This window comes from Cinclus cinclus, chromosome 5 (assembly GCF_963662255.1).
Source record: "Cinclus cinclus chromosome 5, bCinCin1.1, whole genome shotgun sequence".
NCBI classification, from domain to species: domain Eukaryota; kingdom Metazoa; phylum Chordata; class Aves; order Passeriformes; family Cinclidae; genus Cinclus; species Cinclus cinclus.
In genome coordinates, this window is record NC_085050.1 from 54662343 (window position 1) to 55496534 (window position 834192).

An 834192-nucleotide genomic window follows, 5' to 3' on the forward strand; every position below is an offset into this window, starting at 1 on the left:
TGCACTTAGCTTGGCAAGGAGGTTCCACTAAAATTGCTAAGTGCCTTCAATCCCACCAAAGTCTTGGACAGCTGGGGCAAGACCAAGGACCATCTTGAGGCCCTTCTCAGCTTTGGGACTGACTTTGAACAACGATGTTATTCCAGGTGTAGCTCGTTCACTCTTTGCAGCAGGAACAATTCTGCAGGGCCTGTGCATGCTCACAGGCACCACCCACAGGTCCATCGTTTTACTTACTCTTGGAATGAGCAATAAGAGAACACTAATGACCATCCTGCTTTATGAACAAGTGCTTTCTAACACGCTTTCATTAGGCTTTCAGTTAATATGTTTTACTAGTGTAAATCACATAAGCAACAAAATTACAGAACTACTGTGATCAACAGTTTTGCAGTATATGATCAATATTTCATTTAGTTTAAGATCAGAGAATTAACATCAATCCATCCACAGAAACAATATATTTCCTTCAAATCACATCTGGTCACTTCTTCTTGCCCTCAAGGTCTCCTGCACAAGAGCCCAGACAGTGTAAGTACTCCAGATTTGCTGGCACTAGATTTATTTTTTTTAACTGTTTTCCTCAGCAATCCCTTTTTCACTGTCACTTTAGCCACTGCACAAAGTACAGTTACAAAGGTTTGCTCTAGGAAAAGATTCTAGTCATAGCTTGAGGTGCAAATGAAAAATTTAGCTTGCAGGTTCTCTGTGGCATAGTAGTAACATACAAGTGAACAGGAGAGAGATGAAATAGCAGTTGACATGTCAGCAAGAGAAAAAAAGGAAAAAAAAAAATCAACATTTGAAACAGTCTGCCTTGCCTCTCAATAGCAGCATTACTTGAGCAGTACCCTAGGAGCATAGGGGGCTGCTTCAATTGTACTGGGCCTTCAATCTGCCCATATCCATCACCCACAAAGCTGCTGGCAATCAGGCAGCACAGTCCCTGAAGGAGGTTTCTCAGCTGTGGAAATGCCAGCCTGGAATCTGAACCTTTGCGGGTCTCCTGAGGAGGGAAGGTCTCTAAAATGCAAGGAGTAAATATTTACAGTCACAGAAGCCAAAACGATGTGGAGAACAGTGGTCCTTCTAAGGGAAGAAAATCAAGTGAATGGACCCTGTCTGATGCTGATCAGCATCTCGAAGAGCTGAGTATTTCCCCAAGAAAACCTTGTCAGCCAAGAAAAAATATTACCTTGCCAATCATGGGAAATCCTCTCATTTAATCCCTGAGAGCAAAGAGCACAGGGCTTCTAGGAGCAATCCATTTCCAACACAACACAGCACAAACAGAGCTTTCAGGAACTACCCCTGTGAAAAGCTGTGATAAGAAACCTTTCTGAAGACATCTTCAGCTGGTCCACTACCTTGTAAATTAGGATGTCTTAAGAATTTCTACTTGCTAAAAAGCAGTACCATTCAAAATTTTTTCCCCCCTTCGCAGAGTTAAGACAGAAAGACATACACAAAAATTGAGCATTAGAGAGAATGAGGGGCACCTCAAAATTCCAAGTCATGCAGAAGAGTTGTCTTCCCAGTCTATTAGACATCAGACAGCTTCAGCAGAGCATTGCTTGCAGTGCCTGTGACAGTGTCCTTGTGGATTTTGTTCAAGCAGCAGTGCTCAGCTGCAGTCCTGTAGCTCTTGGGAAGCAGTAGGCTTGCAAAACCCTGACTGCAGCAAGACCCGTACCTCTGGCACAGCCCTGAGCTGCAGAGCTGATTGGTCTGGAGAAGGAATGAGACTACAAGCATTTCTATTTTTCAGGCATGCAGGATGATTTAATCTCCATAAAACTTTTAGAAATTTCCGAAGGGCAAAGCCTAGTGTTCATCTGCAGTGAGTAAGAGCTCTGTTGAGGCAGAAGGTGAAGCTAGACCCAGCTGATGGCAAGCTGAGGCGAGGTGCTCGACAGCTTTCATCAGGAACCCGCAGCTTGCAGCAGCCTGGGTGTATGGCTCTCATGTCACAGGGGTCAGAGATGAGCTCAGTGAGACCCCGAGTGGCTCAGTTTTGGAGGGAGGGATGGCAGGAGTAACCAGCGTCCCACCCTGACTGGTTCATGAAGCAGAGACCTCCTGCTTCAGCACAGGTGTTGCACCCACGCTAGGAGGCATTATCTGTACCGTAGGCGTCTGCGCCTTCTCAGCCCTGAGAGAGCACGAGGTGACGTCCACGGGAAAGCAGCACACAAGCAATGTCCAGCCAAAGCTGCTTTGCTGAACAGAACCCTGGCGCCTGCACGGGCCCTCGAGCGCCGTGCCACAGCCGCCTGGGGATGGACACGCGGCCATTTCTGTCCCACCTGTCCCAGCGGGACGAGTCTCCCAGGCTCCGGGCTCCTGCTCTGCTGGTGCTCGGTGGGCACCGCTGGCCAGCCGGGCTGGCCGAGCCCGCACCACGGAACTGAAGGCGTCCCCAAAAGCCTCGCCCTGGTTGAGACGGCGGCGAGGCCACCGCCCGGTCCGCTGGGCTGGGCTGGGCTGGGCCGGGATGTGCGTCCCGGGGCTGCCCCGCTGCCGGCAGCAGGTTGAATATTGTAGGTGTGGGCGATTAAAGTGTCGCCGGCACAATGCGGTCTGTGTCCCATTCGCCACGCCCGGGCTCCTCTTTGGAAAGCGCACACAAGAGGTGACAGGGCGCTGGCCCCCGCCATTATCCCGGCGGCATAGCGGCGCGGCCCGCCCCGTTTCCCGGGAAATGGCGCTCCCCGGCCGCCGCCGGACCACCGCGGCCGCGCACCGCTCCGCGCTCCCCCCTCTGCTGCCCCGGAGCGGCGGCCCCGTGAGGGGGGATGGCGGGCGCCTGGCGAGGGGGAGCCGCAGGGCCACGGCCGTCGCCCCCGCGGGCACTTTTCTGGGACGAGAGCCGCCCGTCCCGTGCAGACCCCGGCGGCACCGAGCGCGGCTCGGCGGAGGCGGTGCCACAGCGCCACCGCCCGGGCGGCACCGGGCAGGGCAGGGCCGGGCCCGCCGCTCCTCCAGCGCGGCTCCTCTGCTCTTCTAACCGGCAACGACAGCGCTCTCCCCACGTATTTTCTTTCCTTTCCTGCTTGCTTTTGTTTGATTTTTTTCTTTGAAGTGCCCACCATTAACTCAGGAGGATGAAGAGCGTGGCAGCGGATGGAGACCTGCGCGCAAATGCGCCGCACCTGCCACTTCCTCACGGGGCCTCACCCCGTGAAATAGAAATTCTGGAAATTCTTGTCTCTGCTCCGGGTTAGCTTCTGTGTACACACTCCAGCGAATTACTACATGGCCTGGATAATAAACCCTCTGTCTGTAACGCCATGAGTAAGAATTCACTGGCTGCAAGTTTTGGAAAGAAAAGCTGCTTCTATGTGTCAATACCTATGGAATAAATGTTTAGGAATATTTACAGAGAGATTTTCGTTTTTCAAACAATCCATGTAAGACTTAATACATGTATGGATAGACCTACATTTGTCAGACGATATAGAAAGTCTTAAAAAGTAAAGACAGCAGTGATATTTATTGAAGACAATAAATGTGTCTTTCAAAAGTCAGGTTTTGGGGTGTATTACCTCTACCTATCTTTTATCTTGATGTAAGAAAAACAAAGCTCCCTGTGTCCCGTATAAGCTCTACTTTCTCCATAGTATAGATGGGCTGACAGGATAATTCTTGAATCATATAAAGAAGTTTATAGAATTCTGTTTTGTTGGCAGGGCGGAGGTAAGAAAACTTCATCTGCAGTCTCCTAAACCTGGGGAGACATAAAACCAATATGATGCAGAAAGGTCTGTAGAAATTCGAGCAAGACAAACCATTCCAGTGTTTCCTGAGCACTATTTCATAAATTAACATGCTTTCCTGTTACACTACACCAATTTCTTGCTGTGTTTTCTGTCATGCCATAGAGACCATTCCTTAAAAATGTGTCAGATAGAAGGAGTAGAAAGTAACCGCATTATTATTATTACTTACTTCACAGTATTTGCTTGCTTTCTCCCGTTCCCCCTCGTGTAAGCAAAAGAGTTAATTAGTAACAACGTGGGTCAGCTGTGATTACTCTTACTGTAGTCCACAGTGAATATTCATATCCAGGGAATATTCAAAACCAAACAAGACCTCCCCACTGTGTGTGTGAAGAAGCAAGTCTCTGGCCAGTGGGGGAGAAAGGCAAACTTACCAGTGGTGGCAGGGCTACAATACACTCACAAAGCTGCTTGCTCCTCCTTTTTTTTCCCTGGCATTTGACAGGGTGATGAGCAAGACTGGGGGAGTGCAGCAAAAGTAACACACAACCCACAAGAAAAAATGTATTTGTTTTTTCCCTGGTCATGCTTTGTATGTATTTACCACCTTCTCACTCCCAGTAAAAATGCTTGTGTCAGGATCTTGTGGCTGCTTCCAGCTGTGCTGAGTGGGAAAATAGGGTCCCTCTGCAATCTAGGGGAGTAAGGGACACCTCTGAGTCTTTCTTTGAGTGGCAACAAAAATTAGATTCATGTGGAGCGTTTTCCTACATATAGAAGGAGGGCTCTGGCACTGAGCACTCACCTGGGGGGCTGTAACATGAGGCACCTGTGAGGCTGTGAAAGCAAACCTGCCTGCTCCACCTCGCAGAGGCTGTGCCTGGCTGGGTGCCAGGTGCCCACCAAAGCTGCTCCATCCTTCCCCTGCCTCAGCTAGACAGGGGAGAGAAAATATAATGAAAAGCTCAGGGGTTTGGATAAGGACAGGGAAAATCACTCACCCAACACCATTGTTGGCAAAACAGATTTGACTCAGGGGAAGATAAATATAATTTATGTCCAATCAGTAAACTCACATCTGAAAATGTTTTCCCTCCACCCCTCCTTTATTCCTAGGCTTTACTGCTGATTTTCTCTACCTTCCTGCCCCTGAATAGTCCAGAGTGACCAGGAATAGGGGCAGTGATCATCATTGTCTCTGCTGCTCCTTCCTCATCAGAGGAGAACTCCTCACATTCTTCCCATACTCCAGTGTAGGGTCCCTCCCACAGGGGACAATTCTTCATGAACTCCTCCAGCATGTTTCCCTTCCACAGCGTGCAGTCCCCCAGGAACTGGCTGCTCTAATAAGGGTCCCCCACAACGTCACAAGTCCTGCCAGCAAACCTGCTCCAGCATGAGCTCCTCTCCCCATGGCTCCTTTCTCTTGACAGAACCTGCCAGGAGCCTGCTCCAGCATGTGCTTCCCACAGCATTCCTTTGGACATGCACCTGCTCTGCTGTGCTGCTCTCCACAGGCTGCAGGTGGATCTCTGTTCCACCTTGGACCTCCGTGGGCTGCAGGGGCACAGCTGCCTCACCATGGGCTTCACCACTGGCTGCAGGGGAATCTCTGCTCCAGCAGCTGGAGCGCCTCCTGCCCCTTTTTCTGTCTGACTGGGGCTCTGCAGGGCTGTTTCTCTCACCAGTTCTCACCCTCTCTCCCAGTGGCAGTTGCTCCTGCGCAGTAACATTTTTCCCTTATTAACTCTGTGATCCATGAGGCACTAACACCATTAGTTGTCTTGTGCAGCAGCAGGTCCCTCTTGGAGCTGGCTGTCATGGGGTCTCTCAGACATGGAGGAAGCTTCAGGCAGCTTCTCACAGAAGCTATCCCTGTAGCACCCCCACTGCCAAAATTTGGCCACACAAAAACAGCTCTCATGTATTTTATTGCCACTGATGCTGCAGGGGCCAAGAACCCCTAGAGAAGCATCTGCAGATGGGTGGTAACTTCAGGAGCTTGATGATTGTCTCATGCACCCCCAAAACCTGTCATTAAATAATGGGCTTGCCTTTTAACTCTTTCTTTTGATTTGGAGGGTCAGTCTTTTAATGGATGACAGCTGGATTTGCATATAAATCTATTGTTAACTTTTGTTTTAGCACAGTTCAGAATTTCCTTATCCCATCTTGTGTTGGTGCATCACCCCCTTAGAACACAGAATTTGTTCTAAGAGTTTACACAAGTGTTTACAAGGGACACAAGTGTTTACTTTTTTCAAGAAAGGGGGAAAATCATCATGCACTGAAAGAAATGTTGGCCTTAGTAGTGCTGGTAGGAATAATTAGCTACAGAAGGACTGAACTGTGATGTCATGGTGGAGGGGTGTCCTGTGCTTGCTGGGCTACAGGTAGCTGTCTTTCCACTGGTATGGCAGTTACTGAGCCCAGAAAGATTTGTTTTTCCCCTTACAGCAGTGAACTGGTTCTAAGATGCTGAATTCTTCCTTCTGCCCCAAGTTTCCTGTGTGACCCAGAGTAGGGCAGTTAATGACTTGACAGCTTAGTTTTCCAGCTGTGATTTTTTTTTTTCTTTTGACAAATGTTGCAGAAATAGATTCTACAGTATTCTATATATTCTATATTCTATATTCTATATTCTATATTACAGTATTCTGTAACACAAAGTATTACACCACTGTGATGAATGGGACTGGGGGAACACAGATTTTGCAAGTCTTGAGAGGTAGTATATTTATTTTTATAACTACACCTCTTAAATGTATTTTATGAAATTTATGTATTTATGAAAATTTTCTTCCTAAATTAAGCTCTCGGTTCCTGGAATTTTGAGGCAAAATTTTTATGTTTCGGAATTTGTTAGGCTATGAATCACTTCCCCTGTTCTGACCTTCTTTTGGAGGCTTCTATTTCTGACCTCATGAATGATACCTTGGTTGTGATATAACAAGCTGATAGACTGTGATGATGTCTTCATAGCTGCCCACTGCTGTTGTTGGATATGACACGTAGATGCATGTGTTCATGTCCCAGTGTTTATCAAAAATTTTGTCTGTGACTCAGATTAAGGGGGAGAGACTTGGTTTTGACATTTATTTCAAAACAGCTTTGTGCAGGGAAGAGGAAACATTAATTAGTACTGAGAGAAAAGTGGTTAAAAGCAGGGCTGTGTTGGTATGATGCCTTTCTTGTTTTGGAGACTACTTCTTTGTTAGCTATAGCCACAAGCATGCACAGAGGAAGCTGGTTTACTTTTTGTGTCATCAGCTTTGAGCAGAGTTAAGGAATTAAACTTTCTGGGGGAATTAACCTCCAGTAAGCTGCAATGACCCAGTGAGTGTTCACAGAAAGGATGTTCTCATCGTTTCATAGCATCCTACAAATATAAGAAAGAAAAAGATACTCTGAAAAATCTGATTTGTTCATGGAAACAGTCCAAGCACTTTTTTTAGGCGAAGTCAAGAGGGAGACATAGGGGACTTTGGCACTGGTCATGCTGCAGCTGTGTCTCTCAGGGCTGCAATCATTCACTGGGTTGGCTCAGCAGAACTATTTATCTCCAGGTATTCACTGCTGGTCAATAGAAACATCTTTCTAGGTGATTCTGTGAAATCAGATAAACGTGTTTTCTTCCATTGCTCACTTTTTGTTTGTAGCTGGTATCTCAAAAAGGTCATATAACTGCAGATACCATGCAAACAACTCATCTTCATTAACAGCTGGCTTGTATCTCCAGTGGAGCTAGTGCAGCAGAAACACTTGACAGTCTTTAGCACTATTACTTCCCTGGAATTTGTGTAAAGAAAGGGAAGTGTCACGCAGGGTTCACCATGACGTAGCCCATTATAGAGTATGTCTGTCATATCTGTAAAACTACCTGACTCTTGAGAGGTGTGTCTGTGAGTGTGACAGGAACACATTGCCTCTATTTAGGTGAATTATTCCCTGAACGCCTGCTAAGCTTAATAGAAAAGTGTAACAGGTCAGGAATATGAAGTGAATAAAATACACCGAATGTAAAAAGCCAGGAGACAAACTTTGGATGCTGCAAGTTAAAATGTCATGGCTGATGTTACTGCAGCACAGTGTTCAATGACTAGGTCATTAATTTAAAATGTTAATGCAACTTAAAGATTGAGAAAGCCATCATGAATGAAATATGAGCTACCTTCTCTCACAGTAAAACTTTTGTTTTAAGCAGTGTATGTCCAGTGTCAGAGAAAATTAACCTCTGTGCAAATAAAGATGGTAGAAAGGGATTCCATAAAAATAAAGGCTGTGCTCCAAGAAAATTCCTGCATTACACTCAAACAGGTGAAGGTGGGATGCAGTATTTCTAAAAATTATGTACCATACATGTCAGTGCTAAGGAACTCTAAACTTAATTCTCCAAAATGCTGTTCTTAAATGCTCTCTGAAATCTAAGCCTGACATTGATAAACATGGCAAACCTTGGTGTTTTCCAGAGATGCTCTTCACTGAACTGACTCACAGCAGCCTGAGGAGCTCATCCCATCTCCTTGGGCTAAAACCCTTCTGTAGCAGTGCAGCAAATCCATGAGTACATTACCTTGCCATAGGCTGAAAATAACACAGCACTCAGCAATTGAACAGGAGGAAACGCAAGTTTAGAAAACAATTTTATTAGACAAATTATTTAGACAAATTATACACAGAAAGCTCTGCCACTTGTAACTGAGGCCTCCAAAAAGTGTTTTGTGTATCTGTATAATAGGCAACACATCAAAATAGGCCTATTTTAAATATCATACATGGTTAACAGGTTTTTTAATAGCTAAAATCACTGCAACATCTGGTATGTCCCTACGTAGCTTGTTGGAAAGAAATTTTCTTTTTTTTTTTTTTCTTTTTTTTTTTCTTTTTTTTTTCTTTTACTCAGAAGTGTGGATGAGTTAATGAATGTTGCAAGGAGGAAGCAAGTTGTGCATGCTTTTAGACGCTTGCTACCCTGGAAACAAAATGGCCTTCTGCACGATAAGAATTCGTTCTGCCTTACACAGTAGACAATATTTGAAGATTTAGTACAAAAAACAGTGACAGTACAAGATGCTCCCCCAGAACAGAATTAGCATCAAAATAGAATAGATCTGAAGAATATACTTTTTAATTTATCCTAAAGCAAATCACATAGGCTGATTCCTATTAATCTTAGCCAAAGAATGAGTTAGATTAAAATAAGTGTATGGTTGCATTAAAAAGAAAACCAAACAAAAAAACTCACAGGATAAACTGCTTGCTTTCTACTTAACCGCATTTTTAGTTTAAGGATTACAAATTGAAAGCTCTTCCTACGTTTCTAACAGGTAACAGCGTTACTTGAAAAAGCTGGTGCCAAAGTGGGCACCTGTTTTGCTCTCACTGCTGTTCTTTTTCTTGCTTTATACAGTTGGCACTAATGTAAAAAATACATAGCTCCTCTAAATCTAACATAACATAGAAAGGGTTAAACTGAGTGTCTGTTCGTATTTTTTCCCTTAGAACAATATGTGATTATAATTAAGGCCACATCTGTGTATCTTGAGGGGTTTTTTTTCTCCACTAATGCCATTATTGTATTGATCAACTGTGCTGAATTGGAAAAGGATTTATTGACCTTTGATCCATGTTTAACTGCTCTAGAGCTATATCAGTTGTTCATGAACATGGTATACCTAAGAGAGAGTTCCATTTGCTTAATTAATTAAAAGGAAAATTATCAAGATTAGCCTTATAGAATGCTCAAAAGCCAATGCAAAACCTAACCAAAGGAGTTACATCTAGGTACAAATGTTAAATTGCCCTGGATGCTCTAATAGAAAAGTATAAAATATGCTCTGTTGGCAAATGATGTAAGTCAGAATAACGTCAAAGCAACCTGTCTTTTCTAAATGAAAAGACACCCTGCACTGTACATCTCTCCTGTATACAACACATTTTTACTAAAGCTTTATTAAATGAATTGCAATAGCAACGGCTGCCATTTGATAGCTATATATACATGTATATATATATACACACATACCTCTGTGTATATATGTATATATATATATGTATGAGATACTAATTTATTTAACATAACAGAGGCTTCTGCCGTATGATACAGTTTACTGTACATAAGAAAAACTTTTAACACTGTACAACCACATAAAGGTCATATGCACTGTTGCAGTGCAAAAGTAGATTTAACTGTAGTCTTTACTGGCATAGTAATGGCTTTTTGTCATTCTACAAAATTGCATTCTTATATTATGGGGCCTGAATGAACTTTGAACTTCTTTTATTTTCCTTTCTATTTTTTTCTGTTTTTTTGGTCTTTTTTGTCTTTTTTTTTAATTTTCAATTTTTAAGACTGCAGGGTTTGCCTTTGGTCCACAGTTAAAAGGACACACAGCAGTGGAGCGCTGACTGGTTGCAGCAGATTACATGAAAAATACTTCAGTTATTGCAATTATAGTAAAAAAAGGCAGTGGGGGAGGAGGAGCGAATGCCCTTCTGTAAAGTAATCCTCAGGGTTTTCCTATGCACGAATCACTGCTCGTTTCCTATATTTAAAGTATATGAAAAGCCTGAAGTAACCAAAACCTAACATGGTGATAAACCAAAGAGTAAGTGATTCAAGTAGTACAGAGAATAAGGGGAGGCAGAAGAGACCAGACTGAGAAAGCAGAGAAGAGGAGGAGGAAGAGTTGCTACTAATAATTCTGATTCTTAAATAAAATAAAGAAAAAAAAAGCTCAAAACAACCCCTTGAACAGAAAATAACCCCCAAACAAATTAAAAAAAACAAAAAACCCCAAACCACAACCCTCAAAACCGAAAATTGAGGAAAAGAAGAAAGGTTACATCCATGTTAGTCCCACAATATTACAGCTGCTCCTTGCAAAGGGAGTCCTAAATAAGAAACAGTGAAGAAACTTGTTCTGATGCTCAGATGGAGGTGCCTCGGTCTGGGTCGCTACCGATATTCAGGCCCAGGGTAGGAGTTGGTTGGTAAGGGATAGATGACATTGTTTTGATGGGGCTTCTGAAAAAGCCCCCGTTGGGTGCCCTGTGCCTGAAAGGGCCAGTTCGGTGCTCGGGCACGCTGCCGAAGGAGAATCCCGAGGCGGCTTTAGCGGACAGCGTGCGGCTCAGAGTCTGGATCTGCTCTGGTATGAAGGTGGTTGTGGTGATGTGAGTGTTCCTGAAGTCACTGATTTGCTCCAGTGCCTGACGTGTGGGTAAAGTGTCAATGTCCAGCGGGGTCAAGTCAATCGATGAGGTGGAGAACTGTTTATGGGGACTGTCGTCGTCTGTGCAGAGGCTGTTCACGCGCCTGTGGAGGTGCTCCAGGTCGATCTCCTTGTCGTCCTGGGGAATGAGAAAAACAAGATGTACCACTCACCATCGCCATTTGTGCTGGACTGAAGTTTCACAGGATGATCAGCACTGCCTGGGGAGCATAAGGCACAATTAACTAGAGCTGGCTCTTGGCTGACGGTGTACTGAATGTCACCAGCGAACTCTCCCACTGCCTGAAGCCAGGTGGGCAAAGCCAAACCGAGGCAGACCCTTACACCACAGCTACCTTCAAACCCTGGATCCAAATAACAAAACTCAAAGTGCCACTGGTAGATTTTCAGAAAAAGGCAAGCTTGGAGCTAGGTGGGTTAGACTAGCAACAGCTGAATAAAAGTAAACTGCATAATTTCAAATGCCTGGAATGATGCCAGTTCTTCAACTCCACAATGAGAACTAAATTTGGATGTCAACATGGGAGGCTCTGAGGGATCAGGTTGCCATCTTTGTCATCCTCTCAAGGTTTAAGGAAGGGCTAGAAACGTCTCAGGTTCCTTTTTGCCTTTATAATGTAAATTGTGGTATAGAAAAGCTGAACATACAAAGAAAAAAACCCAAGCACTGGTGACTCATAGACATTGCACAGAAAGGAGTACACCAGGCAATTTTAAATTACAATGCCAACAGAGGGATTAATTATCTCCTTACCTACAAAGAAGCAATTCCATCTATTCTGATGGAATTATACTTTTGTGGGTGAGAAGAGAAGGCAGCCTGATGCATTTATTATAATATATCATCGCTTCTCTTACCTCTGTCCCTTTTCCTTCTTAAATCTCTCTTCCCAGAGAACACAATTAAACAGGTTTGTTTGTTGTAATTGAGAATTTAAATGCACAGAAGTTAAAAAAAGAGGAGAAAGCCCTAGGTGACCCAATAAATCACCTGTGTTGTACATATATATTTCTGCTGAACTGCAAGGATTAATTCAAAGCAGCATTAAGTACACATGAACAGGGATATTCCCTCAGTCTAAGTAGTTCAGCTAATTCAGAACAAAAATCAATTTCAACTAACCTTAAAATTTACCTTAATCTCTGTGAAATTTACTGGCTCTTCCAGGCCACTAGAAATATCTCACACTCTAGGACCTCACAGAGGATAATTAGGCAGCCGATAGATGTGTACTGATGACTTCCAGCTTTGATTACTGAAATTCATTGACTGGCTTGATCCAGAGCTCCCTGAATCAATGGCAAAGCTCCTAGTATAGCGAATGGGCTTGAGATCCCTCCTTTCTCTAGGAATGAAGTCAAGCACTCTGAAAAAGTCCACACCTAGAACAAACTGCAGGAGTTCATCTACTTAGCAGAATGATCACTGAACATTAGCGCTGGCAGCACGCTGAACACAGAGCCCAACTGGAAGGAGACTGAGAGGCCAGCTCCCCTCAAGGACTGCACCCTCTGAGGGCAGGGACAGGGACACAAACCAGGGAAAAAGGGGAAGGGAACAGGGCGTCAGGGATCTCCCAGGGACTGGATGATCACTGACCACAAGGGCTTTGGTTTGAGCTATCACAGGAAGGAAAAAATGCAGTGCTCATTTCTTTGACTTAGCTTTCTGTCTATTGTTTATTCACAGGTGGACATAGACATGGGTGCACATAACAACCACACAGGTGACATCAAATCCAAACGCATTCACCAAACGCTATCTCCTAAAACAATTTGGAGCTGCATATGGATGCAGGAGAACTGGGGCCACATCAGAAGCTAAAGGAAGATACAGAGGCTCGATTAGCGTGTGCAAGTCATGACTATGTCTCTTGAGGGACAGTCCTAAACATTTTCCTTTTTTTTCTTTTTCTGTTTTTTTTTGTCTGTTTGTTTTTAATTTTGAAAAAAACAAACATACAAATACTTTGTAATTTAAAATGCCAATTGGGAAAAGATTAGAATTTCATAGTCTCTGAGCCTCCGGTAGTAACTCAAAATAGTCCTTTTTCTTTTACAGAGATGCATTTGGGGCTAGGGTCAGACCAGTGAAAATATATAAGCGGTGATAATCTCCCATGCTTAGCCCACAACCCAATCTCCACCCAATCGATACACCAAAATGAGACCCACTCACAGTAAGATTGTGCATATCTCCATAATATGATCTTTCCTCTTCTCTCTTGTGTGATCAGTAGTGAAATATTCAGCAGTTTTCACATTTAAATTATCATCAGGCTTCAGAGTCAACATCCCATTGAGATTACTGGGGCGGTTCACACTTCTCTCAGAGCTACTGTTTAAGGCTGTCTGCAGACTCAGGCAGACATCAGTGAATGGGTTACTTCTGGCACGCGACCGAAATGTTATCTTCGCAACCATTAGACAATTTTTTTTCAGTATAAATGCTTGCATTCTGGAGCACAAGATGGCAGCCACCAGGAAAAAGGGTTGGCTTGCTGACCACAAACTGGCCCAATCTGACCCCCGATTCTGGACTAGTGGCCTGGAAGAGCCAATGGATTTCATGGAAGCTAAAATGAATTTTAAGAAAGTTAGTTAAGATGTATTTCTTTGCTGAATGACCCCCACATCCAGGATAGTGGGGACATTCAGCACATACGTCCATGTCAAACTCAGTTTTGAGCCAAGCTTTTCAATTTAACGTTAAGATGAGCGTTTAAATGCTAAGCTAATGACCATATAATAAGATCATGGAGGCCAAATTATACCATTTGTGGAAAGTACACACGTGAATTTCTCAGCATTTGAAAATTGAAATGGAAAATTTTACACTTGTGTAAAATATCTGTGTTGGCGTTTTTTTTTCCCTTTTCCTTTGTTATTGATTTTCATGTTTTGCACCACATAAATATAAAGTATGAAGTTCTGAAACTTTGGGTAAACAACAACCAAGTAAATTTTAGGGTTCTAAAATAATTTATCAGGTGAAACTAAATAGTTTCCATTCCTGAGAAACCCAATTTAATGACTAGAGATTCCTTTTTTTTTTTCCTTTTAATAATGGTCCGGTCCAGATCTTGAACAAAAAAGAAAAAAAGAAAAAAAAAAAAAAAAAAAAGAAAACAAAAAGAAAAAAAAAGAAAAAAAAAAGCTTGGGAATTAAAACAGGCAAGAAAAGATTAAATGTATTTTAACATCAGTGCCAATGTTGTCTAATTAGGTGGTGTAATTAATACTGCCTGATTAGACAGCATTAGATTAGCAGGAATAAACACAATGAAGAAACTGCAGAGAAGGCAAGACCATCGCACACAAATTAACAGCAATACCCCACAAACTACACAGATGTGCCTAAGCTACACAGACACAAAAGCTATATTTGATAGTGCTACATTAAAGCTCATATTTAGGTTCAGCTTTGGGTGTTGCTTCTGAGGACATTTTAATAAATCATTTTGTCCCTAATTTCTTTTTAGCATTTTGTAGAGATAAAAACTTAATTATGAATATAAGAAATTTGGTGCAAAGTTACACAAGGCTCAGATGGCTGGTAGAGGGACAGGTAGATTACCACAGGAAAGAAAGCATTGCAAGTGCAGGTGTAGAAACAAACTCATCGCAGGTGTAAAATAACATATTTCTCTGTGGCATCTGTACAAGATTTTCTGAAACAAGCCTGTAGCAGGTTTCAGAAATAAGTCTGGCCTGAACCTGAAAAATCTAGTGTAGCTTTGCTTCCCTGGACTTCAGATGAAATAACAAGAACTGAAGTTCATGGAAGTCTCAAGAGCTTAATGTTTCTGAAAATGGGGACAAGCTTATTCAGGAAGCTAACATCTGATTAAAGGGGTAAATTTTGCAAATGTATCTTAAAAGACTCAGCCACTGAGCTTAGCGGATGTATTTTTCAAGAAGAAGCCAAGACACCTAGTGAGAATTAGCTGTCACCAATGGGAACAATGAACTAAATACTGATGTATTAATAATGTACTATTCTACAAGTAACAATTGCGTTTTACTCAGAATAGTTGCATATTTATACATCATCAATATACAATTATTTTTATTCAAGCTTTTCTAGAAAGAATAGCTAGAAAGATTTTGAGGAACATCATTTACCTTAAAAAATCAGGAAAGCTAATGAAGTATCTCTGAATTTGATTCCTCGCCCTCTCTAGTTCTATAAAGTCAAGGCAGCAACCTTTAGGGTGCATGACAATTCCCCAGGAGAAATGGAGGGTCTAATACCTCTTTTGACGGAACCCGGGAGCCTTTCCTTTTATTCCACCACGTTTCCAACATTGCAATGAAACAGGACAGGACAATCCCTGCAGCGAGGATGCAGAAAACACCTGCAAAACTTTTTATGTCCAGGGCACCTCCTTTCTGTTTGGTATCCACAGATGAGTAAAGATCACACTGACCGTTCTTCGGCCACCACTTATGCTTCAGTACGTCCATGTCGCCATTCTGCTGCAGCTCCAAAATCCTTGGGGAGAAAGCACAGAGTCAGGGGTTGTAGTGGGGAAGCAGCACCTGAGAGTGAGAGGGTGTAAATCTGACTGCCTGCAACTTTCCCACGTGTCTTGGAAAGCCAAGCAGCAGATGAACCTGCACAGACTGGCTTATCCAGAAAAGAAGGCTTGGGTATGGGCTTGCCTGTTAGACTGAGCATATGGATATCTATGTTCCACTCCAGCAAAGCATACACAAATGTGTTTTCTTTTAACAGTCTCAATGAAAATGCTTTACTTCATACACTATATTTTCTCAGTCGGCTTTTACTACTCTAGGTCAACTGACTTTCATAGTCCATTAGATATCTGACAGTATTTTGCATCCTAATCATTGGATAAGAGACATTTCAATTTAAAAAATCAGAAGGAATATACATTTCAAATTTACCATGTTACACATGACGTTGTTGTATGCTGATCTGTATCGGGTTACCTCCATTTGCTGCTTTGGAGAGAGAGCAAAACCATCTTATTGCAGTCAGTGATGACCTAAACCAGTCTTGCTTAATGTCAGAATGCAACCTGATGATAAGTGATTGCTCAGGAAGGTTCCCTGCTGTGGAATTCTCTTGTCCTTGGACCTACGTATCCCGCCTGTGGTCAAGTATTTACTAGGCAGCTTGCAAGGACAACAAATTTAACTAGACTTCCTGTAGGATTAAATGTCTGAGAAATGAGAATTCAGTTTGGAAGAATATTTTCATATTTACTCAATTTATTTCTGGGGAAAGTTTTGTTTGTTTGTTTATTTTGTTTATTTTTGTTGTTTTTGTTTTTGTTTTTAAGCATCCAGAAATTACTAGAGTAATTTCTGGGTGCCTCTGGTTATCCAAGATAAAAAATTCAATGATTACGCCTAAAAAGAATAAAACTACAGAAAAGTTTTCCTTCATGAAATAAATTTGTTTTTCATTTCAGTGTTGGAAGGCAAACAGTTACTACTGCAATCAATTGACATAACATGCAAAAAAGCCCAAGTGCACACAAACCAGAAGAGGTCTGGGATGTTGCTACCAGAGAGACCGTAGTGCACTTCAGGAAGAAGAAAAGCTGTCCCACTGTCTCAGGGCTACCACAACAGCTCAGTGCAGTGATCTGTATCAGCCACAAAAGGGAGCTTGAATACACCTGGGGACCACAGGGCAGCTGCTCTGTACAGAGGTGACTCAGTCTCTGATGACACAATTACCTGCTTCAACAGGTAATTGTGTCCACGAGGCCACTTAATTTGCTAAGCACATCCAAATGACCACATATGTGTGCTCTGGTCTTGCCAGGAATGGGAGGCTTGGCACAGCCACCAGTGGCTGAAAACCCAGGGCAGGCCTGGAGGGAGCTCCCAGTTCCCACTTAGTAGCATGTCTGGTGCCTGGGATCATGACCAGTTCAGAGAGGAGCAGATTGTTCGTCCCTGTCTGCCCCAGAGGGAACAGTGCCCTAAAGCAACAGATCACAGGTGATACCTGTGTCTTCAGAGATGCCAGAACCACCTTGTTCATGTAGCTTGGAGTTTGTAAGAAGTGGGACAAATTCTGTGCAGTACCTGCTGACAGTACATTGCTCAAAGTCCCACCCTGGAGAAAGGTATTCAAGGTCAGAATTGCCTGGACTACATTTTGACTTCGCCCAAACACAGAGACAACTTAGGGAAGCCTCATCCTGAACCTTTCTGATGGAGCAGGTACATCTCACGGATGGGAGGATTCTCTGTTTTGTGGCAAGAGACCCAATAGCTGTTAGCTGTTAGTGCCATCCATGCTCCGATGAGCTTTGGAAGGAAGGCACTATAGGCAGGACTGCTGCCTGCAGCTACCTGCAGCTTCCTGATGGGAGGGTGCAGAGAAGCTCAAGTTAGATCCAGCGACAGGAGGAGATGCAACTGGGATAAACTGGAAGATAAGAAATTCCAACTAGATAAGAGGAGAATTGGAGAGGTCAAACAATGGAACAGAGAATTTATGGCACCATTGCCCCTGGTGAAATTCAATGACCCCGTGGGAAAGACCCACAGCAGACTGACTTGCTCTAAACAACAGCCTGAACTAGAGACCAGATTATTCCTCTACAGCTGCAAGCAGGGTCCATATACTACCCTTGATCATGGCATATTCCTTATGGAACGAACTCACCATAATTCTGGTTCTCACTGCCCTGGAATCCTGTACTAGGATTTAGGTGAGTGTTTTGGCCCAAATACTCCATTCTGAGAGGTTTGCAGGTGCAGACAGCCAGCATAACCAGAACCCTTTTGTAAAAGTTCTTGTGGAGTAATAGTCAATTATTTTTCAATGCCTAATCCAAATGTATGTGTTTTTATATTTAGGAATTACTGTACTATCTACCCAAGGCAGTAACAGAACAACATCCATGGGGTTTATTTCTTCCAGCAGAGGCTCTAATCCCTAAGCAGGGCTATTTTCTCTCTTTTATTCAGTCAGGAATAGAATGAACCGTCCAAATGATTGCTCTATTCTCATTAATTAAATGATTCTTCACTTGTCAGTGTAATTCCTGATTACACAAGACATCTTTTTAACAAAAGGCATTTGCATAAAGACACTGAGCTTTGGCTTGTTCCTTAACAGAGATTTATTTCTAATTGTACCCCTGGTAATTATTGGCAATTTTCTTTATGGATGTAACATATAAGTCCAATTCTTTAAAGGAAAACAAAAAAAATGGAAGTAGAAATTTGGGATAGTATTGGTATCTTTACATGGGAGAGCTCAAGAAGTGGAAAGCTTATAATGAAGCCTTGCAAAACTGCAGCTGCAAACAGATGTTGAGGGATAAAACTTATATTGGGAGAAATGATAAGAGCACTAATATCTAAGTATATTAATGGCACGCAGAGAAAGAAGGAGATCCTGCTTCTGTTAGGCTTCAGAAACACTTTGTTTTAGAATTCACCTGTTCGTGGGATCAAAATAACAGTTAACATATTAAGGAGATTTAACACTTCTAACGTGTTCGTAGTTATGAAAGTGCCTATCTTTGTAGCTCATTTTCAGAAACGAAAATTGTGCTTTTATGGAAATGCCAGGAAAAGCAAAGGAGGAAGGGAGATTCCTTGCAAGCAGGAACGCCGTCACACGGGCACTGCTTTCCCTGCGTGCTGCAAGGAGGCTCCCACACGATGGCACTCTTTCCATAAAAATATGTGGATTGGCCGCAGCTCCTGGTGGGTTCCCCGATACGCTAATCACACGTACCTGTTGGGCGGCAGACACTACAATCAGTTTGTTATTTGATTTTCAAATTTAATAAATGACTAAAGTAATAACCCATTAACTCAATGCTCTGAATAATAATGATGTTCTGATGCTATAGTTCCAGCAAGCGCCTCTCCTTCCTAGTCCCAGATTTTTACAACTGAACTTTTCCCTCAATGGCCTTGGCTCTTTTGAACCTGCTTATTAGTACAGAGTAGTACTGTGAGACATAAACCAGTGGAAATTAATAAGCAGGGTTCCTGATGTTTTGAAATACCACACTCTTAAAAGGCTTACAAAAGAAGCCTATATATTGAAATAATCCGATTTGTCCAAAAAACATGACCTTTAAAACTTGCTTATGGATAGAGTGCAGGTCTTAAATATGTTTTTCTTTAGCAAGCAAAGTGTTAGAGTTACATTTTTCAAGGCAATGACATAAATTTATTGAGCTGCACAAAATAAAATGTCTGTGTGCACTTTAACTGGTTTGGCTCTGAATTCACAGTGCCAAGTGATGTCTCATGGATATAAACACAGAAAACGAAGCTGCCTGTGGTTTCCAAATCTAACAGGGATGTGAACAAATCCTAATGAATCAATGGGAATAGGGCTGGATTCCACTTGGTAACTACGTACTTTGCTGCTGGCAGTGAAATGGAATTACTCCTCCAAAATACCCACAGATAAAAAAAAACCCAACTTAATATCATAACAAGGTGTCACAAATGCTCTGAAATTAAGACCTCTGTGACAGCACCTTTTTTGATCTAATTTTATTCTCAGCTATCAGTAGTGAGCATGAGATATGAGAGACTAAACATTTACAATGATATTGGAAATGCCAATGCTTGTTCTGGGATGTCAAAGGTGACTGAATATCAGCGTCCTGCACCAGGAACATGTTGTCCAGAGGGATAACTTCCCCATTGGTACTGATAAGGAAGAGGATGTGATGAGGTGCTTGGCTCTAGTCAGCAGATCAGACTGCTGCAGAAGGCAGATTTGCAGAGCCAATGTAATGAATGCCCACTGTTGAAAGGGGGAAAAATACAAATAATAAAAAAATAAATATGCTATGGTTGTGTACCTTGGTGGACTCTGCCTCGGGAGCCTGAGCCAAGGTCCCAGCCCTTGTGCTGGCTCCCAAGAGGCTCACATGGGCTGCCTTTGGAAGCACTCGGTGCTTGCAGATGGGATCAGGCAGTGACACAAAGCTTCTGGTACCTTCTGCAGTGGCTAGCCAAAAATCATTAATCAGGCAAAACCTTCTCACTGGAGCTTTTCTATCAAAAATCTGGTACAAAGTCTGCAGAATTTGGGTCTCCTCTTCAAGCAAGATATAAAACTAAGCTGATTTGTAAGCATACTTCACTTATCAAAGTAGACAGGTAGGGTAACCCACGAGGAGCGCTTGTGTCTTTTTTGTGGGGTTTTTGTTTCAGTGTAGCAACTGCCTAAATCTTTCCTATTCACTGCAATAACTGGAGTGATGCCAGTCCCTGTTGCATGTCCCTGAGCAAGCTTTAGGTTTTGGCAAAGCAGGCTCCTCTCTGGGCAGCAGAGCAGCTTTCACTGGTGCCACCTGGAAGGCTGGCTTGGGGCTGTGGTGCCAGACAGGGATGGCTACTGCCTAGCCTGGCGTGCTTCCTCATGGGGAAGGAATCAGGAAATAAGAGTGGAGAGAGCCAAATAGTACACTCTTGGAGTCCTTTTCATCTCCTCTCCCACCAGTGGTACATCACTGTCTCACTGATACCTGGTGAGTTTTCATATTTTGCCCTCATCCTTGAGGCCTGATGGGAGACACACACTGATGCTCAAAGCCTTGACTTTGATGCCATAGATCATATTTGTAGGATTTATAGCATCATATTTCAGCCATAAAAAGCACATGTGGGAAGGTGTAGGGCAGAAGTCATTGTCCTGAGGTGAAAGAAAGAAGGGAGCACTGCTAGTGCCTGCTCCTGAGTGGATGAAGTGATGTTGGGAGAGCTTGCAAAATGAGCAAAGCACCTGGAAGCAGAGATCATTGTATATAATATATATAGATAAACTAGCCTTTCCTTTGACTTGATATCTGTGAGGATTTTTGGTTCTGAAGAGACTGTTTTCTGTTTTTCTGTGTGGATATTTTTTTAAAGCCAGCTTTTTAATGAGCTGCCAATCATGGGCTCCATGAGAGGAAATGTTGTGTGCCAGCCAAATGCTGCCAGATTAGACGAAGCAGTGCTCCCTTTGCACCCATGCCCACCACTTAACCCAGCAAAAGAGTGCCCGTGGGTCCAGCTGCAAAGCCTGTTTTGTGGCAGGGGCTCCAAGCAGATTTAAGCCCAGCTAACTGGAGGCCCATGAGGCCAGGCAGGTGGCTGCCTTCTGATGTGCCCTTCAGCAGTGCTCAGCACCAGACTGCTGTCAGCAGGAAGGCAGTGCACAGAAACAAGGATAAGCATCTCGCCTTCTAGAGATGACAGAAGAAGCAATAGTAAACCAGAGCTGCTGTTCAGCATTAAGGATTTGCATATCAAACAATATTAAAAGAGATAAAGCAGCTGACCTTCTGTTTTGTTCAGCAACAAACCATTACCTTCTAAAGATGTAGCACTCATCACTTGGATCCTGTAAATTAGTATCACTCTGTTCAATTTAGAGAACTTATTTTTTACTTAAATCTGTTGAACTTAATAGATACTCTTTCTCAAATGCAGAAGGCTAACCTTAAATGAAATGGCATCTGCAGTAAAATGAGATATTAACTCTATTTATTATATGACTGGTGGAATTTGATAAGGACGGCTCTACAATAGTTTTGTTCGAGCTGAACAACTTTGCTGAGTACATACTAACAATTCAGAAACCTACATAAAGATAAAAATCTTTAAAGATAAATAAAAAGGATCTTATTAAAGATCTGTTGCTTACTTTTTATATAGAAAAATAGAAGTGAGCTTTAATGGCCTTTCACTGTGATGAACTTTCCTGCTCAGGAGAAAGCAGCGATAAAAGTATTAGTACCTATTTATAAATCCCAAATGACAAGAGAACATCTACAGACAGTTGCATAAATATGATGAGTTCATTAAGCTCAGTGCTGTTATGGTAAACACCAAATTAATTCATTATGGTGAGTCACGGTACACCGCCAGCCTTATTAAAACAAAGAAATATACTTTCAAGGTACATTGGTTCCTGTGCACTACCCACAATCCAGCCCTCTTTTAGAAAATTACTTGAAAAATGACAGTTACTAAGCTTTATAAAAAATTCCGTACTTCATGGCCACATGAACACCCTGGACTTAATTTTCCTCTTACTTTCATTACCAAAAGCCAAAAGCAAGAGCAGGGACAGCTTGTGGAGTCTGCAGAAGAACTGAGCAGGCTTTGATGTGCTCCCCTCCACTGGGACAGCTCTGCACTCCCTGTCCTCAGTTTGCCCTGGGAAATGTGTCTTTCTAATGGCCTGTGCTTCCAAAGTCACCTCCAAGATCCACAGATCAGCTGTGATGCACAAGACTGCCACAGGACAGAGAGACAGTACTCCTTCCTAAATTTACACTTTCTTCACACTGTCCTCTACAACCCTGGAGGCACTTAGAAGTGATATTGTGGCTTTATGAGCAGAATTTATGATTACATGCATACCACTTAAGGACTTGAGTCTACTTGAGTTGCTTGATCCAAAGGAGTATGGAAGCAAATCAGGAGCTCCTCTCTTAGCTGAAATGAATCAATAATTTCACACAAAATCAGGAAACCCCAATGTCCAAAGTCAGCAGGAATTTTCATCATTAACTTTCAGACAGCAGAGCCCAACACAGAGCACACCTGGGAGCCCCAACCTTTCTGGATAGGCTGTGATGAAAGTGGCATCTTTCTGAATCAGTACAGGATACCTTGATTAACCAAAAATGGAAATATTGGAACATGCCCTTTCAGCCACTGCACACTTCTTAGATGTATTCTCCCTTAACTCTCACTTCACTGAACATTTCCTCCATGTCACTTGCCAGTTGCCCCACCTGAGAATCCCTGTGGTTAACAAGCCATGTAAATAACTAGTCTCCTGCTTAGCAGAAGGAAAACAATTGAAACGAACACTGTAGTTTGACTTTGTTATCATTTTTTTCCCCCCAAGACTGAGATGAAAAGAGTTTTTAGGCTCAATTACTATTTCAAAGTACATTCTCAGACTTTTTGAACACAAAGCAGTAAGTCAAACACCACAAGTTTGCCTTAAAAATATATCAAAATGAAATACTAAAATAGTTGTCTTTCTTTTAAGGAATTATTTTTCATTAGATCATAAGGAAGAGCTTTAACTAATCTGCTTAGACGCTCTGCTGATGTGCTGTGAGAAGGATAAATAAACTACTTCACTGAACCTGACCTAGCACTGGATGAACACACAAGCCTTGTCTTCAGCTAAGAGGCAATTACACTAAACATCAAATTATTAACATCTTAAGACTTGTGGTGACTAATGAACTTCAATTTTCTTATTTTGCATATGTATAAGCTACCTTTAAAAGGCAAGCATTTATTCCAGCTATGACAATATGGTATTTGCTAATATCAAAACTGGACTCCAAAGGCAGAATGAAAGCGAGCAGAAGAGATGCAGGAGAGCTGGAAAGGAAAAGACAGGAAGCTCCATGGAGACCCAGAGCATATCTGCTGTCAGAAAGGCAACACCTTGGGTGGTCTTTGAAAATGTCAGCAGCATCCTTAAGCACACTGTGATATTTGGGTTATTGGGTGCAGGAAAAGATCTTTCATTTCAATGTAACAACCTGGAAATGATCATGTTTGCTTGGAGTCACGCTTCGGGCAGTGCAAAGCCACATTCCTATCCAAACTACCTGCATCTATATTTTGAGAAACAGAAGATATATCAGCTACACTAAGTCCCTTGAAGTGACAGTCCAGAAAAGCTCTTTATAAAAGTAAGAGCTCTACGTGGCCCTTGAGTATTTGACATTTTTCTGCTATTGACCTAAGCAAATATGACAAAAATATTTGGCTGATGGTCCTCTCATGCTTTAAACTGTTTGTACAGTGCTTTTTTTTAAACCCTTAAAAATTAAAACCAAAATCTTCCAAGTTTCCTTTTTGATAGTGTTTAAATGAATGATTTACATACCTTGACTTAAATATCATAATTTGTATTTTAGAGACCCTGAATCTGTAGCTTATAGGTATCTCCAAGGTGAACGGGGTTGCTGATAGAATAGGAGAGGCTAGACAGATAAATACAGAGTCTGAAGATCAAATCACAGTAATATACTTTGTGTCTGAAATCTGACATTTAAAAATACCTCAAATGCTTTTATCTTCTTGGTACTTGGTTACAGTAGTGAAAGCTTCACAGATTCGTTCCCATCCAGGGTTTTAAGCACACTGAGGTTTGAAACCAATACTTCTGTACATGAACACTGCAATAACCACCCTTATACTTTTGGCCTTATACATTTGGACATACACTGACATTGGACATACATTATATTTATACATTTGGACATACATTCTCCAGACAATCCTTTGGACAATGAAAGTAAAAACATTTAAGATTACTGTATAGGATATATCATTACTCCAAAATTTAATTAAGGGCTTTGATTTGTTCTCCCAAGCAAAAACATTTCATAGAGGACATGTTTCTAGAGATACCCTGAAACACATTCCTTCTTTAAAGCCTTTCTCAGATCATACCAATGAATACTCTTCAAATACACACAACAATATAGAAGCTATGCAGGGAAACCTAAGGAGAAGCCACAAATCTGCCTAGAAATTGTAAGAGTCTCCCCTGAATTTACCAGAGGCACAGAAGAGTGGATTGGACTCCACTTTAAAAAAATTGTATTTCTTATTCTTCACCTTGAGGTTTGAGGAATTCGACTTCTGCTGTTAAAGCTAAATGCGTATCAAGCCACACTTTTGAAACAAGCTGGCCCAGGTTACAAACAGACCTGCCTGAGATGGACACCCTGGAAATATTGTTTAGGGAACCTTGGCTGGCTTGGGGCTTGCTCTGCCTACTTTCCCTTCCAACCTGCATCACATTAGACTTCCTCAAAGACATGAGATCATAAATGTGTCTACCTCCATGAACATTCAGATCTTTTAATATCCTGCAAAGGAGGGTTTTAACTTCTCCTAAAAGAAGATTATGAAAGATAAAGTAGTACAACTTTACAAGCAAGGAGCTGCCTGAGTGCAGGGCTCAGCTCAATCTGTGCTCTGCATGAACCCATGGGCTGTGCTGCTGCTGCCTTTTGCCTTGTGCTCCCTGCTGCTCTTGTGGAGTGGGAGGTAAGGCAGGAAGTGGCTCTTCTTCACCCGACTGAGTGATTACTTTCAGGAAGACATCAGCATGCCAGGCTGCCACCTCTGTGTCTGCAGGTTTTCTGCCTAGAACTTCCTAGTGATCAAAATCCTTTTCCATGCTCTCCCAGGGCTACCAGTAGTGTGGAGAGGTGAAAAAACCTGGCACAGAAACCCTGCTAGCTTCTGGTGTATGGGAAAGTTAAGAACTGATGGTTTATTGCCCACCTTGCACTGTGGTGTGTGTCCAGAGGGGCTGCAAGCTTCTTTGCATGATAGGAATCAGGCTTTAAGCAGCATGGTGTTTGCTTGAAGGATCACCCTACCTGAGATTTCCATGTTATGAAGAAGTGTCTTGATAAGAGCTAAGTGCCATTCAATCTGGATAACAATCTGCAGGAGGACTGAATGTTTATTCTGTTCATAAAGGCATCTCCCTGGTAATGTTGCAGTTTTTCAGGAGTTTGGCTGTATTCTCGTCTCACAAAATTTGCCTAATCAGGTCTCCTGGTCCCCTCTGCATTTCAATAAACAAGGGTTGTACCTGCTCATGTGTGTGATGTTATTTTTTTTTTTCCCTCTGGATTTTAGTGCTTTGGAAAAATGCAGAACAGTCAAGACCTACAATTATTTTTGTTGCTGGAAGAAGCAGAGCAGAAAGGAACTAGCTGGAAGATCTGAAGTTTTTCATTTTCCCTCATGCCTTTTTCCCCCTGAAATGTAGGTCCATATTATTCACACATTGGTTAGTGACCTGAAGGTTATATTCTATTCAGATCATGAGAATAGGAAAAACATAAGCTTGCATAGCAGTGACAGCACACATCACTTGTATCCTAAAAGTATTCTACAGCTTGACCAACCAAATCTTCAGTTACAGCAGATGCCTTGGAGCAAAATTCTTTCATAGTCAGCCAGACCAGATTATGGGCTTGCTTGCCCTCCATTATTGTACCTACAGTCACATCTTCTATGGAATGAATAATCCCACTTGTAATTTTGCAATTTCTACCATGCGAACCTCAGAGGAAGAATCTTGGGAGCAAATAAATGAACCTTTCCCTCCTTCTCCCTTTACTCCCTCTCCAGTAGACACAGCTCATGAAGCAGCTTCCCATGCAGCTTTCCACAGGGACCACTAATCTGGGCTTGTTCATTGTCCCGTGACACCATGCCACAGCTGACTGGCATGGTTCACTGCTACTGAGAGAAGGCAATGCCAGGATTTCCTGTGTAAAGTTACAAAACACATCCCATCATTTTCCTGTGCATTGTGCCAGATAAACTGTGGTTTAAAGAAATAACCCAAGAAATAAAATGCAAGGCATTCCCAGGTGTTATTCTATCATTTTCCCTGTGCAGAATGACAATGGCTTTGTAGGAAATTTAAAACTTTGATAGCATAGGTCAAAACCAAGAGACTTGGCACTGAGATTAAATTTGGATTAGCCCATGAGCCTTCTCAGTTGATCTGTGCATCTTTTTTCAAGATTAAGGGCATGAAGTCAAATTCTACAGCTCTTTTTGGTAGCATAGAGAAGTGAGCTCCTTTTTGCAGGCAGAGGCAGACCTGAGAGCTCCTGGGCAAGGGCTCCTTTTTCTGCCACTCTGCATATTGTGCAGCTCAGAGCATGGGGCAAGTTTGGTGACAAATTCATCAGAGAGTCTACATAGTAAAGGGACTCAGAAGCAGAACAGATGCAGTCAGATGCAGGGTTTGGAGGAGAGGCAAAAAAGAGGGGACCTATATAAAGAAAAGGTCACCCAATTTTAGAGGAAGAATCGAGACTATCCTGACTTCTCTTGAAAAAGTTGTCTGGCAGGAGAGATGGAAGCATGAATGCCAGGGTATTTGCAACCCTAATTTCCCAACTCCAGAAAGTAAAAATCTATTTGTGGGAGGCCAAAGGAGGATACTAACAGGCTTTCATTTTTACCCAGCCACTTCACCTTGCTCTACCTCTGTGTTAGACTGAAAATCAGGATTCCACTGAATGTCCCTGTCGCCGTGGGGCAAATTCACAGCTGCAGAAGACAGCACACAGTAAATCACTGTCCTCTCACTGAGAGCTGCCATAAATAATGCCACAGGAGTTCCCCTCCTGCAAACAGCAGCTGCCTGCAACTGCTGGAAGCAAACCTGTAACGGAGCCCCCAGGTAGGGAACAGAGAGAAGGTAAACCAGAACAGTCTGGAAAATAAGATCTTGGCATTTATCATCACATTAACTTGTAAGCCTCTCAAAATATTTGTCTCTTTTCTTCCACAGCAGAATCTCTATATGAAGTTGTCATAACTTTTGACAAATTTCAGGAATGCCCTATGTTAATGCTCTAAAAGTATATAGTCTTAAAAGTATTTTCATTAACAGCAAGTATTACCATTCAGCTTGTACAGAGCAGAAAGCTGAGTGAAGCAAGAATGCAAAGATCAAACTTCAGGTAAGTGGTGAAAGCAGTGGCTGAACCCAGCTCTTGGTCTCTCTGTTCCTTTTTGCAGTTGGCATATTTGTCTGTTTTCCTAAGAGAAGTGTGAAGGAAAGAGAAGGCAAGGGAAAAGAGCAGTTTGGCAGACTACATGACAGCTGGAAGAGGCTGACGAGGTGGAAGTGTATTAGCCATGACTTCTCAAGCAAGCAGCTGGCTGATTGTGTTGCTCAGACTCTACATCACTAACAGCTTTGAGGGCTTGTGCTGCAGCACAGCCTCTCTTGCTGGCCACTGGCATTTCCCAAACACAGGCACAACCTTGGGGTTAGAGCAAGGCCAAGCTCTGGGCAGGACTGGCCTGGAGGGGAACTGCAAAGCAATGATCCCTAGAGGACTGGAAGGGACGTGGTCCTCATGGCAGCTGGGCAGTACCACAGCCCCTCTCTAGATCCGAAGGGATTAGAGCAGCACCAGCAGCCAGGAACATAAGGGAGTGGTGGAAGAAAGAACTCTCAATGTTCCTTCTCTACACTGCCAGCACTGCACCATTCACACCTTGGATTGCACAGCTGTCCTTAACTACAGTTTCTCCACTAATCCTTCTCTTTCTAATTTGGGTCAGACAAGCTCCAGGGGATACATCTCTCCCTGGGAGTGCTTGACTGAAGACAGACATCAAGGGTATGTATTGCACACCTTATGGACTCAGCCTGCAGATGGGGCTAAATAGATAAAATCCTGAGGTAATGTCAGATTCACTCCTCTCCTGCTTGGCAAAAAAAAGTAGGAGCAGGGGCTTTTTCTAGTTCTGTAAATAACATTTTTTTTGATAAAGATATATTCACTGGTTAAAAAAATGGTTAAAATGGTTGAAAAAACCAACAAAACAAACAAACAAAGACATCAAGAACACTCAAATATAAAGATATGGCTGTGATTGGTTGTGGAGATTGTGATGGTAGAAGGAGCTTTACATGGAGGTTGTTCTGTGGATATTTAAGGTTGGGCAGATTCCAGTGAAGTGGTTTTTAAATTTTTTTTAAATTTTTTTTAAATTTTTTTTATTTTTTTTTTAAGGACTAGTTTCTAATTCTGATTTAATGGTAAACTAAGAAGATTATTGGGTTTTTCCTTCCAACCTTGTCCTTTTGGTAGGAGTTTCAGATCAAACTGGATATTCTGACCAAATTTTTCAGAGAGCAATATGCACATACAGGATGTAGGCAAACTGGGCTCCTATCCTTCTTGCCTGGTTCAACATAAGGACAGAAAGGGAGATCTCAAAGTGAGAAAGTGAGATCAAGTGGAGAAGTAATGCTAGAGACAGAGATAAGAGTCTCTTGCCCCTGCAAGTAAATCTTTACTTTAGGAAGATACTGCATGGGGTAGGAAAATTAGATATGGGAATTGGCCTGCATTAAGGAAAGCTGTAAACCTCTGGAAAAAATCAGATACTGAAGCTTAGGCTCCTTCTTATATTCCCTCCTTTGAAACAGAATGTTTGTTTTCCAGCCAGCTCTTTGAAAAACTAGAATTAAATCCCCAGCACAGCATTTTGTCTGCTGGAGAGAGGCACCTTCAGCTGTAGTGCTGCTGGACCAGAACCTGCACAGGCACTCATCACCCTCTCTGGCAAAGGTGGATGTGAAAAGTCAAAGCTCACCCACACTGCCTGCTCAAGAAAAGCTCTTTGTACCAGTTAAAAGACGATGGAGGGCCAGCAGCAGCACTGCCTGCTTTGCAGAAGTCAGAGCAAACCCTGTGACACTCACCTTGTCTCCATCCCCATCCCTTCAGACGAGCAGAGCGCTGCAGCAGAGACATCCCAAGCAGCCACGTGCTGAGCACGAGGCCATGCTCACACCGTGGGACTGACCCCACACCTGCCTCTGACCAGGGCCTGGGACTTCTGACTGTGTGCTTCCACTCACAGGGGAGTGGCACCGAGGGAGATGGAGTCAGCTGCAGAATAGGGCAGCAGAGCTTTCCCCCTCTCTGGAAACCCAAGGCAGCCACTGCTGTATTAAGAGTGGGAGGCATGTTCTGTTTTATTGCCACTGCTGGCAGAGAGGGAAGCCAGCACAGAAAGGCAGCCCGGCACAGAAAGTTTTGCAGGCAAAAAGATAACTTATACTGGCTGATTTTCTTCCTATACTTGTTGCACTTTAGGGCAGTAATGTTGACAAAAATGTTGGTTCTTTTCACATCTACAGGAGAAGTCAGGTTTTATGTCTTGCCCATGATAGATAAGCTGCTTCAGACCGTGCACATATTTGCAAGTTGAATTAATATTTAACATCGTAAACTTGATTTTTTCAAGCTTATTTTTAGTGCAAGAATTGAATCTAACCAGGTTTTAATTGAAACCCTTTGGAGTTAAGAATGAAGTTCAAAATTACTGCTTTCTTTTAAAATCTTTTTAAACTAAGCAGAAGAATAAATGCCTTGTGAAGACTCACGAGCTGCTGGAGGGGGTTCAGTAGAAATTGAAATTCACGTTCAATTTTAAAAGAATTTTTAGGACACTTTTAAGATTCCTCTTTTATAATTTTCCTTCAGAGGACATGAACCTGTTCCATATTTACCTCTGTTATCTGTCTTCCTAGTCCTGTGCACACTCCTGGGGCTAGGAAGAGACTTTACTGGAAAAGTGGCCACATTACAGTGGCTTCTGGGATACCTAAGCTTTGTTTACTTGCTTAGATTTTTAAGCCAGGAGGAGGGCTCTGCTTTCAAGGCAGAGATTAAGGTCACACAGTTGCTTGAGCTCTGATGCCCAGAAAACACATGGGGAAAACTCCATGCTCCTTGGACACGCTGATCTTTTGCATTGGCAACATATTCACCTCTCCTAATGAAGCCTTTTCCCTAAAGTATGTGCTGAGGAAGGCAAATGAAAATTTCAGGTTTTCATTTTTTAGCTGCTCTCTTCATTGCTTACAGTGTGCGCTGCTGTGGGGTAGAACCCCAGAGTGTAACTCTGAGATGCTTGAAAATGCAAAAAAATGAAAGATGCATTTCCTTTTCTTTAAATGTATCGCTTTTGAAAAGCTAATCTCTAGTTTTGGGGGCTCTGATTCACAGCTTTGGGTTTGTGCAGTGCTGTAGACCATCACTGTTTCTTTACAGCCTGCAAACATGGGGACGTAATGCACTCCTGTTTAATAATACCAGTTGACTTCTGCTTTATAGATCACAAGTTTAAGAGGAGGCAAAATAGATCACACACAAAGGCAAGGAGGATTAGGAGATAAAGAGTTATGAACAGTGGCCAAGATGGGCAATTGTACACTAAGAAAAGCGAGGCAGAGATGGGACATGAGTGGAGATGGGAAACACCTGACAGGAAGCACTGCAGCCATTGGGATGTGATCAAGCTGGTGGAGGGAATAGAGTGGCTGAGCTGAGACAGGATGTTTAACCCAGAACACGGGAAGAAAAGTCTCCCTTAGCTGAGGGAGATGTCCCTGGGTTGGTGGGTGCCCTAAGACACAGCGCTGCCAGAGTCAACAGCAAATCTTTCTCTAACTAGGGCACATGGATATTTAGTGCCTAATTCTCTGTCAAGATTTTGACCTTCTGTGCCTTGCTAGAGCTGCTCTCCTCAGTTTAGTGGAAGGGATGGGGCTGGCAAGCTGATTCACCTCATTTGACTGGAGAGGGAGCAGTGGCAATATGGGTAAGTGGCTGAGGGAAGTAAATGGAGTAATTTTAGCCTCCCTGCCTTTTATCGCAGTAAATCCCAGATGAGAGCTTTTCTGACAGTCTGACAAAAAAACAGAGTTACCTGGTAAGTGGCACTGGAGAGACAGGTGCTCATGTGCTCTGTAGAGACATGTAAAAATGGTTCAAAACTTGCTAGTCACTGGGCCTTAAAATGCAATTAGTTTAATTTCGTTTCATACTGACACACAGTATGTAACAACAATACATTATCTCCCAAGATGAGAATTTCATGAAATGTTTTCCAAAGCAGCTAAATGACATGAGCTTCGCAAGATTTTGTAAAAATACACCATAGGTTTGGGCAATTTTACCTTTCTTGACACATTATAAGGTGTAACAAATCCACCCCTTACCACTATAGAACAAGTACTGCCTGTCACTGAATTCCTGACTATTTCGTACATTATTTTTTTTTTTTAAAGCACTATCCCAGTGGAGCAGCAGCAGGTTTGGGGATCATAAGCACCTCAAAGGGAGTGCGCTCCACAAGGAGCTCCTTGTACCACAAGGAGCATGTGGTACAACATTTCCTCACACGCAGGTGTTTAAGGACAGGTGAATGTTTCCTGCACAAGAGCTTTTTGCTCTGGTACAATTCGAGATCTTAGCACTGAGAGCTCCAGACACAGGCACAGAGCCCTGTCAGAACAGAGCAGCAGGCAAATCCCATCATCTTTATGGAGCATGCAATGACACACGTGGCAGCCAAGCAGCAAAGCTATTTTCCTCCTTGTAATTACTTCCAACAGCACTTCTTAACCTGCACAGTGCTGCTTCCTCCACACCCTACCCCACTGAAATGCTGCAAGATGTGAAGCCCTCACCTCAGGACCTATCAAATATGACATGGCACAAAAAGCTCTTAATTAGGCTGCCATGGTTTAGAGGAAGAATTTAACACATGTGAAGCTTTGGAGAGGCTCTGAGACAGGTCCCTGTCTCGTGGTGCTCATACAGCATGAGCTCCAGGACATTACTGATCCTGACAGAAAATCCAGAATGACTCCCCAGCTCCCTCCTGGTTACAAGGGGCAGATGGGAAGAGCATCCATCTGAGGCTGCAGTGACAGCATCAGATTTCCCTCCAGCACACAGGACTCACTGTGCAGAGATAACAAGTAGTGCAGCCATAGCTACCTTGCCTAGCTGGTGCCTTTATGGTTTGCATCTGATAAAACCTGGTTCAGAAAAGGTCTCCAGTGCAGACAGTTAAAAAGGGAGTCTTTCTTATTCACTAGATTATTATCTGTTCCCACTGGGTCAAGTTAAGCAAAAACACTCCTCAGCTGACTCATTTCAGCAGCCAACAGTTGCTCAGTTTTTTCTTATTAACAACTTCTAAAAGATTTCCCAAGTTAAAAAGCCCACAACCAGCTAGAAAAATTAGATAAAATACATCAATTGAAAAAAAAAAATTATCTTCATTATACTGCAGCCTTGTCCTCCAAAAGGAAGGTAGTTTTTCCACAGGACAGCATTGTTTAATGGAGGATGCACTTTAAATAGGACTATGGTTTGCACACTGCAGTGAACTTCTAACCCCTCACAACTTGTATTTACCGCATTTCAGAACTGTATTAGTGAATAAAAACCACCCTTTTCTCCCCCCCCCCCCCGGAACTGCAGATCCATTTTGCCATTCTCCCCTATTATGCAACTAAATATCCCATGATATTCCACAAAACAAATCAATAGGAGTGATATTTTACTCAGTGGGTTTGTGGGGTTGTAGTTTGGTTAGTTATTTTATTTTTGCTCTCTCATTACTCTCTCCCATCTTCTATTATTCTGTCCATCTCCAAGGTAAAGCTGAATGCACTAAATTACTGTGGGTGCCTGCTCCACAAGAGACTGCTGGAAAGGAGTTATTGGCAAATAACCTTTTATTCTGTGATGGCACTTTTGTCTTCTTGCCTCCAGGAAAACAGAAAAAAAACAACAAACCCTTAGTGTAGGTAACCTTCCCCTTGCTAATACTGGGTATTGCACTGCACCCTCCTGTTGGCAACTGATCAAGATGTTAATTCTGAAAAATCACATCAGCTGAAGTCACAGAACTTAGAACAAAGCTGTTGCTTTGCATGTTCAGGACTCCATTAAAGGCATCCTAACTTTCGGTATGCTGAACTATCTCTGTAGCAGATTCTGAAGATATAGTCCTGTTTTACACAGCACATATCTTAACAGAAACAGCATTAAAAGCATTTGTCTGCAACATTTTTTCCCCACAGTGTTGCAAATAGTCAACTTCTCTGTCAGGGCTATCCTTTAGAAAAAGAAGAATCTGTCCTTTTCAGATTTTGCATGAAACTAGCTTCTCCTGGGTGAGAGTCGATACTTGGAGAGCACCAGATTAATTATGAGATTTCAGGCCATCTCATAAAGCTTACAGAGGAGATACAGGACAGAATGCAAGCCTTAAACTGAAGTCTTTCCATAGGAGGTGCTCAGCACAAGGGCAGTTTCTTTTATACAGTCTGGAGTGCACAACCACAGCTTTGAGGAACCCTTGTCAGCAAGGGGTGAAAAAACCCCCCCACATTTGTGATTAGAATGAGACATGACAGCTATGAAAATTCCTGAAGAAAACTGAAATGACTTAAAAATAGGAAGCTACTTGAAGATTCCTGGCACTTCACAGGTTGGAAAAGCTATTCCATTGCCACCAGTTTAGTCTGGTAATCAACTTCACCAAAAAAGCTCTCAGCTTTCAGCAGATTTTAGCTGGCACAGAACACATTCCATCTACTTGCTTGGATGTACACGGGATAGAAAGGAACACCAGTACTAAAGTACAGACCCACAACGTCCCAGGATTATCCCAGGAAGTTGAAGAACATCAGTCCTCCTTGCACCTGGGAAGTATTTCTTTATTTGCCCCAAGAGCTCCCAAAACCTGTCTATCAAAATGAAGCGAGGGCTGAAGCGCAGATCTGATGTTCTGGAGCTATGCTGGTGGGAGGATGCTGGATGGTTCATCCCAACATTGGTGCCAGAAGCTATTGTCAAGAAAGAACAGCGGGACTCTTGGGAACATCCTGGAAGCTTTCAGACCTGCGGAAGATCCAAGGCAGGCTCACCTAGCTCAGAAAAGCATTTCTCAACAGGAACACATGAAAAGCACGAGCATGACACTGTCATAGGCTGAGATCACATACCAGAATCTCAGGTCACTCATCTCTGGCAGAACTTCAGAGATAACAGAGGTGTGATTTCCACCTTCACCAGGCATAGACACAATTTGAAGAAGTGTTGAAAAAGTGCACCTCCTGAACCCAAAAAGAAACGTTAAGCCCAAAGGCACTTTTCCAGTCAATTTTCATTAATTAGGTTTTTCTCTCAGTGGTCTACTTCAAGTTCACACAAAAACCTTATGACAAAGTAGTTTCCTTTTCTGTCAAGAGTGTATCACCCACCATGGACCCATTATTGATATGGATAAAGCATAACAGGATTTATTATTAATCTTAAGCACCGCTTGGAAAACTAGTTGCAATTCTCCTAATTTATCTACATAAAACCCCCTATTAAATAACCTGCTTAACATCTGTTCAAGATTCTTTTTGATGAAAGCCATACGCAGTGCAAAATAAATAGGAAATCTAAATATTCCATGCAAATATCAAGACACTCTAAATATTGTGATCTTACACAATGCAGAGTGTCAACTGTGACAATGAAGGTAGGATCTACTGCTCATGGTTCAAATACACAAACCACCATTAATTCAAGTGCTGCCAGTAGCTGATCTACTTAATGTAGAAAAATTACAATCAACTGTGAGTCCAAATTTGAGCTATGCAAGCTGAACTTTAAAAAAAAATACTTGAAAGTTAAGTCTTGCAATGATAACCAAAAAAAAAGTACAAACATACCAATTGTATTTTCAGCACCCAGCTTATATAATTGTCCATTTCAGAGAAAGGAGTTTGGCTGAATTTTTGATAATTTTAATACAATACTTTATTCATCATGGTGGCTTGTAGAACATCACTTAAATGAGAATAGTCAGACTTGCAATTCCTTTTTAGTTCAAATAGATTTGTTCATACTTGCAATTCCCATTTTTTCTTCATGCACTTCCAGTCATGGCTTTTTTGCAACACTTCTCTAGGGATAGCTGTAATATTTTTGAGCATTACCATGTGTAGAAGAGCTGTCTCCTTGTTAAAGATTCAGAGGTAATAACCAGCCAATACAGATTCAGTTCTTTTGCCAGGGAACAGCCACCCTCATATAGAGAGCCTGATTTGCAACCTTGTTGAAGTGGAGACAAAATAATGCAAAGTAACAAATTGATCTTTTATTCTGTGCTGTCAGGAAAAAAATGTATTTCCACTACAAAAACTTAATTCCTTCCAGAGTTCCTATGTCCTCATTCAGATACAATGAACAACCATATGGGCTATATCTGCTCTCCTGTCTTGATCCATAAATATCTTTATGGAAAGTGTTCCTGCAAGAAACCTTTGTCTAAGGGATACTGCAAAACCTGACACTCAATTCTAGAAATCTGGTTTCAAGCCATGGAAACTAAAATTAGGTCTGTATAAAGTTGACATAAATTACTTGCTTTCTTTCTATGCTAGAATAACCTAAACCCACTCATTTCTCTCTCATTTTGATAACCTGAATAACTTGAGCTTCTAGCATTGTTCATGGTAATCATGTTTCTCAGATTCCAGGCTGCTTATGTAGCTCTGAATTTTTATGATGTATCTCTAGCAGAAATGAACTTGGTATTAATGACCAATAAAAATACCACCAATGTTGCATACAGAAACCAAAAGTCCTTTTTTTCCTGCTCAGTAGCAACAAACTTGTGTATTCAATTTCCATTATTTCTCCTCAGGACTCTACAAATAATTAATTTTAGGGCCTGTTTGTAATAGAAAAATATAATTTAGTTTCTAACAAAATATTTAATCTGGCCTAAAGCAAAATGCTTTCTTGCAGATTTAAGCACCAAAGGACTTTTGGTTTTTAAGGTGAAATAAAAAACAGCTATGTTTAAAATTAATTTTGAATAGAAAAAAATGTTATTCAAATTTTTATGTAAATATTTATCATTCCTTTCTTGGTCCAATTTCTGAGTGAAAAAGAAGTTCATGTCACCATCCCAGCTTTTTTTGTCTTCTCTTCTTTTCATTCCTGAAATAATCTCAATGTATTTCTATTGAAAATATAAGGGCAAATTTGGGTTAAGGAAAACTGAAAAACTGAGCCACAATAACTACAAAAGTCTCATTTCTTCTGTGCACTTCACTCCTCTTCAGAGTGAACCAAGCCGAGTAAGAGCACAAAACATTTTGAGAAATAACAGAAAACATTTTGAGAAATAATCTTTACACACGCAGTGGCTTAGATGAAGGTGGATTGTAGCAACCTTAAAGCAGGGCCCCAAGTAATGCCAAAAGAAAAGGAGAGAGCACTGGGTCACACAAGGCAAGGTGCAGTTTGGAGAAAGTTTATTAATTGTGATGCTAAGTTAGCACTGAGCTGCAGCAGCTGGCAGCTAGGGAAGCAAAGAAATAGACCTGTTCAAAACGTGAGTGCCAATGATTTGAAAATTTTAAAATCTATGAACTCTGGACCCAGGGGTGTCATTTTATAGTTAATTTTCAGAGAGCTAATACACAGCAGTCAACACTGGAATAAGCCAACACATCTCACTGAACTATTTATTGTCAGAACCACAGCTGTGATATACATGGTTACCATTCCACAAAACAGCCTTAGTATTATTTTTTAAAAGGGTAATGAATGCAATAAAAGGTTCTCAGCCACTGCCAGAGCAATAACAATATTAATGTAATTTGAAAAGACGGTCAAAACTCTTTGCTAATTCTCATGAATCATCAGCTGCTTTTGCAGTGTAACTGCTGTTTGGAAATTGCATTTCCCCACTCATTCACATTATTCTGACTATTCTTCCAGTCTGTCTGTTTTTTAAAGTCATCACGTGTCCAAGAAACAGCAATCATGAACCTTGAATGTGCTTTTGTCCTGCTTTCATTACAGAGAAGGAAAACACATTTGCAGGTGCCCCCTCTGAGCAAGAAAACCCATCTTTCCCAACAAGCAGCTCTGCAGTGTGACCATGAGCTGCTGATGGAGTTGCTATCCTCATGAAGAGGTCTTCTGTAGGACAAACTTCAGATGTGATTCGGTTTTGACAGACAGAGGGATGCTTGATGTGGGAAGGAAGGATGGAAAGAGTTTCCACCATTTTTTCAGTGTGAAAGTGAAGTTAATCAACATCTGAAGTGTTTTTGGAGAAAGCCCAAAGCTGGTTTCTGACACACAGTGGGCTTCCATACAGGCCAGAAGCAATAACCATACACAGAAATAAAACACGCAGAAGTGGAGTTGGTCCTGGCCTGTGGAGTTTCCTGCAGTCTCATGTGAGAAGTCCTTACACTCTCCACAGGGCAATGAAACTAAAAATAAGCCTAATAAGTGAGCAAAGGTGTGGATGTGGTAGGGCCTAAGTGAGATTTTGTGTCCCTGCATCGGAAGCACTGAAGGAAAAAAGGAGTTCATCTTTTCTTCCCAGCTGCTTCCACTTTTGCTCCTGAAATTGGCCCTCATCACTAACACAGGCTGCTAAGGAGAGGAAAGGCAGAGAGAGACCAGGGAGGTGGCCAAGATAACCAGAGAAGAATTTCAAGGAGGAAAATGCCGAGCATGGGAGTGCAGCACTTGCAGACTGCTGAGGAAACCTCTTCCTTTCTGTCCTTTGGGATGTACCCCTGGTACGACAGCTCTCATCCCTTCTTGCACACTTCTTTCTATCCTTCTTGCCAACGCCAGCTGAGGGGGCAGACTGTCTGAAATAGCACAGGAAGGGCGGCTACGCTCCATGTTGGTGTTTATTAAATTACCTTATCATAAAATTCATTCATTTTCTTCCCTCTCCCCACATCCTCACTTTAGATCTTCTGAGCAGACTTTTCCATGGGAGGATGGGGTGGGAGAACTACATTTGCTACAGAGGGATAAACACCCTTGTAAAAGGCAAAAATGAACCAAAATCTCTCTTTCAAAATATCAGGACAGCTGAAACACCAACAAGCAAAAATAATTCTGAATAAAGTTTTAGTGACACAAAGAAGGCTGACAGGAATGATTCAGAGTGTGAAAAATTGTGACTAATAAACAATACAAGTTCTGTTTTACTATAAAATCCCATCACATAAAAAAATTGTTCCTGTGAATCATCCTAGATGCTGGAGAGCAGACTCTGCTCGGAGCACAGTGTCTGCACTGTTCATAAATATCACCATGGCCAGTAAACTCAAGGCAATGACAAGGGGGCTGTAAAACCACTGAGGGTGCCATACACTGCAGTGGTTGTAAAAAACGCCATAAAAGAAAAATTATCTTTTATTAAATCTTTTGTTTGGGAGGAGCTTTGTATTTTAACAGGGCATTTAGCACCCAGGATAGCTTTCCAAAAGCAGCAGCCTCTCTGTCCTTAAACTGGATTTGGAGTCCTGTAAAGTTCTAAAACTACTTCAGCCAAGAAAGCTTCTACATTTTCTATGTTCTCAGCTGTGACCAAACCTTCATTGCCTCACTCAAATACTTTCAACTGAAACATGCAGAAGTTCAGGACTATTTTCTCCTAAAAACTCAACACACAACTATAAAAGCTCAGTAGGGAAGTGCAAGGCCTGACATCTAAAAAGCTACATACAAGCCAATTATAACTAAACCCTATCCATTTTATTTATCTCATGTAGCTAAAGGCAGTGGCAGGGTAAGAAAGTTGTGTGGGGCCTGATGGGGCCAGTGGTGTGCTGTGCTTTAGTACCACAGATAACGATAACAACCAGGCTGTTGTTGTTCTTTTCCTGCAAGGGCATGCATCTGGAAGCACTCTGGAGTATCCATAAAAATCAGAATGGTAGGGGTTTCTGAAAAGCATCCATCTTCCAAGATAAGGGGAAAATTTGGCTTTGACCTCTGTTTCCTGGTCTTAAGGCAATACTAAAGAACCTTCAATCTCCTGAGCAAAGTAGTGACAGCTCACAGGAAGACACAGATATTATAAAACACAATTAAACTGCCTTCAGTTCAGCGATCTGGACTGACAGGTTTATGACCAAAACAAAGGAGATTTACTATTAAAAATCCAGACACAGCATTTTCTCAGACTATACGGGCAGATGTTGATTATTTCAGTGATATAAAAATAAATACATTGCATAAAAAATAAATTCATATTTTACAGGTATGATAGCATTTGTCAATATGTGCAATCTTAACAAAATACCATATGCTCTAGAGATTAAGTATGACTCTTGTGTAATGCCAAATGAGTACGTTGGGAGTTGTTTTTGCATATTAGAAGTTTAGAACTTGTTCCTTAGAGCATTAATATTTCCTTTGGAATAACACATTAACGGCAAATCCAGCAAAACCCTTCACAGTACACTATAAAACAAATCTAAAACAAACTCTAGTCTCATCCGCAGGGAGGACAGGATAATCTTAGGATAATTCCACACTTCTCATTCCTATTAAAAAAGACATAAATTCGATCTTAATCATCTTTTCTATTGCAACACAGTCTCTCTCTATTAGGACATGCAGACTCTAATCAAACACAAATGCTTACTTAAACTAGTCAAGCTCTGTGTATTTTGTACTAAAGCCAGCATATTGTACCTAATTAACCCTTGTTCTTTTCTGGCTGCATTGCTCAGATTGCTCTGAACTGAGCACTAAACCCATGACAATGAAATTTTAGTGAAGAGCTCATGAGGGAAAAATTGCACTCCATTCACCTTAGCCTTTTGTGGCATAAACCAGCAGCATTTTTAATACAACCTGTATTCCACCAAAATGCATCCCACAAATATTTCTGGAACAGCACTACTTCCCCCCAAACAAGATTTGCAGGATCACACTATAGGATGTAAGGGCAGCATTCTCTCCTGCAGGCACAGTAACTGAATTTCCAGGCTATAATTGGATGACGTAGTTTGCACCATCGCCAGAACCCCTCGATGGAATTACATCTGCCTGATAAATTATATAGTTTTCAGAAATGTGTTTTACACAAAGCATGGAGCCCTGGGTCCTAATGTCTTGATGGGTATCATCTACCTTCTGCTCCTGACATCCCAAGGGAGGCTTACAATAATATGAGCTGCCCTTTGCTTGGACACGAGGCAGCACAGGAATGCCCATGGGAGAGCTCACGGAAGCCTTCTCCTTGCCAAAAGGTCTTTCCTTTCACAGGCTGACGTTCATTCTCCCTCCCTGGGCTAAGGAAAGAAACAGGAGGCAGGGGGAAAAGGGATGTCTGCTGTTGTCTACAACTCCTTTTCTTCCCACAGAAAAGCAGTACAAGTCCATAAAGCATCAACCACTGGGTTTTAATATGCTTGGTAAACTGCAAGCATGACCGGCACCAGACTGCTGAGGCTGGGTTGAACCAATACATCTTTACTAAAGTATCTCAGTGTTCTTTCACACCTGAAATTCTGATGTGTTGAAACGAAGTAGGAGTTAAGCAGGATTGCATTTTGGCTTCCTCAGATGACTTTATGATGAAGACAGTATATACCAAGGGATGAATTTCAATCTGAGAGTGTAGAAAGAATTGAAAAATAACCTATATAAAACTGCAGAAGTCCTAACAGCAGCCTAAACCCCTGAGAACCAATGCAAAGAAAGGGCTTGCGTTCCTCTCTCTATAAAAGAGAATACACAATGAAGATGGACAGAGAATAAATGAATGAGAAAACAGTAATTTAGTATACTTATTTAATTAGTTCTTTTTGCTTCTAATGGTAATGTGGCAGAATACGAGGTTGAACAGAACAAGGTGGCTGCCTATGGCATAATTAGGCTTTTAAGGAGGGAGAAAAAGACATCAGTCTGCACAGGCTGGTATGGAAAGCAACTTCAGTGAGCAACCAATTTCCACAGCTGGAAACTCACAGCTTCTTTAATGAATGCCTCAGATAAAACATTTAGGTTTTTTGTTATAATTTTTAAATAAAGCACAACTGTTACCAGTGAGTTGAAAAGCTTGGGTTTTCTTTGCATTAGTGGAGTTCCCAGACTTAGGTCTCTTTGGCCCTGAATATGTAAAAGATGACTTTAACAGCTGAATGTTTTTTTTCAAACCAGAGGTGAATAAGAGCGTGACAGCAAGAATAGAAGTCACCAGAAGGAAGGACTGCCTGAGCCTCTCTTCTTCCTTCCTCTCCTCTCCTTTGGAGCCCCAAATCACCACTGTGTATTTTGACTGAGTGTCCTGGAGCAGCACTCTCACTTTTCTAATACTTAGCAAGTGGCCTGAACACACAGACACACACCCAGTGTCACCACTGCAGTGCCACCCACCATCCCAGGAGAAACCTGTGAAGAACCAGAACCTTTTCAGAAGTCACTCAGGCTGTCCAGGGCAACACTGGGGATACACAGAAGATTTGGTTATCAGCAGATTGTATAACAAAGGCAGGGTAGGATAAAAATCTGACCTTGTAAAAGAGGGGTGGAAGATCTTTAGACCCCTTTAGACCGTAACTAAAATCCTTAAATTAAAAACAACCTATTTTGTGCAAAACATAAGTGTTTTTCTGGGGCCAAAATGCATATGCATACTTAAATATCCTCATCCCCAGCTGAAGTGCAGCCCCATTATAACACTACTTCTGTAGCATTAAAATCTAGAGACTCAGATGAATTGATTTTTTAATGGATTTTTTAACCTCTTTGAAGAATCCAGCCCTGAATCTCTGTCTTTCCTGAGACTTTTCCTAATGTGTCCAGGCCCCAGACAGCTTCAGTATCCATCTGCAATGCACGTTGGAGCCTGGCAGAACTCTTTCCCTTAAACTAATCAGTTTTGCTCTAACCTACACTCCTGTGAGATGTAGGACAAGCATTATCTTAAATGCATCTCTGTTTAATAACCTCATTTAGGGTACAATAAATACATACAAGCAGCCATCATGGTCATGTCTGGTAAGAAGCTGCTGTGGCTGAAGTTGATAAATACCTAGCAACTGATTTTAGTTGAAATTGGATTAAACTTCCCAAAAGGTCAGTAAAATTAGTATCTACCTGAAAATTACTATAACCACTCTAAATTGTCACATAGAATTTCTAAAATTAACTCACAGGATAAAATGAGGAATTAATGCCAGGGCGGGCACCAACAGAAACTTAGAAAGCAGCATTAAAAAATATGATGGTGACAATGCTTTATTTTTTCCTAACTCAGTGGCATTAATGGTTATGTCTTTATTAATATTAATAAACTTGTATTTCCCTGCAACACAGTGATCCTTGAATATTATTTCTCAGGTAGGTAAGCACTTCATCAATTTTTTTTTTTCTTACTTAGCTAAGCTTGGCTTGGCATTGCCCTTTCATCTCCTGCAAGTCTAATTATGCAATTAGGAGATTTTTTCCTTTTTTAAAATTCAACTCAGCTTTGTATTTCAGCACATTATCTTTATTTAGGGAGATGGTTAACAGCTCTACCTAATTTTATGGTTAGATTTTCAAAGTCCGATGCTGCTGAGGCCATTCCTGGCAGGTGTTTGGCACCAGGCTTGCTCCTGTAGGGCAGGTACCTTAATGTAAACACAGGAGGTGTTGGATGGACACCCAGGGATTTGACTGCATGCCAAAGTCAGTCTCTCTGCATGTCATGATGTTGTCCACTGTGCCTACATGGGGGTCAAGACCTAGAATTGCACTGGTGGTAGTTTTACTTTGGGAAACTAGAGCTGAAAGGGCAGGTAAGACCTCAACAGGCAAGAATGCTGCTGTCCCTTTATTTTCAAGAACACCTTTGTTTTTCTCCTAAATGAGAAAAAAAATACTAGCAAAGAAGTTACAGGTGATGGGGGACTAAGCCAATACCTGCTAAATTCCTCGGTAGGAATAACTGACTTTGGTGTGATTTGGATCTCTCCCTCATTCTGCAGGGTTATTATTTTATATTACCTGTACATTACTTTATATAAGCCTTGGTGCCACTTCTGCAAATACCGTGGTACATGTGATTTTGAAAATCCAGAGTAAAGTATAATATCTTTGGAGAAGAGAGAGAGTTGATACCAAAACCCAAATATATTATTATCTGAAGTTGCAGCCATTCCTTTAATCATAAGTTGGAAGAGATATTTTGCAATTTTCTAAGTGAGATTTGCTCACTGCTAAGAACAAAAAGTGACCACAGCTAACATTAGACTGGGCAGTGCATCTTCTGAACATGTTTTTAAGCTTCTTACTGAGGGAAAATAATCACACATTTTTCCAGTCATGCTCCTTACACAAGGAGCAGCTCTTTCCCCTTTTTGATGGGTTTCATTTACAATGACGTATTTAGTGTTAGAGGTATCAAAGGGAACAAAATAATAAGTAGGCGTTTTCTTTTTTTTAAAATCGGGTCCAAAGCATCAATTTAAAATTGCTGTGCCCAGTATCAGTTTAAAAACAGAATAGGTGAACACAGTGGTATTGTTTCCAGGAATTTATCTCAGTTACCAGAATATTGGGGGTTTATAAGCAGAATTTTAGTATCTCAGCATTATATTAAAATACATAACATGAAAACATAAAAAAAAGTAACAGTTATTATTTGTTATCAGCAGAAATAGCTGCTATCATGGCTGGGTTCATGGAATTCAGCACAGAGCTATGCTTTAACCTGAATCAATAAGTCCTGATAACTGACAGACTCTCTCTGAATATGCAGCACTGATACCAAACCAGTATGGTGGGACAGACACCCTAAAACGATCCTTTGAAATAATTTTGGCCCATAGGTTTCACACAGTGTTGACATTTCTTCTGTCCTTCCTTCCATTTCCTGCTCTTGGTGCCTGCTAGAGCCTGGCACTGCATGTGATCTGGCTGTTCAATAGACCAAAGTATGAAAAATACTTCATAATGCCTTTTCCCCACCATGGTTAGCATGCATGAAATGAATGAGGCTTCCTGCACAAGGGATAAATCTATAACTAAATGTCAAAAACTATAACTCTCTCTGAAGGTAGCTTATTAACAATTTGCTATGGTTCATTTTACAGTGACACTTCCATATTCGGGAGTGTCAGAGTACAGAGGAGCAGCCTGGGATCAATTCATTCTGACATAAAAAAAAAAAAAAAAGGGAAAGGAGGGAGAACAGGACTGGTATCTAACAAAGCATCTGGACTCATTCAAAGAGAAAGAAAATTCAAGATTCGTTACTGAGCCCCCCAGCCCCAGTCAGACAGGCTTTGTGACACAGTCAGGGTGATTACAGCTCACTGGAGGAACACACGGCGGCCCTAAAGCCACATTTGCTTAAAGAGCATGATACGGTTCTTCCTCCCAAATCATGTATTAAAGCTCTGCAGAAAAGCAGCATGAGTGAAATACACTGTATGCATATGACAGAAAGAGCAGCAACAAAGCTATTGAAAGGAAATTAATGATTACATTAAACCCAGGTTTCTGATACTATTAGTTTTTAAAACCAATACTAGAAGCAATGCGAGGTTTTGCTTAAAGGTAAGAGAAAAAAGCAGCTCTTATTTTGCAGATTGAAAGAGATCAAGAACATAGGCTTGGGGTTAACAATTGAAAAGAAAATCAGTTGTAGGGGCTGGCTAAAAAACTGCAAGTGAAAAGTTCCCCTCTGGAACAGGACATCTCTATAGCAGTGTGCTAACCTGGACACAACACCCATGGGGAAAACTTTCAGGGGGAAAACCCTGGAAAGGGAAGTGTCTACCCAGACTGCCTCCTCCAACACACAAACTTCATTACTGTTTGTCATCTTCTGGTTGGGAAATGAGAAATGGGCATTTCCCACCTTTAGAGAAGGTTTTAGACCTTTCCAGATCAGAAAAATTACAGAGTGGAGCCAGGCACAGCTCGAGGGAGCCCTGCTCAGCTCATTTGCTTCCTCTGAACTGCTGCAGAGGAAGATGGGGAAAATGGAGGGGAAGTGTGAAAAGCCACAGTGTGTTCCTTCTGCTGGCTCAGAGGGACTCCTGGCAATGTGTGGCAACAAATGGGTGGTCCTGAAGGCATTTTTCTATGAATTTGCTACCACAATAGCTGAGAGGGGGCCAAATTACCAAACTACCTGTGTGGTTATTGGCAAAATACTTAATAAGAGGGAGTAAGGCATGTTTTGGTAGCTGCTCTGTGATATAACACTATTCCTGGAGCTATCACCTTTTAATGATAAAAGTTTGAGGCCACTTTGTTTGCATTTTCAGTGCGTGCACATCACTATAGCAAGAATACTGGATTTTGTTCAGCTCTCAGACTTCTCCAGTTCTGGGGCAATTTCCCCACTTACATATTCAAAGTTCCAAGTTTTTACATTGAGCTTTACATCCTAGCATGGGTGAATGATAATAAGATTATTAAACAGCCATCTCCTAATGACTTTTATCTTCTGGAGTAAATTTTAATGCCACATCAGAAATAAAACCCATCTTCTAATGAACTAAAATCCCCAGCACTCCCAGATCTGTACATCTTTTATGGATATTGGTCTGTCAGAGACAGTTTATGAGAAAGAAAATTACTGCTTGGCCCAGAGCTTGGACTCATAGGTGCTACCTGCCTATAAATCTGCAGACTATCCACAGGAATTAAAAACCACAGGGAGAAAAAACTGGAATGCTCTTAAAGGTTCCTAAAAGCAATAGCAATTGTAGACCACCTAAGTTACCCTTATGTTCTTTGATGTTCTTAAGTGGGAATACTGTTATCAGTAAAAAAGCAGAGGTATCTCTAGTAAGACAGTAATGCTCTCCTTGGAAGTGTTTCACCTCCATAGTTCTGGATTTGGGTGTCAGCAAGACTGGATGTGGCTTGGAAAGGAGAGATGGTGCAGGGCTGGGAGGAGGCCCCAAAGAAACAAATCTGAGGAGAAAGTTAAGAGTCAGGGTCTCTTCTCATCTCCTTTCAAAAAAACTGTAAACAAATGCAAACAGAAGGAATAGAATGTCTGGTCATGCTCTGAGAAATTACCTGTGATTTCTAAGAGGCAGCTTTCTCTATCACAGAAGATGCCTCAAATGCATCACGGTGGCATTGCCTATGCAAGAACAGCTCAAGTGCTGCTGATTCTTCTGTTCTTATGAAAACGAGCAGAATCTGATGTTAAAGAGTCACCTGATATTGCCAAGGTCCTGCTGCATCCAGTGCCAGTTTCCAATATGCTCTATATTATTAATTAACAGAGAGAAAAAGCTTAAATAGTTTGAATATTTTAAACAACAAACAAGCCAACAACTCTCCACCACAAATAGACAGAGTGAGATAAGTGAAAATAGCAACAACAACAACAATCAAAAGAAATTATTATTTTAAAAGCCTGCTCACATCTGTTGCTAGGGATTTTCCCAGCTCCAGGGGAAGCTCCCCAAGCCCTCATGGAGGATGCTGGCAGTTCGAGGGCCTGAGTGTCTCACTGCCTAGAGACTTGTTACTTGGACCACACTTAAAAGCTCTCTGTGTTTACTCTTGCCTGTGTAAGTACACTGACCTGGCTTCCCTCCTGGCACTGCACTGTCCTGCTTGTTTGCTCTGTGCTCCTGGGGGCTGCAGCTGACTGATGGGCCATCCAAGGGAATGTGAAGGGCAGTGTTGCTTTGGGATTGTCTCAAACTCCGTGCTTTTTGCAAAACCCATCCCAAGCACATCTCATCGGGGCAGGGATCGTGCCCATGCTCAGGTCCTGAGCCTGATGGAAATGGAGTGATTGGAGAGGGTCCATCGTGGTATAATTGATGGGAGTGTGAGCACTTATAATGCTCTAATGCAGGAGAAGAAGCTTCTTTAGCAACTCTGCTGGTATTAAAGAATGATTCACATCAGAAAAGCTAATTACACAAGCACATGCTTCAGGACAAAGCTGGAAAATAAATACTGTATTTGAAAACCCCTTCCACTCATGGTGTTTTTGAGTGGCTGTTGTCTATTAGAGTACTTCAATATGTTTGTAATCACAGTTTTTGAGTAGGGACAGGATGTATAACTAAAATCTACTACATATCGATTCAATTTTATATTAAAAAAAAGATTAAAAAGACAACTCTGATGCACATAATGAAATATGTGGTCTGTTCTCTCTCCAAGAGGCAAGGCAGGAGATTTATTCTGGAAGTTTCTGGATGGGAGACAGTCACATTTGCAAAGGAACAAACTGAGAAACTCCTATCACCTGACATAAATTTCTGCCTCCTTTCTTCTGTTTTAGAAGAACAGCTTTATTGCTTGTAGAGAGAAAATACCTCTTATCCAAAAAAGCTTTCATTTTAATCACATTAGCATTAATTAGCAGAAAAATTTGATATTCTAATGATGATACTAATTGCTTGCAGAACTCTCAATACCTTCAAAGCATTGCATGAGAATGAATAGAGTAACGCATAACTGTGCATGCCTTTTATCAGCTCCAGTACTATTTGATGCTCATTAAGTATTTTCTGGAATTAAAATGCATGGCACTTGATAACTGAAAGCCCAGTTGTTTAAAAGAATAGAAGCCACAGAAGCAGTTTTCTATGAGGGAAGAAAGTTTAATTTTCTCATCAGAGGAACAAAACATGTTTAGCTTAGCGTGTTTGCTGTTTATCTCATTATTCCAGGGAGCACTGTATATTGCAGTTGTGTGCCTGTTTTTCAGAGGGACTGTGGATAAGTACAGTTTATTAAACCCTGCTGAGGCAATCTGTTGTGTCTGTCTGTTTTAATGTTGTTATAAGTCAGTTAAGCATGTACCATACTTGTTAGCTGCATATATACTAATTTAATGTATTGATGGGCTGTCAGTACAAATACCTAATGAATATTAAAATACAAACTCAGATACAGAAATGCAAAGCAGAGCCAGCATGTGGTCAACATTTTTAGGGACAGGCAGAGAAAGGAAAAGACCAGAGTTCAGAGTAAATGACAGTAAACACTCATGAAATGAACCTGAAAACAAATCACTAGCAGCTTCCCAGGAAAGATGGACAAAAATAATAATTAGGGGTCTCAAAAACACAGGCTCTAAATATACACTGTGAACTTTGTCTTCTGCCAGCTGATTTCAATATAAATGAAACAAAGGGTGGCTCGCAGACCAGTATGCCAGTAAGACAAAGGGAACTAGAGAAAACAGAATAAAGACACTGTACCAGGGGAGGGAGGGAGGGGAGGGGAGGGGAGAAGGAAAAATCTCCCACTGTCTCTTCGGCAATGCTAATTTTCTGTTCAACAATGGCTGCAAAAATGGATAGCAGTCGATACTTTGCATGCTCTGCATAATCTAGTCTTTCAGCAAAAGGATGTACGTACAAATCTCTCCAGCTCCAACTGAATGTGGCAGGAGTTTGCTGGGCATGTTGTTCCCTATTAGATCACATTCAGAGCTGCAGCCAGCTGCTTGTTAGAGATTCAAAGGCTTGTGCACCATTCAGACCCAGCTCAGAGGCATGTTGTCTATCCTTCACGAGGTTTGAAGTGAAGAGTAAATTACAAAGAGAAAACCCTTGGGCCAGAGGAGGAAATATCAAACCACTTTGAGTGGGGAGGCAGCAGGATAGAGACACGTGAGCAGCCAAGGGGCTGATGAAACTAGGAGAAACAGCCCAAGAAATGCAGGATCTGTCTGGAGTTCAGTTGCAGCTTCTTTCTCACTGTCCCACCTCTCCAAAATCATAAATGTGTCTCGAGGGTGAGAGGGCTCTGGCACATCTACCAGTTGCAGAAAAGGGAAGAAGAGCAGTTAAATAGGAGGTGACCAGGACAGAACTCATGGTGGTTTACCATGGGGGAATACCTTGCCAGTGCAGAAGAGGCACCAAAAAATTCCCTCTGGTGGCTCCTTCACAGGTGGGAAAGCCTGCTTGGACTTGCTGCTCCCATCCCGTGGGATGGTGACCCACTGCTGCCCATCCATCAGGGGCTGCAGAGATCTGCAGTGTCCCAGGAATGAAGGGGCTGCAATGCAGATGCAGAGTGCAGGGACATGCAGAGGTGTTGGGAAATCTCCCTGTGAGGGCGACCAGGGAGATGCAAAGCTAATGTGGTCTCCATCTGCAGTCAACAGGGAGAGTGGTCAGTTTTGATTTAGAGGTGATTTTCTCAGTGAAGACCTTCATACGGGACAAAATGGGAGGGAAATCTGCCAATGTATCTATGACAGAGCCTTCCTAGTTGGCAGCCAACAGCTGTGTTTGTGGATGGGGAAGAGAATATGTCTTCATAGATCAAATGCATAAGGATATGTCAGAATTTCAAGCATTATGTAAACACTCAGTGAAATGATTGACAGCAAGCCTGTGAAACGAAAGGAAAAATCAGTGAAATTGGAAAAATCTGCTAAGAGTCTGAATTCCACATTAAGCTTCCCTAGTGGCATCAGTCTCTACAAGCTTTTACAGTAACCTTCTGATTTAAATACAACCTAATGTGATCAAACACCTCACCTTATGGTTTGAGCTAGAAGGGTAAACCTACACTTTGACATCTCTGGGCCTTCTTTGCTGCTCCTCTTTCTTGGTTCCTTTTCAAATTATTTGAAATGACTGTAAATGTACCCTGCTTCCCCGATCCTTTGGGCTCTGGCTGCTTCTCCTGGCAGCCCGGGAGAGTAGTTGCAGCAGTGGCCATCAGAAATCTGCTTGAGGAAGAGCAGCTGGGTGGCAGGCTGGGATAGTAAAGCAGAGGAGGAAGGACCAATCTTAGCTTGGCAAGATGTACTTCATCACCTCTAATTTACAGGTAAGCAATCTTGCTGGGGGAAGTGGTGGAGGCAGGGACATTCCTGAAGGTAGAAGAGAAAAATGACTGGCTGGGAAACTTCAGGAAGAAATGACTCTTTGGGCCACTGGCAGATATTGGGTAGATGATGGAAAACCTGGCTACAGAGATCAGATGAGGAGAAAGAGCACATGTTTTGAATCCAAAGGGAATGACACTTTTGGAATGGCAAAAAGCAGAAGTTTGCACCAATTTGAGTCTTTCTCACTCAAACCAAAATATGTGCTGTGGAGAGCTCAGTGCAAAGTCACCACTGAAGTTTCACAGAAGAAAAGCAGGATCTGGACTAGCACTAGTGCCTAGGTCCAACCAATTTGTAAGTCTGTTCTCTGAATTTCCATGGTTTTTCTATTTGCTTTCTGCCATCAGAATAAAGCCTGGTACACAAAGGTAGATGTCAAGCAAACATTCAGTTCACTTTAATAAGATAGAGTGTAAATAACACAGGCTCTACGTTTGACACTCACCAAATATGACTGCATTATTCCTGTCTCTTGTGGCTTTTTTCATTGCTTCTGGCAGGAAAACACAGAATGGCAGGAAATCACTTACTTCGAGGTAAAGGCTTTGCTTCTGTAATAACTCACTAAAGGCCTAATCCTGCTGAGTTTGAAAAAACTTGGTAGACAAAAGGATGTTTAATTTAATCAAGTATTAAGGTCATGTGCAAAACACAAAATAAGGAAAATAAAATAAAACGCAACCCTTCCATCAAGAGGCTGAAGGCAAGAGAAAGAAATAATAGTCGAATTGATGGCTTCATGCATGAATGGCTAGGATTATCTGCTATGCCCAGAAAATAACTGAAACATCTGAAATCACCCTTTAAGTCAGAACACAGTTCCTGCTGCTGAAAATGGACAAGTCTGTAAAATGCTTCACTGTACTGAAGCGGTGCTGAACTGAGCCATGGTGCAACTTCAAGAACGAGGCTGCAGCACTGATCTCCCCAAAAGCAGAGAGGGGAGGGGGAATGCAGGCTCAGCTCCAGGTGCCTGCACTTCGGGAAGGATGGAGCCTGCAGCCCTCCGCAGCTCCCGCGAAGTGCAGCGAGAGGGAGACGGGCGAGGGCACCGCAGGGATGTGCTGAACCAGGCAGAATAAATCCCTGCTCGGTCTTTGCTGACCTGGGGAGCGTGGGGAGGTGCAAGTGTGCCCACTGAAGCAAAACAATCCCAAATTCACGCAGCCAGACATGCTTCTATTATCCAGGCACCGGGGCAAGGAAAATGACCTTTTCCCCTTGCTCAGTCATCTTAACAGCAACCACAACAGAAAAAAACACCTCGAAAGCTTGGCTTAGCTAACATATGCAATCTCAGCTTCCCATCAGCATCACTCCTGCTTAGTGCCTGCTTCAGCCCTGCCCCATGCCAGCACCACTTGTCTTGCCCTGCTTTTGCCTGGATGGTAGGTGTGCTGGTTATTGCTACACAGTCCTGCTGCTTCAGATGCAGATTGACAGTTTTCAAAATACCTCTTTTTGCATTTCTCTGGCCTTGTGATTTCTGTGTGGCTAAAGATACAGAAAATAAACTGGTCTCTGGTGCTGTGTTTGGAGGAATTGAAGAAATAAAAGGGCATTGCAACCAGATTTCACATTTGAAGCTGTGTAAACTTAGTCCTAATCAAGGCATCAGTTGTCAAAAATTAAGAGAAGGCCATCATTAGGCCTCATTCCAGCTGTTTTGAAATTAGTAATTAACTACTCACAGAAAACAGACATTTTGCAGGGAATCAGAGATGACATTTTTTGCATGTGGTATACTTAGTGAGCCAAAGGAGTCTGCATATTGACAGTAAACATTATGCCAACAAACCTCTGTAGGTTGGAATAATCTCCTGTGCTAATTTGGGATGGTTTTCAGCAGTGAGGATATTAAAGCTGAAATAAGAAAACACATTTAGACTGAAGTAAGTAGAGCATTAGCAATCTGAGGTGTTCATATTAACCACAATTAAGCAGACTCAAGAGAGGAACAAATGCAGCAGTGATCAGCTCTACATGGAGCTCAGGACCCTCCATTTGGGATGAGGCAAGCAGGAAGGCAGGCAAAGGCATACTAGCCCACCACAAACCCCAGACAGTGGGGCTTGCAGGACAGGAGCTTCCCAGCTCACAGGTGCTTTGCTCTTGATGGGATCTCGTGCAGAGCAGACCAAGGAGCAGTCTGGCACCAGGCAAAGGCTGGGTTTCTCTGTAACCACGATGCCCAGTTTCATTTACATAAGTTAGTTGGTTGTTCCTCCTTGCTTTTTTAAAAAATTCCTGGGAATCTAGGAAGTTATAAAGAAGCCTGTCTTATCTCACACCCAAAAATTCTGGTTCAGGCTAAAATCAGGAAGCTCTGTAAAATGATGCAACTTTTAAACTGAACACATCCCTACACATGAGTGTAAGTATTAAAAATACTGCTGACAGTCATAAATCATGGCAGTTCACTGTGCATACAGAAAGGGAAAAGAAAGCTGTCACTTTGGTGCTTGACAGCACAGTGATGAGCACCATACAAATGGATAGCACTTATCTAATATAAATTAGGTAGTGGTTGCCTAAAGGACTACCATCAGGGAGTACAATGCACTGAAACTTAGGTAAAACAATAATATAATATTTTCTGCAGCAAGAAAGACAGGAGTGCCACAGGAGAGTGAAGTTTCTCTTATTAATGACTAGATAAAATACTTGGTTTATTCCACTTTGGAAAAAAAGCCCAAGACAGCAGAAGCATAGGGAAATTCAGAGAACAGATGAAGCACTGGGAAAGACAGAGAATATATCTGCTTTGTCAGGGAAATAAACTGAGTGTTCTAACAATTCCATATCCAATTCCTCTTTCTGTGTTAAGAGCAGTTTGAAGAACTGCCCCAGTCAGGGCAACATGAGAGAAAGCACACTAGGGGAAATTTCCTGGCCTCTTTCTTGCTGGGCTAAAGGCACAGCAATCTGCTAACCTGCACCCTTGCTTCATCTTGCAGATGCAACATTTCTACCCTTGCTTCATCTTGCAGATGCAACATTTCTACCCAAGTATCAGCACAGGTATTGTATAGGTACCAGCACTTTAATGCTCCAGCTAATGACCAAATTGGTAACTTTGATGTTGTAAAAGAAATTTAAGACAACCAGGAAAATCAATTTTATTTTGCTTTGTTCTAAACAGGGATCTACTCGTTGACATGGATCATTAAGCAAAGTAGAATGAAAAAGCACTAGGAATGACTGAAAGCCTATTTAACAGAGCAGCAGCCATACCTGTAGAACATAACAACAAAAAGACAATGCAGAGTATGTAAGGTGCTGGATGATATTTCCTGTTCTTCTCAGCATGGCTGCAAAGTTCATGTATTCTGAAATTTGTTCATGCGAATCAGGAAGACATACAGAACAGACTGCAGCAATATGGATGAGAGAAAATTAAATTCCATACAATAGTGACACTGAGCACTGTTATGCACGTAGACCCTCTTGTAATGTTTGTTATTACAATCTCTCCTTCACAAGGCTTTGAAATGTGGCCATAAAAAAAAAAAAAAGCTTCATAGCACACCTTGGCAGACAGCACAAGAAGGTCTTACCCCAAAAAATAGTTGTTTTCCTTTCTTCTCCCTATACAGACTGAGATCTAAATTCACTTACAAAATGCAAACAAATAAATATATTTTCATTAAAGATGAATTAAGCATGACAGTCTGGGCTGTCTTACACATAAAAGAGAGAAAAAGAGGTTTTTCCTCATTTAGAAATATACTGCCTTCATGTGTCACAACGGCAGCTGGAACCTGAGCAACGAAACCTGGCAAGTGATCCATTGCTCCAGGTATTTAAATGAGTTCCACAGCATATAGGATAGACATAAAAAGAGAGTTTTTCTGTCTTAAATCTCCCTATTACCCTTCATCCAAATATGTAATCAGAACTGGCCTAAAGCTGTTGAAGCCTGTAAAGCTATGAGTTTTGGATTGTCATGTAGGTAATTCAACCCTAGCAGAGCTTGCACAGGGGTGAGGGAAGCAATCTCTGAGATGCTGCTGAGACAGAATAAGAGCTCCACAGATCCCTCCTCCTGTCCAGGTAGGACAGTCCTTGTTTGATCTACTCTCCCAACAGACAGTTTTTGCTGAATCTGACATTTTTCTTCCCATAAAAAGATGCTTGGCATGCTGGATCAGATCTATGCCAAAAGGCAAGAAATCTTGAAGGAGCAGGCTACCCAGAAACCCAGAACCAAGATTTTTAAAAGAATTTTAAAGAAGTGGCTGTCAAAGACAAGTATCAATTTCAGCAGGTACTTAGTTTCTTCATTAACAAAGTGTACAAAACAAAAAAAAACCACCAAAAACAAACAACAACAAAAAAAGGCAAAAAGACTTTGCAAAACTCTTATATATCCCTGCCTTTTATCTAGTCAATCTGGAAGGACGTACTTTAAAATGCTGTTATAGAAAAGGGGTAGAAATTAAAGCTGATTTTGCAGGACATATGGATAATTGTGAATTCTGGAAAGTTCCAACAGAACTCTCCTTTTTGCAAATGTGACAGTACATAATGTTAAATGCTTTGTGTAGCTCTCAGGCATGATTACAAAAAAAAAATTCAAATAGCAACTTTATGAGTTTTAATGAAAGCAGAAGGTGTCCAGCCTGTGAGAGTGCTTCGTTAAGAAAATTGGCAGGGATGGTACAAAATGAGGAATTTTTTAGTAGGACTGGGTTGCTCAGTATATGGGGCTCAGACTTTTGAAAAACAAAGCAGAAAACCTTTTTCCCTTGGTGAATTTGATTCCTGGCTATTGTCTCTAACTTTGCCAATGGCTATTATATGCAGGTATCCTTTATGTAATAGAGCCCTCTAACACATTTTATTTCCTTGGCTCCCACCAACAGTTTCTAGAAAGAATGTGCTGTTATTCACTTAAATTGGACAATTCAACAATAGTGGAGGGAATAATGGAGAGGAACCACAATCCCTCAAAGTGATAATAACCTGCAGAGATATTTCACTGCTCATTTTTTAACCAAAACCTGACATTTCTCATTATTTCCAAGTGCAGACTACCTAATCCAGAAGTCTATCTATCACAAGTAATTCAGGTACAGAACTGACATTGCAATTATTTTTACTAGTACTAGCCAAAAAATGAACTATGTCTCAATGTGCACAGATCAAATCTCTCCTACAGATATGGCAGCCTACCTGCACTAGAAACTTGCAGTTATTGAAATGAAAGCACACAGCTGTCGATCCAAAGTGTTTAGGGAAGAAAATGTCCCTGTTTGACTCCATTTATTACTTTCCAATAGCCTATCCCTGCCAAATAACAACCGTATTTGATGTTATTTAAGATGTATAAATCCATCCGAAAGCACAATAAATTTATCTCTCATGCAGAAATAACAGTAGCACTAGTGCAAAACACTTGCAATAGAATTTCAGTCCATGGGAAATGCACTGGAGTTTGGTTTTTGTTGGAGACTCAAAAGCATGCCTGGTTTTGTTATAAGCTTCAGGATCCAGGTGAAAAGCACTGAGACAACTTGGTTTTCATCTCACAGCTCTTGTATGAAACCAGTCTCTTGGTGGCAATGAAAAATACTACCTCTGACTATAAGAACAAGAGAAAAATAGACTTCTTGCATATTCTACCAAGGCTGTTCTGCATTTTTCTTTTTGCAATGAGGCGTAGTAAATCTCAGTGGTACCATAGAAAAATTCACGATTCTTGTAATTGTCCTACTACGAATAATCAGAGACCAAACATGTTATTATTATCAGTTACGTCTCTGATGCAATCTGCATTTATTATTCTCCAGGTTTGCAAAAAATAGAGACTTGCTTGGAAGAAATGCAAGCTTTAGCTTATGACAATGGAGTTTTCTTCTGTGCCACAATATCCTTTATGCTGAAAGTGTGTGGGTGTCAGAAAAGCCAATGGAACAGAACTCTCTCAAAATGCTCCCCCAAAATAATCAAATGAAGGTTTTCTTTCCTTGAACTACATTATTACATTTACATCAGATCTTTTCTTACATAAATGCACAAACTGGAATTACTACATTGCTATTTAAGTAAATGATGGGTATTTATGTAAGGCCATCTTCAGTCTCAGAGAAAAAGAAAGTAACAAAAAATTGTAACACCACCATACGTCTTCTGTGTTTATAATTTTTACTGAGGTTCAGTTGAAAAATATTTACCCATTTTGAGGGCTGGTGAGCACAGCTGATGAACAGCACACCATGCCAGTCAGGCATTCATTGCTTGGATGTGAGTGAGGGCAGCAAAGGCTGAGGTGTGATAGTGACCAACAGCCACCAGCACAATAAAGTTGAAAACGGGCAAATGGTGTTGAAGAGTGCACCAGCCAAGGCATTTCTGATTCATATTCTGGCAAGTACACGTGTAATATCATCCAACACACTGCACAACTGGCCTTACCCACCTTCATGAAACCAGAACCAGTGCAGATAAGAGATACAGCAATGAACAAGAGAACAGAACTCTTATCTCAGGAGGTAAAAAGCCTTGCAGAGATACATGGAAAAGGAGAACTGAGAGTCAGAGAAGAGCAATGTGAGGGGAATGCCAGTATTAACAAAAGCTAACAGTTACACGCTGGCTGAAGAAATCTGACTATAAAGAATGTCCCTGGGAGTACTAGAGAGAAGGAAAAGCTTCCCAGCAGGAACAGCATCAGAAAAACAACATACCTCCTAGGGGAAAACACTGAAGTGAACAAAAATCCCTCAGCCTTGTGTTGATATGGCTCTTGATGAAGTTATGAAAGGACCCATGTGGTGTGCTTGCCTATCATAGCAGGATAATGGATTTGGTGACCCAGCAGACCCCTCTGATTCTTATGGTCATATAACAGCAATAAAGCAAATTGCCTGTAGCTTTGTCACTTGGGCCATCTATCAGACAAATGAGGATCTTGGTCTGCAGATCTGAAACATGCACCCCAGTGCACAGCTGTAGGTTTTGGCATGCCCCACTGGTGCTCCCCAGTGCTGTGGGAGATGTGTGGTGGTGGATGAAGGACACCAGACCTCTCATCTCCTTGCCCCTTCCATCTCTGCTCTGTCCTCCTCCTGCCAGTGCCCCTGGGTGCTCCCCCTCCCTGGCCTGCCTCAGAAACCTGGTGTGGGGCACCTGGCTTATCCAGCTGCAAGTCCCAAGCCTTGTTCCGTGTACAGCCAAGATGCCAAAGGGATCTCTGCCCAAAGACCACATCTGAGGCGACCTGGAGCAGCAAAATAACCTCTGGTGATCCTTGTGCAGTGCACAGCTGCCTTTGGAAAGCTGCTGACTTTTGAAAGCAGTTTAACTTCCAATGGCCTAGAGTAAGTGGTCTTTCTAAATAAAAATGTCCATATAATATTAATGAACCACAACTTTATTAATGCCAACCAAGCTTGCTTAAATATTATCATAAATGAGCATATAAATAGCTAAGTAAATGCAAAGATATTTCAGACCTCCACAGGGGATATTAATAATGATAACTTCACTCCGGTGAGACCCTGAAGACTCTATTCGAAACTTAAGGTTTCCTTACTAAAAATACATTGATCCAACAGAGATTTATTTACACCAACCTACTTTTAGTACAGAGGACTTATAACGCTATTACTCTGGCTATATAATTAGTGGGTAAAATACATATACTAATGAGCTTGAAGGTAGAATTCAAGTGTTTTATGGATGAATGGTTCACCCCTCCTTTCTGTAAAGATTTTATACTCTTTACTGTGCTAATTTGTGATACTGGGGAGCAATTTCTTTCCTTTCACTTATTACATGTCCACAAAGGAATAGAAGATTAACTCTCATTTCACCAGCCCTCTGAATACTTGTAATTTCAAACCAGTCTCTAGTGCCTTTCAGTGATGATAATCCTTGATATACCATGTCAGCGCAACTATGAAATTAAAGTACGTTACAGCAAAATGCCTTCCAGTGCTGTTAAAAGTTTTGGCCTCCCACATAGGATGAATCATTACAGTATTAAGTTTTTCTTTTGGCTTTGCTGTCAAGTTCTCTGTAGCAAAAAAACTGCCAAGGGTTTTATAATGGCTCCTGTCACCTTGGCCCCAATGGCCTCAGAAACACATACTGCTGACTTCAGCTACAGCTTTACCCATAATTTCATCCTAAACAACCCCGAGCCCATAAAAGCCACAGAAGAAAAATTCCCACTTTATTATCATATTGAACATGTCATGTTCTTGAAATAAACCAGCATCATGAGACTTTAATCCTCTTTCAACTTCCTATAAATGCCATCAATCAGAAAACTGTCAGCTCAAGTGTGACAAAAAACTTGCTTCCATTCCCCTGAGACCCTGGTGAAACGAGTATTATTAGCCCATTTTCTCCTCTAAAGGGGTCTGGTACAAAAGAGTGAATCATCAAGAAATGCAGTCTCTAGCACAAGATCAATATTGATACATCCCCTGTTGAGAGGCTTTAAAACGCTACCCAACATATGGCAAAAACCTTTGTGGCTTTCCAAAGTCTGTGCTTGAGAAAGGGACAGGAAAAGTGGCTTTGTGACTTCAGCAGGATGTGACAGAGCCTCCTTGCTGCAAAAGTGACCCATATGGGATATCCCTGTGTGCAAAGTCTCTGCTTTTCCCTCCCAATACAGTCGTAGACGATGCTTGTCCAGACTTTTGCCAATCACCGACTTAAAGATCCTTCTGCTCCTCCTTGTCTAAACACAAACTGACCATCAAGCAGTCTGGGGTATTTAAAAACATCTCTACTTGTGTCAAGTTGCTCAGCAAGATGACAAATTCATAGCAAGATGTGCCAGAGACACGGTTTTTCCCATTAGGAAATATCTATCTTGAAAGGGCTGCAAAACATTTTCTCCAGCTTTTGTAAGAAATTAATTTGATCCCATCCATGAAGCTATGAACTGAGAAAATTTAATACACACTTCTTTCCAGACTTGTTTTGCATGGAAGGGGATTTTAGTCATTTTAAGAAAAGGTCCCAGGAGAGCATATTTGGATTGGCATATAATGTAATACTGCTCCATGGCCCCACTCCACTAATTTTCTCCGTTATTCTTTTACAGAAAAGAGCATTGATAGATTACTCTTATGAGCACCTGGTGTGTTTACATAATTTCCTTTATCTTGCATTTTGCCTATCAATTTCTGTCTGCTTACAAGGACTTCAACTTCCTCAGTCAATACAGAGAAAATTTCCATACTTGTCATGCATGGATCTTCTTCAAGCTTATGCAAAGAAATTTTCAGACTAAGTTAATAAACCAACTCAACCAATCAATGCTAGAAGTATCAACAGGCAGGCCCAAAGTCCAAAAGCACTGAGACAGAAATTCTTGCCTGTGGGAACTGCCCACAGTGTAACACAGATGACACGAGATGTTCAGTTAGCCTCCACTTCTGCCATCTTTCTTTCCCAGAGCACCAGGGATGCTGGGGCTTAGCACAGGCTTAGGAAGACAGGCCAAGGGACACTTAAAATATTCCCTGTTTTTCCAAAAATGTCTTGGGCTCCTTTGTAAATTATTTCCTTGTATAAAGTGGCCAAACTCCATGCAAGATGGGCAGATGTATGACTACTACAGCAACCTGAAGAATGACTTCATAGAGAATGACACATTTCTTTCATTAGTAATTTCAAATGTCCCTGTGATTATTAAAAAACAATCCAGTAACATTCATTTAGGAGCTAAACTGAAAGACACACATGATGCTGAGTGAAATCAAACTATCTACCAACTGCTGCTGCCTCCAAAATTTTGGGTTTGGGATTTTGGGTTTTTTGGTATTAGTAACTGACATTTTATGCTTCTTTGAACTGCGTCTTCTTTGGCCATCAGCTTTCCTACGCTCCTCCAAGCACACAAGCTGCAGCCATCTGACAGTAATTGCCACGACAACTGATGCTGGTCCCAAGAGGACAAAAGACAATACTGCCAGCAAAATTCAATAAGCAACGTAATGAAGTCAAACACATCATGGGAAGTTAGTTGTGGTTTCATGGTATGGAGAGTGAGCAATCTGGAGCATCCCTTGAGGGTCCCAGGGCTATCCATGTCCCAGCCTGGAGTATTCTCATGTGTTGCTGATGGTGACCTTAGTGCCCTGGATGGGATGAAGAGATGCTGCAAAGGAGGAAATTTCAAGCTTGAAGGAGAAAGGCAGAAGGGTGATGTCAGAGAAAGGTGGTTTAAAATGAAGTGAGGAGATTTAGAGACAGTGGGGCTGGAAAGGCCATTATAACTCTTAGCCTGGCCTACAAAGAATGTCACACTGACATGGGAAAAGCCAGAGGAAAATTTTCAGAAGACAAATCAGGATTAGACACCTTCCCTCCTCTGCATTTTCAACTTCCTAAGTTTTCAGCTTATTGGCCTTCCCGTCATCTGAAGACAAAAATCTAACAAGTTCTAACAAAATTGAAAAGAAAAAAAGCACATCTGTTTTTATCTACTCAAGTTCTAATAACTAAGGAAAGGCCTTAATTATAAGCTTAGGTCAACTACATGGCATCATTATAAGGCTGATTTGGAGTTGGATGACTGAATTAACTGGACCCCTTACCTTCAGGTTTCTTTGATGTGGAACTTCAATTCAGACTTTCATCATTTTATGATGACTGATTCTGGAGTTATTATAAGCATTCTTCCTTATTTTTTTCTATCAAATAGTAAGTTTTCACTTTCAACTCTAACAAAAATTTCAGTTTCTAATGACATTCAAGTATCCAGCTGACTCCAGCTAATTTAGCTAACCACAGTGATAGCATGGAGCAGACAGGCTAGCTCAGGAGAAGTGGCATGCTAAAAGGAGCAGTTCTGATTGAAAAGGCCTTTAAGTTATCTCCTCATATTTTTTAATTTGTTCCTTATTTTGAGTAAAAAAAATAATCCCTGAATATCATTAAATTCCTCTCTTCGACAATAAATTACTCCATTTGGTTAAAACCAAGCCTGGAAACAGAGCTAAAATTTGTTTGAGAAAACTCAAGTTCAGAGCAAGCAAGAAACCCCCAGCTAGGAAACAATTCTCCAGAAAAACAAATGTTGCCAAGAAAGCTACCTGCAGCCCTGCTGTCAGAGCACAGTGACTCGAGGCAAGCACCACTAAGCCCAAGAGAAAGTGATGCAGACTGCCAGAGAGAACAGCAAACAGAAATAAGGACCCTTTCTGCCCAGATGCAATGTTTATATTAGTGCTGGCAGTACAGCAAGTGGCTCAGCAAGTCCAGCATCAGCCCTACAGAGAAAAATCGTGTGTATTGTAGGCAGCATACCAGGTATTTCACCATATGCAGGAACATTAAATCATCAGTTTTACCTGCAAGCATCACAAACTGAACTTTAAGACGGCACCTCCAGATAGGAACAAACTATCTTGTTTATCCAGATCAATATATCAGTGCAGGCCTGCAGCATTTCTCCTGCTGAATAAAGATCTGGTGCTATTTACACAGAGATAACCTGCACCATTACTATTAAGATTCAGCCCGGTGATAATTCCTGCTGTGTGGGATAGGCTATATCAGTGATCTAAAGGGATGTAACATTTGAAAATTCCAGCAAGGAGCTTATCATTGCCTAGGCAGGGTGAAGGACTGGCATCTCCTGTTTTTCCTCAATTCAGAAGAAAATATTAGTGAGTATGCAAGCCTGTGGGGGATGAGAAAGGTTCTCAGCGAGCAAGCAAATCTTCAGAACTGAACATGAAATGCAGCACTGTGGGAATCATCTTAAATTGCAATAGGCTGAAAGGCGCACAGCATGGTCTGCTCCCAGTCCTGCCAGCCTAGGACAGAAGTCTCCTGGTGAGAGTCTTTACCCAGGCTTTATTTTCAACACAAGCAAAAAGATGATGACAGATCAGCCCCACGAACAGACAAACCACTTGCACCTCTGAGATATGGGGGGAAAAAATAGGGGAAAAAAAAAATCCTCACTTTTTCACAACGAGCAACAGTCCTGACCCCAAACACCAGTTTTGTTTCTGAGGAGGTCTGGAGACCACTGCCCCAGGAGGACAGGCACTTAGAGCCTTTGGGGCACCTCCCAGCCCCAGAGTGTGCCCAGCCACCCTGAGGGTCACTCCCCTGCACCCCTTCACCCCACAGTGTGCCCCCAGAGCCCACGACCCCTGTTTGGCAGGGCAAGGGACAGCAGGCTGCTACACAGCAATGAAGCAGCCAAAAGGATCTGCGTTAAGTGAAGCAGCAGTAGGAAAACACTTTGGGCAGAAGAAAGGAAAGGGGCAGGGGTGCCAAGGCACCAGGTAATTTGGAATAATGCTGGCAGGAGCGAGAGGAAGGGAGATGTGTCTGTGCACAGCTTGCAGCTGTGCCAGCTCTGCAGCCCTGCTGCCTCCCTTCATCTCAGCTACTGCAGCTTTCCACGAAAGCAGAGAGTCTGCTTCTAAACTCAGCTCTTAAAAACATTTCAACACCAAAGCCACCCTGGATTTCTTCTATCAAATAAGGCCTCAGAGCAATAAGCAGTAAACCATTGTTAAAAGCTGAGAAAATGGGAAGAAAACAGCTAATGGGAGAAGCAATTGCATCCAAGTGATTTGTGGGGTCATCTTGGACATGTTGTTTATCCCCCCTGAGCTGAGTGTCCTGTAACAAGCTGGAGCTTCAGGGAGAACCCTTCACTCGTAAGGCCAAGCAGAAGGAGAGGGTATTGCTACATGCTGCTCTGCTCTCTGCTACCACAGCCACACACAGATATTTCATTTTGGGGCTGAGAATAAAACATAGCCCCTGCTGCCAGCACAGCTTACACATACTTAGTTACACATGGAACCATGGATATATTTCTTCTTGTGTTAAACACCCATCAGTAGGTCTTCCAGAAACTTAGTGTTTTCAAGAGGCCTTGTATGCTTAATCTGGTGAAAGACTGCTACTCTTAAAAAAATAAAAATGTGTGTTGTAGGTGTTTTTAACTTAAGAGGGACATGAAGAAGACCAAGAAACTTTCACTTCCTCAAGGCTTTTACCATTCTTCTTTTTCAACTGCTTTTCTTCTATGGATTTTACAATTTCCTCCAGATTGATATAAAATGGAAGAACACAGGGGAATTTGATGGTGTAGCCCAATGGCTTTTAGAAAGCCCTGATTGCTGCCCAAGTGTGACTGTCAGAGCTGACATGTCTCTGTAGCTTTCCATAGCACTTCACAGTGTAAGAAAAAGAACATAAATTTCATGTTTCATGGGGACCTTAATCTTGAGCCTTGTATCTAAATTATGCCAAAAGCATATTATAGGATTAAATTCTCCCATCAGCTAAACCAGTACAAATCTGGTAATTCTATGATCTGAAGATCCAGTGCTAATTAACCAAACCCCCCAAACCCAAGGAAATTAATACAACCAAATAATATTAAACATAAAGTATCTATTTCTCAGTTACCTCAAGGCTCACTTCTTCTTCACAGTTTCTTTCATATGTTGCTGTAGGAATGCCCCAGACAAATAAAAAAAAAAAAATAAAAAATCCTGGGCCAGGAAATTGCTCTCAAGGCTGCAAAACAGTGTTAATGACTGCTGCTTTTCTCTCCAAATATTACTGTAATGGAGTTTGTTTGTTCTTTTTTAATTAAAAAATAATCAAACTTTTTAATTAAATAAACAAACAAATCCTAACATAGCTTATCTGTCTTATCAGCTTTCTGATGTCTTTGAGATACTGATGATCTCCTTGGTCTTGTAGAGACATCACACCTATGAAACTACAGCCAATGCAGTTATTTTTCCTTTTAGCTTGTCACCAGCTGAAACCTTTCTGCTTAGTGGGAGCAGCTGCAGCATGTACTTATCTACAAAGCCAGGTAATTAGGTGGCAGTTTTTCTTCACTGCTTTGGAAATTCAGCTGTTAGGCTATTCTTTCAGCTGAAGACAAAAGTAGCAAAGAGAGGGAAAAAAAATTTTTTTTTCCACTGCAGTAAGAATTAGAGGATCATAACCTTTCCAAACAAGTTTACTTCCCCTGGCTCAGCCCTTAAGTGTGAGGGCCTTCAGAGTGAACTAGAAAAGCCTGTGCATGCTATTGAGCCCATGCAAGAGGGAGATGTGCTCATGGGACGTGACAAATTATTGCCACTAGAACTTAATCAGTAGTGTAAACACATGTTCCAGATAGGCTGAAACTCCTTGTGATGTTTTTCTGTGACTATAGCAGGCTTATTATTAAAATCCCTCTACTGAGGGTGATCACTAGAGGACTATGATAAAGTATTTTATTAAGAGGAAGTCCAAGTACAACGTACTTTTCTGATTTCCTACCAGACAGCTGAAGAGTGCCATTATCAATACCTTGCACACAAACTTGAAAGAGCAAACTTCCTGATTAATTATTTTATATTGGGTTATAAATCCTGCCTTCCCATTCACTCCTCCTTTAAAAAAAAAAAAGTTGATCATTTAAAGCGTCTATTTCTGTTCATTGACTCTAATTTTATTCTGTTTTACGGATTTTTTTTCCGAGAAATTTCAATATTCCGGTTCTATATAAGACTTTTCTCTTAGTCAGGAACTGCAGTCTGCAATAACAGCAGTCAAGGCAGTTCATTCTGCAAAATGCATGTCAGAAAAGGACTGCTGTGACTTTGAAATATTGAAAGTGACTGATAACATAATATGTGAAGCAGAATAAATGCATAGAAATGGAAGTTTCAGCTGAGCAGTCAAAGTATGAACAAAATACACTGTCAGGGCTCTGCCCTGAACGTTCTCCATGCAGGTGGTTACAATGGCAAATTAGTAAATGCACTTTGCAAAAGTGTTTTATGAATAAAATGGCAAACACAGTTTTTCCTTAGCCATATCATCATTTCTGTCTGCTTGCACATCATGTTTAAGTGGAAAACTTGGGTCTGGAAAGGCATTTGATTTTTAGGACTGTCATCAAAACTATGATGTCTGGGATCAGGGCTCTGTTTTACTTTGGGCTAATCTAACACAACTGGCACTAAAGCAGAATATAAACCACATTGTTACACATTGTGCAAGCAAGAATCTCCAGCAGTATCCAGCTGGTTCATGACAGCAAATGCTTCTGTCGGTTTTGACCCTGCAAAGCCTCTCTGCCACCACCAAGTCTTCTTTGGGATTTGGGCAAAGATCTTTCCAATTTTGTGATACCTCATCACCAGAACATTTTTTCCTCAAGACTATGGATGAGTTAGAGAGCGAAGGCTTCCCCACCCTATCTTCATCTTCAAACTATTCCAAACTTCTCTATCCACTGCACTCTGACATACTGGTGACCCTGCTGGGCAAACTGTCTGGCTTCTCCTCCCAGTTTCATCATTATTTCCTTGGGGAGCTGCCTAGAGCAACCTACCCCATGGGATTGCTCAGAGACACAACAGAAGACTTCTCTGGATAGTTTTTTTAAGGAATTTTAGAATTTAGAAACGTTTAGATTTCTCACGTTGCTAATCTCCATCTGCATGGAGCTGAGCAATAAGGAAGGCTTCATCTATTTGCCCTCCAAAAATCACCAAGGAGCGTTCAGCTCCTCCCCATCCTCACTGTGTCTCCTGTCACTCCCTCTGTTCCTGCAACAAACTTTCTTCTTCCTCATATCCGATTTCAGCAAGGGAAGACAGCTCTGCTAGGAAACCTACTACCACTCTTCCCTAGCCCTATATTCTGGAGACTTTCCACAAACTCTTTTTCCCTTTTCCTACCACTGAACTTGGCTCAAGTCATAAACCAAGGCTAGCACCTTCTTTGCTTATTTATGATTCCAGAATGGGAGAAAAAGAGCAGGTTGGTGTTTTACAGCTCTCTGCAGCCTGAGGTAACCACTGTTGCAGCAGTTCTACTGGTGGAAGCAAAACTCTTAGCTCAGATATGGATAAATCCTTCCAGCTGTAATTCCATCAAGTTAACTTCAGCTTTGAAAACAAACTTTATTTTCACACCTTTTATTTTTTAATCTGGGAAACAGGACCAGCTGAAAACAAGCTTTAAAGTCCAGCTAAAGATTAATTACTTTTTAAGGTGACAAAGTGGGTTAGCAAAGATCTATTAGTCTTCGCTCTTTTGCAAATCTTGATCATTTTAACTGAAATAGGCTGACCAGAGTTTTGAGAACTGAGACCAAGAGCTGGGAACCTTTGGCAGGTCGTGCTGGTGCGGGGTAGATGGGCTAAACCCTTACTTGTGGTTTATTATGGTTCCTTCATCAAGGTAGCTGCATGACTGAATCCTTCCCATTTCCAGGGAAAGCTTTGCACTCATTTTCCACTCCACTTTAAAGGCAATGCTGCTGCTCAGCTGAGCCAGAGTGAATAGTTACACTTACTCCTCTCAAGACTGATGCACATGTTAGAGAAGGAAGCCAGAAAAGAAAAAGCTGTACTACAGGACAGTGTGGACTGATGGTAAACCTAATCTCTGCTTCAGGAATTCATAAAAAGCAAGTTCTTGGAGGGAAGCCACTCACTGAGACTTCTTTTAGCTTTACTGTCATCAGATTTATAACCAAGCAATTTCAAATTCTGCAGCTATGCACTTACTCCATAAAACTTTAAAACACATGAACAACTCAGCTTACAATAAATGCTTCCATATAGTTGGATGAGCAACACAGTTTCCACTGACTGTACTGCACACCTCACTGGGTAATATCTGGCCATTTTACATGCCAAGTCTGAGGTGCCTCAGGCTAGACAAGTGGATAGAAAGTAGTAAGAAACAGCAAGTAGTAAGACTTGCAAAGTGTTCTCTGCTGGTAATTTAACACATCACAATTAGACTGTTTTCTTTGGGGTGGTTCCTGGGTAATGATGGGGAATTAATCTGCAAAAGCGTACCCTTACCTGGCTTGCCATTGTGAAACTTTGAATGCAGGGCCCTTCTGCAAGTGAGCATTGATTAGGGAAAAGTCCTAAAAACACAGCACTGTTTGGATGCAGAGGTGCCCTTCCACAGTGAAGCAGGCAGGCAGTTCTCTCTTGCTCAGAGGTCTATGCTGTGTGAGAATGCAAGAAGATCTAATGCCTTTCCTTATGATTTTCTTTCTCGTGCTTCTTCGTGGTGCTGCTACCTCGTGATTCTTTGACTTACCCTGTCAATTAATGTAATAGCATATTTAAAAGGCCCTAATCTGTGCACTGCCTTTATATGTTTTGACTGAGCAATTTTTTCACTATATGTATGCAATAAACTCCAGATCTGCTGCAGAATCCTTTAACCTGTATCATCAATTAATATCACAGGAGATTAAGAAGTTGCTAAAGTCTATGTTTCTGTAGGCATCTCCATCCTTTTCAGCTCCTAGTCATGGATTTACAGTGAGACCTGCAAGCACCAGGTGCAGACCACCAGGAATCAATAAAGCCAGCTCTCCTGTTCTCCCAACATGATGTGTGGGAGCCACAGTTTCTCTGCAGTCCTACAGCCAGCAGCCCCCATGAGCAAGAGAGATAGGGATGGGTAATGAAGCCAGAAAACAATTCTGATGGCAGTGGAGGAATTTTCAGAACCTGGAACTCTGCATTAGGCAGTTAGTGGAAGAGGATGCAAAGGACCAGTGTCAGATCATCAGGCCTTTGGGTAAAGCTATTAACAACGTGCTCAGACAGGACTGGAGAACACTGTAAGCCAGGATCAGATGCTTGTGGGCTTGGTACAAAAAAGAAGAGAGAATAGCAGAGGGAGAAAAGACTTCTGTTAGGGCTTTCTCATGAAGTAATGGATGCCATTTTTTAAAAATCAGAATGAAGCTACATCTTTTCTTATAATCAATCCATTTGAGGTTACAGCTCTTCAGCCCAGATCCAGTGGCCCAGAGTAAGGTGTGCAGAGTGTGAGCACCCTGCAGCCACAGCGGGGCAGGCAGCTGGCTGAGCAGCTCTTTCTCAAGGTGAGTTTCCTGGCATGAAGGCCAGCTGCAGTTTGGCTTGGAGGACCTGGGTCAGCAAAAAGGAAGATGGACATGTTTTGAGACTTAGGGCCTGGTGCAGTTCCCAGTTTTACCCTTTCAAGTCTCACATAGACAGCAAAAAATAGGATAAACTGATTATTTTTGATGGTCAAGACATATTACCTTGGGTATGGTTAAATTTTTTATTTAGTATCCTGGTTATCTGAGAAATGACCTTGTTACTACAAGCTACTTTGAAGTTAAGGCTTTCATTTACAATATCTGAATAAATTAAGATTGGATTCTCAATGTCAGATTGCTCATAAACCTGGAATGAATTTTGATTTTTTTTCTCTCACTAATGTAATTTCAGCTATATCAACATGTGACACGGTCTAAGAGCAGACTCTCAAAATTAAACTCTTCTATTTAAATTCAGGAGGTTGCTTGAAGTCAAGTATTTCTCCCAATTTGTAGAGTTTCTTAATACTCTGGAATTATTAGAAAAAATAGTACTTTGGGTGGATTTTACTAGTTTGTCCACTGTATGTTTTAGTGTTATAGATACAGCTCAGAATAGGATTTCAATTCTTAGGAAACTACTGAGACAAAGCAAAGTTGATCTCTTACTATGGCTTCCACTATTCTGTAGGTGATCACCAAATTTAATAATGAAAAATCCAAGTACGTCATTATTGTTAGTACTCTGCAGGCTTAGGGCATAATCCAAAATTTACTTTCCATATAGCTGGTAAAAGATTAGTCAGAGAATAACTGACACTTTATTGGGTTTTCATTAAAAGAATATTTTAAAAAAATTAAAAATAGGGGGTTCTTCTCAAAGCAAGAGATACACAGTTCCATGGGTAGAGAAAAAGAAATCAATGTAGTTAGGAATAAAGTAATTTTCCTTGCATTGGAGTCTTTGGAAATAAGTGACCTCCAAGACACAGAATGGAAATTTAAGGAGAGAGAATTAATGGTGAGAAGACAGGAAGAACATATATTTATGGCTCAGGGCAGGAACTTTCCAAGACTCAGGATTTTGCTGATGAGATGTAAAAAGGACAGGAGAATAGCCATACCATTTATTTAAAGCAGTGGGCTAATGATTTGCTAGGGGGCAGTCTGAAATGCCATACAATGGCTCTCCTCTTTCCTCCGAGGTTTTGGATATCTGAAAATGCACCACTTGCTTCTAGGGAGGTGTCTTTGGGCTTGCCATGAGGGAATCATTATAAGTGCCCATTTCCTTTTCCCCCCTTAGGACAAAACAATGTGATTGACTTCTCTAGCAACAGCACAAATTTGCTGTGACATTTTGTGAATCATGTCAAATTCAGACTGGGGTTTCTGCAGAAGATTTACAGCAGTTGTAGCTTCCATACATTTTGCCCCCACATACCCCCCTCCCACAGACAACCACCAGGAATTCTAGAAGTGTTGCTGCTCCTCTTGGGATACAGATAACTTTAGGTGTCCATGAGCTTGTGCTTGGCTGGGGCAGTTGTGGAAACAGCTGATGAACAAGAAAGAGTCACACACTATGGGCTCTAAAGGCAAGCCTTTTCTTTTTCATTTTTCCTACTGTCACTGTTTCCTTTTACCTAGAGGGCCAGATCACACATGGATGCTCTTTGGAATATGAGGCGTGCAGAACAAGTAGTGACTTGATTTTTCAGTGGTTTTGGGTGTTGACAGGTTCCAGTTACTTAAGCAAAAGCTGGCTGCTGGCCTCTGCTGGGCATGGAATTAGTACTTCCCATCCCTTTGCCGCTAGTGTGCTGTGTGGCCAGGACTTCAGTGCCAGAGAAGAGAGAGAAACAACAGAAAAAGTGGGGACATGAACAGGATTCCAGCACTTTGCTGCCACCCCTCCTTGACCCCCACCAAAAGCCAGGCACAAGCACAGCACCTGAGCCATTGCTGCAGCACTGCAGGAAGCACAGACATCCTACAAAATGCTCTGAAAAGTGTCTGCAATTATATTTATACCTCCTAGGGGTGCAATGGAAGTTTTAAAGTTTAAGGCTGAAAAGAATTCTTAACAGGTGTCAAATTTGCTGTCACCACACAGCTCCTCATGAACTAAAAGACACATCCTTTTCAAGCTCTCCTAGGAAATTTGGCAGTTCCTATTATAAAAGCCCCTGTCATTACTTTGAAAGAAAAATATATAGAGAGGGAAAATGGACATGCTGCTGGTACTCAGCAGGTTAAGTCTTAGTGGCAAGGGAAAGAAGACAGCAATCTACCTGAGCACATCACCTGGCTGCCTAGCGGCACGGCCAGTTGTGTTTGTTAACATTTACAACATGAACGAAGTCATCAGGATGGCTACGACACGTTCATCTTTCAGATATTACCCAGCTTATTTTCTACATTATTTGTGCTACAGCCACATGTCTATTTTCAGGATGGACCCAAAGCATCTGTTTTCAGAGAAAGCATTAGGCAGGGGCTGGTCACAGATGCTGTGTGTGACCCCAGCTGGCTGCTTGGCCATGCCCGTGCAGCAAAAAGCCAATCTCGTACTGCAGTCAGGCCATTCACTGCCACTCATGTCTTTGTTTTGGTATAGAAGGGATTTTTTTCCATGTGAAAAAGAAGGGTCTCAAAGACCCTTTTTTAATACTGCTCCCTGTTGGTAAACTTTACCACAGTGTTACCTTGACTGCAGCTGACACTGCGTAGCTTTAGAGAGAAGGGGTGAGTGTTTACACCTCTCTGTCTTTTCCTGTTTTTCTGGGAATCACCTGAATGTTTGGAAAAGGTACTGAAAAGCTTTAAACACGTGCCTGTGCTTCCTGCACAGAGAACAAAATCTCCTGTAAGCTTGCCAGACCTTTCACAGCTGTACCCCAGGGATTTAACACTGTGCAGCTTATGGCTTTATATGAAATTTCTTAAAAGGGCCGGTATTTTCACATAAATATATTTATTTTGGGAAAGATCAAGAAGTGCCAATATATTTTAAACCAGTACCCCACTGCATTAAAAATGAGAAATATTCATGTGAGCATTTGCTAATCCTATTCAATGAATCTATTACTCTCTCTATTTAGCATGCACACTGCAGCTGCTGAAGGTTGTTGAGCCTTTTCATTAGGAAGAAATGTAAGGATGATGTGTAAAAACCACATGGATGTAAACTTAAGGAACAGTACAGAAGGGTGTTAAGAATAAAGCCTTGTTAGCTACCTTGTAAGCATGATTTCTCCTTCATATGTTTGTTCCTATATGGTCTTTCACTGCTTTAAACTGAAAATTTATATTTATGGACATAATTAGAAATGCTATATAATATACACTCATAATGCAGATATAAGAATATAAGCACAGCATCACACACATTTTCAAAATATATATCTCAGGCTCTCTAAATTCTACAGGAGGTAGTACCACTCCAAGCAAATTCCAATTTCTCTGTTCAGACATTATTCCTGCTAATGTAATGAGTTATTTTCTCACCAGTGCTAAGTAATGTATAGCCATCCAGATCCTCCTGCAGCCCAATATCTGACAAATAATCCCCTTCTTCCTCTACTTGAACTCTGACAGCTTTAGCAGGAAATCAAAAGTGAGTGCCTATGATCCCTGATTCCACCAGGGGACAACATATGACCTTGGGATTTCATTTAAATCTCCTGATGCTATGGATTCCCCAAGCATAGAGTGGAAATAGCATTTGCTTTCCTGAGAGATGCTAATATTTAAGTATTGCTTTGAAGATCCTCAGATAAAAATACCTATATATGTGCAAATTTTTATGCTTCCTTCTGCTTTCCTATAGCTCCAAGATATAATAACACACTGAAAAGCCAAAATTTTCTTATGAAATAAAATTGTACTTGGAAATGTCAGGCCTGCACAGACCAATGATCCAGGAGTCGCTGAAGGCAGTGTATCAGAAGAAGCTGTAACCCAGCTGCTCCATGTGCAGAATACTGCGACCAGGAAGAAACTCTCTTACCAGAAGCAGCCACAACCATTTCCCTCCTATGCCAAGAGCTATACCCAGTATATAAGCCCTGTCCCAAGCAGTCTCTGAGGGCACTTAGGATGCACCCACCTTGATTTGCAGAGAAGCAGTGGTGGGCATGGAGAATGCAGGCATGAGCCGTGCCGCGTCGCTTGGCGGTTTCACTGTGTTTAGTAATAAAGACACAGACTGTGAAATTCCCTAACGTCCTCCAATTTTTGTACCCAAGCTTACATGGATAAGGCTGTGGACAGCTGGATGACTTAACACCTTGACAAGCACCTGAGAACTCTAACTGGTGGAATAATTTCTTCAAAAGATTACAGGAGGGAATTCCTCCTTTGTTTTGCATGAAGACCCCAAACAGTAGAGTGCCAGAGATTTTAAGCAGAGCCAGCCTGATCACAGCTGGAATATGAGAGAATTACAGTGTTTGGTAAATATTTGCCTCTTTGTAATATACAAAGCATAAACAAGTTTCATTAAAATTATTTTTTTTTGTTGAGCCTGTGAAATTTTTTATTATGTTCTTGCTATATTAGCAAAAATTCAGCAATATCAATCCCAAAGTGGAACAGATTCAAAGAATCCAAGTCTTCTCTGTTCATGCAGTAGGTGTGAGCAGAGAGTGATTCCTCTGGATCTGCAGTGTTACTTACCGGCTACTTTCTCCCCCATCACAGTCTTTGGACAAAGGCAAAGGCAATACCCCAAATTAAGCTTATTTTTTATGTTTACCTGGAAGCCACACAACAGAAATCCCATTGCAGCAACTGTAAAATTTTGCTTCATACACATAACACAAACCACAGAAACCAGGCTGAGAGACCAGATTCAGAATGAAAAAAAAAGATCAGGAGACTAGCTCATGTCTTCTCCTAAACACCAAACTGCAGATATTACACTTTTTAAAAGTTTGTTATTTTTTTTAACATTTCACACACGTCTTGATTTAGGAATCAGTACTGGAGTGAAGCACAAATACTGCAAAGGCACAATATATACAGTTAATTTAGTATTTCTGATCCCAATAGAAACACAGTACCAGTAGCATCTCTAGAGATGCCACTTTTGTAACCTAAGAGACTGATTAGTATGGGGATAAACACCTATGCTTTTGGGTACTAATAGGTGTCTTTCCACAAAAACATCAAATGTTCTTGTTCATCCCCTTTAGTTTTCCCATCAGTGTCCAAATTCACTTATGTTTTCTTTAAGAAATAGCTTCTGTAATAGAAAAGGTTGAGTTATGCTGACTCTATATAACAAATGAAGCAACCCTTTCCTCATTTTCCTGCTAATGAAGTTGAGTTTATCTCATTAATGTTTTTCAAAAGAAACAAGAACAAATAAGAGCAACACAAAGTGTTTTTAATGAAGTTTCTAGAAAAGTGAGTAATTCAGTGTCTCGGAGAAAATGAATGCGTACACAAGAAATGAAGCGGCTTGCAAATACAAAATGTTTTTCCTTTGCCAAAAGTTAAATTGAAAGAAGGGTCCAGAGCTGAGAGAAACCTTCCCTTTGTACCTGCTCGTCCCACTCCGAAGGCTTACCTTTGTGAGAAGACGTCTCGGTAGGGGCTGCCGTGCTGCAGGGCGATCCCGTACCCTCTGTCCGCGACAGTGTTCCCGACCGTGTAGAAGGAGCACTCCGCATCGTTGATGGCCACATACTCCAGCACCGCTGCGTCCCACACAAAGGCATAGTTCCCGTGTTTCACCTGTGACAAACGGAGGAAAAGCTCAGGCTATGGACTGCCAAGTCCAGAAGGAGGTCAGTGCACCTGGAAATGGGGCAGTCTTAGCACAGTCTGCTCTTTGAAGGAAGTGGGGTTTTGGTGCCCAACTGCTGCGAGCACCAAAGGTGCCACACAATGGTGCCATGAAGGGCTTGGGCTGAGCACCTCAGCTGAAACTGAAGAAATGTGACCTGAAAACAACGTGCCACCAATGACATAGTGCCATGGAGGAAATATGGACTGTCTCTTTTCAGGGAACAAAAGAAACACCACGCTCCCTACCGCAATGCTAAATTCCACATGAAAGCCCCCACTGTTTTTCCTTTGAGCTGTAAGAACAACCATTTGGAGGAAGGGTAGATATTCCCACTGGGAGGAGCATGGCAGGGTAGGCATGCCTCTCCAGAGGTAAGACCACCATTCAGGATGGTCCACGTTTCAGTCATGCTTCAAGCTGTGACAGACTTCACAAGACCCATTTGTCTTATGGGTTCTGTGGGCAAGATCACACCAAGTAGATCTTTTGGAATTACTTCTCTCAGCATGAGGCATTTTCACATATCTTCCAAGATTTTCACAGAACAAGACCATGTAAGCCATTTTAACTGCTTGACTAAGGTAAATCCAACCAGATCATTATACTGAAAAAGATTTTAAAGTAACATTTCCCTATCCATTCAAATTTGAAACAAATCCCAATTTTTTAAACATTCAAAATATGTGATGTACACAAAATATAAGCTTTTATTCAGAAACAAGCCTTTAATAGCAGTCTATACAAATCAATTAATTTCTGCTTTCCAGACATATCATGTTTTTTCTGAAATAAACTGTAATCTCTAGGTTCTTTACCAGACTGAGATCTTTTGCTGGTTTTCTGTTTCTTTGGTTTCTATGTTAGACCTGAAGAACCCCTTTGCTTTTTTCCTGCTCCCCTGCTTGGCTTCATTTAGCTTTTTCCCTGTGCTGTATTAGGCAACTAAGCTGTAAAACTAGGTTGACTCCATTGACTTTGTGCATCTAATGGGAATAAATACGTGACAGCTAAGTGAAAAGTAAACAAAACACAAAAAGGCCATGTGGGGCCAGGCAATCCAGAGAGAATTCAAAACCAAGTCAGCATATCAAAGTAAGCAATGTCAGTACATCATTTAGATTAGGCTTTGACAATGTAGATTATGTTTTTAAAGACTGTTTACATATAAAAGTTACTGAAGCAAGCCACACCGTCTGCTTGCTCACAAGATGTAGTGCACAAGGAACGACTGTATTTGGGACACATGCTTTTTATACTGCAAGACTGGCAAGGGAATATTTCCTATTTCTGTCTGTAAGCATGGGAGGGGGAGAATTTCTGCAGATTTTGGAGCAGAAAGAGAGCCATATTATCTGTGGACTCCACAGAACTCGCAGTATAAAGAAATTTCTTTTCAAAGTGCACACACAAACAGTGCAGGACTAGGCCAGTTTTAATCTTCAGGCCCTGGAAATTGTCAAGAATATTTTTTTCGCTCCTCCCAGCAGAGTTTTAGGTCTGTCTAAACAGGCAGGGAATAAGGGATAGAAGTGAATTTGCAGTTAACAAACAATACAACTTGTATGCTTGTCCTACAGGTACTGCCACTTACAGAGCTCTTCCTAGCATGGGTTGTTCTGATCTTCCTACAGGCACCACTTGAGTAAGAAATAGGATAACTGAGAAAAAAGACCCTCCTAGGAGAATTTTAACAGGATAATGACTCAGCCTGAAAAAGTGATGTGCAGAGAGCAAGGGAGAGAAATAGGAGACAAAAGCAGAGGATCAGAAGTGGGCAAATGAATCCTGTAAAGGATCAGATAGACTTTCTGAACAAAGGAGTTAAGGAAAAGGGGGTTCAAAACCCAAGTAATTTTACATGTGGGACATAACCTTTGAGGTAATGGAAAGAGCAGAGGGTTATGTTTTGACACCTGCTTTTGTCCTAACCTGCCTTTTTATCATCCTAGTGCATTGAATTCACCTAAGTGCTTGTAAGGAGACTTATTAACTGCTCAGCTGGTCAGGAAAAATTCTCTTGATTTAGCTGCCTTGCTGTAAAACAACTCACAAAGAGAATATATAAAAGTGGTAAAAGCACTTACTGTCAATAATATCTGTGATGAAGTGGTATGTATAAGATCCTCAGAGCAGAGCTGATAATATCACGGTTCAGGCTCCCACGAAGATATTACTTTTCATAGATAAGATCACAGTGAGCCTCAGTTAAAGTACATGGGGCACAAAAGAGATTGGAGAGCCAGAAGGGATCATTCCCATCACCTACCTTCAGCACATACAACTCCATGCATTAAAAGACATCCTTTTAGCATTTTTGCCCTATTCACTTAGTAAACGGAGGCATTCAAAACCATAGGAGCAAACCTAAGTTGCCACTGTCATGCTTGCAATCTTTATTCTTACTATTTATTTTTTATGTATAACTTTCTTATGTCATTCCCAGGTATTTTTGGTCTGCAGTTCTAAATACTCACTCATACTTTGGGGCTGATACCTTTCAATTATTGATGGATCTTCCTGTTACTTAGCTGAGCTGGATATAGCTGTCTTTAATATCTCCTTGCAAATCTATCAGTTCAACCCTCCCATTAGCAATGACACTACTTTTGAACTGTCTCCAATTCTTAATTTTTATGCATGGGAGAAACACCTGTTTCACTAAGAGAGAATCAGTTATCTGCCAGCTCTGGAGCTATAGGATTTCCTTTTTAGCATACTCTTTTTCTGAGAATTGGTTTAAACTCCTTGTCCAGGGATCTTTCACACAACTCAAGACTGGTTTTAGCCTAAAGGACTAAGAAGAAAATTTTGCTAGAGCATAGAATACTTGAAACACTGCTGATATTTCACAGATTTTCTGATATTCAGAGATTTCATAGTTACACTATGGAAAGAGGAGATGATGCTCTCTGTAAAAGGACAAGGGAATTTCAGAACAAACTGTCAACTGAAAACTTTTTTCCTTCTGTCTATCCCTCTTACCATGGGAAGCACATATTTTGCAGCTGTTCAATAGCTATGCAGAAGACTTCTACTTTTGGCTTCAAAATCAACAGCAAAAATTCCAGCTCTGTATTATGACAAAAAGTTAAGGGACTTACATTCAGCCAATTATGGGAACTAAATGAAAGCAGAATATTCTTGGAAAAATGATGGATCCTTGCAACACATGTAACTCACTACTCGCAGAAGAACTGAATCATTTCCTTATCATTATATTGGCCTTTTGTGTAGAGAGAACAACAGTTCAAGATGTTGGCACATCTGGATGCTGCTCATACATGGCCATGCAGCCCTGCATCGCCAGGTAGGTGTTTGTAGGAGGGCAGCCACATTATGATTCTGCAGCATTCCCAGCTCTCCAATCCACCAGGGCTTGGAGAACTGACACTTCATTCTCCTTCCCTGTGGCTTCCTGCCTGTCACTATGGCAGATGATAAAAAGACTTTTTGAGTATCTGATATCTATTGTCATAGGGGGAAAAAAAAAACACCCCCCCCAAAAAAACCAAACAAAACAGGCAAAATTGAAACTGTTAGTTGTTCTTCAGCATATTTTGAACTCATGCACTACAGTGGTCATTAAGTGAAACCAGGAGGTGTGGTAGCACACAGAAATGCTAGACTTGATTTAATGGTCCTGTGAGCAATTCTGAAGGAGTTACACTAAAAAGGGTTGTTACACAGAACAGGAATCATCAGCACATAGATGTTCAAACTATTTCTATGGGGCTGTTATATTTCTATTTTTCTATCACTGAACACTTCCTTTTCATACACAAGATTTTTCTTTGCTGATGCCCTGTCTGTAGATACTAGCAAAAATTTATCCTGGATGATTCCACCAAAAACCCGTTGAGTTATAAGAGGAAAACATTTAAAGCCATTACACTGTTGCATACGCACATATTTTATGCCAAGAGGGATGTGGATAGTATTTCTTGTTACAGCTAACCCGCTCATGCAGAGTAAGTTGAATAATGTATTTGTGTACAACTCTGGCATTCTAAAAGCACATTTCTAGGTCTAGAAAATGTTAAATCTTAGAAAAAATAATTGTAAGTAAACAACAACCAATTGCTGCAATTTTTCATACTTGTATTCTTGGATAATATCTTTTCTGTATTTTGAAGTCCTCTATAAAAGAAGTACAAAGAATGCTCATGAAAGAAAAAAAATACACAATAGAGTGCAGGTTAAAAAAACTGGCAGTTATTTTTTCTGCAGACCTCTTTTAAATATTTCATCATACATAACATGAGTTAACTGTTAAAAAAAACCAATGGAACTCATAAGGCCAGGGAATCTTAAGTTCAAACTAATTAAAATGATGTTAATTTTCTAGAAGAAAATCTGAAAATTATTAGATAATGTTGATGAAGCCCATTTTCTGAACTCTCTGTGCCTACACCCCTGAGACAGTGGTCTTGCTTTTTCTACTCCTTTCCATTATCAGTCAGGTGCCAACTGCTGAACACCTTTCCCTACCTATGAACTTGTCAGCTGTAGTATTTGATGCATTTTAGCCAAAAAACAGAAGCATAGCAGCAGCAGCTTCAGCTCTGTCCTAAACCAAATCAAAGACACTGATTAATTACCTGTTCCCTACAGCACTTTGAGGGTCCTGTTCTCCAAAATGGGCCATTCCACTGCAATGACTACACAGAGGAACAAGCACCATTCAGTGCTGCTAGCTAGACCTATGCCCATCGGTGTGGAGGTAAGACTTGGGCATATATAAATACATAAATCAAGTTTTTGATACACTTTTGCCATGTTCAGCAAGTGTGCAGGAGCTACAGCCTGCAGAGGGCTGTGCTCCTCTCTACAAAATAGCCTTGCCAAGGCTGCTATTACACAAGGAATGAAGGAGAGGGGACAAAATTGGATTAACATTTGCAAATAGATGAGCGAGAGCTGGTATGGGTAATGTGGACATTGTACTCCAAAATGAGGAAGGGAAAAGATGAAATCTAAGGTGGAAGCCTATATCTAGATTTTCAGATTGTCAGATGTTGGCAAACAGCTTGACGGCAGTCACAAGAGAGGGTTTTTTCAGCAGAAGGGAATGGAAACACTTTCCACAATCATCTTGCAAGAGACCAATGAAGTTGCTGTTTATCAGACTGCAGCAGAAGTCGGATCTGCTTTCAGAGAAATTCTTATTTGCTAATTTGATTTCCTCAGGGGACCAAGGTTTCAAGTCTTGGTTTTGTTCACAAAGAGCACAAATCTAGCTAAGTTCTATTGGGATCCCAGTGAAACAAAACCTTACATTTCAGCTTTGTTGAATAAACCCCACTGACTTAAAAAAGTAAGCATTTCCGTACATCCAAAGTACAACTTTGGCGCTTCTTGCCTCACATTCTTGCAGGTCAGCACGTGTGGCTGATCTGCATAACTTAAGAGTGAAATGCAGTCATGCAATAAAGGAATCTGAGTCTGACTGACACCTCTTTGCAGTGCAAGACAGGAGCTGGATTCCAATTGTGGTATTAGAGCACAGAATAAAACTTGATATATATACACGTATACATATAAAACTATTTAGTCATCAAGGCAACCAGCTACGGCAATTGCTGCTACTACTACTACCATCACCACCACCTTTAATATGTAATTTTTCAGGGTCTATAGAAAGTTATTCAAATTCAGGGGCCACTATTTGGAAAAAAAAAAAAATTGACATGTATTCTTTGTACTTAATCAAACAAAGTGTGGAATAGTTTCTAAAAGTATCATTGAGCCCAGGAGAAAACAGCAGCAGGAAAATCAAACACCTGGAAGCTTAGGGTAAGAAAGAAGATGTTAGAAATCCTAGCCTCACCTCCTCTTCAGTATGAAGCCTATCTTTCATTACAGTGCCATATCAGCTTGAATGGCATGTCTATTTTTTACACATAAAACTTAATCAGGAAAAGCATTAATTCCTCATATGCAACCTGCCATCAATTTCTTGATAAAAGCCTCATGATCACATGTTCACTTGGTCCACTGGGCAGAACTTCTAATTCATCCAGAATAAGAATTACTCAGGTATGAGAACTCTGTAATGAGTGGGGCACCGCAGTGTCAGAACTTTCCCAGTACTCAGTGCCCGCACATTTTGCCATTGTAATTAAAGGTATCTTGTAAGTTAACAAGAAAGAAAATAACAAGGGGATGGAAAGAGTGGAGGCCAATTGAAAGTACATTTCTGAGGGTGGGAGAAGAGAGCCAGCTGCTTCTTCAGGTGCTCACAGCAAAGCGCTAAAAAACCGGCAGATCATGCTGATCACTGACATGCAGCTGAACCACAGGTTTGCTACAGCAAACAGTGATTTCAGATGGAAGAGACACAGGAGAAAAAAAAAAGAAATCTCAGCAAAGCAGGCCTTTGAAAGGTAAGGAAGCAATATCTTTTTTTATTATGCCAGCTTCTCACCTGTTTCTTGACAACTAAGTGCTGCAGATAGCAATGCATATTATTTTAAGAGTATCACTAGTGAAGGTCACATACAGAAATTATATGAAAGCACTTCAGAAAATTAGAGCTGTGGTAACCGAGTGGCAGTCTCAATAATGGGGCAAATTTAAACCAAATGTTGCAAAAAGCAATTCCCCTCTTCTGATAAATTAATGAATTAATTTTGTGGCAATTAATTCCCAATAAAAGAACATTTAAACAAGGAAATGTACATGGGTCAATACTCTTCATTTGGGTAAAAAAAAAATATTTGTGGATTAAAGTACCATGAAGGAGTTAAACAGAGATGATTATAGAAAAGCAGCATCCCTCTTTATATTAAATCAATCCACTACGAGGCTACCTGAAGGATTCTTGCCCCCCTTCTTTAGAATAGAAGCCTAACTGCAATTCTTGGGTGGATTCCTTTTCCAAAGACATGCTTACTGAATACCAGCTGCAAGGAGAACAAAATGATTAGAAGTCAAAAACTACTCATCAAAACCATTCATCAGTTGAAAAAGAACATTAACCACAAGAAAATTCTTTGCAAAACTACCAGTGATACTGAAAAATTCTTCAGTAAAAGCTCATTTGAAATAATACTTTCATTTTAGTAACTTATTTTAAAGAAACTGACTTATCTTTCAGTTTTTATATTCCTTGTACATGAGCCCTGACCACTTTCCTAGTGGTAATATGATTCAAAATGTCCCCCTACTCACACAAAAGAATTTAACTGTCTTCTTTAGAACCACTGTATTCTTCTCTTTTTGATAAGCATCTCCTGCCCAGATACGGAAAGAGACAGCATGGTCAAGGCACAGTATCTTGAAGCTTCAAGAGAAAAGTTCCCAGCCCCTCTTTTCCCCCTCTCTGAAATTACACTGCACAGCAATTTTGCATGTTTCCGTTCATTCTGCTGCCCTGCAGGAGACAGGAGGCACAAATTGCTGGCTAGGCTTGGGCTGCAGTGTGCAGGAACAGGTTTGCATCATGAAGCTCAGCGCTCCCACGTCATTCTGCTTGCATGCAGACTTTGCTTCCCTTAAAAGCCTCCTCTTCCTCTGGAAAACCTGCATGAAACCACTTTTCTGGCAGTGAATCTTGCCCTGATTGCATCAGGTCATGTGGCCATGGAAAGAAGGAAACTGAGATTTTCCCCACCCCTTCAGTTTTCTGCCTTTCAGCAGCTTCTGGCATCCCCTTTCTCCGAGAGCTCAATAAAGGCTGCCATAGGGTGTCTCTGAGCATTTATTTTGGAAAACTGTAAGTTCAGTCTGCAGCACAGACTGGTTCTTAATGGCGCCACACCATCCCTTGTCACTGGCTTATCAGGTCTTTGGGGACCTCACTGCTGAATGCATTTTGATTCTTGCAAGAAGGTGTTTTGAACCCACTGGAAGTGAACACATTACAGATTTGAGTTATGAAGGTTTTCTCTCTCTTTTGCAGTTTAGGACCCATGGAAGACATCTGGAGCTGTGGCAGGGGGAAGAAGACCAGTGCAGTCACATTTTTAACTCAGTTCAGGCTGCATTCTTGCTGTCACCATGCAGACAACTGAGAAGGTAACACAACAGAACAACTTGTGACACAAAGTCTGTGTAACTTTTGAAAGTAGCTCCTGTCTCTGCTGCCTTGCCTGCAGCCAGCCTACAGCCCGTGCCTGCAGTCACAAACTAGTCAAACCCCTCACACAAAACAGTGAATACAAAGAATGCTGCTAGAGTCACTCACAATGCACTGCCAGGGCTGCCAGACAGAGCAAGGCCAGGTAAAGGAGCAGGCACCCAAGTTCTGTATGTGCAAAGGTAAATAAAGATGCAAACAGTGTTCAGAAGGAGTTTCAACTTCAGACACCATCCAAAACAACAGCTACAGGTCCTGAGCACTCTCCATAGCCATTCAGGGATTTAATGCTCACTGCTACTCTAATACTCTAAGGTGAAAGCTGCATCTTTGTACAGTGAAATACTCACAGCCTTTGCCTTCAAATGTACACAGAGCAGCTCATCTCTGGCCACAGGCATTTCCACTTATCCAGGGCTGTGGCACTCATTTGGCACACCTTTGTATTTACAAATGAAGTGCAAGTCACACACTTCCCTTATAATTTGCTTCTAATTCACCTTGACCTGCCCACACCATAGCTCAGGTACCAGGAATCAGTTACAGATGACAGAACTGAGAAACAGCTGTCAAATATCAACTGAAAATAAATAAATTACTGAAAAGCAATCACTTGTGCTTGAGGAGTCATTCTGGACCAGTATTTTTCATTAAAGATTTTTAATCCTTTCTTTCACCTGAAACAGGAATCAACAGAAATTCCTGTGTGGGATACTTGAAACAAATTCAGAGATGTAATGCTAAACACAGAGGTTTTGCTTGGTGAAAGTGATAGATTGATCTGGATGGACATTAGTTATTTTCCTGCACAAGGAATTTCAAGATTTTGGATTAAGGAAAAATATAGCAAATTTTGGGATCAAAAGTAGTAAAAAAAATCCAAACTGGAGAATATTTTATTCCAAGAAGTTGACTTCAATCCGGATTACTTTCCCTGGAATAGATTAACATTTCAAAATGGAAAAAATAATTTTGATCGAAAAGAGGTCACAGTTGAATATGAAAATACCTATGATGACATGTTGACAATTTTAGTGCTTTTGAAGCTCCACAGTATTTTATAAAAATACCTCCTTCCTTACAGTTTCAGTTTAAATTTTGATTATTTTCCAGTGAATAAATTCCTAATGATAATTCACTCTGGTTTACTTGAGCCATGTTTTCAGACATCTTACAAAAACCTAAGTACATGAAAATGGAAACAAAGCAATTGTGTTTCCTGCTCTATTCTTGATTTTCTGCAATATAATAAATCATGGAAACTTATGTCTCTTTATGTGTTGCCTAAGCCTGTCAGATTCAAACTTGGACAAAATATGCTGAGAAATATCATTATATGATGAACAATGATAGTTCTTTGGTAAACATACATTACAATTAGTCACCCAGACTTACTTCTTTTCTTAATTTGAATTTGATGTGTATACCCCATGTCACTGGGTATAAAAATAGAATATAATTGGGTTAAAATCAACTTGTTCTAGTCCTACAACATACTAAAAATGCTAGCCAAGTTATTTATGAGATGAGTGACGAGAAAAGTAAAGTACTTACGAAGGAGAAAAAGTTTTCATCATGAAGATACAATGCAATCAGAGCTTATCTGCCATGTTAAAATGAAGTAGCATTTAATCTAGAATTAGGAACATTAACTGAGATTTTCTTAGTTGAACAATGCACTTGCAAATCAGGCATTTGTGCATGCAGTGTGGACAGCTAAGCGTCCAGCAAATCATGTACACTAGTAAACATCTTTCTTGAGTGAATTAAATAATTTCATTTGTTAGCACCATGCTATGGGAAAGGAAATTGACAAACACATGCAATAGCATAATAACATCACGAACTCAATATTTTAGTACTTCATCCAATGTGTAGCTGGTATCACCCAGCATCTCTGTGGGGATGGCTTGAAAAGGGCCACCACCTTGTAAGGAAACGCTTTCTCATCAGTGCTGTCATATTTATTTCACTGACAAACAAGTTGGACTACGTCTATGTAAAGAACAAATATCTAAACTGCTGTTGCTTGCTAGTTACATCTATATCATAACCTAACTTAAAAAAAATGGACTCTCTCATGAGAAGGATGGTGTGTAGGACACATACATACTGAATACAGGGAAGAACTGCAGTTTCTCTCTGGCTTTCAAAAAATTTGGTACTGCAATGCACAGGACTACATGAGCTGCACAGTGGCAAGGGTGGAAAATGGCCTTAACTGACTGCCAAAGCAGAAAAATAATAATTTGCTTGCCCAGTTCTATATTACTTGCGTGTTCCTTGTTCCTTCAGCTTGGATTTTTAAATGGAAAACGATGAACACAAATCTTTTCTTCACTTGTTAATGAACACTAAAGGATGCTACACAGCTTTGACACACAGGTGATAAGTGCCTGACCAAATTTTCAGGAAAAGCAGCTGCATGCCTGGATCTGTGCAAACAGCCTTACAGCTGTGCAGTGCTCTGGGTGCAGATACAGCTTCTTTCTGTGTGCAGCTCCATTAATACTGCACACATGTGGGCTCTTCTTCTGAAAATATTATCCCTTCAGACACAAAGGATAAACACAATTCCTGCAAATCAACTTCTATGTCAAGTCCAATCTAGTATCATTGTTGCTACATCATTCATGTTAAATTTTAGGAAAAACTTTAATTCACAAGATGTATAGAAGAAAGCAGAGTAAATGCAATGCCAGAAAAATATATTCCCTTTATCTTATGGATGACATATCTATGAAGAGCACATTATAGTGTAGCTGAAGAAGAAAAAAACACAGCAATATTTTCTCTTGTCTCTTTTAAAATTTCTTTTGAGTTGTATTTAATCCTTTTTGTCATATATCAAATAATTTAGAGCTGAACAATGCAAGTACAGTAGGAATCTGAGGTGCAGTACGGGCATCTACATTTGGCAGCTAGTGAATAATTTATAGTTCAAGGGCCTTAGTCTGTACCTCCATGGGGCACACACCTGAACTTAGGTCTAGCAATGTATGAACTGAATGAATGAGGTAAATCACAGGCTGTAAAATAGGACAACAGCACAACAAAAAAATAAAGAAATCTACCAATTGAGAATAACATGATAAAGTTGAGATCAAAACTGCAGTCAAAAAATTTTCATGAAACTTGTGATGGGGTGTTAGAAATCCCTCATAGTTTAAAAATTGTATGGAGTAGTAATAACTAAAACAAACTGAAATCTGTATAGAAGGTGTGCAATATGAGACTTGAAAGGATAAAATACAATTTGATGCAGCATCAGTCCTAAAGTGTACCATGTGAAACTCCATGGGGACTGAAGAAACTCCACCAGGCCTTGGACTACTATTAGAAAGAAAGGCAAAACAAACCTTCTGTAGGCTTCTCTGTTTTTTGGTTGTGATTTGTCTTCCTTCAGCCAGGAATGGATCTGGATGTGATACAATGTTATGTTCAATAATTCTTGCTGTCATAAGATTTTCCCCTTTGCAACTCTGTTCACAAGGTTTGCAGCAGTCAAGCCAGCTTCCAATTGGTGGATGGAAATACAAATTGAGCCGAAGTCTACCTGTGACTGTTTTGACAGTGGATGCCAAATTTGAGCTGAAGATTTTTCATGTTGGATGTAGGGAGAAATTAACTTTGAAGAGATGAGAAAGGGTGTGAGAGAAAGACAGAGAAAACCTTTGATGGGATGTTCGAGGAAGGTGGAGAAGCCAGCTAGTTAGAGGCTGAATTAGGCAATTCAAGGTCTTGAAAAGCAGGACCCTAGTTTGGCAAGAGAGAGGTACAGCAAGAAGCATAGCAAAATCCATCAGATACAACAAATTTATGGCATCTTTAGCTACATGCTGATATTTCCACTCCACTGAACTTAAATTAAATTTTCCAAAATCATTATAGTGTCTAAAAAGGTGGGGAGAATCTCAACACTGCACATGAGAGGATGAGGATGTATTCACAAACTCTATGTCGAGACTGCTATTGGCATCTATCAAAAGACAAAATAATACCCTGATTATTTTCCACAACTGTTTTAATTCACAAACATATGCTATATGTCATTATATTAGCCAGAATTTTGATCTGAGCTCTTTTGAATTACTTCTGGGTTTGCCTAGTCTGATTCTCTTCCGACATCCTGTATTTTTCTGCTGTCTTTGCTGTGTTCCATCTGCTGCTCACTTTGTTAGATCTGAAACGATTTAATGATCACTCTAATCAAGAATAAGACACTGTTTAAAGAAAACCAGCTTCTTCATTTAGCTTTCAGCACAGCCATAGCATAATCAAAGATGTTCAGTTTAATAATAGCATAACCTGAAGGATTGGAAGAACTTTGCAAACATTCATTAACCGGTGCTCACATTTTCGTTTTGTGAGGAAACATTCCTGCTTTTGCTGTTTACGCTTGCCTGATGTGCACCTACACTGGTGTGTGCTGCCGCCTGAGTATGCTGTGAAACACAAGATTTGGACTCTGAGAGATTCATACAACAATTTGAGTGTAAACACATGACTTAGGAAAAATTTTAGCACTTGAGGTTGAAATTTTGATCCTGAAGATACTTCTGCTGATAACCACCTAATATTTGAATGCCACAAAAAACATGACCATGCTCAGAACTTCTGCCATGTGTGAAACAAAATGTAAAAGTTTTCAAACTTGGGTTTGTCACATTTTTCTGACCACATGCAGTTTACAAGGCCAGGCCATGCCAATTCTCCATGCTGCAGGACACAAAGTATTGGTTTTGGTGTCTTCCAGAGGTAACAAATTCAGGCAATTTTGGATCAAGATATGTTGCAGTACATTGGATCAATCACAAGACTTGTCCTGGCCATCAACATCTTATAAAACAGAATATTAAAGAACTACATCCAGGACTGAATGGAAGACTGAAGAGAAATTTAGAGGCTCTCTGGAAATTTGCATTCAAGAGAGTCAGGGACAAGACTCACTAATGGGAAGGTGCCATGTCCTAGATTTGTTTACTTACAGGATGAGAATTCTTATTAGAAAAGTATTTGTCTTTGTTTTGACTGGGTTGGTTAATTTTCTTCATAGTAGCTAGTACAGGTTATGTCTTGGATTTGTGCTGCAAACAGTGTCAATAGCACAGGGATGTTTTCATTATTGCTGAACAGAGCTTGCACAGCATCAAGGCCTTTTCTGCTCCTCCCACCACCCCACCAGCGAGGAGGCTGGGTGTGCATGAGGAGTTGGGAGGGGGCTGAGCTGACCCAAGGATACCCCACACCATGGGACATCATGCTGGGCAGATAGAGCCAGGGGAAGAAGGGGGAAGGGGGAACATTCAGAGTGATGGCATTTGCCCTCCAAGTACCTATTACACATGAGCCCTGCTTTCCTGGGCATGGCTGAACATCTGCCTGCTTATGGGAAGTGGTGAATGGATGCCATGTTTTGCTTCGATTGCTTTTGTGGCTTTCTTTTAACTTATTAAACTGTCTTTATCTCAAGCCATGAGTTTTCTCACTTTTACTCTGCTGATCCTCTCCCCCATCCTGAAATGAGGGGAAGTGACAGAGTGGCTGTGTAGAGCTGTGATGCCAGCTGGGGTTAAAGCACGGCTGCATTACAAGGAAATCCTGCTCTGAGGTCAGAGAGATAAAACAACACAATCTTCTACCCTTTGATTGATGCTATGACCAGAACCCTTACAGACTTTTATAATACAGCTGCTTATCTACTGGGTTTTTCATTACAGATGCATTGTGTTTTCCACCCATCTTGATACAGCCCCTGGGATTGATATCTCTCTCTCTCTCACATTCAGTGGGGAATGGGCTCTGTTTTATTTGATTAAATAGCCCTTCTGCAAACAGCCATAAGCACCAATCAACCCCCATGCAGCAGGAAAGCTTTAGAGCTGGGAATAGTAAACAACTCTCTCCTGCCATTGTAATTCAGGAGGGGAGTTGTGCAGCCTATCTAGAGCAGTTATTTCATTCAAAATAATGGAAGAATGATATGTGATTACAGTCTGGTTAAAACGCTTCTTAAAATATTCCACATGGCTCCTTACTCCTCTCCTCCCATAGCTTGGCTCTTGAAAAGAAACTCATTTATTGCGGTCACATTTTCAAACTGGACAACTCTGCCACTTAATTCATATACAAAGAGACATAAACGGCTTGATGGCAATTTAACTAAAGAGAAAAAATGGTGGAAAAATCCCAATTATAGCTACTCCTCAGCCTAAGGATACATTCTGCTTATTTAACAGAAGAGGTTTAGCTTTAGTTTTAGTTGACACACTTCAGGAAAGCCCACTTGCCTACCTGTCAGTAAGGACAGAAAAGCAAAGCGTCCCCAAGAGCCTCTGCTCACATCGTTATACCAGACCATGGTGCAGCCTGGCAACTTCTGCACAGGAGACTTTCTGCTTACTGTAATTATCCTTTAAAGAAATAACCCCCTACATCCCAGCCTCAGGATTTTGTTGGCAATGAGTATGGTTTAATCCCAAAAAAGTTAATCATAGGTTCTGGCATGCCTCTGAGCTATTACTTTTGTATCACAACTGTCCAGTTTGAGCACCTGATCTGCTTCAAACTGCTTCAAACTGGTCCTCTTTCTTCTCTCTCCCTCTTTATATACAACATAAGTTCTTTTCCCTCCTAACCCTGTGAATAAATGAAGAAGTTGAATTAATTGAATCAATAAAATTATATATTCCAAAAAAATGCAGTTCTTTTAGAATATTTCCCTATTTATATATAAAAGCCTACAGCAGCAAAAGACTGTTTGGTCTCTTGTCTCCCAGACCAGACCTGTTTTCAGATTAGATATTAGAGACCTCTCTGGCTGTAAAACTTCTATGTGAAATCAAGTGCATTCAGGTATTTAGAAGCAGATACCCAGAGTTTGTAAAACAACCACCATTTTGGGGATGCCTAGAGTTCCTCGTTTGTATTTACAAAATTATGCCTTTTCGTGTTTTATTTTTCTCCATGGTATCTTAAACTGTCCTGTTTTGAGACTAGGATGACTTTAAGGACAATAATCTGTTTTAATTATATCTTCTGATACTTAGAGGCTTGATACTTATACACATTAGAGACTAGAAAGATTGATTTTCCCAAGTATTCTGCTAGTGCTTTTTAGTTTTTAATTTAATTTTCCTGCGCCATTCTTATTACTCCACTAGCATGTCATTGCCTACCAATATGTTTACTAATGTATTGACTATTCATGGATGGTATTGAAAAAAATTGCTGTTGGAGCCAATGCAGGCTGTCCTCATCTATCCACTTTATTTTTATATGACTTCCAGCTGTAAGAGTATTAGAAGGAAAAAATTCTGAATAATTTAATGAGGAACTGTTAAGTGTCTTACAGTGAAGACTTCCTACAGATCTACTCAATGCAATTATATTTGCTGGTCTCCAGAACAGACACTTTGTTTGTTTAGTAACAAGCTGTTAAACAGAAATTACCTAACGCTATCAAAACTGTTTTATGAATGATTGGTTAAGCAGCTCCAAAAACATGAGACAAGATCCCTCTGTTACCTCTTATGTTACTCTCATGATTTTAGACTTGCAGCCTCACAAAGTCATGCTTTAAGGCTGGAACATAGGGGATGTATAAAATGCACTTTTTCTCATTATTACTATTAATCTCTCTTTTGTGTTGCATATATCCTTTAAACAACCTGGTATTCAATCCCATCATTTGCATTTGTTAATGCATCACAAAGTATTTGGGTATTATTAAAATATGTTAATGAACAAAAATGATAGCTGGAAACATTTAAGCAAGAAAGCGAATACGCAACCAAGTTCTGTGCCTGGAGCAAGAGTGTGCTCTCCTGCCTCCATCTATTGATCATGAGGCAGAGTCTGCATTTCCCTCCTCTGTGTGTGATACATCCCCAGAGCAGCCCACCTTGGCTACAAGCCTGCAACTGGGCTTCAAAGTAAGTTTGGGAATGCTTGGGCTGATTGCAAAGGAAAATTGTTGCACAGATCAATAGAGAACCATTGTAAACCGATGGAGATAACAAAGGGGATGTGTAACACTGTGGAGAGGTGAAAGGTGGGAAGAAGAAAGGAATTGGAGAGCTGGGGGAAAGTTGGAGTAGCTGCTATCCAAACAGAAGGGACAAAGGGTCAAAAAGCAGGCAAATGAAAAAGTAAGAGGAAGGAAACAAAGTGAAGTGAGAATTCAGGAGGAAAAGAACAAGCAGAGCTTGCCTGAGCTGCGTAGGAGTCTGTGTAGTCCCCAGACACTCCTGGGAGGGTGGTGTTATTAATCTTCATGAACCTAGAAATGTTACAGAACCTCTGCAGGAAGAGCACTAAGTTAATGGAGATAAAATGGAGAAATAAGACCTCACAGGACCAGAATAACAGATGCCTGGTAACTTATGTGTCCCCTGTAGCCAAACAAGAGTGCTCCAAATGGCAAACTTCTCTTCTTTGTCAGGCATTTTGTAGAGTTTTTCTTTCTTAGGATAACAAGAATGTAAAATGATGCAGCAATTTTGGACAGAAATTTTCTGCTGATGCTTTTAAAAAAGGGATCTGGAACTACATTTAGGCACAAACGAAAATGAGTGGCTGTTAAACTGCACAAATTCAAATATTTTGTTACTCCTCCCCCCTCCCCCCCCCCCCCCCCGCCCCCGTAAATGTCTGCAAGAAGTAAAAGAATAACTTCAAGCAGGACATTTTGCTCATCCCAGGCTTTGCTTCCCTGCAAGGTTGCACAGACACGACCCATGTCTGATGTGACTGGACTAGGAAAACATGCATGGGAGTTTGTAGCTGCCATCAGCAGTCCCTTTGGTTTAATAAAAAGCAATGCACACTCTACTCAAAAATCCAAAGAAGGGAATCTCCCTCCACAACCTGCTGACACAGGAGGAGGTTCACTGCACTGAGGCACCTCAGCACATCTTGCTCATCCCTCATCATACAGTTTTTTGTCATTTAAAGCTGTTGGTCATAACCTTTTTTGCCGAGGCAATGCCATAGATTGAAGAGCCTGGGAAGGGAGCATATAAAATGTTAGCAACAGTATTAGAGTTAGATATATGGGTTGGAAAAAGTTACAAACATTTATTATCCAGCAAAGGTTTTGTTGCATTGCTTTTACATTATGTATATCCAGTTTGTTTTCACTGTAAGATGCCACACCAGAACCAACATCACTCTAACAGCAGGGCCCAAATAACAGCTGAGACCTTAAAGGACAGCTGAGACCTTAAAGAACTGACCCCTCAGTATCTTTCTGCCCCCAAGAATCTGCATCTCCCAAACCCTTCCTGGACCCTACAGCAGATAAACTTTGGCTTTAATTAGCAGAACAACATGCAGTAGAACTTCCATTTTGCCACAAATATATCTGTGAAGACATTTCCAGTCTCATGCTCTTTAATAAATCCTGTGTGTTACTCAGGAGATGGTTTGGAGCAGCACCCAGGAGAACTGTTTCTCTTTCAGACCTCTCCCATGCTAATGCATAATAAATGCACTCATCACCTACTAAATACTCACAAACCTTTTCTTTTATAGACTGTGACAACAGTATTGCTCTGTTAGATGTAAATATGCACAGAATAAGCTACTCATTTGTAGGGGTGGGTTCAGCATTCTTTTCTGTTTATACCATCCTTTCTAACAGGTGACTCCCCAAGAGAGGGTGACCAGCTCAGAAAAATTAGGTAACAAATAATACTAGCAAAAAAAAAAAAAAAAAATCCTGTGAGCATTATCCTCTCATAATCATGCCCAGCTTTCGCAACCACTGACTGAAAATGCACCCCTTTTCTTAAATTATTTCCTAATTGTCAGTTTTCTTACTTCCTGATACCTTCCAAAATGTTTGATCCTTTAAAAATCCCAGCTTCAGGACAGAACTCAGAATTTCTACAATTAATCATCTGCCAGTGCTAATGAAAGCAGCATTCATGATGCTTAGCTATTCAGAAATTTCAAGTCTGCCATATATAATGCTTGGGATTATGGTATTCAGATGTGATAGGGCCATGGAAACAAATGGAGATAGGTACCAGTCTGGCAGCAGTTCCCAAAGTGCTCAGCACCAGAAAAAGGCACTAAAAGATACAAAGTCCTCACACAGGTAGCCACGAGCAGTTACTCCACAAGTGGTGGTCGAGGTACGCTTAACATCAGAGTGTCCTGCTCCCACCTTCCCTAACTATCAGACACACCCAAAGTTCCCAGAAATAACAAAAACCCCAACCAACCAACCAAAAACAAAACAAAAACCCAAACTCCTAGTTGTTATCTCAAGAGCTGGAGACTGGGGGCTATTTCACACACAATTAATTCTACAAACACACAAAAAGTTCTACTTTTTGCCTGAGGATTATTTTAGACCAAATGGCCGGCAGTGCACCCTGGGCTTGATAGTGGCAGCTGGCCCTACACTCCTACAGAGCTGTGCTCCTGCCATCAGCACAAGGATGCACTCCGGATGTTGTGAGTCCATCCTAATTAGCCCAGTTCCACATAAGAAAAGCATCCACTGAAATCTCCACTCACAAAGGAATCAGTTTTCCTCCCTGGACTGTTTTGCCCTAAAAAAGATGACTGCGGGATTAGACACAGGCTAAGGTGTGAAGCACTGAGCTTAGCATTGGCCATCAGAATGAAGGGGCCCATTCCTCCATCCATGCTCACTCCTCAAAGGGCTGTCATCTATCCTTTCTTCAGCTGAAAAGTCTGGACTTGGCACTCTGCAAAACGTAATTCTACAGGATTGAAGCAAAATTAGTTCCTCAGAGTATATTTTGCTGTTTCTTATTTTTATTGCCATTTCTAGTCATGGAATATGAACTTGGTTTGTTTGGTAGGTACTGTACAAAATAAGCCACCAAGGAAAATAGGTTTCAATCTTAGGCACTCCTGTCCACTCTCCAGAGAAGAAAATTGCCTGTTTACAACAGCAAGGAAAGAAATGTGGACACCTAAACCAGACACCTCAAGTTACACATGATGAGAGTATATTTATAGCCATTGACAGATCAAGGTGAAACAAGGTTTCAAGAGAGAATTATCTTTGAACAGAAGATAGGATATATCTGTCGGGAGAGCCCTTAATAACCAAGTTTTCAGGCAAACAAGCATCTGAAAACAAGCAGAAAACTTCAATATTAGAAAACTGCTTTTGAGATGAATGCAATGATGTTGTTAATCAATGAGAACATTCAAGAGAAATACGTAGCTGGTACCATTGAATCTGGAGAAATTGAGAAATAACAAGGAGAAATTGCCCAATAAAATCTTATTTTACCCCTATTTTTTTATATTGTATCAGACTGTTAAGAACTTTTAGTTCCCAAGCTCGTCTTTTGAGGTTAGGCTATAGCTGTCCTTTGAGGATGAAGGCTGAAAGGTCAGGCACAGAGAGGCTGTTTTTTGAGAAATAGTGTTCATCTGATAATGGTGGTGCTCATTAATTTAGTTCATTCTGGGGTTCAGCAGTTCTATGGTTTCCCCCACATCCCATCTATGCCAATGTTTATATGATTATCATGTGTGTTCCTCTCTCCCCGCTGATTTGGCACAATAAAATAAACCAAAGGGAGGGGAAGAGCATAAAGAAGCAACAAAACAGAGCTGCTCAGCTGATGGGTAGTGATCATAGCACACCAGAGACCTGTTTGTCAAGGTTTTTGTTAGAGTAATAACAAAGGGGAGTGTTAAGGAGTTTGAAGGAAAGACACGACTACTGTCTTGAGGGAAAACATACCTTACAGAAGGGTCCTTAGAGAAAGCACAAAGATATTTTTCTTGAAATAGGAGTTGCACTGGAAGCTCACACAAATGATTTCCAATTCAGAAATGAGAAAGCTGCAGGGAGAGTCAGAATTCACTATGAAAGGCCTTGAAAGTCAAGGCAAATTCTTTTTTTTTTCAACCCTGGAGCATTTTCAATGAAACTAAATGCAAAAAGAATTCTTTATAGAAGCCCCAGAAAATAACAATAGAAACTACTGAAGTGACAGGCTGGAGGTCGTATAGGTAAATCATAGACATGGTATGGAAAGTAAATTGGCGAGACTTAACTGGACACACCAGCAATAGAAAGAAAATTTAAGATAATGAAGTCAGCTTCTGCAGACTTTAGGTTGAACTAAGTTAGTGGTCAGACATGAACAGACAGTAAGGAAAGCACACAGATTCTATTTCGGATGACAGAAGCTCAGCCCAAGAGAAGTGAAACTTCAACTTGTTTCTGTGGAGCCAATTTGTTTGGACTTAACAGGGAAAGGGAGAAGCTGTAGACAGAAAAGTCTATGGTCCTGGATGTAGGATGGCCTACAAAAATTTCAGAACAGTTCTTGAAAGTTCTCCAAAAAAACCTGAGAGATATGAGAGAGAGAGAGAGAGAGACAGAAAGAAAGCAAAGGCGTTCTACCTTCCCTCTACATGGAAGGTAGAATGGCACAGCACCACAGCAGGACATTAGTCAGACATCTAAGGTTGTTAAAGTGACTCGGGTGTGCACAGACTGACCTTTGAACACAAGTCAGGAGTAACTTGGGTGGCATTTCAGGAAGAGCAAAAATGGTGGGATACATTCAGTAGCATGTAAGATGAAACAGGAGAAGATGAGCTCAGATAAACCTTCCAGAAAACTTTGGAGACAAAGAAATACAGCAATAGTTGACTTGCTTAGTTGCTGAATGAACACATGCCATTGTAGATCCATTTCTTGATATGTAAGCTACCTCAAATTTTGACTTACCCATTCTTTTGAAAAAAGCCCAACTCTGCAGAAAATAACTTTTACAGGTGTTCTACTCTAGATAAAACCTGTGAAAACTCTTTAGAAAGTCAAAGTTATATCAGACTTCATAAAAGTGTTGGTGAGGGAGAGCAATCCTTTTGTTAAACATACCCTGAATTCTGAGAAAGTGTGGTGGTAGGAAAAGTTTTGCATTTAGTTTTTAAAGCTATGCACAGAATCTGCTCTGTGCTCTGTTAACTGTCACAGACCAGTTATTGTACTTCCCAAACACACTGAGCTCCTGAGCTAACCCGGATAACTATTAGCCTTTTGATAATGCCTGAAAGTAACACCTCACTGTGTTTGTGGTGCTTTCTGGTCAGGATTCTAATTTTTATCACTGCTCTAAGTTTTTTTTAAAACCCCAGATATGGCAGTAAAGACACACAGAATTATAGGGAAAAAAAACCCCAAAAAACCCAAAAACAAACAGATCATCCATGATAATAAAAAGTAAGGGCAGTCAGTGCCTTTGGTACTCCAAGGCACCTGTCAGCTCCAAATCATGGACTGTGCAGGAGACAGTAATCACAGAACAGGCAAACTGCACCTTCAGCTGTGGGACTGAGCACATCAAAGTCTTAAGGGTACTTGTCAACCTTATTACTCATAAAGCAGACATAGAACATCTCATCTGACCAAGAAACATCAGCTCCAGAGGCAGAGGGGAATCAGGGAACTGGTGTCTGGGTTGATAATTAGTTTTCTAACCAACAGCTGTACAGTGCAGCTGATCCCCTGGTCATGAACCGAGATATCCTGGAGAACTGTCCCAGCATTTTTATATGCTCTCACCTCTTCTGCTTCCTATCCCTTTCCTAGCCACGGCCAAACTGCTGAGTCATGGTGAACATCCAGTATCCCAAAAGTCTGCCTTGGTTCTCTTTTGTTTTCAATGTCTTTTTACTGGGCTACTCCATAGCCAGAAATTCTCACAACAAAGATGGGTGGACTACCATACATTAACTAGATTTTTTGAGGCGCAATCATTGAATCCGCCACAAGAATGGCAATTCCAGTGACAAATTTGTGAGTGTATCAGGATAATTAATTAATTAATTCAGGAGGGCTTTTGGCCCATCAAGTCTTCGTGATGTTGCTACTGCTGTAAACAAATTAAGCAAAGCCATGGTCAGTTATTAACAATTCGTGCTAGCACAGAATTGTAAATTGTTATTACTCATTTCTTCCCCATACAAATAACCTTATCAGAGCTTTCTTATGGTCTATGTATAAATATTTTTACTATTACAGTATTTTCAGGAAGGTAAAAGTGACATCCACAGTGTCCAAACAGAAAACAAACAGGCTCATGCTTCCACTGGTATTGCAATTAGGATCACAAGAAAATCCGAATCTCAAGACCAAATTCATTTTGATACTGTGGGCAAGTCAAAAAGGAAGTATTATGATCCTACAAGGAGTTTCTCTTAATGTACCATCCAGAAGCTTTATTTCACCTGACAATAATTCACAAGTTTCCTAGCAGCTAAATATTTTGCAGATGTAGTTAAACAGAGAGAAGAGGTTTCAAACACATTCAGATTCTGCCTGGGAAAGGAATTTTCTACTCTGTACTACTGAGAAAAATGAAGAGGCTGTAGGCTATGGTGTCATGTTCAGAGGAGCAAGGTGGGTAGGATAGGGCATTAGGCACTATTATACTCCAGGGAAGAAAGAGCAGACAGGGGCACAATAGAAGCGCTTCATTATATTTTAAATGGGAATAGTTCCAAGGATAGGAAAGCCTGTGGTGCTTGTAAAGGATTAAGCAGGGTAATGTGCTTTTTAAGAAGACATAAAGAGGTATGTAATGTGATATCTTTAAGCCTAAATGATTTTTCTTGGAGTCCTCAATGAATGTTTAAGCAGGCATGACTTTGGCCTCTGTAAATCCTCTCTGAATAAATAACTTCCACAAAAAGAGAGATTCCTAGGACAGAATGAGATGCATATTTCATAACCTATGCAAAAAAAAAGGAAAACCAATTTGAGACACATGAAACACTTAGGAATAATAAAGAAAAAGGGAAGATAACAGTGAATGTTCTCCAGAATAATCCAGCCTTATATAAAAATACAGCTACCTCCCCATCCATTTTGATTTGACAGTGAGGGAAGACAAACCACTGAGTGCTTCCCCACCTTAAATTCAGACCTTCAACAGCTTTTTGCTGCCTTTTGAGACAGGAAGAGACAATAAGTGGAAGAAAATATCTAAAGTGCCTGCGCTTTTTAGGCTGTCTCCTGTTTGAGGTATTTAAAACTGCTCTCTCTTCAGGGTAAATCTATCCAGCTGCTCTCTAGCTGGACCTGTGGTATTTATAGCTGTTCACTATGGATGGAACAGGAGCACACACAGTATGCACCTGATTTATGAGAGGAACAGGACCAATAAATATCAAAACCTGAAAACCTACAATGGCATCATCTTCCCATCTTATTTCTCTTGCCTGCCCTTCCCTCCTGCCAGGAAAAGCAGGTCAAAGCAGCAGAATGCTTGATTTAAAGTGGGACTGTGCAATCACTGTCATTTGGCTGTATTGTATTCGCACTCCCACAGGTGCCACTCCCCACACAGACACTGGTACAGCAGGCAGACAGTCCTGCTGAGTGAGAGGGGTGAGGTGCTGAGTGAATCAGTGGTTGGCCTCTCTCCTCTTCCCCCTGTTTATATATACATTAGCATTAGACTGCTACTTTCCTTACAATAAAATAGTGCCAGCTCCACTGGAGTTGTCAGAATAAAAGCAACACAGAACTAAAGAACTTTTAGGATTTTACAAAAATATTTTGAGAAGTGTCTTTTGTGAAGGCTCCTTGCAAACCTCATGAGGTGGTGCAGCAAGGGATGTTGTTAAAGAAGGGAGTGCCCACTGCATCCCTGCACACCTCTCTCCCGTGATGCTCCCTGCTATCCCCATCCCTTCAGGGTCATTGCTCAGCTGAGTGGAAGTCCCTTTCCCTGTCTGGGGCTGTTTGGAGCACTCATTGAGTTTCTGCTGTCTCACCTGGCACTCCAGGAAGGTCTGCTGAGGTGACGCCTGGACAAACTGCTCTTCAGTCACACTTTAGTGCTGATGAATGCGGGAAACAAAATGAGGCACAGAGGAAGACCTGTTGGTATATCTTGCCCAGGGTTATAATCAGGTTAATAGCTCTGATGTGGCCAGTTAAATTCATTAAAGGCCCTCAGGAGCATTATGAAGCATATAAATAGGCCAAGGGGACCCATGAATTGTTTCTGAAATGTTTTCAATTTTTGAAATGTGTTACGGAGACTGTAATCTCTGATTTTTATCAGATACTTTTAAAAATACTTGTTTTCCTTGCCTAAGATTAGCTATTAGCACCACTTTCTTCATGCAGCTTTCTCCCCGAGCAGGCCAACTACAACTTCCCAAAAGCTTCTGGTGAACAGCAGCTGGCAAATAATCTTCTTCTGTGTCATTTCTCCCTGTAAATTGAAGGAAGGGGAGAAACTGTGCAGCCACAGGTAGATGTGAATTTCTAGGCTTCAGAACTCTGATTTTTTAAAACTGGAGGGTGGTTGGCTTGCTCATTTGACACAACTTAGCTTTTTGACATCATCATTTCCCTATTCCTGGGAAGCAAAAGCGTGGGAAATTAAGAACTTGGATGCTTCTGGTTTTGTAGGTCTTAGGACAGCAACTGTCATGTTTCAAGGAATGAAAATTCAATGGCTATAATCTGGAATTACCTGCCAGCAGAATATGCCATTTGTTTGGTTTTTCAAGCTAAAAGCTGTTAGAGAGCACAGCTGTGTTTGATGTACTCTGGTTTTTCATCCTTCTGAAACTCATTTTATAACTTAGGAAGGGAAACTAGAAGGAAGGAAGGTTCTTAGTTTTGGGTTTTTTTGATATATACAAAAGGCAAATCCCAGCTTTATCAGCCACTTACCAACTGAGCTAAAATATGTTCTCTCAAAAAAAGCAATTTCCTCTAACCAATAAATCTTCAGACCTTTTTTGCCTTGCTCTTTCAGCTTATGACTTTATCTAAAAGGGTTTCAAAAGTGCCATTCCCCAGGACCTCTCCTGCCTCTTCTTTTATGCTGTTTAGTCCTTCAGAGGAGAAAATATCATATTGGTTATTCACAGGTTGGACTGGGGATTTTTAAAATGCCAAATAATCTTTGTTATTTTTCAGTTCTTTTATTAACAAGAGCTCACCAGCGATTTCATCATTCTTCTTAACATACTCTTTTCTCTTATTATTACCTAGAGTGAGAACATTAGAAATGTCAGGTTTTCCTGCCAATGGATTTTGGTGGAGACAAAAAAGCAGAGTTCATCTGGATTTTCAGAAGTCTCTAAAATTTAGATTGTAACAATGTGAACATACAATGCATTTACATTTTCTGTAAGAAACCGTCACCTATTGAAGTTTAAAATAGTCAACAAAATATGATATTTCTTTGATTTGATTTAGAAGTCTGAATATAAAGATAAAATAGTATTGTATGGGAAAAACTTATATACAGCCACTCATTAACCTGTATTGACTATTATATGGAGTCCTTTCATGGACTGGTGTTTCTAAAAGCTGCAGCTGTCAGCCAGAATTTGGGAGTAAACTATTGCATTCACAAATGTGTCTACAAAGAGCTCTCAAGTGCTTTTCCACTGCTAAACCTATTACAGAATGTGTTTGTGAGACTCTTCTAAAAGTCAAATCATACATTCCGGCCTTCCTCTCCCAAAACAAACACGACCCAGAGCTACAACAGAAAGCCAGGGTTTTCAGTGTCAGGAGACTACAAATAAAGACAATCAATGTCCTGTATTCTGGGGTTCGGAGTCCAGTGTTCCTATTCTCATTTTGCACCCTTACAAATGCAGCTATCTCCTATAAAAACGCCTGTAAATACTTTTTGGAGCAAACAGTCTAGGTACTTACAGATTAAAATGCTACTGCATGCCACAAACCTGAGAAGTCCCAATCCTCCATGCCAGTGCAGTGGGCTTTCAGAAACTGATTCCAGGCATTTCCAGGCCTGGGTGCAAATGCATGTCTTTTAGTTAGCAGCAGCAGCTAAGCAAACATGGCGTAACACATGGCATCTCCAATGGGAAGCATAAGGGAAGCGTGCCAGTACCTTCTGAATGCCTGCAGTGGACTCCAGGACGTTGTTCTCTGAGCCATTGCTCCTGTTGATCATGCGCCACATCTGGGAATACATGCTGTCTCTCTCGAAGGGGTTCATCCCTTTCACTCGCACGTGCTCGTACACTGCTGAGTCCAGGACAGTGCCATAAGGAATATCTGTCTGCCTTGAGAGATCCTGGAGAGACCTTAATTGTTGGGGAAGAAAAAGAGACATGGGAGACTTTAATCCACATTTTCAAGAGGAAGGAGCTGCAGGCAAACAAAAGCCAACGCAGAGGAAGACAGATGTCACGGCACTTTCCTCTGTTGGGCTTTTTTCCCTTTTTTGCTTAGAAGATAAAGCAGGACTGAAAATTTGTTTTTATTATTTAAGACACAAAGAGGAATATAAAGAGAAAGGAAGGGGTGGAAAAAGTGAAAATGGATGATAAAAGAACAGAAGGATTGAGAGGATACTGGGACATGCCAAGCTCCTTTGAGCAGGGAGTGTTGCAATCGTACAGAAGTTGGGTATCCACCTACAGTGCAAACACACACCCTGCTGTGGGGAGCTGGTGGCAGCACCAGAACTCATGAAATCCAGCCCAGACAACCTGGGCTGAGCACCTCTGTGTGCTCCTGGGTTATACTGTGTAGGGCAGCTTGGTGGGGGTGTTCCTGCACCAAACTGTGTGTCCATCTCAAAGGTCACAACCTGTATTATTTTCAGCAATAAGACTACTTCTGTTGTGCTACTACTTTCATGAACTGCTTTTTCATCGTACTTTCATGTTATTACAGTTCATGTTATTTAGTTTAATAAATTTGTTCTGCTTTACCTGTTATCTATCAGTTGCCTGTTATCTAGTTATCTGTTACCCTTCTCTATAAACCAAACAAAATAAACCATTTCAGAAGTTCCTGAAGCATCCCAAATGGGGTTTGGTCAACCAAATTTGCTTTGAACTTAAAAACTGTATATTAGAACCACTGAAAGTTTCCTTACCTCTTGTTCTTTATTTTCCTTTCCTGTAGAATTGTCCTCCCGTACCTTTGATTCTTTAATGGCACTCATTAAAATTTCAAAGTAACTACTGCAATATGTCTACTGCTTAAACCCCATTAGAGCTTTCCCAGCACAAATTAACTGTGTATAAACTGCACAAACCTAGTGGATGACACATAAGGACAATCAAGGAGCTCAATGCTGTCTTAAAGAAAGCAATAGCAAATTGTGAAAGCTTATTGCAGACACAGAAAATGCAAATAGCAATGTAGGAAACTCATCAAATTCCAAGCTGTATTTTAAAAAAAATGTAAATATGAAGGCTAATCAGCTACTGAAAATGACTCTATGGGATGTGGGCTGGAAAAAATGAAATCCTTCAGTGTTGCAAGGATGGCACTGAAGAAAACAGTAATGACGCCTCGCAGGGTTTGTATGCCATGAACAAAACAGAAAGCAGGAAAGGAAGAAATCAATAGAGATCAATGGCAAGGGTTTAGATGTTAGTGAAGTGAAAAAGAAATCCTTTAGAAGTTTAGACATATAGGCTTAGTAAAACATTGACCAAGAGCTAAATTCCAGTCAGATAACATATAGTAATTATAAGGAAGGGATAAATGTAATTGCGAGGAGTAAATAACTAATGGTATTAAAAACCCTCAATTCATCTCACCTCCTCCAACAAGACTGCATTCTTTTTAAATGAGGAACCTGCAAAGACTCTGTACATACATGAAATCACCAGAGGTGAGAGGTTACATGCAACATTTCCTGAAACCAAGTGTATTGGTCTTCTACCAGAGGACCAAGGCATGTCCTGTTCTCTGAGGAAAATTATGAGACTCTGGTAGACTAAGGAATCAGGATGATAAGTACTGTGGTTAGTTTGCAACTGAATAATAATAATAATAATAATAAAAAAATCACACTCAGATAAGCACCTATGAGTTCTGAAAGATTAAATATAAAATGGCTGAGCTATAAGCAAAAATGTGAAACCTCCTTACAGCCAGTGAGCAAAAGGAAAGCAGTAAATATTTTAAAAAGTGGCAGTCAGGGGAATTACAAAAGTAAGCTACTTAGGTCATGTGCTTGAGTTTGATGAACATATTGAAATAAGGATTAATACAATTTTAAAGGTCAGTCCTGACGTCTAGACATAGCCACCAGGTAGGCTTCTCCAGGGAAAGCAGTCAGTTATCTATTACACTTTGAAATTACTAAAAAATCCCTAGGTATTTAAAAAATAACTTCCTCTCATCTAACAATATATAGATGGTAGAAACATGGACAACCTTCAAAGGAGGAGTTTAGAAACATTTCCTAGTAACTCTGGGTAGCATTAGAAATACTCAGTCGGAGTGGATGCTCTCGAGGGATTTCAAATGTAACAAGAACAGCTTTTGCAGAACTGAAAGGCTGAACAAGAAGTGACCCTGTGGATGGGGACAGCAGTCACAGCTAAAGCTGAGGTGCTCAATGCCTGCATTGCCTCATTCTTCCTCACCAAGGTCTCCCAGGGCTTTGTGACTAAAGGCGGGGTTCAAGAAGACAAAGAACAACGAGCAGCACATGGTCAGGTAAATCCTGACCAGAAAAGGCAGGGATTGATTGGGATCACTGGATCCAAAGAAGTCAGAGTGTGCTGAGAAAGCTGGCCCATTCCCTTGCAAGGCCACCTGCTTTAATTTTTGAAAGGTGAAGGAGGCTAAGGGAGATCCCTTGCTACAGGAGAAAGAAAATATCCAGACTATATTAAGAAAGTGAAAAAAGATGATTAGTGAAATTACTGCTGGTTGTCCAGCCTTATGGAGCGAATCCTCTCCGCACATGAAGGAGAAGCAGCTGACTGGCAGTGCTCAACATTGACTCACCAAAATTAAGCCATGCCTGACCAATTTGGTCGCCTTCTACACTAAAATTACTTCATTTGTGGACAAGACTAGAGATACTGACATAGTTTACCTTAGCTTTAGAAAAGCAGCCTGCCTATATACCTCCCACAAAATCCCTTGTATCCAAAGGAAGTCATTAGGTAGAACTGTGTGGGAAAGAAGGTTTGATAAATTCCCTGTTGGATTGTCACGTTCCTGACATATCTCCCCTGCAGGCTGCTAACAGGTACCCCAGAGATCTAACCTGGAACATGTCTTTACCAATGACTTGGAGGAGGTGAGCAAGCACCCTCCTGCCAAGTTTGCAGATGACATGACATGGAGGGATCAGCCACCTGCTCAAGGACACACTGAAGTTCAGATGGGCCTAGAAAGGTTGGAGGGATGGGGTGTGAAAGCCACAAGGACAAATACAAAGCTCTAGGGATGAATAAAACCCTGCAACAACCAGGCTGAGCACAACTCTGCAGAAAGACACCATGGTAGGCAGCAGTGGGCCTTGCTGAGAGCTTCTCCTTACCTTACCATTAGGCAAAGTGGTGTGCAAAGTGCTGACAGTCTGTCTATCTGTCAAAAGCATCACTGATGAAAGGCACTAGACAAATACTGCGTACTGTGTCCATCCATTCTGTTACTGCTGCCAGCACGTTCCTGTAATCAACAGGCAGCGCTCAGCAGGGCAATGAGCTGCCACAAGATGCATGCTGCCATGTCTTGTAATTGTTATTTGTCATACTAGAAAAGTGTAAAAAAGCATTTATCCAGTCTCCAATTTCTAGTGGCAACACTTAGTAAAATTGCAATCACTACTTTACAAGACTTTGTATAGCCATATAATTTCTAATACTACAAGCAACAAAGCATTTTTGGATATATTGTTGCTAAGCAGGGTACAATTGACAGGTGTAGCTGCTGCTACAAATCAGTTAAAAACAGCACAAAAGAAAAAGAGCTCCTGTGTATATCTTGTGGCTATAAAAGCAACTTTGTTATTTTCAGAAGGGCAAACCAGCACAAGACATGACCTATTAGTCTCGAAGAGTGCTACAGTCAGGTATGGGAAGCAAACAGGCTGAGAAGCAAGTGTGCTATCACACACAAAAGCACCACCAGCAGGGAAATAACAAGGAGAAGAATTATGTCAATGCCTTCAGGAAAGCATGTTGTAGTTGCCACGTCTGGCATTGACCAGAGTCTGCAGTGCCTCACTGTTAGATGTGCTATTCTAAAATGCAGGATGCCTCTCAGCTGCCCTGCTTGCATCTTTTCACAGTCGCAGGTGAGATTCCATGCTGGGAAAATGATGACAAGAGGAAAAAAGCAAGACAAATCTAAGCGTAAACTCTATGGATGTGCTAAATGCTGTTGTTGGCAGTAAACCCGAAGTTCTTGTTCACCTGACCATATGCTGAGGAGTGAGAAAGACTCTTGGGAGCCTTGGAGGTGTACATGTGTATATACTGCTGCACAGACAAGCTGCAAGTACAGCAAAGTTCTATCACATGTCAGTGGCTCCCTCCCCTCACAAAAACATGTACAATGGGATCATAATATATGTGACCTCCTTCAGAAGCTGTTTGCTTAATAACCCACAACTCTGCAGACTATTGCTGAGACACTCAACCTAGAAGCTACAAAAAAAACCAAAGTACAACAAAACAAGGAGAAATTACATACTTTGAGAGAACTACTAGAATTATTTAACTACTAGAATTACTAAACCACTGAGGATCCTTTAAAAAGAAAGAACTCTTAAAACTGCTTTACCTCCAGCCTGGTTTATAGATTACACGTTGGTTGCTGTACCTGTGTTCCTGGATTAAACAACTCATTCTCTTTTCAGACAAATGCATTTAGCAGACATGTAAATCCTCAGCCTGACTGTCCCCCAGTTTCACCACACAGCTGACACACCAGATCTCAAAATAAGGAAAAAGCATTTGTCAAGATAATTAATTCCTGCAAGGGATCCTTTGATGCCCAAATCCTGATTCCATTACCCACAGTGAAATGTAATTTTTCAATAGTTCCCACATGAGCTATCTGCAAAGAAAAGCACTCATTAGCATGAATAAGCAAATGATAATTTCACATTTTAAGACATTTTTTCTTTGACTTTCTGATTTTGAAGCAATAAGGTCATGAACGATAAAAATAGTTTAAAAATATGAAAAACCCAGATGTAGTTGTAAATAATATTAAAAAGTAAGATATCTTTAACTGAGTTTTTATACAGACAAATTCTACTTCTAGGGAAGTGACCATGCAGTCAGGTCATTCAGCTTATATTTTTGTCTTTCACTCATGCAGCATTGTGGGGAAAAATATTATGTGAGGCCTTTATGATAATTAGTTTTTTTTTCCCCCCCATATGCAATTACTGGGATAATACCAATGTTATCCCAGCATCAATATTATCCTAAATGAACTAAGCTAATAGGGCTATTCTGAGGAGGAATCGAGTCATTTGAGGAAGAGTTATTAACAGATAGATGTATTTTGCAGTGTTTGTTGATCTTGTTTAGCATTCTACACCTTAATCAGGCAGCAGTTGTCAGGTCACTTTCATTTAACGGCTTGCTTAGTACAAATCAGTTACTTTGCAATTTAAAAAAATACCTCTTCCTCCAGCTAGAAGAAAAACATAGTAGGATTTGGATAGGTTTCTTTTTCCAAAGAATACCTTTTTCTGTAAATTCAAGTCCTAGACTCAGAATTGGTAACATGTTCACTTATGTCAGCTAAAAGTTTCAAAAAAGTACACAGAAAAATGTTGAAAAGCAGAAAGACAGCTTCATAAAGAAGTAACCGAATTTCTTTTTAGGTGATAAAATACCACTGAGGTCAGAGTCTTGGGCACCAACATTTCTTTGTAAACCTGGGTTATAGATCAATTCAGGCTAGCTGTGCTAGACTTGAGTGCTGCATAGACCTGTCTGCAAGAAGGAGTTACTAAATTTTCAGCAAAAAACAACCAATGTCATGGCCTACACTGAAGTCTTTATTTATGACTAATTCAGATAAAGCTTTCCAGTGCTTTTGTGGGTATTTTCCTCATTTGTCTGGTTGTTCGTTTTTTTGTTTGTTTTATTTCCCCTAGGCCAGTAAGGATTAATTCACAAGCAGATTTAGAGTTAGGGAACAGGGCACATTATGCCAAGGGGTTTGGCTGCTGTCAAGGTGAGCTGTGGCAGGAACCTGTAATATTGCTTGCAGGCTGAACCATGTTAAAGAAAAGATTCATGTTTGTTCATGCATTGGGCAATATCTAATTACTGTGCTATGGGCAGCCCCCTTGCAGAAATCCTGTAGTCAGTTGCACTGAGCTGTATAAAGCTTTAAGGACTTAGCTTCAAGTGAATTATGGTTTAGCAAAATGTTGTGAAAAGAATGGCTAAGAAAGACCTGCTTTCCCACTATGCCTCCATTTTTGGAGTCAGAGGTCTCACATATCAAACAAGCCCCACTTGTTAGAAGATGGAGAACATAATGTGAACTTCTAATTTTACAGAAGACAAAAGATACACATTTTCCCCCACAACATGTACAATCTAAACTCTAATGCTTCTATTTTTGAGAAGTGGATTAAACTTGAGACCACCTAACACCAGGCTTTCAAATGGCATATCCTTTGACTTCTTCTCAGTACACCCCACTCCCACAACCTTTCTGCAAAATGTCTGTGCCCATGAGAAGGTGGTGACACCCTCTCCTAATCCAGAAAAAACAGTGCTGTAATTTGAATAAAATCAATCTCTGCCAATGGACTCTAATTTGATCCTAAAGGAAACATAAAACATAATAATGTCAGCACTGGGTCAGTGATGAAATTCAGAACATGAGCACTCCTAGAAATAGCTCAGGACCTCCAAATTTATTTGGCATTTACTAAGAAAAGCCACTCCTAATTACTATTAATTTATGTGGCATTTGATAAAGTGATCTGAAGATTTAAAATGCATAGAAATTATGCTTTGCTGCCACAGTGTTTTGGCATTTGAAATGCTGACTGTCTTGATTTAAATGTCATCTGCAATGTGGGTCAAGTGTGAACAAAAGATGCATCCAGGAACTACTTTAGAACTTGAGTGCCTCTGCTCTTGATATTGCGTGTTGGCAGAAGGTGAAAAGCTGCACTCCCAAAGGTATTGAGAGTAGCCATTTCTCTGGAAAAGCAGATTTAACACCCATTATTTTTCTTCTAGTTTCTCTAAATTAATTTAAAAACTGCAAAAATTTGATGCAAATTGAGCATTGAGGCAGAGCACAAATGCCATCAAGTGAGGTTATACAGCAAAGATCTACTTTGAAACTCTGTAGGGAAAGGGAACACTTATTTCTCTAAGGGTCCTCCTTAGTGGATGGACTAATACAATTTTGCATGCTTTGCTACTCAAAATAGAGCTCTGGATACCATGAGGCACTGACTAGGAAGAATGGCCCAGCCTTCACACCAACTGAGCAGGGGAAGCTGCAAGAGTTCTGAACACAAACTAGCTTCATATCCAAAAGCTGAAATGCAGTAACTACCAAATGTTTAATGGAAATGAGATGTGCTATGGGCTGTTTGAATCCTCCTATCTTTGTAAAAGATATCGCAAGGACCATACCTATGACAACACACTGTAATATCTGATGCTAGCTGGAAATCCGAAATGAAAAACTATTTACTACTTTTTATATCCGTGCAAACCCACTAACTTCAATTTCTTTCCTTTTTTCCTGGCTTGTCTAAAGCTGGCAAGCACTACTAGCAGAATCTGTATTATTTTTAAAATGCTTATACTCATTTCCATTTTGGCCTTGAAGGCTCCCCAAGGTACAACTCTGGCTAAAAAAAAAAAAAAAAAAAAGAAAGAAAAAAGAAAAAAGGAGCATCAGCTTTTTTCTTTATTGCTTATACATGTTTTCCACTTTGCAGTAATTCAGCCTGATAAACAAACATCCTCTCTCTTATGCGCTGGTTTAAGTTCCAATTTTGGCAGTTTTGTAAACTAAAGTTTTATACCCACACCATAGTTAAGATAACTTCATTCCCTAATGGATACTAAACACATCTAATTACTACATTTTTGAGCTGAAAGTGCTGTTGAAAAATGTCTGTTCTTTCATTCCAGGAGCTTTCCATCTGCAACATTTTCTACTGAATAAAACATTTTCAGTGACTCTGCCCATAAATAATACAGCACAAAGACCAATGTAGTCCCAGCTGTACATAATAACCTCAAAATTTCACTGACACTTTTCTAGTGACATCATAATAAACTGCAAGAAAAATCTGAAGATGTATTAAATTATAGTTTGGGTATATTTTATTCTTTTTTACACATCATAAGAAAAATCAGACATTTGTCACAGTAATTTGAACATTTTTCTGGATTACTTCAAAACTAGAAGGGACGTGATTTCAAAGAAGAATGCAGAAGCATATTTCTTTCTTGTAAGGACAAACTGAATGAGTGAATATATCATTATAATTTATTTTGCATGCATAAATTCCCATCTTGTTTCTTCAAAGTCCTTGTTCAAGTTTAAAACTTTAGAACTTAAAAAAAATAAATAAATCAAATTCCATCAAAATATCAAGATCAATGTTGACAAACATTGACACAGAAAATCATTTTACTCCCATACAAATTTTGAAGGGATTATAATTGAAACTACAGAGTCTAATGGTTGGGTTGTGTCAAAATAGCCCGGCAGCATTGCATCATCTCAAAATCTGTTATTCAGAACAGAAAAGAAAATGGTAACTTGATTTAACTTGGTAATACAACCGTATCAGGAGAGTAATTTTCTCATTTTCTCATGACTTTAGTCTGTTTTATATATCTCTATCTCAGAATATGAAGCCCTCTAATAGAAGAAAGTGGTGAGGTTGTTACCTCAGAAAGGAAGGATAACAACCATAGAAAAATTCCAGTTTAGAATGTAAGGATTGGTAAAGCCTGGGCAATTTGCTCTGTGGAGCACCAACTTCTCCCTCCACCTTCATCACCCAAGAGTCAGGACATAACCACACACTCAAAGTTAAGCACTGATTCTGCTCTTGGGTCCAACTTGGGCTTCAGCTGCAAGTGCAGCTTGTCTGCTATTGTAGATGTTTACCAGCCTATGTGAAAGCCTCGACTGGTTTTAGCACATTGAAAATCCTCACCTAGAGGAGAAGTACCTTTGTGAAAGCACAGCGACTGCTGGCACGCTGTGATGCTTGATCCTGACCTGTGAATTCACAGGAGGCCAAGGCTTCCCCTGTTCAGTCTGTGACAGTGGCTCGCTGTCTCAAGGGGAATTTCAGAGAGATTTTGAAAGCAGCTGAACTAGAGGCAGGAAGACTTTAGGTGATGTTACACACAAGTCAAGGATTTGAATCAATGACTGGACTGGGAAAACAGAATTTTCCCTAAGGTCAGCATTGAGCCTGACTTGAAGGTTAAGTTCTTACCTTTCTGAAGGAAGAAATATAGTGAAATGTGCCTCTCTCCTTTAAAGTCCCTCTGTGATTTTTGCAAGAAGTATATATAGGAAAGGGTAATTTTGTCACTCTCTTTCACATACTTGTAGACTCAAGATTAACCTGCTATGAAAAAATGGCCAGCTGTGGTTCTTTGCTAGCTAATGCCTCACTGTATTTTCTTTGACCCAGAAGTGAGCATTTGAAAGTGAAGGATATCACTGGAGCAATGGCAGTGAGGATAACTCAGCATGCAGCTCACTTACGGAGCAGATACTGGAGTACAAAAGGGCAGAGAGAGAGGGTAGGAGACCTAGAAAGATTCCTGTGGTATGGAAAGATGATGTGATCTTCAGAAAAAGACTGGAAGGTGTGACAGAAAGAATTCACCACGAAAAAAGGGACAGGAGAAGACCAGGACATTCATTTTTGGGAGGCATGAAGCAAAGGAAGAAATAGATGGAAAAAATAGAACAAAATATGATCTCCTTATGCAGTAAGAAAGCTCCCGGGAGCAGAAGGCACAAAGATGACTACAAGTGAGTTTGTCACTGTTTGTTGCTGTTAACACATCTTTGCCTTGGCAAGAATAGGTGAAGTCAGCTTTGGGGTCCCCATACGTTTTTTGAAGAAGCATTGGGTTCTTCCTGACTGAAATGCCAGAACGTAAGTATTGTGGAATACATCTGAATGGAAAGCAGAGCTGGAGAACACAGCAACAATTTATACTTTCCTATTTCAAACACTGATAATGTGTGGTCATCTCAAACTCAATTGCTTCTTTCAAAATATGTATGTGTGCAAACATACATATGTATGTCTGCCACAGGGAAAAGCACCTGCTAGAGGCCAACAATTCCAATCTTAAAAACAGAGTGCCTCCAGGGAGACTGACAGTCTGTGGTATATTGTTATTTTTCTAACTTTCCAACTACTTCTCAGGAGCTTAAAAATTTATTCCTGTTCTCACATTTAAGTAGAACATTTATACCCCTCTACATGTATATTTATGTTCACCCTCCTTTCCCTTGAATCATTCATTATCAACTTACTGGATGGAGTTCTCAATTCGTGTGATGGTGAGGAAAGCTGCTAGGTTGGCCGTGTAGGAGGAGATGACAATCAAAGCAAAAAGCCACCAGGCTCCCATCATCAGTCGGGTTGCCAGGGTTGTGTATGGAACCTCTCCTCCTGTGGGGAAGAAGGAAAAGCAAGAGTTTTCATTTGGCAGAGAAATGCTCGTGCATCGCTCAGGATAACTAGACCCCAAGGTTAACAGTGTTAAGCAGTTCATTAAAACCTGGTGCTTCAGTGAACTGAGCAGGATTTGGAGGTGTACCTTCTATGCAACAAAAAGCACTGAAGGAAGCTCACACTGTCAGTTGTCATTCCTGTGTTTCATCTCTTTTGCTATTGTGCTTTTAATTGTAGTTCATCTGCCAGCCTTGTCCAGTAATGGAAATAGACTTCTAGATCTCAGAACAAAAGCAGCTGAAGTAAATTCTCACAATGTTCTTTCCTTAGAGATCTTATCTAAAAACCTTAATTAAGTTTTTCTTTCATTCTGGGGAACATAAAGTCCAAAAAATCCCATCAAAACACAATTACTTTTCACAGTTCTGTAGGCAGGCAGATGCTCATGAGAACCATATGTATGTGTACAACTTGCTGCAAGTGATCTTGGACATGCAGGAAAAAAAGTCACACATATTGAAGAAGAAAGAAAACGTTTTTTCGCATTCCTATAGCTGCTTTCCCTCAAAATCCAACTGCCATGTAAACAGAACACGAGCAGCAATTAAGCCTCCCAGGATGAGCTGCAAACTATTGATTGTGTGACAAGAGCCTAGTAATGCAAGCCATGAAAACCAGCAGTTTTTGTTCAAATAGCTGCCCCAAAGCACAGCAGCTCGGTGTATTTGCAAGAGCTCTTTCTGTTTAAAAAATATATGAATCTCAGGTTTTTAGATGAAGGAAAATGTTAATTTTTTTAAAATCCCCCTTTTGTCTGCAGTATGTTTTGTCACAGCCAGAAGTAACAAAGGGGGGATAGGTGAACACAGCAAACACCCACAGTCAACTGCTCAAGCTGCTCACCCCTTTCCTCTCTCTCTACACTCAGCAATTTGAGAAGCTGATATTATTTTCGAGGTAGCTTTCTCCTATGCAAAATCTTATGATGGTACAATGCTTGGGATTTGCAAAAGCAATTTGTTACCAATTCAATCCTCTGTAGGTAGTTTGTTTTGTACTTATGTAAAAATTCCTTTATGTTTTCACATCAAGTAACTTTAAGGGAGTATAAATTACGATTATTGCCATTCTAATAACACATAATTTTCACTTATATACAGAAACCGGATATTTTATTTATAAAAGTGTTGTCTATTAAAGATTTTCTTACTGCTTTATTCAGAATTTTTCTTACCTATACAAAACACTAGGAACTCCACATTGCCATACAAATTTGAAACTTTTTTCCTGCATCAGTGAAGTGGAATTGTCCCATATGTGAAATAATAACTGACTCCATTCCTTTATACTTTTGGTATATAAACACTGGAATCCCTTGCCTTTTGAGAATTCCAGAAATGACAGACAAAATCTGTTAGACCTAAACAGCTGGAAACAAGTTTTCTTTTATTTCCAAGATGCCATGTAATAGTCTGAAATAAGAATCCACTGATCACATTGGGACATAATGTTTCAGTCTAAGGATTATCAAAGATGAACACTAACTTCAACATCTGCAGATCTGGGTTCCTCTGCTTCAGAAATTTGAAATTATTTTTAATAGAGTATTTCTACTTTACAACAGTTTTTGCAATGTCTTTGAAATACTCAATTTTAAAATGATTTTTTAATTAAATGAAAAGAGCAACTACATTAATTTTTCAGAAAAGGCTGTTTGTCCTTTTAATTTTCAGGTGCCAACCCCTGCAGATAATCTTCACACTTAATTGAAATGGCTGGTGTGATTGAGAATAACCCAATGATATTTTGGATAGCCTTTCATTTCCATTTTTCAGCTTAATGAGTAAAACTCCTAAATTCTCACATTTTTGACTTGAAATTAGATGTCAGAAGGGAGAGGACCTTTGAAACTCATACACCTGCCTTCTGGTTCAAGTGAGGATTCTGTGCATCAAGTGAACATGAAAGCCACTTTCAATCCCTCAGCCACAGCATTCCCTACTCTCCATACAACTTTCCCATACTTCAGTAAGGTTGTCCCCACTATTCATTATTACTTTTTCCTTTTCCTTCCCATGTTAAAAATAGACATTAAAACCCATGGATGCTGGTTAGCCCAAGCGCTTTTATTTCATCCAGGTGTTTGTGAAGCCTTGTTCCTAATTCACAGTTGTTCCTTGTATACCAGCAGTCAATAAATGAAGCCTGGGGAAAAAGCTTGTATTGAAGTACATGTACAATAAACATATATCAAAATAATTCCTTGCTCCTCTAACCATTCTTGCACTGAGGCTTCCTAAACCATCACTTCTAAAGCAGGGCTGACACCACAACTGCATAGGTGCATGACTGTTTTTTTCTTTTTACAGGCAGGGTACTCCACCTTTCCCAGTAAAAGAAGAAAAGAAACAAAAATCAAAGAAGATCTTTTACTGCCATAGCATCATTCCTTTGGCATATATTAGGAGACTTAATGTCTTGTTCCATTACAAGATACAGTCTTGTTCCATTGTACTCTTCGCTAAAACACTTCCTGCACCATGACAGTTCACCTCAGGAAACCTCTTCATTCTCCCCAATTTTGTTTCTCAGGATAAAACTTTCTGAAGTTTTTTTTGGTTCCAATCCACATTTTCTCAGTGCAGAAGAGTGCCAAGTCACCCAGGAGAGCAACAATCACTGCTTTTCCATTAACATTACCACGACAGAGAGCTACAGACCTAAAAGACACTATTCTCAACTTTAAATTAGTGTGCAGGAGGGACAGACATGCAAACCTCCCTGAGCTCTGCTTTCCAAGATCTAGGATGAGTTTCAGGAGCGTTGACATTTTCATGGGTCATGACATGTTCTTCTTACAAGAGGTTATACACAGGACACGTGGCACAAAGCAGGAGGGAGCCAATAACATGGAACAAATCTTGGCCTGCTGTTGTCTCTTGCATAATACCAGCAAAGCTTAGCAACCCCTAATGGCAAAGGGGCCACCTGGGCAATGCAGACACAGGTTGATGACCAGAGAAAAGTCTGTTCTACGACACCTTGGTCCTATAGCAAAATCCATCAGGGGAGGTCAGCACACTGGTAGTGGTTACAGTAAAAATACCAGCACCAGTTGGGGTATGATGAGCAGCGCTTAAAAGTACTGAGTCCACTCATGAAACAAATGGAAATCATAGAAGACAGCAGTCCTGGAGTTGCTCTGTCACCTTAAGAGACAGAACTCAAAGGAATACAGAGGCTTTAGTATCATTTATTGTGGCCTTTCCAATACACCCATAGTAGGGTATAATGCAGCACAAAATTCCACTACCTGTATATCACCTACGTTGTGGCTACAGTTCCCAGTATAGTTCATCTGACATGTGATGGGTGTTAAAATCACTAGAAAAATCTAATCTACCTTTAAAATTTTAAGATTACATGTGCAGGAAGGGAAAGATATTTTCCAGAGTAAACTGAACGAGAAAAATCTCTCTTATTGGGAGTTTTCTGAAAAAGTTGAATTACTGTTGAAGTCACAGTAAAAGAAATTACTTTTAGTCCTCCCACTCTCATCTACTGCAGCTCTCCTTCATCAATCCTAGACCATTTTAATACTGGCCTACTTCAGATGACAGGTTTAGAGTGCAACTTATCTTATAAATTTCTGTTTATTCCCGTTCCTTTCAAAGTGCTTCAAGCTAAATAGAAGACAGGAAAAATAATGAATTTTCTCGATAATACAAACAATATAATGCATAATTATGACAGAATTAAATATTAGGATAAAACCCAACTTAGAAGATAAAACGTGAAAGTATACAATTACCATACCCATTTTTAATAAAAAAAAATTCCATTTGCATTCAGTTTAAAGGTTTCTTCACATCAAAAATCACAGGCAAGAAAGAGGAATGAAAACACAGGACAAACAGGCAAAATAGGGAAATTCGGGATCCCAGCCTGGTAAGATCTTGGTATTTTAAAATTCTGGACTACATTTGAAGAATTCAAAATGCACAGGCTCTTCCAAACACCTCATTCTCAGGGATTTGTCAATTGTTTGCCTGAAGAAAAACTGCAGTGAGCTGAGTTTCTGTGTAAGGAGTTTTCCAGATAATTTAAAGAACCATGAAAAATATGTTAATTGTGACTGTTTTGTTGAGGAATTGTAATGCTATCAAAATTAAAAGCGAGAATCTCAACTGTGCTTGGAAAAGAAAGGTGAAGAAATAATAGGGTGGGTTATCTGGGGACAGATTTTGATTCCGCTTTTTCTTACAAAAATTCTGCCCACATTCATTGAATTACTGGCCTTTGGTAAAATGCACAAAGGACTTGGGAGCTGGTGCAGTTTAGCCTTTAGCCTGTTAGAACAGTCACATCAATTATGCTGTGAATCTGCAATTTCCATAAATAAAGAAGTGCAGATGCCTGTTGCAAACAGTTTGGATCAATGTATATCTTCTCTTTTCCTTGTGAAAGGGACATTAATAAAGAGTGCATGTAAGGGAAGTGGTTTGTATTAACAAAGAGGAAGAGGCATTTTATATTTCCGTTTTTTTTTGTTTTGCCACAAGAAACAAAACTTAAAGTTTGACTGAGCCCTGTGATCTTTGCAAAACTGCAAAGCAGAGCTCTTCAAAGGCAGAACCTTTCAGAGCATTAGCTATTGCTATTGTTCTGTTAAAAACTTTCTTGGTAATATAAAATCTCTCCCACTTTCAATTGGAAATGTTCATTTCAGTATAGGACAAAAAAATATTTTACAGTCAATGAAGCATATACTTATTTCTACCAGCTGTGAAGTAAATGCAGCTTGGAAGTTATCAGGAAATCTCTCATCATGAATTTTTCTTCCCTTATTTTCATTTTTTTCATCTATCCTTCTCCATTCTTCCTTGGACTTTGCATGTATTCGTCCATAACATTTAAGTTGGCATGCCTTAAGCTTGTAATATTCCATTTTGTGCTGAAGTTAACACCCATTGGCCACAGCAGGCACGATGAATTATTCTACAGGAGAATACAACTGCTTGAATTTCTAATACCTTCCAAATAAGCTTGTAAATCAGTGGCTGAATTCCCTATCCTTGCACATATTGGCAGATTGCAGGGGTTTGGGAGTGGAGAAGGAACTAATCATGAGGCAGGGCTGGCAGCCAGATCTTATGAGGTGTGGAGAAGTTTGAGAGCCAGCTATAGTTTTTACTCACCACACCACCTGTTCCTCCTGTACCATTTGCTTTGTATTAAAATGTAGTGATTAAAAAAAAATATATATATATACATATATATATATATATATATATATATGAAAAGAGATATTCAGATATTTTGCTTCGCACATTAAAGAGCTCTCCAGGTCGGTACTTTGCAAAGAGAGAGCACAGCATCTATATACTATTACTATACTGTGAAAATACTCCAAATATATTAGGAATTGTTCTTTGAGTACATTGGAAGTAGTAGGATTGGAAGGGACCCATTTTTTTTAGATTTACGACAATGATTATAAAGTTTCCATCAAATCCCAAAGATAAACTTCTCCTGTAATATAATAGCAAAAGTCATGTGTAGTCTTTTTTAAGAGTTGTATCTTCTGAAATTGTTAAGTGTCTGTTTATATTAGTTAAGTTTTTCATCTTTTTACATCCAGATATTAAGATGGAAATACAACTTGTATTGCAGGTTCAGTTTGGTCTTTAGGTTTACAATAATTTTTTTGTGTCATCTTTCTAAAACTTGCCCAGTGTTCTAAGACTCAAGTCAGCAAATAGAAATCTTGGAAGCTACACAGAAAACTCTCATAAATACTTGGGTGAAACTTGTTTGAATTTGCTGATTTGAAACTCTGTTTTGGTAGTAGCTACTATTTAACCTCCACTACACAGAAAGTATTTAATTTGCTTTTTTTCACAAGGACAGAAGAGAAATATTTATTGCCTTTCTGGCATAACAATTTTGAATACTACCGCCTTCACCTAATGCACCAATACCATTAAAATTCCTATATCTCCTAAAAAAGCTTTTAGCACCTTCCTTCCTATTCTGAGCTCTGCCTCACCTCTGTGTACACTTTCACCCCATGTCATTTTTTCTATGAAGTTTGCAGCATTTAACACTGGGGCAATCAGTGTTGCTTTTCCTTTCAATACGCTCTACATGTGCATTCCAGATACTTCAGCATGGGCAGCTGGAGGCTTAAAACGCACATCACTCAGCCTGACTGCCCCTCTTACACCTCACATTTTCCCTTATGCATTACAGAGGTTCTCTACAGGAGCCAACCACCCTCCACTCCAGTAGGATTTGGTGGCCTGCAGCAGTCACTGTATCCCATCTTATTTGTGCTCCAGCCATTAGCACACAGTCAAAGAAAAAGAAACAATACCAGCCCTTTCCAAGTTCTCAGCCTCTGAAATACCTAATGCAATTTTGACGTAATGACACCTTCTTCCACTTTTGCCCACCTTGTCCATCTGACTTTCAGTATTTCCAAGTGTTCCTACTAGATTTCAGAAACTCCTTGAAGATAAATTCTACATTTCTGAGTCTAACTGTTCTTGTTTATTATTCAGATTTCTCCTGCTGGTCTATAGGCAGTTAAAGAATGCGTTCACTTTGTCTTTTGGTGTTCTGATTAATTTTTCCCCCCTTAATGTCTTATTTCTGAACAAAACAATCACTTACTCTTGCCATTTGTTGTTGTTAGTGTAATGATCCCCTGACTAATCTCATTACATTTTCTCCCTGGAAGATTGTTTTCGTTCAGCTGGGTGGGAAGCACTGCCCTCATTGCACTCCCAGAAGGGAAGCAATGATGCACTAAAAAAGCTCCCCTCATTTATTTCTCCCCTTTAGGTGACAGGCAGAAAATCTGAAACTATAATTCCTCTCCTTCAGGCTGATTTCAAATCATTCCTAGTTATCTGAAATCTGTGAAGGAGCTTGGGAAGCTGCATCTTATACATGCTAAAGATCCTTATCAGCAGCTCTGGAAGCCAGCTAACCTTGTGGAGGCAGATGTAGGCTTCCCTCAACCTCCTACCAAGGAGGCCAGGCACAAGCCAGTTCCAATCTGAAAGAGAGAACACCATGCTACCTTGTTACACTCTGTTATTGCTGTCCAGCAATCACCTCCAAGCTCCATTTCACATCTTGAAAACTCCCTCCGAAAATCGTCCGTTTGCTACTGTTGTGTATGTTAGGATGTGCCTTTGGCACTTGACTCACATACTAAGGCTCATTGCTCAGCTCTGTTTTCTCATTAATAGAAAAAGATTATCCATGCTGAGATTTCAAATGCTGGGACTAATCAAGGACCAGTGGCAGTGCAACAAAAACCCTCATCAAGTTACTGCCCAGAGAACCCATCTCGTAAATATGGTCAGAGGGCTTTGACACACAGACAAATAGAAATATGATGGACAAATAGAAATATCCAAAAGACTGGCAAAATGCCTGCTCACAAACTATTTTGCTTAAAATAGAGGTTCTTCAATGTTCCTTGAAAATATCCTCTCCAAAGCAAGGAAATCCTCTAGCATCAAGCATTTCAGCCTACTACAACATTGTCCAACACTAGATTAGTAACCTACTGTGTTTCTAAGTTTAAGTCTCTGTTATGTCTATTACCAAATTTTTTTTTCTATCAGTCTTCAAATACCAGCCTGCCTGACTTGCTGTGTCTACTGTAACAGCTTCATTCTAGTGAGAGAGGGCTAATCATTTGGCCACCTGGCTCTCTTGGAAAATTCTGCCAAGATACAGCAGGAACTGTCAGACATCCCTGAGTAAAATTATTTTTGAAAATTAATCTGTTTGCAGCAGTCTGTCAGAGGCACCACTTCACTACATGCTCCCCTTTTCTCCCCTGGTCTAATTTATATACAACAGTAGTTAGAGGCACTACCAAGATGAAAAATAATTTGTGACAATAGCACTCCTAAGGGCAAACCAAGGAGGGCATCCAGAGACAACACACCTTTAGGTAAGTAGGAGTTGTAACTATAAAGGTCAGATTTAACTCTGTCTTAAACCCCAGGTACTGATCTCACTCCTTTTATACTATTCACCATTTCCACTCAGCTGTGACTAGAGAGTGCAGGATTCAGCCTCAGAATAATCTAGATAGAACTGTGCTCTGCTGCTACTTTAGAAGCTGCTGCTTCTTTGAAGTTGAAAAATTTTTCCATAAACCAAACTCTATTCCTCCTAAAAAAAAATAAAAAATCATCAGGTTTGCTGAGAAGAAAGCAGAGAATGAAAACAGAGAAAATTTATTTTATGGGAGAAGCAATAGCAAGTCAAACACAAAATCTAATGGACTTTCTAAAAGGCTATTTTAAAGAGAAATTCAAGCCTCTATCAAAAAGGAGAGCAGTACAATGACAAATATTTTAAGTTACTTTTTCTATTCTGGAATTTTTAGATAAACCCCAAATATTTAAATATATACTGAAAGTATAAAAAAGGGCCTGATAACTACATTCCAGTAGAATAGTATCTAATGTTACAATAAAAAGTTTAAACTCTTTTCAGCTGAGCTGAGATTCCAATTTTCTGCATCACTAGCAATGATAATGTTACACAAACAGTGTTCAATCATTAAATTAATTCCCATTAAATCAATGTCCTTAAAGGCCAAACAGTCCTTTAATAATTACCTGATTAAAGTGATGTTAGCATAACATATTAGTTATATTATGTTTACAATTCCCTTCAAAACAATAAATCACTTCTTTCCACCCATATTGCTGAAATGGTGGCAATAATGGAAGAGTTGGGAAGGGAAGCTTGTGGTATCACCATTTAGCAAATGGCTGTGGTCTAGCTTCTCCTGGTGTCTGTGATGCTTTAATTGCACACATTAATCAGATTTTCATTATTATGTAATATTTACAGGATGAATCTTCAAGACCTATAGTAATCAATTCCTGGCTTTTAGGCCTAGACCCACAAGCTTAACGACTTATTTCAGATATTAACAATTTTGCACTGGTCACATTCTGTCTTTCTGGGGAATTAGCAAAATATATTTTCAATTCAAAATTAAAGCTTACAGGAGATAAAATGTTACAAACAGTAGGGTGCATTAATACAATGTCAGTACATTGTAGTGACTTGTGCTACATGATCAGAAAGGGGATGAGAAGCCTTTACAGTACTTCTAAAAGTTCTGGAAAATGTATCACGAAGTATATTTTGTTTTTATCTTCTGCTGCCATTACAAAAGAGGAGCAATGACTGCAGCTAAAATTAAAATGGAGGCATCTACTAGTATTTACTGAAGTTGCTGAGAGCCCAGAAAGTTACTATTCTTATGCTACATATCTTTATATTTGAAAGTTCACCTTTTGATATCTCTAACTATGACCGTATTGGTACTGAGGTTTGCTGTCCATCTCTCATGAATCCATTGGCCAAAATATGCTGTATTCACATATTAATGCATTGGTTTATTAGAAGACTTAGCATGGTTTCAAATTTAATTTTTGGGTTAACAAATATAGAACCATGCAATTACATAATCATAAATAACTGTGCAATAAGCCTAGCAATTTTACAAACAGCTCTTTACGAGAGAAGAGAAGAGAAGAGAAGAGAAGAGAAGAGAAGAGAAGAGAAGAGAAGAGAAGAGAAGAGAAGAGAAGAGAAGAGAAGAGAGAAAAGAGAAGAGAGAAGAGAAAAGAGAAGAGAAGGATAAAAGAGGATAAAATAAGATAAAAGAGGATAAAATAGGAGAAAAGAGGAGAAAAGAGAGGAGAAAAGAGAGGAGAAAAGAGGAGAAAATAGGAGAAAAGAGGAGAAAAGAGAAAAGACAAGACAAGACTCAGATTAGGTAATTATTTGTTGCCACTTTCAAAACATAGGACTATAATTTCAGAGAATAGAATTATTAATACACACACACACAGAGACAAGCACAGATTACAGCTCAACGTGCATTTTCAACAAACACAGGGAGCCTCTGGGGATGCTCTTCAGGAGCCTTGTGATGTGATGTGTGGTTTTAAAATGGCACTTGATTGCATGCCCGAGTAAAGGCGCTATTTGCAGCCATGGGAAGGCATCAAAATGATATATGCTTGCTATTATTTTAGAGGATATTGGCACTGGATCTTAAAAAATAACCTTGCACACTGGCAACATTTAGATCAGATTTCAAGAGATGCTGAGACCAAATCTCTCAATTACTAATGGCTGGATTCAAACGCTGTGAAGCCTCAAGCAATCAGCCACAATTATCATTTCTGGTACATATTCATAAGTGGCTAAGGAGATAATGTTTGTGTTTCTGTCACATACAGTTTGCTTAGTGTGGTCTTTCCATACACTACTGACAGGGTTGTATGCAGCACCTTCAGGGACAGCAGAAAACTGTGCACAATGGACTGAAAACAGACCATCTGTACATAAAATTAACGTTCAGCTAAACAATGTCATTAATGAGGTATTAAAGAGTGGCATTAGCTAAGAGCCTGTCAGAGAGGACTTTATGAATATGAGGGAGAGAGTCCCCTTTGGCTGAAACTGAGCAACTGTGAACCAAGCAAAACACAAAATAACACAGTGTGACCATAAGGACAAACACTTATTCCAGTAAAGCCCCCACATCTTTTGACAAGTAGTTTTCCCATAATCTTTTTACCACTACATAATTCTGTGACTCAAGATTTTAGGGAGTGAAGGGAAATTAGAAAGGATTACACACTAAAAATATGGTTTTACTTGAATTTTAAAAGAATTATGAACTTTTAAAAAAATCTGTTCTTCCAAGTTTTCCAAGCATCCATCAGTACAGAGTGACCCCTGACTACTTCAGGGGCAAGGGAATCACAGACATCTCAACACCTTAGTTCAGTTTCCATGTCATTTATTCTAGTTATCCTTTAATTTTTCAGAATGCTTCTCTGCAATGAACTCCTAACCTTATAGAATTCAATCATCACCAGTGCAGGAGCTCTAATTACGTTCCTAAATATCACATTTTAAAATTTAGACTAAAATTCCACTTCAGTTACATCCTGCGATGTTATCAAAGTGATTTCTAAAACTCAGATGACCTAATGTAGTATTATGACAGTGAACAGATAACAGACTGAAACCCTCATCCTTTTAAGTTTTACAGAGAAAAATGCTATAATTTCATTTATTGGTGAAAATCACTAGTATGGATACTTATGTTTGAAAGTTGAATAACCTGGTTTTCACTGCAAATCAGCTATCACCCTGCTTAAGATCACAACTCAGGTTTTTCAGAAGTGAAAAGCAACTTCAAAGGTGACTTCACAGGATAGTGAGAATTTTCCTCTTTGGGGATATAGAAATAAAAGAAGTCATTGTAGGAATGAGGTACATGCTTATGGGTAAAAATGCTCTATTAGCAAGTATATCTGGACATGAACAACAAACACCCCACTCAAAAAACTGATTATCACTGTTCCTTAACAGCCTGTTGCAGATGATTTTATTTCCCCTTCATCCCTACTTTATGCTGTCCTAGTGTGGGGGAACACAAGGTTTCAGTCAAAACCACCTGTGTTCCTTCATATCTCTTTTGCCTGCTAGGCGAGGTATCACACATTTTTAACCCAGCCCCAACTCAATAACTTCAAAAACACTGAAAAGGTGAAGTCCTACTTTAGGATCTGTCTTTCCACTACTGACCGTGGAAGGATAAAAATTAAGCAGCAGGAGAGTCCTACAACAGGATGCTTCTATAATGAAAGTAATCCCCTTAGTTTGCATGCTGGGAAGCTGACTAAATCTAAAAAAAATACAAACAAACCCCCTCAACAGCCCTCATTTTGCCACATATGCTGAGACTGGTCCATCTCAACAATCAGGGAAAGGAACAGGTTGCTTAAAAATAATTTGATAGCACATTTTGTTTCCTTTCAATATTAATTTTGGTCTACTCCTTTTATAAACACTTTAATATGACGAGAGGTCTGAGGAAAAAACCCTCAGCTGCTGAAGAAGGGAGACTTTCCTGCCAGCAGCTTGAAAACCTCTGCTGCTCCTGTCTTTACAGCTTTCAGGCAATTTTCCTGGCACCTACCCACCAGTTGATGATGTGAAATGGATCTGCATGGGTGGATGTAGCTATGGCACAGCTGTTGCAGAGGAGGGACTCCTCACAGGGCAGAAAAGCAACAGAAAACTACCACGGGTTCCCTCTAAAACCCATGTTTTTCTGGTGCCTTGCATGTCCTCAGCTGGAAAAGGCTGATCAGTTTGCAGATGAAACTGCTGTCATCCCAAGCAGAGGGGGAGTATTTTTAATAAAGCAAAACCTCATTTCTCACTTCCTCCCTACCTTAAACAGCTGAAGTTGTCAATTTAAGTGTAAACTCCTGTGCAGGAATATTAAATAGCAGGACAACTTGGACTTGCCTCTTCAGCTTCTGAACATCTCTGAAGATTAAAAATGGGGGTTACGTTGTTCTTCCGCGCAAGAAACACTCAGCTCCTGACTAAATGGTTCTTCCTTGTTTCTCAATTAAATGTGTATTATACACAGGTGAACCCTGAAAAGTCAAAACCGATTACCTAATCTGAAGCTAACTTACTCATTCTTTACCCAATTACAACATATAGTCGTATTAGAAATTATAGCAATTAAAGAAACTGTTCTGAGTAAAAAATTCAACTTAGGATGTTTTTGAAAGAACACAGAATTATGGATGGATGCCATGACATCCAATCCTACTTTCCTTTTGCCTCACTTGGCCTGGATCAGGGTTTACACTACAGCCAGACAGACATTGCCTTCTCACAGTCAATCAGAGCCAGTCCTAGGCAATTAAAGTAGATTTTGGGCTTTCACACTGCCATTCATTCTGCACCTCCTCACAGACAGTGTATCAGACACAAAATCTCTAAACAGACTGCCTCATGTACCCAGTGCTATTACTCAACCAACCACATGCAGAGAAGATGTAGAAATGCATTATTTAAGAGGCCTCTGAGAACTGCCTGAATCTTAACTTCAAAATAGGGGAAAATCCAAGCATATCCCCTGGCAATTTAGCACTAGTGATATCACAATACTGCAAATGACTGCTCACACTACTGAACATTCTACTTGGAGCATGGTTATTCCATGGAGTTACAGTTTCAAAAAAGAGAAAATCAAGCCTCTGAAAGGATATAAAGCTGCATCCAAGACTCACAAAAGTGTACTGCATACATGACAACGACTCTCACTACATGCTGTCAGCGCCAGTGACCATTTGTGGTTTCCAAATACATTTGAGACACAGGACACAATTGCCAAAATGTACTCATTTTTGGATGCTGTCGAAGCTGGCCAAACCACTGAGACACACAAAAGGAGCTTGGGTACCATAGGGCTGCAGTTGCCTGTTTCAGAGAGATGACGTTCTGAAGGCAAATATATTTACTGATACATTAGCTTAGCTTTAATCAAAATAACATGATAATTTTGGGGGGGGGGAGGGTGGTCATACTTTAAGGTGGCATTATCATGCCACAGACAAATCTCCTGGCGTGTGTAGTTTGTTTCCTAACATGTTTGGTATCTGGCTTTTCATTTTCCCAGCTCAGTGCTGTGCATTTTAGGCTCAGCAAGTCTGTTCCCCTTGCTATATGAATGTCAAGACATGTCAAGACTGGCATTAGTTTGAAAAGCAATTAAAATTGTTAATTAATGAGACTGGCATTTAAGTTTTGCCTTCTATCAGAAGATATAAATAATGTTTTTATGAAGGAAGTTGGGTATTATCTCAATATTAAAACTAAGGGCTGGTATCTAAGATATTAAATAATGTTTCTGTGGTCAGGCAGCAGATCAGGTGCAGAAACCAAATAAGGAACTAGGTCTCAGTCCTAAAGCCTTTATAATTGATCTTTTTTGTATTTTTAAACATACCCCCTCCCCAAAATAAATCAGATTTCACCACTAAATATCATATGTCAAGATATAATTAATTTCAAACAGAATTTTTCTAGAATTATTCCATCGTCTCCCTCTGAATATTAAATATTTAATTGTTGTACAGTTAATTAAGAGAAAATGTCACTAAGAAGGGATGTTGCTACAGCATAATGGTTTCCTGCTGACAGGGATATGCCAAGAGCGAGATAAGCAAGATGGAGTAATTTACTAAGCAATAGCAGACTCCAGGCAGTGCATTTCAGGAGGATTATATCACACCTTGGGTGGTAATAGGAGGAAGAAGACTGAGAATTCTGAGCAGCTTTAACCATCTGAGAAGTATTATAATGACTGTGAAGTGCTGTGGCTTGGAGGCTGTTTTATTGCTCCTATGAAATGTAATTTACACAAGGCAAACAGTAAGGTTTGCTCATTTGCCAGGTATTATCAGCATAATTGGCCATTACTGACACCACTCATGACAAACCAAAACCTACAGTAGTGACCAGCATTTTAAACAAATATAAGGCGATAAAAAAATGGCCCACCAGGGGTGCTTCAACATCAGCCATTTCATAACTTTTCTAGGTTAAGCAAGTGTACTAAGATCCCTGAAGAAAATTATATTTTTGCAGCTAATACTTCAAGTGCTCATTATCCTATGGCCAAATTCTATTTATAAAACTATAATGAATGTTTGTTTTCTGCAATCACTAAGAATTGATTAAATCTTGAATGATTCAGCCATTTAAAAGATATTTTCCATTACAGCAAACAAAACCAAACCCAAACAAAACAGAGCCTTGCATCTTTACCTGCATAATCTAAAATCCTGCTAGGCCAATTCATAAATACCTTCTCTTACAGAAAAATTCAAAGCAAAATGAGCAGAGTGTGTTAAGATAGAGAGGAAGTCTTTTACTGCGCCTTTCATATCAAGTACAAAACATTGTCGTTTTCTCTGACTTCATTATTTTGTCAACATTCAGTTAAAATCTATTATATTAAGTTAGGTCATCACTGAATTCTGAAGAAAAAATTGAGAGGCTGCCTTCAAAACAAAATCCCCAAAAACATTCTTCTGCAAGTCCTTTGTAAAAAATTATGCAGCATTTTACCTGTCTCAAAAACTGATCTATTGTACAAAAAGATGTGGCAGTAACTCTAGATCTTGAACTCCTGTTTCTTAAATCATTGATTTTCCCCAGTACTGCTAAAAGCAGAGTGCTCCCTAGAGCATTTTGTAACAAGAGCCCCTAATAGGAAGCTAATAGAAAACCTTCAGGAGATTAAACTTGATACTCAGCAAGTATAAAAGTCATTAGAATATTACAGCAATTTGATTCCGTTGACCTCAATGATGAATTTCGTCAAGTTTTTTAAACCCCCAAATTTCTTGTCTGAGAGTTCATACAGCAGGTTCCCTTTATTGGCTAATTCTAATAAGGGGAAAATTTGAGGTAGTAGCAACAATGCCAGGGCTCAAGAGAAGGGAAACTGTGGTTGTAGATAGTAGCACAAAAGCTGAGCAAAGGTAAGATATCATGATTCATATATCACTCAGACTGTCTGAAGTAGAAAGGGACCTTGCCCAAATACACCGTGCCCAAGCACAGCTGCCTAGAGCCAGATTTCTGTCCAGGTGACAAAGGTAATATTCAAAAGAAGCAAAATGCAGAGCTTTAAGCTTTAGTTTTCTAGGATGAGCAAAAGGAAAAGAACAAATTCAGAAGACATGACACTAAATTTCAACACAACTGCAATCCTCCACAGCCTGAATCTATGACTTTGCTTCATCTTTAGATGAACAGACAACTCAGAGACAATATCTGTTGTTTTACATACAGATGTTATCTTTACTCATGCCTGAATTTTGACTTCAGAGTCAGAAGCATTTGCTTTTAATACAATCCACAGCAGCATGGCTAAGATCACCTAAAAGTGTCTGCCTTCTTAGTGGTCACAGTATATTGCAGATTCAGTGTGTACATTGGTTAGACAGCCAAAGCATTTCAGTGCACGGCCTGCCCACTTTCTTTTCTTTTTTATTTTTACAATGAAGGGCTTGAGTGCAGAATAAAAAACTCCATTTGCATTTTATACACTTTTATATTAAATAAATATTATTTATATATATTTATTTATATTTCTATAATAAAGATTTAATATATAAAATCTTACATAAGATATTTATATTATATATATTAATTTTAATATTATATTATTTAATTTCTATTTAATAAGATATTATTAAATAAAATAAAATATTATACAAGTAATATAATAAAATAAATAAAATAAAAAAATAAACTATATGTGCAGCTTTGTCCTCATGTATCTTAGGAAATAATGGAAATTATTTTGACTGAATTCTATAATGAATGAAGGTCAAACAAAAAGGGAGAATTAAAATATGTCTCCATATTACCAGTCTCAAAATGGTACCTAAAGTGGTCACTGAAATAGGGAGGGAAGAAATTGAAAGCCCAGTTCAAGACCTAAGTTTAAGTGAGACAAGTAGCAGTCACATGTTTCAGTCTCTCTTTAAGGAAACAACTAAAAAAATCTTAAATTTTGTAACTGAGTATGACAGCAATCACAGACCTTTCTAAAAAACCATTGGATTGATCAGTGTTGCCTTTTGTCTATAGACAATGAAACAGTATTTTTCTTTGGTGTTTCAAAAATTGAAAAAGGTTTAAACTTGTTAATAGCATCTGAACAAGATACCAGAGTCAAAGCTGAACAAGAAAAATGGACACAGTGAACTAAAGCTACTTGCTAAAATCTGCCAAGTTTTAAACTATTTCAGAAGAAATGAGCTCTTTGTTTCAATCATAATTGGTCATGAGCTTCCTTAAAGAATGACTTGTATTTTTGCAGCAGAGGGCTCTTGTGTGTTCAGAGCCATGGCAGGTCTGAAGCCAGTCTGCATTCTTCCAAATTTTTCCTCTCTCTAGAGAAAAGAAGGAGATGATAATGCCACAATTCACTTGCTAGCCCCAAACAAAGAATCCAGAACTATCAAAGCACAAGCAATCCTGGGTTCACGTTGCTTGGTTTCTGTCAGCACAGGGCATAAAAGCATCTTTGGCTCTCTGTTTTGATAACAGAAATGAGTACCTTGTCATGCTTTAAATCACTTCTGAAAGATTTCTTATGTGATTGTGACAGTATTTGAAATGCCCCATGCTTCTACACTTAGGATCTGCCAATCAGAATTAATAGTAACAGATTTACTTTTCCAAAACTAATAAAAGATGCAGTTTTTCTGCTGAATGAAGAGCTGATGAATGAAAACAGAACCAAAATCCCCACAATAGCCAGTTACCCTGTCAATGAAAATAATTTTCATTTGTCTGTATTCACAAGGATTAGTAAACAGTAATGCTTCAGCTAATATAGTTTTTGTTATATTCAAATTGAATGTGAAATACAGGCTGACATTATAAATGGATCTCTTACTTTTTTGCACTGAATTTCTGACTTCTTCTGAGTCTTTTATGTTTATATCAGTCAGTAAGTGTCATGCATTTTGGTATAAATTCTTTTCAATGTGTTTCATTTTTCCTTCTAGCCAATACAGGACATTTCTGCTTGTTTGAAGGAGAACAAAGCTACAGATACATGTCTATAGCTTTCCCTTCCTCAGTAGGAGCCAAGTGAATATTTTATACTATTCTGGTGAATTCTACAAGGTTGTGTTGAAAATCCACATGGTAGAGTGGTAAGGTGTCTCTCTCGCTGTAAATAATTCCTCCCACCTTCCCAGTTCTCTGAATTTCTTTTCCTGAAGTTGTTCAACAATTTTGGTGCCCCCAGATGCTTTGTACCACCAGCAGATTTTAATGAATTGTACCTCATGTGCTACACCCCTTACCACAGGGAGTAGATGCAGATATTTTTAAATAAATTTATTATTTTATTTTATTTTACTTTATTTTATTTTTTATTTTATTTTATTTTATTTTATTTTATTTTATTTTATTTTTTTGTTTTATTTTATTTAAAATTCCTGTTGAATTCTGCTATTTTTGCCATCTGGTCCCCCTTCTTTACATCTAACTTCTTAATTTCATGCTGAATTCAAGGTTTCTCTCTAAGCCCTTCTTAAGCACTCATTTTCATCAGTTGGTCAAAAAATCCTTTTCTTTTTAAGATAGTCCAGCATCTATCCAAGCACTTCCTTGAGGGCCACTACTCTGGACCTATGAGCTAGGGAATTCCAGGAAATCAGGCCACACAGACTTCCTTGGAGAAACATGAGGCAAACAATTCAGATAACAATTGTTCAGACTGAGGTGTGTTAAAGCAGTTGTGCCTCCTCTGAACCTTAGCTGGGTGGTCTCCTAGAAAGCTTTTAGGGACTCCTGTTGGGAGTACAACAGGAATACTCAGGCTCATAAACCTGTGTGGAATGACTCAAATTCATACAGTAAAGAAACTATTTCACAAGTCCTAACTGAACAGGAAGACAGATGTAATGGGTCTCATTCTTTAACAGACCAACTGCTCTCCCACAGCTGGATTTGCCAAACACTTACACTGAGGATATTTGGGACAGAAAGCGCTTTTTAAACGCACCCATATACATTCAAAAAACTTCCATAGGTCTCAGCTACTCTGAAGTCTTTGCTTTTAATTATATATTAAAAAAATCACAGAAAACCTGAAACTATCTCTTCAGCTCTCCTCAGGTGACCATCACTGCTCAATGCAAAGGATAATTTTAAAAGTAATGTCTCCACATTTATGTGTTCAAAATCATCCCTCTCATGGAAAAGTCTCAGCTTAAACTTTTCTTCTTTTTTTGGACAGTGACAGTATCTTAGCTTTTTTGTTTTTTCCCTAGGAGTTTTATACTTGATTTTCATGGATACCCTTAGCTTTTATGGATGTCATCTGATTGTTTTGAAAAAAGAATAATGTAATGCTAAATCACATGTTGCCAGCGTTATGTAAATATGAAATCTTTATCTCCAGTGTTCCATCCAAATTCAGGTTAAAATACAGAAAACTGTCTGTGAGTTTGTGGCTGTAGTGGCCATGGCTCTTTGTAGAGCAGATGTTCTGTGAAATTAAAAAAGGTGTACCAGCAGTGCCAGCAGTGACTGAGGAACAATTACATGGATAAGCAAGAAGGTGTTCATTCTGTTTTGTTGTCGAGTGTTATTATCTAAACCCCCTTTGCTCTTCTATTAAGCTGTGCTTTCTTATTCCACTTTGCATTACAACCCCAACTTGCAGACCAGAATTCTAAGTAGTTTATACCCAGCCAAGATCCGCAGTCCCTGATGTCTTTAGGATGCGTGGTTAAAATTCTGCCAGAGGAGTTAGATTGTGAAGGACTTGGAAATATAAGCAGAATTGGAGACCAGCTTGAGCGACACCAGATACTAGATGGGATTGAGAAAGCAATCAGGAAGGCCAGAGAAGCTTGAATCTAAACATTATATAGGAAAATTGAAATAAATCAGAAGAGGGAGGAAAGAATATCAGACACAGTAAGATTGTTTAGCACTGCTGACTAACCTAAACTGAGTTCAAAATCCAAATCCCAGCATTCTCTGTCTGACCAGGTAAGAACATAGCACTTGTTAATGTTGAATAATTCTCCAGCAACTGATGAGTGATACCCTTTTTTTTTTTGTTTTTACTCAGAGAAAAATCACCTTTCTGTAATAACAGAACAACAGACCACAAGCTAGGATGTAGTGCTCTGAAATTCTCAGGGTTCTCACATAGGTCAGCCAAATATCTAGGAAATCTTTTAGCACAAGGCTTTCCAGTGCTCCCAGTTCCTTGTGGGCTGTGGGAGGGAGGCAGGGGACAGGAAGGTCTCTACAGCAATGGGGAGGATATATAGGTTTTCTGTCAGAGGCAGAGCCTCCCTCTGTCTCTTACCTTGCTGCACAAAGGATCCGTAGACAAACCACATGGAGTTGTAGAGAGTTGTGGATGTCATGGATCCCATCTGAAGGCGTGGGGGGTTGAGCCAGTTCAGGAGGTAGACCAGGAGCCCCACTAAGAGCACCGTGCCAGCAATGCAGGCCCACAGGGAGAGGTCAAACGGGGCCAGGCAGGCAAACATATCCATTGTCTTCTCTGCCTTCCGCAGCAGCACTCCCACCGAGTAGTCCATGTACCGTGTGGTGAAGTCCACCACGTTCTCCCTGTCCGGGGTGATGGTCAGGGCAGAGATCCCAATGTCAGCTCTCTGAGGAGAGGGAGAAAACACAACCTGCATAAGTAGGAGCTACGAAAATGTTCTTTGTTCCTCTGTGATTTATAGCAGCTACGTTTAAGGAGAATCAGATGCCAAGATCAAGGTCTTCAGCATCATCTATGAGAGCATGGAAAGGTGACTAAGATTTGAGCAGGGTTCATCAACCATGTGTTGTCATTTCTTCAAGCAAAACTCACTTGATGGACTTTGGCACATCAGCTCTCCTTGTTATTTTCCAAGAAATCAAAATACTACAAACACAGATAATATCTGGAGGAAATCTACTTTTGGTCATTTTTGTCACCCTGGCTTACTAAAGCCATCGCTGCCATTGTGGCAAAAGTCAGATTTTGTGCATAGCAGATCCCATCATAAGAGATTAGTTGCCTGATAGAGCCAAATTTATAAAATATTTTCATGATTTGATGATCATGACAAAGGGCTACTACCCTAGGAGCACATGAAATTCCATAAAACAACAATTTCATCTACAAAGTCTTAAGTGCAGAAGGGCAGTTTCTGCACGCAGTTCCTTTATGATTAATTCCTCTGTATCCTCCTGAAAAACAATTCCTCCAGCAATGCCAATTTGTCCCTCAGCTAGCCTGGACTTGCTTTGTGCCTTTTTTTTTTTTTTTTTTTTTTTTTTGTGGTTAAAGACCACATTACACATGAAAAGAGGATAAGTAACATTTCTTGATCTAATCACTGTATTTCAGTATGTATTAGGTCTCCAGGGACACCAGACACAAGTACAGCAGGTGCTACTTTACTTTTTACAGGTACAATTAGAGCTTCACTGAAAACAAGGAAGGTTATTTAAAACAGACATATGAATACCATTTTAAAAAGCCCAAATACTGAGCAATGACTGTGAATTCTGGATGTTTGAATATGACAAAAGAGGACTTCAAATATTTAAACTTCTACTACCTTGATTTAACCAGTTTTTGTTCTGTCTAAAGCATTGTGTGATCCTTTGGAAGTGGGTGAGGAGAGCACAAAAAAAATTGAAAGTACTGAGTCAAATTTTATTAACTTTCTTGAATTTCTTTCTTCTTGTCCAAAGAAAGCAGAGATTCCTAGTTCTTTAGATATATTTCCTAGTTCCTTAGATATATAATTTGAAATATTGCATGAGAAGGTACGGCAGCTGAAACTGCCTAGACAATTTTGTAAATCAACCAGGGTCTTTTAATATGATGTGCAAGGCACTCTGCAGCCCATGGCACAAGCATACTCCTAATCATGGTGCTCTTAAGACTTCAGTTTAAATGATGTTACTTTATATTGATTGTTCACTGGCTTGAGAAAGTGGCACAGCCTAGCTGGAAGCCTGATGATTTGGACAAAAAAGGCTTAAAAAATATTGATTTTCTTAAAAGCTATGAATTAAGGCTTCAGCTTTAATTTGTGTGTTAAATTCTCCATTGTCATAAGTGAAGTTGTGTTGATGAGAAAGCTGAAAGCATGGCTTCATGAATTCACTTCAAGTCCCTTGCTAACAAATTTTTGTGAGTGATGATTCAACTGTCCTTTGCCCATGGGCATTAGCAAACTCAGTCAGTAATTAGAATTTTCCATGGAAACATTCTGCTTATCTGAGGCTCCCTATCCTCTCATTACAAACCTTCTGCTCAAGGAATGACTCAAGTGATTCACAGCACCTGCTGCAGTCAAGCCCAAGCTCCAATGAGCAAGGTACAAACCAGCCCGCATTTGAACTGTCTTCCACAACTCTGAACATAAATATGTTTTTAAAACTGTTTACAAATAAAAACGTCCAATAGCTGTCAAACAGGAAATTATGAATGAATTTAATTAATAGCATTGATTCAGGGTTTTCCCTGAAACTATATCAAAAAAGCAAAATAGGAATTTAGGGGTAAAGGAGGACGTGTAAAAAAAAAAGTCCTAGACTCAGCCTCTGCTTAAGTTAGCTGGGCTATTAATTATTAGTATATTACTAAAATACTTCCCTACCATACTAAATCATTGAGTTTCTCATTCAAATTGCATTGTTGTAAGATGCTTAAAGATTCTCTAATAAAAAGCAACAGTAAAGATACTTTTACCAAATAATAGTTGACTCGATGACTAATAGAAATTTTTTCTGCTTTTCTCCCCCTTTTTACAGGAAAACACTTTTTTCCATTAAACACATTGAAGAGAATTAAAGATAAAAATAAGACACCATGGTATCTATGGAAATACTACTTTTAATTTTCATCACTGGGGAGCAGTCTCTCCACATTCCCCAGAATTATGGTTCCACTCCAGATATCAACCAACTATGACAGTGGAACAACACTGTGCTAATGGAAATGTTGCATTTCCTTTGTTGTACTGCAGCAACAATTGTGATATAATTATGTCTTGCTACTTTATATGCTACATATATAATTAAGGCTTTGAGGTGACCTAACTGCAGCTTTCCAGTACCTGAAGGCAGCCTACAAGAAAGATGGAGAGAGACATTTTTTACGATGGCCTGGATTCACAGGATGGGGTGAAATGTCTTTAAACTGAAAGAGAATAGGTTTGGCTTAGATATTAGAAAGAAATTCTTTACTGTGAAGGTGGTGAGACACTGTTACAGGTTGTCCAGAGAAGCTGTGGATGCTCCATCCCTGGCAGTGTTCAAGGAAGAGCTCCGAGCAACCTAATCTAGTAAAAGATGTCCTGCCCATGGCAGTGGGGTTGGAACTAGATGATCTTTAAGCCATGTCTGTATGTCTTTATTTCTTGAGAGGTACTAAAGCGAAAAACAGAAAGGAGAGAAGTAGATCCTGACTTCTTAGCATTCTGGTATTTACCTGTTCCCAAAAAAAACCCCAAAAAACCAAAACAACAAAACCAAACCAAACCAAAACAAAACAAACAAAACAAACAAAAAACAAAACAAAACAAAACAAAAAAACCTACAGTGAAATATGGCAACTCATATTCTTAACTTACTAAATTTGGATCATAAACACCAATTTCTCAGAAAACTACACTTTTAGAACAAAACCAAGCTTAAGCTTCACTTGATATTTTATTTACTGATAGTGAGCATACTTGATTACATATAGACTCTGTCATCTTGTTTCAAAATTGGAAGATGAAAAAATTTAAATACTTGTCATTAACATGTCAGATTGGATCAGAGAATACATCAATTTGAAGAAGTAAAGGTTCACTTAATGCTTCTGAGATACAAAGGCAAATGCATGCAATTATGTCAATATTTAGATATAAAGCTGCCAGTCTGAATTATAAAGATGTATAGCTCTCCACTCACTAGATTTTTGCAGTGCCAAAATCAAACAACCATCACATGTCTTACATGTTTCTCATGAATGAAACTGACTCCTGAAACAGACTGAAAAAACAGGAGAGGGCATTATTTTGCTCTGTGTGACCTGCATAGGAATTTTTATTTATCTTCCTTAGCAGCAGTTCTCCTGAGGCCATTGCAGAGCAACATATCCAGAATGAGAAAATCCAAAATAAATGACCAAAAGGGTCTGATAGCACTGCTACTGGTGTCACAGAACCAGCTTATCAGCAAAGCCTAGAAATCCCTGAAATGACCCTAAGCTACTGCTGTAGCAAGCACATCTCATACACATGAAGGGCAATCTTCCTATGGTTTATAGTCAAGAACAGGGAAAATAAATGAATCTACTCCAAGCTGGTCCTGTGAGGGCCTTCATTTTATCAATTTTCAACATTAAATCAAGTTTCAACAAATGCTAGAAGTGATAAAATGCAGTCCCATGTTACACAGTTATTAACACAGACACACAAAAAACAGAGAGACATTTTTACTCAAGCTAACATACATAGATCCAAATAATTCTCCTTTTACTTAGCTATTATTTTTCTCCTCACTGTGTCCTTCCTGTATGCTTTCTCCCTTTTTATACTATCCCCCTTAAGAAGGTGCAGTAGAAAAAGAGCTTCATAAGAGACTTCTACTTGACTTGCAGTTTCTCTTAGAAATGATTAAGCATGTATTTTTCTGATGGACCTAAGTGGAATTAGGCTACTTTCCCTAAGCTGTTTGCTTCCTCATGGCTCCTTGCTGGAAAAAAATCCTCATAATCAATGTAGCATGGCAAGATGTGAATAGCAGTGGTTGATGGATGTGAATATCAGCAGAAAGCCCAGAGTCATGCTGGAAAGTGCTCTCCCAGAAGTGGCATTAGCCACTTCTCTTGCCTGTCACACAGGCTTATCCCTCAGGCCATTTGGATAGAGGGCAACTAAAGGAATCACTGTGAGAAGACAAAGATAATTAATAGTAAGAGAACTGTGGTAAAGCACTGCTCCCTTGAGATGGTTTTAGCCTCTTCACAGAGGGCTGCTGCTCTTGGAACTAATCCTGTTTGTGAGATGAAGCTCTACAAGATGCAGTGAGAGCCCTGGTCACTTGACAGGAGAGGGACAAGAGCACCACGAGCTTCTCTCAATGAGCATTTATTCTCAGAGGACCACCTGAGTCAGGTGTTTAGCAAAGAGAAACCTTTGCATAGGAGGGTTGCATTCAGGTCATTTTGACTAGAAAAGGTGCATAGACCAAGTATATATAAGTCTTGACAATAAAAGGAGGGGAGGCTTGAATCAGTTTTCAAGTTCAGATTAAAGACAATTTACTGTGTTCTGCTGATTCCAGCTCCTATTTTAGCAGCCAACAGAAACCTTGTCTTTAAAGCTGGAACAGAGTGAACTAGGTGCAATGTCATGTCTCTGAAGCCAGCTGTGGGCACAGGGCATGTACTTGGCACAGCTGGGCTCCTGCCCTGCCATCCAACTCCAGCAGGGCTGCTGCAAACCAGAACAGCCTGGCACTGCTCTCTCTGATACCAGGACCTGCACCAGAGAACTGCTGCATGCTGTAGATTGTTAATGCAAGCAGTGAATATTGATCTTGAGCACAGAAATCATGTGGTTGCTACAGCAACTGCTATTTCATATGGCACACCATCTGGAGTGGCGAAAGACGCCCTTCTCAATGAGATGGTCTCTAGAACTACCTGGAAGGAGGCTGTAATACAGTGGGGATTGATCTCCCCAGAAACAAGAAATAGGACAAGAGGAAATGGCCTCACGTTGTGCCAGGAGACATTAGAAAAACTTCATTCACTGAAAAGGTGGCCAAACATTGGAACGAGCAGCCCAGAGAAGTGGTTGAGTCATCCTCCCTGGAGCTATTGAAAAGACAAGTAGACGTGGCACTTTGGGACATGGTTTAGTGATTGACTTGGCAGTGCTGGATAGCAGTTGGACTTGATGATCTTAAAGGTCTTTTCCAAGCCAAATGGTTGTATGATTCTGTGCACTCAAAAAGAGAAGGCAGCTATTTTCCATTACCCTTGAGTGAGACTTGTCTCTTGCAGAACTCATTCCTGGCTGACACACTAACAGACAAAGAGTACTCCCACTGTTTCTGGAATTCCTCCCCTTGTTGGCCAGACCAGCATGTAAAACTTGGTTGGGAAAACAAGGAAACACTGTGTTTCGAACAGGTTAGGCCTTTAATTTAAAACTATTCTTTGCTCCTTTACTTCCCCTTATAAAGTTGCCAAGTGGATGAAAATTTGAGTTCTGGGAGCAGAACTCAGTTCACAGTAAATAAGAAAGCAGCCTTTCAAGAACAGCTTGCACTTGGTAAGGGGTAGATAGACACTGGCTGCTTGCCCAGAGGTTCTTTTGCCTTAAGAGGGACAGAGAATGGGAGAAAAGAACACAGTGAACCTTTTCCTGCTAATTAATTATATAAGGATAAGGAAGATTAAAAATTACACTGCCATAGTATAGGCAAAACATGGATTTTGACTTCCAACTGCAGTTCAATTAACTCTTCACACACTGCAGATGTTCAGAAATATTTCATATCCATGAAGACTCATTTACAGCAAAATCATAACAGGCTGGTAAACCTGTTTCACTTAAGACAGGGATTTACATATCTGGGTGGTTACCACCTTCAGTGAGTTATTATTTATTTGAATGTCTGCCTGCCAAGGGAACAAGAATGCCATACATGTTTTTCCTTGGAGCCATTTGAGTTGTTATGAATTCTGCCTTACCAATCATCCGTTGCAAATAAATAAAAAAACATTCCAGGCCCACTTCCATTTCCAGACCACCTAGAATTAAGATCCCGCCAGTCTGTGTTATTCAGTCACCTGATTAGTACTGTAGAGAGTAGGGTGCAGAATAACTTCACTTTAGAGGCAGAAAGAATGGTTAAAAATAATTCAATGGGCCATTGTGGTGTTACATCTCAAAATCAGATGAGGGATTTTTAGTTCTCAAGGTTTAGGTGGTGATGGAAAATCTACTTTTCTAGCTGTGTCCAACTGTGTATTCCAGTTGTGAATACACAGTTCCACCTACCAGCTTCATAAGGACATGGTGAGGTAGCAAAGGAAGTTTATTATTACAGCATAGGTGTATGAAAGGTGATATGAGTACAGAATGAGTAGCTGGGATTTTCCATTACAACAGGCTTCCTGCTGTTCAGGAAGGCAGAACAGCTTAAACCTATGAGCAATTTTTAACCCATGGAGGACTTTTTTTTTTTCAAACTTTCTTTTCCTTTATTGAAAGACTTAAGTCCTGTATCTGACCATGGTGGTCCTTACTGTTATCTATGCTTATGAATTAAATTCCACCTGTACATTTGGAAAAACACTTCTGTAGCCAATGTCTAAGTTATTTACATGAATATCTACTGCAGTTCTTTAAGGAAGCACAAAAAATGTAGGACTCTATAGCTGTAAACTCTACCCCCACATGTTAATTAAGAGCAAATAAAATACATATATTCACAGTACAAATGAGGCACCTGCAGAATAGAATCTGCCTAGCCTTTTCTCTCTCAATGGGAGAAACTCCAGTCAGATAAGATCTAAGGAGTGGGCAAAAATGAAAAAGGAAAACATTGCATATGCATTTGGTTCAATTTATTTATGATATAATATTGAACAATTAATGTCAAATTAAGAATTGACTAAATGGTTTATTAATCACAGAATAGATAATATATTACTCTCAATTCATGCATCTACATAATGTTGATTTTCTGTTGATGATATACTTCATGTATTCATCACACCAACATTTTTCTAAGTGCTGTACATTATTTATGTAATGTATCACAAATTACTGCAACACCAATTTTTCCTCTTTTGAACAGCCTCTTCAATTCAATTGTGTCAGGTCTTGCCAAACTAATTAGGATGGTGTGCATCCCATTTTTTTATTACATATATATTTTACTTTGGCTGAAAAAAGGAGATTGCCCTGCTTCTTAAACAGTTATTAACAAGTATAATTTCCAGCTTTTTTGGTTCTGTCCAGTGCACTACTGAAGTGCTGGCAAAGTACAATAAACAATTGGTATCAATTACCCGTGAAAAAGGTTACTGGCTGATGCAAACAGAACATTACACATATTTATTAACTTTATCACACATTTATCACACATTATTAGTCAGTAAATTATTCACAGCCTTACCTTAAACACCAGTTCTCCTATCAGGCCATTCCATGACCCATCATCCTGAGGACTTCCATACTTGTGATCTGGTGCTACATAAATTTCGTATTTAAAGCCGAGGTAATTGGCCAAGGCTTCCAACACATCTATTGAGAAGCCCTGATATTTCTTTGGTTTTCCCAGAACATTTTCAGACACCATGACAAAGGGCTCTTCCTAAACAAATAAAACAAAGGAGGAATCTGTTAATAAAGCAATTATATGCCATGTTTGGGTACTGAGGGTTTTTTTAAACTAAAGGAGGAACTATTAAAATATTATGTATATGAAACTGTCCAAAAAGACATGGTTAGCAGTGCCCCTTACATTCTGCAAAATGCTATTTTGTTTTGGATTTCCTTCAACAGAGAAAATGTATTCTCTATTATGTATTTAGAAGTCAATCCTCTGCTGTAATATTTCAACTGAAATGCTTTTTAGTGTTGCCTGCTGCCCACCCTTATGGTCAGCAGGACAGACATACACTCCATATTTGGCCATAAATAGGGAGGATTCTACAGCACTGCCATTTTCCACTAACTGGGCAAACGCTGTATGTAATGCAGCCACAAATTCATGTTGTAAGGAAAGAAAAACATGGAAAAACTTAAACATATATTGCTCTTTTCCTTCTACTGTAACCAGAATATAGGCCAGCTAAATTTAAATAGTTCTGTCCAAAGAAATTCCATTCGATTAGTTTAGGGCTAATCAATTATAGGGCTTATGGCTGTCATAAGAATGACTGGTGAACATTCATCTAAAAGATGACTGTCATAAAGGATACAAATAGATACCAAACACTGATTCTGAAAGGTTAGATTTCCAAACAACATGATTTTCTTACTTTTCCAAAGACTTGCAGTAGTTTTCTCTATTTTGTTATTAAATTGCCCCTGCTCTCTTATTCTTCCGGTTTCAAAATTAATTTCAAGACATACCCTGTCACTCTTTTTCAAAAAGGATACATAAAACCATGTCATATTTCTAAGGACAAAAAAAATATATATTTGCCATAGCAGGATTTCACTTAGGCTTGTTCTTTATTTTCTCTAAAATCACCTGTCTGATCTAAGTACAGCAAAATATTAAACTGTCCCCAAAAGCATTGAGGTGCTGTAACGCATAGGTAGTTTATAAAATATACTACATATCTTTATATTAATTCACTACATAGTGTTGCAGTTTTGCATAAGGTTAACATAAACATCTACCCTGAGGTGCAAAAAAGTTAGTTCTGCCTTGTCATGGCTTGGCCAGGACAAGCCATGAAACCTCTCCCTGACCACTTCATTTTGGTCTGCAAAACTGACAAGGAGACAGAAGAAAACAGAAATGAGTTTTTGCAGTATTTCTTGCCCAAACTTTAATTTTACCTACAGTGGCATTTTGTTGGTGTTTAAAATATTGCTTTATTATTCTACTACTTATATCTGTAAATTACTTTGAATCCAAAGTATTTTTACTGTTTTTTCGCTAGTCCTATACCTCACTAATATTTTTAGCTTGCTGAAATGTCCTTCTATACGAACAGGTGTCACAGAATTGCAGGCAGGATGTTCTTGAAGTAAGAAAGCATAATTTGTAAATTCTTGACTCAATATTCTCAAGGACAGCCACACGCTGAGGATGCTGCCAAAGAAGAAAGGATGCAACCAGACTCACTGGCAGGATGTTCTTTTCTGACTCTGGGAAATCCAGGAAAAAACACAACCCCATACCCAAAACAAATAGAAAATGAACCAAACAACTGCATGCTGACTAAAAAAAAAAAAATTAAAAAACCCACAAAACCAAAAAAAGACAAAACCAAAACAAAACCAAAACCAAAAAACCCCCCAAAAAACCCACCCAAAAACCCCCCAAAAAACCCATACCAAACCAAAAGAAAAAAGACTGAAAGGTGGACTATCTCAAGATATTTTTTCTAGTTGTTAGAGTTTCTTTCTTCCATATTATCCAGGATTAGTGAAATTGACTAAAAATGAAGGAGAAAAAGTAAAATGAATTTTTAAAGTCATTTTCTAGTGCCCAGGTTCAAAGAACACTGGAGAAATTGAGACTAAGTTGATGAAAGCCTCTTTTAAAGGAGAGCACAAAGTGAATTCAGCTTTGCTGATCACCTGAATGAAAGATTTCTTAAATATAGTCTCAAAATTACTGGAAATAAATATTTCTGCAACAAATAAAAATGGTAGTTTATCAATCTAAACACACTATGCACAAAATTCTAAAGATTTATGTGTACCAAGGACATTTTAGAAGTTGAATTGTTTTTTTTTATTAGAAAGGATTAATTTTTATCACTAAAGTATTTAAAAGTAGTTTCTCATAAACTGATTTTCTATCCAGTTGCTAGTTGTAGTGATTTAATATGCTGTTTCAAATGCAGTTTTCACAAGTAGTATCCTTATTAGGACTTAACAGTCCTTTATTAAGCAATGTAATATTGTTTGCTGTTGAGAGATTTACAAAAAAACCCCAATGTCCAGCATCTGATATATGTAACAAAATATAAATAATCCATCAGCTTCATGCAAAACAACTGTCATGATGTTTTTTACATTTCTGAGAATGCATTAAAAGAGGACAAAAATATTCATCTTGATATTTCCCCCCTCCATAAATGCTTCAGCCTGAAACTATAACAGTTGTCTTTTTTTTTTTTTTTTTCACTAGGAGGGTGCTGTGGGAGCAATAGAAAAGTGCATATATCCCTACAATATAGATGTTAAAATGATTGTCTCCATCCCTGAGAAAACTGAAGTTGCAAAAAGAAAATAAACACAGCGAAAAATGAAGATAATAATGAGCTTGTAGAAAGTGTGAAAATCTCATGAGCTAAGTGGTGATTTTGGAGGTGGAAAAATTCACCCAAATGATGAAAGCTCCATTCGACCCAAATAAATCCAGGAAAATCCTGATACACTTTCTCTCCAAAGCAAGTGTTAATTCAGACTATATAAGAAGGTCTTTATCAGAGAATTCATACAATTATCAGCCTTGGAGATGCTCAAAACTTCCCTAGACATAAGGGAGTTCCAACAACCTGCTCTAAGATTTACAGACCACACAGCTGCTACCCAAGGGTCCCTTCAAATCGAAATTGCTTCAGAATAAGTGAAGTGATCCAAGGAAGGCCACTGCTGCTGCTTGTCTTTTTCTTTCTCTTGGAGACACCTCTCTAGGGGATTTATGGAGTCTCTGTGGGGCAAGAGCAGACTGCACAGCCTGTAAAGCCAGGGAGGTCTGGAATAGCAAACAAGTCACAACATTCATGACTGAGGAGAAAAATAAAAGAAAATGAATGGTTTGCACACCCATAACTTTTCATTTTGTTGATGATCTGCCTCATTTAACCACAGAGACATCCAGTATATTTAGGTGATGATTTTTCACCCAACCTCAGTGGAGATCCTTTAAGAGAAAGGCTATTTTCATTCAACTTTACCTTAAACATATGTCCTTGTCAACTGAATGCAGCACTACTAAGCCTGTGAGAAGGGCTCCTTCTCAAAATAGCTCCACAGTTATCACTGCCAGGTTCCTTCTTGGGATCAAAGCTGTGCTGCCCTGACCCAAAGCAGGATGGGTTTAAGTCCGGGTGGGTTTTCCACAGGACTCTGGGTTAACTGTGGTGGACAGCTAAGCACCACACAGCCAAAACCACCTGCAGCAAAGTGAAAGCCAGCAGCAAACAGGTAAAGGTCATGCTGGGTGAATTTGTGCATATTGCTTTTTACAGCTGAGAAAAGACAAAGTCTGGCTTCAGAGGTGATTATGTCCCCCAAGCAAGAGAAACTGCAAAATGCTAGACTGGCACAGCTAGAAGGGATAAAGGTGAACTCAAGATTAAGGAATATGGCACAAAAAAGGGGAAGCACTGGGAAGATGACATGATAATACAAGTACTTTGAGAATATAGCTCAAGAAAATGTTTCTCTCCATTCATTTCCCTATTATCACATGTTTTAAAGAAGTCACAGACTAGGACTGACGGAGGTTTAACAACATGCTACATGTTAAGATCAATATAATTTGACATTCCCAACATCCCTGGAAACTGGTGTGAGATGGCATAGCATAACCTCTGGGTCCTAGCCACATCCCCTCCTGGCTACTCCAAAAATTAACTGAGTCCTGGCCAGAACCATGACAATTTACTAAATGCTTCAAGAGTCTAAGACTTAAAAGTACTAATTACAGTTCTTATTTACTCTGATGAAATTCTCAGACATACCAATAATTTGGATAAAATATCTGGTTTGAAATAATACTTTAATATTCTTTATTATACCCCTTAATAAAGTTAAAAATAGGAAAAGAGAGAAAAGCTGTTGGGCACAGAAGACCTTCATGCTTGAAAACAGAAGGAGAAATACTCAAGCTAAATAGCAGAAAAGAACAATTATGCTGAGTTTAACTTGGTTGTGTTAATTAATTAGACAATCAAAGACAAACATCTGTTTGTAGCTGTGCTACAGATGTGGATGATAAAGTCAAGCAGTAAATTCCAGCCTTAGAGGAGGCAGGGAGAGAGAACAAATGAATGACTGCTTTTCAGTTCCCTAAACCAGAGTCTCTGTTTGGGATGATTTTTAGCCAGCAGGATAGTGAATTTAAATTCCAAGCCTTGATAGTAATCTTTTAGCTCCCCAATGAAAATCGAGTTTTAAGGATCCCGTACTTTTGTACAGAAGCTCTCCTTCTGGATAACTTACAGAAAACTTTATTGAAAGAACAGAAAAGTTTCATTCAGATCTTAAACACAGCACTCTAATTAAATATATGAGAAGAAGAAAATGTTGTGTTCAGTAGGCTGTTTACAAAGAAGTGGTGGTCTTAGCTCAGCTGTTGATGACTTCACTCCTGCCCACCACCTCATTAGGAGATCACTGGGCAATAGGATATATTTTCTCTCCAATTAAAGGTGTGCATTCTGTGGCTTTGAGACTTATTTCAGGATGGAAAATATATATGGAGCTATGATACACTGCTCTGCTGCACTTATTTGTGAAGGTCATCTGCTTGCTTTAAATATTAAAATGCTAAAAATTGAGGATGCACTTTACAAATGAAAAAAAACAAAAGCAAAATAGAACGAATGCCTTGGATTATCTTCCTGGTCAGCTAAATCCTGTTTACCCCTTAGCATGGACAGAAACTTCCTAGCCAGGGCACTATACAGAAAATATTGAGTAACAAAATGGCTTTTGAGGTTGGAGAAACTAATCACTACTGGGATTTACAACACAAATTGGAGCTCTATGGGAGCTGGAGGGGTTTAGCCTGGAGAAAAGGAGGCTCAGGGGGACATAGTTGCTCTCTATGTGAAGGGAGGTTATGACAAGGTGGTAATTGGCCTCTTCCCCCAAAAAACAAACTATAAGACAAGAGGAAATGGCCTTAAGTTGTGCCAGGGATGAATTATTTTGGATATTAGGAAAAAAACTCTCCACTGAAAGGGCTGTCAAGTTTTGGAGCATGCTGCCAGGGGAGTGGTGAAGTCACCACCCCCAGAGACATTTGTAGGTATTAGGGACATGTAGATGTGGCACTTTGGGACATGTGGTGAACTTGGCACAGCTGGATTAATGGTTAGACTTGATGATATTAAAGGTCTTTTCCAATCTCAGTGATTCTATGAAGAGAGTTTTGAAATTAGGTAATTATATGGGTGGTTAGAATCCACAAAGCATATGAAAATGACCTCTGTGTCTACTCATCAAGAATTTCTGAACACATTGAAATATAAACACTCTATTCTATAGGACTCTACATTCACTAAATTTTCCCTCTTTCTCTACTGAAAGTAGTGAAAGAAAAAGAAAGCAAAGAAAAAAAAAAGCGAGAAATGAAGCTCAGTTTATGTCAATCTGTGCTTGACACGGAGTCTAGAAAGAGTAGACAGGCACATTAAAGGATTCCCATAGCCCAGGCTGAGCCTTGGCAATCTCATGATGTAAATATTCGCTGTGACACTTTAAAAACTCCCATTCCCTGCAAATGTAAAGAAACTGCTCCCCAAACTGAAATTCACACTTATTACTTGATTTCTCAACTCCCTTCCAATGGCGGCTGGATGACCAAGCACAGCCATTACAAACAACAAGAAAAACTAAATCTGATAAACTATAACCAAAATATTTTCAAGCAGAAGATACTATTGTCTTGTTGATAGGCAAAAATCACTTTTTCCTTGACTCAAAAAATAATTAATGGTCCCCTTTTATATGTTAGTCATTTTGCATTTCCTTCCTCAAAAGATTTTTGTGAAATATGCAACCCCAAATACTTAATTTCCTCAAGTGCTTCATTTGACCGCTGTTTTGGGGATTGTATTTGGCTAGGAACAGCAGAGCAGCTTGTTATTTTTAATTGAACAATAATGTACATTAATTCATGTTTGAATCAATGACCAAAATTTAATTGAAACATTTCATTCTTTCATTACAGAATTTTTCCCACTATCGACAGTTATAGAATTGCTGCAAAACCTAACACAGCTCCCATCCCTTAATAAAACTAAAACACAGATGAAGGATTCAAATCTACAAGATCCTGGATAACTAAAGATTGTGTCAATGGGGTGTGTAACTGTATTGGCACTGAAACCCACTATTCTCTGATCCTGTGCTTTTCAAACAGATTGATTGGAAAGTCAGTTGTACTAACAGAAAAGTCACCTTTCCTATAGCAACAAGCTCATTCACATCCCAAAAACTGAGTAGAAGATTAAGGGGATTTTACATTTGGCCTATTCTTATCCATGTGTGTAGTCTGTCACTTTTTAGATATTTTTATTGTCATCTTCAATTAGACATGAAGTTTGTTCTTTCAGTTACAGTACTTTAAAGAGCGTTTTTCCTTCCTGAGTGAAATGGTAGCTTCTGGATTTATGATGATCTTTGGTTTAGTCCTATTTACAAGAAATGAACAAAGAATGTCAGCCTTCCCAGCCCCTCTTCCTCCCATTTCTCAGCAATGGGACTAAAACTTCTTTCAAAGCGATCTGTGGCAATGGTCTATTTTAGGATGCTGCCAAGCTTTGTGTATTGATTTTAATTCACAATAACTTAATGCAGGTAACAGCTCTTTCTGAACCATAAAACAGGAATATGGATTGAGACTGGAATTGATTGGAGTGTTTTAGAGTATGTCTGAAGAGTACAGTGGTGGTTTTAATGCAGATAGTTCAGATACCTGAATTAGCTAAAGTGTGGTGTGGGTACATTAACCTGCTGGGAACTACACTGGACTCCTTCCAGCAGCATTGCAAGGGCTCCTGTTCATAAGGAGCTGCGTCACACAGTTCATCTCTTTTTCTATCTTGCATAGTATGGAAGGATAATTACAGTCTTACAGAGTAAGAGCTTCTTTCTGTTTCAAAGTCAATTTTCTGTGAATTGTGTGAGTTGCTCTGGAATGCAAATATGCCCACGGAGCAGATGGGTAAGGGTCAGTGAGAAGGTAAAAGCCAGGGAGCCCTGAGAGGTAGCCCTTGACACAGAGATGAGTTAGGTTGGGCCTGCCAAGGTCTGCACTGCACCTACCTTGCTGTCAAGCTGTGGCCCCAGCCAGGTCTCAAAACATTTGAATTGCTTGATATCCACCTTACCTAGTATGTAGTACCTGCTATTTTAGAAAAATGGGCTGAAAATAACAATAATTGAAAAAAAAAAAAGGTGCTGCGTTTCTCGGAAGGATGTGAGATTAAAGCTTGTCAAGTGAATGATCACAGTAGTGAATAACTGTAAGGTTTATGACCTGCTTTAATACAAGCTAGGTAGCTCAAAGGGACATAAAACAGCTATTTAAAAAGGCCTGTGCCCAGTCAGTAGCAATTTAAACTTGGCCCTTGTACAGGTGTGGTGGTTGGAAGAGGAATAAAAAGACAGGTTCTGCCTCTATCAAGGAATATTAGTTTCTGCTTTTGTAATAATAATTATAATTGTTACAATATTGGGTACTACTGTAGCCCAATATACCAATACACAAACACACACCCACACCCACACCCCCCCCCCATATATTTTTTATATATATATATATATATATATATATATATACACACACACACACATATATACATATATATGTACAGTATAATAAATGCCTCTAATTAAAATTATTTTTCTTAAAAGACTGTGGGCAATAGGGCAGAGATAGAGCTGCCTGATGGAATAAAGAGACTTTACAGAAATCCACAGCATTCATTTATGAAAATGGGGTATGGGGTCAGGACTGCACGAGAAAAGAGATCACCAAAAATATTGGAAGAAATTATAAGAAGCATTATCTATGAGACTATTGCACACTATTATAAAATATTTATTCAATGTTTAATGAGGTATCCTGCACATATTTTTCCTGAGGTTGGTCTTTATTGTACAGTCATTCACTGATGTTTTTGTCCTGACATTTTTAATCCTTTATCACTTCTGACTGTTTGTTCCTCTCCATATGCTTAAACAGTCTTATTTCATCTTTCTTATGCCTATCCTTTCCTCAGTTACTCTGAAAGTTACCCCAGCTTTGGAAAGAACTTTTTTTTTAACTTTTTTTAAGCCAGCATTAAAAAAATTAAAAAAACAAAGACAGTTTCAGCTTTTAAAACCAGGCCTTAGCTTCATATCTTACTTTTCATCTTCTCTCAGAACGGTAAATCCAATAGAAAAAGGGACTGAAGATGCAGATCTCCTGCCAGCTCATGTCCCTAAAGACATTGTCAGCTTTCATATTTCTTTCTTTTCTAATCTAGGCAACAAATGCTCGTGAATTTAAAACCAACCACTGAGAATTAAACTAGTCCACATATGATAACATTTTCCATGGTGCAAATGATGTTTCTTAATTATTTTTTTCTTTCTATGCTTATCTCTCCTTTTGCCAGTCCTTTCACTACACCACATCCCACAGTGCCCGCCCGCAGCCAAGGGTGACCAACCTGCAGCTCCGTGCAAGTAACCCAGGTACTAACTCTGTCAGATACTGAGTATAGGAATGCATGGCAAAGCATAATTCAGCATGGCTTGCTGTTATCTGTCTTTCCTTTATCCTGCCTGCCTTCTCAGGACCCTCCAGATACGAAAGTACATTCCCTGTCTGGGAGCTGTTTTGAATTTTCATGTAGAGTCACAGATTTGCACCATTAGAATATTATACCTGATATACTTTCAGGAAAGGCTCTGTACTTTTCAGTCAAGGTTTTAATGCTTTAAAACAGGGAAATTAAAGCTTTTTTCTTTTTTGAACAACAGGGGCTTTTAAAGAAAATATGATTTTACAAATACCTGCTGGCCTATTCATTGTCAAATGGACCAAATTTAATTCCATTTCCAACATTTTAATATTCATATGAATAATTCAGTAATTGTCATGGCTAATAAAATGATACTATGAGAATATCTGCTGTATTTTAGGCGTTTTTCAATAAAACTGAACCACTCAAAAAGAGAATAAACTGAGACAGCCAAAATGGATATATAGCTAAATTTGTTCTTGGGCAACTTCCCGTTCAAGACAGTCTGAATTTGTTTGGAACAGCTATGCTGACCTTTGATTGAGCTACGTTTCAGAAATTCAGGATACATTTCAGAAATTCACCAGCAAGTGACTTGAACTTAAGAGCAACTTGTCAAACACAAAGTTCAGACTTCAGCTTCGTGTGTGGAAGAAGTCCAAGGCAGAGACATCTGATATTTAAATTCAACAAAATAAACCTTTTCTAAAAGTGTAGAAAGTGTGGTACTAATCCAACTCAGGTTAAAACATTACACAGTTATGTATACACAAACATGACCATAGTTCTCCTTAGCATAAAACCACAAAGAAATATTTCTTATTGCTATTTATGCAAAGGAGAGCATTCACATTTACTGCAGAAGAGCCAGGATTCTCTGCCAAGAGAAACCACATGATTTCCAGTTTGGGGCTATACTGTATTCTGCCATACTAACAAAGAGATTTTGGTTAAGGTCTGCAGGTACGTGGCTCATAATTATTAAATTTACTGAGGGAAAGGAGTTAGTGGATGGATGTGGATGATGGGAATTGTTTGGCATTTGCTTATTGAAAGACTGAGGAAATAAGTCATAATCATTTATGATTTCCAGACTCTAGAAAGTTCAATTTCATTAGTATAATGTAGTATAAACCCAGGTGTTGCAATTTTCTATCCTCTCAAATTCTACTGCAGTTTTTTTAAAAAAAGTCCTTTTCAACCTGAAGGCATAACAAAATGAAATTGGAAGAGAAGGAGTGCTATCTAAAGAGGCATGAGAGATTTGAACTGTTGACAAAGCAAATTTACAAATTAATGTGAACTTCTCAACTCCCAGTGAAAAATAAGCCTACTACTATTGAGAGGTATTACTATTTAATTTTAACACTTGTTTCCCTGGATCAAGATAATTCTGTTAGAAAATGGCAGAAATAATAACAATAAGTAATCATTCACAGCCTGTATAAATCCTTTACTTTTAACAGAAATCTATTGACTTAATTGAAGAACGGGGAGAAAGATGGAAGTGAAAAGATAATAAAGTTCATCACTAATATAAATTGGTGAAATCCCTCCTGCTCTCACATCCAAGGTAAGAATCACACATTTTCATCACATAGGCTAATACAAAGCTCCAGTTTTTGTCCTACCCAGAAAATACAAAACTAGTGAGGATGCCCTGTGCTCTGTGTTGAACCTTAAATGTCTGTCTTTTCTTTTAAAATTACTGTAGAATCCTACCAGCATAGGTAATTATTTTTGTGTATCTTTGCCAACTGATAAATGTTCATGCAATAATAACACGAAAAAAGAAGCTCTGTCAAGATAACAAAGATAACTGGGGATAAGCAGGAACAGTGGGGAAAGAGGGAAAAACTATTACCAAAAACAGTGCTAATATTCTAATTCAAATTTATTTTTCTAGGCAGAATCTACAGATCATTTTTGTCAACAAATAATTATACTGAACCAATTAGTAAGAGCATAAGGCAAAACAGAGACCTGCCACTGTCACCATGATGCTATTTTGATGAACATGAAATGAAAGTATAATCTTCCCCCTCTCTGTTACTAATTTTATTTTTCCCTGTGCTTTCATCATTCCGTGACTGGATTTTGCTGTTGTTTAGTTTGGTTTGGGGTTCTTTTTTAGGTTTGTAGGGCTTTTTTAGTTGTTGTTTTGGGGTCATTTGTTTTGTTGTTGTTTGGTTTGTATATACTACCACAGGAAGTTCTCTAATGTACTAAGAGCTGGAATAGAATGTTCACCCTGACAGATAAAGGTGTTAAACATCCATAAAATAACTAGAGGGGTATGAAAGTGGCACTGACATGCTCTGGTGATTTCACTTTCCACCCCAGACAGAGCCTGTTCCTTCATCATGCCCTGTCAGCAATGCGAACCCTGAAAACTCATTGTCCTGTTCTTTATAAAAAAGTGCTGTGCCCTCAGACACTGAACTCAAACACAAGTAGAGGGTAGCAACAGGGAAATAGCTCAATCTAACCTTGACAGGTCTGCAGCCCTGGATCAACTTTGTATTTCTGTATTGGTCCAAAGAGGCTATATCTCTCAGATTATTTTCTTTTTACTTTATTTATTTTCCTTTTTCCACTCTTAAAAACTTCTCTTGAAGCTGAGTTTATGGCAGGGAATACATTGGCCTCCTAACACGAACTCCTATTCTGGTAGACATTGTCTGCTCAGATTTAAACCACGCATTTTTCTTAACGTAAGATGTCCACACAAGTGAGGAATCTGCCTGACGAAAAGCTAGGATGGGACAGTAGATGTTTTACCAAACTAACATTACTTGACCTAAGCTGACCTCGAATATTTACTGAGTGTGACAATTTGTGTTAGGCTGCACACAATTTGACAAGGTGATTGGAATTGAATCGTTTAGAGCTTCAGCTAGGTAACTTTAGCTCACAGGCCACTGGAAGCTGCCCTTTATCAGCTCACATGCTTGTGTTACCTAATTTAGAATGTGCCTGTGCAAGAAACAGGTTCTAATGTGTTTGATTCAGTCTGAAATGTGCTGCACTGATACATTTTATTTTGTGGGAAATTATCCATCTTTCCGAGGGTTTTTTGACCAGCTTAAATCAGATCATCTAGCACCAATTACTTTCTCAGTAAAATGGTGCACTTAATAAAAAGATGAGGCAAAAGGAAGAAAGTCCATTCCTGCAAGTGCAGAAGGATGAGCATCTGCTTACCAGCACAGTCACTACACGCAGAACCACTCCTCGCATGTTGTTCTCCAGCTTTCTGTCTGTCAGGGACCCATTCAGACCAGTTATGGGATTCCAGCAGCCAAGCTAAAAGAGAAAACAAAAATAATTTTCTCACTGCCCATAAAACTTTGCTAGTCATTCCTCCTAGGTGGCTTTAAGCAGGAACCCATGAAATAGATAGAATACCTCCTGGAATCAGTGGGATGGAAACTCAGGGAATGACTTGTACACAGATTTGTCTTGAAATTGAAAATGAAGCAATTAATGAATATCAGTTTTTGATTTTAAATACCAGTGTGCAATGGATGACAGCATCCAGGATTTGGGGTTATATGCATTGCTTTAAAAGAGGTCAGAGAAGATTTCAATATCACTGAAAAACATTTTAGAAGTACTGTAGCTGTAAAAATATTTCTGCCTCGCTTTCAGTAATACATTAATTGGGGAAATAATAGCTACCATCATTTTAGCACACTCTGCTCCAGCCCATTCTTCCTAGTGGAACTCTGAGAAAAGAAATTACACCAGCTTTAATTAAAGCTTATACTACTAATTGGTAATGAAACAGCAGTGATTTTAAACTAGGTTAAAAATCACATTTAAAGATGATTGAGGAAAAGACCATTGGATAAGCACATTACAGTATTGAGAGAATACTGCAATAGATAATGCAGAAAAGTTCATCTATGCCATTCTTTGCATTGGTGCTATGCTATTTCTTGAGCTTCTGTGGATGCAGCTCTTGCTCAGGAATGTCTCTAGGATTATCTGCCTTTCAATCTGAGTTTATTAGACCCTGATTTGTAATTCAGATTCTCTGAAAATCTTTCTTGCTTTTTTTGTATGATGGCAGATATTTTTTTGAGCACAGAGAAACAAATGAATCAGTAAATCAAACACATCCTTTAGCACCACACAACAAGATAACCAGTTTCATTTTGGAAATTCATTGCCACACTCAGCTGGCCTGCACAATTATCAGTGTTAAATCCAAAATCCAACAGAAGGACAATGATTCACTTCAGAGGACTTTGGAGCAGGTAAGGCAGGTAAACCTTACCTTTGGAGTAGGTAAACCAATTGTCTATGTGAAGTCATTGCACAGCCAAAGAGAGAGGCACCTGCAGCTACCAGTTCTTGCTCTGAATTTCCCTCTCCATGGACTGTGAATGAAACCTTTGCAGGGATGCTCCTCTTCTGTCTCCTATTTAAAGGACCAAAATGTTTCACTCCCTCTGACATACCAAGACTAAGATCAGTAGGCTACTGTTTGGTCCAGTGGACTCTACTCTTGGAGAATTCAACACCATAATCTGAGAGAAATATAAATTGTAAAACATGGAAAATATTACTATAATTTCACACAGAGTCACAGAAATGGCAGGTTGCTTCAAATCATCTGAAGGGGTTCGTAAAGAAGAGAACTTTGGTGACTGTACTTGAACAGGAATTTACAGAAATCATTATTTTCAGTCCTTCATGCGAAAAAGCTTTGTATATGTGTTTCATAGATCTTTCAAAGTGAAAGAGAAAACAAAGAACAAATTTTAAGTAAGCGTATTTAATAGTTTTAGAAGTGGATAATCTGAAATATTTTTCTTCATAACACCGATTAGAATAGAGTAACTGTTAAATTTTTAAATTTCAATAGATTCATATTAATTCTTTGAAGATGCCTCATTAAGAAAATAATCTCTCAAACAGCAAAAAAACCCCAACTTTCTGCAATGATAAAGAAGTTAGGTTTGTCTCAATTGTCTCACAGGTCTTTTCCAATCTAAATGATCCCATGATTCTATGTTTCCCAAAGGAAGATGGCCTTAGAACAAGGTAGTCACTTCTCTCTGCTGCCTCAGAAGTACTCACAGTTAATTCTCACCCTTCTGAAGTCAAGGTTATCCCACAGTCAGGGAGTGAGAGAGGGTAATGCTGAGCCTACTTGTAATCACGGGTAATGACTGAATCAAGGATCTACTTAGATCCAGAGCCCCAGAGAAACTGAAAGCAGCAACAGGATACAAGGAGAAACAAAATCAGGAGGTGTCCTATTAATCTCTTGAAATTGCTCATCTTTCCTATAGCAGTATCTAAATAAAAGCACAAAGTAACCCCATTTGGTTTCCCCACTTCGTGTTCCCATCCGATGACAAAGACCAGCAAGAGATCACAGCAGCCCTCTCTGCTTCTTCTGGTCCTGCACAGGGTATTTAGCTGTTCTCTCGTCAGGGATGGACTCCTGACATTCCGGGTCCTCACCACTCCCCTGGCAAAGCCCTGCAACACTTTGAGCTGAATAACCTAAGTGCTGAAGTGCATTACCTATAAGAGTGCAGTGAAATGCAGCAAATGTACTTGCACTGTATTTTGTATGTGACAAACCACTGACGTCCTATAAAGCAAAGCATTTCATGGACTACATTTTCTGTATGAAAAATAGTGAAAACGGTACTAAGTTCACAGAAAAACTGCATTAAATTAATTCAGTGATTGTCATTCTTAGTCACACAAAGAAACTAATTAGAACTTAGATCCAATTAGCATATCCAAATGTGTTGGTTGTATAATTACTGCAGAAACTCTGCTGCTTTTGCCAGAACTAAAACCCTAGGAAGTTACTGAGGAGCCTTTTTATCCTTTTGAGGTTAAAGTCCATTTTTAATTATGTACATTAATGTGCACATATTTATATAATTAAGTTTTGGACCAACCCTACCTTTTCTAAGGCAAACCACCCCCCACCAGCATAACATTTCTGGAAATTCAGCATAGCACTGATTTTCCTTTGAAAAGGCACTTTTTATTTTCAATTATTGTTCATTTAATTTTCAATTCAATTGTTCCTTTATGCAGCTCAGTCATGGTGAAGACAAATGTGTGGTGTCTTGCCAACAAAGTTGAAATTGATTTTGAGTGGGAGTTGCTTACTGTTATTAGGAGAAAACAAATCAGCATTTATTGATGACAATTTGAGCTTGTCATTGCAGCAAGGAGCAAATGTAACTACTGCTGAAACATTGAGATGGGGGTGGTATGAAGCTCCCTCTTCAGCTTTGTCTCGTTTAACTGCTTCTGCAAAACATTTGCTGCTTCTGCAGTTACTTCCTTTTTCTTTTGTTCTCTCTCTGATGGTTGAAATGAGAGAATAGATCAGACAATAACAAAATCTCACATTAATTCTGTTGGATTTGGGCAGATGGGTGATGGGAACTCTCTTACTGAGCACAGGGCTTGTCATCTTCATACCACGCAAAATTTATCATTTATAGTGCTTTGAACTTCTTTTTCAGTTTCTTTTATTTATTCTAATGACAGCTTTCACTCTGCTAGGTTTAATATAATATGATGAAGATGGAAAAGTTTTCAGTCTTCTACTTCCTTTGATATCCAATTTGCAATCTCTTTCTGCTCATCCCACATCCCAGTTTGTTATCTTCACTACTATCACTGTCAAAATGGGCTTTGCTCTCCTGTTTTGCTGGCAAAGCCAAAAATTTACTTCCATTCTTCATTAGAAAATTTTGACTATATGGACAATGCATTAAGGAAGGTCTTTGCATATCAATATTAAAGTAGGCAAAATCCACTTCATGTGTAGTTAAAATTTCATTATTTATAAGGAACTTGGAACACTAAAGTCTATAATGCCTTTATGAAGAGCTTACAGCCAGTTTTCCTCCTCTACTTCCTATGCAACCAATGAACTCTGCTGAATATCTGAGACCTTTTACTTCTTTTTCTGGCAGACTAAAATGCAGATTGTGTCAATTAATCAAGAAAAATACATTGGCCTGATATGGTCACAGTTGAGGACCATCGGAGAAAATGAATTAAACCAGAACACTGATACAGATGAATTACTTAAGTGCTTGTCACTACATCAAAGTTTAGAGTGCTTTGTTACTTCAATTAACATAGAAAATATACAGGAACGGGTTTATTCAATATGACCACCTTGGAACTCAGACTGCATTACCACAACACTATTAAAGGTCAAGAACAGAAAGCATTCTAGAGGGGGTACAGTGGAAATCTGAAAGATAAAACTGCACTGTATATGCAGCCCAAATCCATAAGGACACTGGGATCACTGGCTCCTCTTTCATTTATTTCTCTGTCATTTAAAGAAAAAAATCCCAGCAATGTCTTGGTTTTAGTATGGACAGCCTGACAAAACATTTCCAGTATTTCCAGGAAATGCCTACGACAGAGCAGCTCACAGTTCTGGTGAACCACAGAAATCACAGCCTCCTTGCCTGAAGTACCCAGATGTGCTTCAGAAACTCCCTCCACAATTTTCACCCGGGTCCAACCTGCTTTAGGAGCTGAATCCTTACAAGATTCGACTTCAACAGAAGAAATGTGCTTTAAGAATCCCCTTTTCCATTCCAAAGCATATTAAATTCACAGAAATGGAAAAGACCCCATGAAGCTGTCACAAAATGACACTCAGCTAGGTTAGAACTCCCAGGAGGGCTGGGATGACTAGAAATGGGGCACACAACAAAAACAACAACAACAACAAAAATTAAGTAAAAGGTGGAGGTTTCTCTGGTGATGTGTGGATTCAGCATTTGCAAAAGCTTCTAGGAATACTACTTTAGGCAAAATTCAAGCAGGACAACACAGAAATTATTTTTCACAGAGTACTCCTGATGTCTCTTGTCAGCTGTTAATATGTCCAACAGCAACTGGGAAATCAGACACTAAATCCTATTGCTTAAAGACTGTCTCACTGAAGAAACAACATAAAATATATCTTTTGGTTTTCACTATGACACTGTCAGTTATACAAAATAGTCACATGCTCTGTTACCTGGTTAAAGAGTCCTTTCAGTTCAGCTCTTTAGCCAGCAACCAACAGCTCATCAACCAAATGTGCAAAAAATCTGGTGGCCAGGAATTAACTGAGGGCTTTTGTTGGACTGGACTTGATTAAAGGGGTAAGGATCAGTTTGGGTCAGTTTTGTTCTTCACAGCAATTTCCTAACAGGATTGGTTAGCCAGCAAGCTTTCTGTGTGTAACTGCTGCCTTCACCAAGGCTTCGGTAATAGTCAGCAAATAGTAAGTTGTTCAAATCAATAGAAAATACTGTGCTGAACAATTGGATAATGTAGTGCAGCACTTGTTTCTCCTACATTCAATGTGGTGAAATCTATATAGTTCTGTTCATTCTGTTAATTATTTTGTACAGTGTGTTTTATTGCTTTAATTTGTCTCTGGCCTAGAAGGAATGGCCTGCCCCTGCACTAGCTCTTTTATTCTCAAGTTGTTAGGAGGATGTGAATACTCAAGTTTAGTTTTATATCCAGTGCACTAAGGATTGTAATTGCAGCAGTTGGGGTGGGCTATTTGTTTTCTTAACTGATCGTAGACACAAGTGCAAGTGACCTCAGTAGGAATTTCTTTCCTCAAAGCCAATGCACAAGGCAGAATAACACTGAACAGAGTTAATAAAATATTTTGCTTTGGGGACTACCCAAATTTCCTTTTCTTACTGAACTGAAATAAAGAAGCTAATGGAAAGTTACATGCTGGTAACCTGCTGTTCATTTGCCTAGTAGCTCTTGACTCAGTGTTTTCTCAAGGACCCAGATTGCTGCCAGAAGTTATAATTGGGTATTTTAGACCACTGACAAATGTTGAATTTATGGGGAAAACAACATAGACTTAATAGGTATTCTTCCACTGCATGCTCTCCTCACAAAGCTGATGCTTAGTGCTTAGGCCAAGCTTCTAGAATCTAATGATGTATTTTTTCAAATGTATAGTAAATCACCATATCTCAAAGAAAATGAACCATCTCTCCAAGCTGGTGGTGTCATTGTAATGATCCCTGACTTCCCCCCCTCCCTTCCACATCTCTTTATCTCTGGCTTACTTTCTCTATTTCTTCTTTCCCTTTAATTTGAAATTTGGTGGTCTTAATCTATAATTTTCTGCTTCTGTCACCTCTTTGGAAAATACTCTTTTTCCCTTCTTTAGTCCATTTTTTTACTATGAATTCAGTACTCCCAGCAGCTCCCTAACCCGTGGTTATCTTCCTATTTCCTACACTGCAATACCTCTTGCCATCCATTTCCCTGTGTACTTTCAGTGTACTTACTGTCCTCTCTGCTTTTCTGTCCCTTCATCTTCCTTTCCATTTCCTGTAGCTTTTTCCTGTCTTTTTTTTTTTTTTTTTTTTTTTTTTGCTTGTTTGGTTTTTTGAGGTTTTGGTTTGGTCAAGGGACATCACTTTTCACTACATCCAGCTTTGACTCATTTTTCAAATCACTTTGGGTCCATTCCCCTTTCTCTTTGCCCTTGGATCTCCTTTTCTCTCAGGCAGTCCTCTCAGCAGACTTCTCCCCAGCTCCTCCTTCTCCTTTTGTATTATGAGGGAGATGGGACTTAAAATAAATTACTGTGTAGCCCTGTTTCCTTTGCTTTCATCTTTCCTGCAGGTGTTTTTTTTTACTCCCATCCCCTGATAACCTTACACTTTTCTGAAGAAAAGAGTCAGACAAGGATAATAAAGAGTCAGATGTTGATCTCTTTTCCCATTGCCTCCATATTTCAATTAAAGCCAAACATTCAGAAAAGCCTGTTCTTCGACTCAATACCAACTTCACCCATTTGCTAACAAATTTCTTCATACTGCCAGAGTAAAACCCATGAATATCACTTTTATTTCACACTGGAAGCTCTCGCTGATGTCTGAATTAGTCCAGGATAATTGATAATACCAAGAAAATTCAGGTTTGGGTACAGTTTAAATACAGTAACTTTGATTTTTAATTACAAATGCTTGTCTTATTTCTCATTAAGCATATTAAAAGTTAAATAGGATGTCTTTTACTGAAGTCATGTAAGGCCTGGAAGAAAACCAAAACCTAAAAATTAAGTTTTTTAAAAAGAATTTGGTCTATTTTGTACACCACTGCATCTTGATGAAATCAAAGAAAAATATGCGAGGTTACTACTCCAGGTTGTACTAAATCACAATATATAAGCTTTTGATACCATCATAAAACCTTTGATCAAACCTATTCAGTGAAAAACAAGGAAAAGCACTGTTTTCCACTTGGTTGCATGAAGCTCCCTCTCTATAGGTAGCAAGAAAACACACAGAGCATATTTCAGGTTCTCATCAGTTCCCTGGCAGTATTTAAGCATTCTTCAGCAGACTCCCAGCATTACCCTCAGCTTAGTAAGGTGTTTTTTTGAGATATGAATTTTCAGAAATAGTTTGTCAAATTGGAATATAGACAAATTCTGTTTGCTGTTTCAGGGCTCAAGAATTCTGGGGGAAGCATTCCAGTAAAAAATCCAAATAGTAATAGTGCACAGCAAATCCACCACTGCTTAATTTGGAGGGAACTTGGTTTACAGAGCAGCATTCTGAATAAACCCAGTCCAGAAAACCACATAAGTGGATCCTTCAGAGTAGAGTAAGGTGGTCTGTGGTGAATGCCCTGCTTCTGCAGCAGGGCTCTGCCAGTGCTGAGCTACTCCACACTGCATTGCAGTCAGCTCAGTGAGCACGGACACTGAGAAGCACCTAGGCTTTGTTTTCTGCAATAAAGATGGCCCCTTCTGTATTGTCACTGAATTAGTAGTCTGAAAGTGAGCTCTGGAAGTAAAACCACACAGAGAATTGTGTATTAGATTCATCATTCTCCAGGCTGGGAACATAAAGGAAGGCTCCTGTGTAGTTCCAGCCCAGGAACTGCAGTAGCAGGGCAGTAGCACAGACCTGTGCTTGCAATGAAGAAATCGGTGCTCGCTTTAAAGATAGCTGACAAGGAATGCATATTTAAATATACAAGGGGCCCAATGAGGCTACAAAACATCTGGACTAATTTCAGTGTCCCCTCTTTAGCTTTTTCTTTTTTTTTTTTTTAAGTGTGAGCAGCATTATCACACACTGCTTTCACAGCAATGCATCAAGGAACTCTACATCTAGTTATCTTTTCATATGTATCTTTTCATATGAATACAATCTTATGAAGTATAATTTTTTAAGGCATAGCATATGGGAATCTCCATTTTTCTTTGGCAGGCTAAAGGATTTTAAATTAAGCAATACCTCTGCACTATTTCCTCAGAAGTATATTCACTTATTTATTTATTCAGTTACTGAATGCTCCCAGGGCAGTACTGCTGTGGTTGTTTTCCTCATGCACTGGACTTGGGTGAAGGGTGGAGGATGTTCCTAGGATGCACAGACCATGGGAATACATGTCCTGAAAACCCTGGAAATAGAACAACCTCATTTCATATCATACTTACACTTATCATCTTTGTCATTGCTACACAATTCTCAATTTCAACATGAAACGCCAAGTAAGAAAAGGAGACAGAAAAGCACCTCCTTTCCTTAGTCGAGGCACTGATGTAGTGACATGAAAACACTTCTCCAAATAGCAGATACAAAGTCAAAGAGAGGCAGCTGTGATAAGATTACTATTTTTATCTCAAAGACTGTGGGTCCCTGTCTCCTCAGACACCTTCAGCCTCTCATCGCCAACATGAAAAGTAAAGGAATTAGAATGTAGGTATTGTGAGAACATACACCAATGCTCAGCACAGACAATTTCTATATCTTCGAGCATATTTGTACCTGTCCAGAAGCTGTTCAAACTTAAACAGCATCAAAGTATCTTACACTTTCTGCTGCTCAGCACAGCAGAGTTTGCCAGCTCTTTCTTAAATGTAGTACAAAGAAAGAGCTGACAAGTGTCTCCTTTTCATACATGCTAGTGCAACATGCTTCCCAAGCAAGGGGGCTAGGAAACAGCTACTCACAAAAAATCAACACCAAAAAGCAAATGCTTAAAAAAAAATACAACAAAAAAAAAAACCCAAAAAACAAACAAAACAAAAAAAAGGGAAGAGAGAGAAAAAAGCCGATGGACCATGAGAAATTTGCATGAAACAGCATCTTAGCTTACTGTGAAGGCATTCTGGAGAGTGCCTAAAGAATGAAGAGCTTCGGAAAAATGTGAAAAAAAACCAAAACAAGCTTTTACTCAAATATTTTGGTTCAGGTTTCTCACTGCAGAGGAGCTAACATGGCAGTGCAGCAGGAGTAGCACTAGATGACAAACTGCTTTCCATTGATTCTTCAGATTCCTGGGATGCTTAAATGAGGAACACAGAAATGGAAACAGTCTTTGCTTACACATAGATCAATACAGTGTTTCTAAAATTCAGGATTTATTCTTAGCATTGGCAGAAAAAAAAAGAGGTCTGCTAAGCTGGATATGTCACAGACTTACCAGCTTGATACTGGCTAGTAAATCAAAGATGCATTTTGCCATTGCTATGTAGAAAATATTACTCCAGCATAACCCATGCTCACAGAGTGTAAGGCTACAGCCACCAGCTTTTAGTGCATTATAGACCAGATGTTACAAGTAAGTCACTGGATCTTATAGTTTTGAGAATTTGGTAGTGGAGAAAATAAGATTGTGGGGTGGTTTTTAGCACTCTTTCAGCACAGAGAAGCTTTCTTAGGAGCCAGAACTATTAGTAAAGAAATAAAAAAAAAAATTACCACAGCAGTAACCAATCAGAGTTATCAGTACCAGGCCCCAGCAGAGAAGAAACAGCATCTTCTTCTGAAGGCTCCCTTTTGACCCTGACACTTGGGGCAGTGGAGAAGAGAAAGGTCAAGAATGAATTTGAGGAGATGGTTGTGGCCAACAACCTGGATTACTTCTTCCCACTAAATTCAACTGTAATGAGAGCAGGTGTGCACACCTAGAGTCCTAAAGATCAGCACAAGTACCAGGAGCACTGAGCACTGGGAAATCTTTGAGTAATGTGGTCTGGTTCATACCTGGGGTCCCTCTCTTTATGGGTCCAGATAATACTTTCTAAAATTTTTGCCTGCAGATGGTCTAGCCTTAATTGGAAAGCAAAAGCCTCTTTAGTATCAATAGATTGTTACTGAAATCATCTTTGGTCTAAAGGTCACGCACTGCTATACTGATAAGCAAATGTTATACCCATAATGGTCAAAAGCAATTCTCTAATTACCAACACTATAAACTCACCTTCAGCACAGTCAATACATTCAACTTCATTCCTTTCTATATGCCAGAGGGCAATTGCTTCATCATTAGATAGCATCAAGGCTGTCCCTAAACCAGACCTGTACCCCTATGGCCTTTTGATGATGCCTGCAGTGACACCTCAGAGGCATGACCACCTTACCAGCAAGAAAAGTGTAATTTTGATTGCCCCAGTGGCTTTTCCTGGGGGCAGTGCTGTAGAGCTACCACAGCTGTACATAACTTGTTAAAAATAACTGTGTTGCACTTATGCATACTATGCAACATACATGGCTGAGACCAAATTTGGTTTACTATTAGTGGGTTCTCCACTGAAGAATATCTAAATCCTATTCCAGATCAGCAACTACTTCAGAGGAGCCACATAGAGGAGTGGGTACTTCTGCATTAAAGAAACAGAGGCATTAGTGTGATTAAATTTCATATGCTTTCATAATCATTAAATGGCAAATGATCTGCTGTAGTGTACCTGAAGACTTAAATAAAAATCCCTGTAGAAAATAGTAAATCATTAGTTTAAAAGATTAAATGACACATCTACTAAGCCCTGTCTAGAACGGCTGAATCACTGAAATAAATTTTTGTTACAAATGAACATCACTGCTCTAATGACACTGGAATTTGCCACAAAAATAAATTAGAAGTGTATCTCAGTAATTAAAACTACAGAAACACATGATAAATCTGTTTTGCAAATGATGAGAACTATATTTGCTAGAACACTATATTCCTACAATAGATTAATACACACTGCTGAAATGGGGTAAGGAAACCAGGAACTCTAAACCAGTGAGAATTTTCTTAGTTTGATATTGCACAGATCCTTCTAAGAACATATTGGCATATATGGCAGTGATGATTTAATCAGCTAAGTAGCAACACTGTGCTCATCACTACAGTCTTTCTGGGATTTAATTTTAAGCAATGATACCTATTTTAAAATAATCTTTTCATTTGAAAAGATCTACTACTTTTAAGAAGAAATAAAAGTCTTAAGAGGACATTAAGAAATCAGTAGTTAGGCTCAAATAACCTTTCTAGCCTCTTCTCATACAAGAAATTTCTTTCAACTGAGAATGGTGGCTTAAAAATATCATCTTTCCAAATGCTAGACATAGCCAAAACCAGAATCCTTGAGTCTTTTTCTCCACATACCTGTGTGTACAATTTCATAATCTCCCAGTGCACACTCATACTTTTTGCCTGGGGACACTGATTATCTTTCAAGGAGCAGGTCCGATGGTTAACAGCTGCTGCAGAAGGTGTAAATGTCTGCAGAACTGAGAGTGCTTTCTTGAAAGATGACTCTTGGTAGTACTACTCTTGTTCAAGAGTTCACCTCTATTGTAGTTTTGATGGAAAATGTTACTGGTGTTCCTAAAACTAGAAGATAGTATTACTATACTTTTGGATTTTAACAAAAAAATCTCTATAATAATTTCTTTTAAAAAAATTTATTTAAAATATAATGATATCTTAAAGTTTCCCTGCAAAACTCACCGCCATTTATGCAATCCTGTGTAATACGCTATAAGTCCCCCACTGCAGGCTAAAGAGACCAAAAAAAAAAAAAAAAAGCCTATTAGCTGGTGTGGCATCTATCCATTGTGACGGATATTGAATGCCATTAGTCTCTCAGGATTTGTTCTGATTTAAACACTTTAGCCACTTTCATTAACTGTGTTGGCATAGCTATATATTACTCATTTAACCTGCACTTCATTGCACTCCTAATATGCAATCAGGTTTTGCAAACATGAACCTGAATATAAGGCACTTGAGACTGGAGTCTGGGTTGGTGTAAGCCAGAGAATTTTAGTGAAAATAAGCCTCACTAGCCTATATGAGGATCCAATCCTATCCCTACACCTGCAAATGCAACTATATTTCTTCTTAGAATAGATCCTGAATGTGTCTCCATTTTTAGTACAACACCTGGGAGCTATGCTCAGCTCACCTTTCATTGCATTAAAACACTAATTAAAATGAGAATTTTTATTGCTATAGGAAACATAAATTGCCTCTCTGCAAGATGTACTAAAACTAAGTGAATAATTCATCTATTTTTCATATACAAATTTATTCATGGAATAATATCATGCAACAGCTCCTTTATGGAGATGGCAGCCAGTTTCTCCAAAGAATTCAATAACCAGAAAGCTATGCTGGTTTGTTTGCCTGGGCATATTGTCTTTACAGGACATCTTTTTCTCATGATTGGACTGTCTGGTTTCTGGCATGAACATCTTCATTTATCAGTTCAACCCTTATCAGCTTTATAACCTGCAAAAATACAGACCACATACTTTCTAAGAAAGCATTAACAATAACTAAGTGCAAGCATTACACAGCACATGACAGTCCTGTTCTCAGGAACCATCATTGTTTAGCAAATTAAATTCCTTGAACAAGCAGAGCTAAGCCCTTGCACAAACAAGCTGTCCTAAGTCCAAATCCCCAGCACCTAAGCCTGTCTGTCTTGTGGTTTTGTGATTTCAAGATAGATTTGAAAACTCAGAATACCATGAAAAATGTCCTAAACTGGAAAATATTCACTAAATTTCTACTTCCACTGCTAGTGGCATTTATAACTATCTCACTTTGATAGCTAAGAGAATTACCTTGATATTTCTTTCTGTTACTTCTTATATGCTATTTCACTGTTGAAGGCAAAATAAAAGTCACTCCAGCAGGTCTATCCCTACCTTTAGTACACTGGAATTTTCTATTCCAATCCCCAGGAGCCTATATTAGTCTCATATTGCTTTTGAAAAACATTATCTAATCAGCCTGGCCTATTTCTGTGCTAATTATCACTATGCTTAGAATGACTACATTGAATAGATAACCTTAACATACATAACATGTATTATTTTGAATTGTACAGGCTTCTGTCTCCTTGCTCATACGGAAGTGTCATTGTAGCTCTGCTGGTGCAATTCTATGAACCTGCTAGGCTTGTGAAGTGATATCTTTTATTAGACCAAGAAATACAGTCAGGGGAGAGAGCGAGCTTTGAGCTCAGAAATCTAATGAAAGTCCTCTGAGAAAAAAAAATCTTTCTTGTTTTTCTTCCAGCTGTATTATTTAGTCTTATAAAAGATATAACCCTTTCCCTGTAGGCCTGACAGTCCTTAGTTATAACAGATTATTTAGGATGGAGATAGGTCAAAGAGGAGTTGTAGAACAACAGACCGGAAAGACAAAAAAAAAGGAAAACGCAGGGAAGGTAAAACCACGGCACAGACAAATTGCAACTCTTTACATAAAATACTCTGCCTGCTAGTCCTGAGGATGGTCTCTTCAACCTCAACACCATGATAGGATTTCTCACCAAGACTACTCTAGACTAAAACACAGGGATCCATTTTTTTGGAGAGGTTGCACAGGGGAGTTGCTAATGGTCATGCTGACAGCTGTCTGCAGGAAGCAGGCAGGAGGTTGGATATTGCACAAGTGATGTTCTGTGCATCTAGGAGGAGTAGGGATATGAAGGCACTGAAAGAAGGGCTCTCCATACATATCTATGGAAGGCTATGGAAAGTAGAGACTTGATGTGCCGCTCAGTGGATGGAGAACTCAGAGACAACAAGCACAGAAACAGAGGAAGAATGTGCTTTCTTTGATGGGATCTTTACTGTCTGTTCTCAGGCTTTCCAGCTCCTGCACCTCATGTCAGAGTCTGGGGGAATGAAGCACTAAACATGAAATGAGGAAATCAATGAGGATGTGCTTAAAATGAAAATGAGCCCATGGAACTGAACAGGATATAGCTGATATGGCTGAGGGAGCTACAAATCTCTGATGTTTGAAAAGTCTTAGTGTCTGGGAAAGGGCAGACATCACACTCATCTTCAAAAAGCACAAGCAAGAGGATCCAGTGAAGCAAAGACTGCTGAGTGCAACCTCAATTCTTTGAGGGATGATGAAGCCCTTTCCACTGGAAGGTGATGCTCTCTAGGGATCAAAGCAGGACATCCTGTCCATGGGCTGCACAGGCAGTTGATGCCTTTGAAAGGGGAAAGCAGACTTCTACAAACAGAGTGAAGAAAAATGCTGGAAAGTTTAAAGCCTCTCCTTCATCGAAGCAATTCTCTCCTTCATGGAAGCAATTTCTATCTGTATTATCTGTTACTCATCCTCTTTTCCTGTAAGTCCCATTTTATCAGTTAATCCAGACTGTTTTCATAGTAAACAACTCCTGTAGTTATCTGCAAGTTTTATCAACGATGGTTGTCTAGTTTCTTGAAGATTGACACAAATATTTGAAAGGAAAACAAGCCAATTTTCTTGAATATAAATACACCTCAGAAGTAGAAGCAGATTTAATACACAATCATATCATACACTGATGTATTCTGAGACAGACATAATAAATTGAGTTTTAATCTGTTATTATTAAGGTCACCCTCTCATTTGCGCTGTGATTATTTTTTTGTTTGCTAGATTTCGCAATTTGAACTACATAGGCTGAAGTTTCTATACCAGATGTCAGTTCAGTATAAACTCTCATAAATCATACAAACAGCATTTGAATGATAAAATATGGTGCTTAAATAAATTCTTAATTTTCTAATTTCTGGGTCATATTTAACCTTGAAAATATTTTAAAATTCCTTTTATGTGGTAATACAGTAGAAAGGATTTTAGTATAACTTTTACCAACTTCTCCTACTATTTCTTGACTTGTTTCACACTATCTAGCTGGAAAGGTTCCAGCTTTTGTCTTTGACTGGCAGTTATTTTTTTAAACTAGGGCAAAATTTTTGCAACTCTGCAGAGGAAAGACTGCATGAAAAAAAATTACTCTTAAAATTAAAAAAAGATCTAAAGGTGTCATGACCCACTTTTAACGCTGTTTACAAAGGGAAGCTCAAATCATCGAGGAAACAAACCAACTGTGAAATGTTTGCATGTGGTAACTTAACCACTTCTGAGATAGGCAAACAGCTCTTCCCACCATTTTCACTTTTTATTTTCCTACAGCTTCGGTGGAAGATGATCTTGGTAGTATCAGCTTTTGACATTTTTAAAAATCTGACTAATGTGCCTTTTCTTGATAGAAAAGGACAGATGTCCTAATTCATAGCTCAGCATAATAGAATTAGAGCTTTAAAATTTAGCAGGCTTTTTAGAGATTGTTTTCAATTGTATCACAAAAGGCACTTTAAAGACAATTCGCACTAGCACTAAAAACCTGAAATTTCCTGTGGACTACATGAAGCTGTTCCTGACAGCTCCAATAATGGCTTGCTACTAATCAGTCATGAAAAAAACAACTCACAACATTGTTTTATGGGTTTGGTTTTTGCCGCTTCTTCTTTGCTGAAACAATTCTTTGAGCTTCTGGAATGGCTGTTTGTTCTTTAAAGCAAACAACTTTTTTTCTTTTTTTTTTATTTTTTTTTTTTTAGTAGAGCATATAAGAGGGCTCTTATGTAAAACACCTAAGGAAAAAAGTCTCTTTGAACAGGATGAAATTGCCTTTCCTGAAGTAGGCTTGGCTCAGTGATTTGTAATTTCTCAAGGCTTCAGGCAGGCTATTTATTCTAATTCAAACTCTTCCTCTTTGAAATCAATCATGGCTACACCTCATAATTTGAACTAATATCTTAAAAAACAACAACAGTCTCTTCCTTAAATGTAAAGGAACAAAAGATTTAGCAAACTTTGATGCTGTAGAAATAATATCTTTTCTGTTCTTTACATAGTACAGAAATCATATTAATAAGGTATTTTGCAAACATCTGTCTTGCACTCAGGTCCCAAATCAAAGACAAGGAACTGATGAAAGTCCACTGACTTCAGGCATCTTTGGATCAGAGTTCTCTGGCTTAGATGCTCAACCCCATTTTGATTTTACTCTTCGCAAATTCTACAGGAATGTGGCTGAAAAATTCTCTGTAAATTAATTACCTCATGGAATGAGCTGCTCCAGTTCCTTGTGATGTGTTCACAGCTATTAGGTATTGACAGAATTAATAAAACACAGAATATGGCAGAACCTCAGACCATCACTTGAGGATTTCTCTGCTTTGACTGAATATCAGAAACTCTTTATTGGATGCTCTGGTAAGAAAACACTGTGAGGCACACACCCTTGGCACAAGTATTTGCCAGAGAATTCCTGGCCAAAGAGCAAAGGTGAGCTGTTATGGATGACTTCAAGCCAACCCCTAGCTCTGGGCTGTGCCATGAGCTTAGCAACAACATCTGCAGCATTTCTAGCCGTCTGTGTAGGCTACAGCACTATTTGAAATCAAACTAATATCTGAAAATATTATCTTTGTAGCAATTCTTTGGTTCTAATCCATGCACTTCTTCACCCTAGCATTCCTAGACAAAATACATAAGTAAGACATTTAACATGTTGTTAGCATTCAGAAAATGAGTTAATATGAATGAGAGAGGAATCCCATAAGAAACAACAGGTGTGCAGTGGGACCAAAATGGATAGAATTAGTTGGAATACAGAAATGCTTTCTCCTGAATTTCTTGCATTAACAATTCTGTGAACTCTCTAATTATTAAAGCTCAAGACCTGCAGTTCTAAAATATAGAGTTTAATATCAGTCTTCTGGGGTTTGTTTTTGCTCTTATGCTGAGCAGATCCATTTGGTGTGGATTTGCTATCACTTCCTCTGCAATAGTGAAACAGCACAATAACAACAACACAAAACCCCAAATCCCAGCAAACCCAGGAAATGACAGAAAAGGTACTGTGTGTCATAAAAGAATGCAATTCATTGCAGTTGCAGAAATCACTATAATCTGAGTTCATCTGCAAGTGTAGGGAATTTGCAGAGGAAAAAAAAGAAAAAAAATCCCCTAATAACTCTTCTGGCTCAGAGTCAGGATGCACAGCATGTAAATTTGCTAGATCTCACAGACCTCTCATAAAGCTTACTGATGTCGTATCAGTTACCTACTTCATATTTATAGATAAGGGATGAAGTTAATGCAATTTAAATTTTTTTCTTGCCTTCTTTCGATTACATGAATACTGCAAAACCTATAAGCACAAGGGAACTGGACTCCTAAAGCATAAGTTAGCAGTAGAGTTAGATTTTTCCTGTATTGAAGCTACTGTCATCTTCCTCCAAAGCACAGATAAGATGAAAATCAAACCTCTTCCATAGAACAGAAGATTCTGTACTTGCAATGCCTATAGTCCCAAGTGGGATATGTGGGAGAAACTTAAGGTGATGCAGAACTTCAGTATCTTGCCCAAATGATCAGAATCAGATATAAGGACATATTCTTGCAAAAACTGAAAATACACAAAAAATGCCCTAAACAAAAACAATAAAAGTAGATGAAGGTCCTGGCCAACCAGTTGTGGAGCAATTAACTCTTTGAAAATTCCACATTCTGACAAAAGTCTTCATTATCTCCTTTGATCACCACCTGCCTTTTTATGACCCATTGTAAGCCACAAAGGGTAGGTTACCAGCAGCATCACATTAAAGAATCACTTTTCCCTCTCCACCTCACACTCTGACTTTTGAAACCATAGGAATATGACAAACCCCTTACCCCTTTTGTATATAGTCAAAGGTAAAATGTTGACAGCTGTGATGAGAAGAACAAATTTCCCTTTATCTAAAAGTTGTGCTTTTCAAGCTATATATACCTCTAAGAATTTCTTGCTTGATACAGTGTTCATATTAAAACATCAATTCAAATAGACTTGGTTGATGATGGTGAGAACTGTAGTACAATATAGACAAAGTTTCAACAATTCTTCCATAGGGCTTCTAACCACTCCAAGTGATCTTCAAACACAATTCAGTAGGAACACATCAGTAGTGATAAGGTTCAAAAGGAAAGAAAAATGATAAGAGAAGAATTCTAAAAAAAATTCTTCTCTTAATGCTGTCCAACACACAAAGATCTCATTTCCAAAGATGAACTGAGTGATCTCTACTGCATGCCACCATTCCCAGCTATTACATCATCTTGGTCTCTCTTATCAAGGGATGCCACAATTTGAGTGAGCACTGAATTTAGTGCCTAAATTCTCATTCTCTGAATTAGGATTAGCTACCTTACCTCATTAAGATGCTAGGAGTATATTTTTATAAATACTTACCATTTGAAAGAACTAAATTTTTGCAAATAGGAAAAAGACACAAGTATTTGAGACAGGTCCAAGTTAAAAGTGGAACAGTTCAGAATGACTCTCAAGAACTCCCCTTTGTACCAAAATTTTCCATCTTTCTAGAAGTTTGCGACATTCCAGCACTCCCTTTGTCACAAAATCTGCCCTGAGATGATTCTTACAGAGTCTAAGCACTCTTCCCATATATATTGACAAATGTAATACTATCCTCACTACCTTCCGCTAAAAGCTATCTCCTGTTAACCTGACTGAAGCAAACATTCACAAAAACACTGTTCACATCAATGGTATACAGCACTCATGACAGCAGCAAACATCCTTCCTTAGGTTGTTTTCAACCTTTTGGTTCTTTAAATTACATGGTTTATTACAAGAGACTGAGGGGAGACCTTATCACCGTCTACAGCTTCCTCATGAGGGGAAGAGGAGGGGCAGGCAGTGACCTCTTCTCTGGTAACAGTGACAGAATCCAGGAGAAAGGCCTGAAGCTGTGTTAGGGAAGGTTTAGGTTGGATATGAGGAAAAGGTTCTTCACCCAGAGGGTGTTCAGGCACTGGAACAGGCTCCCCAGGGAAGCAGTCATTGCAGAGTTCAAGAAGTGTTTGGACAATGCTCTCAGGCACAGGGTGTGACTCTTGTGCCCTGTGCCAGGCAAGGAGTTGGACTCCGTGATCCTTGTGGGCACCCTCCATGTCAGGAATATCTACGATTCTATGACATCTGTAATGAGACTAGTCTAAGTGCTATATTAAACAAAACAGTAATATTTTAAAAGGCTAAATCAAAGATGTGATAGAAATTTCAGTTCAGTGACTCAAACCAAATGTGATGTAGATGTGCTTAACTTATAAATTCCTGATCGACACAAGATGATATCTATTACATCTGTACTTTAAAATTAATGTCATCAATTACTGCAGAGACCACGACAAGTTCTGAAAGTTTCCAGGGACAGAAGTAATTTTGGCAAGAAGTCAGACACCTTCCTTAGCAGAACCATGATCCATCATTATGTATGAAATCCCAAATCATATGCACTCTTGGAAATAATGACCTAATATGAAAAAAAAAAAATTACATACCGAATTACCTGGAAGAATTCTATGTGATTATCAAAGATTATTAATCATAACAAGTTGATTAAATTGAATTTGAAACCAAATAAATCTGAAGAACATTCAAGAGCGCTTCTATTTTAACACAGTGATATTGACTAAACTCTGTCCTCCACACCCTAAAAATAATAATATTGATGGAGGAAAGAAAACCGAGGGATCAATACTCATAAAACTGAAGAAAATAATGACCAAACATCAAGTGAGTAGTTGTGCAAAAATGTTGAGACCAGGTACCAAGGAAATGTAGAATTATAGCAATGAAACACAAGTTTTAAAAAGGTTGATTTTTTTTATTTTGTTGTTTCTTATTTTTTTTTTAAACATGGACACACTAAATAATTCAAATAAGACATCAAATGTTTTCTTGACTGCATTTTTAACAGATAGCTGCTTTGTGTGCTTAGAGTTGATGGTCTTACTTCAAAACTTGATGTAAAGGCAACTAGGATATACCGGGTTTATTTCTCTTTGGAGCTTCTAAAAGCAGGTGGAGAAGAGTATTATTGGCACGTTTATTGAGACACTTTCATTATTAGAGGCAATTTATATTAGCACTTTTAATGTAAATTACTACCTCTGCTATTTATTACGTGGTAGCATTATTATGATTATCAATGCTGTGTTTAGATACCTAATGAGTGCTAATGCTATCATCATAATTGTGACTGGACGAATTAAAGCTTTCATTTGGTGAATTAAAATACAAGAAGGAGAAACGTCTGTTCCTCAATCATTTTGAGATGCCGCTGTCAATCAAGTGCTGCCTTACAGTTCATCTGCTGGAAATATTTTCCTTTCCACTCAAGCTCAGCTGCAGTTCAACTACACTATATTCAATGATGTGAATTTTTAGATTTTCCTCATTCACATTCAGGAAATACTTCATTTATAAAATTAAAATGATTAAGACTCTCTGCAGTTTCATAAGGGTTATTTAAGGATGACAGTCAGTCACTAGTGGCTTGGACTGGATTCAAATCAGTGACGTAAACATGGGACATTCTGTAATCTGTTATCATTTCCTGAGCAAAGCACAGTGATGTTTTACATGTTCACATCAAGGAAAAGCATGTAATTTGATCAAACTGCAAGTGCAAGCTTCTTGGCAGAGCCTGAGGGAAAGCAATGACAATAATAAAATGAATAGGCAGGTTGTCAAGAGAAGAGAAAGTATTTTCAACTGCAAAATTTTAAAGCAAATCTTGCAGTGGAGAGGCTGAAAATAGTGTCTGCAACAGTGCCCATGGCTCTCCTGGACGTGAAGGATTAGTTTCTGAACTGTAGACATGCTATTATTAAATGAACTCAGATAAGAGTTAAATTCATTCATTTACTTAAGTCTATTGTTGGCAGGGGAGCAAGTCCTCAGTGGTATAAAATGGAACTGGAGCTATGACAATTTCTAGCATGAGTGTCAGACCCTAGAAGTATTTATTTTGCTTGAAAAAGTAAAGACAGTTTATATGTAAATGAGATGCAGCTTGCCAGTTCTGTATAATTTGTCAATATGGATGCTAATTTCACAAAGACTGAGCAATCTCTATTCTAGAATAATAATAACAGAACTTCATCCCACCAACTCTTACTTGCAGCTGTAATCTCATTATGGTGTGGGACTAGAAGAACAGCTGGACACGTATTGTACGATGCTTTTCTTATAATTTCTTTGATATGTTTCCTGATCTCTTTCAGCAAAATGAGTGACGTTGAGAACTAAATGGAATTCTAGGACATCTAGTAAAAGCCAGCATTTCCATGGATTTTCAAAGCGTAGTATTTTTTGCAACTGGATAAGAGTGTCGATTAAAAATACCCCTTTATAGTGAAAATCTGATATTAAAACTGCTGCTGCCTTTTCTTCTCTTCATTACAAAGGGATTTATGCCAGGATGCAGAAAACATTGTGGAGCTTAAACCTGTCACATAAAGAGTTTCTTGGGAGAATTTTGCCTCCTGAGAGTTTGAGACATAAATCCAGAATTTCTGATTTATTCCCACTCCTGATAGCACTGGCCTCAATCTGGAGAATTGACTTTTAAGGATTTGAAAAGAGCCTTAAACCATCTTTAAAACTGAGAGTGGTCAATCTATTTCAAAGTGTCATAAGACCATAATGCAGGCTATAGACATATTTTTCAAAAAGGACACATTTAAAGTGTTTTCTCAGACACAACACTGAATTAAATCACTTCACCTAAGAACTAGCAAGAGAATAAGGTGTAGAAAATGAGTAAGATCATGATTCATTTTCACTTCACCTTCTCCTTGAAACTTTTGAATTTATATTGTTTTCATTTTCTTCTGACCTCATTAATAGTGATTTACAGTTTTTCAGTTGTCTAACAGATTCTTCTGGAGTGTAACATACATGTTGTGAGACTCTTTTGATAATGTTTTCTAATATTTTTCAAATAATTTTGCAATAAAGTCTGTAATAAAAACAGTGCATCTTTTGTGTTATACATGCATTCTGTGATACAAGTTTAAATTACCTAGAACGGATCTCAATATAAAGCTTAGAAGCATCTGTTCTAACAATTATTCTAAAATTCTGCATTTGTGGCATGAAGTTAATTGTTGAATTACTTAACTTACTTAACACAGTCTTGTTCGGCTTAGCTTTGTTTATCCCAAATTCTTTTCTATCCTGCCAATATTATTTATGTAATCTTTGGGGCTATAAATGCATTAGTTTTTTATATCCCTTAGTCTTGACTGTCTTATTTCCTGCTGTCTTCTAGACAATCTCTCCATCCCTGAAGAAAGCAATGGATATTATTCAGGAACATGATAAAAGGACACAGCTGGGCTTGGCTTCTATCTTCCCAAATGCCTTGGATGTCACTGGAATTTTAGTTAAAAATAAGGGAGTGCCAAAAGACGCAAATGCTTTTCAGACTGGGATAATTAGAAGATGGTAACCTAGGAATCACAGCAGTAACAACATTTATCTGAACTCAGAAGTCAACTGCCATAATTAAAAGCAAAAGAGTAAATTACTTGGCTTTGGATGGAAAAGGGTCAACTTGTAACATACCAACAATATTAAAAATGGACAACCATTACCTCCCAGGAAAATTTATTTTCCACATTCTTAGCATCACTTTAGTATTTACAAGGTCATTTGCCAACACTAAGACAGGTAGAGCAAATAAGCATATGCCAGCCCATACTGTTGCTCAAAGCATCTACAGAGCACAAAGCTGGAGTGCAAGTAAATATTTCTACTTTTTCCTAAAACTTCTCCCTTGCCACCAAATACTGCCGTGGTCAGTAGCCATGTGGTCAGACACAAGCTACAGAGCTGGGATGGTTTTTAGTCTGATTTCATACAGCAGTTCTTACCCTACAAAACCGAAAGACCCACATGCCACCTCACAGTGCACTGCCAGAACATCACTGATGTTCAAGCCTTGTCCACCAAATCTTATTTAGGAATCTGTCTTCATGCAGGATAGCAGATGCCACACAAGCATGATTAATCAATTTCAACTTCAACACATTTTAGACAACTAAACACGTTCCATTGTTCCACTGTCATTTTTAGTAAGGATGAGTTTAAACCTGGCCTGAATTTAAACTGTTTTTCTGAATCAGGTCCTTAACACGATTACTTCCAACAAGTAGTTTAAGTCTGAAACTTAAAACCCCCATAAACAGCCTTCAGAAACTATAGAACATGAAACATACACTCCATTAGTGTATGCTGACTGCTAAATCAAGCTCAAAACCCCAAATACAGTTTTAAATAAATAAAAAATCCCCCCAAACTATTACTTCATTTCACTGGTAAAGGTGAGTTGCCTCACCTTCCTATCATTGAAAAAGCTGAGGGGAAAAACTCCTTCCCTTCACTCCAGAAATAAATAAATAGCACTTATTTCCTCCAGTTTGTTGCACATCTCTCCGATAGACTGCTTTTAAATATGCATCCATGGGATTGCAGAACTTGGAATAGGGATTTATGAGCCACACTCTCTTTGACAGGGAAAACCTTAATAGCTTTTAAAAACAAATGGGAACATGGCTACCTTAGAAAGGAGGACCTAGCCAGAACTTCCACAAGCCATGACTATGCAAAAACATAAGGATATAAAACCTGAACTTTGCAGATCTTTCACTAGTGCTATTCTTTTTCCTTCTAAATTTATTGTTCATTAAATGAATTTTTATTTCTTATAGGACTTACATAATGCTGCCTTAGCAAGCAGCACATGCGAAATTTGTGGTCATTTGTGTAAATGTAGACCATGGGTACATACAACATATATTTTATAGTCACAATTTGCAAGCTTTCAGCTCTCTGTACCATTTATTTTTCCTGTTATCATCTCAGAATATTTTTATGAGCCAAGACACCTTTTTTTTTTTTTTTTAATCACAAGGAATAGAGTCAGAAAATATACCAAAAGCAACATTCACATTTTCCATGACAAAAGTTTCACAGACACAGATAAAAGTGCCCTTAATGTTTCCAAAATGCACGTTCCCATGACACGAATGTTTCAGCATCAACTAACTTGGAAATAAAAATAAAAACCATGATGCCTCTAAAAAGGCTTAAAAAAAATTGTTGATCTAAGATACACTTGAGAAAAATTCTTATCTTACTAAATTTTCCAGAATAGAAATTATATACCAGTATTTTCCAGTATAGAATTATATACCTTGCCTGCTCTGCCAGGTGATCAGGCAATTCATTTATTGCATTCTCTGATAAGTATAACTCAGAAGGAAGAAAAATAAAAAAGGGAAAATGTACAGATACATTTTTAATTGTCAGTGCTGAAGTTTATACTTCTGTTACCTTTACAAGGAAGCAACTGATGCCAATGTTTGTAGATGGGTATGGAAGTGGCAAATAGAGGCTCTAGGCATTATTACTTCTATATGGGTGTCTCTTTCCTTCCAAAAAAATTAAAAATATAGCATAAAGCCAAATATTACCCAGTTTGACTGCTGATAGTGAAATGTATTTTTTTCCATATTTAATTTGATTTCTGAGAAGAGACTGAAGTAGATATCTGATATAATGTATTTATGTATATATATACATATATATATACATGAAAGACTCAACTGCAGCACTGCAATCACCTTTTCTCCCTCCTCTCACAGTTAGTTTGCCAAAATTTCTTTAGGTGCACGGGTTTGCAGTTCACCTGTTTGAATTTGATTTATTTTATCATTGATTTATCTTTTTTCTTAAGTAAACACTGACCTTTCTACTCCCAACCTTTCTCTTGAGGTGACACAGCCCTGTCTTTGGAAAAGTAGACCTGCAACTTTAGCCAGAAGCAGACAACCTGGCATTTCCCAATAAATGACCTAATCGTACAGGCTTATAACACTAAAACTGTGATGACAGGTAACTTGATCATTAGTTTAGCTGTTTGCTTGTGTTTCTTCTGGCAGGCATTTCAAATCAGCTTAAGATGCCAGGAGCACTCCTGATCTGAATAATGCCAGGCAGTTCTGAGCTCCTGTGGGGGATACATGAATAAACAAACTGCCTCAGAAAACGAGAGGCTCAGCCCTCAAATGCTACTCTGTGGAGAGAGTTAAAAGTATAACTTCCAGCACTACATTTGTGTTACCATACTTCAAACAGCACTGTCCACTAACTGTGCCTTACATAGGCTTTTACTTTGTTGAGCTACTATTTGACTAATTTTTGCACTTTATTTTTGAACACAGATTGCCTCAGCATATGAGCAAGATTTTTTCTCTTTTTTTTGCAAGTAAGAGTAGACAATTTTGTGAACAATATGTAGAAGAATGACCTAAACACAGTAAGGGGTTTACAGGTAGGAGTGAAAAATCTCATCTCCAGATCTTTGCTGGAGTGGGTGCAAGCTTGTCTCACAGTTCATCTGTGCATTAGGCTCACTTGAACGAGGAGACAGCTTCTGTGTCTAACACCCTTCCTGGATTCAGTTGTCCACAAAAAGATAAGGCAGTAATATTTGAAGAAAAAAGACCTATTTTTCCTGTTTTAGGTGGGTGGAGAGCACCAACCTTTTTCACACAAGCTCCTTGACAACCATCAAATGGCTGTAATTTCTGCAGAAGGGCCTGAGCTGGGATTTAACCATAGGCTGAAAGAAAATCCCATTGCTGATATTCTGTCTCTAATAAAAAACCTCATGCACAAGGAAAATGTTCAAGTGTATTTCTTGGACTCAGGCTGCCTCCGATTTAGTCAGTGTAAAAGTTTGTGAAGGCTGTAGGAGAAGATTTCTCTAAGCAATGTGAAAGGACAGATTTTAAATTTATAGTACCAATAAAACTAAGACAAATTTACACAATTGCAATTCTATCTCACAGTGAAGCATTTTCATCCAAAACTATTTAAGGAAAATATATACAATTCTTCATCTACAGTCAGACAAATAAAATTGCATTTACAGTAAACAGTCAACATAAGATATTTAACAACACTCCAAAAAGAGGTTATAAAACCCAAGACTTTTAACTTTAATGGAAACAGAAACACTGCAATTTCATGATTTGCTGTAAATGCCATGCAGCAGGGAGAGCTTCCTTTACCAAAAAAAAAAAAAAAAACCAAACCAAAAAAAAACCACAAAAAAAAAAAAACCCACAAAGATGAGTCAACATGAAACACAAAATAATTCAGACCATAGTGAAGACAGGAAAAAATACTGCAAAAGTAAAGAATCAGATATGCATTTAGAAGAAAAAAAGAAAAGGAAATGTAGATAGCAGTTTGATCTCAAGACAAAACAATGAATTAGTAGGCAAAAACGGGATGCCTTAAGTCAAGGAAGAAATCACAGCAAAAGTTTTAAGAGGCAAAGATGGCTGCTCCACTCCACTGTGCCAGAAACTGGTGGGAACCACCAAAAATGCTGCAAAAGAATGGGACCCCCCAATAACCTGAATAGCTATCAGGCAGCCTTGGCTGCAGCATTATAAAGCTAGGATTGCCACACTTCTCTGGTGCTGAGGTGTGACATCCCTCTCTTGCCAAGGAGGGTCTTAATCCTATTCTAGTGCAGCTGCCAGGCTCCTGGGTTTTTTCTGTTTATATTATCTGTGTTTAGATGTCAATCCAAGATTTATGAACAGAGCTATAGTTGCACCTACTGCATTCCTCAGACACTTAACTAGTCACTGCTACACTGCTGCCAGCAATCCTTTTTCTGGGGGTGGTAGCATTGAAGTATGCATACAGTAGAGATTAAGAATATTTACCAGCTGGCTGGTGCTCTCTTTCACCCTGCCTTTACTACAGCCTTGCTGTATACCAAGAAATATGGAGAAATCAGCAAAGTACAGAGATTATCTTCTGAATAATTTACTAATAGAAACAGTGTTGCACAGTAATTGTTCTTTTCATACAGTTCACCAGTGATTATCAGTGCTCAGAATTAAATTCTGCTGTTATTGCTGGTAGGAAAATCATTGCTGACCACAAACATGGGTGCAGCAATGAGGGAAAGCAAGTGAAGGTAAGACCATATGGAAAGAAATTAGGCTTGGGGAACATCAAATTTTGCAACCTGTGAGATATAATTACAGAGGCACAAAGCTCTTTGAGAAAGAAAAGTGCTGCAGTTGATAACTATATTCCATCTTGCAGCAATGTCAAGTTTTGAAGGCTGTGTTTTAAAGCATTTGACCTCAATCATTCATAGATATGTTGCTAAATCCTGCAGCCAAATATTACACTTATTATTTATGTGAGTAGTTTTACTAATTTCAGCTACTGCAATAGATGAAGATAAACAAATACAGATATGTAAAAGGAATTACACTCACACACTCCTCATCATACTTGAGAACTTCTGATATGGTGCATTACAACAAAGTATTAAAATTAAGAACTAGGGGCAATCCTCCCCTCAATATCTCAAAATAATTCTAATGGAACCTTACATGAATGCACATGTCCATGAACATATACATATAGATATATTAATACACATCTGATGAACATGAACAAGTCAAAGACCTGTGCTTAGAAACAAGACCACAGATTTAAAGTATGTGCACTTCCACTTATTCAAATTTCCATAATCAAGGTCTGACTTTTAAAGAAGTTCCATGAAGAGACAAAATCAAATGAAATCAATGCCTCATTCGATCTTACTGGGTAAAACAATCCAGAGGACAAAACAGAAATTTTTGACCTGTAAAAGAACCTGAAAAACTCTGTGTCCACAGATTGGTAGTTCTAATTCTATCTAGAATAAACACGGAACAAGCAAGACACAGTGCAGAGGTCAACTGAACTTGGGAATATGGTATCCACAGAGACAAATTTCTCCTACCTTTCTTCTACCCATGTCAATTAGGCGGAACTCACATCCAGGAATTAGAGAAAAAGAAGAGGCCAAGTTGTCAGTAACCAGGAGAGAAAGAAAGAGATAGAAAGATTATTCCCTGCCTAAGTATTGATGGAGGTAAAGAAGAAACAACTGAAGAAGGAACTTGAAGGCCACCTCAGTTGACCAATTTTATAAGGTAAAGGTAATTGTTGCTATTCCAGCTTTAAAGATGGACTTTTGGCTGGTATGAATGTATCAAATCATCATAGTCCCCTGCTAAGCAAACTACAATTCACCACCAGATAACAACATGATGTATTTTATTTTAAAGCTCTCTGTGACCTTACTGAATGAAGTGGTTGGCTTCTGGCTGTTAAAAGTAGACATATCTACTTTAAATACAAGTCACGGGAGTTTGGAGCATTCTGTGCCTGGATGGGCTGAGCAGGAAGAAAAAGTATTGTTTGGGGTTTTTTTCCACCTGGTTGTTTGTTTCCAGGGATTTTTCTCACAATATCAAATCTGTACTGGTTGTGTGCTTTTCCTCCTACAATTTAATCCATTAGAAAATTCCCAGACAAAATCGGGCATAGTTCCTTCTTACATAGCATGATATTCAAATCAGCTGAACTTGAACATCTACGTGAATCAGGCTTCCATATTAAAACACTTCATGCAGTTAACGGGAACACATTACTTGATTTGTTATAGTCCCATGGCACACCACTAGCCCACAAATGTCATCTTACAATATTTAACAAAAGATATACTATTAATAAAGTATTTGTGAATAAATCAGCAGTGATTTGTCTGCAATGTCTAAGTATGAGAAAATAATTTTGCTGCTGACTTTGTTCCTTTTGGTACAGGATACAGTTGTAAAATACATTTTTAAAATCTTCAATTATGTTGCAAGTTGCAGAGTTTGTCATTGGCATTATTAAGCTGACATTCATACCTTTTTTTTTTCAAATAGCTCTGTCTAATAAAATTCCCTATCTTTTTTTTAACTACATAGCTTTCCTATGCACTTGAGGCTTTAAATGTACTTTAAATATTAAAAAACTATTCATTAAAATGCAGAAACAGGGGTGGGGGAGCTACTAAAAAAGACTTTACTTTGTCTCCTTTAGTTTTATGTGGAAATATTAATCAAAACCTTCATGAATATTGTATGAATTCAGAGCCTTTGCACAATTGGAATGCACATTACTTCTTATTTACAATATTTTTATTGTAAGGTACTCCATTTAACAAAAATTATGAATTTGAGGATATTTCTGCGCATAGAAAATGCTGTATTATAGAATGCATGTTCCAGGCAAACTTCTGAATTTAAAAGTGGAAAATTGAAATTCTGTAGAAATCTCAAACAGCATTTTCAAAAGTCTGCATTTGATATGAGAACTCCAGCTCTGCAAGTGACTTATGGTTAAGGTTTCCTTTCTTCCTTCAAAGGTTTGGCGTAAAAAACATGTGGGCAGAAAATTCACATCTTTCAGAAAACTGTGTGAGGTTAAACATAATTATCAGCTGTACTGCTAAATGCATGATTACAGGGGGGAACAACATGCTTCTTCTAGATTAAAGTCACAAACAGCAGAGGATGTCATAGCATGAAAGGGGAAATTCTTTTCTAGATAACCAATGTTAAGGGACAAAAATGATAAGAAGAAAGAAATAGTTTTATATTAGCAGGATATTAATAATATCCTGGTATATGCACTAATCTCCTGGGCTCTGCTTTTTGACTTATTCATACAGTGTTAAGGAAAGCTGATGAAGAGCAGAGTGGCAAAGTTTGTATATTTTACTAAATAATTCAGTTGAGTTGAACATGAAAATGAACCACAAACAATCCAGACCCATCTGTCAGTACTAAGCAACTGTGCTACAATAGTAGGTGACGTTCAATGTTGATAAATGTGAAGTAATGTACATTTGAAAAAAACTATTCTAACTGTTAGCAGGACTAAAAAAAGGAGGGCAGGGTGGTGTCCCAGATTTGCATTAACATCAAAAGCTTAAAAGGCTTCAAAAAACATAAAGAAAAAATCCATTAATCCAGGTTTGTTAAACACAAAGGCACTACCTTATTCTAAGAAGACTTTAAAACCTGCACTGCTGGAAGGCGTGATGCCTTATAGAGGAACTAAAATGTTTTTCTGTTCGTACTTTGGCATTCCCTATCAGTCTTCACCGAAGCAGACTGGACTAGAGGACCCTCTCAACCCCTTCTTATACTATCTGAAATAGATTTGTTGCTGTCAAAATCAGAGTTTTCTTATTTGTTATTAAATACTGTCATTACCTTTCTGTGATAATAATATTACACTGCAAAATACGACAACAGTATGTGTAAATAGTCATGTTTTCCCCTCCTCCCATTAATACAACTCCATTTATTTCTCCTAAATATTGCTTCCCTTCCCATACCTACAACTCTTGCATACCCAGACAGGAACTTCCCAAATTGGAAAGGTTTCTTTTCTTTGGAAAAAATTGGTTCTACTAGATTAGCCCAGCTCTACATAGAAAGAAGAAGTCAAAAAGTCAGAAATTACTTTTGGAAAAATACCACCTAGAAAAATGGCATCCTGTGGGAATAACTTCATTGAGGTCAAAATTTCACTTGCGGATTCAAACAGATAGTTAAAGTTACACTGAAAGGCTTTTCAGAATCAAAGGAAAGAGAAGATTTGAGATCAGGCTTTTAACTCGAGAAAAAAGACTGCACAGTAGACAATTTCTACAAGATAAGTAGAATGCAGCAAAACTTTCATGAAGTTACATCATTTTTTTCCCTCATTAGGACTTACTAACATCTTCTGGCTATGAGGTTCTGCATTGTGAGCAGCAACACAAAAATAAACAGCTAGATCAGAAATCTAGACCTCAACTGTGAGGTCCAGTCAATATTGTGACTGTACTGCATGACCAAAATTATGCAAGGAAGCATATTAAATTTATATTCCTGGTTCACTTGTATGGTGCAGGCTTGCCATTTATCATAAGTGAATTTTATAAACAGCGTGTCCAGTTATTTGCCTCTGCTAGAAACCCACGGGAGCATTTTCATTGTATGTATTACACTCAATGAAAGCAAAGGATGTTCTAACACTTAAGTGTTGTCCTAGGGGGATACAGAGCACTTAATTGTTTTTGTCAAAATATTTATTTGGTTTTGTCAATTCTCTAAATATGCAAAGTACAGCACCTGCTTAGCTCATGCCTTATCCAGGACTTTCACCAAGAATAGAGCTTATGTAGTTTGGGTTTCACTGCACTCAGATATTTTTCAGTTCAGAAGGAGTTAATATTTGTCTATAAGACTACACTGTAAACATGATAATATCCCCATCCCGGGAAGCAAAAAAGAAGCTAACTTCATAATGGTTCCTCTTGAAAAATATGAGCTATTATGTTAGTGTGAATAAGACTAGTAGAAAATTTAGAACATAATAAAATGGTTTAGATTTATATAATTGGTCTGATTTTACAAAATGTAAATGAAACTTTCCTACCCAAAAGCAGGACCACACTCTACAATACTTGAATTGCATTAAATCCACTTTGTAATTCCTAGATTATACCTCTCTGTCTTCTAATGCAGCTATCTAAGGCAATAAATTTGCAGGCAGAAACTTTAAATTTTAGTGTAGTAATATATCCAAGTACCATGCATGTTGAAAATGAAACTGAAAATACCTTATAAAGCACCTTTGACTGTATAAAATGTGCTGTTTTTTTCATGAGAGATTGTTTGTGCAAGCTTCAAATTCCTTTAGTCCATGGTATATTCAATTGCTGATGTTGGGGGTGGAGGGGCTGTGTGTCAGGAAGGGACAAGACAGTAAAACACCTTAATCTAATATAACTACTTACATTCTGTAGATACAAAATCAAAAGGAGTTTGAGGAAGCTACCTTTCTGAGGAAGCTCCACACCTTATGGAGAACATTTAGCATCATGGTCCAAGTCAGGCTCCTCCCTTTACCTTGTTATGCCCATCTGTTGAGAGTTAATTATTTGGTAGCCCATTTCCTGCTGTCTTTGTAATTACACATCAGAGCCCCAATGGTAGAGATACCAATTATGCATTTAAAAGCAGTTCTGTATTTAGTGACAATCTAGCAGTATGAGAAATGAAGTCAGAATATGGAATGTTAAAAAGATGCAATGTTAGGATTTAGGAATGATGCAATACACTAAAATAGAGGCAATTTCTTTCTCCACTCAGAATAAAAGCACATAAAAGTATATTCTTATGGTAAATAAACATCAACAGTTTGTAAACACTAACAGTTTATAACACTAACAGTATATAAACACTAAGGCTAAGAAATACGAAGAGATAGGATTATCTATTTTTGTGTAGATATATAAAAATTGGTTGCCAACACGAGTAGAGATGATATGAGCACAGATTTGGTGCACAGAAGTTCATGTTGTGAATTACTGGAAACATGAAATCTACACTGCCTAAGAAATTTCCAAGCTCCAATTTTTTGAATCTAAGTACAAAAAGGAGGTGCCTCCCCTCCAGGCTGCTTGTACTACCTGAACCATCTGATGCCCCCTTACCCCTATTACTGCTGTATAGATACAGATAGTACTACTACTGTAGGACTTACAATTTTTCCAGTTTTCTCTCCATATACAGCAGTTGTCTTGGCCTGTCTTTACAACCCATGAATGCCTTAGATGTATAAATGGCCATTGCCAGTCATCCAAAGTTTCACTATACGTACAACAGACTTAACAGGTAACAGCTAATTATCAGGCAAGATAATTTCAGGCAATCAGCTCAGTTCCTTAAAGAGAAGAAAAAAAAAAAGACAATTCCTATTGAGGTGTTAAGCTGCATAGAAATTGAAGCGCAGGAGAAGGGCAAGAATAGGATTGATTAGAAGCTATGATATGTTCAGGGATCATGCTGGGAATCTCTGGTAAGCACAATGCATCTTTAATGCAAATCAGTAATGACAGTCTGACGATGGCCCTTGAGAAAGGAAGTGCAATCAAGCTGCTGCTCCAAAAGACTGAGCTGGTCCAGCAGTGAGCTCATGGGTTCTCTCTTCACAGTGTCTACAGGAGGGAGGAATTCATCTGATAATTAGAGCAGTTCAAATGATTTTTGCTGTTAAGTAGGCTGTGAAATTCAGGAAGGTATTCTGGGTTTTGCTTTATAATGGCACAATTACTCATTGACAGAGTACAGTGGCACCATTGTGGTGAGCCACTAGCAAACATGAGCCTCATGAGCTGCAGATGATGCATACAGAAGTTATAAAGTTTCCCCCAGATTGTCTTGGGATCTTCAGAAACCCAGTTTCAGAGCCATGAAGTCTCTTTTTTAGAGAGGTTTTCAGGAGGAAGGCACGTATTTACGTGCCATCTCCCAATCTTAATGCTCATCTGTAATTATGTAGGCCCTGTTCACCAAAGAACAGCAGGAGGGTAGTAATTTTTACAACATTCACTCATTGATTTCAACATGGGGTCTAGAGTTTTTGGAATTGGAACTGAAAGGAAAAAAAGGGAGCATACTGCACCCCTAACAACCACACTTCTGTCTGAAAACAATGATTTCTTAAAGCTATTTCACTGAGATTTCAAATCTAGGCACACAGGTGGAGGGAAGCTCTCCTCCTGCAGACCAAGGAACGGATGGGGAGGACACGAGAGGGCTCGCAGCACCAGCCCTTGTCAGGGACACTCAGGCCATCAACTGACCCTGTCCTTTTGCCCCCTTGCCCGAGTAAGTGTGGGGAGCGACAGGAGTCAGGAGGGGCAGCTCTGACACCACTTCAGACAGGTGCAGTGTGAATGGTTCAAACCAATTAGTTGAGCCCAGGCCCTTATATTGTGAGGAGCTGTACAAAGAGTGGCACGATGCCTGAAGCGGCTGGAATGAGCTGAAAGCTTCCTAGGACAGCACTGAGCCTGCTGTCTGCACATCATGGCTCTTCACTGAAGGAAATATGCAGGGAGAGAGCAAAGTTAATTATTACCTCAAGGACTAAAACTCACTCTCCGTGACCTTTGAGACTCAGGGCTATAGCTTCCTGTTGGGTTTTCCAAAATACTGCACCAGCTTTCATCTGGTGAGGCATCTGAAGATGTCAGATGATAGTAAGTTAGACACAGATTCACAGGAAATTGTGCTGCTATTAAAAAAAACCCTAGATTTCCTTTAAAGCAGGTACTTTTTTTTTTTTTTCAAATCCAAACAAAACCAGACCAAAAAAAAAACCCCAAAAAACAACAACAAAAAAACCCCCCACAAATATATGGTGCTTAAAATTCACATGGGTAAATCATTCTTGGAGCTTAATTGAGCATATGTTTCTGAACATTTTGTCAAATGGAACAAATACCATTAAAGTTGTGAAAATGTCTTAGATGTTATTACTTCTGAACCTAAATTTAGAAACCTAAGCCTTTAAATATCCATATAAATATAAGCACTTTCATCTTCTGATATACTTAAGACTATTAGCTCCCAATAACTTTGTGAATTAGATATCTAACCCCCACTAAGGAAAAACAACTTTCCATGCTTCTGGAGTTTTCATCAAGTATAAATTAGTTTGGAATGATATTTCCCTCTCTGAGGAACAATCATAGAAATAAAATTAACATATATGTATTAATTCACATTACACACTTAAAATTTTAGTCCAGTGCTTTCTATTACGATCTTAAATTTTAATTATTAACATACCTTTTGTTTTTTAATTAAATTTACAATGTTGTAATTAGATAAATATCCTATCACTACAAAGAATGGGAACTTTGTCTGTGTCGGCTTCATTATTTAGTTTTAAATCTACCAGGCTATTTCTACAGTACAATAAAGAGCCATCCATGAAAATATGCCTAAAAGAGGTCTAACATGTATAAGGGATTTAAGCAGCTTTTTAAAAAATTTTCTGCAGATAATTTTGTCTTGTTGGAATTTTAAAAAATACAAAATTAATCATTTCAGCAAAAAGTATATGTCTTATATGTGTGTGTGTGTGTGTGTATGCAGGTATGTATTTGAGTGTGTGAAGAATTCTTCCTAGCTTACATGAAGATACAGTTAACAGTGAAAAGAATCTTTACAAAAAGTAACTCAAGCCAATAGAAAAATCAATCCAATATGCTACAGATAAAGCATGCAGTCTAACAAATTCACTAGTGCTTAATCACCAGGAATAAAGTTTGAAGTGTAAAGATTAAGAAGTACTACATGGCTGAAAAAAACCCAAAACACAAAGCAAGATAAAAATGAGCATAATAAGTGATACCCAATCATGACCAGGCACAGACCATGACTTAAGAGCATAAAACAGAATTGTCTCCTCCTCATAAATCTGTTGTAAGGACTCATGGTATTTCTAATTAACTGCTCCATCAAAGCCTAAAACAAAAAATAAAAGGCAAGTGACCCTCTTCTCATTTCCCATCCAAGTCACTTGGTTCATTAAACACTTACATTAGAGTGATAAAAGTCTGGTGAGTGATTCATTCATTTATCAGATGAAGAAGAAAATACAATTTGATAGCTTCCTCAAGTCTATCTATCATCATGTTAGGAAGGGATGAAAAGAAGAAAAAACCAATGACAAGAATATTAGGAGTTAAGAATGTAAGGACAAACGTGCTGGAGGTTAAGAAGAAAAGAGGAACCTAGAGGTAGAATGGCTCCCTAGGAAGCCATTAATCTCAGAAGTTAAACCACAGGCACAATTTCCTACAACTGTCTCAGCATAATGGATTAATTATTGCTATAAATACTGTTGATGGCGATGCTCTGCATTTACCATGGGCACTTGGGAAAAGAGGAGCTGGGGGTGACTTTCCATTTAAAGAGGGCTCAATATGACAATAGGAATGAAAACAAAGACAGGCCAATAATATGTGCTACTGTCCACAAGCAACCCGTGAGTCTTTTGCAGGCCTGAAGCAAGATCCTTCTAGGATCTCAGGCACCCTATGAAACAGAGATTTTCAAAAGATTATGATCTTCAGGAGGGAAAAGCTCTAGGGCTTTAGAAATAGAAAGAACTGGAGTTAGAAGTCCATCTCACCTTTGGGGAATTCAGGATATCTGAACATCCTGTATTTAAAGCCAGTCAATCTATTCTCCCACAGAGAGCTCTGTGGTCTAGGGCTTTATAGAAAAACTGTAGGCCAGCAGCTATGTGTGCATGCACCTATATGTATCTATGTATAAGCACAAATATTAATGAACTTCTTTCTGAACTCAAAACTGAGCTCAGCCAAAAAGTTTCTAAGCTACCCCAGGTCCTCCTAAACCTCTGTGCTTCAAAAGAGGGGTGCAATTTAAAGGCACTATAGCTATTTCTTCATAAATAAGATATACATATAGTCAAAAATTACAAGCAGGCACTACATTGGGAATTATTTTAATTTGTTGAATTACAGGGAGAAATCTGAGGGCAGTGCCAAAAAGCTGCAAATAAATTTTTCTTTCCAATTAGTTTTCCAAATTCTTAGGAAGTCAGTAGGAAAAGCTGGAGAGTGAGCTCCTAACTGTAAAGAGGAGCAGAGCTGATATTTGTATCCATCTTTTGGCATTTCACACTGACCACATGAAACTGGAGCACTCAGACAACAAAAACAAAGGGCACACAACACAGAAAGCCAGCAAAGGAAGTAGCCATATTCATTCCCTGCCCACACTTCTCCCTAAACAGTGCTTTTTACTCTAAGCTCTTCTGTTCCCACAGTGATGATGACACATGAAAATGAACATCCTTACTGTTGTATCACCAGTGATATCAGAAACTGAAGAGGAAAAGATGTATTGTTATTCTACAACATTACTGAAGGGCTTCTTCCTACCACACCTTGAGCTGCTGTGTGCTTGCCCCACACTCATGTCTCTAGTTTGCACCAGCTGGCAGTCTAAAACTCACCTCCAAGGGGTGACTGCCAAGACTAGTGAGAGACATGGAGAAATGCCAGCCAGATTTGTATTTTTAAGGTAAAACCTGGCCTCTCTACTAATACAGAAATTGTCAGTAGAGAATTACAGCTAGTTGTGAACCTGTCTCCTTCAAAAATGCTTCAGGGATGGGACATATCCCACAAGACAAACTTGAAATAACAGCTATACAAGAATGAAGGCAAGGAACTGTGTGGCAGCCCCGAGGCACTTCACAACAACTGTGTACCAAGATTGCTGCATCAAATACATTGCATTTTTAAAACGTGTCATGCTTCCTCTTCTTTGCTGTGTTGAAAGAGATATGATTGTTTCCCCTTTCAGTAAAGACACAGGCAAAAAATTTAATAACTATGACTGAATCAGGTTCTTGAACTGTTTTTGCTCCTTCTAATTTCCTGCTGAAGTATGTAGTCAGTTTGCAAGGTGACATTTGCAGAGACTCCTCACAGATTGATTGGCTAAACTGCTGGGAAGCCTAGAGAATTCATATAGAGAACGACCTTTGTGTATTATGAAGTCAGACCTGCTGATGTTGCCGCATGCCAGAAAAGTCCAACCATTCCCCACACGTTTCTCAGAGAGGACCACTGAAGGATGCAGATCACAAGCAGGACAGCAAACAAGAGGCTGGATGATCTGCAGAGTTCCTGAAAACCCTTGAGCGAAAATTCAGGTCATGGTGCTGCCTACTGAGCACTAGACAGGAAAGGAAAAATACAACATTTTCTTGGAAGACATCCTGCATAGTAACAAAGAGCTGCTAGGAGGGCGATAGTGACTTCAGGCAGAAAATGTGCAGATCCCTTCCCTTTGTGAGCGTCGGGAGGCTCCCTTCCCTATCCATCACAACTTACCTCCCTTTCAGACCTTTTCTTGAAAGTTGCTGTGCTCTTGGCATAGCTCAAACTTTTAACCACTGACACATCTAATCCTTCATCCTTTCAAAGTAGGGGCACTTGCCAAATTTGTATTTGGTACAGAAAAAGTCATTGCTCTGTATAAAAACATCTAACATGAATTATTAATTTGGTAATTCTACCAATAACAACCATTTGTGTTTTAAGTATTTCTCAGTACAATGAATAAGCTCTGTGCTTTGAAAACACAACAGATGCTGAACTGCTTGTGTGGCTCTGGGCGTGTACCACATTTCTGTTTTCTTTCATTTCTTTGGCTTGAAGAAACACGTTGTCTAAAGACAAGACTTATTGGTTTATTTTTTCTCATTCACTCCTTTGTAAATATTGCCATAACATAGACATCCTGACACAGAAAATGAAACATAACTCATCAAAAAGATCCCTTTGAGAGTTGCAAGTTATATGCACAAAATATGTGTCATTTCTAAATTATAGTCCCTCCTGCAGTATAAATTCCCAGCCTTCCTGGACCAATAATGCTATCGTTGAAGAATTTGTCTGATTACTTTGAAATAAAACACAGGATTGACTGAAGTTTAACTACACTCCCTGTTTTAATTTAATCAGATTTAATCACAGCATGGAAATCAAACCTCATGTTTTTGTGATGTGTTTCACACAACTGCTCATAATAGCACGTGGTTAAAAAAATCAGTCATGGTTTATGGCTCAATGTATGACTTCTCAGTTTTCCTAAATACCAGGGATCAACTCAGGGAGCTTGCAAATCTAGATCTTCTTTTCACAAAGTTTTGGAGGAGGAGAGTTTTTTATGAGCTTTGAAAGAAAACAGTTGAAATTAGCTAACAAATATCCCCAGATGCCTTCTGCAGTTTGGAGCTGCCTTTGAGAGCAGTACCTCCACTCTGCATGCGTTAGGTGAAGATTACTTGTTAACACGTACTCCTGAATTAGCTGCCTAAAGTGGACAGGTTTTAATAAAATAGCAACTAGGTAATTATTCCAGCAAGGACTATAATTGCAAAATACATAGTCATTAGCTTTGTCACTGCTCACAAGACTTTGCTGAAGTATTTTTAACAAATACTTTTAAATATTCGTATACAATTATGGAAAAGAATATATTGTCATGATGTTTTTTATAAGGCTGAATACTTAAATAAATATTCCTAACCACATATGAACATATCTCATAGAACAAACCAATCATCTCTCAAACAAGCTGAAATAAATAGTACAGCCATCACAGTTTCATGGATAATTATTAATTCACAATATCCAACTTGCTATGATTTCCTCATAGCAAGGAAAAAACCCACTCACAACAAAGGAAAAATCCTTTTTGATCTTTAGTTAAGGTTTGTGAAAAAGGGCCAGTTTTATCTCTCACCAAGAGAGGGCAGTGACATATCTCAAAATATTAGAAGATCCCATACAAGAGCCATATACCTTTATAGCAAGCACGATAGCAAATAATCTCTGCAGACATTTAATTTTAAATTCTGTGGAGCATTCAGCTGATGCTGTATTATTTTTAATTAACATCCTCCCACCCTTGAGTAAGTGTACTGTAGTGCTTGGAGAAAATAGAAAGAAACTGTGGATAAAACGGAGTCCTTATGAAATAAGATTTTTTTTCTTTTTCAAGCAAGTTTTTCAAAGCAGAATATTAAGAAATACCTGCCTTCTACTATGAAGTACATTCATAGAAGTGTGTAAGCTTTATTTTCAGTTTTAATTAACTTCTCTAGAATGTGAGGACTTTGTCTCTTATCTCTGTCCCATACTTTCTATTCTCTCAAACCCCAGAATGGCTAGTTAGAGGCTTTTTATTTTCTCCCCCTCTTTTTTTTTTTTTTACTTTTTCTGTTCCCAAGTCTTAAAGATCTTGTTACACGTAAGCAGCTGTACTATGCTGTTTAGGATTTTTTATTTATTTATTTATTTATTTTAAGGAAGTTAGTATTCATATTTTTTCTTGCCCAAGTTTATCTCAAGACTCTTGGCTTGTGAAACCTAAATTGTGCTACACCAAACACTGTAATTAAAATATGTCTGAAGGATATTATTTTTGGTCTCCAAAGGACTGCAACATCTTCAAGTTCATGTCCTCTTGCACAGCTACTGCTATTCCCAAAGTACAAAAAAACACAGCTGGCAAAAAGCCAGCACTGTGGTTTTTTTTTTTTTTTTTTTCCCCACAACCTTTCAATGGGTAGATGTAGTCCAGAGGAAAATTTTCTGTCTTCTAAAGAAAGACTTTGGGGCTTATGCTCAACAGAGTTTAAGAAAGATAACACACAAAACCTGTCCAATGTGGCACACAGTTAAGTATGATTTTCTTTGCAATTTTCAAGGCATCTTTCAAAAAATATGGAGAGGAGAGAGTGGAAGAAGAGGGAGAGAGACATACACTTCATTTTATCTATAGTCATTGGAGGTTTAGAGCAGTTGGAACCCCTTTCTGAAAGTGAATTTAACAAGACCAGATGCTTTTATATGGGCTTTTTCTCATTTCTAATGGAAATGGAATGAATAAGAAGACACAAAATAAAACAGTGATGAGGACAAACATTTCTTTAACAAGGTATCATAACATTCTCTTATTGATATTTTCTTTATTGATGTTTTAATTTCCTCTTGCAGAAATAATTTGTCTCAATATGCTAAAGTGTCACAACAAACTAGAAAGCAGCTTCTAATGACTAATGGAATGACTGACAATTTAGATGTTACAAACCTGTTAGAAAAGAGCTTAGAAGGAATATATAATGGGAACCAAACGAATAAATTTGAGGAATTGATCTGTAATAATTACGGAGTATCACATTACATATCAAGCACATTAGAGAAAGGGGGATGAGGTCCACTTTCAGAAAAAGTTCATCAGAATTTCTTATTTACACTTTCTATAATGTCTGTCATCACAGCACATACAAAACACCCACACCCTGACACCGCTATTGTAAAAGCAGCATAAAACTATCCACAACAAAATCAGCTTGGTGTTAAATTCAGTCCTTCAGACTGAACATCAAGATTCCAGTATGTAGAAATGCCAAAAGCATTTGTATTCAGTGCACCAGTCCTTGTTTAAGGCAATCTTTGGTGGCCTACAGTCACAGAGCACATAAAGATTATATTCTCATGTGGGAAGATATCCATCACTTAGTTGGTCTTGTCATTCTTTCTTTCCTGCAGACACAATAAGTAGCAAAGCTAAAAGCAAGCAGGATGCCAGGTTAGTAGTAAGGTTAGTAGCCAGGGAGGACAATAACTTTCACTTACTGTTCTGAGAACAAACAGAAATGAATTCAACTATCCAGAATCAAGTGTATCAAGAGATTCAATGATACTGGAGACCAAACGAGCTGTTAATTATTCCAGTCCTTCAAACATACTTGAAAAAGTAATTTTTGATCATATAGATACTGTGGAAATACAATTTACCTTAGTCTACACTGACCAAAAGGCTGTACTTCAAAATCTTTCTGCTAGCAACTGAACATGTTGGCAATCGAGTTCTGTAGACTAGGATTCAGGTAAAATATTTCTATATATCGTTAACACCATAGAAAAAAATAGCTCCCCTTGTCTGTCCCTTGATAAAGGACTGTCATACAGATAACATAAAAATCCATTCACCTTGGTTTTCCAAATTGTAGCATCATTCTGGAATAAATTTTGTGGATTTATACCCACTGGCCCCCAATGCTAGCTACCATCTCTCCGTGAAGAGAACTGCTCTGATTTTAAGCTGGAACCTCTCTCTAATTCAAAGCTTAGGCAACCTCTCCTGTAACTTTCTCTGGAGTGCAAATGAACTTTTAATTCTTTTTAAGGCTTTGCCTACATCCCCACAGCAAAGCACAGAGTTCTCAGTGTGCTGGAGTGACTATATGATGCTTGTATCCCCAACTGTCTGTTCTGTTTCTGCTGGATATTAAGTTCTACACTTTCAGGCTGGTTCCAAGAGCAAAGGAGAGGACAGAAGCACTCAGATTGTTTTCACAAACTGCACTCGGTCCCACGCATTCCTGCTCCTAGACTGCACTGTCTGCAGCACGGACAGCAGGACAGAGCTCTCTTTTGCTTTTTACTTAGTTTTTAGCTAGCTGAGGCAGAGAAATTCCCTGGACTGTGGCTTTTCCTTTTCTTGGAACTGTCTAAACCTGTGGACTGAAAACCCAGAGGAGAACTGGGAGCACAAACCTGTGGCCTACCAGGGACCAGGATGCAGAATTCCCCATTGCTGGAAGGATGGATAACAGACTGAGTGAGTTGGGCTGCAAACCATGAAAGGGACTCTTCTGAGTTTGTCGTCTCTTCAGAACAACAAGTTCTATTGTTTAATACTATTCATTTTTTAATGCTTGTGAATACTTTGCTTGTTAAATAAACAGGCTTTTATTCCCTAGTTTTCTCCAAAGAAATGTTTCCCAAACTAGCTGGGAGAAGGGCCACTTGAATCTGCTTTCTAAAAAGACCCCTTTGGAAGTTTCCTCCCAAATTTGCCCAGAACCAGGACAAATGCATTATTTGGTGGCCAATATGAGGCTTGAGAAAGTGTAAAGAACCTGTACTGATAGCATTTTGGTTGTACTTACTCTGTATTGGGATAAAGCAGTCAGCAGCCATGCTGCTTGAGTTCATAATGTCATAATTCATAATAAGTGGAAGCCTTCATATGTCTCTTTTTTGAGGTTTTAATAACTTTCTGGTCCATAGGTTTATTTTCTTGCCTGGAGATAGCTCCAGTAGTGTCCCTAACATGCAGTTTTTACAGTAGAGGGACATGGGTTAGAATAGCTATTGTGCTGGGCTTGGTGATAATTATCTATATGGACTTTATAAAGATACTAAAGTTTGTTCAAGATGTGTATGTTTATAGTTTCTTTGTCCTACCCTGTGTCCTAGTTCCTAGCATGTTTTGGGGATTTACTGATAATTGCACCCATTTGTTAGAGGAGGAGCAGGGGATGAGGCTTTTCATCCTTTCCTTTCCTTCTTCTCCTTTGATCTGTTCCATCACTTTTTGAGAATATTCAGTTTGCCCTGAATGCCAAGGATACCACCTTCCTGGTATTTAATCTTTTAAGCCTCCTCTATATGGTCTGCTTCTCTAGAATGAGGGTTGGGATGTCCAGAGGGGCTGATGACACCCCTGACCCAGGAGTAGACCCAGGAATGGAAAATCCTAAGTGGTGTGGAGAATGGGAAAGAATGGCTGAAAGAATATTCTGATCCCCCAGTCTGGGAATTTGCACATGAGCAAATTCAGAACCCAAATGAGGTGGGGAAATATCTGGAAGAGAAGTGCCATAATGATTCTAATGAGAAAGTTCATTGCAATAAGCTGGGCTTTGGCATATACTTACCACAGTAATTGCATTAATTGGCCCTGGTCCAGTAAGTGGTAGGAGTGGTTTAATAATGGATTTTTGCTATTTAAGTAGATCTTAATTAAAAGACTTATTTTCTTACTTTATATTTAAGACAAATATTTGTCTCAAGTAATATAATACACAACTTAAAATAAACTGACTAATGGGATCTCCGTTGTGCACATTCAATGGAGAAACCACACATTTTATCAGCAGTTAATAAATTTGGAGAGCTAGGAGCACCTGAGTTATAATTAATTTAGAACACTGAAACCTTCTAGAGCCAAACTGATGCAAAACCAGCACCAAGGTTTTAAAATAACATTTATTATATTCCAATGCAATCAAGTAATAATGCAAAATCAGTAGAAGTGTAGAGAAACTGAATGTTGCATTAAAATATCCATATAAAACACTTCTGGCTCATTATTAAGGCACTCCCATCAGAATGCATACTTTAAATCAGATTTTTATGAGCTCCAGGTACATTATTTATTATGAAAGTGTGTTTAAAACAAACAAATAAAACCCTAAAATCCTAATCCAGACTAAGAACTTTGTGATTAGGTTCAGAAGCTGACTGGTTGAGCACTGATCAGGAAAATATGCTAAAGCTTCTAGGTTAAAATGAAATGTTATCCACTTAAATGTTTATATATTCTTACCCCAATACATAAATTTTGATATATTATGTTGTATTTTTCTAAACCAATTAATTTTTTTAATATATATGACCTAAATTAATTTGAGCTCAAATTTCAACAGAGCCCCTTCTTCAATTTATCCCATTCTGTCCTGTTCTGTTTACCCAAGAAAGAGATTCTTTCCACTGCTACACTTCAGGAAGACATATCTGTAATATTTAACATAGGTTTTGAGAATTTGAGAGTAGTGTTGGAATAATGATGAGACTATTTTCTAACTGACATCTGCCACAGGTGCCAGACATACCTTTCTGAATTCCTTAAAATATGTTTATTCCCATTTGCTTCTAGCCTAAAGCATTTCAAAACCTTGTGAGTGCATACAATTTCCTCAAAAACCTTTTCCTTTTTAAAAAAGTGGTTGTATCAAATAAAATTAATTCTGTTTATCAAAATGGAAATGTAAAGCATTTGAGCATTTCTATTACTCCTGCTGTGCCTTTTAAAGCAGGAGTACACCATGACAAGAATATTTATTATTAAATTCTATTGTAACTTACCCTTTGATTAAGGCATTATATCATAACTTTAGAACAGGCAAAAATCTGAACACTGTAATTTTAAGGCTGAATCATAAAAACCTTCCAACACTATGAAGGAACTATAAATATTATGAAGTCATTGAAAGCTTCACCATCCCAATTTTTATTAGTTGCAAAGATCTCAAAAGGCACAAAGAGGTGTCCCTAAACTATTACGTGGAGGTAACTTTTTATCTCTGGAAATCACATTAAGATGTTTTAATTGCAGGATACAGCTATAACCACTTCAGGGGAAAACAGATCTCAGCATTGCCATGAATGCAATACTGAGAAAAAATGACTTATCAGTTCTGCTCCTGAAGTTCTTTTAGCAGATAAGAAAACTTAACTGAAAACTTCTACTTTACAAATGGATTTATCCATAGCAAACTCTGCCACATTTTGAAATATATGAGCTGAGTTATGTAGTGGGAAATTACAGTACCTTATAAACACGATATAGAATCCAAATTGAAGCCACAGGGGTGGTTCTTTTTGTCTTCTTAAATATCACCATTTATTTCTTACTGGTCTTAAAACCACCACAATGGACACAGATTTACTGTACTTTCAACTGTGTCTTGCTAACAACACTGGAATGCAATTTCCACTGTCTGATGTGTCCTTTCTCCTTTTTCTCTTTAGCAACCATTGCACCCACGTGCATCTTCTGGTCCAGCCTGAAGATGAGACTCCCCATTGACTCAAGCTGTTCTTCCTGGTGGGCAGCACCTGCTCTCATCATGCAAGCTGACCCCTGATTCTTTGCTAACATAACACTTTCTGACTCCTGCTTCTAGATGTCTACATCCTTCTGATGAATTTGGGAGCCTTTAGAAGCTTCAAGGATGTTTACACATTTGTGCCTGCAGTAAATCTACTCCCACAACTCTGAAGGCTGAGGGTGGTAGATATTACACACTCATATATGTAAAACTAGATATATAGAAGGTGTTTTCAGTGGAAATCTACAATCATAATTTCCCACTCAGCTTATGATTTATCTAGCTCCTCTAGATCCCACAGTCTGCTTGGGGAAGACTAAAGGGATTAAATGTCTGTGTTTGGATTCTCCCCCTTTCAGTAGGAAAGCTCACTGAATATTTTACGGCCACAGAGGCAAAGGTCATTGGGCTTACCAGGGTTGCTTACCCCACTACAGGAAAATAGTGCCTACTGCTATCAACAAATTATCATTCAGCATCATGCTCAATGAAATATAGTCTTTCCACAAAACAAAAAAAATGCAGGGAAAATAAAACAACATCCCCCCCCAAAAACCCCCAAAACTAACCACATATACACAAAGATATCTCCACCACAAAAACCCCCAAAACAAAAAACAAAAAAAAAACAAAAAACAAAAAAAACCCAAAATAAAGCAAAGAAACTTTTGCTTCTGATACACACGAATAGTCAGCGTCTAAAAGGAGACATTTTTATGTTTTCCTGCTAATAGACTAACTTGGAACAAAGAGATTTTACTGAAAAAAATATATAATCCTGCCTGCTTTAAACTTGTACCAGCAAAGTTCTGATTAACATGAGCATTCCAGGCCTTTGAGATGTACCACAGGGGCTCATCCAAGCTATCAGACTCCAAGACCACACAGCCTTCAAGAAGAAGCCCTTCAAAAACATGCAAGTTAGAAACAATTTATTGAAAGGTTGGACCAGATAATCTTCAAAGTCCAGCCTGGACTGCAGTACATTTCTATGATATATTATTGTGGGATGTGGTTGGCAGGACACAGCAGGTCATATAATTGTGTCAGTCTTGGCTTGCAGTTCTTGAAGAAAAAGACAATTTATCAAGTTCAAATCCTGTGAAATGGCCCAGGTGCCAATAGGGCCAATGGCATCCTGGCCTTTTTCAGCAACAGTGTGGCCAGCAGGACCAGAGCAGTGATCCTCCCCTCTCTACACAGCACTGGTGAGGCCACACCTCATGTACTGGGTTCAGTTTTGGCCTCTCTCTACAAGAAAAACATTGAGGTGCTGGAGTGTGTCCAGAGAAGGGCAACAAAGCTGGTGATGGGTCTGGAGCACAAGTGTTATGGCTGAAGGAGTTGTGGGTGCTTAGCCTGGAGAAAAGGTGGCTCAGGGGAGACCTTAATGCTCTCTACAACTTCCTGAAAGGAGGGTGTAGTGAGATGGAGGGTTCTTCACTGAAAGGATGGTAAAGTACTGGAACAAGGTGCCCAGGAAAGTGGTGGAGTTACCATTTCTGGAAGCGTTCAAAAAGCATGTATACGTGCTGCTTGGAGACAGGGATTAGTAGTGGGTTCGGCATTGGACTCAATGATCTTAAAGTTCTTTTCCAGCCTCAGTAATTCTATGATTCTAAATCTGTGTAGATCTACTTTCACACATTTCACACATCACAGATTAAGATCTGGATTATAACCCATAGATACCTATCAGCCCTCCCAAGGCTGTGTACTGAGGCCTTAATTATGGGAACTAAACCCTTCACCACCCTCAAAAGCCAAAATTTAATGACCTATTTCACTTCATGCTTCCTAAAAGAAGCAGTTCAGATTTTTAACATTCCTCTTTCCTGTCTGTTTTCCAATTATTAGGATTTTTTGACTAGGATACCCAAATTGCATACAAATTTGGGTGGAAATATACCACTTACTAGAGATACAGTTATTATCTCTGTCTTCACATGACTAATTAGCTACAACATTCTCATTCTTTTGGTTTAATGGAGGGGTAAATACACATTACTTTTTCCTACTCCTGGAAAGTATGTTTGTTTCAGTTAGAAGCATTTTTGAAATGAAGTAATTATTATCAGATGATAGCCTTGATTGAAAACAAAGCAGCTCTAAAGTGCAAAAGATAAGCATTAAAAACTTTAATTCTGAAAAGAACCTATAATTCCTTGACAGTGTCCACCTTAAAACAAGCAAATCCAAGTTGAGCTAAGTGTTTTATCCTATTAATTTCAAGGATGATGAACCACATTTTGGAAGTAGCACCCACTGAGTACTCTCATAAAGGTGAAGAGAAGTCCCTAATGGGATTTCCAAAATCACATAGCAGCATTACTGCCTGAGAGGTCAATGAAGCATTCAGTCCATTCTTAAATAATACACAGTTCCTTCTGACATTATTCAAAATGTCGCTTTTGAGGCACTTCAAAGTTTCCAAGTACTTCAGATCTCTGAAGTGAGTTACAAAGCTAATTTGCTCAGCTGAAGCATTTGAGGATAAAAATTCACAACTTTCCATCCAGTCCTGCAGATCCATGTTCACTGGGAGGCTTTCACAGCTACTCAAGCAGAAGAAAAAGCCATATAACCATAGTAAAGGTATTTCAAAAGTGGCCCAACCAACCACACTGAAAACTGAAAAGGGTTCTGCCAAGATCAAGTTTGTAAAAACAGCTCATCTAACCCCTTGGCCTGATTGACATGAGCCAACTGTGAGCAGTTCAAGAGGAATACAGAATGAAGGAAAAATATTTAATGGACCCAAATCAAGTTTTACATGCTACATAAAACTGACCAACATGGAAATCCAAATTATTTTTCCAATGTGGATATTAAAAACCCACCACACTATTTCTGCTATTTAAAATTTTCCAGGACAAAAAGAGAATCTCTGCTGCAAAAATGACTGAAGTTTTGTGTCATTCTTTGCTCTTATGCCCATTTTGAAGCACAGAATCATCACACAGAAGCCTCTGTGGTTAGGCACTTGCCTAGCAGCATCAACAGAAAACAGGAGTTGCTGTTCTCAGATTTTTTTTAATTATTATCAGTTTTTGACTGATATTTCCCAAGTTTCTATTGTCATAACATGATATGAAAGGAAATTAAAAACACAGTTTGAAAGTGGGAAATATTTCTCCTGTTCTTTGCTGTCAAGACAACTATATTTTCTGCAGGAGATGGGTAAAATATAACCTCTTTTCCAGATGAACAGAAATGAATAAAATGCATGAAACTATATAATTTAAAGTTCATAAAAAAGATTTGTCTCTCTCTGATGAAAGCAATCAGTCAAAATAGGCAGTTCCCAATGCACTGAAAATATTTTTCAGTAAGAACATTCTTATCAGTTTTGACAGGACTGCATATTCTGAGCACAAGAGACGAGCTCAACCCTGCCAAAGCTGTGAAGAGAAATACTACAGAGCACCAAGGTCCCAAGGGGAATTTCTGTTTAACATCAACACTTCTCCGCAGGGTTCCATTGCATTCTCCCCTTTCTCCATCCTGCATTTTCCCTTTCTCCCCACACTGTTCCCAATGCAGGAGCATACCCCGCTTCACTCCAGAGTGCTGCAATTATTCAGAGGCTCGAAAGAATTATTTTTTTCCAAAATCATCTCTAGCCCTGTAAGTCACTGTTAAGGGCCATCCAACCTGTGATCTGGAAACTGGATAAACCTGGATCTTAATTATTTGAGTTGAATTTTCACAGAGAACGTATCCTTATTGTTCTAGACTGGGGAATCTGGACACCCATTATTAATATTACAGCTTAAAATAATTTCTCTTTTTTACAACACACTGAACACACTGGAGGTCAGCAGACATGGCTGACTGTTCTGCTAAGAGGAAATAGGTGGCATAACAATTCCATTGTAGACCATGCTTGGCTTGGGTTTGTAGGTATTAGTTTGAATTTTGACTTCTGGGTCATTTTGCTCATACACCTGATCCTGGCTCTTATGGATTCCTGATGGGTGTTTTGCTCCACAGGTGAATAATTGATGTGGAATGGTTGAGTTGTAGCAACTCTGCTCTGCATTTAGCAGAAGAATGACTTGAACCTTCGTCTTCTGTGTTCCTGGGGCAGCACCCACCCAGCCACCAAATCCATCTCTGGCTTCTTTACTTTGCACTTATTACAAGCAATGAAATACTCATCCAAAGAGCCCAGGGTCAGGGCAGACATCTGGACAATGCAGCACCAAAAATTAGATTTCACTCCCCCCATCTGAATCAGAGAGTCCAAAAGCTGAAAAATTCTCCAAATTACTGATTACTTTGAGTCAGTCTGCCTCTCTTTCTGCATCCTCAGATTTTAAAAGAAAATGCTCCATTCGAAAGCAGAAAGGAAATTTTTTTAAGACCTTTAATTTTTTAAATTCAAAAACACAATTATGGATGGATACTTTAATTTCTTTTTCTGTTATGCTCAAATATGCATTTGGTTTGGCTTTTAAGCTAAGAAGCAGCACACTTCCAAGTAAAACACAGTTCTCTATTAACTCTAGTTTCATTGTGATGGCAATCAAATCCCCAACACTTTGCAGCCAAATTAAATTTCACTGAGATTTGACAAAAGATTTGCAGAAGCTACCAGAAAGTAAAGAATCAGTCACTGTGTCTTAATCTATTTATTGCATAGCACTAAAGGAAGGGAGGAAATGTTACTCTTCAGCAGGCTAACAGCAAAATTTAAGTACTAAGCTGAAATGGAACAGCATGTCTTAGTTCACCAAGGTATTAAATTACCTCTTTATCTTTAGTATTAATTAATTTCATTTCTAGAGAAGTGACTAAGTATTTAAAGTTGCTTTAGAAAGACTATCATGGTAGTACTGTGCCAGGTCCACCTTCTCCATCAATACTAGAGGCAAAGCAGTCACACACAGCAACTTTTATTTCAACTTGTATTGAACTCACTAGAAAAGACACCATCAATAATGTCTCTCTAAATCACAAGGGTATCTTTCAGTCACATCATAAATTGCATGTCAACCTTTAGAAACATCTGCACAGGTCACAGCTTAAAGTATCAGGTGCTGATACAAATATACTTTTAAAGTCACATTGCACAGGTCTACCTTGATTATGCTCACAAAGAGAACAGGTGAACCCATCATTTACCTCAAGTATCTTACCAAGAAGCTAACCAAGAAGGAAATACTTCACATGCTCTTGGCTATTAAATGGGGTTAGTTAATAAGTGTTGGCAGAGCTGTATAACTTCTCATTTTAGCTAATGGCACAAAGGGGAATATGAGATAATGGATGCAGAAAATAAGTTTTAACTTTATAAGACTAGATATCAGCTTCCTGAAGATCAAAATATATGCTTGGAACATTGTTCGATGATGAAAGTTTAAGAAAAAAAAAATACAGTACATTAGAAAGAAAAGCCACTACTGAGATCAACAAGTGTTTTCAGATGAAGTGAAAATAGCAATTATTTTAATAGAATGGAAAAATGCAAACCAGCTTTTCCATAGCTGGACAAATAGCACATCTATGATGTGTTAACCTTTAATAGTCTGTGAAATAAAACCCTGCACGCACTGACTCCGCAGGGAAGGTCCTGCCACTTGCACTGGCAGAAGCAGAGAGGAACAATGTGCCTTCAGACACATTTCAATCCCTTTCACCTGAGATGCTTGGCACCACAGAACTCCCTTGGATCAAAATAGGTAACACTTCCTCCTTAAGACAAAGAAACAAAACATATTTAGGAACTGAACCCTACAATCCTAATGGACAAATGTAAATGGATCACAGCATCCTGGGTTATTCTGCTGCTCCAGCAAGGCTACCTGTTTTCCTGCATGCTCACAGCTCTATCCTTCCTCCAAGGCATCTCTAGCTGTCCTGAATGCAAAGGAAACCTTGACATGGACATCTTGGTGCAGATATTGATTGCAAGAGCTTGGTACATCATCTTGCTCCCTCACTGGCGGGAAATAACCTAAAATCTCAAAAGAGAACAGAAACATATAGGAGGTAGGTATATGCTAATATGGATAGGGAGGTAGAGCAGAACCCACCACGATATTCAAATGCCCTCATGTGGGAAGAAAACCAGCATGGAAACAGAAAGAAAGTCCTCTAAACTTCAAAGAAAGTAGAACAGAGCCATTGAAGGTGAGCCCACTCTGAATTACAAGGAGCACTGTAAGAAACATAAAAACCACTTTATTTCTGTGGTGCTGTTTTCTACACCACTAAGATGCAAGACAGTACTCAGAGCTATCAACTCCCTTTTGTTTGCCTGTTTGTTGGATGGTTATTCATGGGAATGGTAGCTTTTATTTTAGCGGTATAGATAAAAGTATTGCACTGAAATTTAAATGTCAAAGAATACATACTCAAATGTCAAATACCAACAGACAAATGCCAACAAAGAAATGTCAGAAATACACCTATGTCTCCCACTGAATATAACTACATCTGCACAAATGCAAGCCACAGTATGATGTGTAAAAGTGAGAGTTTTTCTTCAGTTCCTTTGGGGTTGTAATACCGCTGGTGTCAATAAAATCAGTACCTGGCAGCAATCTGAGTGTATTACTCCAAGTACCTGGCTCTGGCAAGATGTGCAGGCCAAGTGATCCGTGGTCTGCAAGGTGATGGATAACATTTACAGACATAAGGATACAAAATTGCTGTTTCAGGCAAATCCCACTCTGGGATTTGCTAACTCATCATTAATGACAGAGTTGAACACAATGACCTTTAACATGGATTCTCCCACTGCTTTCCAGGTATGACAGTAGCCCGTGAAAGCTGAAGGAGGGGATGTGAAGACAGTTTTTCCTAGATACATGGCCTAATTTGTCCAAATAAAAGTCAATTTTTGGTATCCTAAACTATTTGCTTTGTTTGAGTCCTGGAAATGATCGCCTACGAATATAAGTGAACTTTGCAGAAGCATAAATGTCTCCAGAACACTAGCAGGATAAATTTCATGTAGAACCCGGATTCTTTAAAAACTCAAGTATGTTTTAAAATCTTGCTTGCTTTGTTTATCAATTGACTGTTCCTCAGGAAAACAAAATAGCAATTCATTACACAATTCACTTGATGGGAATCTCTGGTCCCAATGACTTCAATGGGCCTTTCGTAACGATTTTACCCTTCATTATCTCCTATAAAAGTACTTTAAAATATGTTGATTAGGGAAGATTCATTAGCTTGGAAATTTCAGTCAGTCTGCTAATTGCAGCTGCTTCTACTAGAGTTGAGAAATAAAAACGCTTAGGTAGTTCTACAGTCAGATCACTAAATACATGAAAATCTGAAGTGTACTTTAATTAATGTAGTTAACAAAAATTTATCTGACTCCTGTAATTACTGTGATTTACTTCCAACACTAGTTGCTCATAAGCTGTAAAGTAAATCCTAATCAAGATAAAATGTGAGTTTTTTGTCAAATAGTAAAACCCCCTAAAAATTTTCTTCTCTGTCTCTGAAGCAATTGTTTTAAGAAATCTACCTTGTTTTTTTACTCTGTGACATTGACTAGAAATACCATGTTTATTTACATTTCTTTTCCTATTCAATTTATTGCAAAAATTCAAAATAATTAATTGGATTTTTTTAAAGAAACTTCTGAGAACAATTCTCACATACTCATATACAGAACTCTATTTCAAAAGAAAATTTCTTTCTGTATACAAAGGTTTCTCTGGATTATTTAGCGCTGTTTAGGATAAAAAATTGAAATAGTTTTAATCTACTCTGCTCTGGACACCTTCTTTTCAACCAAATGCAGCATATCACACAACTCTACAGAGAAGCATTTACTGACTATCTTTTTCAACAGGAAAAATTTCTTATAATATCTATATTTAATTTCAAATGCTCATCTTGGCAAATGTAATAAAAAGCCCACATACTTTTAGTATCTTAAGCTTTACTTTTCTCCCCAACAGGATTGTATGATGGTGAGTTTTATCCTCAAATTATATTCTGAGCAAAGATGTATTCTCTTTGACCAACTTCAAATCCATTTCCCTCTGAAGACAGTGAACATTTCTTTGCTCTTGAACTATCATAAAGAGTAAACAAGGGAAGTTAAAAAAGCCTGTTTGTATTGCCCCACTCTTTCACACAAGTTTGGTGTGCCCACAGTCATTAACATCTGTTTTAAAATCAAACTCTACCTTATCTTAAATTAATGGTACAATTCTAAACTACACCACCAAAAAGCAGTTAGAATAGCCAGGAAGTCTTTTTGTACTGCTATATTTCCAAGATCTCTCTGTGAGTCTCTCTTTCTTTTCTACCTTTTTGGGAATGAAAGAACAAAATTTAGTGCTTCACTCAGGCATTCACCCAGTCAGGCTTGAAGTCAAAAGAGCCCCAGTCAAAGTCAACTAGATAAATTAAATGAAGAGACACAGATTTGTCTCAGGAAGGTAGCTCTAAAGAATAAATAGCTCCTCAGTGCACAGCATGGAAAATAAATGAAAATATGTTGAAACAAACAGAACTGAAACATAAGGAAATAAGGACTTATCCAACATTGTGGTCTCCAAAGACTCTGTGAGGTACCTCCAAGTATCAACCAGATGCAGTTCTGTCTAGTTTCTGAAGCATGTCAGGACCTCTGCTCAAGGTGGCATAGCTATAGGCCCATGTGAACGTCAAGGTATTGACAAGAGATGAAACAGCACGAACAGAATAACAATTCCAACGAATAGTGGAGGAGAAAGTTCACTTTTTAGACACTTTAGACTTATTTATCTCTTTTTCTTTCAGAGTACTTATCTGTTGCTCCAGAAGGTATGCAGACAAATAATGCACTTCATCATAAAGTGACACTGACACATGGAACTGGTTTACATATATTTAAAAAACTCTCATTTTCTTTCAATCACTTCATGTTCCTCCTATACAAAACCCAGTATGATGTGATACACTAAATGAAGAAATCTTGGTATTTTTCAGGAAGTCTGTCTTTGAAGGAAACCTGCTACTGGAAAAGCCTATTAGAATTTTGTTTACCTGTGAAGTGCCATATGATTTTTGCCATACCAGATAAGCAGTTGTTCAAAGTTAGGAGTATTCATTGCAAATTGAGACATGTCTCCACCATTTGTTACACTGGACTTAAATTTAGTTTTAGACTGGCAAAACTCAAATATAAAGAAAGAGCAATTCTGCTGGACATATCTTCCATTTTCTGTAACAATCCGAGTCCAAGCCTTTGGATTGTGTCTGGCAGCTGAATACATAACATTAACCTATTCTGTAAAAGTTAACTCCTATTAAAACACCATGCATTTATTTCATGAAGAGGCTATAGAAATTTTATCTATTCTCTTTCCATAGCTATGATTTTTAACTATCTAGCAGGCAGAGCATCCTAGTTTGACCAAGTATCAGGGACCAGTTTGGGTCCTCTAAACATAATTAACTGTAAAATTTGCTATTTTGGGCAGGGATTGTAAGGATTACAAAACAACAGCTTTCACTGGTCTTTTTTGGGGCAGTCCATCAGCAGATTAACACATTCTGCACTGCAAATGATATCTTGATCAACACAACCTGCTCCAAGACCTATTTGAAATCATAAAATAGATGAGTATCTTAAAGTTCAAAGCTTTTCTCCCATCTCTTCTTTAACAATATAGAACATGATGTTGTCTGCCATCCAATGCTTTTCTACTAACATGGAACACAAGACAGGTTTTGAAAAAATCAGTAAATGTAATCTCTTGTTGAATACAGGTAGCCTCACCTTGCGGATGCCTCTGCCAAGATCTTCTCCATAGTTTGTGCCCAAAATTTCAAAATGCACATTAGGATTACCCCCATTTTCTGCAAATTCCAGTTCTCCAGTCAAGCCATTCACTCCACCCTATTGGGGAAAAAAAAAAAAAAAAAAAGGAAAATGGACTGAAAACTTCTAATTGGGTCATTGTAACAACCTTCTCAACCTTTTGTTTCTTGAAGACCTTCATGCACTAACTATGCAGAATACACAGGTAACTACCAGGATTAGGATAGTTTTCCAAAGACCACGTTTCCCTAAAAATTCTGAAGCTTAAATTATTCCTGCCTCAGAATGAAGTTTTTCACAGAACAACTAAACTCAGCAAAGCTAAGCAGACACAATACAATCACTAGTCTTACTCTTAGCATATTTGCACTCCAATTTTTGTTCTTTGACCCATCAGCATATATGTATAGACATTTTAACTCCAACAAATTAAAAAAAAAAAAGATAAATTTTACAAAGAAGTTTAGTGGAAGCAAAGCTAAACAGAAATACATAAAAGAAATTACACACAATTTAGTTATGTTTGTTGATGCTTTCTTTTTCCCCTTAAATGTTCCTTCCTCATGAAAGATTTCCACATGAGGGCAGGCTGAGTTTTACCTGAAGTTGCATGCTTTATGAACTCAATGTATGTGATTTGCACAAATGAAGAAGGGATTAATTCAAAGTCTAGCTGAATACAGTGATTCTTCTTTTTCCTCCCAAGTATCCTTTACTAAGAATACATGACATGGGCAACAATGCAGCATCTCTTCAGGCTTTCTTTAACATTTTTACAGCTTTTCTTTAAGAGGTTAAAATACTAGAGATGAAGCACTAGAGTGAATAATCCCCACAAAGGATTAGAGTTGAAAGGACTATACACACCACAGCCATACTCAAAATATATTCCAGCGTTAATTCAACATGACACACATTTCACCTTTGTGTAAGAACTGTGATGACCTGAACTATAAAATCAACAGTGCCATGTGAAATACTGATAATGAAAATCTTTACCCTTCAAAAATTTCTTCAGTTTACAGATTGAAAGAAAATTTGATGTTTAGCCCTCTCCCTCAAAAAAAAACCCACATAAAAATATTTTAAGAATAAAAGAAAAAATAAATCTGCCTCTGGTGTAAAACCCCATGAAATTCATAGCTTTCCCCCAAAACATAAGGCAAGAACTTTGCAGTTGTGATTGCTTTTTCATTTTGAAGATTTTTTTTATTTAAACTTGAAAACCTTGTAATATAAACTACCTAGCTAAATATTTCCTATATTGCTTCCTAAAACTTTCCCTGTTCTGGGTATTAAACCTGTGGGTCTGAGGTAGGTAATGCCTGAAAATTAATTAAATGAATTAATTAAACTGTTACAGACGACCTGAGCAGCTCCATGATTTCAAGTGAGCCACAAGCAGGACCCGGAAAAAGGAAGGGAAAACTCTGGAACAAAGCAGTAAAAGAAAGGAAATATTCAATAAAAACCATTACTATCTCTTCAAACAGATGCTTTGTACAGCAGAAAATAGAAATGAAAAATCCAGGATTTTTCAATCTAGAAAATTAAAGTGACTTTATTTTCCAGACTGAGAGCAGTTCCAATGTTTTAAGGGCCATGAAGGTAAAATTTTTGAGACTTGAGACGGAAATTTAAAATGTTAAAAAACTTTAAAACTTAATTTTTATAAACTTTGTCCTTATTTGAGCCAATATGATTAAAAAAAAAAAAGAATTCAAAGAATCATTTAACCTCAATATACTTGAAGTAATCCATCAATCAATCTCTTAAGAAAACACAGGATTCTTTGGAAATATATGTCCCCTTATATACAGTACAGGTTAACAGAACTACCTAATATGTTTTAGAATTTGATCTTTACCCAGAAACTTTGTATAAATTTCTTTAACTTGATTTTAAAATGGCTGCAATTGTCCAGGCAAGATACAAACTCTAAGGCCATCAGCTTTACTTGTCTGCAATCTAATCTTAACCACAACAACATTACTTCTCATTTATCTATTTTGGCAATCTATCGTTCTTTGAAAAATTCTCATTAAGGAGTATCTTAATCAGAGCTTCCTCTCCCAGACTGTGTGCATGTGAAAATAGTGTAATAAGAACTCCAATTAGAATGGCAATGCTGCCAGCTTGGGAACGGCAGAGACAGAAAGACAAAACAGCAAAGAACTTCCCATTTAATACCAAAAATACTAAACTTATAGGAAATTTCTTGGAGGTCTTGGTTTCTCCTCCCTGTCTTGTTGGACATGTCTGCAGGCCATGCAGTCCTGTTACTGCTCTCTACTACTCCTCATTGTCTCACACAACCTTTTCATAAAGCTTACACAACTCTGGCTGTTGCTTAGGGCTGACAGAGTGGAGCAGGATATGGCCTAGGAAGATTTTCCAGACACTGCTCCAGTTTTTGAGTAGCCTTTCACAGTATGGATCGGTCTGAAACACTTGATTTATGTCATGTATTTTATCCCTCTGCTAATGCATACTGGAAGGAGATCACAGAGGAAATGACCATCTGTATGACAGCTACTGATGCAGTAACTTCCTGATGAGATTTTTTCCAAGTGATTTTAGTGTTAATCATAATAGCAGGCAACAGCAAAAGAAATCTTTCTTTCCATATAACTTACAGAAACAATGCTATTTGAAGAAAAATGAAGACATATTTTTTAATCCACCTTCTCAAATTCTTCTAAGGTTCAGCTGCAACCATGCAATTTCCTGACACATATAAAACTGAAGAGTGAAATGTCAGTTGCTAGGCCAAAAATGTTTTACTTATGATTCTGATCACTGCTCTGGGCTTTGCAGAGCTGTTATAAAGCCTGGCAATATAATTAAAGCCTACTTGAGTCCCATTTAGACTGGCAAGATAAACTGCAGTTTATATATTCTTAGGCACTACTCTACTGTAAGTCCCTGAAGAAAGCACTATTTACATAGCAGTCAGGACCTCATTTGGGAATGCCAGCTTGCCTGTCATCAGCTATAAAATACTGTACTTGCTCTCAGCTCCTGTTCAAACTTCTTCTTTTTTCTTCAGGTACCAGCTATTTTGCAATTAAGGATTAAAAAAAGGTGGCTATAGGCAGGAAAAAATGTTATAAGCTACTAAAAAATGTACATTTCACATTTTATTCTGGAAAAAGTCTGATCTTGAGAACATTGCCGACTTTTTGCCTAATACAGAATCCAATCTACAACATGAAAAACAATCTGGCGTCTTTTTTGCACGTCACCACTGAGTGTCACTGACATTTCTGAGACCAGAACTAGTTGACAATTTCACCTGTGATTCATGAAACATCAAGAGGTACAGCTCATTTTCCCAAAAGGGACAGGCTCTGTGCTGCTGCTAGCACTAAAAATTTGCTGTTGGTGAGCTAAACAAATGTGACTGGGAAGAGCTCTGAGACATGTGAGAGAAGGTATGTGCAGAAACTTGATGCCATCTTGCTGAGTTGATCCTCCCTATAATCCTACTTACATTTATTCCCAGGCTACTCAGGAAGATTAATTTTTCCCAAAGTAGAATTATTTTCTAGTGATGCTTATTCCTCCAACTGTGAAATAGGTTTACTGAGAAATAAACAAGCGAGCATGTGTTCAGGGATAGTTCCTATTATGAAGTGAATTTAAACTAATTGCTGGAGCTGGCCAAATTCATTACAAGGATTGTATTTCCTGATGAATTTAACTGTTAGTTCAGTTCCAGAAAGAGCAAAAACAGATATTAGATTTAAATAATTGTGGTGAACTTAAAATGTTTTCTTTAGGCTTTGTCCAATCAGCTGAATTCACAAAGAAAAAACTGCTTTTGTAGCTGTTTGTAGAAATAGCAATGCATGAGTCCAATGCTCAACAGTGAAAAGTAACAATAAGGAATAATTTAGACAAATTTTTTACCATTTTAAGAAATGCTGGAAACTTTAATTTTCTCTCATTGTCTCCTCTTCTTTACTAGCTAATTAACCATAGAGAAACCAGTTTATTTACTAGGGGGGTAACAAATTTTACAATTGCTGCTGTAGGTAAAACATCAACATCCCTTTCTCTTACCTTCTCCAGTGAGTAGCTTAATGAAGATTTCCTACTTCTTTTCTTATTTCCCCCTCCAGAAATCAAAGAAAGATTTCCCTTTGCAGCTAAAACATTGCCACATGTTCCAGTTTCTGATCATTTCAGAATTCTTTTCTTTTTTCAGAATTCAATTCTTTTTCCCTTCAAAACCATACTTGAGTACAATTTGACTCGTATGGAAGCTACACTGAGAGGAGGGACAACCTGAGATGGGTGATGATTTCAGCTCTGCAATACGGGTCACCATGAAGGGAGAATTAAGGTGTTGCAGAGGATGGAAGTTATTTTTCTGGGAGTATTTAAGAAATCTCAGAATAATTTCCCACTGAATTATATCAATATCTTACTATGATAATCCATTATACAACACCACTGGAAACACTGGAAACAGAGGTGATTTCTAAATGAAAATTAAGAACTTCTATTTCAGAAACTATTTAAATACCACGTGGTAACACCCTTCTAGTTTTTTTTTTTTTTTCAAAATTATGGGAAACTGGTATGTTTTTGAGAAAAATATGTATTCAGTAGATTTTATAGGATTCTCCTGGACAACAGGAGAGAAAAGATGTTTAAAGAATAAGGCAAGATGGGAAAGAGAGGCATTCTCAGGAAAAGAGATTAAGCGGGGGCTTTTTTCCCTTCATTACTTTTGGATTTTATTGTTTTTCTGATACCTCATCAGGCATTCATCAATGACAAATTTGTAATTTCAAAAGTACACAGCTGTGATCCCAAGGTTCTTCTACATAAATGTTTTAGTGAAAGAAAAGGGAAAGTAGGCCACAAAACTAAAGCAGAATTCAACTGCAAACTTAGCATTCCTCTGCCTACAGACTGAAAAGCTACTGACATCCACACACAGTAAAATTTCTGTATTTCATTTGGATTAAATTTTGACTTTCAATTTTAACACGTTACTTCTAGAAATTCATCTCTGTCAGCACAATGCAGTGTAAGGAGTATTTGGATTATTCAATTTACACCAACAATATAGTTTCTTATCAAAGACATCTAATTGAAATAGCAGAGAAACCCGCAGGTGACAGGATGGACGCATGGTTAGCTGCACAGATCAGGAATTTCTTTGGCATTTGATTCATTTCTTAGCAAGCTAACAACAACTCTGGAATTTCCACTTGCTCCTGCCTTCTTGAATGCTGTCATAATTCTCCTGGCCATTTAAATGGAAAAGAGTGCACAGAATTTACAAAATCCAAGGTGAGGAGAGAACCAGCCTTGCCTGAAACGTAGGTCAAAAATACATGGGACTGCCAAATGTAAATGTGAAATTGCTCTGATAGGTCAAGAGCAATACAGTTTGGAGTCCCTTAAGGACATATCCTGCCCTTGAAATAAGAAATGTGTCTTGGGTTATTCTTGCAGTCTCATGACTTCAAACTGCTAGAATGGAAAGTGGAAACAGATACCAAAGAAATCCTCAAACTATCATTTTGGAAGTAATGCAGATTGACCTGGGGTTGGGTAAAATATAAGCAGTGCTCAAAGGAGTCTTACATTTTGCCTGCATCATCAGAATTACTGGTAAAGCTAAATACCTTATACAGAATGGTAACTTCTCAAGACAACATTATATTATTTTTATGTCCTGTAGTGAAAGCCATAAATAAAATACCATTAATTTATTTTTCCTTACCTTTAAATGCAAGTATACATTATCAGGAAGTGTATGCAGATAAATGAGGAGGCAGTTTTATGAAAGCCATCAATAACATAAAGAAAATGAGGCAAATAACTTACAGGGAAGGGAAAACTCTCAACCTGTTCATATCGACTAAATAGTGACCTGGAAAGCTGTGATATTTGTCTGTAAGTAAGTGGAGGCTGTACACTCATCCATGGTGAATAAAGGAAATAACTAAGGGAAATTATCTTTCAAAACTGAAGAACAGAAGCATCTTGTGCATGAGCATGATTAAGGTAGGAAATAAAAATCACAGGGCAGCAGAAGTGACATTGGATAAAGCTCTATCGAGACTGTTGCTGGGACAGTTTGGCAGTGGCAGAATATGGTCTAGATAATTTAGGAGGTTCTTTACTCCCATTTATATGATTTCACTTTATTAATATCAAAGGCAGTGCAATGGAAAATTTTGCAGAACATTACCCAAGTGTAATTCTGCAACTTTATTTCCTTTCTTTTACAAACAAAATAGTAAATTTATTTTCTTTACTTCCTAACCTGTGAAACTTGTTCACCTCTGACACCTTTTCTTCCTTGAACATCCAACTGGTTTGGTGCTTTTGGTAAATGAACCTATTGGTTTTATTTCAATATGATTATTATGACATGGAAAAACCCAACCAACCAACCCACAACACAAACCAAATAAAGAACTACTTCCATTCAGGAACTGTGAATATATAAAAACTATACTGATAAGAGTAATATGCACGTCAGGAGGAAATACTGCCTAATGTGAGTATATTAGAAATCAAAGATGAGGAAAGAAGTACCTTCTTGATGGTTTCCAGCATTGATCGCCCTCCTTGCCAGGGTTTAGAGTTCTTCCTGATGCAGGTGAGGCTGGCCATGCTGTGCCACTTCCTGTCCTCCAACTTCTTATGAAAGGCATTTGCCAGCAGGAGGACAGTGTCATATATATACAGGTTTGAAATCTATAGAGAGATCAAAAGGGAAACATTAGCATTACTACTTGTAGTCTCCTGCCAGCAGCCAGAATTTGCAATTTGTTTTATCTCAACCATAATTCTATTGTAGTTAAATACTTTATTTGGTGTTAAGAAGAACCTGAGAGATGCAAAATGTCACACCTTGGACTTTGGTAAAATCTGCAGCTGGGGGCTGTAATGCTAAAAGTGATTTTCAGCAACAAACTACACACATGAGAAGTACAGGTAGCCCAATCACTGGCACAGCTCCACTTGTCAGATTTACAGCTCTACTTTTGACCATAGAAAGACTTCCTTTCATTTTTAACCAGTCGCATGTGAGACTCAATTTTTCAGTCACCAGATATTTGGACACCATCAAATTATCTGCAAGGTTGTTTTGTTCTTTTGAAAAGCAGAAACCTTGAAAATTTAGAATAGATTTAGTTGTGGTTTTTTGTTCCTGATTTCTGCAGTTAATTCTGATTGGCACTTTCTGGCATGAAATAATACTCAGCAAAATTTTTGTCAGTGTGCAATTGCATGTTGAGTCTGTGATTTATAGTGTTGAGTGTCAGAGTGTTCGACATTGGCTGTTAATTCCTTGCAGGACAAAACTCTAACAGGGTAAACCTGTGTTTCACTGTGAGCACAGCTGCATACAGTGTGAGGGGGTTCTAGGTGGGGATCAAAGGCAGAACAGTGGAATTCAAGAAGAGAAATCACTTCCACTTAACCATATTCTAGTTCTATGAACATACTTTTAAATGAACACAGTGCAAAGTCAGATGTGAAAGATACAATTAAATGTAAAAGAACAGAGGCTCTGAACTCATGAGCAGTTCTGAAACAAGTAATTTACAATATAGTTCAGTCTTTTCAGTCTTTTTTTTTACATCAGTCTTTTCTGTCCTCAAATGGCAGGAACATTTAAGTTACTGACAGCATCATAAAAAAAAAACCTCAGCTGTCCTGAACAGAGGTTCTCACAAAGAAAAATTATGTTCAGAAATGAAAAGGACTTTTGGGAATATTGTTTTAGATAACCTATTGGTCATCTAAAGTTATTGAGGGAAACACAATATCCTCAGCTGCATGATAAAGGCTTTGAATGAGCATTCCTAGTGCCTGACAACAAATTACCCAGTGGCAATTTGAGGCAAGGTTGCTGGGATTTTTTCTCCATCAGTCACAAACAAACCAAAAGACATTTCCTCAGATTTGTGGAATATGTTAGCTTTTCTCTGTAAGGGTTTTTTACACAGATATAGATGGTGTGCTGCTTTAAAAGAAGAAAGAAGCTTACAAAAGGAATGTATGGGAATTTAGTGGCCCTATTCTGCTTTTTAAATATATCCAGACTGGGAAAGCCCTGCAGCTATTGGGAGGGGGTATATGGCAAGGAAGCACAATAATGCTGAAGATCTGAGGTACTGATTGACAAGTTCACACATCACCTTCCTGCCTAATTAGACCTTTCCATATAACATATTTTTATGCTTTTATTTCATTTTGCAAATCCCATCTTTATGCTGGCTTTACTTGTGTCATCCACCGACTGCTCTGTGAGTAGCACACATGGACAGAACCTCTGATCCTTAGTGCCCTTCTTCTTTAAATGATTCTTCGTTTTGTCTTTCTTCTAAAGAAGGTGCTTCTTTATTCTTACTTGAGCTCCTTCAGTGGCTGTGAACATTTCTATTTTGGTATTCACCCAGGAACAAAATCTACTTTCTTGAGATGCACAGGCCAGGCATCACTGTGCATGACAGGATTAAAATCATGGATTGAGGATCTAGACCTGGATTAATCAAGCATTTTTAAAACAACTGGGATTGTTTGCCTGCCTCTTGTAAACCTACGAAGAATTCAAAACATTTCAGCTAAAATTGTGTTTCCTCAGTGAAGTCAGCACTAGAGGGGACATTTGTTGGAGCATGGAGGGGAGGAATTATCACTGTGCTGTGAGGCAAGCTTTTTTCATACGTCTTTTCCAAAGGGGAAAAAAAAACCCACACCACCTCTGGAGAGCAGAGGGAATAAGGTCACTAATGAGACTAAATTGGTACATGAAGGGCTGTGGATGCCAAGTCATCATTTCCCAACAAATGACATTGCTTTCAAGGTAACTTCTGTAACCTATTACCACAGGAATAGAAGACAATTGTCACAGTTCATGAGGAAGGATGCACTCACTAATTTAAGAGTAATATAGCTGGGCCTTCATCAAGTATTAACAGGGCTCAGGAGGACAGAGTTCAGCAGTTATTAAGCATTGTTAGTCCTTCACTAATAGTTGAGCTTAACATTTACTGCAATCAATCACTGATAATGCAATGATAAAGACCCTACAATTAATTACTGTTTCTCAAAATCACCCTTCCCTGTCACTACCAGAAGTATGCTTCGTTAATATCTGTCCTGATGAACAGAAGCAGGTTGTAATTTAAAGTCACTTTACACCTTTAATTTCCCACGTAAATTTACTGGGACATTTAATGCATTGCCTGGTGTCCATTACTAATCCCTTATTTATTCTGTTAGGCTAAGGGCTGGACACTTGCATTACCAAAAATTATTTAACTGCATAACCCTCTGTTAATGTAATTTAAAATTCAGATGTGATTATTTTACCCAAAGTGTGGAAGAAAGGTACTTAGCATCAGATTATGGATGAATGATTAATCTGGATTATCAGTGTTTATTTTATGTGTACATATAATGTTGCATGCAGTTTTTAGACAAAAGGGTTACAGTACTAAATTCTTCTGTGAATCCAGTTTTTAACTTTCTACCTGCAATATGATACAGATTTATAAAATTTATTTTAATTGGGCCAGTTCAAAAGGCACAGTGAGACATCTTCACCAGAATATTTTTGAGTTTTTTAATAAAGATGCTGAAAAAATTAATTATTCACACAGACTTTAGGGGAGTAATTCAGAAAAAAATAAATCAAGAAATTCACCCTTATAATTTGCAGAGAATGTTTCTGATTAGTCAAACTTCGATGTCATTAAAAAAAAAAAAAAGCATTAGTAATTTCAATTTATAAACTGTTCCAACTCCCCACTGGATTAGAAACTAATTTATAATATTGTTGGGTAGAACAAAGAAGCAGCAAACAAATCCCACAGCTACTCAAAGGACTGTGCATCATATGAAGGCACAGGGGAAATTGTGTCAGAGTTTTCCTTCCTTTCAGTTTGCAATGTTTTCTCACTCAGCTCAAATAATGAAGTACAGCCATCTCAGGGAGAGCATGAAAAAGGCATCCCAGTTGCACAGAACAATTAAACCAGTCCAGCTTCCATTATTCCTTTGAACCAAAATACTGTGAAAGCTTCCTGCAGGAACACTGTAGCTCCCCAAGATAGATCACAACGCACAGGTTAAGATATAAGATCCAATCTAAAAAATTAAATGGAATTTGCCAATTTGTTGAGAATATACTTTGAATTCTAGAACTTATCTTTCCTGAATTCAGCCAACTGCTGAACTGAAAATGAAAGTGAAGTTGAAGAGAAAGACAATCAAAATGTAAACTATCCCATGAACACTACTCTTGTTTTCTGCCTTTCTGTATTCAGTAACTTTATTCATGAGAACTGCTCTTTGCACTCTCTGGCTCCTGCATGTGAGGACACGTTCAGCTTGAGCTCACAGTCCCTAGAGTACCAAAGCTCCCTACAGGACCACGCTGCCATGACAGAATGGCACAGCCTAAAGGATTTCTGCACTTCTTAAACAGTCTGTAGGTACATCCTATGCATGAACGGGCATCACACAGCCCTGCTTGCTTTGAGAGCTGCAATAGGATCACTGTGCACTCTGCTACAGCCAGTTTTTCATGTCATCAATAATTGCTGGCTGGCTGCTTTGTGAACTAAAATTAGTGACACAATAGCTCTTACAACTAATCTGAAACAGGACAAGACTGTCCACACTTTGTCCCTTACATATTTTTATTTTAAACAGACACTCTTCAAAAACCTCCCTCTCTTCCTCCCATTGTTTCCTCTCTTTCAGAATTATGAGGTGGCTGCTTTTAGCTGCTGGGTCAGATAAGCTCTTCCCTCCACTGCTAAAAATAATAATAATAATATAAAGCCATCTTTCTACAATTGCAGAAATGTCCACAGAAAGAAACCAAACAAAAGTAAAATCAAAATATTAAGCCAATTTTACATTCCTGATTTGTCTAAGTTTTGTCATGATGAAACATAATGAGAGAGACAGAGGACTTGTTATTGGAAAAACTACTGGAAGTCAGGAGGACAGGGATCCTGTTGCTGAATTCATGTGGTAGGAACCTATTATAGTTTAAATGTAGTTTGTGATTAACAATCCCGGAAATAAGGCCTCCTTGGAACTTAGACATAGATTTAGATGTATAAACCAAGGCACTTGAAAGAGCTGATGTGGATTCTCCCAGGAAGACTTTCTTATTGACAACATATTTGAGGCTCAGAGAAGCACAGCAACTCAGAAGACATTGACTACAGGGAAGAAATTCTTTTGGGAAAGATAACAAAAATTAAAATTTAGCAGGGCAACAAAATGAATACTCTTCTATCTGGAGACCAGGTGGCTTTTTTTTTGCATATTTATCTCTATTTCTGTGGACCAGGCAAGTTGTTGTTCTCCATCAGACACATTCAGCCCCTTCCCAACTCCAGGTCTTTCCTTGTCATGCCATGAGCTGTTAAACACTGTGTTGGAGAGGACATGAAAAACAACTTCAAATTACAGTAAGCCCCTGGTGGGGGGAAACTTAGAAGTTATCTCGAAAGACAATTCCCAGGTGGGGATAGACTGGTATATGAACTACCTCCATGCTTTGGGAGAAAGGGTCCTTGGGATCACACAGTGATGAAGATATTCTGTGGTTGCCACGGAAACAGCGCTGGCTTATGTTTTGGGGGACTGGAAATGCCTGTCGAATAATTGTTAACCTTCCAATTGACCTTCTCACCAGCTCCTGCACATCCACGTCATTTATTTCCTGAAAGAGAAGGCAGGGGAGAGGACATGCATGAGAGTCGAAATTCAGAAACGCGACTACCAAATCCTAAACAAAAAAATAAACTGAGTGTACCAAGAGGCCTCTGATTGACACATAGCTACTGTCAAACTCCACTGCAGCCTTAAAACCAATATGTGCATGCTCATTAAAATAACTGGTGTTATTAAAACATCACCCTTTCTTAACAGCAAAAGTTCAAAGTGTACTGTGCTCAAACCTCACTAAATATTTGTGTTTTCATAGCTGTTTCATTTGGGGTTTTCTCTGCCTCTCCTTTTACCTCTTCTGATCTTTTATTTAGTATTTCACAGCACCCTTGACAGATAATGTGTAAATCAGTAGGAAGCCAGAGCATGATGTATTTCTGAGTGTAGCATTAGTTAGGAGCTGTGAAGGCAGAGATAATGTTTTAGGCCTTAAGTGTTCATTTCCTAGAAATAGAATATCAAGAACCTATAAACTATGTGCAAGTTAGCAATCATTTACCAAAAGGGCAAAGAACATGTGTAAGAGCATTCTAGGTGTAAATGTGCTTGTTTATAGTAAGACCTAATTTAAAACCAAATTTTTATTCCATAGGGTATCTATTAAGGCTTACAGCTGAACACTCAGCTCTACAGAAGAAAATAATAACTAAGTAAAAACACCAATATTAAGCTTGAAATAATAATGTTAAGACAGGTTAGGGAAACTGGGAAAACAGTTTTTTACAAAGCATAAATTTCTGCATGTTGCAAACACAGTGTTTTACACTGTTGAATGATGAGTCCCTCAGGGAAGTTGAGTGAGAGGAACATGAGCTCCCAAGTAACAGCAACTGAACTCCAACCTTCACATAAGAACTTCAACTTTAGTTAAACATGTTTTTTTTTTTTTTCCTGATGGTTATAAATAGCTGGTAGCTTTTGAGATAATTCTGTTTCTGTATTTTCCTGTAAAATATTAGAAATAATCTAAATTTTTTACAGTTTTTTTACCAGGATCTCTTTCTCATCATGCTGAACTGTCTGCCCATGCTGAACTGTTGCAATTACAGAGGTGGATGCCCCAAACTTTCCAGATATTTAAAATTGCAGATATGCCCCCAGGAAGGGAGGTGAATCAAGAGGTTCCTATTGGCAGCCTGCATTTAATATTCCCTTGCATACAGCCACAGTTTATTGAATATTTTTGATTCTCATTTGTGTATTTATAGCTTCATCATTTTTCAAAGGATATGGCACATCTGCATTGTTAATACCTGTAATGAAATGCCATAATCTTTTTCTGTCTTAGCTCTCTGATCTATGACCATACTGAAGAATTTAGGAGACACCAGGATAGAATTGATCTCAAATTACAGAATATTTTTTGTGGAAGTTAAGCCAAGCTTTTTGAAAAAGCAGCTCTTTAAATGTTACATCAACCATCCCAGTTATTTTGGCTTTTCTTGCCAATCCAGTATAATACCTTCTCATTATTTTGAAGGAACTACTTTGCACATACTGGTATTTGTTTATTTTTCTTAAATTTTGAAAGAAATATATGTGAGATGTAAATTATAACTTCTACTCTCTTGACTGAAGTAAAAGTATTTTATTTGCCTTCACCGATTATCACAGTTTCTGAATTAACCTCTTATTAATGTTCTTTATGAAATACAGATTTTTATTTTTCTGCTAAGAGAAATAACATATAGCATCAGCTGTGTTCAGTGTAATATTGTACATTTCTGGTCGATTCATTCTTAATGTACCACAGAAAATGGCTTATCCCAACTTAAGATGCTGTCTTTTCATTTAGCCTGTATCATTTCACTAGCTGTTGAGGTAAAAAAAAATATAATGCTATTTTAGTAAAAAAAAAAAATATATATATATATATATATTATAATATTTTTAATATAATCATAAAAGAGAGCACAAGAAACTTCTTATCTTGATTTTAAATTATATGCTTCCTCAGAGAATTTAAGAAAGTTTACCTGGTTTCATTACACAGCAAGTCCAAACTGTAATGCCAAGATTGTTAGACTCACTCTAATAATGTAAAAATAGACACCTGCATGGCCACATTATATTGCCAAAAAACACTTTAAAAGAGATTTTGACTTTCAGATTCTCAAGCATTTCTCTTTCCTGCCATAAAAGTGTATTTACGTTTTCTGTATTTAGCACTATGTGGTGCATTTTAAATAGAATGTTCTCATTTTAACCTCTAGGTTACTACCTCATCTCTTTTTACGTCACCTGGGAAATAGTAACAGAATTCAAACACCAAAACCATTTTTGTATGGTGGCCAAGGAGGTATTTACATCTACAGATTAATGACAGCTATTATTTTAAATGCTGATTATACCATAAATCCAGATTTTTAGATTGACAACAAAGCAATGCCATGCAATCCCAAATTCAACATTAGTCATTTTTTATGTATTTCTTTGTCATTTTTTAAATACTTGGCATTGACTGAGTGAGAAGCCTTTTATATAATGACTCTCCAATATCATCTCTCATTCTTGAATTTTGGATCTGACTTAAGAAAACTATATAAAGCAACTATTGTATGAGAGGAAACAATTTTCATTTGCACTTCAAAGGAGGATACAGTGTAATGATATGAGGGTGGCAGATGATCTCTTATACAAGCGTCGAATGTCAAAAAACTAGAAAGTTGGCCAAGTTGAACTGAGTTGGCACCTGAATAAATTTAGGCTAGGTTATGTGAGGTTTTTCAGTTTTCTTTTTTGTGGTGTTTTTTTTTTTTTTTTTTTTTTTTTACATAAGAAAAGTAATATATCATTCCAAGCCTTTCTGTTGCTGTCTGCACTTGGAATTAAGAGGTGACTACCCTGTCAAAAATGAAACAAGGATAAAATTAGATGCACATTTCATCTAAGCAGGCAAATAAATATGGAAACAAAAAAGTGATTTTAAATTAAGGACTCTTTACAGATGAATTAGGAAACAAGAAGTGAAAAGTTCACCTTTACATATAAGGCAAGAACTCCAGTGGGAATCAAGACTACCTACTGGACATCCAGTATTTGTCCAGTATTTGTAAAATAAGCAGCCCAGACAGAGACTTACTATTTGCCACAGAGAAATTGTACTAGCAATGAGAATCATGGAGGGGAAGAATTTATTTACATGCTCCTGTATTAGAGCACCAAACAAAAGCAACTGTACCTTTTCTTATGGAAACACCTTAACTTTGGGCCAAGGAGATGGTTCCAGCATTTACTATATAGTGGACATGCACTGTTTTCCAGTGCATGCCAGGACTTCCATCACAGAAAATCCTGACACTCGGAGAGAAGAGTGTTTCTTCCTTTTCCAAAAGTCAGCAGAGGAGCAACGGGTGGCTTAAGGCCTCTGGGCTGCCACTGTCCATCCAGAGCACATTTGTGCTGTGCCCTTCCTGAATTTCTCAGCACTTTCCAAAGAGGAGTTGAGGGAAAGGCATGGCTGGATGAAGCTCCAGGACAAGACAAAGGAGATTTTGAACTGCATCGTTACTTGTTCCTTTGTATCTCCCTTAGGATTTTTAGGCTTCGCAGAAAAAGATGAATCAAACCTGACAGGACAAGGATAAATTATTTTTTAGTTCTCACAAAGTGGAAAAAAATCCAAGATTTTGGAGAAAGCAGGATTCACTCCATCTGTGTATTAGTTCTCACTAATGCACAGGAATTGTCGGGATTGTCAGGCAACTTGGTTGCCCACCTTTTCCAAAGAGGGTGTCATTTCATACGGACCCACCAACCCAACAGCAAATGCAAGGGTTCAAGTGAAGCTCTAATGTTATTATCAACCATTATCCATACAAAAATGTTGACTTAAGTGAGCTTCTGGAACTGAGCTATGTTTATAGGACCTAACTGCTGAAGCTCAAAACAGGGTTATGCTCTACACTTATTCATGGTGGAGTGCATTGGGCTTGAAACACGATGAACAAGATGAATACATGGGCCAAGGACAAGCTGTCTCCTGGGAAAAATGTCTTCATCAGAAAGAACATGACCTTTGAAAACAAACTTGTAAGTCCCCCAATCCACTCTTGCTGTGCTAGGCAAACCTATTGGACCTTTTCCCATAAACTGGTCTTTAAGAGAGTCTGGAGTTTTGTTTCATTCTTTCATCAAGAAAGAGTTTTTCCAGAGTCTGGTGCCTCTGGTAATTAGAAACCTTTTAACAACTTTTGACCTCAGTTTACTCATGCACAAATTGAACTCATTTGTTCTTGTGTCAACCTTGTCCTTTGTCTCTTGACAATGATGCATTTATTCAGACTCTGTAAGTGTTTATAAACAGAAAGCACATCCTCTTTCAGTCTTTGCTTTCACAGGCCAGCCAAACCAACCTTTCCAGTCTCTTCTTACACAAATCGGCTTTTCTATGCAATGATTCTGTTATAATTCTAATAGATCTGGTCTTAATTGACCACATTATAGCAGATGAAATCCAAACAATCCTTTGTAAAGTAGCATTAATATTTTCATCTCCTGTATTGCATTGCAACTTTAGACAGTGGAAAGTGTTTCGGGCTGTCCTTGAGTAAACAGTACCAATAAAGAACTGGTGGCAACCTTGGATATAGCGAGATAACAGTAAGATAACCCTGAATGTTTTAACAAAGGAAAATGCTTTAGAGAGACATATTTAAAAAGAAAAAAAAATTAAAAAATAATTTCTTGCATTTAAAAAGAGCAAGGGAAAGTGAAAAATATAATTTTCTATCCTGGAACTTTGAAGCTGTGTTTACTATTGTGCAGAGGAAATGAAGCAAGCAAAGACAGAGGGAGAAAGTGTGTCAGAAATCCATTCCCATATTTTGTTAAGGCATATTTGATCATGACTACATTCAACTCTATGACTCCTGCAAATCTTAAATAAAGAATTGTAACATCTGTTTTGAGGCCCTGAAAAAACAGGAACATTTATTAGGAGAGCATTTCCTCAGCTGACTATACTCACAATTCAGAAGAGAATTACATTATTTGCTATGGTCTAATACAATGCATTACGTTTTAGCAAGTTATGAATTCTTTCATTTTATAGGAACAAAATTCCTCCTCCCACACTTATATTATGGTACACAGTCTTCAAGAAAATTTACTCTACTGCATAAAGTAGCAAGTAATGGGACAATAAAAATTAAGGAACTCTTTGCAGGCATTACAGCACTTAGAGTGAGCAATTAAGATAGCAGATGTTACCTCACAAAGCCTAAGCAGATTTCTGATCACAAAATTGAAGGTGGTATTTGCTTCTGTATCACTACAGTCAGCAAGAAGGTTGTATTCCCTTGGCACAGTGATGGAAAAGGAAAGACAATTCTAACTTACTTTGGTATCTCATGGCAAGGAATTATTTGAATCAAATGCAGAATTTGCAGAACAATGCATTTTCGCTGTCACAGATAATTTTAGAATTTCAGATTAGGAAGCCAGAGAAGCACCATTACAGTTACTTATTTCTCAGTGTCATTTAACCAATACTTAAGCACAGATGTCCAAGCTGCCACGAAAGATTCACAGGAGCAACAAAATGGGCAGAGCTCTGACATCATCTCCAAGTCATAGGGAGGTACTGTGGCCATCAACAGGTAATGGATGACCACCTCAAATAGACTGGGATGTAAAGATAGCTGTTTTATGTATCACACAGAAAGGGGCCCACAAATCTTTGCATTTCCAGATCCCATGCTGCCAAATAGAGGCATTGCAATCTCGTTACTGAACTGGCAAAACCTTGCAATAAACAATTACCCAACATCAAACACTCAGGAAACATGTAGATTTCTGCTGTAATTTGAACATAGTGAAAAGGAAAAATTAGGCAAAACATAACCCTTGCTGTAGTATTACCTACCAATCTTATTTATTGCTAATATGATTTCTGCATCCATATAATATTGAAATTATCTGCATTTTTAAACAGAGCTAGAAAGCTACCTAAGTGGCAATATGGATTTAGGTCCAGAAGCAGATTAAGCTAAGATAGCATTAAACATATTTTGTCTCAAAGAGAAAGGAGGAATTACTGAATGAGATGCAGAGACTTCAAAGACGATGGTTTAGAGCATTTGTTGGAATGAACTTAATCACAGCTTTCACCCTTTTCATATGGAAGACTATCAAACTAAGTAGGGACGATACACATTTCTCAGTGCAAATCATTCAGCTTTCCCTGCTTCTGGGACTGCAGCCCAGAGAAAGAGTTTTGGAGCAGAAAAGGCAGCTGAGTGGTAACCACTTTGATTGCTGTGCCATTTCATCTGCTGCAATGTGCAATAACAATGCTTAAAAACGCAGTTTGTTTTTTTTTTTCCCCATGGAGACATCAATTTCTGAATAAAATGCAAAGAGAAAGCATATACACTAGGAATTGATCCTCAGTCTTGTTTTGTTTTTTGAGGGTGAAGGAGCTGAAACAGCTAAAAGCAAGCACCTTCTTTAGATCTTTTGGGAAGTATGTAACATTTAAAACAAAAAAAAATCAATGGCAGGATCTTTAACTTGAATAGCAAGCCAAAATCGGAGCTAAGAAACTGTTGTATGATCTACTGATTTCAGAGGACAGCTTTAGATCCAGTTAATGCTCTTCTTAGAATACTCAATGTTAACTCTGAAGTGAATTCTAATTTAATCAGACATGAAAAAGAAAATATGCACGTTGTTCAATGATCACCTGTAGATTAAAGCTGGGCTGTCTCCCAGCAAAGCCCCATTCAGTGCTGGAAAATACACACAGTACTGGTCAAGTGCAAGGCAGGGCCCAAACTAATGGTTATGCTGGACCTGGCTTGTTTACACAGCAATTCCAGAGACATATTTTTCTCTAAAGAAAATTGGCTAAAATTTCACTGGTTTAGCACAGCATACTAATGGAAATCCAATAATTAAGTATGAAAACAAAAGTGTACAGTAAATCCAGATAGTACAACATGGAATTTACATGGACTCTTTTATCCTGAGAATATATAGGAGTTGCATGATTAACATGTTAGTAGATAGCCATCTACTCAGGGAATCCAGGTATTTTGGACCCAAATTATTTTTCAAACACCTGAATGCTGTCAAACCTGAACTGCAGTGTTCAATACTTCATATACAAAACTACTTCACGTATTGGCTTGTCATATTTTAGCCGACAAGCTTTCATGGAATAACTAATTTCACAGTGTAAAAGCAGAATTTCAATTTAACTTTCTTTTTCCCCTTTATGAACATTTATATATGACCTAATACATAAATTCTACTAAAGAGCATCCCACTAATATCAAGAGGTTTGGATATCAACCATGATGGAACATTTGGAGAATTCATAAAGGAAAAGGAAATATTATATTATTTACTATGATTATGAATCATTAAAATATAAACAAAATGTAAGGACTCCTCTACAAAAGATTACATAATACAAAAGGTATTAAAAATCCTGTGAAAACAGTCAGCTCAATTGCGAACTCTCGAGATATTTAGAAATAAAACTTTTTTCACTTTATGTCCCATTTATTCATAGAGGGACTTCCATTTAAAGCTGGCAAAAAAAGCCAGCAAAGTCCAAGAACCTGTCATTCTACTTTTATTAAGCAACATCTACTCCCTCAGTGAGCCTGAACTTTGTCATAGTTACTGCTTCCTGTTGGCAAAGTGAGAATCAGCAGGACTATTGTCAGTAAGCCTCAAAACAGGATCCATGGTTCACAACAATGTTCACTTGACAGTTACCTCATTTATAATGATCCAGTGACAGTCAAAAGCAACCAAATTAGTCTCCACGACCTGAAATAGAGAACAAACCAGCTATCAGTCAGTTTGCTTGTGAAAGCCAGAAAAAAAAAATCCAACAGATGCTCTCTGCAAATGACAAAAGCCAAAGCACATGCTCTCTAGTACTTTTGCTATTGAACTGAGGATAGAGAGCCTTTAGCACCATGCTGCAGAAGCATTTGTGTTATTGTTTGACTTGCCAATTAAACTTGGAAAATACATTTCAATGCTGGTATCACAGGAAAGAATGTGTTTCAGCTGACTGAGGAGAAAAATGGAAACATTTTTGCCTTAGTACTGTGTGTTGAGAAGAAGCAACAGAAAGGAAGGCAGAAAATGAATATCAAGTAACTTTTGTCACATTTCTGTATTTCCTGCTTCTTTCTAGTGTATACCTACCCTGAAAGCCTCTGAATTTAAGAAAAACAAAACAAACCCAAACCAAAAACACCCACATCACAAATGCTAGAGTTCATAGAAGTGGAAAGATCAGGAAGGAGATGGTTCTCCTGAGAAAGAGGGCTGTCAAAGGGATGATAAATTATAGCCTGTCTCAGGTTCCATGCACAGAAGGCCTCTCATCCTCCTCTCATACATCTTTTGCTTTCCTTAGCTGAAAATTTTTCCATGACCTGCCCTCATGCTGGACACATGTGCCTCCTCACTCATCCTTCACTTAGACCTTTCCCTCCTTCAGCCCACTACACTTTTTTGGGAAGTCACTTTTGAATCGACTTCACAGTGCAAACAAAGAGGATAAAAATACACTTGGCTCTGCTTTCATTAGATAGGAAAGAAATCATTGATGAAAGGCAGGCCAGAAACAAACTCTGGAAAAAGCCGGACACCTTTACTTTTTTTCCACATGAAATTGAATTAGGACTAACATGCAAATAGTTTTAAATACAAATGAATTCCATTTTATTTGTACAGGTACCATGCTCATCTTGATTCACAACTTAAAACTACTGGATACTTAAATCTGTATTGAATAGACCCCTAAAAAAAAAAACCAACAAAACAAAACACACAAAGAAAAAAAAAACTCAAAGCAAAACAGAAACAATTCTTGGAACTGAAGGTGTTTAAATATTCAATTAGATGCCTAATGCTGGGCTCTTATTACTTGGACCATTGGCTTTTAATGACAACCAACAGAAACAGCACTCGCCAAGGATGGTGGCAATTTATAGTGTGCCATGTCCAAAGGAGAACAATTTAACTGGCCACAAATCTTAAGAGCATAAAAAAACCCCTCACACTGATAGCTCTCATTATTAATTCAAAGGCTATTAGAAATGGGGTCACTGCTTGTTTAGCAGAATGATTAGGCAAGATTGGAAATTCTGTTCTGGAGAGACTCAGGTGAGGGGAAAGCAAGAGCAGCAGTACATGACTGATTCCTTATTTGAAACATTGACAGCACCAATCAGAAATGACAGGGACTGAAACCCATAGCTGCTAATGTGGTTCTGGGAAACTTCAACAGCACTAGCAGGAATTAGGGTCCTTAATTTATGTGGAGTTCAATACTTTAAAACAACATGATATTCTGTTGTGTTCTTTTGACATTATCTTGCATTCTTCACCGTAGGCTTTCCCACAGCAAGTATAAAAGAATAGGATAGAAACTGAGTAACTGTGATAGGAAGTAGCACAACAGACCGAGCCAGGATGCTTGAACTGCAGCATGGCTGTTCTGATCACATTGCTCATAACAAACCAGTTGGAATACAAACAAACAAACCCAGGAACCAAAAGAGGTCAAAAGAGGACAGAGTAGTAACAAAGTTCTCAATGGAGCATTTGTTCCTTATGTAAACTTCCAAAGCATAGAAAATGTATCCCATTTACAATGTAGGCTGTCATTTAAATTTTCCATTAAACAGAACAAATCAAAGCTTTACTAAAGCAGGAACAATTCTGCTAGTCAATCTACATACAGCTCTGCTGAAAGCAATCTAAGTAAATACAAAGAAAGAAAAGAAAAAAAGGCAGCAAAGTCAGCATGTCTTCTGATTTCTTGTCAGGTTCCTAGCAACCTTGTCCTTCATAACTTTTGGCTCTGGGATGTCCTTCTGGGAACGTCTGCTCTGCTGTAACTACTCTGCTCAAGATGAAGTCTCATAAGGTCCCTGTGGCTCCAAGGCAATCTACCAGTGACACCCTCTAGTCAAGTCTCCCAGTGGTGGTAGGAAAATTACAGTAACTGTGCTTCACAAAAGGTTCCTAAGGTCTTTCTCTGCTTCCAAATGGCACTCAACCAAACATTCAGATTTAAGGAATCCACAAAACAAAAATTCACATTTTCTCTTCACTTTTTATTAACATGTTAAAAGTGGCCTCGATCACTTTGTCAGCTGATCAGATTTTTATGTATTATATCTCCCATTTTTGTTTCAGATCATTTAGTTTCTCAATAAATATTTGGTTTGGAGTACCTACTTTGCACAGATTCTCAGATTTCAATCAGAGAACATATTTTCAATTGAATATGGTTCTAAGTGTCACTGTTTTTTCATGTGAAGCTCACAGACCACTTAAGTCACTGGAAGAAGCTGATTGGTCTCACAAGTCACTCGTGTTATTTCAAACAGTTCAGGATACCTGTGAGAGATTTATTCACAATTTGCAAATAGCAAGATGAAATGAACCCATTTTTTAGTTACAGTTGAAAGTCCTCAGCAGAAAGATCATGTTTTATCCATTAAAGTTTGCTCATTAATGAATCTACTTAATACTAAAAACATTTTCAAAAAGCATATGTCAAGCATATGTTCATCTCATATTGAGATGAACTTGTAGTGCACTCAGAGACACTTAAACTAACATATTCTACGTTTAGATGGGCTGCCAATAGCCCCTGATTTAAAAATTCACTTCACCTTTCAGTCTGCTAGAAGCTGCTTTTTGGCATTTTCCTTAACCCATCTACCCAAAGCTTGTTCTGGTGTTGACAGGTGCTTAAAAAGATGACTGATAATGCCCTGAGAAAGTTGCTAGATTTTAAAGATATATTTACATCTGAACTGGGACTCATCATTAGGTTGGGATTTCAAGGCCATATTTTCATCTTTTGGTCTTTCAGCCTTATCTTTCACAAAAGAGCTGTTCATTTCAGCAGCATGAAAATGCTGCATCTCAGTTTCTCCCTTCTTAACATCTCTTCTGACAGCATGGACCATATTGTGCATTTAATTGACCTTAAAGTTGGCAGTGCACATTCTTTGTCTGTAGGAATCGCAGGATACTATAATATTATCATCATCATTAATAACCTTCCCATATTTTCCAGTTATTTGCTCCTTATGTTTGTCAGAGTAGATAAATGCAGTGGAACATCCACTGTTCTCCAAAAAAATAAATAAATGCAATGTTATGTACACATTCAGTTTTAATGCTTGAGGGAAAAGTTGCTCAATCCTAAAATTTTCTTCAAATGCCATGAGTATGCATAACCTTACCATCAGAAGATTATCTCCACCAGCTACTATTAAGCACTAGTTTACATGTAGCAGACTATAATAAATCAGTTTAAAAACTCCCCAAATCATCTAAAGTCAGCAGTAACACAACCTGGATCCAATTATTCATCAGTGCAGCAGTCATTTCTTGCACACAGCAGGCCTTTACACAATGTTCCAGAGTGCCCTTGCCTATCTATTGCACTTGCCATTCTCTTTACTTTAAAAAGCCATTGCATTTTCACATAGAAGGGATGATAACAAATAAGAGTGAAGTGAAAAAGAAACCAAAAAGACCACAGCTGGGTCTGCTTAAAATTGACTATAACCTGAAAAGCACAAGCAGCAGAAGTATTAAAGGCAGTTGTGCAGCAGGTTTCTATGCCTAATACGCTCAGAATTGTAAAACAAGTATTTTTTTAATCTGAGTGATGATCTTTTTCAGGTAGAAATTCATATCTGCATGCATATCAAGTAGTTGGCATGAACTTGTGCTCTGTGTCAGGGAAAAATGAATGTAGAGAATAATGCTTGCAAGCACATAAGAGCAGTAATGAAAAAGAAATCTGAAATCCTGTATTTTAGAAAAAATAAAACAACTTGGTTGGGGCGTGTAGGAGGTTGGGGACTCAAGACCTCAAGCATTTGAATACAATGTGTTTCAGAGTCATCACTGGTTCTGCTGGCTCTGTGACAGGAAGCAGCACTATTCCCTCCCAAAAGGTAAGGGACAGATTGGAAATTTCCATACAAGACAGAAGGCAGGTGAACCTTTTGCTTATGCAGCTCACTTCTTATGCTAAAACTGAGAAAAACTGGGGTGTGCATTCATAATGAGGGCTAAGCACCAAAATTCTACACAGATATTAAATGGAGGAAAGCTGACACTTTCCAAAACAAAGAAAACCATGTAGCTATTTGACAAATTCCCATTTCACACATCCTCTAGGGGAAATCATACAAGCTGTGTGTTAATAAACATACAAAGCTATAGGTCAGTGCAAAGCTCTGAAGCTAAGCAGAGCTGCTAGCTGGGAGAGCATTATGAGAAAGTATCATATATTCTTACCCTGTTCTTACTGCTCCCTTAGACATTCAAGCCACCTTTGGAGGTAAGGCACTGGAATAGTCATTGGTGTAGCCCCAGACAGCTGCCTTTGAGCTTCTAAATATAAGTTGCTTTCTTATGTAAGTTGCTTTCTGTGATGAACGGAACTACCAGTACTTAAAGGAAACAGAATTAATTAATTCTGTATCGACTGTTCTGCAGTTCAGACTGTATTTATTTACTAAAAGGGAAAATATTTGAAAGAATGCCCCACCCAAAAAGGCATTTTGTGCTTTTTAGGTGCCATTTGCCCATGTCATTGAGTACATCCACTGTGCAGGAACATTTGTAAGCAGAACTCCAGGGTGAACTGGGGAGCCATGTTTAAGTTTAATGCCCACAGCCACTGACTCCTTCCTGTCTCAGACAACTAAATCAGTGTCAGAGAACAAGTAGAGGACAGCCTATTAACCAACTCCTTCAGAAAACTACTTTTCTGACTTCACAATTTTTTCATCTTCAGACTGTTGGTATTCAATTATTTATAATGCCATATCACATAATTCTCCATTACTAAGATTCAAAGCAGCAAGTTAGCAGGTCAGTTCTGAAATAGACTTCATGAAATTGTGAAAAAGCTGAAAATCAGTCTCTACTCACTCACCCTTTTCTCAGACACAGAGAGTTCACACCTGAGTGTATGAAATCAATGTCATTAGTTGCATAAATCCTGCAGCAAAGGATACAGCCTGGCAAGTATGCAGTGCTATTCATGTACAGTCACAGAAATCCACAGCAATAGATACAAAAGATCATTCTTTACATCTTTGTAACTTCAGAAGTATGTTCATGTCAAACTCCAGCAGCTCTCCTAACACCCTATTAAAATAAATCAAACTTATGCTTCATGAGAAAGGTGTTCCACTTAGTGAAACACGGATGCCATTGAACTGATGAGCACGAACATGGATGAAACAGAAACTAATTTTCTTTTTCTAAAGAATTCAACTACACACTGAGGGAGATTTAGCAGAGAGCACAAAAACGCTGCCAAGATGACAAGTGTTGAGCAAGGACAAATCATCTGTCATTGGCAGTAACTCCAGAACTTCTTGATCTTTGGAAGAGCTTGACATTTTATCATAACTATTTCTATTGTTTACGCTCAAACCTTCAAACGGCCCAAATGCAAGACAATCTAAAGCAAGAGAAGCAGCTGTGGTGCCAGCATGTAAACTTTTTCCATGTGCAGTAGTAAGCAAGAAAGAAAAAAGGCTTCTTGACAAAAAAAACCAAACAACAATTTAATGGAAAACTACATAAAATTTTTCTACATAACTTCTTTCTTATAGATATAGGCTCACAAGTGTGGGTAAAAACTGCAATATACAGACCATAACCTTCACAAAGGAAATACAGGAAAACAATTCTCCATTTCCAAAATTTAGCCCCACACACATGCATCTCATCAGACAAGTCTGCAAACACCCAAGCAAGCAGCAATGTTGAATGTAAGAAAAGATCCTTACAGGATCACACCATCTCAAATATCTCCTGTTTGAAACACAGAGATCCCTCTGGCTCCTGTTTCACCTGTGCTACTGCTGGGACTGGTCTGTGACAAGACACCCAGAGGCCATGGATCTTTCCTCAAACTGTTGAAGGGAAGGGTCTCCAACTAGAGCTTGCCTTTCTGTTAACTTTCTGCTCCACCAGGAGCTGCAGTACTGACTGTGAAAATTTCTGCTGGAACACCACAGAACAAGCCACACTTTCCATTTGACTTTTTTTTTTTTCCCCCACAAAAGCCAATGGATAGCATTGCATAGCCCAGAACTCTGGGAATGGCTGATATTGGAATAATTTAGAAAATTATTTAGAAAGTTTCCCAAGAGTTGAGTTGGGACACCAACTTTCAGTTAACCTTTCCCAAACACCATCTGCCTATAATATGTTGAATTTATGAGGTTTTGCAATCTGAACTGCATTCTGCCAACTGGAAGACTGATAAAATGCTTTTATCCAATTCCTCTAGGTTTGCTGTCCATGTCTTTTCATAGCCCAGCCTCTTGGGGTCACCACTGCTGTTTTACAGGTGAACATGTCTTAATCTAATTTTCTCCCCCAGGGGCATAGCAATTTCCAGATCACTAAGATATGATAAAAAACAGGCTTCTAGTACACACATGTGAGGCAGGAAGCCACTCCAATTCAACCCTGCTCCCTCCCCAAGAAAAGGCCAGCCCAACAAAAACCAACAACTGAAGATGAAGAAGTCAGAGGCCATTTCTTAACACGACGCTTAACTGAAGAGATGTCATTGGACTAGTGTGAGCATTCAGAGCAGCCTCTGATAGTACAGATGTCTCCCAATGGACTGGTATGCAAAGCAGAATATGGAATGTAAAGACTATGAAATAGGAAAGAATGTTAAGTGCAAACTGAAGACCACCTTAAGTGATCTGAAGTTAGAAAGGTAAAAGCATGGAGTTGTACTATTTAGTATGCTGTACTGTGTCAAACACCACAGGACCTGTTCATGGAGACCCTCAGGTAGGTTCATTTGTTTATTTTTACTTTTCTTCCTTCTAGCTCCTAGTTCATCAACCACCACCATTTTATCAGGCTACTTGCACCATTTCTTCCTACTAGTGCCACAGCAAGTTTCTGTGCTTCCACTCTTAGCCTTTGAGCTTTTCAGTAGGGAAACCAGATGTTGATTTATAAATCTCATTCTTACTCACCCAACACTAAAGCTTATAAAAATCTCTCTTCAGCAAAAGCAATATTTTTGTAATCTAATTTTAATCTCTATCCATTTCTACTCTTGAGAGAGGGGAAAAAAACTAAACCACACATGGCAATACTTATTTTTGTTCTTCTGGACAATACTTCTTTCTGGGATTCCTTTCACTGACATTCCTTCTAAGAAAATACAAACAAACAAACAACCCCCCTGCCCCCCCCCAAAAAAGTAAACCCTCCTACACCCCAAAAAATGTGCCAAATGAAAAAACCCCATCAGCCATTGGGTGAATCCTGGCAGAGACATTTACCAAGGATTAGAAAGCAAGCTTCTATAGCATTTGGGGGAGGCAGGTAGAAATTGTCTTCCAGTCTCCTCCTAAGGATGGGTGATACAGCTAACGTGGCTTCATTTGTTTGTCTCATGAAAATACATTTCTTTCAAGAATAAATAGTTGAAGCACTTGATTGGTTTTCCACTTTTTCAGATTTATTTCAAAAGATGATACTTTTAAACTGAAAGTGTTGGGTAACTCCACTGAATAATTAGTTTGATATAGAGTTGGCTTGCCATCATAACTACATCTGAAATGAGTCAAGCTTCAGGGAACACTTTTTATCTTCTATCCTAAGATTTTAAGAGATCGAGGCTGTTAGAGTATGGAAATCAGCCCCATGCTAAAGAAAAGAAAACAGTTAAATATTCAATAAAAGTAAATGAAGAGAGCATTAATAGTTCAGTGAGTTTGACCACAGGCTTTTACTGAGAACACAAAACAAAAACACATTCTGTCTGGTAGAAATGGCCTTTTAAAAATTATTAATTTCTTTAATCACTGAGAAAAACTAATATAATATAAAATCTTATATTAATAATAATTATTAGCTTTTTAATAAGAAAAAGCTAATAATTTTTTAGGTGCCTAAACCCATGCATCTTTCTGAGGTCAGCCTGTAGAATGTAGGTTTAAAATAAATATAAATAATTTATATATCTTTCATTTTAAGGATTATTTTATTCTTGCAGTTGGTTTTCTTACTAACAAATTTATGCTTTGATTCACATTCCTATTATCCTTCTGAAAAGTGTTTGTAATATCCATTCTGGGGAAAAAACAAAAGAAACCCAAAACCAAAACAAACAGCCACAGAATTTTTTTTCAATTTCTGAAGCTACTTGGCTTTGATTCAGACCTATGAGCACATTCTCCCACCTGCACTTCAAGACAGTTACAAGAGAGCAGAATAATGGTATTCTTAATGAACAATAATGTACATTCCACATAGAAAGTATTTATCTCAAAGTAAAGAAGTGACTCCAATTATAATGGAAATACAGAAATTCAGATTCATTACTGTTGAGTGGTTGCCTGTACCTGCCTGTCTTTTTAAGAAGTAGATTTTTTTTGTAGTGGTTGTACTAATAGTACTAGTTGACAGTAGTCGTTGATCCCCAAAGATCTCGTTCTTTATCTGTTAATTATTTTTTTTGAGCTGAATTTCGTTTGGAAATTGAAGCAGAAAACTTGAGTATTTAGCTTGGACAGGGGCTTTGAATCAAATGGTTGTCACCACCTTTGAAGCTGAAGAACCAAACATAAGAAGCCTGAATCTACTCTACAGTATCAAAATTTCCCCATCATCATGGATTAAGAGCTGGTGTCAGAGACTTCTCCCAGCTATGGAGTTTCTTTTAAACACCTCACCATCTCCTACATGCAGGACCTACTCTTTTCTGTGAACTCACTCTAGACTGAAGGCTGCTGACAAGTCCTCCAAAAGATGCAAAATAATTGCCGTGCTGATTTTTATGCCTTTGCAACTGCCTTCTCCAAGGCCAGAATCTCTCCACAACAGTAAGAGTCAGGGACTAATGTATCTTTGTCACAGATTTACAGTTACTCCATCTGCACATATAAATTATTTTTCTAAGCAGAATAAAAAGTTCAGTTCCTAATTTTAACTAGTTGCAGACTTTATAGGGAGCATCTGATTTATTAAAATCCTTATAAATCTGAAGAAAGCTTTCAAACTTAAACTGTTAATGCGACATGAGAAATTCAGACACAGTCATTAATTCGTTGCTTTAACTTTGTAGAGGAAAAAGGAATGTCAATGACAGTGGATCATTCTTAATGTCTGCCTTAGAATCATATCTGCTAGTTAAGAGAGCTTTGGAGTCTACAAAAAAATACAGATGATAAAATGGTATCTCTCATAAGTTCAAGGCATGGTCCTCTGCTAGCTCATATAAAAAAAATCCAAATTCATATTTACTTCCTCTTTAAGCATATACTTAGTGTTTCTAATTGAGAATCATAATTAACCAAACTTACCACTTTAGCAAGGCAGTGAACAGTTAAGATTGAAGGAAAACACACTTGTGAGTCACAAGATACCTTCCCAAAATGCATTTCTATGGGTTGACTGAACTCAGCAAAACGAAAATTGATTGAAATATAACTTGTAAAGGAATCATATAAAGGTTGTATTTTAAAAAACCTTTCCCTTCTTATCTATACTTGATTTTATACCTCAGTACTTCTATAGATTGTAGAACAGTTACTCTTTACACCAGTTTAAATTACAAGAATATGCAATTAAGATGGAAATCACTGTCAGAAACAGAGTGGAGAATATGGGTTTGAGGAAGAACTTGAAGTTTTGAAGTAGAGAACAGCAATTGCAGAACAGGGTGCCTGATTCAGAGGGCTATTTGGTAGTGTGGACAAATACTTTTAGACTGCTATTGCTTAAAAGCAAGCAAACAGAAAAACCAAAGACATAACAACAGTTTTCTTAATAGCAGCCATTTCCCATAAAAAAGCTTCATGTCTAACCAAGGTACCAGCAATCCAAATTAATAAAATATGGATTAAACAACTCAATTTGGTCCATTCTTGCTGATTGTTTTTTGACATTGTGTGGGTGCCATTGTTTTAAAAGTTTTGAAAGACTTTCAAGAACTATTAAATATATAGATTGAACTCATGTCTTCAAACTGAAAACACAAGGCTTAATTTACCTTTTCCTCTTTTTTTCCCCCAAGAATATCATGTGACTATTTTAGGGTCAGACCCTCTGAATTGCTCAGCATCTGTAAATTACTCAGATTTTCCTCAAGAGGGGCTGCAGGATGCTGAGTGCCTTTGAAAACTTGCCCATTACATTCAGGTTTTTTAATACAAGTTGAATGCCTTGAAAATCCAACCCTGATTATGCTGGTAGTGTGTTGTTTATGTTATTAGCAATACAGAAAGGTGGTTTAGACTCCTTTTGAATCTGTTAGCAAACTCAATATTTAGTCTGACTGCATATCAGGGAAAATGTTAAACTTTATACACTACAGAATATAACAGTGCTGCTCTTTTTTCTTTGCTGCCTGCCTTAAAAGCAATTTTTGCCAAGCATCAGACTGGCATTACTGAAACAGAAAGTATTTCATTTTCCTAGTACAGGCATTATTAACAAAGGTCACGATTCAAGTGACAAAATATCAAAAAGCCATCAGCTCTTTTTGCTCTTCTGCTTCATGGTGGTGCCTCTCCTGTCATTTCACATATCTGTAGAGAACAACAGTGGCAGAGGTTCAAGTGAGATAGCCCCTATTTCTGACTTGCACATGAACTTAGCATTCAGCTCTCACATCCAAGCAAACAGGCTGAAAGATATTTTTTTTTTTCTGGTAATAGGAGTTCAAGAATCAGGAGCAGTTTAATAGAGTTCTAACTGGCTGCAGGCTTGAAGCTCCCTATGGAAAACGCACTCTCAAAAACACATGTACAAAGACAAAATCTGTTCTAAACATATTGAAAACATTCTGGTCACCAATTTGGGAAGCCCAGTGGCCATTTTTGCTTCTCTGCTTCCCAAAAGACAAACAAAATGGATCACTCTTACTAAAGGTCCAAAGGCATTGCAGGCCCAGAAGGTCTGCACAAGGACTCACTGAGTCTTGCAGAGGGCCTGGATTAAAACAGCAGCCATGTCTCATCATGACTCTAAATTTTCCTAATAAAGTACCTCCAAATTTTGGGAAATTCAGTTATTGCTTCTGAAAGTAGTTCAGCCAATCAACTACATGAACCTAGACGATAATTTAAAGATTTTGATAAACAATGTGTGTCTTAACATCAACAATGCAACACAGTTCAGATTAATCTTTCCAAAAAAACTTTCTGGCCAGATATCTGTTTGCAGACCTTCAATGTGAAATCCTTCATATATGACACTGAAGGTTATTTAAAACTAATCTTCAAGGTGAATACAAAGTACTCTCTATATTACTACAATTCTCTAGCAGCTAATGGTTAAGCTAACAGAAATATGACAATTTAGCAAAAACTGATACAAGTTAAAATATATTCCGGCTCTATAAAGAGAGAAAAATCTATATGTTTTTCATCATTGTTTGATGCTGATTAAAAGCTGGTTTCACACAGTAATTGCATCTAGATCCAGAGAGTCCAAGCAATATCTATCACACAGGCACTGCAGATACAAACATGACAAAAGTACTGGCTCAAATACCTGAAACACATCTGCAGGTGGGACATTGGATCAGCTCTAAAATGGGACAGATCCTAACAGATGGAAAATAACTTTATCAGTGAAAGAATAGCACAAGAACCCAATATGTGTTTTATTCTAGAAAAAGACAAAACTTTCTAGCCATCAGGTATGGCTATTCTAAACCACTTCTGGCTTGTTATGAGAAACAAAAGAGGAATTGCAGGAGAAGCAAATGCTGCAATAATAAGAAAACAGAAAACTAGAAGCATTTAACACACACAGTGTAATTTGAACCATTCTGTACAGTTTAATAATTTATAGGGATTAAATTGCTAAGAATTTTTTCTCAAATTTTCATTGTGCAACTGCCCATTTATTTTGGCTTTCTGAACAAAGCGGCTTAAATTAGATCCTTGCTATCATCTTTTAAAAATAAACTGGAAAACTTTGATGGAAAAAAGTGAAAAGACTGGAAGCACTTTCCAGAAAAGGAAAAATAGAATGCACTTTGTTAAAAATACAATTACTTCTACATTTTAAGTTTGTGAAAGCAACTATAGACTTAGCAAAATGAGCTATATATAAAAATAGAGGCCTTTTGAACTTTTATAAAAAGAAGTATTGAAGACCATTCTATTTAGGCCCATATTACAAGTTTCTTTCTTTCTTTCTTTTTAATGGAGAACAAGCCAAACCCATAATTATAATGGTCTTGTTTTTTTTTTTTTTTAGTTTAGATAGATAAACAGCAGTAACTTGACTCATAGTAACAATTCCTCTAAAGTCTATATGATTACTCAGCTGATGAAATTACTCATGTGAGGAAAATAAGTCATATGTATAAGAGATTACTGGCACAGGTACCTCAATGTAAATTATGAAAGACACATTACAGAGTGTCATAAATTTTCCAGCAACACATTCCTTTTCCCACAGGTACTGTCAAACAGCTTTTTACCTTTAAACACTGCATTTTTGTAGCATTCTTTCAATCATCTTTTTGACTAACCTGAACCAGAACAGTGATATATCTCTCCTATTCCAACTATTAATATTATTGGCACATGGTCTTTGCTTTTCAATGGTGATAGAAGCAAACTGACAGAACCAATATCCAGACAATCCTTGAAGTGATACATGAGCTTTACACAAGGATGATCAACAAGGTAGACCACTATTTCTCCAGACTGATTGACAGGGAAAAATGTTGGCTATAAGGCTGTATTTTCAGCTGTAAGCAAGTACATCAGAAGTCCTCTCTGGGCTCCCATGTATACAAAATACAAAGTTTACCCAGAGAGAAGAATAAAAATAAATAAAAAGGAAGAAAGGCAAATAGAAAAAGGGTTATAACAATATAGGAAGGTAATTTTAATGCAGCAAGTAGGACAGATACACATCTGTCATGAAGACTTAAGTAAAATTCTGAATGAGTGAACATAGCTATGGCCCATCCGAAGTCCAATTAAATCCCAGTTTACCTGAGACAGACAGGCTGGCACAGCTCAGTAGAGCTGTGTCAAATGTCAGGTGACTTCCTGAGCCATTTCCAAAGCTAAGTCAGGGTGAGGAATGAGTAAAGCTTTTCACACCTACCCCAGCCAGGAACCTCACACCTGTGAGCAAGAAGGGAACCTGATTGCTGCACAGTGCCATGCAATTAAGCACAACTGCTTAGACACTGCTAAATCCTGCACCTGGCTGCATTTCTACAGCTGCTTTTAGGGTTACGCTTCCCTCCCTCTGTGCTTCATCTATGGCACTGCCTCCTCAGAGGATGGCAGTCATCAGCCATCAGAGCCTGGCTGATGTCCCCCTCAGCCCCAGATCTCTGCCTGGAGTCACCAGGTTTTCTCATCTGCTAATGCCTCGTTTCATCTCCATCCTGAAAGCACCATCAATTTAAGGAAAAAAAAACCATTTCAGAGGCAGAGCAGAAATGCACCAGAAGAGTCCTTGGTGGATATTTAACTGCTTTTCCTGAGTATTCCTCTTCTATGTTTTTTCCAATTTTGCTGGTTGCTAGCCCCTTCCCGAGTAAGACACTGACTGGCAGTCACACAAGAGTAGTTAGGGATGCTGTGATGCATTTTATCCCATTTCTTGACACTTAGGTAGGCAGGGCCATAGCATCACATCTTTTCATGGCACTTCTTGTCATGTGCACACTAAGAATTTTGTCTAGAGGAGTCAAGCAAATTATTTTAAGAATGTTAAAAGGTAGAAAACACAAAGTTTCATCTGCAATCAACCAGAAATTCAGAGAAGGGAAAGGAACGGACTTCTACAGTTTTGTGTTAATGCTCATGAGACAGATATGAATGTGAGACAAGTGCTCTAAGCAATCATGAGAAATTCATGTTCAGATCATTTTCTGCACTGTTATCCTGCAAACATATTAAAACCCTTCATTTCTGAAGTGTCTGATGCTTGCAACATAGGCAACAAATACAAGTATCTGAAAACTAAACAAAATGAGCTTATTTTCCTCTTGTGCCACAACACACAGTTTGTGTATACATATATGCACGCACCAAAGATTTATCCCTATTTGTTCCATCTACCATATCTTATCCTATACACTGTCAGCTTTGCCTGAGAGATCAGGGATCTATCTCTGTACATGTGAAAATGTCCTCTCCGTGTGAGTTATAATCCAGCCCTTACATTTGTTTCCCAAACCGGCATTTTACAGGATCCTGCAAAAGAGAAAATTTTCTTCGTGAACATCACAGAAAAGTCATTCTACTGAAGAAGATTCTAACTTTGATCCATGACCCCTCTGCACATGATACCCTGTCTCCAAAATGGAAGAGATGCCATCGAAATTGCTTAATGTGTATCTATTCCACTCTCCCCTGGGCAAAAGAAGATAAAAGAAGAGCAATACCGCAGTGCTGTCAAAATATGAATCTTCCTGGATGTATGTTACAATATCTAATAGATGGTGCTTTTTTTTCACATTTATGGCAATAAAAGCCATTTTTATCACTATACTTCTGCACTTGTATGATGTCTAACAACAGCATGCTCGCACAAGACTGAGCAATAACTGAACCAAATGGTGTACCTTCTCTATCCAGAAGTTATCACTGTTTTTATGATTATACTTGGACACATTAAAGAAATTACTATAATTTTGCCTTCACTTTGAGAACAAATGCAACAAAAAGCCTTGAAATTAAATATACGGTACAGTATCTCCCAACCCCAAAACCAAGCTTGATCTGAGAGTAGCTAGGATTAGAGGTGTCACGACAAGAACTACTGCTTTGGTTCAGTGTGGGAAGGGATACATTGAAAAGAAAGAAAACTCTCAGTCCTTCCCCTAATGAAATTAAAATAAGTGTTGTCATCTCGGAATATTTCATGTTCTAAGCACAAAACCTCTTTTTGGAGGAAACAGGCTTTTCATTATGTTCCATTCGTTGTATTCCCTCAGATACACACCAAGGCTCTCCACAGCTGTGTTTCACTTGCTCAAAGGGCATTTAAAGCATAAATACTTTTGACATCACCTAGCTGAACAAAAGCCTCCTTTGGAGGTCTCAGCTTTGTTCAGCCTGTGGATATGTCCTTCGTGTTTTTTGGCAGCTGCATACATATTCAGGCAGATAAGGCATTGAAAATGCAAATCAGACCTGTAAACTGAAGTATCTACAAGTAAAAATATTGTAATCATTTTTAATGCTCTTCTGGTCCTAGGGAGAAGTGGAAAACATAGGACGATATCAATACCATAAATGGGTGAATGGAAGGAGGTTGTATGGCTCTACCTTCCTTGCCAGGACCAGGTAATTATGAAATGTGCTACTACAGTTACATGGAATACAATGTAACAGGAAATTTTTAAAATAACTTTGAATGCATTTTTTTCCTCAATGGGCTTCTTGTCCTAGATTCAGTCCAACTCTTGTGCAGCTGAGCTGGCTGGGTGCATGCGAGCACTTAAGCAGCTTTCAAACTTATTAATGGTGTCTGAAGACTGTCTGAGGCCAGTTTATGTCAGAACAAGTTTTGTTCTTAGAATGCAACTACAAAAGCACTAAATCAGATAATAAAGTGACCAATTTGATGCAACTGTAACACATTTTTCTTCACTTTAATCTGAAAAAACTTTCTTTATAATCTCAGGCAAATTAATGAGCTCTAATTTTGCCATCTCTGCTGTATAAGCATGCAGGTAACCTGAAAAAAAGCCATAAGGAAAAGGATAAGGAGGAAAATGACCACAGAGTCACCAAGCTGCTTCTGGATTAAGTGGACACACTAATGAAGCCAAGAGCTGTTCTGTAGAAGCACTGTTGACATGCCATTATTCCGTATCAGTATTTGGTATCTTCTATCTATACATCAAAAAACTGACCTTCTTTTAGAATTGTGACCTATAAAATGAAGCAGAAAGGACATCCTCCTAAAGGGAAGGAAACGACAGGAAAATTCTGTGGAAATTGAATTGCAGAGCACTGAGACTCAGACAACAAAAACCTCAGAGAAGCAGAATTTGCAGATTACACCTACTTGGCTTATTTTGCATTGTATTTCAATCACACTAAGGGAGCACAAATCTTCTAAGTCTGCACCTCCTTTTCCAAACCTCTGCCTTCCTCTTTGCTCAAAATGATGTTAAAAATACAATAAAAAAAGGATAGTAACCATAGTAAATTTGGTCCCAAATTGTATCTCTTATAAATATGATTTTAAAGCTTTTATTTAAACATAAAAATATTATGTTGTTTTCATGACAGTACAAAAAATCCTAGTGAAAAGAGTTTATGTGCATTATTTATGACAGTGTCCAAAACTTAGAAGTGAAGGATCTGTGTTGGCTGGTGAGATAATGAAGCCAATGGAAACTAATTTAGCTTTTTGTCCTTAAATAATTTGGAAATCTGCTGTTTAATATTTATTTAATAATTACCACAGTACTATGCTGTAAAACAGGTCCAATAAACTAATGTTTTCCTATCTGAGTTTCTGCTTCCCCAAAAAAGAGCTAAGTTAGCAGCCCTTTCCCAATTTATACATACTGGTCTTTGATACCAAGCTTTTTATAAGTGCTGTTAAAAATAGTTAAGATTTTTAAAATTTATTTATTTATTTAATATTTTTGAAAGTACATGCAAGAAAATGCTTCCCTTAAAGCTCTATTTGCTTCCTCAATCTACCCCAAAGGTAGAAACAAACTTTTATGTACAGCCTCAGGACCTCAGGCCCTGCTTCCTTCAGTGAAAGCTGTTTTCAGCCAGTTGCTGTTATTTGACAGTGCTCTCACTTAATTTCCAGAATAATAGGATGAGTTTAGAGATTTATCAGGGCAGAAGCACAACTGACTCATGGGATTAAAGCAACAGTGTCTCTGAAATAATGATATGGAGATACTTGCAAAGACTTTTTTGAGTAATCTTATAAAAAATAGTTTCAGTATGAAGGCCTCTTTTCTACCCTTGCTATGGTGACAGGGATATTATCCCATTCTGAGAAACACACATTCTTTGTGTATCTCTTTTCTTCCTAGATTAATATGAAGGCAGATGATTAAGAACAGAGGGGTACAAAGAATTAATTTCTAAACGTGTCTCTAGCTCTGTAATTAAGGCAGGTAAAACATGTAACAAATACTGACAAAGAAAAGTGAAACTCTACTGAGCTTATGTTAAACAAACAAATAAATACATAAATAAATAAACCAGTCCCAGGCATGCACATCCCTACATGACCCTGTCTCATTTTATTATGTTTTTGCTTTTTCACAGTATATCCAGTTTCACATAGAAGACACCAAATTCCTGTGGTCCAATGCACTGAGACAAATGGTAGTATAATTTCACCCTTCCCCACCTTCCCTTAAAAAATCATGAAAACTTATTATTATATGTGAATCAGATCACCTGTAAGAGCTACAGTGGAAAAAGCTGCTTTCTCACAGTTACCACAATTAGCCTGGAGTTAGGACCCTGATGGAATGTGATATTCCCTGTGAACTATTTCTAGATAAAGGCTGAACCCAGATGTGAACTTTGAATTCAATAAGCAAACTCTCTGACTCATGGACAGTGAGAAGTTCCACATCAGAACCTGGAACAGTGTCAAGACACCAGTTCAAATCTTAGAAAATAAATTAAAATTACACCTCTCATTCTGAGGATGTTAATTACTGAAAGGAGAGGTTTGGGCAGAAGATGCTTTAAGACCTGATTTACTTTATGTTATTCCATCTTTCCTGTTCAATCAGTTCGTGTGCTAAACAGAGTCCTTGGGGTGAAGCATTTACAGTTAATTATGAACTGGTATAATCTGTCTTGCTTTCAAATTAACAATTTATCATAGTGATAAATTAATTTCTTTTTTTTTTCTTCCCCAGCATATTAGCGCATCAACCACACTGGCTAGCCTCATTTCACTCCCATTATTAAGACAGTTTTCCCTTTTAATTTATATAAAGCATGAAATTTTACAACCAGATCTAAAACTCAGCTATAACTTACTGAAAAAATTTTACATTTCAAGTACAAAATCAGCATAGACATAAATGTAACCAAGACTAAGCCACTATATATAGTCCTGTTGATTAAATCATTAACTTTTTGGATAATGGTTGTTTCTTATTTACTTCTTTCTCAGTTACTACTTTCATACAATACTAATGAATCCAATAAATGGACAATCAATGTTTCTTTTAATGAAATGTTTCTTTATGATTCTTTTCAACAATTCATTCCCTTTAAAATTTGTAGTGTTCATTATTCATGAAAAAAAAAAATCAAGTAAAAAAAATCAGGTTACAGAGAAGTACCTAAGATAGCCCAGCTAAATATTACTGAACATATCAACAATAATTATGTTTGCTGACACAAGTACATAAATATGTTTCAGAACCTGCTCATAGAGAGTATGTACAATGGTTCTGCAAAACTCTGTTGAAGAAGTGTTTCGTTTTACAAACCAAAGTATTATGTTTCTAGGTAATATATAGAAACTAACCTTTTCCCAGGATAAATCATGACCCTTTAGTCTTAATTTATTGCTTTATGATAGTGAAGAAAAATCTTCAGCTACAGGGAAAAAAAAGCAGTCCTTGCCCCCTCAGATAGCCTGAACAAAATCAAATATGAAGACACAGAAAAGAGGAAACAAAGCAACAACTGGTAAGAAAGCAAGATATGAGACACCTGTGCCACAACAAAAAAGGAAGAGGATCAGCTTACACTTTTATTATCTACTCCCATGCAATGTTTGCTAATAAACAACAATATTGTTAGGCAGTCCACAGTGACACATACTTTTCTATTTATGGAGATGACTTCTAACTGCTAGATGTCTTTAATCACTGCTCTCCCCCCACCTCAGAGCTGATTTTAGAAACAGACAGGCAAGCAGGGGAAGCTCAACAGAGGAGATGAACATAATTGTGTGGCACCTCAAAGATACCCTTAGTCCCTTCCAACCTCTGCTCTTTTCCTTACTATTTTCTATTAGTTTCCCTTGCTGTGCTTTCCTGAACTCCAACTCAGCATAAAATCTCATTACCAAAATGTCAAGGCAATAACCGTATCTTTATCTCTCTTCTTCATTTTTTTTTAACCTCCAAAATATATACACACAGAAAATGTTATTATGGCTTTATTGTTTTAGGTAATTAATAGCTCCAGTTCAGGGTAGGAACCAATTATGTCCATATTCTGTAATGCAATCTGGAGAGCTCACAGTTCATATTAATGTACAATCTGCATCACCAGGTCTATGTTCAAACATAGTTGCTATTCACTGGAGAAACATGGAAAGAATAGAATGGCTACTAGGTGGTTACTTAAGTATCCTAAACCTTATCTAAATAACAGCAGGTACAATTCAAATGCTTAAATGTGGGTTTGTTTGCTGGAGCAGACAATTATGAAAAATGATTTCTTGTGCTTTGCCTTAGACATTCAGAGCAACATGCCTCTAACAAGTCTTTCTCTCCCTCTCTCTCTCTGAAGAATGGACATTTCTGCTGGTCAGTGGAAAATTCTTGATCATTCCTCACAGACACACACATTCCTGCTGCTAATTGACAATTATGGAATGTGGAGGATCTCACTTGGCTCCTCTGTCACAGTAATACCATCTGCCCATGTATTGACCCTGTTCACCTGTGAGAAAGATCTTCCTACAGTGCCCTCCCTCATCCTACTTTGGTGAACAGGCAGGAAAACTGATGCAGGATTGAAATTATCACAGAAGTCTTTGTGAGCAATTTCTAAGCAATCATTCCATGCTGTCACAGAGGATTTTTACACCATATCCCTACACAAGAGGTGCTTGCAGAGACTGCAGCGGTCAGGAGTAAATGGAAAAGAAGACAAGACCAGTATATACAGATTTCTCTGTATAGATCCACATAATTAATATCAACTTCTACTGTTTCATGAATACATAGCACTATGAGAAGTGGAGTCAATCAAAAGCAGGAATCCAGCAATATATAAGTCTGTCAATCTGGAATAATGTATTTCTCTACACCACAGCTATTCGAGCTGAAACAAGAAACAGAATGCAAACCATTTTTTTTTGATCATTACTCACAAAGGAATGAAACCTTTTCAGATACAGATTATTTTCTCCCTTTTTTTTTTTTTGAGGTAATGGTTATGTTCTTAAATTCACTTCAAAACAAATTGCCTCACTAAGTACAAGGAACTTGTTAACTATTCTGCTTTGAAATACACAGACACACCTTTGTTACTGAAGCATCTCTGCTGCCTGGTGAACAAAGACAAAATCCCCAAACCAGAGACACACTCTTAATGAGGAGCAGCAATTCTGTTTTTCTGGCTTGCTTTACATGTTGTAGACAAGAGGGCAAGTCCCTTCACTGTTAAAAAATGACAGAATAAGCACTATCTCTCAGAGTAGGGAAAAGAGCCAGAGTGCCAAATCTGTCATTCCTTATTTAAGAAAAAAACAAACAAAAAACAAAACAAAACAAAAACAACAAAAAATCCCCAACTAATATATCAGGATTAAGTCTGAAGAATTAATTTTTTTCCTTAAAGACAAGCTTGCCATGTTGAGATTGAAACACTGTTCTGTGCTAGACTACCTACCTGCAAGTCCTTTAAGTACCACCACCCCCAACTCCAAACATCTGTGTCAAAAATGCTGCTCTTGAAGGTCTAGCCAGGAGCCCCGTAACATGGAAAAAGAACAAAATTCCCCAGTAATCCATCTCTCCTTTCAAACCCATGGCTTCTTTTTCTTCACCTGCAAGAAATCAACCATTCCTGGTCCTCCAATGCAAAATGCCTGGAGTGTGGCTCTATATCCCTCTGTGTGCTGTGCCACTCTTGGCAACATGGCCCTCTCTTGAGAGGGCAATGGGAAAGGAAGTGACCCAGACCTGCTGACTCGACTGCCTGCTCTCAGGACTGTTCACATTTTCCAAAAATCAAATGTTGCATCAAATTTATTATTCAAAATGACAGCCAAGCAGCTGAGCATCTCCTTTCTCTTCACTGAGTTAATAGCATCAGACACATGAGCCACTGCAGAGCACAGCCTGCTTGGTGACTGATTTATGTCTCTTGCTTTAGACATTACTTGTATTTTTAAGGTTAAAAGGCTGTCACAGTGAAAAGACTATGCCATTTTTTGCATTTTGAAAAAAACCTGAAGTTGGCATTAAATTAATTACAAGGACAGGGAGAGGTCAAAAGCCTCACCATAATAATAACCTCTTCCATTGAAAAAGACCAAACACACAAACCAACACTAACCAAACTAACCCCACACCTGCAACATTCATTTTAAAATGCATCTTTTAATTTTCTGTTATGATCTTTAGAGATACATACACTTCTTGTAGCCTCATTCACTCAGCTGACACATTCCTAATGAGGCTGCTGATACAATCCATATTAAAGCTAAATTGCCTTAAGACACCAGGAAAACAAATAGAATTACCATTGGGGATAAAAATAGGTCATGCAACTTCAAGGGAGTGGCAAAATTTCTGCTGAAAATGTATGTCTGTGAAAATTCACCTTAATTCCCATTCTCTCCTGCCTCTTTCTCAGTACAGTTTGAATCATAAATATCAGTAAATAGAAAAATTATTATTCCAAGAAACAAGGAGGAATCCGCTGTATCAACAATGATTTCTTTGACTCATTATTTAACTTTTTTTTTTCTGAATACCCATAGACTCTGTCCACAAGGGTGTCTAAAATGAGAGAGTTTAAAATAACTGATGGCAGAGCTGCTGTAACACCAGTTAATGAGGTGCCTCAAAGCTTATATGTGACCAATTCCCCCATCATCTTCTGCTGGAATTTAGAGTGATTTAGAGTGAATTCCAGGACCTTCTATTATTACAAGTCATAAGCTATCAGAATTTTGAAGAAAATAACAGCAAACAAAAACTTTCAAAGGGTTTATTCTGTTTAATCATGTGTTGCTTGTTTAAAGTCTATCTTAAGGACAGGGCACTTCAGAAGCTGTTTCCTGGCCAATTTAAAGCAATTGTCAAAGTCTGTTCCCATATTCCCAAGAAATTAATTTCACTAAGTCCTAGCTTTTGCAGTGCAAGCAAGCTGGGAAAAAAATTTATTAAACGCTTAGAAAGCTGAGTGGGAAAATCACCAGGAATTCAGAAAGCAGACCAGTGTCAGAAGGACAGAAGCAGTTTAGCAGCCCAAGTACTAGCCACAAATGATAAGAAGATGAAGACAGTAAAGTAAAAGGCAGCATTAAGAGAATGCTAAGAAATGTTTGGAAATGACATTAAACTTTCATATAGGATGAGATAATTTCATGTGCACTTACACTGATAAAGTTGGTTTATGTTCAGGCATTAGTTTCTCATATGTTCGAAGATTCAAATTTGTTTTCACAGCCAAAGTCCTAAAGTGACCTAAAATTAAAGTTCCTTCCAGTTTAAGATAAGGTGACCCATTTCAATGTAATGAAATAGCCAACCACGAACAAAGCTGAGTTTCAGGAAAGTAAAAATTAGTGCCTTTAAATCTCAAATTCTGCTAATAATGGGTTCTATATTTTTATAGAATTTATTTTTATTATATAATAATTTTATTTATATATATATATATATATTATATAAGGTTATATTCTGGAATAGTTTTTCTGGAACAATAATATAGATTGAAAAATCCTCATCTTTCTTTCACATAAACTACTACACTACCTTCCCTTCTCACATTTTCACTCTCAACTGAGTAAAAATATGGAATATGAAAGTAAAACTAAGAAGAGTGGCATTAGACATCAGTGACAGAACATAAAAATACAGAAATGTGCCTGTCAGGATTGCCATCAGACATCAATGAAAGGAGGCAAAAAACCAAAACGTGCCTGTCAGAAGTATTTCTTAGCTTTAACTATACCTATAGAAATAGGTAAGAAAGATGGGGGGGGGGGAAGAGAAGACAAGAAAGAGTTGTACTTTCTGTAGGGTTTTGACAAATCCCAGAGCATTCCTTTGTCAATCAGACACAAACTCGGAATGATGAAAAGGGCACTTCAGGGGCTCTCTCATTTACTTTATTGAGCTCATGTTCAGGGAGGGAGAGTGAGGTGTGGGGAGAACAGGCCTGGCATGCTGAACAAAATATCCCAGGACAGTATCTTAGTGCCATCAGGCACAATATCATCTAAAAGCTCATAGACATCTGACTATTTAGATCTAGAGTAGATCTCCTGCTTGTGCACTTTTATTTTTTTCCCAAAGCCATATCCTGAGTTTTTCCAAGAAAAAAAAAACAAAAAACAAACAAACAAACAAATCCCAGAAACAAACAAAAGAAAACCCAATATAAACACCCAAGCAAACAAAAAAAACCCCAACCCCCAAAATAAAAAAGAAAAAGAAAAACCCAAAATGGAAAAAAAAAACAAACAAAAAACCAGACAAAGCAACAAAAAACCCCACACCAAAACCCAAAAACTGCCAAAAACCTGCTTTGTTCTCCCCACTCCAATCACAATATAGAATTTACAAAGGGACAACATGAAAGCAACCATGTATAACAAGGATGGTCACCTGAACATGATGGCAAAATCAAGAGTGCTCATTTCCTAAAGGTAGTACTCCTTTGCATCACTATTTAAGGGGGTGGCTATATTTTCTAACTAAGATCTGAATGTTTAGCAGAAGCTATTTCAAATGGTTTCATGCAGAAACTCATTCTCCAGTCTTGGTACTTTTAATTACTCGAATCCCTCTGGTCAAGTGTTTCAAAGTGATTCACATCTACTCTCTCATGAGGTGTTTATTATATAAATTTTAATTTCTGCTGATATTTTCATGTCAAGCATTGACAATTTCTGGGTAATAATTTTAGCCATTGCTTAGCTTGGGTGTCTCAAGTGTAGCCTTGAGAGATCTTGGAGGAAGATGCATTAATTTTGGCATTTCTCTCTCGAGAATCTGACAACCAAATATTTTTCAAATTATACTTAGAAACAGTTGGCTTAGTAGAGAGGGAGAGGAATTTTATGTGTTTGTTGAATGCAGAAAGCTGTTTGTACCACCTGAATTGCCCCTTTCTGAAATAAGGGAATCTTGTGAGAACCTGTTAACTAATTTCTACAGTAATACAATCATTCCCAACTTACCAACAGTTAAAAAAGGCAATTATATAAACCTGACATTCTGACACTAGTAAAAATCCATTATGTCCAGATCTGTGCAAAAGATTATTTTCCCCCTTGACATGTGGAACAATTCTGCTGATAAATCTTTTTTAAATGTCTAAGGACAAGTTTAATTCAAAGAAAACAAAAATCCCAACTTTTTGAATGGCCATTTGCATCTACTACATCTATTTTTCTCTTTACATCTTGGTCCCCAAAATTATTTTAATGAAATATGAAAAAGTAAGAGGTAGTGTCAGTCTCCTCGGGGTGTCTGGTTGCTGGTTCAGTTCTTCCCTCTCCACTGCTCAACTTGCAAATAACTGAGCTTAAAGTGGAAATCATGATAAAGTCAAGCTGAAAACCTTTCCTGGGGCAGAATATGTTGCTTCTGTTTTGCTCTTTTTAATATTTTTTTTTCAGAATAAATACACTGTTTTCTGTAATTGCTATATATGGCTGACTTGTATTCTTCAGAGAGGAAGGCACCTGTATGTCTGACTTCTCCTACATCCACCTGCTGTGTTTGTGAGAAAAAATGGCAATATATACATCAGTTCTCCATGCAAAGCTATTGCTTCAGCTTGCAGTATACTGACATTTCAACAGTATAATCTCTTTCTTTTGAATACTTATTAAAGGATGATTTCTGGGGTAAAATACATGGTGTACTATAGGAATATAGGAATAGTTTAAAGAAAAAGTGTATTGATAGTATCTTAGTAGCTTTCAGCTTGCAAAAGTTTCTTTTGTGACTATTGGCAAGGACATTAATTTCTTGCTCTGGATTTCTGTTCTGTTTTTTTTCCAAGGTACCATTAATGAAAACTTCTTTGCATGGCATTCATTGCCAGTTTACAGGATTTGTTCAGGGTATTTAGTATGCAAACAATATCAATGATAGAAATTTTGATTATACTCAGAAATAAAGGGCATAGTCACTCAGCTTTTTTACTTTTGCTTAACTACACTTGCTAGAAGCAGCAGAAAAACAATAGTTAATCATATTACCCACCATGAACAGCCAGATTAGACAATCCAATAATGTAGAGAATGGAAAATGGAAGACATACAGAAGAAAGAAGCTCTGCACAGGACTCATCCTAAAGGACCTGTTTCAGCTCAGACACCTCTGTTCCTTGAATACAGCCTGGATACAAGAAGAGAGAAGGACCTCTGCACTTCTTTCTTCTCTGCCTTTAATGTGCACAGTGGCAATAGCATGACCTTTCCTTTGACAGTATAAAAGGAGGAAATTCTAGTAGCTTACCCACAGTACTTGAAATACTTGTAAGAAACAAGGACTGTTTTAATTCCTAGTCCAACTTATCCCCCTCCCCTAAACAACAAAACAAAAAAGGGAACCCTTCAAAAGTGATGATAACGTACTGGGAGCGTCTTCACCTATTGTTTAGGCAAGGACAGCAGGGATTCCTCTACCCATCCCAGGCTCATGCCTGTGTCTCATCTCCAGTGTCTGAGCATGTCATGACCATTTCTTGTAGCCAGCTGTGCTCAGTACAATCAGATAAAAGAGACTGGGGACCCAGAAAACCTTACCCCCTTGCTTAGCTCTTCACTGTTAGCAGCCACCTATCAGATAAAGGCACAGCAGGGCTTTCCTTGACCTGGACATTCCATTGCTGTACATCAGCATTTTCTTCAGATGGAAACAGCATTATACAGAAAAACAATTAAACTGCTGGCACTGGCACTGCCAGACACTCAGGTTTGAACCCCCACATTTCCTCTAAAACGCTAAACCTCTACCAAAGAGGCAGCTCTCCATCATCTACTTAGTACTGTTTCTGACAGGACCTTTCAGTTGCTTATAGGAGCATGAGCCCTGTGTTCTACCTGTACAAAACCAGAAATGGGAACACAACAGAAATGCCAGAACAGAGCTTAAGGACCAAATTCTCTCAATTTTCTACTTGCTCTCTAGTGTAAAAGCTGTGGTAATCAAGAGGAAAAGGAAGAGAAAGAATTGGAAGGGACCCTTCCACAGAAGTGCTGGACTTCTTTCCTCACTCTGTAGCCACTAGAAACACATTAGAGACTGAGCAAAACACTTTCCTTTCTACAGCATTCCAGCCTGAATCACCAAGTAAATATTTCAAATGCTCTTTTACACTTTAGAATATCAGTGTCAGACACTAGGCTAATGAGACATTCCTCTGGGAGTTTGTCAACATGCTAGAAAAGTTCCTAAATTACAGTGTTGACTTAAACCTGTTAAAGCAGCTATTCAGTAACTTTCAAAATGATTGTACTGTCTTCTGGCTCGAAGAAACAATTACTGGTGAATTTAGACCACAAAGTTCTGTCTATAAACAGGTTTTTTTCCTGACTGCTCCAAATATTGTTTAGGTATCTGAAGCTATAAAGACTATATATCAATAAATTGTCTCATTTGAAGCACACATCTTCAAAACTGCATGAGAAAAAGGTGTCACATAAGTTATCATGAGACCAATTAAATCTCTTGTTTGTATTATTCAAGCATCTGAAAGTGAAATAGAAGAAAAGGACACTTTGCTGGAATGCAAAACAGGTTTGGCATTAATCTTGTCCTGGTTTCTTCTGCATGACAAAAAATGTGGTAAGTCACCTATGTCAACACAGCTTATTCAGGGGGAGAGGCAGCTGAGGGTCCTGTCTTTGATGGCTTTGGATACAGCCCAATTTGAAATGACTCCAATTTGAAATGACCCACACCTCCAATTACCCTTGAAAACAGAAGCCTGCTCCTGCATTTCAGGACCCTTAACAGTTTTGTTATTAGGTCATTTTACTGAGCTGAACTAGGCTAAGTGACTAAAATCCATAGCAAAAGGATCCTCTCCCAGATATTTGAATTTCAAAGAGGTGAATCTGTGGCAAGGAGTGAAGAGACTTGGCCACCTTTAGAGATTATCTAATTAGAGGGCATAGGAGTTTAGATTACTGACCCCTACAATAAATGCAAGAAGTTATCAAATACCTTCAAGGTTTCTTTTTTCTATTTCACTATTAAAACCCCCTGTTTTCATGATAACAGAAGCTTTCCATTTTCCTTGTAAATAAATTTTAATTTCAGATTTTAAGGAAGTCTGAAAGATAGGTCTTGTAAATGGAAACATCAGCAGACCCTGAAATGCAGCAAAGCTATAATGGATATCTAATGACTTCATCCTGGCGAAAGCAAGATATAGCCAGTCAACAGAGGATAAAATTTTATTCTGCTATTTATTAAATATGAATTAAAAAAAAATTAGTTTTTTTCCTCAATGGCCTAAAAGGAAAGTGCTGAATTTTAAAGTCCACAAATCTCATGTGGATTTCACCTGATTCAGTCGTTTTATTGGGGTTTGGAAATATGAGCCTTTCTCTGAATTTTCTATGAAAATCCAATTTACCTACTTAATAATTTTAAAGGCTTAAACTATAGTGCATGGCTTGTGTTCTCTGAAGCCTTGAAACTGATTTGGTGTTTTCCTAAGCTCTGTTGAATAGTTTGTGACCATCCTCCTCTCCTCCATATGTCTCTCTTTAAAATACTAATACTTAGAAGTTAAGTAAAAAAAAGGAAAAGCCTGCATGTATAACAAAAAGATGAGGAGAGTAGATCATGGTACTTAAGACGATAAAAAAAATTCTTCCGGGAACAGATTTAGAACATATTCAAAAATAATTAAAGAAAGGAACCAAATGAGGAAATGTGCATTCTCTTATAACAATTTGCCTCCCAAGACTATAATCCTTTCTGTAAATATGGATGAAAATGTATTATTGAAATCAAGACTTAAAAAATGTTCTACTCCTGAAAAATGCCATTGACATTTCCATTATAAATATACCTCTTGCACCCAGAAGAGAGACTTAAAATCCTGGAGGAATTGTGATCAAATTTTACCTGTCTTGAAAAACAACATAACCACTCAACAATTCATTTAATCTGTTCATAACAGCAGTAACCCAAAGCCACGTGCACTCCAGCAGTAACTCCAAATGTGTCTTTCATTCATTTCAGGTTTTGCACCTGCAAAACATCTTATGAACAAATATGAGCGGAGTCCACCCATGCACGGACCTGAATGGAAGTCAGGAGAAGCAGAGATAATATTCAGCATTATAACATCTGAACTTGGCTAGTTTCCTACCCACTCTAACTGTTGACAAAGAAAGCTCCTGTCTGCCTAAAATGTATTCCATAGGAACAACTCAATGGAAATTCCTCGGTTACCAACTTCCCACCCCAAAGACAAAGTCAAACCTTTCACCTGCACTGCAAAAAATTGGTCCATGTGGGTGAATGCACAGGTTTATGAGAATGTGCTAGCTGTAGTATGCTCTCTCTAGTGAAATACCAGGACAATTTAATTTTACTTTGTCATTTCAGTCACATCCTAACTTCTTGATATTTCTACTGTTATGGATTTATGATGTTATGCCTTCATATTATTATTATTATTGTTGTTGTTGTTGTTGTTGTTGTTGTTGTTGTTATTGTTATTGTTATTATTATATTGTATTTAAAGTCACGTTTTGGGTCTTGAGAAGAAAATGCTTCAGAAGGAATTTTTTCTTCTGAACTTTACATTCCCAAAGAAACTTCTAAATGCTGGCTTTTCATTGCAGCACATTAAAATTCAGAGGTCTCAGGAATTATCTCTTCTTATTAAATACTTTTACCATGAAAGTTTAAAATTTTGGCTTCTTTATGTGCACTTAAACATGCAAGGGAACTCTGATATTCTGAATGAGTAATTTATAATGCAGATAGCTGAACTTGCCTGTTATTATTTGAGGAGCATTTTTTGTTTCTCCAATCTTTGTCATCTCTTCTACTGTTCACACAGTGAAAGTTTGAACATCTGTCCTTCTGACTTGAGAGTATTTAACCCTTGGATTTCATACCTACATTACATGAACTTTCAATGGTGTTTGTGTCCTTAATATAAAATATATGTATGATATATTTAAAAGAATTAGATACACCAAATAAAACACAAGAATTTATTTAAGAGATACCTAAGGCATGTGTGATATTTTATGGGCACCAGAATATTGTACCATAAAGCCAACATTTTTAAGAGTGCAGTTACAGCAATACTTAAGCACATACTTGAACACTAACCCACCTGCTGGGACTCCAAAAGGTCTACATCATATAAATGACACCTGAGGGAAAAATGTGGATTAAAAATCAAAGGGAATTTTATATGTTTAACCTCCATACATGTCACTGATAGATTTTCATGTATCAATATGGATTTAGAAACACTTTTAATGTTCAATATGCTCAAGAATTTAAACTGAGTATTAGCATGCATCTCAAGTCATTTTGCTTTCAGATTCTGAAAATAGATGATTTAGTCCAATCTGTATGAATAGCTTAATGGAGTACTTCCATTTCATAACATTAGGAACCAACCAGGGGTATCTAAATTTAGATTCCAAGCCTAATTCCTTGTCTTGTAGACCAGCAGTTAGCTTAAGGACTGATAACACTGATACTGGAAAACCCATTGCTCTCTGACTCAAACGTATAAAGGAATATAGTTTGTCCTTTTATTAAAATTATTATTCTGAAATTAAAAGCAGGACCCACCTTAATTTTCCTACTGCTCAGTAAGAGTGTGTTGAATTAACTGTGTCTGACATTATATAATAGGTCTTTTCTTACAGCTCTAAATCTTTCCTAAACTAATTACAAATAATATTCATAAAATCATATGAATGAGACATGTGACAGAGGTCTACATAACTTCCATCTGTGAAGAACAGATTTTTCTGTTTAAGAACCCCAAACACTCACTGCTTGGGGTTTGCAAATTCCCAGTTTCAGTGGCCATTTAATTCCTCATTCTTATAGGTTTGTTAACTTTGATGTCAAATTTGAGTTTGACTCTCCATAATTTTGCTGTACAACTTGAATCAATCATAATATTTCTGACTTTCTCCAACATGACACCTCTCAGATCAGTAGACCTCATCTCAGGGACACATACTTCAGCACTTCTTTAAATGCAATGTTTGACACTTAGCAAATTTTAATTATGTTGCAGTACAGTTATATGAAGGGAAAAGTACAATTATTAGAATGCCAATAAACTCATTTATGAACTAATTCTAATCTACACTCATCAAAACAGACTCCATTTTACACTTGCTTACTATTTAGACTGTATATGTTTGTAAGTGGTACCTAAGCATTAAAAAGAAACAAGAGATACAGGAACTTAGTGACAAGCAATGAGCAATGTGCTTCAGCAAAGAAAACTGCAGCAATGTCTTTATGAAACGCCACATACAGACTGACACCTGCCAGAGCAACATCCTCCATAAGTATTTCAAGCAAACTTATGTGCAAAACTCTCTTTGGTATTATGCCAGACTCATACAAAAATATAAAAAAACTTCAAAAAATTGAAAAGAAATTTTCATTTAATTGTTCCCTAAATCAACCCTGCGGCAGCTAAAAACCAAAACTGGCAAGTGTCAGATCCAGCCTAGAGACTATATGTGTTTAATACAACATAATGGACACAATTCATTGTTGCAATCATGGGGTCTTTTTTTTTACTGGCTCAATTAGCAAGACAAGGTAATTTGATAAAATTCTGAGCTAACATGATTGCAACAATGGGAATGTCATATTTGCTGCTTTAAAAATGAATTTCTCATTTTCTAAGTATCTTTGTCACTTGTTCTTGCTCTCTTTTTACTCTTTTCTCCATCACCTCTAAAATCAGTTTCCATTATATAAGAAAAAAGCTGCTATGGCAGTAATGCAAAACACTGGATTTCTTGGTTAAAATGCCAATGGTTGTGAAGTGCTTTGAAAATGTAAGAAACCAAGGATATAGAAAGTTATTTTAATAAAAATAACGAAAAGGCAAGGAATACTGCCACTAGGTAAAGAAGATATTTTCTTATTTTCTTGTACATCCAGTTGTTTCAAAAGAGACAGACATTGTGAAATCACTATGTAAAATGAAAACCTTTGTCAAGCTTGTTCTTAGTCCTGCACGGGTAACAAAATGAGTTCAAGAGTCACAGGAGACAATAACCCAAACTCTCTCTCTCCAAGAGATGGCCACTGCCTGAATAACCTCTTCAGCTTAAGAGCTGCCTGTGTCACACACTAACTAGCACAAACTAGTGCCAGAAATAGCAGTCACCTCTTTGGTGTGAATGGGCGTATGTTAACACAGCTTCAAGTCTGCAGCAGCAAAAGAACTGTGTGATCTTTTGTCTATGAACAGTGTGGAAGCACCTTTAGCAAAGTCAGTTCACTGCCATGTCCTTGAGAGAAATATTTTTTTGATAAAGAGCCAGCCTATTTTGAAGTCACACATGCTACCTGAACTTCACTGGCTTACATTTTTCTCTCTCTTTTTTGTTATGTATGGCTTGGCATCACTAATATTTTTAATTGATATGTTAATTTCACAATGTATTGTCCTACTTAAAAAAAAGAAACTCCTTTAACATTATAAGACTGATATAACTTGAAAGCACTTAATTGTTACTGAAAACAAAGGCATACACCCTGAAAATAATTCCATAATTACTGTTAAACTGTTTGGGGATTATGTGTGCATGTAAGAAAATAATTTGTTTCTGAAATGGAAAATATTCTGCTGCACTAGTGGAAACAGCAGTATGAGAGAAAATGGTCCTCTGCTTTGGCATGTCATGTCCAGTGGTTTGTGATTCTGATGCTTGCCTCCGATCTCCCTGAGAGTGACTTCAGTATTTGAGATGGTCAGTCTACTTTAGCATCACTGAAGTTGGCAAGGACAAATGCCTGTCACCTTTCAAGTGACACCTAAGGTTCTTTAACATCTTACTAGTTCTGATTTTTTTTCCTATAGTCTTGCTATGACAGTTCCACCCTGTTCATTATATGAAAACAGTACAGCAGGTTTAACAAAGATTAAATAAATATATGTCGCAGAAGTGTTTGATTTAAAGACTGTAATTAAATGATGCCCTAGCATTCCACACTACCAGAAACATTTGTTCTTGGTTAAACAAAGGAAAATATTTATCCATCTGTCACACAAAACAGTGTTCTGGACGTTCTATGAGGAACTAATTGCTATGGATAATTTGATCTTTAAAAATTCAAGATTTGTGGCTCCATCATTACTGAAACTGGAAATGTCAAATATAATTCCTCTGGGATGAAAGAGGAAAGAAACCACAATCATAGAGACAGAGAAACCCTGCTGTTTCTTTAGAGAAATATACAAATATTGAAGGACACACTCATTTTTGGAGAATGTTAAAAGGGAGAGCACAAAAGGCTAATTTCTCTTTCCAGAGAATGTATTACACAGAAGGTCAACTGTGGAGGCAATGTTGCACTAGATAAATCAAAATGTATGCAACTATCTACAGGAGACTAACAATACAAAAAAGCCAATATGCTCAAACTGCAGAAAATTGGATGTTGTTACTTTTACCAATGACTTAAGCAACTCTCTACAATAGCTGTTTATGAAGAACACCTAGGATTTAATACCAACAAGTGTTTATGGACTTTTTGTTTTCTTCATTTCAGTAATCACAATGTATAGAAAGAAGATCTAGACAATAATTTTTCACCTGAGTGACTGTGGTTTTAAAACAGCACAAGAAACTAAATTAGGACACCCACGCATTGAATATCAGTTTAAATCCAGATACAATGTTCTGATGAGTACAAATAAGGGAAACCCTGATTTAGAACCAATATTGAACTAAATTTTCAAGCAGAGGTGTTTTATCCCTCCTATGCTTTTACAGCATCTAATACAACTGGGCACTCAGGAGGACTAGTCCACAAACACTACATTTGAAATTCCAGAGGGAACCAAATTGACAGTGCATGCTCTTGGAAGACAAGAAAATATGAGCAAAGATATGAGAAGGTGTCAGTAAAACCAGAGTCAATGAAAAAGAACCTTGGTACATTACAAAACATGCCAGTTGTGAATGCCTTTAGTACACTTTGCACTTACGTGTTCGGACCTACACAGCTCCTCTAGACATTGTACTTTATGTTACCAAATCTCTGAATGAATTAATTATGGGAACTGAAATCGCATTCTTCCTTCACAACTGTAAAATAATTTCACCTGTAGTTACATTGGAATTCCCTTGCATTTTAACTATAATGGTATTTGTCATATTTTATGTCACCCAATACATGTTTTGATTATCAAGTTTATTTATAAGAGTTTCAGTAATAATTGAGTTTGTGACTTTTACAGCCATTTTAACAACTTGTTGTACTGACCAATTAATACTAAAGCCAAATAAAATATTTCATGGCTTTATGATTTCATGAAAACACACTTCATATTTCAAGTTTTAATTGCCTATACAGATGCAGTAAAAAAGGCATTTCATTTATTGGAAGACTGCTAATGGAAAGAAACATTGTAGCTATCTTACATGAAAAGTGGGGTTAGAATCATAAAATCATATCAATAAAGCAAACATTTCATAACTAAGCAAACAGTTGAACAAGTGAAAGAGTTGGCATAGAGGTGCTACAACATGCAAGTAGGAACACGGAGGAAGGGGGAAACAGAACAGGCAGGGAATTATGACAGTGTGGGACCTCAGCACAAATAAATCCTTCACAGCATTGCACATTCCACAAGGAAGTCCTGTAGGTCAAAACCCACTGGGCACATGGATAAAGATAAGAGAGATCCTGCCTTCTGAAAGTTGGTATCTGAACTGTAAAAACAAGACAGATCAGTTAAGTAGGAGAGAGAGTGATAGGTAGACATGTGAGAGAGGGACAAAGATGAAAGGGAATATTAGTCACCACATTAGGCAGTTGTCTCAGTATAACAGCTGCCTGTACATTGTCAAGATAATGATAGGAGAGGTGACAAAGAAGTTTGAAGGAAAGGTCAGAAGCAGGATAATGAATTGGTTTGGTGAGAATTAGTAATGTGTTCTTTCCACGTGCAAGGAAGAATAATGGAAGAAGAGAGATCGCTCAGAGGAAGGTAGTGGAAAATAATAGATGGGCAAAGCAAACAAGAGCTGACATCTGAACACCATCTAGAATTCAAAAAAGGCAACATTCAATAATTCAAAAAAGGTCTGGGAAAAAGCAAAAGTTTTGTGTTCTACACCACTAAGAAGGCAGACTCAAGAATAGGGAGAGCAACAAGCTAGAAAACAATCTTTCATTAGTGTTTTGAATAGCTTCAAGCTGGGTGAGACTGTATTTATCAGGAGCAGAGATTTTGCAATTGCAACACATTGTAGCTATGCACGTTTTATTGAGAAAGTCTGCACCTGAAAGTTACTCCCTAAATAGATCAGCTATTTGAAATGCTGGGCAGGTGTGAAGATCCTGAGAAAAGCGAAAATTGAGCAATAAGGGATGGATGAGAATATAGCAGCTTGGCCGGAAAAATTATACAAATAAAGGTTAAAACTTGCCAAAGTTTAGGTGATTAGACATCGAACAGATGTCTGAAGAGCAGGGAGCACGTTTAAGTTGCACAAAAATCCAAAAAGAACAATTAGCAGTCATTAGTACAGAGCAGATTCTGAATTTATGTTCCCAAACATAATTTTCCAGACTTAGAAAAGACAGCAGGAAATAGTTGTGCCCAACTGCAAATCACCAGCATTCCTACTCTGAGAGTCATCCATAGGATGAAAGCTTGGGTAAGAACAACTGATAAACTTGCCATTGCAACATCTCAGAGTCAAGAATTTACTGATGTTGATAAATTTTGTTGACTGGTAACTATTGCTATCAAAATACTAATAAGAGAATAACTTCCTTTTCCATCCTAAGTTATCCTGTTGGGAAGGGATGATGTGACTTATTTATACCTTTGTTACCATTAAAAAACAGAGAACTTCAATCCATGGGAATTATCAGTATGGCAAAATATAACACATATCACCAATATACAGAAACTGAAATATCTTTGTGCAGAATGTTCACAAATGCAACAGAAAAATCAAATGCTACATGTACAAGAAAATATATTAACAGCAATGGGTTGTGTCAAGCAAATCCACCCTATATCTATCATGGATAAAAGTCCCTTGCAAAAAATAAACACCACCAAGAAAAATCAGTTAAAAGTCATACAAAAAAAACCCCAGTGAAGTGTTTTTGTGGGAACAGAACCCACTAATTGGGTAAAAGTAGAAAAATGCTGTTGATTTGCACAAACATTCTTTGGTGTGAAAAATGCTCTTGTGAAAAACGTCTCGTGCTCTATTTGTCTTAAATTCATCATGTGTCTTCTGCTTCAGAGTAAACTTTCACCACTAAGCGCTGCATTTTCTGAAAATTTGGTATTTTTTGTATATCACATAATGTTAAATCAGGACAAGAAGTGAAACCCTTGAGCAAGAAGAGGTGCCAGACTAAAAAAAAACTGCAGAATGAGCTTAAGTCAACATGGAAAAGGAGAAGCAGACTGCATTGGAAATAAAGTATGAGTTGTGAGGAGGTTATGGGGTTCTGTGTCTTGATTTGGGGAATATGAAAACAAACATCAAATTGTAGAGGTGGAACAAAGAAAACCAAAAATTTTCAAGCAACCAGAAGCTAAAAGTTCCAGTTTAGTATTACTGAGTGCAGTAGGTATGACTGCCTCAAGCAGGCAAGAAATGTGCACAGAAGCCAAAAAGCTCAATAATCTTCAAATCTTAAGCACTTTGACTTGCAGTCAGTTTGACTGAACTGGATACAAAACAAAACAAAACTTAAAACAAACAAAAAACCCAACTAAACAAAAATAAAGGAGGAAGGGCATCTTAAGTCATCAAAGCATTAACTACTGGCAAGGTTAAAAAACCCCAAACAACAAATGGGACTTCGTGTGAACACCAGATAATCATATAAATGATGAGAATCTGACTCAGTCACCCCATGAAAACCACTCGTGAAATATGTTTTTGTCAGATACAAAGTAAGTGGGAGTTGCATGCAGATTTTCCCTCAGACAATGTGTGATGGTCCCCACAGAGACAGAGAGCTGCTGGCTGGAGTCCATATGAGCACCAGCAACATGTGGAGAGAAGGCAGCAATGTGCAGAAAGGGATCTATCCAAAACATCAGGGATTCCTGCAGTAATCACTTCAGACAGAGTCTGCAAATGATGCCACTGTTAAGAGATGAAGACAAATAAACCAGCTAGAGCTTTACAATCTCTGTAGTCCTAAGAGGGTAAAAAAAAAACTTATTTGAAAGGAACATAGCCATAGTGTGTGCATGTTCTCATGGCAATCTTACAAAGACAACAAGGCAAGAAGGATGAAATGATGCACCTAATTTTAAGCAAAAATTGATATGTAGGGCATCTCGAGAATCTTGCTTAATGGAAGATTTACCAGGCTAAATATGAAAGGAATTTCACAAAATATCATGGTAAAAGGAAAAACCAGTATACTACACTTACCTTAAAAAAAAAAAAAAGTAAATATATACAGACGAACAGACCAAAAAATAAAATGCTTTTAAGTGGAAACACCATGAATTGTATTGAAGTATAAACTATATCAAGTGAATGTAAGAAAACTGTGGAAATACATTTATTTTTAATCTTTTCACTTTATTTGATCCTCAAGAATCATTAATTTTCCTCGGTATTCATTGACTCTTTCCACTTTCTCAATTCTTTCTGCATCAGAGTGGCACAATCAGAAAAGCAGCATTTCTCATCAAGTTATATTACTTGTAATTCCTGTGAGGGGATGCACATTTGTACCAGGCTAAAAACTGTATTTCTCACCCTACACTACATATTGGTATCTTTCAACTCAACAAATTTAATCCTGTTGAATTTATTTCACAATCTAAACAAAGTATTTGTCAGAACCGAAAGCAGCTCTAGTGTTTTCTCCCAGTGGAATTCTAGGTCTCTATTCCTCTTATCCCAAACGAATGCACTATGCCCTTGAGACATAACCCTTTCACCTAGTTTTTACAGCATATATTAGAAGTACCAAAAACCTTGAGAATGTGCACCTTTTTAGTATTGTACAAACACAACAAAATATTCCTTGAGCAAACAGTAACAGCTGTACCTCGGGGAAAGTCACTGCACTGACAGACAATATACTGTAAAGTCCCTGATTTAGCTTCTTGATATAACCAGGATAGTGAACAGACATGGCAATATGAGATTAAATTCTAATTTCAAAATAAATGAAATCACTTAATTTCATATTTTCTCAATACTGTTTTCTGAAAATAAATACCAAATCTGCCTCAAATCTTCATCTCCATAAGCAATGGCAAAGCTAGGGAATACAGTCTGAGCAGTTTTGTCTTTTTACACACTTCAGGTGTGATGAGACAGCTGTGACAGGGAAGTAGCAGTACATTATAAGTTCTCTCACCCTGTTCTTCCTCCTCCCTTGTTCAATGTGCCCTTCAGCCTGCATGAGTCTGCCAGGCAGCTTGAGGACAGCACTCAACTCTCTGTGTCCTTTCTGAGCACTGGTTTGACACTCTGCTTGGATTCACTGTTGCAAGCCTCATTAGGATCCTCAGTAATGGCAGGCTGGAAGCCACTTTCTAAACAAGATTAAAATGAAGATTGATTAAATGGACAGTGAAAAAGTACTTTCAGTTCAAACTGAGCATTTGGCAGTATGGATACCTAAATTCCTTCACAGCAAAGACAGAGATGCTCTCTCTGTGCTGGAAGACCCATGACCACAATCCAACACGCTGAAATGTAAAGAGCTTGGCTTGGAAGTAAATTTGAAAGCTAGTCAGGAGACAAGCAGAATGAAAAGAAAGGCCACATAACTCTGCAGAGAATGTAGATATTTGAAAGTCTGGTTTTATTCCAACTTGGAATGAAGTGCAAGAGCTTTGAAATTCTATGAAATATGTTTTGGAGTCCAGGCCCTCAGGTAATCTGCCTGCCTGTCTCAGGAGCACAGAGCACAAGAAAATTGAAAGTTTTTGATGGAAGAAAACCCCTTAGATGGCTTTAGTCAGGATCTGATATCTTAAAGTCAATGAAGACTTACCAGTGTTTAAGTAATTTACAGAACAGTAACCACAAGCTTTATTCTTTAAATACTGATTCCAACAGCAGCATACTACTGGCCTGATTTCTGTTCTACAAGCATGATTTTTGGCTTTGACATATGTTAGATAAATACGTGTGAAATAGTATATAAATAAAACATGGTTTTATTATATAACTTTTAATTTCTCCCCCTAAAATGAGGCCAAAATGTTTTTAAAAAAATAAAAATCAAAGAAGCATAAATCAGACTCACATTTACATCACTTCTGTGAGGGTGAACCAAAGAATTAACAGGGGATATGAAACAGGTATTCTGCAGACCCAACAGCCACTCTCTCCTGAGATAGGAAAATTTCAATACAACATACATCTCCAGGAAATTAAAATGTTTTAAGGATATTGCACATGAAAAGCTTTCATTTCTCAGAGCATCTAAAAATGCCAAGCATGTTATCTTTGCAGGTCTCTGTTTAAATTAGAGTTTATGGAAAGGTACTTTCATCATTGCTTAATTGAATCTGAAGAAAACTTGAATCATCCACTTCCCTTTTTCCTTCCTCTACTTTCCCCCCAGCACAACTCACTTCTTGTTCAATACAAAAATGGTGAATAACATATGTAATAACCTATGGAAATTTTTCCATTCTAAGTCACATTAAGAAATGTCCATTCCCACGATGAGAATCAGTCGACTTCCCTAAATTAGAACCCTGCCTAAAGGCCTTCTTGTGGGCTCTCCCTGACTACTGGAGGATGGGTTAAAAGGAGCCTTTGCTCTTGATGCCTTTATAACTAAATGAATGCCTTCTGCAAAACACTCGTTAAGGCAACTTCCTTTATTGAATTCTAAAGCAGGTTGACAAAAATCTATCTTCTCATTTAATCTCCTTTGAATTTCTGTCCAACTCCCAAATAATACTGGCTTAAGAGCCAGATAAAGAACAAGAGAACAAACAAAACAGATTACTTTCATCTTTTAACACAGCAGGCCAATACTATGATCTTGCTAATTTCCTTTCCCTCCTCTAGGGTTCATGTGTAGCGGCTATTTCTTAAATTAATTTGTGCTGACAGCATAAACTCCTACCACTCCTCGTTGAACACGGCAAAGAATTTTTTTACTGTGAGGGTGGCTGAACCATGGAATAGGTTGCCTGGAGAGGTTGTGGAGTCTCCCTCTCTGCAGACAGTCAACAGCCATCTGGACACAATCCTGAATAATGCATCTAATGAACTCTGACTGAGCAGGGAGGTTGGGCTAGATAGCCTCTAGTGGCTCCTTCCTACCTGGTCCATTATGTGATTCTTTATTTTCTCAGAAATACAGGAACTTCTGTAAGATCAAATTATTTATCTATCTGTAAACAAATGTTTATTCCCATCCTCAGCAATTCACAGAATGGTTTGGGTTGGAAGGGACCTTAAAGACCATCTAGTTCCAAATCCTTTACCACGGACAGGGACATATTTCACTAGACCAAGCTGCTCAGAGCCCCATCCAGCCTGGCTTTGAATGCTTCCAAGGATGGGGCATTCACAGCTGGATGTGGCCCATCCTGGACTGTGAATGCACATGGCTGGGTCATGTCCAACATCTCATCCTTCAGCATCCCCAAGTCCTTCTCAGCACAACTACCTAGTCACTTCTAAGAAGAGAGAAAATAAGGAAAGCCTCCAAGGAAGCACAGAGCTCTTATTTAAAGAGAGGTTCCTTGCTGGGGATGACATAGGAAACCAGTAGAAAACATGTTTTTACAAACTCAAAATGATACTTTTTACACCTATTCTCACAATCAGCAGAAGCAGCTGTTACTTTCATTTATGGAAATTCTGAGATGAAGCTCAGCACTATTTAATATTTCATTTGAAATAAGAACATCCGGTACAAAAAAAAAAAAAAACAACAACAAAAAAAAACAAACCAAAACAACAACAACAAAAATCAACCCTGAAACCTTAAAAATTATTTATAAATAAGCTAAATAACAGAAGCCCTGACTAGGGAAAAATTATGTGGGGAGGTAAGAAACTTATAATGGGTAATCTAAAATTAGTTCTTGACATCAGCTGTCTCCAGTTCCTGTTGAAACTCTGTAGAAACCATAAAATCAGTTACAGTTGGCTAAGTGCTTCCAAAATAGAATAAATTACCTTAAAACAGTCCTCAAAAATATTTCTGCTGATTATGAAGCATCTACAAAAGTAACCTGAACCAGTTACCCATCATTGTAGCCATTGCTTCTATTGGCAGACTAAGTGTTTTTATTAATGTGCTTTTAATCTATTTGCAGATAATTATCAATATGGTAGAACAAATGCTAAAGGAAGTAATTAATTTTGATACAAGGATTACGAGTATATGTGGCAAAAGCATTACAGCTATAGTAAAACTACCACACAAAAAAAAAACTGAAAGGAGGAGAAAAACATGGGAGACATTGCTCAGCAAAAGTTCACAAGAAAACTCCCAGCAAACCCTGTGAAAAGAGTGATAGCATATAAACTTTAACCTTTATTTCGGACAAACTAATGAGAGCTTCTTCACTGTCACAATGAGCATTAGTAGAATAGGAAAAATAACAGCTATTTCATTTCAGTTTAACTAAAGGACAAAACAAATTATATCATAATTGATTGTGAGTAAATTAACTGTATATTTGGGTTAGAAATGTTCAACATTGAATTTTCATGGTAGCTAGGAAATAAGTTATATTTTCTGGAAGCCAAGGTAAGCTAATGCACTGACTATACCTCTATTTCCTGGTGAAAAGGAAGGAGGTAGAACAGTTCTGCCAATCAGGCAACATCACTTTGGAGAAAGAATTGGATTAGAAATAGTTTTGTCAGATCTTATTTCCACTATAAGCTAATCCTCCCTAGCTGTCATTTTATTTCAAAGAGACACTCATCCCATGACAGTCAACTGCATATTAGTTTTGCAGATGTTCAGAGCGAGCTTTTTATAACGCTTACAAGAATCAGCCACCTTTAGTTATGTAGAAAATACATGCTTTAATACACTGTCTCTACCAATGTATATGTAATAGCTTTGTTGCATTAATGTGCTTGCCTGCTTGATTTTTTAAAAAATTTATTTACTCTATTTGGCTGGTTGAAGCAATTTACTCTCCTTGGGAAAACATTTGTCTCTCAAGAGGAACACAACAGAGATGTTTTTGTGTGGCTATAAAAGCAGGGAGGAAGGATAAGCAGTAACCAAGACTATCACATCCAATTAAAATCGCTGGTATGACAACAGGAGAACATAATTAAGTATGATAGCAATTTAAGACAGCAGAACAAAGAATAGCCAACACAAATTGAAGAAGAAAAGAATTATTACATCTTTGAAGATCATGGGAGGTCAGCCCCTCAGTTATTTGTTTTAGTCCAGAAACAGCATACCCAGCAAGATTCCAAAGAAGAGGATGTCAATTACTGAGTCTTTGACTGCCATGTAGAGAAACAGAAAGAAATTATAGGAGAGCATAATCAAACAGCTGTTTGCATAACAGCAAATATTATGAGATTCTCATAAAGTACGTAATATATCTTCCACTCAGTACTTAATCACTAAAGCTCCCCTCTTCTATCAAATGCACTAGCAGTTTAAGTATTGCTTTCAATACAAAATACTAGCCAGAGCTTACATGCAGTGTAGGATTTCTGTCTTACTTGATTATATTCCAAGATTAAAAAAAACTGTCATATAACTACCCAAATTCTGATAGCATAAATATTTGTAGTGACAACAACACACAGATCAATTATAGACATATTGCCCTGCATACACCTTTATCATGAATTTGAGTATATCAACAAAAAAACCTTTGATTTTTATAAAAAAAAAATACGCTACAACTTTTGTTGTTGTCACTAGAGAGGTAGACCTGGTACATATCTCACAACTGTGCTACAGCATGACACAGGATAAAACCCAGCACCATGTGAATATCTGTCTGCAATACAGGCCACATCCCTAAACAGCATACAGCCAGAATTAAGAAAATACTGAAAAAATTAAAACGCAGAGAAAATCTGTGACTTTCTTATGCTGTAAATCACACAAATGCTCTGATACATACTGGTTTTGTGGCACACTTCAGTGAGTTCCTCCTTATGCCACCAACACCACACTGAGGGTGTAAAAGCCCAGAGAACCACGGTACAATTCACAAGGTATATTGGTATCACCACACTAGTAACATCAGTCAGGCTTTTGCCTGACATTTACACATGTGAGACATGGCTGATTGAACGATAAATATATCTGTATGCTGCTTCTCCTCAGCTGCTGTTAACAGCAACCTTAATAATAATGAAAAAACCCACCCTTCACAACCAACACAAAAGTGCCAGCTGAGCTCCAGACGACTGATACTGAGCCTTACCTTCCAGTAACACAAAGGCACAGCCTTAGTTTTAGACTTTGTAACAGTGCAAATGACCTGCAGACAGCCCCCAGCTCCTGTTCTTCTAAGTGTGGGCTCTCTGCATTAGGATAGATTTCCCAAAATGTTTTTTCTTCATTTTAGATACCAAAATAAATTACCTTGGCTGCAGCAAGCACTGCATTCTCTCCCAAAACCCTCAATATTACATTGCAAAACCTCAATTTTACTATGCCTGAAAACACACAAACAGAAAGGACTGCTTCAGGCTGAAGTGTCAGTAATAATGTAAATGATACAAATCCCTTTGTAGCTGACTTATTTTACCACTTTTCTTTATCATTGTTTTGTAACTGAAATGTTTTATCCTTCAACTTTCACCTTATGGAAAGCAAGTGCATATAAAATCTTAGCCAACATCACCCTATTCATATTAAAAACCCAGTTATTTTCTCATCCAGTCATCAGCTGGATGCCCTATATTCAAGGATGCAAGAGCATAAAAAGGCAAGGATTTGGACTACAAAGTAAACCAAGAGTTTTCTCAGATTTTCACTGAAAGGTAAAATCTAAAATCTTCCAAGACCCCTTCTTGAAGGTTAAAAAAAGTCAAGAAGACCACTTATATGATGGTTCAAGTAGTTCAACATTCTGAACATATTTTCTGAACATTCCTTTATTAGAGATTCAGAAGATCCTATGAAATAAAAAAAATCTTTTAAGCCTGTATTTCAATTTGCAGCTATGAATACTGTGCTTAATGCTGGAGAAAGAAGGAAATATACATTTTTCAACATTATGAAAATAAATAGGATTTATTCCACTGCAAAAAATGTTGCAGAGAATGAACTCAAACAAAGGCAAATATGGTCTCCAGGAGAATGCAGGTCTAAAAGCTGAAACACTAAGGTGAGAAAGATGACCTCAAAGGTGAGAACCTTCAGCTTACTTATGATCAAAATAAAGGAGCAAACAGTCACTGACTGAAAAATCTGATTTTGGCCTCTGAAGACCATCACTCCTAGATAAAATCCAATCAACATACACACTTGTGATAAAATGATAGGAAAAGGAGATAAAAATAGCAGCAGGTTCATATGTCTGCTGCTGATTCTTCACTGCCCTCTAAAAGAGAACTGCCTGAAAAACTCTTGCCTTTAGAGATTTCAGACTTGTGTTTTATATAAATAGGATTGTTTAAAAATTCCCAGTGATCAGGAATAAACTTTCACAAAGACAATACTGAAAATCTATGAAGGAAATTATGCTGCATCATAAGCATCATCGATCAATAAACGTGATAAAAAATTACTATTTTCACTACTTCATGGGAAAATACCAACCAGCTACCACATTTGGCAGGGCACAGAAATCTGTGATGTACTTATACATACGACAAATCATCAAGTCACTCCTCAGCCTAACTGGAAATCCAACAGGCTTCCCATGAGACCTGGGTATTTTTGCAGTCCATCATTGGTTCAGTTCAATTGCCAAATTCAACTGAGCAAATCCTTGCTCATCCAATCTCTGTTTCACTTTGACAAGAAGAAACTGGGTAGTAGAGTTAATTTGAAAACATAAAACTCTCTGTGGGTATAAGGCAGCAGATGAATATGGTTTTATTGTTGCAGAAAATGTCGGTATGTACACAAAGGACTGTTACTTTTTAGCTTTTTACACTTTTTACACACACATAGCAGAAGAAGAAAATCCAGCTTTCCTAAATCCAAATCTGATGCCTGTTCCTGATCATACTTGGGACTGGCAGGCTATGGCATGCACACCAAGGCAAACCAACTTTTTGGATTTCAGTAAAGCTTTCAATGCTGTCTCTCAGGGGATCCTTTTACACAAAATGTCCAGCACACAGCTGTTGTTCGGGAAGCAACTGATTCATGGGTTGGGCACAAAGGGTTACAGTGACTGGGGTGACATCAGACTGCTGACCTGCCACCAGTGGAGTTCCACAGGGCCTCTTCAATATCTTCATGAATTACTTGGACATAGGACTTTAAGGGATACTAGGTAGGTTCACAAACCATACAAACCTGGCGGAAGCTGTCGGCTCCCTCGAAGGCAGGGAGGCCTTGATGAATTAGAAGACTGGGCAATCACCAACCACGTGAAGCTCAATAAGGGATGCACCAGGGACAGGGCAACCCTGGATGTACGGACAGACTGGGGAATGAGATGTTGGAAGGCAGCACCATGGAAAGGGACCAGGGGGTTCATGCAAGTTGAACACGGGTCAGCAGTGCCCTGGCAGCCAGGAGGGCCACCCATGTCCTGGGGGACATCAGGCACACCATCACCAGCTGGGCAAGGGAGAAATAGAAGAATGTGTTAAGCTGTTAGACAACATCCAAAGGAGGGCTATGAAGGGCCTTGAGGAGAATCTGTATGAGGAGAGACTGAGGTGACTTGGTCTGTTCACCCTGGAGAAGAGACTGAGAGGAGACCTCACTGCAGTTACAGCTTCCTCGTGGGGGGAAGAGGAGGGGCAGGCAGTGATCTTGTTTCTGTGCTCACCAGTGACAGGACCCAAGGGAATGGCCTGAAGCTGTGTCAGGGAAGGTTAAGGTTGGATATCAGGAAAAGATTCTTCACCCAGAGGGTGGTTGGGCACTGAAACAGGACCTCCAGGGAAGTGGTCACAGCATCAGCCCAACAGAGAACATGCTTGGGCACATGGTGTAACTTGGTGTCTCCCATACAGGACCAGAAGTTGGACTTGATGATCCTTGTGGGTCCCTTCAAAACTCAAGGGATTATGTGAATTACATGGACTTGATACTTCTCTGGAGTCTTCTTCCTCTCTCTGCTATGTGTGTTTTCTGTCCACACCTGAACAAAAATCATTGCCATCTGCTCCCACTGTAAACATCTGAATTTTTACTGTAGTTTTCAGTGGACGTGGCACGTGGTCGCACCAGATTCTTAATTCCTAATTTCAACTCAATTCACTTCTCCTCATATATGCATATCGTGCTTCTGACTAAAGACAGAATCACTTTCATTATTAATAAAAAGGAATAGACAAACAAAACGGCTATTTTTTGGCCTAGTTTTCTTTAGGATATATATAAAATAAAAAGAGCAAAGCATCACAAAGTAAGATTAAAAAAAAAATACTAAGTTGCCATGTACTTTGGACACACAGTGGCTAAATCAACCTTTTGAAAAAGTTAAAGAAATAAGCCTGGTTAGAGCACTATGTAACACTTCAGCAAATCCTTGTGTTTAGATCTAAAAGATTCACAATTTGCTTTATGGTCAGATCTAATACCTCGTTAAAAAAATAATTATGTTGCTACATAAAATACACTTAATATAAAATAATTACATTTAAAATTAACTGTTATTTTCAACAGAGAGACAAAACAATCAAATATAATAAATATCAGGGTATTTGCTATCAAGAATCATCTCATTTCACAGAATAAATGTTACTTCTCATTCTATTCACAGTAATAATGAGTAAAATCATGTTAAAAGTTCAATTACATTGAGGCAATTTAAATGACATTTGCTCCTTAAACAATCTTTTTCTTTTTTTCCACTTGCCCACAACATTGCAAGAACTCTACAGTACTTAATTTATAAGCTTAATTCTATTTTCCCTGTATATTTTACCATTTCAGTTCTTTTATTCATGAAAGTAGCAGTGTAGCTTCTTTTCATCCAAGGTAACCTTATTTAGTACTGTTCCACATTAGCCTGGGATAGATACAAGGGAATTTATTTTCAAAATCATGAGTAGTAGATTATACTAATGCTGAAAGGTACAAGATTTTAATTTTCTTTGAAAATAAAGATAGAAAAATAAAACATCACCTATAGAAGCTAGTGTAATAAACAAAATAAATACATACAGGCCAACATTATTTGCTGCAACTTTCAGATTTGGCAGCAGCTAGTTTTGTTGAATACACCTTTTCAATAATTATAACCCAGTTCTATCATGCAGATGAGTTTAACTTTTAAGAGATGTTTAACAGTAAATATTTCCAGTATCTCCAGCATGCCTGAAGTCTGGACATGATGGGGTTCAGTGACTTCAAGTTTGTTGCACAGTGGAACCTTTACAATAATATATAGCAAATATTTTAATTTACACAAAACATGCAGTGTAGAGTGAGTTTAAGTGTGGTCCTGGAAAGTGTCAATGCTCACTGCATGATGGCTTGAGGCTGTCAAGCCTCAAAGAACTTTGTTGGCTTATACATGTTGTCATTGCTCTGAAAATTTTGCTAAACAAACTACTGAATCTTGTTGGCACAGCCAAAAAGTGTTCTCACCTCTCTTTGTAAGAGGCCACTAACCCCTGCAACGGAAGCGCGAGAAGGGACCTTGCAAGGGGCAGGAAGATTCACAGTCACATCTGCTGAGGTTGCTGGGCTGGTTCCCTCCTTTGAGGTGAGGCTGGAGGCAGCAGTGTCTTCTTCAGCACCTACACCAAGGCCTTCCAGAGCATGCCAGTCAAAACTCCAGGAAAATCCCTGGCTGGTGCTAGGGCTCTTTCACACATGGCTTACTGGATTTTCAATGTGTGAAGTTTTTTCTCTGTAAGTAAATTAATGAATTAGCTGCACTGTCCCTCCTTTGTAGTGCTGTTATCAGCTCCTGAAGACATGACACAGCCGAACACATTCACATTTCTGCACTCAAGTGATAAGTTAGCTTCCTAGGCTAAACAGAAAAAAAAACCCTGAAAGCAGAGATGTACTGACAACATTTTGGCCCAGTGGAGGACATCTGGCTTGTATCCTAAAATAATACTTCCCAAAGTCTTGCTTCTTAAACTTGCTTTGTTATCCCCAGGAGCTCTGTTGCCACCTGATTTTCCTGGCCTGACCCTGCTCCTACCCAGACTTCTCACACAACTTTTGAAGCTCTTGATTTTTGTTGTCATGATGAGCTGTCAAGGACATCTCCCTTTAAGGACATCTTATTATTCCCTTATATGGCTTTTCTTATCTGTCATATTCATCCTGAATCAGAAGAACACGTACAAAAAACCCCAAAAAACCAAAAAACAAACAAACAAAAAAAACCCCAAACAAACAAACAAACAAAAAAAAAACAACTAAAAAACCCCCAAAAAATATTAAGCAAAAAAGTGACACACGGTTCACATTCATCATCAATGCTATCTGATAGCACAGCAAATTTTGTGCAAGACAATGGGATATTTAATAGTCACAAAAGTTTCAGTGGGAATATTTTGCTTCACCTGTGGGACCTGGGAAACTATTTGAGAGTAGAGAAGAATTGCACCAGAAAAAAAAACAAAAAATGAACAATGTTTGTCACAAACTCATCTGTGGAGAGGTGCCAGTCTCTACACTAGCTCCACACCTCTGCACTCCTTAGCCCCAGTGAATTTCACTCTTTCAGAAGAATTTTTTTTCTTCTGCTCCTCTACCTCCAGCTCAAAGTAACAAAGGATGTTTTGGAATCCAGCTGGCCCCTCCCTCTCACTTTACATTAATCCTTTAGCCAGAAAGGAGAAATGCTGTGATAATTGCTCCCAAAGCTTCCTGCCTTTCCATGCTGCATGGAGGGCAAATTAATACATAGTGTTTAAAGAGAAGATAGGCTTTTATTTCCACAGCCAGTGAAGTGTATTTACTTCTTAATCTCCATTTTATTAAGTGTGTAAGAACACATCTCATCACTGCAAGTTCTAGAGATAGAGGAGGTGGAGAGAAAGAAGCGCCTAACATAAAAAAGCAATACTGCTTAAAAAAAAAAAAAAAAGATTTCAAACACAGAATTTCAAAGAGTCTGAACAAAGATAAATTCTACACAAGCAAACTCCAGTTTACAGACTGCTTATTTACACAGGGCAGTGTCTGACTATTTACACTGGAATAGTTGTTACTTGCATAGTAATCAAGACCACGCTTACTACAGCTGTTGCAGAGTGAATGAACCCTCTTCTCAGCTAAACAATGACAGGGTTCAGCCAGAACAGTCATCTAAGAAGGGACCAAGCAGCAGAGATTATGTGAGGTCTGGGGAGAGAAGCAGACAGCTGAATCCAGTGAGGCAGCCAAAAGCTTCAACTGGGCAGAAAAAAACCCAGGAGTTTTTCTGTATATGAAGTTTTTTTTTCTTACTATCTTCATAAGGTTTACATGCTAAATACACTAGGTTACGCTGAATTTCTTAGCTCAACTGATCATGCACAAGGCACAGGCTTTGGAATCAGCATGACCATTAAATTGCTGAGGAATATCTTTGTCCATTGGCAGTCCATAGGGCTTTATAACTTCTTTGCCCCTATAGTACAGCTGGAGGTTTGACTCAAAAATAACTGTTTTCAATATCCATTAGAAAAGCAACCCCCGCAAACTTCTTGTGCGAAGACTGTGTTGGAGCTCATTTGTTTAGTTCACTTCCTGTCACCAACACAAATAAGCTAAAGCAATAATCACACTTCTATTTGAGTAACTCTTCCTATTAAGAGGCTCCTGCTGTCAGTTTACCACTCACATATCATACTCCAAATAACTGCTGCTATCCTGGCAAAAACCTGCAATATGGAGCTGATGTGAGAGTCTGTCTTTGAACCGCTGTTGCAGAAGAAGATAATGACCTTCTCTGGTAGACTTACAGACTCCAGAAAATGAAAAATATGGGAAGTGATTTGTTTTTCAGGAACTTTTTGCTTTTTAGTAGAGAAAATATTTTGAGGGAGGGGGATTGAGTATTTGGTTTAGTTGTTTTTTTACTGGTCTTTTGATTTTTGGAGTCTTGAGTGGCCAGTGCCAAAGTAAGTAAATTGTTTACTTTTTTGGCAACCCATATATGATAATTTCAAAAGATGACAACAACAATGTCACTATGCCCAAATGTGTAAAAATAAATGATAAAAATCTATCCTTTTTTTTAAAAAAGGTGTTTCTTTGTAAGAACAATGTAGGAGTTTTATTTTGCTGAGTTATAGTAGTTAGAGCCCCCAACGATGCTTCTTTCAACCTACAGTGTGAAATATCCCATAATGTCTCCAATCAAATAATAAAACACTTGTGACTTGGGTGATGAAAACACTGCAGAACAGTCCAAACATGCCCACAAACTGTTTAAACCTTATGAAGCACTGCACGCATTTAGATAGAGCAGCAGACCCTCATTACTCAGAATTAGCAACCTTCAAGTGTGTAAGGAGCACAGTGAAACACCCAGCCAAAACAAATCAAGGGCAATCAAAATTTTGAAAAAGAAATCAAGAAAGCTGACTTCTAGGTAATGTTCCTAAAAGGCATTCACTTGAGACTGCATATGCAGTAGTTTTTATGCAGAAGTAGGTTTTAAGCTTGAATTTCTCAAGACCCAGGTAACAGAAAGGCATAGAAGAAATGTAATGCAAGTTAGAAACAGGTCCATAGAGAAATTATTGGAAAGTGTATTTCTACGAAAGAAAACAGAGCTTCTTAAGCCTTGGTTGATGAAGAATTTGCATGAATGCAAAACCACGTTTGAAATAACACAGTGCCATGTAAAAAGAACCATGTCACTTATTTAAAAAGATTGTACAACTCATAGCCGAATGCAATATGCAGGTCTTCTTTCTCTAAATCCCTAAGAAACTTTTGGAAATCTGGTCCATATTGCTTGAAAATATGACTTTAGTCTATCATCTGAAATTCTTCATGAAAATCAAATCTCTCATTTCATTACCTTACTACTACTCAGTGGCACATAAGAGAACATTACGAGCATCATTTTATGTAAAAAAATAAAATTTCAATTAGGCAAACACATTTTACCCACAAATACATATTGCTTAAATTAATAATAATAATAATAATAATAATAATAATAATAATAATAATAATAATAAAGGTTTCAGTTGTAAATATTTCAGTAGTGGGGGCCACCATGGCAATACAGTACCTTTGAGCTTCAAACAGAAGCCTGAGGGGTAATTGTTCTGCATATTTCCTAAATGCTTCTGCTCATGCAGGATGTGGTTTTACTTCTTCTCTCTTTAAATGTACATAAACATTTAGGATCATGAAGAGACACCCTTGCATGCTGGTCTTTGAACAGAGAATATTTGAACTTTTACTTGGGACATCTTACCTGGGTTTTTTTGATTACCATTATGAAGTCAAATAAACTAAATCTTTTGACAGACTGATATGGTCTTGGTCAGCAAAACAAGAAGACAACCTCTCATTAAAACACATACCTCTGTCAGGAATGATTTGGCTGTGGAAGGGTTCATTATGAGAATGGCCCGTCTCAGGGTATCCCGATAGCGGTTCAGTTCTTCTATTCTCATAGTGGCAAAGAGCCCTGTGATCATTTTATTGATATTGTTTTCTACCTTCTGTAATGCTACATCCATTCCCTGTTGAGATACTTTGTCTAAAAATTCTTGTATTCCACGGATATCTAGAAAAAACAAAAGGCAGACAAGATGTTTATTGGTAAGTGGAAAAAAAGACACAAGTAACTATTCAATTTATCTCACGGAAACATTTTTTCAGGTATATCCCTACAGGCTTTTCCGTAATATCCATTAAACCCCTTCCTGAGCTATGCTCACTGCATTTTTTATAGTACTAAAACAGGAGAAAGAATGGCCACATAACAGCCCCTATCCAAGACAGCCAAATTACTTCTAGCAATTTTCCTAATTTGGCCATTCAACCATCACACTTTGTTCTAATCTTTCTTAAAGGACTTTCATGCTAAAATCCACACAGGGCGACGAGACCATCATGACCATCACATAGAATTCTTCCTTCAAGCAAGGGTTGTCGGAGGGCAACTGAGGGTGAGAAAGGCAGGGAGCAGATTGTTTTCTTTTGTGAAACTCAAAACTATGTTATCCATGCTATGTAGCTTCATGTGTCGAAGTGAAGCTTGGGCTGCTTGCACATCAAAAAGTCTTAACATAGTTCTAAACATCACAACTATTTATTTTCTTCAAACAGAAAACAGAAGCCAGATGTGCAGTTGTTGCAATAATACTGCCTCCCTCATCTGATACCACTGGCTGAGTTTAGTAAATTTTCCTCAGCAAACTGCTCCCATAGAGCTTCCTGGCTCACTCTGGGTAAACCCCTCTTCAAGAATGATTTAGAAAGGAAGATTTGATCAGCAAAATGTCAATTACCTGGCTTGTAGTATACTTATAGTCTACCAAGGTGAAATGTCTGGATACTCTTCACATTATTATTCTGCCTCTAGCTGGCCCAAGCCTTTGGAAGGGCTTTTCCCAGTACTGAACTCCACAAGCATGCTTGATTTTTTTCTTTCTCTTTCCTCCTTTGAATGATTTTAAAACCCCAAACTTTATGCTTAAAATTTAAAATCATTCAATGATTTCACAAGTCAGATCAGGGTCTTCTGGACCTGAGGAAAATCCCTTCAGCCTCTCTGAGTCCTGACTATCTGACCCCTAGTCACCACCACAGATTCTCAATCTGTTTTCAGGAGCTAAGCCCCCAGTTCCCTAATACAGCTCTTCCCTCCAGCAGTCACTCTGACCTGCTGTCCCAGAGAACACTCAGCAGGACATTCTTCCTTCCCTATTGGCATGCAAGCCTCCCACACGTCCAATTGCTCTCAGGGGAAAAAGAAACAGCCCAAGAGACAACACAACACACACTGGCTGAAACACACACTATGGGAAAGGGAAAAGAGAAAAAGGAGGGAAACTAATTACCCCACATAAAGAGGAATTTCTGAAGAACCTTTATTCAAAAACTAAAGATTCCTCAGGTTTAGGAGGGCATTTGTAGTTAAAATCACCAGAAAATATTTCTCCCGATAGAGTACTCAGTCTGGTCTCTCCTAGATGTACAGTCTTAGATCCAGTCTCTGAGGGTCTGCAGTTCCTTCTTGCTTGTCCCAATCACTCATTTTCCAGGGGAATGGTCAAACCTGAGGCTACAGGCTTATTATGTGTCTGCATGAGACAGCTTATATTTGAGAAAGCTTCCAATTAGACTTTCACAACAGCTTGGCTACTCAGATCTTTTGTCCTGACCTACCAACTTCCCCTGCTCTTCTTATGGGGGGGGGGGTGCCACAAACAGTAGAAAACAAAGAAAACAAAGTTCAGTCTGCACAGGGGAAGAAATGCTCTGCCTGCCTCACCAGCAGCGATCAACAAACTAGAGAATATTACAGACAGTCCTCCTCCAGCACTAGTTTACTGAGATGCTGCAAATTATGAAGAAACAGCCATACAATAGCTTATAATCAAACACTACACAAGAATAATTCAACAGGGTTAGTCCTGGAAGTCTGTCACAATCATCAAGCTGGGTCTTCTGCCTAGAACTTCAAATACCATCAACTGGAAAGAAATGGAATTTTAAGCTATGTAGGCTATTTTAGACATTCATCACCAAAACCTCACTCTCTAGACACTGCCAAAATATCAGTATTACTAAACACTTGTAGGATAGTTTAACCATGAATAAAATACATGCATGCCCTAAATATAAAATTCCATAAGAGAATCAGATACTAATTACAGCTTCTATTTAATATCTAAATCAGGAAAATTAGATTCAATCTAATCAGAGATGTTAGAAATTTTTGGCACTTTAAATACCAACAAGATTATTTGAAGTGCCACAAATATGTCTAGTTTTATGCAAATTATAAAATAACTTCTTTCTACTTTAACCCCTTCATTCTAAAGTTCCTGAGGCTCACACACTCTGAGAATTACTCAGGATCCAGACTAATTAAATCATATAATGGGTAAAACTGACTGGTTGAAGTCAAAATCACTGAAGCACAAGGAAGACATGTAGATGGGATCTAAATATGCTATCAAAATATCAGGAAGAAAAATTACTTAGGCCATGAACGCCTTTTTAAGGACTTAAATTCTATCTCATAAATCCATATATTTTCTGATACCTGAACAGGGTAAGTAGGAGCCAGTGAATAAAGTTTCATAGGTCCTTTTTCAAAACAAGAGCATAATTTCACTTGACCCAAATTTATAAACACATTGGAGTTATGGAACTCTGCATAATCTGTGTTGACCCAGAAGGCAGATTATAGGATCAAATTTTTTTTTTTGCCATGAAGATATGCATATAAACAATAAAACAATTATATGGAATCTTCACTAAATGATGGGACAAAAGAGATCCATTATTGTGCTCTACATTTATTAGGTGACTGTGCCAACTATATTGTATCTGTGTGATATGGTATTAGGAAAACACCACCATTCTAATGGAAAATGTACCAAACCAGGATTCTTACTTCTTCTTTATTACTTCTCTCTTTGGCATTGGTACAACACAGAGACATGGGCAGGAAATAAATACAGACTCTTGTTATACCTCAGCTTATCCAGTAACAGAATGGAGGTACTGGTGGAGCTCACTTGCTGCTGTGAAACAGCAGAAAGCACATAACCCCCCCCCCGCAATTTAAATGCTATTTAAATCACGATCGTATTTCTAATATTTCAGCAGCAAGCCACTAGCAATGATCATATTCAAAGTGTATGCCAAAGAACAGATGCTGCCACTGAATGGGCAGCATTATCTTTCCTGCGTGGATTGTCTGAAAGTGGCACATATCCACACTGAACTGTGGAATCATCTTTCTAATAGACAAACTCCTTCTGCAGAAAAATCTGGCAAGCAACCTGTGGCACAGATGGCTTTGCAGAGGAGACACAAGACTGTTCATGTCTGGAACACAGGTGTTTCTTGTCCTGAATTTGCTAGCCAACCAACCTGTTGCCCAGCCAGAAGTCACATTTCTACTTTCTATTTAAATCAGATGAGTCACAATCATTGCCAGCAATTCAGAAGTTTCCCCATTATCACCAGTATTAATTATCTTCCTTAGTGATCAAAGCCAAAGTTAGTACACAGAGACAGATAAATGTCAAAACCAAAGTTACTATCTCCTCTCCCAGCTCAATGCTACCATAATTTAGTATTACATTTCCTGTTTTTTTACTGGAGCCATCACTTCCAGACTACATCACATATGTGCAGAAGAACAGAGTACCCCTCCATAGTCAGCATCACCTTTAGGGTTAACCCAGGCTGGAAATTTAAAAATAAGTATCACCAATCATTCTCCTTATAACCAAAACTCTGCTCACTTTAAGAGACTGTGAAGTTGGCTTGAAAATATTAATAAAGCAAGAAAAATTTGTCAAGGCCTCTGTTGGAAATGTCCTTCCCTGGCATTCATAACCATTCCACAAGACAGAGATCTAGAGGGAGGTTTTATGGTCTGCACTGGTGTTGCACACCAGCCTGGCTGCAGCCACAGCTGAGGCACACATGCAGAGCATCGTGCAGAGGAGAGCTCAAGTCCCAGAGCCTCTGCAGTTCTGCAGATCTGGCTGATATATTCAACTGCTCCAGCTGAGATCTGAATTCAGGTGACAGCCTCACCAAACTTGTCATTACTGTCAACTACCGTAGACTCTGACCTAAGAAAGAATTTAGGAAATTAAGCGTCTTCTCACTAAACAATATTTTTGATACTGAAGAAAGCACAACAGATGAGTGTCTTAAATACAGAGCATGCTCAGAGAAAAGTGCCCTTCACAGGTTACGTGCCTAAAAATCTTCTTAACTGACCAGCCTGGCAGGAACACTCAGACCTCACCTAACATAAACCATAAGAACCATTTAATGGAAAAGCTCAGGCACACGGTGTGACTTGTGGGGCTGCTCAGAGCAGGGCCAGGAGTGGCACTTTAATGAGCCTGTGGGTACCTTCTAGCTCACAAGATTCTATGATTTTTGCACAAGGGGTTTTTAAGCATGGGACCAGATCTCATCTCGCTTTTTTGTTCTCTCTGGCCACCCATAACTTTCCTTTGCTATCTCTTTTTTTATACAGAGGGACTAAGTCCCCCAGTCCACCTTGGGGAAAACCTAATAATCAGGGCATCCTAAAATAAAATATGCTGGTTTTCAGGCATCTCATACAGTAATTCTAGGACACATATGGAGTGAAGATTTTATAAGCAGAATAAAATGAACAGCAAATATTAAATAACTCATAAGCTAAGTACTTCTTACACCCATATTAAAAAGAAACATCTACAAGTAGATGCAAAGTTCATAAAAAATTCAGATGACATTATTATCAGGAGATGAGGAAGATGGCATTATTTACTAATGGTAATATTTTAATCCATCCACCTGTATCATTGTGTCCCACCTAAATTACAAGGCATTCACTGTGCACTTTGGTTGTCTCAAGCCTGGCTTACAGTCATTAGCTCATCCTCGCTCTGATGGCATTTCAGATCTGAGAACATTCTCCTCAGAGTATCTGGCTAATAAATACCAACTGATTCAGCTGCAGTGGTAAAGGTGAATGTGCTTGTCATAAATATTCACTGGCTGATTTGCACAAAAGACCACTTTATTTGCACAGATGATGAGAAAAGCCATTGTATAACAACGCTGTTGAAATTCCAATCAAGAATAGATTTACAAGCCTACCACACTGATTCTTCCTTCCATGACACCGGCTAACATGCCACCAACTATTAACTGAGGTAATGCACTGTACACAAAGGAGGTGTGCAGCTTCAGCTGGACTCTGATGGTGTCCCTGCTCTGTGTAAAGACCTGTGCAAGGTGTATGCATTCCTGTGCACATGTTGATCTCTATTAACATGGCTAAAATCCAGACTGAGGAAAACAACAATTTAGCAGGATGATTCAGTAACACTCCTTCATTTTGCTTTCAAAAGAGTGGGATTCCCTATCATTAAACATTTTATATGTAATCTGTTGAATCTCCAAACTAAGATTAGTTTAAAAAAATCCACCATCACAGCTCTTTCGTATTAGCATTTGGGAACTAAGAAGGACCAGTTACCTGAGCAATTTCAGCAGGATGATCTAACTTCAGAGAATGCAGCAGTAGTCCAAACTTATGAAAAGCAAATTCAAGCTCAAATGTTTAATTACATACAAAATCTCATTTATAATATCAGAATTTCTGCAACCTAAGAAGTGGAGATATATCTTGGGAGAAACAGAACATTTGTAAATGGTACAAATGACTGGGGTCTTTTCCCCCTTTTTGCAATTTTCTGAAATTTTGTGCATAAAAAAGGAGAGAGCAACATGTCTCCAGTTTTTTAGTATTAATGAACAGAGAAAAAGGAAAAAAAAAAGCATTTGTATACTTTTTTCTTTTTTGAAGATATGTCCATTTTGAATTTAAATATAATCAGGTTATTTCAATTTTTGTTGTTTGATATGAGCTATTTTGGCACTAGTGAAATGTCTAGGCAATCCCTACTTTAAAGGTTATTAATTCAAATGTCATTCACATCAGCTACTTTTGTGTCACATTATCAGTTATTAGAAATTATCCTTTAAATAAGCAAAATCAATACAGATAGTCATGAGCAGCTTAATCAGTGCTGGGGGAAAGATATGAACATTTGCAGTTTTCAAATCCTGCAAGACTTCAGTTTTGAACTTTACTGAGAGTTGACACACGATGCTTCCTTTGAGTGTCTTTTTTTTTACTGTAAAGAAAGAGGAAAAAAGCAAAGAATAAAAAAGATAAATAAGAATGAAGTTAGAATGAATCCTTCAGAGTATCTGCTGTTACTGTAACTTCTCAAAAAATAGAAAGGAAGTCAGATTATGATCAACAGCCTCACTCGTGAAGGCTGACATGGCAATACATTCTATCCATGTACTTTTGACAGTATAACTTGCTTTCTATCTCCATTCAATTCCCTTTTGACCATGGTTTGCATTAGAGATTTCCAAAAGGCTTCTATGGGTTGTCTTTGAGTGAAACAACCACTTGTAAAGAAATTAATTTTGCCTGCCTAGTGCCTTCAAATTATGCTAAACTTAAATTATATGTAAATCCTGTACAACAGAACTTTCTATGTCTGTGTAAATATAAGTCTTTATTAAATAGCACATATATATATATATTTTATAAGTCTGCCTGTACAACTCACCAGCTTTCCCTGCAAGTCACTGCTACTCTCTGCTGGTTCTCATAGGCGTGATGAACTGTGCATCCCCTTCCAGGGAGATGGATAAAGTGTGACAGACTCTGCAACAAATGAGTGTCCTTGCAGAGAACAATTTGTGAATATTTGACAGGCTGAGAAAGCTGGTGTTCAACCTGCAGAAGAGAAGGTTGTGTGGAGATCTCATAACAACTTTCAAGTACCTGAAGGGGGGCTATAGGGGAGTCAGAGGGGGACTCTGCCCCAGGAACTATAGTGATAGGAGAAGGTGTAATGAGTTCAAAAGAAAATAGGGATGGTTTGCATATAGATATTGGGAAGAAATTCTTGACTATGAAGGTGGTAAGGCACAGCCACAGGTTGCCCAGAGAAGCTGTGGATGCTCCATCCCTGGAGGTGTTCCAGGTCAGGTTGGATGAGGCTCTAAGAAATCTGGTTTAGTGGAGGTGTCCCTGCCCATGGAAGGGCATTTGAACTAAATAGTTCTTAAGGCCCCTTCCAAGCCAAGCCATTCCATGACTGTATATGTGTTATAAACTTCCTTAAGACAAACTGTTCTCTGACTACACATCAGTCTCTTCCTAAAGAACATTCTCAGTTGATTAAAAGTTTACAGTATAGGAACAGGAGTATTTTATGAGTGAACTGGTGCTCTGAATAAGATAACCTACAAAAGTGAAGCTGATAAACTAAGATTTAGAAATACTTCTATAAATACTTTCTAGCTTTCTCCTTTCTCTCTGCTTCCTCTCTTTCTTGACTGGTTAAAACTCTCAGATACAAGTTTTCTTTTCAATTTATAATATTAATTGACATTTATGATGTCATTATGCAAACTTCATGGGTTTTTCCCCAATGGTGATATAATTTCTTCAATTCAACATGCAAAAGTTACTTTTCTCAAAGGTTTCCTCATTTCATTACTGTTCATATATTTAGCTCCCAAAATATAAACTTACAAACTTTCTGAGAAGATAGAATGATGTGCTGAGAGTTGAAAAATACTTGGCAAACTGTGGCAGCTATCAGTACAAGCTCCAGGTATTCAAATATTCTTTAAATAAATCACTCTTCTTCTGATGCTGCATATACTAATGTAATCTTGTACCTCTGCAAAACCTCTAAATAATACCTCTTTTACAGAGTTTTCCCTCTGCAGAGATATTGGGAAGACACCTACAATTTTATTTTGGCCCCAGCATACTAACACAACACAGATGTGTCAGCTGAAACCTTTGAACGCTTCACCCTTCCCCTCCCTAAGGACTGCAACACGAGGGAGTGACAAACACTCTTACATTACCCCATACTCATTCACAGTTCCTGCAATACATCTCTCCCAATGTTCTGTGGCAAAAACTAGAAACATGTCCACTTTTCCACTAGAGAAATTTTACAGAATAATTCACAACTTGAATCATCTTAGCATCACCCAAATTACATACTCAATTTGCATTGGTAATGTCAATTAGCAAAATGCAAGTGGTGACAGAAGTTCTCACCTGACACACTAAAGTTACACAGATGAAAATTAATGCTCCTTTCCTTATCTGAATGACGTAATAAATACTAATGAAAAAAAGAAGTTCAGTAATAAGCTTGAATTAATTATATGTTTATTGAGGCACAGTGAAGCAAATGAGTATGGGAAGCTGGCAAAGAGCCAGATGAGTAATAAACAGTTTTAAGACTGTCTGGAGACAGACTTGAGAATATTATAGTCATCAAGCAGCTGAAAACAGCCTCAGGGTAATTATAAGCATTTGCAATCGATTAAAGAGAGCATGATTCTTTTATGAGTCTTTATTAAACTTGCATTAAAACTTAAAATGATTAGAAAATGTTATGGTTTCAAGCACATCTATGTCAGTGGTCATTGTATTTATTTCTGGAAAATGTGTGTGCAGGAAAGTGTCCATGGGATCACTTATTCCATATGGGTTTTAAAGGAAATGCTGGGAATTTGGGACCCATACATACAGAGGGGCATTATCTCAGAATATCACCCCTCTTAAAATGCAGAGATAGCCTTTCTGCAAGCAGCTCATCCTCTGAGGTTCCAGGTATAATCCCTGTTTTGCTAGCATCTTTAAAGAACAGCACTCCAATTCTACAGAATTACATTCAATTTATTTGCAAGCCACTGCCTTTCTGGGATAGGGATGGGGATAATGCTCTTTTATCTTCATAGTTTCACAGACCTGTTTACTTAGGCTGAACTCAGTAATACAGATGTCACTGTCCCCTCCTTAAGATTCTATTTTATTTTTTCTCTTTTTCCAAAATCCTCTATCAGATTGAGCTTGAGATAACTCCTACTGGCCAAGTACCTCACACCACTGTCTTCATCCTTTCCTTGTGCAGAAATAATCCGAAACCCTTGTATATGATAAAGGTGCAAAAACGGAGATGCACAAGTAAGTTTTTTAAGACAGATGCCCACTAAACTCTTTCTTACTGCTAACATCCTCCCTTTTGCTCCAGCCAAGTCTTGACAATTACTTCTTCAACCTCTGTTTCCTATGGTAATGCCTCCTACAGCCTCACAGAGCAAATCCCCTTTGTAGTCTTAATGCTTGCTTTATTTCTCTTCCTTACAAAAGTTAAAATTAAATTATCACCTAAGAGAATAGCAAATATCCATTGCCAAATATATGCAGTATTAGTAGGAAGGTCAAAAAACTGTAAGGAAGGACAACTTACTTCTGGAAGCAGTAAATATTTCATAGATCTCAGTGATGGCTGCATATCAAAAGCATGCTGGGATGAAATACAGAAGGTTAGGCCAAAAATTGGGAAAGAAGTGGGGTTAAGAATTTTTTCTTTTAACATAAAATTCAGAAGGGTTTTTAAGTGTTACTATCATCACTATAAAAGAATTAAGATTAAGATAAAATTAATTTTCCAGAAAAAAGTCTTATTCCCTCAGCCTTTCCAAGATGAAAACTGCAGAATCATTCTACTTTAGCAGCAATAAAATTTTAAAAATATATGTTTTCAAACAGCTAGACTTTCTTTCTTTCTTCTTAGAAATGCAGGGATACCTACACTGTAAATTGCACAAAATTCACAACTATGTTCTCGCAGTGATTGACTGGTTTCTTCATAAAGAATTTACTACTACAGAAAAGTATCCACATTTTTTTTCCTGGAAAATACAGTAAGCTGTGAACTGCCCTAGAGTAAAACATGAATTGTAAAAGCTTGTCCCTCGTTGATACACCACAGAGAAAACCCAACAATGTGCTGGGATTGCAGCTCAATTGCTCTGCTTATACAGCCTGGGCTCACACATTCTGGTGTCAAATAATTATTTCATTCTGTGAAATGTCCGTCTTTTTCACGTTGGTTTTTGAGGCCTGGCCACTGTCAGGTGCGAGTCTGTGGATCAGGAAGGATTTGCTGTTTTAAATTTCATTTTGGTCGCTTTGAACCTGAAACCATAAAGATTAAGTACTTGGAAAACTTGCTCAAAATGTTAACAGAGAAAAGTGGTTCTTTTTACAAATCCAAACTTTGCAATTTCCAAGGTATAAGTTATACATTTACAATGTCCAATCTGAAAATTCCTTCACTTAAAGGGTGCTGATGGTCCTAACAAGGAATTCATAATAGAGGAGAAGCTTGCCAGCCTCCACATCTGCTTGTGAGAAGGATATGCACAAACACCCTCAGCACAGTGATCCTACACTTTGAGCTGAGGAGCCAAGAATGAAGCGAGTAGGAGCTGATTTGGCTGCTTAAATGAAGTAAATTTGGCTGCTATATACTGTGTTGATACTAATTTTAATAGCAATTTGAGAAAGGCATCAGTCTACTGCATAATTTTACTGCATTTTATGCCACCTACTCTTTATCTCTGCAAAAAGACTCTCTTTAATGGCCTTTGAAGAAGTACAGAATTTTTCTTGAATGGTTTTAATAGCCACGTATTAAATTTGCTTAAGCAAAATCAGATTTCGTGTCATGGACAGACCCTAACTTGTTTTACCACAAGGAAAAAAACACATTGAATACAAGGAGTTTGACTTGTATAGTCAACTCATTGACTGCACTGGATGTTCGGTCTAGATTATGCTTGCAGAGTGCAAGGATTGGGGAAAAGACAATTTGTTCTAATATTCAAAAGTTCATCTGAATTTATACACTAAAGATAAAATTATAGTAAATGAAATACCTAAGCCAAATCACTTAAAAATGTTTTTTTTTCTCACATCCCCACTCATTAATTCTTACTGTATGGTGGCCTTATATTTGTTACTGGGGAGGCTCTACCACTTAGAAAAACTATGGCTTTTCTAGAGTCTTTACTTAACATAACTAAGTCAACAGACGGAAAATGTGTTTTTTTACAATTATCAAGGTGTCCTTTGTTTTGTCTTAAAATAGTCAGCCTACCTTCAGATTTCTTGGAAAAAAAACCCCATAATTTGAAAACTTAGACATCAATTATTTCAGAAATGTGCTTCTATCTCACTTTTTCACCATCCAGTTGATTATGACTCCATGAAAGAATTGTGTCCTTCAATCACTTAAATTTCCCTGTCAGTAAAGAACCTTTAAGTAGACTTGAAGTTTCTAAGACTTAGATGTTAGTACTGTATTGCTAAAACAGTAAAACTGAATATACTCATCTACTTATATTCAAAATAATAATAGGAGATTTTTAAGGAAGATAACATAGGGAAAATTATTCTCTGGCCTGCAGAAAACATTTCCATTATAAAAAATTCTCTGATTATGAAAAAGAATTTATGATAGACTGCAAGACAAAATTAAAAAGCAATTCTATTGATATGATTGAAAAACTTTGATTTTGATAAATTGACACACAAAGGTTTGCAACTTGTATTAAAGGTGCAAGGCAACTGGTTTAGCGCAGTACATACTTTGGACAAGATTCCAATTTTACTGTAGGAAAATTTATTTTAATATGAAAGGCCCACTTTCTTACACAGAGCAAAATTATTACTGGAAATAATTTCAGTAATACAACTAATGTATTTTGTTTAAAATAATTAAATTAAATGACTAAACAAAATACTTTATTGGAAATCAAAGTACTGAAATTCTGCTGGTTGCTGGAAACAATCAGTCTATTAGTGCTTTCACATTTTCTAACTTACAAAAATAAGTCAACAATGAGAAAAATAAAAGATGAACACATATCAGAACCTATATTCCCATTATTTGTCAAGTGTAATTTACTGCTATGGAGACAGCACTTCATGTTATGACACAGGCCTTGCAGAGGAACGACTGTTGCACATGAAGAAATGCCACAATGGCAAGAAATTGCTGCTTGCACATGTGTCAGTTTTGCACTCAGCTGTGCACAACATATCAATAATCTATTCTTAATATGAAATTAATTCTAATGCACGTATCAAACATACACCTGCTTTAAATATTTAATATTAAATGTTCTATTAAAAAGTCTAATATTAACTGCAAGCAGTTATATTGAAGAAAGCTTTTAGCAAGAATTTTATTTTAGGTCTGTATGAGCTGAAAAAATAAATAACTCTCACTGCAGCAGAACCTCTCAGGCAAGCTGAGGTACAGGACTGGGATCTTCCAGAGGAAATTGCAACCACCCTTAGCTGCACTGATGCTGACCAAAAGGATGGATTATTCCTGGACCTCCACCCCACATGTGAATGCCCAGTCTTGACTTCTTTCTAAAACAGGAACAGAAGCTAATGGCAATGCTCCCTTCCTCAGAGTCTTCAGGAGTTCTTGGGCCAACTCTGTTTTTAAAAAATTAAACTCATACTGGAATAGTTTCCTTTTGTAAAAATATTTCACATCTACAGACCCATCCAAGGAATGGCTTTCTCAAACATCACAGAATCATGAAATAATTAGAGTTGAATGGGATTTCAGGACATCACATTGTCCAACCTGCTGCTCAATGCATGGTGAACACTGAATTCTGATTTATCCACTCTGTAATCCACTGAAAAGTGATTCCAGCTCCCCTTTTCATACCATTAATTTCCTTATCTCTCTCTCTGTGTTACTTCCACTTCCATCAATAGAGAATCCCAGAAGAGAAAATGCAAATTGCTAACATATGAGAAATGTTTTCAGTTTATCAATAAAGTAGCAGGGAAAAGGTAGAAAGTTATTTGCTAATATTTATAATAATCTGGCAAGATTACTCTCTAGGAGCTACTATTCAAAAAAATGTCATCATATGCCAGTGAAAAACTATTGTCATAGATCAAAAACTGGGTAAAAGGATTGGGAACAGGCAAAACACAGTGTCAAACATAATGATTTCACCTGAAACATGGTAGCAAAGAATTGGAGGGCATTCTAGTATGAGCAAGAAGAAGGAATGGAGAGCCAGTGAACAAAGGAAAGAATGAGAGTCCTTAGGTTAGAGATGGTGATCTGAAAATTCTGGTCTGCTTTTTATTAAAAATGGAGGGGGAAACCATCAAAGAAATCAATTTATAAAGAAACTGTAGGAAGCAAAAGAAGAATATAGAAAATGTTTGCTGCCCTAGGATGGCTGTTGAAATCAAGGATTTCGCTTGATGCCATCTAAAAAAACATACCTTTGCACAGCTAACATCTCTACTCAGAGCCACAGATTAATTTAAAAATCAGGCTGCATTTAAAATCATTTTATCCATGGTATTAATTCCAAACTAAGCACACGTGCCCCTCACACAAAAAAAACCCCAAAACCAACAACCTATCCCTCCCCCCCACCAAATGCCCAAGCCACACAAATGGTTAGCAAGGGGACAGACTGCTCAGAATATACTAAATGCAGAATGTTGGGCGTTTTTTGCACCTTTTCCTGATGTTTGTGATGATCATCACTAACCAGACTCAGATTACCAGTCTGTCTTGGTTGGCATGGCATTACTTGTTGACTCCTGATTTAAGAATGCCAGAGACACTGGTACAGAGACTAAATATTTGCCACAGGTCACATCTGAGGGTGATGTGTCACTGAATGAGCTACTGCTCTGAAACTAATTCCTTGCAGGCAGGCAGGCAGGCATCTGTGTTATGTAAGTCATACCATTATGAAGTTCTTACCCAGATATCAAGGACAAAATAACATGGTGTTTGAACTGTACTTTTAAATTAAATAATGAAACTTGAATAATTTAAACCCAGTATTTTTTTATATAATTATTCAAATATATTAATTATAAAATTTGCTTGAGGTTTTAAAACTCAAATATACATGCATTAAGATACACCTTAAATGAAATGTTTATAGCTGTTTTCATAGGTAGCTGGCAGTTAAATACACAAACCCATAATGTTTGAACAAAAATACTCTGCTGTCAGATTTATAGATTTTTTGCATGGGTTTTTTTTTCTTGTTGTTTTTGGTTGGGTGGTTTTTTTTGTTGTTGTTTGTTTTTGTTTGGTTTTTTGTTTTTTTGTTTTTTTTTTTTTTTTGGTAGGGGTTTTTGTGTTCCTTATGCCCTGGCTGGTGTTTTAGGTGCTGCTTTGTTATAAAGAAGAATTTTCCTATTCATCACTTTCTATTCTTCTAATTTTAGAATTTATTATGTAGGTAGGGAACAAAAATCAATAACACCTGACCTGAATGAACCAGATAGTATGCACAGTAAATCGCTGAAGTGAGCATTTTTCTCTAACTTAAAGATTTAACATGGAACATAAGTTTTAAAATGCTCACCCAAGCCAGTCATGATTACTTATAAATATTGGATGCATCCGAAGAAAACAGGTCTGATTGCAAAGCAATTTTTCACAGAAATAGAGATCGTGAAATTTGTTAGATAATGCATCCTACTAGAGAAATCTTTGCAGTTCTCCTGTCAGCTATGGAATATATCTGGACCAAAACTGGCTGATTCGCCAAGCTGGATGGTGCAGTTTTGTGACACTGCCATCTGTGTCACACTTACTCTATCACACAAAAACCACCAATTCAGCATCTTTCAGGAACACTGAATGAACTCAAAACAGAGGGAATGTTGTCTTGTCCAAGCCCTCCTCCTCAACTTCTTCAGAACTTCTTTCTACATGTTTTATATTTATGACTAGCACTTCATTCTTGCCAAACCTCTGACCTACATTCGCCACTGCTTCAGATTCTGGCCAGAAAGTTTATGCCAACAAATAGATGAGATTCACCACACAATAAACAGATCTACAGAATGCAAATTTTACATGTTGCTTCTCGAATTGTCTTTTTTTATGTTTTTACTGCTCCAAAGAACAAGAGAGCTTGCTAAAAACTTTTATGCTTCATAAACACGGGTAGGATCAGCTAACTCTAACAAAGACATCAAATAAACTTGGAATTGTCAATGGATTTCAGAAATAGATTTCTCTGAGGTGCTGTGAAATGCTGCCAGAACAATAAATGTTCACAAGCAAAACATAGTCTATTGGAAGACTATAAAGCTGTAATGTGACACATTTCAACAGGATTATGGATTTGACAAAAATCACCCTGATAAATTAATACTTACCATAGTCATTATCGTAAAAAATAATGAATTTCTGCCAGGCATATTCTGTGACCACTCTCAAGATGACATCATTTAAGTAGACCGGGGGCCGCACGGAGAGTGTGTAGTCATCGTTGCGGTTGCTCCTGGTGAGCCCGCAGCCGCTCCTCGGCGTTCCTGCCGTGGAGCGCTGGATGAAGAGGTGAGGGATGTGCATGGCGTCAGCCAGAGACTGCAGAGATCCTGCTGACGTGCAGCCGATGGAGCTGACAAGGGCCAGGATGCCTTGGTTCATCAGGTCACAGGCTGTAAGGAAACAGAGATATCAGGAGTGAGAGCAGTTCAGTGCATGTGGCCTATTTTGCTGTTGAAATGAACTGGGAGCTGAGAAACACAGCAGGTCCAATCAAGGAAAACATGGGAACATTCTTCATATTGAGTAATCCACATCTAAAATTCAGCAAAATCACAAAACTAGAAAACTAGTCTATTCACTTTGATGTGCCTTGTGGTCTAACCGAGAAGACTGGCCTGCCCACCCTAAGCAGAAATTAATTTTCCCTTAGAAATGAGACCCACCACTGGCACTTCTCAAAAACACTAAGAACTGATTTTGGCTACAGAATTAACATGACCACCCAAGGAGATAAGCACTCTTCAAAGTTTAGCACAACAGCTCCATGAATAATATTTTCTTTGCATTATGTAGAAAAAACTTGAAATAACAGCTCGGGCTTGTCATCAACTTTTGAAGATAACTGAATAGCATTATGCACATTAACTTGTTCAAGGAAAAATGAAGTTTCTTCTGGGATTTAAGAGGTGTGTGTATATATACATATATATAGGTGTATGTATATGGCATATATCTCACATAAACTCGTCTTTAGAAGACAAACAACCTTCCCCCTCACCCAGCTAGTCTTATAGTCTTTCAAAATTCAGTGAACAGTTTCTATACTTTTATTTTCCTCACCTCCTTAAGAAAGACATGAAGTTGAATGTGCAAAATATGACACCTTAAAACTAACCAGTGGTCCTAACAGATACAGTAGACAGCCTTAAGTACAATGCCGGTGACATCACATTAATAAAACTATGTTTATAACTGATAATGTTGATGCAGTCAATAAATATAAAATAAATTCATAATCATCATGTCTGTAATTTTGAAGGGTTACCCTGTGAATCAGAGTCAAGTGGTTATGATGTGTTTCTAACAAGCTGGAGAGCTTGAATGAAGAAAGAACATGGATTGGAAAGTCCCCAGAACACACTGAGGGCTAAATTTTGAAACAGTCAATTTGTCACTGCAAAGTTACACAAGCATTTACAAAGTTAACCTGCATTTACATATGTAAATGACTTATGGGTTGGTGAAAACAAATATGCATTTACATATGAATATTTAATATTAAACTGTACAATTATTTCTTCTGCAGGACTATTCTGCACACACAACAGGTGCAGGCGAAAACAAGAAACCCACATATGAGAATGCATTCACCTAAAAAGTATAAAAACATATTTTAGTGCCAGACCTGTTGTCTCATATCATACGGCTCTTACTCACAGTGAGTAATATTTTAATTTGCAAGCACTCCTATTGATCTCAGTGGGAATATTTATAGTGTGAGGAATGGATTTCCACATTCGGGCCCATATGGAGACTGACTTTGAAGGCAAAGGACAGCACCAGAGGTCATGAGTGCAGAGAACCACCTTCTCCTAAAACCAGAGCATCACTCTCACAAAGAGACAGAAATCTGGAACATTCAAGGGTGTTTTCCCAGGGCCTACTGGTGCTGCTGCTGAGACTTTGTCCCCTGTGAGCCCTCCCAAATTCCCTCATGCAGATAAATATGGGAGAGAGAGCATTCCCACACAGATCTTTCCAAGTGCTTTGACTTAGGATAAAGTGCTCTCTCTGTTACACACTCTGAACACAGCTCAGCTTCTGAACTTTAGGTTAAAGGCAATGTATTTGTAATAATTGCAAGAATCCTTCTAAAGGAATGTACCAAATATGATTGGTAATGGGATAACAAAATTATTGGTATCTCATAAGTTTCTAACATTTGAAACATTTCAAAAGAGTCTTAATAGATATTCATCTTTTATGCTGATTATTACACTACTTTATCATGACTTTCAACAAAGATAAAAGACTTGTAAAGTTAAATTTTTAGGTAGATGCTGAATTTCTTTCTTGATAAGGTTTTCCTGTACCAAGGACTGCAATATCTAGGTTGCATATCCCAGTGAGAATGCTACTGCTTGAGACAAAAGCTATTTTTTTATATATATTGCTAGATATTGATAGAATTTATATGAGTAAAATCAATGTTAGATTTTGCAAAAGCCTGCTTTTAATTCAACAAAAATTTAAGGTTTTTTGGGTCTGACGTCACTTGCTTAAATAAAATATGCAGTGCGACCTTCCAGTCTCTGAAACCCGAATTTTAAAAATATAGCCGAGTCAAAATGCATTATAGAAATTGCTTGAAAATGTCTAAATTTCCAGGCACACTTTCAGACTCTGAATAACCACTCCCTGTGATGCCATGAAGCGGGAGTCATGCTTTTTATGAAAATTGTTATTGAAACAAAAAGAGGAAGAAAACTGCATGGAACATTCTGCACCACAGGACCAAATGTTAATACTGGCAAACAAACTGAATAAAGGATTAAAATCTTCTCCCCAGACACTGCATCACACTTGTTACAATAGCCTCAGGACCAAAGTTACCCAGTTGTCTCATTCTTCCATGACAGGCTTATGAGAATTGTGCATGCTGGATTGGGACAATATGCACTTAATTATCTTCAAACAGACCTTACTCCTTCACACTTAGATACTAGTTAATACACAGAGACCTGGCTGCTGGAGAAGGGGCAACATCTCAGAGGCAGCTTTTTCAAGAAAATCAGTGTCTGAGTTGAGAGTTCACCTCTGAGTCAGACTGACCGGATTATTCTTTGAACAGAAATAAAATTTCTGCAGTATATACACATACAAAGTGAAGCCTATGCAATATGGAAAAACATCATCTCTGATATTCAAATATTTCTCAGCTAAGAAGAACTTTTGTTGTCTTCAGTAGAAGACTTCACTGATAAAAAGCACAAGACTGAAGTCTACATGCTTTCTCAAGCCTTCCCCCCACCCAGTAACAAAATTAAATTAAAACATTTAAATCCTCTATTAAATCCTTTTCCTAGTGTTCCAAATCTTTCAACTGTATCTTATCAATGGATTAAAAGCTACAGTTCAAACATATTTGAGATCCCGGTTGCAGTCCTTTTGTGAGCCTGTAATATCCAAGTTTTGTTTTGCCCCATCTGTGTTAAGAAACTCACATATATATATACACACTTGAATGCTATCTTGGCATTCAAAACTCTGTTGCAATTCAATTTACTACAACCTCCTTGGTTGGTTGTACTTCCAAGCTGGTATTTAGCCTACTGCCAATATGATCAAGGAATATTAGTTTGCCATCAACTAGAGAAATAAAAATATTGCTGTGTCTGTAAAGTCCTCAGTCATGCCTGTAGAAATGCCAAACTCAGATGAAGCTGTACACAGCTCCATTGCAAATGTAGCAAAGGAAGACCAGAAGTTCAGTAATACTGTTTCTAAAATATTGATTCATATGATAAGCTACATTTAAACAGCAGTTGTCCAAATATTAGTTCACCCTTATAACTGTATAGCAAATGTTATTAACAACTGCATCTTCACCAGCTAAAGGAATAAAACTCATCACACTATTCTAAGCATTGCATAGAGAGAGTATGAAGAATATCAGTAAGATGACTTTAAATGCTTTACCTATTTATTTATTTATTTATTTAGAGCATATATATCACATGCTGGCATGCACTCAGCATTACTTTTAACTCTCCAGCTTATCTTGGTCTTTTTTCAAAATGCAAAGTTTGTGAATTTTTAGTAGTGGTGGGCTAATTGCCAGTAACAAAAAAAACAATCTTTTAGAGTAAAATCTCTTGCTAGTTTGGCAGGCATCTAAAGCAAATTAAAAATGTAATTTTGTGGTTAGTAAGCTCTTTTTGTAAAATAAAGAGCACAATCAATTCAATTTGAAATAAATAATTTACATCTAGGCTATCAACTTGTACAAGCTTTTCCAACAAAGTAGAATTTAAATGGCTATGGTAACAAATATATCCCTAAAATAAGTTCTCTAAAATGGAAAAAATGGTAAGTCCTTAAATAACTACTACTTGCTATAAAAAATAAAAAATTATAAAAAGTATATCTATAAATAAGAGCAAGTTAAAAACAGATGTAGGAAAATGAAGAAGCACCAAAAAAGGGACTACTGAGATTTAACTATTGCTATGAAAGTGAGAATTTTCTTTCTTATTTCTCCCTTGTTCTTCTGATAGTAAATCACAACACATCACCCTTATCTACTATGAACTGATGAGCCAAATTGAAAAAAAAAAAAAGTAGTGAAGAATCTCTAGAGACTTGGATAGCTGTCCAATTTTGTTCCCACTTAAATTGCTGGTTAAAAAAAATCAGACCAACTCTTAACACTATGTTTTTGAAAACGCTAAATGCTGTGCTTAAATAGTGAGTAGGATCCCTTTAAACAATCAGACATGTATCCTATGGTCCTTTTCATCTTCTATAATTTAGAAACTACCAGGCTCCTCCTAGAACTGTAGTGGTGTTTGACTGAGATGATGTTGAGTGAACAAAAATTAGACCTAAATGCTCCTCCCAGAATCATGGTCCCATGGGCCTGAGTCGCTCTCCCCAAAGTCGTTCCCCTGGATGTCCTCTTCAAAGCTGACATAATTTCAATTTCACTGTTCCTGGATGATTTCCACATATTATCCATGTGGTGTAATGCCTCCAAGCTATTTATCTGAATGTGAATCTGGGGAAGAAAATCTCTCTTGACTGATATTTCTGGTTTGGGATGGAGACTACAAACAGTTTGTTACTCTGCGCATCTGCTCTATGTTTTTAAAGTGCTCCAAGGACTTTGTCATCAGGAGGGCTCCATACATTTGGGCCATATTTGCTTTCCTTTGATTTCTCTTGAAGGTGAATTGTCTTTCCACAGAAACACATTTTATCTTCTTACTGTCTTTTGGAGCCTGTACAACTCACCACCAGATGAATCACACATTCCCTGGAAGAATACTGATTTATTCCCTATTTCATCCAAATGGTCAGGAACATACAATCTGGTAAGAGGTCAGGAAAAAAAAAATCTAATCCATAGGAGTCTCAGGTTTTCCCTGTACAGTAGCAATGAAGAGAGTATTCATGGATTTATTAATGCATTCTAGAAAGTCACTGTCCCTCTTTTTATTAATCCACATCCAAACCAGAATACACAGCTGATTCAAGGGTCAAAATACCTGAGCCCCTATAAATGCATACTAGGCAGCTTCTATGTAGCTTTGAAATTATAAGCTATTATTCCTTTTTTATTTTGAGACTATGCTGCTGGCTGCTCCTCAAATCCTTTCTGAGCTTTGGGCTGCTGATGAAGACTGAGGGACCATAGCATGCAAATTCTTTGTCGCAAAGGGTAAGGAATAAGGTTAAAATCTGCATTTCTTTCACTGTATTCTGCTCCCTCCCAAAACAATTTTTTTTGGTCTGTCACCTTTAAACACACCCCAAACCACTCATGAATACATTGCAGGAAGATAATGCTTTTATAGGAAAACAGCCATGAAAAGTGACAAGAAGTTTAAACAGATAAACTACAGGTCTTTCTGTTTGGTGTTCATAATTGCAGATGCAAGAAGTAGAATGAAATGTCATTATGAGATCCGTGATCCAGTGGGATTAGCCTCAAATTTCCAATAAATCTTTTTAGTCACTTTTGGATGGCAATTCTTCTCTTGCAAATTATTTTTCTTTCATAACACAATGGTTCATCACAGACTTAGAGCTGAATTATTTCTAGAAGAGTGACAGCACATTTTTAATATATCCTGAAAACTCTTCAGAAGGAAATAAGGATAAAGTGGGGGAGAGGGAAATTATTGACTGGATTCTTAAAGAATATTCTCCTCTGCAATGCAGTTAACAGAGTCTATCCTGTTCCTTTCTTAGATAAGCTTATAGAATTCCACTTCATTTATATCTTCTTTGTAAATATTAGTAAAAATTTCCCTCCCGCTACCCCATTATACAGAGTTTAGACTAACAGTATTTTAAATTCACTTGTAATTAACATTTAAGGAATTTTAGTTTGTCCTGACTGTAAAACAAACTTGTGTTTGAGCCTTAGCAGCTGTGCTTTCTAAGACTTTTAATTTTTTTTTTTTTGGGGAAAAATAATCCAAACTTTTGATACCTAAAAACTATTACCAGAAAGCACATTTGCATCTCTGTTGCACAAAACACCACAACCACTTTTCAAATTTATAATATTGAAAAGCATTTGAGAGCCTTTTCTGGGAAAGATATCTTCCTGTATCCAAGCTTTTCCAATTATGGTAGCATTAAATCCATCTCATTAAATGCAATAATTAATCTGAGCCTTGAAAAAATAAACTAAAAGTCTCCCAAGTTTGGAGGAAAGCAAGATTTATACATAAGAGTTATTTTGATGCCATGGCTTGCAGGATTCAGTTAGAATAGAAGGGCTTGAATGAACTACAGCTTACAACAGCCACCAAACAGAAAGAAGGCTCCACAGTTCACTTTTTGGACAAGTGTCCTGACCTATTTAATTTTCCTGCACACCAACCTGCAGCTCTTCCATTCCATTCTACAGAGGAACAAAGAGGATACAAGTCTTGCCAGGTTAGCACATCAGCAGAGAAGCAGCAGTACAACTTGCTCTATTTTTAAAATCTGGTTTTACCTGGCACTCAATAATTGCACCCAGACTTTGTCTCAGACCTTCTAACCTTCTAAAGGAGAAGAAGAAGAAGAAGAAGAAGAAGAAGAAGAAGAAGAAGAAGAAAATTAGAACCAACCCCACCATTTTAAAGAAATTAAACAGCCACAAATCTTCAGTTGAAGAGTGGCATTGGCTGCTGCCTCTGTTAGGATGTAAACTTTAATATACTCCCCAAAATGCACACAGTGTTTTCAGGGTGCCTATGGCTGAGATGTCAAAAGTGGCTGTAGTATTGATAGATCTGGAAAAAGGAGGCTATGGCAGGGAGCAGTGTTGTAAAAAGATTTGAAATGTGTACTAAGAGGTGAAAAGGGGCAGGGAAAAAAAAAAGTTAAAATCAATTAATGCTAGACAGTGACATACACTGGAGAAAAGGCTAGATAGACATCACAAAACTGACTTCTAGAGTCCTGAAAAAAGAAAAATAAAAAAAAGAAGAAAGAAATAACTAGCCTATTGAAAAGTAAGAAATGCAAAGGAACCCAGGCATAGATTCCAAGAAGGTCTTCAAAATATTCTTTTATTTGTGCTGAACTCTCACTGACATAAGCCAAATATCATCTACTGCCAGCATCCTTGGTCGAAGTGTTGCATGAGCAATTTCCATTCATCCATTCAGCAAAATGAAAACTTTCCATTTCAAGTGTAATCATTGGTAGATTCCACTTGATTACCTAATTTATGATGAAGAACATATCAGCTCAGGATACCATGACAACTTCCTCCATCCCTTACTCTGTTCTTTCACCTTTGCACTGTTTCTCAATCTTTTATTTCTTTAACCAGCACTGTTTGCTGAGTTACTAGGCAGCACATACTCTCTGATACCCTTTTAATATCCAGCTTGCCTGCTGCAGAGCAGACAATAGCTGCAAAGCAGCAATTATATGGAAACAAAAAGGCTGAGTCTTAAAGCAGCTTAATACAAAATTAAATATAATTTTATCAAAAGATAACATCCTGATAAAATCGGGGGGATTTACTCTAATTCTGTGTTCTCTGCAAATCTGCATAGAAGCACTGGGGGGGTAAAAACATCAACAACAAAACCTGTTAAAAACCTTGAACATTAGCATTTCTAGTTTTTTGAACCTACTGAAAATAAACCAGGGTAATTTTCTTGTTAAGAGGATAAAACACTGAACTTGATGATATTTGTCAAAAATAACATTTTCCTTTGCCCCTATAAATCAGACTGTCTTGCACTTTTCCCTTCCATCCTTTTTATCTCGATTCTAAGTTTCCTTCCTATCTGATTTTTCCTGCCCTGAGCATCAGAGAGCATTGGCTTTCATCCTCTTATTGCCAGTTGTCCTCTCTGTAGAATATGCTCCAGCCAGGCAAAACAACCTGTTTTTGTTTTTCATGTCATCTGGTCCATCTCTTTTCAAAAATTGTTACTTTTCCCCTACCTACTTTACCCCCTTGCCTTCAATGCCCAGAAACAAGATGTAGAGGACTTGACACTGGACTGAGAATCTGAAGACTCATATCCTGGGGCCAGCTCCACCATCATTTTGCTGCACAACTAATTTGGGATTAGTAATCTGATTTCTCTTGTGCTTCGGTGATTATGATACTTTGACACCTTGGTAAAACACTTCTGCATGATCTAAATAAAAGAGATTACACTTTTGTTCCCCACACCAATTTTTCAAGGTTAGAAGGCTCACTTCTGAGCATAATTCACATCACCAGAAGTTCCTTTACACCTCCTCTCTTTTCTGAATTGTTTCATAGCCCCCCTTCTCTTGCCCAAACTATTAATATGGAGACAACAGGCTCTGCTGAAGAGATACAGTGGGAAGCAAAATACCACAGCCTAGTCCAGGGCAGACAAAAGAAAACACAGCTGGTAGCATTAGTTTAATTGGAAGCCCTACAATGGGAAGAGCTGCCTGTGCTGCCCTGGATGAGCTTGGCATCCTTCCAAGCAAAGATATTACTGAACAACACTGTTCAAAATAAGACCATCCCCCAAACAAAAAGAAACCTGGGAAAAGGATTCTGGGGGAGCTTTGTTTCCTACAGTGCAAACAGCAAATGTTCAGGGAATGTTCTGCTATGGGGACAACTAAGAAACTTTTTTCATGTTTTAATGTGGCATTATAGACAGAGTATTTCCTAAGTCAAAAAAGGTATGCATGTACTTCTTTTAAGAAACCCCCAAACAACAAAGATAAAATTAAACAAACAAACGGCGCCAATTCTATCAGATAAGTGAATTAAACAGAGCAGCTTAAGAACAAATAACACAAAGGCCAGATCATGCATTTGACACAATAAAGACAAACAGGCTCTACATCAAGATAAAGAACATAGTATGACAACAAGCAGAAAGCAAGAGAGGTGGTACATCAGTTGCAAAAAAATACATGGCTGTGAAAAAACCGAGAAGTCTGTAGGAGTTCAGAACATCAGTTCCATTAGCAACTTAGCCACTCAAGAAAACCTCAGATGAGTCAAAATAACTATCACCATTATTATTTGCTAAGAATAGACATTGGGCTTGTTTCACTGACTGACACACAGATTAACAAGCATGATAAGAATAAAAAAAAATCAACTACCTTTAACTTTTATTTGTAGCTCTGAAAGTGCTTTTCAAAGATGCTCAGCATCTTCATCTCTATTTCACATAAGAAAAAAACCCAGATGTGCCCAAGAGGACTTTCTTGCCCAAGGTCAAAAAGCAAGGCAAGAAAATTGTTTTCCATGCCAAGCTCAAACAAGCACAAAGGCTGAAAATAAAGTTCTTTGTTGCAGTTTTTTATTGCTTGTTTTGTGCATTAGTGTGCCATTGAAAGTGTTTTATGTTCTGAGCCCAATGTAACAATGCTTTATGAAGACGAAAGATTTTGAAGGAAGGCAAGGCAGCCTATAAAACAGGATTGACAACGACTGTCAGATCCACAGTGACCCCAAAGCAAGACCACCGTTGATTATGGGAAATTTTTGAGACACGAGCATGTAGGTGATGGAGAGTGCATGTGGAAAAGGAAAGCAGAGCTGTAGGTGAGATAAAACTATTGATGGATAACACAAAATGCCAGCAGACATGGAGAGTGCATTATAAGCAGAAGTATTTGATAAAGGAGTAAACATTTTGCAAAGAAAACTACAGATGAGTGTTCAACAGAAGGGAAATTATAAGGTGCTGAAGTAAGTGGGGACAAGGTGGAACTATGCATAAAAAATTCAACTCCTGGGCTCATGATCGTGAGTTTTGGAAAAAAGGTGAAAATACTTAAAAGAGAGGACTCCAGCATCTCTGCTCATCTTACTTCAAAAAAATTTTACATATGGCTTCTTTCATACCTGATGTGCAGTGTGATTGGTTCTAACAACACCAGATAAGGTAATGATTCACTAACAACTACCCAAGACCTTGAAATCCAGAACAACACACTGACAAAGAGCTGAGGATGCAATGCTGACATAGCAAAGATAAGAATTCAGAAATGTTAAAACAGTACTGAAAGTACAGTAGTGAAAGGCATGGGGAGAGCAAAAAAAGGGAACACAGGACTTTGCAAGTAACAACAATAAAGGAATATAACAAGGGATGACATCAGCTTTGAGGTAAGAGAGAAGGACATTAAATGTTAGTAAACGATAAGACAGTAAGATTTGCAGCTGGGGAGTAATAAATCCATTTAGATGCCAGGGAGGAGGAGGATGCAGTTTGCTGCAATGTGGGAGCAATGGAAGAGAGCAGAAGATACAGCAAGGAGGACAGTGACAGTGATCCTGTACGGTATCTGCTGAAGTGCAAAGAGTCAATGCATTGACAAATATGTCAGCTAAAAGGGCACTGGAGAAAAATCAACTTGGTGCATGTTACAGACAAAGCAGCAGCTGCGCTTGGCAGCAGCTTCAGCATGTGAAGAGAAGGAGAGAGAAGACAAAATGTGCCTAAGTCTGAGAGTCTATTTTTGCTCTCTTACTCCAGGAATAATAATGGTGCAGTGTTCCTTTAGTGCCAGTTGCAACCTTTTACTGAGATTACTTTGACTGTAATGGCTACAAGAGATGCCAGGAAAAGAAGGTAAGGCAGCTTTTCTTTTCCCTTGACTTTTTCCAATGTCACAGAAAAAGAAATTTGCATAACTCCAAAATGGAAAATATATATTTTCAACAAGGACCATTTGAGTAACACTAAACATTTAATCCTAATTGAAAGAAGCAGTTGTTCTATCTAAACCATGCACACCGTGGTAAAATAGGATTGAAAGGAAATTTAGAACCCACCTCTGACACTGGAGAGACATGTCCAACAAGAACATACACAGTGAACTACTATAAAACAACTGACACAAGTCCTATTTTGAATCAGAGGCAAATCTTCCCTTTGCCTTTAAAGGAGCATTTTAAAATTTTATCTCTCACTGACAAACACAAAACCATGTAGAAAGTGAAAAAATAAAAGCGGTCTCAGCTTCCAAAGCTTAAGCAGAAGTAGTTTTGCCTGGCTATACAGCAGGAGACTGCAGTGCCATGGCAGGAGCACCATGTGGAACGAAGCAGTAGAACTGCTGAGTCTGCTCACTTGCTTTTCCCTGAAATGGAAATTACAATTTTCTTCCTAAATCTCTTAAAATATTTTAATTGTTATTGGATCTAAGCACCAGTGCTCACTGTGTTGCTTCAGATAACAGCAAGTCTATTCTTTCACTGAGGACTTTGTTCCTGTGGTGAAGCACTTCATGTATTTACTGACATGTTGTTTTTTTTTTTCTCCAGCTCTTTCATGCTGCCACAATAACTCCTCAAAACCAGAGTATTGACTCCACTACAGGGAGTAGTCTTCTTTACTCGTTTTGCATTGGTATTACCTCTCAAGTAGCAACAGAGTTGGTCAGTCACTGCTGGATATGAAAGAGAGGGGAACCAGACTTACTGTGCGTGTCAAGAACTCCTAGTTGTGGATTGCATATTGTGTCATTCCCTTTGACTTGTTTTCTCCATGCATTTAGCTTGCACAGCTTGCAGGGAAGCCCAGGAACTGGCAATAAACCAGAGAGCCACACAACACCTTCTGAGCTGCAGTACTACAGATATCGTTTGTGGGAAAGCGCGGAGGCAAACCAAAGAACTGACGTAAAATATTCTTTTCATTCAAGCATGTCTAGTACTTGATGCAAACAAGGAAGTATGGTTATTTACATTTTACCACAGGATCTGAAGGACACAACAGACTAAGCAGCACATCTGAAGAACTGGAGTTACAAAAAAACTCTATTCTGCCTAGTAAAATGCTTGTCCCTATACAAGGAAGTGCGCTCCAAATGTCTCTTTGCTGTGTGTGTGAATCCTGTGTGTGCAACAGAAAAAATGCTGAGGTTTCAGAAAGGCTTCCTTAGGACTGAGTAGGGCAGGATTTTCTTAAGTCACATAAGCACTGCCAAGGACATTGTAGCAATGCCTACATGGTCTTTGTGCCATTGGCCTGGCCTGGCCAGAGCACAGACATTGCCACCTTTCCCACTGCCTGCCATCAGTTTGTTGCAAGAGCCGTTCCACAGGAAAAAATAAAGTAGGTCAGTGTTCAGAAATTTAATTACAGACGACTAGCTGTCAAAAGTAAATAATTTCACAATTCATTTTAATACATGAGTTTGCATAATTCTAACACATTATTCTTTTGTCTCTAAGTCCATTTCTGCAGAACTTGGATAAAATAGGAGGCTTAAGCTTAGCAAATGGCCCTGATCTCATTTCACCAGTTTTGAAAGGTGTGAAGCTTTCTGACTTTTCCAAGAGTTATGCCTGATTTTCACTTATGAATTAGTGAGGAGAGAACCAAGCACATTCATCCATTTCTCAAGTTTTATACAGTCAATTATCTTCCCTTGTGAGCAGAAGAATTTCAGACCGTTGTATACTAAGGAACTGTTAGTTAGTCAGTATTTTTCTTTCATTTTCTCTCTCCCTTGCTGCTTTTGATAACAGCTTATTTTTTAATTGCTATGTAGAGAATACACTGGAGATATTTATTTTTCTAACAGCATGCTTTTCTTATTTGGTCTGTCAGCAGCACCCATGCACACAAATATGTATGTATACACAGAAAATATGACATGACTGGCTCCAACTTCTTGTGCACAAAAATATTCTGTGACGTGCATGGGCCAAATGCAAAACCAAGAGCAAAATACATCCTTCAACTTGAAGAACACAGTCTCTATAATTTATGAAAGTTGTCTGCACTTCTAAGTCTTTAAGACATCCAACCACAGAAAAAAATCTAAGGTCAGTGCTTTGTAAAGCTTCAAGAAACATAGGCAAATATTAAGCATTAGTGCAAGGGATGACCAAATGTCTAGCAACTTTACCCTCATAATAGAAAATTAAAGCCTTTTTTAGCCTTGAGTTGACATTTGAATTAATGCAGCTTTCATTACTCATTACTTTGCATGAAGGCAAATGAGCAATGTCAAATACTATGGAATAAGGTGATTTGCACACATTTGAGGATTGTGAAAATGCAACACTTCCTAAAGTAAGCAACAAAAGGTGGGACAGAGTAGGAAGGGGAAACAGAAATCCTCTTATTCTCCGTATCATGGTCATCTCTAGAGCCAAAACTAATCACTGTTAAAATCCAGGGATGACAAATGAAGAATGGAAAAAAGTAAGCCTTGCATCTCCATTCATCTCTAAAGTTTGCAAATACCAGGAACTAGCAGAATATTTAAAACATGAAAAAAAACCAACAAACCCACAACTAACAAACAAAATGAAAAAAAAAAGACACAACCCAGCCCTATTCTCAAACTTTATCTATTTGAAAAATAGGGCAGCCCTAGAAATGCAGTAGAAGTCCTGTTTAAAGTGATTTTCTCAAAAGCTTCTTCCAGTGATAAACACTTCTTCCTGTTGGGTCATTTTTTATTTTTACTGCTTTTTGTCAATTGGCACTTAAAGTGTCCAAGGATCCGAGGATTTGGTGGTAAATGCCTTGGGAATACCTCCCAGGGTTGCATTATCCCAACTCCTTCTTCAAAGGCCTAGCTACCCAAAGAAATACTTTTTTTTTCAAAGGAGAGGCAGGTATAGAGCCTTGAACAGACCTGTATGATATGCTTCAGCTTCATACCCATGGGCACCCACCCTCCACACCGGAACAAAATTTCAGCCACAGTTTCAGCACGGAAGTCATATTTACCTCATTCTTGTTGTTTCCCATAGACAGCTATCTATATCCATATTCCCATGCCTACACCACGATTTGGAGTGAGGTCCTCTAGATCAACTTCCATGGAAGAACCTGGCAGATCAGTTCCTTTTTATTTCCACGTACACAAGTCTCCAAGTCTACCACCTAAAGACAAATTTGAAGATTTCCTCTGAGAAGGACAATGTACCACAAAAGCTCTTTGAGGTGGCAGAAAGTTTCAGGGGGCTGCAGACCTCAAGCCCTAGAACCCAATCCAGCTGTTTGCCAAAAACAACAAAACAAGCGTGCTTTATAGATCACAGTTAGTGCTGAGGAGCAACTCCCCATCTAACACATGCCACTGCTTTGTAATAATAATACATTGAGATGCTGCTGTTCCACATGTTTCTGTCAGCTAAAGGACAACTTTCATCCCATGCTAATTTTTTCTCTATACCTGGGAGTATAACAGAAATAGAAACTCCTCTGGCTGCAGAATACATAAACTGCCCACTGCCTTGGGTTACTGTCTTTTTGCTCTTAATAGGAACTGGCACAGGCTCATGAATTCACACTTGCATATCCTGCTGCAGTTAGGAGCTACTCTCCTTTCACAAAGGATTACTATAGCTCATAATGCTGTTGTGGTGGACTGATGCCATTGTTTCACTTTTAATAGACACCTGCAAAAGGAATTGTTACCAGTACTCTTGGTATGAAAAACAGATTAGACAAAACAATAAATTTTATAGAACACCAGTCACATGAAGAATGATAAAATTAGTAGGGCAACTGTTTTAAAACACAGGCTGTGCCCACTTTCCCTCAGCTGAGGTAAAGAGGATTAGCAATTCTGCAAACCTCACTACTTCAAATGAGGGGATTTTCAAACAGCATGTCCCTATGATGTTTGGTAAGCCTGGACAAACTAAACCAGGGAAAATTTCACATACAGACAGCATGGCCCTGAGGAAGCAGAACAGCTGTGAAGGAAAAGGAGGAATTGCTGGCTGGCACAGATCGCTTTTTGTTTGACTTTGCCATTCGTAACAGAAGGCCATGTTTCTTTACACATTCATTTTAAACACTTGCCAAGGGGCACTCCAGCTTTCTGTCTTTTATTGTTTTCACCTTGTAACTTCCAAATCCAGTCTCACTTGGTTTTCCAAGGAGGTACAACAGAAATGGGTCCCTGCAAGATATACTATAAATTATGGCAAATTAAACAAACTAAAGAATATCTCTGACAAATTGAACTACGCTAGCGTTTATAACCATAGCTACTTAAATTACAGGGAACAAAAACCCAACCAGTCCAATGCAGGTACACTGTGGTTAGATGTTTACTTAGTATTCCATTATTTTCTCTGTAAGATAATATTAAAAGAAGAACTTAGAACTCATAACTATTGTATTATTAGTTTTACCAATTCTGGTCAATCAATACAGGTATGTTTAAGGCTATATAACAGAACATGGAATTGAAAGTAAAGCCTTGATTGTATCTTTTTGGGAAGCCCCTCATTATCACTGGAGTTGTTCCAGGCAGGATAGGTAAAACCTTAAGAATAGACAGGCTGCTGTAGGATTTTACTATCATAAAATCTATCGTAAAAAACTATCGTGTTATATAGTATTTTAAAAGATTTATGGCAGGACTTCTACATAACTCTTACCAGTAGTTGTCTCTCCAAGTAAATGTCACCAGCTTTTCATCCAGCAGGCTGTGGATACCTTCAAATTCCTGAAATAAACTGTTTCACCTCTATCTGGACCCATAAATGTTTCTCTTTAGCACAGTGGTAGAGCAAATGGGTAAAGTGCCATGCCTTTATGTGATAAGCCTTTACAACAAAAGAAGATGCTTGATGAGGGCCTGCAGTACTGGGAAAATTTTTTCCTTAATGATTAAAACAATTTTTGTGGCACTATTTAGTTGGAGAGACTTACCACTTGAAATCCCTACACACATAATCAACACATAGCAATTAAAGCAATTGTTCAGGATGTGGAGGATTTAAACCCAGTTTTCTTCTTTGCCTAACAACACCACCTCATGTGACCCTGGCCCAGGGACTCTGTCACTACTCAGAAACGATTATTCTGGGTAGTCTGCCAGTCTGCCTCTCTGACCACTTCACTTTGCATAGGCTGTTCAAACATGTAATGGAACATGGACTGTAACCCAGGGGTCCAGCAGCCTGCTCTTCTCCCATCAGACACCTTGTCCTTATGATTATGAGAGGCATAAGCTGAAATCCTCTGAGGTAGAAAAGAATTTGTGCCTCCTATATCCTGCGTGCACAAGTCACTCAGCTATCATGTAAAAAAAGAAAATATCCTTTTTTAGAATTCTGCATATCTAGACTCTCACATTTCTTGCTGCTTCTTACAAAAACTTCAGACAAACTGTTATGCTTTGGATACAACAGATAACTCTTGTCTACTGGAATATTTCTTTCCTTATTTTATTCTTTTAATATCTTCTTTTCAGCAAACCATGTAGTCTAATTGCACACAAGCATGAAATTCCACATTATCCAGGCAGTCTTAAGTAGACTGCTGAGAAGATCTATGGAGCACATAACCAGTAAGCATCTTAAAGGAAAGGAAGCACAATTGTATCTCTCTGAAATCCATGCTCAAAACCCAACAGATAGAGAAATCTGTCCAATCCAAAAATCTTCAAATCCAGCTATATAGATATCCCTATGGCGATACTTTACATAGATTTTGAAAGACCGAAATGTATTATTTAATTTGTTTAGTTTAGGGTAGGTAACAATATAAAATCAAAACAGACAAAAAGCACACAACAGGATTTGATGTTTATACAATATTGGGCCATTTTCTAGGTTGCCAGGGAGAGTACACTGATGAAGAGTTGTCTAAGAGGGATCACTTTGTGTTATAAAATTTAAAATCAACCCAAAGAAAATCCTCAAAATTCAACCCAAATAAAAACCTGCAAGGCAAATGCGAACAAGCTAATAAAATATCTAAACATAGGAAAAAAAATGCAACCCAAAGCAAAAACACCCCACCCCAAAAACGCCACCACAACAACCAAAACAAACACCACCCACCCCACCAATACTTTAAGGATTATATCTCAAAATAAAATACTTCAAAGCTTTTCTTCCCACACCAAAAAATCCTCTTACAGAAACTAGAGACACTTCATGCCACACTAATTAGAACAAAAATAAACCCACCCAAAACAAAACCAAACAAACTATATATATATATACATATATATATATATATACACACACATGCACACATATATAAAATAAGAAAAAGATATACACAAAAACCCTCATTTTAGGTAGTTACAGGTAATGCAGTCCATATTTCATCTAAATCTGCTACGCTTTTATCCTTTGCTGAACTAAAACATCTTGGCTTCTGCATTTTATAAGACAGACATGCTTTTAAGCAAGGACCACAAATGAGTGCACACAGTTTTATTATGAGACAGTGATAGCAGATATTGAACTTAGACAAGTTGCATGGGAGACAATTTACCTCACATACATTTTTGAGATTTCAGTAATTTGTATTGCTTTGCACCTGAACAACACCAATACATCTAAAAGATTTGCTGTCAAAAACATTAAAAACACAAAAAAAAGTCTTAGAATCTTCTCTATATTTGTGGAAAGAATGCAGGGGAAAAAGAAAAAAGCTAAAAGGATCAGTAAATATTTCTTTTTCTAGACTGAAAATGCCACAATAATGAAAGACTAAACCAGGGTCATCCTGCAATAGGCTAGAAATAATATTCATGGCACTTATGTAAGATGAAGGGAAACAAAAAATAAACAAACCTGAAAATATAAACAGAATGCCAAATATTTTACAGCATTTCAACATGTTAGCCTTCTGGGCTACTGTGGAGCAAAACAAATCCAACTTGGGCCTGCATAAGTATTTTTAAATAAGCACTGCTAGAGCATCCACAATAGCTCCATTTTTAGATATATTGGAAAACCAGTGTGATTTCCATTGGCAATAATTAATTACTTCTAAGTGGATAAATTGGGGCAGTTTCAAAGCTAGCATAAGCAAACGGAACTGCACACTGCTATGGAATTGTTCAAGAAAATCCACTATGCTTTCATTTGCCCTCTTTTTCCTTGGTACCATTTTTCCTGGGGGAAAACTGCCTCATCCAATTACACTAACTAGAAAGATAAGAGGACTAGTAAACCTACCTGATAGTTCTGTTCTGTATCAATTGGGATATACTGCTCAGTACTTTGAGGTTAAGTAAAGCACTGTATAACATCAGGAGAATCATATTAGATTGCTGGAGGTAAAACTGCTTCTAATCCTAACAGAGAAGCTTCATCACTTCTGGTTATCCCTCAGGAAGCAGGGGATAATAACATCACAGTTGCTTTCCTCCTTACCTACTACACTCAGGCCATTTCAGGTTGCTGAGTCATTGAATAAAATCTAACCCTTCACATCATCCTTAAAATGTCACATTTAATGAAAACTTTCTTGTCATCTTACTTCTTTATCATCCTTCTTTCATCAAAAGCAAACCTAGACATCGAACCTCAGAACAAGCACCTTTTTTTCCTGTTTCCAAAACAAACCCTGGCACAAGGAATATTTGTGCTTCTAAGTGATTTGGACATGTCCCTAATCTAAATGCATTTACTGAAAGAACCTTTCAAAAAGAATGAAAAATCCATCTTGATTTTAATTTTTTAATAATGATTCTTTAAATGATTGTATGGTACTGCCACACTGCTTCATAGCATCTCTATCAAGAATTTATAAAGGAAATGCTTGTTAAAAACACACATCTAAACAACTTCAGTAGGTTGAGAGAAATAGAGATAAGAAAAGAAGTGGAGCAGGGAATAAAATGTTTATTTTTCTCCTGCTCCCTTTGGCATTTGTTGAGAGGCTTTAGAGAAATCAATATTCTCAGATTTATAAGGAAAGAAAGCAGGGGGCCCCAAATTTCATGGCCTTTACAGAGGCAGACTTCCTGTTAGCTCCACTTAGGAAATGTCAGATCATGATGACAGCCCGCATGAGCAGCTACCCGAGAGCCATCAGGTTGACTAAATAGCCCAGAATAGGGGAACTGTGAGAATCATCAGCTGGAAAGTGCTAAGAAGCTGTCAAAAAAACAACCCCAAACCCAAAACACATACACAAGACACGGTGTCATTTTAGCCAGGAGTGAATAGAGAAATAGGTCTTCTAGTTATAAATTATTTTTGGTACCACAGAGAAGCGACGTGCCAAGGCAAACTCTCTAGTTAACATCCCCCTGCAGAGCAAACAGAGGCAGTGAGTGCTCTTGCTCACTCAGTGGCTATGAGGTGGCAGGCCATGATGTGCCAAATCTGACTTCAGGAGCAAAATCTTCTCTGTAGGAAACAGTGACTGATGTCTGACCACAAGCACCACAGTAGCCTTATCACAGAGAAAGCAAAGAGCAGAAATATTACATCCCTTAAAAAAAAATCAGAAAGCTGCATTGATTCTCAGCTTAAAAGAAAGAGGGGGAAAAAACCAAACTGAGAACAAAATTCATGTAAATGCCTATTAGTTACAAATGCTCTATTAGATCATCTGGGCGAAAACCACAAAATAGCACCTCCTGAGAATGGTAGTTGGCCTGAGTGCAGGCCAATCAATCCATTATGATTCAGTGCAAGCTGCTCTGGTAGAGGCATTAGTTTCCTAGTACATCACATTTGCCAGCTTGGGGCTGGGTGGACTGTTGGAACCCGAGATCTCTAGGACTGGGGCTTGCCAATGACTTGCAGATATCAGAGAGACCTTGTTCATCATATGGAATGATTTGTCAAAATGTCCCACTTTTACAGCACATAAGAAATGTTCCCTTCTCAGAACAAGTGATTTCCTAGGAGTAAGGGTATCTAGATTATATAGTCTCATACCATCTAGGCTATAAGAAACAAAATTAAAAAAATGTTGCCAAGCCAAAACATACTAACTCTCATGAAAATGAAATTCTCAAACACTACACCACACCACACCCACCAAGATGTGACAGAATGATTCCTTGCCAGAATTACAGACAAATAGTTTTCTTTTAAAAACAGATTTTTGGGTGGGGGAGGGGAGTTGAGAGGAATATAACCAAGTAAACATATATATTATCCAAAAAAGTCACAAAAATCAAAGTGAAGAAGGAATCATCCCCATGCCCAGAAGAAGATGGCAGTATATCCTGCAATCATTACCAGTGAGCTTATGGCTTGCCAACTACCTGAACTTTTTCCAAATGCTTTAGCTAGCTCAAATTTGACTGCAGTCCATTTTGGCCACAAATTTAAAATATGTCCTTCCGTTCATGTATATTGCAATCATTTTGTAAGTGCTAGAGCCAGGGATTACAATTACAACATGCATTACTCAAGCATTTATGTGCTCTATTTGGTTATTTTTATCACATTCACGCATGCAAGTGTACATCTCAAATAATTCAGACCACATCAATTTCAATTCATTTACAGCACAGAAAACCTCTTTGTTCGCTCCAGAAATTAGTACACTAAGAGATTCCTTATCCAGCAATGGGAAACATTTATTGAAATGCCTTATTTTTAAGGCAATCTGTGTTTTTTCTTTATCTTAACTGGCAGACATGGGATCACAGAATGGGTGAGGTTGGAAGGCACCACAGTGTATCATCTGGTCCAAACTCCGTGCTCAAGCATGTGTTGTCCTGCACAGAGCACATGGCACAGGATTGCATCCAGACAGCTCTTGAATATGTCCAGGGAGGGAGAATCCATAACCTCTCTGGGCAATCTGTTCCACTGCTCAGACACTATTTACCACAGCTCAGTGGCAGTAAACATTCATGTTCATCATGTGTATTGTAACAAATCTCACTTAAACAGAATTCTGACATTTTCTACTAGAAATGCTCAGCTCACTACAGATCTCTTCCACACCAGTAATGAATTTCAGCAGTGAGAAATGATATTCTGTACAGATTTTTCTCACTCATCTTCTCAATATATATTTCCTTCAGTATTTCCTGCCGAGTACCCTTTTAAAGTTTAAATCATCTTTTGACATTATAGACAGCCAAGTGTTTCAATAAAAAAATAAAAAAAAACCACTAAATCTTCCAGAATCAAACCCTCAAATACTACTGGGAAAGGGAAACAGACATTAAATAGGTGGTATGTCTACAAAAAAATCAAGTTATCTTCGTTTAAAGGCTTGTACAATTAAAGACAGAGGCTGATTCAATCCATAAACAATTTTTAAGAGGAAGCATTTCTGCAACTAAACCAACCTCTTGACACCTCAGCCTTTCCTGGTAAGAGGAAATGCTCCATGCCCCTCATCATCTTTGTTGCCCTCTGCTGGACCCATGCCAGGGGCTCCATGAATTAGAACTTACAAATACCTGTTTAACCATGATTGTGCCATCAAACAGCCACAACTCCCTTCACCCCCATGAACTTACCCATAACCAGCTCTTGCTTTGGACAGCTAGTGCTTACCAAATATAGAGCAGGCTAAATACAGAAAAGAACGTGAGCAGTATCCACAGTCAAGTGTCTCTCAACTTGGGGCAATGTATGGGTACAAAGTCCCAATTTTCCCTTCTTCTGTGTGGATACTCACAGGCTGCCTCTCTGCATAACTAACTTTTTCACCACAGGTTTTTGATTCAGGAGAAGAACTGTCCCACTTAGCCGGTGTCACTTCAGTTTGATCCATTGCACATATAGCAGTGAAAGTGACTACAATCTGGAAAGTGTTTGGCTAGAGAGAGACTCGATAGACAAAAGCAGATAGAAACTGGACAAAGGAAGCGTTTAGAATCACATTTCTGGTTCTGGGTATGACCAATCCTGCAGCATTTCAGCAATAATAAATATATTATCTAGCTATATTACTGTATGCTGCAATGTTTTGCAATTGTGTAACTTGGTGTCATTAATGATATATACAGATATAAGTTGTCATGAAAAATGCAGCACTTTGAAGAAGATTAAGGTCCATAGAGAAAATTTAGTTCTACTGAAGGCAATGGCTCTCTCCATCTTTTATAAACCCTGTTCCTATCAACAACCTCCCTCTTTTTTTGTTTGATTACTGTCAGACTCTATTTGTAAAGACTTATTTTAGTAGAAGGAATGTAAAAAAAAACCAAAAACTTACTCATTCCAAAGTATATCTGACACAAAATTACGTATCCTGTTCCAGTGGCATCAGAAATTTGACTAAGTTGCCCATCAATTATTAAGAGGTGGAAGAGACTTTCAAAAACTACCATTGCTTCTGAATTGCAGTGGTGGCATTTTTCTCTTCTCATGGGTGTAGCAAACACAGTATACACTTGACATGTGTTAGACAGAAGTTTGTGATTATTGATAAAAACAATATGATACACAATAAAACACAAGATGACAGCCATGATCAGAGCAGCCTTATGAAATGCCAAGTCAGATCTGAAAAGCCCAAGATCATAGAATCAAAGAATGAATAAAGCTGGGAAAGACCTCCAAGATTATCAAGCCCAGGCTTGAACTGATCCCCACCTTCTCAGCTAGACCATGGCACTGAGTGCCACGTCCTGTTGTTTCTTGAACACTGCCAGGAATGGTGACTCCTGATGTCTTAACATAATGTAAAGCTTTCACCTAAATTCAGTTTTTGATCAAATTCTTTATACTGAAGATCAGTATATTTCCCTATGATGAAAAAAATCTATTTTCTATGTGGTATAAAGCTATGAAATATAAGAAGTTCACAGGGATGTTAGTAATCATTCCAATTCTTCTTGAAACAGTAATTCACCTATTTAATAAAAAATTCTAAAATTTTGCCATCATTTTTCATCTGTTTCTTTCCCTCCTCCTCCTTCTACTTTTTTAATTAAAACTTCTAAGGAACACTTATTGATAGGTCTTTTATCCTCTTATTGCTTTTTAAATTCTTTACCTCAGTTCTTTTATACTCCTCCTTAATCATGAATGCAAATAAAATTCAAAGTGTAATCAGCAGCTGCCTAAGGAGAGCACAGAGCTCTGTTGCCATGGGAACAGCCAAGTCAGTCCTTGACCAGCAGAGAAATCACACCTACCTTTCTGCCTTATTCCTTGTGCCATCCCTTACCCCTTTTGGTTTCCAACCACACTTAATTCCCTGGAACATGCAATATCTGACAACAAATATTTTCCTTTGACCTAACGACAAATGATTCCCAAGACAAAGTTCTTTTATGTGCAAAACTAACCAGCAGCACTGGTTTCTGCACTGGTCCTCCACACTGCGCATCATCCTTGGGCTCATGACTCCTTTTCTACCCTGATGTGATTTTCCAAAGTACATAATCAATTACATCAATGCCTCCCATCACATTTTAGGTGCAGCAAGCAACTAGTGATGCTGCCAAAGTAACAAAGTACTTGATTTTAGTCCAGTTATTAACAGGAGATGGAACTAGACTGACAGTACTGCAACATAAGGCAAATGTTTTCTATTTGAGGGAGATGTTTCCCAACTACAAGACACCTCAGCACCTAGACCTTCTACATACTGACTAAAGAGCTCTCAGTGGTGCTGGATCACTACAAGAAAAGTAACGTATCCAACCCCTCATATGCTATATTTACTATTTGCATGATTTTGGGGATAACACTAACATCCAGCGTTTCCTGCTGCTCACTGCTCCACTGAGGTTCTTGCCGTATTTTGACATTTTGTCAGTGTAAACAGCTCAGCCCGGTGTTTCCAACAGAGGGATAGAAATGTCACTGGATTGTTACTGAAAAATCTCCAGACAGGGCCGGTTAAGATCCACTTTAGATAAACTGCAAATACCTGAAGTGGAAGGGTCTGATAATGATGGCCAGTTTTGTCTTATTTCTACATTCTTCATCACAGCTGGAGCTTTTGCCCAGCATTTGATAAATGTCTGACTCTTCTATTGTTTTTTGGCAAGCGCACTGAAACTCAACAAATTGCAAATATGCTTGAGACGTCCAGCACTAATTAAACTTTTCAATAAATAAATGGGAAAACCTTTAATCTCACGAACTCAGAGAGAATCCTCAGGGAACAGCTGTTGCCCTGACTCAGGCAACTGGATATTTATAGCACATACATTTTTCTACACAGACACACATAAATAGATATATACATATATTCAATAAAGCAAATGAAAACAAAAATAATAAACAGAAAAATAATAATTTCCTTTTGTTAAATTTTATCCTAGAAACTACATTAAATGGCCAAAGTCTAAAATTTCCTCCTTACTTAAGTCTTGGTTAATTGCACTTTTACCCCTTGGCACTGGTGCCAAGGCACAACCTGCCCTCATTAAATGCAATAATAAAATATCCCAATTAAGCCACAGTCACCTCCATTCACTCCCATTATGCCAAGTCAGTCTCATCAAAGCTGTCCCAGCTCGAGTCAGCCTGTTCTAATGAAGCAAAAGTAAATCACACAGGATGCCTCTGCATACCTTTAGGAGAAGGCAAATTTGAAATGCACCACATTCCACTGCCGAGTGAATTTCATTCTGAGACATTCCCAATTATATCCCTGGAGATTCACAGAGAGAACCAGCTTGCTCTTTAAATTGAGGTCTGACAATTAATTGTACACAAATCCTTTCCTATAATATCTTTATTCCTCTTTCAGTCATTTGAAAGCTGAGTACAAAAGACAGCAAACTTTTGCAAAGAAGAGGAAAAGGCAAGTCCTTGAACAGAACCACATGCTTTTCATCACTTAATATAATTAACTGTGTCACATTAAGAAAGGACCTTCTGTATAAGCAAACCTTGACACACACAAAAGCGTTTGTTACACATGGGCTACATAAAGCCAATGAAGCAAAACATAGATACATGTTGTGGTTATAGGCAGTATTTTTTCTGGCCATGGTGAATTCAGTTTGTCTTTTGAAACCTCCACCACAGCAAGAAGTTTACTTTGAAAGTTTGTTTTATATTCTGCAAAGAAGACAACAGGGAAATTCTATCTAGAAGAACCTAATCAAAATTGGAGATCAATGAAAGAAAAAGCTAGAAAAGTCAATCTGTGAAGAAATTGCTCTGATACCCTATTAAATGACACTTGTTTTGGCACAGTGCTTTCCTGGCTTTTTGCCAGATGCTTACTCCTAATAAAAATATCATGTATTGGTATAAGACTTCATATAAATATGAACAACACACTCTGATATAATCTAGCAGATGCATCTAACATTGCAATCTCTTGTGGGTAGCCATTGTCTTGATTAAGCAAGACACAGTAATAAAAAATTAAAGAAAGTTAATTAAGGGGAATGACAGTAAAAGACAACTTGGGGAAAAAAAAAAAAGAATACATTTGAATTAAATACAGTGTATAACTTCATTCTTAAATTCTCTGATTAGGTATGATCCTCCAAAGAAGGAAGCACAGAATATCATTAGAGATAAAGGACACCTTGATGCAGTCAGGTTTCCTGTTTTCTGGCAGAGTGGTGGGGAAGGGAAAAAAGGTGAAATATATTGAAAACACATTTCATCTTCCAGTTTTTATTTTAAAACAGTAATGCATCAACCTCTCTATACGTATATGTTTTGTTCACACAGGGTGAAGCTGGAATGTCCAAACTCTATTAACATTTTCAAAAAAAAAAAAAACCAATAAATACACCTATCTCAGGACAACTGGTAATCACAAAATAAATGAGGTCACTCTGCCCTTCTCTTACAGCCTATGATTCTTTTATATCTAGAACATTAACCATGCTAAAACACAATGCCTGTACCTACAATTATGCCAACACTGCCTGTGGAGGGCCTATGAGGCTTTTTTTTCTCATACTATTTACCATGCTGTGTATTTATAATTCATGTCCTTTAATTGCGCTAATATATTTTAACTGACGGATGTTATTGTTGCTCTTATTTTTTTTACTCTCACTCCTGCTTACTACATTATTTCAAAGCCAAACCCAGATGCTCCTGTCCCTCTCCTAGGTATGAAATTTTAAATCAGGTTTGCTTGCAGTCAGCCGCGAGCCTCTGTTAGCACCGTGCATTCCACGCTCTCGTGAGCTCGACATGTGGCGCACACCCAGCTCTTGCCATGTCTTTTGCCATCCTGATGCTGTACATTGCCTAAAACCAGCCTTGTGGGAGCACCCTGAAGTTTCCTATATTACAAGGAAACTCCTGAGAAGCACACCACACAATGCCTTCTGGAAAGCACCTGCAGCTCCCTTTGCATGACAAAAACAGTGATTTACTCATTCTCTCTGTACGCAGCACTGAGAAACTAAACCCTTTGCAGCAGGTTGACTCCTGATCTCATTGCTCTGAGTAACAGACAATCTCTTGGGTTGTTTCTTGGTTTAAGAAAAGGAGGTAGAAACACAATTTTTTTCCTCCAGGAGACTAACTCACATGTCATTTAGCTACTGGGTGGAGCAAAAGTTTAAAAAGTAAAGTTCCATGTGTAGAGTAATAACCCGCTTTTTATTGTCTAATTGCACATGACAGACGTGAAAGATGCATTGTTCTGTTCCCTTTAGTATTTTCATGTGTTCTGAAAACTTAAAATAAATGTGTGGGGCTGCTTTCAGAATAAATCTGTTTTTAATTTCTACTAGCGCTATGCTATAGCACATTACTCCTAGAAATATCTCAGAACCATTTAACATGTCTCAAAGTACGCCACAAATACAAAATTAATGATTTGCTTTCTGTGCATTGGGATGGCTATGAGGTGAATCAAGAAACAAATATCCCATCCTTTTCTTTTTTAAAAAAATTATTCCAGGGTAACTGCACTGTGCCCTCTGAAGGCAGCTTCAGCCCAGTTAAATCTCTCAAATGTTTATTTCCATTTAGTTTTTAAGAGAATCCTCTGCTTTGCCCCATAAAATCTGAACAGAAAAATCCTCCATCTTGAATCAGAATGTGAGGCAGGCTGTGAAGAATAAACTGTTAAAAATGAACTCAGAAGGTAATAATTACACTTTTGCCTGAGTAAGATATCAAGTTACCTCACTGTTATTATACCTCTTCAATTTTAACTTCAAAAACAATTTTGCTTTCCCTGTCAGTACCAAAATAAGCCAGTTATTCTTTTACTCTAATAGCCTTCAATTTTTCTCTCGAAATAAAATGTCACCTTAAAAGCAAGGACCAGCTTGATGAAAAATTATTTTGTTCTATTTTTCATTTCTGATCAAGCATGTCTCTACAATGTCAACATGAAATTATCTTCATCCTCCAGGAGGAATCTGCATTGAACGAATTGTTTTAAAAATAATGTGTCTATTGTTCAGACTGAAAAGGAGGATGGTACAGTACTCAATTTTGACTGCAAAAGAATAGTATTGCAAGGTACTGCAATATTTTATTTAATAAATAATTGGGATATTGCTTCAGGCACCATAAACTTGATTGCAAGGTCAAATTGAGAAACCCCAAGAACACAAACATGCCGAGTGTAAACAAAAACTCACACTCCAAACACTCAACTTCAAATGTGCATTTGGCAACTACTTAACTGACTGATTCATAAAAAAATGCACCTTTCATTTCTCTCTTATGGCTGAAAGCTGCTTCAGTATCAGACATCATTTCCCTTTTCTCATTCCTCAGAATTAAATGGAATGAAAATATATTGCACTCTCTTTGACTAAGAGAGCTCATCATAAACACCAACCATAGCAATGTTAGAATGCCTAGTAAAGCAGTATAGGGTTTCATTGCCATTTCTGGGAGTTCAGAGCCACATTAAGTACAGCCAATTGCAATGTAATCAGCCAAAGTAATTCCAATTTAACAAGTCTAGTTCTTTTAAATTAAGATTTTTCTAGTCACTTTTAAAAGTCAGAGTTAGAATTATTCGATATAAAAGTAGAGTCACATCAGTATCAAGATAAGTTTTGAGCATTTAAATGGCTTTTATATACTCCACCATCATTGCTAGCATGTTGCATCTTGGGTTTTGATACCCTTAGAATTGAAAGCTCTCATCTGTGTGGGGGAAGGCCAAAGAAATTTTTATCTGTATCTAGTTTAATATGTCTATAAAAACTGCTAATATTTTCCCACAGCAGTTGTCTTTCTAAGTTTCTTTTATACATGCTTCGGCTGTTCTCTTTAATAACAAAGTTAGCCTGTAATTCAGGAAGCAATGCCTGAACATCAAATACTACAGATCAGATTATTTTCAATGTAGAAAAAAGTGTGGCACAGTAAAATAAAAAATAAGTTCTAGTACCTCCAATAAAATAAATTTATGACACAAAACCACTCCTTGCAGATAAAGATTCATTACAGTTGTACTTGCTTTGTTTTAACCAGAAATTAAGTACTTATTTAGTAAAATAAATGTTTCATTAAAAGATAAAGAAGTTAGAAGAAACCCCTAATGAAAAAAGGAACACATCCAGCGAATGCACATTCTCTTTCACCATCAGAAACATTTTAACTTTCATCCCATTAGTAAATTTTATTTTCCTTGAAAGATTTCTTGATGTATCCCCATTTCCCAAAAAGCTACATTCCAGAATATGCAACTTCACAATCATGTTTATTGTTATTTCCACAGAAAGGAGGAATTTTTCACCTCTCCACTTAACACGGAAGCATAGAAGTTACCTGGCATATACATAAAATAAATATTATTTATAAGAAAATAAGGTACACCAAAACAATGAAAGGACATAGACATGAACAAACAGTGCCAAAGCCAATAACCAAACTGCAAAGGACAGAAGTAATTGTTTCACACCATGATGTAGAAATAAATAATTTCTGGTTCAAGGGAAAGAATAAGAACTGATCATCAGGCACTGACTTCAGTAACACTTTTTGAACTGTTAGAACTAAATACACTTGTAGTTTTCTGTGCAATATTCCTTGCTTACATGCACCTGTTAGGATGCTCTGCTAAATCAGGCCCCTTCAGCAATTGCAAGCACTTAAAGAACTGCTCTATAAAATTAAAATAAGCATTTTAAGCTACAAAGAGCTAAATGTTACCTGGTTTATTAAGAAAACCAAAACCAAAAGTAAAACGAGCAAAAAACTCCCCAACCAACCAACCCTACACAGCAACAAAGATCAATCCACCAACACCAACAAAACCCCACTCCAAACCTCATAAGATTGAAAATAAACAATGAAAGATAAATGAAAGTTAAGTCCTTCAAACCACTAGAAAGATTATTTTCTTCCAGTCAAAGCTGTTAATTGCTGCTGGGAGTTATGTAAATATTTAAGAATAATCAACATCAGGCCAGGGAGCTCACTGCTGTAAACAATGCAATGATTTACAACCCTTCAAACAGAACACTTTACATTTCTTTTATACTGTATCTTATATGCAAATTTACCTGTGTTTTCTGTTAGAGCATAACATGACAAAGATTCCAGCTCAGAAAAACAGCTGAATGGTTTGGGTTTGTTGGGGCTTTTTTTCCATGAATAATTTATATGTTTTTACACTTCAGTCTATTATGCCTTTAAGAGCTCCACAGACATTTATCCAGTGTACAAAAGTTCAATACACTGATTTCCCTTTTACCTACAAGTCCAATGGCCTCTGAAGTTTATATGTTCAACCACTTAAAATCACTTCTCATGCTGGCTCCTGGCTCAGTTTATCAAGTAGTAGAAAATGGTCACAGTGATACAGAGCACCACAGTCAGGGTTCATGAGTGACAGTTTTACCCCTCTCTTGTGACAAGTTATTTTTTGGGGGGAATGAAAAAATAATAAGGTAGGTACTACAGGATTGTATTTCCCACTTTATTACTCAGTGATTTTCAGGTTTTATTTCATTAATTAAGGCAAAAGATGTTACTTCTAACTTTCAGAAAATGATTAGGCTGTAATTCTTCCCCACCCCTTTAAGAAACACGTGGTTTTCCTCAAATGTCTGAACCATTTACTAGAAGAAAGAAGTTTGTCTTCTCAAATAACAAAAGAAGCAGCAAACTTACTTGACAGGCATGACCGAGTCAGAAATGTCTTCTCCTAGAGATGACAAAGATGTCTTTGAGTACCTGTTGGCCAACCTAGATCAACATCTTACTCGAAGGACACAACACACCTTCAAGGAAAAATGGTATGCACACTCATATTCTGTCAGAGAAAATGGAACCCTGCTTAAACCCAGTAAAACATCTGCAAAGCACTGACAGACAGTGAAGTGCTTGAGGTAAGAATTAATACCTTGGAAATAGCAGTTGACCAGATATTTTGCAGAAGACAGCCTAAAAACAGAATCAGTTTTCCCTATAGACATTATGGGGAAACCTTTTGCAAACACTGATGTTATTGTAGGTACAGTACTTAATGCTTTCCTAATTTATGTTTGATTTACAGATAAAAATGTTCTGCAGATTTCTCCAGCTGTGCTCCCTTTGCAGATTGTGAGATGCAGCAATCTGTTGGAGAGCAGCTGTTAGTTCACATGTAGTTTTATTTGCATCAATGTAAAATAGCAGCTTACTCCATGAATAAAACATGCTTTCTCTTTGCCCTGTTCTGGTAAAAAGATTTATCTATTTAATTTCATTTTACATCAAAGAGCTTTATTTTTAAAGGAGACTACTCTTTTTTAAAAGTTATTTTCAATTATGTATTTTAAGATTCTAAAACACCCATGTACCCTTTGTACCCAAAATGTACCCATTTTTTGGAACGTGTAGTATCTCTTTTTGCTCTGGACAAAGAAAGCCTTGTAAGCAGATTTCAAAATATGTTCAGTCAATACTATGTTTGAAAATCCTACCTCCATGCCATTCACCACCATGATCAAATGCTCAGTAACTTTCAGAATTATATACAGAAATGTGGCATCTCCATAAGAAATGCACTGGAGACCTGTGAAGCTCTTAAGTGATGAAAGCACACTAAAATTGGATTTATGCCTATCACATTCCAGTGGGAGTGATGCTGACTTGCCACACTCACTGATGTCTGTTCATAGAGAGAACTTTGTGTACAAGGCCACTGATCAATGCTGTAACTTCCTGGATTTTCACTCTCCCATCAAACTCAGCTGGAAACCGAGGTCCGGTCAGGAACCTGAGAAACACTCCAAACAGCAGCTCCACAAGGCTGTGGGCCATTTCCTGTGCTTTGTTTGAATGCTTTCAAAAAATCCCTGTCTTGTAGAGAAACTCACCCTACTGGTAACTTAATTTCTTTTTCTTCTTTCTTAGGTTTCTTTCTTAAGCCTGCCTTTTTACTGTTTAGGTAAAATCATCTAAATACACTACTTCATAGCTCCTTCCTCAGTCAAGGAAATGTTTTTTGCCAACAACATATAGCTTCTTTTGTGCTGAGATGTTGCAGGGCTTTTCTATTGTTGCTGGTTTTGTTTTTTAACTTTTGTTTGAGGTTTCTTTTGCATTCTTTTAGTGCTTAAATATAACTTCATGCTTCCACTTGCAGCTGCTGCATGCAAAGAGTAGCTGAATTCAGATCATGTGAGTTTGTTAAAATTTTTAAAATTCAAGACCAAATTTTTCATGAAACAATTTTAAACACATAGAACACTTCCTACTTGTATAAATGGTATTTCTCAGGAGACCTTGACACTTGAGGGCAAAATTAAAACGTGACATTTACTACACCCTCATTTACCTTTCCTCTAAATGTAAGATGGCTTTAGGGAGGAACTATCCAATATGTTTAATTTCAGACACAGCTCTCAAGAATCACCAGACTCCTAGGAAAGAAAAAATATCAGTGTTTGTTTGAAAATATTTCATCAAACCTGCAGCCAAACACACACATCATATTCTTTTCCACCTGAAATAAATCACAGCTTTATCTGATTTCATCAGGCATTCTGTAATCTTTCTTTTATTTTTTAAGACTTCCATTCTACCTCTCAGATTGCAATTGCTCTGCCATTCATGAGATTACATCTTTACCAGCTAAAGCCTCACCAGCCTTTACAATAGCTCCCAGATAGTTTCCACAGATACAAGGCACCAACCATTTGTCATTTTTCTGCAAGAGCTGAACTTTCAGATCAATTACAAAAGGAAGCAATGATAAAGTAAACAAGACATGTCACCAGTGTGGATTCCAGGAACCAGATTTTGCCACTCTAACAAACACCATTTCTCTTCCCCGAGGGACATAACTAGGCTATTCACAAAGCAAGACACTATCTAACCCATAAAGGGTTAAGGACCTGACTCCATGTAAAAGAGAATTTAAGTTGGAAAAGACATTTAAGATCATTAAGTCCAGCCATAAAACAAACTTTGTCATGCCTGTGTCTTTACCTATCATATGTGTATATACAGCATATTTTTAATCATGTATTACATATCTCATTTGTGGGTGTCCCTCTCTTCTAAATTACAAGTGATAGGATAAGAGGAAACAGCCTCAAGTTGCACCAGAGGAGGTTTAGCTTTGACATTAGGAAAAATTTCTTCACTGAGTATGTTGCCAAGTATTGGGTCAGACTGCCATGAGAAGTGGTTGAATCACCATTCCTGGAGGTATTAAAAAAAAAATAAAAAAGTGTTGATGTGGCACCTGGGGACACATTTTAGAGGAGGACTTGGCTGTTCTGAGTTAACAGTAGCACTCCATGATCCCGGAGGTCTTTTCCAACTTAAAAAATTCTATGATTCTGTGTACCACTGCACACACATAGACCCTCCAATCATCCAAGTCCCACTCTTATACTTCCTTCACTTGCATACAAACTATTCAGCACCGTGGCTGGGTGCAGAACCTTCCATCTTCACTTGTGCCTCATTTGTCTCCAACTAGATTCTCAAATGGATTTTCAAGAGACATTAGCACACTACTCTGAAAAAAGACACTGGAAAGTTTGGATCTCATTAAGGAATACAAATTGGATAAGAGCATTAACTTTCTCCCCATTTCACATAAAGTATAATGAGCAGATTTATCTTCTACTTACATGTGCTTTTTCCCTTACAGGCAGCAGGAAGTATACCAAGATAAGTGTAAAAAAAGCTCCATGTTTTGAACTCATTTTAATTTGTTGCCTGAAAAAGTTCCTGAAGCAGAGTGACACTGCCTATGATAATTCTTTTGTTTCTTTAGACACTCCCTGAGGTGATTTAATGGACTTTTCCCTATACAACCTCCACTGAAGTACTGTGACAAACAGTGAATAAAGAGTTGAATAGTTCATCTTGTTTTCAATTAAACAATTGTGTTTGTCTCAAGAATCCCATTCTATTTAAACTCTCTGTGCCTAATAACTGTTGAGTCCAGCCAATCTAAATTTCAGCTAACCATCTTTTTAGTAGTGTTATGTTTGAAAAGTAAGCTGCAAAGCCTCATGTGAACCCAAATGCACACTGCTGCCATGGATTTGACATTCCATTGAAATCTCTATAAAAAGGCTTTTCCCATTTAATCACAGTGAACTTTGGTCTACTAGCAAAAAGTCAGTATATTCAGCTCCCTGTCCCTACCATATTTCACAAAATAAATACACTCTAGAATAAACATGCAAGGTGCAATGCTGAAATTGATAGAATCACCAATTAAAACTGCTAAGAATAGTGGTAACAAAACATTTTGGTAACCTTAGTCAAATAGTGAAGGATAGGCATGAATTAAGGCAATTGGAAGTGGTCAATAAGTCAAGTAACAGGAGGTGAAATACAAGCTCACATACTGAGTAAAAACACTGGAAGGCAGACAGAAAAACGAATACAAGTAAGCCAAGGTTTATGTTACTCAGGATATAAAGATCAGTCAAATGGTTTTACCAAACTCCTCTCTCACTCTCACTGCTGATTCTTGTTGCCATATTTCTCTAGCTGCAGCATTCAGCCAGCATGAGCTGCAGAAAGAGATCTATAGCTCACTGAAGCAGTCTCAATGACCAAAGCTCCCATTTTCATTTTCCACAGTCACCAAAGTGATTTTTCATTATTAAAGACATAGCTGCTAAAAATATCTGAAAATTAGTTTTAAAAACCACCCTTTATCAAAGTGGTCAGGAAACACAACATCCTCAAGAGCCAGGTTATAAGAGTTACCACACTCATTTCTACTACATTTTTCAAAGAAAATGCCTTGATTTCAATTCCTGGCTTCAAATACATCTTCTGTTTTGGATGTTATGAAGATTTATTAGACACTAATAACAAAATTTGAAATCAGAAAGTATTCCAAGTTACAAAGATCTTGTGGAACCAGTTTACTGTGTGGACTGATTGACATTTGAGCTGAAAGACACCAGAAAGGCTCAAGAGCTTTTTGTGTCCTCCAATTTAGGTTAGACTGTTGACACCAATTTTCAAGTAAGTTTAAATACAACCACTGATTTCTCATCTGCTCTCAGGTTTTTTTTTTCTATCTTCTATTATTATTTAGCAGCCAGTTATGTTTTGAAGTGAGGCTCTTGCTAAACAACAATGTGACTCCTTAAATTTTGACAGGCAGATTATCCCACTTAATAATATATTTCATTAAAAATGTATTTAAATTATCTTTAAAAATCCTCCAAAGAGAACACACACCAAAAAACAACAAAACAAAAAAAAAACAACCAAACAAAAAAAACCCAACCCCACAACCCCCAAAAAACAAAACCCAAAACAAACAGTACAAATCAAACAATCTCCAACCCTCAACATCAGATCAGCCATGTTCTGAAATATTCTGAAACAACCCAGCCTCTCCTGACCTTTAGTACAGCACTGAAGTTACAGATTTTTCCCCCTAACCTTGTCAGACCTCAAAATTGGCCTACCCTTGAAACCTCTGCATCCTTTATATCTGAACAGCTTCTGTGCCACAGACATCCTGCCCATCATTTTCCCCAGACCTTGCAAGTGACCAAGTGCATGATGCACCGTTTGAAAAGAATGGCACAAAAGGTAAGAAAATAAGGAACATATAGTGCTAAAGCAAATATTTGCTGCTTTCTGCATTAAGAAATAATGAAAAGAGTTTCCATCTTATATACTTCACTGAAATTTAAAATCAGAAAGTCTATTCTGCCAGCTTGGTTTGGTAAAATATCTGTCTCTTGTGTCTGCAAGACTGATGGTAAAGTGTCTGGTTTTGACAGAAGGAAAGTACAAGTCCTGCAGAATTATTTATTGTCATCCAAACTATGATAATCCAAAAAAAAGGAAATACATCAATAGGTATTGAATGATATCAAGAAACCCCCACAAATAATTTAAACATGACACCAAGCAGAGAAAGCCAGGCCACTTGGTTTGACTTAGTACTGATAGAGCAGCTGCTGCTTCTCCCTCCCCTACAGGTTTTAGGAACATATTTGTAGCTCAGTAATGCACCCAGTCACCACTTGACTGCCTTGAGGGAGTGCGTGTGCATGTGTAGAACAGAGCCCTTCACTTCTGAGCTCAACTCTTAAACCCATGTTATAGGTCCAGGCTTGCTCCAAAGCCAGCAATGGACATTTCCTCCTGCTGTAGCCTTTGCCATTTATCTGCTGCAGCTAAAGTGTAAAGATCAATGTCAAAGGGAATATCTCAGCAAGCAAAGAAGAGACGATACTGGTTTCATTTCTAGTGGCAAGGTTCTGCCACTGTGCATCAGAAATAATTGTGTCCTTTACTGTAGGAGACCATAAGGCCATCCAAAAGCTCAGGCACAGCTTGTGGCAGCTCTCTGTTTTTAAGGAAGGTCAGTGAGATATGCATTACTGTACATACAGACACTGAGGCTGAAACTCCCTATTTATGATATTTTCAAGGATTTCTTGAAACCATACTGACAAACAGAGTGGTTTATTCTCGTTTCCTTCTTTCTTTTTTTTTTTTAATTAAAACCACTACTCAGTAGTAATGCTGTAATGCTACACACAACACACAGTAAAAATGAGCAGAACCTGAAAACTATCCCACAAATCCACGTTCTCCCATGAAGTTAATTTAGTAAGGTTCTCACAAACGTTCTTGTTTTATAATTAAATGGGGTATAAAAATAATAATATAACCTGGCATAATTGCAGCGCTAAAATAATCCTGCACCTGCACAACGAACTGCTTGGTAATCAGCCAGATGTTACATTTTATCTAAATGCCTGTACTACAACACTGACAGTATATCTGGGTACCGCCTTCCTTTTCTTTCTCCAAGAGTAAAGAAACCCTCAGAGTCCCTCCCGTGGCTGATCCCAATGGTTTAACATCAGCTTCACAGTTGTGACTGACTCTGTAGTAAGCCTGGATCTCAGCCAACTTGAAATTATGTCCCAAAAAGTGCAGTACATAGCAACAGGAAGGCAAGACAAGCACATGTTTTTCACCATGGAATATAAGGTTACATATGCACCACTACATTTTACAATTCATTACAGCATGGATGACTTTTGCAGCTATAGTACAGCCTCTTTCCCCACAAAGGATAAAAAGACAAGCAAAAGGACCCAGTGGGCCTTGCTACTGCAATTAATTAGTCAATATGTCTACTGAGTAATTTAACAAAGCGGAATAAGAGATAGGATTTTCAGAGCTGACTAGAATTTGTGCATCTCCAGTGTTAGTAGATGTGAGATGTTATTTCACACCATTGCATAAATCACACTTTTCCCTTTTTTACCTATTACTGCAATGTCGTTATGTTTTTGTCACAACATTCATTTGAATAAAAACTACTTTTATGGTTTGCAAATGTAGGTAACAAAATCAAGCCTGAAAAAAGGTATTGATCTTCTCAAATGGCCTTTTCTTTTTTCACATCCAAAACAATAATATTCACCCATAATTTTCTTGCAAGACATTTACCCATGATTCAGAAAGCTCCCTGTAATTGAATTATTACAGATGGTCAGAATGATGTGTTCATATCCCAGTGAAACCTTCAAAATTTAAGTTATTATTTTTAGATCATGCCAACCCTTTGGATAAAATCAAGCTGAGCAACAGTTTAGTACCAATATATGCTCTCTGAGAAACAGGAGAACACCAGATTTAATGATCTAATAGGATGTTTTTTTCCCAGACATTCTAAAGGTTTTGATTCAATGAGTTTTTTACCAATGTCAAGTCCCTAAATTAAACTATTACAAACATTTGAGAAGAGTCAGTCTTCCTTAAAATGTGCATTCAAAGTTATTTATATAAGACAAACTTGCAGACTGAAGGGTCAAATCCACATTTAGTAAAGAAAAGAGTCTCAAAATACTGTCAGACTATATGTGTCAATTTTCCTGGTCCTCAAACTAAAAGAAAAATTATGTACACTCTTTAAGTTGTATTTACACTTGTTAACCAAAAAATGGAGCTATTTTAACCACCCGAGGCATTATATATTTTTCCCCAGTGAACAACTGTGAAGCTACTCTTTGCCTATTGTCAACTTCAGAATATTTTTATCAAATAGACCTAATGTTTTATTTGCCCAAGGTGGGATTTCATAAGGAAGATTTGTTTTCAGTAAGTACCTTGTGCTCCATTTCTGAAAGCACAGATGTCTGGAAATTCTGGTAGTCCTTACTGCAAGTGAAGCAATGAAAAACAGTAGTTAACTTTTACCTCTTCATCATTCAGAGTCTCATGCATCTGCTGGCACTAAAGTATGGGCTTGTTATTATCTGAGACTGCTACAGGTATTTCATTATCAAACTAGGATCCTGATTCTAAGAAATACTGAACACAGCAAACATTTATCAGCAAAAGCAAGCAAAATATTTCCTCTTTCCCCTCTGAGTTATTCTAACAGTTACACTCAGTTTTAAAATAGCACAGCTTATAAAAGGCAAAGTACACAATTACTGATAAACTGTCTATTTTTGACACTGTTGTCCCATTCTGATCTTTTTCACCTCGTTTTACTTATAACAACATTAATTAATGTGCAGCCCCCCCTGCCAGCTGGTTAGAGAGCAGGAGGGAATCATTGCTGTACCTACATGAGACTCGGTGCAAGAGTTCAGCAGCTGAGAGAAATCCAGCTGAGACAGTGCAGAAACTACTTTACAAAGTACTTTTAGAAACCAACACCAAACAACAAAAAAAGAGCAAGAAAATCCCTGTTTGTGTTCCTTATGTCACAGACACAAGTGCTGCTGTCACACAGGCATTGGCATCATTGAAATACAAACATATAATATTTATACAATACAGTTGCACATTAGGCAATCACACATTAGTTCAGGCATTTAACCATTTCAATATATAGTACCAGTACTTTGGTACCTGCACTCTTGCTGTCAATCTCCTGTTTCCTGAGGAAATAGCCACAGGAGAGCCCTGCCCTGACAAAACTACTCTGCTCTTACCCAGGTTTATGGATCTGCAGCTTTTAGATTGCATTTTAAAAAATATTCAAAAAATGCCAAATGTCCAACTCCACATAGCACAAAGACTACCAACTTGTTTGCTCCTCCAACACTGCATTTTGCCAAGACAATATTCTTCTTCTTTCCAGAATACACAGTGGTGCTAGGCAGCCCGAATGAATTGGTCAAATCTGGTCATGGTGAGATATGGAACATAATTTATTAATTTTCTCAACATTTATTGAGAACTATTTTCTCATTTCAGAAATAAAAATCTAAGCCGTTTTTATCTAATGTGTTTCCTGACATTTCTCATCTAAACCAACAACTCTTTCAAATCTATTTCATTATCCCTTTCTTTTCCCAATAGAACAAAGTTTTATCTTCAGTAATTGCAGAAAGCATAGTACATTAACACTTCCAACCTGTTTTAAAATATTATTTGCAATGAACTCCATGAGCTGCTTTTGATTACTCTAACAGATTATAACTATTTCTTTACTCTGTACTGCAGACTCCAAAACCAATAGGCTTTTTCTTTGTCAAATATGTAAAAGGAGATTAATTTACCACACTCCTTTTCTCCAGGCTAAACACCCCCAGCTCCCTCAGCTGCTCCTCATAGTATTTCTGCTCCAGACCCTTCCCCTGCTCCATTGCCCTTCACTGGACACACTCCAGCACCTCAGTGTTCTTTCCTGTAGTGATGGGCCCAGAGCTGGACACAGCACTCGAGTTGCAGCTTCACCAGTGCCAAGGGCAGGGGCATGGCAACATCCCTGATCCTCTTGGCCACACTGTTACTGACACAAGCCAGGATGTTGTTGGCCTTTTGGCCACATTGCTGGCTCATCCCAGTATGTATCCATTTTTCTAAAGAGTTTATGAAAATACAGATTCCTCTCAGAATACCTCTCGGAATTCCTCTCACGTGAAAATTTTGTAGGCATTCCTATAGTTTACTTCCCAGTTTTTAGCATCTCAGTCTATAAAACACTTTTTATTATAAAACCTATATCTTTGAATAGCATCAGAGACAATTAATCTCAAAGTTTTGTGGATTTGTATGTTGGGTGTTTTTTTAACTATGTGAAACTTGAGTAAATATTTTGAACCAAAAAAATTGTTCATCTGCTTATTAATATTTTTACAATATTTGAGGTATATTTGTTACTTAAGTCTTCCTTTAACAAAAGTCTGTGACAGATAAACAGAGGCAGAGCAGTGTCCACTTACATGCAAGAAATTCCTTCATGTCTCCTTCCTAAAAAATACTTTAAAAAATAAAACCACCTGAAGCATACAGATTATCCATGATTAAATATGCTACTCATCCTTTCCTTGTGCACATGTAGTGTAATAGACAATCAGCATGCAGGATTATATGCTGCCTCTTCACAACAGATGCAAGTGTCACTTAATGGACAGAACAAGTAATAGTAACACATATAATTATCTTAAAATTTGGTATTTTATTCTTATTGCCTAATGTTTGATTACAGGCCTTGTCTAGCCAACACTTTCCAAGTTAATACTTTTATACTTGAATTAAAAAGCAACTGCCCCATAAAAGTTAAGGACTATTCTCTTGTTCTTACTTATTGCTTTCCTTAAAAAGGAAAGCTTAAAGGCAGTGGAAATGTTCTTACTCCAATTAAATGAAAGAAGAGAGCTTCTCCATCAGTTAGTGTCAGATGTTTTTTTTTCTTTTGTTTGTTTTATTTTTATTTTACAGCAAAAACCCTGTGTACAGGAGAGCAACAATCAGAAAACAAAGAACAGCAAGGCCAGACAACATTAAGAAGTACTCTCTTGAGGAGGAAAATGGGTTTGTATTGCATACAATATTAACAAAGCCATTATTGCAATGCTGTCTCTCTTACACTGCCCACATTTTATAGAAGACATTGATAATCTGGAAAGATTCAAAATGTAACCTGATAAGAAACAATAAAACTTGGAAAGCTGTTTCCCAGTAAGATAATGAAAGAAGCTCTATGCCCTAATTTACTTGAACTATTGAGAATAACAAAAATCAGAGCGTGTTTGCTCCCTAAACAGACAGCAGATAGAGGCAGAAAATTATTCAGTGAGACAAGTCTTACAAAATAAGGTGAAGCAGCATTTCTGAGTAGATATAAAAAAGGTAAAAACCCTTAATTCAAGTCTAACAAAGACTAGCAACAAATCTAATTTTAAGTACATGTTGAGAATAATGGTTCTCTATATAATGTGATTAACACAAGTTCAAGAAGGAACTTAGACCAAGCAGTTCCATCTACTTCCTAAAGAAAAGCATCTCATTATGAAATGATTACTCTTGGTGAATCTCTGACCATCTAAACAATTCTAAACATTCAGAAGTCCAGTAAAACACCTCCTTCCCCTGAACCACTCAATTTTCTTTTTCCAAACAATAAACTCTCACATACTACAGCAAATTTGAAGAACAAAATCAGAAACACATTCAACTTACTTTTGCAATTGTTTGGAGTTTGCTAGTGATAGGCATTAATATAATACAGAATAAAATCAGTGACTGCTTCATCACCAAGACACACACTGAGAAAAAAACATCATCACCTTTCAGGATGTCAACATTATCCACCAAGATTTTTCTGTTATATCACTACATTAAAACAATTCCTGATCTATCTGACCTATGGATTCTTCCACTGAGCTTTTCCCCCCGCCCCTGCTTAGAGGAACAGCCTGAAAACAGTGCTAGGAAAAAATTTATCAACTAACTCCTCAGCCAAAACAAATCTGTTTCTAAGATCGTTCTCTTCTCATTAACTCAGAATAAACAATAAACCACTGTTGAACTGGACACACAGGACACAATTTAACCTTGGACAATTATACTGTCTGTTCAGGAAATGATGTGCAAAAATGCTCTCCCCTGGAATCAGCTCTAAAATTACTCATACCTGTGATGGGTGTATCCCATTTTTCACCATCTGGACTAAAATGGCATTCCCATGTAGAGCTTTATCTCAGCCCAGGTTAGTGCTTCTCAATTCAGCCTGCCTCTGGAATCCTGATACATGAACATAAACTTTCTAGACACATGAAAAATGGGAACGTGGCAAGTACTACATACAAAAGTCTACCAATCTGATCTTTCTCTGAGGAAGTAAGGACTGTACCAAATACACAGATGAACAGGGTTGATGCAGTCAAGCCCCCAGATGTCTTTTCAAGTTTTCTGAGAAATACCTTCACAATAGAGACAAATTTTATCAGTGTGAAAAGTAACATCTGTCATGATCATAACAGTTACATTGGTTCAGACCAACAAGGCCTTGCTGCCCAATACCCTGTCTGCTAATTGGCCATTAGCAGGTGCCGAGGGAAAGAGTAAAACAAGAGTTAAACAGTTATGCCACTTTGTACTGGTGGGAATGGGATTGGAGAATTCATCCTTTTTGATTTATTTCAGGGGGAAAAACCAAGCCTAACAGAAAGGCATCAAAATATGTAAATAGTAGGGTTTGGTAATGAGAAACATGAAAAGCTACTCTATGGCACTCAGTGGTGCAAGTCTTGCATTACTTAAATTATGCCCACATTCACTCTTGGGTTTTGGCATGTATTTGTTGCCTGCTTGGATATCACAAACATAAGCAGAGCAGAGCTGCATCAGAATCAAACAGCATGTTGGCTGCATTAATGAAATATTAAGACACCCTAATTATAACTCAAGGAGGTTATTAGCATGCTGCCTTGTCTGTTCTTCTTGCCTAGGCTGTGAGATGTTAGAATTGCAAGCTGGGGAATATCACACAGTGGAAGACTCCAGCTTCTGAGTATTCTTCATCTACCGTGCTACAACTGCTACCCTAAGTTGCCCAACCAGTATTTTGGATTAGTTAGTGTGGAAATGCACAGCTCTCAAACACCAACAACTCAGACAAAAGCTTAGTTTGATTTTTTTGTTTGTTTGGGTTTTTTTTCTTTTTCTTTTTTTTTAATTCTTCCAGCAAGCTGACATATATTTAGCAGACATCTACTATCACTTACATTTATCTTTTCATGTATTCTGCCCCTCCTTATGGATACGCATGTTGGGTATCCTTTCACATATTTAACAACCTTGCCCAAAGTGCAAGTAAGATTTCTCTTCGCAGCACCGTTTAAAAACAGGAACAAACTACCTATATAAAATAATAAGTAAAGGTACAACTATGATTTATTGTAAAAATGCACACTTCAGTATTGCTTCACAATAACTATCTAGGTGCAGAATTGCACCCTAAATAGAGATGCACATCAACATCTCACAGAAACCCACTACTTTCTCTCTCACAGGACCGCAGCCAACTTTATAGCACATTATGCTGGTATCTTAATATCTGAATCTTTAGTACCAGAAAAGAAATAATTTTCAATCTATTTTGGATCACAGAACTCCTTTAGCTTATAATAATGCAGCTAAGTACAATGTCCCTTTCAGTAAGAGCCTTAAAGGACTAGTACACAGATTGTCTTTGTATACAGTCTCAAAGTCTGGGTATGACAAAGTCTTTTGCCAGAGATCTTAGTCCTTCAATCCCTTTTCTAGTACAGACAGAAGGACTAAAAAGTCAGAACACAGATGTATCAGGCTTATACAAACTAGTTTAGACACCACTTCAGTCATCAAAACCTTCAGCTCAGTACAGACTATAAAGTAAGAAAAAACTCATGTTTAACTAACCTTCTATCAGTCCTGTTGCTTTTCAAAGCCCAGGCAAGTTTATGTCATATCTTCCTGAGGACTATACTTCCTGAATAAATATCACGGCAACATCACACTAGTTTGGTTTGGTTTGTCTGTTTGGTTTTTAAACAGGTCAATTACGAAATTTTTTGGTTCCTGTGGATACAGTAAGTTCACTGCACATAGCAGACAAGAAATTCTGACTGTGTATAATCTACATCATGTTTTGTACTAAATACAGTATTCTATACAAAATTTCCCATTAAGAAAACTGTAAAAATTGTAGTTAACTAATCAACAACAACATTTGTATGATAACGAAGCACCTTATGTTCCCACTAAACACCACTTCACATGGTTTTTCCAAGTATTGTTGGAAGAAAATTATGTACAAAGCTGTTGTTGATGTATCCAGATTCAGGAGTAATTAAGCACATGATCATGCACTTTGATGAACATGAGTGCCATCCTTTGCCTTAGGGAAGTGGGCCCCACGGAGGAAGAGCTGGTACAGGCAGCTTTCCACGTAGAAATTCTGTGTCAATATTCTGTGTTAGTTTCTCCTGGTTTATAATTGGTGTGCTTGCCCTTTCTTTATTGTTGTGGCAGTAATGCTTGGGGTAATAGAATTAAGGTTGGGTAAATATTGTTCTGTGAAATTTGCTAAGAAATGAAGGTTTATTCAGCAAAGCTTAAAACTTCTATAGATTTATGGCTCTTCCTACAGCTTTTGTTACTTTTCCTGAATGACGTAGAAGAGAACAAATGGAAGATACATAAATATATAATGCTTGCAGAATTGGTGGGGTACCTAGCGACTCGTTAACTCTTGATGTCCATTCAAAAAAATCTCTCTTTATCAAGACATAAATTTAATGAATCTGTAAAGTAATAAAATGTATCTTATTGGTATAAATTACACCAGCATCTCAAGTAAATTCTGATATATGAGCAAAGACACTTTTTGCTGCCTACATGGTGATGGTTTTCTGATCTATAAATGTCATAAAAAATGGCATGAGACCATAATACATGAAATACAGACCAGGCCTAAGACTACAAACTGTAGACTCTAAACAAGTTTCTTCCATAGCTAACATATAAATATGTTTGAAGAAGTGTTAAAATGAACCCAGAAATATCTTAACAGTTTCCTTAAGCAAGTTTCTTTTAACCTCTTACATGGTTAAATTCTGCTTGAGAAAAACCATTCCAAATACTTCACATGACAAGCAGTCCAGTTTGTGCTTCAATTTCATTCAGAGTCCTGCCTAACTCAGCTCTAATCTGTATATGAAAAATTTCAAACTCATTGAATAATTTATTACAGAGTTTGGAAATGCTCTCTGCAACAATACAGGGCTTGGGTGTACTATGAGTAAATATTTTATTGGTTGATAAAAAGGTTTAAAAAGTTGCAGTGAATACCCAAACATTGGCATGATCAGCATTAATTCTCAGTGACACCTTTGCAGGTTTTTCCCAATATACTAAAAAAACCTCCAAAACTAACCAACAAGCCAACTGACCAACCAAAAAATATCTGCATAATCCCATGTAGATCACCATCCACCTATCAGGAGGAATTTAAAATCTAACATTTACTGTGATAGACACAAGATTTGTCTGGTACACGCTGATGACACAACTCAGAATATTCTAGAATCCAGTTGTACCTTAAACACTATTGTATTTACTGATTGCCTCCTTTTTTAATACTTTGAGCTTTTAAAAAACCTAAATCCATATAAACTAACTAGTTTAGTGAATCTTAGTCACAGATAAATTTTGGTTCATTTAAGTACAAACCAGAAGTTTCAGTTTATGTCCATGTTAGTAAAATTCAGATAAACCACCCTATCTATTTCTCAGTATTGTAGAGGTCACTGAGTGTGTGGAAAAACAGAAACTCAACTCTTAAAATTATCTAAGTTAGAGAAAAGCAAAAGGAGAAAGCAAAATAATTCATCATCAGAAAATGTTACCACCAGCAAAAGAAAACACAACACATAAATATTCCCATGTAAACAACATCCTTCCCTGTAGCCAGCCTGCAGAGGATGGCAATGCCCTTCATTTTACAGTGTCCTAACACCATGTTTGAATTGGTTCTTTTCTATGGCAAACGAGTGTTAGAGACATTTATCATACTGTGCAACAAGATCTCCTTCCCTGTTAGACATAAACTCCATTTAACGCTAAATGGGATTTGGACAAGCCTGAGATATTGGGTGAAAGAGCTGCTCTTGCTGCTAGATCTAAGAAACACTCAAGAAGTTTCTCCACGACTGAACCTTTGGGAGTTGTGCCATAGCATTATTTCATAAAATACTGACTACAGGAGAAGCATGACCCTACAAGTCAAGTGTGATTTTCTGTTAAAACAGCTTCCTTAGATGTATTGATTGATTAAACACAGAAACAAAATTTGTCTGGTTTTACTTCTTTCAACAGCCTCATTTCATGTAGCACAAAAAAAAAAAAAAAAAGGAAAAAGGCAGAAAACCTAAAAAGCTCCATTGGTTTCTCCTTCAACAGAGGAACATAAAACAATCTCCAAGCATGACAGCCACCACCATGGCACAGACTAACTAAACTGTATAAACATCATAAAAGGAAGATGGTTTCCTGAACTGAGACAATAATTATGTCAGCTTTACCTATGGAAATTATAGCATGAATAATCTAATTACTTATATTTTTCAAACCAATTCAAGGCACTGAAATTTATGTAATTGATTCAATTATTTTATTGAACAAGCTCCTATATTAATCTGTCTTGCATGTAACAAAGAGACATCTGTGACTTCCATTTCCGTTTTCAAAATTAAAGCTCCTGTAGGAATGAGTTGCAGTAGTCACAGCTATTATTGCCATTCCAGCCCTCACTGTGGAGGAACTAAAAGAAAAATCTGCTCACAGGCACAGTCAGCATTATGCTCAGACATGACTTTGTGAAGCAAGCAGGCACCAGTAGTATAGAGAGGAAAAGGAGGCAATGTGTATATTCAAAAGCTGTGCTATCTTTTTACTGAGACAACTGAGAGTATTTAATTTAAACAGAATATGAAATTATTCCAAATATTGTTTGGAAAATTAATACTGACAGGATAAAAATGATCACATTTACTTAGCCCCATTTGCTAATTTTTTTCTAAACTGCAGACTGAAATGCAATTTAAAAATAAACTCTCTTTGAAATATGATTTTTGAAATGTTGAACATGACAGAGGCACATTAACCATCAGCCTCAGTAGACTAGTCTGGATTTAAAGCTACTTGATTCTATTAAAAAGCATAACACAGTTCAGGATTTATTTAAATACATCTCCAAACTGTTTGGACAATTCAACAGATATGTGGGTGTTCTAAATATGCCCTCAGTTAGCTACATAATTACACTTAAATTCTGTTATTGCCATCAAAGGTGTAAAGAAATTTGCACCCAGATATGTTTACAACAGACATTTCAACACTGTCTAGTTCTTTAAGGCTGGGATCACACAGAGATGTCAGCATAACATTTCTTACAGTGAAAGATGAGAGTATTCAAAACAACAACTGCAGATAGGATCTTGAGAACATATGCTGGGACTAAATCAAAAGTCTCAATGTCAACAGAGCAGCATAAAATACAAAACACTTCTTGTGCCCATCCTACAACTATGTTTTAATGTACAGGATTGACAATACTGAGTCCATCTGTCTGGTGCTTCTTTCTGGAAGAGTTGCCATCAGAATGAACTACACAGAAAAAGATTTGCTGTCTTTTTTTAAAAAAGATATTATTTTTTTTTTTTATTTCCAAAGTCCCTTTTTGTTTTAAGATGTCTTTTTACTGGGGATTGATTAGATTGCTATTTTAGCTATATAGAAAGCAGGAGCAAAGGGAGAGTATTAATAGAAGAAACAGCCAGTATTTCAGACCTCTACTGAGTATCTTATGAACCCACCTTTTCCCCTGCTTTATAAATAGCTAAAATTTCTGTTTATACCTTCATCAGTATAAAGTGAGGTTGTTGTAACTCCTTCTACCAGAGCCTTTTCTGTCATCTGCATTACTATTCCCATTCAAATGAAATTTAATGGTGAATTTCAACAAGTCCAAATTTGAGCAGCTATCTTCATCTACTTTCCTTTTATCCATCTGGCCATCACTTGCAAAGCCCGCTACAAATATTAATTCCTAATATCAGAAATTGCATAATCTTGCCTAAAAATGCTGTCTCATTTCCATGTCCCTGGGCTCCTTTACTATTTGGGCTACTTCTTCCCCTGTTCCAGCCAAGCCAGCCTACTTTGGTTTTGTCCAGCTGCTTAAACAGCCACTTGGCTGAGTGATGGCAGACAGAGAAGGTAAATGATGCCTTCTGTTTTCTTCAAAGAGGCCAAGGGAAAACTGAAATCTGCACAACAGCAGTGTGCACAATTTGACTAAATCTTTCTGTCCTTAGAGTGAAAGCATTTTTACAGCCACAAGGAAAACTTGTAACTCTTTGAGAAGTGCTGATGAAATCGGTTTTCTACATGCAGTCTTTTAAAGAATCACAATAACAACAAAGTTCAGGCACTGGCCTAGGTAGCTGTCATTCTTTGTTGAATGCAATAAAGATTTTTGTGGAATTAATCTGAATTATGAATTTGTTACACTTGTTCCCTTGCGTGATTTTTTCATGCAGGCAGTGTTTTGCTCAATGTAGAAACGTCACAGGCTGTGGCTAGAATTTCAGTGCCATTTTTAGGCAGAATTTCAGAGTGTGACAAGCATGCATCCTCACATCATCTATGTGGTCTTCAGAACAAATATTGCAAAACCACACCCACTACATATGGAGCCTGTGACTGCACTGGAGTATCATCATAGTAACACTGTAGTAGCAGACAAATATTCATATTATTGATGTCATTACTATCTCTGGAGGAAAATTCCTTCCTTGCTGTAATCAGATTCAAGAAAATTCTTATCTGATGGGTTTTTATTTTGCTTTTAAGTACCCCCCCCCACACACACAATTTGCAAGAAAGTTATAAATTAACACCAAGAAAAAAAAAAAAAGGAAGGCAGGTACGCACCTTAGCCTCTTCAAAATTGAGAAATGTATTTAAAACTCTTTGGTTGTTAAGCAGGCTCTCATATGGAGCAAGGACAGAAATAAATAGAAAAAAAAATCAAGCTCCTTCATTTGAAATAGGGATTGGAAGCTGTAGTAGCAAACCCACCTCTTGGCAAGTATCATCTTTTAGGTCTGACCAAAATCTGCTGAATCCACAACAGAGGAAGAGATGTGGGGGAAAAAAAGGGACGTGGTGTAGAGTATGAGCAGTGGGAAAATAAGGAAAAAGCATACATGGAAGTGGGGTAAAAAGAGATCTTAAGATGAATTTAGGAAGGAACTGGGACACAGAGAGACCCACATTCTTTGGAGAGCAAATATGTTTGTAGTATAAAACAATGAAGGAAAACATATACAGGGTATAGGTGGAAAAAGAGTCGGTCACATGAAACCATGGCATTGGAAAACCTAGCAGACAAACAGCACCAAGAAGAACCAGAAAAAGAGCTGGCATTCAGACAAGAAAAAATTAAGAAGAAATAGAGGCTGTTATACTGAAAACAAAAGACAATGAAGCTACTGGCAACTACAAGAAGAGGGGAAGAAGTAGCGTGGGAGAAAAGAAGAGACAATGTAGAGACAATCTAGACTTTCGTATTTAAATTGGTTCAATTACTTTTGAAAAGAAAAAGCAGGGGTTTATTACTTTCAGCAAATGGAGGAGAAGTGGAGGAGCAGCTCTTCAGAGCAGTAGCAGTTTTGAATTGGAAGAACAGACAATCCAATATTCTAGCAACAATCAGTATATTAATCATTTACTGCATCACACAAGAAGTAAAATCAGACAATTCTGCAAAGTGAAGAATCCTATAGAACAACTGGGGAATCTAGGAATTTAATAAAACACATTCAACATCAATTCATCAGGTACAATGGCTGCTTGTTTCTGTAAAATAATGAATCAAAAATGTTATGAATTTTGGCTCAGGGACCTGAATTGCTTGATACTTCAAATTTTAATGGGTTTGAGAGAAGAGAACTCTCCAATGAATAAATGAATAAAGCTGTTTTATCTTACAGGCATCTCATAAACTGTTTAAATGAAATTTGAAATATATTAGCTATCAAAACCAAAACTGTTTTTAAAATGGACATATGATGAGTTTAGGGTTTAATTTTCCCACAAGAACCTCAAATACCTCACAGAAGGATTGTATAAGATATATAATGTGTCAGTTGCTTTTGTAGCTTTTCCTAATCTTTTTCTTAGCCATTAGAGAACTTTGCTCCTGAACCACTCACTGCACCTTTACCACGATGTCATCTCCGGCTGCCAAGCATTTTTACTAGGGGTGGAAGTGGTGATGCATGCAGAATGATTATGTGGCTCAATGAGCTGTGACAAAGGTGCAATAATAACACACTCGGGATAGAGCAGTGAATTTTAAGGCAAAGGCCAGATTTGAGGGCAGCTAAGAGCCTTATCACCATGTCAAGGAGAGCTCTGAGTGGACATGGGTGCACTGTTTCGAGGTCAGGCACTGGTGACTGGCAGTGGCCAAAATGAAGTGATGCTCATTACCTTTTACTGCCAGGATGATGTACACTTTCAGGATGGTTTAGGTGAAGAACACTGCCTACTGCTGCTTGACTCCAAAAAAAGAGATTATAGCTCTTCCTGATGGGATAAGGAAGTGGACTGCATCTGGCAGGGATTAAATTAACAATTTTTTTATCAGCCTGAATGATGCTCTGGATTTGTGGCTAGAACAACTCTGATAAAATCCCAGAGTTTTGATTATTGCTGAGCACTGCTTTGAGATTTCCTCCTTTTTCCCACTTCACCACCCTAGTTCCAGGCTGGAGATAGGCAAGAAATTGGGAGGAAGTTTTGGTGACAAAAATTGAGCAAAGGGATGTGCCATGCTGTATAATGTAGACAGCAATAAAATCTCAAGAACAGGTGGAGGAATTCTATATGTTTGCATGTATGACATCCCAAGCAAATCATTCCCAGGATCTGCTTTCCAGGAAGCAGCTGGACAACTGTCTGCAAATGGGTAGGGAACAAAGCATTCCTTATTTTGTTTTGCTTTCACACACAATTTTTGTTTCACTTACTAAACCATCTTTCTCTCCATCCCTCAGTCTTCTTTCCATTTACTCCCTGTCCAGTGGGAGAAGGGAGCAAATAGGTAGCTGGCTGGGTCTAACCCACCTGAGGAACAAGGGGCTACTGCTCACAATACAGTCTGAAATTCCAATCAGGAACAACTTAGTCCTCCCCCAAAATCAAACTGAGAGAGGTCAGAGCCTCTGTTACATCCAGCTGCTGCATCGCAAATATTGCAACAGGTTGATAATGACAACAGAAAAGCTATTCCCCATTCCAAAAGTATACACCTCAAGGTGCATGATTCCACTTAGAAAAAATATTTTTTGGTCTTTATAATTGTGTTTAACTTTTCTGACTGATCTTTTCGACAGATATTTGACTATAAGAGCCAGAGGTAGATGAATGAAACACGTGATTAGAATTTTTTACTGCATTTACACAGCTCTGAAATATGCTACTGTGTTGGTGCAACCTAAGGGCTCAGACTCCCTGTAATTTATCCGGAATTCTAATGAATGCTGAAAATGCATGAAGTCAGTTTAACATTTCTCCTGGGTGGATTTCCTCTGAGCTAAGGATTACTGCATCATTGGTATGATATATTTGTATTGTATTTCTTGAAAACATGGCATCATCTCAAAAATAAATATCAGCTTGTTGAGCTTCTGTGAACCTGTTCAATTTTGCCGGCTGCTATTTTCCTAGGATAGGAAGATGATGAAACACTGATTGGAGCAATAGATCAATGTAGAAGATGAAGCTCAGATGAAAACAACAGTTCTCACCTCCACAGTGTCTGTGCATTGATCTTAAAATTTTACATCTTGAATTTAAATCTGGAAAGTACTCTAATTCCTAAATACAGCTGTCAGCAGACATCTGCCTGCCTTTGTATTGAAGTCAGCCAGTGTGGGGGAGTTAATAATGAGGAAAAAATACAAAAGGAACCAAGCCCTCAATCATGATTGAAAATCAAATATTATTATTTTCAACTAGAGACAAGTCCAACAAGCTGTATTTTTTATCTCTTATTCATCAACAAAGCCTTAATAAATCCTAGGTATGAAGCAACAAGTAAAAGGGACAAAAAAAGGCCATAACCATATATGCTTAGCATCAATCTAAAGGTAAAAATGAAATATGTAAATGATGCTGCTATTTTCACTAGATCTTTTGTCATTGCTCCTTCAGTGAATATAAGGGACAAAAGTGAGGAACTTCAAAAGAATAGATAATATCTGAAGAATGGACAAGCTGACAAAAGAGATTAGTGATGAGAAGTGAAAGATCAGCGGAGCCAGATAATCCTCAACATCTGTGTAAGAAACGAAGGAGAATGTGAAGGTTATGTACAAGATTACTTTTCCTAGCAAGAGGTGTCTTCTGAAGGACAAGAGAGAAAAAAAAAAAGTTAACATTAAAGACAGTGACCATAAAACAGAAGTATAAACGTTAAAAAGCAGCCACTGCTGCTTTATAAAGTGGGAACCATCAGCTACATTAAAAGGATTTATTACATGCGAGGCAAGAGCTCTATTCAAATACAGAAAATGCCATGAAGAAGAGGAGGATAAACGCTCACATCAGGATGTTACTAGTCTTAATTGTCCTCTCATCTCCTCCATTGTATTTTGCATATGTTTCCTGTTTTCTTTCTTTGCACATTTTTCTCAATATCACTCTAGTGCTGACACTGACTTCTGGAATCAACTGTGTCCAGAATTTTCTCAAGATTAGTATTTTGATTGTGTGCAGGCTTGCCCAAACATCCTCAGTGAGAAAGTATACACCTTTTATTGTACAGTATAGATGTGGTTTATACTAAAAAGTCTATGGCACAGGAGTCTGAGGTACAGGTCTACTGGAAATGCACAGTTTCTGCTGTACAGTGTTGGCTGCACAAAAAGTGATCATCCACTTCTGCCACGCATTCACACACCATGGAAGTACCAGGACTTGCCAGTTTTGCCATTACCACTGGCAGTCTGACATGAATCATCCACTAGCTAGAGAGAGAAACACACACACACAAAAAGTGAGGAAGACACTAGGAAATCTTGCTAAGGAAATGTTTAGCATTTTGGCATGCATCAGTAATTTGAAGAAGGTATGCAAATGATTTTGTGAGTCAATTCAGCAATTACTCCTTAGTAACTATGTGAGACACTTTCTATACTTCACCAAGTTTAGCAAAAATTTTATTTTAATGATTTCTCAGAGAAGATGTTTAGACCTGGCAGCAGGAATTCTCATCAATCATATCTCATCAGTCCCAATACAAACCCACAAACTGTGAGTCTATCAGACTTGGAAGGAACACTTACCAGCTCTTTCAATGTCTGATTACTGCTTTATGAAAGAAAATAAGAGGAAGAAAATCCAGGATTAAGAAATCCTTGTGAATTCTGTTTTGTTTCCACTCCAGAGGAGTATTAAAATATTTAAAAATGAACGTCCGAAATAAACGTCTTTGATACACTTATAGCACAATCATTAAGGTAAAATACAGTGGCATCCTAAGTACCCATTGACCATATTTTGAAGCAGTTACAAAGATTTACCTTAATGGATGAAAAACTCTTTGCACAGAAGGATTAGACGATAATAGAGATTGATCTGCTATTTTTTTAGGATAAAGACTTGTGCTGTGCCACACTGTGAACCTGAACTACAATGTATAAACTGTATTACTGTCTCGCTAAAGGATCTGATTTGTCTCATCAGGTTGGCAAGTGCATAAACTGGACTCAAATCCCTTCTAGTGGTGTATCCTTCTTTTTTAGGTATCTAAAAACTAAAGATTGAACGTTACCCAGTAAGACAGTACCATTTGCTGGAGGGGATATCTGCCACTGGAAAGATTAGAAGATGATTTCATAGTTATGATTTTCAAATGTATAAACGAGAGAACAAAAAAGGCCAGAAGTTTTTACACATTGAGAAGCAAAGCAGATTCCTCCAGTCCAGTACACTGACCCAGGCTCACACTGGTCTGCTATATAATTGCCTACCTACAAGTTTTAATTCATAAATGAAAGACTCTGGGTTTTCTACACACTAGTCACGAATCCTTTTAGAAGTAAAATAATCACAATACATAAAAAGGTCCATGAATAATAAAACTGTCTGGAAGAAAAAGAAGTTAAGTTTGACAATAACAGCTTTGCCCAAACCCCAGGGCAAATTACTTCTGTGCTTTTTTATTTCTATCCAACTCTACTTTTTATTTAGATTGTTTCCGTCAAAGAACTAGGATATTATTTCACAAGGGTTTTTCATAATTCCCATAGCTCTTTGCTGCTATTTTTTTCCATAAACTTTCCTTTAAGAGTTATTATTGACCTTACTTTTGTAAAAAATATTTTTCCCCAACAAATTCCCTCCAACCCTTATATAATCTTTTGGAGAACATGGTAAACTCCTTATCACCAAAATGAACAAAAGTAAAATAATTAGAAATTTATTCTAGATACTAATTTTTAAGGGAGAAATGTCATTGTATTGTACTCTTATTTTATTTGGAAGAACATAAAGATATTAGAGAGAGAGAGGATGAAAGTTTTTAAACTTGTCAGTCTTGCCATACATGTGGAGGTCTAGCAGTGTCATGGCCTCAATTCTCCCATGATACTTCCATCAATAAAACTAAGGGTGTGGGTAGAGATTTCAACCTCTTCAGCTCTTTCTGTTAATTTGTCACTCTCCAAGTTCTGGAGTTAAGAAACTCAGGTTTTCTGCCTTCTACTAATATTTGATAAAAAAGTTGATTGAAGCTGAGCTGAATTTAATATAAGGACAATGAAAGATAATTATCTAATCTAAGAAAATTCAGTGGCATGTACAGCAAAAGAAAAGGTTTTAAATATATATTTGAAAGTAGACATTTGTTGGCAAAACACTAATTTCTGAGAAGCTCATCTAATGCAAATGAATTACCCAGCCTATGCATTTTAAGTATTTGCAAAATACACTTACAATGAAACAAAAATACATTTTGAAGCATACATCACAACCTCACCACCCTATTTACAGCTACATGAGCGTATAACAACATAGCATCTATTTTTTTTCTTCGGAAACATCTGATTTCTGCCACATGCTATACTGAGGTACCACAGACCCCACATTCTAAATCATCTTTCTAAATCTAACTTCAGATCATCAAAGATATTTAGATACCTAATTCCCTTTGATTTAGTTGAAAACTAGGCAGTTATGCAATCAAATGTGCTTGAAGATGAAGATAAAGATGTCACCTTTTTCTGGGAAATACTTAAAAGCTTTAAATACACCTTATATAACTACAGTCAAGCAAACAAATTGTTATCACAACTATGCAGGAGAAAATTTTACCTGGTCAAGATATTTTCTTTACTGAATTCAGTGGCTCATTCAATTGATCATCAACACTAGGGGTTAAAACGTCTTGGAGACTGGGTCAGGGAAGGTTTGGATAGTGAAAAAATAGCACTACTTCCAACCTGCCTGTTGAAACAAGATGGTAAAGCTGGAAGGCTTGTCAAGAAGAGAAAAAAAGTTTTTTGCTCTCAAGCTGACCTGGCAGCTGAAGATGCTAATAATGTTCAGTGGGGGAAATTTCTCATTGTTTTGTCTGTTTTGAGAAGCAGGATTCCTCTAGAAGATAACACAATGCTGTAAAAGACCCAAAACATTCTTACCAGGTCTAGGCCTGCTGGTGGGGGAGAGGAGACATAAGAAGTTTGGAGACTGTATTACTGTTGGGGGTTGGTTCTTTCCCTTTTCCCTCTGTGGAATTTTCCCCCATTGTCATGCTAAGATACCTGTTGACTGGGCCCTGGTGACAAGGGGGAGGGGAGGAGAGAGAAGAGGGAAACCCCTCGATATCCAAACATCCAGAAGAGCAGACGGAAGGCTCTGGCTCTCCCCATTTCCCCGTGGAGTTCGGACGAGAAGGACGATCGCTGCCTCAGCTCCATCCCTGCCATCCCAGCGCTGGGAGCCATCCTCACTGCTGTGGGACCCTGCCCTGCTCCCATCTCACTGTAACCTGCCACCATCCAGCACTCTGCTGAGCACTGGGACCCACACCGTGAGCGGAGAGCTCTCTCTCCATCTCTCTCTCCCCCTGGGACAGCTCTGCCATCACCCCCAGCCCTCCTGCAGCTCTGCGGGACCCGCCCGCCCCCAGCACCGGGAACTGCAGCTCAGGGAAAAGGTGCCTGCAGCCAAAAAACACTGGGACTGAGTCACTGTTCTGTTTGTGGGTAATTTCATAGCTGTTGTTGTTCTTGTTTGTCTTGTTAGATATACTAGTAAAGAACTGTTATTCCTATCCCCATATCTTTGCCTGAGAGCTCCCTTAATTTCAGAATCATAATAATCTGTAGGAAGGAAGGATCACATTTTTCAGTTCAAAGGAAGGCTTCTGCTTTCCTTAACAAACACCTGTCTTTCAAACCAGGACAAGAACACAGCCTTGTGAAGGACTGCACCTGTGCCAGGCCTTTAATGGCAGACAGGAATGGCACATGTGCTTTCTGCCCTGGCTAAGATGGAATAAGCTTAGCAGTGGATGTGTCTCTGTTTTGCTGGAGTGGTTTATACTTCAGCTATGGATTTTGGCTGCCTGGTTACCTGCAGGTATTTCTGTTCTCATACTGCCAAAGTCTTCTTCCCTTCTCGCATGCCTTCTTTACATGAGGTATCTTTTCCTTTCACTCTCTCCCGAACCACCTTTGTGTTAACACCTCCTCCTTTAAGTTATGTCCACTACGATGTAAAACTCACTGCACCAATTAGCAGCAATTCTCAGGCATTGTGCAGGAGTTAAGAAGCTCCCAGGGGCCATTCCCAATAGGTGTTTTTATTCAGTGCCCTGATTTTTGGAGACAAAATAAACTCACTGGGTTACATGATGGCCAGGCATGCCAGTCGACTCAGTGCCTAAGGACACAGTGTCAGAGTCCTTTACATCTTTATCTACACTGACAGTATTTCTGCCTGCCCTACTTCTTATTTCTCCAGTAAAATCAGCTTTTACACAGCCATGTCTTTCTAGCGTGGGAAAGAGAAAGGAAAGGGTGAAGATCTGCTCTTGGGCTGTTGTTCTAAGGCAGCACAGGTAAGTCAGGAAAAAAGGGGATAGAGGAGGATTGAAAAGTACAAGAGGTGAGATGAAAAGGTCTGTCTCTTCCCGATGACATTGGCAGAGATGACTAAGATTTCCTTGGAAAAGCTATTATTGGTTGATGCACAGCACATCAGCAAGTGCAAAGGGTTAGCTGAAGACAGCACACGGGTTTGGTCAATTGAAACATACAAAACTTGTCTGTTTTGGCTTCAGCAACACAGGCAGTCTGCTTCTGTCTTCAGTGCTATTGGCTATTTTGACAACAATATCAACAAAAATCTGAGGAATGCAGGAAGGCTCAAATATCAACTTCAGAATTTTTTTTCTTCCTTCCAGAAATGGGTACTTCTAATGACACAATTTTGATTAGTCTCAGAAAGTGTCAACTTCCCAATGATATAATGAATGCTGTACAAGAAAAATCAAAATGTACGTATTGTCTTTCAGTACATAAAAATGAAGCCAGTTGAATGGGAACATTTTAGCATATGATGAGTAGGGGAAAACCACTGTTCAAAAAGTTCCAAAATACACATTAGCACCAATTAGTCTTCTGTAATAGGATTAAAGAGCCACAGTTAAGGAGAAAATTTAAGCTTATTTCATAATGATTTATTCTTAGATGGCATTTCTCTGAAGTGCCATTTCACCATCAACCTCTCAATTACACTCAAACCAACTCAAAGTTAATCCAGCCAGCAGAATTTTCTAAAGCATATAGAGCAAATATGAACTGAGAATTGCCTTTTATCATAATTTTAGATTTTAATTTTTTTATGGTTCAAGGGCATATAAGTGGTATTTTGAAGAAGTGGAACTCACTGTAATATTCAGTCCAAGGCTTGAACAGCATCACTTTCTATCTGAGGTCTAAACACAGGCTCAAATGACTACTGTATTATCAGAATCTTCTATGTAAACTACAACAACTTTTGGAAAAGCAACATCCTTTAATAATTTACTCACTGTTTATATACTGTGGGTTTTTCAGAAAAAAAAAAATTACAACAGGACTGATGTATGAAGCAAACAGTCGCTTTTTAATCTGAGCATACACCCACAGCAATGTTTTTTTGTTTGTTTGTTTATTTTTTTTTTAAAGCAGACCTGTTAAGCCATGTATTTAAAATATGCCCTAGCTACATAAAACCCTCTAAGACTTTAAGCAGCAAAACAGCTAGAACATTAAATCACAAGAATCAGGGGTGGGCTTTTTTTTTCTTTTTTGGTAAAGATTATAGGGAATAGCTACCTATTTCTTCTGCTTAAGCACATTAAAGGCACAAAAATAAACCAACACAGAAATCTCTTACATTTGCCTGAAACGTACTAGAGTTTGGACATGCAAGTGCTTGGAAAAGCTTCTGCTTCTGATATCCTAAGTAGCCACTGCACTGTCTGAAACAGAAACTACAATACTTCCATGTCTGGCTATATTCCAGTTTCGGTAATTGCACTCTACCTGCACAAATTGCTTTGGCAGTTTTCATTAGGCATGGTATTATTCCTTATTTCCAACCTTACATTGTTGCTATATGCTATTAACACAAAGTTTCACTGCTTCAGCCAAGAAGCAGCCACATACCCATGGAAACCTCCACATATTCAGTTTTTTTTCTATTCATCCATTCCTCACTGTTCCCTAAAACCAGTATTCTGGAAAAAATTTGGGAGCAACTATGAAATCAGCAATACACTGCCATAAGTCTAATCTTACACACATACACCATTTTTTAAGGTTATAAGTTACCTTAGGGGAAAAAAAAAAAAGTTGTTTTTTGTTCTTTTTCAGACAATTTTGAAGTAGTTACAACTCTTTGTGCCTCTGGTTATTTTGTGGTTGTAATGTTTAGGGATGTGATTAGCTTATGACAAGTAGAATAAACATGGTATTCCACCAGAATTTCATCCAAAACTAGTATTAAGAAAGTTTGGAAAAAACACAAAAAGAAGTTGTCTCCTCTGCATAATATACAGCCCAAGTCCAAGCCCTGATGCAGAACCAGAGAAAATCATCACCTGTGTTGATGGACTGGAAACAGTGGCAGTAAGGCTGTCTCTTCAGTGCAGAACCTTTCCATTTCTTTTGATAAAGGCTCTGTAGATTCATATTAATTTATAATATTCTACACCAACCTATACTGTTTCTTTACAGTTATAATACAGTTTCTTTTGCCCATAGTTCGAAAGCACGTGTTTATGAGACAATTATTTTCAACTTTTTGCAACTAATTAATTAAAAGAGCATGTAATTGGCTATGAATTAGCATATATTAAAATACAACTGTTGAGAAGGAAACTCTGAGCAGGTCTGGTTCAGAGAAATTGTCGGTCATTATGTCAGAAAATTCAGATTCTAGTACTAGAATCAAGATGGCAGCTTGAACTAATCTGTTGCAAAGAATAATTCCCTAGCTAGTTTTTTAGTGTTATGGTTTTGGATTTTTTTTTTTCCCTTTCAACTCTGTGGCCTCTACAATAAAAGATGAAGTATCAAGGCATTAACCCCATTTTGCCACATGAGCAGCGTAAATAAAAAAGGTAACTTGGATTGGTGCTCAGTTGTACATTCTTCACTGGCTTTGCTCTGCCTGACCTTGAAGTTAGGTAATGTATGGTAGGTTCATCTTCATTTATCCAGAGATCTTTCTGACATTCTGTAAGTTAGACTCATGGCAGGTATTTTTTATAACATCAGACTTCATGAGCTAAAGACAGGAATAAATGTCTTCTCCTGTGGCTGTGGAGAGTTTGTCCAATCATCTCCCACAATTCTATCATAAATAATATCTAGAAGGGGGTTATTATCCTCTCTGATTAGATTCGTAGATGCGCTGGTTTTACCTTGAAGGCACCTGAGGGGAGGGCGCAGTAGGAAGTTTTTCTCCATGAGAACTTCCTCTGTGAATTGATGGGACCAGTTGGAGGCTGGTTTAGTTGTTGACAGCCTGAGAAACCGATTGGAAAAGTCGGTTCGCTCCGTGGATCACATTTGAAGCAAGTAAACCCCGGGAAAGCTCTCTTGCCTTTCCATGCTCTCCCAAGGTAACACCGACCCGGCCCGGGTCCCTCTCATGGGCTGGGCTCGGGAGGCTGCCGGGCCCCGTTTCCAACCGGGAGCCCCGATAACCAAAAGAAGCCGAGCCCATCGCTGAGATCCTGGCCCTTTTCCCGGTGTGTCCGTGGCTGGGAGGGGGAGGCAGCCGGGCCCGGTTCGGGAGAGCCCCCAGGGCTTTGTGTGCTGGGCAGGGCAGAGGGAGAACCCCCGGGCTGCGGCTGGAGCTGGGGGCGGGCAGCGCCGGGGGAAAGCCATGGACACACGGCCTTGGCACCCATTTCTCCTCTGCGTGCGCTTTGCAGTTCTCGTCCTGCCCCTCCAGCGCGGCCCGAGCACCCTGAGATCCTGACACAGCTCCGGCATGGCCTGGCACAGCCCCTGCAACTTCTGGGGGAGATTTTAACTTTTCCAATGCTCAGATAAGACTTACAGACTTTCCATCTTTCCTCGGGTGAGGGGAAGATGAACAGAAAGGATGCACCAAAGTCAATGAAGCAAGATCTAAGTTTCTAGATGGAAGGAGAATGAGGAGATGCTTGAAGGTTGGCTGAAAAAAATTTTTTGTAAGACATAGGGATGGACTGTACTACATGAAAAAATTCCTTTAAACCATGGAGAAAGACATGGGGGGGTGGGGTGAGGTCTAAAGTGTTTGGAAGATCCTTTGCCCTGAGGGAAAATGGGGGATCTCTGTTCCTGGGAATGAAGTATGGACAGAGAGAAGTGAGCTGAAGAGAACTTTTGCCTTTGAGCAGCTCATCCTTAAAAGTAATACCCCATGACTTTAACATGAGCCACAACCCAGCTCTGGGAAGGCTGTGAAGGTGGGAAGAGTTTCATGACTGCAGATCCTGGGTGGCTGCTATACATGGAAAAAGTGGAGTCAGGAGGGAACTGGTTATTTCCTCTCTTGAAAAAAAATCCCTATAGCTGAACAAGAAGAAACTCCTCTCCCTAAAGTGACTGAAAAAAGATTATTTAAGTAAGGAATTGACTGAAGTGTCTCTGTATGTTGTTAAGATGTAAAAAAAGGGGAATGGTCTGAAGATCTGTTCTGAATTTATTATTTTTCTTTGTGTTGTTAATAAAGTTTTTCTTTGCTCCCTTTTAAGTTTTAGGCCTGCTTTGCTTTTATTCCTAATTCTATTTCATAACAAAAGGTAAATATATTAAAATTGGCAAACCCAAACCATAACATTTTTGGTGCGTTCACCAGGAAACAAAAGACTAAACCAAGACAGTAGACTAGAAGCTAAATCCACAGTTACTGATCCTAGAAAAAAATAACTCATATGTTAAAGTATGAAACCAGTAATGGATTTAAGGAAGAATGAGGGGAGAGGATGAGAGGTGCAAAGGACAGATTATGCAGCAAATAATCAAGGTTTTAGGCAATCAGATGGGAAAAACAAAAAACCTGACACTAAATTGACTTCTGTCAGACATGGATTTTTTTTTGTCTTTTCCAGAACTTTTTCAGATCTAACATAATGACTTAACAGCCCTTAGAAGTTGTGCTATTGACAGAAGAGCTCCATACTAATGTGGCATCAATAACATAATTCCCAGGGTTGGAATTAACAGCAAGTACACAATGTGAATCCACATTGGTGAGACTGTAGCTGCCCACTGTTACATAATTGAAAACACTCCTTTTCTCTTAGTAGCACCAGACATTACCAACACCAAAGGCATTCTCTCAGATGTGTCCTTTACTAATGTGACAGTCAAGGCACACAAAGAAGCTGTAGACTCTCCTAAACAATTTTTTAATCTTTGCTAATAACTCCGCAAGGTTTCTGTGAAATGAAAATGCCAGAGAAGAATGGCCATTACCATACCTAAGGGTTGCAATTTGCTTTTCTGAAAATGCACCAAATATTCCTTGAAATGGTGAACCTAGGTAAATTATATTGTCTGACCTTATGAAGAGCAGCTAAGATGCTTAAAGTCCAGCAGAGATATCGGATAGTACTGTGGAGGCTCGATTCTCTGCTGTAACACCAGATCAACAATGACATGCACAGTCAAAACTATAAATAACTTACATTGACACTTGAATTGGCTTGGTACATATGATTAAATCAAAAGAAAAAGAAAAGTCAGGAAACACGCTGGCCATGGAATGCTGCTTCACAAGCAGCAAGTCAGGTGAGCACTTGGAGCTGTGGGGGTATGAAAAGAAAGAAGCTTGACAGCCTGGAAACCTCGATGACTTAGTTAGCAATCAGTAGCAGAGCCATTTGACTTATCAATCATTTTCAGCTCCCAGTTGCAGGGAGGTTTCCTCTGGGGTTTACCAGAAAGATGATAATGAAAGAAGACAGCTCTCCTATTCTAAAGGCTGGGAGACCTTTTAAAGGCACCCAGTGGAAGTTATAGCCCTTTTAAATTAAGACCACAATTTTCAACAGAAGAGATCTTGCAGTCATAAGTAGAGTTCCACTAAATAGCCAAAGAGATGCTCTTTCAACAGCAGATACAAATTTTCTTTTCTTTCAAATCTTAAACCAAAATATCATTAACTTATTCTACATTTAGGGCCATTCTTTCCTAAGTTTTTACTGCAAAGAAATTAAAGCTTTCTATCTTGTATTCATACAGCCAGTGAAAGTCTCAAGAGCTGGACAGAGAAATGAGCATGGTGAGGTTAGCCCATTCAGAGCACTGCTGAAATCTGTTGTTCATAAATTTTACTTCCTGCCCCCCCCCCCCCCCCCGAAAAAACTTTTGAAGTGAAAACAGCTACAAATATAAATCACCAACTTGCACAGGTGAATTCCCAAAGCTTAAGTGCCTCCAGAAAGGATATGCATTTCCAGCATTGCTCCAGTGGATGTCAGTGGAACCTACAAATTGTTTTATTGCATTGAGTCTATCCATCAGCCCAATTCCCAGTTTTTGCAATGAAACCAAATCCATGGTCTTGTGAGGTTACAGAAATAACAGAACCTTTTGAGTATTTGCAAGTGCAACTCTGACAATGGTTTAAGGTGGTTGGAATATCATGTTTGAGAACTGATCACAGTCCATTGATTTGCAAAGTCAGGAATCACGGCTCTGAATAGGAAAGGGTTTTCCCATAGATGCACATCCTACTTCCAGGACTATGTGCAATTCTTTATTAGTAAAAAAACTAATGATGGAAACCAAAGGAGTGCATAAAAGAGGAATTGTTATCAACAGAAGACATCTCTACCTAAGTGAGAAAAAGAATCAACATGACAAAAAAATTACTATTTAGGAAATGTTTTGGAAGCAAAAGTTAAAACAAATTCTCAGTATTTACTTTCCATCCTTGACAAATTAATCAATTTCACTGCAAATCTCTGCATTTCCTCAGTTGTATGACATAGTAGGCGATATTAAGAACTGTCTTTTCTTTAAGAACACAAAAAAGTGACCATTTTTACAAATTGAGAATAACACAATTGCATCTTTCACTACAAATTCTCACAGTCTCATTTGTGTTTTATTTCATTTAAGCCTTTAAGGCATAGCATCTGCACTGCCAGCCTACACTCAAGATTTGATGCTTGGGTTGAGCTGAAGTTAAAAAATAAATCAAAAAGATATTCTAAATACTGAAATGTGATTAGCCAGATGCAAAGTCCTCTCTTCTTCTTCCTAGTCCTGACATGACCTGACTGACTGTCTTGAGGGTACTGCATTTGTAGAAAGTGAGTATTCAACCATTTCAGTGTGCATCTTTGCCTCATTTAGGTGCCTCTGGAAGGAATGTCCATCCCAAATCAGTAACACTTTTGGCTTCTGGCTGAATACTAGCATACTCATTATCTCATATAGCTTGCAATTAGAGCTTTCCTCTTAACTGTCAGCAATGGATGGAACTGGAGCACATCCATAGCTTCCTGAAGGTAACTGGCTGACCAGTTAACCCACAGCTTTATGATTATCTTTAATCTTCAGAAGACTAAGTTTTATGAAGTTTTTTTCACCAACTCTTTCACTTATATTCAACAAAAATGAAGCTATAGAAGTAACCATAAGTAGATGTCAAACTGAAAATTTTCTCTGCTTCTGCCAGTTTACCAAAATCTTGAACAGTCAGGGTTTTCTTGAATTAATTAATGCAACATTTTCATGAACTGAAGTACTTTGCATCTCTGTGTAGTAAAAATTCTAAACATCGCTGAAACTATATTATTTTTCTTGTGGCATAATTCCTGTCTGTGAGAGGAGCACGGTGATTTCAAAGGTGTTGATTCTTCACTTATATTGAAGCTATTACTGTTTCCTGATGTATACTGAGATATTGCAAGACTTTTTGAGACAGGTCTCAGGCAAAAGAACTTCAGACCTGCTTAGCCATGTCTGTTGGTTACTACATTTCTGTCACAGGGTCTGCCAGTGTCCTAATAAGGATGAGTGGTCCCTTGTTGGTGTAACAGCATCAAAGCAAGGCACTGTCCTGCAACTGACCAAGAGGCGTCAGGACTTGACTGCAGCTGTATGTGGATCTAGGGAAGAGATGCTCTTCTTGGGTACCATTTCTTGCCAATTGAGGATAACAAACAGGACACACTAAAGTGTTCTGCTATCCCTATTACCCACATTAAAACAGACATTACCTGGAAGACTGCCTCAACAGTGTTGCTCTCTCTAAATGCAGAGGAGTAATAGAGCTAATCTCATCTCAGATAAGGAATATCTTTTCAGGTAGCCAAACACCACCTCTTTGGCTATGCAGCAGTATTAAGGTGCTCTTCTTATTTTGAAACTACCACACCATATCTGACAGAAACGGAATTCCAATATATCCTGGCAAGTAAATATTAATTAGAAGAATATAGAAAGAGTAAATATACATAAAACTCACATTTTGCCTTGCCACCCTCAGATAAATAATGTTTACTAACCATATTGACGCATATACATTTACTATCTGCCACGTTAGCTGAGAAGCACAGACCAACATATGCAAGCAGTCAAACAAGTAATGAGAAAGATAGACTAAAATATTTTTCAACAGAAAATAATGAGAGCATTTTATTTCTTCACTATATTACAGTTGCACTTAATTTCAAGAGTTCTATTAAGCACTGCTCTAATTGTACATCACATACAGTTCTTGATCCGTGAAGAGGGATAATAGATACCAGGTCATTGTGCTAGTGGCCATTCATTCAATTCATATTTTCAAAATAAAAATCACATACATCTCAAAAATCCTTATGAGCACACTAAAAACTGCATCACAAAGCCATCTGTTTTAGGACATGTAGAGCTCAGTAGCAAAACAAATGTTGCATTTCATTTTCAGATCCAGGCTTATTGATTATTTTATCTCCTCTGCTGCAGAGTATGCCAGAAGGCCCTGCTCTGGAGGCAAGTTGCAATGAAAAGAGACAAGAATTTTATTAGTGCTAGAAGACACATAGCTTTACTTTGGGAAAAATTACACAGCTCTCCAATGGAAAAAGTAATACAAATGAACGAGGCCTGACAAAAAGCAGAAAAAAGCCTGCAGCTGCCATAAAATTGATAAAAGCTGAAAGGGATCACACAGATAAGCATAATAATGCCTAAGCCAATGACATTTCATTACTATCTCTTGGTAGCTGTCTAGGGGAGCAGGTGAGCCCTTGATGCATTCTCTACCACGTCAATCACTACTTTGCCAACCAAATTAGAGATGAATCACCCACAGGATCTGCAGAACAGTCTAGTGCAGCTCCTTTTGAGAGAACAGCTCCTTCTGAAAAAGCAACACTTCCAGTAACATCATTACTGCCAGTTTTATTACCTGCTAACAGCAGCCAGGGAATTCATAGCCTTTACACATTTATGGTTTTTTTCAGCTGGGAACGGCGTGAGTCAATGTTGAATACTCTGTGAGCTGGTGCTGCTTGTGGCACTGTGATCTTCACAAAGACATGACAGAGTCAATCCCTCCTTTAGATATTTACCAATAAAAGAAAATAATTTCTGTTTTGATCTACTTTTTCCACTGACAGGAATTCATCTTCCACAGACGTAGCTGAGTACAGCAAATGGACAAATGACCACCACAAATGCAACCCATTCAAGCATGCAGGCGCTCCTGCTCCATTCCACAAATCACCATTTGTGAAAGGGCAAAAAATCAGTGTTTTCTCAGCTGGGAAAGTAAAGGTGTTTAGAAGTAAGTGGGGATAAAGTGGGGTGTATACATAAGTGGCCCCTCACCCCCAAGTAAGAGTAAAGACAAGTTGATACTTCTGTCAGTTGTGCAAAGGGAGCAGCTCTAGTTTTAAGTAAAAAACACAGCTGTACAATCCCAAATTTGTTCATTAACTTTTATTTTCAAAATTAAGCTCAGGTGCCTTCTGGACCAGATGTTGACTCAGAATACTGGGTCTGTTTTTCATCTACTCTCTGCATAGGGAAAATTATTCCCTTTCTTAGGAAACAATTTCTTCTTCCTCCCCAAATTCTTCTATATCTTGGTAATTTAATTACTTATCTCCAATAAGAGTATATTACCATCAATCGTGTTCTCTCCCTCCCAGGGCTTTATACACCTTGATGATAAACTCCTCATTCTAGACACCCTTAAGCTTCACAGATCAAATCTGGCTAATCTTTCATATCTTGCAGACTGAAAATTAGAGTTCTGTTTTACAATCTAATCTCAGCAATGTCCTCTTCATTATAAGGTCAGTGGAAGGACAAAAATTACTTCAAATACAATTTTAGTCTTTCTTCAATTTTTGCCAAAATAATTTAAAATTACAAGTAAGCAAAATCTATCTAATTGTCTTGTTTTTCTGCTTCCATGTAGTATTCAGTTAAGACTGGATTATCTATAAATAATAGTCTTGAATTAAAATCTACATTTCTCTATCTTTTCCTATTGCAGGGTATGTATTATTATATTTGAGTCTCAGGTTCCTTGATGTATAAACTTTAATGCCTCCAAAGCATTAAAACAACCTTTTTTTTAAAAAAAGTCAAAACTGCTTTGTACACCAGTAGAAACGAGTGCTGGATTATTCTAGTGGATTAGAGATACACTGTATTTAAGGATAGAACACAAATTCTGAGTTATCATCATCAGCAAAAGCTTGGTTTTGCCAGTGGCACAATCTTTTTGTAATATCCTTCTCCAAAGTAAATTACATGTGAGGCAAACACAATCATTTTAAAAAATGAGTGATGTTGCTTAAAATACTACCAAAATTTACTAACATTTGCTTATTAAAAGAAACAACAACTGAAACCCCACATTTTGAAGCACTTGAAATGTTCCTATTAATATAGCTTGATTTCATTGATAGCAGTCCATTTTGTATTATATTAACAAACATGAAATTCATCTGATGAATAGCACAAAAACTATATGAAATAATCCTATATTATTACAGCAGGGCCCTGTGGAGAGGCAAAAGAGGTTTAGCACATACCAGAACAGAATACTTAAATTGGGATAAACTGTCTACAGACTCTTTTTTTATGATTCTTTAGATTGACAGGAGGCATTTAATTCTGTATTAAATTCTACATAAGAATTAAAATATTCAGCTGATATACGAAGCATACTTTGACTTGTAAGTGAAATGTCTTGCCATTTATCAGCAATTATACCCTTAATGAGTTCTGACTATTGTCAAAGCTTTCTAGCTTGTCAGCGAAGAAGATGGAAGTGCCACAAGATGCAAGAATTGATCTCTATAGGAAGGTTTATGAATTTTAAAATACTCTCTATAAAGACAACACTAAAATCTGCCTTTAGGAGCTACCACTATGCTTTATGCAGTTTCATAGAAACCTCCCAGTCTGGGTTAAGAGTGAATAATTACAAGGAAATGCTATTCATCTCTCATAAAAATGTGTAAACAGAGCACAGTCTTCTGAATGTATTCATTATCACAGAGAACTGCAGCAAACACAAACTCTTCAGTAATTTTAGTGGGCTCTGGATTAGATCTTATTTTAACTTCCTCTAAACACATTTTAAGTAAGATTCCACTTGCTTAGGAAGAAACTTCTCAATGGAGCTCATGACTGAGTATTTGGCACTTGGTTTATTTGGGTATCATGTTGTTGCTCATGTCAACATGAATGACATGACGTCGTTCTTTTCCAGTGGAGGACCAGGATTCTAATTCTAATGAAAGGGAGCATGCAAAGGTAATGGGATATTTTAATCTCTCTAGAGAGGCTCAGGGATGAACTGCATTAGAGTGCTTCACAGAATTCCTACACCAGGTCAGCGGTGCTTATCCCCAGAGAAGCTCTGAGAGTTGTAGTTCCATCACTATGTTACACTAGCAGCACACAATATTTATATTCAATAAAGAGAGATCTGGGGAACAAAGGACAAAAATATAGCAGCAATAAGGCAATAGGGAGACTATTTCACTTCAGGGGTGATGGCATTAGAGCTCACAGATAGAAAATTTGAGACCTGCTAATTAAGCAATATCCCATGTGGAAAAAGTATCAGCTACTCATTGATCTTTGTCTTTCTGTTTACCACAAGCATAACTGATTTTTATACAGATTATCAATATGCATGAAGTATCTTAGAGTGGACAAAGGAATACTAATACCATGCTAATTTATGAACTTGGGAATGTTTTCAGATTCCTGGTAAAATTTTTGTGTGTACCTGTAGTATGCATAGCACAGTCCTATCCCTGAATACTCATTGAAAGAAGATATTTCCTTTGAGAACTTCGGTTGCATCCTTTGAGAATAGCTGCCTATCGTGGCATCCTGGGAACAGCAACACAAAAGTATTCTTCCATAGCCACAAATAATATCCTACAAAAACCTGTTTCTCACGTCAGTTCTGAATTAGGAAACTTCAGTGAGCAAGTGAAACAATGCTCAGAAACAATCCTCTCTTTTCTCTCCTGATAAATGCACAGAGACAGGAGTAAGGGCAGCAGCAATCTACATAAACAAAAGCAGTCTTGATTATCCAACACTAAGCTGCAAGCTGGTGATATATCTACCAAATAATTTGTAAAATCATGGATTTTACTACCTCCATTGTTTTCCTTAAAAGTTCAAGAAACCTGCTTTTAATTTAGCTTTTTAGCAATTGGCTTGTTCTTTGTCATTCTACTACACATGGAATCTGTCTCTGGATTACAGAATTACCAACAAGTGTTGATATTGATTTTATCTTCTTTATGAGTGTGTCACAACTCATTTTGCAGCAGGATATTTTTCAATCCTTTCATCCTAAATTTCTTGTCCCCTTACCAACAATGAAGTTTGATATACATATGACAGATAATCAATACTCTACAAGCACTGGTCAATGCAAACTAAACTGCATAATGCTTCTTGAATCACAGTCCCCAAATCTAAAAGCACCTACAAAGAATCAATTTTTTTTATTCTTACAACTTATCTACAAACGCTGGTTTATCTGAACTTTTCTGCAAATTTGAAGATAAACAGCACAGAGACTTATAGCTACGTAGAGCCCACTAACTGGACTCTGCTCCCAGGACATGATTACTGAACTGGAGAATAGAAGTAGATGTTAGTTTAATTTCTAAAATCACATCACCAGAGAACCATAGCCAACATTCACTTGAACTTATAACTGCAGACTATGTTTCATATTGGAGACCAGTAACAGCAATAACAAGGGAAAGCATCATTAAATGGATGTGGTTTGGATTTCCTCAAAAGCTAGGCACATTTCATAGCAAGATGGACAATATACAGCCTGGTACAGGGCTCTGCAGCTGGGTTAGCAACAGCCAGCATTTCTTGAGTGGATAGTTGTCTGAAATAAGAGTATACAGATTTTTACTACAAAATTATGAAGTAATCCAGAACTGTCTAGGATTCAAAAGCATATATATATATAGTATATATATTTCACAGGACTAAAATTGGGTAAACATACCCAAGGGAACCACAGGGGCAAAGTGAGAGAAGGAATGAAGCCATCTGGAGATTCCAATCTTACTGTAAGCACAAGAAACAAGTGCATGCTAGAAGTGGTAAAGGCAAAAGAAAATCAGGAGAGGCAAGCAGACCCAACAAAGTGTGTGTTCAAATTCAGCAACTCCTACTACACTTGGTGGACACTTTTTAAAATGCAGCTTTACTGAAGAGTGTAAGAAATACCCTACTGGCCCTGTGCTTTTGATCAGTGATCACTCTCTACCCCACAGGTGACTGTGTGTGCCAGTCCACCATGTCTCTCTGACTACGGCACTAGGGACAGCTATGTAACTGATATCTGCAGTCCATTCAATCCCACCTCCCCTTCCCAGGCAACTCCAGTCACTTTCACAGAAATATGGGACAGAAAAAGCTTCCCTACCCCTTTTCCCATGATTTCTACTATGAACCTGTTGCCCATGTGTTTCTCTAATACCCCAGGAAAATCCTGCTTTTGTCTCTCTGCATTCTCTGCTGTGGCAACAAATTCTAATGATTCAATATCACTGTTATAGAAAAAAAGAAAAATATTTTATCTTCTACATAATAAATATATTTCCTATAGTTATGGCATGTGCAGACCTGCCCTTTATGATTTTGCTCATCTCAGTTATATCCGCAGCATAGCGTTTTCTTCTCCAAACAAAAGAGCCCCAGCCTTTTTACCCTCCCTTCAATAGCTTCTTTCCTATGTCAAGACAACAGTTCCTTGGCTCTTCTAGAGCCACTAATAGCCTTGACACATGCTGCCTGTCTTGGTCCTAGCCCCCAAAACTGTGTATATCAGCAGAAGAGAAAATATTAGGCCCAGAAACTTCTGCCAGAAAATGAGGGGGGTTTTTTGCAGCATGGTATTATTTAAGAACAGGACAGCTCTGAAATATCAGATCTTCTCCTGATATTTTGGCAGATAGGATGCACAGCTTCATGGAGCAAATTAAAGTAATGCTTTCCGCAGTCATGAAGTGAAGCATTTAAAAGTGAAATAAGCAGAACCAGAGTTTCAAGAAATAATTTGCATCCCTCGAGTAACTCCAAATTCTCAGGAGCTTTGTGCATTTCTCATGCATTCCAAAGCAGGAAAAAAGGTGGATCTTAGTAATCCTGGTAAAGCTGAAGACTAGAGAACAACTTGGTGATTCACATTATTAGTGTCAGTGTTGATAAATGCATTCAAATATTTTCCCATTTTTGCTGTCTCTGTAGATTTTACATTGATATAGTGGAAGATGCAGCAGACACTGTATCTGTAGAAAACAAAGATTACAAAAGACACCTAAAGTTGATCATTAGAACATAACAACTGGGGTTCCTTTGGGACATATATATTACTGTGATAATTCCTGAAATACGAACACTTCAAGATTAATTTAGTACTTATAGAATATAAAACAAAACTTGATCTCAGGAGACCTTTTCAAGACCTCAGCACTTTCACACAAGGTATTTAATTAGTAAGAAATAAAAATAAATGCTAATTCTGAAGAGTTTTCAAAGCAAAGAACTTTGGGAACAGATCCAACAAAGTAATGTAGGTGCTTTCTCTGTCAAAATCAATGGAGCTATGTAAATCTTTGCCTGAATGTTACAATTTGAAAGTTTATCAAATGTATTTTATTTAATGTGGAATTTCTGGTAGTATTTGATTGGTTCCTTACATCAGTGCAAACATTTCCTGTAGTCAATTTTCTAGTTTGTGAATTGAAATAAAGAAACATAAAAATGGTAATTTGGGAGAACTTAGTTTTTCAGGTTGTCAAGACAAGATAAACTTTTCCTTAATTAAGTCAAATGATTAAATGATGCAGTTTTAGTAATAGTTAATCTTTCTCACCAATGTTGAATGTACCCAAATAATATTATTCACATATGCATTTCTTAACACAGAAGTTTTTCTAACTAATGACAGATCATAATAACATGAAAGATTTTCTTTCCCCTCCTTTTCCCCTCTCAAAAAGAATTGATATTCATTGCTCTTTCAAATTCAATATGGTGACCTCTGAAAGCAACCACTGACACAACACAGAGGAGCTCATGCTGTTGTTTTTGTTCAAATCAATCCATCCTCCACAAAGATTATTGGGCTTTACTAAATGAAATGTCTGGTGTCTGTCTCTCTGTTGGCCAAAAGTGATCTCAAGTAAATTAATGCAAACACTTTCTGTAAGTAAATAAAAGAAACTCCTGAAGGTTTCAGTACAAGATGCTACTCTGTACTTACCCTGGAAGAAATGGTTTGTTCCTTGACCAAGACTAAAATCCAAGAGTCCAGAAAAAGAACAATTCTAAACCAGAGACAAAACCCCAAAACAGCAAACTTCACAAACAAATCTTCAGCTCAGGTTTTCTTCATAAGACAAGTCTGACTACTTGTGCTTTTTACCAACAATACAAATTTACTTGTTCTAAATATATCACTATGATTATTATTATTGCAGACTTGTATACATTTATCATGCCCATAAAGTAAACAGGACTACTGGGGACAGAATTTCAGAAAAAAACAAACCATAGACTCCTTGAGTATTTGGAAAGAGACATAAAGGAATATAAATAGCACTATGTTAAATTCCTTCCCTGATTTAAGAAATAATTTACAGAAACCTGACCTATCTGTCAGACTGGACCATCACAGAAAACTGAAGTGTCGGACCATCAAAAAACCAGAGGGCTCATATCCAAACTTAAGACCATGAAGTTGCTATATTTTTATATCAGGTTTAACAGAATCACACTGCAGTCTGTCTCCATCCTTCCCCTCAACCACTGGGCTCAGCTGGGACTCAAACTTGAATATATGCTTTATCAATACCCACAAGTTTGACCCCAGGTACACATTTCAAAGCACTAATTTTCATGTTTTACATTTGTCTAGTTCTGTTTCAGGTTTCAACATAAATAATATGCATCTTTCCACATAGTTTTTGATTGGTTTTTTTTTCAAAATAAATTTGTTTCTTCTAGCAAAATAGGTAATAAATTAAAAGAAAAGAGAAAAGTGAAAGGGACACTGGCCTTGATGATGTGTTTTTAGGGAAGAAAAGAGACTGAGAGCAACAATTGTAACACTGTACTCTCCTTTCTTGAATCACTACTTCTGACTAAGCACAATTGTGTGGGGACACACATCTCGTGTAGGGTGGGGGTTTTAATGCCTTTCAGTGTGTCATAATCAGAGTGTCATAATGTGATCGATGCACTACAGGCAGGTAGGGTTTCACCAGGAGGACAGCCCCATATTAGCTTTCATTTACCTGGCACAAAGACAACAGCAAAGGCAGAGGTGTGGCCTAAACTGCATCCACCAACCTGCCAGGTACTCCTGGCTAGAGACTGCCAAAATCTGTGCTTGTTCACTGCTCCTGCTCCTTTGGCAGTCTAAAAGTGACCATGTAGTCCCACACAGGGTAATCATACATTCACTTAGCATCTAGACTCATTCTCCAAATGGAAAAATCAAACGAACAAACAAACAAACAAAAAACCCCAAACATCCCACACCCCCCCCCCCAAAAAAAAAAACACACCCCAAAACATCTGCAGGAGAAATGGACATCTTTACCACAAATGTGTACTGTCCTTCCAAATGCAAAATGAGCTATGTGTGCCCAGAACTAGTGAAATATGGAAGGACATTATCTAAAAAAGACCCCCAAACTGTAGAGCCTGAAATTGTAACAGTATTGTAAAAAGGGGAAACACTTTTCAAAGGTCATGTACATAATGGACATCCTTCCCTTTCTTCTTGAGGACTTAAAATCTGTGATTTTGACAGTTCATGATAATCAGCACATTCACCAGCTCTGAATAACCTACTTTCAGATCTTTGCATCAAAATTGAAGCAAAGCTTCAATAATTATCTCTGCAGACTAAATAGTCTAAAGTTACTTTAAAATAGCAGAATAAGAGCAAATATCTCTTTCTTCATATAAATCTTTATATGGAAGGTTACATTAATGTTATATGCAAGGATATATCAAAGTCTGGGATTAGTATCCCATATGTAGCAATAGTGCAGCTTTACTCTCTTTGGTCAGCATTAAACTTGCTGCCTAAGTTTTGTTCAAGTTCTAATACAAACAAATTTAGCCAAGGGCCTATGTAAAGATGTTTCATATGTGGCATCATCTCTTCATGCAGAAATTGAGATCAGATTGCTATTGTCTCCTAATAGATAGAAAGGAGGGCAGGAGGCGGAATTATAAAGAAATAAAGACATTTAGTGTGGAATTGTTTCAAACAAAGCAGGGAACAGTGTCTTGCTGGAAGAAATACTTTTGTGAAACACAGATGCCATGCTGTTTACCTAATGACAAAGTAGCTGAACCAGAAAGATGGATGGATTCTCACTGGCAGTTCCTGCTGACCACGTTAAGTACCATAGCTGAGAGATTTTTTTAGACTTCCCTGGAATTATTTTACATAAGGCTTGATTGAACTAATGTGCTCTATGCAAATCTATATATATAATGAAAACTGAAATCAGCAAAGGAGATTTTCCTTGCACTCAAACCGCAACAAACATTGCTGCATCGCCTAAAATACAGAAATGGTGCTTGCACAGAGACTTCATGGTGGATAATGACCTTTCTGTGCTTTGCCAGAAGTTTTGGGTTGCTTTAGATTTCACTCTGAATTACAGAGGAGATGAACGTGAGTTTCCACATTAATCAGAGATCAATCAATTATAATACTCTGAATTAAAGTCACTATATCTCTAGAAACGCTCCTCGCTACCCTGCAACATGATGCAGACATGTTAATTTCATTAGTACATTCTTAGGCCTCAGAAACACATCTTGCAATGCAGTTCTCCAAATGAGCTGCTGCCAGATTTGCCTAAAATTGCAAGACAAGAGTCAAAGGCAACTTAGCTGTTTTAAAGCTTAAATGAGATCAGAAGATAAGATGGTACTACCACATTGCTAAGGCTTTCACTCAGCCAGCAACCCCCCTTCTCCCCACAAGCAACAAAAACCCCAGTACAGCTTAAATTGAAATAGGCTCCACTCACCATTTTGTGGCTAACTCAGTGGCTAAAGTAAAAATGCAGAAAATTAGCTCAAAAGAATTTGAGAGAAGAAAGAACTTGATCGCTGCCATTGTTAGACTGTCGAGACTATTGTTCTCAGAGTGCTTTAGGCTCACTCAAATCTACCTTTCTGTGTTGGTTTTTTAAGTTCAAATTATTTTCTTTTATAGCTGTACTGGTCTGTGCAGCCCTTTTCAAAGCGCTAGAACTGCACAGATGAACTGCACTGATTTACATAGTTTCAGAATTTGACTCAAAAGACTAAGTAACATGTTGAGATCAGATATATAACATCTATACCAGAGCATCTAGAATTTGATTGCAATATAATGAAGAGTCATTTAAGTAATTACTTTTGCATAAATTACTCTGTGCTGGTACATTCCAATCTATAATTGCAGCACATTAAAAGCACCATGGTTACTAATCAAAGGGTGAAAGGAATTTTCGACCTGGAAAGAGCAAGGGAAATTACGTAGAGCTAATGTATGGACAGACTAAGGAAGACATTATTCATCTTCCATCTTGACATGTAGGAGGCATATAAAAAGGAAGGTAAGAAAAAGGACGCAGAAACGACACACCTACCTATCCTAGCTGAGGTAACTTGCACTTCAGTGTGTCACAGAATATATAAACATACTGACTTGGTTAGACTGATATAATTCATTCCCTCAGCATGGTTTAAAATTAAATGATAAATCAAGATGCTAACATTGCCATATTCTGCAATTCCATTAAAAAAATCCAATATCTTCAAATGAAATTGTTCTGTTCATTAGTAAATACCATATGTTACAGATCTAGAACCCTCACAGCCTTCCTGTGTTTTACAGAAGGAGTCTTTGGCCATAGCCAAGTCCTTCTGCTGATTTCCAGTAGCGGAGAAAACCACTTGTAACAATGGTGCGGGAGTTTGCACCACTTAATCAGTGGTTTGTCTCAGTCTCTTCTGCCTTCACTCAGAGCCAGGATTAACAAAAAACATGATGCAAAACAGATTTTCTCGTGTTTGGGCTTGGTTGTTCATTAAATCTTTTCAGAAAGTACAGAGCGTTCAGCAGCACTTCCAGCTACCTCCTAGAAGCGAGAAAAAATGGAAGATGCAGCTGCTACAAGGTCTCTTAAAGCTAAACGGTCCAATAGAGAATTAACACCTCTATTATTTATACTTCTAACCCAATAACTAAATTCCCATGAATTCCTTAGTGTGACACTGACTGACCAACCAGAAGCTACTACCTGAAACCCATGAAGAAGAAGGAAGAAAAAGGAACACCAAAAAAGAAAACACCCAAAATACTCTATCATACCTATTACTCTACTGTAAAAACCTCAAATTTAAAACCCATCACCAGGTGAAAGCACACACATCCATTTAACTACACACTAGTGATTTTAACTTCATCACTCATATTTAGAAGCCATCTCCAAGACCTCAGGTCAAAAGCAGTGTACTCCAAGGGGTCAGTGCCTGACAACACAGAAAGCTCAAAAAACCGAGGATTCTGAGATCCAACAACCGCTATACACAACTTCTAGCAAATCGTGAAGTATAGCACTAGTAGAAAACCTGAGGAAAAGCCGACTCATTCTCCAGACAAAATGGGAACAGTAGCATTTTCTGACTTCTGAGGCACATTTGCAAGCTTTTTATGAGCCTGTAGCATGTTTTTCAGTCCAAGCAGTTTTGACTGATACTCAGTTTTTGTTAGGAATACTTGGCACAGCTGCTCTCCTACAAAACTAAATGTCTTGTGACAGTAAATGTAGCATGATGGAGGGGGTCTGGCAGAGATGCCAAATGATCTTTGGCCCTTATATATATGTGACATTTCCAGAAAAAAAGGCCTATTTATTAGATAAGCCACTAGGGAACAATCCTTTGATTGATGGCTATAGCCATGTTCTTCTAGCAAAGATTAGCTTCTAAGAATGCCAATCACAGGTTAGGATATGTTCTTGAAAGCAAGTAGAAATAACAGGAAGGAAAAACTCTTAAAGGGGAGTTATATTTGGTCTGAATGGCTTCTTGGTTGCCACATTCAGAACTGCCCACAGCAGTTATCCTGGTAAAGCATTGGCACTACCCACTAAGCTCAGCTGTCCCACCATCCATGTGTAACCATGATCACAAATAATTATTATATACTCTCAGTATACATTAAAAGCAGAGTGGAATTGGAAGTAAATATAGACAAATTAATAACAAGACAAGACCAGCATGATACACTGACAGTTTCAAAACCCCCAACTCATGATGATTTTCTTTGCAATCCTGTCTCACATAAAAGTAGGCAAAGTTACAAAGCCTGTAAGTTTGCAAACTATGAAAAATAAGGTGTGGGATAACATATCATGTCATTGATAACACCTTCAGCCATCACCAGAAAGAAATCACGACCATATATTCAGGAAACTGGGTTGATGTCTGAACAGCTTTCCTATCATCTGGAATGAAAAGAGATGCTGAGTTTCTACATAAGGCACAGAAAGAGTAATTAGACATAATTAATGAATACAACATAGAGTGAGGAATACAGGAAAGAACAGCTTTGCTTTCCCCCCTCCTTACAGGTTGTGTTGGTGGGCTATGTTGTCAAGCAATCTCAAGTTAAAGCTAACAAAGTCTTCTGTGTGGGAATAGATTTATATACACATATCATGCTCAGAGCTACATAAACACATATGCCCAAAGACAAGCGTTAATGAATCCAGCCCGTAGCAGTCTAATCATAATGAATTTTCTTTATAATGGAAGCTACATTCGGATGCAGAGACACAGTGTAGTCTCACTTCTAACGTACTTTATCTTTTCTGAACCTGAAAGTATGCCCTGGTTAATTTCCTCACTTTCAGGCCTCTTTGGGCCCAAATTTTAAATCTTGCTGATGTTAATTTCCGCAGTTTAATTATGCCACCATGATTCTTTGTCCCCACTAGGCATACAGTGTACAAACCTACTGAGAAAACATCAATTTTTGGCAGGACCTCTTGGCAAAGCAATGAACCTTGCCCCTCTGCAGAGCCATTTTGGATATTAAAACTATGCACAGAAATACAAAAATTTGTCTTGGAAGGGGTAGGATTTGTTGAAGCTGCCTTTAAAGCCCCGCTGAAATGTTTGAGTCAGTTTCTGAGCTTGGACTTTTCCTTGAGATGAAAAAAAGCACAACAAAGATGCAGAAGAAAGAAGAGAAAACTGCAGGAATGAAAACAGAGTAATCCCTCCAAACCTCTACCCCTCTAAAACGACTCTGAACAGATGGGTAAAGGTGTATCAAGCCAAAGCTGATACTTTCTGTGAATTCTAAATTAGATGTAGAAGCATCTGATGCTCAGTAGTACCACAGGCTGCACAAAAATCTGTCTTGCAAGATCCTTGTAAGTCTAAACCCTGCTGGCTAATATTGGGTGTGTCCAGCCTTCAGGATTTTCAGGATATCCCCACTGCCATCATAACCTCTATGATATGAAGGGATTTTCACCTAGAAGGTAAGGAATTAAATGCAGTAACTGAGATAGTAAAAAAAACACCAAAGCATTATCAAGTCAGCTATAGTTATCCAGTCACTATTACATTTGTAAAATTATATATATATAATACATAAAATTATATATCTACACACACACACACAAAGAGACTTCTGAAAATGAAGAAATTAATTAGTACGGGCACTCATGCAACCATAGCTTTTTATACCAGAAAAGGTGAGAACTAGTGGTTTTGTTTTGTTTTTTTTTTGTTGTTTTGTTTTGTTTTTTTGCAAGCCTCTCAGATGCATTCATTTTTGCACATATTTGTATATTGACTTATAGGTAATTAGCTGCATCTAACTTAAAAATAACCCAACCCTAGAAATTAGGATATTGGGGTAGTCACAATCAGTCAAAATCTCCCCTGACATACACATATCTCTCCCAACAGCTCTGCCTACAATACAGAAAATTCCCAAGAAATACAGAATTGCATGCATAGATTGTGTCAGCTGTCATGTAGAAGAGGCCGTTAGCAGTTGAATAGGAAAAAATCACAACAAAAACAAGAATCCCAGCTTTTACTAACAGAAAAATCCATGCTTTCATTCTTCTTCCATTCAAAATTGCAATCCAACGGTAATAATCCAACAGTTCACTTATTTGCATAGGCATTTAAGCAGTAAAATCAGTAATGGAAGCAGTTAATTCTCCTAAAGGAAGCATCAATTTTTGTGCTGAATTTTGAGATCCTCCATGGATAAATAAATTAGACATTATGTGGACTAGATTTAATGCAGTTACAGGAGGAGCAGTACTTGCCCTATAAATTGCTACAGCTTCAAGTAAACTTCAATAAACTTCAAGTACCTACTATTTTCTTCACTCCCACTAGCTAAGCACTGGCTAAACAAGATGGAATACTGATATAGCATGACTATAATTTGTTATTGAGGCATTCGAGATCTCACGTTATTACTAAGACATCAAAAGCAAGACAAAACTATTTTCAGTTGCCATTTGACTTTCAGTGGTGGCAAGAAAAAAAAAAGCTGAATTTTCTCTCAAAACTAATTTCAAATTTCAGATTTTGCCACAACATACTATTGCCTATACAACATCTATTGTTTTCAATGCCCACAGTAAACCACAAATGCTTTTTTTAGACACAGATGTTAAGGATTGCTACGATTTCATTTTAGAAGAACGCTGAAAATAAGATAAAGCACTTAAACTCCATCTCCTTAGACAACACCCATGCTCCATGTCATCTCTGCTCATCTAAATTGTGAACTGATTTCAATACAATGTCCATGTTACACCTGGGGTAGTTCCAGTGGCCACACCAAGTAAATTTCTGGGCTTTTCTAGCTAGTGTTACATTTTTTATGCTACATTTATATGCTCTATTATTACTATAACAGTCTGTTCTGACCTACAGAATGATATATGGACTGCCAGTTTTAGGTGAGCAGATCAGATCAGGGAGCAGTGGTACTGCTCCATCTTTTCTGCATTACTCACTTGAATTCAGCATGTGACTGCTTGAATAAATCACCATTTCCAGGTTATGTGACGTGTTATTTTTCCAGCTCCTATATTAACAATTACGGGTGTTTTATTTTAAATAAGCTCATGGAGTACTCAGCCATGAATTAGACTCAATGTGCTTGGTTTCTCACTATAACAGAAATGTGAATTTTTCTCAGCAAAGAGAAAGATTCATCACCTAACTCTGAGAAGGAGAATTGAAGCCTTACTCACACACTGAGATGCACAGCCAGAACCCAGAGCTATCACATAGGTATTTTAAAATGTACCACTGCTAGAAATTGTATCATAATAAGCCTGTATAAAGCATACTCTTAGAAATATCATCCTGTGAATAACCCAATTCCTCAGGCTCTCCAGTCCCAGCTGGTGAAAGATTACCACATAGTGAAAAGGCTTGCTGGGTATTTTGTTGGGGTACTGCCAGCTGAAGTTCTGGTGCAGCAAAAGGCATTCTCTGCTGTGAGGAAATTGAGGACAAGATGCAGCACCTGATGCAATGATCAGCTGCCAACCTATTTGCTTTGATTCACCGGCAGCAGGTGAAGTTTGGGCAAAGAGGGGAGTTTTACACAAAAAAGAACTTCCAGTCATGAGTAAGTGATGGACTTGTCAAAAGATGAAACACAGATGCCAAATACTGACTTATCTGTACAACCTCAGCTGGAAAATCGAGAATATATAAGAATGACATGGGAGCAAGAAAGAAAAGAGAAAATGAAGCAAGACTGTGCAAAAAAAAAAAAAAAAAAAAAAAGGTAGAAAGAGGTAAAAAGCTCACTGCAAAGGAGATCTCTTAAACAGCTAGGACTGCAGTATGACCTGTATGTTTAAAACCTACACATGGCTTTAAGATCTAACAGACTGGAAACTGTGACTCATGCCACTTTTTCCCCCTCTGTGCATGGAGACATGGAGCAGCTAAGTGCAAATATCTGAGGGACTGGGTTTTGCACAGGCAACCAAACTGCTGAAGAATGCAAGGAAACAGAAAGATGAGCACTTAAACATTCACAGGAAAAGCAAACCAGATTGCAATCCAAACATCACGTGCCAGGTATCTACATGGTTTAATTTGTCAAAATTCTAATAACCCCATTAACCATCTAATCAGATTTCAAATTCGAAATATTTCCTAAAAAATATTAATCAGCATTCAGGCAAGTTCCTTATTCAAAAGTGTAAGGACTTAACAGCAGACAGTCTGCATTGCAAAGACAGTAGGAAAATATTTATTATTCCATTGTTGGAGACAATGTTTAATGAAGCCAGTAAATGCAAAACTTGTTTTTTGACTTCAAAATCTGCAAGACACTTCAATGAATTTATGTCAAAACCAGCCTGCTTTCAGCACATACTAGTACAATCCCTTTTACTACAATGTTGGAAGCAGGCAGTTCAGAATGTTATGAGTTTTATTTTCCAAGTCCTGTACACTTTATGCTGCAAAGACATCTGTTCAAAATTAAGTCATGAACATGATTGTTTAATGTGCACAATAAAGTCAAAGGGTCTAGCTGGCCATATGCTAACAACTGAACTGTGCACCTGACCTGAAAGTTCACTACAGATCAGCTTATGCATCTAAATACAAAAGCCTGAGGAAGTTTGTTGTTTTTTTTTTTTCTGGTTTTATTTTTCCCACTGCATTTGTACACCACTGATTTACAAACTATAACAAACTTTGGGGCTGAGATAATTATTTTCTTGCACAGTCTTCAGCACATGGAGAATACTGTTGGGCAAGGCTTGCTTTTCAAAGCAACTTTGACAATAATTGCCAGCACACACTTAAATTTGTGTCAATCACAGTGAGCCCTAAAGTCCATAAAAATGTAGAAAGCATTCATTGTGTTATTTTATGTGACTCTACTCATGATTCACAGGGGGGCAGACCCCAAATCTCAAAAACAACCAATGCCAGGAAAGCTCCATCCTGTAAAGATCTGCTTCCTGGTTGCAATGAATGAAATGTAACTATCAAGATTTGTGGTGTGCTATCCAGTATTTATGTTGATGCTTCACGTCTCCACACTGCTCTTACTTAATCGGCGCTACTCTTCAGAAATGCTGGCTCAAGAGCTTTGTTCACATTTTACTACTGAACACTACATTCCTAAAAACAGTAAAAGCAGCAGTTTGATGTCTGATAAAATACATGCAACACATTTAAAAATTTGAAATCCCAGTGTTACCTGTGAAATCAAAGAATGAACTGCAGAAACTTTGGGAGTTTTATTTTTTAAAAACAGTGACTGTATCACAGGAGTTACTTATCAATATTTACATTAAAGATATCAACTGAATCTGAAATATGTTTTTTCCCTTCAAAGTACACATGGAGCCTTATTATTTCACGAGCGTGCAAGGACAACCAGGAAAGATGTCCAGATGTCTGGTATTTTAGATAGTGCATGACATAATTCTGAAACAGCTCATTTAAATTTATTTTTTTGATACAAAATTGAATGGTCCTTGCTGACTTCAAACACATTCTAATACACCACACAGGAAGGAGATCCAGACAAAGCCCAGGACACAGGATAATTAGAATATAAACAGGCTGCTAGTATATTTGTCCAGCCTTCAACTACTGTTCATTAAAACCAGAATTCACATCCCCTAGTTAATGGTCCTTCAGGAATCATTTTGTTCTTAAATTTGTCTAATGGCTTGGGATTTCTTTTTAAACATATATAAACTTAAAGTATCTACATAATTTGACAAGAAAATTCAGAATATAAATATTTCTCGTGCAAAGAAAGAACTAATTTTTGTGTGCAAAATGTACTTGTGTGCACATGAAGTAAGTTCTTGGCTTTTATTCACAGCATTCTGAACATGAAACTGGGCCAAATAAAAGATAGTTGAGAAATTTTGGGTTAATTTTATTCTGGAGAAAATATTAATGCAAACTGTTGATGCTGCACTACTGTGTTTTAAATTTTATTTTCAAAACTAAGACTTAGAAGGACCCTTTGTTTGAAATTATGGCTAATATATGTGAAAGAAAAATCATAATATTTATCCTACATCAAAATAAATCTAAAAGAAACAGTATATGGCAATTATAATTGACATGCTGAGGACCTGACACCTAGATGTTAGACAAAGCCAATGTCTTGTGGATTACAGCCACACTGTCAGGTGCTGTAATGAGGACAGACTTCAATATTCATCACCCCTCTTCTTGTTTGCCCAGTAGAGAGGGTACTTGAACTCTAAGTGTTCAAATGCACTTTACAGACTGATTTTCCTTGGGTATTTTTCCATTGAAATTCCTATAAATTGATAAAGAATCAAGGGAATAAAAAGGGATGGAAAGAAGTAATGTTGCAAAGCTTGCTAGCATTCATGAACAGAACATTTTCTGAAAGTACTGAAATTCCAGGTATCTTTTTATCATTTTTAGCCCTAAATGAATTTTTGTCAGATGGTATTTTCACTTTACATTTACACAGGTGAGAAGAAGACCAACTCTTAATTTTTTTATTTCCTTAACAGGAATAAAATGCACATTTTGGAATAATTCTTCTCTTACAGAATGTGAAAAAAACCTCTTTTTCTTCAGAAAGAGAAGTCAGTCCTGGCTTTCTTTTGATCTCAGAGAAAGAGATTTGGGACAAAAGATTGTCTCTTGGACAAAGTTGTGAACCAGGTAGCCTCTGGCAGTGACTAATGGGTGATGTTTTATAACAAAGGATATAAAATCACATTGCATTTAACCATCTACACAGTGCTGTACTGAGAGAAGAGGTGATTACTCCTTTTTTCTTAAACTGATTCTTGCACCAATTGGTTTATAGTCTCTAATGTGTTTTGTTTTTTCTTACTTTCACATAACCAAAAATACAAATATCTTAGATTTGCCAGCCTGGTACCCATTTACAAGATGCATTCTTCTCTCATACAAGAACAACACAACACAGAAAAATTAAAATTACAGTCTACTAAAAAGGCAACAAACCAGTGCAGCAATATTCCACCTTGAACAGATAAGAAAAGTAATACTCTTAGAGGCTTTCTTGGTTTTCTTAGTTTGATTGGTCTTGTGATGATTCTCTTCTTCCAAGTTTTTCTTCTGTTAGTCCATAATTCATTAAGTGCCTTGAAAAACAATTTCTCAGCATTTATAATGCTCCTTACAAGCAGGAATTCTCATCTTTGTTACCTAAGACGAATATTTTTGCCTACTGAGATATTCAGTCTGACTGAAGCCAAAATTCTGTAAACAGTTGTGGTCAGCCAACAGGAAAGAAAAAGGTGAAATTGAAGACAAGGTTGAGGCCACCTCATTAACGAATTACATGTGTTTAGCTGGCAGAAGTTCAAGGTATTATACAGAAGAGATTCAAGTTAAATTAATAGATTTCCAACTGTTATTAATGTTGAAACTTATGCAGTGACTTGTAGACTGTTCTTATCCCTAGATTTCCAAATGATGTATTGGACGATACTGGAGCACAATGAACAGTACAACACTGAAACTCTTTAATATCTTTTACCATTCAGATCTTGAAGTAAACATCAACAAAACCACACAAATAAAACCCAGTAGCAACTAATCCAAAAAGATAAGTGGCTTAGGGTTTATAGCCTTTGAGTGCCAGGATGAGGTGTCAATTTTACTTTCACACTGTCTTTTCGGATGGCATGAAACCGCACCCTTCCCCTCTCTCCTTTGCCTTCTCCCACCATCTGCTTGGGCTACCAAAATGTCCAGTTGGAAAATACCCAATCTGGGAAGTGAGCTTTTATTTGAACTTAAAAAGTTCTTTTCCAAGCTTTACTAATCTGAGAGAGCTAGCTTGTTTTTGTGCAATATTAGGTCCTTATTTTGCCCTGCAGCCAGAACCCAGAGTCAGATCCATACTGATGTTGTCAACTCATGCTACTTCTTTACAAGACCTTTGATGAGTCTGCATTTTCCCCAGACAGACCATGACTTCTTTTGAGGCTTTTCCCCCCCTCCCACCTCTTTTTATTACTACAGTCAAGTTGAGAAAGTAGTTCTAACCCTAGGCTGCTAACCTTTAATGAAAACCCTGCAAAAATAGATTTCAGAGTTCTGTCAAATATAACACAAAGGTTAACAGGATTTAATAATTTAAATGAGTCATTCACCTACATGATATTATATTTGCCTTTCAAAAATCTGCACTGAGAGTCCTGCATACAATGCACTGGTAGAAGACTTTTCACTTATCAATATCTCTACTGCTTGTTCTAGTTTCATGCAAGCACTTCCTAAAACTGTCCAAATGACTGACCCATCAGCGCCTCATTTCCCAAGAAGGCTTCAAAAAAAGTTCTCAAAACGTCAGAGCAGAATTTTGTCCCAAACCATTATTAAATTTACGTCTGAGCAGGCTGTTGACCATCCCTCAGGCTAGTGAAAAATCCTTTGTCTTGGATATTTAGAAATGTACATATCCATCTGCCCCGCATGCCTGCTCATGGACTAGAAAGCCATGACCTGATGTGTTTACAGAACAGTCAGCAATGTACATGGCTGACCCTGAAAGCCTTACAGCTGGTCAGTGCAATAACACTCTTAAGTCCTTGCTAAAAAGAGCAGCTTAGCCACACCTTTTCCACATCTCACTTTCCAGCTCCTGAGATATCTCAGAGAGCAGCCCAATTTAGCTACAGCAGCAAAGCAGTCAACAGGTTGGAACTCACTTGAAGGAAATCAAGTAAAGTTTCTTCAAATTTACTTTTCTAGAAGATGTAGATGGTGTTGACTCAAAGATGGGATTCAAAAGCAAAATCCTTATCCAAATGGAAAACTCAAGGGTGTCCAGCTCCCACTCTCCTGCACTGCTCAATGCTATAATGCTTGTGCCCCTTTCTAAAAAAATAAAAATAAAAAAATTTTAAAAAAAACCCTCCAAAATTCAGTTTTATATATTCAGAGGTAGATTTACATTTCACAGTAGTCTTGAAAGACTACCAAGTACCAAACAAGTCCAGCCCATCTACATAAGATTTAACTGATGTAGTAAGGACCCTCTTAAAATCAGGGTGGATCATTAAAAGTAGACCACTTTAAAATATTGAAACTATACAACTAATCATTTAAAGCTGGCAGGACAACTAAAAACATGCAAAATCAAACACTTCCTTGTCTGTAGGACCAAGAGAAAGGGTCAGAATTTACTGAAAAGTTTTAGTATTTGATCCAAGTTCAACCTAATGGTCATGAATTCACAAACATCTCAAAGGGATGAAGTCCTCTGGTGAGAAAAGTTGCTCTGTTGGAAAGCAATCATGAGACAGTGGTATGGGAACTCTGACCCATAAATTAGATGTCACTGACATTAAACAGTAGAAATCCTTCAATGTAGGAGTGTATCACTGCTGGAGCAATTACTTTTCAATGGTTTGTTGAGGATTTTTCATTCTTTTAAATCATTTTCTAACCCAGCAGGGTCACATTAACTCCAAGTGTTGGTTCTGCTGGAGCTTGTCCAACTGTAAACTGAAATTCCCTGACCTTTGAGGCTCAATGAAGACCTGATAACATAATCTACACTGATCGCTTTTCCTAATTTAGCCTGTTTGGGATTTTTTCTCCCCCCTACATTTTCTGAAAAATGACCACAGCATGTGTAACAGACACTTTCAGAGTCTGTAAATTAACCTGGCTTGACCTCCAAAAGAGAAAAATGTTTTAAAAGGAAAAGGAGTAATTATTAAGCTTTTTGTCTATACTACTTGTCAATTTGCATAGCATTATCTGTAATGTTTTGCAAAGCTTTTTTTGGAGGTCATCTAATCTTGTTAAATCTGTCACAGGGCTACTGCTGTATCAGACTTAGATGACACGTGCACGACACAACAAGTCCCCAGCAATGATGATAAATGTGTTTGTTTCTGGCAGTCCGACCACGCAAATGCTTATTATGTATGTATGCAGGCATTTGCATTATTTTATCAGCTTCAGAAAGAAGAAAGAGGTCTCAGGCACCCAAGATATAGCTTGCTTTTGCACGTACTTACTGCCTGCTCATGACAGTTTTAAGCAAGCATTATTTGCCAGCTGATCCAGAAAGATCATGAACTTTAGGGATCCCACACTGTTAGCATTGTTTCTGTTTGTTTACATAGACCTATCCATGCAGATTGATAATAACCAATAGTATCTTTACCCTGTTTAAAACACGCCAGCTGGAGCCTAAAATATAGTAAGTGACATCAAATTCAGGGGAAGACAAATGTGGATAGCTACACTCTTTGTAGCAAGAAATTTCCTCTGGCTAACAAAATACATGAAATTACTAAGTGGTCTGTGCACAACTCAGCTGCTTTTATAAAGCATGAAAAATTGAATTCACTTCCACTTTAGGAATCTGGTCCATTGGCATGCCAGGGCCACAATGATTTGACGGTGAAGTCAATCCTGTAAACCCGTATAGACTTGGAAAAAAAGAAAGTTTCAGACCCATCTAAGATTAAACAAGGTAATTAACAAGACAAACAAAAGCATCCAACCAAACAAACAAACAAAAAAAACCCCAACAACCCAAAACCAAACAACAGACATTATACAGAATTTGGCAATTAAAAGGAAAATTGCTAGCAAGCCATTTATTCTCCTTCATATGCAAAAAAAAAAAAAAAAAGAAAAAAAGAAAATTATAAAAATAGCACACTTGTGTCTCAGCATTTCATAAATCTGAAAACTAACATCAAGCAAGCTTTTTCAAGAACAGCTTACATCCTTAAACTGTATCAATTGAGACATAAAATTTCAATTTAACCACTGTAGTGAAGTAGTATTTCTCACTGTTAAATTCTAATTGTTTGATCATGTATTGAAGATGGTCACTTTCATTTGTTCAATCATACAAAATCCAAAAGTAAATAGACACTTAGAGAATTAGGCTCAGAATTCCCATGCCATATTCAATTACAGATAAATAATATCTCAAAACTTGTAACTGCTTAGAGATAAAAGTCAGTATTCCAATATCTTCCCTTTCAGCCCAAAATTATAAAATAGGTAGAAAATTGCAACAACAGCTAAAGCTAAACTGCTGAATTAATTACCAAAAATATTATCTTAAATGGACTTGGCAGTTTGGAAGACAATTTTTTCTTACTGATTTAATGAAAGAACATGAAGAACTAAAAGAGACAAACTTGGGTAGTGTTAACACTGACTGCTGTGTTGATGGAGATCAAATGCCACCGCCCTCTGTAGAAAGATCTGTTTGTCTAATTTATCTATGTCTAATTTGATGTTAGGTTGTCATTTTCTTTGCATGTGGTGGGTTGACTTGAGACAGCTGCCAGTTGTCCACCCAGCCACTGTCTCACTCCCCCTCCTCAAAAATGCAGGGCAAGAAAAACAGACAAACACAAGCTCATGAGCTGATAAAAGGACACAAAGATCCCTTGCCAATTATGATCACAGCCAAACCACAAGGAACATAAAGAAAACTAATTTAACGCATTGCCAGTTAAAATAGATTGGAGTGATGAGACAAAAAAAAACTAAAACAAAGCTACATCACCTCCCCCATTCCCACGTTTTTCCCTTGCTCAACTTCACTCCAACATCCCCAGATTCCCATCACAATCTCAGCTATTTCAAGCAGATCCTAGACATGCTTAGGTAAACAATGACATTGTATTTTGTAGAAAAACACTGATACATTAATGCTGCCTTATCCTAGATGATTTCTATACTCATATTAGAAGATACCTCAAAATCACAAGCTTCAGCTTGAAGATTGAATTTGGTTCTGAAGGTAATAATAAATTATAAGTCTGTAGATAATTTTTGGTTATTTTCCTTTCGAAATCAAGACCCTCTGTCAACTAAGAACTTAGGAAAATTTACAGGAAAGCAAAATTAAGAACTCAGGCTTCCATAGTGCCACATTAAAATTCCTGTTAATAACAAAAGTGTACAATGATGATAAACACTAGATAGAAATATTTTCCATGGCAATATTAATTTCCTTTATATGCAGTAAATGACTGTTAAAAGCAGCATGAATATTTATATAATTATACTTAATTGGTGCAAATCTATTAATTTCAGCAGATTGGCACATATTTTACAGTGGACACATCTAGCTATTGATTCAAACCTATTTTTTCAATCTGCATAATAAGTTTTGAAAGAATAAAAACCACAAATAGTTATTAATTTTTATGAAACAAAATTACTTTTAGTCTATTTCTAACATGACGTTATCTTTGCTAATGCAGTTATATTAAAAAAAACAAGAATATTTAGTTTTAATCCAAAAGTGAAGCTTTAGTTTCCAATAACCCTTTTACAAGAACCTTCCAAACAATATATTTTTAAAAAACAAGTTCCTCAAATAGTTTCATGCAGTGTCCATACACATTGTCAAAGCTCCAAGTGCGCTGATCTGCCAAAGGTTGCAATGGAAGTTGATTCCCAACTCTCTGATTATTCAAATACAATATTAATTTATGTTGCAAGCTGAGAATATTTTAGAAGAGTGTATTCTGGTTATCTTCATAAAGGTAATGTACTGTAATAAGTACAGACCGGATTCAATCACGTTTTTTTCACTTATACATGCCCATGTGAGTATTTCCACTTGTACAGCATGAGGAGACGAATTTTCGAAAGACAACTGGGAGTTACAGATCATCAACAAATTCTTCTAAATGTTCAGACATGACAATCCTCTCAGCAGTTTGAAAATTGCTCACATCAAGTGTTTCTACTTCTAAAATGAGAAGTTAAAATTACAGTGTTTCCAATATGGCCATCAATCTTTTTCTTTTGGTTATGACTACATATGTCTAAAATTTCTTGATGCATTTTTGTGAGAAAACAAATGTTCATTGGTCTGAATATACTGCTAGAGGGAAACAGAGTACCTACCATTTTCCAGGAAAAATATTTTTATAGATACAAAGTATTTTATAAAAAACATACATATTTATATATCAATGTTATGCAGGTTATTGTTCATATTGTTGCAGTTACTGTTAAGAAATATTCTAACATATTCAGTACTGAGTCAAATTCCAAGCCTTCCTTGACAACCTTACAGATGGTTATTATGCTAATATTGACTCAGATTATCTCTTAACAGTGCTTTTCAATCTTGGCAATATTTTAGAAATTAGACATGACAAGAGAGAAGAAATTCTTGCTCAAGAGTCTGTATCTTTTTTCCTCATTAAAGTTCAAAGTGGCAGAGGAGAGAAACTGGCAAAGTTGCCAAAATCTGAGCATTGTTTAGGAGAGAACAACTCCTGTTTGCTTTGAGTCAGCTTTTGTATTCAGTTCCATTACAAAAATACTGGCACATCTTCTCAAGAGAAAGGAAGCAATGAATTCTTGACAGTTATGGTAACATAGGGATGGTAAGTAGACAGGATATTTTAAAGATAAATCCCAACTAGGAAAAAAAAGTAAGTACTTATCATCCATTTAATAAACTCCTTTGTAAATAACTATTCAAGCAAAATTAGTGGGGTTTTTTTTACAGCTACATTGAAGCAATAATGAAATATTGCATTAATATGATAATAAACTGGAGTACTGTCATAACTCCAGAAAGACTGCTGTTTGTCTGGGTCTCCTCTCTTGCACAGTGTCAGCAAATTAATTAACCCTCCAGGGAAGAAGTTCACCACAAAGGAGACAATGGAAGGGTGGGAGTTGGAAAGAGTACACATGATGGCAGGGGCATAAAATAACTTATTTGAAACATAACTATGCCTTGACAAAAGCCTTGATCCAAACAAAAAGACAAAAGACTTAATCTAAAACTTTGATCATATAATTTTTTTTTTTTTTTTTTAAATCTGATCTGCTTAGGGGACTTGCAGGATGAGGAGCATTGACTTTTACATTGGACCAATTTAGGACATTGATTAAATGAGGAAAAATTGTTCAATGTTAAGCCTCGTGTATGGAAAATTTAAGTCAGCCATTCAGCTAAGCTTTAACTGGGCTGTGAGCTAAAGCACTTGGGAGTAAGATAGAACTTCAGGTCCAGAGGATTTCCACTGCCCCCACCAAGAAGTTGGGTGAGGTTGGGAAATGTGAGATGGAGATGGAAATCTATGAGAGACAAAGCTGAATTTTTCTGATAATGTTATCATTCTCTCACAAATTTAGTTATTTCTAAATTTCTGCTTATATCTGGATCAACCTACCCCCAGTAACTAAACTTGATAATAATTCTATAATAATTTAAAAATACCCCAACAAACCCTTAAAAGGTGGGGAAAAAAATCACCTAAATCTTGTATTTGTCAGACTGTTACAGAACTGAGTGGACTTATGAGCCATGAGCAGAGTGGGAACATAGTTTATTTTTTCTTTTAATTTTGTGGGTTAAAATATACAGTGTCTCAATTTCAAGGTCTCCAAGGAGACAAGGAAAAAACATGTTCCTCTTTCAATTACACAAAAATATTGGAAAACAGACTTCAAGAGAAATTTGAAGAGGTAATCTTTGGGAGATGATCTGGAAATCATTTTGACAGATCTCAATTTTCTAATCTGCTACACTGGGAGTGACATAAGTTGACAAATGATGTTCTTTTGTGATTTTGACAACATTGCAACTTTGTAAAGAAGCACTAGAGAAATTACAGACTGTTATTGATCAGCTCAGTGAAGATGCCACCAAAATGAAACAGCAAAGATTTATGTACAATTTCCAATAACTATTTGTGTCTGCTACATAGTAGCTCCATGGGATTCAAGCTACACTGGCTCAGGTAGACAAAGCTATTTAATAATTCCAAAAATATAGCAGAGTCCATACATAAATCTGTAAGAGGATCAAATAAAATAAGCAAATAATTGAATGAAGGATTATGTTTCTACCAGATGACTTCACAATGGCAAAACTAGGACTGAAAGAAAGAAGCAAGAACCCGCGCATATGCTTAAATATTACAAGAATAAACCCAAACCTTACTTCAAATTACTCTGAAGTTAAAGAAAATGTCTAATTAACTTAGCAAATATTTGTGCTGACTCAGGCTAGCTGCAGTCCTGGAGGGGAGGAAAGGCTGATGAATATTACCAACCTCGGGGCTCATGTGAGCTTAGTGACAGGGAAAGATTGTGTTTTCAGAAGGGCACAGCCCTGGCAGGCAGAAGGGAAACTCTTAGCAAAGACACGTGCTGAGAGTGGGCTAAATGTGACAGAGCAAGGATCTCAGAGGTGGAAAAGGCCCAGACTGAGCTCCACAGAGCAAGATACTGTCTCTATTTCTGTATTTTATTTATTGAGTATAGATCTGTGCTTGGACTAGATGATATTAAAGGCCTTTTCCTACCTAAATTATTTTGTAATTTTGTAGCTACTATTCAGCATAAAGTACATACATCTCACTATATGCAGTTGTCTCTGAACACAAACCACTTTTGATTACTTGTGACAATTCATTTCTGAGTGCTAGGAAAAAGCCCTGATGCTGCAGGCTCATATATAACAGCATTTGTTTACATGTACCATGTGCATATTCTTTCTTACTAGGCATGTAAGTCCCATGACTCTAAGAGAATACATAATTCTGTCCTCTTTTGCATATTCTGTTTCCATCTGAAGCTCAAATATGGGGGCAGAGTTAGGCTGCGGTGAGGTGCAACACAGAGATAAATCTAGTCTCAGTTATTTCCATCACTGGAAAAACAAAAACAGCAGCAAGATACTTTGCAAAACAAGCTGTCCCTGTGAAATTTCTGCCTACTGCAGATTCAGCTGGCAGCCTAAGCTTTGAAGTAATCTTCTCAGTTTCTAACATACTTCTTTGGAAAGCTGCTGCACATCCGAATTTCCAAACCTGTGTGAGACATACAAACTGTGGGTTTTTTTTTTTTTTTTAATGTCAACATTATTGAATTATTTAAATGTGAAAATACACACCGAAAAGATACACTTGTCTCTCCACTGCGCTGTTTGATCATTTAGCGAAGACATTTGATACTGGAACTTAATTATGCCACAACTAGATGTCTACAAAACTTGTGCTTTTATGTCTTAAATCTACCATTTTGGAATACTCTAAGAGCTCGACTGCCTGGATCCTCCCTGGAGACTTTTGAAATTGTCTCCCAATGCTATGACACAGTAAAATGGCAAACATGAGGTAAGAAGTCCTTGTCATTCTTTAAGATTGCCCCAACAACTTATCAACAGTTTTGTGAATCATAGACCAGGAGGGAAACGGTACCAGGGTTTCTTCTGCCATATTCTCAAACTTCCTGAAGTATCAGGCTCCCTTTACTGTTGTCACTTGGGGCTCTGGGGTGCTCAAAATCATTCTTTTATCATAGTGCTCTTAATGATTTTCTTTCTATATAAAGATATGTACTTTACATTTAAATATGCAAAGTTGAAAGCTAGTAATGATAAACAGAAGCCTCAGTTTTCACCAATTTAATTTTGTTCTGTGTCCAGAACAAATTGTATAGATGGTGGAACTTGCTATTTCCCTGATTGAATGGCAGATTTCAAGGATGACCCTCAGTTCATTTTTGACTAAATGAATATTTACTTACTTTCACGTGTAAAGATAGCTCTAATTCATTGAAGATTACTTCTGGTACACAAAAGTATAGATTCCTGGCAGTAGTTTGGAAAGGGATGGAAAACCAAGGGGAAAGGCATTTCCACAGCATAACACATTAATGGATCTTTAGTTTGATGTTTGTTTTAGCCAAGTGCTCAGATTCAGGAGACCATGTCTTTGGGAGACCTCCATGGCAAAACACAGCTTTACAGCATCACACTTGGAGATGATGGTGTGCAAGAGCACCCACTGGACAAGTATCATAAACACTTTTGTCTACTGTCTATCAGTATCTGCTATACTAAATTTTCTATACCGTATGTGCAATATAGAGTTGCAGCTTGCAGAACATTTGGAGATGCTCAACATTAAACTTGCAGCAAGTGCAGCCTGTCAATAATCCATGTTACTCTGAGTGGAGCACCAACAGATTAAAACATTCCCCAATTACACCACACACCACAATAGACTATAACAGCTGTGAAGGAGCCATTGTGTCACTATTAAGTGTTTTGTCATGGTCTGTCAGGCAATAGTAAGGAAAATTCAAGTCTCTAGATTGCTGCTAAGATAAAATGAAACAGCTCATTCAAATACATATACAATCTCCTTGTGAAAAACGTACATGGAAAATTCCTCTTGGTGTTATGGGAATTAGCTCTATGAATCCCCCACACACTTATGGCAGCAGGATAGACCCTTGTCACAGTGTGGCAACAAAAGATGTAGAAATTTGTTACTTAATGAGCATTGAGTACTTACTGGTAGATAGGCTTGTTGTCTTTCTCTGGTTCTTTTCCTTGACTGAAATAGCAAGCTGTTTTAAGTCCTTTCATACTCACACCCAAAAGCCACTGGCATTTATCTTGCAACACTTCAGCCAAGTAACTTCCTTCTCCCCGCCCTCCAAAACCTCCTTTGAAAAACATCCACACTCCTAAACTTCTCATGCTCCTTCATTCTGAGTACAAAAGAAAACATTTCTAAACTGGAATGGAAACATTTCTTAATTGTACTGCATTGACTCTCAGGTCTTCCAGCAGCGAGAGGATTTCCAAACAATTAACAAAACCCAGGCCTGCAGGAGGGACCCTACACCAACAAAGCACATCCATCACACTAAGGCAAGCAGCTCTGCCAGTATCAGGTTTATAGCAAGTACAGGTTTTACTAGCAGGTTGTTACGAGCCCTTTAACTGGTCCCACAGAAGGAAGCTACTGAGAGCTAAATGATATGTCAAAGCAGAGAACCCAAAGCCATTCCTGAAATGCCTGTGAATCCTCTAAGAATATCCCTTCAACGGGGTACAACACCTCCTGTCACAGGCCAATATCATTCTAGGGAAGAATTCAGAAATATTAAAAGATTTAGCTCCTGGTCCTGTCTTTACTGTTTCAGAAACAAGAAAACCCTCTATGTAAACAGGTCTTTTACATGACAAAATTCCGAGTTAGTTCTTAAGGACCTGTTTCATACTCCTTCCCTTGCAATTTATGCCTTTAGATACTAATCAACTACATTGTTTCACATCAGAAGCCTCCAATCAGACTTAAAAATCATATGGCACCTCTAATGTAATGTTTTTCTCCTTTAGACAGATGGTGACACATTACAGCCTACCCTGTTTAGATTCATACAAAACCTAAATAAATCTTGTGCATTGTGTTCACTTTAAATAGCACCCAGTCTTAAGAGAAACTGAGCTAAGGTAAGACATCTTTAGGGTGCTATTCTATACCAGAATCAACATGCCAGGGCATTTTGCCAAGTCTGAAACTCACATTGGGCTAAAAGTTAACACTGGGTGGTTTAGGCATCCGTTACTACAGGCTTGTGTTTCCTTTCAACAAAGTTTGTGCGAAGTCTTTCCATTCAATTTTATGCAAACCAAACACAAATATGTCACCTCATTTTAACTTGCACATTTTTGATTCATGAGAACAATGGAAACAACAAAGTTAGTTGCCAAGAGCAGTCTAACAACGTCAGACTGTCAGAAAACACATTAAATTAGAAGTTTGTATAGTTTCTGGCCTCACATAACAAAGCAGAGAACAGCTTTGGCTGCAGGGCCCTTCTAATACAGAAAGATGTGTTTTAATAATGGATGCAAAGTATTTTATCAGCACAGCAAGGAGGGATGAGGGTGGGAAGATGATGAATGACTTAAAATTCTGCAGGGGGTTTCTACTGATGTAGTTGTTTAGAAAGATGCCATGCTCTGTCACACTGCTTTCTCTTTCTCCAGGCTATAATGACTTGAGTGCAGCTAGGGAATCATAACCTCATGCAAGAGCACAGCATGGTCTTATCTATCTTTAAGATCTAGTGCTTTGCTATCTCCAGTCATGTGGCATCAGCTCCGAAGATGAATTTTTTCAAAAGAACCAAGTCAGAGTCTAGACCCTTTGCCTGCAAGGATTGCTGTTTGGATTAGTAATCAGAATGTGACCTTTCCACTGCTCTCAGAGACAGTCTATGAAGACATGCCGAATTTGCTTCAGACTCTTTACCTGCCTTGCAAAACAACAGGATCTTTTCATTAACTGCCTCAAAGCTAAAGATCCAAGGGGTTAATTATCTATAATTAGTATTCAGGAGTGGCATCAACTACACTAATCTTACATTCTTTGGCTCAAAGACTTTCTTCTTTTCATAAAATAACTAAGGTGCCCTTGTCTCTTGTGCAATTTATTTCATGGCAGTGTTCTACCTAGTGCCTAACCTAGACATTCACCCTTAATATCAGCATTAAAAGCAGTTGAACCTGTATGTATGTGCATCTTATATTTAAGACCAATTCACATCACTGCCACTGATTACAGAAATATCCACTTACATTTTCCTTTGTCTGATACCCAACTAAAACAATTTAAAAGCCAAAACTTCAAAAAGAAATTCTGACTAATTTTTACAAAGATTCTTCCAGACATGTTCCAAGGAAAAAGCTGAAAAGATATAGGAAAATTAACTTTGGAATGTATAATCAAAGAGACAATTTGATGTACAGTACCTTGGAGCATGTCAGTATAAAATGACACATGCAACAATCCTAATAAATAACAAACTGCAAATGCTGTGGTTAAAGCGTACACGCATTAGATAAAATATTAAACCTGAGCTAAAAAAAGTGGTTTTTAGCATCAGCAAACCACAGGAACTCCAAGTCTTGCCCTCAACACGTATCAGGTGTCAGGGACTTCACAGAGCACAGACTGAAAGCAAATCCTGGTGTCATTACATGGGGTCTCATTCAGCAGCAAATTGGAGCAAAACAGCAGATCCTGAGTCACAAAACACAGCTCTAGTAGCAAATCAGACAGGAAACATCCAGGAGGTCAAAATTAGAGATGACAGTTTAAGAATATTGGCGATGGAATGTCGTAAAATTACGGTGGATTTTCATTGCAAGACCTGGAAACTACAGTAAAAACTTCATTACAAACAGTTTCGAGATGGAGAGAAAAGGTAACAGAGAGAGCCTGAGCTGGCACTGCTGCTTGTGCAAATAAGTATATACTTCTCAGTATTCACCCAACAGGGAATCTGATTCCTGGCCTTCCTGAAAGCAGGAGATCCAGCCCATAATCACCTTTGTACATTTGTCTCAGAAAGTGCATGAACAAAATCTCTAGTAATAGGTTGTGCTTTTTAGGGTCTAAACAGCCACATAGCTGGCAATTCTCTGAACACACTGTGTTTAATGGTTTTGAATATAGCAGAGGAGGCAGCAGCATTTCATCTATTGAACTGTTAAAGGCCATTTAATACAATTTTTTGGAAAATACATGCTTATATTAGATTCCAGGGAGTAAAAGGATGTGTTGACAAAGGGCACATTTATTAGAGGAGACTTAATTGCATACTTAACCTTAGGTACATGCTGTTTTAATCGCAAATAAAAATATGCCAAGCATTTTGTATTTTTCAGAACAAGGGCCAAAGGCAACAGAGGAATCAAAATCTCAACACTGAGAAATCTTTTCTTTTTCCCTTATTACATCATGACTAAAGCAACCTGTAGATGCCCTCAATTTAGAATACCTGCATAATGATAAACAAGATGTTTTACAGAAGAGGAGCTCTCTTCTCTGCAGTCCCAATTGTCCCACCCACCCAGCTGCACGTAAACTGCATTGCTATGTATCTCAATGGTAAAAGAAGTGTCCTTATAACTAGTGGGCAATATTTGGTAAAAATGATGTTATAGTTAACCTGTTTGCACCTTTTTATGTCTATTTTGTTGCACTTCCTGTCAAACTTTGCCTTTCCCACAAGTACGTGGCAAAGCAGCTTGTCACACCAAGGGAAATCTACTCCAATAATTTCCTATTAATCAATATGCTCTCAGTAACTGCTAAAATCACTGGGGCAACAGGGACCTAAATTGTCCTCCAAGGTTTTAGAGGGAGATGATGCAAGATTATGTATTGCAAACATCATTTTTGAGGGTAAAAAGAAACAAAACAAAGCAGCATCTGCATTAACTCAAGAGGAGAAAACCAAACTGAGAGAAAAATCACAGCATTGATCTCTCCTCTGCTTTAACCTGATCACCACAATCATGTTCTAGACAGTCAACTCCCCAAACCCAGAGTCACTCTGCTAGTCTTTAAAGTCTTTTATGAACTATTTTCTAGAGAAATGAAGGGGATAAAAACTCAGCACACAGTCATGTCCGTCACCATGAACCAACAAGGGACAAGAGTGGGTATTTAAGAGGAACTCTTTCTGTTAACAGGTAACAGAATTTTCCTCCTAGTGTGAGAAGGGAGGATATTAACTGCTTTTTTAAAGATTAGACACTCTGTGTTCCTTGTTCTGTGAGCAAAGATCATGTCAGTGACCAAACAGAAGTGAAAACAAAAATTACTTGGGCAAGCAGTTGCAATCTAAGACAAAACTGGCAATGCGTTTTCCCAGTTTGACAAAAAGTTACTTGGGGGGAAGTATCAGTTCCTTGTTGTGTTGGTCAACAGCTCCTGACAACATGGGTGAAAGAAGTCTGAATAAAATTCAAAACAGACCATTACAGAAGATGGGGAATTGGCACATGCATATTTGGCTATTCACTCAGTACACTTCAATCATTTGAATTGTTCTCATCTTCTCACCACATGCTTAAGATTTAAACCAAGCCTAGGTCTTAGACCCAGAAGATGTTTGCCTTTCTGAAGAATTCAAAAAGGAAGAATTAGAAAAGCTACCAAAACAATAACCATATTTTTGTTGCAGTCCCTCTGCCTTCATTCTCTGTTTGTGCATGGGTTGTACAAGCCCTGTGTGAACATGTGACTGCAAACCCTTCTGAGACTGGCACCCACAGAGCAGGTTGGTGCTGTTTATGCCTCCTCCTCTGGTAACACAGAAAACTTCTCAGCACATCAGTGTCTATTTGTCATGGTCAAACATTACAGTGATACAATAAAGAGGCATTTGAATCCTAACAGACTAACTTAAGATCACAACTATTTATCCAAGTGACTATTAACGATGCTTCTTCCCATGACAATGCCAACTCATACTAAAAATAATGCATTCTCACTTCTTGCAATGCTGTGGACAGATATACAGACTGAAATTCCAGTGTGTGACAGGAGCTGTATTTTTGTATTCTCATGTTCTCAAAGATACCAGAGTATGGGAAACAGCAAGAATAACAAGGTGATATAAAGTAGCAATAATATTTGACCCTAAAATAGGTTTTTGTGCAGTGAAAATAATACATGAATTCTACTTAAATCTATAAGCATTTCAATAAACAACCACATATATTTCTTTGCAATTTCTGATGGGAAATGGAGGAAGACAATAACACTTTTGAAAGATACCCAAGACGCCAACACATATCTTTGTACATCTCTGAATTGGGTGTGTATTTACCAATGCCAGACAGTTATTCTACTGTCTTGTATTATGAGACATCATCAGAGAGAAGGAAAGATTTGCTTGCCTCTACCAGTCAGTCTTTTTTAAAGGATTACCTGTCATTTGCATTTATTCTTGTATGTTTTATCAGCAGTGTTATTCAACTCTTCAGTTTGGTCCATGTACCCTTCTAAGTTTCCCATGAATGAATAGACATATTATTTAGTTAAAAAAATACAGAAAAATCAAAACCTATTCCCAAAATGGTGAGTGAGAGAAAGACTCAATGATCCAGGCATTATTTTTTTACTTTTATGAAACCAATCCAAATTATGCATTAAGATACAATGAAATTTTAAGGTAAAAGACAAGACTATATAGAGGACAAAATCATAAGGTTTCTACTACTATGAAAGGATACATGAACAATACAGAGCAGAGAAAGGGGATTAAGAAAAATTTTTCTCAAGAGAAGAGAAATTAAAGGTTTACACGTGTGTCTTGGTTTGAAAGACAGGTGTTTGCTAAGGAAATGATCCTTCCTTCCTACAGATTATTATGATTCTGAAATTAAGGGAGCTCTCAGGCAAAGATATGGGGGTAGGAATAACAGTTCTTTACTAGTATATCTAACAAGACAAACAAGAACAACAACAGCTATGAAATTACCCACAAACAGAACAGTAACTCAGTCCCAGTGTTTTTTGGCTGCAGGCACCTTTTCCCTGAGCTGCAGTTCCCGGTGCTGGGGGCGGGCGGGTCCCGCAGAGCCGCAGGAGGGCTGGGGGTGATGGCAGCGCTGTCCCAGGGGGAGAGAGAGATGGAGAGAGAGCTCTCCGCTCACGGTGTGGGTCCCAGTGCTCAGCAGAGTGCTGGATGGTGGCAGGTTACAGTGAGATGGGAGCAGGGCAGGGTCCCACAGCAGTGAGGATGGCTCCCAGCGCTGGGATGGCAGGGATGGAGCTGAGGCAGCGATCGTCCTTCTCGTCCGAACTCCGCGGGGAAATGGGGAGAGCCAGAGCCTCCCGTCTGTTCTTCTGGATGTTTGGATATCGAGGGGTTTCCCTCTTCTCTCTCCTCCCCTCCCCCTTGTCACCAGGGCCCAGTCAACAGGTATCTTAGCATGACAATGGGGGAAAATTCCACAGAGGGAATAGGGGAAAGAACCAACACCCAACAACATGAATCCTGAAACTGCAGCTTATCTGAACAGTCTTAAGCTCCTCTAACTAAACAACCAGACAAACAAACAAAATCTACTACACTAAATTCCTAATCCCCTAACTTGAAAAACATCTGTTCACACCCCGAGAGTTCACTTAATAGAAAACTGTGTACTTTGTAGTATTTAAGAAGAAATCTTGGATTCATGAGAGTAACTCTGAACATGTTTGATGGAACACAGAGTCCAATATATATTCTGAATGGAAGACCACTAAGTGGCCAATTTCAGGTACTTCAGGGATGGATGCTGAAGTAGGAAGTTTGACATTGATCTCAATCTCTGAGTTTTCCAAAAAGATGATTTTGTCTTCAGCATGAGAAGGAAGCCTTCATTTCTCCCTGCTTCATCTCCATTAAAGTTTCATTCAAAACAAAGGCAAACCAATGCCTCAGTGTTAAAAAATGCTATGGTTTGATCAGTCAGAATGGCAGAGCTCTGTCATCCCAACCAAGCAAGCTGAGCTCATGAATTGAATCCTCTGAGGGCAGCTAAACAGAACCTGTAACCATGTGGAGAACCTCCCTGAATTGAAGCCTAATTTAATAAGCAGTGTAGCCCTCTTTCCAGGAGTCGGGCTAAACTGTGGATCTAATGTTGAGGAATTGCAGTATTTCATAGTCAAGCGAATAGAAGGAATATTGTGAGTGACTTAAATCCCCACTCCAGAGGAAAAAGAAAAGCTTTCACACTGACATGTTACCATTTATGATGTACTTAGGTACACTCTAGCTGCACTTTTCTAACAAAATTCATGTAGTAAGGAATAAAAGTACTGTCATTTTTTCCCTCCACTAAGTGCTACTTCGTAAGGGTTTTTCTTCTCTCAATGCTTTCCACTTGCTTAGTTCCAGATTTTGCTGCTAATACCTACATTATGCATTTTGTCACACAGGGTACAAGCATCAGCACAAACAGAAACAGGCCAATAAAACTGTTCTTATAACGAATGCCTTCCAGTATTAGGTTTTAAAACTTGCCTGTACTCTTACCGAATTTCAAAATAAACCTTAAAGGACATGTATTTTGTTGCAGTTTTCTCCCATGAAGTATGGGTGCCTAAAACATTTTTGTTTCCATACACTAAAAAAAAAAAAAAAAAAAAAAAAAAAAAAACAAACAAAAAAAACCAGACCAAAACCTTTCTATGCATTTTCTGCACATACAGAAAACTTTCAGATGACACCTTTTTCTCAGTGACAATTACAGAAACCAATAAGTCGTACATGACTTTTCAAGACCCAACACAAACTAGAAATGTTGTTTCTTCCCTCCCCCCATGGTCAACCTTCATTTATGTCTAGCTCAGAGAATTCTAGGAATATTTTATTATAGCTTATTTTGTGATACAAGCTGCCTTTACCTGTAAATCCAAGGATAACTGCTGCAAGTGGAAAAATATGCTTTAGAATATCTTTGATGCTTAAGGAGTCAGTAAGGGTTAAAGCCTCTTTAAGCTATTCAATTGCAAGTTGCAAAAACTGCTTAATATCACTACTATATATAGTAAGTTGTTTTATGAATAAATATGTCAAGGTCATTTGGTGCCATTACTAATATAAGAAGCCATTTCAGTATGAATGCTATTAATTGGAGGATTAATCAGTCATACAGCAATGCTTAAGCAACTTCTTCACAAACCTTGCAAATTCCAGGGTCATCTCTCCAAATATTTAAAAAGGACAATTACTTCTTTCCCCAGTTTACAAATCTTTCAAGAACATTAAGTCAGGTCCCACCTACCAACTTTGGAAGAATTGCTGCTTTCAAAGAGCAAATAGCTTCATAAATTTCAAGCAACAAATAAAAGTGGCTCTTACTATCACTCTCTGTCTTCAGTATATTATTTCTTGCATCTTCCTAATCAGAATCCCTTACTATGATTTCATAATTTGAGTACATTCACTCTTATCTACTTTAGCTTGCCCACAACAAACAGAAAAGACTCAAATGTAGAAAAATACCTTTAAACACTGCACCATCTCCAAGCAAACAGTCTCTATAAATTTTAAAAATCAAAAATAAACAAAATCATAACTAGTTATGGATGACAAGAAAATGCCCAGAATTACTAAAATAATGAAAGATACATTACTGAAAAATTTAGGAAGGGAATGAAGCTTGGAGATGAACAAAAGAATATTAAGTCAATTAACAAGAGGAGCTCTAACTTTTAAAATATTAAACAATTTGCAGATATTAGAAATAAGTTATTGCAAGTAGTCCATCCTACAACTATTGCAAATACCTTTAATTTAAACATTAATCTGGAATTCTCCCCTCAGAAGAGCAACCTTCCCTAGCTAGAAAACAAAGACCACATTTAACTCTTTAGATATTGCAGTGAAGCCCATATAGGTTCATATTCTTTCATGACACCAATAGGCCTTGGGTTGTGTCATTCAGAAATATTAAATTACAGGTTTTCAACTCACTGAGAAATGAGTCATTAGGAAATATGCACAGCTCATAAACATTGACAGTATCCACCCATATACAATTCAACCATCCCTGAGAAATTAAATAGGCATGATATAAAAATCATGCCTTTAAATAAAATTTACATAAAATTTTACACACACACACACACCTGTCAAACTCGTGTTACTTTTTTCTTCTGTTTATTCTTGCCTGTAATGCCACAATACCTTCAAAACACACATACAAAGGCTGGAGCTTCCAAAGTAATCTATTTCTGCTTCTGTCTATGGGGAATCATGGAAATCCATGATTCTTCTCCAGGCGGCTTTAAATAACATCTCCCTTTCCTTCCATGCAGCTGAGAGGAAGGTAAAAAGCAGGAAAGCAGAGCAAAGCTCCTGCTGTCAGACACACCTGGTGAGTCTGAGTCCCTCTGGCAATGCTCAGCCTGTGTGCAACAGGGGGCACCTGGCCCAAAGGTGCTGGGACATTTTCTAGGAAGGAAGATAGAGTACACATGTGAACCCACCACTACCTCAACATGACAAGTGCTCTGAAAGATTTCTTTGGTTTTTCAAACTACAAGCCTTTTCCAAAACTCACACCTGAGCTCAGTGTAGCAATCCATCTGCTGTTTTTGGGAGCAACTTCACCACAAACAGCTTGACCTAGAAGAGAAATAATACTGCCAGGATAAGTCTGCTCTTTTTGGCCTGCTTTAATATATGACACCATGACATTAAGTGCCTTTTACCTCTGAAACAAGTTTGTTGGGGCTTTTTCCCCTCCCCATTTCACAACTACTTTTTATAGTACTTGATGAATTACAGCAAGACAACTTAGATTAATTGGATCATAGCCAGTAAAACCCATCTCACAGCTGCTCTCTACCTCTGCAACAGAAACATCCTTCATCATAAGATCTGTTAAAATAAGCTGTCAATAAAAATTCTCGGCACTTATCTGGAAAAGAGTTGCTGGCAGAAAAGGCCAGTAGCAATAAAATAAGAGATAGATTCTGCAGCATCAGTCAGCATTCAGTGAAGAAAAAGAATCAAACCACTGCCTTACATTTAATTAGGATTAGGCAGAAAAAAATATGTGGCCAAATAAATATTCAGTGTTTGTAAATCCCCTGGGCTCCACTAAGCTTTACACCTACTGGCACCTGCTAAAAGTATGAGTGCCTTTCTCTGGATATGAAATGCCATATACACTGATCTGGAAGAGAGAGGAAGGTGTTTATATCCTTATTAACATCCTGTATATCCCATCCAACATTTTCCTTTCAATACAGTGCCATAGGGAAATATACTACCCTACCCTGAGCAGGCCAGCAATTTCTACTCAGAGAATGCCAACCCCTGGTTTTGGATGTGGTACCTTGTTTAACTGCAGGCAAAAAGCTGCACTGCCTGGTCTGCTCTGATGCTGAGTATTAAACAGCAAACTATTTCTCTGTGCACTGCATAGGCATAGGAATAACCTTAAGAGTGAGTCTTGTTGCAACAGCACTAATAAAGTCATTTTACATGTAAAGGAAATAAGGCAATGAGACAGTAAGTAAATTGTCCAGCCACAGGTAGAGCCAGGAGGAGAAAAGAGACTTTCAATTCTCAACCTGTTGCTGTCACTTCTAGACCATACTTTAATCTTCTTAATAGTCCACTATTGATCCACATACAGAAGACCTGTCAAACTTCATATGCCTTAAGCAGAGAAGACACCACCAGCTGATCTTTATTGGCATGAAGGTACTCCATTGTCTTGGAGTGATCTGCTAAGAACAAAACAAGGTTCAAAACAATCCAGCACAAGGCACACACAGCTGAGGAATAAATGACTAATCTTCTATTCTTTCAAGGTTTAACTATACTTCTTTTTGCTTACAGAGAAAAAAAAAAAAGAAATACCCAAAACTTTTAGAGAATAACTAGAATTGCATCACTAGTGCTTAGCTAAGAGCTAGGAAGAGGAAAACAATATTACCCTCAAGATGCCGGTTAAAAAAAGTGACTCTTTCAGAATTTTGTTGCATCACATAAGCTTCTTAGGAGACAAGACCCGAGTAACTTATCCACAGCACACAAGTCATGTCAAAGCAGTTCAAATTGGGTGCACAGAGGAGATCTGGTTCTTTAAAAAAAAAAAAGACAGCCGAGCTGCACCTCTCTGTGTGCAAGTCTCAATGAAGTCCTCAAAATTAAATTTAAAGAATAGTGAAGTATGCAGATCTCTCACAGGTATCCTTCTCGAGGGATAACACCACAGAGGATTAGTATGATTAGTACCTAGCTTCATACCCTGGACAAGAGGGCCACTGCATTAGCTAAGAGTGTCTACTCTCCCCTTCACTGAAGGCTGTGGAACTTAGTGAAAATGAGTGCGTTTTGGTACTTGGGTTATTTGTAGAAAAAACTTCACTTCTCAAATTACCTGCCAACTGAAGGCATATTCACATTTTAATGTTTGAGGCTTAGTATCAATTCTGTCACAGACCAAACTGGTCAGTGCTATTTTCCACTGCCAATAGTTTGTGGGCTTGCACAGAATAAGAAAGTCAAGTTCTCCCCTTTTGATTGGACAGAGTTGAAGCTGTAGCTCCCACTGTAACCATCTCGAAATTCCATAGGCTTGGCTAAGGTACTCCTGGCTGCTCCCACTGACACTGTTCTTTTAAAAAAATAGGTTTGAATATTTTAAAGTAAAACCACGTTCAGGGTACCCTACCCTGGAAACGGGCAGATTTCATGACTGGCACTACAAGCGGAGCAAGAAATGTTCTGAAATCTTCAGACTGATCATATAACTGCCAAAGTATCACCAACAGAAAGACACCAAAAATAGTGTCAAAACTTGTCCCGCTGCAGTTTCCACCATGTGAGGCACTCTCAAATGACACAGTCTACCAGGCACAGCAGCCTCCTGGAAAGGCACCTTCCTCTCCCCTGTTTGCCCAAGGCTATGCAATGTTCATTCTTATGGTTTCATAATGAAATACAAAATCTGGGAGAGGCAGCAGTGATGCTCTCCTTGCTCCTCTTGCATTAACAATAGCCAACTGCTGGGAAATCAGCAAGGAAAAGAAAGCTCTTGGTTCATTCTTGCTGTTTTGCTGGAAGTTTAACTGTGCACCTACCAAGGAAAAAAGTGATCCATGCAGCACGCTGAATAAAGAGGTAGAAGGGGCAGCATAGTTAAATCAAGATTTACAAAGTAGAGGAGGGAATGCAATTTCATGAGTGAATACTCACATGAAAGATCATCCTGATCCCTTTTTCCTTGAACTGCCCACATGCATGGTGGTGGTCCAACAACTGATTACCTGGCAAGCCTAAAGCAAAGCCAGAAAAGCAGTCAAGCCCCCTAGGCACTAAAAATCAAGCACTGGTCAGTGTGTCGGGGCTCCTTTGCCAGCAGTAATATTCCATCCCATCCCCCTGTCTTGCTAAAGCCCTCCAAGCCTCTTCTCCCCTGCTGTGAGTGAAGTCAGCTCCATGATTACTTTCCAGGAACTTCTTAATGCTGACATTACTCAATGCCCCTTGCTTTTGCCAGTAAAATTTGATGGAATTATTAAATCAATTTTACAAACATCTTACTGGTAAAAAGTGTTGCCTTTGAAATGTACAACATTTACATCAAATTCCTTTAATTATGCTTTCTACTTTGTAATTAAAACAAATTTAAAATTAATCTGCTGTTTCTTATACTCAAGCCTTCTAAACTATTTTCTTTCATGAGCAGTAACAGCCTTCCATTTATACAGCATTATATGAGAATTTCCATGTTGAAGAAGAAGAATATTCCACAAATACACAGGTACTTTTTGACCATAGTACTCCTACAGAAGATCATTAATATTTCACATTTAAATATGATATGTACCGGAAAGGCTGGTGAAGATAGTTCTCACAATAATAATGGGAGATCAGGAAGCTTTCGTTTGGACAGTGAGAATGCTCAGTAGTCTCTTCAACTCCCCAGCTTCGGGAGAGCCTTTGTCTGCTGGATGTGAATAATGTTTCCAGTATTACATTTCCTGCACCCTTATGGTGGAATTTCACTCAAGTTATAACTACACATAAACATATGCATGTCGCTGTGTATTACTAGATATGGTAGCAAGAACGACTTCCTGCAGCAGCTGTAGAAAATATTATTTTTCCTCATGCTGATACCTTCAGGGACTCATAAAAACTACCTCTTGCTGATCATAAGCAACATACCATAAAGACAATGCATAATTGCAGGTGTCTGTCCATTATGTACCAAGATGAAAAAAAAAAGCTTATATATATAAAGATGAAAAAAAAAGATTATTTTAGATTTATATAGACAGACACACACACACTCACTCCCCTAAAGCAACCACTAAAACACCTAAGACAGGGGTAAACTATTTTTGGAATAAAAAAACATGCAAGAAACATTGTAGGAATACCACCTTTACTCTAGCATAGGTAATCTACCAGAACCTCTAACTGTAGCAAGGGAAGTTTAATATTTGTCTATGTCATTTTATACCAGAAATGACTCAATAAAACAATACCTCTACCCCCTTCCTCATCAGGAATATATTAGTTTTGTTAGGCCTTTTTTCACATAAGATTTTTTTCAGGCTCAGAGGAGAACTTCCATCACACAAGAGCAAGAAATGCAGTACCACTAGAATTTGAAGAGTTTACAAATTACTCTTGAATTCAAATATGCATTTTTAATATCAATAAACTAATGGACTAATTACAGGCTAGGTGACCATGATACTCTACAGACTTCCACCTGCCCCAGATAGCCTAAGCTTCCTGCAGGGCATGAGATTTATCAGACCACTATGACAAGGTCCCTTCTAATTCCAGAGTTAGAAATGAAGGCACCGTTAAGTTAAAAAAAGCTACTTGCCAGGGGTTCAATGTAATTATTCAAGATATGGGTCTAATGTCCAACAGTACACAAGAAATATTTGTATTTGCTATTTCAAAAGGGACAATTTCCCGAAGCATTTAGGATTTACATTTAGGATAACTTTAAAGAGCTCTAAACAGAAGAAAAACTTACAGAAACCCTGACCTCTTTAGATTAATTTATTAGACGATATTTTAAAATTTCAGATGACTTTCAAACATATACCCCACAATACCACATTGATAGGAAACATAACAGAGAGGTAGGCAGACAGAAAAATTGCCCTGTATTTCAGACAGCTATTTATTCAAAATAGTTATGGGTCCTTCAATTTTTCACTTACTGTAAAGCTTTTCAGTTCACCATGCCTTATCTTCATACGTTGTAGCATTATATATAAAAGAGGCACAACACATCTGTGTTCAAGAGTATTCAGTGTAAAAATACTTCTTGCTAACATTTTTCAGTATTAAGTAGGGTAGTTTTGATCTCCTAAAATGAGACCAGAAGTTGGCAAGAACTGGCTGGTGTACTTCAGGGACTTTTTCAACCCAAGAGCAGAGAGCAAAGCGTTTGAGCAGCTTGAAATTTCTGAGCTGGTCAACATTTTCACAGGAAGAAACAGCAGTGCCTTCCACTGCACTTTCCCCAGTGCTGAAGCAACCTTCAAAAGCAACACAAGTTTTTTCGGGCAAGAATTCCCAGGAATTACCCTTTGCCTTCTCTTTAAAATGGATGAAATATATCAGTAGTTTATATCTTAACCTCTTCTAGCCATCTTGCAGTGTTCAACGGGGATGGAAAATTTTCTACTTGCATGCTGCAAATATACACAGTGTAAGTATATAAATGTGAATTTCCATATATTGTGCACTACTTAGTTACTGACTTTGCAAAATTATTTCACTTATATAAAATCTATGAAGAAATCTAGCACTCATATTACAAGCAGAAGAGTCTACGAGGAAAAAAACTCTATTATATACCCTATGCTTATGCATAATGAATTATAGTTTCAGAAACAGACAATTCAAAAGTTTTCTATCAACCGTTTCACCAATAGAAAAGGGTCTACTCACAAAGTGGGTAATGCTAAACTGAGAACATGGTAGCTTAAAGATTCAAATGAAAAATCCTTTCAAGAGAGATTCACTGCCAAGAAGTCATTACTGTAATCTGTTGTCATTTGTGAAACAGTGATTTTAGCAATAGATCAATTTATTGACCTGAAACTAAACCTTGTGCACTTGAAGTCAGAAACTCAGTTTTAAATTAACTACACCTTATGTATGTTTCTCCAAAAACCCTCTTTGAAAACAAGGGAGGGGAAGGGTTGACTGGATAAATGATTCTGCTACCCAAGAACAAATGCCATAAAAAAGCCATTTGTAATTATCTTGCCTACACGGCACTGTATAACTTTTTCATCCTATATAATAACATACTCTGCATTTACAGAACAGAGATATATGTTATGACAGAACTGTTTTATCCTGTTCGAAAAATGACATGTATCAATGCGAAAATATCAAAAGAGCAGAAGAAGATTTTTTTATTATTACAGACATGGTAGTCATAAATTAACAAGAGGCCATTATCAGCCAGAACACCAATATGTGTTCCCTGACAGAAGCCCATTTCAGGAACCAGTGACATTTTGATTAATGCTATATAATAGCACTGCATTTCACATGCTATATATCTTTAGAACAGTATTGCACCTTGGACAAGATTTCATCATAGTTCTTGCCAGATGACATTAAGAAGCTGGGTAAATGCCTTAATTAAACATTTGATTATGGCTACTAACTATTGCTCAAACTAAGAAAACGGGTCTAATGACTGATTTTTAGGAATAAAGGGTTTCTGGTTTTTATACTATGTAAATAGATGCAGAAACAACATCCAGTGTGCTGAAGGCATTAATAAGAGATAATATGTTTTCAAAAGTTAAAACAATCCAGTTGATTGCATTAAGCACGGCTTGTGGTAGCAATTTTTCTTAGATGTTGTTTTCTGGAAACTGTTTCATAGGTGATCTATTCCTGTAATAGCTTCATTGTTTCATCATTCATAGAAGTGAAAGCCAGGTCCTTAGAAGAAAAGCTATGTTGGAGATTTGAGTTGTTAACACTACTGAGTCACAAACACACTGTGTGTTTTGCAATGCCAGCATTGAATTTGGGATTAATATTCTGCTTTTCAAATGTGGCTGAGCTTGAGCTGCAGAGATAATCATCAAAACCAGGTAGAAAACAAGACAGCTGTCATTTTTTAAAAATAATATAGAAAGAAATGTCTAAAGAGATTTCCTATTTACCTGACACACCTCCAGGAAAGAGGTCCCAACATACTCATTTCCACTTTAGGAATAACTGACAAGGAATGAGAAACAGTGTGTCCAATGTCAGATACAAATTGTAGCTTAACAAAATGAAGCAGATGTAGAATACCCTAATTCATTTGCCTTCCACTTCCTAAACGTGTCCTTGATCCTCCCTTCAGAGCAACAGCAGTGCATTAACCTCCTCTTCACAGTTGCCCTTCCCACCTCTCCATCTGGATGCTACAAAGGCAAGATCAAAATAATACAAGTGTTTTCCTCATACAGGCAATCTAAAATTCAGCTACAATTTAGGAGACAAATCTAGTTTACTTTCAGGAAACAAGAAGGGAATATAATATATTTTAAAATAATACAACCCTTTTACCTCCTACATCCCTCTTAATTTAAGATGCTTCTGTGAGTTGTGGATTCAAGTGAAGCCAGTGAGAGCCATCACTGTACCAGAGGTGAAACTTCAGCAGACCTGCATGGTTTTTATTTGGCTTCTTTACTTTCAAGACAAGTGGATTGACCAGTTTTAAGAGGCAAGGTGCTTTTAGACAGTGTGCTTGATTTAACTGGCAGGCCCTGGTTGTGTTTGAGACACAGTGCAGGTTGTGTCCAGAGAAGGCAAACAGGGCATACTGTGGTCCATAAACCTTGAAATTTTGTGATTCAGTAAGATCTGCTTGAAAAGTGAGAAACACCATGCAATTTGCCTTCAACACCAATTCCCAATAGTAGAATGGGGATGGCCACGGACATCTCACATGGTGCACAACCTTTCCCTTACCAAGGGCCAGAGGAAAACAAGTAGACACAGAAATTGATTTCAATCAGTAAGGAAAGCACTGTCTGAGGAAGGCTGATTTTAGAAATACGAAGGCATGCATACTCATGGTGCTCCTTTTAACTTCACCTTTGCTTGAAATCTGTTAACAACATCTGTTATTACTTTATGGGACTTATACAGGCTCAAAACTTCAATTTCTTCGCAGCTCTCCTTGATGATCTTGCCCTTGGGCACATACTGGTGTTCTCCCTCCTTTCAACTCGTGCATTTAGATCAGATTCCTTATATTGGGTCAGCCCAAGCTTGTGTATTTTCCTCTCTCTTGGGTAGATAGTGTCAGACAAGGAGAGATTAATGTATAATCACACAGCTTTTGATTTAAAATTAGCGTACCTATTGAATCTCTTTCAACTGGCCTTTTGAAAAGGATAATATATTCCAACCACTGAGAAAAGATGTCTCCTCTGGCATTGATTGAAATAAAAGAGCATTTTTGCTTGAAGAGGATTCCTCTTCTGACCCCTCTTTCACTCAAGACTTTTGCCTGTAATTTGGTAACCCAAAGCAAATCTCCAACATATAGTCATTAACCTCATGAACCAAGGAAGAGTGAAGCTTGGCAAGAGAAATACCTATTTTACAATTTCCCTCCACCAGCATATGCCCCATTTTGTTTAATTTTCTAATCACTCTTCATTTACGCTTTACAAGCTAATCTCTCCAGTCACAAAAGAAATAATTAGATGATTGCATTCATGTACAATTAATGTTCAAACTGATTGTGAGTGAAAGTCAAATTTTGCTCTGACTTAATTATGCAAATGAATACTAGAAAGAGTCAGGCAGGTGAAGACCACAGGGTTTGCTTCACGAGCATGTTGGCTTACCCCTGCTGAGTTTCCTTCTGCTTTGCGCACCCATACAGAGAATTAACAATTCTTTTACAACAGAAATTCCATATTAATCCCATTACAGCCCATACTGGCTGCCCATGTAGTCAAGAATACGATGTACTGGCAATGAAGGCTATACAGGCAACTTGAACTATACTAAAATTAATATATCACATCAGAAAGGACTGATAATTAAATTTGCATAGAATTGAATTAAACCTCTTGACAATTGATGTCATATGCCCACAACAACATTCATGCTTTTACAAAATAAAAGGGAAACCTGTGAGTTGGGTTCTCTACTTTTACTATACAGCCTTTGCTGATAATTCTGGGGATGAAGGTTTCCTACTGGCAAGTGACTTAGGGCCAAAATTACCACTAGGTGTGAGAAAGGTATTTAAAAAATAGAATATGGAGAATGCCTATAAAAAAATATAAGAAGGGTAAACTGTGGAGAACAGCGAGCTACAGCATCTTTAAGATATTACTGAAACTTTCTTCAGACTCTAGCTCATGTTCAGGAGCAAGTATATTTACCACTCACTCAGTAGCCAGAATTCTTGTAGCTGTTTCTCATTGAAGCTACACAAGTCAGAAAGTGCATTTTTAGGGGAAAGCAGCGGGAAATCTCCTTCCCACAGTGAAACTCCTCTATTTCCTTTGATAGACTGAGATTCTGAAAAAGGAAAGCTTGCCATTGCTGACTCTTCAAAAGCACAAACTCAAGTGATGGCAGGTGTTCTGCTCAAAAAGTGGTGTCCCACAGAATTTTTTTTCCAAATACTTGAGGATGGACCAGATGCTTACACATCCAGCTGTGAAGCATCCATGCTTGCTTCAGTCAAGGTGAGCGAGCAAGCTTTAAAGGCCCTAAGGTGCTAAAAGACTATTAAAAATACTGGTTAGAAAAATATTTTATTATGTGGAAAACAGAGCTCTTAGACTAATAAGTTGCCCAAAATAAGAAGGCATAGAAATCTATCCCCACTTCACAATATCTGCCACATTTTTTCAGCAGATAAAACTGTTTTTGCTTGAAGCAGGTATAGTACTAACAAGCATGAAGTTTGAGATGTTTTACCACATGATATGAGGCAGGCTTTAGCATTTTTAATGGAACAGTTGATCTCAAACAGTACGCAGTATTTCATTTACATCACAGCCTGTAAGTGAGGGGAGCTCATCTTTGGTTTTAAAGCCTGTTTTAAAACCTGTTTTACTGTGATATTTTCCAATTACTTATTTAAAATTTCTCATTTCCAGCATTTTTATAATTACATGTTTTAAGATTAATGTGAATTACCTATGGTTTAAAATGCAGCAATTTTGCATGAGGCACACCTGGCTAAGTAAGGATAAAGGCTTTTTTGTCTGTATCATATTCAGTGCTTAACTCATAATCAAAGACTAGTCAGATCACACAAAAGTCCTGATGAGCTGTAAATGAGCCTCTATCAATCCACAACCTCAAATCAAAATTCACTTTGTTGCTTCAACCTTTTAACATGTGCCACTCTATGTGAGGGTGGTGGACCCTATGAAGGCCAATGCTAACTATGTCTGAGTTTGAGCAGTTGATTTTAGGAGCCACAAACCTACTGCTTGGGTCGGTTCCTGTGACACTGCTTTCTCAGAGTGCACCCAGTTTGTGTGAGCATAAAGACATATTATTTCCTCATAAAGAATGACTAAAAAACTATGCACAGAAGATCCACACAGATTTTAGTTGTCTTGCCAAGTCTTACACACAGCATTATAAGAAAACATCTGCCCAGAAGCATCTAAAAGTGCCCTAAGTTATTACAAAAACCATAGTGCATTATAAGACATTTTGTTATTGCACAGGATTGTAGGCACTTCTGCCTAGCACGCTGGCTACCCTGAACTGGATGGTGCTGTTACTGCATAAGGCCAGCTGGGATTCATAAATTATATGCCACTGAACTTCCCATGAGTAACTCAGGATACACCTGACACAAGCTTCCAAGAGCTAATTAAGTGCAAAGTCAAGCAGCACAAACACAGTAGGACAAAAACAAGGATGCAACTTTGCAATAACAACCTATAGCAGGTAGGTAGCAGGTGAAGGATTTGCAGGCTAAAACTTTTCCCTGACAGAAGTAGTTCAAACCTCCCATTTATTCACTGTTGGTCAATAAAAACTATAAACTGGTCCCTCAGTAAGTTTTCACTTGACATGGAACAAGTGCCTTGGAAACACTGCAAAGTTCAAGGGGACAGACAGAAGGAGATTGGGGACTTGATATGTGAAGAAAAAAAAGAAAGGGAAGGACCCAGGGTCCATGCCATTCATGCCACCTCTGTGGATGACAGAAATGACAAGGGACCAGCTGGTCTCCTCCTGGAGACAGTGTTATATCTAGTGGGCTACAGTCATGCACTTTCACAGCATGACTGCCCTAACTGGAATGTATGCTGTTTGGGTCTCCTAACAAAGTGATAAAATCAAATAAAAACACTGCTCTGAAGCAAGGCTGTATCATTCCTTAGGCTCGCAGACAAATGAGTGAAACTTGATTTCAAACTCTGCATTACATCGGAATAACTCCTGCATCTCCCAAGATCACTTTATAACTAAACATATAAACATGAATTTACTCAAAAAAAAATTTGTAAGGTCATCTATTTCCCCTCAAACTACTTCTTTAAGGTGAAAGAATAAAAGCAAAATTAAACACAAGACATCTTAAACTGTTTGTACATCAATTAAATACTCTGCCAAATTGGTGTGCTGACCTTTGAGATGCAAAGTAGAAAGGGGAAAATACATTAAATATGACAGGAGGTCTCACTGCATTTATGCTGTTTCAGAGTGAAACAGCACCTAATTTCCTAACCATATGCCAACAAATTCAAACCGGGTATCAGCTTCACCAATATCATTCCCATGAGAAATGTTTTACAGACCTGGAAGTGCTCCAGTGCAAAGCATGAATAGGAAGGATGAATAAGATCTCTGCAGGGAATGCTCCTCTTTATAACGGGAAAAGTTAAAGAACTAAATTTTAATGCTACTTTCATATTTAAATTTCTGTCAAGGAAGAATACTTTGCATTTTTATAACACCTAATTTGTAAGAATTTCAAAACACTTTGGACATATAAATAAACTCTATTTGTTACCTCCCCTGAAGTGTGAGATGATCCCCATTTTAACACTCAGAAACTTCAAGTATTGAGATTAAGCTATTTACCACAGATTACAAAGAAAGATTAAGGAGTAGAGACAAAAGTCACAAGTCTCTCAGCTCCTCCCTGCTCTTCAACATTCAACACTATGCTTTGCAGAGCAATTTTAAAATATATCTATATTAAAAAAAATTACATTAAGATTCATAGTTATTCTTTACATTGAAAGAAACAACCCTATGACATAAAGGGAAGTGCATAAGGAGCAAAAGAAAGAAGAAAAGTCAGCATGTTCTCAAGGCCCTCCTTTTAGCAGTCTTTTCCCAGCTGAACAGTTCATTCATCTTTAAAATATTCTTCCAGCATAATTGACTCCAAACCATCCCATGTGATAAACAACAAACTGTTCTATGTCTTCTCAGTGGGAACACTGAAGCACCAAAGTCAAAGCTTATACAAAGGTACCCAAGGACTCATTATGAAACATGGAACTAGCTAGAGATGAACAAACATATTTGTTTGTTTTGATGGCATAAGTAAAAGATACTTTAAATCATTTTATGTGCGTGATTCTAGATCAGTCTGGAGTTCTTCATTTCATCTATTGCTGTAGTGAGGAAAAAGGGTAGGAAAAGGAAAAAAATAAATATTCCTCCTTGCTTGAAACTGAATACCACATTTCTGTTACTAGAACTGCTATAAATGTGACTAGTTCCAACATAAAAATAGAATCAATGTGAGATTTTATCTTATTTTTTTCAGTTGAAAACAGCTTTGTAAATAAACACTGTATATTAAAACATTTCTGCCACCTTCATTCCAGTTTGCATTCTGTCTGAACTAACTCAAAGGATCCAGCTTTCAGACCCCACTTATGCTGACTAAGGATTTAAGAGAACCACTGATTAACGAGCTTCCTATCACAGATCTAACCCCACAACTCCCTTCTTAGGGCTGGCCATGGCTGTTCAATTCAAGTGACCCTAGTGTGTGCTTTGGTGACCTCCTGATGTTTTCCTGTCCTGCTTTCTGCATCAGGGAACCCAGGCAGCTGAGAAAAAAGCCTGCTTACAAACATGCCTGTTGCATATGGCCAGCTGTGAAAAGAGGGGAATTGGTGACTTACAGCCTGCAGCTCCAGGGTTACAGATGTTGCAGTGAGGGCAAAAGCTAATCTGGAAATCACACACACACACATACTGCTGTATACTTTCCATTTCTTCTGACAATAGCAAATACAGGGATAGCCAAAAGGAACTGAAAATAAGTCAAAGGGATCAGCCCTTTATCACATCTATTCTCTTTTGGGAGAAATTGCAAGAAGCATAGATTTCCAAGACTGCATCAAATGAGATGCTTAAAACTGATTGTGAAATTTTAAAACACCAAAACCTTAGAGAGAATATATTTAAGAAAAGGATTTCCATGCATCCAAAGTAACATCACTGTTTATCACAAAATGACAACTGTGCTGGATATTTACTCAGGCCATAATGATCCTTGTCTACTCTATAAACCTTAGGCAGATGAAACAAAAAAAGCTCATCTCTAGCACCAGAACTTGTTTTCCGCTCATTTGGAGCACTGCACTTTCTAACACAGTGTATTGCTCTGCATCCACCACTATCCCTGTATCTGCTCCTGCCAGGAATAAAAAGCTGATAGAACTCAGCATTGGGGAAAGCATTCCTGCATGGAATACAGACATGATGAAACAATCCTGTTCTACACAAGCTTCAATCCCAGTGGGATTCAGGGTATTGTAAGGGAGAGAGGCACGTGGCTATTTGAGGAACACAGGTCAGCCTCCAGCCAAGACCCATTGCTGCTGCAGGAATCCCACAGCCCCCAGGGGACACAGCTAATCTGAGCTCTCTACACACCAGTGCAAAGGCTCCAAAAACAATCCATACGAGCAAGGTGTGGAACACTACCTTATCTGGTCTGTTCTCTATTCTGATATATTTTTCCCTCTTCAGACAGGAAACATGTTAACACAAGAAGAGAATCCAGGGCAAGATTTCTTAAGGAAAATCAATTTCCTATGAATCTGTCTGAAAGGTGAAGGCACAGGACCATAAATCCCACACTGATGATCACTAACCAGCTGCTGGACACAACACTTCAAGCAAAGGTTGACAGTAGTTGAAATAAGAACATGTTGGAACTAGTCTCAGTTATTTGAGAAACTGTTTTGTTTGGTTTTTTTTTCCACAGTGGCAGATACTTCAGTTCAGGCCTTAAAGATGTTTGTTTTCAAGCCAACACAAAAAAATACCAAACAATAAAGAAAATTCAACAAGTGAAAAGTGAAAGTAGCATGTGTATATAAATATCCTAGTCCCAAAGAATCCACCTGTTTCACAAGGCTTAAAGGAATTTCTTATTTTCGTTATTGCTTTAACAACAGGTGAATTCAGCTATGACCCACCTAACATGTCTCCTTCGTATTGGTCACTTGTAAACCAGACTGTCCTTTGAGGTCCAAAGCAATTGAAAAAATTATTTATTGCCCAGTCTACAGCAGTGCTGAAGTTCTACATTTTCATTAGAATGATATAATAATAGTGACAACTTCCTAGGAGTCAGGGATTTGTGCTTTTCTTTAAGCCTAGATTGGAAACTATGATTTTGTAAAACCTAAATTATTTCACTCTATGCAGGAATAATTCTGGGAAGTTCTGTAGCCATTATCACAGAGTATTAATGCTTTACTAATCTTTTTCCTTTATTTATTTAATCCCTCCAATGAAAATAAAAAACGTGCATTTAAGTGATTCCTGCTGCAGGACCTACTTTACTAATGCAAGGCAAAGTGTACCTCAGGAAAAAACAAAAGCATTATACGTGTGGCTCTGCAGTTTTTAAATGGTCCCTATTTCAAGATGCACAGTGCATAATACACATCCTGTGTACCAAATTATAGTACCTGCATTTCTCAGAATACTGCAGGGGTGGTTGTTTCTTGTCCACTTAAATACGTTTCAAATCATTCTAAGTATTTAACAACAAGATATATAAATAAGCTGTATAAATATTTCAATAGAGTACCATTTTTATTCACTTCAGTTTTAAAACTGCTTTTTTAAGCAGGTGGGAGGCCTGCTAAACCTGTCATTTACATATGAGAGTAAACCAAGGATATTTTGGTAAGGAAGATACTGTTCTGACAGCTAGGTGTCCCTTTAAACACTTCACTTGTTTTCACTCTCATGACCTACAGCCTACAAAACAGAAATACATGAAAAAAATACGCCACTGCTAAAATTAGTGAGAAAGGATTTCATCCCTCATGCATCTTAGACCTCTCCTGCAGGAGATGACATCAAGTGCAATAAGAACTTCATCATTGCAGCAGTCCTCAGCCAACTGCTGTCACACGGATGTTGTTACCACTCACCCCCATCAAGGGGGTATCAGCACCTTTAAGGAGTCGGATCTTCTTGCAAGTAGGAAGATGATTTTCTGTGCAGCACCCACTTCCCAGAGCAGTGGTAGGGGTGGAGAAGCAAAGCAACATTGTGATTGCATTCTGTCCTCCTGATAGTTTATGCAAGGAGGGATGACATTTTCCTTGCGAAAAGTAATCAGCCAGTGAATGGCGGGAAAAGGAATTAAGTCTCATCTAGCTGCCAGCCATGTTTGTCTCTGGACAAACATTTCAAATCAGTTGTGTTTTGTAAATGAGCAATGATAGTTTGGGGGGATTTTTCTCTTTGTCTAAATTCCCAAAATTTGTATATGAAGTGAGCTACAGAACTCTGCAACAACCTTGCTAATGAATGTTTCCAATACCTCGGGGGGCTGGGGGAACAAAACAAAAAACAAAGAAAAAAACCACCCAACAACCCACATCTGCTACATCTCATGAATTCAGATATGAAGACTCCCTAGAAAAGGCTTTCATTTCAGATTCATGAGATGTTTTATGAAAAAAAAACATTATCCTAGTTTGTAAGATGAAGCTATAGGGATGAGAAGGCTGCTGAATGGGTTAAGAGAGTAGCTAAGAACATCCTTTGCTCACCATCCTGACTTGTCATAATATGTCATTGCTTTAGGAGGAAGAAGACAAAACAAATCATGTCTGGTTGCATTGTTGATATGATTTTAACCTCAGGATAAACATCTGGACCAACTCTCAGCATTGTTATTATTTGTTGCCACTATTATCTCAGAATCCACAGTTCTGGAGCAAGACCACAGCAATGATAAACCAGCGTGTGTTGGCAAAAGAAAAGGGCTCTCTCTTTCCCAAAAAAACCCAAATATTTGAACAAAAGGACATAAAATATGATAAACCCCCAAACAGTTAAAGAAACAATGGCAAAATAAAAATAATATTGGTATAGCTGCTCTCTTCTATTGGTTCCTTTAAAGTAATTATTTCCATCTTTTCATGTCTATTCCTAGCATACAGAAAAGCATTTCTAGTTGAGGAGGGTCTTTATAGGAAGCCTTCTGAAACAGCACAGATTTTACTATAATTTCTACCACATAGAAATAGCCTATTAACCACATTTGTAGGGCAAAACCCCTAGACAAACACCTGAATCCTGAAAGAATGAATGTACCCACTTGCTCTCTGAGTAGCTGAAACCAAGACAAAACCCTAAAGCAGACACCCCAATGCCAGACATCTTGCTCAGTATCTCTTGGTATTCATTAAACAAACCTTGGCTAAATTTTCAAATAAAAAACTAAATGGCCCCTTTGCCTTATTTATTCTGCTGACCATAATTACTGAATACATCTGCAATGTGTCTTGTGACCTTAGCACATTATGTCCATTAGGTATAAAGTTTAATTCAATGCGACAGCAAAATTTGCTCTTTTATTTTGTCTATCTGATTATCACCAAAACTAAAGAGAAACTGTAGCCAAAGACAATGCAACTACTTTAACATAATTTGAGACTGACCACTACAATAGAGAAGCCCATCAGCATCACAGAAGCTCCAGCATTAGACCCAGACCAAAGAGGAGAGAGGCAAAAATCTGCCAGCCTCTAGATGAGCCAAATTGAAAGCTATTTGCCTCTCTAAAATCAGGGAGAATGAATTTCTCAAAAGCATCCAGGGTTTTTGCAACAAATCCTGGTTTGAAATCATTGCCCCATTAAAACAGTGGAGATGTATTTTTAGATACAAGGCACATTACATGGCTCTTCCTCTTATGGTTTATTTTGAGTACTAGGGGGTGGGTTTTTTTTTTTTTTAAGATTTTTTTTTTATGCCTTAAAGAAAGATTTGTTCTCCTGCCTTTCTAAGCTAAAGAACAATGAGATCATATTTTGTGTTTTAGAAGGCTGTAAGACTTCCTTTGGAAAACCACAAAGTTTATTCACAGCACTCAACAGATCAGAATTGACAAATTTATGGTCAAACCCCTAATTTTCCTCATAGCAGGTCCAGCACAGGAATGCAGCTAATACATAGTTGTTAAATCCAACCGGAATTCAACTGAATTACAAGGAAACTTGTGAATCCAAGTACTAGTATAAATTGCCATCGTTATTAGGAAATTTCTGCAACACTGACTTCCTGAAAAATTATTTCTTCCGTGTGCTTCATTCAACCTACACACAGGACAAGTATCTTTTCTTGAGCACAGCAAGGGGTATGCCAAAATGTTTCACCTGGCTACTCGGTTTTGTTAAGTTTTCCTATGAAAATCTGGTTTACTGTCATTGGTCATAGGACCAGACACTGCCTGTGAAAGGATGATGATATTTCTTCATAAACAGACCTTAAAATGAAGTGTTCCAATGACTGTTCTGTTTAGATGGATGCATTTCTGATGACATGCAAAATGAAGAAGGATGGATTCCAGAATTTTCATGAAATTTGCAATTGGGATATAATGGGATGGAAGGAGAGATAATGACCCTTAGACCTAGGAGGCTATGATGCATACCAGCAAAAGACTTGACAATCTCTGGGTTGTTAGGACTTCACAAGAAATCTGGCATAAAACAAGCTTCCCCAGTTACCTGAGAGGGAGCCTGAAGGGAACTATTGCTACCAGCTGCCTCTCTCCTGGGTAGAGATCAACTCGCCCACATCACTAAATCATAAATCACAATCTCATTTTAAATCACATTATTTCTCCCATTCACAGAAAAGTCTGAAATGGAGAACATGAGAGCATGAACCAAGTAATATTGACAGGTTCAATGTAATAAACTAAAGTTTTATGAGGATTGCAAATCAGAGTCATTCAGACTTTGAAGACTTCTGACAAATATTTCAGCCCTCCAAAAAGGACACTTGAAGAGATTAATCAGCTGAAACATCATTGTGAGTCCAGAATACAAACGAAACATTATTAGAGTGGCAGGGGGTGTCTTCCCATGTCTACAAACACACACTTCCACTGATATCAATGGTGAGAAGAACAGTCTAATTAGTGTTGTATTTATTTTTATAGTCTGGGGATTTCTTGAATAAATTTAATTAAACTGTGCCTGTGCTTCCACTCTTTGAGAGCTTGGCATGGGTGGGTTGAAATGTGCTTGCATACTTGGTAGTCTGTCCCATTTGTTTAACAGTCTTGGAAGAAGTAGGGGAGAAAAGAAAGAAGGAAAGCATGTCCTCTGAGTCACTTTGATTAAACCCTGCATTTCTGCTTTACTCAACATTTACATAAAATCATTAAACTCACTTGTCTGATTATAGAAGGACAGAAGCTGATTTTAATTCCAATAATCTGGTCACTCCACATTAGCACTACATATAGAGGACATGATGGCACCATTTTTGCCCTGTTCTTTACATTTTGCAATGCAAAGTAGGTAGCATGGTCTGCATAGATCTGCAATATATCAGTATCAGTCTAGAAGCTGAAAGCATACTATGACCTTGATAAGCAGGTAGGAATATACGAAACAGCTTTTAATTCAATGTTATCTAACTGTGTACTTTTTTTTTTTTTCTGGAACAGCCATTATTTCTCTGTTTGTCAGGTTTTTCTTCACTGTGAAATCTAAAGTGGGCAGTCTCACGACTGAAGTGCTTATTTGGGCCTAAAAAATTGAGGATAAAATCTAGGTCCTGCTATAGTTGAAGTAAATTTTGTCACTGACTTCAAAAGTGTTATAATTTCACCTTCTGAGATTTAAATTCCTTGCCTGGTGAATCCTGTGTATGTTTTCCATGAATACCCAATTCTGTCAGCTCTGAAATACTAAACATAAGGCAATGCTACAAGAAAAGTACAGGAGAAGAAAGGGAGCACTTGGTTTCAACAGAAACATATCCTCATGGAAGATGAGTGAAAGGCCAAATTTGGGAAGTAGACAAAAAAAAAATAAAAAAGGAGAAAATAGAAAGGTTGTAACACCAGCATTTCACTCAACTATCAACTTACTTCATGTATATGATGCACGCACGCTGAATATGAAGAGCTTTACTACTCCATGAGCTGGTAAATCCTGCTACAGAAATCCCTAAATTTAGCATTTAGCTAAGATTCTTTCCCTTGCTGAAAGCCACAGAGAACACAGAAAAACAGTTTTAATTACTATCACGTTTCTGATAATCTAAAATTACAATTATTGCAATATTGCAATATTTTGGAATTTTACCTCACATAATATGTGAGCAAAATATTTCAATGCATAATCATTTTGCTGCAAATTTTTATCTAGAAAATGCCTCTGACAAAAAATTACTAAGCAAGGAAAAGAACTGCGTTTTTATGCCAAAAAAATACAAGCACTGATTTCACTTATGTCAACCAGCTTAGCAATCTTAGAAGCAAATTCTATATGAAATTATGACAGACTAAGGAGCTTCTTTACTTCCTCCTGCCCTCAAATTCAGCTGAACTATTAAATTCACACATGCCAATGGCAAGCCAGTGTTGTGAGCCAGCACACATTTCTGCCCATATAGATAACTAAACACCCAGAGCACATTATATGCAAACACAGAATGAAATTGTGCAAAAAACCATTACATTGCATTCTCTCAGGTGTAAATTATAACTGCCCCTTCTTCCACCCTGTGGAAAGGAAAAAGGGCACCCTCGTGGAACCTGCTTCTTTCCAGGAGTACAGACAATCCTGATCTCCAGGAACAGTGATCATCCAAGATCAGATTTCTCTGGGATGCTCTTATCAAACTCAGATGTTTCTCAGCTATCCATGCAACTTGGCCAGAATTATGCTACCAGAAGTGCCTTTCCTGCAGGAAGGTGCTGCACCCAATATCCATTCATCTCTGTGTTGCTATAATTAATGCTAAGCTCCAAATTGGATTAGCCATGTAAGGCAGCTCAGTAAACAAGTTAATAGGATCTCTCTGCTAACAACGCTGTTACCAATATCCAATTACTGTAACCAGGTATTAATCTAATGGTGTTAATCTGTCAGATTCTAAAATTTAAAGCACACTGCTGTAACATTTTAATATAATTAAAAAGTAATTTTCCCCCTTTACTAAAATATGTGTACTAACTAATATTCTATTTTGATATCATAGTAATGGCCACATAGAAAGCAAACAAAAAACCCAAACCAGACCAGGATCTGTGACTTCCATTACTGCATTATTCAAACAGGGGTACTGACATTTTTGTTTGGTAGGGCTTTTTGTTATTACATAGACCAAAGCATCTAACCCACTACACTGAATAAACAGCAACAAGTTTCTATCAATTATTCTACATTCCTTAAAAAAAAAAAAAAACCACACTAGAAATAATTATTACTATTAGAATTCACTGTGGAATAACAAAGAGAACACCTATCCAAATATTATATACAGTCTAGCAAAGAAGAACTGTTGAATTACTAGAAAGAGAGCCAACAGCAAATACAGAATAGACCAAAGCTTGTATCAAAGTGATGGTTTTTGAAGTCCTGTACAAGAAAAGAACTAGTCCAATAGTTTTGATTTCTATTTACTCATTCATTTTAGCATAGCAAGTAATGAGCTTGCTAAGGGCTTATATCACCTTGAGTACAGAAATCTGTTGTAGTACATCAAGACACTGAGATGAGCACAACAGAAAAAGCACTAGAATTTGCACTCTGGACAGCTCAATTCTCCCTCAAAAAAGCATTATTTTCTGAATATCCATCCCAGTGTAAAAAAAAAAAAAGGTACGAACAGATAATTGATCATGAATTTCACATTTCTGAATGAGCACTAATTCTGATCTTGCTCAAGTTGATGGTGTTCAGCTCCAAGAAGAAGGAAAAAAGAAGCACTCTGCCTGGGACAGCAGCTGTGGGCTCATCTCGTAACTCCTATGGACTCTACTCTCAGGATCTTCTCATCCCTCATCAGCAGCACTGTGTGTGCCCACATCCCATCCCAGTAGGAATGGCCAGAACTCCCCCAGAACATTGCTGCTGCTGCTGCCAGCTGGTGCTAGGGATGCTGGAGAGTCAGATGCAGAGCAACTGGTCCCATCTGCAAGTGAGCCAGGTCCCAGTGCCAGGTTTCCAATACACACCACCGTGTGGGTATGGGATTCAGCTCACAGGGACAGCTTTTAACCAAGCACAGGATCAAAACACTGATCTTCTCAAGAGTCTAAGGGACAAAGAAGAAATCAGCTGGGGTAGAGCAATGGATGCCACCTTAGGTATGTTGTCATATCATTGAGTTTTCTATTAACATTAACCATGAAAAAAAAAGCAGTTCAGAAAATAAAACCTACAACTACTAAAGTGTAAAATAATAGTGTGAGGCTGATGTACAAACTAGAAATCTGAGGCACATAAGCAGATGCAAGCAGAAAGAGATATCAAGGGTAAAAGAATCACAGTAAGTATAAGGAACTGTCACAGTTTTGGTTTGACCATGTAGAAACACCAATTTTTATGTAGTGGTTTTCATTCACCAATTCAAAATTTCCTGGCCAATGCACCAATTTATGTTGTGGGTTTTCAGTCCAGAGCAGGTTCAAACGATTCCAAAAAAAAGGAAAAAAATCTACAGTCCAGGGACCTTCTCTGTCTCAGCTGGTAGAAAACTAAACAACCTCCTTGGGTTGTCTTTAGTGCCAAACTAGCACAGGAACTGATGTAAGGAATGTCAACCTCACATGTATAAGACAGAGAAAGAAAAGAGCATGCTAGGGGATAGGTAGAAAAGTTTCAGCCTGTCTGATGTAGCTAATATGAAGACACCTTTGCTTAGCATTTAAAGAGCTGACAGAAGCACTCTCATAGACAAGAGTGGAAAACAAACAATGACCCTTAAAAGCCAGGGATGTACAGACCAGAAGCATGAAGGAACACAAATGCACAGCAAGTCTTTGAGCCCACACAGATTGGGAAACTGCTGAGGTACACTCTTATCGTGATGGGGCACAACTGACATTTCCTAGCTGCCAATTTACTTAATTAATGTGGCTTTGGTTTTTTTTGATCTGTGCTGGAGTCTTCACTTTAGCACGTATTTTTTTCTTCTGCAGACTTAGTGACTCAGATCTCTGCTTGAGCTGGAAACACAAACCTGTGTTCCAATATAGAGCATCTATGTCCTATGACTCTTTATATGGAATACAACCTTACTCAGAATCTACATTATATTTCCCCTATGAAAAATAAGTAATTTGATAAAGACCTCAGAATAAATAATATCGAGATTATAAACATAACACTTGACAGCTTAAGTTCCATTAACCAATTGTAAGATAACATTATATACTACTAAATGTCAGAGAAAAGTAGTCCTAACTACCTATTTCATGGGAGAAACTGGCTAAGATTAAAAAATTGTAAATAAAACATTATTACATCATTGCAAGTTTGAGGGTACAAATTATCAGTCCATCAATTTCCCCTTGTACATCACAAGCTATAAGAACAGCACTAGCACTTGGTAGGTTACTCTCTTCTGACATCCCATATAAAACAGTTTTACAGTAATAAGAAAAACCCTTAAGATGACAAAACTCCAGATCACTCACTGGTTCACTAATAATGCTCCAGTAAATCTTCCTGAGAGCTTCGACATGCATTTCTTCATATGCTATAGCTCACACTGCTTGTATAATAATATAATAAAAAGTGCAGTTATATATTTTTAAAGGCCTGACAAACAAATACTTCCATCTCTTAACACATCCCAGAAGCCTTTGGTTCATTTTATACTTTCTTAGCTAACTGGTGAAAGTGCAGCAGATTTCAAAAATATGATATATAAGCACCTAAATTTATGTTATAAATAATCTAATGAATTGTTAATTAAATATAAATACAAGCTACTCAGGATGAAGAAAGACTTTTTCTTTATTAGACTTTGAAAAGAAACATAACTAGCACATCACAGAAGAGGTACCACAGGGAGATTGCTACATTTGGCCATCATACATAGATCTGACAGAGAAAAGAAAATTTATAAAATTTTATTTCCAACATATTAGTCTTCACTGAATAGCTTTTACCTTTCTTTCTACCACTCACTTTATGGGAGGGCTTATATTTTCTTTCAGACCATTGCTACAAAACAGGGCCACAAAGACACCCACATTTGACATGTCCATTCATACATGTATATAAAACATCACTTCTTTTAGGATCAATAAATAAGCTGTAAAGTCAGCAGAAGTTCTCTGAATTTTTGATGACTTTGTCTGCAAGAGAAGAGGTCAATTGTTCAGAAATCTTTTCCTAACCCTTCTGCAATCCCAAAGCACCCTACACAAGAAGACAGAGGCAATCTGCAACATGTGTCACTGCTTGAAGGTTTCATTTTCTTTTTTCTTCCTTATCCAAGCTAAAATGAAAGTAATGGAAATAGAGATGACTATATGCCTAATGATTCTGCAACCTAAAAATCGAGGCTGGCAAATGCTGCGTAAAGGTATCCTTTCCAAATAAATCTGTATTATTTCCCCATTTAGAATTCAATTTTTAAGTCTATTGACATAGGAATTTAAACCAGTCCTGACAACCTTAATCAACTATGGCTGTGTAGTGAAGGTAATATACTGACAATGGGTTCGATTGTACAGATTCTCCCAATTGGAATATTCTAAAAATGTTCTGTACATCAGCTATGCAAGTTTTCAATTGTTCACACTTGCAAACTGTTGGAACTCAGTATCTCTAATCCAGGTAAATATTAAATATGTTCACTTGCATTTTTCTTTCCTGGTAAAGTAGATTTGAAAAGCAGCCCATAGGTATGGAAACACAAGATTACACAAATATAGTAGCTTCACCAAAGGACCTTTTTGGTGTGTGGTAAAGAACAGCTGGGAAGAGATTCCTGTTAGATATGAAACAATAATATGGTCTGCGGATTAGGGCCATGAAGAGAAGATACTCTGACTCCATTTTGATCCTCTGACCCTTCCCAGCTAGCAGGAAGATTCTTGCACCACAGTGACAGGCAGGCAAGTTATTTACACAACACGGTGGTGCCTCAGAGTTTCATGCGTTCCTCCCCAGACAGGCCATGGAGGATATACCAAAGACAGGCATCCCTGCTATTGTCAAGCCTCTCCTGATGGCCAGAATAACCAAGGAAACCTCACCCAGCAGCCTCTTTACTGTCAGGTGCTTAAGGGGTACATCATCTACTGAGAAAACCCTTTCAGCCCTTGCTGGACTTGCCTGTCTGAGCTACTGGAAGACCCTTCCTTCTCTTATATTACAAATGTAACACATTCAGAGCACTTCTCTTGAGTTACTTTTTACCAGCCTACAAAGGGAAAGAAGCCTGCTTCTTGGAAGTATCCTTCCAAACACACAGACAAAAATAATGGCTCCTAAAAGCACAGCACACTCTGCAGTGCCTTGGCCCTCTGTGAGAGCAAACACTCTTTTCTAACACAAGAAATTCTGCCTTTCTTGGACTTCCCAGGCAGTGCAAACACCTTCCCCAGACTTCTCCTGCTCCTCACACAGCTAGCCCAGAGCCAGGAGGAAGGTGCTGGAGGAGGGATGGGAGAGCAGGAGCACAGCTGGAGGCATGCCCATGTACACACCACAGGGCTGTCTCTGTGCTGTCCAAGGCAGAGATATGCAGAATTCTGGGGAAAAACATGCAAACATGTACGACACCAGCTGTTCAGCTGCTGGGCCAAAAGAACTTGGAAAATTTGGGGTATTTGAAGCCTGTGGTGTTTTGCAGCTTCTGCTTTAGCATGTGGCAAGACAAATCCTGCTGTCAGCTCCCAAACTCCAGTCTTTTATAGTCCTGACTGCCACGCCAAGTTATGCTGGAAGCTCCTGCTGTTGCAAAGTCCCATTTGGGGGCCACCACAGTTTCACATGGAGCAGTAAAATGAGAAAACATGTTATAAGCCTTAGAAACACTTCCCTATCAAGGACAAAAAAAAAAAAAAAGTCTTTTTAAGTGCAAGCAAACAGCACTGGCCTTGCAAGGGCACTAGGTCACCTTCAAAGAAGTTCTACAGTCAGCATCACTTCATGGATTTACCCATCCACTGAGAGAACAAATGGGAAAAAAAACAAAAACAAAAGACAGCATTTATCAAGAGGTTAGTCCCTTTGCAGGGACACTGGGATATTTTACTAAGAGAACTGTCAAATTATGCAAACAAAATTTTTATTTTTTTCTTATTGTGGCCGGTACAAATTGGTACTGTTCTGAAAGAGAGGACTTTGTCACAGAAAGAGATCTCTCAAGACCTTTTCATATCTTCTATATTAGAGGATATTGCCAGGGAAGGACAGATAACACAGAAAAGGAAAATAAGTACAAACTATGTCTGTCTTGACCCTTAAAGGAAGAAAAAAACAAAGCATTACTCAGTAACAGTGATAGTCTGAAAGAACATCTAATGATGCCAAACAAAAATCAAGTTACTCAGCTTCCCTCCTTGTCTCTTTCAGTCCTGACATCCAAATTATGAGTTGCTACACATTCCCATTCCAAAATATGATCCAGGCACTTGGAACATGTTTTTTACCTGATTATTCATCTCTGCTCAGATATGTATGGCATCACAACAAGCCATGATCACACAGCTGAACTCAGATTCACCAATTCAGAGTGTGCAGGACAGTCTGGGAGCAGTAAATTTTAGTGGAAGAGGAATCACAGAATCTCTAGATTAGTAGAGACCTTCAGGATCATTGAGTCCAACACATGCTCTAACACCTTAATTAAACCATGCCACCAAGTGTCACATCCAGTCTTTTTTAAACACATGGTGACTCCACCACCTCCCCCAGCAGACAATTCATCCCTGGAAGATGATGGCTGATCTCCCAGTCATGACCACTGGTAGCCAGATACTCATGGTCTTGTGCCCCAGGTGCTCAAAGATCTCAACCTCCAGCTACTGCTCTGGAAGGGCATGACAATTTTGTTATAACTATGTTACTGCCTCCTTCTGCACCCTAGACAGTCTGAGAGATTCTCCCAAGCATTTCCAGTCTGGAATGCAGCTCTCCACCTCCTATTTTCAAATTAAAGTCCACTCTGAGTCACAACAGGCAAAGAGTACATAATAAGGAGACACTATTTTTTCTGCAGTCTCATCCTGCACTACAGTGAAAAAAGATAACAAGATCAGCATAAACCCTTGTTCTCAATATGTAATTTTTTTCTTAAAGAAGAAAATATTTTAAAAGGCTGTCACTCCTTAAACAAGTCACTAATACAGGTTTTTGGTTTTTTAAAAATCTTTTTTTAAAGCACGTGCCAGTTGGAAAGACACAATCAGCAATGTGAGATTTGAGACTGACCTCAAGTCACTGCCTCTTAATTCCATCCTGCCTCTGTCAGGATGTCTCACCTAGATTCAACCCATTCATAACATAAGTTGATCCAGAAATTGATTCCCTGACAAACTGCTCCTACTCCTTAAAGGAGTGGGTTCCAAAACAGAGGCTACTGACACAGACACTGAAGGTGGAAAAAAAGTTCAGCCCTCGTAGCTCACTGGGAATTCCTTCCAGCTCCTTTGCAGGTCTCTGGAAGAGCTGGTGAAGATACTCAGGTGCACTCTCCTGAGAAAAGGATTTTCACTATCCACATGACTTTTCTAAGGCTTTCTAAGGACCTAGAGTTAAGGGAAATTTGGAATTCTGTAGATGCACACCTTGTTTTACCACTCTGTTACAATGTGTATCTCCACTCCTTCAGTCTGGTGTGCTTTCTTTCCTCTCCTCCCAAATATGTGCTTATTCCACATTTTATACTTCAGCTTCTTTTTCAAAGCCCTTCTGGGACTTCTCTGCAAGATGATTACTTCCATGAACTGTTGTTATCATTTCAGAATAGGTCTCCCTGACCTTTCACATGGCTTTGTGGATAGCTCTGTTGAAAACTGCTTTGCGTGTGTACATGCTGTATTGAAAGGAAGGCATAGGTCCCCCTGAGCTCTGAGCAGAGCATCCCTCCAAAGCAGCATGCCACGCATGGAATCACCCAGGCAGTGGGAGATGGATGGTGTGGGCCAAGCCACATGTCACTTAAAGAGATGTGTTGGCAGAATTGGGTCATTCCAAGTGCGTCCCTGGGAGGTGTGAGCCATCCAAACTGCCTGCACACACTTTGGAGGGTGGAGTTTCACCCACATATGCCAGATGGGGCACCCTACTGGCACAGGAATCAGGGAAACGGAATCCCTAGGGAAGCCCATCAGTGAGTACAGCCATACCCAAGACACCTGAAGTTATAGTAGACAAGCTTTCAAGACTGGTGGATGGTAATAACTGAGATGACTCCATGGCTGCTGTTGTAGCATTTCATGATGCAGTAATTGCACACCAGAAAGAGTCAAAGGGATTTCACTTGGGCATTTTCCCAAGAGGGCGATTATGAGCTCTAATGTCCAATAATGACAGAGTTCATCAGCTACATGTGTATTTTAAAATGGTTCTTCAGTATCCAAAGACTTAGTCAATAAATGTTGTAAGATGACAATGTAGTAAAGACAGAAAATGGGCATTTTTCATGCTTCTGTGTGCCCCTAAAAAAATCAGTTATCCTATAGATCTTTCATAAAAAGTACAGAAAACTTACAATACACAGTTCATCTACTGCTGGCAAATGTAAAACTCTTACTTTTTCTGTACCATAAGAATTTGACTTCAAAACATTTTTCTAGTGACTTCCTGGCTAACACAATGAATTAGTCTCTTCTGTGATAAATGATGAAAGTACTCTTTGTAACAAAACAGTAGTGTTCATACAAAATGGTATGTAATGGGGATTACAAAAGAGACCCATCTACCCAAGTACTGCATGCATTTATTGAGACTGATTTATTTGTTTTAATTAATCTAAGCTCAAAAACACCCTCATCTCTCAAAACATGTAAGAAATTACTTTTATTTGGTTCCAAAGCAAAACATTAATTCAGGTCAGTTTTTCTTGAGATTTGTCAAAAGAGTTTTACGACCTCAAAAAGATTCTTAGCTTCATTCCAAATTAAAAGAAATATCTGAACATAGGTGTGATGCACAAGCCATCAAAATTTCAGGAAATTCTCATACTGGAATTTGTCAAAGACATTAAATTTAATTTACCCTTTCTTGGAAAAGTGCCACAGGGTTTTTCCTTCTAAATGGTCTGCTCAGTTCTTTAGCTTGACCTTCCACCATAAACACAACAGCAATAATAGCACAGTACTTTAAAGCCTTATTACAGTATAAAATTAATAGGAAAAGAACACCTCGCATTATTTTCAGCAGTGCCTATATCAATACCAAAAGTCACAGCTAAACCTTGTTGAGTTCATGAAATCCCATAGAAGCATTACATAGATTAGCAGCAGTAAATGCAGTTCTGTTTACCACACTACCCAGAAGTGCTTTGATTGACTGAGATTAATTCAGGTTCGATAACATCAAAACTCCAATTCATTTTGCTGGTGTGACATGATTTCTAAAATTTGAAGCCGTATTAAACAAGCTGCAGTTCTTTTGCTGTTTTTGCTCTCCAGCAACAGCTCCTGGGTCTCTCTAGGTTACCAGCAACTCAATATCCACGTTTCTACACAGGATTTAACTAAATATTTAATTAACTGCAGACCTTTTTAACAGAAAATAACCCCCCCCATCATTATATTAATTGCAAACAAGAGTGAATCAATACTACTTGTTTCCCAAGAGAGCTTTACGCTATTACTCTACTTGTCTACCACTTCAGACCGTGACTGACCTCAGGAATTATGAGACAAAAAGGTAAATCACTTCAGTTCAATAGACAATTCCTATGACATGTAACAGAAATTTGTACTTCAGTGTACATGAAATCTCTTACCTCTAGGGATTTCCTCCTCCATTTTTATACAGTTAAACACAGGATATAAACTACGAAAAACATGAGACAAAACTGTGCTTTTAGGATCAAATACTTACAATCCAAGTAGTATAAAGTTTATGGTATGGAGGACTTTTCTGTAGTGTATTTAATATTAGCGATCATAATTATGTCTTCAATCAGAATTTTCTACTCCTTCCCTTGATCTCTGCTGCAGATGGTAGCAGAAGGTATCATTCCCACCTTTAACCCCTCTTTTAAATGCAGAAAGATGCTATCAGGTGTGTTAAGAAGATGCTGCTTAATGTGATATGGAGCTATCTTCAAGAGTTAGCTTCAAGCATAAAGAAAAAAAATGCATTTACTCATTTTGGAGAATAGCACTAAAATTAAAACAGTGATAACCCCAGATATCCCGCTGCCACAGGCAGGTGAAAAGGGGAAGAATGGTGTGGAGAGGTGTAGAGAAAGGCAGTGAAGAACAGAAGAAAAGCGAAAGGGAGTTGGGTGTCTGGCCTATAGTTATGGTTCTGTCACACACAAGAGAGCAGGGTAGAGGAGTTGAAGGAGGTGAAAAATGACAGAAGGGCAGAAAAAGTCTGAAATCTCTGTTTGGAGATAGGCAGGGAGCAACCAAGGGGCCAAAAGGGGTGGAAAGGGGACAATGAAGGGCAGGAAAGGTCAGAGAATGATTAAAAATAAAGAAAAAGGATGAAAACAGAGCAGAGCAGGGAAGAGCAGCAGAGACAACAAAGGGGGGAAATGGGCAAAAAGTGTAAAAGAAGAAAAAGAAAAGGAAGAGAAAAAAGGCAGAAAAGAAAGAGAAGAGTTGAGATGGACAGACTGGGCAGAAGTAAAAGAAGAGCAGAGAAAAGAACAGAAGGGTGGAGAAGGTCAGAAAAGTTTAAAAGACTTCAAAGAAGGTCAGAGAAGGTCACTGCCAATATTGGCACTGAGGGTGTACTAAAGAAATTCATCCTGTGATTGATCAGAGTTGCTTAAGGATCCATGATTACAGTGCAGTGAACCTCATTTCCCTTAATAATAGGCATATATATGCATTTCTCAGTTCAAATGGGAAACGTGGGAGTTTTGCTCTCTTCTTTCCCTAGTTTGCTGCTTTTGATCTGGGAACAGAGAATTCCAATTCTACTCAGGTCTGTCACAGCAAACAATTTCCAAACCATCTGCTATCTAATAAAACGACTCATCTAGACAAACCCCTGCCCAGGCAATAAATCTGATATTGTACTTGAAGTCATCTAAGTATTAACAACCTGTCATATATAAAACAAAGTAATTCACAAGCAAAAGACCTGCACTGAAAGAATATTAATAATTTAATGCCATGTACTCAAATCCTAGGCAAGAAAAGCCTCTGTCCAGTTCTGTCTACTCTGTCAGGTTTTAATTTCATCAAGGCATTTTTTATTCCCCTCCTGTGGGATGAGTGCTTTATTCAGTGTGTAATGTAGGGCCACATGACACAAGTGAATCAAGGCTGAGCAGTCAAGGATGCTGTCCATGTGTCATTTGTGCCAATGCTGCAAGGAGTTAATAAATGGAGGTGGACACAGAAGAGAAATGAGGGTTTGAATGGCAAGACAACTGAGTGTTACTCCAGAGAATTGGATTCCAACACCATCTCTCCCATCAGGCTCCACAGTGATGCTGGGCATACATTTCACAGATGGCTACTAATTGTGTGTCTTTCTCATTTCCTGCATGCTCAGTGGGCAACACCTGAGGCCAGATTCACCGAAGTACAAAGCAGTCACACAGTATTTGACTGAAGGGGCTTTCTAGGCTACCATAGAAACCTGATGCCTCTGAAAACTCAGATCATGCCTCTTCAAACAAATGTTGGCTTGACAGTCTTGGTCATAATCTCCTGAAGAGTCAATTATGTATTTGTGAAAAAAAAGATAAAGCAGCAACTTTCCTTTGGGTATGGTTATGATAAATTCATTAAAGTTTATGTAGCACTTCAAGACCATAGCCCTCTAATGCAAAATTCCCACTACAACACTGATGATGATGATGATGCAGAGTATTTACTGAGAAGTTGCAATGAAGTACACTAAATACAACATTCAGCTTTACATTGGGGAGGATTAAAAGGAGAAATACATGCACTGAACAACAAACAACTTCCTCTCTGTAAGACCTCTGAGAAAATAAAATGCGACTTCACAGGAAAAACTAATTTACCATACAACTATGTAGAAAAATGCAGTGTATTACAAATAGGAGGCAATTTTAATTCTGCTATCAGCTATTTTTGTAATATTTGGCATTCTGAAGTCCTACCATTCATATTTTCTGACACAATTCGTGCTTACATGAATCTATATACATTATAGAAAGATTTCTGTCAAATTTCATATGTTTGCAATAGTTGCCTTGGCAACTAAATTTAAACAGATCCACCGGCTCCTCTCTTGACCCTCTCTTCCTGAAGCTGTTTTGAAATCTAGCTTTTCAGTACTCCTCAATATCTTTCTGCTCTGAAAATGAAAATATACCAAAGAGTGCAGCAACAGGACTCCTATGAGATTATGGACATTTTCTGTCCATTGTTGTTCTACACATAAATCAGGCTTTCTGATAGTAAATGCCACACTGGTTTCCTATTCTCACCTGGTCCTCTTTAAGAATTATTTCTGAAATTAGCCACAGCTCAAAATTGGGCTGAGGAACAGAATTTTGTTTTTTAAACTTTGTGACTGAAGTCTACATTTTTGTTTCTTTTTCTCTTTACAGTTAATGTATGCCATCTTTCTACAGTGATGATCAATAAACTCAAGAAGAATGTTTCACAGTAAGGCTTAGCCTTATCCTGTTGATGCACTAGTGGCTATACCTTGCCCTTTCCCTTTTCCTTTCATAATCAAATCACAAATAAAAGGCAACCCAAGGCTGCTCAAAATTGTGCTCAAATGCAGCAAAGTAAACAAAGCCCTGCTGGCCTCGAGGATTTACTCTACACATTTTTTCCCTCTCTCCCTGCTCCCCAAGGTGTCATCTGACATGTATTTCATACTGCAGGCTGCAAAGAGGAGTGAAATAAGACAGCTCCCCTGGCATGATGCCACCAAGGGACTTTCTTCCTTTCAGCACACTCCCTGGACAGAAAGCTGTGCCAGCTGCCCTGCTGCTCCAATCTGCAGGAACAGGGGAAAACAGTGTGGAAGAAGACAGAAGATCTGGGCCAAGATAACTTTTTGAAGAAAGCACTGATTCCCATTCTGTGATTCATGTTCAGGGTGTCTGAGATTAATGCTTTTTTAAAACCACAGCTCTCAGGTTGAGGAAAATAATGAGAGTTTTGTGTTCCCTTGCCTTTACCTGCAATAGGCTAAAGGTAAGGGGCTTAGAGTCCACAAGACAGTGGGCAAATACCAATGAATAATGAACACAGATTTGCATGAGTTGGTTAAGCATTTGTCAATGAGCCATCAGCATCAAGATATACCATAAACACTTCCCTCATCTAAGGTATTTTTTGAACCACTTCTGCAGAAGCAATTTTTTGCTTTTTTTTTTTTTTGCTTTATCCAGAAAGAGAACCATCGTTATTTCTATGCTGTTTATGTTGAAACAATTTCATTTGCAGTCTATTTTAAATGGTATCAAGAAACTTAGATGAAAAACTCAAAAACCTAAATTTCCACTGATAATGGTTTTCACCAAGTGACAGCTTCAGAAGATGTTCTGTGCGAAGAACTGTCAGTTTTCATTTATGTTTTGTAGTAGAAGGATGCATCTGGAATGATAAACTGTAAATTACAGTAAACTACAACAAAATTTCATAAATCTTAGTTATATTAACCAAAGCATGATTCTGACATATTTAATACAAGAAGATCAATCAAACTCAGGTCCAATTAAGCTCAGCCACTGATTAAAGAGCTGTCATTGTTAAGACTAGTGATTGCTTTTGGAGTTCTGAGTAAGAATTCAAAGGAAGTTTCAGCATATACTATGTCATGTGGAAAAGGAAATACTTTGGCTTGGACACACTGTGGAAGGGAAGCCCATGTGGCTAAGTAACACAGCCTAATTAAAATACAGTTTATGTATATTTAAATTTCAATTCAATTAATTTCCACTTCTGTGGCTTGAAGTATTTCTCATTGTGGCCTTCTACCTTTTGAACAGCTGCAGTTACACAGTGAGAGGGAATATGATAGACTGCCATTCTGACCATGGAGGTCCATATTTGTCAGAGGCAATGCTGAAAAACCCCCATTAAGCAGACAGATCTATTTCATTCTGAAGAACTTCAGTAAGAGGCGAACAATATATGCTACATGGGATTATGATATCAGTCTAATTTGCCACAGAGACCAAAAGTCATGTAAATGAAAGCTACTTTAGAACCTCTTTAAAATTAAAGACAAGACCTGAGTTTTGATTCCTTTCCTATCCAAAGTGGGTAATAAAATTAAAGAAAAAATAAAAATCAAGCACTGTTCTGTAGTATCAGTTATGTTAAGACAATTATCTCTGGAGGAAAAAGGGATTACAGATATACTGGCAACAAGACTTCCCCAGATTTACATATCCTTACACTGAAAGTGGTGACAGATTCCTAGCTTCACAATTCCATATGCAGCATCTGAAATTATATGTGCTCCTTAGAGACAGAGAAATGGAAGTGCTGTGCTCATCTACCAATCCTAGTAGCCTGTGCCATACATTTCCATGACACAGTCTTTGGTGTCCTTTATTTACCACAGTTTAGTACTGGAGAGATTTTTTTAAGATATAAGTATATTTTGTTTTAGCTCAATGCTCAGGTTTGTGACAACAGACTTTGATCCACTTCATGCATGTCTACAGTTCACCAAAGAGAACAGGGCAAAACTACCTCAGTACACCCACATACATTACCTCTGCTCTAGCAGAGAGTTGCTACAGCTGTACCATCTCTACTGCTAACCTGTCTTCAATTACATAGCATTTTAAATTTTATTCCATTCCCACATTTTAAAATAAGACCCTGAACTTTCCTCATAGGTATCCACACTTAGAAATGTAGCTCTGTATTACCTTTAAGTATTTCTGCCTGGCTACATGAAGGATTTACCTAAATCCCTTCTGGCTGTCAAAATCTTACAGCAACAACTTCCCATTATATTTTTTCCTTTTATGATGAGCTTCCATCCTAAATGATAAATGGGGCATACAAGAAATTGAGGCCAGACATGCACGCAATCAAATTGTAATTATCTTTGCATGTACTATAGTCCTTGCTTAAGTCACAGTTCTTTCCCAGATGGAACAGAAACTTTCTCAGGACAGGGGTTGTTTCCTGGGGTTTCAGCTCCACACTAACACACTCCTACCTCTCTTTTTCTCTTGCTCCAGTCACTAGAAAAAGGAGCTTCTAGGCAAAACAAGCCCAGACAAGCAGAGAATACAAGTGTACAAGCAGAGTTTGCATCCAGCTACATACACTGGATTTTACAGCACTTCATATTTCCCCCAAACGTGTTTGGTTTTCTGACCAGAAGAACAGGAGTCTGAAGTTCAACCCTGAAGTTTTTTGTTAAAGCAAAACAAAACCTGACACTTTAAAAAATAAAGTGACACATAAGAACAAATCACTTTTGGTTCACATGGATGCTTCAATGTTGCGTACTTTAAATGTACGATGATGTCAAACAAACACGCCTTCATAGTGCTGGATACTACTTAGACATATTTTAATGTAACCTTTTGGATCAACTTTAGTCATGTTTATTCACCAAAACATTTCTTCAAGCCAGTGAATTTTCACTACAAAATATCACCTTTCAATACCCTCTTTCTACCAAATAATACATTACAAACTCAGCACTAAACAGCACAAGCTAGAAAGAAGGCAACAAAAACCGTGCTGTATGTGGAGCCTCAACACTGCCATTTTGGAGTCCTGACACACTTCTGAACAGCAATATAGATCTGCTGGAAAGTAGGAAGGCTCTGCAGAGGGATTTGGACAGGCTGGATTCATAAATTGAGGCCAATCACATGAGCTTCAATAAGGCAAAATTCTGGGTCCTGCACTTGGGTCAAAACAAGTCCAGAAGGACCCACAGGCTGGGACAGAGTGTTTGGAAAGTAGCCAGTGGAAAAGGATCCGGGTGCTTGACAGTGGCTGAACATGAGCCAGCATGTGCCCAGGTGGCCAAGAAGAGCAGTGACATCCTGGCCTGGATCAGGAATAGTGTGGTCAGCAAGACCTGGGCAGTGATCAGACCTGTGACGTCAGCATTGGCAAGGCCACACCTCAAATGCTTGGGCCCCTCACAACACGGTGACATTGAGGTGCTGGAGCGTGTCCAGAGAAGGGCAACAGAGCTGGGAAGGGTCTGGAGCACAAGTCCTATGAGGAGAAGCTGAGGGAGCTGGGAATGGAGAAAAGGAAGTTCAGGGGGAACCTTATCCTTGTACAACTGTCTGAGAGGAGATTGCAATGATGTGTCTGTCTTTTCTCCCACGTAACAAGGAATAAGACAAGAGGAAACGGCTTCAAGTTGCCCCAAGGTGAGTTTAGATTGGATCCTAAGAAAAACTTAAAGCATTGGAACAGGCTACCCAGGGGAAGTGGTGGAGATATTTTAACTATCTCCACTAATCCTGGAGATACTTAAAAGACACATCAACCTGGTGCTTATGGACATGGTTCAGTGCTGGAATTGGCAGTGCTAGGCTGGACTCTATGATCTTAAAGGTCTTTTCCAACCTATACGATTCTATGACTTTAACCATAAACCCCCCATACTCCCCTCTCTAGGCTCTCATGTTTGCAACACAAAAAGCACACAACGCTTGAATATAAGCTCTGTTGACAAGATTTCATCACGCTAGAATTAGCAGAATTTCCAGAGCAGATAAAAGCAATAAATCTTGACAAGTTTTTTATTTATTTATTTATTTTGAGTTTACATCCTTAGGAAATGAAGCATAACAATATTTATGTCGATATTTCATATTCTGTGTGCACTCAGAGTCAAGAACCAGGTTTCCCAGACAACCTCCATTGTTTTGCCTCCCCAGGTTGCTGTAGTCTACTCTCACCTTGGCACCTGTGATGCAGCACAGCCAGTATGGCTGGGACAGAGCAGAGCTCACTTGTGCTGCTACTGCCACAGCCCTGACCTTCAGCAGGCTGCACAGCCCAGCTCCAAAGCATCAGGGCTCTGGAGCCTGCCCTTGCCTTCTTGGTGGAAGCCCAATTAATTTTCACAGATCCATCCCCCACAGCTTCAGGTTGTCAAACCATACAGCACCAACCTGGGCTAAACTACATCCAAAAAGACAGCAGCTACAGACCAGCTCTCTGATACAGCTGGCAGTCCATTCAAATGAACCAATGTTCAAGAGCTGGAGGGAGGGAACTTAAGGGAGTGACAGACAGGCACAGGGTGAAGTCTCTGCTTCCCGAGGAATTGCCATAATGTGTCCAAGCAGGTGGCAACAATGTGAAGAAAAACTTATAAGAAGAATACGAATTTAGTTTCCATCTCAAGTTGTTGGTAGTAGTTGAGACACAGGCCCTTTCACAGCTGAATTGGCATTTGGACTGATTAGTATTGACAGCTTGTTTACTGGGAAGATCTTAAGAACTAAAAGTGCTCACCAAGTAGCTTAAGCTCCTTCCTTCCAACAAAAGGAAAATACAGCGAGGGGTAGGCTAGCTCCCTATACTCTGCTGCTGCAAGAGGAAAAGAAAACATTTTACTTTCTGGTTTTGCACTGAATTTAGAAAATTTGACTTGCTAATCTTTGATACGTTGGCATTCTTTCATCTTCTTGAGAGATAAATATTTTTAATCAGGCAATTCCCTTCAGGATAACAGTGATTCAAATTACACTGATGAATGATATCAATCAGTTATTAGGCTTGAAAAATGTCTATGTCAAACCCTAACAATGTTTATCCTAACAAAAGTGCAAAGTTTTTTTTCTCCTTCTTAAAAATAACTCAAACCTCTAATAGCTTTTTTCTACACTCAAGAGGGCTTTTTTTCTTCTAATGTTAGAGTAAAACCAGCAGCTAACTAGCGATTCCTGTTTGTAGTAGAGCATTATTAAATGTTCTAATTAATCTAATTAATGGAAGATAGCAAGCCGTATCCCTGCAGATATACAGAAGATATTTTCAAAGGCTGCTTTTTAAAATGGAAAATCAACATTAAATGGCACTGCTGACTTTAAAAGCCCAAGACATGGCTGTCTTTTCTTCCTCGTTATTTTGCCTGATATCTATCTTGACTCGGACAGCATCTGACTTCCCAGGATTTTGAATTATCAGAACATCGAGGCCAGTCCCAAGGGAGCTCAAGCACAGAGCTCTGCCTCTCTCTGTCCCTTGTCCTAGGAGTCAGGCTGTGACCCTTGCTGCAGAGGAGGTGGCCTGGCTAAAACAGGACATATGTCAAAGCTGCTCACCCCTCAGGTTCCTCACACAGTAAGGGAATGCCTGGACTACACCATCAGGTTTTCACTGGCAAAGACAATGCCACGCCAACAGCTGCACCAGGGCATCATAGCTATGTCTGACCATTCCACAAACCAGTGAGGAATTAGTGGTGGGCTGCTGCAGAAAAATGTTGTAATGATGGGACAGCAATTTCAGGCAAAGCCTTGCTCAGAGAAACCCACATGCAAGCAGAACTAAAAGCTGTAAAATCTGTGCACATGCCTTGTTTGCCTCTAACGTGTTCCTGTGGAGATACATGGGAAGAGGCAGCTCTCAGCACATATCAGTGGCTGTTGAGCAAATTTAACTGATGAACTTGTAACATACAGAGGAAGCTGTATCTAGTCCCATCTAGTCCACCTGTTATCTAAGGTGGTGCCTGACACAATCTACCCATTTTATCTTTCCTCTAGATTAAGCAGCACACCTAGCACAACAGTGCTCTACCTGACAGAAAAAAATGAACGTTTGTTTACTTTGCAGAAATTCCAACAAAACCTCCAAATACCACAGTGCTGACAAACCTCATCATGGATGGGATCTGCATAGTATGATCAATTTAAAGGGATTCTTTTGATGGAGACAGTCAAAGTTCCCAGCATTAGAAGGGACTTAAACTCACTCTCACTTTTCCCACTAAGTTTCTGATAAAAGAAGAGAGATAAGATTGTTATAACCTTTGATATTTCCATTCTTTATGCAAAAAACTCAGCCTCAAGTTTCTTTGTCTTACTTACTGAGACCCCAAAAGGACCTGCAGACCTTTTGTGAACAAAAGAATTCATGATGTGTATCAGGCTACTCACATGTTTCTGTCTGCTACTGCACTCCCTCAAGTTAGAAGGAAATTAAAAACCTTAATCAAACAACGCAACTCTAATTGGGCAAACCATTTGTTCTGAGGATAACACAAGGTCTGTAACACAGGGCTGGAAAAAATACACTGCAAAATCAAGTACAAGACTTGTTCCAAGTGTGCACAACATGGTCTCTTTTGTCAGAGGACCACCATTAGGAATCTGACCTAAGAAGTCACTCGTGCTCCACCTGCTGCTTACAAAAGACTTGTCCCTCCATCACCACAGTCACAAGTAAGAGTGAAATGCTCAACTAAACAGTTTGGCCACTGCCACTATTCTAAGCTTCCTCTCACGAAAAACAAAACAAAACATCTCCAGCATTCAAAGAAAGACATCTTAATTGTTGTTCACAAAAGGATCTCTGTGATAATGAAAACAGTAAAAATCTACAGAAGAAATGACATTCTGAAAAAAAGTCAGGAAGCACATTTAATATCCAAACAATTCCCTACAGAAGGGTGATAGAGGACAAATAATGCTCATCAAGATTAAGTTACAGTAAAATTAATTCATTTTGTAAACAGAAAAGTCTTATCAGCAATAAGCAGTATAAACACCGAAAGCAAAAAAAGATGCAGCTGCAAATTATGGCATAATGTCATCTTTGCAGGTCCCTTGTCATTGTGGAACTAAGCATATTGTTTAGCTCCTACTTGGAGAAGTAATTTTTACAAAACAATACTTATTTTATGCATTGTACAGAATCTGGTGCTGAAGACAGAAATGCAATATACAAAATACACACATGAAGATGCTTTACTCAAGTTGACACAGTAATTTTAAACATTGCACCTTCATAAAGAAATCCAGAGTAGTTTCCAAGTTTGATTCTTTGCAAGAGATGAACATGTTAGCAGGGCTTCCTCACAAGCCATGAATTAGAAGGTGCAGTTCAAAGGAAAAAAAAATTGGCACAGATAAGAACAAAAGACAATTAACAAAAATTCTTGCTGGAAACATTTTCACCTACAAGAAGTGCAGAAATCCCAATCCTGGGCACAAAGTTCATTTCCCAGCAGGGGATAAATGCCTAATCCAAATTGATTCTAGCCAATATTTCATGCTTTAATCAACAAATATATGTTGCACAGAGCTATCTGGGGAAATTAAAAAAAAAGAGAGAAAAAAAGAAAAACATAACAAAACATGGGTCCTGATCTGATGCCATGAAGGATATTCATTAATGCTGCAACAGATGGTTAATCTGCAGACTTAAAATATGTCAACTTCATTTAATTAAAAGTCAACATTATTATAATATTGCCATCATGAAATCAGGTTCTGACAGTGTGCCAAATTTTAGTGTTTTACTTTTAAACAGAAACTTTTTGATGAGGAGCAACACATTCACCACTTCTGTGAACACTCATACATCTCAGTAAACACAGAGCAACTTCTTGTGCGTGCTCCCTTCCACAGTGGCTCTGCCATGCACAGCAGGATATTTGATCCCTCTACTCCTACACTCAGCAACATTTCAGGCTGCAGCAGGTTCTGGAGCCAATACAGATGAACTGCTACTGGGAAGGAAGCTAACTGGTGTTGTGTCAGATCAAATAGCTCATCCATCACCCTGTAATTTGCAGAGTAAATACACAGCAGTGAGCCTAACTCTAAGTGAGGTGAGACTTAATGAAGGGGTATCAATAGCTGGCTTAAGTTATTTGCAAAAAAACTCAACACAAAGCAGCACCTGACATCAGGTAGTACTCATTATTTACCATCACCTGCCACCAAAGTAAACTGGCACTGAGTCACAAGGGGTAGCTACTAGAGTTGGCTGCCAGCGCAAGACAGGGCAGTCATGACAAAACACACCATCAAAGGTATCCTGATCTCAGGTCCATTATGTGGCTGCAATTTTGCTTGAGGCTTCTCAGATATTTCAATAGGGAACAACTCAATTCGTCCCTTAATCCCTTAATATTTCTGAATTTAAAATGTCAGGTGGTAGGCACTATACCACTGACAGACCATCCTGAGCTGCACTGCACTGCAGCTTGGCAGTTCTCTCTCAAAAACCTCTTCACCCACCACAGGAGACTCTGGATCCTAATGGAAGAGCAGCGTGAACTGCAGGGCCCAGCAGAGAGCAAGCATTTGACACCCACTGGTACCAGAGCAGAAAGGAATCAATTATTGATGTATGAACCCTGATTACAGCTGGTTAGGGGTTGCAAACACGCCTATAAAAGTGCCAAGGAAAGAGACAAGCAAAGTCCCATCTGCTTATGGACTGCTATGCTCTGAGCTATTGTGCAGACCCAGTGCTGTTAATAAGATGAAATAGCATCTTGCTAGGTTGGATTAATTTGTCCCAAGAATAAGGAAATAAATGTAATGCTTTTATCTGGAGGGAAAAAAAAAAGCCTTTTTTCTGTCTTTAACACCCAATAGTTCTGATGTATAATGCCTCATAGGTCACTGACCCACAGAGATGAAGTGTAAGTAACAGCACCACCAGGACACACTGGCTCAGGCACCAGGTTATAAGAGATTATTTATATGTTTCAAGAAAACACCTATGGGCAGTGTTTTAAAGCCATTACAAGAGCGTGGTCTGCAGAGAGATTGTGAAAAAAAAAAAATAAATCTGACTGCTGTTTTTCTGTATGTTGCCAGACATCAAACAGGGAGCTAAAATCCTGACAGTTGCATCTGCATAATGACCCAGCAGCCATCCAACCCTTCACTAGACCCTTTGGACAGCGGCACAGCTGCCGCAGCTCTGAGCAGCGGGGCTGGACCAGGGGTCAGACAGGATGACACAGTCAATCACAAAGATGCCAGGCTTGGAAACAAGCAGCCAAACTCTGTTTTGCAGCTCCTAAGCACACCTTTTGTCTGAATGCAGTGTCTGAATTCGGTGGAATTCAATAGAGCAGGCAAATGCATGGGAGCAAATTCTTTGCTACTTTAGTGGGAAGGTGCACAATGACAATGAATAATACAGCATTTACATGTGCCTCGAAGTATTAAAGAATGCTAAGCAGAACTTAGTGCTGCCAAAGCTTGGTTGATCTTAACTCCTTATTGACACTTCAATAACTGTCTTTTTCTCCAGAGTTTTGGATCTTACTCCTTGGATGCTAAGAACAATTACAGACATGCTCTTAGAAATATCAATATAAACCACCCACTGGATTTTTGAAAGCTGAAGACAGAAATGGACTGCAGGACTGTTTTAGCAATTTGCAGTGATCTTGTTTTAATTAGAGACTTGATCAATCACTCCAGATGCCTATCACAAATGTGTACACCACAAGAAATATGAGTTAAATACAAAGGTATTTTTTACAAGGCAGGTGCTGGAAAACGCTGGTATTGCAAACTAAGCGGGAAGGCAGAAGCCCCAGGCAGCTGATGCATTCCTGACTCTTATTTCCCATATGCAATCTTGGTTGAGTTTGCTGTTAACAGCTGTGGAAAAATGGCTGTGCAGAAGCCATGCCTCTTAGGTAGCCACATCTAATCCAGAAGATGTAGTATGATGTAGAGATTTCTGGCACTATCAGAATGTGACACAAAAACAACACTGGAAACCTAATGTACAGACCCACAGACAAAATAAAGGCCTAAACCCAACACAAATCTAAGAACCCCATCCTGAGTCCCCTGAAGTCCTGTACAAGAGTGCAATTCAGTTGGACTGAACTGAGACACAAACATACTTTCTGGTAGAAAAATATGCTTGGAATCTATCATGTTCCTACTGTAGATTGTGTGTTAATTACCAAAGAATTTCAGTGAATGTGGTGTCTTGCTAGGTATAAACAGGTATTCAACTTTTTCCTCATATTCAAAGCAGGACACCTGACATGAACACTAATTAGGAGTAGTACTGTTGTTTGCTCAAAGTTTATCTCATTTTATAGTTGAATTGTGAAGACTCAAATAATCAGCCATTTTTAATACTTTTTTGTCAAAATAATGAAAATAATATCATTTTCATATAGGCAATGGAGGTTTACACCAAACTCGCACTGAGATCAACTACCTTACTAAATAAATTAGTAAATATCTGTTGGATTTACATAATGCCCTGATGTATAAACACTTTTTCAGAGCAAAGAATGAGAGTCCAAGGACATCTCAAGGAAAGACACATTAAAGATGCCAGAGCATTTCAAGAAAGAAAAATCAAATTGCAGGGAAATATGAAATGCTTACAGAATGATACAAAGGTCCCCAGGATCAAAGGACACAACTAATTATGAGTTCAGCAAACTTTGTGACTTGACCACAGTCATTTAGAAAAGGACACCAAAAACACATTCAATGAGCTACCAAAAAATATATCCTAATAGCTGAAACATTCAGTACTTCACAGTGATAATGCACTGTCACTCTCACAGCATCTCTCATTAAAGGTAGAATGAGTACTAAAAGATCACCATTCCAATAAATTCCAAGTATGCTAAAAAGAGATGATATTCAAAGATAAAACATATGCTTATTACCTGGTATTTTTAGATAATACAAACTTCAGTTTCTAGTTCAAGTCACTTATTTTAATCCTAACTAAAAATAGCAGACTTGCCAGCTCCTCTGCTAGTCTGACAAGTAGTCTAGACATGGTTAGATAATAGCATTTACCTTTGACAGTCCCCTCTGAGGTATTAAACCTTTGTTAATGGTTTAATAAATTCCAATGTGCTTTATGACATGATAATAAATTCCAAGATGTTTATAACTACAAAGGCCAGCTTTGTCCTCAGACACCTGAGTTAACATAAATTATGGACGGATAGACATTATTCACATGTGGAACAGCATCATAATTGATTTAAATATACTGTAAAATTCTCTTTATGCTTCTACAAATACAGGCAAATAACAGTTAAATTTGTTATAGAAGATACAATAAGAAAGTAAACATCAAGAAAAAGAAAGTAAACATCAAGAAATTTTTTCCCTCCTAAAAATGGTCAGTTTTGCAAAAACATATTTGAAATTTTCTATTTTTCAGCATTCTGTAGTGTTGAAATTCAAACATCTTTGAGGAGAGGCAATTCCCCATAGCACTTAGAACCACAAGTCCACCATACATTTCCCTTCATCTTGAAGTGTTTCCCAAAAGTCTCTCTTCTTTAAAATCCATACATCCTTGCTTTTCTAGAATACTTACTTTCTCAAGCTACACCCAGTATCTCTGAATAACATGCATCTTTTGGCAAAGTGAAGATACAGTGCATTTTCTTACAAGTGCACCAATCCATGCACTAAAGAAACTTTTCACATTAGTGAAAAAAAACGTGGTGAAAAGAGTGTATGCTATTTCCAGGACAAGTACTCATCTAAGCCTTGTCCTTCAGCTTTCATATATAATTTTAAGCCATCACTGGCTGACAGAAGATTTAACAACAAGGAAGGAAATAATGCCTCTATGTGACTCAGCAGCATCCTAAGGCAGCAATGTCTAAATATGCTGACCCTAAACCTGAGAAGAGCATCTGTATTAGTTGATATGAGATCTATACAACTGTCAGGTCACAGATCATTCTGCCTCAATGTTTCAGTTTGTTGCAGTAAACCCTGACATCTTCAGCAGTCATAAATGCTTTCCTGGTCATACAATAAAAGGTTGAATATTGCCAAACACATTTATTCACTCCAGACTTTTTAAACTTCCCAACACAGTGCATGAAAAACAGATTTTGCAGTATGGCTCAAATCAATGAGCATATGGGCATCCATTTAAGAAGGATAAATTAGTTCTCTGCTGATTACTTGGAGAAATATAATTGGTGTCCAGCTTCTGCTACTACTGCAGAGCATCTGGATTTCCCTACCTCTCTTTTTCATAGTCAAGCGAAGGATGAAAATTTCTTTCTGTTTAATGACTCTGCAGAAAGAAGAACAATGCTGCTGTTCTTGATTGGGAAGAAAGAAATCCAATTTATTGATGCTAACCTGACAAAAGCTTTCATTAGGACTGTTCTCATCTATTCCAAAAGGGCAAGGCAGGGAAATTAATCCACTGGCAGTTTAACTGAGAAAAGTGATTTCCTATACAATATTTTTTAAATTTTTCTACCTGAACACTAATCAAGAGATCTGATCACAGCATTTTCTGTTTAGAGAGTCAAGAGCAACTGAACTAATACAGCACCTGTGATAGGCAGGCCTTGGTCTTCAATGTGATAGAAGTTCACTCATCTAAGAAAGGGTAAAGATGTCTTACCCTTTTCAGAGATGCTCTCTCAAAATGTCTGTGAATGCTTCAGGATCTAAAATGCCAACTAACAAACTGGTTCACAATTTAACAGCTTGTGGTTGAAAAGAGATGGCCAGTCCCACAGGTGGCACACTGCTCAAACTATCACTCTAGGGTTAACAATTATTCCTTTCCCTTTTTCACGTTTCATTAAATCTTTGTCCAAGAGTAGTAGCATCAATCACAGCATCGGTGAGATGAGCCCACCTTGCTGGAAGTCTGTAAAATGGTGACTCCATATGGAGAGGGATAACCTGCAGTTTCACAAAGCCTGGCACCTGTGGCCATGCTACAAACTTCAGAGGTGTCAATGCCAGGAGAAAAAGCTGGCCTGTGGTTTGCTGTCAAGCTGGCCACAGCTTCTAAAAGCCAGGAATTGCATCCAAAATCCTGTACTGCAATTCACTGGAAACAGTCAGGAAAGGAGCTCCATATACCTGAAATTCCAGTGAGCCTATCACCCTGGCATCACTCTAAGGTGGTTCCACACACCTGAATTCTTCCAAACAGACCATCAGACACCACATATAGAGAATTCCTTCTTTTTGGGTGCTACCATGTAACAGAAAGCCTGAGCCTCTGGGGCATGATGACATTTGACAGATGAAGACTTAGCTGCACTGGAAAGCTGCTAGCCTAGGTTTGCATACAAAGGGGATGGCAGCAGGAATGCTGCAAGCCTGGAGATGTACATTGTCAGGGTGGAATAATTCAGGGCAATCTGCTCTGACCATAATAAGAAGAAAATTCTGAAGTGCTTCTCCCCCTGCTGTGATCAAGCCTGCTTCGAGCTTTATCCAGACACCACACTAACAGAGCAGGTTTGACCTCGCTGTGAAGATAATACCTGACTCCTCCTTCCCCTGAACGTTCTCTCTGTGGAAGCAGAAAGACAGTTTTCCCCTTTACACAGTGTCCTGCTGTGTGGTACCCTGAGGTCAGCATGCCAGCATGCTCTGGATCTAAATGGCCTGATTTTTCCTGCCACCTTTCTCCCCTCCCCCATCACACTTCAGAAGTTCCAATATTAATAACAACACTAAAACAGAGAGCAAAATATCTTTCAGGAGACAGTTGAAACACACTCTAAATACTTATGTCTAGGGAGGTTGAGGGGAAGCCTTACTGCTTTCTGCAACTACCTGAACAGAGGCTGGAGTGAGGTGCTCTTCCAGGTAACAATGACAGGATGACAAGAAATGGCCTCAAGCTTCCCCAGGGGAGGGTTCAAATTGAGTAGTACGAAACATTTCTTCAACTGAAAATGTTACCAAGGACTGGAATAGGCTGCTCAGAGAAGTGGTGGGGTTACCATCCCTGGAGGTGTTTAGAAGACACGCAGATGTGGCACCTGGGGACACAGTTTAGTGGTGGGCTTGTCAGAGCTCAGTTAATATTTGGGCTCAGAGAACTAAAGGGCCTTTTCAAACCTAAATGATTTGAAGACTAACATCCCAAATTCAGCTCTGTGGCTTCCAGTTTGCCGGCTCTGTGTCAAGATCATCCTGTGTTTCTCCACACCACAACCTCTTCTCCACAATGAACCCTACAGGGACAGTTTTCCCACTCTATCACGGCCGCATGTTTTGCTCCTACTTTGGCTGGATGTTCCTCTCCCCTGAGACTTCCATATCTTATCTTTCATCTTCTCTCCTTTCTGGCACTCTTGCTTTCTCTCCTTGTTCTTCTTCAGAACTGTCTCAGCACCATCCTTATCAAAGCACTTGGTAACAATTATATTGATAAAAATACATGCAAATTATTAATATTTTTGAATCTGATGTATCTAGGTTTTCAACCTCTCTTGGGTGTTAGCTGATACCTAACTATTCAAATCTTTTCCCTCACCAACTCTCTCATTATAAAACACACAATTTACTTGCATGTATCTTTGTTCTTGTTTCCAAGTTTCCTACATGCAAATGTGAACTCACAGACAGAGATTCAGGTTTCTGAATTTTGAAATTCTTTTTCTCCCTGTGACGTATTTCACTAGATGAGCAAAATACTCAAGACAAACCATTTGAAAGTATTTATAAATGAATAAATTGTACAGATCACTAGCAGGTACTCCTTATGGCAATTTGGTTAATTATTTAAGAAGATTTATTTGTATTATTGTAACCCTGCCTTGTTTGCCCTTTAATTTTTTGGGGTTTTTTGGGCATCTTCCACCATTACTCAGGTCAAGAATTTTAAGACAGAAAACAAAACTGACAATTCTAAATGTCTCTGTTCCCAAATGAGAGATAGATACTGTAATGAACACTCTAGTGACTCAAAAGTACCAGGCAATTTTTGTTTCTCTTTTACTAGAACATCACGTTAAAAATGTGATGGAGTTAAAAAAAAAAAAAAGGAAACAAGAAAAAGGAAAAAAATGCAATAAAAATGCTTCTAAGACCCTGTCCTCAGGAGAATGAGCAACTCCATTTTGGTATGTGTGGCTTGGGAACGGTCATGGGAAACTTACTCCACTTACTTCTTGCCCCAAAGCAATGACTGTTGCTCACAAACAGGTCTGAGAATGCATACAAGCACCAATGTAACCACACAGAGTTATAGATCTTATTTAAGCCCTATGAGACTGATCTCAAAATGCTGGTGGATGCTGTTTCAGAGGAGAAAAGATGCAAAGAGTCAGGCCCTTGTATTATCAGGTAACTCACCTTCAATATATAAATGTACTAATCGCCCATCACTTCTGAGCTGGAGATACTGAACACTCCTGGGAGAAAAGTAAAGGCAGCAGACCTCCTATAAACTTAGTACTGAAAATAATGAGGACAAATGCCTCCAAACCCACTGAAGAGAGAGATATTTATAAATACATATTTTTTTTTTCAATTCTGAAATAGCTTTTAGTTCTCTTAATACATTAGCTTTGAAGGCAGAAGTTCAGTTTAGAAAAGATGGCATCAACATGCTTTCCCTGAATAGTTTTTCCAGACCAACAAAACTAGTTTAACTAGTTTGTTCTTCTAACAAGGAAACAATATTCATGTAGAAAACACTAAAACAGAACTGGACAATTCACTGATAACACGAATGTTCTCATGTATTACTCCTCAGGTTAAAAAAATCCATGAATACATAATGCAGGTAATACTTCTGGGGCTTTTCCACAAAGGACAATTTCATACATAAGTAGGTGTATATAACAGGGACATTAGTGTGTATCACATTATCTTCTCATTACTCCTTTTTTCTTCTAAGGATTCTTATGGCAACCAGAAAATACCTCTGCAGTGAGATAAAAAACACAGAGTATCTACACTGAACTGGCTAACTAGTGCCCCTAATTTGCCTGGCGGTAGTTATCCTTCTCCAGCTAGAGATGAGAGTAAAAAAAGAAAAGGACTCTAAGTTGTCCAAAAGCACCACAAATCAGGAAAAGCTACCACACTTCTATTTCCAAAAGAAAAAAGTCTGACAAGGATGAATATATGGAAAATAAATAGTTTTCAACAAATTCTCAGACTATGGAGAGTTTCAGATGAGATACTTATAAAAACCAGCTGATATTTAGCAACAACTGCATATGATTTTGAAATAAACTGACTAATATTTTCATGATAAATGTCAGTTACAAATATTTCTGTAATTAGGGTCAATATTTTCTGCTAATGCGATTATCAGATGAAGACAGAGGAGAGGTTGTTGAAAACAGAAGAACCAAGGCCCTACTAACGCACAAATACTCTTACTAAAAATGTGTTGGGTACAGCATTTTGTAACTGAATTGCTTAGAGAGGAACGAAACTGCAGCTCAATCAGTTTTATTTTCTCATCCAGATTCTTAGTTCACTTCTGAAGTACATCCAGTCATGTGCAAACACCAAGACAGCCACTTTACTAAATGATGCCAAGTTCCTAAAGGCACTATCTATAAAGTGCATTACTTCAGTTAGCTTTCCAGAAACAAAAAATAGTGATATTAATAGAATATTTTTTGATTTGCACCACAGTACCCAATTCTGGCATGTTGCCCTTGCTGCCACTGGCATGTGTGAAGTGCATTTACTCTCTCTGGAGACCTAATGCACAATGGAATGGGAAGGTAAGGACAATTCGGCAGACTTCCTAACACATATACCTAGGAACTCTTGATGAAAGACAGCTAAGTTTTTTTTTTAATTGTGTCCATCCCTTTGTGATCAGTTCGAAGAGTTTCACTTTTGTTGAGAAAAAAACATCAGAAATAAGATTCCCCCTCCCCAGAGTAATTTCTAGAAATGGTTTCATTTAATTCATTGCATTAATTCAGTGATAGATCCCATTTTTAATAAAGTGCAGAGACATGTAAAGTCAAGAATGACTTTCTATACCAAGACTAATATGTGCATGCATCTGATTAGTTTAATTTATCAAACAAAATGGTAGCATGAAGCTCCAGTTTTTGTTCTTAGTTTGTTCTTTGTCTGCCAGTCCACTAAAAACAAAACCCAAAAGCAAACCCAGACTTCCTTTTTTTTTTCCTCTCGCAGCATCAGACATTTCCATAAGATGTATTATGAAACATAACTGGAGTCTTTACAATAACACTGAGCTGTTTTATGTTTCTAAATCAAACTAAGGAAACTCATTAAAGCTTTTCAAAGAGAGTGAGAACAGTTCTTCAAAGAAGCATCACACTAAATTCTAAATATACATGTGCTTACTTCAAAAGTTCTCAGTTGAACAGAAACTGGATCTTCAGAAATACTTCAGGATCTAAGCAATGTCAAAGAAAGACGAGACACAATAAAAAGCAGACAGGAGCTTTTTCTAAAAAGTGATAGGGAGTAAGACTGAGCAGTGCAAAATTTTCAGAAAAAGGACAAACACCCAGAGAGGAGAGAAGAGAACTGCTCTCCCAGAGGTGAGATAAAAGCTAAGATCACCTCCTTGGACTTGGGTATCCTAGGTACAGATGTTTGGCTTTCATTCAAATGTACTGATGTAAAAATGAGAGGCATCCTGTGACAGATTTGCTACTTTCCTATCACATTCAGTTGCACCTGTGTATATATAGTCCTGATATGGAATTACATCTTCATTAGTGTCACACACTGAAACTATTCCTAAATAGATAATCTAAGGCATTAAGGTTTGAGATGGTTTTTGATGTTGTTTTTACTTGTAGGACTTTTTTTTTCTTTGCCTTTGTACACTGATTTTCTCAATCATACTCAATATTTTGACTCCTCCTCAGCCCATTTTCAAATTAAACAAATACAGCCTCAGTGACATTTCCCCATTCCAGCAACAGCTTGTGCACTGCAGTAGGAGCCATTCACAGCCTCTGGCTCTTTCCAGGCTTAAGTTTCCAAACCATTACTTCTTGTAGTGTTCCTCATAAAGCAAATCCTGAAGTGAAACTGTATTTCCTAATAGATGCTTCAAGCCATGTTAGAACAACTTAATGACAACCACCCACTTAGAAAAATAAAAAATAAAAAAAAAATAAAAAGCAGAAACATTTCACAGGTCTTTTCATAGCTGCAGCAAAGACCTGCTACATAGAATCACAGAATGTGCCAGCACTCTGTCCAGCTGAATATCAAACATGTCCAGTGTGGGAGAATCCCCCACTTCTCTGGAGAGATTATTCCAATGGCTGATTACTCTAAGCATGAAAAACTTATCTCTTGTGCTTAACTGTAATCTCCCTGGGAGCAAACTCTATTCATTACACCTCATATTTTCCATCTGACTCCTTGGAAGAAGGGAGTCTCCACCTCCTTAGTAGCCATCCTTGAAATACTGGAACATAGTTGTCCCCTTGCATCTCCCCTAAATCTTCTTTTCTCAAAGCTGAACTAATCAGCTCTTTCAATCTTTCTTCATATGGAAAGCTTCCTAGTCCTTTGATAATCTCTGTGTCCCTTCTCTGGACCCTCTCCAACCTGTCCACAAATTTTTTTGCGTATCAGGGACCAAAACAGAACACAATATTCAAGGCATGACAAGCTGAGTGGAGTGGGACAAAAATGATTTTTTTATCCGCTAGTGACAACCTTGTTGATGTCACCCAGCACTCTGCTGGCTTTCTTTGCTGCAGCAGCACCCTGTCCACTCATTGAGCTCATCATCCACCAGAACCACCAGGTCCCTTTCCACAGAGCTGCTCCTCAGCAGGATAGATTCCGGTTTTCCTCAATTATGTTTTCCCAAGTACAAGACCACAGGCACTTGTCAAACTTTTTGTTAACCCACTCTTTCAGCCTACCCAGGTCTTCCTTCAGGGTGGCTCTCCCTTCTGAAGTGTGCACTTTCCTCCTCAGCTTTCCCTCATCAGCAAACTGCCAGGGTACACTTGATTCCACCTTACAGCTCTCTTACGAAGATATTAAACTGTGCTGGACCCAATATCAATCCCCATGGGACCCCACCTGTGACAGGCTGCCTGTTTGAAGAGCTATTCACCACCACTCCCTGGGTATTGCCTGTCACTCAGTTCCCCACTCACCACAGGGACTACTTGTCCAGATCCTTAACACATTGGCTTCTCCAGGACAGGGCTTTGGAGAGCCATATCAAAGGCCTTGGAGAAGTCCAGGTAGACAGTGTCCACCACTCAGCCCACATTGACCAAAGCAAGTTACTCTGCCATAAAGGGCGATCATGTCTGTCAAGCACAATTTGCCCTTGGTGAATCCATGCTGGTCTTTCCCAATCACATGCTTCATCTGATTTGTGATGGCCCACAGGAGGATGTGTTCCATCATTTTCCCAGGGACTGAAGTAAGACTGTTGTGACTAAAATTTCCTGAATCCTTCTTAAATCCCTTCCGGCAGAAGGTAATATTAGCCTTCTTCCCATCTTCTGGGACATCTCCCAGTACCCACAGCCATTTAGAGATTATGGAGAGCAGCCTCCCAATGCTGTCAGAGAGCTCTTAACACCCTTAGAGGGACAACATCAAGGCTCATTGATCACTGGAGGTTAAGCTGCTGTCAGAGATCACATACAAACTCCTCCTTCCCTGACAGTGGCTCCATGTGTGCGTCAACCTGGGGTTTTGTTCCCAAGGCCTGTGGCCCAACAGTGCTGGTAAAGACAGAGCTGGAGAAAGAGTTGAGTACCTTTGCCTTTTCAGTCTCATTGGTGACTAATTCTCCTCTGTTGTTTAATGCCAGGCCACTATTACCCTCCTCTTTCTGTCTGGTGTTTACATACCAAAAGTACCCTTCATTGTGGTTTTTGACGTCTCTGGCCAATTTCAACTTGAACTGAGCTTTTGGTTTTCTAACTGCATCTCTACATGTCCTGAGAGTGCCCCTGTAGTTCTCAAGGTGTATTGCCTGCTTTTCTGTCTCTGGTACACTTTGTTTGGTTTTGGAAGGTCACAGTGAAGCCAAGGGGGTATCTTGCTCCACCTAATTCTCTGCCTTCAAAAGGGATTAAATGTTTTTATGCTTTCAGGGGAGTGTTACTGGAAAAACCTCCCAGCATTCACTAGCTCCTTTTTCCTCCACGGAAGCTTCCCATGGAATCCCTCCCAGATAAGCTTATAAAAATCTAAATTTTTTTTCCTTAGCACTAGTCTTCAGTATGCACAGCAGGATCCCAAACTCCACAATATTGTGATCACCGCAGCCAAGGCTATCATTAACTGAGATATTACAAAGCAGTTTTTCTTGGTTTGTGAGTAACACCTCCAGCAGTGCCTCATTTCTGGTTGGCACATCTAACATTTGTGAGAAAACAGTTTTCTATGCATTCCAGAAACTTGATGGATGATTTGTGAGCTGCTGCACCATTCTTCCAAAAAATGTCCCGGTGTGTTAAGTCACCCCTAAGAACCAGGCTGTGTTGACACAAAGCTTGCTTAAGTGACCCAAATATTGCTTTGGTGATTTTTATCATGTTGGTTTGGAAGCCAGAGACAGAAGCATATGGCAAGACTTGCCTTGGATAAAATCTCTCTGATCTTGACCCATAGGGTTGGAATTATCATAGCTCAGTTCCATACTTTGAAGATTCTCCTTTAACAAAGACCACAACAAAAACTCCTCCTCTTTTTCCCTGCCTGTCTTTGCAATACAGCTCATAGCCATTCGTTGTGCTCCTCCAACCACATCAGTGCTTCAGTTATTTCTATCCTAACTTCTGCTAAAGAACCTGTATTACGCACCTTGTGATATGCTGCACACATCACAAGCACCTGTGAGCAAGCACAAGACTGACCAGACACTTTAGCTGATTCTTCAGTGAGAGCATCAGATTCAAGGACTTTGATCAAATCCTGTTGGGAAGGAAAATACCTGCACAACAAGCTGTTCCAACTTACAAAGGTGAAAGTGGTTAAATTTCGTCTTACAACAAAGTAGAAGGAAAAAACAATACAATAGGCCCAGCTGCAACTGCTGCTTTTGTTACCTAGGAAAATGGAAAGTGGACAGGATTAATAATTTCCATGTATTCAAATCAGGAGATTACATGAAAAGCTGAGGCTGAATTTGATCTGACAATTAATCACCTATTACTTCATCCTATCTTTCGCAAACAGCTCAATATATCATATTATTCTGTAAAAAAATATACCTGCCATGAATTTTCACATCCAATATATTGAAAAATTAAGTGTCTTCTCATACAAGAAAGAAGGCTCATGCATGAATACAGCTGTGAGAACTTAATCTCAATTAGCTCTGTACAACACATAGTTTATATAATTTTCTTCCTCCCATATTCATTATCACTGATTCCTTTCCCTTCCACTTTATTTTGCCTGACTTTTTATCCAACACTTCTACCAATCTCTATAGTATGGACTATAACATATATTGAAATACAGTCTGGGTTCTGCAGCACTGTATTCTGAGTCACACACAGCCTTTGTCTTCAAAGGATTGAGGGTAAAGGAGCACATACCAGAGAATACAAAATCTTAACCATGTTTAAACAAGTATAGATGGTGTCTGCCAAAGATTTACTGACCTACTAGAAGGCACAGGTAAATACAAGTGATAGCTATAGAGATGGAGGCCTCATGGTCCTCCACATCTGGCCCAGGTGTCAAGCTCACCACACACTCAAACAGGTTCTGTTCAAAAGCAATTTCAGGGGCACGAGCCCAGAGGCCAAATCCATCTTGTACTTGCCTGAATAAACTTTTCCTGGTTTTGTGACCTCCAGACACTGGGATTAACCAATAGTTTCAAAGATGGGAAATTATCCAAATCCAAAGAATATCAAAGAGGATCCTTCCAGGCCCAGCAAAGGTACTATCTGTGAGGCCCAGAAGCAGCAAGCATCGTGTAAATATTAACAGCACAGGCTCCAAAGTCAACATCAATTTTGATACCCATTTCAGAGGGGCATGGTAAAATCCTGTAAGTGCTATTGCAATCCAAGAAATTCAAGAAAGGCATAACCTCTTGTTCCTGTAAACGTTATTAATGATTGATCACCCAAAGCACATTGCAGTGAATAGAACAATCACTTGAGCAGGTTTTCATGCATATGTATTTATGTATTTAAAATGTCTCCAGACCTACCTGTGTCACACTATATTATGCTATACTAGAAACTCAAATAATTCAAATACTGGCATGGGCAATGCAGTTAAACCTTCCAGTAACTATCTACTGTTTATCATGCCTACAGGACTTCTTACTGAAGCTTTTTTTAGTCTTTTAACATGAAACATAGGCTCAGCTACAGTGTAGTTAAAACTTGCATTTGTGGCTCCAACTGTGTTCATGCAACTATTTTACATATACACAAAAAGCAAAGACAAATCAGTATTTTTGCTTAAGTAGGTTACTCCAGTAATTCCATTTCTTGACTATGGCCAACTGGGAGGTGCTGAATTCAGTCCAAACTCTGCTGTTAATGATCACTCAGAGGCCATGGTACTTTCCATGATGCTCTCAGCAATTATGTGTCTGGTCTCAAATAGCAACGTATAAAAATAACAGCCTCAAGGCCTTGCCCAGATTCTGTCTGGAAACTTTTGCTGTTAATGAAAGATTTGGCCATGCAGGAAGATGACTCACTAATGCCACCCTCACCAGAGCCTACATCAGAAAGATGACTGCATGCAAGGTGCACAAGAATACAGAAGTCTGAACTCACCTGAGCTAGCAAGTTGCCAAAAAGTCAACAGCAGCACCTTTATTCAGCCTTAATAGAAGCAGAGACATCTGTGTCCAAGTACATGGTCCTGTAATACAGCAGACACCAGCAAAACTAATCTTTCCTGATTGACAAGAGCTAAGCACATACTCTTCCACAGCACCAGGAAAAAAAAGAAAAGAAGCTGTCCAGAGCCGAGTCTTGCTCTGCTACTCACAATCGTAGCAAACTATCAAAAGGCCTTTCAGGTGAGCTTTACTTATTAGCTCCTGCAATTAGCAGATCCAGAAACAACCTGGTGGCTCTTGGCCCGTGACTGAGAAAATACATTAAAGAACCTGAACTGGTAGATCATGACCTTGGGAAGGAGGAGAATGCCACTTCTAACTCAGCTGAATGCACCTCCTTGTTCCCCCAGGATGTTTCCTACTCACATCACACACCCACAACCCCCTGTCCCAAAGGATTTTGTAGCATCTTCATCATCTTGGGTGGTCACTTTATATCCAGGTACTAAATGCAACCTATTCTCAAGTACAGTTATGTTAATCACATTGTGAAAATAAAGCTACAGCCTTGACGTCTGTGTCATCCCTCTCTGTGTGTCTGAGCTAATCCACAGTCGTTTCAATTAGGCAGTCTATGCTGTCCTTAAATTAGCATTGAGAATCTTAACCTCTCACATGCACTTAACTTTGCCTTGTAAGAACCTTCTTAGAAATGTTTGATGGACTCTCTCTTCACCTGCTTTCATACCTAAAGGAATTCTGCAGCAAGTTAATTACCTAGGAGGTCCTCTATCGCTCTACCAGGTCTGTAACCAGCTATATATACACATAAACACACCGACAAACACACAAATATCAACTACTGCAAAAATCACCTTAACCACTTCATCTTTTAACATGAATTAATTTCTTTTGGTGAAGGAGACTGTATGAATCACTGCCCTAAACCCATCGACAGAGTACGTAGCTGACACTTACTCAATTGAATAAAAATATAGAGACCAATACAAAAGTTGAAAGCAGAATAATAAAGAACATTATTGTTTCAGGTCCTTTTTTCTTAGTCCTCTTAAATCATAGCAGCACAAAAGTTTCTGTTGTTCCAATTTGTCAAACTACCAAATCCAAGACGTTTTTAAGCTGTGCATTGTTATACTTCACAAACTTATGAAGCTGCAAACAAACAGCCACAAATCTTTATATTAAGTTACTAGAGTAATTTCATTTTAAGTTGCTTATCAGTTCTAGCATGAGGACTCAATTATCTAAGTATTCTCCTGCTCCTATGGGGACACTGTGCTCAGGGCTCTCTTTGAAGGTTCCCAGATGAATGTTACGTGAAAGATGCAAGCAAGGAAGAAGAAGATATATGGCCCAGAGTCTGCCCAACCACTTGTAAATCCCCATGTTCTGGGGGGGAAAAAAAAAAAAAAAAAAAAAAAAAAGGCAGGAAGCTTAAGGAAGCTTACAGACATAGATATTGCTTCTGGCAGAAGTGCTTCATTAAAAATAACCCACAAAACTGAAACAGGATCAATGATTTCTTTCTAAAAAATCGGTCTTAAACATTAATTCTTCAGGCCCTCTACTGAAAACCTCGCCTTTAAAATTTCTGCACTGCACATAAATGAAGCCTGGCTTCTGTCATAAGTGTAAGACAAACCAGGGTTACTTGAAAGTCCAATATTCCAGCGGGATTTTTTTTGTTGTTTATTCTTAGGTCTGTCACTTTGCTTACTTCTTGTCTTCACTCTATATATATGTCCTCTTCAGTGGATTCCTACCACAGCCAGCACTTTTAACTAAAATCAAGGAAAAGCCCTTCATTTTTGCATGTGGCATATTCCTCTGGTTCATTGCTCTTTCTAGTTTTTTACGTTAACATGCAACCCCTTCAACAACCTACATTTTTAAAGTTCTGAGTACAACAGATCTGCATTCAGTCACTGAGTGAATTCTGCTAGCAGAAGCATAAATTCTGCTTTAAAGATGTCCTACACATGCAATGAATGCAGCACTGGACTAAAATTACAAAAGTCCAAGAGGCTTTGACATAGGACTCAAAAGAAGGAGTACCAGTGCCCTAAAGCATTTATAGTATTTGTTCGTAGCCTTCCCTCCATCTGTAGCTCTCAAAATCACCCACTAGCTTTATAACCAACATTGATTTCAAATCTTTACCCTATGTTCTTCTTTTCTCATCTTGGTCTTTTCAAACCTACTCTGAGAAGGCTTTCATATTATATTTTTGCCAGACAATGTTACTGTTTCACCGTGATTCAATTTCAAACCTGTTAGATTAATTTGAAAATGTTAAATCTTTTTCAAAAACAAAACACAACACAGAATTTCTGCTCTTGAATCTTGGTATTTTCCCTGAATGCCCAGTGATATTTCCCTACTTTATTCATTCTTCTCTGCTTTTGTTTCTAGTTTCACAAAGATCATGTGTGATTACTTAGTTTCTACCTGATTCTTCTCTTTCTGATCTGTGCCAGTAAGTGACACTTTAAAGAAAATGTTGAATTTATAGACCAAAGTATTTCTGTTAGTACTTTAGAAGAAGCCCAGCCATCTGCTAATTTCAAATAATATCATTTTTCACACTAATAAAATTAATTGTGTAAACTAATTTCAGCCTTTTAAAATAGCAAGCAGTCCCAGAGCATTTACTTTGTGTTGCTCACAGAGTATATAAATACACCATGGTGTAAAGAAAATATTAGTTTCCATGTAAATTGATGTTGGTCTTTAAATAATGTCATTATCTCCCTCTTTTGACTGGATTATTCTTCTCAATAAATTCAATTTTTTTAAATGTCATGCACATTTCAGCAGCAATTTCTTGAAAAGGTTTATTACAGCATACGGTTTAATTTCCATGGGGACATTGCACTAGAGAAAGAAAGAAAGAAAGAAAGAAGAAGGGACTGGGTGAACAAGAACGAATCTATTATCCAAAAAACATATTAAAGGAGATTGAACATACAGACAAGTCTATATGTTTCAAAGCAGAAAATGTGATTTCCAATGATACATATTTTTAAATATCTTATTTAGCTAAGGTGAATTTTCAGAAAAAAAAAGAAACCGAAATTAAAATGAAAAACAAAATTAAATGAGAGACAAGGGAATAAACCAAACAGAAAAATAATGCTTTTTCTGAGCATCAGCTGAAACCCTGAATTTAAGCTTTCACAGTGAAGGTCAGGATAAAAAAAAATCAGGATTAATGGGTGTTAAGTAATTTTGAGAAATTATACAAGTAATACAATCTGAATTAACAAAATTCATCTCCCAAAAACCTTATACAATGTTGAATTGTTGGGGAAATACCAAATCATTTTATCTCATCTACAAATGCTCATGAAACAAGAGCAAAAGAAATAATAGACAAAAATTACTCAGGAATAACCAGTAACAGTATTCTATGCCTTTGGAACTGTATCCTTAACATCAATTGACAAGCAAGTGAATAAGATGTGAGAATGCAACTAGATTTCAGTAGTCCTGAATCACTCTTTTCCCTTTTAGGTTATCCTACCTGTATATCACTGAAAAAGAAAAGAAAATTAAGCACATGATAGGCTGAAAAAGTGGTTTGGATTTCTGGTTTTTTTCCCTGCCTCTTTTCCCTTCCCCCCCCCCTCCCTCTTCCCCCCCCTTTTTTTTTCCCATTCTCTCTAAGAGCCCTTGTCAGAATTGCCTTTTTGGACAGATGAGTGGATGGGTGTTGCCAACCCTCTTTTCTGTCAGTTTATTTGGGCACATGCAAAGAGACTGCATCAGCAGTGCACACACAGTTAAGACTATAAAGCTGTAATTTATTCATGAGAACACACACAAAACAGCAAGTTTAAGACATGCTGGGCTATTCACTATCCTGATAAGATAATCAAAAGGATTTTTGCCAGCCAGGCAGACCCAAGGGGAGATGGGTCAGTCTCTAGCTCTCCCTGGAGCAGATATCCTGTGTGATCAAGCTGCCACCCCTCCACAACCTCTGCTGGCACCAAGAAGCCAACTGGCTCACAGCCACCCCTGCTGACCTCCAGCCAGCCTCTCCTGTTTCTTAAATTTATTTTCTTAATACTTTCCCACATTTATTCTTCCCTCCATTCTGTGAGGTATTAACAATCCCTGTCTCTACAATTCTGTCTCTGCCCGTAATTTTACCCTCTTTTCTTATTATTTTTCTTACAGACTCTCTCACAGCTTTTTCTTATAACTTAACAATTTTCTCAGACATCTGACCCTAAGTTATGGAGCTGGGCTGTGTTTGAGCAAGACCTTGGATCCCTGGAAGACTCACAGATGAACAGGGGAGTTCAGAAAGAAGTTCCAGGGCAGACACAGGCAGAGGGGGTTACGGAGTATAGAGAAATCAATACCACAAGGAGTAAAAGTGTCATTTTGGAATAAATGTCTGCATCTAGCCCAAGCCAGAAATAAAAATATCTCAAGTGTTGCACTGGAGGGAAAAAACCCCAAAAATGAATGAACCAAAAGCAAATCAACCAACGCAACACGCTACAAAACAAACAAAAAACGCACCCAGCAGTTAAAATATCTAAACACTGCCTAGGCTTATATGTATTGCAAATCTACTGGAGCTTCAAATTTCAACATTTACTAAGTTATGAAATGTTCTCGCTAAAACAATGTGCCACAGAGGACTGAAATCCTCCTCACCAGTCCAGGAAGACTTTTGCCCTTCAACAATTTCAGTACAATATCAGAGCTTACAATGTTATCTGTCACCTTACCCTGACTGCTTATCGCTGAAAAAGTCATCTCAGACACATTTTCTAGTACTTACTAAACACAGATGTTAGAATAAGAGTTAAATATAAGGATTTTAGATGAGCATTTTTTGCCCTTCCTTATGACCCCATCCTTTGTTGAAAATTGGTTAAATCTTTGAAGCACCTATTTGGATTTGATAGAAATCATAGTTCTCTTCTCTTGTGATTTCACACTTCATCTTTAGCATTCCATGGCCCTTTTGCCCTGTAAACCCACTGAGCATTGCATATCAAAGCTATTGGGGTACTTCATATACTGTGTCATAAATCCCAATTCTTAATATGTAGACAGGATACTTTGCTTCCACTTAGACAAAGCAAGCCTAATCCTGTGCTTTAATACATCCTTATATTTGGGGAGTTTTTGTTCAGTTGGTTAGAACACGGTATTGATAATGCCATGACTGTGGGTTTGGTCCTTGTATGGGCCATTCACTCAAGAGCTAGACTCAAAGATCCTTGTGAGTCTCTCCCAATTCAAAATATCCTGTGATTCTATGAAATATTTAATGTAATACCACCAGAAAATAAAGGTCATTATTTTCTACAATTAAAATCTGAATGATCTGAAGACTGAATTGCAGAAAAAAATCCAAAGCAGGAAAATAAACACATACCATTTGAAAAAATAAATTACATGTCCTTCAACTACTTTATCCTACCTCTTCATCAGCTTCCTGGAACGTTTTCAGAAAGCAGGAATAACATTTTTCATAATTTTCCTTAACTGCACACAAAGGTTCTCTGATGCAAAGTTAAATGAGTTTACCCACTGTAAAATACACAGCTTGAGATGTGTAATTACTTCAGCAGCAGCCAATCTGAAATCCAAGTACAAACCTACTACTGGCAGTCCAAAGAAATTACAAAATTTAAGACACCAAGATACATCTCAGGAGTCTTTCAGAATAAATAATCAGTTAAGGATGTAAATACAAAAATTTGGCTTTACAGACAGAAATTAATCTTCCCTTTTTTAACTTGAAACACAGAGCTTAAAAGCAAGGAGAAATACTTTTCTCCTGTAAGACTAATTGACCTCTGAAAAAGTTACATTGACAAAAACAACAAACACTTCAGAGATTCAGAATAACAACATACCTTTTGGAAAGCTATCCTGACTGTGCTCTTTAAAACATAACTGATGAGATTGCTGTTATGTTCAACACACGCTCATGAGTTTTCCTAAATCTCAGCAGCAATTTATTTATTTTAGCCTCTGTCATATAACCTGTTCAATAACATGAGAGATTTCATTTTTTATCATATTAGCAGCCCTTTGAGAAGAACAATTTTAAAAATATATGTAATTATTTCCCAAAATGCCTGTAATTTTGCTCTGATTCTCTGTGACCACTGCATGAGTGAATTAAAATTATATATCACAGCTGTACTTGCAAACCTACAATTAGTATTTCAATTTTTAAAATAGTCTAGAGAGGTTTTTCATAACTCAAATTTATTACCCTTGCTACAGAAGGATGGAAATGTGAAGCCTTGCTGGCCATCACTCTATAGAAAAAATCTCTAAATCATATACACCAAAGTATGCTTCCAATTAATTGTGAGGTCAAGGTTTCTCAGAGACTAGGGGCTATGTGGATCTTACTTCCATCTGGTTTATGAAAACAAAGGAGGAAATGTGGTCTCATTTTTTGTTCTGGAAATTTAGAAACACTGAGGTTTAACATTAGTAAGGAATCTCTTAAAAACTCCCAAGTGGCAAAATCAGCCAGTCAACCTCCCGTTGCTATTATCCCATCTATTTTGAGAAAAGAAAGTCAGGCTTTGCATCTTACAGTAAGATAGAAAATAAAGTGATTTAAAACTTGGATTATTCATTGCATGATGGTGAGCAGCACTAAAATACTATCGGCAAGTAATATTTGTTTAGCGGTTCTTTAATCAAGAAAAGTTCTTTAGTAGCAAGAATTCAGTGGCTGAAAAGGATAAAAATGATTTCTGAATTGCAAGCAGATGAAAACAACTGCAAGACATGTCTTCACAATTATGCACTTTACAGATCCAGTGGATAACTTTAAAGTTTGAGACTATAATACTGCATAGATACCACACTTAACACAACAAAGGAGCTAAAATTTCCCCAAGAAAGAAGTAAAAACCACTATTTTTTTTCCTAACTGTTATAATTCTTAAGCCAACATGTCACTAGCACATGATCCAAGTGAAAGAAAATAATTCTGTAATAACCTATTATTATAACCCTTGTTACTGCAAACTCTGGTATGTCCTTATATATTTAAACCCACACTGGGTTAAAATTATCAGTTTGCATATTGTATCTCATCACTTTTACAGGACAAAACCCAGATAAATTTCCAAACAAAATATATTCCTGTCTTTTACCCAATAGAGTAATTCATGAGCATTGGCAAAGACAAGAAAAGCTATTATTGTGCAGTTTGGGGGTTGGTTGTTTTTCAAGCACAACCTTTTTAAAGTTCTGTTTGGATTTTTCCCCCATTAACCTCTAACTTTTCCTAAAGTCACCATTTGCTATTTGGAGAAAGTAAGAAGACAGGGAATCTTCCTGTTAACAAGCTTATCTCAACACTGATCACTCCACTTCTACAGATTCCTGAGGCTCAAACAGCTGGAAACATCAACAAACAATGAGAACATAGAGACAGAGAAATAAACAGAATTCTAATTTGTGAATGTATCACCCATGTTCATCTCCTACCTTGTTTCTGGGGAAGGCTTATGGGAATCTGAAACGTGTCAGCAACAGCCAAATGCAACCAGCTACTGCCTATGACAGCCCAAAATCACCACTTCATTCTCAAAGATATTTTTCTACTGAGTTTAAATTGTTGACATACTAGGCTTTCACAGCAATTACTAACTGGGGAGGAGAATTTTGAAGAGGGTTTTTCCTATTTTATACTGATGATATAACTGAAAACAAAATAACTGTCCTTTTTAGTTTTACAGTCAGACTTAAACAGCTTTTCCTTTGTTTCTGCAATGATGTCAACATGTTTCATTTTTACACATTTACAATTATTTACATGACAAAGCCCTTAAAAGTGCTAATTTTCTCTCATTTTTTAAAAAAAACAATTGTGCTGACAATGTTCCATTTCTGAAATTTTTAGTACAGGCATTTTAATGACATGTTCATTATTTTATGAGTGTCACAATTGGCAGCAAATCACACAAATTACATGGAAAACTTGGAATTCTTGTCTATTTTTCAGCTCAGTTTTAACCATCTCACTAGAAACTCTGGGAACAGACCCACCCCTTACTTAGTTCTTAAACCTGCATCTTGTATTTTATCTTGCCAGGAACAAAACGCCAACAATTCAGGCAGAAGCTGAACAAACTTAACAAACACATATTCACTATTTCTACTGATTGTTTAAAAAAATCCAAACAAACAAAGAAAAAAGCAAAAACCCCAATACTTTAAGTATACCATATAAATGAAGAATATCAAGATGAGAAGAAGCTTGGGACCACCAATACAATCAATAGGCTTTGGAATTTAATAAATGATGTCTTCCATGAGTGGCAGAGTGAATAATTGCAGGTACCCTCCTACAGTCAAAAACATCATTTGCAGATTCATTTTAGCTTTCACTGGAATAACATAGCAAGTAAATCTCCATCAAGTCACTCAGCAATCCCTTCCATCTTTTTTTAGCCCTTGCAGACCCAGGTGAAAGAAATAATTTAACAACAAAGCATTCCATCTGACTGGGAAATCATTGCCTCATTGATTTTTTTATCACTTCATAATATCACACCAATATTTCTTAAAGAAAATTTACTAAGCCTTGGAATGGCAGAGTGCACTGAGCTCAGCCAGGTGTGCAATTCTATTGACATCTCATGTGTTTGAGGTTCAGATTAGAAAGACTTATTTTTCTAAATAAGATAACCTCTCACAGAAAATAATTATGATCTCATTTTGCGAGTCTCACATCTTATGTGTGTCATTTCAGTTAGTGATCCATGTATCCTTTATACATTAAACACTGCCCAGCTCTGTTCCAGGGGCATCAGGTTTCTTAGGCCTTTTAAGCCTGAGCTAGCAGCCCAAACAGGTATTTGGGGATAGATAGAAAAAAAAAAATCAGCTCTATTTTGAAAAGTGAAATACCACACCCCCTCCACACCTCCTCCTTACTTTCCCCCCTCTTCAGGCACAACAACTCAGAACTCATGCAAGTAGTATTTCTCATAATAATACCTAGCAGATGTCCTAAAGGAAATCTTGACTTGGAAGCCACTGAGAAGAAGACAACTCAAGCTGAATAGGATCAAAATGTATCCTAATCAACTTCAAGAGCATCAAGTTCTCTTGCTCTCTACTTACCAGGAATGACACCTTATCTCCCATTTTGGAAATCATGAGAAGGCATTCAGCCACAGCTGGCTAACAGTTTACTTCCAAACACCATGGAACTTGTTACTGCCCTGTACTGCCAAAGAAACTTTCAAAAGTTGGCTTTCCAAGAAGTTTGAGTGACTCTTCATCTCAGCTCTTTTAACAGATTTGTTAAGAGCTCCTTACTTCTGTCACTTCGTTCTTGGTTAAGAGAGTCTGGGCTACTGAAACAAGATACTGTGGGAAGTTTGGATCCATAGCTAAACTAACCCCTGCTGGTAAACATTATGTTCTGAGTCATTAACTGCCTCCATTTCTACTAATAGGAATTTAGTTCTCTGAGTGTAAACCTCCAATAAGGAAAATAAATCCAAAAGAAAGCACCACATGAACAAAACATCATGAAAACCTACAAGAGAAGGTCCCAAAAATGTCCTTAATTATTGAGAAACACTGATAAAAAACCACAATTAATTCCAAAATTTTTTCAGCTACTTATAAATTTACACAAATGTATGTGTCTATCTATCCAAAGTTATTGTATTATACTCCTCCTCTAGAATTTCCATGCCAGCTAACAAGTTTGAAGCACTTGTATACAGCTGAATCAGTTTAAAATACATAAACACACAGAATAGTTGGGAAGATGTTCCTTTGAAAAAGCAGAGGGTAGTTGTTAATTATTTGTAAACAATAAAAGTTTAGTCAAAACTTGACCTATCAATTTAAGGAATACAGTCCCATAACAATGATTAATTTTCAGATTGCTCCCAGTAAGCCAGATAAATTATATTTTGGACACTTACCAGAACAGTTTCTACAAAAGATTACTGTTCTTTTAGAATAACTCATTCATAATTGTCATTATCATCCCACTAATACAAAATTGCCAGTCTCTTGACCATCCTCTTCTTAAGTCTCTAAGGTTTCCCTGAAAATTCATCATTATAATCCAATAACTTGAAATGGATTTTTCTGTTTAAAGTCTATCCAAAAGCTTCTGAAAATAAACTCAGAAAAATAAATGCTAAGCTGTCTAATAAAATCATACTTCCATGTTTTCTCACGACAGCCTATGGACGCATTGTATTTAAATTTAACCTACTGAGTATCCAGTATCAAAGTAAATAAGCCCTATCTTGATGTGTTAATTGCAAGCTACCCTTCCTTTCTTGTAAAATTAATGCGACAGAAAGGCTCAGTGGCTCTCCTCTCTCACCTTACCTTGATAGAAAGCAATTTTCTTCATGTCTCTGGGCCTGATAAACATCTAATAATGAAAACACTCATTTGTTCTGACCTGGTTTTTAACAGGGAAGGATTACATACAACCAGCCCAATTAGAACCAAAAGCTTGTGTTAAAATCTCAATACAAGTGTAACAGTAATAATAAGCACATACAACACGTAGAGTAGCAGTTCCCATGGCAACCATACATCTCACTGCACATCTGATAAAGTAGAGCCTTTCTTCACACCAGTGCCAAGAGCACAGATAACATGCCAATCACTGGTATGGTATGTATTTATTTACACATCCTCTAGCACTTTAGTGTGGAACTTGCTAACTATATTTCAAGCCATAGTAGTTCTCTCCCCCATGACCAGTGAAAAAAGCCACTACAGAAAAGTGTTTATCACATTATACACCATTTCTCAGCAATTTTGACATGCCTGTCATGATTGTGTGACCTTCAAACCTCTGACACTCTTTAAACATCCCCTGATGCTTGTTAAAAGGGTCAGAGTCAAGATTTCAGAGTAGCTGCTATTACTGCATGCCCTGTCCTCTTTGCAAATGCAACTTCACGGTTCACTTACATAATTTTTGCTTCCTAAGACTCTCCCTGCTTTCTCTTGTCAACCTTTTTCCCTGTAACAACACAGTATTTCAATTAGCATGTAATAAAAAACTTAAGCCTGCCAAGTTTATTCACTCTGAGAGCCCACTCTTGGGAAAAGAACTCTACTGTACTGACACTCTACCCTCATTTCAATGCTAGATTTTTGGTTTCTCAATAGCTGTCACCTGTCCCCAATGCCCTTTCCAGTCTGCCATGTGCATGCGTCCTGTTGAGCAATACGTGAAACAGTTTAATGACTAGAAAGAACTTTATGAACATGTGCTCAAGTCTGCAGTACCTTTACTGACCCAGCCCATGCTCAGCCCTACAAGGACTGGACTAGTACCTCCTGGATGACCAACAAATCCCAAGCATTGCACAACTTCAGTCTAGATGTTCACTCAAAACCACACACTTTCATCCTATTTATCATAAACTCTCCTGTCTACAAGCCCAAACTAGAATTTAGGAGTAAAGTACTTTAGTCCTGTGAAGAACAGAACATGTGGGAACATCAGAAAATAAACAGCTACAAAACCAGCAGAACATTTTCCTTCCAAAAGTATAAAGTCAAACAAGTTGATTCCCATGGGCAAAACCTCATTCCATCCATTCATTCCTTATTCCATCTGCTGCCCTGAAAACAAACAGCACTAACATTGGAGATAACCACATGCTGTGGATCTTCACACCTCTGCACACTCATTAATGCAGTGTCAAAAAGCATTCAGATACAGAACTATGACTAACCTTTTATGGGACTAGAAACAAGTATGTGGCCAATTTCTGACTTTTCGAACTGCTTATTGTTAAAAATAATAGCCTCAAGTCAACAGAGATGGAAGAAATCTTTGAGATTTCTGACAGAATCATATAAAAAACAGTGCAAATCATCTAACATCTGTGTACTTAAGAAGTTGAAAATGACAGTTTATAAACCAAGTGATATCATACAAAACTCACCCAAACAAAAAGAAAGAAGGAATAAGAATACATGGAAGTGGTCTTCACTCAAAGAAAGTCAGGAATGAATTGTGCAAATTTTCAACACACAACACACTTAGTAACAAAAATGTTACTGAGTTTCTGAACGGAAATACAAAGAAAATTATTCCAAACAAGGAAAAGTAACAGAATTACAAAATCAAAATTTGAGAAAAGCAAAGAAATTTTTCCATTTACCATTAAAGACCTTCAGATATGACGCATGAAAAATAACATACATAAAATGCAATTGTGCTAAAAATTCAGCTGTAGTTCTAGTATAGCAGAATATGTGCACTAGGAACATATAACAGATATTACCAAAATACTGCATAGAAGAAACATAAAAGAAGACTCAGATACAGACTTTTACCGTCATTATACTTGGGTTTTTTTTTGTAAGCTATTCTCTCAAACTCCTTTTTTTAAAATTACGTTAATTTCTTTCTCACCATTCTCTAATTTCCCCCATTTTCTGACTGTTTTCTCCTTTCTTTACATGTTATTTGTTTACCTTCTCCCACATTAAGCAGGTAGAAACACTTGGAAAACAAACAGTACAAGATGTTCCTTCAGTGATTGTCATAGGAGGATTACAAAACTGTTCTCTAAATTCAATTAAACTTAACAACATTTCTCTGCATGCTGCAAAAGATTACAGTAACAAGCTTAAATATGGAAAAAATGAAACCCAGACAAGAGAGAATCTGTTCATGGCTCCCAAAACAGAGAAAAAAATGCCCCACACTTGATGTGTCAATTTGGGCCGCTGATGCCTCAGACTTTCCCTTTCCCCCCCCCCCCCCCTTCCAAATTCACTGCTTCCTTCCCTCCTACACGCTCTGTCGAGCACCAGAATTCTTGTAAGGTGCTGTAACATACCAGGCACGGAGAGGGTGGCTGTGGATTTCTAGGCTACAAACCCAAGACCCAGTACACTGCCACAGCTAATTCTGGGTTAGAGGGTCCCAATCCAGCAACAGACTGACAGCTATGGAGGATGCACAAGATATGTTAAAGATACTGCTCTCAAAGAAGGAGAGTTGCAAGAGGGCCTTGCAGGGGTGGGATACAGGAGGAAGAACTCAATAAGAAAACTTCTGCTCCCTGTTTCACACACAGCATAGTCACAATGACCCCAAAAGCTCAGCTGGCACATAGCAGTCTAAAAAGCTGAGAACCTACCACTGCAGAAACAATTAGAAGTGAAAAAAAGATGTCCAACAGCTTCAAACACATTTGACCTGGGAATGTCTCCATTTTCTATTTTAGTTTATCTTCTAATATTTTTTTTTTAAAGTCCTTAAAAACTCTAGTTTCAGCAACTTAGCATGCACCTTTGGATTAACTTTGTAGCAAATTTTCAAACAGGAAAGTGAAGAGTTAATAAATCTATCCAAACTGGTGAAGAGTTAGGGAAATCATTATGAGCTTTACCATGAAACTTCCAATAAAAGTACATTTAATACTCAGTGATGCTCACCTCATAAATCACATGAACTAGATCTGATTAAAAGAGATCTTTACTGTCAATCAGTATTGACACTTGCTCAGAAGAAACTCAGAGGAATGAGAGACTTTATCCAAAGAATGACTACAATCAGATAGATATTTCTCCTAAAATTACATTAGCTGACAAAAAAAAAAAAAAAATCCAAATTTCCTAAAAATGGATTTAAAAGGAGGGGGGAAAAAAAAAAAACTTAAATCTTTCTACACTCTGGCTAAAAACACAATTATTTACCTATTTGAATATTCTAATATTATTCTGCAAAATTAGAAAATCATTTTTCACTCATCCAAGAAACACAAAGGATTCATGATAAAACCATGACTGAACCCATGAGTGATAGGAACTTGTATGTCTTCCTTCACTGACCTTTGTGTTCTCTTGTCACTTCTCATAGCATCTTGATTAATGCAATTCCTAACTGAAAGAAGGAGCCACATCTATAAGCAAGAGTCATATCTTTTAAGGGCAGTTAGGTTTGACTTTCAAGCAAAAGCAAAATGGAGCTTTGCTTTTCCTGTCTAATTAGCCCATTGATTTTCCAGGAAATACCATTCATCTCGTTCCAACCTGTCCGTGTCCTCTTAGCCAGGAATGTAATTAAAAAGTCAGTTCCCTCAGGAACTGGTAAAACTAAATGAAACGTGGGATCTCACAACACAGGACATTTCCCAAAGCTAGTAGAGAGCAAAGAGATGTTAAATCTTTTTGATGCTCTGAATATTATGGATCCAATTAATTCCTAAGGTAGCTGTGTGGAAGTCACGGTAATTTGCCCCAAGGGTAGACTTACAGAACATATAGCACTATCATAGTGTTTATGATTTCCTGAATTGCAAACCGGTGGCTGACATACTGCAGGTTCACAGTTCTGAAGCTTTTGAAAATGGGTCTTTGTTGTTCTGGAAGAAGAAAACAGTACTTCTTACTCCAATAAAAATGCCACTGCTATGGCCTCTGACAAAACTATTTAACATATTCAAGTATGAAAATGCATAATCTGATGTTGCTTGGTCTTTATTGTGATGTTTAAAATTCCTTAACAGAAGCAAGAATAAACAGGAGCACAGATAAAGAACTAGCATTAATACTATTAAAATTATGGGAAACAGAGAAAGAAAAGAAGCTGCCTAAATTCACAACTTAAGTGTTCCATCAACTTGAAAGCGAGATGGTAGCTGAAGGAAAGACCAGGTTAAGTAAGAGTTTATGTAGCTCATGTTCACCACCAACAGTCAGTTTTGTAAGGTCCATATTTTCTGGGATCCAAGTAATATTTCTTTGCAAGGCTTGCTTCTTAAAAAAAAAAAAAAAGCTAAATATTAATGCATTCAGTCTCCTAAAGTTTGCAGTCAAGGGCAGAAAGCCCTAATAATGTCTTTTAATAAGCTGTGATGCTTGTTAAGAGAAAAGTAAGATATTTCTACCACCTATAATCTGTGTCCCTTAGAGGCTTACCCTACGTGACTTAGGTTTTTATGACATGAGACAGAAGAAGTGAATATCCTGCTGCAAAAATATTGCCCCAGTAATATATGTGACAGCATTATGTTATTTTCAGCATTTTCCTGGATTCCTTTCTTAATGCTGCCTACTTTTTTACTGTTTCCTGAACACTAAGCAGATATTTTTATGGAATTCCTGATAATGACTGAGAATGCAGGAGGTCCTTGATTATACCATCTAAATGTATCAGTTTTTGACTTATTTTTGAGTTATTCAAATTAAATCAGTAAGACTACTTAATCTGCAGATATTATAGCTCCTTCCCCAAATTTCTGTTCACTTACCAGTATTCAAGGTACAGTTTAAAAGAAAAAGACTGCTTTAAGGAATTTTTTCCAGATGGAAACTTTAAGTAGCTTCAAAAAATATGGTGATAGTTATGTTTTTCAGCTCTCAGAAGTTGAGTAACTACAAAATCCTTGAGTTAAGAAAGGACAAAAATGTTCCAGCTAAATGTCATTCCAACATCTTTACCTGTAGGGGTTCAAGTGTAGAGTCTAGCAGATCTCACTTTGACTTCTCACTGTATTACAGCTCCCTACAGCTCATTTTTAATCAAATGATATGTACTGCAATTAGATACCCAAGTCCGTGTGTGTTTCCTGATGCTCTACTTTCTCTCCATCAATACAAGCTGCTTGCTCATCTAGAGACTAGAAATATTTAATGCCACAGCCTTGCCAGTTTGCACCAATATTTCTGAGCATATTTTTGTAATGTCGTCAGAGGGTACGTTACATTTGTGCCAAGCATGCACTACATGCACATAACACAGGTAATACTACACTACAGAGCAGATGTTTCTGACTGCTTCCTCATGTGTTCCAACCAACTTTCAATCAGTGTGACCAAGAGAGAGCACACAGAATTATGATCCTACTCAGCATCCAGTCCCCTTCAGGGATCCCACACTAAGAATGAATATAGATTGACTAACTTACCACAATTACAGTGTATCCTGTCAAACTGGCATTGACATTCTAAGGCAATAACATGTAAGTTTTATTAGAAAAGACTGATGGTATCAGTGGATAACAGACAGGCTAACTATCCTCCTGGTAGCTGCAGGACATTTGAGCAGAACTTGTAGCATTTCATGCTGTAACTTTGTATATAGGATACACACCAAGTTTGGTATAGAGGCTTTTACAAGTCTAAGCAAATAAAACTGGTGATTTATGTGATTCTTAAAAGGAGTTGAAAGTATAGCTTTAGGTGCTATATCTGCTCTAAATTAGAAGAACAACTGAGTAACACTAAAGGCACTGGATAACAGCTTTTTTTTTATGATATAGAATAGGTTATGAAAGTAAAAAAAATAGCTGTACAGAAACTCTCAATATTTACACTGGTTTTACTAAGAAAAGAACTTTTCTTTACTTGTCTAGTTTAGAAGTCCCTCTTGCAAAAGAAAATACTTTAATGCAGTACAAACTGCCTGAATAAGTGGCAGGCATCCTTGGACTGCATCCAGGGGCAGCAGGGGCATCTGGAAAAGTGGAAGTCAAAGACTATTAGTTATATTAGAGGATTTTAAAAATAAACTGACTTACAAATCTAAGTGGATTTTAATTTCAACTTACTATAAAGAATGGCAGCAAAGTCTTTCAGAACTGTGCAATTCATGTCAAATTCCATCTGCCAGAGATACATTAATTGGGTATTAGCCAATTGAAGAGCACACAACACTTTAACCTCGTGTCAGTAATAGCCAAAGCAGGGTTCCTGGGCTTTGCCCCTGAAAGTAACTGCTAAGAAACAGCTGCAGAGAACACAGACAATCTATGAACACACTGTTTTTCTCTTGTGTGTGTCACATCCCTTAATGTCCCTACCATGGGACAGAGCAAAACCTTGGCAGGATGAAAGGGCAGAGGGGAAAGTACAGGTCCAGGGAAACAACACACAAGGAAAATTCTGGTCCCAGTGGTGTTAATTTAATGCTTTTCTGTCTCTTACAGGATTGATTTATTTCACTCTAGTAAGTTTGCAAGAGTGAAAAAGCTACTAATTTCTCCTTTCCTTGCTTCTCAGTCTGTAATATACACATGTATACTTTTCATTTCAGTGGTTTTCAATTACAGCACTTTGCTCTTTCTCTTCTGAAACATTTTTTTCTAAAATGTGATATATACTACATAGCTTGCAGCTAAATATTTTTCTAAAATATGATTTGCTAACAGTCTTTTCAACAGAGCTTTTTCATTGCTGCTAAAGAAAATTTTTGCCTCAAAAATTTTTTTTCAGTCTGCTGTTGGACTGACCACCATAGGAAAGAAATTTCAAAATGAAGAAACTAGAACGTTTCCAACATAAAGAACATTAAGTGATATCATTGAATATTTGGATAGTATATGACAAGACATCTTAATGTCAGATTTACATAATCTGTCTGAAGACAAAGGTAAGTAAAAGTCATCTTTTATCAGATCTTTTTATTGACCTTCAAGCAGTAACGCAGCAACAGTAAAAACTTCATGACACTATTAAAATGAAGGTGAGGTGAATGCATACAACTTCGTGATAATCAGTTAATGCAAAAAACATTCAGTCTCAGACTTCCCAGTAATATTTACCTAAGGTTTTTTCCCATGCCACTATATTTAGATTACTGATGGCTGAATGCTCTTCTGAATAGGATCCCAAATTTCTTGCTGGGCCCTAAAGCTCTTTAAGAATCAAGGCAAAGAATTGCTCTTTGAGAAACTCTATGAATAAATCTCCTTAAACTATTTACTAGAGACACCAGTGAACATCACTGCAGCCTAGGAGTGTTTTATCACTGGACATGTTTACAAAAATGCTGAATCTGGGAAAGTGAGATAACCTCATGGCTAAACCTCTCTATCAGTATTCTGCACCATGCCCAAAGGTACACGTTTGTCTGTAGGCTGAATAGCCATACATTTTTGAGCATACATCTGATCTGTTCCAAGAGAAAAATAAATCTCCCTAACAAATTCTTCATTAAGGAAGGACTGAAGTTATGGCAAACACAAATCTGCCTGCCAAATAGAATACAGTTTTTTCTAGTGTGAACTTCATTTAATTTATATGTCTATAAATCCTGTCCCACAGGGAAATCCACACAGCATTAGACTATTGCTGTCATGAAAAGTAATGTCATAAACATACAAGAGGGTAAGAAGCATCAGCTCTGAGATGCTATCAGTACCACTCTCAGCACAAGGAATTATTTTACTATAATAAAATAATACTAGATCAAAAGAAGAGCAGTGGAATATTATTCTGGATGGGCAGGGCTGAGGCTTAATTAGTATAAGATAAATTAGTGAACCAAATACTCATTTTTGCTAAACACTGTTATATGTCTCAATCTTCCCTCAATTTCTTTAAAAAGACCAAAACTCAAAAAAAAAAAAAAAAATAAAAAAGCATAACAGTACATGGAGCTGAGCAGGAATGGCAGTCTGATTCTTCTTGACCTTATTACACTTTTGCTAGTAAAACTTCTGCTAAACTCCCAGCATAAAATACATACATTGCTAACACTTTGTTGAACCCTTTCAGTTAATAATCTTATTGCTTATAAATTGTCTAAAATAGCATAAACCATTAACTGATAACCAGTGAGCACTCTGAAAAACAACTGTGCCTCTTTCTTATCAGACATATTGTTACACTGAAAATACCTGGACCGGTCAATACTGAAAGCATGTTCTTGTATTAACATTACCTAATTCAGAAACAGCAGGAGAATGTTGTCCACTCATGATGGTGACAACACCTCCTTGGTCTCTTGGACTGCTTTTGCATTTTTAGACAACAGACCACAGACTCGTGGATCCCCAGGGTGGTGTCCATGCAAAGTGGCATAGGCCAAACCCTTAGGTTTTCTGTGAAAAGCAACCTGTGTGCAACAGCAACAGGGCAGGAATGGAGGGCTTGTGCACACAGCAGAATCAGGACAGTGCTGGATGCACAGCTGGACTCAGATATCTGCAAAAAAAATTTACAAAATGCTCTGAGATATAGAAGCACAAACATCTACCAACTTCATCTTTCTTTCAAGCAAATTTCCCATAAAGATACTTGCTTAATAAAAACAAAAATCATCCGATAACTATATTACATTCCAAAACAATTGATAAATACTTTTGAAGCCAATGCAGATATGTGAGATTGACTAAGAAGATCAAGAAGAAAAGTATAAAAGTAAAGTAACTTTGCTATCAATTTTAGCTACATTTTATGAGTACTATAGATAGATATATGAATGGAAATACTTCCTTTAAATAACTAATAACCTATCTCTTAGCTAAATTCTATGGGCTGAACAGTAATGCATTACTGTACAGTAGTACAGTCCAAATATAAAGGCAGTATCCTGGTTTGCTTTCTGGTATGTATGGGGGTAAAATAAACATCCAGGGGGCAAAAATCACAGTAACTCATTTCACCAAAGTCATAAGCTGCTAGGTTGTTTAATATAAACCTGCTGGAGTCTGTAACATTAAATACAATGGTGAGCTGACCTCGAATTAAACAGTGTAAACATCCAGAAATTGAGTTGATAAATGAGACACAGTGGCATTAAAGAGAGAGCTAACTAGCTCCTAGGGCTAAAATAACACACAAATAATGAGAGTATAAATGCATTCTTTCTATTGTTTTAATGCAGCAAAAGTTGAAAATGCAAAATGTGGTGTCATTGAATATGTGACATGGAGAGACTGGTTCAGTTAAAGTGAGGCACTTACACAAACCGCAAATTAACCATTTTTCTGAAATTTAAGAACTTTAGATTTAGAGGCTGTTCCCCCCACACCCAACCTGATTTTTCCAAGTAAATTAAAATTTGAAGAGAGAAAATTATAACCATGTTTGAAGAACTTGCTATTTTCTGCTCCATTAGTGATTTTAAGGAGTTTTTAAAAAGTTTTTTTCCCCATGAGATTTCTGATCACTTTTTCAAGATTCAGAAGTCTCAAAAGGATGAAATTTGAGGGTAAATAATCCCTTTGGTATGTTATCAAGCATCAAAATCGTCGGTTTTGCACACACAGACATTGTCTACTTTTTTAGAAGAGACGGATCAAGAAAGAAGTTTAAGGCTATAGAGTCCAAAGACAGGTAAGAACTAAACCTCAGAAAAATTGTTCATGTACAGCATTTGTTTCCTCAAAAGGGCTGAGGTGGCAGGTGCTATACAAAGTCTCTGCTCCAGCCAGCCACTGGCATTCTAGAGAGAGGCATCATCTCAAAGGTAGCCATTAATGAGGAGGAAGGGGAACCAAATGAACACTTCAGTGAATTAGTTTTGAAGAGGTTTAAACAATTTGGTTAGATTCCTAAGAGTTAGTAGTTTAAGCCACTCACACAGATGCCTTTTCTAGGTTAATGGAAGGAAAAAGGAAACCGTGAGGGTCTTGAGTTCACATTATTTAAAACAGGATGAATTACAGCTGGAACGTATCTACATTTCCATTTATGTTTGAAGGTCTTTGATAATTATATTGCATGCTAAATTTAACATAAAAATCTTTATTTGAATTGGTGAAGGGATATAGCCCCCTCCCAAATGTTGTCGTAGTAAGACAAAGATGATGTTATTCTAAGGTAAAGACGAGTCTGAGCAAAGAGAGTATCAACATCTGGTTTGCAGAACATAGGCTTCAACTCTGCTAAGCAGAAATCCTCACTGGGTAACTAAAGTTCTCCTTACATGGCTAAATGTTAGGAAACCTCTTTTACTGGCCTATTTTATGGAAAAGAATTGCACTCCACAGAAAAGAATAGTGGATGGGGGGAAGAAAAAAAATCCATCCAGAAATGCTGGAATTTGGAACCACAGATCTGCCAGCCTGTAGCCATGAACCTAAAATGTGAGGCTGGGTAAAAATAGAAACTGAAAGCATCCAAACTGTGTTGGCACTTTTAATTTGATCTGGTGCTGAGAATAGGCTGCTTTTGAAGGGGTTATATAATTTCCCATACAAAAGGACAGAGAATGGGCAAAATGAGAAGTGTGCTGTCCTTAATATGTTTTTACTTCCATGCTATGAGATATTTCAGGCCTTGTAGACATTTAGAAATACCCTGTTTAAAACAAAAATACTAAAACAACAATGTTCTCTACCAATTTAGCAATACCAAAAAAGAATTGAAAAAGCAGCTCAAAATGCACAGGGGACATGGGAAAATTCAGCTGAAAGGGTCATTGAGAACGAGACTGTAGGTTATAAACTAATCCTTGAAGATTAAAATGCATCCTTTAACACAGGCAAGTAGATTATCATTATCTAGTCTACTTTTTTCTTCTTATTCAGAAGTTCCATCCCTTGCAGCATATTTTCCACCAATGTCTCTTCATGCTTTCATTTGTTTTAGAGAGGGCTACTGTACATAATGCATGACTTCTCTATGGAAATCCATAACTAAAGTTCCATGGCTACCCCTTCCATGGGATGCTGCCAACAAGTTTTGTTTTGCTTGTTTTTCTTAGTCTCAGATGAATTTGCCACATTTTGACTGAACAGACACATATGGCCCTCTGGCTACTGAAAATCAGAAAAGAGCCCATTCATTACTGACAATATTACAACCTCTTAAGAACATCAAAGTGCCTAAGTTTCTTAAGGTGAACTTTTGATAAAAGCTGACAGAGATGACTTCCTGTTTATTTTGTGAAGTGATATTACTTTAGCATTGACCTTGCAAACCCACTTTACTAACAACGTATGCCAGGCAGGAGCATATACTTGACTAGTTTTTTTTTTTCTTTGATTTCTATCAAGTTTCTTTTAAACTTCAGTAAGCCATGTGGTATAGTATACATTGTTCCCATTTTCCCCATTCTCATTCTCCTCAGTATCAGAAAATTCCAGGCTTCTCCCATTTCCTTCAAAGTCAGAGGTGCTGTTTACTTCATGGGAGAGCAGCAAGCACAACTTCCCTGAATTTGTGGGACCAAGGTGCCTTCTGTGAGATGCCAGGTAAATCACTCAGGCTCCTCCCTGCCTCACACTCTCCACACCCACACAACGCCAATAATTCTCAGTACCTGCCTAAACTGCCACAGAGATTTAGCAGATTTATTGGGGATTGCCTCTTGGTTCCAAGGACAACATTACTTCTGCATCCTACATTGACATTTTGGTTGATTAGGAGGCTTTGTTGTGCTGCTGTGAACTGCTGTCAAGTATATGCCTTAATACAATTCTAAAGCAAAACATACCAAATTTGCTGTCATTTCATGGGTGAGAAGCATGCAACAGCTTCAGTTGCTGCCATCCCTCAGCTTCAAAGAGCTGTTTGCTGGCAGCAGCTCATGGGAAAGAAGGGACAAGAATCTTGAGCGTGTATGAAACAGCTGCCTTTTCCAATGCTTCCCTGAAGGGATGGAGCACATGATTTCCTGGACATACACATGCTCCACTGATCCAACCAATAGCAAAGGTTTTTATTACTAAATTTAACTTTTGTTTAAAGTGTTAATTCCATATTTTCTAGAATGACATTTTTACAGAGCTTCAAGCATGTTTTACACATTTCCTGAGCATAAGTATTTTAAAATGGCTCTTCCAAAGAATAGTGTTGATACAAATAAACATAAGATCAGCAGATATTTGGGAGGGGGGAGGGAGGGGGCACAGAACAACAGAAGGAGAAAATCTGAGGAAAAATCAACAGATAAACAGCACCACAAAAAGTGTATCATTCATGCTTCATTTCCTAAACATAGAGAGTCAAAGACAGGCCAAAAACGAGAAATTTTGTAGGCATCTCTTCAAAAGAAATTTATAGGGCTTGGATTCTTCTGATTGTGTAATTAACTTTCAGGTTAATTTGAATGATGATTTGCGATATTAACTCAGAACTTGCAGGAAACAAATATCTTGTATCCAAAATCAAACACAGTGTTAATCTTACCTCTTGGCAAAACAATCACAATGCAATCTTAAAGAAATCATGCTGATTCAGTCTCCTAATGATATGTCAGACTAAAATAGCTATTTTCTGATATTGCTGAGATGAGATAGGAACCTAATGTCTCCATCATTTTATAGAGTAGTGATAAGCTTTATTGGCAAAGCTTCTACTGTGTTTACTGTAAAATTGTCATTTTATTCTTTTCTGGAGATAGCAAGATTTTGTGCATGATTCAAACACAGACAACCTTTGCCCAATAATTTATTGTATTTAGTTTGTGTGAGTTTTTCTCTAAAGAATGGAATACACTACCAACTGTTTTTCTCACTGCTGCAAGACAATGAAAATAGTTTTCACTGTGAGAACAAAACTGATAAAGTCAAGACATTCTTTTAAATTGCATTTTCCAGTTTCAGATGCAGTGCAACGGGAGAAAGTTTTTAAATACCCCATAAATCAAAATGGCATTATTCAAATTTGAATTTCTTAAATTATTCCGCAGAAAGGTTTACTAGTTTACATCATGGTCCTTCAAGCCATGGGATGACTTAAAAAAAAGGCAGTTAAAAGAACAAAGAGCTTCAAGGTAAATGTTGTGTGGAGTAATTAATTATATTATTTATAAGTTCACTTTCTTTGCATGACTGGCTCTATAAAGTTTGGCTAAGGAGCCTACAGCTGTATATCTCAAGATAGTTTTTAATTTCCAAGTGCACCACCCACCTCTCTATTACTAAAATTTAGTACAGCTAATAAATAAGATCACAAACTCCTTGGAGCAGGACTTACCTTATTATTTGTATAAAACCTAAGCACAGTAATAGCACTACAATGAAAAAATACAATGTTAACTGTTCATCATCGTCTGTTCAGATGAGCCAGTCAGAACTATGGTCTTGCACAGAGTTTTAGTTCCAAAGCTTCAAGTAATTCAAAGGTTAAATATGTATTAAGAAATAGAACTATAGGTGTTTGATAGTAGATGAAAGGTGGTTCAGTTATTCAACATGCAACAACAACAAAAAAAAATGGACAGTGTGCAAATTCCCGGCCAGAGAACTTGTCTGAGGCTTGGGGGTGGAACAGAGCAATGATGAACAGCAACACAAGAGTTTTAGCTGCAACTTTAAGTTACTTTTAGTGTTTACTGATAACCAGGATCATCACCCAAATTACATAGAACCACGGAGCATTTTAAATCTATCTACATTCTGTTTGACAAGTATTTCAATACATCTAAAAACTGTTATATGAAGTCAGATATTTCTAATTCTAAACACTGAGATAAGTTTAGTGATATGAAAATCTACAGCCATAGAATAAGTAGGTGGCTCTCAAGCCCTTTCCTTTCTCCATCTCCAAAAGTATAAAAAGTGAAGGTAATTTTTGAAATGTCATCATTATTGTTTTAGTAGCTGTCAGCAGCAGGGCAACATCCAGGCAAAAATTAAGAAATAGCATTGGTTTATATAAAGAAAATAGTTCTATCTGGAATATGACTGAAAATCATCACCACAAAAAATCCACCAAGAGAGGCACCTACACACACAAGTAAGGGATGGGGACCCAGGGAAATCTGGCATTCATCTCTTCACTGTAATCAGCTTAGAGAATGCACAGTAATATAAGGGCAGTGTAACACATTAGCAGTTGATGCAAATCACAGAAACATGGAATCAGTTAGGTTGGCAAAGATCTCTGAGATCATCCAGCTGGATTATGAGTTACTTATTAAGTATCCATGCAGGCAATATATATATAGAGCCTCTCCACAGTCCTCCTGCACTCACCTCAAACTCTGCCAGCCACTGAAGAAAAGGAAAACAGTGACCACCCTACACTAAGTCAAGATGGGTCTCTCTGGATCTTGTCTGGTTCACTCTGGACAAAAGATAATGGAATGAACTGGCCTGTGCATTCAATATGGAAAGGGAAGATGACTCTGTGCAGGTATTTCTGCAGTATCCTCAACCTGTTTTGAAGTTGGAACCACTAAAAGGCAGAATAACAGACCTGTTTACTTCAAAGCTTCTGAAGCTGAGTGCTCTAAAACTGTGCCACAAAGCTGGGCTCACCTCACCATTGTACCCTCAAGTTCTGATATATGTACAAGAAGGCAGTGGAGAGTACTTGGCCTCCTTACAGGAATTTTGCCAAGGTCCAGCACTAGAATCCAACAGGTCTCCTCCCCAACACAATGGTGTTGCAGTCTTGATGTCCTCCAGACATGCTGCAATTGAATATTATTAATGGTCACTTGGGCAACAAGTAATTTTTCTGACTACTTTTCAGTGATTAATAGTTAAAGCAATATAAGGCACATCCACACATATTGAACATTAGGTCCCTAAGTTGTTGGATAAGATGTTATTCTTAGGTCAGGTAACACAATTTGGGTATTTAGGTGACAGCTGAGCAAACTGAAGATTAACATATACAAATGTCTAAAACAACATAACAAATAGGACAAAAAGTGTTACCTTTTTTTCAAAAATAATACATTTAAAGGACTCACATTAATATCTGTGTACAATTTGCAAGAGTACATTGTGATTTGACTGGTTTTTAGTAGAGTGAGAAGAGATGCAAATGGAAACAGGACATGGAGATCACCTGCAACCAATTAAAACTTTTATTTTTAAAATTACTGGGAATTTTTTTTTTGAAAATAAATAAAACATGTCTTAAAATCTAGAAGCATTTATTAGCACAGCCATGATATTTAAATTTTTAATTCCCTATTCCAGTTCTCTTTCTTTGCTCTCATCAGTTCTTGAATTTCCTTCAATTTTCCTGCTTTTCAGAGGAGACTACATTGAGGCCACTTAGGCACCTGGACCAGAAGGAACTATTAAGAGCTCGTACTGTGAGGAGGTTCAAATGGAGAGTCATTTTAATCTGTGCATGTAAAATAGGCCAGTGCTATTTCAAGGGACAAATTTAGGTCTTGATTCTGCAAGGGAATTATGCATATGCCTAACTTGACACATGTGAACAGTCCCTTTGCTTGAATGTACTGTAAGGCTAAGAACAACTTTCAATGGTTTATGGTTTTAAAACTGCATTTTCAGGTTTGTCTTGCACACTTGTTAAAAGACTTCCTGGTTTTGAAAACAACTTAGGCTTGGTTGTCACTTCACTGCTTATATTTTATGTGAACTGAAAATATATTGTACAGTACCTTCAATTCATTTTTCACATCTACCAATGTAAAGGAATGAATTCTGCTGCAATATATAACACCAAAAAATCAATGCCATTGCATGTTTAAAATTAATTCTGCCTTTTTTGGTTTTATTAATCTCTGTTCATAATTTCCAGGCTTTGGGCATTCACTTAAAAAAATTGGCAGATATCTGACAAATAAGGCTGTGTACTGAGGTTCACAATTAATAAGACAATTAAACACACTGTACAAGTCCCAAAATGTAACATTCAAGTAGTAATTATCTTATGCAGGGAAAAATAGAAATGCATGTGTATATGCGCGTGGACAAAGTTAAGGTCCTAAAAACATCATACTGGCAAAGATCTGGGATATCTCAGGCATTACTGGGCCCAGTTAAATAAATAAAACAAAGCTTTAACACATCTGTACTTGAATGCAATCTTAGCTCTCTACATCAGTTTTAGTGTGGAGTCCCGGTTTATAGATTAAACACCTAAGATAAAGCAAAAATTTAGAAAGACATATAAGGTCCATTTACTCAGTGCACTGACTGATGTGAAAAGATATATCAGAAAACTGACACCTCCCTTTAGCTTAGCCCAGCCCAGCCCAGCACTTTTGGAAGTCAAAGATTTAGAGGTATCAAGGGCAAACGCTGTGCACAAGTAGTCTTCTACACTTGGAGACTTAAAAAAACTCAAATAACAGACAAAGATGACGTGTCAGATTCCACAGCATTTATGTATAAATATTTCTTTATCTCAATGAGTTTTTTGATGCCACCAGAAACTCAGGAAATTGAATTTCCTGAAATCATTGGCATTACATGATCCAAAAGACCTGATAAACCTCCAGAAACTTGATAAAACTGAAATACTGAATTCAAAACTGCATATGCATTTTGGCACTCCTCACTCTAGAGGAAATTACTTTTAAAAAACTTACACCAAGGAGAGATTATAGTATTTTGCTACACATATGATGAGCAGTGATACATCATTCTCAAAAAGAAAAAGAAAAATTAACATTTTTATCAAAACCAATAATGCTGCCATAGTGAGTCAATTTGCTGGAAATTCTTTTCAACTTCCAGTTGCATTTTTGCTGCATTATGAAGGTCAAATAATTTTCAATACTGCAGCAAACCATACTGCAAAAGCCTAAAACGTACCAAGTATTTGCAATGCCAACATGTCCCTAATGAAAATCCCTTCCACTTCATGAACTGGTCAAGCTATATGCTTCATTAAATCACAGACAGCACACTCATTAAAGATCAATGGCATCTTCCAAATGCATTTTGTTTTGCTTTAGTCCTAACATATGGTCATAATAATGCATCTAACAGTAAGCCTGAGTGCTGATTTTTAATGAAAAATAATGTTCAGACCAGCCCATGTAATTTGCTTTTATGTTTCTGACCTTGTTCTGAAATGAATCCCCATCGTTCCCAAACATTCTCGTTCCAGGTTCTCAGTTCTCTTGCCAAGAAAGGCAGATGCCATGTTTGTAACTTACAACACGCCTCTGTTTAAATCATCCCCCTTCATCTAATGCTGGGCTAGGTTTTGCCTTCCAAGGTGCACACTGGATCCCAGAGAAGTAAAAAAAAAGAGATCCAAAGCAATCCTTGTCAACCAAAGCTAGTGATAGCAAGGCAGATATCCCTCACAGAGGCACGCCGTGCTTCTGTCTAGCATGAGAAATGTTGTCATTTCAGACATATTACATTAGCCTATTTTACCATCTGTGTAGGAGCTCCATGAGCCCAGAAATTATCACAGTGAAGAGTGATCAAAGGTTTGGCAACTATACTGACATATTCCATTTTTCAGTGGGGGAAAACAAAGTCATTCCACATTTGCTAGTAAGGCTCTGCAAAGAACAAATTCTTACATTGGAGTTTCCCCCGAACTATTTGTCCTAAAAGAAAACAAAAAAATCAGCTTAGACTTTGACCTTGGTTTCCATGACCTTTGCTAATTATATATACAGGTATACAAGCAATTTCAAGCCCTGATTCAAGCTTAAGAAAATGTCAGTGAACCAAAACCCACCAAAATTAAGAGTTGTATTTTTTTGTAACGCTGATACGTGTTATTCCCTGAAACACTTCAAAAAACCTGTCATAAATCGAGTTTTTCAGTCTTCTTCCCAAATTCTAACCTGCCTTCTAGCTTTAACCAGTCAATGCAAGTAGCAGCAGGTAGTCCAGCAGGTCTTCCTTTATTACATACCTTCCAAACCCCTTACATTAAGTGGAAACTTGGAACACAACAATGTGTCCTGCTTAGCCCCTGCTTAGCATAGTGAAAGCAGAAGTCAGCTCTTGTTCCTCCTCACACCAGCATTTGTTCAAAAACTGGGGCACTGGCACAGGACAAAAAGAAATGGAGTTTTTATACTCTGATTTATGGAATCTTACTCCTAACTGCAACCCAATTCTAGCTGTTATCATAGCTGAAGGCATCTTAATTTTACAAAAGTGCACACTGAGACTACTGTTTCATCAGTACTATTTCACCTGGGATCAAAAACAATTTCAGCTCTGTAAGCCTAAAGAAAGCTAATAACCAGAGGTCCTCAGCAGCAGTTTTCTCAAACCAGTGTAGTCCTAACCCTTGGTTTAATTAAAGTCTAATGATGCAGGCAAATATGAGAACCAAAGCATCCTTCAGATGCTAACCACCATCTTAATCATAGTAAGTTTGCAATGTTCTTCAATAGCTATGTCCAGTATCTGAATTCTCAAACTCAGTTTCTAATCCTAATTTTAGGCATAATGATCCACCACTGCAAGTGTTGAAAAAAATTCAGCAGTCCTTTGCAGAAGAGCATAATCTCTGTGCTGTTGATTTTCTTAATATATCAGAGGTGTAAAGAGTAAAAAGCCAAGAAGTGACTCCATCTTTCCCCTTTCAACAGGTTTCTAAAAGTCCTTTCATAGCATAATGTCACTAAGAAGAACATTATAAGAAATGCATAAAATGAAGATTAAACCTGCTCAAAATTTCCACAGTATTTTAATTAGCTAAATGACTTTTCTTCCTGATTTTTCTTCCTACAAGGTACATGCCTGTATTTAACTTTTTATTATATATCATTAACATTCAAAACTGGAAATTAAGTTTCTATCAAAGTCAAATGAATTAACACTAATTCAAGCAAGAGAAATTTTCAATTAAATTTCAATATTTCATTTTTACAGTTTGATTTCAAGCTTACATGTCTCCATAGTACAAAACAGACAGGATATATTTAATCACTTTATGCTTTTATGATGAACTAATATTTGAGTAGAAAAATCCTTCAGCTGTATATTTAATTCCAAACTCAGACTGTTTGGCCTGTGTGGAGTTCACAGATGGGAAATGGCAAAATATCATATTTTGCTCAGGTTTTCAGGTTTGAAAAAAAAATTTGTTTCTTCTACTTAACTGTATCCTAGCTGCCACTTCTCACATACAGATATCTTTTTAGCAGAGTTATCATTAGTTTGCAAAGCAGTTTGGATATGGGGGGATTGTAAGGAGCTATGCATATATTTATCACATTTTGTGAAGTTTATTCTTGACAAGAACTCTTTTGTGGTTTTAGTATCTTATTTTTTGACTTTCCCATAATTTGTACTTGCTTCCCTAGCCCTTCAGCTGTCTAGAGGGTTTTTTAAGTGGTTGCAGCCACTGATTATTCTGACATTCTTCTACATTTTCCTACAGCTAATGTTCACCTCCATTCACTTTGTTGCCTTATTTAAAGATTCACATTTTGTTAGCCTTATTTAAAGATGCACTTGTTTTAGACCTTAGAGTGGTCTGCCTGCTGAGTTAACAGTTATTATTACCCGTAAGAGGAAATGTATTTTAAAGGAAATGGAAAACATGGGTTAATGGAGAAGCTTTTATATAAGCAATTAAATAATACCTGAATTAAAGGGACAGATTTGCAAGTAAACTAAAACATTTCTTAAGAATTACACTTCTGAGAGCATCAGTGCATCACAACTACTTAACTTGCTGTAAAGGAATGTAAGTCCTCTAGGAATGAGCAATACTGTAGCAACCCAAAGTCTACACACACCATTATTTTAGAAGAGCTCAAAAGACATTTTCCCCTCACTCTTTCATATTAATTTAACAAACGAGATAATTTGTAAATGTAAATGTGATTCTTTTATGAAGTATTAAGTAAGATTTTGGTGAGGACGGATATGATGCCAATTCTTCAGCTTAGCAAGAAGAAACACAACTGATGAAAAATCAAAGACAACTATTACTGAAACATCCTCATTCTGAGACACAGGTTTTTAAGGAGAGTGTTTAACTTCAATCAATTTACAAAAAAGTGCTGACAGCAGCTGGGTGTCCATGAGATGAGTGGCCCACACAATATCCAGCACTGGCTGCATACAGCTGTTACAACACAACTAAATCCAGGGCAATCTTTTAGTCATAATTACCAAAACTATTTCTGTGCTTCAAATTAAGCAGGCATTTAGTTACTGCTGCTGTACCAGACTCGTGAGTTGTTAGCGACCTTGTGCCCACCTGGGATTAAAGATACACCCTAATTGCAAAATACACCAATCCTGGTGGCAAAAAGTACTTTTGCTCTACTTACACATTGAGTAAATGGCATATGTATAATCTCCCTGCAATCAATGGAAATCACAGATTTCAATATCACATGCTAACTGCTGAGGCTGATTACCATTATATTTAATTTCTAGTATTCACTGTGAGCCTAGTGGGGCTTTAACCTTACATGGAGATTTACATTAGAAATATCCCTTTTCTTTTTCTTTAGGAAAAAAAAAAGTGTAGATGGTATCAGAAACAGGTTTTCATATACAAAACACACAATAAGTGCTTAAAAAATGACAGTATGTATTTTAAAACCATTTAAATGCTGCTATTTGAAAGTATTTCAGTAGAAAGCTTTGTCTTTCCTTTTGGAGATCTCTCCTGAGCAATGATAAAATACTTCTTATTCTTAAAAACCTTCTTATCCTCATTTATTTCTAAAAGTATCTGGGAATAGTTTCTTATCCTTTTCAGAGTTCAAAAACTAAAGCAAACTTCAAAATATTGTTTGCACTGGAAAATATTACATGTCAACACTTGGTAAGTATGTATGTTACCTCAGTATATTTTTTTTATTTTATATACTGACAGCCCTAAGGCTGTACATGTATTATACTGCATGGGCACACTGTTAAAAAAAGAAAAAAAAACAACAAGTGAATAAAAATATTTTTTATCATATTAGCAAAAGACTTCTGATCTTTCAAGCTGAAAGAAAGAAAATCAATAGGCATGACAGAGCCAAATTCTCAAAATACTATCAGACAACTGACAACTCTCACAGAACTGAGATGACACCTGGAAGCAATTACTTCGAATACAGAATAATTCAGCAATGACTTTTCACATTTAGTAGTCTGTTTGATCAGGATTGGGTTTTTCTTTTGTTTGATGGTTCATTTCTGGGGATAGAGTGAAGTTGCACTGGCTGTGTAGGTAGGACAACAGAAGTACTGCATACAAGTTTCCAGGCTACCTACTACTTCTACAGGAAAATACAAAGAACAGATTTGCTCTGCATGCTTTCCTTTAAAAAATAAGTTTTATCCATAGTGCCATACTAAGTGAAAAATATCAGTATGTGTGTCTCTTAATAAATCTAGGTTTTCTTTTTGATTGAACTAATTCCCATTTGTGGCACTAGAGTTACAGAAAAGCAAAATCAGGTCCAAGAGAGAATTTATCTTTTTTTTTTTAAATACAAGCTGAAAATCTGCTCTCATATTCAGAAAGGTTAAATCAACTGGATTTAATCAGTCCTGAGGTCACAGCTATTAAACATTAATTCTGAAACTTGAATGGTTTAAGAAGCTAGAGGGTACTTGGGGGGTAGAAACACCAAGCTACCAGATCAGTCACAAATAACGAACTGGAAGAATGGATTTCAAGTCAAGCTAGCTTACAGCCCATGAGATAAAGTCCATTTCAGCATGAAAAGCAAATCAATGGGTAAACTGGGCAGAAAGCAAACCAAAGCCATTGACACTCTGTCTGCAGTTGACAGTGTAAAATGCATTTGATGCATAGGAAGAAGATAAGCTTGACCACTTAACACAGAGAGGGTAAAGGTGAAAATCCTGAAGCAAAACCTGTGGAAGGAATTCAGAGGAAGAATCCGATACCTTCTCACCATGAGATCCTGACAACATAATCCTATGATCATGCAAAACTGTATACATTCATATCTACCAAAGCCAAAATGATCAATTACTTTCTTCACACACTGACTTGTAGAAAATGTGTTGGACTAAAGATATATGAGATAAGGATTACCTAATTACCTCCTTGAAATTGAACTATCATGATAATCTGAATTTATAACCAGAGCTCTGGGTATCTCTAACTTTGAAATTATTACTTCTTGAAACACTCATCAAATGCAACACTAGCAATAGATATGTAAAATAAAACCAAAAAAAACTAAGAAGAAATTTTTAGTAGAAAGTACTATTCAAGGTTATGTCAGAAATTGTTTAAGGCTAGTGGAATATTTCAAGTATTCAAGTTGAAAAAGCAAATGACAAAAAAAAACTAGGTAGCCTTTCTTTGACCCTTTATTTGTTTTTTCCAAAGGTGAGTCTTTCTGTCACAGTAATTGGTAAGTAGACTTCTTGTTTTTATCTCTACCTATAAATTTTTCCATCAAGAAAGGGGAGTGAGAGAGTGGCTGGGTGAGCGTCTGGTGAACCCACTAGCTATATAAAGGTTTTAACAGCAAGGCTAAGAAAAATGCAGTCAGCAACATTGAGGATCCTAAAGTTAAACATTCCCAGGAAAGTAAAGATGAGAGGAAAGCAGAGTACATTTTTCATGTCTTCCTATATTTAGGTTACCTAGACTCTGAAGTGACTCTTGATGTCAGAAGTCATCAGATGGCAACACTTGGTTAGCGCTGAAGGATTGGCCCACGTTAATTTCTGCTTAACATTAATAGCTCTGTGGGTAAGGAGATGTCAGGTCAGGTTTGCAGGTCCACGTGTTTCCTACGTGAGAGCACCTTGTTCTGAGAGATTCTAGGCAAAATCTCCATTTCTTGGCTGCTTAGAAAGACATCCATTTCCTTGTGATGCTTCAGTGTCTACTGCCACAAATTTGAAGTAGGAAAGCATAAAACAGGATCAATACATATTTTAAGTCGGGTCATATTTTAAGTCAGCCAAACACTTCAAGTTTTATTCAGAAATGCATGAGAGTTCCACTCTTTTTACGGGCACCTTACTAAAAATTCCATCACATGAGGTAATTTACAATCACATGAGGTGATTAATTAGGAAGGTCAGGTTTTTGTTCAGCTCCTTTTTCATTTATCAATGTTAAAATGAATGCGTAACATGCATTGCAGTTTGCAATGCCAAGCACAAATGCAAATCAGCTCTTTCATGAGTGTATCATTACATTGTATTGCCATAAAAGCTGCTGTCTTAAAATACACCTTTTGTTACTGCTAGAAGTTAAAGACAAAATTACTTTCCTGAAAGCCTTACAAGAGAACAAATCGAATTAGCACTCATCCAGTGAAGTCTGAAACTCATGCAGAGAGAAGTTCACATGCACTGAATATACCTGAAATCAGAATTGCCTCTTGATTTTCTGCTCCTCACTGTATCTAGATAAGACTTCAACCAAATATTTGCAGACTTCTTAAAAAAGAAAAAAAAAAAGTATGGAAAGGAAGCAGTTTTAGTCTGGACAACTCCAGACACTTCTGCTTTTAGACTGTCGCTCGCATTCATCACCTCATAAGTTAAACATCCAATTCTTACTCTCACTGGAACAAGACAGTAAAATTGAGGATTTTGTCTCTGATTCTGTCCAGTGGAAATGATGCATATCAAGAAGAAACACAAAGATGTCTTCTAAAGGATAGAAAAATTCATTTTACTGCTAAAATTAACTCAGTCTCAACAGAAACCAGCATCAATACCATTTGGTCCTATTTCTGTCAATGATTTATCGAAGACAAATGTAAAAGAAAAGTAATTAAGACTGATAACAGTGTTCTTTGTTGCTGTATCCAGGATATTGGTCTTTGATTTTACTTATTTCAATGTCTACAATTATTAAAAAGGGCAATGACTAACGCACAAGCAATCAAGAGCTAGAAGTAAGATCTAGAAGTGTACAGGCAAAACTCTACACTGAAAATTATTACCTCAGAAATTACTAAAGAGTAACAAGTAAGACCAGAATTTGTCCAGTTGCTCTGAAAATTAATTCACAGATATGAACTGAATTAGCATCTCCACACAACACTCAATTTCTGTCCCTTCTGTTGATTATTTTCTTCTTAAAATTCATCTCACAATCACATATGAGCAACAGAAAATTCAACCTGTAGTTCTGGTACTGAATACTGACATATAATTCTCAATATTACACTCAGGTTTGTGAGTGTTATCACAGCACTCTTTGTGGTGAGTGACAGTGTCTAAAAATAAAACTAAATTTTTATTTTTAAATTTCTTTTCCAAATGATAGCAAGAATGCAAACCACAAACAAGAAACAGTTTGAAGGAAATTGATATAATAATTCTTAATATAAAAAGTATGGCAGAGATGGGACAAAACTTCTCCAGGGCTTCCCTGTGATGCCAGGATGTTGAAACTTTGAAAGAAAGCAGAGATGTAGTAAGGACAGTAATGAAGCTTTCCTATATAAGCATGGAATCAGAAGGAATATAATTCTTTCATGTTGAATAGGAGAAGTCAGGAGCATGACATCTGGAGAAGAAATGTTTCCTCATGGTTATTTATGCAGATTTGTTACTGGTGGTAACCGGGCTTGTGATCAAATTCCTTTTAAGTCCAACAACAAAACCACAGACTCAGTAGCAGAGCAGGGACAGAAAGACCAGGCATGCCTGGCCCAGATTATATAGGAAAAGCCATCCAGAATTCCCACTGAATCTGGCTGCGTGCATGTAACTGGAGGATAGTAGAGACAATAGAGCAGATGTAGTCAGCTCCAAATAAATGACAAATGCAGTTCAAACAACTGTTGCTAACATCACAATCCCCTCTCAAGAAATCTCCAGAAATTTAACACATAATCACCAATGACAGTCTGCTGACTTAGACATTCTCCTGTTTCATATGGTACAGCACCACTGCAAAAATCCACTAGTCCTTGGCACATTATTATTGCTTTAAATACTACAGGCGAAGCAAAAAAACCAAAAACAAACAAAAAAACCCCCAACCAAACAAAAAACAAAAACAAACCAAAAAAACCCCAAAACAAACAAAACAAAGACCAAACAAACAAAAAAAACCCAATCCAAAAAAACCCAACCAAACAAACAAAAAATAAAACAAAAAACCCAAACAAACAAACAAAAAAAACCACAGTGGTTCCTGGCCAAATCCTATTACTTGGAAATGTAAATTTACACTCTGAGCATGTTTTTTCTTTCTTATCTCCATTTTTTTCATTTTGCAGCACTAAAAGCAGCTTCAGGGTGCTTTAATATTTAATTCCATTGAGACTCTTCAATGCTTACATGTAGCTTTGTAAACTTAATTTAAAAAATTAAACAGAAATACTGCAAACCAATGCTAGCTCTTCAACATCAAGAAAGATCAAAAGGGAGAACACACATGGAGACATATATTAGCCAATACAATTTTTCACGCTATCAGTTACCAAAAAAATAATGTCCCTCACATAATTTTAAATTAATTATATTAAAATTATCTGATAATAAACTTTGGCACAAGAAAACATCTGCACAGATGAGAGTCTGGTGACACATCAGAGCAGACGGGATGCAATTTACACGTTATGTTAATTTTGTTTGTATAAGAGATTTTGAAGAACCCAAGAACATTGTTCAGTCTAGAGGAATTCCACAGAATACTTTTCCATATTTGAAATTAGCTAATCCTCAGTTATTGGTGCTCTGAACAAGGTCACACCAACTAATCATTCCAATGAACATAGATTTATTAGGGTAAGGATCATTCACAGTTGAGAAAACCGAAACTGTTTAGCTGGAAAAGTTGCTGGGAATAGCTTTACTTTAGATAGTGAACTTTATGATCTAAGTTAAGAAACAAATGAACTGCTTCTCTGGCTATTCCAAAATGGTGAAACTAAAAAAATGACTGAATGTATTATTTTTAAGGGAAAGTTGCATAAATTATACACAGCAATTATGTCAAAAGATTTAGTTGTAGAATTATTTCACCATCTTGGAAACAAATTTAGTCTCAAAATTCTCTGCAAGTATAATTTATTTTTTACATGCATCACTCTTCTGCGTCATTACTTCAAAAACAGCAATTCTGTACGGTGCTGCTTTTTCAACAAGTCCTATGGGCTTGAATGCCTATCAGCCTACCATCCTCTTCTTTTTCCTTTTGAATTCTAGACTTTGAAAAACCATTCTCAATTTTCCTTTAGAAAAGCGGGAAGAAATTTTGTAAAGATGAAGGAGAAAAAAATACAATATAATTTTGGAAACTATCAACTCTAGAGGTTACACCATGCATTTATTAAAACAAAACAAAAAAAGAAAAGCATCATACCACAGTTCCCCCTTTCACTGTGCCAAGAAAGAGTTGTGTTTGCCATTCAATATCATTTAAGTTTTCTGTAGTTCCTGAATACATAGGCAGAACAAATTTCCCTGAAAGTCAGAGACTGAAGCCAGAGGGCATCAGAAGCTGTACTGACTGACTTTAACAGATACCACATGCAATGCACTTGTGTCTGAAGTCAAGAGGAAGGTGGTGCTCTCTATGTTAGTTTAGGCTTAAAGGCAAAATACTTAATCTTTCCCCCTCCACAATCAAAACAAGGACAAGCAAATTATAATAACAATCCAATTATTAAATCAGTGACTATTTTCAATACCAGAAGCATTAGGAAGGAGCTTGCTATTCAGCTTGATTCTAAGAAGCTGTGCTACCAGTAAGTTTCTTTTCCTGGAGGTGGGAGTAGAAGAGTTCATTTTTTTAAACATATTCATGAAAATAGCACAAATTTCTGTTTAGGAAGAAAATACTGTTTTTCAAGACTTGATTATAGTTAAAATTGCCTATTGAATTTGCAGATGTCAGTTCAGTTTGAAGACCTCACTGGAAAAATGTTTCTATAGCAGATAAATAAACGTTTATTTGTTGCCTCTATTGAATGGGATTTTTTCCTTCCCCTCTATTTCAACATGCTTAACTATTGGGTTTTATATTCTCAGTTTTGAGAAGATATTAGAACAATCTACCTATGATTGAGGGTGCAACCATCAGCTGACAAAACTGGTCAACAAAAACATTAAGCAATCTGAAGGAAAAATATTTTGAATTAGAAAAAGATAAAGCTTGGTAATATACAGACAAGCAATGTACGTGGTCCCCTGTGAGCCTTCTCAAGCATTTTTCAGAGAAAGGAATGGCTGAAAGAATGTTAGAAATGCTAAGGGAAATTTATGCTCAAACAATTTCACTAACTTCCAATAAACTTGAATTTATTGCAATAAATTGCTGTCTTGCAATGCAATAGAACTGCATTGAGGACAATGTAATGCTCATCAGAAAAATGTGTTCCCTTTAAATCAGAGCAGAGACACATAAAGCCCAGAGAAGTTACACGTGACATAGCAAAAGCTTCTAGATTTATATATCAAAAAAGGTTCACCTAAGAAAGAACCAGCAATTTAAATACCATCAATTTCATGTTTTAATCACAGACTTTAAACTTCTCCGTAATTTAGCAATATAAAGGTTGTATACAACACAACTGATAAAAAATAAGCTTTGTAAAATTTGCTTTTAATGCCAAACCTTTTAAGACTTGGTAGTTTAAAATAGGGTTTAGTTTTCAAATGTGAATGTCAAAGAAAGCTGAGCAGGTTGGAAAGAATCAATTCAGTAAATGAATATAACTTAAACATTAACCTTAAGGATGAAATTTCAGCAACATTACTCTGACTGAATACAATTTTATTAACCGTTATAATTTATGTATTTGCTCTTTTTCTCACTACATAGCAAAGCAATAGTAAGGGCAAGAGCAGTATGACCATACAAGTATTTGGGAGCAGAAAAATTATCTTGCAATAGAGCTGATGTAGCTCATAAACTTTCTTTTCCAAGCCATAGCTGTAGATTTTGTCAGTAAGTATGACAGCACAGCAAAGCTTTGAACGTAACACAAATTGTCATAACTACAACTGAAATGCCCACACTGCAGTTAACTTCAGGCATGGGCAGATGTTCGGGGATGGGGCTGTGAGGTTGTTCTGCCTCTCTCTAGTAAACTTGAGCCCACTTTAAAAACATTACTTACATGTTACCATGAAAACAAATCAGCTTTCTTGACCCCTTTTTTAGATAAGAAAAAAAAAAAATAGTACCAGTTAAAATGACCTGGAGTTATTTATCCTGCACATAATTTTTTGTTTTGTTGTTTGTTGTTGTTTTTTTTCTGTTGTTTTTTTTTTCTGCTTTTAACCAGGAATTAAATGAATAAGGAATGAAGAAGCAAACAATGTAGACTTTTTTGAGACCTATATTTGCTTAAGTGTGAAAAAACACCAGCTGAGGATGCCAGGTTTCAAGAAACCTTTCACTTCACATGGTAATACTGAGAGCTCTCACGAGCCTATGCTCCAAGAGCAGGGTCTGAGCTAGCACATAAAGGTCTATGGAAAACAAATGTTTAGCCCACACAGAGGATCTCCTTGGGGGCACTTAAACGCTGGAAAACAACAAAAGCAAAACAGCATGATGCTGTTTCTGCAGCTGAGCTTCCAGCCTGTGCAGTGCCACTGTGCTGAGCTGCAGTGAATACAGGCCAAAGTGATTTAAATGCCAAACTGCTGAGCCTTCAACCCCATTTGCAGTGCCCCAGGAAACCAGGGCTCCTAACTGAGCTCCACTTGGGAAAATGCTCTTCCCTTAGACCTCCCTGACTAACTAATAAGGAAATCTTTGAGCACACACAGAGTGAGGTAGCTGCTTCTCTGAGCTGCATCTTAGCAGCATCTTGAGCAGTCCTGGCACTTCATTCTGGGATTCCTACAGCATCAGCATCCCTGCTGTCAGAAAACATCACCCCTCCCACAATTTGACAAGAAGAAATAGGAAGACAGAGACTTAAAGAAGACACTAACTAAGATGATAAAAATATGAAATGTTTCCTCCATTCATCGTTTCTCCAAGTGTTACTCTTCCTCTTAACCTCTTTCCCCTCCCTTTTCCAAGACAACCTTCCCTGCATTTTCTTAGACATTTCTCTTGTAACATTTGAAGATGATAATTAATTGAGAGGGGATAATGAGATGTTGATCAACATTTCATCCTTCTTGGGAATCTTATAGTCTCACTTCCAGTAAAAAAAAAAAATATATATACCCTGTGGATGAGCTTCTAAACACATACTTAGCTGAGAGAATAATAAGATTGACTCTCAAGTATAGAGGGTAGAATGTTCAACTCTCTTCAATGCCAGCCCATTTACTTAAATAATTTTGCCTTTAAAATCTGTCTACATGCTTACCATCACTCCTCACCAATACCCTGAGGATAAAACCCCCAACCATATTTGTTCATTGACCAAAATTCAACAGGTCCACAAGGCTTCCATATTCCCATTCAGCCAAAGAGACCACACAGAGGGAGAAGGAAAAGTCGTGAATAGGTCCCACATTTCCTTTAAGGATATATGCAGTTAAAGAGGTGTGGAGTTGAATTTTATCTTAAAATGAAATAAACACATCTGAAGGCTAGAAAGCCCTCTTGGATACAAAATAACAGGCGCAGTCAGAGAAAGAAAAGATACACTTCAAAGTTAATTTAAGTAATTACTGGTACTTTGAAGACAATAAACTGTATTTAGCAAGATTTATAAGATAATTAATGAATTGGTCAACATACCGACTTCCCAGGTTGCTTAGTGTTTGTTTATCAAACAGAATGGGATCATCTGCCATGGAAAATTAAATGTTTCAGGATGGAACACTTTAATTGAAAATTTATTTTTCTATTTAACATCATCACCTGTATCTACTGTTTACTGCATGTTTTCAATAATAAGTTTGTAATTGTAGCAATTCCAGTACAGGTAATGAAGATTTTAGATAGAATTAGATAAATTATTAGAGCTTCACTGCTGAGTGCACCTGTGCTAGTATCATTCCTAATCTCTTTTCTGTGAGCAAAAATTATGCATCACACTGAAACATACACTCTTTTTTTTCCCTTTTTTTTTAATGAAGTCCATGCAGAGGCTGGGGACAAAAAGATGAAATGTAAGAAACAGCTGTTGAAAAAGCTGTATTGAGTCTCTTCAGCTACTCTGTCTCTTGTAAACATTCTCATAGAAAGAATTCAAACTGGTTGATGTAATGGATTCATTTGCTTCAGCAACTGCATAGCTCCAGACACAATCCATCTAAAACATAATTAAAATACATTTGGTAGATCTGAGGCTAAGCTTTTTGAGAACAACAGATTACATTAGAAAGATTTTAATGAGGCCAGGGCCGATTACATCCTTGCTTCCTCTTTTGGATAGGGACTGGGGAATCCTCTGAATGAGGTTAACATACCATTTACCAGCTAGAAGTATACAGTAAACAAGAAAAAAGGGACTAAAATAATCATAGCATCTTTTGAGGTTTTTACAGTATAAAATGAAGGTGTTTAGCATGTATTGACTTCATCAGAAGAAAAGCAAGGGGCTGTTACGTATCACTGTCAGCAGAGTACTATTATCTGTGTATTCTTCCTGTATGAATTCCATAAAATACTGCTGTTTTCATATTATGTCAGGCATGTTTTAGTATGCATCAACCTCCAAAGACGAACTAAATGCCAAGTACTCAGTGAAATAAAGTGTTTGGTTAGAAATGTGCCATACTTCTGAAGTAATTTACATGAATTAGAATTCACATTAGCAATGTTAAATACCTTCTGACACCTCTAGATGAAAAGCATTGAGTCTTCTGTGGGATGACATGATGCTTTCATAATTATCAAGATTAATTGAAGACGACAGAGGTAAGGTCTTCCTCAGAACCCACATGCCGTGGGTAAAATTCCCAGGCTTGTCAAATATTTTCTATTTCTTAGTGAATCACAGATAATTTCTCTAATATCTTTGGTAGATCTGGGAATGTAGTTATATTCAATATTTATTCTGTGTCTGCAAACTGGAGATAGATGATTTTTTAAACTACCATGCTATATGGATGCATTCATTAACATTTGGGATAAATCTCACGCTAGAGTGGCAGAGATCATATAGATAATCTTAGTGTTAATGATCTAACACTTAATAATTTCAAAGCAACCATTTGGATAAATGTCCAGATGTTCAAAAGGATTTATTACCTGTTACAGACACCTTGCCAGCCTGTCCTTTCCTCCAGTATTAGAAACATAGGCCATTGGGTTTGGCCTCTAACTGTGGAATTAGAAGACCATGTGTTTTGTTGTTGGTTTTTTTTGTTTGTTTGTTTGTTTGTTGTTTTTTTTTAATATTAAATCCTATCCTAAACCATATCTCAGAAAGAAAATGTAAAATAGATCATTTGGAGTTAAAGATACCCCTCTGTCTTCTTTTCATAAAACCCACAGGAAAAGTGCAGGCAGTCACAAGAAGTCATCTGGGACTTCACAAATTCAGTGGTGCCTTAATGTCATCAGGTTTTCAGGCAGTAAATCTTCACTGGCTCACTGTAACAGTTTGATTCCCTACCAGGATAACTACATAGCAGGATGAATATTGACTATTTAAACCTCCCCACTGCCACTCTGCAGAATTCCTCAAAACCTGCAGCTCCCACAACCTCTTCAGTATATGATTATAGATTTTTAAGATATTACCTAATTACTACTTAACACACAGTGTTGCACATGGCTGCTATTTTATTTTAAAATTTTACTGCTGAAATACCCACTATAGATCACTTAGGCAAATTATCTAATACTCTATACAAAGAGTTTAATACTGTGTTCCATCTTTAATATTTACATCATGGCACAGTTGCAAATCACCACAATGATATGCTCACTTGGCATTTGAAAACCGAAGCAATCTTTCCAACAGAAGGATGCAGATGAACCTGCACAAAATAGCTCTTAGGGCTGATTGAAAGAGAAAATGTTTATTATGGTGGTTTTTTTTGTTTTTTTTTTTTTAAATCATGATTAAAAAAGACTATGGGGCTTATCTGCAAGCAGATCATAATCAAGGGAATTTATGTCTCAATGTCATTTTGTTTGATGCCTGAACTTAGGCACAGCTGAAGTACCAGACACATATTGCAGAAGAAATTAGCTTACCCACTGACCTCAGTTAGAAATGGAAAATTTTAGCAATATTTCGCAGGCTAGATCTAAAATATCTCACAACACTGTGAAACTCTTCTATGAAAATTTACCTTCTAGCAACACTTAATATTTCTCAAGAAATGAGATGATTTTTCAACAGCACAGTTGAGCAAGTTTAAAAAACCCAACAGACTACAAGAGTTAGGAATGGCAAAGGTCTTCAGATACAAAGATATATCCCACACACACTTAATGCAAATCGTAAACAATTTGAGCAAGAGTTCAGCATGCACAGGCAGACTCTATGCCAGTGGACCCACAATCACTCAGTATAAAACCAAAGCCAAGGGAGCAAATTTAGAGTGACCCAGCAATGTGACACAGTCACACTGAAAAGCAGCATTTTTCAGGTGGGCACACGAAAAACAGCATTTTTCAGGTGGGCACAATCTTACCCCATGTGCACTCCAGCTGTCCAGGACGTTGAGAGTGCTGTTAGCAGTGCCTGAGCCTAAGGGAATTCCCTGTTCAAAGACAGGGGTCTTCCAGCCCGGGTTAAGGGCTGTGCTTGCCACATCTCACAGCCTGGGCAGCAGACTGGGGGAGCTGGGTCCCTCTGAGCACAGCTGGGCTGCCACTGGCATAGACAGAGAGGCACTGGCAGCAAGAACTGAGCAAAACCAGAGAGAAACACACAGGTCAGAGCAGCAAAGGAGAAAGGCCAAGAGAAAAAGAGTCAATCACTATGACCCCACAGCAAACCATCATGTACATCCTTTTTCTGGCATGATCTTCCGTTACGTTTCTCTATTCAACAGATGACGACCTTAATATCGGCTTAGTTTTTAGGCGTGCCACAATATACAGAATTACCTCGGCTTTAAAAAAAAAGCAAGAACAACGACTATGGAAATTTTTCCATTAAAAATTAAAGCTTTTCTTTAGTATAAATATTTTATATTATAAAACGTTGCATAATACTTTAAGTATGACAAGTCCACCACCACAAAAACTTAAAGTTATGCTGTAAACGTAGAGGATTCTTTCAATCCAAGTTGCTCAGAGAAATTCTGCTTATCCTCTTCCATTTAATTGTGATTCAAATACTAAATCCATTTATTTTCCTTCTGGGTTACAAAGGGTTTCTAATGATGTAGAAGTGCATAAAAATATAGTAATAACAGGAAGATTATTTTTCACTGGGATTAGTGTATCTTTGAGCAAAGGTAAGAAACTCAAATGCATATGATTTAAAGGCTTAACTTGGTATATAAAGAATAATTTTCAAAATTCTTGGTTTTATTAATTCTGAGGACATATGCTCCAATTTTCACTTCACTAGGCTATTTACATGTCATAATTCCTTTCCTTTTTCTATTTTAATTAACTGATATTCAAACTTGCTTGAGTCTTATTAGCTTTATATGAATGAGAGGATTCAGGTTGTGACTGACTTAGTTCTTGCAAGGCTGAAACATGAAAAACTTGTCCTTTGATTCCAATGATCCAGTGTGACCTTGGGAAAACCAAATCAAGCCACACTATGCTTTCTTTCAGGTTTTCACAGCAGCATGAGCATTTGATACTGGGTCACTTCAAAAAATCTCCATTCTCAGTATGGGAAGAGAGTATGACCCTCTTCTGAATGTTCAAGATTTTTAATGTGGAATATAAATATAAAATATAGTACCATATAGCCATTTGAATTACAAAAGGCAAAACACTGGAGAAAAATTGTCATGTATGAATATTCCAATGACATGAAAGAAGTCACCCTCACTTCTTTTTCATTACCTATTTGCCCCTTTGGTTTGTTTTCTCTGCAAATATATACTGAGACATATTTACTTAATTCTCTTCAGTTCCCCTAATCAGCTTTGACTGCATACTTGTAGTTCAGTGAGGCACAGGGGAAGGAAAGAACATTTCTCATTTCAAAAATTTCAAAGATCGTTTGTTTCATATACAAAGGTAAATCACAAAACTGCTTAATGAGAGACCGGCAGCTTTCTGGCATCCCATAGAAAATAAATCAGAGGTTGCCTTTTTTTTACATTGCACCTCAGTGACACTTTCATGTGTGACAAGTTCTCCTGTGCAATTTATGCGAGGGAGAAAGCCCAGCCTACACAAAGAAAAATAAATTTTAAAAAATTGCTGAGATTATTTCAATGACTGCTAAGTACTATTTTCTGTATTTTTAGTATCAGCTTGGCTCAAGGTAAGTGATGCATCATTCAGGATCTCTGTCTATGGCCACCAGTACTCCCAGAGTTACTGATAATATTTAGCTAGAGCCAAGTGATGGCTGTTGTCTGGGGTTTTTCAGAAAATGTTATTAACAAGGCATATACACAGTGCAAGTGTGTGTGTATATGTGATCAGGGCTGAAATGGAGCACCCTTCCTTGAGCACATTAGCTCTCTACAAAAGGAAGGGCTTCCAGCTTTCTTGCAAGAAATTGTACATAATATTTCAAGACCATTTCCTTTAAAAGTAGAAAATTACTTTTTGCAGTTGCTACTAATAAAACAACTCGAGATAAAGGAGAGCTACCAACAACTGTTCACATAATTAAAGATTTTTATAAATAATCCCTCAGTTTGCTATGCAACTGAATTTTCTGACAAAGTCAGAAAGGAAATTATGTCCCTTCTACTAAGCACTGTGAGAGGTTCAAGAAAACAACAAAGGATTTTATTCCCTCTTCCACTCCAGAGGTGTTATGAATTGTTTCTTTAGACCGCTGTTATATAGATCTATAAAAGAATTTATATATCTAAATATATCACACAGGCTTTGTTCCTTGGAATTATTATGGGAAAACCTTGGTCTTTGTGACTATTACTATTTACATGGAGACACAAGCAGTTTTTCAGTGTAAATCTCTGCTGATGCACGAGGCCCAACAGTTTTGGAATGACGAGCCCAGTCCCATTACTGTTCTCTGAGAATTGCCACTGCTCAGTATTAAAGGCTGTACAAGTTCCTGCGCATGCATGAAGACTTTTTCCTGCATGAAGTGAAAAGAGAGAAGCCATACCACTAAACAGAACTGCCCACCATTCCATGCTCACCTGGGAAATCCTAAGCCAAGGTCCTGAAGAGCCAATTTAGGCTGCACTTGAAATTACATCTTCAGCAGAGGACAGTGGCCTGGGTGCTGTGTTGCTACAGGGAAAGATTTTTTTCCCCTCTGCCTGGCATTATCCCAAACAAAGAAATGTTAAAGCATGTCTCTCACCTACAACACAGGACAGCAGGGCTCAAACACCAGACCTAATGAGTAGTTAATTACTAATATAACATTGTAAATTACAAATGAGAGGATTTCAAAGAAGTGGAAATACACAGCCTAGCTTTCTATATTCATACTTTTGGGCCTTTTGATGCAAAATCTTAACTCTACTAAAACTTGCAGGAGTATTACTGCAGAGAGCTTTGTTTTGGCAAACCTTCCTGTTCTTAGAAGCAATATTTATTTTTCTCGTAGCTAATTTCAAATGTCATTGGGAATTTGAACTGCAAGAATTAGATACTTTCTGGCCTGATTATTTTGTGTCAGTCTGAAATGTGATTTTTTTTTTTTTTGTCAGACACTCTCAACTCTCACTTAAATAACCTAAACAGAAAACTAATTGATCTGGGATGATTCTCTAATCCCACTGCACAAATCACAAAAACAATAAGGTGGGTTTAGCCTGAAGACCAAAGAAATCACATCTTTCTGGAAAATGCAAAAGGTTTGAGAAATAGATAAGCAAGCAGAGGGCATGCTCCTGACTGGCAGGAGCAGCATCTTGATCAGAAGCTGACAACAAGGTCTCACTGGTATCAACAACATGAAAAGAAAAATATAAAGACAAAAGAACACATACATGGTGACAATCTAAGTTTTTGTATTTAAGGTTTTGAAAACCACATCAAGTCTAGTACAAAGATATAGCTTGTATATCTTATGCATGAGACAGGTAATTCTTTTAGATTTTAGACATGTTTTTTCACTATATTTAATAGTTCATGTGGAAATTGCACATTCCCATATTATGAGTACAGCCTTGTTTATTTTCTCCCCATTTTGCAATCTATTCTTTGTTAAAATCTATACCACAAACACTTTGAATAACTGAGAGAGAAAAGAATTTACAACTATCACCTCTGCTGATAAATGTTCATGTCATCTTAAAAACCACTATTTATCCTCCTGTCTGATACATTAGAACCTCTGTGCAGAGAAAGGATCTATCTTGGAATTGTACAGAGCATAGAACTGGCTCCTCAAGAACTGATTTCTAATCAAAGGGAAAATCACACATGTACAGCATTCAACTGTTTTCCTCGGAGAACTTTATTTTCACTGCATAATATCTGTGCACGCATTTAAGCTCTTTATGATATGAAAGAAATATGTTCTGTCACTTTAAAAATCATTCAGTAGAAAATGGGCAATGTAAAAACACAACAGGCAAGCAATGTGTTGTTGTGGAATAAGCAACAGCCAGAGAAGGCACTATTCTGAATTTCCCACTTCACAAGAGCTTATCTCTTGCCCTGCATTAATGAGGGCAAGTTAAAGTCAGTTAAACTGACTTTACAGAGTTTACTGATAATGACAACAGTAACAAAAAAGGTTCGGTGCTCAGTTCCACATTTGCTGTTGTGCTTTTCTGACAGGTATGAAACTCTCTAGTTCCCATGATGGCTGGGGTCAAATAGCCAACAACAGACAACGTCCAGTGCACTGCTAGAACTGTTCAACCATAAAATAAACACTGCTTAGCACGTTTTAAATAAATACTAAAGAATTAGAGAGCACATGGTAGAAACATTAATCTCCTAATCCTCCTAGCATGTCTGCTGTTTATATGAACACAGATAGGGGATTCAGGCTGGGGCTGATGGCTGCCATCAGCTCCAGCCTTGACATACACTCAGGTCCTAACTTTAAAAAGCAATTAATAATCACATTCTTCCTGAAGCCGTTGGAACTGGCCTGGTTTCTTAGAATAGGCTACAACTGATGAAGACGAGATGTGTGTAAGACAAGCCTGGATACATAACAAATAGCAGATGCAGCTATTATGCCCAGAACCCCTGATAAAGAGAATAAACATCTTCCCACTTTGTGTTTGGAAAAGGTGCCAAACACACAACTGATGGCTATATCCAGATTTCAGCCCATAAAGCATTCACACAATATGACTTCATTACTAGGTACTCTTTACAACCCTCCAGTGCTTCTCTTTTACACTTCTTCCTAGAAAGCATAAGCAGCTGCTTGGTGTGATACACCAAACCCACGCATGTGTCTTTAGGATTTGACATGCAGTAGCTAAAGAAAACCTTTTCCCCGAATCAAAATGTCACAAACCAAGCATATGTATTGATCTTTACTGTGGATATGATGTTCATGACACAACCTAATTTTATTCCATTTAAAATAATGCCAAACTATGAAAGTAAACCAGATCAGATTTATGGTGATATTTAAAAGTCTTCTGAGGTCTTCTCTGATCCATTAGCTGCTGTCTATCAAAGTAGTGGATGTGCTATGCACAAATGCATGCAGGATGAAAAGCTGCAGCTGATTTATGCTTTTATTACTTGACAGTAGCAGAGCGTACCACAGATCAGAAAATGCAATCTCTAAAATGATTTAGATCTGGATGATTTTATGTCATTAACATATTATAACCACAGCTCAGAGGTGATCTTCGAACCGCAAGCATAATTTCCAATCAAATGGAAACAGACATCGCTTAGTCTTGAAAATAAATTAATGAATCCCTTCCATAAGGCATCTAATTCTGCTTCTACCTGTAAACTCCATGGTATCTGGTTTCCCATAACTGCCATCAATGTTTCTACAGTAGGACTAGTATATCTTCCTCATTTTTAAAATATTTATTTAGAAAATATCCAAATTAGGTGCTGGCACACTGCAGATGGATTGCTATAAATGATACCTCATTTTGTTTTCTGCTACCTACAGCAAATACTGATGGCAAGAGGCTCTCAAAAGAAGAATCACTCAAGTAAATATGAGCAGAACTGGTCCTACAAGGAAAATAATGTAATCAATGTAAAATCCAGGAGAAAAAGTAAAATCAAACCTTTAGAATTTTGATTGTTGTTTAAAAAGAAAACTTTTTCCTTCCTCTTACACAAATGCACTTCCATTACCACAAATTCCACAAATGTACTATCCACTACCAGGGCTTCATTTAATGTATAAATTTTCAATTTCATGACTCATTTCTCTTATCCATCTCTGTTTTGTTTTGTTTCTCTGTTTGTCTTTTAATCTAATGGCATCAGAAAAAAACAGGAGTGGGGTGAAGGGATATAAACAGAGGAGGACTTCTTTAGGGTTCTCTTTCCAACTGAGTTTTAGGTTGTGTGAGGATAAGAATGGAGCAGGGAAAGCAGTGACAGCAGGGGATGTGGTGGAAACTGAGGAGTTGTCAGTGTAATGCGTCTCTTTTAAGCTATGAAGTCCACAGTCTTTTCTCTACCAAAAGCAAGAACTGCCTGCTCTTGCCATCAATACTGTTCTTTCAAATCCACAGTGTCTCTCCTTCGACATGATTTTGCTCAAACATTCCACTGTCTGGAAAATTTGGGTCAAGCTTTGCATTGCATTGCAATTTTTCAAAATCATGCAGCTTTCTCCATCTCTTGCCAACTCTCCAAAAGCTCAGGAAAAAGCATTATGAAACCGTATGCTATTTTGCAGAGGCAATAAGCCATTTTTTCAGGTACAAATAAAATTAATATTAAGGCAATAACAGCATCATTTTATGTAATTTTTTTCCCTGGCTTAGTGTTTGTGGGGTTTTTTTGTTTGTTTGGTTTGGTTTTTGTTTTTATTTCTTTTTCGTCCTTACAGCTATTTCATCCCCAGAAAGTTCTATGTAGGGAAAAATTATGATTTTTTGCAGTTGTCTTTCCAGAGTTAACAAGGAAGAAAGATTCTCATAACAAATAGATTGCTATCAACCATCAGAAGACCAAAACATGTAGCAAGTCTTAAGGACTCCGGAATATTCTGTGTTTATCATTCCTTCATTCTGATAAAACTAACTACAGCAACCTTCATCACAGGATCAAACAGTGCATGAGATTAGCAAAGAGTGAATTTGGTCACACATTGGTGTTAATAGTTTGCATGCAAGAAAAAGCAGATTGCATACTCCGAGAGAGCGTCTCTGTTTCCTACTTCCTTAAGATTCATTAAGTGACTCTACGGCTGTTTGCTTTTTACAAAGTCTTCAATGGTTTACTGGCACTTACAAAAAAATACCTACACAACCTGGGAGCACAACTCCCGTTGATTATTCCAAGAAGCTGCTTCCAGATTACTTGTGCGCTTCCAAAAATCCAGCCTCCCATGCTTGATCTTCCATTCTGTTCCAGCCAAATATATAGGAAAGCCTTTGTGCTATAAATACAGCACATGGTGTCTAGGACTAACACTGACTCAAGAGAAGGGGAAGGGTGGATTATTCTAGGGGCACCCCCTGAACTGAGAATCTCAAAATTGCACCTCACATGGGAAGTTGCTTGTGACTGAAGCATTTAATTGTAAAGACCAACAGAACAGTTCCTGGCTTTTTTTCCCCTAAAAGGACACTATGTGTCAAGAGATACGTGCAAAATTGAGCTCAGCCTTGTAAAAAAAAACCAAAAAGACAACATACACCTAGATGAAATTTGTGCTAGTCTCTCCCAGTCCTCCTTAGCTGAAGCAACTGACTTTCCCAGAAACACTTGGAATAGTATTTTGACAGGCAAAAAGGGCTAAAATTTTACTGATGCCACAAAATCAGTATATACACAACTGCATCTTTACTTCTAGTTCAAAATATTGTAGTACTCAGTACTACTTTTGATCAAATCTGCATTTCTGCAATCTGAAAACATCCAGAAAAGCTGGCTACTCCTTGTATCCTATTCCGTAGATGCATCCCAAGGGACTCTAAAAACAGTCTAAACCACAGTCTCTGCTTCCAACTTAACTCCTAAATACTGTAACATATAGAAAAGTAAATTTCAAAGAGAGTGAGCTTCATGCACATCCACTTGAGCCTTCACTAACTAATAAAGAGCTCAGAATATTTCAGAAATAGTAAGCCATATATTTTGCCCTATTAAAGTTTTACTGCTGCAATAGCAAAATGTGAACTACTTGAAGAAGTATTTCAGGAAGATGGAAGGAAAATGCAAAAAGGTGACATGGGTGAGATGTGGCAGCACTAGGTCTCAAAAACACAGCTCTCAAGTCAAGTCTGTTCTGCTGCTCAGCCCCAGAGTTAAGAGGGAAAAAGAAAAAACTGCAGGTCCCCTGCACTGCACAGGGTGAGCCAAGTTTGGCTCTCAAAACACAGCAGTTCTTCACCCACCACCTGGAACACCACTGCGGACAGGTTTCTTTAAAAAATAGATGCCAGCAAATAGCACAAATAAGTCCTACTTAATTTTTTGTACTACCATCATCATCTTTGTAACTGAAGGAATGAATGGGGATGAAAATGCATAATGATAATTTAGAAGACACATTGGAGTAACTAGTTCTCCCACAAGTTTTTCCAACCATAGTTATGGAAATAGTATATACTGGCATGCTCTTCTCTGTGTGGAAGAGAAGCTTAAGTACTATACAAGGGTATAGTTACAGAGCCACACCTGTTTACAAGGATAATAACAGCTAGCTTTTCATATTAGCTACTGCTGCTACTAGGCCTGAAATAGAAATGCAACTACTTCATATTACCAAAAATACTACTGCAAGCACAGTTGCACAATCATTTAAATAAGATGAAGATGTCTATGCCACTGGTATAGGAAATATAAATATTAATCACTAAGATACAATACTATAATTTTCTTTATGAGTAAACCAAAGTAAGATTTACTTCCCCTTCAATTAGTTTTCTGCAAGAAATTTTGTATTATCAGTTTGCAATTAGCAACATGTATTTTAAAAACCCTTCTTTTTCCAATTGAAGCAAGAAAGCTGGAGTGAAGAGGTAATGTCACAGTGTTGGGTGTTAGGATTTCACCAGAGAGGTCACAAAGGAATTTTTCCTCCAGAAATAGCTTCAGACATTCAGCAAGACAAGGAATCTGTTTTCCTGCCCTGTTTACCTCTGACACATCAAGTATTAGCTATTGCTGCAAACAGGATCACACCTTCAACAGGCATTTGCTTTATATTACAGAGCAAGTCACATCGCCAGTGGAAGAGAGCAAAATGAGCATTTAAAAAGAACAAACCCTAAATAACCAAAACACAAACAAAACCAAAAACAAGCAAGGAAAAAAAAAAGGTAATAAAAACAAAATGAACAAACAAACAAAAAATTAAACAAAACAAACCCAAAACAACCAAAAAACCCTGAAGGAAAGAAACTAAAACCAACTCCAAAACATGAATCAAAAACCAACTGCAGAGGCCGGAAAAGTGACATTATATTTCATAGGCTGTAAATATCACTGAAGTAATAGCAGTTCTGTTCCCAAAAAGAGAAGAAAGCATCAATGCTGCAGCAAATTATTGGAACTTGGAAAACTGGAAGGGTAAGAAAAAACTAGCACTGCAAAAGAGAAAGACTCAGGAAGGTTAAGAAGTAGCTCACAGATGAAGGCAGAGAACTCTAAGGTAAGAGATCTGAATCATCACTGCCTGACTCCTGAGGCTCCAGGCTGCCAAGGAGAGGTCTCACTTAGGTTGGAAAGTAAAAAGCTGCAGAAGCTCCATTGCATTGTTATTTACATTTGGAAGACAAATTTAATTTGCCTGAATTACAGCCTGTTTTCTTCTATTCTGAATAGATATTAGTACAAGTAAAATATTTACCATAGTAATCTCTGAACAGTGAGCTTTACACAAAATATTCATTTTATATAAACAAATTTTCAACTGACACATGGCTTTCTTGAGTTATATCTGATAGAAATTAAGTTTGATCCTGATTTCTGTAGTTCAATACAATTATGTGAAGATTCCTTTATAGAAATTTCTAAGCTTTGCTATCTTTTTCCCTTCACTTTCATAATTCACTTTCTTGGGTTCACCTCAAATTATAAAAATGTATACAAAACATGTTTGTTTTTTTTTTCCATTCTTCTCTTTCCTTTTCTACAAAAAGGTTCAGCCTGGAGATGCATATTTCAACAAAGTAAATAAAACACTAAGTTAGTAGATATAGATAAAAAACTGCAAAGGATGGTAGTGTGTGAGAAGGGGAAAAGACAAAGAAGATTATCCTTTCCTTGTAAGTAACCCACTCTTCTATTAAAGTAGCCATTATATAACTACCAGCTTGTAAACTGGTCATTTCAAATATACATAATTCCTGCATTTTTAGCTTCTATAAATCCTCTTCTAGAAGCTGAGAGCCTTTCCTGTGTCCCCACCAGACTGCAAACACAGAACAAAAAGGACAGTGTCTGCCCTAAAGACCTTCCAGCCCAAATGCAAGGCACGAGACAAGGAGTGGCAAGAAGCCAGGTGGTCAGGAAGACAGGCACACCAGGCACCTGACTGCTGTCAGGCTTCTCCTAGGGAAACAAGGTATTAAGAATCCATTAAAATAAAAAAAAAGAAAAAAAAAGGTGGTGCATGGGTTTGTGTGGCAATGCAAGCACTCCCCAAGTTAATACAAGGAAGTATAGAATAAAAAATAGCATGCCAACATGTGAGTGACAAGACCCTTGTGTCACTGCCAGTCTCAAACAGGACACAGCATGGTGACAGCACACAAACCTCACCATAGGCTGGGAAAGGCCTCCAGCATCACTGACAGAAAAAATGAGCACTTGATTCTGATGTGATAGAGAAAAGGAGGTTAGCTGAGAGCAGGCAAAATGTTCCAAGCCACGGGTAACGAAAAATATTTGGGCAGCAGATGTGAGTAAATGGAGATTAGAAAATAAGTCACCTGCCAAGAATAGAAAACAGAATATCGGGATGTGAGATGTGGTGACTTTCAAATTTGCACATGGCTGACAAGAGGTGCATGTAAAAGCTCTCGTGTAAAAACAAAATCATCTAAGAAGGAAGATGATGCTGGGATATAAAAGGTAATCAAAACTGAGATGAGATCAAGGTTGTAGGCCGGAAAAACAGTAAAGAGATGATACTCTCCACAGCTACAAAAATGCTGTACCTGGCAGTAATGGAAAGGAGATGAAGAGCTCTGCTTTAACCCCTTTGAAATGATAACCAATGGCAGGTGAAAATTAAACATTTCCTGCAGAATAACACCATTGTTAAAAAGGATACGAAGAAATAACCAACACTGCTATCAAGGTGTTAATTGTTTCTTACAAAAATACTTTTCAAAGAAGGAAGCTGTTAGAGAGCCTACTGATACCTCAACCACAAGATGGACTGTTACTGACAAAGGAGGGCAAGCTTCCTCTTGCAATCCACTTCACAGGGACCAGAGATGTGTGAAGCAGTTCCTACCCACACCTACTTTAACTTAGATACACTTCCTTCATGTTTTCCAAACACCACAATATCCCCAAGCTTTTTCTGAAGTTGAAGAAAGCAGTACAGCATCCTTCTCATGGTTTTGTGATAAGAGACTCAAGAGCACTAACTACTTCTGTGTGATATGAAGTTACTCTCAGGGATTGTTATCATGGCCTCCTAAAGCACCGCCCCACTTTGAACCTCAGGAAAAGATGGCATTAATTCCGTTAATCCAAGCAAATTTGAGAGGAAAACACCATAAATGCAATTTGTCAAACAGACAGTCATAAATACCTCCTAAAATCCAGGAGACCCGAGGCATCTAGATAACAGATTTTAGCAGCTCAATAAAGTAAATAAATGGCATATCCACAACAGTTTTTCTTACACTTTGGGCTTCATCTATACAAAACATTAAGCAAAACAACACAAAACAAAACAACAAAAAAAAAAAAAACAAAAAACAAAAAAACAAAGGAAAAAGGCAAAGAGAATAGGAGAAGAGGACAGGTTTCCTGTGATGCCTTTTGGTTCAGTAAATCAAAGGTTAGCTTAATCCAACTCTCCTTTTGGAAAATGTGTGAAGATTACACTGTATGTAACAATGGACTGGAAAGGGAGAGGGATAAAATGGAAAAATGATAGACAAGTGGGATTAATACATTCACAAAGGGAAGTGAGCAAGTGCCATTCTACTCTTATCTATCTACAGTTCTGACTCCAGATAATGTCTAATTCCCCTTTATGTGAGTTTAAAAGAAACGTTTTTTTTTCACAAGCCATATAAATATTCACGCAATATTTACCAAAAGTGCTCCTAATGTCTAGTAAAAAAAGTTAGGAGCTTGGGAATTAAACACTCATTTTCGAACACAAAAAGAACAAATTACCATGCTTTAAAAACCCACACAATTTTGTGCATCTCTAAACACACACCCACGCTGTTCTGTGCATACAGGAAATTCTCATTAAATTAAATCTGAGCCCATTTGCGGAGCTTGTAGTGGCACCACAAAGTGAAAGGTATTTTGGAAAGTTCATAAATAATTTAGGAACAACAGAATAAGTGGTGTTGCCAAAGTGAAATTAATTTTGAAACTGGAAGAAATATTTAAACCACTGTTTTCTTCATTAGCTACAGCAGAAACCACACTGCTGTCCTGAACACAGATTTGTAGCTGTTTCTCTCTGTACCTAAGTCCAAGAAGGTATTCTAAAGACTTGAATATAAGCATTTGTCTTACCATTAGAGGTAATTAGACATACATTTGCTACACTTCTGTTATCTTCCCACACAAAGAGAAAGAATCCTCCTTTTTTCATCATTATGGAAAGATATTTTCAAAGGTAACTTTCACAGAGAGGAACTAAAGCAGTAACTTTCACAATGTTCTCAATTCTTCCGAAACAATTTGAAAATCACAAGTGGGTTCTGAAAAAACTTTAACAAAATATTTAATGAGACCAGGAATAGGAAGAAAGGCTCTTTATTTCAAATATTCCCTACACAGAGAGGTTTACGGTCAACCACAAACAACACATGAGAGTCTAAACTTCTACTTCATCCATGTTTATATTTTTGCTACCAGTTATTGTTTCTTCCTTTTTGCTTCATGCATGGTCCAATACATTTCCATTTCTTATGAGATATTTTCTCCTTCTTAACTTAACAAAAGCCTTTCATGAAAAAAAAAAAAAAAGCAATTTCTTTGTTTATCCAAGCTGACCAAAAACCTTTGCAGTTACATTGGACCACCCTCCCTCACACATGAGCCACACAACCTCCACCAACACAGCTGGCTATGTACAGAAGAAAAAAATTCACATCATCTTAATGCCAGGCAACATGTGTGAATATTTACAGACTTTTATTTCAACTCAATTAATTTATTAGGGTGACTGTGATTTCCAGTATTAGACCCGTTACCTGTATTTTCCAAGTTTTATTTGCTCTAATGTCTGGCAGGATATTATGTTGAAAAAAGATATTTAGGAGCCACTCAATGGCAGAGAATTCAGATGCAAGATAAACAAATAATAGCACAACTATAAGGAAAATCAATAACTTTCCTAACTGAAACTCACTCAGTATTTTGATTTCACATAAATAAGCAACAGAAATTACTGTTATCCCTGGCATTTAATACCTGTGAAAGGACAGGCATTTAATACCTGTGAAAGGACAGACCTTACTTCAGATTGAAAAGTGTAACAAATGGATTGATTCTTTATTATGAAAAAGAAGGTTGGCACTTCTTGGCTGCAATGGAATCTTTAGGAGCCCCAAAGTAGCTGAGAGTGCAGAAGTCACTCAGCCTCCATGACTCTGAACCTTCCTGGACCAAGGTGCAGGTCTTTGGGACTAACCAGATGTATCTGAAAAAACTAAGAGCCTAAGATATAAATCTCAGTAATTCAGAAAAAGAATTGGCCAAAGACAAAAGCAAGAGGCCTGAGACTAAAATCTTAAACCCTGGCTAAAAGTCAAATAGAGTTATTTTCATATTCTCTTGCATCCCTGAACTGAACTGCTTTTGGAATTATCTCTTTCCAGAGCATGGGAAAGGGCTATATTGTTTAGGGATTTTATCTATAAAATACTGTGGAAAATGTAACACTCAACCAGACAGCAACAAAACTGCTCCACAAGGATGCATAAACCAAGGCCATAATTTCCAGGACAACAAAGGCAAACTGATTTTAGGTATGCTCTTATGTACCAAATCAGCAGTTCCTAGCAGTTGCAGATAGTTGCATTGACTGAAAATAGCAGGCTTGCAGAGGTGTAAGTGGAGGGAAAATATACAATGAAAATTACCATTTAACCAAAGCAACTTCAAAGTTGCAGCACTGCTGGATTTAGTGTTCCCAGAGGTATATTTAGGGCTGGTAGTTTAGGAAACACATATTGTTACCTGTCAACTGAGAATATTTTACATGAAAATCAATGAAATATGGAAATTAAATACTAATATGACATAGCTACAGTCCAGTGCTCAGCCTTGGACTTTTATTCTCTGAACACAGTACTGACTGAAGGAAAGGTTTGCACACAGAAGTGAAAGAAGAAAAGAGAACAGAAGGTTCCCAACACAAAAATGTTACTTGGATTTTGACAAGATTCCAGAGGTTTAAAGCTATTGTAATGTTTCTTCCTAGATACCTTCAAAATATGTGGGAACATCAGAAATTAATGACCTCCCAGCAGCATTGGTGAACCAAGCTTGCCTTCCCCATACATCTTGAAAAACAATATAGGCTATATTAAAACTGGCTTCTCCTGTAATAAGAACAAACCTGAGAGCAACAGCAGTGGAACATAAAACACCGTAAGATAACTAAGGGATCATCATTATAACAGTTTTTGTCATTCTTTATTACCTCTCCAAAGACTTTGGAAGAAGACAAAGCTTTCAGAAAGCAAATCCAAAGCTTTCAGAAAACAATACCAAGGATAAATTAAATTTCAGATTTACTGCTAAGCATAACCATGAAGCATTAACAATGTACAAAACTGCATTTAAAGTTATGAAGAACATGACCAATCTCCAGTGTTTTTTAAAGAAATTAGGCAATAATTTTATTCTAAGTGAATGTTCCAGAGGGTAAATGACTTCTGCAGTGCAATAAACGGTACAGCAAATTGAGGAGTATATTTTAAAAGTAGGAGCAATTTTCCTTCCATAACCTTCACTTGAAAGAACATTATTGCTGTTTTATTAAATAGACTAAATGAAAAATAAATTAGAAGGCATTTTATGGGGTTTAAATACACTTAATATCACAGTAAGATATGTGGATTTAAATGGCAGCTTTCTAAATTATACTGCACAGGAAGCATAGAATATACAGAACAATTTGAAGAAATAATGCATCATGACAGGACAGCTACTATTGTTACCTAGGGGACCCTTTAAAGATATCAAAGATCTATCTCTGTTTATGTAACGCAAAATTCTGCTTCATAAACATTCAAGATTTTGGCAAGTTATTGCTGCCCTGCTAAAAAAAAGGTGGCAAAATCAAATACCTTCAGGACATAGAGCCTGCACAGTCTTGGTATGGGGGGAAACAGTTAAACAGATTTTGCATGGCAACCTGATGCCTTTCCCAACCAGGACAAAGCACATGCTACTGATATGCCAAGAAGTTGCTGAACAAGGTTATTTTCTTAATAGTAGGAGAGAGATTGAGTTCTCAGAAAAAAAGAAAGGAGTTTTTGCTGTTACTAGATGTTCTACAGCACAAAAATAAGCAGAAAATAATTACTGAAATAGGTCTCATACTAAAACAGCACAAAATAAGAGCTTGTAATTTTTTTTTTTTTTTTTTTTGCCAGGACTTAGTGGGGATAACAAAACTAAAGCCTTGTTTCATAGCAAGAACAATGTCTATTACCTTTACCAAACTTGTAGATAACTTGAGTATTCAAGTTTCCATTTACTAAGTTGATTTTCACAATGTGGTTAATAATCTTATTAAAAAATAGCATAAGAAATGGAGTCTCTCCATTAAGCCTACCCTAAAAGGAAGTTGGTGTCTTATACAGAAAGAGAAATAAAAACACTGTGGAGAGGTGAGAGAAGCACTGCCACTGTACAGTATTGTTTTTCATCAGCTTGAACTGAGGCCCTAAGGATTTCCCAAGCTGCTACAAGCCCGTAAATTGACTCTGGAACAGTTGTGGAAGTTGATGGCAAAGCTAGGAGCCCTCAGGTGAAGAAGTGTGTGGCCAGGCACCGTCTGCCTTTAGCATGTGTGAATATGGAGTGCAGTGTCATGGTCTTTTACATTCTCACATAGCACTCACTGCATTTCTTTACAAATGTACACTGAAATGTATTCTGCTCCTTTTTTACATTCTGGCAGTTCGAGACTCACTCCTCACTTCTGTTTATGAATTTTCTTGTCTAAAAATTCTCATATGATGTTTTGAGAACTGGCATAGGTGTGAATATTTGTTACTCAAGCTACACACAGCAAAACGTCATGTGCAGAACCATGTTCAAAAATACTCACTGCTGATGAAAAGGCTGCAACTCTGACTACTCCTAGGATTTTTCCTTGATGGTGCTATCAGTGTTTTGGTCTCCCATGACGATATTCAGCTTATTTTTGGCACAGTCCCAATTATGCAGAAAGGGGCAGATCGTCACCTTTTTATACAAACTGAAGGCTACCCTTTTTGACATACAGAGTGCTTTCTCAGTATTTGAGTACCAAAGAGAAACATTTACAGCTATAAAAACAGATATTAAAACCAATAAATAACCCAACAGTACCATATGCTCAGCCTAACTTTAAGGTAAAAACACTTAAAGTCACTGACTAGTGCACTCTCAAAAAAATGCAACAACTACTGGAAGGCAGAGAAGGACCAGGACAAAGAACTAACCCTGGAATGGTTTTCGTAGCCCTTTGCCACCTGAATGTCATCACTCTCACCAGCAACAAAAACTTGTCACAGAGAGGCTGAGCTCCAGGACCTGAAGAGTCCTTTGCTGCAAAGTCAAATAATACCTTTGGAGAAAGGGGCAAGAGCAGAAGGTGAGAAAACTTTATTACTAATTCTTTTAGCCTAAAATCTCTTGAGATATCATGATATTCAAGACAGGCTGGCTGAATCTGACAGGAATCCTTTCACAGATCTATCCCTGGCCTTTTGAGCTAATTTGAGGCTCAGATGTTTCTGTGGTACAAAACCAAGTAAAATCTGCAATAATTTTAAGACTTCCCCAGAATCTCAGTTCAGAAGAGTATGTTACCTGCAAATTTCAAAGTTCAAACTCACTCCTTAAATCTAGGCTAACTGAACTGGTTTCTAATTTCACTGGTAGAGCTTTTATATTATCATATTCCTCGCAAACCAAAAAATTGCTCCAAATCTTTGAGCTCAGACACTATCTGTGCTTCGCAAATGTATCTGAAACATGGCTTCAAAACTGTCACAATACTTTCCAAGCTATGCATGTAATTCATACATGTGTCAGAAAGAAGAATTATCAACTTTACATTTGTAAAGTATAAGCATACTATGAGCATACATATAAGCATTAAGTATAAGCATAAGGCTTTTCTAAGATATGTGCACTTTTAAAATGCTATTTGCTTTTTAAAATCTCAAGAGAGACGTGTAGGACTAAAACAGGATGGCTTGAATATGAATAGTTCTCTGAGCATGAATGCAACAAGCTGTCCGCTGTCCTGCAGAATCTCTGTGGTCCGCTGTGCCAAGGGCAGATTTCCCTATGCTGAGACAGAGTTTGCAGTGGCAGATGTCTCATCCTTGTTTTCCAAATTAATCTGGCATAGTGAGTAAAGGATGCAGTCTGAGAGGGGAAAAAAACTAAACCAACTTTCTAAGGCAGTTCTGTTATACACAAGTTATTGTTGGCTTGTTTGGTTGGTTCGTTAATTTGTGTTCCTTGCTCGCCTATGCACTCTGCCTTTTTCTCCAATAAATCTCTCTTCAGGATTAAGTCTCGTCTATGATTCATAACAGCTATTACTTAAGAAATTATGGCCAAACTGAGTGGCACTTGCAGAAAACTGATATAATTTATTTATTGACACCAATAAGTAATTTTTTGGAACTGTCAAATTATTTAATGATGGTCTTATTTGTTATGCTGAACTTTGTTATTTCTCTCTTCTGCTTCTTTTAGTGCCAACTACGGCATTTTTTCTTGAAAAGTACTAAAGAAGAGGCAGATGGCCCAATCACAGGCAAAGGCAGTTAAACAGAATAGATCATGACAGCTCATTTCTAACTGGGGATGTTTGGTAGTATCATGAATGCATATATTGACTAACAACATAAAAGAAAAAAGAAAAGCCAAAAAAACAAACAAACAAAAAAACCCCACCCAAAAAAAGCCCCCTTCCTCCCTTTCGCCAAAAATAAAGGAAAAAACAACTCTCCTTAACACAACCAAGCAAAAAAAACCCTACCAAAACAAAATAAACTAACAAAAGAAAATCCTAAACCCTTCCTCCTTCCAGTAAAACAGTTACAGAAACCCTACAACCTGCTGAAGTTGTGACTAGCACAGCTGGTTTATTTCTTAAAACACAAATGGACACAGGCAAAGAAAAGAAACATTTTTTTCTACTCTTATATCAGAGTCTTGAAGCCAAAAACAAGCGCATATTTCCATTTTAAGTGGCAATAATTCAATGTGCCACAACTTTGATTATATTTTCCCACCCCACTCTCTGAATAGAGCTGAAGAAATGCCTTCTTGATAAAAATCTTCACCTCAAATTCATATCCACAAAAATGGCAAAATTAAATATTAAAAGTTTCCCCAGAAACTGGGACATGGTCTATCAGGTATTTATCGAAATAAGTTATTTAGAGGCACAAATACAATTCTGTGCTGCAATAGTAGCAAGTGAGATGAGTTGCATCAGAGGGGAAACTCTGAATTTCCCTTGGCATGGAAATTGCTAGAAATAAACAGCAACAAAGTTGCTGCATAGAAAGTCATTTGCTTTGTCATTCAATAGCTATCTATTTTGAAAACAAAAGTCTATTAAAAGATCACTTAGACTCCAGCTTGATTGATGATTTATTATTTTTTGTACCCTTTTACTGAGCAGCAGACCAATAAATAAAGAGTGACTTTGAGTGACAGTAAAGCCAGAATTTAAAATACATTAGAGGAAAATAATCTGTATAAATAGGACTCAAAACAAACACCAAGGCTTGATTTTTCTTCTCCTCTTCTACTGCAAAATTGGGACGTAATTACATCTTGTAATGACAGCTCTGAACTGAACCATCTGCTTCCCCCCTCCTCATTTTTCTTAAATTTCCATGTAGACTATGACACTCACGTTCTCAGGAGTAAAGCAAGGATTAGATTTCCTGGGTGGTGACTGTCTCCAAAGGAACAGTGTCTGAAGTTGGGGACCAACAGGTCACAGCACCTCCTTGGAGGAAACTGACCAACACTCTGCAATGGTGTAGGTCAAAAAAAGCACTTGGATGTGTATAGATAAACAAGTACTGAGTAGGCTCAGAAGGGTCCATAGAAGTGTCTTTCATGTGCCACTGAAACAAAGTGCCTTTGGACCGGTAGGTCCTGCCTGGCTCTTAATACTTCAGAAAAATTGGTAAAGACTGAAGAAAATTCAAAAAGCAACATCAAATGGGAGCCTAAAAAAATCAGAAAAGCATGACATAAAAAGAAGAATCAATCTGGTTTGCTGATCTAAAGGAACATGAAGGAGTGACTTGATTACAGTCTTTAAGAAATACATGAAGCAGAAAAATTTGATAATGGAAGACTCACAAATGAATGGCCAAAACCTGAAGTAAGATTAATGCAGCCTGAAAATAAGGAGGTTATTTTTAACACTGGAGGCAATGAACCACTGAAGCACCTTATCACGGGTTGACATCAGCTCTGCAGCACCAGAAACATTAACGTTAAGCTTGGTGCTTTCAAAAAAGCACAGATCTTTAGTTAAGAAATGACTTCTTGAAGAAAGGTCCCTGGTTAGATGGAAACAATGACTTCTTACAAACTCCAGGACTGAATCTAGAGAAATTATTGGGGGGTACAGGAGGAGAAACAACTGAAGTCAATGTGTCTTGATGACTTTACAATCCTGCACACTGAAACCTCAAAGCAGAACAGATGAAAAGAAGGTAAGAATTTCAGTTTTCAGCAAGTAATAGAAGAAAAAAAACCCCACATCTACTTCCTAATAGTTTTATCTGAATGTATTTAAAATTTCAGTGACATCCATGGAATGGTTTATTTTTCAGGGAAGACAAAAAAAAAAGAAAAAAGAAAATGGTAGCTTAATTAAATTCTATGGAGTCAAAAATGTGAATTGACAAAGGAGGCCAAAACCGATGTGTGTTGTTCAAGCAACATGGGCCAAATATTGTCTTTAATCTGTTAGATGTGACAGCTGATAATATAAGGCATCATTTGTACAGAACACTGATGCATCTCACTGTAATTTTAATCTGTAATGAGAAGCAAAAGCAATGCCTATAAGCAAAGATTAAAATCTCATGTTTAAAAAATGCAATGTAATTTTTAGTTTGATTTTTACTTATGCCAATCAAGTAATATTCAATCTAACCCCCTGGATGTCGGAGTCAGATGCAACACAACACTGGTAAGGAAGTGTTATCTCTAAGGGCCCAATTTAATTTTTAGCAGTTTAAGGTTTGATAAATGTTGGAAGTTAAGCAAAACTGGAGTACCCCCCAGCAAACTCAGTCAGAGAGTTTATTACAGCATTAATAACTCCATCTTTGTCAAGTAATTAGAAAGTAAAATGCAGAAAGGTATTTGAAAAACATACTGTCACGAGCAACTCAGCTTCTAAAAGAAAGAACTTTACAAAATACAAAAAAAGGAAGAGGGGTATTATTCTAATTTGTTCAAGCACTCAAGTAAGCCAGAAATAAATTCAAAGGCACCTAACACACAGAACTGCAGACATTTCAAATGTACTTCCACAGTCTGGAAGATGAGATTTAACCCAGACCATTAGAACAGGGGTTTGGGGTGAGCAGGGAAAGGAAATAAAAGGGAAAAAATAGTGTTTTGGGGCACAGTGTTCGCATTAGAATCCTGGAGCATCCACTAACACCTTTTTTTTTTGTTTTTCCTTTTTCTGTGAGACACATCAGTAATGCTGGACAGCAAATATTTCTGTGTTTATTAATTGTTTACTGCTAAAATATCTAACTAGAAAAAGCCCAAACCTGCAGCTATAGAGTTGTCAGGGAACTACTTTTTCTCTCTCTACTCTTCACTTTAGAAGAGAATGACTGACAAATCAACTGTTGTTAATCTCTGTCTAGCACTAAACTGTTCCAGTTGGTTTGGAACATGAGAAAAATCTTGGAGGAATTCAAGAACAGGTGAATAGAAGAATTCCCTATATTATAAAACAGATTCATCTGTACCCAGATGTTCTTAAACTCCCCCAAACTACAGCTGCTTCTTAAGAAAATACAGATTAAACTAGTACCCTAGAGCTTTTTTACTGATGTTTTTGCTACTTTATGGCTGCAGTTACGGTTTTTACAGCTGATATTCAGTGAAATTACTTGGAGTTTCCATACTACTTCACTAGATAACAAAGCTTCACTGACTTCCCTTATATCAACCAAGCAAGTTCAGAGCCTACCACACGTCCAGGAAGTCTGCAAGACATCTGTTCCAAGAGATCAGCTGGAGAGGAAGAGGCATTCCTTCAGGATCACAGCATATTTTCCCCATGCCTTTTACTTCTCACTCACAAAGTAAACCTCCCAGTTAGAAAAATAAGTAAGTTCACAACCCTGTGGTGGATTTCACCTTGGCTGGCTGGCAGTGTCCACCCAGGCACTCTCTCACATCCCCTACTCGACAGGATAGGAGGAGAAAGTGCAATGAAAAGGTTTGGGGATTGAGATAGACAGGAAAGTGATTTACCAGTTACTATCACTGGTAGAAAACGCATGACTTGGGGAAGATTAATTTAATTTATCGCTAATTAAATCTAAACCAGAATGATGAGAGAGAAAGACAAGCCAAACCTACAAGACACCTACACCCAATACATAACCTAAAGGCAAACACCAAAGAAAAGCACAGTGTCCTCATGTCAGACAAAGCCATAGGTCTGTGATTGCTTCGATGTGACACTTGGACAAGCACCAAGTGCCCCATCTCAGCTAAATTACAAAATACAGAAGCTATTTGCACAATCACAAATTTTGGTCTTCAGCTTTTGGGAGATGGTTGCGTATCTCTGCATGGCATACAAAAAACAGCAAAATACAATTTCTGTCCTGAGCAAGCTGGTGAGGAGACAAAGCCCTGAAAACAGGAGTCCTGTGGACTGGCAAAAAATAGGAAACATTCCATCCTATTGGTTGAGCATTTGGGAACAGTGGTAACCAGCAGTGGTGCAATGAATGAAAGTTAAGTCCATACAGCCAAAGGCCTGAAGTCTGTTTCTACCTGAAAAAGTTCCATACAGAGGTTTGGGAAGAAACAAACAAAAATACATGAAATGTGGACAACAGCCTTGCATATAGAGTGCAGTGTGAAAAAAATATATGGAAAACTAGACTGCATTACAGAACATAACCAAGATATGACCCATCAGAGGAGAAAAAGACATATGAAAGTGAACTTCAGAGACATGATTCATTTCTGCGAGGTAAACTGAACATCCAAAATTGCTATATTTCTAATTAAAAGTCCAGAGGAATTAATCAATTATGTTTCTAGCCTGGCCATTAGTTCCTCTCCATGCTTTTCTTACTGGATCTGATTGCCACTGCTATCCATGTAAGGAGCTTCATTACTCTGTTGTTTTAATAAAGTGGTGTGAAGATTTACTGCCCTCCCCATGATAGTGATGAAGATTAAAAGATCAAAATCGACCTGAAGTTGAAAGTTAACAGCATGCAAACTTATAAAAGAGTAGCATCATGATACATGAAAGAAAATTATTTACATGAACAATGCTTTTTTTAAAGCCAGGCACTATATAAGAATAGCACTAATTAACTGGCTACAGCTACCTACAGTACCACCAACATTCCACTTCCACAATTGTGTTTTATGCAAGACAAAAGAAAAAATTAAACCAGAACTGTCTATACAAGACCAAAGACTTGTTTTGTATATCCATGTCTTTGGAATAATATCAGCCTGCTCAGCCCATAATTAGTACACCTCTGTGTCCTAAGACATCACTTTTAACTCCAAAGTTCATCCACGCGGATTTCCAAAATGATCCCTAATTTTTTCAACTTGATGCCAACTTACAGCTGAATTTCTGATCCTTCTTCCTTCATGTAACTATGAAATACATTTACCTCCTTTTTGCATATGACATGATAAGTAGAGAGCAGTTGTTTGTACTTCCATCTAACAGTATGCTTTGGTGTCTTAGAAATTCCTCACAGAGAAAATGAGATGACAAAATATACGGGACAATAAATATATATAAAAAATGCTTTTGTTTGTTTGTTTTCAGATTATATATGCAAGCATAAGTGCAATCAAAAGCAAATCATTCAACTACATGGAAGCCACCCAGGCCTTCAAGACATTCAGAAATAGCTGTACCAGGAAGGTGAGAGGACAAACCAAAGCACTCATCTATTCTCTCCCCAATGACCTGCCACTACTACAACTGCCAGCAATTAATCTCCTGTGACAGTCATGTTGTTGTGTTTAATAAATTCTTTAAATTGTCTTTGCTTTTTTTCGCATTACTGAATTACATTTGAACATGTTTGAATCCTCAAATGTCAGCTCTGAAACCTCACAGTACACATAAAACTGCCTAGAAAAACTAGAGCCATACCAAACAATAACTCTGATATGAAGATGAAGGTAAACAAAACACATCAGAACAAAGTGAGAACACTTTTCTTTCCACTTTTCACCAAGAGAACAGAGGGAAGGAACCTTCCTTCAAAATAATTCTTTGCTAGTCACATGTGAATGAGTACCTCAGCATTATACAACAAACTATTCTGCAATTTAAGCACTATGAGCAAAGAAAATTCATCATATACCCAGCTCTAGCCTCTACTGTCTCCAACAGTGGCCATGAACTACAACTCCTGTAAATAGAATAGAACAAGTCATATTTCATATTATTTTACAGTGTATAATAACATGTGTAAAGGAAAAAAAGGGGGGGGGAATCAGTTGTTATCTCTCAGTCATTTATCTCTCAATTAAAATTTTCTTTTTGCACTTGTTTCCCTAAAATCTATTTTTCTTACATGCAATGACCCAATCATTACTAATGTGTAGTCTTGCTTTTCTACTTGTTAACATATCAAGTGGCTATAAAAATAGCCAAACCCGTGCAGACTACCAAGCCTAAGATCCAGAAGAATATATATCACATTGGTAAATACATTCCCACTTTATTGGTATCTTCTCTTTTGCATCCAGGGAGCTATCCTTTTCGCTGAAACTCAGATTATTCTTTTTATTCCTTGGAGTGTTTTAAGTAAAAGCAACTAAGGCCAAGTCCAGTTCTAATGAAATGAGGGAAATCTTTGCCATCAACCTTAATATAATAATGAAGCAGCAGTTAGTGAATAAAAGCTCAGTAGCTTTTTATCCTCTGTATGTTATTCAGGCTTCACAGCATACCCAACATTTCCAGATTTCTGCTGATTTCCTAATGTAGCTATAGTTTCCTGCAAACCTGCAATGTCTTGCTGTAATGACCACCATCTGCTTTACTTTTAATTTGTCTTTTACTGTGTAATGCAAATGTACAAGGATTTCCTTGGGGCGGAGATGCAGCAAGAGTGAAGTGCAGAAAGGAAGAAGAAGGACTGGGAAGGGAAGCTTTCAGAAAGGACAGAAATCTGGACAGCAGAAATGGCTGAGAGATGTGAGAGGCAGTCAGGCCTTGGAGGTGATGGATAAAGACCTTTCTCTGGAGGGGAACACAAACATTGTTCTCTAGCCACAGAATCATTGGGGAGTCATCTAAACCCGGAGGAAAGGCTGTGGTAGTACCAGAGAAGGAATGGAAAGACTGCAAGTGGAGAGAAGTCAGGCAGGGTAAAATAGGCAAATTTTTGATATCAATTTCTGTTTACAAAAGGTATATTTTGAGGGGTTGTTTTCAGCTTCAAATTATTAATTGCTATAATTTGTACTCAGGATGAGTCTGGCTTTTGGATTTAAAGCTATTTTGTCTCTTGGGAGCATTTGCTGCAGAGGAGAGTTCAGGCAAATCCAAATACAAGATAGAGATGACTCAGTCTCATCACACCTACAGAAGACAAATATTTGTAAGACTTTTCTATCACAAAAATATGAACCCATGAGCTCTCATCTGAAGACTGAGAAGCTTTATTACCCACATAAAAACCTGAATTGCTGCTTGTACCCTGTCTTCCACAGATAACCACAACTATGCCAGGAAGCCTCCTAAAGTCACAACTCTTGCATGTAGAACTTGCAGTCATGCTTGTAAAATTTATTATGTGTGCTCACTAGAGAGCTAGTTCTCTAAAAAGGGGTTTGTGTACAGTGAGTTTTAATTTCTAGGACACTTCCCCTATTCTGTTCAGTTCTAGTCTCCTTGATGACTTATTATGTAGAACTCCCTGGATCTTTCCTGCAGGCAGTGCTTGATCTCTTTCATAATTTCAGCAACACCAGTGGCTTATTTTGCATGATTAAAAAACCATTCTAGTTTATCAAGCACTTGGATGAAATTTGTGATTATAGAGGGGTGTTCTCTAGAACTTTATTTGTGTTTCAAGTAATTCAGTCTGACATACTTGTATATTTGGTAAATATACAAAAGATATCAGAGTTCTTTGGTAAGTATAGCTTATTTTTCTCTGCTACATAATAGAAGGGGTTTCAGTAAAAGGGGAGGCTATGCATAAACAAATGCAGAACTACTTTAGATGTAATCTATTTTCTAATTTCTCTCATCATTTAGATGCTGGCCACATCCATCCATCCATCTTCCAGTCAGACTCATGGCAGTTTTTGAAGGAAGTTTTGGCCTTTTACCTCTGCCTGCTTTCCTGAAGGGAAATGGAAATTGTGCTGCAGAGTTCCCAGTCCAGATACCCAACACCCATCCAATCCCCTTTCAGTCAACCTGCTAAGCAGTTGAAAACACCTGCCAAAAAAGGAAAAAAAGGCAAGTACCAGTCTGTGAGAAGACTAAGTAGGGAAAACATGGTGGTAGTAGTGACTGGTCACTGTATTGATATACTTGTAAGAAAATCTGAGGAAAACCACTACAAGAAGGGACAGATTCCTGAAGGCTCTGGACTGAGATGTTGAGATAGGACTGCTCCCCTACAGTTTCTGCCAACTAAATACTCCCCAACGGGTAACATCACTTGCATGCACAGCTTTGACAGAAGGAACTGATTAAACCTCTGATAATTCAAATATTAATCTAATCAAAAATTCCATTAACAAAGGATGTTGGAGTGGTGGTGTATTACAGATTAATCAGAACTCATTATGATTCTCCTGTGGTGCTAATGATTCATTGGTCTTTCAGTAGAAAACTAAGGCATATCTCTAGCAGCTTACAGGAGTTGTCAAAAAAAAAATGCATTAGTTCTTGCTCATTTTGCAAAATGCTGGAAAAAAGTATTTTTTATCTTACAAGGGAAATATCATACTGAAAAATAAGCATGTTTATATCGCCCATCATAGTGGCCACACAGACACAGAATTTTAATTTAATTATTAAACTTTAATTTAATATTTTAATATTAAAATTAATATTTTAATTTTATTTTAATCACTGACCTCTCTCAAAAATTTAGACCTCATTAAATACCCCCAGTAATCTCACAAAAAACCCATTATCATACCAGAAATCAGCAGAATGAAAAGGGCAGTAGGAAAACAGATATATGCAAGTTCAGTATTCTCAGTGTTTAGTTAAATAGGGGAAGGAAGAAACACTGAGCATATGTTCTGCATATGGGGGGAGATGTCAATTTGGTTTTTTTTCTGAGGCAATACATATTTGATTGCAGTGGCAAGCTTTTGCTAGTTGGAGGCATTTAACCTGAGTTGCAACCCACACAATTTTCTGCCATCTAATTTACAGTCCTTCACGGCACAAGTTCTTTGCACAAGAATAGGCAAGAGATGCCCCACAGAATGCCATGATTTTGTCATTGTTTTTAACTTTTCTGCTTCAGAAAGTATCTGCTATGCAAAAAGCTAGCTATTTTGTGGCTGATTATACAAGCTGTGCTATGTACAGGTACTGCTCCAGAGTAGTGGTGACAGTGACATGAATAAAGGTAATTTGATCTTCCCTAAAATGCATTACAGCAAAAATAGGGTGATAACATGAATCAACATTATATTCCATTTTCAACAAGAATATAGAGAATTGTATTTGTTACCTTTCCTGTTTACTTCCCTATCCACAAATATTTACACTTGGAAATGTTACCTTCTGGTACATGCAAAAATAGCAAATAGTTTATCAGACAAGAAAAATGCACATTCTGAAGGCTTTATTCAAGTGCAATACAAAACATAGGGAGCTATCTACATTACGGATGTACAGAAGACATGACAGGATACCTGTTTTTATCTTCCATGGACATACATCTGCCAGTTGCATGAAACAAGATAGAAACTACAGTTTTATAGGGCATACGCCACATCAAAGTCGAGGCAGTGCTGAAAATGCCACTGAATGAATAAAAGGCCAGATTTTCCATTCAGAAGATATGCAACATGCAGCATGTCCTGTCACACGCTATTCTTTCTTGCTCTCATAGACACAACTCTTATTGTGACACCAATTAAAATAGATTCTGAGGAATGAGCGAATTTAGAGTCTAGCAAGGTCTAGCAAACAGGCTAGAATGCTCTGCTGTGTCTTTCCCAACCCTGAGCTCTCCAAATTTTTGAACCATTTCACTGTATTCCAACTTTTATGGGAATAAGAGAAGAAAACAATGTAGGATATACTAAGTAAACTGAGTTTAACCTTATTTTCAGCTGAAAATAACCTACATCAATCTTGCATTTAAGAGAGAGAACCATACCAAATTAATTTTAATTAAGTTATTCCATTAGCACTGATTTCCTTTGACACTGTAGAGCGTGACCTCCCCTGTGCTATGGGTTAGCAGCAGGGCTGAGCTTCCATCATAACAAACTACCTCACTTAAACTTCCATACATTGTTGCACTAATGGAGCAGAAAGGATAAAGAGAGCATCTTACACATATTTTCCCAGTATCTCTGCCCTCAGAGAGGTTCTGCAACTTCACAAGCTCGTACGTGCACTAGAAAGATGTTGTCTACTACAATAATTTCTGCATAAACTTCTATCTTCCATATGACTTATTTCTATCATAATATGGCAACAGGATAAACCAATGAGATAATTTTTTTGTTCTTGCCTTTCAGCGGCTCTACTGTTACCACCACAAGGCAAGCCCTATGCCTCCTGCCATCCCATGTTCCTCTCCTTCCCAACCCAAACCTCTTCCCACCCTTGTCTGCATTTAATGTTTTAAAACATTACGAAGAGAGAATTTAAAAGAACACATATGTACTCCCCTTGCATTGTCATCATGCAACACATTCCCAGAGCAGGAGACAGCAGCCTTTACGTTGTGCCCTTCAGGCAAATGAAACATTTGTTTGCAGGAGAAAAAGCACATTTCTACCTCAAATTCCTATATCAAATTTACTGAGAAGACAGCCAAGAGGTATTTAGAGAGTAGACATTTCCCTCCTTTTTCTTTCAAATATACCTAAAGCAGTGGCAGCTAATCCAGATATTAAAAGGGTCCATAGACTATAATAAGATCTCATTGATGAAGACAGCATTTCCTGAAGCCTAGTAACCAATATCACATTTTATAGCTCAATCTAAAGGTAGCTCAATTCTATCATGAGACATTGCTTTAGACCACTTTGGACCTTCAGAGGCAATTTCATTTGATCATTTGAATACTAGGCTTTAAATAGCAATTAATGCAGTTTTAAAGATACTGCATTCTTAAAAACTGTATCCAACAGGTAAATTATAGGCAGAACTTAATATTAAAGCCCTAGAGACTCTTTAAAGCCATTTCTCCTAAGAAATGAGCCAAAACCCCTTCAATTTTCAGAGGTGTCAAATCTGCTTTCAGTAGCAACTCTCCACAGATCATTTCATTAAATCATTTGATCACTGGCTATTAAATAAAAAAGGAAATAATTTTGCAGGAGAGCAGAGAGGGAAAAATAGCTATAATTAAGCATAGCAATTTAAAGTTGCACTCTTCACACACCATTACTGTCATTAGAAACCTACCAATATGCTAACAAAAATCACATGCCAGAACTGGTGAATGAAGAGGATAGAGTTTTTCAGAAGTTCAGCAAAGTTCATTCATGCCCAGAACTATTTGAATTGCTTGCTTAGTTTCATATGTGGGAATACTGAAAACAAAACAAAAATATTTATCCAGTTGTACCACTGGTCACCTCTCTGCATTTCTCCACCACTATTTATTTAGTCTGGGATTACTGAATAAAGTGCAAAAACAACTTTAGGATTTTGATTCATCTTCTGTTTGGGAAAAATGGTGTTCTACCCTTCTTTCATAAAAGTTGATCTAATTTCAAATAATTCCTATTATTTGTACATATATTAACAAATTGAAATGGAATTCATAGATTTGTGGCATGACCTTGTTTTCCATTATACAGCTCTAGGTCTCAGAGGGCAGTGGCAAAGCACCATTATGCCTCCTACATTTTCATTAACTCAAGAGAGATGAGGGAGAAGAAAAGGAGAATTCAGCTGTGTGCAAAAAGAGAAAAGAAAGGTGACTGTCATGCAGAGAAAAGATTACAAATTTGCTAAAATGAATAATTTACAATTACACAAAAAATGCATTCAAATTAGATTTTCCTTTAGTGAGTCTCAAAAAAAAAATTATAGAAACCACATTTTTAAAGTCTTAAACAAGAGTCTTTTGCCAGACTTGACAAGGCTAATGGCTCAAACCAGCAATACAGCAACTGAGGTTTTAGGGAACTCTACCAGGAATCATCTCCCCAGTTGTTCTGGACAACTGTTTTCTTCTCATCTTTATTATGCACCCTGAAAGATTGGTTTTATTTATTTTTTCTTTGTTTGTTGAAATGCAAGTGTTACTGAATATAAAAAGAAGTCCTTGTATTACAGGCTGGTTCTGTTTTGCCTATGTCATCACTGCAAAGCACAGGAGAGCAAGGAAGATTCTACTAAATGGATGATGAAAATTTCTGTCTTCACCAAACATTTAACAGATAACTGAAAACAAAGCACAAAAACTCTGTAACATGTCCCACTGACACATGTTAAGGCTATTAATTTTTCGAAGTATAAAGACTGAAACTCCAAGGCAGTTTTAAGAATCATCTGGGCTGTAGATATTCCCTAAGCACATGCAAGGAAAACCTCTTAACTTTCCATCTCAAGAAGCCTGAAACCAATACTGGCTAAATATACGATCCCCTACATCAGAAATATTTCACAGGACTGCAGTCATGGGCAGAGCTTAGTAACTCCCAGCATAATATGGAGATTTTCTGAAATTATTTTTTTTAAAGCTAAGAAAGAGCTAATAAAAATGGCTTTTCTATAAGCTTAGACTACCCTGCCAGCAGGAAGGTCTCTGCTGAGCACCCTAACCAGGGAGTACTGAAGCTGTGATTCCTGAAACTGCTCTGAGCATAACTTTTCACAAGACAGATGACACAAGCTGCTGTTTATGAAAACAAACTTATCAAAGCCCAGTCTCCTGGCCTCCTAGTCCCACTTGAGTTTCCACTGAGTGAGAGACTTGCTTCCTTCTGGTTGGGTCTGTTTCCTCCTAAATTGGTGAACTCAACTGTCTTGCCAAGCAAGTGGGTGATCAATGGAGATCATTCAGGGGGAGACAAAACAGGCCAGGTCAGGACCGAGGGGAGGAAGAAGTTGAAACCTTTCTTGCACATTAAACAATATCATTTCACTCCCAGTACATCCAGGCCTGAGATAACTGAAAATCACTTCCTCAGTTAGTAACCACCTTCTGAAATACATCCAAAGAATGAAGAGTGCAAGACTTAACTAATTCTTTACCTGACAGTTTCTGCATTTATCTAGACTTGCACAAGCTGACACCAAGTTCACAGGTATTTTACATCCCTTCTTCCCAATGTTAATGACTGTACAAGCATATAATGCACTGCTTTGGTCCATTTTGGAAGAGAATATTAAATTAAACTTTTCAACAAATCAACTGATAGATTTTATGACAAAGCTGCAAAGCCTGAATACTAGAGATGTTGAACTCAGAAATTCTGACCTAGGTGACTTTGCTGATAATCAAGCTATAATTTATTCCTTCTTAGATACTGCAAGAGGAGGAAAAAACCCAACAATGTATATAAGCAATGTGCTCAGTTCAAAACAGTTCAAAATTCTTACCTACAGGTCAATAACCAATCACCATGATTAAAGACCTCACGTTGAGTCTTAGCAAAACTTTTTCTGTGAGGAGTTTTCCATCTGCTTAAGGTCAATGATGCAACTTCCATCAGCAAAAGGCCTGGGAAGATGCCATTAGAGCACCAAATTGCAACACAGATTCAATTTCACAGCTGCTGGCCTAAGGCATAGGGTTGTAATGTTATCTTTGGAACTTTTTAACATTTTTCATGTTTTAAAGATTTCTTGGTTTGTGCCACCATCACACCTCTGCAAGATAATGCACACACCTGGATAGTCTAGTGACTCACTCCCCTTAGTCCTGGTCTGCTTGAAATCCATCAGAGAAAAAGAGGACATATGTGCCATGCCCTGGCCTTGTTTAGTTATTTCTTTCTTTTAGTTCATAATTTCTATTTAGCTTGTTGAGACAAACAGATGAAAAGCCAAAGAGAGAGACATTTTAGTGCCTCTCACCATGGCATCTAATCATAGATCTAAATAGTGTTTGGGGCAGAAAAATGAAATTAAGGTTGTAATGTGAGAAGGATGAGATTGAAGCTTCCTGACCTCTGATCCTTTAAGCTGAAGAGTGATGTGTTCTCTAAATTTCGAGCCAAGGAACAAAAAAGGAAATAATATATCCTGCCACCTCAGTCTAATCATGCATAGTTAGGTGTTCCCAGCCATCAGCACTTTAGCATACTTGACTAGTGATGTATGAAGTAGGCCACCCCTGGAAATTGGTTTTCTTGCCCTGTGTCCAGGACCAGTGTAACCACAGGCCATAAATACTTAGGCTGTTCAATATCCTCTTACTTGTATTTTTTTACAATGATTTATTCACATAACCAGGTTAAAACTGCAGCAGTAATTCAGATTGTGGATTGAAAAGCTGTCTGACTTCAAGGCACTTGGGAGTTATTACCCATTTAGACTACAGGCAGAACAAGCCCTGTAGCCTGATTTGCTGACATTTGTCCAAAAAGGTTTCAGCACTGCTGTGTTAATCGACTGGCCTTGATCTGGAAAGGGGACAGAGCACAGATTTACTCCCCTATTTCACCGTAATCTCAATTTCTACTTCCATCCTCTTTTGGACCACTTCAAATATGTCACCAGAGATAATTATTGATACTGAAATGAAATGCTTCTGTTCATTCTGTTACCCAAAGTGTTCCAAAAATTGTGGTTCACAGAAAAAGCCACAAAGTACAGTAAAATAAAGTTTCTAAGATCATAATCCTGCTTTCAGACTGCTACCTACTGGCCACAAATTGACCATAGAAAAAACAAAAGACACTGCAATAAAAAGGAGATGCTTGCTTCAAGCTTTCCTAAAGACAGTCCATCCTCATTTTCAGGCACATCACATCTAGAATGCAATTGCTCTGAAATTTTTTATAATTTTCAGACTATATTCCAAAAAGCAACTTGTCTGTCTTCCTGATATAATCCTGTCACCATAGAGCCAATTTTGAAAGCAGAATTACTCACAAGATTCATGGCAACATATTAGTATTATATCCCCCCATTTCACCTACTAGACTGAGAGCTCGCCATGAGGCCACCTAAAAAATATAATATTTTTAATAAATATGAATAAAAATGCATTTTCTTTTCTAAAAGACAATTTTGATTCCTCACACCTGCAAAATAATACTGCTTACCGTGTTGGGACAACAGTCCCATGAATGGCATATTTAAGGGAGCTGGAACATCAAAGGAGATTCAGATTTATTATCCAGCATTAGCTGCTTTCATCGCTGCTTTAAAAATGGATGAACAACAGCCCATCCCCTTCCTGCCAGAGATAACATGGTAGCAACCCAGATGTAGTCAAGTTATTTCATAAATATGGGCCTAACAGCTTTGTCTACAGTTTTGTTCTCCACTTTCCTACACAACCTGCTAATGCAAGTGTGGAAAAAATGCAAAAACAGTGAAAGAGGTTAATTTATCTAGGAGCAAAAGCTCACCTGACAAACAAAAGTATGCGGAGAGATCCTTTTACCCACTTGCCTGGATGCTGGGATGGGCATCTGGACAAGCACTTTGTACCATTTCTCCTTCTGTCACCACTTCCATATTGCTGACAGATGCAATTGGCATTTGCCCAAAAAGCAGATCATTTTTCAGCACCATGGACACCATAGTCCACAAAATTTAAAAGAATGGGGGCATAATCCACTTTATTTTGTATAAATATTACTCCTACCTTAGTTTACTTCCCTGATACAGAGCTGGCTAACTGTACAAATTTTAACAGAGGATGTGGAAAGATGAGTCCATCAGAAAATTATTTCTGAAATATCCTGCTCAACAGACATGAGATAGGATGTTTCTGTCAATTTCTAAATCTGTGACTGACATGTCCTTCATATTAGCACAACTTACAGAAAGGCATGTAGGAGTGCTTGTTCTTCCTTTTTGTAGCTTGCTTAATTTACTTAGCACCATATCTTGGACCATAATTGCAGGGCTTATCTGCAAGTATCCTAGCACCTCTGTCTGCTTACATTGCAGGTCAGTAGGCTTTTCCAAAGGTTACATTTTTTTCTCCCTTTATTTTAAATGCATCTGACTACAGAAGCTATTTCAAGTCTCCTTAATCTGATATTGGTCAAAGGTCTTTAATGCTGGCCTCTAGGAACTAGGAAGCTGAACCTCTGACATCTGCTTACAATGGAACGGACAGCTTTAAAATTTAAAAAAAAAAAAAAACAAAAAACCCAACAACCAAAAAACCATCACAAAACCATGATGAGACAGAACTCAGTGAACAATATTAACCAGTACCGGGCAGTTCTCAGAAGTTTTGTTGCTCTTCATCCTATAATTTTCAGTATCATTATGCTCTTAGCATAGTGAGTAACAGACTTCCACTTGGTGAAAAGGGGAAAAACAAATGCAACAGCTTGAAGGATGCAAGATACAGAGGAACAGGATACTAAAGCAGGAGAAAACCCTGCACTCTGGGAAGGGCATGCAGGAGTGCACAAAAATGCAGTCTGGGCAAAGCACTAAGAGAAACCCTGAGTGGAACCAGAGCTCATCAAGTTCTGTCCAAAAAGTGGGTAAATGTCTCAATAACTACAAATACAAAAATATCATCTTGTAGTTGACTGCCTTCTCCTCATGCCAGAGGCAGCAAATATAAATATTATTTACTAATTTCCTGCAAACATACAGGTTTTTGTGCTAGACCTAACAGGGCTTCAACTCATGTTGTGAGGAACACTTGGGCTGGGCAGTGTTAAAGAAGCTAGTACGTCTGTGTACGTAGAGATAAGCAGATTATTAAACACTGCATTAAAACACAAACATGTCCAATTATTTAGAAAGTGTTTTAAATCAGTGGAATCTAGAATCAATTTCAGAAAGGCAACAAAAAAAAAACCCAAAAAAACAAAACAAAAAAAACCCCAAAAACCGAACCACCCACTCCATTACCAATCACACCAACTGGAAAAGAAGGCTTCAAGTGTTTTCCACACAGATGATTGTGATTGCCAAATTTGCTTTGGCAGGAAAATCAAAAGTACTGTAGGATCTTCAAGTGCTCAGCCTGAGAATGTCTAAGGAACGCTGAACTAACATCGATTGTTTCTGTCAGCAGTCAAATTCAAAATTTCTTACTTCCTTTCCACCTTCAAGCTGTACCTCTCAACCTGTACAACTATATGCATGAGCAGAGTAACCTGGATGTTATCCAGGAACTAAATAAAGAAAAATAAATGATGAGTACCCATTGTCTTGTGATGTGAAAACCTAGAGCTAGAATTTCCATCCATCGTATACTTGACAGGGATATAAATGTGTTTCATCCACATATATATGTATATGATATGTATCTGTTATATGTTAAGACAAAAATTTCACAGAAAATAAACCCCTTGCATTTCAAGTGGTCCCCAGAGTTCAGAAGGCTTTTCAGCTCTGTAAGTCTGGTCATATTCTACAGGACATTCCATGGGCACAGATTCATTTCAACACTATAGAGAAGAGTACCTTGTTAACTGTCTCTGAGGTCTTTTGGATCTTCCTCCAAATGAGCTAAAATTTCTACCCTTCTTATATACAGCCCAATCTTATCCTTCTCCTCCTATGTAATGTATAGCAAGATCAAAGCAGAGAGTTGAGTAATGCAGTCATACAGGTGCTACCATGTACTGCATTAAGCTTATTAGCACATACATTGTAATGTATGTGTAATTGCATTGTAATTTAAATGTATTGCAATTTAAATTACACTGAAGCAGGCAAAAATTACTTTTTGGCCATGGTTGCCTTCAAAGTTCCAGTCATATGACTTGGTTCTGTTCTATGCTGTTCACCAAAGCCAAAGCAAGACCATCCTATCTCCACAGCACCTCATCCTTCAGCCAACTCACCTTACCTTGACATCAGCTGAGCAGATCTCCATCTACAGAGATAACACAGAGGGTACACATGGTAGACCACAGATTGGAAGCCTTTGACCTTGCCTGTCTCTTTGGTCATCATCCCACAGCTAATACAGCAGCCCTTAATTGCTTCTCACATCTTTTTAGTGGCAAACACATTCAAATAATATCCTACAACATAGGATAGATAAATAAGTCACTTTACTAATTTATTTAATAGGAAAAGGTCCTTGCAGCTTTGCTGGTTGCAGAACAAACTAATCTAAAGTCTATGTGCAGACTGGCAAATCAGGACAGGTAATGAGAATCTACGAGACATGGAGCAGACAAAGACAGTGCTTTTACCTTGCTGGCTTTCACACCAGATTGGTTTATTTCCTTTTAACTGAACTGATTTTTTTTTAGTGAGAAAGAAGGAAGCAAAATTACCATTTAACTGATAATCAGTTTTTCCCATTCAGTAATTTCCTTCACTGTGACAACTTAGTTAACAATACATCTGTCAGTCTACGAAACATTTGTGCTGCCCTAAATGATTGTTTTAGTATCATACCTTATTCTGCCACCCTAAACAACACAGTTAATATATATATATATATATATATATAACAAAAGGAGTACAGACACCACAGAAGAAAAAAAAAACCAACTAAAATTCTCCACTTTTTTATATGGTACATAAACTATAGTTTCTTGATCTGTCAGTATATCATGTTGAAAATATTATTTTCAATATAGAGCATGCATAATTTATGCAAACCTATCTCATAAGAATTTATGCCATTGGTTTTCAAAGGCCTAACCCTCATTCCAATACACTCATAGAATATTAACTGAAATTAAGAACCTAAACGACTTACTGGACTGAGAATTTATCATTAAGCTCAGGAAATATCTAAATATGTATTTTTTATAGTACAACAGATAGATTCTACGTTACAACAAAGGTATCTGAATCATGGTGCAGGCTTTACTTTGCTTAGTGATAACAGCTGAAAACTGTTAAGGATTTTCCTGTTTGAAATAATTAAAAAACCATACTTTTTCTTTATCGCTATCGCTTCTTAAAGAAAATGGGTAAGAAACAAATAATAATGAATAACAAAAATAATACAAAAATTCTTAATATTTTGAAGCCCCTTCTTGAAAATATCACTTTTTACATCCCAAAGGAGAGAGATTAGTTTTGACTGAGATTAGTATTACTGCAGCAGTTCCAGGAATAAATTACATGGCCTTGGTCCAAAACTACGAGAAACTCACCAACTAATTTATCCCATACAGTACAGATATACTCTGAAAAGAGAGACTCTTGATCTCAGGCCTCTCATATGGTACAGAGGTTATGTCTACCTCTGCCAAACAGTGTTCATTCCCGTTGTCATTTTTATATATCAATACTCTTCTGCTTTTGCCTAACTGCATTCAAAAATTTTATTAAATGCAATATCAAAGTTAAACTGAATTTACTGAATTATTTTGACTTAGGCTTTGGGCTGAGAGTCTTCATCCTGTCTCTCATGTCCCATCAATGTTCATAACAATATCATTGTTTTCCTTTTGGAAATCACCGACAGAAATGACTTCAGATAAAAATCAAATGCTACTCGGCAGATATAGCAGATATTTTTCTGCTGGATGTGCTTATCATCTTTGATATTTCTACCTTAGCTGAACAGAGGATGATTTTCTCCCAATTATCACCTGTGTACAGTCCTTCACAAATTGTGCCAACTGGATCAAAAAATACTGTTCCCTTTAATCTAGTAATGTTCTCCATCCAGATTTTGCAAATAATTGAACTTTGAAAGGTTTCAGAGAGTCACTGATAATTTTTTTTAGTCTGGCCTACCCCAGTGATCTCATATAAATAATTCCAATGTTCCCTTGTTTTATTATGTGGAGATACATGTACATAATTCAGGTCAGTGAATAATCACAGACATACATATGGCATCTAAAAGACTTTTAGTTGTAATTTGGTTATACAGCACAGCCATACAAATCTCAATTTCTAAACTTGCATACTACTGAAATAAGCACAATCTCTTTTCTTGGAATAAGGCCATCTCTAGCTGTGATGCAGACAATGCTGCTATTTATTGTATACTTGGTTAGAATTTGTGAAATGAAATAGTCCCACAATGGTATGAAAGGTTCATATGAAATGATGGTAAATTGTTATTTTTAAATCCAAAAATATTTTGATAATCTGATGAAAAGGACCATGGAGCAACAGCAACTGTTTCACTGGTTTGTGGGAAAAAAAAAACACTTAAGCCCCAACAAAGCAAACTTACACCATTCTTCCAAGAAAGGAACACTACGTAATGATAAACCAACATTCAAAATAATAGTGAGTTTTCTCATAAGTTTAACTTGTAGTTAGACCAGATCAAACACACACGCTAAGAAAAATGGTAATTTGTCCAAGGTCTACTGACAGATTAATTCACTGTATAACTCACGGGGAAAATAAGCTTCTGAGTGTTAACCTCACAATATTCAGCAATTACCAACAGCTTGCAAAACCTAAGAAACTATTTATACTGACACTATTTTACTTTCTCTCAAGCCAATTATACTTCAGTGACTGGGCCAAGGTCACAGGTGATGGAAGTTGAAGTACTGTGATTCCTGTTCTGGAAGTACTTCCTAGAAGGAAGAAAGGTAGACTACTTCCTCCCTGTTTCACCTCCATCTGAAGTTAAATGGGCAAAGTAAAACAGGAAACAGTTCATAACACTAGCTTGCTGAGAGTGTGTAATTTTGTACTCACAAACCATTAAACTAAAAGAAAATACTACAACAATAATTTTACAGCCAAATTTCACAATGCACTGCGTGCCACTCTGTAGTTTTCTAATTCTGAGGAAAATATGTTTCTTACTAAGGATGTTTTCATAACAGTGAGGCAGGATATAGAACTTATCAAATAAAAGAATAAAAGAAATAAACAAAAGAATAAAAGGAAGCAAACTCTGGTAACAACTTTTCTCATAGGTCATGAGATTATAAACAAAAATTGTGTGTATCATCTACCACTCTGGAGGAAAACAAATCAAGTAAAATCCAAGAACCCCTACACTTGCCGAAACCACATCAGAGTGCCTAGCCCCTCCATATCAGCAGAGCAAAACAAGAATGCTTCTTTCTCTGCATGCTTCACTGGATACTCCATGGTGTTGGAAGGTTTCTAATACAGATTTGCCTCTCAGTTATTTCTGGGACACATCACTATATTACAAATGGTGTTTCCCTAGCAAGAATTACAAAAGGTTTTGTATGAAATGAGCAACTTGCCTCTAGCTGTAGAGAGTGACAGAAAGCCAGGCTTTATACCCCTTGGGTGTGCAACTTGGCAAAGGAACTCAACTGCCAGAGTACTCATTACCCAGTGATGAAAAGAAGTTCCATAGAAACACAGGTGCTTTTGTGTTACTTCACTGTTGAATCTGGCACAAACTACAATATTGAAATTCCTAGTGCCAACGCCTACAAAAATGAAATTAAGTCTAAATCCTTGTACTAAACAGGTGTGAAGTTCTGCAAGTCCTGATACACAGGAAAAAAAAATCTTTTTACTATAAAAACATGCAAGCAATATATTGACATAAAACAAAAGCAGCTCTTTAACCATTTTGAAATGTCATAATTTTGCCTGTATACTAGTTTGATGAGCAGAAGTTGAGCTTCTCGCTATAGTCAAAGCTGCACTATTAACATAAAAACATATGACATCTATAAAAGTTAATAGGCATAACGTTAAAAGCTGCCAAATATAAGAGCAGAATAAAAATAAAAGCTTTTGCCTTCAGAATCCCTGTAACTGTGAAATCCATATCCATCAGAGCACTGTGCTCTATGTTATTTCACTCCAAATATAATACTGCCAGAACATTATTTAGAAGTGCTGAGTGCTCATTACCTCTTAGAAATACAGCCACTCTTCAATACAAAAGAAACAAACCAAAAAAAAAAAAAAAAAAAAAAAAGAAAAGGAGAAAAGGAGACATTTCACAAAAGGGTTTCAAGTCACACACCAAATTGGGAGTGAATAAGTCTTCCCACTCTATTTTAAATAGTGCTATAAGCTTGGTTAAATGAAGTCCAGCATCATGCATCATCTGTATTCATGCTTCCAGTCTGATGACAATAGCCAATAAAGGAGAAATTCAGTAGGTCCATTAAGAAAGGTTTTCTTATTAGCGTCCTAAATTGTGGAATGGTTTATGTCTGTAGTCTCCTCCTCCAGCAAGATCTGATGCCTCAGAATGTTTAAATTGCCCTCCAATTGACCTAATCATCTGTATGTAAACATAAATTATCTCACTGGAATATATAGAAGATCAATAACAATAGAAATTGGATTTTACACATGCTTATCTCATTCCACAATTAAGCCTCAATTGTTCTACATGCCTGTAACAGTGCTTGATGCTGTCTCTGACAAGAAATATAAAACATAAGCCTAAGCCTGTGTTTAATTAAGAAATCCCTGCAGTCCAAAATGGATGGTTGCAGACTTATAAAATTACCACAAAAGACCTATCATTGCAAATGCAAAGACTCATTGTTTCCATTCATAATGATTATGAGAGAAAAGGATTACGGTCTTAACAAAAAAAAAAAACAACCACAAAAAAACCACAAAGAGAATAAGCATATGCACATCACCATTGACAAACAAGTCAAGATAGGATGAGTAGAACTGTATGATCCTTTTAATAATAAAATTGTTGTGGCATTTCCCAAAATGGTATTAGTGGAGCAGGACATTAGTGGACGAAACATGAGAATCTAAGTCAGATAAATATGTCTTTTGATTTCACATCCCTGTTAGTAAGCCAGAAGTATCATTCTCCTGGAACCATTAATAAATTTTCCTTGAATTATTATATTACAAGCAAAAAAGGAAGAAAATGGTTTTTATACATCAAGTAAAGGCCACACAATCTACTTCTCTTTTAAGAGCTTGTCTGATCAAATGGGAGCTCAAACACAACCTAAACCTCATGTGGTAAAACAAATAAACAAACCAGACAACCAAAAAAAACCAACAAAAACCCCCTCTAAACTATGCTGGGATTAATTTTTTTAAGTCCATATCCAATCACCTGTAGATGAAATCAAAGACAGCATTTGATAATATATAAAAATGCTTTAGAGACTTCAGGAGGCACAATCCTTATTCTATCTAATCACATATTGTGTTGGACATGGTGATCTCAGGTTATCCTTTCAACTAACTTGGCTTTTGCCCTTTAATTTCAAAGGGGGAGAAAAGTAGAGAGAAATGGAGAGTGTAGAGAGAGGTGAAAGGTGTTCACTGAGTCAACAAATAAGAAGAGGTCACAGCAGGCAATAAAAAACAGTTTGGAGGAGAAAAACATGGAACCATACAGCAGCTGTGGGGATTTGGCACTGAAAGTTCTGCTCAACAACCCCAAAGAGATGCTTGGAAAGTAAATCCAGGAAGCCATGTACAGAAAATACAGGTGTTTCCTGGCAATTCTCCTGTGTACGCATCTGCTCCTGAATGTCTGTAGAGCTGAGACATTATCTCTACAATGCTTTAGGAGTTCTTGATGTAGCAACACACTGGCTTGATGGTGTAAAAAGTTTACCTCCTTCCCAGTCATGCCTGTTTCAGCAGCATGACACGAACCTACATCAGGACATCGGACATTTATACCTCTGTGGGGAAAAGACATTACCTGTATATTTTGCAAGTGGAGATACAAGTGTCATTAAGAATTTCTTACGAGCTGCAATTTTATAGCTTCTTTTACTTCCATTGCTGGAACCAAGTCATTTGGATGCCAGCATGTCTTCCTCCCTTCCTCCCACCCGTCCACAAAAAAACCTGCTTTGTAGCTCTTTTATCCCCCTCTCTCTCTTTGTTGGGAGGAATATCAGGGACCTTTTCCATTTCCAGCAACTCTTCAGATGCTTTCCCCTGTGCTGCCAGGTATGTATGTACCAAGTTGAATGTAAAGTCTTCCTACAACCAGATAGGGCAATGAACGAAGTGATGAGATGAAAGGAAACAGCAGTTCCATCCATGTAGGAGTAGCATGAGGCAAGAAGGTGTCATAAAATATGTCCCTCTAGTCTGTTGGGGGTTGGTTCTTTCCCTTTTTTCCCTCTGTGGAATTTTCCCCCATTGTCATGCTAAGATACCTGTTGACTGGGCCCTGGTGACAAGGGGGAGGGGAGAGAAGAGGGAAACCCCTCGATATCCAAACATCCAGAAGAGCAGACGGAAGGCTCTGGCTCTCCCCATTTCCCCGTGGAGTTCGGACGAGAAGGACGATCGCTGCCTCAGCCCCATCCCTGCCATCCCAGCGTCAGGAGCCATCCTCACTGCTGAGTGACCCTGCCCTGCTCCCATCTCACTGTAACCTGCCACCATCCAGCACTCTGCTGTGCACCAGGACCCACACCGTGAGCGGAGAGCTCTCTCTCCATCTCTCTCTCCCCCTGGGACAGCGCTGCCATCACCCCCAGCCCTCCTGCAGCTCTGCGGGACCCGCCCGCCCCCAGCACCGGGAACTGCAGCTCAGGGAAAAGGTGCCTGCAGCCAAAAAACACTGGGACTGAGTTACTGTTCTGTTTGTGGGTAATTTCATAGCTGTTGTTGTTCTTGTTTGTCTTGTTAGATATACTAGTAAAGAACTGTTATTCCTATCCCCATATCTTTGCCTGAGAGCTCCCTTAATTTCAGAATCATAATAATCTATAGGAAGGAAGGATCACATTTTTCAGTCCAAAGGGAAGCTTCTGCTTTCCGTAACAAACACCTGTCTTTCAAACCAGGACATAGTCTAAAACTGTTGGATTGGGAGAGTGGGGTAACACAAAGTTACTGGTAGTTACATTTAATGATACCCTGAATGTCAGTCACTCTCATAAAGCTGTTACACATCTCAAGCTTTAGGGTCAGATCTTTCCCAGGGCTGTGGGGTTTATCTGTTGTATGGATCTACACCTAAAGCACAGCAGCACTATTCCTCAGACTGGAAGATCTTCTCTCGTACCCTACACAATTCCTTACGGAAATAAGCAAATTCTTCCCACTCTTTGTTGAACAAGTCCAAAATAGTTTTGAAGGTACCTAGGTGAACAACAGTTCTGGACATTTTTCTAACTTTCCAGATATAAAAATCACACTGTCATGAACTGAAAGCATCAATGGGGCAAAATCTACTACCACAGGAAGAAACCATCAACTCCCTCCTCTTGGAGCCAATCTGTTGTGACTCGCTGTGCATCAAAGCCAACAAGCTGAATGCCAGCTCCTCTCCTCTCCACCCCAACATTCTCATTTTCCAATTTGGCCCATTAACACAGACAAAGTAAAAAGCTGGAAAAACGGTTTAAAGCACTACTGATGTGCAATATATAGCTATAGAATATCCTTATATACATACCAAATATTGCAAAGTGTTTGCTAAGCCTCCTGTTGGCTGTTATCTCAAATTTTATTTATATACATCACAGAATGTAAACACATGTTCATATCTTGACAATAAACCCCATAAATTAAAAATGCAACAAAAGAAATTATTCTGTGCCAAGATTATCTGGACAGCTCAAAGACTCCCTAAACACTATAGTTTGTTGCTTTTTTTTGTTTTTTTTTTTTTTTTTGATAAAGCTTCTTGTTTTAACGGCTCTGGCTTGACACCTTACAGCATTTACTTATAAAAATATTTCCAAAAGATAAAATCTCCTGTAAAACTGCATTTTCACCTAGACAATCTATCATCGAGCTCTTAGCTTATAGCTGAGCAGCGTAATCCCACAAGAAAAAAACCTGTACAACACAGCAAAGAGCAGCGTTAGCAGTGGCTGCCTTTGCCAAAAAAGAACCCCGTGTTAAAACTGCTGCTTATTTTAGACATGATTGTGACATCCACTAATGCCATTTTATAAACCAAAGCTTCAGACCTGGAGTTATTCTTTAATTATAAATACAAAAATACCTTTGCTCTAGAGTTTAACTATATCTGCATGGTATCCTTCAGGCTTCCTGTATTGTACAATTAAAAATAAAAAGATATGTATATTTAAAGCAGTGCTGTGCCTGTCAACCCAGGAATAAAATTGCCACAATTGCTTCTTTTGCTGATTTAGCCCATGGATGCTCTTCCCAGGGCTCCCATTGCTATACAGGAGTTGCTGGAGGATGTTATCACTTGTGTTTTGAAGCTACTTGGTAAAGCATTCTGCTATTCCTTCAGAATCCTGCATTGCAATTTGCACAAAAGAATTAGACTCTGTCCTTCATCTGAAAGCACTAGTTCATCACATAAAAAATTAAAAGTGTCAAATAACATAACAGTAATGAAAATAAATCTGCTTTCCCTTTATTTTTCTCTTCCTTTATTTAAATAGGTAATTGCACTGCATAGGCTGCAATAATGTTATTTGCAGCAGGCCTTGGTAACTTGTTAGTAGAAAAAAACATACTACACTGTGTGGTAACACCTTGCAAAGACAAACTCTTGGAAGAAAGAAAAAAAAAATCACGGGGAGAAATTATAACTGAACAGGCAATAAAAGATGAAGGAACTTTTAAAATAGGCTAGTGACTGGAAAACAGCCACAGCTTGAGACAGCTTTTACTGGAGTTTATTACTAATGTATCTACAGTAATAATGTTAACGATTGCTAGGAAGTGGGATGACACAGCAGCCCTAATAGAATTCCCAATCAATTTTATCTCCTCCCTCTCTACCTTAATCTGGACTTTAAAATTGAGGCTGAAAATCTGCATTTTATTAATAGAAAGAATAACCGAAACGATTTAAAAGCCTGGCAGAAAAATTTCTTGAAGTTTTCTGCTCTAAAGCCAAATACTCAACTCCCTGCAATAGATGGGTGAACAGGGAGGCCTCTGAGTGCTTTCTAGGCATGTTGCCATTAACTCAACAGCAGTTGATAATTAATAACCTTTACCTAAATAATAATTCATACAGGATTGAACTGGTCACAAACACTATAGCTTGATGCTGTTGAAACCATTATGATGCAGTTTGAAATCTGTGTTTTCAATGAAATCATCCCCTGGTCAATTCTAAGTGTGTATTTTGGCTTACAAGATGGAGGTAGGAGGTGCAAGGATATTTGATCTGGTGAGTCACAACAAAACCACCTCTTTTTGTGATTCCTATGCCAAAAAAATTAGAGTTAAGGACACTAAGATCTGTCTAAAAATGAGATGGCTTACAAACACAATGCCAAGCTCCTGTACATTGTACAGAACAACTTAATCAACTCCATATCAGTAATAATGATTATATTCACAATTCTGGCTTCCAAAAAGTAAAAAGTACATCAGATAGACAAACAAAAAAAAATAAAAATAAAGAGCATGGATCACCGTAGGAACAGGCAGGAGAGAAATCTTAGGAAATTTAGCCCACTTCAGGTCAAAAATAATGGTTTAAACACTTTGGCTATTTTCATATCAATGTTGTAACTTCACACCAAGAAAACCTTGCATTTCAGGAACACTTCAATAGAATTTTTTTCAAAAGTTAGCAGCTCTAATGATAAGAAGAAAACACTAAGAGATGTATACTAGGTGTTAGGCAAGCTAAGAATTGGAATGAAGATGTAGAAATAGGCTTGGAAGAGGAAAGCATATACACTGTATGTGTAGTTCAGGACTAGGACACCGACTTTGCTGACAAACAGCTTTTTAGGAAAACAGTCTTATATCTACCACCAATGTTATAAGTGGCATAAAAAAATCCAACACTCAGACACAATGAAGCAACACTGTAAAAACAGTACCTAGCATTGTTTTTTAAGTGAACTCTGTTTTGGTAATAATAGCTCAGTAAAACATGAATGGTACAATTACACACTACAGATAAATAACTGCTTTACACCAACTTGAATTTCATTCAAGGGATGTTTCTTTCTGAGTTTGCACTCAGAAATTTTTCATATTTATTACCTGATTGAAAAGGTTATCACCTTAGCATCCAATTTGGAGGATGCAGATCTTTTTGCTTGACAAAATTATCCCTTAAGTTGGGAATGATGTTGCAAAAGGCATCCACTAGCCATCAAAAATCCTGAAGTATTCCTGTCCCATCTTCAGTGGTATCTTTTGTAATACACAAGCGACACATGTAAAAAATGCTGTCTTAGAAGCCCAGATCCTGCACAGAGACACTGAATTAGGACAGATAATAAACTCCAGATAAATAATAATGAGTGTATTGTGACTCACAGTCACAAACTTCATACACTGCCTTTTAATACTGGCCATTTTTTGTTCCTCCATTTATAAGCTACACAAGCAAAATTATAACCCCAACCATTCCCAAAGGCAGAGAAATTAAGGAAAGTATTCAGCAGCGTTTAGTATGCCTTGGTAGCCTCTATTCATCTCTTTAGGTTTTGTTTCTCCTTCTGCAAACCTTGGAAATTAAATGAAGAGGTAGCACAGCTGTAACTTCTTGCTACTTTTTGGGTGTGTGACAGTTCAGCACATGTGAGCTTCTGACTGGTGCACTTGTTTAAGGCCTTGCAAGATTGCCTGATGAAGCCATTTCTGAGAATCCTATTATTATCCTACAGCCAATTAAATTACCACGTTCAGCACTGCTGAAGTTATCTTTCACCTCTGAAAACACTAAAAATGCAAATTAAATATACATTGTATTAACTGAATAAAACATGAAGCTCTCTTGCCCTCTTACAACAATGCAGAGCAAGGAGCAAAAGGTGAATCAGGCAATAAACTTGGGCTTGACTACCCTGTATTTAGAGTTTTAGTTGGAATAAACAGATCTAATTTGCTTATACAACTATTGAAAACAACCAGAACATGATACCAGAGGAAGTGGGTGAATGCAATGAAATAGATTAATGATGCTCAGGGATATTTAATTCTTGCTGCTTAGGTAGAATCACCTTCTAGTGACATCAATTATCATCCTCTGAAATCTCTCCTCCACTCTATCCCTGGGTTCTCCAATCCTTGAAAAACACACACCAATCTAAATGGCACTCACAGGAGCTTCCAAAACTTGCCAGTGGCAAATGGTATTTGCTCAGTCTGGGGAAAGCTTCTCTTCTACTTGGACACCTGTGTTTTGTTATCAGAGCCTTGCTTTTTTCTGAGGGATTCTCATCACAACCATAGGGACAGCCATTCAGAACAGCCCCACCACTGATGCTGTGGACAGAGAAGAAGGCTGGACTCTGGCTGGCACAGAGAGAGACAGTGGGGGAAAAAAAGAGCACTAGCATTCCTAAAAGGATGTATCTTCAGAATACGTTTCTATCATTTTCTGGAAACAATCTCATTCACCAAGGACAAATGCTTCCCAATCAGTAAAACTAAGTGCCCATAATTCAAGAATCCTAAAAGATTTAGCCAAAGAATTAATTGCTAATATACTAGTACTAATTCTTAAAATAGAGATTGAAACAGTGGGGATTTTTCTGCAACACTAAAGGTGTTACTTCTGCAATACTGAAGGAGGCTGACCTGATAACTACAGGACCCACAGTAGTTTCAATCACACGGAAAGAATAATGAAAAATTATAGACTCAGAGAACAGGTTATAATTGGTACCGATTATTCTGAAAACTGTGAAAGGCAGAGCTGAATTGCAGGTACACTTATGAGGAAAGATATATTTTATTATATATTTTGGAAAATTCCAAAATAAGTCTGTATAAACTGCTATTTACCTGGAGAAGCAAGACTGCTTGAAATGACAGCTATGCATAGAACAGCTGCCAGGTAAGCTTGTAAGACAGTTTTTCTGGAATGAAATCTAAATTACTTATTCTGCAGAAAACTAAATGCTGATCAAAACCTCACATTGTACAGGAAGACAACTGAGTAAAACACTAAACCAAAAGAAAGGAAGATTCCTTGTCAAGGAGCACTATGAAAATTTCTTCTATTCTCTCCTAACACTCTTCTCCCATCTTCCCCAAACTACATGATTTTACACACATGAAGGTATTAAGCAACAAGAATATGAAAGCATCATGTCCTAAACATTAAAGGATGCTTTTCTATGTTCTCCCAACACTAGGGTGAAACTGCACCTCAGGTAACCTGAAATTTGAACAGCCTAGGCTCTACCTGCATAGAAATTTTTACCAAACCAGCAATTCTTAAGATTAGATCAGACAGAGTTATTTCTCTTTTAACTCATACCCTAGCTTACACAAATAAATTTCTCCAGGTACCAAGTAACCTTCAACCCCCTTTGGCCCGTTGTAAATATCTTGTTACTAATCCATATGACCACAGCCCTGGAGATCTGTAATGAGGAGATGTGCCATAGGAAACCCAGCCAAGGATCCTGCGCTCCTAAATTTAGTGATGTCCAGAACATAGTCATCAGAAAGACAAAAACTGATTCAAGTATTTAAAGAGGCAGCCTGGAAACAGAAAAGGTAAACCTCAGAATGCAAGCCAATTAAATATTTACAACTCCACATACTTCTATAGTGGAACTTGACGTATGAAATTATATTACTAAAGTTAAATTATAGGACTCTGAAGATAAAGAAACAATTTCTGAAATAGTTAGACTGTGGGCTCTACAAGAGTTAACAGACAACTACCAGAAGCAGGTAAACATTTCAAAGTTCATTGTCATCCAAGTATAACAAAAAACCAGAGAATCATATTTTACTTTTCCAAAAATTTGATATTTCAAAAACTGTAATCTATTCTATCCAGATAGATATTCCAGCTGCCAGATGTAATGACTCTGCATGGCAGATACATCTGCCAAGTGATTTTTCTGCCAGGTAAAGCTTTGGAAAACATCTATTTCAAATGCTCAAGTTGCTGCTACAATGGTATTTTTAACAGAAAAAATTACAGATGCATTTGAAGACAACATCATGTATACACTCGTAGCCTTGGTAAAAATAAATTTATCACCAGTTAATATGCCATATGTACCCACACACATCTCTACCCAAAGCTACTTTTTTTCCTAACTATCAGACATTCTTTCCCATTAATATGTTGCTGGTTATAAATACCAAGAATTTATAGACATGACTGATTTGAAAACATATATCTTCCAATTCTCTGTATTAGCTGAAAAATTCAAACCTGTCCCTTTCTTGCAATATCATTGTTCAGATTTCTGCGAAGTCCAACAGAGGTGACAGGCATGGCTCTCTACTAAATTTCTATTTTGAAAGTGGGACCTATAGAATTAGGCTTAAACCCTTAATATCTCTTTCTGTGATCTATATATCAAATAACGGCGTATAACCCAACCCCATGGGAGTTAGCTTTTCAACTATTTAACAGAATTTGAGAGTCCTGAATAGAAACTGAGAGAGAAGAGGAAAAAAAAGAGATCCTGAATCAGACAGGCACATTAGATGAAAAATTTTTCAACTCATGACAAGCAGGTGCATTTCATGTTTCTCTAAAAGACTTTTTCATTTTCTTTTACAAAAGAGCCAGCTAAAAAAATCCCTTTTTAGACCTGGGGATGATATAATTTACTCTTGCTTGATAAATATTTACAGTTAAAATAAGTGTGGTTAATTTTGCATAAGTTCTTTTGTGCATCACAAGTGAAGCCCTCAGAGGCTGTGATCTTTTCTTCTCCAGACACTAAAAAGAAAGATTCTTGCTTACAAAAAAAAAAAAAAAAAAAAAAAAAAAAAAAAAATCTGTGCTGTTTCTTCCTCTGGCTTTCCTGTATCCTTTATAGAACAGCTCTCTCCAGGAGATAACTATTTAGAACTAAGCTCTTAACTCTTTTGACTCAATAAAAATGTCTATTAACCCCTCCAGTAACCACAAACAGTCACCCCAAAACCTTCTAAAGTTCTCCAAGTCTGTGAAGTCTGAACAGTAGTATGATTCTAAAGACTTGCACTTATCTTTTGAAACCAAAATAGCCATCATAATTCACCTCAAGAAACAGAGCAATTTAAAAAGCTGAAGAAACTAATAATTTCCTAGATAAGAGAACTTGCATTGACTCACTAATCCTGCAGCTGAGTAAAAAGTAGAGATCTCTTGAGATGCAGACATCTCACCAAAAATTGCATTAAAAGATCTTTTGCTTAAAGCTGGGATGTCCATTCCACAAAAACTTTCAAGTCCTCTGACATAAGTAATGTGACTCTTGCAATGGAACCTGTGCTGCTTCCCAAGTGGCTCCATGTCACCAGTACCACCTCCATGTCACCAGTACTATTCAGAATCTGAGGAGGGTGCAGAGAAGGTAGTCTTCAAGCTGTTTTTACTGTGATACAGACAATAAATACCAAGACTTTTGTTTACTTGGCTCCTACATCTTCCAGGAAAAAAAACGCTAGAAAAGTCATCATGAACTTTTTGCATTTCTCCTTTGGACAGTTTATCAAAATCTGTAGTCTTAACAACACTACATTCTAACACACACATCAATCATGTTTGGAAAGGCACGAATAAACCTTCAAATGTTATTTCCACATCCTTAACTTTTTACCATCCCTCACTTTTCCTACACATCAGTGGCATACTTCAGCTTGTCAATTTGTGAGAAAGATATCTTATCTGAAAACATAGAAACAGCTTGTCTCATTTTCTACTTTCTTCTATTGGTTTTTGACAGACCTTTCTTACATTTTGCATATTTCAGCCATCTTTACTAATGTTGCACACCCTTTTGCATTGTGAAGAATCTGAGTTGAAGTTTGAAAATAATTCTGTCAAGCAGTGACACCCGCCAGATCTCAGCAGCAAGGAAATTTTGTAACACAGAGAAAGTACTACAGTAACCTACTGTTATTAAAGCTATTTGGTTTCTATCTTCAAAGCCTCCACTTTGAATAAAATCACTGTAACAGACACACCGTTGAGCCCATGGATTTTTCTACATGCAATATTTTCCAGCTTGTTATTGTACGTAATTGATCACACAAGTTATGAGAAAGATTTGCTGAGCCTGATCTTTCCAAGAATTAGTAGCCATACTGATTTTCAGAGGCAATTTAGAATGAAGAGTTTTTCATATTCCTAAAGCTGGATAAAGACAAGCACTTCTAGTCTCAATTCTTATATAGTCATGTCATCAAAAATGTCCATATGCAACAAGCACTTCCAGACAGAAGCAATGACTATCCAGAAATAACCAACAAAAATAAACTAAGCAAGGGGAGAAGAATGGAAGAGGTCACCCCTTAAAGAAGAGCTCAGAAGTTTTCTAGAAGCTGTTTGTGGAGGAACATACTATAGTTCAGCAATACAAGAATTGCCATGAAGCAAAGCTACTCAAAATTCTGCTTTTCATTATCAAAGGAAATCACTCATCCACAGACGCTTTTGAAATCACTTTTTTTTTTCATGTTGCAAAACAAATTACTTCTCCAGTTCAGATAAAGAATCACAGAATATTCCAAGTTGGAAGGAATCCACAAGGATTATCAAATCCAACTCCTGAAGCCAATGAAGAGACAATGAGGAGGATTCTACAGGAGTTGGTCCCTGCATTAAACATTAATGGATATGAAAAATAAAAGGGGACAAATTTCCAAGTCACTATTACTGCCGGTGATAAGAAAAGTTGAGCCTTTCTCCTTAAATTCCCTTCCCATTAATGGAAGAATTCAGTGCAACTTTGCACCAAGTTTGTTCACAACAAGTTTTCCCTCAAGAACACCTTTTGCAGTACAAAAATATGGTCTATAAAGGCAAAAAGTGCACAAGCTGAAAGCATGGAGCACAAGCACACAGGAAACCAGATTTTAAAACTCCAAATGATAAAAAAAAAAAAAAATCTGGAATTTAAAAATCTGACAGAATATATATGGGGCAACTCTTACAAGGTGACAATTTTTAAAGTAATAAACAAGTACTCTAAAGTGACGAAAAATTATTCTTGCTATTTAGGCAGAAGGTCCAGAAGTTAACTTGAAGCTTATAAAACTAATACACTGATGTGTAACTAGTATTAAGAATGTCCTTAATATTAGAGTGCAGAAAGGACTGTTCCTTTCTCTCACTTTCGGAAGCTGCTGATTTCAGCTGTCCATTTCCACACGGAAAGGGTTGTTTTTCAAGGTGCACTCCTCATAAACATCAACTTGTTGATAGGTTTGACCAAGGACTCATGTCTTTCAAAGTCATCCTAATTGTAGCAACATCTGGCATTGCATTACATAAAGAAGAAAGTCCAAAACTCTTCTTTAAGGCATAGTTCATATCAGAGCTTGAGCATCAGTAGTTGCCAAAGGAGGCTCCAGATACCATCTGTGCTCCTCCAGAGTTTTTCTGGCTAGGAATAGACGGTGATCCAGTATATTCACTACCTCTACCCCCTGGAGCTTCCACAAGGAACATCTGCTCATACACAGAAACTGCAAACTCTCCCGTCAAGTTAGACTGCACATGAAATGAATGTCTGAAGAGAGGAAAAAAATAGTAATGATGCAGGGAGGAGAAATATATGTGAACTGGAAAAGATGTCACATATATCAACCTAGTTTAAACACTAGACACAGAAGATGAACTTAGAAAATCTTGATACGTGATCTTGGCATAATCATATGTATTTGCTAAGTACATTTTGTAGTTTTGAAACTAGTTGGGCTCAAATTCCAAGGAAACTTAGGATTACAGAACTTGCTAAAAACAAGTATATTAAAACACATTGCCTTTCTCGCTAAGTTGATTGAAAGAAGGAGTAACTGAGACAAGCCATAGCCAGACCCATTTGTTACAACCACAACTGCCTTTCATATGCAGAAACCAATTCTCAGCAATTTTGATGTTATGGAGCACATCATAACCTGTCAAATTGGCTTTTATGGAACTTCGTCTGTGAAAATTCAGAGCCAAATTCAAACAAGTCTTACTGATCTAAAGGCTCAGCTGACAGAAGGTTTAAGTAGTATTTTGCATGAATTACAATCACTTATTCTTCCTTCTGACAAAAAACCCAACAAATCTCCACAATAGATTTTAATAATAGAGTTTTGGGCATGAGTACTATGCATAGCAAAAGAAACAAAATGTTAGAGAAATTCTCCATGGTAGATAGAGAAATATTGAAAAATAAGTATCCTTTATGCTTAAAAAACTGTGACTTTAGTGGGACTCAGAGTCACTCAATAACTGTGCCTGGAGCCTCACTGGATGCTGACCTTTTGAAATGTTAATCCTACAAATAACAAAATTCAATGAAAAAAACTTCCCAACTGCAGAATTCCTAGTAACTCTCAATATAATGCTGCTATCTGCTGAAAGGTACATTTTTTGTATTAAGAAAGAAGTAGTTGTAACTAACAAAGAGTACAAAGAAAATTCTTGCTTCCTCAAGTACACAAAAATATTTTTCTCTAGAATTTTTTCTTGAGTTGTGGTTGGTTAATATAAAAGCAGAATAATACTTCTTTTAATGCCATGTAAACTCGGACAGCAAAGAACATTACTTAAAAATCACTTTCTTAAGTTAGTGTTTTCAGAGGCTTTTTTCACACAGTTGTTTCTATTCTAAATCAAGGTCACTGTGTTTTGCTCACCCAACCAAGCCAGGTGCTGCTTGTTCCTGTGTTGTATAGGCATCTCTAGACTCTCTCCTGCTCTCACCACCATAACCAGTTTCTACTCCATGATGTGTGGAACTTAACCAGTTAAGCACACAGAAGAATATGGTTTTGGCTCAGCATCTGATCCACCGGTGACAAATTAAGAATGAAAAATACATTTAATGGCAAACTAGTCAAATGCTGCATTATTCCTTCATCTATACCATTTTACCCCCTTTTCCTTATTTTCAGAGAATTGGGATTAGCTAAGACCTCAGGAAGAAACTCAAATTTCATGTTTTAAATAGAACTAACAAGCCTTTTTACAAATGCCTTGACAAGTCCCTATTTTACATCATCTAACTCTTCAGATCACAGCCATTAGAGAGAATGTTAACTGTAACAACATAGGCAACTTTTTTTTTTAACTCCTAGTAAGTCTGAAGGGATTTTATTTTCTCAAAACATTCATCTTCTCTCTTCAGAAAACACCCTTTCTCATTGAAACGGTGTTTCAGAAGTACAAAAGTCTCCCCTCTTATGGCAGCTGTTTTTTTCTGTATTTGATAACTAATGATCACTGTTTTCAGCTCCTGGCAACCAACATTAGAGCAAGCTGCTCCAAAATCTGGATGCACCTGGAACGGGGAGTTCACACCTCCTTCCTGTGCCCTTAGCAAGTGCTGGATATCATAGGGCTTGCCAGGGAGACACAGCTTGCTACTAAAGACACATAATATTTCTGAAAAAGAAAATAGCTTCTTGCTGGCTTCCTTTCCTGCACGAGGTCACAAAGGGACAGAAGGGACATAAATTGTTTACCTGTAACAGGAAACTGCAATTTCTGAGCTCTCTGGTACTCTGTACATCATAACCCTCTTGTTGTGAAACGTAGTGTCAGAAGACAAACCTCTGTTGGCTTTTACTTATTTAGCTGTGTTCTGTGGGCTGGCATTCTAGAAGATTCATTGTAATTTCAAACTTTTTTCCAGATGTCACAAGACATAGCCGTGACTTGCAGCCATATTTTCTGCTTTCAGCAATACCAGAGGAGCTGCACCCACCTGGCACATTTGGACAACCAGAGGTTCAGGATGTGAAAATGTTGAACAGATCTACAAGTTTCTGGAGAAAATAAACCCTTAAAGTAAACAAAATAATGAATACCAGCTGCCAAAGAAAATTAAGTCACTGCTTTGGGATTGCTTGAGTATATCCCTGCTCAGGAAAGCCTTTAAGCAGGTGCTTAATTTCCACATCAAGTTAAGCCCCATGTGTTAATTCCTTATACCCTTACATAAAGATCCCAAGCCCAAACTCCCACTTGTGTGTCAACAGAACTTGAAAGTCGCTGCAAGACTCCCATGTCTATTCCAGGCTCAGAGCAAATGCTTTTTAACTATCATCAACACTACCTGTTTCATCTGCCCTCTGCAAGTGCTGCACTTAATGGCTGCATCCTTCAGAGTAGCTTGGCTCACTTCAATATTCTTTCATACTACACAATGAAGAATTTCAAAAGACTGGATTTTAAGGAGAAAAGCAAATTTCTGAAGAGCCTGTAATCACAGGACTTAAAGGCCCACCAATAGTCAGAATGAATGAGCACAAATCCCACAGCAGGCATCTTTTCAAAAAGATAACATGGAAGGTTATGTATTTCCAATATGATTAGTGTTTTAAAAAAACTCTTGCTAGTTTCAAAATCTGTCCTTGTAACTGCACTCTTTTACCCAGATAATTTTTCATAAATTTATATTTAGTAAAAATTACTTGGTAGTGTACAATACAAAGGGTCTAAGTAACAGGGAACCAAGCTAAAATATAATTAATTTCCTCATCTAAGAGAATGACCTTCATAATTCACTTCAGGCTTCACCACCAGAGTTGTCATGGCTCATTTCCTCATTACCAAAATTAGATTTTAAAACACTACTGTCCTCCATAAAGTACAATTTGTCTCTGGTTATACAGAGAGAGAGAAAGAGAGTGAGAAGAGTACATCTAAAATTATTTGAAGCACACCGATACCCAATTGCCTCAAATACAGACTACTCTGCTTACTAAGAACACAGTGACCAAGGAGCTAACAGGTTATAACAAAACCAGCTTGCAGATGAAACAAAATATTTTTGAGAAGAGAATTAAGAAGTGCAATGAAGGCTCAAAAGGGAGAACTAAATTAAGAAATTAATTAAAATTAATTAGCTGTATTGACTTTTAGACGAGCACTGAGATAGATGCAGCAAACATGGATCCGCAAGGAGTCAGACCCATGTTTGTACCTAAATTGTATGGTGAAACAAGGACCTGGTGACTTTGACTTAATTCACAAAATTTAGCCAGAACAAACACAAGCAAAATGTCCAATTAACCTTATGAGAGGACTCAGGAGAACTCTGTACAGCAGAAAACAGCTGAATGCATCAGTTCATTGCTTAGTGGTAGCCACAACCTGCTGCAAGCTTGCAGTCTGTGAGGCCTGTCTGGGAATACACGTGTCTGGTTGGACAGTGATGATTGACTGCTCTGGTGATTTTAGTGACATTGCTTCACAAAAAGATGAGAAGGGAATCCAGATAGGGTGTCCATTACTTATTTAAGGAGATTACTTTAGGGGACTGATAGCTCAGGGTGCTAGTTAAATAATTGGCATCTACGAAGATGAAGCATCTCTCATTTACTTTGTCTCGATGCTTCTGTTAGTTAAAATACCCCAAAAAACCCTCCAGGCACAGTGGCTTTAAACGTTTAAACATACTACTGATATTATTTAGTCACATCACAATCTGCATAGTTTTCTTAAAAGTAAACCCCTAGCAGTGTGTCAGAGTACATTAACACAGCAGACTGAAGCTCCATGCTTAATGTATGAAAACATATATCAGGCACTTGTGAACTGCAAGTGAAAATTTATCTATTGCAAAATCAGAAATTATCCAATCTAAAGTGTAAGTACTGCAGGATAGTGGCCTGTCCAACTTTTCCTATAATAATGTGATAAAATTCATTCTGCACCTCAGCATCAAAAGGCATCACACTTGTCCAGCATGTATTTATTCATTTATTTGATCCACCCTTTTAAAAGAGGTTAGAGGTTAATAGTCTCACAGTCACATGCTTTTCAGGCAACAGTCTGGGAAAGAAATCCTTTCAAGCCTATTAAAATTCCTGCCTATCATTTGAAAGTGGAAGCACTGATAAAAAATGTCAAAATCTGCCATTAAAAAATAAGTTGAGGCAAACTTTGGCAACCGAAAACAGAAAATGGCTTCAGCTTTAGGAAAATAATTCCTGCTGTTTTCAAGTCATGAGGAAGCATAGGGGCAGGGGGATGGGGGGGGAAGATTCCAGAGAGGTAGGGTGGTAGGTAATGCCAACTCTGAAGCACCAAAGTCTTTGGTTTGATGTGTGGCTCTACACAAACACCTTCAGTCACAGCACTGCATTTGAAGGCTGCAGTGCAGCCAAGTGTGACGGGATGTTACCAGGTCTCCTGGCCACCTGAAGTGAAGTGGTTTCCATAGAAACACTAGTATTCTTTCCTTAAACCACAACAAACACATGCAGCATTCATACAGTGTACATTCAGCAGGGCTTAGGCACTCTCAGAGACCGAGTGGGTAAGAGCACCTAAAGGATGCCAGGATCTTGCCCTCCTGCATTGGAGTAAGGCTCCTTCCTCCCCTCTTGCCTCAGCAATTTTGAAAGCCTACTGCAGAGTAGGCTCTTCAACCACAGTAATATCTATAGCTTAATTTCTCACATTGTTTAAACTACCCTGCAGAAAGCCACTCTTGATCGACTGGCTTTTTATTTTTTTTTTTTTTTTTGAAATTTCATGTGGATTTAGGGAAATTTTTCAGAGCTGAATGCAAACTACTTTACTCTTCAAGTATCTGAAAGTCTAGTGCAGTTTACAGCTGCCAGAGTTTGCTTTCAAATTAGAAACAAAGATAATGGAAGCTGTCTTGAAGTCACAGAAAACACTACTACAGAAAGAATTAGGAACTAGAAAACATTGGGGCTCAAAATCCAAAGGCTGGAGAGTGACAGAAGTCTTGCAATTACTGCATCAGCTGTACCACTCTGAGACCTTTCTGAGAATAAATCTGACCTCCCTTTACAGCCTCCAGTATGTTGTGAGTAGATTAATTCTGGGCAATGAAAGGTCAGAAGAGCTTTGAAATTGTTTCTGAAAATGTGTTAAATGTGCATCCTGCTCACCCTAAACTAAGCCTTTATTACATGTCCATTTTCCAGGTCTATCAGCGCTCGCTCCTCCTTTCTCCCTGATCTTCTCCCATGCAACCACTGCCTTCCCAACCCTCAGGATGTTATCACCAATGCAGCAAGATCTTTTTTTATTAAGCTGTCAACACTTGGGCTCCCATAGTACATTTATGCAGATTGGAGATCTGATTGATTTTGTTGGGTTAGCAAGACTTAAATGAGAACAAAGCCTTTATAAGGGTGTAGACTCCTCACCCAGCACCTTGAGAACAGAGCAAAATGCTGCAACTGCTGGTACATTATGAGAAAGTACAGAGGATGGGTAATTAAAAAAAACCTCCTATCATATTATCAGAAGTTCTCGTGATAGAAGAAATTTGCAACTGCAAACACTTCCAACAGTTTCTGATTTTACAAAGGAGTTTTATATCGTTATTGAAATGCTTCTCCTCCTCTTCTTCCTTGACTTTTTATAGCTCAGATCTTACTTGACTTTTTTTTCCCTCTACAGTATATCTTTTCACATCAAAATTGATTTTATCAGGAAATAAAAAGGCAAATCAGAAGTGAAATGGAGAGGCATAGAAGAAGTTCAGTCTTGTAAAGGTTTAATATCTCAAACTGAACATATACTGGTTAACAAACAGCACAAGGAAGGCTGAGAAGTATCAAGAAATAAGTGACACAAAGTGAAAGGAAGTTTAGCAGTCCATGAAATCTGTGGATTTAAACAGATTTCTACAGTGATCAGAGAAATGGGAAAGGACAATCTTATTACACTCATCTAGTCCCAAAGGCCACAGCAGATGTATCCATCAGGTTGTAATTTCTGACCATAAAACTTTGCTTGAATAAAATCCTGCATGTGACCTTCATACATATTGCTGCCCTACAAACCTCTGTTGCTCTACAGCTGAATCCCATTTAGTTATGACTCACTGCCTTATTTACTTCACTGATCACAATAAGCTTTCAAAAGCCATTACGAAGGCTTGAGTTGGTGTCTGTAAGCATACTCTGGTGACTACCCTGAATGACAAAAAGGTTGGGTTAGGGAAAAAAAAAGAGAAATAAGCCCCACATATGTGATTGCATTGGAAAAATGTGTCCAACAAAGTCAATTTCAAACAACATCAGTCAAATCTATTTGTCACATATTATAGGTAACCTCTAGAAGAAAACATAGGATTCCTATATAATTATTATTCAAGGTATGTAAAATGTGATATTGTCAAAACAAGAAAAATGAGTTTGGATAAAAGAGTAAAATAAAAATAAAAACAAAACAAAACAAAAACAAACAAACAAAACCCACAAAACAACAAACCACCAGCAGTAAATGAAAATGTTTGCCATGAGGTTAAAACATTGCCAATGGATCTCCAAGGACAATACACATCTTTGGCTGAGCTCTGACTACTTTCCAGATGCTGTGGATGCCTCAAGCACTGCAAACTCCTGCAGAGTTTGCTCCATAATTCCCAGTGTGCAAGTGGAAACAGCAGCATGAGGGATGAAGAAACTGTGCTGCTCAAGGATGTGTATCAGGACAAGCCCAAGTATTACCTCTGGTCCAAGCTACCAAAGCCACCCCTTCCCTCCCACCTGTCACAAAAATGCAAAGGCCATCCCACATTTTCTATCAGCCATTCAGCTACTGTATGGCCATACCACTGATGATAAATTAAGGACTGGAAGAGACAGCAGGCTCTGAACCATAAAAGTAAAACTTTAATTATTAGTGTATTGAAGTAACCACCAGCATAATAAAACTAAGAGAAAGATAAGAGAACCGAGTGATTTTCTGACAAACAAGAAAATAAGTGTTGTATTCATTTCAACTAAATTTCCCAGTGAAAGAAAAAAGAGTTCATTGAAAAGAAAGAAAGAAACATGTCTTTCATAAAAAAAAATAATTACAATTTAAGTATATGTAGAACTCAAACATTTTTGAAGGCCTGTTCCACCCTTATTTAAATACTGCTGGAAATTGGAGTCTCACAGGAAAGGAAGTAGAGATTATACTAATACATATTATTAGCACCAGTATGGATCTGGACCATAATTCCTTGTTTCATAGTGCTAAATCACTGCCTAGCTACCATGTAATACCCGAGTATCCCTACTTCTTTCAGTATCTATACACAAAGAAAACTTAAGTTTCTGCTTTTCCTTTGTGGTACCCAACATGGGCACAGCATAAAAAAGCCAATCACAATATTCTTCCTCTCTCAATCACACAAGCACACAAATATTTTGAGACACGGCACAGAAGAGTACTATAAATATTGTGAAGCATTTTGTATCGAAGAAAGAGCAAAAGAGAGGAAGAAACCTGCCATGTTGGACATTTCCACAAGTGTCACTGTGACAAATCTCAGCAACTGGGCTGCAGCTTCCACAAGGCCATTGGATGAGCCACACTTGCTGTTGGCTCTTTCTGTGGCCAACAGAAGGGAAGACTAATTTTCCTAATTTAAAGACTTTCACCTCCTATTTCTGTGCACTAGAACATGCCTATTAATGGTCCCTGAGGGCACTTCCAGTGATATTATGGGGCACGTCACTCACAGGTCTTCTATGATAAAACCACTCAGCTTGGCTACAGCATCATGCCCCCAATCAGAGCTGTTCAAGAGATGCCCTAAGGTACAAGAAGACATTTAAGGGCACTGAAATAATTCATAAAAACAGATTCAGAGGGAAGAACACAGTACTGCTCAGCTGTCAATCCTATCAAATTATTTATTTTTACATCTCTAAATCATTATGAAGTGTCTCAGTATTTCTGCTTACACTGCTTGGGAGTTATTTGCTGATTCCACTAATGAAGTGAAATAAAAGAAATTATGCAGGTTGTCTATTACTGCATTATTAGGAAAAAGAACTGTACCTAATATATTGTTTCAAGAGGTCTTCATTCACGACTTCTTGGTTTTTTGAAATTCATAGTCCTTTATCCTTCTCTATTGACTGAAAAGGATAGCTTTAAGACAAATTATTATTACGCAAATAATGTTTTAAATAAGCATTTTCCCAAGCATTACAAGTTGTGGGTTTTAAAGGCTCTTCTGAAGTTAATACAATACAAAAAAGTCGAAACCTTAAGTTCCAGGTGCTGTGGCCTAAAACAAAGCAAACTTCAACCAGTTTATATAAAAATAATTGAAACAAGAAAATAGTAAATTACATCAATAGTATGTTTTTTGAACATTTAGGTGCTGCTTGAGAGGAGAGGCCATGGACCTCAGACTCAGAGGTTTTATGATTCCAAGAAAGGGTCATGCTTTTATGAAAAAGGCAAGTTTGAGAAGACTGAATGTCACACATTGAAAAACATTGAGTGAATGGCCTGAGTGTTTAAATGAACTTATTTTCCTGGTGTTTGGTACAGTACATTTTTGCTAAGCGTTTGTCCAAGTTATAAACCCATGCCAATATGCCACTTTTGCCATTACATGGTAAAAGTTAGTGTGGTCCCTTTCCCTGCTACTAATATTTATAACTACAATTAAGAGCAGGGGATGAGTGATACAAAGACACAGAGAAAAGGAAAAAAGCAAGAAACTGGTGCAAAGTAATCAAATTATTACACTGGATCTTCTGCCTGTGTTCAGATAAAACAAAACATAAACGTGGTAAAATATTTTAACCAGCCAAATGTCATCAATACATACATGCAAAAGATTAAAACCTTTGTTCCTCACTTGGATTTTTCCAAATGAAACACAGGGCTCTTAAAAGATAGGGAATATGTTATTTGCTAGGCATGTAGCTGTATTTGACCATGAATTTACAAGAAACAGATTTACTGGAAAACACTGAACTCATCAATATCATAACAGACCTTTCACCCCCCAACAGATGGTAATGAAATTTATGTCAGATCTACTCCATCCACATTTCAAATGTTGACTATACTTTCAACAATGAAAAACACAACTTCTGCATAAAATAATAATTGAATATTGAAATATTGGGTCATTAACTCACTTGGAATGTTATACTTTACTAGGCACTCCTAGTTTTTCTAATTTACAAATAAGGTAATTAAAAGATAATTGTGTGAAATAGTTTCCAACTACACCACCACACTGATACAGGAAATTAACTGCTAAGTTTCAGAGTTAATTAATGCTAAGAGCAGAGCATCAGCTAGCATTATCCATCCTGGATTAAAAAGAAAACAGCTTAAATACCAACAATGTAGAAAGCTTCTTAAAAAGATTGAGCTCACTTACTCATTTTCCCCTCTGTATTCTAAAAGTATTGGCTAGTTCCTGTTTTCTATGTTAGCCTTTTCAGATTGGAAGAGACGAAATCAATTCTAATTGGAATACTTTCAAAATCACATTTTTTTCTGCTTCAGCCATATCAAGCACAGACTTTGATGCTTCTTGTTACACAGATCTAGCTACTTGTAAAGTTTAACAGAACAAAAAAATTCCTAAATCACTAAATTCACAAAAATTAAGAACGTCATTGGTAAAAAAATACAAAACCAAAAAAAATAATTAAATAATTTTTCATTAGCATTGCCATGTCAATAATCCCTTGAAGCCAAATCTCTGACTTCACGAATATTAGAGCAACTAACTGCATATTTCCCTTAAATTTCAAGTGTCAATACAGAGATAGAAAATCACCAAAATTTAGTTCTGTTGTTAAGAAAAGTTTGGTAATATACCTGCAATAAATAACTTTGGCATCTCAGGCAGAAGTTACTGTTCCAGAAGAGCAAAGAAATAACAAATGCTTAAATCCCAAATTTGAATCCATATTTCAAAAGACTTCTCCCAGCTGTCTTTCCAGAGAGCTGCTCAGCCACACCAGTGATTTACTAATCCAGCTCAGAGGGATTTCAAACATTATTTTCTGTTATCATCCTGCCACTATCACAGAAGCCCAAAGCAATGTCGTCATCCCTTGTCCAGTAATTGTGGAATGACACAAAGGACAGGCTGAGAACAAAATCATGTTGGGCACAGACAACTTTGAGTCCAGGTTGTCTCTAATCCCTCCTTTAAAATACGCAACTTTTCCAGGTGTGTGGGCTGAAAAGGTTATCCATGCAACAAATTGCATTTCCCAACAAATTGCAATTAGTTGCACAAAATTAAAACAAAAAGTAGTAGGAAGTAGTTATCATTTTGACAAGTAACTTCAAAAGATCCTGAAAAAAAGGAAAGATGTTGGCAAAGTGTGTCTGACTATCACATTTCAACAACCTATACATAGATAATGGATAAAAGCTGACTTGTAGCTATAAGTCACTAGGACCAACACAAACCAAAGCAGCTAAATCCAAAATTAAATACACTATTTGATATTTCATATAAAAAGAAGTCAACAAAAAAAAAAAAAAAACAAACTTCCATAAAGATAGGAAACTATCAGGATAATATTTTGAAGTCACAGCAGAAACAACAGTAGGAAATCTCTTTAGCTATCCTACCTTCTTGAACTGCTTGGAAAGGATTGTTGCCATCCACAAATGTCACCGAACATGTGATTTTCTCTGTTTGCAAGATTTCATCATTCTGGTTGAGATCAGCTACTGCCATTCGAAAAACTTCCTCATCTTTTTTGGCAGATTCATCAAAAATCGCCCCTATGGAGGAAAGAAAGAAAAACAACAAAAATCACATTGTACCTTTCACCTGCAGTATCCCAAAGCATTCATCATAAGCACTGAAGACCTTTTTTTTTTTTTTTTTTTTTTGCTAGAACATCATCCCTTCCTCACTCCTTAAGAACAGCTTTTTCTATCCAGAGACCAGAAGCTGCTTCACAGGACACAGAATTTTTACATTTTGACATAATTTAAGACATACATTGAAGGGAAGCATTGATTCCAGCTAGAAATATCAGGGAAAACTAGCTAGGTACAAAGTAAATGACCTGTATAAGCACATGGCCATGAAGTGAGAATTTAGTTTTTTCCAAATGTACCATTTAATATACTGAACTACTACAGTAGGCTAGGATCTACATTTAACATCATGTCTACTGCAAATTAAAAAATATAAAGTTTAAACAATGAGAGAATAAGCCTAAAAAGATGGCAACACTGAGAAAACAAGGTAGAATTAACACCCACCATCAGTAGACAGGTCAGCAGCCAATATAAATTATTTCAGGTGCAACACTTCCAAGGATTTGCAAAATAATTCCAGCTAATTGTCTGACTCCTGAAGTCAATAAGTTAAATTTAAATGGTTAATTAAAATAAGTTCTACCTTTATAAATTTCACAAAAAGTGAATGTTCTGCCTATTTCTTCAAACCTTTTAAGCAGAACATTTTAAACAGAGAACCAATAAACTCAAGAGGAGCTGGCAGGGTGAGAGTGCCCAACTCTGAGCAAATTCCTCAGGTGTACTGAAAAAAGTCCAAGACTAATTCAGAAGTTTTAATTTTTGGGTTTTTTTAACTGTAGCATCACTTTTAACATCACTGATTTCCTATCATTTTACACTTGCTTTTTGTATGAACTATTTATCTAGAGATGGCTTGAATTGCAGTGTTATAGTCCCATGACAAATGCTAGATTGTTTGAAACCTTAAAATCAAGGCTATTAGATTCCCATGCAGCTTTCACTTTCAGGCAGTAGATTAGAGAGACCGAAGGGCTTCTTCAAAACCAGACTTTTGAAAACTGTTTTTATTTATTTTTGAGCGTCTGTTGTCAGTACATAGCTAAGGCAGTGAATGTCAAGGCAAACAAGGACAACAGAAAACAGTGATCACTGATGACTGCAGGCAAACACCCCCAGTCAGTGCTGGAAAGAACTGAAAACTATTCATTTAGAAGAAGTGGCTACTTTAAGATAAATAAACTTCATACACGGAGTTTGCTGTGTTTTTCCCCCTGACCTCTGACACTCATCTCCCTGCCAGCACCACTCATCCTTCATGAGCATCATCTCTTCCTACACTCTGACCGCTTTGACTCCAGCATTTTCCCTCCTGAAGCTCCTACCATCTGGAACAGCTGTTCTTTACCTCTCCACCTCATTCACCTGTCATCTCTGTGCAAATCTCTGTTGAAAACATTCATTTTTCCCCTTGCCCCCGTTCCATTTTCCCTTGCTTTATTTAGCACCATAAAGCAAAGCTGCACATGACTGAGAATACTCTTGGTATGCAAGATGTTACAAACCCTGTCTTCTCCACAAAAAAGCCATTCGTGGATACATGTAGCATTTAAGGGGACAAAATGCTGCGTCCCAGACATGTTTTAAAGCATGTTCCTATTCTCATGGAACTTAAACCAAACCCACACAGGGTTTCCACCTACAGTGGTAATAATGATACAGCCCTGCAAACATTTGAAGGAATGATTCTACGTGGCTACAAAGTGACAAGGGTAAAATTAAGGGGCAGAAAAAAAATAATTATAGTAATTACTCAAATTTTATCCCTGTAGAGTAATTCTGCCACAAATGCTATACTGTTAAGTAGTGAACATATACATTTTTCATGCGCACACACACTGGGCAGCTGTTGACTGTGTTGCAGAACAGCATAGGAAAACAAAGCTCTTTGAGCCAACACTGCAGCATACAGCTTCTTATTCAACAGATGGGAAATACCATCTTAAGCCTGGCTTGGTCCCCAAAATAACCCAGGTCATTTATAGAATAGAGGATACAGCAAAGTCCCATGTAACCAGGTTTCTTCTGCATGTGTCATCATCAAAACACCCTTCAGCACCTTTGCCTTTCCACTGGGCAACCACGGGCTGCTGCCAAGTTGACCCTGGACTGGTGAATCCATCCAGGTTCTCAACAAATTAACCTTCCTGACAATCTTCCCTTCCTTTCACACACAGATATTCCTAATAAACTCTATGCTTTTTCGCCAGTTTCTCAGCCTGCCAAACCCTACCTCTGGCAGCACCTGAATGTATAAGGGGCTGGGTTAGATAAGACTCCATGCTGTTTTCACAAATGCTGCTCTTTCTCACTTGAGTAGAATGTCTCCACTTTTCCTCTGACCACTGATTATGTTTTTAAGGCTGCACATTTCAGATGCAAATCCCAAAATTTCTCCTATAACCAATACTCTATCTGACATTTTAAAGAAACTACCTCACAGAAACAACATCACATGTTTTAGTGTAGGAGTATCTCCATAAGAAAAACAGATATTTAGGTAACCACAAAATTCTAAACAGTGTTGATATTATGCTAAATAGCATAGTTCTAAACACAGTTTGTTCATACATGCTCATAGTCTGAGCATCCAAGCAGGAATTAAATTTTTTTCCTTTAGAAATTCAGGCCTTATTCATTAGAGTATCTAACTTCCCTACACAAAAAGCCTTTTAAGATATAATAAAGATTACTCTGTTCCTTTCAGGAGATGGCAGTGCACAGCAGCACATGCATTGTATTTTCAAACAGTGATAAGAGAAATTTTATTACAGAATTGATTTTCAAAATTTAATTCCAGTAGTTACATAAAATTGAAAACCTAGAAACAAAAGAACACAAGCACAAAATCCCTGAATTATTTAAAAATTGTTACCTTTCTCATATATATATATATATATGATTTTATGCCCCTGTTTTAGCTGTTTTTCATGTGTCTATATATCTCTCTATATTATAGAGGGGGGTGGAATAGATAATTTTTGTTTGCTTTCTAAATAACAAAAAGCCATTTAAATTAAAAGACGGAAGGGTTTGTTTGGACAGTGCTAACATTTCTGAAATGTCTTCCTTTCTCTGTCATTTCAGGAATTATGCTCTAGTTTACAGGACTGATCTTTCTGATGTGAAAGACGTATATCAAAATTGTTACCTCTAGCTCCATATGCAACCTTTACCTTAAGGTTAAATTTTAGGTTAACCTAACCTTATGTATGAGGTATGATACTATCTTGCCAAGGCCTGAAGTTTTATGTGTATTCTTCAAAATACTGTCATTCAACCAAGTCAAACAACACAAAGGAACAATTAAAGAGTATCAGACTTGAAAATTACTTCCCTAGTGAGACCTATATGCTCTCTCATTTCTTCCTGTAGAGCTGGAAATGAGAGAACTGGGATGGTCACAAACTTACTTGGAGTACATATCTAGAATGAACCCTTTTGGCCATAAGAAAAATTGCTACAGAAAGTAGTAACAGGTGAGGAGGAAAAGAGAACTATTTCTATAGCTATTGCAGGGCACTCACTCTCCAGAAAAATGATGCAACAACACAATTTACAAAGGGAGAAAGTTTTCAAAATTATACAAAAGTAATGCTGTTCATTTTTCTTCCATGCTCGCTGCTTGTCTCAGCTGGAAGTGGCCTCACACTAAACATGTCATTTCTAACTATCTCAAGAAGCATCCCCGTGATCGCATCAGGAGCTGACATGCTGACACAGCAACTGCTCTGCACCAGCTTCCCCCCTCCTGTTTTACTAGCACGTCATTACTTCCAGCTTTATTTCAGGATCTGGATGATGACAACACAAACATAATTCTCTCCTGGCTTTTTAAAAACCCTCAGCGCATCAATAAGGTCGTGTGGTTTAGCAGAGAATTCTTCGCATTTAACTATCTCATTTGCACACAGCCATGCCACCAGAAATCTATCATTTTTAGTTCATATAGACCAGAGAAATGCTCATTAAGTTCAGATGCCAGTAACATGATTAGAAGGGCTTTTGAGAGATCCCTTGTCCTACTAACCCATACAAACAAAGAAACAAACAAAAAAAAATACGAATTAGATATTATCAGCTGTTTCTAGAGTGATTTGAACAGTCTTGTACAATCAGCCCAGAAAACAAAAATATGAGAGAAATATTTCATGACTTCAAGGATGAAGCGAGGAGATTTAAACCATTGTTCATCTCTCTATCAAGTAATAAAGGACAAAGTCCACTGCTTGAAGTGTGTTCAAGTGCTATAATTTTATTACATATGAAAGTATGACATTTCTGGACCTGAGTGCTCCATATTGGTATCAGAAAATTAAGTACCTTATTTCAAAGTGCACATGGATTAAATGCCATTGTGAATTGAGGTCACAGTTCAACTTCAGCACGTGTTTGATTTTTACTTTCTAGCATTACACACAGCCACCTCACCAACAAAAGCCATGTATGCTTTGCCCAGTAATTTACTACTTCATTCCAGGAATGTTTGGAGAAAAAAGGAAGAAAATGGGAAAGCCTACATGGAAACTTTTTGAGCAACTATCTCATGCTCTCAGCAGCTCCTGATTCTATGACAATTCTTTGTGCCACTGATATTGTCAACTTTTTCCAGCGTCTGAATCCAATTCCACTGTGTTTTCTCAACTGCTGCTATTGAATTATTATTCTGAATGAGAAACTTAACACCGCTGCTGGGAGAAGGATGGCCAGGCTTTTAATGCTCAGAACTGGAAGCTGAGAGTTTTGACTTTTCATGGCAGATCTCATCTGAAACGTCCTTCAGATCTATGAGCTCATTGCTACATGTCTAGCTCCCCACTATCAAATTAGGTTAGGAAACACTAATTTCTGGAGACCCTTATTTGAGATCCTCCGATACACTGTAGAACAAAATCTCATTTTTAAGTCCTGTGAATGTCTGGTTGGGATAATCTGTATCAAAGCCATTGGTTTTTAAGTGGCAAATGCCTGGCTATATTGCACACTATCATGTCTGATTTACTGAATATATGCATGCAGCTTTAGTAGGCCAATTATAATGGTATTATTGTCAACAACAACAAGAGGGACTGCAGGAATCTTAGAGAAGGGCTCAAGTAATGTAGGAATTTAGGAAGCCACATACAGAGAGCTTGCCTTGTGCATGCAGCTCCCATTATCATAGTATTCAGCATGCAATCATACAATTGGACCCTAAATTTCCTTGTGACACATTCAGAGCTGCTGTTATGCTTCTCTATTGACCAATAGGCAGCTGAATATGTGAAATCACATCTTGATTTTGTCAGTGAAGGGAAAAACAGCACACTTTTCCTTTGTCTTTTAAGTTGAGTAAGTTTCAGAACCAGCACAGCGAGCTCACTTTTGTCATTGCAGCATTAAGGCAGTTGAACTACTCCACCTCCTGCACCAGGAGGGAGCTCCCAGCAGATGTGCCCTGAGCCACCTCGCACGTCAGGCTGCGGATGCCAAGCACAGCACAGGTCCATGGGGACCACGGCTGCCTCACCCAGGGCCAGTGTGGGGCTGGAGCTCAGGGCACAGCCAATCCTGTGCATCTGGAACCACCAGCCTCATGTGTTTGCTCCCCTGAGCCTCCCTACCCTGCACCACAGGGATCTTAGCACCAGAGTGCATCTAGGTCAAGCTGAAAGTCTTGAAAACACTACTTGTTTGTTCATTTTAATTTTTCAAGGCTTTCACAGCTCCCATGATGATATTAAAAGAGATGGCAGGGTAGGCTGAGGAGTACCTGCACCATCTCCTTCTGCTATGGATGCAATGTCTCCATGCCCACCAAATTGTAAAGGTAAGATAAAGTAGAAAGACAAATCTATCTCTTATTTTAATAAGCACAGTAAAGACATTGCAAAATACATTAGCACATATATTCCACTATTTATCATCAGACATATAAAAGAAAATTAAAGCAATCAGCTTAAGAGAATGCATTTGCCATCACTAAATCTACACCTTTGTACGGAAGTTCTACTTGTTACTTTTAGCAGCACAGATGAGACCAGGAAAACCTCACTGCAGTTTCTTGATTGCCACTGACACAAAACTGATCAACTAAGAGAAGCATCATGCCTACTGCCATTTTTAATAGACTTTTATAAAGGTCTGCTTCTGATAGAGGAGAGAGAATATTTTCCCAGACCATGAGCAGTGCCTGTTTCCCTGAGATCAGTGGCATTGGGTGGCCATACATTACATATGCCTACATCTAGATCACTGCTATCTCCAGTATGCATTCCTTAAATAACAACTGTGTCCATTGTTAATGTGATGGGGGGAAACAAAAAAAAGGCAGCAGCAAAATTATTAAATACAAGGTCCACACCTAATCAGAATGTGTGTGTGTGGGGGGGGGGGGAACAAAACAACCCCCCCAAAATACAACTCCCACATTATTTTCTAGGGAAGCCACCCTCCCTCTAAATCTTGCCATCTAGTTCTGCAGTCTGGTGTATGCATACAAATTGTACATTACTTGTGTGCATAAGAGAAACGACCCTCATAGTTGAACAACAATTAAATCAGGGATTAAAGAGCTGGACTGGAGAGTGAACATTTTCCCTGTTCACACCAAAGTTTAACAAATGCTTTTTGAATGTTCAAACCTAAGTTAAGGTATGTCAATAATCTCTCCCAAGTTACATCTGGAAACAAGACTCTGCTGATTTTCACACAGTGCCTCCAAGTTTGTGAGGCATCACTTACCCAAACCACAGCAAAAGCTACCTCTGCTCCTTCTGAAAGCTGCACCATAAAAACACACAGTCCATTTATGTTCCTGTTGTTGGCACTTAACCCATTCTCAGATCAGCTATATAACTGGAATACCATGGAAGCGATAAAGCAACTCCCTCCCTTTATTGTTTTCATTTTATAACTTGAAATATTTGAAAAAGAGGCAAATGAGGAATTTTACAGGTGTCTCAATCTGGCAAGTTGCTTGAAGCAAAGTCTGTTTGAAATACACAAAGTCAGAAAAGTGCTGTTATCTAAATACAGAAAAGTCTCTCCATTCTTCTGCCAAAACATGGTTGTTTTTTAATGTCCCAATCTCAAATAAAACAACCAATATCATTCTGCTTGGCTTTGAAAACTGTTATTTGTTTTAAATTATTTGACTTCAGGAGGGTATCCACTGTATTACACCTTCTCCTTTTTCTTATCTCTGGAGTATACCAACCAAGCTTTGGAAGAACAGTGGCTTGAGAGGTTAACAAATTAAATGAAGAATCCACATTTTAAGCCTTTCTGAACAGTTCTACATGCAGTGAGAAACCATGCTTTGTGTACTGTAGGTCCAACCTATAAATTATACGGTGATACTCGATTTCTAGCTATGGTGGGAAACAAGCCTGAAGGTACAGAATCAATTGTCTTTGCATTACCTTAATTTTAATATGATTGGAGGCAGTCTGGGGTCAGTTCATCTGCACAAAAACGGTGTTGGAGTTCTGTGGAGCTCAGGAAACTGAAAACTACTGCTCTGACAGTCTGCAGTGCCAGAATGCACACTGAATATTTTTTTCTGTTTAATTCTACAACAACACTGTGGATACACATCAGTGTCATTGGGAGTTATGTTCACATTTGGAAAGAACAGACTCTAAGATCTTATCCTCCTTATTTACACTGTCTGTCAGGCCCATATGCACAAGCACGAACTCCTTCCAATCACCACTGAATTATTTTAATCTCATCCTGACAGATATTTCTAATTGTTCTCAAGCTCTAAACCATCATTTTACACTTATATTTAATGTAACAAATGGTATAATTTGTCAAAATCTTCTGCTGAATCTTATTAATATCATTTTAAAAACAGCTGTCATTTACCAGTCCCTTTTTCTGATGTGTTATTATTGGCTACCAAGTACAAGAAAGAGAAATACAGAGGAGAGAGGAAGGCAAAACGTTGGTAGGAACCAAGCAATGCACTGCATAGGTTATCATGAATTAGAAGGGACCCACAAGGACCATCAGAGTTCAACTCCCAGCCTGGCACAGGCCAGCCCCAAAACTTTCACCATGAGCCATCTATTCCAATGCATTTTTTTTTTCCTATGCAACATATAGTCAATGACACCTTAAAAGGCAGTTCTAGAAAATCTCCAGGTAAGTAATAAAGTCCCTTCTCAACTGCTCAACACTCTCATTAGCTTAAGGGGTCCTCAAGTCTAAAAGGAGCACAAAAGCTACTATATCAAAGAAATAACAATTGACATACACCTTGTTTTTCTTTTTAAGAGCTAACTAATTGATTACACAAATTACAGAGCCACAAAGAATTTGTTCCTGCAGATTGAAAAGTGCCGCACAAGCACCTGTTGGAGCTTTGGAGATTGCTAACTACTTTTGTAAATGCAGCAGGGCACAATATCATCATCATATAAACAGTACCTTTTATACACAATGTACCTTTCACATCATAAGAATTAAGATACCTTTTGTGCACCGTTCCACTCTAAACTTGATGTGGTGATTAAGTACAGGGATAATATCTTCACATTCATTACGCAACAAATGAGCTGATAATAATGAGAAGCTTTTCATGTTTTCTATCATATCCGTAACTATCAAGTTAGTGTCTAGCTGTGAACAGCATCTAGTTTGGTAGATAGACTTGCCATATTATTAATGCCCCATACAGAAAGTTCATGTGATGATCATAAATTTACTGAATAGCATCCACATTTTTGAAAAAAGAGTATTGGAAAACAACTTCAATGTACTTTCACAGCTGGTTTCAAACCAGAGCAAACACTGATTCAATGCACTATTTCATCATTTTTATTAGCCCCTACCTGCTAATGGAAGAATACCTCTACAAAGTGTCAACAAGAATGACAGCATAAAAAAAAAAAGAAAAAAGAAAAAAATCTCCTAAGCAATTCTTCAGCATTTTTCATTGCCTACTGACTTCCATTCTCATACTTGTTGCTCTGCCTGTGTGTACAAGATTTCAAAGACAAACTAAAGCTTTAATTAGACTGCTAGGTAGAGACAGAGAGAAGACCGCTGCCCAACTATTTCTTTATTGTGTGAGGCAGCGGCAGCACCTCACTCCTGTAGCAGTTGAACTTGGTGGAAAATAAGATTCCCAATATGCTGGAGATGTTGTTAAAACACAAACATATGCCTTTGTACACACACAGATGTCAAAGTGCAAAGACTGAAGCATGAGGTTTTTCTGGAGGGCATTTTTCTGCTTTTTCCTTTCTATTTCACTTGGAAATTGCACAAGCCTTTTGCTGCAAACATTTTAGGATTACAGAAACCTGGCTTACAACACTGATACAGGTGTTGAAGCTTGCCATTGGGAGGGTATTACAGAAATAAGAGACTATTTCTTGAGTACCATACAATGTATAAATTTGGCCTCCTATTGCCTCTAAAAAAAAAAAAAAAAGAGAAAAAGACAGTGCTGAGTCATTATGCTGCAGATTCACAGAAGGGTTTGGGTTGGAAGGGACCTTTAAAGACCATGGGCATGGAGACTTTTAACCTGATCATGTTAAAACCCCAATCCAAGCCAACCTTAAATACATCCAATGATGGAGCATACACAACTTCTCTGGGTATCACAAAGAAGTACTGACAGGTAACCTTTGAATATATTGCTTTTAAAAATCTGTCTGATACAATATTTGGTGATATGAATGCCACGGTTAAGATTTAAATAACACGGGGAAGAAAGCAGTAATGAGAAACTGTTTTATGAACCCTACTGAATATGGAAAGACAGAAAATAATCCTTTTCTTAAAGAGCTTTTCTGTTCTGGAGGAAGAGACACATTCAGACAATTTACACAGAAACATGGTATTTGAGTGGAAATGGGAGCAACCAAATAAATTAGTCCATTTTCTTGCAAGACAGGACAGGACTGTCTTGTAGAGGGCAATTTACATTCAAGTTGAAAATTAACATATGCAACTTCTTTCACTCTTACTTCACAAAGAGTAACAAATCTGGAAGCAATCTGTTTCCAATTTCAACACAAAAACCACATCTAAAATTGCCCCAAGAAATAGCCACTTTGCAAAGAATGGTACAAATAACCTGCTTCTACAAACATGGTTCTCAGTACAGATTTTTACTTCACATATTTACTTCTTGGTAAATATTTTGCTGAACTGATGTTACTAGTTCCCCTTAATTATATATTTTTAAATTATATTTTATTCATTTTGGCAAAAGGACAACCCCTTTGCCTCTGAAATTTTCTTTGTAAATATTCAGGACTATGGGCTTAAAATGCCTTCGTGATTGATGATGCTGAATACTTAAATTCTTTGTTGCTTTCTAGAGAAGATGGTGCCATATCATCTTTGTACTTCTTATTCAACTTGGATAGAATATTTTCTAGATTCTCGACTCAACATTTGCATGTGTGTATAAAAAATAGATTCTCAGAAAATCTCTCTGACAAGCTGACAAATTTATTTCAAAAATTTCACCCAATAAATTATTGTAATGATGTTTCCATTTTAGAACAAGTAAAATGGGTAGTGGAGAGTAAGAAAAGGTTAGTGTCATCCTACATGAGACACATTAGAATGTGACCAAGAAGTTCTGTTTTAAATTTCTTCAACTCTGCCGCAATTTATGTCCACCCTTCCTTTTAATAACCCTACAGCTCTTCAGAAATATAAAGCTCTTTGAAAATTCACTGTCATATGAAATGCCTGTGAATTTGCATTTCCCAAAGCCTCACTGCAAGTCAGTTAAAAGCCCAAATTCTTATAAAGAGTAGTTTGGAGAATGCTATAAATGTGTGTACATTTTTTAAAATGAAGATTAAATTTCTGATTTTAAGACAGAAACTGTGAAAAATGAAGAACAGGTGTTTCTTCCATTGGCTTCTGTAATGTCAGCCTCCAGGTTTGCAGCTGGAATAAACTTTCATCTCCCCAACATCACAAATACTTTTGAGAAACCAGCCCTTGAATTAGATTTTTTTTTAATGAGACCTAGAGCTATATGTTTGGTTTAAGCTATCACCTGTCAGGAACAACCCATAAAAAGCCATATGCAAGTGAATAATTACTTTCCCATTTTAGAGATTAAACAATACTAAGCAGATGTGGAGTGACTTGTTCAGACACTCCATAATTAGTTGCCTGTCAAAATTAGAAGAATCTAATAAAAACCTGATTATTCAAAGTACCTATCTTTATTTCTATCACTTAACACATAATCTTGGAACATTGATATTAAAATAACAGTAAGTATGCTATTATTATAGCTCCCACATTATCTGAGAATTTCATTGGAAAAAGAGATTTAGTTTGCATTATTTTGGTTTGAAAGTTCTCAGAGTAGAGGTTGTAGGTTTTGTTTTGTGCTCTTGGTTTGGATTTTTATTGTCTTTTTTAACTGAAGTGGCTCTAAACTGAAGATGACAAAAACCATGCTTAATGCCTTCAAAATCATTATAACTTGAACAGTCTTTAAGTCAAGTAACTTAGGCAACACCTTTCTTCTAAATTTTAACAGCTATTTTAAATTCAGAAAAAAAAAATGCAAACCAGAAAGTAGGAAAAGAAAACAAATATTAACTTATACATGTAAAAAAGCCAAACCACCACCAACCCAAAAAAAGCAAAAAAAAAAAAATTGTGCCATTAACCATATTTAAATTTGGACATGAATAAAAAAACTTGAGAATTGGTACTTGTGGAGATACCAAACTTATTCTTGTTGCTTCACGATTTCTACTGGCCAAGTTTTTGAGAAGCCAGCCAAAGCGAGAGAGAAGCATTCTGACAGCAACCAGTTTTAGGCAATGGATAATTCTGAGAACATTTTCTTAGTTATTTACAAAAGTTGTAAAAAGAGAACGAAAACTTCCACTCTAATAAAAAAAAAAAAAAAAACAAAAAAACCAATGTTCTCTCTAACAAAACATTAATATAATCTGAAAATTCCCGCTACTAACTTTCTGAGAACCAAGATCAAGGTTTTGTTTTCCTCTAGTCAGCAGAGCAGTACCTGTAAACTATGTGCATCTTTTTTTCCTGTCACAAGTGATAAGCACCTATGTAATAAATAGGGAAAGCAAGGAAAGAAGAACCTTCCTATTATTCCTGTAATCACTTTCAATCAGCAATTCTCCCAGCTCACTAGTTCACAAAAAAATATTTCTTATGATCTACTTCTGTAACTGAGAAAACAACCCCAGTAGTGACTGCAATATGAACGTTAAAGCAAATTAGGAGATTATTTTAGAAAGATGAAGGACATGTTTCATTCAAGCCTAGAACCTAAATTCTCCTCACCTCAGCATTTAAATGCTTCAGTAGATATATTCAGTTTGATTTTTCCAGTCACTTCTGCCTTAATCAAGTCCTTTTATGGCTTGGGAAAAGATGAAGAAACTAAGCTCACATTGACTTTGCCTACAAGTCTGTCGCATGACCAGACAAAGCTTTAAAATTTGTCTACAGGTTTTTGAATCTCATTATTATTGTGTCACTGAATTATCACAGGACCATTTTAATTAGTTACTACTATATTATTACCAATTAGTTCAGAATACTTGGAGTTTACTGTGGAATATTTTATCTGGGACAACATGTAATTAATTTGTCAAATTACTCCAAAAGACTACACCAGAATTGTACCTAATATAAATGATTTTGCACTCTAACTCCTGGTACTCAAATTCCTAACAAGTGGAAAAACCCTGCAAAATTAAACACTGATATAGGAATTCCCCAACAGACTGTGCCAAACACAACTTGTTTCTTAGATTTTTTTTTTAAAACTCTCAATCTCTCTTGTTGGCCTCTTTCCAAGCAAGAAGAGAGTATCTAAATATTCTCTATTTAATAATAATGGAAAAGGCATTTCTAGGAATTACATCTCAGCTGCAGGCATGACTCCTAATCCTTCATTTTTAAAAGCAAGTACAACTTTACTGAGGTCATGATTTTCCATGCTGGATCATCATTGTACAATAATTTACTTTTTATAACAAAGTGGAGCTAATACAAAAGAAAATTTCTGAGAAAGAAGGAAACTGCACTGCCCAGGATTTAAGAATTATGTACATGTTGCACAACAACAAAGCATGGATACTTAACTGGCCCTTAATAAAGGGTAAAAGTAGTTGAAGAAATGGGACCACAGCAAATATTCACATATAGATCTTCTCTTCCCTATCCTCTATTCCAGACAGTATGCAATGCAAGTCTGTATTCACACATGCAGCTCTGAAATAAAATTGTAGCTAGCAATCCACATTTTAATGAACAAAAATGAACTTCTTTCCACTTGAGGGAAAAAGCATTCAAACCTCAAAACCAGTTAGTATTCCATAAAGAAAAAGTATTATTCATCAGCTTGACAGGGCAACCAAGAGGTATTTCCCTGATTCCGGGATCTTAGAGGATTTTCTTTCAGTATTACCCTTTCAGCCCCTAGTCATCCCAGTAAAACATCTCCTGATGGCTCCTTTTACAGGTTGAAGAAAAATACACCTTGCAAAGCATCTTATGACTCTTATACAAAGATTTCCATTTTTCTATATTTTTTCCCCCCACATACAGATAACAGAATTTTCCTCTTTGTTCTTAGAAATAGAATGACAAAAAAAGATTCCTTGAAGCATAAGGTAAAATTTACATCAGACATTACCCCAACCACATTTGTCTTCCCATCCCTCCTTTGCTTCCATGAGCTTTTTATCAAACTTTGTAGCAGATGTATCGATAGCATTAGTAAAGATGTTTTTACTGTCCAGAAAATAACTCAAAGTACCGGGATGCTGCTGTGGTGGCTGGGACATTTTCATGGAACATGGTTTAAACTCCTGAGAAGTAATAAAACTGAGCAGACATCTTGAGCACTCAACAAATTATTTGACAATATCCTAGGATACAAGAAGAAATATCAGGAGCATTCCTTATTGATTTATTATTATTCCTTATACCATTATGGAACACATTCCACTGTGTTTCATAAGTAAGAGAATTCACATCTCTGCCTCCTGTAGAGGATTCAGGGTATAACCCATAGGACTTCCATAGTATACTACTCTGCTTCCCTTAACTCAGGAAAGAGCCAGCTTTGAAAGCACATCTTTGTCATCAGCTATGCTTACAGAAGGCTGATGTATTCTGGCTGAAGCTTCAGCTTTCCTCTTTGTTTATGTCAGAACAAACAAATAAAACACACACATGCAGTCACTTCTGTGTTTTGGATCTAAGCCCCAGTGGCACATATAAATCTGGTGCCTGGGTAACTTCTTCACCTGTTTGCTACATAAAGCTATTCCACCTTATGTAAACTGGCTTTGGAATAATTACCTGTCCTCAGAAGATTGTAGTTCCTATTTCTGCTTATCTTATCTCTCTCTTTCTGAATATATAGAGAAAATGGAGAAGACAACTCTTACTCAAGCTTGAAGATGCATGACTTAATTTCACTTCTCTGGTTACTTTAAAAAGAATCCCTCAGTACTATTTCATAGAAGATGGAAGAGAAGTCCCCTTCCCTAGCTATGCAGAGAATATAAATAAAAACATCACCCTGAAAGGTCACTTTGTTATATTTACACTCTGAAATAAGCCATCCTACATTACATAAAATTCATGGAACCTTTGATTAAAAAAATGAAAATGCATATAACAAGCTCACAGAAGTGGAACACTATAGAATTGTCATCTCATGCATACCACACTCTCTAAAACAAAGTGAAGAAGCAAAAGAAGGTGTTTTCCCAAAGCGAAATGGCACTTCACGTGTTTTAAGCCAAGGAAGAGCCTTCTAGAAATGCAATAAAAATTGGTCAGGTAGAAGTCATCTGGTCTCTATAAGCTCTATCCTAGAACACAAGGATGACAAGGCTAACAAAGACTAACTACTCTAATACAATTCTTCAGTGGTAGCACATATAGTCCAATATGCATGAATCTGTCTCAAGCTTCATTTTTCAGAGGTGGTCACAGACCAAAAGGACAAACACTCAAAAGTAAAAATGCAGCATATCTCAAAAAGCCCTGTGGAGCCAGTTCTGCATTTTAAAGTAAACACTTATGTTAGTGATCACTATAAAACCTTAAGATTAACACCTAAGTTTCTATAAATAAAATCTTCCAACTTCCTCTTCCATATGACTGCAGAAGGGTTTACCATATTACAAATGTAGATTTGCATTTTCCTTGGCTTTTTTTTTTCACATATTCATTTTAAGTTACTTTATTCTCAGAATTATGTAGAAGAGTTAAAGAGAATTCCAGAGAAATAAATCCTTGAACTCATATTAGGAACTGGGGAAAAATATATACAGTAAGATCATCAAATAATGATTAAGCAGCCATAAATCACTGCTTAAATGCAAAAAGGAAACTATTTTCTAATGAACTCCCATCAGGAGATCATTTCTTCCTAAGAAAGCAGCAATAAATTGGTATCCATGCATCTTTCATCAAGAGCACCAGCATTTTGCAGTTGTGTTTCCAAAACATTTGAAGAATCAATTATAATTTGCAACTGTACTCTAATTAAAGTAATAAGTAAATAAATATTATTTTGAAGTATCTCCTTGGCTGCTTTCAAAGCCTTTTCACTATCAAATACTATGGTAAGGCTTTAACAACCATATAAAAATCTTGGTATCAACTCCTGAAAGTAAAAAGGGAAAAGAAGCAAGTCTGAATGCCTTGGTGTTGGCTCTACTGCAAAGCACGTAAGTACCAGATAGAATTTTCAGTGTCTAAAGGTTATCTCTGGTTTTGGGTTGGTTTTTTTATTTATTTTTTTTTAATACTATTTCAATAAAATAAGAGCCTGTAAAGAATTTTAGGGTTTTTTTACAGCTGCAAGCTGAAAAGCAATCATGATAATCACTGCAGAGAGGCTAACCTGCCTTTCACCTACTTACACTGTTTATGTACTCAAACAGTCTGTGCAGGAATATAATCAACTGCTTCTTTGGAAAGTAGAACTAATTTTCAGAAAGATTATTTGTGACACATTTCCTGAGAAATGTGAAAAACTCTGTAGGTTTCAGGAAGAGCTTGACACTTGCCACACATTCTTCAACAGATTTTCAACACATGCAGGATTGATCAATATTTCTGCACAGCTCAAGCTCATATCATAATCTTTAAAAAAATATATAAAAAAAATTTCAAAAACAGATTCTCACTGAGCACTGCAAACTCAGTGCTGGTAGGACATGGAAATTAAACAGACAGAAAGGTTTTAATCAGCCATGATGAACCGACGCTAAGAGCAGCTCTTAGTCCAGGGAGCAACAGCTCATCACAATATACAGACAGAAACCCTTTACCCTTCAGGTATTCTCAGATGTCTTTCAGTTTAGGTTACACTATAAATGACCTGAATATATTGTTATGTATATATTTGAATGTATGGTGAATACCTTTTCCTGCAAGTTCTACAAACAAGGAATCAGTGTAGAAAGAGCAGCTCTAGAAGACGCAGATGAAGTTTTAGAAAAACAGGCACGGATTTGCAGTGGGGTTGGAGGCATTATCCAGACAACCTGAAGTGGGCACAGTCATTTTGTAACAGAATGCTATTGTGAAAGTGAAGTGCTGAAATATTACAAATATAGAGTAAAAATATATTAATATTTCTCTATATTAATACACAGAAAAGCTTGCCCAGTCATTAGACAAGGATTTATATAACTGGCCTCTCTCATGCATGCATACTCTTTTTCAGCATCACAACTATTAAGTTAGCAGATTTTTAGAGCTACTCACTAATGAAAAACCCATCAAGAGCCATGCATTTGCAGCTGAAGAATATAGTGTCAAGGAAACTATATATTTTCTGTGTGAATACTATATATTTTCTGTGAGGAAGTGACACTTCCTGCAGCTCTGCTGCCTTTGAGAGGCTGGCACATCAAGCACTGAAAGGAGAATGAATAGAGCCAGTCATGCTAAACATGCATCCTATTGTTTTGGGCTGTGTCGGTCAGATCCACTGTCAACACATTTTCTGTTTCTCCCTCTGCCTTCCCCCACCACCATCTTTTGTTGCTGTTGTTGGCAACTTATCCTCACCCCATCTGATTCAAGAAGGCTTTGCTGGGAACCGTGCTGCATCTGCCAGAGCTGGTCTTTTAAAGCAACACATGCACATTTTCCTAATTTTTATTTTTTCCCCAAAAGGCATCCAAAAATAACCCCTTGGAAATGAGGAAGAGTTTTCTCAAAGACTAGCAGTTTGACCAGGGATTTGATCCATAACTCATCCTGAGCCAGCCCTGTGTGGGCAGAAATAGCTCAGGTGAATTAGAAACCACAGTAGGGGAAACAAGTTTGTACTCAAATATGGCCAAAGTCTGAATGCTCTGCAGATATTTGAGGCAATTTCTATTCCACCTAATGAAAAACTGGAGTCTGTCTACTTTGTTTTCTCAATAAATGCATATCTTTAATCCAAATTATTTAAAATTAAATTTAGTAAATGCTAATGAAAACCTTTTTTCTCTCCTTGCAAAGAGATTTACAGATTATGAGGAGAAATAAACTTTTTTAAAAAGTGCTGTCCTCTAGGAACATATTTTAGCTGCGATGCCATAAATGGATACATATCTAAAAAAAAACAAAACAAAAAAAAAAAACCCTAAAAAAAAAAAAAAAAAAAAAAAGGTACTCTCCATGATTTCACTGTGGTCTGGTACTTTTCCAGATAAGGAAACAGGTTTATCAGTAGGGAAAAAATATGGTTGAAATATCCTTCAAAAAGTCATGAAGCCTAATTTAGATTCTGTCTTAGAATTTAAGGAGCAAAGACAGTGACTTGCAACACCTTAAAAGCCAGTGACAAGCCAGAAGGAAGCCTTGGTTTTGTTTAATTTTCAAAAGACATGAACCTGGCAACCAGCCTTGAGTTTACAGAACAATAAGAAAATGTAGGCACACTGCAAAGTGGTTCCTCTCAGGTTTCCTGTTAGGGAAAGCAACACATTTGTCAGGATTGGGAATGCCATCTCTTGCCTTCCCTGTGGCCAAGAACAGAACCTGCCTGGAGAGATGTTTATATACACAGGCACCATGAATGAAATCAAATGATGATAAAAAGATAAGTTGCCAGGGTTCTGGCCTACACACATTCGAAGGAAGACTGAAACTACAACCTACAGGGAGAGGCTGTCAAAGCAAAGGATGGCAGCAAGTCACCCTGCCAGACGAAATAGGAAAGACTGATGTCTATTTATTATCAATCACTGAAGCTGCATCACATCACTCTTTTTAACCCTGAAACTTCAGGAAAGAGAAGATAGGCCTCTAAGAATCCCTAGGTTACTGCAATGACAGGGAATCAAATAGGAAATAAATGATGTTAGGAAGAATGGGATCAAAAAGACAAAAAAGGAGATGAAAACAGAGGCTTATCAATCTGTTTCAGGAAAGCTTGGGCAGCTACAAAAACAGAACATTTTCTAAGTTGCAAGATCTCTTAAAAGTGACAGAACTTGAATAAGCACTTCTTCTCTGAGGAGGAAGGAGGGAAGGTGATGGTCTCAAGGTTACAGGACTTAATAGGCTACCCCTGATCAGCAGGGATAATATGAATTAAGAGAATTTTTTAAAACTTTACTCCTGCTTCTCAATCGTATGCCTCCTCCAATGACACCACTGGAGTATGATAGATTTACTAGATTTAATACCATTCTACTTCAAACTCCAGAAATGTATGAATAGGGGAAGAAAGAAATGGCTTGCCGAGGCTCAGTTCAACAAGTACTTTGAGTAGTATTAAAAGACTGGACAGTGTATTCTGTACTGATCATGGCTCAAGGAAAATTATTTCAAAACAACCAAAACAAACACTCACACACACTTTGAAATGTTTATTGATCAAAAGACCCTCAAATTTCTGGGTTACACCATCTGCAGAGTTAGGAAACAAAAGAACAACTTTCTCTTGGCAAGTTTTCACACCCACATCCCTCAACATGAACTTGCTAACTGGGTAATAGGACTGATTACAAAATACCACAATTTCTATCACATGGGAAATTGTCTTAGAATATGTGACATGTGACATCAGACTACAATATAATGAAGAGTGGATCCTTAAAAGGTTTCCTTAATTTCTTCTTTATTTTTTTTTTCAGTTTTCTGTTTACTGATACCTGGATCCCTTTTTAAATTCTCTCTTCTCCTAGCTTTCCCTTTGAGCCTTAGCTCTGATTTTTTTTCTCTGCTCCATTTACTACACTATCTCTTATATATTCCTAACTTATTTTGCTAAGAATTTGCATTCCCTTTCAGTGTCTCTCAAAAAACATGTTTTTCAGTTCATACTTATAAGGCATTTTGAATTTAAATGCAATGCTTAAAACCAAAATAGAAAAAAAGTAACACAATAAGTCTAATCAATTCTATATGTTTTCCACTTTCCATCCCAAAGACATTCACCCTCAGTTACATCTTTAGATTTAATTCTTTAAGACAAAGACATTTTAATGAAATTGGGACTTCAGTTCCCCTGGTTTCCAGTTGTATAATTACCTACAGAACTGCCCATCTGTTTCCCATGCCAAACCCTATTTGCTGGGCTTCTTCTACATCCAATTTCTTGCAGCCTAAGAAAGTGGAGAAGTAACTGGGTATCACAAGACAGGAGTGCAAATGTTAAGAGAAAACTTTATCTTAATAAATCAACCCAATTCAAAAACCAACATCACATTACAATCAACATAACTGAATTAGAATTGGCTACTTCAAGATGGAAATAAGAACAGAATAGGGCATCGTTTTTATTTTGGCCCTATTTTTTGAAAGAAAAAAAATATTTTTTCCAAAGGCTTCTGGAAAGAGTCGATTTCAAGTCTTAGATAACTTGTATGAAAATAGGTACATGAAGAAATGTGCAATCTTTTGATACTACAGTAGCATGGGCCATCCATCACCACTGAGGTAGAATTTGCTTTGACCTCAGCCTTGTCAAGTGACTCAAAGAAAATCAGTAAACATGTAAATGTCCATATTCCAAGGGAATGTAAACAAATCTACCACAGTGACAATTCAGAGAGCCAGGAAACTTCATCTTGGATTCACTTCTGGTACATTTGCTTACTCTTATCATTCAGTACCTAAAACCAGAAAAGCTTAAGCAACACAGTTAACCAGTCTTCTTGAGAACTGCACTAGGCTAGACTTGCTCCATGTACAAACCTATAGTGATTGCAAACTTTCCATTTTATCAGGAGAAGATTGTTACCTGTAATAATTACTGTTTTGACATCCAGTAGCACTGCTAATCTGATTTTATGAGTTAGTTCAGTTATTTCAGTATTGGGTATTAGCAATTAAGTTAGTTGTGAAGTTTTTTGGGGTTTTTTGTATAAATACTGAGTAATATGGAATAGAAGTTTTTACTGTTCTAGAAGGATTTAAATGTAGCATTTTGCATTATTAAACTCAGTCTGCTTTAATTTAAATAGAAGTACTGCAGTAAGACAGAAATCAAACAGTCACAACTGCAACAGCAAGGATTTCTGTCATTTCACAGATACAACATTATGTCAGAGATGTCATTTTTCTGAGAACAACACAATATGCAATTACAATATGCAGTGAAGAGCATGTGGAAACTAAAAATCAACTTGTGCCTATGTAAAGACCCCCATTATCTTCACTGGGCATTGAATCAGGCTGTTACTGCAGATCAGTCAATGCAATTCCCACCAATGTGTCAGACATTAATGACACTAACACAGCAAAGACCAGCAAACAGCTGATTTGGACAAAAATGCCCAAAGTGCTCACATACCACTGAAATCTGCCCATCAGGCACCATTCCATAACCTTCTGAAAGGCTTACAGGCTCCAGATAACATTCTCTTGCTGTCATCAGAAACATACTCGTTGACTTTCCTCAATCCATTACAGGTTAGTACTCAGTTATTTCTGCCTACCAAGAGACAGAATTCTGGCATTACTTTACAAATATTGATTCCAATTTTTTCAGCCCGTTTATGAAGATTCATGCTCTGTCTTCTACAGAATCAAAGTCACAACAGAATAGATCTTTACCACATCCTTAGTCCTCCAGCATACAGAAGAGATTAAAAATTGACATCTTTCTATCCTCCTGGGAACATGCTGCACTAATAGAATTTATGCCATCAGCTTGGACAACCTGGGTTGTGAACAAGTGATTACATTGAAAAATCCTAGATGTACCACCATGCTTAAATAATTCAACTTGCTTTTGAAGTCAGGCTTTTAGTTTCCTCTTTAACTCAACAGCTGCTAGTTCTACTGAAAGCCAAGCACTATTAACCCTTGTAATCAATAACCTAATGTCTTAAGGTTTTCTGATAGTGTGCTAACACAGGTGTGAATAAATAGCAGATCAGCCTATAGCATCAGTATTAGGTACTTAGTCAGAACATACACTTTCCAAGCCAGATTAACCCAAGTGAAATCAGGCATAAGGCTTGGAGCATTCAAATTATCTCATTTGATACCAAATAAGCTGTGAAGCACTGCACCACAGCATCTAGAAACTTCCTGCATTTTTCCTTACAAAACACTGTCATCTGTAAATATGTTTACAGTTGTTTTCCGAAATCCCTCATACTTGGAACCTGAAACTTTTCCCTTGGCTCTGCCCCACGTTTGACAGGTGTGAATAGACATGTACATGTTCTTAGTAAAATCGGTATTGGTCTCATTTCCCAAGAGAGGCATACACTTGTACACTAGGAGTTTTTGGAAGCCATTTGAGATGTGCTCCATTCACCTTTCCTGTGTGAGATGCTGGGTACTCAGCACCGCTAAGCATCAGATCAATACAGAGATCTGTATTGAGGAGGCTCCTCTGAGCTGGTACACTCAAGAGAGTTGAGATCAACATAAGTAATTCTAGGGTGAAAGATTTCTTGCAGACTATACTTTTCAGAAACTTAGTTTTTCTACACAGCTATCTTCCAGTAAGGACTAAATTACAAAATTTCATCCCTTTGATTTGATTTAGGCTTGTTTTATATTCTCCTCTTGCTTTGATTTACCTTATCTATGTTCCCAGACAAGGCTGAGTAGCTCAAAAAGATGTATTTCTGTTCCAGAGAAGCGCTAGTTCACTGCTGCTTTGATTCTCCTAAGCCTGGCCTTCCAAGACAGACTCTGGGGAATACCTCCACAGTGTTGGAGTCTTTTAGGCTTTTGTTTCCATCCCTTTTGCATCACTGTCTGGACTAGGTGTGGCAATATTAAGACCACCTCACACGTCTCTTACTTAAGAACTTAGTCACATAGAAAGAGGAAAGATGGAAGATCTGAAATAAATCAGCAGCTCTTCAGAGGGAGGACCCTGGATTAAAAATGTCACTGAACATCAAGAGTAGAGTGTGCTGGCATCTTTGGGGAACTTGTTTCTTGCCTGAGAAACAGAGTCTGATGACTTCATCTTCTGATCTTTACATCAGTAGCTCACAGAATGGTTTCAGGGAACTGAGAACAAGGTTTCTCTGCTCAGAACAATGAGAGGTCAGGGACACAGATGCAGACACCTGCCAGCACCAGAAAAGGGCTCACAGAATAGAGAGATACATTAGTGAAAGAAATTGGCCAGGAGGTCAATTTGGATGTTCACAGATAATACAGTCTGCAATCATTCAAACAAGTTGTCAAGTGTACAGAACAAATACCAGCAATAAACAGGCAAGTTGCTGATGGTACCTCATCTTAAGTGGGGAAAGTCTTCTGCTGGAACCCTTCCTGGCTCCTATGTGGTTTTCATCACCATCAGTTTCTTATAAAATTGAAACATCTTGCAGTTGGCTGGATTGAGTAGAAAACACTAATTCTGATATTTTAGGGGTTTTTTCTTTACTCTAAATGAAATCCAATCCAGCACTCTCTGTAGTTTACCAGGCCTCAAATGACTCAGATGGTAAATCACTCTGGGTTAAAAATATATTGCTGCTCTTGCTGTAAAATGATTTCCCTTTGTATGGAAAAGAATGAGACTGAGACTTGCAAGGTGCATTAGGGCACACAAGTACAGCTTCAACTGACATGGCACACCATTGTCCATTCACTTAATCCTAAAGATGTTTTGGGATTCAGAGACTGCGAAGTCTAAATTACTGGGCTTGCCTTCTAGCTCAAGAAATAAAGGTTCATGTTTCCAGACTAAGGGTAAAACTCCAAGGGACTCTTTCCACATGTCCAGTTCAAGGAACATTTTTACAGTTTGAAAGGTATTAAAACTTGGTCACAGTCACTAACTTACAAACACTGTGTTGAATAGATTTTCTTCAGTTAAAACAGGATGATGTTCAACACACTACATCACCTCAGGTTTTTTTTCTCTATTATTATTTTAAGATACAGTTATGCTTTTATACCTTCCATTAACTTTCTGAATCGTTCATATCCTTGTGGATACTTATGCAGAAATCACTACACCTCTCTTACCAGTTAGGAAGCCAGCTTTCATTTTGTTTATTATATTACTATTTTAAACAACACAGCAAGATGTGAAACATGAAATTCCATTTGAAAGAACACAACAAAACTGACATTATGACCCATAATCAGATGCAGTTTCTGAAACCATTGAAATTGATCTTTTTGAAAATAAGATTTTGTGAACATCCTATTAAAGTACTACTTTTCACCAGTGCTTATAAACACCTTTTTTTTTAAAGGCACAAAGAAAGAATTGCATATTAAAAATTAATCTCATAGTAAGCTTAAAAGGTGAGTCAGGTTTAAAAGTAAAAAAACCCCAAAATAATAAAAACTAAAACAAAAACCACAAAAAAAGCAATTGAGCACAAGTAATCAGTCATTCAACCCCAATCATAAAAAATGGTGAATGCTTAGATATTGCTACTTTCACCAGTCCAGCAGACTAGATAATTTATGTCCAAGACAGGAAAACCTTTACCACATTAAAGAATGTTGGGGTTTTTTTCACAAGCTTCAGAGAAGGTAATTTTCTCAGGCTATATAATTCTCCATTCCAGTTTTAGCAGTAGAAAAAATTAAAATATAGTCTATTATGTTAAGTACTCCAGGATCTTTAACTTTTGTAATCAGCTAGAGTATAATGTTTTCTTTAATCCAAACAAAAATGAAAACCACAAATTGGTGTCAATTAAGGTGCAAAAGATTCATCTGTTGAATTCAGCTGCTTAAACTGGTTCTGTGTAATAAACTGAAAATAATACACAATCAGATTCTGCTGTTCTTAAACTACATACAACTTATTATGGCTATATTTTCCTACAGAAAATTACAAAAAAAAAAATCAAGTTACTGTCACCTACTTACAATAAACTGAGTACCTCATTTATGGTCTCTAACTATATAGTATTTCAGCTTCCATTTGAACGAGTAAAATTAACTTAAACAACAAAAAACAAAACAAGAAAAACAAACTGAAGCAAAACAAAACAAACAAACAAAAAATGCACAAAAAAAGAAAAACTAGGAAGTGTAGCCAGAAGATCTGCATTTCACATCCAGATATCCACCAAGTCATAGCATTTCAGGGTAGCTCACCCACTGAGTAAGATTTTTCCTACAGATTAGAGCATGGAAAAGTCATTGCATTTCCATTTTCTCTGAGGGTTCATCAGAAAAGTTAGAAAGCCTTTATTTTGAAGTTAACTGTTTTGGTGCATCATGGGTTTTCCCCATTAAAATATAATTCAGACAAGAGTAATGCAAACACCTGTTACTACCAAAGACAAAATACCAGACCAAAATTCAACTAATGTCCCTTTCCTCATTGCAGAATGCATGCAAACTCCAGCAGGGGAAAACTGCAGGATTTACTCAGATGCAATTAGCACTTCAAAAGCAGCTCTATATCAATAAAAAGGAAGTTCATATAAAAACCTTACAGTAAAATGTTTAGAGAATTCAGTTCAAAACATAATGAGGATGTGGTTTAGTTCACCCTATGGCCCAGATGAAGGTGCAAATCCTCACCATCATATATAAAAATAATTTATGAATGGCTATGGCTGGGTTATGCAGACCATGGTGCTCTCACTAGAAGCACTCCTATATATGTTTCTCTGGAAGGCCAATAGCAGAACGTTGGCATCCTATCACATTGGAAAAGAAAAACAAACAGGCCCACACAGAAGTAAAAGGTTTGGAATTAGCACACCAGACAAAATTCCACTGTGGGATAAACACAGACAGCAACAACAGGAAGATGCAAGGCCTGGTGAGGCAGATTTGGATAACCTCTCCGGACAACAATTTTCACTATGGCAAACTGTGGAACTGGGAAAGGAAGCAAGTCCTTCCATCCCTGCAATCTCAAGTCATGGGAAGGGCATATACCCCTCATGGACACCTGGGGCTTGGACTGTATCAAAGAGGTACCTCCAGAGGAACACACTGGGGACCCTCACCACTAAGACCAGAAGGGCCATCAGGACACTGCAGGCACCCATGTGGTGGTGACCATCTTTCTACTCAGCTCTCTCTCTCTTCCTTCCCACTGTCCTCCTGCCCAACCTTTACATTTACTGCTAAATAAAATCCATACTATGGGCTTCAGCACATGGTGTCATTTGTACCTTAATTGGGGCAGAGGCATCTGTTAATAATCAGACCCAACATCATTTGGTGTCCTAAGTGGGATCATAACAAATAGCCTGCATATATTTAAGGCCTATTACTGTATTAACATAGATCAAAGAACCTCAGTTGTGAGGTTATGCATCATAAAGCAAAGAGGCCTGTATCCTATCTAAACTTATGTGGTTTTGTAATTAGCATGTCTAACCAGTAGTTAATATTATTACAATGAATTCTGACCTGCAAGGCTCGAAACTATAGCTTAGTGTCATAGGCAACAAGACAAACAAATGTTCCCTGAAAAGTATGAGAAGTTTGGTCTTGATGTCTGAACATTACCTCCTAACCAGAAATAAATGATCCAAAATGAAAAATAACAACATAGAACTTGGGTCTTCTTTGCTTAAAAATTCTTCCATAGATCTGCATTAATTCTGTATGAATATGATTAAAATGTCACCCTGTGGCTGTTTTCTGGGAGATTGTGAAAAAAAAACAAACAACAAACAACGGGGTAATAAAAGAATTGCTAGAACTCCTTGTAGCATCGGATTGCTAAAAGAGCAGAGCTGTCCATGGGGACTAGGACTAGAGAAATGCTTTTTTTCTACAGCTCAGAGATAAGTCATGGCACTTGTACTTGCTTCCCAATCCAAATTATGACTGCTCCATCATAATTAGAACTGTAAAGCTCAAAGTACATTTCCGAATTCAGTTGGCTCCTTGATGTCAGTGACTTTCATGGATATAAGGAAGATTTTTGTGGGGAAACAAAGAAATCCTATTATATAGCATACTGAACTTTGCTGGTGAAGCAACCTGCTTATTTCTGAATAATCATTAGTGTGGTTGGGAACCAGTATATTATAATAACAAAAACAAAAAAACAAAAAAAAAAAAAAAAAAAAAAAAAAACACACCTTCCAAACAGGAAAAAAGGTGCTGTTGGTGAGGGCCAAAAACCTTACCCCATAACCCTTGTACTATCACAGAAGGAAGTAAAAGTTATTACTGAGATCTATTTTCTTGGCTCCTTCAGCAAAATGTCAGCAAACTGACTCAAATGACAGCGACAGTTGCTAAACCTTTCTTCAAGGAGTTCTTCAAAGACTCAGCGTTAAACAAACAAGACTCTTGTGTTTTCTACACTGATACACCTTGCTTTTATATTGTACATCCTTTGGATTTTTTTCTCTTCTGTATTGACTTGAGTGTGTTTGTGCAGTAGGTATTTTTTCCTTTCCCATTCATTTTCAGAATGGCCACATCGACACGCTAAACTTTAGGTTGAGAAAAGCTGTGAGAAGGTTTCTGATACTTTTCAAAACAATGCTAACAGAAGAAATAAAATAACATCTTCATATGGCTGTGTCTTGGAGCTCATTCCTTCCTTATGCTAAGAAAGTTGGTAGATGATCTGGTATTCTCTTGCAAAAATGGACAGAAATCTGCAAACTTTTCTGGAAGCCCACAAGAAATACTTGAAAAAGCTAGAAAACATTCCAGGGCTGACGTGAAGCTCCTACAGCTGGCAGTGTAAAGGAAACTTCCCTGTGTGACCATCCTGGAGCCACTCTTGCAGCCACTTTCTCACCACCTGAGATGAGACCCAGGCCCCTGCACCATGACATACCCCACACTCACACCAGGCTTCCTTCCTGACTTGATCCCAGGTTTCCCAGAGCACATTCTCACACATCCTGAGCCTTATGATAATTTAGTTATTACACCATGACTAAACAACAAAATTCCAGCTTAAGCTGGTGCCTCTGAGGAGGGACTCAGAGCAAAGGAGCCCCATGGCTTTTATACCCTCACAGTCACAGGGCAGGAGAGTGTGGAATCATCAGCTCCTGCTGTGTCCCTGAGTATCCAGCCCCCTGGCTGGGCCACTGGTCCCAGGGCCCTCTGTTGTGCAAAGGGCAGCACTTCATGGCCTCCTGCCTGGGGCTTGGGCTCCTGCCCCAGAGCTGAACCTGCAGCTGCACTCTGAGCTACCCACGCTGAGTGGATTCCTCAACACGCACAGCGCCACACAAGAGCGACAGACAAGGACATCTGCAGCTCCCACACCTGGGACACAAGCTTCAGTTTGTCTGGATTCAAATTTGAACAGCATTAATACCCCCTGCAGCGGTCCCACAGACACTGCTGAGGGGAGCCTGGCATCTGCCAAAAGGTTTTTTGGTAGCCGTGTGCCCACCTCAATTCCCCGGGTGCTCTTTGATGACAAGAGGCCAGCAGGGAGCTGACATAACATCCAGAGTCTGACAGTGAAGCACTCTGCTTCCCTACAAGCCAAAATACAACTACTGAATGATTTTTAATGACGCTGGCTGCACTTCAACCTGGAAATACAACTAAAGTTTTGAAATTGAAAGCAGATTTAATCTGTTAAGAACAGCTGACAGCAACAGTACCCTGGATTTAAATCTTGACATGAGAAGCAAAGGCACACAAATATCATCTGCTCTGATTAGCTTCGTTGTATCCATAGCACTCTCCTGTTGCATCGCAAAGTCTTTCAAGGAACATGTTTTCCCAAACAGTTCCAGTCCTTTGGATTTAATGCCTTTGTTTGGACAATAATCAGTCAAGAAAACTTCTGAAGCCCAAGATAAAAATTCTGTTTAAAACAGCGCTAAAGACCTGATTATGGAGCTGGATCCTTCACATCTCAAGAGAACACAATATTCTCTGCTGGTTACCTCAAAATGCTTTTCCTTGTCATTTACTATTTTCTTCCAATTTGGACTGAAAATAAATACTAAAAGAAGAAAAATTTAAATTAATACAAACATAAATCTGATTGTTGCCTACCCTATCCTTAAGAACTCTGAGGGCCAAGTCTGTTAAGTGCATGTCTAACCATGACAGTACTGCAAAATGAAAAAATTCCTTAGAAAAGATCTGCCCACCTTTTTTTTTACATTGATGTCTGAGCAATATAGAGAAGTTGGAAGCAGTAACTTACTTATATCTTGCTATATTTTTAAAGCAAGTCAATAAATATTGTCTCTGGAAAGACACAGGACTCAAAAAAACAGCTATATTTTTTTCCCCCACTGAAAATTGAAGTTATTGTAAGCACTGAAAACCTAGTAGGAATTATGTCTGTAGAACTATGAAGTAATAACATATGATTTAATAAGCATGAAAGTTACTTTTGTTCAGGTTTTTTTTTCCTTAGTATTCTGTTTTGGTGAATACACTTAACTCAGACATCTGGCAGAGCAGTTGGTAGGAAATCCTTGTGATTAAGGGCCAAAGGAGATACGAGCACTGGGAAGATCTCCATCAAAATAATTGATAAAACAGTAAAAGAAAAAAAAATCTACACCATCTAGGCTTACAATCAGAAGAATCAAAACCAAAAAGAAAATGGCATTGTAATTCCACATTCCCTTCCTTTTGTTTCGAGTTATTTCCAGATCTTTCAGTCTCACCTTCTGATCTTTTATTTCAAACCATTTTTATCACTGGTCTTTGGATTGAGATCATGTTTAATGCCATCACAGGACAGCGCAGCCCTGAGGACACAGTAGTACAGGGTAACACATTTTTCCTTTCCCTTTGAAAGAATGGCAGGAAACAAAACAAGCCCAGCTTTTAAGTGTTTTTACTACATGCATCACTCTGGGGTTGTGTGCCTCCTAGGATGAGCTGTTAAAAGCAAGCAGTCTCTGCTCTTACGTCTGTATTCCATTAAGGCATTTAGTGCTGTCAGAAATTAAATTCAGAGTCAACAGTCAAACATACTGTATGTAAATGTGAACCTGAACTCTTCAACCCAGCTGTATTTCAGACCACAGAAAAGCTACTGCAGCAACTTAGTTGAATTACACTTAGCAAAACCTCATGATTATCCCTTGTTCCATTTAATTCTTAGTTACTTCTAATAATAATACAAAAAATAATGAAAATAAAAGCCAAATAGCTGCAAGAAAGCAGCAGGGAACTGCTTTTAACTGCTCACTCCCACAGTTGTATTTAATCTTCCAGAGCTGTCTTTAAAACAATTTGACAGCTCAGTTCTAGACTTGATAAACTGCTAGGAGCTAACAGTCCAACTCATTCCAAAGATTTCAAACTGCTCATTAAAACAAGGTGGCTGTAGGCAACAATGAAACTGAAAGAATGTGCTACAATCTGGTTGTTTGAGGGAAACCAAGATGACTTGGAGAAACTAAAATTCCCTCAGACTTGAGAAAGAAAAATACAACAAATTATCTTCAGGAGGGACTTACTCAAGTTATTCTTCCTCCATCCCATGCTTTCTCACTGTATTTGCTTTCCATATTTCCTTTCTTCTATTTGAATTAGAAGGAAAGGTCTCAGAGCAGTAACTACTTGAAGCTAGCAGAAACTGATCAGTCCATATTTCATAAGCAGCTTTGGAACTCTATCCCAGATGTCTTGTTGCCTATATTTGTCATGTTGAAAAGTTCATATTTGACTTGGTCTGCTTTTCTGTTCTGAAAGTATAATGGCATAGGGTAGAGGTAGAAAGGCACTGCTTCAATTATTTGTCTGGTTTATTTGAATTACTAATGTCCCACATTTTACATGGCTTCTCCATTTTTTTTACAGACCACCTTCCTCTAAACTGTAATTAACTTAACATTTATATATAAATAAATATATATACACACACGTTGATATAATAACCAAAATCTTTACGTGAGTGCAGAGACAAAGGCTGGATACATGAGAAGGAAAATAAAGAGCCAAGCTACATATCGGTCAACTATTCCAAGAGACTTTCAGCCATGGAGCAGACTTGACAGAGAGGTTTTGACCACAGTGCTATAGACAATCACAGGAACAGAGACACACAGCACTTGCTTTAAGTTTTGAGGCTTTGTCCAGGATATGCTTGAAGGCCCTGAAGCATAAAAGATTTTCCCCTACACTTAAATTAGCTCAGACATCTCTGTTGTTTCAACACTCTGCCCAAAACAGCTCTGAAGGAAAATTACACTAAACCAAGAAGCTGTCAGTTAATTTGTACCAAATTATGTAATAGCACAGAATTTGAGAGACTGCAGCATCTTGGTGGGCGCTCTATTCAAAATTGATACACCACTGAAAGGACTGAAGCAACTCCAGAGAACGAGGCTGAAGGCAGGGAAACAAAACAGACAATATGAGTTTTTCAAACACTAACAATTTTTCATGCTAAAAATAAGAACCCAACCATTCCTAATGCTTGGTCAACAAGGAGCAAAAGGAGAGGACATGACATTTTGATAGGTAGAAGAGAAAAAAATTTCTAAGGGAAGAAATGGATGTAAGTGTGTCTGAAAAATAAGAAATATCTATGACCCAACAACTCTCTTCTTTAGACAAGTTTCTGAACAGTTCCTCAAATTTACACTAATACTTATGTGCACTTACTTCCTTAAATATGTATTAAATTTTTATGAACACTTTCATACAGACCTCATGTAAATTATATGAGAGGACCATAAATAAAATTTAATTTTAATAAATCCAACATTAATAAACAGTATAGCAATAAACACTGATCATTAACTTCACTATAATGATTTCCTTTAGATTTTAAATGGGCACATCTTATTTTATATTTCAACAGCATCCTAAATCATTTACTGTGAGCTGTACTGGATATAAATGGCACAAATACTAAGTGTTTGCTTCAGGGTGGTTTGCTCAAACAGGACTACCTCCGGAGATTTAGTGTACGACTGCGTGAAAGGGCCTTTTTTAACTTCTTGTTTCTCTCTCAACATGCTCTCATAAAACCCTAGATTTAGTAATTTATTTCACTTTTTACTTTTAATTGCACTTTCTGCCAGTTTCTGCATTTTGAAGGAAATGAGCAGATTATTTGCTAACAGCTAGGACTAGTTTTCAACCGGAGTACAAAACAGTATTTTCCAGGCCTCTGGGCATTTCAGAACACCTAGAAAGCAATCAGAAACAATATCAAAAGAAAAGTTACATAGACAATGAGAAAAACAAATTTATTTATGCCTACATGCCTAGTATATCTTATATATTGTCATTTCTTTAAAGACCCTCATCCTATTTTATCATCATTGCATTTGCATTAAGAAACTACTTCTTCAGAGAATGTGCTTTTAAGAAATGCAACCCAAGGGGTACTACTGAAATACAAAATAAAAAAAACCTCATTTCCCTAGGGATCGAAAACAGCTCTCAAGTTTAAGCCAAGATTCTTCTCCTATAAAGCTGTATCTTAATTCTGACAGATTTCTCTATTTGATAGGTCACCTAAAAATTTTATGATGCCTGTTCAAGGGAGTCTGAAAAAGTCTTTGTCTCCTTTCTCTACACAAGGCTCCCTTCCCTTTGCGACTGGCTGATTCCAGGGCCAGAACAGAACATACCAGAAAAAAATTGTTTGAAACCTCTTAGTCTCACTTGAATCCTATGAGCTCTGTAGATGAGCTACATCACTAGCTACTAAAATCCATCACCCCAAAAAAAACCTATCCCAAACCCACCAACAAATGACCAGAAAACCCCAGCATTACTAAACATGTAGGTTTATCTGGCAAATATCTAGCAACCAGAAACTTTTCATTATTGCTAGGAAAGAAAAGACAAAGCACAGTATCAGAAAGCCAACCATCTTCTGAGCAAAAAATACTAAATTGAAATCAGCCCCATGCTAAAGTATCTTCGGTCTGAAAGGACTGTAGCATGTAGAAGAATGAAGAAAACATGTTGATAAACTGTAAAGTAATTGTAGCTCATTTATAGTCTCTAGATATATTTTCTGTGCTGCCTTGAACTTGCAACTAAGTTTAATTATTCCATTTGTTCACAACACCTTGCATGACTCAACGAAACCAGATCTCTGGCCAAAATTTTTACTTGCTTCCTCTTTCTAGAATGACCTGCACTGCAAAAATACTATTCTTCTGTGCACAATGTAATAAAGATATGTACACCTGATTATCATTATAATAAAATGAAGTTTGAAAATTGTCAAGTCTTTAGTGTTGAAAATCTGAAGCTGAAAAATGAGAAGATAAACACACAGCTGAGTGTGTCTACCAGTATGGGGTCTACCAGTGATAAGATCTTATTTAGTGTTGCTGGATGGCAAATACTAAGCTATCAATTCCTCAGAGCGCACTGCACATCTCAACAAAACAGATGCCTTGGCAATTAGAGATACTCAAGTAGCATTTCATTCTCTCAAGAATTCAGTAATAAGAGTTCAGCAGGTCACATTCATCATCACCAGCTTTTAACTTCCTGCAACACACTGCTATTTGTGCTGGTCCACATCTACGTTTGTAGCTTTGGATGGCACAAAACACAGAAACTCCACACTTGTTTTGCCACAACACTAAGGTGGTCCACAGTTCAGATATTTAATTGCATACAAGTTCTAGTATTTAAATGGACATAAGGTGTGAAGAGAACACCAGCTAACACAATTGTATAAATGCACACATCTCTAATAAGTTGAGATGGCTATAGCTGTTGCCTCGGGACAAATCCAGAAGTCATGGACATACCTATTCTATGTATTTTACTTTTTAGTTATGATCTCAACTAAGAAAAGAAACAGACACAATGAATGACACTTGTGACGCTTCAGTGAACCCTTCACAAAGGCCTGACAGAATTTGAAGTATCAGACAGTGGCTATTATGAAAACAAGTAAAATTGAGAGTGTATAAACAGTAAAGACCTCATGATAATCAATAACATCTCTCAGCATGTAAGGCTAAGTAGTATGATTCATTTTGCAGACACTGGAGTATTTGATTGGTCGGCTATTCTTGAGAGAGTTACATTCATTGTTAACCTGTCGCTTCGCTGTTCCTAGAAGCTTCCACAATCCCAGCAATACTGTAATTCAACCACAGAAATTAAGAACTTGCACGATTCACAGATCTTGGTCATTATCAAGGTGCTGATTCACATTAAAATCAAAACCTCTTTTCCATCAGAGCAAGGGAACGGTAGGTCAGTTCCCTTGATTTAAAGACACAGGAGTCCTTTTCTTCTTCTTTTGTACTCAACGAGAACAGGAAAGCTCAGGGCAAGACCAGGTTAGCCTCTAGTGGTAAAGTCTCCTCCAATCCAGAACCATTTCATCTGCAGAAAAAAAGCCACAAGGTGCTTGACGAGAAACTCGGTAGACATGACTGTGCTTCTACACAAGTCAACTAGCAATGCCTGAATGCATAAGGGAGCACGCAAACGCCGTTAAGAGGTAATTGCATCCAACATATCCATAAATTTCACTTGCTCTTTCTCTCATTAGTCCTGGAGGTTGGTCTGAGTGTTGAATTGTGGACATTAAACCTAATAAGCTTATTATATCTTGTAAAGGTCACATAAGTACTCAAAAGGGTATGAAAATTTAAAACACTGCATTAGTGCATTTCACTTTTTCAATTTATAATCTTCATGACTGATTTAGTACTATTTAAGAGTTACAAAGACTATATTCATGAGACTGAAAATATCTATTCAGTTTGGATGACAGACTATGGATCAGCAGTCAGTATTTGAATTTTTTTCCCTTCTTTATTTTGTCTCAGATATTTCAATTTTGTGTCTGGAAAACACACTTAGCCCTAAGCATAACAGCAGACAGTAGGGCACACAGTACATGATGCATTAAAATTACAAATCTGATTTTATGTGCATTCTATGCAGTTGTGACTTAAAGAATCACCAGAAAGCACAAGGAAATAGATTAGCTGCAATATTGACTTGAGGAAAAAAAACAGATTACCTTATCCTGATGTAGAAATATGTTCAACTTGCCTGGACATCCCTTCACAGTCCTTATGGTCCTCCTTTGGACTCTAATGCATTATGTGTTCTCATAGCTTAATGGGGTTTCTTTTTTTTGGTATTGTAGTGCTCATAACTGTGATCCCCAAAGGCATATGATCATACAATCATGGAATGGTTTAAGTTGGAAGGAAACTTGAAGATCATCTAGTTCCAACCTCTCTCTATGTTCACTAACTCTGGGTAATGTCAAACCATTAAAGCACTTCTATTATCTAGAAACCAAATTTTCTGCCTTTTTGTGTGTGTGTGTAGCAATAATATCAGGATGTTACAACCTTGACTGAGCAACTCAGAATACAGAATTGTGCTGGCACAAAACAGCATGGAAAGGTGCCATGCCACTTTAAGCCGGAAACATCCTATTATCAAGGGAACTTAAAATGCAAAGAATACCAGCTCCCTGAAGGAAAACCAAAGTAAATTAAATAAAGCCTGGTAGCTTGTCTCTTAGTGAAGCATGCTAAATTAATACAGTAGGAGGAGACACTTATTCCACAGAGCAAGGCAGAACTCAAGCAGCCATCATCGGTGTCACTTCAAATTCAAGGGCCAGGCTAACAAAAGGCTGTGAAGGAAGGAAGGAATAGTTCTAATATAGGCTGTAACTAATTCAGTTACTTTACTTAAGTGTAAATTCTTTAAATATTTTATTGCTCTCAGTAGCTTCTTGGTCTGTCAGTTTATAAGTGCCCACCTTTAAATCCTTTCAGGTAACTCAGTAAGAGTCTCAGGCTTGGTAAATAAATTATGCACCCTGTTATTTCATTCTCTACTTTTTCACCATTCTTTTTATCTTAAAAGTTTAAGGGGATTAAAAAAAACATTGTCCTTAATATCATGCAAGAGAGAATCACAATTCTCAGAAGTTACCCCAGATCATTATCTCCAATTAAAAATATAAAACAATGTAAAAGTGTCAGTCACAGATGCCATCCAAAGACTGTCCCAACCACTCAAAATGAAGCAGAAGTTATCTGTCTACATGATTATGCCCTCATTTTGAAACTGAAAGCTGGATGAAGAGTCATTAATTGTGAGGTTTTCAATGCTGAGCATACAAACCAAAAATACAGCAAACAGAAGTTCTAACTGTGGCACTAGAAATTGAAGTGTAGTTCCTGAGGAAGCAATAAGGATTCTTCAGTAGTGGAATCATACAATCTTTAGGGTTATAAGACAAGCAGGAAAGAAAAGAGGACAAACAAAGCATTCTTGCCTGTTCCATGTTGGTAATACAAGACAGGGTCATCCAGAAGTGACTCCTCAGCCATTCAGAAGTCTGTGAAGATTCTTTCAGTGGTAAATATACCAAGAATGTATGAAAGTTACATATGGAAGCAATAAAACCTCAGATGTCTGCTGGAATATATGCAGACCTCATGCAACAATTATGATCACAATTTTCCCTGAGCAAGAAAGAGACTTTTACATGCAAATACAGAGCCAAGACAAATCATACATGACCTGGTTAAAAAAAAAAAAAAAAAATTAAAGTGCTTCCAACACCTAAGAGTCAGAGCCCAAAGAAGATTTTACTCTGCTTTTTATTTTCCCTGGTCTAGCTCACACAAAGCTATTTTTCATACTCTTCAAAGACCAGCACTAATATTTTCTAAAGGCAAGCAATGATTTTTTTCTTCTCTTCACAAATCATCCATGGCAAGACTTCCATTAATGTCAGTGGAATCAGGATGTAAAAATCACACCTTTGCAGTTCATCCTCTAGTTTTTGGTGCTGCAGTTACCAGCTATAGGAGAAGAGCCATAAGACAGCTGATTTCTTGGTTTTATTTTTTTAAATAATTTTGGCTGAGTTAATAGCAGCAGGTGTTAAAGTAAAAATGAAAATGAATTTTCAAAACAGAACTAATCACATGTGAAATATTACTAGTAATCCAGATTCCTTTCTCATTTACACAACCAGTTCTTCTGGGTGCTCTCCTGGCTGGGAGCAAAAACACAGGAAGAAGAAATTCCCTATAGACACTTAAATTGCAAGAGCCTTACTTTGACTTATGAAATGAACACTCCTAATCTTCAAAATGGGCTTTCCCACAAAAGCTATCTTGAATTTTGCCTTCCAAAGGAGTAAGCCCCCACTGTCATTTGAAAGCTTTAAAGCTTTATTCCTGCTGGAAAATCCATTTAAACAAACATCCAGGCAAACTTTCTTTCATGCAAAAGAAGCTTCTGAAAACTTTAAAAATAGCTATAAGCTGTTTAGCCTCCTGAGGTCAGTTTTCCTTGCACAGTGACTGGCAATCGCAGTACCAATCTTATTTTGAACTGTCAAACCTCTAAGACTGCTTGAGAAAAGTTCTGCCAAATGGATAATATTCCTCTTGCAGCACCGATAAAAATTGGCAAAAAAAAAAATTTAAAAAATCAGTTATCCTTACAGCAACAATATGAATATAAATAACTTAGCAAAGAAAGAGATGCACAATAGGAGTGATAGCCAGCACTATGGTCTATGGCTAACTACTGCAAAAAATTACCACAGCCCTAAATAATGCTGTAATAGAACTTATTACAGGAACTAAGTATCCAGAATGTGAAGTAGTTAACTGCAGAACAGAATATAAGACCTTGAGAGAAATCAGGAAACAAGGCCTGATTGAATGACCACATAGGACAGAAGGCTGCTGCAAAACAAAACTTATCATGTTTAACATAACCCTTTCATGAACTGATTACTGGGACTGATGCTAAACTAAAACAAATTATTTTAATAAATTGTATCTTCTGCGGTGGAAATGTGATCATACTTAAATACTACCAAAAGCAACATAGCCTCACTGTTCTTCATAACTTTTCCCAAAAGCCTCCCTAATTGCTTGTCTCATTTTAGAGTCACATCCTTGAAAATCACAGAACTATTTTTTTTTTTTAATACCTCCAAGGAGTTCATCTTGGATAGTCTCAGAATATTTTTCAAAATACAATTTTACAGTCTTTAGGATTTTGATTCCTGATTCTTAACAAAATCACACTCAACTATTGATGAATACCCTAAGCAGAGTTAACAATAAGGCAAAAGTATCATATAATGATCTGGCATTTGCATTATTTACAGTTTCTTTATTTTACAGTCATTTCCAAGGCTACCAAAGAACTCACCATACCACATGTGCTAGGAAAATTTCCCTGCACACAAGGAAGCCACATTGGTTTGACTTCATTTTTCCTTTGGGAACTCATATTGGCTTACCCTTGCTCTTTAGGTTCTTAAGAACTGGTTGATTGCAACTTTCTCTACCCTCTTTTCAACTCTTGGAGTAAGGAGAGAGAAAGTGTACTATCAGTCATGCTTGCTTTTCCTCTTTTGAAAGATTAATTACTGTGTTTGCCCTTCTTCAGCCCTCTGGGGCCAACCCATTCTCTATGAGCTCTCGAACATAAACACTGCCAGTTTCTGAGCCATTAATCCAGTTAGCTCCTGAGGGATAGTAGGTAAACCTCATCAGACACAAATTACTTCAATACACCAAGATGGGGTAAATATTCTGATTCATGCTTTCCCTGTTCTGGTCTGTGTACTCATTCTACTCCTGACTTTATTATTGTTTTAAGTGACTTTCTTTTTAAAAGGCCTGGAACACAGAAGAAAATAGACCTTTAGTTTAACATGAACTATTAATTATTTTCTCTTCCTCAATAAATGAAATTATCATTATTCTTTGTTTACTTTTTACACCTAATGATGAACAGGACATTTTTATGGTCTTTTAACACCTTTTATTCACTGGAACTTAATCCATCTTTTAATTTTTGTCTCTGTATGTTTGTGTCACCCTTTCATACATGCAATTGCCAAGACTGTGCAACTACCATTTACAGTACAGTTCTTTTCTGATTTTAGGAATCTGACAAAACTACATTTTTCCTTATTTTGCTTCATAACTACATTTTACATCAAAATAATTGTGTTGTGGTTTAGATATTGTTTCTTTGAAAAACCTTTCTCAATACCTTTATCCATTAAATAACTTCTTCCTTCTAATTATTTTATTATTTGACAGAAACCTACTTTTCAATCCTCATTGCCGCCAATATTCTGCCATCATTCCTTCTCTTACTTATAATCAGAAATACGATAGTCACTGGACCAAGTGATCCTTTGAAATATTATATTTCTAAGGTGTTTTCAGAACAGTTTCATTCTAATAGTCTTCTCCTTTCAGACTGAGCTCTATTCTCACTCTATGTTAGAATCTGTTAAATTATTGTTCCCTTGGTTATTTTCTCCACTTTAGCAGATTACCTTTGTTTGCTGGAAATACAGAGACAATGAAATTTGTTTCAGGGTGTTTTAGCAGTTTTGATATTGGCTATACGTATCAGCTATTCTCCCTTGTCCAAGCCTATTAGGTTAAGTTTCTATTTGTTCTTAAAAAGTCTTTATTTTTAAAAACAATTCAGTAAAAGTGTTTCATGTGGAGCCAGCTCTAGAGTTAAATCAGCTTCCACATTATTTACTAACAGAAAACCTAAATTACACAAACATAAGGAATAATGGAAAAATTTTGGGATGTAAGCTCTATAACTTCTTACTATAAAATGCAGGAAACCTCCCATCACACATAATAGTGGAAATTTCTATGAATACATCATCTCAACCAATTCTCCAGACAGAAATTTTTCAGCTAAGAAAGTCCCTTTTATACAGCTAATCTTCAGAATAGTGGAAACAAACAACATTCAAAGCAGGAAGGATAATTGATCATTACAATTTCCAAAATTCCCAAAGGGCAAAAGGGAACTCTTCAGTTAACATACAAAAATTATATTACTACTCTCTAGGTGTTTCGAAATTAGCAGGAAAAAAACAGTTTAGGGCCCCAATTGCAAATGCACAAAAGTAACTGAATCTTGCTATTTCTCACTTCAGCATTGTCCTACACTGAAGACCAAATAACATGAAGCACCTTTTGCAATTTAGAAAATTTTAGCAAATTTTCAAATAATTCCCAAGACTAAATCCAAAATCTATGATATTTGGTATTCGGGATTTAGCACTAAGTCCTCATTTGAATAACTTCGTCATAGCATGTATTATATGAGAAAAGCAATTTTTCACATTTTTTTCTATTACACTGTAGACAGAGTTGCGTCTTTCAGAATTAATCTGTGCATTATTAGCTACAAGTAGCAGTACATTGTCAAATTTGAAATGTATAATACTTTTTCAGATATTTCTAAGGACTGCATTTCAGTGCTCAACTATTTCAGCAGCCCCTTGCAACTGGATAATAATGAGCAACTTGGAGAATTATATGACTGCACTCACGGACTGAGGCACTAGGGAACAATATCTTCTTTCCAGTCACGGCCTGAATGGCTTTTTCCTAAACTTGCCTAGACTGTGAATAGCACAGGGCATCACCCTCCCCAGCTACTTCAACTGGATCTAGTGTAAGAAAAAACACAGACTGCATGCAGGATTTATGACATTAAATAATAAAAGTAAAATAAAACTTTTCAATGTGAACAAGCATTAAGGCCTGAATTAAACATTGCATAAAGAAAACTGAGAAAGGTAAAATCCACCTCCTGGGAAAGCTTGATTAGAAGTGCGTGCAAGCAGTCTAAACAGGCTTTTTCTACCACTTACATTTTGCTGGATTTATATCACCAGAATTTTCATTCCAAGTACTCAAATTACAGTCCTGCTATGTCAGTGCCACATCCCTCTAAATTAAAGAAACGACTGGAATGAGAGTGTCATATTCCACTGAGCAAGAAATATCTCTCTGGTGCATTTTGGGTCAAGCATTATTTAAATGTAATCTATTGTTTCAATTCACTGTTCCCTTTCACTGCACGAATTACTGTTATGCTGATAAGAAAATGCATTTGACAAAATGTGGTAGTGACCCCCAAGACGACATCTGGGAGATTTCACTCTCTGTCAAAGACACCACTCTCAACTGACTAGAGAAGAGCCTACAGTTAGACCTCTGACACAAATGAAGACTTTTGCATCTTTTTTTGCTAGAAGTAATGCACAAAGCAATTATAAAATGGTAGAAATTAATACAGGTCCAATATCTACTGCTCTTTGCACTACCTCAAACAGTAGAAACTTCTGTTCTATGTGAATGAAACCTAATGATACAAATAAAAGATAAGGACACAATAGACCTGCTATCTATGCCACAATATTCTTGGGGTTAAGAAAGATTACAGTACATAAGAGTGGAAAAAGATTAGAAAAAAAATTGTATTTCTACCAGGAAAACATTTTGATTTTCCCAGATGAAGCCCAGCCTAGGGAAGTTATTTGTTACCTTAGCTGTGACACAGTAGCATTCCATACTTCAAAATTAAAAAGAATTACAGGAGTACAAAAACCAAAGCAACCCCCTAAAAAGAGAACAAAACACCAACAAATCAAACCCAAAATAAGCAAAACGGACTCAAAACTCATTCCACAGTTCTCAAAAAAAAAACCCAAAAATTTACCTTCCAGGACCATGCTTGAGAAAATTTATTTTATTTATTAATACCTTAATTTCTTTACTAATCCAAGAAAATCAGAAGGTGGCTTCTGAAAAAACAGACATTACTAATGACTGATGTAATTCACAGTACCAAGATGATAATCACACATGGCTCTGTAGTTGGATTTCTCACTCTAGAAAAGCCCTCACTGACGTAAGATTATTTCAACTAAAAAATACTTTTCTGTGACAAATCTCATTAGCTTTACTGGGAATAAAAATGATGCTAAACTTTAGAGATCATTGACTAATGCCAGACAACATGCAGGAAATTGTTTGACCTGTTTGTACTCATAATAGAAACCATTTCCCCTAAGGACCTAGAATCCCTATGTTAAAATTGAGTGCTGAGGTTTTCCTCAATGTTTGTAAAATATGTTGAGGTCTGGGATGGGAGCCACTACAGAAACAGTTTAATTTTCTATGATAAAAGAGGAGGAAAACACACAGGAAAGCAATCCTCTACTCTTGAAAGCAGAAGTGCTATACGAGCTCTTAATTGTTTACCATAATTATCAACTTATGAATCCTCAAAACACTACCATCCCATTGGTGCAGCATATTTTCTGTAACAGAAGATGAAAAACGACAAGTTAGGTAATATTTTCTCACAAAACACAATTTACATATTATTATGGTCACAAACTCGATGTAAGTAAACACTTATGTTTTAACAGGGAAAGATAAACATCACACTGGGATGTGCAGAGTGGTGTTTAGCCCATAAAGACACCAGTTAATTCTTTTAATCTCTGCGATGCTCTTGAAGAAGCTGCAGGAGTGTGCTCAAAAAAGGAAAAAAAAAAAAGAAAAAGATGAAAACAAAACAAACAAAACCAAGCGCACAAAAATTCAGTACACCAGTGAGGACAATAAGACCTAGAAAACCTGATCTGTGAGGAAAGACTGAAAGGAAAGACACGGTAGCGGTCAAATTCATGTTTGGTAATTGAGAGGTACGGTTAAAGTATTTTACTACAATAACATTCTTTTTTAACTAGAAGCGAACCATCTGAGACTGTCTCCAACGCACTAGAGTATTAAAAGGTGTGCCACTCTTACAGCCTCCACACTGCCACGTCATTTACTGCCTGGTTCTTCCCTAGAACTGTGGCATTAGCACGCTGCTCGAGCACTTGGCTGGTTTGCACATGGCTTGAAGACTGAAATCACTGTCTCCCACCATATCTCCCTCTTCGTTTCTGAAACTGTCTATAGGCTGGATCTCTGCAACCACTTGGAAGAGGACAAAGGACACACGGGGGAGATGCTGTCCTCTCTCCATGACCATAGTGAATAAACTTCTGTAAGACCTGCCCAGATTCTTTAAAAAGAAGATTAAGCATGGAAAAGGGAAAACAGCCATTTTGTGAAAGATAAAACTTCTGATTTCCCAAATTTCTGAAGAAAATATAAAGTTGTTTTTACTGGCTTTTAAGAATACTCAAAAGGAATTCCCCTCATAATATATTTTTATTTATTTATAAATAAATATATAATTATCTATAAATTTCTATTTATCTATTTACTTATTAACATCTTGCTTTCTCTACCTAACACAAAGAAGTTAACACATTTTGTGTTAGAATTCAGGAGGAATGAGTTCCTGAACTCCTCAGATCCTTTCCAATCCCACTAATTATGATTTTACAATATAAATTCTTCATAGGCTTGAGGATGCAGAGTGATCCTGAAATATTCATTTGCTGGGCACTGACAGAATGGCCCAGGAGCAGAAATCTGACAATGATCACAATGTACTCCAGAACCAAAGTGATTTATACCCTGCCTCCCTTACCCTAAAACCATTTCCAGGGAAGAACCACCAGAAATAAATTTATTCACACAATCCAAACACTTACAGCATATTTACAAAAGCTTTAGAGAGCCCTTAAAACATCCAAGACCAACATTTCATCATTTGATCTGATGAAAGATGAAAAAGCTCCCACAAAACTCATATAATAATATTCTCAGTACCATGTAGCTATTTCAAAAAAAATAGCTAATTTAATATTCATATGACCATTCAAGGCTTCCAATTATCATATCTAAGACTTGTATTGGAAGAATCAAATATCTTCAACTAGTAATAATCCAATCAATACTTTTTTCATGTTTCTATTGAAAAAAAAGAAAACACAAAAAGAAAGCCTTGGTCAAAAAAAAGAAAGAAAACATAAAATATTTCCCACATTTTCTTTCTGAAGGGAAATCTTCAGAAAATTTTGTATTAGAAAAGGAATGTTAAGGAAAACTGCAGATGTGTGAAAAGTGAGAGTTACAAAGGATTTTACCACAGTTGCTACTAGCAACTGATATATTGTTTCACACACTGCATAAAAATACTCTGTTTCACCTTTAGTTATCTTTCCATGAATATTAACTTTTGTATTATCATCTTTACTATCCTTCTACCATCAAAAGCAAAAAAACTAAAATGAAAAAACACACTGGGAGCTTATATTGTTAATCCTCCAATTTCCTGTTCCATCTTCCTAACCAAGTTCTTACTTCTCTCCCAAATATTTTAACAAGAAGGCAGAGTTCAACACAATAATCCTTAAGACAAGTAAATGACACTTAATTCCTACCAACACCATTAACAGCCTGGACACTAAATAACTTCCAAAGGATTTTACCTTCCTTATCTTGAAATTCCAGGTTTCAAACCCAAGTGGTCTGTTAAGAAAGACATGCTTAACTCAAGTGTTCATTAGCCATTTTGAAAAGTTAGCTAAAAAAAAATTTAGCATTTGGCTAAAGACAACCATTTTGACAACTCAAAAGCAACTGGTTTATGTTCATCTGTTTTGTTTTTCTTTCAGAAAATGCAAAAATATTTTGTTAAATAAAATAACGGAATTTGGAAATTACATAGCTCTATGTCGTAAACAATATGGAAATGGAAGAAAGCATTTGGGATGAACAGTTTACTGAATTAATTTCATAGGAATTTATTTCCTGCTTTGTTAAAAAAAAAAAAAAGAAAAGGCATTTTTTTGCAGCACAAGTAACTTTGTAGTCACTTATTACCCAGTTCCATTAGTAAACTCTGAGCAATTTGGCCACTGTTAAGGAAACCACTCCTTTTTGCCCAAAATGCTGCACTACCTTTTCTATTTTCATTGCAAAAATTCTTCCCATCTTACTTCAAGTGAAAGAACAGGAACAAGAGTTCAACACTTCTACAGGATAAGTGAAACTCATTGATCTGCTATGTTCAAGCCCAGGAAAAGGCTACTTATTGCTTCTAAGAAGTTTTTAATTTTGAAATACCTATTCCTTACAAATTTTTAAGTCACATTTGTCTTCTGCAGAAGCGGGAATGCAGTATCATGGGCACAGATCATGATGTGAGATAGACAAACGAGATCCCACAACCAGACAATCAAAAAGAGCTGGCTCCCTCCCTTGCTCTCCTTTAGTCTGGCACCTGGGCCTCACAGGCTTTGCTGCATACCCAGAAACATCAGTAGCCAGAACATTTTGTGAAAATTGGATAACAAGTAAAAGCACTTGTTCCCCAAGGGTAAGAGAGACTAAGATCTCAACAATTAAGAAGGTGAAAAACTTATAGTTGAAGGACAATTTTTGACATTTGTTTATCTCCACTGTTATTCCCCCTGCTGCCTTCAAGGGTTCATTACCAAGTCTCTGCTCTCAGCCCTCTCACCAGAGAGCAGAGTAACACGTAACATCGCAGCATATGCAACAAAAACAAATAATGTGCAGCTCAAATCTTAGAGAAGTCATCTCTGAAGAAGACAGTTCATTCTGAAAAAAAACTCTAAGCAGGGAAAGAACTGGGTTACAAAAAGTTTTCAACAGAGGAAGCAGTAGAGGGTTGTCACAAACTGAATCAAAATACACGTGCTGAAATTTCTGTACCTCAGGGAAGGTTCAAACCAAAAGACAAACAAAACAGTCCTCTTTCCGAAACCTCCAGAATCCCATGAACATGCATATTAACATAATGCACATAGAGTAGATACTCCTCCTGGAACCTCATTACTACACACTAAGTTATTGGTCAAAGAAAAACATTCCTAATATCCAAGTTAAGATTTCTAGCACTCCGCTGATTTTCAAAGATTACACCATCAAAATCAGTAGAGCTTTGCCTCTGATTTCCATTAGATGAGACCAAACATTTGGAGTCTTAGCCACTGAAACCATTTGCTCTCTGAACTAACCTGTTTCTTCTGCCACCAGATTAGCCTCTGATGCAGGTCTGCTTTCTGAGCAGAGTTGCATTTGGGAATGAGTCACACACAGTTCTATTTCTTTAGCTTCAGTTAACAAATCGCACCAGAGTGCTAATTAGTGAGGAGATGATTTATATTGACAGGCAAATATCATTCTAATTACTAATGATGAGAAAAGAACTACAGAAAACACCCTTGTGGTTTAACTGTAACACCATCATTGATGAACAATATAAATCCTATTTAACTATATGAAAAAGTTGTGGCAAGAGTATTTGCCATCCTCTCTTTTAATCAAAACAATTGCTACAACCTGTTTTACCAACCAGACTCTTCTATAATTTCCTCTTCTGTCTTTAAAGCTACAGAAAAGCTGGGTCACCCTGCCACTCCTTTCAGGAAATGGGTGCCTTCATCTCCCCTCTGATGTTTCACTGACATCTACACACCCCATTTTACATTCCCACTGAGCTTTTCTTAAATGGTTCTGAGTCCTGAGTCCACTGCCCAGTTCCAGATTAGCTTTCCCACAGCTGGGACTAGTTGTACCCTGGAGTGAAAAAGAGAGAGGTTTTGATTTTTTTCCTAAATATATGTTGCAACTGAAGAAATTTGTAGGGAGGAGGTACACAGATTAATCAACTCAAGCATAAAATATTGTAGCAAGTTACAAAGCCATGTTTGACCCCAGCCTAAAGCCCACTTATTTCCAGGTGATTCTGGAAAATTGTCCCAACACTGTCCCATTTGGTTAAAAATTACTCAAAAGGTAAATTTATAAGAATTTATGAAATGCTTAGAAAACAAAAACTCAGATCAAATCAGATTTTCCACACTTTTACTTTGCTTTTTTCAAGTTAATGATCGATGAAAATAGATTAATCAATTAATCCACTATTTTTACTTTTCAGGCTCTCAAACAGATGGACACTCCTTTATCATCTGGATCTCAAACACTCCAGAGACAAATATTTTAAAAAGCTGAGCAGTGATTCCATGTAGGAGCCAGTAGTAGGAGTTGTTTGACTCTTTAACAAGCCATTACTACTTCTGGCTCAATGTCACTTCTATTTTTTCAGACCAACATTTTAGGAAAAATCTGACCATAGGTCCATACTACAATGAATACTAAAACATAGTTGCATAGTCTCATTGCTTGTTCTACTGACACTTTTTTTTTTATTAGCAACCTCCATTCAGAATCTTAGTGCCTCTTACTAGGGCTTTAAAATGAGCAGGATGTCCATCCAAGCACCACTGAACACCTAGGAGCCAATTTCATATCATGGGTTTTCTTTTTCAGTCTAACAATACTTCTCCCCTGCTGCTATTATTGGGTTTTATGCCAACTGTGAGACAGCACTTGTGCATGAACAAAAATAACCTGATTAGAAATTCACTATCATGTCAAACATACAGCTTCAGGGATAGTCAGGACACCAAGGTCACTAGTTAGAAACACAAGAAGTCACATCAGGAAGGGCATAGAGTCTGCAGGATAAGTGATTGCACTTAATGGCTACTTAGGATGTTAAGGAAATTCAACCCTGTTTAAATGCAAGAGTTGGGATTAAAAAGCTACCTATGATTTTTGGTGTATAGTACTATCCTCAAAAGGATACAAACAATGTGCTTGAAACAAGAAAAAACATAAAAGAACTAAAGAAACAGGCACTGATGTGAGGCAAGAATCATATTCTAAGCTCTTCAGTACTCAGGCAAATGTTCAAAATTACCTTGGCAAAAAGCAGACTGGTGCTAAAAGGATGTCCAATGTTAGAGAAACTACTGAGAAGCTGCTAAAACTGTCTGGCACGTGTCTCACCTTTGACCATCTTAACACCCTTCTAAGCCAAATACATGCTAAAGTTACCTTTTGGCTTCAAACTTCCTAGCTCTTCTCACAACTTAGTGTGGTTTAATAATTAAAATTGTAGGGGAGGCTAGGCTGGTTGCTTGGAAAATTAGGTGGAGTTTATAATATTTGACAGATTTATTTTTAACCCTTCAAAGAAAAACATAAAATTTAATACAGCCAAAGAAAATAAGATCATGACTACCATTGTTACTCTCTTCTTTGGAATAAAAATAATTAAATAGCTTTAAAGAATTGTCCATCATGCCAGAAAAGCTGTTCTGGGAAAACTTCTTTTCAAAGATCATCTATTTCAACCTAACCCTTCCACTAGAGTTGATCATGGATAGAATAGTAACTCTCTAGCCTTCTCTTGGACAATGTCTAACCTCCAGAATTCATATCTTTAGTCAAGTCTTTGAGGCAATTACTTCATTCTTAGCTCTGCTGTCATATTTTTACCTACAGAGGTATCAGGCAGATATATTTCCATCTTTTCTCCTTGAGTTATCTCTTGGTCTCAGGAACCCTAACTGCACTACACCTCTGCTCTCCTAAACGAAAGCAATCCATCTCTTTCTCAGGCCTGTCATTCTTGGAGAAACTGCTTCCTAATCACAGCACAAAATTCAGTCTTGACCTGAAGACCTGAGTTAATGGTAACTTCTTTCAGCAGCTCTTCTTTTTAGCACGAGGCATAGCATTCTCAATCTGATTTTTAATGGGTGCACAGATTAATACTCAAATACATATTCAGATGTAGACTGGAAAGGTCTACGAGTCAGAGGAGGACATGTAGGACACAGCTCTAATAAAAGTACAAGGCAGAAGTCAGCCTTATCAACTATGGACGACTATATTTCTAAATTTCACAATTCTTTTGGTCTCTTTATGCATAATAGAAAGTCTTAAATCTGCTACTAAAACTACAGACTGTTTTGTGATTACATTTACATTAAAAAAAAAAAGAGAACTTAAATGAGCTCGCACTTGTTTTTTCATGGTCAGCTGACACATCTCTCTTTTTCACTACCTTGAATTCTTCTCAGAGACTTCACTCACTAAGCAGTTCAGGCTCTATTTATTTAACAGCAAGACTTTCACACATCCACTATCCTCTCTGAGCCCAGGAATGGAATGAGCCATTTAATTGGGCTCTGATTACTTGATTGCTTCACAGTTTACTAATGATCTGCACATTGAAAGAGGAATATTGCAAGAGGAATAGCAATGACATTGTGTTTTATGAGACTGTTCAGAAAAGCCTCCCACGTACATATATCAAATGTGCCTAAATCTTGGATGCTAGCTATACTGCTACTTTCTATACTATTAATGGGAAATAATGCCTTTTAACCCTCTTTGAGTCAACAGAATTAGCTAATTATCTATAGCTGTGTTTGAGATAGACACTACCTGCCTCACTGTTTTACCCTGCACTTTACAGCCCGGATGCCAGTATGCACTAAAAGAAATTAAGCACAATTTTATCTCACTTAAGTGAAAGATAAGAATCAAATCTATTATCTGATAAAGGCAGCAATTATTTTCTAAACTGGTATTCTACATAGCACTTAGCACTTCGGAGCTCCTGTGAGTAGCACAAATCACCTACTCAGATTACATTTTCACCTATCCTTTAGGTAGCAGGATTTGCCTAAAGGCATATATCAAGCAATACAAATATTTCAATTTATATTTACACTTATCTGATTTATATAGACACACAAATAAGGTACCCATGTTCATACACACCCATTCCCTTTCACCCACGAAGCAGAAAATGCGTTTAGAAACCAAAACAAAAACTAAAATTAAATATAGAAATTTATTAAGTCCTCTCTTTGATTTATTCTTATTTTCCTAGGAATTAATTTTAAAAAATAAGTCATGCCAATTCCATTGACAATTCTCCTATTGTGTTCCTGTCACAGAATATGGAAGGTTTTTATACCATAAAGAAAATCACCCTGAGAGCAGAATCACCAAGAAAAGCCAAAGCAAACACCTTCCCCCAGAATTAGATTCAGGCAGATGTCTAGAATGAGTCCTGAGGTCACTGAAATTAGGAGTTTGCGACATGTACCAAAGAACTGCAGATCTACACTGAAACAAGTGCAATAAATATATTCTGGGATATTGCTGTCCTTTTAATTGTCACCACACTACTACAAACAGGCTGTGAAGTGTACTGAAGTTATATATGCAATTGCAGACTCATTTGATATGTGGACAGATCTCCAGTGCTTATTCAAGGAAATATTTGCCACCAATTTACCATGTAACTTTTCTTTTCTACAAAATAAGGATAAAATAAACTGTTCTTGGCCATGTACTTGAACACTGCCAATGCAAACTAATGACATCTAAGCAATGTGAAACTCTTACACTTCATGTCATGAAAAAGTGTACAGAAACTCACAGCAATAATAAAAAACCAAATGAGTCTGTGTAAAAGCCTTGGTGACAGCTACAAGCACTGCACTAAAATATCTACTTCTAAATTTGTGAGGCTCCTTTTTCTAACTATTTTTTTTTCCTTGAGAGTTAGAGAATTAGGTTAGGAAGTACACTAAAAGCCAGCCACTAAAGAAAAACCAGGCATGTGCAACGAGGCAGAGCCATCTCAACATCCCCTGGGTAGAATTAGCACATATTCACTTAATGTGCAGCAACTACTTGGTCACTTCTTCCCAATTTCTATAGGCAGGAAGTGCCTTTAGCTCATCTACTTTGGATTGCCTCTAACTGGCAGGACTTTCATTATTGAAAATAAACTACCGAGGATGACAGGGCTGATTGGATTTTTCTCTGTTGAGATTAGGCTTTAGAGAAAATTTTGGGAGCCATTATTGTGCTGAATACCTAAACTTAACTCAGTCTTGAGATTCTATGGCTGAAAAAGATTAATAAAAATATTGATCACACTAACTTTTACAGTTTTGTGACTGTGGGCTTGACAAGGCTAAATGCAACACCAAAAAAGGCTGACACTTCCTACAATGGAAGGCTGATAAGAAGAAAATTATGTCGAGTATCTAGGAGAAAGCATTCTTCATTACCTTCGTAGATTGCTTTCACAGCTTCTGGTCTGGAAACCATTAAAATGTTTGATAAGATTTAGCACATCTCCAGTATTGGTGCTTGCTCAGCTGTGGCACAAAGCTACAATTCCTTCTTACTAAAAAGCACCTGGGCAGTCAGTCTTCACTACTTATTTCTTGCCTCTTCTGGCCACTTTGACATCAGAGAGGCAACTTTGATCAGACACATGGCAGCTTTAGAAGACAACTCTCAGAAATAAGTATTTCAATTCCACCACAGAAACTTGAGTAGAGAAATCAAGGTATGAGAGCCAATGGCAGCATAACTGCAGACTTAGACAATTATTTGAAGTCCCACCATAACTGTAGGACTGGCCTGAGGACTGAAAGCTGAGTGGCTTTCACTCCCTTTTTGGTATGTCTTACACAATATAGTAGTTACAGCTGGCTTAAAACCATCTTCTATGAAATGGCTTCAACAATGTTACTAAACCATACCTTTGAATACACTTGTCATAAATCTCTTACAATTTGAGGAAAATGAGCTATCTCCTCCCTCCAGTTATGAGGGAATTACTGACTCCCACATGCAGATGACACAATCAATTACTGCTAAAAAAATCTTAAAGCACTGAGTCGAGTACAATATTGATGTCTAAGAACATTTAACTGCTCTTCCTATTGAAGAAACTTTTCAACTCCTGTGTTAAGTTCTCTCATTGCCAAGATGGCAAGCTCTTTTGCTGCTGTTGCTCTTCCAGATCATCCACAGAAAGACTGAGACTTAAGTTCCCTTGTGCCTAAAACACATAAAAGTTGCTTTTTCAGCGGGTTGTCAGAACTCTCCTGGTTGAGTCACATTTGTAACTGTGCTGTTTTGGGCTGGGGTAGAGTTAATTTTTTGCAATCTTCCTCTCCCACAAGGGCAACACGCAAAGGAAATTCCAAGCTCCCTGCCTGAATTACCGTTATAAGATGCAATCATTACACTGTCAATTTTACACCAAAGGTATATTGATAGCTTTCTGAGATTCTTACTAACTCTGAATATACAGAGTCTATCTTTTTACTGCTTGAAAAATCCTCAGCTCTCACATGAAACAATCCATCCTACAGTAGAAAAGCAGCCCTTGAGCCCATTCTGAACCTCTACTGCTCATTAGCCATCTCTTAAAGACCAAGTTGCTTCTAGGTTCTTCCCTACAAAGGGTTTCCATACTTCCTTTTCCTAGATCTCAGCTACCACTGTAACACATTTCCATTAGTCCTCTCCATCATTCACAAGTAGCTAAACAAGCTAAACATACAAATATCAATGAACGATACAGGAATTATGCCACCAGCAATACTTCCATGAAAGGAAAGAAACATGAATGTAAAATGGTAAGGGTGTGCCCTTTCAGTTTCTTACCTTTTGTCAAAGTGCAAAGTCAAGTCAAAAAAAACAGAAAAACAAAACATGGCTTCTTACCTGAACTTCCATGTGCTATTTATGCTCTATAGCTGGTACTGCTGGAGTCCAGCAGCATAAAAATAAGCTTAGTAAACATGCCTTTCTGTCTGTATTATTAATACCAGGGGATGGAGTTCTAGCAAGCTCTTGAAGCAGTTTGGGCCCTGCCCATTGATAACAGTGATAAGAGTTGAGAGTCTTGTAAGGATTGCACTGGCTTGAAAATTGCTTTGATGAAAGATATCCAAGAGGAGACAGTAGCTACAAAGCCACAGATGAAATAGCTACATTCAGTATTTTCACTTTGGCAATAAATGTGTCCAGATCCATCCACAATGAGAAAAAGCTTTCAGAACAATTTAACTCCTCCTGAAAGTTCTACAAAATAATACAGTAAGATCAAATTCAGGAGCAGAAAGACAGTATTGGAGTTCATATCTTTTTATATAAGCAAAGTGTTTTTAAGTGTTCTATAGTACTTACAAAGTAATTTTAAAAAAATATCTGAAACCTCATGCAGCAGGATGCTAGAAATTATAGTCTGCAGGACTCAGAAATGATAGGCTATAACTCACAAAGAAATATTTTTAAGCAATTTCGAGTAAAAAAACCTGAACAAAAATACTCTTACTTATCTTTGGTTATCTTTTTTCCTAAATGCAAAATTTGGTTTCTTAGAATTATTTGTCATTTTTACAAACTTTACTGTCTTACTGTAGCACTTGAATAACACAGTATCATATCAAGTGTGCTTGGAATAATTTCTTCTTATTTTGGGGGGGGATTTCCCTAGCAGAGAATTGAATGCATAGGGTCCATACCATAAAGAGGTGAACAATAAAAAAAAAAAAGGAAGATGAATGTGAGGGATGCAGCCCCTGTAATAACAGATACATAGGTTTTGAAGTGTTCTCCCAATGGGCTGCATCTCAGTCTTATCCCATTGCTTTTCTTTATTTCTATGGCATAGACCGGTTATTATTGAATGAAGATAAATAAAAGGCTTCAGTATCCTATCTTTCTATTTTTACAGTTATTTCTTGAAACATATATCATACATTCTCAGATTCTACTCTGTACACATCCCATTGTGTATTTTATAGAGAAATTTCAGTAAATCAGGATCCCCTGTTCTATGGTTTCCCTCACAAAATAGCATTATTAAGTCCAGATGGTTAAATGCTCAACAGTGCTCTAGAAGATAGTTTTAAAAAAATTTAAACAATAATACACTGGTCACTTGGCCTTTTCCAGAGAAATGGCTGGTAGTAGGGGAGTAGAGGATTGAAAATTCTGAATCAACATTTATTTTTCAGGGTCCATAAGACTAAGTCAGTATCAAGGGTGAACTCTACCAGCAGAAGCTGTAACAGTTCCTGTCACAGATCAGATTCATAACACAGGAAAACCAAACAAGAATGTAACAGAAAGCTGAGAAGTTTAAAATCCCAATCCATTTTAGTCTCTTCAGATTAAAAAAACAAACAACAAAAAAAATCATTGTTTCTGCATTAAAAACAAACACACAGAATAGGAATAGTCAGGTGGAGAGGACAAAGACAAATTTTCTCTCATGCTGCTTTTATTTATTCCTCAGAGAGCACCGCAGCTGCAGGGAATCCTGAGAAGATGTTCACTGCCAAAATTAATGTTACGTAAAAAGAACTCCTCATTCTCTGTTTTGCTGCTTTTTTTGCTAATATGAATCCTTTACACACTTCACTGCACGTGAACATCATTCTTTAAAGCACCTGGCAAGCCATAAGCACAATACCCTAATCCTTCACTGCAAACAGCTCCATAAAAACTGACAACAGTTGGTTTGTAAGTATAGCCATCAAGTTAACTAAATGTCTGGGTTTTTTTTCCTCTCCAGTAAATTCACCATTTAAGGGGAGGGAGTCAGGCAAGCATAACTGTGCAACACCACCTACACGGGCCAATTACATATTTGTGTGAATGATTCTTTTTTGTCACACTCAAGCGTACGTGGCGCAGATGGAGCGAATTTGATCTTCAAGCTTTGTGTGTTAACATCATGCACCCTTTTCAACTAGAGTAGAATTCCAGTCAGTGAATGAAAGAAAGGACATGCTGCTCCCTATTACTGTAACTATTTCAATCTCCTTAACTGAAGTTAAGTTGCACTGGCACTGCGGCATAACCCAAGTAGAACACAAGGAAAGATATCCAGCAGAAATAAAGACTGAGAGAGTTTTGAGAACCAAAAGCCTAATATTGTGTTTCAGAACAGAAGAGTAATTTTCACCTGACTTCAAACAGAAGTAATACCCTCTATGGGAGGAAATGCAGGACGCTGTGTAGATATCTAACAACTACTCAGACTCTAAGATAGCTAACAATTCTGCACAGACAGACAGCTGGCATCACAAACTTTAGACAAATGGCAAACTGCCCAGAGATTTAAAACATGAAGTTTATGCGAAAGCACGTGAGAAACAAAGGGATCTCTGAGGATAAGGAAAGGAAAATAAAATAAAACCAAAGGGAAAAAAAAAAAAAAAGAAAAAAAAGTCTAAGAAATTGTTGGTGTATGTAAAGACAGACTTCCTGGAAAATGCTGCCTGATATTAACAAAGAATCTCCCCTTTGATTTCATAGAATCATAGAACAGTTTTGATTGGAAGGGATCTTTAAAGACCAGCTAGTCCAATCACCCTGCAAAGAGCAGGAAAGTCTTCACCTAGATCAGGCTGCTCAGTGTCCTGTCCAACCTGACCTTGTCCGTTTCCAGGCATGGGGCATCCACCTCCTCTCTGCTCCAGTGTTTTACCATGTTCATTGCAAAAAACTTGTCTTATATCCACACTCTCTGGAGTCTAAATTGACTCTCGGTTTAAAACCATTACTGCTTGCTCCATCACAACAGGCTCTGCTAAAAATTTGTCCCCATCTTTCTTATAGACAGTCTTCAAGTACTGGAAGACTGCTGGGAGGTCTTCCCAGAGCCTTCTCTTCTTCACTTTGAACATACCCAATTTTCTCAGCATTTCCTCATAGCAGAGGGTTTAACCAATTTTTTCATTAACGTTCAGAGAGACTTCACTAATGCATGGAAAAATTGGACTTAACACATCTGTTACTCCTAACTGTGATATTATCAGAGATATCTGCTTTCATCCACAATTCCTCCACACCAAAAGAATTCTCTGAAAACGCAACCAAGCTTTTTGTTGTTTTGTTTTTCTTTTCAATGTACATGGAAAACACTCACAGTCTCTCCTTGTACAATTGCACCGATGCTGAGGCCAGTCATTCTTGCTACAGTACTAGAAATAAGTCATCTGAGGAGAAATGAAAAGTCTTGTGTTCCAAAATAAAGCGTTTATAAACCATGTAAAAAATACTACACTTAAAGGTATCCTTTGCAATAAAAGGGCATGATTATATTCTTAAGTCTGTATCAGACACCCCAGAAGTTCAGTTGCCTTCTCTCAGAACTATAACAGATTGAAACAGTGAAAGCTTCAATGTGTATAGCCAAGACTTTTGGTATTAGGAGAAAAATTTTCCAGGTATTTTTCAACTTATATTCAACTATATTTTCTGTCTGGAAGAACTGAATTTCTCGTATCTACTGAAAAAAGCTTATTCTTTCAGCCCAATATTGCAAAGAGTTCTGACAGATGGCACGACAGTATGGTTTAGGATTTAATGTGCAATATTAAAAAACATACCAGAAACATCAAATGATTTTTTGCTGGATAACTTTTATTCAAAAAACAGCTCACTGTTACCTCAGGAAACTCCGCTGGCACAAAGAACTACAAGAGCTTGTTTGCTAAGTCCACTTTCCTAACTGCAATCTCAGGATTGCTATCAAGACTGATGCAAACCTAAGACACAAAGACCCCACACGCATGACCAGGCATCCCTGTGCACACCCACAGCCCCCTCAAAGTGGGATATAGTTTAAGTGAAAAAGCCAATGACATCATAAGCAGTGTTAGAAGCAATATGACAACAGCTGACCTTAAAATGGAAAGAAGGAACAGAGATGACCAAATAGAACTCCGGTGGTATAGCACCACTGCATGAATTTGCAAGTCCTTTTGGCCTATCACTTTCTGTGGTCTCACAGAGCTATAGAGGGATTTTAGAAGCGATTGCATTTTTTTTACTGTGGCTTACATATTTCAAATGAAGGTGTTAAGTTTCCCTCAGACTGAGTTAAAAAAAAAAAGGGGGGGGGGAAGGAAAAAAATCCACAAAAGAATCCAAAAAACACCTACCCTACACACACAAAACCCCCATGCATTTACAATCACTGTCTCACCAGACAATACATGCAGGTGCATGCACACCTGAATTATCCATGTGCGAATTCTTTCGAGGTCAGTTTAGACTAAATATGTTCCAGGAAAAAAGAACAGAAGAGATTGCAAATTTGAGGGTGGGGAGGAAATGTATGCTGACCTCTGCATACAAATATTCCCTAGGTCTCTGACTTACACATCTCATGAGATTTAACCAAACTTCAAAATTCCAGAAGAAAATACAATATCTTCTATTGCCCCAAAATATTTACCTATCCCCTGGCTTTATCCTTAGTCAAGGACAACATTTCTTATTATCTGCCTCTAAAAAGTTATCAATATCTTAGCCTTTTACACATATCTTGGTTGTCTTTTTCTCTTAAATATTTCACATACTTACTTTTCTCTAAGTAGCCCTGGTACTATTTCCTTGTGGAAAAGAGACACTGCAATTGACCAACACTTTGTCACTTTAGTAGCAAAAATATGTCTCTATGCACCTGCTTTTCCCTTAACACAGTAAAGTCATGGCTTCCCCAACTGACCTCTAATCTTATACACACAGATATTACTTTTGCAAACGACACCTGCTATCAGGCTGCATCTTTTAATTTACAAAGACAACAATGGTAATTTCATATTCCTTACGCATAGTAGCTCACTTTACATTTTGCAAGGATCTTTCCCTTTGATTTTATACCAGCTCATCCTGCTTTTTAAGTCTCTATAATCTCTGCACATCTGCAAACTATTCACACATTTTTCAAACTTGAAGTTATGTCCAAACGCCATTAAAATTATCACCTTTTTATTTCAGATCTTGGCAGCTTATCTTTTTATGTTCTACCCGGCTCTTTATTACCTTGCTCGTTTTTTCAGCAGGGAAAGATCCCTCACTACACCACTCTCACAAAACCCTCCTTCTTTCTTTTGCTGTGCAGATGGGTTTATTCAATCCTCATTTCACACAGATTACAGTTCATTATTTCACTGGTTACTTCGTAAATTAACAAATAACAATATATAGAAATTGAGTGTCTTTGATATTTAAATTCCCATTTAAAACCCAAACACTACTGCATCCTCCATTGAGGAATTGTTGTCAGTCATCACAGTTTCATAGGTATTCACTTTGGGTCATGAAAGAGGGAAGAGTTGTAGACAGGAGAAAAAGAACACAGTTTGCATGCAAAAGCAAACTGCTCTCCTGCGAGGTTAAACAAAGATAACTTTAGAAGCCATTCCAACTATTGTATTTATAAGGGTTTTTCTTACCCAAGCAAAAACTTCAAACCAAAAAACTCCCAAACCAACCAAACCCCACCACCACAAGGGTCCTGCATTACTTCCAGCTGAAGAACGAGCAAATTCTCTCTGCCCACACATAAATGAAGCAGTCAATAGCTTAAATAGCTTTTTATAAGATTAGCCTTTTTAAAAACTCATTTTGTTATAGTCCACTTGTTAAAAGAGATGGTTCAGAAATACCAGTTCTTTTATGCATAGAGACAGAAATCAACCCAGAAAAACATGCTTTCTGTCTTTGCCCACATACTTTCAGTTCTATTGAGAGGTCATAAACCCCAAAAGTCTGACAGATATTAAATAGTGTCACTGAATCTTATTCTCTCTATATAAGTAACTCCTAGAATATTTCTTCAGCACTGATAATTATATCACTTCTAGGTACTTCAACCCTTTCTCAAATGTAGATAATGTGCAACACTCGTGCTGCAAGTATAAACATCACTGAGATATCCACAAATGAAAGATGGCACACTCATACAAGCCAGGATCTCCAGGTGTGCAGCTGGAAAAATGCACACACAAAACTGCTAAAACACTCGAATAATGGATGTGCCATCACATGCATTCCTAGCTATGTCAGGTACTAGGAACCTAAGTGTGGAGAAGGCTCCTCTGCAGCTTCCACTGCCTACATCAGTAGTGAAGCAGAGTAAGAAGCACCCTCTCAATGCAGGAAAATGTAGTATTGCACTGCTCCTGGCATTTTTGCCAAAATCAGCAGGCAGACCACAAGGACATGCTGTCTGTTCACAACATCACCCTTAATGTTACCTTATTTTGTGTTGGAGCAAATATCACCGTTCAAAACAAAGACTCTAGCAGTCTAGTAGAATCTTCCCACAGGCTTTCACCAACTGCTTTTTCAATGGTTTTTTTGGTGAGATTTTTAGCAGTACCTTCCAAAGCATTTATACAGACAATAGCTTGGAGGGCGTCATCAGTTTTTCTCCACATTTGAATAACATTCAGTTTCACAGACAAAAAAAAAAAAAAAAGTGATAAAATTTTCTCTCTTTTTTGCATTTAAATAGCTGGAAAGCAAACCTTTTTGTAAAAAAGTAAATCAAGGAGTTTATCATCAAAAAGGAAGAAGCAAAGACTTCTACACCTTTGTAGCATTCAGAACTGTATTCCAAACCCCCATAATAGTTTTTCACGCACACATGGCATTGATGTGATTTTCACAAGAAAATAAATACAAACCTATACTTCCCCTGGTGAGACTGACAAGCCCAATGGTAAAAGAAGAGCCCTTCCATCATGATGTTGCAAATAATCACAGCAGTGATAGGCCAGTTAGTTTAACTTTTCAGAATAAATTTATCATGCTGTAATGCTGATGTCTCAATATAGTCCAGAATAGTGAGCAGTAAGTAACAATCAAACCTTACTAGTATTTTTTATTAAAAAATAAAACACAAAAAACCACACCCAAAACAAAAAAACACCAAAAAAAAAAAAAACCAAAAACAAAACAAAAACACAAGCCTAACATCAAAACTTGTAGGCCTGGCTTTTTCCTCTTTCTGCAAGTACATTGACAGTAATCTTGACTGTCTTCTGCCATCCTGTTCCAACCCACTATCCAAAATAAAACTTCAGAGCCTTGAATAAATGAGGGCTAAAGCCAAGGAGAGTAATTTTCATGTTTTGGTCACCCTTTCTGAGATAGATGAATCAGACACAATACTACTGTTTCCATAAAATGAGACTGATTTTAATATACCTACAGGATGAAGGACAGAAAGCTAGCCTCTAACGTGAATTTGATCCAGTTGACCAAAGTGTCATAGAGACTTACATAATTTGGAAGAAAGTTTGCTGGTTTAATCCTCCTATTTTAATGAAGTTCTACCCTTGAGATCTTACTTAAAATCTGATTTGGCATTGGACCATAAGTTAGTCTGCTAATGCAGAATAAGTCCCATATATTGGAACAGGAATTTCCTTGATACATTTGCCTTACATGAAATGGACATTGCTTTATAGCACTTTTGTTCTCCACAGAAGTGAACTAAATGAATTTTTCATTTGTTTTTTATTTTTTAAAATGAGTGAATCATCCCATTTTCACTGGATGTAAAGTAGGAGCCAGTAAACAAGTCATACTATCAAAAACTCACCAAAAAGTATGAGAAATCATAGATAACCACACATTCTAGGCTGTTAAAATATAACACTCTGTATACACAGATTTCCTAAGAGAAGCAGATTCTTCAAGAGTTGTGATAGTATATATGTGAACAAACAGGTTTCTGCCTACTAGAAGTTAAATGCTGCTGCTGTATTTTCAGTTTTTCAGTAACACATAGTTCTACTTTAAGCTACAGAGCTGAGTGCTATGTGATTTTATTTTTTTTAATGTGGAGATTAATAGAAGCCAAGGTTTTCATTCACACAACAACTTCCATTTAAGAGAAAAATGAACGGAGAGATCTGATGGGTTTTAAAAGAACAGAAAAATTAGAAGGGAGCTATTCAGACCACACATCTGGAGCAGTGTGTTCTGGTTTCACAGTCATGTATGCATCCAGAAAAGTCAGTGTTATCATAAAATAACTTGCAAAATCTTTCAAAATGGGGTAGGCCAATAATTAGAGTGACTCTCTCAGCCTGCCTATTTATTAGAGGATGAACTCTTATTCCTAACCACCAGGGGAAAGGCTGAAGCAAGAATCCAGAAAACAGTTTGATATCTGCTTTTCATAAAATATCCCAACATTTCAGCACTTTGTTTTGACTCTAAGAGATTTCCTATTAAAATCAATTTTGAAAGTATTTGAGGGTTTTGGCTACTGAAATATGAATGTTATATTTCACTAAGTAAAACTTCTGTCCCTTCTGTATATTTATATATCAATTAATTCTAGAATTTTTACTAGAGGAGTTTTATTTCATTTTAGACTAGATATTCTACATGTACTGGTATTATAAAATGAAAAGTTTTATCAAAGGAAATTATCTTTCCTTCTTTTTCTCGAAATACAGCTTCAAAACCCAATTTCTTTTTCTACTAAAAATTGACAAGACTAGATTCACAGCTTTATATTTGAATTATCTCTGAAAAGAAACTAAGCTGTGTAAAAGCGTGATTCAGTCCTAGGTGTCAGGTGCCTGCCATAAAAACAACATGGAAATTTTCTCCCTGCCATTGCCACACCTACACAGTGCCAAAGATCAGAATAGCAGCATCTCCCTGTAGATTTCCAAGCATAACAAGGGCTTTCACTGGAGAGAAAAAAGCAGCCTAGCAGGTGTGAAGAGCATGGGTTCAGATCAAGACTAACTGGTGGGAAAAAGAAGGAATATTAAAAAAACAAAAATAAAAAAGACAGCAAACACATTCCTGAAAACCCTAACTTGCAGGTATCTCAAGTTCCCTTAAACTATTTGGAAAATATGTTGAATGCTGATTCTTCTAATAGGAACAGCAGAAGCTTAGTGTGTTTATTTAAAGCATGATGCACTGAAGTTTATTATGCATTTAAAGTATTTTAATATGATGTACCCATCTCTACAAACTTGCATTTTTTGATAAATGGAAGGAACTATTCTAACAGAGTTGAAAGCTGGATTTTCATAGTGAAAAATGGACATGTATTTTAGCTATGATCATAACTTTATGTCTCAACAATACAATTTCTTCTTGCACTATTGGAAGAGAACATCTTTGACCCCATACAGCATGTACTAATTTGTAACTCCCAGCCACAAAATAATGAGGTGGCAGAACAGAAGCAGTAGCAAAGACAATTAAATTGAACCACATGTTGAACCCCAGTCTCAGCCTACACATAGAATAGATGGAAAGAGCCCTCTATTGTTCCCTTCTGCTCCACTTCATCAGCTTTCTTTAGATGTTTGTTTTATTATTTTTCGCAGTTTTAAGAGTTCAAACATCCCTGGAGCAAAAGAATGTGAGATTCCTTGGAGGTTTTCAAATGGAATTTTGGGATAAGTCATCACCAGAAAAATTTACAATGTCCCACCTCAAAGGTGATCCACTAAGCAAGATGATGGATTAGAGCTGTTGGCTAAAGAGCAGAGAAATTTTCTGATATGTTCAAAACATTCACAAGGCCTCTATTCAATGCCCTCTAGCTTGAAGGGAAAAAAAGAACATATTTTAACTAGGATACCTAGATATAACTGAAACTATTTTCCTAAATTCAATTAATTACCAAAAATACTCAATGAAGAAGAGGAAATATTAAGACTCAATAGTAATTTGCAAGTCAACCCACCTTTATGAAACCATCCACAAAAATTTTCCAATAATTTTCATTTGCTGTATTCCACCCCACTTCTTAAAGAATAACCTGAAAATTATTACAAGCTACTCTTCCTAGACTCATTTAACATACCAATAAAAGGGTAGCTCAATATAAACATCAGTAATACTGAGGTGTGCTCTGTGAAATAACCAGTGAACTAACAGATGAAACAGTGAACTGTTCTTGAATTTTGTATGGACAGAACAAGGAACGCAGTCACCAACCACAACATTTTATATTCCTGATGAGAGAGCCTCTTTTTTTCAATAAACATCATTACCAAAGAAAAAGCTGAAAAACCTTGCCCCACTCCAAAAAAATCCAAATGATGAACAATGACAAATTCCCACCATGGGGTTAACAACAGCATCTGAAGCTGTTTTTAAGCTCCAGGGACAGATGGTTGAAGAGACTAAGAAGGACTTCAGGGTTACTCACTGCCTAAGGGGTTCTCTAATACAGCAAAGAATACTTTTAGGAAAGCATATCCATCACTGATGTTATTGTATCAATAAAATTTCTATTAAAAACACAACAATGGAAAGCAGCAAGGTCACTTCTCCAAGGCACTAAACTCCAAATGATCCTACGCTACTTTCATGACAGAACCAGCACCATGGCTTGCTTGTTAAATAGAAATCTGTAAAATGACAATGAGAATGAATAAATAGGAGTTTTACTAATGACACTTTGCACCACACACAACTGTTACTGCAGTCCCTTGAATGGTATTTTCTTTTAATTTACACTTATGTACTGCATGCACCTGTGGATTTTACACAAGCATCTGTAAAGTCACTTCTTCAAAACAGGAACATTGTGCTGATATATGAAGCAAGCATGGAAAGCTTTCTACATGAATAATCAGCATTGTTTGCTTTGTTTGAAAAGAGCTTCTAAGATATCAAAATAATGTATAATTTTATCCTCTACATGCCAACAAAAGGAATTCTCCCCTGTTGGCATTGTTTATAGAACTTGTCTGAAATACTGACACATACAAGATGTACCTAAAGCAACTCTTAGGGAAGCACTGCCACAACTCAGATTTCAAACTTGTTCTTTGGCAAGATTATATCACAACACCAATTGCGCAAACATTAACTAGTATTAGTGAACTAAACTGAAATTTTAGTTTCACTGCTCTAGGAATTGCACAAAGATCCAGTGCCACATGTTTGGCCTTTTCTCCTGACAGGCCATCTAAAAAAGCTACACGAACCCTTCTCTCAGTAATTTGCCAGCTGGCTTGAAAATCCACAGAGTTTTCAGGCAGTGAGCAATTTGAAGTGATTTAAGAAAAAGCTATAGAAAGTTAATGAATTCACAAGGAAAAACTGAAACGAAATGCCTACTACTTAATGAATTATAACTGTGATATATAGATAATTTCCAAAATTTAAGACTTCTGAAGACAATAATGGATTGTAGACCCAAGCAATCTACAGCCATCTCTCGATTATTCTTTCCATTACAACTAATATTACAGCACTTTATATAAGATTTCAAAGCGTGCAATAGTTTCTAGTTTCTCCAAAATTCTGCTTGTTTCTGCTGGAAACTGTAACAAAAAAAAATCATGGCAACATACTTCCAAATAAGTATTAAATTAAGGGCAAATATGTATTGAAGACAATTTCTAAATTGTCAGTTTTGCTTATGTGGATTTGCATTATATTATTTCACTCCTTTCAGATTTTTAATTTCTTCACCGTTCCAAAATTGTGTATACAAATATAATCTGAATGTAATTTTTCTTTTTTTTTTTGAACTTATACTTTCCAGTTGCCTGTCTGTATTAACATCAGAGTAAATAGTTCACAACTTCAACACGAGATGAAGAGATTTAAAACATCTCTGTTGTAATTGCTGATGCAATGTTGAGTTTAGCCTTTTAAGAGTTGAAAGGCTTCATTTAAGTTTGTGATGAAGCCCTGTTGACTTTGGGCTGTCTATATTTGTCATTGAATCCTCCTGTCCTGCAAGATATAAGAATTTCTACCATTGATGCTCTCAATCTTTGCTTGCCCACTTATGTTCAGACTCCTGCTACATCCAAGTTTCAAATGCAATCCACAAATTGCTCTTTTCTAATCTACATTAGGAAATCCTTCAGCCTAAAATGGTAACTACAAAGGGAAAAAAACCCAGTATGAACTAAAATATCTTGAGATCTCATTTAAAAATTTCTTTCCCTCCAAGAGAAATGTTTTAGATGATCACAAAAAGATGATTGTCCTGTTGCCTTCAGGCCCTGCAATAGAAAAGGAATAGGAAATGCTCCATCAGGCACAGAAGGACCAGTCAGATCTCTTCTGTCCACACTTCTCAAATATTTTCTGTGTGCAGCATAATGCCCTCAAAAGGGCTCAGAGGTGAAAGAACCAAGTACATTAGAGCAGCAGTATAAATGACAGATCAGTCAGATTTTCTAAACTATGGAGTGCTGCACCTGAGACTCAGAGGCATCCCAAAACAGGAGCCCTACACAAATCCCAAGAGTAGTTCTAGCTGGCTGTTATATACCCTGACAGTCACTCCACAGCAGCAAAACCTGGTCCAGAGTAGCAGATCTGCAAGCCAATGATCCCTTTCAGGTTAAACCAGTAGCAAATGATCTTAAAAGCCTTTTGGCACAAGATACAGACACACTCTTACAGAGTGTGATTCATAAATTAAGGTCTCAAAGTCCTCAGAGATTTAACTGAACACCCTATTCCTACACACAGTCCTGTTGACTTACTACTACACTAGGAAGCAGTGCTTCTAATTTAGTATACCACAATTTCTGTACAAGTAAAATTTCAGACTGAAACAAAAAATTGTTGTGAAATAAAAGTGCTCCAATTCCAGAAGGTATAAATGGCAAAACTTGTCTTATCTAAAAAAAAATATAGGGCTTTAATATACAACCTTTTTGCTTTTGCTCTAGATCTGAGAAGCTTCAGTTAACCATTGAGAAAATCTTTTCCTGTTGAAACTTTAACTGTTGTACAATGGTAATAATCTTATCAAGGAAAGGATCCAATTGTATTTGACATAGCAGTCAGGAAAAAATCCCACCAAATAACATTAGCCCATATCCCCCAAAAAATTCCATAAGCAAGCCTAGGAAATCATAGAGAATGGCAAAAAAAACCAAAAAAAAAAAACCAAAAAAACCACAAAAAACCACAAAATTGTATTTTGTTGACATTGACCATCACTTTCACAGTAAAAAAATGAAAGCTACAAGGTTTCCAAGTGCCCCTGAGGAAACTTATTTCACAGTTACCATAATTTGCCATCTGTAGCTTCCTTCCTTAATGAAGTCTTTAGAATAGACTTCATTGCAGATGAGTAGGAACTGTTAACTCTTCATTGTGGGGGTTTTGACAACTTGTGCAAGCTCTTTTAAATTAGAATTTCTTGCATATTAAAATGTAGGTTTATCCTTTCCCACATGAATCATTACACACTCTGTTAGCCTGTTAGTCAGCAAGAACATACCAGTAGCACTTTGAAAGCTGACTATTACTACCTAATGATACAGTACAACAATCTGCTAAAACTGAACATGCAGAACTTCACCTCTCTGTGTGCTATAATAATATCGGCATGATTGATGCTTCATAGGTTTCATTGTTCACATTATTAGATGAGAAATTGGAACAAATATGGAAAAGATTCTCCTGAAATTATTACAGGTTTCTCTTTTATTTTGACCATCAGGTTTAAAATCACCACTTAATGATTTACTGAATTATTCAAAAGACATCCCCAACAGCTATTGAAATAATTTAAAAACCATTTGATAAGTAACATGTATTACAAAAAATTATTCACCTGCAATCATTTTTGGGTCTCATTTACTTTCTAAATAAACACTGCATTAACATGATGCTGAGCCAAGATCTACATTCATTGCTTTATTCTCACCTCAACCTTTCATTCTCCATCTGTCTCATTCATCACTTTCAGTCTGTTATGACCTATACAAGGAGATCTTTGAAGTATATCCTGTAGCTAATACAGCAAACCAAAACACATAATAATGTACCCAATAAAAATATGAACGGTGTGTTGCATTATGTTTGCCATTTAACTGTCCAAGTCACAGATCACTTCCCTTTACTTTCTCAAGTATGATCATCAGCACATTTGTAACTACCTTCATTTTGTACCTGTGTCTAATTTACCTACATATCTTCCTATCTTCAGACTCAACAGTCTGTTAGATCCACAAAATCATAAAATTACATGTACAGAGGAAAAAATGCTTCCTACACAAAACCATTGATTTGCTATATTGTCACCACGTCTCCAAGATGTCAATTAAAGGAATAAAAGAGACAAACAACTAAAACATTGAATACCTTCTTTTCAAACCATCAGTTCTTCTCTTCCATCTCACCAATGTCTTTTTCATCACCCTAATTCCCATGTATATATTTCAACTCCTACCTCTTCCTGCAGCTGTGATTGTGCTTTATGAAGGCTTAAACTAAAATCTGCACAGCTGTGTATATATTTATGGCCCAAGTTAAAGCTATAGACTGGCTCTTTAGGAAGAAGAGTGGTTTGTCAGACCAGCATAATGGGGGTTGACAATAGTACCATAAACATGTAGTAAAATGGGAAATGGAAAAATTCATCAAGCTACACAATCTTAGTGCGTGAGATATCCAGATATAGCCGTAGAACTAATAAAAATTAAATGGAAGTACACAAAGAGTAGCAGGTGGTTTTGAAAAAATAAAAAAATCTACTTCTAGAAAGCAGTAGCCCTGCATTAAAAATAAACCCATTTACTTCCTGCAATGAAGCTGCAGATTTAAGTCAACAGACAATATCCTCCAACCACTTAATATTTATTATTACAGCAATACAATCTAATAGTAAGTCAAATATAAAACCATAAAGTAGTCAAAAAGTAAATAGTTGCATGGTAATTTTTAAACACTCACATTTAATCATACTCTTCTCTTGATTTATGATCAAGATAGTGTTATGTTTTTCAGTGTTTTCTGTACTATATTAATGGAAATGTAATTCACCAAAACACTAAATATACCACCCACAGTCAGAATACAATCTTGCAAAATAAAATACCAGAAGCAACCTCTTACCTGTGCCTTTTTTTGGGCTAGAACTGTTAATGAAATTATAGCTTTACAGTTATTTTTATTCCAGTATTTTCATTTACAGAGGTATGTAAACCTGATTTTTCAGCAAGATGTTACCTTTCTGACACCGTATGCCTGAATTTCAATTAATGCCATGTGAACAAGAACATTGGTTTTCTTTTCTTCCCTCTGCCAGCTACAAGAGAACACTAGAGAATGGAAGGGAGCATGGCATGTGAAGGTTATCGAAATTTCAGTGTAGAATGTTTAATCTGATTGCCCAATTCTCCAAAATTTTCAACTTCAGCAGTTACAATCACTGTCACAATCACATATGTATCAAGATGCTGTCCTAAAAAAATGAAGGTCAGATGACTCAACTCCATATCAAACTCTGGCTAAATGCCAAAAATGGTCTCAGAAATAACATTAACCCAGTCAAAGATAAAGGAAAGCTTATAAAAAAAGTATTGCAGGAAAGGAGAGATTCCTTTCCCCCCTTTTTTTTTTTTTTTTTTTAACTGACTCAGACACTCAATGTGTTATCCCTGGGATTCAAGAACTAAAATACATTCAAAAGTTTAAAGGCAAAAAGCAGTAGCCTTTGAGCAAATGGTATGTTCTTACTCCTCACTGGAGCCTAACATTGCCTCTGCAGAGGTAAGAGCAGGAACAGCCAGAGATCTTACACAGTGAATCCCTGATACCTTGTGACATGAAGTGCTTGAGTAACCCAGAGCAACATTCAACTAGACTTAAAAAACAACTTGCTATGATTGAGTAAAAAATATTCTAACATCACATTAAATTTAGGTGACCTTACTAAGATTGACATAAATCATTTGAGAAAAGAGGAAAAGTGCAGGAGAAATTGTTTAGGCTAATTATTCTTTCCAAGGTCTAATCCTGAGAATAACTGCATTCTGCAAAGTAGTATCTGCCCCAGATCCTTACTGGTGCTTGATAGCTTTAATATTGTACTTTCTGTAAAATGCTCAGCTTAGAGCATATACACAGCCAAAACTACTAGGTATTTTGTAGGCAGAATTTAGAAACAGAATTTAGAAACATTTATGGAAGTTACATGCAGAATTGAAAAAGGGATTATGCAATAAAATAACATTTTAAAAAATAATCAGAACAGAATATAATATAGAAAGTCAGCCAACAACTGCTGCCAGTAGCCCATTGAGGCATTTTTGTTTGGTAAGCCAGACCTTTCCTAAGGACCCAATCATGCTAATTGTCAAGTACATCCTGCAGGGCTGAGTACCCCCAGTTCCTGTCTGGATCTGGGCCTCTCCACCACAGTGCTGCTTTCTGCCTGATTCACAAATACATATGAAATGCCTAAGAACCCAAGGATAAAGAATTGGGGGTCCTGGTGGACAGGAAGATGAACACGAGACAGCATTGTGCCCTTGAAGCAAAGGGCTCTAGGTTGCATTATGCACAACATTGACAAAAGGTCAAGGGAGTAAAGAGCCTTCCCCCTCTGCTCAGAAAAAGGACCACAAGCAATGCACATAAATTGAAATATAAACCCCCTCATTTAAACATGAGAAAGCACTTATTCACTGTGAGGGTGGTTGAAGCCTCTGGGGACAGCTTACCCAGAGAAGCAGTGAAGTCTCCTTGGCGATACTCAGAACACAACATGACATGAACCTGAGCAATCCGCTCCAGCTGGTCCTGCTGTCAGCAGAAGGTTGGACTAGGTGACCTCCAGAGGCACCTTCAAAACCCAACCATGACTCTGTGTGTGATATTTTGAAGTAAACAAAAAAATCTTAGGGACTTGAGAGGCTGTTCTTAACAGCCTTGTATTACAATATATCTGGACTAGACCTTAGAAAAGTTCTTTAACAAAATCAAAGCCTACAGGATTAATAAGTCTACAAACCCTGCACGATTTTTTTCTCGTCGATTTTTGCATGCCCGTCATTTTCTTAGGATAGACCTTGTAAAATTCCCTCTATATTTGCAGACATACCAGAAGTACTAAATACCATTATAAGGTCCTGATATCAGCAGAATTAAGATGCTACCTCTTTCTCACCTCAGTAGGGAAATATATTATGCTCATCAATCACTCCTATTTCCATCTAAAGAGAAGCAGTGATTGCTAAGAGAAGACTGCATCAGCTGGTTTTACCTTTGACACAAAGTACTTTGTTGGACTTTAAAAGGCAAATTTGGCTTTGAGTCATTTGGCTGCTCTTGGGCTTTTTTACTGTCAACAGTGATACTGTTCAGCCATTTTGTCTCAGGAAACAGCTGATTCTTCTACGAGCCAGAAATTGCTTCAAAGCATAAGGTTAATCAAATACAACATGTATACAAGGGTATACACAATAATTTAAATGTCCTATAAGAGGGACAATCCCTGAAATACAGGAGGTGGGGAATCATGTAATATAGAGAAGAGTATCAAGCACTGGCACTTTTAGCTTTATCATCCCAGAACTGGAACTCCCACCTGGAATGGAACGGAGATATAGCACTTCTCCCTTCCCAAGTCCCCACATAATGAAATTGTCTATATTTGGTTTATTGCTGTAATGCATATTGTTACTTGTTTCTCTCTTCAACACAAAAAAGGACTACTTTCTTTAAAAAAAAAAATAAAAAAATCTACAGAGTCAGAGGAAGAGGAGCAGAGGACAAAAGTGCTGAGAAATTACACACATTTTCCAATCTGTCAAAAATAGAGCTTTTAATTTATAGATGCAAATACGTACAAAAATATTGAACTAGGAAGAGCATAAACACAAGCTTGTTATGGATAATGAACTGAAATTGCCCACTGTGTAAATAGGGAAATACTGCTGAATCAATACAGTGTTGGGAGAGTGAACAACACAACCTCCTCACTTACTCAACACTTCAAAGCTCTCAGAAAAAGACTACCCAGTAAACCAAAATCAGTTTAGAGATACTGCCTTACAGGTAGGTGATAGCATTTGTGAGATTTTCTAAGGATTCTGAATTAACTCCTGACCTCAAAATTGATTCAAACCACATTCCTTTACAAGTCCTTTTGAAACCATCTCTTGCCCTCCTGAGTGGTTTTAAAAATACCCTATAAAATTATAAAAAACCCAAATCATTTTAGATAATACAGGAACAAATAATCAGAAATCAGGACACAGTAAGAAAACCAAGCACTACAGCCATTACAGGTAGGATTTTCTCTTTCAAAAGGAGCTGTGCTCATTTTGTGAGTAATTGACTCTCTACCACCTTCAGAGAGTCCTACATGTTAGCAGTGAACAGTTCTGCAAGTGTTGATGCCCACAAGATGATATGGCCACTTAGGTGGAACACTTAGACCCTGCTGTCTAAAAAACATCCACTCGTTTCAGTTTTCTTTGTTTACTCCCCCATCTTTTTACTCTCTGGTCCTTTTGCATGGCAGCAAACATGCAGTTGGATATTCCTTTCAAAACACCCTCCTCCTATCCCACAGCGGAACTCTAGGCTGAACAGGTCAACCCTGGAGTTGAAGGGAGGCTAATGCTTGGATCATGTTCTGCATGAACTGATCTATTCCCAAATGGATATTGTTATAACCTTTGCCACCACTAAAAAGTGACTAAACAAGACTCACTGGCCATGATTTGGAAGGTAGATCAGCGATTTGAAGTCTAACAATAGGACATAATCCATCACAGGCACATTGCTCCATGTTTGTACTGTCTCTAATAAAGACAGAAGCAGCAGAAGGCAAAGAGTAGTTAAACACAGTAGCACTAAGATTTCCAAGCGTGCAAGGAACCTGGCCACATGTAGGTGTGAAAAAACCTTGCACCTCAAGAGACAGTTATCCAAATAGCTATCAAAAACCACCTCCAACATTCTTAGAAATGAAACAAAAAGCAATTGGTTATGCTAATGATTACTGAGGTCAGTTTGTGTAAAACTGAAACATGCAGAACCTGATTTAAAACGGCACCCACCACGAATGACCTAAGAACACAAGGCTCTACAAAAAGTGAAGTTTTTTATTGCCAGTGACTATTACATTTTCCAAATGATGCTTAATGGTGTCCCACAGTGTTAACTCGTAAAAGAAATTGCTAATTCTTCTGTTGCTTTCCTATATTTCATTATAGCCTTGACTTTATGCAAAAAGGTGTGATCTCCCATCTCAGTCAAGGACATTACTTATTTTTCTGTGTTACTTTATACCTCAGCTTGTAAGCCAATTTAATAAAGATTAAATCTACAATCAAGGCTCTATACTCTGCTAAGTTTTTAAGCCAGAAGATGCCATAGCTCTACTATTTGTTCTCTAGATGTGGCAGGAGAAATGTCATGCCCTGACAGCTTGATGGAAAGAAAGAAAAAATAAAAGTGAGGAAAATAAGCAGAATCTTTGTTAAAGGTAGATAAAGGAATCTCTGACAAGGTACAAGTCTTTTAATTTGCAAGTGAACATCTTATCAACTAGACGTTTTCTTCTCTCCTCACAGTGATAATACTTCATAGACTTAATACTGAAAAAAAATATAAATACTTCTACATTTAATACATAATACTGTATTAAATTTAAAGAAAATGTGTGGTATGTCTCACACCACCATACAAAAGCATTGTAATCCTATCCCAAGCAGACAGAAAGAATTGTGTAACAGCGTAAGATTTGTCCTAGTCCACCTCTACTATGGTGTACTCCTTTTGTTGGTTCCAAGAAACACTATACCACAAAGTACAACTCAATTGAACAATGCACTATTGCTATAGAGATAAATATAGCATAAAGAACCTCACAACATTCAACAAGGACAAATCAAGCCCTGCATGGACTGACCCTTTCCACCAGTACCACTAGGCCTAGAGCACCTGGTTAGGAGCCCTGCAGGCAAGGATAGAAGGGCCCTTGTGGATGTTTGGCTAAAGATGAGGCAGCATGGGACTCTGGAATAAATAGCCTGTGGGTTATAACAATAAAAACTGCAGGAAACTCAAGTGAATCCACTGGAAATAAGCCAGGATGGTCAAGGGCTGGAGAAACAGGATTTGAAAAAAATAGGATTTGTTCAGCCTTGGAGAAAAGAAGGCTCCAGGGGACTTAACAGAAGAGCCCCAGTACTACAGAGAGACTGTTGAAAAAACAGAGCTTTGAGCAGGACCCTGGACTAAATTCCTCCTGAGATCTCTCCCGACCTGAGTGATTCTGCAATTCAAAGTCATAAACCCAAAGAGATCTAGAGAAACTCTTTAGATGGAACAGCAAGGAAATCCTTTCTGTGTCATTATTTATATAACCCTTGTACTGCTAATGAAGCTGTATTTCAAATGTCTGAACAACTAATTTGAAGACTAATACATTTGACTATGCTATCGTCAAATTAGGAGAAAAAAGTTGCTGATTTCTCTAGCATTATTTAGTTTGGAGATGCAATTTTGCAAAAAGCATCATTAATGTTGTATGAAGAACAGAAACATCTGAATCACCAGCAAATAAAAGCAGTAGGGTAAATAACCTGCTAAGTCCTGCTAATTCTCACATGGTCCATAGCTTGGTCACTAGCAGGAAATAAACAGTCTAACACACCAATACATCTCCTACTTGAAAGGACAACAAAAGAACACAATCTGAAGAAAAAAAATTCATTTACACGGAGTTATTTCACCCCAAACTGTGCCACTTCTTTCTTATGGGATGCAGGAAGGATCATGGGAATGAAAGACAGGAAATAAATTTTGAAATGTTCATTTTATCTAATACCATTTTTCACCAGAACATTTAGATCCAACTGCTACAGCAGTGATTTTTCTAGAGCTGCTTGCTACACTGCAGAAGTCAACACTATATCCAAGAATTGCCCAGAGCACGTATGTGGATATTCTGCAGGAAGATAACATAACCCTCATTATTTAAGTGCAGAAATACTAAGGTTGTTCTCAAACTTAAATTATAACTAGAGTGAGTTATGCCTGAAATGCACCAATAATTTGGCATGGACTTTTTTCCAGTGCTTTAATGTTAGTTACATACAATACACATTAATTTCCAAAATGACAAACCAAGATTCTATATGCAGCTAATAATTTACCACCAAAACAGTATAATTCACAGAAGTATAACTGAATGCCTTGTCCTGACACTGGCTTGCTTGCAGCAAAACACAGAACATACCCCTCCACCAGTACACAAATGTACTGACTTACATGATGTGATATTCTGATTGACTTCAAATACACTCCTTATTCCTGCTCTCCTGGAAGTCTTATTTTTCAAGGAATCATCCAAGGGATCACCACATCCCAAAGGGGAGAAAAAAACCCAAAAAACACCAAAACAAACATACAAAACCACAGCAAAACAACCTCCCAAGTAACCTAAAACTCAAACACATCCTTTCAGACACCTGCTGAACACTATTCCCATCAGAAATCAAAAGATGGCATTTACCTGGCATAAGACTTACATTAAAAGGAGACTGAAGTGCAGTAGCTAAAAGATGTCACAATAGTAGAGCGTTTGCTTAGCGAAAAGGAATTAAGTAAATGCATATTAGCAATCATTCTTTCTTAAATCACTTTCATAATGTGTTATCATTTCTAATACCAAAAATTACTCTCGCTCTTGGTAACAACTCCGCTTCAAAGCAACAAATTTAATTCTTATCATATTCTCCTGGAATAAACAGAAATGCTCTGAACTCCTTAGAAGAGAAATATAATTCTTTTGCTGCCCCAAAGACCAATGTTCCCTTCCTCAAAAGAAATAAAAAACCAAGCTCATGGCCCTACAGTTTAAGGTGTTGATTAAAAATCAATTGGGCTGTTCATGAACTTAAAATTAGCTGGTTGCTTAAAGACTGCTGAATTAGATGCAAAAAGAGGTAAAAAAGAACAAAAGTTTCACTTCCACTCTAGAACAATAAACTTGGTTATAAATTAGTTCGGATCACTTATTTTCTAAGCTGGGGCTCAAACTCAGTAAATTTTCCCCAAAGATCAAAGATCTCTTGCAGCGACTATGAGAGTCACCCTTTTTTTGGGTTTGTTTGTTTTTATTTTTTAAGTACCGTATTTATTTCCTCATCTTCTGCTGGGCAAGTAATGAAGCAAACTGGTTTCCAGTAAGCCTTATCAAGAGGCAATCAAAAGCTCAGCATCATTAGCAAAAAGCAAAATCATATTGATTAAACAAAAATCATTATAATAAAGGCCTGACAGACATGCAATTGGGCCTTTCTTCTGTACAGAGCAGTGAAAAGAAAAAAAAAAGACAAAGATAACGTAACAAAAGAAAACCCAAAGAGAATGAAGCAAATATAGGCACAACTACAATTTAGTTCTGAAAGTGGTATTTGAAAGTTCCAGTTAGAACGGGGTTTTCATTCTCAGAAGATAGCAGATGTTACATTCAGGGTATCATCAAATAAAATCAACCTCCCTGCACATAAATTTAATTTAACTCTGTTCTTAATCCAACTGGAAGTCTGCTGGCAAATTTCTTTATTTTGCAAATTTCACATATAAAACTGCAGATGCAGGAAGAGATTTGAACAGAGTTTTCTGAGGACAGGTTGCAGCAAAACAGAATTGAATTTTAGGTCAACAATTCATTAAGCTCAAACATTACTCTGACTGAACAGCTCTGGGAACAGGTATTTGGTACTCAGCTTTTCAAATACCCTGTAGAAATAAAATTAGCATTTTCACAGGCTATTTAAAAGTATCACCTAGTAGACTAGGTGTTCATCATCACACAATAAGCCAGGAAAGCTAGCTCAGAAGGGCACTGATTTGAACTCCAAAGATTGTTCCTATACAAGTTATAAGACCAAGTCTGGATAAGACAACTAACTTGGGATTGAAAACAATACAAAACTATCTTACTTAGGTAACTATAGATTACATAAAGAGTAATGAAGTCATTCTAGCCTTAAAAAAAATGCTTGGAAAAACAAAAACGCAGTCAAAGTTTGTGGACTCAATTTTAGTGCCTAGACCAAAACAGAAGAGGTCCCTTTCAAGGTCATTTTAAAAAAAAAAAAAAAGACAAAAAGCCAGACTGACACAAAGAGCCTTGAGTAAGAGCTTAATTCAGCTGTAATCTAGGTAGTGATTTTAATTATACTGCTGAGGTAAATTATACAGTCGAAGGATGGGCACAAATGTCAAATTTGGCATCTAAACAATGTTTCTGGCATAGGCAGAGAAGACAAGGGAAGTAATAGCAGGAAAAACCAAAAAAAGCTTGGCTTAAATAGCCTTTCAAATTGCCAAGGGCAAATATATCTTCTGTGAAAGCACCTCCATTCTCCTCAAACACCACTTGTGCCATTTACCAAAGCATTCATATTCCAGCAACACAGTATTTTAGTCACACAGATTACAGAACAATGACTGGAGTGCTTTACATGGCCTTATCATAAATTAACAGGACCTGTCCCACTAGGACTTACTGTGCCATCACAAATAATACTCCAGCTAAGGAGAAAACTACATAAAATCTATCTAAGAACTAAGTTCATATCTTGCAGCTAAGAGGTCAGTAAGCTGCATATCAATAATTCATTTCAAAAACACTTTGGACTCCAACCCAAATAACTCCCTTAAACAGTGTCAAGCATCTGCTTGATACATGCTAACATAACAGCCAGCATTTTCGGTTGTGGTAGCTTCCATTTATACCTATACACACAAAATGTGGGTAGTACAGCATCTTTTATTTATGGGGGTTACATACTGAACCAAGGCTTAGAAATACCTGTTTTCATTTTGCCCCCAAAACTTGCCTCCATCTGCAGCCTTCACCAAAGAACTTGTCCCTCATACAGTAAAATGAATAACATCTGGGAATAAAACTCACCATGAACAATGCTCCCAGAGGTGAGCTGACTCAAAGCATCCATATCACACCTTCCTCTTCTCTACACCAGCAGAAACTGTGTCCTCATAGAGAAATCACTACAAAAAAACCCTAAAATTATCCCAAAGCTTCCTCCTCCTTAATGAAAACCTGGTGTGAGCCATTAGCCCAGGTGTTTCCACCACCTCCCCTTTCATGCAGCTGTACCCACTTTGTAAACGAGCTCTTGCTGTCTGAAGAGGTTCTGAAAAAAGTTAGAGCACAGAGCTACTCTCAGAGAGCCCTTTCTTCCACCTGCTATCCCTCATGGAAGATGAAACTGAGTTGCTGTGATTTTATCAGTTATGAAAAATATCCACATTGTCAGAAATCCTGTTCTGCTGTTCAAGGAGCAAGCCATGCTCCTGTCTTTGATTCAAGGTGGGTAAATCCCTGCAGCAGCTAGGAATGGCACAAGGTAATTTTACACTACGTAACATCCATCAGAAAACTCTTAACATAGATGACAGTACCCAAGTCTCTTGTTAATTACTTGACTGTAAAACTTAAACAGCTTTAAGTTGACAAGTGTTCTCAATAGAACAGATGTAATTAATTCCCTAGGAAAGGAAAATAAACACCTTAAAAATGTGTACTTCTATGTACAATGTAAATTATATTTTCCACATTTCTACTTCTTCTTTCCCATCCCCTCACAGAGCAAAAGACATCTAGGAGATTTATATCAGCATTCTCATCATAGAAATAAATTTAGAAATATTAAATATTAACTTTCCAAGTTAAATAACAACAAATGTTATATATGAAACAATAATCAGGACTAAGAGGAATGTTATTACAGGAAAAGTTGTGTAACTGTTGTTGGAATAGAGTACATTTCATTAAGGTGAGACCATTTTCCATTACTACTAAATAGTCTTTACTAATTACTAAAAACCAGACAAAAGAGAAAAGGATAGTGAAAAAAAAAATCTTTCAAGTGTGCCACATATTCTTATACAGCTTTTAGCTTCAGTAAGCAAGAGGTGAGGAAAGCATTTTAAATGGTTTTCCTACTCAAATGTTTCTAAAATGCAAGACCCAACAATGTACTATAAAGAAGTTAGTGAAATTGGATTTTTTAAAGCAGCAGTATTTTTAGAGATGCAGTGAGAAAAACACAAGTCAATGTTTCTAGTGGCACTGGATTTTCTTTTACACAGCAAAAGGATATTTAAAGAGTAATACAGTGTTTTAAGTAAGCTACTAAAATCTATGTTTTACTTAATAGAAGCTAATCTCATTGTTTGCAGTGCGTAGTTTTTTAAGGACAAATCAGGAAAAAAGGGTCATGTTTAACTTTTTATATAATAAGGCGTGACAGAAAAATATTCTTCAGGCTTTATATGGGGAGAAAAATGTACTGTCAGTTTTTCTTTCTGTTCCCTATTTTTTTTTCTCCTACTCTATAATGTGCTGTATTGGCAAATGGAAATAAGAAAATGTCCTATTACTTTCTCTTCCTTAAGGTCTTCGTAAAAGAGTCTGACTTTTTAGATTTTTTTTTTTTTACACTGAGTAGAAAAGACCACCTATTTCTCTCCTACGCATTTGCCCATTTAAATTTTCAAGACATATCTAGCAGAGCTTGGGAATCTCATTGTGGTTTCAGTCTATTATGAAGCTCAGGTTTTAAATCATGATGGAAAATCTGAATTCTCCTGAGTCCTAGCTGCCTGATTACTCACACTCACAAACTATTTTTACAAGTAACTCAGCCCCTTTGCTCTCAGGCAGTTTTGCTCCAGACACTATTTCCCACATCCAGGATGGGAAAGACTCAACCTCATTTGACCCCCTCCACATGCCTGGTGTGAAGGAAGCTTTCCTGTGGGACCATCCAGGAACCAGTCTGACAGCCACCCTCCTGCCATCAGAGACTTCAGCTGCTGGGGCTCAGGCCCTTCCACAGCAGGAGATGACAAGTGTCACATCACCCAGTGTAAAACCCTGCCCCAGGGAGGTACCTGGGCATTCCCAACTGAACCTGAGTGAAGATGAAACCCACTGGGCTCTGTGTTTCTCAGCTTCCTCCACTGGATCCAGACTGAAATCAGTACTTGAATAAGAACAGTGCCCTCAACACTGAGAAGACCACAAGAAGAGGGCCCACAGGGTGCCATCAGGATCCACAGAGTGCTGATATTTGTTCTACTTTATCTCTCTCTCACTCTCTTTCTCTCTCCTCTCTTTTCCTATTTCTTTCTACCTCTCACCCATATTAGCTGTTAAATAAAAATCCATACTATTTACCTCAGCATATGGTCATGTTTGTACCTTGATTTAGGCAGAGACATCTCTCTAATAATTTTAATAACCAGACCTTAACAGCACGTAACACCTGCCTTTGCTCTCTCGCTTCAACACCAAAAAAAATTATTGGACTGCAACATAAACTTTGCTTCATGTCAGTTAGTCTGTACAAAACCAAACCAAAAAACCAACTCAAAGATGTCTGAAAATAAACATTATGATAAAGGGATGTGCAAAGTACAAGGGGAAAAATTCCACAGTTTTTACTGTGCTGTAGAATGGATGAGAACAAAGGCAACTCAGCATCTGGGCTGAGAGTCAGCCATAGTGTGGATTCAGTCAAAGATCAAAGTAACAGCTGAAAGTGCATTTCATTAAGAATCATGGTAACAAATTATTACCAGACTAGGAAATCCCTACTGCATTTCCCAGTCAGTAAACTTTAGAATTTTCAGACTCAAAGGGTCAGAAATTAAGGTTAACCTGTGAGCTGCTAGAAGGTAACACAAAAGCCATTTGGATCACTCAGCTGCTCCTAACAAGGTGCTACAATAGGTTATCTAAATCTCATAGTAATTTACAGAAGATGATCCTGGTTTTGGATGACAGCTGGCCTCACAAAAACTTCATTTCACCTTGACTCTGTTTTACCCATAATTTGCTGGCAGACAGAACAAGACAAAGCTGCTGATAAATACAAAGGGCAAATAAAGAATGATCCTATTTTCTTTGCCTTTGAATCTTCTTCCTCAGGCTTTTCTTGTGAGACATTGTGTGTTTTAAACATCAAAATATTTTTTAGGTCTGCAATGACGATTTTGAGACAGAAAATACAAAACTAGCACAAGCAGAATGTAAGGAGTATGTCACTGCTCTTCTCCTGCATTTTTTTCCCCCAGAGCTTTCATGTATGCCAGTGTTGCATCTCATGAAGTACTATACTCAATGTCACAGTGTGTGACAAAGTTATGTAATTTTCACATTTGGAATAGTTGTTCTCTTTGGGGCGTAAAGTCCTTGTTCTTTTTTTTTTTATGTATATACATCTTATTTTGAATAAAGATGTTTATTTACACAAAATGTGGTGAGCAACATGCATATCCTGATGCACAGAATGATAATAGCTGGAGCAAAAATTTAGGACTCCTGAATTATCTTCTGAGCTGTGCAATTGATTATTCTATAACTGTAGTCTATGATACTTTGCAATATTACAAAGAATCCTGAGAAACAACTAATATTTATTGAATAATTTAAAACTCTAAGTGAAAGGCATTTTAACAGTATGTCAATTTAAATTTGCTGGTTTCAAAAATAAAATAAAATAAAAAGTCACTAGTAGCATAAGAAATTCAGGGTAAGTGTGAAATGACCTGGACTTATGATGGAAGTCTTCTCAACCATGCTATGTGAAGATCTGCCCTGCTAACAAATTTTCATAAAATCATAGAATAATTTGAGATCAAAAGTAACTCAGCAGGTCACCTGATCCAATCTCCTGCCCAAAGCAGAGTCCGATGTTCTGTAATCCTTCCTAGGAAGCCATTAATCATTCCCTTAGAGTTGAATTATCAAAATAATGAATTGTTTGGCAACCTGATTACAATGATTAATCAAGTCTGAATTTTGCTCATCCAATTACAGTACCCTCAAAGAACTTGAGGTGTGTTTGGATGCACAATGCAGTTACTCATGATACAGGGCAACTCATAACATTTTGAAGATCAAGACATTGTGGTTTATTTAGCCGTGCCTTTGCTAAGGCAGTGTAGACACAGGCATTCTCTGTTAAGGAGCCAAAGGGTTTAACACTGTCTGTTAATTGTACAGAGTGGGACAGAATGCTTCCAACAGCTCCTCTATGGATGGGCAGCCAGGGCTCAGGCAGCCATCAGGATGGGGAATATCACTGCAGATCTAAGAGTGAGGGTGCAGCTCACTGGTGGCAGCTCGTGATTTGTGACACTGGGGCACATGGGTCACAAAAAGTACAACTGGCCACAACTGCCTTTTAATGCACAGCTGGTAGAGAGCAAGCAGCCGTGCCTTGAAAGCATGAGTCATCACCTAGAATATATTTCCTCTGTGCACTTTAGGAATGGCTACGAATGACAATCTTTCTTGTTTGAGCTAATGTGTAGGTTTATTTTGGGGAAGAAGAACCATAATAGGAAGAAAATTAAAATTGTCTTGTCTGATTGACCACAGAATTTGATTCACACAAACCATCTTCCTTACCTCAACATGTTATATAGCCCATAAGATCAGTACTATTCTGGTGTTTCAAGGAGACAATGCTACTAGCAGATAAAAGTTATGAAGAGACAGCTTCTGTAAAAATGTTTGCAGCTACTTACAAATTAATGTACAATTAATTGCCTAGACAGATTCCTCTGACAGGACTCTCCTGGCATAAACTACAACTGTCTTATTGCTGATCTATGCACTTCAAATGATTCAGTCCAACAGAATCCAAGTCACTCTTCCACCAAGATTCAAATGTTCTGTTTACACAGAATTGCTTTTGTTCTTCAAAAGAAAAGAAAAAGGCAATGCACATAAACTAATGGGATGATAAACAACTGCTTATTTGAAGTGGCATTTAAATTTACTCTCTAATCCTGCAACCACTGGGGAACCAAACAATTGTGATGAGATCACAAGAAGCAATCAAGAAGATATGGATCTCAGCCTAAAGCAAATACACCTAGGGGAAGTAGAGTAACTTACCATGCATCTTTCCTAACAACTGAAAGGTTTGCACAGACAGGAACTGAAACATTTGTTAAATTCTATTTACCAAAAACATAGGTAAAAAGCACAGAACACTAAAACATGACATAGAGTTGCAAGGTTTGAAGAAATCTACGGTATAACAGGGGAAAGTTTAATGCACACTAGCCAAGATACAGAGAAGGTGACAGAGAAGCAAGCTAATAATAAACCTGGTGGGTGGCAGTGTGGGCGTGTGATTCCACTGGTTTAGCCTGAGAGTTTTTCCCAAAGCCATACAGAAGGTCTCAAGTGCATCTAGTTAAAGCCTACTTTTAAAACTGTTAACCACTGACATAACTGAAGAGGGTTTTTTTTTTGTTTTTTTTTTTTTTTTCATTATTGCATCTGTTTACTTTGCTCTCCTTTCTTTCTGTCAGGCACACTCCACCCACTGCTTTAACTAAGTCTGTGCCTGTACTGAAGGCAGCTTCTCTGGGTATCTGGACTTCAGCCACAATACACGGAATCTGAAGTAGCTTTATTTAAACAATGTTTTAAATCATACTGTAGTTCATAATAAAACCACAGCAACCTGCTGTTTTGCTACTGCTCCTGGGATGTTTACAATTAACCAGAGCATAATGCCATAATGTCATCCCACTCCTAAATTCAAGGCTGTGTGAATAGAGCAGAGAGGAATGCACTCCAATGCATGCATTATGTGCTCCCCAGCCCCCAAGTTTAAGAAGGTAATATTTAAAATCTTCTGCTGCAACACAGTATGAATAAATGACTGTGTTTAAAGTCTATAAGTTTATAAACTGTACTGAAATAATTTGCACAGAAATGATACAATTTCTTTTCACAAGCACAAAACCTATCACATTCTATCATGAAAAGCAGTATTTGTTATTCATTATACAATTGACGAAATCTTACTAATACTCTAAGCAGGTAAATGTTATGTATTTCATGCATATACCATACATTTGCAGAGTGGAGATACAGGAAAAATATCACTTTCTTTGTCTGTAGAATTCCACCAGGCAAACAATTAAGCAGTGCTTTGACTCACTGGGGTACTTTTACCAAAATTTGCACTTTCTCATCTAATACAATTAATCTAAGCTTATTTTAGGCCATGCCCAGCTCCATTAAAATAAGTATTCTTTCAGCTTTATACACCATTCATAAAACATCCCCATAAAGCCAGGCACAGTGGTGATACTATGGCTCCCCTGAACAGTCATTCTGCCCTTGCAGACTGGGTCCTCTACAGTCATAATTAAATTCAATCAGCACCAATTTATCTTGTATTTCAGCCAAAATTATTATACTTAGATAGGCTGGAAGGAGCTGTAGAACTTTCTTTATTCACTTATTACAGGAATTGCATCTGTTTCCAACAACTAATAAATGGGAGTCGATACAGCTACAGGACAATACAGTGGCAATGATGTTAAGATATGCAAATTAAACCATTCCAGATCTAAGTACAAAAGGCACTTAAGAGAGGTGGAAATACACATTTTCAGTCTAAATGTACTGTTAACAAGTTCAACCTTTCACTAACGAGGGCCAAACCAAAGATTTCCAAGTTGTCTTTAGTACCAGAAAGAAAAGGATTTGTCAGCACAATATGTAAGGGTCACAACGTGTGAACTGGAGATACCTGAACTGTAGAGTCTGGCAGATTCTAAAAGTAAGTAAGAGAAAACAAGACGGTATCAAATGTTGAACAATTGCTTGGGAATTACAAATAGCCTTGATTTCAGAAGTACCTTGCTTGGTCCTTCTTTTCACCCATGACAAAATAAACTTATTAAAAGTAAAGACAACTGCACGTAAAATAATAAAAGGCATATAACTAAGTACTTCACAATTTCATAATGCAAAAATATGTTCAGTTGTATTAAATAATGTTATATTTTGATCAACTAACGCTACTCCTATTCTGCTGTATGCTCAAACTAGCTTCATGGATACAGAATTATTTTTCAGCATCTATATTACTGTTCTCCATTGAGTTATAATAAGTTCTATGAGGACCTAACCCTGTTTTCTTTCCTTAAACAAATTTAACATTTCACATTAAATCCATTTTACAGAACATCTGCTTAATCTTCATTATTAATACATGATCATCACAGATCTCATTATGTTAGTTTCTGTATAAAACTAGCATCATGCAAGAAACAGCTTATTTATAAGGATTTCAACATCTTAAGTACATTCTCTCCTTCCCAAGTCATAACACTTTTTTCTAACCAGATGATCAGCTTCTGGAATTGAATTATATTGTAATAATATCTGAGGCAACTTTGCCTCTGAAATTGGTGTTCAGACATTGTAAAGTATGATTAAACTTACAGTGCAATGTTGTCTTGCTCCAGGCAAAAAAACCCCAAGTCTTTCTCTAAAGCCTCTTTTTTTACCTCTACTTGGTGAAAAAAAAATAAATTTCAAAGAATGTTCTACCACTGATACATGACATTTACCTCATTATGTTAACAATGCCTTGTAAAAAAGTTCATAAACAAAAAATATACAAATAGCTCCAGTGAATGAGAAGAAGGCACAGAGCAGCATTTCTCTATTAAAACCACACAACAGGACACTGAAGTTGGGCAACCCTACATAGCATCATGGATATTAAATATATTGAGTAGGTGTGTTTAAGTGATGGAAATGATAAACTGCAGCTAAACTCTGATAAAGAAATGGGGTCCTTGGGAAATACTCACTTTTTATATATATTTTTGCTGATACAAGAGATACTGTAGCCAAAGACATGCCAAGCCTTAATTGTTTCAGTAAATCCTGTATTTACCAGTCTTCTCTACCTGGCAATAGTGTCACAAGTACTAGAAAACCTAGCTGAACATCTGCCTCAACAGACAAAAAAAAAAAAAAAAAAAAAACTTTCAAAAATTGCTATGTTGTATTCCATGTATTTTTCTCTCCACATTGTGAGGAAGAGCATCCAGTTACTAAAAAAAAAATAGAGTAGAAAACAAAAACTAAAGAATTCAAAAGTTTGATCACAAACTTTATACATCATGTAAATTTCAGAAAATGCTTCTAATGATTTATTCTTTAACTTTTAAAAACTATTTTAAAAGTTTGTTTTGAATTTTTTTCTGCTAACCTATTTTTTTCTGTTAATGAAGAAACAAAAATTCTAATGCTGTATGTTAGGTATCCCAATAACAACCATACTTCTCCAGATAATATTCTCTCAAAAGTGTCACCTCCTCTACTAATTTTTGCAAACACAGGTAGGAATTCATGACTAAAGTGCATTTAGTATATATATTAAGTTTAAACATGCAATGCAGATGAGTTCTGATCAGCATAAAGGTGAATATAGAATACATGTATAAAAGTATGTATATAAAAACAATGTTGTTTATATTCTGCTTTACATCAAAGAGAATAATGATCAATAGACTGGTTTGTTATATTAGGGCTATTTTCCACAGTAATACTCATTATTTCTCTAATATAGCAGTATAAAAAATTAAGGCATTACTCTACTGCACAGTATCACAAATTAATATGGTTGGGGCTCAGTTCTTGTTTTTTTGCCATCAGACACAAAATGAAAAATGAATTTCAGGATTAAAACAGAAGCCTGTTTGTCTCCTGTCTAGGAGTAAACACGCTTGAGGCCTCTGATAGTGACAGGAGAGTATTAACAACTTCACATGCATTTTGGATTGCCAATTCATTTTTGTTTGCACTTTTCCATTGTCCCCTGTGCATCTGGTCAAAGGAATCATCTTGGTTTCTGTTACCCTTCAGACTCTTCTCACCTAAGACTGGGATTTCAAGCAATATCCTGTACCTTGCTGTGCTCTGCCTACAGAAACTTCTGTCCATTCTAGGTCCAACTGTAAAAAGCTGAAGAGAGAGTCTTGCTATCTCTAATAAATCCATCTTAAGGGATACAGCTTCCTATTTTCACTTTGGGTAACTTGGGGATACTAGAAATAATATTAGTTTGACAATGGCAGTTATTGAAGGTAAAATATTGAATCTTCATGGTTTTTAGTCAGCAGTACCAGTGCTTTCAGTGAAAGGGAAGAAGTCAATTTCTAAAGATAACAATTAAAAATTCACTTGCTGCTGGTTACTTAGGAGTGAAGTTTCTTAAAGTAATAACAATTTTGTTGCATTAATAATTCCAGGTAAAGTTAGAAAAATATAAAGTTGGTTGTTTTGAGCTTTTTCCCAGGACCGGCACAGTCTCTGGCATTTAGGCATTTAGTTTCAGAATTTGTGTTCTATTGACAACACCTATAGCTATTAATCTGTTAGCCCTAAAGCAGCTGTTGTCGTGACAGCCCTGTTTCTTTCTGTCAATAAACATTAGCATAATATCTGATTTCAGTCTTTCCTAGGCAAAGCACTGAGCAGGCAAGAAGGGTTGGAGGAGAACTTCACCATTTCTTCACCACCCTAGAAAAAAAGTAGAGCTTTACCAACTATCTAATTTATTGAATACAGAAATCTTAATAGTTACCTCAAACCCTCATGCATGATATCACTGCTTTGGTCAATTCACTGGTGATGATGCCTCCTCTGTACTGTAGCTTCCATTATTCTGATAAGCCAGACACCCAAGAGACACAATTTAATTCTATTCCTTCCCTTCCAAAAATGAGGAAAGCATTTTCACTGTTGTCAAATCATGCTCTAAAAGGTTTTGTTTTCAATTGCACATTAATCCTTAGAAAAAAGGAGCATTTCACAAAGAAGTAGTCCCTAAGAGAACCCTCAAAAGATGATAAATTCCTGGCAGAAGGAGCTGTCCATGGTCAAGCCCCAGGTGGGCTTCGTGAGGGCACTCCCAGGCCGGACACAGACACTTCTGTTGGAGTGCATAAAGCAGAAGCCTCTCTGAGTCCCTCAGAGAGAAAAAAGAATGCAGGGATTGAAATAAAGCATTTAGGGAAATTAAAATATATTAAGTCACACAGACATGAAGTAGAAGTGTAAGTTTTAGTTTTAAATAAGTAGGAATATACTTTAAGTGCCTTAAGAGAGTAAAAAGCCCTAAAGCCTAGTTTAAATTTCAGTAACTTAGCCCCAGACATAACAAAACCATAGCAGAACATTGCTTGCATTTCTAGATAAAACAGACAGGACCTTTTATGCAGATAGAAATATATGCATAAGTGATGTGAAAGAGCTGACACTACTTTCGAACTTTAGAATTAAGTTCTGATAGGTGTAGAAAGAATGCTTTAGAATCTTTGTGTTGTTAGCTCATTGGATGGATTATTAATAAAATTCCCTGTACTTGGGGAGGAGGGAGGGGAGGAGGAGGAGGAGGAGGAGGAGGAGAAGGAGGAGGAGAAGGAGGAGGAGGAGGAGGAACCAACAGCAACCAAGAGCAACCAACAACTGCTCTTGTCTCTTTGAAGGCACAGACCCATGGAAAGCTCGACACACTTCCAGCTGGCACCAACCAACCCACCCAGGCACGGCCAGGCCCCTCAGCAAAGGTGGCGGTGCCTCTGGGAAAGGGCATTTAACACAGATGAAAATAAAACCTGTGGAGCAGTAGCTAGAGACTAGTTAACAGTGAAATGTGTGAGAAACAGCCCTGTGAACACCATGGTCACCGGAGGAGGACAGGGTGGAAGTGTTCCAGGCATCCGGGCAGATACCCACAGCTGAGGCAGGTTTATCCTAAAGGACTGCAGCCCACTGAGAACCCACAGTGGACCACGGAAAAAGTGAGAGGGGGAAGGAGCAGATGAGAGGAGCTGTTTTGCACTGACTGCAACCCCTGCTCCCCATTCTCTGGCCCCACGTGAAGGAGTTGATAAGAGAAACTGGGGATGAAGGAGTAGAATTGAGCTAAGGAAGAAGCAGGGAGAGAGGGGAAAGGAGAAGGTGGGTTGGATTTTGCTTCTTATCATCCTACTCTGTTTTTAATTGGCAGAATATTACAGTAATTTTTCTCCAGGTCCTGTCTGTTTTGCTCATGACACAATAGGTAAGCAATCTCCCTTTTTCATGACCCAGGAGCTTTCTCATCTTGTTCTCTTCCTGTACTCTGGTGAGAAAAGGGAGTGAGGGCACTACCTGGGTGAGCATCTGGCAGCATCCAACCCCCTCCAGAGAGAACAGGGACATGGAGAATGTGTGCTGCAGGTACAGAAAGGCAATTTCTAACTGACTGCAATACTCAAGTCAGGAGAACTGCTGATACCTTTTTTTCCTCATATGCTGCCCCATGTGATGACTGTACACACACAAAATGAATGTCAGATGACAGGCTTCCTATGTAAATTTGAAAATGTTACCCCACATTTGCAGCTGTGGTAAATTTTGCTCTGATTATGTAACAGGCATACGCGATAAAATGAACTTTGGCTTTTAAAAGTCAGAAGAGTTTAGTATTCCTGCAAATGAAGATCACTCTGTTTTCAAAGTACATAAACACATGACTAATTTTAAACACATTATCACACTTACTTCAAAACAAACAGCTCAATGATTCAAGTTAGATATTCAAAACTTAGAATTAGGTGACTATGATTTGATTCTTCATTTCTTAGAGACAGCGGGGGATTGTTTGGGAAGTAAAAAGTAAAAATAATATACAGAACTTAACTCTTTTAACCAGATATTTGAAAGCACTCATTTAATTCCAGTTGTATGTCTATTTTCTTTGCTGACTGTGGAAAATAAATTTCTTGCACCACCACAGAATGATTCTACATGCCTCAGCAATTGTCACTGGATTTTGGTTTTCCTATAGGCTCTACCAACCTGCCTGGTAGGTAAAAACACTGTATGAAAGTAAGTGTTAAATTTGACTTAAAACTGAGTGTCAAGTTTCAAAACTCTCTAATAGTGTACTGCAAAATATACATTCCTATCTGACAGAGAATTCATTTGTCCCTATTCCAGGAAATGCAGTTTGGCCATAAATTTTTTTCCCTCAGAAACACGTAATTTACATTCTTTCACTTTAAAAAGGACACTATAAAAAGTGTCACCTCTATAAAAGTTGTTTCAATAAAACTTGACTTTCACACTATACTTTAAAATTATTTTGACCTTGAATTCTAAATTTCAGGAAGGTGAGTTTACTATGCATCCTACATGACATTAAAAAGAAAGAAAAAAAAAATTGACAGCATATCCACTGCATTTGAGACCAGAAATTAGGATACTTGTGAAACAAATATTTGATGCACCCCAGCTTTCAGGAAAGCATATGTTATGGTTTGAAATATACTACCCCAGTTCCCTTAAAATAACTAGATTTTTCTAGCAGTTAATCAAAAAGTTTAGACTTTCATTCTGGCTTCACAAAATGGCAGAAGACAAATTATTCCATATAATTATGCCAGTAACGGCATGAAGGGATCTGAGTCCCTTTAACAGGAGTAATTTAATCCTGATCTTGCAAGGAAAAGTATAAGGTACACAGCAACACAGAGTAGAGAGCTAAGACCAACAAATACTAGCTGAATTACCACCAAAAAAAACACCCAAACCAAAAAAACCAAAACAACAAACAAAAGAAAAAACCCACTACACAACAAAAACAAAAGCACAACAACATAGGAAAAAATTAAATAAAATCAGCTTCTTCCATGTCTTGTATACAGATGTTTCTCTAAGAAGACATCCTCAAAATATCACATTTTTTATTACCCCATAACATCCACTATAGATGCAGTGAAACCATACTCCTTGCTAAGGTGTAACTCTCCACAAGACAATTTGTTTCTATGCACAGCCTCCCTCCTGCAGTAGTGTAATTTTCTGCATTTCATAATGGCACTCGCACTATGGGCCAACATTTTTTCTTCAAGGACTACTGGAATTGCACTCTGAAATATTTTTCTCTACTCCGACATTTAGCCTTGCCTATGTTATTTCAGTTAGCAGCTATCAGCTGCATTCACATAACTTCGTTTTGGACATTTCAGTGTGGAAATTATATATAATGGACTGCAAGTCCTCACATGCCCTGTTCTCCTTGATACAGCCTTACAAATCACTGAGACATTCTTCATAGTTCATCAGTTATCTCCCTGCCCACTATATGTGACACTTTACACCCTTAGTTTAGTAATGCCTCTCATGGCTTTTGTCCTCAGCCAAAATACATCTTAGTAAGTTTTTCACATCTCAATTCTCTCAAACTATTGGCAGCATGTGACATTATTTGTGAGGCAGAGGGCTTGCAAAATGACTGAAGTACATTTAGACTAAAATTTCTAAAGCTCACTACTAGGATATATCTGACAATAGGTCTCTCTCAAGGAGAAGAAGGGAAGCACTCTCCTTAAGATTTAGGATTTTTCACTGCTTTCTCACATATAGGCTGTCAAAGCCACAGCATTTTCTTCTGTGGTCACAAGGAAAGCACTAATTGGAAAAACATTCAATAGCAACAGATGACTGGGGGAAAATACCAGTCAGTTTAACTCCTGTTAAGCTGGTTTTTAATTCCTATCAGAAAGAGCAGGGCATCTGTGAAGATGGAAAGATTTGTTAGTTGAGTACAATGCCTGTTTGCAAATATACCACTCTTCTTATTAGCAGCTGTGTCTGCAGTTTGAGTGTATGCTCTATTAGATGTTTTCATAAATTATTTATCTAAATAGTGCATGTAAAGAGCATGGGAAGATATTCCTGAGGCTTAAAAAAGCATAAATAAATATGCCATAATATACATGTTTTTTCCTTAAGTATTTTCTTCACAGCACTATCAGGGTTATCTGTTTGCACATTACGAAAAGAAATACTTTAGTCCATTGTAAGCATGTACAATAAATATTGTATGAGAGTACTTTCAAATGTAGGGCAAATTCTAAAATGCACAAAGAGCTGTGCATTGGTGGTATCGATTCAGGAAATACTCGATGTAATATTTTATTCTTACATTCTTCCTCAGTATAATCATGCATTTACTGTATGTATCTGTTTTAAAGTCTGTTCAAATTGGAGAAAGAACGTTTGGAAAAGTAGTAACATTTTCTCAAATCTACAAAAAGAAGTGAAAAGTTGAGTTCAGCACACAAACACCATGCAAAACATCTCTATCCTAATTTTCCACTATGTAAAAACCTATGTATGAGCATTATTTTCTACATGTGCAAATTTCTTTGTAAATACCTGAGGTTCTTACATATTTCAACATAAGCATAACATGTGAGTCTTTGCAGGACTGGGATCTTTTCCAGCTCATGCTGCCTTCAATGGGAATCAGTTTATCTATCCTTCAGTCTAACAAAAAGCACATTAACATAATTAGACTAAGACAAGAATAGATCGGTTTGGCGTATCCACAATAACTGTCGGTGTTTCAAACAACACAGCACTTAAATTTATCTACAAGTCATTAAGCTGAAAAATCCCTAGTTTCTCTGAGTTTTGTGCTTGCAAATGTAGGAAGATGTAAATTCTCAACTTCCAAGCAGCGCATTCTGCACATCAATACAAACACAATATCAATATGCTAAAGAAATAAACATCACCACTTATAAAAAAGGATAGCCAGCCTCCATTTTCCTCTACTCTTTGAATTACTTAGGACATTACAGAAATACTTGTTTCTTCCCTTACTGAAAGGGAAGATTATTGTAGAAATTTGGACTGTGAAGACAGTCTCCAAACTGAGAGACAATCATCTTAAGACTGTTTCTATTTCATAAAAAAAAAAGGGGGGGGGGTTGGTTGGATTTTTTTGTTTGGGTTTTCTGTGAGTAAGAGAAAAAGATAAATACGTTTTTATGTAAGAATCACTACATCTTTATTAGTGGGCTAAAACAATCTATACATTCTAAACATGATGCTTAAAGGCAGTGGGCCAAGACTGCCAGATATTTCCTCATAACTGCAGAGAAACCCACTGTCATCATTAAGGCCATGCAGAAAAAAAGCAGCCCACTCTGGACCAGGGATGATATTATTGCTTGCTTAATAAGCAAACCTCTTAACAGCAATGGTGCTTAGATTAATCATCTGTGTTTCTAGAAAAACTGAGGAGGAAATTGAGGTTAGGAGATTAAGTGTCTCCAAAAATGTCTTCTCTAAAATGATGGGATAATCCTAATGTTTATAAAATAAATTAATACAAAAATCTTAAACTATTCTTACGCAAAGATTTATTGAGTGGTGGCATAATGCAAGTTTGATTTTATTATATTTCTACAAGCTGCTCATGACCCAGTCCTAGCTGAGAAGTTTGAATTAAGATCAATTGCAAGATAATATTCAAACCATTTTAGGCAAGAACTTTCCTGAAAACGGCAGTCATCCCTATACTCTCCTCTATAGTAACGCACAGACTTGCCCTTTGGTGAGATCCTATCTGGTCAAACCCCTTTTCTCACACAGACTAATAGTCCAAAATTCCTGAACCATATTGTTTCACTGCTGTTGTCTTTGAAGCATAGCCGGAGTGTGATCCTCCATGGCCAATACACAGCTGTGACCATCAAACTGTCCCTCCCTGTTACTCTCATTTGGTTTCTGAATGAAAACATCCAACTGTCCCATCAGATCTTTGATTTCAAGCCAGGGCTTTGCCTATAGTGCCAAGTGTCACCCCTTTCCCACAGATTTCTTTTGCATGCATGCATGTATGCACACACAATTTAAAATACTCTATTCACAGATGTGAGAAGAGGCAATTGGCTCCCTCTCAAGGTTAATAGAAGCCAGATAGTTAAGTATATCTGAAAAGCAAGAAGAGTAGCTCAGCTGCTACAATACAGGGAATTTTCTAAAAGGCACATATTCTAAAAAACTTTGCTGATTTTAGCACTATTAGTTTCTTTTAAGTTAGTAAGTTTAAAATCAGAATCTCAAATAAATTGATTTATTCAAAAATGTTCATGTAAGATTTTTGGTTCATTACACTCAGCCTTTGTTCTGACCCAAATTGTATATTACCAACTTTTAAACAAAAATCACATTTCTGTCTGAGTATTATCTGTTGTACTTGCAGGAAAAAAAGCATGAAATAAACCACAGTCATTTTGCCAACTGAGGTTTAAATATTTTCTTTATCCTCCAATGAGCGTATTTGGTTTTTGTACGGTTACCAGATTTTCTTTTCAGAGCTGAAAAAGGTTGAACATTCCAGAACTCAGATATTCTGTTATTCCCTTTCAATTGGATTGCATGATCCTGTATGGAATCCACAAGCATACTACACTTGTGACTTCAAAATAGCTTCTCCATACTGATTGTCCTAGTGATCAAAAGACATAAATTACTTGGAAGAAAACAGAAAAACAGAGTGATAAGTTTTGCTGCAATCAATGTCTCTAATATGTATGAGAATGGGACATCATTTCACCAAAACAATCCATCTGTGAAGTATGAGAAGGGATGACTGCATTGGGATACAGCAATTAATCACCACATTATTTATAGCACTTCAGAAGCAGCTTACAGTACATTAATCAGGGATAACTTCTGCTTAATTAACAGAGCTGCCAAAAACATCAAACAAGACGATAAAAAACAGAATTGAGAAAGAAAGCAATAACAAGGGAGTGGTAATGATGAACTATTCAAAGTTCTTCTTCAGCAAAGGTCTTTTCCCAGTTTCTCTTTCAACACCTCTAGTAAGCAACAAACCCCATCAACAAATAACTGTGCTAGGTGACCATACTGGTAACATTAGATACTCATGAGCAAAAAAAAACAAAGCAACAAGAAGCTGACTGCATCAGTTTCAGTGCCCTGCCATGCACACAGCCACGTGGCCTTGGAAGACACTGAAAGAAACAACTTATTTATTTGAAAGATCTTCCTTTGTGCAGTTCGGGGGCCACTCAAGTGAGAAAATGCAAGGACTACAGCGTGGACTCCACCAGAAATTAAGAAGAGGAGTAGTCTGGCATTTTCTATTTAATCTGCTTTTCAAATCATGGCTCTATGGGAGTCTCTTCCTCATACAGAGTCACATAAAATAAAATCATGTTTTCTAGAAGTGTGAAAGGCAGTGTAACTCTCCTATTCAAAGTACATGAAAAGAAATTTAGCAATTAAAACTAAGTGAAACATTAGTAAGATATAGAGAACACAAGTAATTTGCATGTTAGGCATATGCAAATTGGAAAATAAGATCTGGTTTAAAGGAATAAAGAACTTCATAAAATTACATGGCTATTAAAAGTAGCTTATATGCTAAGAAGTATTCTGATTTACATAAGCAAATTTATTTCAATTACTACATGCAAATGGTAATTATATCAAGTAAAAACAAATTTTTATTGAAACCAAATCTCATTATAGAAAACATCAATGAATTTTTCAGTTTTGGTCTTCCTTAAGAAGGGGTGATGAATAAAATGCCATAAAAATGTTTTTATCATTCAATGCACAGCTGAAAGTTTAACTAGGAAGCAACAGCAATTAGGTTTTGTTAGTCTTTTTTTTTGGTCTGGTGTCTATCAATCTCCAAATAATTTGAGAGATCCACTGGAAGTAACAGTGAAATGATTCTTGTTACTTGTAATCCTTTAACATTCTCATATAAAAATACCCTTTCTTCACTGTTGAATCTCTGCCTGTCCTTATGTAAACAAGGACCTAAATCTATTATTAATATAAAATTCGACATATATAAAAGACAGGTGCATTTAGGAACGTATATTTAGTCTAAGAGCATTTTGACAGAAGCCTTGATGAAGCTGTCACTTGACACAGGAACGTGCATGCACAAACCCCAATTTAATGTGTATGTTTGTATGCATATTTGTATTTATCAAATGGAAAAGAAATCAAATGGACTGGAATGAAAGTGAAACCTTCTACATATCAGATATGCTTGAAGAAAGATCTATCAGTTGATGTCGAATAAACTACTTCTGTGTCACTTATATCTGAAATAAAAAGAGTCATAAGACCTGAAGAGAAGGGAGCGGCCCACCAATAAATTCCTTTGTAAAATACAGGTCTACATAAATATGACTCCAGGCTCTCATCATGTCCCTCCTGGTTAAAAGTTCCTTATTCAATAGTAGAATTTGGGGTAGTATAAAAGAATGCTTCCAGTGCTTTCATTATTTCATACAGTACCATTTATATGGTTATCACTTTTCTTAATGGGTCTCGAAGGGCATTTTTCTTGTTGCACCAGTAACAAAAACTGTCATGAGGTCCCTCAACACACCCGTAAAGGGTTCAAATTCAATATTCATCTTACCTGGTAACAGTAAGATCTGTTCAACATTAACATCACTTCAAACTATTCTGTAAAATAATGTTGCACTCCCACAATTTGTGATTTGCTGAACTCATTGAGCTTTCTCCTGACAAACCAAACGCAATTCAGATCACTGGGGCCTGGGGTGAGGGGAAGGAACCCTGTATAGTTAACTACAGAAGGCATTAATAAATATGGTTAACACTATTTTTTCTCATTATTCCTTAAGTGAAACTATTAATCCAGAAGCCTATAAATTACTCCATTTTCCTGTGTCAGCACTTTTTAATGTTTTGTTAGTATTTGTGGAATGAAGATGGCAGCCTGTGAGCACGTCTGGTAGAATTTCCTCTCAATGATTCAGAGCAATAAAACACTGGATTAGTCAATTCTCAGCAATCCTGGGCAGATGGTGTTCATTCTTCAAACAGGTGTGAGGATGTAAAACGTGCTTCTACCTTTACCCGCTGACAGTTCGCTACAACAAATTGCTTAAAATAAAAGAGATAAAGTCTAACTTGGAGGAAGCTACCAGATTATTCTTCATGCATCCAAGACTCAGAGTGATTTAAATGGCATTTCTGCACGTACTAGAAATGGCAGATCAGTCTCTGAGAAACCTTGCAATTCTGACTAAAATGCAACTCAGTTTGCTATTTCATGACAAATCCTTTATGACTGATATCAAATACTATCCATCTGAAGTCACTATTTCAATAAAAATTGCATCAAATCACAGAATCACAAATAGAGACATACTCCTGAATATCTCTAACAGCGTATTGTAAAATATACTTTTCCTTTCTTTTCTACAGAAGTCCCATTATCACTGATAACTGCTCTCAGACAGGCAATGTTCTTTCACCACTGATAAGTCTGTGAGATGGACAGACCATGCCAGACAGATAAAACTCATGCCGATAAATACTGGGAGCATTTCATAGAACTATAAATAAAAAGGTTTCTAAAAATGAATGGTAACAAAAGTAACACTGCAAGCCTGGTGAAAAACCTCTGAACTCAATGAGAGATAGAGTTACACAGAAAAGGGGAAAACTACAAATAAACATGACAGACAGAAAAGGCTCCATCTGTAGAGAAACAGCTTTCTGCTTTGAATCAGAATGCATTTAAAAATGTAATGTAAGAAAACATTAAGGCAAGACATAGGCTCTCTGTAAGTGCACCCAAGTCAAATCAAATAACTCAAACTTTTGTTTGGCCACAAAACCTGACCTAAAATCTGGGACTACTATGAAGGTTTTTCTGAGGAAGTAAGAGTACCCCAATGGTATTATGAAAGGCTCTGTATGACACAGAAATTGGCAACTTCTAAGACACCTTAAAGTCAACATGAATATTCTCCTGATTTCATTCCTAAAAAAGGAGCAGATTACCTCCTTATCACATGCCAGCTGTGAAACAAGGAACAGACAACCAGTGAAAAAAGAAGACAGAGGTAAAGTTTTGCGTATTACAAAGAAAGCAAATTCTGAGCTTTCCCATGTCCTGGAAAAGCTGCAGGCACTTACATAGACATAACTACCAACTACTAGGCAACAGTGTCAGCTTGACCTGAAATCACTATCATAGTCGATTTGAATGACAGCTAAGACCTAAGCCTCTGACCGAAATCCCTTTAGTGTGAAAAACTATTGCAAAATGGTTATTCCTCATGCAAACCCTGAGACCCCAGGATGACGTGCATTTTCACAAGTAATCCAGTTAGTAAGATTGAGACTAAGCTAATTGCAGTAGGGAGAAAAAAAAGTTATCATGTAAACCTTGTGGCTTCGTGGTTTCACACTTTAATACCTGTCCAACAGACAATACAGGATTTTCATTCTGAATCAGCTCCCACTGTAGCGGGATAAATAAATAACAAAAACTACTCAGGAGTCATATGCAATGCATTCTGCATAGATTATTAGGTTGGAAATGAAATGATGCATACTAGTAATCAAAGGAATCAGCTTTGAAAGGGAAGGTAACTCTCTTTTAAATCTAAAAGCGACAAATAAATCTAGAAAAACTACCCCACAAGATCTTTGTCTTTCACAAGCATATGTTGGAAAGCAATCAGCGTGAATTAGCAGTATTCATGGGACTGATATTTTACTGGATAATTGCTGATTACTATGCAATACATAATTGTAAAGTATTTTGCATGTGTGAATAGACTAAACATTAGAAATAACTCTATTAAGGATCAACCAGTGATTTGGGTGAAAAGTTACTTAGTAAGCAAGATGTTCTTTTCCCTGTTTCTTTTATTAGCCATGTCTTTGAGCTTAATGTTAGCATTCCTTTGAAAGCACTGTGTTTATTTGCCTTAATTTTACATCTCACCCTACTGTAAAACATAGTCACTTACCTCAGTGGCCCTTCCCGAGCCTCTCTGTAATTAACTCTTTGGAAAGATTAAAATATTACATCCACTGAGGATTTTTGATTTTTCAACAGAGCATGCATCAGCAAAGAACACAGACATGCATTTCTATTTCCTTTTGATTGGATACCTGGAAGATTTTTGATGTTTCATTTGACCCTCACCATGCTTACAGGCTTAACTGACTGTGATCTGACGACAGAAAGAACTAATGATTCAGAGAACAAAACAACATAAAACCAAAGCAATATATACACTGCTGACTAGAGAGAGGTCTGTGAAAAGACCAGGAATAAAATTTTAGTATGGGCTCTGCAAATCTACTATCCTAGCTGATAATTCCTGTTTTATTATTTTATTATCATACATGTGAGGACACATTTATGGACTAAAGAGACTTTCATTTTACTTGAATTTACATCTCAACATAGCTCTGATTCTCAAACTTTCCAATATTAATTTCTATGAGCACAATAGCATACAAACATATGGCAAATATAATTCCTGTATTTTAAAAAATATTCAGTTTAACATTTCCAATCAATGGGCTAACAATACAAAAAAGAAATACAGCTATGCACACAAAATATCTCAACTTTCAGCTATCTTCCTTTGTCATTCTCTTGTGGGTTTTTTGTCACTGCTTTCCTAAATGACATGAGTGCTATTCAGCATTGGTGTCAAATTCCCCTTTTTGATCTTTCAGCCACCTGTAGTTTTTACCAGCTCTGCTCACTCCTATTCCTCTCTGTCTTCACACTTTTTTCTCATATAGTGTGTTCACACTTTCCTGTTGTTCAACACCTGAAGCTATACTTTGTCTCTCTTTTTCCATACTTCTGCCATCATTCTAAAGCTCCTTACATCCAGGGATTTGCTACTCAGGAGCCTTCTCAATCAGTGGCAATATATTTATATTTAACAGCCTTCTGAAATCTCTTTCTCTGCCTTTATGCACTTGTTTCTTTAGATCCAGAAAAAACACTCAGCATTCCTAATACCCAGTGGCACAGTTTTGCTGATGGTAACTGTGTCTTCTGAGGAGCATCTTCTCTTGCTCATTTTGAGACTGCTTTCTGCTAACTTCCCCTGATGTGCCATTGTTCTTGTGCAAAAAGAAACTATAAATAATAATTCTCTGTTCATCCTTCTTCAACCTAACAACGATTTTTCAATTCTGTCATATACCATTTAGTCTTATCTTCTTTTTAATCTGAAGAGTCCTTGATTATTCAATTGCTACTTAGGAAAAGTAATTTTTGAATAAACTTTATCATTTATCTTTAATAAACTTTTATAATAAACCTTATCTTTATCTTAACTTTGCAAATACTAATATATCCAACCACGACAGACTTCAATACATGGACATACTGTGAATGTATACAAAGCCACAAAAAATTTTCTAGGGTTTTTCCACTCTTCTCCCATTCTAATGGCCGACAAATATTCATTGCATTCCTTGCATCTCATTCTTTAAAAGTAGCGATTTTTGGTTTGCCATCATTGTATGATTGCAATTGGGATTTTCTTCCTACCTCCATTTGTACTTATTCACATTTACTTAGACTGAATTTAATAATCTGCTTTTTTCTGCACTTAGAAGTTGTTCCTTCTTTATCTTGCCTAGCTTGGCAATCTCTCAAGAATTTCATTATTAGCCACTATAAATCCCTTCTTCCAGAAAATTCAGACCCCAGTGCAAAATCCCATGACTCAATCCTAACTCTGACCATATTCTTTTGTGTTTTGCTTGTGTTGATTTTTTAAATTTTATTTTACAGATACTTCTCCACATTGAGTACCTCCCAAAATCTCATGGCTAGATATTTTTTCTTATAGTTTTTTTGTGATAATTCTTTTCTAATACTTTCTGGAAACCTAAGCCTCGATTGACAGGAGTACCCTACCTCCCCAAACGAATTCTAACTGTGAGGAACAACTAAATAAGCCATTTTGAGTCTTCCCCAAGATATCAGATGTATTTATCTATCCAGTAACTATTCCTTGTCACAGTTTCTATCAATTTGGTGAGTGCAGGCTCAAGGGTTAGTAGTTCCCTGGATACTCTCAAGAAGTCATTCTCTAGTTTAGCATTATATTAATCTTTCTTCAATTCTTCAACCAAGTGTTAGGCAACACAATAAATACAAATCAATTTAACTAGCTCACCCTTTATGGTCCTCTAGGCCTCTTGAGCAAATGCCACTGGGTTCAGATATTTTTAACCAATATTTACTGTTTATTTTGTCCGTTTGCTCTGCTATCTCTTCTACTGAGTTACATCCTCTAATTAACTTCTGGGATAAAAAAATCAACACGTGGGAATCTTCCCAGTTTATTTTGCATTTGCATTGTTACTAAAACAAATCTTATTTATACATGAATGCTGTGCTTCATCTTCTTATACTGTGATCTTCCACAGCCCTTAACAGACTACCTGGCAGACGCCCCACACTTCAGGAGTCTGAGAAAAGGCTTTAGAAGTTCCTCCTCTATTGTGTTTGGTCTGCCTTATGTTTTTTTATATTTAACCTAGCAGATTCAACATTTCTTTTTTATCGTTGAGATTTGAATAGGGATTCCATTTTGTGAAGAAAATTTGCATATTTGATAATTTCCCTAACCTCAGTATTTAACAATGACAGTTGTCAAACTCCATCTTCCTACAGGGCTTTAATGCAATATTATTTTTTGGCTTCCAATACAGTGGCTTGAAACAATATCCATGTCATCTCTTAAGATGATTTTCTAACCACCTCTATCGGCTTCTTCTTAGCAAGCATCCTTATTTTTCTGAAACTCCCCATTTGTGGAATTAAGTATTTCCATAGTGGTTCTTCTGACTTCTGTTGTTCCTGACAGTACGCTCAATTTAAGCATGTGGTAACAGCATGCATTTTGGTAATAACACTGGGTCAATAAACTGCCCCTCCACTGATTCTTCAATTAGCTTCCTCAGTGGAAAGTCATTGATGGTGTCTAAAAGTTTAGTTTGACTTGACAGCTATTACCCAATTGACATGGGAGGTGCAATCATGGTGATTTGAAATAACAAATTTCTCTTGCGTATCTTGACAAGTGTCTCTGACCTATCATGGTATGCCCCATTCATTGATCAAGCATTTACAGTCTTATTACTTATACTAAATTTAGGCCTAGAAATTCAATAGGGATGCTTAGTTACTGCCCAACATAGTTAATTTGTTTATCTGCTATAGACATGCATTTCATTTATTACCGACCACTATTTCTCCACATCCACGACCGCCCTTTCATTATTCCCTTGTTATTATTATCCCAGTACTTCTTTTCCTTACAGAAAATTCTGAGTAAGTTTTTCATAGCAAGAGACCAAATTAAAGCTAGGCTTCCTATAAAATCCAGGTATCATGAAGTTTACAGCTACTCCACTAAAACTCAAAGAATACAGTATTTGCAAATTCAATACCTCAGATGTTAGAAGATTGCAGAAACGAGCTTGTCTAAACAAACTCTCCCTGACATCCTTGTATGCATATGGCATATTCTCTATTTACATTGAATTCTGTATTTCTGCAGGACAACTCTTCTGTTCAAAGCAGGACATGGAGAGTACTCAGTTGATCATTATTCCTCTCTTGTTTCCACATTCACTACCCAGACTGTAATCCCACAGTGTATTTATTGGACACGATCCAAACTCTGTGCTGAATACAGAATTATCACTTTCCTCATGGGCCTTCAATAGTTCTCTTATTCTATTATCTTACTGTGCTCCTCTTTTAAACAAACGTAATTAATCTACCTTCATAACTCTCCTGTAAAACAAGGTGGTTCCATACTATACACAAAGAACAGAGAGGAAGCAGCTAAAGGTAAAACTGTCCAGGAGTCAATTAATTTACCTGGCTAATAAGAAAACAATATGTTAGAACCCACTCTATATCTTTATGAAATTTCCGGTGATGTGATTAATGAACAACCACTCCTCAAGTAAGATAGCATGTCTATCAAATGGGGATGCCAGAAAAGAACAAGCAGAAAAGATTAAATTTCTGTGACCCTGTGCATACTCAGCAAATACTGGCTCTCTACAGAGAACTTTTCTAGTCTACTTCAATTCCTATTCAATTGTCATTTTTTCCATGTGTCTTTCATTTTTTCCATGCGTCTTGCATCCAAAAAAAAGAACAATCTGCAAATTTGCTTCATTTCCATAGAACAGGTGGTCATGTATAGAGTCTCAAAACAAAAAACAAAACATCAAAACCTCAACAAAAGAACAAATCAAAAGACACCTAATCATATAATCTGATTAATGCCATAAGCTCATGGAATAAATAGTTGACAAGCACACAACGATCCTCAGTGTGGAGGCTCTAGAAGAGTGTGAGATGTCTACACACATGAGGTGTTTCCACACAGTGGGAAAGTCTATTAAGGACAACAAGTTTGGTGTGAAAATAATTCCCAGGGATCTCGAAGAAATATAGTAAAGAAATTTTCTTCCAGGTAAGCAAGGAGGAGGAGTTTTTTCAGCCTTTTAAATCTATTCATCTGTCTGCCTGGAGAGAATATCTGCCTTTTCAGAATTTTGGATACACCCCAACAAAGACTATTTAAGAATAAAATTCTCTCATTTCAGATCTCAGCGATTAGCAAAATAATGTGCAGCAGCATTGAAGACAGGCTAAGATAAGATAGAGGAGATGCAGGATGGTAATCCACAGGTATGTAAAAGGCTGCTAACAAAGAAGATGGGAATAGTCTGTTTTCTGTGTTCATTAATGAGTTCCACTCACAGCAAGAACAATGCATATTAAACATAATGGAAACTTTCAAACAGGGAAAAGAGTAACAGACTGTGACAAATTGCCTGGATGTGGAAAGTCTGTAATTAGAACAGGCAAGACAGATATCTGCTTGGTGCGATACACATAAAATTACCCAGGGCAAGAGTATTACCTCTTAAGGCCCATTCCAGTACTAGTTTTCCACTTCTCTTTATACTCTCCAACATCATTAAAAAATTTAAACTATTTCCCTAAATTTCCCTCAGTATGGAATATATATTTAAAATTATTCTGCCTCTCCCTAGCTAGTATAAAAATGCTGTGATTATACAACAGAAAAGGAATAAAGAACTTTTCATGTTTCTTTACACTAATTTATGTCAACTGAAATACTGAGAACCCACTTTTTTGGGTAAGCACAAATGCAAAACTCCCTGTGCATACAGAAGTTGGGGGGCTGCCTATACACAAAACACTGGCATGCCAAGTTGAAGTGCAGTGAGTGACACAACAGCATTCATCTAAAAGTTGATTACCTGCTTCAAATGTGTCTCATTTGCTTTTAGCTGTTGGGAAAAAAGAAAAAAAAAAAGAAGAAGAAGAAAAAGAAAATAAAAGAAAATAAAAGCGGAGGGGAGGGGGAAGAGGGGTATCTGCAGGTAATAGTGGCAAGTTTTCACTCATTTAAAGCTATTCCTGGACAATTATAAATTCTTATCATTATTATAAACACCTGAACACCTTTTTTTTCCCCTCTAGTATCTGTCTACTTCTAATTTGTCTTTCTTAAACAAAGGCAATTAAACTATTGTTGAAGAAGAGACAGTGTTCCTCACGTTGCCATTCCAGTACCCCAGGCCCCTCAGGGTCCATTTCAATGATGCGCCACAGTCACCTTCACAGATCTCTGACAGAAGAAGGTTCCAAATGTACCCTCAAAGTCTCTTCTGATCTGAATCCACTATCTAGACTGTACTGTTGAGCTCAAGCCCAAGACAGACCAAGACTATTCCTGAAGATGCAGCTCTAGCTGGCTTCAGGCCAGATCAGCCCAGGAACGGGAGCAGAGGGCAGACAGCTCGTTTCTCCAGAATCTTTCCCAGATTTATTGGATGTGGACAAGAGCACAAGCAAAGGAGCCTTCACAACAAGACGGCAAAAGGGAGGAAAGAAAGACATCAGGAGGGGTATGAGAGAATAAGTGGAAACAGGAAAGGGTAAAATAAGCAGTGCTCATAGGTGGGTAAAAGGAACTAAACAAACCAACTGGCAGCAGAAATTTGAAGGGAAATGGTAAAGATACTTGGGAGAGGAATCCAGAATAGCTCTAATGGAAACATGGCCTTCAATAGAAGCAGAGTTAGCAGGAACAAAATAACAATTTGTATGGGGGTTGGGACAACCAGGATTAAGAATGTTAGGATATAAAACAATACAAAAAATCTGGATAGAAGAAATCTGTATTTGATTTGCTTGAAATCTGAAAGGGGGGAGCTATGAGGAAGAAATAAAATTTGTATCAAGAAAAACAACAAAGTTCTGAACTAAACCTAGGACTGTTGAGAAGCTGGGGTGGTGGTGTAATGGGGCAGAGGAATAGGAGGGAGACAATGTCTAGATTTGGACAAGGAGAACAGTGAGAAGGGAACAAGAAAAGGAGGGAGGGAAAAAGAAGAAAAAACTGAATATACAATGGCAGGAGGGAGGGAGAAGCTTGCTGGCAAGAAGCTCAAGAAGTAAAACCAAGGTCTTAGTAAGTAAAGAGAAAGAGCCTGGAAAAAGGAAAGTAATACAATGGAATCAAACTTGGGATAATTTGGAGTAAATTAAGTATATTCTACAGCAAAGCCTGGAATGCAACCAAAAGAAAACCCATCTTGCCAACACTGACTGCTGTCAGCAATCACCTATGAATCCCATCTGAGGAAAAAGCACAGTGATCTTTCACACACAGTCAACAATTGCATGCTCTCATTTTCTGGTCGCCTGCCTGGAGACCCTGGAATCTGACTTGCAGAAATGCTAAGCACTTGCAGCAGTGAGTGAAGGCAACAGAAGTCACTGTTGTGAGAATTAATTCATTACTATTTGGGATGTGCTCGGATACTACATCAGTGAGTGCTGTGGTGAAGCTCGTGAGTAACTACGACTTCAAAAGGTTTTAAATGCAGTGCAGTATATAAGATATAAAGACACACGTGCAACATCAAGGCAAAGGCAAAGTATCAAAGCTGCTCACAGAGGGAATCCATCTGATCTATCCAATGCACTGTGAGGTAGAAGACATATAAAGCAAAAGAATAAAAATAATATAGACTATTAACACAGGAACACTAGGAGAAAATTTGTTGAGCACAGTGAATGCCTGACTTTTGAAGCTGTATCACCTGGTTGGTGTTATGCCTGTGGTGTTATCTACATACTCCATTCACACTGATGAGTAAGTGGTGTGACCTCTACATACAAGCTGCACCTAAAGGGCAGTTTCTGTCTTGCAGACTTACTAGTGTGGGTTACACACATTTAAAGTCCATAGGAGGTTTGGGGATGAATTCCACCAACATGGCCTCACTTATACTGTTAATTCCATTCAAAGTAGCAATACAAAATGCTTCCCTCAGATTTACAAATATCCTGAAAAACATTAGTATTCAGTGGCCCTGTTACAACCTAATAAACATTAAAATGAATGAAGTAAACAAAGACTATGGCTCTGTAAAACAATGAAGTTATAGTTTTAACAGTATTAAAGGTGGTTTATTCTGCTTAATACTACCTGATTCCTCTTTCCACTGTTGTCAGTTTGGCTGACTATCAAGGCCAGCATCATATCCATTCTTCCTGAGGCTAAGTGTAGTTTCTGGACTTAGGACAGATTAAATGTTTACTTTCTTCTCTGCTAAATTTGTTTCCTTTTTGTATTACAGTCAGTTAACCATATTAGCTCTCAAATATTGGTACAATTAGTATTTCATGACAGTTTGGCAGTAAATAAAAACTTACCTGGCTCGAGAAATAAGTTGAATATTAAAGCCAGATGGAAAGAACTAATTCTCCCCGAATCAAGAAGGCAGAGGATTAGTGTTCAGCAGAATGTCCTGAGCTGAGCAACCCAAGCGTGTATCAGCTTAGGAGAAATCTCCATCTGACTGCTCTAATATAAAGTAAGTTGGAATGTAAGTCAGATGTAAATTCAATTCCTTCACTTTCAAAAATTCAACCCTTTGATTTGGCATGGAGACAAAGATGCATAAGATCATTCACTGCTGATTCAACTGAATCATGAACAATTTAGATCCTTATCAGGATCAGCATTTTTTCAAGTTACAGTCAAGGCCTATTAGTTTTTCACATTATTGGATAATTTTTTATCAGTTTGACAGGACTGCTTACATCAAATATTCCTGTAAAAGCAGCAAGTCATGTGCTGTTTGTAAAGCACTGAAATTTTGTACTTGCACATCAAAGTTACCTTAGAAAACAATTTGAACTCAATGATTGTCTGAATAAATGCAATTTTCCTTAAGTCTTATGCAGTATCTGCATAGGGGCAAAACTAGGCACACAAGAGTGTATTCCTGCTACTTCTAGGAAGCAAAATTTCCTTCTACTGGATAAAAGGTTTCAGCATTTTAAAGTGTGCTATTCCCTAACAAAGCAGTCATTACATCCACACTTTATGATTCGGGGTTTTTCCTTAATGTGCAACAAAGCTGAAGTCTCTCACAGAAATGCTCTATGCAGCAATTTTCACTCTGGATGTGTGAGAAAGTTCAAATAACACATGAAAGAAACTCCAGCTGAAAGCTTTTTAAAATTCTATTTTTCAGTGTTTCATGGTTCTCCCCAACAACATTCCTACTTGCACTGCAGCAGTGTCAAGTGGCTCCTGATCAGGACCAGGACCCAAATTAACTTCAATATTACTTCAGAACTGTCAAATTTCATTTAATAAAATATACACTAATCTTGGTGTCTACCACAGGCATCATCTAGCAATGCATGTCTTAAATGTACACACAGTTAAGCAGGGAGATCAGTAACCCTGGAAGCTGTGAGCAATAGCCCTGCACACCAGTTCCCTGTCAGCTCTGACACACATACACCATGAATGTTCTCATTTTTGAGACTTAAGTCCCATTCTCTATGTTTGGGATTTTCTACTTGTATCGATTAGTGATAAGACTGGACAGGAGTGGGGAAAAGGAAGACTGTTTTAAAGATATTTACTAGATTTAAACAGCAATATCAAGTTATCTGCATCTGACCTGCAGCTTTAACTCATCTCTTGAGAGCTGGAAAGAACAGCTGAAAGACAAAATACATTCTCTTATGTTATGATTAGCCACATCCCCAAAGACTTTCTTAACTCGCCACAAGAAATGCAAAGCTCAAGCAAGCAATGAAGGAACACTTGAAAAGTTCCAATGTCATCCCTCAAATCATATAAGGAACATGACTGAACAGAATAAATAAATAAATAAATAAATAAATAAATATTTTTTCACTCCTGGTAGAGGAAGGAGGCCCTGACGGAAAAGCAAGATAAAACTTGAAACAGAATTTCAAAAACAAGATTTACCACAATGTGTTTGCTTGCCATTTTAATCTGCTGCATTAAAAGGGATCAGGATTTGGAATTTCACACTTATTTATCACCTGGTTAAACAACATTCAGTAACAGAGCACCAAGGAGCTGCTGTGCCACTGAGCAGAACACAGCCTAATTCTACCCTGATCAAGCAGCAGTCATTGCATCTCCGTATCATTAGGTTGCCCTTAGAGAGAGATCCCAGTACTGTGGCCATTCTAATTAAGAGTGCCATCAGTGGATGAAGTGTGGTGCACAGTAATTCAGACATTTCTATGGAAGATCTATAGAGCACTTCAACAGGTACACAAAAAAAATACAGTTTTTTCAATATGAAAGCTTACTACAGCTCTGGTGTACAGTTAATGAAGAAGAAACATTCCAGATTCGCATCTTCAAATCTGCCTTCAGAAAGCCAGAACTGAAGTCAGCTGACAGACCTTAAGGCTTAATTGAAAAGAAAGCCTGTCAGTAGCTTTCAGTCTCATTTTGCTTCTGGGTAACAGACTCAGTTTTAATTTGCTGTGCAAGATGAGCATGAAAAGGTAAGACTCGGTCACCTAGTGAGTCACCACACAAAATAAATGACTAATGGGCCTATCTGCATTTGACAGATTGAGGTTCAAATCCTGCTGCTCCTTCAGGAAAGGCAGATCTACTGCTTGGAGGAACAGAGGTTCATGGTTATGCAGACAGGGTTTAAAAGAAATTTTAAAAGCCAGCCACCTCCTACATGATTCCTTTAGAAAGTTCCTGTGAACTTTGTTCATCAAGAAGAAAACACAATTATTTTGTGTGCAATCATTTGCCTCCACACAAACTCTTGCACTGACAGATACCACCTTCTTAATTCTGATGATGTGGCTTTTGTCTGACCCCACTGTTCCACAGTGGACATTAAATTTCTTCATTATGCTTCCCTGCTTGCCTACACTATTCTGTTCTCCTATTTGCTTTATCCCCCACACTAAAATAGTCTGTTCAGTCTCTGTACCATCTTTTCATGTTTGCATTTCTCTCAAATTTTGATGTCATCAAGATACAAAGGTTTACCACACTTCTTTAAATGTCTTCTGAGAAAATTTAGTTATCATATACATGGGCAGTTCTTTGCTAAAACCAGTCTCCTGAGGCTGTCTACTTAATCTCCTTGCAACTTCTTTCTAGTAGTGAAGCATTATGAAGTACATGCAAAACAGAAAAAAATACCAAAAAAAAAACCAACAAAAAACAGGGAGCGATAAAAAGCAATATGCCTACAAATAAAATCAACCCGAAACCCAACACCTCTCAAAACCTGCCAGACCAAATTTGAAAAATGTAGAAATTTCAGTAAGTTTAGAAAGCCTGTAGCAGTCGGGAGAAATGACAGTCCCACCAGTTTCCAGCCCTGGTGCTCAGACTGTTCTGTATCTTCTGTTTGTATGCATATGCATCAGTCAGTCATCAGATACCCGACAATTATCAGTTGTTGTCCATTGATCTACAAAAACTAAAAATCTTAATCATGTTCTTAAAAAGTTGCTCATTTTTAATCGATGCAACTTGAATATACAGCCTAATTAATGTCATGGAGTTGTGAGGTTGGGAGACAACCCTCTGCTCGAGCAGGACCACTTAGAACTGGCTGTTCAGGACCATGGCCCTAAGCTGAACCCTCCTTACCAGGCAGGCCATCTCTTCTAGCAGAGATGCTTTTTAAGGCAGATCCTGTCTCTTCCAAGTACCCATAGAACATGTCTCATGGGCATAGAGTCAAAAAACTAACCATTAGTATTTTCCTTTAGAGTCAGTGAGTAGACAAAGGCAAGAAAACAACCCAAGCACAGGTCTAGTCATCCTGTTCAGAGAGCCAGTTTACTCAGACACCTGCTAGAAAGTTTTAGTTGGATAAAATAAATCATCAGGAAGGTTAAAGAACCTTCTCTCTTCCTCATACAATTATTTTAATTAGGTAATTCCTGTTCCTTCAGTGTTCAAACTAGAACCCTCTGGTGTCAGTCTACCTTTCATATCAGCCCTGACTGCAAGTGCTTTGGTATAGATTGCTTTGAAGTTGGTAATATTTTATTTTACATGTCAAACTCACTGTGGCAGTTGAGGACACTGCTATACAGGATCACAGAGCTAAACATTTGAAACCAAGTGGAGCCTTTTGTTTTCTCTGAAAAGAAGTAGAGGAATGCTAAATAACATTTCCAAGAGAAATCATCACCCAGCAGCACCTGCAGCAGCAGCTTGTGGGGAGGAAGACAACCAGAAGGCAAGGAAGAAAATTACAGCTAATAGCTAAGAGGAAGAAACAGATTGATGACTTACATTTTTCTTTCACTGCCCACAAAGGCAGCCTGAGACACTAATTTATTCTAAAACAGAAAGTGTTTTTGTTTAATTAGATACTTAGATTTAGATACTGATTACACAAATCTTTATGATTTGATTTTATTTAATTTGCTGGATATTTCAGAGATGTGACAAAAATGCTTCTTTATTCCTCCGAGTGGAGACAAAGCAGTGTATTCATAACAGAGATAGCTTCCATTGTTTGGGTTTTTTCAACCCTAGTGCTTTAATTGAACAAAATCAAAAATTTCAAAAGATTAAAACTTTATTCTTTTCATCTTTATGCCAGTGCTTTGTTAGCCAATTGTACTATTTATAGTGCAAATATGCAACAATGACCTTTACTCAAAAAAGCATATGAAGGATAAAGCTATAGATAACAGCTGGATGTAACTGAAGTACAAAAACAAAACTAGCATCTCAAAGTTACACAGTCAATCCGTTCCACAACACATCAAGGTCTGAATTTTTTAAGAAAAAAAATTAAAAAGGAATTCAGATGTTTCTCGCATATCACAAATCAAAACAACGCCGAAATTTATTGGTGGTGAGGAAAATTTCATTCAACAGCACCAGAACATGCATAATACAGATCAGCAGGAATATGCCTAATTCCCACCTGAGAAGTCTGCTGAACTGAGTAGGCACCATAGTCCAGACTTTTAAAATAGGTATGAGCACAGCTTTGCTCATCTTTACACTTCTGAACTACTTCTGAAGTCTTTCAAAGCCAGTAACATTCTCATCCTGCCTTGTGGATTGCTGTTAGGTTGCTAGCTGATAATAGAGAATTCAATATGATACCAAATGCCACTGGGAAGGAGAATTCAGCTTGAGAAGTCAACTTTACTGACTCCAGGGTCTCTATGGGACAGGGTCTGAAAGGCTCATGAGCCTCAGGGAACTGTCCAAGGCTAGAGAGATTTGGCCTTGACAAATACCAGAAATTCTGGCTCTGCAGAGAACCAGATACCTGTGGAAATGTCACTGGCATTAATTCAGGAAAAGGTGCTTCAGCTTGCTGGACAGAAGCAATTGTTCCTCCAAGACCCTACTGTACTGGCTTTTTGATTTGCTTGGACCTGCAGTCAAATTTGGTCAAGTAGGACAAAATATCCAAAGGAATGCTTCAGTACTACTTATTGACAGACTCTGCAGGGACTGTCAAACCAAAAATCATGAAAAAAATATGTTACTCCACTATCTGTAGTTCCCATGCTTGTCCCCTCAATCTTTCTACACAAAGTCATCGTGAATGGCAGGTTAAATTTGCCCTCCATTTGCCTTGATGGTGTTTCATTTGAACTCACACAGCATTATTGAAAGGAAAGTCACACACACTTCAGTATTAGCATCCTTTTTTGTTGCTTTTTTTTTTGTCAGAAAGATGCATTAAGCTAACAGATTCACCGAAGCTTAAAGAATTGCTTAAAATCAGATATTCCATACAACAGAGATTTATCAAATTAAAATTTTTAAAAAAATCTTAACAGTATTTACTTCCCAGATTTTTACTAGCAAATGATTTAAAAACTAAAATAGTAAAATCACATCTAAAAACATTCCACATCTGGATAATCACACAAGTTCTATTTCCAAAATTCCTTCTTCCCCACTATTTTATTCATTTATCACACTGGCTTGTAAAGCACTGCACTCTGCTTGACCTGCCTGCAGGAGAACATCAGTTTGAAGGTACAGTTCCCATGATTTGACTGTGAAGGACGTGCCCCTTTCAGTCACAGCCTCCCTGAGCTTCTGTCAAAATAATCACTTTCTTTATTATTTGATGCTGACATTCAGGAAAACTTAACTTGAGGGGGAAAAAAAGCAAACAAACACACACACACGTGTACACATGCTTGGGAGATAGATTTGTGAGGGTGGGCATATCTGAGGAGATCCAAAGAGCTCAATAACTTTCCATAGCAACTATGTCAGGGGCATGGCCCACCGAAAAACTGCTTCAGTTTCATTTGAGAAGCAGTGTTACATAAGGTTAAAAATTACTTCTGAGAGTTTTAATGGATAAATTGTTGGAGAAACAGCATCTTTCAAAGTTCAAGTGTCCAGTCCTCCACGTGCAAAGAGCTCTGCTCGCACCAGTGGCTGTTGAGAGCACACTGTAGCACTGCCTTTCTTTGACAATCCAGACAACAGAGGGAAGAAGCAATGCCCACATCAGTGGTGCCTAATTGATATTTACAACCACTGATTATAAAGGCTCACAAGGTGTTTTGGAGGTAAACACATACTCCTATTTTCTTTATAAGATTAGAAGACAGTGTTCTGATATCATCTTTCCTACTTACTCATTCTTTGTTACCAATAATTCAGGTGACACTAGCAACTAATCTTAGTTTGGTTTCTGGGTTTTTTTTGTGCAGAGAGAAGCAGGGATCTGCTTCTTCTCTCCCTTTTTAGAGTAATGTATCTGCTGACTGCCTACAAAGCTGACTAATCCAGTCCCACAGTACCTCAGTATCTGTCCAGATGCAACAGCCTACGTCCAGCTGTCGTCTCGTCCTGTATTCAGACTGTAGGGGCTTTAGAATTTCAAGTTATCTATCTTATTTATCAAGTTATCCTTATCAGTTGAGTAGAAACAGTGTCTCCCAAGTGACACAAGAGGTGTCCAAGTGCTACAGGATTGCTAATTCCAGGGCCTACAACTGTTCACTGGTGTAATAGCATTATGTAGTCTTAGTCCACATTTGTAGCACTATAAGAGTAAATTATCAGATATATTCTATATAAAAACAATACCTAAAACTTGTTGTCTGGGTTACTCTCAATGTGCCATAAAATGGCTCTGTGATTCAGAAAAACATTTTGTTCATATATTAACGTCCAGCTAGATTTACCTCAAACAAGCAAGCAGAAATTAAATTTTCAAAAAGAGATGCAAAAATTTGCCCATTTCCACTAAACAATATAAGCAACTCACAGAGACTTCAACAAAGACAACTGGTGACTAGAAAGAAACAAGTATTGCTGAGTTCTATTTCATAGAATGTAAATATATTACTCTTATTTGTAATGTGCAACTAAGAATGGTAAAACTACTGGTAACAGAAATATCTAAACAGAATGTAGAATCAAATATGAAAATGTGTATTATCTAGTTCTCTTCCCATTCTATGTTACATTCAATGACTAATTTCAGTCAGAGCCAAATGAAACCCTTGAAACATCCTGACAGCACATGAGGAGAATTGATCTGTCTGGGTTACAAACCAGAACAAACCCAACTTTATATTTGACAGCACCATAAACGTTACTGTAAATCCATTGCTTACACAAAATCCAAGACAGGGGTGAGCCCTCTCATTTCCTAGAGAATTTCTTTATGACCTCTCAGCTATGAAGACCGGCTGAGGGAGTTGGAGCTGTTCAGCCTGGAGAAAGAGGTCTTGTAACTTACCCCCACGTATCACGATTTCTGCTCAGGTTGAGTTGTGCATGCTGGTCTCTGAAGTTGTGCAAACAGCCAGGGAAACCTTCCCTGACAGCTGCTGAGAGCTTGAGATGCCAGATTTAGTGCTAGCATGTGTGCTATTCACATTAAAAAAATAAGGGAAATAAGGCTCAGAAAGATTATAAAGGTTTGGAGGCATTAGACAACAGAGTTCTCAAGGTAGCAGCCTCTCTGGTTTCAGTTCAGATCAATAAACTCAACTAGGTCTTCTCCTTCAAGCACATGAAAGGGTGTTTAGATTGCATCCTGTGCCTAGGTTCCTGCCTGCAATCACTATACTTTGAATCAATATGTTTTGAATATATTCCTCCATAGGGCTGGAAAACTTTTTTCCCCTCATGAGATTATCTATTACACAGATTTCAGTGGTTTAGCATCAAATTCATTAATGCAATAAACTGTAACCTCCTCAGGAGCAGGATTATGAATTATCCAGTCCCTGATCTCATTAAGAAATTATTCTGTAAAAGTGTTAATGAAACAAAAGAGACACACCAGTTCTCTGATATGTGTTACAAAAGTCAGGCAGGCAGTTTTTCTAGAAGAGGGTCAAATCCAAACAGGGCAAACTGATTTCATCTGTGCAGTGTTCACTTAACTCAGTGATTGTAGAAGAGGAAGCAGAAAGAAGTTTGTTTTCATTATAGAATGAATCATCAAGCAAAAAACAAAAGGGGATTTGAAGTTAAGGTTTCTCTTAATTTGTGATTCTTTTAAACTCAAATATAAAGGTCAAAGGTGCAGCATTCAAAAGGAGGAAATTTTACCATATGGATGACAGCCACATAAACAGATGGAATACAACAAAATTGTGCACCTATAAGGTTAATAATAGAAATTTCTTGGTAAGCTGAAGCTAGAGACTGTGACTAGTTCTTACAAACACTTTTACTAAAGGCAACTTTATTCATTTTATTTTCCACTGACATGCAAGTCACTTCTAATTAAAGCAAAATCTAGAGCTCTAAAATAAAGCTGGATTATATGTTTTTAAGCAGATGCTACAGGAGTACTCACTAGAAAGCATAAGATTCTGACTCTCATAATATGTAACTGATGTAATTTCTGCACAAGCCCTTATGGCTCCCAGTTTTGAAGTTCAAATACATCGGTACTAATACTAGAAATATCTGCAGCTGTGTGCTCGTCCCAAGAGTCCCTCACCAACTTAGAGGACAAAACATGACCCAGTAAAACATCATTACCTTGTGCTTTGCAAACTGCCCTAGAAAAAGTCCTGGGGCACTGCTGCTAGGCTTTGGAGACCAGCTAAAGTGGATTTATTGTGGACCATTTAATATTACAAGAAAATCCTACCAAACCAGGAGATGCTAGTGAAGGGACTGTCACACACTGACAGAGTTGAATATATGAATCAATATGCATTACTATGGTTTGATATAAATCAGTATGTCATGCAGGAAAGTTATACGCTTTATACTTCCTAATCTATAGAAAGCCTTGTTTTAAGCAGCATCAAATAAATTCTACAATAGTGTTTGATTTCCTTAGCTATCAAGTGACTGTCTGCAATGAGCCCTCTACCAGCTCTTCGTTAACAGAGAATTCTAAGCAGCAGTTTACTATTGTGTTCCAGTGGAAACAAAAAAGTCCTTTATAAATAGCAAGGATGCTCAGCAAAATATTTCAGCTTTAATTACACTTGTTTCAAGTTGTCACACAGAGAAGTACATGCAATACAATAAAAAACAATGCAAAATTGTACAAATGCGACATTGCATTCATCCCTGGTTTTGAATCCTGTGAAAGCTTGAGCATGCATCTCCAGCCTTGAATGCTGCCCAAACTTAGCAGCCCTGAAAGATCCTCTCCTTGACAGGACAAGCTGAAACAGAGAATCCTCTAAGAAACTGCCACTCATGAGACAAAGAACACCAGCTCATGGTATGACCTGCACTGCCTGCTGAGAATCCAGCTATAAATACGAGCTTGTTTGCCAACCCTTCAGGCTGGGAAGAGGCTGCTGGTGGCTGTGCCAGAGGGGCTCCCATTACCCAAACAGGCAGTGTCACCTCCTCTTGGTGGGAACACCTACTTCTTTCTGCAGCTTTGAAAGGGCAGTGATCAAGACCACAGGGTCAAGTATTTGTTACTCCCAGTATTTATTCAGTTCTTCCTTGCTGATTACAGGTTATTGTTAATCCCATGCCAGTGTGTGTGCAAGATGTGGTCCTTTCACTAAAGAACTCAGGAACCCAAGTCACAAATCCTTAGTGTGACAGCAGCTGGGAACACTGGGAGCCTTGTCCTCCTTGCACTAAGCAGCACTGGTGAGGTCCAGCATGCTTTTTAAGTGGCAGGGTATGGTTCAGGCACTTTCAAGGCTCTGAGAGATAGTTTCACCCACAGTGTGGGATCATGCTTTGGGAAGTGGTCATGTTTGTGGGCAAAGCAACCACTGTGACAATAGCAAATGTGACCACTGAAGCTTCATTTACATCAGCCATTTACTGAAATTCACAGACTGTGGTTTATCACTTTGGACATGCAAGAAGTTCTTACACAATCCTTGACCAGCCAAATTCTCAAAAAGCAATTTAAAGTTGTCTGTCTTGTTCCATACCATTTCCCCACACCTAACGCTGTCCTTTGCCAAGAATTTTAACTTGTTGGGATTATTTAGCTTTCACTTTAAATCAGCAAACATGGCACAAAATGATAACCAGCTGCATTCTGCTTTTCCTCCTCTCAGATGGGGTGTATTTCCCACCAGGAAACAAAGCACTGTACAGAAACAAAGCAAATCACAGCCTCGCTGACTGAAAAAAATCAATGGCCTTCATACACTCTACGCTTTTTATACATAGTAAATTTAATTTCCTGTTTAATTCAGCAGAATCTGTTTGCTTTCTTCTCAACCAGTTCATCAATCCATGACATTTGCAATGCACCTCAAACTAGACTCTGCAGTTTAAAGACAAAAGTAACATGATGCATATAAAGCACTTTTAAAAATCTAAACTTATACATAATTATAGAAAAGGTATTTAATTTGGTTTTGTGTTTAAATTTGTAATCACATTACATTCAATTTGCATGTCAGCAAATTGAAAATCTTTGAAGTTCTCTGAGAAGTGTTCTGCTTAGGTATGCATGCCCCAGTCTCCTCCAAAATCAATACAGCTGAACATTAAGTTGAGAGACAAGAGAGATCATATTTCTTAAACTGATAAAAATTATACAGAAAGGGACTCTTAAGAAAAGATAATCCACAGCCTTTCTGAGACCCTCTGATAAAACTTAGTGTCCAAAAAAAAATACAGAACACAGAATGATCTGTGTATTTCCTATGCTGTAGTGACTTTTCTTTGTCCATCCGTGTAGGTAGGAGATTTTTATAAAGAACATCAGAAACAATGCAAAGATAACTGTTAGGAGATGCTTGAGGAAGTGGAATCTAGATCTTTTTGTCTTCCCCAAGATGGAGTATTACGTTTTACTCAGAGACTGATATATGTACAATACATATTTGCAGTTAAAATCTCAGCTCAACAGAAACAAAACCCCTGAAACTTCTCATAACTGAAAATACACATCCACTCTCTTTTAATTAGCCCACATTATTTTTATGTGAATAATGAAAGAAATTTTTTTTCTTTTAGCACAGAGAATCAGCCCCAACCTTCTCACTTAGTTCCTATGCCATTAGATCAACACCAGCTCAATCAATAAGACACCAGTGGAAAAGGACTAAAATAAGCAAGAATGTTCATTGCCACCAAGTAAATTCAGCTAAGACCTTTCCTGTGTGGTTCCCCTGAATTAAGTTACTGTTACTTTTATAAAAAGAAAGTTTATATTATTATTTATATTTCAACGGATTTCTTGTCACTTGAATTCACCAGAGGTGTCTTTACTTCTTTCTCTGCTAAATTGAGTGACTCATCTAGCTGGTCATCCAAGTTGAAGGAACACATATCCTTCCCTACCTGCCAGAGGTACCACAACTTCTGGCATAAAGGTCAACAGTTAAGAGCTTCAGCTGCGAGTGAGATGATAGGCAACCCCAGTTTGTCCAGTACTTGGAGATTAATGGGACAGTGAGCTCTGAGGAGCAGCCAAGATAGTTGTCTTCATCTTAAAACACTGTAACCATTTGGTGACTAATCTGTTAATGACTCACTGCATTTGTCCCTGTACATAGAAAGAGAAAGAGAGTTTGCAATTTGGCACCTGCTCTGTACACTGAAGCCATTTCTTTACAGAAGCATTCATGAAATATGCATGAGGAGTTTAACTTGATTTTCAAAAAGTTCAAATTTCACTGATTTTCTAACAAGTTACCTCAAAGCGGTTGTCCTCAAAGGAGCTAACTGAGCCAAGAAATTCTGAAGAAACCACAGACTTTCTTTAGCTTAAGAACACATTGAGATAGCTTGCTCCTTCTGTCCGTAGCTACAATTTACTGTAACAGCAAGAATTCTCCTTGGAAAACATTACAAGAAAGTGAAAAGGCAGCAGTACCCTGGCACCTGTGATTAAAAAGTATGTGGTGTTTTGCAGAGGGCTGTACATGGGAGGGAGAGAATAACCAGAACCCTTATGGCTTTTCTTTGTTTCTGCTTCAGAAAAGTCTTTTGAAGGCCATCACTTGCCAGACAGTGAAAAAAGTTTTCCCGGTAAAAAACAAAAAGGCACAAATTACTTAGGGCAGAAGTTTTTCAAACCAGCAGTTGGAAGTCAAGGGACCATGGAGTCTGGATTAGATGCTGTGAAAGCCTATTTTGGTCACATTTGACTGCAAGCAGACCAGAAACTATCACAAGCAGCAAACACTGTTGCAGATAAGTACTAGAAAGCAATTATATTCATATTTTGACAATACATAATGAATAAATGTATTACTTGTAATCATCATTCATTTCCCACACCAATCTCATGTATGGTAAAACATACAAATCAAGAAAACAATTCTGTAAATGGAATTTCTCTTTTCTGTTTTCCATATCCTTAAATTCTTTTTCCTTTCACAGACATCAGATAGCTGCACAGTGGTGTGGGGGATTAGGAAAACTGCAGAGTGGTTCTCTGCAGCATTTTAAGAGATGCTTCAGAGCACAACAGCTGGCACAAAAACAAATGTCCTACTGAAGACAAGTGTCTGCATCATAATCTGAAGCCTCCAAGTCCTTAAGTGTTTTTCAATTGCTACAGATGTACACGTTGATGGAAATACAGCACCTAATGAGTTTCCAGTTACTTTGACTGGCCCATCAACCCTGTTAATAGAATTGTGTTTCTTTGTCTTTTTCACATTGCTAATGCGCTAATGGCTAAAATTTATCTTCCTGCAGCACAACTCTGACCAGCTAACCTAACAACTCACAATGTAACCCCAGAGTGGTTTGAAATGCTAAAATATATAGGCTAGGACAACTCCTTTGCTTCCTCGTCATAATTCAGGGAATGTACTTATACATTGCAAAAAACCACACCTTTTCCCCATTTAGAGCAAGGTCAGTGGGGAAAGTTGAAACAGGGGCTTGTGGAAAGTTTTGAGAACCAGTGTGGTTCAGAAACCAAATTCCTTGCTACCTACAGATATTGCTTAGGTCTAGTTGCAGAATATCAGCAAAACATTCTAAAGTCAGTAGGGTACACAAAAGCAATAATATTGGCATACAGAAGGGCAAATTACCTACTGACATTACCACCTACCTGCTAATATCACATATGTGTACCAACCCACCCCTTCTAAAAATAAACTCTGTTTAACTGATAAACAGAGCTAATAGCCAAATGTCCCTTTTAATAGGCAGTTATGGATTTAAAGAACAATCAATGCACTATACCTCTTCCCTCTTGTCTTAATTACTGTTCTGCATAGTTACAAATGATGAATAAGGAAGAGGAAAATTAGAAGGCAAATTAATTCCTTAATCTATTCATAAAACACTGTAGGATTATACAAACATACACAAAATTACTCATAGAAGAGCTGTATATGCATACTGGAACAGAAAGAAAAATAATTGGTATGCAGGAAAAATAAATGTTCGTAACCAAAAGGAATAGCTTATCTTCTACAGTAACAGCAACCTCAACATTACCACTTTAGATATCAGATATCCATATAATCAATGTACTCAACTGTCAGGCTGGTTTGAGGCATTCTTAGTAAACACCACAGCATAAAATGAATTTTTTTAAAAAATATATCATAAAAAGAAGTTTTTATTAACCTATAAAATAATCAATGTCCACTAATGTAATATCTTTGTCTTGGATTAAAAGGAAATACTAAGTTATGGGATTTGGGTTTTTTGTATTTAACTTTTAACTTCCCTAATTTTTTATATTAGCCTGTTGATCAGTCATGGCTCTATAACCATGAAATTCCTCAAATAATTATTTTCAATCATTTGTTGGAATAGAAGCCATAGTCCATTTTCACTAATGGTGGAAGTAACTTGTCTCTCTGAATACTGTTGGGGCAACAAAATAGTGAAAGTATGTAGTTACATGTGGCTGTGTAAGTAAATATGTGTATGAACAGTCTAGGAAGAATTCCCGCTGCCACACTAAAACATTTTATATATATGCTGTCATCGCCTTGTCAAGATCTGGCAATACCACCTTAGTTATATATTACAGATCTTATCATTCCAAGGGAACAGAACATTCTGAGTGTGTCTCAGAGTGACATGGAAAAGCTCAAGGCATGGGCTTTTGTTTGTTTTGAAGCATCCTAAGCTTATCTGCTTAGTATGCCCAAGCTTTTCAATGTTCTCTTATAAATCCGAATAATTGCAAAATAATATTCTGAAGAGAGTGACAGAGCCAGAAATGCTCACTGTTCTTCACACAATGAAACAAGATGAATGACTTGTCATGCCAGAATTAGTAGAAATGGCAAAAAAACCAGGAGTCTCCCAAGTGCAAGTGCTTTAACCACAGCATTATTCTTACATCTAAAGTGCACAACTAATCTGACGTTGCTTGCTCAGATAATATTCCTAAAGCTGAAGTTCTGCTGTGAGTGAACATTTCTTCCTACTAATATTTTAAATAGGATTTGACTAATCCAGCCACCATAATAAGCAATACAAATTTTCCTAAAATGTGAATTCATAACACTTAAGACAATTGCTGGGTAGCCCTAAAAAAATCCTGCTTTTACTCAGCTTGGCCTGAAATGAAATACCATTAAAATATTCATTATTTTAGAAAACCTTGCCGATGAAGTCTCTTGAATGAGTTTAAAATAAGCTGTGAAATGCATTAACTTTTCAGATCTTATTCAAACTTAATCCCTTTAAATATTTGAAGTATACAACATTGTAAACCTGCCAACTTCAGTGTAAAAATAAAGGAGTACATATATGATATACTTTATTTCTATTTTTTATTTATTATTTAATACTTATAAATTTTAAATATTTATTTTTAAAATTCTTTTTATCCCTCAGCCACCTGTAAAAGGTAAATACAGATCCAACAGGAAAAGAAAGTTAAGAGAAGATTGCTACCCATGAGAGACATAACTGGAAATACTTTCACACACACAACAGGACAGCCAGATGAGGGGGACGAATCCCAAATTAAAGGAACTTCACACCAAAAAGCAGGGCAGTAGGATATCCTTCAGAACACAGCAGCGAATGTTTTCTGAATCACAGAAAAGGTGGAGCTGACCAAGTGGTGGTACACAACTAAGGATATGCAGAGAAAACACTCATCTTGGATGCAGACTGTTCAGTGGAACAATGCATAATATTTTCATCTCTGCACAGGAAACACGGCTCACCTCTTTTTTTTATACCCATGTCCACTTTGAGCAGTGGGTGAGAAAACCAAATGATCACTGGGATTGTTTCACCTGCTGTACACATTGTGCAGGCTGCACATCAATTTAGTATCTTTCAAAAGTTTCTAAATTTGAAAGTACCCATTTCAAAACCCCACAATGCTTGCAGCAAGCTATTCTGTTAAGTACTGCACCATCTTTGATTAATATTTCCAATGGGAAAGCTGTTCTCAAAAATATTTATGTGTTTCAAAACCTTGGTAAGAAGAAAAAAGGCTGTGAAATTGAAGAAGCTCTTAAAGCCTGCCTGAAGCAGACATTAGTTCAAAAACAGATGTGTACTTCTTTGCCCTAACACTTGCCCTAACTTTGCCCTAACACTAACCTTGTAGAATAAATGACATTTTTTCAGTTGGCATGCTCTTTCGTGGATTTACAGTGTTGCAGTATTGTATGTCAGAGGAAGAACAAACACAATCCTCTGGTAATTCAGGAAATCATCTACAATTTTTAGGTTTAGGGTTTCAAACTGGATATTTCAGATTCTAATTGAAAGTAGTGCAGCAAATACAAAATAGAACAATTCCTCCAGACATGTTTACCTGCAACAGCAGAAAAAAAATATGTGAAAAAAGAAACAGTTTCCTACTAATGGGGAAATGCATTTGCAGTGCCATTTGAAACACTATCATAAGTACCTTCACACAAGCTAGAGCTTGACTGCTTTAATAAAGGCACATATATATCCCCAGTTTCTGCCCTAAACAGTAGCAATGCACATCAGCATTTTCCACCCTCCAGTAAAAATGAGTGAACACTCCAGCTCCATCACTCACAATCATCTTGGAAGCATATCACAGAATAAGCTCAGCGCTTGCATCCAAATTTTCCTTCTTAAAATAGAATAGCTTGTTCTAGTCATTGATGCAAAAAATATGTTTTTACAACCAACAGTTGTAGAGGAAACTTCAAAGCTCTCAGCTGAAATGGTATCACTGTCATTGGCCATGCAGATACAACAGAGCACAGGGCAGAGCTCTACCTGAAGAGTGCAAACACAGCAGACAAGGCAAAAGGTGTTCAGTAAGGGGATGTCCTTCTCCCCGTGGAAAAACGAGGTTCAACAAGTCAAGGCAGTAACTGCATAGAGTGCAACACTAGCTCATGAGGAGCCCTGATGATCCCCCTTTGATAGTTCATATGTGTCAATCACTGAGTACGTTACTCCAGATCAGGAAGGAGCCCAAAACTGAATCCAACTTTCACAAATTCTAACTTTAATCTTTAATTATAAAACTACATTTTGTCTTCTTTCCTGTTAGCTGTAATAAGAATAAAGCATGGAATAGGGGATATACAGGGGTTTCCCTGAACAGACATCAGTGTAGTCCATCTTATTCTGTCTTTAGTAACTGACAGCAATTGATGTTTCAGAAACACTGAAAATTAACTTGCTTCTAAATAAGGTTTTGCCTCTTCAGACAAAAACGCTTAAAGCAATACAAAAGATTCTAAGAGTAATAGGAATAAGGTGTCAGGGGGATTCCCACCAATGTTTTAATCTGAACGTAAAGATTTCCCTAGTCAGCCTCCCTCAATTCACACATGCACACACATTACTGAAAGGCTGCTTATGAGCACTGGCAGCTACTAATGTCTTTGCATAAAAAAGGCAAGGAAATAGTTGATGGGAGAGAGAGGGAAGTATAAAAGGACAAGAAGGAGTTGCATAAATACAGAAGATGTGATCGAAAGTCCAATAAAGTCAATTGAATGATTCATACTGATTTCAGAAGTCATGAGAGACAGTCTGAAAAGGCAGAAAACAGATTTCAGCCCCAGTGGTGGGCATGTTTTTCCTCCTAAAATTCTACAACAGAGGGCATGATGTCTCTATCTAAAAGAATCATCTATAACAGGGTAGTTACAGCCCATTTTGTTTCCTTTTAAATGGCTCTAGCAGGTTTTCCTAACATGTGATATGGGAAATATTCTCTTTTATTTCCCCCATCTTATCTCCCAAAAAAAGTTTTTATCTGCACACTCTCAGACTGCGTTAGTGGCTGCACTATCACAGCCCTTGGGGTTGTGAATTACATGCCCTGCTTGAAAAAAAGGGGCCTAAGTGACTACTTTGAAAATCTACTTAGCCCTTCACCACATTCCAGTTAGAGATGAGAAAAGGACACGGCCAGCAGTCTTTATCCTGATGACTGTTCCAGTAGGAGTTATTACCAAGAAAACAATTAATACAGGATTAAAGCTCCATTTGAACCCAGCAACATGTTCAAATGCACACTATGATCAGATGGTGAGGTGGGACAATGTCACTTTTTTCAGATCTTTACAGAATAGGAAAAAACTAAAGTCTGAGAATATTTCAAGGCTGTAGTCAGTCAGCAGCACCAGCAGTCTGCAAAAATATTGTTTTGCATGACATTAAAAAAAAATGCATCAAAAATCCTTTGTTATGTCACTGCAAAAACTTCTTGGCTGCATGATTTATGATTATCAGTTAGAAAAAAACCCTGAGCTTCTCTACCTGCTCTTCACTTTTGATTGAATATAAATACAGCTCAATACAGACTATAAAATGAACGTGACCAAGTTTAAGTAACTTAGTTACTGTGTCCAGCCAAGTTAGTTCTAGGACCCCCAAACCAGTGCCGTTTATATCTTGTAACCAGCAAGAACCTAGAAATCCTATTTTATAAGGAGCAGACTGATAAATAAGCAATTTAACTAGGATTTTAGTATGCATTTTGGCTCCAAATATTGTGTTGTGCTAATAAATATAATCTGTCAGCACAGATGAGGAAAAAAAAGAAGCAACAGAAGCAGAAATATTTCCCAAATAGTTTCAGGCTAAAACTATTACTGAAGTTTTCCTTTGCCTTTCTGGTAATATAGATACAAGAGCATTGTCCTTGGGCATGAGACCAAGTACATTAAGCTGATGGGAAACAAGACAGCAAGGTTACAGAAACTTCACCATTAACTGCTTTTTACTATGCACTTTTTACATACAGCAAATAAACTAGTCCATTATCTCAGGTACTCTCACCACAACATGGGTAATTAGCGATGCTATAGGATGGACAGCACCAGGGAACACAATCTGCCATTTAGCTACAAATTTCAGAGACAACTCTTGCCTTAAAGCTGCTGCCTCAGGAACTCCTCCGGTTCCTCCCTGCCACTATGCCAGATCTCAACATAAATATGCTTGCATGCCAATGCACAAACACATTGTCATTTCATCTCAAAGGTATGGATCTCCATAAATACAGGTTCTTGCAACATAAGTACTGTGAAGATAAATGTCATTGCTGGTGTCAGATTCAGTCTGGAGGGAATGGCCCAAGACATGGTGAAGAGAGAACAACTGCTTGACAGAAGTACCTGCCAAGTGGCAGAGAACATTCCTTTCTTGGCTTCAACCCTTGGCATTTCACGAGCACAAGAAACTGCTGGCATGCAGGTAAATCCTTAACCATCCTCTGGAAATGGTTTCTGTGGCAGCAGAGTAAGTAGAAGATGGGATGGGATGGGATGGGATGGGATGGGATGGGATGGGATGGGATGGGATGGGATGGGATGGGATGGGATGGGATGGGATGGGATGGGATGGGATGGGATGGGATGGGATGGGATGGGATGGGATGGGATAATCTGGTCAGCAAACTGTTATCAGGGTATTCCTGTGTGAACTCACCCTCCATTTTGTGCCATTTAGACCCACAACACTTTTAGCGGGGCTACTCTGCCTTTTGCCAATCCCACTTTTTAAAAGACACCTGTTTATTTATAAATAGAGCTAGATTACTGAGAAAAATTTGCCATAAGGACTATGTTTCTGAGCACTTCTAATCTCACAAAACACGTCTCTGCACATTTTTAAGAAAATTCCAATGATTCTAAAGAAACAGACAACAAACATGTGCCTTGCACAGCACTCTACCATTTTTATACTCAATCATGGAGGCAAGAATTCATGAAGACTGCAACAAATCACCAACCATTCCTGCCTTGCCCCTTACTCTTTGGTGCTAGAACAAGTGCTTCTTTCCCTCGCTCCTGGTGAAATCAATCTCATTCTTTGTCAAGACGCTGGGAATGAGAGGGATCAGTAAAAAGATAGCTGCTAGAAATTGTTTTGAGTCCTTCCAAAAAACAATGCATTTATGAGGTAGAGATTGGCCTCCTTAGCCCTATCATGAGTTACTTCTTTAGAAAGTTCAGTTCCTGCTCATATGTGCTTTGAATCTGTCAGTATTGAAACAGTTTCAGGAAGCAAGATAAACATTTACTACAAGGAGACAAGCAGTGAAAATGATGTGGGCATGCATCTGGCTTCGTTCTGGTGCAGGTCACCACATGACAGACCCGGCAGAGATTACTCAGCACCCAGTCGTGAGAACCAGAGATTCCTTCAAGGGGCAGTTTTATCGACTGACAACTGTGGGGTAGCCAATTCTATTTCATCAGCCCATTATTCACTGTAAACATGTGAAAAATCCATCTGGTTTTATTTCTCTGAATACAAGAGATATGAAAGGAAACAAAAGCCTGTCTAAGCAAAAAAGCAAGAGCATGACAAGAATACTGTTATGGTCAGACTTCATTCTCACAGTTCAAACAGTCTCTGTTCCCTCTGCCTCACACAGATGTTTGCTAACACAATAGAAGGTGCCTCTCTGTACTCCCTCTCTCACATCACGTAAACCACAATACTGCTCAGTGATAGTACAAGACAACATAGTTGCTTGAAGTGAGTAACAGACAGCCAAGAAATCTTTCCTTCATCCTGGATTTACAGTTACTTGTCTCAAACAAATTACTTCATGGGTAATCAGTCTATCTACATGAGAAATAAGGAAACCAGTGTGGGGTTCCGAGGGGCATTTTGGAAGACGTGAAGATCTTTATACACAAAAATTAACACATGAAAGACTTGACTCCTCAAACACAAAATCAGTGTTAGTTGTACTCCTAGCATGGGATAAAAGATAATACAAAATAATAAGGCAGGCTCAAACTGGTTTATAACAGAGGAGGATTTGACTTAGCCTGACTTAGCCAAATGGACCACATGGCCATTGTACCAGCAGGATATACACATAGTACCCGTACCTCAGCAAGAAACACTGATGAAGATTATTTCAGCTAAAAGCATATGAGAGATGATCAATTTACATGCAGAGCAAGCTAAGAATAATAGTCATAGTCCATACAAGACTCTGAATAAACAAAACTCAGTAAATCCTTTTTAGGAGGGGGAATAGAAAGATGAAAAAAGCTTCTTGGCCACTTTTTCCCTTTTCTTCTCAAATGGAATGTTTATAAAATGCATCTTTTAATATGGACCTCCAAATCCTTCCTAAACTAGACAATCCAACTGCTATGTGTAATCTGTCATTACTAGATTTCTCTTCATACTCCCTTCTTTAAATATTGTGCAAGATTTGTCTGTTTACTAATACGAGTAAAGTAGCTTTATTACTGATACAAAAAGCATTTCCTAACAGACACCAGTAAGTTACACCGGCTTTTGAAATAGATTCAAAACTGGTCAGATGCTCTTCTTACTACAAGCTGAATTACTTCTGCATATTCAGCTAAGTTTAGGAATGGAGATGGAGATGTTCTGGAACTGAGAACATTTCCAGCCCCAGATCACACTCTTCATTGCAGACCAACTTTCACATTGCAGAACAGGCTGAGTGTTCAGGTGATGTCCAAAACCCCATAGGAACAAAGAACTGCCTCCCAGTCCACGAAAGTTATATTATAAGGAATATAATCGCTTTTTACATGTCCACGGTGAGAACACTCCCTTGTTAATTTTACCATGTAAATTGTATTTGTAGTTACCACTGAATTTTTGCTGTGATGTGAATTAGAAGTCATTGTAAATAAAAAGGATTCTGCTTCAAAAATGGGGACCAAGCTGGAAACAGCTAGAAACAGGCACCATTCTTGTTCATACAACACAAATATTTACTCCCTTATGTGAGCTGACAGTGGGACACAAAATCTCTAGTAGTTAGTGATCCCCACAAAGAGTTTGCAACTTCCTGAACTAAAATACTAATTTAGAGTTAGACTTTTCTTCATGCCATGACTCCTCTGCTCTTTCTGGCAATTACAGAGATTTTAAAATATTACTAATTCTCACTAGCAGATGGTAGTAGCACTTTGTCAGAGCATTATTACATTTAATTTAGCACTTTGGAATTTTAATGCAATGGCTCCAAAACTTACTTCTCAAACCCCTCCATAAAAGGGCCATTTCAAAGCTTATATCTACGACTGCTGCCATCCTCTGGTTTCCATCAATTTTAAGAAGTGGCCTTTGAAACAGCAGTATTAAAAAATGATAAAATACTTTCAAATCCAAAATGGTCAGGGGGAATTTGTGAAATGAACTACAAGAAGTCTCTTTTGTGTTACTAAAGCTATGCCAACAATAAAATACATCTTCATGGCCCCTACTCCTGAACCTCTTTCAAAAAAACCCAAATGCTGCTTATTTCTGAGGAGCAGACATTTGTTTACTCATTGCAGATGCCTGGAGGTGAGAGCAAAAGAAGTCGGCACACGCTTGTTCTGAAGGGAGGATTAGTCAGAATGAAGGGATGAGGGCACCAGGGATGTTTCCAACAGCTTCCAAAGCTCCAACACCAGCAATTTCAATATTCTATTTGTTACTCCAAGTTAGTGGCACAAAATGATGCAAGGACCTTCTTTACTGAAAGTTAGCCCCCCCCTCTCCCTTTCATGTTCTCTATGGAAGTCTGTAAACCTAGTATTTTCTGAAAACACTCATACTCCTTACTTGACACAGCACAAAGAGCCAATTAATTCTAGCCTCAGGGATATTTGGCAGTCTTACAAAAAGGGGGGGGGGGGGGGGAATGCATCCTTTTAAAAAAATGCTAAAAATGCTGCAACCCCACAGTACTTTATTGAATGGACTTTTTTTTTTTTTTTTAATATGACTAAGTCCTGAGAAGATTGTTTTCAGCAATAGCAGTTTCCAAATGCCATCATTATCTACCTTCCCCAGAGGAAGTATTTACCTCATCTTTCCATACATCATTCCCTGTTATTAGAGATCATTGGTCTCAAACAGAAAAATATGCTAAAAATCTATCATCCCAATACTTAACGTGTCTTAGTTGTAGGAAACATAAGCCACTGGCTGTGCCTTTGCTGCCTTGAATGGGGGTTGGACAAGGTTAATGTTGATAGAAATCCAGACCAAATGAGGACATATGCCATGAGATAAGTGTGAAAGGAGATCCACTCACCACTCTGGAGCTTCACTGAAGAAAGGTGTAACTTTTATAGCAAGCTATGCAGCTATTTGAGATGAGGAGAAAAACTAGTGCTCACCCCCTCATTCCATGAAAGTCACAGCAGGTTTTGCGTCCTGGAGCAGGCTGCATTATTTACCCTTTCTTTCCATCCTAAATTAGGTCAAAAGTCAATGGAGCAGAAGCTGTGGCTGTGTGCATCCCTTCCTCCTACTCAGCAGCGACAGAAGCTGAGTTAAGATCTACCATACAAATCAAATGCTTTACAGTAAACTATATAGGCTAGACAGGGAGAAACAATCCCATTTTGTAATCTGTAGTTTAGTTTCTTTAAAACTTGTATCTTCAAGCCATATTGTACTCAGAGCACCATTTGCGTTATATTAGTAAGTTTTTCAGTAATACTTGTGCCATTCCAGTCCCTTGCTCCTCTGGATTTCCTAACTTTTCTCATTTGCTTAGACCTATGCCTCCCCTACAAGGCCCAAATATATCCCAAATATAAAATCCCGTCTCCAAACCACATAACATTTCCTGCTGTTCCCTGAATGTATCCTGCACTGCCCATCATTGGTGCTAACCCCTCCATACTGGAAGGAGGAGTTGGAAAATAACTTCTCTGGATTGTTTCAATAGTATTTCCACAGCAATACAAAAACTTCATGAGACTTCCAAAGGAGGAAGATACTGCAGATACTTTCAGAATCACTGACTATATTTAAATATCTCTTCTAACAAAGCAAGGAATTTTGCAGAATATATTTTTCCACTTTCCAAAAAAGAGTTGTTTTCTTCCTATCTAGTCTTCCAAAACTGTACCATGAAATATTTGCCCAAGTGAGACAGAGAGTGAGAGCGGGTATGTGCATAACTGTGCACTGCTTCCTGCACTGGGTAAACCCAGAGAGTAACATGATGGCAGCTGATGAGCTAATGACTGCTTCTATTTGGCAAATTCAATCAATGCTACTGACAGTACCAAACTGTACTAAATAATTATAAACACATTGCTGCCCTTCTTGTCAGCTCTTTCAACTCACAGCACCAGATCAAGAACTTCTGATTTCAGCCAAGCAGCATCTGCCCTGACAGGAAATCACTGCAGACATTTCTACCTGCTTTCACCCCTTTGTACCCAAAGTGATCATTCACAAATATGAAAGAGAGAATCTGCTTCTCAAAAGACACACAAGTCTCCAGGTGTACAAACTGAGCCACAGAGAGATCCAAGCCCTCTCCTGTACTTTCAGCTTCAAATCTCCTGACAGCCAACTTTTTGTTTCATATTTGTACAGCTTCCAGCATGGTGGGGTGCCATTTCACAACTTGTATTCACGTTATGATTTCCTGCCTGGAAGCAAAAAGCCTCCCAAATCTTCATGTTGTCACTTAGGGTGGAAACGAATGCCATCCCATATTAAAGAAAAACACAGTCAAACATTTTCAGTAAGAATAGTCCTTCTGATTACTGAAAAAGTGTGTATTTATATATTGTATATGCATGCATTAATACATACCCCACTGCTTGCTATCAACCTGTAGCACAGAGCTAGAATACCTCCAGAATAGTAAATTTGTAAAGATATTTATAGCAAATATATTAGCAGATATACTTCAATACTGCTTCAGCCTATTTATTCACAAAGAGGAGAGTTGAAAGAAGATTACCTTTAAGAAATATAACCAACTTCTAGAGGTGTATTTGTCTCAAAAGAGGCCAAATAAGTGGAATTCCAGAGAAATTTCCAGAGGAAAAAACAGTTTTATCCAAATTATAGATATCTGTGTTATGGCATGTTTAACTTTTTACTTCCTGGACATTAAAGGCATATATTCAAGTGCACGGAACACAGTGTCCATCACAACTTCTTGCCATGAAGAATATGAGAGAGAAAGAAAGTAATAGAAACAGTGAAAGGGAGAAATTTTAATATGATCTAAAACAGCTATCACTTTTATTTGCATTTAACCCAGAGCCCACACTGTACAATGGCCACACACTGCCACTCCTCTACAGTGGCTTCTCCGAGCAAGAACTGTGTCTTTTCGACTGTCTTCTTCCCTGTGACAGCCCTCTAGTACTTGAAATGGTTCTAAAATGTTTCTCAAAATGTTTCTCAAATGTTTAAGTTGAAATGGTTCTAAAATGTTTCTCAAAATGTTTCTCAAATGTTTAAGTTGAACACGATAAAGACTGAAAGAAGGTAAAGGATAAACAAAAAGAAACATCCTTGCTTAATAATGTTTGGTCTGGAGATAGCCCCACTGCGTGCTTTCAGCCCAGCCAGACAAGTTTTAGCTGTGACTGTAATCAGGGAGGTAACTCTGCAGTAGTATCCTGGAATATGAGGAATACAAATGACATCCTCAAAACATCCCAAAGGCTCGGGAGCCTCAGTTTGACTGAGATGAGTTCCTGCATGCTTTAAAACCAAAGCAAGTCTGTCATCAGGTTTGGGTCCCTAACACAGGTCTGGAGTTGGCATCCCAAGGCAGGGAAGTGCAAAGTTTCATTTCTCTATTTAAAAAGGGGTTTGCAAAATTGATATATCTGTGTACATTAAAAATAGGCACAGCAAATCCAGGCCTGGAATTCAGGTCTGCTGTTCTGCCATCCTCTGCTCTCTCCTGAGCTCCCTTCCACAGCACTGGAGTGGTGCTATTTGATTTTGATTTATCACAAGTGAATTATTATAATGAAATCACCAACTCGATTTAAGCCTCTAAGAAAGATATGGTTGGACTAACAAAAAATTATTCTGCAAAACAAGCAATTATTGTTAGGTTCACTGGATATTGGCCTTAGCAAACCAACTGATTACAGAAAGTTAATGTTTTAAAAAGCAATGAAAAAAATAAGGTGTTAAATCCTTTAAATCTGCATGAACGGCTCCAAGAGGAATTTTACAGTTATTTTCACTGCATATTTTATTAGATATGTGATCTTTTATTCATGGGTAAAGCAAACATAACAATTAGGAATAATTAGCATTTCAGCACAGAGTATTAACTAATACATTAAAACACACGTATAACTTCTCATTTAAATTCTGCATCCTCACGTTTTTCCCCTTTCTGGTTCAGGACTTTCACATGGAGCACAGCATTTACAGGAGCATCATACAGCTCCCAAAGAAATAGAAACAGACAGAACTACTGGCTTTTGCCTTTGATATCTTATTTTCTTCCCCTCCTTGCATTTTTACTCATTTTCTTTTTCCATTTCCTCTTGAGTATAGAGCTTGTCAGATAAACCCAGCACAACTTCCAAGAAGCTTTTTCCCTTTCATCTTTTCTTTTCTACCTTACCCCCCAACATTCCACTACTAATGTGTATAATGGAAATCTACGTTAAATCTAACCCTGCTCTTACAAATTCATCAGTTTACCATTGACTAAAACTAGAGTAATTGTGTCTCTACCACCTCTTCCACCATAACTTTAATTCTACACAGAAATGCTGTAGTTACTGTATTATCCTTTCTCATTAAATGTCACTTTTTATGGGGGCTTTTTATTTATTTATTTATTTAATTCAGCTTACAGCTCTCAGAATACCCCTTCCTTGAGCTTTTGTGGTGAGTTTCAGACCAAAGCAGGAAAAAGTCTCTTCAGCTGAAGTGCACTCTGCAGTACAATACAGAACACAAAATACCTCCTTTTCTGAATTAAGTGTATTATCACTGAAGCTAGGACATAAATTCTGAATCTTACAAAATTACAGCAGCACACAACATCAAATGCGCTCCCTTGCCAGGTTTCAGAACTGTTGTTCTGAAACATCCAGACACCAGCACATTTCATTTACTAACCTTCAATTTCAGCCTGTGTCCTCCCTGATAGAGAGATCGCTTATGACTCTCGAGCTCACATAAGCCTTTATTAATTATAGTGGTTGCAGACACAGGAGAATCTTTCCCTTACTCCATCAGCTCTCACAACTGCTTGGCCAACAATAATCAGAAACCAAAGCATGGCACTTGTATAGAGGAACAGTAGAGGAAACTGCCCTAATGGTGCTTCTGGGAAATTCAGAAAGATACAGCAAGGAAGACACCTTTTCCTCATTCATTCCTTCTCTAAATGCTTCCACTTCGCTCTAGACGTTTAAATTACTATGACAAGAATACACGATTATATTCTGCCTCTGCAGTGGGTGACAACAGCACTTCCTCTTCTCCATGTCCTCCTTCAAAGCCACAAGCCAGCTAAAAGCTGTGCCCAGGAGGCTTTGCCCAGGCCTTGCTCACCTGCTGTTGAGGATGGATTGACAGGACTCCACCAAACTTACCCAACACACATTTCATGCCACATGTCACACTGCACCCCCTCAGCACTGCATCTTTCCCAACACACTCTGCTAGCCTAGATGAGCGAGGAACTCAATGCTCCTCTGACAAAGGCCAACATAGCTCATTTTGGTAACTACTGACAGGACTACTGACACAACTACTTCCTCATGGATAGAATACATGGTGCAGGAAGATAAAACAGCACCACAGAAGGAGAGGAAGTGCATCTGTGTGCAGGAAGCCCTGAAAGAAACCAGCTGCTGCACCTCAAGCCTCAAAACACCTCAAAACACCTCAAAGAAACATGAGCTGTCATGAGCAGCTCCCAGCCACTGTCAGGGTGCCAGCAACCTGCCTGTTGTGCTTTACTCCTGGGCTGTGACAGTCATACTTGTCTCTTGGGACTTCTAGATAGCACAAGCTGTATCTGGGGCTCTCATGGATGGGCGTGAGCACGAGCAGAGCCCTGAACTGGACTCTAAGGTCTGTAGGATGCACAGGTGTGGAGCTGTCCAAGTTTTGACATACAAGCCAAGCCTGAATCTGAAATCAAGGTTTTTTTTTCAAAATTTCACCAACTTAGATAATAACTGACTTCTGGAATTCAAACCTAACTGAAAAAAGAAAAGTGACAACTGAATTTGCAACTGCTGAAAGGAATTCTCCTCATTTCTAATGTATCACCTGAAATCAATCTTTGGCACATACCATCATGTATCATAATATATGTGCAAATTTTTTTTTCAAATTTTGATCACTTTCTTATAATAGCTCAAAATATTAGAATACTATTTCATTTTCTTATTGGTCACTTGTAAGTCCAAACATCAAGGATAATTATCTGTGCCTAGTAATTTTTAAACACTGAAGATATAAACAAAAATATGTTTGGAGAGGGTGTAGATGGAAAGAGTGTTACCATGTTCTCATATATAACCCAGGTAATTAAGAAAATTAATTAGAAACTGATAGCCAGATAGAACTACTCTTTCACATAAGCTGTTTTTAAAACCATTTTTTACTGTGTGGAAAAAAAAATCAAGCAGTAGAGTAGCAGTAACAGAGAGTGAAAATACAAACATCAGCTCAAAAGCCAAAAGCCTCCAATAAATTTCAGCCAAAACCAAGCTGTCATGGCAGATTGTAGATAGCTATATATCAAATGGAAGAAAATGATGTAAGTTCAAGTCTATATCTAGGGAGTAACCTAATGGCTTACAGAAGTCATTTCTTGCCAATACCACTTGCTTTACAGGGCCAGGGAGTGGAAGAGAACCATACTTAATGCCTTTGTTCATTAAGTTAAATGAACCTTAGTTGGTAGGTTTATGTAGTCACAGTCTTGAAAGATTTTTCTCCAGTGTGTTTTTCAAAGATGGCATTATGAGAATAAAGGCTCAGTGCATCCATAAGTAGTCATGTGAAAGCACAAAGCAGCAGCAGTGATTGCCATGTCAGACATTTGTTAGGGCATCACTTGAAAACAGCTGGTTGATTTTTTTTTACTCTGCCTTTATCAAGGACAAAGAACCTGACATAACACTAAGAGTTATTTAAGAACATGAAAAGGAACTGCCTGCTGTGGTCAGCAATCCACTGGCTCAGTTTAAAATCTTCTGAAGTCAACTAAGCAACTCACCTGGATTATGGCAGATTCTGGATCAGGCCCTGATGACGACTAAGAAACCCTCCAGAAAGCAGTGACACCTAATGGCAAACATGCCTTTGGATGATGGCAAGCCCTAATTTATGGCGTGCAAAGTCGTCCCTCTTCAGCTACACATCACAGGGACAGAAGCAGTGCCACAAATCTAAGCACCAGGGAAAGCATTTCAGAAATAATGCACACGGAAGCAGAGTTTGTCACGCAGGCCAAGCATTTAAATAGAACATGGTCAATAATAGAGCCTCCTGGCTGCTCAGCCCCAGCACACTGGGTTCCAGGTCCTCACTCATAGGTGTGTCTAAAATAAGCAAGTAACCTTCTCACATCCCAGAGCAGGGACAGCAGAGACCCAAGTGCTGCCCTGCGGACACTACGGGCACACAGATTTATTTGTTTTTAATAAATCTGTTTTGCTTGCTTGTCCTGTGCTTTACAAATGTATGTGAGAGTACTGTAATGAACAGTTAGTGGCACATACTACGCACGTCCTAATGAGGCTTCGCCAACAGCACAGCAAATTAAATTCCTATTATCAATTCACAACACAACCCAAGCTGCACTGTAACACATCAGCTTACAAGAAGAAACGTGGAGAGGCATACCACCAAGCAACAAGAATCCCTTTCCTTTACAGAAAGAAAATTTTAAAAATTACATTTTAGTCACCACCAATATAAAGAGAAGAAACAAACAATAGATCCCATGCTGGAATCGCTTTGATATTGTTAACCATGGTACAGAAGAGCTTAAAAGGTGTGAGCCAAAACTCAGGACCCAGCAATGCTGTGAACATGTCCAACACAAGGAATGCAGCAGTCCTGGCCTACAAAGTCTTAAAGCTGAGGTAAGGGCAGAACTGATTTTCTCTCTTGGGAAGAAAAAATTGTGTCTAGAAATATAATAAAAGCAAATATATAATTATAAGTAGAAGCATATATAATACATAACTATATCTTATATATATTTATGAAATTTCCACTAAAAATAAAAAAGCCAAGGGCAGTACACAGCTGACTGACAGTCTGTGTATGACTGAAGTTACTGATAAACATAAAAACCAACTTGAGGTATTCAGGGAGGCTGAACTAGATTAATTAGCCTTCAAAAATAATGTAGACTATGTTTGTGGTACAAAACTTTTGTACCACACACTATGCCTGCTGCCCAGTGTGATTTTGCAGCACCTAATACATACATATCTGCCTATATGTTTCTACAGGCACAACAGGAAATCCATAAGCATATAGAGATGTATTACTATGTACACATCAAGGGAAAATAATGAGCACAAAGTACAAAATATAAAAGCATGAGGCTATCAGCAGTAGAAGATACAAAGCATAAACTAATTGTGCGGCTGACAAGGAATGCCATCTAATCCCTACTTAATTAAAACACTGTTCTAAACTCCTGTTTAGGGAGTGAGGAGTGTGGGACGACTGATGTATGAAGGAAATATCAGGCAGCGTGGCTAATCTCAAAGACTTGGGAGCTTTCGAGCTACATAAATCAGAGCGACTTTTTGAATAGCCTCATAAAACACAGAATCATTACCATTCCACTCATGACTTTCAGATTCTTCCTACAGCATACAGATCATTAGGAAACTTCTAAGCAATCAAGTAATGTGGGACTGATGAAATTACTCAATCAATGCATGGGCTGAGAGAAGCAGCATAATACAGGATTGCACAGTTTTGACATGGTAACCCTGCCCCTTTCTTTTTTATATAAGGGTAAGGAAAATTATAGTGGAGTCGATTCATTTCACCATTTTCACAAGAGTGCTTAATGTAGTCTTTCTGAACTGCCAGTTCCTATTTATAATAGCAGGGCAAAGAAACGTACAGACTATAAGCAGCTCTAGCAATGTTTAAAATATGATACAGGAAAACCTTTCTTTTTAAATGTGCACATTTACATATACACAGATCTTCTCTAGAGATCAAAAGCAGAATCTGTACAGAGAAGACAGGAATTTGAAAAGGCATTATCATAGATAGATACCATTCACTGTATCCCTCCCACTGACATCACCAAGTCATTAACGACTACTCACTAGATTGTAACATTTTTTGGCATTGTCTAAGAGATGACTGATAAAATACTTTTGAGACAGAGAGCATCCTTTTACAGGAAACACATAAAATAAAACGTGGGCAAGCAAGAGAGTTTGTGCATTATGCTGAAAAAAATACCTACTACTAGGAAAAGGGTATGCACAGGTAACATGTTATTTCTTATGGCCATCTACCCCTCTCAAACATGGGAATATATTTTCCACTTGAATATCCTAGCACTGCAGAACGAAAAAAAGGTAATGCATTTATTTTGTCTGTTGCCTAAGGCATCAGTATGACCTCTGGTAGTATTTCTTTTCCCCTGAACTAAGCATTTTGGCTCTTTCTTTGGCTTTGTAGTTCTTGAGTAGCTAATTTGTCTTTCTGGCTTTGGCTTTAGACTTCTTCTGTAGTTAATATCTTTGTAGAGTACCCTGCTACTGCTTTTGCTCACTCATTTAAATAAATACAGTTCATTACTTATACCTAAATATTTTACACATAAATTTATTTAATACAAGTGGAAAAAATCAAAGGGAAGTCAGAAGACCAGGTCACAAAACACAGTGGATTTACTTGGGGCCAAATTTTCATCTGTGAGCTGTACAAGTTGGTATACTTAGCTGTGTACTCATTTATTGTTAAAACAATTGCGATTTTAGGTAATTTATTTTAAGAGTATTCATTTTAGTAGATTTAAAGCTCTGTGTAACAGTTATATAGTTTGCCATTTTCATGGCAGCATAAATCAGTCTATAAAAAGAGACTCGTCAACTGTACTAATTGTCTCTCAAGATAAATTGTGAGAGAAGCAACTGCTTTGGTTCTGCTAGTTTGGGCTTTTTGCCTTTTTTTCTTTTTTTGTTTTTTTAATGAGGATTTATTGTGTCGGTGTATGTAATCACTGTCAACATTATTTAAAAAAAGAGTTAAAATACGTTACATTTATCATACAAAACAAGTAAACCAAACAAATTTTCATTAACACCAGGGGAGAAAAGCTATCGTCTCCTCTGATGGTAGTGCAAAGGCACACATCTTGCCCAGCAGCGCTGCTTTAGCCTGGAGAATGGGCAACAGTGGATTGCAAAGAAACTCCTCATATGCTACACAGTCAAAATTTCCCCCCAAATCCTAGGACGTGATCGCTTGTTACAAGCTCTTAAGAAAGAAACCCTAAGACGTAACTGTCTCCTAGTGTCGCTTTAACAGTCTGCAATTGGGTAGAATTTTGGAAGTCCTTCTCCCTTTAAAAGGAGGGCATAGAGCGCTACCTCCCCTGTGCGATATTTGCTGCTCCAGTCGCACACAGCCAAAAGAACTGACCCCTATAAAGTTGCGGTACTTAAGGGGAGCGGTGGCTTCAGGGTTCGGGCACAGCTACACGAAGGGCTGGCGCACCGCTGCCCCAGCATCGGTCCTGCAGGAAAGCTCCTGACGGCCGGGCTTTCCAAACGCTCTCCCCGCTTCCCCTTCCACAGAAACCCGCTACGGATCCCCACGAGAAGCACCGGCAGACATATTTACAAAGCCAGCACCGGGGAGAGCGGCAGCTGCCCCACAGCCGGGGCCGGCACCGCCCCAGGAACCTCCCCAAAACCCGGCGGGACCCTGCCCCGAAATGCACCTTCCCCGGGGCAGCGCAGCGCCGGCCGCCCGCCCCCGCTCCGCCTGCGTGCGGTGCCTGCAGATGGGCGAGCGGCCGCGGGGGAAGCGCCCTCCTCTCCTCATCTCCCCATCTCCGCTCCCCTCCCTCCCCGCGTATCCCCGGCCGGAGCGGGGGGGACACCCGCTCTCGCCGGTCGCGGGCACCGAGCGCCGCTCGGCAGCGGGACTCGGCGCTTCCCAGGGATGCGCCCGCCGAGAGGGAGGGCTGCCGTGCCGGAGACGGCTCGGGATAACGGGGAGCGAGGGCAGCGCCGTGTACCGGCATCACCCGAGCTGCCCCCTGCCCCCGGGGCGGAGGGGAGGCCGCTGCCTTTCCCGGGAGCCGGGCTCCGGGAGGCGCGCACGGGGCGGGCGGGGTGGCGGCCGAGAAGGAAGGGGGTACCGGACGGCCCGGTCGGAGCCCCCCGCCCCCGCGGCAGGGAAAGCGCTCACGTTGCCAAACCACCTGTTCCGCCGCGGGAGAGGAAGGCGGGGTGGGGGTGTGAAGGAAGGAAAAGTTGGGGGGGGGGGGGGGGATGATGCTTTGCGTGGCTGTAGCCGTGGTGTGAGGAAGATGGGGAGGTGTGGGGTGTCCCCCGGCCGAGGGAGAACCGGGGCGGGCGGAAGGCAGGCTGGAGCTGAGGGGTGGCGGGGAGGAACCGGGGAAGTGCCCCAGCCCTGGGCTCCCCCATCACCAGCCTCATCAAAACCTCAAGGTCTAAAGCACGCACGTACCCCGCCGCCAAGAACCCTTTACACAGCGCGGTAGGGGAAAAAGGGGACGCGTGAGGTCCTGGTGGAAAGCAATTATAAGAGGCGACTAAACAACCAAAAAAAGCAAGCGAGCAAGCGATAAAAGAGAGTGGGGGCTGCGGGGGTAGGGGGGAAAGCCTTCCAAGAGAGGGTAGGTTGGAAAGGAGAGCTGGAAAAGTGTCCAGCAGCACCAGCAGGCGCAGCACCCCCTTACCGATATGAATGATTGAATCTGCAATCGCCGCTTTCCAGGTTCGAGTCCAACAGACGGACACGACCAGGATGAGGGAGAAAACTTCCATCTCCTCCGGAGGTCCAGGCTTTATAACAACAGAGCTCTTCGCCAACGGTGCTGCCGCGGAGGACAGTGCAGCACAGGAAGCCCAAGAGTTTGAGGTGCAGCCGGAGGAGCGTGCAAATCCCGATGGCTGGCGCAGAGCCGCGGCTGGTCAGGGAGCGAGCCCGGGGCTCCGAGCGCTTCTCTCCTCGGCGAAACCCCGCGTCACTTCGCGGGGCTCCTGGGCAGCACCAGAATTGCTGGGAGCGCCGGCAGCAAATCCATCCAGCCCGGGCGCCGCCGCGGGCAGCAGACGCCTCTGCTGGTCAGACAGTCCCCATCCTTCCGCCGGGTCCAGGGATCCGCTCGGTCCCGCTGCTGCACGGCAACTTCCAACCCACACCACGCACACGCTCACACACACAGACACACGCACGCACACACGAGCAGACACGCACACGCCAGCAGACACGCAAAAACCCTCTTGGCCAGAGAAGCCCCAGGAGCCCGCAGCAAATAGCTCGCCTTCAGCGAGGTGGGAGGAGCGGGCGACCGAGGGAGCGGGCGATCCCGCTCCCAGCAGCCAGATTCCTGCAGGAAAAGCCCCCCCGGAGGCCAAAAAACAAAGTGAACTTCAAGGTAATGCAGATAGTAATGCAGAGATTTCCCCCCACCCTTCGCTTAGAAAAATCGCTTCCCACAACTGGAGGAAAAAAAAAATAATAAATCTGCCAATGGAGCCCGGCGTGCTGTCTCTGTCGCGCGAGGTGGTGGTTGGACAGGGCAGAAGCGAGAGGAGGAGTACCCGGAGCGAGGCAGAGGAGAGCAGATGATGATGGTCTGCAGGTTGCTTTCGGAGCTTGCTTTTCTGGTGGGATGCAGAGAGAGCTGGCAGCTCCAGCACCAGCCAGCACGTTGCCTAGAAATGGATCACCTAGGAGAAGGAGAGAGAGCGAGAGATAAGTGCTATCAGCCAGAGAGGGAGAAACAGAGAGAGCGAGCGAGCGAGAGCGCTTCTCTCTAATAACCACCTCCTCCCCCTATCTGCAATACAAGGGAGAAACAATATAGAGCCCTCGTCTCCCTTGAAATCTTCAACTGGGACTGAGGAACAGACATAGACAAGAGTGCATACAGACTAAAAATACATGGTGGGGGGGGGGGGGGGAGGGAAAAAATCTTTTTGAAGTGTTATGCTCAGTTTAAAATAAAAATAAATAAAAAAAACCCCCCACCCCATTTATTTAACCTTGTAACTCCACTGTGGGCATCAAGTTCAAAGCTAGACCGGCACTCCCGCTTCTCAGTCTTTGACAACTGAGTCAGGGACATTACTCGAAGTGGAAAAAGAGAAAAAAAATCAGGGACACCTGGCCTCTGGGGTAAAATGAAGACCTAAAAATCTATTAATATTACTTTAATTATCTGTGTTCTTGATGGAATTTGCACAGCTCTTTAAAGCAATGAATTAGCTTTTTTCTTCTTCTCTCTTTAGGTAATGGAGAAATTTCTATGGGAAACATTTAGAGCACACTTTTCATGCTCAGGGTTCTATGAATTCATTAACCGATTAATCCTCAGACTTCTCGTGCTGTAGTTAAATACATTATCCCCATTACACAGACAGAGAATTGTACAGAGAGGTTAAGTATGTTCCTATAAAATAGTCTAAATCCCCACTTTATGTCTTAATACACTTTCTTCTGACTTTAATTTTCTAGTCCCACTAGAGGCAGGAAGCAGAAATCAAAGAATTGCTAAAAGCATAGAAGTTATAGCCTAAACTCACATGAGCCATTGATAAGTCCTGGTAGTCAACAAATGAGAGGTTGATCAACCCATTTCTTCAGAAGAAACATCTTTTGAAGGTATCTTCTTAGTTACAACACTTCTAAGTTCATAATACTCGACTTGTATGTTTCTCCTCTTTCTCCTGACTTGCATATGTCTTCTTTCAGCTGTGGGACTGGTTGGCAAAAGTAGTTGTATGCCTATAAAATTTTAGAATTTAGTTCAAGAGGGAGAAATACGCTTTTCAAGAAAACCTAAACTAAACCAAAGGCATGATAATTGACTCCACTAAAAGACAAATCAAACCAAACTAAAATAACCAACACCACCAAGAAAAAGCACCAGCAGCAATTTTGACTTTGCTTAGGTCCACCTTGGCAGGTGAGAACTTCTCTACAAATGGTAGCGTTCAAAATGGTTCAAGCCCAATCCAAAGCACAAGTCAAGGCTCATCTTTTCACAGGCTAGCATAAACTCTCTCTCTTGTAAGAGCTGAAACAAATCACAACTAGAATTGCTTCAGAGGCAAAAAAAAAGGTATGTGAACAACAGATGAACAGTGTGAAGCTGAACTCTCACAAATTATGTCACTCGCATGCTGCATTTGTCCCTATCCTCTGTAACAAGTCACAGATCTGTTATGAATAAGAGCAAACAGTAAAAAAGAGTGGGGTGTTTTTTCTACAAATGACAATTTATGCAGAGTATCAGTGAATGTAATGGGCATTAATTTTACAAGTAATAAATTCTGATTCATCTGAGAAACTTTTGGAGCTGCTTGAGTCATAATTACTTCTTCACAAAAGAACAGAGTTCACAAGAAATGTTAATTCACTTCTTTGGGGGGCATGTCAGAGCAGTACTCTTTAATAACGTACAATTCACAGTAGGCAGAATAGGAAATGTAATGGAAACCTTCAGAAAATTATAACTTTTTAGTCCTCAGTTTAGATATTGCTAAGAATTGAGGCCTTATCTAGGAACCAGATATCTTTAGTGACTCTTTAATGCATCTAGTGCCCTGAACTGGCCACAATAAATGGAATTCTTTGCAAAAGTCTGTAGACACATATAAGAGAATACAGGAGTTTGTAGATCACAAATACCCTCTTATTAATAAACAAATAATTTTGACTGTAGTTTGGAATAATAATTCCAGTGATAAAGAACATCACATGACAATTTGAAAGAGACTGAAGTAAATTTTAAGAATAAATTCTAATAAAATTACTTTAAGTAATGAACACACTGTTGATTTGATATACATCCACCACAGAGATAAAGTAATTTTAACTTTCATTCTCTTTAATACTCATTAAAAACAGAAACTGATGTCACCCATTAAAACAGAGTGAACAAACTCTTACGTTTTAAGTGTTTATAACCACTCTGTGTGGTTAGATCAAGGTATCATAAAAATACGGAAAAAGAATAGCTGTCTTTTCTATTCATATACAAAACCTTTGACAAAAGTTAAATCTAGGGGAAAGAAAGAACTTCAGAACTGAGGAGTTACCAATACTGTGAAAGCACCCTAAAAAAATAATGGGCACATCCAGGCCCCTAAGAAGTCATAAGCACTGTCCAGGGCTTCACTGGCAGCTGCCTCGGGCACTGTGGAAGCTGAAGTCCCACAGGTTTCAGCCATGCCACTCTTCCTTCACTACAGCTTCCCTCCAAACACTCTCAGTTCCAACAACATCACTCCAGCTCCACTGCTGGCCTCCTTGGGAGAAGTGCCACCAGTGACCAGCCATGGCTTCTAACCACAGGGAGTGGTTGTCTTCTTTCCAGGAGCCCGACTCCAGTGTGGTTCATGGTTGATGTACCTTGTTTCCACTGATCAGCTATTACATTGCTGCACATTAATGCAGCCCCTGGAGGAGCAGCAAAGAGAGGATGTTCTTGTAAAACAGAGGCAGTAGGGGGAAAATGTGTCTATCTAAAGTTTATTGCCTCTCACCCACATATAACACACTGTTACCTCAACCAAGTCAGCCTGGGACCTGAGCTTCTGTCTACAGAGAAGAGAGAGCTAAAACCAAAAGTTTCACCTGCTTTTCACTCATCTAAAACCTTAATTTTGATAATATAATGCCCCTTTCCCATCTCTTTGGCCATACAATCAGTTCTGACCATGCAGAGGTCAACTTCTCATTTGTTTAGTTCTAAGTCCAGGAGATCCTTCAGGTATTTGAAGAAATTCAGATAGTGATAAGACAGGCACATGTACAACCTTCAGTTTTGGGAGATAAACAGAACAGCTAAGCCTTACAATTACAGTCCCAAATTCCTTAGGAAGTATTACTTTTCTCACACGTGAACACATCTTTTGCACATTACAATTTGGTATTTTCTGTTCCAATGTATTGCATAAACTTAAAAAAAAAGGTTTAATGAAATAAGATCAAGTTACACTGTGGATTAGTCCACCAGCCCATTTGCTCCAACGCCTTTTACCATGAAGGCCCATAAGTTATTAATTCAGTGAAAAAAAATACAAACCCAAACCAACCAGTATGCACCCATCTGACTGTTCAGAGCAGAAAAGGAGAGAAATTCCTTCCTGACCCTACTAAGCCATCACCCCCTGTCAGTTAACATTTTCACCTTAGCTTGCATAGCATGGATCTCAACAGGCACAAAATTAACCTAAAAATAAAATAAATAAAACAGGGAAAAAAGCCAACCCAGCAGCATTAAACTTGGTGAGCTTCTGTGAATTCCAGCAGTGTCAACTGGTCATGAGAAATAACATCTCTTTTGCTTACTTCTTACTGATTCCACTGTCTTTCATAAAACAGTCCAATATTATTGCAACAAGAGGTGGGATTAAAAAGAACAAATCATCTGTGGCAGGAGGTAATCATTAATCACAAATACACAACAGATGGCTCTTGATGCCATCTAAGCATGGGAGAAAGGTCTGAAAAAGGCCCACCTACTAAGATTGGTTTCTATTTATGGAATTTTAATATAATTTGTTGTCATTTTCACTGTATTTGCTGCTTCTTCCTTGAAGTCTTTGTGGGTCATTTTTTAAATGAATATTCCTGACAAGAAAATTAAGAGTAATTCTGCCAATCTCCACATTTCTTTGATGGCTTTTTATTTCTCTTCAGATGATATTGAAGATTCAGATTTGTCACCCAAATAGTAACACTATAGATGAAATGCAGAGCCCTGTAACATCTTCAGTGCTAACTCTATAAAGATAACAAGCAGACTCAGCACCCAGACCAGCACAATCAGATCCCTGTAGCTCACTGGAGCAGCATCCCATTTCAATGGGTACAGGATCTCTCCACAAGGACACCATTCCTAGATCATACACAAATTTCCATGAGGGAAAAAAATCCCAGTTATTAGTATTAATTCTCTCTTTATAATTACTATGATATAGGCTGTGAGAAGGTCTTTATAAATTCATAACTTGCCATAATCGAGTCTGGACAGATAAATAGCTCATGACTGTAAACCAACCAACCACGGGTCTCCAACCCCTAATTTATGTAGGGCAACATGTTCCATCTGGCAATAGTATTTCAGTCTAAACAACAGTTTCCCCCCATTTTTAAAATGCAAACTGGCAAATATCCCTCACCTTGCAGTGCTGTATTTTTTTTTAAATGCTTGTATTCTAAAGTTCTGATATAAAGCAGCTGAGTGACCTACCAAGAGACCATGTACCACAAGCAAATGTTCCTGTGGCACTGAGCTGGTGCCCAGACTGTTGGGGAATGCTGCTCACTCCAGGAGGTTACTTGAATTGACACATCCACTCAGTCTTTGCTTTACCTGGCATAGCTTCAAACAAGAAGTCATCTGGGAGGGCTTTAGTTAAGTGGACATCTGTCCATTAGGAAATAGACTTGCTTCAGTGACCGCCAAATAACCTTTGAATTAAAGCTTTTGCCTACCGCCAACTTTTAGGTTGTTCTCTGCATTATGAGAGAGGTCCAGGTTAATAAGACCATTCCAATTCTAAATAGTGGCCCAGACATTGACTACATCTGTCCTGTCACACTTGGAGTGAAGCATATACTCTTGGGCCTCTGTCACCCCTCCTGAATAAAAAGGATAATCTTGCATTTACTTAATGCAATAGTTTGAGGACTAAATATATCCATTTTTAAAAATGCAAAGTATTATGCCCTTTCCTCAATTTCCTTCACACATTTTCTGCATAGTTTAAGTATGTGAATGTGTGTATATCTGCAAGTGTGTGTATGTGCATGTCTACAGGCAGATAGGTTAAATAGATAGACAGTAATTTCATTTGGCCATTATAGAAATAAGCAGAACATTAAATATTTACTGCATTTCAACAGGGCAGGATGGGGCCTTGATATCTTATAGCCTTACAATTCAAATTAAAATATTTTATTCAATATTCAATATTCAAATATCTTATCACAAAGAATGCATCACAAAACCAGAAGCAAGAGTTATTCTGCTGGGCTGGGGAGTTGAGGGAAAGGAAAAAGAAAAAAAAATAAAAATATACCATCAATGCAGTATATAGCAAGGATTTCAAAGCTTTCTGCTTTTTCAAAAACTACAATGTGATTGAGTTTAGTTGAGAGCTTGTGTTTTATCCTTTAGCCTCACTACATAAAACTCAGAAAGTGGTTATGAAATAAAGTCAACCCTTAGAGCAACCACTGTTAGCAAATGCTTTAGCAAGGACTGCTGCTGAGGTAGATTTATTCTGTCTCCATTTAAATTCATGTTACAGATCTCCTGTGTTGCCTGAGCCATCCTGTGACATAGTTGTACCTCGCTAAGAAGCTATTAGGCTGCTGGAGAGAGAAAGACACAAGGCCTAAGAAGCATAAGGTTTATGGGCCATGGTCTGCACAGAAAGAAAAAAAAAAAAACAAACTCAAGAAAATGAAACAGAAGTAGTGTCAAGTTATTAATTTCATTGATACCAGAGCAAATGTGATGCCCTCAGACACATGGGTATGTAACATCTTTTCAATCTTATCTATGCTAAAAGGAAACCAGAGGATAAATTCTCCCTTCTCTTGTTTCTTCTGCCCAATGAGTATTAAACCAAATTCTTCTAATGCAGAATCCTTCCTGTCTCTGTAATCACCCAGCTAACTGTTCTCCTCAGTCTCTCAAACTCCCTGTTTTTCAGCACTTGGCACAGTTGTCCTCCAGGTCTTGCCTGGTTCCTCCCAGAGATGCTTTATTGTACCTCTACATGGTAAATATACAGTTTATTTATATTAAAGAATTTTAAAGAATTATTTATATTAAATATACAGTTTATTTACATTTTCCTCTGGCATTCTGGTCCTTCTAATATTCCTCCTCCTATTATTCCCTACAGTCATGTCCTCTGTTGCTTTGCCCCTTCTTTTTTTTCCCCTCCAAGAGCTGTAGAAGGGTGAAAGACATGAAAGGTGCTCTCTGCCAAAGCCACCTCACATTTATGCTGGGTGAAAAGCAAGTCACAAATGGAGGAGAAAGCCTGTAGGGGAAGCAGGGAGTATGCTGACAGCTGTAGACACAGGGACTGTTTGTACCTGTGGATCCTCTATTGGCAGCAGGAGTGGAGTGACTTTCAGCAAGTGCTTGGACACGTGTGAGGACTTGGGCAGGGTGTGACCAGCAATGAGAGTGCTGAGCCAGCACTCCTAGCAATTGGCCAAGGATATGGTTGTGTTTTCTGATCCATGTCTGTACATCTTACTCCTAGCTCCTCTCCCAACATCCATTGACGACTTTAGGTTTGTTCTAGGCACAGGCTAGGAGTCACCACAGTGGAGAAGCACCAAGCCAAAGGTGTGGACAGAGAAGTCAGGAACGTTGGGAAACTGATAATACGACAGGTTACTGTAGAGAGAAATCTGCAGGAAAGCTTGGATGACAGACAGAGCAGTGGCAGAGCACAGTGAAGTCACAGTTCAGATCCAACTAGCTCTTCATTTAGCCTTTTAGTGTCACACGGCTGAAGGACTCAGACTATTCTGGGTACTAAATGGAGTGAAAGAGCCAACCAAGAGCAAACCATTTTAACTGGTCTCTTTCCACGCCTTCACTGCTGCTGAGAAGAGAGGAGGCAGTTTCAACTGTGACAGTAAAAGAAAGGCCAGTTGGAAATCATAACTGAGCCAGAAATGCCCCATGCTGCTTGCTTTGTATAATGCAAGGCCAGAGTCAGCTCAGTCTTCCCTACCGCAAGTGGTGGAAGAGATAATCGGAAAAGCGTAGTATTGGAAAATAGAATTACTGCTGCTCTGGGAGCCCGTGGATGCAGCAGGGGAAAACCTGGCACATTAGATTCTTTTACCTGTTTGGAAAAGGTAGCAGGAAGCCTGTCAAATCTGGTGGTTAAACAAGAATAGGACTCAATTATTTGTGAAAGAGAAATAGTGCAGACATTGCTGGCTATTTAAGACTGTAGTTAGGCTGACACCTGCAAAGCTCTACATATTTCTCTATTTCATCTTTTTTTAGTAATAATCATTAGTGTTGTTACTGTTGTATTGAGAATACTAGCAAGACTAAGATTTCATTGTGGCAGATACAGCAGAAAAAGCATAGCAAAATAGTACTCACCACAACACAGTACATTCTGATTACACGAGAAAAACTAGAGCTGGGAAGTGAAGCAAAAAAGACAAATGTATTCCCAAGATCCTATGTAATAAAATCTGAAGCAGAATTTGAATCTCCCAAGTTGCAGTACAGGAAAGTCCTTGCCAAAACTATCCACTCTCTCCTGGTGCATCGGAACATCCTCCAAACTCTTTCAAGAAGCAGCAGCCACACAAAAAAAATTACTTTTACCTGTAAACTTGCATGTGTTTTTATTACCAGGATCCCAGAAACATTTGATAAGTTATTGTAACACAAGATTTGAGCTATGGTACACAGTCCTTCCCGTCTGCTGACTTGAAAAAAAGAAAATTTTCAGTACACAATAAATCTCATCTCTTGCCTAAGATTTACTCTCAAGTGCAATTATTGGTGCTGGGGTTTTCCAACAAACATTTTCCAACAAAACATTAACTGAACCAAATGAAGACCCATGTGGAAAAAGATGACTGATAAATTGTAAAACCGTATAAGTCACTACTCTTTTTGTGAAGAGTCAAAAAATTCTCCGGGCCAAAAGACACCAATTGGTCATCACGTATCAGATATTATTATGTCTATTAGACTCTGAAAGAATTCTCCCTACATAGATGAGAGAAATATGTTTCCATATCTAAGAGTCTCTAACCATTCTTTATGATGCATGTTTTCACACTGTTACTTTTGGTACTAATTCCTCACCTTTCCTTCCTTCCCTTCTCCCCAAAAGACATATTAAATCAAGGTAACTGAAATAACCTATTTGAAATTTCTTTCTTTGATGCATTAAACATAATTTCCTTCTCTCTGTGTTTTCATCATAACAAACAGCATCATTATAGTTGACATTTACCTTATTCCACAGAATTTCAGTCATAAATTAAGAAAGAACCATTAGATCTGATGACATGGCAAGAGAAAAAGTACCTAAATAACATGATGAATTATTTGTGGTGATTTTTAAGATAATTCAACTTTGTCTGTACAGTACCTAAAATTAAAATAAACAACCTATTTTTCTCAGTTGGACTGGCTTCTGCAAGTACTTTTCACATAATATTTACCCTGTACAACCATCCCAACAGGACTGGAAAGGCTGTAGAGCTCTGAAGTGCTACTATTTCAATGAAAGCCAGTCAGAAATAATTTCAAAGAGGCTTTTGAAAACATACAATTCTAATAAAACCCTACAATATATGGAGGAAAAAAAGGAACATAAAGTAAAATTACCTTCTTATTATGACCTACTTTTCATTGATGCCTACTTCATTTGCTTAGAATTACTAACAAGTAAATTTTGAAAAGTAAAAACTGCATATTCTGTTTTGACTAGGTTAAACATTTTGTTAACGTTAGTGAAGTCATGCTGATAAATTGAAACAATTCCTGTTAACATGACTGCAAAATGTGTTTTGGATGATTCTAGAGAGTGAATGATCATGCATCATCCCCATTACACAGACAAAAATTCTACATCTATTTATATTACAAGCTTGCCAGCTATTACTGTTCTCCATGTTCTGTAATGCCTTTTCTCTTTTCCTCTTTAATGTTTACTCTTTTGTCTCTTTTTCATCAGCTTAAATAAAAAAAAAAAAAAAAGTAGATGACCAATATTCGTTTAGGTGACTAATGAAGTGCAGGATGTTTCTGAGCACCAACCACTCTGGTGAAACACTGGAAACAAATTCCCTACTAGGGATGATAATAAAGTTCTCCAGTCCACTGTCCTTTCAAGTCTGTGGTCTATTTTGAAGTGTTAACCAGTTACAATAATTTAGGTCTTTTAAGAGTTATTTGTAATTAATACTTTTTTTCCTTCCAGGAATTAAAGGTATAACCACACTCCTGCCTCAGAAGTTCCAGTACAAAGCCTAATTTTTTTCTTCAGAATGTAAGAGATTGCCAGTACTGAATGGCTCCGTAACATTCAGTACTTCCATTTGCCATTTGGCTATGGAAAAAGGGGAGGTGTTCTATAAACAGAATGCTTGCCTATGTTATACCGTAAAAACATAATTCCAACACCAAGCAAGGTCTGAAAGAAAAGGCTGAGCACTTTATGCACCTTACAAAAACCACCTGCTTTCAACTACCTTGTTAGACAATCCTCCAAGCAGAGTAACTGTGCAAATGCGTATAAATTGTTCTTGTAGATATACAACTGCATGTTTTATGGCCCTCCTTACATGCACAAGACTGAATGGACTTCTACTGACACATGAGCTACTTGGAAAACTGCAAACCATTTAGCCTGAACATCTCGCCTGATTGCATATTTCTTGTGGGTATCAAAAAGTTATTCATGTTCAGAAAGCTCAACTTCACTAAAGATCTGCTGTAAATGCTGTGTTTCCCCCCACTTTTATTCACTTTTATTTATATATACATATATATATATATATATTATATATATATGGACTCAGTGAGACATTTATACAAATCCATGAAGTTCTGGCCCTTTAACATAAATTGCTCCTCAAGTACTTGCAGGGAAGTGGAGTGGGATTGTGTAAGGAGTGAAGGATGGGTGACAGTGGCCCGCAAATGAGATTGTGGCCCTTGATCTGTCCAAATTAATTGATGAACTGCAGTCTCAGACTCCAAACTGTCACTCCTGCAAAGCAAATTCCACACTGAGACAGGAAGAACCCAGTGAGGAGGAAACAATAATTGCATTAAATCTCATTTAAAATATTTTTGACAGGTGAATCTTGGCGCAAAGCAGAAAGTAGTAAATCACCTTAGGGGTTTAAAATTCTGGATGTATCCAGAAACTTGTGTTAGCATCATGACTTGGTTACACAACTCCCTTTCAAATCAGTTAAAGTCTCAAGTAAACTGAGGCTAAACACATCTTCTCAACTCTCTGCTTCAGAGAGTTTCAATCAAATCAGAGATTTTTCCCATATACAGAAAGCTGAACACACAAATACAATTTTAAAGGACTGGAATTTAAGGGAACAAGATGTGTCTATCAGTTCCCCATGGCATTTTTTTACCTTTGTTCTTAAAAAAATAAATGAAGCAGAAAAATCGATAATCCATAGGAACTGCCATGTCTCCTTTTTGAGTGTCCAAGTTCAGTGGAGGAAAAAAAAAAAAAAAAGAAGTATTCAAGTAGATGGCAGAGCATAAGCAACTTTAATAAACACCTTGTCAGAGAGATTCTTCTACCCCCAACTTTAGGTGAAACTACCAGGCACAATATGAAGCAGTAGTCGTCTCATTACAAGGATAAATCAAGCAGCTCTTCCTTTGGAAATGAAAATAATTTTGCAAGAAGATATCAAGTTTGGACTTGAGCTTAAACATAGTCATTAAGTGTGTTACCAGTGTCACAAAAGGTGAACATTGACAGGCTAAACTGAGTTAAAACAAACCAAGTAATGAATTAAGCACTTCAGACTAATTAGCTCTGTCTTCTATCAAGCTAGGTATAAAAAGAGAATTATTTCTATATAAAAAATCAGACTTGCAGTAGAAGAAAGTGAGAACTGAATTTCTGGGTCTACTCAGGGGAGCAGAAATAAGGGAATGATATCTCCTATTTGTTGGAAAGTCACCTTTAAAGAAAGGAAAAAAGCAGTCTCTAAGGACTTACCACAAAAGTATCCAGAGAGTGCAAAATCAGTTCCCTATGCAGCAATATGATGACATTCTAACATTTTTTATTAAGGGATACTTGGGGGACAGATCACAACATTTCATTCCTCTGGATCACTTTTGTTATCCGAACTCATTTCGAAAACAACACAAGACCATGGATAAGGACCAAAGCAGGAGGGAACTTCCATAAACCCTGTTCAGAGTAGCACTAAACTAACAGATGGATGGGAATTTTGAATCCCCTGTTCGTTTTCTGTGGTGTACAAAGAATAGAAAGGAGCTCATCCAAAACTGGTGCACATTTGAATAGTTGGTTGGAGGTTTGCCATCAATTTAGTTTCTCTTGAAAGAAAAAAGCAAGCAAAAGAGAAACCTCAAGTTAAAACAGAAACATTCCATGATATACTAATGTTATCATCACATATAAGATGTAAGGCAGCACAGTGGCTAGAACCTGAATCTCTGTACACCAGATGAGCCCCTGAATTATTACGCTACAAATCAGGTCTGGCTGAATGTTGCTCAGATCTCTCAGGCTGTGGGTCTCTGTGTGGGGACCTGGCCAGAACAGAAACATTTGCCTTCTCCAGATAACCCAATCACTGGACAGAGGCTCTCACACACTCAGGACTAGACCCCGACACAGCGAGGGTGAAAATACAGCACTAGGAGCTCAGTACTCCTTGGTGCAGCAATTTAAACAGTGAACCTGAGCTTCTCCTGACAGAGCTGTCCCACTTTCTATAAATAATGCTCTAGCTGAGAGAGACCGTGCTTAGGCCATCCTCACATATGATTTAATTTGAATTTTCTACTTTTATTGTGAATGGTCCTGTCCATAAAAGCACCAGATACAGTAAGATTTCTTTTTTTGTTCCTTTTTTTTTTTTTTGAGAATACAATTGGTAAGATTTAAGATTAATTACAGGAAGGGATAGTATAAAAAATTAAAACATCTGTGAAATAGATTGCTCGTATTACATCCTGGATCCATGTATATTATAAACAGCCCCATGATTTCTTTTTAAGGTGTTAGAATGAAGTAGCCACGGCAGAGTACACCAGTGGCACTGAAACTATCCTGTGTTTTCAACTTCAGTTAAAAAAAAAAAAAAAACAAACAATACAAGATACAAAAAAAGTAAAAATGAAAGATTACAGATGAAAGCATCAATGGTATTTTCAGTTGGTCTCTATAAGAGTTTGCAGTAAAAGTCAGCACAGGTAGAAGAGCCTATCCCCAACTTGACACGTTCCCAGCAGGCTGTAACCGCTAAAAGGAAAGCCAGTCCATAACACAGAAACTTCTTCCTGAACTCCAACCTAGTATCAAAGTGACTAACCTTTGTTTCAGCTCCTTTTAGTACATCTAGAGGAGGGACAAGAACGCTTTATGTGTGGGAAATTGCCAGGGAGACGGAGAAACAGGGTCAGTATTTAGCAACACTCCCCACTGCTCTTGGCTGTTTGTACAATTTCCTCTCCTTGGTGGAAATCAGTCTGAAAAATCTTTAGAGAGAAAAACCTGCAAATGGTGCCATTGGCAGAGTTAATAAAGTGCTATTAAAAAAAAAAAAAAGTTGAAAACTATTAATAAAAACTAAGTGTTAATGATGCATAATAGCTCTCAAGAAATTTTTGGATGCTTGATTTTTAACCAAAATAATATTCTGCAGAAGCTTCCTCATGCAACTGAATCTCCACACACATTTCCAAAATATGAAACTTGGTCTCAAATAAGGGAGGGAAGCATGCTTCCAAAACATCTCATCTGGTTAGCAACATTTTTGATAGAAAACAATCAGAGAGTGGACCTCCAACTCTCCAGTTTCCTAGTAAATACACTGCTTAAGGATTTCTAATGGACATCTCTAGTCCACACTGCCTTAGAGTTTCACATACTATATGTGAAAACTCGCTTTGTAAAATAATTTTCCTTGCAATTTGTAACAGTGCCATCTTTTTATCACAACAGTACACAACAGACAGTACAGGGGCATAAAAGACAAGGTAAGTTACTTGGTTGGATGTTCCCTGTGTAATTAGAAAACTTCAAATATATTCACATATGTACAGATTATTTCCTTTCTTAGTATGTCTTGTTTCATAATTCAATTGTGGAACAGAGTTAAAAAAGAGGGAAGAAAGTGCCTACAGTTGATAAACAGATATCCACACATATTTACCTCAAAGTCTCTATTTATATGTACTTTGCATTTAAATTTATATGTATACTGATATATTTATATGATAATGCATATTTGAGAGTGGATTTGAGGTTTCCCTAAAGAGAAAATCTATTCCCAAAGTACAAAACTATTTCAGTTTAGAGCCCTAGCACTGAACCTTACAACACTTCCGACATTAAGATAACTTTACCTGCATTGCTTTCATATACAGTATATAATATAAACATAATTTGCTGCTGATTTTGAATTTACCTGGGTCAGTTCTGTGTCGACTGATGTAGCTTTCAGTTCTTCTTAAAATTGTATTAATACTCTCCTTCTTTCTATGTTTGATGCATTTAATGTTCATATGACAAAATGTTACACTCACTAGGGAGCCAAGCAAAGCCCATTTTCTTTGCAGGGGAAAACCTGCAAGTTCCTCAAAAGATTCAATAAATTTGAGACTTGATCAGGACTTCCCAAATAAAGCTGCTAAAAATCAAATATGTGCTTATATCCGTTTTATCTAAAGAAATTACCAAAAGACAGAAGGGCAAAGCTGCAGCCTGTTATACCAACAGTGAAGTCCTTCCTCTCAACATTTCAATAACTTCTCTTTACTTTCAATAAGACATGTAAACATTAGTTTTATTGCATCTTACATACCCCCCAAAATAAAAAGAAAGTTAAGAAAAGTAAAGAAAAACTACAGAAAAATCTCAGATAGAGTGGGAGCTTTAATTTGTTGTGAGTCAAAAAGAAAACTTTAAATTTTAACTTTTATACACTTTAAACTTTTGGATTTCAACACAGAGATACATATCACACATGTCTCTTTATAAATATATATGTGCACTCATATTTCAGCAATCACATTTGCTTTGAAGTCTGCTTTGTTTTCACTGTATGAAACATATTAATGTGGCCTGCCATGAAAGACAAGACTAAAAATTTTACTTTAAACTTTCAGTAATTCCTAGAAAATTTAGATTTAAATATTCCTCAGAACACCTATCAACTATTTTCACTAACCAAAAATAGAATGATAGTAGTTAAAAAAGAGAGCTTGATCTCCCTAACCTCGAAAAGAGCATTGTCTACTGAAAAGTGATGGGATACCCCCTGAAGTATTTAATTTCTCTAAAAAAATCTTCTCTCAGCTGCTCTTTCATATCATGGAAGTTAATGATCATGCTGAAATAAATGTAAAATATCAATCAAACAACATTTAGTATAACTTCTACTCCTAGTCTCTATCTCTCAACCCAGAAATATTCCTAAAGGTTTTTTCATTTATAATTTTGGCTAAAACACAAATATACTCTGGTCAACAGCAAATTAGCATCAAGAGCATGGATGAAGAGTAGGTCTGTAAATCTTTGAAATCATTTTAAAGAAACAGCTGGGAATAAGAACAAATTTTTGATGAAAATAATCAAAGAGATAATTATGTATCAATTTATTATTTCCTTACCCATTTAATGATGATAGGCATGCATTGATTGTCCCATATCAAAATTTAGATCTGCTCAATAGAGTCTAATAGATTAATTTTTAGATATTGTTTAGGTTTATCCTTTGAACTAGCAATACTACTTTGATTACCAAGAATACTGATAAGTAGGTTTGGAATCCTGACAATTATAAGGATTCATATTCTCCAAATGTAATACTCTGCTGATATTTTAACAACTCATCTAGATACATCAGACGGTTTCCACATCATTTGTTCTCTTTCAGACATCTGAATTTCTTTCAGCTGATGTATTTATCTCACTCAAAGTTGTCAATTTGCGATGTTCTTTGAGTGCATAAAATTTCTTCAGTAATTGAATCATGTGGTTTTGCCTTCCATTTTCTAATACATACATATCTGAAAAGCTTACTCCTCCTCCTCCTCCTCTTAGGAGGCATTCACTTAGTCTCAGAAAGGAGCATGCCTAAACTTTGTGCTCTTTCCAAATATTATTTCCACACCTTATTAAGGCATCTCAAGTTGCCACAGTCAGTCAACATTTCAAACAGATTCACCAGCAAAGAAATTTTTTCCTTAACTGCCCCTATAGAGTTTAGAAAAGGCCTGATTTTTTGGACAGATCTGAATAACCAAAAACTGTTAACAAGTGTAGGTTCATCATGTCCTCTGGGTTGTGGGTCTCTTGCTTGGGAAGCAGAGCAGACTTTTGCTCTTAAAAGGCAGTACTTCTCGAACATATCCCAAGCCTGTCCAAGCAGTTTTCTTTCCTGTACATAGGGCTGAAGCTCATCTTAGGCTTTTGTCTAGAATGTTTCTTGGTAGTCTTTCCCAAATGCCCCACAGAAGGTTCAGAAAGCTAAGCAGTTTTCACAAGAACTCAGCTTCACCAGCTTAGTACTTCTTCATTCCTCTCAGTTAAAGTTTATTTTTTCTAGTCCTCAGATGTCTGCTATTGGATCTTCTTCAGTGTAGCTATGTCAATTTTTAAATTGTCCCAGTATTCTTCAAGATAAAAAAAAAAAAGATGCTTCTTTCTTTTGTGAAAAAGAAAAAAAAAAAAAAAAAGCTAGTGCTATACTAGCTTTGGCATATTTGAAGATTACCAAGGCTAAAATGTACTCATGGACTAAATGTGAAAAATTGAATTTTAACATCCAGATTCTTATGTTACATCAAAGGCTTTAAAAAGTCTTTTTGAAGATGCATGACAAAAATATATTTTGTCTTGGCCATTCTAAAGTTCACTGGAGATTTCTGGTAAAGATCTGTAAAACCTACTGATTCTGAACTCAGTTAACATAAGCTCGACTCAATGAAGACAAACATATATAGCATGGTTCTATTATTGCAGCAGTGAGCTCACATCAAGGGAATCTGGATTTCATTTGCACTGATCATTGAATCATGGAGCCATAGAATGGTTTGGGTTGGAAGGGATCTTAAAGATCATCCAGTTCCAACCCCCCACCATGGCCAGGGACACCTTTCATTAGACCAAGCTGCACAAAACCCATCCAGCCGGGCCTTGAACACTTCCAGGCATGGGGCATCCACAACGTCTCCGGGCAAACTCGGCAAACTGCTGGTGGCAGTGCCTCACCAGCATCACTGTAAGGAATTTTTTTCTATTATCCATTTTGAGACTACTCTCTTTCAGCTTGAAGCCAATCTCCCTTTCCCTGTCACTACATGCTTTTGTAAAAAGTGTCTCTCCCTCTTTCTTGTAGGCTCCCTTCAAGAGCCTGGTACTGGAAGGCCACAAATAGGTTATCCTGGAAGCCTTTTCTTCTCCAGTCCAATCTGAATTCTCCCAACCTTTCCTCAAATGAGAGGTGCTCCATCTCTGATTGTCTTGGTGTCCCTCCTCTGGACCCAATCCATCAGGTCCATGTCCTTCCTGTGCTGGGACCCCAGAGCTGATGCAGCCCTGCAGGTGGGGTCTCACCTGAGAAGAGCAGAGGGGCAGAATCCCCTCCCTGCCCTGCTGGGTCATATCCAGCCTCTTATCCATCAGCACCCCCAAATTATTTTTCTCTGAAACATTAAAATTTTCTCTCTTTCCTCACACTGTGTATGTGTATATAATGTTGAACTTTCAGTGTGGACAGTCACCATTACAAACAGCTCAAGGAATATATCACTTTTTAAGGGAAGGTCACCCATGCTTTATGGTTTTGGAAACAACACAACATTCTCCTAGTAGTACAAATTCAAACCAAGTTAGAATATGACCAAATATTTTCAAGGCGTCTTCAGCACTCTGCATTTATTTCACATCAGAAAAAGCAACACCAATGGCAAATCCCCAAGCAAACCCCTATTCCTATGAAATGATAAAACTTTCCAGGGAAAAGGAAAGAAACTGGCACATAAACTAACCTACCAGATTCATGAAAATGAGTGCTCAAAAAAATTTGTTGCAATTTTCCCACTTTAGAACAGGGTATATAGGAAGAGCCCATTGAAAGACAGCCCCTGCCACAAGGATTAACTGCACAACCAGCTTTAGGCAGTACAGACACAATCAGTTCTGCAACTCACATTAAAGGGCTAAGGTTTGCATTTGTGAACAGATGGATCTCAGTACCTTACCCTCAGATTTCTGGTATATTTACCTTGTGTTAGTATTTCAGCCTACTACTTAACTCTATCCAAACAGAAGACAGTAAGATCCCTGCTCATGTGAGGCATAAACACTTAAGTCTACTGATGCTGTGTTAAACTATTTGGTTAATGCTTCAATCAACAGACTAGCTAGTAAGGCTTTGCTGTAAATGCTAGGACACAAAAGGTGTAGAAAAAAATTCTTTAATTATTCTTGGTTTTCCTTCCTCTGACAGTGAAATTTCAATTTATGGAAAAATTATATTTACGTGGAAATTAGAAAATTTCATTTCATGTCAATCTCTTGTCACAGATCTTCCAGGAACAGAAGGAGTCTGATCTTATGCTCTTGTGAAAACAGCTTGGTGGAAACAACACTGGGAATTCCATGGGTAGGGTTTTTCCACTGACTTCTCTATAAAATATTTATTCTCTATAAAAATGTTGGCACTGTGAACTTCCTGTGATCAGATGCTCCTTTTTATCAGCTTCTTCTATGAAACAGCATAACACAGCTAAAAGATGGACTACAGACCCACAGGAACATCTGCAAAACCCTCTCTGGCTTCAGGTCATTCACTCAGTTACACATGTACACACCTATTAATCCTAAATGGCTTTGGATCTGCAGCTCAGGGGAATAATCCAAAAAGATTTGAGTTGCTCAGGAAAATTTAGGGGAAGCGACAGGCCTGCAGGCTTTCTCTGACTACAGACAATACATGAAAAGGAAAGAAGTCAGTCTGACAGTTAAATCTTAGATCTGCTTGCAGGGCTGCAAGACAGATTTTATGTTACAAACAGGTACACATAAAACAGAGAGAATAAGAAGAACCAAAAACAAAACAAGTGGAATATAATGAACACAGAATCCTACAAAAGAAGTCTACGAATAGCCCGTATTACCTGGAGTGGCAATTTATAAAGATAGACTTCTGATATCTTTCCCATCTCCTGAGAAGACCTCAGTGTATAAATTTAACATTAAAATGCCTGTAGGATTTTATTTACAGTATTCAGAAGATGGCACAAGGTCATTCAGCAGTTATATCTTTCAACAACGAAATGATAGGTTCAAAGGCTTTTATTTATTTTCAAGGTTTTTGAAGAGATATTTGAAGAAATGCTCCATGCATTTCAGTAACAGATTCTGCTTCATACCAGTGTAGTAGGAAACCATGAGAAAAAAAATTCTGGGTTCTACTCTTTATGCAAGCTACTGCTGTTTTCATATAGATCATTCTGCATTAGTAACAAACGTAAGTATTTTCACTGCTTTTGTGCTCCTAAATCACTGGACCATTAAAAAACCCCTCCTGTAATTATCTCACCTTTTATTCTTGGAGGTGTGTTCCATGCTTCAAAGTGTGGTCTAGAAACAGATTGTGATCCCAATACTCTATTCCAAAGCTGAGGAGGTCCTTACCACATGGTATGTGCCATTCATCAACACAGAATTCTAAAACCTCAGAAAGCACATGACTTCAATTTCTTGGTGGTTCTCATGATTGATTTTATGTCAGTCTTACAAGATCTGCTACTAATCCTATAGAGCAAATCCCTTCTTGACATTATTCTATTTTTCTTTAGCTGTACCAAAAACTCCATAGACTGAGCTCCATTGAGAGAGACTGTCTGACACTTAGGGTAGACCTTGCTAAAAAGATGCCTCAGTGTTCTCAAATCAAGACCTTTTGTTTTTTTGTGCATCTGTCTCAGAAAAACACTGCGACCCTGAAAAATTTTGAGCAGATACTGCTTTCAGTATTATTACTGATTATTTGCATTTGATGCATTCAATGGACATGTCAAGGCCAGAGACAAAACCCCCTGCCTTGATAAATATATTAGTGTTTATACAAAACAGGATTCCTGCAATTAGTACAATGGCTTTTGTCCTGAAGCTGAAAAGCACATCTCTGGGGTGGTTCAACTTTACAGAGTTGTGAAATCCAAAGAAGGGATCTGTTAGGGAATTCTAGTTATTTTCATGGTAACATATGATAGCACCATGCAAAAAGCACCCCTTAAATTCCAAAGCTGTTTCACCTAATGAATGACTGCATAGACATCCAAAGAGTAGGATCCTATTTGATATTCATCAGCTTGTAACTCATTAGATATTTGAATATTTTACTTTTCAGCCACATATATAAACCACTGAATGGAGGGGGCTGAATATTCTTGTTCTCCTCTGGAGAGAAAGGAATGCACATACTCAGCTTGAGGAACATGAAAAGTACATGGACATGCAAGTAGAGACTGGTGTAGTATCCTGAAACCAATCCATAGAGCGGTGAGCTTTCATCTTTCCACTCCTCTCTTTCTCACAGGATGTGCACTGGATTGCCACCGTGCCACCAGAAAGATTGGGTTTCGGAATGACCTTTGTAGCCCTCAATTCCCAAAGCATAGGGAGGATGCACAATTGCTAAGGTGAATTTTTGAGGAGTCTGTGAAAGATGCTCAGTTTGGGTACTTCTGTGAACAGGAATTTGCCAAGTTGTGTGATTGTCTGCACACCAAATTTTTCCTTTGGAAGCTGGTTAACAACAAAGTATGGGGGCTCTGAACAATCTGATAGAGTGGATGTCCCAGCTCATTACAGGAGGCTTGGACCACATGACCTTTGAAAGTCCCTTCTGGCCCAAAGTATTCAATGGTTCTATGAAAGCAGTCATTATTTGCAGAAAAATCTAACCCCAAAACTTTGTGATTATAAACAACTGAATAAAATCCACAACACCTGTTGTGTCCCCTTGGATCTTCCATTCTTGTCCAGTTTTCCCTCCTGTCTCTTCTCCACCCTAAGGACCATCCAGCAGTAACTCAGTGGCAAAAATGTAGTCTACAATATGCATCCTGGTCTCCCTCCCACAGATTTCATGATAGTTACTACAGTCCCACCCTTCTGGATTTTAGGCTACAGGCATGGTGTTGGGTTACATTGCAGTTATGTTCCTGGCACAACTGCACTTCCAGTTTTCACAGTCAGTAAGTTTTTCTGCCCAGCAGTAGACAACAACAAACAATCAATTTCTTTTTTAAGACAGGGTCTTGTGTCTCTCTAAGCACTCTCCAGACCTGCCCAGCAGACTTCAGCTGAGTCACTGTATCTGTGTCCCCAGAATCACTGAACAGCCGTGAGAAAAGCAGAGCTGGCAAGCACCTTCCTGACATCCTTAACACCATAACAATGTTAATCAGGTAATAGCAGTAAACAATTATCCTAATATTCAAGATTGTTATTAGACTTAAAAATCTTCCAACGCTTTTCGCCTTCAAATATAAAGATGTAGCAGATCTTCATACAAAGGAATGTCACTCAGCATGACATTCCTATGCACACAGCAAACCTGTTTCTCACACAGCTCTTCTGCACTGTGTGTGTGAATTCCCTCCACACTGCAAGCACTGTGAGATTCCAGCAAGACAGATTCTTGCTGTTATTTTGATCAATTACATTTTATCTGTAATTTTGGGATGGGGGATGAATTGCAGCATTCTGCAAACCCTGCCTCCAACACCTTTTGATAGCCAGGAAGAAAGTTCAGTCAAAACACAGCTCTCTCACTTTGCTGGAAAGTACTGACCCAGTCTAAAACTTTCACCATGACCATAAGATTTAAATTCATAAGAGAAGAATATCAGCATAGAATATAAGCATTGGAGAAGAACACAAGCTGAGTTTCCAACCTGAATGTAACCACTGAGCTCAAACAGGTGGCGTAAGTGATCAAAATTTTGCTCTATACCCCGAACAATAGCAATGCTCGAATTCAATTAACATATCTACATTCTGGTAGCCCCCAAACACTGTATCAGCTATTCCTACTGCATAACATGCTTTACCTAAATCCTGTGTAGGATGGTCTGAACTGCAGTTTGTGTCTTGCTCAGTTCAGCTAACAACAGTTGTCATAAAAATCCCAAGCAAAGTACTCTGAAGTCTGAAATTTTGAGTAAAGTGGAGAGAAAGGATAAGACAATGACTTCCAACAGAACCAAAAATGCAGCTCATATTCCCATACAACAATCAAAAGAGAGGAAGGGTTTCTATCCTCAGATACAACACCCAGACTTGAGCAACTAAAAATATTGCAGGAAAATTCTTTATGCTTCTGGAACAGGCGATTTTCAGCAACTCTGTAGAAACAATTTATGAAGAGTATGGTTATTTTTGAGATCTGCTAGAAGCCTAAATAGGTCTAAACCTAATGAACTTTAAGATGAGAATCCAATGAAGATTTACTAGAGTTCACCTTAGAACAGATAGGAAAAAAAGCCAAAAAAGGTGTCTCTGATAATACACTGTTGGACTTCAGTATAAAGACTGTTGCTTGCTTTGTCTGTTTGGTGACTAATCAGAATAGTTTAGGTTGCAAAGGACCTCTGGAGATGATTTGCCCCAGTTTGGCTCTTGAAACTAGGCTAATGGCTTCGTTTCTCTAGATTTTAAATGGTACTTAGGCTTTAGTGGAGTGAACAGGAGAAGGTCTCAAAACTGTCTTTCCTGAAGAAACACATCCCTCATTTTATGAGTATTAATAGATTAAATATTATACTGAGCTGGAACAACAGACCATAGAGATGTAGCATTTCTACTTCAAAGAAATACACATTTCTCTTTACTCGCGTTGAAGTTAAAAACAATTCTTATGCTCCGCTTTACATACGAAAACAGATACAGGTCAATGTGAAAGTAAGGTGATCTCTAAACATAAGAAGTGTGGTCTCTACTTGTAACCATCCCCATGTGGAACAGGGGTTCCATTTTTAGTTTGCAGCCCACTAAGAAAAAGAAGAAACCAACATCTGCTGTGCTTCTTGAAACAGTGGAACATCTGGATTTATCTTCACTGTGTAGGAAAATGGGGTTTTATCTCTGACATACAACACTGTCTTAAAACAGCTCTACTCAAGTCCACTCAAACTGTGATGATGGCCTACTAAATTAAAGATTTTGGCTTCAGCTGATAGGGCTGAATGACCCAGAACTTAAAGTGGAGAAAAAAGAAAAAGTAGGCATTTCTCTGCAGTTTGAGAAATTTCCATAGCAAGTCTCCATGTGGCTCATTCTTTTTTTTAAGTGATGAAGAGAAACTTATTAGTATTTTTAGTGCAAAAAATTTTAATATTTTCAGCTTTATGAGATTTTTTTCTATCATTTTTCTAGAAAACAATGTTCACCAACAACTACGTTTCCTGTTTTATCCCCTGTTCATTGGGCTAATGACACTGTTTATTCTGGCAGATAGAATACTGCATATCCTTGGGAGAATGTGAGTCCTCTGACTTTCACAAGCAAGGACATGAGAATCTTCCTTTTAACTACATGTCACAGTTTTCATAGAATGACTTGGGTTGAAAGGGACCTTAAAGACCACCTTTTTACAAACACACCCCTGCACCCCACCCAGGCAGTTTTGACTGCCTTAATTAATGATTAATTTTTATATAAATTATTTTTATAATTATTAATTATTCATTAGTTTTTCTCCTAGGTTCCTCATAAAGTGCTGGGTTTTGGATTTAGCATGAAAATAAAAATTGATAACACAGTGATGTTTTAGTTATTGCTCAGTACCGTTTACCATAAAATAAGGAATTTTTTAGTTTCCCGTGCTCTGGCAGCGAGCAGGTACACAAAAACACTATGAGGGAGTATGCCAGGACAGCTGATCCAAACTGGCCAAAGGATATTTCATACCATAGAATACCATACTGAGTGTATAAAACCAGGGTGAGTTGGCTGGAACCCCTGATCACTCCTGGAGGATGGACTGGGCATGGGTGAGTGTTGGGGGTTGGTTCTTTCCCTATTTCCTCTGTGGAATTTTCCCCATTGTTGTGCTAAGATACCTGTTGACTGGGCCCCGGTGGCAATGGGGAGGGGAGAGAAGAGGGAAACCCCTCGGTATCCAAACATCCAGAAGAGCAGACGGAAGGCTCTGGCTCTCCCCATTTCCCCGTGGAGTTCGGACGAGAAGGACGATCGCTGCCTCAGCTCCATCCCTGCCATCCCAGCGCCGGGAGCCATCCTCACTGCTGTGGGACCCTGCCCTACTGCCTTCTCACTGTAACCTGCCACCATCCAGCACTCTGCTGAGCACTGGGACCCACACCGTGAGCGGAGAGCTCTCTCTCCATCTCTCTCTCCCCCTGGGACAGCTCTGCCATCACCCCCAGCCCTCCTGCGGCTCTGCGGGACCCGCCCGCCCCCAGCACCGGGAACTGCAGCTCAGGGAAAAGGTGCCTGCAGCCAAAAAACACTGGGACTGAGTTACTGTTCTGTTTGTGGGTAATTTCATAGCTGTTGTTGTTCTTGTTTGTCTTGTTAGATATACTAGTAAAGAACTGTTATTCCTATCCCCATATCTTTGCCTGAGAGCTCTCTTAATTTCAGAATCATAGTAATCTGTAGGAAGGAAGGATCATTTCCTTAGCAAACACCTGTCTTTCAAACTAGGACAGTGAGCAGGGAGCAGTGGCTGGATTGGGCATTGCTTGTTTCTCTTGGGTTTTATTACTCTCTCTCCTTCTCACTAAAATTATCATTAGTATTATTAGCATATTTTATTTTGTTTCCATTAATTAACTATTTTTATCTCAACCCCCAAATTTTACTTTTGTTTTCTTTTTTTTATTTTCTTTTTCCCTCCTTATTTTCCTCCCCACCAGGAGGGTGGGAGTGAGTGAGTAGTTGCACACATGCACTTGGTTTCCAGCTGGGGCTAAACCACAACCTTACAGAAAGCTTCTTTTCAAACACCTCTTTTGAAAAACATTTTAGACACAGAGCTGACATAATTTAAAAGAGATTACCAACTACCCACTCAATGATACACCATGTTACATGCTGCCTTTCACTCTTTTAAAAACAAAACCAAAATACTCAAGAAATAAAACACCGCGCACACAAACATCCACACAAAAAGGAGAAATTAGGACAAAATACACCACACAAATTTGATCTTGCACTGGTGACTCCAGTATTCAAAATAGATAGTGAGAAAAGCTCTCTGCAGGACTTCTGTAGAGGGAGTTTTCTCACAAGGGAATTAAACAAAATGAAGTCACAATGCCACAGGGTTTTGCTGGTCATAATGGAGCAAAGATTACTTCACAGACTTACATAATAGAATAAATAGTCTTTTGAGAAAAAGACTGTCTACTGACATAAAAGACTGACTGACATAATTGCATAATTAAGATTCCACTGGAATGAGGGGAAAATACACATCAGAATCTACTACCAACTAGAGATTTCTTTTTTTCCCTCTGTATGGTAAAATAATTACCTAAGTGAAGTTCTTGCCTTAAGGATTATTCTGAGGTGCTTTTCAAATGAGCTTGCAAATGAGTAATGGCCAAAGCAAAATTACTTCAAAAGGTCAAGAATCACCCTGTCTCCCATCAATGTAAATGCTTAAAAGCTTAAACTGAAGAAAGCTCAAGCTAACATTGTGTCTTCATAATATTCCTCTCTACACAAAAAAATGCAAAGGGAGAGAACAACCTTCATGTCATACAGGGAAATTTGTTAATGCTGAATTGTGTGGCCTGGTTGTCGTCAGATATTAACAATTTAAGTGTTTCACAAACAAAACCATTCCCAATTATTTTTTTCACTCAGTATTTTTTTTAGAAACAGTATTAAGACATAGAGGTGGTTAGTTGTTGAGTATACTGGCCTATTATCTGAATAAACAATAGCTCTGTGTTTATTTCTATATGTCACAGAGTGACTAGAAAGACGTTACAAAGTTCTGAACACCAAACTGAAAGAATATTCATGTTTTCTAGAAAATTCTGTATATGAAAGCCCTACATTGTTACTGAAGTTGCAGCCTTGCTTAGGAAATAATTCTACCCACCAAATCAGAATCTCCTATTCCATTTATACCCTTTTCAAGTTACTGAGTACCTGTCTGTCAGACAAAGTGCACTACATTTTTCCTTCTACAGGATTTGCTTGCCTTGGAGGACTTTTTCCAGATCACCTTATATAACATTAGAATTGCATCAGATATACTCAAATCACTGTTTTTTAAGACTACAATATGTGCAGTTCAGTGAGATTTGTGGTTTCTAGATTTTTCTCATCTCTTTCTAGAATCAGGTCCTTAAACACAAAGGTGATGTCTACTCATACAATAATATATTAATTATATTATTTATTAATATTATCATTTCATCCAAAACACTAGCAAATTCATTTTGTGCAGGTTATAGGTATTAAATAATATTGCATATTAAGTTACTTAATTTACTGTATTTTTCAATTCTTCCTTTATGGAGAAATTATTTCATTCTGTACACTTGCAAGTGGAGGAATCTTATTTTTACTTTTCTTCTCGGTCAGTAACAGTATTACTTAAGGTACATGATTAAGCTTCCTCCATAGTATTTCAGCTTTTATTTTGCTTTTTTTCTGCTTTACATGTTTCCTTGTAATTCTCCAGTAAATCCTTATGGACAGTAAAATATGGTAAGCAAACTAAGGGCAGGAATATATATTCCAATGTAGTCAATAATCATTAGAATAACTGTTCTCTTCAGCTCTCAAAATACATACATTCCCAAATGCCTTTCAAATTATAAAGCCAGCTCAAGTGCAGATTCAGGTATCATGTGTCAGAAGTTTCTCTGTCTTATTTTACCTGGTTGTAATTAACTTTCAGCTTGTTGAATAGAAATGCCTCACTGATCTTTTAAACCACAAACAATATGCAGACCCTCTGTTGCCACATTTGAAGATGAGTGTCTGTATCAGAAATTGCTCTAAGATTCTATAGACATGATTTGAGAAAACTTTTGCATCCTGACATACACATGCAAGAGGCAAAGTTAACATGATGTACGGAATGTTAACCTGATCGTCTCCTGACAGATAGATACTTTTTCCCCAGCCATATATATTTTTAACTCAAGACAACAGCATCAGATTAGCATGATTTTCTTCTGGAAACAAGATTTCTGGCACATTCCAATTAAATGTATGATCGCTGAAGCATTCACTTGACAGATTATAAACTACTGCTCATTAAAAGTTACATTGTTTCACAGATATAACTGCTGGAAAAGTTTAAAATACTTGCTTTTGTTTAGAAATAGGGAAGCAATACTTCATTATTTTTCTCATATCCTAGAATGACTTCTCTCAAAAGAGATGATATAGCTTTAACTATCCTAAGTGAAACAATTAAAAACCTTCAGTTCTGATTAGAAGGCCATAAAACAAGACCTCAGTTATACCAGTTGCAGAACACCCAGTAAAGATATAATCTCGGTAAAGATAGCTAGAAGCTTTTGAGCTTCTATTTGAGCTTTTAATTGCTCCCATACCTTCTATATTCTTGAGAATATGGACATAACTGAGCTACTGTGCACAATCCTGTGCAGAACTTAAACTGACACATTTTTCAAAGGTAGAAATTTTAGGCTTTACATGCACATGCTTTTACTTTAATGGTTTGTAAGACAACTAAAGAGAGGAGACAACTAAAATAGGAGAGGGGAGAGGGGAGAGGGGAGAGGGGAGAGGGGAGAGGGGAGAGGGGAGAGGGGAGAGGGGAGAGGGGAGAGGGGAGAGGGGAGAGGGGAGAGGGGAGAGGGGAGAGGGGAGAGGGGAGAGGGGAGAGGGGAGAGGGGAGAGGGGAGAGGGGAGAGGGGAGAGGGGAGAGGGGAGAGTATGTTCAAAATAACTGGGAGGGATCAGCCCTCCCAGACGGAATGTGGTCTTCTGGGTTTTTTGTAAAGGTGATGGCCTGGGACTGCCATTAGGAATCTTGTTCAGCTGCCAGTCAGAAAGAAGCTGTTATTTCTCCAGCTAAATGCATCATGATAACTCTGCAAGTTACAGTCTGCAACTTTGAAATGGAAATCAAACTTTGAAATGTGTTTCTAAGACAAAGGCTGCAATGAATTATCTCTTTTTAACTTGACTAATTAACTCCACTTCCCCTGAGACCCTCGTTAGTAGCTTCTTTTAACTGCAATGTCACCCTTTCATGGTGACACCACCGATCCGCATACAAGCCCATTATCACAAGTAGGCTCTTGTTTCAATGATTAGTACAAAGAAACAGAGGGAATAAACAAGAAACAGGACTATTGGCTTGACAGGTATAATAAAAGGAGAACAGTCTCAAAAAATAAAAATTACATGTGTCAGCAGAGATGAATCCTAAAAATTTTTAACATTAGGACTTGGCATATAAATATATTTTATTTTCTGATACATGAGAACAACATGCATTTATTATACACAGCGCCAAAAGCCACAAAAAATATTCTTTTGCACTTTGGCTAGAACAGTACGACATACAACACCTTATTTCCTATATCTACATTTCCATCTATTTCTACCTACCTATATTTCTTATCCAGCAACACCTTTGTTCCTATTCTTGTTTCCAAATGGTCAATGTTTTTTTTTCCATATACATCCATTGTGTTCGCTCATCTCTACAGAACATTTTCTACAAAGCATATCTCTAATCTAAACTTGATGCTTTCCTTCTCAAAATGTATTTTGATGAGAACAAGTGTCTTAAAGTTTCAGAAACTAACATAATTTTGCAAGCACTAGAGCTTGTTGTTGCTTTGGGTTTTTTTCCCCTCTATTTGAGGAATTTAATACATATTATGCTTCTGAACAGGCTATAAAAAGACCATAATATACAGTCCTTTGTTATTTTGAAATGTACAAACAAAATAATTCTGCAAAAATTCTTTCCAATTAATCAGCAAGAACTGGTAATTTGTTCACTTATTCCTTGCTCTCCAACAATATTTCCTAACCTATTGGATGTGTCACTTCAATCACACACGAGTTCTGTATTGTGAGAAGATTACCCAACTCGACATAAGAGGCTGGGACTACTGCTTTAATGCCAACTGTCCCATGAACAGAGAAAAATTACAACTCCTCAGCTTCTCTAACTCTGTGTGTGCCCAAGAGGGACAGAATTGAAATAATTTCTTCTCATCCGTGGCAAGACCTGCCTACCTCCTGCTGTGAGCAGGGACTGCAGTGAGATTTTCTTCTGCTTTCCATTCCCCCTTCAACCTATTTACTCTCAGTCAGGAAGCTGGAAAATTAGAAGAGGCTTTCTACAATTTGACTGGAGTCACAGAGGTGTCTGGAATAAGCTAAGTGCCTACTCCTTACACTTTAGCTCTGCACAGGAGCAGAGATACTCTGTCCTTAACCATTGGTGGTGTTCTACCCACAGATGCAATTTTCACCTTTCAGAAACAGTCTCACAGACAAAACATTATCCTCACTAAAATTAGTAAAGAGCAAGGGGCCATAATGCATGGACAGGAAACAAAATATTTGGAAGTGATTCAAGCATCCAAAGATAATTTTTCTGCCTTCACCATTTCTCACATTCTAGCTAAAAATTTAGTCTAGTGATGCTCGTAGCTCAATACCCGTTACAGATTTAAAATCAGACCGCTTGACTATTTCAGCTGTACTAGAGGTTGAATTGGAGCCTAATAAGTTAATGTGTTGAGCCAGAATTATTAGGCTTGGTGGTTTTCAGACTCGAGAAGGGTGAACCTCTGAATCAGATACAAGGGGTTTTAGTTTGAAAGCAATTCACAACTCCTGTACAGCACCAAGAAAAGCAGAGGGTTTGAGTTTTCAGAAAGAAACTGGGGTGGCTTTTTGTAAGTTGGCATGTTTAAAATTAGAAATAAAATAAATAAATAAATAAATGTTAAGCAATTGCAAGAGGACAAATTGAGCCAGTAGCTTGCAATATAAGAACTAAAGCCTGATTGCATCTTGTGACTCAAAATGCTACTGTGTTGTCAATGCCTTCAGCTCATTTTTCCCACCCTGCTCAGGCTTCCAGTAAGTCTTTTCCTTTTTTCACCTCTGAGCACTGCCTCCTTGTAGAATCCCAGAGGATAAGAGGCTAGTGTGCATGTCTCAAACATGATAACCAGATGGCTGTGCAGCCAACCAAGGATTGTTGGCAATAAACAGACAAGAATTGCTGGTAATAACACACCATGGGAAAGAACAAGGTGTGGCTGGAGCAGGGAACCAGGTGGGAACAGGGCACCACTTTTCCAGGCCAAGCATCCTTGTTCTCATTCCTGGAGATAAGCACAATACAGTACAACACAACATCAGGAATGAGGCTTACAAGAGGTCACAGAGCGTAGGGGAAGATCAAGACCACTCAAGACACCCAGAGCCCTCTGACCCACTTCCAGAAAGGTCTGAAAGGACATTCTGCGCAGAACTAATTTACCCAAGAAGTGAGAAACTTGTTTATAAAAGGGTAGCCCCAACCAAGGCTGGATGTATGCTCTGGAACTCTGAACATCCCATCAGCTGGACCAACACTGGTGACCCTCCCTCCCTCCCTCCCTCCCCTCATTTCATCTTATCCCTTTATCCAAAGCTCACTGTTGGATAGGGACCACCATACCAACCTGCATGCCAACTGTGTAATTTACTGATAAAACTTTTTGAAATTTTGTCATTCCTTTGAACAACAAGCATCTACAAATCTTAGGCACTCCCTTCCCCTTAAGAACTGGTCATCACATTCCTGTGCTGTGTGCTGGTTCAGGAGTCTGCACAGCTCAAGTCTGAGAGATGAGCTCTTGTCTTCAGGTGGGAGCCTGCTGCCCCTTAAACAAGTAACCTGAAGAAGTCACACTAGCATAAAAGCATTTTTCAGGAAATCAGGCAAGATGAGGAATAATGGAGGACTGACAAAAGGAAGATTTGCTAATTGAAAAATGCAAGCAGGACACACAGCTATTTTTTAGCAAGAGTAACAAGCATAGAGTGAAGAAAGCAGCAAGTGATCATGTGGGAGTAAACATGCTAAAAGCAATAAACAGTGTGGGTTTGTTGAAAACATGGTAGGTCATGTGAAGAGAATCAAATAGCTGGCTTGTCCATGTTTGTGTCTGACTTTACTTTAAAATAGAAGCCATAGGTTCTGGAAACCGAGTTGGATTTGGGTTGGACAAATTATAACACAGCATAACATGCTCTAATCATTGTGTAGCACTGCATGCATTTCAGTGAGAAAAGAAAACTTAAAAGAAAGCACAGAAAAATAGCGAACCAAATAGAAGTATTATTTTAACAAAGACTAAAAATACCCTAACAAAAAACATACTTACTGCATATTTTACCTTCTCTTATCTACACAATCAACTAATTACTGAATGTAAAACACAGAAGTTCATTTAGCATGGCTCAGTAGAAATGTCAGAAACTCATGCTGTTTACCATTTAGACAATTTTTCATTCTGAATTTTTACATGCTGCCAGGTACAGAAATGGCTTTTGTCACCAGGAAGGTATAATTGCACACAGCTCATTTACATTGAGATGCAGTGATAGGGAGTAACAAATCCAACTAAAACTGAAAAAAATAAGTCGTAAGCAATTAGACTCCAAAGGCAGCTCTGAAAATCTCACATGACTAGAGAATTTAAATGGAAAGTGCTTATTTCCTTCTATTTTTAGAAGTGATGAATACCTCAAGAATACCTCTCAGTAGACAGTCATTCTCAGTAAGTTGCACTTTATCTAGAAATTTTTATCCCCCAGGAGAAGCACATGTTTAGCAGCAGATTTGTCTTAGTGATTTTTACTTTTTATGTACAAGCATTAAAAAGAACTTCTCCGCTTTACATAGCTTTGCCAAACAAAGTATAGGAGCTTAGATTTGTACAAGAGCGCAGTCTCTTACCTTCTAAAGCTGCTGTAATGATTCACTGATCTATACCCAACTAGACTGAAACAAGAAATACACTTAAGTGCCACTGGAATAAAGGAATAAAGTAAGTACCACTGGAATAGTACTGAAGTGTTAGTGTAGCACTACAGGAACAAAACCATCTATTTGGGGAATTATAAAGAAATCCTGTATCCAAAGAAACTATTGCAGCTGTCACTTCAGATACTTACTGATTGTACTTCATGGTCTCCTACATCTATGTCTCTTCTTCATGGTCACCAACAATACATTGGGTATTGTTTGTGCTTTATGAAGAAGGATGAAAAGCATAGAAAATCTTTTCCAAGATTGCCTCCAAGTAGAGTTTAACAAAGTACACTCTATAGCTAAAAATATAAATTTTAAAGCTAAAATGTTGATCCAAGAGTAATCAAGCCTGAGAATTCTATTTATCTTTGAAATTTAGCCCAAATCCATGAGGAAAAAAATGAATATGTGTACCGCATTAGTGTGATGAATATCCAGAACAGTGCCCTTGAAACACATACGGGTTTTCCCCCCACATTCAGAGGCATGCTGTGTATTTATGAACATATAGATGTCCCTCTCATCTCATTTGTTTCAAAAGGAACATTCTGAGTAGCATTAATGGAAGAACCTAAATGAGAAGCTGCAATCTCATTAAAATATACACTAATGGTTTATTAATTAACATGTACTTTAACCTTCAAGAACGGGCCCCCAGCACTGGTGAAGTTTATAGGCACTATAGGGTTCTGCACCAATATTTTTTAAAAGTGGGATGCTTGACCATGTCAAGAAAGCATACCTCTATAAAGTAATAATAGATATATCGTGATTCAGCTGGAACATTCCTTCCTTTTATGACAACCAGCCATCAGTTCCTGACTTAACCCTGAGTTGGTAGTTGCACCTAACTAAACAGATAACTCCCATTTGTTATGTCCAAAAAATAAGTTTCACAATGATTAAATATCAAAGCTGATAGAGCAAACTGAACCCCCAAGAATATGGGACAGAACAATGGAATAAATAGTCACCTCTACGAGATTATTTCAAGTTAACTACCTATTTTAAAAATACAGATGGTAAAAACCGATAAAAGTAATCAAAATAAAAGTGCTATCCAAGTAAGTAATTACACTTCTTATTTAATGTTAAGATAACACATGAAAAGTTGTGGACCTAAGATCTCAGTATTTTTGCTGTACTTGCTTTACAATAAGACTCCAGTGCAGAATAAAAGGCAGTTGGGCACACTCTACCTAAAATATGACAAATAAAATGACCCCTCAAAATTTAGATGCTTATGAGACACAAGCTTCAGACTGTAGAAAAATATTTTCTATGTGTCTGTTTCAAATAATTCTTAAAATCAGAGAAAAGAGGCTTTTTCTTTTATTTTGCAGGATAGTTTCTTGTACCAAGGAGACAACTGTGAGATCTCCATCAGGGAGCACATGGCCAGGTCCCTGCTCTTCAAACTGAGGGGGCAGCAGTCTCAGTTCCTTATTAACTCTGCTATTGATCCAATGGTTTTGTAATAAAAGCAGCCTCTGAAAGAGGGAAATTCAATACCTTTTAAGGGTCTGTAAATTCCAAAAAAAATTTCTTGTAGAACAATACCTTCTCAGAGCAGTTTCAGGATTACCAGTGTGTGATCTACACGTGGTCTGAAACAGAACTCTCCAGGTGGAAGTTAGATGAATAACAGTGTCAATATTCTTGTGTGAATCACAGTTGCTCTGGACACAAAAGCATCAATGGCAACAGAACAGACTCCTTAATGCTAACTAAGTGATAACAGAGATAGGGCATGTGATTATCCTGCTGTGACCTGCAGTTCCTCATGAAGGCTTCCAGTCATTCTACAAAAGCATTTAAGTAGTATGGGGAAAACAGAAAATTCCTTTAAAAAAAACAAACAAACAAACAAAGAAAACAAAAACAAAAACAAAAAAAAACCCCAGCAACTTTAACTAAGTTTTTTCCCAATTTTCCCAGATTCTGAGACACAAACACCTTTGATGCTATTGTTATCTTATCTTCCTTCCTTTAACTCTTCATCATCCACATATCTAATATCACACCTTACATGTGTATTCCCATAAATATAATCTCTTTTCATTGCACGTAGAATACCTACAGGTTTTTGAAGCAGCCCCAAAGAGTAGTTGTAAAACCGGTCAGGATTATACCTAAAACTGAACTGCTGTGAACACATTGCATTGAAATTTTCACTTAAAAAAGAAAATACGGACTTAAAACAGATAATTTGCTGCAGGCACACAGAGCAGCTCTTTAACAACATGACCTTTCTAAAGCATTCACTGACATATTCTGCAAATGACAGTATTACGTTACTTTTCTAGAAGGAGAATCTGAAAAAAATTTGCAGCAGTTAATAAAAACACATTATCAGTTGCCAATGTGCAGCACGTAATACAGTATTCAACCTGTCAACACTCAGAGGCATCACAAAAAATTCAAGGGCAGATGCACCAAAGTCTGAGTCAGTTCTTAAAGTTCCTTCCATCTTTGTCCCTTTATAATTCTGTCTTGAGGGTATTTGCTTTATGAGATGTGAGAGCTGAAAAAAAAATGCTTCATGAACACTGCACAAAGGTACTCACCTTCTAAGTGCATAGGTATCTTTGAAGGGCATTTTACAGAAGACACATCAATCTTCATCAATTTTTGCTTCAGAAACAGTTTCTACAAACACAGCTCCTTCACCTCTGTGCTTTCATCAACTTTCATATAAGCTAAGCAGCTGGGGGGTAAATTACCCCACAGTGTGTCTTATTTAATCTGACCTTTTAGATGGTTGAGACTCTTCTAGCTCCATTTGGTAATTTGGTGTCTTTATTTGAGTGACCTTTCTTTTTTTCTGAAACAACTTTTCCAGCAACTGCTAAATATTTTATGAAACTACATAAAAAATAGTGTAGGAGGAAGAAGGCAGGTGACAGAAATTCAAATCAACAGCACAAATTTAACCCATGACATTTGACTAAAGATTCTGCTAACTTGTCTTAGTAAAGTACTGTATCTAGACAAGGATTGTAACCCTGAACTGAAATGCAACAAGTAATTCTTGATTCATGTAATTGTGGATTTAGAATATGCTGGAAAAGGAAGGGAACAAAAGGCAATACGTGGTATAATATAAAATAGTATTCCTTCTAAAAGAAATGTTGGAAACAGAATGGAACCTTAAAATGAAGAGAATTTTTTTCTATTAAGGATTGGAAATTGGAAGAGATTTGTTTTCATCTCTATACTAGCTATGCTCACAACACAGATATTATGTCTAAATCTTAGTGGACTTTTTATTAAGTAGAACTTAAACCTAAGAAAAAATACCAAGTGTGCTACACCAGCAGCATTTCACATTTAAAAATATTTTTTACCTATGCACCTAAATAGAAAAGTCACATGAAATTAATAAAACCTGTAAACAAACAAGGAGGCAATCCTACAGATCAATTCAGTGTCCTACAGTCCTTCAAGTGTCTCATCCCAACAGGTTATTTGTCCATGTTGCACAAGGGAACAAAAGCAGCTATCCCCTGGTAAACCCTATCACAAGCAGGGAGCAGTATATTTAATTAAAATTATATGGAAAAGAAAGAGACAAGCTTTTTATCAGATTTTGCAAGAAAAACCAACTAGTCTATACATTCTTTAAGGATAGAACGAGCAGATAAAATCTGTCACCCGGCATATACAGATAAGGCAGGGCATTTCTCTTGGAGGGAAAACAATATTTGGTTCAATACAGAAAAGGTTTGCTTTTAGCTCTCGAGAAACAATATAATGGGCCTTGATTACAGTCCTTACAAACATATTTAAGTGCTTGCCTTGTGGATCCCCAGAAAGCACTGCTTCTCCCCAGCAGCCTTATAGCAATAATGGTGGTGGTTTGTTTGGAGAACTTCATCTTGCAAGTCACACACAGGCAGAAGTCAAGCCTGTACTGCTAAAATACCAATTTAAACTGAGAAGTAAGATAGGACAAGAGGATGCCATAGGTCAACAGGAAATGGCTTCAGGTTGCACCAGATAATGTTTAGATGGAATATTAGGAAAAATTCAACAGGCTTCCCAGAGCTTCCCAGTGGTTGAGCCACCATTCCTGGAGGAATTAAAAACATGTGTAGATGTGTCTTAGTGGTGGGCTCAGCAGTGCTGTGTTGATGGTTGGACCCAATGACCTTAAAGGTGAGAGAGTTTCCTATCACTGCTTACAGAACTAAAGCTTGGTCTCTCTACCAGCTTCCTGAATATCTATCCTTTGGGGATGTCTCAACATATACAGAAACCAAGTGGGACAAATTAAAGAACAGAAGGAGTGCCTTCTCTCCTCCTTCACTGAAAACTGAGCTGGTTCTCCTCTCCAAATAAATGGGTCAAATAGAAACACCAGTATCATTGGAAAGGCACACATGCATCCCAACATTTTATGCCATGGATAAGAAATCAAGGATTAGGCTCTCCAAATAATTATCCACAAGCACATAGCTGTGAGGAAGAGATTTGTGACTACATTATACACCTATTAAAAAAAAAACAACAAAAAAATGAAGAGAAGAGGAGGAGGAGGAGGAGGAGGAGGAGGAGGAGGAGGAGGAGGAGAAGGAGAAGGAGAAGGAGAAGGGAAAGAGAAAGAGAAGAGAAAAAAGCTAAGTTGCTAAAACTTATCTGTGAACTATGGAATAACATTTCTGCAGGAATGCAGTTAACGAAGCAGAAAAATTAAAAAGCATTAAGTTATATCTACACATACTGCTAAGTTATATCTAGACATGACATCTTTTCCACTCCCCTACCCCCCATTGTGTTTTTGTTCCTCATAAGTTCTTCTGCATAAATACTCAAAGTTCAAAGAAAACCCTTCAGATAACAGATACTTATTCTACAGGTACATTTATTCCAAGGCAGAAAACTCCATTTAAACTTTCTCAGAAAACACATGAGAACTCAAGATGAATAAGAAACACCTATTTAAAAAGTCATTAAAAGTGAGGAAACACTAACAGATCTATTTGTTTTGCTGGCTAGATGGATACAAACAACATCTAGAGGAATTAAGAATCCCATAAAAAAAAGACTTAAAACCTGAAGGAAAACAATTACCTACATTAGAGTAATTGGTAATTTTGTCAGTTAGTGGCTTGCATTTGGTGGATACAATAAGTGGTAATTTTGGTAACCTGCAATCCATTACCATAAGCACGCAGGAGAAAAACTCAATTCCCATTCCGGCATAATAGAAATTACAGCAGACATTTATAACAATCCCAGATTTATAACAGCCCAGATTGCTAGCCAAGGTCTGAGACAGAGAATAGCCTAAGCATTGTATAATCTATCTTTGAGATAGATGTGGGCCCACTCCAGCATAATGAATCCAAACATACGGTAGTTGACGTAATGCCTGAGCACTTCACAAGGAGATGGGTGCTAGTAAGAACTGATGATTAACTCATCCTCTATATTATTTTAGCTCCTGAGTACAGCCTGCAATTTAGTTACATCCATGCACCAAAATTCAGAAGCTAATTGGCTCAATATTGTGGTCATTGTGTTATGCACAGAGAAACCAGCAGTGAGAATAAGCAAAGACACTCGCTCAAGATAGAATAATTGGCTCACACAGAGATGGAAGCAGAAGCACTGGTTATGCTCACACCTAGCCCATCACATCAAAAGTACATAAGAATCTCTTGAGCTATTGGATGCTTGTACAACTACATAAATCTGGGATTTCTCACAGTTTTTTGGGGGACAACCAAACACACTTTTTGTTTTGAAATGTTACTGAAGGTTTCTGACATGGTTTCTGGAGCTCGCCTTTTTCCTCAGAAGTTTTCTCATAAAGGACAGAGAAGCATGAGTCTTGGTGGAACAGTTTTCTCTGGCACATTTTCCTTTCCTCCTTCCCCACACACCCCTCCATAATAAAGAGCTTTTACTTAAGCTCACATAATTTCTTAGCAATGGCATCCCAGTTTCAAACTCTATAATTTTCCAAAATAGCTGACCTGCTCCCTCAGTCCTCTATCCTGCACCAAGGTGCAAGCTACCTCTACTTCAGGTACCAAGTCTGAAATGATGAGGTGGGAAGGACAGAAATCAGGTGTTGCATCCATATGATCCTGAAACACCACAGCAGGAGATGGAAGCATGTGGAGTTCAGCTTGGTCAGCCTGTCTTCCCTGTAACTCTCTTCAAATGCCCGTCTGAAAAAGCCAGAAAGGAACAAGCTGCCCAGGGGAATAATACAGTCACCATCCCTGGAGGTATTTAAAAGACACATGGATGTGACACTTAGGGACGTGGTTTAATGGTGGGTTTGACAGTGATGGATTAAGTGTTGGACTTAAATGCTTTTTCCAACTTCAATGATTCTATGACTCTATAGAAGGAACATGGGACAGGTAAAGCAGAAAGTGGACAGCTGTGGAAATCAATGCAAGGAAAGGATGCGAGCTCTAAGAATAATAGGAGGTGTCTAAGAGCCTGGAAGGTCAGTGCCAAGTCAAGCTCCTGACTGCTCAAAGTACAGTACATTATATATACAAGGGAAGTGTCTGCCTGGGCCAGACAGCTGAATCAATATTAAAAGGGATCAAGTAGGAAATGTTTAACTTCACTTTGAATAGCTAATTTAAGGGAGATGAATCTTATCCTTAGGGCCACATTTTGCATCCTTTCTTCCTTCTGAGTAGTACATTGCTTTATTCAAAATGACTATTTGCAAAGTATGTATCTTTACAAAATGAGCAAGGGTATTACAAGCTGACACTTAAACTAAATAACTCCAGAGGCAAGGAGTAGTTTTTATTGTATGCAGAACAAGGTTTGGTTGTGCTGTTAGACACTACTGAATATACAAATTTAAGTAGGGGATAAGTAAGTGGTCTAAGTAAGTAAAGAATCCTATGCTAATTATTTGTTGTTGAGTTCCCCTAATAACAAAATTTCAAGTAAGGAAAGATGGATTTTTTTTTTCTCCCCTTAATCTTTTTGGTTTCTTTCTTCTATTTAAATTTATACCTGAAGAACACTGGCATATTTTTATGCATACAAAAGGACATGGGACAACTGAAAAAAGACCTTTGTTATTTTGACTACAAACTTAATGACAGTCAAATGGTTTACAGGAGCCTAGTAATGTGAGTGTATGATCCCATCAGGCTGATTGCAGTGCTCTGTATGCTATAGTTGGGGTTAGAGCACTGAATTTAATGCTGCACAGAAGGTTGGAATGAATAGTGAATAATGATATTGCACGTAAAATTTATAGTGCAATTTACAGGTAGATTTTAAATACATAAAACAAAACTCCATAAAAGAATAAAAAGACACATTTCATTACTTATATGTTAGTTAAGAAATTGACTAATAATAGCATCAAGTCAAGCAAGGCACAAATTCCTAAACAGAAATATGCCCACCATTACCATCTGCTAGTAGTAGTAGTTGCATATGAATTAATATATTAATAGTGTTTAAGGCCACATCTAACCCAATTTCCAGTGTTTCACCAATAAAATTTTTGCCCAATTTTCCTGTAGCATTCAAATAACCAAGATTTTACTGTAGTAAACAGAATAACAAAGAATTTATCTCATTTTGACCCTCCCACATCCAAATTCTGAACCCGTTTTCTATGACATTTTGGTTACACTGCCTATTTTAAACAGGCTCTGATGATTGGAATCCAAAAGCAAGGTCAGCATGTCATACACTGGTTGTAGCAAGTTGGAAGAAATAAAATTTGACTATGTTGAAAATAAACCAAAACAAACCAACACCCCAAACCAAAAATCTTATTCTTTCCACTTCCAAAAAAAGAAAAGAAAAAAGATTAGGCTATTTGTGGACTGTTACTAAGTCTAATTGGAGCCTAACTGTCAGAAAGAACATTTGGTATTAATTTCAAATCTTCAGGAAATACACAATTCACAGTTCCCCTTGGCAGTTTTTTTTCCAAAGGTTAATCACTCTCAGCATAAAAATCTGTGTCTTATTTTTAATTTGAGTTTATGCATCTTCTGCTTCCAGTCATTAGATCTTGTTATGATGCCTCTGTTAGATTAAAGTAGCCCATTAGTACATTTTCTCAAGTCTGTCAATCTTCTTCTATAGCTTATTTTCACATTATCTTCAGGTTGTTTTTGCATTAAATACCAACATCGGCTTATGCAGTGCAGCAGATTGAGTCTCATCACGACTGAAAGCAACGCAGCAGCAGCTATACTGTTTCTGCAATACTTGTATATTTTCTGTAATACTTCTATACTGTTTCTGCAATCTCTTCCTAAAACCTCTAGTGATATAGATTCCTCAAGCCTTCCTTCCAGCTGCTTCAAGACTTCTGTCAGCATATGACAGCCCATCTTTGTTATATGCCAATCAGCTTGATGCATAGAAGAATATGGAAAAGACTTAATTCATTCTGTCACTGCAGCTAATTCAAATCTGCCTGAAAATTATCACCTCACCTCCTATGCTCTCCTTGCATCCTAGAATCCATTGTCTTCAAGAATTCTCCAAACCTTATAACATCCTAAGCTTCCTAACACTTTGCCAGTGACATTTTCTGGACTTCATTCCCTTGGCCAAAAATTCCATGAAGTATGATGGAAAGTTAGAAACAACAATTAAGCTAAGGTTTCACCATTACTGCTGATGCAGTAGGCAGGTCTCCTTTAATTATTTTGTTGGTGATCAGCACCTGAGTAGTCATATCTAAGCACAGCCACCAATGATACCATGTTAGTATTCACAGGGACATGTGTGTAATATTAAAGATAAGCCCAAATGTGGTGCACAAAATTAGACAGCATTCGACAATACTCAGCCATGACCAGCATGAAGACTATTCAGACACAGTTCTACAGACTGAAAAGGTATTTTTTGCTTTTTGAAGAAGTGGTGTGAAAGGATGAATGTGTAATGGGCTTTGTGCTCTCTGTTGTCACAACTCACCTGACATGAAAGCTTTGCTTGCCCTTAGCAAGGGGAATGTTTAGTCTGATATGAGAGTCTGTGTGATGTACTGCCTCAGCTCTGCATATTCTTTGATGAAGAATGTGTCTTTGTTTAGTTTATTCCCTTTGATGGCATTGAGATTTGGGTCCTTCTCTGTGCCTGGGCCATCTTTATGCCACTACTTCAATCAAAAGTTGCATACATGTGAAAGCATATGAACTGCATCACCAGATGCACAAATGAAATGCAGGGATATTCCACCGTAACAGGTGTGCATTAGAGATGTATGTCACAGCTTCTTAGGATACAACTTCAGATTTTATAAACTCTGGTTATAAGGTTTGCTGTTCACAATACATACAAGAAAAATCTTGGGTGAATAATGAATTCCACAGTTCAAACAAATGTTGTGCTGTTCATTGCAAAATGCTGCAGTTTTACCCTTTCTCCTAGTTTTAAATGTAATCAAGAAAGAGTTTTTCTGTGATATGTTTTCTCCATCAACTTCTGTCTTTAATAAGAATAAGGTCTTGTCTCTTAATCTTATGTCATTATTATGAATATTAATAGTGGAAAGACAGAGCTTTTGTTGTGAAACTCCAATTATATAATGAGCTCTCAACTGAAATATATAATACTTTCCACATTCCAATTTTCAACAAGTAGCAGTACTTTAACATAAAAAAGTTTGCACACATGACTTCTTTTCACAAACCCAATTTTATCATATATAAAATGTCTTCTTAATACATCCTGGAATTTAAAGAGGCTAATTTTTTTTTTTTTTTTAAATGAGAGAGGTACACATGTCTAGGAAAAAAAAGAAACAAAACCAAAGAAGAAAATGTCATTATAATATGCCCTAATATGCATAGCAAATTTTCATCTCAAGGACTGTCAGTATGATCCTCTGTCTACACAGGCCCTGGTAAAACTGGATGGATTCTATACAAAGGAGTGGGGTTAGATTTGAAGGCCTCCTGAAATTCTTCCAACCTGAATTCTATGAATGAATAGGTACAGACTTACTAGTCTGGATAAAGAGAAGGATGTGCAGCAACTAACTACTAAAACATGGTCTACAGTGATCACCACCTCTTCTAAAACAAGAGCTAAATTGTTCCAAATTAAAATTAATATGTGAAAAATTCTGAAACACCTGAAAGTAGTTGGTTCATCTCAAAGCTTGTAACAAAGCTGTAGAATCCCTGGCCACAGGATGCTGCAAGTTAGTATAAGTTCAAGAACAGCCTGGGTACCTTCATTGAGGGTTAAAAAACTACACAGGAAGCTCTTCTAGCCCAGTAACTTTCCAAATTATAAATGGTTTGAGGCTGGGAAAGTAATGAAGTATTACTATGCACTTGCCTCAACAGCGTTATAGTCTCTCTCAAGTATTTGCATTTTCCCCCCAGACACTATCAGAGATGAGACAGGAGAGATAAATGTCCTCCCTGTCCCAGTGCAACCTTTTCATTACGTTACCTTCCATTGTCCTTAAGCTAAACCATTGACTTCCAATGTTTTAATCTGAATTTTGCTCATAAGTCTCTTGGCCTATCTTTTAATTTGCCCTCTTTGAGTTAAAACAACTCCACACTAAATCTTGTCTCAACTTTGATCTGCAAATGAAACATACTTTCTCGAACAAAGTTTTACAAATGCTTAGTAAATTTTAATTAAATTCCTGAAATTTCTTAGAAGCCACTTTCCTGGGAATATGATGGTCTGACAGGTTTTCACAGCGTGCTAGTGAAAGAGTATGTCTATCCAGCTCCCACGGTTGTCAAGGAGCACCACTCTGGCACAGCTCATTCCTGTTCTCAGCGGAGTTCATGTCAACGTGACTGCAACTATGACAAAAGATAGCTGGGATTTGCAGGAGGAGCTGTCTGGATGCTCACATAATTAACGCACTCCAGAGATGGGGAGCTGGGGGGATTTCACTTGCCTTTGGTGCACTTTGGCCTGCAAAATGGTGTCAAATTCTGCTGCACCCTGGGCCAATGGGGCAAACTGTTCTCCCGAGGCTCCAGGAAGCTTCCCTGTGGATCCCTTCCTTTGGCTGGGCTGCCTTCAGGCTAGGGCCACCCCGAAGACAGGGAACGATCCCGTCTAGAAAAGTGAGGAAAAGCACAAAGATGTGGTCACATACAGAAATATGATCCTAACGCTGCTCCACAGATGATTTGTTGCTTTGCAGTGGTGCATTCTGCAAGGCCGAAGGCTGTAAAACCTGTATATTTCCAGCCAAATCTGCCTTATACTATAGCCCTTTAGACCTGATAATGTTATATACTGCACTGGCAATGTTTAGGCACTGTATCAGCAATAAATCTAATCATAATCATCTACATTGTCAGCGTCGTGCTTTCTGTGCCTGACCAAGAGCCTTCACTCTGCTACAATCAGTTGATTACAGGAGCTGGATCAGGCCCTCAAAGTGAAATGCCACTTACATTAATGCCCCAAAAAATGCAAATTTCACCTTCAGTTCTGCCCAGGAGCAAAATAATACTGTTGCATGGTACTAGAATACAGTTTTGCTTTGCCTTCAGTATTAATGCACACAGCAAGTTTCACCTTCTAGGAAAATCTAGTTATAAAAACCAAGCACTTAATAATTGGTCATGACATAAATACATTAGTCCTGTCCTTATGTGATTAAAATTGAGAGTAAAAGTGTGCAAACAGTTACGAAGACACTCTTCAAATCAAAGTCTAAGATGTCCTTAGGTTTGATCTCTCTTTTAAATTTAATCAACACATCTGAGCAGTGAAAAAAGGTTTTATTTAGCTTGCATTAACTAAAATGTCACATTATATACCATATCAGGCACTTTATGTTTTGATTTTAAGTTTTTAAGTCTGCCTGAGTTCTGGGCTTGTTTCCTAGGAAATGAAGGGGGGGAAAAAATGAAGCAACAAACAAAAAAAAATCTACATATACAAAAAACCTCCCCCACCAAACAGGAAAAGACACAGCCCTGTATTAATAGTTCCAAAATGCAATTAAGAATATTTTTTTCTTTGAATCCATTCAAAGAGCAACTAGCCCATTTATTTTTTGCTCACAGACCTATGCCTTTTAAATACCTTTCAAGGAAGATGAATAAAAACACACTTTGTAAACTTCAAGTGAAGGAAAAAATATTTGTTCTTTACTTTGTACCACAGGTAAGTTATTTTCTGCAGAAAGGTCTAATTGCCTTTTTGGGCCACCTAATTCTTCTGCATTTCAGATATCTCTTGCAGATAAACCTAAGAAACCCTTGAAACTATCTACAGTTCCCATAATACTAAACACAGAAAACTAAATAAAACTTAAGCACTGTAAAGTGCTGCAAGCAGACAATATCATCCACTTAGAAATTCTATATACTCCATTGTGGAAAGGTCACATTATAAGCTCAGGTCACAACCATGCAGTAAAGACCTCACATACAACTGCTAGAAGGTCAGTGGCTATTGTGAGATTCATTCTTTCAGCAAATTCTAAGGTGCAGAAGTCCAGATATTTAAAAACAAGCTCTTCTCCTCAACACTTGGAAATTTACCTCTTCAAGTAAAGCAATCTTTTTAGCAATCTATCTCTTATTGACAAACACACCCTGAGCATTTTAACATACAGGAAAAAAAAGGTTTAATCATTGAACAACTAAAACCTCCAAATATCAACTCTCTAATCATGAACCAATAATTTTCTTTGAAACTGTGACCTTGGATATCAGGTTATCCTGGTAGAAATGCATTTATACTACTGGCATACTTGATTTCAGCTCAGAGAAATATGCTCTGATGTTGTCATCTCCCTAATGAATACTATGTCTTTATTAGTCTCTGTTTACTGACTCACATTCCTGCTATCATGAAGGAAAGGTACAACAAAGGCATTTCAAATAGAATTAAATATCTGTTATGGGAGAAAAAGTGAATAACCAGATAGAAAAATATGTGAGCTGACATATTTATATTCTATTTTCTACCTCAGAATGCAAAAGTAGTTCAATATTCCTCCTCCTTTTCCATGAAGATGCTTTATAATCAAGTCTGTACAGAATAAATACTTTTCCATTCAGACAAATACTTCTTACAAAACAAAAGGAAGTGCTCCTGATTTGGGGGCAGAGCATTAGAAACAAGAATATCTACTAGCAGCAGCAGCTGTTTCTCAATGTCACATTGCAGCAAACCCAAGTAAAATCACTGATGACCAGTTTTTCTGTAGCCCTTTGCATGATAGTCAAGTGGTCTGTAAAAATCATAGATAAACTAATGCTAAAGAAAAAAAATTCACTTCCATTTTTATAAAACCATAGGTACTAGACAGACATGGTTTGCTTTCTTTATTTGCAACATCAGCAAGGCAGCCAAACCTTCTATGTGAGGAATTAGTGCTTCAAATGCAAGAAATTTTTTTAATCATACCCTTCTCATATTTTGGAATCTGGTAGAAAAGCAACATTTTAATATAGCATATTACGAAAAATCACATTTGGCAGAGAAAGCAAGTTCCAAGCGAACACTGCAGAAAAACTAGAAAACTTTTTTGAATCTAATATTTTCTGGTTTGAAATTATTTTTCCCATCACAGTCGTTGGACTACTTTTGCAATATTACATTAATAAAATGAAATTGTTTGCAGGTTCTTGGCAGTTCTTTTGTATCATGGGGCTTTAACAACACACATGGATTCAATTTAGACTAGATTACTAATGCAGTCATTTGGAAGCCCATGGTTTTGAGATTTGAACAAAAGTACATATTGTGAAAGCAGCTCATGATAGATACAAAGATTAGATTTTAAAAAGACAAAACTCATTTATATAAGGGATGGAAAATCTTTTTTGTTAACTGTTTTATCAACGAGGCAAATTAGCTTTAATACAACTCTTACATAACCATTAAGAAAGAAAAACACAGAAGGTAAGAAGAAAGTAAGAGAAGCAGATGAGGCCTTAGGAGATCATGAATAAAGTATTATGTTCCAGCCATTTTAATATTATTTAATTTAGGAGATAGAAGAAAAAGGAAAACCTGAGTTTCACCAACTGAGCAGTGAAAATACAACGGTATTCCAGCTGATCCTTAAACTATCACATTCGGTCTGTTGCCTGAAGATAAAAAGGCAGACCATTGAAAATCCCATTTACCTTTGCAGCATTATTAAATGCTTCAGAGCACTCAGGTGGAGATCAGTTTTAGGATCCCAGGGCATGCCTCTAAAGTCAGAAATTAACCAGCTCAACTAACACTTAGTTTCATTCCTATTTTGAATTACACTGGCCAGACTTTACAAGTTTCCCTGAATTTGTCTGTGGCTCCAGCTGCTGAGAGGGACACTGGTGTGGCTGCCTCCACCCAGTGTTCAAGCTCCAGCTTTCTCTAAGAGCACCTAAATAACTTAAAGCATCTGAGGACAGGCAGGACAATGCCGCTTCCTCCTCCTCCATTGTGGACTGTAAAATTATTATCTTAGAGAGGCAGTCTCAAGCTCATCAGTGAGTTGTTGACATGCTACTGCAGCACAAATAGTAATATTTGGGTGTTTTCCTTCAGGACATGGATCACTGATCAGTACTGAAAGCCAAAAGGAGCATTCTTACAACCCACACTGCCTGAAGTTACAACGACTTGAAGTTCTCTTGCATTCAGTAGTTGGAGATTGTATTGATGAAAAAAATTAATACTTTCAAAGAACAAAACCCTTCCAATTTGTAAATGAAGTTACTTAGTAATTAAAATTAACAGACATTTCTGATAGTGCGTACCCTGACATACTCATAAATAATTGCTTGCTTCATTGGAAAGGCCTTCCTATTTCTGTTACAGCAGATAGTCACCAGGTTACCATAGACCTCAGCCTTAGTTTCACAACACATGCATGAGCTTAAATGTCTTGTAATTTGTCTAGGCTGCAAGGTTCCTATTGCACGAGAATCACTAGGATAAAGCCTCTATTAGATCAATCAGCAGAATATATTTCTTCCAATGATTTAATTATTTGAACAGCCATTGACACATACATTTTTCTATAGTTTATAATTGTTTGCTATTCTGTAATATTTACAAATGTCCTTTGTGAACAGGGTGAAGGGGGAGAGAGGACTCAGTTTACTGAAGAACTCTATAAAGTGGAGTAGTAAGTCCCAAATGGTGAAGGCTTCATTTGGTAATTTCTTATAGCATAGCATGGAATGTTGTATACTATCATAACAAGTTGTGATTAAGGTTGCTCAAGGAGAAGGATGATGTGTCTGCAAGGACAGCTAAGGAACATTTATAGTGCAAGATTCAAGCTAATTTTCAGAGATGGGAAAACTCCTGCCAAAGCATTTGCACATCAAGCTTTTAAAAGCTTGTGCAGCTCTTCCGAAAAAATAAATAACTAATATGTCCAAGCTATTATTTTTGCAGCCTTGATAATTATCTCTTTTGCTCAGTTATAAAAAATAAACACTGTATATGTAATGTATAATTTTTAATTAAGTCATCAGACTGACATAAGTTAGTTTCTCATACTTAGAACACCAAATTAAGATGTTTTAGATTTATTAATTGGTATATCTTAAATTGAAAATATTTTTGAAGGTAACGCATAGAACAACACTTCATTATTTTGAATGCATCTTGTTTAAGAGCCAAGGTCTTGCCTATTTCTTGTCAGGAAATTGTCACTTCATATTGTGCACTTCAATTTATAGAAGCAGTAACTCAAGTGAGCCAATGTTTCAATTACAAGGCTTCTTATGAGTATCAAAGTACTTTTTCTCTTCTCACAGTTATCGAGGTTTCAGTCTCAATGGATCTGCAACTTGCTCTACATTGCACTTCCTCTTCTCATATTATAAGTTCTATTCTTCAAAGTCAAAGTTCCTTGTGAGCAAAGTATTTCTAGGTCACAGAAAAAACTGGGATGAAACACACGTGGTATAACACAGTTTTACTTGACATAATCGGTCCAAGTCAGGTAAGTCAACAGTATCTGTTCAAACAGAAATTTTTTCACTTGTGTTTCCAGAACTGATAGAACTGGCTTGGATTTTATGAATCCTTATGATGGCTCCTTTACATCACAGCAAAGAAATAGAATAATAATTTACTAGCAGACAGTGTATCTGACACTGAACCTTTGCATTCTGCTCTAGGATCTTAACTCTAGTTCTAATCATTATCCCCCTCCTTATCCTTAAGGCTCCCTGTATTGAAGGACTCACCTAAGCACTTCTCTCCATTACTTTTCTAACAGTGGAGATCTGAGGGGAAATTGCTTTTCCATTTGGTTGATGTCATGTTTTCGTGTGCCCAGGAAAGGACAATGGAGCTGGTGAAGGGGCTGAGCACACATCATATCAGGAGTGGCTGAGAGAACTGGGCTTGTATAGTCTGGAGAGAGAATGCACAGGGGTGACCTTATCACTCTCTATAACTGCCTGAAAGGAGGCTGTAGCCAGCTGGGGTCACTTAGGTTGGTCACTTTTCCCAAGTATCGGGTGATAGGACAAAAGGAAATGGCCTCGAGCCAGATGAGGTTTAGATTAGGCATTAGGAAAAATCATTTTACCAAAGGGGTTTGCAAGCATTGCAACAGGTTGCCCAAGAAAATGGTGGAGTCACCATCCCTGGAGGTATTAATTAAGATGTGTAGAGGTGGCATGTACTGACACGGCTTTGTGGTGGACTTGGCAGTGCTGGGTTAATGGTTGTAATCTTTGATCTTAGAGAGCTTTGTGATTCTGTTTTCTCCCTTTTTTTTCCCTATCTTTTCACATGGGGATAAGAAGATCTTTTTCCATTAATCTCTTGAGATTCTGAGCTTTTTCTCTCCTGGAGTTCAGTATGCATCTTCTATTTTGGAAGAGTAAAAAAAGATTTCTCCATATGCTGGTAATGTGCAACCCTCAATAAGAAAATAGCTTTCTGGAAAATATTTTCAAACCTACTGTTGGATAAAAACAATTATACGCACATAAAAAGAAAATCAATTTTTTGACCTGAACATGAAAGGGTTTGTCACTTTGAAGAAATAGCCACAAAGCTTTATGTCAGTGTGAGTGTGTCCAGAAAAACAGCACAATAGGATGGAATAGAAAGAAAAGTACAGATAACACTAATCTTTGCAGATCAAGTGCTACATATCTAATCTTCTCTAATTTTCATCTCATTTTACTCTGACCTGTTTAGCTTTATAATTATTTTTTCAATAAGATGTGAAGAATTCTTACTTTAAGATTTACTACCATGTATCTAGGTTAGGTATTAATGAATGAGTTTCTTTCAAATTTGGAGACAATTTTTGAGTCAAAAATTCCAGGAACAAAAAAAAATAAAAAAAAAGATTAAAAATCACTGTTGTGGCTTGAAACAAACAAAATTCAATAGCCCTTAACACAACAAAACTAATCAAGATCCAAAAACCCTCACTAAGATAATTCCCCCTCCAAAAACCTGTGCACTGTTTATTCACTGTATTTTTACTGCCAACTTATAAAGAAGTCACTCTAATATCCTCTGTAGATTATATAAATTTATAATGGACTATATAAATAATGAATTAAAATGGTGACAGAGTAACTATGTATTGTGGTTGCTTTCATTCATCTGAACACTACTTTAAACCAACTGTTTCAGATTGAAGTATTATGCTCATTCTTTCCATTTTCATTCATGCATTAGGGACAATAGGATATAATTAGAGAGCTGTGACCATTTTTAAACCTTACAATTCTAAGCTACAATTTTGTAACAAAATAGATTTATTTTCTTTAGCAATCCTATCTTTTGCTGCACTGTTAAGCACTTTTCATGCTCAATTTCCATTTTGTTCCCTTAATTTGAGTGTCAGGAAGCCTCTATTCATCTTCTACCACACAGTATGAGCTGAAATGGATTTTCTGTAAACAACTGTGTGTCCTATAGGTATGTGTGTAACTCAGGTTCTGTGACACTTATGAAGTAAATTGACTCAGATACTGTAAAATCACCCAAAAGACCAACCATAAAACCCCAATTTTGTCTGAGATCTTTTCCTACAAGTGTGCTGAATGAAAACCACTGCTTTTAGGTACCAGCACTCAGTATGTGCATAAGAGCAAAAAGAATGTTCTTGGTCAGCCAGCTATTTGACCTTTATCAGATAGACTGGACAGCCTCACTTGCCTTATCCTTCAGAGCATGACCTTCGATGGATTGCCAATCTTCTTTCGAGTTTTGCCTCCTCAATCTTTTGTTCAGAAAGTATTTGCAAGTTTTAAGATGATAATCTGTTTCTTTCCAGTGTTTTCCTTAGCTCCAACATGTCACTGCCCCCAGCTGAATCTAAACACGATACATGGAATGAGATGTAAGTTATTATTATCATTATTATTATCATTAGACATTCTATTAGTGTAGGATTGCAATGCTCTGCCTAATATTAGCTACAGTCACAACATCCTTTTCACATTACAGTAGTTACAGCTTGTTTATGTGAAGTAAGGGATGGCCCTGTTCTGCAATCACAATGAATGTTCAATGGCTTAATGAATGTGGCACAGAGTAAAAGTCCATTTATTATCAGGCAACTTTTCCTGAGTAAACAGGCATTTCAGGGAAGTGAATAACTCCACTTTTTCTCAGAAGTGCCTTCACTTCAGAAGAAGGGAACTTTATCAGCTTCTGTAGTTGTTGTGGTGCTGAAAGCAGCATGATGCTCTGCACAGCTAAACCATCTCCATATATATTTGCCTAACTTGTGTCACAAAACCTAATATTTTGCCTCAAGATATTTTTCCTCATAGTCTGAACAGACTACCTGAAACTGTCTGTGGTTCACTTGTCCACCCACTTTGCTTTCTTTTCATTTCCCTTAAATTTAAAGGAGGAGAGGTATAAGAGCTGCCTTTTAAGTTCAGAAGCAAATCTCTTCCTTCTCCCACCTAGGTCCTGACATCGCTGATTCTATGGCGTTGTAGGTTTTTTGTCTAGTTTGATGCTGTTATGCCCAGAAGCCCATTGCTGTGACTAATAGCAGATAATCACCTTCACCACCAAATCACTGACATCTAGAGGCACCCAGGGCAGAAATTACTGTCAGCCCATATTTTGCATACAGATACAGCCCCTCATTTCTACTCAACCTAAATATAAATGTGAATTCAATTAGGCGCAGCCTGAGCTGTAAAGGATTGGGGGTGGAGGGGTGGACCCCAAACCGTCATTGCCATTGTGGATGTTCCAACTAAGCAACCCAATAAGGACTAGACAAAAAAACATATTCTACTTGACAATTCAACCATAAAGTCATGGAGCTATGATGTTACTGCAAATATTTTAATGTGCAGTAATTCAGGGGAAAAGGCTATGCCTTGATTGCTATATGTGAACATTTTAAATCACAGAAGTGTAAGTTCAAACTAATTTAAATCCCTTGCACATCTATTAGACTACTGAATTTCTGTTGAAATGCAGAGAGAAAATGTCCCTTTATGCCTTATAATCTGTACCAAAAATTGCATTGGAGGTGGTTCATTTTATAAATCTCAATTTATTAATACTATATTTCTAACTCAATATAAGAAATCAATCTCCCCCCTTTTCCAGAAAACAAGAACTTCAAATACGATAGTATTTGTGCAAGGTTAACAGTTTAGGGTAATTCCAATACCCTTAATCATGTTGAACAACACTTTGCTTTGGCAGTAGCCTGAGTTGGTGTTTGCTGAGAAAATTACTACCCAACAGCAGAAAGAACATCAGAATATGATTTTCAATAAACTCTAAATTAACAAAAAAGAGAGAGAAAAAGAGAGATTAATGTTATATAGTGTAACTATTATTAGGAATATTAATATAATAAAATGTTAGTAGTGTTCCTTATAGGTCTGTTAGAAGATAGCAGCAATTCAACATACACAAAATTGTTGCATTTTCACAGAGCTGCAAAATCATATTTTAAACCTTTATTGCTGAGTAATTATAGATATTTGTTTCCTTTAAGAAGAATGAGTCCTTAAAAAGCAAAGAAAAATTGTGTCCTGTAAGCCTGGATGTAAAGTTACCACCAGAGGCAAAACAGGATTGTCCCTGCAATAAGGACAGCAGTGTAGGAAGCTGAATGATGTTTAAACTGTATCTTTTATTTTTCAAGCTCTGTTAGAAGTGTTTATGAAAGCTTGAACAGTCAAACGAGCTTGGTCTCCTTCCTCAGTTCTTTGCTTTTATTACTTGCAGAAGAACTAAATCATAGCACTCAATTGATACTTGCATAACATACCTAAATGAGACTGAAGAAATATTATTAGCTGAGAAGAGAGTTATAACTGGAAAGTGGTACACCCTAATTGAAAAAAAATCACTCACAATCACATTACATTCTTTGATAAGGACACAACAAAATATCCCATCATTGCCTGATTGCCTTGCAGTGATCCATAAACCTGTTGAACAGTATGGACAATTTTCATAGGAAGTGAGATTTGTGAACATAAATGTGTCATTTTCATCAAAAACAATCTATCAAAAAAAGGGGTAGTTAGCTATACTAAAACAGAAAACAATTAAGGGTTTATAATTATTTAGGAAATTATATTTGTTCCTGCAGACTACTGTTTTTACAACTGGATAGCCATATGTCAAGTACTTTGTATTTGAAACTATCAGCAAGCCTAAGATTATAATTATGGTGGAAAAACTTTAAATCCTCTAGTTTTAAGCAGGTAACCAAACAATAAACAAAAAAAAAACTTTTACAAAACAGATGTGCCTTGCCACTCTGAAGAAACAAAGCTAAAAAAAGTCTGTTTTTCCTTTACCAAAGAATATTATAACATTTATAAATCTAGGAAAGCTGCATTTCTCAAAAAATATTCTTAAAGGTAAAAAGAAAAACATTAAATAATTCTCTCACATTGCATATTCTCACTGCATTCAAAATATGAAGGCAAAGGGAAAAACTGAAAATGCCACCATGCAAAATATATACATTTCTATTTTAGGAGTTAAAGAAAGTGATACTCTTTACTACCATATTTCCAAAAGAAATTGAATCCATGGAAGATGTAACAAAAGTACATTAAATTATAAAATTGAGCAGTACAGTAAGTTCCATCTTAATCCTGCCCCCTTTATGTTTGTATTATGATCCAGACAGTCATTAGTCAGTCACATCCTCTTTTTCTCCTTCTTGTAAAACTGTCCTACCTTTGGGACGCACATGGGAATGTGGAGAAAAAGTTAACACGCAGAATTAGTATTCTTTCATCTTCAAATATTCAAATACTTGACTTTTGATACATCTTTTTGAAGATGACACAGGACAATAAGCTTTTTAATCAGGAAATCCATCAAGGATTTCCTTTAAGAGCTTAGAATTAATTGCATCAGCTTTAAAGAGCCACCTTCCTTCCAGAAATCCTGTAGCTAGCAATCCAAAGAAATATCCCTGATACGAGGGCCTTTCTCAGAGAAGACTTTACCGGATCATCTTGGGGTAGATGAAAGCTAAACTAGGTCTTCATGGGTGTTCTTCTCACTATGAAGTTGCAACTAAGTTCTCCAAGTGCAAGTACCATGTCAGGTACTACATGCACAGTAGCAACAATTCGAGGTACTGTGGCTACCACCTTGCTCTATGCATATTCTGGGGTACACAGATTAAAAGAAACACATATTCCTGCTTGCAATATCTCTTTGCTGACTTGACTAACTGGTCATGCCTCTGGAATAATGCCTCCAGGGTTTGTTGAACACACTTCATGGAAATATTTAGGTTGGAAAATACCTTTAGGATCAAGCCCAGCCATTAACGCAGCACTGCCATGTCCACCACTAATCCATGTCTCTACATACCACATCTACAAATATTTAGAACGCTTCCAGGGACAGTGATTCAACCCCTTCCTTGGGCAGCCTGTTCCAGTGTTTGATGATCAATTCTGTAAAGAAATATTTCCTAAATATCCAGTCTAAACTTCCTCTGGTGCAACTTGAATATCTCTCTTCTCTGTCCTATCACTTGTTACCTGGGAGAAAAAACTGAACCCCACCTGTCCCCAGCCTACTTGATCCTATTTTCTGTGGCTAAAGCAGGCAGCAGAGAACCAGAGGGCAGAAGAAGCAAACTGAAACCGTGGTGTTCTACCAGGCTGCTTTGGAAGTCTGTAGAGCCCTAATTAACTAGCATGGATCCAGCAACTCCAGCACCAGCTTGCTGGTGCCACACAATTGCAGTGGTATTCCACAAACCCTTTTCCCATTAATTGCCAGTGTGGAGAGCAAGCTGTGGTGGAGGGTGGTCTCAAACTCTGCACGCAAAAGGAGAAGGAGCATTTGTGCTGTACTGAACCCACCAGTATAACTCAAAAATGTTACTTCTTAATTCTGCAAGCATTATTTGGCTGTTTTCACCCTTGAGCAGTGCTGCACTGGCAAGGCATGCGAGGCCAGGATCCTGCAGAGTTCTGATATGCTCAAGGTTGCTCCAGCCTGTATTCTTCACTGATGGCAATTGTAATACATTACTAGGTTAATTGATGTACTGTCAGAGAGATTTATTTGCCTATCATTCTTTCAAGGATCCCACTTATTTGCTGCTGCTGCAGATGATGAAGCTACACTTGCACCACAGTCAGGCTGAGTACAAAATACAGTTATATGCTAAGCAGTCACATGAGGGTGATTGAATGAGCACTTGAGAGGCTGAAGGCAAGATGGCACTAGCTCCCAGTTTGGAGGCAAGGGCTGAAAACATTATAAATAAGTCTCACTGGCTACCAAACATCAGCATAGCCAAAAGTGAATCTTTTCCTGAAGCATGTACCCTGCACACTGATTGTCTTCACTAATGTGTCCAACTGGAAATTAATTGCAACCAGCAATTTCAGCCCAGCTGCAAGAGCCAGTGCCGGACACCATATGTGCACATACCAAATAAAAGGATCTAGATCTGGGTACATCTTATCGTGTGTTTTGCCATGGGATATATTATAACTGCATGATACAAGAGTGTAAGTCAATACATATTTTAAATTCCTGGGATGCTGTGAAGTGTAGTAATTCCAAAGCATGTGCCTATAAAGCTTAATGGGTTTCAGGCAAGAATAGATGTGCTGTTTAGCAAGTGTTTCATCAGAATTCTCATAAAATTAATTTCTACAGGTAATTTAATATTAGCCCAAAACTTTACTAAAAGCTTTTGGCTCAACCACATCTTGTGAATTTCCTCATACATATGCTAAAGACAGCCAATTAATAAAACCAAAGCTAAGCACTTAATATATTAAAGCATCTTGGAAAAGGAGGTCCAGACAGACTAGATGATCACTAGCTGTAAAAATACAGCCTTGTGGTAATCATCATTTAAGATGAACACTCAAACAAAATTTCACACCCTAAGAACAGCTACAAGCAAAGATGTCTCTGTAGTTCAACTGTGTTTTGCTGGGATCAGGACACAATCATGCATCCCAAACTCTTCTTGAAATAAGCCAAATACTTCCTTTATAATTATAACCACTATACAAATGAGGGAAATCATCACACACAGGTAATTTGGCGCTGCACTTACACCATGCACCAACAGCAGAGAGAAGAACATTTGTCACAATAAAGTTTCACATTTCATTCGTTTAAAAAATATGCTGCAAGATAGAAATGTAACATTATTCTAAAATTTTCTTATTGGGTCAAAACACAAATTTAGATAAATTTCTCTGCTGTGGAGAAAAACATACCTATTTGGTAATTTGCAATATTTTTTAACATGATGCGCTGAAACAGAACTACTGAAATGCAAAAGCCAGTGGGGGGTTGGGAGAGTACTGAAGTTATCACCTCAGAAAGATAAAAAACAAGTGACAAAAAGACAAGATATGACATTTTTCTTACTATGTTCAATTACATCTGACCACTAGAGAGTGTCCAGAACTGCAGAATTATTTGACACAAACTATTGGTTTACAAAGTGACCTTTAAGAAATTTTGGGTTTTTTTCTTCTCCTAAAGGCAATGCCTGAAAAAGTTACTTACCAAGCCACAGCATATACTTTCTGACAGCAATGTACCTATAGAAGTCTATCTTCATTATTGCAGGAAAAAATGCAACCAGCCCTCAAAAATACACAGAAGTCTGAAGAACACAATCATCAGGTAATCTGTGGATCTTTTTCAATGCATCAGAGCCAAGTGTGAGTTTACAAGGAAAACAGCATACGTTAACATGCTTCTTCTAAATGAAATCAAAGAGGTTCATTTTTATTCTAAATAATATCATATATAAAGAATTCACACAAATAATTAAGGTGTGTTATTTTGCAGTATACCAAAGTGAGTGGAAGAGTCTACCTCATATACTGGTACACAGAGTCAGACATGAATAAGCTGTGGATAATGCTAGGAATCCACACTTTCCTGCAGGCTCCACTAAAAACAAACAAATCAGAACATGGATTGGGGTTTTTTTGTTTGTTTAAGGGAATTATGGTGGGCTCTATCCTTCAGAATGCTCCTTGCCTTGCATTCCCAAGCCTCCTGTATATGGTGAAGGCTAGCATTACCCTCCAAATCTCTCAAAAAATTCTGGCCAAAAGGAGGACTGTGAGACTTGACTTAAAGCAGTTATTTTTTCTCTATGAGCGTCTCTGATTTCCTGAAGATCTTGGAGAAATAGCTGTGCAGCACTAAAGCTTTGCTACTTAAGAGAAAAAAAACAAACTTTAATCTCCTCATGTGATGACAAAGTAGAGCTGATTTATATGGAGGAATCATTCTGTTTAAACACTTCTGAATTTTATAACAGGAGGAGTGGCTCAAAACAAAAGCCTTGCGTAAAAGTACACATGTGTTAGACACCACACTTCAGATTTAGCACTTAGAGTTTTAACAGGGCACCAGGATACAAATAAGGATATCTGCACTTTGCAATTCCACATTCTTCCCACACAAACAGCACGGACTAATTAGTGCTCTGATAAATGCCACAACCCTCTCATTGGGACTCCAAATTCACCCCAATGTATTGGTGTGGCTCTAAACAAGAGATAACCTGCCTACAGAAGACCGTCATTATAGCCCTGCACTAGGGACAGCACTAGATTATCATTATTTACCCACAAAGGAGGAAAAGCCTCCCACAGCACATCACAGGTGATGTGATCTGATAGGTCAGAACAAGTTTTGATGCAACAGATCTGGCTTTAATTTTCCTGACACAGTGCTGAAGGCTGTTAACTGATTTACAAAATGAATAGCACCTGCTGAGTAGCTGCTCTGGTTTATTTAGACTGCCATGTAAAGAGCCTTGCATTAGGACTGATTCAATACAGAATGTCTGAGCTTTTAGCAGTTTGACCTCTCAAGAGGAAATCAAACCCCAACATTTCACACACTATGTATGGGGAACATCAAAAGTCTCTACAGAATGAGGCAAGGACTGCAAGCTAGTGCATGTAAAATGCTGTGCTAACAATATCTGTGGACTGCCTCCCTTCCTCCTGGCCACAGAATCCTGAACTGGTCTAACACTGTGCCTAAATTTGACCTGTGCCAGCCCCAGATCCTCCCAGGAGCCAAGGCACACAGCTGCTCACAAGGACCTGATCATATTTTTCTTCTGAAACAGGTGTTGGTTCTACTAATGCCAAGAGTGGTTTCCTTATGTTAAAGATCAGTTTCTAGTACCCTCAATTCTGGAAATTGGAGAGTGAGCTCAGTTTCTCTTCTAGAGCCAGAAAGAGCAGGACGCTGTTATATATTTCTTAATAACTGTTATAGCATTATTTCCAAATCTGTGACTTGACTATCCCTCAATATCTTTTCTGACTGCCAAGAAAGGACTCCGAACCAATTTACCCATAGGTTTTTGTTTCAATACACGCCCCTGCCTTTCTGCATACCAAATGTCTGCAAGTAGAGTATAGTAAAGACATGGATAATAAAGACAAACTAGAAAACAAACAGCTTTGGCAGCAAGTAGCAACATATGCAAATAAAGAAAAGGAAGGCAAGCTCCCAAAATAGCTGTCAAATTACAAAAGCAAGTAACTGATTCTCTCTTCTATCAATTGCAGCTTCCCTTATTCTGGATAAGCATGTGAACCCCTAATAGTATTTAGGGACTCGGGGCATGCAAGCACCCTACAGTTACAAGTCAGAATAAAAATGAAACTAAAAGAAAGAAAACAGCTTTCAAACGTTGAAAGCAATTTCTGGATGAATCCCTGCCAGCAAGGAGCCTGCAGGGTATACCTGGCTGAAAGTGGGAGAAACACTCACTTTTGGAAGGGCAAGTAAAACCACTCAGGTCCTATCAAATAAGGAAAGAAAACCCTAAAGAAGCAACTTAGGTGCTTTGTTGTTTTGCAATTCTGTGTCCTGCAAGGCCAAAGAATCAATTTGCACATTTCTAGCCAAGCGTTCTTATATTTGACTCTTTAGACATGTACTGTTGATCGAATCTGAGACTAAGTGATCTTAATCACACCTAAACTTCTCTGAAACATTTAGACAAGAAGGTCTCACTGAAGCTCACGGTTCAACCGGAAGCACCTCTTCAACAAGAGACACCACAACCTAATTATAGCATAATAAATTGAAATTAATGACTATGTTGTTATTTAGATATTGCACTGCAGTATTTAAATACTGAATTAGCAATAAATCTAATCATAATCATCCATGTCATCATTATGTCTTACTTCTCATACCTGGCTGAGAGAGCCTTCTTCTCTTGATAGCTCTGCTACAGATATCAGAACTAGAAGTAAGTTATGTTAATTCTCATTTAAGAGCATGTGCTTAGTCCAAAACCAAACTAAGAGTCCAAATTTGATTAAGAATACAGCTCTGTAAACTCTACGGCAATCTACTAGGAAAGGAATTCTCCTTTGAGGTGTTAATTTGCAGTCCTCTTCAGAAAAATGACAATGTGAAAATGATAACTTTTTACTCTCTTCACGAGCAGACAGACTCACATGATCTGACTTCAGGTCAAATAAAAGATGATATATTTTACTCCTCCTTGTCCTACAGGATTGGGACAGATTGAATCATCTGCATGCTATTTCTATACCTGCCTGACAGAACTGTCACCAAGTACTAATCAATTACACCTTGCAAATGTGTTGTGAAGAAGGTTTAAATTAGCTCTACTTCCAATGATCAAATGAATGTTAGAAAGATGTAATCATAATTGTACCCATAGTTGTTCACAGAACTGGAAGTTTATTTGCAAGATGAGTAACTTCTAAATTAACTGTACTCATTTAATAAATAACCATCAACTGTCTACTTCTAAGTTTCTTTATAGCTAATTAACTCAGTCAATAGACAGATATATCTAGGCTATCTTCTTATCAAAGAAGCCAGTGGAAATCAGCAAGTCTGCTTGCAGGATAAAATTCCCCCCTTACTACCATTGTAAATATCGAATTGACAGATGAAACAACGGCTTTAAAATGCAGCTCTGTACCCATTGATCCTGAAAGGTACTGCAAAGTCCACACTCCAGGAATTAAAGGTGTCAAAGGAAAACAAATGAGCAGCCAGTGATATATAGGCAGTCACAGCTCATGGTTTGGGTTCAAACTGCAATCATAAGATTTCTGAAAAAATTGTGCATCAAATGAGTGCAAGAGACAAGAGGTAGGCAAAGTTAAATTTGGCAAAATTCCATGCACCTTCCTCTAAAGGGCTTTTCTTTCAAGAAAGAGCAACAGTTGATTTATCTCATTATACAACATGCTGGAACTGATTGAAAGGTGTTTACAACACACACGACAACCACAGTGAGCCTTTGTCACCTCCTGGGATAGGTCAACCAAACATTATTTTACAAGTGCATTCTTGGGGTTTACCTTCCTTTACCAGGTCACTTTTATAACTAGTGATAACTGGAATTTTGCAAGTGCTCCATCTATGGAACCATTCAGAACTGTACAGGTTTTAATGTTGGCACAGCTCTTGCTATCAAGTTTCTTGCTAAAGAAAATGACAGACTTTCATATGCTGCCTTCCTCCAAGCTACATTCAACTGTGATCACTGACCTGATTTAAGGATGCAGAGGCTAGACAACCATTTCATACAGAACTATGCCCTCAGCCAGCATACTGAACATACTGGACACCGCAGGTGTGATAAGCAAAGTACCTGCATTATCCATCCATGTCCTGACCCTCGGGTGCATTCACACTGTGCAGGCACAGAGCCTTCCAAACCCTTTCTTGGATGAACAGGCATCTGAAATCAGCAGATCAGGGGCACATGCTTTCTTGCAGCAGGTCCCACGTGTTCATGTTCAAGTGCCAAGAGTGCTTCAAATCTACAGGAGAGGAAGACACAGGACTCAGAGGCAGCTCTGGCTGCCAACAGGACAGGTTGTGCTGCAGCAGCAGCCAAGAAATCCTGAAGACCATTTGTGATACTGAACGTGGAAGAGGAAACTCTGGCTTAGAAGAACTCTGAATGGAAGCATAACCACAAATTACAATAGCTCGATGAAAATATTTATTTACAAAATTGAGACTCTGCCTCACATTTTGCTTTCTTCATGGTATATAAGCATATCTAACACACCCTCAATATCTTCAGACCTGACCATGCCCATACATTATTCACCCATGTAAATAATTCACCCATGTACCCTAAGCCTACAAAGCAACATTCAGCCACTTTGCACAGAGCCCAGGAAGAGATAAAAGACTTACCTGGGAAGTGTCTTGCTCTTTTTAATCTCCCTCTGGGACCTGATCTAACCAAGTGGCATTTACTGAAATACATCTACTGACCCAGAGTAATTACTTGCCCTGTAATAGTAGCCTAGCCTTGAAGTGCTGCCTTCCTTTATATTTAGAAAATGTAGAAAGTGTCTGATGCTTGACCACATCAATACCTGCACATAACATCCAAAGAAATTACTTCAGAGAATGTAATACAGGAAACTAGCACATTGACATTTCCAGTTTAAGTCAGAGCATGAAGACCTACAGAAGCTGAGGGAGAATACTGGAATACTAAAGCACAGAGATGTTACAGAAATTGAAGGAAAAATATACTAGAATAACATTAGAAAGGTTATAATCAATTCTTTGAAATACTATACAGGCATATAATTCTTGTAATACTCAAAATTACTCTATTTTCTTGCTCTGTTTTGTAGTACTTGAACCAGCCACAACCTTCTGCTTCACTAGCACTGTCCTAACCTGGTACTAGATCCAGTCTACAAACAGTTACAGGGAAATGATTTAACCTTTAGACAGGTAAATCGAGGCTCCCAAGTAATCCACAGTGCAGTAAGCAAGCTGGAGCTGTGTTCTTCTCACAGTGTGTCTTAAGCCTGTTTAATGATAACATTGACCATAAAAGAAAGCTGCAGCCTCTTCATTCTAAGGTAGACCCCAAAGACTGTTTTGACCTCAAAACCACCAGGGGTTAAGAAAATGCTTGAAGGTGCTGTAATACTAAATCCCTAATTTGCCCTCCAAAGTCTTTTCACGCTCTTCTGGGAAAGAGAGGGCAAAACTTGCTTCTACGTTTGTTTTTTTTTTATTTTCTTTCTTTGTTTTGGGGTTTTTTGTTTTATTTTGTTTTCATCTTTCCTTCAATGACTGGGATAAAGCTGACATTGTGCAACACAAAATAGTCCAGAGCAGGGTTTCGTCCCTCTCTAGGAGCCCAAAATTCACACAGTTTCAAGCATTGGAGGGGCAAGGACAGTACACTGAAATTACGTAGTGTGTGTAACCTGGCAGTCCAAATGGACTTGAAAAAGCTTTTCACATCTGCCAATATATCATGGCTCATTGCAGGTGAGCATAAAAGAAAGCTTTTAGATATTATAGCAGCACCTGGAGCAAAATGTTATCCTCCAAGTATGACTCACTCACAGTTCCATTCACAACGTGGCTCACACCTACTGCTCAGTGCAGGGCTCTGAGCAAAGCTCTCACAGCTACACACGGCTGAGCTGAGTCACATCACTGCACAGCCTGCAGTCAGCAGAGGGCAGTGGAAATTATTTTCTTCTCTGAAATTTCATGTAATGCTTCTATTATACTCTATTGTAAACTTCCCTGATACTGATCTCCCATGGTGTTATAATGAACTGAGTAGAAAAGCTCAATTTTTGTTTTTATTTTGTCTTATGCCTTCAGGCTCCTGGAAGGTATTAGTCCCTCACACCACCTTGATTTTAAATTTCATTTCATAATAATAGATATTCTGGAAAATAGACCCATTCAAGTATTTCTTTCACCACATACTAAACAATCTGATTTCCAAAAATACAGCGCTCTAGATATTGTAAGCAATTCCCTCAATTTAATATTGTCACAGTATGTCTACATGCAGCAGCAGAGAGAGAAGTAGTTTAAACAGGCCAGGGGCCATCATCATCACAGGCACTGCTCGATTTAGATTTGTTGAGCTAAAGTCTCATCCCAGCTGGATCAGCAACTGCTAATTAAAATAGATCAGCTCATCATACCAGGAAATACCAAGAGAGCATTATTTCATGTTATTAGGTATATGCACTTAGTAACTTCAATTTGAAAAAAAAAAGGGGGGGGGGGGGGGAACAAATTTAAAAATAGAGTATTTGTCTTGCTAATCCATAACACCTATCTCTACTACATGGCAACCTGGAAGCCATTTTACTTTGAGCTTCCTCATCATACCCTATATCAATAAATTAATAAATAAAGGTTACCAGCTTTTAAAAATTCCTTTTATTTTCAATGAAGAAATGGTTAAAGGGTGAGAAAACAACTCATTCTGCAGCATCCAAATACCACATTTAACCCCATTGCTAATAATTATCCTACTCTTGCTGAAATGCTGTTTGAAAATTTTGAGAATAGGATATTGCTGCAGCCAAAGTAAATTATAACACATTTTCAGCTAATTCATTCTTTCTAAAATAAAAGAATGCACAGCCAGAATGGTCAGAGCCACCACAAACAAATCTGCAGCTCTGGAAAAAGCTGCAATGGCTAAAGGTTTCTTAAAGTTACTGTACAGTAAGGAGACTATCTTAAATGCATGCAGCTACTTCTGATAAGCCTTTAGCTTCTTTTATCAGAGAACCATTAGCCTTCATTTTATTCATAAGATGTAGAGAGGCCAAGTTGGGGTAGAAAGATACAGAAGGAAGACAGATGTACCTTATCGGGAAATAAAGCTACTGCCAGCAGCTTCGTGTGTTATTACTGGGTCCTCAGTTTCTTTGCAAACCTTTATCCTGTCTCTGGCTCTCAAATGGCTGCAGATTTACTGAAAAGTGTCTGAGCAGATATTTGGTACCAAATTCTTGTTTTGGGACCAGCATACTAATGTTTTTCTGCAGACTTCTTGTAAATCATATGAACAAAACTAAGAAAGTGACATTGTGTCTGAAAGCAGATAACATGTCCTGTTAAAGGGTATTTTATACTACTTACTAATAAAAAAAGTCATAAATAAAACAGAAAATCTATACTAAATGATGACAGAGATGTGTCCAGTAGGTTTCAGCCAGGACCATATGCTCATAGTTACCCCATAATCCATACCATTGCCCTTAAAGTTATATTGTCAACTGCTTGCTATAAATCCTAAATGCAACTAAAAGTTCTACGACATTTTCTTTTTAGTCTAGTTTTTTTTTTCCTAATGTTGAGATAGAAACTTTACATTCTGTCTAACACTTTGTCTCATTTCTCTAGATTTCAAGTGTTCCTGATAGTACATGAAGATAATTCTATGTAAGTTCTCGTAACTTGGTGCAGAGAAGCCATCAAAAACAAGCAAAGTTTCATCTATAACTATCTTAGACTTCTGATACCCCAGTTTATCTCAGAGTTAGAAAGGAATGTCAAAAGCTTTCCTCCTACTTTCCTGAAATTTTGTGGGTTGTTGGTTTTGAGTGTGTTGATGCATTGCAAAAAATATATAAATATCTATATAAAATTGACATTATGTCAAAACAACACAAACAGCATCTTCCAAAGAAATTCTTTAAAGGTATCAGTTGCTGACAAGTACAGACAGACTATGAAGTCTAATCTTTACAGCAGTATAATACCTCAGTGGGGACCACAGTTGTATCCTCAGCAGCCCTGCAAAAAGCCAAAATTAACTCAGCCTAACCTTTTGAAGTTAAGCAGGTAGAGACAAACAGCTCAAAACTACCCCAATCCTGCCACATATCAATGTTTCCAGTAGTCACCTCATCATGATTTGTTTTCCAGGCATACACACAAATGCCTATGACCTGATTATTCAGCATCTAGTTATGAGATCCTTGAAAGGCTTTTAATCGGGAATAGAAAAAAGTTTTGACCTCCTAAGAAGAGAGTTAAAATTAATGAAATTCATCCAATAATGTGAAGGCTGCTTACAGTCAAAATGCACAGAAAATAGAGGTGAAAGGAGCCCAGATATTCCCTCTCATTCTCCATCCCCTTCCCACTCTTGCTTATGCTCCCTTTCAGCAGTTATCAGCAGTCTGAGCAGCATTCAGTTCAACATTACCCAACTCTGACCTTGATTATTTTATAGCAAGGCTCTATGGAAGTCTTGCAGCTTCTGGAACAGCTCCCACCACATAACTAGCTGAGGGCTTCAGAGATATGCTACACATCACCTGAGTTTGCCCCATTCTGAAACGGGGTGTAGGCATTAATCTGCACAGGAAATTCAAATTTACAACTCTAGAGTTTAGCTCACACCTTAGAAACATGCTCAGTCAATGCTTATTTATCAAAACTTTCTCTTTTCACTGCCTAGAAATGATACAGATTTTGCTTTGCCAATGTTTTGCATCATATCTTCTATACCAGGGTTTCTGAAGCAATATTTTAAATTTAAGGGAAGGGGTGGGTGGAGTTGTGGTGTGTATGTTGATCCCAAAATCAAAGTTTTAGTGAATTCCAGCTGCTGGCAAGGCTAGTTAGAGCCACCTGTTGCAATAGTTCACGATGTCTGTGGAACTTAAAGACTAGAATTTTTTCTCTATTGCCTTGTAAATTATATAGGTTGCTCAGGCTGTTTAAAACTGAACATATTACACTGAGTTGAACAAACCTGTGCCCAAAATAGTTACTGATAATTAACTGCTTTCCAAACTCATGGTGTTTTCAAAATTGCACGTAATATTTCTCATGTTGAAAAAATGTGCACTTTTTCATATAATTATTGTTCACCACCTTCAAATTTAAAAGTTTATTGTGCTAGGCACTGTCTCACATTGCAAGTATCAGATTTTCTCGGTTTACAAACATTTGTACAGTCGTCACATCTCTGTATAGGCAAGACTCACTTAACAGATCTTCATACTTCAGGTAAGGCTGAGAGGAAAAAAATCCTGCAGGTTTACCCCTCCCAAATGGTGTGTGTCCTCAGTTTTCAAGCCAGCAGTATTTGTAATTGCCTTTCTTGGGGCATTCTTTAGGGACTCTGCTATATAGAAACCTAGCTTGCTTTCCCTTCAAGTAAAGGATAATCTCCTAATGCACAGTCTCTGCAAAACCATTCTGCTTATCCCAGGAACAGTAGCAAAATATAAGAGTTTAAATGTGGCAACATGCAAGGGCATCTCTATAAACTCTAGAGAGTTTCAGTGCACAGATACACAGCTCTCACTGGGAATATTCTTGCCTTTCAGGCTATGAACTTCCTGCTGTGGCCAAGCTGTACAAATCTGAAAGGCTTTGTATTACAGATTATGACAGCCCCAGGATATGACCTGTAGACAGAAATATGAGAATTCACTAAGGCTCAATTTTAGAGGTTTGGGGCTTTTTTTGTACTCCTCAAGTCTCCTTACTTCATAGGGAGAATACAGTGTACAAACCAAATCTGACCCAATCCTTTACCATCTACTGGAAAGTACCTTTCAAGGAATATATTGTACAATATAATTAATCAGAATAGCTCTCACACCCTTGCCATAAAAATGCTAAAATACTGAGACCATTGTAAAGCAAATTATTTTGTGATAACTGTTTGGCACTGACACTTTCTTTTGTTCTTAACCTGTCTTATCTTTAGACTTATCAAGCTAAGCCAAGAGCTGTAGCTATATCTTTGGCAGGAAAGAGAACCTGGATTTAGATGCCAAGCATGTGAATAGTTTGCATCTTGCTCCATCTCTCTACCACCTTCAGGAACAGACTCGGGGTTTGCACGTGATCTTTTTGGATCAGTCACTTGGCAGTGTCTTTGAGAAAAACTGATCATTAATGGTGCTGACAGTAAAAAGAGCTACAGAAAGACTCAGAAAATTTAATTAGGTTTGATACCAGTTGCTTAGACTCTGCCCAACACATAATGTCCTATCACATAGCAAAATTTAACAGTATCCTCAAGATTTTCTTACCAAATGAAATTAGTTTAATGGTAAATCTCTTTTAGAGTCTATCCCTGCTTTCAACACAGAAGTTTCTCTTCAGTAGAATCGGTTGGTAAGAGCAATCTCTTACCAAGAGTAATTCTCCAGCCACAATGTTGTCTTTTACCCAGTGGTAGCTGACTCCCCTTTTAGAATATATTCCTATCAGCAATACTCAGACTTGATGCTGTATGCAGTAGAATCCACCTTAATCTTGTTTGTTTCCATCCCAACAGCCTATGAGAAAGTCTGGATTAAAAATGTGAAAGAAAAGAGTAACCTGAAATGCCTTTTCCCTCTCATTTTTTGAATTAGCCTTCTTGGCTGAGTCTGTGCACTGTAGAGGAATGTGCAGACTGGGAGAGATGTAGTCTTTGTATGTGGAAAGAAAGGGTTTGGTAGTAGCTGAAGTAACTGCTATTTTTTTACAGTGACAGACAAGCAATTTGGTGGGAGGCATTTTAAACAGCAGGCATTTTAAAGCAGTCACTAACATTTAAGAACTCATTCAGTCGTTAGAAATAGCAAATGCACAGCAGAAATGGGATCTGTGCACATTGTCATGGGAGGGGGACGATATGTTCATAAGCCCACAGAACTGTCTGGCTGCATTGCAGCCACAGTCACTCTACTGCAGCCATGGAGAGCCAGTTGTGCTTTAGATCCCCAAATAATATTTCATACACACTCTGCAGTGAAGAAGACAGCATTCCCCTTGTTCCAAAAACTTACATGATTCATGCCTGCTTAAGGAGTCCATGCATACATGCAGTCCTTTAAACCAGAGATCTGCATCAGCACTGACACGGGTTCTTACTGCCCACAGCAATATCAAGGCAATTTCAAACAGAGGAATGTAAAGACTCTGAAGAAATGGATTTGTACTGAAGTATCTTAATCAGAACCTTTCGAGAGGAGGTTGTAAATAAAGCTGGTATTTCATTTCAGCAAGCAATCCATCATCCCTATCATCCCATTGAGTTATAACAGCATGGAGTGAGTTGCTATTTACGCACACAAACACTTCATGCTGAAGCACCTCAGTAACAAAAGAAGAGACAAAGCCACAAGCAGCCTCTAATAAAGTAGCAAGTGCTAAATAAGAAGAGGTAAGTAAAGCAGTCTATCATGACCTTAAGTTTTTAACACTGAGTGATGGGTAGAAAAGAAATTCAATTACACAAACTGCAACATAAACAAAAGGTAGATATTTTTTTTTAAACGCTATTCATTTTTATGAACTATATCAAAACAATTTTCAGGATAGTCCTGTCATTGCAGTATTCCTAGAGGACAGAAACATACTAATGGTTCCTAAGCAAATGTTAAAAGTTAAAGAATTTTACATCCCACAAGTAATTTGGTACTTGATTCAAGAACTGTTTTATCTTAAACCCCCCAAATACAACACTTCCTAATATAATACAGGTTAACACTCTGTTAATCACCACCAAAAAGCAACTTAACAGTTGCCACACATCTAGACATCAACAAGATGAAGCCTGACATAGTTAATTGCAACTTGATATAACTAATTGCAAGACAAAGGGTCAATTTTAGTCCTTGCTTGGGTAAAGCTCCCATTAGTTTCTAAAAGGGCTCCAGCTTCTCAGAAAACATCAGGCACTTCGACAAGGGAATGCTTAGGGAGCAGCTGAGAGGATAGGTACCACAGAAACCCTAGAATATATTCAAGATCCTACATGACCATTTCTACAGTAATAATAAGAACAGATAAAATGTAGACAAGGATTATGCTGTAAGTGGGAGGCAAACATACCAGCAGGAATTCTTGAAGGAGTACTTCATAGGAGAATGAAGTTTATTTTCTCACAGATAAGAAGTGACTCCCAAACTCCTACTATTGACTAGAAGATTATCTTGGAAAACAGTCACTTGACCTCTTTCTTTGTCATTAGCCTTTCTGGTGTGTCTCTTCCTGACATCCACAAAGCAAGCTGCAGCTCACTGAAAAGATACAGAATTAAGTGATACCAAGAAATAAGTGCAAAATGCAAGAAAACTCAAACAGATCAAATTGCTGTGATCAAAACAGAAACTATAAAGCAAGAGGTGAACTACAATAATAAACCATCTATCACAGACTAGTGAAGTACGCATACCTACAGGTGGGAAATAAATAAACTTTGTTACAAAGGACAAAGAATCTGTGATGTCTTATGTAAGCCTGAAGATGAACTTTACCTGAAGTGTTTCCCAGAAGACCTGTGTGGAGCACCTTGGGGAAATGCTGACTGTGAGAGCTTTAGAGAAATCAAGAGAGAATTGCATGCAAGACTAAACCAACACATGGCAGACATAAGCAAAAGCCCAGCCAGCTCCCAGCTAGGAAAACATGCCTTATCCACAGGTTATAGAATAAACACAGATGCAGCAAAATGAGTCACCAGAGGAAAACAAAAATTTAAATTGGAGGCAAATTAAGCTTTTTGCACATGCATGACAAGAAATCCATTGAGCAAAACTAATTTTATGTTTGTGCTGGAGTAGCTGTCTTGCATGTTAAAAAAAAAAAAAAAGATGACAATGCTAAGAGAGGAAGGGGAAGGGAATAGGAAGGAGAGAGTAAAGGGCTCACATCATGATGATTTTATCTTCTTTATAATGGATAACAGAACTGATCATCAAATCATACCCTTAATTTCTGAGGGAAAAGCCAGGTTCACTTCCAGTGAGTGTAGTTCAAATATTAATCAGATACCATGAAATGTGTGTTAAAGATAAACATTTTCATAAAGGCTCAAGTGTGAGGGTTTTTCCAGAAGACTGCAGAGAGTGAGACAGATGCTTCATGCAAAGCATATCCTAACCCTGTACACTATCAAGGGAAGTGAAAAATGCTTCCAATAAGCTGTGAACATTCCCACTATATAGTAAACAGGATTTATAATCTCCTTGAAAATGTAGAAAATAACCTACAGCTTCTAGAAATCTTTTATATTATTATGATTTTACACCAATTTATCTCCCCATAATAGCTTTCCTAGCAAAAAAAAGCCCCATTCACAGTATAAGAGCCAAGTGATTCCTACAAGCCAGCTGTGCAAAATAACTGTTGTCAAGGGGCAAAAGATCTGTATCAAACCCAGGAGTCATAAAGTAGGTTTTCCTGTACTACAATATAGTTATAAGAAGTTGTTGAATCTTCACCCTCTCAGCTACGTATGCGGGTTCGTGATCAGCCAACAAAAGAAGGAACTGAATAAATATTTTCAAAGTGATATGCTCTTTTCACATAAATGGGGAGAAATATACGTGGGTGTATGTTTATTTACATTTATGTGCATTCATCCTTTATGTTTTCCAAACTCAAATATTATAGATATTAGAAATCCAAATAGAAGACAAAGACTTATTTTGTATAGGAAGTGAAGGAAGTGCCTAAATCAAACCCATCAGTTATTTTAGGAGATGCAAAATCACATCCAGTGAAAAAGGAGAACCCGGATTCAGAAAAATATGGGTAGCAGGACCTTAAAGAAAAGTCTGTCTTTTTATATGATAGTACATGAGAGTAATGCAAGATTGTAGTCTTGATTTTGGGCATTGGTCCATAGGAATTAAAATGCATTCTGTTACAAGGCATCTCCAAGTTTTGGAGCCCTTCTCATTTGTTTGTTTGCATTTTAAATGGGTTTAAAAAAATCCAGACAAGCTTGTCTGGAGATATACTTGCAACAGAAAGAAATAATTGAGAAGAAGAGTAAATGCTAGTTGCTAAGCAATCCACTTTTCCTGGTCCAGATGGAGTGCCAACCTTCATGAGATTCTTACTCTTTCCCTTTAAATACTGTGCAATAACATCATTTGGAAACATGCTCTCCAAAGGGCATCCTCTGAGTCTGGAGGATGGAGTGCTTGGTTCAGCCTGGCTGCAGCCATGAGTGCTGCCTGAGGAAAGCCTGGCTGGCAGGCATTTTCCAAGCCTCTGCACTCAGCAGCTGTCCCGTTAGGAGCTCCTTGCATTTATGGAGACAGACAACTGCTTTTGTAACTGCTCTGGGGGGGCTTTGTCTCTTTGGCAGATGTGGAGAGGAAAAAAATAGAAAAGGAAACTCCACCACTTCGTGCCTACGCACTGCCGGCTGGAATAGGCTTTCTTGCCACTTTGTGTCCGCTCAGGATGAAATTATTAAAAAAAAAAAACAAAAACAAAAAAAACCCCAACAACACAAAAACAACAACAAAAAAACCCACAAAACAAAACAATAGACACATACATGCACTCATCCCAGAGCAGATTATGCAAACAGGAAAAAAGAAATAAAAAGGAGAAAATCATGAGTGGCAAAACAAGGATTCATCACAGTTCACCTTTCTCAGCTCAGGCCAGGCCATAGGGGATTGTACCACACCAGGTTCAGGCAGCTGCTTCAGCTTTTTCCCAAACTGGGGCTGCCTCCTAATTTCCTATTAGAGCTCAGCCAGAGGAGAATAGACCATGCATAGTTATTTGCACATACATATAGAAAACTCTTTTCCAATCACTTTTGCTAGCACAATTTTCTGAAATATTGATCACTATTACTGACTTCCCAAGATGTACCAATAAACAAGTTATGCCAAACACTCAAATATTTATTTACTGACGACTATACTGAATCTCACTTATACAAAAATAACTGCAGGATTTAACCATCACAGTGTGTTATTGCTGTGAGACGATGTGCAACAGCTGGGAATCTGCATTTTCTGGTTATAAAATATTACTGAAAAATGTTAAAGAACAAACATATTGTTCTCATGGGGCCTGATGCATGGAGAACCACTTCCTTTGCTGGGAGCCATGAGAATTCATCTCAGAGGAATACCTGGGAAGGGTGAACTTCAAATTAGATTATTTCATTATTATTATTATTATCATCATTATTATTAAATTCTGGATCTTATAATAAGCACAGTTGTTTGCTTACATGCTAAATATATTCAAATATATTTTAGAGATTCATTGATTTTCTAATCTCAATAGTATGTGCAAATGGCCTGCTGCTGCCAAAAAATCAGTGTGTTATAAAAATCCATAACTATCTTCATCTCTGTTTTCATACTTCACATATATGCTAGAATGGATAAACATGTTGACATTCAGAAGCAGCAGTGGGTTTTTGGGAACATCTGCTTAAAAATGGATATGATAGAGCTAGGTGCATATCACAGCCAATGAAACACATTCGAAAGGATTGTACATTATTTCGCTTTCTTTTGTGTTTATCAGATATTTTGCCAGGTGAGACTATGTTAAACCAAGACCAAACCAGGAGGGGTTTCAATTTTCTTCTGGTTTCCTTCCATTGCTCTGCTCATCTAGGAAATGAATTGTCACCACCTGTAACCCCTGCAGTGGGATGGAGAGCAGTTCTTTAGTGCATCACAATAAAGGCAACTGAATAAGGATCTTTTTCAGAAAGGAGGGTATACTGCACCACAAAACCAAAAATAAAATAAAATATAATAAAAAGAGATATTTCTTAACTTCCTTTTAGCTTTATTGCACTTTCCTAATTCTGAATGTTGTGCCTGAACATGTAAAACTCTTCTCCTTAAATAAGGTGATTCTGTGAATGTGCATTGTTTGTCTTTTTATCATTAGAAGCAATTCAAGCAATTGGAGAATAAGAACATATTTATTTTTTTTTGTTGCAATTGCTAGTCTACATCAAGTTATTGATTAAAAAAGATGTTCCTTCATTCATAATTCTATTATACTCTTGAGAGCCTGTAAAGTGACTTGGAATATGAGCTCCCTTTTTTGTAATCTGCAAGCACATCTTAGTTGGATTTTCAGCATTTGATAGATGTATGATTTTTTTAACATATCACAATATGTGCTTATGCTATTATGCATGGTGTGTGCATTTATGTGTAGATATACAGCAGGTAAAGCCCTAAGTTTCTGTTATAAAAGGGTAAAAAATAGTAAACATAAATGCCATTATGTAGCACTGATATGGACATCCTTTGAACATTCATTGTTTAACCACAAAAATAAGACTTTTGAAAGGATTCATTATGCTATCTTAGCTTCCTTTGTGTTGTAATATTTCTGCTCTTTCAGAACTTACAAAAGCTTTATTTTAGTCAAAAGCAACATCACAGGAAAGAAATGTGGAAGCAGAGTAAGAGCAATCCAATGTTGAAGCAAGCATCATCAGAAAAGGGAGATAGAGCAACCCTTCTTCCATGTGTGTGAGCACACCTAAACTACACCATTGTGCTCACACATGTGCTCTGTAGGGACAGGGGTGGCTTCACAGTGGGGCTGTGCAGTCCCAGAAAGCAGCAGCGAACAGGGAAACAGAGCATGCAGGGAAATTGCAAAGGAAAAGGCTTTAAGGCAAGAGGGGGAAGGAGAGGAGGGTGAAAAGGGTCATAAGGGAAGACATAGTTTCAGAGAATATCAATAATCCTTAATGCTGTTGGAGTCCTGGTGAAATTGAAGTACATAACTACTTTATAGCCATAGGGATGAGGGGCTGAGCTCAGCCAGTCTTGGAACACCCTGCATGGCAATCTGCAGGATCCTTAATGACCTCATTGGGGGTGTTTGGGGCTCATAATGCTTCTCTGCATGATCCCACGTTCATACTCAGAGAAAGAGGCTCAAAAATAGCCAAGTCAAGTGGAAAGGTGCAAAGGAAACAGAAAAGGGGAAAGAGACCGGCAGTAAGATGGTCTTTGAGAACATTAGTGTTGAGCTTCACAGCTTAAAAACTTACAGAATGCAGAACTCTGAAGCAAAATAGAGCACTAACACATGGCAGTCTGAAAAATTTAAACATGGGTATTGGAATCGAGAGATGGGAATTAATTCCCTTGTTGCTGAAAGCTGAGTGCCATTCCGAAGTGGCAGAAAAAGAGGCACTGCAAATGCAACATCAAACATTTTTAAAAATTGATATTGTACCATACTCCTACTCAAAAACATGGTGAATGTCTTAGTGTGACATCAAAGGAAAAAAAAGAGGGTAATGTTATTATAAAGGTTGGTTTGAGGCTATCTTACATTAGAAGTCCTGCAGTGTAACTGAACATAGAAAAATCCTGGGCAGCAGAAATTATTTCCCAATAACTTCCATTTGTCTGTGGAATCCACTGAGACAAGGCCAAATGAAAATATTTTCATCTGAGTTCTTTGAAGTGAACATCTACTAGATGGAAACAGAGGCAGACAGGGTGGATTCTCTAACAGATAAAAAACCATGGTATATGTAACATACTGAGTAAGCAATGAAGTCTAGCTTTTAGTGCCCTTCCATGTAGAGACAAACACACATGCAGGTGGAAAGTCCTCGTAGTTTCAGACTGACATTCTGCTAAAGTGTACCTCTGTGTTTACCCAAACATTTTTATCTCTCTGAAAGTTTTAGTCACTACATTATCCTACTGGAGGAGGAAGAGGGTCAGACTAAATCACAGATCCTTCTTAAAAACTTTTTCACCCTCTTATACCACTTCTAAAACACTTCAAGGCTGTTTTTATAAACTTTAAGAACACTAAAAGGTTGAAGCTCTGTAAGCTTCATTGTACTGAGACATCTTTCTTCCAAAACAGTCAATACTGTCTTTGTTTTCCTGATTCTTCAAATATTTCTTTGCTGCCCTCTACTTAATTTTAGATCAGGAGCCATTTAGGTAGGAATTCCTTGTTTTGTAAACACTTTTACAAACCTAGTACAATTTAGTCCTAGCCCAGAATAGGGATTTTAGATATAGCTGTAATTAATAACAAGAATGAGAGTGGCCAGAATAAAGAAGCAGTTCTCCAATAATGCCATGTCCCTTGGAGAAGACATTACCAGAGCAGTAATTGGGTTTTCTGAATAACTTTGACTTCATCAGTGGAAAGAATACAGAACCAGGCAGTACTTCAAATACTTGAGAGAAAGCCATAAAAGAGATGAAGCATCTCATTGCTGGAAAATAGCTATAATTTAAGAGTTACTTATGCCAGATAGAAACATGAATACTCATCTCCCTGCAAATACAAGAAAATACTAATGATTTAGAGATTTTACTTGCAGTTGTTTTAACAAATTTCCAGTGTCTGGGGAGGAGTGGGTGAGAAAGTAATTGCAAGTGTACTTTGTCTAAAAGGAGTAAACTGATATTTTTTCCCTGATTTATAAATAATCAGGTGTTGAATACTAACATAGGATTTTTAAAAGTTCTGAAAGCTAGCATAGCTTAAAGGAGAATAAATGCCAAATCATGTTAATTTGCAGGAAAAATAAGTACTACAGCTATAAGAACGGGAAAGATGTTGTGGTGAAAGGAAGTGACTAGCAGAGGAGAAAAATTACTACTTGCTAGTTTTATATTATTCTATCCTCAGATTTTAAAGGAAAAAAAAAAAGAGATGGAAAAAAAAAACTTCACTAAAGCTTAAAGTAGCAATAGCTTTCTAAGGGTTTAAACTATTTGAAAAGCTGTCGGTGGTGAGCACTGTTGGTACAAGGTGCACCAGAGGATAGCCAAAACTGAAGCACTTTTCAAGCTCAATCAGAAACTGCTGTTTCAGGAACTGTGCTAGAGTTAATGCCAAATAAAATGCATACTACTCCACAGAGATTTTTATGAACCTGCTTGGAGGCAACAGAATGAAGGTGCCGTTGGCAGGGAGCAACATTTCAAAATAACCTGGAGCAAGTTACTTAAAGTCCAAACATTTATAATAAAACCGAACAAAACACAAGCAGAAATATGGAGGGGGTTAATGAAGTCCTGTAAGCAGCATCAATCGCTTCCTAAAACACTCAGGGAAAACAAAGTGTGTTCAAAGGTGCTTTTTTAAGCACCGTGTACGATACATTAAAATTCTTTGAAAAGGAGGGAAGTTCCTTTGAACAACTTTAGGCATTTGCATTCAGTAAAAAAGACAGCTAGAAAAAAATTTTAGTCAAGCCCTCCTGTCCCTCCGAGCTAAGCTCTGTGGTATTTGTCTCTCCTTTTCTTCTCCATCTACCCCACACTCCTTTTCATCTGTTTCACTTTTAACACAGCACTTGGGACCAGTGCAAAGCAACAGCCACGGCGCTCCTGCGGAGCTGTTCTGTGCCAGGGGTAGCGATGAGTTTATTCACCCATCTGCCTAAGCAGCAATTCCAGGGCATTCCTTATTTCTTGTTAGTGTTTGTGTTGTTGTTGTTTTTTGGTTGGTTGTTTTTTTTTTGTTTGTTTGTTTTTTTTGTTTGTTTTATGTTAGCAGATTTCTTCTCTAGTGCTGGAATCTGAAACAAGTTTCACTCAGCTATGTGGTAATTAGAGATTATGCTCTAATAATCAGTGCATATTTCAAGCATCCCAGTACTGAAAAAAAAAGGTGCTTCTGTTATCACCTATAACATATTTTGCTCTTTTTTCTTTTTCCCCCAGGTCTAGTATGGATCCTGGCCCTAAAAGGAAGTGACCACCATCTGATACAGAGCTGACCTGCTGTTGCTAAGATGAGTGCTGCTTGTTTGACCTGTGAAGATTGGACCAAGTTATTGCTCCAGTAGTATTAATTAATGGTGATGAGTTCCAGTTGAACCAGGCATAATGAATGCTGGACCCGGGCACAGTCCTCACATCTCTGTAGTAGTTTTCCCCAATGGTATGAGGCTGCAGCTGAATTAGTGAAAGCATGGGAAAAAATTCTTAAGGCTAAGAAGAAAAGCCAGACTACAAGCCCAGCTTGTTAAGCTACTGTAAACTTTCTGGTGAAAAATAAGTTTCTCTAAAGGAGACATTTCAGAAACTTATTTTTACTTTGAGAGGAGTTTTTTCTTTTGTATCTTTTTTTGTGGGTATCTTGAATGGATGACAGTAATACATAAGGTGAGGTACTTCAACAAATATGGCACTGTGATGGAAAAAATCGCCATATAAGAGGGTGGTAGTTACATTTTTTTTTTTTTTAATCCCATTGGTAAATAAGATGATGATATCAAGTCTTTCAAATGCCGAAAGAACTTGAAACATTTTACTGTTCAGTACACACATTAGGAGCAACACTGTTGATGACCATTATGGACGTCTCTCCTTGCCAGCTCTTATTGCATTCCTGTATCTGAACCTGGGCTAGCTGGAATTAACACTCTTCCTGAACAGTAGGAAAATACAACAACTGATCTGTGCAGCTATTCAAGCCTGGCTGAACATGATAGGGATGAGTGTGGTTGTAGCAGGTGCTGGTCAGCTCACACAAAACTTTTTCATCCAGAAAAAGGGAACCAGTTTTCTTAGCTGTATGTATTAGGAACCCTTAACTAACAGCAAGGAAATGCTCCTAACAGTAAATATCTGTGGTCTTGTGCACACCTGGCAGATCCCAGAGGTGGTGCTGTGTGGGAGCGGGGTTCATTCTTTTCTTTCTCCTATTTTTTGAAGCTTCCCAGCAAAGAGGTGGGAAACAGCTATTTCTGGAAAGCAGATAAAGATACCAAAGCTATGAGTATGCACAGTGGCTGTTCTGCAAGCTCTGCAAACAAGCATTAAGCACAGCTGAAAATCACCATACTTCTGTTTGGTTTCATATCAAGAAATGTCTTTTTCTGTAGGCAAGACAAGGAGGAGCAAAAATCAGCACAACTCAGAAATGTGATGTGTGTGATGAAAGGACAGGTGACTGCCAGCAGGGGACTGGTTCCATTTCCCTCTGACTTTGTTTTACAGGGTGTATGCAAACTTGAGTCCTGTGGCCCACTGAAAGGCACAGACAGTGATGCTGAAGATGCTCATGGTATAAATAAAAGTCAGCAGGAAGAGTAGGCTGGGTGGTATCAGGTTTAGGATCTCAACAGTTGTTCACCACAGACCTCAGGGATTTCAGGACTAGGCTGCAAAGGCCTACTGAGATAAACTTTCATTATTTATGACCTTGGATAAGGAGAAATGTAAACAAAACACTGACAAACAACTCAGCAGAAATTATATCGTGTGGTTTTCCTACATCAGGAACTTTGATTAATAAAGTGTGGGGGGAGGTTCAGCAACAGTGTACCAATTTAAAATAATAAAGCCTAATGAAAAATTAAAAACAACATGAAATGTTTCAGTAATGTTCCTTGTAATGGCTGTTGACATGGGAAATAAATCATCAAAAGGATTTCTGGAGAACAAATTTAGCAAAGACCATAGGAGTGGCTTAGATAGCCATACTCAGTACATAGATTTAAAATGTAATATTACATTCTCACACATTAAATATTTAAATTCTTATAAGGAACAAAGAGTGTGGGACTCTCTCTTTCTTCAGGCGTATAACATTTCAAATCAAGGATGTCCTTAGTATCAAGCTAAAGCTTGGATCTGAGGCTGCATTCTATTGTTTGGCCTCAAACTAACTGTAGCAGAAAATTAATTATGTCCAACATTTCAAACTTAAGTTTTTTAAAAGCAGCTTGATCCTGAAGGGCACGAGTTGCTCAGCATGTTACATATAGAGCACTCAGTGGCCTGAATTTTCAGAACTGCTTGACTTGTCTAACACATTAGTTTTTGATAGAACCAGATGGTGTTCTGATCTCAGTGTTTCAAGGCACCTTGACACAGATCCTTAGATGCATTTCTGTGTAACTCATACTATTTTTTTTAACATCTCTGAGGGTCCTTCCCTTATGTAAGAAATGGTAGCATTTGGAAACTGCAGTCTAAGCATTAAACCTGTGTGTACAACTGTGTAATTTAGGGATTAGATAAAAGGGAAAAAAGTGTTTGTATCAATCTAAACCAGTGAAAGATGATATCAAGTCCTGGCCTTGTTTTTTGTTTTAGTTTGTTGGTTTTTTTGGGGTTTTATTTAAAACTTTTTTAGAGTCCGGGACTTATAAAAGGACTACAAGTTTAAAAATACATTCAGTTGCTGTAGCTGAAGATTTCAAAGTTTTTTTTAGGAATATCAGGATGTGTATCACAAATCACTTTTCTAACGAATAACTGGACTGGTGAAGGAAAAATGAAGAGAGAAATCCCATTACATAATAACTTACATTATGGGTTTTACTACCCCTACTACACCAACCCACTGAGTTGGAATTATTAAAAGCAAAATATCTTGAAATTAGGACTTGTTGTCTAGCCACAGTACAATGCAAGTCTTCTGGAATATTTTGCTTCCAAAAGGTGGGCAAATATTATTTGGGAAAGCCTTAGGTCTCTCACCAAGGCTCATCACTGCAAGGTGGGCATTCTATAAAAGTGTAAAAGAAATGTCCTGACCTTGGCTTGTATTGAAACTGACACTTTCTGTATTTATCACTAACTTAAATGGTGTTTCTGCCTTTTGGAAACTTTGAGGGGTTTATGAAGATATTTATAAACAAATAAATAAAATAATGTCAGATACAGCACCAACTCTGTAATTGAACCCCATCATCTTTTACATAACCAACACAAATATCATATTCTCAACATCTTTGGTTTAATATTTCCCTATAGCTTGCCTGCTGTTCTCTAAATTTAACTGAAGCTTTCACTAAAGTAACACTAAGGTATTACCAGAGCAATCCATGACATCCACCACCCACCACAAATACCTTAGTCATCTTCATTTCCTTTTATGTGCAGTACTCCCCTTCCTGCACCCTGCTGTGAAATGAGCTGTATTACCTTTACAAACCTACTAGAGACAGCCTGTAGAGGGGGAAAAGATAAATAGAAATCAAAAGTTTTCCTGCATTCCAGTTCTTGTATTGGTCTCTTAAGTACTCCCTCTTCAAAAAGAGCACTATTTAAGTGTCGAGGATGGCAATATCCCCAAACTGACTGAGCTATTCACAACATTTCAGATTGTGTGAGTGACTCCTTTGATTTTGATCAAAACACATATTAAGTTTTATTTAGTGCCTCTGTTGTTGACATTAAAAAGCAAGGAGGGAATGAGAGGTTGCAGCAGACTGAAGAAACACCAGCAACGTGTGCAGAACAGCATAATCAATCAACTGTAACCAATCAAACATCCAGGGCCACTTCCATCCCAGGCAAGACTTGGTGTGCCATAAATGTCTCACAGGTGTGCTTGTTTTCAGTAAGATCCTTTTCAGCCATTCCTTCCTCAGGAACGGCCCTGAGTGGCCAAAGCAAGGAGAGCTCCCTGCCTTGCTGGCTGCCCTGCTAAATCAAATCTAAATGCAGAAAGGCTGCTTGGGTCTCTCAAACCGTCTCAAGACTGGCAGACTGGCAGTATTCAACTCTTTTTTCCCCTCTTAGTCTTGATGGACCCTTTTGGCTCTCTGAGCACCTAATTTTTCCAAAGAGCTCTGCTAAAATAATTTCATTTCACCTCATGTTTAAGTCTCAGATTACTCAGAAAGTATATTTACATTTAAAACAAACCCCACATTCTTAACTTGTTATCTACTCAATATCAAAGGAGAGAGTCAATTACTTTGTTTTTGTGAAGCTAATTTCTCTAACCATCTGTGTATTCATGTGGGTCATCTCCTACCAAATCTGACTTTTTATTGCAGATATAGGCAATGCAAAAGCATTTCACAACGTCTGTTTATTTAAACTTGCTGTAAAGGCATCAAGACATAAATAGCATTCTCTGAAACAAAGATTAATGTTTATACAGTATGACCTGCAGAGCATGGGGGTTTCAAACTAACACCTACTTTGTTTTGAAGGAAAATTATGGAAGCACTTGGAGCATAACTGTAGAGGAAATTAAGTAGTTGACCTTTTATTATGCTATTCAATGTGATCTTTACTGTGAAATAATAATGATAATGATGGCAACAATGACAATGCTTACTGACTTTGGCTACTCAGAATAATGAGGAAAAATGTGTCCTGAAACCTGAATAAAAAGCAAAAATGAGCTGTTAATTCTCACAGGATCCCTCTAGTATATAATCAATAGAGTTGCAACTGATTTTTTTTCCTTTAAATCCACCATCCTAAAAAAAAAAAAAAAAAAAAAAGCAACCAACCAAAAAAAAAAGAAACAAAAAAAAAAAACCCAAAAAAAAAAAAAAAACAAAAAAAAAAAAAAAACAACTCCCCCCAAAAAACCAGAAACAACACACTAAACCCTCACCAAACAAGGGACAAGAGGTAAAGAGGAGAGCTAAGGATACTATGAAGTACTTGGCTACTGATATCACATTCAAACCAACTTTTGGAATGAAGAAATGTAACAACATAATTGAATTATATACAGTTTAATCTTATTTTTAAAAGTGATGCATTTGCCTTGATCTGGTTCTCTTTGCATGAATATTGATTTAAAAAGCCACCTAAAAGAGGGGGCTCATTGTTAAACTAGAGACAGGTCAGAACCAAGCCCTTGACACTATGCACTGTAGCCACAGACCTGATTATATGTTTAAGATTCAACAATATTTTTTCAACAGAGCTCTGTGAGACAGTGAATCCTGGCCTTTGCAAAGTGCTAAAAATGCAGACAGTAAGAGGAGCACTGAATGTGCAGAGAGATGAACAATATGAGCTGACAGGTCTTTTCAGCTTTACCTTGTTATCTTATGGGTTCATCAATAGCGGATGGAGAGAAATCCAATGACTTTCCCAGCCTGAAGATGTAGTTGAATAACAGACCTCTTAAAAAATTACAAGTCTTTAAGATGTTACAAGCTAGGATTTCACTCTTGCAATCCATTGAGCTAATTAACATACCAGTTTCCAATTCTAAATTTGCTCTTTTCTGACTAAAGTACCTCATCCTTCTTTTGCTCAGGAAAGAAAAGGTGTGGGGTAAAATTATGTTTGCTGAAGTCCAGTGAGAAATTGCTCTCCTCCCTCAGAGTGCGTTCACAACAATGATGTCAAAAGGTAGATTTGTGTTCTGTTCTAGCAATGGTACTGAACTTCCTTGTACACATTAACATCAAGTAGATTATACATAAGATGTAATGATGTTTTTCATCCTAACAAAAAAAAAAAAAGAAAACAAAACAAAAAAAACCAACACAGTGATTACTTATATACATTAAGGGTTTCCTTGACATGCTGCTTAGTACTGGCTGTATTGAGAAGTGAAATTGGGAAGTGAAGTGAAGAAAGGGCATGCAGGGCATGAGATCTTCTCAGTTTAGTCTTCTTGTGCCAATGCATTGTCTGGTCCCAGAGACTGTCTGTAGATATTTTGAGTAAAGAGTATCTTGACTATAACCTAGCCAATTAAAAAAACTTTACAAATTAATCAAATTACTATTTAACGACAGGAAAGAAAGCACAAAAGATAAATATCATTAACATAGTCAAACTTAAGATTGACTACAATCCTACACTTAAAACACATGTGAATGTGGCACTTCAGGACATGGTTTAGTGGTGGACTTGGCAGACCTGGGCTAATGGTTGGACTCAACAATCTCAAAGAAGCCTTTTTTAAACGAAATGATTCTGTGATTCTATATTCAGGATAATTTACAACCTGCCAGGGAAATAAATGTCATTTATATATCATTAAAAAGCCACATAAGAAATATTTGGCATAACAAACATGGGATGTTATCTACCAACAGGGGTAAGCTTACCTCAATATTTGTATATTCTTAAATTTTTGTTTGTTCACCCTCTGAAAGGCTAAACATCCTATCACTTGCACTACTCATTAATTACCTATTTCCCAATAATCATTAGCATTTTGTTTTTCTTTGCTGATGTATTCATATGTAGTCATTTTAATTCTTGTGCTTTATTATCTTGCCTGGGAGACTAACAGAATAGCATTAGTTACAGAAATAATACTGTGATTTAATGTATGAAAACAGATGGTTATTTAAAATTACTTAGTTCTGATGTTTAATATTAAGTAACATGCTTAATAAGCACAAATGTGATGTTAATTAGGCATAATTTATTCATGTATCCCTCTGAAACATTGATGACAATTCATTTGAGAAAACTAAGCTCATCTGCATGTTAGCTTACATGCTATAAAACCAAAAAGACTTTTAAACTGTATCTATTAGTGCAGATATATATATTTTAGATCTATTTTCTTCTTATTCAGAAAAAAAGGATGACACATATGTGTTAGCTTGGGGTTTTTTTCTGCTGACAAATGAATGTCATAAACTGACAAAAGACTTGTTAACATAAAAAAACAAAACAAAACCAAAAAAAACAACAAAAACCCCAACCAACCAAACAAAAACCTTCTGCCAAACCAAAGAGTTTTATGCAAGCTTTGTTTTTACTATGAGGCAACCAAGGGCAAAACCAATTCCTCTGAGGAGAACAGGCTCCTGCCATTTCCAGGCCAGCAACGCTCTCTGTTGCTAAAGCTGTGCTACTGGTGGAACAAAATCTTTTCTGTATGACTCAAACAGAGCCCCAGAGAACACAGAGAAGTCAGGGATTCCACCTATGACTCAGGCTTAAAGTGTCAGCCAAACCTCACAGAGATACAAACTGACAACAGTCATGGAGTATAAAAACAAAGGATAAAATCCTTAGTGGGTCACAAAACACATGTAAGGCAAAGAGCAGTAGGATTCTGACCATTTTGCCACAAATTTTCCAAGTTGGTAACTTGCTTTTTGGCAAATCTAAAGCATAAGGAAAATAGTTTTAAAAAGAGCTCAAACTAAACAAAACCAGTTCCAACTTTCTAAAAAGCTACAGTTGACAAAGTCTGGAATATATAAAATGGACAAGGAGAAGGAAGAAAACTTTTGATGTTACAGTCTGTCATTAGAAAGAAGGTAGAGTGTGAGGATATCATCTGCTTCAGATAAAGCATTGACAAGCTATTGACATCTGAATAGAGAAAGCATTATGATAATTGCTCTAGCAGCATTTGGGTACAAACAGTGTATGAGATATATACATATGGAAAGAAAAGGTGTAACAAGGCCCTCCAAAATCCACAGTTTTCATAGCAACAAGCAAGTTAGAAAGAAACTCCTTCCAAAGGCACCCACCATGCCAAGGCAGAGACAAACCCACAACCATGACAAGCTCGTGCAGCCACGAGAAGGCACCTGCAATGTGCAAAGGCTGTCCTGTGTACGTCCTGACAACCTCAGGACTCTGGGGTGCCTATCCTCCCACTAATAACAGCTCCAGTGAACCACACACGATGCCTGCTTAATCCTGGCAGTTGCACCCCCTGACATGTTAATGGAGGAATACAGGAGTACAATCTTTAAATGCTTCTCAGAGGCAGAATACCAAGTGCAAGGGGGAAAATTAAACAACTGCAAGCAGATGGTGAGATGCATAAGAAGAAACCAACATGCATATTACATTCAACCTCTCACCTCAGTAATACCAGTTTAAATCTTGCATATTCTAGAGTAGCAGAGTATCTGAGAAAATAAAAATAAATACAGGCTTGAGCCTTTGGCTTTATCATCTCTTGTCACAGCACTGATGAAATTATGCCTTTGGGAGTCTCAGCTCAGTGATAAAACTATTTCTTAAAAATTTTATAATTACAAAAATTAGGGGAAAGAATGGAGTATCACAATACAAAACATAATTCCAAGAGATAATTAATTATTTCAGACATAGACAAGATAACACAACATGGAAAGTTTTAGTTTGAGAATAGAATGATATGATCTACCAGGACATGCATTGCCTTTACAGAGCACATGGAAATGGAACCTACATTTTTCTATTTGCTAGCAAGGCTTTTAAGTATTAATACAACTACCTCTGCAGCAAGAGACTGTTCTCTTAAACTTCTTTATTTGTTTCCAAAGGATTGGCCACAAAGGATGCTGAAAATACCAAACACGAAGCAGGTAGAGAAATTCAGGTTTCATTACTAAGCTTGACCATTGATAAGTTTGGAGAAATCCAGGTACCACAACTTATTTTCATCACCCCACATGAACTCTTCCATTGGTGACTGTATCATTCTTTATATAGCCTTAATTTCCTCTCTATAAACATCAGCAAACCTGGCTAAGAAGACTAACAAAGATTACACCTGAATATTCTAATTAAAGTGGCCTTTGCATCCTCTCTTGCATTATCATTCCTCTTGCACACTGATGCAAGACAGCTGAGAGTCTAATCCCTGTTGGCTGAAATCATTCCTGCTTACAAAAGACCTGAAATGTAGGAAAGATACAGGTGGCTTAAATAATATTTAACTTCAACACTGTTTTTCTTTTGAGCAGAGCTTAGACAGAGGCAAGATCTCCTGGAACATTTTCTTTGTATTAGGGTACATCAGCTGTTCCAATTAGAAGTGTAGCAATACTTTTCAAGATCAATTGATTTGTAATGGACCTAGCACCCACCAATCTCCACCAGGAATGGAAAGTAATTAAAACAGACCAAAAAAAAAAAAAAAAAAAAACCCAAAACAAAAACCAAAAACCACAAAAAATAGCAAACTAAACCAAAACAACAACAACAACAAAGAAAATCCAAGAAAACAAAAAGGATGTTCGGGTGAAGATCTCAGTACCTCAATAGAGTAATTAAAAGAAAATCCATTACCCTCCCAAAATCTGCAAGGTCCACACCAAATGAGCAAACTCAAACTCAAGGATGATAGAGGGCCTGGAAATTTCCCAGCACAGTTGCACTACTTTTCTGAGACAAAAGGCGGAAGCTATGTAGGTCGTAGTGGAATAAAGACCAGAAGTCCTGCGGAGTTACTGAAAAGATAATAAAATGATAACCAAAATAAAACATAATTTAAAAATTATATCTTCCTAAAGATTCATCAACTAGAGACTTCTTTTAGTCCTTGCCTTAAAGATTGGTATCAGATTCAAAACTGTGTTCTGTTTCAAACTTATAACAGAACATCACCTACCTACAGCATGAGGGACAAGAAAATACTGAGTTAGGGTTCCATTCATTTCAGAAGATTGAGAGCAAACCAGAAAAAGTTCCCAGCACTATTAAAATCAATTTCCAATTGGCTTTAATGAAAATGCAACTTTGCAAATCAAAACAGAATACTTGTATACCAATGAAGACTGTCACTGATTTTTAGAAGATAATTTTTATGACTGTCCCAAAAGACATTGTCACCTGATACCTATAAAGAAACAGACTTCTTTTTGATGTAGCAACCACTCACATGACTGAGATTATAACTGGATTCCTGTTCACATAGCACTCAGGAGAAAATAACATTAGAAACAACTTGTCCAAATTAGCAAAGCAGTACTGTGATGGGCACAAAAACTGGAGACCTTCCAAAAATCTTTTCTAGTGAAGCAGTCTGTCCTTTAAATATGTCTATGATTTAGAAGGCAACACCTTCCTTTGTGTTTTATTAAGCTATTCTTTCAAACAAGAAACTCTTTCCTGGCAAGTACCTATCGATGTGAAAATCAAAGATGTGCTGAGTTCAAAGGCACCCGATGGGATTACCCCGTTCGTCTTCCTTTGAGGCAAGATGAAGTGCATACCGAGGACACTCCAAGCAGATGTTTGCGTGACCCTTTCTTAAGAACTCCTGGTTTACCTCCTTACACAAATCCTCTGTCTACAGCTTATGTCTTATCCCACGTGCAGAAATAACACAAATTTCTGATAACAGTATTGATGTGCTAGAACATTTTCTGTTTCTGTAACACCTTCTTGCACTAATAAAGCAAACCCAGTACTTTCAACTTTCTAAATCAAAGTTAATTACTATTATTTTAAACTTTTTACTCTCTTCTAAACACCACTTGCTTTTTAAAAGGGGCTGTGAGGAACAGGTCCTGATACTCCCAAGCACAACATATCTGCTATTATGTTCCATGTAAAGGGGAACAGAAGCAGTGCCAGCATCAGCAGCGACAGAATCTGTTTGCCTTCCTCCTTCGGGAGCAATCCAACATGTGGAAACATGAGGGCTCTGTCATTTGCAGAAAGTGAGGCCATTTAAATAAGACAGAACCCATCTGCTTCAAGAGGAGCAGAAGATTGTTTGCATGATAATAACCTCTTTGGATGTTGCAGAAGATCTGTGCCACGTTAGCAAATGGAGAAGATGCACAATACTACACTTACTTACTTAGCTCTAAGTCATAGCTGTCAATAATATAGAGGATTTCACACACAGTTAACTTTCACTTAAAGAAAAGCATACAAATACGAGAGAGGAGATTTGGGAATGAAAACAGAAGAATGAAGCTTTTCTGTTGAAACTTTTTCCAGACGGTGGCAAGTTACCTATAATGCTTTATCCACTTTTCACAAAAATCTGACTTTTAACAAATCTCAACTGACACAATTAATATAGAATGAGTTTCAGGTATGATGTGGAAGATCTTATCTCAGCAAGAGGAGATTGGAACAACTGCGGGTGCAGAAAACATCTTTCATTTATAACATAGAAGTAAGATCAAATGCCTATTCTCCAGATTTATCTAGTATACTGCTAACTTGGCTCTGTCACAATAATCTCCTCTCTTCATTAATTCATGCCCACAATTACCTTGTGCCTAGTAAGTATATGAAATGGTATGGAACACTCATAATTAACACTAATCTTGGTGTTTGACCTGTATTATCAGGTAAAACCTAGAAAAACAACTAAATGAGCCACTGAATACTCAAATAACATACCATGAAACAAGTCACAGACACCTAATCTGTAGCTAATTTATTTGAAAATCCTGAGACCTTTCTCACAAGTAAGGTTATTTAAAGTAATTAGTATATGCAGAGGATGGATTGTAACTATTTCCACTGAAGGTGAATGCAGTCATTAGCAATTACTGATTTGGTCCTTAAAATTATGTAACTTTAAGGTTGTGTTCTCCCCCTTCCTCTTCTCAGAAGTATTTTGCACAGTGGTGCAGATTGCTTCTAAACTGCAGATTTATGATGTAAGAGTGAAGTTATATGCTATGACACAGTAAATATTAAGCTGCATTTCTGCTGGCTGGGTTTCTCCTTTCCTCTTCTCAATTTTCAGCAATGGTATAGCTTGATTTAGCTACTGCAGCATGGTTCATAGAGCCTAAATTATGTTCCTTAACACAGATTGCATTATTCTTCTGTTGGAACACGGATGAAGAGCACACATACCTATGCCCCACTAGATTACCTGGCACTATAAATCTAGTATCAAAACTTGTAAATTCTAAATACCTTTGATATAACACACTATGTTGCCTTGGGGAGAGGCAGGGTAGAAAGAGCTCAGTCTATGTAACACTAAGCCACAGCCTCCCCGTTCTCTCCTTTTGTTCCACCAGTGGTCTGCCTAGATCAGAGTAGCTCTCACAACACATCACCAGGGACCAGATCCATAGTTTGCTGGGGTTTCCTTCCTCCTAGGAGAAGGCACAAGGTTTTTTAAATTAAAAAGACTGAGGAATAGAATCAAAGTGATAGAATCATCAAAGCTGGAAGAGAACTACATGACTATTCAGTTCAACCATCCACCCAGCATTATCAGTGTAACCCCTAAAGCACTAAATCATCACCCAATGCCAGATCCAGACACCTCTCAAACACCTCCAAGGGTGGTGACTCCACCATCTCCCAGGGAAGCATATTCCAATGCCTGACTACACTAACAATAAGAAGGTTTTCTAATAGCTAATCGGAATCTTCCCTATCTCATCTTAAAAAAAATTCCTCTGCTCCTGTCAGTGCAGGCCCAGCAAAGACCCCACACCACTACAGCCTCCCTTCAGGGAGCTGTAGAGAATGATGAAGTCCCCCCCCCCCCCAAGCCTTCTCAAGACTAAATAAAGTCAGCTCCCTCAGCCACATGACATAACTAACGTTTTTTAGAATCTTCACAAGCCATAGATAACTTCAAAACTTCCTTTCCAGCATCTGTTTGCAATTCACTTCACTTTCCATTACTAACCTATGGAGGAAAACTTATTTTCATAGAGAGAAACAGTGGAAGCTTTCCTGCCCGTGGATACCTGAGCAAATATACTTGGAGTATTAAACACCTGCTGATTGGAGACAGATTTCCAAAATCAACATGTGTGCCTCCTTATGTGGGCAAATTACAAACTCCTCTCCAGCTAGTCAAGAGACCTGGTTCAAGGATTTTTTTTTTTTTTTTTCCCCAGCAGAAAGATCATAGCCATATTCGTTTGGAATTCCTTTGTATACAAGGATGCCTCTGGACAGCCTAACTGGCCAACGCACATGATTTAGACCAGTTATTTTCTAATAGCTCTGCCATTAGACTAGCCAAGTGTATGACACGTTTTCTTCATAGCTTTGTGAGATCTCTTTATATAACCATTAATTTTCACTGTCAGACTCTATTTCTTGTATCTTAGTGCTCTTCCCAGAAGGAGACCTGAGAAGGAGACTTAACACATAGCATCAAAATGTCAGCTTGCACTGAGATATCAAAGGCACCACTCAGTGTGTGAAGATTTTGAGAAACAGCAATAGCAATGTTGCCTTTTAATAAACTATGAGGTAAGTACCAACAGTTTAACATCTTGCCTTTAAATTGCTTACTCTTGTCCACTAAATTTGTAAAAAATTAACAAAGTAATACCTGAAAAGGAGTAATTTTAAAATAAATTTCTAGGACTAATATTAGTACAGGGTATGTCTTAAGAAAAGAAAATTAATCAAAACCAGAACACTTTTAAATTATAAAATATCAAAACAATTATTCTCTGGTAGAACTACAATAATATGGCACAACCTTATACTGTGTTGCTTTCTCAACCCTGGTCATAAATTCCGTGTGCTAATGCTAAACTTAGAAAAAATATCTCTGGATTTTTTTCTTTGCAAATGCATTCCGGGAGTATAATTTTCTTATAAGTGGTCTTGTTATAAATGTTCTTACTATGCCTTTTTTTCCCCCAACACAGAAATATACCCAAATGAATACTGGTCTTTTCTAAAAGTGTTTTGCAGCTTTTTTATAACGTGTGAAAAACTTTCTGTGTATCATAATGAAAAAATAAAAGAGGATTTTTACAGAGGTAAAAAACTAACAAAACCCAAAACCGCCATCAACACATGTTCTTCTGATTATACCTGACTTAAAAAAAAAAATAAAATACTTTTTTTGAATTTTAATACCTTCACCAAGAATTTCCAGGAGCAAACATTTCCCATCTCTAAAACAGAAATGGAATGACAGCAGAAGCAACTGCTGTCCTGTTGCCTGCAATTCCATCATCAGACTCCTAAGCCCAGCAAAACAAACCAAGAACAGCAACCAAAAAAAACCAAACAAACAAACAAAAAAATCCCAACAAACAAAAAAAAAAAAACCAAAAAGAAAACATAGGAAAAAAATAAACAAACAATAAAACAAAACAGCAAAACCAAACCACACCATCCTAAACATTAAAATTACTCTAGAAGACCAAGAAAATTTGAGATGATGCCTCAGTAGTTGGGAACAAAAAGCAAATGACATAGACAAATGTGAAAAGATATAAACCCTAGGTGTGTATATATTGATGGATGAATTACAATGTTAAAATTAGAAAAGAGGGAAGAAAGATGGATAATCTGTCCTTTTCATAATACATCAACATTTGCTCATGCTCAGAAATCTTTTTAAAATCCTTTTTTATCACAAATTTCAGACTCCAGTTTGACTTAGTAACAAAGCATCTGAATAGGGGGAATAGAGCAAATTTAGGCTCAACAGCCTTAAACAGAGCATTTCAATTGGATGTTACTATAATAAAACTGCAACACTGCTCTGAAGAGGAAACAGAAGTTCATGGCTGTTACTCAGTAATTTTCAAAAAGATAGGTTCAATAAAAATATATCCAGTTTCTATACTACTAAATCTCACAAGGCCACAAAAGCTTTATATATTTTATTGAATTATGCCTGAAGCATAGGTTTGTAATTGAGAAATTATCTGTTCCTGAAACCTAGCAAGAAGATACCATTTTATTCCCCAAAACTGACTGTATCCCTCCATCTACTACCCCCCCGCTTCTACCCCCACATTTTTTTTTCCTGGACTATAAAGAGCTAGCTAAAACAGCAGAATATGTTGTAGACTTTTTTTGACTGTTTAAAATACTTATCTGCATACCACAAAAATGCAGATGATTTTTTTAAAATTGAGCAGTGCAATGAAATATTATTACACCATGATAGAACAATCATTTTTATGCTCTCATTATAATTTTAAGTAGGTAAGTTTATTGCATATAGCACTTACTCTCTTAGTGAAGCATGAACACAAAGATTGCTGAGATACAACTACATTTTTTAAAACCAACTAGGAAATGCTTTTTGCTTATTTTGCTTCCAACCCTAATATGTTTTTTTGATATATCTACAGGTTTTATTTATGCAAGTTGGCATACATGCACAATAGAAAGCAGTCCATGCTACTCTCCACCTTGAATAAAAATATTCAAATTATTTGTTTAGTTTTTAGTAACTCATTGGCTGGAAGTCAGTGGATAACATTCACTTGGAACAGCTATCTGGAAGAAATATTTGTCCCAAGAACCTACATCTTAGCTGCTTACATAGTAAGATTTCGACATTCAAGAATATCAGAGGAGGAAGAAAAAAAAAAATTATGAAATTTTCATGCATCTTTTCAACAAGTCCAGAGCTTCTAAAATGTGGGTTCTGTTTTTTAATAAGCCCAGAAACCAGTGCAGCAGCCAGAGATCACAGAAGGTCCTCTGCAACATTGCCCAACAGAGAGGCCATATAATTTTAAAAGCCAAACCAGAAGACTGGTGCCTCCCTGTGGAAAAATTACTGTATTTTCACAAATGTCAGCCTGATCCAGCCATCAAAGGCAATGCTGCTGACTGATGTCTGAGTCAGAGACAAACAAATCTAAAGATAACTTTAATGGAGCAAATATAAAAGGATCAAAGAGGAAAAGTAGGTGCATGCAACAGTAGCACACATTCAGAGTTAGCTGGAAAACAAGGAAATTCAAAGGGAGGGAGGGAACATAATTCCTACCTCTAAAATTCAGATATAGGCACGACACCTATGAAAAGACATTGAGACACAAATCTGGTTCACCTCTCCATCACCACAGTAAAGCCAGCAACAAGCCTGCTGCACACACTGTCAAGGTACAGCTGGCTGCAGGGCAAACGCTCTCATCTTGACTGCAGACCGAAATCTCAGCTGCTAACAAGTAAACACTCCACCAGGCAGTCCCACTGAGAAGCCACTCTCCAGTTTTCCAAAGTCACATCCTGCTATCATGGAGTTACAAAGTCACTCCACACCTTCCAAGCCAAGAGGCAGAGACTCAGCATGGACTGGTGTTGAAGAGATTTATAAAGATGGGCAGCTGGTGACCAGGCAGGTTTGAAATGTTTGTGGATAGGGACAGAAAAGGACATAAACAGAATCAAAGCACCACTGAGGTGTTACCAAAGCATAAAGTTCTTTAAGGACTGAATTCCTCTCCTGATTTAGGGGATTCATAACAGTGGTGAACCGATTCCTGATTTACTTCATTCCTGTACAGCCCCTGCTGATGAGGGCTCAGCTTTTGCTCCAGTTAATGTCATCTGAAGAATAATCTTTTTAGGCCCAAAGCCAGATACTGTAAGAATATACTAATCCCCTGACCTTTATCTATCTTCAGATCAATCGCAATAGAGAACAAAACTTAATATTGTTGTATTAAGTATTAATAATATATATTGTTGTTGTATTGTGTTATCATTAATATTGTTATTATTATTTATAACAGCAATCCTTAATCTCTTCACCTCATGCCAATTACATTTTGATTAGCTCTGCAGCTTAGATTTTCCTTACCTTACCAGTAGCTATTTACCTCTTTAAATAACACACACAGTTACATTACAATAAAAACAATTTGCAAGTATTGTTATTGCAGTAGGCAATGGGAAATTGCTTCTTACAGATTTAGTGCCATTTTTACAGTAAGAACAGTTTTTAGCATATCCTAGGACAATATCAGTTTGTCATAATCAGTAAATTGCATCCCTGACACTGAATTTACATAATGACTTCAGCGGAGGTAACTACAACTATTAACTTTAGCAACTCTTCCACAGTTTAATGAACAGGAAATATCTCGTGTTATCTCTAAAAATAAGCTGTTAAAGTTAGCAGCTTTCCAAAGCAATCTACATTGCAATAACTGTGAAGATCAGATAAAGGTACTGCTTCCTCAGAAGTACCTACAGGAAAAACCCACCTGCTCAAAGAGTTTCCTGTTGTTTTGACAACAAACAGGGGGGGAAAAAAAAGGTTCATGTAGCTTTTTCCATGCTGAATATGTTCCTGCTCCCTTTTTCATTAGGAAGAGCACTTCAGCAGGGCATCTTATCCCTTTGTGATCTCAGGGATACCAATAAACCACAAGTCATATGTTGAATATTGGTCAACTTTCTAATACTCATATCCCATCAACTGGACACTTGAAAATTCAGAGAATTGCTGTAAAATGAACTTTTTATGAGGATGAGAAGAGATCTTGAGAATTATTTTCCTCTGATTCCCAACAAAACATTATAAGTAAGGCCTACTAAGACTATTGCATATTGCAGTGAAGCCCAGCTCCCCTAAAACTAGTCAGGAATTGGCGTGTTTTCAATACCTGCCCTTCCGTGTGTTTTAAAAATTAAGTTTAAAAATATGTAATTATTAAGAAGGGCCAAGAGCAAGGTTTATGGAAAGCCACAAAAACCAAGTGAAAAAGGCAGTCAGAGCCCTGCATACTGAAAATTACTTTTCTTTTAACACGTTTTCAGAAACTCAGTGCACAGAACGCTATTTAAGAGAGTCTTTAAAAGAACATTAATTAAATCAAAGTGAACAATTAAGATGTTAGGAAGTAAATGATGAGGAAGCCAGTGAAAACAGAACTGCCTATTACCAGAGAAGTAGGACCCAAAGAGAATATTAGTTCCTATTTTAACTTTTCTACACCTGCTACATACAATGCAAAACCCAGTGGTTATTAATTGCTCTGAGGTAACATGAACATTCAAAAGCTATAATGTTACACAATACAGAACTTTATTACATACCTCGATATATTTCTATATTGACATACAGGTACTACTGCATCCGTGTAGCTAGGCTTTAAAGAAACTTCAAGGTTCAAAGTTTTAAGCTTTCTTTAGAACACTGAAGTCTGGAAATTTATTTAATGATCTTCTTTACTTTTAACTAGGTTTCAAGTTGAAATTGTCATGAAAAAAGAAAAATCAAAGTGTGTTTTATGAAACTAGAACCAGCTCTAGGGAAAACAAGCACATTAGGGTAAGGATTATAGCTGCTTCTTTGCTTAATGTTTTCTTGAGGTAATTTCAGTCAATATTTCCACAGATCTCAAATAATTCTAAAAACTGTCTAGTTCATACTATACGATACTTTGATTAAATGTAATACATGCAAGTAGAAGTAATGGGAGGAAAAAAGGGATATTATCATCAGTTCATGTGACTTCAGGACCTACCAATATTGCTTGACAGCCAGATGAACATGAGCTGTCAGTGTGTCCAGGTGGCCAAGAGCATCCTGGCTCATATCAGAAAAGGTGTGGCCAGCAGAACTAGGAAGTGACTATCCATCCCTCTGGCACTGCTGAGGCTGCACCTTGAGCCCTGTGTTCAGTTTTGGGCCCCTTATGACAAAAAAGACATTCAGGTACTGCAGCAAGACCAGGCAAAGGCAACAAAGCTGGTGAAGGATCTCGAGCACGAGTCTTACGAGGAGCAGCTGAGGGAACTGGAGTTATTTAGTTGGAGAAAAGGAGGCTCAGAGGAGACCTCATCACTCTTCACAGCTGCCTGAAAGGAGGCTGCAGCAAGGTTGGGGGGGGTCAGTCACTGCTCCCAGGCAACAATCGACAGGACAAGAGGAAATGGCCTCAAGCTGTACCAGAAGAGATTCAGGTTGGACACAAGGAAGAATTTAATTGCTGAAAAAGTGTTTCAGCAATAGAATGACTGGAAGGACTGCTCAGGGAAGTCGTGGAGTTACCATCCCCAGAAGTATTCAAGAAACAGCTGAACAGAGTACCTGGTGCTACAGTTTCCTTGAGAGTGCTATGGTTTAGTTAACAGGTTGATGGTCAGTCAAAGACTGGATGATCTTGGATGTCTTTTGTAACCTTAATGATTTTATATGGTAACAACTGCATAGACAACATTAGTTCTGGTTCCTCAGTTTAGTCCTCCATTTCACATTCATCATCAGTAATCTTCAGTATTGCTTTCCTTGATCATATGAAGACACAAAAATGACAAATACATTAGTTCAGAAAAGTTACATGCATACAACAAAAAGTTAATTAAAATTGCTGTGAGAATGATAGGCTTGTTTAGACAAGTACAGTATGATAATGTTAAGGACTCCCTTTAGGTGTCTGATGAAGATTATTTAACACTAAATCTCCTTCTGTTACTTTGGCTAAAGCATTTACATGGTTCTTTTTCAATTAGATTTTATAAATTGTATAAACAACAGGCTGAAATTTTGATAATAATTTTGCACTTTTTAGTATACTATAAGAAATTAATATATCTTTCTAGCTGTATATAATTAAGCTGTTGTTGTGAATGCTGTACCATTGCTGGTGAATAAAGCCTTTTCATACCTAAAAAAAATTAAGAAAATTATGCCCTTATATAAGCAGAGGTAATAATCAAAAAAATAAAACTCTGAAATTATATTCAAATTTGAACTGGGATTACACTTCATCTGATCACTATCAGATGCACGTAGAACTACATTAGCCCTAACTAATATAGCTGGAAACTTCCTACAGTAAGAACTGCATTTCAGTACATTAAATTCATTACATATAAAAAACATTGAGAGTTTATAAAAAGTCTGTGTTTCCCCCTAAATTAATTTTCCGTACACAGATTGCATCCTCTGTGGCCTAAATCAGCCCAGAAACAACAGCAGACAAATTTAAGCTGCTCAGACTGAAATTTTCTATGTTGCATGTCTACCTCAGGCTGATTTCTTTCTTTAAGTTTCATTTAAAATAGTTCAGCCTACTTTTAGGGGACAAAAATACAGTGCTTTACACTATGCTGGAAAGCTTCTGCGCTTTGAAGTGCAGGCTTGAAATCAGGATGTGAAGTGTCTGGGTGTCAAGAATATGTCTTTTGCAATCCCTATGAAAAATCCAAGGGGAAAAAATATTTTTAAAAAGGTGTCAGTTCAATCCTTCCATTCTTCCACTCAGCTGATTGAGCTGCTTAATATGGAACTCTGGGCAGAATGACACACACATGTAGGAGTCAAAAATATCCCACTTCTGATCTCTACATGGCACAGATATGAGCATGGGAAGGGGGAGAATTGGTTTTCACTTGAGCGCTTTGTCTAAAAGCTTCTGTCCTGTTCAGCAATATCAAAATCAGCAATGAGAAATTTGCCTTGATTGGCAAATTCAAGTAAAACTCCCACACTTCCCTGACATGTTACCCATGAAACTGTCTCCCAAGAGGCAGTCCTGCTCTGCCTCTGAGCATTAATGTTGACATTAATACTGCTGTGCCTGCCCAATGAAATGGGTCAGGAAATGATCTGCACTTGAAGCTAAACCAGCCAGATTTATTTATTTATTTATTTATTTATTTGTGCAGACTTAACCTCCAAAGAACTCCTTCTTCAAGGCAGGCAGGAATTTCATGCCAATTTATGTGTAGATGGAATTATGGGATTAGAACTGACTTCTAAGGAAACAAAAAATCATGTTTTAAATGGTATTTAACCAAGCATTAATTAGGTGTGAAACTGAGCTATTAATAATGAAGTTGTCAACTAAAAATTTAAAGAAGCAAAGATCAAATAAAGATAAAACAGACTAAATCTAATCTTTATTCTGCACCATTATATAGTGGAGTATTTTATGTAATTCAGTCTTTTCATACTTAGAAGAAAAATTACCTCCTACCACTTTGGGAAAGCTGTTGAACTGGACCAAAACTGTCCACTGAGATACTGCCAATTAAGGATATATTACAGAATTGCCCCTGCATGTCAGAATAACATTTAAAGCTCACATGTGTGTGTTTTTTCTAAGATGAAGACCTAGCTTTCCATAGTTTACAAGAAATTTATTCATTAATAAGGGCACAAGAAGAATTTCTGTATAAATCAAGATTTTTCATAGGGTTGCAGTCCCATTGCAAAGGCAGAAGTGAATCCCGATGAAAGTGCTACAAGTGAACTTTCCATTTTAGCTTTGTATTTTTCATATTATGGAAAGGGATATTGACATTTGCATAACAAAACATTTAATGGCAAAGCACATGCATAAGAGCATGGTTTATGGGTTACATTGTAAGAGCATGAGCTAGCCAGAATTATTGAAATAACTCCCTCATACCTTTATTCTCACAGTGAAGACTGCAAGTCCTGTTTTGCTTTGTGATTTGCTTTCCGCTCCAGACAATAATTCCCCTGCATCCTTATTTTTCCCTTTCTAGACACTTTTATAAACAAGGAAGGAAAATGCAAAGCCAAAAGTATTATAAACATAATGCATTATGGTTTATATTCAAATGCATGCCATTAAAAACTATATTCAAAGAAATTTCTAAGTGAGAAGTTTTTGTAACTATTTCAGGGACTGCTAATAATTTTCTGGTAAATTTTAAATTGACTACAGATGTTTCACATTAGTAATTTATTGTTTGTATTTGCTTTTCAAATATGCACTCAGTGTAGGTGAATGTCTTGGTTTAATCTATTTTGTAACAATATAGTCAGTTCTAATAAATATTTTAAAAACGTGTACTAGGAGACACAAAAATTCTGTTTTCCTAATGTTGTATCTTCCTTCCTTAAAAATCTTACCATATTGACAGTAACCAATCCCCATGTAACTGCTTTAGGAAGTGATGAAATGTCCTGAAGTGGCCTTAATGTAACAGAGAATAAGGCACATTTGATTTCATAGATATGCTTTTTATTTCTATTACCAAAAACAAGACTAAAGTCAGGTGCTGGCTCTTTTCAAATCTAACTGCTGTTTACACTAAGACCTCTTCATGGAACTGCTGCTTCCTGAATTAGCATTAGTGCAAAAGCAAATTAGATCCTTTAAGTCAATGACCCAGTAGCTGATGAAGTTAAACCTGGGGGGTGGAGGGAGGTGGGGTTGGGTGGGTGTATAATTGGCTCCTTTGAACTTTTCTATGGTTATTCCTTTAGATGTGTGAATAGCTATTGATTACAAGAAATATAACTTGTTGTACAGTCTTTACAGGGCTATTTTTGTAGTTTCTTTGTGTTTGTCTGAATAAAATTGAAAATTAAACTTTAAAACAACCTCCCTTTTAAGACATTTAGATGATCTAAACTATACAGGTTCAAGTAGAATTGGTTAATATGACTTTTAAAAGTATCTAGTTGTCTAAAATATAATTAGATGCTTGAGTATGTTTTTCAAAGTCAGTGCTTGACTCAAGATCATTAAAACCACACGGAATGGCAATAACAGGTTCTAGCACCAGCATCAGCAAAAACACTGACTTGCACTCTGGATGATAACACTCCATGAACAGTGTTCAAACTCTTGAAGGAGAGCAGCTGGCACAGAGAACTCCCAAGTGATTATGAATTGTCCTTATAGGAGTTTTGGTGGTGATGAATTAGAAGCTTATTTTTCATGTGTTGTGAACAAGAGTTCAAGCAAAACAACCACAGGCTGATAGGAAAATATTACCAACCAAAGAGTCTGTATCCTGGTTGTTTACCTGCAGCTCTCAAAACATCACTAAAGAAGGGAAGTGTTGCTGTCCACACCTTCCAGATAAGAAGAGAGGAAAGAGAGTTTTGCTGCAGAACAGTAAGAAAGCAAGGCAAGTGTTATATTTCCTTCACTTTTCTATTCAAGAGGCGGAGTCCTTGCACTCCTTTAAGCTATGTGCCATATTCCCTCTTTACAGCAGTAAACCATGGCTACCATTATATTTTTTTTTTCCTGCTCAGAAATTGCCTCATCAGAAAACTGCATAGTAATACTTCAAAAAGAATAAAACCTCTTAGTGTCCTTGTGTCCTGGGCATACATCAGCGCATCAGCAGCCTGTCAGGTGTTGTAGATGCTCACAGGAGTAATTATGGTACTGTTAAATGGAATTCTAAAGAGAGTTCATCAAGGGTGTTTAGAAATTAACTAATCCATAAGATTGGCTTGCGAATCTGTTTACCATCCAAACATGAATAAAAACATTAAACAGATACAACAACTGTTAAATACTATTGTAAACACTGAAAGAAACAAGTAATGACATGAACAGGCCTCAATATTCATAGGGAAAAATATCTTGTATTTACGCCATTTCAGGTGAAAGGTGGTTTTAGGTGATGCCTAAAAGTTACTCGACTAAGATGTCATTTTTCCTGCCCCAAATCCCCCGACCATTAAAGCAACTAAGATCCTGCTTTCCCTGAGACTGAGTAAAGAAGCAAGGACTAAAGAAACACCTAATACTGCTCTCTGAAAGATACATCTCTTATTTCAGCTTTGCCAGGCTCAGTGTTCATTTTCCTTCTACTACTTTAACTCATCTCAGTATAGATGTGCAGAGAGATGCCAATAATATTTGAATATGTTTTCTCTCCAGTTCATCTCTGATTTAGCTCTTTTTAGGAGAATAACCATCGCTGCTGCAGGAACATGGGTATTACTGCTATTTAAAGCAGATTCCTCCAAAACCTAAATGTTTTATCATCAGCACAGTTCTGAATGAAAAATGGATCGTGGCTACGTGTGCATCATCCTACCACCCCCCTGAAGTTTCCCCAAGGCAGTCCTGAATTTCCAGCAGTATCTGCTAGTTAAGCACCGCCTCTGATCTGCCCTTCTCCTTCACACTCTTGGTGATGGCTACTGCAAGAAAAGGCCATTATCAGGTAACCAAGCACCAAGGAAAACCAAAAATCACTGAATGCTCTGTATGTGGCAATGTTGTTCCTTGGGATGGGGAGCTCAGGCTGCAGAGGCCACCTTTGTGAGAAGAGAACCAGGGGCTGAAACAAAAGCAGCTTTCCTGCCTAGTGACAGCCTTTAAAAGATGTGTAGAATCAAATTTGGTGTGTTTGGTGTGATAGCTAAGAAGCAAAGAGGCTTAGTTACAACCAATTCCACAGACAACTACTCTAGCTGCAAAACATCTTATCTCACCATCAAAAATCCCTCAGCTCACATCTTCCATTAAACCTGAATCAGGTTTACCTTTAAAATCCTGCTACTTACACTTGCTGTCAGATGGATCACTTTTCCTTTTTCTAAAAAAAAAAATTAAAATAGCTAATTACCTTGTCACACCCTAGAGTTAAATTGCTGACCCTTCTCAACCCAAGCAAGTCTCTCTGGGTTGGTTCTCATTATTAGCAGTTAGCAACACTGGTAAAATTCCTGTATTTGGAGAAATGCTGCTGCTCACACAGAATATGCAAACTGCCCTTTTCCCTTAAACATAAAGTAAGGGTTTAAAGGGTTTCCTTTCCAAGTAGGCATAGCTTGGGGAGACATGACTCACTCTCACTTCTGAGCGACCACTCAGTCCCAGCTTCACCTGCTGCCAGACCCACCTTGTTCCCTAATCTCCTGGACTTTGCTATTGAACCTCACTCAGCTAGGGCTTCTTCCTGGGAGATGTAGGACTGCAAAAGTCGCAGCAAAAGCCATCCAAGTCCTGCTGACAGTCTTATAACATCAACCAACTAGCCTGCCAATCAAAAAACCCAAACTCTAAACCTTACAATCCTACACACACTGCTCTAGTGGTGATACTATTTGGTGCTTGCAAAGAAATTAAAGAACTACTCTTTACTTGAGTATATGTGGTGTTCCTCTTTAGACAAAGAAGAGTAAAAGATCACTTCTTTCTCAGAGGATTTCTTCCTGAGATTGGTAGGCTGCTTCAGCACAAGGTAAATGGATTATTTCTCTGGAGCTACTCATTCATCTCAAGCTGCACTAAAAGACACAAGTCAGAAGTTTGCCAGCAACGCTGATAAAAGCATCAAGAGAAAATCCATAAGACATAATTTGAAAACAGAGCAAGACCATAAGTTTCATAGTCTAAAGGCTCATTAAGAAGTACAGGGTTGGGGCGAGAAAAAGGTGAAAATAAGCAGTGATGATAATGAAGCTTTTTTCATCTTGGCTGTGTGAAAGAAGAGCTCACATAACATAGTTTGTGATTAAGAGCTTTATTACTAGAGGAAAAGCGAAAAAAGAACTCAAATTCATGCAAGACGAGTTTAAAAGTAAGTGACTTTTGAGCAAAATTTCTGAATTAACTTTGGAGTAGTAAATGAAAGATAGGATTCTCCTGCCCAGTGATGCGCAGATCATGATATCTTAATCTCCCTTTTATCTACTCATAATTTTCTCCTTTTCTCTTAATATTAAAGAAAGTATGGAAAATGTCTTAGATAAAATCAGTACAACAGGGGCATGAGAATGACCTCAGATAGAGAATAAAGATAAACTGAATCTCTCATAGTCACGTACAAAGATATGAGGCAGGGGAACTGTGTAAGCAGAGAAAGCAGATATCCCTGTTTCCCTTTTAAATGGCCTGTGTCCTCTAGCAATGACTACTGTGTCAAGATCCATGAGGTAGAAAGTGGCAAGGGGAGAAAATAACCTTTTTCTGGATAGTGACTCTTTTTAAACATCAACTAGACTGCCCAATCCTATCAAAGCTGAAGCTCTTTTAGGCATGAAGAGAAGCAGTCTTCCATGTGCTTGCAGAAAATTGAGATAAAAAAAAAATGTATGACAGCATTAAAAGAGTTAGGCTGAAGCTGTTTGAAAATGTTTAGAATTGAAGTTTGGGATTTATTAATGTTTTATCTGAACTTCTAATGAGCTTGAAAAATATGTTTTAAAATGTACTGACTCTTGCTGCCAAGTGCTGGTGGAGAGGTCATCCAAACTTTTAGAGATCACTGTTTCCATCAAGCTTCTTTGATTCTAAAGTTTGTAACTTGAGCCCTAGATAATATTCTCATAAAGCAACTATAAAAGTAAGAACTTCAATCCTATTTTTCAAACAGCATAAATCTTAATTCTACTGACAAATGCATGCTTAGTCACTGGTAGAGACAGGCGGTTTAGTTACTGTGCTCCTGCTTTCAAAATAGGTCCTACACCACCATATGTGCTGCAAAAGGGACTAATTTTTAAATTCCACTTATTCAGCTGTTATACCCACATCATACTCTAGATATATTTCTATCATATGCATTTGGAGAAAATATCAACTCATGACCTGGAATCACTCCCCCTGCACCCACACTGCTTCTCAGATCTAGAAACAGCACAGTTGATGCTAAACTACCTCCAAGCAGAATAGACATGTCTTTGATATAATTTTTAAGATCAGTTTAATTATGAAGTGTCAGATAAAGAGAAATAATGTAATTTTTGTGTAAAAAACACATTTCTCTAAATCAGGAGAAAGAAAGAAGGGTGGGAATAAACAAGGTCATGTTTCTGTAGTTATACTCAGTGATGCCACAAAGTTATTTTCCCTGAATCCTCTGAGGATTTTTCTCACCCTTATCTACATAGTAATTCCTGGTTCTAGATGGGGAAGGACACTGGAGGAAATTCAAGTGCCCACGTAAGTAGAAGACTTGATTCCTCTTATGTAAGTGTGATAACGTTGGAAGTGGGAAAGGCAATTTTAGGCCATTTATGCTTTTTGCAAGGCAAATTTTGGGAGGTTGGTAGACATTCCTGAGACTTGCCCTTAGACTTCTTTAGGATGGTATAGGGGCTTTGAGCCAATGAACAACAAAAAACATTCCCTCAGTGAAATTAAAACAAAAAAACCAAAACCACACATGCAAAAAAATAATTATGTAGTCTCCGCTACACCATATGACCACAAAAACACTTTAAAATATTGACATTCAAAACCAACTAGTCACACTAAACAAACCAAACTAGCTTGGCTCTCCCAGAAAAAAAACATTCATTGCAGAGGCACCAGAACTTGAACATCAGCTGAGATTGAAAAGTTTCTTTTCATTTTTTTTATATACAAGATGTTAATGACTAACTTTATAAACTAACATTCCATTTTGTAATACCCTTCAAGAGAAATCACTATTCCTGCTGTCCCTGTCAAATGCAGTCAGTCTCTTCACTTTACAGTTTATTAATAATCTCCAAGTTTCTGCCAAGATAAGTAAATTTCTCTTGCATTTTAGGTTTAAAATTGTTTGGTTTTTTTCTCAAGGGTTCTTTCATAGGCAAGATTTGGAAAGAAAGCAGCTATCAGTAATGTCTTAGAACATGGTTTTGGCAGGGACACGTATTTTCTGAGCACTGAAGTCAAATCTGTATAAGAACTGATAGGACAAGGTCAAACCACAGTAATCTTTGGAAAGCAAATAATGAATCTTTTCACATATTTTGTCAGGAATCAAACTTTTCCAGTTGAAAGGCCATGAGGATGCAGTTACAGAGAGGTGTGCACGAAGATAAATATTGATATGCACAAGTACCCAAATGTGCGAGTACATACAATGCCTTAAGAACTGGAGGAAAAAATGTGGCTTTTTCTCCTAACATCATGGTCTGAGGTATCCTTGATGAAGAACAGGTTTCAATCTATTGTATCCTTATTTCTATAGGAAGTAGGGAAAATGTGTTTGGGGTGCAGCTTTCAGGAAAGCATTTATTTTTAAAAAACCACAGGCAACAGCACATTTCCTCCTAAAAGGAGAAGTAACTGTTGAAAATTTTAGTATAAATGGAACAAAAGATGCACAGCTTAAAGCATTTTATGAAGCAATTGATGAATGAGAAGGATTGTGGTTTAAATGCAGTTAGGAATTAAATCTTCAAAATGTACAGATCCCAAATATCCGTAGTCTAGTTGAACACAAAGCATAGTGACAAATCAACGGATGAGCAGTTCTGTCCCTCCAGTCCCCGATTCCTTGGGGAATTGTATTAAAGTATTATTGATAATTCTGCGCTCTTCCCAGAAGAGCCATGGAAAACAAAGCTGCTTACTAATGAGAGCAGCAAAGGGAAAGGCATGGCAGATAAGCTCCTATCCATCCATTCCTGCCTGGGGTTGCATTTCCATGCAATTTATTAGTCTCCTTGAAAACTGTCATGTTGGACTGCTCTCTTCCTGAGGACAAATATGATAAATAGGATCCCAGACTTCTGTTACCAGATGTAAAGTTGGACTTTCATTTCTTCCTAACCCTCAAAAGCAAAAGTATCATTTTCCCCAGCACAGGTTGATTAATTTAAATATCCAGATGGAGAAAATTCTAGCAATTTGTCTGTTTTCCCTTATAAGCAACATGTAAGGGATCCCAGCTGGGGGAATGGAGAAAAAACAGGAAAATATTCTGGCAGTTTGTCAAGTCTAGAAAGGGATAGAGAATAGCAGAGAGCCAACTTTAGATGAACAATCGCTATTTACAAGGCACAGGGAGATATCTTTATTACAAGAAATATGCATTTACAAGGGTAAAATGCAAATAAAATAACAAACATGTTTTCACACGAGGAGTGAGCTTGTTGCTTCCCTTTCCACCATGCCTGTATGCAAACATGAACCAATTTTCATCTTTAATGTTTGCTCCTGAGAACTTGTGGGAAATATGCCTTCTACAATTCTCAATGCACATTTTAAAACATAATCTGAGGTAAGTCAATAAGGATATTGAAATCAACAATCTGATTTTATCTAAAACTTTTGAGGATACTTGAGAACTTTGGGTGCTGCAATGTTCTGCACATTCTCAACACTTTCATCTATCATCACTGTCTGAAGATAGTTACAATCAAGGACCACACGTCTGCGTTTGTCCTTTGATGGTCCCTGTTCTCAAATGAGCCAATCCTAGAAACAGTGGTCTTTAAAGAGCTCTCCACACTGGCATGTGCATACAGTTTACTTCAGCCCTCTCAACATTGATAGAGGTGCTACTTTTTTTAAAAATGTTGATTTAGGAAAACAACAAAAGCCAAGTTTTGTTTAATGTTTGTCTTAGAATGATGCAAAAATGTGGTTTGCCCTTCAGTGGCAGAATGCACAATGAGAATAGTAGAATGCATTCCTCTGAAAAGGAGCACACTGATGTGAAAGGAAGCATTTAAGAGCAATACAACGTGAGAGGGAAGACCAAACCAGGGTTTGCCTCTAAAGTCATTATGCTTGCAGTTCCTGGAACTAGTCCATCTACATGCAAAATACAGGTCAAGATGAAAAAATAGAAATATGTGTCTGCAGGTTATTATAAATCCACTTAACACTAATGACAAATGCAGCAACAGCACAAGGAGAATATATTCTATAAACCACACATTCTGAGATCCATGTTAAAATATCATCTTAGCAGTTAGATACTATTTCAGAAAGTTTATAAAAATGTAGACATCAAAAGGAGTACCCTAATTATTGTGATTAAACTATTATGTGGTCCTTCATAGTACTGAATATTGCAAAAGAACATTTGAGAGTATTGGCACTCATGAAAACAAGACAGGAATATTATTTCAGGCTTATTTACATTACAAAATGGAGCAACACTTTCCTTCCACTGAAGAGGGAAATAGAGAGCCTTAATGTTCTGCTGTTAGTTTATCAAAGTGTACTCCACTTATCCATGCACCAGCCACTCAGTTCTGTGTTCAAGCCATTAAGAGTAAGCATCTGCTATATTTCTCAGCCTAAAAGCTAGCCTAATAATTCAAATTAACTCTAGTCATGTGTGTATTTTTCTCTTGATTCACACAGGGAACCAGGACTGCTTCTGGATATCACACTGCAAATAACTTTCATGAAAGATGCTGTAATAAGCATTTTAACAATAGAAACAGAATTAATTTTCTGCTTATAATTTGTTTCCTCCATCCAAAATTCTTATTAAATATTGTTCAAACTTCCAAATTCTACAGTTTTTGCTTTTCTTATTCAGACAACTGTTTTTCCTTAGTTATTTGGGCTGCAGAATCAAACATATTCCTATTGCATTATTTCCTAGAAGATATATATTATTGGTCCTCCATTTTCAGGCTTTATGCATATTTGGAGACAGATGCAAAGGAAGATGATACAGACCTTGATTTTAAAAGGGAATGAGGGCCTAAATGTGACCTTAGGTTACAGGCAGGTTTTTTTTCCTCTGCAGACAGAAATACTAAGGGCAGGGGACAACGACATTTAAATTGTCCTTTTCCCTCTGTTTTTCAATAAGGCCCAAGCTAGCACATTTCACTAACTGGGAGCCTGAAGGGAAAGAAAAAAAAAAAAAACACCAAAAACAAAAAACCCACAGGAAAAAAACCAAAAAAACAATAGAAATAGCAGGAAACAAAATAACACACAACTTTTAAAGAATTTAATTCCCTCCCCAGTCTACTGAAAAACATAGTAGTCCTGCTGCCAAGCTCCCTGGCTCTATCCTAATTCAAACTCATATTCTCCTGGTGTTAATCATTCATTTATTTTCTGACTTAAAACACTAGAGCTAACAAATACAGACATCCCTAACAGAGACTATGTTCAACACCTGGAAAAAAAAGAGGAATAATTGAGGTTGAGGCTTTTTCAGATAGTGTAGCATCAAATGTTGGCTGCAACAAGACATACTATGCTATAAACATTGATCACCAACCAAAGAATTATCAATAATGCAGCTGTGCTGCAATTCTCTGTATGTAATTCTTTTTAGGGCTTTTTATCAATGTTAAAGGGAACACACTAACTTTTATCTCCTTTTAACTTTATCCTCTGACTGAGGGGTGACATCAATAGTTAAAATGTTGATTTTGGCACAAATAACATCACACTTCTGGATTCTTCCCTCAGCCTGATCCCCACAGGCTGCCTGATGTTTGCTCTGCTCACTGTTCCAACAGCACTTCCATCTCATGTGGGACATGAATTGTTATAGGGTGTCCCAGAATCGGGAGATGGCTTCTTCCTAATGCGGTGGTGGCCACTGCTGCTACAGATTTAATGCAGGCTGGTGCTCCTGCTGCAACAGGATCCAGGTGCAGGCAGGGGGATGGAACTCTCTGGTGAAGTCCTCATTTCTGTGTTGCCACTCCACTGGCTCTTCCTTTTCATTCATGGATAAATTCAAGGGGTTTGCATAACCCAGGACCACAAGAGTGGGCACCGATGCCAAAGCTTCACCGTCATTTTCAAACTTGTCCCCATCCTGGACCCCACACCCTAACTTCTACCTCCCCCTTTCTTGCTGCTTCTGCCAGAGATTTGGTGAGTTATCCCAACCCATATAATGCAAATTATATTTTTCTATTTTCACTGATGGACCAATAAGCAACCTTCAACAGATTCTCTTTAAGACAAATTTTCTTCAGCTATTTTTTTTTGTATTTCCAAGGTAAGTGATAGGTAAATTGTATAGAGCACACTCAGAGATCTACAATACAGATAATTGTGAAAAACTGTTTAAATACCAGAAGTAAAAAAATGAATCCAGAAAGATGGCACTGACTTCGTCAAGCCTTCTGAGAGGGGAGAAAAGTTTGGGGAGGGAGGGAGGGGGTGGAATCCAAGTTGAAGTCACAAGTTTTTATCTTGTGCTAGCCAAATCAAAGCAAACTTTAGGCCAAAAAGTTACTTGAAAGAGTTTGATATAAGCTCATGGATGCAATCTGTACTGTGGCCATTATCAGCACTATTTCACCTGCCTTTTTAGATGGAAGCAGCAGCAACAGTGTATTTAAATACAATTTTATGGTAGTGATTATTTGCAAATATGTCTTATTCACATTCTCACAAAAGTATCAACTTGCTTTACATGAAGACCTTGCAAACTATAGGAATATTATTTATCCACAGTTTTACAGCTATAGTTTTTTGTGATGTGCTGTCAAATGCCTTCCAGATTTTGAATATAGGCTGTCTACCGTGCCAACTGTTAGGTCTGTGACACTTCAAAAGAGCTAAGGCTTCTCACAACTGCTTCAGCTTCTAGCCCAGTGATCAACATCTTAATTGCAGATTTAGAATGCCTAGATAGTTAAATCCAGGAATTTTTTTTCTTTTTTTGTTTTCCTTTTATGTTGACAGACTCCAGTCCTTTTAAATCTCAAGGGAAAATATAGGGGACTTGAAAAATCCCCAATATTTCGTGCCAAAATCTGACAATATAACTGCATATAGCTGATCGTATATGAAGGTCTGAATAGCAGGGAGAAGCACTTGCAGACACATTACACAATATCTATTAATAAAGCACTTCACTTGGAAAAAATTTGTTTTTTGTGGGTTAAAGCTTCATAGTAAGTTTATGGGGGAAAAATTAAATTCTGATATTTAGATTAATTACAAAGTAAACAATTTGATCAATGCTGCAGCAAAGATCCGTCATCCACCTCACTGCAAACTCAAATGTACACTAGGCTAACTGAACTGTGGCTTTTTTTCTTGGTTTTCATGCCAGTAAATTCACTGGTACTACTGTGGCTTCAGGAGAAGCAGACTCTCTCTTCTTGGTGAGTAGCTGCTTGTTCAACAGGAAAAAAGTCAAGTCCTCCACATGGGACACTTGTGATTTTAGTTCACTTCTAATTTTTGCACCAGAACATTACTGCTTCCCCCACCCTCACTCACCTAGAGAGCACTGCTGCTACCACATGCATCTTCTTGGTCCTCTCTTCTCTGAATAAGAGTGTTGGTATTTAATGGGCACAGATCTCTCACTGGTGCTAAGCCAGGAAATTTTAACCAAGATCTTAAAATCCAACAACACTGTTGTATGCCAACAGTTACTTATTTCCTGTTAGCAGTAAATTGGTGCTTACTTTTGAATGTTTCTGGCAACAGTTTTGTTTTACAAAGCCAGGAATTCTTCTACAGCAGTATGACCATGCTTAGCGGCTTCTGCAGAGTCACAAGTAACTTGGTCTGTGTTTGCTCCTGAGCATGGATTTATTTTATGGAGAGACCATTTTTACATGCTGGAGCAAGTGACTTCTGGTAGACAGAAAGCAAACAAAGCCATCCTGCCCGTCACTACTCTGGCAGGCTTCTGAAACAAAACAAAAGCTACTAAGGAGATATCAGCCCACTTAATGTAAGTATATAACCCTTATCACTCCCTGGTTCTGCATAAGAAGAGAAATAAGTGGGAAACCGCACCAATCATGAAAAAATAATTCTCCTGAGCTTTGCCAGTTTGTTGCAAATCAAACCTGTATCATAAAAATTAAAGCAGAGTCATTTTCTTTGCTACTCCTGCTAGGTATTACATGACCTGTACCTTTCTCCCAGGCACTAGGGGACACCTCGTTAGCACCCCAGAGGAATCCCTGTGGATGGACACCTGAGGTCAAAACTTCACACCACTCTAGATGGCAAAGACACCCCTGCCAGCACCTCTTCTGCTGTGAAAAAAAGCTCCATTTGGAATCTGGGCTGGCCTGGGCAGGGGCAGCACAGCAAATGGCTCACTAAGCCACAGGAATTTCAACATCAGGTATTTACACATGTGCCCTGTCAAAATCCCAACTCTGTGTTCTGGAGTAACAGCCAAAAAAGAACTTTACTTGGATGGTGCAGTCTCCTTCTGTCTCTAATATCATAATTGTTTAAAAGGCGTGCCGTGTAAACCGTGGTTGAATAGTGCCCAGAAGAACACAACTATCCAGTATTTCAGTGATGAATGGTATCCACACCCCCACCCCGACAAAAGCTGTTTAAGAACATACAGATAAAAGTGATTAATTTCAGAAAGCTGCATATTAGAAATGCTAAATTGTGCTGCCAATATAGCTTCAGCTCACCATGAGACAAATAAGGTAAAATGTGTTACTCAATAATATATTTACTGAAATAAATTCCATGTAAGTATCTAGGTGGCTTTTTTATTACACTGCAACAGGGGCTGAACAGGGTATTATATACTGACATAAATAGTCTAAAATTACTTATATTTCATGTTGCACAGTGCAGTAGTCTATCAACAGTAATATTTGGATTCAGCCATAAAATACAAGGCTTTCAAAAAGAAAATATCATTTAGCAGGCTTCTAAATGTTTCTGGGATAACCTTTTTTCCAGTCTAAAAAAGGTATTTTCTGCACATCTTTTGGCAAAATGCAGGTATATAATCAATTCCTCATGCCCTTAAACCATTTTAATACAGGGAGGTTTCAAATGCACAAGTTCCATCCAGCTGCCTGACTCGCCCAAGGATAAGCAGCACGCTGCCTTTTCTATTGAGATTTTTGGAAAGTCCTATTTTGCTGGTTAGGAAAGTAAAATAGAAAGTGCAATTCCAAACAAGACTATGGCACAAAATTGGTCGTGTGGGATCCATGTGAGTAGAAAAGCATGCAGTTAAGTTATAGGAACTTCTCCTTGAACTGAAGAAATCTGATTTCAAGAGGGATGCTAAGACTAATATTTTACAAAACCACTTTTTCTATTAGAATACTTTTTTTACTCCATTTTTATCATTAGTTTTAGACTATTGTCTTTAACTACTCATATAAACTAGACAATTTTCTTCTGAGTATATTTTCTTCTCAGTCTTTGTGCCTCTATTCAAGATTATTCTGCAAAAAGGACATTTAGCAATTTAGCACAAAGTCATGACTGCCTTTACACCCTTCCTTATTTATTTAATCTCATGGTTCATGCATACAAACTGTCATAGTATTACTGAACTAAGTGGATAGTTTATACCTCTAGATGATATGAGATTTATATATGTGCATCTACTTCCTGAACTTAGGGGAAAAAAACCCTAAGAACCCATTCAAAGGGCAACTCTAACAACTACAAACAGTATGAAGTCAGGTATGAAGTGGCAGTGACTTCAGTGGTCCACATTATTTTTTTGTCTGCATGAATGGCTATAGAAACAAAAGATTTGTCATCCCCTCCAAGTTTTAAGAGTGAGTAAGCACATGTGTAAGCATGCATGTCCACATTATGATGAGAAGGCAAGCTTTAAGTGATATATCCTCAGCTGAAATAAATAAGTGTGAGCTAATAAAAACAACTGGATTAGGAATAATACTTGACTATTTCCTGAATAACTCAAGATTTAATAAAATAATGAGGAGAAAGAAAAAGAATCTGGTTGGAATCTACGATAAATGTGGCATTAAGAATAAACCAGAAGCTATATTGTAGAATCAGTAATGGTAGTAATGGTGAAATCTGCATACAAAAATTTATGTGAACATATATATATATAGACACAAACACATATGTGTGTGTATGTATATGGGGGGGGGGGGGGTGGGGGGTGGTGAGAAATAGCACAGGTAATTGACCTGGGATTTTTTATCAAATGTAGAATAGGTCAGTTCAGATTTATTGTAGGCATACTGCTGGTGTCAGAATGAGTTCCATTCAGGAATTTGTTCTGTAAGCAAAGTTTTTTCATTGCACAGTCAGCAGAACGTGGAAGGGAAGCAATCAATCATCTTCCAACAGTATGTCACATTATCCTGATCTGAATTTAACCCACATAACTGGATAAATTCTTGAATCAGAGTGCATATACAGAGAGTAAATGAAACATCATAAACTAAACATGACAGAAAAATGCAAAAAGTTACACACGGGAAGGCAAAAAAGCTGACATTTTGTCATCAGTGACCACAACTGAGGGGCTATGACTTCACAAGATCTAAATCTAGAAGAAAAACAGATAAGAGCCTCATTACTTGTGCCTGTTGCTGATCTCTTGCACTGCTGGTGTTCTATGGTTCCTGCCATTAAAGTTCTTACACAGGTTAAAGTGCTTGGTCTTTACATCTTTAACACTGCCTGGCATTCACTTGAAGACCACAAGTTTTCAACCAACCCATGAGGATTACTCAGCCTCCCCAACACTTGCTGAGCAAAGAAGCAAAACCACAAAACCAAACAAACCCACGACAAAACACCAAACCAAAACATGAAAAAAACTACCAAGGACCACAACTTCCTTTCCAACAGAGTGGGGGGGGGGGGGGGGAAACACACAAATATTTTCTTCATCAGGAAGTCAAAATCCTGTCCAGAAAATGAGAAAAAACCCAGATCTGATGTCCCTTGCTACTCTGTTAGCTGCTAACAGAAGAAGTTGCCAATAAGCAAATAGGAAGACAGAACTGGATTAACTGTGTTTATTTCTGTTCTCCAAACACACAAACCATTCATGGTTATCTTAGTTAAAATGGGGAAGGGGTTGGGGAAAAATAATTTACACTCTTACAGCTGCAGCTTCCTTACAGGTCTCCTCGCTACAGTCTCATTGAAAATTACTGTGTTTTAGACCCAGTTCCTGATAGGAACCAATTGAAGGCTCTTAGTGCAGTCTCAGTCTTCAGTGGAAGGAAAAAAAAAGAATGTGATAATTGTTAAAAAAAACCCAACAAACAAAAAAACAAAACACACCATCTTAACTCTGAAAAGTTGTTTAATAGATGGATTTACTTTAGATGCTATTTCATATCCAACAATTCATTTTATCTTTTTATGGCCTCTCTTTCTCAAATTTCTTCTTTTAACTGCCATGCTAACACATTAAGACAAACTAACAAGTCAGTCTTCTCCTGAACTCTTCATGATTATTACATGCTATCCAAGAAGAAAATGTGTTCTGTGACATTTCAGGATTTGGATTGATTGACAAATCATCACAGGTTTCTTGAAAACGTCTTTTCAAATTAAGTAAGTTAGAAGTAAAATGTTTCAACTTATGTAAAATAAAAGCATTTCAGAGAACACCATTTGACTGCTTCTTGCAAATATTCAAAGCCAATTTTATACTTTTATGACAATGATTGATTAACGAGGGTTAGATTTAAGATAAATCTCATTTTATGCACATCATCTAGAACTATTTTCCAGACATATTCTACAGATATGATGCTAGTCAATTAATGAAATTATATTTGTGTTAGGCAGACAAAATGTCTTTATATATCTCAAGTTCTACTGGAACAGAGGCTCACATTCCCAATAATTCTTCGCAATAAAAAGTTATTTTATTTGACTACATTCAATATTTTATGGGCTCTAGAGTATTTCCTTAGTGATTAAGTTACACTAATAAATTTGAAATAGCTTAAATCATACATTTCTACCCAGCATTACATGTCACACTTTAAAAGTTAACAAGCTTGTATGTAAAGATTTCACAAGTGTTTGGGGGAGCTTAGCTAATGCCTTATTAGTGAAATTATCTGGGCTTATGCAACTTCTTGTCCCTCTGCCCAGCTGTTGTCAGGCAGGGGAAGTTACAAGGTTTGTGAGTGCTGGCCTTTCAGGTACTTGGCTTCATGATTTCTCACACAAACCTGCAGTTTCCAGACAGCAGAAAAGACTGGGAGAGCAGCTCAGACTTTTTCCACAGGCTTTATTATCATCCATGAAGGGGTCAGGCTACAAATCCAAAGATGGGGGATCACACCTGTACTTTTATAGGGTTTGGGGGGATCACAAGTAAACCAATGGAAAACAGGGTTCACACATTTTGGCCAACTGCATTATTTTTCTTTGTTTGGGACAACCAATTATAAAGAACCAAACCTAACCAATAATATTCTAAAAAGATAAGAAGAGCTTGCATTTTTTCTAACATGAATCATTCTAAGCAAGTAGTTTTTCTCATCTCAAAGAAAATGCCAGGGGCCCTCACAGGGATGTCTGCAGAGAGATTCGTCTCCTCTACAGGCTTATGCCTTTATTTCCCTCTCATTTAACTTAGAAGCCAACTCACACTAAACAAAACCTTTGATTTTACGATGCATACTTAAAACTCAAAGTTTTTAAGAATTCAGTCAACTGATGTGGTCCAGAAGAAACTAGAATGTTTTCTCCAGAGGACAACAGACAAATATTTGCGCTGTTTTCCTTAGTTTGTGTAGAAGTGCATACATAGGCATCTTCATCCACAGTTATATTATCTCAGAGTGAGGACCAGATCGTAAAGTCAAAATTATTCTTCTTCGGAAACATCTATAATTGATCTATTTATAAGTACTAAACAAAGTGCATACAGACTCAAAAAGCCTGGTCAGATTAAGTGATACAAGTTATTCCAAATCAATAGAACTGCACCAATAGAAAAGCTGTATATATTTAGATTTTATAGAAGATAATTCTAAAGATAGCTTAAAATGGGTGAAGTACATATGAGTGTGTGTTTGAGGTAAGAGGGAGTGCTCAGTGTAAAATATTTATTTATTTTTGGTAGAACCTCTCTTGACCTCAAAGACCTTTAAAGTGAGATAGCCAACTCAACACAGAGAACGTAAGCAATTAAAATGCTAAATAAAAAATAAATTGAACAGTGCTAGAGAAATTTTTTCCACAAGCTTATGTAGACAGACAAGTAACAGAGAAAGAGTACACAAGGTATAAAGAGAATCTTAATCTATTCATAAATTTTCTTCTTTGCTGATCACAAGGAAGGATTGTCTCAAAGGTTGTAAAGAAGGAAGATGAAGGATCTTAAAAGGAATATGAAGAGAACTGCATCTCATCAGATAATGAACTTGTTTTCAAGTGACAAAAATGATAATGAGCCCATTAGTAATGCTATTTCCAGGATTGATAATGAAGATGTTGATTGCAAATACAGTGTATAAGAAATATTTCCATTACAGATGAAAGAAAATAGTGTAAACAATAGGTAAATGCAAGTTAATAGGAGAAAAAAAGGAAACCCATATGCTCATTATAAAAAAATGAAATAGAAGACTTACTCAAAAATTAAAAGTTTTAGGACAGAATGTGGTATTATTAGAACTGAAAATGGAAACTAGAGAAATCAAATCAGATAAACCATGAAAGATATGAACCTATCTTTTCTTATCCAAGTCTGAATATTTCAGTGATTTTGCAAGTCATTTATATACTTTTACACAAGTCATGACCCTGTAGTTTTCATCTTAGAGTATACCAACAACATTATTCCCTAAATTCTAAATTTTGCCATGTTTTTTGCTCTTGAGCCTCAGGACTTATACAAAGTTGTTCTCAATAAAAAGATGAAATATCATTTTTAGTTCAATATTGATAAATATTACTTTGAATAGACAATTGATGTTTCCTGACAGGTTCAAAACTGCAGTCACACGTAATAACTGTTTTATATATTTATTCTCATTAGTAACTGCTCATCATACATGGAATCCAGATCTCATTCTCTAGGCATTTGATGGAAAATTTCAATTGAATAAAAGTACTTAAAAGTTACTTTATTAAAGGTGCTAAACATTAAACAGCGTTGAAAGAATTTATGTCTTATAATTCAATCAACTAAGTCCCACACCCAGAATTCACCAATAAGGAGAGTCAAGTGAAATTTCAATCATCAATTTCACTCAACTTGCTGTGTTGTTAAGTGAACAAACAGTAAAACACCTAAATTATTTGAATATTCGGTAAGTAAAAATACTATTATTTTCAGAGTTACATTCCAATCAGCAACATGCATCCGCTGTGCTAAAACACATATTTGACATTCGCCAAAACCTGATATAGCAATCTGCCAGGAGTTAAAGAAAAGGAAGCAACCATTAATTCTTTGGGGATTAATTTTGCTTGCTTATGAAACCTGAGAAAAAAATAACGCTGATTTTATTTTCAATGTTCAAAAATGGCATCCTTTCTTTCAAAGGTAGCACAACAGAGCAAAAACGTTCAGAGAACAAAACATATCCTGAATGGTTCTTTCGTCTCTCCTGGCAGAAGGCACAAAGGAGCTACCTGAGTGCCTTCTGTACTGGGAATAGTGGGAGAGAAATGTTGTCTAGGAGCAGTAAATTGCAAAGCATATTGGGACTGCAAGTACTCAAGGCCAGAAGAAAGCAGACTGCAGTATTAGATAAATTCAGTCAGCATTATTCTAAAAGTGACCTTAGGAAGGAGAGTTATAGGTGCTGCTGTCAATGGCTCTAGCAGTAGGGAGAGTACACTGCAATAGGCCCAGAGAAGATTTCTCAGTCTGGTTTGGGTTTATAGCACTTAAAAAAATTAGAAAATGCTTCACTTTTGTCCTTATCCTACTCTTTGCAGGCCAGACAGCTTGTTCCTGCTGTAGTTGGGCATGGAAGTTGGAAGCTATCTACTCATATACAGCCAAAATACATTTGCCAGGTTGGACACCACTCTCCACAGCCTCATGCTGGAAAACTCAAGTATGTCCTGTAAAGTATATTTTTTTGCAAGCAATACTTCAGGTGATTGAGCCTTATTTGTCAGGTAGGACTGTTTCATTCAAACATTCTCCATTTTGTACTAAACTCCTGTCTCTCATCCTCCTCTTTGGTAAAATACACAATGAACCAGTTGCACAGTAAGACTCAACCCCTTCCTCCCAAGGCCGTGTGGATTTTTTGTTATTAGGTTTCACTCTTGTTAAAGTCTACCTGGCTAAGTCATGCCATTTTGTTAAGGTGGACAAGAGCTAAAGGCTTAGAATATAAAATTTATTTTAGATACATTAAAGGGCTTATTAGAACAGTAGAAAACAGCAGATTAGTGTTACTGTGTGTACATCCATTTTAGTGAAGGGATATATAATTCAATTTAATCATTTCAGAAAGGCATAATGTTTACTAATTTAAAAGGACTATGTATATTAAAATATGCATATACTGATCTCAAATGCAGACTATGTGATGCATGACAGCTGCAAGAGTTTATAACTTGCTTGATTCAGACTGAATCTGGCAGCTTGATCTTACCCTGTCTGAACACATTCACAGGAGACAACTGGTGGTCTTCCTGCCCTTTCGTGAAAAACAAACACTGCTATATAAATAAGTGACAGTGAGTAAAATTAGCTGATGTTCTATATTTATAAACACCTTCAGCAATGCATTATTCATTGAAATATGTACTGAATTTATTGGAATAACCTTTTTCACAGTTCATTTAAATTGACTGTTTCTTACGCAAATCACATGATACAATAAAGCACTTGTAACACTGAGATATCTTATGTGCTGCATTCTTCACAGAAAAGTAATTGACAGAGTAAATCCATCTAAACACACACCTGAGTGTTATAGTCCCAATAATTGTAATGAAATTGTCTCAAATCAACAACAAGACGTTAAAGCAGAATCAATTAAAATTCCATATGAGGCTGCAAGTGTCAGATTCATCATGGAAAAAACACCGTTTATGAGCCTTGCAAATTTTTTTATGGAATAGGTATAAGAATCCAGATAGCTTTTTCCACAGAAGCATTAAATAAAGTAGCCTTGTGTCAAGTAAAGAGTGAAGTTTACTTTTATTTCATAATTTCATTCATAAGACACACCTTCTGAAATATTATAGTAGGTGTTAGATTTTGTTTCCTGTCATTATATGTTAGTTGGAAGGGTACCATTAATGCATTACCCTGAAATCCGCATAATTTTTTCTTGTGCTTTTCCACCAGCAATAACATGCCAGAAAAAAATAGAAAAAAATATATATAGTATTGGCTACACTAGTTAGAGTAGTTGCCTTAAACTTCCATGTTAAAAAGTGCAAGTGGGTAATAGATGAAAAGAACTTAGTTTGAGGGGCCAGAAAGAGTTTTATTCCTAGAAGACAGAAGTTCTTTGATTCTTCAACTTCTCATTTCCAATCTATGGGGGAAAGCTCAGTTTTATTTTAACCCAGCCATGTTCATATAACCTGCAACATGTAGTTTCCTTCTCTTCTCCCACAACTTCAATATTTCAATGCACGTGATACCACTTTTTGGTGAAGGGCCCATAATCGCATGAGTGGGTATCAAAAAGTAATGGAATAATCCAATTTAGTCCCCTTGCTTTTGAAGCAGTTTGAAACTTCCTTTCTAAAACATCCACAAGTTTTTGAAGGATTTGAGTGTGATTTATATGCACAATATTGAGACATCATTATTTAAATGGCATTTAGTCATTTTCAATTATGTGCATATTTGAGATGAGGTTATTGTGCATTAGTCACATACAAATTCATTATTACAGAATTATCTAAAACCACACGTCCTAGCATGCCTGTATTCTCATCCTTCCTTCTCACAAAAACAATGACTTAGTTTATTTTCTTTGTATTTCTATGTCTGCTATTTGTGAAGATTCAGTTGTTAATTTGAATGTATTCTCTTTCACTTCGTAGTAAACAATTGATATTACTAGAAATAATTGAGTACATTTATAATTATTTCAAATTACTCTTAGTTAAGCTAACTGTACTGCTAATTTGAATTGTTCCATACTAGTGGGCAAAATACACAGTAATAAATATTCATTTTCAAATATTTACATTTAAAATATTGCCTGATTGAACTTGATTATCAAGTATCTACTGAGATATATTTTCTTTTCCATTTCACTCAGGTCATTTTTTAATGCATGTTATAGTTTCTTCAGCAAATATTTGTCTATATAGTGGTACAAATAAACATAAAGCTATACCAAACAAAAATCAACAGACACTGTGTTTACATGTCACATCAATATCTGTCCTTTTTACTCCTTAGAAATTCTCACCTTTGTGTAATAAATTCTGTCTTATTGGTAAAGACATTAAGCAATTATTAAGAAAAATCACACCAAAAATATATGTATGCCCCCCCCAAAACAAAAAAAAAAATCTTAGCATAATGCAAATTTTAAGGTTATTAAAAGGATAATACAGTTTCTTACCAAAAATAAAAAAAACACCAGCAATATTTTTTGCAGTGCTTTGAATGGTCAAAACTAACCTAACTGCAAGAACAAGGAATGTTGTAAAGACTACTTAAATACAGAGAATACACTGAATTAGGCAAGATAGAAGAAATTACAATGATCCAGTACCTCCATTATCCTCACAAAATGAGGAATTCTTCAGATGCTTAATAAAGTCATTCAGAGCACTCATCTTCAGCAGATTGCTTTATTCTAAACAGAGCCCTGTTAGCCAAGAACAGCAGAGGTAAGAAGCAAATATTCCCTGAAATCTCAGCATCAGAAACCGGCGCAGTTTTAAGCACCAGTGTAGGATTGCGTGGGAACTAATTTGTGTCCACATACAATGCTGCAGATGTAAACAGTGGAACTGCACTTTCCACGTTAGGACGCTTGCATTGCTGACACATCCATTAACAAATATTCTCAATGCTTTACACACAAAGTGTACCATAACAAATCAACTTTCTTGCATTGCTTCCAGAAACACAAATTACTGGAAATAGCCTTTTCCAGAACAACACAATGAGATGCAGAAAAATTTTTTAATGACACATTTTATGTTGGAAAATTTTGCTACATTTCAGCCACCAAGAGTGCATAGTGTGATGCCACACTTTTATTCTGCTGCTCTGTAGGAATCAGATCCTGAAAGAGCTTGGGAGACTGTAGCTTATGAGATACACAGCAATTGGAATGTGAATGAGTTAAAAGCATCACCATAACCACGGTCACATCTACTGTGGCATAACTAATGTGTGAGTTACTTCAAATGACAAAGCCCCTGCTACAGAGAAATTTGTAACCTTTTGCTTTCTTTGAAATAAAAGACTTGAAAGATATTTACCTACTTTCCTGTCACACATGGGCTACGCTAATAAAATGTCAGCCCACTCACTGGGTCTGTACTTTTAGTCAATTGCTCTAATTTCCCTCAACACCTTAAAAATGAAGTTTCACAAAGACAAGTAGAATAGTGTATGATGCCACTCTGTTCTGAAATTTCCACTTAACCACTGTCAGGTCCTGCAAAATATTTTCCCAGTTAGAAATTTTGGAGAGATTTTCTTTTGGCACACAATTTTCTGATCACAAATTTAAAAGAGCTAAAAGAACACTCATAAAATGGAACAGTTCACTTACTGCCCCTTGCAGTCCTTCTCAAGATTAATCCACTTCAGAAATTTTAAAATTCAAAATAGCAAATGTGTGTATACAGTCAGGAATGCATTGTCAGTTTGGGGGTAAAAAAAACGAAACAAGTTCCCTGCAAACTTAACACAGTATTATTTTGGTCACCTAAAGTCTCTGCATAAATAACTTTCCTCCTACTTATCTTGTTTCAGCTCTAATGTGTTATTTTGCTTCACTGTCCTCAAGCTAGCTCTTCAAGTTTAAGTGTCCTTCCCCATCTGAAATACCTCAAAAACTTCCCCATTTCTTCAAGTATATTTGTTTCAAATCTGATTAATCAATTAATTTTAACTCATTTTGACTAAAAATACTTTTTCTCCTCCCAGTGATGCATCCTCTACCTTGAAGTCTTTCTTCCTTCCACAGTTCTATAAGTATACACTTCCTTGGGTATATTAATCTAATTTTTCTATTCCAGAGTTAGGAAAAAAATTGCAATAAAATTCAGTCCTTCCTTCAGGTAGTGTTCACCTTTGTATTAGTAGGAAGTACTGTACTCTGACTATATTTGAAATCATCTACTGAGGAATTAAATTATCAGTCTAAAGAAAACATTCTGCACATATTAATTCAGAATGTGTTAGAAAGCAGATGATGCTGAAGCAATCATCTGAGGGGATGAATTTTAGTTTTGAACACTATATTTTGGAGATGGAATGTAAATGTCCGCAAAATCATCCAGAAGGATATTAATGGGTGGAAAAGAAATGCCCTTTTCTGTCCTGAGGTGCCTGGAGTTGGCATATAGTACCAAATGGACATACACTTCATAAGCATGAAAAAAAAATAGTTTTCAGATGTTATTGCCATTGTTAGCTTAAAATTTATACCAACCTGGAAAGTCTGAAGAGCTATTGCATAGAGTAACACTGCACAGAAAGGGATGATAATTAAAAGTGAATGTAGGGTTGAAGATCTTAAAGTCAAATATAATGAATTGGAAGAAGCTTAGATGCTATATTAAAGAAAATTACATATTTTTTCAGCACAAAATTAATAGAAGTCCACAGTTAATTTTCAGCCCCAAGAAATGTGATTTCTACTAATATTGTACCATATTCCATTAATCTCTGACGAAGTATAAACTCTCTACATTATGCTTTTCTGACGTATTAGATATTCTAAGGGACTTTGCCCTGCCTGGTTATTGTTTCTTAGAGGGTTTTTTTTAATTTTGCTTCTTCCCCCCATGCCCCCACCCCTCTCATTTTCTGCATTGTCTTTTCAGGTTAATCTTTATGAGTGACAGAGGAGGGATAAAAATCAAAAGTGAAGGTGGTCAGAATGTGGCTCCCAGAAACAGGGGCACATTTTGCATTTTGGGTGGTGAATGACTGGAGGAGTTCTGATTTAGCAGAGTAGATTGGTGGTGAAGGATGAGCTAAGCCAGCTTTGATGAACAGCTTTGTGCAGGAGCAGGGAATGCAGTGTCCCATAGTAATTATCATTTGTGGGAGGACTGAGCAACAGGAACCTTGGCATTGAAGCTCATTCACCAAGTGATTATAACCTGAGGGGAAAAAGGAGTAACAATCCTTATGGAGAGCACACCAGCAAAGAAAAGGCCATTATTAACAGATAATCAATTCATAGGAAGACTGCAGAATTTGTGTCAGAGTTCAGCATTTTTGTTCTTAAGACTTGCAGAGCAACATGCAATCATGCAAACTCTCAGGCTTGAGAAGAAACAGTGGAAAAATTTACATCATCTGCCATTATCTGTTCAAAAAAAACCAGGAAAACTAACTGGACAGATAACCAAATGTCAATCCTCTGGTCCAGGAGTTTTCCAGATGCCTTTCTACACTGGCAGAGTCACCAAAAACTGATGCCTAAAAAGGCTACCTGCTGCTTTTTCCTGGGATATATTTTCTCTCTTATATTTATCTATGTACACAAACAACAGGACAGGACTGCTGGAGCAGCTGTCTCAAAGCCTGTATTCCATCACAATCATCAGCCTCATTTTACAGAGCCAAGCAAGGGAGATGGAAACAGCTTCAGCCACTTACAACAGCAGTTCTCTTTGTCACAAAGTCATTTAACAACTTTCTAGCCAATGGCATAATATTAAAAGCTGACAAGCATTAGCTCAGGTCAATTAGTATGCTTACATATACATCTTGCTTTGAACATTGCTTGCTTGCAATAGCTTAAAACAATGGATAAAACTTCACTATTAAGCTTACATATTTACACTGCCTTGCTTAATATATCTTCCTGATGCCTGTCTCTTCACAGCTCACAGCCCTGTTGTTTCTTGTCCTTGCATCTTCAGCATTCTTGCACTTCTCCATCCTGAGATTTGCTTTCACACATCTTTCTGAATGTTTTATACCTTTTCATTTCCCACAGCTACCTAGAACAGAGGCTAGGCAGTGTTAAAGGAATAAAGTAGGTACTTATTTAAAGGACTTCAAAGGATATACTTGGGCAGTACAAGAGCCTGGCCATGGCTCCACCCAAGATGGACCCATGATAGATGCTGGGTCATGAGTTTTCACAGTTTTATGTTTTAGTCCATTTACACAACGGGGTTAATTGTCCAAGGTCCAGGTTATGAAGTCTCATCATCCCAGATTGCTCTCCTCAATTCACTATTTATACTTTTTGGCCCCAAAGCTGCAATGGTGTCCTTGGGCTGGAAAAGGATTGTTTTGTCTAACTAAACTGTGACAAGAACTTGATAACACATTATATGAAATTCAGAGGTATATACTAATGCAGTACAGAATCTGGAAAACATGAATGCTAAAATGTAAGGCATCATATGTGTTCCTACAGGATAAGAAAATGAAGATAGCAAAATAAGAACAATACTCCAATATTATTCCCTAAAGATAAAGCTTTATTTTATGATAAGTCAAAAGAAGACAATGAACACAAAGCCATCTCAAATAGTGAGATACAGGTGCATCTACATCTATATGACAAGAACAGGATCACAATCTCGCCATTTGTTTTCACAAGTCCTGTCCTATAATACACCAACAAAAACTAAAAGCAGGATGGAATTAACTGATTGCCCCCTTTTGGATCAATGGCTAATCTCTACCAAGGATAAACCACCACTAAGGGAAGAAAATGCAGTGAAAATAAGGATGAATAACAGTAAGATGATTAGACTGTAAAATGTTGGTTCTCCTTCAAGCATAAACTATAAAAAAAGAAAAATATTGAAAACTCAAAGTCCATGTTTCCCTCTCTGACATAGGATTTGGAGCTTATATTTCTGATAAATACTGAGGGGTATCCAAAGTGGGGTTGAAGGGAGAAGAAAGCATAAAACCAAGTTTCTGGACTAAAATTGGAATCCAGAGTTGTTGATTTAGACTGTCAGATTTCACTCATCTTCACCTTGATCCATATGATTGTACCACTTTTTATAATTACTTTCAGACTGTATCTTGAAAGCTTTATAGAACCTTTGGTACATTCAGGTGTTTTTTTGTTTTTTTTTTTCCAATCAGGATTATCTACTATATTCTCTATTATATTTTTATATATGCCAGAACCTAGATCATCCTTTTGTACAATGGCGAGTTTGGCTCAGTGATCTCAAACATATCTCAGGATCGAGCTGAAGATTCGAGTTCTAGCTTAAGCCAGCTAGCCTGCTGTTGGTAACATCAGAAAACTATCTCAGAATTTCTGTCTTCCTCATAATAGGAACCTGTTGCTTTGTTGCATCCATTGGAAAAATCACCACCTATCAACCTATTTCATTGCTTTTCTACACTTCTGAGGGCCTCCAGGGGCTAACAATTGACTTCTCAAATATCATTCATCCTCTCTGGAAAATTGTTTGCCTTTACTTCACAAGAATCCTTCAAATTGTCAGGTGTTTAAACTGATGTTTTCACACTTCCAAGGTAGACAATTCTGTTTGTGTTAGACCACCTCACATGCTTGGCTGCCAAATCAACAATTTCCCCCTTCTACCTCAGTCTCAGCTGATAAGTCACCCTGAGATAACAGTTCAATAAAGAGTGAAGCAACTCCATCTACTCAACTGTCTGTAAACTCAAATGTTACAAACATACTTGATACTAACGTGCAAGTGGGATTATGTTGTTCATTACGTAAACTTCACTGAAACAATAAATTATGTTAAGTGAGTGCTGGAATGATAGGAGAACAACAACTCACACCATGATATAGGCTAAACACCAGAGTAGAGACATTTCTTAAAAAGTCAAATGTGGGTTACTTTTCCAATCCAGTTCCTTGCCTCTGCATTGAAGCTTCTTTCTGCAAGGAGAACATGACTCAAGTGATTTTGATAGAACATCAGCATCCTGCCTTTTGTCATTTGCTCAAATACACTGAGAATACCAGTAAGGGTTATATGGTCAGTGAAGCAGAAACATGCTGGTCAAGCCTCACAGCTTTGGTTGCCCAGTTTAAAAGCCTTATGAACCATTTTCACCAGGGTAAGCACCTCCCAATTACTGTGATCAGCAAAAGGAGCTCAAGTGCTTGGCAAAGCAATAGTCACCAACAATCGTTGTGAAATATAGGCTCATTCTTGTATAACAAGGCAGAACCCAAATTCTTCTTAGTATTCTTAGACCATCCACAGAGCCTCTGTGGAGAGAGCTTCCCCTGTGGTTACCAGAAGAATTGTACTGGTGAACATGATGTTTTCGAGGAAAAGAAGCAAGACTAAATCCTCATCTTGAGGCAACACAGAATTGTCCAGTTCTCCTTTCCCATAGAGCTGTTTGCATTCCGTTTATACACAAAAGTGATCTTGTTAGAGGAAAAGCAGAAGTTTAATTTCACATTAGGAGAAGGTGAAAACTGTATGAATTAACATCACAAAATCTGAGCTTGCTAAAACCAGTCTCTCTCAAACAGCATTCATACCACAATTAGTCCCACAGTAATAATACATACACAGTAGATAAGTGAGCCAGTTCTTTCAACGAACTCAAGGTACACACAAAACTTCCCTGTTTGGAATACACATGCAAAAATACATCCATTGAAAACAGGCCTTCAGGAGCACAAGTTTGGTATAAACTTGATGTAGCACTGCATAAGAAGTAGAACTTCCTCAGATGCATTACCATGAATTTTAATTTACATAAACCAAGAAATCGTCGAAGCTCAGATGGGAACATCCTCCTTCCTAAATTAGTTCTGCTTGAATATCTAGGGAGTAATAGGCTCATCAACGTGAAATCAGGTGTGATGACAATATCACACACTGCTGTTACTACTTTTTCCATGTCTTATCACCAGAGTATAAGAAAAAGCCATGGAAGTGGCACTAATGATGTTCTTACAAAATATTTTCTGAAATGGCACTAGGTAGATAAGTATTCACCTCCTGCAACCAGTAGCAAATTCCTTCACTGAAATATAATAAAAATATTAGGTATTTCAACCATTTATCTTTTTGTTCAAAAGACAATTTAGACATTAATAGATTTAATGGTTATAAACCCTCTGGAAAAAAAGCTGTTCATAGTACATTTGTGGGTAATTTAGAATTATTGTTGATTTAACTCATTTACAGGCCTTTTTAATGCAGTGAACATGTCTCTTCCTCCCTCTTTCCCTCAAAACTCACATTGGTGGCAAAATAAACTTTACAATTACAAACTAAATAGTATCATTTTTGTTAGCGCAGTAACAGAAAAACACTGGTGGACCCCTGCTGCTGCTGAGATTTTTCTGTCATTGTTTTGCAGGTTAAAGTCAGTAAAAATACTTCAACATTTGGGGTCACAGATTTGTAGCCCCAACCTTGGCATTCTAATCCTCAAAGTATATTGTGGGTAACTGAAGCCATGTCACACATAATTGGAGTTTTACCCTTGGCTTTTGCACACAGCACACTTCTCCAAGGGAACAGTAGCTTCTGGCATTGAAAATTGGTTTATATTTAACATCTCTAAAAACAATGCAACATCCTCTCTCTCTCTCTATTCATATAAAAACCCACAAGAAGGTGCACTTCAATTACCACCTTGCTTAGGGGCTAACACTGTCCGTATAGAATACCTCCTGGCTATCCCTGAAACATGGCTCTTACTGAAGAAGCCTGTCAAAGAAGACCAGTTTAAACATTGTGTGAAGTGCAGTCCTTGCTGAAGTCAGGGGACAGCCTTTTCCAGGAGCTGTCTCCGAGTCCTTGTCCTGGACAGAGACAAAATAAGTTCAGCCCTGGAGGCATGGAAGCTAATCAGAAAGCAGTTTGCTCTCCAGCTCCCTGTGTGGCAGGATGGCACTGTTGGTGTACTTCAGATTTCCCAGATGACAAGATGGCATGTTGGAATTTGAGTCTTCCCTGTGGTTTTTTTTTTTCCCACGGTACAAAAAAAAAAAAAAAAAAAAAAAAACCCACAACTTGATAACAACCTTAAATTTCTTCATCAATCATGCACCCATTTTAACTGTCCTACTGAAGATATTGTTACCTCTCCCACATCTTGTTCTTCCTGATGTAAAGCCTTATTTGAAATTAAACCCATTAATTAAAAAAAAAAAAGATATTTGAGTGCATAGTTGAATACCATTTTTGGAGCTGATCTGAGCACATTTCAGGAAATATGTTATTTACATCTATACCATTAAGAGCTCCAGGAGTTTCCATGTGCACTTCAAGTTTCCTATGCTTGTGTTAACAGCTTGCCTTCATCACAGGAGAATCAATGTTTAGTACTTGACACCTGTATTATGACTTTTTTTTTTTTTACAGGGGACTAAATTCCTACACCATGTTTAAAAATATCACTCAGCTCTTATGACTTGTGATGTGTACCAGTAAAAAAAAACCCCACCCCACAAACACAAATAATGGCTATAAAGGATGCACAAATGGGTTGTCAAGAGGTGCTAAGTTTGTATTTGAGTGGAATTACTCTAAGTCAGACAACTGTCCTTCCTGGACATGAGATATGGGGATCTACTTAAACTGTTTGGCATGGTACTGCATTTATTCTCTTGATAGGTTTGACCTAGAAAATTAAGTTCCTCTAAATTATTATTCTATGTGTGGCTGCCTTACTGTCTCATTGTTGTAACCTTGACAAATTAGTATTTTTGAGACTATCATCATCTCTGAATTAAGTTTTACAGTTGAGGCTTCTTTGTTATCCATACTAGGTTTTGCGTATCTTTTTAATTGGCACAATTATCTCCCACATATCACAATCTCATAGTACAGCTTTGGCAGTTGCTTTTACTAAAAATTGTCAAAGACATCAAAATGCACCTTTCCAATTTCACTGTTTGTTTCCCTCCATTTTGCCTGAACTACTCTCTTTTTCACCTGAGGTTAGAAACAAAAGTTTCATCAAAACAAATTCATTTTCAACAAGTCAGAACAAGGGGAAAGACTCATGTCCCTTGATATAAGACAACTAGTCATATATAAAAAATGAAGCATCCAGCATTCTGCTGTGTTTCTGCAAATCATTCCTACCCTCTGCATGCATTGAACTTGCTGGGAAATCTGTAAGCAAGATCTGCTGACTTAGCAATAGGAGTGTTTATTTGATCTGGGAACAAACAGGTGAAAATGAAAGAGTCCTATTTTGGAAGTTGAATTTATCCTCCTAGAACTGTTTAAGAGCAATCAGCTGTGAGAAAAGCTTAATCCCTAGAACGGTCTTGGAAAATATATTAACTAAAAAGCAAATTATCTTTTATCCTAAAACAAGTCAGTCAGGATTTTTAAGCTAGCGTTCTTCACTGTTTCCATGGGTAGCAAAATTATCATGTGTGCAGAAGATAAAGGTAAGGTGTTCTTGCTTCCCTGAAGCAAGAGGTAGCCAGGTACAGAAACAATAGACCTTATCTAATGAATCAGAATGCATATCAGAATCAAGCAGTTATACTTGGAAGAGCCAAATAAAGAAAATAAACTCCTAAATATAATCAGTACCACAAGTAACCCTGCAAAATAAAAATGAACCTTTTTTTTTTTTTAATAGAGATCCTTCTTACCAGAGCACTTTGATCGTGACACGCTTATTAATGGGTAAAGACCATACTAGTTATAATTGGGACCATTGTTGAAGAAACCCTGTATAACATTTAAAGCCTCCATGGGATCAAATAATGTTATTTCCCCCCAAGAAAAGTTAGCACCTACCTAACTGAATGGGCATACACAATTATTTTTGTGATTTAAAGTGCCACCGAAAACTTCCAAGCCCTCCATCATGGAAATCTCTTTTCCAGAGTTGTCTTACTGACAAAAAGAAACCATTGATCTTTGATCATTTTTTTCTGAAAACGTGTAGTTTTTCCTTCTTTAATTTCTAACAGCACAGGAAAACAGGACAAAACCGGGTCAGAAAATTAAAACATGAAATAACATGTGAAGATTCTTAAATATAAGAAACGCAAGCCTGAATACTAAAATTGGCTTTCATGGTTTTAGTTACTCAAATCAGAAACAAGCTCTCATTAACCTGAGCAGAACTAGATTGCACTTTCTACCCATGACAAAAATAATTTTAAAAGGGTCAAGTCAACACCCTTGCCCACAACACCAACACAGACACTTGAAAGTTTCAGACATTATATGGACCGGGAAAGCTGCAAAAACTTGCTATGAACTGGTTCATACCAGGGAAAAAAAAATGTCTCCAAATATTGGAGAGGTTAGCCCAAACTGAGCTTGTAGCACTGCTTGCACAGCTCAGGATCTAAACTGTGATGTGCTATGATGCATCACTTAGGATGCATTTAAAAGACTTTTCTTTTTTCCTGCATAATGCAGTTTTGTTCCCTGGGACAGAAGGATGCACTATAACAGTGCTTTATTCCCATGCTTGGAGCAGGAATAACTCCATTCCAGATGGCCCTTGCACAAAGTAGGTAACCAAGAAAGTTTAGTACACATTAGGAGACATGCCACCCTAACTCAAAACAGACAGCTTGGAAGAGGTAACAGGGTCCTGCGCTGTCAGGTCACACAGGAAAGGTCACTTTTCCTACAATAACACATACACTTTTCAGCAATCTATTACTCCTTGGCCTGTCTCACAGGCTGACATGCTGTCACCATAATCATAGATATAGTGGCACAGAGCAGAAAGTATTTTAATGTTATTTATTGGTACCTAGAAAAATGAAAGGAAAAACATAATAATGGAAGCTCCTGACACAGACAAAGCACATGTCAACACCACTGATGGGCTAATGAAGGGTCAAAGATACCTCATCTTCCCAGCATCTCAAAGTATGCATACTTCCCCCCCCCCCCAAAACCTTACCTGATAATTTGATGCCTACTACTTAGTCCCCATTCACATACAGTCCTTTTCTCAATTTTTTTCTCTAAATCCAGAAATTTGGCAGATGTCCTTGCAAATTAAGAAGGAAGTTTATATATATTTCTCCTTCCTGATTGGGCTGTCTGCCGGCTATCAGGAAGCCATGACCTTCAAAAGGTGACTGTCAGCCAGATTATTGGCAAGCAACATCCTTGTAATTCCAAACAGCAAAGTGTAAGAGACAAGGGCAAATACAGCACTCTCTTTTTTACCTCCCAATATAGCAACCTGCTTTTATTTTTACACAGCGACCATTATTTCCATTAGGGACATACTTGGAAAAGTTCTTCACCATCAAAGATTAAAACTGACAGTGCAGGATGAAGAATTGCTCCAGCCTAATATTCAGAAATCACAAGCCAAACTCCATCACTGGATAGCAATCATCTTTTACAACATCACTGAGAGCAAGAGTGATGGTGGCCACCCACCGAGATACAAAAGCAGCTCTGTCAGACTGGGGCAAGCAGGAGATCCATCCTCTGCTCTCGCTGGAAAAGACGTGGTCCTCCAGGCAAAGGTCCCAGGAGAACGTGCAGCCAGGGCCAGAGCCTGTCACTGGTGTCAGAGGTCAGGAGAGACAGAGCTGTCCAAATGCAGCCAGGGGGACAACCTGCCCAGCCTGGTGGCAGAGCTGAGGCAGGCACTGGAAAGAGCAAGGAGCCTCAGGGACTCTGAGGAGGTAGAATGTGCCTCCCCCAGGACAAATGCACCACCAGCCAGGGATGCCCTCTCACCACCAGGCAGGAGTGGTCAGAATCCAAGGGGAATGCAAACAGGTTTCTGCTGGGGAGGGGGATTGACAAATAGCTCCCAGTTTACCTCACCCACCCAGGTGCCCTGACACAACAGGGCACTTGGGGACCAGGCAAACACAACAGGCATGAGGATCCATCATGTAGGCTGGAGGAATTTCCTAGGGAGAGGCTGTTCTCTCTCCATGATCACCAGCCCCTCACGAAGAGAAGAGCACTTGTCAATGGTGACTCCCTGAGGAGAGGGACAGAGGGCCCAATAGAACCACCAGAGGACCCACAGGGAAGTGTGCTCCCCCCAACAGGAGCAATGAGGTCAATTAGGAGCAACCTCAAGGCCTTGGGATTACTGGTTGAATCGTCTAGGGCACAAGTTGTGTTTTCCTCTATCCTGCCACTTGATATGAATTATGGGAGTAGAAAGAGGAAAAATCATACAGATCAACACCTGGCTCCAAGCCCGTGTCCTTAAAATAAATTTCACCATTTCCCCCATCCCATGTTGTAACTTGCCTCACTTAGCTTATCCAGCCTGTTTTCTAGATGAACCTAAAAATCTACCTGGGAAGGAGGCTGATATGAGAGAGATGAGAAAAAGTACCACTCAACATTTTTGTGCTAGAGTGTGCATTTAGTCAAAAATCAGCATAAACACATAGTAATTTTGACTAAAAGTGTAATGAGTGCTTGTTTTAAGATGCAAAAAACTTGTTTACTTACTGAAGTCAAGCTTCCTTCCCCCCCAGTTTAGCAAAGCATGGCCATGTTATTAAACAAAAACTTCATTCTTAGCCTTGAGTATTAGTGGTTTGACTGGGCTATGGTGCCTCAAAGTTCCTGTACTGTGAAAAGGGCACTGCTGCTAGATGTTATACAGGACCGTCTCAAAGTCAAAATCTCAGTTGCTTAAAAAAGCCCTCATAGTTTACTTAACAATAGGACTTCACCATGTTAGTCCTCAGTATCATGCAATAATACAATGTTAAATCCTTAAGTCTGCTGTCACACTGAAGAAAGGTCTCTAGACTGCCCAGAAAAAGCAACCAGCTTCCATAAAAGTGCAAGAACAGCATACTAAAAGAGCAATACACAGAGCCTTAAGACTATAGAATCCACATCAATGACACTAATTTATCAGGGAAACCATACTTTTTCTTAGAAGAGAAACATGGGGCCCCAAAGGAATTTGAAGAGCCCCAAGTGTCTTCAGAGGTTACATAGCAAGTACTTCTCTGAAGAATGAGACCATTTTTTGCTATTAGCACCAAAGGCAGCACCATTCCATAGCCAAAGTAAATCCAAGAACAGATATCTGCCAGTCCTTCAGGGTGCATTTACAGCTGAGCAGCACAGCCCCTGAAAGAATGGCTGTAATTGGAACCCTCAGGGCAGCTTGTCCAGGGACTGCTGAGGTCTAGTGCTTGTCTGATGCACCAGAAGCTGCTCAAGAGAGTCTCAGGCTGTCCACACCAACACATAGCACTGATAACGGGGGAGCTGACTCAGGGAGCGACAAAAAAAAAAAAAAAAATTGATAAAGCATTTCTGCGACCACAGCTTTACACTATAGGGCACTGCTTCCAAACACACTCTTGCAAATTTCTCTGCACATATCACACCCCTTCCCCAGAAGATCAGGAATTAATTGACTTGCTCACATTGTCTTCCATATTGATTATTTCGGTTCTACATTATGAAAATACAAGAGAAGTCTTTGAAAGACTTACTGAGCTTAAGAAAGGACTTGCTTTGTTTTTAAATAAAAGCAAAACAACACAAACTTGCTTCCCTAAATCAAAGACTCTACTTCCTTTGCTACATATATACAATTGTAGGCACAATTCTCTTTACTTACATAGGAGAGAAACAAGTGGCATCTTTCCTTGCTTTTCTCAGGGTACCACAGAGTTTTAAGTATTACAGATATTAAACAATCATCAACACCATTTTTAGGGTGACAGATGGAAATTGTCATTATTTGTATAAATATTTAAGTACCTTAAACAATTTCTATGTATACTTTTCTGCTTTACAAACACCTTAAATAATTCACTTTCTTGGTTGACTGTAATGACAACAGAAAACAAAATAAGGACTCAGTTCCCTTCATGATACTCCTTCCAAACAGGAAGCTGCTGTAGCTCCTGTTTTCCTATGTGCCAGAATTTAATTATACGTATGTAAGCTCACACCATGATCTATTTACCACCAGCAGGTTTTGCACAGAAAAGCACATCTCAGTTTCTGTGGTGCAGCATAAAGGGAGTTTGATCTTTTATGGGCTAAGAGCTTGGTGTCTGAAGTTATGACATCTACAGGTGGGGTCTGGAAGCTGCACAGAGCCTGCAATGATCTTCCATTATGTCAGAAGACAGAAGGCTAAAACCACCTAGATAAATTAGATTCCCATATGGCAGGTCTAAATAATATGATGTGAGCTTGTGGTCACATGCCCATGCTGCTGTGGAACAAGCTGCAGCTATTTCAGAAGGCAGAATTTCCCATTATGTGATAGCACAGCACTGAGGTCAGAGCATGCATTCCATAAGGATCAGGGCATATGCTACCTAGGTGCTCCTGTGGGCTACTACCTATTTGTTCAGCAACACTTCTACAGCAACTACTTCAGTTAGACTAGAGTGACAGGTCTAAAAGAGACCCTCAAAGAAAGGGAGGAGGGCAATTTTTAAACCTGGGATGGTTTTATGTCTAGTTTAACGAACAGTCCTCCAGCTGCTATGGAGGCAACCTCTTGGAACAGCTTTAGAACCACACCAGTGCACAGTTGCAATACGAGTGAAGGAAATAATAGATTTGTCCTGAAGTAGCTTATCTAAAACACTGCAATTGGGATTTCTTAGAAATAGCAAAGTATTCCTCATTTGGGCAACTAGCATTATTAAGGGCCAGCTCATTGTGTCCCCATACACAATTTAGCTCCAAGTTACAGATAAAGAAAATAAGATTCAGCTTGCATTGCTAAGAAAAAAGCACTTCCTGGGTCTCCCAGTGGCCAGCCTCTCTTGTCCAAGTTTTTTTGCTGATTTTATAAGCTAGCTACTGTAGAAGGCAACTCATGTCCAGCCCTGGCAGGGTTTTCTGAGATGGAGGAAAGATTACATTACAAGGATCCTCACTAGTGTAACTTCTGGAGGACAGGCTATGGAAACAATCCCTCGAGGGATTTTATATGCAAAGTACAAAAGAGTTAACAGAAGGAGAGAATTTTCTCTGAAAACTGTATATGTATATATATAGGGAGAGCTCCTCTCCAAGTTAAAGACATTTACTGGTTAATTGAATTTATCCATCCCCAAGCCAGCACAGGAAGGCTATTTTAGTACAAACCATCCAAAAGCTGATGGGGGTAGAATCATAAGTTGTTCAACCTTTGATTTGCTATTGACCACTGGATTAGCTGAACCATGCCATCAGCCACTACTACTGCAGCACACGTTTTCCAGTAGATTATAACTCTGTGTTAGGAATACATTAATCCCTTAAAAAGACAACAAAAATACATTAGCTGTTGCGAGCCAACACCAGCATGTAAAAAGTGGGGAACTGAACAGACCAGTGCGTGCCACTGCTCCCAGGGTGACACAGACAAGCCAAGCACTCCCTGCACCTCTCTAAGGACTGCCAACAGCTTCCTTTCAACATGTACCTCACCGTCTCTACCAACACCATTATACAACCACACAAAAACGTGAGCATGCAGGGTTCAGGGGAGAAAAGGATACTTATTAAGGTGCTTTTTTCTTTCACCCATTGGTGTCCTGAAGTCACTATTTTTTCACCCACTTCTGAGCCATACACTGCAAACATCTGCATTTTCTCAAGTCTTTAGTGCCTGTCACACACATGAGTCACAGAAATCTTTTTTCAAGTACCCTTCAGAGAAAAGGCTGCTGACAGGAGAGATGATTCCCCAGTTATTAATCAGAAAACTATGCCAAGACCTCATGCAGCAGATTCAGGGATCTCACTAGCACTCAGTTCCCACAGTTTTGATATGCTATCCCACTGCTTATCACAGACAAGCCTGGTTGTATCCCTTTGAAACTACTTTAAAGGGCCCTGCTAGCTTCTGTAGTAAAACCTTTTTTCCCCCTTGGGAAAAGTGCATATCATCAGGTGCCAGCAGACAAGGTAGGATGCCACAGAAGAGACCTAAGAAAATGTTACACCAATACACATGCCCATTCTCAGAGTTTTTTCTATTCTTCCAATCAAAACAGAAGTAACAGTCACTAGAATAAACCCTTAGAAATCTCCAAAGGAAAAAAAAAATGTCAGCAGGTTGCTGGGTCTGAGATACCCCTAACTGTGCATATAAAAATTCTTATTACTATCAGTCTTAAATTCCCACATTCTAATAAAATTAGAAGGTTAATTATATTTAAAAGGGTAGGAAAAGAATTGTAAAATTATAAATGAACTTCTAATTAACTTATAAACACTTCTGAAATACAGTATAACAGTCATTTTTTTTCCAAGCTGTCCATTGTTAATTTAAATGTCCTAGTATACAGCTTTCAGTTGTTGCTCTGAAGGAGCTCTTGACTTATTTTTTCACCTCCTTACCTTGTACAGATCCTTGGGCAGAGCTGTTAGGGCCAGCCAGACACTTGGTACAACAAACAGTCCAAGTGGGGAGTGGGACAGAAAAAGAGTTGGGCTTCTGTGAAACAGCAGAGCAATGCAACAAATCTGTCACTGGAATAAGATACCAGGCCTTGGAGAAGATTATTATATAATAGCTGAGAAATACAGGTAGGATACCAGCAACTGAAGGCAATGCAGTTAATACATAAAAATACCTGTATCACTGGCAGAAAGCAGAAGGGCAAGTAATCCTTGAGCAGACAATTCAGCCTTAATGTCAAGAGTCACCTGGTCACTGAGGCAGCACTGCCTGCTGGAACTACTAGATCAAGTTCTTTATCAAAGAATAACCCGGGAGGGTTGTAGGGATTTTTAGACTGTTGCAAACAGATACAGCAGATTTTATTTCTGATTTTTTTTCCTTGGAGTCTGCCTCTCAGTTCAGCAACCTGAAAGCAATATCAGAACTGCCAAAGTCCCACTGAACTTCATTTGGATATGTGAAAACCTTGAAAAAGGACCCCAGTTACTGTGTCATGCACTGCCTTTTTTCATTCCAGCAGCTTTTCCATCGGTTATGAGTTAAAGACCCTCCTTTCACAGCAAAGGAAGATTTTCATTTTGCTTTCATTAATCCTGTTAAAGGGTATAAGCCTTTTGAGAAACGATGTGGGTCAGTATCTAGCAGCGCCACCGCCCAGTCCATACAATTTGCTTTACCACAGCAATATATTGCAGTGCTATGGTTCCAAGATCCAGGCTCTCACTTTAACAGTTAGAATGTTCCCACCACATATTACAGTTTTCTTACACCTTTACACATCAGACAAACAGTGACACTGTTCACATGGTTGAATTAATGCTGCATTTTGTGGACTATTTCTTCTTGAGCTTTATGTAGTGGTATGTTACCATAGAAACTAATAAAATTTCTTAATTCATATGCACTTTATCTGATGCTTCTCTAGTTCATACTTTTCCAGTCTTGGTGCAGCTAAGACACTGATGTTCCTTAGCTACTCTTATTGTTTAATGAAGTGGAGTGCACAGAAAATCCCATATTTATGCTCCTTTTTTGAAGTTAACACTTTCCTACTTGCTCATAAAAGCTACTTCTCACTTCCTTTCCTTCTACTCCAAGATCTTATCACAGTATTTTTCTTCCCATCAATTTTTATCTCGTCCGGTCTGCTTAAAAAGCTTAACTTAGAATCAAATAGACATGTGAAGAATTGTACCTCTGCAGCAAGAAAGCAAAAGGGCTTCAAGAAGGGGTAGCTTACAGTAAGTTCACCTATAGAATTTTACATTAGATTTTATGTGCATGTCTGTCAGAACAGACCACAAATCTGGATGTTTCTTACACTCAGGTCTTAAAGATCAAGTGTCTTAGGCTATTACAGTCTGAAAAAAAGAAGGCCAAAACCAAATGCAGTAACACAGAAGAAATGACTGCCCCATATTACATACCAAGTTATCACACACACCTGGCAGAATTAGGAACACAGGTCCACAGAATCTTAATTGTAGTCAGAACTCTCTCCACTAAGCCACATTAAGTAAGAGAAGTATCACATTGACTTCAGTAGGCACTGCTCATGTTTCAAAATGAAAGCCAGTTTAATAGAAGGAGAAATAATAACAGTAATGACAGACAAGCACAACTAATAGGCCCACAAGCATAACAAACTAAGGGATTAAACAAAACACATTATTATTTAACGGGTGCAAAAAACACTGGACTCCACAGCACAACCATCTCCACTTAAATATTTCAGAATACTAAACCACAGAAATTCATGGACTTACCAAAGCACTTCTTCAGCTAGTTGCTTGTAGCCTCTTTTGTACAGACAAGCCTTGAATTTGTGCACTTGAATCAAATAAAGAGACTTAAGTAACACAACTGCAAACCCAACTAAGCAAACAAGAAGAAACAAAACAAACAAACAAAAAAACCCCATAAACCAGACTATGCTGCACATAAGCATTTATATTGCCCTACCCCAAAATACACTTCTACTACCTCTTCCTGGGCACCACTCCCCCTAAACACCTGCTGCTAACAATGATAAAAACTGCTTTTTCCACCCTTACCTTTTAAAGCCTGGTAATTATCTCATTACCTAATTAAATCAAGCACAGGTGAAACTCAGTTTCTAATGTTCCCAAGTGTCTTAAAGGGGTCAGAATAGTTAGGAGTACAGATAGAAATTTGTAATGAAGGGAAATATGACAAAAGGAAAAATAGCGAAGGGTGGAATGAGGAAAGGATTAAAATAAATGATGTAATTTGGAGCATTATCTGCAACTAGCCAGTACTGCAAGCAGGGGTGGTATGCAGCAGCCTAAGGGTAGATACTGATTCCTCTGGTACTGCTCTGCACAACATCAGGGTGCTTGCAACAGTGCTGCGTGTGAGAGCTAATTATGTTTGCAAATATTTCCACTTGCACTTAGTCACTATAGGCAATATTTCTTCCAAATGACATTTAATGTTTAGAAAAGTATTTCATGTTTGTCATCAAAAGACGAGAAATTGAACTATGCTGATTATTAGTGTGCTTCTAACACTTGAAAAAACAAAGATCCATTTCCTTTAATTTCATATTAGTATTTTTTCAATCTGAAACTATGTTTAAGGCTCATTCTCTTATATGCAGTTTTTCTAAAGCAACAACGCAACATTTGTATTATTTTTTTAGTTATCACAACATAAAATATGAATTATAATACACAGAAGCTAACTGAGGAATTACTTTGCTGTCTCATGAATATTGTTTCACTGTCAGTAATCAGTAGCTTTTGAGGTATTTTTGTGATAGGGAATAAACTCCTCTTCTGCTGTTTCATAAGAGAAGAGAACACTTTAGAAGGAAGTAAGAAAATATATACAATGTAGGTATGAAAAAAAATCTCAGGCAGTTTAAAGACCATCACAACACAGAGCTGTCCATTACTTTGGACACACTCAAGTTTCATAGAAGTGAATATATGGGAGAGCCTCCTCAGCTCCCAAGCACTTCGCATAACCTGTGCTAATTTCAAAGAATCTTCCACTTTCATGCACTTGTATCTAGTTTGATGTTTCTTTAGCTTCATTTAGTAGAAGGCTGATAATACAGTAATTTAAATTCACAGAAAAATATCAGACTAAAAACTTTTCCTCTATTTCAGCTTTATTTTTCCTTAGAAGATTATATATAAAGTCAAAAAAACTATTAAGCTTCATATTTCTGCCAGGGACCCAAATGCTCCAAAGAATTCCTATAAAAAGCACTGAAATGGAGCAGCTATTCAAGAGTGGATAGCAAGAGGAAGAAACAGCTTAGAGTGGGACATATATTTTAAACAGTATTACTGAGAGAGTAGTAGGCATCTAAGTACTGTGAAATGAGCCACAGCCATTTCTACATGAAGCATTGGAAGCTGAGCTGAGGCTTTCAAAGCAGGCACTGAAAATGGTGCACTGGTAGTGATGAAAAAAAAATCCAAACTAACAAGCCCACAACCCAAACAAATAAAACGCCTGGTCTGAGAATGCAGCCCGTAAAAAATTATTTACATACAGGGAAAAGCTGAAATTGAACTGAGTTATGACACAATGAGCAATCAATTTGGTCTTCATGCTTCTTTTATTTATATACTACTGTTAGTGATGAAATATACTTTATAGCCTTACAAATGTCAAAGTTTGCTTATTTCTTCTATATTTGAATTAAAGTCATATTAATGATTTTTTTTGTTTGAAAGTGAAGACATATAATTTAGATATACTATGGGGAAAATGAAGTAAAGTGGAGGAGTGCTTTATAACATCCTTAGTTGAAACCTGGGATGGACAACACTAAAGTATGCACATACTATAAAAGCAAAAGGATATAGTGGAAAAGGATGCTACAGAGAAGAAAAACAAAAGTAAAGCCTGATTTTATTTATGGAAACTAACTATATTCACACTAAGAACCACTGAGAAGTAGAGTAGGGAATTGAGAAATGTTGTGTAAGCAAAATTATTTGGACACTCAGGAAATAGTGTAATAAAGAATTTGCAAAATAGCAAGACATAATGCTTTTGGTTTTTGTTTCCTACAGGACAGTAGAATTTTTGACTATAACCTTTAGATTTTATAAAATATTCTGCAAGGTGTTTGTGCTTTATTATTTCCACAGTGTCAAATATCTTCAACCTAGAGTTCTCATTAAGTGATTAAAGGACCTCAAGAAAAAATGATACCTCTCTTGATTGTGACAGATTGCTAATAGCATTATGCCATAAAGGAATTAGTGTTTATTAAAGTGCAATATATATTTCCCAGAAAATGTATGAAGAAATGTCAAAGAAACATGAGCTATTTCAAAGACAAAACCAACACAGGCTCATCTTAGAACACAGGATTTTTATTAACAAATAAAACTTCGGCAGCACGAAAAAGAAAAACCAATCTGTAAGAGCCCTTTATGTTAATTTCAAATGTGGAAATATAAGAATATGAACCTCTACAATGAGATTTAAAATTAAAATTCTGTACAAATATTCAAAATTAATATTTCTTTCCATAAAACATAGAAGGAAAAATAATGGCAACTAAAACCAGGAACAAACAAATGACCATTAAATAATACCAACAGAATCCCATAGTACCGTTTTACAAAGTGACAGAACTCTTCAGAGTAATCCACAGAAATTATTTACCCAATAATCGGATTAAAAAAAATCCAACAGAATGCTGCTTGATATTCTTCAGAAACAACAGTGTCCTCACCTAAAGGCTACATTATGTTTTCAGTCAGTGCAAAATGACTGAATTTGAAACAATCACATTCTTATTGCACAGAAGTTACAAAACTTCAAAACAATTTAAAAGAAGAATAGAAAAGAAAATAAAACAGACTATGTTTGGTACTAAAGTCAAAGATTGAGGTTATGCCTTGGCAATTCTTAAATATTACAGAGTAATTGCCTATTAAATGAGTTTAACCAATTAATGGCTTTGTAAAGTAAAACCACTAAAATCACTAATGAACTTGTTTTGTTTAATCAGAATTCAGATACATTTTACAGCTTTCTTTTCAGATCATACTGTGAGGCAAATACCTTCATTATTGCAAATTCTGCTCCAAGTTGATTTTTACGTGTGTTATCTCTTAACAAAAATATTCTCATTCCTTTCCTTTTAAATCTAGGTTACCATCTAAATCAGCAGAGTGATCCTGGACTGACTGAAGTGTGTTCAGTGAAAAAGCTTTATTTTGTCTCCCACAGAACTTCACTCTTCAACATTCTTCAAAGGTGTGTTACATCTACTTTAACTTCAAGTTAATATTTTCCCCATCTTCTCATCCGTGTTGTTCTTTTAAAATCTCTAATTCAAGTAATCTCTATAGTATTGCAAATTATATATATAAAAAAAATCAATAGTATGTAACAAATAGCCTTGCTGCATACTGTTACTAAAATTGTGTGTTTAGCAGCACAGAATAGAAAATGCAATGTCTTCTTAGTTATTACATTCTTATAATGGTCAGTAGTTTTTAAAAATATCATCCTGGACAGCAGGATATTCACAGACAAATTCACAATGGGGAAATGATCAGATAAATTGTCCTATTTTAATACATGAAACAGAACACTTTTGTTTATAGAAAAGTGCCCAATGTTCTCTAATGGCCCTCAGCAGTACTAAAGAACATATTTTCAAAAACAGTTAGAGTTTTAATCAATTTTTTAAAATTAAGATTTTAGTTTTCCCCTAACCAGTTTGAAATTCACCTAGGCCGAGCTGTTTTGTGGGGATGTTTGTATAAAGGTTTTCTCACAAGATCCCTGATCCTTATTTGGAAAGGAAAACCAAAACTGTGACCCTGATAACCAAGTGCAACTCTTGATGTAGGGTCGGGGTCATGACTCTCTTCAATGTTTTCTCTTTGTTGCTCAACATAAGGGCATTACCACAGCTGCATGAAATAAAATTACACAAAACTACTTCAGATAGTTAGAGAAGGCTGTACAAAGTGTAAGGCTTCAGAGATAGAATCTTTTCATTTATTCTTTTTGTCTGAATTGTTTCTATGTTACAATGCAAATTGCACTGTTCTGCTGACACTTATCCTTCAGATAAAGATAATACCCTGGCAATAAAAAGATGTAAATTCACTCAGATTCTGTTTGATCAAATTATGAAAGTACCCTTAACCATACTTTGGGGTGTTACACAACCGTTTCATCTCAGTTCTTGTTATTCCAATAGATTTACTTTATAAATACATTGCTTCAGTGTTATTTTACAGCACATGGTTCTGCACCACTAGCCCTGGAAGAGAAAAAGAGCTATTAATCTGTCACCCTTCCATTAGACTTTTCTGAGCAACAAAACATCTGTTCTCCTCTTACGCAGATTTTTATGTCTTGTTGATCCTCTTGCTTAAAGAACATCAGATGCATCACTAAGGACTTTGCTTATATTCTCCTTGCAATATTGATCATCTCTCCGCACACTCTGTGGAGCATGTACTAAAACATTTTATTTTTTTCACACTTTTAACCATGGAAAACGTTTTCTTTAAAAAGAAATTAATGATCTGGCAAACAAAACCTAATGGTATAGCTGGACAAGTGACTTTAATATGAAGGCCATTTCTTATCTTTTCTACTTATGTGGAGTGTTTGAAAAGTAATTATATTTAGATATAAGTAAAAATACTGTTTATAAATCATACCTTCCAAACACTAAAATAAATGAAATTGCTTATGTCAGAAAAATATTTATTTGTGTGTTAGCTTTTTAAAGAAGAGGGGTTTGACAGTTTATGGGATTGCTTACATGCTTGAATTTAAGGAGAGAATTCTGAACCCTGTTGAAATCAAGTTTAGGTAAGAAAAAAATAAAAGTCCCTGTGTAATTAATATTAAACCATTATATAAAGCGCATTGACATAATGGAAAATTCAAAATGAACTAAAATACTACTACTACTGATAACGATATGCATTTCAAAACTACATTATTAGGGCCTTTACAAGGTGACAAAAGCAGAGTCAAACCTGGCAATGTATCTGTCTACGCAGGAGCTAAAGAAAGTTTTTGGGTAGATGTAAATCAGCTCTGACTTCAACTCACTGACAGCCTAGGCAGACGGACAAGGGGCATTTTCTGTGAATGCACTGCTTTCTACTACCCCAGCAGCATAGCAGTTCTGGAGAAAATGTTCAAACATTTTAATGATGAGATATTTAAAATTTTAAAAAGTCCATTGGAGCCTTCTCATAGCAGAAATAACACTGTGGTGCAACCTGTCTACACAGTCATCACAACTCCATACCTAAGGGAAATGTTCCTGAAATCCACAGAGACAGATAGGGTCATGACACAGAATATAAGGAGATACTACTAGTCCACTAGAAAAATCTCCTCAGTGGAGTATTTTCTGTTCCATAACCTCTACGTAGATGTAGAAACCAAACAGATCTGGTATTTGCCACATCCATTAGATTCTCACAAATCCTTTATAGATAAGATCACTCAGAATAGGTTTTCCACCCCCAGGAAAAATACAGAGACCTCCAGGTACGTTTCTTCTTCTACTGCTTTCTGAGTACCAGGATTACTTCTGCAGAAATCCTCAACAGCCTCTGTGTTTCAAGTACTGGACTGATGGCAAGAAAACCCCAGAACTAGAGGTAATGATTTGCAGATAATGAAGGCAACAAAAATAGCAAATCCAAAAATATTTCACAGGTATACAGAATACAAGTGACAGCTGTGGCTAGCGAGAACCAGAGATTTATGGGAAGTATGTGCTGATAAAAGTCCTTTTTATTTCCTTTTTGTTTTTTTTTTCTTGTCTTTAGATACAGGGAGATAAGGTTAAAGTGTATTTTCAAATTGAACCACAAAATCTTTCCAGAATGCTTCAATATGTAAGTTTCTTTTCCACTGACTTTGCAGTAACTGAAGATCCTTTAAGAATAAGATAATTAAATCCAGATAGCTCTTCTAGACTGAAAATACATTGCAAATCTCGAGCTCCTCAGGGAAGAGATCCAATATCTTTATACTGTGAGGAGTTACTATCATATCCATTACAGTGGATAAACACTCACATCATGGTTAGATCACCAGTGAGCAAGCAAATTCCAGAGTTTATAAGGTTAAAACTAGCACATGGCATTTTTATCTCAAAAAACCCTCCCCCCCCACAACCCACCAAGATGTGTTCTGCAGCTGCTGGAATTTCCATATTATTTTAGATGTGCTTATATGGAACATGTTAAAGTAAAGTCTATTTAAAAACAGTTGTGATCTGCATGATTTGAGGTTGTTCTCCTGAGGAATCTCTGTTAACTTCTTGCTGGCTGAAGAACACTAAGATGCATCCTGGAAAGGATGCTGGGTGTTTCTCCCAGCTGGGAGAAGCCCTCCACAGATCCTTGCAATGTATTTTCTCACACTGAACTTCCTGCTTTCTCTTGAACAAGCTTCAAACTCTTCTAATTCTCTCCCCCACAAAAAATTCATCTGAATGAGAGGGGTAGAAGCCATGGAACTTACCAACTTTACAAACATCTCTGAGAAGAGCCCCCTCTGCTTTTTTCTCCAGGTATTTATTTCAAGATTTTGCATTCTGATAGATGTTACTCTACTTCATTTGTGAACTGTGTAGATGTACAAAAGGATTTGCAGGGTTTTTTGCTTTTGAATCTGAAGGGGGAAATATACGTGCATTCACCATAGATCATGATCTGGTGTTTTTGTTAGATTAAGTGTTTTTTTGTCTTTTTTGTGAACCAGGAAAGATTTCCAGATTTAGAGCTCTCCTGTGCATAAACTGAGACTAGCTGGACTAAAGGCCACAATCCCAATCACCAGGTGACTTAACTCTGTATAACCTAATTGAAGTCAATGTCATACGAATCAAACCAGCAGAGATATGGCACAACTCTTAGGGCATGTAAAGTACAGAACTGATTTGTAAACACCTTGTTTTTATTGGTCTGAAGAGTGTACTGTGTATTTAACAGTATAAAGTGAATCAGCACAGACAGAAATCATTACTTCCAAACTGGCTTTTTGGAAAGGGCAGAACACCAACTTTTATTGATAATGAACCTTTAATTACTGGAATGAACCTGTAGGACAAACAGGAATATTTTGGCAAGCTTTTGAATGCTGATCTAAACATCATTTGAACATCTTAGACTGGATATACACCCCTTCAAAATTTTCCAGAAAAGAAGCCACATAAGGAACACCCTTCCAACATTTATGTGGAGGTGTGTGGAATAAAACCCAGTAAGAGTCTGGACTGAAGTAAAGGAATCTATTCTGGCTGTTTCATTTTACATACAGAGGGCTGGCCTGTCTGGAAAGGTGGCAGATCTTTCTGATGCTGGATGCTATCATATACTGCTAAATAGCCTAAACAGAGTGGAGCTTTGTAGCAAGGTTTCTTTTTCCAGTATGCACAAGCACACAGGTTGAGCTTCGTCCACATGCACAAGGTACACAAAAAACCTTTTCCACTGCTCCGAAAGCCAAACATAAAAACAGTGTTGGACAAATGTTTTCCTTACATTTCAAGAACTTATGATCAGGGCTGGCCCTAATATGTTATTGCATCTTATGAACATGTCCTAGTCAGGGTAAGTCTAGAGATGCTGATAAGCACATTTCAGGTGTGGCTCTGTAAAATTATTTTAAAAATATTTAGGGCACAGATCCAAGGTTTCTTTTGCCAAGTGATTGCTCTAAAAAAGTGGGACGGACACTACTTCAAATGGAAACAGTTTTCCTTTGGGGATTTCCTCCTCCTTAAAATGCCCTCTTATCACACAGAAAGACATGGAACTACCAAAGGAATTTTATGCAGAAAATGTGCAGTTATGCTTTGTTGTATGGAAAGAGAAAAAAAATAAAAGAAGAAGGGAAGAAAGGTACATGCATGGAAAAAAAAAAAAAGTGCCTTTCCCCCCCTGGTGTCATGTCCTTGGATATGTACAGCCTTGGAGAAATGTATAAATCATTTTGTACATGGAACTCTTAAAAAACTAGAGATATTTAGTACAAAGGAATCAATTCACTGCAAGAACGTCCACATGCTGTTGTTTTATGATCTCCTATATACACAAGAGGATCAAAGAAAGGACCTCTTTTACAGTTACTGCTGCACTGTACATTAACATCTCACCCTTCTCTGGGTGAGATTTACACTTAGTATTACAAATAACATAACAATGCTGAAAATACTGATAAAAAACAGCTTCAAGATGACATTTTAAAAATATCCCTCACTTTCAGTGAACTGTTTTATTTCCAGTTTTTTAAAGTTTCAGCTCTATAAAAGATTCTCCAAGAAAATAGTAGCATTTAAAATG

The 834192-nt window shown here is 37.8% G+C and overlaps 1 protein-coding gene across 2 annotated transcripts; it reads right to left on the reverse strand.

Annotated features, from left to right (window-relative positions):
* Window positions 1–9848: 9848 nt before the first annotated feature.
* GRID2 (glutamate ionotropic receptor delta type subunit 2) lies at window positions 9849–690136 on the reverse strand. 2 transcript variants are annotated; one of them, XM_062493838.1, is made up of 16 exons: window positions 690049–690136; window positions 553111–553266; window positions 290334–290618; window positions 275077–275282; window positions 224029–224082; window positions 216119–216292; window positions 211132–211293; window positions 204526–204645; window positions 150002–150103; window positions 137755–137952; window positions 129923–130235; window positions 109989–110127; window positions 99592–99787; window positions 73393–73559; window positions 15209–15449; window positions 9849–11072 (listed from the first exon to the last, which is right to left on the reverse strand). In XM_062493838.1, the coding sequence occupies exons 1-16, from the start codon at window positions 690134–690136 to the stop codon at window positions 10650–10652; spliced, it is 3024 nt and encodes a 1007-aa protein (XP_062349822.1). In that variant the 3' UTR covers window positions 9849–10649. The 2 variants fall into 2 exon arrangements, with proteins under 2 accessions (XP_062349822.1, XP_062349823.1); XM_062493839.1 differs by lacking the exon at window positions 290334–290618.
* Between the last annotated feature and the right edge of the window lie 144056 nt (window positions 690137–834192).

Bases quoted from the DNA above. Each gene is read 5' to 3' on its own strand.
- GRID2 (XM_062493838.1), bottom strand. From the start codon at position 690,136: ATGGAAGTTTTCTCCCTCATCCTGGTCGTGTCCGTCTGTTGGACTCGA. The intron at 150,104-204,525 runs GTGAGGCTACCT...TTTCTCTTTTAG, and splicing joins TTGGCAGAGGCATCCGCAAG to CTTGGCTGCTGGAATCCCAT. The intron at 73,560-99,591 runs GTACTGGCACGC...CGTTTGTCACAG, and splicing joins CCACTGCAGGCATTCAGAAG to GTGAAACACGGGAACTATGC.